The sequence below is a fragment of the Leptinotarsa decemlineata genome, unplaced genomic scaffold (assembly GCF_025532065.1).
Source record: "Leptinotarsa decemlineata unplaced genomic scaffold, Ldec_3_MD MMD2_tig00004307_RagTag_RagTag, whole genome shotgun sequence".
Taxonomy (NCBI): Eukaryota; Metazoa; Arthropoda; class Insecta; order Coleoptera; family Chrysomelidae; genus Leptinotarsa; species Leptinotarsa decemlineata.
In genome coordinates, this window is record NW_027412606.1 from 17827915 (window position 1) to 18981347 (window position 1153433).

Below are 1153433 nucleotides of genomic sequence, written 5' to 3' on the forward strand. Positions count from 1 at the left end.
TCATTTTATCGTTCTTATGTCGATAAAAGACATTTATAAACTGAAACGAATAATTTGTTTATAAATTTTTCCTTGAAAAATGGACTATTTCAATATTATTAGGGAATTGTCAATTATGATTTGAAAAAAAAAATGTAATAATAATATTGATTGTTTTTGATCGTTTTTTTTTATATATCTACTGTTTAAATTTTCAGTTAAAACATTTTTTTCCTAAAATCATAATTAACAGTTTTCTACACAATAACAAAAAAACAATTTCATTGTTTATTCACTCAATAATTTGTTATAAACAAATTCGCAACTTAGTTCAATTTTTTTCTCGAAAGTTATAAAAATTATAAAAACAACCAAGAGCATAAAAATATGGAAGAAAATGTTTTTCCATTATTTATTCAATTTTGGAAATACACGTGCAGCAAAATTTTCACCAGCTGATCCATTTGTTGACTTCAATGCTTATATATCTTTTAAACTATTAGAGATACGACAATAAACATTCATGTCATTTTTGTAGATAAATTGAATTATCTTCCAAATGTCATTTTGCATATAAATTGATGGATGTAGCCGTTACTATGTGGTAGGAGATCATGATGAAAAGAGAAATGAAAATTTCTATGTTTTTTACCACTTTTATTTGTAACTAACGTTACTGCAGTTTCGTCCTATATGGAAATTTTTGGCCCCTTGGACATTGTTGAAATTTTCTCTTTGTTAAATTCTACTTTGGTCAAGTTGATGATTCTATCACTGAACTGGAAATCTGGTTCGACTGATTCGGTGTGTATGATATGTTGTTGATTCTGTGTTAGTGCCCTATGTTTATTGAGTTGAGTTTGGTACTTCCGGTATATGAAATCACTAATTGTAGACCTAACTTGGTCATAAAAAATGTCAAATTCTATCTGGTGAAGTTTTTAAGTGAGTTCCGAGTGTGATACCTTCAAATAATATTGAAGGATATTGCTTTTTGAGAACAGTGTCCTGCACTCTTCTATTAGCCAGATCACTCGTGCCTTCATTGTCGCCTTCTCCGCTGCTGGTGTTTTTGTCGTGGTCCTGATGTTAATGTACTTCGGGGTAATTTTTCTTCTCAGGCATTCTTGGTTGAACCATAAATTCTGCGATGCTTGATGGTACTTCATTTTTAGTTTAAAGTAGTATGTGGCTTGTCTAGCTGTACTTGCTTCTTCCAATAAATTGATGGATGAAAAAAGTGTTCTTTACCACTTTTATTTGTAACTAACGTTACTGCAGTTTCGTTCTATATGGACAAACATAGAAATTTTCATTTCTCTTTTTATCATTTTGCATATATTTTGTAGTTACTGTTAATTTGCTATTTTAGACATTTGTTTATAAAAATTAACGATTTCCTTGGGGTTTTACAAATTTCCAGGCTTACAGCTCAGTAAATAATGCGAATTCGGATATTGAACTTCTGAGCAATTTTGTTATCGAGACGAAGATGAAAATAATGACTCTGATGATGGAGATGAGGATTTCGAATACGGCATGGTCACTGATCAACAAAATAAAAAGAAGTCAGCTCATCAAAAATTATTAACGGATACTTCGGAGCAGATTCGGACTCCGAATCTGAAGAAAACACAGAGCCAGATGAGACAGGAGAAGAAGAAGAAGAAGAAATGGAAGAATCTATAGATCAAGTAGAAGAAGATGAAGCAGAAGAGAAAGAAGAGCAAAGAATCGAAAACCTCTCGAGTAACAAAGGAAAAATAATAGCACGTTCACTTCCAAACCTAGATATTGCAAGTACATACTTCAAAAACTTCCCCCCAAAAATACAAAGGAAAATGCGAAATTAATAAAATAAATTGACTGCTTTATTATTCTTGATATAATAATAAAGAGTATTATCGACGCAAATTGTAATATAACGACTAAAATTCTGTATTTGAAAGAAATAATCTGCTTTCAGTTATACAAATATCATATCTACTCAACAATATTATTCTCACCTCGTTATATTTTATGATGAAATTGTTGCATGTTCAAAGCATTTTTTCAATTACAAACTAGAATACAGTTGAATAGAAGTAAGCAATTATTTGGGAATATGATAATTCCCAAAAAATTAACAAATAAACATATAACCAACTGCAACTGTTAATGTTTAACAAAATTGTCCTGAAGTTCAATATCCCAATTCGCATTAATCACTGAGTTGAAAAAACTCGAGGAAATCGTTAACTTTTATAAACAAATGCCTAAAAAACAAATTAAAAATAACTAAATAACATATGCAAAAAAGTATTTGGAATATAATTCAATTATCTACAAAAATGATCTGAATGTTATTTGCCGTATCTCTAATAGTTTGAAAGTTATATGAGCATTAAAGTCAACAAATGGATCCGCTGCTGCAACTTTTGCAGCAAGTGTATTTTCAAAATTGAATAAATAATGGAAAAAAATTGTTTTTGGTATTTTTATGCTCGTGGTTGTTTTTGTAATTTTTATATCTTTCAAGAAAAAAAATAAAGCTAAGAGAAGAATTTGTTTATAACAAATTGTTAAGTTAATAAACAATGGAATTGTTAATGAATTTCATTTTGTTATTTCGTAGAGAATTGTTAATTATGATTTTAGAGAAGAAAATAATGTCTTAACTAATAATTTAAACAGTACATATATAAAAAACGATTATAAACAATTGAATATTATTATTAAGATTTTTTTCTGAACCATAATTGACAGTTCTCTATGAAGTTGTGAGATTTTTTTTTATATTGAAATAGTCTATTTGTTTATAAAAAAATTATAAACAAATGGAGACAAAAAGTATTTGTTTCAGTTCATAAATGTCTTTTATCGATATAAAAACGATAAAATAATGATGAATGAGTATACATTTTTTTCCACAACATTATTGTGTTTTTTCTTTTTTGTTTAATTCAAAAAAATTATTATAAACGAAGTATTAAAATTTTCAGAACTTTTATCACGAAGCGAAAAAATTCTACGGTAATCATTTAAATATTCATTTCACATTAAGTTTTAGAAAATTTTGTTAATTAACAATTGTCTAGATTATTGAAAAATTAACTTTAATGAAAAATTCCAACGGAAATCAGTTATCTATGGTAGGGGTTATCAGATAGGGATTTTATCGAGTATGTATGATACAAATCAAGAATGGAATAGTCCGTGGACACAACACTCAAAAAAGGGGGGGCAAACCGCGGACACGTGTTTCTGGCTATTGGCCTCATCAGCGCGATGCAGCCAAGTGTAAAGATGCGCAACACTTGTTTGCCGAAATCAGGAAACAACACAAACGCACGGAGTCAACAACAGGAGCCAACCAGGCTACATCTAACATGACCACGGAGGCAGCTATAGCTACCGCGGTTTGCCCCCCCTTTTTTTTGAGTTTTGTGTCCACGAATTATTCCATTCTTGATTTGTATCATACACACTCGATAAAATCCCTATCTGTATTTATATCCTGGACCCGGATGTCACGCAGGTAGCTATACCTGCCTCCGTGGTCATGTTAGATGAAGCCTGGGAATTCTAGGTCTATATATATATATATATATATATATATATATATATATATATATATAAACCCCCATTACGAAGCCCAAAACGCTACATACGTCCGATTATACCAAGCCTGATACACTTTTGTGAAGCCCGTAAAAATTCACGTGTATATCGTTTTTATTCGGTTAGAAAAGGGTAGGGCACCTCATAGACGAAATATAGCCCAGGCTTCGTAATGACGAAAAACATCTCAAGATATACACATTTGGTTCTCGCGGTCTCAGGTAGGGGGCACGTTAGTTGATCTGTATAAAATTATATATATTGTGCAGATTTTACTCGGTTCATAAGAGTCCCATTAGATCTCACGCATTATACGAAGCCCGTATATTTGGCGTCAATGGGAAATGAACGGTTTGTTTTGTATCATAATTCAGGCGTTAGATGAAGCTCTGAATTTTTATTATCCATATTTCGTTATCTTATATTGAGCTGGATAACTAATAGTTATCCAGAATCACTCACTCATCTTCGAATATATGGGGTGTTGTTTGTTGCAACTTAAAAAATTGAAAATTAGTCGATTTCCACGATATTGGGATTGTTTTCAGATATTTACAGGCCAGATGCTCACAGAGTTTTATTATTTTTTCAACCTTACTTTTCTGTTTTTTTTTTTGCTAAGAAAAAGCTGAATTTCAATATATAGAAGATATTTCATCTTTTTTTAGCGCATATTCATGGCATCATTTTCGGTTTTCGGGAACGCTAATGATCATATGTTAAAAGTTAGGACGGTGTTAATCTAATTCATGGATGGCATGAATTTTGAGGTTTGTCAAAATTATACTTCAATTTTGAAACGACTTGAAGATCGTCAAATTCAATTACCTTTCGATTTTTGTAAAAGTTTTTTTTTTCAGCTATCATCCTTTATAATTTGACTATTAAAGAGGTTGTTAAGTATTGATGTAGGCAAAAAACTTTTTTTTTGGAACAAGTTTACTACTTTCTCCATGGAATGCAGTATCCTTCTAAAATATTAGATGAAGCCTGATCAGTTAGAAGGTACGGGTATATGTATATTATTACGTATAATGTGCAGAGTTTACGCGGTTCAAAGGAGTCCCGCACTATTTCGTGCATTATACAAAGCCCAAAGCGGTAGGTAACGAGTTATTTTGTGTTTGTCTACAGTTTTCATGAATTGTAAAATTCTTCGATTTTAGGTTTTGTATCACTTGAAAAAAATGCATGAGTGATTGAAAAACATATAATAAAATTGTGATACCATACTTTACTAGAATATTTTTTTCAAGTTCTTGGTTAGAAAGTTTTCGTTTACTATAGAAGGAAAAAATTCACGTATTACTTTGAAACGTGAAAAAAATATACCTGGAACTACAGCAATGTCGTAAAAGTTACGAATTGCACATCTGCTTACAAGACCTGATAGTGTGAATTAACAATGTATAGCTTCTTCCATGCTTAGCAATATCTAGATTTCTCCATTTATTTCTGCACCTGACGGCAAAGACGAGAAGGACACTAGAGAGCCATTGATCATCGTTTCAATACATACTTGACATAATATTAGATTGATGTTCAATCTCGTGAATACAATCATTTTCTTCTTGTTCCACATTCAATAGGTTGCAACTAGGAAGAATATTGAGCTTTTTCAATTTTTTTGTCACCAATTCGAGTGTTCGAATATTTCTAAAAATGTCATTTAAAATTGAAGCATTCAAGCCATGCAACACAATCTGTTTTCATTTTCACCAACTCACTAGACAGATAAATTGAGTGTTATGAGTATCATTGGAAATTTCAGCATCTTTGAGTTGTGCTAAAAAGCAGATGAAATCTATATTTATTTTGCAAATTCAGATTTCTTGACTTCAGTTCAGCAGGAATCCACAAAAATACAGTATAAGTCTTTTTGTTTATTAACTAAAAGGGTCAATAATATATCCATGGAATAAACGGTGGTTGAATTTGGAATCAGTACTATAAAAATACCTCAAAACAATCCCGAAATTGTTGTAATAGATTCACTTTTGTTTGTTTGTGATTGAAAGGGTTCAAGGTTCAAAGGAATTAATCAAGAAAAGTATTCTTTTGGGTCCGAACAGTAAGTGTATCAAGCTTCGTGCTCACTTTAGTGGCGCCGGTAAATGTATATAATTATATACAGTATGGACATTTAACCCGGTTTATAGGAATCCCACAATGCTTCGTGCATTATACGAAGCCCATCCGGCGGCGGATGATTTTTCTGTACTTTACTTGAGCGCTATATTCACGTGCCTCGGGCTTCTCAGTGCATTTCGAGACAATAAAAGTATTTCTTGTGTTGAGGTTATTCGTTCACTTGACATAATGTCTTGCACAAGAGAAGCAAAAATGTTGAAAATGGTGCATTATTGCATTATTGCTGGATAACAATAATGCAGGTGAGTTCGATTCACAATTATAATTTTGTGAAATTCGAGCATTTTTATTATGAACATTTGTCACAATTCTTTTTTGTTTCGTTGACTAATCTTTTCATCAAACTTACTTTTTTCTGAACACGAGAAAAGAATTTTTATTTAGGGAATATCGTAGAAAACACCAGATTAGAGGAGATAGGAATCCGTGTAATTCTGAAACTTTCTAAAGTGATACCCAAGCTTTATACTAACAATAAATTTGTGGGGAATTTCAGAACGGTTCTGAACATGGTGTTTTTGAATTCGATGAACGAACTCATTCCAAATGAAAAATGTATGTCCGGAAATGATCCCTTCCTGATATACGGGGCTGTACAGAGCTACCAATAGAAATTTACCCTTCTGATAATTATTTTGAAATTTTTTAATTTTTTTTGTGATACTTCACTTGAGTTTTTGATAATAATAATGATAATATCGTCTATATTATCTTCTAATACATTTAAAGCAAATTAATCATGTACATGAGAAGATAAGAGGTGAAGTTCAATTTACATTATGACAAGTCATCATTCAATTGCTCTTCCACTCAACCTTTGGTATTACATTCTGAATTAATATTTAAAGATTTTTGAGTTCAACAAACATTTCCGTCATCAGTTTGATATTTTTCATATAGTGAAAAAACAGAAAACAAGGTAATAGTGAATCTGACTTAGACTGAAAACAAGAAAGAATTTCCCAAGAAATGGAAGAATTTATCGATTTTGAAAGTTCTGGTTCAGAATACATTCCTCCATCAATTTCGTACAGCTCCAATTGCGTTTGTATTAATAGTTCGGGTGAAACTTCAGATGCCAGAACTAGCTTTGGAGTAAGTATGTGTATCCTCTATGTTAACGTCAGATTAGGAAAAAATAAAAAACAGAAAAATCGGCAAAAAAATCAAAAAATCAAATTTCATCATTTATAGTGGAGAAAAATAAAAAACTTCAGCCATTACAATCAGAACGTAATACTAATGATAGTTCGGACGAAGAGGAATGCGCAGTTTCCAGAAAGGAGTGTATGTAACTTTATTGTTTAACTGATACATTGAATCATTAATATCTATACATTTTCCGTGAGAAAGACAGTAGCCGATAGAAGAACAAAATGGAGTGAAAGAGAGAAAAAAATTGGTTTGAAATATTTCAAAGAGCATGTAAGGAATAAAAATGCACCAGAAACATGAATGCACTGAATTCCTTTCTGAAAATGAGGAGATATTCATAGACAAGAACTGGGTGCAAATTAAAAAATTCGTTTATAATTGTTACCGCACAAAGAAATAGAATATTTCAGTTTTTATACAGTTTACTTTGATATTTTATTTTCTTATATATTTTTGCATTTCATATACACTCCAACATTTTTAATTTTATGTTTTATGTTATTCAACTGTTTCACAGTTGATAAACAACATTTTCCAAGATTGTGCTTTCATTATTTTCCATAATTTATTTTAAATTTGAATATTTCACAATATATAATTGAAGAGATGGAGGGATTCCTTCTCGGTACGGTGAAGTCGTACCAACCCACCAATATGTCATGAATGATTTATGACATTTTAGGTGCATTCAAATCACTTTGATTTTTCAGTACGATTTGAAATTTGAAATTGTGTTATAATATGCAAGAATTTTTTGATGGGATTAGTTTTTGAGAAAGGAAAATTCTGGGTTGTTACTTTCCCATTACCAGATACAACATAATATCTCATATCTCATCTTTCATCATATGATATTTCGATGACTGCAATTAGAGTAAATAATTGTAAGAAAGTATCAAACGATCTGTCATTGTCACAGATTTGTTTCGATACAGTGTCAAAGAATTGTAAAGTTTCAAGGGAGGTTTGAGTGAGACATCGTTTGAATAAATCCAACAAAAGTGCTAATGAGGAGTTTAAGACCAATGCTTCAACCCAAAACTTCCAAGGGTCCACCTAGAGATTGAGAGCTATTGCTGTAAATGAATTTTATTTATCAATATTCACACTGACTAAGTAATTGTGATTTCCGTATAATTCAATATCCATTTCAAAGAAGCTATTTGAGATATGTTTTTTCTTCTGATTTTTTTGTCTAGTAGTAATTAGAACTGACAAAAAGGAAATGTGATTTCCGTATAATTCAACTTCCAATTAAATCTTCGAAATCGTGTTACTTTAAAAGTCCCCATTTGAGTTATATTTTTATAAATGACCAGAAATTCTAGAAAATAAACAGTTTTGATGTAGTATTTGAACTTCTTTACCTTGCTTGCAGGGTGCTCTAGTGCGAGTCTGTTGAAAAATAATTTTTGGGAGATGAATCAAATACGATAATAATACAATTCATCATAATGAAAATCAACCACAAGAAAAATACTTTTGTATAATATGGTTATACCCTACCGACAGATATTGGCAAAAATGCCAAAAAATTCATCAAATTGTCTTCAAAAATCGAACTTGAACACAAAAATTATGTATCTTCAACTGTGTGCAAATAAAATTCTTTGAATGAATGCAAGTTGCAGATTGTCAAAGATATAAAAACTCTCAATTACCCAAATTGTGAACAGGAATTACTTTTACCCAGCTACAAGGTAAACATACTTGATACTTCAATCAAACTGTTAATTTTTCAACCTGAAGAAGACAAAACGTACGGCAAGTGGAAGTATTTTTAGTTTGCCATGAAAAAAAAATCATATGGAATTTTCCTATCATACCTATGAATCAAAGATATGATTTGTTCTAAAATTATTTGTACTTCATCTGAAGTGTACCATTGGCGCCGAAACTCTCGACTATTCTAACAATTTAGCTCTTCTCATCGACCGTCGACAATGAACTCTTAATTTACTATTTCAAATATAATTTATATCCACTCTCGCTGTACCTGCGAGGAAATAGCTTGGCAATAGCTATGACAAATAAGATATATAGGTATGTTTTCGAATGAAAATTAGGAAGATATCTAGAGAAAACTGCATCGATTGTTGTTCAGTGTCTTGTGGTAGGCTCGTTTCGGTTATTTTCCATTTGTAGTTTCAATTTATTTTGTAGAAAGTTTACGAAGAGTTGTCCATATTCAAACGCGGAATCAACATTGAAATCTCTTGCTAAAATTGGTGGCAACGTATGATACTTTACTCCTAATTCTTCAGAGCCTTCTCGACCGTGAATGTGTGCTCCCATCCTTCTCACTTGCCCCTACACTAATATATGAAACGTAACCCTATCTTTCTATCCTTACCAACTCATAACTCCCTCTCAACTCCTTTCGCCTCGCCCGATCACACTTTTCTAACACTCTCGTTGCGCATTCACCAGCTTACTCCCTAAGTCAAACAAGCGTAAAGAAGTTTTACTTCAAAAACCTTTACTCAGCAAATCACATCTAGTTTCGAAAGAGTTTTTTATTTTCGAAATGAGATCAAAAAAGTGTGAGTAAATTATGAGTGAAAAAAAAACGTTTCCTTTCCATTCATTTTCGTCTGATTTCTTGAGTATATTCTCATACCTATAGTTGACATCAGTCTGAAGGAAATACATTACCTTGAGTACGTGATAGTATTTTATTGAATTCCAAAAGAGAAAAATCGTTTCTGACAGTTTTTTTTTTAAATAGTAACAACTAAAATTGAATTATTGTGGAATGAATAGAAACCTCAAACAAAATCAATACATAGAGTGTTCATTGAACATGCGGCAAAAAATCGAAAGACTATTATTTGGACTATCTAAGGATATTTTGTCTTCTGATGATTTTTGATAGGGTGCTTTGTTTTGAAGATACGGGACAAAAAAGAATTTCGACAATAAAAATTTTGGTAATTTTAAAATTAATAATGTAGCCGAAGTAAAAGTATAGCGTACTACACTGGACCTACCAAGTAATAAAAAATCTAACAGTTCCGTTGGTACCTATCAACAACATTTCGATTAGAGTGGAAGATGTGGAAGATTTAAGAAATCAGATAACTGCTGGGTGTAACGCAATCAGAAACGATCCTGGTGTTTTTGAAAGAGTTCGGGAGCCGATGAAGAGAAGATTGGATTTTTGCATCCGGGTTGGGGCTAGTCATTCCCAAAAGTTCTTGTAGATTGAGAAACATAACATGTAATTTTTGGCAATGAATTGTTATTGTCGAAATTTTTTTTCGCTCCGTATCTTCGAAACAAAGCGCCCTATCAAAAATCATCAAGGACAATATATCCCTAAAAAAATCCCTTTAATATTTGACGCATGTTCAGAAAACACCGTGTATAGAAGTAAAGATGGCTAAAAAAAACTTCTCAAACTTCATCAACGACATGTATTTGGTCAAGGTCACTGAGGTTCTATCAAGAAATAACCCTGAGAGCTACGTGAATTATGATGAAAGTTCGAGTGGAACCTAATTAACACAATCTCATTTCAGAAATGTGTTTCACATCAGCCTTCATATCATAGTGGTGAAGTGAAATCTAATTTGAATTTTCATTTCATAAGCTCTCACGTAATTGAGTCAGTTATTACTACTACTAAAAGATAACAAGAAGTATGCCATATTGATTTCTGTGAACACAGTTCAATTCCAAAAAAATGTATATCTAGATGCATTTGGACAATAAATGGGATTTGATTAGATTGAGAATAAAAAATCTGAATGATATACTGAATCACGAAAATGATTCTCAATAGAAAACATGAATTGAAATATGCAGAGAAATATAACATGTCAAGGCGCCAACCTTGGCAAGTTTATACATATATGAAAGATTCATGTCATAATTTGGAATTATAACTGAAATATATGTTATTATCATACAGATGGAACCTATGTGAATTCTATATCAACAAAATGGCATGAAAGAACTTTTTATCATAGTTAAACGAAATCATAAAGAATATACCGAAGTACTCAACAAAATTATTTGGAAACTGATGCATTTGGATCGAATTTCCATTGTTCATATTGTTTTCCAGCCTCTCAATGTTAGCTTGTTTTGCCTTTCCATAAAAACCGTTATGTTTTGATTACACATACTACTATTGCTGAGAGGAAATATAGTACAAATTCATAATATTCAGTATGATTCTAACTACATCCAATTGATTTTTTTCATACTCTTTTGCAAGATAAAGATGCTATGCAAAATGTTTGAAAAATAAATGAGATATATATATATGAATATTTGATAATATGAAAACTGTCATATTCATTTTCGACAGATTTCCTGAGGTTGGTACATACATCTCTCCACATAGTTTTGGCAGTAGGTTGATAGAAGCAGGGAAACTTTGAATTATCGAAAATTTCAAATAACATTTCATATTTTAATATATTTCGACTGCTAAGCAGTAAGTATTGCTGTCGTATTTTCCTTCATTATTCTAATTTTAGATTTTCCAGGAATATCCAGAACAATATCCAAGATGGCGGGTAGAGCAAACAATCAGACAATTGCTCCCAAAGAAAATGAAAATTTCACATGTAAACATTGTTCGAAAAAAGTGGTAAATGAAGTGAAGTATACAAAATACAGTGAATATTTCCATCCGAAATGACTCGAGCAGTTTAGCGATCAAAAAAAAAGCAGAATGCAAGCATGTACCTGACAGGCAAACTGATGACATCATACAACTATCCGAAGAAGAATACTTGAGGGAAGGAAACAAATTACCCAGACAAATTCTGACCGACAAAGACATCATTATTGCCGACAAAAAAAATAATACAGCTACTTAATCAGAAAATACCATTTTTAGAAGAAAGACATTCATCAATAAATAACCACGTCTTTCAACAAGTCAGGAGCACAAAAAAAATGTTTTTGCAGATAAGAAAGAAACCCTGGAAAACAGTTCAGAAATTGTAAACAACAAGGTACAGGATAGCACTAATATTGAAACCCAACCTAGCATCTTACAAGGTGGCACTAATTATGAAACGAGACCCAAGAACAAATCACACGAAACTATTCATCTTGATAACGCCCAAAGGAGTATCATGTCCAATATAATTAACCTTCAGAAAGGAAATGAATGTGACACTGAAAATTACAACAGGTCATCAGGAAAAGTAATCGCCGGAAGATCAATTATGGAAGAGGCGATGGGGACATGAATTTTGAAGGTGTAAATGATAAACAGAAAAAAATATGGTTATTTGTTACAAAAGTTCCCGATAAGATGATGGGAGAAAATATCAACGAATATATTGAAACACATATTTTCAAAAATCAGGATTTTGGAAATGAAGTGGAAGTCAAAAAACTTCACACACTCAATGTTGAAAAGAATTACCAATCTTTCATGATAAGGGCTGCACCAGGCTTGAAAGAGGAATTATTTGGTCCAAATTTCTGTTCAAAGAATATTGGTTTTGAACGCCTCGATTTTAGGAGAGAAAGACATCTCCTCGAAACTGTGGAAACTCAAACAAATAACACAAATCAATCAGTCTTTTCCAGAAAAGAATCAGATGAACAAGATCCAAATAATATGAAAAATTTCCTAATGCACCACAACGTACAGTCTCTAGAAAACAGTTTGAATAAGCTCCAAGAAGTCAAAGAAAATCTTAATTGCCCCGTTCTATGCATAACAGAGCACTGGCAAACATGGAATAAACTAAAACACTATACTATTGATGATCTCAATCTAATATCAAGCCATTGCAGAGAGGAAGGCAAACATGAAGGTTCAGCAATTTATGTGATGAAGAGCATCTCCGGTAGTCCCATTGATGAAATTAACTCTCTATCAGAGGATTTTACTTCTGAATGCTCCAGCGCAGCTTGCAAAATAGCAGGCGGCACCAAATTCATCATAGTATGTGTATATAGATCACCATTTAGTGATATACGAATTTTGATATCTAAATTTCAACATATAATGGATATTTTATATGAAAAACACTGTGTATATTCCATTGCAGCTGATTTCATTGTAGACCTTTTATGTCAAAAAACGAAGGCTTGCAGAGATTTTAGAGATCTGCTAGCCACCTACAATGCTACTATAACTATTTTGGAACCAACAAGGGTAACTTCTCATTTTAGTTCATGCTTAGTGTTCTGGCGATGTACTGAATCTATTGGAGCTTCTGGAGACACCCTACATTTTGTTTCATAAGAGAGAGGACATTGGTAGATCAAGATATTCAGTTGATGTGGTGCTGTAGGTTTTTCCGGGTTTTTCTGCAGCTGAAAAAGCAAAGGCGCCACTGGAATCAATGAAGTCGCCCCGGAGCGCCAATTAATTTTTATTGTTGTTTTTATTTTTATCGTTGTTTTAATAAAATATCGTTGATATTATTAGAAATTTTGATGGATTTAAAAAACGAATAGTTATACAAACCGGTATTTCTGATCATTATGGGCAGCTCTTTCTCTGTAATATAATAAATCAAACTCACCTCACTTCCAGAATCCGGAAACGATATTATAATCCGGAATCAATTTTGGAATTCCGTACAAAATTAGCTTCCAAGGATTGGTCAAATCCTTACAATGCAGAAAACCTTAATGAAGCATTCTCATACTTCAGTAATACTTTCAACTTCTATTTCAATCTCTATTTTCCAAAATCATGTAATAAAAAAAGTTGACTTAAAGTAAATTTTTCATGTCACCGGAGAGTAGTCTTTCATATGACTAGTTTTTTATTAATCAATATTTCAAATTGATCATCAGTACAAAGAAATGTACAAGGAACTGAAGATCAACTATAATAATCTACTAGAAAACGCCAAGAAATAATACAATAGGAAGAGAATTGCACAATCAGACAACAAAACCAAAATGATGTGGCAGATAATTGGAGAAGAAACGGGTTCACTGCATTGTAATCAGATAGGTACTAAAAATCCGGGAGAAATGACTGATAATTTCAACAACCATTTTGCAAATTCAAATCTCAAAATTTTGTCAATACAAAATAATATCGGTAAAGTGAGCGGTTTTGAAAAGTCGGTAGCCGCCAATGTTCACACCTAGTTTTTTGAGTCCAGTCACAGAAAATGATTTAATAGCAATCGTAAAAGATATGAAAAACAAAAAGAGCTGTGGAATTGATGATGTTCCAATACTTATCAAAAGTTGTATATATGAAATAGTTAGTGTTTTAACTCATCTGATAAATATGTCATTCGAGCAAGGAATGTTTTCTGATTATTTGAAGACAGCTATAGTAAAACCACTACATAAGAAAGAAAGTTGGTCAGACATTAATAATTCCAGACCAATTAGTCTTTTGACATGTATATCAAAACTATTCGAAAACGCAATGGCCACAAGACTAACATCTTTCTTCTCAAACTGTAATGTTTTCTAGTCAACAACACGCCTATTTGAAAAAGAAATCCATAGAGACAGCTCTTGTTAATTCTAGTAATGAAATTCTGGAAGCAATGGAAAGAGGAGAACCATCATGTGGGATTTTCATGGACTGATCTGAAGCCTTTGATTGTATAGATCATGATCTTCTACTAGCCAAACTTCACAAATATGGAATTCGAGGGAACTCCTATGACTGGTTCAAGTCGTATCTAAAAAACAGAAAGCGAATCGTAGAACTGAACTTGAAAGATACAGCAGCACGATCAGAGGCTTTTGAGGCGTCTATGGGAGTTCCACAGGGTGGTATATTGGGCCCAATAATCTTCTTTATATCTACAAATGACATAAATATGGTGGTAAATTCAAATTCCGCCCACATAGTTGATTATGCTGATGATACTAACCTATTGTTCACAGGTGCAAAATTATCACACATAATAAAACATGGTAGTATTGTAATAGAAAGGACCAAACATTTTTTCTGGAAAATATATTGATTTGAAATGATGAAAAAATAGACTGCGTCATGTTCAAAATTGATAACAGCATGGAGACAACGAAAAGCATCACTTTCAATGATTTTAGAGTGACCTGCAACACCTTTGTGAAGTTTTGGGGTATATATATATATATATCGATGACAACTCAAGTTGGTAAATCAAATAGACAATTTCTGCAGAAAACTTTCTTCAACTACATATGCTATAAGAATTCTCAGAAAAAAAATTCGACAGTGATGTTCTGATGACTGTCTACTATGGTAATTTTTACTCTGCAATTAGGTTTGGTATTATGATTTGGGGCTCCACTCATGAGCTGAACAGAATATTTCTCTGCGAAAAAAAGGGTAATCGGAATACTTTTTGGTATGAAGGTCACAGATTCATGTAGAGAAATCTTCAAAATGAACAAATTATTAACAATACCAGCGATATATATTTTTGAGCCATTGAAATTTTTAGTAAATCAACCAAGCTACTCTGAGAAGTATTATAAAACACACAAGTATGGAACAAGATTTTGGAATGATTCTTTATATCCGATACATAAAAAATCTCTATATGAAAGAAGTACTGTCTACAGTGCGATTAAATTTTTAAATTTTCTCCACAATATAAAGAAGACATTGGGATGGCCAGCAGTTTTCGGAAGTCTGCGAGAGAATTCTTACACAATATAGAGCCTTATACTATAGATGAATATTTTAACAGTTCATTATGAATTTTATTTCATCAACTGTTTACTTATATGTGTATGTGACGTGTTTTATTCAAATTTTGTATCTTATTATTTTTTGTAATTTTGTTCACTGACGTATTTCTCGGATAAAGTATTTCTTTTAACTTTTATACAAGATTCACATATATACTCTGTAGAAATAAATGAATATCTAACTATCTATCTATTTATCACGAATTTTACCATAATGTAATCAATAGTCTTGAGAACAAGAGAATAGATAAAAGTAGAGGAGTATCGAAACATAGAAAATAGACAGCAGATTGTAGAAAAATCTTTGAAAATAATCTAACAGAGTGATAGTGTGCCAACAACACCTGCTGGAAAAATATTTTTGTACCTGAAAGTATTTTACAATATATGAGTAGGTGCAAGGAATAAAAAATAAAATTCTATCAATCACCCAAGATTCGCAAAATACCACAAAGAGAAAACCAATCAAAAATATCTTGTCTTCTCTAGTCTCTTTCATCTTCAATTCCAGAAATGACTCACTTTCCTTTTTCAGTAGAATAATGAAATATTGTATTATAATCGCAATAATTGGAGATTTCAATTACATACCAGTGAAAAAAATGAGCTCCCTAATATGAATCAATACGAGAACTATGGAAGTAGGTCAAATCGAAAATAATCAACGTATTCCAAAAACACTTCTTTATGGGTTTTTCACTGAACAGTTTCGCAAAAACGTTTAAATTCGACAGTTTTGTTTGACAAAAACGTTTTTGTGGAACTGTTTCGTAAAAATCTCACAATAAAGTATTTTTTGAATACGATAGTTATGGATTTTCATCAAGTATCGACCAATTCCTTCATATATCGAAAATAATCATCAAATATATCTACTGCCTCAAAATATTAAAAATTTATTGAAAAACTTTGACGAATTCAGTAAACGACAAGTAGATTCTGATAACATAGTACTGAATGAAACGTTACAAAGCCAAGACCTGTTGTTCTTTTCTTTGAATATATATGATTTCAATTATAGTGAGAGTAAAAATGATCAAAATGCTGGAGTTATAAAAATCATTCCAACTCAATTCATTCATACGATCAGAATAGGAAGCATTGTCAATTGTTAATGTGTCGAAGTAGAAATATTTCCTCATAAAATAAAAAAAATCGAAATAACTGGTATTTACCGTTCACAATGTAAACATGCTAAAATAATGAATTCAGTTTACACCTGAAATAAATAAAAAAAATCAGTCTATGACTACGTTATCATTGGTGACATGAATTTGAATTCGTCAGAAGGAAATGGTGAAGGAGTTAAGGATTTTCGTAATTTATAGGTGAACATAATTTCAATTTATTGATAAACGAACCCAACCCGAATTCAACTGATCAAGTTTTTTTTTGAAATCAAGAGAGTTTGAGAGGCAACAACGTACTTTATTGATAACCTAAACTATATTACCAGAAAAATTATAGCATTCGTTCGATAAATTACGAAAATGATTTCGTTCATTTAGCCCAAAATTAATACTCTCGATGATAATTTCAATGACCAGTAGCCAATAATATCTACAAATAGAACGATTAAACTCACTCTACCAATCGCACACCTATTTTTTCGATCTCGAATGATTCACAAATATTTGAGAAATTATTGAAGTACCGATTAGATGAATATTCAACCAAATTGAAGTTACATTCCAATAAACGGTTCGGTTTCAAAGATGGGAGATTAACATCTGACGCAATAAATAGTATAAACCACTTAATGAAAACAGTATGAAGCAATTGACGAGGAGAAATCACCTCAGTACATTTTTCTTGATCTCATCAAGACCTTCGACGCGGTCGACCATACTCTGCTTTCGGATACCACGGAGAGGAAATAGAACCGAGTAGCTACTAATAGATATGTATCATGTTAGACGTATCAAGTTATGTTTTGAATATGAAATAAATTGTACTTTTCTGCGATACATATACGTTGTTTATAAAATATTTGAACTTACTTTCCACTCTCTTCACTACTGAAAAATATCCAATTTTTGATACTGGTCTACTTCAGAGAGCTTGTGATCGTGGAAGTGGAAGATCTACAATCCAGAGAGATACGGTGAAAATCATAAACTGGTTTAGCTCACGTGAATCACTAGTCAACTCCGATGAAACTGAATTTATGTCTTTCACTTGCTATAACGACAAACTTTCAGATCCGGTTTCCAAAATGAAACATGGAGGTGTAACGGATAGGCCGAATATATATTTTTCCGAATATTTTTCTGATATTGTAGAAACAAGTCATCTGAGGATAATATCCTTCGCTTCCATTGTTTCATGAATTGATAATTGAATTATTGGTTGGAGAAATGCTAGATGTGCACCTCTGGAAACTGAACACATAAATACGTTTCGATGATTCTTCAACGAAAAGTGAAGTTATCCAACTGAAAACTTATATTTTGGATTGGAAATATTTTATATGCATTTTCATAACATCATGATAAATACCTATAGAAATGAAAATTTTCTTTTCAACTCAATAGAGCACACCAACGGGAAAATAATCCCAAATGTATACAAAAATTATTGCATTGAAAAAATACTGAACAGAGAAATTTCATTGATGATGTACCAGAAAGTCTTAAAGGAAGAAAGTGGAATTATATATCTATAGCGTGCTTATAAAAATATCTATTATTTATGGAATGTGAGATACTTTGCTATTCATTTTGTATTTTCGTGGAGCATGACAGTTCAAATATTATGTTTATTTTTTTTCCTTGTTTCAATATTAGCTTATATTATCAGTACTCACTTCAATCCGATACAAACTACGAGTGTAATGAGTATAATGTACAACTAACACGCATTTTTCACTTTGTTTCCTAAGCGAGTATTGTACATATTCCAAATATATATTTGTGTACCAACTATTACCCTGTGCACAACTACGAATTTCTTATGGGTATTCATGTTGGCTAATTTTTTTTGAAGCGTCAAATCAGTTTTTGGAAATAGGTAATTCGCATTATCATTCAAATAGTATGAAGTTATCATAACTCTTTCAATGATGAAAATGTTTCTGAAAAATTCTGAATTGAATTGAATTGAATTGGTGGGATAATTACATGGAATATTTTTTTTAAATTCAATCGTTTCAAACTTTTTCAATAATGAACGCATTTTGACGTGGCTTTCATATGAACGAACCATTTCAAAATAACGTTAATTCGGTGGTGTTGTGGGAATTTTTCAAAAATTGTCGTTATCATATTTTTTTTCCGATTTTTGACATAAAAAGTAGTTATTGTTTACCTGAAATCGAAGACAAATTCAGTATTCCAGTAGACTTCACAAATGTCTGTGTAATAATAATGCATGGTGTCTCCTTTCATAACATTGAAAACCATCATAGCCTGCCAGGATGGTGCTGTCAGTATCTCATCATATGCGATCTTGGAATAATAACATCTGCCGCACTTTTGTTGTGTTGTGAACGATATTTGTCGTGGGTTTTTCAGCTCCTGGCGAGACAAATATCTATCAAGAACAGGAAAAAATGGATAAAATATCGGAATTTTCTCTTCGAACTCCGCAGAATATCCAGACACTTTGTCAAGATGGATTATTGGAGTCGTTGGTGGAATAATGCCCTCTACTTTCAAATCTCAAAATCATACCGGCTTGCCGCAATGAGGCAGACATCTTAGCCGGATCAATGTAGGAGGATGTCAGTTTTTGGTTCACTGCGCTTGATTAGGGCACATTATTCTTTGATCCAATAATCACTCGATGCCGGCCATGGGTCTACAGGAATAACCACCCGGCAGACCCAAAATTTGGTTCCTGGTAGGAGGAAGAGGCCTCCACAATTGACCCGCTGGGAGTCATCAGAGGCAAGGTGGAAGGGCCAATAACGAAGATTTGCCGACCGATGGAAAACCTGGCATTGACAACGGACGCTTTGAGTGGACGCATGAGCTAAGAGATAGCCTTATGCATTGCCACGAGGGTGTTGAGCCCGCGTGAAGAGGGTACATGGCGTAAATCCATGCTCTATGGTGTGAAACACATCCGAAGCATAACGACTCTTTTGTCCAAAATCTTAGGGATTTGATTATGAATATAACAAAAATAATGTAGATTATACTGATAAAATGGTTAATCACAATAACTCTTTCACGGTATTGACGGAAAACCAAAGTTGTCTAATGCTCCGGGGATGAAAAATAATAATAATAAAAGTAATAGTGGTGATGATAATAGTAATGTTGAGGAGCTAGGGTGTCAGCAAGAGCTATTTTGAACTCAACCACTAGTGAGATATACATTCAGTAAGTGGTAAAGATGATTTCTTCACAAGATGAAACCATAGTTTCGATTTGAGAAAGTGTCTGATTGAGGAGCTACCATCGTGTATGCCTTATTTTTTATCAAGATCGTCGTGATATTTCCGTGAGCAATAACTGAAGACTTTTATTTCGCGATAACGATGACTGATCATCATCTGATCAATATAGTTATTTCATTGATATATGTTCATTGATATATATTTTGTAATCCAGAAGAATCGAATATTCTAATTGCCATCATCAATGATTTTGAAGAGGCAATCGGTGATCTTTTGGAAGGGCGTGATGTGCTATGGTGTGTGCTGATTATAACGAAGTTATTATTCTGTTTGAATATACGATATCGATGACCTCCTCTTCAAGTGTAATTTCTATAATTATTGATGATGACCTTGGTAAGATAGTTATGACTCTGAGATGGAAGCAGTCGTTCGGTAAAATACACCAGGCAAAGGATATAATCAGACTACTCATCTGAGAACTAGCAAATTTACAAGATTCAATAATGATTTTGATCATGTGAGTGTTGTTCACTGAATAGTTGTTGAATCATTCGAAAAAGCATTTTTTCTCAACCTGTGGTATCAGTCCAAATGGGATTCAGATAGTTCTGTATAATTTGGCCAGTTAACTGTCCTTTTCTACCTTCCACTGGCTGAACCAGTGTGCCTGCTGTTTTTGCGAGTGCATTGGCTAGGGATATGGGGGTTGAGCAAACCGGCCACCGGATGCCTGCTTCCATGTAGCCCCGCTGGATACGGGAATGACAGAATCACTTGTGATTCCCAATCCTGAGGTGTGTGTATCCGTGCCGAGAGAAAGAATGACACTGAGCCTATCAGCTGTCTCTAATGGAACCTTCAAGATACCGGGTTAAGAGCTGTGCCGTGATTGACCTTCTTTCCCTAGCTGACCTCCCTGTAACTTCAGATCAGAAGCAAGAGCTTATCAACTCTCCAACTCCTGATCCAATAACTGAACCTGAAAAAAGGTTTGGTGGTTAAACCAGGAAACGACTAAGTCGTTTCCTCACGAGCGGAGTAACTTATGAAACCGCCACACAGCAGAAGGGTGGCATTATATGCATCCCCCCTGAATAACCACCAGTATGCTTATGAAAATAGCAAATCGACAGATTCAGCATTAAATAACTTTGTAGAGAAATTTTCCCAATACTCTGATTACAAGGAGATTGTGGTAGCTGTATTACTCGATATTGAAGGAGCATTTGACAATGCACTACCTAAATCTATTAGAACATCTCTGGCTAAGAAAGGTATAGAATCCATCATAACTGGGTGGATCTATGCCATGCTGGTAAACAGAATCGCATCTAAGACCCTTCTAGGCGAGGCCATTAGGTTCAGGGTTACCAATGGCTACTCTCAAGGTGGGGTACTATCTCCTCTTCTGTGGTCGTTTCTGATGCCCTCGACAAAAAAGAGTAGATCTGCAAGCTTGATGCAGATAACCTTGTTATTTTGGTAAGGTCCACGTCGAAAAGGGTAGCTTGTAATATCCTCCAAAGCATAGTTGGTGCCTGAGGGAGCAGATGTCTGTAAACCCCAGCAAAACTGTGAAAATCCCCTTCACCATGAGGAGAAAATTGGACGATCTAACGCCACTTCTTCTTACTGGTGAGATTATTCCATTTGGAACGCAGGTGAAATATCTTGGCATTGTCCTTGATAAAAAACTTACCTTGAAAGCTCACTTGGAAAACACTTTACACAAAGCCAGACTGTCCTTATAGACATGTTGAAGGATTTGTGTTGAAACTTGTGGTTTATGCCCAAACGAATGCATTGTTTAAATGTGATGATTGTCAGACGGATGATCAGTTAGGATGCAATTGCCTGGTGGCCGAAGGCTTCTGGAAAGAGAGGCTAGATGGACTGCATTTAGGCTTGTGCATATTGCCAATTGCACAAATCAATTCAATGCAGAGTGTAACAGACTGTTGGTTGACAATGGAAGTCACAGCATTCTTGGAATGACCTCTGAATTTATGTCTCCAACTGTCAACTACGAAATGCCTTACAATGTACCTGTTCTCGAGTAGAGAGGACTAGATACTCCGCAAGAAAAAAATATTGATAGCAAATAGTTGTTTTTTCACAGATAAATCAAAACACCTTTCGGTTCTGGTGAGATATCAACCTGCCTAGAAACCTGTGCGACTGTATTTCAAAAGAGAATTCACGCTATTGAATTGTATGAGCAGAGACTGGAAAAATCCAACCTCATACACAAGTCAATGAAAATATCAGACAGTCAAGCGGCATTGGAAGCTCTTGGCTCCTACTGGGTAACGTCTAAATTGGTAGCAAATTGCCAAAAACGACTCTCCTCGATAGGAGGTCTGGATTCCTGGCCAAACTGACCTGGATGGCGATGCAAACATTGCAAACAATTGCAACCAAGCGTGGCAAGAAGGTTTATGGACTTCTGGCAAAATCATTCAGGATTTGCTCATCCCAAGACGTTTATTCACCCTTCGAACCTCGATACCAAGCAGTTGTACTATAGTAGGGATGAACTACGATGTCTAACAGGCCTTCTTACAAGTCTCCGTCATTTGAATTATCATATATAGAGACTCGGACTGTCGGAGGATAATGTGTGTCGCTTCTGTTCGAAAAATGATGGAACAGCAGAGTACATACTTTGTGCCTGCCCCGCTGGGGACCCGATCAGGTTTTAAGAGTTTGGCAGAGCCGACTTCTCACCATCTGACCTGAAAGTCCAATCAGCTTCGTTAAGAAGCTGGGTTTATTTGGTCAAGTGTGAATAGGTGTGAGCTACAATAAACTCTTGCAGGTGGTGGGGGAGGGTCGAATAGACCCACTCACTTTGGACCTAACCTAACCTAACCCAACATTTGGCATACAAAAATGAAATAACAAGTCGTGTTTCGTATCTTTTACGGTTTAGCATAGAGATTCGTTCAACAGAACGACCTGATTGAGAAATTGAATTGAAGTGCGTAATTATGCGATTAACGTTTCTCAAACTGAAGACGATATATATATATATATATATATATATATATATATATATATATATATATATATATATATATATATATGTCATCATCTGGCACTCCTCAAACTGTTTGGGGAGTGCCAGATGATGACAGTACTACCAACTGTCGAAAGCGCTCGCAGATAAATAATAGAAGATATAAAGCTTCAAATCCTTTTGTAGAATTTATTATTGAAATACTCAAAATAAAGGAAAATTAGTTGCATCAATCAAAAAAAAAATATTTATATATATATATATATATATACAGGGTCCTGCAACAGTGGCGCGGTGTTCCATATCTCTATATAGGAAGCAGATAGGAATCTAATTTTCTATAATATTACCTTATTGCTCGAGCTCGACAAAATAAAAATATTGGCGGTCACACAGGGTGTTCAATTTTTTCTGGGTGGATCCCAACTGTGTCTTTTTCAATGGCAACCTATATTTTTTATCGCTTTTTCGGTTTCTTCATAGAAAATAAAATAAACTTTATGTATATCTGCACTTCGAAAATATTGACGGTTTTCGAGATATCTAGCATGACAGGTTTTTTTTCCAATATTCGTCACTTAGAATATTTGAAATTATAAAATGGTGCCAAGTCCAGTTGAAATTTTTTTTTGATCGAATATTCTACATTGGTAACTATCTCAAACGATATATCTGAAATCGACTTGTGATATACCGGGTATGAAAAACCGCTTGCCAAATATTGTAAATGAAAATTTGCAAAATCTTCCTTAGATTAAATGGAACACCCTGTATATTATTGATCCATAAGAAGCGCCAACGAAACCTCTACAAATTTCATTAAGTATTCCCTATGGCTAAGTTCAATAGTTTTTCTTAAATGAGCATTTCTTTCGAAAAATGGTCATTTTTTCAAAGCGAAATCCATTTGATGACTGATAAAAATATACGAAAGATATCTTGTTTCAATTTTGTACATTAGAAGGTGTCCAAACAAATATTTTTTAACGAAATAAATGTATGTACCTATCACTTTTTGCTAAATGGAAAATTATTTTTTCATTGGATGCAGAATTTCACTCATAAATCGTGCAATATCAAACCAAACAAGTTAAAAGAAAGAAACATTATAAATAACTATTTTTTTCATGTTATTATATTGATTCAGAGCTTGAGTTCTAGATATTCAAATTTGTCAACTGGCAAATTACAAAACTACAAAAGGGAGAGTTTAATTAAGGTTGATAATGAAACTTTTATAAAATATGTTCAACATGTCTTCCATTTTCTTGAATGCAGAGCTGAAGTCTATGTTTGAAAGACTGTTCTACCCTGCACAAGACAGCTGGTGTAATGCTGCGAAAAGCATTCGTTATTCTAAGTCGCATATTTTCGGGAGAAGTTGGTGGCTCAACGTAAACCATATTTTTTATGTATCCCCATAAGAAAAAATCTAGTTTCGTCAAATCTGGTGATCTAGCGGGCCACCGTACAGGCCCATTCCGTCCTATCCATTTATTGGGAAATACTTCATTTAGATGATCTCTCACTTCTTCCGAATAGTGAGCAGGTGCACCATCATGTTGTAACCACATTCTATTGCGGAGGTCAAGAGGAATATCATCTAACAAACCTGGTAAATCATTTCGTAAGAAATTGAGATACATTGCACCATTCATATGTCCCTCAAAAAAGTATGGACCAATTACATATTCTCCAATGATGCCTCCCCAGACATTTATCGACCACCTATGTTGATAATCCACCTGTCTCAATAAGTGAGGATTTTCTGTCGCATAATAATGATAATTATGTCGATTTACAAATCCATTTTTATGGAATGTCGATTCATCCGACCATAAAATATTATTGAAAAAATATTCGTTTCGACGAATTTTGTTCATGGCCCAATTGCAAAATCTCACTCTTTTCTCGAAATCAGCATACAGTAGTTCTTGATGTAACTGAACGTGGTATGGATGCAAGCGATGTTTCTTCAATACTCGTTGCACTGATCTCTCACTTATATCCACTATTTCCCCAATTTGTCGTTGACTCCTACTAGGATCTTCTTCAACAGCAAGAAGAACTTGCAATTCATTAGTAGCTGGCTTGATGCGCTCATGTTTGGAATAATTAATAGATCCAGTTTCAACGAATCGTCCCAAGACCTTTCGGAAAGATCTTTCATCTGGATGCCTTCTATCTGGATACCGTTGAGAATAAATTCTACTTGCCAATAAACAATTCCTGTCTGATTCACCTAATATGAAAATCATATCAATCAAATCACTTTTTGATAACAACATTCTGATGAAATTATACCGACAGTTCAACTTCACGATTGACTAAAAATTTCAATATTCATTTGCAGCCAAATATTTTGTTCTGTCATTTGCCAGACTACTTGATTTCCAATAAATATTTCATTCGCTGAAAGGTTGTTTTAGACCGAAAGAATATGGCACAAATTCCGAGATTTTTGAAATTATTGTAACTATTCAAGAACGTCCATTTTGTGGTGTAATTCGCAACTTGTTTATCTAGCAACAGGTAATTTTAGGAATGGGCGATATTTTAAGGAAAGGGTATTTTTTGTATATTCTTATCTGTCATCAAATGGATTTCGCTTTGAAAAAATGACCATTTTTCGAAAGAAATGCTCATTTAAGAAAAACTATTGAACTTAGCCATAGGGAATACTTAATGAAATTTGTAGAGGTTTCATTGGCGCTTCTTATGGATCAATAATATACAGGGTGTTCCATTTAATATAAGGAAGATTTTGCAAATTTTCATTTACAATATTTGGCAAGCGGTTTTTCATACCCTGTATATCACAGGTCGATTTCAGATATATCGTTTGAGAGAGTTACCAATGTAGAATATTCGACCAAAAAAAAATTTCAACTGGACTTGGCACCACTTTATAATTTCAAATATTCTGAGTGACGAATATTGGAAAAAAAACCTGTCATGCTAGATATCTCGAAAACCATCAATATTTTCGAAGTGCAGATATACATAAAGTTTATTTTATTTTCTATGAAGAAACCGAAAAAGCGATAAAAAATATAGGTTGCCATTTAAAAAGACACAGTTGGGATCCGCCCAGAAAAAATCGAACACCCTGTGTGACCGCCAATATTTTTATTTTGTCGAGCTCGAGCAATAAGGTAATATTATAGAAAATTAGATTCCTATCTGCTTTCTATATAGAGATATGGAACACCGCGCCACTGTTGCAGGACCCTGTATATATATATATATATATATATATATATATATATATATATACATCACTTTTTTTTAAATATCAAGAGACCCATGTTCATTTAGAAATTTTTTATTGTGCAAAGGTTTTTTCTCATGCCGAATCGATACAGTCTATCATTTTCTCAGACCCCTAAAGCTATTTCAATAATTTATTGAACAAAAATTTTTGTATTTTCTTTGTGAGTGATTTTTAGGAGGAATCATTTGTCTGCAGCCTCATTTTGGAATCAATTTTCTCTTATCGAGAGGAAAATCGAATGCTTCTCTCTCTCTCGAAAGGGAAACTGTGAAATATTTATAATTTTCCTCTCGATGTGGGAGTTTATCTGATTTCAAAATGAGGCAGGCCTCTGTGTCAGATGTGTACCAGGGAGCCAGGTGTATGTTTTTCGAGAGAAATGAAATATTTTCATTCATGAAACTGATTATATTTTCAGCAGCATCAATTCTCTGGATAAGAGAACAGTTCTGAATTTTGAACGATGTGAATATGGTAATACAGCACGACATCGATATAACAGGTATATCGAAGATATCAACATATTCAATTATCTTTCCATCACAAACTGATAAAATATCGAGGGATCTTTTGATTTGAAGAGGTGTATGGTTTCCGAGAGGTTCAAAATATTTCCATCCTTGATATTAATCATATCGTCAACAGCATCAATTCACTGAATAAGAGATTAGTTGAAATTTTGAATGTTGTAAGTATAGTAATACAGCACGACAGCGATATACCAGGTATTTTGAAGACATCAACATATTCAATTATCTTTTCATCAGAAACGAATGAAATATCGATTGACATTTTGGTTTGAAGAGGTGTATATTTTTCGAGATATCTGAAATATTTCCATTCATGAAACTAATCATATCTTCAACAGCATCAATTCTCTGAATAAAAGATCAGTTCATTTTCGAATATTGTGAATAAAGCAAAACAGCACAACACCGATATAGCCGGTATATCGAAGACATCAACATATTCAATTACCTTTCCATTAGAAACGAATGGAATATCGATTAGCATCTGAGAATTTGCAGTTGAACAAATAGGATGCTCAATTATTTGTGTAAAATTCAAGGAAGTGAAAAAATCAATCAAATGTATGTTCAAGTTGACCATAACTAACAAATAGTCACTTGAAAGAAGCAGAACGTCCACACTGTTTTCCTGTTAGTCGATGCACTGGGTGCTATCACCCAATGAAGGACGGTATACAATACACAGTTTTGCATTTACTGGATATTGGAATCTAAATGTTTTGGGCTGATTTTGGAAAAACTTACCTAATTTAAATATGTTTCTGATAGAAACGGCAACAAACTCATGACAAAAACTGTCTTAATCAGTTGAAAGTAACATATTCTATATAATATTTTTCATTCTGAATGGTTAACACGATATCAATTACTGAATCTTGAGCAGACTTCCAATGCAATGATACCAATCGTTCTCAGGATCGCATAATATTGCCCACATCAAACTCATAGGAGTATTCTGGAGTATCCTGAGGGTGGTTTATGAGAAGGTAGCTAGTTAGCGGTAAAAACTATTTTTAGAACAATAAAATACCGAAAAAACGAATACGACGAAGTTGACAATAAATGAATTATGACAAATGGAAGAATGGTGGTGAAATAATATCGATGGAATCATTCAAGACATTTGAAGATTTTTTTATCACCCTTTTTTGGGTATTTGTTACCTTCCACAATCTGAAAAATATAAAAATTATAATGGAGAACTTTATACAAGTGTAGAAGGACAAACTTTTTAGTAATGTTAAAGAAGTCATCAGATCAATTTGATACAAATGTTCATCGGGAGAAAACACATACAAATAAGATATCTTCACCATACATCGAATCACCATGCGACTGTTAAAAAAAGTATAATAAATTGCCTTTACGAAAGGGCTAAAACGATATGCAATTCAACTGAAAGTCTCGATAAAGAAATATCATTAATTGAATCTGTTTTGAAAGATAACGCTTATTCATATTCGTTCATAAATTCAAAGATAAATGCAATAGAAAATAAAGAGTCAATTAAAAACCAAACGAACATACAAACAACTTCACAAATTTAATAACAGCCAACTAAACAATTACCGACTCAACATCCACCGACACCTTTCACAACAAACGTTATACCTTACATTCCAAAACTATCTGAAAAAATAAGACGAATTGGATATAGGTATGATGTTAGAACTACGTTCAGAACAAAAAATACATTAAGATCTATACTCACACATACAAAACCCAACAACACTGAAGACCCATCTTGAAAAAAACTTTGGATAGTGGCGAAATGGCAACAGACTGATATCGGAGAGTACCTTGTATTACATCGAATGTTTCAGTTGTCAATCAACAACAATGACATACTTTCATAATTCAAAACTTCTTTGACATCTGTCAAAGAAGTAAAGATATAAACTATTAAAAAAAGAATAACTGCGAATATATTCGAATTTTTCATCCATTTCTGAAGACGGAGGCAGATTTTGGCCTCCGAAATGCGAAAGATAAGTATTATTTCTTGACAATTTTTTTGATAGGCAAAATTATTAAATACGACAAGTTACTGATGAATAGAAGATTTTTCTTTGTGAAAAATACTTTGATTTTTACGCAGTAACTTATCGGGGTAAACTAAAAAGTTTGCCCTTCTACACTTGTATAAAGTTCTCCATTATAATTTTTATATTTTTCAGATTGTGGAAGATAACAAATACCCAAAAAAGGTCGATAAAAAACTGATTTTTTTCCACAAAAAATTACTTTCTTTGAATATTCGAACATTGAACCACAGATTATACATTTCATCAGTCTAATTCCCAATTGTTCATAACATAAACCGATCCCCAAACAGAAAATTTTTCATTTTCCAAAATCATAATTTTTACTGGTTTCGGTGATGCAATGGTTATTTATACAATTTTTTTAAGAAAATCACAGTTTCATTACGTCCAGTGGAGTTTATTTTTATCAATGAATTTGAACAATTTGAAAAAACTCATTTCTGATTGACTGTGCTTTTCGTAAAAAAGCATTGAGTTACTTTTTCAGTGACATCAATTCTTACACTACTATTTTTTCAAAATCAATTACATTTTTTAGAATACAAATGTCAAAATACTCGGTAATAGAGAGTGGAATATTGAATATGTACCGAAAATTTAAAAGGGAATGGCTCTTTGAAATACTCTTTTTTCAAAAAATCTTCTTGGTTTTTTACTTCTTCATTATTGAACAAAAAATTCAAGAAACCACCTTCATCAAACTAAAATGAGGGATAATAAAAAAGAATAAAGTATTTATTTGAAAGGAACTCCTGTGTATTCTCTACATATCTTCATGAAGAGTGTTTATTGTTGTAATACTCTTTTGAAAGAAATTTTCGTTCATTGATGGAAAAGTAGGAAACCAAAAAGTTTTTTGATGAACTAATGAACAAACTATTTCATAAATAGTAACTCTACTATGTATTATATAATTTGCTTCAGATCTGCATACTGATATCAAAACAGTGAACGTGAACCACAACTACATCAATTATGATGTTCAAATATCTTGTAAATGAAGAATAATTTAAACTTCTTGAACAGAAATAGAATATGAAAAAAAAATAAGATAACTAGTAGTGGATCACATCTACAAATAATTACAAAATAATATCAAACGGTCCAAAGCAGGCGTAGTTCATGAAAAGGAGTTTGAAAAAGATCTATATTTACACCTATGAACAATCCATTTCATGTATCAGCTCAGAAAATAGGGTAGTATAGAAATGGATAGAAATTTTATCAAAATATGATATTTGAGTAAAACAGACCAAAAAATCAATTTGGATAATTAGTCTCGGCCATTGTTATGTTTTAGCTGAAATATCTAGGTTTGAATCGGTCTCGAAAAACGAAATATTGAAATTCAATGTTAGTCGGAAAAGTTTTTTCATATTCTCTTTGTTTTATTTACGAATACTGAACATAACAGTAAATATTACTATATAAAGATTAAACACACGTTAAACAAATAATATTGAATATAAATACTGAACATTCTCTCCCGCAGTGATCGATTAAAATGAAAGCAATTACTTCAAATCTGATTATTCTAAGGAGACTTTTCTTTGAATTCCCTGCTGATGCCATTTACCTCGTTTTGCTGAGATGGTTGATATTCTTCAGCCCACCTTTGCCAGAATGAATTCTTCTTATCGGTTTCAGCACAAGGTAACGCTGAATAGTAAGCTCCAATCAAGAAATGATTTGGAGTTGGAGCCTCCACATCATCTGAATCACTGAGTATATGGGTAAGGGGTCTCGAGCTCAAAATATTTTCCACTTCTGCAAACACTGTCCGTGAAACATATTCCTGGAGATACCTTGATGTAAGGACTTCCGACACATTTTTCTTGATAGATTTTATCAAACTCTCCCACGATCAAATCAAATTACTTTGTTAATCCTGTAGAACTCACAGATGGGTTGGATAGTATTTTGTATATACATAAAATAATACTTAAAGTGAAATCAAACCAAACATTCAAAATATGAAAAATTGACATAGACATACAACTATGGACAAAACACATCAACTTCATTAAGGGTGCTTTTTGAAACCTGAATTCAATCAGTAATTTTCAATGATTCGGACAGTTTGTTACAAAGTTTCAACCCCATATAAGAAGGTAAGTTAGCGGTTATATTATATTTGACGAAATTTATGTGAAAATCATTGCACTTTCTTGTATTCACATTACGGTAAGATGAAATGCGATCATACTTCGACCTATTGATGTGTCGTAATACACATATTTCAAAAATGAAAATATCGGGAAAGTTAAAATTTTTAATGTTTGTATAAATCTTTGCAGAAGGTTCTCTGATTAACCCAGATATACCGATTGTCCTCAAATAAGGACACCTGTTACAGCCAACTACAATCATTTTATTTTCATAGTTTCGGTTGTTTAAATGAGATGGCGCTTGGTATTGCATAGCAGAAAATGTGATTGATGGTTTATAAGTTATTAGAATTGCGCGTGTGTTGTTGTGCTGTGCGTTTCGTTGTTTTAAAAAGTATCGTCATCAAAAAATGGATTATCCCATTGACCTTCGACTAACGGGGTAAGTATTTTTCGATTCTATAAGTAGATTTTTGGAGTTTTATAGATAAAATATAAATAATATATATATATATATATATATATATATATATATATATATATATATATATATATATATATATATATATATATATATATATATATATATATATATATATATATATATATATATCAAGATCACCAAGATCACTTTCTTGTATCCCAATCCAAATAGACTCTATGTCGTGTATGTCACAAAAAAGTTCAGATTTTTTTCTGAAAAGCTTCACCTGTGGAAGGATCTAATGGCAGGTTGAAAAAACACTTCACATTCTTCAGCGTAATAATTTTTTTAATTCCATTTTAGTCGAACGATTTCAAATATTTTAGAAGTTATCCATTACTTTTTTTTTAATTTCTCCCATTTCACTATATATCTCTTGCGGGAAACCTCATCTACTACCAAATTGTCGAAAAACATAAATGAAACCATCTGTTTTCAGGTCGTATGCAATCTTCAAGTGAATTGCTCGTGTCACCATACAAGAGAATATCACCCTATATCACTTCTCAGGACATCTCTTGACCGAAACTAACATAGGTCCAAAATAAGAAGCTGTCCCATAATCGGAGGTTTCGGCAAAGATTTCCTTTTGGTAGTTTGCTCAGCCACTGGGGAAAGCTTGTCGCATTCGTAGCGGATAGCTTGTCACTTTCGTAATATCCAAAATGTTTGTTCATGCTATTGAATACAGTGTTCTGTCCATGGTGATTGAACTTCTCGTGATAATAAAATAAAAGCAGATTTGTAATTTTGTGTTTCTGGTCTAAAATTATCGATCTTTTCATATATTCACCTGAAAGTTTTAAATTACCTGATCTTCCACCCGATCTGATCAAGCCTTCTTTATCAAGGAAACAATCCAATGTGAAGTTTGTGTTCTTGTTATACACTTTTTTATGAATCTATGTACCCAAGCGGTTGATCTCAAAAATTTTTGCCATTTTGAGAATTCATTTGGATCAATCGTTACTACCTTTTCTTTATCGTAAATATCTAGGGGAGGGGTGGGCACAGTGGGAACCCTAAGGAACATCTATTTTTTTTTCCACCCCTAAACTTTTTGAAACATTTTATAAATCTCTTCAACATTCAGTATGGTTACTTAGGCCTGATCCAAAACTAAAAACGACTTGATTTTTTAACTTATTTGTACAAAATTTTGACTTTACCAAAAGTTGTCAAAGTGGCCACTAGGTAGGGCAAAGTGGCCACTTCCTAAATGGATTTAGGTAGTATGGAAAAAATAAAACGCATTCAGTTTCAGAACTCAAAATGATTGTATAAGGGTTTCAAACAAAAATAGGCATTACTGAAAGTATGTGAAATTATAAAATCACTGGTATTTACATAAATCACAAATAAACTCATCGACCTCCTCTTCGGCTCCTGTGCAGGCTTCGTGAGCATATTTGAGGCACCCAGAACATCTAATCCAGCCTTCGTTGTCCTTGGATTTCGAGTAACAATCACCACAGAATGAACAATCAACGTCGCTGATGTTGCCTTCATCATCATCATTATAGAGATCGTCATTCTTTTGCTTAAACAATGCGCGTTTTCCTTTATTTTCAATTCTAGCCACCCTTTTCTTAGGAGCCTGCTGTTTCTTTTAGATTTCCCTTTTTCTTTTTACTTCTAGTCTACGTTGTTTCGCATTCTCTTTATCTTTTTCTCCTTTCCTAATTACCATGAGAGTGGCCTTATATGGACTGGATGTTAGAACTGTTGCTGTTCCTTTCCTTCGCTTAGTTTCTCTTTTGATAATCCTATTGACCTTGGGTACAGGAACAATTTCACGTGGAATTACAGCAAATGAAGTGGACATCTTGTTTGGTGGACTGTTCAAATTTAAAGTTATTTCTAGGGAACCAGCTGATGAAGTGCTGGGAATACACGGATCAAATATGGCAGAAGGAAGCCCACTGCTAGACCTGATTGGATGATCAACAGAAGGTAGGGATACCATTATGAAGGCGGTATTGGGGTTTTCAGAACCACCAATGAGTTCTGTTGAGCTACTGTTGTTGACAGTCTGAGATGAAGATGCACAAACTTGTATGATTGTGTTCTCTTCTACTGGCGCAGGGTCTTCTTGTAGAGTTATTTCAGTTGTTTCAGCAGCTGCATAATCCAGTTCTGTAAACACATTTTTGTCGATTGGGACAATTCTACATTTTTTAAAGCCTTTTATGGCGATAACTGGTGTAGCTGCCTTTGAAAACGCTTCACCAAGTAGCCGGAAAACCTGGAATTGAGTCACTGTCCGTCCTGGATTATTCCTTAAGAACTTTTCAATGCTTTGTACAAAATACGTATTGAAAGGTGCCATAAACGCAATGTCGAGTAGCTGTATTTTATGACTGCATTGGGGGGTAATGCACAAAACAGTGACATGATTGTCTCTGGCTTTTTCGATGAAGTCTTAGTTGTTCCTGTGAGTTGCATGACCGTCTAGTACCAGAAGAATCACGTCGTCTTTTGTTGGCTATGGAAATTTTAAGAAGTGGTCAAACCATGAAGTGAATATTTCCATTTGCATCCAACCAGTAGGATGACATGCAGAAGCTGATCCAGGAGGTGCACCATCTTGCAGTTCAACTTTCATTCTACGCCTTGGTAAAATCACAAAGGGTGGTATAAATGTCCCTCCAGCCGAAACACAGACTACAAAAGTTGAAAGAACGCCTCGTTCAGCAGATGTTAAAGAGCCAACTTGTCGCCGACCTTTTAGAGCAAAGACCTTGGACGACTTGGACTGGACTGTTTAGAGTCCAGTCTCATCAACATTATACACCCTATGAGGTGAGAATACGTGATCTTTCTGAATGCCTTTCAAAATGTCAAAAAACTTTGATACATTAGTTTTGTTAAACGCTTGAGCCCGTGCAGGTGAAGTCGCCTCAGGCTTCCGTAATGCAATCATAGGTTGGGTTTTCTAAATCCCTGTACCCAATCTGTACCCAGCAGCTTTTTTTTCATGACTAAAGTTATGAGGTATGCAATTTTTAACAGCGACTTTGTAGGCAAGAGCCTGTAGATTAGCGACTGTTACACTAAAAAAACAGAATTCCATGTCCAAAAGATGGTTAACTATTTCTTTTTCCTGCCCCTCAGTAAATATGGGCCGAAAGTGACCAAGAACTTTTTTTGTGTTTACTGCTTGAACATTTTCGTCGAGTGCACGCCGTTTTAAAGTATTTCGAGGTACCTGGAACCTTTTATCTGCGGTTTGCCAAGGCAATCTTTACTGCATCAATGGCCTTTTGCATAGCTTCAGAGTTCCAGGACTGCTGAGCGGTTTTCCTTCAATACTTGGACACCATACTGTTCTTCGTCTGTAAAAAAAAAAACACGGAAATAGAATAACTGAAGTTTGTCGTAAACTTTATCTTGATATTATAGGCCCACTTAGCTTCCTTTGTCATAAAAACAGGTTCAAAAATCAAGTTTTATGCAAAATACATTGCAAGCAAAGTGGACACATTCGCGGGCAAAGTGGCCACGGCTGTGGCCATTTTGCCCTCTAGCACGCCAATTTCTAAATACAATATTTCACGTACAACCCGTTGTAGTATCTACTGTTGAGACATATGAATTCAAAGCTAGAAACATGTTGTTTTGCACGATTGATGTACAATTTACTTCACCTAGGCCTACAATGAAATGAAGCGAAACATGTGATGCACTCACCTAACATCAGAGGGTCGAAGAAGTGGAAAATTTGCGATATTTCGGTGATAGTGGGTCTGAGCGGCACCAAACTACAACACAATAACAATGGCTGCCGGGCGAGTAGTTGTGACTATTGCCGCGAGGCAATAGTCACAACTACAGGGAAGAAAACTTCAAGTGGCAACTTTGCCCCAGTGGCCACCATGTCCACCCTTCCCCTACATGAATCAGTACATTATTTTCTTCCATGTCAATTTTTTGTCCATCATTATTGGTACTGAATTCAACTTCAATGGGCCAAAACTCTGAAGTCATGTTCAAAAATTCTGGTCCCTTTAACCACCTACTGTCAGTAGAAAAATCCATCTTCGAATACTGCTTTTTACTTCATCTGCCTCGTTTTTTTTTTATTCCAACATGTGAGTATTCGTGGGCTCTTGAATTTCTTCTTGAATTTCTCCTAAACGTTGCGATACAAACATTTGGAAGCGTCGAGCTTCCGATCGTATTCAATATAATACTGTTTTCGAGTCAGTCCAATCTGTTTAAAATATGTTTTTCCGTTAATCAGCTGTCGTTCCCATACGAACGACAACTCTCAGAAGTTGAGAAACTTGTGCGAGCTAAGGACTAACGAGGTCTTACCTTTTAACGTGTGATTCCTAACACGGTTTCAGAATCATCCCAGCTTCAACCAATATATTGAATCATCAATTTTCAAGTTCAAAACGCTGTTTAAGCTGGACCCCAACCATGATCCCGTTAATGCTGCCTCTAGTTCAAGTCTTGGTATACATAGTGGTTTTATTGGTGATACTCTGGTTATTGTTATCAAAAAACAAACTTCAGCGCCATCTTTTCCAGACTACCTCAAATATGCGACACTTGCATACGCATTTTCACAGGCATAACAGTAGATATAAAGCTGAATTTCAGGATCGGGCCTATTCATTTCACAATATTGTCTTGACAGTTCAAAATCATTGACTTTTCTCAAATCTTTCATGAATTTCTCTGTCTGTCTGATATTTCGCCGTCGCATTCTATCTGACTCATCCACATATGATGATCAAAAAGTTTGCAATAAATCCGAGGGGATTGAAGACTGACAAGACAATCTTGAGTACGTATCATTCTGTCGGTCTTTTGTTACCTTTCAAAAAATTTTTGTCAATTTCGTGAATTTTTTTTATTGAAAGATACATTTTTTGGTGTCCACCATATACCCAAAATTCTTTTCTCTGAAGATTTAAAATTTTTGTCATAATTTTTGTGAAGATTGGCCAATAATGAGTCATATATGTTCTGAAATAAAATCGAGTTATTGGAAATACAATTACATATAGTAAATCCACCTCTACTGTGTACCAAATGATATTTTTTATCATTTTTTCAAGGACAAAACACAAGTACTATAGGAATTGTTTTGCCTCCTGGACACTATCTGCTCTCCCAAGGTAATCATCCATATAATGATTCTCGATGATGGCTTTGACAACTTCAGGATATTCTCCTTGGGATTCTTTGGTATTTCTGTTCTTGGCCTCCTAGGCTATATACGGGTCACACAACTAATCAAAAAATACCACATTTATTTCGTATATTTATAGATCATCATCGCTTTGGATTCCTCTGTATGAAATTATCTGTGCTGATCTATCTTCTTTCCGAACATTCAATCTCAAAAACATTTTGTGATGTCTGCCTGAAAAGCATAATCTTTTGATTCTTAAATTCAGAAGAATTGTCTGGAGTGAATTGTACAACTCCGGTCCTGTCAACAGGAAGTCGTTCAAAGAATTACCGCTGATTTATGGAGAGGCATCGAATACGATTTGTAATTCATTGGGTTTGTTTGGATTCATGACACCGAAATGTGGCAAACACCAGATTTTTCCGTCAGTGAGATTATTTTCTGCATTATGTGAAATTTTCGATATATGAGTTTTCTCAATCATGTCTTCGAACTCTTCGCAATACATTCGACCGAACTCTTCATCTTTGTCCATTTTTTTCCGTAAAAACGAGTCTTCCTACGGCGGTTTTCTTTCTTTCCGGTAAATGATGATTATTTATTTTCCAAAGCAGTCCGGTTTCAAACTTATCACCTATTCTTTGTATTGTAGAATCCGTGGTCCCTTGAGTTCTAAGATTTTTTCGAAGTAGGAAATGATTCCATTTCCCAATGTTCTTTAACCAAGTCATGGAGAATGTCTAATTCATCATTTTCTTCGAGCTCTAATATCTTTTCTGGATGAGGATTGTCTTGACGTAGAAAATGATCCAATTTTCCATTGTTCTTCAACCAGGTCATGAAAAATGTCTATTTATCTTTTTCTCCCCAATCCACAAAACAAACTATTTTTTTCATATCATCGTTACTATCATATAGATTTCAGTGAACAACCCAAACTAACAATGTTTTCGTTATAGCTAGTCCACGCCAAGGTACCTAAATTATTTTATTGCTCACCAACAATGGCCAGTTGTCTTGACCAACCAAAATTTTAGGATGTATATCGATCATAGATTGTATTTAGTTGTCAATATGAGGATATTTCAAAGAAATTTTATCAAATCTGATATCGACAGTATTTTTTGGCAATAAAATATTTTTGATTGTTCGAACATGTTTTGAATGAAAACTCAAATTGAAATTACACATTTTTGACGATATTTTGAAAGTAACAAAACTTGAGTCATCCTGATCTTCTGTCTGATCATTTATCCATTGGATACAGGAAGACTTTTGAGGAACATCAAGATCCAAATCATCAGCGAGATCTTCATCAATTAGAGAGCATATGCTTCAATTTGTTTTTGCCCTTTGAAATAGAGACTGGTGAAATTTTCAGTAACAATCGTCTATTTGATGAAATATGACAATTGGTGTGAATATCAGTGACTTGGGAAGTATAATTCGTTTTTCTATTATCTCATTTTTATGTAAAAGCTCATGGTGTATTCCCTTGCATCCATCTACTGTACATATCTTTTCTCTTTTACAATTTTTCAAACCATGAAAAGGTGACATATAAGAAAAATAAATCATATTATTTGTCGCAAATGACCATCTTTCATCAACGGAAAGCGACTCAAAAACAGGACATGAAAAAAAACCATGAGATTGATCCCTAGTGCAAATGCATTTTTTGCTAACAAATTTTGTGGCTTAAATCATTTCTGCAATTTCCTCTATTAGTCTTAAATTCTGAAACTTGTGGTATTTGAATTTGACAAGCTGCATTAGCTATGAATCCTAACTATGAACAAAATTCAATAAGTTCATTTATTTTTCACTGTCCTGTCAGTAAAATATGGTACTATTTCGATTTGTAATAAGTTAATACTTTATTGAGAAGTTCTCGTAATAGCAGAGGAATACATGATTGTTCATTCTTTGCCAGTGGCTGGACAGTATATACAAAATGTTTATTTCGTCTAAAAATGCTATCAAAATATCTGATTTGTCGTCTTCAATTATTGGAAATTTCCTCAAACGATATAATAATAAAGTGATATGTTCAGGTAGACCGAATCTAATAACTCTATTACGCTCATCTACATTTTGCGTAGGTATTGATAATGCTTTTGTTAATTTTTTGGCAGAACCTTCAAAATATTTCTGTAACCTAATTTGATTCCCCTCTTTTAAATAACCACACAAAGCAGTAAAATTTTCCAACTGGTGAATGCAATTTGGCCACTCTGTAGGATCCCTATTAAAAATTGGCAAATCTTTCGGAACACTCTGTTTATTTGAAATTTTCTTTATGTCATTATTGTCAATTTATCGACGAGACATTTCACGTGAATTCACGTAATGTCATTTTGACAGTTTGAATTTTAAGAAGTGGGATATATTTCTGCGTATGACAATGTAGAAAATGGTTCACATGCCTGACAATAGCAAGGCATGCAATTTTTGTACCACTACAAGTGAACTCGTTTACCCATTTTTGAACATAAGATACATTGTTAATCACTGACCCTGATCCACATGATGGGGACTCATCTTCCACTGATGCATCCGAAGATTTATATTCCATTTGTGATAACTTGAAGTCTAATTGTACGTCGAGAATTTCTTGCTTTTTCTCCAATTATTTCTGCTCCAGTTCCTTCTTCTTAATTTCTACCTGAATCATCAATTATTTTGTGACTTTTTCTTAACCGGTACTACTAGTCTTGGACTTCCTTTCTAGAATGAAACCTGTCGTGACATTATCTTCTTGCTGTCTGCATGTGGGTACTTAGAAGTGGAGTTTTGTCATCAATGCCATTACTTTGCTCCAACTATAAGCCACAAGAAGAAATTTTGTCTTGTTCCCCTGCACTACTGATACAAATCGCTTTTTTTTCGTTTTTTACTAATGTTCCCCTTGTTCGATTTTTTGATATGTTATCAATAGACAGATTGGGTAAAGGACCAAATGATGTTTTGTTTTACCTGAAATATATAGGTTCAATACGGTTTCGAAGAACCAATTAATGTTATATTTCATCTGAAATACCTAGGTTCAATCTGGTCACGAAGCACCAATTAATGTCATGTTTTACCTGAAATGTTTATGTTTAATCCGGTCTCGAAGAACGATATACTGAAATTAAATGTCAGTCAAAAAGTTTTTCTTCATTCACTTTGTTTTAGTTACAACTGAACATAAAACTGAATATTACTATTTACAGGGTAAAACACAGGGTAAATAATATTGAATATATGTCGGTCGGTAGCCAGGCGGTTCGACATGGGTGCTTTGTTCACTTTGTTCGATTTTCACTTGTTATCGTCCAACCCGTGTTAGGAATTACACGTTAAAAGGTAAGACATCGTTAATGATTAGCTCGCACAAGTTTCTACTTCTGAGGGTTGTCGTTCGTAGGAATGAGACAGCTGGTTAACAGAAAAACAGATTTTGAACAGATTTAAACAGATTTAATCACACTACGACGATAGTGGCTACCACAACTTCACAATTCACTTGCATTTTTCGATATTTCTGAAATATGCACAACCTCAAAGCTCACTTGCATTTTTCGGTATTTCTGAAAGTTGCATTATTCAAAATCTAGGTCATAAGTAAATTGAGAACTCAAGTCTGAATGTGTGGGGTAACAACAACCCACCAATTCAAACCAACTGTATTGTTGTGACGAAAATTTATCCTCGTGAACTCGAATAAATTGTCAGCATTCAGAATTGTCCGTGACATCGATAACACTCAGCTAATATCAGCTGGTGTTGCATAGAATTATTAATGGCGTTTTTAATCACCACTGCGACAACTTCCACATGTCGCTTTAATTCCAACGTCGCGTCGGTTATATTTTAATAACAATAGGACGGCGACAATGGACCCTTGATATAGCTATCTATTTTATATCGCAGTTTCACTTTGAAACAATGTATATCCCGGGCATCGTCGTTCTTGTATAATAAGGGATGAACTTTTTAATTAAGGCGACATTATTATTTTCAGATATCATCTTCATCATATTTCTTGGCGGGATGCTATGACCTCTTAAGATTTCATTTTGTAAGAGCATTCCACTTTGCAGGAAAATAATTTTCTTTGGAATATCAGATCTCACCTTTGTACTTTGAAAACAGAAGTGGAAATATCTGACTAAAATGGAAATCTTTGTCAAAATTTTACTTCATTCACCTACATATTTTCAAAGAAATAATTTTCTGGTGAGAAGAGTAGAAATTATTCGTAACTCCTTTCAGATAGAAACACAACTTGAAGAGTTTTGATAGCTTATTGAATTGGGATGTAGTTATCATCATGATAGTATTTTCAATTTTAAAGAGCTATTGAACATTTCTCCATTTGGTAAGAATTAATTACGACTAAAAGTTTAAAATGTGGTAGCTTGGAGGTCTTTATAGCTGACAATGATAGCTGTAACATTCTAGTTGGTATCCGGTTATATTTACAATTGATAAAATGTGTAACTCTTTTTGAGGTTTGAGTTAGTAGTGTTAAAGATATCGATCGGTATTTGTTCCGACTCAGTTGGAATTGTAGATTTCTTCGAAAAGAACTATTCATTAAACATTGAAGATTCAGCTTCAAACCGTGATTTTGGACAAGAATATAAGAAAAGGCACTGTTTTATGAACACAATGGGACTATAGCCTATTTCCTCAAGCAGCGGAATTATCAATCATTTTTAAATCGTTGTTACATAAATGAGTCGGTTGAAAAGTGACAAATGTATTATTTATTTTGAAAATTGAATGTTGTGGTATGATTTGATATTAAAACAAAAATAATTAAATGAATATTTTTTCAATTGAACTTGTTTTCAGTTTTGAATTACGTTTGAAATTTTTACAGCTTACCTGATACAATCAGGCATACCCGAAATATATAAAAATTTACTAGAAAAGGGAGGATTTCATTATTCGAATCGATCTAACAGTGCTCCATCGGGTACTTCATTACCTGAAGAATATGAGTTGCATAAGCAGCAATATGTTGGATCTCATTCCAGCTAACTCCGTGATTGTGATGGATAATGCAAGTTATCATTTCAGAAAAGTTGAAGCAGCTGAGGCATGGAGCAGCGGATTTCGTTAAGTGGCTTCGAGAAAAAAATACTACATTTGAGATGAACGATGTGGAAATTGTTTTGAAGGATTCTTTAAAACAAAAGCAACTTCAGAACATTGCGAAAATGTATGTAACATATTATGAAATGTTACATACAGGACAACATGTGGAGATTAGACCATATAATTGAGGGAATTGTAGAACCTTCCATTGAAGAAATATGGTAATTCGTGAACCAGCTGTTCCCCTATCAAAATTAAATCTTTCAGAAGTTCAAACATATGTGATTCAGCACGGGCTATCATAATATCCGAAGAAGGTTTATCGTATTGATTAGTTTTTGGAATAAGCATATCTATCCACTATCACGTGAATATTTCAAATTCAATCGGTTGATAGCATTAATAATTGTAATTGGATGAATGAATGAAGTTATTATCTTCACTTGATAGTTCGTAATGGAACCTAGGACGTGAGATAAATCTATTGAAAATACTTTCTCAATAGCAAAACAAAAATTACGGTCTCTTGACGAGCGTTTCGCTTACCAAGTTAGCGCCCTCAGGAGATCAGTATCCATAAATTTTAGCACTAACTACTAACTGTTAGTATTACCTAACTAGACCAGTTGATAATACTTAACTACAACTTGTTATTGATCCTATGCTAATCTACTTGTTATTTCAATAGCTCTGATTTGTTTGATTTTCATGTTTTTTTTATTTTATTTTTTCATTTATAATGTTATATATATATATATATATATATATATATATATATATATATATATATATATATATATATACAGATGTATGTATATATATATATATATATATATATATATATATATATATATATATATATATATTTATATATATATATGTATGTATACATATGTATATGTATATATATATATATATATATATATATATATATATATATAATATATACAGGGTGTCCCTGGACTTCCTTTTTTCCTCTCGGTAATGTATAAATGGGATCAAAATATCACCAGTACTTCATATAACTTTTTTTTCTGAAAGTCTTCGTAACCAAGTTACGGGCCCTCGAAGTTACAAAATGAAAAATGTTTTTCTTTGATAACTTTTCAAGTGAATATTCAAAATCATCCAAATTTTGGTAATTGACTAAACAAATGAATTCCGTCGATGAGCTTTCATGCAGGAGTCAGTTGTTTTGCTACAAAGTCAGGAACGGACTACCCCCGATGGTCCACACCCCAAAACTTTGAAATGACAGATATTTTTCAATATTTTTCAACAAAATAAGGTTACTTGGACAATTTTATGAATAAAAGTACTCGTGTGGAAAGTCGATCGGAGCAACGAGTCTTGATAAAAATGTAGTTCTACTCGACGACATCAAACCCGCTCGTCCACCATAATTTGAAATGAATAATTATCAAAGCAGAAATAATAATGATAACGTTAATTCAACAACATTTATAACAGGAATAATACAAAGTATGCTTAAAAGAAGTCGTAAACACAAAGTACAGTACCTATATGGAAGTTTAAGTCACAATTGTGATAGCAGATATTTTTTCAAAAGAAATATCAAGTTCTGTAGATTCGTGGTGTTTTTAAACTAACAAGCTACTCTACTATGAAATATCGAATTCATTCCATATTTTGTATGTACATAATACGTGTGGAATAATCACGTTTCGTGTTGATCAGTTATCTGAATCTCATGAAACTCAACATTCGAATGTTTCAAATTCTTCTTCACAGCTAAACTGTTGAGGAGTTTCACTGATAATTATAATTTTATGGGAGAAATTCTTTAACACGAATCTAAATTTAGCTGAAAAAACGCAAAAACGCACATCGGAGAAAATATTTACTATACTAATAAAAAGCAAACGAATGAACTACAAAAACGGCTGCACATGATCAGGTGAAAAATATCCAGGGAATAATATTTCTTTCACAGATGTTGACAAAAAAACCTCTTAGAAAGTTTTGATAAAAAATGAGAAACTGGAATGCGATTTTGTTTTGTTGAGTGGTGCGTTGTCATATGACTATCATTGTATTGTCAATATTCTATAGGATATTTTGAATTTTTTTGATATGGCCGAACAGTTTACATTCAATGAATATGCAGATATGCATGTATTTTATGGACAAGCATATTGTAATGCTGCAGAAGCTCGTCGTCTGTATTCCGAGCATTTTCCCAATCGAACGGTACCGTCAAGAGAAACATTCGAGCGTGTCGATTGCAGCTTGAGGGAGACAGGTATGTAATAATTGATAATTAATTTGAGCACGTTGTTTTATTTCGATATTATTGTAGGTACAGTTTTGCCAAAACGAGGTGGTGAGGGCGCTCCTAGGACTGTAAGTACCGTTGTATTGGAGGAAAATATTTTGGAAGCCGTCGCTGATGATCCTTCAATGAGCATCAGAAATCTATCAGAACAGTTCCATACATCCAAGTCCACTATTCATAGAATAATTAGGGAACAACTGCTCCACCCATTTCACATCCAGAAGGTACATGCCATGACACCTCAAGATTTTCCAGCACGACTGGAATATGCCAATTGGTTCATGGATAGGCAAAGAGAGGATATGACTTTTATTAATCGAGTTTTATTCACTGATGAAGCAGGTTTCAGTAGAGATGGAGTTATCAACTCTCATAATCTCCATATATGGGCCGAAGAAAATCCCCATGGGATATTGCAAACCAAACACCAACGGAAATTCAACGTGAATGTTTGGGCTGGTATCATAGGAAACCATCTTATAGGACCATTCGTTCTACAGGACCGATTGAATGGAGAACGTTATTTGGAGTTCATTCAGAACGATTTGAATGAACTTTTGGAACATGTTCCATTGCAAACCCGAAGAGATATGTGGTTTATGCATGATGGCGCTCCTTCTCATTTTAGTTTGATTGTGCGTGACCATCTGAACCATATTTTCCACAATAGATGGATTGGTAGAGGTGGGCCATATTCATGGCCATCGCGGTCTCCGGATTTAAATCCATTGCATTTCTTTCTGTGGGGGCATCTAAAAAGCCTTGTTTACGCTACACCTATTCACACAAGAGATGCATTGTTGAATAGAATAACATTACATTGTGAAGCCATACGAAACGACCCTGGAATGCTATTCCAAGTACAGAGAGGGTGTCTTCGCAGACTAAGAAAATGTATAGAGAGAGAAGGTGGTCATATCGAGCAGTTTTTGTAGCGGATTTTTCATTTCTGTTTGCTCTTGAGGCTCTTGAGTTTCGTTAGTTAAACGTGTTTGCATTATAAAAATTCGTTATGAACATTTTACCTATCATTTCCATTTTCCTTAAAAACTAATATTTCCGAATAATGGTAGACATCTCAGAATAAATGTTTTTGAATTAACGTTATCTTTATTATTTCTGCTATGATAATTATTCATTTCAAATAATGGTGGACGAGCGGGTTTGATGTCGTCGAGTGAAACTACATTTTTATCAAGACTCGTTGCTCCGATCGACTTTCCACACGAGTACTTTTATTCATGAAATTGTCCAAGTAACCTTAATTTGTTGAAAAATATTGAAAAATATCTGTCATTTCAAAGTTTTGGGGTGTGGACCATCGGTGGTAGTCCGTTCCTGACTTTGTAGCAAAACAACTGACTCCTGCATGAAACCTCATCGAAGGAATTCATTTGTTTAGTCAATTACCAAAATTTGGATGATTTTGAATATTCATTTGAAAAGTTATCAAAGAAAAACATTTTTCATTTTGTAACTTCGAGGGCCCGTTACTTGGTAACGAAGGATTTTAGGATCTATACATTCCCGAGAGGAAAAGAGGAAGTCCAGGGACACCCTGTATATATATATATATATATATATATATATATATATATATATATATATATATATATATCACCAGTACTTCATATAACTTTTTTTCCTTTTTTTTCTATATATATATAAATATGTATATATATATATATATATATATATATATATATATATATATATATATATATATATATATATATATATATATATATATACCGAGTGTCCCACCTTTTATGTGACAGGCCATATCTGGTTTGTTGAAGGAGATACACAAAAATGTTCCATACAAAAGTTTTAGGAGTTCATGAGAGCTATATTCTGATATAATTTTCAAATATACAGGGTGTTTAGTGTAGGTGCTACAGACCAAAATTCCATTTTTTGAAATAGAACGCCCTGTATATCATTACATATTCAGATGCTACGTTAAATTCTGATATCATTCCATGTTTGGTTTTTGAAATTCGGTTACGGCGTTGTTGAGTTATTGCACTTTTCCTTAAATATAAAGTTTCAAAAAACTTATTTACTCGTACACAAATCCAGTCTATATCTTTTATTAAATTGAACTAGACTACTACTGAATACAAACCATTATTCTCACCTCTACGATACGATATCGATATCAGTTGAATAAAATATTGAAATTCTTGAGAATGTGACTAACTTGAGGGTGAATTGCTTCATATTGCACAATTTCATCAAGTAGCTTATGCTTGTTGATGCCATAGTAAAAAATGTTGTTGGATTGTATCTACTTGTCAGTTCGATTCAGTGATTCTTTGCAAAACACTAACTGTGTTCTTTGTGCGAAAACTCCAGTATGCCTTTCGCGTTTAGTCCAAGAGATTGCATTGATATGTTATTAATTTTTGGGGAATGTCAGAAAAACTGCCGTCAAGCACAACGTCTATACCAAGAACGTTTTCCAGACAGACCCATTCCGTCACGAATGACTTTTTCGAGAGTTGTAGAAAAATTGCGAACTGGATCATTTCCTTCTACTATAAAGCATCGTCATCATACGAGATCTGTTAGAACTGAAGATTTAGAGATCAATGTGTTGGCTTATATTATTATTCATCCACATGTTCCTATCCGTACTCTTGCAGAAGAAGTCGGTGTGAGTAAATCTAATGTACAGAGAATTCTGAAAGAAAATAAATACCACCCATTCAAAATTCAGTTGGTACAAGGTTTGAAACCCACGGACTTTGAACGACGACTTGAATTCATTGCTTGTATTCAGGTAATATTACATAAAAGTCCTAACATATTCAGTCAAATTTTGTGGAGCGATGAATCGCGATTCCACAATAATGGAGTTGTGAATCGACATAACCGTCACTATTGGTCTCAAGAAAATCCCCACTGGGTCCTCGAAAGTAATTTTCAAACTACTTGGGGTATTAATGTATGGTGTGGATTGTTCAATGGCCGCATCATAGGACCTTACTTTTCCAATGAAAATCTCAATGGATTGCGATATTTATATTTTCTAGAAAATGATTTGATTCAGTTGATGGAAGATATTCCCATAGCAGAACGACAAGGAATTTGGTGGCAACAAGATGGTGCTCCTCTTCACAATTCACAGGTTGTTACTTGAATATCTGGATAGAACGTACCCAAATAGATGGATTGGTAATAAGGGTCCAATTCGGTGGCCGGCTCGTTCCACAGATTTATCACCGCTTGATTTTTTCCTATGGGGTTATTTAAAAGATATTGTTTTCACTACTCCCCCTTTGAATGTGGATGATCTGAAAATGAAAATTCGACTAGCGTGCAGTGATATTACGCCTGATATTATAAGAGCGACTTGTACGAGAGAAGTGATTCGACGTTTCGAAGCCTGTATTATATCTAATGGGCATCACTTTGAACAATTTTTATGACTTATTTCTAGGTACCTACCATTCTTATGAAATGATTTATCAAGTTATATTATTTACATTGTTATTAATTAAATATTTTTTTTCGAATACACCTCTTTCAATTTCGCAATTGTTTCATATTCAAAATGATTCCTGAGTGAATTCCACAACTCAAAATTGAAACCATTACTTCGAACACCCAAAATTTTGACTAATTTTCATGTGATCTGATGCAGAGAGAATAATTGTATGAGATATTTAAAAAAATAATAGTCGTTCTCAAGACTTTACATTTTAAGCAATAACTCAACAACGCCGTAACCGAATTTCAAAAACCAAACATGAAATGATATCAGAATTTAACGTAGCATCTGAATATGTAATGATATGCAGGGCGTTCCTTTGAAAAAAATGGAATTTTGGTCTATAGCACCTACACCAAACACCCTGCATATTTGAAAATTATATCAAAATATAGTTCTTATGAACTCCTAAAACTTTTGTATGAAACATTTTTGTGTATCTCCTTCAACAAACCAGATATTGCCTGTCACATAAAATGTGGGACACCCATATATATATATATTTATATATATATATATATATATATATATATATATATATATATATATATATATATATATATTGTTTTATCTGTAGTTTCTCGCTGAAACTTTATAAGAAGGGCATAATAATTCAATTCCAAAATGAATAGAATACATGTCACACATTTTTGTTTGAAAATTCAAACTAGTCTTATACAGGAGAAGTACAATATACAATAACAAAAAGTTACGTTTGTTCGAAGGAGGTTGTATTCGTAGTGTATTTCATCAGTTCGGACTTCCATTTTAAATTTAAATTTACAACAATTTTATTCAACAAAGAACTGAAATTACAAAGAAATAACATACAAGCAACAAACAAAAAATAAAAATTGAAATAATAATACAAGCCGAAAAATAAAAAATTAAAAAAATATTATCAACAGAAAATGAGAAATAAAAATTAAAAGATTCCAAACCAAGTTACGTTTGGCTCAGCCAAATCAAATAGGTGAATGAGCGTCATTATGATGTCATCGATGACATAAGTAGATCCAACTTATTCCGTGACATTCAAAAACGTAAATAATGAATGAATTGTGTATTTTCAATAATGTTATCCAATTTGGTACTGAAGAGCCTTAGGGCAAGTGTCTTATGGTGAAACATCGATGTCTACCAGTGAGGATGACAGTGTTCCATGTAAGTGCAATTTGTTATCATTCATTTGAAGTAGAACTCATGTGAATGATATCAGATTTTATTTCATAACGAATGTTTGGAGTTCAAACTGAGTAGAGAAAAGTATCTTCTGTATAATTCTGTGTTCATATAAAAGTATTTGTTTCGAGATATTTTTTCCTTCCGTGTTATTCAATGTTTATATGAAAGTAACTGTTTCAGGAGGACTTTTTTCCAGTTTGTATCTGATAGTTAATTCTTTGCATGTTCTACACATCCATGTATAGAGTTACTCATTTCCAAATTGATTATCCTTCCTTCCTTTGGAAGATTCCCACATTTTTTCGTATCGAAATGGAGTAGTAGAAAGCCAAAAACTTTCTTTCTCAAATATTAATCACTCCTAAAAATATAACCTCTTCAACTTCGAATATCTCATTCAATTGAAACTCAGTTCATCTAAATGATGAACTCGTCCGATATCTATGAATTTGATGTTATTTTTAATAGAAACTATCAATAGTATCTATATCATAGTATGCTATTTTAAATGTAAATTCCGAAGAAACTACAACACGAAATGAATTTCCGACTATCGTAATTGATATTGAATGTCTAATATAAATCATCTATAATGATTTCCTGAATGGATTTGAGATACCTATATAAAATACAGAGATACCCAACGAATCATCAGTCAACCTTATTAAATTTTGCATTTTGCTCAACCCATTTCGTTGACATTTGGGTTAGAGTTTCAAGATAAAATATGTTAACAATTTGAATCGACAGACAAACACATTTTTTTTATTTCTAAAATGTCCTTGGTATCTGAGTTGTTTTTCACCAACCTCGTATCTTCCAACATGATTATTCTTCACTATAAACTGTCATTCATATAAATATCAACGTTATTGAGACTGCAGCTAAACATATTTCTTTTCGAATAAGGCTCACAGAACGGCATGTTTTTCTCCAATTTTGAAACACTCCTCCATGAATCTTGAAAGTTTTCCAAATTCACAACGGATGTGTATATATTGAATACTTGTAGTCTGTCATTCAGAAAGGCTTGTTTCTGATGACCACGAATATAAATGATATCAATATTATATAAATATTTCTTAAGGATGCTATACAGTAGATGGTATGCCTCGATATGCTCAACAACAAATTCCTCAAAATCGACGACTGCTAGTTCATAATATGTAACTATAGACTGAAAAAATGAAAACTGCTGAGATTCAAAACTCGTTCTGAAAAGGTTGCTTTGATGGTTTTGGATGCTATTTTTGAGATGACTCTAAACTGATACCGCACACCTTGAAGTAGAGGGGATAAGAGACTTTTGGGGCGTACTTACGGTAGTGAGTGGAAAAGAGAGGTATGCGACGTGATCGATGCATAAAAGGATGGAATGAGCATCGAGTAGATTCATTTGACAGATAACGGCGCGGTGGAATTGCAAAAATTACGGTATAATATCAATAATGAACGAAAAATCGGATTACAGAAAAAAACATGGCCACGGGCGTTTAAAAAAACATGTCTGCCAACGTAATAGAAAAAAACATGACTGCCATACAGGGTGTCTCATCGTTAAATAAAAAAACATGTACGGGGTGTCTCAAATACGTCAGCGTGGAAAATAATGGTATAATTATAATAATGAACGAAAAATCGGATTAGAGAAAAAAACATGTCCACGGGCGTTGAAGAAAAAAATATGCCTTCCAACGTAATAGAAAAAAACATGACTGCCATACAAGGTGTCTCATCGTCTAAGAAGAAAACATGTACGGGGTGTCTCAAATACGTCAGCGTGAAATTTAACGGTATAATATCAATAATGAACGAAAAATCGGATTGAATAAAAAAACATGGCGACGGGTGTTGGATAAAAAAACATGTCTGCCAACGTAATAGAAAAAAACATGGCTGCCTTACAGGGTGTCTCATCGTTTAGGAAAAAAACATGTACAGGCTCTCTCAAAATACGTCGGCGTAAAAAATAATGGTATAATAATAATGAATGAAGAATCGGAATAGAGAAAAAACATGACATCAATGTGTGCAGAGTGTCTCAAATTACGTCATTTAAGGAACAGGATATTTTAACGGGGCTGTATCGTTTCAAGGTGTGATTCTTCAATGTATACAGGGTGTCTCATTAGAAAAAAACATGCCAGGGGGCCTAACGTTCTAGCGTGCAATCCCAATTGGAAACGCTCGAAAATGGGGCAATGGGGGTATTCAGCAATGATATTTCAAAATACGTCACATGCGTTTCTTTCGTGTTGGTTGGGAAATGGGGAAGTGGAGGCAACGAACACACGGGGAATTGGGGGTTTGGAGGGATTTCAAAACGTCACCATCATCAGATGTTGAGGTTAGGTAGAAAAAAGAATATATCGAATTTATTATACATTTTCATTTTGGTAACAAATCACAAAGCCATTTATATGGAATATCTGCATTTCGGAAACTGCAATTATATTTGGTTAGGTTGTGAATGTAATGCATACAAGGTGAGACACCTTCGTTGTTGTCGAATGTGGGAACCATCCATGTCGTATTGTCATAGTCCTCCAAATTCACGACGCGTGTAGGTATATCCAACTCGTGAAATGTCGTTGCTAGGTAGTCACGTTTTTAATGACCTCGCATATAAACGATATCGACACCTTGTAGATTTTTCAAGAGAATGGTATCCAATTGTTTATATTCCACAAAGCCAGAGGAATACCTCAATCCGTGAACGTTTCGCTCCAAGTAACAGGCGGTACGACGATCTTCTTTACTCAAACAGGAAAATGGTATGTTTGGCAACAGTAAAAAGTTAGTACATTGAATTTCGATCCTAATAGCTATCTCCTTAGGATGAAATTGTTGCTCGATGATGAAACCTTGGATATCTACGACAGCTATTCTCATGTTGACTCTTCGATTGATACTGCAGCAAAATCATATGTTCAGTTTCATTTCTTGATAATTTCGCTGAGTGGGAGGTGTTCAATGATAGTGTCGTGCACAATGATACAATAGGCTCGTGTATTTTGTGGAAATCCCTCGGATGCTTCGATTTCAAGTTTTACATCAGAACTGAAACTTTTGATGCTTTCATCCCTTCTAGAGCAATCGATGACAAAGAGATTTTTTCGTATATAGTCGGCGGTGTTGATGAGAGGATTATGTTGATTAGTCATTTTATAGATAAGACCGAATTGTCCGTAGTTTTCCTAAAATTCAGATGCATATTCCTTTTGGGGTAATTTTCACCGTTCAGAGTCAACGTTATATTGGTGATATTTATATGGTTGAATTGAGTTGGATCATTGTTGACTTTGGTGTAATCACAATCTTTTTGGAAACATACAATCACATAGCGAGGGCTCTCGAAAAACGAGGAAGTCTTGACGGCCCATTTTTCATTTTTTGCACCTTGTGTGAGAGCAGGCAGCATATGGATTTCCCATTTTCTGAACGGCATGAGAATGTGAGTATCGGCTTGGATAGTTTTCGAAAGTTGCAATTTGATTCGATCATGAGGAAAGATTCGTTTAACTTTCAGTTCGATATTATCAATGTTCAGCTTCACTTCCGTCTTTGGCGTACCAGCAGTCTCATCTATTTTGAAACAGTTGTTATCATCTCCAGCTCGTCTAATCGGATGGTGTGTTTACCATAGGAGACACATTGATAATCATTGAAAATATTTAAGGAATGCTTGATAGCTATAAGTATGTCGAACGTTAAAGATGTAGTTTGAATCATGCCGAAGCTGTTAGGGTATGTCTATGCTGAGATGGCCAAGTGCTTGATATCTTCATCGGTGTTGGTGAGGAAGCCTCTGACAGTACTAACAATTCCAACTTCACAAACTGCTTCTAATTCTTTACCATTCTGCTCATAGGTAGCAGATTGAAACATGAAACCACCGGCATTGTTTACAAAGGTTACCCGACCATCTCCTTCAATTCTCTCAACTTTCCCGCTGATTAATAGCAGGCTATCGTACAAAGCATCATAGGCATCGGATTGATTAATGTTGATTTCAATGCCGTCATTATTGCGAAAAGATTTGACTTACGGATAGTAGGTCCGCCATTCTACCTTTTGTATGGTCGTTTTGCGGTTTTCGGAAAATGTTGAACACTTGATTGGACAAAATGATAACCTAGAGATTCCAGGAATAATTTATTCTTCGTTGACAGTTGTTGATGCTGTTTGAAAGTCTTGGTGAAGCCTGACGTGGGACTGGATGATGAGTTATTCTTATGGATAGTTAACACCATACTTTTGCTTCAATTCCAAACGAAATATTATTTCTTCGTTTTTGAAATCAACAAGCCTTGAATGTTGGTCGAGAACTTGCAATGTAATGTTGTTTATTTCGTTCGTATGAGCAATGGGTGGATAAATGAGATGATTTAGTGTTTCGTCAATTGCTTAACCAGGATCAACATCGACGGCAAATTCGTATATCATATGAGATGCTGTCTCGTTGTAGAAGGCTCCGAACGTAATGTTACTATCTATGTGTATGGCGCGTAATTTAATGATATTCACAGGTAAATCGGATGCGTGATGCAAGTAGGATTTGAGAAGAGTAGATGAAAAGCCCAGTATGTGAGCCAAGCTATTTGCAGGTCGAAAATAAATCGAGTATTTCGCTTTTCAGCGTATTATTGTTCGGTTTGAGATGGAAACATTCCTGGGGATTTTCCTTGTACGTTTTAGGCATAATATATTTGTTTATCAAAGCTTCAATGTCACCAATTTCGTAAGATCTGGAAGGGATATCGATATTTTTTTGTTTAGTTTTATCATCGTTTTCGTAATAATAGAATTTCGTGCCTTCTTCAATGTTAGGTATACTGTTGTACGAATGGAAACTAAGCAGAGCCAAACTGTATTCTGAATCGGAATTCAATCGAATGGGTGGATCGAAATCGATGGAAAGTATCGTAGAACGACTCGTTAGAGTTGAAATCATAGACATGACTGAAACATTTGCCACATGTACACACCTCAAATAATGAATTGAAAACAACAACAATATTTTGAATCATTTATTCCTACAATAATTACATTCTCTTTGTAAACTAACAGGACCATAATACATTGCATTTTGCAGCGATGACGCAGTTGACACCACCTCATGTCGATAATGGATGAAACATGGTAAACAAATCTGCAAAGCGAATCGATGTTGGTAGTCCTTTGGTAATCTATGCGAAACATCCAATAAATCCCAAGTTTCAGCATTCTCAATAAAATAGTCAATCAATAGAATTTTCAATTCAGCATCGGTTGAATCCCGTATTCCTCCAAGCATTTTTGCAGACATTATGAAGTAGAAAGTTAAGGCACAGATGTCCGCAATTACTCTGGTGAAAATTTTGATACCGATCATTGTTATATGTAACCGTTATCACCCTTCCAAAATATCGTACCAATTTCATCGGAGCTTTGAGATTACCAAAACTATCGAAATGTTGTACAGCAAATATGGGTATTAGTGGTATAATTCCTCCAGATTTTGCTTCGAATGGAATAACTCTCGGTATACGTATCTTCTTACATCCTCCAGCTGTATGGACGGCCATTTTTGTCGCCTTCAGAGCTGATGCCGCAGATTTCTTCAAGTCATGGGCTTTCAGTTTTTGATTATATTTCGTAGAATGCTGCGTCGGAATGATTTCACATCCAGTCCTGATTTAAAGTAAGTAAAGTATTTGTTCAAAAATGGTGTTGGTTGGGTACCAGGATCCACTTTTTCTTAAAGAAACAATTGTATTCTTGCCAACGTTTCGAATTCAATTGAATTCTTCTTCAGGGCTCTGTAACAATGAATTTTCATTAATATACCTTCCACAAAACTTATACGATTATCATCGTATTATGATTTCAAGAAAAGTAGTTTTTTCGTGTTGACAATAATACTATTTCAAAAACCATCAGACATATTTGAAAAATAAAAAAACATTGAAACAACAAATTTCCGAGACAACATTGGTGTTGTCTCGTTGTGTTGGCACAAAACGACATGAAACAAAATGAATGGCTTCATCTGTGATTCTGATAAGGTGATGTATGTTTTTAATTCAATGGCAGAAAGAAAAAAATCAATCAATTATTCAGGTATTTTACGTATCAAATTGAAATATGCAGTATTGAGGCCATCGACATTTCTTCTAGTGTAAACACTATCCAACTGCATTCCAACTGTATTTTCATTTGGAAATGCCACTTTTATTTCTTCGCACTCCAAGTTTAACAGATACATTTTCTACGAATTGAATTTTATGATATTTGGGTTCAACCCCTGTATTTTGGGAGGCGAACTTTCTTTCTTCAATTATTTCTCCAATAAGGGCTCTAGGAAAATGATTTTTCACTAGATAATTCTCAATTATTTGAAGATTTTTGTTATGGCAATTGCTCATCATTTCAAATTGCTTATAATGTTGATTTCACTTTGAAAATTATTTTTCGAAAAATAATTTAAAAATCTCTCAGAAAAAGTTGGTTAACGATACCAGTCTACCTTGAAAATTTGGTTCACATCTTTGATTATTTTAGTATCCGAAAATGCGAACTGATTGTTTTCCATTTCTATAGTAAATTTTAGTTTTGGATTAAAATTATGAAAAGTGTCTAGATTTTCATTCTGTTCATTCATTTGGAATTGAAGTAACAATATCGTCAACATTTCTTTTGAAAAAAGGCAATGAAAATGACAACTTCTCAATGCGTATATTTTGTAGTTCTGTCATAACCAAGTCTGCACCAATGGGTTACATACAATTACTCATTCCCAACCCAAAAATTTGTTTGTAAAAAAATCCATTGTAACAAATATAATTGGAATGTATACAGAATTAAAAAACTTCCATAAAAAGATCTATGGGTGAAGTGCTAAAGTTTGAAGTGATTCTCCATTTTATTCTAATTATACCTCACACAGCACCAGATATTCATGGAATATTCCCTCTATATCATGCCTTTAGAATATTCATAGAATGTGCTTGAATGAATATGGCAGGATTATTCCTGAAAGAATGTGCGTAGAAAGTCTATAAATGGCTTCTTCTCCCGTGAATACTCTAAGAATATTGTCAATGGAATATACCATATGGTATATTTTTAGAATATATCCCCAGGGTATTTTTCAAAATAATCTATATTACTGGAATTTTGAATTATCTTATTGATACGTATTGAAATGATTCGATATTATCAAAAACGAAAATAGTTGAAGATTTTAATCGAATGCATAATCTAATGTATATAACCCTTATAGTGTTAACCAGTTTTTGAACTCATCGCGAAGATTCTGATTAATTGAAATTATTCAATTATGAAGCGACAAATCTTGGCAACAGAGAAATGGAGAAGTGAGATATTGAAGTGAACGTTTCTCATTGGTCAATTGAAGTGTAGCGCGCGACAGTCGAAGCTCTGTGAGAGCGGCTGCCCCTTAACGCTTGACAGCTTTGCTTTGAAATCGACAATTGGTTCAACATGGCAGTTATCATTGGTGTTATTATCAAAGTATTATTTTCTGATGTTCAGTGTACCATTTATAGTTTGAGGCTGTCCAATTTGCAGTACAGCGAATAGTTCGCTTTTGCATCTTAAAATAATAGAGTTACATATTCAGTCTTTGAGAAATTTATGTAAAAGACAATAGTATCGATAATAAAGTCATGGTGCTCAACCTACAATACATCATTTTGGGCCCGTGGAGAGTTGGTGTATGGGATTTGTTGGTTTGACTAAGTGAAGATTACTTTTCAATGACGGAAATGCAAGTTGTTCTCCAGGTCATAAAAAGTTGTGAATGTTGATGAGGAACCCATGAGAAAAATATCTATTTGATTTTTTTTCCAATTTTGTTTTGTCACTTTCAGATAGTGATAATGAGTATCAATAATGAAAGACTGGCTGATGCATTGTTGAACAAAAATCAGGAAAACTCTTCTGGTGAGCAAAGTTTCGATAACTTTGAGTAAGTGAAATTTATTGAAGAACCCATCGTACCACTCATTCAGAATACTTTATTTTTGGGTTCATTTTTTGAAGTGAGAAACCTATATCTTGCTCATTTCTTCATGTATTACATTTTTTTATTCAATTCAATGATATATTCATCATTTTTCGATTCAAGCGTGGAACTCCACCCCTCGGCGCCCTTGGTACTCCGCCTCACCTATCAGCCCCCTTAGTACTCCGCCCTCTCTCCCCTTGGGACTCCGAATCACCGCTCAGGCCCCCTTGTCACGTGATTTTAATTAAAAAAAGTTTGTAATTATGAGATTCGAACCCACGACGTTCGCGTGGTAGGCATTGTCCTTAGCCTCTACACCAACGTAAGATATTGAAAGTAACTGCGAATGTTGGGTATTTATAGCATAAGTTTTGTTGGGACCGAAATTAACTCATTTTATATACTTGACCGCTTTTTTTTAATTTTCGTAGAATGTTAGGGAAATTTTAATCGTCACTATCATGTTGAAGATAGGAAAATATACTTAGATTTAGGAAATAATTAATATTTCATGTAAAGATGTGTATGTGTGTGTAAGAGCGAGAGACGCGTATGACGTAATCGAGGCAAAGAGAGATGGAGATGATATCGAGGTTTCACCTTCCTAGCGCAGCAGGTGTTGCCGGTTGTTGAATAAATCGTTGTTTATGGGGCAATGTAGCGTTGCCAGTTTCGAAATTAATCGTGAACGACTCGATGAAAACTGGAAGCGCGAAAGTGATATATTAATAATAATGACTCAGATTCAAGAACAAATATTCCAGATTAATGAGGCTGTATCGTTTCAAAGTGCGATCCCTCAATGTTACAAAGTATCTCAAAATACATCATTGAAAACAAACATTGCGTCGAAGTATACAGGGTGCGTTAAAATACATCATTTGAGAAAAAAAATACAACAGTTCCACGAGGCTGTAATATTTCAACGTGCGATTCCTCAATGTGTACAAGGTATCTCAAAATACATCATTGAAAACAAATATGACTTCGAAGTGTACCGGGTGCATTAAAATATATTATTTAAGGAAAATAACATGTCGGTTTGAAATATAATATTGATGTGTATACAGGGCGTTTGAAAATACATCATTTAAGAGAAAAACATGTCGGTTTAACAGAAGTCTAGCGTTCCGAAATGTCAGAAGGACACTTGGTTTCGTATCTTTGTTAACAAAGTTAGCATCATCAGGAGAAGAAGGAAATGGCACTAAAGGTATCGAAGAATTAGGTATTGTGGAGTTAACAACGTTTTACGAACGTAAATCATTAATAATGAACGAAAAATCGGATTGAAGGAAAAAACATGACCACAGACGTTGAAGAAAAAAACATGGATGCCAACGTAATAGAAAAAAACATGGCTGTCATACAGGGTGTCTCATCGTTTAAGAAAAAACATGTACTTGGTGTCTCAAATACGTCAGCGTGGAAAATAATGATATAATAATAATGAACAAAAAATCGGGATTAAAGAAAAAAACCATTGCCACGGGCGTTAAAGAAGAAAATCATGTCTGCCACGCAAAAGAAAAAATCATAAGAAAAAACATGTACGGGATGTCTCAAAAATGTCAGCGTGAAAAATAATGGTATAATAATAATAATGAATGTAAAATCATTTTGAAGAGAAAAAACATGGCCACGGGCGTTAAAGAAAAAACATGGTTGTCAACGTAGTAGAAAAAAACATGGCTGTCATACAGGGTGTCTCATCGTTTGAGAAAAAAACATGTACAGGGTGTCTCAAATACGTCAGCGTGAAAAATAATGATATAATAATAGTTATATCAGAATTTAAAATTTAGAATTTATCGACAGAGAAAAAACAAAGATTGCGGTCAGAAGAACTCTAAGCCACATTTTCGTTAACCAAGTTAGCATCATCAGGAGGAGTTAACCAGATAAAGGTAAACAAAACATAAAATTTCATATAGGGTGTCGTTTGAGGAGAAATGTGGTAACGAGGATATAGGAGGACATAATGCGATAAAATGTTCAGTTTTTTGTCGGAAAACGCATTGAAAATTTTGCAAAATTTCGATGCGTTAAAGTAGACAGGTTTGCCATCTGAATCGCATCGAAAACAATACATTTTTCAAAGTCTCATTTATTTTGAAAACCCATATGATTTGCATTGTAATGCGTCACGGAAAATGATGCAGAAATGATATGAGAATCGCTTCAAAAAAATGTCAAAAATTCAGCGCGATAAAACGTTTACTTATGCCGCGATTATCGCATAAAATATTTCGCAAAATTTCGATGCGTTGAAACAGCCAATTCAGGAACTCCAATCGTTTCGAAAAAACCTTATTTTCGCCACACATTTTCCAAACAAATAACGCATGACAGAAAGAACGAAACTCGTGTATGGTATGAACTAGAACCGATTTTTCGGTTCCAATCAATTCTCGTCTGAAGATACAGACTATCAGCCAATAAAAATCACCTCAAAATTACTATGCAAATTTAGTATTCGAAATGTCGAAATCACTTCCTACATATCATTATTTAGGATGTTTCGGTAACCAAAATTTTATGCACATCAACTGCTTTCAAAAAACGCTACATATCTTCACAAAATAGGAATATCGCCTAACAGAAAGGTAGTAAAGTGTTTGTAGTAGAAACAGAACTTGAATTTCTTTGGATGTGCTTTTAAAAGAAAAAGGTTCTTATGATTTAGAGCGAGGAATTTATGGCAAGTTCATTACGTTGAAAATACTTTTGTGACAATACCTGATACTGACTAAAGCAATGCATAATACGAGTATTTGTCGTTGAAGTTTTTTTCTTGAAGTAGATCGATGAGTTGTTTTTACTGTAGTGGTATTACGTCGACCATATAAAAATTCAATGGCATATTCGTCATCTCTTCCTGATTGAATTGTTTTTTGTTGTTTCCAATGAAACATAATGGAAGTTTTTTGACTGCTATGCCCCAATCCAAGTACATGCCCAATTCCGTTTCCATCAACATCACACGATTCGTCCTTGTCTAAATGAATTTCTGAATATGCCTCATTCGAAGGTGGGTAAGCATGAGCTGAAATTCTCCCGGGACCATCAAATTCAGATTGACACATTCCATTACCCATGCAGTCTCGGCGGAATGAATGTCTTCTTTTTACCACTGATATAGATATATCAGGTTTTTCGGTATTCGTCAAACGAACATACTTGGATTTCAAATTAGAAATATCCTCCCATAAACTGAAGGCTTTTTCAGCATCAAGCAACATTTTGGCAGATGCTCGAGGAAAAGACCATTTGAAATATATTTTGTTCCATTTACCTTGATATCGTGAAAGCGTTTTCAGCGATTACACATCTCGATTTTTGAATCAAACTCAGAGTATCTGAATTCAATGTACCATCTATGGGAAGATTATATTTCTCTTGAAAACTAATCATAGTCGATTCAAAATCTGCGAGAGAATTATTGTTTTCGACGTAACCATATCGAAATGAATACTGCAAAATTTCTTCTTCATTCGTCACATTTTCGCAAGTAGTGAGGTACGGAAAAAATATGAGTGCCCACCACAACATTTTGAAACAATGCTGAATTCCCAAGTCATTTTTCATTTTTATGTATGGTAGTTGTGAGTATGTGTGGGTGAGATGGTAATGACGCCAGCATGGGGTTACAGAAAAAACATGAAGCACTTAGCCGAAACTTAGTTGAAACGTTTCGATATCTTTTGCTCTCGAAATTGTTGGAATCGAATCCAACAAGGTCAATTTGGCTCTCACAAAAGCATTATCTGTAAAAGATTCAAGGTTTGATTTGAACGATGACTCAAATGTATTGAAATCGTAAAAATATGACATTTTGAGTAAATCGTCAATTTCAGCCCGTCGATTTTTATAAATCAGCTATTTTCATCGTTCAAAATGAAAGAATCAGCACACACACACACACACACACAGCTTTCTAACGAATTGGTTGTATATTTCGAATACATCAACAATCATCTATTCTAATGAAAAAGAGCTCATTTGACAAAGTAATAAAGTGTTTCCATTAGTTTGGAAGGCGATCTTTGTGTTGAATAATGAAAATGAGTCATCCCACAAATCTATACAATTTTATAGAGTTGAGACACCCCTTTTGGTAAACTTTTCACTAAAAAAAGCAACATGTGGTAACCTCAGACTTTATATACCTTCTATCCTTCGAATCTTCATTTTTAAAATCTTGATAAAAGATTTTTATTTAAGAATGCTACTTTTCCACTAATATCATACGTATTTTAACATTGTATTTTTTTTATTGCAGATTATTGCAGTTTTTGCTCCGAGTGGTGGGGATTCTGCACTTGTACGGGACAAGAAGAATACGTTTCACCAGAGTCTACCTGTTGCCCCAAACCCAAGCCCACCTCTGACAGGAAACAAGAAACAGCTGAGCCGCCACCTCCTGCTCCCCCACCAAACTTGAGCCAATCTCCAACAATTACCAACACCCACAGTGAAGATGAAAATTAATAAAAGATTTTAAATTCACTGTGTTTGTTTTTTTTATTTTATTTTCTTCTTCCAAATATTAGTTTTGAGCGGAAATTAAATGGTAACCTATCAAGATACTATCGAGATATCTACAACTCAATATTTCATTTTTCCAAGCCGTTTAATGATGAATTTGACTTATATTCCTCGCTCTATGTCATGAAGCCTTCTTCTACCGATTTAAATGTGAATGGTTCGAAAAATTTCATTTTTCCCTACTTTAAAAGAAATTTCGATCACATCCTACATGAATTTTTCTGCTATTTTTATTTACATCTAGTTGACTTCTCCTGATGATAGTAACTTGGTTAACAAAGACAAGTGTCCTTCTGACATGTTGGATCCCACGTTAGGCACTCCTATTCAATATTAATTGACATACAAACATATTTCTTCATTTCGAATATATTTCATGTATATGAGTTGTTTTTCACCAACCTCATACGAGGGTTTATAATAATCAATGAACATTGCGATACAAGGTAAGTTTTCATTTTCATATTTTTCAGAAAAATTGTTTTTGATTTATAATAATAATAATAATATCGCATTCATCATATCATCGTAGTTTGGAACACTGAGTCACTCTGTATACGCGTATTATGCATTGTTTTAGTCAATATCAGGTATTGTCACAAAAGTATTTTCAACGTAATGAACTTGCCATAAATTCCTTGCTCTATATCATAAGAACCTTTTTCTCTTAATAGCACATCCAAAGAAATTCAAGTTCTGTTTCTACTACAAACAGTTTACTACCTTTCTGTTTGACGATATTCCTATTTTTGAAAATATGTAGCGTTTTTTGAAAGCAGTTGATGTGCATAAAATTTTGATTACAGAAACATCCTAAATAATGATATGAAGGATATGATTTCAGACAAAAATTGATTGAAACCGAAAAATCGGTTCTAGTTCATACCATACACGATTTTCGATCTCTCTGTCATGCGTTATTTGTTTGGAAAATGTGTGGCAAAAATAACGTTTTTTCGAAACGATTGGAGTTCTTGAATTGGCTGTTTCAACGCATCGAAATTTTGCGAATTATTTTATGCGATAATCGCGGCATAAATGAACGTTTGACATTTTTTTGAAGCGATTCTCATGTCATTTCTGCATCATTGTCCGTGACGCATCACAATGCAAATCATATGGGTTTTAAGAGGAAATGAGACTTCGAAAAATGCATTTTTTTCGATGCGATTCAAATGACAAAACTGTCTACTTTAATGCATTGAAATTTTGCAGATCCTCGTTACCACATTTCTCTCTCAAACGACACCCTATATGAATTTTTTCATTATGTTCACCTTTATCTGGTTAACTACTCCTGATGATGCTAACTTGTTTAACGGAAATATGGCTTAAAGCCCTTCTGACCGCATTCTTTGTATTTTCTCTGTCGATAAATTCTACATTTCTTCTCCTTTCATTCAGCGTGCTGCGCGTGATGATCGGAATATATATTGCATCATATAACTCTCACACACGTCACATCTACTTCGAATTGGGTATTCCACAAGGTTCCGCTACGAGGTCTTGAAATGACTAAACTTAAGCTCCATGAGGAGAAGCATTGGATTATGAGCCAGAAACGACGATTTTTCTCTTATTTTGAGACATCCTGTACACATTGAAGAATCGCACGTCAAAACGATTGAACTGTCATGTTTTTTTACATGACGTATTTGAGACATCCTGTACACACTGAAGAATCACACGATAGAACAATAAAGCCCCGCTGAAATGCCATGTTTTTTTTTGAATAAGACACTATGTACACATTAAAGAATCACACGTCAAAACGATAGAGCCCCGTTGAACTGTCATGTTTTCCAATGACGCATTTTGGGACATCCTGTACACATTGACGTCATGTTTTTTTTTCTTAAACGATGAGACACCCTGTATGTCTCGATGGCAACCATGTTTTTTCTTCAAAGCTGATAACTATGTTTTTTTTTCTCAATCCGATTTTTCATTCATTATTATTATTATACCAATATTTTTATAATTCAACGAAACCGACGTAATTTGAGACACCCTGTATGAATTGATGTCACTATCACGAAAACGGAAAAACACATGTGACGTATGTTGAGATGTATTTGAAAAATACCCTCATTGCCTCCCATTTTCAAACGTTTTTCATTGAGATCGCACGCTAAAACGATAGAGACCCATTAATTCAACATGTTTTTTCTTGAATGAGACACCCTGTATACATTAAAGAATCACACATCAAAACGATAGAGTCCCCCTTGTACTGCCATGTTTTTTCTTAAATGAGACACCCTGTACACATTGCTCTCAGGTTTTTTTTTCTCCAACGCTGCACTGAAAGCCCCTCTGCCATGTTTTTTTTTCTTCAATCCGATTTTTCATTCATTATTATTATTATACCATTATTTTTCACATCGACGTATTTTGAGACACTCTGTACATGTTTTTTCCTAAACGATGAGTCACCCTGTATGACAGCCATGTTTTTCTCCTCGATCCGATTTTTCGTTCATTATTATTATTATACCATTATTTTCCACGCTGACGTATTTGAGACACCCTGTACATGTTTTTTTTTCTCGAACGATGAGACACCCTGTATGACACCCATGTTTTTTCTACTACGTTGGCATCCATGTTTTCTTTAACGTCCGTTCCCACTCACTACTGTAATTACGTCCCCTAGGGAATACGCTCCAGAACTCTCGTATCCCCTCTACTATTCCTCAGGGTGAGAAGGTTTCGAATCTATCAAAAAACGACCACTTTCGGTCGTCCGATTTCGATGATTTCGACATCGATGGAGTCGTTTACATGTCATGAAACATAATTGATCTTTTGTCGAAGCCAAAAGGGCCATATAACCTATTTTCATTATACTAGCAGAACAGATCGATGTGGGTACTCATTTCAAATGAGGTCATTTGTAGATTATGAAAAGTATGATATACAACGTCTAATGTGAATCATCATAGGAATAATTGCGCATTCGAAGAAAATCATTGAACAAACTTGAAATTGAAAGTTGTTGGGTCATGAAAAAATACGAGTGTAATCCAATTGCAGAAGTTGATTCGAAACACAGAATTTGTTGAAACAAAAAAATCATCCTATACTGAAACATATATTTTTGGATTCTTTAGGGTGAGAAAGTTTCAAATCCGTCAAAAACAGGTCACTTCCGGTTTTCACTTCCGGTCGTCCGATTCCGATGATTTTGACATCAATGGATTCGTTTAGATGTCAAAAAACATAGTTATTCATTCAACGAAGCCAAAAGGACTTCATAACCTATTTTCGCTATACCAGTTGCAAAAGTTCGATGTGGGTACTCATTTCAAAAGATCTAATTTGTAGACTATGAAAAATATAATATCGAGCGCCTAATGTAAAACAGCATAAGAAGAATTGCAAGGAAAAACATTGAAAAACTTTGGATCGTCACGTTCAGCATGTCAAAGGAAAGAATAAGAATTGCAGAATTCATCGACAACGAAAAAAAAAAATGGTGCAACATGTCGGAAGGGCACTAACCCACATCTTCATTAATGATAGCTAAGTCTCGACGTGCAGCATATCAAATGAAAGGAAAGAAAATGCAGAATTTATCGAAAGAGAAAGAACAAAGAAGTCGCAACATGTTAGGAGGGCACTAAGCCACATCTTCGTTAATAATTGTTGAATCATCACGTACAGCACGTCAAATGAAAAGAGAAGGATTGCAAAATTCATCGACAGAGAAACCACAAAGATGGCCCAGTAGTCAGAAGGACACTGAGCCATATCTTCGTTATTGATAGGTGGATCTCAACGTGCAGCACATCAAATGAAAGGGAAACGAATGCAGAATTCATCGACAGACAGAAAAAAAAGAAGTCGATGCCAACAGGGCACCGAGTTGTATCTTCACTGATAATAGTGGCATCATCACATGTAGCACTTCTAATAAAAGGAAAAAAAAGCAGAATTCATGTGTTTGTTGCGCTATCCGTATCCAAGGTGACATGGGTCAATGTCAACGCTGAATAGGCATCTTACAAAGCCTCTTTGATTTTCTTCTGTTTCATTTCAGAATATGTCATCACTAATTTTTATATTCATACCCAAGGTGACATTGATCACTGCCAATGCTGAATCTGCATCCGGATATACACAGTTCTCAAAGTGACGAAATAAAGTCTCTTTGTTTCATTTTAAAATATATCATCACCTATTTTACTATAAATATACGTCCTGCATGACGAAATGAGTTAGTTGCATCCGTTGAAAGGGATACCAGTGACAAGTGCATCGATTCTATTTGATAGTAAGTGTTTTGAAGTTTGACTTCTTCCTCAAGTGGTTTTATTCAAATGTAATTTAATTGAAACTTGGTGATAATTGTTGAATCATTTGATTACCAAAATTTTTCTTGACATATATATGTTGGATGATTTCAGTTGAATGTTTTTCATGTCGTGGTTTGTTTGAGATATTATTCGCATATATTGTGGATCAAAACATGAAGCTACCATTTTTATTTTTTCGCAGATGGATTTACACAAATTGAATGCAAGTTCGTTCGTGAAGAGGAAGCCAAGTATCAAAGTAGCAGATTTGCCTGTGGAGATGCCGCAGAGGATATTCACTGCCAAAAACGTAAAAGGTTAATTTGGTGAGGCGGGCTTGTTGAATTTGGGAGATAAAGTATCATTCTTGCCACACCGAGTGACGGAGGCGTATCGCCCTCACATACAAGAATTTTCATTAGGAAAATACGCTATTGTGTTCAAAGGGTTGATGGACATTGGAAAACCGAATCTTGACGTTTCATTTGAAATTTTACGAAATTAAGGTTAGTACTGTATACAATTTTTCTCCATTCAATATGCAAAGAGTTTGTGGTTGTATAAAATATTTTTCGTTCGTCTTTAAAATTCTCATTCATAGATGAGATCTGCATAAAGTAGTGTTTTCATACAATATTTTTTCTTCATTTAGTACGTGCAGAATATGTGTTTTAAATTCGTTATTTTGGATGAAACTTGATATTTTATTTTCATTATAAGTGTAGCAATCACTTCATGGAAGACATTACCCCCACTCTTGAATTTAACTTTTTTTTGGTGTATGTTTGTACTGAAAATCGAATTTAATTCAGAATGATACATCATCGTGTGCAGTATCAGTCAGAGTCTTCTCAACGAGCATAAAAAAAATCATAGCAACCTCTTCAGAACGAGTTTCGAATCTCAGCAGTTTCCATTTTCTCCAGTCTATAGTTGCACACTATGAGGCTAGAATTCGTCGATATTCAGGGATTTGTTGGACTAACTGCGCCATTCGATATATACACATCCGTAATGAATTTGGAAGACTTTGAAGATTCATGGTGGTGTATTCCAAAATTGGAGAAGAACACGCCGTTCTAGGTGAATCATTCCAAAGGAAATTCGCTCAGCTGCAGTCTCAATGACGTTGATATTTTATATGAATGGCTTCATAATATACTACCAAAATAAATGAAATGCATATCACACACATCTTTATTTTGAAAATGAAAACTTATCTTATACAGGGAAAGTTTTCAAAAATATGCAATAACGAAAAATTCATAGTGATCGCGCGCGATCGCAATGAAATTGCAGTCGAGATAATATTGAAAATATGGAAAATTAGTGTTGGTCAAAAATCGCTCATAGAGCATTTAACACGTCTACAACAAGTGAATTTATTGGTGAATTTCGTTACACACTACCGACACATACTTAACATTAGTACATAAAAGCGTTCCGCAACTGAGTTTTGTCTTTCTGTTACGGATATTTGAAGAATTTGAAGAAATTCAAACATTTTTCTGCAGCAAAATGTCGCTCTTCGCTGACTTGGTGTACTATATCTCCTATTTTTTTGGGGTTCCACCTTCTGCTTCGATAAATTTGTTGGAGTTTCAAATGGACACCAATATGTCTTGGATCAATCATGTCGTTGGAATTAACGAAATTTCACTCGTCATTCGATATCTAACAAAGCATACCAGAACTTATAGTCATCGTAACATCTCTGTTGGTATCTTCTAACCATTTCAGTCTTGAGTGAGTGAATCACATCAAATGCGACGATCCGACTATTATTAACGAAGATACGGTTCAGTGCCCTTTCGGTTGCCTCATTGTTTTTTTTTTGTTGATAAATCCAACATATCTCCTTTCATTTGATATGCTGCACGTGACAATTATTAACGAAGAAGCGGGTCAGTGCATTTCTGACATGTTGCGTCATTCTCTGCATTTGAATGGACCGTTTCGTCAGTGGTAACCTCCTGCTCAACGGGGTTTTCGGGGATCTCTTGTATTTCTTCGTTGTTGGGTCTCTCGTCTAAGGGTTGACTATTAGTATTGTTCTCGATTGGTGGTGGAATTTCATTCGGGTCTATTCCTAATAAAGCATCCCGTATGTAATTTTCAATTTCTCCATGAATGTCGCCTGGATTGCAAATAATGGATTCGTTCTCAATAGCATTCATTTCAACACGTGAAAGGGCATCAGAATTTGTGTTTAGTTTGCCACTTTTATAATGGATGTCATAATCGTACTCTTCCAACTTGAGCCTCAAGCGAATAAGTTTTGAATTGAGATATTTAAGACTAAACAACCATTTGAGTGGTTCATGATCACTTATAATGTTGAATTTCCTTCCAAATAGGTATGAGCGAAAGTATTTGGCAGCCCAAACAATAGCTGAAAGTTCCTTTTCAATTGTGCTGTAATTTATCTCAGATGGGTTGAGTGTTCTTGAGGCGTAAGCTATTGGTAGGTTGTTTTCGATTTATCCTTGGCTTAAGACTGCTCCAATTGCGAAGTTTGATGCGTCGGTCGTAAGATTAAAAGGTTTGGAAAAATCTGGGTACTGCAGTATTGGCTCATTAGTCAAGATATTTTTGCAAAGTTCGAAGGTTTCCAAAAATTCAGGATTGTGTTCGATTTTTTCACCTTTTTTCAAACATTTTGTGTGGCATAAATGTTACTTATATATACACACAGCGAACGGCAGCTCTTCGTCTGGCGGCATTGGGCATGGGTTCAAGTCTAAACTAAGTATCGTTTGATAGCACAAAAAAGTGTTAGGCGCCACTAGAATTTGATTTTATGAAACCCAGAAAACAAAATATTGAGAATGACAGAGCCTTCGAAATGAAAGTCAAAATCTACAACAATAATTTATTACCACACTACCCAAGATAATTATGAACGAATATGTTTTGTCCATTAGATGGATGATGAATAAAAATAATAGAATTTTATACCTTTCCAAGAGCTTCAGAATCAGCTCTGCCATAGACGGTATTTTGGTGATGGTGAACGTGTATGGTGGATGTGCCAAAAAGGGTGCCTGGTGGATTTACTTCCAGCTGAAGTGAAGACTAGATTCAAATACATCAGCTGATATTGGTGGAATCAAATCTGTCTTGCAATGGAACCTGCATTCTGAACACTTTAATAGAAATATACATCGGACCTGGGATACATCTACAGTTTCGGCTAGTTCGATTTAATAAAAGATATAGACTGGATTCCTGTACGAGTAAATAAGTTTTTTTGAAACTTTATATTTAAGGAAAAGTGCAATAACTCAACAACGCCGTAACCGAATTTCAAAAACCAAACATGAAATGATATCAGAATTTAACGTAGCTTCTGAATATGTAATGATATACAGGGCGTTCTATTTTAAAAAATGGAATTTTGGTCTGTAGCACCTACACCAAAAACCCTGTATATTTAAAATTTACATCAAAATATAGCTCTCATGAACTCCTAGAACTTTTGTATGAAAAATTTTTGTCTATCTCCTTCAACAAACCAGATATTGCCTGTCACATAAAATGTGGGACACCCGGTATATATATATATATATATATATATATATATATAATATATATAAATCGGTAAGGGTCTCTGAAGGAAAATACTCAAAAAAAATTCACGGAGTTACACACTGAAAATTGAATATGAGAAGTATCTAGAATTCTCTCAAGATTCAGGGGATTTGAAAAAATTGAACTTATTCTGAATTATCAACTGGAAGGCTTTCTTCAGAATCACTAGACAACGAACCTTCATAGGCTTTCAAGTCTTTAATATGCCAATGGCCAACATTACTTCCGTCAGCGTCAGTTAATTCATATACTAAACGAAAAACTTTTTTTTTAACAGTAGAAAAAAAATATCTAGGAGCAAGCTTTTCAGTAAAACGGCTGCCTGCATCAGAGAGCACTTTGTTACGGCGCCAAACTCTATCTCCCACTTCAAAAGACACATCCCTTTTTCGGAGGTTATATGCTCTACTATTGCGTTTATACGCTTCATGAAGCTTTTCCCCAACATCTTCAAATATTTTACTCAAATTTTCGGATTGTCTGAATATGAACTTCTATTTCCTCGCATAAGTTCAAAATCTTCACTTGAGTGACCATTATCAAAAAAATTTCCTGAAAGAGGAAGCTGCCTTCCGAAAACTAGAAATGAAGGTGGATACCCTGGTACTTCATGCTTTGCGGTATTTATCGCTTGACGAATTTTGTAAATTTTCTGATCTCAATTTTGGTGTTCGTCTACGTAACTACGAATAGCAGATCCAACTGTTCTGTTGGTCCCTTCTACAAAATTAACATGCGGTGAATAAACAGCATTGCACAATATTTTGTGAACCTCATATTTCTTACAAACATTTTTGAAAATTTTTCCAGTTAGCTGACTCCCATTGTCACAAATAATATATTTCGGAACCCCGAATACAAGAAATACTTCATTTTCCAAAATTCTTTCAATGAGCGTAGCTTTAGCATTTTTTAAAGGAAACAAAAGTGTATATTTAGAAAACCAATCTGATATAACCAAAATTCATTTGTTACGATTTTTTGATAAAGGCAAAGGCCCAATCAAATCCAACCCAATGACTTCCCATGGTTGTGAAATGATTTTTTCTTTTTCCAATAATCCCATTCTTGCGTTATTCGGCATCTTTTGTGCACCACAAACTTTACAGGATCGAATATACTTTGAAATATCATACCTCATCTTAGGCCAATAAAATTTTTCTATAATTCGACTGAAGAAACCAAAATGAGCACAAACAGGTGGGTCATGGAATGATTTTATAACATCTTTACGTTGGGGTTTTGGGACTGAAATTTTCCATTCAGGAATATTACAATTAATAGGAATATTTGAAGGCATGAATTTGAAAAGAAAATCATTTTCAACTTTCCATTGTGGGTACTGATCAGGATTTTGCAAAACCTTTTCTCTCAAGTTATCATACCACGGATCAATTCGGTCAATATCAACATTATGCATAGCTATTTCCTCTTCTGGAACAATACGAGAAAGAGTATCGGGAACAATTTTACTGCTTCCCTTTCTGAACACTAAGTCAAAAGTATGTTGTCGGAGTTTAACCGCCCATCTCTAAAATTTTCCAGAAAGATTCTTCAAATTTTTCAACCACAGTAGTGAATAATGATCTGCAATTGATGAAAAACGTACACCTTCAATATACGGTCAGAATTTTTCAATACAAAAGATAATTGCTAACAACTCTCTCAACAGTAGAATAATTTCTTTCGGTTCTTGAGAGGTTCTACTTGCATAAGCGATAAGATGTTCTTCACCTTCAATTTTCTGAGTGAGAACACAACCTAACCTTGTGCTAGAAGCATCACTTTGAATGATAAATTCTTTTGAGAAATCTGGCTGACACAAAATGGGAGCTGATATTGACAATTCTTTAATCTTTAAAAATGACTTTTCTGCAGCATCATTCCAAACTATGGGCAGAGATTTCTTTTTGCCTTTTAAACGGTCATTAATGGGCGAAAAAAGTGTTGAAAAATCTTTAATAAATCTCCTGTACCAAGAATACATGCCCACAAATTTTTTGATCTCGGTCGCAGTTCGCGGTCGAGGATAATTAATCATAATGGCAACCTCATCAGGATCTATTCGTAGTGAATTAGAACCAACTATAAATCCCAAAAATTTCAGTGACGTCTTAAAAAAATTACATCTATCTAAATTGATGTTCAAATTTGTGTCCTGTAACTTCTCTTTCACCTCTTTCAAAAGTTGGATATGTTCCTCAAAAGACGAGCCAGTGATAATAATGTCATCAATATAGGAGAATATTTTAGGTTCCTAACGAGGACCAAATATTGCGTCGACTAGGCGCTGTTGAGTTTGAGATGCATTACAAAGTCCAAATGGAACTGTAACAAACTGATACTGTCCTCTGCCAATGATACTGAAGGCTGTTTTCTCCATTGAAGAAGTATCCAAGGGAATTTGCCAGAAAGATTTTCTCAGATCAATTGATGATATATATTTCGCATCTCTCAATGAATTCAAAATTCTTTCAACATTTGGAAAAGGATAACTATCATATTTAGTTACTGCATTCAGAGGACGCCCATCGAAACAAAATCGATATTCAGAATTTGACTTTCTAACTAATAAAACTGGTGAACACCACGGACTTTGAAACGGCTTCAATCTGGTGAAAGCAAGATGCCAAATCAAGTGTGGAAAAATATGGGCAACGTCCAAGTTTGTCTAGAATGTCGTTAATATTTGGTAAGGGATACCGGTCTTCAATGGTTTTTTCATTCACTTTCCTGTAGTCTACCACAATTCGCCACTTTTGTTTACCACTTGCGTCTGTGTTCTTCGGGACTACCCAAATTGGACTACTCAATGGGCTCTGACTGGGTCGTATTATTCCGTCTTCCAGAATTCTTGAAATTTGCTTCTGCACCTCTTCTTTGTGGATAAAGGGGTACCGATATGATTTCGAATGGACCGGGACTTCATCCGTTGTTCTAATTTCATGTTTAACTCGATTTGTAAAGTAAAGTTTCTCATTGCTTTTATGAAAAATATCAGTGTATTCTTTACATAGCCTAATAATTGCTTGTTTTTCTTCTAAATTCAAGTGATCGGCCTAAATTAAATGTTGTTTATTTTTTTAAAGTGATTTCTGAATTTTCAGGCAAAAAATTTTCAACGTGAAAAAATTCAAATTTTTCTGTGAGACACCCTGTTAAAGAAATTACTTCAATAGGTGTTTTTATTACTACGGTAACTCGTGTATCAGTGTTGTTTATAATTTCTGTCTTTGCAAATCCGTGTTTCGTAGTAGATAAGGTTTCCGGTAAATAAATAGTGTCAAGTTTCATCTCGGGTATAATGACATCGCCCTCATAGAAATTAACAGGAATTTTAATAGTCGCGATTTCATGTGAATCCAATGAGATTGTGAAATGTTCTCTATTCAACTTATAAAAAATTGGAATGCACAGATTTTCATTAATATGTAGGTTTCTTTCAAAATCAATAGAAAATTTTAAATTTCGAATCTTGTTACGGCGAAGTAACCCATCAAATTGATTATGAAATTGAAATAATATGGAATTTATTTTATTGGAAGATTTAAATTCAGGAAAGGCCGGTATTTCGGCTCTAAATAAGGATTCTTTCTCACCGATGGTATATAAATTTTGGAAAAACGGTGGGTCGGTGTGTCGGTTGAGTGGGCATCCGAGAAAATCCCATTTATATAGGGGGATCGGTTTGAGAGGTTAACCAAAAATTTTCATCCGAGTTCGGTTGAGAGGGTTCAATATATTTTTCTTCGATATTACCGTAGTGTGTTGGATATTCGTAATCATAGTCTTCGGTATTACCGAAGTATATATTTTCGTTTTGGGCAATTTGATTAGTTTCGTCAAGATAGTCATCATTTTCGGGTGTGGTTTCTTTACTGTCAATTTGGTAAAGTTCCTCAGATTGGAAATTTTGAGGACCCGTGGGTTTATATTTATTAAATTTGGGAATGTTGAAAGTTTTATATGTATTTCTTGAAGTTGTTGACATTGGTTCTGGATTATGATTCGGAACGTGTCCGGTGGGCTTAAATACATTTATGGGAGGACCGAATACTTGTCTATTTGTCGGATACTTTGTGACAGTTGGTCTAGGTTGGATCGGTATGAGTTTACTAGGATATCTTTTTGAGTTATTTTGAAAATTCTGAAAACTAGGTGGAATTTGGTGGTTAGGAACTGTCTGCGTGTACCGCTGTATTGGAGGGTTTGATTGATTTGATTGGATAGTTCGAGAATATTGATGTGTATTGGAAATGGAGTTTTGCAAATAGGTTTAAAAAAAAATCTATTTTAAAATCTGTTTTTCCGTTAACCAGCTGTCGCACCCCTACGAACGACAACCCTCAGAAGTCGAAACTTGTGCGAGCTGAGGATTACCGAGGTCTTACCTTTTAACGTGTGATTTCTAACACGGGTTGGACGATAGCAAGTGAAGATCGATCTTTCAGACTAAGGATTGAACCACCGACCAACACGGCAGTCAGTTCGAGTGAGTGAACAAAGCACCCATGCCGAACCGCTTGGCTACCGACCGACTGTCTGCTGCTGTCTAGGACGATCTGGGATATTTTTCGGTAAATGGTTTTGGTTACTGAGTTGTCTAAAATTATTTTGTGCATAGAAAAAGTTTTCTTCTTCTATCATATAACCAATAACAGTTTCAATACTGTCCGGATTTTTAAATCTTACTGTTTGTTGTAAGGGAGCTGGGAGATTTCTTATAAGAGTTCTCAATGACATGACTTGATATTGTCGCCTATAAATAATTTTTGTTGCTCCATCCATTTCTTGAATGCTATAAGAATTTATTCTTTGAATCAAATGACTACGAAGAATTTGTATTTTTTGTGCTAAATCTAATGGTTGTTCGTTTTTGGAAGGTCTGGCTACAAGAAGGTCTTGTTCTAAACACTCCAAACTTCTCTTATCTCCAGAACATTGAATGAGCGCCTCTTTAATTGAGGCCCAGTTATTCAACTCTATTCTACTTCCTACTAAGAGATTGGCTCTACCAATTAATTTTGATTGAATAACCTTCAGTAAATACTGCTTGAAAATAGGATCCGTTGAATTTCAATTAGTTGAATTCAGAAAATCACAATTAGAAATGAACTGACTTATTTCTTCTAAAACCACAGTAGTATTGAAGTTATTTATTAAAATTTCAGTTTCTGAATCAAAATTCATCAAAATTTTACGTTATTATGCAACGTAATATCCTAATCAGGATTGGAAATGAGAATCGAAAAAAATACTCATTTATGTTTGCCTAAATCTAATGTTTTCCTATTCAGGGAAATGGGTAAAAAAGGAACTCGGTACTTACTTGTACTTCAAACCTGCTTTTTTGATGTGATCCTTCTGCTTCCTCGTGTGAACTCCAGAGGTAGGTGGTAAACGCCAAAGAGTTGAAACTCATGTTCAATATTCGGAATCGGACACGATGCCGTGAACTTCGCGAAAACAAACTGCTAAATAATCCTACAGCGACTGCGCCAGTTAGGTAACTTTGAAGTCGAAAACCGTTTTTAAAAACATTTTTTTTTACTCAAAATTACAATACAAAATTTCTAGAGAACTTTTCACATCGAGATCTGCAAATAGAATGAATAAAAAGTTATGATGATAATTGTTTCTGGATCCGGGATGGGAATCTGCAAGCACTGCATTTCCTTGGATAGTCTGCAAAATCTCTTCACATAACTAGTGCTTGCAGATTCCCACCCCGGATCCAGAAACGATTATCATCATAACTTTTTATTCATTCTTTTTGCAGATCTCGATGTGAAAAGTTCTCTAGAAATTTTGTATTGTAATTTTGAGTAAAATAAATTGTTTTTCAAAACGGTTTTCGACTTCAAAGTTACTCAACTGGCGCAGTCGCTGTAGGATTATTCCGCAGTTCGTGTTCGCGAAGTTCACGGCATCGGGTCCGATTCCAAAAATTGAACGTAAGTTTCAAATCTTTGGCGTTTACTACCAAACTCTGGAGTTCACACGAGGAAGCAGAAGGATCATATCGAAAAAGCAGCTCTGAAGTACAAGTAAGTACCGAGTTCCTTTTTACCCATTTCCCTGAATAGGAACACATTAGATTTAGACAAACATACATAACTATTTTTTCTTGATTCTCAAATCCAATCCTGAATATTATATTGCATAATAAAGTAAAATTTTGATGAATCTTGATTCAGAAATTGAAAATTTAATAAATACCTTTAATACAACTGTGGTTTCAGAAGAAACAATGCCTAACGGAAACCCAAAACAAATTAACGTTAGTATGCTTAGATCATATGTAGATATGATCACGCCATACGATGGTAATCAAAACGAATTAAGTCAGTTCATTTCAAATCGTGATTTTCTAAATTCAACTTATTCAAATTCAACAGATCCTATTTTCAAGCAGTATTTACTGAAGGTTATTCAATCAAAATTAATTGGTAGGGCCAATCTCTTAGTAAGAAGTAGAATATAGTTAAATAACTGGGCCTTAATTAAAAAGGCGCTCATTCAATGTTTTGGAGATAAGAGAAGTTTGGAGTGTCCAGAACAAGACCTTCTTGTAGCCAGACCTTTCAAAAACAAACAACCTTTAGATTTTGCGGAAAGACTACAAGTTCTTCGTAGTCATTTGATTCAAAGAATAAATTCCTATAGCATTCCAGAAATGGATGAAGCAACAAAAATTATTTATAGGCGGCAATATCAAGTTTTGTCATCGAGAACTCTTATAAGAAATCTCCCGGCTCCCTTACAACAAACAAATAGATTTGAAAATACGGACAGTATTGAAACTGCTATTAGTTATATAATAGACGAAGAGAATTCTTCTATGCACAAAATAATTTTAGACAACTCAGTAACTGAAACCATTCACCGACAAATACACTAGATCGTCCTAGACAGCAAACAACCTATTTGCAAAACCCCATTTCCAATACACAGCAATATTCTCGAACCACCCCCAACCCCCACCCCCAACCACCAAATTCCACCTAGTTTTCAGAATTTTCAAAATAAACCAAACAGATTTCCTAGTAAATCCATACCGATCCAACCCAGACCCACTGTCACAAAGTATTCGACAAATAGACAAGTATTCGGTCCCCCTAAAAATGTATTTAAGCTCACCGGACATGTTCCGAATTCTAATCCAGAACCAATGTCAACAACTTCAAGGAATACATATAAATTTTCCAACATTCCCAAATTCAATCAATTTAGACCCACGGGTCCTCAAAGTTTTACAATCTGAGGAACTTTACCAAATTGAAAGTAAAGAAACCTCAGCCGAAAATGATGACTATTTTGACGAAACTAATCAAATTGCCCAAAACGAAAATATATACTTCGGTAATACTGAAGGCTATGATTACGAATATTCAACACATTACGATAATATCGAAGGAAAAGGTATTGAAACCTCTCAACCGAACCCGGATGAAAATATTTGGTCAACCTCTCAAACCGATCCCCCTATATAAATGAGATTTTCTTGGATGTCCACTCAACCGACCTACCGTTCATTGAAATTAAAAATCCTTCTATCAAATTACTAATAGACACCGGTAGTATGAACTCCATATTAAATCCAGCAATTGCAGAAAAATATTTTCCAGAATTTATATACCAAAATTCAACTAAAATCAAAACAGCTATCGGTGAGAAAGAATCCTTATTTAGAGCCGAAATACCGGCCTTTCCTGAATTTAAATCTACCGATAAAATAAATTTCATATTATTTCAAATTCATAAACAAATTGAAGGGTTACTTGGCCTCAACGATATTCGAAATTTGAAATTTTCTATTCATTTTAAAATAAACCTTCTTAATAATGAAAATCTGTGCATTCCAATTTTTTATAAGTTGAATAGACAACATTTTACAATCTCAGTGGATTCACATGAAATCGCGGCTATTAAAATTCCTGTTAATTTCTATGAGGGCGATGTCATTATACCCGAGATGAAACTTGATAGTCTTTATTTACCGGAAACCTTATCTACTGCGAAACACGGATTTGCAAAGACTGAAATTTTAAACAACACTGATACACGGGTCACCGTAGTAATAAAAACACCTATTGAAATAATTCCTTCAACAGGGTGTCTCAAAGAAAAATTTGAATTTTTTCAGGCTGAAAATTTTTTGCCTGGAAATTCGAAAATCACTTTACAACAAAATATAGAACATTTAATTAGGGTCGATCACTTGAATTTAGAAGAAAAACAAGCAATTATTAGGCTATGTAAAGAATACACTGATATTTTCCATAAAAGCAATGAGAAACTTTCCTTTACGAATCAAGTTAAACATGAAATCAGAACAACGGACGAAGTCCTGGTCCATTCGAAATCATATCGGTACCCCTTTATTCACAAAGAAGAGGTGCAGAAGCAAATTTCAAGAATGCTGGAAGACGGAATAATACGACCCAGTCATAGCCCATTGAGTAGTCCAATATTGGTAGTCTCGAAGAACACAGACGCAAGTGGTAAACAAAATTGGCGAATTGTGGTAGACTACAAGAAAGTGAATGAAAAAACCATTGAAGACCGGTATCCCTTACCAAATATTAACGACATTCTGGACAAACTTGGACGTTGCCAATATTTTCCTACACTAGATTTGGCATCTGGCTTCCACCTGATTGTAATGGACCCCAACTCAGTTTCGAAAACTGCTTTCAGCGTTGAGCAAGGTCATTACGAGTATCTGCGCATGCCAATTTGGGTTGAAGAACGCCCCATCTACATTTCAAAGTGTGACGGATGACGTCCTAAGGAATCTTCAAGGAAAAGTCTGCTCAGTTGACATTATTATTTTCAGTTCCAGCCTCGAAGAACATATCGCAAACCTCAAACTAGTATTCCAACGCGTCAGAGAAACCAAACTGAAGATTCAGCTCGATGAATCTGAATTTCTCCGCAAGGATGTGGAATTCCTTGGACATGTAATCACTCCAAATGAAATAAAACCGAATCCGAAGAAAATAGAAGCCATAAAAGATTTCCCTTGTCAAAAACTGCAAAAAGAATTGAATCCTTTCGCGGACTTTTAGGCTACTACAGGAGATTCATCAGAAATTCTGCTAAAATCACCAAACCATTCACAAAATGTTTGAAAAAAGGTGAAAATATCGAACACAATCCTGATTTTTTAGAAACCTTCGAACTTTGCAAAAATATCTTGACTAATGACCCAATACTCCAGTTCCCAGATTCTTCCAAACCATTTAATCTCAAGACAGACGCATTAAACTTCGCAATTGGAGCAGTCTTAAGCCAAGGAAAAATCGGAAACAACCTACCAATAGCTTACGCCTCAAGAACACTCAACCCATCTGAGATAAATTACAGCACAATTGAGAAGGAAGTTTTAGCTATTGTTTGGGCTGCTAAATATTTCCGCCCATACCTATTTGGAAGGAAATTCAACATTATAAGTGACCATAAACAACTCAAATGGTTGTTTAGTCTTAAAGATCCCAATTCAAAACTTATTCGCTGGAGGCTCAAGTTGGGAGAGTACGATTATGACATCCATTATAAAAGTGGCAAACAAAACACAAATGCTGATGCTTTTTAACGTGTTGAAATAAATTTTATTGAGAACGAATACATTATCTGCAATATTTATTTTTGCAATACATATACCAATTTGCCTAGAAGACGACTTCCGAACCTATAATCTTATTAGTTTACCATACCAAAATACAATCATCACCCCCTATAAACCTTACCTCATACTCGGTACCGAATATCACCAGTTTGAAGATAAACTATGCCCTCAAATAGATAGTGTCTTCCTGTGCCAACATCATGACGAAACTATAATCGACACCTGTATTATTGCTCTGATGAAGGACAAAAAACCCAATTGTCTGACGAATGAAGACATTCTGAATCACCCCATAATAGAAGAAATCAATGACCGATTTCTCCTAATCTTGCCATTCAGTGAATCCGTTATAGTCCAAGCGGATTGCGAGAAAAGAGGTGTACACAGAATCGAAACAAATACTCTTCTGAAAATTCCAGAAGGCTGCAGTGTTGTTGTCAAAAACTTCACCTATAAAAAACGAAGAAGAAACTATTTTGGGAAACCCACTTCTTTTTCCCAAACTGAGATGGAATATGGTTTCCAAATCTTATGGTGACCAACATGAAAATAAGCCTTTGATACTGAAGTCAATCAATTTCCAATCCATACGAGAACTTCAAACAGAAGCCAGGCTACTTCGAACGCCATACCAATTAATACACCCAGCAATTTGGAATATACCCGGTGTAACTATATGCGTTCTACTCTTTACCGGATTCGCCATACTTTGGTTTTGGATGAAAAAGAAAAATGGGCCATCGCAATACCAACCAACAGAAGGACCCTAAAGAAAACAACTCTTTATCCGTATTGTCTTCTCCTGAGTAGGGAGGAGTTATGTGAAGAGATTTTGCAGACTATCCAAGGAAATGCAGTGTTTGCAGATTCCCTCCCCGGATCGAGAAACGATTATCATCTTAACTTTTTATTCATTTTTTTTTCAGATTTCGATGTGAGAAGTTCTCTAGAAATTTTTTATTGGAATTTTGAGTAAAATAAATTGTTTTTAAAAACGGTTTTCGACTTCAAAGTTACTTAACTCACGTTGAAACAACAGAGTCCCGTTAAACTGCCATGTTTTTCCTTGAATGACCTAATTTGAGACACCCTGTATATTTTGATGGCAGCCATTTTTTTTTCTTCAACGCCCGTGACCATGTTTTTTTTTCCTTAATCCAATTTTTCGTTCATTATTACTATTATACCGTTATTTTTGTAATTTAGCCACGCCGATGTATTTTGAGACACCCTGTACACATTGACGTCATGTTTTTTTTCAAACGATGAGACATCCTGTATGGCAGGATGTCTCATCGTTTTTTTTCTATTGCGTTGATAAATATTATCCTCCCGCGTGTTTCCTTTATCACCATTCCTCTATTTCCCAACTAACACGAAAAAACGTATCTGACGAATTTTGAAATGTCATTGCTGAATACCCCTCATTGTCCCATTTTCAGACGTTTCCCATTGGGATCGCCCCCTGGCATGTTTCTTTCTTGAATGAGACACCCTGTACACATTGAAAAATCACACGCCAAAACGATGGAGCCTCGTTGAATTGTCATGTTTTTTGAATGACGGATTTTGAGACACCTTGTACACATTGACGTCATGTTTTTTCGTGAATCCCGATTTTTCATTCATTATTATCATTATTTTTCACGCCGACGTACACCCTGTACTGTTTTTTTCCTAAGCGGTGTGACACCCTATTGGCAGCTATTTTTTTTTCTATTACGTTGGCAACCACGTTTTTTTTTAACGCCCGTGGCCATGTTTTTTTCTTTAAAACGATGTTTCATTCATTATTATTATTATACCATTATTTTCCATGCTGACATATTTTGAGACACCCTGTACACTTCGACGCCATGTTTCTTTCTATTACGTTGGCAACCATGTTTTTTTCTTCAATACCCGTGGCCATGTTTTTTTCTTCAATCCAATTTTTCGTTCATTATTATTATTATATCATTATTTTCCACTCTGACGTATTTGAGACACTCCGTACATGTTTTTTTCTTGAACGATGAGACACCCTGTATGACAGCCATGTTTTTTTGTATTACATTGGCAGCCATGTGTTTTTCTATAACGACCGTGGCCATGTTTTTTTCTTCAATCCGATTTTTCGTTCATTATTAATATATACCGTCATTTTTTGTAATTCCACCGCGCCGTTATCTATCAAATGAATCTACTCGATGCTCTTCACGCTGTGCGCGCGGTAGCTTCTGATTGCTCGACGAAAAGTGGAGGAGTGGGGGGGCGCAGTAGAGGCGCCACTCCTACCCAGTCCGTTTTGAAGAAGAGCTAGAAATAAACCATTCTTTCCAGGAGATTTGAAGGACTGAAACGACTTGATAGTCTATTCAACGGCTGTGATAACCTTCTTGACGACCTCCCAATCATTCTTTTTGGGGCGTTTAGTGCCCTCGAAGATGAGATATCTGTTGTTATCAAGAGTCAGATTTCAAAAAAAGTGGTTTCCTATCGAAAGCTCTAACGTTCCTTCACTAGGGGTCGTGAATTTTCCATCGACTCGTTCAAGCGACCCAATTTCAGCAGTCGGGTATCTAGAAAGAATCTTGTGAATTCTTGTGCTGCGAGGTGAATCAGAGATACTCTCACAGAACTTCTTCCAAGACTCCCGTTTTGCCATTCTAATTTCCCTGTTGTTTGTCGTTAGAGTTGTTGTATAAAGCTCCAAGTCACCTGACTCTTTAAATCGATTGAATGATCGTCGAACTTCTTTTCTTTGTTTTTCCAGGCTTTTGTTCTACCAAGAAGAGTTATCAGTAGATTTTGAGTCACGATATTTCATTACTGGTCTTAGACCTGTTTTAATATAGAAGAGAATATATCTGTGGTCCGAACAAGAAGGTTCAGTAGATACAGTCCATTGGTGTATCTTGTTTCTCAGAGAATGTGAGCTGATAGTTCAGTCTAATACCTCTTTCCTATTACTAGTTAGAAAAATTGGTTCTGAGTCTCATTGATTACAGACAGCCCTTTCTTCATTTCATAATCAGAGAGTAATTCTCTGCTATGATTTATATTGTGCTACTCCACGCTGTATGGTGTGAATTGGTGTCCCATCTCATTACGATTTGAAGTTCGTTTTTTTTACTGTTGTCGATAAGTCGTATAACAGCTGGAGGAGGTACGTTGTCCGAATCTTCAGGAGTAAAGTGGGCGAAACAGGCGATAATGTTCATCTTATCCTACTTGCCCGACAAGGAAATTTGGATGGCTACCACGTCTTGAGTGCAGAAGCCTGTAAGCAAAAAATAATTAATACCCTTTCTGATGAACAGATATGCTATTTCCTCACCATGAATATTGCTCAGTCTGGTTACATGGCCTGTATTTCCTGTCCATGGTTCCGGCAGGAAAGCAAGGTCGATTAATTCGTCCCTGAAAATTTTATCAGGGACGTATGAATTGGCCCAAAACCAAAATGTTGTGTCTGACACCCATCCTCGCATGGCCATTGATCCATCGTCAACAACGAAGGTCCATGTTTGACCAGTGCCTCACTTTCCTTGTGAAGGATAGTCCACTTCAAGGTAGACATACCATGGTTTATTTTCCTCAATTTGGTGAGGACCTGGTTGAAGGTCAGTCTGTGACTGTCTCCGTCAAGAAGGTGAGGGTCCCCTGTGATACATTTCAGAGAAGCAACCTTTCACGATTGCAGGGTATCAACTACACCAGCCACAAAAACGCAGTTCTGGAATTATACGTATGGTCATCATCTGAAATAACCTCTACGTCCGACAAAATAGCCCCCTTAAGAGATTTCAGCTGATTGACCTGATCGTTAATGAGGTAGACGGACAATCAATGTGCAAGATTCCCACCTCGATACCCAAGAATTTGGTGCAAAGCGGTTTCATAAGGTACTTCGCTATTGCAGTAGTTGCCCGGCTGCAACAACAAACCTATTTTCAGGTTCAGTTACTGGATCAGTTGAAAAGTTAAGAAGCTCTCGCTCCTGGTCTGAAGTTGCAGGTCGGTCAGTTGAAGTCGTAAGCTCGACATTCATATCCTGTGTAGACTCAGTGTCAGAAAAAAAATTTAAATTTACTCTCTTCATAAAAGTCCCACAAGTAGCAAGGGAAAAGTGGTCAATTACGGCAGATTACCGCATTACCATGACACGGCGATGATACGACTAGAGGGCGCCCGCTATCTCGAAAGTTCTTTTATAGACAGCTGATAGGCTAAGTGTCATTCATCCTCTCGACACGTACACAGACACTCTCAGATTGAGCCATCGTTGGTATGCCATGCAATTAAGGAATAACAGAAGTACAAGTGATTCTGTCATTTGCGTATCCAGTAGGTCTACGTGGAAGCAGGCATCCGATGGCCGGTTTGCTCAACCCCAAATCCCAAGCAAAAACAGCAGGCACAGTGTTTCAGGCAGAGAAAGAGGAACAAGGACAGCCAACCCGCCAAATGCGAAGATGAAAATGATAATTATTTCAAATATTTAAGTCAATGTTTCCTTTCAATATATGTTGAATATCTGACGAAGGAATATAAATCTACATTTTTAATAATTTATATTATTTGAGCTAATGCGCCACTTGAACTAAAAGTTGAGAAAGTTAATATCTTCATTTTTCATACATTATCATAACATCTCCATCGCAAAATGGTTTTGTTGATTTCTCATCTGAAAATTAAGATTGATATACGTTGAAAACTCAAAGAACAACACCTACAGGCGAAATAATAGTGCATTTTGAAATAGTTTCCATTGGTCTTTCATTCATTTTCTAATTTTTTTATTACCTCTCGTTCAATTTGAAAAAAGGCAGCGACACAATTCATTCTCAGTACACTCCTTATTCAAGCTCCCCGTTTACAACCCGTCTTTGCCGCAGGGAAATCATCATGCTTGACAGATACCATCTCAGTAGAAAATATATACGTTTGTGTCTATGTGCGATAAATTCTGTCAGGTGGAAAATCGGGTGGAAGGGAATAATAAGTAACCTTTGAAGTGAACAAGTGTAGTGAAATAAAATGATGGGTGTGTTATTGTAACATCGTATGAACTGTTTTGAATTACGAATCTTGGCATAAATACATTTCTAATTGAAATATATTTCCATAATTGAAAATTCACGTCGTAGTAATCGAATTTTTGGACATATTAGTTATTGAAAAATAATTATAACAGCGCTTTTGTGGTCGGTTCGTTCATATCGATTCACATTATTGAAATATCAATTGAATTTTACTAGTTTTAAGTTATGGTGATGACAACTGAGAGACGCTGTGAATATAGGGTGTTTGAACGAAAACGAAACATTCTTTAACCGAAATTGCGTAAACATCATAAGAAAATGCAAAAATCAGTCCGTATTGAAAGATGTGAGAAAGTTAAGCGAAATATGATTTTGAAAACCGCGAAAATTCAAATTTCCTCCTGATAGCTAGGGGTGAAATTGAAAATATGGATTTGCTGGAGGAGGTTACTGACTGCTCAGTTGTTGAAACTGATTACAATGCATGATGGATTTTGTTCCAGTCAATCTTCTACAATGCAAAGCATTTCTAGAGTGATTAATTGACATTCGTCCAGAATCCTTCAGCGCAAATTTTCTGAATGTGATAGTGGGCTTGTTTAAACTCGAATGTCATAAGTATGTCCAAAACTGCGCAGAAAAGTGAGAACGTATGTCCAAAATTGCGCAGCTAAGTAAGATTATCAATAATGAGAATTTCTGTGACTTTTTATGAATCGAAGAACTATGTTTTGAGAGTTATCAATTCCAACGAGATCTAAAATTAGTATCATGATCATGAAAATCAGTGACAATCAATCAATCAATCAATCAAACATTTATTGAATCAGTGTTCATTTACAATCATATTAGGCAAACATCATCATAAAATTCTGGCTGATACAACAGGTCAAACTATTATAGAAAAACAAATACAAAGCATAACTTAAATAAAAATAAAATCACTGAGCTACAATCAAATTATGATTATGACTCAAGGAGAAACTCATCCACAGAGTAGTATGCTTTTTGCAATAGAAAAACCTTAAGCTTCCTTTCAAAGACATTGATGTTTGAGGACTTAATGTCATTACTAAGCTTATTATATAATTCAATCCCACAGCACATGGGGTGATTTTTCGATACTGTCAATCTACTATAAGGCTGATAAAGTTGAAGGTTATTTCTGGTGAAATGTTCATGGATTTGCTCATTTCTAGGAATAATTGAAATATTTTTTCTTATATATATCAGAGTTTGGTAGATATACAAACTAGGCATTGTTAATACACTATAACGAATGAATAATGGCCTGCAGTTTGCACTTGAAGATGCCCCAGCCAAAATTCTGATTACCTTTTTCTGAATAACAAACACTTCATCAGCTTTAGCTGATAAGCCCCACTGTTCAAGACCATAGGAAATCACTGACTGAATTAAACTGTGGTATAAAAGCATGAGAACATCAAAAGAGACTGTTTGTTTCAACCTACGAAGTAAATATATATGTTTACTGAGCTTCAGTTTGCCACTATCAACATGGAAACTCCAGGTAAGTTTATTATCAATATCAACACCCAAGAATTTAGTACAATTAACTTGATGTAAAGTTTCATTATTTAATCTTACCAAATAGCTTTTATCAATAGTTATATTTTTAGTAACAAAGTTGAGCATTTGAGATTTGGCAGAATTTAGCAGCAGACCATTTGTAGAACACCACTCCTCAATTTGATCAGTTACTTCATTAGATTTGACAATTACTTCGGACATAGTTTCCGCAGATACCAAGATATTAGTGTCATCCGCAAAAATTATAATAATGGAAGCTTTCGAACAAAATTTCGGAAGATCGTTAATAAAAACCAAAAATTAAAGAGGTCCTAAAACAGAGCCTTGAGGTACCCCTCTTACTATACATTTACTTACAAAGTTAATTCCATTCACACAGACCAGTTGACTACGGCCAGTCAGGTAAGATCTAACCCAATTCAATGCAGGACCACGTATACCATAAAACTGCAATTTGTGTAGCAGTATGTCATGGTCAACGAGGTCAAAAGCTTTGCTCAAATCAAAAAATAACCCCAGAGTTTGCTGTTTGTTTTCTAAGATTTCCAACACATGTTTAATGAGTTGATCAATTGCACCAACAGTGGATTTATTTCTTCTATAAGCATTCTGACTAGAAGAAAATAATCTTAATGATTCAAAGTAATCATATAATCTTTGATAGAAACAGTATTCCATAATCTTAGAAAACTGACTAAGTAGCGATATAGGCCTGTAAGATGCACAGTCAGATCTCGAGCCCTTATTTTTATATATTGGCAAAACCTTTGACATTTTCAGTATATCAGGAAACCTCCCCTCTATGAAAGTGGAGTTAACTATATGAGTCAATACCGGACGATTTTTTCTTACAAACTTTTATGATAACTTGTTCAATTTCCATCTTAGTTGCTGGATATAAAAGAATACTTTGATGTGAAGATGACATATAATTAATATTTTTAATATCAGGTTTGGATATGCTACTGCTAACAGTTGAAAAATACTCACTAAAAAGGTTGCATATAGCAAAATCATCAGAAAGAAGGACCCCATCTTCAGCACTTTCTAGACAAGGTATTGCATTGCCAGAATAACCAGTCTGGGTTTCCTTGATGATTTTCCAGGATTCTTTCACTTTATTATCAGCAGAAGAGATTCTATCATCATTGCTAGTTTTCTTAGCATGTTTCAATTTATCCTGATATATTATTTTAAGTTCTTGATATTCCCTCTGATATAAACCATTTTTATATACTTTGTTCAGCTCAGATAACTCGGTTAACCTTCTACTGATTTCTCTCAACTCAGTAGTTATCCATCTGGAGTCACCAGATTTTTTTATCTTGACTACCTTTTTTGGAAATGAAGTATCAAAATAATAGGAAAATTTATTATAAAAACTATCAAACTTAGAATTTGCTTCAACTGAGTCATACACTGAAGACCAATCAGTCTCCAGCAGTAAACTAGAAAACTTCTCAATATTGTAGTCATCAAAACATCTCTTGTGAGTTTCTTGGTTATGGTCAACCTGATCATAGCAGAAAGTTGCCAGCTGGAAAGTGTGATCAGATATATAGGAATGATTAATGGAGAAACTAATAGGATTAGAAGTAGACAAAATATTATCAATACAAGTTGCTGAATCACCCCATATACGAGTAGGTTCACTTATAATAGCACTAATGTTATGTTGCTCAAGTATATTTATGAAGTCAGTTCTCTCATTAGTAAACCTTAACATATCTATGTTAAAGTCACCACAAGCTATTAATTCTAAGTTTTTATACTTACTATACAACATCACAAGTAATCGATCAAATGAATCAAAAAAAGTTAAAGTATTACCAAGAGGTGATCTATATACCAATCAATTGTCTGTAAATCAGGTGAGGCATCTAGGAGTTCATAATCTATTGATTTTTGAACATTCTAGAAGATCAATAGATTCAGAAATTCGGGTAATTTACTGAATGATCAATTAGAATTAAATAACTCTCCGTTACTGAATATTTTTTCAAATGTGGAAAATGGAACATGAGCTCAGGTAATTGAATTCATTACAAACTTAGGGAAAAAATCAGGTACTTGAAATTCAGGTACCTCAAAATGTAGAATAAGGTATACATAGCATTTAATGTGTAGAATTAGTTATTAAGACACGCCCGAGGAAGCCATTATATGGCAAAACACGTGTTGCGTTTTTGTAAAACTATCTAGTGAAAATCACACAATAAAGTGTTTTTAGAATACGTTAGTTATGGATTCTCATCAAGTATCGGCCGATTCCATCATATATCATCCTCTCTGGTTTGTGGATAAACGGTTGTATCCGCTTTATTGCTGCCACTAGCAATACATAATTGAAGCGTGTCAATATTCTGTCTGCTGTTTCGTACGTTACAAGAGTGAATATGGCTCTATTCACTATTGTATCCTTTGAGGCAAACTTATATGTATGTTTTAATGTAACATTTCTGTCGAAAAATTCATTTATTTCATCATTTTCAGGACACTCATTGTTTTCCGTAGTGGCAAAGCGCACCAAGTTTTATGGATCCCGAAGTGCCCTATGGCTTTATGATAGCATTCATCAACGAGGATTGTTGGATCATATAACATAACAGTTCCATGTCTATACAATACTCCATTCTGTTAAAAAATGCTTTGCAAAGCAATATTGCGAGGAAGGTCCTTTTTTATACCGCTCACTTTTGAATCCACATCTCTCAACTTCTTCATTTTTTTAGGGAATACAAGAACCTGAAAACAGCAGCAATCACGTTGACACTTCATGGTATATACTTTATATCAGAACAGAACTCCTGTAATACCAAGGCCCGACGCGTTATTTTCGGGTTGAGTAACCTACAGGAATTCTTCAAGTGACTCCCTTTCTAGTGAACGACGATCATCCCAAGCCACTACTTGCCTCTTTCCCTTCATGATCTGAAAAAGTTGGGCCTCCAGACCATAGTCACTGCTGTCAGTTTGGACGTGCCAGAGCGCATATGGTCTGGGTGATACAGCAAAATATCGCTTTGGGAAATTTGCCAAACATTTTCAAAACTTTTTTTTATTCCACAATCGATACCTATTTACTCTTTTTTATGAGTAATATGGTGAGGGGTTCAGTGAGAGCAGAAAATTTCAGACAGAAAAAACAGTACATACCTGAAAACCTGTTTCGGGTCTGGCTCAATTTCCTCTTGTATGAGAATGTATCCTAAGGAAGTGATTTTCTTCCTGAATAAATGAAATCCGTCTGAATTGGTGATTAAAAAAATTTTGCATACAGCGTTCAAAATAACTGATTGCTGTTGAAACACCAAACGGAACACGACAAACACGATAAAATATTGTACCCACCATATAACCCGGAAACTTTTTGTGTTCTTCCCTTATTGGAATCTGATAATACCCGTAAGCTAAATGGATGGAACTCATTATTTCACGCCTTTGAATTCATCTAAGGATTTCCTCTATACATTTCGAACAATCTCTTTCCAGAACTACGGTGTTGAGACGTTTAGCATGGAGGCAGATTCTGACAGTTCCTTCCTTTTTCATAGTTGTCATGGAAGGAGATACAAACGGAGCTTTCACACAGCGCTGAATAACACCCCAAGACTCCATCTGACCTAAAGCTTGATTAGCAGTCTCCGGGTGGGGCATAGGAAGAGGACAAGGCTTGACAAAAAATTTGCTCTCATCTCTTCAGTGAATTTCGTGAAAGTATTCCTCTGTCTCAGAGGGAATTCCTGAGAAAATATCAGTGAATTCTTCCATCAAGCTAGAGAAATCTTTTTCTTCAGGTACGTACCGGGAAATTTTCTACATCAAAAATCGTATTGTTTTTTATAAAACTGGTCTTCAAGACAACTTTATGATGGCAGAAAACTTCAGGTATACTAATTTCAACATTATTGATTTTGCGAAGAAAAATTCAATTTTCCAGTCTAATCTAGCATAATTTTTTTTCGAGAAGTCAATTACCAAAATGAATTCATGAATTGAGTCAGCAATCAACAGAAACTCTTGAGTAAAGATATAAAATTTTGCAGAAAAATCAAGATGAGCTTGCAAAATAGATTTACTATTTGCAGCCTAGAAAGCTCCACATATTTTCACTCCGGTGCATTAAAAAAAATTATTTTTTTGTGAAAAATTTCTAATTGATTTCATATCACACAACGCCGAGATACAGAAGACAAAAATTTCAAAGGATATGACAGGGACCCTGTCATCTAGTGGACTATATTGCAAGTCACAATCATCAGACAACATCTCCTGTTGGGAACTGTCTGGTACTGTCTGTCTGTCTGTCTGTTTTTCCGTTAATCAGCTGTCGCGCCCATACGAACGACAACTCTCAGAAGTTATGAAATTTGTGCGAGCTAAGGACTAACGAGGTCTCACCTTTTAACATGTGATTCCTAGCACGGTTGCATAATAATTCCAGCTTCAACCAGATAAATTCTCTCGAGAAAAATGTCTGATCGAGGCAGGAATCGAACCCACGGTCTTCCGATCGTGAGTCGGGCGCACTACCACCACGGCCAATTCCACAACACTACTTCCACTCCTTTGGCTCCATATAAAATTGCTTCTATCTGTGGGCCTATTTCAGGTAGAAGTATTGGTAGTTTTCCGATTCAATCAAAATGACATGTTTATTAATGCTTGCACTGTTTCTAACATCTGTTTAGGGAAACGAAATTATTTTTATTTCCAGGAAAATATCTACTAGCACGACTTTCACAATTGAAATAATGAACTGCTTGACGAAGTCTATCTAGGGCTTCAGACAAACTTTGTACAGCGGATAAAGTTGCTGAAATATTGAGAGGAAAATGAATCGCTACCAGTGCTGATCAGAAAAAGTGGATCTAAGTAATGCGAGAGTGCCATGCATTTAATGAAATGATCTCGGTGTGTATCATCATCTCCAAAAAATCTTGAACTTTCTAGTATTCGCCGCACACTAAGTTGCTTTCGTGGCCTCCAAAATTGAAGTGTAAACTCCTTTCTGAAAACATTTCCCCAAGTTTTCGCAGAATCTTTGTTTTTTGTTTATTGATTTAATCCAAATTTAAAATTGAAAAATAAGTAATTAGATTTCACCAATGATTTTTGACCAGATAAATCAATATCTACTCAATATTTTATTTACTATGAGTTCGTAGTAGAAGCCTTAATGTATAATAAACAAAAAAATGTGTGATGAAAACATAGACGAGCTTGGTTTTGTTGACGGTATCTGGTAAGACATTATGTTTTGCAACATGATATTTTTACGGTACTTGCAAAAAATGAACCGAATTTTCGTGATACGCGGTCAGACGGTATGTCTTGTCACAAGCACTCTCGGATGCAAACTGAATTTTATTTTCACTTGGTCTGATCCCCAAAAATTTCTTTTTGAGAAAGGGTATTTATAGTCATGTATTTCCCTAACAATTTGGAAAAGGTTGCTTAGATCGGAATTCGGCAAACAGAGAAATTATTAAGGATTGTAGATAAAAGTTGCCATGAATTCAAAAAGATAGGAATGCAGAGAAATGTCACGTTAACTTTATAAATTTCGGTACTTGAACTCAAATAATATAGTCATGAATAAATAAAATAGATGGTCTTGAGAACGTTAACAACAGAAGTATGGGCCTTTTATTGAGGGTTAAGTTACAAATCTACACTTCGTAAACAAATGCCAATTAGGTACGTGGAAGTTTCCAATTTCGAATAAAGAGAAATGAACACATAGAAATTTTGGCCACATATACACTATTACACTCCGGACACTCAAGCTGGAGTTTATAAGCTGGACTTTATAAGCACAAGTGTCCGGAGTGTATTAGTGTTTATGTGGGACAATGCGGCCGAAATTTACAAAAACGATAAATATGCTGAACATGAAAGGTCCTTCAGACTAGGAAAACATGATTCAACGTTTTCAAACTATTCCTTGGCATGCAACCACAAGTTTCCGAATCTTAATGATACGGAAATTTTGCACTATTCATAGAAGGGTTACAAACTCAATTACTTAGAATCCTTGGAAATTCACAAGCATAAACATTGCGGGTGCAACCTATTAAATGATCAAATCGATCTAGTTTACTAATCGGTTTTTGAATTGGCATATCTGCATTGTAAACTGTAAATTCAGGTACTCAATCAAGCCAGGTACCTCTATTAGTACCTACAGGGATGGTATATAGGGGCTAATGTAATGAACCATTGTTATTTTATTGTATAATTTTAAAAATGTCCGTATAGGACGAAACTGCGATAACGTTAGTTACAAATGAGAGTGGTAGAAAACATAAAAAGTCTCATTTCTCTTCTGTTCAAGTATTACTTTTAATTTGTATAACTTATATTCTTCAAAATAGTAACACTTCCATAATGATATTTCATTTTCGACAATATCTTTTAAGTTGTGTATCTTACATTGCATTTTTTAGAATAGTAACAATTCGTCATTGAGATTTCATCTTGGACAATAAAGTACTTTTTGATTGATTTATCGATTGCTTAATATAATTATCCGTAATGACTGATTCAATATTATATTCAATCTTACATGAAATATAAACCAATATGAATAATTTTATCTCCGTTTCATGAGTTGACATTTTTTTTTTAATTATCATAATAAAGTTATTCGAAAATAACTGTAAAACTAGAACCAGGAACTAAACTGAATGATAAAGGTATATCGTCTATCTTTAAATCAACTTGGATCAGTTTGATTTCACATTCTAAATTATGAAGTGGAAAATCAGATGAAGAATCTGGTTCAGAATAATTTCGTGTGAAAACATTCGCAAAGTTTGTTTTGTTTCATTTCATGTGACATATTGTAGCTAAATACCATTTTTCATGACATTGGTGACAAAAATTAAACACTTATCCGCTCGGTGATTTCTCCTTCCAAAACCGGATTCGAATATAGAGCAAACATTTTTCAATCACTTTCAAATCTTCGGATGCATCCATGAAAAATTGTTTGTAATTCCTTGCTGAAAAAGATTGAGAAATCACGTCCCAAGAGAGCTGAACCAGTCGCATCCTTCATATGAGAATATTCATTATCATTTATTTCAATACGTAGCATATATATTTCAACTTTCTGACTACTTTTTCACCCCAAAATTGTGAATTCACCAAATTTTCAAGTACTTCTCTCAATTTGTTCAACTTATATTCTTTAAAATAGTGACAATTTGAAAATGAGATTTTTGGAAAAACCCCGCTGCGTGTCCTTCTCTCTGGTTCTCGCTTACGTTGCGCACTTGTATTGAAGATGATGGTTGTATCCCCGCTATTTGCCTTCGACTTTTCCTTACTTTTCTGAGTTTGATCTGCGCGTAATGGATATCTGATTACTTCCTTATCACAGGTTTCTCTATGTCTTCGAATTCTGCATTCCTTTTTCTATTCACGTGACCATTACTAGCAAAGATACGGCTCAGTGCCCTTCTGATATTCTTGCTGTCGGTATAAATACCTACTCCTTTGTGCCCAAATATCAACAGTCGTTTCAAGTCTTACTATTAATTTTCCCCATGTTTCAGAATTATCATTGTTATTATTATCATCATTAATATTATTCAACCCTCATCTCCGTGTTCAATTTCATCTAATTCATTCACCCAAATGATTTTTACTCACTTCATCCTAATGGCCAAGCACCTTCCCCGCCGTCCAGTTCAATTGACCTTGAAATGGTTCAAATTTTGCAAACTGAAGCATCATGACAAGAAACATGGAAATTTTTTCCAGAACCAGCGTAGCCTATATACTATCAATACATGAAAAAATTCCATTTTCTGAATTGAATTTTTGAAGAAGATTCATCTTTAGGTTCAAATCCGGATTGTATGAAAATTTTGCTAGCTTTTTTCCCTATTTCCTATTTTCTTGATTAAGTGAAACTGACATCAATTTTTCGGTTGTTTAACGGTAGAAATCAAAATAATAAAATCTGAACACAAAATATATTTAAATTGATATTTTTAGGTACAGTATAAATTCATTCATAACTTACTTTTGATTGTTGAAGTGTTCGGCGAAAATGTTCTCTACAAATTTCATAAAAAAAGTTAACACAAATATATGAATGAAGATGAAACTTTTGATATAGAAATTGATTATGTTTTTTGCATATTTCATATTACATAACCGAAAATATACAAAGAACAGAAAATCATTCGTAGCTCCATCTTACTATCATGGCTACAAAATATAATAAGCAGATATTATGTTTCGTCCTTGAATGCGTGAAACATAGATTACAAAAATCAAAGATAGATCATCTGAACCTGTACATCCACAATAAAATATTCGATAACATTGAGTCACTAAATAGACTGGCATCTGAAAGTTGAAATTTGGGGGCTTGCTCTATAATTTACTCTTGCAACTAGTATCACTTCATTTTATATTATAAATTTCAGGAACTTCATATATGTTTGATTTTTTGTATCATTTGAAGTAGTTACTGATACATTATAATGATATACAACAGAGTTGACGTCACTTCAGGGTTTGTTTCTGCAGCTGGAAGGCAAGTGCGGCATTTCGAAACGAACGACCTCGAATATTCATGCTAATCTTCGAAATTTCAATATCATCACTGAGATCAATTTTTCTGTACTGACATTTATATTGAGAATATATTGATATATTGAAGTTGTGACAAACCCTTACCGAAGTGGTGCTAATGAATATTTTGCAATAAATAAATCATTTCATTTGAAAAAAAATCATTCACCAGATATTGGAATAAGCCAGTCCGCAATTGAATGAACGTACCATGACGCCTAGCAAGCCTGTCATCATTTCATGATCGTAGACTTCAACAAGATTTCATCCAATAGGAAAAAGCTCAATGGCTTTCTACTTCCCCAACATTGAATGAAAGATATTTTAAACGAATCTTTCATCTCGTATTATCATCCAACATGATACTGATGATATGATAAGATAGGTGTCTTGTTCCAAAACTTCGAATTTTACCACGGAAGATGATGTTGCTCTACAAAAATGACATTTCACAACAATACTCTTCCATATATCACACTGTATTGCTCACCTGTGTATTATACTTGTTTAAATTCCATAACGATTATTTGAAGTACAAACTGATTGGAAAAAAATTATTTCTGTGTGATTCAATGTTCAAAGGTAGTTTCAAAAGGATTCTTCCTTTCGTGAAATTCAATATTTGTGTGAAAGTATTTGTTTTCAAATGATTTCTAATTCCAGTTTGAATCTCAAGAGAAACTTTTGTGAATGCGCCATATATTTTTATGAGGAGTTCCTATTGCAGTTATTTTTCTTCACTGTGTTATTTCCAATTTTTTGTTCAACGATGGAAAAGTAGAAAACCAAAAAAATTTTTCCTGAAAATATTTCCTTTTCAAATCTCGCCCCATCTTCACAAATAATGAGATTCAACTGGAGAGATCTGAATAACAAGAATATTGAATACCAGTTTCGCTTGACCCAATCTCAAGAAAAAAAAAATTGAAAAATTCAAGATAGATCAGAAGCAGCATTTACTGATCAACTGCATCGTGGATATTCGTATTGAATTTCAAACCGTTAGACCACGAAATGACGAAATTTTGATTCCATATCATTTTCACCGACTCCAAAAGTAGATAAGGTCATAACTTCGACACGTATATGTATGTTGTATCATTGGATACTATTGGATGTTATTTAGCGTTTCGAATCAGCCCGAAGTTAGAACTCAAGGACACTCTTTACCAACCTACTTATTGGCCCGAAACAGTTTTAGTCAAACGATTTCACTTTCATAGATCGACATTTCGGACATCAAAAACACTATATAATGAAAACGAATTCTAATTCGTTATTTTCCTTGCATTTCGAAAAATCATATAGTTTCAATATATTGTATGGTAATGTAACCTAATAAAATTGAAGAACTGCAATTCATTGCAGTAACAAAAAATATGTGTTTGTCACAGACGTGGTGCTGTGATAGCAGCATCGATTCATTGGTATCAGAAAACTATGGAATTGCCAATTTCTCCAACAGTCAGAAACATTTTCACGGCGGCATAATGGTATATGTAAAATATAATTTTATTGAATTGAAGAGTGTTAAATCTAAAGAGGATCAAATACACATAGAGCATTGTAGTCTTAGTTTCTTGATTGAAAACGAGAAATACTGTCGACTCAATTTATGTAGACCACCCCGGAGAGCACTAGACACTTTCATAGGCAGATTGTCAAAAATTCTGAATCAGCATACTAGACGTTACAGCAACATTATACTATGTGGCGATATGAAGATAGATAATTTGAATAGCATTTTAAAAATGATGAATCTACTAGGGTTTTTACGAAAAAAAATGATGAGACTGCAACATTAACAATTGACTATTTCACTACAAATATTAATATGTCAATATATAATGAAAAAGTCGAGAAAATGGATCTCAGTGACCATTATGGTTTGATATTTCAACTGAAGGTAGACGGTTCGCAAAAAAATGAGAGTATTGAAAGAATTCACAAAAAGAACTTCGTGTCAGGAGAACTTATCCAAATTAAAAAAAAAATTCAAGTAACAAAAATTAACAATCTGAGTATGAAAGTGGCTCAGAAGTGAAGGAAGTATACTCGAATTTTTTCAATATATTATATATATATATATATATATATATATATATATATATATATATATATATATATATATATATATATTATAATACTATAAGCTTCAGGTCTAATATGTCCTCTAATGAAAATGAAAATTGATAGGCAATCCACAAAAAATGATTGGATAACAGAGGGCAAATGTGGCCATGATCAAAATGTGCTAGATTTGTATCGCACGATGAAAAAACAACATAGTGAAAATATTGAAGAAGGTAAACTAATATATTACCAAAACATAATATTACTTCAGATAGAAAACATAATGAACAGAAGCGAATATGGAAAACTGTTGATACACTGTCCGGAAATGGAACATTGAAAGAACGCCCACAGGAAATGTACATTGAAAATAAACTGGTCGAAAACAAAAAAATAATTGTTGAGTCTTTTGTCAGATATTATACAACTATGGTCCCGAATAATTCACAAAATCAATTCAAAAATGAAATTTTATTAGGTACAACGGATTCATGCATAGTTTTTATTTCAATCCTGTTCCACCGGAATGAACTGCCTGACTACAAAAATAATTGAATGTATTGTTACGGGCTTTTTCCTGGCTCAGAAGTAGTCTTTATATACTGTGTAAGAGTTTTATCAGTTGTTACTCTGAAGGGTGAAACCGTATCAAAATTTTATAGTGCCCTACCGAAAGCCAGTATTTGAGGTAAGGTAGAGCACTGGTTAGCTCAGTGGAGACGGGTGGTTCGTATTTCCTAAGTAGTTCAATTAATGCAACCTTTTCTTTGGAGAAAGAGAGAGAGGACGTCTATATTACGTGACTTTACAAAACTCACTTTCTAGTATACTAATACCTAGCCCTGTACGTACTAGGGGTTGAAACAAGTCTAATTCATTTATATAGTTAAACAAGTTAGTTTGAAAATAATTGCAAATAATTTGGCTGGTGACGAAATTGGGTGTCAGAAGAAAAAGGCAATAATAAAAGAAATAATGGTGGTACTCATCCGATTCGTTAGCTTTCCTCCCTTTTTGGCTGCAACCTGGGAAGTTGAAACTGCACTCCCCTAACTTCCAGTAAGTAGTGGAACTGTCAGACTTTTGAATTTCAGAAATTCCTTTATTACGTTATCCAACGACATGAAACGAAAAAGGCTTAGAGGATAGAGAGAACACAAGAATACTTCATCAACTATTTTATCCATACCTTTGATGAAGCCTTAGAGTCTGATTTCAGCTCTGTATCCCTTCTGAAATAGGTAATAACAAGTAAGCTCACAACACTAGTTGTTAAAAAAAATGGAACACAGCAATTCAATTTCCAATCGTGGGTAATAGTAATGAAAAATAATCCAGAACTCGTATTTTTACATTCACTGAATAAACACACTGTGCTCCTGCCTGAAATCTTTTACTACTGATTCACATTTTAAAATGTTGGAAAGGGTCTAGGCTTCCGTTCACGAATCAAAATATTTAATATCATTGTTGAACTTCTCTGTCCCACTCATGAGAATATTTTCTCATGAGTGTAATTTCACTGGACGAAACAGCTATTAAATTCTCTCATTATTGTAAAACAAAAGAAAGAAAAACACAATTTTTAGCTAATTATCACAAAATATTAGTTATAATTGAACATTTCACCTTTTTGTCTTGAAAAACTAGTTTCACAGGCCCATTATGGAGAATGAAGCCCCCGAGAACGAGAGAGGCGCCTCCACCACGTGTCGCAACTAAGTACTCGCTTGGCTATTAACGAGAGGATTTTTATTTGCTGTTTCACCCATTCATTCATTCATCCCGAATAATGAAAGAACTCATTCGAAACCTAATCAAATATTTATTGTAACAGAAACGGAAAATATATTTAAGATTAACTCACACTCAAATGTTAATAAAAAAATACATTGAAACAATCAAAAACTTACAGTATACTGCTACCCAGCAGGATCGAAGAGAAGGAGATGTGCTGCATTGCTGATGATTAATCGATACTCAAATGAATACTGAATACTGTCTGTTGACTGTTGAATGATCTTGACCTCCCTCAATATTCATAAAGAATTATACGCTGACATAGCGACTTTGATCCGGTCACTGTACTGAGGTAAAATGCACAGCATGCAATCTGTGCCAAATTTGCTTATTTGGAGATTGTTTTATATTCTATATCTTGTGATCGGATCAATTTTGATGTCTATAAACTTGAAATATTTAAAGATGGAATTCTGAATACTGAGTGTTCTTGCGTTAAAATATTGAAGTGAGGTTGGAATATCTTTCAATTCATGTATTTACTTAAATGAATCTGAATTATTTCATGATTATTTTCTATATTTGACACATCTCCCCTCCACGATGAAGCTGGCTCCCAGCTTTTTTGGTGGTGAGGAAAAATAAAGAAAAAAAACAAATTGAAATTCAAATGAAAACTCCAAACTTGATAAAAATATTTTGAATAATAAAAAAAAAACAATGGGTTGAAAATATGATTATAAACATTCATCACAAACTACATGTCCTATAAAAGTTAAAAAATACTATATTGTCCAATTGATTCTGCAACTATGAGTTCCCACACTGATATTGTCATAGTCCGACACTGAACTTTATCTGTCTTCGTGTCACTCCACCAATCTGTCCGCACAGCGTTCCGTGTCTTGGTTCTAATCCTGTTTTGGTTGACGGCTGCTCGGCTACTACAACTCGACTGGATAGAAACATTGGCAACGTAGCAGTGGACTGAATTGGACTGGACTATGATTACGTATAACGTTGTGCTTTGAGTTTTCTCGTACTCGCAGAACATGTTTTTATGGTTTCTGTGAAATATATCTGTTATTCTGTTCCATGCCTATTCTCTCAATTGTGTATAGAGAAGAAGAAGAAGAATTACGACTTGACATGACATATAACATACATATAATTTGATGGATATGTGAATATTTAGCGGCATTTTTCGTTCACTGAAGTAGTTTTTGATTTTACACTTTGAAACATATTTATTCATATCTGTGTGTTTATCGTGTAATAGTGTGATCGAGTTATTAGCGGCCCTGGATTATAGAAATGACCCCTTCGAGAGCTTTTGGGAAACTTCAAACATCAACAATTGTGGTTCTGTTGTGTCAGCATTTATGAAACTAGCATTGTTTTCATAAATTATTAGTGAAATATTTTCTGTAGGCCGCTAGCTACTCAGAACAACTGGTAACGCAACAACGTAAGTATTTGTTTCTGGTTGAATATGGCACTAGTGACTGCGATATTCCTAATCCATTCATTTGAACCATGATGATTCAACTTCATGTTTTCCTAGGTCATCGTGTTGTCTGTGGTACGAACTGCTGAATGTCCTGGAGTGGAAAACCGTAACAGTGGTGGTGAAGTAGTGGAGTAGTGACTGCCTCGAAGTGCCTTGGGGTGTGGTGTTGCCTCGATTCCATGAAACAAGAGAGAAATTCGGCAGTAAGTTCTTTCATGATATATTTTTATTCTTATAGCTAGGTTATGTTACTAATAAATTCGATAACAAAAAAAAATCAACAAAAATCACTGCATTATATAGTTAACAATCATTTGACAGTTTAATCGAATTGGTTAAAGTACATATAATATACATTAAAGTTGATTTGATGATAACTAGCAGATACCTTACAAACTTTCTTTTTCAACTTTGAAGCATATTTTTTGATTCATGCTTAAGTATACTTTCAAAATCCATTGGTTCTTTATGACACACCCATTTTAACTGATTCCTTACAGTATTTGTCACCTGCCTTTTCAATTGTCACCTCATGTGATATACATTTCACTGAATAATAGGAAATTGAAAATAGCAATAGCAATTTATTTTCTTTTCAATGAAAATAAACAGCTATTGGAAATATTTATCGAAAACAACTACTTTCCTGGCTAGTACCAACGACGAATATTGAATTATATCGATAAATATATATATATATATATTAGAAACCACATGTAAATTGCACCTCTCAGATTTTGCATATATTATTATTATTCTTTTCATACTCTTTCACCTTTCTTTTCTTTACCATGACGTAGTAACTTTCTTCATCTTGAAACATCATATTTGTCTTTTCTTAAGACAACTTTCTGTGTCGTAATTTCTACAACATCGTACCTATTGTCTTTCCTTTGAAGACCTCATATATGCGCATTTCATTTCATGCCTCATAAAAAAATTCATATTATTATCATCATTATTTCTCATGAACACCTAACATATTTTACACACATTAAAAAATGAAAAATTTCATGCGGTTTTGGGAGCGTCCTCCAGAGTCTGCCTTTTCATCTCGTTTGTATAGTCTACCTATATTAATGATTCTTCCTCAATACATATTCATCAATTCTCACCTTTTCAATATATCTATATGCTTCTTTTATTTCTCATAATATTACAAACTTAACTGTTTGTAGATCATCAGTCTGAGATGCTATTTCCTATTACTTTCCATACAAAATAAAAAAATAAAACTATGTGATGACATTGAATTGTTTGTACTTCTTCTGGCCAGGGGTGTGTCAATAATGCATTCATCATTATGTTTCTTTTCTTATGTAATTACTGCTAATTTTTCCTTAATTAATTATATGTAAAATTGCATTTGAAAAATGAAACTGAAAAAATATTTTGTATCTGCATTTCATTCAATTACTATTCTCTAATTATTATATCCTAACTATTCTTGGTTCTTATATGTTCAAAAGTGTAATATTTTAAATCGAGTCAGAATACTCATTCATGAAACAATTCAGAGTTCTGGAATTTTCGTATAATAGATACCTAACTAAATGAACTATTTTTGTTTGAATATTATATGTACTCTCTGGACATTTTTAACTACCAATTTTCATGAAGGATTACATGTATTTTCAGATCATAGTTAGACAAATTTGATTCTGTTATAGGGGAGGTGCTTAAGAATATGCAACATATAGTGAACAATAGTATTTGAGGAAAACACTTTTTGTGAAAGAGAGGTAAGTATGTTTGAAGTGTTACACTGCCATGTAGAATATGTTTTAATAAAATTTTTGAAGACCAGCATCTTTTATCACCTCTTGATATCAGTTTCGCAATTACTATTTACAGCAAATGAATTATTACGCTTCGAACTCAAAGGAAAGAGTTTCCCAAAATTTACTGAAAATAGTAAATCTGAGAAAATTTTCAATATTTTACATTGCACTGTATCAAAAAAAACGTCATAAACCAATCAATAAGAGTTCATATTTATACTGTATGTCAAAAATGTTGGCGATCATGATGGCGTTCCTTATCTCAACATAGTGTAAGATGTTTTGTATTATTGAAGTTCAGTCAGAATTTCGGAAAAACAGTTTTCAAATAGTAAATCAAACTCAAAAATGGACATCTTTCTTGTGCCAATATTCTCATTGATTGAATTAAATGTATTAATTACTTAATGAGCTGACGTTGATGACTACTATAATTTTTTTCGAGTCATTACCAATAAATTATTAAAGGATGATTGGGAACAAGGAATATCTTATGAATTCAAGTGATTGATACTATGATACACATTCCCAAGCTGATGTAACAGATATTGGTAGGTGTATCATTTATATTCCAGAAAGTCAGATACGAATGCAAAATTTCGAAATCATGTGATGGGGAGTTGGATGAACAGATATTCCATACGTTTAGCCAATTCAACAGTACAGTTCCAAGCTGATGAGACAGATATTGAAAAATGTACCGCTCATACTTTCGAAATTTACAGACAAGATATGAAAAAATTTGTCAAATTATTCTATTGGCAATCATAAGAAGCTGAATGAACAGATATTCTTTACGATTGCTCAACTTCAGTAATACTTTTCTTACTAAGCTGATGAACAGGTAATAGAAAGTGTATCACTCACAATTTGAGGAGAAGGGAACATGGAAAATTGAATGAAATAATAAGTTAAGGATAAACTATGTTCCAATGACTTGTTGTATATGGATTTAAAAAACAATTGAAGCACAAAAACCAACTTACAACACATTCAAAACTAATAACTGAACAACAAAAAAAACATTTATTTGAAATATATTAAAAAGAAGGAAAAACTGTAATTTCACTGGATGAAACAGCTATTAAATTCTTTCATTATTGTAAAACAAAAGAAAAATACACTTTTCAGCTAATTATCACAAAATATTAGTAACAATTAAACATTTCAACTTTTTGTCTTGAAAAACTAGTTTCACAGGCCCATTATGGAGAATGAAGCCCCCGAGAACGAGAGAGGCGCCTCCACCACGTGTCGCAACTCAGTACTCGCTTGTCTATTAACGAGAGGATTTTTATTTGCTGTTTCACCCATTCATTCATTCATCCCGAATAATGAAAAACCTCATTTAAAACTTAATTAAATATTTATTGTAACAGAAACGGAAAATATATTTTAGATTAACTCACACTCAAATGTTAATAAAAAAAAAATACATTAAAACAATCAAAAACTTACATTATACTGCCACCCAGCAGGATCGAAGAGAAGGAGATGTGTTGCATTGCTGATGATTAATCGATACTCAAATGAATACTGAATACTGTCTGTTGACTGTTAAATGATCTTGACCTCCCTCAATATTTATAAAGAATTATACGCTGACATTGCGACTTTGATCCGGTCACTGTACTAAGATTGCACAGCATGCAATCTGTGCCAAATTTGCGTATTTGGAGATTGTTTTATATTCTATATCTTGTGATCGGATCAATTTCGATGTCTATAAACTTGAAATATTAAAAAATTAAATTCTGAATACTGAGTGTTCTTGTGTCAAAATATTGAAGTGAGGTTGGAATATCTTTCAATTCATGTATTTACTTACATTAATCTGAATTATTTCATGATTATTTTCTACATTTGACACAATCACTTCATATATCTTTGGTAAATGTCCTTGTTGAAATAGATTCATTTTTTCCATACTCTTTCAGTGATCATAATCGTGAAATCAACTCGAAAGTTTTCGGAAAATGTTCGTTCGAGAGTATGTATCCATATTACAATATATTAGAGACAAGCAGCTAGATTCTGAAAAAGATTTGAAATGACTGGTTCTGGTAGAAAAAGTACTAGATGTGCGGATAATGATGGGTGGAAAGAAAAATCTGTTTTTCCGTTGACCAGCTGTCGCACCCCTACGAACGACAATCCTCAGAAGTCGAAACTTGTGCGAGAGTAGGAGATTTGAGCCGGTTCTAAGCCTCCCCCCACCACTATGACGTCTTAATTGCTTTTTTATTGGTTGTTGTTTGGTGAAGTCACTGTGATGTGACCTTGAAGGGTGTGGTGTATGGATCGTTCAGAAATTTTTTCCTGGTTCTAATCCTCCCCCCACCAATATGACGTGTTATTTGCTTTTTTTTGTTGTGCAGTGAAGTCAAGGCGTTGTGACCTTGAAGTGTCTGGTGCATGGATCGTTCAGATTTTTTTTTTCATATGAGATTTTGTGTGTGTATGTGTGTGTGTGTATTAGAGAATGCACGGTACAGGGTTTCATCATGTGCTTGTTTGTCTATGTACAAACATACGTCTGCATACTTCGAAGATCCTCCAAGTAATGAATGCTCCATCGGTGTGAGGGCACCAAGTTAGTAGTGGAGTGACGTCACAGCAATAACCGTTCAACGGCTAGAGAGCGACATGTTCACTCCACGACGTGAGGCAGAGTAATGCGTATTCATCGGTCTGCTCTCACCTCCCTCGATGTAGTGAAGGATGTGACGTAACGCCCCAGACTCGCCATCAATGGTGACACGCAGGCGGGCGTGGACTGTGCTAACGTCTGTCTTCTCCGAGAGCGCAACGACAATTGCTTGTTCGGCTATCGCTCTCGAAGCAGTGAATGATGTGACGTAACGCATCACCCTACCCTCGCTAGTGATGGTGACACGCAGGCGGGCGAGGACTGTGCAAACGTCTGCCCTCTCCGAGAGCGCAACGATCACTGCTTGCTCGTGCTGGCAACTGTTATCGCATCAAATTGGGAGATGGGCTTGGCTGTGACGTCAGGCATCTCTAGTGGATAGCAACTAGCAATGTGAACCTTTCACGGTTTCATGGTGGGGGTGACTCGCACTGTTTAATATAAAAGAAATGCCTGGCACACTATGAAATCAGTAGACGAATATATCTGCAGCAGTTAGCAATTGGTAGAGTGTTATTCAGTTCGTAATAGAAGGAAGACGGTGAGTGTATTTGTCTGTTGGAAATTGTTTATATTTTCATATATATTATCATCATGTCCGTTTCAAAAGTAGACTTGAATAAAATTAATAATTTGATTGTACAGGAGGTTGAAATACTAGAGCAAAAGGCCTTATCATCATTGCCAATTGATGAAGTGTAGATAATTAAAAATATGTCAACTTATTCTACACGATTTGGTAAATCAATTTTATTAACTTTGCAAGATGTGAGCAATGATAAATTATTTAAAACATGGCTACCAATACGTATTTCGTTGCAATTCAGTGATGACGATATATCTTGTATCAACTCATCAGGTGGTAAATATACGATGGTGTATTTAGGACAGAGCCAACAAAGTTTTGCTGGCATGAAAACGCGATCTCTAGTTAAATTCAATATGATTGAATAATAATTGTAATAATTTATAGCGAATTTCTTTAGGTCATAGCTTACAAAGTTTTTTGGTCTGAAAACGCTAACTCTAGTCAAATTCAATATGATTGAATGATAATAGTAATTATAATGAATTTCTTATTGTTTTATTAATATTCATATATTAGATGATAATTATATGGAAATATAAACATTACTAACTTAGTTGAATACACCCACTTTGTAACTACAAGTAAAATGGGAATGTGAGTATTATATCACTGAAAAATTGGAGGTTGCTTATTGTTTTTTTTTATTCGATTTCAGTTCCACCATTTAAAGATGTGGATGCAGTACGCAAGTCAAGATTGGGTCGATGTTGTAGATCTCAAATCATCGGTTCAACATTTGTCGTCTAAATTGAAGGTGTTGGGTGATGGAGCCGAACATGCAAGCAATTATGATATGAGTGTATGCTATGATGAAAAACAAATCGAATTATGCCTTCGTGATGCTGAGAACTATTGGAGTGGTGCAGAAGTTTGTAACAAATTTTTAGATAATGAATTGGAATTGTGGCAACTTTGTGAGGTTATGATTGAACTGAACCTAAGAAGATTCCTGTATAGCCTCCAACCATACTTGCCAGAATGGATTATTCATCACTTTGAATTGAATGATGAAAATCGAGAGGAAATTGAAGATGGTCGCGAAAATGATGATTATGAGGAAGAAGTTATTTTAGATAGTCTGTATGTTCCTGTAAATCATAAATAATGTCAAGTAAAAAACTTTGTATTATTTTCATGTTTTATTTATTTAAATCTCATGAAATACAATAGAAAATGATTACAAAACAATGAATATGATATAAAATACAATACATGATATAAGTCAGTTACAAATAAAAAAAAGATCATAAAACAGTATATGATAGGGTGAAAAAAAGTGTCAATATCTGCTATGAACTGAACCATCCAATGCATTGTATGTTAAAACTGTATCATGCAAAATTAATGCATATACTTTAGTGTTGTCTGGGAACTTGGTCTTCCTCGTCTCAAACTCAATCTTTATATCAATAGTTGATGATTTTGTTGCATTCGGTTGATGGGAACAATCGATGACGAATAGTGGATTCTCTCTAAATTGCCCAATGTCCATCAGAGGTTCACTCATATCTTTATCATAATAACTTCGCTGGAAACTCTCAAAAGCATAATAAGCAGGAGCATCAAGTTTTTTATCGAAATTCAAATTCCAACGCTCATATGGATAAACTTCAGAATTCAAGTATACTCGAATACTATTGATATCAGCAGTTGTGAATTTTGTAATATCCTGTGTTCTATCTTCAGATGTGGTAGTACTTTGGAATGCGATGATGACAAAACGAGGAGTTTCTAATGCATTAGTTGTTTTGATGGCCCATATGTCTGAAGAAGTCCCACGTAATGATGGTAGTTCATAGAGGTCCCACATACGATACGCCAACTTGATTTTGGCATTCAGACCGCTTTTGTTTATTCTACTCAAAAGTTTTAGCTTGTGTTTATCATCTGGTACAATATGTCTTATTTTCCATTCGATTTTATTTATTTCCAAATCAGCATCAACCTCACCTATATACGAGTTTTTGAATGATCGAGCGATAATCAAAATCAATTCCTGTTTGGCATTCAAGATACTTTTGTTGTAATCTTCAGCAAAACCCATCAAATATTTCAGTGGTAGTTTTCCACTAAAAACATGACTGTTTGTATCCAAGATATCTTGCTTCAATTGTGAAAGTCCCCAACCAGATGTCAATAATGTGTTAGCATGAGATTGTCCAAATGATATCATGGTTTTCATTGTAGATGTTATCCCAGGTTTTCTAACAACAGCCACTTGTTCACCACCCATTTCATAACGAATTTCGTCAAAGAGAAATGCAATTGCATTATTCGAGAGATAGCATGTTTTCGCTACATCTTTGGGGGTGAATTTACCTTCTATGTAAATGAAGCTGTCGGCAATATCTAGTATAACATCTTGATTATTGATTGCAATTCTGATTTCATCTGAATTCCTGAATAGCGGTGATCCATAGGGCTTATATGTGTGCTCATGTAAACTTATGAGAGAATGATCGAGCACTGGTTCATTGAATATATTCAACTTTTCACTGTTTGTTTCGAGCACCATTGTTATTTTCTCACTTTCAATCCAATCGATTTCAAAAATTTAAGATCACTCACAGACAGAGCGTTATGTGCTAACTGTTTAGCATACACTTGTGGAATGAGCTTCTTTTTATGCACACTTTTCTTTTTATGCACACCTTTCTTTTTGATAGTGCAACTCGTTTGGGATTGTTCAATGCGATTTTGTCTATTGTAAATGAAACCCATAACAACAGTTATTCGATTTTCTTCAATTCCAAAATAATGAAAATCTCTTCTTCACTTCCAAAATCGATAAGGTTATTTTTTTCATCCAAAATACGCACTGTAATGTTGTGAATCAATTGACGACCTTCTGGACTGACAGGCATATATATAATACTGTGTGGTTCTTTAGTAAGATTGTAGCCAGGTTCAACATCAATATCGAATGAGAAAAGAATGTGAGATTCTTCACCATTTATATATGAACCTGATATTATATTGCAATCTAAGCGGATAAGTCTCACAGTTGTAATGTTTATTGGTAATGATGATTCATGTATCTGATTTGGTGGAAATATTCCATGAGCGAACCCCATCATTTCTGCTATAGAATTTGGATGTGTCAGATCAATTTCATATTTGGATCGCATTTCACATTTGAATGTATTATTATTGGCGTGTAGATAGAAAATATCATCTGCAACGACATCATTTGGTTTTTTATCATGATACAATCTGAACATGATATGTTTCTGTATGACGGCATTGATCTCTTCTATTTCGTAAGCACCACATGGAATTTCAATTGTCAACTTTTGGGGTATCGATGAGTTGTCATTACTGATTCTAAAACTAACTAAGTTATTAGCTTCAGTTATATTATTGATTGTATTGCATCCATAGAATCCCAAAAGTCCTAATCCATAATGACTGTTCCTATCCAATTCAATTGGTGGAAAAAAATCCGCACTCAAGACACTTGTCCCGACAGCTTGTAGCTCAAACTTTCGTGACATGACTGATGAATATTTTGAAACACATTTCAATTTATTATTGTACACAGCAACAGCACATTTGAGACAATTTACACTTTTTGGAAGGTGTTGTATTGTAATAAGTATCATTTTTATTGATACCAATATTCACATCCTCTATATTACAGATACAACACATAGATTTTGGAGGTATAGGACCATCATTAACATCCGAATCTGAATTTTGATCGTGGTGGTGCTCATAACAATATCTATGTTTCATTATATCGATGTCATCTTGCAGATGCTTAGGCAACTTTTCCCAAACATATGCAATCTCATGTGCAACACATGCAAGTATCACTTCCTTAGGCATATTTGCAAGCATCACTTTATCCATCTTTTTCAAGGTACCATATTTTGGAAACATTCTAAGTGAAAACCCCATTCCCTTGATAGCCTCCCGATCTAGTTTTGGTGTTGAATCCATTTTTATTTGGAAAATTATTCAGAGAGAAACTGCAAGCACAAGTGACCACAGAGAACTGTATTGAATTTCTGTTGTCGATCATAGTTATATTTGATTTTTACATTCGAACATTTTCGAAAGAATCGAGTCAATTCCAATGGTGGGGGTAGATCTCCAAAACTATCGAAATATGTGACTTCTTTCCCACTTTTTTTATATGCCACCCAATGTGTTCCTGGTCCACTTATTCCATCTAAATTAACAATAGCTGTCTCGTTTTGTTTTGGACCTGAAGATGGTAATCTATCACGCATAAAAACACCACGAAAATGTGGAATTTTCATTTTTTGTGCATAATAACTGAGATCGAGATCAGTAAGAGGCCTCTGAGGTAGGGGTTCAATCAGTTTTTTGTTTTGTTTGTGGCTTTGTATGGTTTTAAATATAGTCCTAAACCTTTACGGTATGGTTTGAGATATATTCCACTTCCGCGTTTGCCTAATGCTACAGCCTCCATGGTTTTATTGTGACGATTGGCTTCCATTAAAGCCGCTCTGCTGGCTTTTGCCGAATTCACGGCCTTGGTAATACCAGCAGCGGCTCCCGCCAAACTTCCTAGTGCGGATAGTCCAGCAAAAACTGGTATCAATGGTAAAAGTCCACCGATCTTGGGAACAGGAATTATGCGTGGTGTGCGGATTTTCTTCTTTCCACCGGCAGCTTTAAGGTATTTACGTGCCGCCTGCAATGCCACAGTGATAGCTTTTTTGCTATTATTCGTCACAAATTGATTCCCACCAGCTTTCTTCAATACATTTCGCACTTTATGGACTATCCCAGCACCAAATGCAACTTCTTTAATATTATTTTTTTTCATTTGTTTCCTCTTACATTTTTTCTTATTGGTACTACAACCCATGCCCATATGTCTTTTCGCTTTCATAATGTTGGTGACAAGTAATGCAGCTGCTCTTTCCCCAATACTCGCGTCCTTCGATTTAACCCTATCCCAAGCGCTGTATTCAAGTTCTTTGTCGGCTAAATGTCTTGCTGCAAGATCAGATGGATGCTCAGAATATTGAATATCGTATTTTTTGCATTCAATATCTAATTTATTGATTTCAGGATCGTTACGAGCTAAACGTTGTTTCAATTTTGTACCCGGTCCACAGTATTGATATCCTCCGGGTAGATGTAATTCGAAAGGAAGTTTGTTTATTAAATCATTAACAAAACCACAACCTCTTTTAATTTTACGATCACTTTCAATACGTCCGTATCGTTTGATGGTACACATTGAAATGAATAAGCTAATAACATTTATATGGTCTCCAACCACGGCACGATGCGCATTGTAAAACAGAAAGAAAAGTTTGCTGTAGGTAATCTAGATGAGAAATTTGGGTGTGGATTGAATGGACAAAGAGTATTCAGACATGGTCCACTACTTCCATCATCAGTTCGAGGACTCATTATAGGACCTTCAAATTGTGGAAAAACGAATGCAATGATATCACTATTAACACATCCACAAGGATTGAGATTTAGAAATGTGTATCTCTATTCGAAATCACTCAATCAACCTAAATATCAGTACTTGCGAAGTGTTTTGGAACCTATAAAAGGATTAGGTTTTTATTCAGCAATAATGCAGAAATAGTGGAACCCTCCGACGCAAAGCCTAATTCTGTTTTCATTTTCGATGATGTGATATGTGAAAAGCAAGATATTATTAGATCATATTTCTGTATGGGACGTCATAAGGATGTTGATTGTTTTTATCTAGCACAGACATATTCACGGGTACCCAAACAGTTAGTGCGTGACAATACCAATTTCATTATAATGTTCAAACAAGATGAGACGAATTTACATCACATTTATTCAGATCATGTTTCACCCGATGTAACATTCAAACAATTCCAATTGATGTGTGTTAAATGCTGGGAGGATCAATATGGATTTCTAGTAATTGATAAGGATAGAAAAATAGATGAAGGTAGATATCGCAAAGAATTCGATAGTTTTATATACCCATGATCTTGTTTTTGAAACTTATTCGATCACTGAATATTGTAGAGGTCACTTCATCAACGAATTGAGCTATAATTTAAAAAGGGCATTATGAATATAAAAAACGATTCTGAACATAAAAACAATGAAATGAATTTGAAACGTCAACTAGTAGAGACAACAGAAGCTGTCAGACAGAAATTCAACTCTATCAAGAATGATAATATTGAAAATCGTACGACACTTGAAAGATTGTATGAGCCCATAATGAAACCATTGAATGTTTTATCATCAAACGCTACTTCTAAATCAGCAGTGTTATCACCAAATCGTGAATCTGTTCAATCTACTTCAAATTATCCCATGAGTACTCCAATAGGAAGAAAACAATCTTTTGATGGTGTATCATCTGTGAATAGTGACACGAGCACACTTCAAGACGATATGAGAACAACTCTATTCGAAACACCATCATCGTCCCACATCGATTCCTCGGATCCTGACATCTCACCTGTTATGAATGAAAGTGGTGAAGATGTTTTGATGGAACATTTGAATAATGTAAAATCTAGAAATCCAGCATATGATGGAACATTTGGTGTACGTATGGATCCAATTACACAAAAGCTGAAAATGGGAAGTCTAGTGGTACATTTCAAAGATGGAAACATTTCATTTTGGGATGCTAATAAAGTGAAAAAATATGAATGCGCAGGTAGTCCAGAATTGTATGATATGATCTTTTTGAAGAATCCACAAGATGTTGATAATGAAGAAACTCGTCAAGTATATTCCAAAATATTGAAAATAACGAATGCTCCATATAAACAATATCATCTGAAGAATGGTTTTAAAAATACAAATTCTAAAAAATTTCGTGAAGTTATCAAACCACTATTAGACTCACGACAATATCCAATAAGGAGTAGAAGTAAAATTGGTGGAGCACTCAAACGAGTGAAAATGGAGAAAACATATAATTCTAAACCTGCGAATTATGTGTACTGGAATTCACCGAAAGAGTTAGTTGCTCGCCTACGACTATTGGTAGCTTCAAAGTCAGCTGGACATACCGGACATGATAATGAAATAATTTCAATAATTGAAGAATTACGTGAAGAAGGTATAATATATTAATATATATCCACAAGTAATGATCACTGTCACATCATCATTCAATGCAGTAACATTATCACTTTTTTTCTCTTTAATCATATTGAAATAGAATGACTAATGAAGTAAGTGATATCAAACGACAAGTTGTTAATGAATTACATAGACCTGCAAGACGTAATTTTCGTAGAAGAATAACTACCATCAAAGGTTTTGCAGATCTATGGCAGATAGATCTAGCTGAACTACAACCTTATGCAAAAAGTAATGAAGGATACCGATATATACTTGTAGTAATTGATTGTTACTCAAAATATCTATGGACTGTGCCAGTTAAAGATAAAACAGGTAGTACAATAACTAATGCAATGAAATATGTACTGAAGGAAGCCAAATTTTCCCCTAAACATATACAAAGCGATCAAGGGAAAGAATTTTTCAATAGAAGCTTCTCATCTCTCATGCGAGAATATAATATCAATCATTATTCAACATTCAGCACAAAGAAGGCAGCTATAGCAGAAAGAGTGATTCGTACAATAAAGGCATGGCTCTACAAGGAATTTTCGATGAGAGGTCACCACAAATGGCTTGATATTCTTCCAATTATAACTAGTAGATATAATAATAAAGTTCATCGTACAATAGGTATGGCACCCATCAATGTTGATTCAACAACAAAATTGAAATTCAAGGGTATCAATGGAATTGGAGGAAGACAAAGTAAACCCAAATTCCAATTGAATCATATTGTACGTATAAGTAAATACAAAAATATTTTTGAAAAGTCTTACACTGCGAATTTTGCCACGGAGCTATTCAAGATTGTTAAAATTAATAAAACCATCCCAACGACTTATAATCTTGAAGATATGAATGAACAGCCGATTAGAGGATGTTTTTACGAAGAAGAGTTATTACGAACCGAGAATCCTGACGTATATCTGATTGAGAAGGTGTTGAAGAGAAGAAAAAATAAAGTATATGTAAAGTGGTTAGGTCTTCCTAGCGAACAAAATTCTTGGATTGATGAATCAAATATGGTTTAAATGTATCTAATAGTGACTTTTATGAATAAAGTAATATTAAAGTTCATTATTGTTTTCATTTCAATTATAAGTATGTGAATTGCAAAATATTGCAGCGGTAAACATTGCCCCAGCCATTCGCAATGTTCTGTGTATACCAAACCAAATTAATTGTATACTCCATTCCCGCTTATATTTTTCAACTCACGATATTGAAAACACATTATCATTCCCAAAACTAATCGCCGTCACTTTGAAATGCAGTATCCAACTCTTTTTGCCAATTATCTCTCACTGATAATGCCGTCTCATAAAGCTCAGTCGACTCCTCAAGCTCAGCCTGAGCTTGCATTCTCGAACGTTGATGGAATTGCTTATCTTTACCAATTTTTGAACGGAGTTCATCAGCATCTTTAGACATTCTAGCCAATTCAACCTTCGCTAATGCAATCTTGGCATCTAATGCTTCAAGAGTTTTATTATTAGCATTAATAGCTCGCTCACTCTTTTCAAGTTCAGCAATAGTCATCTGTGCCTTTACAAGACGGCATTTTGCTTTCCTTTTCATTTCCCCAAACCGATGGAGGGGACTGAAAGAAGATAGCGGTTCAGCTTTCAAATCACTCTTCATTTCTTTAGGTGTACCTTTTGGCTTCCTCTTCGATCTGTCACTTTTCGTTGCGGGTTTTTTCTGTCGCACAACACTTTTGGATTCTTTCTTTTCTTTAAAGTCAGTGACAATCGATGAAGATGCCTTAGTAACCTTCCTCTTGATTGTTCTAGATTTCTTATCAACACCAAGAGGAAGGGTAGATGAAGAGTGTTTGAGTGATGATAATTGCGAAACGATCGGATTTTCAATAATAATTTGCTCATTTGGTTCTGGCACATCTGCAAAGTTAACGAAGTCGTTAATATCAAAATCATTTATCGAATCTTGACTCGATAAATGTAATACTGGAATATTTTCAAAATCAGTCTGATCGATATCAACAAGTGGTGAACCATCTTCAGCAATCAATAGCGGCATAGAGCTCATGATTATTAAGGTCTGAGGAATGATATGTGATAGCAATAGAATGTGGATAGGAAAGGTGATGATGTTACTGAGACCTCACCATTTATAGAAGAAAATAAACTAGCGCATGCACTCTTTCATCAACTGGCACATGCGCTCTCTCACTAAACTATTCACGCATGTAACAATCTTTGTCATTTAAGAGGAAAACTTTGTGTTGCATGCATGTATTTTTAAATGTTATATATATATTTATTAATAATAGAGGACAATAACGATAATAAAAAATATAAAATGAAAAATGTTAATATGTCTCTGTGGATGTGGAACGTTCTTTGACTCTATTCCTCAATAGTTGTTGCTCGTGCGTCAAACACCAACATTGAAAAAAATGGATTCTCCTATTGGGGTAGAGTTGACCAACCTTCTCACACAGATCCCAAGTACTTCTACATGCATTGCATACATGATTCCAACAATTCATGGAATATGTATCACAACGCAAACAACGTTGCAGTGGAGCTGGAACGGCAGCACAGGTACCACAAATATTTCTACAGATACCTATATTGTTAAATATTATAGGTTCGGAACACTTCAGACACTGTAACTGTTGTTGACGATAATCCGATTTTGTTCGCTTCGGTGGATGAGAAGGAGGCGATAGTTGAATCCGCAACACGCAATCACTACACATACCAGTACATGGATTGATTGAATCCTTAGGTCTACTTATTTGACAAAAGTAGCAGACAATAGCCCCTGCAATCATCATTGGGTAGACACACACTTATGGTTTTTCATTCCACTCTTTTGGAAACGGCATTTTACTAATTCGATTAGAAATATTAAGAGATGACTTACAGAAACTCTGAATGCTCTCTCCTATACCTACGATCTCTATTTATACAAATCAACATCATGTGAAAGTATAGTGGGATAACTTCTCCTACTCTTCCACCCTAAACGAGTCAAGTGGGAGTCGCATCACTACCTATATAAGTCGACTTGCAAACCTAGAGTTCATTCATTCACTCTGCAACTGTGAGAAAACGTTAAGATGAATACTCAAAAAATAGTTGCTGCATTAAACAGAATATCTGCTATTGATACAAATAATTGGATAGAAGAGACAGATGATGAGGATGTCAACATTCCGCTAGAGGAAGTGATACTTGAAGAAGGTGTTGGAGTTGAAGAAGGTGTTGGAGTCGATGAAGTGGAGATTGAACTTGAAGTCAACGAAGTTGAAATTGAGGCTGAGAGCGATGAAGATGAAGACATGGTCGTTGAGCTAGTCGTGGATGGTGAAGGTGAAGATGAAGGGGTTGTAGCAGACTCATCTGAAGGTGATAGCGCTTTGAGAATCGGTCACCGAATGCTCAACATCACCGATACCTTAGAAGATCCTGCCGATTTATATTGCGTGATGAATGCGCATGTGCAGATCGAAACGATTGATGGCAGCATAAAAAAGTTATGTTGGTGCTGTTTCCGATTTTATTCAATAAGGAACAATAACGGTGGCTGGTATCAACACGTTAATATCCACGATACGGTCTCTATGATGGAGATGGGTCAATATTGGTGTGAGGCATGTGAAAGACCGCTTACGAATTTCACGAGAGTATCAGCTTGCGTAATATGCAATAATGTGAAACCTGTGGCAGAATAACCCTGGACCTATTGGTCAAAAAAAAAACAACAGCTCTTTTCAGGGCTACATTATTCACACAAACAGTAGTTAGTTGTATTAGTATTCATAGATTATATGACAAATGAATACTTTGACTAATAAAAAGTCTAAGTTGGAAATTTGTTAGTCTTTGAATATCTATACATTATATGACAAATAAATTACTACTTTGACTGAAAAGTCGATATTTGGAATTTGATAGTCATATCTATGCATATGATGAGTACTACTTTAAATGAAAGTTGAAGTTGGCATTTTGTCAATCATTGTATGCATATAATGATGAATACTTTTACATACATACATTTTGTTTGAGACTATAATGTTAACAATGGTATGAACCTGTTTCTGTTTGAAAGTATAATGATAGCCCTGAAAACGGCTGTTTTTTTATTAATCTATGCAATGGTATGGACTAACGCTCCTCATCATCATCAGAAACAATGATGATTGTATCATCATCTGTATCTGATGATATACTGATAATGTCATCCTCATAATCATCTGAATCAGACGATATACTAATGCATCATTAGCATAATTATCTAGCTCGTTATCCTCTAGATCGTCTAACTCATTGACATCCATCTCTAACTCTGCCTCTACTTCCTCTTGCATACCTTCTTCCATACGTGCCGGGAAATCATCAGGTAGATCATAGATACGTTGCAGCATTTGTGCAAAATTTGTACTGAAATGATCGAACGTTGAATCTATTCCATGTACCTGGATGGGGCCTGTACTCGTCATAGAATACTCTGGTACACTCATCGGTTCGGTGGTGAAATCAGCACTCGACATTGTGGAAGAATGATATAGAACTGGGATTGATGCTTTATTTATATTGGAAAAAAAAGGAGGGGGTGAAGTGTAAATGTAGAACAATTCAGTGTTTGAAATTCGAAAGCAATAAGAATGACAATTTTCTTGAAATTCTAAGTGATTATTATTATGAGAAACTCTGAGTGATTATTATAAAAAAACTAATAAGAGAGAGGGAAAAAGACACTGCCCCAACCTCGCAGTGCCTCGTGTACACCAACCAAAAAGTGTGTACTCCGTGGAAGGAAAGGAAAGGAATAGAAAGGATGGGAGAAACGGGGAAACGATTACATATCATCGTCTGAATTCAGGACTTCATCAATCAGGATAGGGGATGGTGGAGGACTATCATCGGACTTATTGTCAGCGTCACCGTCATCATCGTCATCGCTGTCGTCGTCGTCTGTGTTTCCGGACTGTGTATCCCATTCGTAATCATTCCGCCAATCATAGGGATCTGGATAATCCCCATCAGACAGGTCCGCTTGATCGGTTCCAGTAACGTGAAGCACTTGTATCCGATCATCATAAATTATGTCATCATAATTCATCGAGTGAGGTGCCGTCGTGGAGGTAACGAAACCTTCATGGATAGAAGCCCAGTAAGGATGTTGATGCGCTGGGTCACTGTACGGCTCAGTAGTTGAATCAGGTTCCATGTTGAAGGTGGCTGATCAACTGAATATTCCAACAGATAATTCCTACTTTTATACTTTTGAAAGGGAGTGGGGGAGGAGTGGGGAGGAGAGGGGATTAAGTGGGAATGAATTTCAAAAATGACATGAGCTATATTCCATGAAAGAGAAAATTGAAAATACTATATGAATTATATGAAATATACTTATTGATTTCATTATGAAACATATTTTCTTCCCAAGAGATTATTTACAATAGATTAGAGAACACAAAAATTGATGTGAGGTATTTGCATAGAAGAACTTGTAATTGAAATAAAAAAAAAAGGAAAAAATAATAAGACGAAGTGAAGAAAAATGCTCCAACCATCGCATTGTTCAATGTGTACCAAACCAAAACAATGTACACCCTTAATTTCACTTCTTTTTTTTTTTATTTTATTTTCATTTCCTAAAATTACAAACATAAACTTAAAACTATCTTAATTAAATATTCCTAACTAGCCTAAAACTAATCTTACTACACTTACACTTAATCTATGGGAAAGTTTTTATAAAAGTCACTAACTTTTTATAAGTCTCTATCGAAGAGGTATCTGCTTCACACTTTTTCTCCAGAGATGCATACTTCCGATCTAGTTCGGCTATTTCTTTTTCTACTTCCCTCCGTCGGTTAACAATTTCAGCAATTTCGCGCTTCCTTTTAATCAACGCGGCCTCACTAGCTCGAGAAGCATGTTCTGCTTCCTTACATCTCTGTAGAAAACTGTCCAACATTTCACTAACCTCTCCGATAGGCTGTCGCACTTGTGGCACTAACACTTCAGGATTCGTCACCGGTGTTGCCAGCATCGGCGAAAGCGGCACCACCGACGGAGTGAATACGATGGGAGCCTCCTCCGATGGGGACAATACGACTGGTGGCGCCCTAGGTTGTTCCACTACTGCTGCGGGTGGTGTGGAGGGCCTTGAGCTGTTTGGAGCGGTCGACCAACTACCTGCATAAGGATTAGTCCTATTGCAAGTAGCTCGGTACTTAGAAATAGGACCAAGCCTCGCTGCAGGTCGTTGGCAAACCTTCTTTACAGGCCTGACTTCCTCCTCCTCCTCGAATAAGTCAGGGCTGGTAGATCTGCACCTAACTCGCGAAGTGGATGCCTTCTCCTGCTCTGTCATAGGCATGATGGATGCCACAGCGTTATTTAATTCCTGAGTGTTGGATGCCATTCTGAAAATGTAAAATAATACAAAGTTAGTAGATGTAAAAAATTAAAGTACATTGTTAACTTACTCAAACTTAGCTCCTCGTCGTATTACACTGCTTCTGGTTGAGTATGGCTTGACTGCTCTGGATGACTGGAGTTGTCGTACTGAATGTAGAAGAACGTGCTCCTCGGGGTATCAACATCATTGGGAGTGGAGGGAATGAGGTGGGGGCGTGCATGCGCAATGGTTGGAATATGGTGGGGCGAGAAATGGTAGGAAGTGGGCGGGGTGAGCAATGATGGGAAGAAAGCGGGCCGCGCTCCGCGCGGCTTACGCCCCAATTCGCTACGCTCGTAATGGGGCCACCGCGCCCCACCCACCACCCCGGGGGGAGGAGGGGGGGTGGGGGGTGGGGGCGGCGGGGCCGCGCTTCGCGCGCTGGCGCGGTGGCCCCCCACCCCCACCCGCGCGCTTCGCGCGCCGTGAAACCTAACCTAACCTAACCTAACACCTAACTTAACGTATGTATGACCCTAACCTACAGTAGGTAATAACCTAACCTAACCTAACCTATCGTAAGTATTAACCTAACCTAACGTATGTATGACCCTAACCTACAGTATGTATTAATCTAATCTAACCTAACGCGGGAGTAAATTCACCATGTTGGTTCAATTAATACGTCATCTGTTGGTTTTGGTTTTGGTTCTATTATTCTAACATTTGGATCAATGTCCAGTCCTGGATATCCCAGTTCACCTGATGGCCTGACTTTATGGCTTTTCTCCAAAACTTCAACTCTCTCTTCTAGTACATCATACTTTTTCATTGTAGTCCCTGTTATGTTTGACATAGCATCAAATTTTTTATTTGTAGACGCTGTTATGTCAGACATTTTTATGTCTACATCACTTGTAAGTTTGTCAAATTTACGAGTGAAAGTTATCCGAGCCTCTGCAATTTTATCGTCAAATGCTTGACGGGCATCGCAGGCAATATTACCTATTGTGGATTGTATTGCAGCTTGTAGGGCTGGAAGTATAACCTCCTTTGTTCCGTTAATTTCCCCCTCAAGATATGATACAGTTACACAATCACTCTTGTCAATTGGTTCGCTTATATTTTTCAATATTTTTTTTTGCATGTCATAATGACCATCTTTTGTTAATTTAAAACCAATCCCGGGAGGACCTCGAATGACATTACCACCCAATTTTCTTTTTCTACCAAACTTATCGATTGTTTTAGACATTGTGCACTCTACGATGATTCTTTTCAAACTGATATTTCTTTCATTTACATTATGCTATATACTTTACAGTAATTGGTTAGGAAAATAGAAATGAAACAAATAATATTTTTATCATTTTTTATTCATCTAAGTAACTTGGTGAAAGTGATACATATACAATACATAATACAATAATCACAAATAATCACAAATAAGAATGTTCCGGTTTGAAGGAATAAGCAATAATACTTCGAATTATAATTCAATTATTCATCTCTACAGTCAACAAATTGATTAGTTGGTCTAAGGCGCTCTCTTGAGAAAAAGAATGAACGATTTCAGACACCCAACGAATGTTATCATTAGGATCATTTCGATAAAATTCTATATCGCTATGACCCCATGGAAGAGTTCGAGTGGTATTCGGAATGATGAATCTCTTGTCGTCATGATACGATAAAGCGACTTTATTTTTCAATTCAGTGTAAATATCATGCAATACGCTTCTGAACGAGTTCATCTTCCTGAATATCATACCTCCCTCTTCAATGATTTTTTCATAGTCTTCACATGTCAATTCATTCTTTATAACAGATCGTTTCACACCTTTGGCCTTCTTCAGTTCACCATCAACAGATTTCACGTAATACGCTTTAGCACCTGTACCGTAAAAGCTGATTATTGGATCATTTGGGAATTCATCTTTGAAATTACCCAGAACTGACTTTGTCACTGGAATATTGAATTGGTTTCCTATTTTATAATTAGATGTATCGAACTTATTTATATTATTTTTGATAAATTCATAGAAATTGTCTGTATTTACTTTGAGAATAAGGGAGTCGGTATCAGTGTAGAGTAAGGACGCATCTTCTCCAAACTGTTGTTTGATACATCCATAGAAAAAATCATACATAACTGTTTTAGATAATTCTAGAATGGAAAATCCTAAATATAGTGGTTTATCATAATAAACTTTTACTCTAGCCAATTGAATGGCAACATAATTTTCTGTAAAAATATAGCATTTTTCAAAATTTGGTCGAGATATGAGACAACTAGCACCTATAGTTCTTTTTATATTTTCCCAATGTGTAATGAGTCTAACATCAATTCTATTGTCTACGTTTTCCATTGTTTTTCCATAGACTGCATTATTCATTAGTTTGTAGAAATCTTTTTCAGATTTGTTATTAGACCTATTACGCATTTCAGTATTCAAATCTATATAAGGCTTCATCCAACATGATTGCTTAAACCTCAATACTCTATGTGTGTTCATCACTATCAAACCATGATTGACAGCTTGCTGTAAGTTTCTATAGTGAACAATATATTTTCTTTTGTCGTTTAAATTTGGAATTAATTTGAGAACTTTCGATTTTGCATATGGAGGTATCAAACGTTCAACTAAGAATGGTGAATCGGAATGTTTATCATGAAGTTCTTGGGGATAATGTATATCCACTTCCAATACATATCCATGAGGACTATCAATATCCACATTCATTATATCAAGATTGAGAATTTCATGAGGTGCTAACCATGAAAATTCACCTGTTGGTAATGGTTGCGACATGCTGTGACCATATAGATTTGTTGCATCCAAATATGAAATGAATGAAGATGGTTCATTTGGATTATAATCCGGTAAAAATGTATTGTTTGCTTTATGTTTCCTTTCACTACATTGACTTATTCCACCACGAATACCTTTTTGAAAGAAGTGAACCATATCAATATCAGTTAGTAATTCCAATTCAATATTAGTATATTTCAACATGGCATCCCACGATAATCCGGGTGCAGTGAAGTATTGTGCCGGATCCAATTTATATTTATCAACAGATATATTTCTAAAGTTTTCAAATATGTCACATAATAGTAACACATGTGACTTTAAATATAAATCAGAGTATTCACCCAAATCCTGACATTCGAATAAATTCCAAACAAGTTGAGCTCTCCCATAATCATTATCTGATATATGTTCACAAGTGAGTTTATCATAAAATTGATTTTTGGTTGGAAGTCTTGGATGATTCAGTTTTTCGATGTCATCAACAAAACTATAGGGAAATACACCTTTCTTTCTCATCAAATTGAAATTTTCAATTTGTGGGAAATGTTTGCGCATCTCGATACACTGATCAGATGTTAAATTTGCACCTAAATTCTCCAAAGAACTAGGCATGAATCTGAAACTATCAATGAATCTCATTTTCAAATAATTCTTCTTCACCCTACCATCTTTATCCGTATAGGAGTGTGTAAAGAGATGTTTTGTGAAAGATATATATTTCTCATTAGTTTGTGGGATGACATCCACTTTATCTTTGTTTTTATACAATTCCTTTATGAATAAATGACAATCATATCCACTGAGATTGTGAAAAATTATAGGAATGAAATTTGGCAATTTAAAATTCAAATTACAAGATGAATGAGCAGCAGGGGATCTTTTTTTTCCTGTGAGGTGACAATGATCCCTCACTTTGACTTCGCCATCATTAAATTGTTTGGAAAAAATGCCACAATTTGTGGCAGAAGCAAACTGTTCCTCTTCCTCAGGAGTTTGTACATCCATAGGAATAGGAAACCTGAGATGATTTTCATAAATATTTTTCAAATCATCTTCGATTTTGCTAACGAATTTCTGGGCTGCATCCACACCCCTATACGAAACAAATTTTGATAAATCATCATTGTATGAACATTTAATCAAATAAGCAAATGACTAAGGCTCATGTTTGAATGTCTTGATCGAATACGAGTATTCAAGATTTGGTTTAGTGGTTTGAATCGGATTCAGTACTGATTCAAAATCGGCATACACTACAAATGGTACCTTCATTTGTTTCTCAAAGTTTTCAAAAGTTAGTATATTTTCAGGTACCGTTTTCCCATATTTATTGACTTTGAAATTGGTTGATGGTGTTGTAGTACTCAAGTGATTACAATCATTTATCTTATGACGTAATAGTAATTGTTCATTAGAAAAATATAATAAACAGCCATCACAAAAATATTTCTTATGTTCATGAGCCGATAATTGGCTTGAAACTAATCTTGAAAGATCTTTGATCCAACAATAATGATTATTACCGAGATCATCTGTGATAAGAAACAAATTGACATGTCTTCTAAGTCTTCTCTGAGAGTAACGTAATGGTCCAATTATTTCATACATTATTTTACCCTTCTCGAATTTACTTTCTAAACCGTACACATTAACTGAAATATCATTCTTGTCTTCAAATTTCACAATATCTTTCAACTTTACCGGAAAATTCATACCTGTTACATCTATGACTGTACTGAAATGTGGATACGATGAAACTTCTGATGTTCTATCGATTGCAGGATGTAGTGCTGAAGTGATAGCCCATGCAAAACAATGCTGATCTTCATTACGGACATTAACCACGGCCTTCCTACGCTCGATACATTCAGGCAGCTTCACATATGAACATCCACTGAGCGGGCTGTATTTATTAATGTTCAACTCCAGAAACATGATTTTTTCACAAGTCCAACCTTGAATACAGAACAATATTACTAATCCATCCAATTAAAACTTGGTAGAAATGTTTACCTGAATCACGTTCCTGGAATTCTGTAGTTTGAGCGGTAATCCCATTTCGAAATCCATCAAATAAGGAATTCAAATCAGTAGATTGATCAACTGTTCTATTCTGTGAATTAAATGATTTGGTTTCCTTCAGGTCTTGTGTTTGTAGAATATAACTCCCAAATACTTCCATATTCACTTTGATGATTTTGTGAACCCTGATGGCCGATTCCAATAATTCTATAACTTTCTGCCTGATTTCATTAAAGAATAATATGTAATCGGTGGAAACAATGGAACTCTGCACCCTGTATGTCGCAATCCGGCGTTTGAAGGCGCTCTTTATAATTTGAACACCATCACTGAATTGAACACATGTATTATTCTTATGTTGTAGAGTTCTATTGTGAGAATTCACTTGAGTCAATGGAATCATCACATTACAACAATTACATGTGTACATTGGTGCTGCAGCGTCATCTAATCTCACTCGTTTCACTGATGGCCCTCCTTGGCAACTCTGGAGCTGATGACGACGAAGGTTGTCACTACGGGTAAAAGATTTACCACATTCACAAGAATACATTTTCTATGATATGTTCTCACTAACTCACTCGATGGAAACTGACATAACCAACACTCGCCCGCTTCTTAAATACCACAATCCACGTCGCCTGCGCATCACCGTAGAGAGTGAGGGTAGGTAAGGACACATCGATGCATCCACTAGAGATGCCTGACGTCACAGCCAAGCCCATCTCCCAATTTGATGCGATAACAGTTGCCGGCACGAGCAAGCAGTGATCGTTGCGCTCTCGGAGAGGGCAGACGTTTGCACAGTCCTCGCCCGCCTGCGTGTCACCATCAATAGCGAGGGTAGGGTGATGCGTTACGTCACATCATTCACTGCTTCGAGAGCGATAGCCGAACAAGCAATTGTCGTTGCGCTCTCGGAGAAGACAGACGTTAGCACAGTCCTCGCCCGCCTGGGTGTCACCATTGATGGCGAGTCTGGGGCGTTACGTCACATCCTTCACTACATCGAGGGAGGTGAGAGCAGACCGATAAATACGCATTACTCTGCCACACGTCGTGGAGTGAACATGTCGCTCTCTAGCCGTTGAACGGTTATTGCTGTGACGTCACTCCACTACTAACTTGGTGCCCTCACACCGATGGAGCATTCATTACTTGGAGGATCTTCGAAGTATGCTGACGTATGCTTGTACATAGACAAACAAGCACATGATGAAACCCTGTACCGTGCATTCTCTAACACACACACACACACATACACACACAAAATCTCATATGAAAAAAAAAAAACTGAACGATCCATGCATCAGACACTTCAAGGTCACAACGCCTTGACTTCACTGCACAACAAAAAAAAGCAAATAACACGTCATATTGGTGGGGGGAGGATTAGAACCGGGAAAAAATTTCTGAACAATCCATACACCACACCCTTAAAGGTCACATCACATTGACTTCACCAAACAACAACCAATAAAAAAGCAATTAATACGTCATAGTGGTGGGGGGAGGCTTAGAACCGGCTCAAATCTCCTACTTGCGAGCTAAGGATTAACGAGTTGTTACCTTTTGACGTGTGATTCCTAACACGGGTTGGACGATAGCAAGTGAAGATCGATTTTTCAGACCAGGGCTTGAACCACCGACCAACACGGCCAGTCAATTCGAGTGAGTGAACATAGCACCCACGTCAAACCGCCTGGCTGTAGACTGACCAAAACAAACCTGTTATACTCTAATGAATGCCCGTACAATTAAAACGACAATTATTATTGTTATTATTGTTTTTGTTGTTACTATCATTATGTTCACCACTATAATTTCCAAAGGATAAGCTGATCAGGCCCGATTCCTATAAGTCCGATTCAGTCGAAAGGGCGCTTCAGCGTTATGAATTATTGACCGACCCCCACACAGAAGGGCGAGTGATCAGAGCCTCTGAGAATCATGTTCCTTGAGTAGACGCAGTCTGCATTATGTCCGGCTGACTTCTGCCATCTAGCGGCAAGCCGATATGATCTAGAGATTTGAAAGTAGAAAGGGCATCATTTCACCAAGGAATCCAATGAGGAGAGTGGTCAGCCTGTTTCAGAGGTACTACATGACAGCTGAACCAATTTATGCCATTTATGAATAATCTCAATAGAAACATAGGAGTTCACATTCGAAACGAATATAGAGAAACAGATTAATTACTTAGACCTGACCGTTACACATAATTAGAATAAATTCGAGTTCAATGTATAAAGAAGACCAAGCTATACAGACATTACAATCCCAAGTGATTTTTTCCATCTCGACAGTCATGAATCAGCGGCATACAATTCAATAATGCACAGAGCATTCCCGTTACCTCTATCTGCTAACAATCCAGATGGGGAAATCGAAATAATTATACAGATATAACATAATAATGGTTTCAACGCAGACACAATCCATAAGTTAGTCAGAAAACAAAGCTTCAAATTTACTCACAGATCAATATACCCCCAGATCAAACAATCAGAAATTAAGAAATTTGTAACTCTAACATATTTTGGTGAAAGAACAGAGATAATTGCGGGGGTTTTCAGAAAAAATAATGTGGAAGTGGCATTCAAATCACATGTCAGGTTATCTCATTTGCTTTTTAATATCGAAGATGAAGTGGGCAAGATGGAGAAATCTGGAGTTTATAAGCTTAAGTATCCGGAGTGTGATAGTGTTTATGTGGGACAATGTGTTCGGAATTTTTCGAATCGTTATGCTGAACATGAAAGGTTCTTCAGACTACGTAAACATTATTCGAAGTTTTCAAACCATTTCTTCGAATGCAAACACAAGTTTTCGAATCTAAACGATACGGAAATTTTGCACTATGCCATCAAGGGTTGGAAACTCAATTATTTGGAATCCTTGGAAATTCATGAGCATAAACTTTGCAGAGGTAGTCTGCTAAATGATCAAATCTATGTAGTTTACTCACCAGTTTTCAAATAATATCTACATTGTCACAGGCCACACAAATTTCAGGTATTCAATTCAGTTAAGAACCTCTATTATCACCTTGATGGGATATATAATGGCTAACATAAAGATTTATTTTCAATTCATTATAATTGTTCGAAAATGTCCATATGGGACTAAACTGCAGTTACATTAGTTACAAAAGGAAATGTTGAAAAACATATAGAGTTTTATTACTCATTTTTGATTATTGATTATTATTGAAAATGCAATCAAGTCAACATTAAGTAATTGTTTTCAAAAGTATGTGCAATGATCATTCAGATACCAATTGAATTCGTATAATCAGTGAGAACTGAACAAAACATTTTTTGAATTTTGAAACTGTTAACGTATTATTATGTTATGGACAACTGAAGACGCACAAAATTATTATATAGGTACTAGATTTTCAAAATACAAACATAAAAATTATCAGAATCAGCTACTCTCCATATATGTTTGTATAATTTCATAAGTGATTCCAATTTCACATCGGTTTATTTTTTTGCAAAATACTTATATTGTATTGTATTTGTGGGTTTTTTATTTTTACTGCAGATTCGAACGAATTCGCAAACAAGTTGATAAGAGAAAGATTTTACATCAGGTTGTTATCTCAGTTACTCCAGAAAATTATTAGTGGAAGTTGAATGAAATTATTTATTCATTTTCATCAACGATAAAATTATATTACAGGTTATTAATGCAAAATGAAACCACAAGAAAAAAACGGCGCCTTTATCAATATGGTGAAAATACAAGAGGAAGAGAGAGATACAAATAATCGAAGAAGAATATGAAACGGATACCATAAAGTTTTGCCAAGGAGAAATCGCAATTATGACGAGTTAAGTAATGAACAGCATTGTCAATTCAAGAAAATTCGAATTCAGAACACATTAAGTGTCATAAAATACAGCTTCAAATATTTTTTGAATTGAAATCATCCGGTATAAGTATTGATTTGTGCTTTGTTTGTTGACCTGTTGCTATTTCAATTAAATTTTCCAGACTTCCCAGGTTCTGTTCGTGACCTTAAAAGAGTGTTCCTTTATATGAATAGCTTTATACATTTCCACCTCTTTCATTGAAAATCATTTGATTTTTTCATTGCAAAGAATTGTACGATACTTCGAATTATAAGAGCATGAAAAGTGATAATCTGGGACTGATTCTGAAAATATTCAATTAACCATACAGATTATTGGATCTATCATCTTTTAGGTTCTACTCTCATGTAAAATCAACAATTCACTCCAATAACCATTTTGACCAAACATCATAATTGTTAACATAGCTTCCGTAAATTCAACTTCTCCCTATAAATTTTCTTTCGAAAGTTAAACCCCTTGCTAATTTGAACACGTTGAAGTTTTATCAGTGATTTCCACAGATACACGCATAGAGTATAAACGAAAAATATCCATGCAACATCTCTTCCTACGCAAACTCCCGAATACTCCCGAACTCCCGGCCCGACCAACTGCTTAACATTATATAGAGCGATTTCATGCCGCACAAGCTAGTAAATCGCTCCGGATTTTCCTGTGGACGAATCGGTTTTCCTCCGGTGCTTTCTGATTTTCGGGTTCGCCTCTTGTTGTGTATCCGTAAATGAACATTTTTGGTAAACGAATTGAACGTGAAAGTTACTGGTGATTTAGATTGCGATCAAGATAACATGAGCAGTTCATATCAATCTAGTAAGTGAGAAGTAATTTCAGGTTGCATCTCAAAGATGAAAATATCCGGATTTTCTTTCGTTTGACACAATTATGTCAGAATTGTACAATTTGAATTGAAATACATGATATTTTGAATTTCCATTTTTATCTGTCTAATTTTTTCTGATATAGAAAGATTATTTTGGGCAAAGTATTGGTGAACATGGTTTCGTATCAACTGAAGATATACAAGGATGTCAAAAACAGTGAAACTTCTTTTTTATCATGATAGTAGAGAAAACCTTTTATTCTATTCAATGGAAAACAGTTCATTCAGGCAAGTGAATCTTCCAGAATGAACAGATTCATAGATAGTTTTGGAAATATTAAATAACGTTGAAGGGTGTTGCTTCAGATTTGTTTGAACAATTTCTGTTGAACTTGTATCTCTCATTTCCTTCAAAATTTATCTTATCAGTTGAGTATTCACTTCGAAAATTCTGTAGCCTATTATTCGTCATATTCTGAGTATACTGCTCATGAAAAGTCGAATTCATAGAATATGCTGATGGCAATTACCTTCAAGTTTTGTTATTCTCTCAAAAAAGTCCACTGGAATAAAAAAATATTTAAACTGGAATTTCGTTTCATTAAGAGAATATCGATAACAAATTCACTTCTATCTGAGAGAAACATATACGTGATTTCATTTATTGAATGAGAAGTAAGGAGCCACAAATAATTTTTTCAAACAAATATTTTTACATACTTTCAATTACTGTCGACGTGATAAAAATAATTGAATGAAGTTTTGAAGTAGTAGGTATTATTTATGTGATGACAATGTCATCAGACATATTCAATCTGACTTCGTATCTTCAAACGGTCAATGTTTCCAACACGAAGTTTGGGACACCGTTTAATCGTGAGACTACTTCCAATTGACCATATATTGTTGTTGAGTATCATCTAGGTCTCATCTTTTCCGAATTTATATACAAATGTTTGATGTACATGTTGAGAAGGAATATGTGAATTTTATGTATGTTCGGTTGAAGAATTAGAAAATAGAGAGTTATATACTTGTGATGCACAGTTTGGAACCTCTGGTGTGGTAATTAATATTACTGGATTTTTTCCCAACATCAAACCGTTATTTTGATACCTCGACACGTGGTTCGATCACCAAGTGATCATCTTCAACAGGAAGATCAAACTGATCGCTTGGTGATCAAAACATGTGTCGAAGTGTTAAAATGATGGTTTGATGTTGGAGAAATCTTCAGTGATATTCAGAGAGTTATATCATGAAATATGAGATGAAATATGAGTAAGTTCGGACTTCCATTGTCTAATATGATATGAATAGATTTGGAATCCATATTTTCTTTAAGTTTTTACAGATTCTTTCAGGGATTTCAAATCAATTTATATCATATTAGACATCGGGAATCCGAACTAATGAAATGCATTATTGAGATTCTCCCATCGCATTGGATACAAGGGATTATTGAGAGACAAAATAACTTATCAAAAGAGTGATTGTAGATTTAGACCAGAAAGATGTGCTTTGAGTAATCACGTAAATGAAGAATGTCATTTTATGGACTTCAATGCCTCAAAAATATTAGCAACTGAACATATAGAATACAAAAAATTTTTTTTAGAAATGTCCTTCATGTCACAATCACCTTTATGCTTGAATGATATCAATCATATAATAAAACTTTTGCATTTGGATCAAAGGAATTATGGTCAAAATCATAGTTATAATTTTTCGAATTTTTGACCCATATACAGTACAAAATTATTCAAATTCAAGGATTGCATTTTACTGTGTCGAGAATCACTTAGTGATTAAAAATTAACAAAATTTCAGAGTAATCAAAAAAGAGTTAGGACACCTGTCAGTTTCTTCTCTATTGGGTGTTTTATGGATACATTTCAACTTAGTGTTGAATAAAAATTATAATCTATAAACTCCAATTTTGAATATTCTCGTTATTTCACTACTGCGATAATTCGAATAAAAGATGTTTCTCTCCTGGCCAGGAGCATTTCCAATTTCAATTTTTTTCTTCATAATGTTCATTATTTAAAACCATTTTTTTTCATCTGACATTCATGATACTACGGTCATACCTCAGAAATCAGTCTGTTTGGAAAGAGTTCTTTCTGTCATGTATATCATTGTCTTGTAGTAGTATAGTGTAAAATTATTCCGATAGAGGATGGGTTAGGGGTTACAGGTGAAATTTTTTAATACGATCCAAATCAATGAATGGAAGTCGGTTCTTATAGAATGATGTAAATTTGATTTAAATTTCTTATGCCAGTTGTATCACGAAACACAGAAGATGGTTGGGAAACAGGTTGTTCACTATAGAAGGAAAAAAATATATAATGTTGCCAGAAAGTAAATCAATGACAATGCCGAAGTTGAACTCCATTGAAAAGAAAATGGATAGAGATGCATAATTTGCCTGAAAGTATGAAGAAAGAATTGGGGAGTATATCAAAAAGAAATAATGTCGATTATTGAAACCTGAACAAGTGGAGGCTATTTTTCAAAATAATAAAATGTGGTATATTTCCCATTTTGGTGTACAAAATAAGAATGAACCCAGTAAATTTCGATTTGTATTCGATGCTGCTGCGAAAGTTATTGCCTCTGTCAGTTATTTCCGATTTTCAAATGTTTTCGAAAATGAAATAATATTAGTATCATCAATGACCCAAGTTGTTCCACTAAAAAAAATTTAAATTTCATAATTTTTGCTACTCGTTCAGCAAATGGAGTTATTGAAGAACACAATATGTGTAAAGAGGAAAATTATTCTTGGTCGGATTCAAAGAAAGTTATTCAATGGATTAGAAATGAAAATATTGAAACATCGACTCACTTTTCCCATAGGACTGAAGAAATGAGTGAAAATTCCAAAATGAGTTAATGGCGTTGGATTCCAACCACGATAAATATTGCAGATGAGGCTACAAGAGATACGAAGAATTTTGCCCAAACGAAGAATGCAGAAAAACACCACGGAATAACGCTTATAACTTCCGAAAAAATTATAGATTCTTTATCGAACGAAAAAACTTTTTGAAATGGACCTGGCTGATTTACAGATTTACAGTACCTATATGTAATGCGTCAATATGTATGATTGATGACTTGTTCATTTTGTGGTAATTCATGATCACTCCAATGAAATGAATAAAAACACTTTGGTCTAATTACCACTAGTGGTAATTAAAGTGATATGTAATGCGATTTTGCAAGAAGAATAGACAAAAAGGAGAAACAACCGTGGAGAAAAAATTTGAAGCTGAATAAATTTGTTGTGAAAAGGTACAGATGGACAGTTTTGCGAAAGAGTTAAAAAAGATAAAATGAGTTCATACTCCAGTAGATTACTTCTGTTCTCCGATATATTCAGAGACGGTTCATTGAGACTTGAAGGCAGAACAGATTTCTAGACAGAACTATATGAGGATATAAAACATCAATTCTAGACAGCAAACACAAATATTCTCAGCTTTCGATTGGACATTTTCATGAAAAATATGGAGTTCGAGGAGAGAACTGGTAATCAATGAGCTGCGACAAAAAATACTGGATTATCCAGATTACATGGGCAGTCAACAAAAGCACGATGAACTGTAATTTCTGCAGAATACGAAAACCTGGGTCGGAACATCGACTGAGAATACCATCAAGGCCATTCTATTTTGTGAAAATGGACTATTTTGGACCATGTCCAGTACGTATTTGTAGGAAAATAGAAAAGAGATATGGTGACTTTTTCATGTAATAGCGATCCACATTAAACTTGCTGAATCTTTATCAACTGATTTCTGCATTTTAGCCTTAAGACGCTTCATTGCAAGATGTGGAGAACCGGAATTGATAATAAGTGATAATGTATCAAACTGAAAGCTGCTAAAAAAGAACTGAAAGAGTCGCTGAAGAATATTGATAAAGAACTAATGAAGAGAAAAATGGTTTCGAAAAATATACGTTGGAAATACATTTGTTGTGCGAGCCCACATATGGGAGGAGCGTGGGAGAGAATGGTGCGTGATTTGAACATAACTTCGAAAAAAAGGTACAGCAACCCTGATGGCCGAAGCGGAGAACATGGTGAATAGTCGACCGCTCACATACGTATCAACAAATTCAGAAGATTCAGAGAGTATTACACCAAACCATTTTCTTATTGGAATATCAAGCTCGGATAAATCACCAGGGATTTTTGACAAAATAATTGATTCGAGAAAGCAATGGAGGTACTCTCAAAAGATCACTGACAAATTTTGGAAGCGTTCGGTTCGAGAATACCTACACACTCTAACGATAAGGTAAAAAATGACCAAGAAAAGGCAATGCATTCGAAACAGGAGATGTCGTAATAGTAGTCGATAACAGACTTCCGAGTAATAACTGGCCCCTTGGAAAAATGATTGCCACCTACCCTGAAGAAGACAATCAAGTCAGAGTCGTTGATGTGAAAACGAAGACTGGCGTTCACCGTCATCCAATCACGAAACTTTGCAAATTGTCACTACTAGAATAAAGCCAGACCTCAACACATGATGGTATACACTCTTGAGGGGGAAAGGTATTCAGTTTTGTTTGGAGTTTTTGTGTTGATTGATTCAGAATGCTACTGTAGAGAAGAAGAAACAATAATTGACAGCTGTTGTTTTGTCAATTTTTTTTTTGATTTCGATACTTTAATTCAATCAGTTTCATGGATTTTAAAACGAATCCATACAGCCACATTTCAACTATTGACATTAGTGAATATAAATAGCCTCCCACCTGGAAAATGACATTCATGTGGAGGTATGAAATTTGTCAGATAAATTGATATATTCACATTGTTTCCTACTCATTTTTACTGTATCATTTCATAATGTCAATAAAAAAATGTCCCCTACTTGATAAATTATATATCTTTGTCTGCAGATGGTGCAGTGGACATCTTACTGAATCAACTACAGATAGATCTCATGACTAGTTGGGAATAATCCTCACTCCCATCCCGGAGTATGTGTTTGTGAAGTTGTTTTCGGACTTTGTCTGGAGGAGGCACAGTGGACATCTAACTGAATCAACTGCAGATAGAGCTTATGACTGGTTGGTGTTAATTTTTTTTGTTTGGGATACTCAGACGGTTCACTCCGTCTGGAATGACCTTTCCGGAACTGACGAGGAGCAAGTACTCCGAAATCGGTCTAGGTATTGGTAGTCGTCCCGACTGAATGAAATTAAATTCTGGTTTTTACATAAAGGAAGTAATTTGTCACGAATATTCCAAATAGGAGACGTTGCACAGGTGCCTGATGGTTTCACTTTAGCTTTCTGTGCAGCATTAGCTGAATTAGTTGTTGTTTTTCTGTCGGGTATCTGTCCCGTACCTGAAAAGCTATATATTCGCATGAAAGGCAAGGGTATCGTATTTTCATCTGAACTGAAGCATGTGATATACACCTCTTCGTAACATATTCAATAATCATTCTGATTCTCACCCCTGAGTATGTTTGTGTAGTTGTTTCAGTGAAATTTTACTAAATCGACTGAATCAACTGCAGAAAGCGTTTATGACCAGCTGGAAAAGATTTTGCTGTTCGGAATACTCAGACGAATCACTTCGTCTGAAATGGCCCTTCCTGGTACTGACTAGGAGCCAGTACACCGACGAGTCTATCGATTATCGGTGATCTTCCAAATGGAAGACGCTGCGCAGGTGCCTGATGGTTTTACTTCAGCTATATGTGGGGCATCAGCTGGGTTAGTAGTGTATGGTAAAATAGATTAACAGGGTCTCTCTGTCAAAAAAATCAAAAATCAAACTCTGCTTCACTTTGCCAAGCTTTCGCTTCTAATGGGAAGCTTCTTCAGGGCAGTAAAAATGAGCGAAAAACAATAAATTGAACACAAAAATTGACGAGAAAGTTATACATGTATAAGATGTTTTTGTGGATTTGGTCATAACAAAACAGGGGAAGAGGGTGAAAAACAATATATAAGGATTGGGCAAGAATTTGTGATATATTGACACGATTAGACGATATTCAAAAATAACCATCAATGAGAAGGTGCAATATTCAAGTTGAGCCGTGACCTGATTGCACAAAGACGCACACATTTCATCGCAAGCGAATATTGACGTTCAAGTTGGTTGATGAAATACATTTTTTGATCGATTACGAGGAGTTCTTATTCGTAAACCCTAGACAACGAAAAACAAGCCTACAGGAGGAGAGGGTGGAAAACAATATATAATGATGGGGCAAGAATTTGTGATATATTGAGACGATTAGACGAAATTACCTAATAACCATTGATGAGACGGTGCAATATTCAAGTCGAGCCGCGACCTCATAGCACAAAGACGCACACATTTCATCGCAAGCGAATATTAACGTTCAAGTTGGTTGATGAAATACATTTTTTATCGATTACGAGGAGTTCTTATTCGTTAACCCTAGACAACGAAAAACAAGCCTACAAAGTAAAGCAGAGTTTGATTTTTGATTTTTTGACTGAGAGACCCTGGTAATCTATTTTACCGTACATTTCTTCAGTCGCTAAGATTATCCACTTTATATGTATTTAATATATATATACATATATATATATATATATATATATATATATATATATATATATATATATATATATATATATATATATATATATATATATAAAGAGAGATTTTATCGAGTGGACACAACACTCTAAAAGTGGGGCAAACCCCACTTATATATATATATATATATATATATATATATATATATATATATATATATATATATATATATATATATATATATATATATATATATATATATATATATATATATATATATATATATATATAGGTATATATATAACAGAATAATTAGTGACTGGATTAACTATAAATCGGTTCAATTCGTGAGGTTGCAGTCAATAGCTGGGCTGTTACAAAGAAAACTCTTTGTTATATGTCAAGCTTTCGGTATATTTCACACCTTCGTCAGGACAACTACAATAATAAGATTATATATCTTGTAGAAAATATATAAATATGGAGAACTTACTAACGTGAGAATAAAATATAAAATGGTTCAAAAACAGATGGAGAAACATTAAATGATGACAGTTGATAAAAATTTTGGCTGACAATGTCAATGTATATATATATATATATATATATATATATATATATATATATATATATATATATATATATATATATATATATATATATATATATATATATACAGCAGAACTGTATATATATATATATATATATATATATATATATATATTTTCTTGTGAACACGAGATCTATCAACTGAAACCACAAATGTGCGGTTGGCTCCTGTTGGTGGCTCCGTGCATTTGTATTTCTATATTTCTATCTTTTGGTAACCAAGTGTTGCCCATCCTTACACTTGGCTGCACCATACTGATGATGGGCCAAAAGCCCGAAACACGTGTCTATGGTTTGCCACTTTCATGAGTGTTATGTCCGATATTAACTTCTGTTTCTATATATATATATATATATATATATATATATATATATATATATATATATATATATATATATGTATATATATATATATATATATATATATATATATATATATATATATATATATATATATATATACCTACTATTTTCTTTCCGACATGTCGCATTGAGTCTTGTAATGTTTAAAATCACGAAATTTCATATCATGTTAAGTATAAATCGCTAGAACGAAAGTCTTTTGAATAGTTATGAAACTGGAGGGCAATGTTTACTTTACAGAAAAGTATGATATTTCGGGTTAGTTCGTTACTGAATTATTTGTCAGAAAAAAACTATCAAAAAACGGAATACGAATGTAACAAAAATGAAGAGGAATACATTTATTCGATTACTGATATATTAACGTCCATTAATTAAAAATTCGAATCAGTTTAACAAATAAATGAAAAAACTAGATGAACTTTGCAACAACAAAGACGAATTTCTGGAAATGTATTTTAATTTTTTTTTAATCAAGCCGATGCGGGTATGTTATGGGCGAAGTATGACATTGAAGGCTCGTATTCATGAAAATTATGTAATTTGAATAATTTTTTGTTCGAATCGATGGAGCGGAAGATACGAAGAATTTAAAAAATTGGAAAAAAGTCTAAGTGACATTTTTCGAAATTTACAAAAAAAAAATTCGAAAAAAATTACAAATTCGACAGGTTTTGAGTAGCACATCACAGAAGAAAAGAGGATGTTGTTTACTTATTCTTTAAGCACAAACTATCTGCAAGTCAAATTATCCATTATATCTATCAATAAAAATAAAAAACTTCCATATGTCGAGAACTTCATGTGTGACACTTTGTAGCAATTTTCTTGGTTTTGGCAGATGATATCCGCAATGCTTCAGAAAAGCTTCGTCAAATAGATTCGTATAATGAAAAGGATGGTTTCAGTTCACCCCACATAATTTAAATCCAAGTTTTTGGTTGGAAAATCGTGAAAGAAGTTTCTTCAAGAAAATAAATCATGATCGGTCAGAATTTGAAAAAGAATCAACCCAAAATTACAAGCTACCGCGAGTTGCGATGCCACAACTGACAGAGGAAACGTTGAGAGTTTTCCAAAGATCCGCGTTTCTGTCATCTGTCAGATGGCTACATCAAAACTTGTTGTTGCTACTGCCGAAATACCAAATTTTGAAGAGATCACAATAGACGAACACGAAGAAAAACAACCCTGCGTAACCTACGTGTTAGTAGGTTACGCGGTGTTATAGTTGAGTGTTTTGATACTGATATAATTTGCAAAAATAGTTCTGCTGTATATTTCAACTCTGCAATACTATACTCAATGTTCACAGCTGATAATCTTCTCAGGAATGAATGAGCTTTTTTCTGAGTTTCACTTGACATAATTGAATTATTTCAATACACGAAAAAACGTATTATTAGTTTTGATATTAAACTAAATGAGAAGTGATTGAATATTTGTATTCTATTTCAAGTGTCTATGGAATTTGAAGCACGTTTTCTTGTTGGTCTATCTACACAGGTTTCAAATATCATTCGGTAATAATTGTTCATTATGGTATTTTCATTTCATATGTTCTAATTACACTATAATGGTTCTTAATGCCTTCATAACTCATTTTTCATAAAGATAAAAAATTAGTTCATGATAACTCATTAATACCTCACTGATAACTTTCACTAATCTGTCTGGGTATCAGAAATCTGATACTCAGACAGATTCTTGTTATCTAGATACTGTCAGATTCAGAAGTTATGACTGTCAGCAGCAGATATTTCGCAATGATGAAAGGGATTCAAATGTATTGGAAAAGAAAGTTTTTGGCTTTCTACAACACCATCTTGATACAAAAAATGTAGAAATCCTCTTATGTGTCTGTGTATGTAATGAACTCATAAGATATTGGGATCGATATCTCTGAAATACGACAAGTATTGCAATTTTTATCATTGTTAGTAAATTTCGCTTCGCTATTGGATATTTGGGCCATAAGGATCTAATAGTTTTAGTGAAGTTATCAAAATACCGATAAAACACAGTTTCATTGTTATGCACTATATAGTTTTCTGTCAACCAATTTGATAAATTGTCAATTTGTTGCTTTCTCTGCTTTTTTCGCAATTGCTTTTTAGATGTTACAAAATATCTCAATTTTGACCCAATAAGTTAGGTAAGGTAGGTTAGATAATCATTCAACTGAATTATTGGTAATATCCAATAATTACATTATACTCGACGCAAAATAATAACGATTATTGAATTGAAATATATGTACTCGTATGTCATTAACATAAATAAACCAAAAATGCCTGTGTTTATGTTGAAATTTCAGTAGATTTCAGATATTACATGAATATCTGTCCCATTAGTAGATGATTATCATATATTCGCGTCAATATAACCAGCTTCCGTCATTACATTCTGAATTCCATCGATAATTAATACAATAAAAAATTATTATGATGTGTGATTTGTCATTCCAAACTTTGGATGAAGGTTGAAATTGATGAAAAAATTGAAATTATAATCTATTTTATGAAGAGAACTGAGAAGGTAGATACTTTAGGAATCTCAGAATAGACACAGGTAACAACTGAGTATATCAAATCTTGTTCAAAATGTTTTACATACGAGTTGAAGAGAAAAATGCATGTCATTGCATTGTATGTTATTTGAAAATTTTCAATGAGAAGCATGTATTGCTATGTTTTAATATGATTTTATAGTGCTACCACCATTGTCACATCACGTGCACAATGCATTTATAAATTTTGACTGATTTTCAACTAATTTAAGAAAAAAATTCTTACGTAAAGCAAGGACCGAATCATTGATTTCGCTAATTTTGTAAAGTAATACTTGACATAGTGTCAGTCAATTATGATTTAATTTTTCTTTTAAAACTTATATTGTTTAGTTATCAAGTCATTCATTATTCGGAACGTCATTTCGATGAAAATTTAAATTATATACTCCATGAGTGTTGCAAAATTCAGAATTGTTTAAAGGTTTTTCAAAAAATTTCAAAACTTTCCTCGAATTTTGCCGTCAATTCTACAAGAATGAATGTTTCTTTCTAGATGACGCTCGTTAAAAATATTTGTGAATATCAAAAAATTCTCCTGAAAAGGATATTATTCTAACATAAAGAAAAGTCTCGAATTATTTCAATTTGATATGAATTATCGAGTTCATAACGTTTGCACTGGGTTGTACAGCACTGGTTAGTCATGTTCGTATTAAACAGATTTAAAAATTTGATTTCTACTTTCTCAACGATATTAAAGTGTGAAGATATTCCTTCTTAGATCACGAGTTACACAATTGAATTTACAATTTTATTCTTCAAATTACTTTTATGAAATATTTTAGTGCGTTAATGAGAAAAAAGAATCCATTATATCACTGGTGATTCTGTTTGAACACATATTCGAATTTTGCAGTTATGTTTGTTAAATGAGGTATACATCACGTCTTGTGTCTGAAAAACCTGTAAAACAATTCAGATTCTGTAATAATCAGGTGATAGTTTAATAATTTAGATACCTCTACAATTGTTTCACTTTAAATACTCCAACATCAACAAACAACACCAAAGCCGTCAGAAATAATTGATAATTATCAACTGTAAGTGAAACATACTGTGAAACAGTTGGACACAGAAATCTCATTAACAACAGCTTATTTCTCATACTTGTCAAAAATGTTGAATTATTTTAGAGAATTTGAAATGGGTTCGATTGATGACCTATTTATTTTGTAGGAATTTATATTGAGAATAGAATAAAAATAAATCTTGTCTAATCTCATTTTCAAGAAACGAATACATCAAGTCAAGACAAGTACTCAAATATACACTGATAAGGTCAGGTAATGGGTACCTGACCTTATCATAATTATTATGATAGTACTTTACATTCTAGTACAGTGTATGATGAGAGTATTCTAAGATGGGCTGACAGGTGACTGACAGTAACTAACAAAGACATGTAAAGTGAAGCCGAATAAAAAAAGATTCGTTTTTAAAGAGTGCACTTTCATCTGAATATTTGAATGATACAAACTAAGAAATATAACATGGTGGCAGGTTAATGGGACTTTGGATCAAATCATGAAAAAATCTAGATCAAAGCGTGAGTACTGTTATAAAATGCATAATTGCAGTGGAAGTTTCAAACCTTCAAAATATTCAACAAAAATGTGCAGAAAAATTTTGATGTTTTCTCAAGCACTCTGATTTATTCACATTTAACATTGTAAAAAGCTGAAAAGATGTGCAGAGATGCTGAAATTGGTGAAAGACAAGTGAAGGAGCTGAAAAATGATAAAAAAGTCGACGTCGTCACGACTTTTGATTGTGTTATATTTCAACTATACTTCACAAATTTTGCATGAATATCTCCTTTCCATTTATGAGAGAAGAAATATCGAAAAAAACTCAAAATCAAAGTTATTGAATAAAATGTCGCTTACGCATTTTTTCAGTTTTCGAGTGGCGCTTGAGCCTTTGTCGATAGCGTTTACAAAAATCGAGTTCTTTCCATATCCACTTGATTTGGCGAGTGAAAGTCGATTACGACTTTTCATTATCTGGAAATGAAATGAAACACGGTGATTACGACTTTGAAAAAATAAAATGAATAATAATATGATTATTTTATCAAAACTCAAAAAAACGCAATATAAATATACTGTACAGAAAAGAAAAAACACACCAAAAACTATTATTTTCGTTGTCTCAGAGACAGCTGAAAAATCAAAATAACAATAATATTTAAAAATGGTTGAAGAAAAAATACTGATATGCTCAAAATATTTATTCATGAATTTTTACTTTCTTTGAGAGAAGGGTATTCCATGTGGTACTGCTTCTTGATTTTGCAGAGTGCTTGAAGATCATTAATTTTTTTTTATTAATTGGCAGTTCTGAGCTATACGGTTTAATAATATTACAGTTTTTATAATAATTCCTTTCGATATCATGACGTTCCTTCAAACCATAATCTATAAAAACAGTCAACTTGTTTTCGAGCATAAATTTATTTTTATTCTAGCCCGGACAATTATCGCAAAAGAGTGAAATTGACAAGGGAGTTGAATAAATTCGAACATATTTCATTTGCCCCTCTCTTACCACCCTTCTCGCCACACAGATAACAATATCCGTTTTTTTTGTTTTACTTTTATGAACAGTAACGTTGTATACGGCATATTTCCGATTGAAACCATAAAGCGTACTCGCCCCCTTTGGTGTGGCTAACACTTTATGCAAATCGAAAGAAACGACGAGAAATCCATGTTGTGAAGATCGGTTTTGTTCAGATAGAAAAAATTGTTTAGCTCTATCTTTGTCTTTCTGATGTTTCAAAAATTCATCACGGACTTTTTTGGTTTCATCAGAGTCCAACATATTCTCGAAACGAACACATTGTGAACACTTATCTTTTCTGGGAACGTGGATTCCAATATTATAATCTCATTCGAGGAAGTTTTTGAAACTGGAGATTTTTAGAGGCGTATATTTTTTTCTCGAATTTTGTTGCTATATATCCTATGAAGCTTCGAGTCTGGTTTCGAACTTGAACTTCGACAATAATGTGGAGAAATCTTCGGAATACTTTCAATGAAGTTAATGAAATTTATCCTATTTGTTCAGGAGTAAGTTTATGTCTTGGTCAGTTTGCCCTCGCTTGTCCGAATTTTCTCGAATTTTTCCTCGAATAGCAATTCTCACTAGCTTTTGACTGATATTTAAAGTTCTTAACTAAAACTGTGAGCATAATCTTTTCTGTACTTCATTTTTCATAAAAAAATCTTGATAAGTGAGGCTGCGTCGTGAACTCCCATTATCGGAGGTATGTGGATAAATAGAGTTATTGTCTGTACTTATCTTCATCGCCATATCTTTTGTTTTTTGGACCTTGCTGATATCTAAAAAACAGGAAGTAAAATTTGCGTCAAGCGAATATTTCAATTATAGAATAATTTGAAAAAAATCTTGTACCTAATACCAACCACGAAAAGGTACATGGATAATTCATTGAACAAATTATTGGAAAGCTACATTGGTCATACAATGTGTTCAGAAATTAAAGAAACATAACCCTTCGATTTCGTCGTTTCAACAACGCAGTACTTTGAACAAATCAGGTATAATAATGATTATTATTATTGCATGAGTCGTTACAGTTTCTCATAAGAAAATTCAACGATACTGGGTTTGATGCAGTGAATTTGAAAGAAAACAGTTAAGAGAATGTTATTTGTTATATTCAAAGTTTCAAATATCCCCCATTATTATGACGGATAGATATTTTACCTGTCGCAGATACTACACCGTCTTGTAAATTGGGTATAGAAAACTTCGAATACAAAAATATCTCAGTATTTGTTCGAAATAGGCAAGAATAATAATCAAACCCATTGTTGAACTCTCAATGAAAGCCGTTATCAATTACGGGATACAATATTATAAAAAATATTCGTTGGAACAAACAATGACTGTCTTTTTCATTCCGACTCGAAAATTCATCATCCTGTATCTAATAATCCTAATTACTTGTAAAGTAAAACTGAAAAGAAAATCAGGGGCGTAAGGGACTAAGCTCACACCTATTCACACTCGGCTAAATAAACCTAGCTACTTAACGAAGCCGATTAGTTCGTATGATGAGCGGTCTTCGAGGTCAGATGATAAGATTACGGCTTTGCCGAACTCTAAAGACCTGATTCGGTCCCAGCGGGGTAGGCACAAAGTATATGCTTTGTTAATGAGGTAGTAGGATAGTCAAGTTGCAAGATTCCCACCTTGATACACACGACAACCTTCACATATGAGGGTTTTTGCTCGTCAGCTACATCTGAGAATGCCTCAGATTCAGCCGTGCAGAGCTTTTTCGCCTCTGGTTTTGATGAATCATCACTTGAGCGCAAACGAGTACAAACCTGCTCATCGGGGTTTGTTCCCTCACCTGAGACAGATTCTGCGTACGCCGCTCAAGAATTTGGTGCAATGCGCAAGCAAGGTACCCCGCTCTTAAGGAGACGACTCAGTCGTTTCCTGGCTGCACCACCAAACCTTTTTTTTTTTAAGGTTCAGTTGTTGGATCAGGAGTTGGGAAGCTCTCGCTCCTGAATTAAATTCACAGGGGATTTAGTTGGAGACGTAAACTCGACATCCATCTCTTCTATAGACTCGCTTCTGAAATAAATTTACAGGGAGGTCAATTGGAGTCGTAAACTCGACATCCATCTCCTCTGTAGACTCGCTTCCGAAACAAATTTATAGGGAGGTCAGTTGGGGTCGTAAACTCGACATCCGTCTCCTCTGTAGACTCGCTCCTGAACTGAATTTACAGGGACATCCGTTGGAGTCATAAGTTCGACATCCATCTCCTCTTTAGACTCGCTCCTGAATTAAATTTACAGGGAGGTCAATTGGACTCGTACACTCGACATCCATCTCCTCTGTAGGCTCGCTCCCGAACTGAATTCACAGGAAGGTCAGTTGGAGCCGTAAACTCGACATCCATATCCTCTGTAGACTCGCTCCTGGATTAAATTCACAGAGAGGTCAGTTGGAGTCGTAAGCTCGACATATATATCCTCTATGGACTCAGCGTCATAAAAGTCCAACGAATCTCGAAGGTTCCGTAGAGACGGCTGATAGGCTCAGCGTCATTCATCCTCTCGGCACGGGTACACACATCTTAGGATTAAGCCATCGTTGGGATACCATTCAGTTAGGGAATAACAGAACCACGTTCAAATAGCCTTCCATACAACAACAGAAAAATACATGAATTAAGAGAAGGTTTATTGACAGTATTGAAATATCTCCCTATAATATACAGAAAATAAAGGATGGAAGTGAAGCTGTTTGGAGTATTCCTGTGATAAATATTAAACGAACTGTAAATTTCAAGTAAGATACTGGTTCTCTTTGTAATTGTATGCCAATATGTACTTATGAGAAACTGGGATTGGAAAGAGATGATATTATTGATAGATGTGTTTTAATAATTACATATAGTGAAGTGAAAGTAAAATATTTAGGATATGTTATTATAGAGTGTATTTTAAAATGGGCTCGGTACAATGTTAAAGTGTATCTTATGGAAACAATAAGTGTTCCTATTTTAGGGTTGAAAGCATGCATCAAATTGAATTTGATAAACAGAATTGATGCTTTGGGAATTGTTGGTAATGAAAATACTTTCATAAATAATAATTAAGCGTTTTTTGAAGGTACAGGCAAGATACATTCTCAATATAGAATCATGTCATAAAAAATGCTGAACCTCATGATAGTGATTACAGAAGAATTCCTGAGACTGTTAAAAATGAGTTGAAAGTTACTGTAGAAGTTTTAGTGAAATGGGAGATAATAGAGAAAATTAAAGAACGAACACAGTGGGTAAATAGTATGAAAATAATAGAGAAACCACGTGGTTCTTGAGAAATTTGCCACTGAACTCGAATAAAAGTATAATTTCTGATCAATTTCTAATACCAACTTTAGAAGATTCAGCATCTCAGTTGAGAGAAAAAACAATATTTACAGTATTCGGTTCAAAAGATGTATTTTATTAAATACCTCTGAAGAGAGAAAGCATGAAATACATGTGTTTTTCAACACTTTTTGATTTTTCGTTAACTATTATTATTATTATATCATTATTTTCCACGCTGATGTATTTGAGTCACCTCGTACATGTTTTTTTTTTCTCAAACGATGAGACACCCTGTACACATTGAGGAATCACGCGACAAAACGATAGAGCCTCGTTAAACTGTCATGTCTTTTAAATGACGTATTTTGAGACGCCCTGTACACATTGACGTCATGTTCTTTTCTTTAATCCGATTTTTCGTTAATTATTATTATTATATCATTATTTTCCACGCTGACGTATTTGAATCACCCAGTACATGTTTTTTTCTAAACGATGAGACACCCTGTATGGTAGTCATGTTTTTTTCTTCAATCCGATTTTTCGTTCATTATTATAATTATACCATTATTTTTTACGTCAACGTATTTTGGGACACCCTGTACATGTTTTTTTTCTTCAATCCGATTTTTCGTTCATTAATAATATTATACCGTTATTTTCCACGCTGACGTATTTGAGACACCTCGTACATGTTTTTTTTTTCTCAAACGATGAGACACCCTGTACACATTGAAGAATCACACGCCAAAACGATAGAGCCTTGTTAAACTGCCATGTTTTCAATGACGCATTTTGAGACACCCTGTACACATTGACGTCATGTTATTTTCTTTAATCCGATTTTTTTGTTAATTATTATTATTATATCATTATTTTCCACGCTGACGTATTTGAGCCACCCCGTACATGTTTTTTCTCAAACGATGAGACACCCTGTACACATTGAGGAATCACACGACAAAACGATAAAGCCTCGTTAAACTGTCATGTCTTTTAAATGACGTATTTTGAGACACCCTGTACATATTGACGTCATGTTTTTTCTTTAATCCAATTTTTTTTTTTTGTTAATTATTATTATTATATCATTATTTTCCACTCTGATGTATTTGAGTCACCTCGTACATGTTTTTTTCTCAAACGATGAGACACCCTGTACACATTGAGGAATCACACGACAAAACGATACAGCCTCGTTAAACTGTCATATCTTTTAAATGACGTATTTTGAGACACCCTGGACACATTGACGTCATGTTTTTTTTTTAATCCGATTTTTCGTTCATTATTATTATTGTATCATTATTTTCCACGCTGACGTATTTGAACGTTTCCCATTGGGATCACACGCTAAAACGTGAGACCCCCACCTGACATGTTTTTTTTCCTAAATGAGACACCCTGTACATATTGAAGAATCACACGTCAAAACCATTGAGCCTCGTTAAACTGCCATGTTTTCAATGACGCATTTTGAGACACCCTGTACACATTGACGTCATGTTTTTTCTTCAATCCGATTTTTCATTCATTATTATAACCATTATTTTTCGCGCCGACGTACACCCTGTACATGTTATTCCCTGAACGATGAGACACCCTATATGACAGACATGTTTTTTCTTTAATGTCTGTGGGCCATGGTTTTTCTTCAATCCGATTTTTCGTTCATTATTATTATTATATCATTTTTTTTTACGCGCCGACGTATTTGAAACACCCCATACATGATTTTTCTTAAACGATGAGACACCCTGTATGACACACATGTTATTTTTGTAATTCCACCACGTACGGATTTTTTCTCAAACGTCGATGACATATTTCAATTATTAAATCTAATCATCATTATTATTATACCACTTTACCGATCGAATATTTTTATTTTTGCCGAGCGCTCCTACTGATAAACTCGAAGTCAACAACATCGCGACGAAGCCGCCGAGTGAACTTGAGCACTTCCGATTTGGTTCAATCATTGTACATTTCAACACTTCTGAGCTGGATCTCTCATTATACATTTGAGCACTTCTGATTTGGTTCTATCATTGTACATTTCAACACTCCTGAGCTGGATCTATCATTGTAGATCTACTTAAATTTCTTTGCCGAAGACTTTCTTTTGGTCTCAATGGAAAACATATTTGATAATCTCAATATAGGCACTTATTTCGATGATGTAGCAATAGCAAAGTGCATCTGTTGAAGAAGACGATGCTGTTTTGAGTGAAGTAGTAAAACATGCAGAAAAGGTTGGCATCAAGTTTTATATGGATGAAGCCTAGTAAAATTACATGAAGTGAAATAACTATGTCGAATATTTTCTTCTACAAGTGTTTCTCCTGATGATGAGTGCATTCAAGCTTTTTTGAATACACAGATTCCTGGTGATAAAAAAGGACTGCTTCTTATTATACAACAACAATTGAATGATTTAAAAAAAAATATTACAGAAAATTCCATAATTACAGATATTTGTTTCAACACATTTAATAGTGGTATAGACAAATGCAAGTAAAAATGGACTTGAGGGTTTCTACTACGAAGAGGAAAATTCGTGGCTTTTTGTTCATGAGCAATGATAGAAACCAAAACCCGATATTATCAAATTGTCGAAGAGTTATTTGTTCATTTGTTTTTTTTTCATTCCATGATTTTGTATATGTGAGAAAAATAATAATCAACACTGATCATCGGCCGTTGGTGTCGATCTGTATAAAAGATTTTTATAAAGTATCTGGTCGTCTCCAAAGACTCAAACTGAGACTTCAAAATATAATTTGGATATTGAATATTGTCCAAGAAAATACATGAAAACAACTGATTTGTTATCCAGAAGTTCCTTCGAAGAGAACCCCAAAATACAAGTTCGAATGGATACTAAAATAATAATTTTACCGTTTAAAGTGTTGAATTAGAACTTCCTATGAGTAATAGTACTTTAAGGAAACTAAAGAATGCTACACGAAATAATCCTACATTGAGTTTGATTATAACATTTTGTAATGATGGTTGGCCACTCAAATCTGATATCTCAGAATTATTAAGGTTTTTCGAAATACAAAACTCATTACAAACAATGAATGATTAACTTTTTTTTAGATCATAAACTTGTTGTACCAATATCTTTGAGACATTCAATGTTAGAGAAACTGCATATTGCACATTTCGGTATGTGAAAAACTGAAAATAGAGCCAGGAAAATGTTATATTGGCCTAATATGTCAACAGATAAAAAGAAATTTATTTTCAAATGCTCAGTATGTTTGAAATTTTCTCGTAATAATATTAAAGAATCGATTATACCTCATATCAGACCTAACTCAACTTTTAATATTTTTTCTGATATTTTCACATACGGTAGGTGCGATTATTTGGTCGTAGTTGATTACTTCAGTAACTGGATTGAGATGTGTTCTCTGAAGTATAAAAGTTCGCAGGAAGTTATTAAACATTTTAAGCGATTTTTTTCTATATTTGGAATACCTATTGCAGATAATGTATCCGACAACAGCATAATTCAAAACATTTCCAAAAAATTTCACATTAACAACATCTAGTCTAAGATATCCAAAATCTATTGAACTAGCAGAACGTGCAGTTGGTATATATGAAAGCATGTTGAAGAAGTACTCTGAGAGTGATGCTGATATTTATTTAGCACTCTTAGACTACAACCCCTGTGACTGGCCTGAGTTTATCTCCAACAGAATGGGGATTGTTTCTCAATTTGGGTTATTAGAGCAAATGCAAGTTTGAACAAAATAAAGTTGAGTTCAATTCATGATTTTTTCAAATTCACTTCGAAAAGTATTCAAATTGATGTTTCAAATGTTGGGTTTTCATTTTTGAAGGGATTTGTTTCTAATTCACATATTGGCAACAGCGCCTATATCAAGTTGAAATAATTCATACGTACCTAGATCTGTATCTGTAGAGTAGGGAGGGTGAGTGTAAGCCCACGCACTTAGGCCACATGTGACCCATTGTACATCCTCCCGAGGAGTTGTCCTCCTAGGTCGTCGTCCATCCTGTCCTTTCCAGGAAGGTGGACAGGTCGCTGGGAGACATCTCCTTTATATCGGCAGGTGTAGGCCAAGACTCGCCGAACACACACTCTCTTATTGACGATAACTCCGGGCACTCGCACAGGATATGCCTGACAGTCTCATCTTCCTGTTCACACATCCTGCATAGAGGTGTGTCCACTAGCCCCATATTATGTAGGTGTTTCCTTAGCTGACAGTGGCCAGTCAGAAATCCTACTGTGAGGCGTAGATTTTTCCTGGTCATCGCCAGATATTTCTTCGGCGCCAGCTTCCCAGGGTCGCCCAAGGTGATCCTGGCAAGATTACATCCTTTGATTTCATCCCATCTCTTTAAAGATTGAGCATGGGTGTAACATTTGACTAGTTCCGCAATTGTCGATGTCATCAGGCCGTGGGTGCCACTTGGTCCTAAAATTCTTAGTCCAGCCGCTTCCTTGGCTAAAGAGTCGGCAATGCGATTACCTTTACTCCTTTCGTGCCCTTTAACCCACCTCAGGATAATGTTATTATCTACCGAGGCTTTGGCTAAATCTTGGTGGCACTCTAGTGCTAGTCCTGAAGTAACACGGTGTCTGTTCAAGGCTAATAGTGCTTGTCTGCTATCAGTGCAGATTGTAATGTTTTTGCCAGAAATTCTTTTCTTGGTTATTTCTTTTGTGGCGATTGAGATACCAGCCAGTTCTGTTTGGACCACGCTGGTATTTCTTCCCATTCCCCATTTAATCCTTAGGCTTAGTGATCTGGAGTACACTCCACATCCTGAACCTTCTTTGGTTTTTGAGCCATCTGTATAAATCCGTATTGCATTTGTAGCATCTGACTCTGTGTTCTGCTTAATTTGTATTTTGTAGGGTTTATTAAACACAAACCTGGGTTCAATTGCATCACTTGTTGCCTGCAGCAGAGGTTGCGCAGTAAGCGCTTCCCGCCATAGGCCCAGCCTCAATCGACCCATTCCTACTTCTAGGTTTACACCAGCCGTGTGCAATCGTATCATGGCCATTAACGCAACCTCCTTAACGTACAGATCCAGAGGGGTCAGACCCGTGATTAATTCCATTGCCGCGGTTGGTGTTGTTCTCATGGCTCCTGTGATGTTTAAACAAGCCAGTCGCTGTATTTGATATAATTTTTGGATGGCCGTTGCTTGTAGAACTTTCGGTCCCCATGCAATGGCTCCATACGTTAACATAGGTCTTATTATTGCAGTGTAGATCCAGGCGACTACACGGGGTGAAAGACCCCATGCGCGTCCCACTGTCCTCCGACATTGCTCATAAGCCACGTATGCTCTTTTTGCTCTGCTCTGTAGATGAGAGTTCCATGTTAGCTTCTTGTCGAGGATAATACCAAGGTATTTCACCTCTTCAGAGAAGTTCAGTTGGCTTTTGAAGATTTCGGGAGGTTTTAAGCCCGTTAAACTTCTTTTCCTGGTGAAAAGGACCATCTCAGTCTTCTTGGGATTGATCGACAGTGAGTGTTCCTTACACCATGTTTCTATCAATTTGAGCCCATCCTGCGCTCTATCGCACAGTGTGTTTACAAATTTGCCGGTCTGCAAGATAACTATGTCATCTGCGTATGCAATTGTGTAGAATCCATTTTTGTTAAGGTGATTAATTAGGGTATCCAGAACTATGTTCCAGAGAAGGGGTGATAAGACCCCTCCCTGTGGACATCCCCTCATGGCCAGTCCTTTAACTGTGATGTCTTCTACATTAATACTTATTGCTCTGCTAGAGAGCATCTGGAGTATCCATTCTCCTACTACCAGGGGTACATTCCTGGAGTGTAGTTGCTGGGTAATTGTTGGAAAGGTTGTTTTATCAAACGCTCCCTCAATATCTATGAATATACCTAGGGTGGATTCTTTGTTGTCCAATGATCTCTCGATTCTGCCAACCACATGGTGAAGGGCAGAATCAGTAGACCTTCCCGGGGTATATGCATGCTGATTTGGATGAAGTGGGTTGTTAACAAGTACTTCATCTCTTATGTACCGCTCACATAGCCTCTCCATGGTTTTTAAGAAAAACGATGTGAGACTAATTGGTCGGAATGCTTTTGGTAGGGTGTAGTCCATCCTACCTGGTTTGGGTATAAATACTACTCTTACTTCTCTCCACTTACTGGGAATATACCTCAGAGCTAGAGAGGCTCTGAATATTCCAACCAGGTGTGGCATAAGAGTGTCCCGTCCCCACTGAAGTAGGGCTGGTCTAATACCGTCAGGCCCTGGTGACTTGAAGGGGGAAAAGCCCGATATAGCCCATCTTATTTTGTCCTCATCAATTACTGTACTAGCATATTGCCAGTCATATTGTGAGGGTGTTATTGGTACATCCGTCCAGTTCGCCGTTCCAGGAAAGACAGAACCTGGGAAGTGAGTTTCCATAAGAATCTCAGCACTCTCCTGGAGGTTGGCGGCTTTGTCGCCATTTTTCCTCGTCAGGATGCCGATAGTCTTTTGGTGGTCATTTGAGAGTGCCTTCTGTAGCCTAGAAGCTAGTGGAAAGTCTTCGACTGCCTCACAATAGGCTCTCCAGGCTTCTCTTTGTTTTCGTCTGCAGACTTTTTTGAACTCTCTGAGGTTGGCTTGATATATAACCCAGTCCTCTTCGAGTCTTGTACGTTTTGCCTTGTTAAAGGTCGTTCTCGCTGTCTTCCTGAGGTGTTCCAATTCAGGGCACCACCATGTGTTGGTTGTGCCATGCGTTTGAACCATCCTCATTGGACAGGATTCCTTATAGGCAGTGTCTATTTTGTTGTGGATAGATACTGTGTACCTTTCCATTTTGTAATGATGGTTGGCCACTCAAATCTGATATCTCAGAATTATTAAGGTTTTTCGAAATACAAAACTCATTACAAACAATGAATGATTAACTTTTTTTTAGATCATAAACTTGTTGTACCAATATCTTTGAGACATTCAATGTTAGAGAAACTGCATATTGCACATTTCGGTATGTGAAAAACTGAAAATAGAGCCAGGAAAATGTTATATTGGCCTAATATGTCAACAGATAAAAAGAAATTTATTTTCAAATGCTCAGTATGTTTGAAATTTTCTCGTAATAATATTAAAGAATCGATTATACCTCATATCAGACCTAACTCAACTTTTAATATTTTTTCTGATATTTTCACATACGGTAGGTGCGATTATTTGGTCGTAGTTGATTACTTCAGTAACTGGATTGAGATGTGTTCTCTGAAGTATAAAAGTTCGCAGGAAGTTATTAAACATTTTAAGCGATTTTTTTCTATATTTGGAATACCTATTGCAGATAATGTATCCGACAACAGCATAATTCAAAACATATACGAATCGTATATTACTGTAGGGGCAAGAAAGAGGTGCGAGCACACATTTACGGTTGAGTAGGCTCTGAAGAATTGGGAGAAAGCTATCATAGGTTGCCATTTATTCCAGCAGGAGATTTCCAATGTTAATATCGCGTCCGAAGGTAGACAATTCTTCGTAAACTTTTCACAACATAAGTTAGAACTAAAAATGAATATAAACCGAAATGACCCTACCACAAGACATGGAACAACAATTAATGCAGTTTCTTCCAGATATATTAGTCAATAAAATATTCCTTTCACAAGCCGTTAAATAGCTTTCGTGATAAGATAACTAACTAATAAATGCAGATAGTGTTATTTGTTTATAATCTAGAGATGATATCGTTCATCCACACCACTGTTTCTTGTGACGTAATTCAAAAATGTGTGTTTGCTTTATATAATATTGTTGAAATTTCATACAGGTGTGGATGATGGAAATTTTCAAAACGTTCACCGGACGTTTCCTTCGTCTCCAAATACCTTTTTTCCATTAGGATAGCCACCCCACCGCTTCTCATAGCATCAGGCCGGTCCATCCGGACAGTGGTTGAACCTCGTTCAACTTCAGTTTATGTTCCTGTCGAAGCGTAGATTTGGAAAGAAATATTATGTCAACATCATGTGAATGAATGAAGTTGACAACACTGAGGTATTTGTTGTTAACTTAATCCACGTTCAGCATACATGCCTTTATAGGCATTAAAAAGTTATATTCGTTGATAATTTCGGGGAGATTCATCATCTCGCATGAGGTCCTCTTGAGTTTCAACTATGAGCTGCACATTACTCTTTATCTGTTCTTCCTGCTCCAGTGGAGAGGGAGGTAAAGGAGGTGGGCCAAGCGTATGATGATTTGGCTATTGTTGGTGTTGGTAATGTTGTTGCCTCTGTCGGCCGAAGCCGGCCGGTTTGGACCTCAATTTGGTGTATTGAAAGGTCTCGTGATTCTGAGTGCATTTCAAACACCTGGGGTACGACAGAAGTTGTTAGTCACCTTTGGGAACAGCACGCGCATGACACTAGGAGCACTAGGACACACTAGGAGCAAAATCCAACCCCTGAAGGACAAACGCGTGCATTTTGTTCTCCGGTAGAGTATTTGTACGAGAGTCAAGATAAACTTCAAAAATGTTTATTGGCCATCATCCACGACATTGCTGAGGTCATTGGTGATCTTCAAAAGGACCGTTGTGGTACTGTAATGTGGTTCAACTCCTGTTTGTATTCAGATTGTTATTCTGTTGTCATATACGAAATCAGTGATCTGCTCTTCCAGTGCCATTTCGATAGCATCTACCATGGAAGCTAGGGTGTTAGGGAAATGTGCCTAGAAGTAAAAAATGTTTCTGAATATTGTTCAATTATTATCATGGATGGTGTTATTAATTTCCATCAAACAACGTGTCAGTCCATCGATTATTTATTGAAATTATGCAAATAAACAAGCAATAATATTTGCGTCTTTTTCATCGATTATCTGCCATGATTTTTTCGAAAATTTTTTCTGTTTCTCAAATATTGATACTGACTTCTGAGAAAAATGGCTGAGTTTTTTCATCTCTTCTTGTTGTAACGATTGATGATATCAATATGTCTGTAAACAATTACATCAACAATAGAAATTAATCGCTATCCAAGCTCTAAGAATATTTTTCGATGGGGGCATTCAATTATTTCAACAGTATTGAATAATTCTAGTTTTTCTCGTGCATTCTAACGGAAATGTGTATATTTTAGCTATTCACTTCAAAGATAAAAATTGTTGAACAAGCGCCTGACAAATTAAGGTCAAACCCACTCTTGATATTTAATCTTGTCTCGTAGCTTGGATTGCAAATCTACAAATTTCCATATATTTTCAATATCACCTCCACACAGATGTAGATAAATGTGAATGAAATAGTATTGTCCCCTCCAGAAGTTTGTTCGAAGTATCATAGTCTAAACTTCAATATCAGTCGAATAAGACATATTTTTTTAATGCTTAGGATTTCATCTCTCGCATAGTAGTAGCTATTTTCCGTAAGTGTGCCTATATCTTACGATCAAGATTTTGAAATGTAGATATTCAAATGCTAATTATTTTTGTAATCCCTTCGACAATTGAAATTTCAATATTTTCACTACTAACATAAGAGTATGGTAAAATTTCATGGACTGAAAAAAATTGGTTTCCTTCTCTACTGTAACTTTTCATGGAAAAAAGTCACCTGCTTCCCACCCTTTGCAATCTACGAATATTCATTCAGATTAATCTCTATGAATCTTCTGATTCCAATGTAGTACCCGTCATCATACTATTCTACAAAAATGCGTTATTTTTTGTTGTTCATAAATGAGTTTAGCTTATACCCCAAGAAAGTATAGAAATGGATATATAGACTATGACTGGTATCCACGAATACTTGGAATGCCGTAAGCGGTCATGGATACTATGTATCAAGCTACGAGCCTCCAACATGGCTTTTTGTTGGGGGCCACTCATTCCCATAATGACAAAGAAAAAAATTATCAATAGTATTCGCTCAATATTTCCAAACATCACTTATCTCTTATCAATACTCAAAGTTCTTCAGTAGACGTGATGAAATTGCCAAATGAAAACAGATATTTAATAGAGGTCAATATCAATAACAACAAAGATGTACAACACGTACGATATTTCGAATGTATATCTACAAAGTTCCGACTCCAGCCCAATCTCCAATATTAGAACTGTAGTAACAGCTGCTGGGGTCCTGTAATTTCACGATTTTATCTTTCCAATACCTACATCTACGCCAGCGTTATTGGTTATGGACCATTTCTGAATTTATATCGAATTGTATAGAAGGAAACGGCTCATATTAGTTTCATTATTTCATAGATTTCTTTGAGTAAAACACTAACTGCGTTCTTTGACACAAAATTACTTTCTTCATGTACGAATCCTGATAATTTTGGAAAAGAATATCGTCAGTTTTAGCCGGTTGGGGATTATGAAGAATTTTGGATTTTCTCTGCGTACCGCCCGACTCGTGCTAAGAATCGTGTGTAACAAGGTGAAATCCCATTGATTTTATTTGCTCGCGCCATTTCATTCATATGAAAGTGCAGATGTACATTTATAAGCAAGAAAACACTCAATGATTTGAATTTTTTTTTATATACTATGGGTACATACCTTCGAATTTGAGCAAATCATATCGACATCACATTATTTATTTGCGATAATTTCAAGTCCTTCGTGCTAGAGTACGTTGTTTGATCTTATCCCTATTGAAAAATTCATATATGAGAGATTGGTTGGATTGTTGGAATAGTTAATCCAGATGTATTCAGAGTAGACTAGTATCGCTCAACTTGGCTAATAGTAAAAAAGATCACAAAACAAATGATAAATACATGAAATTGTTCATACTGATACATAACGATTGCCTTTTAAACGCCTTCGAAAGGTTATTTGATGAAGAAATATGACGAGAGATTTATGAACAGCACACTTCACTTTTTTACCAACAAATATACGTATGAAAAACACTTTATAGTGACATTTTCAATACACAGTTTACAAAACTTCAACACGTGTTTCGCTATACAATAGCCGAAAGTATTCACTTGCGGGAAGTGTTTGATTACTTATCGACGAAAAAGTCAAAAATTTTATTAGGACAACAGTTCACTCTTTTTACATAAAAACGAAATACCTACTTCGAATGAAGTTTTGTCAGTTATTCCCGAAGACAGTTTTTTCCTGATATAAGAAGAACTATATTATATGAGATATTACAAGAGTTGAACTTCACTTTTGGAAAACAAGGTAAAATAAGCATGTTAATAGAAACATTGTAGAATGTAGAAGAAACTATTCAAGACAAATAAAGGAAGCCAAAACACTGAATAAATCTATTTTTATTTGGATAAAATATAGGTCGATAACCGTCATACCGTCTTGAAGGTTTGGCAAGACCAGAACATCAAACGTGGAAGACAAGCCCTCATGGAAAGTTGGTCAACCTCGTCCTCGAGTCATATATAGTTATATATACCGGGTGTCCCACATTTTATGTGACAGGCAATATCTGGTTTGTTGAAGGAGATACACAAAAATGTTTCATACAAAAGTTTTAGGAGTTCATGAGAGCTATATTTTGATTATACAGGGTGTTTGGTGTAGGTCCTACAGACCAAAATTCCATTTTTTGAAATAGAACGCCCTGTATATCATTACATATTCAGATGCTACGTTGAATTCTGATATCATTTCATGTTTGGTTTTTGAAATTTGGTTACGGCGTTGTTGAGTTATTGCACTTTTCCTTTAATATAAAGTTTTAAAAAAACTTATTTACTCGTACACGAATCCAGTCTATATCTTTCATTGAAGTGAACTAGACTACTACTGAATACAAACCATTATTCTCACCTCTACGATACGATATCGATATCAGTTGAATATAATATTGAAATTCTTGAGAATGTGACTAACTTGAGGGTGAATTGCTTTATATTGCACAATTTCATCAAGTAGCTTATACTTGTTGATGCCATAGTAACAAATGTTGTTGAATTGTATCTACTTGTCAGTTCGATTCAGTGATTCTTTGCAAAACAGTAACTGTGTTCTTTGTGCGAAAACTCCAGTATGCCTTTCGCGTTTAGTCCAAGTGATTGCATTGATATGTTATTAATTTTTGAGGAATGTCAGAAAAACTGCCGTCAAGCACAACGTCTATACCAAGAACGTTTCCAGACAGACCCATTCCGTCACGAATGACTTTTTCGAGAGTTGTAGAAAAATTGCGAACTGGGTCATTTCCTTCTACTATAAAGCATCGTCATCATACGAGATCTGTTAGAACTGAAGATTTAGAGATCAATGTGTTGGCTTATATTATTATTCATCCACATGTTTTTATCCGTACTCTTGCAGAAGAAGTCGGTGTGAGTAAATCTAATGTACAGAGAATTCTGAAAGAAAATAAGTACCACCCATTCAAAATTCAGTTGGTACAAGGTTTGAAACCCACGGACTTTGAACGACGACTTGAATTCATTGCTTGTATTCAGGTAATATTACATGAAAGTCCTAACATATTCAGTCAAATTTTGTGGAGCGATGAATCGCGATTCCACAATAATGGAGTTGTGAATCGACATAACAGTCACTATTGGTCTCAAGAAAATCGCCACTGGGTCCGCGAAAGTAATTTTCAAACTACTTGGGGTATTAATGTATGGTGTGAATTGTTCAATGCCCGCATCATAGGACCTTACTTTTTCAATGAAAATCTCAATGGATTGCGATATTTACATTTTCTAGAAAATGATTTGATCCAGTTGATGGGAGATATTCCCATAGCAGAACGACAAGGAATTTGGTGGCAACAAGATGGTGCTCCTCCTCACGATTCACAGGTTGTTACTGAATATCTGGATAGAACGTACCCAAATAGATGGATTGGTAATGAGGGTCCAATTCGGTGGCCGGCTCGTTCCCCAGATTTATCACCGCTTGATTTTTTCCTATGGGGTTATTTAAAAGATATTGTTTTCACTACTCCCCCTTTGAATGTGGATGATCTGAAAATGAGAATTCGACTAGCGTGCAGTGATATTACGCCTGATATTATAAGAGCGACTTGTACGAGAGAAGTGATTCGACGTTTCGAAGCCTGTATAATATCTGATGGGCATCACTTTGAACAATTTTTATGACTTATTTCTAGGTACATTCTTATGAAATGATTTATCAAGTTATATTATTTACATTGTTATTAATTAAAGATTTGTTTTCGAATACACCTCTTTCAATTTCGCAATTGTTTCATATTCAAAATGATTCCTGACTGAATTCCACAACTCAAAATTGAAACCATTACTTCGAACACCCGAAATTTTGACTAATTTTCATGTGATCTGATGCAGAGAGAATAATTGTATGAGATATTTTTAAAAATAATAGTCGTTCTCAAGACTTTACATTTTAAGCAATAACTCAACAACGCCGTGACCGAATTTCAAAAACCAAACATGATATGATATCAGAATTTAACGTAGCATCTGAATGTGTAATGATATACAGGGCGTTCTATTTTAAAAAATGGAATTTTGGTCTGTAGCACCTACACCAAACACCCTGTATATTTAAAAATCATATCAAAATATAGCTCTCATGAAGTCCTAAAACTTTTGTATGAAACATTTTTGTGTATCTCCTTCAACAAACCAGATATTGCCTGTCACATGTTTTGTTAAGTCTTGTTGTGACTGTTTTTGTCTATGTTTTGGTGTTTTAGTTCATCAGATATGATTACACTGCATCAACCAGATGGAACACAGTCTAAATACAATAGGTACTCAATCAAATCTATTTCGAATCTGAAGGAAAAATTTATAAACAAACAGATGGACTAGCGATGGGATCCCCACTATCTAGCATTATATCCGAAATATACCTGCAAACCATAGATGAAAAAAATCTTAACAATAATAAAAACACATGATGAAAGAGGAGAATGGTTCAGATACGTTGACGATGGACTGTACATATCACAAAACAACGGAATAAGAATAGATCATATAACAAAAGAAATTAACGAAATGAATCAGAAACTATAGTACAGCATTGAGAAAGAAAACAACTCAAAAATGAACTGCCTGGACATAACCATCGGATATAACCACAACAAATCACAATTCCAAATGGTAATATACAGAAAACCTACATAAACAATAATATATCCAGTTTCACTTTCTCACATCAAAGGTGCTTTTTGAATAGGTTATAATGGATTTCCATCAATTATCGGTCAGTTTCATCATATTTTCATCAAGTAGAAATTTATCATGATTCAAATTACTATGAAAGCATGAAACATTTTAATAAACAGTATTGTATTGCCCGAAGATGCTATTGTTTAGCGGAACACGTTTTGTAAATTTTCAAGTGGAAATCTCACATTGAATGATTTTTTGAATACAATTGACGTTTCAGTAAAATTGATACACTGTGTATAGTAAACTATGAGTAATAAAATATATTCATGTCAATACATGCACGTATATCTGGAAGATTTTCAATAATCTTCCCATCTAATATATTGTATAGAATTATCTGGAATAGTATCTGGAATAGGGAACGAGATAGAGCCTGTTAATTACATTTCAGGTGCGGAAACATCATTCCACAGAAAGGCATAATATGCCGGTATGAAAAGCAAAATTTACGTATTGCATATAAATGAAAGGGTTATATCTGAAGCCGAGAACTGTTGAATGTAGGGGATTTAGGACATACTGCAACAAATATTTCAGTATGCAAAATGCATATTCTCATAAATCCTAATTACTGTGAACGCACATACAATACAGGCGAATGTAAACGAGAGGAGATTATTCTGTTCCGGCCTTTCAAAAACAAGCTCATTATATGGGTTATACGAGGTCTTGTTGTTTATTTTTCGCAGTATATATTTTGAAACTTTTGACAGCTTGAAATGAACATAGGGTAAAGTTTTCTACGTTCGGATGTATCTAAGGTGAAAACAGTATGTGGGATTGGACTTTATGACTTTGAAATGACAATAGATTGTTGGACTGGTTTTCGAATCGTAGTATCGCATATGGTGATATTTAGAAGGTTTTTGAAAATAGAAGAATGCAGTTTTTCCCAAAATTTTTCATATATTTCTGAAATCCAGACTTTTTTTGAAAAACCCATGTGGTTGAAGAACAAAAGAGACACAAAAAACAATCGACAATTTCAGCTGTCATGTGATTCAGTTTGAAGGAGTGTGTTAGTTTGTCGATGATAAAACTAAGGAACAAAAGAGAACTATTATGTTGCAAGTGTGATCAGAGACATCTGCTGTTCTATAAGTAACTCGATGAGAAAACCCAAAAATCAAATATGTTACTTAATTGAAAAGACCCTCATTAGTCTTGAGAAAAAAAAGTGAAGTGGCGTTGTTAAATGAAAGTAGAACCCTGCCATAGAATGGTTGAAAATTTGTTCAAAAAGAAAATATTTGAAATGGAATCAATGAAGTCGCCCCGGAGCGCCAATTATTTTTATTGTTGTTTTTATTTATATCGTTGTTTTTAAAATGTTGTGAATTATATTAATGACAAACCAGAATTATCAGACATTGACAAACATTTACATTATTTCCAAACAAACCAATAATATATATATATATATATATATATATATATATATATATATATATATATATATATATATATATATATATATATCCATAAAAAATGTTTTGTAGAGATACTTATTTTCTTTCTCAATCTCACGTTAGTAAGTAGTTCCGTTTGTGATATAAAACATATTGTTAATGAATATATTACAGTTTCCCTGTGGAAGGTGGTAAGCACTACCGAAAGCTTGATATAAACCAAGAGTTTTCTTTGAATAGCAAATAGCCCTCAAAACCTGACTGCAATCAATTTAAAAAATGATCTCTATACAAAGGAGTAACTTTCAGACACAAACTTGAAGGGTATATGTATTGTTATATTACTCTAAAATTGTCTATACGTTGATTCCACAGATACTCATCAAATTCACGATTAGAGTAGTTGTATTTGGTTTCTGCCCAATACGGTTTTCTATGTTATGAAATGTTAACATGAAATTTGTTCGAGTGAGAGTTTCTCGTACGTATATTCAAATGGAAGGAGTTCAAGAAGAATTATTTAAGATTACGACTACAGTGACCCGTTTCTAAACAGGTGGGTGGGTACAGAACTTAACTAGATGGATGAGTGATTCTAGTAAGATACATACATTTTGAAGGAAACAATCACTAAGCAAAATTATTTTTGGAAAAGTCATCAATTTATGAATATATGGATTCTATGCATTTCTTAAACTAGTTTAACAATGGCGAGTGAATGACTGCATTTTAATCGTTCAAAAAGAAATATCAATGAAGAAAAGGGAATTGAACTTTTTTACCACTTTTATTTGTAACTGACGTTACTGCAGTTTTGTCCTATAAGGACATTTTCAAACTTAAGTATACATAGAAACGCAGAAAGTTTCGATTCTCTTTTCTTCCTACCATGTAGTTAGGGCTACATCCATCAATTTATGAAAATATTAATGTTTGCGTTTATCGATTTACATAGATTTCAGCAGGTTCAATTTTGTCTTTAATTTTTTATATGTAATATGACAAGACGTGAAGTTATTTACTCGTCGTTGTGAAATGTGTTTCATGAAATGCCAAGAATCAACATATATATAAATTTCCTTTTTCCCCAGGAGTAATATTCCATTATTATTGTTTATCGAAAATTCTGTTTTACCACAATTATTCAAATGTCTAATTGAATTTTGTACCAACCTTCTGTTATATAGAAGACATATAGTTAAATGTAGTTCAACCAATGAAAACACTGAAAAGTGAAACGTATCTTGAAATGAATTTTTTGTGTTACTAGTTTATTCAAAAAGTAATTGGGAACATTCATTTCTGTAATTCCATTCAGCAGCCAGAGTGAAATAAATTTTTCTGTCAATCCGGATGTTATATGTCTTGAAGCCTCGAGGGATTATCAAGATAATGATCATTGTTATGGAAAAGGTTCCTCATAGATTATTTTCCGTATTTTGCCTTTTGGAAGTTTCAAAAAGACACTGCTGAGTGAAACAAACATAACATTTTCACATACAGAACTGAATATTCAAACGGTTCATGGTCATGAAAGCAAATTGTCGTCCCGTCCTTCATATCAGTTTCATCCATTATTTCACTCCATTCAACGGTATCCAACGGAGCCATTTTAGGCCATCCATTATCCGGGAATTCCATTTGGCTCATATTCCATTATTGGCTTTATAATGTATTTTGTAGTACATTTCCTTCAATACTAAAATTAATGTACTCCATTATTCACTTACTCCTTCATAGCTCCGGCGTAAATGCAGTATTCATGGTGCAATTAATATGGTCGGCAATGAGAGGTTACATAGTGAGATAATGAAAAGCCTTTTGTAGGCTTTATAACGAGATGCCTTTCAAATTCATCCGTTAATATTATGTAGCCAGTTGGGAGTTGGCTGATTATATTCAAATACAGAAAATATTCAGTTTTATTTTCCGAAAGTAACGAATGAAATCTATGAAATAATTTACGAATTAATTGCAGAAAAATCTTTCAGAAAAGTAATTGAAATATTCCTGTTGCCATGAGGGTATATGAAGTTCAATTTGTTCGAAATGAATCAATTTGCAAATTGTCCAAGTTGAATCTCATAATTTAATTGCCTAGTAAATGGTCTCCCGTGTTCAGATTCATGGATAGATATTTGAGATGCAAATCATTTTTCTGATCTAAAGAAGCAGAAAAAATATATGAAAAAAATCATTGAAATATATATATAGGGAATTTCGAAGAAAACTGAATTACTGTTCCCTTTCCAGGTTTCTGTCGAAAAAAGTTGGAAGCGCCCTATTGGCGACGAGTGATAATTCAAGTTGGGAAGTGATACTTGTCATATTCGCACTGTGTATGCTTTGATTTCAATCAATAGATTCAAAGTAAGACTGCTAATTGAATGTGGACAATTGACTGATCAGACGTGAATGAAAGTGGCTGATACAAACAGGGTCAATCTGGTGGAAGAATAAGAAGGTGACTAAATTCTAGTAAACTACAATATATAATGAATACAAATTGTGTGAAATCATGAATAATATATCGTGTTTAGAAAAAATAATAGATTTTTTTATCGACACTGCTACACTCTCATAAACTATTGTCAAATCTCTATCAAAAAATGCAATAGTTCAGCCAATGAAAGAAACGAAACATATTCAGATTATTTGCACCAGTGGAGTATTTTGCTATTTCTGCAAACATTATTTCTCCAATTTTTATTTTGGGATTACTCATCCTCAGCACTATTTCAACTAAACCAAAGTTTTTCAGAGGAAACATTTTCATGCGAATTCACACAGTAGAAAGTATTTCTTTTGAAGAGTAATTTTTTAGTTAGTAAGTAATTTTATTCAATTTTCATGTCAATCAATTATTCAGTTACATGATTTGTTTTCCGTGCGATTTACATTTCAATCCAATTACGATTTACAATTCAAATGTCTTATCATATAACAATATATTACCCAATCTGTAGCCTAAGATCATAGGTTGCTTTGAAATTTTTATCTCTATTGGAGAAACTATTACTTCATGCCAACAGCATCATGTTCCATAAGAGAATCACACTTTTCTTAATGAAGAAATCAAATTTCTTGGCCTTTCAACGACATCATTCGTTTGATAATATTATTGCAAAGATGAAACATTTTGAATCAAGAAAATATAATAATAATAATATTCTTTATTCAGTAGAACACAGGATTACAAAATAAAATGAAACCTTTCAAATACGCTACAACATTTCCTATGCAAACTGAAAAGGCGGAGTTCATCTTGAGCACCTAGAGTGCACAAAGATGGTCTTCCACTCAACCTTTGGACAAACTGAAGAAAAAAACAAAAGAACAAAAGATCGCAGATAACTAATGAAAATTGAGTGAAACCATAGATATATGTGCTGATTCAAATAACCGGTTTCTAGATATTAGAGAACTTCATAAATTCAAACAAATTTTTTCGAAAGGAGGAGAGTTTCATATTTTTAAAATCATTTGGAATAGCATTGTAAGTGGTCGATACATTATAGCAAAAACTTCTCTGAAACAATGATGATTTATGGATTGGTGGTATTATAGTACTTTTCGATCTTATATTGAGATTGTGAACGTCAGGGCGGAACACAATCTTTCTATAAAGGTAGGGAGGAGTTTGGGTAGTGATTATTTTGTGATATAAGGTGGAGCAGTGAAGTTTCTGGCGAGATTTCATATTTAGCCACCCGGCTTCTCGTAGCTTATGACTGATGGGTTGACGCCTACGAATACCATAGATGAAACGGATACAATAGTTTTGGATATTCTGGATTTTTTGCGTAGATGTTGCCGTAAGGCAAGAGCTATAGACTGTATCGCAATAAGTGAAAGTAGAAAGAACTAGAGACTCGCAAAGCATTTTTTTAAGATTCAAATTCGAAGTGGCTCGAGATCCAAACAAAATTTTCAGTTTCCAGATACTTTTACGAATGCATTCCGATATATCCTTTTCGAATCTCAAGGAGTAATCTATCCAGAGCCCAAGATTCTTCACCACATCACAAAACTGTACAGGAATGTTATTGATAGTAACACAAACATTTTTTTGGTTGAAAAGTCTGTCATTTCGCCTCCCGAACAGCATTGCCTTAGATTTGTTTGGATTCAATGAGAGAGAATGATCTTTGGATATTTTGAAAATTCTATCAAGGTCTTCGTTGATTTTCTGACAACCATTCATAATATCTGATGGGTGGAAGGAATACATCACCTGAGTATCATCCGCATACATTTGTAGATAACAATGCGAGACAACATTTTTGAAAAATGCTGAGAAAATTACATAGAGAATTGGTCCCAAAATGGATCCCTGTGGAACCCCACATGTCAGTTCTCTTGTTCGAGAAACTCTAGTATTGAGTACAACTCGTTGCTTTCGACCACTTAGATAGCTATCAAAAAACAAAACAGATTCTTCTGAGAGTCCAATATATCTTAGAATATGTTTCAGCGCAGAATGATTGAGGGTATCGAAAGCTTTCGAATAGTCTAAGAGAACTAGAACAGTAATCATTCCCGAGTCAGTTGCCTGGAAGATACGATCTATCACATTCAGAAAGGCTGTCGCGCAGCTATGTCCTTTTCTGAATCCAGATTGAGTATCCGGCAAAATATTATATGTTTCCAAGAATTTCACAAGTTGATCTTTCATACTTCTTTATAATAATTTTGAGACAACGGGTAAAATGCTGATTGGTCTCAGGTCTTTGAACTCACTGACCACCTCACATTTCGGTAATGGAATCACATTAGCCAATTTCCACTGAGTTGGATATACTGAATATTCAATGCAGAAGTTCAAGAGGTGAGAGATATATTCGATTATGAATGGACAACATGAATGATGAATTTTATGTTGAGACCGTCAGCACCTGCAGCCGTTGTTTTTACTGCCAGTAAATACTTGAAAATGTCGTTATTCTCGATTCTGCTAAAACTCCAACTTACATCGGGACCAACAAGTCGACCACTGTAGTACTGTTCAAAGTCCGAGCCTTCACCGGCAGGGTGAACTGAGTTTAGGAAAAAATCATTTATGTCATTCACATCTGAAAGATGATCTGGAATATCGTTCTTCTTTTTCTTATAATATATGTTGAGCTTTTTTAAAGTGTCCCATGCATTATTAGTATGCTTGATTCAAATAGGCTTTTTTCTCCCTCTCTACTGATTTATTAGTGAAATTTCTAAGGTGCTTGTATTCTTCAAAATCGCGAATGTTCTTGGTTCGTTTGAATTTTTTAAGTTTTTTATCGCGTTCTCTCATCATAATTTTAATATTGCCGGTAATCCACGGTTTATGTTTTTTCCTAATGAGAGTTGTTTTGAAAGGCGCATGTAATTCCAGTAAGGTGTTCATGTTCTCGTTGAAAAAAGTTATTTTTTTGTCAATGGTATCCAAGCCATAAATATGGTGCCACGGAATTGACTGTAAATCAGTATATAATTGATCTTCATCAATATTTTTAAAGTCTCTGTACTTAATCATTTTGTTGCTTTCACTTTCACCAATCAGGTTGAGGGTAAAATAAACCAAATCATGGTCAGATATGTGTGGAACATGAAGAGAACTACAATTTGTAACTTGGCATTGATCTGAAACAATTATCAGGTCTAAAATAGAAGAGGTGTTCTGAGATATTCTTGTAGGAAAGTTAACTATCTGCTTCAACCCAGTACTCATAAATAATTCATTCAACTTCCGAATAGAAAAACTATAGAAATTTGACAAATCCACATTGAAATCGCCCTTACATATGATTTCATCAAATTGAGGTACAACTGAGATCAAACTGTTTTCAAATTCATTGACAAAATTTGTCAGGTTCAATTTAGGCGGCTTATAAATACAACCTACCGCAAAACTCATGTTTTGCAACCTCACACTCGCCCACAAATCCTCAATGTTATCATTGTTGGGAAGGTTAGGAAATTTGAGAGTGTTTTTCAAATAAATAGCCAACCCTCCTCCTCTGGTCCCTCCGCACCTATCCCTTTGCACGACATTGTAACCAGGTAAACAAATATCTATAGTACGACAAATACTGTTCAGCCAAGTTTCACTCAGAGTGATGATATCAAAATCATTTGACAAAATTAAATTTACGAAATCATTATAATGAGCGACCAATGACCTTATATTCAGATGGCATAGATTTATTTTCATATTTCCGACCTACTTACATGCCAAAAAAGGCCTATGAGAGGAAAAAAGCATATATATACATCGATATCTAATATACCAAAAATGAACTCAAAAGGAAACCTATCAATCAATTATAATTATTGCAACAATAAATACAATACATATATATCATCTCAAAATCTATCACCAATTCAAAGAGAAAAATGAACTGTTTCAAATGGAGAGCAATATCAACTTGATCTGAAAACATATTGTTTGTTTGAATTCAAAACTGTATCCCTTCAAATAATTCAATTCGTTTCTGACAAGAGTTTTGTGAATATATACAAAAATATATTATGATCGACTGAAGGCAACGGGAATTTTTTATAGAACGAACAGGATTTCTTTCAAAGAAGTATATCATTCATTTCAGTTTGAAAAAAACTGTTTTATTTGAACATAGATATTATTAAAAAAAAATTAAATTTAGTATTATGAGGAAGTGACAATGTAGAACAGTGTTCGGTACGCGCCAGTATGTGTTGGATAGTGACGTTGGTGTATTGTGATTTTAAGGAGGAAGTGTCTGTAGGTAGTACAATTCTTTTCCGATAACTTTGTATCTACCATAGTGAAACAATTTGTACTAGACTGGGATCTTACACAGTTGGAAGATATTTTTATGGGTAAGTATTATAATTGGATTAAATTGAGGTGTTTGGGTTACTTAAGAAAGAAACTCCACTATATCAGTAAGTACTGCGTTGTATACTAGTACCGAAGAGAAAGTGGTAAATTTTGACAGCAATTCTTAAATTTGCCCTCATTTTGCAAAAGTTATATCACTGCTTCGTAATTTTTCACACATGCATTATTATATTCGCCGAGCTCTGCAAGTGTATATTAATTTGAAATGAAAAATCCCCCACGTTGAATCAAATTCGCCTATCTCTTGATTTGAAGATATATTTTATTTTGTTTTAAATAAGTGCATTTTCTCTTAATAAAATTCGATTTTCTCTTGAACCGAATTCATTTTTTATTGAACGAGAGAGGTACTTATAATTTCGACAATAAATTATAGTACAAAAAATACTAACATAGGCACCAGTAGGTTTAGAAAGCACCTACATATGACAGCCACTTTCTGATTTCAACATGTAAATATTTGTTGAATTCCGAAATGTCTTTGCTTTCTATAATTACTTCAGAAATGTTTTTATGTTATTCATTGGGAACAAATTGAATATACCCTACTCACTTTGTAATTATTTAATAAATTTCCTTTAGGAATGTAAGAAATAGGTAGAAATATTACCAAACTCACTAGAGGAGAAATCAGAATTTTCAAAAACGTGAAAACAGTGAATGTTTTCATTTAAATAGCGAATCACACACCTTTATGTATGTTTATATTCTGTAATAATACTCACACAACACTTTGAACACCTATAACGGTTCCAAAAAGGCAATTTTTCTGTGAAGACTTCTGTCCACCTCTAAGGGATTTGAGGTTCGTCTTTTGAATTGATTATTTATTTCTGATCAAGGAATGTTCAAGCACCTTTTAACTTGATAGGAATCGTATGTTAAACAATATGACCTCAGACAAGTTTGAAATTTTGAGGGTTGTTGTTCGTATGCGGACAATTGTGTTGGTTAACGGAATTAAAATTTTTTTTTGTTTTTTGATTGAGTGACAGCTGTTTTCATAGTTTTACCTTTCTAGATATTTGAAATAGTGGCTAACGATTATGTGCTAATTCCTTCTTCCGTTTCAGGAGCCAGCTGATGGATGAACAAAAGCAGAATGCAGAACTTGATAGACGATGGTGATTTTTTTCATTTTATTCACCAGAATGGCATCTAGTTTTAAAAACTTCATTTGTGTAAAATTACTAATAAATTAATTAATTTTCTTGTCTGAGTTGTAATGTCGTTTATAGGCTTCGATTTTATTTCATTTGTTAATTTGCAATTTGTCAAGAATATGTCTCTTTTTTTATATATGTTCTTAGGTTGAATATTTATTTCTGTTATTTGTATAACTGTAGGAACTCTAAATAGTGTGCGATTGGAATATGACATTTAAGCAAAGATTAGCAAAGAAAATTTAGTTCTCTATTACGTTTTGTTTTTTATCATATGCTTTTTCAGGACAATATTTATGATTTGTAATTGCAGATTCATATTACAGATGAGATACTTTGGATTCAAGTGACTAAAGATATCCATATGAGAAGGACAGTTTATAAACAGAAGCATAAGCGCATCTTCGATGAAGTAAATGAGTTTATTTGATTTATACAAATAGAAGCGTTTGATTGAAAAATGCTTCTCTTCAAAGAAAAACAACTGATTCCTTCTGCGGAGATATTTGAATAGTGTTAGTTAACATATCATTCTTTCAAAACCCAAAAAAGTTTTGCTTCGAGATCAATTTTGCTCACACTAAAGAATGCATACTTACTTCTCTTGAGCTAATGTGATGATTTCACATTGCATACATTGAAATGTATGCACTCTTGATGGAATTTTTTTTTTACTTGGAAGAAGCGTTTATGCAGTGCATTTGAATTAACGATTCAAATTCAACTCGAAAGAATATATTTCTCAATTTATAAAAATATTTCTTCATGAATATAGGAGAGCAAGATTTCTTTAAATCAAGATAATGTTCTTTACTTTGAGATTTTCATTTTTACTGTGCAGACAGTGAAATTTGCCTCATTTCTTCAAAATATTTCCATCTAACGAGGGATAAGTGGATGGATAGGACCTGGTACGTAATATTCAACTCGCAACAAATAATCCAAATCGAATACGTTTCACAAGTGTCTGATGGTTTACCTTCAGCTTTCTGCGCGGCATTACCTGGGTTAGTTCTTTTTTCAACAAATTCGTACGTCTACATGAGAGGCAAGGGGTAGTGTGTTAAACATACAATTATTCAAAACCAAAATGATCCAAATCGGTCTAGACTTTCTTTTTTAGCGAGACTCATGAACAGCAATTCATTTTTATATATTAGATATTATGTCAAAGCCATTCTCATTATTTCATCCAATGTCAAAATGAATGTCGAAACTTCAGTCGATGTCATAAAAACTGGAATCCTTGCACACTTAATCTGACGACGTTCTACTCATAGGTCTTGCCCAGATACATCAATATATAGCGCCGACTTGAGGTCGGTGGTAGATTGTACGTTTCTGAAAAACGCAACGCAGGATTTTTCTGAAAATTCCAGATTTCACATTTCCTTTTCTGTTCTATCGATCTAATATATTTTTAGCATTGCGGTCACTTTCATTAAACGTCTCAATATCTCAATTTTTTTTACTGAACGTATATTAACACATTTTGAAATCGCTTTTTCATTATAATATTTTTATATCAATAAATACTGTCATTACTATTATTTCCATTATGCATAAAAGTGGTCAAAACTTAAAGTTAAAAGCGCCTTCAACATAAGCAAAACGTTGAATTAGAATAATACTGTTAACGTTTTGGCATATCTTTATGCATATCCAGAAGATTCCATTCGTAGTGTAGAAAAAGGTTTGGGTGTATCACATGCTTCAGTCCAAAAAATTTTGAAACATAACGAAATGCTTTCTTATAAATTTACCAAAATTCATGCTCTCAAAGCAGAAGACTTTGAACGTAGAGTGCGTTTTAACGAATTTCTTTTACATATACAAAAAGATGTGGAATATTTGTCAAAAATAATTTGCAGCGACGAATCAAAATTTACGAGGGATGTCATTTCTTATAATATATATATTCCTTATATTATAAGGAATAAATGATTTTGGGCTGATCATAATTCTCATGTGACGAAGTAAATAGATTCTCAAGAAAAATTCAACCTGCATGTTTTTTGTATCTGTATCTCCAAATATTAAGCACGACTGTTACCGATTTTCTCTAAAATTTATCTATAGAGCAATAAAAGAATTCGGTGAATCGTCAGCTCATTCCACCCAGGAAGTTTCCAGAAAACATCACGAAATGTTTGAACTATCGTTGGTTTAGGCGTTTAGGGCCATGAGATTGGCCTCCAAAATCATTCGATCTCACGCCACTTGACTTTTTCATGTAGTTTTCTACAAGGTGTAAAGTACTCCAGTGCCAACCAAAACGAAATGCGACAGCGAATAGTGCGGTGTATTGAAGATCTGGAACCCCATGAAATTGAAAAGACAACCACAAGTCGCGTACAAAAAAACATTCCAAAATGTGTATGATGTAATGGACAACATTTATTGTGAAAACGTAATATTTTGTTTTTTTTATCATCCTAATTCTGTTATTTTCTGTACTTTCACATGTTATAGCCCAGAAAATCTTACTATTTAACTAGAAATACCTGATTTTTGGTACAGTTGTTCCCTGGAAACTTTGAGCCATAGTTAAGGAAATTATTTTGTAACCTTAGCAAGTTACTCTCGTTCATTGGTGTTGATTCAGGATACATTTTCTGCAAGTTCTGACAATGACTTGATCACTTTGTTCATGTGTAATGAATAATTTTATAATAACTTCGTTCGAGTAATAGATATTTGCATTTGGATGATGTTTTGAAACACCGTCAATAGCTATTTGTAAATCGCTTATAAAAGTAAGTAGACTTGATAATTTCACTGTTAACTAAAGCCAAATTAAAAAAAATGTTTCCAGAAGAAGTGACTTTATTAGGAAAACTTTATGATTCAGGTATGTGGACATGATATATCATTCAGAAACATTTTTCATCATCTTTCAGTTTATCGAGTAATATACAAGAGGTTTCATTTGAAAAAATAACTTTTGACCACTTTTAGGCATAATGGAAATAATAGTAATGTTAGCACGCCCTGTATGACATGGAGTCGATTTCTTGATGTAAGTCAAATACTTCGAGTTATTTAAACTATCATCGAAATTTCAAGTTTTCATGAATAGAGAGTACTGATGTACTTAAGTTCAATTAGGGTTATGTTTTGGACCATATACCATATTCAGCACACATTATTTTTTATTTCGAAAACCGATAGAGATAAGTATAGAATATTATATATTTATATTTGTTATATTTAAAAAAATGAAACTGCTAGTACTTTTTGATAAAAGTGACAATGCCGCAATACTGAAAATATTTCAGTCAATAGAATAGGTGAAGAAATGTAAGACGTGAAATTTTCAGAAAAATTCTGGGTTGCGTTCACCATAAAAGTCTAATCTACCGTCGACCGTGAGTCACGTTGTATATTTACATTGCAAACTAGGAGATGGAGCATTTGAGATGAATAAATCAACATTTCCAGGATACTACTCGAAAACGCATATTTTTTTTTTCAGAATAATAAAAATTCATTCATTAGTTCATTAATTCAGATATGGTTAACTATCATACAAATATTTCTTTTCAGATTTCCATCAGCGGCTGGATCATTCAGGAATTGTGCCGGTGTAGAGTGTAATCAGTGTTTCCGTTCGTAATAGACTGAACAGTGATTCATTCGGTCTGAACCGTTCTTTTTCTGTTCGTAAAGTGTGAATGATGTTTTCGGATTGCTAGTACCCAAGCGCGTGATTCAGTTGAGATAATTTCAATTTCGCAATTTTTCCGAGGTTTCTATATCTCCGAAGGTTTTTCGTGCTCGGCTATGCAATTTTTCTAAAGAAAATAATGAAGTTTTCGGATTGTAACTTGGGTGCATAAACTTGTATCATTCACTAACTTCATAAAAACGGCAAAAAATAACAAAATGGGGCGTAAACCCCAACACACCAATCAGGGAATGCAGGAGAGAAATGTTCCGAGTTCTTGGCCGCTTTATGTTCTAGTTAGCACCGTCGCTATGGCCTGTTATTTGAACGGTTTGAATGGCGACTTCGTACACGATGATATTCCTGCGGTGACTGTTAATAAAGACGTGCTTGCTATTAACCCTCTGAGCCACGTATTCAAGAACGACTTCTGGGGAACTCCTATGGCTCATTTAGACAGTCACAAATCATACAGACCACTCACCACTTTAACATTCAGGTAAGACTATTTATAGGCAAATAGATTGAGAAAATATTGATTGGTCGATTAATATGAATATGTTGAATATAGATACTACTGAAGTATCAAAATTGAATTTTTCCAGGCATTAGTTCACCATACATTGAGATGAAAAATGTTTCATAATATGATTTATCAAGTACCTACAGACAATAAAGTGCAGCAATTATATTGAGCTAGACATATATATATATATATATATATATATATATATATATATATATATATATATATATATATATATATATATATATATATATATATATATATATATATATATATATATATATATATATATATATATATATATATAGGTACTTGATAAATCATATTATGAAAAATTTTTCATCTCAATGTATGGTGAACTAATGCCTGGAAAAATTCAATTTTGATACTTCAGTAGTATCTATATTCAACATATTCATATTAATCTTAACTTAACTTAAATTAACTATAAATCAGTTCAATTTGTGAGGTTGCAGTAAATAGCTGGGCTGTTACAAAGAAAACTCTTTGTTATATGTCAAGCTTTCGGTATATTTCACACCTTCGTCAGGACAACTACAATAATAAGATTAAATATCTTGTGAAAAATATATAAATATGGAGAACTTACTAACATGAGAATAAAATATAAAATGGTTCAAAAACAGATGGAAAAAACATGAAATGATGACAGTTGTTCAAAATTTGACTGACAATGTCGAGTGGGAAACTTCTGAATGATACTCGAATTACTAGATCTTTTATTTTCTTCATCATATTTCAGTAGGTATGTGTAAATTTTGCTATTCTTCGTTATTGATATGTATCAATTCCAAAAATATGAATAAAAGAACTGATATTGATAGTCTCAGCAAAATTTACACATACCTACTGAAATATGATGAAGAAAATAAAAGATCTAGTAATTCCAGTATTATTTATAATTTTCTCACTTGACATTGTCAGTCAAATTTTGAACAACTGTCATCATTTCATGTTTTTTCTATCTGTTTTTGAACCATTTTATATTTTATTCTCACGTTAGTGAGTTCTCCATATTTATATATTTTTTACAAGATATATAATCTCATTATTGTAGTTGTCCTGACGAAAGTGTGAAATATACCGGAAGCTTGACATATAACAAACAGTTTCCTTGTAACACTCCAGCTATTGACTGCTATTGACATAAATATAAATAAATAAATAAATATATATATATATATATATATATATATATATATATATATATATATATATATATATATATATATATATATATATATATATAAAGAGAGATTTTATCGAGTGGGTATGATATAAAAATCAAAAAATGAAACAATTAGTGGACACAACACTCCAAAAGTGGGGCAAACCGCGGACACGTGTTTCTGGCTATTGGCCTCATCAGTTGTTGTTGACTCCGTGCATATGTGTTGTTTCCTGCTTTCGGCAAACAAGTGTTGCCCATCTTTACACTTGGCTGCACCGCGCTGATGAGGCCAATAGCCAGAAACACGTGTCCGCGGTTTGCCCCACTTTTGGAGTGTTGTGTCCACTAATTGTTTCTTTTATATATATATATATATATATATATATATATATATATATAAATCGGTTTAATTTGTGAGGTTGCAGTCAATAGCTGGAGTGTTACAAAGAAAACTCTTTGTTATATGTCAAGCTTCCGGTATATTTCACACCTTCGTCAGGAGAACTACAATAATGAGATTATATATCTTGTAAAAAATATATGAATCTCACTAACGTGAGAATAAAATATAAAATGGTTCAAAAACAGATGGAAAAATCATGAAATGATGACAGTTGTTCAAAATTTGATACCAACTTAGCCATATATTGTCATATATTGAAGTTAATAATCGTACACAGCACTCAAGGAAATGGCAAACCATATACACGTGTTTTCGATATAGAAATAGAAGTTAATAATCGGACGTAGCACCCAAGAAAGTGTATTAACTTCTATTTCTATATCAAGACACTCAATAACGTTCATGTTATATAATATGTTAATATAAAAATTGCACATAAACCTATTTCAACAATTATTTTCTTTTTTCAAATTCAAAAGATAAAATCCCAATAAAATTTCAATCCCAATTAGTTTATAGTATTCCTTGTTTAAGTTACAGTGTTGAATACATCGGTCAGACTGCCAGATTATTAAAAGACAGAATATCTGCACACAAAAGTGATTGTAGACTTCATCCAGAAAGGTGTGCCCTTAGTGAACATGTTTATAATAATGGACATGTAATGGATTCTAACTCAGTAAAAATCTTGACTAAAGAGAGGAATGTTTCTAAAAGATCATTCCATGGAATGACTTACGTTTCGCAATCACGAAATTGTTCAAATAAAAAAACTGACTTACAACATTTAGGTGAAATATATTCCTATTTACTTTTTATTGACAAAAATTGGAATTCCTTCAAAGACAACTCATTTGACATTACTTAATTTCATTTATCAACTTATCAACAAAAATTATATAACAAGCAACAGTAACTCTTCGATTAATTGCACCAGCGGCAAATGCCAAGCCTACTTCTTCTTGAAAATTTTAATAAATTGACAAGTGATGTGGTTCTAACCTAAGATCACTACGTTTATTCTCAAATAAAATTTTATGAATATTCATTATTTAACGCATATATATTGTAGCTTCCATTTTGATTCATATGTCTCGTATATGTATAGTTGTTATTTGTTTTTATCATGATCACAACGTTCATATTTTGAAATTAACTCTAACTCAATTGTGACCAATCTCACTAACATTGTGAGTATTCAATTATTAACTTAAGTTCTGTATAAATTCAAAGTCTATCATGTTAGCTCCCTGATGATGACAATAACCATTTTCGAAATATTGGAAATATCATGTTATAAGAGTACACTTGCGCTCCGCTGCTATCCCAAATAACTCCAGGGATTTGTATATATATATATATATATATATATATATATATATATATATATATATATATATATATATATATGTAATATTTATATAAATATACTATTTATTACTATTTATATATATTTATTTATATACTATTTATTATATACTATATATATTTACAAAACTTGGGAATTTTCTTTGGGTGATCAGCAGAACGGAAGTGTACTCTTATAACACAAGTTATTCCAATATTTCGATAAAAAAATGTTGTATGATGGTAATACACTATAAAAAATTATTAATATGAAAGGTCACACTTACTGTTAGTGAGCTTGGCCATGTCGAGAAGAATGTTACATTTAAACAATTGAAACATGTCAATACAATAAACAAGTCACTGAATAAAAGAGGTTGACTCCTCACAGGATACAAAGAAGAATATTACATAAACATTTTACTAGGAATCGGTAATTGTAATTCATGTAATTCAGTTTGAAAAGGTGTGTTTGTTTGTAGATGATGAGACATGGAATGAAAGAGAACTTATTATGGTGCAAGTGTGATCAGAGACATCTGCTGTTCTGTAAGTAACTCAAGGAGAAAATCCAAAAATCAAATATGTTAATTGATTGAACAACATTTTCATTAACGAGTGTGTATAATAGGCAGGTAGGCAGGTAGGCAGGTAGGCAGGTAGGCAGGTAGGCAGTTATAGCTACCTGCGTGACTTCCGGGTCCAGGATATAAATACAGAGATATAAATATTAACGAGTGTGTATAATATAAATCAAAAAGAAGAAATTTGTGGACAGAACACTCAAAAAATAAGGGCAAACCGCGGACACGTGTTTCTGGCTATTAATATAAATATTAACACCCGTTAATATTTAAATCTCTGTATTTATATCCTGGACCCGGAAGTCACTCAGGTAGCTATAGCTGCCTACGTGGTGATATTAGATGATGCCTGGGAATTCTAGGTCTTCTAATTGAAACTACAAATGTGCGGTTAGCTCCTGTTGGTGACACCGTGCATATGTGATGTTTTTCATTTTTGGTAACCAGTTGATGTCCATCTTTGCAATTTTCTGCACCGCACTGATGAGGCCAATAGCCAGAAACACGTGTCCGCGGTTTGCCCTTATTTTTGAGTGTTCTGTCCACGAATTTCCTCTTTTTGATTTATATTATACACACTCGTTAATATTTATATCTCTGTATATAATATATATATATTTATATATAGATATATATATATATATATATATATATATATATATATATATATATATTATATATATATATATATATATATATATATATATATATATAGAGGAAGGGTAGTCGTTGCTGACTAGTTAAGAATAAAAACTATTGGATAGTGGGGTATTGCAGCAAGTAAATGAGTCCTCATTTAAGTTAGTCCAAGCTTTCGGAAATATTTAATTTTAGAACGTTAAGAATGCCGGAGTGACATCTGTCAATTGATAAAACTTATATATTCTCACTGGGAGTACCAAGTGTACTCTAGTGTATAATGTAAAATTTATGTTTGAATAAAATTGTTATAAAAGATCAAATTTAAGATTTATTATACAATGGAATCGTTCAAATCGATATTGTTTTTGTAAATGCTCTGGTATAGAGTCAATAAGTAGGAATAAATTCCACTCAAGTGATTAATATCTGTTTTTTTGTTCATACAATTGTTATTTTCAAAAATGTAAGACATTTCTAGAAAGGACCTCTTAACTGAGATTGATTCAGTGGTTAATACTTTCATTGAGTTATAATCCATATGGTGATTAATTTTATTCACATGGTCTGCTGAAGAGGTATCTTTCTGGAGGTAATCTACAGTCACTTTTGTGCGAAGTAATTCTAGCACCTAATGATCGTGAAGTTTGGCCAACATATATCTTATCACATGATTGACACGGAATACTATACACAACATTCACTTGGTTTATTAAAGGGACCTTGTCTTTGACTTTGCTATGGATTGATTTAATGGTAAGTACCGTTTTATTGGCTATTTTAATGTTAGGTGAATTTTGAAAAATCCTAGATAGTTTGGGAGTGATCTCCTTGACGAAAGGTAAGGATGTAAAAATGAATTGAGCTGGAGCATCACCAGTTATATTGTCATTGACAGGGAGGGTTAAATTGGAAGTTAAATTGGAAGTTAAATTATAGTTTTCCAGAGATGTTGGTGTACTGAACAAAATATTATTCACCAAACGAATTGGATAAGAATTTTCTATGAGAAGATTTGCAAGAATTTCAAGATTTTTATTATGGAAGCTTATATCTGAGATTTTCAGCACTCTATTTTTCAGTTGCTTGACCAAGTTCACTTTCATTGAATGTTTATGATACGATAGGTAGTTCATGTATCTACCTGAGCTGCAAGGTTTTCTGTACCAGTCAATTAAGACTTTGTTATCTGTTGTTCTGATGAACTTTGTATCGAGGAATGGTACTGACTGCAAGTTATCTTCTGTTTCTATCGTAAACTGAATGTATGGGTCGTAACTGTTGAGAGTGTCAAGAATCTCATTGATGCCATCATGAGGCAATGAAACTATGATATCATCAACACATTTTTTCAAAAAATGGTAATAAATTTCGAAACACCGTTGAATGGTGAGATGTGTTATGGATATGATTGGTAATAACGTTGGAAGCCCTTGCCATAGTGATATTTCTCTGAGACTGGTCTAGAATATTTGATGTAATATAATCTACATCAGCTGAAATACTCTTGATAGGAATGTCCTCACCTACTACTGGTTCAATACTCAATTTGGGGCCTAATGCAAGAAACTTTGATACCTCATCAGGGATGGGTATGTTCGAAATGTTCTTAATCCATTTAGGATTTGATTTTAATTTCAATTCTAAATTTGTTTGTTTTAAACTATTAATTTTAATGATATTTTTTAATTTGACTCTATGGAAAATTTTGTTATATGCTTTAAGTTGTCTACTAATAAAATTTTGAAAAATCAATTCACCTGTTTGTGATATTATATTACTCTTTAGTGACTCCAGCAGCTTTTCCAATTTCTGTATCAATTTATGATTTGACGAAATTTCTATATCCAAAAGTTTCATTCCTAACCTGTAATTTTGTTCTTTGATGTTGGTGTACACTTCTTGTCTTTGTAAGAGAGATTCTATCGGTCTGGTAGTATTCGTGATGTGATTCGGGAGAATGTTAAATTTTCTGCACTGTAATTGGAAATTTTTTCTATTAATCTCTTTGGCTAGTTTCATTTTAGTTTTGGACCATAGTTTTACGTCCTTCAATGTCATGTCTCCGTAAGTAGTTCCAACGGATTGGTAGAACCCCATGCCTGTAGATAAGAGGAAGGGTAGTCGTTGCTAGTTAAGAATAAAAACTATTTGATGGTGGGGTATTGCAGCAAGTGAATGAGTACTCTTTAAAGTTAGTCCAAGCTTACGGAAAATTTTATTTCCATCATCAGGCAAACTACAATAATATAGGTTTTGAAGTTAGATCAAAAATAATAATTGTTCATGACTTACATCTTATGTAAGATTTATTTAAATATTTAAAATATTTATTATACAATGTATAATAAATCTTAAATTTAATCTTTTATAACAATTTTATTCAAACATAAATTTTACAAACAGGTGAATTGAGTTTTCAAAATTTTAGTAGTAGACAACTTAAAGCATATAACAAAATTTTCCATAGAGTCAAATTAAAAAATATCATTAAAATTAAAAGTTTAAAACAAACAAATTTAGAATTAAAATTAAAAATCAAATCCTAAATGGATTAAGAACATTTCGAACATACCCATCCCTGATGAGGTATCAAAGTTTCTTGCATTAGGCCCCAAATTTAGTATTGAACCAATAGTAGGTAAGGACATTCCTATCAAGAGTATTTTAGCTGATGTAGATTATATTACATCAAATATTCTAGACCAGTCTTAGAGAAATATCACTATGGCAAGGGCTTCCAACGTTATTACCAATCATATCCATAACACATCTCACCATTCAACGGTGTTTCGAAATTTATTATTGAAGTCAAAAACATTTTTGAAAGAAAACCCAAATTCAATCTTAACTTCTTCAGACAAAGGTAATATCACAGTGGTTATGGAAAAAGAACAGTATATAAATCTGTCAAATGAGATCATCCCAAATAATAACATCATATACAGAATTAAATGAAGATCCAACAACCTCCATCCAAAGAAAATGTAATGCCTTCATTAAAGAATTGAAAGATAGTAACTATATTGATGAAAAAATAAAAAAGAAACTTACTTGCTATAATGGTATCGCTCCAAACCACCAACACTGACATAAAAACTTGGCAAGTTGACTTGGGTGTCACACCAATAGGTGGTTTCACTTATGTTTCGCTTGCGTTTATGCAGCTATTTTCATTAAGTAGTTTCTTGGTTTTTTCCATTCTGTCTTCAATCAGGGACCGCCTGCCTGGTAGTGACGATGCCCAATAGGCTGAAACAGCTGTCTACCGGTGGCTCTTAGATTGAAATCAATATATATTTCAAACATATTTCAAATATTTCAAACAATTCCTCAATATCAATTATTAGGACATCTATCCTCATCATTCAGATTTCATTCTTGCAAGAATAATCCGTATGAAACGTTTAGGTGAATTAATAGTCCAACGAAATTGCGGTTGGGCCCCGGTTGAGCCTTCAAATTTATAAAATTAAATTTTGTATAAGCCTAAGATAACACTGATAACGATTGTAGCTGATGTAATTATTTAACTTCCAAATGCCAAACTTCGGTGGAATCGAGGTGACGTACGATAGGCTGTATCGTTTCGTCTTTGACTATGGACTATTGGCATTTTTATAATTCTTCCACGTCTTCAAACAGTTCGTCGTTTATGAATGCGTCTTTCGTCTTCGCGTCTTTACGTCTTATCTCTGACTACCTAGTACTCACTGTTTGTAACCAGTATCGTAACCAAGACAAGTCAGAGTCGGCATTTGTAAGTGAAACAATCATAGGACTACTGAATCCTAAAAATATTTTTTCGTGATTATAGACTATTACAGCATAATATACAAAAAGAAACAAATTTTAAAAACTATTACTGGAAAAGAAACAGTGAAAAAACTTCAGGAAATATTTTTCAGGCTAGGAAATCTACTTCCAATAACACTGAATAATGTAGACAACTCACCATTCAGGAGATGAAAAAAATCCTGCATAGAAAGAGGCATCACTTTTCATTATATTTTTCATTATTGGCCACAACAGAATGTGAAACTGAAGAAGTAGAACCGGGACATTTCAAGTTGTAATATAGTATAGTTAAAGCACCATGTATAGGCAATTCACTATAAGTACAAACAGCGCGCGCATACCTGAATACCTGGTCTCGGGCGAACCTCTCTCACTGTACATGCCCCATTACCTTTCCAGTTTAATACAATTGTGTTTGTGGAAAAACGTAGTTTCAATTAAACACCACATTTCTGGCAACGAGAATCAAGTTTTATTATACAATGTTTAACCACTAGCATAATTGCTAATACAGTTGAGAAAAAGCACAAAGTCTTGTGCTAGGGAGTTGAGGATGGCTTAGAGACGAATTCAAATGGAGTTCAACCCAGCTGTTATTGACTGGTCTGTGCATTGGAAGACGTTGCAGCAGTATTTATTCGCAAATAATATTACTGACGAAAATATCAAGCGTGCAATACTGTTCTACGGTTTGCCCCAGGATGCATACGGGTTGCTTCAAACCTTATGTGTGCCAGATGAGTCAGAAACGTCCAGTTTGGCGATATTAACCGTTCATTTAGATAGTCATTTCAAGAAACAAAATGTTTTTTTGTGGAAAGATTTAGTTTTTATTCAGCATCCAAACATAAAGTGCTCAAGAATGGAGTGCGCGGTTGAAAAAGCGATTTGGTGAATCTTACGATGCGAAGTTGTATGATGAATTCATCACAGGCTACAATTCGGCCAAGGTGAGAAACAGGCTGTTCAGCGAAAAAAGTTTAGTAATTTTTTTGAATGCATTACAAGTGGCCTTGACAGAAGAAGCGTTTCAGGTGGAAACGGTTCAGTGTGATACCGAAATCAAACGTGAACCCAATGGAGCCGATGTTCATTGAATCAGTCAAAGGAATGAATGTCACAAGGAGGTTCCCACTGTGGAAAGGAGCATTCATCAGTCGAAGGAGGAGCTGAAAGGAGTGGGGAAGTGTTTCGTGTTAAAGTGAAGTGTTTTCGCTGCGGAAAAGGTCATTTAGCAAACTTTTGTCCGTATCGGGAGTACACTTGAAATACATGCTCAATTGAAGATCATCTGAGTTATGTTTGCAGAAAACAAAGAAATAGGCTAAACTACCTGACTCAGATAAAGTCTGTGTCACAGGCTATGTCACAGAAAACACAAAATATTTTGTGTTTTCGGCAGAAATCAGATGAGCCCATAACCATAGGTATTCGTTCAAATAACGTTCCTTCGAAAATGGAATTAGATTCAGGTGCTGTAACATCTGTTTTGCCACTTTCGTTGTTGAAGAAACATTTTTCAAAGGTCCAAGTATTTGGAATTTACATTACGCTCATAAATTTTTCTGGGGTGCTATTTGAGGGTAGAGCAAAATTCCAAGTAGTTTACGGTTCAAAACGAAGCTCCTTAGATTTTTTTGTGGTCGATTCGAAAGGTCCAGGACTGAATCGCAGAAATTTCATAAGATCATTCAATATTGTTTTTCAGGAAGCAGAACATAGTATTCATAGTTTACAAGGTTATACGTCATTTGAAGATAACTTAATGAAAACAATTCCAGAGGTGTTTTCAAGAAAGCTAGGTTGCTTCAACAAAATTCTGTTGTAATTACGGGTCGACCCAAATGCTCAACCTAGGTTTTGTAAATTTCGACCTTTACCCTTTGCAATGGAGAAGAAGGTTGATGAAGAGATTGCTAGGCTTTTGAGTGATAAAATAATTTCTGGGCAACACCCGTAGTACCGATTCTAAAAAAGATGTCACCGTTAGGGTATGTGCCGATTATAAAATAATGATAAATCCTCATTTAATAATTGATAAGCATCCATTGCCTCGAATGGATGATGGACCATTACACACAGAATAATGAATTCTGACGACTATTCCAACTCACCGGGGCTTGTTTCATTAAAATTTTCTTCAATTTGGTTTGGCATGTTGGGGTTATTTCAGGTTAGTGAGTGGGTCTATTCGACCCTCCACCGCAACCCGTATGGGTTTATTGTGGCTCACGCCCATTCAGATTCGACCAAATAAACACAGCTTCTCAACGAAGCTCATTAGTTTGTGAAGTGAGTGGTCTTTCAGGTCAGATGCTCTGCCGAACTCTTGAAACCTGATTCGGTCTCCAGCGGGACAGGCACAAAGTATATGCTTTGCTGTTTCATCATTTTCCTAACAGAGGTGACACACACTGTCTTCCGACAGTCTGAGTCTCTGCATATGATGATTCAAATGACAGTGACCTGTAAGAAGGCCTGTTAGACATCGTCGTTCATCCCTATTGTAGTCCAACAACTGTTTGGTGTCAAGCTTCGAAGGGTGAATAAACGCCTTGGAGTGACCCGATAATGGAAGAATCTGCCAGAAGTCCATAAATCTTCTTGCCATCCAGGTGTTCAATTTTTTTTTGCCAATGAAGTCAGAGGTCATTTTCAGTAGGTATGCTGTGACTTCCAGTGTCAACCAACACTCTGTTGCACTCTGCATTGAATTGATTTCAGCAATTGGCAATGTGCACAAGTTTGTATGCAGTCCATCCAGCCTCTTTCTTCAGAAGAATGTGGAGAGGAGGTAGATCTAGAAGGTTCTCTATGGCCTCTGACGGTGTGGTACTTATGGCACCACTGATAGCCAGACAAGCCTGTCTCTGTAAGTCAGAGAGCTTCGCTTGGGCCGTTTTCTCTGAAGCCTTCGGCCACCAGGCAATTGCATCATAAGTGATCATTGGTCTGACAATCATCACATAAATCCAATGGATATGTTTGGAACCTTAACCCAAGTTTTACCATAAATTCTTCGACATGTCCATAGAGACAGTCTGGCGTTGTGTGAAACTTTTTCCAAGTGAGCGTTTCAGGTGAGTCTTTTATCAAGGACAATGCCAATATATTTCACCTCCGTTCCAAATGGAATGACCTCACCATTGGGGGAAAGTTGCGTTAGATCGTCCAATTTTCTCCTCCTGGTGAAGGGGATTAACACAGTTTTGCTGTGGTTGACAGACATCTGCTCCCTCAGGCACCAACTGTGAACATCGTCCAACATGCTTTAGAGGATATTCCAAGCTACCCTTCCCGATGTGGACCTCACCAGGATGACAAGGTCATCTGCATAAGCTTGCATATCAACTTTTCTTATGTCAAGGGCGTCAAGCAGAATATCCAGCAGGAGCGACCACAGAGGGGGAGATGGTACCCTACCTTGAGGGCAGCCGCTGGTGACTGTGACTCTAAAAGCCTTTCCTTGAAGTATCGTAGTTGCAGTTCTGTTTACCAGCATGGCATAGATCCAGCCAGTTATGGTGGACTTTATACCTTTCGTAGCCAGAGACAATCCTATAGATTAAGGAAGTGCATTGTGTGCATTCAATATCAAGAAATACAGCAACCGCAATCTCCTTGTTGTCAAGGGATTGGGAAATTTTCTCAACAGGGTTGTTTAATGCTAAATCTGTCGATTTGCCGGTTTACTGGTGGTTACTCAGGATGAAAGCATATAATGCTACCCTCCTGATGTGTCTTCCATTATCCTCTCAAGTCCTAACAACAGGAAGGATGTAAGGCTGATTGGTCGTACCGATTTAGGGGGTGGGTTCAAACGTGAAATGTGTCTCATTGGTTAAAAATAATTAAGTTCAATCGCAGGTTACTAACACAAATAATCATGAAGGAAAAAGAAAATGTAACTTCAGGATAGGACAGATTGTGTACGTTCGAGATTATCGAGGGAAAACACCCGTGTGGTGTAAGGCTGAAATAGAAAAATTTCTAAGCAAAAATGTTTGCGTTGTAAAGGTTTCTGAAGATAATCTGAGTTGGAAAAGATATTTCATTAAGATAAGATATTGTATTGACGACGAATTCACTTTGGATGATGATTATTTTGATAAGAATTCAAAAGCAGAAGTTTCTCCTGAAACGACCTCATACAGACCGGGTTCTTCGTCAATACAAAGCTCTATCTCAAATGTATTAGATAAGAATTCAGCTCACTTCCCCTATGAACGCCCTAAGCGGAATAGAAATGCACTTGATAGGCTCTGTTACAACACATTCAACGGAGGAAGTGTGTAATGTAATATAGTTAAAACACCATGTATAGGCAATTCACTGAGTAACAACGGTGCACGCACCTGAATACCGGGTCTCGAGCTATAATGTTCCATTATCTTTCCAGTTCAATACAGTTGTGTTTGTGGAAAAACGTAGTTCCAATTAAGCACTACACAAGAAGACTCAAAATCATTCAAGCTTGAGGAAACTTCCACAAACGAGATATGCTAGCGTATGTGCCACAGTTCACCACATTCTGTTATAGGCAAATCAGCAGTTGAAATATTTTGTGCCGTCAATTTAGGAATGAAATCCCGCTCCTGAAAGATATCGAATACAAAAGAATTACCGAAGAAGTTGGAGACAAAGATCGAATGAAAGAGAAAATAGAAGAGCAGTACTTGAACGAGAAGAGAAAAGCTGTCAAATAGAGATTAGGAAGTAGGAATATAATTTATCCGAGAAATATAGAGAAAATCAACAAATTAACACAAGTCTATGATCATATTCCCCATAAAATTAAAGAAAAAAACGGTGTTAAGTACAGAACAAGACTGAAGAAAACAGTCTCGAAGAAATATTGTGCATCTGAGAAGAATTTGGGAGCAGTGGAAAGTGGCAAATGGTGACCTCTCAAATGAAAAGGGAAATATTTTGAACGAATAAATTTCGAAAAGAAGCATGTTGACAATTGTTAGACATTGTTTTTCAGGATATATATATTGATGTTTTTGAATTTGACATTAAATATAAAGTTTGTCAAACGGTTGTCAGAAGGAGCAAGTTTGATGATGCTCTCATCAAATCACCTATCCGATAAAAAACAATATGATGAGTATGAATATTTCATATCTTCTTCATATACTACCGCCTCCTGAGCGCCGTAAGGTTTGAATCCAGAACCTTTCTGTTCCTATTTTTCATTGATAGTTTACATGAATAATTCACAATTCAAAATTGCTTTATAATGATGACTCTCAGGAGTTGTAGCAGATATCTCACAGAAATAACTTACCTATTTGATTGGTGTTCCAATATTTTTTTGATTTACAACATTGTTCAATATCATATTTTTTTCTAGAAGAACTCAATCGAGTTAATCCTGATTCTAATCAGCAACTTACCTATGTTGCACGTATAAACTAAGATTTTTCATCCGCGAATTGAATGATAGAATTCATATTGAAATACAACGTATTTCAATTTTCAATTTTTATTAAGTATGTCTCAATCGTTGATCCACCAACATGCCACAGTTTTTTCAGTTGAAAAAATGCATGATTAAAATCTGAAATATCTTTCAGTTAATTTTCATTCATTGATCCTAGAAAAAATATTCATCAACCATTCCTGATTTCTGAGTGGGGGAAGAGTCCTTCAATAATTCTAGTTACAGTCACCTAGGGACTTCCACGTGATTTTCCTTCGAAACATTATTCCAGACAGAGAACGCACAAACCTTGTAACGAAATAGGAAAGTCCCCCGTTGCTCGTACCTATTATACTGAATTATTGAATAATCAATTCTATTAAAACTCCACGTAACAACAAACCGCACTCCGTGGGTAAGTACTGAAACATATTTTATTCAATCCCTGGACTTCCGAGTTCTAGTTGGAAGGCTATATAACTTCCGTATGTACTCCACGAACTTTAATCACTCTTGAATTGACCCAGAAATGAAGTGGAACTGAATGAAGGTGAATGTTATATCCCACTATCGAGATTCATTTTCAAGACAGTGTGTTTGATAAATCCAGAGGATTGGTTTTTATCAATTCAGATAATGTTGCATCGGTTCTTCAAAAAAAAAGCATTCTTTGATGGTGAGGAGGTATGATTGTTTAATATGTGATATATGGCATGTCAAAGATTGGTTATATGCATTCAGGTTCAAAATACAGATTGGGAATTCCAAACTGGCACAGCAAATACTTTTTTATTTTCAGAATTTGGATGGCGGTTCTGTTGGCATATATTCAAAATACTATGAAGATATAAATACTTTCTCAAATATGTCTTTCTTAAATTGGGCTATTGCACTATTTTCTAAGGCCTGTTTCCATTTAGATAATAATTTTTTTGGCTGTTAGAGACAAATTCAAAAACACTGCATCTTTTCCCATTCAGATCCAGAAGCCAGTTTTAACGGAAAGAAATCAAAGAATCCAGAGCCGCCATACATACATTATTTTGACGAACCTAATATTTTGGCATATTTCATCAGTTCGGACTCGTCTAGTATGATATAAAATTATTCATTCAGAATTTCGAACCATTTTATATCTTATTAGTTAACCACCTTCAAACAAACGAATAAATAGATTATTATATAATCGAAAATATATTCTGACTTGATAGCTTGAAATAAAAGCCAGTTATCAATGTTCTTGCTCATCACATTCTGAGAATATTGACGTTCATTACTAGCGGTGATCTGACGTCAGGGATTCGAAAATATATTTTCTGACGTCTCTGAAAGGGTCCTACATTTGAACTGTCAAGTATGCACACTTCCTTAACTATACTCGTATATAATTCATTATCATTATCAGTTCCAGGCCTTGTGCTTATTAGTTATTGTATTTCTGTCGTTTGAATTAACAAAAAATTATATAATCGACAAATAGCAGAACACTGGTTTATGTGCCCATAGTTGAAAAAATTTGTTGGTTTATTCAGTTACCGAATTTAATTCATCTACATTTTCAAAAACATCAATCATAACATAATCTTTTTTACTGGTAATAATTTTCCCCCTTTTAGGAATATATTCTTCGAATATGCCACAAATGGAGTGGGCGTTTATAGGTTGAACATTCTCGAGACCAGCAATGCTCTTCAGTTTTGTAATTTGTATAGAGTTACAAATTTTCATTTCAGTTATTGTACTATATTTGATAATTTCTACATTTCTGGGAGTGACAAATACTATTCTTATTGAAATGAATTATTGTGGAGTGGATTTGATTACTCAAACACATCTACGTCTGTATTGAATCAAGTTTATAGTATTCTATCGAGAAATTTTGTATATTCTCATTGTTATTTTTGGATACATTCAGAGAAAATTGAAAGGTTGCCAAAATAAAATAATAACCACTCATAACAGAAATTGATTCGAGGAAAACAGTAATGACTCAGTTTATAAATCTGGAGTAGTATAATTTAACAATATTTTTTAAATGGATTTGGGGGCATATTTATAACATTTTTTTTTCATCCAAAAATGTTCACCTACATCATTCCTTGATGTAAAAAATTAAAAATATAGACGGTGTATTTTATCATTTTTCAGAATTTTGTATTTCATCCTCTTTATTTCATTTTCACATTTCCTACGAATTTTCTCTTCTATGTCGATTTTTTCACTTCTTTTCATCATAGTCATCCTCTTCTGATTCAAAAATATCTCGTTTCGCAACTGTATCTATTTTTGGTATCTCTGAAATATATTCTTTCCCAAACAATTCAGCTTTCCCAACAAAATTACTGGTTGCTGCCGAAAACTTTTCTCGTAGGAAGTCACCATTCATTTCCTTTTCTGAAAATTGACGTTCATATCACCGATAGGACTACTGCTTTAAAATGCAGGGGAAGAGTTACTTCAACTTCCATAAACAAACATAATCCGTTAGTTCCATGGAAAATATATATTTCATCTGAACATCAACGAAGTAGTGAGTTTTTTTTTCTACTGCTTACGAAACTTTCTGTTTTCTCCATTCCGTATAAAATGGTTCAATTTGTTGAAATTTTCAAATGGGGAGATATTTTCGGATGGAATTTGTTTTTGAGAATGGAATGTTTTTGATTTCAACTTTTCAGTCTTCATACACAAATATGTGGAAAACTTCCGGAGAAAGAAAAGAAGAAGTTTATGTTCAGATACAAAGAGAGGGAAAAAGATCTCTTTTACTAATAATTTTACTTCAACGTTGATTATGTGAAAGAAAATGTTTTTTCGAAACAAATGCTTTCATATGAATATTGAAATACATGAAAAACCATATTTTTATCAGTCTGTCCATCGACCACTCGTTATGGAATTGAAACAGATATCACCACATGAAAATAACACATGATGAATGTAAAGGAAATTGCTACAAAATCTATCTTGCATGAATCTTTAGCATATTGAAGCTGTGTTTTGGGTTTCGATCCATTTTCCGTGCTTTTGATCCACACTAGTATTATTTCCACAACGTTTCGACAAAGTCTCATCCATCATATTCTGGTGATATCTTTTTCTTAATTCGAACATGTTGAAGATATGGTGGGTTTCTTTCACTGCTTTTTTTAGACCGATGACCTGTGTTGTCCTGGTTACCGGTGCTGCCCCGCTTACCTTTGTCATTATACCTGAATTATCACGTGCTAAGTTGTTTCGGTTTTGGAATTTTACGATCTGTTTGATTTTGTGAAGTGACAAAATGGATCTCCACCTTGCTGGTAATCTGTGCGCGTCACCCCTCTTATTCATACTACTAGGCCATTTATTGATTTCAATAGGCTCTTCGTTTGATAGAGAGAAGGAGTAGATATCCGGATATCTATATATATATATATATATATATATATATATATATATATATATATATATATATATATATATATATATATTTATCTATATATATATATATATATATATATATATATATATATATATATAATATCTATCTATATAATATATATATATATATAATATATCTATATATAATTCGAGAACGGTTAATGCAGTCGAGCTGCTCGAAAATAATTCCATGAAAATAAAAAAATGATTAGATAAGTACTTTTCGATCATTCCCATATTGATTTCAATTCAAGAGCCACCGATAGACAGCTGTTTCAGCCTATTGGGCATCGTCAGTACCGGGCAGGCGGTCCTCGATTGAAGACAAAATGAGAAAAGCCAAGAAAGTACTTGATGAGAATAGCTGCGTAAACGCAAGCGAAACATAAGTAGAACCACCTATTGGTGTGACACCCAAGTCAACTTGCCAAGTTTTCATGTCAGTGTTGGTGGTTTGACCACCAACACTGTTGAAGTTCCAGGGCATACTACGATATTTTTTCTTAGTCGAAAATCAGGATTTTTTATTAGCGATTTTTTTATTGAAAAAATCACTACGCCACTGGATTCAGAGTGCCTCTAAACAGGTGTGACCAGAATGTCATGAAAAAATATTCTTTATGACAAAATTATGACAACTCAAAAATTCGAAAACTCACGCAGCTAACAGTCACAAAAAACCCCTATATCAACAGATATAGCCACGAGAATATTTTTTCATGATTTCAACAATAAAGTGCCGCCAGATGAAATGATATTACAGTTTGACACTTGTGAAAGATTTAAGTGTACTATTGTCAACAATATTCACCTTATAGTTCTTTGAATTATTTTGTGTCATGGCTGCAAGAATGAGCGCAAGAGAGAAAATTGAAATTGTACGCCTTTCGAGAAATGACGTTAGAAGTGCTAAAGAGGTTTGAAGAGTATTCAATGAGAGACATCCAGATCGTCCTCGTATTAGCTGGGGTACGGTAAATGAAATAAATAAAATATTCAATGAAACTGGTGCAGTATCAAAAATGATGTTAAAAAGTAATCCTGTACAAAGACGAAACAGGAATGACAGGAATGATCAAATCATTTTAGATTATTTCGGAAATAATCCTAATGCCAGTATAAGGAATGCCACTTTGAATTTGAATATTCCACAAGAAATTATTCGGAGATGTCTCAAGGCGAAGAATATTAAACCTTTCAAGCCAAAATTTTTACACACACTTCAAGAAGGCGACGAAGCAAGACGCCTGGAATATTGTTTATGGGCCCAAGGGGAATATTTAAAAAATAGAAATTTACTAAAAATATTTTATATACCGACGAAGTCACTTTCACTACAAATGGAGTAGTGTCATCACAGAATTGTCGCTATTGGGCAGCGGATAATCCTAACTGGGTAATAAACTGTAAAAACTGGGGACTTCTCACACAAACGGTTTACAAAAACCGCTCAAGAGATAGAAATGAACTTTGTGCAAGAATTCGACAGGTATGTGCAGATATTAGCCCTCAAGAACTAAGGAACGTAATCAGAAACATTCGTAAGCGCTACGACACATGTATCGAAATACGTGGTGGATTAGTAGAGGCTACTGGAATATGAGTAAGAATCAATTGTTGCACTAAATCGAAACATTTCAATAATTAGTTATTAGTTACCTTCATTAAAATTTTTGCTTCATTGTTAGTTGAATTGTGTGAATGTAATTCCGTTGTTTTCATTAAAAATATTTACGCTATTTGTTTTTTTTTTTCATCTGGCGGCACTTCATTGTTGAAATCATAAAAAAAATTATATATTGTGACTGTTAGCTGTGTGAGTTTTCGAATTTTTGAGTTGTCATAACTTTGTTAATAATGAATATTTCTTCATGAAATTTTGGTCACAGCTATTTAGAGGCACTCTGAATCCAGTAGCGTAGTGATTTATTGAATAAAAAAATCGCTAATAAAAAATCCCGATTTTCGACTAAGAAAAAATATCGTAGTATGCCCTGAAACTTTAATAAACACTTCAAATATTGTCCCAAGGTAGACCTTTTAGTACTTGACTATACAGTACACTGTATATATACATATATATATATATATATATATATATATATATATATATATATATATATATATATATATATATATATATATATATATATATATATATACACATCGGAAAAGTCTAGGGATATTTTTATAACATACTAAATATCATTAAAATAAATACATGAGGTCGTTTAATTTCGATTAAGTTGGTACACTCGACCACCTTGTAGTTTTCTATGGGTTGAACAAAGCCAGCAAAAACGGTAACTAATCATTTATCAAGTTTTTTACAAACTGTAGGTTTTCGGCTAAAATGAATAATCTGAAATAATCTGTAAATAATGTGCTTTAACATGGAACGCCATCACTTACCATTGGCTGAGATGAATAGAGCTGTAGGGCTTCTTCAAGGTGGCATGCGACAAAATGATGTAGCTCTTCGTTTGGGGGTCTCCCAAAGTGTTATCAGTCGATTGTGGCGGCGTTTCCGTGAAACTGGCAGTCCAGCCGAACAACATCCAGGGCGAGGACGCGCTACAACTGCAGTTCAAGATCGATTTTTGGTCTTAACCGCAAGAAGACAACCGACAATCACAGCACCTGAGTTGGTTAACGTGTTGCAGCAGACGCATCAGGTAACCATTGGTCGTGATACTGTCAGAAATCGACTGTATGAAGCAGATCTCCACAACAGAAGGCCACTTAGATGTCCACCTTTGTCGAGAGGCAATCGCGGTAGAAGATTAGAGTGGTGTCAAAAACATCAAAACTGGGATGCAAGTGATTGGGCCACAGTTTTGTTTACAGACGAATCCAGATTTGGATTTCATCCAGATTCTCGTCGAGTAAAACTGTGGAGACGACCTGGAAATAATGAACGTTTGAGACACGTCCAGGAAGTCCACACATACAGAGGTGGCACAGTAATGCTATGAGGCGGAATCATGATCGGTGGCAGAACCGATCTCGTTTTTCCAAATCGCTCCCTCACAGCTCGACAGTACCTCGACACCATTCTTCTACCTATCGTCCGTCCGTTTGCTGGTGCTGTTGGTGAAAACTTCCACCTAATGCACGAAAATGCTCGTCCACATGTCGCGCGTCTAGTGACTGACTGGCTCACCAACGAAGGAGTTGATGTATTGCCTTGGCCAGCACAATCACCGGACCTGAATCCCATCGAGCATGTGTGGGACATGCTTCAACGAAGAATTACTCCGCATATGGGGAACAGTCACACAACGTTTCAATTGAGAGAGCTTTTAATCGCTGAATGGGCAAATGTACCTCAACAAGACATTGACAATCTCATTTTGTCGATGCACGATAGATGTAGGGCCGTAATAAACCAGCGTGGAGGCCATACTTTGTACTGATTCCAATTTTAGTTGTATTATGATTTTTTTTCGGGGTGCCAAAGAAGAGCCATATTTTTTTTAGTTTTGCTTATATGCGCACTCAGTATTTTTGACCATTTAATAAATTTTGTTGTAAGTGACATTCGTTTAATAATCACCCGTCAAATTTTTTTTCCCTAAAGCGATATAAAAAAAAAATATTGCCATTTTTAAAAATATCCCTAGACTTTTCCGATATGTATATATATATATATATATATATATATATATATATATATATATATATATATAAATATATATATATATATATATATATAAATATATATATATATATATATATATATATATATATATATATATATATATATATATATATACAGTGTCACCGATAAAGTCCGCATCAAATGGGAAACTTTTTTATTTATCGTTTTATGTGAAATTTGATTTTGGCAGTATATTTTGCTTAAGAAATGATGTCAAATGGCGTCTACAAAATAGGTCACGTGATTTCCTTAACCTGTCAAAATTGACATTTAAAAAAAGAAACATCGAAAAATGACATTATTCTTCAAAATATCCAAAAATATCAAAGGATAAAAACATTTTCTTTTGTAATTTTATACCCACACACCAAGTTTCAAACCCATAAGTATTTTATATTTTCACTATTTTTCCGCATTCCTGCTTTTTCTACTTATCAAAATTTAAGCACACCTGTACTAAATCATTTATTTTAACTGAACTCGTCACCAAATTTTTTTTTTTTGTAATATAATAATATTTTAAGAGCCTCTTTGATGTTAAAAACAAATTTTGAAAAATAAAAGTTGTCAAACTTGATGCAAAGTTCATCTAGTTTCAACGGGGCTTTCAAAACTATACAGTACTTGAGTTTTTTAATGAGCAAATGGCCTCCCAATATGAATTAGAACAAAACGGAACATTAGGAAACATCATTTCATGATTCTTGAAGCCCATTCAATAAAAGAAAAAAACTCATAGTATTTACATTTACCTACTCCGCTAACAACACTAATTTAAAGAAAACTGGGTAGGCTGTGAAAAAATATGAAACTACATAATGTGTTTTAGAAAACGTCACTGTCACTGAATAAATTAATGCCCGTTAGTTCAATGTAATGTATGAAAATTAAAATAATATGTTATCTTCACAAGAAAAAATTGAAATTGTGCTAATTTGTGGTGAAAACACATTGCATCGACAAGTGGCTGATATTTTTAACGCAAGACATCTTGGTAGACATGTACAGCAATCCACTGTAAGTAGGATTTTAAAAAAATTTAAACTGACTGGTTCAGTTGAAAATACTTTTAAAAAACGTCATAATCCATCACGCAATAATGATGAGGTTCAGTTGGCTGTCTGCCTGGATGTTATCGAACAGGGAAAATCAAGTATTACCAATATTGTAGATAGAACTGGCATTAAAAGAGAAAGCGTAAGAGCAATTTTACATAAAAATAAATTCAAACCCTACAAACCCAAATTTATAAATACCTTAAAGGAAAGAGATTTCGATGTTCGACTAGATTTCTCTTTCTGGTACCAAGGAGAAGTAGAATTAAACAGAAAATTTATTTACAAAATCCTATGGACCGACGAAGCTACCTTCACATCGAACGGCGTAGTCAGTTCCCAGAATTGTAGGTGGTGGGCTCAGGAAAATCCTCATTTTGTGATAGAATGTCGGGACCAATATTCATTTAAAACAAATGTGTGGTGCGGTGTTTTAAATAATCAGGTAATGGGACCATTCTTTTTTAGACACAATTTAACTTCTCAGGATTATTTGCAATTTCTAAATACTAAGATCAGTGATATAGTGGACAATATGCCGGTTGAAATAAGACACAGTCTGTGGTATCAATGTGACGGGGCTCCTATTCATAGTTCAAGACAAGTCAAAGAGAAACTATTAGAAATGTTTAGGGTCAAAGTTATTGGGCGAAATATGGAGCAAATATGGCCGCCTAGGTCGCCAGATTTAACCCCACTAGATTTTTTCTTGTGGGGTTACTTAAAACAAATCGTTTATAAACAAAGACCTTTTCGTGACGTGAATCACCTAGAAACTGTTATTAGAAACTCTATTTTAAACATAAACCCTGTGAGTATCAGCAACTCAATAAAAGATGTATCAAGAAGGACAATTATCTGCATAGAACGCGATGGAAGACATACAGAAATGTAGTGTATTTGATGTCGTGGGTCTTTTTTTCGTGTTTTTTTGCTATTAGGTATAGGTACATGTTTATTTTCAGTTCTTTTTAATTAAGATTGAATTCCACTGTATTTTTTGTTAAAAAAACAATAAACACTCTAAGATATTGTTTCCTAATGTTCCGTTTTGTTCTAATTCATATTGTGAGGCCATTTGCTCATTAAAAAACTCAAGTACTGTATAGTTTGGAAAGCTCCGTTGAAACTAGATGAACTTTGCATCAAGTTTGAGAACTTTTATTTTTCAAAATTTGTTTTTAACATCAAAGAGGCTCTTAAAATATTATTATATTACAAAAAAAGAAATTCGGTGACGAGTTTAGTTAAAATGAATGATTTAGTACAGGTGTGCTTAAATTTTGATGAGTAGAAAAAGCAGGAATGCGGAAAAATGGTGAAAATATAAAATACTCATTATGGATTTGAAACTTGGTGTGTTGGTATAAAATTACAAAAGAAAATGTTTTTGTCCTTTGATATTTTTGGATATTTTGAAGAATAATGTAATTTTTCCATGTTTCTTTTTTTAAATGTCAATTTTGACAGGTTAAGGAAATCACGTGACCTATTTTGTAGACGCCATTTGACATCATTTCTTAAGCAAAATATACTGCCAAAATCAAATTTCACATAAAACGATAAATAAAAAAGTTTCCCATTTGATGCGGACTTTATCGGTGACACTGTATATATATATATATATATATATATATATATATATATATATATATATATATATATATATATATATATTCGTTTTCGATGGCATTTCAGGTTAGCTTCCCAAGTTTCTGCTACCGCAGTTGTCGGTTGATTGGTCAAACCACCAACACTGACATAAAAAAACTTGGCAAGTTGACTTGAGTGTCACACCAATAGGTGGTTCCACTTATGTTTCTCTTGCGTTTACGCAGCTATTTTTATCAAGTACTTTCTTGGTTCTTTCTCTTTTTGTTTTCAATCGAGGACCGCCTGCCCGGTACTGACGATGCCCAATAGGCTGAAACAGCTGTCTACCGGTGGCTCTTAAATTGAAATCAATATGAGAACCGGGCAGGCGGTCCTCATATATATATATATATATATATATATATATATATATATATATATATATATATATATATATATATATATATATATATATATATATATATATATATATATATATATAGATATAGATATAGATATAGATATTGCCCTCCCACCTATAACTGAAATGTGATCAGATATACAGTTTTGGATTATTTTGGTATTGAGAAATCGAAAGCAATGAAACTCAGTTTTCGAAAACAAGATATTTTGTTATTATAACAAATGATACGAGTATCTAACCAACATCATTTCTGAAATCGGTCGATCACTGTGTGGTGGGAGCAGATGTTCTACAAAGTTGTCATTTGGAAAAAGTGATTTGAAAATATCTGATTACAATCTAACCATTCTCCATCATTTCCGGAATGCTCTACCGCTATCAGATATGTGACAACCGTGTGCTATGAACGAAGAGATAAAACATGAAATACAATGAAATATATTTCCCATCATGATACCGCTAATCTGTAGTCACATCTGAAACCTGGTGGTAGAGGCAACTTTTGTCGGTCGTTAGGGAAATTCAACATGCAGATGCCATTAGAGGGTTCATTTTACGATTCCCACCCATCAACATTAATTTCCTGCCAACATGATAGCAGCAGCAAGTGATCCCGAGATCCTTTTTGTAGAAATATCGAGAATTCTCTTCCTGGAAATATTCGTCTCTCTAGCGGATTTTTGTAGCAATTATGTGGAAGTGAAAAAAGTTATTGACTTTTTATGTTCTCACATGAGGTTGAAGTGTCTCATAAAATTTATCAGTTATTTTGTATCCCCTCTATTTGTTAGTCCGAAATTGTATGATTCATATCATATGCGATTGTAATTGAATAATAGTTTACATGTGAAATTCATCCATTGAAAACCCATTCAGATATACTGAGAATATTGCCATGACTTCCATCAATTATGGTTTGGTAATGAAACATTCAGAAGTACTCAGGAAACTATAATTGTTGACATCCTCTTCCCTGTGTTGATCACATCCGAAAGTAAAATATTCAATGTCAGAAATATAGTTTATTTTGCTTACTCACCATGTCAAACAATGTACATTTAACTCTTAATTTCTCTGATCGAGCACATGGCAGACAGGCAATTTTGCCTAGGCTAATGCGGTCGATCCCAAAATTTATTCTAAAGAGCAATACGTTAAGATTCGATACTATGTACTCTAATCTTAAGGAAATGAAAATTGAATTGAATTGAATATAAACTACAAAAATAATATATCACCGTCGGCCAGAAAGTTACATCAATATCTATTCAGACTCGAATCTTAATAGTCTCGATATTTAGATTTGAATTGAAAACATAAAAAATAATTGAAAGTATTCATGAGTCAATAATGGTTTTCTTATAGAAGAGTCGACTCATGTTTCGCAGAAATTTTAAATTGAAAATGTCTAAATTTATGGATTCATAGTCGGTAGAAAACTAACATGTGTTTGAATTGATCTATATCAATATTCCAAAAGCGTAATTTTTTGGGGTCGATTTGCATGTGTTTTAAGGGATGTCAGTAGATCTTGAATGCAACAATGATATGAATTTCATCGTGTTGGACATTGGGATTTAACATGGGGATTTTCCAGTTAAGTTTAGATAAATTTCATAGTCTTGAACAAAGATTCCAAACCGCTTGATATTTTTCCATGACTGCGTCTTGAAGTTTTTTGTATCAATTACTTTTGTATCAATCTTTATCCATATCTTTTGTAGCATATGAATGTTATGTGTGTGTGACACACCTTCCATGATTAGGTAGTTGCAACTATTCGAATACTTCAGATGACTCCAGAAATGCCTTAGGATGCCAATGAGCAGTTACACCCAGATATTTTCTTTTGAATGATGACCATAATATATAGATTCTGCAAATCTTGTATCGTATTACCGGTTTGCCGGCATAAGAGCCGGCAAGAATAAAAGAATATGAAAAATGTATAAGTAGGAGATTTGAGCCGGTTCTAAGCCTTCCCCCACCACTATGACGTCACGTGGGGTGGATGAACTAGGCCGACTCATGTGACCTTGAAAAATATGTCTGGTGCATGCGACCTTGAAAAATATGTATGGTGCATATGACCTTGAAAAATATGTCTGGTGCATAGGTGGTATGTGTACATTACAGATTACACCCGGTTCTGGGCCTCCCCCACCACTATGACGTATTAATTGCTTTCTTTTTGTTGTTGTTTAGTAACATCAAGGCGATGTGACCTTGAAGGGTCTGGTGCATGGATCGTTCAGAATTTTTTCATATGAGATTTTGTGTGTGTGTGTGTGACATAGTGACGTAATTACATTCGATTGGTGTGTGTGAGAGAATGCACGGTTTAGAGTTGCATCATGTCTATGTACAAACATACGTCTGCATACTTCAAAGATCCTTCAAGTAATGAATGTTCCATACGTCACAGCAGCAACCGTTCAACGGCAAGAGAGCAAGATGTTCACTCTACGACGTGTGGCTGAGTAATGCGTATTCATCGGTGTGCCCTCACCTCTCTCGATGCAGTGAAGGATGTGACGTAACGCATCGCTCTAGCCTCGCTATCGATGGTGACACGCAGGCGGCAGAGGACTGTGCTAACGTCTGCCCTCTCCGAGAGCGCAACGACCACTGCCTGTTCGTATCGACATCTGTTATCGTATCCAGTTGAGAGGTGGGCTAGGCTGTGACGTCAGGCATCTCTAGTGGGTAGCAAAGTAGGGTGAACTGAAGAGAGTTGAATAATGTGCATTTGTATAGATGATATTATAGAATCTCGTGAAGTATATCAATCTGAAAATTATCAACTTGAGCTGTGTCAAGGTATGGTTAGGGCGAATTCGATAAATATAACAACTGAAAGAAATTCTCCCTATTATAGCAAAATTTGACCTTACATTTTCGCATTGAAACCTCATTGAACTATTGAGGCCCGCGTCGGACTGCAAAGTTGAAGGTTATAAAATAAATAGAGATAAGTAATGAGAAAAGTTCATTGCATGTATTCAAATGATACAACATGAAACAAAACAATAAAGTACAAGTGATGAGAAATGAGAGTTCTGAGAGTGAGTTCTTGTTGCTTGTAACTATCCAATGGAATTTAATATCTGAATCTTGTGCAATGTTATATTCATGATGACGAATAAAAGGACAGTTATTATTAAGGTCTAGTTCATGTACGGAAAACACTGAAGAGAGTGAAATTGAATTACACAATACATATTCCGACAAGAAATTAATATATTGGGATTTGGAGAAATCTTGAGGTTTGGTTAGAATTTAGAAATTGTCGAAAGATACAACTGCTTTGATGAGCCAATTTTCTATAGTTTGTGCCTGTATTTCTTGGTCCCGTATGACAAAAACTTGTCGATTTTGATATTGCACGTAGCTTTTGCATTCTGTTTCGACCTCCACAGCATATGACATCAGCGTAACTATAACTGAAAAGTAGGATGTGCCATCACTTTTATCGAAAATGAATTCATTCACCTGTCATTGCCAGATATACCCGTCAAGTTTGGTTTGACTTTGAAATAAATGCAAGGTTATCATCTGCCCCAAAACAGATACGTAGACTCAACACATAACATTTCACAGGAGCACAGACTGACATTACTCACGCATATGCATGTCTAGGTACCACATATTTAATGATGATTCAAAATGCTACACTATAATTTTTCTTGGAATATAATTACATTACAATTTGAAGCGACATATTAGATGATATTGACGTAACTTCAACTGAAACGTGGGTATCGCCTCACTTTGGTCTCTTTTTTTCCACACATTGGCAAAATCTGATGGTGAAGTTTGGTTTAACCTTGAAACTAAATACTAGGATTTTCTCGAGGGTCAAGTTTTCATGTATTCCGATGACACAACATTGTGACGTCCCTAGATCTAAATGAAATTGAAAATAAAACGAAACTAGTAATCAATGAATTTGAATGTTGGTGTAGAAACAATCATTTAATGAATAATGGAAATAAAACAACATTCATCCAGTTTTCAAGTAAGTATCAGCGCCCTCTCCAAATAAATCTAGGTTTCGAAACCACAGAATATACAAAATTCCTTGGAACACAACTTGACAATGAATTGTCTTTCAATAATCACATCAAATACTTGTGCACTTCTCTGAAAAACGTATTCTGCCCTCCTATATATCTCTTGGATATATACTATAGTCTAGTGTATTCTAAGCTTAATATAAATATTATCATTTGGGAACACTCATCAGAAATAAATAGAATCTTTATGAGGCAAAAACGCTTCATTAGACTAATTTCTGATCTCAAATACAGGGAATCTTGTAAGAAAACATTCCAAGACAAAAAAATTTTCACATTACCATTCATTCATCTTAACAAAATATTAGGCTACGTTTATGTACATTCCCATCTGCTAACAAGAAATGAGGAAATTCACTGTCATTAAACGAGACGGAGAAACGACTTCCATCAGGAAAAAATAAACCGTTATGAGTACAAAGGTTCGCCACTTTATGCCGGGGCAAAATGTATCAACTTATTATCACACAGCATCAAAAGTGAAACAAATTTTCTCAAATTCAAGAAAATAGTCAAAGACTTTTTGGTAACAAGTTGTTTTTACTTCCTGATAGAGTATGAAAATAATATTTATGTGTATCATGTGATGTTATTGATATAAGTGCTATAAGATAAAATATCTTTTGTGAAATGTGACGTGTCATATATACATTCATGTATCAAAACTGATGACAAAAATTTGACTTTGTCTTCTCCGCCAATGCCATGCTAGACGAAGATTTGTAGACATGTTGTGTCAACACTTGACATTCTACAGGAGAACAGACTGATATTTCTCACACATAGGCATGCCCTACATGAACTTCCGCATGCTTGAAAATGATGTGATAATTTAAAATGTCACACTACGTTTTTCTTTTCGGAACATAATTTATTACAAATCTGAAGCCATATAGTAGATGATATTGATATGATTCCAACTGAAAAGCAGGTTTTTTCTCACTTTGGTCTGTTTCTTCCCCACCATGTCAAGATCTGACAGATCAGTTTGGTTTGAGCTTGAAACTGAACGTGAGTTTATTCACTGCCCAGGTCATGCTAGACGGACATTTGCGGAGTTCCCAAAATAGATGCGTAGGGTCATGCCATTTTGCAGTAGAATTGATTGATATTTCTCACACATGCATATGCTCGTCTAACAAGAACTTTCACGTATTGCAATACAATCTAATCATTTGAAATGCAACACTATATTGCAATATCTGACGGTGGAGTGTGGTTTGACTGTGAAAATGAATACAGAGTTCATTATTTGTGAACATCATGCTGAACGGGAATTGGAAGTTCTCCGAAACAATGCATATAGTCACAACACACCATTTTACAGCGAAAAAGACATATTTTTCACACCTAAATATATTCTCGACATGAAATTTCACATGTCGCAATACACATGTTTCAATTTGAAATGTATTACTATCTTGTTCTTAAAACCCAATATTATCCAAGATTCAAGCCAATTTACCATATGGCGTAAGCGTGTATTCAAGTGAAAAGGAGATATTTCCACACTTCAACCTGAAAACTGATTACTCCCCTCCACCATTTCATGATCTGACCTTGAAGTTGGGTTTGATCTTCACCTTGACTATGTGGTCATTTTCTGTCGATGTCCTGCTATACTGGTTTGTGAGTCCCCAAATATTTCATAATGCACACATTTTTCGTATTTCTCTCGAGAGAATTCATCTGGTTGAAGCTGCGATGATTCTGCAACCGTGTTAGGAATCATACGTTGAAAGGTAAGACCTCGTTGGTCCTTAGCTCGGACAGGTTTCTCAACTTCTGAGAGTTGTCGCTCATATGGGGGTGACAGCTGATTAACGAAGTAACGATACTTACGATCAGTGTAGACTAAAGAAGGCAAAAACAAGTATCTCAAAGAATTTTTCAGTTCAATTTATTCAATATGAATTTTTCGAATATTGGTTTCTCTATTCTTTCAATCAGTATAACATTTACTTGCTGCATGATAAAGATACAGTAATGCAACTTGTCGCTATCGAATTGGGTACTGTAATAGCGCGATAAACATTTTTGTCAACATTTTTACTGTTGTTCCTGTAAATATAGTGTTTCAGACTGATATATCATCATAGAAATTCATTTTTCTGATATACTATGATTCCATAAGACATATGTCTCAATGGCAGATTTTATTCATATTCATATTTGGTCACATTACTTCTAACGCAAAGTTTTCCCCGCTAGGTAGTGCTGTTTTTAATTTACTGTTCGAGGAATATTTTCTGGCGCTCCATTTCGGTCAATCAGTTATTGCTGAACCTACTTCTGCAATTATGAAAAATGTTTGCTGATGTGATGTGAAAAAAATCTGAAAAATACTACTACTATGGGTGGGAAACAAAATCAGATGAAATTTGAGATGAAGAAAGGAGCAGGCCTGATTAGCCGGAAAGAGACAGCCTCTAATTGAGTACATTGGGATGATTCAGATTCGGCTTTCAATTCGCGTATCCGGACTGAAGTGATTAGTAATCTCAAGCATAAGAACCCTGACTCATTTTTGATCGACTGTAAGACCCTTTTTGTGAGACGAATTCAAAATGCATTGAAAAAGGATGCATTTTTAAAGGTTAATATGACATTCGGTGGAGAATTTGAGATTGTCAAAGGCGATCGAATTTTCAACGAATATTAGTATTTCATAATATCTAACGCATCCATCCATAGTAACACTGATATAAATATGTCGTTTGAGGAACATGTTATGGAGCCAATCATGATGAAGATGGAAGAGTTTCAGGAACGTGACAGAGGTTAGACGTTGAATTTGGGGGTTGACGTAAACAAATTTGTGCCGCAGAGAGGTTCATCATACATTGAACTGCCTTCTCAAATCAAAGAAAAAATCATGATACTGCCTGCTTCGCTTGGGCCATTGTTTTGACGTTGTATCCAGTTCCCCATGGACAACATTCAGATCACATCCTATCTTACCTTGACTATTCAAAAGTTCTGAAGTTGTAAGGTATCCACTTTCCGATGACAATTATTCAGATGAATAGTTTCGAAGAGCAGAATTATCTCTCAGTCAATGTTTACACGTTGAAACTTTCTAAATCCAAGTATACTGTAACACCGCTAAGATTGAACATAGCAAAAAATTGAAGCAAACATGTGAATCTACTCATGATTCACGACATGTATCACGATGAAAGATGTGAGAATCTTCAATAAATCTCTATGATGTTACGTCACCAACCAGAAAACACTTTGTTTGGATAAAAAAATCTATCTAGTTTGGTGAGTAATCAACTGGACAACCATGATGGAAAAAAATATTTTTGCCACAGGTGTTTTCACTGTTTTTCCACGCAAGTTATGTTGGATAAACACTTTGAAGACTGCTCGAAGACAAAGGAATGCCTACCAAAATTACCTATGGAAGAAAAACATATTTTGAGGTTCAAAAATTTCAAAAATTAAATTACATCGCCTTCCGTCATATATGACGAGTGTATTGGTATCTGCACAAGACGGCAATGAATATCAAAAACACATTGCGGCATCTATTGGATATTATGTAAAACGCTCTTATGATGATACACTATCATTTAATCGATCATTTCGTGGTGAAAATTGTATGGAATGGTTTGCCGGCGAGATAGGTCAGTTTGCTGAAGATGTTGCAACTGTGTTCCAGTGTCCATTTGATGTAGATATATTAGCCAGCAAAAATAAATTTTTTCAGGCAGCAACTCATTGTCATATATGTGACAAACCATTCAATATATCAGACAAAATAATACAACCATAATCGTCTAATATCTAAAAATAATCAATCGCGGAACATCACACAATGAGTGCATTATAAATTATCAAGATGATCAATCAATTCCCATCGTGTTTCATAACTTATCAGGGTATGATGCACATTTTGTAACAGAAAATATTGCATTGGATCTCAATGGAAGTGTCGTCGTTTGACCGATAACAAAAGAAAAGTATATCTTTTTCACTAAAAATATTTCTGGTAGCAAGATGCACTTCAGATTTTTTAACTTATTCAGATTCATGAGTTCTTCGCTGGATACGTTAGTATCATATCTATCAGATTCTTCAAATCTCATATCACAGTTCTCCAACCTCTCGAATGATGAGGAGTGGATTTTGACAAAAAAGGGTGTAATACCGTATGATTATATCGATTATTTCAAATAATTCAATGAAGATTGTTTACCCCCTATCGAAACCTTTTACAACAAATTGAAGGGAAAACCGTGTCCCAGGAGATCTTACTGACGTGCCAAGCTGATATGGGCTTATTTTAATATAAAATATTTTAATATAAACACATTGGGAAAGTATACGGATCTGTATTTTGAAACGGATGTTATGAGCAGTTCCGCTCGAATTGTCATAAAACTTACGGTTCGGATCCTGTCCATTATTTCACTCTGTCTGGCTATACATGGGATGCTATGTTATTCAAAACGAAACAGCAACTTGAAATTCTCACCGATGTAGATCAGTAGATGTTTTTCGAAAAGGAAACAAGAGGTGGACTGAGTCAAGTTTGCTCCAAGCGAAGAGTCACAGCTAATAACAAATACATGGGTGACAATTATGATAAAGCCAAAGCTGACTCATACCTAATGTATTTCAATGTTAATAATCAATATGGTTGGACAATGTCTCAATATCTACCATACGGCTGGTTTGAGTGGATGGACACCAACATTGATATCACAAATGTGCCTGATGATGCCTCGGAAGGTTATATACTAGAAGTTAATATAGAGTATCCTAACAACCTTCACGATATGCATAAGGATTTACCGTTCTACCCCGATCATGTGGATCCTAAGACAAAAAAATCTCGAACCGAAAGTACATCGGATGTGAAACAATTCAAATTGATGGCTACTCTACAGTCGAAGAAAAAGTATGTGAATCATTACAGAAATTCTGAACAGGCCTTAGAACATGGTCTCATTTTGAACAAGATTCATCGTGTTCTAAAGTTCAAGCAGTCCACATGGTTGAAGCCCTACATAAAATTGAACACACGTTTGCGAACTCCTGCCTCGAATGATTTTGAAGAGAACCTATTCAAACTAATGAATAATGCCGTATTTGATATATACGGCTATCTTCAAAACTCAATTTTTGTTCTATATTTATAAATATTTGTTTCAGGAAAAACTATGGAAAATCTGAGGAAGCACTCTGATGTTCGCCTTGTAAAGAGTTGGGATGGGCGATATGGTGCCGAAGCCAGAATTTCCAATCCTCGGTTCGAAAGTTTGACTGTCTTCGATGAAAACTTGACTGCCATTGAATTGGGAAAATCCGAAATATTCTTCAACAAACCTATATATGTTGGAATGATAGTACTGGATTTGGCAAAGTTGACCACATATGATTTCCATTATGAGTACATGGCTCCTAGGCATAGAGAAAATTTTTGCGCAGTTCATACTGACACGGACAGTTTGATTTATGAAATTATAAATTATGATCCATATGAGATGATGAAAAATGATTGTCATCAGTATTTTGAAACCAGCGATTATCAATCAGATATCATTTACAATATTCCCGAGCGAATAAGAAAGTGATTGGATTGATGAAGGATGAGAACAACGGAAAGCTTATGATCGACTTTATTGGACTCAGATATAAATTATACTCAACTAAAACTGCAACGTCAGAAGATCAAATCACTGATCTGAAAAAAAGATTGAAGCAGGAGAATTATGAAAATGATGAAATCAAACAAATTGTGGCCAATTTCGGAGTATCCAAGAAAGCAAAGGGCGTTAAACATAATGATGTCAAAACAAAAATTGCTTTCGAAGATTACGTGGCCTATTTGAAAAATTGTACCGGAAAAGCAATCACACAAAAAATTAATAAAATCCTATAAGCATAGGGTGTATTCAATAGAACAAACGAAGATTACTCTGAATCCTAACGATGACAAATGCTATCTATTTCCCGAAACCTACCATACTGTTCCATGGGGACATTACTCAATTCGAAATCTATAAATATTGGTTAATAACAATATCAACTACAAATTATTCTCGTCTCACATGAACGGTTCTATGTACGAGTGAAAATCACATATCACTTCAAAAGTTTTTGTTAACATATTATCTTGTTGCTGATATACAGGTGTATTTTTGTAAGTCAAAACAGAACTATTGGAAAAATGAACCCTACTGTCATTTATCTCAAATTGAACCACACACCTATTTTCTTTCGAGAGAGGTTTTATATAGGGCTATTGACGATGCTTTTTTTCTTCTCTACAATCTAAAAATCAAACGCTCCGGCAGCTCTGACTCCAGGGTGGTGTGGAAATGATCGAAGAAAACTGTTTTAACGATGAACTCACAACCTGATGATATCAACCCCTTGTCCTCATTTTTTAGGGTAACATTTCTTGGTCTCTTTCTTCGAAGGGCTCATAAGTATCTATTGAGTCGATGTATTTCCTGAAAATATCAAATTCAACTGTTCCATCATATCTTTTGTGAACGGATAACAATAAAGAATATTCATATATTGTGTAAGATCTTGTTCATCATATCTTTTTGGTTTAAATTTTGTAAGAAGTTGTTTTGAATCATTAGTTAACTTGAGTGTGTTTTTATTGATGTTCAAAATATTATTTTCAATAGAAACATACTTTTTCTATGACATCCATCATCTTGTAGAATCAAACCATAACACAGAGGAAAGATCCATGTTGACTTTACGATGACAGATTGACATTACCAGAAACATATTCAAAATTACCAAAACATCAGCCATTAAATCATCATGTATGAAAGCTGTTTGGAAAAATATGTAACTGAAACTGGTTTTGATCTATTTCAGTTTAAGATCAATTCAAAAATATCTGTTAATTTCTTTTGAATACATGTTGTTGATATAAATAGACGAAATCACATATAAAAATTAGGTTTTGACCAAATTGCAGTATATTCCATAGCAAAGCAGTCCATTAATTATGAATCTCGATATTATAGAAAATGCCAAGTCGAACAAACCTGTTATTATCGGCATATACCCTTTTCAATATTAGTCCTTATTGAGATTAAAATTTTTTATAATTACCAATCAAATACATCTATCCTTCCACTATTCTAGACAAATATCTTCAATTTCATCAAGAGTCAAATATGGAGCTACATAATCGAAAATTGGTATGATGGAGATTGCGATCATACTGTTCGAATGAAACAATCACATTACAATTGAAGCGAATCAATTGTTTTGCTATTTGTCTGTATTTTTGATCTGAATACATTACATCGATATCTTTATGGCTACACATTGAAAACATTTTCTCAAATTTGTACCAATATATTTCAAATATGCACTTGCTGTTATGAGGGTTTACTTGATTTTGAGATTTACTGGTGTGTAATTTTTCTGCATATCAGTAGAATGGCTTCAGTTTTATAGGGAGACTAGATCAAGTTTTTTTTTTCAACAATTCTTAGCTGGAAATGAAGCCCAAACATAACGCATTTATGATTCAATACCAGATAGCCCTGTTTCGACTCGCCATAGCTCTCATCAGTGGTATTACGCTGAACCACAAATGCATTGCTAGAATCAACTGTAATTGAAGAACAAGCTATAGTCAAGAAGCGGGTTAACATCTCTGCCACGGCGAGGGTGGAGTTTGCAGACCGATTTCGAGTCTATAATGAACGTAAAGTCGAGTGGCCAAACGAGTGGTCAAACTGCCCGAAACCGGTCTGCAAACTCCACCCCCGCCGTGGGCAGAGATGTGAACCCGCTTCTTCACTGTAGTTTGTTATGTTTGGGCTTCATTTCCAGCTAAGAATGGTTGAAAAAAAATCTTGATCTAGTCTCCCTATAAAACTGAAGCCATTCTACTGATATGCAGAAAAATTACACACCAATAAATCTCAAAATCAAGTAAACCCTCATGACACCAGATGCATATTTGAAATATATTGGTACAAATTTGAGAATTTTTCTTCAATGTGTAGCCATAAAGATATCGATGTTATGTATTTAGATCAAAAATACAGACGAATAGCGAAACAATTGATTCGCTACAATTGTAATGTGATTGTTTCATTCGAACAGTATGATCGCAATCTCCATCATACCAATTTTCGATTATGTAGCTCCATATTTGACTTTTGATGAAATTGAAGATATTTGTATAGAATAATGGAAGGATAGATGTTTGTTCGACTTGCCATTTTCTATAATATCGAGATTCATAATTGATGGAGTGCTTTACTATGAAATATACTGCAATTTGGTCAAAACTTAATTTTTATGTGTGATTTCGTCTATTCATATCAACAACATGTATTCGAAAGAAATCAACAGATATTTTTGAATCGATCTCAAACTGAAATAGATCAAAACCAGTTTCAGTTACACATTTTTCCAAACAGCTTTCATACAAGATGATTTATTGGGTATTTTTTTGGTTATTTTGTTTATCTTTCTGGTAATGTCAATCTGTCGTCGTAAAGTCACCATGGTTCTTTCCTCTGTGTTATGGTTTGATTCTACAAGATGATGGATGTCATAGAAAAAGTATGTTTCTATTGATAATAATATTTTGAACATCAAAAAAAACACACTGAAGGTAACTAATGACTCAAAACAACTTCTTACAAAATGTAAACCGAAAAGATATAATGAACAAGATCTCACACAATATATAAATATTTTTAATTGTTGTCTGTTTACAAAAGATATGATGGAAGAGTTGAATTTGATATTTTCAGGAAATACATCGACTTAAAAGATACTTATGAGCTCTTTGAAGGAAGAGACCAAGAAATGTTACCCTAAAAAATGAGGACAAGCGGTTGATATCATCAGGTTGTGAGTTCATCGTTGAAACAGTTTTCTTTGATCTTTACCACACTACCCTGGAGTTAGAGCTGCCGGAGCGTTTGATTTTTAGATTGTAGAGGAGGAAAAAACATCGCCAATAGCCCTATATAAACCTCTCTCGAAAGTAAATAGGTTTGTGATTCAATTTGAAATTAATGACAGTGGGGTTCATTTTTCTAATAGTTCTGCTTTGACTCACAAAAATACACCTGTATATCAGCAACAAGATAATATGTTAACAAAAACTTTTAATGTGATATGTGATTTTCACTCGTACATAGAACCGTTCATGTGAGATGAGAATAATTTGTAGTTGATATTGTTATTAATCAATATTCATAGATTTTGAATTGAGTAATGTCCCCATGGAAGAGTATGGTAGGTTTCGGGAATTAGATAGCGTTTGTCATCGTAAGGATTCAGAGCAATCTTCGTTTGTTCTGTTGAATACATCCTATGCTTATAGGATTTTATTAAATTTTGGTGTGATTGCTTTTCCGGTATAATTTTCCAAACAGGCCTACATTATGTTTAACGCCCTTTGCTTTCTTGGATACTCCGAAATTGGCCACAATTTGTTTGATTCCATCATTTCCATAATTCTCCTGCTTCAATCTTTTTTTCAGATCAGTGATTTGATCTTCTGACGTTGCAGTTTTAGTTGAGTATAATTTATATCTGATTCCAATAAAGTCGATTATAAGCTTTCCGTTGTTCTCATCTTTCATCAATCCAATCACTTTTTTATTCGCTCGGGAAATATTGTAAATATCTGATTGATAATCGCTAGTATCGAAATACTGATGACAATCATCTTTCATAATCTCATATGATTCATAATTTATAATTTTATAAATCAAACTGTCCGTGTCAGTATAAACTGCGCAAAAATTTTCTCTATACTCAGGAGCCATGTACTCTTAATGGAAATTATATGTGGTCAACTTTGTCAAATTCAGTACTACCATTCCAACATATATAGGTTTGTTGAAAAATATTTCGGATATTCCCAATTCAATGGCAGTCAAGTTTTCATCGAAGACAGTCAAACTCTTGAACCGAGGATTGGAGATTCTGGCTTCGGCACCATATTTTCCATCCCAACTCGTTACAAGGCGAACATCAGAGTGCTTTCTCAGATTTTCCATAGTTATCCCTGAAACAAATATTTATATATATATGGGACAGTTTGGATAGGTTCTTTTCAAAATCATTCGAGGCAGCAGTTCGCAAACGTGTGTTCAAGTCTATGTAGGGCTTCAATCATGTGGACTGCTTGAGATTTCTTCAATGATTCACATACTTTCTCTTCGACTGTAGAGTAGCCATCAATTAAAATTGTTTCACATCCGATGTACTTTCGGTTCGAGATTTTTTTGTCTTAGGATACACATGATCGGGATAGAACGGAAAATCCTTATGCATATCGTGAAGGTTGTTTGGATATCCCATATCAACTTCTAGTATGTAACCTTCCGAGGCATCATCCGTCACAGTTGTGATATCAATGTTGGTGTTCATCCACTCAAACCAGCCGTATGGTAGATATTGAGACATTACCCAACCATATTGATTATTAACATCGAAATACATTAGGTATGAGTCAGCTTTGGCTTTATCATAATTGTCACCCATGTATTTGTTATCAGCTATGACTCTTCGCTTGGAGAAAATTCGACTCAGTCCACTTCTTGTTCCCTTTTAGAAAAACATCAACTGATCTACATCGGTGAGAAGTTTAAGTTGCTGATTCGTTTTGAATAACATAGCATCCCATGTATAGCCGGACAGAGTGAAATAATGTGCAGGATCCAAACCGTAAGTTTTATGACAATATCCGTCTTCAAATACAGATCGGTATATTTTCCCAATGTGTTTATATTAAAAGTTGCCCGTATCAGCTTGGCACGTAAGTTAGATCTCCTAGGACACGGTTTTCCCTCCAATTTGTTGTAAAAGGTTTCGATAGGGGGTAAACAATCTTCATTGAATTTTTTGAAAGAATCCATATAGTCATACGGCATTACACCCTTTTTTGTCAAAATCCACTCTTCATCATTCGAGAGGTTGGAGAACTGTGATATGAGATATGGAAAATATGATAGATATGATATTAACGTATCCAGCGAAAAACTCATGAATCTGAATGAGTTAAAAATCTGAAGTGAATCTTGCTACCAGAAATATTTTTAGTGAAGGAGATATACTTCTCCTTTGTTATCGGCCAAACGGCGACACTTCCATTGAGATCCAATGCAATATTTTATATAACAAAATGTGCATCATACCCTGATAAGTTATGAAACACGATGGAAATTGTTTGATCTTCTTGATAGTTCATAATGCACTCATTGTGTTGTGGTCCGCGATTGATTATTTTTAGATATTGGACGATTATGGTCGTATACTATTTTGTCATATATAATGAATGGTTTGTCACATATATGACAATGAGTTGCTGCCTGAAACAATTTTTTCTGGCTGGCTGATATATCTACATCAAATGGACACTGGAACACTGTTGCAACATCTTCAGCAAACTGACCTATCTCGTCGGCAAACCATTTCATACAATTTTCACCACGAAATGATCGATAAAATGACAGTGTATCATCATAAGAGCGTTTCACATAATATCCAATAGATGCCGGAATGTGTCGTTAATATTCATTGCCATCTTGTGCAGATACCAATACACTCGGCATATATTACGAAAGGCGATGTAATTTCATTTTTGAAATTTTTGAACCTCAAAATATGTTTTCCCTCCATAGGTAATTTTTGTAGGCATTCCTTTGTCTTCGAGCAGTCTTCAAGGTGTTTATCTAACATAGCTTGCGTCGAAAAACAGTGAAAACACCTGTGACAAAAATATTTTTTTCCATCATGTTTGTCGGGTTGATTACTCACCAAACTAGATAGATGTTATATATTCCAATACAATGGGTCTTTTATAACCCTATCGCGCATTATGTATAAGGGTCACCCTGAAACTAGTGCGTCTTAATTATAAGCGCGAAATTTTACGTATTTCACCCAGAAGACGACCCAACATCAGAGAATACTCCGATGAGGATGATCAAGACACCCCATTAAGAGACTTTTCACCATAATTGTGGAAACATTTATATTCGTATATATCTACATGTAACCATTTATCATAACCATATTGCTTTTGATGTTTGATTATATTATTTTATTTAACGGAGGTGCATTGAACAAATCAAGTAATTTTGGAAAATCATTGTTGAATTTTCTAAAGGTCAATGCAACTTCGCATTGACTTTTTTCTACGGAAGGGAGTTGTTATATATTCCAATACAATATAACCCTATTACGCATTATGTATAAGGGTCACTCTGAAACTAGTGCGTCTTAATTAAAAGCGCGGATTCATTTCCTGTGTTTCACAGATGCTAAATCATCACTTGGAAACTTATAAGTTCAATTCTTCGAGACTCGCCCGCATTAATAGTGCGGTCCCTGACTAACGTCACATCTCATAGAGTCCTGGCGCGATTCAACACGGTTCTAGTAAGGTCACTTGCTATCGTAATATCGACTAGTTTCGACAAAAATACATAAGTCAAATATAAAATATTTTAGAAATAAGCTTGACACGTGTAACTGAATATTTACTTCAATTTTTTTCATATTTTAAATGTTGAATAAAATTCCAAAGGAAGGTTGAGTAACTTTTCTTTTAGTTTTTGCATTAACAATATTGAGCTATGCTAAGAAACTGATAGTGTTTGTGAACTATGGGTTTCCAGTATAGGTTAAGTAAACAAACAAGAAACGAACAACGAAACAATAAAGAAGTAACAAGTAACAAATAAAAATTGTTTTTTAAAAAGTCTTCGAGCAAAGCTACGATACAACATAGATCTTTCATCCAAACAAAGTGTTTTCTGGTTGGTGACGTAACATCATAGACATTTATTGAATACTCACATCTTTCATCGTAATAAATGTCTTGAATCATGAGTAGATTCACAAGTTTGCTTTTATTTTTTGCTATTCTCAATCTTAGCGGTATTACAGTATACTTGGATTTAAAAAGTTTCAACGTGTGAACATTGACTGAGAGATAATTCTGCTCTTCGAAACTATTTATCTGAATAATTGTCATCGGAAAGTGAATACCTTACAACATCAGAACTTTTGAATAGTCAAGATAAGATTGAATGTGATCTGAATGTTGTCGTCCATGGGGAACTGGATACAACGCCAAAACAATGGCCCAAGCGAAGCAGGTATTATCATGATTTTTCGTTTGATTTGGGAAGGCAGTTCAATGTATGATGAACCTTTCTGTGGTACAATTTTTTTTACGTTAACCCCCAAATTCACTACTGCTTTCAAAGTCTAACCTCTGTCACGTTCCTGAAACTCTTCCAACTTTATCATGAATGGCTCCATAACATGTTCCTCAAACCACATATTCATATAAGTGTTACTATGGATGGATGCGTTAGATATTGTGAAATGCTTATATTCGTTGAAGATTCAATCGCCTTCGACAACCTCAAATTCCCCACCGAATGCCATATTAACCTTCAAATATGCATCCGTTTTCAATGTATTTTGAATTCGTCTCACAAAAAGGGTCTTACAGTCGATCAAAATTTAGGTAGGGTTCTCATGCTTGAGTTACTAATCACTTCAGTCCGGATACGCGAATTGAAAGCCGATTCTGAATCATTCCAATGTACTCGATTAGAGGCTGTCTCTTTCCGGCTAATCAGACCTACTCCTTTCTTCATCTCAAATATCATCTGATTAAGTAGTGATGTAATATTGACCAAGAATGCTAGTAGATTTTGTTTCCCACCTATAGTAGTAGTATTTTTCAGATCTTTTTTTCATTCGTTCAGCAGCCTTATAACACTCTTCAAGTCCATCCTTCACTGTTTTCTCCTTGTTCTCATCTTTTATGAGGCTCAAGATAGATGTGATATATTTCATCACATCAGCAAACATTTTTCAAAATTGCAGAAGCATGTTCAACAATAACTGATTGACCGAAATGGAGCGCTAGAAAATATTCCTCGAACAGTAAATTAGAAACAGCACTACCTAGCGGGGAAAACTTTGCGTTAGAAGTAATGTGACCAAATATGAATGTGAATAAAATCTGCTTTTGAGACACATGTCTTATGGAATCATAGTATATCAGAAAAATGAATTTCTATGGTGATATATTAGTCTGAAACACTATATTTACAGGAACAACAGTAAAAATGTTGACAAAAATGTTTATCGCGCTATTACAGTACCCAATTCGATAGCGACAAGTTGAAAGAGTAGAGAAACCAATATGCGAAAACTTCATATTGAATAAATTGAACTGAAAAATTCTTTGAGATACTTGTTTTCGCCTTCTTTAGCCTACACTGATCGCAAGTATCGTTACTCCGTTAATCAGCTATCACCCCCATACGAACGACAATTCTCAGAAGTTGAGAAACTTGTCCGAGCTAAGGACCAACGAGGTCTTACCTTTTAACGTGTGATTCCCAACACGGTCGCAGAATCATCGCAGCTTCAACCAGATGAATTCTCTCGAGAAAAATACTACAACATGAGCATACGCATGCATGGTGTGAAGCATGCGTGTGTATGTACGAAAAATGTGTGCATCATGTAATATTTGGGGACTCACAAACCAGTATAGCAGGACATCGACAGAAAATGACCACGTAGTCAAGTTGAAGATCAAACTAAACTTCAAGGTCAGATCATGAAATGGTGGAGGGGAGGAATCAGTTTTCAGGTTGAAGTGTGGAAATATCTCCTTTTCAGTTGAATACACGCTTACGTCATATGGTATATTGGCTTGAATCTTGGATAATATTGGGTTTTGAGAACAAGATAGTAATACATTTCAAATTGAAACATATGTATTGCGACATGTAAAAGTTCATATCTAGAATATATTAAGGTGTGAAAAATATTTCTTTTTCGCTGTAAAATGATGTGTTGTGACTGTATGCATTGTTTTAGAGAACTTCCGAACCCCGTTTAGCACGATGTTCACAAAGAATAAACTTTGTATTCTTTTTCACAGTCAAACCACACTCCATCGTCAGATATTGCAATATAGTGTTGCATTTCAAATGATTAGATTTTATTGCAATACGTGAAAGTTCTTGTTAGGCGAGCATATGCATGTATGAGAAATTTCAATCTATTCTACTGCAAAATGGCATGACCCTACGCATCTCTTTCGGAAACTCCGCAAATCTCCGTCTGGCTAACCTGGGGTAAATAAACTCACGTTCAGTTTCAAGCTCAAACCAAACTGCTGTCAGATCTTGACATGGTGGGGGAAAAACAGACCAAAGTAAGAACAAACCTGCTTTTCAGTTGAAATCTTATCAATATCATCTACTATATGGCTTCAGAATTGTAATAAATTATGTTTCGGGAAGAAAAACGTAGTGTGACATTTTAAATGATCACATCATCTCTAAGCATGCGGAAGTTCATGTAGGGCATGCATATGTGTGAGAAATATCAGTCAATTCTCCTGTAAAATGTCAAGTGTTGACACTACATGTCTGCAAATCTCCGTCTAGCATGACATTGGCGGAGAAGTCAAAGTCAAATTTTAGTCATCATTTTTGATACATGAATGTATATATGACATGTCACATTTCACAAAAGATATTTTATCTCATAGCACTCATATCAATAACAGCACATGTTACACAAAAATATTATTTTCATACTCGTATCAGGAAGTAAAAACAACTTGTTACCAAAAAGTCATTGACTTTTTTCTTGTATTTGAGAAAATTCGTTTCACTTTTGATGCTGTGTGATAATAAGTTGATACATTTTGCCCAGGCATAAAGTGGCGAACCTTTGTACTCATTATGGTTTATTTTTTCCTGATGGAAGTCGTTTCTCCGTCTCGTTTGATGACAGTGTATTTCCTCATTTCTTGTTAGCAAATGGGAATGTACATGAACGTAGCTTGATATTTTGTGAAAATAAATGGATGGTAATATGAAGAATTTTTGTCCTGAAATGTTTTCTTACAAGATTCTCTGTATTTCAGATCAAAAATTAGTCTGGTGAAGCGTTTTTGCCTCATAAAGATTCTATTTATTTCTGATGAGTGTTCCCAAAGGGTAATATTTATATTAAGAAAACACTAGACCATAGTATATATCCAAGACATTATGTCTCAAAAAATTCAATTTCTTTGTTAGGAGGGCAAAATACGTTCTTCAGAGGAGTGCACAAGTATTCGATGTGATTATTGAAAGACAATTCATTGTCAAGTTGTGTTCCAAAGAATTTTGTATATTCTGTTGTTTCGAAACCTAGATTCATTTGGAGAGGGCGCTGATACTCACTTGAAAACTGAATAAATATTGTTTTATTTTAATCATTTAATTAATGATTGTTTCTACACCAACATTCGAATTCATTGATTACTTGTTTCGTTTTATTTTCAATTCCATTCAGATCTAGGGACGTCACAATGTTGTGTCATCGGCATACATGATAACTCGACCCTCGAGAAAATCCTAGTATTTAGTTTCGAGGTTAAACCAAACTTCACCATCAGATTTTGTCAATGTGTGGAAAAAAGGAGACCAAAGTGAGGCGATACCCACGTTTCAGTTGAAGATACGTCAATATCATCTAATATGTTGCTTCAAATTGTGATGTAATTATATTTCAAGAAAAAATATAGTGTAGCATTTTGAATCATCATTAAATATGTGGTACCTAGCTCATGTTAGACATGCATATGCGTGAGAAACGCATGACGAAGAAATGTCAGTCTGTTCTCCTGTAAAATGTGTTGAGTCTACACATCTGTTTTGGGGCAGATAATAACCTTGCATTTATTTCAAAGTCAAACCAAACTTGATGGGTGAATCTGGCAATGACAGGTGAATGAATTCATTTTCATTCAAAGTGATGGAACATTCTACTTTTCAGTTATAGTTACGCTGATGTCAGATGCTGTGAAGGTCGAAACGGAATGCAAAAGCAATATCAAAATCGACAAGTTTTTTTCATACGGGACCAAGAAATACAGGCACAAACTATAGAATATCGGCTCATCAATGCAGTTGTCTCTTCCGACACTTTCTAAATTCTAACCAAACCTCAAGATTTTTCCAAATCCCAATATATTTATTTCTCTTCCGAATATGTATTCTGTAATTCAATTTCACTCTCTTCAGTGTTTTCCGTACATAAAATAGACCTAAATAAAAACTGTTTTTTTATTCGTCATCATGAATATAACATTGCACAAGATTCAGATTTTAAATTCCATTGGAAAGTTACAAGCAACAAGAATTCACTCTCTGAACTCTCATTTTTCATCACTTGTACTCTATTGGTTTGTTTCCTGTTGAATCATTTGAATACATGCAACGAACTTTTCTCATTACTTATCTCTAATTATTTTATAACCTTCAACTTTGGAGTCCGACGCAGGCCTCAATAGTTCAATGAGGTTTCAAAGCGAAAATGTGAGGTCAAATTTTGCTATAATAGGAAGAATTTTTGTCAATTGTTATATTTATCCAATTCGTCCTAACCATACCTTGGCACAGCTCATGTTGATTATTTTCAGATCAATACTTCACGAGATTCTACGATATTATCCATACAAATGCACGTTATTTAACTCTCTTCAGTTCATCCTACTTTGCTCTTCAGTTCACACTACTTTGCTACCCACTAGAGATGCCTGACGTCACAGCCAAGCCCACCTCCCAACTGGATGCGATAACAGATGTCGATACGAACAGGCAGTGGTCGTTGCGCTCTCGGAGAGGTCAGACGTTAGCACAGTCCTCGGCCGCCTGCGTGTCACCATCGATAGCGAGGCTAGAGCGATGCGTTACGTCACAGCCTTCACTACATCGAGAGGGGTGAGGGCACACCGATGAATACGCATTACTCAGCCACACGTCGTGGAGTGAACATCTTGCTCTCTTACCGTTGAACGGTAAGATCTTCGAAGTATGCAGACTTATGTTTGTACATAGACAAGCACATGATGAAACCCTGTACCGTGCATTCTCACACACACACACCAATCAAATGTAATTACGTCACTATGTCACACATACACACACAATCTCATATGGAATAAATTCTGAACGATCCATACACCAGACCCTTCAAGGTCACATCGCCTTGATGTTACTAAACAACAACGAAACAAAGCAATTAATACGTCATAGTGGTGAGGGGAGGCCCAGAACCGGCTGTAATCTGTAATGTACATATACCACCTATGCACCAGACATATTTTTCAAAGTCATATGCACCATACATATTTTTCAAGGTCGCATGCACCAGGCATATTTTTCAAGATCACATGAGTCGGTATAGGTCATTCACCCCACGTGACGTCATAGTGGTGGGGGAAGGCTTAGAGTCGGCTCAAATCTCCTACTTTTATTAAAAATGTAACAAAACTATTTTGTATTTTACAAATACTGAATAATTATATGAAGTAATAAAAAAAATTAAATCATATTCCGAAGAATTGATAAACTGTACAATACATCAATAACCTGAGTTTCATATTCTTCCAGTGTGAACGAAGAATAAATATTAGAAAAATTACCTCAGGGTAACAACTACTGGACAACTTTTATATTTTTCTAGTCCACATATCCCTCCGTTAAAAAAGTTACTCTCATTTAAACTGAAAGTCTTTTTTACCACTTATAATGAAGGCCGTCTTTTAAGAACAGTTGAATTCAACATGGCATTCTTGGTTTGGCTCGGCCAGTACAACTGATGAGAACTAGGGCAGGTGGAAAAAGAACTGTTTCTTCATGGATTTTGAATGCTTTGTTGCTGGTATCCGATTTCATCTAGTTGATTTGCAGTTAGAGCTGAAAAAAAATAATAGAAGGCAATTGGGCAGTTGATATCGAAACTTGGCTCTGCACCAGATAGTCCAGTAAAATCCTTGTTCTTCTTAGATGAGTAAGGTTTGAGTTTTCTGTTGATCTCATAATTGGTACCTTTGAAAGAGAAGTTCATGGTCATTTATGAATAATTGTATTATGGACGATATTGAAATTTTCATTCACAGTTCTACTTCACCAATCTACAATAGCATAAATAATGAATAGATTATCATATGCACAGAAAACTATTATTCTTGTATTCAGAGTTGAGTTATTGTCGTGATAAATTTTCGTGCAATCTGAAAACGGAAATTCAGAACAGAAAAGTAGTCATTGGTTTCCTTCCAATATATATCACTTCGAAATTGCTCTGTATTTCAACCAAGTAAAAAAGATGGAGAGCGATAAAAGGAACAATTATCTGCTTCATATGAAATTTTCCCGATGGGACTTCAGAGTACTGCAATGAAAACGTCATTCACAAAAGCCACTTCAATATTTCGATTTATTGCATCAATACAGGAGATGGTTACCTTCAAATGTGAATTTTAATTCGTCAGCATCGTTAACAATGGAAAATGGTGGAATTTACAAACCTAGAACTCAATTTGGCGAAAATGTATTGTAGTTTTCAATGTAAGTAGGTGTAATAACTGTTCAGAGAATAGAATGTACACTTCACTCTCATATTAGATGAAACTATAGTAATATTGGAATCTGTAGAGATGTTAGGTAATCTCTTTGATTTTTCTCTGATACATACGTGAAATGAAATAGCTTTTATGATTTTGGCAAGAACGGATGTACTGACCAGTTGATAGTAATTCAAATAGTTCATAGTAATAGTAACCCATTCAACAATCTGAAGGAAAAACGGATTGAAATTTTACTGAAAAACTAAATATTATTGGAGTTTGTTTTCATAATCACGCATCGAATAAATAAAAACTGCCTAAATAAGTGAACTATCTACATTTTCATTCATGTAGAGGAGTCAATGTTCTTTGATGATTTTTTGTTCACAAAATGGAAAATAAATAAATATAGAGCCACAGATAATCTGCTCTTAAATGTGATGAAAGGCAAACTTACAATTTTATTCCAGAGATATACTTCCGAGTAAAACCTTTTCAAAAGTCTATTTAGAAACTTATTTTTATACATTTTTTTTATGCATGTAATTCCTTTATTCCGAAACGTAAGCGTTTTTCTTCAAAATAGCCAGTCAATAAAATTTAATTTTTGTTCTTTGATGTTTTGTTGTTCACAAAATGAAAAATAAGTAAATATAGAGCCACAGATAATCTGCTCTTGAATGTGATGAAAGGCAAACTTACAATTTTATTCCGGAGAAATACTGCCGAATAAAACCTTTTCAATAGTCTATTTAGAAAGTTAAATTTATAAATTTTTTTCATGCATGTTATTCCTTTATTCCAAAGCGTAAGCGTTTTTCTTCAAAACAACCAGTCAATAAAATTAAATTTTTCCATTCATCTTTTGTCTATACTTAAAACTAATTTATACGAGGAGTTACTGTCTATTCGTACAATTCAAAAAATTATAATACGAAGTAACTTTCCAACAAAAACTGGTATAGTCACCTATCAGGTATGCAATGTTATTTAAATACAGACAGGGCTCGTTACTGGAATATGCATTAAGGAAAGAGAGACTATTATTAGAAATAAATAAGTCCATAGATAAACCCACTCTAATTGATCTGATTGCCATCGGATTACCCAATTTTATTGCAGATAAGATTGATAGAAATGGTTTGAAAGAAACTGAAGACTTATTTAATAGTATAAGAAGTTTAGAGCATACGATTAACAAAAAAACATTTGATAAAAAGGTTGGAGCTTTCGAAAGTAGAATTAAAGAGAAAAATGTGAAACCCTTGATTAGTCCCTGTAAAATTTGTGAAAAAGAGAATAAAGGTATACGCTATCACCCTGAATCCCAATGTTGGTTCAAAATTAAAGATAATGATATGTCAAAAAAAAATCAAATAAGGAGTGTTAACAATTCTGAATTAGAGACAGAATTATATGAAATCGACCCAAAAAACTAATAGTGCCGCCATTATTGAAAATTAAATTACTAATAAATAATGCTTTAGAAATATCAGGAATCTATGAAACAGGATCTAATGTGTCCTTAATAAATTCAAGGTTATCATCTTTAAAAAACATACATACAAGTAAGAAAAATGCAGGTTTAAAAACAATTAATGGCGTAAAAAAATCAATAGGAATGGTTTCTTTAAAAATTAAAATTTTTGAAATTGAAAAACAGGTTAATATTTTTTTTATAGATGAAGACAACTTCGACTATGATTTCCTAGTTGGGTTAGACTGTATACAAATATTTCATTCAACTCAAAATGAAAATTTAAATATTACTCAAAATTTCCTTAACAATAATAATGAAGACTACATAATAAATAAAGAAAAGCAACCTATAAACACTAAAGAAATTCCTGGCAGTTCAGGTAGTGGCATAGGGAATAAACAGGATATGTATGATGAAAAAAAAGATATGGATATCACAAACAAAAATAAAAAAGAAATTATCATTAATGAGTATAAAATAAACTATAATGAAAATATAATAGTTGATAATTTTGATATTTCAGTGAATAATTTAGATCATCAAAAAAAATGTGATATTGATCAGTTGATATGCAAATATAATTCAATTTTTGCTAAAGACAAATATGATATAGGTACTGTAAAAGGTTATGAAGCACATATTGATTTGTTGATAGATAAATACTGTAGTAAGAGACCGTATAGGTGCTCTATTGAAGATATGAAAGAAATTGAACATCAAATTTCAAAATTACCAAAAATAATTTTATCGAGGAGTCATATAGTCCTTTTGCTGCTCCGGTAACTCTAGCATTTAAAAAAGAAGAAGAAAGGAGATCAAGACTTTGTATAGATTTTCGTGAATTAAATAAAATTGTAGTCCCCCAATCGCAACCTTTTCCTCTAATCGAAGATTTAATGGTTAAAACAAGGAAATGTAAATTTTTTTCAACATTCGATATAAACTCAGCGTTTTGGTCCATACCCCTTAAAATTGAAGATAGACAAAAAACTGCATTTGTTACTCAGGGGGCACACTTTCAATGGACGTGTTTATCTTTTGGCTTAAAAACTTCGCCCGCTATTTTTCAGAGAATATTGAGTAGCATTATAAGGAAGCATAAACTGTCAGATTTTACTGTCAATTACATATATGATATTTAAGTATTTTCTGAAACGTTCGAAAAACACATTGAGCACTTATCTTTATTATTGGAAGCAATTTCTGAAGAAGGTTTCAAATTAAAATTCACGAAATGTAACTTTGCACAGGACTCTGTAAAATATCTAGGGCACATAATAAAAAACAATACTGTCACTCCACTAAAAGATAATTTGATTGCCATAAAACAATTTCCGATTCCAAAAACATAAAAAAACATCCGACAATTTTTAGGAAAAATTAATTTCTATGGAAAATATGTGCCAAATATTTCAATTATACTAGATCCTTCACATAATTTATTGAGAAAAGGAGAAAAATTCGTTTGGTCCGATAAATGTCAAGAATCCTTTGATACTGTAAAAAAACTACTTTGCTCAAAACCTATTCTAATCATCTTTGATCCTGACTTGCCAATACATATTTATACAGATGCTAGCATACAAGGTATAGGTGCGATTTTAAAACAAATTCAACCCAATGGGGATGAAAAGCCTTGCGCATATTTTTCCAAAAAATTAAGTGACTCTCAAAAAAAGAAAAAAGCCATATATCTTGAGTGTTTGGCAATAAAAGAGGCAGTAAAATACTGGCAACACTGGCTTATAGGAAAAACATTCACGGTTTTTTCAGATCACCAACCTTTAGAAAAAATGAATATCAAGGCCAGAACAGACGAAGAACTGGGAGAGTTAACGTATTATTTGTCGCAGTTTGATTTTAAAATAATATATTCCCCGGGTAAATATAATACAGAGGCAGATACTTTAAGCAGAAACCCTGTGTTAGAATCGTATGATAATGAAGATAGTAGTTTAAAAGTACTGAATTTTGTTAAATTAGAAGACATACGGAATTATCAAGATAAAAATGAAGATATAAAACAAAATAAAAATAAACTTATTTTCAAACATGATATATATTATAAAAAGATAGGAAAAAAGGAAAAAATTGTTCTAACTGAAGAATTAAGTGAAAATATTATAAAACATGTACATCACTACTACTGTCATATAGGAAGAAAACAAATGGAAAACAAGATCAAACCCTTTTATAAAGCTAACAATTTATTGGATAATATAAAAAAATGTGTGAAAACTGTGAGGTCTGTATAAAAAATAAATCTAGAGGAAAATACAAGTTCGGACTAATGTCTCACTTAGGTCCAGCTACCTATCCGTTCGAAATAGTGTCTATTGGATTTGGAGGTGCTCATCCAAAACATATTTACATCTTCTAGTAGATCACTTCACTCGTTACGCCTATATTTTGACATCCAAAACACAGAGTGCGAATGATTTTATAAACCTTGTCCAAAAAGTAACACAAGATTATAAATAAACTTGATTCTATCAGACCAATATCCTGGCATAAATTCAAAGGATTTCAAAAAATTTTTAGAGAAAGAAGATATACCTATAGTTTTCACTGCAGTAAATGCGCCATTTTCAAATGGATTGAATGAAAGATTAAACCAAACTTTGGTTAATAAAATTCGTTGTAAGATTAATGAAAGGAGGAATAAAATTGCTTGGACAACTATTGCTCATGAATGCACGGAAAAATATAATGAAACTGAACATAGTGTAACAAGGTTCTCCCCGAAATATTTATTGGAGGGAAAAAATATTAACATTCTACCAGATGAACTGAAACAAAATATAACACAGAATCATCTATTACGAGACCGAAACACCGCCTTAGAAAATAGTATAAAATCACACAATTATAATAAACAAAGATTTGATAAAAATAGAAAACATTATGAACTAAAAGTCGGAGATTCTGTATATGCTGAAAACGGAAATCGGTTAAACTGAAAAAAACTAGATGTATTGAAAATTGGACCTTATCAAATTGTAGACAAAATATCCAATTCAATTTACAAAGTAAACACGGGTCACAAAAAGTCAGAGTCGAATCTCTTCCATATTACAAAGCTTATTCCAGTAATAGAGCAAAACTGTATTTAAATTGGGAGGGGAGATGTAAACGGAGTGAGTGACACTTCATTCAGTTTGAATTTGCCGCGTAATAACTTTGATGTATAGTTTATGTGTGAACTCTTTGGAATCTATGGTTCTGTGGGTCACATGTCTCCATGTGATGAATATGTAGGTTACTTATGTTAAAGAAGATATTGCAATTCAAACAATTAATAGGAACTGGTGAAGCAATAGCTTTAAATGTTGTTTCTCTTTTCAGGTCAGTTTGAGATTAATTAATGTTGAAGAATGTTTTGTTGAAAATGTAAAAACTGGTTTATGTAATAAAATCCTCCTCTCTTTTCAGAGCAACTCAATTTCGGTTGTACTTTTACTGTTCCACAGAATATCTAAGGATAATTATAAAACACATTATATATATATACAGTGTCACCGATAAAGTCCGCATCAAATGGGAAACTTTTTTATTTATCGTTTTATGTGAAATTTGATTTTGGCAGTAGACTTTGCTTAAGAAATGATGTCAAATGGCGTCTACAAAATAGGTCACGTGATTTCCTTAACCTGTCAAAATTGACATTTAAAAAAAGAAACATCGAAAAATGACATTATTCTTCAAAATATCCAAAAATATCAAAGGATAAAAACATTTTCTTTTGTAATTTCATACTCACATACCAAGTTTCAAACCCATAATGAGTATTTTATATTTTCACTATTTTTCCGCACTCCTGCTTTTTTTACTTATCAAAATTTAAGCACACCTGTACTAAATCATTTATTTTAACTAAACTCGTCACCGAATTTCTTTTTTTGTAATATAATAATATTTTAAGAGCCTCTTTGATGTTAAAAACAAATTTTGAAAAATAAAAGTTGTCAAACTTGATGCAAAGTTCATCTAGTTTCAACGGGGCTTTCAAAACTATACAGTACTTGAGTTTTTTAATGAGCAAATGGCCTCACAATATGAATTAGAACAAAACGGAACATTAGGAAACATCATTTCGTGATTCTTGAAGCTCATTCAATAAAAGAAAAAACTCATAGTATTTACATTTTCCTACTCCGCTAACAACACTAATTTGAAAAAACTGGGTAGGCTGTGAAAAAATATGGAACTACATAATGTGTTTTAGAAAACGTCACTGTCACTGAATAAATTAATGCCCGTTAGTTCAATGTAATGTATGAAAATTAAAATAATATGTTATCTTTACAAGAAAAAATTGAAATTGTGCTAATTTGTGGTGAAAACACATTGCATCGACAAGTGGCTGATATTTTTAACGCAAGACATCCTGGTAGACATGTACAGCAATCCACTGTAAGTAGGATTTTAAAAAAATTCAAACTGACTGGTTCAGTTGAAAATACTTTTAAAAAACATCATAATCCATCACGCAATAATGATGAGGTTCAGTTGGCTGTCTGCCTGGATGTTATCAAACAGGGAAAATCAAGTATTACCAATATTGAAGATAGAACTGGCGTTAAAAGAGAAAGCGTAAGAGCAATTTTACATAAAAATAAATTCAAACCCTACAAACCCAAATTTATAAATACCTTAAAGGAAAGAGATTTCGATGTTCGACTAGATTTCTCTTTCTGGTACCAAGGAGAAGTAGAATTAAACAGAAAATTTCCTTACAAAATCCTATGGACCGACGAAGCTACCTTCACATCGAACGGCGTAGTCAGTTCCCAGAATTGTAGGTGGTGGGCTCAGGAAAATCCTCATTTTGTGATAGAATGTCGGGACCAATATTCATTCAAAACAAATGTGTGGTGCGGTGTTTTAAATAATCAGGTAATGGGACCATTCTTTTTTAGACACAATTTAACTTGTCAGGATTATTTGCAATTTCTAAATACTGAGATCAGTGATATAGTGGACAATATGCCGGTTGAAATAAGACACAGTCTGTGGTATCAATGCGACGGGGCTCCTATTCATAGTTCAAGACAAGTCAAAGAGAAACTATTAGAAATGTTTAGGGGCAAAGTTATTGGGCGAAATATGGAGCAAATATGGCCGCCTAGGTCGCCAGATTTAACCCCACTAGATTTTTTCTTGTGGGGTTACTTAAAACAAATCGTTTATAAACAAAGACCTTTTCGTGACGTGAATCACCTAGAAACTGTTATTAGAAACTCTATTTTAAACATAAACCCTGTGAGTATCAGCAACTCAATAAAAGATGTATCAAGAAGGACAATTATCTGCATAGAACGCGATGGAAGACATACAGAAATGTAGTGTATTTAATGTCGTGAGTCTTTTTTTCGTGTTTTTTTGCTATTAGGTATAGGTACATGTTTATTTTCAGTTCCTTTTAATTAAGATTAAATTCCACTGTATTTTTTGTTAAAAAAACAATAAACACTCTAAGATATTGTTTCCTAATGTTCCGTTTTGTTCTAATTCATATTGTGAGGCCATTTGCTCATTAAAAAACTCAAGTACTGTATAGTTTGGAAAGCCCCGTTGAAACTAGATGAACTTTGCATCAAGTTTGACAACTTTTATTTTTCAAAATTTGTTTTTAACATCAAAGAGGCTCTTAAAATATTATTATATTACAAAAAAAGAAATTCGGTGACGAGTTTAGTTAAAATAAATGATTTAGTACAGGTGTGCTTGAATTTTGATAAGTAGAAAAAGCAGGAATGCGGAAAAATAGTGAAAATATAAAATACTTATTATGGGTTTGAAACTTGGTGTGTGAGTATAAAATTACAAAAGAAAATGTTTTTATCCTTTGATATTTTTGGATATTTCGAAGAATAATGTCATTTTTCGATGTTTCTTTTTTTAAATGTCAATTTTGACAGGTTGAGGAAATCACGTGACCTATTCTGTAGACGCCATTTGACATCATCTCTTAAGCAAAATCTACTGCCAAAATCAAATTTCACATAAAACGATAAATAAAAAAGTTTCCCATTTGATGCGGACTTTATCGGTGACACTGTATATATATATATATATATATATATATATATATATATATATATATATATATATAGTTACTGCTTCGCTTCGAGAGGTTACACCGAGAGGTGTAACCGCGAAGCAGTAACTCGTCTTGATAATGCCATCTGAGATGATGGCGAAACGTCGACTATCGAATAGTACACAACGGATGAACACCCGAAAAAACAACACATCATATATATATATATATATATATATATATATATATATATATATATATATATATATGATTGAAGCTATTGATATGTACGAAATATTATCAATATTGATATATATATACAAGTAGTTTGGAAGAGAAAAGATATCAAACTATGAAGAAATCTCTGTTCTTCAGAATCGAAACATCTGCTAACTTGCTAGAGGGTTCCGATAAAGAGATAATCAAGTACTTTTTCACAAAATCTTATGCAATCTAAGTTTCTCAAGTGGATGAATCTTGGGTTCAAGAAATTTGATTGAAATTAATCAAATGTTTTTAAAGTCAAAAATAATGAGGGGGACGTGAAATGGAGATAAGATGAAGGTAAGACACAAAATTAATAATTTGTAAGAAAGATATGAAATTCCATCTTCCAAGACAAATTCCTAGTGGACCTGGCGTCTCGAAAAATGAATCTAGGTGATGTCAAATACACAATTACTGATTTTCAAAATCGAAGAAAAATGTATGTATTAATACTCACCTAGAATTATCTCCAGCCTTGAAATACAGGATACCACGTGGATTACTGCGTTTTCAATATATATTTCCCAAGCAGGAACAGCGTTCAGCCTCTATTCCCAACAAATTGATTGAGATCCTTTTGGAATTTCATTCGTTATGCAACCAAATGCTGTGAAAATGAAGATGCAGTCAAATTCTTTAAAATCAGAAATGTGTCTCACGATGTTGTGAAAACTGAATTGATATGTTTCTCACGATGAATACCCTAAAAATATCCATGAATGGAAGAAATAACCACTCGATTACTGAAGGATCATGAAGATGAACCAAGATATCGATTGCATGAAACCATGCATACCGCCATTTTCTGATAACCAAAACGAATAATTCTAGGAACTCTCCTTCCACGTAACTGAGGTTACGTTCAAAACAACCAACACTTCATGAAGTTTCTAAGTGGAAACAGAAAGATTATGTCAAGATATGTAAAACAACGTGATACAACTCAAGCGATCAATCATCTAATAGATGTTGTTCACACGATCGTGCGATCGGAAGAGAGAGCAAGCCCTTTTCCCTTCGAGAAAAATTGAATTCGCTCATTCGTATTTTATTAATGTCTACTGACCCAAATTCAACATTGCGTTCTGTAAAAATATAAGCATTTTAGATTTGCGGCTAGGCTCTGCAAGATGCTCTTGTATGTACGAAATCATTATTATTGATTCATAGAACGAATCCAGATGTTGAGTTTCACTCTTAGTCACTAGATAGTGGGCTCATATGAATGATAAATTCAGTTATTTCAAACTATGTAACGTTTAACCGTTACATATCTCCCTTTCTGTTCAATAAAATTTCAAAAGGAAGCTTTGGATTTTTTCTTTTTTTCATACTTGAGATGGATAGAAAGCGTAAATTATAGCATTCACAAAGCTGAAACTCCACTCTCAGAACACTATACACTATGAGAGAAAGCAAAGGGAAAACAAAACATAAAAAGATGCAATGTCTGACAACTCTGACAGCAAAGCCAGAAGTTATCACAAGCAGTCTGGTTTGAATGCCCTCTTCGCTGCCAGATGGTAATAGCTGCACTGGTGAAAACATCCCTATCCAGTGCTCCCAGAATTTTTGAAACAACCACCAACCATGCCAAAACTCGACCATGAAATCCCCAGTCGGTGCATCTGTGGTGAAAGAAAAGGTAATATCAGTTTAACCAGTTGTTACCTTCAACTGTGGTAAGATATAGTACTACCAGACTGAAATATTGAAACTTCACTGAATATAATTGAAAAATATTAGAAATGCCCTCATTTCTTCTCTGGCGCTGCAAACTAGTCCTCAGCTGCAACGGATTCATGGAGCTCATAATCGCCCAGTAGTATTGCCGGGCCGCCCTTAGGCGAGCTTCACACGTTGACTGGCCTAGGCCTCCACGCTAGCGCAGACAATACCCCCCAACTCCACCCTTCCAAGGACCCCACCAGCAAGCCAGCTGTCACATCTGAGCGATGCTCACACTCCACCAGAGTGAGCATCGCTCACTTCCAAATAACTCCCTCATTAGAGTATCTATTGCGGGATATGTAGTGAAATTGGGAAAAATTTAGGAAAATAAATTTGAGACAAGACATTAGTAGAGTTTGGACTGTTCATCAAAACTCTTTGAGGCAAACAAGTAAACAAGTATAGTTAGAATCTATCAATATGAACTATCTGAAACAACTCTTGCTCCCAGTAAACAATTTGTTTCCTGAAATCGATGATTTCTATAGATATACACATATACCAGATAATTTGGGCTATCATATCTCAAAGATAAGTTAGGTACTTATGTGTAAGATATATTTCAGGAATTGAGATAATTTATTGCGCGAAGCCGCATAAAATAATTGTTAGGACATATTTATCCAACAAGACAATTGCGTCTACACAAAACATAATTCACACATTGGTTTTACAAAATAACTTTTGATATCATGATACCTGTTGATAGTTCCAATGAATATCTCCCTCTCGATTGAAGCTAGTAAACTAGATAAAGATAACAACTCAGTAAGCTGTGCAAGTCCAGGAAGGTTTTGATTAAAAGAAAATTTCAATTTGGCATGACAAGACATATGCATTGAATACTCATGTTGAAATTATTCCAAAAAATTTTTTGTCATGCAATCAAAGATATATTTGAATAGAGACATGTCAGAACGTACTGATCCAGAAACCAGGAAAACAAAATAGAAAACGACGACGGTAGATGGTAGTATTAGTTTTTTTAAGATTTATTTATACTGAAGAAATAAACTGAAATACATACGTGGATTTTAAAATTCAATACAGATAGTAGATTAAAAACGCAAACGAAGCTAGTTTCTTGGAAAAAAATTTGATACGATTTCAATAACTGACTGAGCTGAATCAAAATGTTCACATGCGAATATGTTCTGAATCGATTCACAAAACATTTATAGTGGCTTAATGACGGAGTTTTACCGACAGGTTGGTGTCTGCCCCTACAGTGATAGTCGTAAGCCGTACACTGTGCATCTGTCATGTTTTAATATACTTCATCATCTGGATCTTGATCAGTTTGTGTTTCGGAGTCATCATCTGAATCAAGAAAAGTAGGATCAGGTTTAAAATCTTTTACATGCCAATTACCAAGATCAGTACCATCAAAATTTTCAACGAAATATATCAGAGGGGAAAGAACTTTATCAACAATGCAAGGGATATATTTTGAAGTTGATTTCGCAGAAAATGAGTTTCCCGCTCTAGATAAACATAGTTTTTCTTCAAAACTTTGTCTCCAGGTTTGTACTTGTTTGTACTTCTGAGATTGAAACCTCAGTATTTTGATTGTAGGCTTTTTGAATTCTTTCACAAATTTTGGTGAAAATTTCTGGTAAGTGAATCATCAATTCTAGAATTTTTTCCAGTGATAGTGACAATATTATTGGAGTTGTCGGCAATTTTGCCATAATAATTGCCTGAGATCGATACATTTTCTTCAAAAGTTGAGAATGCCACTGAATAACTAGTGACATCGCTTTTTGAGGTACGTATTGCCTGTGCAATTTTGTGAATTCAGTGATCCCATGTTTTGTAAACTTTATGATGGCCCAAGACGTGGGATTAGGTGAAGGATATACTGAAACAAACTTTTGTGAACCAGTCTACTGCCACTGAAACATAATGATTTTCATTTTTGTATTTAGGCTATGGTCCTAATAGATCTGTTGATATTAATTGAAACGGAAAAATCATATCCTTGTAGAGACCCATTAATCCAGCCTGAGGTAGATTTGATGACTTGCATGTTGCACAAGTAGAACACTTATAAACATAGCGATACACACTTTTCCTTAGGCTAAGTGAAGAACATAGTTCTTGAATACGAGCCAATGTCTTTGAAATACCCAAATGACCTGCAGTTTCATCATCATGAAACATTTCCAAAAATTCAAACCTATTTTCAGTACATACAATTTTCCTCTCAGATAAGTTACTCGACAATTCCTCCTTGATAGTAGTAAGTGACCTTTTGATTTTCTCGAAAGCTTTGTCAGCTTTTTCTGGCCATACGATCGATTGGCCTTTCTTACGACCTCGTAAAAGGTCAGTAATAGGACTACATAAGGCGGAAAAATTGTTGAAAAACTTTCTTTAATATCCACTTATACAAACCAGTATCCTGATTTGTATAGTTGTTTTGGATTTTTCATAGTTCAAGATAGGGGAAAATTTAGAGTCATCCATTCTCAGACCTTCTCGATCAACAACATAATCGAGAAATTTCAGAGACGGTCTGCATAACTGTGACTTCTCCAAATCAATCGTGAGGCTACCATTGCTTAGGGCTCGTTTGACTTTGAGCAAGATTTCCATATGGGTGTTGAAATTTGTAGTTGCAATAATGATATCGTCAATATAATAAAAACATATGGTTCAAGGGATGGACCAATAAGTAAATCCATTGGACGATACATCGTTTGATGACCAGATGGCATTCCAACGTATTAGAAAAAGCCTCTACAATGTATAGCAAAAGCAGTTCCAGGACGGGAGGAAGGTGTCGAACGAATTTGATTGGAAGCTTCTTTCAAGTCAACAGAGGAGAGGAATTTGGCATCTCTCAATTTGCTTAGGATAAAGTCATAAAGTCATAGGATAAGCATCAGTGATTGTTACAGAGTTCAACTTCCTGCAATCTTAAATTTATATTCTCCTGTACCTTTTTCCACCAACCCTACGGGATCACACCATGTGTACTATGAAGGCTGTATAATACCCAACCTCAGCATATTATCCACTTCCTCGTTGAGGTGTTTCTGCATTGCAGGAGATAAGGAATACTGTCGCTCTCGGATTGGAGCAGCTGACCCAGTGTCAATATTGTGCTGAAGTAGATGGGTTTTGTCTAAACTATCAGTTGGTGCAATATTTGAAAAATAATCTATAACGTTTTTCAATCTGTTACCCTATGCTGCTGAAAGGTCTCCACAAGACTGGATGGTATTCACCACAGAGAAATTTTTCTGCTGTTGCAGGTCATAAGATCCCCTGAGAAAATCTACTGTGATTTGAAAGTCACTTGGAAAATCAATACCTGGGATAAGGGTATGTTTGAGAGGAGAAATAATCAAAACTTTCATCGTTTTGTCGTGTCCTGAAAGAGAAATAGGTATAAAAATGTATCCTAACCAATCTTGTGGTACACCATCAGCTGTGGTAATCTGTAAGAGATTATCATTCTTAATATTGATGTCCTATTTCTGCAACAAGAAAAGTCCATTTGAACCTTATATAGAAGAACAACTCCCAGGATCTACAAGGTATAGTATTTCATTACTATAAATTTGAACTCTGAGGTAGGGACGGTCATCATTTGGTCTTCTTTCAGAGATTGGATTGAGGAAAGGTGTGTTGATATGTGTTGCCATGCTATTTTTTTATTGTAAGTTAGTTTTGAAGGCAGATAACAAGGTAGTTTACAAGATAATTTATGAGAATTTCTACCTGAATATGAAAAGTTTTTGACAAATTCTAACCAATATTTCCACCCTTTTGAATTTACTATTTTGACTTTTATTTTTGTTCATTTCTCTTGGATTTTATGTCTGGATTTGTTGTAGTTGTAGTTGAAGTGTTTTGGATTACATTTAAAACATTCAAATTTCGTTATTCCCTTTTTTCCACAACCATAACAAAACAGTGTTTATTGAGAGCAGTATTCACTATGAGAGTGACCATTTCGAGAACAGTTCCAACATTTAATAGAGTTCACGGTAAATACACGGTATGTGAATTGAATGTTCTCTTGTGAAAAACATCATGAGATACTTGAAAAGCGGTACAACTTAAATCAGGTCCTGAAAGATTTGATTTATGCGAAGGAGGTGGTTTATATCTATCAGACCATTCACGAGATTTCTCTAATTTCTTACACAATCTATTCAAGTCAGAGATTGTATTTTTTTTCTGCAAGGAAAGGTGAGAAACAGTACGGTGATAGATTTTTCTGTATAATGTCTACCATGTTTTTCTCTAGGTTTTTTTAGCCTATTGTAAATATCTTCCATAGAAATTCACATGATGATTGTTTCCGACGTATCCTAAGTTCTATCATCAGTCTCTCTTTTCAAGTCTTCATCATAATGTTTAACCGTTGAACGTTTGATTCAGGTGTTTTTGCCTATTATAAAAATAAGCTTTCTTCACTTCATTAACATTTTTTCAATTTTGACGTACCAATCACTTTCACGAATGCACGAATGCAAGGTAGAATCTCTCATTTCATACATACATATTCCCGAAAAATAATTTTTGAGGATGCATTACCCCTTATTTCAGTTTATTTAGAATTTCTTGAATTCAAACCAGTTTTGTTATTATTAAGATAGAGCTCAGACCAGATAGTAAATTCAACTGAATTCATCATCAAGTGTTTTTTATAATGAAAATCCATAACTATGTTGAGAAACCAATATTTGGACTATTTTCTAGTATTTTGCAAGAAATTCCTGAACTATTAATTGAATGAGAAAATGCATTAACCTACAGAAAAGGTCCTTATATTCGAACATATTTGGAAAAAACTCAATATTTTCGGAATTTATCCCTCAGTTCCTGTTTGTGACAAAAGTTTTAGTTTTATTTGTAGTACTCGTTACTGTCGACGTTATCGACGTTAGTGTTCGAAAAAGTTCGGCATGAGATATCGGATAGGCTGTTCTTATGTCAATAAGTTCGAAGCAACCATTTCGAACTGAACTGAACTGAACTGAAATCAGCTAACTTCCTCAAATTATAAAGTTAAACGTCGATGTATTCAGGTAAATATTCAAAGTTCCTCTATTTTGGAGTAGGTGAAGACTTTATATTCTAGTGTTCCAGTAAATTTTTCTCAGATGGCGTCCTGCCACCATCTTGAAATTTTCATCTGTCAATTTTACGCCAAAATATAGTATTCATGTAACAATTTCATTATCCCATGTTTCGATTTTTTTGAATTGACCCGTTCAAAAAATAAAAGGGGGGAAAACATTAAAGAAAAGTACTGTATATTGCTTTTCCGAAATTTGTTTCTCAAAATATATATTGTGAAATTTGCAAATAGTTGAACCCGTTCAATGAAAATAAATAAATATATGTGCTATCGATATCTTTAATGTTTCATAAATATATATCATATTATAATGAATATTAATTCCCGTAATATTATATTGATTGAGAATTTTATAAAATTTTTGTAACAACCATGAGCTTTTCTAGTATCGCTAATAGTTTCGGAGTTATTTCATGTTGAAATTTTCTCAAAAATGTATTCTTGGCTCACTTCTGTGAGATCAATATTTGGTATTAAGGGTATAGCTTGTATAATGTTCAAAAGTACCCCCAACGATACCGCTGTTCTATCATTCATGATGTGGTACCTTTAGCGGGTCAAAGACACGGCGAATGGGGGCTGTCATAAAAGTGATCTTGGCACCTCTCTCGCTCTTTGGGCTCGACCGTGAGTGCAACTGGACGGATTGTAAGACTATTGAAATAAATACCAATATTTATTGTTGATACTAGTTCATTAATACCTAAACCACATCAATAACAAAACAACCGCAACCAAAAGTAATTGATAATAATTGTTAACACAAAAGAGTCCATCTTACCTCAATTAGTGTTATTCACCTTATTTGAAAAAAAAACTCATCTCAGAAGTTTGTTCAGTTGATTAAATTATTCCTAAAGGATATTGATAGTGAAATATACTTCAAGGAAAGAATATACTTGAACTTCTAACGCCATGGTTACGTTGTTGATGATCTTTGACCTTTTTACGCCATTTCTTTGATACTCAATTCTTTAAACTAAAAATTAAAAGCTTGGGGTGAATTATTGTATGCAGGTCATCTATTTGTTTTTGAGAGATTTCGCTGTGAAGCACAATACTTGAAACAGAAGGAGTTCAAATTTCACATGCCTTCTACAAATGGTACATAGATAGAAATACATTCGAGTCAAATCCTGTTTTTCTGAGTAGAATTAATTATCCAGGTATTAATAGCTTAACACCACGTGATAGATCGAATATACAAAGACGCTGAAGCTGAAAGGAGCCAAAGAAAAATAAATTAGAAAAATTGTTTTGAGAAATTCTAAGATTTTCCAAAAAACAAAATACAACTTGAGAATTACATCAAACTATATCTATGCTACATCCATTACAGACCTATTGCATGAAAAAGTGTTGTGGCAAATAAGCAAATGTGAAATTCATTTCGGAATTATCCTGGAAGTAAAAATGTTATTCAAATATTTCATTGTAAATCAGGATAGAGTTCTCAAAATAAATCGTAAAAAAAAAGGTCTGAGTATTAAGAAAACTGGAAATTCTGAGTTAAACATTTCAGAACAGAAATGGGCGAATGCAATATTTTTTCATAATTACATAAAGAGGCAAAGAAAGCTGAAAACATATTTTTTTCAAGTCAATACCAACTACATGATATTTGTTTGTATTTTTCTCATTCTTAATATTTTTTCGACACTAAAATCGGTTAAACAACGTTAGGGTATATGACATTTGTAAATTAGGGCATCTGAAAATTCACCTGTATACCTCTTTTGTGTTGATAATAATAATCAAATTATATTGGTTGCGATATTGTTAGATAATTTTTCACTAATATACCCGGATATACTCTTTCGTATCTATACTTTGATTCAGTCGATAGATATACGATGTGTGTCTCTAGTCAAATATAAAATTTGGAGTCCGATTTGAAGACTAATCTCAAAAGGTCTTAGTACAGCGCAAAACTGAATGAAAAAAAAGTTGTCCAATCGATTGAACAGAAGCACAAGTGCAATCATTTGGGGGTGTAATATAATTTAGTAATTAAAAAAATACAGATTGACAGGCACATTTTTCATTTACTGTCCGATTTAACTGAAATTCGATACATTTCCAACCGTAACCATTACGAACCTGAATCTAATGTGGTTCAAAAATGACGAAAATATCTATTTCAATCAAATATATAGTTTAAACATAACTGCTTCAAGAAATTTTTGTTCACGATTCAATTTTAAGAAATATTGGTATATATGTATTTCAAACTATTTTGAAATTCCACAAGGAAAAATATCTTTATTCAATGAAGGTCTCCTTATAACTAATTTGATATTTATATATCGTATATATATTTCAACATTTTCAAGCAAAGAATGTCCCGAAAAGAGCCATTTCATCCCATAGATGATATACAAAGACCACAAACACCTGTTGTTCTCAGAACTATTAACTACATACCAATATGCACACTTTTTTTGAGACCTGTCTTCCAGTTCCATAGACAGATGTGAATATGCTTGCTCAGAACCTATGAATTCAAAATGAACAGAGAAATAAGGACAAAAATGCGCAAACTGTCTGTTTGCGGATTTTTTCCTCATTTTTATTCAAAGGTGTGTGATAGGAGTGAGTGGAGTGCTGAAATTTTGATTCATGACAAATAGGGGGGGTTAGTTCAATGACGCCGAAGTTACATTTTCAAAGTCACTATTGAGAGGAGACTACTTTTTCAATACATCATATTTCCTTAGTATTGCCTGATTGATCTTATTGACTCAACTTCCATTAAGAGGTTTACTTTTTAAAACCAGTACTTTTCTTTGGTTTCAGCAAGAAAAATGTGATACTCACAAAAAAAAATCACAAATTATGTTACGGTTTCATTTTACCTTTGTAGATATTGAGAATTTTAGACTAAAAAGGAAGAGAAGAAGGAGAAAATGAATAGAGAAATAGAAACAATTCTATATTATATGTGGTCATGCCCTTACAAATAATCATGATTATTAAATATCATTTTTTTATTTCAATTCTTCTCAAACTTTCCTACTTTCACTATCTCTGGTAGTAGACTTGGTCTCTTCAGTCACTTAGATCATCAGAAATGTAGCAGTTATTACAAAATAAATAAAATTTCAAAACATAACCTATACTTGTCATCCATTCAGATTGATTTATGTCTGTATTGAAATTCTTCTCTATGATTGAAATTTCTTCCACATTTGGTACCATTGATTAGGGAAAAAGATAACTAGAACTTGCACAGATGTGAAGGAAAGAAAAAAAACTGGGAAGAAAAATTGAAGTCCTCCATTTTGATGGTGATATTCAATTTACGCATTTTGCGGATTCATTCTGGAAATCTCGTTCAAAAACCCCAGATTATTGATAAGTTGGGTAATCTTAACCACCTTCACTCATTTGTGAATATATTTTCTGTTATACTGAACATTCCAACCTTCTTCAACGTAAGTTCTACGTAATCATTTTCGAGGCCACACAACATTTAGGGTATGTTACCTTCCTCATTTGAACATTCACTACAATAGAATGTCATTAGTACTTAATGTATTTATTGTTTTCAGGCATGTTTCCTTATTTTATTATCCTTGATTTGTTCTGCTTTATATATCAAGTAGTAGAGTAGTGGAGATAGTGCTAAACCTGGCTTCTCATTTCTTCCTGCTTAATAATAGTGATTTGGGAGTTGTCATAAGGCTTCATTGGTTGGAGGATTTGCTTCTGCTTCAATTGACTCAATGCACGAGTGATATTTAAACACCCCAATAGTCTAAGAGCCAGTGAGCGGCTACCTGCATGTATTTGACCAGACTTAGGTTTTTGTACATTGAGGCCCCTATACCTACCGTACATGATATGGGACCTCCCTAAGTCCAAAGTGGTGGACGCGGTGAGTGCGCAGGTAGGACAGGTATCAATTTTTTAGTAATTTTAAATGCATTTGACGACGTTTGCCGTTTTGATATTTTGAAATATATTATTATTGTGAACGGAAAATAATAATGGCTGAACATTACCTCGCGTTCAACATTGTGGCAGACATATTTGAAAATGTTAAAAATAAATGTTTTTCAAAGTAATTGACGAGATCTGCCATTGATACATTTCACTTATTATAGTTTCAAAAACTTATATTAATTAGGGCAGAAGTATTCAGTGCGTACAAGCATCAGCAAATAACAAAATCTGAGATACTACCCGACCACATGTCTATGTATTACGATAACTGTTTTACATCAAAATAATGTATTTATGATTTACCTAATCACTCCAAAGTATTACTATTGTACTCATTCTAGCCTATGATATTTTTTCTGATATTTACTACCTGCCATTTGAATAATATAAGATTTATACTTGAGAGGGCTCTATTATAATTCCAAATCTAAATTTTTCCGTCAAATGCATTCAGTATTCTTGTCAACCTTCATATAGATGCCTCGTGTTGCGTGAATTTAAAAAAATTGATAGTGTTGCTTTATGTTATTTTGTTCATTGGATTATTAATTGTTGAATATTTTTGACATTAGGTCGAGTGAAATAGATAAAGTGCAGTGTGTTTTTTGTGACACATCAAAAATTGAAAAATTAATAATATTTTCGGAAGAAACTATGGTAAAATGTCGAAATATTTTGAGGTTACGAAAACTTCATGAATTAAAGTACAACGATGTAATTTTACCGGAAGTTATTTTTGATGCCGGCTATCATAGTAGTTGTTATAAGACGTTTACAGCTTTAAAAAAAAATTTTTTTGGCAGATGCCAACAAAAAATTTTCATTACAAAGTATGTCGTCGTCTGCGACTGAACAACCATCAACATCAGTTAATAGTTCAATAATTGATGATGCAATGGTACAGGATTCCGTTTTGAATGACGTGAACGTTTCTGAGATAGATGAAGTTGTAGAAAAAAATATTGACGCCGCAGTAGATCAGCCATTCGAGGAAAGGCAATTGGAAGATTCAGCAGCACCATTAACTGTTCAGAATCCTGAAACTGTGGCTTCAGCAAACCTGAATTTGTGCTCTTTTTGTGAATGAGCCATTACGTACTTCAAAAAAAAATCAATTTCAAATAATATATCATCAAAGTTGGAACCAGATTCTGAAATTCACAATGAAACTTTGATAAAAATACAAAGTGTTGCCTCTGATGAAGTGTACTATCATAATGTTTGTCGACAAAATTTTAGAAATCACAAACGGTCACTGGTGAAAAGTCCTTTCCGTATTTCATGGCATATCTCTCAGAGACACATGAAAGCGTTTATAGAGACATTTGTAATTTAATTGAGGAGAATGTCATAAAACGGGGACGTTGTTATTTTTTGTCATATTTGCATAAAGAGTATCTCGATATGTTTAAAGAGTTGAGTGAAGGCTCCGATGCAGCATCAATATTTGCCGCGCATTACTTACAAGAAAAAATTCACAAGAAATTCAATGATAACATTCAAATTTTGATGTCGAACAAAAAAAAAGTTGTTGCTCCTAAGGACGTTTCAACTATTGATGACTCATTATTTGCGCACCTAAAAGACCAAGATACCTTGCAAGCAGCTGCTGCTATTTTGAGAGAGGAAATTTTAGGAATAACTAAAACAAAATTACCTGATTATTTAACTAGTCAACGACTAATTAGAGGTGAATGTTCAACACCACCAATGATTTCAGAGTTTTTTTCGCCAATATTCCTGGTAAGTTGATAAAAATCAATTCTTTATCGAATATGTTCAAATCTATTTATAAGTTATTAATATTTTGCAATTTACGTTTAATTTTTACAGAATCTGACTCAATTGATGATTTCCACAACGATGAACATTACCCGGATGATGATGAATGAAGAATAATGAATATCTACTTATAAATATGTATGTTACCTTGATATTTAAATTTTTTTCGTATTTTATCGTCTTTTTTTATTGTCAGAATTTTTAAATATTGTATGAACTACATAAAAAAATTTAATTTCAATAAATGCAGTAATTAAGTGAATCATAAATACATTATTTTGATGTAAAACAGTTATCGTAATACATAGATATCTGACCGGGTAGTATCTCAGATTTTGTTATTTTCTGATGCTTGTACGCACTGAATACTTCTGCCCTAATTAATATAAGTTTTTGAAACTATAATAAGTGGAATGTATTAATGGCAGATCTCGTCAATTACTTTAAAAAACATGTATTTTTAACATTTTCAAATATGTCTGCCACAATGTTGAACGCGAGGTAATGTTCAGCCATTATTATTTTCCGTTCACAATAATAATATATTTCAAAATATCAAAACGGCAAACGTCGTCAAATGCATTTAAAATTACTAAAAAATTGATTCCTGTCCTACCTGCGCACTCACCGCGTCCACCACTTTGGGCTTAGCGAGGTCCCATATCATGTACGGTAGGTATAGGGGCCTCAATGTACAAAAACCTAAGTCTGGTCAAATACATGCAGGTAGCCGCTCACTGGCTCTTAGACTACAACTCTTAGGATACTCTCATGAAGTGGATCAGGTCTTGAAGGAGACATCGACGAAACAGATAAGCCAGATAAGCCTCTTTTATCGACGGTCTCTTGTTTTGAGATATTTACCCAGCTCCGGTTCTACAACATTGTCACTCTGTCAATTGTCAACGACAAGCAATTAAGATTGATTTGATTTTATTAAGAACTATCAAACTTTATAGGTTGTCTAACTTAATATAGTTGGTATAACGTTTCGCGTTTTATTTATTTATTTATTTTTGTCCGATAAAGAATCCCACCCGTCTTCACTGAGCAAGGGTATGTTCAGGAAGAATTGAATATTTTGCTGCTAACGGCCAACCAAGCATCGCAAAGCGTTGTATTCGTTGGTTCCAAGGTCTGCAGTAGCAATTTGGCGCCCACCTTCATTTTCTTTATAATTTAATACTTTATTTTTATCTTAAAGCATTGTAAGTTGAAGTAAGTCTTTAGTTTTTTGTTCACAGCAGATTGTAAATTAATTTTTAGAGATTGTGAGTCCTTCCTTTAAGTAATAGAAAACACATTCAGGTATATTTAGTTAATTGTTTTGTTGGATTCAATTTTATTTTTACATTCTTTTTTTTTTCCTTGACCACTGTAGTTCACCAGTGCTGTTCTATAACGAATTCATTTTGTACGGCTAGTTTCTTTTTTTTTCTTTCTTTTTTTTGTTAGTTAGTGTGGGGTGCAGTTCCACTGTTCCACTGTGCAGTTCAAGGTTAATGCGGATTCAATGTGAAGATAATAAGGAACCAAAACGAGATGTACTTTTGTCCCAATGTGAAAAACTCATTTCGGATGTTAACGTGTGTTTGGAACGAACAATACCTGAGAACCGGCGGCACTTCCTCAAATTTCAATTCTGGATGAACCTATTCCTCTCATTCCAGAAATTATTAATTCAGATGTCATTAGAAGCCAAGGAGTAGAAGCAGGATGCAATGCTGACTTCAATTATGAAGAAGAGAACACCCGTTCAACTGAAATCTTTACACGCGGTTTGAATATACTAAACATTGAGGACCCAAGAGTTAGTAAGGAGCTGGAAAATCTTCGAAGGTCACTAGCTGCTGGTACTGTAGCCGGATCTTCTACTCAAACGAGAGAACTTTTAGCTTCCTACGCAATGAGTAGACATGAAGGTCACCGGATTTGGAAATCCATATCAGACTGAATATGCTAACTCCACTGTTAATTATGGTGATTACAGAAGACAACCTCCACAGATGCCGATTGTTAATGGTTCAGTATACCATGAGAAACATGTTACGCTAGGATTGCATAATCGTTATGAGAATCTGGATATGAGTCGTCGTCTGGATATGAATCTGTCGGTTTTGGATTGCTTTTAAAAATATATTTTATTGCTCCCTCTTCGTTCTGCAATAGCAGCGAGTATTATAAAGTGGTTAGAAGACCATGTTATTTTGGTGTATGGTGCCTCTATGAAAATTATAGTGGATGATAGAAAAGCATTTCGTAGTGACTTATTTTAAACAACAATGAAAATTTTTAATATCAGTATTAGGTGCACAGCGAACTATCATCCTCAAACAAATCCCGTAGAAAGCGTGCACAGAGTGATTAAAATAATGCTGACATCATACATATCGGAAAATCATGAACAGAGGGACAAATATCTTGGTAGAATCGCTTCCTCTATTAGATCTGCGAAACATGAGGTAACGAGTGTAACTCCTAATTCAATCAACTTTGGAAGAGAAGTTATTCTAGACGGGGCGACGAAAGTCGCAAACTCGACGGTGAACCAAACTGGGCGCAATGAAATACTCAAAGAACTCTTTGTGGATGTCCAGAAAAGACTTCTTAATGCATATAATAAAAGTTGTAGATCTTACAATTTGAGACATCGCAACGGAAAATTCCAATTGAATCAAAAAGTATGGAAACGAAATTATGTCCTTTCAGATGCATGCGAAATTAGCAAACAAATTTTACGGACCCTTCAAAATAATAAGAATAGTTTCCACGTGGTGTTATGAGTTAGAGGACGAAAACTATAAGTCTGTAGGCAAATGGAATTCCAAGGACATCAAGGTTCATCCACCAGAGGAGGATATAAATTAGTTTATTTATGATTACTTCAAGTGATTGATATGTTTTCCCTTTAAAAGTTTCAAAGAAACTTTTTTCTTGGAAAGGGTGTTGTTGTTACGGTTTTATTTTACCTTTCTAGATATTGATAATTTTAGACTGAAAAGGAAGGTTAGAAGGGGAAAATAAATAGAGGAATCGGATTGTCAACAAATTTATATTATATGTGGTCATGCCCTTACAGATAATCATTATTATTAAATATCATTTTTTTATTTCAATTCTTCTCAAACTTTCCTACTCTCACTATCTATGGCAGTAGACTTGGTCTCTTCGGTCACTTAGATCATTAGAAATGTAGCAGTTATTACAAAATAAATAAAACTTCAAAACATAACCTATAATTGTCATCCATTCAGATTGATTTATGTCTGTATTGAAATTCTTCTCTATGATTTGAATTTCGTCCACATTTGCTACCATTGATTGGGGAAAAAGATAACTAGAACTTGCACAGATGTGAAGGAAAGAAAAAAAAACTGGGAAAAAAATGTATGTCCTCCATTTTGATGGTGATATTCAATTTACGCATTTTGCGGATTTATTCTGGAAATCTCGTTCAAAAACACCAGATTATTGATAAGTTGGGTAATCTTAACCACCTTCACTCATTTGTGGATATATTTTCTGTTATACTGAACATTCCAACCTTCTTCAACGTAAGTTCTACGTAATCACTTTCGAGGCTACACAACATCTAGGGTATGTTACCTTCCTCATTTGAACATTCACTACAATAGAATGTCATTAGTACTGAATGTATTTATTTTTTTCAGGCCTGGTTCCGTATATTATTATCCTTGATTTGTTCTGCTTTATATATCAAGTAGTAGAGTGGTGGAAATAGTGCTAAACCTGGCTTCTCATTTCTTCCTGCTCAATAATAGTGATTTGGGAGCTGTCATAAGGCTTCATTGGTTGAGGGATTTGCTTCTGCTTTAATTGACCTAATGCACAAGTGATATTTAAACACCCCAACTCTTAGGATACTCTCATGAAGTGGATCAGGTCTTGAAGGAGACACCGACGAAACAGATAAGCCTTTTTTTCAACTGTGCTTTATTTCTATCATTTTATTGCTCAGCATAGTCGCTTTCACTGATTGTGCATGAATTACTACACAAATTATTTTGTTTTCTTTCTTTATAGTTGTACACTTATCAAGTTGTGCTAGACCATTAGTTTAGTCACATCCCATATCTTGTAAAGAAAAAGCATATGAATAACAACTTTAAAAGAACCTAATAGTGGGTCAAAATTAAACAACTCACCTCTAGCGTTAACAGTGTACACTTTCAATATATACAGTGCTAGTCAAAAGTCCCCTCCCCCCCCTCGTATCTTTTGAACGGGTATACTTATAATAATGAAATTTGGAGTGTGGAAATAAACGGATGTAGGCTTCTTAACTGGTCATAACAGGTGACGCAATAGTCATAAATGACGTCACAAGGCCACTGTGACCAAAAATTTTAAATGGGACCCTATGGCAAGTGACAGCTCGTTCGAAAGGTACTGAAAATACCTATTCAGTCATACCAATTTTGTTTGGGTTTCGGCTGATTTTGATTGATAAATTGAAGAAATACGAAAATTATAGTTTCGCATTTAATTAATAAAGATTTAAGAACCAGTTCTTATAATAAGTGTTCAAAATGTGCTCCATCTACTTCCTGGCAGTAATGCATCCTATTGCTAAACTCTTGTCGTACTCGTCCCAGTGTGTCAGCGGAAATTGCCCTACATTCTTCAACAATTCGTTGTTTCAGAATGGCAATACTGTCAGGTGCTGTAGCGTAAACCTTAGATTTCAAGTACCCCCATAGAAAAATATCTAATGGTGTAAGGTCCGGTGACCGAGCTGGCCATTCGATCGAACCTCGTCGTCCAATCCATCTACCACGATATTCTTCATCTAGGTAACGTCTTACTGCACCGTAATAGTGTGCAGGAGCACCATCTTGTTGAAACGTTATTTCCAAGTTGTCGAATTCATCTGGATTATCTTCTAGAATTTCAAGAATTAACGCCTCAATATCAGTTTGTAACATCTCCAGATACAATTCACCGGTTAAGTTAGCATTGAGAAAAAGAGGCCCAACTATGTGGTTTCCCAAAATACCTGCCCAAACATTTACTTTTTCTGGAAATTGAGTATGTTTTTCACGAAAGATGTGAGGATTTGTGTCACTCCAATACCTCACATTTTGAGTGTTAACATTTCCATTGAGAAAGAAAGTACTTTCGTCACTAAAACAAATTGTCTGTATGTAGCCTGGTTGTTGGTTCATTTTATCGGACATAGTTTCACAGAATTCTAGTCTTCGGTCGGGGTCATCATCTGAAAGTTGGTGCACCATTTTTAATTTGTATGGATGAAATTTGTTTTTAGCCAACACTCTATGTACTGTCCTTTGACTGACTTCACAGATAGACGCAACTTGGGCTGTGGAAGAAGTAGGGTTCACTACCATTTCTCCAAGTATGTCAATTTTTTTGTCATCACTAATTGTTGGTCGACCAGATCGTTTGGCATCTTGAACACTACCTGATGCTTCAAACTTCCGAAGAAGCTCCCTCAAATAAACCCTCGATATAGGGCGATCGGGGTACCTCTCATTAAACAGTCGTTCCGCTGCATGGAAATTGTTTCTACATTCACCAATTATTAAGATAGCTGCTACTTTGTCGGCTACAGTACGTACCATTTTGCCTATGTAAACACTTAAACGTCTCGTTAAACAATAGCTTAGGTAAATTTTCAAGGTATAAACACTTTTGACAAGTAGATAATTCAAACACGTCAACCTTTTTGACAATGAACCAGAGGCGTACTTTAAAATCTTTATTAATTAAATGCCAAACAATAATTTTCGTATTTCTTCAATTTATCAATCAAAATCAGCCGAAACCCAAACAGAATTGGTATGACTGAATAGGTATTTTCAATACCTTTCAAACGAACTGTCACTTGCCATAGGGTCCCATTTAAAATTTTTGGTCACAGTGGCCTTGTGACGTCATTTATGACTATTGCGTCACCTGTTATGACCAGTTAAGAAGCCTACATCCGTTTATTTCCACCCTCCAAATTTCATTATTATAAGTATACCCGTTCCAAAGATACGAGGGGGGGAGGGGACTTTTGACTAGCACTGTATACTAAAAGGTTAATGAATTTAGCGCATGTAACTAGTACATTTATGACGAATAATTGCCTCAAGTTCATAATATCACCATACAATTTACAAGATTGCATTTTTGCATCTATTGCAATATTTACATAAAGATCGACCTTTGACCCCTGTTTACACCATAGCCCCTCTTTTTCTTTCTTTTCCTGTCACTCCTTTCACTTTTTTCTTCACTGAAATCAGGCTAGCCATCATTTATAATTGCGATTTCCCCAAGTGTCAAACCTCTTTTATCGACGGTCTCTTGTTTTGAGATATTTACCCAGCTCCGGTTCTACAACATTGTCACTCTGTCAATTGTCAACGACAAGCAATTAAGATTGATTTGATTTCATTAGAAACTATCAAACTTTATAGGTTGTCTAACTTAATATAGTTGGTATAACGTTTCGCGTTTTATTTATTTATTTTTTCATTCGATAAAGAACCCCACTCGTCTCCACTGAACAAGGGTATGTTCAGAAAGAATTAAATATTTTGCTGCTTACGGCCAACCAAGCATCGCAAAGCGTTGTATTCCTTGGTTCCAAGGTCTGCAGTAGCAATTATTTTAATAACATTTTCTAATAATAGAGAGAGGCATTGCTTGTCATATATACAGATAACCTTCATATTTCAGTAAGAAGATATAGAATGAATAAGCAATTCAAAAACTCAATAATTATCTATATGATTTTAAATAACATATATCAAAATATATTCCCAGATAATGTTATGAAATTAAGAAGATCGGCGGTAATCAGCTCAGTCATTTCAACTCCAGCAGTTTTTCTATGATAACCGCCCTAGCCTTCATCATCATCCTGAATAACGTAAAAATCTGTTCTTAATTTCATTTTCGGGGCTGGTTTGTTCCATTACCAACAGAGTCTTAGATGAAAGAAATCTGGGTTTCACGATTCGCTACTTAAAATATAATCGAAGAAACATATTTGCAACTGCTTTGGGATCATTTTCAATCACAGCTTTGGCTATATTTCTTTATATATTATTAAATGAAAATATTCTCAACATTGAAGCATATCGAAATGGAGTCCTCACAACAACCGATCCATTTGTGAGGACCGTCCTGATAACATACGATCTATAAAAAGTTGTTACGGAGACTGTCCCTATAAAATACGTTAGATAAAAAAACGTTGCAAGTACCGACCTCATAGGCACCAAATGTCCCCGTAATATACGAAAAATCCCACACCCGTCCCATAACTGCCGCTTTACATATATATATATATATATATATATATATATATATATATATATAATATATATATATATATATATATAATATATATAATATATATATATATATAAATAATATATATATATATATATATATATATATATATATATATATATATATATATATATAACAGAATAATTAGTGACTGGATTAACTATAAATCGATTTAATTCGTGAGGTTGCAGTCAATAGCTGGGCTGTTACAAAGAAAACTCTTTGTTATATGTCAAGCTTTCGGTATATTTCACACCTTCGTCAGGACAACTACAATAATAAGATTATATATCTTGTAAAAAATATATAAATATGGAGAACTTACTAACGTGAGAATAAAATACAAAATGGTTCAAAAACAGATAGAAAAACATTAATAAATGACAGTTGATAAACATTTTGGCTGACAATGTCAAGTGGGAAAATTCTGCATGATACTCGAATTACTAGATCTTTTATTTTCTTTATCATATTTCAGTAGGTACGTGTAAATTTTGCTAAGACTATCAATATCAGTTCGTTTATTCATTGAATTTTCTTCGTTATTAATATGTATCATTTCCAAAAATATTCTTTTAGTTGTATTGGTTTCTCTATCTAAAATATTTGGATTTTCAAAATTCATTTTATGATCCTCCGAATTAACTTGTTCTGTTAATGCACAAGAATTAACATTTCGTCTACAGTCGCTCTTATGGGAAGTGATGCGACTACTTAGAGGTCTAGATGTTTGTCCTATATATGTTTTATATATATATATATATATATATATATATATATATATATATATATATATATATATATATATATATATATATATAAATCAAAAATGGAACAATTAGTGGACATAACACTTCAAAAACGGGGGCAAACCGCGGACACGTGTTTCTGGCTATTGGCCTCATCAGCGCGGTGCAGCCTCATCAGCGATAAAATCTTTGTCTATATTTATATCCTGGACCCGGATGTCACGCAGGTAGCTATAGCTGCCTACGTGATTAGATGTAGCCTGGGAATTCTAGGTCTTCTACTGGAACCACAAATGTGCGGTTGGCTCCTGTTGTTGACTCCGTGCATATGTGTTTTTCCTGCTTTCGGCAAACGAGTGTTGCCCACCTTTACACTTGGCTGCACCGCGCTGATGAGGCCAATAGCCAGAATCACGTGTCCGCGGTTTGCCTCCCTTTTTGGAGTGTAATGTCCACTAATTGTTCAATTTTTTATTTATATCATGAACACTCGAAAAAATCTCTATTTATATAAATGTATATATATATATATATATATATATATATATATATATATATATATATATATATATATATATATATACATATACATATATATAAAAATGAATGGATAAGTACTCTTCGATCATTCCCATATTGATTTCAATTAAGAGCCACCGGTATACAGCTGTTTCAGCCTATTGGGCATCGTCAGTACCGGGCAGGCGGTCCTCGATTGAAGACAAAATGAGAAAAAACCAAGATGATACTTGATAAAAATAGCTGCCTAAACGCAAGCGAAACATAAGTGGAACCACCTATTGGTGTGACACCCAAGTCAACTTGCCAAGTTTTTATGTCAGTGTTGGTGGTTTGACCAATCAACCGACAACTGCGGTAGCAGAAATTTGGGAAGCTAACCTGAAATGCCATCGGAAAACGAATCCACATGCTTCTAGAAATGATATGAAATCTAGAAAAGTTAATGCAGTCAAGTTGCTGGAAAATAATTCCATGAAAATCAAAAAATAAACGGATAAGTACTCTTTGATCATTCCCATATTAATTTCAATTCAAGAGCCACTGGTATATAGCTGTTTCAGCCTATTGGGCATCATCAGTACCGGGCAGGCGGTCCTCGATTGAAGACAAAATGAGAAAAAACCAAGAAAGTACTTGATAAAAATAGCTGCGTAAACGCAAGCGAAACATAAGTGGAACCACCTATTGGTGTGACATCCAAGTCAACTTGCCAAGATCAAAGAGTACTTATCCATTTATTTTTTGATTTTCATGGAATTATTTTCCAGCAGCTTGACTGCAATAACCTTTCTAGATTTCATATCATTTCTAGAAGCATGTGGATTCGTTTTCCGATGACATTTCAGGTTAGCTTCCCAAATTTCTGCTACCGCAGTTGTCGGTTGATTGGTCAAACCACCAACACTTACATAAAAACTTGGCAAGTTGACTTGGGTGTCACACCTATAGTGGTTCCACTTATGTTTCACTTGCGTTTACGCAGCTATTTTTATCAAGTACTTTCTTGGTTTTTTCTCATTTTGTCTTCAATCGAGGACCGCCTGCCCGGTACTGACGATGCCCAATAGGCTGAAACAGCTGTATACCGTGGCTCTTAAATTGAAATCAATATGGGAATGATCAAAGAGTACTTATCCATTTATTTTTTGATTTTCATGGAAATATTTTCCAGCAGCTTGACTGCATTAACCTTTCTAGATTTTATATATATATATAAAATATATATATATATATATATATATATATATATATATATATGATGTGTTGTTTTTCCGGTGTTCATCCGTTGTGTACTATTCGATAGTCGACGTTTCGCCATCATCTCAGATGGCATTATCAAGACGAGTTACTGCTTCGCTTCGAGAGGTGTAACAGTTACACCTCTCGAAGCGAAGCAGTAACTCGTCTTGATAATGCCATCTGAGATGATGGCGAAACGTCGAATATCGAATATTACACAACGGATGAACACCCGGAAAAACAACACATCATATTCTACCATCCGTGAAAACCTACATTGTAATATATATAAATATATATATATATATATATATATATATATATATATATATATATATAAATATATATATATATATGAATAAATTTCAGCGACTGTGAGTAGTTATGTTTCAGGGCTACCTAAAATACAATTTGGTTTAATTTTAACAGAAAAAGGTTAATATTGATACTTACAGTAAATATAAATATATATATATATATATATATATATATATATATATATATATATATATATATATATATATATATAGAGGAGAAGGTAATCGTTGCTGACTAGTTAGAATGGAACTAACAAATAATGGGCTGAGCAGCAAATGAAAGAGTACTCTTTAAAGTTTGTCCAAGCTTTCGGAAATTTAATAAATTGTTTCCATCATCAGGGATGCTACAATATGATGGTGTAAGTAATATTAATATATAATTATGAGTGGTTAGACTTACAACTTTTTGAGGATGTTTCATACGGTGGTCATGTAAAATATTGGACACAACATGATGGATGAACATTGATACAATACATTTATAAAACTGGTTAAAGGATGTCTAATATTGGATAAAATATTTGTGAAAAACGTTACAGTTTAAAATTATTTTGAAGGAAGAATAATGTCACATGTCGAAATTTCACAAAACATTAATTTGGAGGGATTGACAGATACTTGACATGACATATGTCAGTGGTTCTAGTGATAAAGGCTGTTACCAACTTTGACTTGTAAAGAATTGTTATGGAAATTTCTACCTGTGCAGCTTTATTCTTTTTTTATTTTTTTAAAAGTGAATATAGGATAATAACAATTGGATTGAAATATATAATACATTATTCTATTAATGAATTCATTGAAACATTGTTATATGGATTTTTATCTAACGTCAAAAGATAGGAATATATCTCACTAAGATGATTAATGTCAGTTTTTTTGTTGATGCAATTTTCATTTTCAGCAATGAATGCCATTTCAAGAAAGGATCTTTTTGTTAAATGTGTTTCACTAGCTAAGACCTTAGTGGCATCAAAATTCATATGGTGGTCAAATTTATTGACATGTTCAGCTAAAGCACATCTTTCAGGATGGTGTCTACAGTCACTTTTGTGAGAAGTTATTCTGGAACTTAAAGTTCTTGACGTTTGACCAACATAGATTTTGTTGCAAGATTGACATGGAATACTATATATTACATTTATTCGAGAAGAAATGAGGGGTTTATCTTTAACTCTGGTGTGTAAAGTTCTTATCGTGAGCACTGCTTTAGTGGCTATTTTAATATTTGGTAATTCATTGAAAATTCTAGAGAGTTTGGGAGTGATCTCCTTACCCTTTACCCTTCATTAGGCTCTAGGCCCCAAATTTAGTATTGAACCCATCGTTGATGGCACATTCTCCATAAAAAATCTTTTAGCTGATGTTGACTACATCACCTCCACTATCTCCAATGATAGTGAAAGAAACTCCTTAGTAGCACGTTCTACTAACATTATTACAAATTTTATAATTTCTAAACAACTTTTGAACAGAAATTTCTTCCAAAATCTGTTCTTAAAAACAAAACGCTTCTTAAAAAATAATCCAGACCTCGTAATTACCAAATCTGATAAAGGTAATGTTACTGTGATACTTGATCGTGACCAATATATCAACCTTTCTACAAATCTTATTGAAAATTGTGATTCTTATTCACAATAAATAAAGATCCGACATTACAAGTTCAACGTAACTGTAATGAGTTAATTAAACAATTATTTGAATCTAATCAGATTGACGAACCTACAAAAAAACGTCTCACCAATTATACTGGTATTTTACCAAAATTTTATGCTTTACCTAAAATTCATAAACCAACCCTATCTGTTAGACCCATTATTGCTTCAATTGGTTCTCCCACTGAAAAACTTGCTTCCTTTCTAACAGACATTTTAACTAAAGCTTATGAAAATGATAATCAATATTTTATTAAAGATTGTTTTGATGTGTTTTCCACATTAACAAAATGAAACTTCCCAACAATTATGTAATTGCTAGCTTAGACGTCGTATCCCTCTTTAGTAATGTCTATTTAGACACGTGTCTTAGATCGATTGATAGAAAATGGGGACGTATTAGTCAATTTTGTGACATTCATAAAGACGATTTCCTCCAACTCATAACTTTCCTTTTTAATAATACTATTTTTCATTTAATAGTAAAATTTATAAACAAACTTTTGGTACTCCCAATGGGAGCTAAGATCAGCCCCATTTTAGCAGCATATGTCATGGATGACCTGCTAGATTTGGTCTTACAGGTACTTCCCTTTAATCTTTTCTTCATAAAAAAATATGTCGATGACATTATATTATCCCTTCCTCAAGATGGAATATCTGAGATTGTGGACATCTTCAACAGTTATGACCCTCACATACAGTTTACCATCGAAACTGAGAACAACGAACAATGGGTTCCCTTCCTTGATACAAAAGTTATCAGAACACCAGATAACACTCTACGCATAGATTGGTATCGCAAACCTATCAGTTCTGGGAGGTTCTTGAACTATTGGTCATACCACAAGCTGTCAACGAAAATTAATTTGGTCAAACAAATGAAGAATCGCATTCTGCAGATTTCCGATCCCTCTTTTCATAAAACAAATTTAAATATACTTTTCCAATTATTCATTAATAATTCCTACCCAGATCCTCTACTTAAGAAGATCTTATTTAGCACGTCTACCATGGACGTGCAAGTCAATAATAATAACCAGTTGGATGAAAATCCTTTAGTGTCTGACAATGTCACAATTGGGACTGATCCACCTCCAGTTCCTATATTATTCTCCTCTTTACCATACATAAGCGATATGACACCAAAGCTATGCAGAATTTTCAAAGATTTAAATGTAAAAATAGACTTTAGAACCATTTTCACCATTAATAAACTATTTTCTAAACTTAAAGATAAAACTCCCATCAACCTTCAGTCTAATCTAATTTATTCCATTCCTTGTCTAAATTGTAGTAGTGAATATATTGGTCAAACGTCAAGATTACTAAAAGACAGAATCTCGTCACATAAGAGTGACAGTAGATTACATCCTGAGAGATGTGCTCTCAGCAATCATGTTTACAAAGAAGGTCATAACATGAACTTTAATTCAGCAAAAATTTTATCAACTGAAAGAAATACATCTAAAAGATTGTTTTTGGAAATGTCTTTCATATTACAATCAGATAACTGCCTTAATAAAAGGTCTGACATTGATCATCTCAGTGGAATCTATGCCTTCTTATTAGACATTGATAAAAATTTACATAATTTCCAAATGAACAATAATTCTGGGTTCTCTTCTCCAATATAAATTTCATAATATTTGATTTTGTTTCAACAAAACTTCCAACCTCCCTAAGGCAGGGTTTTATTTTGATTAAATATTTTCTTCATTCCATTCCTCAAGACCACGGAGGATTTTGTTAATTAATTAATATATTTGATTTTGTGGATTTTCTCTCATTTATTTACTTACAGAACAGCAGATGTCTCTGATCACACTTGTCCATAATCAGTTCCCTTTGTGTTCCAGATTGTTTATCATTTACAAACTAACACACCTTTATAATATAATGACATGACAACTGTCATTTTCAATATGTCAACTGTCTCGTGCCTCTCTCTCTTGTTTCTGAATGCACATGGCGTTTACCGGTATTCCCATAATTTTAAATCAAATAACGGTTTTTATTAAAAAGTTTTAATTCATTATTCTTCTTTGTATCCAGTGAGGTGTCTACCTCTTTTAACTTGATGACTATTTTATTGTATTGACATGTTTCAATTGTTTAGATATAACATTCTTTTCGACACGGCCAACCTCACTAACAGTAAGTTGTATAAAAAAAAAAAAAAATTATTATAAAATAACTTTTTCATATTGTATTATCACCATAAAACATTTGTAGCTTTTCCCTGAAGATGATAATAAATTTTATCGAAATATTGAATAACTTGTGTTATAAGAGTACACTTCCGTTCTGCTGTTCACCCAAAGAAATTCCCAAGTTTTTGTATATATATATATATATATATATATAATATATATATATATATAATATATATTATATATATATATATATATATATATATATATATATATATATATATATATAATATAAGAACACTATATAAAATAATTGTAGAAAGTTTATAAAAAAATTTTAGTCGAAAGATTGAATTTGAATTGACATAATAGTTGTCAAAATTGATATACTTAACTTTGTTTAACAATTTTGAAAAACAAACAGTTGATGTTCATGGAAGTATATAGTTATGTTTGATTTATAACAAAATGTCAGAGAAAATTCGTGTTTGACTTAACATGATGGAAAATTCCCAATGATGTCACTTACTTTCATTTATGTCTAAATGTAATGAATGAGTATATATTTTACTAAGATGATTGATATCTATTCGTTTGTTCATAGTATTGGGCTCTTTCACAATTTCTACCATTCCAAGAAAAAGTATTCTTTTGTAATTGTTTTCAATTTGTAAAATCATACTTTGTTCGTAATTTGGAAAATGATTTTTTGTAATACAATGCTCAGCCGAAGCACAAGATTTTTTATTGTGTCTTATGTCACTTTTATGGGAAACAATTCGATCTCTAAATGATCTAGAAGAAGTTCCAATGTACTGTAAATCACAATCATTGCAAGGTATGTTATATACTATATTAGTTTGCTTCATTGGTTCTGTTTTATCTTTCAGTTTAGTATATAGATTTCCAACGGTTTTGAAATTTTTGTTTGTAATTTCAATATTGGCATTTTGAATCAATTTTGAGAATATGCTTTTAATTTGTTTCGATAAAATGGAAAGATGAATCAATGATAGCCCTGAAGAAGCTATAAAATGAAGCGAAAGCTTGGCAAATATTGTAAATAAAAACCGTTTTTTCGGAAGTTTTTCCACATTATTTGACTGCTGAACCCATGAAACCAAAGAAAAAAATATATATATATATCTCAAAATCTGATCTGATTAAAATCTGTTTTTTCCGTTAATCAGCTGTTGTCCCCATACGAACGACAACTCTCAGAAGTTGGGAAACTTGTGCGAGCTAAGGGCTAACGAGGTCTTACCTTTTAACGTGTGATTCCTAACACGGTTGCTGAATCATGTCAGCTCCAACCAGATGAATTCTCTGGAGAAAAATATCTGGAAGGGAAGTAACTATAAGACCAGATTGAGCAGGTAATCCTTGACATATGCTGTCAAAATGGGGCTAATCTTATCACCCATTGGAGTACAAATTTTTTTTTATAAATGTATTCATCAAATGAGAAATATGTATTGTTACAAAGAAAAGTTATGAGTTGAAGTAATTCATTTTTATGAATATCACAGAACTGACTGATACGTTTCCACTTTATATCAATAGATATATTCAATATTGAATATTTGAATTCAATTTGAGAGCCACCGGTAGCCAGCTGCTTCAGCCTATTGGGCATCGTCAGTACCGGCAGGCGGTCCTCGATTGGAGACAATAAGTAAATTACCAAGAAAAGTACTTGATAGAAATAACTGCGTAAACGCAAGTGAAACATAAGTGGAACCACCTATTGGTGTGACACCCAAGTCAGTTTGCCAAGTTTTTATGTCAGTGTTGGTGGTTTGACCAATCAACCGACCACTGCGGTGGCAAAAATTTGGGAAGTTAACCTGAAATGTCAGCGAAAAACGAATCCACATGTTTCTAGAAATGATATGAAATCGAGAAAGGTTAATGTATTCAAGCTGCTGGAAAATGATTCCATGAAAATCAAAAGATTGATATATAAGTACCATTCTGATCATTCCCATATTGATTTAAATTTAAGAGCCACCGGTAGACAGCTGTTTCAGCCTATTGTGTCTCTTGAAAAATACATTTATTGTTGAATTCATCGATGGAGATTGGAGATTTTTTTAACATTCTTCAAACCCAAGATTGATGTATTTTTCCTTTAAATAGTCACGGTACGCTACGGAACTATTAATAAGTCACTAACTCACACCTGTTCTCTATGAAATCACAAACTGAGAATATAGGAATAAATTCATATATGCACTTTTTTCAAACAAATTGTATCAACGTTTTCAGGATGTTATGTATGAGAGGTATCGACCAGTAACTATGTGTTTTTCTTTTTCGATGCATAGAGTTTAGAAGAATCTGTTCAAAATCTGTTTTTCCGTTGAACGCTTTGTTCAATTTCCATTGTGAACATTGTTGATTTTTTAAAAAAGAATTCGGAATACCATGATTGCCTTTCCAGATATCAAAACTATCACATATTTACACCACACTTTAGGTCAATTTCTGACTGAATTGTTTTCATTTTTCTCTGATGACGGGGACATTTTGGGTTTCGAAACATTGATACTAGTAAAAAATACTCAGGAAAGTTTATTGGATTTACGAGGTGAATCGAGTGACTCGAGATGCCTGTATCGAGTTGTCCTTCACAATGTTTAACACGAGTATGATCGTATGATCGTAAGGTGAGAATCCCTAAACAGGTGATTTGGTGTGCTGAAATATTTCATACAACTGTATTTGACTGGGAAAGAGTATCCCTGTTCCTGAGGAAGTTTCATTTAAAACGTTTGTGATTGTTAATTTCGTTCATTTAATTTTATAGTATATTTGGGTCAATTTTCCTGTTTAACCCTGTATGAAAGACAATTGAGAGTATGATTAGTAAATGAAAAGTTATTGTTGACGGCACAAAAAAATTATCCTCTCATTTCTATGTATATCAAAAAAACCAAAGTCTTGACCAAGTTGAAAAGTAAAACCAAGTTAGATACATAAATGGTCTTTCGAGTTTCCAATAAGAACAACCCTGTGAAAGATGTCTACTTCACGTTCAGTACCTCTAAGAACAACGGCAGTCAAATTCATGACACATCTAAAATCATAAATTTGCAAAATATGGAAAAACTAAAAGTCTTGGCAGAATTTGAAAGTAGTAAGGAAGAAATACTTCCAGAAATATCAGTTGAAGTTCCAGAAAGTAGCAAAGTTTCAAGTAGTAAATCTATTCGACGCAGACAGTTGGAAATTGAATTTCAAAAGGAGACGTCTAGCAGAAATTGAATAACGTCTAATAGAGAAAGAAGCCGAGTTCAGACAAGCTGAGCTTGAAAGCTGTGGTGTATCCACTTATTCAAATCAAGACTAAGAAACGAAATCACAAACTAATAAATCGTCATTCATTAAAAATTGGGTGAAATCAACAAACTTCAACATGGAGAAAATACAACTCCACTATTTCTTTCTCTCACGAAGATATGACGGAAGACCATAAATTGAACAAGTTCATGGCCAGACAGTCGTTCAGCAAGGAACTTCCAATATTTTCTGGGTTTTCCAATGCAGAAAATATTGTGCGACTTCAGAAATGTCTAAGAGTTGAAGCCAAAGAATCTGTTAACGCCTTTCTCAGTTTTACTCAAGAAGTCGACAAAATTATGAATTCACTGGAAAAACCATTTGGTAGACCCGATATAATTATACAAGACCTAATACATTGTGTGAGAAGGATTCCCGACTTGAGAGAAGAAAGACTATAGAACATTTCAGACTTTTCCAATAACATTCAAAATCTGGCAGTTACTGTGCAAAGTTTAAAACGTGACGAATATTCGTTGAATCTAAACCTTTCGAACGACGCAGTGATCAAATTGAGCACAAATTCAAAAATAGAATGGGGAAAACGAATAGTGGAATTGAAACATCTGAAAAAGTCTGTCACAATTGTAGAATTTTCTCTTTGGCTTGAAGAAATAAGTGGGACCATAATGTACGTTTTTCCTGAAAAAGAACTGGATAGAATAAAAATATATGTCTGTACTATATCCAGTCAACCAGAAAAACCAACATTCTGGTGTGAATTTTGCAAGAAAGACGGACATAAAGTAGAAAAGTGCCACAACTTCATAAAATCAGAATTTGGGAAAAGTTAGGACTGGGTTGAAGAAAATTAAGTATGTTTTAGTTGTTTAGGAACATTACATCACACAAAACTTTGTAAAAGCAAGAAAACATGTGATGTTAATGGCTGCCTTTACAAACATCATCCTTTTTTACATATAGAACCTGAAACAGTATGGAAAACTCCGAAGAGTAAGTTTGCCATCATTCCACCAGGATCAAGGAGTCTGAAGTTTCATTGAGAATAACTCCTGTAAAATTAACTGGCCCCAAAGGTAAAATCAACACTTATGCTCTTTTCGATGAAGGTTCTACGGTGATCATGGTTGATGCTCTATTGGCTGAGAAATTAGGTGCTATTGGACCAACAGAAAGTTTTAAACTCAATTGGACAAATTCTATGACCTGTGAAGAACTCCACTCAAAGAAGATCGGCTTGAAGATAAGAGGAAAGAATGAAGATACTGAGTACGATTTGAATAATATTAGAACTATCCAGAACTCTTCTCTTCCTGTACATTCAATGGACTCTAAAAGTCTATTCAAGAATGGAATCATCTTCATCAAGTATATATTGGATCTATGCACTGTGTAAAACCACAAATTCTTATCGGACAGAACAACATTGATCTCATCATTGCTAGAGAAGTCCACGAAGGAGGAAAAACCAACCTGTTTTATCTAGATCGAAGTTGGGATGGGTTGTGCATGGAAACAACACAAAACAGTATTTTGGACGAGTAGATCAAAAATTTTTTTTTATAAACCATCTGTATGACGATTTGGACCAAGTAGTTGAAAATTCTTTAAAAATTGTAAATTTGGGTGTAAAAAATAATAAAACATTACAACATTATATCCAGATGACATCAGAGCCTCGAACATTTTGGAAAAGACGACAAAAAGGATAGCTGCAAACACATGGAAAACTGGACTTTTATGGAAAAATGACAATGTAACTTTACCAAATGATAAACCTACTGCCCTGTGCCGATTAAAATCCATAGAGAAAAAGATGAACAGAAACGAAGATCTTGGTCTTGAAAACGAAAATAAAATAAGTGAATATTTAGAAAAAAGGCATGCTCGAATGTTGCCTGCGAAGAAGGTATCAAAGGATACTATGAATGTTTGGTATCTACTACATTTCGCGGTAACAAATTCTAATGAATCCAGTCAAATACGGTTTGTGTTTGATGTAGCGGCGAAAAGAAATGGAATTAATCTCAATGATGTTCTTCTGAAAGGTCCAGACCAGCTGAATACCTTACTTGGCATCATCTTCAAATTCAGGGAGAGAAATATATCTGTGACTGCAGATATTCAGGATATGTTTCATGCAATACACACCAGATCTATGGATAGGCATGCACAGATATTTTTGTAGACAGAAAGATGGAGTCATGACAAGAATACGCAAGAATATGAAATGACGGCTATAATTTTCGGGGCAGTATCATCTCCAACATCGGCTCAATCTTCACAAACTGTAAAAGTCATTAGAGAGCAATTCTACGTCGATGACTACCTCGATAGTGTAAATGAGATTGAAGAAGCAAAGAAAATATCATCGGATGTGATCGAAGTTCATAGTCGTGGAGGTTTTGTCATACGAAACTGGTCTGGTAATTCGAAAGATGTTTTGAAGTACATACCAGAACTTCGAAATTTCAGAGAAAAAAATATGAACCTAGAAAAGGAGTTGCCTTTATCTACTGCTAGAATTCAAAAAAGAGTCATGTCAGTCTTTGATCATTTTGGCTTCCTGAATATTTTCACAATAGCTGCTCGAATTCTTCTTCAGGGTATTTGGCGTTCAAAAATTGGTTGAAATGATGAACTGAATGAAGAAATTATAAAAATATAGAGAATATGGGTTGGAAATATTAAAAAATCTCAACTTTGTCTATTTCTCGTTGTTATGTTTCGAATATTTTTGAAGCTGAGGAGGAAACCCAGATTCATATTTTCTGTGATGTAAGTGCCTAGGCATATGCAGGTGTTGCTTACCTTCGAATCAAGAAAAACATCTATTGAAACAAGTTTCGTTATGTCAAAGTCCAGAGTAGCCCTCATCCGACAAATGATATCTATTCCCAGGCTTGAACTTCAGGCTGCGGTGCTGGAAAGTAAACTGGCAGTTTGCATCAAATAAAATCACAATATCAAAATTAACTCATGCTATTTTTGGACGGATTCAAAAACCATCATTGCATGGATCAAGGCCGATACTGTGATTTTTAAGACATTTGTACCACATAGAGTGGCAGAAATCATCGAAAACACAGACGATACACATTGGAGTTGGCTCCCTACAAAAGAAAATATGGCTGATGAAGCCACAAGAAGTAACCTAAACTTGTGGCAAACTGGTAGCAGATGGCTAAATGGTCCTGTTTCTTGAATATGAAGAAGACAGATGATCAAAAGTCTGTAGATACATCAGAAGTGAAGAAAAATTTTGTTGGTGTCACCAAGCAAATCAATTCAGATCCAAAACAGGCTTTATCAGATATGAAAAGATTTTCGTCATGGTTAGAGTTACTTCGAGCAACAGCTTGGATGTTGAAATCTGTCAATAAATCATCGAATGAAGCAAAACTTCAACCTTCGGAGAAAAATACCGCAGAAACAATTTGGCTGAAATGTGTTCATATCGAAGATTTTTCAGAAGAAATTAATTCACCACGAAACGGAAGAATAGTTGATTTATCTAGCAGAATATATAAACTTTCGCCGATTTTAGATGCTGAAGGAGTTTTGAAGTTGAGAAGCAGATTTGGGAACACTATGCGAAGCAGCTTCACAAAAATTAGGCCTCTGAACGCATACTGCGATTCCAAGAATTGCATTTACCGGATACCCTGCGAGTGCGGAGAATCATACATCGGTGAAACTAAGAGGCCATTGAAAGTTCGCATCGCTGAGCATAAAAAACATACACAGCGAGGAGAAACTAGCAAATCCAAAATAGCAGAACATGTTTGGACTCATCAACATAACATCAAGTCGGCTCAAGCTGAAATCATACACAAAGAGGAACACTGGTTTAGAAGAAAATTCAAGGCCGCGTTTATGTTGTCCAACAACGCATTTAGTCAAGCTAGCGTAGATATACGAAACATATGGAAACCTCTTATCAAGCGAAAGATGACCAACTCCCGCCAAACGGTCATCTGCCGCTAAAACCAATGAAGGGGAGAGAGGAAAGAGGGGATAGGTGAAAGCACTCAAATGACCTATAAATAGTCAGATATCGGAGAAATAAGTCCAGTTATCGCCCGAAGACGATTGTGGATACTTACAATCGTAACGTCGTGACGTAACTTTGTTTGGAATATTTTAATTTTTATTTTTCATTTTTTGTTGATATTTTTTTTAAATTTTTCAATTTTCTGCTTTTCTTATTGATTCAATTTTTTTTATGTTTTTTGGTTGTTGCTTGTATGTTGTTTCTTTGTAATTTCAGTTTTTTGTTCAATAAAATTGTTATTTCGGTTAATCTTTTTAATTATTTTCAACGATTTCGAATTAATTTATGTTATATCAGCCAATGGAAGTTTGGAATAATGGAATACAGAGTAGTATACTCTAACGATTTAGGCACAGACACCAAATTTTCAATTATTCTAGATACCAAAAACTCGAACGACCTATAAATAGTCATCTCTCGGAGGAATCAGTCCAGTCATCACCCGAAGACGATTGTAGATACTAACAATCGAAACGTCGTGAACTAACGTGACTTGGAATCTCTTCACTTTTTATTTTTATTTTCTTTTTTTCATTTCTTCATTCTAATTTATTCAATTGTTCTATTTTTACTTGTATTTTATTTCACTATTATTTCATTTCAGGTTTATTTTGGGTAATATAATTGTTATCTTCAGCTATTCATTTTAAATTCTTCTTTTTTAGTTGTTTCAGGGATTTCAAATCATTTTATATAGTAGACAATGGAAGTCCGAACTAGTGAAATTTAAAAAGTTGTTGTTGACGGTACGAAAAAAGTATTTTCTCATTTCTACATATCAAACATAACCAAAGTCTTGACCAAGTTGAAAACCAAGTCAGATCCAATCCTAATAAAGTTTTTTGAAGTATGAAAATTTCATATATTCTCGTGCACGCGAACTACTTTGAGGACACATTGTATGTAACATTACCTACGTTTTTTTCAATTCCACCTCAAGTTTATCCCAATTTATTTCACAAATTGAAATGTAAATGAAGTAATGAAAAAATAACGAGATTCGTTTTTTCTCACTGAATTGGAAATGTTCTTGTAGCAAACCAAAACATATTAGAAGTGAATTCGATGAAATTTCTACGACGACGTCCAAAATCTAATTCCAAATCCTAACTAGCTCGTCTGTTTCTGCAACATCTCTAGCGCGGACTACTGGAATTTTATTTTGTCGCTGATGTTCTTTGGAGAAAAATCAAATTAACCTTTCTGGAAACGAAAAACAAATTTATTTCAGGAGCCATTTTATACGGACCAAGTCTCGGTGAAAATTTGTGTATGAAGTTCAAGTTACTACTTGAAAATGGATGTCTTGAAATCAAAGCCATGTAATTAGTGATAAATGAACCCAGCAAATTGAAAGTATCTCTTTCGATTGATGACCTATTCATTACGTGGAAATTCATATTGAATATAGCATAGAGAAAATGACTTTCATCTAATTTTTACTTAGATTTTTATTTGTTATAACCGGTTTCTGTTTCTTGAACTATTCTCAAGTAAACTGATGCAAACTTCGTGGATTCACACCATTTATAACTGATGTCAAAATTCAACAAAATTATATACTATTTTTCCCAACAATATATGCCACTGAAATTTGCAATGGCATGAACGAATGGTTGTTGCAACACTTTTGAAAAACTATTGTTTGTCTACATCTGTCAATGAGGTCTGAATCTACAGGTCTGATATAATTTCATAATCAGACATAACCAGATTGAAGAGAAAATGTGTTCGAATCATCTTCATTCACATCAGGTTGAAAACTTTTTCCTTACTATTCTAACTGAAGTTCGTCAGGAGGAGAAATGGTTCATAACTGAAGGTGTTTTTGGTGGCGACATAAAGGTCATTGACCTCTACGCTGCCCTGGCCTAGTGTACCCCTTCCTGACTGGGGTATTTGATGAACAAACTGTTCATTTCAACACACGTCGTAGGGCCTTCACTCAACCGAGCGACGGAGCCTTTTGAATCGTCTATAGCATATTCTACAGCTTTTCTGACTGATGGCTTATCATGAGTTTCCGCTGATTCGAAAATTATCTGATTCCTCGACTGAATGGACTGCCGTATAGTTAACAGCTTTGTTTTGCAACTTTCCAAAATGTAAAGATTTGACGGAGCGGTATGTCCCCAGGCGCCTGAAGCATACATGATGACAGGCTTGAACATCGTGTTGTGCAGTAAAACCTCCTTTCTAAGGTTGAGCTTTGAATTTTTAACAGCCAGAGAATAGAGTTTAGCTATCCTCATCTGAACTTTGCTCTTATTGTTGTCAATGTGATTTGCCCAGGTGAGCTGGCGATCTACCCAAAGACCTAGGTATTCGACTCCCGTTTGCCATTCGATCTCCCTGCCTGAGATCGTGACCCTTGTGTCTAGAGAAACGTTACGTCTCCCCAAATTCCTTCAACTTGGACCTGAAATATTCTGCCTTTCAGAAATGACCTATTACACCGGATCAGACTACGAGGCAGATCGGTGAGGCAGATCGAAATCGAGCATTTTGTGTAGCAGACCTTCGTGCCAGACTCAGTCGAAGACTTTCGAAATATTCAGGAGAACGAGATGGACTGTCTTCCTGTCTTTCAGCTCCGAGATGGAATTCTCGACCAGTCTGAGGGCCTGTAGCTCGGTGGAGTGTGCCCTCCTGAAGCCGAATTGTTCGTCAGGCAGAAAATTTCGGTCTTCAAATTCTTCTGTTAGTTTGCAGCACAGCACGTTCAACCAACTTAGCCGTTGAGCAAAGCAGACTAATCGGATGATGATTCTGGGGAAAGAGCAGGTTCTGGCCCTGTTTCGGAGTCATGACAACTACGGCATGCTTTCATTTCCGAGGGAAGTATCTGAGAGTGATTGAGTTGTTAATAATGTCCGGCAGATATCTGATGAAGTTCTCCGGGATCTGCTTCAACAACCTGTTGGTGATTGAATCAATTCCCGGAGTCTTCTTGGGTTTGGAGGCCCTAATGTACCCCGAATAACCACCTGTTGTTAATAGTAGATTACAGCCGGTTCTGGGCTTCCCCCCATCACTATGAAGTATTAATTGCTTTTTTTTTGTTGTTGTTTAGTAACATCAAGGTGATGTGACCTTGAAGGTTCTGGTGGATGGATCGTTCAGAATTTTTTTTACATGAGATTTTGTGTGTCTGTGTGTGACATAGTGACGTAATTAGATTTGATAAGTGTGTGTGAGTGTGAGAATGCACGGTACAGGGTTTCTTCATGTGCTTGTCTATGTACATAATAATAATAATAATATTTATTTTACAAAAGACATAGTACAATATGTATAGGAATAGTCGGGACAACAAAAGGTAAAAAAGTAAAAAGTAAAAAGATTGATAAGCTAGACAGTAACAGGCTTATCACCAACTACAAAGTTCATATATGTAGAGTGAAAATAATGTCAATCTGTTATATTTAACAAACAGTCCTCTAGCAGAGTTCGTGGAGGAAACGCCGGCCACAATTCTTACAACTCTTTTTTGCATGATAAAAACGTCATTTATTAAATTGGAGTTGGCATACAAACAAATTCCATACCTGATTCGAGATGCTACTTGGGAGTGATATAAGGATAGTAGTTGAGGCTCCTCCAGGACCTGCTTGAGACTTCTGAACATATAGCATAAAGAATTCAAGCTTTTATTCAAATAAGTGCAGTGACTTTTCCAGTTCATATTTTCATCGACAACTAGTCCAAGAAATTTGACTTCGTTTATGTTACATATTAGTGCGTCACTAACGCAAACATTTAATAAAAGACAATTTTTTTGCCAATTATGAAATTTGACGATTTGGATTTCAGTTGCATTCAGATATAAAGAATTTAGGCTACACCACTCGTTTATAGAACAGAGAACTTGTTATCATTTCTTTTGTGCTGCAATTTCATCCTTGTCCGATATTATCACAGAAGTATCATCAGCGTACATGGTAGCAGGGATCCCTGTAAGGTATTTCTCAAGATCATTGGTATACAATAAAAATAAAATTGGCCCCAATATAGACCCTTGTGAAACTCTCATGTTGACCACTTTAGTTTCAGAATTAACGAATGTGTTTGCTCCGGAAATACGTTGTGAAATTTGTACATACTGAGTACTTTCAGTTAAGAAGGAAGACATCCAATTAAAAGCAGAGCCTCTGATTCCATAGTTGTACAAATATACGTCTGCATACTTCGAATATCCTTCAAGTAATGAATGTTCCATTGGTGTGAGCCCACCAAGTTAGTAGTGGTGTGACGTCACAGTGGCAACCGTTCAACGGTAAGGGAGCAACATGTTCACTCCACGACGTGTGGCTGAATAATTCAAATTCATCGGTTTGCCCTCACCTCTCTCGATTCGATGAAGGCTGTGACGTAACGCATCCCTGTAGCCTCGCTATCGATGGTGACACGCAGGTGACCGAGGACTGTCTACCTAACATCTACCCTCTACGAGAGTGCAACGACCACTGCCTGTTCGTATCGACATCTGCTATAGCGGTTTCATGGTGGGGATGACTCGCACTGTTTAATATAAAAGAAATGCTTGGCACACTATGAAATCAGTAGACGAATATATCTGCAGCAGTTAGCAATTGGTAGAGTGTTATTCAGTTGGTAATAGAAGGAAGACGGTGAGTGTATTTGTCTGTTGAAAATTGTTTATATTTTCATACATATTTTCATCATGTCCGTTTCAAAAGTAGACTTGAATAAAATTAATAATTTGATTGTACAGGAGGTTGAAATACTAGAGCAAAAGGCCTTATCATCATTACCAATTGATGAAATGTACATAATTAAAAATATGTCAACTTATTCTACACGATTTGGTAAATCAATTTTATTAACTTTGAAAGATGTGGGCAATGATAAATTATTTGAAACATGGCTACCAAAACGTATTTCGTTGCAATTCAGTGATGACGATGTAACTTATATCAACTCATCGGGTGGTAAATATACGATGACGTATTTAAGACAGAGTCCACAAAGTTTTGCTGGCATGAAAACGCGATCTCTAGTCAAATTCAATATGTTTGAATAATAATTGTAATTTATAGTGAATTTCTTTAGGTCATAGCCCACGAAGTTTTGAATGAGCTTCTTTTTATGCACACTTTTCTTTTTATGCACACTTTTCTTTTTGATAGTGGAGCTCGTTTTGGTTTGGGATTGTTCAATACGATTTTGTCTATTGTGAATGAAACTCATAACAATAGTTATTCGATTTTCTTCAATTCCAAAATAATGAAAATCTCCATTCCACTTCCAAAGTCGATAAGGTTATTTTCTTCATCCAAAATACGCACTGTAATGTTGTGAATCAATTGACTGACAGGGCATATATATAATACTGTGTGGTTTTTCAGTAAAATTGTATCCAGGTTCAACATCAATATCGAATGGGGAAAGAATGTGGGATTCTCCACCATTTATATATGAACCAGATATTATATTGCAATCTAAGCGGATAAGTCTCACAGTTGTAATTTTTATTGGTAATGAGGATTCATGTATCTGATTTGGTGGAAATATGCCATGAGCGAACATAGAATTTGGATGTGTCAGATCAATTTCATATTTGAATCGCATTTCACATTTGAATGTATTATTATTGGCGTATAGATAGAAAATATCATCTGCAACGATATCAATTGGTTTTTTATCATGGAACAATCTGAACATGATATGTTTCTGTATGACGGCATTGATCTCTTCTATTTCGTAAGCACCACATGGAATTTCAATTGTAAACTTTTGGAGTATCGATGAGTTGTCATTACTGATTCTGAAACTCACTAAATTATTAGCTTCAGTTATATTATTGATTGTATTGCATCCATAGAATCCCAAAAGTCCTAATCCATAACGACTGTTCCTATCCAATTCAACTGGTGGAAAAAAATCCGCACTCGAGACACTTGTCCCGACAGCTTGTAGCTCGAACTTTCGTGACATGACTGATGAATATTTTGAAACACATTTCAATTTATTGTTATGCACAGCATCAGCATATTTGAGACAATTTACACTTTTTCAAAGGTGTTGCATTGTAATAAATATCATTTTTATTGATACCGATATTCACATCTATATTACAAATACAACACATATATTTTCGAGGTATAGGACCATCATTTACATCTGAATCTGAATTTTCATCGGGGTGGTGTTCATAACAATATCTATGTTTTATTATATCGATGTCATCTTGTAGATGTTTGGGTAACTTTTCCCAAACATATGCAATCTCATGTGCAACACATGCAAGTATCACTTCCTTGGGCATATTTGCAAGCATCACTTCTTCCATTTTTTTCAAGGTACCATATTTTAAAAACATTCTAAGTGAAAACCTCATTCCCTTTATAGCCTCCCGATCCAGTTTTGGTATTGTATCCATTTTCATTTGGAAAATTATTCAGAGAGAAACTGTAAGCACAAGTGACCACAGAGAACTGTATTAAATTTCTGTTGACGATCATAGTTATATTTGATTTTTACATTCGAACATTTTCGAAAGAATCGAGTCAATTCCAATGGTGGGGGTAGATCTCCAAAACTATCGACTTCCTTCCCGCATTTTTTATATGCCACCCAATATATTACTGGTCCACTTATTCCATCTAAATTATCAATAGCTGTCTCGTTTTGTCTTGGACCTGAAGAGGGTAATCTGTCACGCATGAAAACACCACGAAAATGTGGAATTTTCATTTTTTGTACATAATAACTGAGATCCGAATCAGTAAGAGGCCTCTGAGGTAGGGGTTCAATTAGTTTTTTTGTTTTGTTTGCGGCTTTGTATGGTTTTTAATATAGTCCTTAACCTTTACGGTACGGTTTGAGGTATATTCCACTTCCGCGTTTGCCCAATGCTACAGCCTTCATGATTTCATTGTGTCGATTGGCTTCCATTGAAGCCGCTCCGCTGGCTGTGAATTCACGGCCTTGGTAACACCAGCAGCGGCTCCCGCTAAACTCTCTAGTGCGGATAGTCCAACAAAAATTGGTATCAATGGCAAAAGTCCATCGATCTTGGGAACAGAAATTATGCGTGGTGTGCGGATTTTCTTCTTTCCACCGGCAGCTTTGAGGTATTTACGTGCCGCCTGCAATGCCACAGTGATAGCTTTTTTGCTATTATTCGTCACAAATTGATCCCCACCAGCTTTCTTCAATACATTTCGCACTTTATGGACTATCCCAGCACCAAATGCAACTTTTCTACTTTTATTTTTCGTCTTACTTTTTGTTTCGTCTCACTTTTTTTCTTATTGCTGCTACAACCCATGTCCATATGTCTTTTTGTTTTCATAATGTTGATGACAAGTAATGCAGCCGCTCTTTCTCCAATACTCGCGTCCTTTGATTTAACCCTATCCCAGGCGCTGTATTCAAGTTCTTTGTCGGCTAAATGTCTTGCTGCAAGATCGGATGGAAACTTAGAATATTGAATATCGTGTTTTTTGCATTCAACATCTAATTTATTGATTCCAGGATCTTTGCGAGTTTTGTACCCGGTCCACAGTATTGATAACCTCCGGGTGGATGTAATTCAAAAGGAAGTTTGTTTATTAAATCATTACCAAAACCACAACCTCTTTTAATTTTACGATCACTTTCAATACGTCCGTATCGTTTGATGGTACACATTGAAATGAATAAGCTAATAACATTTATATAGTCTCCAACCACGGCACAATGCACATTGTAAAACAGAAGGAAAACTTCGCTGTAGATAATCTGGATGAGAAATAAGGGTGTGGATTGAATGGACAACGGGTAATCAGACATGGTCCACTACTTCCATCATCAGTTCGAGGACTCATTATAGGACCTTCAAATTGTGGAAAGACGAATGCAATGATATCGCTATTAACACATCCACAGGGATTGAGATTTAGGAATGTGTATCTATATTCGAAATCACTCAATCAACCTGAATATCACTACTTGCGAAATGTTTTGAAACCTATTAAAGGATTAGGTTTTTATACATTCAGCAATAATGCGGAAATAGTGGAACCCTCCGATGCTAAGCCTAATTCTGTTTTAATTTTCGATGATGTGATATGTGAAAAGCAGGATATCATTAGATCATATTTCTGTATGGGACATCATAAAGATGTTGATTGTTTTTATCACGCACAGACATATTCACGGGTACCCAATCAATTAGTGCGTGACAAACCTAATTTCTTCATAATGTTGAAACAAGATGAGACGAATTTACATCATATTTATTCAGATCATGTATCACCCGATGTAACATTCAAACAATTCCAATTGATGTGTGCTAAATGCTGGGAGGACCAATATGGATTTCTAGTCATTGATAAGGAAAGAAAAATTGATTAAGGTAGATATCGCAAAGGATTCGATAGTTTCATATATCCATAATTTTGTTATTCAAACTTATTCGATCACTGAATATTGTAGAGGTCACTTCATCAGCGAATTGAGCTATAATTTGAAAAGAGCATTATGAATTCGAAAAATGATTCTGAAAATAAAAAAAGTTAAATGAATTTGAAACGCCAACTAGTAAAGACAACAGAAGCTGTCAGGCAGAAATTCAACAATATCACGAATGATAATATTGAAAATCGTACGATACTTGAAAAATTGTATGAGCTCATAACGAAACCATTGAATGTTTTATCATCAAACGCTACTTCGAAAGAAAACAATCTTTTGTTAATGTATCATATGTGAATAGTGACACGAGCACACTTCAAGTCGATATGAGAACAACTCTATTCGAAATACCATCATCGTCCCACATCGATTTCTCGGAACATGACTCCTCACCTAATATGTATGAAAGTCGTGAAGATGTTTTGGGGAAACATTTGAATAATGTAAAATCTAGAAATCCAGCATAAGATGGAACATTTGGTGTACGTATGGATCCTATTACACAAAAGTCTAGTGGTACATTTCAAAGATGGAAACATTTCATTTTGGGATGCTGATAAAGTGAAAAAATATGAATGCGCAGGTAGTCCAGACTTGTATGATATGATCTTTCTGAAGAATCTGCAAGATGTTGATAATGAAGAAACTCGTCAAGTATATTCCAAAATATTGAAAATAACGAATGCTCTATATAAACAATATCATCTGAAGAATGGTTTTAAAAACACAAATTCTAAAAAATTTGTGAAGTTATCAAACCTCTATTAGAATCACGACCATATCCAATAAGAAGTAGAAGTAAAATTGATGGAGCACTCGAACGAAAGAAAATGGAAAAAACATATAAGTCTAAACCTGTGAGTTATGTGTACTGGAATTCACTGGAAGAGTTGGTTGCTCGCCTACGACTATTGGTAGCTTCATTCGGGCATACTGGACATGCCAATGAAATAATTTCAGTAATTGAATTACGTGAAGATGGTATAATATATTGATATATCCATAAGTAATGATCACTATCATATCATCATTCAATGTAGTAACATTATCAACTTTTCCCTTCAATCATTTTGGAATAGAATGACTAATGAAATGAGTGATGTCAAACGACAATTTGTTAATGAATTACATAGACCTGCAAGACGTTATTTTCGTAGGAGAATAACCACCATCGGAGGTTTTGCAGATCTATGGCAAATAGATCAAGCTGAACTACAACCTTATATATACTTGTAGTGATTGATTGTTACTCAAAATATTTGTGGACTGTAACAGTTAAAGATAAAACAGGTAGTACAATAACTAATGCAATGAAACATATACTGAAGGAAGTCAAATTTTCCCCCAAACATATACAAAGCGATCAAGGGGAAGAATTTTTTAATAGAAGCTTCTCATCTCTCATGCGAGAATATAATATCAATAATTATTCAACATTTAGGCGGCTATAGCAGAAAGAGTAATTCGTACAATAAAGGCATGGCTCTACAAGGAATTTTCGATGAGAGCTCACCACAAATGGCTCGATATTCTTCCAACTATAACTAGTAGATATAACAATAAAGTTCATCGTACAATAGGAATGCCACCCATCAATGTTTATTCAACAACAAAATTGAAATTCAAAGATATCAAAGGAATTGAAGGAAAACAAAATAAACCCAAATTCCAATTGAATGATATTGTAGGTATGAGCAAGTACAAAAATATATTTGAAAATTCTTACACTGCGAACTTTACCACGGAGCTCTTTAAGATTGTTGAAATTGATGAAACCACCCCCACGACTTATAATCTTGAAGATATGAATGAACAACCTATTAGAGGATGTTTTTACGAAGAAAAGTTATTGCGAACCAAAAATCCTGACGTATATCTGATCGAGAAGGTGTTGATGAAAAGAAAAGTGGTTAGGCCTTCCTAGCGAACAAAATTCTTGGATTGACGAATCAAAAATTATCTAAATGTATCTACTATTGTATTTATGAATAAAGTAATGTTGAAGTTCATTATTGTTTTCATTTCAATTATAAGTATGCGAATAGAAAAATATTGCAGCGGTAAACGTTGCCCCAGCCATTCGCAACGTTCTGTGCATACCAAACCAAATTGATTGTTTACTCCATTCCCGCTTATATTTTTCAACTCGCGATATTGAAACCACATTATCATTCCCAAAACTAATCGCCGTCACTTTGAAAGGCACTCTCCAACTCTTTTCGCCAATAATCTCTCACTGATAATGCCGTCTCATAAAGTTGAGTCGACTCCTCAAGCTCTGCCTGAGCTTGCATTCTCGAACGTTGATTGAATTGATTATCTTCAACAATTTTTGAACGGAGTTCATCTGTATATGTACACATTTTAGCCAATTCAACCTTCGCTAATGCAATCTAAGCATCTAATGCTTGAAGAGTTTCCTTATTAGCATTAATAGCTCGCTCACTCTTTTCAAGTTCAGCAATAGCCATCTGCGCCTTTACAAGGCGGCATTTTGCTTTTTTTTTCATTTCTCCAAACGGATGTAGAGGACTGAAAGAAGATAGCGATTCAGCTTTCAAATCACCCTTCATTTTTTGGCTTCCTCTTCGATCTGTCACTTTTCGTTGTGGGTTTTTTCTCTCGCACCACACTTTTCGATTGTTTCTTTTCTCTGAAGTCAGTGACAATCGATGAAGATGCATTAGTAACCTTCCTCTTGATTGTTCTAGATTTCTTATCAACACCAAGAGGAAGGGTAGATGAAGGGTGTTTGAGTGGTGATGATTGCGAAACGATTGGATTTTCAATAACAATTTGCTCATTTGGTTCCGGCACATTTGCGAAGTTAACGAAGTCGTTAATATCAAAATCATTTATCGAATCTTGACGTGAACCATCTTCAGCAATCAACAACGGCATAGAGCTCATTATAATGATTATTTAGGTCTGAGGAATGATATGTGATAGCAATAGAATGTGAATAGGAAAGGTGATGATACTTCACCTTTTATAGAAGAAAATAAACTAGCGCATGCGCTCTTTCATCAACTGGCGCATGCGCTCTTTCACAAAACTGTTCAAGCATGTGACGATCTTTGTCGTTTAAGAGGAACACTCTGTGTTGCATGCATTTTTAAAATGAGAGAAAATAATACAAATGAATTCAAAATAATATATTTATTAATAACAGAGGACAATAACGGTAATGAAAATCAAAAATGTTAATGTGTCGCTGTTGATGTTGAATGTTTTTTCACTCTTCTCCTCAATATTTGTTGTTGATCAAATTCAGTTCTCTCTGGCACTCCCTATCAGACAGTGGAATATTCAATAATCTGTGAAGCATACTATTGAATGCAGCAACTTTATGTTGGTAAGGGTGTGAGGAGGAATTATGTATGATAATGTCTGTGTACGATGGTTTGTGAAAAATTGCAAATTAATGTTTATTATTTTTTGTAATGGTTAAGTCAAGGTAATTTATTGAATTATTTACCTCCCTCCCCATGGTGAATTTTATTGACGGGTGGATGGAATTGTCATATTCAATGAACTTGCCCAATTGCCTATCGGTACCAGTAAAACATACTAAGATATCATCTACATATCTGTACCAGTACAAAAAACTGTTAGCTAACTGATTATTATGGATTTCATACTCTATGTTATCCACGAAAATTTCCGCCAGCAAGGATCTCAAAGGGATTCCCATTATCAGTCCTTCATTGCATGAATAGAATTTTCCGTCGAACTGGAAATAATTTTGAGATAGACAAATGGTGAGTAAATCTACAATTTCCTGTTTTATCAGTGGATTCACGTGGTTTTTGTCTAAGAGACACTCAACTAGTCCAATTGTTACAATGGGAGGGATACTGGGAAATAAATTTTGGACATCAAACGATATTAATTTGGCGTTATCCGGAAGAATTACGTTTTTAATATTATCCACTAATTGATAAGAATTATTTATACTGAATTTTGGCTGATAAAACAGGAAATTGTAGATTTACTCACCATTTGTCTATCTCAAAATTATTTCCAGTTTGACGGAAAATTCTATTCATGCAATGAAGGACTAATAATGGGAAACCCTTTGAGTCCCTTGCGGAAATTTTCATGGATAACATAGAGAGTATGAAATCCATAATAATGAGTTAGCTAACAGTTTTCTGTACTGGTACAGATACGTAGATGATATCTTAGTATGTTTTACTGGTACCGATAGGCAATTAGGCAAGTTCATTGAATATGCCAATTCCATCCACCCGTCAATAAAATTCACCACGGAGAGGGAGGTAAATAATTCAATAAATTACCTTGACCTAACCATTACAAAAAATAACAATTAACATGAATTTGCAATTTTTCACAAACCATCGTACACAGACATTATCATACATAATTCCTCCACACACCCTTACCAACAAAAAGTTGCTGCATTCAATAGTATGCTTCACAGATTTTTAAATATTCCACTGTCTGGAGTTCCAGAAAGAGCTGAATTTGATCAAACAAATCGCGGTTGATAACGGTTACAAAGTAGATATTATAAACGCCATTCTTACCAAAAAACTTCAAAAGCAAGCCATGGACTTGGTCTACCCGTATTCAAGATGCGATAACGTCAGTTATAGGACATTGGCATATTTGGGTGAACCAACCAGGAATATCGCCCGTTTTTTTATGAAAGAAGGCGTAAACGTGGCTTACAGAACGAATAATAATCTAAGTAAATTTATTAAAAACAATAAAGACAAAACTTCGTTGTTGGATAGATCAGGTGTATATAAGCTGACTTGTGGCTCTTGTCTAAAACTGTATATTGGCCAAAATGGAAGAACACTTTCCTAAAGAATTAAAGAGCATAGAAGCAGTTTTATGAATAGAAAGACCAATTTCACATTTGCAATCCACCTACTAGCAGAAGGACATGAGTTCAATCAGGAATACGATATGTTACATTTAGAAGAGAAGAGTTTGAAACTCAATCTTCTAGAATGTTTAGAAATCAATAGATTCAGGAATTCGGGTAATTTACTGAATGATCAATTAGAATTGAATAACTCTCCGTTACTGAATATTTTTTTCAAATGTGGAAAACGGAACATGAGCTCAGGTAATCAAATTCATTACAAACTTGATTAAAAAATCAGGTACTTGAAATTCAGGAACCTCAAATTGTAGAATAAGGTATAAATAGCATTTAATGTGTAGAATTAGTTATTAAGACACGCCCGAGAAAGCCATTGTATGGCGAAACACGTAATGCGTTTTTGTAAAACTATCTAGTGAAAATCACACAATAACGGGTTTTTAGAATACGTTACTCAAAAAATAGTTGCTGCAATAAACCGAATATCTGCTATTGATGCAAATAATTGGATAGACGAGTCAGATGATGAGGATGTCAAAATTCAGCTAGATGAAGTGATAGTTGAAGAAGGTGTTGGAGTCGATGAAGAGGAGATTGACCTTGGAGTCAACGAAGTTGGAAATGAGGCTAATGAAAATGAGGCTAATGAGAGCGATGAAGATGATGACATGGTCGATGAGTTGGTCGTGGATGGTGAAGGCGATGATGAAGGGATTATAGCTGATTCATCTAAAGGTGATGGTGCTTTCATCACGCAATTTATATTGCGTGATGAACGCGCAAGTGCAGATCCGAACGATTGATGGCAACATCAAAAAGTCATGTTGGTGTTGTTTTCGATTTTACTCGATACGAAACAATAACGGCGGCAAAAAGTTATGTTGGTGTTGTTTTCGATTTTACTCGATACGGAACAATAACGGCGGCTGGTATCAACATGTAAACATCCATGATACGGTATCTGTGATGCAGCTGGGTCAGTATTGATGTGAAGCATGTGGAAGATCGCTCACAAATTCCACGAGAGTGTCAGCATGCATAATATGCAATAATGTCAAACCTGTGACAAAATAACCGTGGACCTATTGGTAAAAAAACAGCCCTATTCAGGGCTACATTATTAACACAAACAGTAGTTGTAGTAGTATTCACAGATTATGTGACAAATGACTACTTTGACTGATAAAAGTCCAAGTTGGAAATTTGTTAGTCTTTGAATATCTGTGCATTATATGACAAATTACTACTTTGACTGAAAAGTCGAAGTTGGGAATTTTGTTTGAGAGTATAATGTTAACCTAATGTTAACAATGGTATGAACCTGTTTCTGTTTGGAAGTTTAATGATAGCTCTGAAAAGACCTGTTTTGTTTCAGTCTTCAATTGTAGCCCTGAAAAGGGCTGTTTTTTATTAATTCATGCAATGGTATGGACTAACGCTCCTCATCATCATCAGAAACAATAATGATGATGTCATCTGAATCATCTGAATCAGATGATATACTAATGATGTCGTCCTCATTATCATATGAATCAGATGATATACTGATGACATCGTCCGCATAAGCATCTAGATTGTCTAACTCGTCAACAGCCATCTCAAACTCTGCATCTACTTCCTCTTGCATACTTTGTTCTATACGTTCAGGGAAGTCATCAGGAAGATCATAGATGCGTTGCAGAAATTGAGCGAAGGTTGTACTGAAATGATCGGACGTTGAATCTATTCCATGTACCTGGATGGGTCCTGTACTCGACATTGTGGAAAAATGATGTAGAACTGAGGTTGATGCTATATTTATATTGGAAAAAATAAAATGGAGGGGTGAAGTGTAAATGTAGAACAATTCAGTGTTTGAAATTCGAAAACACCAAGAATGACGATCTTCATGAAACTCTGAGTGATTATTATGAGAAACTCTGGGTGATTATTATGAAAAAAAGCTAATAAGGGATAGGGAGGAAGACACTGCCCCAGCCTCGCAGTGCCTCGTGTACACCAACCAAAAAGTGTGTACTCCGTGAAAGGACAGGAAAGGAAAGGGTGGAAGAAACGAGGAAACGATTACATATCGTCATCATCAATCAGGATGGGGGATGGTGGAGGACTATCTTCGATAAGGATTGGGGATGGTTGAGGTCTATCCTCGAATTCCTCGGACTCATCGTCAGCGTCATCATCATCGCTATTTTCGGACGGTTGGTTAGAGGTTCCAGAGGTTTCAACTGGGGTCCGGTCGTGGAATCAGCTTCCTGAGTTGTTGACATGCTGGCGATAGCTACTGAACTGAATATTACATTGAGGAACTCCTACATTTATACTCTTCAAGTGGAGAGGGTGGTAGTGGCGAGTAAGTAGGGGTTATGCTATGTTGTATGTAAAAATGGATAATATGAAATATACTTATTAATTTCATTATGAAACATGTCTTTTCTTTTTTAGTTTTTTTCTCAAGAGATTATTCACAAGTGATTAGAGAATACAAAAATTCATGTGAGGTTTTTGTCTAGAAGAACTTGGAATTGAAATAAAAAAAAATAATAATGGAACGAAGTGAAGAAAAATGCTCCAACCATCGCATTGTTCAATGTGTACCAAACCAAAACAACCCTTTATTACACTTCTTTTTTATTGGTTTTTCATTTTCTAACATTACAAATATGAACTTGAAACTACCATAATTAAATATTCCTAACTAACCTAAAACTAATCTAACTAGACTCACACTTAACCAACGGAAAAGTTTTTATGAAAGTCACTAACTTTTTATAAGTCTCTATCGAAGAGATCTCTGCTTTACACCTTTCCTCCAGAGATGATTCCTCCCGATCTAGTTCGGCCAATTCTTAGGGCTGAGAGATCGGGTCCTAACTCTCGAAGTGGCTGCCTTCTCCTGCTCTGTCACGGGCATGATGGATGCCACTGCATTGTTCAACTCCTGGGTGTTGGATGCCATTCTGAAAATGTAAAATAATACAAAGTTAGTTGATATAAAAAAAACATTGTTAACTTACCCAAAATTCTGGTTGTTGACTGGACTGGACTAGACTGGAGTGTTGACTCGATGACTTGAGCTGTCGTACTGAATGTTGAGGAGTGCTCTCCTTGGGGTATAGGCATGCATGCGCGAGTGGTGGGAAAGTGGTGGGGGCGCGCACGCGCGATGAGGGTGGTGGGGCGTGCATGCGCGAGTGTTGGAAGTTGAGGGTGGGGCGATGGGCGGGGCCCTGAGGGTGGGGGTGGGGGCGGGGCTCGAAAGGTGGGTTGGTTCCCCTGGGAGGAGGGGCTCGCACTCGCCCCGGGAGTAGAATCACCATGTTCGGTCAATTAATACATCATCTGTTGGTTTTGGTTCTATTATTCTAACATTTGGATTAATGTTCAGTCCTGGATACCCCAGTCAGCCTGATGAACTGACTTTATGTTTTTTCTCCAAAACTACAACTCTCTGTTCCACTGCATCATATTTTTTTATTGTAGATGTTGTTATGTCAGAAATTTCTACATCACTTTTTAGATTGTCATATTTACGAGTCAAAGTTATCCGAGCCTCTGCAATTTTATCATTATCATTCCCGGAAGGACCTCGAATGACATTACCACCCCATTTTCTTTTTCTACCAAACTTATCTATCGTTTCAGATATTGTGCACCCTACGATGATTCTTTTCAAACTGATATTTCTTTCATTTACATTATGCTTTATACTTTGCAGTAATTGGTTAGGAAAGTAGAAATAAAACAAATAATTTTTTATCATTTTTATATTCATCAAAGTAATACATATACATACACAATACTTTAATATCACATTACAGTTTTATTTATGAATACCTACAAGAATATCAATATTGGATTTCCCGGAATTGAATAGAATTTCAATTATTGATCTCGGCAGACAATAAATTGATTAGTTGATCCAGTGGACTCTCCTGAGTTTGTGATTCTTGAATAATATTTTATCCACCGAATGTTATCATTCAGATCGCTTTGATGAAATTCAATATCATCATGACCCCAAGGAAGAGTGTGGGTAGTATTCGGAATGATAAATCGTTTATCGTCGTGATATGATAATGCAACTGTATTCTTCAATTCTGTATACATATCATGCAACACGCTTCTGAATGAATTCATCTTTCTGAATATCATATCACCATGTTCCACGATTTTTTAGTAATCTTCACATGTCAATTCATTCTTTTTAACCGATCGTTTCACCCCTTCAACTTTCTTGAATTCAACATCAACAGATTTCACATAATACGCTTTTGCACCTGTACCATAAAAGCTCGTGATTGGATCATTCGGAATTTCGTCTTTGAAGTTACCCAAGATTGAACTTACTGGAATATTGAAATGGTTAACTATACTGTAATTGGAAGTATCAAACCTACTTATGTTAGTTTTCATGAATTCATAAAAATTTTCTGTATTCAATTTCAAAATGAGTGAGTCGGTATCTGTTTACAGTGAAGAGACATTTTCACCAATGTGTTGTTTGATGCATCCATAGAAAAAGTCGTACATGACTGTTTTTGATAATTCTAATATAGAAAATCCCAAATATAATGGTTTATCATAATGGACTTCAACTTCACTCAATTGAATGGCAATGAAATTTTCTGTGAAAATTGAACAATTTTTGAAATTTGGTCAGGATATGAGAGTGCTGGCACCTATATTTTCTTTATAATTTCCCAATGTGTAACGAGTCTAACATCAATTCTGTTATCTACATTCTCCATTGTCTTTCCATATACCGCATTATTCATTAGTTTATAGAAATCTTCAACAGATTAACTGTTAATCCATTACGCATTTCAGTATTGAGATCTATATAGGGCTTCATTCAACGTGATTGTTTGAATTTCAATACTCTATGTGTATTCATTACAATCAAATCTTTTTTGATGACTCACTGTAGATTTCTATAATGAACAAAATATTTCCTTTTATCATTTAAATTTGGAATTAATTTGAGAATTTTCGATTGTGTACGGGGTGGTATTAATTTTTCAACTAAAAATGGAAGATCAGAATGGTCATCATGCAACTCTTGAGGATAATGAATGTCCACTTCCAACACATACCCATACGGACTATCAGAACTCACATTCATTACATCAAGGTTAAGAATTTCATTAGGTGTCAACCATGTAAATTCACTTGTTGGTAGACATGCTATGACCGTATAGATTCGTTGCATCTAAATATGTTATGAATGTGTAAGGTTAATTGGGATTATAATTAGGTAAAAATGTATCATTTGCTATATGTTTCCTCTCACTACACTGACTAATTCCACCTCGTATAACTTTTTGGAAAAAGTGAATCATATCAATGTCAGTTAGCAATTCCAATTCAATATATTCGTTATACTTCAACAAAGCATCCCAAGATAATCCAGGTGCTGTGTATTAATGTGCTGGATCTAAGTTATAAATCTCTTAACTTGTGGTGCGAAAGTTTTCAAAAATATCACATAATAGCAATACATCCGACTTCAAATACAAATCAGAGTATTCGCCCAAATTCAGACACTCGAATAAATGCCATACATTTCTAGCCCTATCATAATCATTTTCTGATATATGTTCACAACTCAGTTTGTCATAAAACTGATTTTTTGTTGGAAGTGATGGATAATTCAATTTGTCAATGTCATCAACGAAACTATATGGAAATACACCTTTCTGTCTAATCAAATTGAATTTTTCTATTTATGGGAAAAAAAGAAAATTCTCATTTTGAGATATTTCTTGTTAACCTTACCATCTTTATCGGTATAGGTGTGTGTAAGATGCTTAGTGAAAGATATATATTTCTCTTTTGTTTGTGGGATGACATCAACTTCCTCTTTATTCCGATACAATTCTTTTATGAATAAATGGCAATCATACTCACTTAAATTGTGGAAAATAATAGTACAAAATTAGGGAGTTTGAAATTCAAATTACATTTGGAATGAGCGGCATGTGATTTTCTCTTTCCTGTAACATGACAAGTTCTGGCTGCAGCAAATTGTTCCTCTTCTTCGAGGGATTGTGCATCCATTGGTATAGGGTATCTGAGATGATTTTCATATATCTTTTCCAAATCATCTACAATGCTACTCACAAATTTCTGAGCTGCATCTACACCCCTATATGTAACAAATTTTGACAAATCATCATTATATGAACATTTTATCAGGTAAGCAAATGAATATGGAGCATGTTTGAATGTTATAATCGTGTATGAACTTTCGAGATTTGGCTCATTCACGTGAATCGGTTCAAGTACTGATTCAAAATCAGCATACACTACAAATGGCACCCTCATTTGTCTCTCAAAGTTTTCAAACATTAGTTTATTTTCCGCAACCATTCTACCATATTTATTGATCTTTAAATTAGTAGTTGGTGTTGTGGTACTAATGTGATTACAATCATACATATTATGACGTAAAAGCAATCTCCCATCAGAAAAATATATCAAACATCCGTCACAAAAATATTTTTTCTGTCTATGAGCTGATAGTTGATTAGAAACTAATCTTGAAAGATCTTTGATCCAACAATAGTGACTATTACCGGAGTCATCAGTTATAAGTAATAAATTGACATGTCTCCGGAGTCTTCTCTGTAAGTATCGCAATGGACCAATCACATCATATTGTCGCAACTCAGTTCTCGCTTGGCTATTTACGAGAGGATTTTTATTTGCTGTTTCACCCATTCATTCATTCATCCAAAATGATGAAAGAACTCATTTAAAACTCAATGAAATATTTATTGTAAAAGAAACGGAAAAAATACTTTGAATAAACTCACACTCAATGTTAATAAAAAAAATACATTGAAATAATCAAAAAACTTACATTATACTGCCACCCAGCAAGATTGAAAAGAAGGAGATGTGCTGCATTTCTGATGACCCAATCGATACGTAAATGAATACTGTCTGTTGACTGTTAACTGTTAATTGTTAACTATGGTCCATGATCTTGACCTCCCTCAATATCTATAAAGAATTATACGCTGACATTGCGACTTTGATCTGGTCACTGTACTGAGGTAAAATGCACAGCATGCAATCTGTGCCAAGTTTGCATATTTGGAGATTGTTTTATATTCCATATCCTGTGATCGGATCAATTTCGATGTCTATGAACTTGAAATATCAAAAGATGGAATTCTGAATACTGAGTGTTCTTGTGTTAAAATATTGAAGTGAGGTTGGAATATTTTTCAATTCATGTATTTACTTAAATGAATCTGAATCATTTCATGATTATTTTCTATATTTGACACATCTCCCCTCCACGTTGAAGCTGGCCCCCAGCTTTCTGGGTGGTAATGAAAAACAAAAAAACAAATTGAAATTCAAATGAAAACTCACAATTCAATAAAAATATTTTGAATAATAAAAAAACAATGGGTTTAAAATATGATCATAAACATCAATTACAAACTACATGTCCTATAAAAGTTAGAAAAAACTATATTGTCCAATTGATTCTGCAACTATGAGTTCCCACACTAATATTGTCATAGTCCGGCACTGAACTTTATCTGTCTTTGTGTCACTCCACCAATCTGTCCGCACATCGTTCCGTGTCTTGGTTCTGATACTGTTTTGGTTGACGGCTGCTCGGCTACCACAACTCAACTGGATGGAAACATTGGCAACGTAACAGTGGACTGAATTGGACTGGACTATAATTACGTATTACGTTGTGCTTTGCGTTTTCTCGTATTACCAGAACATGTTTTTATGGTTTCCGTGAAATGTATTTGTCATTCTGTTCCATGCCTATTCTCTCAATTGTGTTTAGAGAAGAAGAGTTACGATTTGACATGACATATGACATACATATAATTTGATGAATATGTGAATATTTATGCGTGAAGTGATTTTGATTTTACACTTCGAAATATATTTATATTTGTGTGTTCATCGTGTATTAGTGTGATCGAGTTATTAGCTGCCCAGGAATATAGAAATTACCCCTTCGAGAGCTTTTGGGAAACTTCAAACATCATCGTTTGTGGTTCTGTTGTGTCAGCATTTATGAAACTAGCGTTGTTTTCATAAATTACTTGCGAAATATTTTCTGTAGGCTGCTTGGGATTTGGATTATCCTGGTACTCAACGGTATGACGGTGATTCTGGATTGTTTTGAGTATTACAATTCTATTCACATATTATGTCTGTGGATAATGTCTGCCCACACGGGAACTGTTTATCAGCTACTCAAAACAACTGGTAACTCAACAACGTAAGTATTTGTTTCTGGTTGAATATGGCACTAGTGACTGCGATATTCCTTCAGTCCATTCATTTGAGCCATGATGATTCAACTTCATGTTTCCCTAGGTCATCCATCGTGCTGTCTGTGGTACGATCTGCTGAATGTCCTAAAGTGGAAAACCGTAACAGTGGTGATGGAGTAGTGGAGTAGTGACTGCCTCGAAGTGCCTTGGGGTGTGGTGTTGCCTCAATTGCATGAAACAAGAGAGAAATTTGGCAGTAAGTTCTTTCATGATATATTTTTATTCTTATAGTTAGGTTATGTTACTATTAAATTCGATAATAAAAAAAATCAACAAAAATCACTGCATTATATAGTTAACAATCATTTGACAGTTTAATCTAATTGGTTAGAGTACATATAATATACATTAAAGTTGATTTGATGATAAATAACAAATAGCTTACAGACTTTCTTTTTCAACTTTGAAACATACTTTTTGATTTATGCTTGAGCATACTGTCAAAATCCATTGGTTCTTTATGACACACCCATTTCAACATTAATTTCTTTTTGTACAATTTTTTACTGATTCCTTACAGTCTTTGTCACCTGCCTATTCAATTGTCACCTCATGTGATATACATTTCACTGAATAATAGGAAATTGAAAATAGCAATAGCAATTTATTCTCTTTTCAATGAAAATAAACAGCTATTGAAAATATTTATCGAAAACAACTACTTTCCTGGCTAGTACCAACGACGAATATTGAATTATATTTGATAAATATATATTAGAAACCACATGTAAATTGCATCTCTCAGATTTTGCATATATTATTATTATTCTCTTTATACTCTTTCACCTTTTTTCATAATTACCATGACGTAGTAACTTTCTACATCTTGAAACATCATATTTGTCTTTTCTTAAGACAACTTTTTGTGTCGTACTTTCTACAACATCGTACCTGTCTTTCCTCCGAAGACCTCATGTATGCGCATTTCATTTCATGCCTCATACAAAATTCATATTATTATCATCATTATTTCTCATGAACATCTAACATATTTCACACACCTTCAAAAATGAAAAATGTCATGCAGTTTTGGGAGCGTCCTCCACAGTCTGCCTTTTCATCTTGTGTGTATAGTCTACCTATATAAATGATTCTTCTTCAATACATAATTATCAATTCTCACCTTTTCAATATATCTATATGCTTCTTTTATTTCTCATAATATTACAAACTTAACTGTTTGTAGATCATCAGTCTGAGATGCAATTTCCTATTACTTTCCATATAAAATAAAAAAATAAAACTATGTGGTGACATTGAATTGTTTGTACTTCTTCTGGTCAGGGGTGTGTCAATAATGCATTCGTTATCATTATGTTTCATTTCTTATGTAATTACTGCTTATTTTTCCTTAATTAATTGTATGTAAAATTGTATTTGAAAAAACTAATTGCAACTGAAAAAATATTTTGTATCTGCATTTTTATTTAATTACTATTCTCTAATGTTTATATCCTAACTATTCTCGATTTTTATATGTTTAAGAGTGTATATTGCAGTTCGAGTCAGGATACTTATTCATAAAACAATTCACAGTTTTGGAATTTTTCCGTATATTAGATACCTAACTAGATGAATTAATTTTTGTTTAATATTATATGTACTCTGGACATTATTAACTGAACATTTTCATGAAGGATTACATGCATTTACAGAGTATAGTTTAACAAGTTTCATTTTGTTTTAGGCGTGGCGCTTAAGATTATGCAAAAAATAGTGAACAATAGTATTTGAAAACAAAACTTTTTGTGAAAGAGATGTAAGTATACTTGAAGTGTAACACTGCCATGTAAAACATGTTTCAATAAAATTTTTGAAAACCATCTTCTTTTATTCCTCTTGATATCAGTTTCGCAATAACTATTTATAGCAAATGAATTATTGAGTTTCAAACTCAAAGGAAAAAGTTTAAATATTTGGCGGTTATATTAAAATGAAACTATTCCCAGAATTTACTGAAAATAGTAAATCTGAGGGGTTTTTCAAATATTTTACGTTGCGCTGTATCGAAAACAACATCATAAATCAATTGACAAGGGTACGTATTTATACTGTATGTCAAAAATGAGGATTTTTTCATGTAGGCGATCATGATGGCGATCCTTATCTCAAAAAGTTAATAAAACTCAAAACAGACCTTTTTCTTGTGTCAATATTCTTATTGATTATATTAAATATATTGATTACTTAATGAGCTGACGTTGATGACTACTATAATTTGTTTTCGAGTCATTACCAATAACATGTTAGAGGATGATTGGGAACAAGGAATATATTATGAATCTAACTAATTGATACTATGATACATATTCCCAAGCTGATGAAACAGATATTGGTAGGTGTATCATTTATTTTTCAAAAAGTCAGATACGTATGCAAAATTTCGAAATCATGTAATGGGTAATCGTACGGAGCTGGATGAACAGATATTCCATACGTTTAGCCAATCTCAACAGTACAGTTCCAAGCTGATGAAACAGATATTGGAAAATGTACCGCTCATACTTTCGAAATTTACAGACGATAAATGATTTTTTTTTTTCAAATTATTCCATTGGCAATCTTAAGAAGCTGAATGAACAGATATTCTTTATGATTGCTCAACTTCAGTAATACTTTTCTTTCTAAGCTGATGGACAGTTATTAGAAAGTGTATTACTCATAATTTGAGGAGAAGGGAAACATGGAAAGTTGACTGAAATGATAGGTTGTATTTGGATTAAAAAAAATTGAAGCACAAGAACCAACTTATAACATATTCAAAACTAATCATCAAACTATCAAAAAAACATTTATTTGAAGTATATTAAAAAGAAGGAAAAACTGTAATTTTACTGGATGAAACAGCTATTAAATTCTCTCATTATTGGAAAACAAAAGAAAAATACACTTTTCTGCTAATTATCACAACATATTTTCAAAACTTGAACAATTCAACTTTTTGTATCAGAAAATTAGTTTCACAGGCCCATTATGAAGAATGGAGCCCCCGAGAACGAGAGAGGCGCCTCCACCACGTGTCGCAACTCAGTTCTCGCTTGGCTTTTAACGAGAGGATTTTTATTTGCTGTTTCACCCATTCATTCATTCATCCAAAATGATGAAAGAACTCATTTAAAACTCAATGAAATATTTATTGTAAAAGAAACGGAAAAAATACTTTGAATAAACTCACACTCAATGTTAATAAAAAAAATACATTAAAATAATCAAAAAACTTACATTATACTGCCACCCAGCAAGATTGAAAAGAAGGAGATGTTTAATTGTTAACTATGGTCCATGATCTTGACCTCCCTCAATATTTATAAAGAATTATACGCTGACATTGCGACTTTGATCCGGTCACTGTACTGAGGTAAAATGCACAGCATGCAATCTGTGCCAAGTTTGCATATTTGGAGATTGTTTTATATTCCATATCCTGTGATCGGATCAATTTCGATGTCTATGAACTTGAAATATCAAAAGATGGAATTCTGAATACTGAGTGTTCTTGTGTTAAAATATTGAAGTGAGGTTGGAATATTTTTCCATTCATGTATTTACTTAAATGAATCTGAATCATTTCATGATTATTTTCTATATTTGACAATATTTTATTTTCCCCTCATCAAATTTACCCTCTAAATCGTAAACATTAAAATATCATTCCTATTTTCAAATCTTTCAATACTCTTATTATTAACTTCAATCGGAAAATCCATACCTGTGACATCTAAAACATTGGAAAAATGTGGATATGTAACTTCGGACACTCTACCATTTGCAGGATATAATGCTGGTGTCATAGCCCAAGCAAAACAGTGTTGATCTTCGTTACGAACATTTACGACAGCTTTCATCCATTTAATGCATTCGGGCAGCTTCACATATGAACGTCCTCCCAGTGGATTGTATTTATTAATGTTGACTTCGAAAAATAGTAATTTTCCACAAGTCAAAAACAGCATTCAAATCTGAAGATCGGTCCACTATTTTATTTTGGGAATTAAATGACTATGTGTCCTTCGAATCTTGAGTCTGAAGAATATAATTCCCAAAAACTTCCATGTTCACCTCGATGCTTTTATGGATCCTGATGGCCGATTCCAGTGATTCAATGACCTTCTGCCTAATTTCATTAAAAAATGACATGTAGTCACTGGATACAATCGAACTCTCCACCCTGTATGTAGCAATGCGGCAATTGGATGCATTCGTTATAAGTTGAACACCTTCAGACAATTGAACACATGCATTATTTTTATGACTCATGGTGTTGCATTGTCCACTCTCATCTGTTCCACTGAAAGTCCTCCTTGGCAACTCTGGAGTTGATGCCGACGAAGATTATCACTACGAGTGAAAGATTTACCACAGTCACAGGAATACGTTTTATATGATACGTTCTCAGTAACTCACTTTATGTAAACTGATATAACCAACACTCGTTTGCTTCTTAAATACAGTCTGATCGGGCCCGTCAAGACGTCATAGCCAACCCCACCTCTCAGCTACATGCGCCAAGCCCACCTTCCAGCTGGATGCGTTAGCAGATGTCGATACGAACAGGCAGTGATCGTTGCGTTTTCGGAGAGGGCAGATGTTAGGCAGACAGTCCTCGGCCGCCTGCGTGTCACCATCGATAGCGAGGCTAGAGCGATGCATTACGTCACCTCCTTCACCACATCGAGGTGAGGTGAGGGCATACCGATGAATACGCATTACTCAGCCACACGTCGTGGAGTGAACATGTTGCTCTCTTACCGTTGAAAGGTTGCTGCTGTGACGTCACACCACTACTAACTTGGTGGGCTCATACCGATGGAACATTCATTACTTGAAGGATCTTCGAAGTATGCAGACGTATGTTTGTACATAGACAAGCACATGATGAAACCCTGTACAGTGCATTCCCACACACACAGACACACCAATCAAATGTAATTGTCACTATGTCACACACACACAAAATCTCATATGAAAAAAAAATTCTGAACGATCCCTGCACCAGACACTTCAAGGTCACATCGCCTTGATGTTACTAAATAACAAAAAAAAGCAATTAATACGTTATAGTGGCGGGGGGGAGGCCCAGAACCGGCTGTAATCTACTACTGTTGTTGATTGAATCAATTCCCGGAGCCTTCTTGGATTTGGAGGCCCTAAGTTCTTCCTCCGAAGCTGGACGCATCACGTCGTCATCATTCTAGTAATATTCACCAAAGGGTCCAAACAGTGCATCACAAGTAAATTATGTTATTCAAATACAAATGAATGAGATATAATAATGATTGAAAAACGAAGTAGATTATCGACACATTCATACACACTCCTTTTTTATCCTAGAAATTTATATCTTTTCAGTTCTTTCGAAGTCTTCCAGCAGTTTCATATCGATAATGTTGAAATTCATTTCATTTGCTGTGGGCGTTTGTTATCAACTGAAAAATATTTATGCAAGGCATACATCACTATAGATGTGAAACCAGAAGACTTCGAAAAAACGGAGTAAACAGTAATATCAAATTTATCAAAATAACTGCCTGATTCAACAACTCGAACATATTATTCATAGTTGACTTTCATAGAACGTAGTTGCATCAATCATAAATTGCATTTCACTGTGAGACTAGGAATAATAGTATTCTAATGATGATTCTTTTGAAAAATCTAATCTTCCAAGGGAAGATGTCAATGATGAGAGATGATATGTTATCAAACCAGACGCTTCAATTGAAGAATAATTCATGTATAGAAATGTAAGTTTTTGCGACTGGCGTCAATGTTTTGGTTGGTTTTTGTATTTGGTTTCAACTTCAACTGCGGCAGTCATCTTCAGTGGCGTGATGAAGGTACTCTTCTTGACCTATCAACTGAAACTTCAGTTGATACTTTATTTTGAGAGTTTTTGCTGTTGGAGGTTGAAGTTAATAATATTTTCACCTATATCACCCAATATTTTTTATGAAAACTTTCACGAAGAAATTACATTTAGAATGAGATATCGAGTATTCAATTCGACACAAATCAGGAAGAAAGTTTCTGAAGTTGCAATTCTCCCATTATTAGAAAGAGAGATTGTGGTCGAATCAATTATCAATAAAAAAAACACATTATCAAAACATATCAATCACAAAAAATATCTTAATATGAATTCTCATTGAAAGTGTTAACTACTGAATAAATCAGCCTCACAAAGTTTTTTGTGAACCTCTTGATATACCCATACGATCGTATATTTTTTGATAGTACTTTCCTGGTGGAAACGCTGCCCAAGCCATTGCGATGGTATCCCACCGGGCGATGCCGAGTGGGACCAGCATCTACCATCTACCATGCAAATGTGACAAGTGAAATTATTCATGTCAGCTCATGTTCATTTTATGTTGTTTAAAAAATATGTTTTTCTACACCCGTACTCTAACAATACACTTATATGACCATAATCCGTTTCATAATGATATCCATTATGATACAGATTTTTCATAACGATACAGATTATCAACCAATAGAAACCCATAATTCTCCAATCATGAATCCTGTTCCTTTGTCCTAGATTCTAACCTAAGTAACTAATTGCTTTATTTGTCAAAATCAGTTTTCATATTACCTACCTATATTATCAAAATGTCTGAAAACAGCGATATAGAAGGAATACCAACGACTCCAATATTTTTAAAAGATCAGATTAATTACAGTTGTTATATTCAATATAAATATAATTAGAATCTTTATAGTTTTCATATATCCATGGTAATACCATTAAGTTTGTGTTTTTTTTTAAATATGAGTTAATTACTGTAAATGTGTTCAATACAAATATAATATTTATAGTTTTTCATTATTTATCGAGTTTAGAAAAAATAGAGTATGCAACTCTCATGTAATGGTTATTAATACACTCGCTTATACCATACAAAACTCGCCTTCGGCTCGTTTCGTATCCCGGTTAATGCTCGTGTCTTAATTACCATCATTACATGATCGTTGCATAATATACTATTTTAAAAACATGTTTTTTTCGTTAACCAGCTATCGCACCCCTGTCACGTATTGTATTTCTTATTCTCAGTCAATATATTGTATACCATGTGAACATGGTAAATCGTAGCAGACTTGGCGGTAGCAAAGTGTTTTTATGTAATTGACTTGAGGAATGAAATGAAGACAGTCTATTAGAAATCGTCGTTTCATTCAGATACATAACATGGCGCAGTCGGTAGGAACGATACTTGTGCGAGCTAAGAACAAACGAGGTCTTACTTCTTAACGTGTGATTCCTAACACATTATTCAAAAACTATTTTCCACTGGAAATATACGACTATGACTATTAAATGAAGCATTGAATATGTGACCGTTCGCTATCGAATAAGTAGCGAAAATGATGCATAACTCGCATCTTCGAAGCAATTTTTGTCGACCAGCTTCATAACTCAGTACCATGAGACCAATCACCTTCACAGTTTTGTGGCAATATATTCTCAAAATGAAAGAAATTTCGAGTATGGCGAATAAACTGATATTTAAGTTCATCAGTCAGATTGGGAGTGATTAGAAACAAATAGTTCCATGTCACGATCATTTGTGATCAGTTTATTCAAGAATTAGTTGAAATTTAGGGATTGAGTGCCAGTGGTCTTGGGAGCAATTTTGGCATCAATTTTACTTTTCTATTTCTCAATTTTCCAACTTTTTGAAATTGAAGGAAATAACAATGATAATAAATATTCATGAAAATTTTTTGTTTCATGAAGAGTAGCCATGAAACATCTAAAATTTCAATATGCTAATATAAGTATATATTTCAACTGTTGTACATGTATTCGTTAACGGTTTGATTTGCTGAAACCCAATAGTAGTTTCTCGTTCTCAACTATGCATAGAGTTACATCTAAAATTGATTGCTTCCTTCCGTTTTTTGGAGGGTTAGCAAGCCAAAAACTGTCTTTTTTATAAAACAATAGTCACTCTTGAAAATATAATTTTTCAATTCAAACAAAATTGATTCTGGCTGAGATTTAATGAAATAGAACATAAGGAGATCAATTTAATTCCGTGGCATAAACATCTTTATTCATGAATGAATTATGTGTTTTGTTTATAATGTTATCCAGATTGGTACTGAAGAGCCCTAGGGCAAGTGTCGGTGTAACTGTTACACCTCTCGAAGCGAAGCAGTAACTCGTCTTGATAATGCCATCTGATATGATGGCGGATGAACACGGATGAACACCCGGAAAAACAACACATCATATTCTACCATCCGTGAAAACCTACATTGTAATAATATATATATATATATATATATATATATATATATATATATATATATATATATGTATGTATTTCAAATTATTTCCAAACAGCGTAACTAACCGGAAACCGTCAATCAACAGGAAAAGTACACTAAAAACAGTAAATAAATCAATGAAACATAATAGAATATAATGGAACAGATTTAAATTACAAATTTGTAAAAAAAAAGTTAGTTAACATTGATACAAGAATTTGTTATTCGAAAAATAATTAGAACACTCAGTACATGATTTAGGGGCAACTAAAGAGTAGCCAATCAGATGAATGAATTGGAAAGGAAGTGTCAACAATTTTGAACATGAAGAATTTTGAATTCAAAATTATACAAATTGAAAACAGAATGTACAGAAAGGTGATAAAAGTTAATCATTATTATTATTATTGTATATTGGGTAACATAGTTCATGAATATAAGCAGTGAAAATAGTGAAAAGTACGGAAATTCAGAAATTCTAAAAAATATTCCCATGGAAAAAGGAGAGTTGTTCTGTAACCATGGGAGAATCGATAAAGGAGAAAAGAGTGTGTTTGGGAAGGAGCTACACGAAAATTTCTTGAGGAGCCCAATAAATTAAAATACCAGTCCTATTTTGCAACCAATCAACATAAATCCTTGATAAAAAAAAGGAAAAAAAACGTACCTACATATTAAAAAAAGGAAGGATACTTACTGGAATTTCTGAATTTTTGGAAAAATTCCATTTCCACTTCAAAAGGAGCCATCCCTGGAAGCTGAGCTTGTATGAGGTATTAAAAATCCTCAATTTAAATTACAAAGCCTTAAGCGGAATCCAATTTGAATGATATTTGAAGAATTCCAATCTCGAAGTCAGAAATTCATGTTTCCATTCACATCAGACTTTCTTGCACTCACTTAATTAATAATTTGATAAATATAAGAACTCTAACTGCTTTGAACATTGAATAATTGAAATAATTATTCATAGTTGTGGGTGAATATTGTTAGACTCCATCACTTCACGAAACACAGAGTTTTTTTTTGTGCCTATTGCTACGTATGAAGGTATTATAACATCACAGAACATATTCTAAGAATATTTACTACACCTTGGATATTTATTTGAATATTTATATAGGATAAGTTATCTGGCGCAGTTTAGGGTGAGTTTGAGTTGTCTTGTGAACCATTTACTGAATTTGTTATATTTATTATGAATTTGAAACTTCGAAGCAAAATTTTCATTTTTCATAAAAGTTAAGAGACACAAAATTCTTGAAAAACCCTTTCCAAGAATTCTACATTGAGAGAGAGAGCTGCATGAGCTACCAGACTGAGCTGAGCAAACTTAGAGGATAGAGGTAGGACGTTGAAGTAAGATAAATATCTGCCGGAGCATGGAATTCTTCTCTTTCACAAAACTTTGAAGACATTGAATTGGATTCAGAACCAAAATAAATCAAATTTAAAAATAAAAAAAAAGAAATTTTTTTTTAAATCACAATTCCATCATCATAATTCATAGCAATATATATATATATACAGGGTCCTGCAACAGTGGCGCGGTGTTCCATATCTCTATATAGGAAGCAGATAGGAATCTAATTTTCTATAATATCACCTTATTGCTCGAGCTCGACAAAATAAAAATATTGGCGGTCACACAGGGTGTTCGATTTTTTCTGGGCGGATCCCAACTGTGTCTTTTTAAATGGCAACCTATATTTTTTATCGCTTTTTCGGTTTCTTCATAGAAAATAAAATAAACTTTATGTATATCTGCACTTCAAAAATATTGACGGTTTTCGAGATATCTAGCATGACAGGTTTTTTTTCCAATATTCGTCACTCAGAATATTTGAAATTATAAAGTGGTGCCAAGTCCAGTTGAAATTTTTTTTTGGTCGAATATTCTACATTGGTAACTCTCTCAAACGATATATCTGAAATCGACCTGTGATATACAGGGTATGAAAAACCGCTTGCCAAATATTGTAAATGAAAATTTGCAAAATCTTCCTTAGATTAAATGGAACACCCTGTATATTATTGATCCATAAGAAGCGCCAACGAAACCTCTACAAATTTCATTGAGTATTCCCTATGGCTAAGTTCAATAGTTTTTCTTAAATGAGCATTTCTTTCGAAAAATGGTCATTTTTTCAAAGCGAAATCCATTTGACGACTGATAAAAATATACGAAAGATATCTTGTTTCAATTTTGTACATTAGAAGGTGTCCAAACAAATATTTTTTAACGAAATAAATGTATGTACCTATCACTTTTTGCTAAATGGAAAATTATTTTTTCATTGGATGCAGAATTTCACTCATAAATCGTGCAATATCAAACCAAACAAGTTAAAAGAAAGAAACATTATAAATAACTATTTTTTTCATGTTATTATATTCATTCAGAGCTTGAGTTGTAGATATTCAAATTTGTCAACTGGCAAATTACAAAACTACAAAAGGGAGAGTTTAATTAAGGTTGATAATGAAACTTTTATAAAATATGTTCAACATGTCTTCCATTTTCTTGAATGCAGAGCTGAAGTCTATGTTTGAAAGACTGTTCTACCCTGCGCAAGACAGCTGGTGTAATGCTGCGAAAAGCATTCGTTATTCTAAGTCGCATATTTTCGGGAGAAGTTGGTGGCTCAACGTAAACCATATTTTTTATGTATCCCCATAAGAAAAAATCTAGTTTCGTCAAATCTGGTGATCTAGCGGGCCACCGTACAGGCCCATTCCGTCCTATCCATATATTGGGAAATACTTCATTTAGATGATCTCTCACTTCTGCCGAATAGTGAGCAGGTGCACCATCATGTTGTAACCACATTCTATTGCGGAGGTCAAGAGGAATATCATCTAACAAACCTGGTAAATCATTTCGTAAGAAATTGAGATACATTGCACCATTCATATGTCCCTCAAAAAAGTATGGACCAATTACATATTCTCCAATGATGCCTCCCCAGACATTTATCGACCACCTATGTTGATAATCCACCTGTCTCAATAAGTGAGGATTTTCTGTCGCATAATAATGGTAATTATGTCGATTTACAAATCCATTATAATGGAATGTCGATTCATCCGACATAAAATATTATTGAAAAAATATTCGTTTCGACGAATTTTGTTCATGGCCCAATTGCAAAATCTCACTCTTTTCTCGAAATCAGCATACAGTAGTTCTTGATGTAACTGAACGTGGTATGGATGCAAGCGATGTTTCTTCAATACTCGTTGCACTGATCTCTCACTTATATCCACTATTTCCCCAATTTGTCGTTGACTCCTACTAGGATCTTCTTCAACAGCAAGAAGAACTTGCAATTCATTATCTTCATTAGTAGCTGGCTTGATGCGCTCATGTTTGGAATAATTAATAGATCCAGTTTCAACGAATCGTCCCAAGACCTTTCGGAAAGATCTTTCATCTGGATGCCTTCTATCTGGATACCGTTGAGAATAAATTCTACTTGCCAATAAACAATTCCTGTCTGATTCACCTAATATGAAAATCATATCAATCAAATCACTTTTTGATAACAACATTCTGATGAAATTATACCGACAGTTCAACTTCACGATTGACTAAAAATTTCAATATTCATTTGCAGCCAAATATTTTGTTCTGTCATTTGCCAGACTACTTGATTTCCAATAAATATTTCATTCGCTGAAAGGTTGTTTTAGACCGAAAGAATATGGCACAAATTCCGAGATTTTTGAAATTATTGTAACTATTCAAGAACGTCCATTTTGTGGTGTAATTCGCAACTTGTTTATCTAGCAACAGGTAATTTTAGGAATGGGCGATATTTTAAGGAAAGGGTATTTTTTGTATATTCTTATCAGTCGTCAAATGGATTTCGCTTTGAAAAAATGACCATTTTTCGAAAGAAATGCTCATTTAAGAAAAACTATTGAACTCAGCCATAGGGAATACTTGATGAAATTTGTAGAGGTTTCGTTGGCGCTTCTTATGGATCGATAATATACAGGGTGTTCCATTTAATATAAGGAAGATTTTGCAAATTTTCATTTACAATATTTGGCAAGCGGTTTTTCATACCCTGTATATCACAGGTCGATTTCAGATATATCGTTTGAGAGAGTTACCAATGTAGAATATTCGACCAAAAAAAAATTTCAACTGGACTTGGCACCACTTTATAATTTCAAATATTCTGAGTGACGAATATTGGAAAAAAAAACCTGTCATGCTAGATATCTCGAAAACCATCAATATTTTCGAAATGCAAGTATACATAAAGTTTATTTTATTTTCTATGAAGAAACCGAAAAAGCGATAAAAAATATAGGTTGCCATTTAAAAAGACACAGTTGGGATCCGCCCAGAAAAAATCGAACACCCTGTGTGACCGCCAATATTTTTATTTTGTCGAGCTCGAGCAATGAGGTAATATTATAGAAAATTAGATTCCTATCTGCTTCCTATATAGAGATATGGAACACCGCGCCACTGTTGCAGGACCCTGTACATATATATATATATATATATATATATATATATATATATATATATATATATATATATATATATATATATATATATATATATATATATATTTATATAAATAGAGATTTTTTTGGGTGTTCACGATATAAATCAAAAATTGAACAATTTGTGGACACAGCACTCCAAAAATGGGGACAAACTGCGGACACCTGTTTCTGGCTATTGGCCTCATCAGCGCGGTGCAGCCAAGTGTAAAGATGGGCAACACTTGTTTGCCGAAATCAGAAAACAACACAAACGCACGGAGTCAACAACAGGAGCCGCACATTTGTGGTTCTAGTTAGAAGACCCAGAATTCCCAGGCTACATCTAACGTGACCATCACGGAGGCAGCTATAGCTACCTGCGTGACATCGGGGTCCAGGATATAAATACAAATAGAGATTTTTTTCGAGTGTACATGATATAAATCAAAAATTAAAGAATTTGTGGACACAACACTCCGAAAATAGGGGCAAACCGCGGACACGTGTTTCTGGCTATTGGCCTCATCAGCGCGGTGCAACCAAGTGTAAAGATGGGCAACACAAGACATTTCTGAGAGTTTCATCAAATATTGAAAGTTTATTTTTTCTTATTCATTTGGTGAAAAAACAAAGTTTCATGATGTTAAAATTTCAATTTGTTCATATGAAAATGAAATATAAATGAAAATCAACCAAGTATGACTTATATGAAAGCGCTTTCAAACCCCTATTGCTTATATAGGCTACTATTTTTAGGCGTCACTATTAGCATATCGAAAATCTTCATATTATAAGGTCAGTTGATTAACAAAAAAGTTACGTATTTCGAAGTTCAATAATAGGAAGCTTATGTCAGCTCTATACCGTTCCTCCACCACTTTTGACTTTCACCGCCGTCATACCAGCGCGATACTTGACTTTTTCGTAAAATTCTACTTTGGGGTTCGATTCTAGCCTCGATTCACAGCCTTGAGCTTGAACCATATCATATTGATACCACCATTACACACTCGAATGGTTGAGTAGATGTCTGCTTCGAAGCGTTCAGTCCACGGGGGGATCCAGCGCAGCGCGCAGCGGTGAGAGACATTTTACAGTCAGTAAACTCTCGACCAACACCAGCGTGGTGTGTGCAGTTTACATACCAGAGGAACCCCTGAAGGTCATATTGGATCGAGATATTCTGACGCTCGCTTGGTGAGCAGACGACTGCATACGATGCGAGGAATTACTTCGTTTGAATCTACCTCATACATTCTATAAAATAGCATAAATTTGTTATGATATCCCTTTGGTAAATTGTCACTTTAAGCAGTTTTAAAAGAGTGCTATGATCTCTATTTTCGGAAGTAGGACACTGGTTCATTACCAAACATAGAATTTTCATTTCTTTGTTCATTATTTTTGTTTCACAATCATGAATATGATTTTGGTTGCATTTACAATTTATGCGGGCAAATAATTTGAATTGTTGTTTTTCAAGAACCTTACTTTAATGAAATCCTCCTACTTATTCCTTCTATTCAAATCTACTCATGCCGATCCTGTCCTTTTTTGTTTCCTCGAATCGGTCGTTCCGATTCGTGATCGGGTGTAAAAACTGCTATACAATTACGTCGTGGTGCGAACCCACAAAGTTACTTGTGAGATTTTTCCTAGTCTAACAAGGAACTTTTACTCCTACAATACATCCTTATGCCATACTACATGAAACAAGGTGAGATAACTTATTCATCTTGCAATTGATTTTTTTATTCGTACTTTTACGCAAAGTTTGAGATCAAAACAAATCTCAGTGGTGAATCTGCGTCCCTATTTCATACACCGCTTCAAAAACGTTCATGGTCCTTCTTCGAGCCGGATGTAGTTTCTCAACATTTAGATTTGTAGTTTCAAACTTTGCAATAATATAAATTTTGAATGCAACCTGAATTTTTCTTGCGAAATAGCTAGGTATATTTGATTTATTATAGTTTGCAACTTTGCATTTCTTCATAAACATTTCCCTTTTTTTCTGCGTTCCAACCTAACAGTTAAGAAAACAATCGTTTCTGAGAGTTGGCTGACGTTTTTTTGCGCACTTTTTGCACTGGTGTTTTGGTTCAGATCTTTGTTATTTCAAGGTCCGGCATTGAATTATTTGTTTTGAAATCAGATTCATTTGATTTAACTACAGTGAATTCAAATGATAAGTTTGCTCGTACACGAGCATTGCGTTCTATTACTCTTAGTCATTTTAAATTGATTGAAAAATCATCAAAAAATGTTGATGACGAGGAACACAAAAATAAGTTCAAAGTCAGCTTTCGGAAGTTGAAAAAGGTAACCAAAGATTTTGAGAAACATCATAATATGCTTATTACTTTGATTGCCAATGAAGCGGATGAGTTAATTACGAAAATAAAATATTCGACGATTTCACTAGGAGATGTGATGAGATGGAAACTATTTATTTTGAATTGTTTGAACTTCCTACCAAAGAAAAATCTGAGACAACGCTTCCTTTTGCCTCAAATAGTACAACAACGTTTGTTGTTTGCCAAAATTGAAGTTGAAAACATTTTCCGGTGACATGACAGAATTTCCTGCGTTTCATCAAATGTTTATGTCCTCTATTCATGTCGATCGTTCAATTTCTGAAGTAGAAAAATTCAATTACTTGATATCTGTTTTGAGTGGTGCGGCACTGGAATTGATTGACGACATTTCAGTTACATCCGCTAATTATCATTCAGCTTATAATCTTCTTCTAGAACGATACAACAATAAGCGTGAACAAGCTTTTACTCACTGGAGTAAAATAGAAGCCTGTCAAGCTTTGCATACTGAAGATGCAACTTCTTTGCGAAATTTAATTTTCACTTAAAAAAAAAATATTTCTGTGTTGAAAATTATGGGTTTAGAAACAGATCAATGGGATTTCATTTTATCATATATGTTTCGTAAATGTTTTGAAGAAAAACATGCCTCAAATGTTATTCCCAAATATGATGATATTCAATCATTTTTGGAAAAACAGTGTATTGCTTTGGAATCTGAATCAGAATTCGAATTCACCTGATCCGTCAGGTTCTCGTCCAAACAATGAGAAAATTCCTCAACTTTCTCGAGTTGGGATGTTACTCAACTCTAATATGAGGTACTGTTATCTACAGCGATGCTCAAAATTAAAGATAATTTCGATCAGTGGCTAACTGTTCGTGCCATGCTTGATTGTGGAGCACAATCTTCATTTATTAGTAGATCTTTAGCCCATAAATTGGGTTTAGAAAAGTCTAAAATCTTCATGTCATTACAGGGGTTGAGAAAAATGTATTCATCTTCTCAGTCGGGGGTCAGTTGTACAATTTCATCATTGACGCAACCTGACTATTGTTGTACTTTGGAATTTATAATTATAGACAAAATTGGTGATGAACTCCCTTCGACTTCCTTTTCAAAATATGAGATGCCATTCACAGATCATCTTAAATTAGCTGATCCTAATTTCAATCAAATATCTGGCATAGATTTATTATTAGGTAATGACATTTTTCCTTATATTTTGAAAGAGGGGAAAGTTTCATTGGGGAAAAATAAACCGGTTTATCTGAATACAGTTTTTGGATGGATTGTTATGGGTAAAGTACCTCAAATGTCTGCTAAACATGATACCATCAAAGTTAATTCATTTTTTACTGAAGTATTAAATCCAACATTGGATAATATATTACAGAAATTTTGGACTTTAGAAAAGGTTCCCGAAATTAAGACCATTTCGTCTGAAGATAGATTTTGTGAAAATTATTTTATCAAAACTACTACTCGCTGCCGTGACGGCAAGTATGTAGCAGTTTCCCTGCTCTTCAAATCAACAAATCGGATTTTGGAAATTCCCGAGAGATTGCTTTACGGTGTTTTCTTTCTTTGGAAAAACGTTTATCCCAGGATGAAAAATTATGTCTTTCGTATTCAAATGTTTTGAGTGATTATTTACAAAAATGTCATCTCATCAAAGTACCACCTCCTCCGGCAACTGAATTGACTGATTATTTTTACATCCCTCGTTACGCTGTCGTAAAACATGAATTTTCGACCACTCCTCTTAGAGTTGTTTTCGATGCATCTAGTCATTCCGCAAATAAACCATCGTTAAATGATACTTTATATGTGGGTCCAAAGTTACAAAATGTCAAATTACTTCTACGTTTTCGGTTACATTTGTATGTATTCACATGTGATATCGAAAAAATATACCAAATGATTTGGTTAGCAGTAGAACATCATAAATTTCAGAGAATCCTGTGGCGATTTTCACCTTCTGAGCCTATTGCAGATTACCAGCTCAATACTGTTACATTTGGAGTTGCTTCTTCACCGTACTCGGCAATATGTACCCTGCATCAGCTGGCAAATGACTATTCAGAATATCCTCTGGCTTCAGAAGTTTTAAAGCATTCAATATATATTGATGATATTCTGAATGGTCATAATTCATTAAAAATCTGCAGTACGATTATAGCAAAAAATTGAAATAAAGAAATGAAAATGAAAATGAAAATAAAAAAGTTAAGAGATTCCAAGCCACGTTGGTCCACGACTTTTCGATTGTTAGTATCAACAATCGTCTTCGAGTGATGACTGTACTGATTCCTCCGAGAAATGACTATTCATGGGTCGTTCGAGTACTTTCACTTATCTCCGATTTTCATTTTTTTTTCGCTTCAGTGGTTCAGTGAGAGATGACCGTTTGGCAAGAGTTGGCCATTTTTTTTCTCTTGATGGTGGGTTTCCATATGTTGCGTATCTCTACGCTACCTTGGCTGAATACCTTGTTGGACAATATGTATGCGGCTTCCTTGAATTTTCTCCTAAACCATTGTTCCTCTCTGTGCATGATCTCAACTTGGGACCACTCGATGTTATGTTGATGGGTCCAAACATGGTCTGCTATTCCTAATTTGCTGGTTTCCCCTCACTGTGTTTGTTTCTTGTGCTCGGCAATGCGAACATTTAATGGCCTCTTAGTCTCACCAATATAGGATTTTTCGCACTCACAAGGTATCCGGTAAATGCAATTCTTGGAATCGCAGTCCGCGTTTGGTGGCCTGGTTTTCGTGAGGCTGCTATGGATAGTGTTACCGGATCTAAAGCAGGTTCTGATGTTGTACTTCGAACCAATTCTTCTTATCCTTTCCAATAATCCTCTGATGTATGGAAGTGCAAGCACTGATTGTAACGGCTCCTTTTCCTTGCGAGGCTCATGCTGTCTTTTAGCCCAAGTCTTTTCTACCATCGCTTTGGAGTAGCCATTCCATTGAAGATAATTTTTTATGATGTCTAGTTCCTTTTCGAGACCTTCCTTCGTATAACAGAGCCCGAAAGTACGGTCTGATAGAGTCCTGATGATTCATCATTTAGTTGATTGATGGTGGTCGGTTTCGTGATTCAGATACTGTCCCGTGTGAGTGGGTTTTCGGTATACAGATGTTTCCCACTTAGTATCGGTCCTCTTCACCAAAACGTCTTGAATGTTCGCATTGTCGAGCACAAGAAATACATACAGCGAGGGGAAACCTGCAAATCAGGAATATTAACCATGTTTGGACCCATCAACACAACATCGAGTGGTCCCAAGCTGAGATCATACACAAAGAGAAACATTGGTTTAGGAGAAAATTCAAGAAAGCCGCATACATGTTATCCAACAACGTATTAAGTCGAGCTAGCGTAGAGATACGCAACTTATGGAAACCCATCATCAAGCAAAAAATGGCCAACTCCAGCCAAATGATCATCTCCCACTGAACCAGTGAAGCGGAAATAATGGAAAGCGGTGATAAGTGAAAGTACTCGAAAGACCCATAAATAGTCATCTTTCGTAGGAATCAGTCCAGTCATCACCCGAAGACGATTGTAGATACCAACAATCGAAGCGTCGTGAACTAACGTGACTTGGAATCTCTCAACTTTTCATTTTTATTTTTATTTTTTATTAATTTCATTTTTATTTTTTGTTTCAATCGTTCTATTTTCACTTGTATTTCATTTCACTATTATTTCATTTCAGGTTATTTTTGCTTAATATAATTGTTATTTTCAGCTATTCATTTTTCAATTCTTCTCTTTTAGTTTGTTTTAGGGATTTCAAATCATTTTATATATTAGACAATGGAAGTCCGAACCAGTGGAATTCATCGTGAAACATAGTCAATCACCTTCAAACATTCAATATTTTCATTGTTAACTACTGGTTCATTTTTCGGTACTCTTGCTGATACGAGTCCAATATTCTTGAAATATTGTATAATATTCTTGACAGTATTTGGCGATGGTTTCTTTTTTTCCCGCAAATCGGGTCGCAAATGTATCGCATGTGTCTGAAATAACTTCATGATATTTTATGTGAATAATTATTAAATTTGAATAATCTTCCCAGCATGATTTATTGTTGACTGTCGTTAAAAAAATATTGAATAGTGAATATTTCAAAAACTACAAATTTTCTGTATAGGTATCATCATACAAACTTGTTCTTATTTTCGATGCTAAATACAAATACATTATGAAAATGAAGGGTTTCTATTTGAAAAAATTCACTTTAGACGGTTTATTAAATTTCATTATTTTTTTTTGACTACCTTGTATTGATGATTAACAGAATTTCATCTAGAGTCTGAATAATTTGGTTTTCCTCTACGAGCAACCTGACGAAAACATGATGATGAAGGTGAAATAAAGAAGTTGACACCTACTTCCAGTATAATCGGAAGTGCCGCCGTCTTAGAAAAATTTCAGCCAAATTGTCACTTCAGTACATCATCCCGAATTACCTCCCACACTCTGAGGGGTAATGGCGGATACCGAGTGGGGTAACCAGGGATACTATCTTATCAGAGGATAAATCACCATAAGTATCCCTTCTCGATTTCTTTCCTTATTTTATTTACTGAAAATTTCAGATTCTTGATGCCTTTTTTTATTTTCATCAACAACATTTTTTTTAATTTATTTTCTTCTTTCTTTTTCGTTTTTTTCCTCTAAAGCATCTTTCATGGGAGTGCTAGTAATTATAGTTGAATGACTCTTCCTAGAAGTTTGCCTTGTTTTGGGTTGGGATATTTGAAGAACATTATTCATCCAAATTTGCTATTTGAGCCTCAGGTGTTATGGTTCCTTTGTGATGAAGATCTGAATCACATATTTTACATTTCAAATAGGTTACCAAATTCGTGCAATGTACTGCAACCTTTTCAGTACATTGAACTGTTTGCAGTTCAAATATATAACAATTAGATAATAAGTGATGAGCAACCAGTTTTGTATAACCCCGATTCTAATGAGTTTATTAGTGTGCATGTACTATTTGATGTAAGATGTCAACTTTCGTAGGAATAAAACGGAACTCTTGGTAATGACTGGTTTTAATTGAACTACCTGGAAAACCGTAGTTATCTAAAACAAGTAGAATTGGTTTCTCAATAGATGGTTTTGAATATGAGATAAAATGATGTTACCAATCTACAAATAAGTTTTTATAAATCCATTCCGAATCGCTACTGCCGCTACCATTTCAGCACCGCTTTCACGCAAAAACTGAGGATTCATTATTTATCTCTGAAGAAATGAAAAACGGGAAAAAATAATTCCTGGAGACACTGAATCCACAAACGACTGTTGTTGTTGTTCCTCTTTCACCACTATAATCTTACCGACTTTCTTCTGGCCTTTTGGAGCTAGTATTCTAGAGTTCATCTGCAAATTAAAAATGCCAGTCTCATCAACATAACATAAGCGATTGGTATCAAACTGATGTTTCCGTTGTAGTGCTTTCAAGTTATTAAATAACATTTTTACTTCTGTTCCGTTAAAGGCGGTAATTCTATTGATAGAAGTAGACTCAAGTCTACGCAGCGGAATATTGGGATTGGATTTCGGCAAATGTGAAGGCTATTCTGCGGAGCATCTTAATAGTTGAACAATGAAATTGTTTACAGCAATTTGAAATATGTTCCTCCAGTTCAGCATTTTGTTTTTCGGAAAATATTGCCTTTTTTCCAGTTCTTGGAGTTTTAATTGTTTCTTTTCAGAGGTGGTCATGTATTCTACTTTTTGGTACCGAATAAGTAGTAGCTGTCTTTCTCAGAGAAAGTGTCTTGGTTTTCTCAGCTTCAACGGATTTTTCCAAGTTCCCTAACTTATATTCAGTCTCAGTATTTTTTTGGTAATGTCTTGACGTTTTAAATTAATATTTATCTATAATTCATAAAGAATATCTAAAAAATATATTTAGGGGTAACTACAGGCGTCTGTAATTACCCAAGTCAAATCGTCCGTCATTAGCCGACTTGTCCAGAAACACAATATATATTTTATTTAGGTTAGAACGATGCGGTGCACAACACAATTGCTTTGAAAAGTTCTTGAAAAATATTTTTTTTTAGGAAAAAAATAGCATTCCGCTGTGGTTTTCGTACAGTTAGAAGCACACATTTAATTTTACACAAAAATAAAATGAAATAATAGCAAAGTCTTTAAGTTTACTTCCTTTGAATTGTGAGCGCGTCGTGATATAAGATTGTGTGTTTGTTCGAAGAAACAGAAACTTTGAACTATAGAATTGGGATGGATCTTGTCTGAAGTACCTCTCCTAACAGGTAATGTAATCAATAGGAAAAAAAGGTTTGAATTTTTCACAATGTTCCATAACATTTCACAGAATTGGAGATTGTTTAGGATTGTTCCGCAATATGTTTTGAAAAACTAAGTTTTGATGAATGTTTTGAAATATGCTTCTTCCAACAACCAGCTATCGCACCTGTACGAACGACAACCCTCAGAAGTCTAAACTTGTGCGAGCTAAGGACCAACGAGGTCTCACCTTTTGACGTGTTATTCCTAACACTGGTTGAACGATACCAAGTAAAAATTGAGCGTTCAGCCTGCGACTTGAACCATCGACCCAGACATTGGCACCCGCGTCGATCCGCTCGGCTACCGACCGGCCGGGGCACGGCGATTAGTTGCAAGGGTTCGATACTTCCAAACAAATTCGAATTGAAATGAAAGTTCAACTCGTGATTACGAAAATCTCACATCGATTTCATAAAATGAATTGAAGCACATGACGAACCGATACCAAAAGCGTGATAAAAAAATGTCAATTGCGTTTTTACGAACTTGAGGTCGTATTTTTGTTTTGGTTAACAGGTATTTACCAATTTCAAAATTATTATTGATAGTTGCAAAAGCACACCTTTCAGATAAAGTCTGAAACTTTTTCCTGAATAGAGTGTATTGGACCACTACATCAAACCATTTCTTCGATCGTTCCTTCAGATAATAACGGGAGTCTTCTACGAGGATGAAAATATGTACGCATAATGAAGTATGTTTGCCACACTTGCGAAATCGTGTCGATATATTCGACAAATCATTCCTGCAGATAATATCGGTATGTTTTTCTGAAAGACGCAAGAGTTCGATACGTCCAAACACATTCAATTTGAATTCCAAGTTGGTTTCAGGTTGAACACGAATATTCCACCGAATTTATCGTGATCACGCAAATCTAATATCGATTTTATGAAACGATGACAAATTTACTTGAACTAAACATGCTGATCAACTATTCTGAGGCACATACATATTTCATTCTCCCAAGGTAGAGTGGAAATATTTTTTTGATATAATACACCTGGGAAATGACAAAATGAGATATCATATTCCTGACGGCTTTCGAGTCAACACTAGAATGAAAAATTATTTTGATGCTTTTTCATAACTGATGGCTAATCTGCTCAGGAGAATTTTGAATTTCAACAGGTAAAAACGTTCAGTGAGAGTCTCATTAGTTTGAACTTCCATTATCTAATATGATATAATATGATTTGAAATTCCTTGAAGAATAAAATACAAAATTGAAATGAATAGCTGAAAATAACAAATATATCAAGCAAAAAACCTGAAGTAAAATGGCATTACAATGAAATGAAAATGAGGCAAGAAATTGAAAATTGAACAATTGAAAAAAACTGAAAATTGAAAGATTGCAAGCCAAGTTACTTCATAACGTTTGGATTATCAGTATCTACAATCGTCTTCCAGTGATGAGAGATTTCAAAAATTGTCTATGGTGATTGTATATCTAGCATTTCTGTATATCTTATTGTAAAGTTAAGTGATGAAATTTTTCCTTCTATTTTCTGGAAAAAAAGTCAGATATAACAGAAATTGACAATTATAGGCAGATTTCGTTGATTTCCTCCTTTTCAAAACTCTATGAGAAAATAAAAGGTAAGAGAATTTTGATGTATATTGAACAAAATTACCTATTCTGCAATAATCAACATGGTTCTAGGAAGAGTAAATCAATTGAATGTGCATCTCACCAACTATTGAACTATATTGAAAAAATTACTCGTAATGGGCTTTCCCAATGTGTTGTGTTGGATAGAATCGAACATGGAAAACCGTAGTTTGGTGGTTAAATGTAATAAAATTACATCAGTTCCTTATGATGTGAAACTAGGTCTTCCACAAGTATCTGTTCTGGGTCCATTGTTATTCTTAACTTTCATCAATGACTTGCCTGAATTCATATCAGATTGTCAAGTAACCATGTACGCTGACGATACTATAATCACTGTTTCTGGAAAACACGAGAATGAATTATCAATGAAAATTAATTTATTTATTGACGAATTCAGTAGTTGGTGTCAACGTAACGAACTGATTTTAAATGAATCTAAATCAGTGCTGATAAAAATAAAGTACTTGGAATTATTTTCAATGGTTTTTTCTCATTTTGTCTTCAATCGAGGACCGCCTGCCCGGTACTGACGATGCCCAATAGGCTGAAACAGCTGTCTACCGGTGACTCTTAAATTGAAATCAATATGGGAATGATAAAAAAGTACCTATCTATTTATTTTTTGATTTTCATAGAATTATTTTCCAGCAGCTTGACTGCATTAACCATTCTAACCATAGATGTATATGTATATGTATTTGACTACGGCAAGTAAAATTGCCACATTTTTTAAATTCATTTTCTTATTGATATTTTATATGTCTATATGTACCTATACCTCTGTATATGCAAATATTCATATTCATTATTTTATTCATAAGTGAGGTACTGTTCTTTATTTTACCTAATTAATCATTGACCTACCATATATATATATAGGTACGCTATGTATCACAAATGGTGAATGAATATTATTATTATTATTATTATTCATCAAAACTAAATAATGACATCGTGAAAAAATCAAAATAAATAAAAAATAGTAGCCAAGTGTATATACATTGACAAAATGAAGAATAATATTTTTCAATCAAAGGTAGAATAATGTATTAAAAGTAGGTACTTACAATGCCATTATTTCCTTGTTGTAAAGATATTTCTCTCATAGTTTTATAAAAAAATGAAACAACTTTCTGAATCTGAATTATGATGGGTGATATGGTATTCGCCACCTAGAATATTAAAACATCTCACTATTATTCGAAAACCAAATATTCAAGAAGTTATCAAAATTACGACAGATTACTATCAACGGTATATTTTTATTTCTCATCAGAGTGAAACTCTCACGTACTCTGATTTAGTAATACAATCATCTCAATTCGTGCAGTTGTATCCATCATCACACAATACGCGTTCAATTAATCAAGCAAAACAGAGTAATTAGAAAATATTTCATCGGTCTGCGTGACAGTGAAAGTCCTGATTGATCAATTGGTTAACGTTCATGACATTCGCGTGAGAGGGAATTGTTTTAATTGGATCGAGTGTACCATTAATCAATAATAATTTACGTGTTTAACACGACGACGGGATTGAAAGCTTGGATAATCCCTCCAAATTTCGACGAGCCCAATAAAGACTGAAGTATTTGGTAAGTTTCGACGTCAAAAAATGTAATAAAAAAATTCAGAGGATAATCTCGTTGTGTCACTTCACAAGAATCACTTCATTTTTAGTGTGTTCAACAATTTATAAATGTTTGTTTGCAATACTTGCATATAATGCGGACGAAAATAGTCACCTTCTTCCTTTCAACTTTTGAACGGTGAAGATATCTGTTTAAAATCTGTTTTTCGGTTAACCAGCTGTCGCACCCCTACGAACGACAAACCTCAGAAGTCGAAACTTGTGCGAGCTGAGGACTAACGAGGTCTTACCTTTTCAACGTGAGGAGTCGGAAATCACTTGCTGAAGAAATGGCCTCGCCAACTTTTTTTCATTACTGAAGGAGGGCTTGTGACGTTATGTATAGAAGGTATTTCAATTCTCCATATAATGACTTTCAAATTTCTGATGGAACCAACAATATGATTTCCCACTATACCAGCCCAGACGTTCATTTCCTCAGAAATTTGACCTTCTAGAAGTATATGGGGTATATGTCGGAACAATATTGCACATTTTTGAGATTGATTTTCCGTTCAAAGTCACCAAAAAAATTTTTTATGCAGTTTCGATTTGCAAATAAACATTCGAACATCAATTCACAAAACTACATAAACGTCATTCATTTCATGTAATATTTTCAGTTCATTTGGATGAAATTTATATTTTCTGGGATACTTCTAGCCGATGGTTGTTGAGGCATCACCCTCAAGAGCAACTATCCTGGACTACAAGAGACCATTCTGTCGAATATGGAAAATATTCATGGAATAATTCAAATTTATTCAAGTGAATACATGAATTGAAAGATGTTTCAAACTCAACTTCAATATTCTGAAACAAAATCTCTTAGTATCAACAATTCCATCTTTTAATATTCCAAGTTCATGGACATCAAAATTGATACGATTACAGTATAGACAAATATAAAACAATCTCCAAATACGCAACGTTGCACGGATGCGTATTGAGCATTTCACCTTAGTATGGTGACCTGAGCAAAGTTGCAACCTCAGCATATGAATCTTTATAAATATTGAGGTAGGTCAAGATCAAAAAGAGAAAGTATTGAGTATTCAGTATTCATTGATCACTCTTCAGAAACGGTTGCAGAGCATTTGTAGAATGCAGCACATCTCATTTTCTTCGATCCTCCTGGGTACACCAGTATGATGTAAGTATTTGATGATTCTTATAAATATTTTTTTAACTATCTAATGTTACTTCATTCCTGAGTGTATTTTTTTCGTTTTCTCCTCAATTAATATTTTATTGAGTTTTCAAATGAGTTCTTCCATCATTTCGATGAATGAGGGTTGGGTGAAACAGCGATAAATCCTCTCGTAATAAGCAAAGCGAGTACTGAGTTGCGACAATTCATTACAGACGCAATAATTCACATCTGTTCCTCGCCCAAAATGGTTTTATATTATTTTTTGTTGTGGTTTTCGGGTGGTGGGGGGTGCCACACCCCCTGTGGCATTTGCCACAGAAATTTGAAATAGGCATCCATTGCCCTATATTTTTGATAAATTTTTTTTCGTAAATTTGATTATAGCGTCGTAAATTTCCTTTTTTTCAAGAGATAGTAAACTCACGATATCAATGGGAAATTATGTGTACGAGTAAAATTAAGTCTGTGAGAAGATCCGATGTGTTTCGTGAATTATTTGAACATTCGAAAATAATGTGATTTAAATTTCCAACTGATAAAATCAACTGATCATATGAATATTTATCAGACTTAGCGAGGCCAAATTTGGCTAGGTGTGATGGAAAGCCGCCATGATTCAAATTCAATATACTGATGTGGAAGAATAGGATATAGGTACCTTGTATTTGGAAATGTGAGGAATATTCTTCGGTAGTGAGGGATGAAGGAGTGTATACTGGTTGTTGCTCGATCGAACAAAAGTCTGCCATCTTTTTTTCCACTGTTCTTTTTGTAAAGTTTTCACATAACTAATTTAATATTCATTTGCGAATACATGGTTGACTGCATTGAGGGACTAGTCGGATTCGTGTGTTTTTCTTTTGTAACTTATTGTTGAGTATGCTGGTAAATCATATATTATTTATCGGTCGTATTAGAAGTGCATACAACAAGTAGAGCATATGGTAGCTATCATCAAATTTTCACAATAGAACGGTTCAAAATATACCTCCTTTAAATTTCATTCAGGAGAACTCTCGAATGCAATGCTTTTCCAATATATTGCCATATTTTCATTATGGAATATTTCTTTTGGTAGTTTTTTCATTTCACAAAAAGTAAATACAATAAATTAAAAAAAAAAAATAGAAATATGAGAATTCTGTGAAAATTAGTCAATCAAAACCAAATATTTTTCCAAGTAGATATCAAAATTACTTTTTTCTACAATCTGGCAGAATTTCATATCACTTCAATATTTCAGGAAAAAAAAGTTAAATTTTACACTTTGTATCTGTGAATCATTTTATGATTCTATATATTTTTATTGTATACCTATTTCGTTTTGAGTACCTATATGGAAAAGGAATCCATTAAAATAGGTTGGAAGTAACCCATAAATTACAAAATAAATAATACTTATTTTCGGGAGAGAATCTACCACTATAGTTCATTTTTATTCTCACTGTCATAGTAAATATCACAATGAACTATACCGATGAATTCTGATATGGATTTTCATCAAGGAATGAGTTCTTTCTGAACCATTAAATTATTTTGGGTAGCATTCATTAATACTCGTATAGATCATTTATTTCAACTGAATTTTTGAATTCAACGGCAAACATTGCTTCATTTTTTTTCCGTCTTGACATTTTCGAAACGGAAACAATTCATGAAAATGAGTTGAATACTATATTCGTGAAATTCATGTCGAATTCAGTATTTATTTCTTGAATTACATTCCGAAGTTTCGCTGAAGATAACACTGTCCCTATCCATGAACTACTCCCAACAAATTCTGTTATCTATCTTGAAACTTGTGTTGTATTTCACGAAACTATAGCGAATTAATTATAGAGGTATACGAGCATAGCCAACTATCGAAATTGCTATATCAGCAACTTCAACTGTTTCGTACAACGGCACGGGTCATTTATTATAGTCCTACTAATTGCTTAAAGTTGTACAGTTTGATTTATCACCACTGATTGTCCTTTTCGAGAAGGTTTCAACACACAAAGCAGTCTAATAGGAAAGTATTTATATAAATAAAGAAAGAACACGTCAGCGGGCGAAGTAGTGAAAAGTGATAAATGCATGAGGAGTAATTTCTAACGTCCCCTCTACTGAGATTGATTGGACATCCTCATAGACGAAAAAGAATGACTTTGTGGGTATTTTACAACACAAAGTGTTCAAGTGACTTGGCACATTTGATTCCACCAAGAGCAGTACATATCAGAAATAGGCGACGGACTGTGATGGCTCAACGTTATGAGCTACAACTCAGTACACTTCGAACAGTACACTGTTTAGGAACTCCTTCATTTGGAAAACTGCGCTCGAGTGAAATAAACTTCCTGACAACGTTTTTTCAAATGTATTATATTCCCAGCGATTCAAATCCAATGTGATTCACTACTTTCGCACAGGCACCGCTCGTAGAGGGCCTCAAGGATTTTCCTGTAGTGCATGTGCTCTGTCCTTAAAGGAAGAGACAACTTCTTTCACGTAAACATTGAGTTACACGAATGAAAGAAATCGTTCTGAAACAACTACTCCCACATAAACATTGAATGACATAGGAATCACTTCTTCCTATTCAGTTTTCACTACAGAAATTCTTAACGGAATTCAAACAAGAACAAAATGTATTATATAAAAAATTATCATAATTAAATTTCTCTTATGTGGAACACACTCCCATTCTCAATGGTATACTTCGAAGTTTTGAGACAATCATATCGTATCATCTCATGAACATCATTTTGGATTACACTAGAAGAAGACGACTCATTTTATTTGTAACACCACTTCATTTTGTTCAATATTAAAGAAATAGAAATCCATTAAGGTTTATTCTAAGTAACTGATTTCTCTATGAAATAATTTCTATTCAATTCATACTTGTACCATTCTACTATACCCTTTTGTGAATTTTCACAATATTAAGTTCCTGACTTTGTTCTTCATTTTGAAAGGGACCTGATTCAAAAACTGACCCAACACGTAAATGCTTTGTGAAAATTCGTACACAGCTTTGTTTGGAAACGAAATCCATATGAATCTCAAATGGAAGGTTCGGGTACAAGAAGCAGTAAGTTTTTCCATTCTGATTTGTGTGGTACTATTTTCAGATATAAACACTGGTTTCTCGCAATGCGCAACTACAGTGTTGAAAACATTCAATGTTTTCTGAAATCAACAAATTAAAGAAACTCTTTCAACAACCAAAATATGAATAATTCCATTGAAGCAACGGTATGTTAACAGTACTTCATGTGACTTTCACAGTATGCAATTGGTGAACTGACAAAAACACTTGAGATTTTACATTATTTACCATTATTAAATGAATCCAACTTGAATTGAATTCATTATGATATTATTTTATATTAATCTATCTGATATGGTTACAATATCTTTATGTATTGTTAATTGTTCCACTATTCAACAGCTTCCTCAGATTCCCACGTTCAAGTATGAACACGCTTGATGAAGCTATTGTATAGTGAAAACGATTTGCGATTTTGTGAACTGTTCGGTAAAACGTTTTATTGACTACTCAAAGTTTGAATATGAATGCCGGTTAGTTGTTGAAAATCTTCACAAGCCGCCTCATCTCCCATTGTACGCTTTCTTAGACTTCAATGGGATTGAATGTGGGTATAATTTCTCCTACACAAAATTCAACTGCAGTGTCAGTGATGGGGTTGAACATCGGAAAGTTATATGTCTCCTCTTTGATTGGTGATGAGAATAACATAGTGATATCAGTTTCTTATACCAAAAAAATGGAAAGTAGTGCTGTGATTGATACCACGTAGATAGTTATTGTCCATGTCAAATTGTGCCAAATAACATATCTGGACTTTCAATAATTATTCCGGTTTTGATTTCTTGAACTCCGTTTGATTCAATATCCTCTAGCTATCCTCTAGCTATAGGCTGGACTTTACGTTGGGAATGGGTACATGTTTGAGGCCCAGATCAGGTTATAGGACTGGCTGCTTGTGAAATGTAGAAGTTCTAACATTCAGGTAGATTATTTGACAACCTACTGGAATTTATATCAAGTAGATTTCAGTGAGTTTTGAAATTTTTTTCTTGTTCTTCACAGACAAATATTTGTATTTCTACGGATGGCAGCAATCCGATCCATTGATTGGAATCTTCAAATCTATTCGAATTCTATCCAAACTTGATTATAGGATAATGAATTCTGAAGGCGTAATATTTGTTTCTCACATGAGTTGTTTTTTCCAACTTCTTGATTGTGTAGTTTTTACAAATAAAGTATTGTGGTGAAATCTGTAGACTTCTGTCGTCTTGGAATGTTTGCCAGATAGCCTCAAACTGACTATTTGTGGAAATGGGTATAGCATACAGGTGGTAATGAGAAGAGATGCATGATTGGAATATCAAAAATATAAGTAATTCCATTGATCCATATGAAACTTCTGATTCTGATTATATTCTCAAACGTGAGCATGTTATCTGAAGTAACTGAACATGGTATTTATTTCTATTTCACTTCCTTTTGTATTGATAGTAGTTCTTCATTGAGATTAGTTGTTTGCATTATGCTTGAATGCATAATTTCCAATCTATAAATTTTGCAATATTGAATTGATAATTTTCTTTATGTGTATGATTCTATTCAGAATATCTCCAATAAAAGTTGAATTCTCGATGTACGTTTTTTGATATACTATGATTATAATCTGCCGATTTTGTTATTTTAAAAATGTTTCATTATTACTCTTTTGTTGAATAAAGTCATTGAATTCGTTCATCGAATCAACACTATAACTCAATATACTTCGGTTTTCCTAAAAATTATTTCATCAGTGGAGCCCAGACTTTGAGTAATATTGAATATTGAATTCGTGCCATTGATGAGTTGGAGATGGATTAGTTTCTTTGGGTTTATTTTCTACTTGCGAGTCCATTACCATGTCTGATGGTGGGTAAAACTTATTGATATCAATCATGATTGAAGTGAGATTATAATAAAGTGTCAACTTGTGGGTTTATTATCTGAATTTGGCGGTTCCTACATACAGTGAAAGTAGTTGTTTACAGCTGATTCTCGGCCTCCCCCCACCACTATGACGTATTAATTGTTTTTTTTATTGGTTGTTGTTTGGTGAAGTTTTTTTGTTGTGCAGTGAAGTCAAGGCGTTGTGACCTTGAAGTGTCTGGTGCATGGATCGTTCAGATTTTTTTTTCATATGAGATTTTGTGTGTTTATGTGTGTGTGTGTGTGTAGGAGAATGCACGGTACAGGGTTTCATCATGTGCTTGTTTGTCTATGTACAAACATACGTCTGCATACTTCGAAGATCCTCCAAGTAATAAATGCTCCATCGGTGTTAGGGCACCAAGTTAGTAGTGGAGTGACGTCACAGCAATAACCGTTCAACGGCTAGAGAGCGACATGTTCACTCCACGACGTGTGGCAGAGTAATGCGTATTCATCGGTCTGCCCTCACCTCTCCCGAAGCGATGAAGGTTCGCTCTAGCCCCGCTATCGATGGTGACACAACGGCAGCCGAGGACCGTTTGCCTAGCGTCTACCCTCTCCGAGACCGCAACGACCACTGCTTGCTCGTACCGGCAACTGTTATCGCATCAAGTTGGGAGATGGGCTTGGCTGTGACGTCAGGCATCTCTAGTGGATAGCAACTAGCAATGTGAATCTTTCACGGTTTCATGGTGGGGGTGACTCACACTGTTTAATATAAAAGAAATGCCTGGCACACTATGAAATCAGTAGACGAATATATCTGCAGCAGTTAGCAATTGGTAGAGTGTTATTCAGTTCGTAATAGAAGGAAGACGGTGAGTGTATTTGTCTGTTGGAAATTGTTTATATTTTCGTATATATTTTCATCATGTCCGTTTCAAAAGTAGACTTGAATAAAATTAATAATTTGATTGTACAGGAGGTTGAAATAGTAGAGCAAAAGGCCTTATCATCATTGCCAATTGATGAAGTGTTCATAATTAAAAATATGTCAACTTATTCTACACGATTTGGTAAATCAATTTTATTAACTTTGCAAGATGTGAGCAATGATAAATTATTTAAAACATGGCTACCAAAACGTATTTCGTTGCAATTCAGTGATGACGATATATCTTGTATCAACTCATCAGGTGGTAAATATACGATGATGTATTTAGGACAGAGCCAACAAAGTTTTGCTGGCATGAAAACGCGATCTCTAGTCAAATTCAATATAATTGAATAATAATAGTAATAATTTATAGTGAATTTCTTTAGGTCATAGCTTACGAAGTTTTTTTGGTGTGAAAACGCTAACTCTAGTCAAATTCAATATGATTGAATAATAATAGTAATTATAATGAATTTCTTATTGTTTTATAATATTCATATATTAGATGATAATAATTATATGGAAATATAAACATTACTAACTTAGTTGAATACACTCACTTTGTAACTACAAGTAAAATGGGAATGTGAGTATTATATCACTGAAAAATTGAAGGTTGCTTATTGTTTTTTTTTATTCAATTTCAGTTCCACCATTTAAAGATGTGGATGCAGTACGCAAGTCAAGATTGGGTCGATGTTGTAGATCTCAAATCATCGGTTCAACATTTGTCGTCTAAATTGAAGGTGTTGGGTGATGGAGCCGAACATGCAAGCAATTATGATATGAGTGTATGCTATGATGAAAAACAAATCGAATTATGCCTTCGTGATGCTGAGAACTATTGGAGTGGTGCAGAAGTTTGTAACAAATTTTTGGATAATGAATTGGAATTGTGGCAACTTTGTGATGTTATGATTGAACTGAACCTAAGAAGATTCCTGTATAGCCTCCAACCATACTTGCCAGAATGGATTATTCATCACTTTGAATTGAATGATGAAAATCGAGAGGAAATTGAAGATGGTCGCGAAAATGATGATTATGAGGAAGAAGTTATTTTAGATAGTCTGTATGTTCCTGTAAATCATAAATAATGTCAAATAAAAAACTTTGTATTATTTTCATGTTTTATTTATTTAAATCTCATGAAATACAATAGAAAATGATTACAAAACAATAAATATGATATAAAATACAATACATGATATAAGTCAGTTACAAATAAAAAAAAAAGATCATGAAACAGTACATGATAGAGTGAAAAAAAAAGTGTCAATATCTGCTATGAACTGAACCATCCAATGCATTGTATGTTAAAACTGTATCATGCAAAATTAATGCATATACTTTAGTGTTGTCTGGAAACTTGGTCTTCCTCGTCTCAAACTCAATCTTTATATCAATAGTTGATGATTTTGTTGCATTCGGTTGATGAGAACAATCGATGACGAATAGTGGATTCTCTCTAAATTGTCCAATGTCCATCAGAGGTTCACTCATATCTTTATCATAATAACTTCGCTGGAAACTCTCAAAAGCATAATAAGCAGGAGCATCAAGTTTTTTATCGAAATTCAAATTCCAACGCTCATATGGATAAACTTCAGAATTCAAGTATACTCGAATACTATTGATATCAGCAGTTGTGAATTTTGTAATATCCTGTGTTCTATCTTCAGATGTGGTAGTACTTTGGAATGCGATGATGACAAAACGAGGAGTTTCCAATGCGTTAGTTGTTTTGATGGCCCATATGTCTGAAGAAGTCCCACGTAATGATGGTAGTTCATAGAGGTCCCACATACGATACGCCAACTTGATTTTGGCATTCAGACCGCTTTTGTTTATTCTACTCAAAAGTTTGAGCTTGTGTTTATCATCTGGTACAATATGTCTTATTTTCCATTCGATTTTATTTATTTCCAAATCAGCATCAACCTCACCTATATATGAGTTTTTGAATGATCGAGCGATAATCAAAATCAATTCCTGTTTGGCATTCAAGATACTTTTGTTGTAATCTTCAGCAAAACCCATCAAATATTTCAGTGGTAGTTTTCCACTAAAAACATGACTGTTTGTATCCAAGATATCTTGCTTCAATTGTGAAAGTCCCCAACCAGATGTCAATAATGTGTTAGCATGAGATTGTCCAAATGATATCATGGTTTTCATTGTAGATGTTATCCCAGGTTTTCTAACAACAGCCACTTGTTCACCACCCATTTCATAACGAATTTCGTCAAAGAGAAATGCAATTGCATTATTCGAGAGATAGCATGTTTTCGCTACATCTTTGGGGGTGAATTTACCTTCTATGTAAATGAAGCTCTCGGCAATATCTAGTATAACATCTTGATTATTGATTGCAATTCTGATTTCATCCGAATTCCTGAATAGCGGTGATCCATAGGGCTTATATGTGTGCTCATGTAAACTTATGAGAGAATGATCGAGCACTGGTTCATTGAATATATTCAACTTTTCATTGTTTGTTTCGAGCACCATTGTTATTTTCTCACTTTCAATCCAATCGATTTCAAAAATTTAAGATCACTCACAGACAGAGCGTTATGTGCTAACTGTTTAGCATACACTTGTGGAATGAGCTTCTTTTTATGCACACCTTTCTTTTTGATAGTGCAACTCGTTTGGGATTGTTCAATGCGATTTTGTCTATTATAAATGAAACCCATAACAACAGTTATTCGATTTTCTTCAATTCCAAAATAATGAAAATCTCTTCTTCACTTCCAAAATCGATAAGGTTATTTTTTCATCCAAAATACGCACTGTAATGTTGTGAATCAATTGACGACCTTCTGGACTGACAGGCACATATATAATACTGTGTGGTTCTTTAGTGAGATTGTAGCCAGGTTCAACATCAATATCGAATGAGAAAAGAATGTGGGATTCTTCACCATTTATATATGAACCAGATATTATATTGCAATCTAAGCGGATAAGTCTCACAGTTGTAATGTTTATTGGTAATGATGATTCATGTATCTGATTTGGTGGAAATATTTCATGAGCGAACCCCATCATTTCTGCTATTGAATTTGGATGTGTCAGATCAATTTCATATTTGGATCGCATTTCACATTTGAATGTATTATTATTGGCGTGTAGATAGAAAATATCATCTGCAACGACATCATTTGGTTTTTTATCATGAAACAATCTGAACATTATATGTTTCTGTATGACGGCATTGATCTCTTCTATTTCATAAGCACCACATGGAATTTCAATTGTCAACTTTTGGGGTATCGATGAGTTGTCATTACTGATTCTAAAACTAACTAAGTTATTAGCTTCAGTTATATTATTGATTGTATTGCATCCATAGAATCCCAAAAGTCCTAATCCATAACGACTGTTCCAATTCAATTGGTGGAAAAAAATCCGCACTCAAGACACTTGTCCCGACAGCTTGTAGCTCGAACTTTCGTGACATGACTGATGAATATTTTGAAACACATTTCAATTTATTATTGTACACAGCAACAGCACATTTGAGACAATTTACACTTTTTGGAAGGTGTTGTATTGTAATAAGTATCATTTTTATTGATACCAATATTCACATCCTCTATATTACAAATACAACACATAGATTTCCGAGGTATAGGACCGTCATTAACATCCGATTCTGAATTTTGATCGTGGTGGTGGTGCTCATAACAATATCTATGTTTCATTATATCGATGTCATCTTGCAGATGCTTAGGCAACTTTTCCCAAACATATGCAATCTCATGTGCAACCCATGCAAGTATCACTTCCTTAGGCATATTTGCAAGCATCACTTTATCCATTTTTTTCAAGGTACCATATTTTGAAAACATTCTAAGTGAAAACCCCATTCCCTTGATAGCCTCCCGATCCAGTTTTGGTGTTGAATCCATTTTTATTTGGAAAATTATTTAGAGAGAAACTGCAAGCACAAGTGACCACAGAGAACTGTATTAAATTTCTGTTGTCGATCATAGTTATATTTGATTTTTACATTCGAACATTTTCGAAAGAATCGAGTCAATTCCAATGGTGGGGGTAGATCTCCAAAACTATCGAAATATGTGACTTCTTTCTCACATTTTTTATATGCCACCCAATGTGTTCCTGGTCCACTTATTCCATCTAAATTAACAATAGCTGTCTCGTTTTGTTTTGGACCTGAAGATGGTAATCTATCACGCATAAAAACACCACGAAAATGTGGAATTTTCATTTTTTGTGCATAATAACTGAGAACGTGATCAGTAAGAGGCCTCTGAGGTAGGGGTTCAATTAGTTTTTTGTTTTGTTTGTGGCTTTGTATGGTTTTAAATATAGTCCTAAACCTTTACGGTATGGTTTGAGATATATTCCACTTCCGCGTTTGCCTAATGCTACAGCCTCCATGGTTTTATTGTGACGATTGGCTTCCATTAAAGCCGCTCTGCTGGCTTTTGCCGAATTCACGGCCTTGGTAATACCAGCAGCGGCTCCCGCCAAACTTCCTAGTGCGGATAGTCCAGCAAAAATTGGTATCAATGGTAAAAGTCCACCGATCTTGGGAACAGGAATTATGCGTGGTGTGCGGATTTTCTTCTTTCCACCGGCAGCTTTAAGGTATTTACGTGCCGCCTGCAATGCCACAGTAATAGCTTTTTTGCTATTATTCGTCACAAATTGATTCCCACCAGCTTTCTTCAATACATTTCGCACTTTATGGACTATCCCAGCACCAAATGCAGCTTTTTTAATTTTATTTTTCTTCGTTTGTTTCCTCTTACATTTTTTCTTATTGGTACTACAACCCATGCCCATATGTCTTTTCGCTTTCATAATGTTGGTGACAAGTAATGCAGCTGCTCTTTCCCCAATACTCGCGTCCTTCGATTTAACCCTATCCCAAGCGCTGTATTCAAGTTCTTTGTCGGCTAAATGTCTTGCTGCAAGATCGGATGGATGCTTAGAATATTGAATATCGTGTTTTTTGCATTCAATATCTAATTTATTGATTCCAGGATCGTTACGAGCTAAACGTTGTTTCAATTTTGTACCTGGTCCACAGTATTGATAACCTCCGGGTAGATGTAATTCGAAAGGAAGTTTGTTTATTAAATCATTAACAAAACCACAACCTCTTTTAATTTTACGATCACTTTCAATACGTCCGTATCGTTTGATGGTACACATTGAAATGAATAAGCTAATAACATTTATATAGTCTCCAACCACGGCACGATGCGCATTGTAAAACAGAAAGAAAAGTTTGCTGTAGATAATCTAGATGAGAAATTTGGGTGTGGATTGAATGGACAAAAGGTATTCAGACATGGTCCACTACTTCCATCATCAGTTCGAGGACTCATTATAGGACCTTCAAATTGTGGAAAGACGAATGCAATGATATCACTATTAACACATCCACAAGGACTGAGATTTAGAAATGTGTATCTCTATTCGAAATCACTCAATCAACCTAAATATCAGTACTTGCGAAGTGTTTTGGAACCTATAAAAGGATTAGGTTTCTATACATTCAGCAATAATGCAGAAATAGTGGAACCCTCCGACGCTAAGCCTAATTCTGTTTTCATTTTCGATGATGTGATATGTGAAAAGCAAGATATTATTAGATCATATTTCTGTATGGGACGTCATAAGGATGTTGATTGTTTTTATCTAGCACAGACATATTCACGGGTACCCAAACAGTTAGTGCGTGACAATACCAATTTCATTTTAATGTTCAAACAAGATGAGACGAATTTACATCACATTTATTCAGATCATGTTTCACCCGATGTAACATTCAAACAATTCCAATTGATGTGTGTTAAATGCTGGGAGGACCAATATGGATTTCTAGTCATTGATAAGGATAGAAAAATAGATGAAGGTAGATATCGCAAAGGATTCGATAGTTTTATATACCCATGATCTTGTTTTTTACACTTATTCGATCACTGAATATTGTAGAGGTCACTTCATCAGCGAATTAGGCTATAATTTAAAAAAGGGCATTATGAATACAAAAAAAGATTCTGAAAATAAAAACAATGAAATGAATTTGAAACGTCAACTAGTAGAGACAACAGAAGCTGTCAGGCAGAAATTCAACTCTATCAAGAATGATAATATTGAAAATCGTACGACACTTGAAAGATTGTATGAGCCCATAATGAAACCATTGAATGTTTTATCATCAAACGCTACTTCTAAATCACCAGTGTTATCACCAAATCATGGAACTGTTCAATCTACTTCAAATTATCCCATGAGTACTCCAATAGGAAGAAAACAATCTTTTGCTAGTGTATCATCTGTGAATAGTGACACGAGCACACTTCAAGACGATATGAGAACAACTCTATTCGAAACACCATCATCGTCCCACATCGATTCCTCGGATCCTGACACCTCACCTGATATGAATGAAAGTGGTGAAGATGTTTTGATGAAACATTTGAATAATGTAAAATCTAGAAATCCAGCATATGATGGAACATTTGGCGTACGTATGGATCCTATTACACAAAAGCTGAAAATGGGAAGTCTAGTGGTGTATTTCAAAGATGGAAACATTTCATTTTGGGATGCTAATAAAGTGAAAAAATATGAATGCGCAGGTAGTCCAGAATTGTATGATATGATCTTTTTGAAGAATCCACGAGATGTTGATAATAAAGAAACTCGTCAAGTATATTCCAAAATATTGAAAATAACGAATGCTCCATATAAACAATATCATCAGAAGAATGGTTTTAAAAATACAAATTCTAAAAAATTTCGTGAAGTTATCAAACCTCTATTAGAATCACGACAATATCCAATAAGAAGTAGAAGTAAAATTGGTGGAGCACTCAAACGAGTGAAAATGGAGAAAATATATAATTCTAAACCTGTGAATTATGTGTACTGGAATTCACCGAAAGAGTTAGTTGCTCGCCTACGATTATTGGTAGCTTCAAAGTCAGCTGGTCATACAGGACATGACAATGAAATAATTTCAATAATTGAAGAATTACGTGAAGAAGGTATAATATATTAACATATTCACATGTAATGATCACTGTCACATCATCATTCAATGCAGTAACATTATCACATTTTCTCTTTAATCATATTGAAATAGAATGACTAATGAAATAAGTGATGTCAAACGACAAGTTGTTAATGAATTACATGAACCTGCAAGACGTAATTTTCGTAGAAGAATAACCACCATCAAAGGTTTTGCAGATCTATGGCAAATAGATTTAGCTGAACTGCAACCTTATGCAAAAAGTAATGAAGGATACCGATATATACTTGTAGTGATAGATTGTTACTCCAAATATCTGTGGACTGTAGCAGTTAAAGATAAAACAGGTAGTACAGTAACTAATGCAATGAAACATGTACTGAAAGAAGCCAAATACTCCCCCAAACACATACAAAGCGATCAAGGGAAAGAATTTTTCAATAAAAGCTTCTCATCTCTCATGCGAGAATATAATATCAATCATTATTCAACATTTAGCACAAAGAAGGCAGCTATAGCAGAAAGAGTGATTCGTACAATAAAGGGGTGGCTCTATAAGGAATTTTCGATGAGAGGTCACCACAAATGGCTTGATATTCTTCCAACTATAACTAGTAGATATAACAATAAAGTTCATCGTACAATAGGTATGGCACCCATTAATGTTGATCCATCAACAAGATTGATATTCAAAGGTATCAATGGAGTTGGAAAAAAACAAAGTAAACCCAAATTCCGATTGAATGATATTGTACGAATAAGCAAATACAAAAATATTTTTGAAAAGTCTTACACTGCGAACTTTACCACGGAACTCTTCAAGATTGTTAAAATCAATAAAACTTTTCCCACAACCTATAATCTTGAAGATATGAATGAACAACCTATTAGAGGATGTTTTTACGAAGAAGAGTTATTGCGAACCGAAAATCCTGATGTATATCTGATCGAGAAAGTGCTGAAGAAAAGGAAAAATAAAGTATATGTAAAGTGGTTAGGACTTCCTAGTGAACAGAATTCTTGGATTGATGAATCAAATATGCTTTAAATGTATCTAATAATGTATTTATGAATAAAGTAATGTTAAAGTTCATTATTGTTTTCATTTCAATTATTTGTAAGTGAATTGAAAAAATATTGCAGCGGTAAACATTGCCCCAACCATTCGCAATGTTCTGTGTATACCAAACCAAATTAATTGTATACTCCATTCCCGCTCAAAATTTTTTTCAACTCACAATATTGAGAACACAATACCATTCCCAAAACTAATCGCTGTCACTTTGAAATGCTTTCTCCAACTCTTTTCGCCAATTATCTCTCACTGATAATGCCGTCTCATAAAGTCGAGTCGACTCCTCAAGCTCTGCCTGTGCTTGCATTCTCGAACGTTGATTGAATTTGTCATCTTTCATGATTTTTGAACGTAGTTCATCTGCTTCTTTGCTCATGTTAGCCAATTCAATTTTCGCTAATGCAATCTTAGCATCTAATGCTTGAAGAGTGTCCTTATTGACACTAATAGCTTGCTCACTCTTTTCATGTTCAGCAATAGCCTTTTGCGCCTTTACAAGACGGCATTTCGCTTTCTTTTTCATATCTCCAAACCGAAGTAATGGAGTGAAAGAAGATAGCGATTCAGTCATCAAATCACCCTTCATTTCTTTGGGTTCACATTTTGTCTTCCTCTTCGATCTGTCACTTTTCGTTGTGGGCTTTTTCTCCTGCAAACCACTTTTCGATTGTTTTTTTTCTTTCAACTCAGTGACAATCGATGAAGATGCATTATTAACCTTCCTTTTGATAGTTCTGGATTTTTTATCAACACCAAGAGGGGGGGTAGATGAAGGGTGTTTGGATGATGATGATTGTGAAATGATTGGAGTTTCAACGATAATTTGTTGAATTGGTTCCGGCACATCTGCGAAGTTAACGAAGTCGCTAATATCAAAATCACTTATCGAGTCTTGAGACTGTAAATGTAATACTGGAATATTTTCAAAATCAGTGTGATCGATATCAACAAGTGGTGAACCATCTTCAGCAATCAATAGTGGCATGGAGCTCATGATAATGATTATTTAGGTTTGGAGGAATGATATGTGATAGCAATAGAATGTGGATAGGAAAGGTGATGATGTTACTGATACTTCACCTTTTATAGAAGAAAATAAACTAGCGCATGCGCTCTTTCGTCAACTAGCCCACTCTTTCATCGACTAGAGATGCCATATCCTTCTCTCCCACTTAAAACGAGTCAAGTGATAGGTGGGAGTCGTACCACTTCCGTTTCCTATTCAATCGTATAAGTCGACTTGCGATCCTGAAGTTCATTCATTCACTCTCTACAACTGTGAGCAAACAACAACAAGATGAATTCTGCAAAAATAAATGCTGCATTAAATAGAATATCTGCTGTTGATGAAAACAATTGGATAGACGAATCAGATGATGATGATGTCAATGTTCCGCTAGAGGAAGTGATAGTTGAAGCAGAAGATGTTGGAGTCGATGAAGATGAGATAGACGAAGTTGAAAACGAGGCCAACCAAAGCGACGAAGATGATGACGTGATGGAGTTTGAGAGGGTCATGGATGAAGAAGGAGATGATGAAGGGATAGAAGCTGACACAACTGAAGGCGATGGTGCTTTGAGGATCGGTATGCGAACGCTCAATGTCAGTGAGACATTGGAAGATCCCTTGGATTTGTATTGTGCAATGGATGCATACGTATTGATCAGCACAATAGATGGAGAGAACAAAAAACTATGCTGGTGCTGCTTTCGGTTTTATTCGCATAGAAACAATAATGGAGGGTGGTATGCCCATGTCAACACCCACAACACTGTCTCAATTATGGAAATGGGACAAAATTGGTGTGAAGCTTGCGAGAGGCCACTAACAAACTTCACCCGAGTATCTACATGTATTATATGTAATAATGTCCAACCTGTGGCACAATAACCGTGGACCTACTGGTCAAAAAAAAACAACAGCCCTTTTCAGGGCTACATTATTCACACAAACGGTAGTAGTAGAATTCACAGATTATGTGATAAATGACTACTTTGACTAAAAAGTCGAAGTTAGGATTTGGTTTATCATCGAATATCTGTGTATATGATGAGTACTACTTTGACTGAAAAGTCGAAGTTGATATTTTCTCAATCATTGAATATAATGATGAGTACTACAGAGTTGGATGATGATACTTTCACATAAGTTTTGACTATAGTGTTAACCTATTTCTGATTGAAAGTATAATGATAGCTCTGAAAATAGTTGTTTATTGTCTTTAATTGTAGCCCTTAAAAGGGCTGTTTTTCCTATTAATCCATACAATGGTATGGACTAACGCTCTTCATCATCAGAAACAATCATGATGGTGTCATCATCTGAATCATCTGTATCTGATGATATACTGATGATGTCGTCCTCATATTCATCAGATTCATCTGAATCAGATGATATACTAATTATGTCGTCCGCATGATCATCTAGCTCGTTATCCTGTAGATCGTCTAACTCATCTACTTCCTCTTGCATACGTTCCGGGAAATCATCAGGAAGATCGTAGATGCGTTGCAGCATTTCTGCGAAGGTTGTACTGAAATGATCAAACGTAGAATCTATTTCATGTACCTGGATGGGTCCTGTACTCATCATAGAAGACTCTGGTACACTCATCGGTTCGGTGGTGGAATCAGCAATCGACATTGTGGAAGAATGATGTAGAACTGGGATTGATACTATATTTATATTGGAAGAAATAAAACGGAGGGGGTGAAGTGTAAATGTAGAACAGTGTTTGAGATTCGAAAACATTAAAAATGACGATCTTCATGAAACTCTGAGCGATTATTATGAGAAATTCTAAGTGATTATTATGAAAAACTAATAAGAGGGAGGGAGGAAGACACTGCCCCAGCCTCGCAGTGCCTCGTGTACACCAACCAAAAAAGTGTGTACTCCGTGGAAGGAAAGGAAAGGAAAGGAAAGGAAAGGAAAGGAAAGGAAAGGAAAGGAAAGGAAAGGAAAGGGTGGGAGAAACAGGAAAACGATTACATATCGTCGTCGGAATTTAGGACATCATCGTCATCAATTAGGATAGGAGATGGCGGAGGACTGTCCTCGATAAGGATTGGGGATGGTGGAAGTCTGATGTCGCCAGCGTCATCGTCGTCGTCGTCGTCATCCTCATCTGTGATGTCTACAGGCGGTGGGTCACCCCATTCGTCATCCCATTGGTAGGGATCCGGATAATCCCCGTCCGATAAGTCAGCTTCATCACTCCCAGTGACATGCTGAACCTGCACCCTGTAGTCATTATTCATGAATTCGAAGGGAATGTCATGAGGTGCCGTTGTGGAGTCCACGAATCCTTCCTGTATATATGCATAGTAAGGCATCTGAGGCTCCGGGACACTATAGGGCTCAGTAGTTGAATCAGGTTCCATGTTGGAGGTGGCTGATCAACTGAATATTCCAACAGATAATTCCTACTTTTATACTTTTGAAAGGGAGTGTGGAGAAGTGGGGATGAAAGAACTTGGAATTGAAAATGGAAAAAAAGAAAAATAATGAAAAGACGAAGTGCAGAAAAATGCTCCAACCATCGCATTGTTCAATGTGTACCAAACCAAAACAATGTACACCCTTTATTTCACTTCTTTTTTCATTTGTTTTTTTTTGTTTTTTATTCCTAAAATTATAAATACAAACCTAAAACTACCATGCTACCTAATTATCCTAAAACTATCCTAGTTGACCTAAAAACTATTTCCCTTTATTCAAAAATTTCTTTATAAATATTTTTAGTTCATTATTGAGCTCTATCGAAGAGGTCTCTGCCTTCCGCCTTTCCTTCAGAGCTGCAGTCCTTCGATCTAGCTCGGCCATCCTCATTAACAACTCGCGCCGTTGGCTAGCAATTTCATTCTCCTCCCGGGAAATGCTAGCCAACGCGGCCTCACTATTTCGCGAAGCAAGTGCAACATCCCTACACCTCTGTAGGAAAGTTTCCATCTCCTGGGGGTTAACCTCTCCGACAGGCTCCGGCACTGGTGGCACTTGTGGCGCGATCTCCCCGGCAGGCTTCGACACTGGTGGCACGACCTCCATGGCAGGATCAGGCACCGGTGTGAGTTCCATGGGTGTCAACATCGCTAATAATGCAAATTGGGTGAGGATTTCACCTGGAGATGGCACCCTCGGCACCGGCTTATATGCCCTCCGTCTTTCCACTGTCAATGCGAGCGGTGTGGGACGTCTCGGAGGATTCCTTTTGGCGGTCGACCAACTACCTGCATAAGGGTTAGTCCTATTGCATTTACTCCTATACCTTTGAATAGGACCAACCTTAGCTGCAGATTGCCGCTTGGCTTTGTTAACAACCCTGTCTTCCTGAAATGAGACAGGGCTGCGTGGCCGCTGCACACCACCCGAAGTTGAAGCCTTCACCTCTTGGACCATCGCCACCTCGTCTCCCTCGAACATGTCAGGGCTGCCTGGTCGCTCCACCTCAACATCCACAGGTATGATCGATGCCACAGCGTTGTCGATTTCCTGCGTGTAGTTTTCCATTCTGAAAATGTAATACAAAGTTAGTTGTTATGAAAAAGTAACATTGATAACTTACTCAAAATTCGCTTGTTGTAGACTGTAGAAGACTGCTGTATTAGACTGGTGTTGTAGTAGATTGCTGTAGCTGGACTGCGCTCGATGAGAAGACTTGTCGTACTGAATGCCGAGAAGTGTGCTCCTCAGGGTGTAGGCAGAAGTGGGAGTGGTGGGAGTGAGGTGGGGGCGCGCATGCGCAATTGTGGGGTGAGGCGAGCAATGGTGGGAAGGGGGCGGGGCTAAAAGTGGAGGAGAGTGGGCGGGGACTACAGTGTGTTGTTAAATTTTTTTTTAATGAAACATAAAATTAAAAATTTTTAGTCATAGAACCGGCATTGGTCATCCTCAGTCATAGAACCGGCATTGATCATCTACTTGAATTGTGACTGGAGAAAAAAATCTTTATTTTTTGTAAATCTATATTATTAAAATCAATAATGGGGGTATTTAATGTTCAGTGTGTATGTAGAATCGATATTTTTTGAGAAATGAGTGGTGGAATCTCATTATTATAATATTGAATTTATTACACTTATTTTCAATTTTACACGAAAAATAGTAATGACAAAAGTTGTAGAGAATTTAATTTCCAACAAATTTGGTCTCTATTATTTTTTTCGCAGGATTGATATTTTTCGAGAAAAGAACGGGTTGTAATCTCATTATGTAATATTGAATTTATTACACTTATTTTCAATTTAACACGAAAAATAGTAATGACAAAAGTTGTAGAGAATTTAATTTCCAACAAATTTGGTCTCTATTAATTTTTTCGCAGGATTGATATTTTTCGAGAAAAGAACGGGTTGTAATCTCATTATGTAATATTAAATTTATTACACTTATTTTCAATTTTACACGGAAAATGGTAATGACAAAAGTTGTAGAGAATTCAATTCCCAACAAATTTGGTCTTTATTGATTTTTTCGCAGGATTGATATTTTTCAAGAAAAGAACGGGTTGTAATCTCATTATGTAATATTGAATTTATTACACTTATTTTCAATTTAACACGAAAAATAGTAATGACAAAAGTTGTAGAGAATTTAATTTCCAACAAATTTGGTCTCTAATAATTTTTTCGCAGGATTGATATTTTTCGAGAAAAGAACGGGTTGTAATCTCATTATGTAATATTAAATTTATTACACTTATTTTCAATTTTACACGAAAAATGGTAATGACAAAAGTTGTAGAGAATTCAATTTCCAACAAATTTGGTCTTTATTAATTTTTTCGCAGGATTGATATTTTTCAAGAAAAGAACGGGTTGTAATCTCATTATGTAATATTAAATTTATTACACTTATTTTCAATTTTACACGAAAAATAGTAATGACAAAAGTTGTAGAGAATTCAATTTCCAACAAATTTGGTCTCCATTAATTTTTTCGCAGGATCGATATTTTTTTTTAATTATAAACCTTTAATAATTCATAAAAAATAGTAAAATATTGATATTAGTGGTTCAAATCCCGGTTTTTTCGCAGGATCGATATTTTTCGAGAAAAGAACGGGTTGTAATCTTGAGAAAGATTCCGAATCTTGACGATCAAAATTTTTTTTTTAATTATAAACCTTTAATAATTCATAAAAAAAAGTAAAATATTGATATTAGTGGTTCAAATCCCGGTTTTTTCGCAGGATCGATATTTTTCGAGAAAAGAACGGGTTGTAATCTTGAGAAAGATTCCGAATCTCGACGATCAATTTTTTTTTTTTAACCTTTATCAGGGGGGGGGGAGGGGGGGGGGGGGGGGGGAGGGGGCAAGAGGGTATAGGTTTGTGAAAAAATATTATTTTTTTAATTTTAAAATTTATTTTCAAATTTCAAAAAAATTTTTTCAAATTTGCTTTTTTTTTTCAAATTAAATTTTTTTTTTCAAATTTTAACAGTTGGGAACATGTCAAGTCAGAATTCGAGTACATCACTAATGCCACTTCAGGGACATTGAAATATATATAATAATACTTGTTGATAACTTTCATTATTAATTTTTCAAATACATATTTTTTTTCCTAACCTAACTTAATCAGGCCCTGCCCAGGCAGGCTATTCCACTTCACTATTCACCATGTTGGTTCAATTAATACGTCATCTGTTGCTTTTGGTTTTGGTTCTATTATTCTAATATTTGGATCAATGTTCAGTTCTGGATATCCCACTCCACCTGATGGCCTGACTTTATGGCTTTTCTCCAAAACTTCAACTCTCTCTTCCAGTACATCATACTTTTTCATTGTAGTCGCTGTTATGTTTGACATAGCATCAAATTTTTTATTTGTAGACGCTGTTATGTCAGACTTTTTTATGTCTACATAATTTGTAAGTTTGTCAAATTTACGAGTGAAAGTTATCCGAGCCTCTGCAATTTTATCGTCAAATGCTTGACGGGCATCGCGAGCAATATTGCCTATTGTGGATTGTATTGCAGCTTGTAGGGCTAGAAGTATAACCTCCTTTGTTCCGTTAATTTCCCCCTCAAGGTATGATACAGTTACACAATCACTCTTGTCAATTGGTTCGCTTGTATTTTTCAATATTTTTCTTTGCATGTCATAATGACCATCTTTTGTTAATTTAAATCCATTGCCGGGTGGACCTCGGATGACATTACCACCCCATTTTTTTTTTCTGCCAAATTTATCGATTGTTTTAGACATTGTGCACCCACGATGATTCTTTTCAAACTGATATTCCTTTCATTTACATTATACTATATATTGCAGTAATCGATTAGGGAAATAGAAATAATACAAATAAAATTTCAATCATTTTATATTCATTACAGTAATACATATACATACATACATAATACATTAATATCACAATACTTCTGTCATATTGAATTTTCCGGTTTTGAAGATATTGAATGATACTTCAATCATTGATCTCGGCAGATAATAAATTAATCAATTGATCCAATGGAGTCTCCTGAGATTGTGATTGTTGAATAATATTACTTATCCAACGAATGTTCTCATTTGGATCGTTTTCATAAAATTCAATATCATTATGACCCCAAGGAAGAGTGTGGGTAGTATTCGGAATGATAAATCGTTTATCGTCGTGGTATGATAATGCAACTTTATTTTTCAATTCAGTATACATATCATGCAACACGCTTCTAAATGAATTCATCTTTCTGAATATCATACCACCTTGTTCGACGATTTTTTGATAATCTTCGCATGTCAATTCATTCTTTATTACCGATCGTTTAACCCCTTTGGCTTTCTTAAATTCACCATCAACAGATTTCACATAATATGCTTTAGCACCTGTACCATAAAAACTCATGATTGGATCATTTGGAAATTCATCTTTGAAGTTACCCAAGACTGAACTTGTTACTGGAATATTGAATTGGTTAACTATACTGTAATTGGATGTATCAAATCTACTTATGTTAGTTTTTATGAATTCATAAAAATTTTCTGTGTTTACTTTAAGAATGAGCGAGTCGGTAAAGTAAAGAGACATTTTCATCAAAGTGTTGTTTGATGCATCCATAGAAAAAGTCATACATGACTGTTTTAGATAATTCTAATATGGAAAATCCCAAATATAATGGTTTATCGTAATGAACCTTCACTCTACCCAATTGAATGGCAACGGAATTATCAGTGAAAATTGAACAATTTTTGAAATTTGGTTTGGCTATGAGAGTGCTGGCACCTATATTTTTCTTTATATTTTCCCAATGTGTAACGAGTCTAACATCAATTCGATTATCTACATTCTCCATTGTCTTTCCATACACCGCATTATTCATTAGTTTATAGAAATCTTTAACAGATTTGTTGTTAGACCTATTACGCATTTCAGTATTAAGATCTATATAGGGTTTCATCCAGCATGATTGTTTGAATTTCAATACTCTATGTGTATTCATTACAATCAATCCATTTTTGACAGCTTGCTGTAGATTCCTATAATGAACAATATATTTTCTTTTATCATTCAAATTTGGAATTAATTTGGGAATTTTCGATTGTGTACGAGAAAATGGAAGGTCAGAATGTTTATCATGCAACTCTTGTGGATAATGAATGTCCACTTCAAATACATACCCATACGGACTATCAGTACTCACATCCATCACATCAAGATTAAGAATTTCATTTGGTGTCAACCATGTAAATTCACTTGTTGGTAGAGGTTGTGACATACTGTGACCGTATAGATTTGTTGCATCTAAATATGTAATGAATGTGGAAGGTTCATTGGGATTATAATTGGGTAAAAATCTATTATTTGCTATATGTTTCCTCTCGCTACATTGACTAATTCCACCTCGTATACCTTTTTGAAAAAAGTGAATCATATCAATGTCAGTTAGTAATTCCAATTCAACATTAGTGAACTTCAACATGGCATCCCATGATAATCCAGGTGCAGTATAATCTTGTGCCGGATCTAAGTTATATATCTCTAAACTTGTGGTGCGGAAGTTTTCAAAAATATCACATAGTAGCAATACATCCGACTTCAAATACAAATCAGAGTATTCCCCCAAATTCTGACACTCGAATAAATTCCAAACATTTCTAGCCCTATCATAATCAGTTTCCGATATATGTTCACAATTGAGTGTGTCATAAAACTGATTTTTTGTCGGAAGTAATGGATAATTCAATTTGTCAATGTCATCAACAAAACTATATGGAAATACACCTTTCTGTCTCATCAAATTGAATTTCTCAATTTGTGGGAAATGTTTGTGCATCTCCAAACATTGATCGGAGGTCAAGTTTGCACCCAACTTCTCCAACGAATTAGTCATAAATTTATAACTATCGATAAATCTCATTTTGAGATAATTCTTCCTAACCACACCATCTTTATCGGTATAGCTGTGTGTGAAGAGATGCTTCGTGAAAGATATATATTTCTCTTTAGTTTGCGGGATAACATCAACTTTCTCTTTATTCCTATACAATTCTTTTATGAATAAATGACAATCATAACCACTTAAATTATGAAAAATGATAGGTATGAAGTTTGGTATTTTGAAATTTAAATTACATTTCGAGTGAGCGGCATGTGATCTTTTCTTTCCTGTGACATGACAATGATCTCTTACTTTGACTTCACCATCAGTAAATGCTTTATTACATATACCACAAGTTCTGGCTGCAGCAAACTGTTCTTCTTCTTCGTCAGTTTGTGTATCCATCGGTTTAGGGTTTCTGAGATGATTTTCATGTATCTCTTTCAAATCATCTTCAATGCTACTCACAAATTTCTGAGCTGCATCTACACCCCTATATGTAACAAATTTTGACAAATCATCATTATATGAACACTTTATCAAATAAGCAAATGAATATGGGGCATGTTTGAATGTTTTAATCGTGTATGAACTTTCAGGATTTGGCTCATTCACATGAATCGGTTTAAGCACTGATTCAAAATCAGCATACACTACAAATGGCACCCTCATTTGCCTCTCAAAGTTTTCAAACATTAGTTTATTTTCCGCAACCATTCTACCATATTTATTGATCTTTAAATTAGTAGTTGGTGTTGTGGTACTAATGTGATTACAATCATACATATTATGACGTAAAAGCAATCTCTCATCAGAAAAATATATCAAACATCCGTCACAAAAATATTTTTTCTGTCTATGAGCTGATAGTTGATTAGAAACTAATCTTGAAAGATCTTTGATCCAACAATAGTGACCATTACCGGAGTCATCAGTTATAAACAACAAATTGACATGTCTCCGGAGTCTTCTCTGTGAGTATCGCAATGGACCAATCACTTCATACTTCATTTTACCCTTCTCAAATGTACTCTCTAAACCGTAAACATTAATTGAAATATCATTCCTATCTTCGAATATTTCGATACTCTTATTATTAACTTTAACCGGAAAATCCATACCTGTGACATCTAAAACAGTGGAAAAATGTGGATATGACGTAAGTTCGGACACTCGACTATCTGCAGGATATAATGCTGATGTTATAGCCCAAGCAAAACAATATTGATCTTCATTACGAACATTCACAACAGCTTTCTTCCATTGAATACATTGAGGCAGCTTCACATATGAACGTCCTTCCAGTGGACTGTATTTATTAATGTTGACCTCGAGAAACAATATTTTTTCACAAGTCCAACCTGAATTATAAAAAAAAAATTACTATTCAATCTTATTGAAATTTTTAAAAAATAAATACCTGAGTCACGATCCTGGAACTCAGTCGTTTGAGCCACAATTACATCACGGAATCCATCAAAAACAGCATTCAAATCTGAAGATTGGTCCACTATTTTATTTTGGGAATTAAATGACTTCGTGTCCCTCGAATCATCAGTCTGAAGAATATAATTCCCAAAAACTTCCATATTCACCTTGATGCTTTTATGGATCCTGATGGCTGATTCCAGTAATTCAATGACCTTCTGCCTAATCTCATTGAAAAATGACATGTAGTCACTGGTTACAATCGAACTCTCCACCCTGTATGTAGCAATGCGGCAATTGAATGCATTCGTTATAATTTGAACACCGTCAGACAATTGAACACATGCATTATTTTTATGACTCATGGTTCTTCGGTGAGAATTCACTTGGGTCATAGGAATTGTCACATTACAACAATTGCACGTATACATAGGTGTTGCATTATCCACTCTCACCCGTTTCACTGCAGGCCCTCCTTGGCAACTCTGGAGCTGATGCCGACGAAGATTATCACTACGAGTGAAAGATTTACCACAGTCACAGGAATACATTTTATATAATAGTTCTCACTAACTCACTTGATGTAAACTGACATAGCCAACACTCGTACGCTTCTTAAATACACTCTGATAGGACCCGTCAAAACGTCATAGCCAACCCCACTTCTCAACTACATGCGCCAAGATTACCTCCCAACTGAATGCGATAACAGATGTCGATATACGAGCAAGCAGTGGTCGTTGCGGTCTCGGAGAGGGTAGACGCTAGGCAAACGGTCCTCGGCTGCCGTTGTGTCACCATCGATAGCGGGGCTAGAGCGAACCTTCATCGCTTCGGGAGAGGTGAGGGCAGACCGATGAATACGCATTACTCTGCCACACGTCGTGGAGTGAATATGTCGCTCTCTAGCCGTTGAACGGTTATTGCTGTGACGTCACTCCACTACTAACTTGGTGCCCTAACACCGATGGAGCATTTATTACTTGGAGGATCTTCGAAGTATGCAGACGTATGTTTGTACATAGACAAACAAGCACATGATGAAACCCTGTACCGTGCATTCTCCTACACACACACACACACACACATAAACACACAAAATCTCATATGAAAAAAAAATCTGAACGATCCATGCACCAGACACTTCAAGGTCACAACGCCTTGACTTCACTGCACAACAAAAAAACTTCACCAAACAACAACCAATAAAAAAAGCAATTAATACGTCATAGTGGTGGGGGGAGGCCGAGAATCAGCTGTAAACAACTACTTATTGACACTAATAGCTTGCTCACTCTTTTCATGTTCAGCAATAGCCTTTTGCGCCTTTACAAGACGGCATTTCGCTTTCTTTTTCATATCTCCAAACCGAAGTAATGGAGTGAAAGAAGATAGCGATTCAGTCATCAAATCACCCTTCATTTCTTTGGGTTCACATTTTGTCTTCCTCTTCGATCTGTCACTTTTCGTTGTGGGCTTTTTCTCCTGCAAACCACTTTTCGATTGTTTTTTTTCTTTCAACTCAGTGACAATCGATGAAGATGCATTATTAACCTTCCTTTTGATAGTTCTGGATTTTTTATCAACACCAAGAGGGGGGGTAGATGAAGGGTGTTTGGATGATGATGATTGTGAAATGATTGGAGTTTCAACGATAATTTGTTGAATTGGTTCCGGCACATCTGCGAAGTTAACGAAGTCGCTAATATCAAAATCACTTATCGAGTCTTGAGACTGTAAATGTAATACTGGAATATTTTCAAAATCAGTGTGATCGATATCAACAAGTGGTGAACCATCTTCAGCAATCAATAGTGGCATGGAGCTCATGATAATGATTATTTAGGTTTGGAGGAATGATATGTGATAGCAATAGAATGTGGATAGGAAAGGTGATGATGTTACTGATACTTCACCTTTTATAGAAGAAAATAAACTAGCGCATGCGCTCTTTCGTCAACTAGCCCACTCTTTCATCGACTAGAGATGCCATATCCTTCTCTCCCACTTAAAACGAGTCAAGTGATAGGTGGGAGTCGTACCACTTCGTTTCCTATTCAATCGTATAAGTCGACTTGCGATCCTGAAGTTCATTCATTCACTCTCTACAACTGTGAGCAAACAACAACAAGATGAATTCTGCAAAAATAAATGCTGCATTAAATAGAATATCTGCTGTTGATGAAAACAATTGGATAGACGAATCAGATGATGATGATGTCAATGTTCCGCTAGAGGAAGTGATAGTTGAAGCAGAAGATGTTGGAGTCGATGAAGATGAGATAGACGAAGTTGAAAACGAGGCCAACCAAAGCGACGAAGATGATGACGTGATGGAGTTTGAGAGGGTCATGGATGAAGAAGGAGATGATGAAGGGATAGAAGCTGACACAACTGAAGGCGATGGTGCTTTGAGGATCGGTATGCGAACGCTCAATGTCAGTGAGACATTGGAAGATCCCTTGGATTTGTATTGTGCAATGGATGCATACGTATTGATCAGCACAATAGATGGAGAGAACAAAAAACTATGCTGGTGCTGCTTTCGGTTTTATTCGCATAGAAACAATAATGGAGGGTGGTATGCCCATGTCAACACCCACAACACTGTCTCAATTATGGAAATGGGACAAAATTGGTGTGAAGCTTGCGAGAGGCCACTAACAAACTTCACCCGAGTATCTACATGTATTATATGTAATAATGTCCAACCTGTGGCACAATAACCGTGGACCTACTGGTCAAAAAAAAACAACAGCCCTTTTCAGGGCTACATTATTCACACAAACGGTAGTAGTAGAATTCACAGATTATGTGATAAATGACTACTTTGACTAAAAAGTCGAAGTTAGGATTTGGTTTATCATCGAATATCTGTGTATATGATGAGTACTACTTTGACTGAAAAGTCGAAGTTGATATTTTCTCAATCATTGAATATAATGATGAGTACTACAGAGTTGGATGATGATACTTTCACATAAGTTTTGACTATAGTGTTAACCTATTTCTGATTGAAAGTATAATGATAGCTCTGAAAATAGTTGTTTATTGTCTTTAATTGTAGCCCTTAAAAGGGCTGTTTTTCCTATTAATCCATACAATGGTATGGACTAACGCTCTTCATCATCAGAAACAATCATGATGGTGTCATCATCTGAATCATCTGTATCTGATGATATACTGATGATGTCGTCCTCATATTCATCAGATTCATCTGAATCAGATGATATACTAATTATGTCGTCCGCATGATCATCTAGCTCGTTATCCTGTAGATCGTCTAACTCATCTACTTCCTCTTGCATACGTTCCGGGAAATCATCAGGAAGATCGTAGATGCGTTGCAGCATTTCTGCGAAGGTTGTACTGAAATGATCAAACGTAGAATCTATTTCATGTACCTGGATGGGTCCTGTACTCATCATAGAAGACTCTGGTACACTCATCGGTTCGGTGGTGGAATCAGCAATCGACATTGTGGAAGAATGATGTAGAACTGGGATTGATACTATATTTATATTGGAAGAAATAAAACGGAGGGGGTGAAGTGTAAATGTAGAACAGTGTTTGAGATTCGAAAACATTAAAAATGACGATCTTCATGAAACTCTGAGCGATTATTATGAGAAATTCTAAGTGATTATTATGAAAAACTAATAAGAGGGAGGGAGGAAGACACTGCCCCAGCCTCGCAGTGCCTCGTGTACACCAACCAAAAAAGTGTGTACTCCGTGGAAGGAAAGGAAAGGAAAGGAAAGGAAAGGAAAGGAAAGGAAAGGAAAGGAAAGGAAAGAAAGGAAAGGAAAGGAAAGGAAAGGGTGGGAGAAACAGGAAAACGATTACATATCGTCGTCGGAATTTAGGACATCATCGTCATCAATTAGGATAGGAGATGGCGGAGGACTGTCCTCGATAAGGATTGGGGATGGTGGAAGTCTGATGTCGCCAGCGTCATCGTCGTCGTCGTCGTCATCCTCATCTGTGATGTCTACAGGCGGTGGGTCACCCCATTCGTCATCCCATTGGTAGGGATCCGGATAATCCCCGTCCGATAAGTCAGCTTCATCACTCCCAGTGACATGCTGAACCTGCACCCTGTAGTCATTATTCATGAATTCGAAGGGAATGTCATGAGGTGCCGTTGTGGAGTCCACGAATCCTTCCTGTATATATGCATAGTAAGGCATCTGAGGCTCCGGGACACTATAGGGCTCAGTAGTTGAATCAGGTTCCATGTTGGAGGTGGCTGATCAACTGAATATTCCAACAGATAATTCCTACTTTTATACTTTTGAAAGGGAGTGTGGAGAAGTGGGGATGAAAGAACTTGGAATTGAAAATGGAAAAAAAGAAAAATAATGAAAAGACGAAGTGCAGAAAAATGCTCCAACCATCGCATTGTTCAATGTGTACCAAACCAAAACAATGTACACCCTTTATTTCACTTCTTTTTTCATTTGTTTTTTTTTGTTTTTTATTCCTAAAATTATAAATACAAACCTAAAACTACCATGCTACCTAATTATCCTAAAACTATCCTAGTTGACCTAAAAACTATTTCCCTTTATTCAAAAATTTCTTTATAAATATTTTTAGTTCATTATTGAGCTCTATCGAAGAGGTCTCTGCCTTCCGCCTTTCCTTCAGAGCTGCAGTCCTTCGATCTAGCTCGGCCATCCTCATTAACAACTCGCGCCGTTGGCTAGCAATTTCATTCTCCTCCCGGGAAATGCTAGCCAACGCGGCCTCACTATTTCGCGAAGCAAGTGCAACATCCCTACACCTCTGTAGGAAAGTTTCCATCTCCTGGGGGTTAACCTCTCCGACAGGCTCCGGCACTGGTGGCACTTGTGGCGCGATCTCCCCGGCAGGCTTCGACACTGGTGGCACGACCTCCATGGCAGGATCAGGCACCGGTGTGAGTTCCATGGGTGTCAACATCGCTAATAATGCAAATTGGGTGAGGATTTCACCTGGAGATGGCACCCTCGGCACCGGCTTATATGCCCTCCGTCTTTCCACTGTCAATGCGAGCGGTGTGGGACGTCTCGGAGGATTCCTTTTGGCGGTCGACCAACTACCTGCATAAGGGTTAGTCCTATTGCATTTACTCCTATACCTTTGAATAGGACCAACCTTAGCTGCAGATTGCCGCTTGGCTTTGTTAACAACCCTGTCTTCCTGAAATGAGACAGGGCTGCGTGGCCGCTGCACACCACCCGAAGTTGAAGCCTTCACCTCTTGGACCATCGCCACCTCGTCTCCCTCGAACATGTCAGGGCTGCCTGGTCGCTCCACCTCAACATCCACAGGTATGATCGATGCCACAGCGTTGTCGATTTCCTGCGTGTAGTTTTCCATTCTGAAAATGTAATACAAAGTTAGTTGTTATGAAAAAGTAACATTGATAACTTACTCAAAATTCGCTTGTTGTAGACTGTAGAAGACTGCTGTATTAGACTGGTGTTGTAGTAGATTGCTGTAGCTGGACTGCGCTCGATGAGAAGACTTGTCGTACTGAATGCCGAGAAGTGTGCTCCTCAGGGTGTAGGCAGAAGTGGGAGTGGTGGGAGTGAGGTGGGGGCGCGCATGCGCAATTGTGGGGTGAGGCGAGCAATGGTGGGAAGGGGGCGGGGCTAAAAGTGGAGGAGAGTGGGCGGGGACTACAGTGTGTTGTTAAATTTTTTTTTAATGAAACATAAAATTAAAAATTTTTAGTCATAGAACCGGCATTGGTCATCCTCAGTCATAGAACCGGCATTGATCATCTACTTGAATTGTGACTGGAGAAAAAAATCTTTATTTTTTGTAAATCTATATTATTAAAATCAATAATGGGGGTATTTAATGTTCAGTGTGTATGTAGAATCGATATTTTTTGAGAAATGAGTGGTGGAATCTCATTATTATAATATTGAATTTATTACACTTATTTTCAATTTTACACGAAAAATAGTAATGACAAAAGTTGTAGAGAATTTAATTTCCAACGAATTTGGTCTCTATTATTTTTTTCGCAGGATTGATATTTTTCGAGAAAAGAACGGGTTGTAATCTCATTATGTAATATTGAATTTATTACACTTATTTTCAATTTTACACGGAAAATGGTAATGACAAAAGTTGTAGAGAATTCAATTCCCAACAAATTTGGTCTTTATTGATTTTTTCGCAGGATTGATATTTTTCAAGAAAAGAACGGGTTGTAATCTCATTATGTAATATTGAATTTATTACACTTATTTTCAATTTAACACGAAAAATAGTAATGACAAAAGTTGTAGAGAATTTAATTTCCAACAAATTTGGTCTCTAATAATTTTTTCGCAGGATTGATATTTTTCGAGAAAAGAACGGGTTGTAATCTCATTATGTAATATTAAATTTATTACACTTATTTTCAATTTTACACGAAAAATGGTAATGACAAAAGTTGTAGAGAATTCAATTTCCAACAAATTTGGTCTTTATTAATTTTTTCGCAGGATTGATATTTTTCAAGAAAAGAACGGGTTGTAATCTCATTATGTAATATTAAATTTATTACACTTATTTTCAATTTTACACGAAAAATAGTAATGACAAAAGTTGTAGAGAATTCAATTTCCAACAAATTTGGTCTCCATTAATTTTTTCGCAGGATCGATATTTTTTTTTAATTATAAACCTTTAATAATTCATAAAAAATAGTAAAATATTGATATTAGTGGTTCAAATCCCGGTTTTTTTCGCAGGATCGATATTTTTCGAGAAAAGAACGGGTTGTAATCTTGAGAAAGATTCCGAATCTTGACGATCAAAATTTTTTTTTTAATTATAAACCTTTAATAATTCATAAAAAAAAGTAAAATATTGATATTAGTGGTTCAAATCCCGGTTTTTTCGCAGGATCGATATTTTTCGAGAAAAGAACGGGTTGTAATCTTGAGAAAGATTCCGAATCTCGACGATCAATTTTTTTTTTTTAAACCTTTATCAGGGGGGGGGAGGGGGGGGAGGGGGAGGGGGCAAGAGGGTATAGGTTTGTGAAAAAATATTATTTTTTTAATTTTAAAATTTATTTTCAAATTTCAAAAAAATTTTTTCAAATTTGCTTTTTTTTTCAAATTAAATTTTTTTTTTCAAATTTTAACAGTTGGGAACATGTCAAGTCAGAATTCGAGTACATCACTAATGCCACTTCAGGGACATTGAAATATATATAATAATACTTGTTGATAACTTTCATTATTAATTTTTCAAATACATATTTTTTTTCCTAACCTAACTTAATCAGGCCCTGCCCAGGCAGGCTATTCCACTTCACTATTCACCATGTTGGTTCAATTAATACGTCATCTGTTGCTTTTGGTTTTGGTTCTATTATTCTAATATTTGGATCAATGTTCAGTTCTGGATATCCCACTCCACCTGATGGCCTGACTTTATGGCTTTTCTCCAAAACTTCAACTCTCTCTTCCAGTACATCATACTTTTTCATTGTAGTCGCTGTTATGTTTGACATAGCATCAAATTTTTTATTTGTAGACGCTGTTATGTCAGACTTTTTTATGTCTACATAATTTGTAAGTTTGTCAAATTTACGAGTGAAAGTTATCCGAGCCTCTGCAATTTTATCGTCAAATGCTTGACGGGCATCGCGAGCAATATTGCCTATTGTGGATTGTATTGCAGCTTGTAGGGCTAGAAGTATAACCTCCTTTGTTCCGTTAATTTCCCCCTCAAGGTATGATACAGTTACACAATCACTCTTGTCAATTGGTTCGCTTGTATTTTTCAATATTTTTCTTTGCATGTCATAATGACCATCTTTTGTTAATTTAAATCCATTGCCGGGTGGACCTCGGATGACATTACCACCCCATTTTTTTTTTTCTGCCAAATTTATCGATTGTTTTAGACATTGTGCACCCACGATGATTCTTTTCAAACTGATATTCCTTTCATTTACATTATACTATATATTGCAGTAATCGAATAGGGAAATAGAAATAATACAAATAAAATTTCAATCATTTTATATTCATTACAGTAATACATATACATACATACATAATACATTAATATCACAATACTTCTGTCATATTGAATTTTCCGGTTTTGAAGATATTGAATGATACTTCAATCATTGATCTCGGCAGATAATAAATTAATCAATTGATCCAATGGAGTCTCCTGAGATTGTGATTGTTGAATAATATTACTTATCCAACGAATGTTCTCATTTGGATCGTTTTCATAAAATTCAATATCATTATGACCCCAAGGAAGAGTGTGGGTAGTATTCGGAATGATAAATCGTTTATCGTCGTGGTATGATAATGCAACTTTATTTTTCAATTCAGTATACATATCATGCAACACGCTTCTAAATGAATTCATCTTTCTGAATATCATACCACCTTGTTCGACGATTTTTTGATAATCTTCGCATGTCAATTCATTCTTTATTACCGATCGTTTAACCCCTTTGGCTTTCTTAAATTCACCATCAACAGATTTCACATAATATGCTTTAGCACCTGTACCATAAAAACTCATGATTGGATCATTTGGAAATTCATCTTTGAAGTTACCCAAGACTGAACTTGTTACTGGAATATTGAATTGGTTAACTATACTGTAATTGGATGTATCAAATCTACTTATGTTAGTTTTTATGAATTCATAAAAATTTTCTGTGTTTACTTTAAGAATGAGCGAGTCGGTAAAGTAAAGAGACATTTTCATCAAAGTGTTGTTTGATGCATCCATAGAAAAAGTCATACATGACTGTTTTAGATAATTCTAATATGGAAAATCCCAAATATAATGGTTTATCGTAATGAACCTTCACTCTACCCAATTGAATGGCAACGGAATTATCAGTGAAAATTGAACAATTTTTGAAATTTGGTTTGGCTATGAGAGTGCTGGCACCTATATTTTTCTTTATATTTTCCCAATGTGTAACGAGTCTAACATCAATTCGATTATCTACATTCTCCATTGTCTTTCCATACACCGCATTATTCATTAGTTTATAGAAATCTTTAACAGATTTGTTGTTAGACCTATTACGCATTTCAGTATTAAGATCTATATAGGGTTTCATCCAGCATGATTGTTTGAATTTCAATACTCTATGTGTATTCATTACAATCAATCCATTTTTGACAGCTTGCTGTAGATTCCTATAATGAACAATATATTTTCTTTTATCATTCAAATTTGGAATTAATTTGGGAATTTTCGATTGTGTACGAGAAAATGGAAGGTCAGAATGTTTATCATGCAACTCTTGTGGATAATGAATGTCCACTTCAAATACATACCCATACGGACTATCAGTACTCACATCCATCACATCAAGATTAAGAATTTCATTTGGTGTCAACCATGTAAATTCACTTGTTGGTAGAGGTTGTGACATACTGTGACCGTATAGATTTGTTGCATCTAAATATGTAATGAATGTGGAAGGTTCATTGGGATTATAATTGGGTAAAAATCTATTATTTGCTATATGTTTCCTCTCGCTACATTGACTAATTCCACCTCGTATACCTTTTTGAAAAAAGTGAATCATATCAATGTCAGTTAGTAATTCCAATTCAACATTAGTGAACTTCAACATGGCATCCCATGATAATCCAGGTGCAGTATAATCTTGTGCCGGATCTAAGTTATATATCTCTAAACTTGTGGTGCGGAAGTTTTCAAAAATATCACATAGTAGCAATACATCCGACTTCAAATACAAATCAGAGTATTCCCCCAAATTCTGACACTCGAATAAATTCCAAACATTTCTAGCCCTATCATAATCAGTTTCCGATATATGTTCACAATTGAGTGTGTCATAAAACTGATTTTTTGTCGGAAGTAATGGATAATTCAATTTGTCAATGTCATCAACAAAACTATATGGAAATACACCTTTCTGTCTCATCAAATTGAATTTCTCAATTTGTGGGAAATGTTTGTGCATCTCCAAACATTGATCGGAGGTCAAGTTTGCACCCAACTTCTCCAACGAATTAGTCATAAATTTATAACTATCGATAAATCTCATTTTGAGATAATTCTTCCTAACCACACCATCTTTATCGGTATAGCTGTGTGTGAAGAGATGCTTCGTGAAAGATATATATTTCTCTTTAGTTTGCGGGATAACATCAACTTTCTCTTTATTCCTATACAATTCTTTTATGAATAAATGACAATCATAACCACTTAAATTATGAAAAATGATAGGTATGAAGTTTGGTATTTTGAAATTTAAATTACATTTCGAGTGAGCGGCATGTGATCTTTTCTTTCCTGTGACATGACAATGATCTCTTACTTTGACTTCACCATCAGTAAATGCTTTATTACATATACCACAAGTTCTGGCTGCAGCAAACTGTTCTTCTTCTTCGTCAGTTTGTGTATCCATCGGTTTAGGGTTTCTGAGATGATTTTCATGTATCTCTTTCAAATCATCTTCAATGCTACTCACAAATTTCTGAGCTGCATCTACACCCCTATATGTAACAAATTTTGACAAATCATCATTATATGAACACTTTATCAAATAAGCAAATGAATATGGGGCATGTTTGAATGTTTTAATCGTGTATGAACTTTCAGGATTTGGCTCATTCACATGAATCGGTTTAAGCACTGATTCAAAATCAGCATACACTACAAATGGCACCCTCATTTGCCTCTCAAAGTTTTCAAACATTAGTTTATTTTCCGCAACCATTCTACCATATTTATTGATCTTTAAATTAGTAGTTGGTGTTGTGGTACTAATGTGATTACAATCATACATATTATGACGTAAAAGCAATCTCTCATCAGAAAAATATATCAAACATCCGTCACAAAAATATTTTTTCTGTCTATGAGCTGATAGTTGATTAGAAACTAATCTTGAAAGATCTTTGATCCAACAATAGTGACCATTACCGGAGTCATCAGTTATAAACAACAAATTGACATGTCTCCGGAGTCTTCTCTGTGAGTATCGCAATGGACCAATCACTTCATACTTCATTTTACCCTTCTCAAATGTACTCTCTAAACCGTAAACATTAATTGAAATATCATTCCTATCTTCGAATATTTCGATACTCTTATTATTAACTTTAACCGGAAAATCCATACCTGTGACATCTAAAACAGTGGAAAAATGTGGATATGACGTAAGTTCGGACACTCGACTATCTGCAGGATATAATGCTGATGTTATAGCCCAAGCAAAACAATATTGATCTTCATTACGAACATTCACAACAGCTTTCTTCCATTGAATACATTGAGGCAGCTTCACATATGAACGTCCTTCCAGTGGACTGTATTTATTAATGTTGACCTCGAGAAACAATATTTTTTCACAAGTCCAACCTGAATTATAAAAAAAAAATTACTATTCAATCTTATTGAAATTTTTAAAAAATAAATACCTGAGTCACGATCCTGGAACTCAGTCGTTTGAGCCACAATTACATCACGGAATCCATCAAAAACAGCATTCAAATCTGAAGATTGGTCCACTATTTTATTTTGGGAATTAAATGACTTCGTGTCCCTCGAATCATCAGTCTGAAGAATATAATTCCCAAAAACTTCCATATTCACCTTGATGCTTTTATGGATCCTGATGGCTGATTCCAGTAATTCAATGACCTTCTGCCTAATCTCATTGAAAAATGACATGTAGTCACTGGTTACAATCGAACTCTCCACCCTGTATGTAGCAATGCGGCAATTGAATGCATTCGTTATAATTTGAACACCGTCAGACAATTGAACACATGCATTATTTTTATGACTCATGGTTCTTCGGTGAGAATTCACTTGGGTCATAGGAATTGTCACATTACAACAATTGCACGTATACATAGGTGTTGCATTATCCACTCTCACCCGTTTCACTGCAGGCCCTCCTTGGCAACTCTGGAGCTGATGCCGACGAAGATTATCACTACGAGTGAAAGATTTACCACAGTCACAGGAATACATTTTATATAATAGTTCTCACTAACTCACTTGATGTAAACTGACATAGCCAACACTCGTACGCTTCTTAAATACACTCTGATAGGACCCGTCAAAACGTCATAGCCAACCCCACTTCTCAACTACATGCGCCAAGATTACCTCCCAACTGAATGCGATAACAGATGTCGATATACGAGCAAGCAGTGGTCGTTGCGGTCTCGGAGAGGGTAGACGCTAGGCAAACGGTCCTCGGCTGCCGTTGTGTCACCATCGATAGCGGGGCTAGAGCGAACCTTCATCGCTTCGGGAGAGGTGAGGGCAGACCGATGAATACGCATTACTCTGCCACACGTCGTGGAGTGAACATGTCGCTCTCTAGCCGTTGAACGGTTATTGCTGTGACGTCACTCCACTACTAACTTGGTGCCCTAACACCGATGGAGCATTTATTACTTGGAGGATCTTCGAAGTATGCAGACGTATGTTTGTACATAGACAAACAAGCACATGATGAAACCCTGTACCGTGCATTCTCCTACACACACACACACACACACACATAAACACACAAAATCTCATATGAAAAAAAAATCTGAACGATCCATGCACCAGACACTTCAAGGTCACAACGCCTTGACTTCACTGCACAACAAAAAAACTTCACCAAACAACAACCAATAAAAAAAGCAATTAATACGTCATAGTGGTGGGGGGAGGCCGAGAATCAGCTGTAAACAACTACTAGTGAAACTATCTGTTTAAAATCTGTTTTTCCGTTAATCAGCTGTCGCCCCATACGAACGACAACTCTCAGAATTTGAGAAACTTGTGCAAGCTAAGGATTAACGAGGTCTTACCTTTTAACGTGTGATTCCTAATACGTTAAAAGGTACATAGATTTTTTCCAAATTTCCTATAATAATTATTTTATGAATTCCGAAAGTTGTCAATGTACCCTTTTTTCGAGGGGTCTATGAAAACTGTTTCAGCGTCACAATTATTCATTTTCGAATTGGTCTGCTTGGTAAATTTATAACAATTTTTTGCCGTTCATACTCTTCCACAAAAAAGTTTGTACTGTCTAAAAAATAGAAGAATTTTCATTACAGTCTACGAATTTGCTGCCATCAACCACTATGATTTGTTTGCACATTTCATGATGGGAAAAAAATTGTCTACGATTTCCATTCTGTTCACATATGTTGAGTAATATGCATGAACATTGTCGAAAAAGGGGCCAATAAAGTTGAAAATGTCATTTGTTTTTTCGACAGTAACGCTATCCAACTATTTCGAAAAGTTTTGTCGCAAATTAATTGATATATGTCAGGATTGAATTCTCCAAAAGTGGCCATTAATATTACCTAAGTTTGATTTTCTGTTCGACTCAATCAATTCCACAGTGGTTTTTTCTACTCTATGACATTGTTCAATGAATTTTATAACCTCATTTTTTCAAGTTACTCATGTGAGTTTCGGATTACATTTTTCAAATTCAAGTGATGGTGGTTTGAAATAATTCTGTTTTTTTTTTTGGTTTAAAGGCGTCGACTACGAGGTCATTGGCCTTCTACTATTAGTTTGTTTAACATTTGCTTTCTTCTTCAAATTTTTGAGTATAGCCTAATAGCTTCCATAAATTTTATAATTCTCTCCAGACTTTCATTATGATCTTTCAAACATTCCTGCATAGAATTTGGTATTTCAAATCGTTGTCTAGCTTCATCATATTGGACACAATTTAGCAAGATATGTTTCACTGTTAGCCTCTGTCTACATTGTTGACATATTGGTTGTTGTTCTCCTGAGAGCATGAATATGTTAGTTAAGTTGGTATGACCTATTCTCAAGCGTGTAATCACAGTTTGTTCTCTTCGTGTCTTTGGAATAGAATGCCTCCAAGGTGTGATTTTTGGCTTAATCTCTTTCAATTTTGCATCTGTTTCCTCCCATTCAGTTTGCCATAAATCCATAATCTGTTGTTTAAAATAATGTTTCACGTCTTCCGGTCGAATAGAAATATTATTACAAACATTAGGTATTTCGGTAGCTCGTTTGGCTGGTGATTTGGTGATTTTTGGCTTCATCTCTTTCAATTTTGCATCTGTTTCCTCCCATTCAGTTTGCCATAAATCCATAATCTGTTGTTTAAAATAATGTTTTACGTCTTCCGGTCGAATAGGAATATTATTACAAACATCAGGTATTTCGGTAGCTCGTTTGGCTGCCTGATCTGTTAATTCATTACCCGAGATTCCTTGGTGACAAGGGGTCCATGCAAATTGGATGTGTTTTCCATTTCTATTCGTCCAGTGTATGGAAGCCAATATGGTCTGTACTGATGGATTTTTATTGAATGAATTTTCTAGTGCGTGTAGTGAGCTTAAGGGGTCCGTACAAATGAGAAATTTTATTTCATTATGAAATTGACAAAAGTAGGTTGCTTGTAGGGTAGCGTATAATTCGTCTGTGAAAATATTTGTTTTTGCCGGTAATCTCCAACTGTGAGTCGATCCTTGACTAGTGAACGCAAATCCAGTACCTTCTTGGGTTTTTGATCCATCGGTGTAAATAACTATGAATCCAGTGTGAGTTGTGAGGAGTTTGTTGAATTCTGCCCTCTGAATACCATCTTTTGCAGTATGGCTGAGTTTAAGATTCACTCTCACTTTTTCCCAAGGAGAAATTTCTTCAGGGTTATGAGTATAAATGGCTGGAACTGTATACTGAGTGAAAGGATAATAGATTTATATATTTTAAGGAGCACCTCCCTATCACTTCCCCAACGAATATGAGCTAGAGCTTTCATCAAATTGAGTACTTTTTAAATCTAAGGGTCAAGTCGCTTATATGTGGAGCTCATGTTAATTTTTTATCGAAGATGAGACCCAAGAATCTTGTACTTTCTTTGCATTTTAGAATTTCACCATCTAGTTCAAGTCTAGGTTCTTGGTGGGGTTTCTCCAGTCTGCAGAAGTGGACATAGTCCACTTCTTTGGATTTTGAAAACCTCATTCCCAGTAGGTTTTGCATGTTTCGAGAGTTGGTCTAATGTTCTTTGTAAGGTAGTAACAGTATCTTCCATTGATGAAGCTGAGTAAATATTATCAGATCATCAACAAACAAGCTTTGTCCTATTTCTTCGTTGATTTTATCAAGCAGGGGTTTATAGCTATTGCAAAAAGGAGAACGCTTAGTGTGGGACCTTGTGGAACCCCGTTTACTAGAACATATTTTTTGGATGAAAGATCTTTATGACGAATTTGAAATGATCTGTGTTTCAGAAAATTTTGAATGAACTTGGGCATATTTCCTTTCAAGTTCCATTTATCTAACTGTTCTAGAATTGAGTAGCGCCATGTTGTATCAAAGGCTTTCTCGAGGTCGAAAAATATGGCAGTAACGTGGGATTTATTAGCAAAGCTGTTTTGGATGCTATTCTCAAGTAAGAAAGCTTGGTCGATAGAAGATCTATGATTTCGGAATCCTACTTGTGCGTTGGATAAGAGTTTATTTGATTCAAGATACCAACGTAGTCTATAACTCACCATTTTTTCCAAGACTTTACTCAGACAGCTTGTGAGTGAGATAGGCCGATAGCTGTGAACATTCTGTATTATTACTGAGAAGCGTTTGTAATCATTGGGGTTTTCGTAAAACGGTAATCAGTTTTTTTTCTGAGTGAAATTATGATTGGTTTGGCCGGACTATGTATGGTTGGACTGGAAATTATTTCAAGCTGATCCTATTCAACTGCCGATTCAGAAATTGGTGTATGTAGAACAGAATTTTTTCTTGATCTGTGAGTATAGTGTTATCGTCGTAGGTGGGTTATTCTGGTTGTACTGGAAGTCTTGCTTCGTCAGGAGATTTAGGTCAGTCAAAGGATTCTGGTTTGTCAGTCTGGATATCGAGGGAGGTTAATATTCTGAATAATAAAAATAAGCTCATACAAGCTAATAAGCCTGATGTGGTCCTTCTCGACCACCAGAGCAAAACGATATTTTTCGAGGAGTTTTCAGCTCCTGACGAGACGAAAATCGTCAGAAAAAAGAAGGAAAAACGGATAAAATATCGAGATTTTCTCTTTGAACTCCGCAGACTCTATCCAGATCACTCTGTCAAGATGGTTGTTTTGACTATTGGAGTACTTGGTGGAATGATGTCCTCTCTACTCTCGAATCTTAAAATAATACCGGCTTTCCGCACTAGGGCAGAAATCTTAGCCGCGCAGATGCAGAAGGCTGTCATTCTTGGCTCACTGCGCTTGCTCAGGGCACATGATTCTCGGACCCAATGATCACTTACCCCACGGTGTGGAGAGTGGTCATTGGTTGATAATGCTGGCGCGCCCTCCCGAATGTATCGGGGCTTCGGGGGATAGGGCCTAACCAGCGCACACTACGGTGAAAAAAAAATCATTATAATAAAATATCGAGATTTTCTCTTCGAACTCCGCAGACTCTATCGAAATTGTTGTTCTGATTATTGGAATCCTTGGTGGAATGATGTCCTCACTACTCTAGACTCTTGAAATTATACCGGCTTGCCGCACTAAGGCAGAAATCTTAGCCGCACAGATGCAGAAGGCTGTCATTCTTGGCTCACTGCGCTTGCTCAGGGCACATGATTCTCGGACCCAATGATAACATAACTTATCCCACGGTGTAGGGAGTGGTCATTGGTTGATAATGCTGGCGCGCCCTCCCGAATGTATCGGGGCTTCGGGGGAAAGGGCCTGACCAGCGCACACTACGGTGAATAAAATTTATTAAACCACTGTGGTATAATGTCAATTGAATCAAACCATTCACTTTTAGTGCATAGTTGAAATGAAATATGAAAAAAAAAATTCGATAAAAAACGATAAGTAGTAAAAACACAAAATTATAAAAATATAAACATACTTACAAAAGCAATTGTCAGTAAGATATATCTTATATTATAATAATAAAATTATTAGTTATTTATTTTCGTCAATGGGTACAATATGTACATATGGCAGGTTGATTAAAAACAAAAAGCATACTACTATAACACTAATTAATAACATTTATGACATTCACATTAGACTTATTCAGAAAATAACTACATCAAATTATCATTTAGGTATTCCTGGCGACTATAGTAACACTTTTCAATGAGCAAGGATTTGACACGGTTATAGAACACATTTTCGGATTTCAGATTTTTGAGATGACAGTTCATTATACAGGATGATATCATTATATAGGGGTGATTTTTGGAATTCAGTTGTCCAGTGGAGGGGTATTCTCAAATAATTGATCAGCGTGACATATATAAAAATTGTGAGAGGATCCATTAGTTGTGAGAGTTGTAAGATTTTTTCTAATAAAAACTACACATTTGAAAATATACCGTGCTAGGACAGCAATTCTATTTTTATGAACACTGGTTTACAACTTTCACGATATTTCATGTCAAAAATCAGTCTCAGAATACGTTTCTGTCCTTTAATACCCTGTTGAAATCTGAACCGCACCCCCAAGACATGATGTTCAAGGAAATATGTGAAAGAGCCATTGCATAATATATGCTAATTAGACTTTTCTGATCTACACAGTTTTTCATCTGCTTTATTGCAAAAAAATGCTTTATTGAGTTTCTTGCAGACACTATCAATATGAGAGTTCCAATTCAGGGCTTCATCCACAATTGTTCCTGAAAATTTTACTTCTTGTGACATATCTATTTCATCAATAGAGAACACTGCATCTTGAGTATTATTATTTCTGTTATAAAATTTCATTGTCACTGATTTTGAGGTGTTCAAGACTAGCCGGTTGCGTTCACACCAAGAAGTGGTGTGAACGCAACGAAGTGGATAATGCTACTGATTTTGGGTACCACGTCGTCCATAGTATGTCCAGTGACTGTAACAGTGGTGCCATCTGCAAACATTGTTATGTGACAGTCCCTCACATATTCAGGCACATTATTGATGAATAAAATGAATAATAATGGTCCTAAAACTGAGCCCTGAGGAACGCCCAGTTCAACAGCATGCTCATCTGACATGGTGCCTCCATATTCAACTGACATACATCGCCCCTCCATATAGGAGCCTAACCATCTTATTACATTGTTTGGAAGACCAAGGCCAATCAACTTATTAGACAGAAAACTCCATTACACAGAGTCGAATGCCTTTGAAAAGTCAAAGAATACACTCATAACAAAGTTACCAGCGTCCAAGTTGGAATATATGTTGCTGAGAAAGTGATAAGGGGCTGTTTCTATGGAACGATTTTTCCTGAAACCATGCTGGTTGTTACATAATATGTTTTTGATTTCTACATATTCCCTTATTCTGGAGGCTACAAATTTCTCATACAATTTTGAGAGCGAGCATAGTAGAGAGATCTGTCTATAGTTATCAATTACCAAAGCCTTCTTAAATTTCTTTGGGAAGTTCCCTTGTATGAAAGACTGGTTCATCAAATAGGTAAGTGGATCAATCATAGCACTGATTATATCTTTAACTGTAATTATTGATATTTCATCAATGCCTGTCGACGTCTTATTTTTCATTGATCTGAGAGTGTCATATATTTCAGATTCTAATATTGGGCTGTTATCAAAGGGGTGTTGGATACTGACATTCGTACTACTGGTGCAGGGTAGGGTTAAATTCTGTCCAAAGTTGGTGGCTATGATAGATGTAGCAGTGTTTGAAAAGTACTGAGCAAATAATTCAGATGTATTTTGCGCATTCCCAACTGAGTTTGAATTATAGTTTAAAGCAATGCCCCCTTCCCCAGCATCGAAATGCATTGGTTTCTCTAGTTCGCTATTTATTATTTTCCATGTCTCCTTCGTTTTGTTGGCTGCATTTCCGATTTTGTTAGAAAAATAGTTAATTTCATTCTGTTTGATTGTTCTTTCATGTTCTCTCAATCTTATTTTATATGTAAGCATGCTTTGGGCATCGATTTCTTCATAACTGGTGATCAGATATAACATTTCTTTCAAGCATTTTCCTTCTTGAACAACATCGTTAGTTATTCATGAGTTTTTAGGCTTCTTAACTTTACTTTGTTTTATTGGGCATGATACATCAAAACACCAGGACAAAGACTCTAGGAAATAGGCAGAGCCTTTTTGTACAGACATATATAAAATTGGACACCAATTTATACCATTCAGTCTAGTTCGAAATTCATTCATATTATTTGGATTAACTATTCGCTTCATTATTGATTTACTAGGGTTGCATGCATTTACTCCCTTAGAAATAACTGTCTTGAGAATGACAATATGCGATAAATGCTCAGCAATGTTAGGTTGGATAAGCTCACAATCATAGTTAGCATCATGTAATGTAGTGAACATATAGTCAATACATGTTTTACTTGTCTGACCATTACTGTTAGTAAATATCCTTGTTGGACCGAACATATTATTCTTTAATTGAAATGAAATAAAAAGGTTTGTCAGTAATTTAGTATTGGTTGCATTCGCTAGGCAGTCAATGTTGAAGTCCTCACAAAGAATAATGTTATGAGATTTTTTATCTGTAATTTTCAGTATCTGCAACAAACAATCAAAAAACAAATGTACATCACTATTTGGAGGTCGATAAACGGTTATGATTATAATTTTTGAACAATTTACCTTACAGTAGATACCGCATATTTCTATTTGGCACTCAATGGATAATTGTTTTATTGCGACAATTTCCCTGAATTCAATGTCTTGTTTTGCTAAAATACAAGCTCCACCACGAATATGATTACTTCTACAAAAAGATGCTGCAATTACATAATCATTGAAATATACATTATTGAAACAAGAAGTTTCCAGAACTTGTTGGATAGAATTTTGGCGATAACCAAAAGTTGTGAACTGGGACCCTAAACGTGCCTCTCCAAGTATTTCATACGGTTCATCCCAGAAATATCTTGTCTTTTTAGTACTCGGGATTGAGCGTCCGCGTGAATGTTGAGTTTTTCTTTTTTATAGGTAGTGTCATATTCGTCAATTCTGTTACGCCATAGCAATAATTAGAGAAAAATTTTTTTATAGAAAATAACCATTATAATGGCTGTGGACTGTTGAAATATTGAATCAGCGAAGATACTCAGTGGCCTATAAAATTGTCAAAAATTATTTTCCGATAACTGTATAATTCTGTCCTGAAGTAGATCTTGCCGTAGAAAGATCATTGCTTACAGGTCATTGCGACAGTATGGCGCCTAATGCGATATTACTAACGTCAGTGACTGAGTTGGAAGGTTTCAAAAATTGCGAAATAGCCACATTCATCAAAAATCTGGAAACATCGAATCTGTCAATATATCTTCGATAGTAACTAAGTACGCTAAAAAACACCTTTAATCTGCTTGGTGTGTTTTGCTAATGGGAGATTTTTTATCTCAATCAATCTACCAGAATGCATTTTTTTTTTGTATATTCGGTTACAACCCTAACAAAAAATTTATTTACAAATGTACAAAAACAGACATTTTTCCTCATATAGAAGTAGGGTTAGGAAAGGAAGGAGGAGTATAAGAGAAAAGGGAATGGCCAAAAGATGACTGTTTTGTCGAGCCTAACGAGACGGTAGAAGATACGCCGACACACAGTCCCACTCCCCCTCTGGTGTTAACGGGTAGCTAGCTCTCCGCTATACAAATTTTCGCTTTAGCCTCCGTTTATGACGTCTCGCTTGCTGCCGAAGCTCACGCGAGAGTTCTCTTTGCGGTGCGATTTCCATATTGCTTTATCTCATTCAACCTATGTAAGTTCAGTTGTCCGGAACCTACTGGAAAAAGTTCATGAAAGAAACAGGTGAGAGTGATTCTGCTCACGCTGCAGCGTGAATCATCTCATCAAATTTTTCCATGGACTAAGCATGATCGTGTTCTCGTCGTTCATAAAAGATATCCAATGAATCATAGATCAGCCCGTATTTACGGGGCTAATTATGATAACTCCTAATAGCAGTAAAGTCCCTCGTCAGCAAACTTTTCGGAAAAAAAAACTTGAAAAAATTCTGATTCAGCCACCTGATATGTTCACTGACTGTCTCCACTTTCGCCAGATCTAACAGATGAAGCAATGAAATGTATAATTTACTATTTGTGCAAATGCGGAGCATTTTGTTTTGCACCCTCTTAAGTCTATGTTAAAGAGATCTTTCAATAAATTGATGGATGTAGCCGTTACTACGTGGTAGGAAATCATAATGAAAAACTTATATAATTTTGAAAATGTCCGTATAGGACGAAACTGCAGTAACGTTAGTTACAAATAAAAGTGGTTGAAAACATAGAAATTTCCATTTCTCTTTTCATTAAAAGAGATCTCTTGAAACTGCAGAACACAAGATAGGCGTACGTCATATCTGGGGTTGATACTTGTTTGTAAATAAGCAACTTAATAACACTGAGCTTGGAGTTCTGTGCAATGAGCGAATACCGCAGCCGCTCGTTGGATCACCAGAGTCAAGTGTTCCTGAAAATTCAGAGCCTATCCTGGATAACTCATAGATATCGCGCGCTTTTCTGGTGATCAACGCTCACGCCTTTGATTCGCCACTTCCCAAAGATCTTTGCGTTGTTGAATTTTCGAGGTGTTCATTTCATTTTTTTTTTGTCAAAGTACGACACGACCATCCTACTGAGTTGGATCTGCAGCTGTTGGTTAGCCACCTCTCGAGAACATGGGAGAGTCATACGTTTACATTGAACACAGGTGCGGGATACCTGCTTTATTCAGGTAATATGCAGATGTGATTTGGTCCACTCTCACATGAAAAATTCGGTTGGTCAGGTAGGATTCGAGAATCCTAATCACGAATGAAGGCATTCCTGCCGACCACATTTTGGCGAAACCTCCTGTCCACATCTTGTCAACTGTTTCTTGAAAATCCAGCAGGACTATGATTGTGTTTTCCCTTGATGGAAAGATTCCTTCATCCCGTGAACAACTCGGATCAGTTGAGGGGTCGTATTGCGACCTCGTTAGAACTCAAATTGCTCCTCCGGGACAGGTTTATTCTTTCCTCCTTGGCAAAATAGTCTACTCAGCAGTACTTTGTCGACGACTTTCGCGACTGCACTGAGCAGCGAGATCGAGCGATAACTATCAATCAGGTGTTTTACTTTACCGGCATTGTGGATGGACCCAACCTCCGCATGCTTTAGACAACTTGGGTAATGTTGGTGTTCAACTATTGATGTTTGAATATTGTGTTGACAATATGCACTAATTGTACAAGACTCCTACGAGGTAAATTATGGAGTAAAACCACCTCGATTGCATCAGACCCCAGGGTTTTGTTTTTATCCAAATGCTTGATTTTTTCTACAATCTCATTGTAGCTAGTGAGCCACTCGACTAGGGTCTGTTTTGTCGTGAACGATACTGGTCTGCTCCTGGATAGGGGCAAAATGTTCCCCGGACAACCGAGCCTTTCAAAGGTTCATCACCGCGTGTTTCCCATCCTTCTGTATAGTAGGTTTTGCCCCCGTTCATAGCCGATCTGAACTCCCTCCAGTCAGTGCTGCTGTAGTCATATTTTGCTTTCCTCTTATTGGGGTTGCCTCAAGTAAGACTAAAGAGCACCGGACAATGGTCAAAGCTCAGCTCATCAACCATTTCACTCAGGTCTCTCACGTTTCTATTCAAGATAAGGTCGATCGTGGTGGGTGACGAACCATTTCATGGATATTGTGTCGGCTCATTCGAATATTCAATGTTAATATTGTTTTCACATATAGTCAGTGGGCATACTTGAAGACTGGCTATCAATCAAATTATCTGAGAACAATTCGTTCAGGCCAGTCTCAACTCCCTACACAGTAGGTTAATGGACTGACACCTATCAGAAGACAATTACTTCCCTGGCTAATACCACGAAGGGCGTTGGATTATATCTGACGTCGACTATATGACTATATGTCAAAGTTTTCTTTCCTTATACAAGGAATGGCGCAAATTTCGAATATGTAGTTGGTAACCTCGTTCACAGGCAGATAGAGCGACGACAAACCTGTTGTTTGTTGTATGCTTCAGCTTAGTTCGAGGAATGATACTCTGACGGAATTCTATTTTCAATTATCGGAAATCATCGACTTCATGTTGATGATATACACTACCTTGCACTGACGAGTGGCCAAACAGCCCGAAACCGGTCTGCAAGTGTGTTCCGATAATTGAAAATATATTGCGGCAGTTGTATCGCCAACAGCATATGCAGGAATAACTTCTGTGAAGGATCCTGCACTGACATCTGACGGATATAATCCAACGCCCTTCGTGGTATTAGCCAGGGGAGTAGTTGTTTTCTGATAGGTGTCAGTCCATTAACCTACTGTGTAGGGAGTTGAGACTGGCCTGGACGAATTGTTCTTAGATAATTTGGTTAATATTGTTATTCAAGGAGACTCCTTCAGAGTTCCTTCGTCGACATTAGGTTGATTATGGCAGTTACACACACGCCTCCTGGCATTAAGGTTTTCCACAATCAGTTTTATACTGCCAAAGCTTAACAAGATATCCAAGTTGTGCGAAGCGAAGCGTCTATCCGGCCAATTATAGACTGCAAATACGCAGGTACTATCAGCGAGTTCAAGACCCACCTGTTCTATGCTACTACCCTTCTAAGATATCTGCGTGAGTGCGATACCTTTTCTGATAATAATAGCAATCCCACCGCTTGTCACTGAATCTGGACGATCTACGCGGACGGTGATAATGGCGCGTAGCTTCAGTTTACGCTCCTGTCGAAGCTTCGTTTCAGACAGAAACACTGGATTATTTTTTGCTGATCCCGTTTATATTCAGCATACTTTCCTTTATTTGCATTTGGAAATTATATTCATGGATACCGCCCGTGAACCACGTGAACGCATTCCACTTTTCCATGAGGGTTCGGGCCCCCGCCATCCAACAATTATGGACATGAATGGACACATATACATGATCTCGTGACGTAACAGTGGTGACTCTGGATTGATTCGGTAATGCACTTTTAAATTAAAATAAACACATTTCATGTAATCAATATCAAGTAAAAATGTTTCTTTTGTGGATGACAGGGCGAGCTAAAAAGTAAGAGGTTTCATCAGTTTTTTAATATTTTCGTGAAAACTGTAACTAAAAATTTTTTCAAAATTTTTTGTTCCATCTTCGATAATAAACGCCTTATAATCAAATATATATATATATATATATATATATATATATATATATATATATATATATATATATATATATATATATATATATATATATATATATATATATATAAAATCTAGAAAGGTTAATGCAGTCAAGCTGCTGGAAAATAATTCCATGAAAATCAAAAAATAAATAGATAAGTACTCTTTGATCATTCCCATATTGATTTCAATTTAAGAGCCACCGGTATACAGCTGTTTCAGCCTATTGGGCATCGTCAGTACCGGGCAGGCGGTCCTCGATTGAAGACAAAATGAGAAAAAACCAAGAAAGTACCTGATAAAAATAGCTGCGTAAACGCAAGCGAAACATAAGTGGAACCACCTATTGGTGTGACACCCAAGTCAACTTGCCAAGTTTTTATGTCAGTGTTGGTGGTTTGACCAATCAACCGACAACTGCGGTAGCAGAAATTTGGGAAGCTAACCTGAAATGCCATCGGAAAACGAATCCACATGTTTCTAGAAATGATATGAAATCTATATATATATATATATTCTAGATTTCATATGAAATCTATATATATATATATATATTCTAGATTTCATATCATTTCTAGAAACATGTGGATTCGTTTTCCGATGGCATTTCAGGTTAGCTTCCCAAATTTCTGCTACCGCAGTTGTCGGTTGATTGGTCAAACCACCAACACTGACATAAAAACTTGGCAAGTTGACTTGGGTGTCACACCAATAGGTGGTTCCACTTATGTTTCGCTTGCGTTTACGCAGCTATTTTTATCAGGTACTTTCTTGGTTTTTTCTCATTTTGTCTTCAATCGAGGACCGCCTGCCCGGTACTGACGATGCCCAATAGGCTGAAACAGCTGTATACCGGTGGCTCTTAAATTGAAATCAATATGGGAATGATCAAAGAGTACTTATCTATTTATTTTTTATATATATATATATATTGTAATGAACTCTGTAATGAACTTTGTTTCAGATAATAGTATTATCTAAAAATTTTTTCAAAATTTTTTGTTCCATCTTCGATAATAAACGCCTTATAATCAAATATATATATATATATATATATATATATATATTTATATATATATATATATATATATTATATATATTTATAGGGTGTCCATATATATATATATATATATATATATATATATATATATATATATATATATATATATATATATATATATATATATATATATATATATATATATATATATATATATATATATATATATATATATATATATATATATATATATATATATATATATATATATATATATATATATATATATATATATATATATATATATATATATATATATATATATATATATATATATATATATATATATATATATATATATATATATATATATATATATATATATATATATATATATATATGGACTTCCTCTTTTCCTCCCGGGAATGTATAGATATGGAATGAATTCGATATTTCATAGTAGAGTAGCTTGTTAGTTTAAAAACACCACGAATCTACAGAACTTGATATTTCTTTTGAAAAAATATCTGCTATCACAATTGTGACTTAAACTTCCATAAAGGTACTGTACTTTTTGTTTACGACTTCATTTTAGCATACTTTGTATTATTCCTGTTATAAATGTTGTTGAATTAACGTTATCATTATTATTTCTGCTTTGATAATTATTCATTTCAAATAATGGTGGACGAGCGGGTTTGATGTCGTCGAGTGAAACTACATTTTTATCAAGACTCGTTGCTCCGATCGACTTTCCACACGAGTACTTTTATTCATAAAATTGTCCAAGTAACCTTAATTTGTTGAAAAATATTGAAAAATATCTGTCATTTCAAAGTTTTGGGGTTTGGACCATCGGGGGTAGTCCGTTCCTGACTTTGTAGCAAAACAACTGACTCCTGCATGAAAGCTCATCGAAAAAATTCATTTGTTTAGTCAATTACCAAAATTTGGATGATTTTGAATATTCACTTGAAAAGTTATCAAAGAAAAACATTTTTCATTTTGTAACTTCGAGGGCCCGTTACTTGGTAACGAAGGATTTTAGGAAAAAAAAGTTATATGAAGTACTGGTGATATTTTGACCCCATCTATACTCTCCCGAGAGGAAAAGAGGAAGTCCAGGGACACCCTGTATATATATATATATATATATATATATATATATATATATATATATATATATATAAGTAATAAACTGTTTATAGGTGTACAACTTTTTTTATTTATCTGACACAAAATACATGATAAGGTTTTAATTTTTTATTGAGGAATTGAGAAATTTAGATTGAATAATTCAACTCAAACTTTGTTCCATAATTGATAAATCTATAATTTAATATATCATAATACTACATTAGAGCAAAAAGGAACTACTTCATGCACTGAATATATTTGAATACATTTTTTTGCAAGAACGTAGAAAAATAAATTTGAAGGACTAATGTATTACTCTATTTAATTTTCGATTTTTTTCTATTATCAGAATTGTTTACATTTTTTTTTCAAGTGACCTATTCTCTTCGACCTTTGAGTTATATTATATTTCATTCTGATAATTGTTCTCAGTTTGCAAAATTCAAAAATAACATTTAAAGGAACTCCTCTGTCATCATCTCATCATCCTCAAACTTTGAGGAGTGCCAGATGATGACAGTACTACCAACTGTCGAAAGCGCTCGCAGATAATTAATAGAAGATATAAAGCTTCAAATTCTTTTTGTAGAATTCATTATTGAAATATATATATATATATATATATATATATATATATATATATATATATATATATATACGCGGACACGTGTTTCTGGCTATTGGCCTCATCAGCGTGGTGCTACCCAAGTGTAAATTTGGATAACACTTGTTTGCCGAAAGCAGGAAACAACACATATGCACGGAGTCAACAACTGGAGCCAACCGCACATTTGTGGTTCCAGTTAGAAGACCTAGAATTCCCAGGCTACATCTTACCCACGTAGGCAGCTATAGCTACCTGCGTGTATGATATACATATATATGTATATCATACACACTCGATAGAATCTTCTTTGTCTGTATTTATAGCCTGGACCCGGATGTCATTGTTAAATTTTTTGCAAAATTTCACTGAGAGATAAATTCTTCTGCTTACTCAATTTGTCTATTCAATGTTACTTGCACTAACTCTATAAATAAAAGAACGACTTTAGAAAAATTTCAGATTTTATAAAATATACAATACTTTCTATTTCAGAAATTCAAAAATGAAAACCAAATTACTCCAATATCAATATTATATATATATATATATATATATATATATATATATATATATATATATATATATATATATATATTATAAATTGTAGTAAGTACAGGAAAAAATCCAAAAGAACTAGCTGAATCTGCGAAAATAAAGAGGTGGCGCCCCTAGCATTCTATATTTTATTATCATTTTTTTTATATATATATTTTAAACCCAGCGTACTCTCCGATTGTGCACCGTGAACTTTGTTTTGCAGCGCGTTAACGCATTTTGTCCTAGAAAAATTTTTGAAAATTGAGTCGTTGCAAGACGATGAATGAAGTTTGTCCGCCAGATTGCGCTTGTGCTACTCTTGCTATCTCAATGCGATTCTATCTCAATAGCCAAAGTGACACATTGTTAGTTGAGTCTTGAATTTTAGGGTGAAATGAAAGTAAAAACCAAGTTAGAAATTATATTACTTTAAGTTGAGGCATTGTTAAAGTTTCAAAGTCCGAGAAGACGTTGTTCTATTTGGAGTTGTGTCAATTAACCTAACTCAGTTTGAGTCATTTTTTTATATCACTTTTGATGAAATGTGTTTATTTTTTCTTTCCTGTATCCAAAAGAGATCCGGTGTCCATCGTTCGTAACACAATAGAGAAGGATAAAAGTTATTCTAATCGAACTGAAAAAAAATTACTTTATCTACTTTATGACATCTTGACGTATAATTTTCTATTACAGCTTATTAGACAGAGGATATGTATCTACGAATTTAAATTATTGAAATATTTCAATCCATAGTATGAAGAAACTGTTTGGAATTTCATGTCGGTGAATCTTTTGATCTTCACCTCATACTCTCATAAAACGTACTTTACATTGATAAAGAGGAAAAATCCCATTTATACATTGAGACATATCATTCGACTAGTTTTGGAAAGCTTTCTCTGGAGTTCAGTTTTGAAAAAAAAATTGTTTCAGTATAGGATGACTGTTGGAAAAATAAAAAACTATTCAAGTCGCACTCAGACAATTTTGCAAATGGCGAAAGAAACTACATTGACCCCACAAAAAAAGAAAAAAAAATTACACAAAATCCAACTACAGCTGGGGTTGAAGAGATAATTGATACAAGGAAACTCTCATGATTTGGAAAATTATCGCCCTATTTCTGTTTCCTCAGCACTCTCAAAAGTATTCGAATACATAATGTTGGAATTTCTACATAACTCGAACTCCGAACCAACATCGATTTCGATCGAATCATTCTACTACAACAGCAATTATTTATTTTTATTCGAATCTCCTACAGTCTGTTGAAGCAGGCGAAAATCCCACTGGCATTTTTTGTGACCTCAGCCGTGCCTTTGACTGCGTACAACACGGAAATCTCCTAGACAAACTATATAAAATAGGTATTAGAGGTATTGATTAACGGAAAAACAGATTTTGAACAGAACAGATTCAGCATGAATGGTTCGTATCATATCTTTCAAACCGCACCCAGTCAGTCAAGATCCAATATTCGAATGGGAATTATAACGAAACTTCCTTTTTCGATCAGTTGAAAAATGACATAGGAGTTCCCAAAGAATCAGTTTTGGGCCAATCCTTTTTATTCTCTATATCAATGAGTTGTCATCTGTTTTGCAAAAGTAACTCACTTGTTTGTACGCTGATTATTTTTCCCTCCTATTTAAAGCAAGAGATTTGCCTAAATTATAACTAAATATAAATTCTGATCTTGATAACTTGCAAAATTGGTTCAGTGAAAATTCATTATTTTTGAATGCCTTCAAAACGAAAGCAGTAGCTTTTCATACTGCCCAAAATATTTTCACGGTAGACATTAATATTTTGATATTGAAATATAAAGGGTTGACAGTATGAAATTTTTAGGGATTTTTCTAGACAGCAATGTCAATTTCTGTCAGAGCAGCAGAGAAAGTTACTTCTTTGCATGATCTACACATTCATGTATAGAGTTTTAAATTGATTACTTCCTTCCTTTCTTTGGAAGATTCTCTCATCCCTTTTTTTGTATCAGATAGAGTAGTAGAAAGCCAAAAACTTTCTTTCCCAAAAAAATCAATCACTCCTAAAAATATAACCCCTTCAATTCAAATAGAAATTTTCATTTCTCTTTTCATTAAAATAATTCAGTTAGTTACGTTGTAGTTCTATCGATCTAATACTGAAAGCTCTTCAGGTAGTGAATCTAAATGACGTTTCCATTCAATAAACCTATTTTCAAAACAATTCAGGAAACAGAAAGGCAAATATTTACATTTGGTTTCCGCCTCGTGCAGGACCCTATGTTTCATCTTTTCAGAGATAAGAACTATATTCCCAAGTTCAGCCGACAGCATTTTCATCAGAGTATCATTTGTATTCCGAACTCAACCAAGAAATTCAATGTGTAAGATAATCAAGAGAATAAATGTGATAAATGAGAGAAGCATCCCTCGTAGACATTAAATGATGTAATACAAAAACGGATTCTGTTCTCGACATCTTGTAACTGATGCCGGAGATATAGCTCACTGGTGACACCTATAAATATGGAAATCAGAAACGATTTGCATCGGTATCTAATTTCAACGACACCGCCTCTACCGATATTGGTTATTTGTCATTCTGATGTTCATCAACATCACCAGGTATAACATGCTGGGAAAGATTTATGTATGAGAAGATCCCGTTTTATTGGCAAAGACCGAATGGGAATATAAAATATTCATGAAATCCAGACTTTCAATAGTGGTATATAAAAAATGGAATATTCCTTGGGCGAAAATGGATTCCATTGAGTTAGAAACATTGGGTGAGGATGAAATTTTCATGTCAGGTCCATTTCAGGTGAAAGTAAACACATGATATTATTGAAAAAAATAGTTTCATGGAATTGAATGAGTTTGAGATCATTTTCAACTGCAGACAGCTGTTTCAGCCTGTTAAGCACCGTCAGTACCGGGCAGGCGATCCTCTATTGAAGACAAAATGTGAATAACCAAGAAAGTGGAACCACCTATTGGTATAACACCCAAGTCAGCTTGCCAAGTTTTTATGTCAATGTAGGTGATTTGACCAATCAACCGACAACTGCGGTAAAAAAATAAAAAAAAGCTATCCTAGAATGCTATCGAAATACGAATCCACATGTTTCTGGAAATGATATGAAATCGAGAAAGGTTGATGTTACCTACCGGTGTCTATTAAATTGAAGTCAAGTCAACAACCGAAGCCAATCGCACATTTGTGGTTCCAGTTAGAAGACCTAGAATTCCCAGGCTACATCTAACATAACCACGTAGGCAGCTATAGCTACCTGCGTGACATCCGGGTCCAGGATATGAATACAAATAGAGATTTCATCGAGTGTGTGTGATACAAATCACAAAATGAAATAATTTGTGTCCACAACACTCCAAAAAGGAGAGCAAACCGCGGACATGAGTTTTATGTTCTCTGGTGGGGGAAATTATGTTTGTTTTGTATGGCATGTGTTGCAAGGTCTGATTTATATACTGTTTGATTTATGTATGCCTTTTTGTGCTCATTGTACCTTTGGATCAGTTTTTTCTTAGTTTGGCCGATATAAAATTTGTTGCAGTCCGAGCATTGTATACTGTATATCCCGTTTTGGCCTTTGTCTTCTTCTTTTTCATAGTTGTTTATTTTTTGTGTTACCTTCGTGTTCGGCTTGTATAATAATAATTTCCCCCCACCAGAGAACATAAAACTCATAAAACATGTCAACAAGGGAAACCGCATGGACATTTGGGAAAACTTGAACATCCATAAATTCAACAGTCATAAATCACTTATCGAGAAACAAGTAAAAATCAAAACACAACAAGACCTCACATTCAATATATTGAACAAAGCCATACACATTCCTAGAGAAGATCTAACACAAAGAAGAGTACCTGATGCAGAACAAATACAGGCAAATTTACCTAAAGTACCTGAAATACCTGAGTTAAGACGCTCTGACCGTATAAAGAGGCAGACAACAGGATGACCAGTTCAGTTTGAGGAGTGCCTAGAAGATGACAGTACTACCAACTGTCGAAACGGCTCGCAGATAATAGAAGATATATATATATATATATATATATATATATATATATATATATATATATACATATACATATACACATATATATATATATATATATATATATATATATATATATATATACATATACACATATATATATATATATATATATATATATATATATATTATATATATATATATATTATATATATATATATATATATATATATATATATATATATATATATATATATATATATATATATATATATATATGTTTTTTATTATAGTTTGTTTTTCTTTTTTTGGCCAAAGATAAAAAACAGAGGTTGCATCTTTCGATGCAACCAACTGATCTTCAGCCTTTCCCGTTTCAGTAAATGTTTACATTCATTCATTGTATCATTCTGTGAATCAAGTATTCAACAAACTTCTATTGGATGTGGAGTTCAAATAAAATCTTTCTTTTTGAATAATGGTATCATGAATCCTAGTTTCGCAGATCCAAATAAAATAGATCTCCTACCTAGGGCAAAGTTATTTCATAGTTTACTTTGTGTTGGTCAGATTTCTCTAGGCAAGGGTCAACCAACATTGCAGAAAACTCGTCTAGGTCGGATAGTTACAGGTTTTGTACAGCTCAGCAAATATAGCAAATATAGTGATTCATCTGTAGAGTGTTATTCGCCATTTATAAAAATTCAGTCACAATTGGACAAATTCTGGCAGGTAGAACATTTCCCAAGTTTAGAAAATGATTTTAAATTGAAGAACAAAAGTGTGAACAAATATTTTTTCAAACTACTAGGAGATGCGAAGATGGTGAGTTCATTGTTCAGATTCCGTTTTCAGAGTTTACCATCAAATTGGCAGAGTCAAAGCAATCCGTATTAAGTCAGTTTTTGAAGTTAGCAAAAAGGCTACTGAAAAATTATAGACAACAAGAAATGTATGTGTACTTCATGAGTGAATATTTGAAAAAGGACCATAATATGTATGTTTGTCGCGGAAATTAGCTGATCAAATTGCATATTACCTACCACATCATGGAATTGAAGACGAGAACAGAGAAACAACAAGGTTGAGAGTTTTCTTCATTGGGTCATACGAAACAGACACAGGGTATTCTCTGAATGATCTTCAATTTATTGGTCCAAAACTGCAAGATAATATTTTTTAATTATTGCTTAGATTTAGGCAGCATGCAGTAGTTTTATATGCAGACGTGGTAAAAATACACTCCAAAAAATATTTTGGAGGTCTTTATCAAGTTATGAACTGCTGGTATATCCATTGAATACTGTCATTTATGATACTCGCTCAGCTCAGTAACTCGAAAATGTATGCAAAACCATTACAAATCATTTTGACTGATTTTCATGTGGATAACATGTTATCTGGTTGTGATTCTTCTGATGAAGCTAGTACTCTTTGTCATGAAGAAAAAGTGGTAGTATAGAGCTTGGGAAATGGTTATCAACTGATCCGAAAGTTATGGAAAAATTGAAAAAACAATCTCAGGTGGTGGAAATATTCATTTTGTATGAAAAAAGTTAATTTCGATGGTTTATACACGATCATTTGAAATTTTTTATTGATTTTTCTGAACATTCAAGTAGAATCGGAAAAACGGAATCACTAGATTAATTTCATCTGATGTATCCAGAATGTTTGATCCCTTGGGTTCAGTAGGTCTCTGCGTAATGATGACTAAAGTTTTACTCCAAATTATGGTGTGCGTAATAAGATTGAGAGGAAACACTGCCGATGGACTTGGATACACAGTGGCGAAAATCACGAGTTTATTTATATCAACGATTTGAGAATTCACAGGCATGTTATATGTACTAATCCCTTTTTTGAATTGATGCACCTATGAAATCTAATGGAGGTTGTGTATATCTGAAGAGTTAATGTAGAACTACAGTGGTGTCGTTACTTTGTTCAGAAGTGAAGGTTGCTTCCTTGATATCCCTTTCAATTCTAAAGTTGGAGCTGTGTGCAGCTTCAATACTTGTGAAGTTAATAGAAACAGGCTATCATTATTCAGTTTGATGGAATATATCTATGGTCATATTCTACAATTGTATTAGGGTGGATAAGTCGTTCCACCAATTCATTGCGAACATTTGTGGGTAACAGAGTGTTTCAGATTCAGATTCCTTCTTGTACTGAAGATTTGTATCATGTACGTTCTGGGGATAACCCAGCAGACCTCCTGTCTGAGGGCATGCATTCCATAAACATAATGAATTGTAAGAAATGTTGGAATGGTCCAGATTGGCTCACACTCAACAGATTGGAGTGACCCGATTCGAATTGGCCCAAATCAGATGTGGATCAATCAGTTCATGAACTGAGAAATTTAACAAATCGTTGCCATCATGTCAATATCAATGTTGATATAGTAGATTTTGATTGATTCACTACTTTGAACATACACAAAAAACATATCCTACTGTTTCAGGTGATTATATAAAGTTTAAAATGTTAACAATATATACAAGAATGAATTGTTGATGAATTGAATCATGCAATGATGTACTCATTTAGATTTCACAAAAACATTCTTCCAGAAATGAAATTCCAGAATTGAATGAGAGAAAGCAATTGAGTATTTCCCAATCTAAATTCTTCAGTAGATGAAAAATGTTAGCTCAGGGTGGGGAGTAGATTGCAATTTTCTTCATTGCTATATTCTGAAAAACACCTCATTTTACTGTCAGCTGGTTATAGGTCAACTATATTACTCTTTGAATACGAATATAAGCGTTTATTGTATTGTGGTCCTCAGCTACTACTACGTACAATACGAGAAAATTATTGATTTATTGGAGGAATGACTCTTGCTAGAAAAATGACACATAAATGTGTATTATGTTTTCGAGCAAACCCTAAGTCACTTGATGAAACTATGGGAATCCTTCTCAAAGCTAGAGTGACAGGTTCTTTTCCTTTTCATACTATTGGAGTTGATCATGCTGGGCCATCTTTTATAAAACACATTTAGGGACGTATTGCAAAGATTTCAAAATGTTGGATCAGTTCATTTGTATGTTTTTCTACGAAAGCGATACATTCAGGAGCATTTATTGCATGTTTCTGTATATTTGTGTTTCGGAGAGGAAAACCAGTAGAAGTTTTCTCAGATAACGGAACATATTCCATTGGTGCCTACATAGAACTGAATCAATTAATTTGATTTTCTCGAAGTCAATAAAATTCTCTGATTTCACCTTTTTTGAACGATGGTAATTTATTCCAGCTAACTCCCCCAATTTTTGAGGTTTGTGGAGAGCTGGAGTTCGTTTCTGCATTTCAAAAAAATAATGGGTTCAGGTTCAATGACTTCTGAAGGTTTTTCAATTTTACTTTCACAAATAGAGGCAGATCTCAACTCCCGATCATTATTGCCAATATCCTTGATTCCAAATGATATGGATGCCCTTACCCCATCTCATTTCCTTATTTCTCGACGCCTGATTGCCAGATTCTGATTTGAAAGATATTTCCATGAATCGTTCATCCAAATTCCAACATATAATAATGATAATAACAGGTCTTCATTTCCAGAATGATACAATGAATGAATGTAAACATTTACTGAAACGGAAAAGGCTGAAGATCAGTTGGTTGCATCGAAAGATGCAACCTCTGTTTTTTATCTTTGGCCAAAAAAAGAAAAACAAACTATAATAAAAAACATATATATATATATATATATATATATATATCTGAGATCTGCCTCTATTTGTGAAAGTAAAATTGAAAAACCTTCAGAAGTCATTGAACCTGAACCCATTATTTTTTTGAAATGCAGAAACGAACTCCAGCTCTCCACAAACCTCAAAAATTGGGGGAGTTAGCTGGAATGAATTACCATCGTTCAAAAAAGGTGAAATCAGAGAATTTTATTGACTTCGAAAAAATCAAATTAATTGATTCAGTTCTATGTAGGCACCAATGGAATATGTTCCGTTATCTGAGAAAACTTCTACTGGTTTTCCTCTCCGAAATACAAATATACAGAAACATGCAATAAATGCTCCTGAATGTATCGCTTTCGTAGAAAAACATACAAATGAACTGATCCAACATTTTGAAATCTTTGCAATACGTCCCTAAATGTGTTTTATAAAAGATGGCCCAGCATGATCAACTCCAATAGTATGAAAGAGAAAAGAACGTGTCACTCTAGCTTTGAGAAGGATTCCCATAGTTTCATCAAGTGACTTAGGGTTTGCTCGAAAACATAATACACATTTATGTGTCATTTTTCTAGCAAGAGTCATTCCTCCAATAAATCAATAATTTTCTCGTATTGTACGTAGTAGTAGCTGGGGACCACAATACAATAAACGCTTATATTCGTATTCAAAGAGTAATATAGTTGACCTATAACCAGCTGACAGTAAAATGAGGTGTTTTTCAGAATATGGCAATGAAGAAAATTGCAATCTACTCCCCACCCTGAGCTAACATTTTTCATCTACTGAAGAATTTAGATTGGGAAATACTCAATTGCTTTCTCTCATTCAATTCTAGAATTTCATTTCTGGAAGAATGTTTTTGTGAAATCTAAATGAGTACAACATTGCATGATTCAATTCATCAACAATTCATTCTTGTATATATTGTTAACATTTTAAACTTCATATAATCACCTGAAACAGTAGGATATGTTTTTTGTGTATGTTCAAAGTAGTGAATCAATCAAAATCTACTATATCAACATTGATGTTGACATGATGGCAACGATTTGTTAAATTTCTCAGTTCATGAACTGATTGATCCACATCTGATTTGGGCCAATTCGAATCGGGTCACTCCAATCTGTTGAGTGTGAGCCAATCTGGACCATTCCAACATTTCTTACAATTCATTATGTTTATGGAATGCATGCCCTCAGACAGGAGGTCTGCTGGGTTATCCCCAGAACGTACATGATACAAATCTTCAGTACAAGAAGGAATCTGAATCTGAAACACTCTGTTACCCACAAATGTTCGCAATGAATTGGTGGAACGACTTATCCACCCTAATACAATTGTAGAATGTGACCATAGATATATTCCATCAAACTGAATAATGATAGCCTGTTTCTGTTAACTTCACAAGTATTGAAGCTGCACACAGCTCCAACTTTAGAATTGAAAGGGATATCAAGGAAGCAACCTTCACTTCTGAACAAAGTAACGACACCACTGTAGTTCTAATTTAACTCTTCAGATATACACAACCACCATTAGATTTCATAGGTGCATCAATTCAAAAAAGGGATTAGTACATATAACATGCCTGTGAATTCTCAAATCGTTGATATAAATAAACTCGTGATTTTCGCCACTGTGTATCCAAGTCCATCGGCAGTGTTTCCTCTCAATCTTATTACGCACACCATAATTTGGAGTAAAACTTTAGTCATCATTACGCAGAGACCTACTGAACCCAAGGGATCAAACATTCTGGATACATCAGATGAAATTAATCTAGTGATTCCGTTTTTCCGATTCTACTTGAATGTTCAGAAAAATCAATAAAAAATTTCAAATGATCGTGTATAAACCATCGAAATTAACTTTTTTCATACAAAATGAATATTTCCACCACCTGAGATTGTTTTTTCAATTTTTCCATAACTTTCGGATCAGTTGATAACCATTTCCCAAGCTCTATACTACCACTTTTTCTTCATGACAAAGAGTACTAGCTTCATCAGAAGAATCACAACCAGATAACATGTTATCCACATGAAAGTCAGTCAAAATGATTTGTAATGGTTTTGCATACATTTTTGAGTTACTGAGCTGAGCGAGTATCATAAATGACAGTATTCAATGGATATACCAGCAGTTCATAACTTGGTAAAGACCTCCAAAATATTTTTTGGAGGGTATTTTTACCACGTGTGCATATAAAACTACTGCATGCTGCCTAAATCTAAGCAATAATTAAAAAATATTATCTTGCAGTTTTGGACCAATAAATTGAAGATCATTCAGAGAATACCCTGTGTCTGTTTCGTATGACCCAATGAAGAAAACTCTCAACCTTGTTGTTTCTCTGTTCTCGTCTTTAATTCCATGATGTGGTAGGTAATATGCAATTTGATCAGCTAATTTCCGCGACAAACATACATATTATGGTCCTTTTTCAAATATTCACTCATGAAGTACACATACATTTCTTGTTGTCTATAATTTTTCAGTAGCCTTTTTGCTAACTTCAAAAACTGACTTAATACGGATTGCTTTGACTCTGCCAATTTGATGGTAAACTCTGAAAACGGAATCTGAACAATGAACTTACCATCTTCGCATCTCCTAGTAGTTTGAAAAAATATTTGTTCACACTTTTGTTCTTCAATTTAAAATCATTTTCTAAACTTGGGAAATGTTCTACCTGCCAGAATTTGTCCAATTGTGACTGAATTTTTATAAATGGCGAATAACACTCTACAGATGAATCACTATATTTGCTATATTTGCTGAGTTGTACAAAACCTGTAACTATCCGACCTAGACGAGTTTTCTGCAATGTTGGTTGACCCTTGCCTAGAGAAATCTGACCAACACAAAGTAAACTATGAAATAACTTTGCCCTAGGTAGGAGATCTATTTTATTTGGATCTGCGAAACTAGGATTCATGATACCATTATTCAAAAAGAAAGATTTTATTTGAACTCCATCTCCAATAGAAAATTGTTGAATACTTGATTCACACCTGCAGCCGCCAGAACCATATTATCTGCTGATGTGGTTGCCTTCAATACATAATTCCAACTCCTTTGCATGTTCATACCTTGAGTAAACATTTAGGGTCAAGAATTCAGAGCAGCTATTAATATAATGTTTATTTTTATAAAAAACACACAGAGGTGGTTTCGAAGTTGACCCTAACGATTTGTGAAATCTATTTTTATTCTTATTATCTACGAATCGATAAGTTTTGTATATCACATTCTCAATGAGGCGTAATACAAGGGCTACCCATTGAAAAGTATCATATGGAATACGTAAGTTCAGTCATACTCTGAATAACCAATTATTTCATGGATTATATTTGTTGAAAATTTTCCCAAACTATACTCTGGAAATACCTGACGAACATTGAGATACGTCATGTTTTACGAAAATCAAATTAACGGAAGATAAAATCATCAAAAGTTATAGCAGTACATAGGGTTATTGAAATTTCCCAAAATTGAAATTCATCTATATCAATTATACGTATTTTTTGATACTGCATGGTTGACGAAGAAATCAATAGTAAACTTTCGTACAATATGATTCTTCGTAATAGAAACGGAATTTTTCAGTGATATCCAAATATGTAAGATATTTTTCAATAAATGAAACTTCGACAATATGTATCCCTATACTAACAAACCAACAATTTTGAGGCATATATTCATGTCAAAAATGATATTGAGCTCTACCAATGCTTGGAATACTTCAATCTGCACAAAAAAGGATGTATCTTTGATAACAATATAATTTGTTCAGAAATCAGAATGAATTTATTCTACACTTGTAGCGTTTAATTATAGATAAACTTAAATATCGTCAACGTTTGATAATTCCATTATAATTTTCTGTATGAAAAATATGAATATAGAAGCGTACATGAGTATTCATTTTATAATAAAAAAAAAACAAAATTTTATTCGAAGTTGGATTCCAATGAGGTTGCCCTTCGTTGCTCGGTATGTAATTAATTGAAAACCCTGAGTCATAATGATGTCGCTCAAATTTTTAAATTGGTGTGATGATGAAACCAATCAATTGAATAATCAAAATCGTCCTCTTGAAGATGATCACTTGGTGATCGAAACACGTATCGAGGCATTAAAATAATGGTTTGGTGTTGGGATAAAACTCCCGTAATATCAATCAAAAACACTAACTTCTCTATTAACGATTTTTTTTCGATGTTTTTACGACTACGTCTCTTCTCACTTGCGAGCAATCATTTTCCCCATGCAGCTCCTGGTTCACCTTTCATCTTTTCCATGATTACGAAAGCACTCAAAAAATCTATTTAACGTATGTAATTTAAACTTGATGAAGAACAAATAAAAACTAACACCGATATACTGAACAAATTGAAACCCATATTAGATAAGATTCCATACACCCTTTGGCCGCCTGCATTTGCAATAGAGAAAGGAATTTTTGGGTGATAAGAGGACGCCACGAACTGGTTGCCGTAATTGAATTTTCTATTTTAGTTCTCAAAGGATTGATTTCAAAATGTGATGATTTGAAAATATACCAATTTCAAAAAAACCTGTATTCACTGGAGTGTACCACCCACTTTCCATGATTTCAAAACAATTCAGTAAAGATTTTTTTAATTCGAAAAACAATAGTTACCTATCTGAGAATAATATTGTTTCGAGGCGATCGGTGTGAGCTGCATGAAAATCGGATAACTGATGTTACATTAAAATTTCATTGACCGCATCGAAATCAATTGACAGATGAGGTGAATGGATGTTTTTGGTAAATTTTTCTCAATCAGCTTTATCTGTGATCCATTTTCCTGAAAAAAAGCATATTGGATACAGGAAATGGTGACTAGAATGAAGATCACCCAGTGATCTCAAATAGAATGTTTGTGCTAAGTCGGAGGAGTACAGAAATATTACTATGTGAGAAAAAGTATTCGTTCATGCATTAGAATGGTTACAATATGCAATATTCTTCAGATATATATTTGAACTACCAAACAAAATTTACTTTGCGGTGACTTGTATTCGACAAATGGAAATGTGCATTAAAATCCTCAATGACTATGAACGGTAGGTAAAGTAAGCTTATATTCATTCCACTGAAATCTAGTTTGGTGAATAGAAGAGAGTTCTATCGATACTGAGACAGCTCTTATTCAGCCGGATCTTTGCGGCATTTATTGATTTTCTCAATAAAATTGCAACTCCACAACAAACTCCAAGTTCAGCTTTGAAACGAGCTTTTTCTAGGAAAATCCGAAATTGTATCAATTCAATAATCATCAATTGCAATTCATGGATATACGCGACGAATTCATTTAAAATTCCACTGCTTCATTTTCTCTACTTTTGACCACACGAAACTCGGAAATGATAAGATTGTATTTTTACGTTACAAGTCAATTGCAATTATTATTGTTGTCATTATATATCGATTCTGAACTCTGTTTTCTTGGTCATTCCTCCTTCTGAGGTGAATTTATTTCGTTCCTTGTTTTGACATACTATATTCACTAGTACCAACTGATCTGGGTTTTGGTGCTGATTATGTTCTGATTTTTATAGGGGCTGAGGTTGGTAGTAATTTAGTAATTGTTTTTTTGATAATATCTTCCAGACAGGTTATGCTATCTTTTATAACTTAAACACTTGTATTCGATTGTGTGCTACTAGCAACAATATGAAATATATTCTTCTTTCTTATTTTTCGTGTGAGATGAGGAGCGTGAAACGCATCTATATCTTTTCAGAAAGTGGTTCACTTCAGGTGGCCATGTGAGAATCGTTGTCACAAGCTGCTGATCAATTTACCCCAAAAAGTTATAGAAAAGAGCAAGTCATCCTCACTCACTGATAGAGTCAACAGACCGATATCTAGTGATGGCAAGAAGAACTGGACATCCTTTAATATTATAAATGTAATTCCTATGCATATATGAACATTACGCAAATTTTATTCAAAGCAATCTGGAATATCTTCAAAGAATCATTGTTGTTACAACTTTGGGCTCAGGGGTAGCTTTATGAAGAAAAAACCAGGATTATTGTCTGTGAATTGTGCATAGTGTCCTTCACCAATCATGCCCCACTATCAACTATCTCTAAATATATATAACTCAAAGATGACTGACTGACTGACATAGTGATCTATCAACGCACAGCCCAAACCACTGGACGGATCGGGCAAAAATTTGGCATGTAGGTAGAAGTTATGACGTAGGCATCCGCTTAGAAAGAATTTCGATCAAGTCTACCCCCAAGGGGATAAAATAGGGGATGAAAGTTTGTATGAAACTTTGTCAATTTTAAACCGATCGGGCTGAGACTCTCCATGCGTGAAGCATGGAACGAATGAATTGAGACGAACAAAATAATTTTTAGTTCTAAATGTTGGAAAAAGATGGTGTTAGTAGTATTTTAAAATGCGCTATCGTTGTGTAACATATACCCGATGATGAGTGGCCGCCGTACCTCCATACTATACCTATATATATCTAGCGGATTATATTTGACGATTTTGGCTGTTTTTTTCTTGGCATATTTTGGATTGTATTTGCTTTGTTTCGGTTCAGTAGTTTTGATTATAGACTCTGCTTTGTATTTGACATTTGTTTCGTTTTCGTTTGGTTCAAATATAGGTTTTGTCGGTTGAACTTTTTTAAAATGGCTAAAGAAAATCTGAACGTTAATGGAGAAATTGAAGAATGTACTGTCGTCCCTATTGTTGGTGACGGTGCATGTTTGTTTCCTGGTATCTCTTATTTAATGTACGGAACACAAGATAGAGCGATGGAGGTGCGTTCAGAAATTGTCAGATATGCGGTTAATGACTGGAGCAAGTTTTCAATTATGACACACGACAGGAATGGTGATAACTACGTGACACCTGACGAATATTTTGCTGATATGATGAGAAATGCCACTTATGGCGGATTTTGGGAGTTGATAGCAGCAGGATTAATATTTCCATTTGAATTTGATGTTTATAGAAACGGTTTCATATATATAGAATCTGGATCTAACGACTATCCGGTAAGTCGATTACATTTGAGCAAAGATTTGTTCAGTTTGCATTTTGATGCTCATCTCACCATAGAAGCACAGGAAATTACTCTCTGTACTGATGTACAAAGGCGAGCTGTCGTCACCTACCAGGCTACACACCCTGAAAAACACAGGCAAGCTGTCGCCACCTACCAGGCTGCACACCCTAAAAAATACAGACAATATGTCGCCACATACCAGGCTGCAAACCCTAAAAAACATAGGCAATCGCTGCACTATCTCAGGCCAGGAATATCGATGTGTATAGAGTGATTCAGTCACGGTATAGGGAAAATACAATTCAGCGTGTATGGAGAAGTAAGTTGCTTTCGGGTTTGGCGTATGACATGGATATTGCTTATGGAACTGACAGCAGTGTAGTTTTAGGTTCTATGAAGTACAAGTGTCAGGGGTGTAACGCCTTGAAGTGGAGAGATGAGACACCTGGCATGTGTTGTAGCGCCGGTAAAGTACAACTTGAGCTGTTTAAACAACTACCTGAACCACTTTACAGTCTGGTTGATGATTCACACCCACATCATGTACACTTCATGGATAATATCCGAAAATATAATGCCTGTTTTCAAATGATTTCCTTTGGTGGAAAACATATAAGAGGAAGCGGTTTTTCACCAACTTTTAAAGTTCATGGACAAGTCTATCATTTAATTGAAAGTATATTACCGGAACCTGGGCAGGATGCACAGTTTCTGCAAATTTATTTCGTCGGTGAAGGTGATAGAAAAGCTAATAATTGATGTTCTGAATTTCCTGATTCAAGACCAAATGTAATCAAACAATTGCAGCTTATGTTACATGAGGTGAACTCATACATAAAAGATCTGAAAACAGCCATTGATAAAATATCGCCTTCAGAGTTATTTGAAGTCTTAATATATGCAGATAAAAAACCACAAAGAGAACACAGAGGCAGATTTAATGCACCAACGGCAAATGAAGTGGCTCTTGTATTGGCAGCATTTTGACCGAAGAGACATCATCCTCGAAAGCCGAAGTAACTTACTTCAGCGTATCAGTGAGATACATCGAGCTTATGACGCGCTGCAGTACCCGTTGATGTTTTTTGCTGGGGGGAAGGTGGCTATTCAATCAACATACTACAATGCGATCCCACAACTAAGTTGAAAAAAACAGTTTCTGCTGTAAGTTTTTATTCATACAGAATAATGATCAGAGAAGGAGAAGCTAACTCTTTGGTTGAATATCGCGCTCTTTTCAGTCGATATTTGGTAAATGAATACGCAAAAATAGAAACTGAAAGACAAAACTACATAAAAAATAACCAAGTCAAATTGCGCGCAGATAATTATATTCATTTGAAAGATACTGAAGCAAATCAACTGGAACAAAAGGTAGTACTTCCATCATCTTTCACTAGTGGACCAAGATACAAGCACGAAAAAACGCAAGACATTACGGTCGTCCCGACCTTTCTATTACATTTACATGTGACCCACGCTGGAGTGACATAAATGAGCACTCACTTCTAGCACAGAAATCTCATAATCGATACGATATTATTTCGCGTGTCTTTCGATTGAAGGTGAAAAAGGTCATGGATTTGTTGATAAAAGGGGAAATATTCGTTGAAGTGAGATGCTATATGTATTCGACGGAATGGCAAAAGCGAGGTATTCCGCATATTCATATACTTTTATGGTTTCAACATCGCATCACTCCGAATCATATTGACAATATTATTTGTGCTGAAATACCTTACCCCGTGATCCTGAGCTTTACGAAATTGTTAAAAGTAATATGATACATGGCCCCTGTGGAAGTTCAAACCGAAATTCTCCATGCATGAAAGGTAATTCGTGCAGCAAACGTTATCCTAAGGCTCTTATTGAGGAAACTCAAACCGGTGATGATGGTTATCCGCAGTACAGGAGACGTTCTCTGGATGACGGTGGATTATCTGTCAATATCAAGGGTGTTACAATAGATGATCGTTGGGTGGTTTCTGATAATCCAGTGCTATTAAGAACATGTAACGCTCACGTGAACGTAAAGTATTGCCATTCAGTGAAGTCAATCAAATACGTTGGCAAATATGTTGATGAAGGATCAGATCAGGCTACGTTTACTTTAGAGAACGGAAAGGATGGGGAGGATGAAGTTACAACATATGCAAGTGGTCGATATATAAGTTCAGCTGAAGCAGTTTGGCGAATCCTTGAATTCCCAATACATGAGCGTTTTCCTTCTGTAGTGCACCTCACTGTCCATTTAGAGCAGAACAACAACAGAGCAACAAATTGAGTAGTTCTCCTACGACTACACTCCTCTCCTTTTTCGATCTGTGTAACGTGGATGACTTTCCAGAAACATTGCTATATTTGGAAGTCCCTGCGTATTGCGTTTGGAACAAGCAATCGTTTCAGAGAAGGAAGAGAGGAGTGAATGTTGAAGGATGTTCAGGGGTCAGAAAAGAACACACTCTAGGTAGGATTTATACTGCTCTGTGTCTACTCGAAGAAAATCGGCATTTGGATTCAGCTCTTGAAGAGGCAGCACCGCATATGATTCGAGAGCTTTTTATTATCATTTCATTGTTCTGCCAGGTTTCCGATCCCCTATGTCTTTGGAAAAAATACAAAGAATACCTTAATGAGAAAAAAACAACTGGAAAGGCAAGGTGACGTGGATGTAGAGCACTCATCGGACCTGATATTTAGCAAATGCCTGTCGATATTAGAGGATGCTGTATTATCATTAGGCGGCCGTCCTCTCAAAGAGTATGGATTACCTCAGCCAATAACATTAATACATTTCGAAAATAGCGAGTATGTAAAGAAGACTAGTTACGATACAGAAGACGCAGTAGAAAAAAATGAAGCATTCTTGAATGACGAGCAACAGGAAGTTTACAATAAAATTATCACAAGTGTAGATACAAATGACGGTTGAATATTCTTCTCAGACGCTCCAGGTGGAACTGGTTAAACCTTCCTCATCAATTTACTTTTGGCAAAAGTAAGAAGTACTCATGACATTGCCTTGGTTGTGGCGCCGTCCGACATAGCTGCTACATTTCTCGAAAGTAGTTGAACTGATCATGATACTTTTTTGTTACATCTCAATTTAATCACTGCCGAGACTGCCATTTGCAACATCTTCAAACAAAGTAATTTTGCTGAAGTTTTCAAGAGTACAAAAATAATCGTGTGGGACGAAATAACGATGGCTCATAAAGGTGGCATTGAATCCTCAAACAGATCACTAAGGGATATAAGGGGTAATACAAAATTAATGGGTGGCGTAACAGTTTTGCTGGCCGGAGACTTTCTGCAGACTCTACCAGTGGTCCCAAAAGGAACCAGAGCTGGCGAAGTATTGCATTGAGAAATCTAATTTGTGGCCACAGGTTAATATTCTCAAGCTCTCTGAAAATATGAGAGCACATTTGGGCGGAGATGAGTCTGCTGGTAGATTTTCAGATCTCCTTCTTAAAATCAGTAATGGTGATTTTCCATCGTTCGATGAAATTATAATCATCCCGGAAAAATTTTGCACAGTTGTTACTACGGTTCAAGAATTGCTATCTGACGTTTATCCAGACATTATTGATATACATGACAAGCCTATTGAATGGTTATGTGAGCATGCCATACTTACTTCAAAAAACGATCAAGCAGCAGCTATCAACGATATCCTGCTCATGTCGTTTGAGGGCGAAGAAGAGATCTATACTTCGATTGATACTGTGGTTAATACAGATGACTCTACTAATTACCCTGTAGAATTTTTGAATTCATTGAAACCGCCAGGTTTGCCTTGTCATAAGCTCATTCTGCGTGTGGGCACTCCAATTATGTTGTTGAGAAATTCAAAACCAACAAAACTTTGTAACGGTACGAGACTGCAAGTGAAAGCGTTACATCGCAATATAGTGAATGCCACTATATTAACTGAGTGTGCGAAAGGGGAAACTGTATTTATACCAACGAATCCCATTAAAACCTTATGATATCCTTTTCGAATTTGAACGATTACAGTTTCTCCTAAAAGTCTGCTTTGCCATGACAATTAACAAGTCTCAGGGACAATCTCTCAAATTTACGGGTATTGACTTGAGAGAACATTGCTTCTCTCATGGAGAGTTTTATGTTGCTTGCTCACGAGTAAGTTCACCTAATAGCTTGATAGTTTCAGCGCCTAATGACAGATTAGTTAAGAATATTGTGTACAAAGAAGTTTTGTGAGCCCTAATTTTTTACACACGCTACCTAATTAATAATAATACTTCTTAACGCGAGAGAAGCTGCGGGCAGAAGCTAGTCTTATTATAAAACATATTAACATCATCAATATTGTCGAGAAATCAGATATTCACATTGAGAAGGAAATGACGTCACAAGATGACAAGTTACAGAGTTGCCAAGATGTGTACTCTTTCGAACTTCCAAAGTTGTTTGTACTGTTGATTTGTTTTATTGCTATTACCCCACTTACTATTACCCCACTTACTATCACCTTATTTGGTTGAAATACAGTTCACCGGTTTTTCATAATAAATAATGAAAAATAAAATATTTCATTTAAATTTGTTTAATTGCATATATTTTTTTATTACAACTCGTCATCATCATCGTCATAATCAACATCGGAATCAGAATTTATTATAAGAGGCTGAACATCTTCCCTGTGAAACCCAACTTCTCGATTCCAATATAATTTTTTGTTTTGTTCGGTATGTCGAATAGTTTCAGCCCATACATCAGGTGAAGCTTTGTCTAAAGCTGATGTGAACCCTCTTTCTTGAGTTTCATGTAATCATGTAAGAAGTGTATACGTTTCATCGCAATACTAGGCAGCTCCATCACACCATGACGTGTATCATCTTTTTTATATGTAAAACCAATTTCCTTCACAATTTTTCATGAAGATGTCTTACAATATCTGAAAAGATCACGCTCTTCCAGTTCATCTTTCGAAGTTCTCAAATTGATACGTTTTTCTGAAATTATTTTTGTCCTCATATATTGTATTTCGAATGAATCAATACAAAATACTGTACTGTACAAAATACAAATGGTTTGGTACATATAATAGATCACATGATCACTGGTTTCACCCGTTTTCGCTGTTTCCATGGATTGCTGAATACTTCACCTCTATTAGATTTAGTCGCAATACGGTTTACAGTAGTAATACTCAACTTTAATATAATACAACATTTATATACTCGCTTTATAATTTTTGTTTAGTTCTTATAGATGTAGGATAGGTAATTATTACGATTAATATAACTTACGTCTCTAATAGCAGTTAGTGGAAGTAAAGTTCCTCCATTCTCACGTTTTCTTTCAAAGTAGTCTATTAAAGACGCTACTATTTTTCGAGACTGTTTCGACAATTCTTTGGCGTATTGAATATACGCAGGTCATATCAAAAGAAATTATCAGTTTTGAAGAGAAAAGAAAGACTGACAGTTTTCGATTTTTTTTTTTTTCGATACGGCAATGTCCGAGATTTTTCTATCAGTTGAGCAACTTACGAAATGAAATTTTACTAGTTTCATTGCTATTGAACATAAGTCACTGAGAATTTCAACGTTGTTATGTTGGATATACAAAATTAACAAAAATGGCGTCATTCTCTTCTCAACTTTGGTTTGACGGTGAAGACTGATGATATTGTTCAGACACTCATGATGCCATCGTTTCCAGAAGTGCTGTTTCAGCTTCTGAGTATGCTGCCAAGTCGAGAGGCGGTTTGCAGGAAGGTCCGCGAAATTTTCCTGTGGAAAGGTAGTCAGTGGACCACCAATGGGGAAATGAACAGTGGTCAAAGGAAAGAGATCGTTAGGGTCGGAAGACATGGCGGAAAGTGGTCGGGAATTCAATATCGCTCCTATTTTGACAACGTATGTCTCCAATTGATCGTAAGTTGATAGGGTGTCGCCAACGGATCGAATCAAATGTGATTCGAAGGATTTCACGGCGGCCTCCCAAAGCCCTCCAAAACGAAGTGATCTGGGGGGTATGAAACGCCAAACTATACCTTCATGGTCAGTCAACTTTTTTATAGCAGTTTTATGGTCTGCGGATTTGAATAACTTTCGAAGTTCGCGATTAGCTTCTACGAAGTTAGCCGCGTTATCAGCTCTAGGGATTTTCCCCGTCGGGCAAATAGACGCCTAAGGGTAGCTAAAAAGGCTTCGGTTGTGAGGTCACACACCAATTCTAAATGTACGGCCTTGGTGACCATGCATACATATATAGCTACATAAACCTTTATCTTGTTGCGATTGCGGTAGCGCTTCTCTTTTATGAATAGAGGGCCACAGTAATCAATTCCTGTTTCAGAAACGGTCGTGAAGCTACTAACCGAGCTTCAGGTAGAATGCCGGAGCCGTGGTCAGCCAAGCGGGGTTCAGCACGTAAGCAGCGTATACAACGATGAAGTACCTGGCGCATGGTATTATGACCGTTTACAATCCAATAAGATTGACGAAGAGAATAGAGGGTGGCTTGGGCGCCCGCGTTTTTGAGGCGATGGTGTTCTTCGCGTATAAGCATATCTATTAGGTGATGAGAGCTGGGCAGCAATATAGGATGCCGGGTTTTACATGGTAGCTCCGAGAATTGGAGTCGCCCATCAACCCTGAGTAAGCCGACATCATCGAGATAGGGGTTGAGTGGGATTAGCCGAGTATTCGTGGAAAGACGTTTATTTTTCTTGAGGCAAATAATTTCCTTGAAGAATGTCGAGCACTGGCTGAGCTTAATAACTAGCGTATGAGTCTCCGAGATTTTATTCAATGATGAATTTGCTCGACGAAGCTGGTTTTTATTACGCGTGTTAAAAATAAATCGTAGAATATATGCTACTACACGTTGTATTTTACCAAATGAGCTATATCGTTCCAGAATGCTTGCCCCTGTTGTATTTAATGCGATACAAGCAGTTACTTTTTCAGAGCTTGTTTTTAACTCGGGAATCTCGACTGATTGTGAAGCTCCTCCGGGCCAAGCACTTGCTTCTAGAGGCAGCCAAGAAGGGCCTTGTGACCATAAAATAATTTGAATGAATTCACTCAATAACTGGCCACGAGATATGTAATCGGCGGGATTGTCTTGAGAAAAAAGTTGGCGCTTACGACAGCATGGAGTTTTCCGCTGAACTTCTGTAACGCGATTAGCTACGACAGTTTTAATTCGATGGGGAGTTGTCTTCAGCCAATGTAGAGTGATTGTGGAATCTGACAAGAGGTGAACCTCGTTAACAGGTATCAAAAGCGACTCACGCACAGTAGAATAAAGATTTGCCAACAAAGCTGCAACACATAGCTCTGAGCGAAGTAGACTTACCGTGCTGGCGGGCGCTACGTGAGATTTGGAACATATGAGAGTAATTCGCACAATACCTTCGCAATTTGTGGTGCGCAAATAAATAGAAGCTCCGTAGGCTTTTTCTCTCGCGTCACAGAACCTATGCATTTGAATGTTTACAACATTCGGGCTAATGAGGCAACGAGAAAAGCGTAATTTTTTAAGGAGTGGAAGTTGTTTCTGATATGCGATCCACATATCATGTATATTTTGAGGGACTGATTCATCCTAGGTGATCCCAGACTTTCAGCAAAGTTGGATAATTATTTTCGCATATACTATCACTGGGCCTAGCAAACCCAGTGGATCAAATAATTTAGCAATTTGGGAAAGTATCCTTCGCTTGGTGTGTGATCCTTGCGCAACTATGTTTACGCTGTAAAATAACGTATCTTCCCGAGTATTCCACAGTATACCGAGAGTTTTGATAGGAACTTCGAGGTCTAGAGACATATGTCTAGGAGTAGAATGCTCGGCACAATTAACGATGAGAGAGGGTTCGTTTGAGGCCCATTTGCGCAAGTTGAAACCTCCCTATCTCAAAAGCTCGACGAGCTGATCTCGCAGGCAGGACGCTTCCTCATGGGTGTTAGCACCAGCGAGGACGTCGTCAACATAGAAGTCCCTAGTCAGAACAGCAGCCGCCAAAGGGTATAGATGACCTTCATCCTGTGCTAGTTGGTACAAGGATCGAACAGTCAAATGAGATGCACAAGCTGTACCGTAATTAAGAGTATTTAGGACAAAGGTATTGATGACGGCCCGCGGATGGTCCCTATGAACAATTTTTTGATAACAAGCGTCAATTGAGTCGATGAAAATTTGCCTATACATCTTTTCGATGTCAGCGATGAATGCATAAATGTGAGATTGAAACCGAGTCAAGATAACAAACAAATCATCCTGCAGCTTGGAACCAACCATTAAGGTATCATTTAGGGAGATACCGGTTGAAGACTTTGCTGATTCATCGAACACGACACGAATCTTGGTGGTGACACTATCTTGCTCGAGCACGTCGTGATGAGGAAGGTAAAAACCGAACATATTATGATTGAGATCCTTGTATTCAGCTGAAAGTGCTAAATGATCACGCTGCAGCTCAGGGTTCCTAAAAAACTTGTTTTTTAATATGTGGAGGTGCCTGAGGGCAGCTGCATAAGATGTTCCCAAATTTTTAATTTGGTCGTTGAAAGGTAATCTTACTACACATCTTCCGGAATCATTTCGCGAAATAGGAAGTTTGTAGTGCTCCTTGCAAGCTTCTTCTCCTGAAGAAAGGGCCTTAGACGAGGGAAGCTCTTCAATTTCCCAGAACCGAGTAAGATCTTGCTCAGGCGGTGTTGAATGGAGGCCTAGATAACAAACGATGTTTCGAGATGAGGTTTGATTTCTCAATTCCCCTGCTATAATCCATCCCAGTTGTGTTTTTGTAGCACAGCATTAGGGTGATTTTTTAGAGCTATCTGACCTAGGCTCAGAAGCTTATAGAAAAGCCTAACTCCGATTGAAGCGTCTACTGACGACACCTTGTAGAACTCGAGATTTGCCAGATGAATGTTTTTTTGGAATTTCGAAGGAAGACTGATCAATAGTGATAGATGGCATAGCAGCGCTGATTTGAGACACGATAAGAAATTCGATTGTCCATTGAAATTTGTTGTGACAAGATTTTATGATTGCTGTAGTAGGATGTTTAACGGTGGTTGATGTATTATCAAGACCTGAGGCCGCGATTGTTACTGGTTTGCGATTTGAATTGATGAACCTTGCGATACTCCCAGTGATGAAGTGAGCCTGAGAGCTTGGTCAAGAAAGACTCTGCATGATTATGTTTCACCATGCATGTTAACTATATCAGTAAGCGCCGTGGCTAAAACAGCTTCCGAAGAAACGCGAGTATGTAAGGCTAAAGTGGGAGAGGCAGTAGCTGTCGACGATGAAGTCTCAGGAGCTGCTGGCTTGTTGATGTCGAAATGCAATAGAGTGTGATGTTTTCGATGGCAAGCACGGCAATTGCTAGCTGAGCGATGACCTTTGCGAAGACAGTTGTTGCACCAATTGCCCGTTTTGGCAGTTTCATGACGCTGTTTTGGCGTAAGTGTAAGGAATTCAGGGCAATAGTATACCCAATGATTACCTTCACAATGAAGGCATCGATTTGGTGAATTAGCAGCCACGTAGAACTTCTGAGGGCGTGAGTCCGCCTTTTGGTGAGCAGTCATACCCTTTTCTCGAGATAAAGACGGTTTAGCTAACGGTGCTTGATTTTGAGTTTCAGTACTCTCCAGCCGAGCGTGCTGGTTGAGAAATAGGAGCATCTGGGAAAGTGTTGGGTTAGGAATGTCAATGCTGTTATCTAGCCAACGTTCTCGGAGACGCTCGCCAAGTTTTCTTCGAAATACTAAAACTGAAATTGAATTCTACTGATCGATTGGTTCTCCCAAAGCTGAAGAACGCGAAAATTCATTTGGTCACCGTCTACGAATTCTCGCGTTGAAAATTATTTCGATATACTAGGCAAGTCTAGTAGTGTATTTATATGGCTGTCGCGAGTGAATTTTTGATCATCGTATTGCTCTTTCAGGAAATTCCAAGCTAGGAGATATTTTTGAGCCAACTAGTCCATAGATGCTATCGTACGAGCGGCATCTTTGCGTAAACAGCCTTGAAGATACTAGGCTCTTCATGGATTAAAGATATAAAGAAGTTACGAAAATCCAACCATGTATTAACGGATCCATCAAATGTAGGGAGACCAATGTTTGGGATGTTTGCACTAAGTTGCGAGCTTGGGATAACAGAAGTAAACTGTTGTTGCTGTGTAATCGATTGCTGAGGATGATCTGAGCTTACTGACGCAGGGCTGACGTTGGATGGTAATGAAACGGTACTAGTGAAAACTGAATCGACATCAACTTGAGCTACAGAGTTAGCAATATTGTTAGTTTGGCTATCTATAATATAATTGTGGGATTCCGGATCAGGAGCAGAACCCATACTCGCGTGTTTTACCGATACAGTTGTTTCTGTAGGGGTTGCTGTAGCGGTAGTTTCGAGCAATCGGTTAGATAAAAGGTTCGTAGCAATTGAATAAGTTTCAAAATAGAAATTTTCGAATTCATCGCCATACTCGTAATGCTCATCGCTAAGCTCACAGAGCGATTCGAGCTCTGATTGAGCGCTTTCAAATTTTTCACGAGTTGCTTCAATTTCCTTGTATCTCTTTTCCAGAGCAGAAAAATCCCTAGATGGATCAATAGCTTTGAGAAAATTTGAATACCTGGTTAACGATCGTTTAGCCCCTGCGCGATTGTTTCTCAAGGCTTTGATTTGTTCCGGTGACATTTTAAAACAATTACTGGAATCGTATCATGGTAGATAATAATACGGTACGAAATAGATGCGATAAAGTTATAAGGAGTTATGTAAAAAAGTATATTTCAGGTGGTACCAACTGCCACGTTGGAGTCATATTCAACTACACGTTGAATATGGATCTCCTGATACTGTTTTTGTCCAACTGTAATTGAAATTTACTCGGCAAGATTATGATTGACTATGGCACTGGGAACTCAAGTACTGCTTCTGGCGACGAACTCGACGGAGTGTCAGCAAATGGATGATGATTGATGAAAATTGCATTAATTTTCTTCAAGTTGTCGATGAACACTGGATTGATTTTATCGACTTTGATTTGTTGCACGAACTTGCGGCTTTCGATGAGTGACACACAATTGAATATGGATGATCACTGTGCGATTACATTGAATTTGCGATTAATGAATCTTACTGCTTTCCGGATTGAAGAAACAACACTGATTATTTTTACACTAATCCGGCTCGAAGGACCAATGTTTTGACGTACGATTGTTTCATCGTCCGTATTTCAGTTATACACAAGACTTGCACTAAGTCTCGTGTCAAATCAAAGAAGTGCGAAGATAGCACGGAAATGTTCATTTCAACTGTTCTCTTCAAAGGTTTTTCTTATACTAACTTAATTTCAAAATTACAATATCGACCTGAGAATTGAGCAACTTTATGTGGTGGGAGAAAAATTCGAGGTGAAGTCACCTCATTGGTCAGACATTTGAGTAGGCCCACCCCGTAGATGAGAAGATTCACAAATACCAACCTTGAGTTTCTACGACTAGATGGAAATATTCATGAAAGGAATAGTACAGGACCAGACTTTAACCTTTGGGTAATCTTAGGAAAACCCAATAGAGCAAATACAATGGGGTACTTTAATAATTCTACTAATTCCAAATATTTCTTGAGATTTATGGTGAATTACGGAGCGTTAATGCGAACTGATCATTTATAAGTCTTTAAGGATTTTGAGGGATACAATCTTAGGTATAAAATCTAATGGAAATTTGAATGCTGAGAATTTCTAAAAGTAACAATCTCCAAGATTGGTAATTTATGAGTCAATCCCGTTGAAAGGCACAATATGATAAGAATAATAAAATATGGATTGAATTGAATGGTACTAGCGATGCAATATTTGAGATGGGACCCAACAATACACAGTGTGTCTCACTTCTCATGAAAACACCCCCGTATCTTCCGTAATGTTCAAGGTGGAACGATGAAACTCTCAGAACTGATGGAAATGCTCACAATGCACCTTCCACCTGAATGGGGTTGGCCAAAGTGATATACACTGTCCGCCACTCGCGATGGAACACCCCATTTTTACGGTGAAACATATTAGGGGGCAAAATAGGTTCAAAATTCCTTCAGATTCGTGATCAGGACCACCGACTCACTACGAATACACTTTTTTCCTGGAAAAATGTCAGTCCTGAAAAATCCGAATTTGTCTCACTTCTTATGGAAACACCCCGTATCTTCCGTAATATTCGAGGTGGAACGATGAAACTCTCAGGACTGATGGAAATGCTAAGAATGCACCTACCCCCTGGATGGGGTTGGCCAAAGTGATATACACTGTCCACCACTCGCGATGGAACACCCCATTTTTACGGCTAAACATATTAAGGCGCAAAATAGTTCGCATCCAATACCTGAACCCTTTCATTCTACCTGGAGAGTACTCTCAGGTATGGAAGATACAGATGCTGTGAGATGCTATCATCCATTTTGAGCCCATCTGAGGAAAATTTCACGGCACCACATTCTCAGATTATCGAGATGGTGTGAAGCAGTGTATGGAAAATTATCGATGGCGGCATATATTATAACTGAAGAAGATCATTCGTGAAACTGATTCTGGTTGCTGAATATCCAAATTCTATCCCAACCAGAAGTTATTGATCTCGATTGATGAGCAAAAACTGCAAAAAATAGAAAAAATCTATATTCAAAAGTTCACATCTCAAAAACTGTATAATTCTGAGCTTTGGCTGTGGATACTTTCAATCAGCACATCATGAAATACAATATATCAGAATTTCGGCAAAATTCAAGGCAAGCCATTTTTCATAAGAAATGTGTGGGGTCCTTTATCAAAATATCGAGGAATCATTTCACCATCCGAAACAAAATTAATCTTCATACTCATTGCAACACGGAAACAACTGTTGATTTTTAAAGAAAAAATCGCACTCAGTGAACAGGTAGAATTTAGAGTATCTTACCTACTTGCTGAATTGTTGTCTGAAATCATTTGAAGGGATTGAATTACATCAGTTTCATTGAATCATGTGGTGTCCTGAAATCACCATGGAAAACAGTTGCTCATTGATACTTTCTGTCAACCTGACAATATTGTTGAAAGATCTTGTTGTATCAACCCCCAGACCAGTTTTCATTGCATTTGTTGTTTCTAGTATTGTTGTTCTTTGAATCACCGTTGTTCCTGTTGTTTCTGCCGTGTTTTTGTTCCCATTGTGTTCATTGTTCCTGTATTTGTGTTGGATATTGTTCATGTATTCCAGTTGTTTTCTGTTGTCTGTTGTCTGTTGATTGACAAAGTTCAACATGGCACGTCTGTCACTTCAAGCAAAAATTGAAATTGTTTTAATTGTTGGTGAAGGGGTGAGGTCTTATCGTGAAGCGGCCGCTGATTTCAATAGAAGACACTCGCTAGAGGTAGCTGTACACCCTGGAACTGTACATAAAATATATAATCTATTCGTGAGCACCGGCCAAGTAACAAAGGACAGAAAAATTGTAATACATCATATTGATGATGATACGGTATTGGCGGCTCATCAAGCTGATCCTAGAATTAGTTTGAGAAACGTATCGCTTCAACTCAATATGAGCCGCAGTAAAATATGGAGGTGTTCAAAGAGGTATAACATACATGCGTTCAAACCCAAATTTTTACATACTTTGCACGAAGGAGATGAAATCCGCCGTATGGAGTATTGTTTATGGATGCAGGGAAATTATCTCAATGACAGGAATTTTTTAAAGTATATCTTATACAGGGATGAAGCTACCTTTACCACGAATGGTGTTGTATCTTCCCAGAACATGAGGTTTTAGGCTGAACAGAATCCAAATTGGGTGGTGAATTGTAGAGACCAAATATCTCAGGAAGTTAATGTGCGGTGTGGTATCCCGAACGAAAATATTATCGGGCCATTTTTTACCGATCGAAATTTAAACGGACGACTATTCGTTGATTTTCTCGAAAATGCATTTTCCGATGTGTTGGAAGAACTACCTTTGGATGTGAGACACAGCATGATTCTTCAGTTAGATGGTTCACCAGTTCACAATAGTGGCATAACAAGGGTTTGGTTGAATAAGAATCTACCTATGAAATGGATAGGACTCAATAGCCTTCTCGTAGTATGGCTACTACGATCCCCAGATTTAACTCCACTGGATTTTTATTCATGGGGAAACTTGAAAAATGAAGTTTATAAGGATAGGCCAACAAATAAGGAAGATCTCCGTGCAAGAACTATACAAGCGTGTAGAGAAATCATACCTAGAGATCTGAGAAGAGTTGGAGGAAATAATAGAAGGCGCATAGAAAAATGTGTTCAATTGTAGGGAAATTTCATAGAAGGCACGAAAATATAAAATTGTCAACAGTTAAATCATTTGAAATTGATTGTTTTGTATTTTAATTGGAAATGTGATTTTGAAAGTAGTACTTCGAAAGAATTTTGAACTACATAACATTTTCCGCCACAAAATATCCTTGTTTTTTATTAAATAATGGGAAAATGAGAATATGAACTAACATCAACCATCCTAAAACCTCACTGATTACATGTTTTCATTCCTCTTACAAAATTACCCATTTTCTCTCTTATTGAGAAGGAATAACTTTCCTGACAACAAAATAAAAAATGAATTATTTATGTGAAAACAAAAGTCGAGTTTCTTTTAAACAATTTCGTTCATGTTTTGATGTCAGAACCAAATAAAAATCTAATTCAATTATTAAGGAAGATACGGGGGTGTTTCCATGAGAAGTGAAACAAATTCGGCTTTTTCAGGACTGAAATTTTTCCAAGAAAAAAGTGTAATCGTAGTAAGTTTGTAGTCCTGATCACGAATCTGAAGGAATTTGGAGTCTATTTTGCCCCCTAATATGTTTTATCGTAAAAATGGGGTGTTCCATCGCGAGTGGCGGACAGTGTATATCACTTTGGCCAACCCCATTCAGGGGGTAGGTGCATTCTGAGCATTTCCATCAGTCCTGAGAGTTTTATCGTTCCATCTGGAATATTACGGAAGATACGGGGGTGTTTCCATAAGAAGTGAGACAAATTCGGATTTTTCAGGACTGAAATTTTTCCAGGAATAAAGTATAATCGTAGTGAGTTGATAGTCCTGATCACGAATCTGAAAGAATTATGAGCCTATTCTGCCCCCTAATATGTTTTACCGTAAAAATGGGGTGTTCCATCGCGAGTGGCGGACAGTGTATATCACTTTGGCCAACCTGTTCAGGTGGTAGGTGCATTTTGAGCATTTCCATCAGTCCAGAGAGTTTCATCGTTCTACCTCGAATTTTACGGAAGATACGGGAGTGTTTCCATGAGAAGTGAGACACACTGTACACGACTGACTACCCAACAGTAACTGATGCCACCAAAAATAATGTCATTTGAAGAAAAATTAAAAGATTTGAATTATAAATGATTAAAATATGTTCGAGTAGAAATTTCTTTCATTCAATGGATTGTATTCCTATGAAAAATTCATACTATGTCTTTCACGTTACTTGGCAATTCAATAAACAACTTTATACACGATTATTTAGTGTGCGTTAGCCTACATGTAGTATATTTACATTCGCATTCCTTGTGATTGTTTTTTTTTTGTTTTGAAGTCCATATTGGAAACCAACAATTCGTCAATGTAAATAATTTAAATATTTATACAAATTCGCCAAGTTTTATATTCTATCTCGTATCTTATTTCTATATAATATTTAATGCTGTGAATAGTTTTGTGTACTTCTCAATATGCCTTACCCGTTTCCATTTCCTGAAAAGCAAAAACTTCTTTCATTCATTATCGAAAAATTGTGATTTCGTTCATCATTTTCGAAACGCAAAATAGATATTCCTTTCACGAAGAGGAACAAAAGTTTACCGATTCATAACGTTCATAATTCTTTTATTCTCTATCAACATTTTATTTATTAGTAATAACTGTTTTCCGTGTCCACATTTATCTTTTCATTCGAAAGACATAATAACCCATCGTCTTCGTCAATAAATAATTGATTGTGATTATTTCGTGTCATTTCAGATTGAAATGCCAACATACACCAATTACTCGTTCATAAAATTTGTTGTTTCGTATCAATGATTTCCCTTCAGCTTGGCAGTTTTATACTGACGTGTTTTGTTATACTCATTTGTAATGGGTATCACATGGTAATTTCATGCACCGCTAAACTACGTACATTTCAATTCTCAAATATACGCTTTTTATTCTTGTCCTAATGTTGAGTGTTGGAAATATGCCAGTAATTGCAAAAAATCAAACAGAGACGTGTCAACTTGTTTGAAGCGAGCATCACGGGTGAAATATTATATTACCTAAACAATAATATAATTTTGATGAGGTTGATAAATACTTCACATTGGATTTTGGCGGCAGTTTATTGGATAGTTGATTTTTGTGAAAGAAATGGTTTCTTTGATATTGGAAATGAACGAAAAGATTCTTTTTCAGAACAAATTATTTTTTTTAGCAAAATAATGACTTCGTTATTCCACCTAGTTTTTCGAACATGCTCCCAATGATTATATAGAAGAAGTCATAAATAAATAAAAAAAAATACAGTCAATTAGGGGTAGGAAAACTCTTTCATGTCCCCTCATCAAAATAAATTTGGATACTATTGTACTGTATAATGATAATTATTGCATACTCTTTGGATATTTGACATTCAAAAAGTGAACCCGTTTTCTCACAATAAGATCTCGTGAAATATATGATATTTCTATGGCAAAATGTATTATTGAAACAATTCACACAACTTTATTCACGAAGGAAAAATATTTTAGTAAAATGAAATTTTCAATGAGCCCTTTGTGTGATATTTTATTTCTACTTCATGTGGAGGAATTTTAAACGAATGTCTGAAGTACGAACTGAATAAAAAAAGTGTTTTTTGTATAATTCAAAGTTCATATACCTAAAAGTTAGTTGTTTTTCTGATCGATTCGGTCGTTACTTGATGAAGATCCATAGTAATTTGATAAAATACACCTTACGATATGATCTTCACAAACTTTGTTTTCAGAATTATATCACGACATGTTTTGCTATCATAGTAGCTTTTTTGTAGTGAATGACATACTGAAGTTAATTCTAATATATATACTCTAATTTTTATATCCCCCACGTAATCTTAAGTGAGAGATTCCTACTCAGGTACTTGTTTGAGCATAATTACCTAGAGCATATCATTAGTTCGGACTTCCAGTGTCTGATATGATATAGATTGATTTGAAATCCCAATTATAAAATAACAATTATATTAGGCAAAAAAAACTGAAATTACAATGAAATAAACTGAAAGCAATAACCAAAAAATCAAAAAAGTCGAACTATAAACACGAGATAAAATTTAAAATTATTAACAAGAAATGCAAATTAAAAATTGGAAGATTCCAAACCAAGTTACTTCACGACGTTTCGATTGTTAGTATCCACAACCGTCTTCGGATGATAACTGGAATTATTCCTCCGAGATCTGACTATTCATAGGTCATCCGAGTGCCTTCACCTATTCCTTCTTCCCTCTCTCAGCTTCATCGGTTTTGGTGGAAGCTGACCGTTTGACGGGAGTTGGTCGTGTTCCGCTGATTAGAGGTTTACATATGTTGCGTATCTCTACGCTAACTTGGCTAAATGCGTTGTTGGACAACATATATGCGGCTTCTTTGAATTCTCTCCTCAACCAGTGTTCCTCCTTGTGGATGATTTCATCTTGAGCCCACTTGATGTTATATTGACCAGTCCAAACATGCTCTGCTATTCACGAATTGCTGGTTCTTCCCTGCTTCGTGTGTTACTTGTGCTCGACAAGGGGGTCTTTCAATGGCCTCTTAGTTTCACCGATGTATGATTCTCCGCACTCACAGTGTATCCGGTAAATGCAATTCTTGGAATCGCAGTGCACGTTTGGTTTGAAATCTTTTAATTTTCATTTCTCTGTAAAAAAAATTTAATTTTCATCTCGTGTTAGTAGTTCAATTTTTTTTTTATTTTTAGGTTGTTGCTTGTATTTTGTGGCCCTGCGTGATGAAAATCTAAATGTTCCTTTCTGAAAATTATTGTAACATGCTCTCTAGAGGGACGAATCATTGGATGTTTCTGAGCAAAGGATAACTCCAACTGAGTTAACCTTCCCCCCAACTCAAATTATACCTTCTTTGTCTAAAAACGGAGTAAATTGAGCCATCGCCCCTGATCTGATGGGAATTTTTGTCTTGAGATCTAAAATATCCTTAGAGGAGTGGTGTCAACTTATGATGAGCTTCAGATATTTTTTAAGTTCTTCAACAGAAAGTGAACCCGTCAATTTGTTTTTTGGCTTCAAACAATTATATGCGAAGCCCAAGAAACAAGTGTTTGCTCACTTATCGAGAAGGTATCATTTATACAAAAAAAAATGTATGCTGTATACATTCTCTCTCTTTCATCGATAAATGATATTATTATCTCATTATATTTTTATCTGAATAGGCTTCAACCAGTTGCAAGGGACTGAATTTAAAAAATGTTTCAAAGATTTCATTCACTTCTGAGAAATTATTCAACGAGACGACAGTCACTGGGGATCTCTGTTCTGGCAGAGATTCTGTGAATTGTGTTTGAGAATTATCTGAGTATGAACCAATATTATAGAGAATGTCTCGACCATTCCACCATTGTTTACAAGGAATCAATAAAATTGGGTCGAACCGCCAAAAAATGTGAGCTGCTGGATTTTGATTCGAAGAGACATGATGTCATTTTGCATTAGTTGTTTTTTCTTGTATTTCAGAAACTCTATTGCATACAAATGTAGTCCACCTAGTATGTGTATCCTTCAGCCAACATAAAACTATTTGCGAATCACACCACAGCACGATTTTTGAGAATTCAATATGAAAAACTGAGCATAATTTATGATATGATCGAACCTATCTCGGTATTGTAATTATCTTCTGCGGAGCTATCCTTGATTTGGAACAAGTAGACCTACACATTGTATCCCCGTTGAAGTGAATAGTTTTCAAAAGAAAAAAGTATCATACGCCTTGAGAAGTGAATCTAAAAACCTGTGTAATTCAAATGCTTCAACTCCTTGTGGAAGATACAAAAAACGCGAAATTTCTAGTTTGTAGAGATGCGGGATATTCGTTGACCAAATGAACTGAAATTCTAGTTGCAAGAAATGGAGCACAATTTGCCACATACTATAATGTTTGGAGTTCTATACATTTTAGTTCTTCGTTCGAATGTTCACGTCATAAAATATTCTGCAAATACCTATGAGCGGGATTGACTTCAATTTGTTTGTACATTTCAACTATATCTGCTGTGACGGCATACTTGAATTCTCAAAATCTACAGACGATGTCGAATAAACCTGTCTGAACTGTGTAACCTTTTACATAACATAGTTCAATGCGAGACATGAAGTAGTTTCCATCGAGGCGTCAAGAACAACTCTCAATTTCGTACTCGCACTGTCTTTCCTAATAACGCAGTGATGAGGTAGAAAGTACTTGTTATGAGATTCAACTGTTTTCATGTTGTGTGGATCATATTTTCTATCATTCAACTTCACATATTCATCTATGAACATTTTATATTGTGAGGGTAAACTTCTGTTCTTATTTAACTTTCTTTCCAGTGAGAGAAATCTATATTTTGCTATTTCGAACGATTTACCTAAATTTAAATTTCCAATGTTATTTTCAAGTGGCAAATTCACCATAAACCTTTCATTCTTGCTGCGCCTTATAGTAGATGAAAAAATATTTTCACACACTCGATCTATTTGGGACAAGATCCTTTTTTCCGAGATTTTTTCCAATTACCAAAATGTAGGTATGATGCTGTCAACATTATTCTGAATAAAAAAGACTACGCTGTGACTGAAAACGCAATTAATAAGATGATATTTTATAACACCACCAATATCCACCCTAATTTGCTATTTTGTAAAACCCGAATATTGGATCCCAATTTTATTATACCTGGTACTGATAAGTCCTAATATAAATCTGTCCCAATGAGCATCTGTATTTTCCCAGGAATATTGAATTTATTATCGGCAAAATCTAAATTTCTAGGTATCATAAACTGAGAAGGATCAATGAAGGTTTTGGGAAGTTCACAAGTAATTTTGTCCAGAACACCACATATTATTGGAAAGTGAGTCATACCTGACTCTGCTCGTTGCGACAATAAAACCAAATTTACCATTTGAGAGACATGAATGATTTTTTGGAAAAATTTCCGAGATTTTGAAGTTACCTTTTGTTGTGTTGTTGGTTGTCAAAATTTTTACTATTTCTGTTGTAACAAAAAAAGTTCGCGAGGCTAAATGTAATAATGCACGTACAGTAATACTATATCCATTTTCTGACACTAATGTTACCTGTGCCGTAGCTGATAATACTTGACTTCTTGAGGGAGATGTTGAACATATGTTTTTCGTATTTTCTGAGTTTGTGCATGTAAATGTCTGAGAAGAACTTTGAGAATTATCCTGAGAAATACCTTGAGAATGAGTGTGAGAAGAACCTTTAGAAAGAGTTTGAGGTTGAGTTATTTCTTCTCTGTTACCTAAATGGTAACAGAGAAGAAATAACTCTACAAATTCTAATTTGAAAACCTATATTCATGTAAAATAGTGTGATGCTTTTCCGCGCAAATTTACATCTATCTCTTGTAACCGAATGCTTCTCACCGAAACAATCGAAACATAAACGCTCTTTTGAGACAAAGTCTCTTTCTCTCTGAAGAGGTGTGCAAGCAAATTTTTTACATTAGTGAATGTAAATGTTAATTTGTAAATACGTGTTTGTTCATGGGCACCTTGATATCCAGTTGCCACATGAGAATGAGTTAGTGAGTGATCCTTATGCAGATATTCATATTTATTTTTAAATAACCTCTTATTTTTATAACCTTGATTAGAAGATGAAGATTCCCATGCTGTTACCCTTTTACCAAAATAGCGAAAAACTGTTCGAGAGTTGGCAAAACCATTTGATCCCTTCCGAGTTCAAACTCGTTCCTTGAATTCGTATCCAATTTATCAATGAATATGTTAATCATGTCCTTTCCTGTGAGTGCATGTAAACCACTGATATGTTGTCTTATTTGTCTCGTGAAATCGCGAAGAGCCTTTGGATTTTTTGAAATAGTTACGTGCAATAAACCGTTTATGTGATAATTTATAGCAGGCAATTTTTTTATCGTAATGAGCCTTTTCAATATCCAAAGCCTTAATATAATTGTCATCAGAGATGAATAATTCGCGGATAGGCGAAAGAGGTTCGTCTTTCAGAAAGGATTTCAAATACACAAATTTCTGAGAGTTTGTCAGCATTCCATCATTATGTACGCTAGCTGTATATAAATCAATGAATGTACGCCATTCTCTATAGTTTCCGCTAAAACGTGGAATATTCATACTTGGGAGTTTAAACTTAAGACTTTATTGGAGAGTTCCTGAGTTTTGTTGACTACTGACTGATTGTCCAAAGGATGTCTTACTGTTTGAAATTGTCAGCGGCTTCACAGCGAGACCTAGTCTTTCTACTGTGTGTATTCATCTTCACAAAATACAATAATAGTTTTCTGAATGGAGATAAATAGAGACGAAATCCTAAATTCACAAAATAAACCAAATGTAACTATAACGTAAACCAAAAAATATTCCTTACTGAACATGATGAAAATGAAGTTTATGAAAATGGTTGTATTTTCAAATTGAATGTCTTCAGCGTTTCCCTGCTAACCTTGTTTTCTTATATGAGAGTAACAGTTGAAGTAATGGAACGATCTATCCTTTTTGTCCTTAGTTCTGGCTGTTGGGCCAATGTGAATTCGCCCTATTTTTTCTTACTAACCAGCTGTACCTGCGAGTGTATTCTTTCTTTTGCGATAAGTTCTTCAATTGAGAGATGCGATGTATGAGTTGAAAAACTGATGTTTGTGAAGTGAGTGACGGTCTATGTGGAGCCAAAGAGAGAGAGAAAAAAATCTTGAGCACGTGCTTCTTCCAAAACTGAGAATCCGGTTCTAACTGACCACTTTGTTAGGTCCCAATTTTGGTTTTGTGGCTTGCTGGACCCATTCCAGTGGACTGTATACTATTAAATAATGCGAAGTAGGTAATTAAGTAACACACTTTATTCTGTCTCACCTTATTTACAGATTTTACAGAATGTCGAATACGACAATTGGTTTGATCAGTTCAATTTGATGTGAGAAACACTATCACTGATCCTATAGGTACAAATGAGAACCTTTGATATTCTTCACTATAAACTATCACTTCCTACTTAACTAGACCTTTCTTACGTTATGCTAAAACCATACTGCTTTACCTCTCTTCAGCGAGGGGTGAAGGAAACATGACCCACTCTATTGGTTATCAGGGGTAGGTATGTATCCCTTGATAACTAGACACAGACAGTTATACAGAGGCGTAACAGTGTTGAGGAAACTAAATTTAAATTTTCACACATATTCCCAACAATGAAAAAACTGAATCGGAAATCTGACGATGCAGATCGTCATTTCATAAATTTGCTACGTCAGTAATGCTACGTCAATGCAATGCAAAAATTTGTGGTACGATCATAATCATCTCTATTTTATAACAATTGAAAAACAGCTCGAACCAAACTTCTGCCTATCCTATCATTATACTCAATTCAACACATCCGTTGTTCTTTCTACCATTCCTTTGTTTCAAAATTATTCTGCGCAATAATTCAAATTACATTACAGCTCGACGTTATCCAGAATAGATAGCACATTAGCGAATTCTTGTTTTTACGCGAAAAATTTCAGCACATCCATTGTTCTTTTTACCATTTCTTTGTTCCAAAATTATTCTGCGCAATGATTCAAATTGTATTTCAGCTCGACGTTATCCAGTATAGATAGCACATTAGTAAATTCTCGTTATTACGCGAAAAATTTCAGTACTTCTGCGGTAACTTTTAGAAAGCAGTTCGGATCTACGATACTCTGTTCTTGACCAGTGGCGTAATCAACGGCACCGGCATGACAAAATACTCCTCTTTGAATTACTCGATTCCTGATAACTCATTCAATTATTGCTGACCCAATAATCAACTGAAGTGATCATTCAGATAAAGAGAGTTGATTTTTTGTTTGCTTTTCCATACAAACTGGATACTGATTTGAACTAGATACCTACTCAGAGCAGAAATAGTCCATTAGTATCATTTGTTGCCCCCCCCCAAAGGGGGTTTTTGCTACATTTACCACTGTACTTGTCACTTCGTTCTCAGCTGTCGACGAGAACAGACGTATGTTCGAGAGCAGGGAGAACTGTAATTGGGAGTTATTAGTACTGTGGAATGTGATGTGAAAACACATAGGTGATAGCAGTTGAACAGTTGATAAAACAATTTGGTGATCGAGACACGTAAAAAAAGTTACTGCCATTTCTTGATCGAGATAAACGGGAATTTTCGTCTAACAAATATATCAGTTCCGATATAAAACATATTTCATTTCAGCACAAAAATTGAAAGTGATAAGAACAGACAGCAGGAATTTTTTCAGATTCTTATCTGCTGGAATAAAAACCAGATAAGGATTTGTTTTGGGCCAGCTAGAATTTATTCATCAATTTTGCCGAAGGGGAACCTTCGCCAAATTATCGGCAGTCGATTTGTATGAAAACTGATCTGATGATAAAACATGGAGGATAGAAAACGCAAAAACCACTCTGGAAATGGAGACAAGCTTTTTGATGAACAAAAGGTCTTTATACCAAAGACCAAACTGAGTAGAACACCGGAGAAAGAAACAGAAAATGTTTGAATTAGCATTGCAAGAGACAAGGGCAGCGATGGAGGAGTCCGTCAAAGAAATCATGAATAAATTGGGAGAAAAGTTAAACCAGCTCAGGGATGAACTTAACCGTACAATTCATATGGAGGGCTATAGAACAGAAGAGGAGAGCGATGAGATCGAAGGGGAAGAGGTACTAGAAAAAGTTAGGGAAAAGCGCAGCATAGAAAAAAGGGACACTAATCAGAGTTCATATTACATGGCACATATGATTGGGGAGATGGTGGAAACCATTCACCGGGCCACCACTAGATTCTCGAGAGGCAAGGTCCAATTCAATAAAGAGGAACAAACTGCGATCAATAGTAAAGATGAGCGGGCGAATGGGTAGTAAGTTGGTGGAGTTGGAAACGGGAGAATAATTGATGAATGAAAGAATTCAAGATTTGCAAAAGAGGGTAAAAGCATATGAGAGTGAGAGGGAGGTAATGAAAGCATCAACCATCAGGCTAGAGGGCATGATAGGATGGCTAAATAGAATGGGGGAAGACATGCTAAATATGAAAAAAACAGTTGAGGAAATTAATGGGCAATTAAATAAGGGAAAGGTAAACTATAAACAGGGGCAGAAAAATCTAACAAAAATTGAGAAATCCAATCCTGCGATGACAGGTGTCTCCGAGATTGTCACGGAAGGGTCAGTTGGGATGACCACCGAAATGGAAACGGATTTGGACACAGATGCGGGAGTCCAAAGAGTAAAGAACACTAGGACAAAAAGAAGAAATAGGAACAGAAACTCCGATAGGTAATAAAATGAATTGTAAACAGAGAGAATAAAAATATGTATAGATATCTGTTACAATACTTCCTTTTGATATGGAACAACTTTGAATATTCATGCATTACCTTATATAGAATTATTAAGTTGGGTTCAATTTGTTGAATTGGAACCTGTAGAAAAATGTAAATTTTTTTTTGGTATCCAATAAAGTTATGGGTCTTCGACCCCCGGTGATTTGGACGAGCACGGGTCTTTTGGCGGTGGTGACGCTTAGATAGAGGAAATATGCCTATTTGAAAGGCTTTCGAGCCAGGGCAGCGGAAGGCGACGGCATTATTCATGTACTTGTCACTGTTTGGAACCTTTGGTTTAGTGATGAATATTACTGTCCCAACACCGAAACGCTATTTTGAAAACTTGTTTCAATCACCAAGTGATCATCTTCGAAAGAAAGAATAAACTGAACTATATAGTTCAGTACAATATTATATATACAATATTGTCCTTATTTATACCATAGACACTCTTGCTAGGTACCTGCGTTATTAATAATATTTATATGTTTAGTTATTTCTACACTCACATAGGCATCTAGATGCCTGTTGTTTTTTCGACTTGTTTAACTGATCTTATTGACCTGGAGTCTATGGAATGGTTATTATGGACGACTGCTGTTTTTTCTGATCTTCCATATTTTAAGTGTTCCTTGTATATCATTTCAATAGATCTTTCAGTCTGTTCATAATATTTCGCATCGCAGTCCTAACATATGATTTCGAATATTCCAGAATTTTCCGAACTCCCGACTTCGTCCTAGGAGGCTCTGTAGTGTATGATTCATTTAAAATACCACCTAGTTCCTTGAAAATCTTTCCAAAGTTTTTCGAATATTGGTGTTATGGAATTGAGAAATATTTGTTTTGGTTTTCGCCTTTTGTAAAAGTCGAGATATCGTCAATTCTCAACCTTCAACATTTTGTTCCTTATAATATCATCAAGAATGAATGAAATCTCGACTTTTGGAAAAAACGAAAATCAAAACAAATATATCACAGTTCCATACCACCAATATTGTAACGAAATAGAGTCTAATGGGTTCAGGAGGAAAGCAAATAGGTTCGGCTGAGACGTATTCAGCAACAAAAACCTCCGGAGAAAACGTTATCAAAATTTATTTTATAGAGTGTGTGGGTACATCAACAAGAGGCAACCCTGAAGGGAGATATAAATTCAGCATACCTAGCAGTACCCAGACACAAAGCAAGCAGCCAAGCTGATAATAATTGTCGGTAGCCAGACGGTTCGACGTGGGTGCTTACTTCTCTCACTCGAATTGAATGCCGTGTTGGTCGGTGGTTCAAGCCCCAGTCTGAACGATCGATTTTCACTTGCTATCGTCCAACCTGTGTTAGGAATCACACGTTAAAAGGTAAGACCTCGTTAATCCTTGGCTCGCACAAGTTTCAACTCCTGTGGGTTTCCATTCGTAGGGGTGCGACAGCTGGTTAACGGAAAAACATATTTTGAACAGATGTTTTTTCATTACATTCCTGTAGGTAACGAGTAGCAAATATCTACGTTCGTTATCAACAGAAAGTACAGGTATCACATTGAGTTTACCGACAACTCCAAATGCAAGAAATGTCTCCCAAATACCCATGAACACTTCCTTCTCGCAGCTGCGCTATGCACAACTATTTCGATAAGGCCAGCAGTGCTGTGCCTCAACAAAAGTTACCGAGATACCCAAGGCATATTGTCACAATATACAAAGAATTCTGGAAAGATTTTCAAAGAATTAGGTATGAAGGTTGTGAAACAAGCCATATACTACAGAGCATTCTAGGAAATCCAAAGGACAAAGTCAAGAATTCGGAAAAGTATGGAATTTACATAATAAAATGTGAAGACTGCGATGCAAAATATAAAAGACTGGAAGATATATTAAAATAAGATATAAGGAACACTTAGCACTTCTAAAATATAAAAGATCAGAAAAATCAGCAGTCGCTCATCATATTTGTCAACAAAACCAATCCATAGACTTTAGTTTATTGGGATTAGTAAGACAAGTTAACAACAACAGGCATCTAGATGTCCATGAGAGTGTAGCCATAAGTAAACATGATGATATTATGAATAACGATGTTGGACCATTACCTAATAGTATAATATATAGCTTGTTGGAATGATGTTTTATTTATTATCAGATTCACCTGACTGTAAAGTGAGGCAATATTGCAAAATTGATTTAAGACTAGTAGATAAGGCAACATGTAGAATCAATTTAGGAAAAATTAAGATGCAGGTACCTAGCAGAGGTATCTATGGTATATATAAGAACAATATTGTATGTAATTTAGTTTTATCTTCCTCTTGAAGATAAACACTTGGTGATTGAAACACGTGTCGAGGTGTTAAAAATAATGGTTTGGTGTTGGGACTAAGCTCCAATAATATTTACTACCATCGGTATAAGCAACTTACACGCCATGACAATACTCAGGCTTTGCCAGATGATTCAACACTATTTCAAAATTTTTCATTTTGTTGAGTTGTTTTGGCGACTCAATTTCAAATTTTTGTGGATGAACTGATGGAGAAAGGGGCAAAGACAAGTTGAAAGTAATTTTATTCAAATCGACGTTTCGTTCCATTATTTAACAATATTCATGAACTCAAATAATAATATCATATGCACAATGGATAGCTTTTTTCTTTTGATGACCGATTTCGAAAAATATCATACGATATTTGATACATTACGATGCGGGTTAAGTTTCATTTCAGTGCTAAACGACTTGATATAATATTTTATCATCAGATTCACCTGATTGTGAGATGAGGCAATATTGTAAAATTGATTCGAGACTAGTAGATGAGGCAACATGTAGAATTAATTGAGAAAAATTAGTATGCAGGAACTTAGCAGAGGTATATATAGTATAAGTGAGGACAATATTGTATGTAATTTAGTTTATTGTTCCTCTTGAAGATGATCACTTGGTAATGGAAACACGTGTCAAGGTGTTGAAAATAACGGTTTGGTTTTGGGACTGAACTCCAGTAATATATATTACCATCGGATTAAGCAACTTACATGCCATGACAATACTCAAGGCTTCACCAGACGATTTAATACTGTTTCAATATTTTTCATTTCGTTGAGTTGTTTTGGCGACTCAATTTCAAATTTTTGTGTATGAACTGATGTAGAGAGGGGCAGAAACAAGTTGAAACTAATTTTATTCAACTGATGATTCGGTTTATTATTGAACAATATTCATGGACACAGATAATATCATATTATGCACAATAGATAGCTTTTCCCTTTTGACGACCGATTTCGAAAAATATCATACGATATTTGATACAGTACGATGCGAGCTGAATTTAATTTCAGTGCAAAACGACTAACTGAATTCCATGTGTTCGTGCGATTGATAATTGTGTAAATAAATAATAATTATTCAGATGCGATGCGAACTGTATATGAAACTCACCCGTTTTTATCTGCGTTCCCTCCTTTCGTCTTTATCTCTCGCTCTGGTGAGGTAGGTGATAAAAGGTAAGGAAAAGAAAGGAAATGAAGATGGGATCTTCTTTCCACTATTTGTTGACCGATAATCGGATGAACAACCGGGCACGATTCAACGCGGTGGAACCAAGTAATTATTACTCTTCGTTGATTTCTTTTGAAAACACTCTCAAAACACTGATTTTGATATAATTGCGGGGAAAAAGCCTTCCACTCTCATCTTTTCAACGTGCGATTGCAATATATATTCTTTCACTTTTTTCAAACAAACTTTTTATGCCAGTTGCCTCGTTTTTTTTTATTCAAAGGGTAAAACCTGGTCTACACAACATTAAAGCCTGCGCTTCCATAACCCCCCACCCTGAAACATTGCTTCTGAATTTACATTTAAGAGAAAAAATTGAAAATAAAAAAAAAATTCAAATTGGAGACATAACAATAATTACTATGGACTATATAACATAAACTTGATTGAAATATTATTATTGAGTTGGAAGCGGGCAAACTTTGCCCACAGGGCGGCGGTATGTTCCAAAGTGTGTTCGAATGGTGACTACCCTAATTTCATCATCATTACCTGGGTAAACCTTTTCGATGACTCCAAGGGGCCAACGTAAGTGAGGAACATTATCCTTCATGAGAACTACAACAGTTCCTCCTCTAATGGATTTCGTGCTTTTGGTCCATTTAGCACGTGACTGTAGAGTATGAAGATATTCAATACGCCATCGTTTCCAATAATCTTGAACGATACGATCCATCATTTGGTAGCGAGTGAGACGATTTAGCGGCACGTCCTGAACATTTTGTGCTGGAAGTTTATCTATCTAATGTTGTACCTACGGTAAGAAAATGTGCAGGCGTTAATGCAGTAGGAGCTAGATGATCATCATTCAATAAACACAATGGTCTGCTATTTAACACTGCCTCAATCTGAACAAGTACTGTGTTGAATTCTTCATACGTGAGCACTTGTTCCCCAATGAAGCGTTGAAGATGTCCTTTAACACTTTTAATGTTAGCTTCCCAAATTCCTTCGAACCAGGGTCCATTTGACGGGTTAATTTTCCACTCAACCCCTTTTCCAGCCAATTCTGAGCCAACATGCGATTGGAATGAAGTAGAATTGATCAGCTCCTCTATTTCGTTCAATTTCCTACGTGCTCCAATAAAATTTGTACCTCCATCTGACATAATTAATGAACACGGACCTCTGCGAGAAATAAAGCGTTTGTATGCGGCAAGAAAACATTCTGTTGACAAATCAGAAGCAAGTTCTATGTGTATAGCTTTCACTGAAAGACACACAAACAAACATATGTATGCTTTAGTCAAAATGCGTTGTCCTCGCTGTCGGTACGGTGTGATGGAAAAAGGACCAGCATAATCAACCCCAACACGTTCAAAAATATGATTTTTTTCAACTCTGAAACGAGGAAGTGGAGCCATTTTTGGTATTGATGGTTTTGGGCGTGTACGAAAACAAGTATTGCAGCGATGAATTCGAGCACGAATACGTGTGATTGCATGTGGAATCCAATATTTTTGCCGATTTGTGAAAGAACAATTTGCTGTCCCGCATGAAGAGAATCAACATGGTATTGATCAATAACTAGATCTACAAACTTTCCTTTTGATAGAAGTAATATGGGATGCCGTTGATGATACGATAAATTTAGTGCGTTTTGAAGTCGACCTCCTACCCTAAGAATATCTTCACTCAAAAACGGGTCTAGATAGCGTATATGACTGTTAATTGTTAATTTATTGCGCAATTTTGATATTTCATCATTATAAAATTGCGCCTGGATATTTTGAATCCAAAATTTCATTGCCCTCTGCAATTCTTCCCTTTTTATGAAGGGAACCCTCAAATTTATGCGTGTACATTCTCTGAAAATATATGCTGTTATTCGTAACGTAGAAACACGATCCAACAAGTTCGATAGAATATTTTCAGGAAGCATAGTGGCAACGAATACAGTGACTTTAGCTTCCATTTCTGGAATTTCTAAAGATTCATCTTTCGTGTCCAGAGGCCAATTCGATTCATTTTCTGTAAGTCATGATGTACCATTCCACCATAATGAATCTGAAATGAGAACCTCGGATGTTGTACCTCTTGACAAGATATCAGCAGGATTATTTTCACCTAACACATGATGCCAATCCTGCGGAGCGACATTTTCTTGAATTTGTGCGATGCGATTTCCTACAAAGATTTTCCACCTTGAGGGATCTGAACGTATCCAATATAAAGCGACTTTGGAATCCGTGAATGCAAATATTGATTGAAATTTATGTCTAGAGGCGTAACTTTCAATGACAAAGCGGCACATAACTCGAGTCTTGGGATTGTGACCATTTGTTTTGGTGTAACTTTTGATTTGGCGCAAAGCAGTTTCACGACGGGTTTAGAAAATTGAGTAAAGGTGTGTACATAAACGCAAGCACCGTAGGCACACGCACAGCGATCAGCAAAGCCTACCAATGATGTCTGTGCGCCTTCAACTAACCCTATGTGACGATCAATGAACAAATCTCTCAACAAGGAGAGTGAGCTTCTATAATCCTTCCATTGGTTAACAATTTCCACTGGAGGATCATCGTCCCAATCGATGTTATGTTTCCACAGTTCTTTCAAAATTAGTTTGGCCTTCAAAGTAACAGGAGCAACTAATCCTAAGGGACCAAATATACTCATGGTTAATGATAGTATAGTGCGTTTCGTACAGGACCAATTATTGATATCAATGGTATATGTGAATATATCCTTGTGGGTTACCCACTGGACACCAAGAACTTTGGAATAGTGTACTTGATCAAAATCAAATGTTGAATGTAGACAAAATTCTTCCGGAATCCTATGCATCAGTATACGGGAATTGGAAGACCACTTAGAAAGTGTGAAACCTCCTGATGCGAACATAATTGTTCCTGTAATTGAAATTGAAGCTCTATCAACTCTGTTTCTGAATTAACAGATGTCACAATATCATCGACATAAATATCACGCTCAGCAACTGCAGCTGCAAATGGATAACGTGACCTTTCCAATTGAGCCAGAAGGCGTACAACTCTATTCGCTATATAAGGAGAACTTGTGTTACCAAAAACAACCTTGTTCAGTTCATAAACCATCAGTGGCTGGCTGGGATCTGATCTCCAGATGAAACGCTGAAAACGACGATCTTGTTGGTCAACTCTTATTTGCAAAAACATTTTTTTCAGATCAGCTGTCAACACGAATTGATAAAGTCTAAAATGTATCAACGCATGGAAAATATCTGCTTGTAATTTAGGGCCAATAAACGGCAAGTCATTTAGGGAGAATGATGTGCTTGTTGGTGCAGAGGCATTGAATACAATGCGTAGAGGTGTGGTTGGATGATGAGGACAATGGACTCCATGATGAGGAACTTCATGGATGTGTCCAACTGTTGATGCAGTTCCATCCTGAAAATACTCCTCCATCGTCTTTGAATATAATGAGCGTAACGATGGATTCTTATGAAGTCTGCGTTCGAGCGAAATAAATTTAGCTACACAAGCATCCCAAAAGTTCAGGCGATTTGCGAAAAGGAAGACGAACAGTGAATGTTCCATCAGTGTTGCGAGTGTAAGTATCCATGAAAAATTTTTCACATTTTGCGTCATCTGTTCCCATTAGCCTGTGTGTGGGTACATTTTCTAGTTCCCAGAATCTACAAATAAATTCTTCAAGTGGAACTTGCATTTGCATAGTCTGAAAACGTGAGAAAAACAGATCGAATCAGACATTGTCACTGTATCAATAGCTGCACGACCCATTACCACATAACCTAGTGTAGTTTCTAATGCTACAGGACTATTCGTTGGACCTATTACCTTACTTGTGCCAATAATGAATGGCCAAAGTTCTGCTCCAATGAGTAGATCTACTTCAAGTGGTTCATTGAAATGCGTATCAGCAAGTGTTAGACCTCTCAGGTGTTTGAGATGTGCTAGTGATACAGGTGTAGTCGGTAGTTTTTCACTAAAACTCTCGACTACAAGTGCGTGTGCTACATACCTATGTGTACTGTCAAGGCGTGAATGAAATTTGAGGATTGTGCTGGCAGAGACATTTAGTGGAGAAGAACCAATACCTTTCACAACACACGGTATAGATTCTGTTACGAGCCTTAATTTGCGACAAGTCTTGTGTGTAATAAAGTGCGATTGCGAACCAGAATCAAGAATACCTCGAAGTTCATGGGTTTTACCACGTGTATCTTTAGCTGAAACAGTAACTGTGGCAAGTTAAATTGTCGAGGGCATATTAATATCACGAAAACTATCAGTAGAACAAAATGTTTGACAAGTATTTTCAATTGAAGTAATAGTTTGAGCGGGTGTAGAATGAGAAATTGAAGAATTTTCATTCAAAGATGCGTTTGAATCGATATTGGATGTATTGGAGTTGTGTGAATAGTGAAGTGTACTGTGATGCCGCCTAGTGCAACCTTGAATTTGACAGCTCTTACCAGACTGACAGGCGTTACTCATATGCAAGTGCGACAGACAATTTAAACAAAGTTTTTCAGATTTAACGTAAGTCCACCTATCTTCAGTTTTCATTTTTTGTATGTAGGGCAGTAATACAAAACATGGAATTCATGTGAGGTACACAACTGACAGCCAGTAACCCTAACCTTGGGTTTTTGTGAGGTCATATTATGTATATCACCAGAACTCGATTTTGATCCTCGCGCTAATAATGTGTAGTTGACGTTGGGAACCGATTTTGTATGAGAAACACTTTTATTCAATGAATGCGGATGAGATTTCCCCATAGAAACTGATTTGGAACTATTACTGCGACCAACAATTTTTGTTTGCTCCGTAACAAATTTTACAAGTGATTCAAATTTTGGTATTTTAGAGCTAGAGCGATTATTGTTTTCGAATAATCTCGAAGTTACTGTATCCAATTTTCCCAAACCTAAATGTAAAAATATAACGTCATCAAGGTCATCTAAATTCATTTGTTTGAGTGCGTTTACTGGTTCTACAAAACCGAAAAGGAAATTTTCTAATCCTTGTTCAGATTCAGTTTGCAGTGATTTGAAATTCAATATTTTCTCTATGTAAGAAGAAGCAAGTGCTCTCTTATCATCAAATCTAGCCGTGAGCGCTTTTAAAATTACCGAATAATTATCGGCAGTTGGTAGTATGGAAGCACAAACCGACCTAGCTGAACCCTCCAAATGCGTAACTGAATGAGTAACTTTTTCAACATTAGTATATCATTCATTTTCATGAACTAACTTTTTGAAAATTTCATAGAAAGTTGGCCACTTTTCCGGTACGCCACTGAATCTAGGTAATTCAATAGGTTAACACTAGAACCTCCATTAGCAGGAAAATTCTGTTGTATCAACTCTCTCTTTTGTTCTGATAAAGTGAAAACATCATTGGCAACACAAAACATTTCATCAAATGCTCCCACTTCTACATACGAAGGAATAAAATTGGTTTTAGTTTAAAAAAAAAAGTTCATTTATTTCATCAATAATTTCAATGAATACTTTACGAACAATTGACATCGTTCTGGCTTTAATCTGAAATTCATAAACTCGTTTTTCATCTTTAGAGGCTTTTTTTGAAAGATCATAAATGATTTTTTTATATATATAACTCATTTATTGAATAAATGATTTGCATTTTCCCAAAATACATTTCTCTTTTTTTTTTCGAGAATACTCAATTGTTTTTTTTCTTGGTTGGACATTTCACTATCAAACTAGCAACAATTCTAGCCACTAGGAATAAAAAACCAGTTCAGAACAACTGAATACGAGTTGAAAGTAAATGCGGCTTTGATCATATGAAAATGAAAATTTTTGATAATTTGATAATGAGAAGTGTTTTCAAACAACTAATTCCACGATAATCCGGCTCGAAGGACCATTAATGTTCGTTCGATTGATAATTGCGTAAATAAATAATAATTATTCATATGCGATGCGAACTGTATATAAAGCTCACCCGTTTTTATCTACGTTCTCTCCTTTCGTCTTTATCTCTCGCTCTGCTGAGGTAGGTGATAAAAGGTAAGGAAAAGAAAGGAAATCAAGATGGGATCTTTTTTCCGCTATTTGTTGACCGATAATCGGATGAACTACCGGGCACGATTCAACGCGGTGGAACCAAGTAATTATTACTCGTTGATTTCTTTTGAAAACACTCTCAAAACACTGATTTTGATATAATTGCGTGGAAAAAGCCTTCCACTCTCGTCTTTCCAACGTGCGATTGCGATATATATTCTTTCACTTTTTTTAAACAAACTTTTTATGCCAGTTGCCTTGTTTTTTTTTATTCAAAGGGTAAAGCTTGGTCTACACAACATTAAAGTCTGCGCTTCCACCATGAATACCACTGAAACAATATTTCAAGCATCGACCTAACGAATGTCACCTATTTACGTGATCAAGTGAAGAAACAAAGTTGAACTGACAATTGTTAATAGTTAGGTAAGTTCATTCCATTCGAAAGATTTTGTCCTGACAATCGAACGCTTTGAAAACGATATCGAAATATTCGAATTATGGAGTGACAGGTTAGTCAGTTAAAAGAAAGGAATCGAAGGGCATGCTCATGAATTAAATACATTATGAACATATTACAAGCATGACAAAAAACATTAAATTTTTCCCATAAACAATAATTGACAAACTATAGAATTAATCAAAGTAAGCCGCCTAATATTTTCATTGAGACTGAAAATTTCGATACCTTTGTTTCAGTAAAATATCAGATGTGATTTTGATATCCATTCTGTGAACAATTTTGATATGATCGTTGTCAAAGTTAAAATTTGATCAGGGTTACTTTATTTTTTCTTCAAATACAAGGTGCACCAAGTGCTATTCAAAATATTTTGGTTCACCCTAAATGATCCTGTTATTCAACTATTATTGGGAATCTAAAGTTTTTCAAATTCCAGTGTTGAAATCAATTTTCGTTTCACAATTTCAAAACACTTCATTGATTATTTTTGTTAGTGTACCTTCAAAACCAAAAATGAAATGAAAATTCAAAGAAAAGATCCGTCTTGTTGAACTAAAACTTATCTACGCGCGCTTGAATTGGGGAGTAGGTTGGTGAATTCATGACGAGAGCGTTACGAAAAGTGTGATCGGACGAAGCGAATGGAAGTTCAGAGGAAGAGGTATAAGTAAATGCGTGATGAGAGCGTTACGAACTGTGTGATCAAGATTATTATTCTCTGCTTGAATGTCCCCACACAATTTTCAGTACATACACGTTGGGAGTAATGTTTATTCGGTATTGTTTTCTTTGATTTTGTAACCGTTTCACAGAAAAAAACAATTCAGTGTGATATATTGTGGAAAGATTCTCTGGATTATCATTTCATCGTACAAGTCGTGATTCATTTCTCAGAAATGTTACCTATACATATTGGGTGGAGCACCCCCGTACGACACGGTCCCTGTGAACCAAAATAATAATATTTTCGGGAATTTCTCCATTTCATTATATGTATATTGATTGAGGCTGCAGAAAAAAAAATATTTCGAAGTTTACAGAGTGGTACAAAAAAATGTGATATATCGAAATTGTGTTTTTGAAGTAAAACTTCATTACGCGGGCTTGACATGGGGAGTGAGCCGGTGAATGCGTGACGATAGCGTTACAGAGGTGTGATCGGATGAAACGAACGGAAGTTGAGAGGAAGGTACAAGATAGTAAATATAAAAAGAGAGAGAGTTACGTTTCATATATTACTGTAGGGGCGAAATAAAGGCGTGCGCTCACACATTTACCGTCAAGTAGGCTCTGAAGAACTAGGAGAAAACTATCATACGTCGACAATAATTTTAGCAGATCACAATGCTGATTCCACGTCCAAAGATAGACAACGCTTGGTAACCTTTCTGCAAGAAATATTCGGACTACAAATGAATAATGACCGAAATTAACTTATTACAAGACATAAAACAACAAATAATGATATAGTACTCTCTAGATATCTTTTCACTTTTCATTCGAAAACGTACCTATCTTGATTCTCATTATAAGCCTATTGCCACAGCCTAACAATCAACCACAGTAATCACTGATGTGTCCGATAATGGAAATAATGAATAAAAATATTGAAATGAATAATTGAAATAAAAAAATCATAACATTATTACCATCAATGCTCCAATTTTGTATTCAATTCTAGAACTCAGGTCACTTGTAAGTATTGTGCATTTTTTTAATTCTTTTCTATCGTATTTGATTTTATCGTCATGACGAAGTCTCTATTCAGAGACGACAGCATTGCAAATTGTAGAATGAAGTTGATTTTTAGAAGTGTTTGACTGAAAGTCCCGTTAATCTCTACCTTCCATATACAATGTCATCCCCAAAGTATGCACCAATATGGAAAACTTATTTATTAAGGGTTTTTCGACAAAAAGTTATTCCTGATAAGCACCAACAAAATACAGTTAAACTCATGTAATATACGAGGAGCCTTCAAATATTTAATTTTGAGGCAGGAGTAAAATACTCTTATTTTGAAACATTTTGGAAAATCTCATTTAGAAAAGTTGTTCATTAAAAAATTATCCTAGATCAAAAGTCATGGCCATCTAAGTGAAGTTTAATTTTTTTACCCATTTTTTCAAATGGGGACTACGAAAAAAAAATTGCTAAAACGATAAATAGACATCATCCTGTATATGAAGGTTCATTTTAAAAGCCTGCAATATACAAAATACACAACTACGGTGTTAACCATGGTCAATTTTTTTGAAGAGTAAAATAATTTTCAAAGTTTTTGGTGCAAAATTATTTTTTTTTGTTAACACCAAAAATTACTCAAAATTATACAGTATTCGTGATGAGAACTCAATATTCAATTATATCAAATACCAAATATCAATTTGAAATAGGTGTTTTGGAACAAACTCTTTGATTTTCTGGAGAATTATTTTGGACAAGAAAATCTGCAGAAATTCAACGAGTTTGTTCCGAAATACCTATTTTATTTTGATGTTTCGTGATTTGATATCATTGACTATTAAGTTCTTGTTACAATACAGTATAATTTTGAGTCATTTTCTGTGTTAACAAAAAATAAAAATAACTTTCCACCAAAAACTTTGAAAATTATTTTACCCTTCAAAACACTTGACCGTGGTTAACACCATAGTTGTGTTATTCATAATATTACAGGCTTTTAAAATAAACCGTCATAGTCCCCATAAAAAAAAATGGGTAAAATAATAAAACTTCGCTCAGCCATGACTTCGAATCTAGTTGTTCTTTACAATGCAGAAAAACTTTTTCAAATAGCATTTCCCGAAATTTTTCAAAATAAAAGTACTTTACTCATGTCTTAAAATCAAATATTTGGAGTTTTAGGTGATGCAAAAACTTTTATCAGGAATAACATTTAGTCGAAAAACGCTTAATAAATGAGTTTCCCATATGGTGCCTACTTTGGGGATGACACTGTACATACACATATAGATGATGCGCGAGAAATTTTACTTCAGTCGTGTAGTCTGAAGCACACTCGCTTTTTCATTCTTAGATTGAGCTGATGCAATATTTCATCAATAGTTTATGTTAACATTATATAGAAATCGTAAGTTCGTGATAGAAAGGTCGAATCAAATTAAGATGTTTTTGATTGTCATGAATGTCGAATGCGAATGAATATCTATATAAAATCGGTGGTAACATGGGCTTCTTTGAAAATTTTTTTTTTAGTTTTTCCTATAATCGTTCCATGGTATGCGAAAGTCATGATCATTGAATTCGTTAGTGTGAGTTTGAATTCGTGAATTCTCTTTGTTTTCTATGTTCAATTCTCTGTTATCTTGCAATTTTGCCAGATCCCTCGATATTTGTAGATTCATCAATAATGTTTTCATTCAACTAATGTTCATTGTGAATCCTCATTTTTCAACTCTGCCTTAATTTCTCATTAGTATTTTTTTCATTTCTGTGAAATCTTTGCATTTGTTATCGATTTTTCTGGACTATTTCAGTAGTCTCTTAGTCTTTTTTCTGCACAGTTTTCTATCTTTTTCATTATATTCATAACTCAGAAACGTATTTTTTTTATATATCGGTGTTGTGATTCATGTGTTCCATAAATTATATATTTTGCTTTGCCTTCGCTCAACTAGTTCTTTATGATACATGGTGATTGATTGACAGCCCAATATCAACAAAGCATCTGGCTTTGATGATGGGATCGCCGTAGTACTTGGAAAGTGTGCAAATGAACTTGCTGACTTTTCAACCTGTCTCATAAGAAAGGGGGGGTTTCCTTCTAGTTGGAAAATTGCTCGCATTCAGCCTATTCCCAAAAAGGGCAAGGAAACTTTTCAAATAATTATAGACCAGTCGCTTTGCTATCGATGATATCAAAAATCATGAAGAAAGTACGGCTTTCTTCACCATTTCCTCAAATATTTGGAAGGCTTCTACATATTTGGAAATAATTTCAGGAATGATTAATGTGTACACAATACAAAAACTGAGTAATTCTTAGATGAAAATCTTGACTTGATTCTTTGGATATCACAATTGTGGAATGGAGAATGAAAAAAAAATCAAATGTAGACAAAATTTCCTACCTCAAAAAAACTGTTTGCTGGGCGAAAAAGAAGCAAAAGGCGATTTATGAGAGAAAAGAGGGTTATTTCTGAAATATTATTCATTTGAGAAAAGGACGGAGGCGTTTCAAGATTTTTATGAGAAATATGGAAGGGCATGTTAAGAAGGATGTCATTTATGAAAATTAAGAAGAACTTCACCATAGAGAAAATGTATTTCCGTGCATACTTTGCATTCACCAAAACTGAAGTGTCATACCTTCACATAAAATGTGTCTAGCCAAAAAAATCCATTAATGTTTACCTTTCTTTCGTCGATTTATATGTTCAAATCATTGTTTTTTACTCATTCTTACTGCCCTGAAGAAGCTTCCCACTAGAAGCGAAAGCTTAGTCAAGTAAAGCAGCGTTTTGATTTTTGATTTTTTGACTGAGAGACCCCGTTATTCCATTTTACTATAGGAATGTGGGCAAACCGCAGACATGTGTTTCTGGCTATTTAGCCTTCGTCAGTACGATACAGTGAAGTGTAAAGGATAGACAACACTTGGTTGCAAGAAAGGGGTCAAACAAGCAAGCGGATTCATCATCAGGGCCAACTGCGATTTCGTGTCATCGTTGGAAGACCTCGTGATTACAAGGACTAACTCCCAACTTCGTCACGGGTGCAGCTATAGCAACCTGCGTGACATCCGGGTCCAAGATAAATCAAATAAGATAGGGGGATATTGAGTGAGATGGTATTATCAATGGAAAAAAGGTTATTGGACAAAGCACTCATAGGAAGTTGGCCAAACCGGAGACACGTATTTCTGGCTATTTAGCCTTCGTCAGTACGGTACAGCCAAGTGTAAAGGATAGACAACACTTGGTTGCAAGAAAGGAGTCAAACAAGCAAGCGGATTCATCATCAGGGGCCAACTGCGATTTCGTGTCATCGTTGGAAGACCTTGTGATTACAAGGACTAACTCCCAACCTCGTCACGGGTGCAGATATAGCAACCTGCGTGACATCCGGGTCCAAGATAAATAAAAAAAGATAGAGGGATATTCAGTGAGATGGTATTATCAATGGAAAAAAGGTTATTGGACAAAGCACTCATAGGAAGGTGGGCAAACCGCAGATAAGTATTTCTGGGTATTTAGCCTTCGTCAGTACGGTACACTTGGCTGTACTTTTTTATAATAAATAAATTATCCGTTTTTCCTTCTCTTTTCAAACGATATTCGTCTTGCCAGGAGCTGAAAACTCCACGACAAATATCGTCTTGCTATATTGGTCGAAAAAGACTACATCAGGTTTATTATCTTGTATGAACCTGAGAGTAGGAAACGAATTGTTTCAATAAATTCGACACCTCTCATTCCCCGCAACGGATTCAATATCCCCCGGAGCGTAGGGCAACAACGGTGTCTCGTCAATACCGTAAGAGTGTCGTAGATGGTAATAAAGCACTCTCGTGGCCGTGTTATGTCGATGTATGCTGGACATGCTGATAGCAAGTGCATTAGGGTCCCGGGCGCCTCGCGGCAGGCCCTGCACCTTGTGTCAGGAACCTCTATACCCATCATGTGACTGCGGTGGACTGAGGTGTTGAAAACACCATCCTGGCAAGTCATGAATAATCTCTCAGATTCCGACTTCAGCCCACTCGACCTGAGGAAAGCAAAAGTCAGGCGCTTTGATGAGCCAAGGTCTCCAATGTTTTCGAAGAAGACCCCATGAGTAGGAGATTTGAGCCGGTTCTAAGCCTCCCCCCACCACTATGACGTATTAATTGCTTTTTTATTGGTTGTTGTTTGGTGAAGTCAAGGTGATGTGACCTTGAAGGGTGTGGTGTATGGATCGTTCAGAAATTTTTTCCCGGTTCTAATCCTCCCCCCACCAATATGACGTGTTATTTGCTTTTTTTTGTTGTGCAGTGAAGTCAAGGCGTTGTGACCTTGAAGTGTCTGGTGCATGGATCGTTCAGATTTTTTTTTTTTTCATATGAGATTTTGTGTGTGTATGTGTGTGTGTGTGTGTTAGAGAATGCACGGTACAGGGTTTCATCATGTGCTTGTTTGTCTATGTACAAACATACGTCTGCATACTTCGAAGATCCTCCAAGTAATGAATGCTCCATCGGTGTGAGGGCACCAAGTTAGTAGTGGAGTGACGTCACAGCAATAACCGTTCAACGGCTAGAGAGCGACATGTTCACTCCACGACGTGTGGCAGAGTAATGCGTATTCATCGGTCTGCTCTCACCTCCCTCGATGTAGTGAAGGATGTGACGTAACGCCCCAGACTCGCCATCAATGGTGACACGCAGGCGGGCGAGGACTGCGCTAACGTCTGTCTTCTCCGAGAGCGCAACGACAATTGCTTGTTCGGCTATCGCTCTCGAAGCAGTGAATGATGTGACGTAACGCATCACCCTACCCTCGCTATTGATGGTGACACGCAGGCGGGCGAGGACTGTGCAAACGTCTGCCCTCTCCGAGAGCGCAACGATCACTGCTTGCTCGTGCCGGCAACTCGCATCAAATTGGGAGATGGGCTTGGCTGTGACGTCAGGCATCTCTAGCGGATGCATCGATGTGTCCTTACCTACCCTCACTCTCTACGGTGATGCGCAGGCGACGTGGATTATGGTATTTAAGAAGCGGGCGAGTGTTGGTTATGTCAGTTTCCATCGAGTGAGTTAGTGAGAACATATCATAGAAAATGTATTCTTGTGAATGTGGTAAATCTTTTACCCGTAGTGACAACCTTCGTCGTCATCAGCTCCAGAGTTGCCAAGGAGGGCCATCAGTGAAACGAGTGAGATTAGATGACGCTGCAGCACCTATGTACACATGTAATTGTTGTAATGTGATGATTCCATTGACTCAAGTGAATTCTCACAATAGAACTCTACAACATAAGAATAATACATGTGTTCAATTCAGTGATGGTGTTCAAATTATAAAGAGCGCCTTCAAACGTCGGATTGCGACATACAGGGTGCAGAGTTCCATTGTTTCCACCGATTACATGTTATTCTTTAATGAAATCAGGCAGAAAGTTATAGAATTATTGGAATCGGCCATCAGGGTTCACAAAATCATCAAAGTGAATATGGAAGTATTTGGGAGTTATATTCTACAAACACAAGACCTGAAGGAAACCAAATCATTTAATTCACAGAATAGAACAGTTGATCAATCTACTGATTTGAATTCCTTATTTGATGGATTTCGAAATGGGATTATCGCTCAAACTACAGAATTCCAGGAACGTGATTCAGGTAAACATTTCTACCAAGTTTTAATTGGATGGATTAGTAATATTGTTCTGTATTTAAGGTTGGACTTGTGAAAAAATCATGTTTCTGGAGTTGAACATTAATAAATACAGCCCGCTCAGTGGATGTTCATATGTGAAGCTGCCTGAATGTATTGAGCGTAGAAAGGCCGTGGTTAATGTCCGTAATGAAGATCAGCATTGTTTTGCATGGGCTATCACTTCAGCACTACATCCTGCAATCGATAGAACATCAGAAGTTTCATCGTATCCACATTTCAGTACAGTCATAGATGTAACAGGTATGAATTTTCCGGTAAAGTTGAAAGATATTGTGAAATTTGAAGACAAGAATGATATTTCAGTTAATGTGTACGGTTTAGAAAGTAAATTCGAGAAGGGTAAAATAATGTATGAAATAATTGGACCATTACGTTACTCTCAGAGAAGACTTAGAAGACATGTCAATTTGTTACTTATCACAGATGATTTCGGTAATAATCATTATTGTTGGATCAAAGATCTTTCAAGATTAGTTTCAAGCCAATTATCGGCTCATGAACATAAGAAATATTTTTGTGATGGCTGTTTATTATATTTTTCTAATGAACAATTACTATTACGTCATAAGATAAATGATTGTAATCACTTGAGTACTACAACACCATCAACCAATTTCAAAGTCAATAAATATGGGAAAACGGTACCTGAAAATATACTAACTTTTGAAAACTTTGAGAAACAAATGAAGGTACCATTTGTAGTGTATGCAGATTTTGAATCAGTACTGAAGCCGATTCAAACCACTAAACCAAATCCTGAATACTCGTATTCGATCAAGACATTCAAACATGAGCCTTATTCATTTGCTTATTTGATTAAATGTTCATACAATGATGATTTATCAAAATTTGTTTCGTATAGGGGTGTGGATGCAGCCCAAAAATTCGTTAGCAAAATCGAAGATGATTTGAAAAATATTTATGAAAATCATCTCAGGTTTCCTATTCCTATGGATGTACAAACTCCTGAGGAAGAGGAACAGTTTGCTTCTGCCACAAATTGTGGCATTTGTTCCAAACAATTTAATGATGGCGAAGTCAAAGTGAGGGATCATTGTCACCTCACAGGAAAAAAAAGGTCCCCTGCTGCTCATTCATCTTGTAATTTGAATTTTAAATTGCCAAATTTCATTCCTATAATTTTTCACAATCTCAGTGGATATGATTGTCATTTATTCATAAAGGAATTGTATAAAAACAAAGATAAAGTGGATGTCATCCCACAAACTAATGAAAAATATATATCTTTCACAAAACATCTCTTTACACACTCCTATACGGATAAAGATGGTAGGGTGAAGAAGAATTATTTGAAAATGAGATTCATTGATAGTTTCAGATTCATGCCTAGTTCTTTGGAGAATTTAGGTGCAAATTTAACATCTGATCAGTGTATCGAGATGCGCAAACATTTCCCACAAATTGAAAATTTCAATTTGATGAGAAAGAAAGGTGTATTTCCCTATAGTTTTGTTGATGACATCGAAAAACTGAATCATCCAAGACTTCCAACCAAAAATCAATTTTATGATAAACTCAATTGTGAACATATATCAGATAATGATTATGGGAGAGCTCAACTTGTTTGGAATTTATTCGAATGTCAGGATTTGGGTGAATACTCTGATTTATATTTAAAGTCAGATGTGTTACTATTATGTGACATTTTTGAAAACTTTAGAAATATATCTGTTGATAAATATAAATTGGATCCGGCACAATACTTCACTGCACCCGGATTATCGTGGGATGCCATGTTGAAATATACTAATATTGAATTGGAATTACTAACTGATATTGATATGGTTCACTTCTTTCAAAAAGGTATTCGTGGTGGAATAAGTCAATGTAGTGAAAGGAAACATAAAGCAAACAATACATTTTTACCGGATTATAATCCAAATGAACCATCTTCATTCATTTCATATTTGGATGCAACAAATCTATATGGTCACAGCATGTCGCAACCATTACCAACAGGTGAATTTTCATGGTTAGCACCTCATGAAATTCTCAATCTTGATATAATGAATGTGGATATCGATAGTCCTTATGGATATGTATTGGAAGTGGATATACATTATCCCCAAGAACTTCATGATAAACATTCCGATTTACCATTCTTAGTTGAACGTTTGATACCTCCATATGCAAAATCGAAAGTTCCCAAATTAATTCCAAATTTAAACGACAAAAGAAAATATATTGTTCACTATAGAAACTTACAGCAAGCTGTCAATCATGGTTTGATAGTGATGAACACACATAGAGTATTGAGGTTTAAGCAATCATGTTGGATGAAGCCTTATATAGATTTGAATACTGAAATGCGTAATAGGTCTAATAACAAATCTGAAAAAGATTTCTACAAACTAATGAATAATGCAGTCTATGGAAAAACAATGGAAAACGTAGACAATAGAATTGATGTTAGACTCATTACACATTGGGAAAATATAAAAAGAACTATAGGTGCTAGTTGTCTCATATCTCGACCAAATTTTAAAAAATGCTCTATTTTTACAGAAAATTTTGTTGCCATTCAATTGGCTAGAGTAAAAGTTCATTATGATAAACCACTATATTTAGGATTTTCCATTCTAGAATTATCTAAAACAGTTATGTATGATTTTTTCTATGGATGTATCAAACAAGAGTTTGGAGAAGATGCGTCCTTACTCTACACTGATACCGACTCCCTTATTCTCAAAGTAAATACAGACAATTTCTATGAATTTATCAAAAATAATATAAATAAGTTCGATACATCTAATTATAAAATAGGAAACCAATTCAATATTCCAGTGACAAAGTCAGTTCTGGGTAATTTCAAAGATGAATTCCCAAATGATCCAATAATCAGCTTTTACGGTACAGGTGCTAAAGCGTATTACGTGAAATCTGTTGATGGTGAACTGAAGAAGGCCAAAGGTGTGAAACGATCTGTTATAAAGAATGAATTGACATGTGAAGACTATGAAAAAATCATTGAAGAGGGAGGTATGATATTCAGGAAGATGAACTCGTTCAGAAGCGTATTGCATGATATTTACACTGAATTGAAAAATAAAGTCGCTTTATCGTATCATAACGACAAGAGATTCATCATTCCGAATACCACTCGAACTCTTCCATGGGGTCATAGCGATATAGAATTTTATCGAAATGATCCTAATGATAACATTCGTTGGGTGTCTGAAATCGTTCATTCTTTTTCTCAAGAGAGCGCCTTAGACCAACTAATCAATTTGTTGACTGTAGAGATGAATAATTGAATTATAATTCGAAGTATTATTGCTTATTCCTTCAAACCGGAACATTCTTATTTGTGATTATTTGTGATTATTGTATTATGTATTGTATATGTATCACTTTTACCAAGTTACTTAGATGAATAAAAAATGATAAAAATATTATTTGTTTCATTTCTATTTTCCTAACCAATTACTGTAAAGTATATAGCATAATGTAAATGAAAGAAATATCAGTTTGAAAAGAATCATCGTAGAGTGCACAATGTCTAAAACAATCGATAAGTTTGGTAGAAAAAGAAAATTGGGTGGTAATGTCATTCGAGGTCCTCCCGGATTGGTTTTAAATTAACAAAAGATGGTCATTATGACATGCAAAGAAAAATATTGAAAAATATAAGCGAACCAATTGACAAGAGTGATTGTGTAACTGTATCATATCTTGAGGGGGAAATTAACGGAACAAAGGAGGTTATACTTCTAGCCCTACAAGCTGCAATACAATCCACAATAGGTAATATTGCTCGCGATGCCCGTCAAGCATTTGACGATAAAATTGCAGAGGCTCGGATAACTTTCACTCGTAAATTTGACAAACTTACAAATGATGTGGACATAAAAATGTCTGACATAACAGCGTCTACAAATAAAAAATTTGATGCTATGTCAAACATAACAGGGACTACAATGAAAAAGTATGATGTACTAGAAGAGAGAGTTGAAGTTTTGGAGAAAAGCCATAAAGTCAGGCCATCAGGTGGACTGGGATATCCAGGACTGGACATTGATCCAAATGTTAGAATAATAGAACCAAAACCAAAACCAACAGATGACGTATTAATTGAACCAACATGGTGAATTTACTCCCGCGTTAGGTTAGATTAGATTAATACATACAGTAGGTTAGGGTCATAGGTGTTAGGTTAGGTTAGGTTTCACGGCGCGCGAAGCGCGCGGGTGGGGGTGGGGGGCGGCGGGGCCGCGCGTAGCGCGATGCTGGCAACACCGGTGACGAATCCTGAAGTGTTAGTGCCACAAGTGCGACAGCCTATCGGAGAGGTTAGTGAAATGTTGGACAGTTTTCTACAGAGATGTAAGGAAGCAGAACATGCTTCTCGAGCTAGTGAGGCCGCGTTGGTTAAAAGGAAGCGCGAAATGGCTGAAATTGTTAACCGACGGAGGGAAGCAGAAAAAGTAATAGCCGAACTAGATCGGAAGTATGCATCTCTGGAGAAAAAGTGTGAAGCAGATACCTCTTCGATAGAGACTTATAAAAAGTTAGTGACTTTTATAAAAACTTTCCCATAGATTAAGTGTAAGTGTAGTAAGATTAGTTTTAGGTTAGTTAGGAATATTTAATTAAGATAGTTTTAAGTTTATGTTTGTAATTTTAGGAAATAAAAATAAAATAAAAAAAAAAAGAAGTGAAATTAAGGGTGTACATTGTTTTGGTTTGGTACACATTGAACAATGCGATGGTTGGAGCATTTTTCTTCACTTCGTCTCATTATTATTTCCTTTTTTTATTTCAATTACAAGTTCTTCTATGCAAATACCTCACATCAATTTTTGTGTTCTCTAATCTATTGTAAATAATCTCTTGGGAAGAAAATATGTTTCATAATGAAATCAATAAGTATATTTCATATAATTCATATAGTATTTTCAATTTTCTCTTTCATGGAATATAGCTCATGTCATTTTTGAAATTCATTCCCACTTAATCCCCTCTCCTCCCCACTCCTCCCCCACTCCCTTTCAAAAGTATAAAAGTAGGAATTATCTGTTGGAATATTCAGTTGATCAGCCACCTTCAACATGGAACCTGATTCAACTACTGAGCCGTACAGTGACCCAGCGCATCAACATCCTTACTGGGCTTCTATCCATGAAGGTTTCGTTACCTCCACGACGGCACCTCACTCGATGGATTATGATGACATAATTTATGATGATCGGATACAAGTGCTTCACGTTACTGGAACCGATCAAGCGGACCTGTCTGATGGGGATTATCCAGATCCCTATGATTGGCGGAATGATTACGAATGGGATACACAGTCCGGAAACACAGACGACGACGACAGCGATGACGATGATGACGGTGACGCTGACAATGAGTCCGATGATAGTCCTCCACCATCCCCTATCCTGATTGATGAAGTCCTGAATTCAGACGATGATATGTAATCGTTTCCTCATTTCTCCCATCCTTTCTATTCCTTTCCTTTCCTTCCACGGAGTACACACTTTTTGGTTGGTGTACACGAGGCACTGCGAGGTTGGGGCAGTGTCTTTTTCCCTCTCCCTTATTAGTTTTTTTTATAATAATCACTCAGAGTTTCTCATAATAATAATCACTTAGAATTTCAAGAAAATTGTCATTCTTATTGCTTTCGAATTTCAAACACTGAATTGTTCTACATTTACACTTCACCCCCTCCTTTTTTTTCCAATATAAATAAAGCATCAATCCCAGTTCTATATCATTCTTCCACAATGTCGAGTGCTGATTCCACCACCGAACCGATGAGTGTACCAGAGTGTTCTATGACGAGTACAGGCCCCATCCAGGTACATGGAATAGATTCAACGTTCGATCATTTCAGTACAAATTTTGCACAAATGCTGCAACGTATCTATGATCTACCTGATGATTTCCCGGCACGTATGGAAGAAGGTATGCAAGAGGAAGTAGAGGCAGAGTTAGAGATGGATGTCAATGAGTTAGACGATCTAGAGGATAACGAGCTAGATAATTATGCTAATGATGATTCCATTAGTATATCGTCTGATTCAGATGATTATGAGGATGACATCATCAGTATATCATCAGATACAGATGATGATACAATCATCATTGTTTCTGATGATGATGAGGAGCGTTAGTCCATACCATTGCATGGATTAATAAAAAACAGCCCTTTTCAGGGCTACAATTGAAGACTGAAACAATAAAAAAAAAATAGCTCTTTTCAGAGCTATCATTATACTTTCAAACAGAAACAGGTTCATACCATTGTTAACATTATAGTCTCAAACAAAATGTATGTATGTAAAAGTATTCATCATTATATGCATACAATGATTGACAAAATGCCAACTTCAACTTTCATTTAAAGTAGTACTCATCATATGCATAGATATTCAATGACTATCAAATTCCAAATATCGACTTTTCAGTCAAAGTAGTAATTTATTTGTCATATAATGTATAGATATTCAAAGACTAACAAATTACTTAGACTTTTATTAGTCAAAGTATTCATTTGTCATATAATCTATGAATACTAATACAACTAACTACTGTTTGTGTGAATAATGTAGCCCTGAAAAGGGCTGTTGTTTTTTTTTGACCAGTAGGTCCACGGTTATTGTGCCACAGGTTGGACATTATTACATATAATACATGTAGATACTCGGGTGAAGTTTGTTAGTGGCCTCTCGCAAGCTTCACACCAATTCTGTCCCATTTCCATAATTGAGACAGTGTTGTGGGTGTTGACATGGGCATACCACCCTCCATTATTGTTTCTATGCGAATAAAACCGAAAGCAGCACCAACATAGTTTTTTGTTCTCTCCATCTATTGTGCTGATCAATACGTATGCATCCATTGCACAATACAAATCCAAGGGATCTTCCAGTGTCTCACTGACATTGAGCGTTCGCATACCGATCCTCAAAGCACCATCGCCTTCAGTTGTGTCAGCTTCTATCCCTTCATCATCTCCTTCTTCATCCATGACCCTCTCAAACTCCATCACGTCATCATCTTCGTCGCTTTGGTTGGCCTCGTTTTCAACTTCGTCTATCTCATCTTCATCGACTCCAACATCTTCTGCTTCAACTATCACTTCCTCTAGCGGAACATTGACATCCTCATCATCTGATTCGTCTATCCAATTGTTTTCATCAACAGCAGATATTCTATTTAATGCAGCATTTATTTTTGCAGAATTCATCTTGTTGTTGTTTGCTCACAGTTGTAGAGAGTGAATGAATGAACTCTAGGTTTGCAAGTCGACTTATATAGGAGGTGATGCGACTCCCACTTGACTCGTTTAGAGTGGAATAGTAGGAGAAGTTATCCCACTATACTTTCACATGATGTTGATTTGTATAAATAGAGATCGTAGGTGTAGGAGAGAGCATTCAGAGTTTCTGTAAGTCATCTCTTAATATTTCTAATCGAATTAGTAAAATGCCGTTTCCAAAAGAGTGGAATGAAAAACCAAAAGTGTGTGTCTACCCAATGATGATTGCAGGGCTATTGTGTGCTACTTTTGTCAAATAAGTAGACCTAAGGATTCAATCAATCCATGTACTGGTATGTGTAGTGATTGCGTGTTGCGGATTCAACTATCGCCTCCTTCTCATCCACCGAAGCGAACAAAATCGGATTATCGTCAACAACAGTTACAGTGTCTGAAGTGTTCCGAACCTATAATATTTAACAATATAGGTATCTGTAGAAATATTTGCGGTACCTGTGCTGCCGTTCCAACTCCACTGCAACGTTGTTTGCGTTGTGATACATATTCCATGAATTGTTGGAATCATGTATGCAATGCATGTAGAAGTACTTGGGATCTGTGTGAGAAGGTTGGTCAACTCTACCCCAATAGGAGAATCCATTTTTTTCAATGTTGGTGTTTGACGCACGAGCAACAACTATTGAGGAATAGAGTCAAAGAACGTTCCACATCCACAGAGACATATTAACATTTTTCATTTTATATTTTTTATTATCGTTATTGTCCTCTATTATTAATAAATATATATATATATATATTTTGAATTTATTTGTATTATTTTCTAACATTTAAAAATACATGCATGCAACACAAAGTTTTCCTCTTGAATGACAAAGATTGTTACATGCGTGAATAGTTTAGTGAGAGAGCGCATGTGCCAGTTGATGAAAGAGCGCATGCGCTAGTTTATTTTCTTCTATAAATGGTGAGGTCTCAGTAACATCATCACCTTTCCTATCCACATTCTATTGCTATCACATATCATTCCTCAGACCTTAATAATCATGAGCTCTATGCCGCTATTGATTGCTGAAGATGGTTCACCACTTATTGATATCGATCAGACTGATTTTGAAAATATTCCAGTATTACATTTATCCAATCAAGATTCGATAAATGATTTTGATATTAACGACTTCGTTAACTTTGCAGATGTGCCAGAACCAAATGAGCAAATTATTATTGAAAATCCGATCGTTTCGCAATTATCATCACTCAAACACTCTTCATCTACCCTTCCTCTTGGTGTTGATAAGAAATCTAGAACAATCAAGAGGAAGGTTACTAAGGCATCTTCATCGATTGTCACTGACTTTAAAGAAAAGAAAGAATCCAAAAGTGTTGTGCGACAGAAAAAACCCGCAACGAAAAGTGACAGATCGAAGAGGAAGCCAAAAGGTACTCCTAAAGAAATGAAGAGTGATTTGAAAGCTGAACCGCTATCTTCTTTCAGTCCCCTCCATCGGTTTGGGGAAATGAAAAGGAAAGCAAAATACCGTCTTGTAAAGGCACAGATGACTATTGCTGAACTTGAAAAGAGTGAGCGAGCTATTAATGCTAATAATGAAACTCTTGAAGCATTAGATGCCAAGATTGCATTAGCGAAGGTTGAATTGGCTAGAATGTCTAAAGATGCTGATGAACTCCGTTCAAAAATAGGTAAAGATAAGCAATTCCATCAACGTTCGAGAATGCAAGCTCAGGCTGAGCTTGAGCAGTCGACTAAGCTTTATGAGACGGCATTATCAGTGAGAGATAATTGGCAAAAGGAGTTGGATACTGCATTTCAAAGTGACGGCGATTAGTTTTGGGAATGATAATGTGTTTTCAATATCGTGAGTTGAAAAATATAAGCGGGAATGGAGTATACAATTAATTTGGTTTGGTATACACAGAACATTGCGAATGGCTGGGGCAATGTTTACCGCTGCAATATTTTTCAATTCACATACTTATAATTGAAATGAAAACAATAATGAACTTTAATATTACTTTATTCATAAAAGTCACTATTAGATACATTTAAACCATATTTGATTCATCAATCCAAGAATTTTGTTCGCTAGGAAGACCTAACCACTTTACATATACTTTATTTTTTCTTCTCTTCAACACCTTCTCAATCAGATATACGTCAGGATTCTCGGTTCGTAATAACTCTTCTTCGTAAAAACATCCTCTAATCGGCTGTTCATTCATATCTTCAAGATTATAAGTCGTTGGGATGGTTTTATTAATTTTAACAATCTTGAATAGCTCCGTGGTAAAATTCGCAGTGTAAGACTTTTCAAAAATATTTTTGTATTTACTTATACGTACAATATCATTCAATTGGAATTTGGGTTTACTTTGTCTTCCTCCAATTCCATTGATACCCTTGAATTTCAATTTTGTTGTTGAATCAACATTGATGGGTGCCATACCTATTGTACGATGAACTTTATTATTATATCTACTAGTTATAATTGGAAGAATATCAAGCCATTTGTGGTGACCTCTCATCGAAAATTCCTTGTAGAGCCATGCCTTTATTGTACGAATCACTCTTTCTGCTATAGCTGCCTTCTTTGTGCTGAATGTTGAATAATGATTGATATTATATTCTCGCATGAGAGATGAGAAGCTTCTATTAAAAAATTCTTTCCTTTGATCGCTTTGTATATGTTTAGGGGAAAATTTGGCTTTCTTCAGTACATATTTCATTGCATTAGTTATTGTACTACCTGTTTTATCTTTAACTGGCACAGTCCATAGATATTTTGAGTAACAATCAATTACTACAAGTATATATCGGTATCCTTCATTACTTTTTGCATAAGGTTGTAGTTCAGCTAGATCTATTTGCCATAGATCTGCAAAACCTTTGATGGTAGTTATTCTTCTACGAAAATTACGTCTTGCAGGTCTATGTAATTCATTAACAACTTGTCGTTTGATATCACTTACTTCATTAGTCATTCTATTTCAATATGATTAAAGAGAAAAAAAGTGATAATGTTACTGCATTGAATGATGATGTGACAGTGATCATTACTTGTGGATATATATTAATATATTATACCTTCTTCACGTAATTCTTCAATTATTGAAATTATTTCATTATCATGTCCGGTATGTCCAGCTGACTTTGATGCTACCAATAGTCGTAGGCGAGCAACTAACTCTTTCGGTGAATTCCAGTACACATAATTCGCAGGTTTAGAATTATATGTTTTCTCCATTTTCACTCGTTTGAGTGCTCCACCAATTTTACTTCTACTCCTAATTGGATATTGTCGTGAGTCTAATAGTGGTTTGATGACTTCACGAAATTTTTTAGAATTTGTATTTTTAAAACCATTCTTCAGATGATATTGTTTATATGGAGCATTCGTTATTTTCAATATTTTGGAATATACTTGACGAGTTTCTTCATTATCAACATCTTGTGGATTCTTCAAAAAGATCATATCATATAATTCTGGACTACCTGCGCATTCATATTTTTTCACTTTATTAGCATCCCAAAATGAAATGTTTCCATCTTTGAAATGTACCACTAGACTTCCCATTTTCAGCTTTTGTGTAATTGGATCCATACGTACGCCAAATGTTCCATCATATGCTGGATTTCTAGATTTTACATTATTCAAATGTTTCATCAAAACATCTTCACCACTTTCATTCATAACAGGTGAGATGTCAGGATCCGAGGAATCGATGTGGGACGATGATGGTGTTTCGAATAGAGTTGTTCTCATATCGTCTTGAAGTGTGCTCGTGTCACTATTCACAGATGATACACCATCAAAAGATTGTTTTCTTCCTATTGGAGTACTCATGGGATAATTTGAAGTAGATTGAACAGATCCACGATTTGGTGATAACACTGCTGATTTAGAAGTAGCGTTTGATGATAAAACATTCAATGGTTTCATTATGGGCTCATACAATCTTTCAAGTGTCGAACGATTTTCAATATTATCATTCTTGATAGAGTTGAATTTCTGTCTGACAGCTTCTGTTGTCTCTACTAGTTGACGTTTCGAATTCATTTCATTGTTTTTATGTTCAGAATCGTTTTTTGTATTCATAATGCCCTTTTTAAATTATAGCTCAATTCGTTGATGAAGTGACCTCTACAATATTCAGTGATCGAATAAGTTTCAAAAACAAGATCATGGGTATATAAAACTATCGAATCCTTTGCGATATCTACCTTCATCTATTTTTCTATCCTTATCAATTACTAGAAATCCATATTGATCCTCCCAGCATTTAACACACATCAATTGGAATTGTTTGAATGTTACATCGGGTGAAACATGATCTGAATAAATGTGATGTAAATTCGTCTCATCTTGTTTGAACATTATAATGAAATTGGTATTGTCACGCACTAACTGTTTGGGTACCCGTGAATATGTCTGTGCTAGATAAAAACAATCAACATCCTTATGACGTCCCATACAGAAATATGATCTAATAATATCTTGCTTTTCACATATCACATCATCGAAAATGAAAACAGAATTAGGCTTAGCGTCGGAGGGTTCCACTATTTCTGCATTATTGCTGAATGTATAAAAACCTAATCCTTTTATAGGTTCCAAAACACTTCGCAAGTACTGATATTTAGGTTGATTGAGTGACTTCGAATAGAGATACACATTTCTAAATCTCAATCCTTGTGGATGTGTTAATAGTGATATCATTGCATTCGTCTTTCCACAATTTGAAGGTCCTATAATGAGTCCTCGAACTGATGATGGAAGTAGTGGACCATGTCTGAATACTCTTTGTCCATTCAATCCACACCCAAATTTCTCATCTAGATTATCTACAGCAAACTTTTCTTTCTGTTTTACAATGCGCATCGTGCCGTGGTTGGAGACTATATAAATGTTATTAGCTTATTCATTTCAATGTGTACCATCAAACGATACGGACGTATTGAAAGTGATCGTAAAATTAAAAGAGGTTGTGGTTTTGTTAATGATTTAATAAACAAACTTCCTTTCGAATTACATCTACCTGGAGGATATCAATACTGTGGACCGGGTACAAAATTGAAACAACGTTTAGCTCGTAACGATCCTGGAATCAATAAATTAGATATTGAATGCAAAAAACACGATATTCAATATTCTAAGCATCCATCTGATCTTGCAGCAAGACATTTAGCCGACAAAGAACTTGAATACAGCGCTTGGGATAGGGTTAAATCAAAGGACGCGAGTATTGGGGAAAGAGCAGCTGCATTACTTGTCACCAACATTATGAAAGCGAAAAGACATATGGGCATGGGTTGTAGTACCAATAAGAAAAAATGTAAGAGGAAACAATCGAAGAAAAATAATATTAAAAAAGTTGCATTTGGTGCTGGGATAGTCCATAAAGTGCGAAATGTATTGAAGAAAGCTGGTGGGAATCAATTTGTGACGAATAATAGCAAAAAAGCTATCACTGTGGCATTGCAGGCGGCACGTAAATACCTTAAAGCTGCCGGTGGAAAGAAGAAAATCCGCACACCACGCATAATTCCTGTTCCCAAGATCGGTGGACTTTTACCATTGATACCAATTTTTGCTGGACTATCCGCACTAGGAAGTTTGGCGGGAGCCGCTGCTGGTATTACCAAGGCCGTGAATTCGGCAAAAGCCAGCAGAGCGGCTTTAATGGAAGCCAATCGTCACAATAAAACCATGGAGGCTGTAGCATTAGGCAAACGCGGAAGTGGAATATATCTCAAACCATACCGTAAAGGTTTAGGACTATATTTAAAACCATACAAAGCCACAAACAAAACAAAAAACTGATTGAACCCCTACCTCAGAGGCCTCTTACTGATCTCGATCTCAGTTATTATGCACAAAAAATGAAAATTCCACATTTTCGTGGTGTTTTTATGCGTGATAGATTACCATCTTCAGGTCCAAAACAAAACGAGACAGCTATTGTTAATTTAGATGGAATAAGTGGACCAGGAACACATTGGGTGGCATATAAAAAATGTGGGAAAGAAGTCACATATTTCGATAGTTTTGGAGATCTACCCCCACCATTGGAATTGACTCGATTCTTTCGAAAATGTTCGAATGTAAAAATCAAATATAACTATGATCGACAACAGAAATTTAATACAGTTCTCTGTGGTCACTTGTGCTTGCAGTTTCTCTCTAAATAATTTTCCAAATAAAAATGGATTCAACACCAAAACTGGATCGGGAGGCTATCAAGGGAATGGGGTTTTCACTTAGAATGTTTTCAAAATATGGTACCTTGAAAAAAATGGATAAAGTGATGCTTGCAAATATGCCTAATTTCACAAACTACACTTAAACGATTTGATCTCCACTAACTTTATTGAAAATAATCATAACATGTTTCGCTAAAACATTAGCTTTTTCAAATGATTAATACATCCAAGCATCCTTACATTCATATTTATATACTACAGGTAACCACAATCGAGACTACCTGTAAGAAATTACCTGAATCTCTACATCACATACCTGCTCGATTATGCTTACCTAAAGCAAATTGCCTACCATCTACATCAATAATAATTCTTTATGGGTTTTTAAGAAAACAAATTCAATAATGGTGATCTATTCAAATCTAATTGGTCATTCATTAGAATATTTGAATTTTTAAGTTTATTAATTTCCATTGCTTCTAAATGATTCAGTTTGAAACCTTTATTTTCAATGTGCAAAATTTCGAATTCTTCATTAAAGATGTGATTTTCTTCTAGAAGATGATTTGAATACGTTGAATTTGTTTTCTTGTTTACATAGCTCTTATGATGTTCCTGGATTCGATTCCTAAATGTCCTGCCAGTTTGACCAATATATACCTTAGGGCACGTTCCACACTTTAATTTATATACCCCTGATTTCTCGAATTTAGATGTCTTATCTTTATTATTTTTAACTAGCTTTCCCAACGTATTACTTGTTCTATATGCAATTTTAATATCTCTATTTCTCAAAAATGAAGCCACTTTTTCCGTTGGTTGTCCAAAATAGGTTAAAGCTCTATAATTTTGATTATCTACCTTATCAATGGGAAAAACGTCTCGCATCGCTTTTGTGTAGACTTTCTTGGCAAGTATTTTGTTTATTAATTCGGCTTTAAACCCATTGTTTACCGCAATTTGCTTGATGATATTGAGTTCTTTATCAAAATTATCTATTGAAAGAGGAACATTGACTAATCTATGAATCATGCTATTATAAGCTGATACTTTGTGTTGATACGGATGGGTAGAATCGTAATGTATCGTAATATCCGTATAGGACGGTTTGTGATAAATTGAAAAATCATGTTTGTTGTTCCTCCTACTAATTGTTAGGTCCAAAAAAATTGATTGAGTTGTCTGTTTCTATTTCAATAGTGAATTTAATGTTCTCATGAATTTTGTTAATATCCCGATGAAAAGTATCTAATTGCCTCTTAGTACCTGTAAAACATACCAAAACGTCATCCACATATCTATGCCAATACAAGAAATTCTTAATCAAAGGATGTTTAAAGATTGACTTCTCTAGATTATCCATGAAAATTTCTGCAAGTAATGGGCTTAATGGATTTCCCATAATTAAACCTTTTGAGGAGGAATAAATATTGTTGTTGAATTGAAAATAATTTTGGTTGAGACATAATGACAGAAGGTCAATTATTTCTCGTTTTATGACTGGGTTCACTCTATTTTTATCTAATAATTCTATTACTAAAGTAATAGTATCATCTGGAGGTATACTGGGAAATAGATTCTGCACATCAAAGGATAGTAATTTTGCGTTGTCTGGTAGAGATAAGTTCTCTATTTTATTGATTAAGTCATATGAGTTCCGTAGACTAAATTTTGGTTGGAAGTTACAATGGTTTAAGATAATATTGATAAGCCTTTCTGATAATTTCACTGATGGTGCAGTGACAAAGGAAACCACTGGTCTAATTGGATAACCCTGTTTGTGCAGTTTTATGAGTGAATATAATTTTGGCATTTGGGGGTTCATCAATGTTAATTTGAACTTTTCCCTTTCTGTAAAAAGTATGTTAGAATTTTTCAAAAAATCTTTCACTTGTCTTTGAAATAAATTAGTTGGATCACGTTTCAGCGTTTCAAAATTTCCTAAATTCAAGAAATCAAGGGTTCCGTTGACATAGTCCTTTCGATCAATAGCAACTACAGTATTGCCTTTATCTGCTCTAGTTAATATAACATTATTTTCGTTAATTTTACTACGTATTGATTTAACAAGTTTCAATTCATTCGTAAAAGTACCTTCTTTCAGAAATTCTGACTTTATGATATGTGACGCCAAATGTTTGTTATTAATGTTATTCAATGTCCCTCCTAATGCCATTTCAGTTTCTATTCCCAAAATTTCAAAGTTGTTAGTGCTATTTTTATGTCCAATGTTGTATTTGAAACCTTTTTCTATCAACCCATTTTCCGTGTCTGTGAACTGAACTTTCGATAAATTTATGAACCTGTCATAAAATTTATGATTCGAGAAATTGTTTCTAATAGATAGAGATGGTTTCTGTGCTATTAGTGAATTTAGTTTTTTCTTTTGAATGCAGTACTTTTTATGAATGATTTGATTTACTTGTTCTCTTACTCTAACATCTAAAATATCGAATTCTATATTATGACACCTATGAAGTAATTCCGTATGTACTACCTTAAGATATATATTTGCGTTGTCCCTCTTGCTATATTCCCGTTTTCGCACTTCTTTCATCCATTTCATTTTTCCTGTTTTTATGCCATCTTGCGCTGCTTGGCTTTTATTTGATGTTTTCAGTTGGATGAATCTTGGAAACACATCAAATAAAAGCCAAGCAGCGCAAGATGGCATAAAAACAGGAAAAATGAAATGGATGAAAGAAGTGCGAAAACGGGAATATAGCAAGAGGTACAACGCAAATATATATCTTAAGGTAGTACATACGGAATTACTTCATAGGTGTCATAATATAGAATTCGATATTTTAGATGTTAGAGTAAGAGAACAAGTAAATCAAATCATTCATAAAAAGTACTGCATTCAAAAGAAAAAACTAAATTCACTAATAGCACAGAAACCATCTCTATCTATTAGAAACAATTTCTCGAATCATAAATTTTATGACAGGTTCATAAATTTATCGAAAGTTCAGTTCACAGACACGGAAAATGGGTTGATAGAAAAAGGTTTCAAATACAACATTGGACATAAAAATAGCACTAACAACTTTGAAATTTTGGGAATAGAAACTGAAATGGCATTAGGAGGGACATTGAATAACATTAATAACAAACATTTGGCGTCACATATCATAAAGTCAGAATTTCTGAAAGAAGGTACTTTTACGAATGAATTGAAACTTGTTAAATCAATACGTAGTAAAATTAACGAAAATAATGTTATATTAACTAGAGCAGATAAAGGCAATACTGTAGCTGCTATTGATCGAAAGGACTATGTCAACGGAACCCTTGATTTCTTGAATTTAGGAAATTTTGAAACGCTGAAACGTGATCCAACTAATTTATTTCAAAGACAAGTGAAAGATTTTTTGAAAAATTCTAACATACTTTTTACAGAAAGGGAAAAGTTCAAATTAACATTGATGAACCCCCAAATGCCAAAATTATATTCACTCATAAAACTGCACAAACAGGGTTATCCAATTAGACCAGTGGTTTCCTTTGTCACTGCACCATCAGTGAAATTATCAGAAAGGCTTATCAATATTATCTTAAACCATTGTAACTTCCAACCAAAATTTAGTCTACGGAACTCATATGACTTAATCAATAAAATAGAGAACTTATCTCTACCAGACAACGCAAAATTACTATCCTTTGATGTGCAGAATCTATTTCCCAGTATACCTCCAGATGATACTATTACTTTAGTAATAGAATTATTAGATAAAAATAGAGTGAACCCAGTCATAAAACGAGAAATAATTGACCTTCTGTCATTATGTCTCAACCAAAATTATTTTCAATTCAACAACAATATTTATTCCTCCTCAAAAGGTTTAATTATGGGAAATCCATTAAGCCCATTACTTGCAGAAATTTTCATGGATAATCTAGAGAAGTCAATCTTTAAACATCCTTTGATTAAGAATTTCTTGTATTGGCATAGATATGTGGATGACGTTTTGGTATGTTTTACAGGTACTAAGAGGCAATTAGATACTTTTCATCGGGATATTAACAAAATTCATGAGAACATTAAATTCACTATTGAAATAGAAACAGACAACTCAATCAATTTTTTGGACCTAACAATTAGTAGGAGGAACAACAAACATGATTTTTCAATTTATCACAAACCGTCCTATACGGATATTACGATACATTACGATTCTACCCATCCGTATCAACACAAAGTATCAGCTTATAATAGCATGATTCATAGATTAGTCAATGTTCCTCTTTCAATAGATAATTTTGATAAAGAACTCAATATCATCAAGCAAATTGCGGTAAACAATGGGTTTAAAGCCGAATTAATAAACAAAATACTTGCCAAGAAAGTCTACACAAAAGCGATGCGAGACGTTTTTCCCATTGATAAGGTAGATAATCAAAATTATAGAGCTTTAACCTATTTTGGACAACCAACGGAAAAAGTGGCTTCATTTTTGAGAAATAGAGATATTAAAATTGCATATAGAACAAGTAATACGTTGGGAAAGCTAGTTAAAAATAATAAAGATAAGACATCTAAATTCGAGAAATCAGGGGTATATAAATTAAAGTGTGGAACGTGCCCTAAGGTATATATTGGTCAAACTGGCAGGACATTTAGGAATCGAATCCAGGAACATCATAAGAGCTATGTAAACAAGAAAACAAATTCAACGTATTCAAATCATCTTCTAGAAGAAAATCACATCTTTAATGAAGAATTCGAAATTTTGCACATTGAAAATAAAGGTTTCAAACTGAATCATTTAGAAGCAATGGAAATTAATAAACTTAAAAATTCAAATATTCTAATGAATGACCAATTAGATTTGAATAGATCACCATTATTGAATTTGTTTTCTTAAAAACCCATAAAGAATTATTATTGATGTAGATGGTAGGCAATTTGCTTTAGGTAAGCATAATCGAGCAGGTATGTGATGTAGAGATTCAGGTAATTTCTTACAGGTAGTCTCGATTGTGGTTACCTGTAGTATATAAATATGAATGTAAGGATGCTTGGATGTATTAATCATTTGAAAAAGCTAATGTTTTAGCGAAACATGTTATGATTATTTTCAATAAAGTTAGTGGAGATCAAATCGTTTAAGTGTAGTTTGTGAAATTACTATGGATCTTCATCAAGTAACGGCCGAATCAATCAGAAAAAAAAAAAAAAAAAAAAAAAAAAAATATGCCTAAGGAAGTGATACTTGCATGTGTTGCACATGAGATTGCATATGTTTGGGAAAAGTTGCCTAAGCATCTGCAAGATGACATCGATATAATGAAACATAGATATTGTTATGAGCACCACCACGATCAAAATTCAGATTCGGATGTTAATGATGGTCCTATACCTCGAAAATCTATGTGTTGTATTTGTAATATAGAGGATGTGAATATTGGTATCAATAAAAATGATACTTATTACAATACAACACCTTCCAAAAAGTGTAAATTGTCTCAAATGTGCTGTTGCTGTGTACAATAATAAATTGAAATGTGTTTCAAAATATTCATCAGTCATGTCACGAAAGTTCGAGCTACAAGCTGTCGGGACAAGTGTCTTGAGTGCGGATTTTTTTCCACCAATTGAATTGGATAGGAACAGTCGTTATGGATTAGGACTTTTGGGATTCTATGGATGCAATACAATCAATAATATAACTGAAGCTAATAACTTAGTTAGTTTTAGAATCAGTAATGACAACTCATCGATACCCCAAAAGTTGACAATTGAAATTCCATGTGGTGCTTACGAAATAGAAGAGATCAATGCCGTCATACAGAAACATATCATGTTCAGATTGTTTCATGATAAAAAACCAAATGATGTCGTTGCAGATGATATTTTCTATCTACACGCCAATAATAATACATTCAAATGTGAAATGCGATCCAAATATGAAATTGATCTGACACATCCAAATTCTATAGCAGAAATGATGGGGTTCGCTCATGGAATATTTCCACCAAATCAGATACATGAATCATCATTACCAATAAACATTACAACTGTGAGACTTATCCGCTTAGATTGCAATATAATATCAGGTTCATATATAAATGGTGAAGAATCTCACATTCTTTTCTCATTCGATATTGATGTTGAACCTGGCTACAATCTTACTAAAGAACCACACAGTATTATATATATGCCTGTCAGTCCAGAAGGTCGTCAATTGATTCACAACATTACAGTGCGTATTTTGGATGAAAAAAATAACCTTATCGATTTTGGAAGTGAAGAAGAGATTTTCATTATTTTGGAATTGAAGAAAATCGAATAACTGTTGTTATGGGTTTCATTTACAATAGACAAAATCGCATTGAACAATCCCAAACGAGTTGCACTATCAAAAAGAAAGGTGTGCATAAAAAGAAAAGTGTGCATAAAAAGAAGCTCATTCCACAAGTGTATGCTAAACAGTTAGCACATAACGCTCTGTCTGTGAGTGATCTTAAATTTTTGAAATCGATTGGATTGAAAGTGAGAAAATAACAATGGTGCTCGAAACAAACAGTGAAAAGTTGAATATATTCAATGAACCAGTGCTCGATCATTCTCTCATAAGTTTACATGAGCACACATATAAGCCCTATGGATCACCGCTATTCAGGAATTCGGATGAAATCAGAATTGCAATCAATAATCAAGATGTTATACTAGATATTGCCGACAGCTTCATTTACATAGAAGGTAAATTCACCCCCAAAGATGTAGCGAAAACATGCTATCTCTCGAATAATGCAATTGCATTTCTCTTTGACGAAATTCGTTATGAAATGGGTGGTGAACAAGTGGCTGTTGTTAGAAAACCTGGGATAACATCTACAATGAAAACCATGATATCATTTGGACAATCTCATGCTAACACATTATTGACATCTGGTTGGGGACTTTCACAATTGAAGCAAGATATCTTGGATACAAACAGTCATGTTTTTAGTGGAAAACTACCACTGAAATATTTGATGGGTTTTGCTGAAGATTACAACAAAAGTATCTTGAATGCCAAACAGGAATTGATTTTGATTATCGCTCGATCATTCAAAAACTCGTATATAGGTGAGGTTGATGCTGATTTGGAAATAAATAAAATCGAATGGAAAATAAGACATATTGTACCAGATGATAAACACAAGCTAAAACTTTTGAGTAGAATAAACAAAAGCGGTCTGAATGCCAAAATCAAGTTGGCGTATCGTATGTGGGACCTCTATGAACTACCATCATTACGTGGGACTTCTTCAGACATATGGGCCATCAAAACAACTAATGCATTGGAAACTCCTCGTTTTGTCATCATCGCATTCCAAAGTACTACCACATCTGAAGATAGAACACAGGATATTACAAAATTCACAACTGCTGATATCAATAGTATTCGAGTATACTTGAATTCTGAAGTTTATCCATATGAGCGTTGGAATTTGAATTTCGATAAAAAACTTGATGCTCCTGCTTATTATGCTTTTGAGAGTTTCCAGCGAAGTTATTATGATAAAGATATGAGTGAACCTCTGATGGACATTGGGCAATTTAGAGAGAATCCACTATTCGTCATCGATTGTTCCCATCAACCGAATGCAACAAAATCATCAACTATTGATATAAAGATTGAGTTTGAGACGAGGAAGACCAAGTTTCCAGACAACACTAAAGTATATGCATTAATTTTGCATGATACAGTTTTAACATACAATGCATTGGATGGTTCAGTTCATAGCAGATATTGACACTTTTTTTCACTCTATCATATACTGTTTTATGATCTTTTTTTTATTTGTAACTGACTTATATCATGTATTGTATTTTATATCATATTTATTGTTTTGTAATCATTTTCTATTGTATTTCATGAGATTTAAATAAATAAAACATGAAAATAATTCAAAGTTTTTTATTTGACATTATTTATGATTTACAGGAACATACAGACTATCTAAAATAACTTCTTCCTCATAATCATCATTTTCGCGACCATCTTCAATTTCCTCTCGATTTTCATCATTCAATTCAAAGTGATGAATAATCCATTCTGGCAAGTATGGTTGGAGGCTATACAGGAATCTTCTTAGGTTCAGTTCAATCATAACCTCACAAAGTTGCCACAATTCCAATTCATTATCCAAAAATTTGTTACAAACTTCTGCACCACTCCAATACTTCTCAGCATCACGAAGGCATAATTCGATTTGTTTTTCATCATAGCATACACTCATATCATAATTGCTTGCATGTTCGGCTCCATCACCCAACACCTTCAATTTAGACGACAAATGTTGAACCGATGATTTGAGATCTACAACATCGACCCAATCTTGACTTGCGTACTGCATCCACATCTTTAAATGGTGGAACTGAAATCGAATAAAAAAAACAATAAGCAACCTCCAATTTTTCAGTGATATAATACTCACATTCCCATTTTACTTGTAGTTACAAAGTGGGTGTATTCAACTAAGTTAGTAATGTTTATATTTCCATATAATTATCATCTAATATATGAATATTAATAAAACAATAAGAAATTCATTATAATTACTATTATTATTCAATCATATTGAATTTGACTAGAGTTAGCGTTTTCACACCAAAAAACTTTGTAAGCTATGACCTAAAGGAATTCGCTATAAATTATTACAATTATTATTCAATCATATTGAATTTAACTAGAGATCGCGTTTTCATGCCAGCAAAACTTTGTTGGCTCTGTCCTAAATACACCATCGTATATTTACCACCTGATGAGTTGATACAAGATATATCGTCATCACTGAATTGCAACGAAATACGTTTTGGTAGCCATGTTTTAAATAATTTATCATTGCTCACATCTTGCAAAGTTAATAAAATTGATTTACCAAATCGTGTAGAATAAGTTGACATATTTTTAATTATGTACACTTCATCAATTGGCAATGATGATAAGGCCTTTTGCTCTAGTATTTCAACCTCCTGTACAATCAAATTATTAATTTTATTCAAGTCTACTTTTGAAACGGACATGATGATAATATATATGAAAATATAAACAATTTCCAACAGACAAATACACTCACCGTCTTCCTTCTATTACGAACTGAATAACACTCTACCAATTGCTAACTGCTGCAGATATATTCGTCTACTGATTTCATAGTGTGCCAGGCATTTCTTTTATATTAAACAGTGCGAGTCACCCCCACCATGAAACCGTGAAAGGTTCACATTGCTAGTTGCTATCCACTAGACATGCCTGACGTCACAGCCAAGCCCATCTCCCAATTTGATGCGATAACAGTTGCCGGCACGAGCAAGCAGTGATCGTTGCGCTCTCGGAGAGGGCAGACGTTTGCACAGTCCTCGCCCGCCTGCGTGTCACCATCAATAGCGAGGGTAGGGTGATGCGTTACGTCACATCATTCACTGCTTCGAGAGCGATAGCCGAACAAGCAATTGTCGTTGCGCTCTCGGAGAAGACAGACGATAGCGCAGTCCTCGCCCGCCTGCGTGTCACCATTGATGGCGAGTCTGGGGCGTTACGTCACATCCTTCACTACATCGAGGGAGGTGAGAGCAGACCGATGAATACGCATTACTCTGCCACACGTCGTGGAGTGAACATGTCGCTCTCTAGCCGTTGAACGGTTATTGCTGTGACGTCACTCCACTACTAACTTGGTGCCCTCACACCGATGGAGCATTCATTACTTGGAGGATCTTCGAAGTATGCAGACGTATGTTTGTACATAGACAAACAAGCACATGATGAAACCCTGTACCGTGCATTCTCTAACACACACACACACACATACACACACAAAATCTCATATGAAAAAAAGAAATCTGAACGATCCATGCACCAGACACTTCAAGGTCACAACGCCTTGACTTCACTGCACAACAAAAAAAAGCAAATAACACGTCATATTGGTGGGGGGAGGATTAGAACCGGGAAAAAATTTCTGAACGATCCATACACCACACCCTTCAAGGTCACATCACCTTGACTTCACCAAACAACAACCAATAAAAAAGCAATTAATACGTCATAGTGGTGGGGGGAGGCTTAGAACCGGCTCAAATCTCCTACTCCCATGCATTGGCTTATCCAATGCAATGTTTTCGCAGAAGTTACGTTTTGTCTGCGGCTTCTATATGAGCTTTTTGCTGAACAGGTTCCAACTCGGTGACAGAGTTGTGGTCACATCGTTCAGTGTCGAAAGCTATACCGAGTTCATCAGCTGCTCGGGAAGCTGCCCTGAAGTACAACCGTAAAACGGACGATTTGGGATGCAAACTCCTATAGAGATGCATCATTTTCCAGGTCTTTACGTTGAGTTGATACAGCTCCTCCCGAGTCCACTTCACTATTCCAAACGAGTAAAGTAAGATTGGAACGGCAAGCATATTTGTTACAGAACTTTGTTCTTTCCCGACAGTTCCGATAACCAGATCTCTCGAAGTGTGTGCTGATACTTGCCGCAGAGAGAGTTCTTCACTGCGGTTACCTCTTGTGAGTGGCGTTGTTCCACCCCGGAGTATACGTCTTTCCGGCATTCAAATGGTGTAGGGTGTACGAGCTCCACATCCTCTTCATAGTCTCCACATCGTCCTCTTTTGAAATGAACCATTGCACATTTGTCTATTTCATACCGATAGCATGTGTGTACTCTTCCACCACCCTCAAGCACTGATGGAGATCCTTCTTCCCAGAGGCATAAAGTTCAAGATCTTTCATATAAAACAAATGAGTGACCTTGTGCCTCCGATTTCCGGGGTGCCACAGTTATACCCCCGAGTATTTTTGAGCGCAACGAATAATGTCAATAGTGAGTATTTCTGGGCGCAACTGATAATGGCAATAGTGAGATGCAGGAGGGAAGGAGAATGGGGAAATCGCCCTGAAATACACCCCTTCTGAAATTGACCCACCCTGTTTGGACTCTGGCTTGACCAGATGTTATGGTGAAGCGAGTTCGCCAGATTGGTATCAGTTGTTCATTGCATCTCACTATTTTGTCGGGTACCGCAAAGCATCTGAGCAAATGCAAGAAGGAGTCTTGCGATATTGTGTCATATGCCTTACAGTAATCGATTCAGGTTACGCTTATATTGTATCGAGTCCTTCGTTATACATCTATTGATAAGCAGGTTCTCTTCACATCCAGCGACTCCTCTCTTCGACCCTCTCTGCTCATATATCTGTTCGAACACTCGGTCAACTGCGGTGAGTATTTGTGTGTATAAGATGGTTGTAAACAACTTATAACACGAATTCAAGCATGTTATCGGTCTGTAATTTTTAGGAATCGACAAATCTCCGCTTTTGGGGATGAGAACGATCCATCCCTCGACAAACCAATCCAGAATTGGCTGCTCTCTATCTAGTCATGAGTTGAAAATTCTGGCCAGATGGCCACCAGTAAGTGTTCAGCCCATCTGAGCCTGGTGCAGCAGAATTCTTGGAACCCACAAAGGCTCTTCGAACGTCAGCCGGGGTTATCGTGTTGCGCAGTTCATTGAGCTCAGGCTGTCGAAAATCTCTGTTGAAAGGTTTCAACTGCGCTAGGGCTGCAGTGTCTAAGTTGAGAGGCTGCGGGTTTTCATTATTATCCTTCCAGAAGGATTCTACCTGATCAGTGGTCGGCGGACTATCCACAACAAATGGCGGCTCTTGGAATAAGCGAGAATGTTTCTGGCGGAACCTAAGGTTTTCCGCGATACTTTTCGCTCGCCTCACTAGTGACTTCTTAGCAGCCACCAGCATTCATATCCTATCAAGACTGTGCTGTTTGGTGGTTAGCAGCACGCATTGACTTAAAGTGTGATGAATACGTCGTAGTTTGGCGGCTATTCGCCGCCATTTTTGTTACCATCATTGAGTTGAACGTATACGGTAGAGGTCCTAATCAAGACCTTCTTCAATAAAGAACCTGGATAGGAGTTATTAATAAATGATTAGTATGAAATGTTGAGATTTTCGAAGTGAAATATACGATCGGTAATCTGAAGAATGCGATTTTTTATTGGTTTTACTAGATTAATTTTTATCGAATGTTCGTGGAACCCATTATTATTCATCATTCACTGTTCCGATGGTGAATTGTATGTGTATGTGTATTGAAAATATCTGATATATCAAAATTACATTTTCATGAAAATATATATCAATGTCAGCCACATATTTTTTATGAAAAAAGATTTAAGAGAAGTATTTGCAAGACCAAATAAAGCAGTTTCACTAGTTCGCACTTCTATTGTCTAATATATAAAATGATTTGAAATCCCTGAGACACCTGAAAGAAAACAATTGAAAAATGAATAACTGAAAATAAAAATTATATCAAGCAAAAACCTGAAATGAAATGACAGTGAAATATATTACGAGTAAAAATAGAACAATTGAACAAAAAATTAAACAAAAATGAAGAAATGAAAAAAAATAAATGAAAATACAAAGTTAAGAGATTCCAAACCACGTTAGTTCACGACGTTTTGATTGTTGGTATCTACAATCGTCTTCGGGTGATGACTGGACTGATTCCTCCGAGAGATGACTATTTATGGGTCGTTCGAGTACTTTCACTCATCCCCGCTTTCCAATTTCAGCTTCACTGGTTCAGTGGGAGATAACCGTTTGGCGGGAGTTGGCCATTTTTTGCTTGATGATGAGTTTCCATACGTTGCGTATCTCTACGCTAGCTTGGCTGAATACGTTGTTGAACAACATGTATTCGGCTTCCTTGAATTTTCTCCTAAACCAATGTTCCTTTTTGTGTATTATCTCAGCTTGGGACCACTCGATGTTTTGTTGATGGGTCCAAACATGGTCTGCTAATCCTGATTTGCTGGTTTCCCCTCGCTGTGTGTGTTTCTTGTACTCGGCAATGCGGAAATCCAATGGCCTCTCAGTTTCACCAATAGAGGATATTTCGCACTCACAGAGTATCCGGTAAATGCAATTCTTGGAATCACAGTCTGTGTTTGGTGGCCTGGTTTTCGTGAGGCTGCTACGGATAATGTTACCGGATCTGAAGCAGGTTCTGATGTTGTACTTGGAACCAATTCTTCTTATGCTCTCCGATAATCCTCTGATGTAGGGAAGTGCAAGTAGCCATTCCGTTGAAGATCATTTTTGATGATGTCTAGTTCCTTCTCGAGACCTTCATTCGTATTATAGAGCCCGAAAGCATGGTCTAATAGATTATTGTACTCAAACGACCCATAAATAGTCCGCTCTCGGAGAAATCAGTCCAGTCATCACCCGAAGACGATTGTAGACACCAACAATCGAAACGTCGTGAACTAACGTGGCTTGGAATCTCTTAACTTTGTATTTTCATTTTCTTTTTTCGTTTCTTTATTTTCATCTAATTTTTTGTTCAGTTGTTTTATTTTTACTTATATTTTATTTCAGTGTTATTTCATTCCAGGTTTTTGCTTGATATAATTTTTATTTTCAGCTATTCATTTTTCAATTATTTTCTTTTAGGTGTCTCAGAGATTTCAAATCATTTTATATATCACACAATGGAAGTCCGAACTAGTGAAATTCATCATGAAACATTGTCAATCACCTTCAAACGAATATAGCAGGTGATCCATGACAACATTGGGCTAGGAAATTGATACTTATGACTTCGAAACAAAGGTATTACGAAAGTGTCATCATGATGTCGTACATCCTCTTCGAAACAGAAAACAGAAGTTTTTCTACGGATACAAGTTCAGTTCAATTTTCCTATATAGTTTAAGATGACACGTGATAAAATTATTACTCTGTTTATTATCACGGTAATTGAATTCATTTTTAACATTCATCCTCACCATATACAGATTTATTCAAAAGCAAATGGTTTGGTTCGGAAATGAAAATCATATTTGTGTACTGAAGCAACTCTTATATCATTTATGCAATCTATCGAATATTCCTCGGTTTCCCAATTGTTTGCTATACTCCAGCTTTCACGTCACGTTTCTAACATCCAGAGCCCACCGTGAATTTCTTGATTACAAATATTTAAATTCGGCTTCGCCGCAATCGGCATTGAATAATACGAACACCCTATCTGTGGTGTAATCGCATCGGTGCCATCTGAGAAAGCTGTTCAATTTGCACAACGTTGCTGGCATTGTAGGAATATAAACTGCAAACTACACGAAAGCTTGGATAGCGCCGCATACCCTCTCAACCTAATGGTATTTGTTCAAGCACAGTGACAATTCCCTGGAGGTTTTGAGATAACAAATCAAAATACCTATGGATAGTCGGAACAATGTTTTCTGCGATTTCCGTCAAAATCATATCGTTTTCTGTAGAACAAGTACATTGGAAATGAATATTTCATTGAAAGGGAATTGAAAGGAAAAGCATATTTTCATACGAAATGGAATCGTCTAAGTGAAAACTCACTTCGAAAAACAAGGAGTACAATACAGAATTGGCAGAGATACCGAATATTATTTTCTGATAGACGAGTCAATGATGTATAATTGTCCTCAACTCGCACATAATTGAAAGTGTGAAGCAATAAGATGCAATGTAACTTAAACATATGAAAATATAGGAAAAAAATGAAAACGGAGCATATTATATCAGGAACAGTTCAAAAAAAGTAGATATCTCCCAATTTATTATTGAACGGAACACTCTCTTGTATTGAGCCTCCAACAACCTCACAAAATAGTAACAAGTACTTCGAAGTTAGACAATCAATAATGTCGTTTTGAAATAATTAGCAGTACTCATCGAATATCAAAATTCAGCCTGTCAGTCTTGTGAAAATTCTAAATTCTAACTTTGAATTCGTTCAGCTGCTATTTCACTACCCAGTTGCTCACATGTTCACTACATTGAAGATGATTTTTTGACGTCTTCAAAAATATTATTTGTAATGAATATTTCAGTTGTTAGGTATAATCCGAGTTAAACCAGGCATGGTCCAAACTAGATACTCTAGATTTGAACTAAATTATAAACACTGTATGTGAATGAAAAATGAGAAATAAAACTTTATATTTTTACCGCTTGTATTTGTAAGTAACGTTACTGTAGTTTCATCCTATAAAAACATTTTCAAACGAATACAAACTTTAGTTACGAATACCAGTGGTAAAAAAACACAAAGTTTCATTTCATGACGATCTCCTTCCACTTAATAATGGCTACATTCATTAATTTACTGTATCTGAAATACAGGAGGTACAACATCGAAAAACTGCGAATTGTGAGATATCTAAAGTTGATTGAATAGAAAAAGTTGTTCAATTTAGAAAATTCCAATCACTTCCGGAGTTATTCGGAAAGAACGAAAATCCATCAATTTCGTTTTCATTTTTCTGAATATCGGTAGGCACTTGTTCATTACAACTTTTCAAGCTGTACAAGATGGCGTTTACTTTTTCAATCCGACATATCGTCTCCAAGAAACCATCTTCAACTTTGATTTCTTATATGAACATTAAAAAAATCCCCCAGGATGAGTTAACTTTTTTACTACAACTTCAGTGATGTTCAACATAATCTGAAATTTCAATATTTTGAAAGATCTTTCAAATGAAATTCAAAACTGGCAAACTTTTCCTTATTCAACCGATTTTGTATCCCTCACATATTTTCATGTTGGTTTTCTTCATTTTGGTTACAGACATAAAAAGATAAAAAATGCATCAGCATTAGACATAAGGTGGGTAGTCTAGTTCACATATACCATTTTTTCTTGAAAATATGAAAATGTTTATAAAGTCTCCGAAAATCATGATCAAGGTATTATTGGAGTTGTATTGTCACGAAAAAAGTTCAGTGAAAAGTTCGAAAAGGCGCTGAAAAAAAATACAAAAGATTTAAACAAATTATTGAAAAAAATTACGGTTTGTTTTTTTTTCAATATCTCGAAAAATGTTAAAAATTTTCGAATTTCAAAAAAATATCTGGAGTTGTACCTTTATTATTTATCATTTTCACAGAGCACAGAATCTAAAGCCAAGAACGGGTGGTCCGGCTTTCGCACACGTTGCGTCAATCTGACACAGCAACAAAAAAAATTATATAAACAAATCAAACATATGACAATTAGGAAATGAGAAAATTCATGTTGTTTTGGAACACATCAATGAACGATAATCCGCGGTTGAAAAATTTTTATCTCAATTTTTCCATTAATTATACATTTGTTAATTAATATTTTTTTTATAAACTTAAAGTTAACATAAAAACAATTGAAAATTGAAAAAAGTAATTGAAGGTTTTTTTTATAAATCTTGATTTTTTTGATGTCTAACGGTTGAAAGTCCTTGAAAAAATGTTTTTTTTAATTCTTCACTGTAATTGTTATAAACAAATACATTGTTTATGAGTTAATCTAAATTTTTTTCGCAATATACTTATTGGTGGAAATTAGGATTTTGAGAGGAAAGACGGTTCCTTGCTAAGAAATACGTTTATTCCGTTTCTAGCGACCAAATATTGAAATTGAGAAACCATTTTTGTCTTAAAATCATAAATTCTTTTGTTCTTTGAGAATAAAAAACATTTCGTTCTCCATTTGTTAATTTAAAAAACAATTGGTTATGAATGAACTATTTTTTTCCATTTATTTTTTTAATTATTATGTAATAAAAGTCATGCGTGTTTTTCTCAATGTTTTTTTTCCATTTTTTATATATCTTTCATGATTATTATGCCTCGGAACTTGTCTTTTTCATCCGCTCTTTTATTTCAAAAATTCTAATTACTCTCAAACTATTGCAGATATAACAATAATGCTCCAAATCTTTTTTGTTCATTATCAATTCAATAAAAATTTTCCTTGTTTGTGAGTGAGAAAAATAATTCAAAATACAAATAACAAAAAATACAACTAACAATACGAATATAAGTATACATAATAAAAATGAGAGTCTGTATGAAGGTGAAATATAAAATATATCTGGAATAGCATTTGTGACTCACGGGTATACGTTCTCAATTATATTTCTTATTTTTTCACGTGGTGTGAATTTCAATAAAATTTTTAGTCTTCTCTTAAAATTATGACAATTCAATTCATTCTGCAAGTCTTGTGATAAAGGTTTGAATAATTTAGGTCCTAAATAATAAGAGTTTTCATGTGTTATTGACTTTTTCGCACAATGTAAAGAGATTGCTTTTTTTTTCTTGTGGAATTAACATGATAGGAGTATATCGGATTAGATTTGTTCTTATATTGTGAGATGACTTCATTCATAAAGTGCAACTATCTAGGATCAGAGATTTCTGAATTGGCATGTGAAACATCACGAGGGTAGTCACAGTTTTTTTTCAGGAAACAACTAAGAAACCGTTTTTTGATTGCTCCCAGAGCATGAAGGTAAGTTTTGGAAAATCCATCCCAACCAATTATTCTGGGATTCTGCCAAACTCTCATAGAGTGTTATTCTTTCCTTTGAGTCAAAAATGTTGGTCCCATCTGAGATAGCAATCAATCATTATACCTAGATATTCGATTACCTTTTCAGGTCTTACTATACAACTTCCCAGGATACTCCAAGTTCAAATGTTTTGATTCCATACAGGACTTGTTCTAGTTTCACTTTCAAATCAAACCAGTTACTTATTGTCACCACAAAACTGATACTTGTTGAAAGGGTTCTTATCAAAAAAACTTCATTCAAATATATATTGTAAAGTGTAGGTCCCAACACCATTCCAATATATTCCTATGTGTTTAGTAATATGTGGGAGTCAACAGTGTCGAATGTTCTCGTTTTGTAAAATACCAATTAATGGATTGGATTTTTCCACTTGGATTTTTTCCGCTGAATTTTTTCCTGAAATAAAAAAATCCTTGAAATGAATAACAATATGTGAGGGTCGTGAAGTTTCTTACCGCTCTGTAACTCGATCAAGTTAAAGGACCATTTTTCTTGGTTGGTTATGATCTCATTGACGTTTAACCACATATTTTTGGGATCATTTTTCCCTTCCAGAAGCCGTTTCCAATAAAAATTATTCTTGGTTGTTGCTATCAGTTTTTCCAAAACATATATATTTTTCTTGCAAGACTGTATTTTCAAGATTTCTCCTCATAGTACGCGATACATATTTATTTTTTGTTCACTGAATTGACTGAAGACGTGGTGATCCATTTTTGCGTTTGAACAGGTGACTTTTGATCTTTGCAAGTTCAGTACTGCCATTTATTTGTGTTCGTACAATATTAATGAACTCATCCACTCCAGAATCAATATCGTTGCATCCTAGGATTCTGTTCCATTTCAAATTCTGCATTTTTTATGTCTGAGGAGTTAACTATTGGGTTTTTTGTGATATGTATTCTTATCATTTTCCACACAAGTCTGATAAAACTATTCGAATTTGTCTTGTGAAATAGTCTGTAATAGTGATGACAATGTTTCCAATATCATAGATAGAATTGTATTACACTTTGGATTTTTTTATTTTATGAATATATGATCTAAACATGTTTGTGACTCATTTTTTACTCTTATCTGTGCATTTATTTCAGAATCATATACTTAAATGAAATGAATAAAAACACTTTTGCCTGTTTCGGGTTAAACCCCGAAACCGGCCGTTTAAATAAAATCTACCAGTGGTATTTAGACAAAAGTGTTTTTTATCCATTTCATTCAAGTGATCATGAATTACCATAAAGTAAACAAGTTATTAATCACACTTATTGGAAACATATTCGTTTTCATTTATAGTGTCCAACTAGAGATCAGAATCGCGTGAAGCAAATCGATGTTCATATCTCTAACTGCTGAGCTACAATCAGAATTATTTTTTCCAACACTGATTGAAGAGTGAAACTCATCCACGAAAGGTTCGCCTTCTGTAAACAGGGATGTATATATTGCATGAATATTCGATTATTAACCCTTAACATGACTAAGAAAAAAAGTAATCAATCAATTTTATCGTGACACCGTCTGGCGGCAAAACTTAGGTTTTGAATTATATGATAGTACGTCAGTTGAGAGAGATACTCACCTGATGGTTCTGCAGATCCCAATCTCTCAGCAAACTCCTACAGCCGTTGAAACAGCGAAAAAACTTTTGACGTATTTGTGGATTCATTCTTGCGATCGAACACACTGCCATTTATTGTGTGTCTTTATGTTTCTCGTAGCGGGGTGTAGATGTTACCTCAATTACTAGTGAGTGCGAACATTTGAATAAATATAGCAAAAAAAGAAAAAAAGAACTTTCGATTACTCCCAGTTATATATCATACACCAATACCAATATACCATATACCAATAAAAATGGAAAGAACAAACAAAATGAAATTTTATGTATGGAAAACTCATACTAACCGTGAACACCGTCATTCTGATTGAATTTGCTATGATTATATACCATTGGGATATTGAAAATAGAAATGATCCAAGTATCAGAAAATATTCTGAAGTCGAAAAATATGTCTTGTCTTGGGAGAATGCATCGAAATTATTTGATATGCTCCGAATGTTGGTGTTAATGATTTTGAGATCAATTGATTGATGATCCATTTGCAGTGCTTCTTTCATATTTTTTTCGTTAGACAATGAGAAGGGTTCTGTATGGGTTCATGGTAAATGGTTCAGTTGGTTCTGATAAATAAAAGATTATGAAATAAATAAATGATGACCAATCGTTGCAAATGAAAATAAGCTACATTTTACCTATCTCGTGCTACTGGTGCGAGTTTTCATTTTCTGCTTCTCAGGTGTTCCTTTTATAGATTTGACAGGATGTTGTGTGGATGTTGTGGGTTTTCTGTTATCCTTCGATCAGCGCTTCCAGAGGTTCAATGTTTCGTATTTTCATGTCGTTGTTTCACGGTTAGATCATTGGCTATAGAGATATCAGTATCCCTCAGATTCACCGCTCCTTTATTAATTGAAGCTTTTCAAGAAGAGAGATGAATTTGATCTCAATAGATGGAATATTCCGTTTACACGGAGGATAAAAATTATTGAAGTCGCTCTCAACAATATTTGCGTCTACTAGGTCTGTTGTTTTCTCTTGCCTATCCGCCTTCAGACCAAAAATAATCATATTATTCTCTCTGGCCTTCCTTTCTCATTTTTCAATGTTTTCATCAATACTTCATTCTCTTTCTCGACCTTCTGTTCATTTTTTCGAATTTCAGAGGAGTTGATATTTCTCTTACTGTTTCTATTTTGGACTTTGATTCTTACCTATTTTTTCGTATTCCTCCCAAAATAGCTCCATACGTCATCTAGGGTACAGTTTCGACCCAGTCATATATAACTATAAACAGATTCATATGTTATTGGTGATTTTTTCAGATGTGAATGTTCGTTTTCTCAAGGACAAAACACTAAAACTACAGATAAATCTTTGAGGCGTTTTGAGAGCGATGTCTGTGCTAAAGTAGCGATTCACTTTATATTCGAATCGCTGTTATCATTGGATTTGAATCGCTCAGTTTATTTGGAAACAATGTTATTTTGTTCGGAGACATGAATAATTGGTTTCCAACCACTTCAACTAGATCTGCAGAAAAATTCCGTTTCAAAATCATACTTGAAACCACTAAAATTCGTTAATTCAGTGTAGCAGATATATTTACACATCTGTATCGATTACCATATTTCGGATGTATAACAAATATTACAAAATTCCGTTTCAAGAACCTGATAACATTGGCACCATTTCCAGTTTCTCTCACACGGTACTTCAGCCAACTCAGTTACATTCTTTGGATTTGCTTGTGAAAAATATCACAGTTCGTTTCGAATGCAGTATTACTTGGGAAGTTTTCGACGGGGGCACGCTTGCTCACACTATCTAAGAATTTGCCTTTCAAGGTCATATATCATTCTTCCAACTTCTGATCAACTCTACCTACCTGTTTTTCCGCAACGTGAAATCACCATCACTTATATTGGCGCTTGACCAAGAGAGTAGACCGGTAGTTTTCAAAAAAAACAAAACCATAATAGTTTCGAAGTTGGGATTAGCCAAAAATAATGATATTGATCGTTGATGCCTCGATGCCAAAGATTCTCACGTCGTTGCTGATGATGGAAGAAAGCACACTATTTACAACTCGTCAGTATTATCTCCCGAAAACAATCGTTTTTGATTTTCATCAGATTGGCTTTGTACGACGACGCAAAAATGCGTATCAAAAGAAACGGAAGCGCTGGCGTTACAAAGGAGCTGATGCAGGTTTCCCCAAAATCTTACCATACAACCGTTCCGAAATTGTATTGTGTATTGTCTATGCAATCGATCACAAACATCTATTATCCAGGCCTACATTTGCAACGATATCAAGTCGACTCGTAACCCGCAGTGAATGACCCACAATTGACCACCAGAGTGAAATTGGAAATAATCACTAATGGATATGTATCGCTTGCTACGAATTCTAAAGCATTCCTCTCTCATTTTTACACTTATAGCGAGAGTTCTAAAGAAATAGACTGTTCTCGATTCTGGTGTCGTGAACACTGTTCGATCTTTAGTTTTTCTCAGTATCGAAGATTCCAGCCCAATATCTATCGAAGGATTGAATTACACAGATAATCCACCTATTCGAAAAATCAAGATGAGTCTTTCAGCGTATTGTTGCCTTTGATGTATTTTCACATTTTCAATGATTATCCGCTGATAACGTACGGGCGTTAAACACTTCGATCCTTTTGTGCCCTTCTTTTTGATCATGAATTGTTCAAAGAACATGTTTTCTTGTCATCGACAAATCGAAACAAGAGAAAATGGCGAAAGCGTCGACAATGGATCTTCGCCTGGATATTGAGGCCAGTGTTGGTTTCCTCGGAATAACATGATTGTTTGATATGATACTTACTATTTACAGTAGTCGTGAAGAATGTAGCATAATTAGCAACGTTGCGGAGGACGCTATAAATGATGGGGGTATGACGATTACTTGGATTTTTGCCACATCGCATATCGTCGTTTAGTATGGCAATTCCCAGTTACAAATTCAAGAATCTTTTCTGTTGATGTTCAAGGCTGAGTAGTTAATGGTGGGTTCCATCAAGAAATTGCCGTTTACCTTGGTCCAGAACGACGGAATTCCCTAACCAAACCAAGGTTGCCGTTCGCCACCATGACTGCATACAAGAAAAAAACACGTCAGCTATTTGAAGAAGTATAGGGTCTTCCAACAGGAACTTTCGAACTTTGACAATTGATAATGATCATTTTGTTTTTTCAGGAATTCATCTATGAAATAAATTGATAATTATTCAGTGTATTTTTCCAAATCACCATATACGGATATACCATTCAACAACCCGTTCGAATAATAAAATTGTTTCATCAAAAAGGGTGTTCTATTCGGACAACGTACGGTGCGCTTCGCCCAATTCACAGTCGCCATAACAGTCCTACCAAGGAGCTATTCGCAACGTGGTGTATGAGTTCGAGTCCACTGGTTCAGTAAACGATCGACCAAAACCCGTTCGTAGACGAAACGCAAGATATGCTGAAAACATCGCCACTGTCTGTGAAAATCCAAAGCAGTTGATTTCGCGTTGCCCACAAAAACTCGGCCTTTCGCAGACCAGAATTTTTACATCGTGACTTGGGTCTGCATCGGTACAAATTTCTACTGTCCCAGGAACTGAAAGTAAACGACCCTGGACAATGACGTGGGTTAGCTGAATGGGCTCAGAAGCAGTTGGCCACTGACCTTAATTTTCATCGAAAAATCATATTCAGGCGATGAAACACATTTCTGCATGAATGGCTACGTTTACAAATGAAATTGTTGAATTTGGGACGATACCAATCCACATGAGATCTGAAAGCATCCAATGCATCCCAAAAAGTTCACTGTTTGGTGTGTACCTTGGGCTGGCGGCGTCATCGGTCCATATTCCTGTGAGAAAAACGTTGGCCAGGCCATCACTGTCAATGGCTAGCACTATAGGTCGTTGAATATCAACTTCTTTGGTCCTAATTTGGATGATATAGACACCAATGACATGTTTTTCAACACAACAGCGCCACGTGCCACACAGCTCATGCCCGATGGGATATTCTGAACGAGCGATTTGAGGGCATGGTCATTTTATGTAAAGGTGATGCGAACTGGCCTCCGAAATATTGCTATTTGATCTCATTGAACTCTTAGGGTTTTTCTTAAGTCGTAGTCAGAAACCACAGCGGTTCTCAATGCCATCGGTCAAATTCAGCCTGATTCATGTGCCGAAGTCATGGAAAATTAAACGTTTAGGATGAACTTCACTCAGAGAAGACATAGCGGACGTTTGAACGATGTTATATTACACACATGATGGTAATCATAGGTCTTACAAATGAATGGGAAAGTTTGATGATATCTCACACGTACTATGTTTCATTCAAATTTGAAGATAGGAAGCGCTTAATGAATCATCCTGTATATTCATGGAATCTCTTATGACTATGCCTATGTGAACGATATCGGAGATGGAGTTTCTGCTGATGTCCAGGACTTGGCCTTTCACAATGAGTCAATGCAGAGTGGACAAAAGTTCCAGCTAACATTCAGTCCATGTCCGAATCACGTGACCTCCAGCAGCTGTGGGAACGACTACATGTGTGCTCAATGGAACATTGATTTCTTGCAGGGTTGGTTTTCAAAATATATTTCACAATATCGATTGTATTGTGTTATTATTATTATCGATGAACGTATATTCCCATAACTGACGAGTTTCATTGTAACAAGAATTTTGAAAAAATCAGCAGAAGGACTTACCGTGGGTGGTATACGAAGTTCACGTTTTTACATACGCTTTCCAACCAAAATGCATTCATTGATAATTATTTTAATTGCAATTGAACTTATATTTTTTACATTCTTGAATCAAGCATTAACTATATCACATAGAGAGAATACGGCATTTTTCCTCACGTTTCCTACAATATATTGTAGAATAATACATTACAGCCATGATGCATGCGTTAAAAATGAATTTTTCAAGGTGGAATTCACATGAATGAGTTCGAATAATTGGTGAAGGAAGTGTTCAAAACCAACTGAAGTTGAAGATTTAGTTAGCTCTTTCACTACACAAACTGCTGAAGAAACAGCAAACCGTTTTTTCTGATTTTATTGGTTTGAATTCAAGTCCTGTACTGAGATCCTTTCGGATCTTCAAAACAGGCTGCTGCCTCTCGGATGTTACTTGATGTATTGATAAACAAAATATCGTACAGAATAGACGCCAATATGAATACGATTACGTACGAAACCATTGCTCTGGTTGGTATTATTGACGTTGAGAACCAATTCCTAGAGATTCAGGAATATACTATAACTATTTGAAACAAAGCTATTTTTCTTCCTGGAGGGCCAAATCCTCTACTCCGCACTTCAGCTGGGCATTCTCTTAGTTTACGTCTGTATTAATCGGGAAACATTTTCTAACTGACCTCCTCACACCCATATGTGTCTGGAGAATCGACTTCTTTCTCTTACCTACAAGTAACATGAACACGAACTTCATTTGAATTTTGCGTGCCAGCGCCAAATGTATTCGACCGATCACGTTCTGAACTACTGAAACGCGCCAACACACACACACACACACACACACAGCGTGTGCGTTTGTTGACGTGTTTGGATTCACTCGCAGCGTCATCTGAATGAACGCAACAGGCTGCATTCTGAACTAGCGCCGAAGGTCAACTCCTCACTCAAATACATTTTTCCACGAACGACTCACATGACATCACACGTCATTCTAAAAAAACTCGAAGTGAATAAATAGCCTGACTTTGTTGGCTCGTTAAAAAGTTAACAACTACACCCGTGACTCATCTATTTTTCAACGAAGTGGGACTTGACGTCACATTCCAAAAAAAAAAGTACAACTTGTAAGTAAACAATCTGAACGAGTATTCATCATTTTCTTCGTTCTGGCACTATTTTTCCATGAAGTCGAGTTCATAAAGGAAAAAGTGCTTCCGATGACTCATTTAATTTTCTACGGGTCGGTGACGTCAACGCTCGCAGTAGACAACTCCTTTGTCAGTTGTATAAAGTGAAATACTTCATCCGGTGACTTATAAATAATTGCAGGATGAACCTTCAAATTGGTATCATAACACCAACTTTTTCGATATCTCGTACGATAGCACGGTAGGGCAGAACATCCGTCCCTCATCGAAGTGACTCATCGAAGTAACCGAGGTTCGATCGGAAACTTTTCTCAGATCTACCGCCTGCACCAAAATCGTATACAGACTCTTAGCCAATGCGGATTCTCGGCCACTTCAGATGGCTTTGAATTGGCCCAAAATACGCATAGCTCGACCACCTATCTCGACCACCTATTTCGAAAGTGACTATCAATCAAAGGAAAATATGGCGCCTTCTTCTCAGACACTGAATGACTTTCGTCATAGTATTCATTTAGGTTTTCGGTACTGGGTTTGGAAAAGAATCAGCATCGAATGACTCGAGAATGAAAATACCCGAAAAGTGGAATCTAGAATACAATCAGCATGGTTGGGAGATTCAAATCAAAGAATTGTCGACAAAAGTTGTCAAGTCACTGCAGAAATGCTTCAGAGTGTGAAAGAACATTCCCAATGAAATATTTATCGAATCAAACATTTGTTCAATCAATGTGTTGGTGAGTGGGTAAGTAATTAAACGTATTTCAATACTAAAATGTGATTTCACATAACCCAAAACTACATGTTTTGTCACACATGTTCATGTCACACTTCTCCAAGAATAACGCAACGAAAATAAATTCCAAACCATTCAGGAGAAGCAATTAGTATAACAGATCTCGAAATAAATTTCTCACTTCATAAAATTCAAACAGTATATTGAAATCAGTTTATAATAAATTTCTCTTCGAGTTGTTCGAATCTTGCTGAATAGGTTATGAAAATGAAGGACAGAAAAGTACAGAAAAGTCTTTTACATTATTGATAAGGTCTGATTTTTCAAAACGTGATCATGAAATTTTCATTCTTACAGATTTTAGTAAACTGTGATTATTGATAGAAAACCTTACTCGGTTGAATCATATAAAAAATAATGATTTAAAATAACCTAGAAAATCAACCAACGGAGTATCGCTATGCAACAAATTCTCTCTACGTTTTTGTCAATGGAGGAAAAATACTGAAAACCATTATTCAAAACTTGCAAATGACGTCACCATTCCATTCAAATAATTCAGCACTACAGTGTATTAGAACGTATCTCCCAAATCGTACACAATGCCTCAGAATTGATGAGACAGGGATAATAGAGCACGGCGTCGCACAGGGCACCGTGCTGTAGCTGATTATATTCAACTTTTATCTGAACAATCTACTCAATATATCTGAAAACATTATTTTTCTGTATTTTTTCATGTATTCTCTGTATTTTTTGAGTTCTATAGTTATCTATAGCACCAACTCTTGGGAAAGATTGAAGAAAAACTCCGAAAAAAACGTTAAGCTGATACAAAAATTGGTTTGTTGCGAACATAACTACAGTGAATGCCGATTGAAACAAATAGCTTTCCTTTACAACTTATCAAAATCAGTTTATAAAATTCGACTCACTAACCATAAACAGAAACCAAAATGATATAATCACCCTCGATGAAGCAGCTAGCATAAAGTTCGTCAGCATTATGATAGATGGACATTTCAGATGGGATCTACAAATGAAATACTTGATTGAGAAACTAAGATTACTACTACTGGAGTTCAAATTCATGAATCAATTTTTAACCTCGCCTCAATTGAAAGTACTTGATTAATCTCTCATCCAGTCACAGCTCAGTTACGGTATAATAGGATGGGGAAGTGTCAACAAAAGGCATCTGAAGAACCTCAAATTTTCGAAGAAGTGTTCATTTGAAATTATACTGAATAAACCAAAAACTTACTCAAGTGAACAACTATTACCGGAATCTGGCATGCTAGACATTTCGTAAATTTACTGTCAAACTCTACTGATTCACCAGTTCAAAAATGAAAACGATATTCAATATGGAGGATATAGCTTTGACACAAGAAACAAAACCAAAGTAACAAAAACAAATCCATTAAAAAGTCAATAGGTCCAGAAATCATTGTTATATTGCACTGCAAGTTTATGACCTACTTCCATATGAAACAAAAAACAAATAAATATTCCACGAATATAAAACTCTAGTCATAAAATGCCTTGGTTGCGAATCCCCGTATTACTATTCATCGAACAATTGAAATATGACTAAAAACGTTCATTACGATACATATCCAGGTGCTCCTGAAAGAAACCTAACCATATAGATACTACATTATTAGAAACATTATATTCAATGAAAAATATTTGCTGCAACACTAGCATTACTCACCCACTCTCTGACGCTTACATCGCCAACTGTTTAATATCTTTACTTCATGTATCAAGGACTGGGTTCTTTTAGGAGTAGGATTAGACAATAGATATGTATTTACTCAACAGACCTACAAGTAGTCACTTCATACTTTCGGTTCTCAGATACTTTAATCGCCATCTAGACAATCATAATTTGTTACCTATTCATGAACTATTTATTATTTTTATTATTATTAAAATTACTCAAAATACAACTCACTTAAATATTACTTGAGAATTACTTCATTGAGAGTCAAAAGGCCTGGTGTTGCAGGTGGCGTTCAAAACAAAAAAGATCAGAAACTTAAATTCAGACATTATCGTGAAAGCAACAAGTGAAGTTTCACACATGTGAATGAAGACTATGATGAGACAGTTTCATAAACTTCAGGATAATCTTTTCGACAGTAACTTCGACCATCGATAGTGACTTTGAAAAAAAAGTAATTTGAAAATTTTCAAATATTCTGAAAGGTTATAACCCGATAAATTCGCACGCAAAGGCGATAAATCTATAAATGGACATAAGAAATCTTATATTTCTGATAATTTGGTTAGGTATATGTTTTCCAAACGTTGCTGTCAACCATCAATGCAACATGCACCAAAGTGCAGAAAACATTATATGATAACAATTTTGCGATACATTAAGGAAGTTTAAATTGAAAGGGGCATTGAGCAACTATTGGGGAATTTATTTAGTATTCACATGATTCTCTCTCTCGCTCTCTCTCTCATTCTCGCTCTAATAGTCTTCTAACGAACTTCCAGTGGGCGGAAGATAACGGAAATCAGAAAGCTCTTCCTACATTTGGCGAACTGTAATTTGCTATTCTTCCTGGAAAAGTCTTTTTCTCATAGTCGCAAATTTTTAGTACCTGTTTGGAGATTAGTAGAATCCAAGTTTTCGTTATGTTACATTGTAACTCCAATTGTTGAATTGAATCTGCAAAACTATTCTCCTAATAACGTATTCAAATAACCTTTTATTGTAAAACCAAACAGTTCCACAAAAACGCGTTTTTGTAAAACCATTTAGTGAAAATCTCACAATATGTTGTCTTTTGAATACATTAGTTATCGATTTTCACCAAGTATCGGCCAATTCCATCATATATTCTTTCAATAATGACGTGAGTACAATAAGAAGCAGGTTGTATTTATCAATATTGATCCCGTCTGTTTTCGAATATTTACTGAGAAAATGGTTTGAAACGTTTTCATTCGATATTTTTTTATATTTTTTTTTTTTTCATTTTGGAAGCTGAAGCTTTCTGGGAGTTCAATTGAAATTGAATATCAAAAATTCCGATAGAATTCGCCTACAAAGACTCCAAAACTCTTGCACCCGACTGATGCGATATTAAAAGACGGACTCCGACCTCAAGTTACATTACTGTACTGGGCTGGTTGCCTATGAATAAACGACGTATTTTGCATTGCTGTGTATTATATCACCAAACTGAACTCACAAAAAAACCTTCATATCTCTACTCAAAAATTCAGAGGCGTTCTGAAGCGCACAATGTAAATGTCCGGTTTCGACAGAAATTATCTGTACCCTTGCACAACACTTCGCTTTAACGAATTTGCTTCTCCTATGGCATCGCTGAAATCTACAATTGTATCCCTGATGATTTCATAAACTTGTCAATCTTTAATTTCGAAAAAAGGTTGGAGGTCTTTTGCTGGATGGTACTTCAACAATAGACTTCTGATTATTTTGATGAACTTATGTGAAATTCATTACACTTTGTGATTATTTTTATTTATATTAATATGTAAATTATTTATCATTTGTACCATGTTTATGAGTGGTATATTCTTTTAATTTTTTTTTTTGGGAAGAACCAGTTCTTGTCACTGGTCCCCTCACGTGGTTGCGTGGAAGAGCGAATGATGCCATTTGTTACTCATCATTAATTAACCTTGTTCTCTGTAACTGCTGTTTGTTTAGCAATAAAAACATTTATTATTATCATTATTATCATTTTTGTATATCGAATATGATTAGAGGATTATAATTCAATGAACAAAACAAAAATACCGAAAATAAAGTACTGAAAAATTGAAAAGTAGTGACAGATCTTAGAATCTATGTTTTTATATAAATGGTGTGACTTTTGCAAATTTGTCACTTCACACTCACTAAGACAATTAAGCAAAATTACATTTTCATTTTCAACTATAAAATAATTATTTTTTGGACGAGAACTTTCCAATGTAACAATATTCAATTGAATCTAGCAATAAAATCAACCTCATTATCGAGGTAACAATTGAACAAAATGAAGTACAAAAATTAAAAATCAGTAGAGTGGAATTGGAAGGCGTATATTTTTAGATGATACAAATTTTTTGGAAAAGAAAGGTTTCGACTTTCTACTTGGAATTACAAGGAACATGTTTCATATTATCAGTATCATGGACCAGAAAAGTTCGGTGTCGCTGGAAGTTATAGATTTTCGGATTACTTCGAAAGTTTGATGAGCAATAAATGGAATGAGTTCTATGAACAGCGACAAAATTTCCATTCCAAACAGCATGTTGTTTGCCCTCTCACTCTCAGTTTCCTAGTAAAATTTTTGTTACTGTCATCAATTAATTGTGTTTTATTTTTCAAAGAAGCCTGGGTAAACATAACTGCAAAGCATTATGATTTATGACTATCCATGCTACAATCAATAAATGGTAATTGAATATTTTCTAGTATTTTTCTTAGTAATAAATTATCCATTCAAATTATCTATTCAATCGCAAATAAATGAATTACGCCAATTTCGACCAAAATTTTTTTTCTCACAAAGTCAAAGAAATTTTGCCTCTCAAAACTGGACATATTTGTCGCTAAAACTTTTTAATTGTATTTTTCTGACATTTCTTGAAACCCTCGAATCAGTTTGAAGCTTGTCGATGGTGAGTCGACACACCAGACGCGCATTATGAGAGAATCAGCGTTGGTGATAGCGCTCATTTGCTCACAGTGTGACAGATTGTGATTCTTAATGAGCGCTGGTTTCCATCTACTTTCGTCCTAATGTGTACTCTGCCAATGAACGTGCAGATTGTGGGAATTGTGAAGTCTCTTCAATTATTCTACTTGCTCACCGATCATGTCTACCTAGATGTAATATTAAAAGTAACTTTAGACGCTACATCTTTTTGATCTATCTGTGTTAGGAATCACACGTTAAGAGGTAAGACTTCGTTAATCCTCAGCTCGCACAAGTTCCTACTTCTGAAGGTTGTCGATCGTAGGGGTGCGACAGCTAGTTAACGGAAAAACAGATTTGTTTCAACAGAATATTCCATAAATCCTAAAATATTGATGAAGGAGGTGATCAACTCGAAGATTCGAATACGGCACTAACCACAAAGTGAAAAAGTTGTGAACTTCCTTCTTTGAATGTCATTTACCTATACCAAATATCATTTTGATACACTTCATATTCAAGAAGTTATGACTGATCTGATAGATTCGATGATGCCTGCTAAGTAATTCAAAAGGAAGGTTTTAATATGCACACTTCATTGATATTTTACGTAAAACAGATGAGATATAACGATGCTACAGGTGTGAAGCCGGGCGGTTCGCTGGTCTTCAAGTGAAATTCCATCATTTTTTTGTCATTTTTTCGGTTACGATGAAATTTGCGAAAGTTCGAAATATCTGACTACTGTTACCGTACTAATACCATAGTAATGAAACAGTGAAACCTTACTCTTCATATTGATGAAACTGAAACTACTAACAGCTACTGCTACTGAAACTACTGTACAAAAAAAAGTTTGCATATCGTCATGTTATCCCAGTCATGAATATTACACCTTTCGGTCGGTAGCCGGGCAATTCAACGTGGGTGCTTTGTTCACTCAATCAATCGACCGATGTGTGAGTCGATGATTCAAGCCACAGGCAGAACGCTCGATTTCCACTCGCTATCGTCCAACCCGTGTCAGGAATCATAGGTTTAAAGGTAAGACTTCGTTAATCATTAGCTCGCACAAGTTTCGACTTCTGAGGGTTGTCGTAAGGATGCAATAGCTGGTTAACAGATGAAACATATTTTGAAATTTTTTTTTCAATCGCGAAATTTATTCATCTGAATGGTTTCATTTATCAATTTCCATTTGTCAATAATTTTTCATGATTTCCATGACATTCACATAAATATGTTTTTGTAATCTTTTGATCATACTCACGAAAAAATTCGAAAACTTTGTTTCTTATATGTATGTATGAGGCAAATAATTTCATTATAATTTGCAAACATGTTAAGAAACCGCATTGTTCGACATAATCACCACCGTCGATATCACATTATTGGTATCTCATAATATTTCAAATTACCGATCTACTAGTTATTTCTCAACATAATTGTAGTTGTTCCAATCTGTCCCAAAATAATTGAAGCCCTTAGTGCAAAAAGGTGTTAACTCAATATTGAGGAATTCTAGAAAAATCGATTTGATCAATAAAAACTGGAACTTTTTATCAACACATATTTCAATAATATTTTTGCCATTACATGGCAATGAAGTGCTTTCGAAAATCTTGTGGTGTGTATAGTTTCTTGAATTAATGTCCACGGTTCCAGAAAAATTGGAAATACTGAAAAAAAAAATTAGTTGACACCTTTTTCCGAATTCCTCATAACCAGTAAAATGATTTTAAATGAAATAAGAAAGTCGTAAGTGAATAATTTTATTGTTGAAAGCATTTTTTCAAAATAACTTGCAGATTTAGTACATAAGAATAATAGTTCTTTCAGTTTTCTCCTCTTGTTAGATTATAATAGAATAATCTGAGGTTATCGGGAATAAATGGTAGCTGTTCCTGAATGTTATCGAATTTTTCTGGTGCAATAGCCTTACTTTCATCAATCATTGTTGAAATGGTATCATCGTTCCTATATCTGATAATATTTATATTTTTCCTGATATCAACTTCAGTCCAATCTTCTGCTTCATCGAAAGAATATCGACATTCATTTATTCCGAACTCCTCGATCTGGACCATCTCAACTCTCTAAATGCAACTTTTTCATTCTTCTAAGAATTCTTTCTGTCTATTAAACCAAGCTTTCTTGGTAATTCTTTGATGTCGACAAATTTGTCAAACATTCTTGTGCTAAAATTGCACCACCTACTTCTTCAGGCCCACGTGATCCTTGGTCCTCAATCCAGACATGGAAATATCCTTTACCATTTGGTTGGTTTGTAGTGATCGAATGTATTCCCAAATTATACAGCCACACTTGTCGTAAGTAGAGGACTTTACCAGTTGATATTTTCGGCAAGGAAAGGGTTTTTTGCAAATCGAAAGTAATATAAATCATTTTCCCATTTTGCCTTGCCATATTGCGATCAACTTTTTGTTGTTCAAAAGCTTTTTTGAATTTCGCAATATGCTCAGCATTTGTTTCTGTATCACATACCTTACACGTATCTGTTTTAGGTGATCCGAATCCGAAATTGAAATCGTTGACAAAAATGTGCCTGTATGTGGTACTAGATACTATAATGAGATCCTCATTTGGACATTTTATTTTGTATGAATCATACATTTTATTGATAGGCAACCATGGAGATAGGTAGAGCAGATTTGGATTTTTATGTCTGGAATAATGAGACATTTCATGAGGAAAAGATTTGATATGTTCATGAACAATCTCGCGTTTCTCGTCAGAAATGGCATTGGGTTTGTTATTATGATGACCTCTCTCATCTGGCTTGGGAGCTGATCTACCAGCAGATATTTGATCCCTGATTAGATATATTTTTTCACGCCCAATTCCTAACATACACAGAACTGCTTCTTTACACACCTATCGCCGCTCTCCGTCTACAGTGAAAAAAAATATTTGAATGACTTCTGTCGATGCTTTTCAACCTCCAGAGGTTGCTTAACCGCGAACGGTTTCATAACGCCAAATAGATACGAATTTTTTTGGTTGGCTTCCAAAGAATAATATTCTGCAAACAAACGTCTTCGCGTTTCATCTACAAACTTTTCATCGCATTTCAACCGACATTTTTCTCTACAAAGACGCTTTCCTACACAAGAAAGTTTTCCTGGAATCGTAATACCATTGAATGTTTGATATTCCTTGCCCCTATTTTTTTTATCTATTCTTTCATTACGCTTCCAAGTTTCAGGGTGAGATTTTCTCTTTCTACTTTTTTTCATAACATCAATAGATGGCTCTTGTTCTATATCTCGACCTGCAATGAAAACAATCATACTACAATAAAACAAAAAAATATTACCGAAAAATCTGCACCTATAGTATTGTCTCCCGGAAATGCATTCTCTCCATTCCTAGGATGTTCTTGAGCTTCTGTGTTTGTTTGCCATTGTTTAACTGGAGTCTGGTTTTTTTCCTGAGTAATGGTTTATTATCTGAGTCGGTTTCATTCAAAACTGACACCTGAAGTAGTTCATCATCCGATTTAGAATCGTCTGAAACTGCGCATGACTTTCGAGAGTTTCCTTTCATAGGTACATAACCACTCGGCCCAGCTTCACACTGGGCTTCACATATGTTTTTCTTGTAGTCATAATGAGACTGGAGTTTCTTGACAGAAAGATTTGCCTTGTCATTCTGATCGATTTGTTCATCTGAAGTTGTGAAAAAAATGGAAAGTAATAATGTTTACAATATCAATAAATAAATAGAGACAGACAGCAAATTGAATGAGTTACCTATATCTGAAGGAACATACTCAGAACCTGAGTCTTTGAAAGGTTATTTTTCCGATTCATCGTTGGAATGACGCATCGCCTCGGCAAGTTTAAGTTCCGCGAAAATTTTTTTAGTTCGGTCTCTCATCTATGAAAAATAAAATTCTATAATTTTCAGAAGATATTATGTCGATGGATAGTTATTTCATGACAACTACATAAATAAATGAACAAGATATTCGTTCTCATCAACTACTGATACAAAATACATGCTTTTGTTTGAAGGTGATTGACAATGTTTCATGATGAATTTCACTAGTTCGGACTTCCATTGTCTACTATATAAATTGATTTGAAATCCCTGAAACAAGTAAAAAAGAATAATTAAAAATGAATAGCTGAAAATAACAATTATATTAAGCAACAATAAACCTGAAATGAAATGATATAAGTAAAAATATAATAATTGAATAGATAAAATTAAAGGAATGAAAAAAGAAAATAATTAAATAATAAAAAGTGTAGAGATTCCAAGACACGTTAGTTCACGACGTTTCGATTGTTGGTATCTACAATCGTCTTCGGGTGATGACTGGACTGATTCCTCCGAGAGATGACTATTTATAGGTAGCGGACTGCGATTCCAAGAATTGAATTGGTGAAACTAAGAGGCCATTGAATGTTCGCATTGCCAAGCACAAGAAGCACACACAGCGAGGGGAAACCAAGCTGAGATCTTGCACAGAGAGGAACATTGGTTTAGGAGAAAATTCAAGGAAGCCGCATACATGTTGTCCAACAACGTATTCAGCCAGGCCAGCGTAGAAATACGAAACATATGGGAACCCATCATCAAACGAAAAATGGACAACTCTCGCCAAAACGGTCATCTCTCACGGAATCAGTGAAGCGGAAAATGGAAAGCAGAGAAAGTGAAAGTATTTCAACGACCTATAAATAGTCATCTCTCGGAGGAATCAGTCCAGTCATCACCCGAAGATGATTGTAGATACCAACAATCGAAACGTCATGAACTAACGTGACTTGGAATCTCTGCACTTTTTATTATTTTCTTTTTTCATTCCTTCAATTCTATTTATTCAATTATATTTTTACTTGTAGGTTATTTCACTATCATTTCATTTCAGGTTTATTGTTGCTTAATATAATTGTTATTTTCAGCTATTCATTTTTAATTTTTCTTTTTTACTTGTTTCAGGGATTTCAAATCATTTTATATAGTAGACAATGGAAGTCCGAACTAGTGAAAATACATGCTGTTTTTGAGAAATTTGAGGTTAGGTTCTGCTAATATTTAAAATAATACTCTAATTCCCATAGATAATTCGGCATTCAAATGCTAATTTACATGAAAGTTATATAAATAGTAAGCATATTAGCTTTATTATATGTAAAAAGTCCAAATAGCTCAAAAACTACCGACAATTTACTCAAGAACCGAAAGAATGTAAACACGTTTAAACGTAAACAACACTGAAGGTATAACGCAAGAAGTGACTGAGTTAACTGAGTTATCAAAATTCAAATGTTTCATTCAGTCTAGATAGCTCTTTTTTGATGTTCTGTTATAACGAATGAGCGCCATCTATTCCCTGAAAATATATCACCTGACGGAGAACAAAGATAACACCTTTGTGCACGGAAGAACGAACTTTTCACAGAAATTGCGTTAACACCTTCTTGCACCAAGGGCTTCAATTGATGAACTGAAATTTTCTTGAAAATATGATACAATTTTCAAGAAAATTGACTTTTGAGTATTTCCTAAAGTAAAAAGTGTGGTCCAATTATTCATATTAATGGTATTCTATTATAGTTTTATACGGAAACAAATTGAAACTACCATCTGGTCTTCGTTCAGTCGTACTATTCATAAGTAATAATAGTTTTGAAATATACAATTGAAAGCACTACTATTCGGTTAACGTTTGGTTTTCATGTGAATAATCACCTGTTGAAAACTTTTGAACATTCCAACTGCTTCTTTTTATTTCAAAGGCATTGAATACAGGTTCCATGATCCATGATCTGAGGATGACATTATTACAAACTCAAGAGTAAAAAGGTGGGTTCGTTTCAGACCAAAACTAAATATTTTTTCAAGGGATTTTTTTCTATACCATAACTAATAGTACTGTATTACAGCATTTAGTGGAGTTTTCATTGAAGACTGAATTATGTACCTGAATATATTGGTTACCTGATTTTGAGGAAAATTTCTCAGGAAACATTGTCATTTAAAAAAATTGAGATATAGACTAATATAATGGGTTTAATCCAAGGAAATACATTTTCTATAGATGAAAAATTGAATATGTTGATAGTGAAATATTTTCCAGACCTAATTGATATATTTTGTTTCAGGTATATACAACAAACATGAAGAAACTTTCAATTGGTGAGTTTCAATTTGCACTTGATACGGTTCAGGCAAAAGGCAAAAAAATCATATCCAGTTGAATATGGGTGCAATGAATACATATGAAAACATAGTGGTCCGAATCGTTTTCTTTATCAGGGCATCAGTTACGACAATCTCGTGGATATTTAAATTTTACAATTTGTCTTCAAATTCTCTTGAAAAAAAATATATTACCTGATGAGAGTATTTAATTGTTGAAACTCATGAAAATATTTTATGTCCACATGTACACGGAGTTTCTAATCAATTATAATATAATGAGAACAGTTATCCAATAATCGTACTTAGACATTAAATTTGTTAAATACAATTTTCAGTATCAGTCTGATGAATGCGCTCTTATACAGTTAGATTTGGTCGATATCTGATGTAAATTGATAACTTTTATGGCTGTCTTGCTTGGGGCTTTGTTCACGAGACGAAGCTGAATACATCTTTCCCTCAGAAGAATGATTCGTATGTGCAGTCAAGCCAGGATTGAGTCAATCGTATCCCAGATAACCTGTATCATTTGTTGAATGTCTAGGTGATCACTCAATTGATTTCAACGTGGTCCTGCTTCTGGACGAACGCGAAGCAGCTGCAAGACTTTTCTACATGAGTAAAATTGCATAGATATATGTCGTACATAATTCAATGTGAATCGTATCATTAGGCAAGAAAATAATTGTTTTCGACATGCATTTATCACACAATTATTGCAAATACGTGAAAACTGTATAAATTACCATCAGTAGAAAATGTTCGCTTTTCATAAAATCAATAAAGTTGTACACAATGATACAAATGGGTTGAGTGTACGCTATGACAAAATTATTCTGAAGGACGGCAATGGGCGCATTACATAATATATTAAATATAGCTGTATATACCTATAAAATAAGTAATGAATAAATGATTTATGAACAGTCACACCTATTGAAAAAAGGGAAAACTCTGAGTTCTAGTCGAGGAATTCTTCAAAAGTTTAACAATTTTTCTATAATATGAATTGTTTTGTCATTTTTTCAAACACATACATGTTTTTACAGTTTTTCACAGTCTCGGTTAAGATATCAAAAAATTTGCACCCATTCACTTCATAATTTTGTGAAAGAGGGCAGTACGATGGCGTACTGGTAGAAGCAAATGTTTTCCTCTAGAAAGCACACAGCTGGTTTTCATATTCAGCTCAAATAGTTTTGAAATACTAAAAATAATACTTATTGATCTCTAGTTATTCAGATCACTCTTGTCTCCTTTTTTTTATATCGGACACACCCTTGCGTATTTTAGTTTTTCTTGAAAAATCACCTTTTGTACTGATAAGTTAATCAATACTGTTAACGGCTTCCATATACTGAGACCAATTTGTTTCAGAAAAGTATTACTAAACACATCCATGTCGAGAGATGTTGAATTTTTGAAGCTGAGAATTAATTGTAAGAGACAATATTCTGTTATTGGGGACATATAGAATGTGTTAGGGCACAGATGTACATTCTCATTTATGAAGTTCATGTTAGACACTAGTTTTGCCACAGGTGCTTTGATAAAGTTGAAATTGAATTCGTTGGCTAATACAATTTAAACGACTAACAATCGCTCTGCCTATGGAAAATCATTTTGTTTGATTGTTTCTCATATTCATCATTGAGATACAACAATATTTATAACTTTCTATCTTTTTATTACCTCTGTTATAACACAGTTTTAGACGAAAGCATTTTTCGAGGTAATAGAAAAGGTTTGCTGAAAATGTGTCACATGCTACATTTTTAAAAGTGGTCATATTTTCAGGTGAAAAAACACGTCTGTAGTATATAGGTCATTACTTGCACAGTCAGAAATGTTTTCACAAAAAAGTTGTCCATACATGTTGCTGTTCCTTTTTTTTACCCTCGTGGAGGTTCTTATGCTAATTTCACTGTTATGACTGTAGAGTAAATCTTCTACCAAGGAACGATTTACACTATGTTTCATGATCTCCATAAACTTCATTTGAGAAATATATCACGACATGTTTCGCTAACACAGTAGCTTCTTCAACAGTAATTTAAATAATACAAGTTGCTTCTTGTGCTAATATTTATATACCACAGGTAACTATAATTGGGACTACCTCCATCAACTGACCTAAACCTCTACAGTTTTTATATACCTGAGGTAACTCTTCAATTATGATTACTTGAAGTAAGTATATTACCTCACTCTTAACGTCAATAATAATACTTCCTAGGTTTTTCAAGAAAACAAGTTCAGTAAGGGTGATCTATTTAAATCCAGTTGGTCATTCATTAGAATGTTTGAATTTTTGAGTTTATTGATTTTCATTGTCTTCTAGTGATTCAGTTTCAAACCTTCATTTTCTATGTGTGAATTTTGAACTGTTCGTTAGATATATAATTATCTTCCAAAAGATGATTTGAATATGGTGAATTTGTTTTCTTATCTATATAGCTCATATGATGTTCCTGGATTCAATTCCTAGAAGTTCTACCAGTTTGACCAATATATACTTCAGGACACGTTCCACACATTAATTTATACACTCCTGATTTCTTGAACTTGAATGTTTTGTCTTTATTATTTTTAACTAACGCTCCCAACGTATTACTTGTTCTATATGCAATTTCAATATCACGTTTCCTCAAAGTGTGGAACGTGTCCTAAGGTATTTTCATATTGGCAAACTGGGAGAACATTTAGGAATCGAATCCAGGAACATCATATGAGCATAAGAAAACAAGTTGAACATATTCAAATCATCTTTTAAAAGAAAATTATAACAAATAGTTCGAAACTGAATCATTTGGAAGCAATGCAAATTAAAAAACGTAATAATTCAAACATTCTAATAAATGACCAACTGAATTCGAATGAACCATAATTATTGAACTTGTTCTCTTAACAAACCGAGGAAGTATTATTATTGATGAAGAAGTGAGGTAATATGCTTCAATCATAATTAAAAATATACCTCAGGTATATAAAAATTGTAGAGGTTCAGGTAATTTGATGGAGGTAGTCCCAATTATAGTAACCTGTGATATATAAATATTAACATGAGAAACAACTTGTATTCAAATCACTGTTGAAGAAGCTACGTTGTTAGCGAAACATGTCGTGATATATTTCTCAAATGAAGTTTGTGGAGATCAAATCGTAAGGTGTAGTTTATGTAACGGCCAAATCAATCAATAAAGAATATTCGTTTGGTTATTATTTGCTAATGTAATTAATTTTGCATAGACGATTGATTGACGTCTCCTTTTCTCAAAACAATTTTTATAGGAGTAATAGCAGAAGTTTACCTGTTCCAAAAAGCGGAATATTGGTATTTTCGCAAATGAAAAATGAGAAAAGTATCCTCATATTTTAATCGTTCTGACTTCATTTCATATCGAGTGCAGCCTATTTGCATTTCTTCTGACATTCGTTGCTCCTTTATTTTTTCATAAAAAATTTCATATTTCATTTCCAAAAAGGCTTGCGAGAAAAATATTTCATAGAGATGAACTCATATCGAATGATATTATTTCAAACCCAGCAAATCACATCACTAGAAGTCCATTCGTAGTGAGTTTCAATAATTCCGCAGTACACTTAGCATTTGTGACATTTTGAAATAACGATAGATAAGTACCATAGTGCCTAATAGTTTACTTGTTAACTCGGAAATGCTAACATTTTTGAAAAATGAAACACGAAAATTTCTTTTTTGAAGGGTGCGTATATGAACCAAAACATCAGCAAATCATGGAAAGGGATTATTTTTTAACAATGTTAACGTTTTTACGTTAATGGATGAATCTATTGGAAATATTGTAATTGCAAAATCAACAAAAGTAATTACTGATTTTGTTAACAACTCTTCTCATTGTTGACCATTTTTTTCTTGATTTATATATCAAAACATAAAAGTTTTCGAAATGCAACCCAAATTTACCAGTTACGAAATTAGATAAAGGTATTGTTACTGCCATCATGGAGAAAGATAATTATCTTTCATTTTCATGTAATTCATTAGAGGATAATAATTCATATTGCCTTCTTAATGAAGGTCCAACTCCATCGATTCAATCGTAATTTAATGGGTTGGTGAAAAAATTATTCAATAATGACAAATAGACAAAACAACAAAGAAAAAGGTTTCAAATTGTAGAGGAATAATTCCAAAATTTTACACCCAACCAAAAATTCATAAAACTGAGCTATCTACGAGACCAATTGTAGCCTCGATAGGTTCGTCCCTTAAACCCTTATCTGCTTCCTAAACTGATATTCCTACAAAAGCTTATGAATATGATAATGATTATTATGTTAAAGATTAGTTTAACATTTCAAAGATTTTTAATAACATGCAACTTCTGAATGGTTACGTTCTGGGGAGTCCCGATGTGGTATCACTTTTAAGTAATGTTTATCTTGATATTTGCCTTAGAGCAAATATCAAGATAAACATTGAAATTTGAATCAATAACTTTTCTTTTCGATAATACAGTTTTTTCTTTTGATAATAAAATTTACAAACAAACTTTTAGACACCTGTGGGTGCCAAAATAAGCCCAATTTTGGCAGCATATGTAATGGATTACTTTTTAGATATTGTAATCAAAGTTCTACATTTCAAATTGATTTGAATTAGGACATATGTTTATGATGACATTATCTTGGCTCTGCCAAGTGAATACACTGATGAAATGGTAGAAATGTTCGAAAGCTAAGATCTTTATATACAGTTCATGATTGAGTATAAAAATAACGAACACCGTGTGCCCTTCTTGGACCCTAAATTTATCCGCACTCCAACTAATATGATTGTCATCAACTGGTACAGAAAGCCTATTACTCTGGCAGATATGTCAGAGTAATAAATATATGCCAGAGTAATGGAACAACGTGTATTAAAGATTTTTCACATTGATTATCTATGAAAGAAACTTGAGAGCTTTATAAGACCTATTTCTAGAAAATTATCATCCTACAACATTACTGAAAAAGATCTTATCCAGGTAATTATACAATCATAATGATTCACATTGAATAACAACTTATCACAATTGAATACTAATGAACAATTGGATTTGAACCGAAATAATAAAATTTTGTACACCTCTCTTCCTTACATTACAGAAATCTCACCTAGATTGGGCAGAATTTTCAAACCTGTTGAGAATATTGAAATTGCAAATAAAACAGTTTCAACTATTGTATCTGGCTTTACCAAAATAAAAAATAAAAGTATAAAACTTAAACGTTCAGACCTAATTTATTGTATACCACGATCCAATTGCTTTGATAAAAAACTAATATCAATCATTCAAGTGGAATATATTTCTACCTGTTGCACTTCTTCACTTCACCTGACACTTCTTCAAATTTTCAATATATATTCAAATGTTAGCTTCAATATTATTTAAATTCCAAGTATTATTTCATATTGTGGAGTTCATAAAATTATATTATTTCAAAAAATTTTATTCAAATAAAAGTTAGGGGATCTGTCAATTTCTTTTCTATTGGGTGTTTTATGATACATTTCAACTTAGTTTCCTATGAAACTGGGTTTTGAGTTGCCTCAGCTGAATAGATTGGCACCACTGTTGAATTTTGACTTTGATGTAAAAACAAGTGTCCTACAACTTCAATATTCGAATGTTCTCGTTATTCTGTAACTGCGCCGTATTCAATTTCAACATTATTAACAATATAAGTATGAAAACTTGAGCAATATTTCAATACACATATTTTTACTATTGTAATTCTCCTGATGATTTCAATAGAAAGTGTCAAAATATAAAAAAAAAAATCCGAGGAATTTCCCCAAAATACTAGAGCGTATTGCATAATTGTGCACGACACTGTCATAGAACACCTCTCACTCAGCGAAATTCATAAAAAATGAAACTGAACATGTTATTTTGCTGAAGCAAAATTTTGCTGATACTGAAGTATCAATCGAAGAGTCAACATGAGAATAGCTGTTGTAGATCCTAACGCTATAAATTCCCATCATTTGCAGGTACTTTCAATATCTTACGTTGGTGTAGAGGCTAAGGACAATGTCTACCGCGCGGACGATCCAGTTTCGAATCTCATAACTATGAACTTTTTTTAATTAGAATCACGTGACAAGGAGGCCTGAGCGGTGATGCGTAGTCCCAAGGGTGCCTAGGGCGGAGTAATGAGTGGGCTGATAGGTTGGGCGGAGTACCAAGGGGGCCGAGTTCCATGCTTGAATCGCTACGATACTCGTTCCATCCTGCGTCGATGACGTCACACGTTTTCCCCACTCCTGTTTGAACCAAAAATTGCAAAAAGTTCAGCTCCATAAGAAAAAACAAGGGTTTTGCGCCAGAACCCGCCTTCTTCATCTACTATTACTACTCTGTTCCATACTCAGCTACCACACTAAATTAAGGTCAGAATATACTACCCTGATTCGTACTCAATACATAAAAATTTCGTGAATGGATATAAACCTGAAAAATGAACGGTGACTTTCCGTATCCCTGAAATTCAATTGGATGGAAGTTGCTAAAAATAGACGTAGTCGTTTTTCGGGAACTTGACAGATAAAATTCGAATCCATTGAAGATTTCGATATGGTAAAAGAGTATTTCTTCAAATTGCATCAGAAACCATGTGACTTCAAGTGTATAATTATATAAGGTATTCATAGTATGAATTCACTTAACTTTTTTGAAAAGAAAATTTGAACTCGATTCATTTCGCCTGTATCATTGAGAGTTAGTTGATCAGTTAACTTCTGATTATGAAAATAAAATTGAAGATTTGCATATCTGATCTCAGAATTAATACACAAGATTGACTTTGGAGAATACATCTTCATCTTCGAAAGTTTTGCCGAAGTCTCATTTGTCATCTTCTGGTGATGTATGGAGTTTGACAACTAGACCTCTGGGTCTCCCATTTACCTGTGTTGCTGTCATTCCCTGTGTTTGCTCGACAACCTGTTTTGGCCCCATTACCTGACATGAATCTCCTGCTTCTGTTATTCTACCTGTATCATCATGTGCTGGGTTCTGATTGTGAGGTGCTTCTGTTTAAGAGATGAAACGCATTCCCATGTTATGGGTAATCTTTGCCCATCACTTCTCTTGTTCATAATACATGGTTGGTTTTCAATTTCGATGGTTGTTAATACACATGTTCACTTATATATATATATATATATATATATATATATATATATATATATATATATATATATACATATATACATATATACATATATATATATATATATATATATATATATATATATATATATATATATATATATATATATATATATATATATATATATATATATATATATATATATATATATATATATATATATATATATATATATATATATATATATATATAGTTTTACCGAGGATCCTATATGCGATCGGATGAACCGGTACAGACTAGGCGAAACGGTTCTGTCGTAAGGATGATAGGAGAAACTGGTTTAACCTAGGAGAAACTGATTGGGCCTCATATGAATAAGTACACTTCAGGATGAACTAGTTTGGCCTAGGATGAACTGGTTGGGCCTTATATGAATAGGTACACTTCAGGATAAACTAGTTTGGCCTAGTCTATTCTATGCTAACAGGGACAAATTAAGAGAGTAGGTACGTGTCGAGACCTGTGCATTGGGGGATCCCCCGATCGTATGTCTCACGTCGCGTCGTCGCTTGCCCAGTTACGCTCATTCTGCTTTGAATTGAGGACGTGTTAGTTGATACTCGTGTTTTGAAAAGATGAAAGTATATTTTTTTGGTTTTGTTTTATGTTATCATGGATGAGCCTTCTACATCTAGTAGACAAGCAGATCAAAAAAAGTGGAGAGAAAAGTTTGTAGCAGAAATTGCGGAAAGTGAAAAGAAAAAGTCTTCTCATTATAATGTGTTGTTATCAGATAAATATTCGGAACTGGTTGAACAAGTGGAAGATGCTGAAAAGTCGGAAAAAAGGATATTTTCACAACAAAGACGACTCAAACGATTTGGTGTTCTAAAAATAGGAGATGTAAAAAAACTAATAGAACGGAGGGATGGGAATATAAAATACTATTTACAGGCTGATGAGCTTTATGATGTGATTGACGCAGCTCATGTGGCGGTTGGACATGGAGGACGTGACAGAATGTTAGCCGAGACATCAAAAAAATATGCTAATATCACAAGAGAAATGATAAGCCTCTATCAATGTGTGATGTATGTCAACAAAAGAAGACAAAAAAAAAGAGAGGACTAGTTTCATGATAACATAAAACAAAACCAAAAAAATATACTTTCATCTTTTCAAAACACGAGTATCAACTAACACGTCCTCAATTCAAAGCAGAATGAGCGTAACTGGGCAAGCGACGACGCGACGTGAGACATACGATCGGGGGATCCCCCAATGCACAGGTCTCGACACGTACCTACTCTCTTAATTTGTCCCTGTTAGCATAGAATAGACTAGGCCAAACTAGTTTATCCTGAAGTGTACCTATTCATATAAGGCCCAACCAGTTCATCCTAGGCCAAACTAGTTTATCCTGAAGTGTACTTATTCATATGAGGCCCAATCAGTTTCTCCTAGGTTGAACCAGTTTCTCCTATCATCCTTACGACAGAACCGTTTCGCCTAGTCTGTACCGGTTTATCCGATCGCATATAGGATCCTCGGTAAAACTAGTTTGGCCTAAAATCGGGTTTGGCCGGTAACATATATATACATAGTTTGAGTTTGAGGAGTGCCTAGAAGATGACAGTACGACCAGCTGTCGAAAGCGCTCGTAGATAATTTTTAGAAGATATAAAGCTTCAAATCCTTTTTGTGAAATTTAATATTAATATATATATATATGACCGTTTACATATATATATATATATATATATATATATATATATATATATATATATATATATATATATATATATATATATATATATATATATATATATATATAGTGAACATGTGTATTAACAACCATCGAAATTGAAAACCAACCATGTATTATGAACAAGAGAAGTGATGGGCAAAGATTACCCATAACATGGGAATGCGTTTCATCTCTTAAACAGAAGCACCTCACAATCAGAACCCAGCACATGATGATACAGGTAGAATAACAGAAGCAGGAGATTCATGTCAGGTAATGGGGCCAAAACAGGTTGTCGAGCAAACACAGGGAATGACAGCAACACAGGTAAATGGGAGACCCAGAGGTCTAGTTGTTAAACTCCATACATCACCAGAAGATGACAAATGAGACTTCGGCAAAACTTTCGAAGATGAAGATGTATTCTCCAAAGTCAATCTTGTGTATTAATTCTGAGATCAGATATGCAAATCTTCAATTTTATTTTCATAATCAGAAGTTAACTGATCAACTAACTCTCAATGATACAGGCAAAATGAATCGAGTTCAAATTTTCTTTTCAAAAAAGTTAAGTGAATTCATACTATGAATACCTTATATAATTATACACTTGAAGTCACATGGTTTCTGATGCAATTTGAAGAAATACTCTTTTACCATATCGAAATCTTCAATGGATTCGAATTTTATCTGTCAAGTTCCCGAAAAACGACTACGTCTATTTTTAGCAACTTCCATCCAATTGAATTTCAGGGATACGGAAAGTCACCGTTCATTTTTCAGGTTTATATCCATTTACGAAATTTTTATGTATTGAGTACGAATCAGGGTAGTATATTCTGACCTTAATTTAGTGTGGTAGCTGAGTATGGAACAGAGTAGTAATAGTAGATGAAGAAGGCGGGTTCTGGCGCAAAACCCCATGTTTTTTCTTATGGAGCTGAACTTTTTGCAATTTTTGGTTCAAACAGGAGTGGGGAAAACGTGTGACGTCATCGACGCAGGATGCAACGAGTATCGTAGCGATTCAAGCATGGAACTCGGCCCCCTTGGTACTCCGCCCAACCTATCAGCCCACTCATTACTCCGCCCTAGGCACCCTTGGGACTACGCATCACCGCTCAGGCCCCCTTGTCACGTGATTCTAATTGAAAAAAGTTCATAGTTATGAGATTCGAAACTGGATCGTCCGCGCGGTAGACATTGTCCTTAGCCTCTACACCAACGTAAGATATTGAAAGTACCTGCAAATGATGGGAATTTATAGCGTTAGGATCTACAACAGCTATTCTCATGTTGACTCTTCGATTGATACTTCAGTATCAGCAAAATTTTGCTTCAGCAAAATCACATGTTCAGTTTCATTTTTTATGAATTTCGCTGAGTGAGAGGTGTTCTATGACAGTGTCGTGCACAATTATGCAATACGCTCTAGTATTTTGGGGAAATCCCTCGGATGCTTCGATTTCAAGTTTTACATCAACACTGGAACTTTTGATGCTCTCATCCCTTCTGGAACAATCGATGACAAAGAGAGCTTTGTCCGTAAAGACGGTGGAAGTGAGAAGAGAATTATGTTGATTAGTCATTTTGTAGCTGAGACCAAATTGTGAGTAGTTGAAATAATATTGCGAAAAATTCCCTTTTGCAAAATTCAAATGCATTCTCACCGTTTAGAGTGAGCGTTATATTGGTGATATTCAAATGATTGAATATTGTTGGATCATTGTTGACTTTAATGTAGTCACGATTTTTTTGGAAACATACAATTACATAGCGAGGGCTTTCGAGGAACGAGGAAGTCTTGACGGCCCATATTTCATATTTTGCACCTTGTGTGAGAGCAGGCAGCATATGAAGTTCCCATTTTCTGAACGGTATGAGAATAGGAGTGTCTGCTTGGATATTTTTCAAAAGTTGCAATTTAATTTGATCATGCGGAAAGATTCGTTTAACTTTCAGTTCGATATTTTCAATTTCCAATTCAACTTCCGTTTTCGGTGTCAGTGCAGCAGGAGTATCTTCTATTTTGAAACAGTTGCTATCATATCCAGCTCGTATTAATCGGATGATATGTTTACCGTAGGAAACATACTGATAATCGTTGAAGATATTCAAAAAATGCTTGATGGGTATGAACATGTTGGGTGTTAGATGAGCTGTGTTGACGACGCCTGTATTGTTGGGAAAAGTCCAACCGGAGATGGCCAAGTGTTTAATATTGTCGCTACTCAGTTCTCGCTTGGCTATTCACGAGAGGATTTTTATTTGATGTTTCACCCATTCATTCATTCATCCAAAATAATGAAAGAACTCATTTGAAACTTAATTAAATATTTATTGTGAAGAAACAGAAGAAATAAACTCACACTCAAATGTTAATAAAAATAATACATTAAAACAATCAAAAACTTACATTATACTGTCACCCAGCAGGATCGAAGAGAAGGAGATGTGCTGCATTGCTGATGATTAATCGATACTTAAATTAATACTGGATACTGTCTGTTGATGATCTTGACCTCCCTCAATATTTATAAAGAATTATACGCTGACATTGCGACTTTGATCCGGTCACTGTACTGAGGTAAAATGCACAGCATGCACAGCACTGAGTGTTCTTGTGTTGAAATATTGAAGTGAGGTTGGAATATCTTTCAATTCATGTATTTACTCAAATGAATCTGAATTATTTTATGATTATTTTCTATATTTGACAATATCTTCGTCGGTGTAGATGAGAAAGTCTCTAACAGTACTAATAATTCCAAGTTCACGAACTGCTTTCAATTCCTTACCACTCTGTTCATAACTAGCAGATTGAAACATGGCAGTGCTAGCATTGCTTACGAATGACACCTTACCGTCCCCTTTGATCTTCTCAACTTTTCCACTTATGAACAGCAGACTATCGTACAAAGCATCGTAGGCATCAGATTAATTGATGTTGATTTCAATAACATCGTTGTTTCGAAAAGACTTGATATAAGGATAGTAGGTACGCCACTCTACTTTTTGTATGGACTCATCGATTTGCGGTTTTCTAAAAATGTTGAACACTTGATTGGACAACATGATAGCCAAGAGATTCCAGAAATAATTTATTTTCCATTGTCAATAGTTGTCGACTAGTGAAGGTCTTGGTGAAGACTGACTTGGGGTACGGAGGTGAATTATTTTTATAGATAGTCAGCACCATACTTCCGCTTCAATTCCAAACGAATTATTATTTCTTCGTTTTGGAAATCAATGAGCCCAGAATGTTGGTCGAGCACTCGCAGCGTAATATTGTTCATTTCGTCTCTGTGTGCAAGAGGTAGGTAAATAGGGTGATTGGGTGTTTCGTCAATTGCATACCGCGGATCAACACCAACAGCAAATTCGTATATCGTATGAGTCGGTGTGTCGTTGTAAAAGGCTCCAAACGTAATGTTGCTATCTATTGTATGATGCGTACTTCAATGATATCCACAGGTAGATCGGATACGTGATGTACGTTTGGTTTGAGAAGAGTAGATGAAAAATCCAGTATGTGAGCCAAGCTATTTGCAGATCGGAAATCAATCGAATGCTTCAGACAGAATCTTTCACTTTTCAGCGTATTATTACTCGGTTTTAGATAGAAAAAATCCTCAGGGTTTTCCTTGAACGTTTCAGGTGTGATATATTTGTTTATTAATTCTTCAATGTCACCAATTCCGTTAGATTCAACAGGAATATCGATGCTTTTCTGTTTAGTTTTATCAGCGTTTTCATAGTAGTAGAATTTCGTACCTTTTTTAATGTTGGGTATACTGTTGTACGAATGGAAACCGAGCAACGCCAAAGTATATTCAGAATCAGAATCTAATCGAATGGGTGGATTGAAATCGATGGAGAGCATCGAAGAACGACTCGATAGCGTTAATATCATAGACATGACTGATATAATGTCAGTATGGCATCTCCTCAAATAATGATTGAAACAACAACATTTTGCATGAAAATCATTCATTTCTACAATAATAACATTCTATTTGCGAACTCACAGGACCATAATACATTGCTTTTTGTAGCGATAACGCAGCTGATGTAGGTGGTGGTACCTCATGTCGATAATGGATGAAACATGGTAAACGAATCTGCAAAGCAAATCGATGTTGATAGTCTTTTGGTAATTTACGCCAAACATTCAATAATTCCCAAAGTTCAGCATTCTCAATCAAATAGTCGATCGATAAAATTTTCAATGCAGCATCGGTTAAATCTCGCAAAGATTCATCTCCAACCATTGTTGCAGACATTATGGAGCAGAAACTGTAGGCACAGATATCCGCAATTACTCTGGTCGAAATTTTGATACTGAACATTGTTATATGTAATCGTTATACCCTCTCCAAAATATCAATTCCATTGGAATAAACTTAAAAATTCAAATATTCTAATGAATGACCAATTAGATTTGAATAGATCACCATTATTGAATTTGTTTTCTTAAAAACCCATAAAGAATTATTATTGATGTAGATGGTAGGCAATTTGCTTTAGGTAAGCATAATCGAGCAGGTATGTGATGTAGAGATTCAGGTAATTTCTTACAGGTAGTCTCGATTGTGGTTACCTGTAGTATATAAATATGAATGTAAGGATGCTTGGATGTATTAATCATTTGAAAAAGCTAATGTTTTAGCGAAACATGTTATGATTATTTTCAATAAAGTTAGTGGAGATCAAATCGTTTAAGTGTAGTTTGTGAAATTCCATTGGAGGTTTGAGATTACCGAAACTATCAAAATATTGTACAGCATTGCCGTTTTTAATGTAAGCTACCCAATGAGTGCCTGCATTCAATTGATAATCCAAGTTCAATACAGCACATTCTCGTAGTCGAGGACCACGAGTTGGCAACGTGTCAAGCATAAAGACTCCACGAAGATGTGGAATTCTCAGTTGACTGGCACATTTTTGAATTTCTGAATCGTATAATGCTCTTTGGGGTAGCTTCAGTAGGAGTTTTTTTGCTTTTTCAAGTAAAGACCTCGCCCTTTGCTTTGCAGTTGTTTCTTTAGGAACAGCCCAAGTCCTCGAGGTGTTTTACGTAGGTTCAAACCGGAACCTAAATGTTCCATAGCTTTATTGTGACGTTGATCTTCTTCAAGTTCCTTTTTGGCATTTTAAGCATCTATTACGGTTTTTGCGATAGCGCCTGCTCCATCTACCAACGACCCCAAAGCTGAAATGGCAGCGAATATAGGTATGAGTGGACTGATTCCTCCAGAGTTTGCTTCGAATGGTATTATCCTAGGTATCCGTATGTTTTTACGTCCTCCAGCTTGACTCAATGCCATTTTAGCAGCTCGCAAAGCCGTAGCACTAGATTCCTTAATATTGGTAGGATATGGCTTCCAATTTTTAGTAATTTTTTGAAGCATATTACGTCGAAAGCATAACCCCATTCCGAGCTTACGTTTCGTTTTCATTGTTGTAGTTACGAGCCGAACTGCAGCTTTTTCATCAAATCTAGCATCTTTCGATTTAATGCGGTCCCAAGCTCTATTTTCCAAGACTTAATCTGCTTTATGACGGTCTTCTAATGAGTCGCTTTGAGAGTACGAGATATCGTGATCTTTACAATATTCTTCCAAAAGATTTACACCGGTGTCACCGCGTTCCAATCTCTTTTTCCATTTGGTGCCTGGTCCGCAAAACTGATAACCAGGTAGATGTAGAATGATTGGGCGATGACTGTGATGTTTCAATCTATAACCGTAGCCCACTCATTGTCCAACATCACATCATGAATGTCGTTCAACAAGACAAGACATTACCTATTGAAAATTTAGACTTTTTGAATGGAGCCAACAATAGTAGTGTAGTTGGGAAGCACGGTATATTATTACCGAATTCGTTTTGTTCAATAATTTGTGAGCCGAATGGTTGTGGAAAGACAAACGCTATCTTAACATTGCTTTTCCACCCGAATGACGTCAAATTTGAAAATAGCTACGTATATTCAAAATCATTGTATCAACCTAAATATCAAGTGGTTCAAGAAATTTTCAGTGAAGTCGAGGGGTTGGGATATTATCCGTTCAGGGAAAATGAGGAAATCATAAGCCCTCACGAAGCCAAATCAAATTCCAAATTCATTTTCGATGATATCGCATGCGATGGGTACCAGAAAATTCGCGAATATTATTCTGTATGTAGGCATAAGAACACTGACGCCGCCTATCTTTGTCAGACATATTTAAAATTTCCCAAACAATTGATACGAGACAATTGCAATATGATTGTACTTTTCAAACAGGATGAAATGAATCTGAAACATGTATTCGATGAACACGTCTCTCCCGACATGTCTTTCGATGAATTCAAGAAAATGTGTGCCGAATGTTGGCAACATCGATATGGAACCGTTGTAATAATGAAAGATTTCGATAAGAATGGTGGACTTTAAGTATACACAGTGTGTGATGTAGTATCATTCACCATCATGAAACCGTTGAGCAAAGAAGTTGATGTTATTCGAAAGAATAAAATCAAAGAAATCGCACGCATCATTCTAAAAAAATATTTGGCTCTGAAATTGGGCAAATCCGATGGAGATGAGTCATTGCAAAAATTTTTCAAACCTCTGTCTATTCCACTGAGGAAAATAGCGAATGAAACAGCAACACAGTCAGCTACTACCCCATTGAAAACTGAGGCAAAAACCGAAATCAAACAAGAAACAGTGGAAATGCCTGAAACGGCTCCATTCCAATCCCTCGTACATGTTGCAGGTACAGATGAGGATAACAATGAGGATGAAAACGTCTTTATTGGGTATGCAGAAGACGATCAAGACGATAACGTTGCGTCAGGCATGAATGAATAAGTTTTAGAAGAATATATCGATCAATATCCGATAATGTTTCAACCGTACATTAAAAAGCATTGGGGAAATGACAAGGAAATCGACAAAGTATATGGTCCCATATATGATGGGATATCTTCAAAATGGTTCCTAGGTCAAAAGGAAATCGATTTTGACAAGCGTGGCAGATACATAAAATTGGCTGGGTATTACTGGAAAAAAACACCCAGTATATATGAACTGTTATTTCTCAAGATGATTAAAAATTATAACACTTAGGATTCGAATGTATACGAAAAAATTTTGGATATATCGAGCGCTAACAAGAATTCGGCTGGGCATCTAAAAGGCACACAGAGATTCAAGTACACCAACATAATCAAACCGTTGTTTCCTACAGCAGGAAATCGTGGAAAAGCTGGTAATGGATTTTTCCAACCTATAACACCTCTTGCTACTACTACTGCGATGACATCATGTCTACCCAAAACGTCACCTCTTGCATTGACATTCAATACGAAACCCATTGAACACATTCATTGGGACGATCCCAACGAGCTATGCGAACGTCTCAAATTATTACTAGCCTCTTGAGATGCAGGAAATACTTCAAACAACAATGAAATCATTGCCATTTTGAATAAACTCAAAGAGGCAAAAATAATTCTATAAGATACACTACGTTCCCCAATACATTATCATTTTCAAAATGGTTATGGATAAGTTTGGATGCAGCAACAGCAACAAAAAGCGGAAATTGCCGACGCCCTCTGGAGGATGTTTGTCGCATTATACCTCAGCTAGTAATATTTATTGTGTTGATGTGAAATTGTGTCATGTGAAGAGCCCCACCACTGATTACGATGTTGCTGATAAAAAGTATGTGAATGGAACCGATAATGAACTTGCTTCATTTATATATCAACTAGCTGAGAAACACGAGGAAGAAATGATCCAAGTGAATGAAAAACCAACTAAATTTCAAGGTGACATCTCCAAACAAATAACCGAAATGAATTCGAAGGTACAATCCACTATCAAGGAAATCAAAAAGATACAACATAAAGTTCAAGCATAACCATAATAAAAGAGCGGGGTTCACACATCTCCACCATCAGTCGTCATGACTTCCAAAGACAAGATTCAACTTGTCAACGAACTACATAAACCAATTAGAAAAAATTATCCTTGACGCCGTACAGTTATCAAAGGAATAGATGACTTATGGCAGATGGACTTGGCTGAGATGACATCGTTCGCTCACCAAAATCGAAATTTCAAACTGATTCTAGTCGTCATAGATTGCTTTTCGAAATTTGTGTGGACTCGACCACTGAAATCAAAAACGGGAGAGGAAATTACGAAAACATTTGAAGATATCTTGACACATACGAAACGTTGTCCAAAAAATTCACAAACCGCTCAAGGTAGAGGATTTTACAACAATAAGTTTCAAACTTTGATGAAAAAACATGGAATAAATCACTACAATACGTACAGCATCAGTAAGGCTTCTATGGCGTTGAAAGAAATACTTTTCAAATATTTCAGTCTGAATGGCACCTACAAATATCTTGCCTCACTTTCAGATGAAATCATTGCACTTGTCACTAGTATCACTGATACAACTAACTCATCATTTCACCTCGCAGGAGGTATTTATAGGAAAATAAGTGATGACAAATTATGAAATCAAACAAAGAGCCGTTGTTTCGTCGCTTTGAGAACTGCAGATCTCTGGTTGCTGATTCAGCATTGACAGTGACCAATGTCACCTTGGGTAAGAATAGGAAAATAGGTGATGACATGAAATGCAATCAAACAAACGCTTTGAGCCAAGTATCTGGCTTCATCGATAAGTGATAGCGATAATTCAGCACACCTATATTATATATTTTCACCAAATTGAAATAAAACACAAAATTTACTGTTTCAATCAAAATATTCACTTTTTTTATTGAATTTCGTAATTGTTGTACAAGTCTGATCAGGATACATGCTGACATCGTAGATTCTATGATAACTTCATAAACGTCAAATTCCATTTGTGACTTCTTTTTCTCTCAACTCGTTGCGTGTTCTTGGATCAAATTCAACAGTATTTTGTTTTTGAATGACGAAGATCTTGAAATATCAATTTCAATTCACAATTGAATGATGTATTCTTTGGAATTGCGCCTGCGCAAATACTGCTAACTGACCCCCATTGACTGATGTTGGACGAATCGATTTCCATTGTTTACACAAGCCTTCACGCATATTTCCTTTGAATTTCACCCACATTCGATACGTTTACATATTGAACAGAAATTATTGTAGTCGGAAGTAAAAAATTAGTTTTTCAGCATCGTTGACGACATATTCTACATTCTGTGGCTGAGACACTTTGTCTTGATCGCCTAAATTATTCAACTGCTTGAGAACCTTTTTCTTTTCCTCATATAATTGACGTAAATGTTGGACACGTCTCTCAAATTCCACTACTTCACGTCTGTATTCTCGGAATGCCATTTTATTACTGATTTTTGTTTACCAACGACGTACGTAACGTCGTTTTCCTTCGAAACTTATGCAAAACAACGTTTTTTGAAATGTCATTGTCGATTACTTCGCTCCCCCATTGCCCTCACGTTAAGTCCACAACGCGTCACCCCTTGACACTCTTGGGTGTCCTCTTTCTCCTGATGACGCTAACTTCGTTAACAAAGATACGATAATCAGTGCTTCTGTTAAACTGACATGTTTTTTGTTTCAAATGGTATATTTTGACGCTCCCCGTACACTTCGACGTCATGTTTTTTCCTTTGAATGATGTATTTCGAGACATCCCGTACACAGTCGTATTTCTAACCCTTCATTTTCAAACCGGCAACGCTACATTGCCCCATAAACATAAATTTTACATCCGGCAACGCCGAACCTGCCATGCTGGCATTGGCAGCGTATAACCTCGATACCATCTCCATCTCTCTTTACCTCGATTACGTCTCACGCGTCTCTCGCTCATACACATCTTTACATGAAATGTTAGTTCTTTCCCAAATCTAAGTATCCATCAACGCTATATTGCCCCATACACAACGAAACGATTTATTTGTTCAACCGGCAACACCTGCTTACGCTAGCAACCGGTAAAACCTTGATATCATCCCCATCTCTCTTTGCCTCGATTATGTCACACGCGTCCCTCGCTCTTACACACACATACACATATTCACATGAAATATTAATTCTTTCCCAAATCTATGTATATTTTCCTATCTTCAACATGATAATGATGATTACAGTTTACGGAAATAAAAAAAAAATGCTGTCAAGTATAATGAATGAGTCGATTTCGGACCCGACACAACTAACGCTGTAAATACCCATCATTTGCAGTTACTTTCAATATTTTACGTTGGTGTAGAGGCTAAGGATAATGTCTACCGCGCGGATGATCCAGGTGCAAATCTCATAACTATAAACTTTTTTTAATCAGAATCATGTGACAAGGGGGCCGAAGGCGGAGTACTAAGGGGGCTGATAGGTTAGGCGGAGTACCAAGGGGGCCGAGTTCCATGCTTAAATTGCTACGATACTCGTTCCATCCTGCGTCGATGACGTCACACGTTTCCCCACTCCTGTTTGAACCAAAAATTGCAAAAAGTTCAGCTCCATAAGAAAATACATGGGGTTTTGCGCTCGGACCGGCCTTGTTCATCTACTAGTAATCTTTATTTTCTGTTCTAGGAACTATGGTAGAATTGGTACCAATATCTTAACAAGTTATAACAAATCAGATAGTCGACAATGAACTGAAAGATTATCTATCAGCTGTTCATCAAAAATATTGAAGGAAATAGTCAACTACTATCGTATCAAAAAGTTCATTACTCACGGAAAAAATTTCAAAACTGATTCAAACATATTTAATTTCTTGCGAGGAACACAAGTTCAGCTTCACCAAAGGCGCTGAACACTCAATCAGTTCCAGAAATATAACAAGCGATGAAAACAAAGTAGTGGTCATCAAAAACACTTTCGCGTTCTTTTGCAGAACTTTTCTTCATCGTGCCATGCAGTCTGAAGAGTTCACATATAAACTTTCCTTCAATTCGTATCCACTTCACGTTTTATGGTCGATAAAATACTGTCCATTTCATTCTATGTTTCTTGAGGGTGAGTACTTCCGCTGTTTTCGAATAATCGAATAAAAAACACTCATTCCATTATGTCAACTCATCTGAAATATTTATAGAATTTGAAAAAGTCATCAGCAATGGAAATGAAGTATTTAGTTGTTGCAAAAATTGTATCTTATCAGTGGACTATTTTCAGAATTTTAAATGGTTTTTCCCTATTTTCAATGCGTTATCACTTCATCAATACATCATAGCATACTATAAAAAATACCCAAGTCGCGTGAACTATCGAGCAGGTTTTGAAAATTTTCTCACCAATGATTATATGATTTATTTATGTTTTGTTTGAATCGTTTGAAATACGATGATGTTAACCGTGCCAGGTCGATGCTTCGGTGATACCTGTGCGATTTTTTATAGAAAAAGGTGCCTAATCCTTTCAAGATATACCAAAACAAATTACTAAATTTTGTTCTTCTACAGAAGAATCTGCTATGGAATATTCCTATCTTTCGAAGATAGCTTGTCATACCCATTTGAATGTTTGAATAATTATTACATTCAATGTGGTGATTGGAAATCTATTCACACGGATACGTATTGATACAATCGAAAACATTAGTTAACCTAAGCATTTCACGAACTTCACACCTTACAATTTATATTGATACTTAGGAGTTATAGAGTTGTTCAAATTATAGCTGGATGAAATGAACTCAAAGGTCTTGCAAACCGATGTAACTTGCGTAATGAAAAATGATTTCTGTTTCGTTGTTTTTGTTTTACGTAGTGAGCAATTTTGGAAGTGGAGAAGACATTTTGATCCTGTATTGTCTTCGTGTAGGTAGGTATAGTTGGATCGACGGAAAAATGAACATGGGTCATCAATGAAATGTGTGAAATAGTCAACGTTCGCAACTATTCAGAGAAACTTCCCATTTGAATAATAGCTTGCACTGAATACATCAAGAATATATAGATACATAAACATGTGTCGTCAGCAATTGATTCATTTTGAGAACAGTCTATGATTAATCATTATCGTTTGGCAGTTTTCATTATGAAAATTATTTTTCTGAAAATGTTTTATACTGCATAAATACTCGTCCTGATAAGAAATAAATTGAATGACTTTCGTATTACACATTGAATGAGTTTCATATTGTAAATTTCAACCCCAAATTGGTAATATTACTATCAAAGTACTATCGAATTATGTGAATTTGACTCAAGCTGGAGTTTTCACTATTAGTAAGATTCGAAAATGGTATCATATCTACTTTGTAAGGTTGAGTTTTTCGGAACAGGAGCCAGATTGTTTCATTTTCATCAGTTTGTCGACTTGTATTGGATGCTCAGGTTGATGCATGTGTTTACTTCCGTATACCCAATTATACTCACCAATTTAAATAAATTTGTTGATAGTGGAAAATATACGCATATTTGAGAATAATTCATTACAGATCATCATCGTCAATTACCCGCTGATACGACGTTATTACAGTAAAAAATGGGAGCATATGCAAAGTTGACTCGAGTTATCTCTTGAGAGTTTCTTTGAAACATGAGTAATTATTCGAATGAGATTACTTTTTCTGGATGGATGTCGAGATTTATGAAAGAATTTACAGACTCAGAATACGAAACAAGGTCATGTGTGTCATCGTCCGCCTTACGATTCTATAGATGACGTTTTCGAAAGGAAATAAATCATCAGTTTTTGCAACGCCTCGTTGTCTTCAACAAAAATAGAAAAATTCTGGCGTTGTATTCACGATCTTACCGGGTTCCTCTGATGAGATTTATGCAAAATCGAAACAAGGTTTCTAGTATAGGATCATGAATGCTACACTTTTGGGCATATGAATAGTACTGAATATGAAATGGTTTGAGAATATTGATTCACAGCAGATCATTCCGATCTGAGATATAAATCATTCATTAATAGGGGTTGATAAAAATCAAAATGTCAATTAAAAAACATTGAAATGAATAAAAATGACACTGAAAAAAGATGGTAATGAAAAAGAAAAGATTCCAAAGCAGTCTACATTACGACTTTTCGATTGTTAGTGTCCACAGTCACCTTTCAGCTAAGACAGTTTTGTCCCTGATGCTTCGAAAATATTTATAGGTAAATGTTTGGTTTGCTAGTTGAAAATATATGGAACTGAATGTAACTAGTTTTCATAAGGGTACGCCATTATGTAAAGGCAAAAGCACGTATAGTTTATAAAAAAATAAAGAGAGAGGTTATTAAGGCTCTAGTAGAAAGGGCAAGATGTGTCTGCAAAACGAAAAAACTACAAGAGGAAATATGTAATCTGGGTAACATATATAACGAGGCGGCAATTAACCAATTCTCACGACTCATACAGAAACACTCCATGCTGATATTGGAGCGAATAGCCAATGGAAGAACTTTTCAGCCATACATTAACGTTATGATGGATCGAATTGAAAGAATCTTTGGAAAACGAAGGAATGATAGGGATCCATCAGGTAACCCAGGAATATACCAAATACCATGTAGTTCGTTCTACATCAGAACCACGAAAAGAAGTGTTGAAATGTGCTTGACTGAGCATAAAAAAAGATGCCGCTATAAGCAAACAGGTGAATCAGCAGTTGCAGAATACGGTCTCTCAGAGGATAGCCATGACGTTGCATTCGGTCGCACGCAAATTTTTATAAAATCAGAGGTTACTTCCTGAGGCTTTTCAGAGAGGCAATAGAAATACATGAACATAAATATAACTTCAACCGTAAGGAAGAGAAATAACACGAAAATTCTCTTCCCTCTTCCTGAATGAAGGAAGGTCGGACCAGTCAGGTATAAGAGCAGTCGGTCATTCGCCAGGGTAGATCACTTCGACGCATCGCCTTTGATAATGTCTGCCGCAGTAGCAGATGAAACGAAAACAATCGGTAACTATCATTTCTCCATAGTCTTACGATCACAAATTGAATTTTTCTATGAAAAATCCAAAATTTGGCTTTTTTATAGGATAAAAACTCTTTGGAAACTAAAATAAAAAGTGAAATCTGGAAAATGCGGTGTATATAACGGTTAATATTATGGTAAATATTAGGTATTGATCAAAAATGCAGAAGAAAAATATCTCCAGAAAAAATGGAAAATAAAGTTGATTTCTGTTATTCGAAGAAGACAGTTGGGAAAATAGACTGAGACACAATCATGAGATATCATTGAGATACTGAAAGAAGATGAAATTAAAAAAAAATAAAAAAAATTGCAAATATTTTTTAAAAGTATTTCATTGAGACTGAAAAAAATCAGCCAGACAAATCGATTCGATCTTACCTAACTCAACCCAACTGTCCATGAGATATTTATCTAACTACTCCATATTTTTCGCCGACATTACCAAGAAATGAGTTGCCAATTTGATTCACTTTCTCAAAAATGAAAAAAAAAACACGTTTTGGAATAACTTATTCAATCCAATAGATGACACGATGATGCGAATAGATTTTTCTAGTTTGTAGATTTTCGGAAGGCAATCTAGTTTTGACACCGTAGGGTTGGAAATTTGTAAGTTCCGTTTCAGTTAAGGGGTGGGTGAGAATGTTGTCGCATTTCTTGAGGACGTCTTTTACTTCAACAGTCATCCTGGGTTCCTGGACAATTTCGCATACGGTCCGTTAGTGATAAAAGTATTGACCCTTCCGTAGTAGCCCGTAGTAGTTCGTAGTAGTCAATACTCTCATCACTAACGAACCGTATGCGAAAGTATCCAGGAAGCCGTTACCAAAGATGATTGTCGAAGTGAAAGACGTCCTCAAGAAATGCGACAACATTCTCACCCACCCCTTAACTGAAATGGAACTTACAAATTTCCAACCCTACGGTGTCAAAACTAGATTGCCTTCCAAAAATCCACAAACCGGGAAAATTTATTCGCCCAATCGTGTCAGCTATCAGATCTCCTATCTACCAAATAGCAAAATGGCTCACTGAGGAATTTGAAGGCTTGCTATTGCGAAATCAGGTTTCAGTATCAAAAACTCCTTAAGAGTTTATACAAAAATATCGTTCTGCAGAAGGATGAGATTTTGGTTTATTTTTATGGGCGTTCTTCATTTCCTAGCGTCCCAATTAAACAGACTTCACTATACTTCAGGGAATTACTACGGAGAAAAATAATTTCAATGATAACGACATTGATGAATTCGTTTCTGCCACTAATTTGTGTATGGAACATAACCGTTTGCAGGTAGAAGGTTGCTTTTATGAACAACAGGAAAGAGCGATTATAAGTAACCCCTTGTCCCCCTATCTGGCAAACCTGTTCATGAGCAGACTCGAAATGGAAACCAAAAGAGTCAAAGTATTTTTCTAGGATATGTCTGAGCTATGTGGATGATGTTTCTGAGATATTCAATAACAAAAAATTGGATAATGACGACACTGTATCCTTTTGAAATAACAGATTTCCATCAATGAAATGCACGTATCAGTTGGAAAATGAAGGACAACTTCCATTTTTTGACTTTTTGATAATGTGAAGCCAATATAGAAGACTAGAATATGATGTATTTAGGAAGGAAACAAGCACGTACAATTCCTGACAATTAACATCACTGTCGATAGCACAAACGTACAGAGCTGAATTTTTTAGTTCATCGTCTTTTGACTTTTCCTCTTACATATGAGAGGTTCACGGAACAAAAATGGACAATACACAAAATAGCAGTCAGTAACGGTTAGTAAAATATTATGAGGAAGAAAAAGTTTGGGTGAAAAATAAACGAAATCTCGACTTCAAGAAACGACGAAAACCAAGATAATCATATCTCAGTTCCATAGCACCATTACACAACGAACTATGGAAAGAGTTACAAGGAGCTAGGTATAAACGTGGTTTTCAAAACAAGTCATACACTGCAGATACTTTCAGGAAATTCAAAGGACGGAGTCAAGAATTTGAAAAAGTTTGGAATTTACGAAATTGAATGTGAATACAGCAGTGCAAAATATTATGGACAGACAAAAAGACTCATTGAAATAAGATATAAGAAACACTAAGATTTGTATATCCATTCACCCAGGCCACAATAAACGGTCATTTGTACCATCAATACGAAACATCTTAATAATCTGGTCCTTGATATTCCTGACGCGCATATTCCAACCATTTTTGAATATGGGGAGCAGAATGAGCAAATGGATATGCACAACGAAGCACACAAACATCAACACTTTGCCACCTACACAATATGAGATTCATAGTAATGGTGGTGGTACTATATGATCTACTTTATGTCTTTGAATAGTTTATTTCTATGTCAATTTCGATATCTCGTCACATCGCCTTCAAACAAGATTTTTGAAGGTCTAGTCCAATTCATTTTCGGTTTCTCACTTTATTTTGTATATAATTGTGTATTATATCATATGAATACGAATAAGTATATTTATTTGCCCGAATGACTGAATATTCATATAATAATTTTTTTCTTAATGTTTTTCATGCCAATTTCACACGGAATTCCAGTTCGAAACTCAATTGTTGAGGTGAATTGAATATAATCTGGTGAAATAATATAACTTTTGAAAGTCGAGGAACTTAAATCCATCATGAGTCACATAACGACTTCCCACTCAATTCGAATACCTTAGGGTTATACTGATAATGTCTACGAGGAAACTATAAATTGCGTTAAAGGGAGTTGTGAACCACTAGACGAAGTTTACGAACATTTCATTCGCAGTATTCAGTAGCGAATTCAGAACCAAGCTACGGATTCTCTGGGGGTTATACGACACTGAAATATAACTTTTTCTGTAAAATATATCAAAGACATTCCCGGAAGGGAATTACTTTTCTCGCAATCAAGTACATCCGAGAAAGCAGCATTGGTATTTTTTCTTTTTGGGAAATTGCTGAAGGTTCGGTGAATATTACAACAAAGCCGCAGGGAAAAATATCATTCTTTCTCTTTGGAAAATAATGTTTTCGTGAACGTCGAAGGCATTCAATAGAACTTTTTTTTTCAGCTGTGATTGATCAAGTGGAAGATGAACCTCATATTGTGTGAAAGCTATTATTCTTTTTTTTGTCGAGAATGAAATGTGAACATATTGCTTCATCTCCAAATTAGAACTGTTATACTTCCTTATCGGAACTATTCAAAATGAATTATACTTCATGCTCTGTTTGATATCATTGTGATTCAGAAGGTTCCAAAACTATTTTTTCAAAATTTAGTAATGATGAATCAGTGTTTTTCAATGTATGAACTATGTTTCTTAATTTTCTGATTGAACTATAAATTTTGTTTCAGTCGGGCAAAAGGAGGATACATTGGTATCATCTTCAACAAAAGATTCAAATAATGAATATTTTTCATAAGTGATTTGCAAATTTCCAAAGTTTTGATTTATAAAATAGCATATGGCCTGTCATTTCCATTATTCATCATGTATTTTACTTTTCTTTCATGGTTGGCTGAATATTTCCTCATCAACTTGTGATTTTCGAATGGTTGCATCAAAATTATCAATCAACGAGGTTGTTACAGAAAAGATTCTGTAAAAAAGTAAAAAAGATTAGCTGAAAAAATAATAATTATATCAAGGAAAAAAACTGAAATTACGATGAAATAAAATACAAATAACAACCAAAAAATCAAAAACTTGAACTATTTACACATGATGAAAATAAAAAAAATCAGTTTTTTAGCTTGATATAATTGTTATTTTCTCAGCTGGTCTAATAATTTTTACATATTGTTTTCGGTATTTCAAATCAATTTAAATCATATTAGACAATGGAAGTCCGAAATAATGGAATTCACCAAGAAACATTGTCAATCACCTTCAAACAAACATTGTGACAGAAGTTTGATATTTTGATTGTTTCTACTTGATGTTCAATTTATTTTATGAAATCTGTAAAATATTTTTCATCGAAAGGTCTTCAGTTATTGCTCTGCGAAAGGGACTCACATCATTTATTTGACTGCATTTTGATAGTTTCTGAAATTATTCCGCATTTCTGAAAATACATCTGAATTTTATTCACATCAAGTCAGTTATTCAACCTATTTGCGTTTTATTTTCGCTTTGAAAGGTGTGTTGATCTTCCTTAAGAAATTAATGAGTTTTTCCTATACTTCATCGTTGTTTCATCTATGTTGTCAAGTCATCGTTGACCAAAAATATTCATTTCTCGTTTCTTACTCAAGAGGTTTCTTATTGCAAAAAAAAGAATACAATTGAATCATTGGTTCAACCTGGGCTGTAAAAGCATTCTGAAAGAAGTTGGTTTTCATGAAACGTTCTCAGACGATCAGAAACTTCTTTAGTTTTGTAGCATTTTTTGCAATTACTAGCATCACAAAGTTGAAATGAATTTCGATCATTTCAAACGGTCCATTGAACTTATATTCTAATTTGTAGTTTGCAGAATACACTTTTCTGTGATTTGAAAGGGTTATATTTTTAGGAGTGATTAATTTTTGGGAAAGAAAGTTTTTGGCTTTCTACTACTCCATCTGATACAAAAAAATGGATGAGAGAATCTTCCAAAGGAAGAAGGAAGGAAGTAATCAATTTGAAAATAAGTAACTCTATACATGGATGTGTAGATCATGCAAAGAAGTAACTTTCAGACACAAACTGAAAGAAAGTCCTCCTGAAACAGCTACTTTCATATAAACATTGAATTACACGAAAGAAAAAAATTCTTTCGAAACAAATACTTCTATATGAACACTGAATTATACAGAAGATACTTTTCTCTATTCAGTTTGTATATCGAACATTTGTTGAGGAATAAGAATCAGATATCATTCACATGAGTTCTACTTTGAATGAATGGTAATAAATTGTACTCACATGGAACACTGTTACCCTAACTGGTATACACCTTGTTTCGCCTTAAGACACTTGCCCTAAGGCTCTTCAGTACCAAATTGGATAACATTATAGAAAATACACACACTTCATTCATGAATTACGATTTTGAATGTCACGGAATAAGTTTGATCTGCTTATGTCATCGATGACATCGTAATGACATTCATTCACCTACTTGATTTAATCCCAGCCATGAGGAATCTTATTTGATTTGAAAGGGTTATATTTTTAGGAGTGATTAATTTTTGGGAAAGAAAGTTTCTGGCTTTCTACTACTCCATCTGATACAAAAAAATGGATGAGAGAATCTTCCAAAGAAAGGAAGGAAGTAATCAATTTGAAAATAAGTAACTCTATACATGGATGTGTAGATCATGCAGTTTGTGTCTGAAAGTTACTTCTTTGCATGATCTACACATCATATTTGTCACTACAAAAGTAGTGTAACAAGGGACACGCGAAGTAATTCAAGGTCGAACACAGTAAATCTTATATTTGATATAATGATAAATATATCTCCTGTGATTTGGATACAAAACATCATGATGAACATTCCAGCAAATTCAAAATTATGGCTTTCCATACCTATTCTCCAATATAGAATGGATGTATTGAATTGGTAGTGAGGTCAGATATAATCAACATGTCATTGAAGGTACTTGAAACAATAAAAAAAATTAATCCTGAAAAATTGGTGAAAAGAGAAAAGAAAATTTCTATGGTTTTTACCACTTTTATTTGTAACTAACGTTACTGCAGTTTCGTCCTATATGGACATTTTCGAACTTGAACAACAACAATAGACAGTTTATTGTTTAAGTTTGAAAATGTTCATATAGGACGAAACTGCAGTAACGTTAGTTACAAATAAAAGTGGTAAAAGACAGAAATTTTCATTTCTCTTTTCATCATGATCTCTTACCACATAGTAACGGCTACATCCATCAATTTACTGAAATATTGGATTGGAAATAGCGTATCATCATCCACCACTCCTTCAAGAAGAACAACAAGCATATTATTATATGTGACGAAAAAAGTTACATTTGGTAAACATTCATGGAATCACGAATTACGTACTTTAAAGAACGAAGACCGTTTTTAAAAAGACGAAATATTTTTTATTTGGACAAGTTGTTCGTACAAAAGTTACATCAAGACTGAATTTTTAATAATGCAATATAAAATGGTGAGAAATTATAATGTTGGCTTTTCCTGGAATGCTGGCTATTTGATACTGCAGCGTCGGCGCTCCTTGGCCGGGTCGTAGACCTAGTCGGCTGGTTGAACGTACTTATTCGGTACGTAACTCCTCCCTCCTAAGATGAAGTTTTGGATGGGACAAACAAAACTTCTGGAGACTGTTGGGGTTGTGCGGCATCCTTGGTATTTTTCTTGCATCTTCTGAACTTTTTCAGACAAATATAAATGATCCCTATAATGGCGAATATATATAAGGGAATCGTCCAGGGGTGGTGGCTGGAAGAAGTTGAACCTGTTAAGTCTAGGGGTTGAAGTCTATTTCCTTGGAGTTGCACTTCACGTAGTTCGTCAAGTTAGATATCGTCGACTTGGAGTTTGGTTTTTTCGATTTTCTGTTCGTGTATTGTAATTTCAGGAAGAAATAATGGTTTTCCCTTGGTTTCTCCCTTCTCGTTGGTGTATCCATGTCCGGAGGTTTCGATGATGCATTGGTATGGGATTTCGATGAGGAAGGATCCTTTCAGCATCACAAAGTCGGTTTCGTCACATCGGGTTTGGACTTTTTCTTGTTGAAGGAATATGGCGATATAATTCGATTCGCTGACTTCCTCGATTAAGGGCTTGTTCACCACTATGGTTGCTGTTTGGCATACGGCTTCGTTATATTTTACTTGTAAGATTGAAAAAATACAATCGCTTTCCTGGGTTCCATCTATCAGGTAGTTGTTCGGGCACAGGTAGTTCGGGTTCAGATAACGGCATGGTCCAGAGTCGTATTGGAACATATCATTACTCATTGTGAAAAAGGAGTTTTTTGGAATAATTGTGGTAAAATTCTGAGTGGGTATTGAATAAAGGTGGTAATGTGAGAAGGTTTCGGGATGCACTAGAGGGATATGCAATGCAAAAATTAGTTTTGTATTCGAAAAATATGCGTCAACAGGTGTTATATCATATTGTTTATAGCTGTCCTCGATTTCTGAATATACCAATTGATCTTTAGAATGATACTTCAGAAGCGAATCGAGTATTGATTTTATATCGTCGATAGATATTATACTATGATGTAAGGTGCCAAGTTTAGCGAAAGAAATGGCGTTTTCAATATTGGTGAGAATTGAAAGTAGTGTATCCAAGTTGAATTTTATTTGTGTATATGTATCTAATAAGGACAAAAAATGTGTGCTATTATTGTTAAGCTCTTCGATACTTTCTTTGATCACATTCTGATTATGAATCATGAGTGAAAATGTTTTATTGTTATTTTCAAGTATTTTGTGAGTCAATGATATTTGTTGATTCAGAGAATGAACAATTTGATTTTCGTTATTTTGTAATTTTTCAATAGCTGCGTCGTAACGCTGGGCATCTTCCTGATCTAAGTTACCGGAAACAAATTTGACAATATTTCCAAGTCCATTGATCAACCCTCGTTTTTTTCGAATCGCTAAGGGGTAGATTGATTGGAGTTTTTCTTTAACTGATTTCAACTGGAAGTCTATATGTTGTTCGGTGTATTGATGTAAGGATGTAAGGTAGGTTGAACTGAGGTCTTTCTGATTCATGAGTGATGATTTTATTGCATTATAATGATGAGTCAGTTCTCCGATTTCTTCTGAAATTGGCTTGAAATCAATATAATGAAGAAAGGTGTGTGTGGCTACTTTAATTTTTGCTGTCCCTAGTAGAAAGGGCAGGATCCCTGGGTTGTCCTTCAGGTTCGTTATTTGTACGTTCTTTGATGATGTTAGGTGGATTATCGTCAAGAGTAGGAGGGTCCTGTAACAAATTCGACTTTGTTACGATTTTTCGGGGTTTTTTGAAAATGTTTTTGTGGTAGGTATTACGTTTTGTTTTTAGTTTCAGTCCTTGATCGGTGACAACAGTTTCTTTTATGAATGGAACGTTCAGTTTTTTCCCACGAGTTTTTACGTTATGTCGATAAACTTCGCCATCTTCAGGATAGCTGACCGGATTTTCGCGAGTGAGATTTTGTTTTTCTATTATCTTTTCTTTTTGTTGTTGGGAAGTCTCGTGAATGTAATTGAAAATCAATTGAGTTCTGTCTTTGTGTTCCTGAATATAATTATTTAGAATTTCGTGGTTTATATCTATATCAAATGGATCTTTTGTATCGATATGTCCACTCACAATATCTATTGGTTTTTGTTTTGTCAAGGAATGTATGGAGTGGTTATATCCAAAAATAGCATAAGGCATTAGGCTCGTTACTTCAGAACGGGGATTTTCAATTTTCAAAACCCTCAAATGCTCAAGCAAGGTTGAATGAAGGCGCTCTACGGGGGCGTTACTAGTTGAGTTTTTTGGGGTGATGAAATGAATGTCAATTTTGTGAAGTTTTGTGAAGTCAGTCAAAGTAGAGTTTTTAAATTCTGTTCCACTATCGGCTATGATTTTTAGTGGTAGTCCGTGGAACGACATGAATGTGATGAGACTTTCGACAATAGAGGAAGCGTTTGCGGATGTAAGAGGAAAAGCCTGTGCATATTTAGAAAAAGTATCTATTATCGTAAGGAATTTTTGACCGTTGGCTTGAAAAACATCGATATGAACGATTTCAAATGGTTTTTTGGGTGTTGGTGTTATTTGAAAATTTATTTTTGGTGGGTTTCTATCATATTTAGATATTTGACATACTTCGCATTTGTTGATATAATTCCTGACATGATTAGCAAGGTTGGGCCAATAGTACTTTTTCTTAATTTGTTGTATGGTTTCTTGAATTCCGCGATGGTTTGTTTTTGTTTCATGATTATAGACTAATAGTTCTTTCTGTCTGTCATCGTTTGTTATATTTTCAAGTTTCAAATTGCATTTAATTAATTTGAATGTGTGGTTTTTGAAAGTTTGCGTCATTAGAGTGCAAAGGTTTTCGTACATTTTGTTCGATTCGTCATCATTGAAATAAAATGCATAAGTTTTTCTAGGCTGACCAAAATCACTGAAAAATTTTATGATTGGAGAAAGGTCATTGTTTACTATGTATATGTTCCATATTTTTTTTATGTTTGGTTCCCATAGCGTTTTTCTGGTTGTTTTTCTTGGCAAGGTTGATTTTGATATGTGGATTTGATTTTGAAAGACATTGATAGGTGATTCACTTGGGTTGATTTCTTGTACGGGATTTTCAGCGTTTGTATGTACAGTTACATTATTTTCTTCGGGTTCATCAGGTTCCTCGGGGTTTGAAATCAATTCTTGAATCATATTTTCTTGTACTGAGCTTGATGTGTCGGTTTCTACTCCGATTTCGGCTTCGTTCGGGGTTTCGTCAAGGTTGTTAGATAATGAGATGTTGTCTTGTTCTGGGTGTTTCTGTGTAATGTTGAATTTTTTCATATATTGTAAAAACGGGGAGGTTTCTTCAATATCTTCTAGATTTGTCCTCGTACTGCATGGCTGTGGTTCTACTTCATTGGCGTGGATTTCAATTCTTGAGAGGGCGTCTGCATTGGTGTTTTTTTTTTCCTTTTTTGTACATAATTTGATAGTCGAACTCTTCTAATTTCAACTTCCAACGGACGAGTCTTGAATTTGGTTCTTTTAAAGACATCAGCCATTGAAGTGGTTTGTGGTCAGTATAAATAAAAAATTTTCTACCAAAAATGTAGGGCCGGAAATACTTCGTGGCCCATACAATAGCCAAAAGTTCTTTTTCTATTGTGCTATAGTTATGCTCTGCGTCGTTCAGTGTCCTAGATGCATATGCAACGGGACGGTCAGAACCAATAGGGCCCTGTGATAAAATAGCACCAATTGCCGAATTTGAGGCGTCTGTAGTAAGGTTAAAAGGCTTGTCAAAGTCTGGGTACTGTAATATTGGGTCATTTGTCAGAAGAGTTTTGCAATGGTTGAAAGCTTTGATGAAATTTTCATCATGCTTGATTGTGGCGCCTTTTTTCAGACAAAGTGTAAATGGTCTTGTAATTTTGGCAAAGTCTTTTATAAATTTACGGTAGTATCCCAAAAGTCCAAGAAATGATTTTATTTGTTTCGTAGTTGTTGAGCTGGGATATTGCAAAATAGCTTTGATTTTATCTGGATTTGGTTTAACACCTTCTGATGTTACAATGTGCCCGAGAAAAGAAACTTCTTTCTTGAGAAATTCTGATTTGTCAACTTGAATTTTCAAGTTTGTTTCGCGTAGCCTCTGAAAAACTTTTTTCAGGTTGATTATATGTTCTTGTAAGGATGTTGAGTATACAATAATATCATCCATGTACACTAAACATATATCATTCTGGAGACCTTTCAAAACGTCGTCCATCACCCTACTAAGGGTTGCTGGGGCGTTTCGCAACCCGAACGGTACCCTCAGGTACTCGTAATGGCCATTCTCGACATTGAAGGCTGTTTTTTGAATATCTTCCGGGGCCATCTCTATTTGATGGAAACCACTTGCCAAATCTAATGTAGAGAAATACTGGCACCTGCCCAGTTTATCCAATACATCGCTTATATTTGGCAGCGGATACCGGTCTTCAATGGTTTTCTCATTGACTTTCCGGTAGTCCACCACAATCCTCCATTTCTTTTTCCCACTGGCGTCCGGTTTTTTGGGTACTACCCAAATAGGTGAAGACCAGGGCGAATTACTAGGTCGGATAATATTTTGATCTAGCATTGAATTTATCTGTTTCGCAACTTCTGCCTTATGGATAAAGGGATATCTGTAAGATTTAGTGTATACAGGAAGCTCATCTTTCGTTTTTATTTGATGTTTGACTATATTTGTGAAAGTAAGCTTTTCTCCTTCACGGTGAAAAATATCTGAATATTTTTGGCATAATTTGACAATGTGCAGTTTTTCCTCATTATTCATATGCTCAGTTCGAATGAGATGTCGGATGTCATGTTCGTCTGTTTGTAAGGGGTCAATATCTGCATGGTAAAGTTCATAGTTTTGAACAGGAAATGAATATGTATTAAGTGGCTCAAACAATTCAATTTCACAATTTTGATCGTTCGGATTTTCTAGCTCTACCATAGCGTATCCATTATTGGCTCTAGTTAGTGTTTCTCTGATGAAACATCCATTGATTTTTGTAGGGGGTACGATTATATCACCTGATAATTGATTCACAGGGATTTTTATTTTGGTCCCTGTGTTTGGTTCCAGTTCGACAAAAAATAATAGCTTTTTCTGGGTCTCATAGTACTGAATGTAGAGTTGAGAATTTGGAGTATATAAAATTGAATTTGAGAAATCGATTTTGGCATTCATTTCTTTAAGTATATCTAACCCGATCAATCCATCGAAATATTGATGAAATTTAAATAAATGAAACTTCAATTTTTGCTCTGAGTTGAACTCTTCGAAAGATGGAATGCTAGCACAATAATCACGCTGTGATTGTTGAAAAACTGATGTAACTACGAAGGGTTCTTTGAAAATATTTTCAGAGTAATACATTTTTGCAATTTCGGGATTCAGGAAAGATTTGGTTGCTCCCGTATCTATCAAAAGTTTCATGGGTGGATTTTCGATTTGAATGTAAGGTAATTCTTTTTTGTCATATATGGTATTGGGGTCGATTATGTTTCGTTTGGGTTTGGCCCCGTTTCGTGAAAATTTTGATCGTCAGTCTCGTCATAATAGGAGAATTGTTCAGTTTCGTCAACGTATTGTTCGTTTGAAAACTCTCCCTGTGGAAAATCACATGTTTCATAGTCTTTATCGTATTCAATATTATGAAGTTCTTCGAAGACGAAGTTACGTCTCTGATTTGGATTATTCTGGAAGTGATTTCGAATGGGTTGTTGAAAGGAAGGTCTATTTTTCGAAAAATTCTGGGTACTGACAATGCTCATCGGGGTTGGTTGGGAAGTGGATGGCCCATTGTTGGGTTTCCAAACATTTCGCGGTGCTCCGAATACTTGGCTGTTGGTGAAGTATTTTTTTGGGGCACATTTTGACGGGGTTGTATTTGAATTGGTCCTCTAGGAAATTGAGGTTGGTTAGAAAAATTTTGATTCTGTTGCAGTTGTCGAGGAATATTTTGTTGCATTTGGGGTCTGTTCGGCTGAAAATTCTGAGACTGTTGAACAAAATTGAAATTTTGGGGATTTGATATGGTTGGTGACTTTTGAGGGGTGAAATTATTGAATTGAGATTTTTGTAAATACCGAATGTTGTTATCTTCGATGATATATTGTTGTGCTTCAGCTAAGTTATTCGGTCTCATTGATCTGATCATTGAACTTTGGGGTTCTCTCAAACCAACAAATAATGTATGCAATGCATGTGAATCATAGAGTAATTTTTTGCTTATTTTCACTTGCTCGTTTACCTCGTGTAAATTAACATAGTTATGGAGAAGATTGAGCATAGAAACAACTCTTGAAAAAAAATTTAGTGAATTTTCATTTGGATTTTGTCTCAAGGAGCCTAAATCTGATAATAAACTACTTTCATTTCTCTGATCGCCAAAGTGAGTGATCAATAAATTTTTAATGGTGTTCCAATCGTTACTACCGCTAATAGAAAAAATTTCTTCTGCCGGTCCAGTCAATTTGGAAAAAATACTGTTCAGTAAAAGTTTATTTTGTGCACAATTATTATTTGCGGGAGTGGCGTCCCAATAGGTGTTCAATATATCGGTACATGTTGAAATAAATCGATAAAGTCTGCAAGGGTTACCATCAAACTCTGGTATGATTTGCAAAAGTTTCAAATCAAAAACTGGTGTTACTGCCATGATAGAATCGACTATATTTCCTAATTGTCTAGTTTGATTATTATTTATACTAAGAGCTTCTAGTGATTGACTTAAATCTAACTCAATTTCTGCACTGATATCACCTAATGATTCAGGAAAAATTGAGGAGCTTGACATATAGGATCACAAAAGGGAACAATGAGTAACTCACGAAAAATTCCTTTCCATCGTCTGGTGTTGGAGATTTCGGGTACTGGGATCCGCCTCTGGAACCGTAGTTGATCCGATGATGGTACTTTCAGCTTCAGAGTTTTTTCGTTGCCGAAACGACTTATCCGGTTCTTCTCGATGAAGAGTTGAAACTCAAGGATATCTAAATCGATAGATGCCTTCGAGAATCCTACCACGACTGCGCCAATTACGTACTTTAAAGAACGAAGACCGTTTTTAAAAAGACGAAATATTTTTTATTTGGACAAGTTGTTCGTACAAAAGTTACATCAAGACTGAAATTTTAATAATGCAATATAAAATGGTGAGAAATTATAATGTTGGCTTTTCCTGGAATGCTGGCTATTTGATACTGCAGCGTCGGCGCTCCTTGGCCGGGTCGTAGACCTAGTCGGCTGGTTGAACGTACTTATTCGGTACGTAACTCACGCTTAATGAGCGGCGAGACGCAGCCTATGGAAAAAACTAGGACGTGACCGAATAAGATTCCAACGTCGTATTGAAAAATCTGCCACATGTTTAGATCATATTTCAGATGTTAATCATAGAAATAAGGTGTATGAACGAATTAAATACCTATGTATTTACATTCTTCATGATTTTTTCCCTTACATTTTGATATATTTTTAATTCATCCAAGAATTATGCGATGAATCGAATCCTAACCATTCAACGTACAACTTGTCTTCTTTATACGAATAACCTTTTCTACTAGAATAATATCTGTGTATTTGGCTCTTTGTAATTCCTGACTGTGAAATCTACCCTGTATTAGATTATTTCCAGAATCTTCTAAGATGTATGTGGTAGTGTTAGTCAACTTCACTTGTTTGACCTCAAACATTTCAATAGACCAATTTGGAGTATGACTATTGAAATCATGTCCATAACTGGATATGCGAACCTGGTCTCCTTTTCTGAACTTGGGTTTTTCGGGTCAACAGTTTTCAGATGTTGGAATGATTTGATGAATTTTGCATTTTTTTCATTTATTTTACTCGGTATCGACTTGGTTGTGGAATGTTTAGTGTTGTTGTATTGTTTTACAATTTCAGAAAGAATGTTGATTCATTTGTAAGATCATTGACTGCTAAATTGTTTCCATAATGATGATTTTGAAGTTTTAATCACACGTTCACCAACACTAGCTTTTAAATTTGAAGAAGTACTATAATGGATTATAGTTTATATTATATTCCTGCATCAGATTTTGAAAGTTCTTATTGTAAAATTCTTTTCCCATATCAGTTTGTAAGTTTTTTGGAGTGTTACTCATTAGTTGTAGTTTCATAGCAGCAGTGATATCTATACCCGTTTTCGATTTCACTGTACAGCCCAAACATATCTACTGAAAGCATTGATAATTACCAGAATGTAATTATATTCTCTGTTTACTTTTGCAAATCGATTCATAATGGCTAAATCAGCCCGCATTAGGTCATGTGAATTTTCAACTACAACATGTCGTCGTTTGTAATTTTTTTTACTGGCTTATGGAGTTCCGATATAATTCGCCACTTACACATCTCTTCCTATCGGACACTCAATAGAAATCGTTGGAGAAGTTCGTACTTTAAATATCATTTTATCTCCCTTGACGATCGATTTGTTAGCGAGTTGATGGAATTTGTATATTGTTTTATTATTTATCAAAACGTCTCCATTATGTTATCTTTATGTTGTGCTTCACTTTCCATTTTAGAAGACTTGGGAGATTTGAATGTGTTATGCTTTCAACCTTGGCAGACATGGAAAATTTAAAGACCATACCCCCACTATCTAATATGTAATAATTTTCATTCAAACTGATTTTTTTTTCACCTTTCAAACGAATTAAAACTTCAACGTGATAATCAAAAGAATTTTAATAATGCTTCTCCCCTACTTTTCTATGAAGTTTTGAAAAATGTTGATTAAATCTATTCAAGGACTAATGAAGGAATGGAAAGTTTTACCTCAAGAATGTCGAATGGGAGAAAAGTGGGGAAATTTAGAATACATACAAATTGGAATTGTTGTCGAGTACTGAATGATTATCTACTTAGTAGTAGTACAAAAGAAAATATGTTGTATTCGTAGAGCTATCAAGTTACAGTACTTATCGTTAGCAAACCCATTTTGCTTCTTTGCTTTAGTATAGAATGCATGCAGATGATACCTATCAAAGTGATAATTAGATTCATAAACGACCCTGATGGAATTTTAAATCCACCCATATGTGAAAAATTTTGACAAAAACAGAATGGAATTATAAAATGAACATTATAATGATGACTAGAAAATCGAATCGTTTCAAATGTGGCAAGTGAAAAAGAATAATAATTTGGGGGATGAGCAGGCGGAAGATTAAAATCCATGATACGTGTCAGATCTTAGAGAGAATATGAATATGTAAGAAGAAAAGAATTGGGAAACAAAGGTTCACAAAATTGTGAAACGATTTTCTTTTAAATAATTTTTTTTACAAAAATATTAAGTTTCAATGAACATTCAACATATCATTCACATTTTTCCAAAGAGCATTGAAATACAAATTCAATAGAAGAAAACTGAATAGTGTCACTTTCTTTGAGAATATTATGATTCAATTCTAAAGTATCGTTTTCATTCTGATAGAATATTTCTAATGGGAAATATTGAATATTATCAACTTTTCCTGTAATCGGAATCGCATAAGTAGTAATATTATTGTCCAATATATAATGAGTTCGACTGGAAAAAAGGTTTTTGCTACCGCGAATAGTTGATATATATTTACTTTGGAATTCAGAAGGGTGATAAATAAAAAATGGTAAATCTGTCTGTGGTGGTGCTGTAACGATATCTTCTGAAAAAATGGAAGAAGAAGAAAAATAATTGATAATGAATTTGTTCAGTGGAATTTTAAATACTTAGACAAAAAAGTAAAACACCATACATTTTTAAAAACATTGCACATTCACGTAAATTTTCAATGATTGAAATAATTTCGTTGTGCGACCAGTAGTGTTGCCAGCTGCGTCGGAAGCAATTAGCGAAAGTAATATATCTACTAGTTCATTGTAGTCATCAAAATAAATATAATCAATAGGTTTATTATCATATCTCATCATCATTGAAATTTTACCTCCTTTTTTTGTCATATTTCTGATGAGTTCACCTCTAGATACAGATGTTGGAATTGAACAAAATATGGAAATTACTACACCTCTGGATAGAGATGTTGGTATTGAACCAGATCTAGGACGAATTTTTTGTAAATGAGGTTTTATAATGTGGAAATAATTTCCCTTGATATCTCCAAGAAATGTTCTAATTGGTAAATCAGCATTATTTTCACGACGATATGAATTAGTTCTCTTCACAATATCTACATGATTTTCAACATCATTTGTGGTATAAGCTACGGGATTTTTCAGAAATTGTAACTCGTAAAGACCCACCGTTTCTTTGTCAGTTATATTTTTCACATTTACATCAGCTCAAAAAAAATCAACTTCAGAGTTTCCTATATTAAATTTGTCTTCTATCGGATTATGAAAAAGCCCCAAAATAGGATCATATTCAATTCCTTTCATCCTTTCATAGTGGTGCTTCGAATTAGTCTAAGTATTTCTGGAGAACGTCAGAATTTGTGATTGTATGATAAAATTGAGAAAGTGTATCATCAATAAATTGATCTTCTCTCGTTCTATCTGGTATTTCTCCCTGTCCATTGCGTGTTTCATATGTTTCTTATTTTCTCAAAAAACTTGGTATTTCCGTTGGAGTTACCTGTTCAGGAGTGGGTGATAAATATGTTAATTGACTATAATATTTTGGTGTTTTTGTTGTCCGACTTTCTTCCAACTTTTTCAATTTCTCCGGTTTGATGGGTTTCAGTACCGCTTAATATGGAAACCAATTTGTGTTGAAGATTGAATAATGAGTTGATATGATTTTTTTCAATTGAGTTTCTGATTTCACAGTGTTATCCTTTATGATTTCATACTTTTTTTTATTGCATGTCTTACTCGTACCAGTTGTTTTGCTAATTGGGGGTCCATTTCAACTAAATATATTTCAAAAGTTCATCCTCATATATAAATGTATATTCAACACGAAGATGCCACATCTTTGAAATTTTGAAAGTTCATGTAAATATTAGCATGATCATCATAAATTAGCCTATCCGATATTTCACGCCGAACATTTTCGAACACAGTAACGTCAATATCTCCACAAATAGTTATTATTCTCTGCCGTTTATCCAATATTGAAGAAGGTTCAGTTTCGTACACCTTTTGCTTCAAATATCCCCACAAAAAAGTGAAAAGGTGTTAAATCTGGCGAGCATACTGGCCATTCTGTAGGACCTCGACAGCCAATCCAACGACCAGAAAAATTAGTATTCAAATAGTTTTTTACTTGTCTGGAGTGTCGAATCCATTAGGATTCGCTCCGACAATTTCAGTGATGAGAGGGTCAACAGTAGTTTCCAGCATAACCAAATACAGTTTCCCTGTTGAATTTTTATCAATAAATACAGGTCCTACTATATGGTTTTCCAATATTCCTGCTCAAAAGTAAAATTTTTTCTGGATATTGGGAATGTGTTTCCCGGATAACACGAGGGTTGGTGTCACTCCAATAATGGCAATTTTGTCTATAAATATTTCCGTTTAAAAAGAAATGTTCATTCGTAACTAAAACAGATATTGCGGAGATAGGTAAGATGCCTTGCAATGATTACCCTCATGATTTCGCAGAATTCTGTTCTTCGATCAGAGTCATCTTCACTTGATTGGTGTACCATTTTAATTTTATATGGATGACACCTTTTCCTCTTCGAAAGTCTCCACACAGTAGAAGGAGGCACCTCACAAACATTCGCGACGAAATAAGTAGACTGTTCAGGATTTACTACCATCTCACCAATTATTTGCATTTGCTGTTTTTCCGGAATGGACAGATGACCTATGAGCTTCTTGTTATGTAAACTACTGGTAGTTGTGAATTTGGATACAATTTCCCTCGAAGATTTCCTCGTCGGAAAACGTTCATTAAAAATCCTTTCGGTCTCGTGAAAGTTACGTGTCGCACCGTACATAAAAATCGCTTCAATTTTTCCCTTCAATGGACGAAAATTGACCATTTAAGAGACTATTGACATTGTACCTTCCTACTAATGAAACCGAAAACTAAATGAGAATATTCTAACTGAACAATGATGTTAATTGCCGTCCTGACATTTTTTGGCCTTTTTATAAACGAAAAATTACTTGAAACTTATTGGATTGTAGGAATTGCCATATGACAAATTGAAAGAAATACTTTCAGAAATATCGATAATGATGCGTTTGTCTTCAGGAAATTATTAAATATTACGCCATTTTGTAGTGGGTGAAGTTATTGATTTCATATTCTAGGGTTGTGAAGTATTTGTCAGGAGCTTCAAAATGATGTGTTACAAAACCCTTCTTTTCATTCAATTTATTTTAGAGATGGTGCCCAGTCGCCATCTTGAAAGTCCACTTCAAAACAAAGTTCTCATGCATCCATTTCAGCAGCCCAAATTTCAATCCGTTGAGTTGACAGGTCCAAAAAATCAAAGGTTGGGACATTAAAGAAATGCACTGTATATATAGTAAATTAAAATGATGAAATACAATAAAGAAACATGAGCTCGAAACGGACACAGGGTAAGTTTTGTTAAGTTTTGTTAACTCATTAACAGATAAACCACTTTTTGAACTTCATCTACGAAAATACAATTATTGTGGACATGAGTGAACGATTTTTTTTGAGCTCATCAATGTTTTTCTTCTTGATTTTTAGCGGGAACTAAATTACAACAACGATTAGAACATGGGGATCCTGACAATAATTCTTTAGATACTGAATGCAAAGAGCACGACATTACCTATTCTAAAAGTAAAATTTCTAGTGACAAACATCGGGCTGACGAAATATTGTAAAACAAAGCTTGGGAAAGAGTTAATGGGAAAGACGCTAAACTAGGAGGAAAGGCAGCTGCTTGGTTCACAACAACTGCAACGAAAACGTAAACTTGGTATGGGATTGAAAAAGAAAAAATCAACGACGGTGCAAGAAAAACGAACTATTCGTACTCCAAAAATAAAGGGGTTGCCTACCGTTTTTACTTCCATCATTGGGTGCTCCTGGGGTAGTGGCAGGTGGTGGTGCGGGCATTGCAAAAGCAGTGAACAAAGCTGAAACTAATTGAGAACAATCAGCTGATTAAAAAAAACATAACCTAGCTCTCGAACAACAACAACAAAAATCTGGAAAATGATACAATCTAAGACCATATAAAGGATATGGTTTAGGGAAAAAAATCACAAGCCAAAGGGGTTTTAACAACAGCAACTATAATGGAAAAAACGAGAAAACAAAATTATCTCGACATATAATGTCCGACAGGGATCTCATCACGTATTCAAAAATATTGAAAATTCTTCATTTCAGAGGTGTATTTATGCGCGATTTCTCACCAACGAGAATTGCATCAAATGAATCTGGTGTAGTTATTTTAGATGTACAAAGGGGACCTGGTACCCATTGGACTGCATATTCGAAACGTAATAATGATGTCATCTGTTTTGATAGTTATGGTATCTGTATCTGTAAAGTAGGGACGGTGAGTGTACGCCAACAGCAGTTACGCCACATGTGACCCATTGTACATCCACTCAAGGAGTTGTCCTTCTATTCATCGTCCACCCTGTTTTTTCAAGGAAGGTGGACAGATGTATGGGAGACCCTCCTTTATATCGGCAGGTGTAGATGAAGACTTGCTGAACACACACTCTCTTATTGACGATAACTAAATAAATAAATAAATAAATAAATAAACTCCGGATTTTCGCATAGGAGATTCCTGAAAGTTTCATTTTCCTGTTTACACACCCTGTATAGAGGTGTGTCCACAAGTTCCATATTGTGGATATGTTTCTTTAGCAGCTGACAGTGGTCAGTCAAAAATCCTAATGTTAAGCGTAGATCTGTCCTGGTCATGGTCGAATATTTTTTCCACAATTGTCGAAGTCATCAGGTCGTAGGTGCCACTGGGTCCTAAAATTCTTAGTCCAGCCGCTTCCTTGGCTAAATATCCGGCAATGCGATTACCTTTGCCCCTGTCGTGCCCTTTAAACGACCTCAGAATAATGTTATCATCTACCGAGGCTTTGGCTAAATTTTGGTGGCACTCTAGTACTAGCCCTCAGGTAACACGTTGTCTGTCCAAGGCTATCAAGGCTTGTCTTCTATCCGTGCAGATTGATAGTTATGGTAATTCACCACCTCCAATTGAATTGATAGAATATTTCAGAAGCAAAAGTGATGTTATTATTGAATATAATTATGATTCAATACAAAAATTCAATTCCTACCAGTGTGGACAATATTGTCTTAAATTTTCATATAATCGATATAACTAATTGAATTGGTTGATTTTGATACATTGAATGATATAAGAAATGTTATTGAAACGAACAATTTATTGGTATGGGGTGTGGATGATGAATTCAAATTTGAAATTTGCATAGGTTCTTATAAAATTGAAGATATTATAAAAATTATAGAGAATGAGATGTTCAGAATACAAGAAGGAACCATCACACATATAGTTGCAGACCCGAAAATATTTACAGTTTCAATGAGCCTTCTTCCTGAGAATAGTACAGCGGACGTGTCACGAGGAGCAGCACTAGTAGTAGGGACAAACATGAACTATTCACATGTAAAACAGTGTTATTTACGTAATATTAATTTATTATTTGAAAATATGAATCTGACATGAAAAATCATTTTGTGCTAGTATAATGCCAATAAAGCATTGCTGTTTTGCGGATTGTACGTCGGATAATAGATATACGGAAAAAAACGCGTTTTTTATACCATTTATAAAACCTCATGTTATTGAGGTCAGATGTGAGAAATGGATACATGCTTCGAGGAGAGTTGATTTAATAGTGCAAAAAAATGAATAAATATTCATATATATGCTCTAAACATGAAATGAATAGTGAATTTTTCATAGTTGATTACCATTGTTGATTACCATTAGAATGAAATTCAACCTCAATCATTCATTAAATTATATTCATTTATTATATTTAATTGAATTTATTTCATTACCATCTATATTTGATTCATATTTCACTCGTAAATAAATCTGAAATTCAAAATTATTTTAAATTTCTTTTTCTACTAGAGTCTGTATACTAACCTGTCTATCAATTCACCTTTTTTTCCAGTTACTTTTGAATTACGGCATGCGAGCCAACGATTTGATGTTACAACATTGTTATACTTTACAATTGCAAAATTTAGTTTTGCTCCAGGAACATTTCCTTCTGTTAAAAACATTCTTTTTCAATTGTACTTCACCATATATTCATATGAGGATTAGGCAGTGTTTGTCCCTATCGAACTACTAGCGCTGCTAGTACTTCGTACTTCAGGAAAAAGGTTCATTTAATGCACTGATTGGATCAATTTCAGTAATAATCGTTCCATTGGAAATCTATTGGGGTTTCAAAAAACTAAATTCGAACCCAACAAACAATACAGTTCACAAAATGAAGTTAATATTCTGGCTGTTAATACAATTTGCATAGATTGTAATATTGCAGTAGGATCATTTTCACATGGAGAACTTGATCATCTGATTCATCAATTTTTTCCACAAGTCCCAAATAGATATAAAATTGTAGAGCAACCTCTAACAACACTCCATTATCCAGCATCAAAACCATAGACAACATAACCGTGAGAGGTCTGGATCAAGATAGTAATTTGGTGAATTTTCGTGGCGGAACAATTATTCTTCGTTTACATCTCAGGAAAATTGAATAGATAAGGTATTACAATTCCAACTATTTTATTTGTACATGAACTATAAAAGATAACAGCGTCGTACAATAAAGCCAGATGATTTTTCGATGCCAATGAAAACGTTGTTAACACCTGAATATCGTAAATTTTTGAATTCTCTCGGCTTTTACGAAGATTATCAATTTCACACATTTCATCCATATAATTCTTGAGCCCTCAACTATAATTAAGAAGTTGGAATTTCCGTAAAACATTTTGATGCATGCACACTTCTATGTAATAGCCTTATCTATATTGAAGAGAGTAAACTAATGGAGAATGGAGGATGATTTTATGCGAATATTATTTGTTCTTAAAATTGTGAAAAATGGAAGAGGTCATGAGTTATGCGCAAGCGCACCTCATGACAATATCGAAAAGAGCACAATAAACCAGTTTATGTTAAGTGTCATTTTGATTAAAGTGTCCCTTTCATAACATTTGGTAAGGTGTTTGTTAGTATTTATGTTATAATATCATCATATATAACTATCACAGCTTTGCATTTTTTTTCCTTTCCTCAGAGTTAGGCGAAAGAACCGTATTGCATTACGGACGACGAACTTTCCCCTTTATTTCACTTGCTAGTTTGAATATATAAGTTATGTTAGGTTTTCTTTGGTTTTGAAATAATAGATATGATATTATCATCGAATTCAACAGAGATTATTGTCATTAAACAAAACGATTCGAAGATATTGTCGTTCATTCCTCAGTTAACATTCCACATCAACAGACAAGCTGATAATGAACACCTTAGTAAATGAGCTTCATGCATTTCCACTTGATAATAATAAGAATTCTTATTAATTTCAGATTACTCAAAATAATTTCGACTATGATCCATAGTTTTGCCGACGAATTATAACAGTTCATAAAATGGTTATTTTTTTCTATCAATCAATCAATTCATTCAGTTATTTTATGTTTACTGATTTCCACCGTTTGGTGGTAGTATTACCCCAATCTAGTTCAAGTACATTTCTGTATACTTTTTCCACACTTTCCATGTTCAGATATCGAATTTTTTATTTTATATTGTTCAAAATACTGTGTAACACGTCATTGTTGAATTTTAGTCTCCACAGAACATGATTTATTACGTTTTTTGTCTACCCATCAAATAATCGAATAGTTTCAATTATGTGTTTTATTATTGTCAGTGGGTTATGCCTATAATTTTTTTAATTGAAACTTTGTGATCATGAAATATGATAATTTTGAAATTTCGTTACCTTCCCAATTATAATAATTACCATTATCAAAATATGCATGACTGTAAATGAAATATATCATAACAGGAGCAACAAATATTTACTGAAACGAAATCTTCCATGATATTCTTTGACACAGTTTGTTTCAGAACTTCTATAATTTCACAAGTGGTGTATTTTTCTCACGTTATACGACTTTAAGCTATTATGTACGAAGTGCAAAACGTGTACCAGACTCATAACTACCTGGTAAGCTATATCTGCACTAGCATGGCAGGAAAAGAGCTGATATGATCATGTTCTCAGAAGACCGGTGGCACATAATTATTGATAAAACAAAAAATCCAAGCCAGACATGATCTGGCAACATATCTGTCCAAACATTCCAAACCCCAATTCATAACATTGTTTATAAATCATGATTTTCCAAACTAAAATAATTCATAATCTCCAATTTATACTGAAATATATTTCACTCATAAGAGATGCACTGCGGAAGTCATAACACATTTTTTCTGAATTTGACAATATAATGATTACTCAAGTATCAGAATACTACTTGTTAGGTTTCCATACTCATTTGAACAAACGCACAGTTGTCAAAAAACACCTTGCATAATGAATTTGTTGCCACGATAGAAATGATAACTATACATTCATTGGAATAAGATGAAAAACAAAAAGTTTAACAGTATCTACGTTATGACCAATGATTCTTTCCACCAAATATCCGAAGTGGAATCGAGATTCATATTCCGACTCAAAAATAACAATGGAACAACTTTGGAATACTGCTTTCACCTCACGTTTATCGCATATATGGGTAATAGATGTTGAATGTGTTATTCCGCAAGAACGTTATGTTTATATTTTTATACCAACCCCAAAAATATATAATGAATGATGTACACAAACTCATCCCCAATAAAATTAGGAAACTTGACAGAGACTGTGATAAAATGATGTCCTTTCACTCTTTTTTCGTTGTTACGATGATCAGTTAGAATTATTTGTACAGAATTTGCATGAATGGAAATAATTTATTTCTAGAGAAGTACGGAAAAACACAGTAAGTATGGTTTTCTGAAAAATCAAAATTTTGTGCAAAATATTGAATACAATAATGTATTATGGAGATTGACGTATGAAAACTCGAAAAAAAATGATGAGTAAAATTATGAAATATTGAATAACACACATTCAATATTCCAACACGAATTTTTCAGATATTGAAACGTAATTTCAATCAGTTTAAATAATATTTTGATCATGGTTCACTGTGAAATTGTTAGCTTGAATAGAGAGAAAACTGTGAATTGGTTTGGAATTTGAAAAACAATTTCAATCAATCCCACAATGGTTATTTTCTTTCTGCTAGGTTGAATTGAAATAAATGAATTTGTTCAACTTCCTGAGTTATTTCGTTACATTATACTTGAAAAAAAATTCACAAAAATGTATTGAAGAAATCTCCAGGATAGTTGTAGAAACGCAAAACAATTAAACAAATTTGCCCAACTACCTACCTGTACCGGTGAAAAACACTAAGGTACCGTGGAAATTCTGGCCCTAAAATTTGTAAATGAGTCACAAAGTTTTCCAGAGATAGATAGGGACGCACAAACATATATGAGTTTCTGAATTTGATAGCTTATGTTTTTGTATACAGCGTGACTCACGGTCGATGGTAGGTTTCTGGATAACGCAAAGCATGATTTTTCTGAAAATTTCACCTCGCACATTTCCTTACCTGTTTTATCGATCTATAATATTTCCAGCATTGCGGCGTTGCCACTTCCATCAAAAAGTCCTAGTAACTTAATTTTTTGAATAGAACACTCCATATATTAATACTTTTTTGGAATTGCTGTGGTATTTCAATACTTTCTTGTTGATGATTTCCTATACCTATCTCTATCTGTTTTCGAGATAAAAAATAAATTGTGCCAAATATGGTCCAAAACATAGCCTTAATTGAAATTAAGTACATCAGTACTCTCAATGCATGAAAAGTTGATATTTTGATGATGGTTTGGACAAACTCGAAATATTCAAATAACACCTAGGAATCGACTCCATATCATACAGGGCGTGCTAAAATTAATATTATTTCCATTGTGCATAAAAGTAGTCGAAAGTCCATTTTTTCAAATGGAATGAAAGGCTGCCGTGGAAATATTATATTATCTTTGGAAGGGTTATATCAGTTGTAAGAATTCTCTTGTACAGGGGAACTTAGTAGATATGAGTAAGTCGTGCTAAGATGATTCATGTCAGTTCTATAATTGATTGAATTTGGTTCTTTAAAAATCTTTGTCATTTCTAGAAAAGTTCCCTTTTTTTGAATTGTATTATTGTTATAAATTGATTTGACAACCCTGAAAAAAATTGAAAAGATTAATCGAAAATAACAATTTTCTTGAACAATAAACCGAAATTATAAAGAAATAACATACAAGCAACAACCGTAAAAATAAAAATTGAAATATCAATAAAAGTTGAAAATTAAAAAATTGAAAATAATATCGACACAAAATTTAAAAAAAATAAAAATTAAAAGATTTCAAACCAAGTTATGTCACGAAGTTTCGATTGTTAGTATCCACAATCGTCTGCGGGTGATAATTGGACTTATTTCTCCGAGATCTGACTATTTACAGGTCATTCGAGTGCTTTCACCTATCCCCTCCTCCCCCTTTCCGCTTCATTGATTTTAGCGGGAAATGACCGTTTGGCGGGAGTTGGAATAAGTCCAGTTTTCACCCGAAGACAATTGTGGATACTAACAATTGGAACGTCGTGACATAATTTGATTTGAAATCTTTCAATTTTTATGTTTTCATTTTTTGTTAATAATAATTTAAATTTTTTAATTTTCAGATTTTAATAATATTTCAATTTTTATTTGTTTGGTTGTTGCTTGTATGTTACTTCTTTGTAATTTCAGTTTTTTGTTTGATAAAATTGTTATTTTTGGTTAATCTTTTTAATTTTTTTCAGGGTTGACAAATCAATTTATATAAGACAATGGAAGTCCGAACTGATGAAATACACCACGAAACATTGTCAACCACCTTCAATCTTTGAGTTTATGTCCAGGAATGGACATAGACTCAAATCTTAGAATAATTGAACTAGAACCAAAACCAACAGATGACGTACTAATTGAACCAACATGGGGAATTACTGTACTTGAATCTCCGCCTCTGCACACACTCAGTCCTAAACTCCACCTTCGAACCCACCACTCGTGCACGCACACCCCCACCCCATTCCCACACTCACGCATGCACGCCCCCAGCTCACTCAAGCATGCGCACCCCCACCACATTCCCATCACTCGCGCATGCACGCCTATACCTCACGGAGAGCAGTCCTCAACATTCAGTACGACGAGTCAACTTATCGAGAGCAGTCAAGCTAAAAAATCATACTCCAGCAAGCAGAATATTGAGTTACCAATATAATTCTTTATATTAACTGACTTTGTGTTATTCTACATTTTCAGAGTAGAAAGATATACAAAAGAGGTCAACAACGCTGTGGAGTCGATCCTGCCGCTGGACAACCCCAACGAACGGGTCATTGAGAAGAAGCCAACAGCTTCGGGTGGTGTACGACCCTGGCGAGAGGAAAGCCCTGACTTATTGAGATGTATAAAAATTTAGAGACATTTATAGACAATTTGTCAGGTTAGGTTTAATAGAATAGTTATAGATTGATTAGGAATATTAAATTAGCTTCAAGTTTATATTTGTAATTTTAGGAGATAAAAAAAAAGAAGTGAAATAATATTTGTCATATAATGCACAGATATTCAATGACTAACAAATTCCCAACTTCAACTTTTTTAGTCAAAGTAGTCATTTGTCACATAATCTATGAATATAAATACTATTGTTTGTATGAAAAGATCACCCCGTACCTCCTTAAAATGTTAATCAGCTACTTCGAAGAGAGATGGCTAATGATAGGAGTGGAAACAGAAATGAAAGTAACCTGTGGAGTTCCTCAGGGATCCGTATTAGGACCTTCTCTATGGAACCTCTACTATGACAGCATCTTCAGTATCCAAACCCCGGAGGGAGTCAGGCTAGTAGGCTCTGCCGATGATGTGGGGCTCCATCATAAGCGATTGAAACTAGCCTCACAGAAAACGGAAGCAGTTCTCTTGGTGGCAGGAAAAAAATCAAGACCATCAACCTAGAAATTGAGGATACCGTGGTGGAGAGCCAGGAAAAGGTGGGATATCTAGGCATGCTGTTGGATAAAAACATGACAACATATAAGGAGAACGGCGGAAAAAGCTAACAAAGCCCTAGCAGCGTAAGGAAGGCTGATGTTCAAAACTAGAGGTCCGAGAGAGGCCACAAGAAAAATTCTGTGCTCAGTGGTGCATTCAATTATGCTCTATGCAGCACCAATCTGACACAAGGCTCTACAGAGAGAGTTCAACCAAAAAGTCTTGCTGAGCGCTCAACGCCAGACGGCTATCTATATAACTGGAGCATACAGAACCGCATCCACTAGGGCACTTTTAGTAGTAGCACGGATTCCCCCATCCATATATGGGCTAGACAAAGAATGGAAGAGAGGTCAACTGAGAAGACTAACGCTAACACGACTATGCTCGAAAGATGGCAGGAATGGTGACAAGAAGAAGCAGACACAGGACTGTGGACGCGCAGACTTATCCCGGATATAGCTCTCTAGTTTTCGAGGAAGCATGGTGATACCACGTACCACCTGACACAGCTACTAACAGGGCACGGATGCTTCCAGACTTACCGCAAACTCTTCCATGTAAGCATTAGCAACTCATGCATATACTGCGAGGAAGGTGACACCGTCAAACTAACATTCTTCACCTGTATGAGATGGCATCAAAAAAGACAAGAAGTGGAAACGGTCACAGGTCAACTAACTCCAGACAACATAATAAACAAGATGCTGGAGGATGCGGAAATTTGGACTGAGATAAGCTCCCTGGCCAAATACATAATTGACACGAAGGAGAGAGACATCAGGGTGAGAGAAAATAGACAGCGATGAGGAAAAAAACTAAGAACAATAAGCATCCTCTTTCTGAAGTAATGTCCCAAAGCAGTTCCAGCAAGAGCCACTTGAATGCTGAAGAGGGGTTTCAGTTGGGTAGGCTGTGACAGAGTCATGAAGTCTCACACTTCGAGCAGGAGCGTTCCCCTCAGGAAAAAAAAACTGTTTGTATGAATAATGTAGCCCTGAAAAGTGCTGTTTTTTTTACCACTAGGTCCACTGTTATTGAGTCACAGATTTGACAATATTGCATATTATACATGTCGAAACTCGGGTGAAGTTTTTTAGGGGTCCCTCGCAAGCCTCGCACCAACTCTGTCCCATTTCCATCATAGAAACGGTGTTGTGGGTGTTGATATGATGATACCACCCTCCATTGTTGTTTCTAAGGGGGTAAAAACGAAACCAATACCAAAATAGCTTTTTGATGTTGTCATCAATTGTTCTGATCCGCACGTGTGCATCCATCGCGCGATATAAATCCATGGGATTTTCTAATGTGTCGCTGACGTTAAGCAATCGGAGACTGATTCTCAAATCACCATCACCTTCAGATGAATCAGCTTCATCATCGCCTTCACCATCCACGACTCTCTCAAGCTCCGTCATGTCATCATCTTCGTCGCTTTCGTATGCCTCGTTTTCATCTTCGTCGACTCCAAGGTCAATCTCGTCTTCATCGACTCCAACATCTTCTTCAACTATCATTTCCTCTAGCGGAATTTTGGCATCCTCATCATCTGACTCAACTTTCCAATTATTTTCATCAACAGCAGATATTCTATTTGATACATCAACTATTTTCTCAGAATTCATCTTGATGTTTTTTCACAGTTGCAGAGTGAATGAATGAACTTTAGGATCGCAAGTCGACTTATATGATTGTATAGGTAGTGGTAGTGATACGACTTCCATTTATCACTCGACTCGATTTGAGTGGGAGAGAAGGATATAGCATCTCAAAACAAAAGTTGGTATGATGAAGTCATGTTTGTGAGAAGGGGAAGTTCTCCCACTATACTTCCACATGGTGTTAATTTTTATAAATAGAGAATGTCGGTATAGGGGGAAGCAGTCAGAGTTTCTATAAGTCATCTCTTAATATTTCTAATCGAATTAGTAAAATATCGTTTCCAAAAGAGTGGAATGAAGAACCAAATTCATGCGTCTATCCAATGATGATTGTGGGGCTATTGTGTACTACTTTTGCCAAATAAGTAGACCTAAGGAATCCAATAATCCATGCACTGGTATGTGCAATGATTGTGTGTCGCGGATTCAGCTATCGCCTCCATCACATCCACCGAAGCGAACAAAATCAGAATATCGTCAGTAACAGTCACAGTGCCTGAAGTGTTCCGAACCTATAATATTCAATAATATGGGTATTTGTGGAAATATTTGTACTACCTGTGCTGCTGTTCCAGCTCCACTGCAACGTTGTTTGCGTTGCGATACATACTCAATGAATTGTTGGAATCATGTATGCACTACATGTAGAAGTACTTGGGATCTATGTGAGAAGGTTGGTCAACTCTACCCTAATAGGAGAATTCATTCCTTTCAATGTTGGTGTCTGACACATGAATAACAAATATTGAGGAGGAGAATCAAAGAACGTTCCACATTAACAGAGACACATTGACAATTTTGATTTTTATTACCGTTATTGTCCTCTGTTATTGATAATATATTATTTTGAATCTATTTGTATTATTTTCTCACATTTTAAAAATGCATGCGACAAAACTGTTCCTCTTGAATGACAAAGATCGTCACATGCGTAAACAGTTTAGTGAAAGAGCGCATGTGCAAGTTGATGAAAGAGCGCATGCGCTAGTTTATTTTCTTTTATAAAAGTTCAAGTATCGGTAACATCATCATCTACCCTTTTCACATTCTATTGCTATCCCATATCATTCCTCAGACCTAAATAATCATTATCATTAGTTCCATGCCGCTATTGATTGCTTAAAATGGTTCATCACTTGTTGATATCGATCACAACGATTTTGAAAATATTCCAGTACTTCATTTATCGAGTCAAGAGTCGATGAATGATTTTGATATTAACGACTTCGTTAACTTTGCAGATATGCCGGAACCAATTGAGCAAATTGTTGTTGAAACTCCAATCGTTTCGCAATTATCACCACCCAAATACCCTCCATCTACCCTTCCTCTTGGTGTTGATAAGAAATCTAGAACAATCAAGAGGAAGGTTACTGATGCATCTTCATCGATTGTCACTGAGTTCAAAGAAAAGAAACAATCGAAAATTGGTGTGCGAGAGAAAAAACCCACAAGGAAAAGTGACAGATAGAAGAGAAAGACAAAAGTTGTACCTAAAGAAATGAAGGGTGATTTGAAAGCTGTATCGCTATCTTCTTTCAGTCCACTACATCAGTTTGGAGATATGGAAAAGAAAGCAAAATGCCGCCTTGTAAAAGCACAGATGGCTATTGTTGAATACGAAGCGAGCTATTAATGTCAATAAATAAACTCTTCAAGCATTAGATGCCAAGATTGCATTAGCGAAGGTTCAATTGGTTGAAATGTGTGAAGATGCAGATGAACTCGACTCAACTTTATGAGACGGCATTATCAGTAAGAGATGATTAGCGAAAACAGTTGGAGAGTGCATTTTAAAGTGACAGCTATTAGTTTTCGGAATGGTAATGTGTTTTTGAAATCGTGAGTTGAAAAATATAAGCAGGAATGGAGTATACAATCAATTTGGTTTGGTATACACAGAACGTTGCGAATGGTTGAGGCAATTTTTACCGCTGCAATATTTTTCAATTCACGAACAATTAAAATGAAAACAATAATGAACTTCAACATTACTTTATTCATTAATACATTAGTAGATACATTCAAACCATATTTGATTCATTAATCCAAGAATTTTATTCGCTAGAAAGGCCTAACCACTTCACATATACTTCATTTGTTGTTCTCTTCAACCCCTTTTCAATCAGATATACGTCAGTATTTTCGGTTCGCAATAACTCTTCTTTGTAAAAACATCCTCTAATGGGTTGTTCATTCATATCTTCAAGATTATAGGTCGTGGGGGTGGTTTTATTGATTTTAACAATCTTGAAAAGCTCCGTGGTAAATTTCGCAGTGTGAGACTTTTTGAAAATATTTTTGTACTTGCTTATACGTACAATATCATGTAATCGGAATTTGAGTTTACTTTGTGTTCCTCCAATTCCTTTGATACCTTTGAATTTCAATTTTGTTGTTGAATCAAAATTGATGGGTGCCATACCTATTATATAATTAACTTTATTGGTATATCTACTAGTTATAGTTGGAAGAATATCAAGTCATTTGTGGTGACCTCCCATTGAAAATTCCTTGTAGAGCCATGCCTTCATTGTACGAATCACTCTTTCTGCTATACACGCCTCCTTTGTGCTAAATGTTGAATAATGATTGATATTATATTCTCTCATGAGAGATGAGAAGCTTCTATTGAAAAATCATTTTCCTTGATCGCTTTGTATATGTTTGGGGAAAACTTTGGCTTCCTTCAGTACATGTTTCATTGCATTAGTTATTGTACTACCTGTTTTATTCTTAACTGCTACAGTCCACAGATATTTTGAGTAACAATCAATCATTACAAGTATATATCGATATCCTTCATCACTTCTTGCGTAAGGTTGTAGTTCAGCTAGATCTATTCGCCATAGATCTGCAAAACCTATGATGGTGGTTATTCTTCTGAGAAAATCATGTCTTGCAGGTCTATGTAATTCATAACCAACTTGTTGTTTGACATCACTCATTTCATCAGTCATTCTATCTCAATATGATTAAAGAGAAAGGTGATAATGTTACTGGATTGAATGATGATGTGACAGTGATCATTACTCGTGAATATATTAATATATTATACCTTCTTCACGTAATTCTTCAATTATTGAAATTATTTCATTGTCATGTCCAGTATGCCCAACTGATTTTGAAGCCACCAATAGTCATTAGCGACCAATTAACTCTTTCGATGAATTTTAGTACACATAATTCACAGGTTTAGAATTATATGTTTTCTCCATTTTCACTCGTTTGAGTGCTCCACCAATTTTACCTCTACTTCTTATTGGATTTTTTTTTGTATCAAGATGGAGTAGTACAAAGCCAAAAACTTTCTTTCCCAAAAAGGTTTGATGACTTCACGAAATTTTTTAGAATTTGTCTTTTTATAACCATTCTTCAAATGATATTGTTTATATGGAGCATTCGTGTGTGTGTGTGTGTGTGTGTGTGTGTATGGGAGAATTGGCATTGGAATTATCCTTTTGCCACAGAGTGTTGGATATATGTAGTCAGTCATATAATTATTTTACTTTTTACCACAAACCTAATCAATGCATCACAGATCAACTTGTTTTCCCTTGCTAGAAGGCTTGTAATGTTTACCGGGAGTTGGATATTGAGGGATGTAAGTGTGGACAGTAGGTTTTGTGTTTCTTGAACATGGTTTTTACATGCAAAAAATAAATGGTTCAAATCCGCTACAGAGTTATCATCACATGTACATAACCTAGTGTTGTGTGCGCCTATTCTAAATAAATGTGCTGGAAAACTTCCGTGATTGAGTTTGAGCCGTGTTATTGTGACGGCATAAAACCTTGGTACTGTATATAATTCAATATGTGGAATTGACATGGGAAGAATGGGATGAATCAGAGTATAAGGATTATTAGATTTGATAGTATAGTTATGCCAATTATCTCGCCATTTGTCCTTATGAATTTTTTTTAACTTAGCTATTAGGTCTAGAGAGGTATATATATTTTCTTTTTCACTTAATTGGGTAGCTTCTTTAGCTGCGCGATCGACCAACTCATTGCCCAGTATTCCCGCATGACCTTTCACCCAAACGAATCTAACTCTACCTGAAGAAGAAATGATAGTATGTATGTGTCTTCTGATGTTGCAAAGCAATACATTGTCATATTTTTTCATGATTGGATGACTGATAGAATCTAGTGCCGATTTGGAATCTGACAAGATAATTGATTCGCTCACCCTATTGCTCGTTATCCATATTAATGCCCTCTCTATCGCGTAAATCTCAGCTGTATAAATAGATGCATCATTAGATATTCGGACTTTGTGAGCCATTTTGGTGGATGAAACGTAAAACGCACATCCAGTACCTAGCTCAGTCTTGGAGCCATCAGTATATATAATTTCTACATTAGGCTCATAGCCACTCAGCAAGGTTTTGATGAGGTTATTATTTACACTAGGAGTTTCCGAATATTGGGGAATTAAGACAATGGGCTTGAGCACTATTTCTTGTAAGTTAAGATGATAAATAGGAAACTTATCGGTTGCTGGCAAGGCTCCGATTGACTTCATCTCTATAAAGGCCTCTGCAAGAGGTGGACTATTTTTTATTCTCCAGTAGTAATTTGTTAAATTCTCTACAGATAGACTACAGATCTTGTCTGTGAACCCATCTGATGAGAATCTCATTTTTTTCACTAACATCTTGCATGCCAAGAATTGTCTTCTTATATATAGAGGTGGCTCTTGTGCCTCCGCCAGAATTGCAGGACATGGAGAAGATCTAATTGCTCCTATACTTATTTTAATTGCTCTATATTGAATTCTATCTATTGAGGTTAAATTCGTGGAAGATGATGAACCATACAACACACATCCATAGTCGACGATAGAGCGTATATAGGCTCTATAAAACATCAATGCTATTTTTGGATCTGAACCTTGCTTAGTGTTTGCTACACATCTTAACATATTCATGCCTTTTTCACATTTTTTTTGCACATGCTTAATATGAGACGTCCAGGTAAGTTTTCTGTCCAAAACCATACCTAGATACTTATGCTCGTGCTTAACTGGTATATTGATACCACATAATCTTATCGTATTTGGAGTAGAGAGGCGAAGTCTTGAGAAAAATGTGATGCATGATTTTTCGGCGGAAAGTGTAAAACCATGTTGTGTGAGCCACTTCTTTAAGCAGTACATTATGCATTCTAGGTCCGATACACATTCACCGTACGACTTACGAACCGTGTATATACAGAAATCATCTGCATACTGTATGACTTTGATTGAGTTATCAAACATGTTGTGCAATTCAGCTGTATACACATTGAATAAAATGGGGCTCATCACTGATCCCTGTGGTAATCCTTGAGAAACAAATCTAGGTCCATGCAAGTTGTTATGAGAATCTCTCACAAAAACTTGTCTCTCACGATATAGTTCGGTAATCCTGCAGGCAGCCTTTATATCGATACCAAAGTGATTCAATTTCTCCTCGAGAAAATTCAAGTCCACCGAATCATATGCCCCTTTCAGGTCCAAGAAAAAGCAGGCTAATATCGTATTATCAGAAAAATTGTTTTGGATATCAGTAACTATATGTGCTAAGGCATCAATTGTGCCCAAACCTCTTCGAAAACCGAACTGAGTAACTGGAAATAGATTTTTTTTTCCACATGTAATTCCAATCTTAATTTTAACATCCTCTCAAAAACCTTTGTTAGGCATGACATGAGGGCAATAGGTCTATTTGAGGAGGGTAGAGTTTTATCCTTCCCTGGTTTTGCAATAAAAGTTATAATAATTTTTTTTAAATTATTTGAAAATTCACCTTTCAACCACCAGTCATTAAAAATTTCTAATAAATATTGCTTCGCATTCAGAGGGAGTAAACCAATCATCCTGTAAGTGACACTGTCGATGCCTGGCGATGAACTATTAGTTAATTTAATGACATTCTCCATTTCTTCTATTGTAAAGTTTTCATAAAATTCCTCATGTGCGGAATTGCTATTTTGCTTATTTATTCTGATAGGAGTGTTTATAGCAAAACTTGGGGCAAGATTATCCAAAAGTTTATCGATCAATTCCGGATGCAATGTTGTCCTACCTATCTGATAATTTTTGTTCGATATTTTTTTCATGAATTGCCATATTTTAGTGGGGCTAGTGTTTTTATTCAACCTATTAATGAATGTGACCCAACAATCTAATGACTTTTAAATAACAACTTAGTCTTAGCCTCAATATTTTTATACTCCAGATAATTATCATAATTTGACAGAGTTCTGTAATTTGATAATTTTTCTTTTCGTTGTTTAGTGATTTGAGTACATTCTTCATCCCACCATAATGGTCGAGAGAAGGAGGGTTGGAAGGGCAATTTCTCGGTCATTGACTGAGATGCTGCTTCCGTAATAGTTTCCAGAAAACAAGAACATTTATCTTTTGTTCCTGCATTGATTTTTGTTGTTTCAAAATCAGAGTTTGCTAATAATGACTGAAACCTCTCCCAGTTGGCGGATTTTTCGTTCCATTTTGTTGTAGGGTTGATTTTGCCAGGCCGAATATCAACTTCAAAATTGATCAAGATTGGGTAGTGATCAGATCCCCAAGTATCAGATAGTACTTGCCAGTCACATTTACTGATTAGGTTAACAGATGCAATGCTTAAGTCAACGGCAGAAGGACATTGATTCGGCCTAGTTACTCTTGTAGGTGTTCCATCATTGAGCACGACCAAGTTATAGTTATCGATTGCTTCGACCAATTCCCTACCACTAACCGTATCATTATTTGAACCCCATAGTGTTGCATGACAGTTGAAATCCCCACAAAATAAAACTGGACTTTGAAATTGAGAAAAAATATTTTCCCAGTCTTTTCTTTTGACACGTGCATTTGGTGGTTTATAAATTGACAAAACAGAGAGGTTGATCTGCTCTATATATACCGCACAGATTTCAATGTATTTATGATAGTTTTTTTTCAATGTAATATTCCGAAATATATTTTCCTTGGAAATCAGGATAGCTACGCCACCTGTTCCATCTGGACGGTCTATGTGAACTGTATTGTATCCCTCCATTATTAAGTTTTGACTCGGCTTTTTCCATGTTTCTGACAAAATGATTATGTCAGTTGGTGATGTATTTAAATAATTCTGCAAGTTTGCCCTATTTTTATTAAAAGATCGACAATTCCATTGTAATATTTGAATTTTTCTGTTAATACGTAGATTCATTATCACTTAAGGTTATTATATCTGTACTATTTTCTGTATTGAATATTTCAGTTATATTATCTCTGACAAATTGCTCTGTGCGTTCTTCAATATTACTGACTTCAACTGTACTTTTTTTAAATATCCCATTAATGAAGTAAGTTATTTTTGTTACAAGTTTTTCTTTATATTGCATGAATTCATCTCTGTATGGGTTTGGTATTATTGGTTTTGATTGAGATAGTTGGGGGTTTTTATTGAGGGGTGGCGTAGGTGATAAAGGAGGAGTGTTTTGTTTCCGTTTTTTTGGATTGTTTATTGTAGTGAAAGATGGTCTACGTACCGGTTTGTGAACGAAGTTGACTTGTGATGACTCTAATTGAGTGGGGAGCAAATTGGGAAAATTTTGTAGATTATTTAAAATCGAAAATCTATTATTAGTAACAACCTTACTGTATGAAGGGTTATCGAATAATAACTCAGCTTCTTTGAATGAAGAAGACTCTTGGGCCATTATTTTTTTAATTTCTTTTTGCCGAGAAAAATGAGGACACTTTTTAGATATGGAAGTGTGATCATTACTTTTACAATATATACAGTATGATTCTTCCTGGCATTGTTCATCTTCTGGGTGAGTTTTAGAGCAATTACGGCAGCGTTGTTGTTTGGATTTACATTGTCTGTTCGTATGTCCGTATCTCAGACATTTGAAACATTGAACTACTGGATGAATGTATAGTTCAACCACAAAATTTACTAGATTGATTTGTACATTCGGAGGTAGTTCACTTCCCAAGAAGGATACTATTATCATTTGTCGATCAACATAAACCTCTTTGCCATCCTTATCTACGATTTTTCGTTTCATTCTATGGACTTCCATAACTTGTTTGGAAGAAATAATTGCTTCCTTGAGGTACTTTTCAGAGAAAAAGGTGTCCACCATTCTAATGATCCCCTTTTTCTGGGTGTAGAATTTGGGTATGTATGCAATCAGATCGTTTTTTGTGATAGTTTCATGATTTATAAGACCATTGGCTGCCTCAATGGATGAGAAAATAACTTTAACCCTATTAACTCCTACTGATTTGATATCGAGTACGTTATTCTTAAATTGGTTATGAACCATCAAAAAATGACCTACTTTTATGGGAAACAATCTTCCGATATTTTTATTCTTATGCTCAACAAATACGTAATACGGACCTTTATCTCCTGTTCTATATCTGTTTTCTAGGTCGATCATATTTGGACTTCTTTTTTCTGTATCTCCTGTTAGTGTTTTTTGCACTTCATCAGACGGCCCAGTGCCGCCCGTTGCTTCTTCCATTCTAACTTACCTTGATACTAATCTATGTTTTTATGATATTATAAAACACAATTTATTATATATGGCACTCTCACGAATGTTTATATTTGAAGCACAATTCTGATTCAATGTCACTCTCGGATTTCACAAATCGCAAATTTTTTATCTAGCCCGAACACCTGTAGACAGTTTGACTGCCGATGCTGAACTGTGGAGCATTCGTGATTTTCAATATTTTGGAATATACTTGACGAATTTCTTCATTATCAACATCTTGCGGATTCTTCGAAAAGATTAAATTTCTCATATAGATTATCTACAGCAAACTTTTCTTTCTGTTTTATAATGCGCATCGTGCCGTGGTTGAATGCTTTATAAATGTTATTAGCTTATTCATTTCAATGTGTACATCAAACGATACGGACGTACTGGAAGTGATCGTAACATTAAAAGAGGTTGTGGTTTTGTTAATGATTTAATGAACAAACTTCCTTCCGAATTATATATAGCCGGAGGTTATCAATACTGTGGACCGGGTACAAAATTGAAAAAACTTTTAGCTCGCAATAATCCTGGAATCAATAAATTAGATATTGAATGCAAAAAACACGATATTCAATATTCTAAGCATCCATCCGATCTTGCAGCAAGACATTTAGCCGACAAAGAACTTGAATACAGCACTTGTGATATGGATAAATCGAAGGACGCGAGTATTGGGGAAAGAGCAGCTGCATTACTTGTCACCAACATTATGAAAGCAGAAAGACTTATGGGCATGGGTTGTAGCACCAATAAGAAGAAAAGTAAGAGGAAACAAACGAAGGGAAATAAAATTAGAAAAGTTGCATTTGGTGCTGAGATAGTCCATAAAATGCGAAATGAATTGAAGAAAGCTGGCAGGGACGAATAATAGCAAAAAAGCTATCACTGTGGCATTGTAGGCGGCATGTAAATACCTCAAAGCTGCCTTTGGAAAGAAAAAAATCCGCACACCACGCATAATTTCTGTTCCCAAGATCGGTGGACTTTTGCCATTGTCAATTGTCAATTTTTGCTGGTCTATCCGCACTAGGGAGTTTGGCGGGAGCCGCTGCTATAATTACCAAGGCCAAGAATTCAGCAAAAGCCAGCAGAGCGGCTTTAGTGGAAGCCAATCGCCACAATGAAACCTTGGAGGCTGTAGCATTGGGCAAACGCGGAAGTAGAATATAAATTAAACCGTACCGTTAAGGTTTAGGACCATATTTAAAACCATACAAACCCACAAACAATACAATAGACTAATTGATCCCCTAACTCAGAGGCCTCTCAGCGATATCGATCCCAGTTATTATGCACAAAAAATGAAAATTTCACATTTTTGTGGTGTTTTTATGCGTGACAGATTACCCTCTTCAGGTCCAAGAAAAAACAAAACAGCTATTCAGATGAAATAAGTGGACCAGGAGATACCCCCACAATCGGAATTGACTCGATTCTTTCGAAAATATTCGAATGCAAAAATCAAATACAACTATGATCGTCAGCAGAAATTAGATACAGTTCTCTGTAGTCACTTGTGCTTACAGTTTCTCTCTGGATAATTTTTCAAATAAAAATGGATATAACACCAAAACTGGATCGGGAGGCTATCCAGGGAATGGGGTTTTTACTTAGGATGTTTTCAAAATATGGTACCTTGAAAAAACTGGATAAAGTGATTCATGCAAATATGCCCAAGGAAGTGATACTTGCATGTGTTGCACATTAGATTGCATATGTTTGGGAAAAGTTACCCAAACATCTATAAGATACATCGACATAATGAAATATAGATATTGTTACGAACACTACCCCGATGAAAATTCAGATTCGGATGTGAATGATGGTCCTATACCTCTAAAATATGTATGTTGTATTTGTGATATAGAGGATATGAATATCGGTAATAATAAAAATGATATTTATTACAATACAACACTTTCGAAAAAGTGTAAATTGTCTGAGATGTGCTGTTGCTGTGCACAACAATAAATTGAAATGTGTTTCAGAATATTCATCATTCATGTCACGAAAGTTCGAGCTACAAGTTGTCGATACAAGTGTTTTCAGTGCGGATTTTTTTCCACCTATTGAATTGGATAGGAACAGCCGTTATGGATTAGGACTTTTGGGATTCTATGGATGCAATACAATCAATATCATAACTGAAGCTAATAATTTAATGAGTTTCAGAATCAGTAATGACAACTCCAAAAGTACACATTTGAAATTCCATGTGGTGCTTACGAAATAGAAGAGATCAATGCAGTCATACAGAAAAATATTATGTTCAGGTTGTTTCATGGTAAAAAACCAATTGATATCGTTACAGATGACATTTTCTATGTACACGCCAATAATAATACATTCAAATGTGAAATGCGATCCAAATATGAAATTGATCTGACACATCCAAATTCTATAGCAGAAATGATGGGGTTCGCTCATGGCATATTTACACCAAATCAGATACATGAATTCTCATTACCAATAAACATCAGCAACTTATCCGCCTAGATTGCAATATAATATCTGGTTCATATATAAATGGTGAGAATCCCACATTCTTTTCTCATTCGATATTGATGTTGAACCTGGATACAATCTTACTCAAGAATCACACAGTATTATATATATGCCTGTCAATCCAGAAGGTCGTCAATTGATTCACAACAACTATTGTTATGGGTTTCATTTATTACAGACAAAATCGTATTGAACAATCCCGAACCAAAACGAGCTACACCATTAAAAAAAAAGTGTGCATAAAAAGAAGCTCATTCCACAAGTGTGTGCTAAACAGTTAGCACATAACGCTCTGTCTGTGAGTGATCTTAAATTTTTGAAATCGATTGGATTGAAAGTGAGAAAATAACAATGGTGGTCAAAACAAACAGTGAAAAGTTGAATATATTCGATGAACCAGTGCTCGATTATTCTCTCATGAGTTTACATGAGCACACATATAAAACCTATGGATCACCGCTATTCAGGAATTCAGATAAAATTAGAATTGCAATCAATAATCATGATATTATACTGGATATTGCCGAGAGCTTCATTTGAATAGAAGGTGAATTGACCCCCAAAGACGTAGCGAAAACATGCTCTCGAATAATGCAATTTCTTTTCACTTTGATGGAATTCGTTACAAAATGGGTTGTGAACAAGTGGCTGTTGTAAGAAAACCCGGGATAACATCTACAATGGAAACCATGATATCATTTGGACGATCACATGCTAACATATTATTGACATCTGGCCAGGGATTTCCACAGTAGAAACAAGATATCTTGGATACAAACAGTCATTTATTTAGTGGAAAACTATTACTGAGATATTTAATGGATTTTACTGAAGATTACAACAAAAGTATCTTGAATGCTGAACAGGAGTTGATATTGATTATCGCTCGATTATTCAAAAACTCATATATATGTGAGGTTAATGCTGGTTTGGAAATAAATGAAATCGAATGGAAAATAAGACATATTGTACCAGATGTTAAACACAAGCTCAAACTTTTGAGAATGCCATAATCAAGTTGGCTTATCATATGTGGGACCTCTATGAACTCCCATCATTACGTGGGACTTCTTCAGACATATGGGCCATCAAAACAACTAACGCTCAGGAAAATCCTCGTTTTGTCATTATCGCATTCCAAAGTACTACCACATCTGAAGATAGAACACAGGATATTACAAAATTCACAACTACCGAAATCAATAGTATTCGAGTATATTTGAATTCTGTAGTTTATCCATATGAGAGTTGGAATTTGAATTTCGATAAAGAACTTGATGCTCCTGCTTATTATGCTTTTGAAAGTTTTCGACGAAATTATTATGATAAAGCTAAGAGTGAAACTTTGATGGACATTGGACAATTCAGAGAGAATCCACTATTCATCATCGATCATTTCCATCAACCGAATGCAACGAAATCATCAACTATTGATATAAAGATGGAATTTGAGATGAGGAAGACCAAGTTTCCAGACAACACTATAGTATATGCATTAATTTTGCATGTTACAGTTTCAATATACAATGCATTGGATGGTTCAGTTCACAGAAGATATTGACACTCTCTCAATCATTGTTACGTTATCATTTTTCGACTCTATCACGTACTGTTTCATAATATTTTTTTTCAATTTGTGACAGACTTATATCGTGTATTGTAATTTTTTACTAATTCTACTTCATATATATCATGTTTATTGATTTGTAATCATTTTCAATTGTATATAATGGAATGAATGAGACATGAAAATAAAACAAAGTTTTTTATTTGGTATCATTTATAATTTATAGAAACATACAGACTATCTAAAATAATCTCTTCCTCATAGTCATCATTTTCGCGGCCATCTTCAATTTCCTCTCGATTTTCATCCTTCAATTCAAAGTAATGAATAATCCATTCTGGCAAGTATGGTTGGAGACTATACAGGAATCTTCTCTTCTTCAGTTCAATCATAACCTCACGAAGATGACACAATTCCAATTCATTATCAGAAATTTTGTCATAAACTTCTGCACCACTCCGATAGTTCTCAGCATCACGAAGACATAACTCGATTTTTTTTTCATCATAGCATAACACTCATATCATAAATGCTTGCATGTTCGGATCCATAACCCAACACCTTTAATTCAGTCGACAAATGTTGAACCGATGATTTGATATCTACAACATCGATCCAATCTTGACTTGCATACTGGTGGTGGAATTCAAATCGAAAAAAAACAATTAGCAACCTCCAACTTGTTTCAATGATATAATACTGACATTCCCATTTTACTTGTAGTTATGAAGTGAGTGTATTCAACTGATTCAGTAGTGTTTAAATTCCTATATAATTATCATCTAAATCATCTTATATTTGACTATCATTAAATTAAAAAGAAATTCACTATATATAATCACTATCATCATTCAATCTTATTGAATTTGACTACAGATCGCATATTCATGTCAGCAAAACTTTGTGGGCTCTGACCTGAATACTCCATCGTTTATTTACCATCCGATAAGTTGATACAAGTGATATCATCATCACTGAATTGCAACGAAATACGTTTTGGTAGCCATGTTTTGAATAATTCATCATTGCTCACTACTTCTAAAGTTAATGAAATTGATTTACCAAACCTTGTATAATGAGTTGATATATTCTTAATTATGTACACTTCATCATTTGGCAATGATGATGAGACCTTTTGCTCTAGTATTTCAACCTTCTATACAATCAATTTATTGATTTTATGTAAGTCCACTTTTGAAACGGACATGATGAAAATATGTTCGAAAATATAAACAATTTCCAACAGAAAAAATACACTCACCGTCTCCCTTCCATTACGAACTGAATAACACTCTACCAATTGCTAACTGCTGCAGATATATTCGTCTACTGATTTAATAGTATGCGAGGCATATATTTCATGTGAAACAGCGCGAGTCACCCCCAACATGAAACCGTGCTACATCTCAAAAGGTTCACATTGCTAGTTGCTACCCACTAGAGATGCCTGACGTCACATCCAAGCCCATCTCTCAGCTGGACGCGTTAACAGAAGTCGATACGAACAGACAGCGGTCGTTCCTCCATCGTTAGAGGACAGACGCTAACACCGTCGTCGCAGCCTACGCGTCACCATCGACAGCGAGGGTAGAGCGATGTGTTACGTCATAGACATCGCCGCAACAAGAGAGGTAAGGACACACCGATGAATACACATTACTCAGTCACACGTCGTGGAGTTAACATTTTGCCCTCCTACCGTTGAACAGTTGCTGCTGTGACGTCACACCACTACTAACTTGGTGGGCTCACAGCGATGGAACATTAATTACTTGGAGGATCTTTGAAGTATGCAGACGTATGTTTGTACACAGACACGCACATGACAAACCCTGTGCCGTGCATTCTCACACACACAAACACCAATCAAATGTAATCACGTCATTATGTCACACACACAAAATCTCATATGAAAAAAATTCTGAATGATCCATGCACCAGACACTTCAAGGTCACATCGCCTTTATTTTACTAAACCAGAAAAAAGCAATCAATACGTCATAGCGGTGGTGGGAGGCCCAGAAACGGCTGTAATCCACTACTAAGCTCATTTGTTTCAGAATTGAATATATTCATTTATTTTTTTTTTTAATAATTTAATAATTCTTCGCTCACAAAATTTCTTGGTCCGCGTTTTTGAAAATATGACTGTTGTGCAGTATTAGGATTTATTGATGGTAATGAAAGGGATTACTAACCTCACTTTCGTCAGTGTCACACATTTCACAATTTGTTGAATAAATATTAAAATCAATTATCAATTCATTGTAGAGTTCCTGATGAAGAGCCAATAAAGACTCGGAAGCTAGAACAGAAAAAAATCACTCATTTTACCATCCCCTTATTGACTGCATACCCGAAAATTATACAGAAGGTAATAATCGGATATTACACTCAAGAAAGTGGCAAACCAGAACCACGTGTTTCTGGCCTTTGGACCAGATGTGATGGGCAGTGTAAGGATGGGCAAAACTTGGTTACCAAAAGAAAGAAATACAAATGCACGGAGCCACCAGCAGGAACCAGCCATCATATTTGTATCATTTCCTGGACTCGATTGCCACGCAGGTAGCTATAGATACCTTCGTAGTATTTTTGATAGTTTTCTTGTAAACACAAGACTTATCAACTGAAATTTCGAATGTGAAAACTTGAAACAGGTTCATTTTCGAATTGTATGATGTTATTTTTCCGGAAGCTTTTTCTTGAACATGTTGTTTGTTTCGGTTTCAATCATTTTCGATATAGATCCATTTTCAAAAAAATTATATGTGATCTGATATATCATTATCAAATACCCCACATATTTCTTCATTTCTGAAATTTATAAAAATACGATCGATTACCGTGTATGATGTGCTCGTGACACGTGTTGGCCATCTTATGATTGGACGCAAGTTGAACCCCAATGGTTACGTGGCAAATGCAAAAAAAAAACTGCTGTTTTCGTACATGTAAAAATTGAAATTGAAATATTGACTTTGAACTGGTAATGGTCCAAGAAAGAAAAAAATTTTCAAAAAATATATGTTCCCCGCCACAAGGAGATCGATAACTATTGAAAATGATATTTTGCGAGTTACCCACTTTGGATTATACAGCACAAAATTCATAGTGTTGCTCTACACAATATTGGGAAACATCAATATTTTTTGATTGGGAATTGAAGTTGTCCAAATACCAATACCTCCACGTTGTTTGTCCATTCAACAGAATGAACTAATTTAATAATAGGCTTCAATAAGAGAAAAATAATACCTGTTTGTACTAGACAAATTAATTGTAAGTTCTCGGCATAATTAATTTCACTAGTAATTTTCTCAGTGTTTAATGAGTTTACATCCAAGAAAAACAAGTTTTGATCAAATATTACTCTTCTTTGAATTGAAGGGGTTATATTTTTAGGAGTGTATATATATTTATATTTCCCAACAATTATCATTTTTCTTGTTTCAAAAGTGTAGAAGAGAATACTCTGCATTGTAACAAAGTTATTTCATTACATCATTCAAATCAAACATAAATAAATAACTCACGAACAGGTTTCACCTTTGTGAGTAACTTTCATTCATTTATCTACATCAACACTGATATTTTCATTTACTTAGAAAAGTATGCATACGTAGGTATTGAATGAAACTCATTCTAATAGAATTCATTTATTATCCATTCATCAATATAATTTGACTTAAATAACTGAATTCATGGAATAAGTGGATTTCGAATTATATTTTTTTTCAAATCGTGATATTCATCATTTGTTTACATGTCCTTGAAAAATATATGAAACAATCAACTACTCATTGATGGTTATTTCGATTTTAAAAAATGAATATGCGCTGGATGAAGAAATGAAAATCAACAAATTTGGAGAGAATTATTCACTCTCTATCTAAATAATTAAATAAAGGTGGAATATTGAAAAAAATCTCCTAGAAAACCATTTTGTTAATGTTGATTGAATAAACAATATCAATTGTGAAATATGTTTTTTTTTTCTCCAGTCACATAAATATATTGGGTCAGAGTCATTTACACCAGAAATATAATTGAGTTGTGCATAACGTTCCCATAAGAACGAGCTTTGAATCTGTCAATTATTATTCTCTAGAGTTACAATTGTTCATATCTTAATGTTATGGAAATTTGTCAATAAAAGAACTTCAATTGAAACTATAGAGATGTCATAGGCATTTTATTTTCAGTAATATCAATAATAATTTGATTCAATTGTCATTTCATTTGTTGTTCCACCATAGATTTTGAGTCTATCAATATCACTTCAGAAAATGTAAGTCCGAACTTTGTAACATTCACCCTCTAAACTCTAGCCAGCATTCAACCATTGTAATGATAGATAATATCCCGTGTCTGAATAGGCTATGAAACCCCTCTCAATTACCCGAGAACTTGGTTTATATTCGGTCAACCGTCCTAAGGCATCGAAATACGAACTGTAAAGTTTGCTAGATTAAACTCCCATTATTCAATTAATGCAAATCCAATCGTCTCTATTTGTTTAGTGTTTGGAGTTCTCAACTTACAACAGAGTCAAACAAACTGAATATCAAACGGCTACTAGGTATTGCTGATATCGACGGTTGGACGACAATAAATAGCAGACAGACAGATTTATCGATCGAAGTTTTGGAAATTATGATAAGAATGGTTAGTCATTAAAAGATGAGCAAGTTGGAAGACTCAATGCAACTAGTAATTTTCAGTCACTATTTTTTTATCAAAGAGGAAAAGTGTCTTTCCACATACAATTCCTAGTTTGACACACAAGCATAAGCATAAGAATTTGACACATACAGTGAACACTCATTGGAGAGTCATTGATGAACTCTATCAACAAGATTGCTCATGAGCATGAAACTCATTTTCCATGGAATGCAATTTTCGTGATATAATTGAATATAGTTGTAAAATACTTTGCTAACTTTTCTTAATAGAAGTTATGCAGAAAAATCTTCGAAATGAAAGATATCAGCAAAAGTTTATATCACCGCATTACTATTGTAACAAAAAATGTACATATCAACAGGATATTCAGGATAACTTATCATATTCTGCAGTCTCCATATTTCTGTAAATACTAGATTTGAATGATTTCATCTCTCAAATAGTAGAAAATTATTTAGCACCGGAAATAGTGAGATCGATACACTTGTGACAGAAATTCAAACAGTTTCAAAACGTCAATATATTGAAGTGGAGGGTTTGACTGAATGAATGAACGAACGAATATTTCATGTTCTGGTTTTCATACAACTGAGATGTATGAAAATTCAAACACAAAATAATTTTTGAGTAAAAAAATTTTGGCTTTCTACTTCTCTCCATTTTTATACGAAAAATGTGGGAATCTATACGAAGATGTGTGGATCATGCAGAGAAGTAACTTTCAGACACAAACTGGAAAAGAAGCCCTCTTGAAACAGCTGTTTCCATATAAACATTGAATAACTCGAAAAAAAATAATTTCGAAACAAATACTTTTATATGAACATATTATATATGTAATGGAATCGAATCAGATATCATTCACGGGATTCCTACACAATATAATTGATGAAAGGAGTGAAATTCCTCCTAAATGGAACACTGTCATCCTAACTGCTAGACATCCGATGTTTTTCCGTAGGACACTTGCCTTATCGGCTCTCCAGGATAACATTATAAAAGAAATACACGCTATTTGTTCATAGAATTACGACTTTCTGTAATGTAATAGGTTGAATTCACACATATTATCGATGACAGTACGTAAGTAACATTCATTCGCTCATTTATTTGAATCCCAGCTAAATGGATCGTGTTTGAATTGAAGGGGTATATTTTAAGGAAAGAATAATTTTTGAGAAGGAAGGTTTTGGCTCTCTACTTCTCCATCTTGATACAAAAAATGTAGTATTCTTCCGAAGAAAGGAAGAAAACAATCACTTTGAAAAAATTAAATATATACAAATATGTGTAGATTTTGCAAAGAAGTCTTGGAAAAAAACCTTTCTAAACAGCTATATTTATATAAACATTGAATTACACGAAATATAAATACTTTCAGTCTACCGATAAGTAGTACAAAAATGTAACAACTGAAAGTATTTCACAGTGAGTGATAATAAAAACGTTACAAACAAACGTCAACAGGAAATATCACAATTTGAACAACCAAAACAATTCAAAGGGAACACAATGATGTATTCGAGAAATATTTCATTGTGAAATTTTCACTAAACAGTTTTACAAAATCGCAACATGTGTTTTCGGGCGTGAAGACACGCCTGAAGAAACCATTGTATGGTGAAACACCTGTTGCGTTTTTGTTGAACTGTTTAGTGAAAATTTCACTTGAAAGTGTTTTTTGAATACGTTAGTTATGGATTTTCATCAAGTATCGGCAATACCCTCATATATGGAATATAATATTAGTTCTATCTGGTTCAAATACATTTATATAATTGAATCCATTTCTATTGCAATGATAGGTGCTTTCTAGCTCGTTTCTCCTTTATTCATTTTCTGAAATGAATTTTAGCAGCGCTGTCACCAGATGCAGATTTCTCCACATCAAATTTTGGAAGTTAGGCAATTCCGAAAAAGGCTGTAGGGTTCGTGCTGATCGCATGAAGGCCGGTCTTTTTGAAATTTCATCATTTGGTATACTTACTTATATTCTCTATCATTATGTGGTTCCAGAACTGAATTTTAATCTTGATTGAAATGCTTTTCACCCACTATTCTCTTCTCGATAGATTGCCAAAAAAGTCTCTCATTTATTTTTGTTCTCTCAACTTCATCTTACTCTACGAGGATGGTATTTTTCTCAGTCCAACAGAAAATGAAAGTCCAAAGGTTTCAAATATAATGTATAATAAGTAGAAAAATGATTCCATGGACAAAATAAAAACAACGTGTAAAATATTATATAAAAGGAAAATGGTTAATTCTACAAAATGAAAGAATTAGAACAAAGGAAATGCCGTCAATTTTACCATGCTATTTACTATTAATCTGACCTATTTAATAATGCCTATATGTCTGGTGTAGTCTATCCACTGATCATCTGTCTTATTTTCTTCTATTTCACTTTGCTCTGTCTCACTTTCTTCCTGCTCAGAGTCTTCTTCAGACTTACAATAATTACTATTGCCCTTACATGGCTCTAATCTGTTTGCGTGAACGGTATGCTCAGCATTTCCTCCAATGGATTTTATGACGAAATTCACTGGGCCTAATAATCTCTCACATATTCTCTACGGTCCTCACCACTTCGGATAAAATTTCTTAGCTAATATCTTGCCTTTTTTCGCTGGTTCTTGAATATATACTCTATGTTGAATTCTTTATTTTTGGCCTTTTTATTATACTTTATTCTTTGTTTCTCTGCTGTCTTCTTAGAGTCATTTTTGAAGCATAGTTATCATCAATATCGTACTTTACTCTACCACTTCTCATTGTGAGATGGTGCGGTAGATCCATATCTCTTCCAAACATTAGATAAAAGAGGCTTTCTTTAGTATATCCGTGAATGTGATTTCTATAAGCCATCATTATAAAATTCAGGTGTTCGTCCCAATCGGAGTCTTTTTAATTGATATAATGCGATAACATTAGCTTCATGTCTTTGTGCATTCGTTCTATCATGGCATTGCAACAAGGATAATAAGGTGAAGTATTCAGTTTTTGTATATTCAATAAGCTACAAATTTCCCCAAACAGTATGGAAGTAAACTGGCTTCCCATGTCGGTTAATAATTGTCTGGTTGCTCCGTGCCTAGTCACTATTTGTGTATCAAATGCCTTTGCTACAGTTATTGCCATGATGTCTGGGATAGCTATATATTCTGGGTATCTCGTAAGGTAATCCATAACTATTAACATATATTTATTTCCATTTGGGTTCGATTTAGAGGGCCAACCATATCCATGGAAATCCTTCCAAAGACTGAGTAAGGTACTGGTAGCTCTTGTAGTTCAGTGGGAGGCTGATAAGGCGTTTTTCCTAGATTACATGAATGGCAAGAGTTGCAATAGGTGTTAATATCTTGTTTCATACCTCTCCAATATAAATCTTGTCTTACCGATTCCATTAATCGTCGCTGACCGTTGTGCGAAGAACTAGGAGCATCATGATATATTTTTAATATGTCCTTTACCATTGCCTTGGGAGCACGAACCTTGTCTTGTCGTTCGTTCTCTTTTCTTCATAATCGTACAATTCCATCATCACTAATGTAATAGCGTTCGTCATTCTTGTCGATTTGGCATATTATTTGGCTCAATTCACTATCGTTCTTTTGCATTTCTTCCATTTCTTCAGCTGACCATATAACTGTTGTCATAGGTTCACTTTGTAAGTCTTCGTTATGTGTTCTTACTGAAGCAAGCGTCTGTACTTTACGCTAAAACTGTACTCCATAAGTGCCATAGACCATTTAGCTAGCCTTGAACTAGGATCTCTTATAGTTAACAAGTACACAAGTGGTATGTGATCGGTGTATACTGTAAAGTGACTGCCTATTAAATAACATCAGAACTTCTTGATAGCCCAAACTACCGCTAAACATTCTGGTTCAGAAATTCTTCAAGTTCTTTCTACCGAAGAGCCCACTGACGAGGGACGTCACGGCAGTTAGAAGCTATCATGGACAGCGCCGTAAGCACGGGCTAGTCTATGAAGAACTGGAGATATACCGTGAACGGCGCGAATGCGATCGCGCTTAGTTCATGGAAAAATTGGATAAGAGTATTCACGCACACATGATGACGTGATAGCAGAAATACTCTTACCTGGTTTTTTAATGAACTTTTTCCAGGGGGATATCGACAACTGCTACCAACAAACAGACGAATGATTCTCTGAGAAGTACCGAAACGCGACAGAATGACAACTTCCGCGTAAGCCTCGGCAGGAAGCGGAAAACTATAGATGAGGCTGATATAAGGCGTTTTTGAGTGGAGAGCCAACCGCCAACACCAGCGGGGGCGTCTCCCACTGTCCCATCGGGGGACTGTGTGGAGGCGCTTTTCTCTTCCGTGCGGAATTCTTGAGAGCGCAAATGTATCGGGGTCTTTTCCTGCCACTCCCTCTACCCCATTCACTACCCATCCCAATCCTTCCCACTGTCCCACTCCATTGGGGAAACCCTTGTGTACATTTTGTATATTTGTATATTTGTATATATATTTTTATTGTATATATTTTATAAACACCACAAAAAAAATACCTTAAAATTGTATGGAGAATAGTAAAAAAAGAACATTTTGATTTTGATTTTGATTTTGATTTTTGGTTCTATAGTAGAATATCGGCGTTCGGCTGATTGCAAAGTTCTACTACTATAACAAATAAGAAATTCTTGATTCCCATATTATTGGCTAAGTATGCCACTAATGGAAGTTCCACTGACATCCGTAGTGAGGATAAACGGTTTTTGAAAGTTTGGATACTTCAGAATAGGAGGCGTTATGAACGCCTTTTCAAGATGTTGGAAAGCCTGTTGGAAAGCCTGTTCATCCCAATAGAATTTCACTCCTTTCTTTATTAAATGAGTAGAGTCCAAGGAAAGCTTGTATTTCTTTTACATTTCGTGGTACTGGATAGGTCCTGATTATTTCAGATTTCTCGGGGCCTGTTAGACATCCTTCTCTTGATATTATGTGTTCAAGATAGTGACATTTTGTAGACTTCAGTTTTAAGTTCGCAGATCTCAAACGATCGAAAACGTTCCGTAATCGATTCAAATGTTCCTCTGTGTGTTTTCCGCTGAAAACTATGATATCATCTAGGTAGACTAGACATTCTGATCCAGTTAGTTTTGACAGTAACGCGTAAATACACCTTTGCCAAGTACTGAGAGCGTTAGAAAGACCAAACGGAAGACGACGGAATTCATAATGCCCACCAGGAGTTGAAAAAGCACTTTTTTCTATATCTCTTCCGTCCAATTCAATCTGATGGTAACCACTTACTGAGTCTAAAACGCTCAATAATTCGTTCCCTGTGAGTTGATGTGGTAACGGAAAAAAATCTGTCTTGGTAATAGCATTGAGGCTCCTATAATCAATACACAACACAAATTGAGGTCCCTCTCCTGGATGGGTTTTCTCTTCCACTGAGATGACTGGAAATGATCATGGAGACTTTGATTATCTAATGATTTCGGTACCTAATAACTCTTGTATCTCTTTTCTCATCAAACTTTGACTTTGCTGGTGTATCTTGTAGGGACGTTTGGCAATAGGGGGTTCGTCTTCGGTTACGATGCTATGCTTCATATTACTCGTACAAGTTAGCTTCTGATTCGGTGCTTTGAAAATATCGATGTATTCTTTTACTAGTTGAGCCAATTTCTTATCTCTTCCTCCTGTGGGATCGTCTAAATTCAACTGTTGCAATATAGCTTGTTCCTCGACCTTGCTCACGCTTCTTATTCCTTTTACTTCTTTGTTTGTCGTTGCTTGCTCTGTGTCTGCTCCATATGCTCGTGCTATAACTGTTTTTCGTTGAACTAACATGTCCGTTTCTGAAATATTCATGATTTGAATTGGGATCTCTCTTGCTACCTTACATACTGATCTGGCTACCATAAATCCTTGCCTTACTTCTGCGCTTTCTATTACTATATCATCCGTTGACAGTGAGGTGATTTTCTTCAGTTTCGCCATACATATAGTCGTAGTTCTAGGTGGTACTATTAGATCCTTGGATAAATAGACTGCCACACCTGAAGTAGCAATAATTTTAGTTTCACGAGTGCTTCCTAGAGCTCGGTCCTTGTGTCCAAAATCGCTACAGGTGGAACTCGCTACGTTGGTTACAACTTTCTCTATAACCTCCTGTTTTTCCACTACTTTCCCTTTAATTATTTCTCCTTTTCTTTCAATCATACTTTTCTTATCTTTGCTTTTCGCAATACTCCTGTAACTTCTAGTACCCTCTGGGCTTTCTCTATTATTCCTATTGTCTCTATTATTTTTTTGAAACTTCAAATCGTTTTTCTTATCTTCTTTCTTTTCATCGTCTCCTGTAACGGATTTTCCAGTACAAAATTCTACTGATGAACGGGAACTGATCAGATTCCTAGCCTGCATAGTTTGTAACCTAACCTAACCCAACTTGATATCTTCTATATGTCAGGAACCCAAAGATTTGCCTGTTTCGAAGTTGGCGAGTTCATAAACATTCGTCGATAACTTTTTCAACACCCGACATTTAACATATACTGGAGCTAATTCACCCTGAAAGTAAGCAGATGCATCAGAGAGCTGAATATTCTTTTTCCACACTTCCTGGCCCACAGCCAAGGTCAAAGGGCGTCTACGCATATTGTAGCGCTCTGCACTCGCAGAATAGGACTTTTTAAGTTTCGATCGAACCTCTGAACATAATTCCTGGACTTCTCTAACATGGCCTGATAACTCGTCCCTAGAAGCGAAATCTAGAGGCTGGTTTTCTTGAAATTCCTGATGTCTTCTAAACATCCTACCTGACAAATAAACCTCTCTGCCAAAATTGAGATAAAAGGCACTATGACCTGTGGTCTCATGAGCCGCAGACCTCAAAGCATATCCCAGACTTGGCAATTTTCCATCCCATGTACGATGTGAACCACTGATATAGCTCCTAATCATTGTTTTCAATACTCGATTGACCCTTTCGGTGGGATTGGCATTAGGGCTATATTGGGCGTTGAATCATAGGATTCACACATCTTCCGAAATTTGTTGAACATATACTGTCGACCATTATCGCATATCAATCTTTCAGGGACTCCAAATATCATGAATACATTTTCCTCGATGAAGCGGGCACAAGCTTCTCCGGTAGCCGACTTCAAAGGACAAAGCAATGTGAATTTGGTAAATAGGTCCGTAACAACCAAAACGAACCTAATGCGCTTATGTGACAGTGGTGAAGGACCTATCAAATCCTTGGCAACTACTTCCCATGGATGAGATACTACTCTAGTGGACATAACTCCATAAGGCTTCTTCCGGGCCAATAATAAAGTTTAGAAATACGTTTTCGTTTTAAAATAGCCCAAATGTCCTGCTGTCACGTCATGATGATTCTCTGAGAGAACGGATCGACGAAGGTCTTTGGGGACAACGATTTTCCAGTCCGAATCAGCATCGGGTGATGGATAACCTGTATCGACAAACTTGTAATCCAAATTCTTGTCCACTTTCCATTTCCCACAAGAACAATATACGTCACCGGACTTACTCTCACTTTCACTATCCCCTTAGACCAATTATCCCTCTCTCCACGTACATTGTTAACATAAACTTCATCATCCTCTTGGAATTCTTTAAATCTATTGGGATGTATATTTTTATTCCTTTTCTCTGTGATATATGTCTGTTCATCTTTAATGTATTCATTCAAATTCGGTTTTAGTAAAGATAATTTTGTTTTAGGTTTTTGTTTAAGCATCAATTCAGCAGGTGATAACTGAGTAACACTGTGTGGAATATTCCTATAGAAGAAAAGAAAATTGTCAAATTTTTCTTGATTTGTCAGACAATTAGTGTTATCATCATAGAGTTGTTTCAAAAAATTATTTTTGAAAATCTGAATACATCTTTCAGTTATACCATTTGAAGATGGATGCAAAGGAGGAGATTTCAAAACTTTGACTCCATCAGATGTACAGAATAAAATAAAATCTTCCGAGCTGAATGGAGGTCCATTGTCTGTATGAATTTCATCGGGTAGACCGAAAACAGCAAAAGATTGCCTTAAACATGATATTATATTTGATGCATCAGTAGATCTGAGTATCCAAGCATCTATCCATTTACTGTGTGCATCTATGAGAATAGGAAAATTAATGTCATTCTTTTTTGCCAAATCCAAATGTAATCTTTACCATTTACGTGTACACCATGACCAAGAAGTAAGGGGAACTTCAGAAACATTTGTTGCATTCAATTGACAACATTCAAACTGTTTTACTAAATCTTCAATATCTCTGTTCAAGTTGTTCCAATAAACATATTGTCGAGCAAACATTTTCATTTTAACAACTCCAGGGTGTTGATCATGGAGTAAATACAAAACTCTTTGTTGTAAATGTTTTGGTATTAAAACTCTATTATTGTAGGTGATACATTCTTGATCTAAATTAAGGTATTCTCGTATTCTGAAATAAGGTAATAAATCTGTATTTTTATTTGATATTGGCCAACCATATAAAATGAAATCTTTAACTGATCTGAGTGTATTGTCTTTCAGAGTTTCTTTAGCAATATCTCTGAATGATATTGGCAACTCTTTTACTATTGAAAAATATTTTATAGTCTTTCCACTACTCTCAAATTTGAGTGGGAGCCTAGAAAGTGCATCTACATGCGGCAATTTTTTACCTTCCTTATGTTTGATTTCATAATCATACCCCGAAAGTATAACTGCCCAGCGGTGTACTCTGGCAGCAGCCAAAGGGGTAATGGTTTGGAAGGTGGGAGTAAATACTGTAAAGGTTTATGATCATTGATAAATGTGAATTTTCTGTCATATAAATAATTATGAAACTTTTTTACACCATGGATTATACTAAGTGCTTCTTTTTCTAACTGACTATAATTTTTCTCTGCCGACGAAAGTGTAGCAGAAACATACATTACTGGTCTTTCACTCCCATCAGGTAGTACATGAGCTAATATAGAGCGGATTCCATATGGAGACGCATCACAAGTCAATGTAATTGGATATATAGGATTGAAAGCCATTAAAATGTTCGAGCCCAATAAGAATTTTTTACTGGTCTCGAAACATGTATTAGTTTCCCGATTCCAATACCATGAAACGCCTTTCTGCAGTAGTTTATGAAGAGGTAATAATTTCTCTGATAACTTTGGTATAAAATTTGAATAATAATGCAACAACCCTAAATATGGTTGTAACTGTTGAACATTTTCTGGTTTAGGGGCTTCCAAAATAGCTTTAATTTTTCGATCAGTAGGTTCAATTCCCTTTTCTGAAATCATGTGACCTAAAAATGTAACCTTTTTCAGAAAGAAATTACTTTTATCTAAATTGATACGAACATTATATTTTTTGAACCTATCGAACACAAGTTTTAATCTATTCTCCATTTCCTGATGATTTTCTGCGGTTATAAGACAATCATCTAAATAACGATGCACCCCAGATATAGTCTTCAGAATTTGTTCTATTACCGATTGAAATATATGCGGTGCACCAAATGCAAGTCGTGTTTATGAGAATAAACCAGAAGGAGTATTTATCGTTAACAACCTTTTGCTTTCATCGCTAACCTCAATTTGGAAATATGCATTTTTCAAATACACATCTGAGAACAATTTTCCCCCAGACAATGAAGCAAATATTTCCTCAGCTGTGGGTAAAGGATAATACTGGTTTTCGATGACTGGATTGATGGTAGATTTAAAATCTCCACGAATCCTGATTTTGCCATTAGGTTTAGGAACCACCACTATCGGACTGGCCCATTCAGACATTTCAACTGGTTGTAAAATTCCTCCTTTGACTAAATTTTCAATTTCCTCTCGTACTCTATCTTTCAGGGCATACGGTATTCTGTATGGTTTACAGAATTTTGGCGTCACGTTATCTCTCACCTTTACATTCGCTATGAATCCTTTTATACATTCATTTTGATTGAACACATTCTCATACACATTCTTCAATACCTTTATAAAATCTTCCACTTCATTGCTACAAACATTATTATTTACCATCATTGTATCATAACATCCAAACTTTTCTCGCCAGTTAGGTTTCAGAACATTCAACCATGATCTTCCTAACAACGAAACACCAGACTCAAAATCAATCACTTTCAATTCTAGACTCTTACTGCACCAATTTTTCATACATTTGACATCAACGGTAGCTTTGAAAACCAAATCATTCACTTGACCAAATAATGTTTTAAGATTCACATTGTCTTTAACTAATTCAACTGTAGGAAAAAACTTTTTGAACAGTTTCATAGAAACAATAGAACTATCAGAACCTGTATCTAATTCAAATTCAATAATTTTTCCTTCATTTGAAAGTTTAATCATGACCGGACTAGTTTTACTAATGAACTAATGAACTTCTTCAATGCCTTTGATTATGGAATAAAATAATTCTTCCTCTGCGTTATCTGAGTTTTCTTGCTTTGCCTTCAGGTTTTGATCTTCAAAATCACGCTCGAATTCTTCTACAAAATGGACACGATTCTTGCACATGGGGGATTTAGACGTATGTCCCATGGTATTACAAGAAAAACATTTCCATTGCGTTGCAGGACATTTTGAATTATTCATATGTAATCGCAAACATCGTTTACACTTCATATTCATTGACTGCGATGAACCACTACTGACTGGACTTGAACTTGACTGTTTGAATCTTGACCTAAAATGACTTTGAGTTTCAACTTTATTCACCAAATCAATTCCCATGATTTTGGCTTTGTTTTCAGCGAGTTCCATACTTTGAGCTATCTGACAGGCTTTACTGAATGTCAAATTTTCCTCAGATAATAATTTTTTCTTGACGTTTTCTGATTTGAGGCCGCAGACTAACTTATCCCGAAGCGCATCATCTAAGAATTGTCCAAACTGACAATGTTTAGATAATTTTTTCAATTTGATTATGAACGCATTCATATCTTCAGAAGACTCTTGAGTACATATATAGAACTGGTACCGTTCAGCAATAATCAGCTTTTTTGGGCAATAATGTGCTAAGAGGACATTTTTGAGCTGCACATATGTCCTAGAACTGGGTAATTCTGGTGAAATTATATCTTTGATAACACTGTAAGCCTCTCCACCAACCAAAGTGAGAAATAGAGGTACTTTCTTCTCTTCTTCCATATTATTACACAAAAATAACTGCTCCATTCTCTCGATATAGCTAGATATTTCCGACTCTCCAGGTTTGAAAGGTTCAATTGATCCCACCAAAGTCATTTTTATAGTTCGACTTGACTCAGCTTCAGACTATTGACCAGTTTATCCTCGTCGCCAATTATGTTATGTATTTTCGTATACAGACCAAATACTTTTGGATCAAACTTTATTACAAAGAATTATCTGACATTACAACTTCATTCCTATTTGACAGTAAACCGACAGTTCTCCAAACCCGTATTCTAATGTTTTCTAAATACTGAAGGTTTGATACTTTTCAGCTTACCTTACATGATTATAATATATAACATATGAGACGCTGCCACGTTGCCGGACTGTTATGGAGTCCAAATGGCATCCTAGTAAATTGATATAAGCCTCGAGTTGGTACCGTGAAAGCGGTTTTGTCTTTACTGGACTCTTCAAGCAAAATTTGATGATGAGCACTTTTGATGTCGATAGATGAAAAATATTTCGCATTATTTAACCTCGCCAAAATGTGATTGACATAAGGAAGGGGGTAAGCGTCTCGCCGTAATATATATGTAATATATATATTACATTTCCACTCAAAAGGAAAATCCTTAATGCCGCTATGCGGTACTTAGCCTCGATTCCAAAGGGCCAGCTGAAATACGGCACTATTACGCTGCTCCATCAAGGAAGAGGATGAAATCCCATGTGTCATTTCCTCATTTCCTTGTCCCCAAATGACTGTTCGTATAATAATATCGGGTTTTTCTGGGTGGTACAAAAAGTTATTAAAAAAAACGCCTGAAATGAAATTATTATTAGATTCCTCGTATTATGGGATATATTGTTGTCTTGTGATGACACAAGAAATAATACTTGAAAACTCACCTCCGATTATCGAACCCTAATAATTCGAAGACGTTTTATATACAGTTGAAAAAAAACTGATATAAATATCCTCCGAAGAGATAAGAAAACGGAATTCTCAACCTTCCAAATCAGCACTATTACGAATCCGTTTCTGTGAACATGTGATTTACAACCGCTTATAGCGTTTACGAAAATCCCTTAGTTAAATTCACAGTTCAAGTATCATTGTCGATTTCCAACTGAAAATGATTAAAATACCTTGGTCAAGGACCAACAAAGTTTCTAATTTCTCCGTTAGTGGCAGCAGCTATCGGGTGGTTGTTTATGATCATAATATGAGCTATTAGTACGTGGGCAAGCGACAATAAATAGGTACCTTTTACGGATAACGTAACACTCCCTTAAGTTCCTCAAAAAAATATATATATATATATATATATATATATATATATATATATATATATGTATATATATATATATATATATATATATATATATATATATATATATATATATATATATGTATATATATATATATATATATATATATATATATATATATATATATATATATATATATATATATACCCCCTCCTCCGGAGGGGTTGTAGTTGGGTTCCCTCGAGGGGGCGTGTCCTACGACTCCGCCCCCGCCGACCACATTCACCATTCGCCGTAACGGCCGGCTGGCCTCCCAGACCTGAGCCTCAGGGATTTCAAGACTCAGTTCTTGTCTGGGTACGACGGGAGGTTGGTTTGCTTCAGATAGCTCTTCGTAAAATTGGGACTCATTGTGGAGGTACTGACCCCGCCATGAGGCAACACCCAAGCCTCTCTCGGCTTCAGGGTGACTCCCTGGCATTCCTCCACCCCCTAGCGCTTCCGCTAGGTCGTCAGTTTCCGGCTCGAACAGGGTACGAGGCGCTCCTGTGCGCAACGCACCCTTCTCCCCCCAGGTATCGCTAAGTGCTTCCCCCTGGAGGCATCGCAATGCCTGGCGTCGGACGACCTGTGCTTCGTCGCTCAGTTCAATATTGGCAGCATATCCAAAGCCTTCTTTGCTTTGGGAACGCTGTCCTTCACCGCGCCTCTCGAAACTTTCCTTGTTTCGAAAGTCCTGTCCGGTGGTTCTTTCTTCGAAACATTCGTTGTTTCGGAAGTTCTGTCCGCTATGGCATGATTCTCTTGTCGGGTTTGACAATGGCAATGTTTCTCGTACTATTTCCATTTCCACAGGATGACTGTACACCCTGTGTATACTCGGACTCGGGGTTACCACATAAGTGGGTAACTCCTCCATAGAGTGTCTCAATGGCTCGCATTCAGGCAGAACTATCGGTTTCGGAGGGAAAGCTCCTTCCGGTTGTCGCCGTCGGCAAAAATCCTCGATTTCTGCTTTTTGTTCCGGTTGGGAACAAAATTGCGCATTTCTTGATTTCGGAGCCGATCTCAGCATAGGAGATCGTACTCGCATTGATAGCATCGAGCGAAGCCCTAATTGGGGTTCGCTTTGCGGTCTGGCTGGTGCATCTCTTTGGGGATTATGTCCAGCTTCTTGTAGTAACGTCTCCTGACGTTCTCTTGCATTATTTTCCTCCTGGAAAACCGTTGCATTTTCCTCCTGGAAAAGCGGTGTATTTTCCTCCTGGAAAATACTATTTCGTCGACTCTGCGGGGTATTAAATTCCCTAATACGATTTAATACTGATTGATAAGCCGAGTTATTACCGCGATTTGAGGACTCTGTCCTTTGTGTCATGTCGAGTTCTCTAGCTACTCGACTTGCTGAAAAACCATCAATGCCCAGGGTTTGTCGCTCTGCGACTAAGGGAGAGGTACTGATGTCCTCGTTCGTGAAAAGAATACGCTGAGTAGAACCTAGCCTCAGACTGGCTGATCCTACCGGAGTTCTCGGAATGCTGTTTCCTGTGAAACCAGATTCCAGGGGGGTTCCTTGTCGGCTCGTCGGAGTCGCACTCAGGCGGCTAAAATTTGTCTGACCGAAAATTGTGGTCTCGCGATTTGGCATTGAGGTATTTTCTGCAAGTTGCGCTCGCGCGTGTTTTGCCCTAGTCTGCATTTCGATTTCTAAGTTTCCCTAAAATGACTCTGACGAGGAAATAGTCAGAGAAAAGGATTCACGAAAATCTAATATTTTTAAGTTCACCCTTGGATCGCGAAAGCTACTTTCCTATCCAAGGCCTGCAGGATGAACTGAGCTAGTGATTCAGGAACAAGGAGCCTAACGGTTGAACAGCACCCTAGGATGAGGGCCGCTCGCAGGATAAGGTAGAAAGGTATCGTAATCCTGGAAGGTCCCAACGGTTAGGTTGAGTCATTCGCCCGAGGGACGTAACTGATGATGTCTTGACCTTCCCGACTTTAATCTCGAAACACCTCGATCGTTTGACACCGCAAGGTGATCGGGTGGAGTGAGACCGGGCAACTTTAGTAGGGACCTGCTCTTCTTTTGCAGGATTTGGGCTGCTTTCCTCTGGCGGAGTGCCAAAAAGTACCTGGACAAACGTAAGGTATGATTAAGCACTTCAATAAGTTACCGAACCAATAATCGGCTCCAGTATAAGCTCTGTTGAATCCCGGAGTTTCCACAATCCTGGAATTCCTCGAATAAGTATCCAGCAACTAATCTGTTCTGATTTATTCTCTATTGGTCCTAGAGATTCCTGATTCCAGTAAAAATTCTTCCAATTCCACTGTTTAATGATAACCGCAGATCCCTAACGACTCCCGTGTTGTGCTGTGTTGTGCCTTGAAGTAGGAATACCGCTCTGCTACTTTACATTGACGTCTATATGCCGCTGTTTCTGTCTCATTCTTTTCGTGTATCGTTTCGCTTCCTCAATTTGCGTTGTTCGATAAATGAAATCTAACAGTCTTCGGCCTCACTCGGAAATCTTCGGAAAATCACGAAAATTCTGAATTTTCGCTCTCCTCGATTTCATATAGAACTCAGCATCCTAAGACAAAATTTCTCATGCCGCGTCTCGATATTCCTATTCCTTCTTGCAAAAAAATGCATTTAAAAAATGTTATATTTTTTCAAACTCGAATGCTAATAAAAATTGAACCACGAGCACTAGAAACGTGATCGACGTGTCAAACAAAAGCTACTGAGAATCTCTATCGATGCTTTTTTGAAGAGAGCAAGATTTCCCTATCTAGATAGCTGAAAAAGCCATTTTCCATAAAATCAGCTTTTTCCCCATTTAAAAAATTGGCGAAGGCTACTAATCTTGCAGAAGATTTTTCTATCGCTTAGGAAACGACATTTCACATCTTAATTTTCGAAACTAAGCTGAAATATTTTGGGAAAACTAATGTTTTTCCGCATTTTCTCCATGTTCATTCTGAGTGGACGGTCCTTGTACTGGAGCTCGTGAAATTTCAAACTAGTTTTGTTTCACGACAGGATAACGTAACATGCTGTTGCACTGAACGCCGTTCCATTGGTTGGTACGTACTCCGTTCTCCTGTCCTTTTTTGCCTGCAGTCTCGTAATCTATGTCCTGGTCTATGACATCCATAACACAAATTTCTATTCTGATCATTAAGCTTTTGAGGACACTCCTTACAAAAATGGCCTCGTTCTCCGCAATGAAAACAAGTATCTGTTGAGAATGTAACACTTCTACATTCTCTACCGGGTTGCTTGGTCATCAATTCTATTATTTCTTTTTTTTCCGCAACTTCAATCGCTTCTTGCACGGTTCCTGGCTGAGCTGACAACACTAGTCTCCTTATCGTATTTAACAAACCCATAAAAATTGAGTTGTAGAACTTTGATTGAATTTGCCTTTCAAAACGGTATCTATAGCATCATTTCCAGTAAGTTCAAGTGTTCGCAGCGCGATTGTTTTCAATCGAGTTGAGTGCTTTCTACAGGTTTCTCCTTGACGCTGACGGCACTCTAAAAATTGTCTTACAGACTGACAAATTGTTCTTTGAGTTGTGTTTTCAACTCTGCCCATGCTGTGGTCCTTTTCAGACTCGCTTCTGATTCTGAGAACTCTTTAGCTAGTTCTCGTAATTTCAAAAGAACTTGCAGAAACTCGTTAATATTAGATTGACATCGTAACCTGCTATCGTGTCCAAATTAAACGTTATAGGGAATATCAGTTCCTTGTGATCGCTGCTGGGGGTCGTTAATTCGTCGTTCATGATGATTTTTTTCCAATTTTCTTTTCTTTTTATTTCTTCCTCAGTATCTAGGGGTGTCTAGATATCACCAAAGAGAACAAAACAACCCCACACCTGACATCATTGTGACGATCCCGCTATATATATGGTTGGAAAGATGTTATTTCGTGCGGTCATTTTATAAGTTCAACAAAAGTTAAACTTCATACAGCAGGTCGCACAGATCATAAATATGGGTCGGACGTGTCTCTTGTCTCAGTTCAATATATATAGCTATATTATTCAGAATATTCAACACAGAGTGTTCGATCAAAAAGTGCCTCAAACGAGATATCCGCTGCGAAGAATTCAACCTCACAGCGTAGATTATGTCTGAATTTTGCCGCCAATGCTGAGATTGAATTTTGTGTTTTAAGTGCAATAATGAATAATGTTTTGTATGTGAACGTACCAAAGGGCGTTGAATTCATGGCAATTTGTGTGAAGCCCAATAATTTCGATCATGTATGCAATAGAACACAATGGAAATTGATGAGTTCAACATTTGTCAATGACGACCAACTGGCAGTTTTTGCAAGTAAAGTCCCGAAAAATACCTCCTTCAAATATAAACTGAGGCTGATATTCCACGATCTTCGAAAAATTGATAAAAAACTGTCGAATTCATTCCAGAACCCGCAAGGCTGACCAAACAGAAGCCACAAATGGAATTTGACCTTTATAGAATTATCATTATAGTATCTACAATATTAACATGTATTTTGATTAGAGTTTTTTAAGGAATGATCATGAAACTGGATGGAATGTATTTAATTTGGTTCAAATAATGAATATTTGAATATTCACAGATATATTTCACATTTCGAGTCAAGGATGAAATATAATATGTGGATGTTTGCTACGGTTAGTGGGCCATCTGCTTGAAAACGGTTGCTTCATCAATTGTAACTCTGCTTCTGTTGCGTTTGTGTGTGTGTGCATTATCTTCAATTAACAAATTTAAGTACGAAATTTGTCTTGAAAACAATGTATAATCATGTATTTTATTTGCGAAACTTACTGAAATGATTTTAATTGGAGAGCCTTCATAACTTGTGGTGGAAATTGCGTGTGTGTAATCGAAAATTTTCATTTTTCATTTCAAAACCGGAAGATTTCGTTTTCCAAGCTATTTGTACGTACTCATAATTATTTCAGAAAGTCTTCAAAACTTTTGGTCAGAATTACGTGTGTGTAATCGAAAAATTTCATTTTTCATTTCAAAACGGAAAGATTTCGTTTTCCAAGGTGCTTGTACTTACTTATAATTATTTCAAAAAGTATTCAAAACTTTTAGTCAAAATTGGGTATGTTTTTGGAAACGAAAAATTTAATTTTTTCTCAATTCGAAATATCTCATTTTCCGTAAAACGTTTTGAAAATTTTTGCTCCAAATTGTGTGTGTAATCAAAAAAAAATTCCATTTTTCATTACAAAACCAGAATATTTCGTTTTCCGTGAAATGTTTTCAAAATGTTTGTTCAAAATTGTATACTACAGTGTTGGTGTGATCGAAAAATTTCATTTTCCATTTCAAAACGGAAAGATTTCGTTTTCCAAGTTGCTTGTACTTACTTGTGATAATTTCAAAAAATATTCAAAATTTTTTTTTATTTGTGTTTTGAAATTTGAAATACAAAATACCTCATTTTCCGAAAAATGTTTTGAAATTTTTACTCAAAATTGCATGTGTTTGTGCAAATGAAAAATCTCATTTTCTTAATTAATTAACTCTTTAAACACGAAATATCTCGTTTTCCGTAAAAAGATTTCAAAATTTTTGCTCAAAATTGCGTGTGTCTATGTAAACAGAAAATTTCGTTTCTCATTTCAAAACCAAAAATATCTTTTTTTCCGTAAAAAGTTTTTGAAATTTTTCTCAAAATTGTGCGTGTAATCAAAAAATTTCAATTTGTTCAATTTTATTTGTTGTAGATGGATCTGAACAAAATTAACGAAATTTTTCTTGTAGACACAGAGAATAAAAAACCTGTGAAGAAATAACAAAATCTTCCGCTAGGAGGGCCGCAGAAAATTTTCTCAGCCCGAATCGTGCAGAAGAAATTTAGAAAGACAGTACTGTTCGAGTTGGAGAAGCATATAACGTTTCTACCGCAGAGAGTTACAAAGACCTACGAGGTATTCATAAATCATTTCGGAAAAGAAAAGTACGCCATCGTGTTCAGAGGGCTAATTAATACGGGGAAAGCCAATCCTGCAGCATCTTTCGAAATTGTAGAAAATTGAGGTAAGTATTGTTGTTTTCCATTTGTTTTTTTTTGAAAGTGGTGAGATGGATGATTTGAAATCAATTTTTCCTCTTTTTTTCCAGATAGTTATATACCCTCCGCCCCTCAGTACAACAGAAACATTTTTCATCAAGCTCTCCTTTGAGAATCATCTCCGTCCATCACTTCACCACATTTGACCAAGGTTCGAGTTTCCTACAGTCCTTCTACAGAGTAGTACTTCAAGCTTCCCTTTGCAGCGTTCAGCAAGCATTCATTTATGTATTCGTCGCAAGAAAAAATGTTTTGTAAGTTGAAAATGGTGTTTTCAAAAACTTTATCGCAAATTGATAAATAGCTTGAATTAATTGAACAAAATTATTCAAGTTCCGTTGCACGAACTTCGTTGAATTTGATTGGTATGCATATTAGAAAATGTGAGTTGGCAATGAAAAAAATTAAATTTTAAGTGGAAGAAAAAAATTTCTAGTAAAATTGGGGAATTGAAACGCATTAGATCTATAATAAATGTCATGAAAAATGATGAGTAAATTGGATCAGGTTTGAAACGAAGCAGTAGAGTTAAATGAGAAAATGTAAATGCAATTTTCCGAGGTAGAGTGAGGACAGGTGTAATTATAAATTTATCGCACGAAAATTTTTGAGTGACGCATATTTCCTTCTCAAATCTAGAAATTCCATGATTTTGAAAGAGATGCAATTCCTCAAAGTGAACATGACATTATAAAATTATTAATAATCGATAATAATCGATGGGGGATTTCATCAAAACATCAAATGGCGGGGAAATTATTGATAGAAAATATTTCAATACTCGTAATGGAATCATTGATTTGGGGACAGATTTGTCTGCTTGGTACAATGAACATGTTGTGGATGTTATTTTGAATAAACTCGACGAATTTCAGGAAAGAGAGGTTGGGCATTGAGTAAAATCCTTTTGCTTGAGGTAGCAATCGATAAATATGGAATGGGCAACGGTGCATCATTCATACGTTTGCCCAAAGAAATTGCAAACAAGCATGCATGTGTGAATCTTGATAATCAAGATGATGCGTGTTTCTTCAGAGCAATCGTGAGTGGTTTGTACCGTCCCAAAGGAAATATTTCACGTGCATTTTCATATCCAAATTATGATTCGGTTTCAAATATAAAGGGTTTGGAAATTCCTATGCCAATTCGCTGCATCACAGAATTTGAAAAACAAAACGATATTTCTGTTAATGTATATAGTTGAAAAATGAACGTTGTCAAAGAAAAGATATTTTACGAAGTAGTACCTACACGACTAACCAAAAATAAATTGGATAAACATGTAAATTTACTATTGATTCAAAATGTATAATTTTTTGAATCAAATGAGTATGACGCTTTGCCTCAAGATACAGATGACTGTGAAATCAAATACCACTATTGCTGTGAACATATGTCTTAATTATTTTCAAATCAAATGAGTAAATATAACGGACAAAAGTTTTTCTGTGATCGATGTATCAATTTATTTCAAGTCAGCAGAAACTGGATGAACATATTATTTTTTGTGAGAATATAAACGAGTGTAAAATTCCATTTCCAAAATTTGATCATGTTAAATTTCGAAATTATGTATATAAACAAAAATGTCTTTTTGTTTTATACATTGATTTTGAATCAGTCCTCAAAAATTGCGAGGAAAAAATTTCGTACAAATGTAAAAAATTTCAAAAACATAAAGCATTCAGTGTAGGCTACTATTTGAAATGTTCTTATGATGACAGTTTGTCCAAATTTGATAGCCATCGAGGTGACGATTGCATACAATGGTTTATCGATGAAATGACTAGCATTGCAAAATTCGTTGAGTCAAAAATTAGGAATATCGAACCGATGATATGCCCTCCTAATATGGTCACTGTCAAGGTATGTCATATATGTGAGAAACCTTTTGCCGAAAAAGACATCATCGTTAGAGATCATTGTCACTTTTCAGGGTTGTTTGGGGGATGGAGTCATCAAGCTTGTAATTTATCGTTCAAGAAGCTCGTTATCGTACCCATTACATTCCACAATTTGACTGGATATGATAGTTATTTCATTATTATAGGAGATTATTATAGGAGAAGTAGCAAAAAAAGGACGTGTGAGCATACTTCCCATCAACAAAGAAAAATATATTCCTTTCACCCAATACGATAATGAAACTAGCATTGAATTTGGATTTATACATTCTTATTGTTTTATGGGAGCCAGTCTCGATGAACTAGTTTCCACACTGGATGTTGAAAATTTGAAAATATTGAAGAAGGAATCTGCAGAATTGAACGATGAGAAGTTTGAGCTTGTCACTAAGAGAGGCGTATTTCCATACAATTATGTGGACGGTGTGGAAAAAATTCTCGACACTGTGTTACCATCCAAAAAACATTTTTACAATAAATTAAACGATTGTGACATTGATGATGCAAAGTAGGCTCATGCTCAATGCGTTTGGCATATATTTGATATTAAAACTTTGGGAGAATACAGCGATTTATACATACGAACTGATATATTGCTTTTGGCAGATGTTTTCGAAAACTTTCGCGAAATTGACTTGAAAACATATGGGCTAGACCCTGCGTGGTATTATACTATGCCGTGGTACACGTGGGATTGTTTTTTGAAATATACGAGGTGTGAACTACAAATTTTAAAAGACGTCGATATGGTTATGTTTATGAAAAAGGGTATAAGGGGTGGAATTTCGGTTTGTTGTAATATATATTCGGAAGCCAATAACAAGTATATGTCAACATACGATCCAACGAAACCATCCAAATACATGATGTATTTCGATGTAAATAAATTGTATGGGCGGGCAATGTCACAATATTTGCCATATGGAGGCTTCGAATGGGTCGATACGAATATTGATGTATCTCAAATTCCCGATGACAATTCAGAAGGATATATTTTACAAGTCGATTTGGAGTACCCTGAGGGACTTCACGATTCACCGCGCTCCACCAAACTCCAAATTGACAAAATTGATGCCAACTCTTTATAGTAAAACAGAGTATTCGTTACACTACAGAAATTTGAAACAGGCCCTCGAGCATGGATTGAAATTAACTAAAATTCATAAAGTTTTTAAATTTAAACAATCTGCATGGCTGCGTCCCTATATTGAAATGAATACTCGATTGAAGACTGCAGCCGATACGTCTTTCGAAAAAAATCAATTCAAATCAGCCAACAACGCGATCTTTGGGAAAACCTTGGAAATATTCCGGTTGCACCGAATAGTGAAATTAGTGTCCTCTTACGAGGGCAGATTTGGCGCCAAAAATCTCATTTCCAGCCCTCGATTTCATAATCGTACAATTTTCGATTCAAACTTGATGGCTATCGAATTGAAAAAGGCCGAAGTTATATTTAATAAACAGATGTATGCGTGCATGGCAATTTTGGATTTGTCAAAAACATGTATGTTTCAATTTCATTACGAATTCATGTTAACTACAATGAGCATGGAAAAATGCAAGTTACTGTGTACAGATACAGACAGTTTCATTTATGAGCCATCGTGTGACGATGGGTATAAAGATATTATCAAAAAACACATTTCAAAATTTGACACTTCTGATTATTCGAGAGATAACGAGTACAACATTTCCCTTACAAATAAAATAGTACCCGGACTCATGAAAGATGAAGCAAACGGCAAAATCATCACACATTTCGCAGGACTACGTTCAAAAATGTACACCTACAAAGTGCAGGGTGGTGAAGTTGTTAAAAAGGCAAAGTTAGTGAAATATGGCGTCGTTAAAAATAAATTGAGCTCTGAAGATTACGTAGATTGCTTGAAGAATTTCAAGTAGAAGAATATCATACAAGGCACAATAAGATCATTTGCTCATAACGTTTTCAGTATAGAGCAGACAAAAATAGCCCTTAGTCCGTATGACCACAAATGTCATCTTATCCCCAAATCATTCGATATATTACCTTGGGGGCATTATAATTTGAAATAAGTTTTTTTACTTGCAGATCTCAATATTTCGTGTACGTCAGCATGAATTTGGAACAACTCTGCATCAAAATCGTTGAATTTCATTGCATTTTCACCATTACCTCTACAATTGACAAAAAAAAAGTCAGTCAAAATTATGTGAAATATTAGGAGAAAATTTCTCAAGATTTATCAATATGCGATAATCTAAAACCAGGAAACACCATTTTTTACTGTATTTCAACAATCCATTATATGTAGTTTTTCATTGCTTCATTTTTATAATTCAAATATGAGTAGTTTTTCATTGTATCATTTTCATAATTCAAATAAGTATAGTTTTTTAATGTTGTATTTTGAGGAGGGTATTTTGAATAAAGAAAAAAAAACAAAATAATTTTTTGTATTTCATTAAAATATTTTCGTACAATAGAAAGTTTTTTTTGGAAATTTGATTATTTTTACAATTGAGGTGAACCACCAGGGCAGGTTTGTTGAGCGAAAATAAAGTATGAATATCATTTTCATTTATTACATAAATCATACACTAGTTTTTGTTTATAATAAAATGAATATTCACGTAAAGCATTAGCCAACATACTATCTAAAGATGAAGCTCGACAAAAACCTTTATTTCTTCCAATTTCTTCCAAAGTCAAATTGGTTTTATTTTCACGTAACCATGATTGAATAATTTTGAAAACACCCCGATGATAGTCACTAAAGTTTATGGTATCCAGCATACCGATTCGATCAGGCAGCACCCTCATATAGATGTTTAGGACATCATTTACATCTTGTTGAAATAGCTCCATGTTCGTGGTATCCTTGGAAATGGAAACTTGTTTGGTATTACTTTCGATGTTCTGTGTGACGTTAATGTAATTCCCGCAACGTGTTGGGATTGGATCAAACTCGTCTACGTAGGCATCGATTTGTGAATCGAAGAAATTTTCCTTCACTTGTTGCAGGATATCAATTAGGGTCGCCCATACATAAGTTGATAAATTGATGTAACGAACGGAGAATTGTTGCTTCAATATGATGCATGAACTAAAGTCTCTGGATGGACTTAGACCGCATCGAATTTCATAAGATGACATGGGGAAAGTCATCAATAACAATTGGTGTTCGTTTCGAGCAGCTATTTCGTACTGCCCCAACGCTCTATCGATTTCACTCATTGTAATCTTCACAATCACTGTCACACATTACTTCAACTTCACTACCATGACCACTGTCGAGAGACATTTTGTTCAAACTGAATATCCATCGGTGTTTGCATGCACTCTTATAGCTTCAGATCACATGATCAATTTCAAATATTTTGTGTTTGCGTTGAACACTCAAATATATCTCCACAAAAGGCCCCCCTTCCAATACAATGTGAATGTGCTTGTTTTCCATAAGATTCTATACAAAATACACGTTTTCGATCCAACTGTTATGTTTGTTAGCCAAGCCCAAAATTTTGACGTAAAATTTTTACCTTTCCTCTTCAGAACTTTTTCCACGAGATATATATCAGGATTTGCAGTTTTTTGTAATTCCTCCCCATAGAAAGCACCCCTAATAGGTACACTCTGCATATCTTCTAGCATAAAGGTGGCGAGATTTGTAATATTGACTTTGATAATTTTGAATAATTCCGTAGTCCAATTGGGTGTGTAACCCTTGTCGAAAACGTTTTTTGCCTTACCGATTCGCACAACATCGCCGATTTTGAATTTTCTCGGTCCAGCTATTTTCATATGGGTGTATATCGATTTGAGAATTTGTTTTTCGTTGGTTTCGTTGATTTTCGAGGGTTGAATACCCGTCTTTGAGTTTCGCGTATCATTGTAGGATTTTGTGATTTCAGGCAAGACATTCAACCACTTGTAGGTGCCTTTCGAACTGAAATATTTGAAAAGTCTTTCTTTCAACGTCCTAATGGTACGTTCAGCCATAGAAGCCTTAGTGATGCTGTACGTATTGTAGTGATTTATTCCGTGTTTTTTCATCAAAGTTTGAAACTTATTATTGTAAAATTCTGTCCCTTGATCGGTTTGTAGATTTTTTGGACAACGTTTTGTATGTTCCAAAATATCCGAAAACGTTTTGGTAATTTCTTCGCCCGTTTTCGATTTCAGCGGTGTCCACACGAATTTCGAAAAACAATCGATGACGACTAGAATAAGTTTAAACTTTCGATTTTGGTGAGCGAACGATCTCATCTCAGCCAAGTCCATCTGCCATAAATCATCCAGTCCCTTGATAATGGTACGGCGTCGAGAAAAATTTTTTCTAATTGGTTTATGCAGTTCACGAACAAGTTGAATCTTGTCTTTGGAGGCCATAACTGTGCATAATGCCGTGAAACAATTCAATTCATTACATTGGAGTTAGGTTTCTTCGATGTTTTCTTTCTTTCTTTCTTTTTGTTGATGGCCAGCTCCAAAGTTTTAACATTCAAACCTAATGTAGATATTTGCGATTCTACGTTTGATCTAAATTCTTTCAATTTTCTATCCATTTTCTCGGTCAAAATGTCAGTTTGCTGCAGAGATTGCAAAATGTTGGCATTCTTTTCGTGAACCAAACTGGTGAGTTGAATTTCACTAGTTCGGACTTCCATTGTCTACTATATAAAATGATTTGAAATCCCTGAAACAACTAAAAAAAAAGAAGAATTGAAAATGAATAGCTGAAAATAACAATTATATTAACCAAAATAAACCTGAAATGAAATAATAGTGAAATGAAATACAAGTAAAAACAGAACAATTGAATAAATGAATAAAAAAGGAATGAAAAAAGAAAATAAAAAAAAGTGGAGAGATGGAAAGCGGGGATGAGTGAAAGTACTCGAACGACCTATAAATAGCCATCTCTCGGAGAAGTCAGTCCAGTATTCACCCGAAGACGATTGTAGATACTAACAATCGAAACGTCGTGAACTAATGTGACTTGGAATCTCTCCACTTTTTATTTTCATTTTCTTTTTTCATTTTTTCATCTTCATTTATTCAATTGTTTTATTTTTACTTGTATTTTATTTCACTATTATTTCATTTCAGGTTTATTTTGGTTATTATAATTGTTATTTTCAGCTATTCATTTTCAATTCTTCTTTTTTTTCAGTTTTTTCAGAGTAGAGGGGATACGAGAGTTCTATGGCGTATTCTTTAGGGGACGTACTTACGGTAGTGAGTGGGAAAGAGACGTGTGCGACGTGATCGACGCATGGAAGGATGGAATGAGCATCATGTTGATTCATTTGATAGATAAGAGCGCGGTGGAATTACAAAAATAACTTAATAATATTAATAATGGACGAAAAATCGGACTAAAGAAAAATAAACATGGCCACTGGCGTTAAAGAAAAAAAACATGTCTACCAACGTAATAAAAAAAACATGTCTGTCATACAGGGTGTCTCATCGTTTAGGAAAAAAAAATGTACGGGGTGTCTCAAATACGTCAGCGTGGAAAATAATGATATAATAATATTAATGAACGAAAAATCAGATTGAAGAAAAAACATGGTCACAGACATTAAAGAAAAAAACATGGTTGTCATACAGGATGTCTCATCGTTTAAGAAAAAACATGTACGGGGTGGGGTGTCTCAAATACGTCAGCGTGAAAAATAATAGTATAATAATAATAATGAATGTAAAATCATTCTGAAGAAAAAAAATATGGCCACGGGCTTCAAAGAAAACAACATGGTTGTCAACGTTATAGAAAAAACATGGCTGCCATACAGGGTGTCTCATCGTTTAGAAAAAAAACATGTACAGGGTGTACGTCGACGTGAAAAAAAAATGATATAATAATAATAATGAAAGAAAAATCGAATTGAAGGAAAAACATGACGTCAATATGTACAGGGTGTCTCAAAATACGTCATTTAAAAAAAGTTTAGCGAGGCTCTATGGTTTTGGTGTGTGATTCTTCAATATGCCAGGTGGGGGGTCTAACGTTTTAGCGTGCGATCCCAATGGGAAACGTTTGAAAATGGGGGCAATGGAGGTATTCAGCAATGACATTTCAAAATACGTCAGATGCGTCTTTTCGTGTTAGTTGGGAAATGAGGGAGTGGGCGTTAAAGAAAAAAACATGGCTGTCATACAGGGTGTCTCATCGTTCAAGAAAAAAACATGTACGGGGTGTCTCAAATACGTCAGCGTGGAAAATAATGATACTATAATAATAATGAACGAAAAATCGGATTGAAGAAAAAACATGGCCACAGGCGATAAAGAGAATCGAGCAGCGTTATCGCGGTTCGATAGATAACTATTCGATCGCGCTTGGAATGAGAACAAAAAGGTATACAGGGTATTGAAGAAAAAACATGTACAAGGTGTCTCAAATACGTCAGCGTGGAAAATGATGATATAATAATAATAATTATTGAAAAATTGGATTAAAGAAAAAAACATGGCAACGGACGTTGAAGAAATAAACATGGTTGTCAATTTCAAGGTCACGCGTACGGCAGAGAATCGAGCAGTGTTATCGCGGTTTGAAAGATAACGATTCGAGCGCGCTTGGAGTGAGAACGAATAGGTATACAGGGTGTCTCATCGTTTAGGAAAAAAACATGTGTCTCAAATACGTCAGCGTGAAAAATAATGATATAATAATAATAATGATGGAAAAATTGGATTAAAAAAAAACATGGCCACGGGCGTTAAAGAAAAAACATGGCTGTCATACAGGGTGTCTCGCCGTTTAAGAAAAAACATGTACGGAGTGTCTCAAATACGTACGCGTGGAAAATAATGATATAATAATAATAATGAACGAAAAATCGGATTGAAGAAAAAACATGGCAGCGGGGCTTTCAGTGCAGCGTTGAAGGAAAAAACATGAGAGCAATATGTATAGGGTGTCTCATTCAAGAAAAACATAACAGATTAAGGGGGGCTTTATCGTTTTGACGTGTGATTCTTCAATGTGTACAGGGTATCTCATTTGAGAAAGAACATGTCAATGAGGCTTTATCGTTTTAGCGTGCGATCCTAATGAGAAACGTTTGAAAATGGGAGGCAATGAGGGTATTTTTCAAATACATTTCAAAATACGTCACATGCGTTTTTCGTTTTTGTGTTAGTGACGTCAATGTATACAGGGTGTCTCAAAATACGTCAGCGTTGTTGAATTTTAAAAATAATGAATGAAAAATCGCATTAAAGAAAAAAACATGGTTACCAGCGTCAAAGAAAGAAAACATGGTTGCCATCGGGATATACAGGGTGTCTCATCATTAAAAAAAAACATGACGGTAATGTGTGCAGGATGTCCCAAAATGCGTCATTGAAAAACATGACAGTTTAACGAGGCTCTATCGCTTCAACGTGTGATTCTTAAAAGTGTACAGGGTGTTTCAAAATACATCATTTAAGGAACATGATGGTTCAACGGGGTTCTATCGTTTTGACGTGCGATTCTTCAATATGTACAGGATGTCTCATTCGAGAAAAAACATGACAGTTTAACGGGGCTCTATCGTTTTAGCATGCGATTCTTCAATGTGTACAGAATGTCCCCAAAATACGTCATTTAAAGAACAGGACAGTCTAACGGGGCTCTATCGATTTGACGTGCGATTCTTCAATATGTACAGGATGCCTCATTCAAGAAAAAACATTACAGTTTAACGGAGCTCTATCGTTTTAGCATTTGATTCTTCAATGTGTACAGGATGTCTCAAAATACGCCATTTAATAGAAAAAAAACGTCGTTTCTGGCTCAAAATCCAATGCTTCTCCTCATGAAGCTCAAGTTCAGTCATTTTAAGACCTCGTAGCGGAACGTTGTGGAATACCCAACTCAAGGTAGATGTGACGTGTGTGAGAGTTATATGATGCAATATATATATATATATATATATATATATATATATATATATATATATATATATATATATATATATATATATATTCGGATCATCACGTACAGCACGCTTAATGAAAGGAGAAGAAATGTAGAATTTATCGATAGAGAAAAAACAAAGATTGCGGTCAGAAGGGCACTAAGCCACATTGTTGTTAACCAAGATAGCATCATCAGGAGGAGTTAACCAGATAAAGATGAACATAACAGAAAATTTCATATAGGGGGTCGTTTGAGAAAGAAATGTGGTAACGAGGATCTAGGAGGATATAATGTGATAAAATGTTCAGTTTTGTCTTGAAAAACGCATTGAAAATTTTGTAAAATTTCGATGCGTTAAAGTAGACTGTTTTGTCATTTGGATCGCATCGAAAAAAATGCATTTTTTCAAGTCTCATTTCTTCTAAAAACACATATGATTTGCATTGTAATGCGTCACGGAAAATGATGCAGAGATGACATGAAAACCGCTTCAAAAAAATGTCAAAAATTCAGCGCGATAAAACGTTCATTTATGTCGCGATTATCGCATAAAATATTTCGCAAAATTTCAATGCGTTGAGACAGTCAATTCAGGAACTCCAATCGTTTCGAAAAAACGTTATTTGTGCGACACATTTTCCAAACAAATAACGCATGACAGAAATATCGAAAATCGTGTATGGTATGAACTAGAACCGATTTTTCGGTTCCAATTGATTTTCGTCTGAAAATACAGACTATCAGCCAAAAAAAATTCACCTCAAAATTACTATGCAAATTTGGTATTCGAAATATCGAAATCATTTCCTTCATATCATTATTTAGGATGTTTCGCTAATCAAAATTTTATGCACAAAAAACGCTACATATTTTCAAAAAATAGGAATATCGTCTAACAGAAAGGTAGTAAACTGTTTGTAGTAGAAACAGAACTTGAATTTCTTTGGATGTGCTATTAAGAGAAAAAGGTTCTTATGATATAGAGCAAGGAATTTATGTGAAGTTTATTACGTTGAAAATACTTTTGTGGCAATACCTAATAGTGAGTAAAACAATGCATAATACGCGTATACAGAGTGGCTTAGTGCTTCAAAATACGTCTCGAACAAATAACGCATGACAGAAAGATCAAAAATCGTTTATGATATGAACTAGAACCGATTTTTCTGATAGAATAAAATATAATTTATTTTTTGTTGATAGAATATCATATCGATGATGTATTTTTCGTCAACACTATGACATTATATTTCCATTTTTACTTTTATATTCAAACCATCGATTGATAAACATATTTTTTGTAGTGAAATCGTATTTCATCATTCGACGTCTTGGAAAATTGAAATATCGAGTTGTACGTCTTTTTGAAGGTTCCGTTTGAAAATTGATTGGAAATCAGATCGTTATTTAGGATGTTTCGCTAATCAAAATTTTATGCACATCAACTGCTTCCAAAAAACGCTACATATTTTTAAAAAATAGGAATATCGTCTAACAGAAAGGTAGTAAACTGTTTGTAGTAGAAACAGAACTTGAATTTCTTCGGATGTGCTATTAAGAGAAAAAAGTTCTTATGATATAGACCTAGGAATTTACGGCAAGTTCAATACGTTGAAAATACTTTTGTGAGAATACCTGATATTGACTAAAACAATCCTTTCCGGGATATAGATGAATAATGAGTCCCAACTTCCATCTCGAAGAAAGTAAATTATCTTCCTTCATCAAGACCAAGGAACCAATTTTCAATTCTCCCTAGGACGATTTCAATTTAGTTCTCTGTTGGAGTTCGGATATATAGTCTTTCTGTTCCGAAAATGTTGATGACACTGTTGGATATGTTGATATCTGGACTTCAATTCATGGGAATGTCTGAAGTTCGGGTCCGGTATGGTAGTTAAGGGTCTTTCCACAAGAAAATGAGCCATAGTAAGAGGATTTAAATCTTCAGGATCGAAGGAAATGGGAAAAAGGGGCCGTGAGTTTAATACTCCCTCTACCTGCACAAGAACTGTGTTCAACTCTTTGAAAGTCTAATACGCATTTCCAACCCTTTTCAGATGAGCCTCACTTGATTTTATTCCAGCTACCCAAATCCCTCCGAAATGAGGTGAATAAGGAGAAATCAAATCCCATTTTATATTGAATTCAGATATTTCATTCTCTAACTTGTTTTTCTGATCTGCCAAAAACATACCCAATTCTTTCAAATGAGATCTAGCGAAAACAAAGTTTGAACCATTGTCGGAAAATAAATGAGAAGGTTTTTCGCGACGAGCCATGAACTTTCTAAATGCCATCAGAAAATAATGTTTGGTTAAGTCTGAAATCAATTCTGAATGAATCGCCTTTGTGGCAAAACAAATAAAGAGTCCTATATAACACTTATTGAGTTTTGATCCCCGACCTTTACGATCATTGACCAAAATAGGACGCAGGCAATTGACCCGTGGATGGCTGTATCCCTATTGGTTTAGTGCGAAAACATTGGACACAATGTCGTATTACTTTTTTAGCAAGGATTCTTCCATCAATGGGCCAATACTTTTCTCTCAACGATGCCAATATTTGCTGTGGACTACAATGCATGAGTATAGAATGCTCATACTCGAATATTGATTTAGTCAGATGGTGATTAGCACTAAATATGTTTGGATGTCTTTTATCGATACTGTACAATGAATTTCGAAATCTACCTCCGACCCTCAGAATACCGTCATCATCAAGGAATGGGATTAAATTTAGATGTTTACTATTTCTGATACTTTCTTTGTTTCCTGTGATGATCTGAATTTCATTATAAAATGAATGTTGTTGAGTTGATTTTAAAAGTGTTTTAGAAGCCTTATCAATCTGGAGTACGGATAATGTACTGAAATTGCGAGACTGCACATTTTTTAGCAGTTTGACTTGAATCTGTTAATTCATGACACAACTCCTTTCAAATGATTCAGTTTGGAAAAGTTTTCAAATAACTGAATTTCCTTTTTCAAGTCTAGTAATTCATTTGTTTTCAATGAATTAACTTCATTTGGCCAATCCTCACAACCTTTTGAAATCAACAATGGACCATGCCACTACAGCTGAACATTTGCTATTTCGTCAGGCATCAATCCACGAGATAAAATATGCGCCAGATTTTGACTGCTAGGAATATGACGCCAAATGTCACTATTAGTTAGTCCTTGTATTTTTGCTACTCTGTTGCTCACAAAAGTTTTTAGTTTGTTCAGTGGTGTTTTCAACCATGCCAGGACTATAGTTGAATCAGACCAGAAGAATCTTTTGTTGATATTTAGCCGTAATGATTTCGATACTTTGTTTGCCAATCGTGCTAATATTAATGTACCCGATAATTCCAAACGAGGCGAACTGATTGTTTTTAGAGGTGCGACCTTAGTTTTTGAACAGAATGAATTGATTGTTACAGTATAATTTCTCTTAGAGTCTGTCTGTTTCGCATATTCGATAAATTATATCAAGGTCATTGTTCTGCAAAGTTCGCAACTAGGTACGTTTCTCGTTGTCTTGTCAACTTTAAATATCGCTCCGCATCAATCACCGACAATTAGCTGCAAAATTAGATGAAATATTCTCATGAGTGGGACAAAGAAGTTCAACAATGATATTAAATATTTTGATTCGTGAACGAGAGCCTAGACCCTTTTCAACATTTCAAAATGTGAATCAGTAGTAAAAGATTCCAGGCAGGAGCACAGTGTGTTCATTTAGGGAATGTGAAAATACGAGTTCTGGATTATTTTTCATTACTATTACCTACGATTGGGGATTGAATTGCCGTGTTCCATTTTTTTTAACAACTAGTGTTGTGAGATTAGTTGTTATTACCTCTTTTAAAGGGGATACAAAGCTGAAATCAGACTCTAAGGCAACCCTCCATCAAAGGTATGGCAAAAATAGTTGACGAAGTATCCTAGAGTTATAGTGTTCTCTCTATCCTCTAGGCCTTTTTCGTTTTATGCCGTTGGATAACGTAATAAAGGAATTTCTGAAACTCGAAAGCCTGACAGTTCCACTACTTTCTGGAAGTCAGGAGAGTGCAGTTTCAACTTCTCAGGTTGCAGCCAAAAAGGAAGGAAAGCTAACGAATCGGATTAGTACCACCATTATTTCTTTTATTATTGCCTTTTTCTTCTGACACCCAATTTCGTCACCAGCCAAATTATTTGTAATTATTTTCAAGCTAACTTGTTTAACTTTATAGATAAATTAGACTTGTTTCAACCCCTAGTACGTACAGGGCTAGGTATTAGTATACTAGAAAATGAGTTTTGTAAAGTCACGTAATATAGACGTTCTCTCTCTCTCTCTCTCCAAAGAAAAGGTTGCAATAATTGAACTACTTAGGAAATACGAACCATCCGTCTCCAATGAGCTAATCAGTGCTCTACCCTACCTCAAATACTGGCTTTCAGTAGAACACTATAAAATTTTGATACGGTTTCACCCTTCAGAGTAACAACTGATGAAATTCTTACACAGTATATAAAGACTCCTTCTGAGCCAGGAAAAAGCCCGTAACATGACTTCTATATTTCCGTGTTTATTAACTAACCTTAAGTAGATGCATCCTCCATATGCCTTTCCAGAAGCATCAGCAAAACCGTGCATTTCAATACTTAGAGGTTCAATACATAACACGTGACGGTTAATTCGGATGTCATTTAGTAGGGTAAGTTTATTTCGGAATTCAGACCAAAATACATGCATACTGTGAGGTAATTTTTGATCCCAAGTAACCTTTTCTATCCACAATTTTTGAAGGAGAATTTTGTCCAGTATTATACATGGACTTAATAATCCAAGCTGATGAAACACTTGAGAAATGCTAGATGAAATAACGCGTTTGGTTATCTTTTTATTAGCTATCCCATTATTCATTCTGTATATCAAACTATCCATATTTGGACACCAATTCAAGCCTAATGTTTTTGCATATTCATTGTCTCCTAGTTTCACCAATTCAGTCGACCAATTGTTTTGCGCTGTTACATATTTCAAGGTTTCGAAATCGTTTGAGTGAAATTTCCTCAAATTGAAACAACCTTGTTTCAAAATACTAGAGATCCCTTTCACTATTAGAGCTGTCTTCTCAATACAATGAGCACCAGTCAGAATATTCCGGATATTCAATTTTATTTTCCAGAGCTACTTGAAAGAGACACCTAATAGCAAGAAAAGATCCAACTGTTATTCCATAGGTGATAGTATTCAATTGGAACGTTTCTAAAGGATTATCTTAACTCTCACGCCAGAGAATCCTATGTAAACATTGGTGTTCTGGAGCAATTAAAATTTGACGGTACATTTTTTCAATGTCAGCTGCTACCACATACGCATGCTGTCTAAATCGTAATAATATTGCTAATAAATCATTCTGAATTGTTGGCCCTACTAGCTGAATATTGTTTAGTGAAAAACCACTTCTTGTTGGAGCAGAAGCATCAAAAACAACACGTAGTTTTGCGGTAATGCCATCTTCCTTAAACACGGCATGATGAGGCTTGTAGTAACAGAATTTTGAGAAAATATTCGCATCACCTTGTTTCATTTTAGTCATGTTAAACGTTCATATTCTTTCATAAATTTTATGTATTCGTCCCTCAAATTGGGTAGCCTTTGAAATTTTCGTTCTGAAGGAAGAAATCGGTACTCTGCGTGTTCGTAAGAATCGCCAAGTTTTTCTAAGTCGTCTTCAAATGGCAATTTTACTATAAGTCTGCCATCATCATTGCGCAATGTATTTTCTATAGAATGATTTTCACAAGCCATCTCATCTTTTGACCACATTTTTTCATCTGTACATTCAGTCGGTAGCCAAGCGGTTCGACGTGGGTGCTTTGTTCACTCACTCGAATTGACTGCTGTGTTGTTCGGTGGTTCAAGCCCTAGTCTGAACGATCGATCTTCACTTACTACCGTCCAACCCGTGTTAGGAATCACACGTTAAAAGGTAAGACCTCGTTAATCCTTAGCTCGCACAAGTTTCGACTTCTGAGAGTTGTCGTTCGTAGGGGTGCGACAGCTGGTTAACGGAAAAACAGATTTAAAACAGATTTAAAACAGATTCTAACTCCCAAAAATGCGATAATTGAAATTGAATATCGCATATTTGACTGAAATTACAAGTCTTATTTGAAAACTGAACTTTATTACATGGACCGGAAACAATCCATCCCAAACGTGTTTTTTGTAGGACAGGTTGATTATTTCCCAAGGAAATCTGACCTTCTGCCAACAAATTTCAAAAAAAATTGGCCCCAATAAGCATGTTTATTTGGCTTGGTTCATAAAATGACGGGTCAGCTAAAATCAGGTTTTTAGGAATATTCAATCAAGTCTTCAGTGTTGAGAGATGCACTCGGTAACTCGCTGGAAATATGAGGAATAACTAAACATGTAATATCTTCAGAAAATTCATTGTGAAGAGATTGAATTATTAAGTTACATTTTTCTGTTATATTTAAGGTTGATTGACTTATTCCAGAAACTGATAAATTAATTGGATTAGTGATTAAATTCAATCGTCTATATATATTTTTTGTAATATAACTTGATTGTGATCCTGAATCTAACAATGCACGAACTGTATGAGGAACTTTGTTCGCATCTAATACTTGAATATATGCCGTAGGCAAAAGGATGTGTGAATCTGACACCCGAGAAGACAAAGTTGAAAGATTATTAATGGATGGGTCGTCGTTATTAACATTTAAATCATTCGGAACATGTTTTTCAAAATGTAATAAAGTATGATGCTTTGAGTTGCATTTTTTGCAAGTTCCCCGACGACAAATATAGCCATTATGTCCGGGTCGTAGACAATTTGAGCACAATTTTAATGCTTTTGTTTTCTCTAATCTCTTGTCAACCGGCAATTGCAAAAATTGAAAACAATTTTTTATGTGATGTTCTTTGCTGCAAACTTTACATTTGAACTTATTATTATCGGTTGCAACGAAATTTTTAGATATTTTGGCTTTAGCCAATTTTTCAAGTTTATTTACCTCTAAAGTTTCTAATAAATCAGCTCGTGATTTTGAAAATATTTCAAGGTCATTCAATGCCATTAAATTGTTATCCGCTTTATATTCCTCCCACTCGCGTAGTGTAGAGAAATCTAATTTTGTTGTCACTAAATAAATTATCAGTGTATCCCATTTATCCGTAGGTTGTTCGAGTTGTTCCAACGCTCGCATATGTTTTGAAATAGTATTCATACATTTTCTTATGCCATCTGTTGATTCCCTATTCAACAACTCCATATTAAATAAAGCCTTGACATGATTCTGAACAAGCGCTCAAGCATAGCTTTCCACTCCACTGCATAGTTTTTTGATGTAAATTTAAGAGAACCTATAACCTGAGTCGCGCCTCAAGCCAAAGCCGATCGAAGATAATGAAACTTCTGAATGTCAGTTATACTCACATTTTGGTGAGTTAAAGATTCATAAGTACTTATGTAGGTAATTTGACATTGAAGTTTTAGTTTGAAATAGAATTATTCGCCAATGGCTGAGAAAGAGTTGAGGAATGAGAAGAGACATTATCTTGATTAAAAAGAATTTCAAAATCTTTTATAGTTTTCTTTGCAATTGAAGTAAGGTTGTAGAAAGAGTTTTTAAATGACTGTCTTTCGGAAAATTCACTTTCTAACTCATCTGTCGAACACCCAATGAAATTTTGAATCAGATCAAATTCAATCATAGTTCGTTCAATTCTTTCTAATCTATCTTTTAGTTGAATGATATCAAGGTCTGAAATGTCTGACTTCCCCTTCACATCATCCACATACTTAGAGAATATAGTTAACTTTGCCTTCAATGAACCCCGTTTTTTATTATTCTCACACATCTTGACTGAGCTTCGTCAGCGAATCTTATATAAAGAGCAAACACAGTTCCCAAGCCGGCAAAAACAGTACTTAAAGGAAACTGTATGAGGATAATAAGGATAGGAATGGACTCACTTTATAAAAGGCTTCGAAGATCTCGCTGATCTTGCAGCGAAAGCTGGATGGGCCGGTTACCTGCGTTCTACTAGTTATCTTGTTTCTTTTGGTAAATCATAAGCGATGACCAGCAACCACGATCTGCTACCAATTTATGTTATGTTTTTCATTGCAATAACGACGCTCTGCTACCAAATTATGTTATTGAAAAACTAAAGACTGAACCGCTTACGTTCTACTAAGAAACTGGGCTGCTCATAGCTTCTGAAACTGTTATTTCGTGAATGTTGTACAATTCCACATTTCATTATTTTTGACAATTACGTGACGTTTTTCAATTTTTTCAATAAACATTGGCGTTACAAAACATTAGAAAAGGGAACAAAATAAATGTTGATTTCTTCAAATTCCCAAACAGTATTCTTCAGATATCATTTTATCACTAAATATTTCATTTGTTTGACGACATTAACATTCTTTCGAAAAAAATAATATTACCCGCCCGAGTATTTTCTTCACCCCCACTCCCCCATTTCCCAACTAACACGAAAAAGCGCATCCGACGTATTTTGAAATGTCATTGCTGAATACCCCCATTGCCCCATTTCCAAACGTTTCCCATTGGGATCGCACGCTAAAACGTTAGGCCCCCACCTGGCATGTTTTTCGTAAATGAGACACTCTGTACACATTGAAGAATCACACGCCAAAACCATAGAACCTCGTTAAACTGTCATGTTTTTTAAATAGCGTATTTTGAGACACCCTGTATACTTTGACGTTATTTTTTTTTCTTCAATCCGATTTTTAATTCATTATTATTAGTATTCCATTATTTTTCACGCCGACGTATTTGAGACACCCCGTACATATTTTTTTCTTAAACGATGAGACACCCTCCATGACAGCCATGTTTTTTTTCTATTACGTTGGCAGACATGTTTTTTTCTTTAACGCCCGTGGCCATGTTTTTTTCTTTGATCCGATTTTTCTTTCATTATTAATATTATACCGTTATTTTTGTAATTCCACCGCGCCGTTATCTAATGAATCTACTTGATGCTCATTCCATCCTTCTATGCGTTGATCACGCCGTACACGTCTCTTTCTCACTCACTACCGTAAGTACGTCCCCTAGGGAATACGCCTCAGTTCTCTCGTATCCCCTATACTCGTCTAAAGTATCTATTTTCAAATAGAAACCCCCTATTTTCAAGATTTGATTGTATAAGGCATTAACAATAAGGATACCTTTGGATGACGATACCGATTCAAAAAATTAGTGGTTTTTACAATTTAGTATTTTTATACCGACACAATATTCACTATACGGTTTCTAAATACTGTCAGTTGGTTATGAATGCGTGGCTTCAGAGAACAATCACCTCCGCTATGTATGATTTGAAAAAAATAATTGTGAAATGTTGAACTCCAATTTTTAAACTTCTGACACTGGCGTTTGTTTGAAGGTGATTGACAATGTTTCATGATGAATTTCACTAGTTCGGACTTCCGTTGTCTATTATATAAAATGATTTGAAATCCCTGAAACTACTAAAAAAGAAGAATTGAAAATGAATAGCTGAAATTAACAATTATATTAACCCAAATAAACCTGAAATGAAATAATAGTGAAATAAAATACAAGTAAAAATAGAACAATTGAATAAATAAAAATAAAGAAATGGAAAAGAAAAAGAAAATAAAAAGTAGAGAGATTCCAAGTCACGTTAGTTCACGACGTTTCGATTGTTAATATCTACAATCGTCTTCGGGTGATGATTGGACTGATTCCTCCGAGAGATGACTATTTATAGGTCATTCGAGAACTTTCACTTATCCCCGCTTTCCATTTTCCGCTTCTTTTTAGTTGTTTCAGGGATTTCAAATCATTTTATATAGTAGACAATGGAAGTCCGAACTAGTGAAATTCTTCTGACACTGGCACTCAGATCAAAATTTATACCATATGGGAAACTTTTTTTTTGAAAAGTTTCAATGAAGTTCAACTTCAGCACTTGTTTGTGCTTTAAATTCAACTCAAAATGATGCGGCCAACTGCGATCCACTGACGTTCAATGTTTGTCAAATTCAACTTTTTTGTTGAAAAAAAAAATGAAAAAGTGCATTTTTAGATCGAATTTAACAAAAAGTTATTTGAAAAAGTTGTGTCTACGGCAATTTTATATCCATATGCCAAATTTTATGCAACTAGGATAAAGTTAACGTTTTGCTTATTTTTGACCGATATCCCCTTCATATTAAAAAACAAGTTCGGTTAATTGTCATCAATTCATGTATACATATCAAACTTTACTGAAGTGCTGCACTTCAGTAAAGTTAGATATAGAGAATCCTTCTACCAAAGAGATGATCTTTCTTGCATAAGCATTCCAGACATGTACGCAATCGAGAGGTGTACGTAATCAAGAGGGCTGTTTGTTACTCGATTTAGATTATTATTCATAATGAAACTGTAGTCATTCTAATGAACTGATTCACTTTTTATTTTCAGAGTCAACTACCTAATCTTCGGCCTGAAACCAATGTGGTTCCACTTGACGAACGTTGTGCTGCACGCAGCCGCCTGCATCCTATTCACCCGGGTGTGTCTGTGCGTGGCTGGTCTGAAACCCCCGTTTGCGGCGATGGCCGGTCTTTTATTTGCCGCCCACCCCATTCATACCGAAGCGGTAAGTGCTTTATCAAGTTTTTCAAGAGATTCGAGTGGAAATGGGGTGTATAATGAAGGGCCCACGCAATTCAAATCGACTGATAATGCAGCCGATAAGTGGCGAGATGCGAATTATTGACGCCTCGAAGTTGACGTGTCGAGATTGTCTGCGATGAGTGATTATACGGTGTGTTCGCTAGAAAAATAGGTCATGTTTTCGTTTGAACCTTGATTGAAGAAAAATTGAAGATTTTCAATAACCTATTATAAATAATCTGTTTGAAAAAATCTGTTTTTCCGTTAATCAGCTGTCGCCCCCATACGAACGACAACTCTCAGAAGTTGAGAAACTTGTGCGAGCTAAGGACTAACGAGGTCTTACCTTTTAACGTGTGATTCCTAACACGGTTGCAGAATCATCCCAGCTTCAACTAGATGAATTCTCTCAAGAAAAATATCTTATCGAGGCAGAAATCGAACCCACGGTCTTCCGATCGTGAGTCGGGCGCACAACCATCGCGGAAAATTCCACAACAATTTCCAAACAGAATTGTATTACAAGTTTCAAGTATGGGATTAACTTCAAATAGAAATTTGTTTCTGTGTGGAAGTAGAACCCATTTCCATTCTTTTTCTGCACATGTTGATAGCACAAAGCTTTGGGAATGGACTCCAAATCTGCTCTCTTCTGAATAGCTAAAAGTTATTATTCATCCACCCTCAATTCACCTGCTACCATCATTTGGTTCAAACTGATTGACATTCACCAAAAAATCTTCTGATTACTCAGTATATGATTGGTATAATGTTGGAAGATATATTTTCCCATTGATTGACTTCTTACTATCGAGGTATACTGAAAGTAGGTGGAGAAAGTAACACCAAACAGATTATACAAATACAACACCCGAAAATTAAATGAATCGAAAAAGTATTGAAATTGAAAAAAGTATCAACATATTATACAACACATATTTCGAATATTTCAAAAACAATAATCAGCTTGATAGCTGACAACAGCCTTTGATGAATAAAAATTTTTCAAAAGTAAATGGAAGGTACGATGTGATGTTCAGTGATGTTCAAAAAGTCTTTTCAGAAAAAAAAGAAATTGAAATTGATATTTTCGGTTATACGGAACCCAAACACTTTGATATCTTTCCCTGCTTCGAAATATATTCTATGACCCCAGTTCTGTGGAGTATTTTCTAGTTTTTTGATCCATGAGCAAAATGTATTGAAAGGTGCCGATTTCAAGAAACATCGATTTACCTGTTGAACGTAAAACATCGCTTTGTTGGATATACTGTAGTACAACACTAATCGAAATGCTTGAAATAATATAGATGCATAGAATTTTATAAATCCAATTGGTGAATTCATTCAGAGTTTGTAATTCTAATATTGATTTGTATTCATCTTGCATGAGATACATACTCTCACCTTGATGACATCCCAAAGATAATCTCTATTGATAAATCATATCACGTATTCGATTAAGTTTTTCATGGAGGAAACTCAGCCTCAATGATATTCACAAAGACATTAAAAATGAAAGAAAAGTAATGTATTCAAGCAAATGAATGGATTTGATGAATTATTGATGAGTCAGTTAATACAATCGATAATTCCTGGGCCGGGATTTATTATGTCTCTATTGAATGTGTTCCTAAATTCATTTACTTTTTCGTTGCTAGCTTTTCTACATCGAATAAATTGAAATTGAAAGTTCATTTTCGTGAAAGATATTGCCAAAAATTTGTTGGATGTGTCTTCTACACATAGACCTAATATTCATCGAACAATTTAAGTAACAAAAGGTTATAAAGTAGATTAAATCAATAAAGTGGATATTCTAGACTCCGTGCATATGTGTTGTTTCCTGCTTTCGGCAAACAAGTGTTGCCCATCTTTGCACTTGGCCCCACCGCGCTGATGAGGCCAATAGCCAAAAACACGTGTCCGCGGTTTGCCCCTCTTTTTGGAGTGTTGTGTTCACGAATTGTTCCATTTTTGATATGTATCATACACACACGATAAAATCTCTCTCTGTATTTATATTCTGGACCCGGATGTCACGCAGGTAACTATAGCTGCCTATGTGGTCATGTTAGATGTAGCCTGGGAATTTTAGGTCTTCTAACTGGAACCACAAATGTGCGGTTGGCTCCTGTTGTTGACTCCGTGCATATGTGTTATTTCCTGCTTTCGGCAAATAAGTGTTGCCCATCTTTGCACTTGGTCCCACCGCGCTGATGAGGCCAATAGCCAGAAACACGTGTCCGCGGTTTGCCCCTCTTTTTGGAGTGTTGTGTCCATGAATCATTCCATTTTTGGTATGTATCATACACACTCGATAAAATCTCTCTCTCTCTCTCTCTCAATATATATATATATATATATATATATATATATACATATAAGGATGGGCAACACTCGTTTGCGAAAAAAGGGTCGATAACAAAACGAGCAGATTCACCGTCAGGGGGCCAACTACGGTTTTGTAGCCAGAAACACGTGTCTACGGTTTGCCCATATATATATATATATATATATATATATATATATATATATATATATATATATATACATACATAAATCGGTTAAATTCGTGAGGTTGCAGTCAATAGCTGGACTGTTACAAAGAAAACTCTTTGTTATATGTCAAGCTTTCGGTATATTTCACACCTTCGTAGGACAACTTCAATAATAAGATTATACATCTTGTAAAAAATATATAAATATGGAGAACTTACTAACGTGGGAATAAAATATAAAATGGTTCAAAAACAGATAGAAAAACATCAATAATAAATAACAGTTGATAAAAATTTTTGGTTGACAATGTCAAGTGGGAAAATTCTGAATGATACTCGAATTACTAGATCTTTTATTTTCTTTATCATATTTCAGTAGGTACGTGTAAATTTTGCTAAGACTATCAATATAAGTTCGTTTATTCATTGAATGTTCTTCATTATTAATATGTATCATTTCCAAAAATATTCTTTTAGTTGTATTGGTTTCTCTATCAACTGTCATTTATTAATATTTTTCTATCTGTTTTTGAACCATTTTATATTTTATTCTCACGTTGGTAAGTTCTCCATATTTATATATTTTTTACAAGATATATAATCTTATTATTGTAGTTGTCCTGACGAAGGTGTGAAATATACAGAAAGCTTGACAACAGCCCAGCTATTGACTGCAACCTCACGAATTTAACCGACTTATAGTTAATCCAGTCACTAATTATTCTCTTATATATATATATATATATATATATATATATATATATATATATATATATATATATATATATATATATATATATATATATATATATATATATATAGATATATATATATAGATATATATCTATATATATATATATATATATATATATATATATAGATATATATATATATATATATATATATCTATATATATATATATATATATATATATATATATATATATATATATATATATAATCTAGAAAGGTGAATGCAGTCAAGATGCTGGAAAATATTTCCATGAAAATCAAAAAATAAATAGATGAGAATTCGACAAGTTGATTTGGGTGTCAGACCAATAGGTGGTTCCACTTATGTTTCGCTTGCGTTTACGCAGCTATTTTCATCAAGTACTTTCTTGGTTTTTTCTCATTTTGTTTTCAATAAAGGACCGCCTGCCCGGTACTGAAGATGCCCAATAGGCTGAAACAGCTGTCTAACGATAGCCCGATGGCCATTAATTTTTTGATTTTCATGGAACTATTTTTCAGCATCTTGACTGCATTAACTGACTGCATTAATATATATATATATATATATATATATATATATATATATATATATATATATATATATATATATATATATATATATATATATATAGAGAGAGAGAGAGAGAGAAGAAGGTAATCGTTGCTGACTATTTAGGAATGGAACCAACAAATAATGGGGCCAAGCAGCAAATGAAAGAGTACTCTTTAAAGTTTGTCCAATATTAGACATCCTTTAAGATAAAATATTTTATCCAATATTAGACATCCTTTAAGATAAAATATTTCATCCAATATTAGACATCCTTTAACCAGTTTTATAAATGTATTGTATCAATGTTCATCCATCATGTTGTGTCCAATATTTTACATAACCATCGTATGAAACATCCTCAAAAAGTTCATCCCTGATGATGGAAACAATTTATTAAATTTCCGAAAGCTGGCTCTACTCAACTTTCTTGAGAAAAGCCAAGAAGAATATGAAAATTCAACTCGTATGACTTAGTACTGTCATTTTTCTAGGTAACAGGAATAGTTGGACGAGCCGACGTCCTGGCCTGTGTCTTTTTTCTTCTATCACTTCTGGCCTATCATGGGTGAGTTTCTTTCAAAATATTTTTCTTAAGTTTCGAGTAATTAACCAGTGTAGACAAAAATTGTTACTTCGTCGAACATATCACTCAAAAAAAAACTATTGATACCCGTTGGTTGATATTTGTAATTATCATATTATCTTCATTTATTCTTCCGAATGATTATTATCTTCACCCCACGTGTAGGAGCGACGAAAATCACATATTTATTATGTGGAATATTCCACGCTATTCTCAAAAAACGTAAATAGATATCAATTTTCAGATTTAAAACAACACAATTGAGGCCCTTGAAGAGTTGAATTGGAAAAAAATATTAGGATGTATATTTTTATACCTGTCCAAAAATAATATAATCCATTTTTCACACATTTCTCAAAATGCAATCGTCGAAAACAAAACAAAAATTTTCTCAAATTGAAAATAGCATTCAATTTTCAGAAACTTGAATAACCATCTCTGGTTTTGGAATTGAACAATGAGTAGAAGGTATTCAATAATACTTGGGTTTCATGGTCCTTTATAGGATGATACTTGGCACAGTTAGTCATCTTGATTTCATTCGGGTTGGAGCCTAGCTCCCTTGGTTGGCACAGTGGTCGATAAATATAGATATATTTTGTCATCTTCTGAAAGTTTTTCAATGAACTTCAAATGTAATAGATTATTTTTCTTGATAATTCTGAGCATCTTCATAGTCAAGAAATATAACATGTGTCAGCCACGTTATCGATGAAGAGTTTTTTTTAATAACTTTTCAACTGATATGAGATTCCATTAATATTATTTTTTAGTGTTACAATCGTTACAATCTCAAGGACACTATGAGTAACAACATAAGTTTACATAACGATTATTGTCATTCAAGGCGATATTTAGTATTTTCTCACGGAAAATAATGGTATGGAAATGATGGTGAACACCCTTTATATCCAAGAAGGACAGTTCACAATTTTCCTCAAAATTTTTCATCATAAATTTCTTGAATAGAAGTTTATTAGCCAACGAGAAATATGTCACATTTCATCCTGTAGTGTTAAATACTGATCATAACCCAAACACATATTTTGATGCATTAAGTGATATTTCGAAAATATTATCAACATATACCTTTCAACAGAATGGAATAATTTCTGTTCTATACTTCACTATACTTTTACCACATTTACTTAATCTAAGTTTCTGAAGTATCGTCTGAATGTCCCAAACGTTTCAACCGAAACAACTCGAAGACACTTTCGACTAATGAATGAGCAGATATTCCAAGCAGAATGAACATCAAAGTGGCAGGAGAGGTCTTTTGAGAAAAGCACATCGAGATGAGAGATTATAAAATAATAAATTCATTTCGCCTTTGCCAACCTTTCATGAGAGATATGTTACGTACTTCAAAATACACATTAGAGTTCACACTCCATCGTTCAATCGAATGAAAAGCATAATCCTTTCATTGTCAACGAGTTCGCGTGTATTTAATTTTTCACGCCACCAGAAAATAAGTGATTTTTACTTCGCGTTTGAGGAATACTAATACATGACTTTAACGAATCGGAATATTGGAATATTTCTTGTTTGTTGGTGTCGACGTTGTGGAAAGGCGCTCCCAATATCAAATTCGATCGATATCTGTTTGAAAATAAGAAATAATCTCTTCGTTCTGGAATGAAAAACATAAATCCACTTTCTACACTCGATAAACTCATTTTCATTACAGAAAAGCGACCCGTTTCACGGAAATAGCAAACATATTTGCGTAATTTTTTTTGTTATATCACATCATGAAGAAGGTGCCCTTTTTAACCAACTTCCAAATATATGAGGGCTAGAATTTTCGCCCCCAAGGGCGATGATGTACGAAGTCTTAACATATGGCAAGCCTTTGTATCTCCTTAATGAATTTATCATGTTTGAAAACTTGTGATGTGTGATTACTGAAGTTATTTCCAAAATAACCATTTGGTGTTGGGAAAAAACTTCAGTAACATTTTTGTTTGAAAACCTCAATAGGGTGAACACAAGAAAAAATTATTTGCTAGTTATTTCCAAATACTCAAGTGTACTGTACAAACGTTCTTTTTCATTTTCAGCACCCAGATTCTCTAACACTCTTCTCAAGGAGTCTTGGAACTTCTCTATATATGGGTGTTTTCGAAAATAAATTGAAAATTTTATTTCCGTCCCTATAAATTGCTTTCAAGACGGACGTGTGTATGATAATTATTTACGCTATGGTTATAAATGAGATGAAAAATATATTTCAGAAATTTAGTCATCAATTTAATTTTATACTTTTATATTTCATAACCAGAAAAAATTGAATTGAAGGGGTTATATTTTTAGGAGTGATTAATTTTTTGGGAAAGAAAGTTTTTGGCTTTCTACTACTCCATCTGATACAAAAAAAAGGGATGAGAGAATCTTCCAAAGAAAGGAAGGAAGTAATCAATTTGAAAATTCATGTATAGAGTTTCAAATTGATTACTTCCTTCCTTTCTTTGGAAGATTCTCTCATCCCTTTTTTTTATCAGATGGAGTAGTAGAAAGCCAAAAACTTTCTTTCCCAGAAAAAATTGTTCTAAAATGAGTATTTTTGATTCTAAATATGCTGATTCTCAAATATTACTTGTATAGATTTCTCTGATTCTTTTTTTCTGCATTGTTGAGTTTGCGCTGATTAGGCCTTATCCCTCGAAGCCCCGATACATTCGAGGGCGTGCCTTGAGCAAGCGCGGTGAACCAAGAATGACAGCCTTCTGCAGGCTGAGATTTCTGCCTTAGTGCTGCAAGCCGGTATGATTTTGAGATTCGAGAATAGAGAGGGTATCTTTCCACCAAAGAATCCAATACTCAGAACAACCATCATGACAGAGTGGTCTGGATGGAGAATGCGGAGTTCGAATACAAAATCTGGATATTTTATCCGATATTTTATCCAGACGATATTTCTCTCGCCAGTATCTGTAAACAACACGACAAATTTCGTCTTGCTCTGATGGTTGAGAAGAACTAAAACAGGTTTATTAGCCTAAGGGTGGGGGACAAATAGTTCCAATAAATTCGGTACTTTTCGTTCACCACAACGGATTCAATCCCCCCAGAGCGTAGGGCAACTCCGGTGACTAGTCAATTCTGTAAGAGTGCTGTAGATGGTAATATAGCACTGTAAGGGCTACGTTATGTCGATGGATATATGTCGAGACCGCATATGTTGGACATGCTGATAGCAAGTGCATTAGGGTTTCGGACGCCTCGTGACAGGACCTGCACCTTGGGTCAAAAACCTCTATACCCATCACGCGACTGCGTTAGACTAAGGTATTGAGGACACCATCCTAACAAGCTATGATGAACCACTCTGTTTCCGACTTCATCCCACTCGACCTGAGGAAAGCAAAAGTCAAGCGCTTTAATAAGCCAAGATCTTCAATGTCATTGAAGATCTTGGCCCATTGTCTTATCCTTGTGTTTCCGCAGCAGTGAGCTAGGTTGGAATGCCCTGCCACTTTTATGTGAGCTAGGTTGGAATGTCTAAGTTGAGTGGCTGCGGGTTTTCATAGATATACTTCCAGAAGGGGTCCACCTGATCAGTGGTCGGCGAATTATCCACTACTCGTGAAGGCTCTTAGAATAAGCCAGGAGGTTTCTCGCGGAACCTAAGGTTTTCCGCCATACTTCACGCTCGCCTCACTAGTGACTAGCATTCGTATCCTATCAAGGCAGTGCTGTTTGGTGGTCAGCAGCACACCTTGACTCAAAGTGTAATGAATACGTCGTAGATTGGAGCCTATTCGCCGCACTTTGGGCGTGAAAGGCCTGTTGGCCACCCTGTTCTCCATCACACATTGAATACGAGACGCGTGTTGCCTCGCCGACGTGATCTCAGCCTCCATATTGTCTACACGCCGTTCAATCTCCCGAACCGCAAGGCCGGGATTTCGTCCTTCCGATTCGGAAAGCGATTGAACGACGGTGTTAATTTGCCAGATATCAGCCTCTCCTGTTAGAACACTATGAACCTCCGCATCTGAACAAGCCAGTCTCGTGGCTTCAGTGGCCATTATTATTATTATTATTATTATTATTATTATTGCCGTGGGTGCGCTGGTCAGGCTCTATCCCCCAAAGCCCCGATACATTCGGGAGGGTGCGCCAGCATTATTACCACCAATGACCACTTCCCACACCGTGGGGTAGGTGATCATTGGGTCCGAGAATCATGTGTCCTAAGCAAGCGCAGTGATCCAAAAATGACCAGCCTTCTGCATCTGTGCGGTTAAGATTTTTGCCTTAGTGCGGCAAGCCGGTATGATTTTAAGATTCGAGAGTAGAGAGGGCATCATTCCACCTATCACACGACTGCGGTAGACTAAGGTGTTGAAGGAACCATCCTGGCAAGCCATGATGAACCCCTCAGTTTTCGACTTCAGCCCACTCGACCTGAGAAATGCGAACGTCAGGCGCTTTGATAAGCCAAAGTCTCCAATGTTATTGAAGAAGACCCCTTGCATTGGCTTATCCTTGTGTTTCCGCAGAAGTAAGGTGATCTCTGCGGATTTCATCTGAGCTTTTTGCTGAACGGGTTCAGAGAACATTAAACTCATAAAACAAGTCAATAACGGAAACCGTATGGACATCTGGGAAAACTTAAACGTCCATAAATTTAACAGTCATAAATCACTTATCGAGAAACAAATACAAATCAAAACATGACCTAACATCCAATATATTAAACAAAACAATACACTCCTAGAAACAGTAAATCTAGAGAAGATCCAACACAAAGAATATCACCTGGTGTAACCCAAATCCAGGCAAATTTACCTTAAGCACCTGGAGTACCTGCACTGAGACGTTCGTACCGCATAAAAGGACGAATAACAGGTTGACACGTTCAGTTTGAGTAGAGCCTAGATGAAGACAGCACGACCAGCTGTCGAAAGCACTCGCATATGATGAAATAGGAGTTATAAAACTTCAAATCCTTTTTGTGACATATATTAATATTAAAATGTATGAACATATATTTAACTTCATTCATAAAACTTAAAGATACTTCTTCAACTATTTACTAATAACTCTTACCCAGATCCACTACTTAAGAAGATCTCATTCAGTACGTCATCCATTGACGTTCAATTTGATAATAACAACCAGTTGGATAGAAATTCTTTTCAATCAATTAATATCACAATTGGTACTGATCCACCTCCAGTTCCTATACTCTTCACCTCTTTACCATATATTAGTGATATGACACCCAAACTATGCAGAATCTTTAATAATTTTATTTCTGACCGGGATATTATGAGCTTATATCGTCATAGTTACGCTATCAATAAAGAGGGTCATAACTCCCTTAGGACATTATAGATTTTATAATTCCCTCTACCTTTCACAAGTAAAAATAAATAAAAATGAAAACTGAACCATATTTTATTTATTCACGTCATTACAAATAATAAATGTACAATTTTGAAATGTTCCCTGAAAATTACTTCCGCCACTGGAAACAATTTCTTTTTTTGTATGGCTGGAGCTTCTGTTCACTACAGTCGAGGTACCTGCCTCTTCTGATGACAAAGTAGACAACATACGCGCCGTTTTATTTCTCAATTCGATGGTATCCTCCAAATACCCCTCCGCCACCGTGGAACTTTTCCAACCTCCGTGTCTTTTTAAGTTAGTCATAGTTGCTCCTGCATTGCCTAGAGCAGTAGCAGAAGTGCGACGAAGGCAATGTCCCGTATAGGAAGATGAGTTTGGCAATCCTTAATACATTGCGATTTTGCTGGGGATTTTGCCAAACATGTTTTTTCCAAATGGCTGAGATGTACATTTATTTTGTCGGAAGCTCAAAAAAAATCGTTCAATACCTTTAGGACGCAAAGACATATAAAGTCTTAATAAAGGCAAAGCGGAGAACTCTTTTTCATCCACAACTGTAAATTTCTTCGATACACCAGTTTTACTTTCCGGTACGTTCACTACCATAACGGAATCCCGGTCCTCTATATCCAATATCTTCATATTCAAAAGTTCCTGACTTCTGCATCCTCCAAAATAACCCATAATCAAAACAACCTTTAACAAAAAAAAAGGAAATAAATACACACAAAAAGGAAAATAAGAAAAAATTACCTTATGCAATAAATGAATATCATTAGGAGCGTCCTTTAGGAATCTGATAACATCTTTAGGAGATGAAACAGCAGACTTTTTCGGCTTATAACTCTTACTCTTCCGTTTCAAAAAAGCCTGTAGTTCATTGAACTTGGTGATATCTCGTTTCTCATGTATAGTCACCATCGATTTTAGCATTGACCATTTAGTCCATAAAGAATTCGGACTATACGTTTCTGACTGAAACGAATAAACACAATTACTACCAAATTTACCGAAAAACATAGAAAATTCCTTACCAGTTCTTGAAAATATGCCAGAAATACAGTTTCAGTGACATCTTTTGGCATAACATTTTTCCGTGTCAGCCAGTCCAGATATATCTTGTATTCTTTTTGGTATACGGCTTCACTTTTCGATGGAATTAATGATTTTCTTGCTTGTTCAGCTCTTTTCAAAATATCCTCCATTATATTTGGGGTAGAAAACACGTTTTCACCGCAAACACAGCTTGATAACAAAGTTCTGTTTATAAACAAGTAACATAGCAACAACCTAGCAACAAGAAAACTCTACTATAATCAACGGTACCTGATTCAAATATACCGGGAAGGTAATGAATTGGTACATTTTTCCGTTTCAAAAATGAACAAAATTTTATTGAAATCGGTCAGAAATAAAATTATCTATGTACCACGGGAATTAATGAGCCTTAATAATCTCAGGCAATTGCTGTCCCTCGGGCCAGAGGCCCTCGGGACGCAAACTTTGCCATCGGTAATTAAGGCCCTCCTAATTCCCTTGATACATAAATAACTATTAATATCAAAATAGCACTCAGAACCATTTTTACCACAAATAAATTATTTTAAAAACTTAAGGATGAAACTACCTCAAATTTTCAAACTCATTCAGTTCATTCTATACCGTGTTTCAATTGTAATAATGAATATGTTGGTCAAACATCAAGACTACTTGAAAGTAGAATCACTTCACACAAAATAAGTGATAGTAGAAAATATCCTGAGAGATGTGCTCTTCCGTTCTGCTGATCACTTGAAGCCAAACACGAAAATAACACAGAAAATAAACAGCTATAAAAAAGAAGAAGACCAACCAAAACGAGATATACAGTATACAATGCTCGGACTGCAACAAATTCTATATCGGCCAAACCAAAAAAACTGATCGAAAGGTACGATGAGCACAAAAAAGCATACAGAAACCCAATAGTATGTAAATCAAGCCTCGCAACACACGTCATACAAAACAAACATAATTTCCCCCCACCAGAGATCATAAAACTCATTAAACAAGTCAATGAGGGAAACCGCATGGACATTTGGGAAAACTTAAACATATTTGTATTTAACAGTCATAAATCACTTATCGAGGCACAAGTACAAATCAAAACACAACAAGACTTAACATTCAATATATTGAACAAATCAAGACACACTGCTAGAAAAAATTAACCTAGAGAAGATCCAACACAAAGAATAGTACCTTATGTAATCCAAATACAGGCAAGTTCACCTAAAGTACCTGAAGTACCTGTATTGAGGCAGTCGGACCGTATAAAAGGACATATAACAGGATGACACAGATATATATATATCTATATATATATATATATATATATATATATATATATATATATATATATATATAAATATATATATATATATATATATATATATATTTATATATATATATATATATATATATATATATATATATATATATATATATATATATATATACAGGGTGTCACTTGGACAATTTTATGAATAAAAGTACTCGTGTGGAAAGTCGATCGGAGCAACGAGTCTTGATAAAAATGTAGTTTCACTCGACGACATCAAACCCGCTCGTCCACCATTATTTGAAATGAATAATTATCAAAGCAGAAATAATAATGATAACGTTAATTCAACATTTATCCTGAGATGTCTACCATTATTCGAAAATATTAGTTTTTGAAGAAAATGGAAATGATAGGGAAAATGTTTATAACGAATTTTTATAATGCAAACACGTTTAACTAACGAAACTCAAGAGCCTCAAGAGCAAACAGAAATGAAGAATCCGCTACAGAAACTGCTCGATATGACCATCTTCTCTCTCTATACATTTTCTTAGTCTGCGAAGACACCCTCTCTGTACTTGAAATAGCATTCCAGGGTCGTTTCGTATGGCTTCACAATGTAATGTTATTCTATTCAACAATGCATCTCTTGTGTGAATAGGTGTAGCGTAAACAAGGCTTTTCAGATGCCCCCACAGAAAGAAATCCAATGGATTTAAATACGGAGACCGCGATGGCCATGAATATGGCCCACCTCTACCAATCCATCTATTGTGGAAAATATGGTTCAGATGGTCACGCACAATCAAACTAAAATGAGGAGGAGCGCCATTATGCATAAACCACATATCTCTTCGGGTTTGCAATGGAACATGTTCCAAAAATCCATTCAAATCGTTCTGAATGAACTCCAAATAAAGTTCTTCATTCAATCTGTCCTGTAGAACGAATGGTCCTATAAGATGGTTTCCTATGATACCAGCCCAAACATTCACGTTGAATTTCCGTTGGTGTTTGGTTTGCAATATCCCATGGGGATTTTCTTCGGCCCATATATGGAGATTATGACAGTTGATAACTCCATCTCTACTGAAACCTGCTTCATCAGTGAATAAAACTCGATTAATAAAAGTCATATCCTCTCTTTGCCTATTCATGAACTAATTGGCATATTCCAGTCGTGCTGGAAAATCTTGAGGTGTCATGGCATGTACCTTCTGGATGTGAAATGGGTGGAGCAGTTGTCCCATAATTATTCTATGAATAGTGGACTTGGATGTATGGAACTGTTCTGATAGATTTCTGATGCTCATTGAAGGATCATCGGCGACGGCTTCCAAAATATTTTTCTCCAATACAACGGTACGTACAGTCCTAGGAGCGCCCTCACCACCTCGTTTTGGCAAAACTGTACCTACAATAATATCGAAATAAAACAACGTGCTCAAATTAATTATCAATTATTCCATACCTGTCTCCCTCAAGCTGCGATCGACACGCTCGAATGTTTCTCTTGACGGTACCGTTCGATTGGGAAAATGCTCGGAATACAGACGACGAGCTTCTGCAGCATTACAAAATGCTCGTCCATAAAATACATGCATATATGCATATTCATTGAATGTAAACTGTTCGGCCATATCAAAAAAATTCAAAATATCCTATAGAATATTGACAATACAATGATAGTCATATGACAACGCACCACTCAACAAAACAAAATCGCATTCCAGTTTCTCATTTTTTATCAAAACTTTCTGAAAGGTTTTTTTGTCAACATCTGTGAAAGAAATGGAACATAATTATTCCCTGGATATTTTTCACCTGATCATGTGCAGCCGTTTTTGTAGTTCATTCGTTTGCTTTTTATTAGTATAGTAAATATTTTTTCCGATGTGCGTTTTTTCAGCTAAATTTAGATTCGTGTTAAAGAATTTCTCCCATAAAATTATAATTATCAGTGAAACTCCTCAACAGTTTAGCTGTGAAGAAGAATTTGAAACATTCGAATGTTGAGTTTCATGAGATTCAGATAACTGATCAACACGAAACGTGATTATTCCACACGTTTTATGTACATACAAAATATGGAATGAATTCGATATTTCATAGTAGAGTAGCTTGTTAGTTTAAAAACACCACGAATCTACAGAACTTGATATTTCTTTTGAAAAAATATCTGCTATCACAATTGTGACTTAAACTTCCATATAGGTACTGTACTTTTTGTTTACGACTTCATTTTAGCATACTTTGTATTATTCCTGTTATAAATGTTGTTGAATTAACGTTATCATTATTATTTCTGCTTTGATAATTATTCATTTCAAATAATGGTGGACGAGCGGGTTTGATGTCGTCGAGTAGAACTACATTTTTATCAAAACTCGTTGCTCCGATCGACTTTCCACACGAGTACTTTTATTCATAAAATTGTCCAAGTAACCTTATTTTGTTGAAAAATATTGAAAAATATCTGTCATTTCAAAGTTTTGGGGTGTGGACCATCGGGGGTAGTCCGTTCCTGACTTTGTAGCAAAACAACTGACTCCTGCATGAAAGCTCATCGACGGAATTCATTTGTTTAGTCAATTACCAAAATTTGGATGATTTTGAATATTCACTTGAAAAGTTATCAAAGAAAAACATTTTTCATTTTGTAACTTCGAGGGCCCGTAACTTGGTTACGAAGGCTTTTAGGAAAAAAAGTTATATGAAGTACTGGTGATATTTTGACCCCATCTATACATTCCCGAGAGGAAAAGAGGAAGTCCAGGGACACCCTGTATATATACAGTGCTAGTCAAAAGTCCCCTCCCCCCCTCGTATCTTTTGAACGGGTATACTTTTAATAATGAAATTTGGAGGGTGGAAATAAACGGATGTAGGCTTCTTAACTGGTCATAACAGGTGACGCAATAGTCATAAATGACGTCACAAGGCCACTGTGACCAAAAATTTTGAATGGGACCCTATGGCAAGTGACAGCTCGTTTGAAAGGTATTGAAAGTACCTATTCAGTCATACCAATTTTGTTTGGGTTTCGGCTGATTTTGATTGATAAATTGAAGAAATACGAAAATTATAGTTTCGCATTTAATTAATAAAGATTTAAGAACCAGTTCTTATAATAAGTGTTCAAAATGTGCTCCATCTACTTCCTGGCAGTAATGCATCCTATTGCTAAACCCTTGTCGTACTCGTCCCAGTGTGTCAGCGGAAATTGCCCTACATTCTTCAACAATTCGTTGTTTCAGAATGGCAATACTGTCAGGTGCTGTAGCGTAAACCTTAGATTTCAAGTACCCTCATAGAAAAAAATCTAATGGTGTAAGGTCCGGTGACCGAGCTGGCCATTCGATCGAACCTCGTCGTCCAATCCATCTACCACGATATTCTTCATCTAGGTAACGTCTTACTGCACCGTAATAGTGTGCAGGAGTACCATCTTGTTGAAACGTTATTTCCAAGTTGTCGAATTCATCTGGATTATCTTCTAGAATTTCAAGAATTAACGCCTTAATATCAGTTTGTATCATCTCCAGATACAATTCACCGGTTAAGTTAGCATTGAGAAAAAGAGGCCCAACTATGTGGTTTTCCAAAATACCAGCCCAAACATTTACTTTTTCTGGAAATTGAGTATGTTTTTCACGAAAGATGTGAGGATTTGTGTCACTCCAATACCTCACATTTTGAGTGTTAACATTTCCATTGAGAAAGAAAGTACTTTCGTCACTAAAACAAATTGTCTGTATGTAGCCTGGTTGTTGGTTCATTTTATCGGACATAGTTTCACAGAATTCTAGTCTTCGGTCGGGGTCATCATCTGAAAGTTGGTGCACCATTTTTAATTTGTATGGATGAAATTTGTTTTTAGCCAACACCCTATGTACTGTCCTTTGACTGACTTCACAGATAGACGCAACTTGGGCTGTGGAAGAAGTAGGGTTCACTACCATTTCTCCAAGTATGTCAATTTTTTTGTCATCACTAATTGTTGGTCGACCAGATCGTTTGGCATCTTGAACACTACCTGATGCTTCAAACTTCCAAAGAAGCTCCCTCAAATAAACCCTCGATATAGGGCGATCGGGGTACCTCTCATTAAACAGTCGTTCCGCTGCATGGAAATTGTTTCTACATTCACCAATTATTAAGATAGCTGCTACTTTGTCGGCTACAGTACATACCATTTTGCCTATGTAAACACTTAAACGTCTCGTTAAACAATAGCTTAGGTAAATTTTCAAGGTATAAACACTTTCGACAAGTAGATAATTCAAACACGTCAACCTTTTTGACAATGAACCAGAGGCGTACTTTAAAATCTTTATTAATTAAATGCCAAACAATAATTTTCGTATTTCTTCAATTTATCAATCAAAATCAGCCGAAACCCAAACAAAATTGGTATGACTGAATAGGTATTTTCAATACCTTTCAAACGAGCTGTCACTTGCCATAGGGTCCCATTTAAAATTTTTGGTCACAGTGGCCTTGTGACGTCATTTATGACTATTGCGTCACCTGTTATGACCAGTTAAGAAGCCTACATCCGTTTATTTCCACCCTCCAAATTTCATTATTATAAGTATACCCGTTCCAAAGATACGAAGGGGGGAAGGGGACTTTTGACTAGCACTATATATATATATATATATATATATATATATATATATATATATATATATATATATATATATATATATATATATATATATATATATATATATATATATATATATATATATATATATATATATATATATATATATATATATATATATATATATATATATATATATATATATATATATATATAGATAGATAGAAATACAAATGCACGGAGCCACCAACCACCAACCACTATCTTTTGGTAACCAAGTGTTGCCCATCCTTACACTTGGCTGCACCATACTGATGATGGGCCAAAAGCCCAAAACACGTGTCTATGGTTTGCCACTTTCTTGAGTGTTATGTCCGATATTAAATTCAGTTTCTATATCAAGACACTCAATAACTTTCATTTTCGTATAATTTCCTGGACCCGGATGTCACGCAGGTAGCTATAGCTGCCTCCGTGGTGATTTTGATAGTTTTCTCGTAAACACAAGATCTATCAACTGAAACCACAAATGTGCGGTTGGCTCCTGTTGGTGGCTCCGTGCATTTGTATTTCTATCTTTTGGTAACCAAGTGTTGCCCATCCTTACACTTGGCTGCACCATACTGATGATGGGCCAAAAGCCCGAAACACGTGTCTATGGTTTGCCACTTTCTTGAGTGTTATGTCCGATATTAACTTCAGTTGCTATATCAAGACACTCAATAACTTTCATATTCGTATATATATATATATATATATATATATATATATATATATATATATATATATATATATATATATATATATAATAAATCCAGGAAGGTTAATGCCAAAAATTTTTATCAACTGTCACCAACTATCAACTATCTGTTTTTGAACCATTTTATATTTTATTCTCATATTTATATATTTTTATAAGATATATAATCTTATTATTGTAGTTGTCCTGACGAAGGTGTGAAATATACCGAAAGTTTGACATATAACAAAGAGTTTTCTTTGTAACAGCCCAGCTATTGACTGGAACCTCACGAATTGAACCGATTATATTGTATATACCTGTCTGAAGAGAGAGAGAGGTAGTCGTTGCTGACTAGTTACGAACAATTCCTTGGAGTTATTTGGGATACCAGCGAAGCGCAAGTGTACTCTTATAACATTATATTTCCAATATTCCAACAATGGTTTTTGTCATCATCAGGGAGCTAAGATGATGAATTAATTCTTTTTTTTCAAACTTAAAAGATAAAATCCCAAAAAAATTTCAATCTCAAGTGGTTTATAGTATCCCTTGTATAAGTTGCACTGCTGAATACATTGGTCAGACTGCCAGATTATTGAAAGACAGAATATCTGCACACAAAAGTGATTGTAGACTTCATCCAGAAAGGTGTGCCCTTAGTTATCATGTTTATAATAATGAACATTAAAGTGAAATATATTCCTATTTACTTTTTATTGACAAAAATTGGAATTCCTTCAAAGACAACTCATTTGACATTACTTAAGTTCATTTATCAACCTATCAACAAAAATTATATAACAAAACTCTTTCTTCTGGAAGCAACTGTAACTCTTTGATTAATTGCACCAACGGCAAATGCCAAGTCTACTTCTTCTTGAAAATTTTAATAAATTGACAAGTGATATGTCTTGTAATTGTACAGTTGTTACTTGTTTTCATCATGATTACAACGTTCATATTTTAATTTTAACTCAACTCAATTGCGACCAATATCACTAACATTGTAAGTATTCATCTATTAACTTAAGTTCTGTATTAATTCAAAATCTATCATCTTAGCTCCCTGATGATGACAAAAACCATTGTCGAAATATTGGAAATATAATGTTATGAGAGTACACTTGCGCTTCGCTGCTATCCCAAATAACGTCAAGGAATTATATATACATACATATATATATATATATATATATATATATATATATATATATATATATATATATATATATATATACATATATACCGGGTGTCCCAGAGCTTTTAGGCCAGCAGATATCTCAGTCACCTGCAGAAAAAAATTGAAAAAAAATATGTATATCATAGAAGACCACCAGCACTTTCATGTAGCAGAGCAAAATCCATCCCCTCGCGAGCAACCCCTGCGAAACCACCCCTAACTTTTGTTTCTCAAATGGCAACCCCATGTTGTTTGTCGTTCAACTGACAGCTCTTGTTATTTCTCAACCAACGATATATCATAATTGTTCGAGAAAATTGAATACGTTAGTGGGTACTATTAACTGGACTGATCGAATTGTTCTGCATTGTAGACACCAGAAAAAGTGGACGCTACGCAGAAAAAGAGGCGATAAAATGTTAGAACTTTTTGTGCTTCCTTTCATTCCTCTGATATCTGGATGACACATTGCCATCAGTCGTGATATTGTTGTATATCAAAATGCCTTTTACCTTCACTCCCAACGAATACGTATATATGCTTTTAATTTTTGGTGAATGCCGAAAGAATAAACGTGCTGCGGAGAGGCTCTATGGGCAGCGCTTTCCTGATCGTCGACAACCTGATCGTCGACGTCCTGATCGTCTACATACGTTTTCGTATGTAGAAAATACCATGCGAACGGGATCATTTCCAGGAAAAACAGATCAAGTACATCCTACTCCCGTGCGAACTGAGGAAAATTGCATAAATGTGTTGGCCTACGCCGAAGCACATCCTCATATTTCGGTTCGTGCATTGGCGGTAGAGATTGGGATCAGTAAGTCATCTGTGCAAAGAATTTTCAAACAGTACAAGTAACATCCTCAATCAAATCTTGTGGAGTGACGAATCCCGCTTCCATAATAATGGTACTGTTAATCGACATAACATGCATTATTGGTCACAGGACAACCCTCACTGGATTAGAGAAACCAATTTCCAAACAATGTGGGGTGTGAACGTGTGGTGTGGTTTACATAATGGACGACTCATCGGGCCCCATTTTTTCCAAGACACTTTGACGAGCCACCGATATTTACATTTCTTGGAAAATTGTTTACCTGCCCTTCTCTGGAAGATATTCCACTTGAAGAACGACAACAAATGTGGTGGCAACAAGATGGTGCTCCTGCACATAACCATAATGTAGTTACTACATTCCTCAATGATACTTTTCGAGACCGTTGGATTGGAAATAGTGAACCTGTGCGATGGCCTGCACGTTCTCCAGATCTCACGCCACTGGACTTTTTCCTGTGGGGATATCTGAAACGAGTTGCCTTCGAAACACAACCAATGAATATTGACGATTTAACCCAAAAAATTTTAGAGGCTTGTCATACCGTTACTCCGGAATTGATTAGGGCTTCCTGTACTCGCGCGCTGATTCGGCGACTTGAAACATGTGTGGCAAGTGCTGGCCAACATTTTGAACATTTTCTGTAGTATCATGTATTAAAATACAGATGACCTTAAACATTAATATTTCATTTGTGTTTTTATTTTCTATGATTCTGCATGTCATTCTACCTATCATGATACATCATTGACCGAGAAATGAAAAAGACTGTAAGTTGAACCAAAACAAACATGGGCGTGCCATTTGAAAAACAAAAGTTAGGGGTGGTTTCTTGGGGATTGTTTACCAGGGGGTGGATTTTGCTATGCTGCATGAAAGTGCTTGTGTTCTCCTATGATACATAATTTTGTTTTAATTTTTGTTCTGCAGGTAACTGAGATATCTGCTGGCCTAAAAGCTCTGGGACACCCGGTATATATATATATATATATATATATATAATAAATCCAGAAAGGTTTATGCAGTCAAGCTGCTGGAAAATAATTCCATAAAAATCAAAATATGGATAGATGAGTACTTCCCATATTGATTTCAATTCAAGAGCCAACTCATTTATTATATATATATATATACATATATATATATATATATATATATATATATATATATATATATATATATATATATATAACAGATCTAGTAATTCGAGTATCATTCAGAATTTTCCTACTTGACACTGTCAGCCAAAAATTTTTATCAATTATATATATATATATATATATATATATATATATATATATATATATATATATATATATATATATATAAATTCTTGTTTAATTACAATTCATAGTTACTGACTGTAAGTTTGAATTGTAATGTTTTTCGATAGCAAAAAAAAAACAACAACTCATTGAATTATAACTTGGGTGTCACATCGAGGACCGCCTCGTGTCAATCGAGGACCGCCTGCCCGGTACTGACGAAAAGGGCAACTTCTCAGCCTTTTTTTTCACAAGATGAAATATTTTATAACACAAGCATTTATTCTCGTCACTTTCACACATTATTCCTCCTTCCTTAACAATAAGAAAGAGCGCCGCTTTTCTCTTCCAGATTCGTAATCTACGCATCAAAATAGTTAAGTACACTTAAATATTTTATACAAAATCGCCGGGTGCCCAAATCCTTTTTGTAACGTATATTAATATTGAAATACTGAAGATAAAGGAAAATTAGTTGCAGTATATATGACTTGTGTGTCACATCAATAGGTGGTTCCACCTATGTCTTGCTTGCGTTTACGCAGTTATTTCAATTAAGTACTTTTCTTGGGTTATATATGGGTTGGGTTATCGTCAGTACCGGGCAGGCGGTCCTCGATTGAAGACAAAATGAGGAAAAACCAAGAAAGTACTTGATAGAAATAGCTGCGTAAACGCAAGCGAAACATATATATATATATATATATATATATATATATATATATATATATATATATATATATATATATATATATATATATATATATATATATATATGTTATATATATATATATATATATATATATATATAACAGTCCGTTCCACGGTTATACATCCCACGACAACAGGGAGGCGATGGACTTTTGAGTTTGGAGTGTCTACATGACAGAAGAGTACTGGATATATCCTGTAAAGTCGTCAGGAGTTCGGATCCCCTTCTCTGCATGGTCCGTGACCATGAGTGAACAGGAATTGAAGTACTCCTCTTCAAGGCAGCTGCCCGAGCAGCTGATGAACTCGGTATAGTTTTTTACACTGAACGAGGTGACCACAACTCTGTCAGCGAGTTGGAACCTGTTCAGCAAAAAGTTCAGATGAAAGCAGCAGAGATCACTTCACTTCTGCGGAAACACAAGGAAAAGCCAATGCAAGAGGTCTTCTTCAATAACATTGGAGACCTTAGCTTATCAAAGTGCCTGACGTTCACTTTTCTCAGGTCGGCCAGCGGTAGCTGGCCGTTTGGCGGGAGTTGATCGTGTTCCGCTTGATTGGTTATGTATATCTTACGTAACTCTATGCTAGCTTGGCTAAATGCGTTGTTGGACAACATATATGCGACTTTTTTGAATTTTATCCTAAACCAGTGTTCCTCCTTGTGGATGATTTCAGCCTGAACCAATTGTTGTTATGGTAATGAGTCCAAACATGCTCTGCTATTTCGGATTAGCTGGTTTCTCCTCGCTGTATGTGTTTCTTGTGCCGAAACTGAATGGGATACATCTGTATATCGGAAACCCACTCACACGAGACAGTATCTGAACCAGAAATCCAATCACCATCAATCGACTATAAGATTTCAAGAATTGCATTTACCGGATACCCTGCAAGTGAGGACAATCATACATCGGTAAAAATAAGAGGCCTTTGAAAGTTCGCATTGCCGAGCACAAGAAACATACACAGCGAAGAGATACTCACGAATCAGGAATAGCAGAGCATGTTTGGACTCATCAACATAACAACAAGTGGGCTCAGGCTGAAATCATCCACAAGGTAGAACACTGGTTTAGAGGAAAAATCAAAGAAGCCGCATGTGAATCGACAACACTTGAACTCAATTGTGACATTGAGAAAGTTCGAGACTATTTGATTATCCATTCAACAATTTTATAAGTAGGAAAACTCATGACGAAAAAAATGGTCACACCAAATTAGCATATTGGTTAATTTTTGGTAGATTGTATATTTGGAGAGCTGTAGGATTATTACCCTATGGACTTCTATTCAATGCCGATGAAATCAAATTTCGAGACTCCTTGAATATGTTTTTCACCGCCTAAATCACCTCAGACAATGAGTTTATTGGTAATTCATTATAGGGACCGTATTAATCTGAATTTCCAAATATCACAACTTCATTGCAAACCTTTTCGATGTTCCAGGTAAGCCCAAAATTGCACTTTCAACACTGACCACAACATCTTTCAAGACTTGGCTCGGAGGATTCAATCCAAATTTCAAACCCTCATCCAACAAATCAAGCTCTCATTAAAAACCTGTGTTCAAATATTCTCAACAATATTGAGAATATTTGACTATTTGTTCATTTCTTCATCTCCTTGTGTTTTAAGTTTCTTGTTCAAGTAAGGTATTTTTTAAAAGATCCATTTAAGGAAAACGAAAATTTGCCTTTGAAAATTATCCCATATGCTCCATATGCTTTCGATTCAAGTCTACTACTTTTGCTATACATATATTTGATTTCTGAATCCATGTGTTTCCTTTTGACAAAAAGCTATTACCTCCGCAACGGGGGAGTTTTATGCAATATTGTTTTGAACAAAATTTGGAAAAATGGAATCACGAAGACCTTTTTCAAAAAGCAAATATCTGCGCGAAAAATCGTGATGATGATAAACGATACAAATTCAATTCCGCTGACCCGGTAGCCATCCGTAGGAAGGAAGGACTGAAATCTCTAGCATATAATGAATCCATATGAGTATAACGATTTCTCTACAGCCGGACTCCATTTATATGTAACAGGGTACAGTTTCACACTGAATAGTGATCATATAAAAAATAAAAAGTGTTAGATGTAACGCTAAAAACTACCTAAATACAAAGTAGATTGTTGGCAACGCCGGTATTGAGAAGGAAGAGATATAACAGAGAGGTTGTAATAGTCGATTAATAAAATTATGAAAATAATAAAAGTCTCCTATTATTGAGATATAGATTGGAAAGAGGAATCAGTAGAATTACTCTCTAATCATGAAAGGTTATGGGCCCAGTAGTGCGGATGCACGAAGACTGAAAGGATTGAAAAAAAAGCTTACAAGAGGTTAGGAAAGAAGCATGGCGCCAGGAGGAAAATCCTATAATATTGAGGTACTATCCAATGACAACTACCTGAATTGAAAATTCAGAATGGAAATGATAATGTAGGAAAACGAAGTGAAATATTGTGTGGAGAAGTAAACTCATACGCAGACTGAGTGAATCGAAGAAAAAAAGTTGCATGAAAGATGATAACAAAGCAAAACCCCTAATTATCCAGTGCGTTCCAGATGCACATTTGGAAACCTTGAGAGACAAAAATATGACTTTTCAGATGTGAAAAGTCCTTGAGGACAAGTTGCAGCAGGAAGGTTTACCAGGGCAAGTTTTTGTACCGCCTGCCCGGTACTGACGATGCCCAATAGGCTAAAACAGCTGTCTACCGGTGGCTCTTAAATTGAAATCAATATGGGATTGATCAAAAAGTACTTATCTATTCATTTTTTGAGTTCCATGGAATTATTTTCCAGCAGCTTGACTGCAATAATCTTTCTATATCTGGCACTCCTGAGGAGTGCCAGATGATGACAGTACTACCAACTATCGATCAAATATATATATATATATATATATACAGTGTGTCAATTTGAAAACTTCCCACCCTCAATATCTCCCTTCCAGTACATAATATGAAAAAATGGTCATACAGGTCAACTTTATTTGCAAGGGGGACACTCTGAATGAATATTTTCAACCCTCGGGGTTCAACTCCCTAGGAGGGGTGGATGTTACCCTCAGAATTTCAAATGGAAAGGGGGGTCAAGTGGCACATCATTTTGAAGGGCATTCAATTCTCTTGCCAATGATACCTTTTTCATTAGTTTTTGATGAGCAGTTTTTGAACAATAACGTTCCAAACGAACGGTGATTAGAAGTGAATAAGAATAAATGATTAAAACTCGCCCGCACTAGATGTTTGGTATTCAGGTTGGTATTCAAAACAAATGATTGTAATGGACTATTGGAAAAGGTGAGCATCGTACTAGGTAGCATCGTTCCAACCCTTGAGTAATATTCGAATTCGTGGATGTGAGAGGAATGTAGAACTACTTAGTTAACGAAATACGCATCGAGTGCAAACAAAAAATACTAAATTGCAAAAAACAAATTTCAACCATCTTGTTACGCTTTATCTGATAATATGTTCAAAATGTTGTCCATTCTGCTCTAAACAGTAATACAGTCTGTTTTCGAACTCCTCTCGAACATTTTGGAAAACTTCACCACTAATTGACCGGCATGCTGCTGTAATTCGTCCTTTGAGGTCATCCATATCAGTGGGCTGTGTTTTATAAACGACAGATTTGAGATATCCCCAAAGAAAAAAATCTAATGGAGTCAAATCCGGTGATCTCGGTGGCCACTCAATTGATCCCCTTCTGCCAATCCATCTCTCCCGGAATCGCTCGTTCAACCATTGTCGGACGGGGCGAAAATAATGAGGTGGCGCACCGTCCTGTTGGAAATGTAACAAATCTTCCTGCAACAGTAAATTACCGTGTGCATCAATTTGAGTTTCGAGCTCGTGAGTTATAAGTGGATCGATAGGTGCTTGAAGCATATCTAGGTACAGATCACCATTCAAGTTTTCTTCAAAAAATAAAGGTCCGATAATGGCATTTCCAAGAATACCAGCCCAAACATTAACTTTTTGTGGGTGTTGTGTATGTCCTTCTCGAAAATTGTGAGGGTTTTCGTCAATCCAATAGCGACAATTTTGCCTATTAACATTGCCATTCAGGAAAAATGAACATTCATCACTGAAACAGATATTGAACAGAAGATTAGGTAAAGCATTGATTCGAAGAGTCATGATTTCACAGAATTCTATTCTTCTGTCATAATCATCCTCATGGAGCTCGTGGAGAATCTGCATTTTATATGGATGAAATTTGTGCATTTTCAGTGCTTTCCTTACAGTCTCGTGTGACATTCCCGTCTGTTCTGCTACTGATCGTAAGGAGCTAGTCGGCTCTGCAGCAAATGTTCCCAACACCTCAATTTGAGCATCCTCATTCAGTACTCTGGGGTTATTCCTTTTTTTATTCTTCACCGAACCAGTTTCGGAAAACTTTGTCACCAAATCAAGCACATACCGGTGACTTATATTAAGATTTGGATTTCTTTCATTAAAAAGAGATGCCGCCCTTCGTGCGCACTTGCCCACCTCTCCATAAATAAAAATTATTTCAATTCGGTCTTGGATAGTGTAAACCATTCTTACAATTTATACACTTTCTAAGGTATCGCTGATCAGCTCAACAAATGAAACTGAAATGATAGTACTACCAAATGGCTTGAATGCGATGAACACCTTTTTTGCTCAAAAAACGATACTTTTTATAGCAGAAGTAACAAAAAAGGGATAAGAGTTTTAAATCCGATAATAAACCCAAATGAAAGTCACCGAAATCAGATAACTAATTAATGTAAATTTTTTGAGGCTTGTCTAATTTTACCCCTGATGGAAAGTTGAAAAGCTGACCCGTCATCACAAGTTTTACTTATAAGAGAGTCAATAAATTGTATTTCTTTGCATACTAACTTGATAACCAGGCATTTTAGTATAGGCCAATTCTAATTACTTCTATTAGTTTAGAACTACATTTTCGGATACTGCTGATCGGAAAATAATAAATGAGGGCACCGTCGGCAAGCGAATTGAATGCCCTTCAAAATGATGTGCCACTTGACCCCCCTTTCCATTTGAAATTCTGAGGGTAACATCCACCCCTCCTAGGGGGTTGAACCCCGAGGGTTGAAAATATTCATTCAGAGTGTCCCCCTTGCAAATAAAGTTGACCTGTCTGACCATTTTTTCATATTATGTACTGGAAGGGAGATATTGAGGGTGGGAAGTTTTCAAATTGACACACTGTATATATATATATATATATATATATATATATATATATATATATATATATATATATATAGAATTATATTAACCAAAATGAACCTGAAATGAAATAATAGTGAAATGAAATACAAGTAAAAATAGAAAGAAAATAAAAATGAAAAGTGAAGCGATTCCAAGTCACGTTAGTTCACGACGTTTCGATTGTTAGTATCTACAATCGTCTTCGGGTGATGACTAGACTGATTCCTCCGAGAGATGACTATTTATAGGTCGTTCGAGTACTTTCACTTATCCCCGCTTTCCATTTTCCGCTTCATTGGTTCCGAGGGAGATGACCGTTTTGGCGGTAGTTGGCCATTTTTCGCTTGATGATGGGTTTCCATATGTTGCGTATTTCTACGCTGGCTTGGCTGAATACGTTGTTGGACAACATGCATGCGGCTTCCTTGAATTTTCTCCTAAACCAATGTTCCTCTCTGTGCAAGATCTCAGCTTGGGACCACTCGATGTTGTGTTGATGGGTCCAAACATGGTCTGCTATTCCTGATTTGCTGGTTTACCCTCGCTGTGTGTGTTTTTTGTGCTCGGCAATGCGAACATTCAATGGCCTCTTAGTTTCACCAATATAGGATTTTCCGCACTCACAGGGTATCCTGTGAATGAAATTCTTGGAATCACAGTCCGCGTTTGGTGGCCTGGTTTTCGTGAGGCTGCTACTGATAGTGTTACCGGATCTGAAGCAGGTTCTGATGTACTTGGAACCAATTCTTCTTATCCCCTCCGATAATCCCCTGATGTACGGAAGTCCGAACTAGTGAAATTCATCATGAAACATTGTCAATCACCTTCAAACAAATAATGAATCAGATTTAAGGAATCACATTACAGATTAATGAGGCTGTATCGTTTCAAAGTACGATCCCTCAATGCTACAAGGTATCTCAAAATACATCATTGAAAACAAACATGGCATCGAAGTGTACAGGGTGCGTCAAAATATATCATTTAAGGAAAAAAACATGTCGGTTTGAAATATGATATTAATGTGTATACAGGGCGTTTCAAAATACATCATTTAAGAAAAAAACATGTCGATTTAACAGAAGTCTAGTGCTCCAACATGTCATGAGTCTCGTATCTTTGTTAACCAAGTTAGTATCATCAGGAAAAGAAGGAGATGGCACCAAAGGTGTCGAAGAGTTACGTATTGTGGAGTTAACATTCGAAAATGGAGAAAGCGACCGTTTCAACGCGTTCTGTTAACCATCAGGAAATGACTAAAGTCCATGCTTTGTCATATGAAGATTCATTTTGCGAATTTTCAGACTCTTGAACGGAACCTTGTGGAATACTCAACCTAACTTCTGTTACAGAGTAGTGTCGGCCAGCTATTCAGAATGGAGAAATGAAATATCGCTCGATTGATTGTGCTAAATGAAATTGAACTGGAGAATGTGGGTCAAAAAATAATAATAAAAGTGATAAAACATTAAAACTTTGAAAGTGACGTAGTCAGCGTGGGAGGTGAGGGCGTTTGTGAGGATTTGTGGAAATGAATGAGTTATTAGGAAAAAAAAATGGAACAACTGTCAAAAGGGCAGTAAGTTGTATATTCGCTGATAATGATCGCTGATAATGATCTTCGCGTAAAGCACGTCAAATGAAAGGATAAAAAATGCAGAATTCATTGACGAGAGGATACGAAGATGGCGCAACATGTCAGAAAGGCACTAAGCCAAATCTTTGCTAATGATAGTTGAACCTCAACGTCCACCACATCAAATGGAAGGGAAACGAGTACAGAGTGTACCGACAAAGAAAAACCAAAGATGGCGTAACGAATATAATATCCAACGCCTAATATGAAATAGCATAGGAAGAATTGCAAATCCAACAAAAATCATTGAACAAACTTGGAATTGAGAAATGTTGAGTTATGAACAACTATAAGTTTATTCCAAGCTTGATTCAAAACGCAGAATTTATTAACAAAGAAAATGAAAAAAATCATTGTATACTGAAACATATGATATATTTGGATTTTTTAGGTGAGAAGGTTTCGAATCCATCAAAAAACGACCACTTTCGGTTTCCACTTCTGGTCGTCCGATTCCGATGATTTTGACAACAATGGATTCGTTTAGATGTCAGAAAACATAGTTAATAATTTTACGAAGTCAAATGGACCGTATAACCTATTTTCATTATACTAGCAGCAACAGACCGATGTGGGTACTCATTTCAAATGATTTCAGCGTCTAATGTGTAATAGCATAGGAAGAATTGCACATTCAAAAAAATCATTGAACATACTTGAAATTTAAAGTTGTTAGGTTATGAACAACTATGAGTGTGATCCAATTGCAGAAGTTTGATTCAAACCGCAGAATTTGTTGACAAAAAAATGAAATAATCATCGTATACTGAAACATATGGTATTTTTGGATTCCTTAGGGCGAGAAGGTTTCGAATCTGTCAAAAACAGGTCACTTCCGGTTTTTATTTCTGGTCGTCCGATTCCGATGATTTTGACATCAATGGATTCTTTTAGATGTCAAAAAACATAGTTGATCATTTTACGAAGCCAAAAGGACCTCATAACCTATTTTCGCTATACTAGTCGCAACAGGTCGGTGTGGGTACTCATTTCAAATGATTTAATTTGTAGACTATGAAAATCATAATATCGAGCGCCTAATGTGAAACAGCATAGGAAGAATTGCAAAAAGAATCATAGGAAAATCTTCGGATTGTTACGTACATCATGTCAAATGAATGAAGAAGAATTGCAGAATTCATCTATAAAGATAAAACGAATATGGTGCAACATGTCAGAAGGGCACTAACCCACATCTTCATTAATGATAGCTGAATCTCAACGTGCAGCATATCAAATAAAAGGAAAACGGATGCAGAATTCATCGACAGAAAAAAAACAGATCTGACGCAACATGTCACAAGGGCACATACCCACATTTTCGTTAATAATTGTCGAATCGTCACGTACAGCACGTCAAATGAAAGAAAAAGAAATGCAAAATTCATCGACAGAGAAAAAATAAAGATGGGGCAGTATGTCAGAGTGACACTAAGCAACATCTTTGTTAATGATAGTTGGATCTCAACGTGCAGCACATCAAATGAAAGGGAAACGAATGCAGAATTCATCGACAGAGAAAAAAACGAAGACGATGCCAAAAGGCCACGAAGTTGTAACTTCATTAATGATAGTCGCATCATCACATGTAGTACTTCAAATGAAATGGGAAAAATAGCAGAATTCATGTGTTTGTTGCGCTATTCGAATCCAAGGTGACATGGATCAATGTCAATAGGCATCTAACAATGACTCTTCGATTTTCTTTTGTTTCATTTCAGAATATGTCATCACTAATTTTTATATTCACGCCCAAGGTGACATTGATCACTGCCAGTGCCGAATCTGCATCCGGAGATATGCAGTTCTAAAAGCGACGAAACAGAGGCTCTTTGTTTCATTTTAAAATATGTCATCACTTATTTTACTCTAAATACGTCATGCATGGCGAAATGAGTTAGTTGCATCCGTTGAAAGTGATACCAGTGACAAGTGCACCGATTTCTATTTGAAAGTAAGTGTTTTAAGTTTGACTTTTTCTTCAGATGAATTTATTCAAATGTAATTTAATTGAATGATATATATATATATATATATATATATATATATATATATATATATATATATATATATATATATATATATATATATGTTGGATGATTTCAGTCGAATGTTGTGAATCAAAACATAAAGCTTTCATTTTTTATTTTTCGCAGATGGATTTACACAAGTTGAATGCAAGTTCTATCGTGAAGAGGAAGCCAAGTATCAAAGTAGCAAATTTGCCTGTGGAGATGCCGCAGAGGATATTCACTGCCAAAATCGTGGAAGGAAAATTTGGTGAGGCGGTCTTGTTGGATTTGGGAGATGAAGTATCATTTCTGCCCCACCGAGTGACGGAGGCGTATCGCCCCCACTTACAAGAATTTTCATCAGGAAAATACGCTATTGTACTCAAAGGGTTAATGGACATTAGGAAACCGAATCTTGTCGTTTCATTTGAAATTGTACGAAATCAAGGTTAGTATTGTTTCCAATTGTTTCTTTGTTTTATAGGCAAAGAGTTGTTGGGTGTATACAATATTTTTCATTCGGCTCAAAATCTCTCTTTCACAGATATGATCCGCATAAAGTAGTGTTTCCATACAATATTTTTCCTTCACTTAGTACGTGCAGAATATGTGTTTTAATTTAGTTATTTTGAAAGACACTTGATTTTTTATTTTCATTATAAGTGTAGCAATTACGTCATGGGAGACATTACCCTCTCTGTTGCCAAAAATTTTTATTAGTGTATGTTTTCATTGAAAAATCGAATTTATTTCAGAATAATACATCAATGTGTGCAGTATCAGTCAGAGTCATCTCAACAACAACATTCAAAACCGTCGCAGCAACCTTTCCAGAACGAGTTTAAAATCTCAGCAGTTTCCATTTTTTTCAGTCCATAGTTGCACATTATGAGGCTAGAATTCGTCGATATTCAGGGATTTGTTGGACAGACTGCGTCTATTCAATATATACACAACCGTAGTGAATTTGGAAGACTTTGAAGATTCATGGTGGTGTATTCCAAAATTGGAGGAAAACACGCCGTTTTGTATGGGTCATTCCAAAGGAAATTTGTTCAGCTGCAGTTTAAATAACGTTGATATTTAATTCAAATGGCTTTATAATATACTACCAAAATAAATAGAATACATATCACACACATCTTTTTTTGAAAATGAAAACTTATCTTATACAGGGAAAGTTGTCAGAAATATGCAATAACAAAAAATTATATACCAGATTTTATAGAGATGAATAAACATCATATTGAAAAATACAAGGTTGAGAAAAACAGGATATTTCAGAAATAAAGAAAATAAGTTTGTCTGTCATTTTGAATTCTGATTCGTTGGGTGGATATAACAAAAAGTGTCATTTTATATCTTGAATTTTATTCAGGACATTATTATAGATGATTGGCATTTGACATTAAATTTCAATTGTGTTATTTGGAAATTCATTCCGTATTGTAGTTTTTTCGAAATTCCCATTCAAAAAAGCATCCTTTAATATAGATACCGGACGAGTCTATTATATGTAGATAACCTGAGTTTCATTTGTTCGGAGTTCTGAGTTCTTGGACATAGAAACATAACAAAGTAACAATACAGACAAATATGAAAAATCGACATGAAATAATTCAAATCTTACAAGTGAATACATGAATTGAAAGATATTTCAACCTCAACTTCGATATTCCGAAACAAAAACACACAGTATTTACAATTCCATCTTTCGTTATACAGGGTCCTGCAACAGTGGCGCGGTGTTCCATATCTCTATATAGGAAGCAGATAGGAATCTAATTTTCTATAATATTACCTTATTGCTCGAGCTCGACAAAATAAAAATATTGGCGGTCACACAGGGTGTTCGATTTTTTCTGGGCGGATCCCAACTGTGTCTTTTTAGATGGCAACCTATATTTTTTATCGCTTTTTCGGTTTTTTCATAGAAAATAAAATGAACTTTATGTATATCTGCACTTCGAAAATATTGACGGTTTTCGAAATATGTAGCATGACAGGTTTTTTTTTTCCAATATTCGTCACTCAGAATATTTGAAATTATAAATTGGTGCCAAGTCCAGTTGAAATTTTTTTTTGTCGAATATTCTACATTGGTAACTCTCTCAAAAGATATATCTGAAATCGACCTGTGATATACAGGGTATGAAAAACCGCTTGCCAAATATTGTAAATGAAAATTTGCAAAATCTTCCTTAGATTACATGGAACACCCTGTATATTATTGATCCATAAGAAGCGCCAACGAAACCTCTACAAATTTCATTAAGTATTCCCTATGGCTAAGTTCAATAGTTTTTCTTAAATGAGCATTTCTTTCGAAAAATGGTCATTTTTTCAAAGCGAAATCCATTTGACGACTGATAAAAATATACGAAAGATATCTTGTTTCAATTTTGTACATTAGAAGGTGTCCAAACAAATATTTTTTAACGAAATATATGTATGTACCTATCACTTTTTGTTAAATGGAAAATTATTTTTTCTTTGGATGCAGAATTTCACTCATAAATCGTGCAATATCGAACCAAACAAGTTAAAAGAAAGAAACATTATAAATAACTATTTTTTTCATGTTATTATATTCATTCAGAGCTTGAGTTCTAGATATTCAAATTTGTCAACTGGCAAATTACAAAACTACAAAAGGGAGAGTTTAATTAAGGTTGATAATGAAACTTTTATAAAATATGTTCAACATGTCTTCCATTTTCTTGAATGCAGAGCTGAAGTCTATGTTTGAAAGACTGTTCTACCCTGCGCAAGACAGCTGGTGTAATGCTGCGAAAAGCATTCGTTATTCTAAGTCGCATATTTTCGGGAGAAGTTGGTGGCTCAACGTAAACCATATTTTTTATGTATCCTCATAAGAAAAAATCTAGTTTCGTCAAATCTGGTGATCTAGCGGGCCACCGTACAGGCCCATTCCGTCCTATCCATTTATTGGGAAATACTTCATTTAGATGATCTCTCACTTCTGCCGAATAGTGAGCAGGTGCACCATCATGTTGTAACCACATTCTATTGCGGAGGTCAAGAGGAATATCATCTAACAAACCTGGTAAATCATTTCGTAAGAAATTGGGATACATTGCACCATTCATATGTCCCTCAAAAAAGTATGGACCAATTACATATTCTCCAATGATGCCTCCCCAGACATTTATCGACCACCTATGTTGATAATCCACCTGTCTCAATAAGTGAGGATTTTCTGTCGCATAATAATGGTAATTATGTCGATTTACAAATCCATTTTTATGGAATGTCGATTCATCCGACCATAAAATATTATTGAAAAAATATTCGTTTCGACGAATTTTGTTCATGGCCCAATTGCAAAATCTCACTCTTTTCTCGAAATCAGCATACAGTAGTTCTTGATGTAACTGAACGTGGTATGGATGCAAGCGATGTTTCTTCAATACTCGTTGCACTGATCTCTCACTTATATCCACTATTTCCCCATTTTGTCGTTGACTCCTACTAGGATCTTCTTCAACAGCAAGAAGAACTTGCAATTCATTATCTTCATTAGTAGCTGGCTTGATGCGCTCATGTTTGGAATAATTAATAGATCCAGTTTCAACGAATCGTCCCAAGACCTTTCGGAAAGATCTTTCATCTGGATGCCTTCTATCTGAATACCGTTGAGAATAAATTCTACTTGCCAATAAACAATTCCTGTCTGATTCACCTAATATGAAAATCATATCAATCAAATCACTTTTTGATAACAACATTCTGATGAAATTATACCGACAGTTCAACTTCACGATTGACTAAAAATTTCAATATTCATTTGCAGCCAAATATTTTGTTCTGTCATTTGCCAGACTATTTGATTTCCAATAAATATTTCATTCGCTGAAAGGTTGTTTTGGACCGAAAGAATATGGCACAAATTCCGAGATTTTTGAAATTATTGTAACTATTCAAGAACGTCCATTTTGTGGTGTAATTCGCAACTTGTTTATCTAGCAACAGGTAATTTTAGGAATGGGCGATATTTTAAGGAAAGGGTATTTTTTGTATATTCTTATCAGTCGTCAAATGGATTTCGCTTTGAAAAAATGACAATTTTTCGAAAGAAATGCTCATTTAAGAAAAACTATTGAACTTAGCCATAGGGAATACTTAATGAAATATGTAGAGGTTTCGTTGGCGCTTCTTATGGATCAATAATATACAGGGTGTTCCATTTAATATAAGGAAGATTTTGCAAATTTTCATTTACAATATTTGGCAAGCGGTTTTTCATACCCTGTATATCACAGGTCGATTTCAGATATATCGTTTGAGAGAGTTACCAATGTAGAATATTCGACCAAAAAAAAAATTTCAACTGGACTTGGCACCACTTTATAATTTCAAATATTCTGAGTGACGAATATTGGAAAAAAACCCTGTCATGCTAGATATCTCGAAAACCATCAATATTTTAGAAGTGCAGATATACATAAAGTTCATTTTATTTTCTATGAAGAAACCGAAAAAGCGATAAAAAATATAGGTTGCCATTTAAAAAGACACAGTTGGGATCCGCCCAGAAAAAATCGAACACCCTGTGTGACCGCCAATATTTTTATTTTGTCGAGCTCGAGCAATAAGGTAATATTATAGAAAATTAGATTCCTATCTGCTTCCTATATAGAGATATGGAACACCGCGCCACTGTTGCAGGACCCTGTATATATATATATATATATATATATATATATATATATATATATATATATATGAATATAAAACTATTTTCAAATACGGTTGCATGAATGCACATCAAGCATTTTGTCGTAGTACGGTGACCGGGGGCAAAGTTACAACTTCAGCATAATATGAATGTTTATAAATATTAGGGAAGGTCAAGATCATCAACAGGTATTAAGAAATTCATTCGGTGTGCATTGTTCACTAGTCAGAAATGGTTCCAAAGCTATCGGAATACAATGCAAATAACTTTCTTCATGACTATTCGTTCAATATTAAATATTATTACTTCAAAATACAGGGTGTCCCTGGACTTCCTCTTTTCCTCTCGTGAATGTATAGATGGGGTCAAAATATCACCAGTACTTCATATAACTTTTTTTCCTAAAAGTCTTCGTAACCAAGTTACGGGCCCTCGAAATTACAAAATGAAAAATGTTTTTCTTTGATAACTTTTCAAGTGAATATTCAAAATCATCCAAATTTTGGTAATTGACTAAACAAATAAATTCCGTCGATGAGCTTTCATGCAGGAGTCAGTTGTTTTGCTACAGGAACGGACTACCCCGATGGTCCACACCCCAAGACTTTGAAATGACAGATACTTTTCAATATTTTTCAACAAAATAAGGTTACTTGGACAATTTTATGAATGGAAGTACTCGTGTGGAAAGTCGATCGGAGCAACGAGTCTTGATAAAAATGTAGTTCTACTCGACGACATCAAACCCGCTCGTCCACCATTATTTGAAATGAATAATTATCAAAGCAGAAATAATAATGATAACGTTAATTCAACAACATTTATAACAGGAATAATACAAAGTATGCTAAAATGAAGTCGTAAACAAAAAGTACAGTACCTATATGGAAGTTTAAGTCACAATTGTGTTAGCAGATATTTTTTCAAAAGAAATATCGAGTTCTGTAGATTCGTGGTGTTTTTAAACTAACAAGCTACTCTACTATGAAATATCGAATTCATTCCATATTTTGTATGTACATAATACTTGTGGAATAATCACGTTTCGTGTTGATCAGTTATCTGAATCTCATGAAACTCAACATTCGAATGTTTCAAATTCTTCTTCACAGCTAAACTGTTGAGGAGTTTCACTGATAATTATAATTTTATGGGAGAAATTCTTTAACACGAATCTAAATTTTGCTGAAAAAACGCACATCGGAAAAAATATTTACTATACTAATAAAAAGCAAACGAATGAACTACAAAAACGGCTGCACATGATCAGGTGAAAAATATCCAGGGAATAATTATGTTCCATTTCTTTCACAGATGTTGACAAAAAAACCTTTTAGAAAGTTTTGATAAAAAATGAGAAACTGGAATGCGATTTTGTTTTGTTGAGTGGTGCGTTGTCATATGACTATCATTGTATTGTCAATATTCTATAGGATATTTTGAATTTTTTTGATATGGCCGAACAGTTTACATCCAATGAATATGCAGATATGCATGTATTTTATGGACGAGCATTTTGTAATGCTGCAGAAGCTCGTCGTCTGTATTCCGAGCCTTTTCCCAATCGAACGGTACCGTCAAGAGAAACATTCGAGCGTGTCGATCGCAGCTTGAGGGAGACAGGTATGTAATAATTGATAATTAATTTGAGCACGTTGTTTTATTTCGATATTATTGTAAGTACAGTTTTGCCAAAACGAGGTGGTGAGGGCGCTCCTCGGACTGTACGTACCGTTGTATTGGAGGAAAATATTTTGGAAGCCGTCGCTGATGATCCTTCAATGAGCATCAGAAATCTATCAGAACAGTTCCATACATCCAAGTCCACTGCTCCACCCATTTCACATCCAGAAGGTACATGCCATGACACCTCAAGATTTTCCAGCACGACTGGAATATGCCAATTGGTTCATGGATAGGCAAAGAGAGGATATGACTTTTATTAATCGAGTTTTATTCACTGATGAAGCAGGTTTCAGTAGAGATGGAGTTATCAACTCTCATAATCTCCATATATGGGCCGAAGAAAATCCCCATGGGATATTGCAAACCAAACACCAACGGAAATTCAACGTGAATGTTTGGGCTGGTATCATAGGAAACCATCTTATAGGACCATCCGTTCTACAGGATCGATTGAATGGAGAACGTTATTTGGAGTTCATTCAGAACGATTTGAATGGACTTTTGGAACATGTTCCATTGCAAACCCGAAGAGATATGTGGTTTATGCATGATGGCGCTTCTCCTCATTTTAGTTTGATTGTGCGTAACCATCTGAACCATATTTTCCACAATAGATGGATTGGTAGAGGTGGGCCATATTCATGGCCATTGCGGTCTCCGGATTTAAATCCATTGGATTTCTTTCTGTGGGGGCATCTAAAAAGCCTTGTTCACGCTACACCTATTCACACAAGAGATGCATTGTTGAATAGAATAACATTACATTGTGAAGCCATACGAAACGACCCTGGAATGCTATTTCAAGTACAGAGAGGGTGTCTTCGCAGACTGAGAAAATGTAAAGAGAGAGAAGGTGGTCATATCGAGCAGTTTCTGTAGCGGATTTTTCATTTCTGTTTGCTCTTGAGGCTCTTGAGTTTCGTTAGTTAAACGTGTTTGCATTATAAAAATTCGTTATGAACATTTTACCTATCATTTCCATTTTCCTTAAAAACTAATATTTTTGAATAATGGTAGACATCTCAGGATAAATGTTGTTGAATTAACGTTATCATTATTATTTCTGCTTTGATAATTATTCATTTCAAATAATGGTGGACGAGCGGGTTTGATGTCGTCGAGTGAAACTACATTTTTATCAAGACTCGTTGCTCCGATCGACTTTCCACACGAGTACTTTTATTCATAAAATTGTCCAAGTAACCTTAATTTGTTGAAAAATATTGAAAAATATCTGTCATTTCAAAGTTTTGGGGTGTGGACCATCGGGGGTAGTCCGTTCCTGACTTTGTAGCAAAACAACTGACTCCTGCATGAAAGCTCATCGAAGCAATTCATTGGTTCAGTCAATTACCAAAATTTGGATGATTTTGAATATTCACTTGAAAAGTTATCAAAGAAAAACATTTTTCATTTTGTAACTTCGAGGGCCCGTTACTTGGTAACGAAGGATTTTAGGAAAAAAAGTTATATGAAGTACTGGTAATATTTGACCCCATCTATACATTCCCGAGAGGAAAAGAGGACGTCCAGGGCACCCTGTATATCGAAATCATAACACGTTTGCAATTGATATATCAGTTACATTCGGAAAGTGAGTTTCAGTATGGAGAAATAATAGCCCACACATGTTGGAAATTTTGCCATAGTGTGGTGAAAATCGTATTGGAAATTCTACGAAATATAAGCGCATATATACATAGTGGATCAATATTTGAAATACGTCGTTTGGAACCCCTCATAACCATTCTCTCTCGAAATTTGGCAGAAATAATTCTGAGTTGTATTGTGGAGTTAACGTTCGAAATTGGGGAAAGTGAAATATTCAACAGTTTTGCGTGCGTCTTCGACCGTTTTACGTGCCTTCATTCGTTATCGTTTCGTCGTTATTGTAGTTTTTTTCCTATTTCAATATGGCAGTCATTTTTCACTTAACGCGTTTCGCTAACCAAATAAGCATCATACCACGTTTTGTGGTATGAAGGTTCGTTTTGCGAATTTTCAGACTCCTGAACGGAACCTTGTGGAACACTCAGCCTAATTTCTGGTACAGAGTGTCAGTCAATTAGAATGGAGACATCAAATATCAGTAGAATGGTGGTGTTAGATGAAATTGAACTGAATAATGTGGGTCGAATGATAATAATAATAATAGTGATAAAACATTAAAACTGAACTAGTGTTACAGAGTGGTGTCGGTCAGCCAATCAGAATGAAGGAATCAAATATCAGTCGATTAATTGTGCTAGATGATATTGAACTGGGGAATGTGGGTCGAAAAATAATAATAATAGTAATAAAACATTAAAACTTTGAAAGTGACGTAGTCAGCGTGGAAGGTGGTGGCGTGGTAGAAAATGTGTGAGGATTTGTGGAAATGAATGAGTTATTAGAAAAAAAAAATGGAGCCACTGTCAGAAGGGCACTAAGTTGTATATTCGCTGATAATAATCGAATCTTCGCGTACAGCACATCAAATGAAAGGATAAAGAATGCAAAATTCATTAACGAGAGAATACAAAGATGGCGCAACATGTCAGAAAGGCATTAAGTCACAATTTCACTCATGATATTTGTATCTTAACGTGCAGCACAGCAAATGAAAGAGAAACGAATGCAGAATGTATCGACAAAGGAAAAATAAAGATAACGCAACATGTCAGAAAGGAACTAAGCCACATCTTCGATGATGACAATTGAATCTCAACTTGCAGTACATTGAATGAAAGGGAAAAAAATGCAGAATTCATCGACAGAGAAAAAAAACAAAGACGACGTGAAATGTCACAAGGGAAATGAGCCGTATTTTCGTTAATAATGATTTGTTCTCAACGTGCAGCACATCAAATGAAATGGAAACAAATACAGCATTCTTCGACAGAGAAAAAACAAAGATGACGCAACATGTCAGAAGTACACTAACCTGCTTCTTCGTTAATAATATTTGGATCGTCTTCGTTAATAAAAGTCGCATCGTCACGTGCAGGATATCAAATGGAAGGAGATATGTTGAATTTATCAACAAAGACAAAACAAAAGAGGCAACCAAAAGGGCACTGAACCATAATATGTTCGTTAATAATAGTCGGATCGTCGCTTTTGACATGATTCATCCACTCAAGACTGAAATGTTTAGAAGATACCAACGGAGATTTCAGAGTGACTATAAGTTCTGGTATGCTTTGTTAGGTATCGAATGAAATGTGCAATTTCGTTTATTCCAACGACATGATTGTTCCAAGACATATTGGTGTCCATTTGAACTCCAACAAACTTATTGAATCAGAAGGTGGAACCCCAAAAAATAGGAGATATAGTACACCAAGTCATTGAAGAGCGGCATTTTTCTGCAGAAAAATGTTTGAATTCTTCAAAATTTTCCAAATATATGTAACAGAAAGACAAAACTCAGCTGCGTAACGCTTTTATCTACTAAAGTTAAATATGTGTCGGTAGTGTGTAACGGAGTTTTCCACTAAATTCACTGGTTGCGCTCTCTGGAGGATGTTTTTGCGATACACCATAGATGGCAATATTTATTGTTTATCATTTCGAATCCGTTGAATACAAGGGGTCTGGAAATAGAAAAAAACAAAGTTTTAACGCTTTGTAGACGTGTTTGATGCTCTATGGGTGATTTTTGACAAACACTCATTATCCATATTTTCATTATTATCCCGATTGTATGACCAGCAAACATTCAGTATTATCGGGATTGCGCGCAACCCCGCTCGAATCGCAATAACGCTGCTCGATTCTCTGCCGTACGCGTGACCTTGAAAGGAACCAAAAACGCCAGAATGGACCTTACCTGTTTTCCCATGTTAATCTCCATAAGGAATGAGACAGAACCGGCCTAGTGCCTTTACTCTGATAGGTCGTTTTGTTTCAACATGTTTTCGGTAATTGAAATATTAGGTAGCTGCGGGCGAAGTTGAAGTTGATGAGGGAACGTACTGAGCTTTCACAGCATTGATGTTTTCAGGTTCTGATAGCGCTGGAGGCTGAATAGATTCTACAATATTTTTTGAAATTTTCATTTTCATGTTAGCTATGGAGTTGTCGATATAAGATTCTGCAAGATTGCTGGATTTCCAACCCCCATGGCGTTTCAAAGTTAAAAGATCTGCCCTACGTTAACTAAAATACTCGCAGATGACTTTCGGAAGCAGCGGCCAGTATATAATTCAGGGTTCGATAATTGCAACAATTTCGTTATTTCTTTCGCCATGATGCCAAATTTATTTATCCCCACAGGCTGTTTCGTACATTTGCTATTTTTGTAATTGAAAAAAAGTGTTTCATTTGTGCATGGTCAAAGATTCACATATTTTTTGTAAAATAGAAGTCTGGTAGAAAGAGCTGGAATTATTATGATAGAATCAGTGATTCCAAAAATATTATGGGGAGGAGAAATTTCATATGCAAATTATGTCATTAACAGGGGACCAATAGAAGTAATGAAATGCACACCTGCAGAAATTTATTTTGACAAAAAGCCAAATGTACAGAATTTCAAAATATTTGGGAGGAAAGCTTATAACCATATCAGATAAGAAATAATGAATAAATTTGATTCAAAATGATAGACTATGCAAGAACAGGGTGTAGATTGTGCGATATAGAGCATCAGAATATCTAGGGATGTTAGGTTTGATGAAAATAATTTTGGTTACAAGAATTGAGTAGAGTTAAAAGTTGAGGAGAATGATTTACAAAAGAAAGGTTCAGAAGGAGGTGAGCCAGATGATTTTATTCAGACTGATGAAGGAGAATTAGAGGAAAACGTGGATTTAAATGAAATTGGAAAATGTCATCCATAAACAAAAGTAATACTTGGGAAATAGTAACTAAGCCAAAGGATGTTAAAATACTAGATATTAATAGGTATATACTCTCAAATCATCAGAAGAAAAAGAGTAAGACAGATACAAGGCAGACTTCTAGTAAGAGGTTTTGCTAAAAACTGAAATTACAATGAAATAAAATACAAGCAACAACCGTTGTAATTCCATTTTTTCATCTTAATATAATTGTTATTTTTCAGATAATCTCTTTTTAATTTTTTTACAGATTCTCTCAGGTATTTCGAATCAATTTATATTATATTAGACAATGGAAGTCCCAACTAATGAAATGCAATAAAATTATGAATATAATAAAAGTCTCTAATTGTTGAAATATAGATTGGAAGATAAATCAGTAGAATTTCTCACGAAACATAAAATAAAGAGAGATAATTGAAAGATTCAGGTATAGTAGTCTACAAGTTTCCAAACACTCAGTTCCTAAGATATCAGGTTTACCAAAAACTCAATCTGTATCTCCTCCATGTGTCCTCTCTCACTAATAAAATTCCTGAATGGCTACCCAAGCAGTCTTTTCCAATCTCACGATTGGTTCAAGTGTTGTTGATTAACATCAGTTCATAGAGAAGGTTGAAGTTGCGAGATGGAGACGTTTCAAGACTTTCTATCCAAAACCACTGATGTGTGTCAGGAAGTGAAAGTGAAATTGTACCCAGTTAGATGTAAACAGGGGTCAGTTTCAAGGTTGGTAATCAGTTTACTTCATCTCCTGAAGACTTCAATTTGGTTGGTAAAACGGGAGCCGAGAAGAGTATTTCGGATCCATTTCCAACACACTTATAATTCATTACATTGTTAAATTAGTTATATGATGGTGTCACGGAAGAAATAAGTAATAATGAGTGCATATGTGTGTTCTAGATTATTTCGTGCTCATTTCAGAAACATGTCCAAATAATCTTTTCTCAAAACACCTAGTTTTGAAACAATCCTGTTGAAAGTAACTGCAATAGTGTGAAAAGAAATTCACAAAAAAATGATTCAACAATATCAAATCGCTACATTTGTATCCCTCACTCAAGGAAAAAGCGCAACTTAATGTTCATCTATGAATGAGATTTCTGAAATTTGCATTATTTTAGATTTACACATAATCAAAAGTATAACCATATTATGTGATGAAATTAATTTCATGAAACTAGATCCAAATATGACATAAAATTTTAATGTTTGCATTATTGTTACTTTCTTAGTTATTTCTGATTTCCAGTTTCTGAAGAAGCCCACTATCTTTGTAATGAAGCAATATCGAGAACTCGTTCAAGTTCATTCACAAAATCTCACCGATGAAAGTAACTCAATTTAGAATCCCCATATGATAATCTGCATATACGTTATGGAATGTGAACGAACTCCACTGATATATATTTTAAAAAATACTCGAAATATTCCCACTCCTGTACATTACATGCTTTACTTGAATACATATGGCTTCATAACTCACCGGGTTATGGAGCACGATTCCATGTTTTCATTTATTTGTTATTGTGATAATGGCGCAAGCTTCACTACTCATATTATTCTGAATAAGTATTTTGCTGGTCATTTTAAATTTTTCACTCCATTATATTACGGTAGATGGATTAAATTTTGTTACTGTGCTACAGGAACTGAATGAAGTCGTCTCAACTGATTATAATTGTGTGAATTATTCCCTTTCAAATTACAGCCCTGGAAATTGATTGCCTGAGTCGAATTAAAACACAATAGTAACTTTCACGTCTCCCTATGTACCGAAGAGTTTTTTTTTTCAATTTTGAGGTTCCTATTCATATTTTTTCATATTACCATTCTCCTAAGCGTTTTCTGCAATGAGGGGGAGTGCGAAATTCAATGATGCGGCGGCTAGACGGTTGTTTTGAAGCCGAAGGAGGCCATTTCCAACACTTGATTAAGTGCAATTCGTTAGTCTAGATGTTAATGTTATTTATTATTTGTTGTTATTGTACATGATAAGTGATGAAACATTGTTAAAATAATAATTTCCAAAAGAAACATTTAATTCCCCATATTATTCCTTGTGAGGTCCAAGGATATGCAATTAGGTAGACTTTTTTGTCTCAAATATATATATATATATATATATATATATATATATATATATATATATATATATATATATATATATACCTATATATATTTATATATATAAACAAATAGAGATTTTATCGAGTGTGTATGATACAAATAAAGAATGAAATAATTCGTGGACACAACACTCAAAAAAAGGAGGGGTACGTGTCCGCGGTTTGCCCCCCCTTTTTTTTGAGTGTTTTGAGTTTGAGTGTTTGTATATATATATATATATATATATATATATATATATATATATATATATATATATATATATATATATATATATATATATATATATATATGTATATATGTATATATATATATATATATATATACAAAGAGATTTTATCGAGTGTATATGATACAAATGAAAAATGTAACAAATAGTGGACATAACACTCCAAAAAGGGGGGCAAACCGCGGACACGTGTTTCTACACGTGTCCGCGGTTTGCCCCCCCTTTTTTTTGAGTGTTTTGAGTTTGAGTGTTTGTATATATATATATATATATATATATATATATATATATATATATATATATATATATATATATATATATATATATATATATATATATATATGTATATATGTATATATATATATATATATATATATATATATATATACAAAGAGATTTTATCGAGTGTATATGATACAAATGAAAAATGTAACAAATAGTGGACATAACACTCCAAAAAGGGGGGCAAACCGCGGACACGTGTTTCTATATATATATATATATATATATATATATTTATATATATATATATATATATATATATATATATATATATATATATATATATATACAATGTTACATGTTACAATGTAGGTTTTCACGGATGGTAGAATATGATGTGTTGTTTTTCCGGGTGTTCATCCGTTGTGTACTATTCGATAGTCGACGTTTCGCCATCATCTCAGATGGCATTATAAAGACGAGTTACTGCTTCGCTTCGAGAGGTGTAACTGAAGTTAGGTTCTTCTTGTGGTGTTTTTATATGGTTTCGCTTGCTTAAGTTGTATGAATTTGTTACCTGTTTTTCTACCTGAGGGTTGTTGATGGCTTTTGGCGGTTCTCCCACCTGTTTTTCTACCTGAGGGTTGTTAATGGCTTCTGGCGGTTCTCCTACCTGCGATGGTTCATTATCAATTTGTGGTTGTCTTTGGTGGTTGTTTTCAATTATTGTTTTCCAAATCCTTGGGATGTTTAGTGAGTCATCCCTTTTGTTGATGAGGCCTTGCTTTTCGATTTCGATAGCTTCCCTGATTTGTCGAATTCTTGGGTTTTGCACCTGTGCTATCTGTTTTGTGAACGCAAAATTAATCTTGTGACCTGTTTGTAGATGGTGTTGAAAGAGGGCAGAGGAGGATTGTTTTGTTCTTATCGAGTTTTTGTGCTCCTGGGCTCTGGCAGATATACGTCTGTTGGTCTGACCGTCTGACCGACATATTGTTGACCACAGTCCTCGCATGTGATGCTATATACTCCTTGGTTTTCAAGAACCAAAGAAGAACCAAAAAAACATCCACTAGATCGACAGAAGACTCTCCACACGACAGACAATCTATGACACTATGTCATAGGTCATATGTCAAAGGTGTGACCGACAAAATCGGAAGAATACTAAGACGTAAAAACATCCGGACAACCTACAAACCGCACAAAACGATATCCAGTTGGCTGCCCAGACCGAAAGAGAGAATTTCCCTAGAAATTCATATACACCGAACAGTGCCTGCAACAGTGGCGCGGTGTTCCATATCTCAATTTAGGAAACAGATAGGGATCTAAATTTCTATAATATCACCTCATTGCACGAGCTCGACAAAATAAAAATATTGGCGGTCACACAGGGTGTTCAATTTTTTTCTGAGCGGATACCAACTGTGTTTTTTTGAATAGCAAATATTTTTTATTGCTTTTTCGGTTTCTACATAGAAAATGAAAGACATCAGATGTATATTTCCATTCCGAAAATATTGACGGTTTTTGAGATATCTAGCATGACAGGATTTTTTTTCCAATATTCGTCGCTCAAAATATTTGAAATTATTAAGTTGTGTCAAGCCCAATTTAATTTTTTTTTTTTTGGTCAAATATTCTACATTGGTAACTCTCTCAAACGATATATCTGAAATCTACCTGTGATATACAGGGTATGGAAAACTGCTTGCCACATATTGTAAATAAAAATTTTCAGAAACTTCCTTATTTCAAATGGAACACCCTGTATATTATTGATCCATAAGGAGCGCCAACGAAACCTCTATAAATTTCTTTCTTAAAAAAGCATTTTATTCGAAAAATGGTCGTTCTTCCTATTTCTACGCCATAAACTCGTTGAAAGACTTTCTCAAAGCAAAATCCTTTTGACGACTGATAAAAATGTACTAAAGATAACTTGTTTCAATTTGGTACATTATAGCGTGTCATATAGTTTTTCTGTGATGAATCTGAAATGAAAATTCTCATGAAATAAATTTTTCAAATGAATTACTTTTTGTCAATATCAATTTGGATTCGCGACATTCAGACATCTTTTTGGAGTGTTATGTCCACTATATGTTTAATTTTTGATATGATATGATATATATATATATATATATATATATATATATATATATATATATATATATATATATATATATATATATATATATATAAATATATATATATATATATATATATATATATATATATATATATATATATATATATATATATATATATATATATATATACAGTGTCACCGATAAAGTCCGCATCAAATGGGAAACTTTTTTATTTATCGTTTTATGTGAAATTTGATTTTGGCAGTAGATTTTGCTTAAGAAATGATGTCAAATGGCGTCTACAAAATAGGTCACGTGATTTCCTTAACCTGTCAAAATTGACATTTAAAAAAAGAAACATCGAAAAATGACATTATTCTTCAAAATATCCAAAAATATCAAAGGATAAAAACATTTTCTTTTGTAATTTTATACACACACACCAAGTTTCAAACCCATAATAAGTATTTTATATTTTCACTATTTTTCCGCATTCCTGCTTTTTCTACTTATCAAAATTCAAGCACACCTGTACTAAATCATTTATTTTAACTAAACTCGTCACCGAATTTCTTTTTTTGTAATATAATGATATTTTAAGAGCCTCTTTGATGTTAAAAACAAATTTTGAAAAATAAAAGTTGTCAAACTTGATGCAAAGTTCATCTAGTTTCAACGGGGCTTTCCAAACTATACAGTACTTGAGTTTTTTAATGAGTAAATGGCCTCACAATATGGATTAGAACAAAACGGAACATTAGCAAACAATATCTTAGAGTGTTTATTGTTTTTTCAACAAAAAATACAGTGGAATTTAATCTTAATTAAAAGGAACTGAAAATAAACATGTACCTATACCTAATAGCAAAAAAACACGACAAAAAGACTCACGACATTAAATACACTACATTTCTGTATGTCTTCCATCACGTTCTATGCAGATAATTGTCCTTCTTGATACATCTTTTATTGAGTTGCTGATACTCACAGGGTTTATGTTTAAAATAGAGTTTCTAATAACAGTTTCTAGGTGATTCACGTCACGAAAAGGTCTTTGTTTATAAACGATTTGTTTTAAGTAAACCCACAAGAAAAAATCTAGTGGGGTTAAATCTGGCGACCTAGGCGGCCATATTTGCTCCATATTTCGCCCAATAACTTTGCCCCTAAACATTTCTAATAGTTTCTCTTTGACTTTGTTTTAAATGAATATTGGTTCCGACATTCTATCACAAAATGAGGATTGTCCTGAGCCCACCACCTACAATTCTGGGAACTGACTACGCCGTTCGATGTGAAGGTAGCTTCGTCGGTCCTTAGGATTTTGTAAGGAAATTTTCTGTTTAATTCTACTTCTCCTTGGTACCAGAAAGAGAAATCTAGTCGAACATCGAAATCTCTTTCCTTTAAGGTATTTATAAATTTGGGTTTGTAGGGTTTGAATTTATTTTTATGTAAAATTGCTCTTACGCTTTCTCTTTTAACGCCAGTCCTATCTACAATATTGGTAATACTTGATTTTCCCTGTTCGATAACATCCAGGCAGACAGCCAACTGAACCTCATCATTATTGCGTGATGGATTATGACGTTTTTTAAAAGTATTTTCAACTGAACCGGTCAGTTTAAATTTTTTTAAAATCCTACTTACAGTGGATTGCTGTACATGTATACCAGGATGTCTTGCGTTGAAAATATCAGCCACTTGTCGATGCAATGTGTTTTCACCACAAATTAGCACAATTTCAATTTTTTCTTGTAAAGACAACATATTATTTTAATTTTCATGCATTACATTGAACTAACGGGCATTAATTTATTCAGTGACAGTGACGTTTTCTAAAACACATTATGTAGTTTCATATTTTTTCACAGCCTACCCAGTTTTTTAAATTAGTGTTGTTAGCGGAGTAGGTAAATGTAAATACTTTCTTGAATGGGCTTCAAGAATCACGAAATGATGTTTCCTAATGTTCCGTTTTATTCTAATTCTTATTGTGAGGCCATTTGCTCATTAAAAAACTCAAGTACTGTATAGTTTGGAAAGCCCCGTTGAAACTAGGTGAACTTTGCATCAAATTTGACAACTTTTATTTTTCAAAATTTGTTTTTAACATCAAAGAGGCTCTTAAAATATTATTATATTACAAAAAAAAAAAATTCGGTGACGAGTTTAGTTAAAATTAATGATTTAGTACAGGTGTGCTTAAATTTTGATAAGTAGAAAAAGCAGGAGTGCGGAAAAATAGTGAAAATATAAAATACTCATTATGGGTTTGAAACTTGGTGTGTGGATATAAAATTACAAAAGAAAATGTTTTTATCCTTTGATATTTTTGGATATTTTGAAGAATAATGTCATTTTTCGATGTTTCTTTTTTTAAATGTCAATTTTGACAGGTTAAGGAAATCACGTGACCTATTTTGTAGATGCCATTTGACATCATTTCTTAAGCAAAATCTACTGCCAAAATCAAATTTCACATAAAACGATAAATAAAAAAGTTTCCCATTTGATGTGGACTTTATCGGTGACACTGTATACAGGGTCCTGCAACAGTGGCGCGGTGTTCCATATCTCTATATAGGAAGCAGATAGGAATCTAATTTTCTATAATATTACCTTATTGCTCGAGCTCGACAAAATAAAAATATTGGCGGTCACACAGGGTGTTCGATTTTTTCTGAGCGGATCCCAACTGTGTCTTTTTAAATGGCAACCTATATTTTTTATCGCTTTTTCGGTTTCTTCATTGAAAATAAAATAAACTTTATGTATATCTGCACTTCGAAAATATTGACGGTTTTCGAGATATCTAGCATGACAGGTTTTTTTTCCAATATTCGTCACTCAGAATATTTGAAATTATAAAGTGGTGCCAAGTCCAGTTGAAATTTTTTTTTGGTCGAATATTCTACATTGGTAACTCTCTCAAACGATATATCTGAACTCGACCTGTGATATACAGGGTATGAAAAACCGCTTGCCAAATATTGTAAATGAAAATTTGCAAAATCTTCCTTAGATTAAATGGAACACCCTGTATATTATTGATCCATAAGAAGCGCCAACGAAACCTCTACAAATTTCATTAAGTATTCCCTATGGCTAAGTTCAATAGTTTTTCTTAAATGAGCATTTCTTTCGAAAAATGGTCATTTTTTCAAAGCGAAATCCATTTGACGACTGATAAAAATATACGAAAGATATCTTGTTTCAATTTTGTACATTAGAAGGTGTCCAAACAAATATTTTTTAACGAAATAAATGTATGTACCTATCACTTTTTGCTAAATGGAAAATTAGTTTTTCATTGGATGCAGAATTTCACTCATAAATCGTGCAATATCAAACCAAACAAGTTAAAAGAAAGAAACATTATAAATAACTATTTTTTTATGTTATTATATTCATTCAGAGCTTGAGTTCTAGATATTCAAATTTGTCAATTAGCAAATTACAAAACTACAAAAGGGAGAATTTAATTAAGGTTGATAATGAAACTTTTATGAAATATGTTCAACATGTCTTCCATTTTCTTGAATGCGGAGCTGAAGTCTATGTTTGAAAGACTGTTCTACCCTGCGCAAGACAGCTGGTGTAATGCTGCGAAAAGCATTCGTTATTCTAAGTCGCATATTTTCGGGAGAAGTTGGTGGCTCAACGTAAACCATATTTTTTATGTATCCCCATAAGAAAAAATCTAGTTTCGTCAAATCTGGTGATCTAGCGGGCCACCGTATAGGCCCATTCCGTCCTATCCATTTATTGGGAAATACTTCATTTAGATGATCTCTCACTTCTGCCAAATAGTGAGCAGGTTCACCATCATGTTGTAACCACATTCTATTGCGGAGGTCAAGAGGAATATCATCTAACAAACCTGGTAAATCATTTCGTAAGAAATTGAGATACATTGCACCATTCATATGTCCCTCAAAAAAGTATGGACCAATTACATATTCTCCAATGATGCCTCCCCAGACATTTATCGACCACCTATGTTGATAATCCACCTGTCTCAATAAGTGAGGATTTTCTGTCGCATAATAATGGTAATTATGTCGATTTACAAATCCATTTTTATGGAATGTCGATTCATCCGACCATAAAATATTATTGAAAAAATATTCGTTTCGACGAATTTTGTTCATGGCCCAATTGCAAAATCTCACTCTTTTCTCGAAATCAGCATACAGTAGTTCTTGATGTAACTGAACGTGGTATGGATGCAAGCGATGTTTCTTCAATACTCGTTGCACTGATCTCTCACTTATATCCACTATTTCCCCAATTTGTCGATCCTACTAGGATCTTCTTCAACAGCAAGAAGAACTTGCAATTCATTATCTTCATTAGTAGCTGGCTTGATGCGCTCATGTTTGGAATAATTAATAGATCCAGTTTCAACGAATCGTCCCAAGACCTTTCGGAAAGATCTTTCATCTGGATGCCTTCTATCTGGATACCGTTGAGAATAAATTCTACTTGCCAATAAACAATTCCTGTCTGATTCACCTAATATGAAAATCATATCAATCAAATCACTTTTTGATAACAACATTCTGATGAAATTATACCGACAGTTCAACTTCACGATTGACTAAAAATTTCAATATTCATTTGCAGCCAAATATTTTGTTCTGTCATTTGCCAGACTACTTGATTTCCAATAAATATTTCATTCGCTGAAAGGTTGTTTTAGACCGAAAGAATATGGCACAAATTCCGAGATTTTTGAAATTATTGTTACTATTCAAGAATGTCCATTTTGTGGTGTAATTCGCAACTTGTTTATCTAGCAACAGGTAATTTTAGGAATGGGCGATATTTTAAGGAAAGGGTATTTTTTGTATATTCTTATTAGTCGTCAAATGGATTTCGCTTTGAAAAAATGACCATTTTTCGAAAGAAATGCTCATTTAAGAAAAACTATTGAACTTAGCCATAGGAAATACTTAATGAAATTTGTAGAGGTTTCGTAGGCGCTTCTTATGGATCAATAATATACAGGGTGTTCCATTTAATCTAAGGAAGATTTTGCAAATTTTCATTTACAATATTTGGCAAGCGGTTTTTCATAACCTGTTATATCACAGGTCGATTTCAGATATATCGTTTGAGAGAGTTACCAATGTAGAATATTCGACCAAAAAAAAATTTCAACTGGACTTGGCACCACTTTATAATTTCAAATATTCTGAGTTACGAATATTGGAAGAAAAAAAACCTGTCATGCTAGATATCTCGAAAACCATCAATATTTTCGAAGTGCAGATATACATAAAGTTTATTTTATTTTCTATGAAGAAACCGAAAAAGCGATAAAAAATATAGGTTGCCATTTAAAAAGACACAGTTGGGATCCGCCCAGAAAAAATCGAACACCCTGTGTGACCGCCAATATTTTTATTTTGTCGAGCTCGAGCAATAAGGTAATATTATAGAAAATTAGATTCCTATCTGCTTCCTATATAGAGATATGGAACACCGCGCCACTGTTGCAGGACCCTGTATATACATAACTATAAATATGAGGGCAATAGCCAGAAATACGGGTCCGCAGTTAACCCTCCTTTTTGGAGTGTTATATCCACTATATGTTTCATTTTTGATTTGTACATCATACACATTCGATAAAATTCGATACACATTCAATCTTTGAAGGATGATAAACTTTCAATATCGTCAGCAGGCAAATTGAATTCATTTCAAATATCCAAGTAGTCTTCAGCTCCATCTCTTCCATTCATTTGATGCATCGTTTAGATTCTTGTTCTTATTTCTCCTAGTCCTATTTATATCATTGAAACTCTCCTAATTATTTGCTTTATCAGACCCATAATTGACTATTAATTTCAAAAAGAAAAACAACATTCCGATTCATACCTGTAAAAGATGGTTCATATTTGTGGTAAGGACGTTTGTTTGACGTCACAGCAGCATTTTTCAAATTGTTTCTTCTTCAGAAATTAGGGAAGAGCTTGATGAGCAAAATGAAAATGTCTTATTAGACAAGTCACCTTTCTTTCCTTTATGGGACCCATGAGTAGTCGCAGACAATGTGCTCATAATAGCTGAATTCTGGTGAACTAAAATAATCAGAAACAATATACATATACCTCAGGAAAACTAGAATCGTTATTTATCATGAGTCACGATATATTATGAGGTTTACCTAGCAATTCAATTTTGCTGGCGCATCGAAAAATAAAGATTTCTTCTCGACATTTTTTCTAAACTTAAAATGTGTAATTATATATGAATATCCAGATGGAACACAGTCTGAATACAATACTCAATCAAAATTATTTCGAATCTGAAGGAAACATTTATATAAACAAACAAATGGACTAGCGATGGGATTCCCACTATCTATCATTATATTCTAAATATACCTGCAAACCATAGTTGAGAAAATCTTAACACATGATGAAAGAGGAGAATGCTTCAGATACGTTAACGATGGACTGTACATATCACAAAATAATGGAATAAGAATAGATCAAATAACGAAAGAAATCAACGAAATAAATCAAAAATTATTGTTCAGCATTGAGGAAGAAAACAACTCAAAACTTAACTACCTGGACTTTACCATCGGATATAACCATCGGATATAACCTCAACAAAACACAAAATACATATAGTAACCGAGTAGGCTTGAATCGAAAGCATATGGAGTTTAGAAAACACTAAGTTATGAGTTCGAGAAGACAGAACAATGGGATAATTTAAATGGAATCTTTTAAAAAAATACCGTATTTGAACAAGAAACTCAAAACACAAGGAAATGAAGAAACGAACAAGTAGTCAGGGAAAACTATCAATATTTCTGAGAATATTTGAACACCAATATTTGACCTTGATTTGTTGGATGAAGGTTGGAAATTTGGATCGAGTCCTTCGAGCGAAGTCTTGAAAGATGTTATGGTCAGTGTTGAAAGTGCAATTTTGGGCTTACCTGAAACATCGAAAAGGTTTGCAATAAGATTGCGATATTTGGAAATTCAGATTAATACGGTCCCCATAATGAATTACCAATAAACTCATGTTCTAAGATGATTTCAGTGGTGAAAAATACATTCAAGGAGTCTCGAAATTTGATTTCATCGGCTTTGAATAGATGTCTACAGGGTAACAATCCTACAGCTCTCCAAATATACAATCTACCAAAAATTAACAAATATGCTGATATGGTGTGACCATTTTTTCCGTCATAACTTTTCCTACTTATAAATTTTTTAAATGGATAATCGAATAGTTTCAAACCCTCTTCATCTCTTCATCAATTGGGTTCAAGTGTTGTTGATTCACATGAGCTCACAGAGAAATATTTCATCAGTTCAGACCTCCATTGTCTAATATGATATGAATTGATTTGAAATCCCTGAAAGAATCTGTAAAAAATTACAAGCAACAACCAAAAATGAAACAAAAAAATTGAACTATCAGCACGGGCTGAAAAATTAAAAAATTATTAACAAAAAATGAAAATCAAAAATATAAAATTAGAAGATTCCAAACCAAGTTACTTCACGACGTTTCGATTGTTAGTATCCACAATCATCTTCGGGTGATAACTCGACTTATTCCTTCGGAATCTGACAATTTATAGGTCATTCAACTGCCTTCAAGTATCCTCCCTCTACGCTCCATTGGTTTTCTGCGGGATCTGACCGTTTGCCAGGTGTTGGTCCTGTTCCGCTTGATTATAGGTGTCCATATGTTGCGTATCTCTACGCTAGCTTGGCTATATGAATAGTTAGAAAACATATTTGTGGTTTTTTTTGAATTTTTCTTCAAACCAGTGTTTTTCCTTGTGGATCATTTCAGCCTGAGCCCACTTGTTGTTATGTTGATGAGTCCAAACATGCTCTGCTATTCCTGATTTGCGGGTTTCTCTTCGTTGTATATGTTGCTTGTTCACGGCAATGCGAACTTTTAAAGGCCTCTCAGTTCCACCGATGTATGATTCTTCGCACTCGCAGGGTATCCGGTAAATGCAATTCTTCAAATCGCAGTTCGCGATTTCAAAAATTGGCCTGGTTTTCATGAGACTGCTATGAATGATGTTTCCAGATCTGAAGTGGGTTCTGATGTTATACTTGGACCCAATTCTTTTTATCCTTTCCGACAATCCTCTGATGTATGGAAGTACAAGTACTAGTTGTGGCGGCTTCTTTTCCTTGTGGAGATCTTGCTGTATTCTAGCTAAAGCCTTTTCCACCATCACTGTGAAGTAATAATTCCATTGAAGGTCATTTTTGATAATGCCTAGTTTCTCTTCGGGACCTTCCTTTGTATTGCAGAGCCCGAAAGCACGGTCTAGTAGAGTCTTGATGATTCTTCTTCTAGTCGATTGATGGTGGTTGGATTCCTGTTTCAGATACTGTATCGTGTGAGTGGGTTTTCGATATACAGATGTATTCCATTTAGTATCGGCACAAGAAACGCACACAGCGAGGAGAAACCAGCAAATCCGAAATAGCAGAGCATGTTTGGGCTCATTAACGTAACAACAAGTGGGTTCAGGCTGAAATCATCCACAAGGAGGAACACTGGTTTAGGAGAAAAGTCAAAGATGTCGCGTATATATGTTGTCCAACAACGCATTTAGCCAAGCTAGCATAGAGATACGTAACATATGGAAACCTCCAATCAAGCGGAACACGATCAACTCCAGCCAAACGGTCAGCTTCCGCTAAAAACCGATGAAGTGGAGAGAGGGAAGAGGGGATAGGTGAAAGCAGTCGAATGACCCATAAATAGTCAGATCTCGAAGGAATAAGTCCAGTTATAGTTCAATTCTTTTTTGGTAGTTGTTTTTATGTTATTTCATTGTATTTTCAGTTTTTTGCTCAATACAATTGTTTTTTCATCTAATCTTTTTAATTTTTTACAGATTCTTTCAGGGATTTCAAAACAATTTATATCATATTAGACAATGAAAGTCCACACTGATGGAATGCACCACCAAACATTGTCAACCACTTTCAAACCCACAAAGAAAGTTGTGAATATGAAGTTGCAAGTCGGAGAGATTCCAGTATCATCAGATATATCACCGTTATTTCTAAATGTCCCTTATTCAATATTTGAGAAATCTTCTGAAATTGGAATGAGATGTAACACTCGTTTCAAAGTACAGTCAGTTTATCAGAGTACAGAAAAATAAATAAGAACTCTCTGAAATTGTTGGGATCGGTAAATGACACTTATTTTTGAATGTTTTCAGGAGTATGAAAATGATTTCACTTCATCTCCTGGAAACGCCAATATATTTGGTGACATGCACGTCGAGAAAGTGTTCCAGTTCTGGAGTTTATGAGGAGTGCTCGTTTGTTGTTCATGAATGTTCATTAGAAAAAATCGTTTGGCTGTGCTTTTCGTTGAATAGATGTTGCCTGCTTTCTTTGGAACGACAGCTTTCAGATGTCAAAAGCTGTGCAAGCTAAGGCCTAACGATGTTTATTCTTCAACGTGCAACTTCTAGCACTGGTGAGGCGATGTGTAGTGAATATCGAAAATCTTACGTTTGTAATTGAACCATTGTTCACATAGCAGTTAACTGAATGAGTAGAACGAACCACTCACGACTACGAATCAGCTACCAGCAAACTATTGTATCGATGAATCCTAAAAATTTTCAAGCACGAGACTAAAACTACTTCCGGGAAAATTTTTTGACAAATTTATTTATTTATTTATTTATTCTCATGTAACCTAATTACATGAGAAAATCGTTATATATGTATCGTACATTCATAGCCAGTATACAATAAAAGAAACTAAAGCTATACATATGTAATAAGAAAAAAATAAAAAAGTAACTAATCCAAAAATATGACAAAGAAGCTATTGGTTGACACTTAATATATAATTTTTCAACCCAGTAAAAAATTCTCTAGGGGGTTGGACAAAGCTGAGTTCGGACATTAATAGTGTATTATTTGTGACTTTCAGCATCGTTACGATTGGGGTACCTTGAGTCGTGGTGACTAATGGTATTTCAAAAAAAGGGGTTGATCGTGTAATTTTAATAGGGTTTCTTCGGTTCATCAAACTACGTAACTTGGGACAGTTGAGATGATTATTATAAATTTTGTAACATATTGCAATTATTATGTATAATCTTCTATTCTCTAAACTCGAGATTTCAAATTCTTTCCTGAGATCATTAGTTCTCACAGTATTATGATCTGGGTAGACTCCATATTTCTTATATAATATATAAATGCCGCAGTAATCTATTTTGAATTTTCTCCAGATTATTTTTATATATAAAATAATACGGGTGCCAAACGGCTGCACAATATTCGAGTTTGGGTCTCACCAGAGCGTTATATATCCTAATGACTGTTTGGTAATTTCTAAAATGTTTACTTTGCCTCAAAACAAAACCCAAACTCCGTAAACCCTGTGTGTTTTTTAAATGACAGGGTTGAGTCATATCGTACCCCCAAATCTTTAACATTACTTACTCGTGCCAACGTGATATTTTCCATTTCATATGCATACTCTATTTTATCTTTCTATCTTGTGCAAGTCATTACAATACATTTTGACGTATTAAATGGTGACTTATTTTTCACACTCCATTGGTAAACATTTTCAATATCCTTTTGCAGCTTACTACAATCTTGAACACAATCTATCTTTCTATAAAATTTAAGGTCATCGGCAAAGAGTAAATAATTTGAATATTTAATTTCCGCTGATAGATCATTAATAAAAATTAGAAACAATAGAAGCCCTAGATTTGATCCTTGGGGCACTCCTGATTTTGATTGGTACTCATCTGAATAGTTGGTACCGAATTTTACTCCGAACGTTCTCTCATTTAAATATGATGCTATAAATTTGTTAGTTCCTTTAATAGCTCCACATAGAGAAAGTTTATTCAACAATACATCATGATTTACTTTGTCGAACGCTTTTTGGAAATCTGTGTATATCACGTCGACCTGAGAAGAATTTTCCAGACTTCTAAGTACGTCATGACTAAAAGATAACAGATTTGTGGAAGTTGACTTTTTTGGCACAAAGCCGTGCTGTTCTTCATTTATTAAATTCTTTACTTTGTGCCACACTTTAGCATATATTATCTGTTCGAAAAATTTACCAGGAGCAGGTAACACAGCAATTGGCCGGTAATTTTCTATAAGTGATATTTTACCAGATTTGTGTATAGGAGTTACAATAGCACGTTTCCATTGTAATGGAAACTTATTTTGTCTCAATGAAAGATTATATATATAAATCAACGGGTCTTGGAAAAACTCCGAACAACCTTTTATAATATAAGGTGGGATATTATCTACACCAGCACATTTTTTTGGCTTGAGTTTTTTTAATGCTCTGAAATAGTCAGTTACTGTTACTTCGTCTAATGAAAAATCGGAGTTTTCTTCAGCAACGATATTAAAGTTGTATTGGGCCGTATGCTTGCAATATACAGATTCAAAATACTCACCAAAGCTATTTGGAACCTCAGCGTCGCTGAGTTTTATATTATTGTACTCAAAGACCGAAGACGAAGAAGAATTTTTTTTGTTACTTTTTGTATACGTCCAAAATGTGCTGGTGTCAGTTTTAATAGCATTTTCAATATCATTGATGTAGTTATCAAAACCTTGTTTTATCAAGCGTTTGAGATGTTTTCTTTCTGTGTTATATAAGGTCATATAATTGTTTGATAAATGTTTGAGTTTTCTATATTTATTTTTATTCCATAAACATTCTTTTATGTCTTTAGTGAACCATATAGGGTATTTATTTCTTTTTTTGGAAGTTTTTGGAATGACTGTGTCTAAAACCTTATATAATTCTGAATAGAAAAAATCAACAGCAATATCAACCTCATTCAATTGAAATAATGGTGTCCAGTCGATATTTTGAATAGATTGAGTCAATCTGAGAAAATCACATAATTGAAAATTATAATATTTTACTGATTCGATATCACGAGTTTTTCTAATGATCTCATCTGTAGCGAATATTTCAATATACAAGGCAGGATGGTTAATATCCTCCTCTGAAAGCGGAAAGTCTGACTTCGACACATGAATACAAGATGCATTCTCCTGTGTGACTAATACAAGGTCTAATTTACGGTTATTGATATTATTAATTTCATTACAGTTCTCAAAACCATTAATTTCCAGGAAATCGAGAAAAAATTGATGTTTCTCATCCTTATTATTATGTTCTAGATTTGGTAATTTGATTTATGGACCTATATGATTTATAATCAAGTACAATTCATAAGTTTTGCAAGATTTCATTCATTGCTTCACGAAATATCGTGTTTTTGAATAAACAATGCATAACAAATTCATGCACAAATAGAAGGTTTACCATCTTCTGGATATTTTGAAAATTATTTAAATTGTTTGATACTCGCTACGAATATTCAGAGCCAATGTTTCCAAATCTCTCTTCTGATTTTCTTTCTCAATAATTCATAATTGTATGAAATGAATTTTTCCTTCAAATGGAATCTGAGTCCAACAACTGAGTATTCGTGATCCAATACCAAACAGTGCTGTTTCGACAAGTCAACGGCTAATTAGTGGTGCTAGGCTGAATCACGGATGAATCATCGGACTTGAAGTTCCTTGATGTTCAATCCTACAAACGTGTCAGCGATGCCATCTCACCCTATGGAAAATCCGTCTCACTTGATGAAAAAAAAAATTCAATCGACGATAATCAAAGATGAACAAGTATTTCAAAGGCGGTCCTCTACGAAACCAAGCTTCGACGTCGATCGTTGAGATCGTCGGTCGATTAGATTCATAGTCATATTCGAGAATACCAGCGTTTATGATATTCAATACCAGATAGAGCACAAAACTGCATAAAATGCATACAAAAGTGTCATACGCTCATTCGTGCTTTCTTTGATATTTCTTAATTATTTTTTTTATGAAAATAATTGAAACTTGAAGAGCAGAAACTTTTTTGATACTGATATCAAATTCGGTTGTGCTTGAAATCATTCTCAAACATTGTATCAGAATGAAAAATCTATTCGATTTGAATTCTTTCTATTAAACAATATTCTTCATTTACCAACTAGTAAAAGCTACATTGGTTAAGGCTTTCGCAGTCGACATTTTCTGTCCACGGTGAATCATCAAGATAAAGAAACCTCTGAAGAAGCCAGTTACTCGTGATAGCGAAACGTTTCCACCACTGTCCTGAACTGTTCAACCCTTATAAGAAAGATTTACTAACAGCTAATCGTTTGTTTCAGCCATCCTGACGGAAGATGTCACGTAAGGATTAGCATAATTTTGGGAGGACTCAGCATGTTGGCAAAGGAAACTGGTGTCACTATCTTCATACTCAATTTGGTTTACGATTTCTACCTCAACTGGCCTAACTTAAAAAGGTCAGTTATAGAGTTTGGTTATTTATTGGTTATTTATTTGGTTATATTTATATTTAGGTGTAAATCTCTCGGAATACTCTTCAGTGATATGATTTTATCAATAGGACCCTCAGAGGGGTAGATATTTCCTGAAAATAAGAATTTTACACATCCTTCACTTCTTTATCAGCCCCATGCTGTTGGTCAGCCCACAGTTATACAAATCCCTCTATGAAAATCATCTTGGTCAGCCCTACCGAAGGGCTGACCAGGAACGCGATCCATTCCAGTGTATAAGTGGATTTCATGGTGAGGGTAACAAGGGTTTTTGAAACCCTGGCAAATCATGTTTTCAAGAGTTGGACTGTGTTAGTTTACCGGAGAAAAAAAATATTAGGAAAAGAAAAAGATGCGGCTACTATTGACTATTTATATATTTCATATAGTTTCAGTATTATGTGTGATTGATGACTTGTTTATTTTGTGGTAATTCATGATCACTTCAATGAAATGAATAAAACCACTTTTGTCTAATTACCACTAGTTGATTTCATTTATACGACTGATTTCAGGTTTGACCCCATTATCAAGAATTTTTTTATACTTGATTATGGGGTCAAACCCGAAACCGGTTATATATATCAAATCAACTGTAAGTAATTAGTCAAAAGTGTTTTTATTCATTTCATTGAAGTTTCAGTATTCCTACGGATTCTGCGATTGCTTGACACGCGTTATTTATTTTGGCGCTTTCAGAACCGTTAGGATCTTTGCAATGGTCATAATGCTATTCAGTTCATTGGCTTTCCAATATTTTGGTATAGTTAGGGAGTACTTATTTTCCTCATAAATGGGTATATGACGATTACAAATAACATAGAAACCACCTAATTTTAAGTAATTGACCGTTTTCCAATTTCCAACTCTCAAATGGAATCTGATTTTCCTGTGTTTTCGTTTTTATTTCGAATGGATGTTTCAAATTTGGTATATCGATTTAATAACATCAATGTGTGTGCTTTTCTATAGAAAGTAGCAAGTATTAGACCAAATATAATACTTCACGGAACCTTATCGAATTTTTTTTATTCGAGTAGAAATTACAGTTTGTCCAGGACTGTTCTAAGAAATATTCATAATGCATGTGTTTTTTCAAACATTACGATATCCATTTTTAATCACTAGTGGATAATGAAATCGTTACAGATAGGCAATTAGGCAAGTTCGTTGAATATGTCAATTCCATCCACCCGTCAATAAAATGTATCACTGAGAGGTAGGTGAATGATTCAATAAATTAACTTGACTCAATCATTACAAAAAATAACAATGAATATGAATTCTCAATTTTCCACAAACAAACTTACACGGACATTATCATACATATTTCCTCTACACACCCTTACCAGCAAAAGGTGGCTGCATTCAATAGTATTTTTCATAGACTATTGAATATTCTACTGTCTGAGAGTAATTTCCAGAGAGAGTTGAGTTTGATCATATGAATCAAACAAAAACTACAAAAGCAAGACATGGACCAGGTCTAGTCAAATTCAAAATGCGATAACGTCAGTTATAAGACATAAGTTATAAGTTGTAAGATTATCATTTTTAGCTGAACCAACTAATGATATTGTCCGTTTTTTTAAGAAAGAATGCGCAAACTTAGCTCACAGAACAAATAATAGTCCGAATGATAGTCTATTAAAAACAATAATTACAAAACTTCGGTATCGGATAGATCAGGAGTATATGAGCTGACTTGTGGCTCTTACCCAAAACTGTTTATAGGCCAAACATTTTCAGAAGAATTAAAGGCCACATATGTAGTTTTGTAAATAGAAAGACCAATTCCACATTTGCAAACCACCTTTTAGCAGAAGGATATAACTTCAGTCATGAATACGACATGTTACATTTATAAGAGAACAGTTTGAAATTCAATTTTCCAGAATGTTGAGAAATCAATAGATTCAAGAATTCGGGTAATTTACTAAATGATCAATTCAAAAAGTGGTAGAATTGAATTGAGTTCTTGTTTGCATCTAAAATATAGGGAAAAGAAATATTCATCATTATTTGAAAATAGAAACTGGCTGCAATCAAAGAATACGTTAAAAATTGTTATAGAAAGATGAAATAATATTAATATTTTTTATTTGATATATTTCAACCCACGTTGTAGTTCAATTTTATTGGATTTTTTTTATTTTCTCAGACTACGTGTGTAATATTTTATTGAAGAATTATTGTCAGCAGTTCTCAAATTGAAGAATACTTCATTCATATGAATGTTGATTCATCCCGATCAAATTTTTTGTGTGCTGAAATATTCCAAGCCTTTTTTACTTTGGTTGAAATGTCTGCTGCAGGTCATAATCGATGATAATATGACGTATTTATCGTCATGAACAGTCAACATAATGAAAAAAACATTAGAGAATCCTGTAAAATCCTCACCGTTAATAAGTTCATTTTATTCAATCTGAACAACATCGAACCTCTAAAACCTGGAAGCGAGTTTTCGAAAAAACTATTGCAAAGAAAAAAAAATTGAAACTCATAACTAATATCTGTTTTACAAATTATATTTTACCTTATGTCGGTCATTCACAATTTCGTTACTGACATGTCATAGAAATATACTTGGTGTGATTTTTACCTGTTTTTTGAACTATGTTATAAAATCCGTAGTGGTGCTGCGGATTTTTGTATAGAATTTATTGGAATAGGTAGACATTCTGAATATCCCCTATTCATTTTTCAAGAAATTCATTACCAAATCATTCATTGTTCAGTATGTATATTCATTATTATTTGTTTACTTTCTGTTTTATTCTGTTTTATTCTATATTTAGTTTGATGTTCAGTTGTTGTTATTAAAACAAGGATAATAAAAGAAACTTTTTTGACTGACATTGAATTTCAATATTTCGTTCTTCGAAACCGGATCAAACCTAGATATTGCAGGTAGAACACAACATCAATTGGTCCTTCGAGCCGGATTAAACCTAGATATTTCAGGTAAAACACAACATTAATTGGTCCTTCTACGCCTTTACCGAATCAACCTATTGAGACATGTCAAAAAATCGAAGGAGCAAGAGATTAGCGAAAAAACGAGAAAAGGAAGCGATTCCTATCAGTAGTGAAAGGGAACAAGACAACATTTCTTCTCGTGGCTTACATTTGGAGCAGAGTAATGACATTGTTGACAAAAACTCCACTTATGAGTACTTGCGTGCAGACAGCAAGAAGAAAATATCACGGCAGGGTTATATTCAAGAAAGGAAATCGATTAAGTACAAGACTAGTGTCGCCCGTTCAGAAAAAGTCAAAAAAGAATTGATGATTCGGGCAGAAATCAAGAAGAAAGAACTGGAGCAGAAATTATTGAAGAAATAACAAGAGATTATTGACTCACAATTAGCCTACGAATTATCACAAATGGAATATGAATCTTTGGATGCATCAGTGGAAGATGAGTCTCCATCATGTGGATCAGGGTCAGTGAATAACAATGGTTCGAATGTTCAAAAATGGGTAAACGAGTTCACTTGAAATGGTAATAATGACACAAAAAATTGCACGCCTTGCTGTTCTCAGGTAAGTGAACCATTTTCTACATTGTAACACGCAGAAATATATCCTACTCCTAAAAATGCAAACAACTGTCAAAATAACGTTAGGAAAAATTTCAATTCACGTGAAATGTCTAGTCAATCAGTTGACAATAATGACATAAAAAAAATGTTGACTAGACAGAGTGTTTCGAAAGACTTGCCAATTTCTAATGGGAAACCTACAGAGTTTTCAAACCTACCAGTTTGAAAATTCTACTGCTTCGTGTGGTTATTCAAAAGAGGAGAATCGAAGCAGGTTACAGAAATGTCTTCAATGTTCTGCCAAAAAAATAACACAAGCATTATTGATACTTCTGCAAAATGTAGATGAAGTGATAGAATTATTGAAAATTGGATTTGGTCAATCTGAACATATTATTACTTTATTACTCGATTCCAATAATTGAGGAAGACAAATTAGATATTTTGATAGCATTTGCAGATGAAGTTGAAAATTTTGTATGTACTGTCCAGTCACTGAAGGAGAATGAACACTTATGTAATCCTTTGCTATTACAAGAACTTCTGAATAAAGTACAGACTTCTTACAAATTGAAATGGGTAGAATATATTACTGAGAAAACAGTGAAAAATAAACTTATTGACTTTTGTTGATGGTTAGGATCCAAAGCTAATGCAGCTTGTCAACTTCAAATTCCACAAATTTCAGATTTCAAGGCTGATAAAGAAAATTACAGAAATAAAGATATCACTTTAGCCACAAAATTTGTTAACAAAACATGCATTTGCTGTAAAGATCCATTTCATGGTTTATTTGCATGTCATGTTTTCAAGTCGTTTTCCGTTGATGAAAGTTGGTCATTTGCGATAAAGAATAAAATTTGTTTTTCTTGTCTGACACCTTTTCATGGTTCGAAAAATTGTAGCAGAAAAAAGATATGTACAGAAGATGAATGCAAGAGAGTATATCATGAGCTTTTACATAAAAATGAAGATAATAGAAAAACAAATAGCAGAAAAGAAATTGATATGTATGCTCTTTTGGACGATGCTAGTACCGTAACAATAATTGATGAAAATCTCCCTGATGATATGGTTCTTGATGGTCCCCAAAAGTCTTTATGTATCCAATGTACAAATAATCAGACAGAAGAGCAGGATGACTCAAGAATTGTTACTTTCGAAATATCGTCGAAAACGTGTAATTCTTATTCGAATTTATATTTGAGGCATGTTCGAATAATCAAAAATCTTTCGTTGCCAAAACAAACTGTCGATATTGATCAGATTTCTTTGAAATATCCTTATATTGACAACAAAATACAATCTATGATCGATGTACGTCCCAAAATTTTGATTGGTCAAGACAATTGGCCATTGTTGGTGAGCAAGAAAATAATTTCGGGGCCTTGGCATAGGCCCGCTCCCACGAAAACATTGTTAGGTTGGGTAGTTCACGAAAATTTACATCATAGTAACGATGATATGAAAAAATTTGTTTATTTTGTGGATTTGAAAGAAAAAGATGAACTAAACATTCCTCATGACCTGGTTAAAGAACAATGGAAAATGGAATAATTTCCTACTTCGAAACAATCTTTATCCAAAGAAGACATTAGAGATCATGGATTCTACAATACGGAGAATAGATGACAAGTTTGGAACAGAACTACTTTGGAAAAAGAATAATCATCATTTACTGAAAAGTAAAAAAATGCCCTAAGAAAACTCGTTTGTACGAGAAGGAGAATACACAAAGATGAAGAGTCTCGTCGAACCACCAAGGGACCAGAATTTTTGTACAAAATTTTGGCCTGTTGTACAAATAATAATGGACAAAAAGTAGACATGGAAGAAAATGATGTACTTGTTCATGTAGATATGAACGATAAAAAAAAAGACTGATCCAAATAAATTCTCTAAGTGGCAAAAATTATTGAGATCAACCGCTTGGATATACAGATCCATACAAAATTGTGAAATAAGAGCAAAAACTCCAGGTGAATTAGAATTATCAGAAATAAAACAAGCTGAGAAAAATCTATTTAGCAAATGTCAAAAGGAAACATTTAATAAAGAATTGAACTCTTTGAGAACTCATGGCATTCTGAACAATACGAGTCGCCTGTATACATTGGATTGGTTCCTTGATGAAGAAGGATTGATCAGATGGGGTGGAAGATTGGATAATTACAAACTTTCAGATAAATATGTGAAAAGATCGATAATTTCAGACCCGAAACACAAAATTACGAAACTGCTTATATTTTATCATCACGAGAAGTTCAATCACCATGGACAAAACACTGTATTCAATAGCACGAGACATAAGTTTTGGATACTACGAATGCGACAAGCTATCTGCAGTTGCTGGGAAACTGCCAAAAGGCTAAGAACAGGAAATCTTTGCCGAAACCTCTGATTATGGGACAGCTTTCAACATGTAGAATAAAACGAACAGTGAGATCTTTTATAAAAACCGGAGTTGATTATTTTGGACCTCTTTTAGTTTCGGTCAAGAGAAGTCGCGAGAAACGATATGAGGTGATATTCACTTGTATGATGACAAGAACAATTGACTTGCAAGATTGCACACGACCTGAGCACGAATGGTTTCATTCATGTTTTTCGACAATTTGGTAGTAGATGAGGTTTTCCGCAAGAGATTTATAGTGACGATCTAGAGAATTTCAAAAGAAGTGACAGACAGCTCCAAAAAGGATTGGAATCGTTTAACCAAAATAAAATAAGGGAACTTCATGCGTTGAAAAATGTGAAGTGGTTTTTTAACCCGCCATTAGCTCCTTTCATAGGTGAATCATGGGAGAGTTTTTGCAGAAGTGGAAAATATTTTGAACTCGAGACCACTTACCAATTTACCCAATGATCCTGATGATATGAAGGCTCTAACTCCAAATCATTTCTTGGTTGGAACTTATCATTCAGCATTACCTTGTCCTGGAACTGATGAAAGAGATTTGTGTTTATCGAACAAATGGAAGGCAGCACAAAAGCTCACAGATGTATTCTGGCAAAGGTGGGCTAAAGAATATCTACCATCTCTAGCATAATGAGATGAATAGCACCAGCAGTGGAGAAATGTCGAAATAGGGAATATTGTACTATTTTATGACGCCAATAGTCCACGGAACATTCGGCTGAAAGGAAGAATTACAAATTTTCACCCTGGGAAGGATGGCAAAATCAGAGTGTTTGACGTTGTTACAGCTTCTGGAACAACATTCAAGTGAGCTGTATCTACACTTTGCATACTTTATGTATTCAAAGAGAAGTCTCCCGAGAATAATCTGATTTAAAGTCATTTCTTTCATTCGAATCAATTACTGCGGGAGAGAATGTTCAGTATTTATATTCATTATTATTTGTTTACTCTCTGTTTCACCCTGTATATAGTTATATTCCGTTTGATGTTCAGTTGTTGTAACTAAAACAAGGAGAATAAAAAAAACATTTTTGACTGACATTGAATTTCAATATTTCGTTCTTCGAGACCGGAATAAAGCTAGATATTTCAGATAAAACACAACATTCATTATATTGTAGATTTTTCATTTGTGATATAAATGTCATTTCTCATTTATTCATTTCTACTCAGTCACACTCCGATTATTTTTGTGCCGGCAGTTTTTCAAATCTGCGCTATTTAGGTTAAGGCGTCCATACCAAATCATTTGAATTCGGAAATCTACCATTTGAAAATATAACTAGCGACAAACAGCAAAAGTATATTGATACTTTCAACTCATAACATACCCAAATGTTTGCATCTAAAATAGCGCAAAAATAAAAGATACTTCGACAAGCTAAATGGAAGAACGCACTATTAGTTTGAAGGTGATTGACAATGTTTCATGTTGAATTTCATCAGTTAGGACTTCCATTGTTTGATATATAAAATGATTTGAAATCTCTGAAAGCAATAAAACCTAAAATGAAATGATAGTGGAATAAAATATAAGTAAGAATAGAAAAATTGAACAAAAAATAAAAAGTTAAGAGATTCCAAGCCAAGTAAATTCACGATGTTTCAATTGTTAGTATCCACAATCGTCTTCGGATGATGACTGGACTGATTCCTCCGAAAGATAACTATTTATGGGTCATTCGAGTACTTTCACTTATCTCCGCTTTCTTTCTTCTACTTCACCGGTTTAGTGTATTTTTTTTGTTTTTTTTGTTCAATTGTTCTATTTTTATTAGTATTTTATTTCACTATCATTTCATTTCAGGTTTTTTTGCTTAATATAATTGTCATTTTTAGGTATTGATTTTTTATTCTTTTTATTAGTTCTTTCAGGGATTTCAAATCATTCTATAAAATATCAGGCGATGGAAGTCCGAACTAATGAAAAGGCTATTATTATCCTAACTAGTAAGGAAACAGTACATTTCCGTACGCGACACAGATATCCGAAAAAGCTGATTTCGGGTAAGTAGTCGATAGTGGGAAAGTATGACTTCAAATCAAGAATTTTTTTACAAGTGAAAATGTTATGAAGCGCTAAAAAAACTTCTCTATGCGGAACAATTCCTGATCTTAATTGTTGGTTAATTAAGGGTGATCCACGCTCACACACGCTTGTACATGAAAACATACAAAACATGAACTTAAAAAAAATCCATCTCTATTATCGGATTTCTGCACCCCGAGAATGTAGTTAGAATATTATTCATCATTAAATGCAAGTGCAGTGTTGCCTGATTGTGGGCTGACCAAGATGCTATCCATTGAAAGTGTTCGTATAAACCTGGGCTTACAAATACACTATTCACATCAGGTGTATACAATTGCACAGCCGCGCCGCCTGAGTTTTGTGAAAGTAGATGGTGTATCAGCTATGTGTATATGGTGTAATTGTCGGCCCAACCAAAAGTTTGCCAAACGTCATTTACCATGATAACATGTCCCTAGAACAGTATATACAGTGGGAAACGTTGGTGAGCCCAAAACCGGGAAGACCGACGTTTCCAAGGGCTGATCAGAGGACGCGTCGTATATTCTACGGGCTGACAAATTACCGTTTAGATATATATATATATATATATATATATATATATATATATATATATATATATATATATATATATATATATATATATATATTTTATAGAAAATATCATTATTATTATTAGCAGAAAAAGCTAAATATTTCACCTGAACTCTATAGTACCCTATTTTCAAGCAGATAGCCATACAAACCCACAGTTTAGGCAGAACCAATAAATTTGCAGAAAAAAGTAATATGAAAGAACTCAGGTAGGTATTCGAAAATCTCATCTAAATTCTATGCACAAGTGTCAGAATTCGTTAATATGGCAATTCTTATAGAAAAATAAACATTGCATAATTTTTGACAGAGCCCAAAAGATAGAATAAATCACAAATCTTTCATTAAAGCAAGTTCAAATTGTGATATTTGCTACATAATCTAGATTAGAAATTAGTCATAAGAATTTTCTGTACAAATTAGTGAATAAGAATAGTCTAAGCCCATAGAAACTAAAGTGGGTGGAAAAAGTGAAATAAAATTCGCGAGTGCCGTGAAAAGGACGCGTATGACGACTTAGCAACGATAGTTGTGTATTGAGGAGATTGTTTTTTGGCAAGATTTTGGTGAATTGAGTATTTTGTACCGGCATTTATAAAATCATCAAAATGTAAAGAAAAACTACAAAAACTAAGCAAAATCCAAGTTATATCCTCTCAAGAAAGGTTCACTATAGCAGGGTAGTAAAATTTTCACCTGACGAGCAGATCCAGAAAAGAAAATCCTGGTTGAAAAACTTCACCACTCCAGACCACATCGTCACCTGCATTTTGCCAATGAATTTATTCTATATCATCGTTCGTGGAGAACTTCCTTGAATTTTCGAGGTATTTATTTGTAGCCTGAACTATTACAACAGTTTTTTTCGAACATTTAAAATCGTGCAAACCAAATAAACTTTCATTTCCTCGCACCAATTTCCTAGAGAACTTTTTTTACGCCCTTCTTTCGAATTTTCAAGTCATCTATATCCGTTATTGACTGCTGTTTGTAATTATGTTTGTGAAATTACATTATTTTCTGTAAAATTTTCCACATAACCAAAGAATAACTCATAATTCTTCAACAGTACGTTCAGAAATCTATCCCGAGCAGAACGCTCTCAAGTTTGTTGAATATTCTGATAGAGTGCGTTCCATTTATAGCTTGACTCGGAACTTGAAATCCTTTGGTTATTAGCATTCAGTTAAACCTGATATTAGCAAGCCAAAAGATAAGTTATCTAGCGCAGAGTAGTGCGCTAGATAACTTATCTATAGCGCTAGTTTGTGTTCATATTTTGAGTGTTTGAATGTTTGAACCTTTATTTATTTGTATAAATATAACAAACAACATATTTGGCGAACCCTTTCCTGGAACCCAACCTGAGAAAAGAGACTGCATGTTTCTTTGGCAGTGACTGAGCTGAGCTATTTATATAGTCTTATTACCTGAGCTGCCTCTCCTGTCTCTGTTATTGTACCTGTATTGTCATGTACCGAGTTTTGCCTCTGAAGTTGAGCGGTCTGATTGCTTGTGCGAAGTGATAAAACGGATCTCCATGTTGATCGTAATCTTTGCGCATCATCCCTCTTGTTCATATTATTAGGTCGTTTTTCAATTTCGATTGCCTCTCTGATTGTTCGTGAGTAAAAGTTTTCGTTGCTTGCTAGCATTTTTGTGTTGTCGAAATTGATGTTATGTCCTGTTTGAAGTACGTGTTGGAAGAGAGAAGACGTGGTGACTTTTCCCTTCACTGCTAGTTTGTGTTCATCTTTGCGAATGTTGATTCGTCTGTTGGTCTGGCCGATGTAAGTCCTGTCACAATCATGGCATGGTACTTCATACACTCCTTGTGATTCCAGTGGTATCTGATCCTTGGGATTACGAAGCATGGACCTTATTGTTCGTTCTGGTACGAACGAAGTTGATATGTTATGTCGGTGAAGAATTCTGCTGATTTTATCTGTTGTTCCTGCAATATATGGTAGTGTGGTTGTTATGACCGGTGTATCTCGAGTTTTTTGTTGTTTCCGTGTGGTCTTGGCAGCCGCTTTTATACTTCTTTCTGAGTAGTTATTCATTTGTAGCGTTGTTTCGATGGTGTTCAACTCTTGTTGTCTGTGATCGTTGTCTGCCAGCCTCCTCGAACGTGTAATGAGTGTTTTTGCCACCGCGTGAATTTGTTTTGGGTGGTGGTGTGAATTTGCGTTTAGGTACCTGTTCGTGTGTGTTGGCTTTCGATATACCGTGTGACCTAATGTTCCGTCTGGCTTTTTCATAATCAGTACATCGAGAAATGCGAGCTGGTTGCCTTCTTCAACTTCTTTCGTAAATTTAATGCGTGGATGGATTTCATTCAAATGATTAAAAAACCTGGACAGTTCCTGGTGACCATGAGACCAAATCACGAAGATGTCATCGACATACCTCAGCCAGAGTTTAGGTTTCAAGGGTGACGTTGCTATTGCTTCGGTTTCGATTTCTTCCATAAAGAGATTGGCAACAACGGGTGATAGTGGCGAGCCCATTGGTGCCCCTTCAATTTGTCTGTATCGTTGGTCGTTATAGATGAAGTAAGTGTTTTTGATGCAATGTTCCGCCAATGTGATGATATGCTCTTCCGCGAAACGTTGTGAAAATAATCCTTATGGGGAGAAAATACACAGAACACGGAGCGAAACCCGAGAAAACAGCTCATCATTATATATATATATATATATATATATATATATATATATATATATATATATATATATATATATATATATATATATATATATATATATATATATATATATATATATATATATATATATATATATATATATATATATATATATATATATATATATATATATATATATAGAATAGTAGTTTTTCGGGGATTCGGTCTGATTAGAATAAATATTTACTCTTTTTAGCTGCCCGAGCTTTCGCTAATGTTTATTAGCTTTATCGTGGGCTGTAATATAAAAAGGACATAATGAATATATATACAGGGTTGTTTGGTAGCTGGGTGCAAACCTTCAAGGGGGTGATACTATAATTTCATTATCATGTGGCGTATTTTCTGGCATCTTTCGAAGCTATAAGTAGCTTTAATCTATCGCATAACTCGTTCGGATCATCCCAATACACATACTCGAAGGGCTTCTCATTATATATCCAACGATGAGTATCGATGGCTTTGGTTTGTAGAGTTCGAAACATAGGTCTTATTATGCCGAACCATTTCCATTTTTGAGTTCCCTTCATGAATCCTCTGGCATTCAGGTGGGATTGTGTTACTTCCAACAAACGTTTATAAGAGGCTTGATCCTCCTTATTGAAGTCTTCAGGTTTATCGAGAAAGATCAAATTATATAGCCCTGGAGTTCCTTTGAATGCGAGTCCTTCAGTTGTAATATTACCACGTTTATCAAAGTCAATGTAGTTTCTACCGAAAACTAATTTAACTTTGGAAGGTTTCTGTCAGGCCTCATCTTTAGATAGTCTGTATGCTAATGCTTTACGTGAATATTCATTTCATTATAAACAAAAACTAGTGTATAATTTATGTAATATATGAGAAAATATTTACTTTTTTGTCGCTCATAAATCCTTGTCGCAACAATCCTCATTTGTACGAATACAATGACATACTTCATAAATAAAACACATAAAAATATATTTGTTTTTTTCTTCATTCAAAATCTCTCTGCCTCCAAGATACAACAATAAAAAGCTTGGTGTTATAATGGTTGTAAAATAGAAAAAACTTCGAGCTGTTACATAAGTATTTATTGATTACATTAAGTAAAATATTAATAATAAATAGATGTAATTTTCTTCAGGAGTTCTTTTAGCTGGTGAAAAAGTCCTTCTGCAGGGCATGGAACACCAAACATATTCCAATTGAATTTTCCTGCTTCAACAATACGTCTTGTGAACTCGTTGTATTTAAAATACGTGTTCTCTCTAAAAAAGTACATGTGTCCATCAATGTATCGAAAAGCACCTGTGATGTCTCCTGGAATTCCCGGAAATATATCGGAAATCCGTTCTCTGGTTGTTATTACACTAGGCGTTTCAAAAAATTCCACGTATGATTTATTGTCATACAGTATGTAACCTTTTCCACTATTAGTTTGGAATATCACATTTATATCGGATGTATTTCGAATTGGATGATTTTCTTTGATTTTTAGGCTAGGAAATAGTGCCACATAATATTTACGTTTATTTTTATCGAGTGCAAATATGTCGCCTGCTGAATTTTGAAAAATTTGGTTAACAGAAACGTTTTCACTCATATAATCAGCAATTTTCTCTGGTTTCGCAGGTATCAACATCTTATTCAAATCCACCTTCCATAAATATTTGTTGTAACCTACATATAGTCTGTGATTTGGAAATTCTAGAGCTTTTGCCAAAAACATAAAATCGGGGATTTTCACATTGCAAAGGTTTTTTAGTTCAGCCTCAAGAGTGTTGGATGTTTTCTTCGTTATTTGGGGAGTATTTGTCGTTGATGTTTTCTTCGTTATTTGGGGAGTATTTGTCGTTGACGTTTTTTTCATTATTTGGGGGTTATTTGTCGTTGGAGTTTTTTTTCTTGAAGTAGAACGCTGAGTTGTTTTTACTGTGGTGGTATTACGTCGACCATATAAAGATTCAATGGCATTTTCATAATCTATTCCTAATTGAATTGTTTTTTTTGGTACCAAGGAAACATAATGGAAGTTTTACTGGCTGCTATGCCCCAATCCAATTACATGCCCGATTTCGTGAGTTAGGGTCATGAGAAAATTTGTACCTTCGTTTCCATCAAGATCCCACGATTCGTCCTTGTCTAAATGAATTTCAGAACATGCATCATCCGAAGGTGGGTAAGCATGAGCTAAAATTCTCCCGGGACCATCAAATTCAGATTGACACATTCCATTACCCATGCAGTCTCGGCGGAATGAATGCCTTCTTTTCACCACTGATATAGTTATATCAGGTTTTTCGGTATTCGTCAAACGAACATACTTAAATTTTGAATTAGAAATATTCTCCCATAAACTGAAGGCTTTTTCAGCATCAAGCCTCATTTTGACAGATGCTTGCGGAAAAGACCATTTGATATATGTTTTGTTCCAGTTACCTTGAATCGTGAAAGCGTTTAAGTAGTGAGGTACGGAAAAAATATAAGTGGCTACCACAACATTTTGAAACAATACTGAATTCCAAAGTCATTTTTTCACTTTTATGTATGGTAGTTGTGAGTATGTGTTGGTGAGATGGTAATGACGCCAGCATGGGGTTACAGAAAAAACATGAAGCACTTAGCTGCAACTTAATTGATAACAATATTTGTTTTTCTTTATTGATGAATTTTGAGACACCCTGTACACATTGAAGTGATGTTTTCAAATGATGAGACACCCTGTATATCTCGATGGCAAACATATTTTTGGTGCTTGGTGTCGACGGTGTCAAGTAGCTTATCACATTTCCTACTTTATCAATAATATGTGCTAACAATGAGAATATGAATATATTCGACTTGGAATAAAATGAAAACGTGAATATTCAAATGTTTATTATTTGAACAAAATCGGCCATTTCTTATTAAATTCCATAATTATTTCTTGTACAACTCTAATCAAAATACATGCTAATATCGTACACACTATAATGAAAATTCCATAAAGCTCAAATTCCATTTGCGACTTCTTTAACGTTGCATGCTCTGAAGCAAATTCCACCGTTTTCGTATCAACTTCACGAAGATCTTGGAATGTCAGCCTCAGTTTATATTTGAATGGAGTATTCTTTGGCACTTTGCTTACAAAAACTGCTAACTGGTTGTCATTGACAAATGTTGAACTCATCAATTCTCATTGTGTTCTATTGCATCTATTACCGAAATTATTAGGCTTCACACATATTGGTACGTTCACATACAAACCTTGTTTATTATTGCAGTTGAAAGCACAAAATTCATTTTCATCATTGGCGGTGACATTATCGATGCTGCGAAGTTGAATTCTTCGTGAAGGATATTTTGTTTAAAGTATTTTCCGATTGAACACTCTGTCTTGAAAATCTGAATCATTCAGCTGCTCCCAAACAATCTTCTTTTCTCCGACTTTCCGTTTGTATTTTTCAGATGACATTTTATCACTGATTATTTCAACTGTTGAACACAATTAACATACTTTCAAACAATGATATTACTCTCTTCCACGATACCGCGTGTTTTCATCCCAACCACTTTTTCCATTTACCACCTAACAGTTGGTAACGTTGCACAACCGAGTCAAATATAATTACAACATCCGAAACGCAAATATTCTATACAAATGCCTTTATAATGTATTACCAAAATAAATAAAATGCATGTTACAAACCTATGTTTTTCATTTTCATGTTCTCAAGTGAAAATTGTGACGTTAGAGTACCCGCAACCCCTTGCCATTTTCAATAATAACAAAGTTAGCTCCCTATGCTTTCAACACTTTTGCAAATGCCTAATTATGTTGCTTTACATCGAGACGAATCCATTGATGTCGAAATTATCGGAATCGGACGACCGGAAGTGAAAACCGGAAGTGTCCGTTTCATTGTAGATTTGGACCCTACACGATATGGCCATTCCGAATTTATCATTACTTTGCTTCTATCTCAATTTTTATAAACCGTAAGTGTTTATTTTTCGATGAATCATACAGATCCGAAACTTTGTTATTTCATATATTTAACATATTATTCAAAGACAATGTCTAGCATGTCGGATCTCACGAAAAAATATCAAACCCTCCTAACCTTTAGTGTTGCGCGCGCACCATCTAAGTTTTCTCTACGTCATCTCCTAATGATGCCAACTTGGATGTTTTTTTACCTGCATGTTAGTAGCCATGTTTTTTTAACGTTGTATATTCCATTCAATTTCCGCCGCCATGTTTTTTTCCTAAATGATGTATTTTGACGCACCCTGTACACTTCGACGCCATATTTGTTTTCAATTATATATTTTGAGATACCTTGTAACATTGAGGGATCGCACTTTGAAACGATTCAACCTCATTAATCTGTAATATTTTTCCACACCCTCATTGACATTTGACAGTTGCACAAACACCGATCCGTATTGACAGGCATCATAAAACCGGCAACTGTGCGGAATGCTAGACTTCTGTTGAACTGACATGTTTTCTCAGATATATTTTGACGTACCCTGTACACTTCGACGTCATGTTTGTTTTCAATGATGTTTTTTACCAAATCAGTGAGTTCTTTCAATCCCTTTGACAAATCGTTGCCGATACGTTCGATATCGATTTATCAGAATGATATGACTCCTAGTTTGCGTTCACTCAAATAATACAATTATCTGTAACCACATTTCTGTTTATCGATTATTATCACAAAAAGAAACTTCCGCTGGGATTCCTTCTTAGACATCTGAATCATACGATCAAAAATAAAAGCGAGTTTATTTGTCATACATCAACAAAAATATGCTCCTGAACGAAATAAATCAAAATTCGTTCACGCGTTTCATTTTATGACTGTGTTTTTAGTGAAAACCTTGTTTTTGGGCCGGCTTTTCACAGCCGTCAGCGACCTCTATATAGACAATCATGTGAAATGACGCCACAAGTGCCACACCCAACTGAAAAAAAATGGCGCGAAATTGTATCTACCACATCCCATGACTCATAAGTGTATTCAAATATAGCGATTACATGGTGGAAAATTTGCTCAAAACTGTATCTACCACATCCATGAATCCAAGTATTTCAAATATATCAAAAGTTTGAACAATTACGTACAAATTTTTATGGAAAATTTCTTTCGTATAAATATTTATCATTTGTAATTTTTTGTAACATTATGCAAAAAAAACCAAACTCCATTTCAAATTTTTTTTGCAAAAATATCACTTTGTATTTTTGAGTACGAAATTTTTGTTTTCGCAAATGTCAGACAAATGCTATCTCAATAGTTCTTCGTCTTTGCTGTCAATTACAATTCGAGTCGATTTATAAATTCTGATAGCGTTCATTGTTTGCGATAATATTTTGCGGTCGCTCACTTTCCATTTCAACGGTCAACAAGTGCTTCCATATTAGGTTCTACACATACACACATTCCATATTTTTTTATGACGAAGTGAGGGAGTCTTATTTTTTCAAAATCTTTTTTTTTGGAGCTCAAAACGACTTAAAACATTATGCTGTCCTCTCTCTGTTTATGGTAGGTCGATAAACGTCTATTGGGTCTCGCTGTCGACTGAGAGAAACTTTGCGAAGTCGGTGGGGGCTGTCATGTTCTGGACGATAGCGCTCGCTGTTTTGCGGTAATCGTTTTCTGCGATCGTGAAAATTTCACTTTGATATCGACGTTTATGTATTGCTGTCATAATATTTCGCTACATTCACTTATGTTTCACTTTGCGAGCATTTTCATTGTCTCTGAGGTCTTTGACCAAAAATTAACCCACATCCCGGTCGTAATCGAGGTCCAAATCGAGGGGCCGAATCGAGTTCCAAATCGAGGGTCCAAATCGAAGTTCCAAATCGAGGTTCCGAAATCAAGCCCAAATAATGCACTCCCTCCAAATTCAAAGACCCACCTCCAAAAAGTCGAGAATCCAAATCGAAGTCCCAAATCGAGGTCCCAACATCAAAAATCGATGGCCCGCTCGAGGACCCGAGGTCCAAAATTTGGGATTTATGACCCCCACACCATGCGAAACTTGGTAAGACCAATTCAAACATTTCTCTAGTACTTTCAAGATCTCACGTTGGCGTCAAACTTAAGGCTCTCGCCTGGCACGCCGACGACCTGGGTTCAATTTCAACATAAAACTTTTTATTTATTCAGTTTCAAAAAAATAATTATAGGCGGCATGCGCGCTTGATAGGGTGACAACGTGACAGTTCCCCCCCTCCAACCACGTGATAACCGAAGTTGACAGCTGACAGTGCTTCCGACCAAGTGATTCAAAATGGCCGACCTGCTGTCGGAGCTTAATTGGCAAGAGTGTAACAAATGGGCGGAGTATGGCTTCGATAGGTGGCAACTGGGGGAGTTGATGGATCCGTGACTGGTTGACCATGTGCGAAAGGGGCGGGGCTTTACACACTGATTACCTGTTTCGGTCAAGGGGTGCTTGATTCTGATTGGCTGAGGGGGCAGGGGATGAAAAAAGTGGAGGGGGTGCTTGATTCTGATTGGCTGTGGGGGCGGGGCTGGAAAAAGTGGAGGGGGGTGCTTGATTCTGAATGGCTGAGGGGGCGGGGCTAAAAAAGTGGAGGGGGTGCTTGATTCTGATTGGCTGAGGGGGCGGGGCTGAAGAAAGTGAAGGGGCTTGTCTATAGTGACTCTATCCGCTGCTGACCCTGTCTTTCAAATTCATATTTCAGAAAGATCACTTGATGCATATGAAAATTAAATAATTGTAGCGATTGGTGACAGAAAAACTTGAATGTGGAATAGAAAAGGTATTCGAGAATTTGCGGTTTTATGTTACCTACCCTTTAAAAATCTGAGCGACAATATTGTTAAACTCCTCAAAGAATATGTCGAACCAAAACAAACATTTGCCTTCCATTTTGAAAACCCAGCAGTCTCACGAATGTTCAATACAACAATCCAAAATTTACTCAAGAATTCTTCATTTAAAATTGTTCATTGCCCAACATTCATGGAGAATGTAGAAACATTGAACGAACAAAAAGAGAAACTCAAATGTTACCACATTAAAAACACTTGTCATAGAAGTATGAATGAAATGAGGACATCCCTCAGTTCACGATTTCATTGGCCAAAAATGGCAGAAGATATACAAAATTATATTTATGATTGCAAAACATGTCAGAGAAACAAATACGATCGGAATGCTCCTGATATTAAATTCAACCTAACACCTACAACTTCGAAATCATTCGAGCATGTTTCCATAGATACATTCAAAATTTCAAACGAAACTTTCTAAACAATTATCGACACATTTTCACGATATGGTCAGGCATATCCATTAAAATCTTCAACCGGAGTTTTAGTAGTCGAAAATCTACTCAACTTCATTAGCCACTACGGTTTACCACTGAAAATAACCGCTGATTCAGGCACCGAATTCGAAAATAAACATCTAGAAAATGTTTGTGAAATTTATAACATTGAGCTGCATTACACAACTTCAAAAACCAGTAATTTTAATTCACCACTAATTGAACATTATCGATGCATAATGGGAGAAGGAAAATCGTTCACACCTGAACAGCTAATGAAAAGAGCTCTCCTTGGCTATAATAATTCAATACATAGTGTTACCAAATTTACACCTTTCTTAGTAATTGAAGTAATTGAATATTTGGAATACTCCAAGAATAAGTATATGCTATTAGGCATATACTCATGCATCAAAATGCATAAACTTGCATCAACATGCAAGTATATGCATGCACACAAGTAATAAAATACATCATATTCATAAACAAATATATTTCAAAAACAATAGACACTGAAATATTTGACATTTCTACCAATATTAAAAATGAAAATCCAATTCGAAATATTTATTCATTGAATAAAATATTTCTGAATATTGTCATGTTACAAATATTAGAAATGTATTTCTCGAAAAAATGTATACTGAAAAATATACTAAAATAAAAACTTTGTGAATTCATCGCGCTAATTAAAAAATGATAAATATATCATGTCATTGATAGCGAAATATAGGTTCCTCACTTCAAAAAATAAACCCACAAATGAAGTATTTCAAATGAGTGGTATGATGGGTTCTTCAATGAATTTCACTTACTTGAAGTTATCCAAACTTTGCTCACCAGAAGAGTTTTTCTGATATTTGTCCAACATTAACATTCATTATCACTATTTGAAAGTGGCACAATAAAATTGGAATAAAAATGAAATATATATTTTTTTCATAGGTTCCTCAAGAACATTTACAACTTTTAATGACTTGGAGAGCAACCTGCATTTCCTTGTTGAAAAGTACTCATTACGTTTTCAGTTTCTTGGCGCACCTTCATGTATCAGGTACCACTCCGTTTCCTTTTGCACATATTGATACTATCTTGAAAAAGAGTGATGAAAATTATACAAAAAATGTGTCATTCACTTACTTTTCTCTACTGAAGATACATGACTGAAATCACCCTAGTTTAAACATGTACTTAGTCAAACCAACAAATCCCACACACCAACTCTCCTCGGGCCTGAAATGAGGTAATGTAGGTTAAGCATCTAGACATACTTCTCTTAAAGACTGAATATGAAACTCTACTGTTTGAAGATGCAAACGCAAATTATTCGCTGTGCTGCAAATTGGACAGCCTCAAACTATAAATGGTACACTAAACACGAGAGAGTTAAACTTTGGTGATAACACCAATACACCATGCATTACACACGCGAACCTGCCATGTCAACCGCCATGTTAAATCAAATGTCGATTTCAACGCAAAACTGCCAAGCGTTGTCTGTCACGCGCTACACTTCAATTGACCAATGAGAAACGTCCAATAGTTCACTTCCCCATTTCTCTGTTGCAAGGATTTGTCGATTTGTAATTGAATAATTTCAAATACAAAAAGACAAATAGAATGAGAATAAACCGATTTATTGATGCAATTGATTCATTCATTGGCTCATTCGAATATTTTTGTCGTTTTCAATAGTTGCAGTTGGAGCAATTCGTCAGAATATTCGCGTTTAATTCAAAAAGTTATGCATTCGATTAAAATCTTCAAATATTTTTGTTTTTAATAATATTGAATTATTTGAATACGTTAACTTATGATGCACTGTTTGGAACCTTTGGTGTAGTAATAAATATCACTGGAGTTTTTTCCCAACACCAAATCGTTATTTTTAACACCTAGACACGTGTTTCGATCACCAAGTGATCATCTTCAAAGAGGAAGATTAAAATAATTTCAATCTCCAATCTTATAATCTTGCCATATTCATTCAAGCATATTCTATGAATATTCTAAGGGCACGTATACAGTGTCACACATAGAGTCCGCATCAAACGGGATTTTTTTTTGTTCATCTCTTCAAACAACTTTTGATATCTCCATTAGGTTGTGCTTCAAAAATGATGCCAAATGACATGCATATGACCGATCAAGTGATTTTTCTTCCCTGTCAAATTTGACATTTTATCCAAAAAAGGTTCAGAAAAGCAGTTATTGCTTGAAATTTCGAAAATCGGTGGGGAGAAAAGATGATTGTTTTTTCATTTTTTACCCATATACCAATTTTTAGCTCTCTAGTACAAATTTAGTTTTTTTACAGTTTTTCGAAAATTTTACATTTGCCAATTTCTCAAATTTACCCAAACCTCAACAAAGTTAGTGCTTTATGCCTAACTTATCTTTCCAACGCATTTTTATTACCAATTGCAATTCTAAATACAACTTATTTCGCAAAAATTTAAAACACCAGAAAAAATTATGCCAAAAATGATGCAAAGTTGATACAGTTTTCAAAATCAGATAAATATTTCACTTTATTTCCGCTTTTTGCGGAATAGCTTGATACGTAAGCATAATTAAAAAACAATATCAATGAAAAGTCAATAATTTATTCTTTACTGCACTTTTCAAACAGTTAAACTTTGATTTACTAATTACGAAAAATTAAAAAGATATGAATAAAAAGTCGAAACAAAAAATGTAGGCAATAAAATTTTCTATAAAATCGTTTCTGATCACTTTTGACGTATCTGCAATAGAAACCGAGATATTTGCAATAATCAATATAATACTTATAGTTCAGACAGGCTGCAGAAGAGCGGCTAATTCTGTCTGGCAACAGGTATCATAAGACATTCACCGAGCAAGCGTAACGAAATAGATCGATGTTATAGATTGTGAAATAAATCATTGTGTGTGGGTGTTTGGGAGAGTGACCACACTTCACACTTCCCGATTTTCGCGGGGCAGTCCAGCTTTTTGGTGGGTTTGGGTTACAAGATCTTTTTTTGGAACTTCTGTCCAAGGGCACCGAAAATTATGATCCAATGCTCATTCGATTCAGAATGACCCCTAGCAACTTTTTGAGAAATTTCGAGAGAGACTCAAAAAATTGCAAAAGTAAAAATTGAAAAAAAGCGGGGTTTGGTTTTTTGCAAATATCTCTGAAAATATTAGACATCCGAAATTAGGAAAAAGACTTTTGGAGTGGAAAAAAATTACTAAAAAAACAACCTTCCCAAATTCTATCACCAACATTTATAATTTCAATTAAGAAGCGAAAATAGCTCTAAAAGCAGGCAATGCGCGTCCTGTACGCTCTGACCGATATGGACCTTTGTACAATAATAATTATTTTAACCCATTAAATATCATCATTAAGAAAACAACTTCACGAACGAAAATCAATGAAAAAAAAAATTCTCGTGATTAATTTATTAGATATACTTTGGTTAATTAACTAAATTTCAAAAGTTTTGAATTCACATAAAAACCTTGATAATTTTCAAACCAAAAACCTCAATTTTTTTACTTCTTGAAACTCCTCTTGGAAGCTTTTAAAAAAGATTCCCGTTGAAAAAATATAAAAATTTTGATTATTCCCTTTGTTATTAATGATTAAAGACAGTAAAAAGTGCAAAATTCAATTGAAGCAATGAAAAAATTTTCTTTATATTCCAATTTATTTATATTCTTATTATTGAGAGTTACATAAAAATAGTTTTACATAACTTTCAGCTCTATTTGTTTGAAAAATTGTTGTAAACAAATGTATTGTTTATTATATATTTGAAATTTTTTTGAGGGGATTTTTATCAGTAATGAATATTATGCTTTTAAAAAACAAAATCATTTCTCAAAAAAAAAATTATTGCTTAAAAACGCATTTATTGATTCACAATTTTCTTTGCTACTGAATATGAATATTGAGGAATGTTTTTTTTTAATCATAATTTCTATTTTTTTAATATTCTGAATAAAAACTATGTTTTTAATTCATATTTATTTAATAAACAATTTGTTTTGAACAAATTAATTTCTATAATTTATATTTTTTAAATGCTACCAAAAAAAAACAAAAACAACAATTTGTTACTTTTTGTGACACATGGTTTTTTAATTACACTAGTTCTAATATATAAAATGATTTGAAATCCCTGAAACAACTGAGATAAAAGAAAAATTAAAAATGAATAGCTGAAAATAACAATCATATTAAGCAAAATAACTGAAATGGAATAATAGTGAAATAAAATACAAGTGAGAATAAAACAATTGAATAAAAAATAGAAAAATTAAGATGAAGAAATAAAAGTTAAAATGAAAATAAAAAGTTAAGAGATTCCAAGCCAAGTTAGTTCACGACGTTTCGATTGTTAGTATCTATAATCGTCTTCGGGTGATGACTGGACTGAGTTTCGGAAAGATGATTATTTATGGGTCGTTCGAGTACTTTCATTTATCCCCGTTTTTCATTTTTTCCGTGTCGGTCCTCTTCACCAAAACGTCTAAAAATGGCAATTCGTTGTGGATTTCCTTCTCCATTGTGAAACTGATGGAAGGTCTCACGCAGTTAATGTATTTCAGGAAGGCGTCTAGATCAGTATTCCCATGGTTCCATATTATGAAGGTGTCGTCAATATATCTCAACCAGACTCGAGGTTTCTTGTGGGCTTCTTTAATGGCCAGAGTTTCAAACCACTCCATATATATGTTGGCTATGACTGGTGAATGTGGCGATCCCATTGGCAGCTCCTCATCTTGTGTAAAGAATTTGTCCTTCAGTTGGAAATAACAGTTTCGTGCACAGCATTCTAGTAATTCCATAATTGCTTCTCTAGGTAAATTCGTTCTCTCTTTCAGGTTCTCGTCTTCGGAAAGCTTTCTCTGTATAATTTGGGGTGCTTCTTCGACCGGAATGTTGATGTAAAGGCTTTCTACGTCGAAACTAATTAGTTGATCTTCTTGTGTGACTTCAATTCGCTCTAGTCTAGACCGATCATCAGCTCCAGAGATTCGGCTACTCAAAACTTGTCAAGATTTTTTACTTCCCATAATAAAACCATCACAAGGAAAAACATCCTTTTTTGTGAAGAATTCAAGGCATTTTTTCGAACTACTAGAGTCAATTGAAGTCACACAGGAAGATCAACTAATTAGTTTCGACGTCGAAAGCCTTTACACCAACGTTCCGGTCAAAGGAGCACTCCAAATCATACAGAGAAAGCTATCTGAAGACGAAAATCTGAAAGATAGAACGAATGTACCAATAGAAGCAATAATGGAATTACTAGGATGCTGTGCACGAAACTGTTATTTTCAACTGAAGGACGAATTCTTTACACAAGATGAGGGGCTGCCAATGGGATCGCCACTTTCACCAGTCATAGCCAACATATATATGGAGTGGTTTGAAACTCTGGCCATTGAAGAAGCCCACAAGAAACCTCGAGTCTGGTTGAGATACATTGACGACACCTTCATAATATGGAACCATGGGAATACTTCCTGAAATACATCAACAGCGTGAGACCTTCCATCAGTTTTACAATGGAAAAGGAAATCCACAACGAATTGCCATTCTTAGACGTTCTGGTGAAGAGGACCGACACTAAGTGGTAAACATCTGTATACCGAAAACCCACTCACACGAGACAGTATCTGAACCACGAATCCAACCACCATCAATCGACTAAAAGAAGAATCATCAACACTCTATTAGACCGTGCTTTCGGGCTCTGTAATACGAAGGAAGGTCTCGAGAAGGAACTAGACATTATCAAAAATGATCTTCAACGGAATAGCTACTCCAAGGCGATGACAGAGAAGCCTTCGGCTAAAAGACAGCAGGAGCCTCGCAAGGAAGATGAGCCGTCACAACCAGTGCTTACACTTCCCTTCATCAAAGGATTATCGGAGTGGATCAGAAGAATCGGTTCCAAGTACAACATCAGAACCTGCTTCAGATTCGGTAACACTATCCGTAGCAGCCTCACGAAAACCAATCCACCAAAAACGGACTGCGATTCCAATAATTAAATTAACCAGATACCCTGCGAGTGCGGAAAATCCTATATTGGTGAAACTAAGAGGCCATTGAATGTTCGCATTGACGAGCACAAGAAACACACACAGCGAGGGGAAACCAGCAAATCAGGAATAGCAGACCATGTTTGGACCCATCAACACAACATCGAGTGGTCCCAAGCTGAGATCTTGCACAGAGAGGAACATTGGTTTAGGAGAAAATTCAAGGAAGCCGCATACATGTTGTCCAACAACGTATTCAGCCAAGCTAGCGTAGAGGTACGCAAGATATGGAAACCCATCATAAAGTATCATCATGAAACATTTTCAATCACCTTCAAACAAACACATGATTTTTGTGTAAAAAAATACGGAAACATATTTTTCACAAAAAGAACGAAAAACGTCAATAAATAAATTACAGGGAATTATATTTTCAATAATTCTTAACCAAATGCCTCAATTTTACTTTTTGATATTTTTTAGGTGAAGAAGAATGTTTAGTACTAAAAATAGTTATAATCAAGGACCCATTCTTCTTCAGATTCCTCATGAGATTTAGCGTTTTTCAAAATATCAATAATAATTAGCCACTTCTGCTTCTGTTGATTTTCTTTTTATTGTATGTATAGATAATTTTTTTCTTACCTTTCCCAAATAGGGCGCTGGTTGTGTCACAACCTGCTAAAGCGTGAGCAAATAATATGAATTGTTTGAAATTACTATTTTCAGAAGTGGAGTATAATTTGTTGGTAGATTTTTTCGAACTAGTTAGTTTATAAAAAAAAATGTTATCGTCTGTTGTTGTGAGACCAATCAATAAAACCAATAAATCGACGTCGTTGCCAACAACTGCAACTGATTTTCCATGGTTATTCTTCAAGTATATCGCGGTATTGACAATAAGTAAATCATCATCTTCATCAGCTTGCTTTACTTTAATTCCAGTTGAGCTTAGATAGTCGCTCAAATTCAGAATGAAATTGTGTTTGTTACAAATATCTGATAAAAATTTCGTTTGTGTAAATGTAACAAGCATATTTTTTTTTTAAATCTACATCGGCAGCAACATTTTTCTCTTGTCTTCGATATCTTTCGTAAGACTTGACACCAAATTGGTCACTGCTGTATCCATACAACCACTGCATTACTAGTAAAATGAGTAACAATGTATTGACGATAAGATTGAAATAATTCCGAGTATGTTTTACCATGAGGCCAGGTGACTTGGTGGAGTAAAAATCCCCCATCAACGACGAATGAAAAAGATGATAACAATTTATCACTTTCAAGACTGGTTTTGAAAACAATAAAAAAAATCTGACTTTTGGGTCTTCCTCATGAAGCCTGCAAAATCGAATAATGATAGTGAAAATGGCGCTAATTAGTATTCAAAAGCTTTTTCAGTAAGCTCTTCATCGTCTCTAGTTAAGACGTTATGTTGTCTGATGAGTGTACGTTTCTCTTAACGGTCATGCTAATAGGCAAAATTGCCGCTACTGATCAACGGAAAATCATCATTGGATGAGAAATTATTATAATCATTTGAAACTCAAAATAATGTCATTCCAAGTTTAGCCAATTTATATCCTGATCCAGGAAACCCTCTAGTTCCAGTGAATACGTTATGGTTTTAGCAGGATGGAGCATGGAGGCGAGGACCGATTGAATGGCCAGCACGATCACCTGATCTTTCATCATTAGATTTTTTTATGGGGATATATGAAGGGCAATGTGTACAAAACTATACCTTCAGATTTTAATGACTCAATAGAACGAATAACGCTTGCGATTAGGTCGGCCGTGCCTGATATGTTGAATAATGTCAGAAGACAATTTTATTTGAGATTAGGATGTTTCCAAGACGTTTGCGGTTGACTTCGTTAACATCCATAATCATTTTCATATTCTACATTCAATTACGTTTTGCATTACATTCAGTTTTGAGAGTATTTAAAAGCGATAACATCAAAAAATTGAAGGTTATACCTGTCATTCGAAGGGGGCTGAAGGTAGGGGTGACATATTTGAGTAAAAGAATGTCAAATTATAATTTACATTTGACGTCTTCCGGTTTTTTTTTTAAATATATACTGTAACCGTAGTAATGAATGTATTTCATTTGGCTTTTACACACTGTATATATTTAACATAATATTAAAGAATACAAATTTATTTTCCATAATATTTTTGTGACACATGTGTATAACAAATTATTCAATGAGTGAATAAGATGAATAATTCATTATATTCTTATAAATCATTTCTTGCAATGAAAACATTTTACTGTTTTCTGTCATCGTAAAACATAAAATAATATACAGTATATACAAATCATCATGAAATCGACATGACTCCTTGCCTTCCCACACTTTATGTTTGAGGTCATTTTTTCACTTTACTTTTGTCTAATAATGTCTTTAAACGATTTTTTCACAGTTGCAATTGTGTCACAATCATTTTCAAGAGGCAATTCACAAATTGAGCACAATTCACGTTCCATTTTCACTTTTCACGAGTTCAAATGCAAAAAAAAACACTTTAATGAAATGGATGCAAACACTTTCGGGAATGAATATAAATATCACTCGCATTCATTCATATGTGCACCTGGGAAACACCGACAACACTTGATCTATTTCGTAGTGTTGGAGAGATATAGCCGCTCTACTGCAGCCCGTCTGAACTATAAGTATTAATTGATTATTGCAAATATCTCGGTTTCTATTGCAAATACATCAAAAGTGATCAGAAACGATGTTATAGAAAATCGTTTCTGTTTTCGAGATATATTCAAAAAAGGGATTTTTGGGTAGATTTTATTCATTTTCAATCCCCTAAAAGAAATTCAACATTTTTTAACTATAAATCCTTTGAATGTATGCTAAAATCAACTTATATTGAAAAATGCAGGCTTGCCTTTTGCATGGTAATTCAAATCCTCATTTTATTGGACTAAGATGACTACTTCCAAATAATCAAAAATAATTTTGATAGGGGAACAATTAATAACCCAATTTCCTATCATGGTATCTTATTGAAATGACAAAAAAGAAAGTAGAAAAACTCCAACCCCATATCCGTATTAAAAGTGGTATGATAAATGTTATTGGAAAAATCTAAAATTGGTTATTCGGTAGTCTTGATGGTGAACGATACGACCAAAGTATCGCTATTTTAGAATGTAACCAAGAAAATATGAATAATGAGGTACCCACCTAAACATGTAAATCTCTCTGTCCAAAAAATTAATCAATCACTATAATAAAACTATCCACATTTTGAATTCAAATGAAAAAAATCAGAAAACAGTCTAAAATCATTTCAAGTTGCAGTTCAAAAAACATTGGCGACCTGATGAATTACATTAATTTTCAGAAAATAGTTCCACAAATAACCCTTGACTGCCAAAATATCATAACTTTTATCGATAAATTAGAAGATGCTATCACATTTGCGAAGTTAAATACCTTACATAATTCAATAATACCTCGTTCGGAACTGAAAGAAATAATAAATCATTTACGCAACATCTACTCTGATTCAAAAATCCCTAAATTTGAAAGTATGTTGACATATCAATTCTTTGGTGCACAAGTAACTTTTTCAAATGACAGAATAATTTTCGCAATACATGTTCCTATTGACCACTATGCACAATATATAAAATTTTCTATTGATATTATGAAGGAAAACAAATATACATACCGACGAATTTTTAGTGAACAAAGCAAAATTGACTTTAGTAACAAATTGAAGAATGAAAATTGGATTGAAACGTATAGTCACAGTATCTCCTCAGTCGATTTGCAATGGAAATCGTTCATGAGCAACTTTATCAACATCTTCAATGAATGTTTTCCGCTTAGATACATAAAAACTAAACCATACACCCACAAACATGTATATATCGATGATAATGAAGAACTGAGCCAGTGTAAACATAATCTTGATGTATTGCTAGTTTTGTCTGGGAATAATCCAAATTTCAAAGATCAGTATAATATTGCTAAATCGAAATATAACGAGTTGTTAGTTAAAGCCAAAAAAGATACGTACCATAAAAAACTGCAACGTACAGATAACAAAACTAAATGCATGTGGAGCTTTTGCAATGAACTTACAGGTAAGAATAAAATTTCTCATTGTCGAATAAAAGGGAAACCACAAGAGGTTGCAGAAGAATACAATCTATTCCTAACGAATACTGTACCTAATATAATAAGAAATATCCCAGATGTACCATTTCAGTGTAATATAAATGAAAACAACCAGTCAATTTTTTTGAAACCTTTGTCTATGGAAGACTTAATTAATTTATCACGCAAGATTAAGAATAAACAAAGTAGCGGGGATGATGGTATACCTTCAGCATTAGTCAAAGAAAATATTCCTAACATGAAAGAAAACAACTCTTTGAAATTTGGCATATTCCCAGAACAACTGAAGGTGTCTTTAGTTACACCTATATATAAAAACGGTGATATAGAACTCATGGAAAATTATAGGCCAATAAGTCAACCTCCTAGTTTCTCAAAATTGTTTGAATTAGCATTTTCTGAACAACTGATAGATTTCTTTAATAAATGTAACATTTTCAGTAAGAATCAACATGGTTACATCCAAGGTAGATCTACAATGTCAGCCATCTTCCAATTCACTCAACATGTATTGAATTTCATTGAAAAAAAATATTTATCTTTAGGAATGTTTTCAGATCTTTCTAAAGCATATGACTGTTTGGACAGATCTCTTCTGATGTATAAATTAGAGAAGTATGGAATTAGAGGAAACGCTTTGAAATGGGCTAGTTCATACTTGAATGGTCGAAATCAGAGAGTTTCCATTAAAAGTGAGGGAATGATTTATAAATCACAGATAATTCAATCAAATATTGGAATACCGCAAGGTAGCATTCTCGGACTGATTCTATTTATAATCTTTACCAATGACTTATGCTCAATGAATACCAGAAATGATCAGTTCATAACAAGCTATGCTGATGATACAAATATATTGATTGGCGGTGAAAATTTCCCAAAAATCATAGAAAATACTTAAAATCTCTTTAAAAAAACAAAAGAATGGTTTGATAGCAACAAATTAATTCTTAACGAATCAAAAACCCACACAGTATTGTTTCGCTCAAGACAGTTGCAGTTGGAATGTCCACCGACAATCAAAATAGCTACAAAAGAGAGAGAAATAACATCAAAATCAAAGTTTCTTGGTTTATATATCAATGAATTTCTGACCTGGTCAGAACATATAGAAGATCTATGTATGAAACTCAATAGGGTGCTTTATGCTATAAGATCTCTCAACAAATATCTCCACCCAAACTCAATGAAAATAATATATCATTCCAGCTTCGAATCGGTGGCAAAGTACGGAATTTTGTTTTGGGGATGTAGTCATGATGTTCAAAAAATTTTTGTAATACAAAAAAGAACCTTACGGGTTATGTTAAACATGGCCTACATAGCATCATGTAGAGGGTGTTTTCGGAAGAATAATATAATAACAATTTTTGGCATATATATATTTATGAATGCTTAATATATTTTTTCAAAAATAAAGATACCTTTTTGACCTATAATATTTCACACGGGCATGAAACAAGAACGAGAAATATCATGTATCCATTACACAGACTCTCTATAACAGAAAGTAGTCCTCACTACATGTGTATAAAATTTTTCAATAAACTGCCAGATCGAATAAAATCAATCAATGGCATCAGCAAATTCGAAAAAGAAATTAAAAAAATTATTATAGAAAATGAACCATATAATACTGGTGAATATTTTAATTGTAATTTTCCCACCTGATAGGCAACTCTATATGTCTTCAATATATGTTTATGAATATTTTTGCAACATATTTCATATCTACTTTATTATTTAATTTTTTTTAGATTTTATATATACAAATGGTTAATGTTTTTCACTGTGACGCCTTTTCATTCTATGTCTTCATTACTGCTTCAGCTGTATTAGTCTGCATTTTTTGAAATAAAGTATATTATTATTATTATTATTATTGTCGAAACGAAATTCTTATGTTTTTCCACCTTTATTCTATCATTCAAAATCACAGTATTCTCATCCCAAAATACCCCTATTTGGCAAACCACAATATTCAATTCGAAAATAGTCCATGCCCAGTATTAGAGAAAACGTATTATTGTCCAGAAGATTACTTTCCCGAAAACCAATGCACATCCTACCTAATCTAAGGCAAAGTCGCCGATAATTGTCAGCCTCTTCCAATCAATATGGCAGAGTCAATTATCAAACAAATCACTCAAGAAGAAATCCTAGTTATTCCGATACAGAGCGAAAGAATATTTTCCAAATGTAAAACCGATCGATATTTGGAAATAAAACCGTCCACCCTAGTCAAGATCCCGAAAAATTGACAAATTGAAGTGAGAAACAAGATTTTCTCTAATAACGTGGAAATAGGAACAGGCAAGCCACTGATCTTACCTAAAATTGAAATAAAAAATATCGAGAAGTCAACAATATATTGTAGCGCTCTAAATTCCCGCTTCAAGATAAGTTCACAAATAAATAACAAAAAAAAAAATGACAAAAACAAAAAAAATATCTTCCCCTATGTCAGTATATTATTATTATTCTGGACAAATGCCACTAGCACAGTGAAGACGGGGTGGTCCATAGAAGGTTTTCAAGGGCGCCACATGATTTGATTGCCCAGAATAAAAGATGGTTATAAGTCCCGACAAATCATGAAAGGTAGAATCTTATATATATATATATATATATTCATAAAAAAAGCTGATGACACTACAGAATATATTGTATTCTTATAGTACAAAAAAAATATTCACCTAGTTAACAACGGATATAAAAATAATAACAATAAGGCCTATTTAATCACCAGGTCCTAAACAAAATAATCATTAAAAAATATATTTTGGATATGTAGCGGAAATTGTCGATTGAATAACCATGGAATCAAACCCCACTCTAACCCAAAGCTTAAGCTTAAACTCAGGCGCAGGAAAAATAAAATAATGATAAATACGTAATTTCCGCTTTCCATGAAATAATTAGTGGTATAGTTGATGAATGGATCTTAATAAGTATATCACTAGATCACAAAAAAAATTCTTAACCCTCTTATCTAGGTACTTGCGTGCTGGGGCATAAGACGCTGACTCCGTTTCCGGTAGGTATGGCTCAAGGTTATATCAAATCGTGTAGATCAAATCCCAAGCCAACCAAAAAAAAAACCCTTAAAAAGAAAAAAAGATGATCAGGAACTGACTCCCTTTTTGAATTTTCAGAGAACTAGTCAAAATACTGAGTCCTGTTTCAATGTAACCCTCTTAACGTAAGCAAATTATAATTAAAATTATAATTAATTGAGAGTTCCTTATTCCTTGTGTAAAACCCAAAAATTGACCCATATGAATCACTCTGTATGATTTACTCAATAAACCCCTATTCCAAACTGAGAAATTAAAAAAAAAATATTATCCTTGTTCTTCTTACATACTTTCTTAAAATCCCTTCTGTGTTAACAAAACAAGAACAAATTATTCAATTATAAAACCAGTGATTGTTTGAAAAAAAAAAAAGTGAAGTGAATTCAAATATGAAATCCCCAAAATGTTTCCCAATAATAATTAAATCAAAAACAACAAGAAATATCTGTATCACCCTATATGCAACTTGATCAAATATCGAAAAATATTTTGTAGATATTATTTAGCGAATTATACAAGTCATTATTGAGTAAAATTTATAATAAAAATCAATAAATTAAATTGTACACGTAGCTGATCTTGTAATGAATCTCAAAAAAATCGAATACCCACAACTTTATATTATAAATAATCAAATGTTCACTATATAAATCATGTAGAGCTAACTCAAGAAGTTTGAACAAAAATGTGTATTTGATTCGTACTGTAGAAATTTCAAGGTCAACTAAATTCTGAAAACATTTACTTGGTATAATTCAATTACCAAAAATAAAAAAAACTTCATTATTTTTTTTCTATAAATAGAAAATTGAAATAAAATAAAAGAACTTGATAATTTTTATTTCATATGTGGAACTGGGAAAAATAATGTAGTGAAATACTGTACTATTCTTACCTTCTCAGAAGGGTTTTATTTGTTTCTTCCAAAGAGGAAAAAAAAAGTAGACCAGCAAAATTCCTGGGCGTTGGTTTATTATTTTTATTTTGTCCCAAATAACACCTCCAACTCACAATGGATCGTTTAAAAAGAATGGAGAAAATTCTCAACTTCCCTTCTAGTGATGTGAACACTTTGAGAAATCCGTCCCAATAGGTGTAACTGGAATTTTTCCACCTTTGTAGTTTTTTTTTATAGTAGCAGCAATTGAAATTGAACTGGATGAAAAAAGAGAAAACGAATGAAGGTTACGAATAGAAAAAAACGTTTTGGTGTGGCTTACCGGCTCCGGTCAAATAAATCCCTTAAACGGTTCGTGATAGTCCTCAACAATAACTATATCAATGACCAAAATCAAAGAGGCACTTCAATCACTATTTTGATATCAGAAGTAGAATCCCCAACGTGGGTAACAATAAAAATTGTTGCACTCCCTCAACCGTTAGACCTGCCTGTCGTTCATAGTAGTTGTTTACAGCTGATTCTCGGCCTCCCCCCACCACTATGACGTATTAATTGCTTTTTTTATTGGTTGTTGTTTGGTGAAGTCAAGGTGATGTGACCTTGAAGGGTGTGGTGTATGGATCGTTCAGAATTTTTTCCCGGTTCTAATCCTCCCCCCACCAATATGACGTGTTATTTGCTTTTTTTGTTGTGCAGTGAAGTCAAGGCGTTGTGACCTTGAAGTGTCTGGTGCATGGATCGTTCAGATTTTTTTTTCATATGAGATTTTGTGTGTGTATGTGTGTGTGTGTGTGTGTGTGTAAGAGAATGCACGGTACAGGGTTTCATCATGTGCTTGTTTGTCTATGTACAAACATACGTCTGCATACTTCGAAGATCCTCCAAGTAATGAATGCTCCATCGGAGTGACGTCACAGCAATAACCGTTCAACGGCTAGAAAGCGACATGTTCACTCCACGACGTGTGGCAGAGTAATGCGTATTCATCGGTCTGCCCTCACCTTTCCCGAAGCGATGAAGGTTGTGACGTAACGCATTGCTCTAGCCCCGCTATCGATGGTGACACCACGGCAGCCGAGGACCGTCTGCCTAACGTCTACCCTCTCCGAGACTGCAATGACCACTGCTTGCTCGTACCGGCAACTGTTATCGCATCAAGTTGGGAGATGGGCTTGGCTGTGACGTCAGGCATCTCTAGTGGATAGCAACTAGCAATGTGAACCTTTCACGGTTTCATGGTGGGGGTGACTCGCACTGTTTAATATAAAAGAAATGCCTGGCACACTATGAAATCAGTAGACGAATATATCTGCAGCAGTTAGAAATTGGTAGAGTGTTATTCAGTTCGTAATAGAAGGAAGACGGTGAGTGTATTTATCTGTTGGAAATTGTTTATATTTTCATATATATTTTCATCATGTCCGTTTCAAAAGTGGACTTGAATGAAATTATTAATTTGATTGTACAGGAGGTTGAAATACTAGAGCAAAAGGCCTTATCATCATTGCCAATTGATGAAGTGTTCATAATTAAAAATATGTCAACTTATTCTAAATGATAAATTATTTAAAACATGGCTACCAAAACGTATTTCGTTGCAATTCAGTGATGACGATATATCTTGTATCAACTCATCAGGTGGTAAATATACGATGATGTATTTAGGACAGAGCCAACAAAGTTTTGCTGGCATGAAAACGCGATCTCTAGTCAAATTCAATATGATTGAATAATAGTAATAATTTATAGTGAATTTCTTTAGGTCATAGCTCACGAAGTTTTTTGGTGTGAAAACGCTAACTCTAGTCAAATTCAATATGATTGAATAATAATAGTAATTATAATGAATTTCTTATTGTTTTATAATATTCATATATTAGATGATAATAATTATATGGAAATATAAACATCACTAACTTAGTTGAATACACTCACTTTGTAACTACAAGTAAAATGGGAATGTGAGTATTATATCACTGAAAAATTGGAGGTTGCTTATTGTTTTTTTTTTATTCGACTTCAGTTCCACCATTTAAAGATGTGGATGCAGTACGCAAGTCAAGATTGGGTCGATGTTGTAGATCTCAAATCATCGGTTCAACATTTGTCGTCTAAATTGAAGGTGTTGGGTGATGGAGCCGAACATGCAAGCAATTATGATATGAGTGTATGCTATGATGAAAAACAAATCGAATTATGCCTTCGTGATGCTGAGAACTATTGAAGTGGTGCAGAAGTTTGTAACAAATTTTTGGATAATGAATTGGAATTGAGGTTATGATTGAACTGAACCTAAGAAGATTCCTGTATAGCCTCCAACCATACTTGCCAGAATGGATTATTCATCACTTTGAATTGAATGATGAAAATCGAGAGGAAATTGAAGATGGTCGCGAAAATGATGATTATGAGGAAGAAGTTATTTTGGATACTCTGTATGTTCCTGTAAATCATAAATAATGTCAAATAAAAAACTTTGTATTATTTTCATGTTTTATTTATTTAAATCTCATGAAATACAATAGAAAATGATTACAAAACAATAAATATGATATAAAATACAATACATGATATAAGTCAGTTACAAATAAAAAGTAAAAAAAAAAGAGAATAAAACAGTACATGATAGAGTGAAAAAAAAGTGTCAATATCTGCTATGAACTGAACCATCCAATGCATTGTATGTTAAAACTGTATCATGCAAAATTAATGCATATACTTTAGTGTTGTCTGGAAACTTGGTCTTCCTCGTCTCAAACTCAATCTTTATATCAATAGTTGATGATTTTGTTGCATTCGGTTGATGGGAACAATCGATGACGAATAGTGGATTCTCTCTAAATTGTCCAATGTCCATCAGAGGTCCACTCATATCTTTATCATTATAACTTCGCTGGAAACTCTCAAAAGCATAATAAGCAGGAGCATCAAGTTTTTTATCGAAATTCAAATTCCAACGCTCATATGGATAAACTTCAGAATTCAAGTATACTCGAATACTATTGATATCAGCAGTTGTGAATTTTGTAATATCTTGTGCTCTATCTTCAGATGTGGTAGTACTTTGGAATGCGATGATGACAAAACGAGGAGTTTCCAATGCGTTAGTTGTTTTGATGGCCCATATGTTTGAAGAAGTCCCACGTAATGATGGTAGTTCATAAAGGTCCCACATACGATACGCCAACTTGATTTTGGCATTCAGACCGCTTTTGTTTATTCTACTCAAAAGTTTAAGCTTGTGTTTATCATCTGGTACAATATGTCTTATTTTCCATTCGATTTTATTTATTTCCAAATCAGCATCAACTTCACCTATATATGAGTTTTTGAATGATCGAGCGATAATCAAAATCAATTCCTGTTTGGCATTCAAGATACTTTTGCTGTAATCTTCAGCAAAACCCATCAAATATTTCAGTGGTAGTTTTCCACTAAAAACATGACTGTTTGTATCCAAGATATCTTGCTTCAATTGTGAAATTCCCCAACCAGATGTCAATAATGTGTTAGCATGAGATTGTCCAAATGATATCATGGTTTTCATTGTAGATGTTATCCCAGGTTTTCTAACAACAGCCACTTGTTTACCACCCATTTCATAACGAATTTCGTCAAAGAGAAATGCAATTGCATTATTCGAGAAATAGCATGTTTTGGCTACATCTTTGGGGGTGAATTCACCTTCTATGTCAATGAAGCTCTCGGCAATATCTAGTATAACATCTTGATTATTGATTGCAATTCTGATTTCATCCGAATTCCTGAATAGCGGTGATCCATAGGGCTTATATGTGTGCTCATGTAAACTTATGAGAGAATGATCGAGGACTGGTTCATTGAATATATTCAACTTTTCATTGTTTGTTTCGAGCACCATTGTTATTTTCTCACTTTCAATCCAATCGATTTCAAAAATTTAAGATCACTCACAGACAGAGCGTTATGTGCTAACTGTTTAGCATACACTTGTGGAATGAGCTTCTTTTCATGCACACCTTTCTTTTTGATAGTGCAACTCGTTTGGGATTGTTCAATGCGATTTTGTCTATCATAAATGAAACCCATAACAACAGATATTCGATTTTCTTCAATTCCAAAATAATGAAAATCTCTTCTTCACTTCCAAAATCGATAAGGTTATTTTTTTCATCCAAAATACGCACTGTAATGTTGTGAATCAATTGACGACCTTCTGGACTGACGGGCATATATATAATACTGTGTGGTTCTTTAGTAAGATTGTAGCCAGGTTCAACATCAATATCGAATGAGAAAAGAATGTGGGATTCTTCACCATTTATATATGAACCAGATATTATATTGCAATCTAAGCGGATAAGTCTCACAGTTGTAATGTTTATTGGTAATGATGATTCATGTATATGATTTGGTGAAAATATTTCATGAGCGAACTCCATCATTTCTGCTATTGAGCGAACTCCATCATTTCTGCTATTGAATTTGGATGTGTCAGATCAATTTCATATTTGGATCGCATTTCACATTTGAATGTATTATTATTGGCGTGTAGATAGAAAATATCATCTGCAACGACATCATTTGGTTTTTTATCATGAAACAATCTGAACATGATATGTTTCTGTATGACGGCATTGATCTCTTCTATTTCATAAGCACCACATGAAATTTCAATTTTCAACTTTTGGGGTATCGATGAGTTGTCATTACTGATTCTAAAACTAACTTAGTTATTAGCTTCAGTTATATTATTGATTGTATTGCATCCATAGAATCCCAAAAGTCCTAATCCATAACGACTGTTCCTATCCAATTCAATTGGTTGAAAAAAATCCGCACTCAAGACACTTGTCCCGACAGCTTGTAGCTTGAACTTTCGTGACATGACTGATGAATATTTTGAAACACGTTTCAATTTATTATTGTACACAGCAACAGCACATTTGAGACAATTTACACTTTTTGGAAGGTGTTGTATTGTAATAAGTATCATTTTTATTGATACCAATATTCACATCCTCTATATTACAAATACAACACATAGATTTCCGAGGTATAGGACCGTCATTAACATCCGATTCTGAATTTTGATCGTGGTGGTGGTGCTCATAACAATATCTATGTTTCATTATATCGATGTCATCTTGCAGATGCTTAGGTAACTTTTCCCAAACATATGCAATCTCATGTGCAACACATGCAAGTATCACTTCCTTAGGCATATTTGCAAGCATCACTTTATCCATTTTTTTCAAGGTACCATATTTTGAAAACATTCTAAGTGAAAACCCCATTCCCTTGATAGCCTTCCGATCCAGTTTTGGTGTTGAATCCATTTTTATTTGGAAAATTATTTAGAGAGAAACTGCAAGCACAAGTGACCACAGAGAACTGTATTAAATTTCTGTTGTCGATCATAGTTATATTTGATTTTTACATTCGAACATTTTCGAAAGAATCGAGTCAATTCCAATGGTGGGGGTAGATCTCCAAAACTATCAAAATATGAGACTTCCTTCCCGCATTCTTTATAGGCCACCCAATGTATTCCTGATCCACTTATTCCATCTAAATTAACAATAGCTGTCTCGTTTTGTTTTGGACCTGAAGATGGTAATCTATCACGCATAAAAACACTACGAAAATGTGAAATTTTCATTTTTTGTGCATAATAACTGAGATCGAGATCAGTAAGAGGCCTCTGAGGTAGGGGTTCAATTAGTTTTTTGTTTTGTTTGTGGCTTTGTATGGTTTTAAATATAGTCCTAAACCTTTAAGGTATGGTTTGAGATATATTCCACTTCCGCGTTTGCCTAATGCTACAGCCTCCATGGTTTTATTGTGACGATTGGCTTCCATTAAAGCCGCTCTGCTGGCTTTTGTCGAATTCACGGCCTTGGTAATACCAGCAGCGGCTCCCGCCAAACTTCCTAGTGCGGATAGTCCAGCAAAAATTGGTATCAATGGTAAAAGTCCACCGATCTTGGGAACAGGAATTATGCGTGGTGTGCGGATTTTCTTCTTTCCACCGGCCGCTTTAAAGAATTTACGTGCCGCCTGCATTGCCACAGTGATAGCTTTTTTGCTATTATTCGTCAAAAATTGATTCCCACCAGCTTTCTTCAATACATTTCGCACTTTATGGACTATCCCAGCACCAAATGCAACTTTTTTAATTTTATTTTTCTTCGTTTGTTTCCTCTCACATTTTTTCTTATTGGTACTACAACCCATGCCCATATGTCTTTTCGCTTTCATAATGTTGGTGACAAGTAATGCAGCTGCTCTTTCCCCAATACTCGCGTCCTTCGATTTAACCCTATCCCAAGCGCTGTATTCAAGTTCTTTGTCGGCTAAATGTCTTGCTGCAAGATCGGATGGATGCTTAGAATATTGAATATCGTGTTTTTTGCATTCAATATCTAATTTATTGATTCCAGGGTCGTTACGAGCTAAACGTTGTTTCAATTTTGTACCCGGTCCACAGTATTGATAACCTCCGGGTAGATGTAATTCGAAAGGAAGTTTGTTTATTAAATCATTAACAAAACCACAACCTCTTTTAATTTTACGATCACTTTCAATACGTCCGTATCGTTTGATGGTACACATTGAAATGAATAAGCTAATATCATTTATATAGTCTCCAACCACGGCACGATGCGCATTGTAAAACAGAAAAAAAAGTTTGCTGTAGATAATCTAGATGAGAAATTTGGGTGTGGATTGAATGGACAAAGGGTATTCAGACATGGTCCACTACTTCCATCATCAGTTCGAGGACTCATTATAGAACCTTCAAATTGTGGAAAGACGAATGCAATGATATCACTATCAACACATCCACAAGGACTGAGATTTAGAAATGTGTATCTCTATTCGAAATCACTCAATCAACCTAAATATCAGTACTTGCGAAGTGTTTTGGAACCTATAAAAGGATTAGGTTTTTATACATTCAGCAATAATGCAGAAATAGTGCAACCCTCCGACGCTAAGCCTAATTCTGTTTTCATTTTCGATGATGTGATATGTGAAAAGCAAGATATTATTAGATCATATTTCTGTATGGGACGTCATAAGGATGTTGATTGTTTTTATCTAGCACAGACATATTCACGGGTACCCAAACAGTTAGTGCGTGACAATACCAATTTCATTATAATGTTCAAACAAGATGAGACGAATTTACATCACATTTATTCAGATCATGTTTCACCCGATGTAACATTCAAACAATTCCAATTGATGTGTGTTAAATGCTGGGAGGACCAATATGGATTTCTAGTCATTGATAAGGATAGAAAAATAGATGAAGGTAGATATCGCAAAGGATTCGATAGTTTTATATACCCATGATCTTGTTTTTGGAACTTATTCGATCACTGAATATTGTAGAGGTCACTTCATCAGCGAATTAAGCTTTAATTCAAAAAAGGGCATCATGAATACAAAAAAAGATTCTGAAAATAAAAACAATGAAATGAATTTGAAACGTCAACTAGTAGAGACAACAGAATCTGTCAGGCAGAAATTCAACTCTATCAAGAATGATAATATTGAAAATCGTACGACACTTGAAAGATTGTATGAGCCCATAAAGAAACCATTGAATGTTTTATCATCAAACGCTATTTCTGATTCACCAGTGTTATCACCAAATCATGGAACTGTTCAATCTACTTCAAATTATCCCATGAGTACTCCAATAGGAAGAAAACAATCTTTTGGTAGTGTATCATCTGTGAATAGTGACACGAGCACACTTCAAGACGATATGAGAACAACTCTATTCGAAACACCATCATCGTCCCACATCGATTCCTCGGATCCTGACACCTCACCTGATATGAATGAAAGTGGTGAAGATGTTTTGATGAAACATTTGAATAATGTAAAATCTAGAAATCCAGCATATGATGGAACATTTGGCGTACGTATGGATCCTATTACACGAAAGCTGAAACTGGGAAGTCTAGTGGTGCATTTCAAAGATGGAAACATTTCATTTTGGGATGCTAATAAAGTGAAAAAATATGAATGCGCAGGTAGTCCAGAATTGTATGATATGATCTTTCTGAAGAATCCACAAGATGTTGATAATAAAGAAACTCGTCAAGTATATTCCAAAATATTGAAAATAACGAATGCTCCATATAAACAATATCATCTGAAGAATGGTTTTAAAAATACAAATTCTAAAAAATTTCGTGAAGTTATCAAACCTCTATTAGACTCACGACAATATCCAATAAGAAGTAGAAGTAAAATTGGTGGAGCACTCAAACGAGTGAAAATGGAGAAAATATATAATTCTAAACCTGTGAATTATGTGTACTGGAATTCACCGAAAGAGTTAGTTGCTCGCCTACGACTATTGGTAGCTTCAAAGTCAGCTGGACATACCGGACATGATAATGAAATAATTTCAATAATTGAAGAATTACGTGAAGAAGGTATAATATATTAACATATTAACATGTGATAATCACTGTCACATCATCATTCAATGCAGTAACATTATCACCTTTTCTCTTTAATAATATTGAAATAGAATGACTAATGAAATAAGTGATGTCAAACGACAAGTTGTTAATGAATTACATAAACCTGCAAGACGTAATTTTCGTAGAAGAATAACCACCATCAAAGGTTTTGCAGATCTATGGCAAATAGATTTAGCTGAACTGCAACCTTATGCAAAAAGTAATGAAGGATACCGATATATACTTTTAGTGATAGATTGTTACTCCAAATATCGGTGGACTGTAGCAGTTAAAGATAAAACAGGTAGTACAGTAACTAATGCAATGAAACATGTACTGAAAGAAGCCAAATACTCCCCCAAACACATACAAAGCGATCAAGGGAAAGAATTTTTCAATAAAAGCTTCTCATCTCTCATGCGAGGATATAATATCAATCATTATTCAACATTTAGCACAAAGAAGGCAGCTATAGCAGAAAGAGTAATTCGTACAATAAAGGCATGGCTCTACAAGGAATTTTCGATGAGAGGTCACCACAAATGGCTTGATATTCTTCCAATTATAACTAGTAGATATAATAATGAAGTTCATCGTACAATAGGTATGGCACCCATCAATGTTGATTCAACAACAAAATTGAAATTCAAGGGTATCAATGGAATTGGAGGAAGACAAAGTGAACCCAAATTCCAATTGAATGATATTGTACGTATAAGTAAATACAAAAATATTTTTGAAAAGTCTTACACTGCGAATTTTACCACGGAGCTATTCAAGATTGTTAAAATTAATAAAACCATCCCAACGACTTATAATCTTGAAGATATGAATGAACAGCCGATTAGAGGATGTTTTTATGAAGAAGAGTTATTACGAACCGAGAATCCTGACGTATATCTGATTGAGAAGGTGTTGAAGAGAAGAAAAAATAAAGTATATGTAAAGTGGTTAGGCCTTCCTAGCGAACAAAATTCTTGGATTGATGAATCAAATATGGTTTAAATGTATATAATAGTGACTTTTATGAATAAAGTAATATTAAAGTTCATTATTGTTTTCATTTCAATTATAAGTATGTGAACTGAAAAATATTGCAGCGGTAAACATTGCCCCAGCCATTCGCAATGTTCTGTGTATACCAAACCAAATCAATTGTATACTCCATTCCCGCTTAGATTTTTCAACTCACGATATTGAAAACACATTATCATTCCCAAAACTAATCGCCGTCACTTTGAAATGCAGTATCCAACTCTTTTTGCCAAGTATCTCTCACTGATAATGCTGTCTCATAAAGCTTAGTCGACTCCTCAAGCTCAGCCTGAGCTTGCATTCTCGAACGTTGATGGAATTGCTTATCTTTACCAATTTTTGAACGGAGTTCATCAGCATCTTTAGACATTCTAGCCAATTCAACCTTCGCTAATGCAATCTTGGCATCTAATGCTTCAAGAGTTTCATTATTAGCATTAATAGCTCGCTCACTCTTTTCAAGTTCAGCAATAGTCATCTGTGCCTTTACAAGACGGCATTTTGCTTTCCTTTTCATTTCCCCAAACCGATGGAGGGGACTGAAAGAAGATAGCGGTTCAGCTTTCAAATCACTCTTCATTTCTTTAGGAGTACCTTTTGGCTTCCTCTTCTATCTGTCACTTTTCGTTGCGGGTTTTTTCTGTCGCACAACACTTTTGGATTCTTTCTTTTCTTTAAAGTCAGTGACAATCGATGAAGATGCCTTAGTAACCTTCCTCTTGATTGTTCTAGATTTCTTATCAACACCAAGAGGAAGGGTAGATGAAGAGTGTTTGAGTGATGATAATTGCGAAACGATCGGATTTTCAATAATAATTTGCTCATTTGGTTCTGGCACATCTGCAAAGTTAACGAAGTCGTTAATATCAAAATCATTTATCGAATCTTGACTCGATAAATGTGATACTGGAATATTTTCAAAATCAGTCTGATCGATATCAACAAGTGGTGAACCATCTTCAGCAATCAATAGCGGCATAGCTCATAATTATTAAGGTCTGAGGAATGATATGTGATAGCAATAGAATGTGGATAGGAAAGGTGATGATGTTACTGAGACCTCACCATTTATAGAAGAAAATAAACTAGCGCATGCGCTCTTTCATCAACTGGCACATGCGCTCTCTCACTAAACTATTCACGCGTGTAACAATCTTTGTCATTTAAGAGGAAAACTTTGTGTTGCATGCATGTATTTTTACATGTTAGAAAATAATACAAATAAATTCAATATATATATATATATATATATATATATATATATATATATATATATATATATATATATATATATATATATATATATATATATTTATTAATAATAGAGGACAATAACGATAATAAAAATTATAAAATGGAAAATGTTAATATGTCTCTGTGGATGTGGAACGTTCTTTGACTCTATTCCTCAATAGTTGTTGCTCGTGCGTCAAACACCAACATTGAAAAAAATGGATTCTCCTATTGGGGTAGAGTTGACCAACCTTCTCACACAGATCCCAAGTACTTCTACATGCATTGCATACATGATTCCAACAATTCATGGAATATGTATCACAACGCAAACAACGTTGCAGTGGAGTTGGAACGGCAGCACAGGTACCACAAATATTTCTACAGATACCTATATTGTTAAATATTATAGGTTCGGAACACTTCAGACACTGTACCTGTTGTTGACGATAATCCGATTTTGTTCGCTTCGGTGGATGAGAAGGAGGCGATAGTTGAATCCGCAACACGCAATCACTACACATACCAGTACATGGATTGATTGAATCCTTAGGTCTACTTATTTGACAAAAGTAGCACACAATAGCCCCTGCAATCATCATTGGGTAGACACACACTTTTGGTTTTTCATTCCACTCTTTTGGAAACGGCATTTTACTAATTCGATTAGAAATATTAGGAGATGACTTACAGAAACTCTGAATGCTCTCTCCTATACCTACGATCTCTATTTACACAAATCAACATCATGTGAAAGTATAGTGGGATAACTTCTCCCACTATTCCACTCTAAACGAGTCAAGTGGGAGTCGCATCACCTCTTATATAAGTCGACTTGCAAACCTAGAGTTCATTCATTCACTCTCTACAACTGTGAGCAAACAACAACAAGATGAATTCTGCAAAAATAAATGCTGCATTAAATAGAATATCTGCTGTTGATGAAAACAATTGGATAGACGAATCAGATGATGAGGATGTCAATGTTCCGCTAGAGGAAGTGATAGTTGAAGCAGAAGATGTTGGAGTCGATGAAGATGAGATAGACGAAGTTGAAAATGAGGCCAACCGAAGCGACGAAGATGATGACGTGATGGAGTTTGAGAGGGTCATGGATGAAGAAGGAGATGACGAAGGGATAGAAGCTGACACAACTGAAGGCGATGGTGTTTGAGGATCGGTATGCGAACGCTCAATGTCAGTGAGACACTGGAAGATCCCCTTGGATTTGTATTGTGCAATGGATGCATACGTATTGATCAGCACAATAGATGGAGAGAACAAAAAACTATGTTGGTGCTGCTTTCGGTTTTATTCGCATAGAAACAATAATGGAGGGTGGTATACCCATGTCAACACCCACAACACTGTCTCAATTATGGAAATGGGACAGAATTGGTGTGAAGCTTGCGAGAGGCCACTAACAAACTTCACCCGAGTATCTACATGTATTATATGTAATAATGTCCAACCTGTGGCACAATAACCGTGGACCTACTGGTCAAAAAAATAACAACAGCCCTTTTCAGGGCTACATTATTCACACAAACAGTAGTTAGTTGTATTAGTATTCATAGATTATATGACAAATGAATACTTTGACTAATAAAAGTCTAAATTGGAAATTTGTTAATCTTTGAATATCTATACATTATATGACAAATAAATTACTACTTTGACTGAAAAGTCGAAATTTGGAATTTGATAGTCATTGAATATCTATGCATATGATGAGTAGTACTTTAAATGAAAGTTGAAGTTGGCATTTTGTCAATCATTGTATGCATATAATGATGAATACTTTCACATACATATATTTCGTTTGAGATTAGAATGTTAACATAATGTTAACAATGATATGAATCTGTTTCTGTTTGAAAGTATAATGGTAGCTCTGAAAAGAGCTATTTTTTTTAATGTTTCAGTCATTAATTGTAGCCCTGAAAAGGGCTGTTATTTTTTTTTAATCCATGCAATGATATGGACTAACGCTCCTCATCATCAGAAACAATAATTATGGTATCGTCATCTGAATCAGATGATATACTAATGATATCATCCTCATAGTCATCTGAATCAGATGATATACTCATGATGTCGTCGTCGTCATAATCATCTGAATCAGATGATATACTAATCACATCATCCGCATTGTTATCGTCAACAGCATCTATGTCGTCCTGAATACCTTGTTCCACTCGTTCTGCGAAATCATCAGGAAGATCATAGATTCGCTGCAGAAATTGAGCGAAGGTTGTACTCAAATGATCAGACGTTGAATTTATTTCATGTACTTGGATGGGTCCTGTACTCGACATTGTAGAAGAATGATATAGAACTGGGATTGTTGCTATATTTATATTGGAAGAAATGAAACGGAGGGGGTGAAGTGTAAATGTAGAACAGTGTTTGAGATTCGAGAACATCAAGAATGAAACTCTGAGCGATTATTAGGAGAAAATCTTAGGCATTATTATGAAAAAAAAAACTAATAAGAGGGAGAGGAAGGGAGAGGAAGGGAGGAAGACACTGCCCCAGCCTCGCAGTGCCTCGTGTACACCAACCAAAAAGTGTGTACTCCGTGGAAGGAAAGGATGGACGAGTAGATGATTATATGTCATCATCGGAATTGAGGACATCATCATCGATCAGGATTGGGGATGGCGGAGGACTATCCTCGATGAGGATAGGGGATGGTGGAGGACGTCTAACGTCAAGCTCGTCATCAGCATCGTCGCCAGAGTCGTCGTCGTCATCATCATCTGTGGTGTCTCCAGGTGGTGGGTCACCCCATTCGTCATCCCATTGGTAGGGATCCGGATAATCCCCGTCCGATAGGTCAGCTTCATCACTCCCAGTGACATGCTGAACCTGCACCCTATAGTCATTATTCATGAATTCGAAGGGAATGTCATGAGGTGCCGTTGTGGAGTCCACGAATCCTTCCTGTATAGATGCATAGTAAGGCATCTGAGGCACCGGGACACTATAGGGCTCAGTAGTTGAATCAGGTTCCATCTCGATGCTAGCTGATCAACTGAATGTTTCATCAGATGATTCCTACTTTTATACTTTTGAGAGGGAGTGGGAGAGGAGTGGGACATTGAGTAGGGGTAAATTGCAATGTGACATAAGACATATTCAATGAGTAGGGGTAAATTGCAAAGTGACATAAGACATATTCAATGAAAGAGATACTTGAATGGATAAAATACAAATGAAATATACTTGTCGATTTCACTATGAAACATGTCTATTTTTTATTTTTTAAATTTTCTTCACATGAAATTATTTACAAGTGATTAGAGAACACAAAAATTGATGTGAGGTATTTGTCTAGAAAAACTTGGAATTGAATTAAAAAAAAAATAATAATAATAAGAGGAAGTGAAGAAAAATGCTCCAACGATCGCATTGTTCAATGTGTACCAAACCAAAACAATGTACACCCTTTATTTCACTTTTTTTTTATTTTATTTTTTTTGGTTCCTAAAATTACAAATATAAACTTAAAACTACCATAATTAAATATTCCTAACTAACCTAAAACTAATCTTATATTTACACTTTATCCACAAAAAAGTGTCCATAATTGTCACTAATTTTTTGTACAGCTCTATCGAAGAGGTCTCTGCTTTACACCTTTCCTGCAGAGATGCATAATTCCGATGTATTTCGGCCATTTCTTTTTGGAGTTCCCTAAGTCGGTTATCCATTTCAGCCATTTGCCGGTTCATGGTAACCAACGCGGCCTCGCTAGATCGGAAAGCTCGTTCTGCTTCCTTACATCTCTGCAGAAAAACACTCAACTTTTCACTAACCTCTCCGATAGGTTGTGGCACCAACACCTCAGGATCCGCCGGTGTCGCTGGCAGCGGTGGTAGTCGCGTCACCAACGGAGACAATATCACCAACTCCGGAGAAGGAATCCTCGGAGTTTCCACTGCTGCTGCTGGTGGTGGTGGTGTGGAGGCCCTCTTACTAGAGGTTGACCAACTACCTGCATAAGGATTAGTCCTATTGCAAGTAGCTCGGTACTTAGAAATAGGACCAACCTTCGCTGCAGGTCGTTGGCAAACCTTCTTCACAGGCCTGACTTCCTCCTCCTCCTCGAATAAGTCAGGGCCAGCAGATCTGCACCTAACTCGCGAACGCGAAGTGGTTGCCTGGTCACCCGGCACCGCTCCCGAAGATGCTGCCTCCTCCTGGTCAGCGGACACCGGCAGAATAGACGCCACAGCATTATTCACCTCCTGTGTATTGGTTGCCATTCTGAAAAAGAAAAAATAATACAAAGTTAGTTGATATAAAAAATAACATTCTTAATTTATTTACTCAAATATCAAGTTGGTCGTTGGAAGGTACTGCCTTGTTGTGGAGTGGACTGCTCTCGATGAGATGACTTCTCGAACTGAATGTTGTGGAGTGCTCTCCGGAGGGTATCGACTTCGATGCGTGAGTGGTGGGAAAATGGTGGGAGCGCACATGCGCGTTGAGGGTAGGGGTGTACATGCGCAAATGTTGGGAGTCGGGGGGGGGCGGGGCTTCGGGGAGGGGAGGGGCTGGGCGTCGCAAAAAACGCGCCCCGGATGCAAGTGGTGGATGTTGAGCGCCCCAGGCCGCGAAGCGATTGCTTCGCGATCGCCTACCTATACAACCTTTCCCTTCGTTACTTATCCGAATGTACATTGCTTAAAATTTCTTTATGATACGAATTTTTATCAACATTATTAAAATAATGTTCCAAAGATATCCAAAGATAATGATTAACTGTTTCCATTTTCTATAATGACATCATCTATAATGATGATGTCAGGTTCGGGAGAATCAACCACCACGATGATATTTGGTGGAGCGATTTGATGATCTTCAAGCCACAGTTGATCCACAAGTTCTGGGCTGGCAAACCTAACACCTAACCTAACATATTTATGATCCTATCCTAACCTACAGTAACTATTAACCTAACACCTAACCTAACGTAAGTATGCAGCTAACCTAACGTAACTATTAACCTAACCTAACGAGGGAATAATAACCTAACACCTAACCTAACGTAACTATGCAGCTAACTTAACGTAACTATTAACCTAACCTAACGAGGGAATACATTCACCATATTGGTTCCATTAATACATCATCAGTTGGTTTTGGTTTTGGTTGTATTATTCTATGATTTGAATCAATGTTCAGTCCTGGATATCCCAGTCCACCTGATGATGATGGCCTGACTTTATAGTTTCTCTCCAAAACTTCTTTATGGTTTTTCTCCAATACTTCAACTCTCTGTTCCAGTACATCATACTTTTTCATTGTAGTCCCTGTTATGTTTGACATAGCATCAAATTTTTTATTTGTAGACGCTGTTATGTCAGACATTTTTATGTCTACATCACTTGTAAGTTTGTCAAATGACAAATGACGAGTGAAAGTTATCCGAGCCTCTGCAATTTTATCGTCAAATGCTTGCTGGGCGTCCCGAGCAATATTGCCTATTGTGGATTGTATTGCAGCTTGTAGGGCTAGAAGTATAACTTCCTTTGCTCCATTAATTTCTCCCTCAAGATATGATACAGTTACACAATCACTCTTGTCAATTGGTTCACTTGTATTTTTCAATATTTTCCTTTGCATGTCATAATGACCATCTTTTGTTAATTTAAAACCATTCACGGGAGGACCTCGAATGACATTACCACCCCATTTTCTTTTTCTACCAAACTTATCGATTGTTTTAGACATTGTGCACTCTACGATGATTCTCTTCAAACTGATATTTCTGTCATTTACATTATACTATATATTACAGTAATTGATTAGGGAAATAGAAATAATACAAATAAAATTTTAATCATTTTATATTCATTACAGTAATACATATACATACATACATAATACATTAATATCACATTACTTCTGTCATATATTATTAATTATAAATGGCTACATAAATATCAATATTGAATTTTCCGGTTTTGAAGATATTGAATGATATTTCAATCATTGATCTCGGCAGATAATAAATTAATCAATTGATCCAATGGAGTCTCCTGAGATTGTGATTGTTGAATAATATTACTTATCCAACGAATGTTCTCATTTGGTTCGTTTTCATAAAATTCAATATCATTATGACCCCAAGGAAGAGTGTGGGTAGTATTCGGAATGATAAATCGTTTATCGTCGTGATATGATAATGCAACTTTATTTTTCAATTCAGTATACATATCATGCAACACGCTTCTAAATGAATTCATCTTTCTGAATATCATACCACCTTGTTCGACGATTTTTTGATAATCTTCGCATGTCAATTCATTATTTATTACCGATCGTTTAACCCCTTTGGCTTTCTTAAATTCACCATCAACAGATTTCACATAATATGCTTCAGCACCTGTACCATAAAAACTCATGATTGGATCATTTGGAAATTCATCTTTGAAGTTACCCTAGACTGAACTTGTTACTGGAATATTGAATTGGTTAACTATACTGTTATTGGATGTATCAAATCTACTTATGTTAGTTTTTATGAATTCATAAAAATTTTCTGTGTTTACTTTAAGAATGAGCGAGTCGGTATCTGTGTAAAGTAAAGAGACATTTTCATCAAAGTGTTGTTTGATGCATCCATAGAAAAAATCATACATAACTGTTTTAGATAATTCTAATATGGAAAATCCCAAATATAATGGTTTATCGTAATGAACCTTCACTCTACCCAATTGAATGGCAACGAAATTATCAGTGAAAATTGAACAATTTTTGAAATTTGGTTTGGCTATGAGAGTGCTGGCACCTATATTTTTCTTTATATTTTCCCAATGTGTAACGAGTCTAACATCAATTCGATTATCTACATTCTCCATTGTCTTTCCATATACCGCATTATTCATTAGTTCATAGAAATCTTCAACAGAATTGTTGTTTCACCTATTACGCATTTCAGTATCAAGATCTATATAGGGTTTCATCCAACATGATTGTTTGAATTTCAATACTCTATGTGTTTTCATCACAATCAAATCATTTTCGATAGCTTGCTGTAAATTTATATAATGAACAATACATTTTCTTTTATTATTCAAATTTGGAATCAATTTGGGAATTTTCGATTGTGTACGAGGTGATATTAATCTTTCAACTAAAAATGAAGATCAGAATGTTCATCATGCAACTCTTGTGGATAATGAATGTCCACTTCAAATACATACTCATACGGACTATCAGTACTCACATCCATCACATCAAGATTAAGAATTTCATTTGGTGTCAACCATGTAAATTCACTTGTTGGTAGAGGTTGTGACATACTGTGACCGTATAGATTTGTTGCATCTAAATATGTAATGAATGTGGAAGGTTCATTGGGATTATAATTCGGTAAAAATCTATTATTTGCTATATGTTTCCTCTCGCTACATTGACTAATTCCACCTCGTATACCTTTTTGAAAAAAGTAAATCATATCAATGTCAGTTAGTAATTCCAATTCAACATTAGTGAACTTCAACATGGCATCCCATGATAATCCAGGTGCAGTGTAATATTGTGCCGGATCTAAGTTATATATCTCTAAACTTGTTGTGCGGAAGTTTTCAAAAATATCACATAGTAGCAATACATCCGACTTCAAATACAAATCAGAGTATTCCCCCAAATTCTGACACTCGAATAAATTCCAAACATTTCTAGCCCTATCATAATCAGTTTCCGATATATGTTCACAATTGAGTGTGTCATAAAACTGATTTTTTGTCGGAAGTAATGAATAATTCAATTTGTCGATGTCATCAACAAAACTATATGGAAATACACCATTCTGTCTCATCAAATTGAATTTCTCAATTTGTGGGAAATGTTTGTGCATTTCCAAACATTGATCGGAGGTCAAGTTTGCACCCAACTTCTCCAACGAATTAGTCATAAATTTATAACTATCGATAAATCTCACTTGAGATAATTCTTCCTAACCACACCATCTTTATCGGTATAGCTGTGTATAAAGAGATGCTTCGTGAAAGATATATATTTCTCTTTAGTTTGCGGGATAACATCAACTTTCTCTTTATTCCTATACAATTCTTTTATGAATAAATGACAATCATAACCACTTAAATTATGAAAAATGATAGGTATGAAGTTTGGTATTTTGAAATTTAAATTACATTTCGAGTGAGCGGCATGTGATATTTTCTTTCCTGTGACATGACAATGATCTCTTACTTTGACTTCACCATCAGTAAATGCTTTATTACATATACCACAAGTTCTGGCTGCAGCAAACTGTTCTTCTTCTTCGACAGTTTGTGTATCCATTGGTTTAGGGTTTCTGAGATGATTTTCATGTATCTCTTCCAAATCATCTTCAATGCTACTCACAAATTTCTGAGCTGCATCTACACCCCTATATGTGACAAATTTTGACAAATCATCATCATATGAAGACTTTATCAAATAAGCAAATGAATATGGGGCATGTTTGAATGTTTTAATCGTGTATGAACTTTCAGGATTTGGCTCATTCACATGAATCGGTTCAAGCACTGATACAAAATCAGCATACACTACAAATGGCACCCTCATTTGTCTCTCAAAGTTTTCAAACATTAGTTTATTTTCCGCAACCATTCTACCATGTTTATTGATCTTTAAATTAGTAGTTGGTGTTGTGGTACTAATGTGATTACAATCATACATATTATGACGTAAAATCAATCTCTCATCAGAAAAATATATCAAACATCCGTCACAAAAATATTTTTTCTGTCTATGAGCTGATAGTTGATTAGAAACTAATCTTGAAAGATCTTTGATCCAACAATAGTGACCATTACCGGAGTCATCAGTTATAAACAACAAATTGACATGTCTCCGGAGTCTTCTCTGTGAGTATCGCAATGGACCAATCACTTCATACTTCATTTTACCCTTCTCAAATGTACTCTCTAAACCGTAAACATTAATTGAAATATCATTCCTATCTTCGAATCTTTCAATACTCTTATTATTACCTTTAACCGGAAAATCCATACCTGTGACATCTAAAACAGTGGAAAAATGTGGATATGACGTAAGTTCGGACACTCGACTATCTGCAGGATATAATGCTGATGTTATAGCCCAAGCAAAGCAAGATTGATCTTCATTACGAACATTCACAACAGCTCTCTTCCATTGAATACATTGAGGCAGCTTCACATATGAACGTCCTTCCAGTGGACTGTATTTATTAATGTTGACCTCGAGAAACAATATTTTTTCACAAGTCCAACCTGAATTATAAAAAAAAAAATATTATTATTCAATCTTATTGAAATTTTTAAAAAATAAATACCTGAGTCACGATCCTGGAACTCAGTCGTTTGAGCCACAATTACATCACGGAATCCATCAAAAACAGCATTCAAATCTGAAGATTGGTCCACTATTTTATTTTGGGAATTAAATGACTTCGTGTCCCTCGAATCATCAGTCTGAAGAATATAATTCCCAAAAACTTCCATATTCACCTTGATGCTTTTATGGATCCTGATGGCTGATTCCAGTAATTCAATGACCTTCTGCCTAATCTCATTGAAAAATGACATGTAGTCACTGGTTACAATCGAACTCTCCACCCTGTATGTAGCAATGCGGCAATTGAATGCATTCGTTATAATTTGAACACCGTCAGACAATTGAACACATGCATTATTTTTATGACTCATGGTTCTTCGGTGAGTATTCACTTGGGTCATAAGAATTGTCACATTACAACAATTGCACGTATACATAGGTGTTGCATTATCCACTCTCACCCGTTTCACTGCAGGCCCTCCTTGGCAACTCTGGAGCTGATGCCGACGAAGATTATCACTACGAGTGAAAGATTTACCACAGTCACAGGAATACATTTTATATAATAGTTCTCACTAACTCACTTGATGTAAACTGACATAGCCAACACTCGTACGCTTCTTAAATACACTCTGATAGGACCCGTCAAGACGTCATAGCCAACCCCACTTCTCAACTACATGCGCCAAGATTACCTCCCAACTGAATGCGATAACAGATGTCGATATACGAGCAAGCAGTGGTCGTTGCGGTCTCGGAGAGGGTAGACGTTAGGCAGAGGGTCCTCGGCTGCCGTGGTGTCACCATCGATAGCGGGGCTAGAACAATGCGTTGCGTCACAACCTTCATCGCTTCGGGAGAGGTGAGGGCAGACCGATGAATACGCATTACTCTGCCACACGTCGTGGAGTGAACATGTCGCTCTCTAGCCGTTGAACGGTTATTGCTGTGACGTCACTCCACTACTAACTTGGTGCCCTCACACCGATGGAGCATTTATTACTTGGAGGATCTTCGAAGTATGCAGACGTATGTTTGTACATAGACAAACAAGCACATGATGAAACCCTGTACCGTGCATTCTCTTACACACACACACACACATACACACACAAAATCTCATATGAAAAAAAAATATGAACGATCCATGCACCAGACACTTCAAGGTCACAACGCCTTGACTTCACTGCACAATAAAAAAAGCAAATAACACGTCATATTGGTGGGGGGAGGATTAGAACCGGGAAAAAATTCTAAACGATCCATACACCACACCCTTCAAGGTCACATCACCTTGACTTCACCAAACAACAACCAATAAAAAAAGCAATTATTACATCATAGTGGTGGGAGGAGGCCGAGAATCAGCTGTAAACAACTACTGTTCATTTTGAAACACACTACAAAAATAGATGATTTTCGCCTTCCTCTCACAGTTCCATCGAATTACAACACTCTCCTAAGAAAACTTCGCGAAATGAATATCATTCATTCACGATTCCTGCAGTACTATTTTCCTGCGAGTGCGATCACCCACACCTAGGTGTCACATATGATTATGTTACGTTTCAATTTAGCACTAGATCAACCTGCTCTTATGTGACCTTTCAAAACACTACGTTACCTTTTAAGATCTTTATTCAACGGATATTAACAATGTAATTAAGTTACAAGTAGATTTTATTCATTTAACATCATAGTAATGGGAATCTTCCGTTCCATAGAAAACCATACCTGAAATGTACAAGAATAAATGTATGCTCCCTGACTAACTGCTTTGACCAGTACTTACGCATTCTCCTATTGCCAATCGACGTTGGAGATCCGAAATTCCTCGCTAGGTTGAAATAGTTGTTATTGTTTGTTTCTCAGTTTACTTCGCCTATCATTTTTCAGCCGTTGTCTGCCTTATTCTCTATACCTTCCCAAGAATATTTCTTGCATAGATTGTTATTCATCACTTCCAGAAGGATTACTACATATTAGAGTCATATCGCCTGAAAAACAATATTAGTTAGCTCTGGGTTTCTGAATACTGTTTGATATTTTCGGTAAATATTCTGCATAATATGAATGCTCTAATATTTGTACTGAAAGGGAAGGATGTGGCGACTTACCTTATATGTTTCTATTCCATCGCATGAATAAGGATTGGTAAATAGTTGAAAATAGGTTGGAACAATATTTTTGTATACATTCTAATACAAGGTTAAGAGACAGCTGTTGGCTGACATCCGCCGAACTTTCGTAGTGTCGTTCCGTCGACTTACACCGAACTAGTTCTACAGTTGTTCACGGGTGAGGGATTGATCGGTTACTCAAGTTGTCAAGGGTTGTTTAAGGGTTGCATTGCTTTGAGAAGGAGTTTTGATGGGTCATGGACTTGTTGATGATGTATCAAGTGGCTGTGGAGGAATTGTTAGATTTATGATGTTGTGCACAGCGCCCCCTTGGTGCTTGTAGTGTAGATTGGACGCACTGTGGCAACAACTGGTTAGCTGTCAGATGTGGCAGTCTCCTTAGTATTCGGAAGTTAGCTCTCGATGAGCTTGGTTCGGAGTTCAACGTACCATCAGACTGATTGTAGGATATATTTGGTTGTATTTGTGCCATCCTTCACGGGGATTATTTCTACAAGTCAGGATTGTATAGTGGAAGATTGATTGGTCATTTTGGTGTGGATATTTGCAGTCTGAAACTTAAGCTCTTTTGAGGATTTGTGGTGGTTACCGAACTCGTGCCAGGTGGAAGGATTTCCGAAATTAGGTATGTCTGAATCACTGTCGCATCTCTCATGTGGTCTTAGCTATGATATCACCTCTTCAATTCTACAACCTTCGTTTCTCGTCTCTAGATTCATAAGAAACAGAAGGCCCTCAGTCACTCATCAAGTCCCAGCAGGACTTCCGTGCAGAACACCGCACACGAAGAAGCGTATAGAAAACCCCTTGGCCAGGGTAAGAGTTTTACCATTGAATGTGTTTTTGATTATTTTAGTAATTTCTGATTCCATCGTTATATCTCAACTGAATATTAGTATTGAAGAGAGGTTTCAACACTCATTCAATTTTCTTGATTTTTACGGGTCATATGGTTATACAGGGCACCCAAAAATATACTCTTGTTATCTTGCTACTTTGCTTAATGAAAATATACCAGGGGTATTGATTAGTCAAATAGTCCTATTGAATGGGGGTTGAATCTCACCTTGTTGCTATCTGATTCTGATTGAGAATTTTCTTCCGTAGGGTTTTTTTCCTTCTTTCCTTTTTTTTCTTCTCCTTTTTTTTTTTTCTTCTTCTTAAGTTTTATTTGTCTTTCTGGATCTTATTTGGTGATCCATTACTGGTCCAGCTTGTCGTGCCCTACAGGGTGATCTATCTTGGTGGTGCTACAGGGTGATCCATCTCCGCCGTACTACAGGGTGATCCACCAATGCTACAGGGTGATCCATCTCCGTCGAACTACGGGGTAGCCTAACACCATATACCAGGTGGCCCAAAAGGAGCACGCAAGTTATAATTGATTTATTTGAAAATTTGTGCTATACTGAGATATTTAAATAATTGTTTGCCCTTATGTTTATTGATACCTGTTGATATAGTGTTGTTTATCGTTTATTGATTAAGAGTTGTTAATTGATACCTGATTGATATAGATATTTGTGAAACGGAAATTGAGGTATATTCTTCCTTTCACGATTGCTGATTGACACCGATGCGCCTACGCCTGAGCTCACGCGACGCAAACGAGTTTGTCTTACCATCCGACACTAGTATTTACGATTCCACCTACTCAATTTTCGTGGTAGTTTTACTCGACGTATTGTAGTTTTTTTTTGAGCGTCGTTACTACCGTAATTTACGGTTGATTGAATTCGTGGTTATATACACCGCGCTCTTGTATTGACATTTGAACATCGCGTAGTAGTGTGAGTATCTCATTGTTGTCTTAGAAGCGTTGTTGGTTAATCCATGTAAGTTAGGATTACTGAATAAATCATATTGGGGATTTTTATCTTTTATTTCCAATATTATTTGGTAAGTTATTGATATTGTGAGTTACTTAGGGTATCTGGAGGATTAAATTTACCTGGCGCCCATTAAGATCTATTTGAAATTTGCTAAGTTGTTTAACCCACTCCCGTCTCCACTGTTTAGCTTAGCCGCGGATACCCATCTGTCTTATTTGTTACCGACAGATGATTTAGTCTCCTCTTGTGGTTTGTGAGGTGACAATTAAAAGCAGGGAACCTAGAACGTACCTAATGAGGGTACGGTCAATTGCTATCAACGATTTGGAAGGACAGTTACTCGTTTTCAGATGGCGCTACCGAATTGGAAAATATAAAGGCACGAAAATGAGTTAAGAAAATAAACTTTACAGGGAATAACAAACAAGTATTATTAGCATTCAAATTCAATAAAAAAAATGTTACAATATGAAACACAATATTTTTCGAGACTAAATTTTGGAGAACTCTACGAAATCAACAATATAGTGGACCGATTGAAACCAATTCTCAATTCTCCGAAAATAACAATACCATTTTTGGCGTTTTTTCACAATATTTGTCCTGATATTGGCAGCTTTCAATAAAAATTGGATTGAAACTTGTATATTGGGATACTTTGCTTCAAAACATCCCAAAAAGAAGAAAATACCAATGACGAAGATATGGTTCCAAGCCGCCAAAATAATTTCATTATTTTTTCGGCCTGAGAGGAAATGAGTTACGCAGTCATAGTTCCCATGACACGGCCATTCACACGGAGATTCGGCTGACTAAGAGATATTCCAGGAATCTCTTATCTCGACATGTAATTAGCATCCAGTTAACAATTAATTAATTATCATTCTGTTTGTAGCTTCCATAAGAGACAGTCATCTCTAGTTTGTAAAATGAATTCTTTTTAAGAAGTTATTTTCTCGTTCCAATCATTTAATTCTCAGGATATGTAAGGATGTGTTATCTACCTCAACGCATGGAAGTATGAAAAGTATAAATTATATAAAACATATAATGAAAGTTGAAATAGTAATACATTTTGAAATGAGAGAATATTTTGTATTCAGTAATAATTCCTTAAATCACTCAATCTGCCATCAATTTCTTCAAGTTTTCTGTCTCCTATCGTCTTTTTATTGTTATTCTGGAAAGAAAATATTTCATCAATTCAAAACTATAAGCATATTACTTATGAATATAAACAAATTTGGACGAATCTGATAAATACTGAATAATGGAGAAATCTGAAAAATCTTGAATGATATGAATATTCAATAAACAGACAGGTATTTTTCTAGTTTTCCTGCTATTGAAACAGTATATTATGCGCCACTGGAATCAATCAAGTCGCCCCGGAGCGCCAGTTTTTTTTTGTTGATGTTTCATGATTTCATGATGTGAATTACTTTCTTTTTCACTACTTCCAATATAGTAAATAAATATTTTTTTAAAAAAATAAACAAAGGGATAATTCGACACATAAATATTCAGACTTGAAACCCAAGAGCAATACAGTTCACTATTCGAATCGATTACGATTTACATCTTTATTCAGGTGAGCAATAACACATATAATAAATAAATGAAAACAATAATGGGTGATTTCACTAGATTTCAATTTTGTACCTACACTCGACAATTCCTGGTGCCCAGCCACCCTTACTAAATCATATATGGTTATCGCCAATCGAAAGATAGATTACTGTTTTTCTAATCCATATAATGAATAGTAGGTACGAACTGATGTTCTGATTGGCATTTTATCTCTTTTCTAATATTTTGATTCAGTGTCATCGCAACAAAATATTCCATTGCAATTTAGCCGACAGTAACAGTATGGGATAAAAAAACCAGTATCTACCATTAAAGAAACAACTCATTAAAATAAATACTGCTACGAATAACTCAACCCTTGAAATGGACTCTCATTGAAATTTCTGTAATACGATTTATTTTGTTCAAAAATGGAATATCGATTATATTTTATCTGGTAATTGAAATTTTCCAGTTACCACCTAAAGCAGAAAAAACCCTGTTAGGAACGCTAGAAACAAAGAACATTATTAACAGCATAAAAATGATCAAGGAAATGCCATATCTCCAACGGAAAAAAATCAATAATTTGAAACGTTTGTATGAACAATTTTTTCACATTCTTTCACACCTGAAGTTTTTAGAGTGAAATAATCATTCATCATTCACATAATCTGATGTTCTGAATACAATTTGTATAGAAACACACAGTGAAATATTTCATTTTGAAGATAAACTTAAACATACTTGTTTTTCAATCTAATATATCTATATTCTGAAAATAGTTTTATCAAAACTAGCAGTGTGTAGCATTTCAGAATGTGTGAAAAAAGTGGTATAGCTATAGAAAAATTCATTCAAAAATGGAAATTTCCAAAATATTCCAATTTTAATTATTGTTTGTCTTTTACATATTCTGGCAGATTTTTCCATACTCATGCCACTTCTGGAGTACTGTTTGAAAATATTTTGATTGATAAATCACTGCTAATTGAAAAAAAAGTTTCTTAAATATTATAATTTTGATGAGAGATATTTCTTTAAAAACTACACGTAGGTACTCGTATGTTATTCACAACGAAGAAACTACTGTGTGAGCGAAACATGTGTTATTTTTCAAAAATTAAGTTTGTGGAAATCAAAATGTAAGGTTAGTTCATGAAATTACTATGGACTCCATCATCAAGTAACGACCGAAACAATCAGAAAAAAACACGTTATTAGCACAATCAAATCCTAAACATTACAATCATTAAAGAATATTATTGGAGTTTTTTCTCAACACCAAACCGTTATTTTAGCACCTCGACACGTGTTTCGATCATTAAGTGATCATCTTCAAGAGGAAGATCTAACTAATCATACCTACAAAGCTATCCTTATCTATACCATAGATACCTGTTCTAGGCAAATGCGTCTTTAGTGTCTTAAATTGATTTTACAATGTGTCCTAATGTAATTAGTGTGGTAAATCTAATAACTGAAATATTATAAAATATGTAAAATCAATTTCACATGTGAAAATATACTGGACTCAGAATACCACCATCCAAAAGTCGCTATAATTATTGTTCAACGCCTTCACGCATCACAAAAGGCAAAGGCCGATGTTTGAAAAACTTTGGCTGTGTTCATTTTTTTAACTCCAAATGTATGGTGCTACCGTTATCACACCTAAAGAAGATGGAAAGACTTTAGGAAATTTTTTCGCAAGTACTATTTTCATATTTTCAACTTTCTCCAATTACGTTTCATTCAAATTACTAATCAAAAGCTAAAATGAATTGCGAAAATTTCGACCCAATGGTGGTGGTCCGCCTTGGTCAATTATAAACAATTCGATGGAATTTGTAATTTCCTTATGAGTATTATTTACATAGATATAACCTATCGGCTTCATTGTTGATCCATCATAACTAGACAGAGTTCATTTTGTAGAGTTTAACATGAAACGATTAAGATATTTTCGCCAAAATTCATTGAAAACTTCTAAAACTGAGGCCCCTGTAAATACCCTCAATCAATTGAATCTTTCGAAGAAATTTGATAATATTGTTTTAGATTTGAGGTTATAGTGAACATTGATTCTAATACCTCACCTACATCTAATTCTGATACATTTGCATCATCCTGCAATTCCCAGTATTCCGCCAATTGAAACAATTGGACTAGTTGAGTGTCTCTCAGACAAAAACTACGTGAATTCACTGATAAAACAGAACATTTTAGATTTACTTCCCACTTGTCTATCTCAAAATCATTTCCAGTTTGACGAAAAATCTTTACATGTAGTGAGTATGAAATCCATAATAATCATAAAGCTACTAACAGTTGTTTGTACTGGTATAGATAAGTAGATGATATCTTAGTCTGTTTTACTGGTGCAGATATGCAATTAGGCAAGTTGATTGAATATGCCAATTCCATCAACCCGTCAATAAAATTCACCACTGAGAGGGAGGTTATTGATTCAATAAATTACCTTGACTTAACCATTACGCTTCACATTCGCTAATGTGAAGCTTCTTCAGGGCCTATAATTTAATGAGTGGTGAATAGTTTCGCCATTGAATAACATTACAAATCATACTTACAGTAAAAATGAGCGGAAAACAATAAATTGAACATTAAATTGACGAGAAATTGAAAAGAGTCGTGCGCGATTTTGGGCCCGGTTTTCCACATTCAGTAGGAACGGTCAATTAATTGAAATACTCATCACTCCACCAAGTCAAACAATGTCGCTTAACCCTTTACAGATATTAAAGCCGGCAGCGGGGTACGGAAAAATTCGTACAAATTCAAACGAAACAATACAACAACGTATTTTCCTGATGAGAATTCTTTCAAATGGGTTGATACCCCTCGGTTACTCGGTGCGGCAAAAATTACACTTTCTCACCCAAATCCAAGATATGACCATTGAATACGAACATCTACTTCGAGGAAGTGATATTGAATGAAATTTTCAATTTCACGTTTTTTTGGTTAGCAAAACATGCATCGGGAGACAAAATTTGTTTTGAATGGAATCAATTTACACCAGAGGTTTCAAATTCTACTAATCACATCGATTTCCCATTGAATATTTATCGATAAAGACTTCCAAAGGAGAGATTGACAAAACTCGAAAAATCAAGTTTCGTGTTTTGAGCATTAATTTTTCACCTCTTTTTCATTTTCACTGAAGGACAAATAGTCAACAGTAGCTTTTTCAGAGTTTGCAGTAGTGAGTTGATCTTCCAGATGCCCTTGAACGTCCATAATATTTTCGGAAATTTCATGACATTCCAGAATGTTCCGGGTTATACTGAAATATTGTGAAATGCTTTCGAATATCGGACTATTATAGACTTTTCTGAAGGGAAAAATTCCCAATTCTCATTTCCAGCCATCAACCACTGCCATCAGTTACGAAGTGAAATCTATACGATAACTTCGTAATTGCGCAGATTCAATTTGGGTACATCAAAGGCCCTTTTTTGAGTTTGATTTAGACACGAATCCTGCAGTGAAGAAGATAGAAAAGTATTTTATAGTATTGAGTATTTTTAGAAAACCACTTCACAAACAAAACAATTATTGATTCGACTTGGTGGTTACGACTCACAAATCGAAAATAAAAACTACTATTCCCGTAGAGTGAAAGAAATGAAACTATAAAAAATCTTCAATAAACAGCATTTACACAATGTTATTGTCTACGTCATCAGTATATTTCGAAATATTAGAAATTGCCAACGACACATGTTTGTATAGCTTTTACTCTTCGATATAACAAGTTTGAATCTGTTCAAAATCTGTTTTTCCGTTAATCAGCTGTTGCCCTCATACGAACGACAACTCTCTGAAGTTGAGAAACTTGTGCGAGCTAAGGACTAACGAGGTCTTACCTTTTAATGTGTGAATCTCAATATGGTTGCAGAATCAGCCCAGCTTCAACCAGATAAATTCTCTCGAGAAAAATATCTGGTCGAGGCAGGAATCGAACCCACGGTCTTCCGATCGTGAGTCAGGCGCACACCACCGCGGCCAATTCCACAAAAAGTGCAACCAAAGATATTTCTTTAATTGAACCCAAACTGTAACTTTTTGTGACTTTATGATAGTATTTCTCATTTTTTTGGTTTGATTTTATTTTCAATTAATTTTATAGATACAACTTGTTTCAGAACACTCGTTGAGATGAGATGGAATTCAGAAACTCTTCGATTTGCGAATAAGGCCGCTAAGACATTAACATCGGTAAGTGGACTATCTAACTATTATCGATATTCCTAGGTGGTTAAATTCCACTTATATAATTATTATATACTGCGAAGGTACTTGCAGATGAAGCTTTGAGCTCACTACTCGTCAATGAATAATTATATCGGGAATGGAACATTCATGAATATTGTTTGAGAACATCACATTGGCATACGCTCTAACAAACAGTTATTGAAATTTAATCGAAATATATCAGAAAAACCCAATAGCCATATACTGAATCAAACTAAATTTTGTATTCTGTTGGAAAGTTGATTCACTCGATTTCTATATATTGATAATAATAACTTTGCTGCTACAGGTCCTAATCGTTTTGATACTTATTGGTGAAAAAAACTAACAAGCACCCACCGCCATCTGGCCAGAGTTTTCAACTCATGGCTGGAGGAAGAACAGCCGATTCCTGATTGGTTTTTCGAGGGGAGGGCCGTTCTCATCCCCAAAAGCAGAGATTTGTCGATTTCTAAGAATTACAGACCAAACGCATGCTTGAATTTGTGTTAAAAGTTGTTAACAAGCATCTTAAACACAAGAATACTCACCGCAGTTGAGTCGCTGGATGTATAATTAACCTGCTCATCGATAGCTGTGTAACGCAGGACTCGATACAATATAAGCGTAACCTCTCTATGACCTGGATCGATTACCGCAAAGGAGTTGATACAATATCGCATGAGCTCATCTTGCATTTGCTCAGATGTCTTTCAATACCCGACAAAATAGTGAGATGATGTCTCGACCTATATTTATCGGCATTACGCGGCCCTAAGTGTGCTATATTACTATACTAGAGAGGGTCGAAGAGAGGAGTCTCTGGATGTAAGGAGAACCTGCTCATCGATAGATGTAAAACGTAGAACTCGATACGATAAGCGTAACCTCTCTATGGCCTGGATCGACTACCGTTAGGCATTTGATACAATATCGCATGAGCTCATCTTGTATTTTCTCAGATGCCTTGCGGTACATGACAAAATAGTGAGATGCTTTGAACAACTGATACCACTTTGACGAACTCGCTCCACCATAACATCTGGTCAAGCAAGAGTCCAAACAGGGTGGGTCACTTTCAGAAAGGGTGTATTTCAGGATGATACCCTCAGTCCCCTTCTCTTCTACATCTCACTATTGCCGTTGCGCTCAGCAATACTCGAGAGTAATAACTATGGCACCCCCGGAAACGAGAGCCACAAGGTCACCCATTTGGTTTATATAGATGATATTAAACTTTATGTATTTATGTATTAGGTTTTTATTATTTACGTCTCTTTTCAGTTCATGTTATCACTTACTTTTAGTGATTTTACTTTTGTGATACTTTTGTGATTTATTGTATATGTTATTTATATTTCGCACAAGGCTTTGTCAAAAAGAATTTATTCTTCAGACAATAAAGTATATTTGAATTGAATTGAATTGAATTGAATTATGCCTCTGGAGAGAAGGATCTCCATCAGCCCTTGAGGGTGGTGATGCATATTATCGGTATGGAATTTGAGATAGACAAATGTAATGATCCATCTCAAAAAGGGACGATGCGGGGAATACGGAAAGGATGTGCAGCACGTAGTGGAAGCATCCTACACCATTTGGTTGCCGGAGAGACGTATACTTACCTCGGAGTAGAACAACGCCACTCATAAGAGGTAACAGCAGTGAAGAACTCTTCTCACGGCAAGTGTCAGCACAAACTTCGACAGATCTGTTCATAGGAACTGTTGAGGAAGAACAAAGTAGCTGTAACAAATATGTTTGCCGTTCCAATTTCACTCTACTCGTTTGGAGTAGTGAAGTGGACTCCGGAGGAGCTGTATCAACTCGACGTAAAGACCTGAAAAATGAATGCATATCTATAGAAGTTCGCATTCCGAATCGTCCGTTCCACGGTTGTACTTTCCCAGACAACAGGGAGGCCGTGGACTCTTCAGTTTGGAGTGTCTATATGACAGAAATGTACTGGATATAGCCTGTAAAGTCGCCAGGAGTTCAGATCCCCTTTTCTGCATGGTCCGTGACCATGAGGGAGCAGGAATTGTAGCATTCATCTTCAGGGCAGCTGTCGAGCAGCTGATGAACTCGGTGACACTGAACGAGGTGAGTGACCACAACCCTGTCACCGAGTTGGAACCCGTTCAGTAAAAAGCTCATATAAAACCGCAGAGATCACCTCACTTTTGCGGAAACACAAGGTTGAATCAATGCATTGAAGACCTTGGCTTATCAAAGCGCCTGACTTTTGCTTGCCTAAGGTCGAGTACGCTGAAGTTGGAAATGAGAGGTTCATCATGGCTTGCCAGGATGATGTCTTCAACACCTTAGTCTACTGCAGTCGCGTTATGGGTGTAGAGGTTCCTGACACAAGGTGCAGGACCTGCCGCAAGGCGCCGGAGATCCTCATGCACTTGCTATCAGCATGTCCAGCATATGCGGTCTCGGCCTATAACCATCGACATAACGCGGCCCTTAGAGTGCTATATTACCATCTACGGCACCCTTACGGTATTGACGAGACACTGGTGTTTTTCTACGCTGTTGGGAACGAGAAGTGCAAGCTAATAAGCCTGATGTAGTTCTTTTCGACCACCAGAGCAAGGCGATTTTTGTTGTGGAGTTTTCAGGTCCGGGCGGAACGAATATCGTCTGAAAAGAGGAAGAGAAACAGATGAAATATCGAGATTTTCTTTTCGAGCTCCGCAGACTCTATCCAGACCACTCTGTCAAGATGGTTGTTCTGATTATTGGAGTCCTTGGTAGAATGATGCCCTCTCTACTTTCGAGTCTCAAAATCACACCGGCTTGCGCACTGAGGCAGAAATCTTAGCCGGACAGATGCAGGAGGCTGTCATTCTTGGCTCACTGCGCTTGCTCAGAGCACATAATTCTCGGACCCAAGGATCACTTACCCGATGGTATGGGGAGTGGTCGTTGGATGATAATGCTGGCGCGCCCTACAGAATGTATCGGGGCTTCGGGGGATAGAGCCTGACCAGCACAAAATACCGTTGGAATAAAATAATAATAATGTGGAGTTTTCAGCTCTTGGCGAGATGAATGTCGTCCGAAAAGAGGTGGAAAAACGAATGAAATATCGATATTTTCTCTTCGAACTCCGCATACTCTATCCAGACCACTCTGTCAAGATGGTTGTTCTGATTATTGGAGTCCTTGGTGTGATGATGCACTCTCTACTCTCGAATCTTGGAATCGACAGAAATCTTAGACGGGCAAATGCAGAAGGCTGTCATTCTTGGCTCACTGCGCTTGCTCAGGGCACATGGTTCTCGGACCCAATGATCACTTACCACACGGTGTGGGACATGGTCGTTGGTTGATAATGCTGGCGCGCTTTCTCGAATGTTTCGGGGCTTCAGAGGATAGGGCCTTTGGTGAGTTGTGCCACCACTTACCCGAGCAACTTGTGCAAAATCGGACCGGCAGTCCAGGCGCACCCGGTGAGGAGAACACTAATTTCTCTACGGTTCGGGCCGTGGGTCCACGGGGCTATCCACCTGGTGAACGAAAAACTTGGTTTCTGATAACCTGTGATGTGAAACATAACCGGAGCGTTCCGCTTTTCCCACCCAAAATCTTAGGGTTCACGTATCCTATATTCGGCGGCAGGGTAATATACCTCCTTTCCAGCCTGCTAATGAAGTGGTAGGAGTGACACTTCTACCACCCGTTGGCATGGCTGTTGATCAGACTCGCATCGTGCTATCAATAGAGTCAATCAGAACACGCAGGGCGCTCCACAGAATTAGGTCCCTGAAGCAACAAGAACTGGCTTGTTTGGATGCGGTGGTTCATAGTGTTCTCACATATGAGGCTGACATCTGGCAAATGAACACCGTCTTGTATAGCGTCGTCCAATCGCTTTCCGAATCGGCAGAACGGAACTCTGCATTGCGATTCGACAGATTGAACGACGTGTACACAAGATGGAGGCTAAGATCACGTCGGCGAGACAACATGCATGTCGTATCCAATGTGTCATGGATTTCAGGGCTGCCAACAGGCCTATCACGCCCGCAGTGCGGCGAGTAGACGCCAAACTGCGATGTATTCATCATAAGTCCATCATAAGTCAAAGCGTGCTGCTAACCACCAAACAGTACTGCCTTGATAGGATAGGAATGCTAGTGACTGCTAAAAAGTCACTATTGAGGCGAGCGAGAAGTATTTCGAAAAACCTCAGGTCTGGTATAAAAATATATGATTGCAATGATAACTGATATGTTGAAAAATATTCGAAAGTGAGCTGTTGAATTGCCTTGTGCATCAAACTCAATGACCATCAATAGATTTCAACAGGTGCGAACAATTGGAGACCATAACCCGAAGTATTCATCTTGAACCAAAATTATTCTGGTGGATCATAATCTGTTCAACTTAACCGACTAAATACATGCAAACTGATGAAACAAAATAAAACTATTGGATATTGTAGAATTTTCAACCTTGCATTAATGGCACAGGTATGACGCGAAATCAGTACCTTATGAAGCTACTGTGTAGTGAAACATGTCTCAAATGAAATGTATTGTGAAAGTTCTATGAATATTGTCATAGAGAGTGTTCTTGTGATGCACTCTTTGGAACCTTTGGTGTAGTAATAATATTACTGGTGTTTTATCCCACCAAACCGTGTGAACTTTCTATTGAGAACTTGGGTCGGACAAACTCATCTGTGTTTTGTATTTTCATCTGTAATTTTTTTATTGTTATTCTGATATTCACTGAATATAAAATTTCTAGTTCAAAGATATAATTACCTTTTTCAAAACTGAATACGCCAATTCCTGTGAAAGGTGAATGATATAAAACTGATAAAATTAAATACAAGCCGACCTCCATGATATTCAAATGGTCAGTTGGCATACAAAAATGCTCATTTCGTGAACTGGATTGTGATAAGTAGGGATTTCCACTGTAATTGGCGGTATTTAAATGTGTTTCAGCACCTCTCCTTCAATTGTTATGAACATTATCTGAAAAAAGATCTGAATTCAGTTCATATATTTTCAATGTATACCACGAAATTATTTCATATTTTCATTCATACATTTCATAATTGATGAAAATCCTTTAATCCATTTTTTAGAGAGCAGAAAATCACCGAACACGCAAAACACTTCTAACTTTCATATCTTTGATTGACAAACTGAAAATGCTAGAAAGCTGTCAGTATGTACATACTAGATACAAGTTTACCAACATAAAAAATTGAAAATTGCTAATTGAATATATACGTAGCCCGCAAAATTTGAAAATTCAGCTTATTTTTTGTACAGTTCACCTATACATCTATCATCAGAGGATCTACAATTCTTGTAGGTCTAATATCAAACGGAAAACTGCTAACGTCAACCTCAATATCTGAATTCTCATTATATTTATCATTTACATTTCCACTAGTCTTGGAATTGACTCTACCAGAATCGTGTGTTTCCAAAAAATCATGTATACGAATATATAGGATGAAAGTATCGAAACCTTGAATTTTCTCTTGTTAGTTTCACATCTTCTCCCATTTTCATACAATTCGTGAATAACCACTGAATCAGTGCTTTTCGTTAACATTCAGTTTCATAAAACAAGACTTATAAGACTTATCTACATTATACAAAACTCATCAATGTAATAACTCGGAGATGAATCGAAGCTATAACGTCATTTCGCAATCATTACAATTAAACTTTTGAGAGTTGATGATAGTTTGTTGAAAGTATCACTAATTTATGTTTTCTTGCATATGAAAATGTCCGGCAAAATTTCGCATCTGCAACAATGGTAACATTCATGTTCACCTCAAAGTAATAACGCATACAATTTCGACTTCTAGAAATTGCTTGCGTACAGTTTGATTCTACTAGCTACAGGAAAATCATCAGACTATTATTTGTATATGTCCATGATTTATTAGGATATGAACGATTTCTGAATATGTTTCAAACAGTTGATGATGATAAAAAAATTCATCGAACACTTTTCATATTTATTTGTGATGCACTGTTTGGAACCTTTGGTATAGAAATAAATGTTAGTGGAGTTTTTTCCCCACACCAAACCGTTATTTCAACACCTCGACACGTAGTTCGATCATCATGTGATCATCTTCAAGAGGAAGAATAACTCCAGTGATATTCACTTTTTATATGGTTGATGATTATTTGAGTGCACACAGTATTTTCGATTCATTGGAGTGATGTTATTTAGTTTTTTTTTCTTATAAGAAAGCAAATTTTCGAAAACAGAATTGAATCTGATAATCAACTCAATCACTCAAACTTCATTCAATTTCACAGGTTGTTTATTCAATATGAGGAATAAAATATTTCGGATATTTTGGATATTTTGTTCTTTGGTTATTTTTGATAGGGCGCCTTATTTCGAAGATACAGGGCAAAACATAATTTCGACAATAACTATTTTAGTAATTTCGAAATTATTAATGTAGCCAAAATAGAAGTATAGCGAACTACGCTGGACCTACCAAAAGACAAACAATCTAACAATTCCGTTGGTACCTATCAACAACATTCCGATTACTACAAACGGCTGAAAACATTCAATTTGCTGGGTCCGGGAATCGATGAGGAGAAGATTGGATTTTTGCATTTCTTGTAGATTAAGAGACATTACAAGTAATTTTTGGTGAAAAATTGTTATTGTCGAATTTTTTTTTTGCTCCGCATCTTCGAAAAAAAGCGCCCTATCAAAAATCATCAAAGTACCAAAAATCCTCATAATAGCCTGAAAAATAGTCCCTTGAATTTTTGCCGAATGTTTAATGACAATAGTAATTTTATCGTTATTCAACAGAAACTTCCATTTCATTGAAATGAGTTTTTTTTCCAGCTTGGCATCCTTCTTGCCCTCCGACTTGCGATTCTTCAAGGATCTCTTCCAAAATTTTCTCCACAAGACAACCCTGCAGCTTTCCATCCATCAACATATGTGAGGTATGTGAAAAAATATATTAATGTTAGCAGGAACACAAAAATCATTCTTCATGAACGAAATGATGAAACTTCGAGTATATGTGAATATTACTGGAGTTTTATGCCAACAAAAAACCGTTATTTCAACACCTCGACACGTGTTTCAATCATCAAGTGATCATTTTCAAAAGGATGATTGAATAGTTCAATCTTCCTCTTGAAGATGATCAATGTTGTAGTTTGGGAAAAAGAGTATTCGGCTTTCTACTACTCCATCTGGATACATAATAATATGGGAATCTTCTTAAGAAAAGAAAGAAGTAATCAATTTTTTAAAAAGTAAATGTATACATAGATGTGTAGATCATGCATAGAAGTGACTTTCAGGCACAAATCTGGAAGAAAAAGCCTTCCTGAAACAGCTACTTCCATATAAATATTGAATTACACCAATTTCACTATTCGATGTAGTCGGATGTTTTTCATCGTTTTTGCAAAGATCGCATTATTGGTCAATTTGAACTGATTTTTTTCAAAAGACGTAGTGGCTGCAGTCCTCAAACGAGTATTCAATTCGATGTAGGGACGCAGCCATGCAGACTGCTTGAATTTCAACACTTTATGGATTTTCGTCAATTTCAAATCAACTTCCAATCAACTTGTGAAATATAACCTTCAGGATTGTCATCGAGAATTTGAGAGACATCAATGTTTGTATCTACCCATTCAAAACCTCCATATGTTAGGCATTCTGACATTGCCCATCCATATAAAAATATTTACATCGAAATACATTACAAATTTGGATGGTTTCGTAGCATCATATGTTGGCCTATATTGGTTGTTTGCTTCTGAATATATATTGCAACAAATTTCACTCCTTATACCCTTTTCCACTAACATAACCATGTCGACATCTTTTAAAATTTGCAATTTACACCCGGTATATTTCAACATACAATCCTACGTGATCATCTTCAAGAGGAAGATTAACTCCAGTAATATTAACTTTTTATATGGTTGATGATTGTTTGAGTGCACAAAGTTTTTTTGATTCATTGGAGTGATGGTATTTTTTTCTCATAAGAAAGCAAATTTTCGACAACAAAATTGAATCTGATAATCAACTCAATCACTCAAACTCAATTCCATTCCACACAATGTTTATTGAATATGAGGAATAACATATTTTGAATATTTTGGATATTTTATTCTTTGATGATTTTTGATAGGGCGCTGTATTTCGAAGATACAGGGCAAAACATAATTTCGACAATAGCAATTTTAGTGATTTTGAAAATATTAATGTAGCCGAAATGAAAGTATAGCGAACTACGCTGGACCTACCAAAAGATAAACTATCTAACAATTCCGTTGGTATCTATCAACAACATTCCGATCACTACAAACAGCGGAAAACAACACAGGGTCCAGCCCATATGTTCGTATATATAAATCGCTATATTCCCCCAGAGTTTTGGCATGAGCATACTTTTCATCATCAATTTCAAAATCGTTGAGTTTATCATAAAAATGTTTTTTGGATGTTAATTCAGTGTCAAGGAGTTTTTCCACAACATTCCACAACAACATAATAGTATGGAAATACGACTTTCTTAGTGAGAAGCTCAAATTTTTCATCGTCCAATTCTGCAAATTCTTTTCGTAATATTTTCAAATATTCAACATACGACTTTCTTAGTGAGAAGCTCAAATTTTTCATCGTCCAATTCTGCAAATTCTTTTCGTAATATTTTCAAATATTCAACATTTAGTGTGGATACTAATTCATCGAGACTGGCCCCCATGGATCAATAAAAATCTATAAATCTGAATTTATTGCTAGTCATTATCGTATTGGGTGAAAGAAATATATTCTTTGTTGATGGAAAGTATGCTTACACTTCCTCTTTCATCCCTTACAATGAAATGACTCCTCATCTCTTACAATGAAATGACTCCTCATTCCTTACAATGAAATTGTGACGTTTTCCTCCTATCAGCGGCAGGGAAAAGTGCAGCTCCGGCAGCTGTTCGTCTTGGTGAGCAAAGGGTCGTAGGAATTTGAGTGTATTTCTTGAAGAGAACGTTATATAAACTTATTGAGGGCGCCACCTGGCTAAATGCATTATATAAGAACCATAGTTTTACCAAGCCAGGGCGACAAAACTGAATAATGAAGTTATTCAAAATAAATGCATTATGTGCGCATCCTGAAAATAAATCTGGGCAAAACAAAAGGAAACTTGACCAAGTAGGCAGTTATAATTTCGCTCGTTGGGGAAATATACATAACAGTTTTTATTGTATTATAAGGTGTTACTTTTTATGTAAAAGTATACATTTGAATGCATAAGTATTTCTTGCAATCACCCAGTACTGCGTGTTAGCTTACACTTGATATTTTCTTGTCGAATATGATAAGTAAAAAAATTATAATAAAATAAATCTGGCCTGTTATTTCTGGACTGGATAGTGCTGGTAGGAGAATCAGGATCAGGCTGTTGTTCGCCTTCTTTCCGTATAGTGGTCGATCTATTAGGATTTTCGGAAGATAGAAGATTTCATAGTTTCAACCAACGAAATTATGATTTCATCCAGTTAACTCCGGGGTCAAATGATAATATTGGGATTTATTTTCATTTCCAGCTTTATCGGTAATTACAGGGTTCGATAACCACACCTACAACCCCCACTAAGGGAGGGTTGAAATATCAAAAAAAACTCCTTGCTAATTCCTTGAATCCGCCAATAAATGAAGTGGAAATATATTGGTATTCGACTTCATTCAAATAATAAAAAGTTTGGAGAGCCGGTAGTGGACAAAAAACTACCAGAAGGTGTTATATCTTCATAAATGATACTTCTTCACGAAACTTATCTGAAGGAAGTGAGTAGACACCTTGTCAGAGTGGCACTTTGAGTTTCCTCCAATATTCACAGATATGCAATTTTATCAGCAAACGAACTCGCTTCATGAATTCACCTCCAACTCTGACCATCGGCCATTTTTTGCACGATTAGCCTTGCGCAGATAGCATGACTGAGTATAATGGTGCCATCTCTGATAGATAGGAGTACTCCTTCAGGATTTAAAAAAATCTTAAATGATGGGACACAATGCAGAATAAATCTAAGAAGACTGTATGAAATATATAACAATAGGTGAATATCCAAAATATCCTAAGGAAACAATTATGAAGAAACAGTAGCTAAATACTTGATTTGAATTCTACCACAGCTGACGTGGTTGCGTTAATCTATTCATATATTCAATTCAATCATTTCACATTTATTTGATCACGATTGAGTGAAATATATTTTTAATCATCCTCACTTTTCAGTACTTTTCCTGAATGAAAGAAAAATATATAATAATAAATTATAGGAAAATTCCTGATAACAATAATTTTTAGCCAGGCAATCAGCATTACTCGTATGATGGTTATCAGTTGACTAATCCTTCAGTTCAGCTGGCGATTTATCGAAATATTCATTAGCGCTACCTACTCGCCAGAAGTTAAACTTTTTGTCGCACTTTGATTTGATTTAAAAATACCTACAAGCATCCTCACGAACTGATTTCTTCGAAATTATATATACTCAGGGAAAACAGAAAGTAGCATCTACGAATGCTACACCACCGCCTTCCAAAAAATAAAAATAGACCAGAGGGCTATTTTTCTAAAGTGATGAACCTTGTGATCATAGTATCTACGCGTACAATACGTACTTGCAGAGGAAACCTTTTTTTTTGAGAAATACATAATAGGGGACTGTCAAAATCGGGCTAGGTCAAAATCGGTAATTCTTTCACAAGTCATCTATAAAGAAAGGAACGAGGTACATATCACTAATATCATTAAATATATATACATAAGATACATAAACCTTAAAGTAACTGTACATTAAGAAGATAAATATAAGACAATTTCAAAAGTGTTCTCTAATTACTGAAAGATGATTCAAACTTTCATCACATTTATCCGGACACATCCGAATTTGAACCAAAGTATTCCTTCAGATCCTTAATATGCCATTCGCCCCCTGGCGAACCATCGACATTTGTCAAAGAATATATTGAATTGGAAATTTTTCTAGCTACAGTGCACAGAATGTATTTCGGAGCCAATTTGGCCAAAAATTGATTTGTCGCGTCCGACTGCACTTTGTTTTTTCGCCAAACCTTGTCTCCAACTTCGAAAGAACTAGCGCGTTTACGTAAGTTGTATTGTGCCGAATTTCTCTCATAAGCATTATGAAGGTTTTGACGAACCTTCACAAACACTTCAGACAAAGAATCCAATTCTGAACAGTATATGTCCCTATATCACCAGGAAGAAGTTCAATATCACTCGTAGTTTGTACTGCTCCATAGTATCTCCCCGAGAGTGGAACGTGTCGGCCAAAATTTAAAAATGTTGGGGAATATCCCGTAATCTCATGTTTTGCCGTGTTTATTGCAATCTTTGGCAATTCAGAGTCCCAATTTCTATGGTCATCAACATAGCACCTAATCGCGGTACCCACAGTTTTATTCATACGTTCAACAAAATTATATTGTGGGTGATAACGCGCATTAAACCATATTTTCTGAACCTTATACTCGTTTGCTATTTTTTTTAATACGGAGCCAGCAAACTGTGGACTGTTGTCTACTATGATAAATTGGGGAACACCAAAAATCAAAAATACATTGTTCTCCATAAAATCGCAAATGTTTTTGGCTGTAGCATTCCTTAAAGGATGTAAAATGACATACTTGGTAAACCAATCACCGATAACAAGAAGGTGAGTATATCCTCTTTTCGAACGTGGAAATGGACCCATCAGATCAGCGGAATTTGCCACGGAAAGTTCACAGTCTTTTCTGAGCCCATGAGACCCATTCGAGGTGCAGATGAAACCTTCTGAGATCCACAAATTTTACAATGACGAATATATTTTAAAATATCCTGCCGCATTTTTGGCCAGTAATAAAGCTCTTGTATCTTGCCTAAAGTTTTATAAAATCCAAAATGACAGCTAGTAGGTGCATCATGACAACTGCGAATAACTTCGGATCTCTCCCTTTTAGGAATCAGCAGTTTCCATTCCTTAGAGTTAGTTTTCACAGGAACCTGTGAAGGAAGTAACTTATAGATTTTTTCATTTTCAATTTTCCATTGTGGATAGGAATCTGGATCACGTCGTATTTTTTCCTTCAGGGAAACGAACCAAGAGTCAGTTGGATCTACAGGAATATCTATGGGAGCAGATTCAGGAACATCAGAATAAATTCGCGACAGGGCGTCTGGTACGACATTTGACGATCCCTTACGATGTTTTAAAACGAAAGAGAACAGTCTGAGCTTCACGGCCCACCTGGCCAGTTTTCCAGTTGGATTTTTAATGCTATTCAACCAAAGTAGAGAATGGTGATCTGTTTCCACCGTGAATACGGTTCCTTCGACGTACGAACGGAATTTTTCTATTGCGAAAATTATGGCCAGGAGTTCCCTCTGAGTGACTGTCCAATTTCTTTCGCTACGCGAAAGAGAGCGGCTGGCATAAGCTATGACTCTCTCATTACCATCAATATTCTGTACTAAAACACCTCCCAATCCAGTATCACTGGCGTCTGTTTGGATTATAAAAGGCTTATCGAAATCAGGGCTACATAAAATTGAAGCTGAGTCAAGCGATTCTTTGATTTTCATGAAAGAGTTCTCAGCTTCATCCGTCCATGATATGGCTTGTCTTTTACGTTTTCCAATATGGAGTCGATGAGTCTGCATAACATTTGTGCTGAATTGCATAAACCAAAGGGAACAGACGTGAAATGGAATAAACCTCTTCCAGGTACACTTAAAGCTGTTTTTTCGCGAGACTCCTCATCAAGGGGAATCTGCCAAAAGGCTTTCCTCAAGTCTATTGATGAAATGAACCTAGCGCCTTTAAGCATGCTCAGGATCCTGTCAACCCTTGGTAACGGATAGCTGTCATGTTTCGTGACTTCGTTCAGCTTTCGCCCGTCGAAGCAGAACCTCATTTCCCCGTTGGCTTTCTTCACTAGCAAGACAGGAAAACACCAACTACTTTGGGATGGTTCGACTACCCCCAATTTCAACATTTCGTCGAGCTCTTCATTTAATATCTTCAACATATACGGGGACATCGGATATTGTCTTTGCCGTATGGGAGGAGAACCGCCTGTATCGATATGCATTGCGATATTATTTGTTCGCCCTAACCTCTTATCGTCGCCACCAATTTCATTGTACGAAGAAATCACTTCATCAGCAGCTATACGCTCACTAGAATCCAATGTATTTAACGAACATAGTTCAGGGTTGACTAGAAAATTTGGATTCTCAACTATACTCAAATTAGTTTGAGACAGTTCACACTGAACATTCCAAGTGTTTTCCTTGAAATCCAATTTGATCAGAAACAATTCGGCAAAATCGCTACCCATTATAAAAGAATGCTTGACTGTCGGAACTACTAAAGCTCGTACTACACGACAGACATTTTTTACACAGATGGGCAGATCGACAAATCCTTTGACAGTATTTTCCGTTCCATCTGCTGTAGTTATATGCCGGATAGTTGATCTGTTTGTAGTAACCTGCAAGCCCAATTCTATCAAACAGTTCAAACCCAATTCTCCCACTATACTTGAAGAAGAACCTGAATCAAGAAGGACAGTTATCTTATGGCCTATCAAATTAAGAGAAATGTAGGGTCGATTATCCGAACCTAATCTTTCGAAAATAGGAGCAATCTGTACATTTTCTAGTGAACTGATACAAGGTTTATAAAATTCCCGCACACGTGACAGCCACGTAATCTAACTTCGATACTCTTTATTACGTTGTTTACTATTTAAAATGGTCTTAAAATCTACTGGGAAAGAACGCCGACCATATAAACGTTTTCCCACTATTGGTTTCCCATGCACTTACAATTTTTGGAGGTCACACCTTGGGTACCACACTTGAAACAAAAAGTAGTTATAGGCGATCTACAATTATGGAAGGTGTGATTTGGGAAACGACAATTCCAGCAAACTAAACCTTTCGAATTTCCGGACGGTGAAAAAGTAGGGGTCTTGGTCTTAACATTACTCGACTCAGATTTCGAATTCGTCTCCACCATGTCATCAATACTCCTGCGGTTGCTGTTTCCATGTGAATTACTTTTATTTCGAAAACCTTTATGTTTATTATTCCCCCTGTAGGGAATAATAAACATTGCAAGAAATTTTTATGCAAGAAATACTTATGCATTCAAATGTATACTTTTACATAAAAAGTAACACCTTATAATACAATAAAAACTGTTATGTATATTTCCCCAACAAGCGAAATTATAACTGCCTACTTGGCGACCCTTTGCTCACCAAGACGAACAGCTGCCGGAGCTGCACTTTTCCCTGCCGCTGATAGGAGGAAAACGTCACAATTTCATTGTAAGGAATGAGGAGTCATTTCATTGTAAGAGATGAGGAGTCATTTCATTGTAAGGGATGAAAGAGGAAGTGTAAGCATACTTTCCATCAACAAAGAAGAATATATTTCTTTCACCCAATACGATAATGACTAGCAATAAATTCAGATTTATAGATTTTTATTGATCCATGGGAGCCAGTCTCGATGAATTAGTATCCACACTAAATGTTGAATATTTGAAAATATTACGAAAAGAATTTGCAGAATTGGACGATGAAAAATTTGAGCTTCTCACTAAGAAAATCGTATGTTGAATATTTGAAAATATTACGAAAAGAATTTGCAGAATTGGACGATGAAAAATTTGAGCTTCTCACTAAGAAAGTCGTATTTCCATACTATTATGTTGTTGTGGAATGTTGTGGAAAAACTCCTTGACACTGAATTACCATCCAAAAAACATTTTTATGATAAACTCAACGATTGTGATATTGATGATGAAAAGTATGCTCATGCCTAAAGTGTTTGGCATCAATTCGATATCAAAACTCTGGGGGAATATAGCGATTTATATATACGAACATATGGGCTCGACCCTGTGTTGTTTTCAGCCGTTTGTAGTAATCGGAATGTTGTTGATAGATACCAACGGAATTGTTAGATAGTTTGTCTTTTGGTAGGTCCAGCGTAGTTCGCTATACTTTCATTTCGGCTACATTAATAATTTCAAAATCACTAAAATTGTTATTGTCGAAATTATGTTTTGCCCTGTATCTTCGAAATACAGCGCCCTATCAAAAATTATCAAAAAATAAAATATCCAAAATATTCGAAATATGTTATTCCTCATATTCAATAAACATTGTGTGGAATGGAATTAAGTTTGAGTGATTGAGTTGATTATCAGATTCAATTTTGTTGTCGAAAATTTGCTTTCTTATGAGAAAAAAATACCATCACTCCAATGAATCGAAAAAACTTTGTGCACTCAAACAATCATCAACCATCTAAAAAGTTAATATTACTGGAGTTAATCTTCCTCTTGAAGATGATCACGTAGGATTGTATGTTGAAATATACCGGGTGTAAATTGCAAATTTTAAAAGATGTCGACATGGTTATGTTAGTGGAAAAGGGTATAAGGAGTGAAATTTGTTGCAATATATATTCAGAAGCAAACAACCAATATAGGCCAACATATGATGCTACGAAACCATCCAAATTTGTAATGTATTTCGATGTAAATATTTTTATATGGATGGGCAATGTCAGAATGCCTAACATATGGAGGTTTTGAATGGGTAGATACAAACATTGATGTCTCTCAAATTCTCGATGACAATCCTGAAGGTTATATTTCACAAGTTGATTGGAAGTTGATTTGAAATTGACGAAAATCCATAAAGTGTTGAAATTCAAGCAGTCTGCATGGCTGCGTCCCTACATCGAATTGAATACTCGTTTGAGGACTGCAGCCACTACGTCTTTTGAAAAAAATCAGTTCAAATTGACCAATAATGCGATCTTTGCAAAAACGATGAAAAACATCCGACTACATCGAATAGTGAAATTGGTGTAATTCAATATTTATATGGAAGTAGCTGTTTCAGGAAGGCTTTTTCTTCCAGATTTGTGCCTGAAAGTCACTTCTATGCATGATCTACACATCTATGTATACATTTACTTTTTAAAAAATTGATTACTTCTTTCTTTTCTTAAAAAGATTCCCATATTATTATGTATCTAGATGGAGTAGTAGAAAGCCGAAAACTCTCTTTCCCAAACTTCAACAGTGATCATCTTCAAGAGGAAGATTGAACTATTCAATCATTCTTTTGAAAATGATCACTTGATGACGAACAGCTGCCGGAGCTGCACTTTTCCCTGCCGCTGATAGGAGGAAAACGTCACAAGTGGCGCTGACAACGTAGGGCCAGAGTGTATTTTTTTAGTTTTTGCATCCTTTGAAAATTTCTACTGGGCAAACATTTCATCTGATGAAAATTACCAATTATCATTGCGAATTTCAGACTTTACATTTGAAAAAAAGTTAAACATATTTGTGGTCAATACTTTTTTATGGAGCTTTTTCTTTCAGCTGATAAAAATACTTTTGTCAGTTGATAAAAAGTTTACCTAACTACGGATATAGGAAATGATTTTAAGTCGTTTCGATTGCAATTTACTGTTATCGTTTTTTTTCGTTTTGTTTCGTCATTCCAACAATATACAGGGAATTCATAGTTACAATTTCAACGAGTTGAATTGATATAAATACATAATGTTTTCTTTTGATGAGTGGTAATTACAGAGAGGTGAATCTTTTCTTTCATAATACAGGGTGGTAATCACACCGTTCATATGCAGGATTTAGCTTACCTTTTCTCGGGTTCTCCAATTATTTCGTGTAGTACTAACTTGTCATAAGGGATCATATAGGTGTCTATTTACTTTTGGCTGGTGGTTAGTGATAACGCAGCTGATTTTGATTGCCAATTGTTTGTAAAAGTATTATTATATCTGCGAGATGGCAGATACGTTCAAACCGAATCCCCTACTCTTTAAGGAGTTGAACTATGAGTTGGCTATTAGGGGAGTACTCACGACTAAATCACACGATGAGAGACGAAGAATTTTATCGCGATTATTAGATAGAGAAAAAAAAATCCTCAAGTTCATTAATTGCTCTGAGTCTCTAAACTTATAATTTTGATGAAGAAAAACGGCTATTGAAAGTACGCTTGATTCAATAAAAAATTTAATTAATGAATTTGAAGGAGATACCACTGATACGTTATATAAACGATTGAAATCAAGACTTGCGCATATTACAGGTCGAATTCAACGAATGCCAATCGATATTAATGTACCTGACGAAGTAACCTATAGAAATGAGAGTTTAGCTACATGTTACCTAATGGATGCGGACCTGCATGAAAAGCTCAGTACTTCAAATGTCGTTGGGAATACTGTTTCTCAATCGTTCGAAACGTCTCAGCCCATCATCAATATTCCTGCACCAGTTGTCACTTGCCATTCTAGACAAATTCCAATTTCGGAATGGGGTTTGAAGTTTAGTGGGGATCAGAAGGAACTCTATAACTTTTTGGACCGAGTGGTAGAGTATGCTCGCGCAAGAGGCCTAGACAATACCGAATTGTTTAATGCTGCAGCAGAGTTGTTCACCAGTGATGCTTTTCTATGGTTTTTGCAAGTAAAAACAAATCTGAATAATTGGGATGATTTGGTTAAACAAATGAAAGATGATTTTTTACCTCCTCATGCAGAAGACGATATTTGGGATACTAATAAATCGAGAAAGCAAGGGAAAACCGAGACTATCCTACTTTATTCCGCGGTAATGGAAAATTTATTCAAGAGACTCAGTCGTCCTCCCGCTGAAACAACAAAACTCCGTATCATTAGAAAAAATGTTTTACCAGAGTATATGTCGCATTTAGCAATTTATGATGTTAATTCCGTTTCGGAATTAGTTAGTAAAACGATTGGAAGATGCAAATTATATGAAAAATAGAAATCAGCACAAATCCATTATATCAGAAAAGGGCTGTTCCTGTCTGAGCCACGATGGTGTCGTTGCGGCAATTCAACCAGGAACTTCGGGTGCTGATAAAGCGCACAAGAACTACAAGGGGAATAATAAACATGAAGGTTTTCAAAATAAAAGTAATTCACATGGAAACAGCAACCGCAGGAGTATTGATGACATGGTGGAGACGAATTCGAAATCTGAGTCAAGTAATGTTAAGATCAAGACCCCTACTTTTTCACCGTCCGGAAATTCGAAAGGTTCAGTTTGCTGGAATTGTCGTTTCCCAAATCACACCTTCCATAATTGTAGATCGCCTATAACTACTTTTTGTTTCAAGTGTGGTACCCAAGGTGTGACCTCCAAAAATTGTAAGTGCATGGGAAACCAATAGTGGGAAAACGTTTATATGGTCGGCGTTCTTTTCCAGTAGATTTTAAGACCATTTTAAATAGTAAACAACGTAATAAAGAGTATCGAAGTTGGATTACGTGGCTGTCACGTGTGCGGGAATTTTATAAACCTTGTATCAGTTCACTAGAAAATGTACAGATTGCTCCTATTTTCGAAAGATTAGGTTCGGATAATCGACCCTACATTTCTCTTAATTTGATAGGCCATAGGATAACTGTCCCTCTTGATTCAGGTTCTTCTTCAAGTATAGTGAGAGAATTGGGTTTGAACTGTTTGAAAGAATTGGGCTTGCAGGTTACTACAAACAGATCAACTATCCGGCATATAACTACAGCAGATGGAACGGAAAATACTGTCAAAGGATTTGTCGATCTGCCCATCTTTGTAAAAAATGTCTGTCGTGTGTACGAGCTTTAGTAGTTCCGACAGTCAAGCATTCTTTTATAATGGGTATTACTTCCGCCCATATCTCTTTGGACGAAAATTCAATATCGTCACTGACCACAAACCCCTTCAGTGGTTATTCTCTCTGAAGGACCCCAACTCAAAATTGCTGAAATAACGCCGATGCTTTATCCCGTGTCGAAATCCACATTCGCGACACCAAAACCTTTTGGAAGGAATTGGATGACATACTAAATGAATCACAACGTCTAATAAATCAAAGTGTCACTTTCAGTGGTCAAGGAAACCCAGTGAGTCGTTGCCTTGCAACCCCGGATTATCAACCCTCTTCCGATATTTTGATTATTGGAGAACCCAACCTGGACACTGAATATTCTCCCATCATGATTCCCCCTAACGAAATGCATATAAATAATACGGACAACGAGTTATCTCCGAAAAGTCATACAGAAATGACAATCTTTCTTTACAAGTTCAACCTGATACCGAACGTACAGGAGATGAACCCCTACCAGAACCCAGAATACACGAAGACAATAAATCACCTTCCACAGGTAATGGAAGAAATGACGTTTTTTCATCATTGCAATCTAATATCGAACATATAGAAGATGAACCCCTACCAGAACGCAAAAACCTTGGTAACAATTTCGGTAACATTTCAAAAATATTTCAAGTGACCCTCCATAAAATTCAAAAGTTGTACCAAAAAGCTTCTGGACGTTACGAAAAAAGAAGACGTTGAAGAAATTATCAAAAACCACCATGAAGGTAAGTCAAACCACCGTGGTGTTGACGAAACTTTCACAAGAATTAAGGAAAATTATTACTGGCCGAACATAAAAGAAACCATTCAAACATATATTAATCAATGCCTTATTTGCCAACAAAGCAAATATGAGCGAAACCCCATTAAAATGAAGCTCAACATCACCCCTACAGCAACCAAACCTTTCGAAATCGTACATATGGATACATTCACTATCGAAAGTAGAAAATTTCTCACAATCATAGACAGTTTTTCAAAGTAAGCACAGGCATACCTAGTCAACTCCTTGACAGGTACGGAAATAGCCGACAACCTCATTCAATTTTTTTCTCATCATGGTATCCCCAAACAAATTATTGTTGACAACGGTACCGAATTCAATATCTTTCTCATTTCGGAACTCCTGGCTTTACACAGAGTCGAAGTTCATTTCACATCACCACACCATCCGCAATCCAATGGAATGATAGAACGGTTCCATTCTACCATTCTAGAACACATTTGTCTACTCAACACTAGAAGATTTTTGAAAACCCCTCTAAAAATGAAAATGTTGTACGTAATTTTGGCATACAACCACTCTATACATTCGGTCACAAAACTCAATCCAATTGACATCATAAGTGGTCACATTTCAATCAATGATCCTTTCAAAATTGATCGGAAATTACTAAATGATTACACCAATGATCACAAGGAACCATCAAAACTCCTCTATTCCAAAATAAACTCGGATCTAATAAAGCGAAACGGAAAGATAGTAGAATGAGAAAATGAAAAACGTGATGATCCCAATGTATTCAAAACCAAACAAAAAGTTCACGTGAAAAAACATATTAGGCAAGAGGATGCAAATAAATTTCAAAAACCAACTCAAATCAAAACGGTCGATCATACAATGAAAACAGTTTCTACAGAAAACCAACAAAAAATTCAGATAGAAAACTTAAAACGCCCCCTCAAAAAATACCCATCTCCCATTAAAAATTGATTGATTTTTCAGATTATCTGAAACTTTCGGACTCCAGGAAAATATATCTAAACTAAACCTAAAGAACAATCCAGGACTTATTCCTCTCAAACTGAAATTGCATTCAAAAAATGTGAGGACACTTGTAGGCGGTCACAAAGACTACTCATGGGACATATCTAACTATTTAAAAATATTAGAATTTTCGGAAAAAAAGGTGACTGATAAACTCAACAATATTTTACCACATCCACTCAGAACAAAGCGCGGTCTCATAAACGGCATTGGATCCATTTTCAAGTCTATCACAGGAAATTTAAATTCCAACGATGGTGAAAAATATGACCGTCTGATCAAAGAATTACAAGATAATCAAAATAATCTAGCAACGAATATCAAGAAGCAAAACTCACTCTCAATCTCATCAATTGATCAGTTCAATAGTACAGTTCAGCAAGTGAATCATAACGAAAGGCTTTTGGAATCAAAAATTAATCAAATAGCAAAAATTGTTGAAAATCAAACGTATAAAGAAAACTCTATGTTTATCAAAGACATCTCGAATCAGATAATCAATATATTTGAAATCATAAATTCAATTTTGCAAGATGTTGAAAACTCAATACAATTTTCCAGACTGAACATTCTTCATCCTAGTATTATAAAAACAAAAGATTTGTTCAAAGAACTGTGAAAATTGAATAAAATTGTTGAGAAAGACCAACCACCAATAGAAATAAGTTTCGAGAATACTTTGCTTTATGAAAAAATTATTAGCCTCAAAAGCTATATATCAAATTTCAGAATAACCTATATCTTGCATATTCCAATTACCCATCCATCTAATTTCGATTACTATCACCTATTTTCTATTCCGATATTAACTGAGGGTCAGTTTAAGGCTGTTATCCCTCAAAACAAATATTTGTCAAAAAATAAAAAAATTGTATGCATTCTTGAGCGATCCTTGTTTGGAGATCTCCCATCGAACCTATATCTGCCCATCCACCAACATCAGAGAGCTGACAGAAGACAATTCATTCGAAATCTAGCTACTCAATGTCCAGAACACCTCCACTTGTAAGCAGACTGTCATACATTTATCGAGACCAGCCATCAGACAACTAGACAACTCAAACAAATGGGTTGTCCTCCTACCGGCTCAACAAACTACCAAACTCAAGCGCCAGAACCAGAACGAAATCGAGAACCTACTACCTGGAAGTTATCTATTCGACATTCCAATTGGATGCCAGTTATCCTGTGGCAACCAAATCATAACCAACGATCACCAAGATACCAATAGTGAACTGAGCATCTTACCAAACTTGGACGAAGGGAAGCCAGAGCCACCCAAATCAATAGGGATCCAACTTGATGACCTGAACCTTGACGAACCTCATTCAATAAAAACAGCAATAATGGAAAACGAACCGATTATATCTTTCAAAGACGTAGCACATATCCCAAGTTTTTGGACGATGTTTATCTACTTGGTCCTAGTATCAATTTGTTTGTACCTAGTGTACAAGAAGATTGGCTTCAGAGGGTGCAAAACCAATGGACCATCCGAACCAAGTCAAGATATCGAGATGTCTAGGGTTCAAGATCCTCGCTGACCCTCCTACGTTGAATCTTCGGGGGGAGGAATTATATCGCCCGTTCCCATGTGAACCGCTGACCATGCTGAAGCAGAATCTCGCGATTCTGGGAAACTGATGTGCAAGCATTCTTATCTTCATGGGAAGAATACTTTTGTAATTCAGTTATAATGTTGCTCTCACACTGTTAACATCTATTTTTGTTAATTAAACTAATTTTTAAAAAAGGACTTTGACATCCGAAAGTTATATTTCATGCTCTGGAAGAAATTCCACCGTTTTCGTATCTACTTCTCGAAGGTCTTGGAATATCAGCCTCAGTTTATATTTGGAGGGGGTATTCTTTGCAACTTCGCTTACAAAAACTGCCAACTGGTTGTCATCAATCTCCATTGTGTTCTATTACATCCATTGCCGAAATTATTGGGCTTCACACTTATTGCCATGTATTTCACGCCCTTTGGTACGTTATACAAAACGTTATTATTATTGCTGTTAAAAGCACAAAATTCATTTACAGCACAGGCGATGACATTATATAATATGCTGCGAGGTTGAGTTCTTCGCAATGAATTTTTCGTTTGAGATGCTTTTCGATTGAACACTCTGTCTTGAAAATCTAACTCATTCAGCTGCTTCGAAACAATCTTCTTTTGTCCGAAAAATTGAATGTCTTTCTTCACACGTTTACAAAACTCTTCGACTTTCCGTTTGTATTCTTCAGATGACATTTTATCACTGATCATTTCAATTGTTTAACGATAATGACATACTTTCAAACAATGATATTGCCAACCTTCTACAACGCCGCATTTTTTCGTCCCCCCACTCTTCTCATTCACCACCTAACATGCACAACCTAGTCAAATATAATTACAACATCCGAAATGCAGATATTGGATACAAAAGACTTCATGATTAACTACCTAAATGATGGAAAATCCATGATACATACTTATAATTTTGATTTTTGTGTTCTCCAGTAAAAATTGTGACGTTAGAGTACCCGCAACTCACTGCCATCTTCAATAATAACAAAGTTAGCCTCCTATGCTTCCAACACTTCTGCAAATGCTCAATTATGTTTCTTGACATCAACACGAATCCATTGATGTCAAAATTATCGAAATCGGACGACCGGAAGTGAAAACCGGAAGTGACCATTTTATTGTAGATTTGGACTCTACACGATATGGTCATTCTGAATTCACCATTACTTTGCTTCTATCTCAATTTTTAGATGAATCGTACAGATCCGAAACTTTGTTAATTCATATATTTGACACATTCATCAATGACAAATAATGCTGTCCTTTTGGCATGTTGAATCCTACGAAAAAATATTAGACCCTCCTAACCTTTCATGTTGCGCACGTCATCTATGTTTTTTCTCCGTCATCTCCTGATGATGCCAACTTGTATCTTGTTTTCTTGCATGTTGGCAGCTATGTTTTTTTCTTTGACGCTGTATATTCCGCTCGATGTCCGCCGCTATGTTTTTTCTCAGAACGCTGCTCACCCTGTATATCACGATGGTAGCCATGTTTTATCTTCAACGCTGGATGCCATGTTTTTTTCTTTAACGCTGCAAACACCTTGTATACTTTGACGTCGACCATGTTTTTTTCCTGCACACCCTGTATATCACGATGGCAGTCATGTTTTTTGCTTAACTGCCATGTTTTTTTCTCTAACACAGTACACACCCTGAATACTTCGATGGCAGTCATGTTTTTTCTTTTACGTCAGCGAACATGTTTTTTCCTTTAACTGCACACCCCGTACACCTCCACGGCGTTATTTCTACGTAGGCCGTTCAGACCTCTATGTACTTCATTGCTTCTGTTAGTTGAATTTCCGGTGTCACAGAATCGGTGTTGTTCATCTACTTACCTATAGGGTCATTTAAATCAAATAGGTCTGTATTATCAATTACTTCGAAAGGTGTAAATTTGGTAACACTATGTTTTGAATTATTATAGCCAACGACAGCTCTTTCCATCAGTTGTTCAGGTGTGAACGATCTTCCTTCTTCCTTTAAGAATCGATAATGTTCAATCAGTGTTGAATAAAATCTTTCAACTGGTGAATTAGAATTACTGTTTTTGAAGTTGTGTAATGCAGCTCAATATTATAAATTTCATAAAAATTTTCTAGAACTTTATTTTTGAATTCGGTGCCTGAATCAGCGGTTATTTTAGTTGCTAAACCGTGGCGGGTAATAAAATTGAGTAGATTATCGACTACTAAAACTTCGGTTTAGGATTTTAATGGATATACCTGACCATATCGTGAAAATGTGTCGATAATTTTTGAAAAATTTTCGTTTGAAATTTTGAATGTATCTATGTGAACATGCTCAAATGGCTTTGAAGTTGTAGGTGTTAGGTTGAATTTAATTACAGGATGATTCCGATCGTATTTGTTTTTCTAACATGTTTCGCAATTATTAATATAATTTTGTATATCTTCTGCCATTTTGGCAAATAATATCGTGGACTGAGAGATGTCATTTCACTTATACCTCTATGACAGGTTTTCATAATGTGACAACATTTCTCTTTTTGTTCGTTCAATGTTTCTACATCCTCCAAGAATGTTGGACAATGAACAATTTTGAATGGAGGATTCTTGAGTAAATTTTGGATTGTTGTATTGAACATTTGTGAGACTGCTGAGTTTTTAAAATGGAAGGCAAATGTTTGTTTTGGATCGATATATTCTTTAAGAAGTTTAACAATATTCTCGCTCAGATTTTCAGAGGGTATGGTAACATAAGACCGCAAATTCTCGAATACCTTTTCTAGTCTACATTTGAGTTTCTTATGTCACCAATTGCTACAATTATTTGATTTTTATTTGTATCAACCGGTCTTTCTGAAATAGGGATTTGAAAGACAAGGTCTTCGAGAAAAGTGTGAACGGTTTGTGAATCCGATGTTTTTTCGATTTTATTTAATTTTGGGGAAACAATTTGAATATCAGATGATATATTAATTTGTTTATTCGGTTCTTGCGATTCCAGAACTTCATTGGGAACGCCGTCGTCTGAGACTGGAATATTATCGTTATCCAAATATAGATGTCGATAAGTTCGTTCATGTCTCCAGGTTTGTGGTCGGAATAAATTGTAAATTTTCTGCCAAAAAGGTATGGTCTGAAATAATTACAACTCCATGCAATCGAAAAAAGCCCTTTTTCGATAGTTGGGTAATTAATTTCAGGTGGGTCAAGAAATTGGGTGTCCATTTTGTGACAAAATGGCGCCAAGCGCTTGATTTGAAATATCAGTTGTGAAAGAGAGTTTTTGGCTTTCTACTACTCCATCTTGATACAAAAAAAAGAAGGATGAGGGAATCTTCCAAAGAAAGGAAAGAAGTAATCAATTTGAAAATAAGTAACTCCATACATGGATGTGTAGATCATGCAAAGAAGTAACTTTTAGACACACACTGACAGAAAGTCCTCCTGAAATAGCTACTTTCATATTAACATTGAATTACACGAAAAAAAGGAAAGAAGTAATCAAAAAATAAGTAAACAAATACTTTTATATGAACACTGAATTATACAGAAGATACTTTTCTCCACTCAGTTTGTATTTCAAACATTCGTTGTGGAATAAAAATCAGATATCATTCACATGAGTTTTACTTTAAATGAATGGTAACAAATTGCACTTACATAGAACACTGCCATCCTCACTGGTATACATCGATGTTTCGCCTTGAGACACTTGCACTAAGGCTCTTCAGTACCAAATTGGATAACATTATAGAAAATACACACACTTCATTCATGAATTACGATTTTCAATGTCACGGAATAAGCTTGATCTGCTTATGTCATCGATGACATCGTAATGACATTCATTCACCTATTTGATTTAATCCCAGCCAAGAGAAATCTTATTTGAATTGAAGGGGTCATATTTTTAGGAGTGATGAATTTTTGGGAAAGAAAGTTTTTGGCTTTCTACTACTCCATCTTGATACAAATAAAAAAGAAGGATGAGGGAATCTTCCAAAGAAAGGAAAGAAGTAATCAATTTGAAAATAAGTAACTCTATACATGGATGTGTAGATCATGCAAATAATTAACTTTCAGACACAAACTGAAAGAAAGTTTTCCTGAAACAGCTACTTCCATATAAACACTGAATTACACGAAAGAAAAAATTCTTTCGAAACAAATACTTTTATATGAACACTGAATTATACAGAAAATACTTTTCTCTACTCAGTTTGTATTTCAAACAATCGTTGTGGAATAAAAATTAGATATTATTCACATGAGTTCTACTTTTAATGAATGGTAACAAATTGCACTTACATAGAAGACTGCCATACTCACTGGTATACATCGATGTTTCGCCTTAAGACACTTGCCCTAAGGCTCTTCAGTAACAAACTGAATAACATTATAGAAGTGTGTGTATTACACACTTCATTCATGAATTACGATTTTTAATGTCAGTGAATAAGCTTGATCTGCTTATGTCATCGATGACATCGTAATGACATTCATTCACCTGACTTCCCTCATCCTTCTTCTTCTTCTACATCGATGTATACCAGTGAGGATGGCAGTGTTCTATGTTAGTGCAATTTGTTACCATTCATTTAAATTAGAACTCATGTGAGTGATATCTGATTTTCATTCCACAGCGAATGTTTGAAATACAAACTGAGTAGAGAAAAATATCTTCTGTATTATTCAGTGTTCATATAAAAGTATTTGTTTCGAAAGAATTTTTGCTTTCGTGTAATTCAATGTTTATATGAAAGTAGCTATTTCAGGAGGACTTTCTTTCAGTTTGTGTCTGAAAGTTACTTCTTTGCATGATCTACACATCCATGTATAGAGTTACTTATTTTCAAATTGATTACTTCTTTCCTTTCTTTGGAAGATTCTTTCATCCTTTTTTTTTTCAAGATGGCGTAGTAGAAAGCCAAAAACTTCCTTTCCCAAAAATTAATCACTTCTAAAAATATAACCCCTGATTTGAATTTCCCGCTCTATGCACGATAGCTGATTGGTTGACTGAATGACGGTGAAAGTGGAAAAGTGGAGGTGGTCTGAAGTGGGCTTTGAAGCCTAAGGCTCACTCAACACATAATGGACGTCTGGCAGAGACGAGGCGCTGACCTTTACCTGAGGGCCTGAGGTCCAAAAAGGACCAGAATGAAGCGCCATAAGAAAATACTTGGGATTTTGGGCTGGAATTCCTGTTGCTTAATTACTTACGAGGCATTTTTCTGCGAGCCTTTCTGCAAAAAAATAAAAACGTTAATAACAATTACAGAAGTCCAGTGGTATATAGTGAACAAATGGTTCACTGTGTAATTTCTCCCTTGGTTCACTGTTGGACAGAAGGTACAAAAACATTTGATGATTAGAAATAAGAATTAACCATTTGTTTAATTAAGCTCTAGCTATCGAACAATGTCCTACATAAAACTAATATCCATATGAAATCTCAAAATCATGTTTACAAGGTGTGGTTATCTAACTGATACAAAAATATTGAAAGAATTTTCTTTTTCACGTACCTGGGCAAAGCACATTATCCGTTACAGAACCTACTCAATCGAATGTTCGAGCGATACTAATAGGTTGAAGGGTAGTCCGATGGTAGACACTTCAACCACGGCAATTGTTTTGAGTTGTATGTAAGCAACTGCGCAGTGTACTTGGCTGATCCACTGTGGGACACGGTTCACTGTTGGACGATGTAACTACTCAAGTCCAATTAATGCTATGTTTTGAACCATATTTAGCATACATTATTTTTATTTCGAAAACCGATAGAGATAGGTATAGGACATTATAGACAATTTTTTTATAATGAATGAGCAATTCCAGAAGTTTTCTAATATCCGAGGTGTTCTATTCAAAAATATTAAGTTGCTAGGACTTTCTGAAAGAAGTGGCAAATCCGCAATGCTGAAAATATTTTAGATTAACAGAACAGTTAAGAAAATATAAGATGTGTAATTTTCTGAGAAATCCTGCTTCGCGTGTACCATAAACGTTTAACTTACCATCGACCGTGAGTCACGCTGTATACAGGGTGTCCCTGGACTTCCTCTTTTCCTCTCGGGAATGTATAAATGGGGTCAAAATATCACCAGTACTTCATATAACTTTTTTTCCTAAAATCCTTCGTTACCAAGTAACGGGCCCTCGAAATTACAAAATGAAAAATGTTTTTCTTTGATAACTTTTCAAGTGAATATTCAAAATCATCCAAATTTTGGTAATTGACTGAACAAATGAATTCCTTCGATGAGCTTTCATGCAGGAGTCAGTTGTTTTGCTACAAAGTCAGGAACGGACTACCCCCGATGGTCCACACCCCAAAACTTTGAAATGACAGATATTTTTCAATATTTTTCAACAAATTAAGGTTACTTGGACAATTTTATGAATAAAAGTACTCGCGTGGAAAGTCGATCGGAGCAACGAGTCTTGATAAAAATGTAGTTTCACTCGACGACATCAAACCCGCTCATCCACCATTATTTGAAATGAATAATTATCAAAGCAGAAATAATAATGATAACGTTAATTCAACAACATTTATCCTGAGATGTCTACCATTATTCGAAAATATTAGTTTTTAAGGAAAATGGAAATGATAGGTAAAATGTTCATAACGAATTTTTATAATGCAAACACGTTTAACTAACGAAACTCAAGAGCCTCAAGAGCAAACAGAAATGAAAAATCCGCTACAGAAACTGCTCGATATGACCACCTTCTCTCTCTATACATTTTCTTAGTCTGCGAAGACATCCCCTCTGTACTTGAAATAGCATTCCAGGGTCGTTTCGTATGGCTTCACAATGTAATGTTATTCTATTCAACAATGCATCTCTTGTGTGAATAGGTGTAGCGTAAACAAGGCTTTTTAGATGCCCCCACAGAAAGAAATCCAATGGATTTAAATCCGGAGACCGCGATGGCCATGAATATGGCCCACCTCTACCAATCCATCTATTGTGGAAAATATGGTTCAGATGGTCACGCACAATCAAACTAAAATGAGGAGGAGCGCCATCATGCATAAACCACATATCTCTTCGGGTTTGCAAATAACGTTCTCCATTCAATCGGTCCTGTAGAACGAATGGTCCTATAAGATGGTTTCCTATGATACCAGTCCAAACATTCACGTTGAATTTCCGTTGGTGTTTGGTTTGCAATATCCCATGGGGATTTTCTTCGGCCCATATATGGAGATTATGAGAGTTGATAACTCCATCTCTACTGAAACCTGCTTCATCACTGAATAAAACTCGATTAATAAAAGTCATATCCTCTCTTTGCCTATCCATGAACCAATTGGCATATTCCAGTCGTGCTGGAAAATCTTGAGGTGTCATGGCATGTACCTTCTTGATGTGAAATGGGTGGAGCAGTTGTTCCCTAATTATTCTATGAATAGTGGACTTGGATGTATGGAACTGTTCTGATAGATTTCTGATGCTCATTGAAGAATCATCAGCGACGGCTTCCAAAATATTTTCCTCCAATAAAACGGTACGTACAGTCCTAGGAGCGCCCTCACCACCTCGTTTTGGCAAAACTGTACCTACAATAATATCGAAATAAAACAACGTGCTCAAATTAATTATCAATTATTACATACCTGTCTCCCTCAAGCTGCGATCGACACGCTCGAATGTTTCTCTTGACGGTACCGTTCGATTGGGAAAATGCTCGGAATACAGACGACGAGCTTCTGCAGCATTACAAAATGCTCGTCCATAAAATACATGCATATCTGCATATTCATTGAATGTGAACTGTTCGGCCATATCAAAAAAATTCAAAATATCCTATAGAATATTGACAATACAATGATAGTCATATGACAACGCACCACTCAACAAAACAAAATCGCATTCCAGTTTCTCATTTTTTATCAAAACTTTTTAAAAGGTTTTTTTGTCAACATCTGTGAAAGAAATGGAACATGATTATTCCCTGGATATTTTTCACCTGATCATGTGCAGCCGTTTTTGTAGTTCATTAGTTTGCTTTTTATTAGTATAGTAAATATTTTTTCCGATGTGCGTTTTTTCAGCTAAATTTAGATTCGTGTTAAAGAATTTCTCCCATAAAATTATAATTATCAGTGAAACTCCTCAACAGTTTAGCTATGAAGAAGAATTTGAAACATTCGAATGTTGAGTTTCATGAGATTCAGATAACTGATCAACACGAAACGTGATTATTCCACACGTATTATGTACATACAAAATATGGAATGAATTCGATATTTCATAGTAGAGTAGCTTGTTACTTTAAAAACACCACGAATCTACAGAACTTGATATTTCTTTTGAAAAAATATCTGCTATCACAATTGTGACTTAAACTTCCATATAGGTACTGTACTTTTTGTTTACGACTTCATTTTAGCATACTTTGTATTATTCCTGTTATAAATGTTGTTGAATTAACGTTATCATTATTATTTCTGCTTTGATAATTATTCATTTCAAATAATGGTGGACGAGCGGGTTTGATGTCGTCGAGTAGAACTACATTTTTATCAAGACTCGTTGCTCCGATCGACTTTCCACACGAGTACTTTTATTCATAAAATTGTCCAAGTAACCTTATTTTGTTGAAAAATATTGAAAAATATCTGTCATTTCAAAGTTTTGGGGTGTGGACCATCGGGGGTAGTCCGTTCCAGACTTTGTATCAAAACAACTGACTCCTGCATGAAAGCTCATCGACGGAATTCATTTGTTTAGTCAATTACCAAAATTTGGATGATTTTGAATATTCACTTAGAAAGTTATCAAAAAAAAACATTTTTCATTTTGTAACTTCGAGGGCCCGTAACTTGGTTACGAAGACTTTTAGGAAAAAAAGTTATATGAAGTACTGGTGATATTTTGACCCCATCTATACATTCCCGAGAGGAAAAGAGAAAGTCCAGGGACACCCTGTATATTCATAAATTCATCCGAGCCCCTTTCACTATACGAGTACAAGTGTTATTCCACCTCCTGAGGCATACATTATTCAGCAGTCATAGTGGAATTGCGCGCTTCTTATTAAACAATGAACAATTCCCACATTTCATGCAGAACCACTGTGCTGGAGTGGAACGACTGAGACTTCCTGTTAGATAATTTCAAGACGCCAACAAAGTTAACTTGCATGTGTGAAATTATTGCGACTAACATTTCACAACGAAACTTTCTGGTATACTAAAAACCATTTCTCTTTGTGAAGTTTACTGTGACGCAAGTTGAGTGTCTTGGGATAGTCATACTCGACTACTTCGCAATTTTGATATGGCTCATGCTGCGTGACTGACAATTTTAAAGAACACAAATAAAGGACGAATTTCGAATTTGAAAAGCAAATGTGAGTTATAATTCCTGAAGAAATGAGAAAACATTTATTTGAACCATAAGCTCGTCTATCACTGTTGAGTTGCGTGGTTGAACTCAAAGAAGGAAATTTGTTGAGGAGTGCGTCCATTTATCAAGTTGACAGGTTGACAATATTTTAGAAAACAACCGAATTCTGAAATTATTATTCTCGTGGAATGACGGATTATAACTTCTACCTAACCAGTAGGTATTCACTTGATATATTACTCCTTCGAATTATTTTGTAGAAAGGCTCAGTTTGAGATGGAGTTTTCACGAAACAGTATTTTGATTAATGCAGAGCTGAATCGAAGAGGAGGGATATGAAATTGATAAAGAAAATAAGGCTATATATTGATGGAGATATTCAAAATGTGCAGAAAAATTTATAATAGTAATATGTAAGTCACTTATCTTGCGAGTCGAAGTTTTTGATAAAACTCAAATAACTTCGGATACTGAATTGTGAATCAAATCATATAATCTGACAACGTCAAAGCGATCATTTTGAGAAAACGAAATTATTTATTTCATTTTCAGTTTACCCATAGTTCTGCTCAAAATATAAAAAATATTACATTATTCATTGAATTATTTGCATCGTAATCGACTCCACAACATCAAATTGAATTCAGGTGTCTTACAGAGATATACAGGGTGTCCCTGGACTTCCTCTTTTCCTCTCGGGAATGTATAGATGGGGTCAAAATATCACCAGTACTTCATATAACTTTTTTTCCTAAAAGTCTTCGTAACCAAGTTACGGGCCCTCGAAGTTACAAAATGAAAAATGTTTTTCTTTGATCACGTTTCAAGTGAATATTCAAAATCATACAAATTTTGGTAATTGACTGAACAAATGAATTCCGTCGATGAGCTTTCATGCAGGAGTCAGTTGTTTTGCTACAAAGTCAGGAACGGACTACCCCCGATGGTCCACACCCCAAAATTTTGAAATGACAGATATTCTTCAATATTTTTCAACAAAATAAGGTTACTTGGACAATTTTATGGATAAAAGTACTCGTGTGGAAAGTCGATCGGAGCAACGAGTCTTGATAAAAATGTAGTTCTACTCGACGACATCAAACCCGCTCGTCCACCATTATTTGAAATGAATAATTATCAAAGCAGAAATAATAATGATAACGTTAATTCAACAACATTTATAACAGGAATAATACAAAGTATGCTGAAATGAAGTCGTAAACAAAAAGTACAGTACCTATATGGAAGTTTAAGTCACAATTGTGATAGCAGATATTTTTTCAAAAGAAATATCAAGTTCTGTAGATTTGTGGTGTTTTTAAACTAACAAGCTACTCTACTATGGAATATCGAATTCATTCCATATTCTGTATGTACATAATACGTGTGGAATAATCACGTTTCGTGTTGATCAGTTATCTGAATCTCATGAAACTCAACATTCGAATGTTTCAAATTCTTCTTCACAGCTAAACTGTTGAGGAGTTTCACTGATAATTTCAATTTTATGGGAGAAATTCTTTAACACGAATCTAAATTTAGCTGAAAAAACGCACATCGGAAAAAATATTTACTATACTAATAAAAAGCAAACGAATGAACTACAAAAACGGCTGCACATGATCAGGTGAAAAATATCCAGGGAATAATTATGTTCCATTTCTTTCACAGATGTTGACAAAAAACCTTTTAAAAAGTTTTGATAAATAATGAGAAACTGGAATGCGATTTTGTTTTGTTGAGTGGTGCGTTGTCATATGACTATCATTGTATTGTCAATATTCTATAGGATATTTTGAATTTTTTTGATATGGCCGAACAGTTTACATTCAATGAATATGCAGATATGCATGTATTTTATGGACGAGCATTTTGTAATGCTGCAGAAGCTCGTCGTCTGTATTCCGAGCATTTTCCCAATCGAACGGTACCGTCAAGAGAAACATTCGACCGTGTCGATCGCAGCTTGAGGGAGACAGGTATGTAATAATTGATAATTAATTTGAGCACGTTGTTTTATTTCGATATTATTGTGGGTACAGTTTTGCCAATACGAGGTGGTGAGGGCGCTCCTAGGACTGTACGTACCGTTGTATTGGAGGAAAATATTTTGGAAGCCGTCGCTGATGATCCTTCAATGAGCATCAGAAATCTATCAGAACAGTTCCATACATCCAAGTCCACTATTCATAGAATAATTAGGGAACAACTGCTCCACCCATTCCACATCCAGAAGGTACATACCATGACACCTCAAGATTTTCCAGCACGACTGGAATATGCCAATTGGTTCATGGATAGGCAAAGAGAGGATATGACTTTTATTAATCGAGTTTTATTCACTGATGAAGCAGGTTTCAGTAGAGATGGAGTTATCAACTCTCATAATCTCCATATATGGGCCGAAGAAAATCCCCATGGGATATTGCAAACCAAACACCAACGGAAATTCAACGTGAATGTTTGGGCTGGTATCATAGGAAACCATCTTATAGGACCATTCGTTCTACAGGACCGATTGAATGGAGAACGTTATTTGGAGTTCATTCAGAACGATTTGAATGGACTTTCGGAACATGTTCCATTGCAAACCCGAAGAGATATGTGGTTTATGCATGATGGCGCTCCTCCTCATTTTAGTTTGATTGTGCGTGACCATCTGAACCATATTTTCCACAATAGATGGATTGGTAGAGGTGGGCCATATTCATGGCCATCACGGTCTCCGGATTTAAATCCATTGGATTTCTTTCTGTGGGGGCATCTAAAAAGGCTTGTGTACGCTACACCTATTCACACAAGAGATGCATTGTTGAATAGAATAACATTACATTGTGAAGCCATACGAAACGACCCTGGAATGCTATTTCAAGTACAGAGAGGGTGTCTTCGCAGACTAAGAAAATGTATAGAGAGAGAAGGTGGTCATATCGAGCAGTTTCTGTAGCGGATTTTTCATTTCTGTTTGCTCTTGAGGCTCTTGAGTTCCGTTAGTTAAACGTGTTTGCATTGTAAAAATTCGTTATGAACATTTTACCTATCATTTCCATTTTCCTTAAAAACTAATATTTTCGAATAATGGTAGACATCTCAGGATAAATGTTGTTGAATTAACGTTATCATTATTATTTCTGCTTTGATAATTATTCATTTCAAATAATGGTGGACGAGCGGGTTTGATGTCGTCGAGTGAAACTACATTTTTATCAAGACTCGTTGCTCCGATCGACTTTCCACACGAGTACTTTTATTCATAAAATTGTCCAAGTAACCTTAATTTGTTGAAAAATATTGAAAAATATCTGTCATTTCAAAGTTTTGGGGTGTGGACCATCGGGGGTAGTCCGTTCCTGACTTTGTAGCAAAACAACTGACTCCTGCATGAAAGCTCATCGAAGGAATTCATTTGTTCAGTCAATTAACAAAATTTGGATGATTTTGAATATTCACTTGAAAAGTTATCAAACAAAAACATTTTTCATTTTGTAACTTCGAGGGCCCGTTACTTGGTAACGAAGGATCATAGGAAAAAAAGTTATATGAAGTACTGGTGATACTTTGACCCCATCTATATATTCCCGAGAGGAAAAGAGGAAGTCCAGAGACACCCTGTATACATTTTATCTTGACGATAGTACGGAACCTATTGAACAAAACGAGTATTATATGACAAACGATCTGACCTTGTAGATTGTGTTATGGAATTATGGATTAGGGATTTCTACGGTTTTGTAATGTATTGAAATTTGTAGTGAACTGTTCAAAAAATTTATTGTTTGTATTGGTAGCCAGGCTATTCGACGTGGGTGCTTTGTTCACTCACTCGAATTTGCTGCCGTGTTGGTCGATGATTCAAGCTCTAGTCTGAATGATCGATTTTCAATTGCTATCGCCCAACCCGTGTTAGGAAGCACACGTTAAAAGGTAAGACCTCGTTAAATCCTAGCTCGCACAAGTTTTGTCTTCTGAGGGTTGTCGTTCGTAGAGGTGCGACAGCTGGTTAACGAAAAAAATTTTTTTTAAACTCATCTCAAAAATATGTTTACAGTTTCAGCTAATCACCATGTTATGGTTGTTGGTGGCAGGCATAAAAGTTAGGGGTGTTTTGTATGTTCGGCGATTTTCTGCTATAGAAAATAATAGATCAGAGAGTTTGCATAAAATTTTGTGTATAAAAAGTAACTGAGTGCTCAAAAACATTTGAGATGGTGACAGTGGCATACGGTGTACCTACTTTTGGTCAGACAATGTTTACAAGTGGTACAAGCTTTTCACAGAAGTTCGAGACGATGTGAATGACGACGCTTGCTCTGGAAGCCACAACACATGATAATAATGAGAAAGTGAAGAAAATTCTTATGGGAAATCGTCGAATCACCATTATAGAAGTTGCTGCAGATGTTGACATATCGAACGGATTCAAAAAATACTTCATTGCGAGATTTATTTGAATACGTTAGTTATGGATGTTCATCAAGCATCGGCCAATTCCATCATATATCCACATATCGGTTAACTCATGCCATGCAATTTTTTAAAAAAATTTGGGAATGAAGCGTGTGGTATTGAAATTTGTTCCAAAATTGCTGAATTTTGACCAAGAAAATCGTCGCACGAGCATCGCTCAAGAAATTTCGAAAGATATAAACGGTGATCCAGATTTGTTCAAATAGGTCATAAATGGTGACATCGAAACCAAAGTACAATAGTTCCAATAGAAGAGCTCAGAAGAGCTGCGTGCGAGAGGCAATAAAAAAACATTCAGTATTGTAGAAAAATGAAAAATGAGTGAAGAAAGAAGAAGAAACATAGAAAATTCATCTGAACTCATTACATGGTAATTATGGAATCCAAATCATTCAACCACATTCTACCTTTACAGCTATAACACGAAGTTATAAGCCTTCCTCGAAAGTTTCAATACTGTTTATAGAAAACTCTTGACAAACTAGCTCGAGGCCGAGAATCGCTCATAAGAATATCAAAAAATACAATGACGATATATCGATTTGATATACCGATGGCTATTCTTATTCAATTCACTAGAATTCTCACCTCCAACCTCAATCAATACCAACCAATCACTTACTTTATGTTAAAAGACACTTGATTTAGTTTGAACATCAATTTGGAATTATCATAATAGCAGAACGCAGTTCCTTGACGTATCCTCTACAAGCTGTCTGATATCAATCTGTCAGATAGTCACCTGTGTCTTCAAAACAACTTCTACATCATTTATTGATAACAGTTTCTGCACAATGATCTCTCACCAAGTAAGCATCATCAGAATATCTGTTTTGATCATCCCCTTAGTACTATCTTGATTAGAAAAATACGCGTCGATAGACAGTTTTTTGTTCACGGTTGGAAAAAGTAATTTTCAATGAAATATTGATGAATATTGTCAGTTCCAGCTCCTTTCCTGATTCTTTTGATTACTATGTCATTCCAAATTATATTATTTGTTAGCTCAGTATAGTTCCTGAATATATTCAAGTAACATTTCAGGCTAATTCATACAGTATGAACACGCCTGATAAAGCTATTGTATAGCAAAACAGGTTTTGCGGTTTGGTATATATGAAGGCGGTCTTCGATTGAACACAAAATGAGAAAAACCAAGAATGTACTTAATAAAAATAGCTGCGTAAACGCAACCGAAACATAAGTGGAAAATACACTTGCTGCAAAAGTTGCAACAGCTGATCCATTTGTTGACATTAATGTTCATATAACTTTCAAAATATTAGAGATACGACAATAAACATTCAGTTCATTTTTGTAGATAATTGAATTATGTTCCAAATATAATCTTGCATATATTTTTTAGTTATTGTTAATTTGTTGTTTTAGACATTTGTTTATGAAAACGAATTCCAAGAGTTTTTTCAACTTTTCAGGCTTACAGCTCAGTGAATAATGCGAATTCGGATATTGAACTTGAGAGCAATTCTGTTAAACTATGAATTATCTTTCAGTTGCAGTTTGTTATTCGCATTTTTTCATGAGCTATTGATGAGTTTTGGGAATTCTTATATTCCCACTAATTGCTTATTACCATTTCACTGTATTCTAGTTTGTAATTGAAAAAATGCTTTAAACATGCAACAATTCCAATAAAAAATTCAGGGATTCGAGGTTAGAATAATATTGTTGGGTAGATATGATACTTATATAACTGAAAGCAGTTCATTCATTTCAAATACAAAATTTGAAGCGTAATATTACAATTAGCGTCGATAATATTCGTTATTGTTATATCAAGAATGATGAAGCAGTCAAATTATTTTATTAATTTCGTCTTTTCCTTTGTTATTTTTGGAGGAGGAATTTTTGAAGTACTTGCAAAATCTTGGTTTAGAAGTGAACGTGCTATTCTTTTTCCTTTGCTACTCGGGAAGTTTTCGATTTTTTGCTCTTCTGCTTCATATTCTTTTTCTTGATCTCTAGATTCTTCAATTTCTTCTTCTTCTACTCCTATCTCGTCTGGCTCCGTGTTTCCTTCATATTCGGAGTCTGAATCTGCTCCGAAGATTCCGTTAATAATTTTTTGATAAGCTGACTCTTTTTTATTTCAATTGAATAGAACTGGCTGATTCTTGATGAGAATCCATATTAAACAACTAATCAAAACAGTTCATTTGTATGATTTTCAGTATAAGGGTTTTACAAAAATGGCGGTTTTTGTAAAACCTTTTTATTTTGTTGATCAGTGCCGTATTCGAAATCCTCATCTCCATCATTATAGTCATTATTTTCACTTCATCTCGATAACAAAATTACTCTGAAGTTCAATTTTCGAATTCGCATTATTTACTGAGCTGCAAGCCTGAAAAGTTGAAAAAACCCGAGGAAATCGTTATTTTTTATAAACAAATGCCTAAAACAACAAATTAACAATAACTAAAAAATATATGCAAAATGATATTTGAAAGATAATTCAATTATCTACAAAAATGATTTGAGTGTTTATTGTCGTATCTCTAATAGTTTAAAAGTTATATAAGCATTAAAGTCAACAAATGGATCAGCTGGTGCAACTTTTGCAGCACGTGTATTTTAAAAATTGAATAAATAACGGAAACGAATTATTTTCGGTATTTTCATGCTCGTGGTTGTTTTCATAATTTTTATAACTTTCAAGAAAAAAATTGAGCTAAGTTGCGAATTTGTTTACAACAAATTGTTGAGTTAATAAACGATGAAATTGTCAATGAATATTACTGGAGTTTTTTCTCAACACCAAACCGAACACCTCGAGACGTGTTTTGATCATCAAGTGATAATCTTCAAAGAGGAAGATTAAAACTAGAAATTAATGCGAGCTAACCCTATTTATGCTATATACGTAACCCATACAGGTAAACCATCCAGGCGTACCACCCATATAGGTATACCAACCTAAATTAATTTCACGATTTTGCCTTATCTATCATTTTACGATATATATTTATATAAAACAATTTTCACAATATTGCCTATCCAATTTTTTTTTTTGCTATGTGTCCTTATGTTGTAATCAGTAAACCCAACAACATTATTTTATTTAACAAGCTATATTATGCTCTTTGGTATAGGTCCGACATCGTTATTCATAATATTATTGAGTTTACTTATTTCTACACTCTCATAGGCATCTAGTTGCCTGTTGTTGTAAACTTGTCTAACTAATCTTAATGAACTGAAGTCTATGGAATGGTTTTGTTGCAAAATGTGATGGAAGACTGCTGATTCTTCAGGTCTTCCATATTTTAAGTGTGCTATGTGTTCTTTATTTCTTACTTCAATACATCTTTTTGTCTGTCCATAATATTTTGCATCGCAGTCCTTACATTCAATTTCGTTAATTCCAGACTTTTCCGATTTCCCGATTTTGTCTTTTGGCCTTCCCAAAAGGCTCTGTAGTGTATGACTTGTTTTAAAAACCACCTTCATACCTAGTTCCTTAGTGGCTGCTATTTCCTGTATTGTACGTCTTTCTTTTGTGAATCTATCATGTGTTAGAGGGAATGTCAAATGACGATGCACTAAAAAATTCAATCCAGCATGTTTGTTCTGTCCACAGTGATGTGAACTGTCAGGAATATACCTGTACGTACTTATTTTTTTTCTGAATATATCGTATTCTAACCCTTCATATTGGCTCCTCATTACCAAAACGTCAAGAAATGGTAGTTGGTAGTTTCTAACTCATACGTGAATTTTATTGATGGACATCTATTATTTAAAATGGAAACAAAGTGATCAATATTCGATTTTTTGGTATTGGATATCGCGAAAATATCATCCACATATCTTAGCCAAATCCTAGGAAAATACTTCGACTTTTCTTTGGTTTCCATTTCGAATCTGCTCGTGAACAGGTCTGCCAGGTAGGGGGACAAGGGGTTTCCCATGGCCGTTCCATCCTGTTGTTCATTAAAGCAACCTTCTATCTGGAACCGATTTTGTTTCATACACGGAAGAGTCTGGAATTTATGAAATTGAATGTAGGGACTGCGATGCAAAATATTATGGACGGACAAAAAGATCTATTGAAGTAAGATATAAGGAACACATAGCATACTTAAAATATGGGAAACCTGAAAAATCAGCAGTCGCTCATCATATTTTGCAACAAAACCATTACATAGACTTCAGTTCATTGAGATTAGTTAGACAAGTCAACAACAACAGGCAACTAGATGCCTATGAGAGTGTAGAAATGAGTAAACACAATAATATTATGAATAACGATGACGGACCTATACCAAAGAGCATACTATATAGCTTGTTGAAATAGAATAATGTTGTTGAGTTTACTGATTACTACATAAGGACACATTGCAAAAAAAATTTGAAAGGCAATATTGTGAAATTAGTTTTTATTTAGCTGAAAATTGTTCAATATAAACATATATTGTAAACTAATAGATAAGGCAAAATCGTTAGGTTGGTATACCGGTACGGGTGGTACGCCTGGATGGTTTACGTGTATGGGATACCTATATAGCATAAATAGGGTTAGCTTGCATTAGTTTCTAGTTTCAATCTTCCTCTTTGAAAATGATCACTTGGTGATCGAAACACGTGTCGAGGTGTTAAAAATAACGATTTGGTGTTGGGAAAAAACCCAGTAATGTTCATTACTACACCAAAGGTTCCAAACAGTGCATCATAAATGAAATTGTCAATAAAATTATTTTTTGTTATTTTGTAGAGACTGTCAATTATAATTTTAAAAAAGAAAAAATGTCTTAACTAATAATCTAAACTTCAGATATATAAAAAACAATTATAAACAATTAACATTATCAATACGAATCTAAACTTAAAGCCCAGACTAAATGATTACAGTTGATATCAATGGTTGTGAAATTGAAGAGACAACAAAATGGTCTTGTATTCGAGAGTGGAATCACTTATTCAACTCATTCTATTCCATTTGTTGTTTTTGTATTGGCATCAGCGACGTTCGAGGAAAATATGTAGTCATAGGCAGATTTGAATTCAAGACCTGCTGGCACACTATTGCTGTGCCATTTCACCACTTGTATCAACTGTAATTTTTGATAAAATTTTACATCAGTTCAGTTTGTTGAATTTCTCACTTCAAAGAATGGTAGAGTTATGAATGAGTGATCGAATATATTTTGGCTGGTTTTATCGCTTTTGATGAAGAGCTAAATGGAAAATCAGCTCAATTGAAATCTCCATCGACTTTTACATTGATTTTTGAAAATGTTTAATTTCAACCACAAAACTGTTTCTCAATTAATAAAATAAGCCATATGCCTCTGAAATTATAACAAAAATTTTGCTGTCTTTTTTATGTCTTTGGCATTGACTATATAGTCATTCGATCCTTCTGAGTAGGGTGTGTTACTAACTCTCTGAGCCACACCTGGGAGCATCATGGCTGTTAGTATTTCCGCCAGCCATGTTACGTAGGAGAATCAATCCACCTTCAATTAGATAAATAATAAATGGAGGGAGAATCTGAAAGCAATTATTCATTCAATAATTAATAACGAAGTTTGACTTCGTAATAATTAGCTGTTGAAAGCATGGTTCGAATTCTCTGTCTATATACCGGGTACCAACGAAATCATATATAACACATGTGGCCATTTCTATCGAATATAGCATGACATCACATACAGAAATATTGTCAAACTCGATGTATAGAATGAAACTAACGTCGGATTTTGCTTAGTTTTTGAATGAAAGATTTAAAATTGAAGTTTCTGATTCACCCACGTACTTTTTATCAATTTTGTTTAAACGCCATCGTTTACATCATTTATCTCGAAAATCTAAATAGAAATTTGTATTTTTTGGACTTCGACTTTGAAATGACTCTCTTATACTACAAAAAGTTGTCGTAGATAATAATCTGTTTATTTTTCTCTGCCAGTGAAAAAATTAAAGCGTCAAAGCTCTCATTGTGGGATAATAACTTCATAAAAACGATACTTTTCACCGGTACAGATAAATGGACAGCACAGTAAAATTTTTTGTAGTAAAAGAGGTACACTTCGATGTCGAAGTTCAAAAAATACCACTTCCTATTCAGATTTTTGACATCAATGAAGTGAAAATTGGCATATAATAATAGTCAGTAAAGAGTTCGTTGATAAGTGAAAAATTTCAACGTTTGTTTGAAGGTGATTGACAATGTTTCATGATGAATTTCACTAGTTCGGACTTCCATTGTCTAATATATAAAATGATTTGAAATCCCTGGAACAACTAAAAAAGAAGAATTAAAAATAAGTAGCTGTGAATAACAATTATATTAAGCAAAAAAACCTGAAATGAAATAATAATGAAATAAAATACAAGTAAAACTAAAACAATTGAACAAAAAATAGAAATAAAGGAATAACAAATTGAAATAAAGATAAAAATCAAAATAAAAAAGGTAAGAGATTTCAAGCCAAGTTAGTTCACAACGTTTCGATTATTAGTATCCACAATCGTCTTCGGGTGATGAAAAATTTCAATTGTGGACTTTTATTCAAAAACTGGGAAAACTTCGTCGTTAGTTTCTGTTTATAACGAGTTGTTCGACGTCATATCTTCGCCATAGTCAAATAGCCAAATGGTTGAAAAAATATACAGAGTCCTACTGGAAATTATTGACTTGGTTTTTTTTCCGGTTGACCCTGTGAAGATTTTCACGAGTTTTATTATAAAAATAATCAGCTTCGAAGAACTCCGAATTTCAAATTTCCTACTATATAAACAATTGAATGGCGCCGTGTACAATGATTTCGTTGTCACCCGGTATATTAACTCCACAAGAGAAATCCACATGCCCACTTTCTATTCATAGTCTAATCCACATGTACCATTTTTTTTTTTGAAAATATGAAAATTTTCATAAAATCTCCGAAAATTACGATCAGAAAAATTAAAAGTTGTGCATTGAAAGACTTGGAATTTTTTTTATAAACAACAATAGGAATAAATAATAGAGCTAGAACTCAAATGAAAAGCTGGAATTGTTAATGAATTAATGATAAATGAAAAAGACTTGAATTATTGTCATATCTGTAATACTTTAAAGAGTTATTATGATTTCATATACAAAAGAGCGGATGAAAAGAGACAAATTTCAATGCAAATCATATTTAAAGGTATATAAAAAATAGAAAAACCAATTTTAAAAATAAAACATACTACTTCTATTGAGCAATTGAGTATCAGAAGAAATGAATGGAAAAAACTAATTAATTTATAACATATTGAAAAACTATTTCCTTTCATATCGTAGAACAATAGAATTCATGATTCAAAAAAATGGTTCCTTAATTTTAATATTCAGTCGCAAAAAACGATTGTTAATAAATGAACGCATTTTTTAGCAACAAATGAAATTTTCCTCTAAAAATCATAATTTCCATCAATGAATATATAACGACAAATATTTTTAAATTCACCCAAGTATTTGTTTACAACAATTTTTCAAACAATAACTGTGGAAAATTGATAAAAAATTAAGTAGCTTTCAACCATTTGTAATTTTTGCAACTGCGCGCGGCGATCTATTCATCAGCCCATTGAGGATAACTCCTTCTAGGGTTTTAGTTTGTTGATTAACAGGGTTTTTATGTTAACCTTCAGTTCATAAACAATTATTAACTAACAAATGCATAATTAATGGAAACATTGTGATACAATTTTTTTTTACCCCGGATTATTGTTCGTTCATGTATTCCAAAACTACATGAATTTTTTCATTCCTTAATTTTCATATTTAATATGTTGAAAAAAAATTATTTGTTGCTGTGTCAGATTGACGCTCCGCGCGCGAAAGTCAGGCTACTTGTTTATGGCTCTAGTTTCAGGGCTCTGTAAAAATTATAAATAATAGAGGTACTGCTCAGGGAGTCGGAACTTTGTTCTAGCAAATTTGGTGATCTTTTTATAATTCGAAAATTTTTACTACTGTTCGAGATATTCATAAGAAACCAAACCTCAATTTTTTCAAGTAATTTGTTTATGACTTTCGTTATTTGTAATCAATCTCTCAATGAAATCATTCAGTATATTTAACAAATCAATACACACTCCTAGAAACAGTAAACCTAGAGAAGATCCAACACAAAGAATAGTACCTGATGTAACCCAAATACAGGCAAATTTACCTAATGAACCTGGAGTACCTGCATTGAGGCGTTCAGACCGTATAAAACGACATACAACAGGATGACACGTTCAGTTTGAGTAGACCCTAGATGATGAAAGCACCACCAGCTGTTGAAAGCGCTCGCAGAAAATTAAATTTATAAAGCTTCAAATCCTTTTTGTGACTTGAGGGGGAAAACTTACAAGAAGTTGTGTGTATATCTATTAGAATATATGTCTCCAATAGTATCGCATCAGTTCAAATGTGATAATGATTTTTCATAAAAACTACTTAGCGAAAGGTATGGTCACAACTATCGCTTTGAATTTGAAAATAGTCAAGTACCTATCCACCAAAGGCAACTCCAACCTCCAAAGTGTCCACTACGTAAAATAAAAACTTTTTTGATCACGTATGTCGTATTGGTATCAAATACCGCTTGAATTCATTTTGTCGTATTGTCAATTGTAATTTGCATGAAATATTCGAAGTAACTAACGTAATGAATTATCACATTGTATGAATTGTTTTTCAGCACATTGAAATGATAGTGTCATATCCTGCCCGTTGCCCTTTTCTCATCATTCATGCTGGGAACAGTATCGAGCCCAAAACTGTTCTGCAGTATCTCCTCTGTCAACTCTTCGGTGATTCCCTCAATAATTTTCACAGTTCGGATTGTATCAGTTAGTCACATGAGAGCGCCAGGGCAAAACCTCTAGTACTATAATATTTCCCCAACTTTTTGAGTAGTTCATTATGTGGAACACTGCCAAAAGCATCGATGAAAGAATCTTTCGGACAAAAAGTCTATCAATCCGGTAGTGAAAAATGAAATATTAGGCTCGCTTACGGTGTGTTCGTCACAGAATTACTTTCAATTCAATAAAACTTTTTACTCATTCTGCAAAGGTCTCATAATGGGAAACTCACATAGTCCTATTCTGGTAGAGATTTCCATGAACGATTTGGAGGGAAGAATACACAGTAACCCACTGGTTAGAAGTTTCGTGTATTGGAATAAATATATGGATGATATCCTGGTATGTTTCACATGAACAAACAGACAGTTAAAAAACTTTTTAAATTTCATCAATTCTCTCTACCCTTCTATCACATTCACAATGGAAATGGAACGACTCTATGAATTTTTTGGACTTGACAATAACAGAAGTTAACAACAAACATGATTTTTCAATTTATAGTAAACCGGCACACACAGATATTATCATTCATAATTCGTCCACCCATCAACCCACCCACAGCAGAGGTGTAAATATTGCTTTCAAAACCAACAACAGCTTAGGCATTCACATTAAGAATGAAAAAGATGAAAGTTCAGTTTCAAAAAAATCAGGAGTGTATGAATTATCGTGTGGGTCATGTCCGATGTTTTATATAGGTCAAACTGGAAGTGCGTTCACAGTCCGCATGAAGGAACACAAATATAGTTTTCAGAATGGAAAAATAAATTTCACACATGCCACTCATTTAATTTTAGAGGTACATTTCCAGAGAAAGGTTTGAAACTTAACCTGTTGGAGAATATGAAAATAAACAAATTCAAAAACCCTTAATATCTTATGAACAATCAGACTGAATTGAATAATTCGCCATTATTATAGAATCTGTTCATTTTCAGGTGAAAATAGTTGAGTATATTTACCAATATACTTTCGAAAAATTTATTGATATAGTAAATGAATTCATACCTTGTCTTTTCAGGTAGATTCATTCATTAGGCAGAGGAGTAGTTATTAGGCCAAAGTATAAAATGATTGTGATTCAGAAGTAACTTTTAGTTTATGCTTGAGAAAGCTATTGTATAGCGAAACACGTGTCGCGATTTTTGTAAAACCTTTATAGGGAAACTCATACAATAAAATGAATTAATTAGTTTTTCAATATGGATTTTCATCAAGTATCAGCCAGTTCTTTTCGATTTTGTGATTTGTCCCCATTCATATGTAGTTTGTTACCAGTAAACTGATATTCGCATTTTTTATTTGATCAAACCAAGATAAACTTGAATGAATTAGTCGGTCGACTTACCCGGCCAAAATCCTTGTTGAAACTTGGTTATTATGTTGGAGTTGGACAAAAAAATTAAACATCTTATTATAGACACATCGCTCAAACGCACATAATGACGTGGTTACAGTTATAAGTCTGTAGTTCCCCATGATGTGGAGGTTTTCTTTTTCAAAAATTGTTGAAAGAAGACTAATTTTCAGTTTACCAGAAAATTTGGTGGGTTCCATAGAGCGATTGATTGGGAATGTTAATGGTTCTCTAATGTATTGTCCCCCATGTGGGTAAAATGGTCCGCTTGAGGGGGCGTGTCCCGCGACTCCGCCACCGTCCACCGCATGTACACTTCGCCGTAACGGCCGGCTGGCCTCCCAGACCTGAGCCCTAGGGATTTCAGGACTCAATTCCTATCTGGGTACGACGGCAGGTTGGTTTGCTTCGGTTAGCTCTTCTTCGGGAAATTGGGATTCGTTGAGTTACTGACTCCCCCTTTAGCCACCCCCAAGCCTCTCTCGGCTTCAGGGTGACCCCCTGGCATTTCACCACCCTCTAGCACTTCTGCTAGGTCGTCAGTAACCAGCTGAAACCTGGAAGGTGGAAGGTGGAAAGGTATCGTAATCCTGGAAGGTCTCAACGGTTAGCCAACGGTTAGTTTGAGTCGTTCGCCCGAAGGAGATAACTAATGATGGCTTGACCCTCTCAAATTTAAGCTCGATATACCGCTGCTTAGTGATCACCGTAAGGTATCCACAGGGTACCCGAGCCTGAGCAACTTCAGTAGGGACCTGCTCTTCCTTCGCAGGATTTGGGCTGCTTTCCTCTGGCGGAGTGCCAAAAGGAACCTGGACAAACGTAAGGTATGATTAAGTACTTCAATAGGTTTTCCAACCAATAATTTGCTCCAGTACGAGCTCTGTTAAGAACCAGAGTTTCCACAATCTAATACGAATTCCTCCAATAAGTATCCAGCCACTGGTCTGCTCCGATTTAATCTCTTTTGGTCCTAGAGATTCCTGATTCCAGTAAAAATTCCTCCAATTCCACTGATTAATGGTAACGGCAGATCCCTGAAGACTCCTGTGCTATGATTTGTCTCTATTGAGTTCTAAAAAGAACCAGAGACTCGAATACATTTAATAAATTCCAACCACAGCTTTAAACTTTCGAAAAATCTTCGGATATTCAAGACGACTACTACTCACCCGATGTTCGAAATTCAACTAACTAACAATTCGAAAACGTTCGCATATTTATGGGAAATATCCAAACATCAACATTTACCACGTTCCGCTCCTTCGCTGTGGGATTCACCGTTCCATCGTACGATTCTTCCTGGCCAATCCGCTTTCACTGAATAGAACTCGGGAGTTCTCCTAATACACGGATTCTGGTGAACAAATGTCGGCCATACTCGATAATCTTCGGAAACCGTAAAAATTCTCAATATTTTTATTTCGTTTTCGAGCGTCATTCCCTGTGCTGGATCGAGAAGTTGAATAACGTTTTTCGATATTCTCAGTCCTTCTTTCTGTGAAATGCGTTTGAAAAATGGAATACTTTTCAAAACCTAAGTGCTAATAAAAATTGAACCACGAGCACTAGAAACGTGATCGAAGTGTCAAACAAAAGCTACTAAGAATATCTATCGATATTTTTTTTAAAACAGCACGATTTTCCTGTCTAGTTAGCTGAAAAAGCCATTTTCCTTGGAATTTGGGTTTACTTTGTTTTCCTCCAATTCCTTTGATACCTTTGAATTTCAATTTTGTTGTTGAATCAACATTGATGGTTGCCATACCTATTGTACAATGAACTTTATTGTTATATCTACCAGTTGAAGTTGGAAGGATATCAAGCCATTTGTGGTGACCTCTCATCGAAAATCATCGAAAATTCCTTGTAGAGCCATGCCTTTATTGTACGAATCCCTCTTACTGCTATAGCCGCCTTTTTTGTGCTAAATGTTGAATAATGATTGTTTGAAGGTGATTGACAATGTTTCGTGATGAATTTCACTAGTTCGGACTTCCATTGTCTACTATATAAAATGATTTGAAATCCCTGAAACAAGTAAAAAAGAATAATTAAAAAAGAATAGTTGAAAATAACAATTATATTAAGCCAACAATAAACCTGAAATGAAATGATAGTGAAATAACCTACAAGTGAAAATATAATAATTGAATAAATAAAAATTAAAGGAATGCAAAAAGAAAATAATAAAAAAATAAAAAAGTGTAGAGATTCCAAGTCACGTTAGTTCACGACGTTTCGATTGTTGGTATCTACAATCGTCTTCGGGTGATGACTGGACTGATTCCTCCAAGAGATGACTATTTTATAGGTCGTTGAAATACTTTCACTTTCTCTACTTTCCATTTTTCGCTTCACTGATTCCGTGAGAGATGACCGTTTTGGCGGGAGTTGGTCATTTTTCGTTTGATGATGGGTTTCCATATGTTTCGTATATCTACGCTGGCCTGGCTGAATACGTTGTTGGATAACATGTATGCGGCTTCCTTGAATTTTCTCCTGAACCAATGTTCCTCTCTGTGCAAGATCTCAGCTTGGGACCACTCGATGTTGTGTTGATGGGTCCAAACATGGTCTGCTATTCCTGATTTGCTGGTTTCTCCTCGCTGTGTGTGCTTCTTGTGCTCGGCAATGCGAACATTCAATGGCCTCTTAGTTTCACCAATATAGGATTTTCCGCACTCACAGGGTATCCGGTAAATGCAATTCTTGGAATCGCAGTCCGCGTTTGGGGGCCTGGTTTTCGTGAGGCTGCTACGGAGAGTGTTACCGGATCTGAAACAGGTTCTAATGTTATACTTGGAACCAATTCTTCTTATCCTCTCCGATAATCCTCTGATGTAGGGAAGTGCAAGCACTGGTTGTGACGGCTTCTCTTCCTTACGAGGCTCCTGCTGTCTTTTAGCCAAAGTTCCTCAAGATGAGGGACTGCCAATGGGATCGCCACTTTCACCAGTCATAGCCAACATATATATGGAGTGGTTTGAAACTCTGGCCATTGAAGAAGCCCACAAGAAACCTCGAGTCTGGTTGAGATATGTTGACGACACCTTCATAATATGGAACCATGGGAATACTGAACTAGACGCCTTTCTGAAACACATCAACAGCGTGAGACCTTCCATCACTTTCACAATGGAGAAGGAAATCCACAATGAATTGCCATTCTTAGACGTTTTGGTGAAGAGGACCGACACTAAGTGGGAAACATCTGTATACCGAAAACCCACTCATTCGGGACAGTATCTGAACCACGAATCCAACCACCATCAATCGACAAAAAGAGGAATCATCAAGACTCTATTAGACCGTGCTTTTGGGCTCTGTAATACAAAGGAAGGTCTCGAGAAGGAACTAGACATCATCAAAAATGATCTTCAGCGGAATGGATACTCCAAAGCGATGGTAGAAAAGACTTTGGCTAAAAGACAGCAGGAGCCTCGTAAGGAAGAGAAGCCGTCACAACCAGTGCTTGCACTTCCCTACATCAGAGGATTATCGGAGAGGATAAGAAGAATTGGTTCCAAGTATAACATTAGAACCTGTTTCAGATCCGGTAACACTATCCGTAGCAGCCTCACGAAAACCAGGCCCCCAAACGCGGACTGCGATTCCAAGAATTGCATTTACCGGATACTCTGTGAGTGCGGAAAATCCTATATTGGTGAAACTAAGAGGCCATTGAATGTTCGCATTGCCGAGCACAAGAAGCACACACAGCGAGGAGAAACCAGAAAATCAGGAATAGCAGACCATGTTTGGACCCATCAACACAACATCGAGTGGTCCCAAGCTGAGATCTTGCACAGAGAGGAACATTGGTTCAGGAGAAAATTTAAGGAAGCCGCATACATGTTATCCAACAACGTATTCAGCCAGGCCAGCGTAGATATACGAAACATATGGAAACCCATCATCAAACGAAAAATGACCAACTCCCGCCAAAACGGTCATCTCTCACGGAATCAGTGAAGCGGAAAATGGAAAGTAGAGAAAGTGAAAGTATTTCAACGACCTATAAAATAGTCATCTCTCGGAGGAATCAGTCCAGTCATCACCCGAAGACGATTGTAGATACCAACAATCGAAACGTCGTGAACTAACGTGACTTGGAATCTCTACACTTTTTTTTTTTTATTATTTTCTTTTTGCATTCCTTTAATTTTTATTTATTCAATTATTATATTTTTACTTGTAGGTTATTTCACTATCATTTCATTCCAGGTTTATTGTTGGCTTAATATAATTGTTATTTTCAACTATTCTTTTTTAATTATTCTTTTTTACTTGTTTCAGGGATTTCAAATCATTTTATATAGTAGACAATGGAAGTCCGAACTAGTGAAATTGAATAATGATTGATGTTATATTCTCGCATGAGAGATGAGAAGTTTCTATTGAAAAATGCTTTCCCTTGATCGCTTTGTATATGTTTGGGGAAAAATTTGGCTTCCTTAAGTACATGTTTTATTGCATTAGTTATTGTACTATCTGTTTATCTTTGACTGCAACAGTCCACAGATAATTTAAGTAACAATCAATCACTACAAGTATATATCGGTATCCTTTATTACTTTTTGAGTATGGTTGTAGTTCAGCTAGATCTATTTGCCATAGATCTGCAAAACCTTTGATGGTGGTTATCCTTCTGCGAAAATTACGTCTTGCAGTTCTTGTAAATCATTAACAACTTGCCGTTTGACATCACTTATTTCATGAGTCATTCTATTTCAATATGACTGAAGAGAAAAGGTGATAATGTTACTGCATTGAATGATGATGTGACAGTAATCATTACTTGTGGATAATTAATATATTATACCTTCTTCACGTAATTCTTCAATTATTGAAATTATTTCATTGTCATGTCCAGTAGGCCCAGCTGACTTTGAAGCTACCAATAGACGTAAGCGAGCAACTAACTCTTTCGGTGAATTCCAGTACACATAATTCACAGGTTTAGAATTATATTTTTTCTCCATTTTCACTCGTTTGAAAACTTCACGAAATTAGAATTTGTCTTTTTAAAACCATTCTTCAAAAGATATTGTTTATATGGAGAATTCGTTCTTTCCAATATTTTGGAATATACTTGACGAATTTCTTCATTATCAACATTCTTCAAAAAGATCATATCATACAAGTCTGGACTACCTGCGCATTCATATTTTCCCACTCTATTAGCATCCAAAAATTAAATGTTTCCATCTTTGTAATGTACCACTAGACTTCCCATTTTTAGCTTATGTGTAATAGGATCCATACGTACACCAAATGTTCCATCATATGCTGAATTTCTAGATTTTACATTATTTAAATGTTTCGCTGAAACACCTTTACGTCATTCATATCAGGTGAGGAGTCAGGATCCGAGGAATCGATGTGTGATGATGATGGTGTTTCGAATAGAGTTGTTCTCATGTCGTCTTGAAGTGTGCTCGTGTCACTATTCACAGATGATACACTATCAAAGATTATTTTTCTCCTATTGGAGTACTCATTGGATAATTTGAAGTAGATTGAACATTTCCATGGTTTGACGATAACACTGATGATTTCGAAAGAGCGTTTGATGATTAAACATTCAATGGTTTCGTTATGGGCTCATATAATTCTTCGAGTGTCGTACGATTTTCAATATTCAAATTAATTTCATTGTTTTTATTTTCAGAACAATTTTTTGTATTCTATTGCCTTTTTTTAAATTAAAGCCTAATTCGCTGATGAAGTGACCTCTACAAAATTCAGTGATCGAATAAATTTGAATAACAAGATCATAGATATATAAAACTGTCCAATCCTTTGCGATATCTACCTTCATCTATTTTTCTGTCCTTATCAACGACTAGAAATCCATATTGGTCTTCACAGCATTCAACACAGATTAATTGGAATTGCTTGAATGTTACATCGGGTGATACATGATCTGAATGAATGTGGTGTAAATTCGTCTCATCTTGTTTGAACATTATGATGAAATTGGTATTGTCACGCACTAATTGTTTGGATACCCGTGAATATGTCTGTGCGAGATGAAAAAAAAAAACAATCAACATCCTAATGTCGTCCCATACAGAAATATGATCTAATAATATCCTGCTTTTCACATATCACATCATCGAAAATGAAAACAGAATTAGGCTTAGCATCAGAGAGAGGCTATTTCTGCATTATTGCAGAATGTATAAAAACCTAATCCTTTTATAAGGATTCGCTATTACTGATATTTAGGTTAGTGATTTCGAATAGAGATACACATTTCTAAATCTCAGTCCTTGTGAATTTGTTGATAGCGATATCATTGCACTCGTCTTTCCACAATTTGAAGGTCCTATAATGAGTCCTCGAACTGATGATGGAAGTAGTGGACCATGTCTGAATACTCTTTGTCCATTCAATCCACACCCAAGTTTCTCATCTTGATTATCTACAGCAAACTTTTCTTTCTGTTTCACAATGCGCATCGTGACGTGGTTGAAGACTATATAAATGTTATTAGCTTATTCATTTAAATGTGTACAATCAAACGATACGGACGTATTGAAAATGATCGTAAAATTAGAAGAGGTTGTGGTTTTGTTAATGATCCAATAAACAAACTTCTTTTCGAATTACATATACCCTGAGTTTATCAATACTGTGGACCGGGTACAAAATTGAAATAACGTTCAGCTCGCAACGATCCTGGAATCAATAAATAAGCTACTGAATCCAAAAAACGCGATATTCAATATTCTAAGCATCTTGCAGCAAGACATTTATCCGACAAAGAACTTGAATACAGCGCTTGGGATAGGGTTAAATCGAAGGACGCGAGTATTGGGGAAAGAGCAGTTGCATTATTTGTCACCAACATTATGAAACCAAAAAGACATATGGGCATGGGTTGTAGCACCAATAAGAAAAAAAGTAAGAGGAAACAAACTAATAGAAATACAATCAGAAAAGTTGCATTTGGTGCTGCGAAATGTATTGAAGAAAGCTGGCGGGGATCAATTTGTGACGAATAATAGCAAAAAACAATCACTGTGGCATTGCAGGCGGCACGTAAATACCTCAAAGCTGCCGTTGGAAAGAAGAAAATCCGCACACCACGAATAATTCCTGTTCCCAAGATCGGTGGACTTTTGCCATTGATACAAATTTTTGCTGGAATATTCGCACTAGGGAGTTTGGCGGGAGCTGCTGCTAGTATTACCAAGGCCGTCAATTCAGCAAAAGCCAGCAGAGCGGCTTCAATGGAAACCACTCGCCACAATAAAACCTTGGAGGTTGTAGCATTAGGCAAACGCGGTAATGGAATATAGCTCAAACCGTACCGTAAAGGTTCAGGACTATATTCAAACCCACAAACAAAACAAAAAACTAATTTATCTCCTAACTCAGAGGCCTCTCACCGATATCGATCTCAGTTATTATGCACAAAAAATGAAAATTCCACATTTTCGTGGTGTTTTCATGCGTGACAGATTACCCTCTTCAGGTCCAAGACAAAACGAGACAGCCATTGTCGGATTAGATGGAATAAGTGGACCAGGAACACATTGGGTGGCATATAAAAAATGTTGAAAAGAAGTCGCATATTTCGATAGTGTGGAGATCTACCCCCACCATTGGAATTGACTCGATTCTTTCCAAAATGTTCGAATGTAAAAATCAAATATAACTATGATCGTCAGCAGAAATTTAATACAGTTCTCTGTGGTCACTTGTGCTTACAGTTTCTCTCTGAATAATTTTCCAAATAAAAATTGATACTACACCAAAACTGGATCGGGATGCTATCGAGGAAATAGGGTTTTCACTTAGGATGTTTCAAAAATATGGTACTTTGGAAAAAATGTATAAAGTGATCCTTGCGAATATGCCCAAAGAAGTGATACTTGCATGTGTTGCACATGAGATTGCATATGTTTGGGAAAAGTTGCCTAAGCATCTGCAAGATGACATCGATATAATGAAACATAGATATTGTTATGAGCATTACCACGATCAAAATTCATATGCAATGAGATTGCATATGTTTGGGAAAAAAGTTACTCAAACATCTACAAGATGACATCGACATAATAAAATATGGATACGAACACCACCCCGATGAAAATCCAGATTGGGATGTGAATGATGGTCCTATACTTCGAAAATATGTATGTTTTATTTGTAATATAGAGGATATGAATATCGTTATCAATAAAAATGATATTTATTTCAATACAACACCTTCGAAAAAGTGTAAATTGTCTCAGATGTGATGTTGCTGTGCACAACAATAAATTGAAATGTGTTTCAAAAGATTCATCAGTCATGTCACGAAAGTTCGAGCTACAAGCTGTGTCTTGAATGCGGATTTTTTTTCCACCTATTGAATTGGATAGGAACAGCCGTTATGGATTTGGACTTTTGGGATTCTATGGATGCAATACAATCAATAATATAACTGAAGCTAATAATTTGATGAGTTTCAGAATCAGTAATGACAACTAATCGATACTCCGAAAGTACACAATTGAAATTCCATGTGGTGCTTACGAAATAGAAGAGATCAATGCCGTCATATTATGTAAAGGTTGTTTCATGATAAAAAACCAATTGATATCGTTGCAGATGACATTTTATATCTACACGCCAATGATAATACATTTAAATATGAAATGCGTTCCAAATATGAAATTGATCTGACACATCCAAATTCTATAGCAGAAAAGATGGGGTTCGCTCATGGCATATTTCCACCAAATCAGATACATGAAACGTCATTACTAATAAAAATTTCAACTGTGAGACTTATCCGCTTAGATCGCAATATAATATCTAGTTCATATATACATGGTGAAGAATCCCACATTCTTTTCTCATTTGATATTGATGTTGAACCTGGATACAATCTAACTAAAGAACCACACAGTATTATATAATCACCTGTCAGTCCAGAAGGTCGTCAATTGATTCACAACATTACAGTGCGTATTTTGGATGAAAAAAATAACCTAATCGATATTGGTAGTGAAGAATAGATGTTCATTATTTTGGAATTGAAGAAGATCGAATAACTATTGTTATGGATTATTGAAGGGGTTATATTTTTTTAGGAGTGATTAATTTTTGAGAAAGAAAGTTTTTGGCTTTCTACTACTCTATCTTGATAAAATGTCATCTGCAACGATTTCAATTAGTTTATTATCATGAAACAACCTTTGCATGATATGACGGCATTGATCTCTTCTATTTCGTAAGCACCACATGGAATTTCAATTGTTTATGGGTTTCATTCATAATAGATAAAATCGTATAACGCTCAGTCTGTGAGTGATCTTGAGTTTTTGAAATCGATTGGATTGAAAGTGAGAAAATAACAATGGTGCTCGAAACAAACAGTGAAATTTGAATATATTCGATGAACCAGTGCTCGATCATTCTCTCATAAGTTTACATGAGCACACATATGAGCCCTATGGATCACCGCTATTCAGGAATTCAGATGAAATTAGAATCAATAATCAGTAATCAGTAATCAATAATCAAGATGTTCTACTAGATATTGTCGAGAGCTTCATTCACATAGAAGGTAAATTCGCTCCCAAAGACGTACCGAAAACATGTTATTTCTCGAATAATGCAATTGCATTTCTCTTTGATGAAATTAGTTACGAAATGGGTGGTGAACAAGTGGTTGTTGTTAGAAAACCCGGGATATCTTCTACATTGAAAACCATGATATCATTTGGACAATCACATGCTAACACATTATCGACATCTTCCTGGGGACTTTCACAATTGAAATAAGATATCTTGGATACGAACAGTCGTGTATTTAGTGGAAAACTACCACTGTAATATTTGATGGGTTTTGCTGGAGATTACAACAGAAGTATTTCGAATGCGAAACAGGAATTGATTCTGATTGTCGCTCGATCATTCTAAAATTCATATATAGGTGAGGTTGATGCTGATTTGGAAATGAATAAAATCGAATGAAAAATAAGACATATTTTGCTAGATGATAAACACAAGCTCAAACTTTTGAATAGAATAAACAGAAGCGGCCTGAATGCCAAAATCAAGTTGGCTTATCGCATGTGGGACCTCTGAGAACTACCATCATTACGTGGGACTTCTTCAGACATATGGGCCATCAAAACAACTAACGCTCTGGAAACTCTTCGTTTTATCATAATCGCATTCCAAAGTACAACCACATCTGAAGATAGAACACAGGATATTACAAAATTCACAACTGTCGATATCAATAGTATTGAGTATACTTGAATTCTGAAGTTTATCCATATGAGCGTTGAAAATTGATTTTCGATAAAGAACTCCATGCTCCTGCTCATTATGCTTCTGAGAGTTTCTAACGAAGTTATTATGATGAAGATATGAGTGAACCTCTGATGGACATTGGACAATCCATTGAAATCCACTATTCATCATCGATTTTTCCCATCAACCGAATGCAACAAAATCATCAACTATTGATATAAAGATTGCATTTGAGATGAGGAAGACCAAGTTTCCAGACAACACTAAAGTATATGCAATAATTTTGCATGATACAGTTTCAACATACAATGCATTGGATGGTTCAGTTCACAGCAGATAATGACACTCTTCAATATATTGATATCTTTTCATTTTTCCACTGTAACATGTACTGTTATATATATATATATATATATATATATATATATATATATATATATATATATTTTCATTTGTAACTGACTTATATCGTGTTCTGTAATTTTTCATAATTCTACTACATATATATCATATTTATTATTCTGTAATCATTTTCAATTATATATAATGGGATTCAAATGAATAAAACACGAAAATAATACAAAAGTTTTTATTTCACATTATCTATGATTTACAGGAACATACAGACTATCTAAAATGATTTCTTCCTCATAGTCATCATTCAATTCAAAGTGATGAATAATCCATTCTGTCAAGTATGGTTGGCGACTATATAAGGAATCTTCTCAGGTTCAATTCAATCCTAACCTCATGTCGTGAAACAAAACTAGTTTGGAATTTCACGAGCTCCAGTACAAGGACCGCCCACTCAGAATGAACATAAAGAAAACGTGGAAAAACAGTGGTTTTCCCAAGATATTTCAGCTTAGTTTTGAAAATGAAGATGTGAATTGTGGTTTCTTAAGCGATAGAAAAATCTTTTGCAAGATTAGTAGCCTTCGCCAAATTTTTAAATAGGGAAAATATGGAAAATATGGAAAATGGCTTTTTCAGCTATCTAGATAAGAAAATCGTACTTTCTTCGAAAAAGCATCGATATAAATTCTTAGTAGCTTCTGTTTGATACCTCAATCACGTTTCTAGTGCTCGTGGTTCAATTCTTATTAGCATTTGAGTTTTGAAAAATATTACATTTTTCAAACACATTTTTTTGCAAGCAGGAATGGGAATATCGAGACGCGGCATGAGAGTTTTTGTTTAAGGATGCTGAGTTCTATATGAAATCGAGAAAAACGAAAATTTAGAATTTTCGCGATTTTTCGAAGATTTCCGAGTAAGGCCGAAGACTGTTAGATTTCATTTATCGAAGAACGCAAATTGAGGAAGCGAAACGATACACGGAAAGAATGAGACAGAAAGAGCGGCATATAGACGTCAATGGAAAGAATCAAGCAGTATTCCTACTTCAAAGCCCAGCGCCTGAAGAAAAACAGGTCGTAAACGCTGGCAAATCCATAAGAAATGAGATTTTTTCGTTGTGTGAATATTGAATCTAGGTCAGGCAGGATCGCACGGCAATTACATTTTTTGCCCACTTTCCCTGGACTATGATGCCAACTTTTCCTGGACTATCCACAGACATAAAACCCGGAAAATGCTGACACCTCTTTTATTTCGAACGTTATCTTTTATTCCGAACGTTATCTTTGTTTATTGATGACTATGCTTTTAAACCAAACTTTATCTGTATGAACGTGCTTAGATATGATTCATCATGTTATTCATCATTGCTTACTAATATTCTATTCTTTGATGACAACTATTACGCATAGTATTCTCATAATATAAATACTAGGACTTATGTATTGTAGTTAGTTCAGCTTTCACTTCAGTTACAACACGTTGTTACCTGCTGTCTATTAAATAAAACAACACATAGTAAGAATCGAACTATTTTTTATTTGAGGGTGTTATTTCATTTTCAAGAGTAATTTAACCAAACTGTCAGTAAACTGTTCTCACAACACGGAGAGGCTTCAACGAACCACAACTGCTTGAGGTCTAACGTAATTCAGCTTTTGCGATCGCCGATTGGCCGAAAGTGGCGCAGAAGATAGCCCGTTTATTCAGCATAAATATGCAGATTTCCAAGCCACGATAGTTGGTCGAAGTTTGAACATCGAGCGAGTAGCAGTTATCTTAAAAATCCGAAGATTTTTCTAAAGTTTGAAGCTGCGCTTGGGATTTATTAGATGAATTCGAGTCTCTAGTTCTTTTCAGAACTTAATAGAGACAAAGCACAGCACAGGAGTCTTTAGGGATCTGCGGTTATCATCAATTAATGGAATTGGAGGAATTTTTACTGGAATTAGGAATCTCTAGGACCAATAGAGATTAAATCGGAGCATACCAGTGGCTGGATACTTATTCGAGGAATTGTAGGATTGTGGAAATTCTGGGATTTAACAGAACTTATACTGAAGCAGATTATTGGTTGGATAACTTATTATAGTGTATAATCATACCTTACATTTGTCCAGGTTCCTTTTGGCACTCTCCCAGAGGAAAGCAGCCCAAATCCTGCAAAGGAAGAGCAGGTCCCTACTGAAGTTGCCCGGTCTCACTCCACCCGATCACCTTGCGGTGTTAGACGATCGAGGTGTTTCGAGATTAAACTCGGGAGGGTCAAGACATCATTAGTTACGTCCTTCGGGCGAACGACCCAACCTAACCATTGGGACCTTCCAGGATTACGAAACCTTTTTACCTTATCCTGCGAGCGGCCCTCATCCTAGGGTGCTGTTCAACCGTTAGGCTCCTTGTTCCTAAGTCACTAGCTCAGTTCACCCTGCAGGCCTTGGATAGGAAAGTAGCTTTCGCGATCCAAGGGTGAACTTGAAAATATTAGATTTCCGTGAATCCTTCCCTCTGACTATTTCCTCGTCAAAGTCATTTTAGGGAAACTTTGAAATCGAAATGCAGACTAGGGCAAGACAAGCGCGAGCGCAGCTTGCAGAAAATACACCAGTGCCAAATCGCGAGACCACAAGCTTCGGTCAATCAAGTTCCCTGTCAGACACGCTTAGCCGCCTAAGTGCGACTTCTACAAGCAGACGCGGAACCCCGCAGGACTCTGTTTTCACAGGAAACAGTATTCCGAGAACTCCGGTAGAGTCGGCCAGTCTGAGGGTACACTCTACTCAACGTAGAACTTTTGCGCACGAGGACACCAGTACCTCTCCCGTGGTCGCAGAGCGACAAACCCTGGGCATTGGTGGTTTCTCAGCAAGTCGAGTAGCAAGAGAACTCGACATGACACAAAGGACAGAGTCCTCAAATCGCGGTAACAACTCGCCTTATCAATCAGTATTAAATCGCATTAGGGAATTTAATACTCCTCAGAGTCGACGAAATAGTATTTTTCAGAAGGAAAATGCACCGATTTTCCAGGAGGAAAATGCACCGTTTTTCCAAGAGGAAAATGCACCGTTTTTCCGGGAGGAAAATACTACGTTTTTCCAGGAGAAACATAATGCTCAGGATCGTCAGGCGACGTTCCTTTGAGAAACTGGGCATCATCCTCGAGGAGATGCACCAGCCAGACTGCAAAACGCGTCCCAATTAGTGCTCCGCGCAATGCAAAACGTAGTCAACGAATCTCCTATGGTTAGATCGGCCCAGAAATCAAGAAATTCGCATTTCTGTTCCCAATCGGAACAAAACGCAAAAATCGAGGATTTTTGCCGACGGCGACAACCGGAAGGATGTTTCCCTCCGAAACCAATAATTATACCTGAACGTGAGCCAGTAAGGTACATGACGGAGGTGGTGCCCACTTATGTGGTAACTCCAAGTTCCAGGATACACTTGGATAGGTGTACAGCCATCCTGTGGAATCCGCAAAATTGCGAGTAACAATGCCATTGTCGAACCCGACGACAGAATCATGCCAAATAGGACAGGACTTTCGAAACAGCGAATGTTTCGGAAGAAGAACCACCGGACAGAACTTTCGGTACAAGGAAAGTTCCGAGAGGTTCGGTGAAGGACAGCGTTTTCGAAGCAAAGAAGGCTTTGGAGATGCTGGCGAACGTGAACCAGGAAGTGATGCAGCACAGGTCGTCCGACGCCAGGTGTCGCGATGCCCCCAGGAGGAAACACTCAGTCACCCCCACCATGAAACCGTACTGCATTTCGAAAGGCTCACATTGCTAGTTGTCACCCACTAGAGATGACTGACGTCACAGCCAAGCCCACCTCTCAGTTGGACGCGTTAAAAGAAGTCGATACGAAGAGACAGTGGTCATTGCGCCATCGTAGAAGACAGACGCTAACACAGTCCTCGCCGCCTGCGCGTCACCATCGACAGCGAGGGTAGAACGATGTGTTACGTCACAGCCATCGCCTCATCGAAAGAGACGTCAGGACACACCGATGCATACGCATTACTCAGCCACACGTCGTGAAGTGAACATCTCGCTCTCCTACCGTTGAACGGTTGCTGCTGTCACACCACTACTAACTTGGTGGGCTCATACCGATGGAACATTCACTACTTGAAGGATCTTCGAAGTATGCAGACGTATGTTTGTACACAGACACGCACATGATAGACCCTGTACTGCATTCTCACACACACACCCACACACACACACACCAACCAAATGTAATTACGTCATAATGGCGTTTTATTTTTTTTTGTTTTCAATTCACTCATAATATTTCGTGACCAAATTCAATAGAATATATTTTCATGTTGTTCCGAACACAAATTATTTCCTGATTTATTGTTCACGCATTTTATTCCATTCATTTGGAAGAGAATTTTTACCAATTTGATTAGAAAATGCCATCTTTATGAAAATTTATCACTTTTGAGACCAATGCTAGACTAATGCTCCCCCTAATCTTTTAAAATTCAGCTTAGCGTAGGTATTTCAGATCTGGCAAAACGTTAACCATGGCAATTACAACTAAAAATGATCTAAGATTACTCAATTCGAATTCAGTAAGTTGATGGGTCTGAACATGAGTTTGTTGTTCACGATATGTCAGTATAAATAGTACATTTCGGAATATAAGGACCCATAAGCAAGCAAGTCGTTAGGCAAAATCTTTCCTTCACTGGGAAAATCTCTGCATTCCTTACTAGTGGCTTGTAAACACTGTGATCGGTATTTTCACATCTGATCCACTTCTACCTGCAAACATCGTATTGGGCCGACTAAGCGCATTACAGTCAATACTGGTTTCTCGTTCTTCCAATGGCATTGCATTTCAAGCTTTCGTGCAAACAGATCTCGACCAAATCAGTGAAACATGCGACTTATTGATTTGGCGTCGCACATAAACAAATAGTGGTTGTAGAAACACGCCCGAACATTTAGGATAAGATATGGAAATGAACTACTTTGAAAAGTAAATTTGTTTATATGCGTTAATTATAAAAGTTATACATATGAAGGATATATATGAAGGATTTAAAAGTACTGAAAGCCATTTATTATAATATTTGTCGATTGAAAATTCATCATAACTTGTAAATCCAATACAAATTCTGAAAAAAGAAAAACTGATTCTAATCAGCGAGGTGAATAATCTGTTATGAAATGAATGAATATATCGAGTACGTGTCTATTTCGGCAGTGTGTATAATACTAGAGCAGAGATCGAACCGTATCGACAAGAACAACCTTTGAAAATACGTGAAACTAACCATTAACATCATTAGCAGGCTTCCATGTAATAGACGCTGTTTTTTGTTGTTTGAATCACATTCTTATGCAATATCTCACTGGTAGATTCATACATCGTATATCTCAAGTTTACAGTCGTAACAATTGATAACGTATTCAAAAAACACTTTATTGTGACATTGTTTTATGGGAATCTCATAATAAAGTGTTTTTGAATACGTTAGACATGGATTTTCATGAAGTATTGGCCAATTCCATCATTTATCGTAGGAATTCATGTTACCACTAAAAGAGACCAATTTATTATTTTTCACAACTTGATACATGAATCCACCCTACTGTGTGTGTAATGTTAGGTGAAGCATATTATCATTAATTTTCATTGAAGAAATTAATGATTGAATACATCAACTTGTTGATATTCATTTCTGGAATAATATTTCAACTTCTATGTACATACAACTGTACTTTCATAAATGTACTTCCTGAACGGAATATGAACATTCAAAACAAATCTAACTTTGGTAAGTCAAATTTTTACTGGGAACATTATGTAATATCTCAAAAAAAAATTATATTGGTATCAGTTTTAAAAAATTGTTCAAAATATGTTTTCCGTTAACCAGCCGTCGCACCCCTTCGAACGACAACCCTCAGAAGTCGAAACTTGTGCGAGCTGAAGACTAACGAGGTCTTACCTTTCAACGTGTGATTTCTAACACGAATTGGACATCTAAACCTATATATGAAACAACTCAATATATACAAGGTGTTTGGTCCTGATAAAATGTCCGTCATTTTATCAAAATGTACGCAAATGAACTCGCACCAGTATTTTGCAGACTTCTCAACCTGTCTTGCAAGAAAGGGGTTTTTCCTTCTTGAAAAAAGATTGCTTGGGTTTAGCCTATTCCCAAAAAGGCAAGAAACTTCTTCCAAATAAATATAGAACAGTCGCTTCACTATTTGGTGATATCAAAAATCATGGAGAAAGCTGTGAAACACCATATCCTCAAATGTTTGGAAGGCTTCAACATCTTGAGCGATAGTCAATATGGCTTTCGGAAAGAAAGATCAACAGGCGACTTTTTGTCATATGTCACCCATATTTGAAATAACGCTATCGAGAAACATAGAGAGTCAAGAGCTGTTGCGATTGATATTTTTTAGGCCTTTGACCGTGTGTGGTATGAGGGTATACTGGCCAAACTTTGGAGCTATGGCTTCTCAGATCATTTTTGTGTATGGTTCTTCAGCTTCCTGAAAGAACATTCCCTGCAATTGGGCGTCAATGGATATCTCTCGAATACTTTCATCATCATTGCTGGTGTAACCCAGGGATACATATTGTCTCCAATCCTCTGTTAATTGTATATCAACGAAAAATACAATATATTGCTTTTCTGACGATAGCACACTCGTCATTTTATTTGGATTCTAGGACATCGACTGCAGATGCACATCCTCGCCGTCAGGAGGTTGAATATCGTAATGAGGATCTAGAACTGATTTCGAATTGGGGTGATAGTAACCAGGTTCAATTTAATTACACGAAAACTTTGCCATCGGTTTTCTCTAAAAAGATAAATATTTCCGAACCGGATATAATTATGTCAGGACAGGCAATTCCGCTTTGTGCTTCGATGAGTTTGTTGGGGGTTAATATGTTACCGATATGATTTAGCACAATCATGTCGCTGGAATTGCAAAGGCTGCTTCTCAAAAGCTTGGAACACTGTTCCGAACCAGAAAACTGTATACACCTCAGCAACTTTTGTTGCTTTATAGAGCTCAGATCAGACCTTCTTTGGAGTATTATTTTCATGTATGGAGCTCCGCCTCCAAACATACCCTGAACCTGCTGAATTTCATCCAGAAAAGAGCTATTCGCCTGATTGGAGACGCGGGCGTCACTTGCAACCTTGACAATCTGGAACATCGAAGAAAATTTGGAAATTTGTCTTCTATATATACTCTCACGGGAAGTGTTCAAGTGACTTGGCACATTTAATTTCATCAAGAGCGACACATATCAGAAATACGCGACAGACTGTGGCTTTTTATAGTTTTGAGGCTCAATTCAGTACACCTCGAACTTGACTGTTTAAGAGCTCCTCCATTTGGAAAACGGCATTTATTTGGAATTAACTTTCTAAGAACGTTTTTCCAAATGAAATTAATCTCTAGCGATTCAAATCCAATGTGAATCACTACTTTCGCACAGGCTCCGCTCTAAGAGCGCCTTGAGGATTTTCCTGTAGTAATTGTGTTTTGTCTTTGAAAAATATGGAATATTTTTGATAACTACGCTGCTTCATCTCAAACTTTCAACACAAGCTCGATGTGACACACACTGTTTACCGAAAACTTGCCAAAGTTTTATAGTATTAGACATCCAGTGGTTGCTTTTAGACTATGGAGCCAAACATTTTTCGCTAAACGGCGAACATTACATTACATTATTTAGTGCTTATAATGAGCTATGGAGTACGTAAAAATGATTCGACGTTTTCAAACAATTCCTAGTTCCCACTAGTTCCCGAATCTGAACGAAACGGAAATTTTGCACTATGTTTAGCTTGCCAAAATACCGATTAAATTATGGATGAGTGTGCATAACGGATCATTTCTTTCCCATTGTCATAAATAACATGAGTGTTTGTCATCCCTCTTGCTATTTATACTCACTTGCGGAACTTAGCGTGTTTGCCAGAAACGAGAAAGCTTTTGGAATAACATCCGAAAAATTATGATGTTTTCGGTATTCATCTATTTATTACAGTCGTAACGTGATATACAGAGAGAAGATGCAAAAGTAATAGTCACTATGGAATAACGAGGATTTTGATACTTTTGAATAATAAACTCAACAAATTGGTCGTTGTGATTTGTTAATGATTATTTATTTATTCAAATCATCTGAAAGAACAATTCGTTCAGGCAAGTCTCAACTCCCTGCATTGTAGATTAATGGACTGACATGGACTGACTATCAGAAAACAACTACTCCCCTGGTTAATACCACGAAAAGCGTTGAATTATATCCGATAGATGTCAGTGCAGGATTCTTCACTGAAGTTATTCCTGCATATGCTGTTGGCGATATAACGACCGCAATAGATTTTCAATTATTGGAACACACTTGCTGACCGGCAGATGGGGCGATGACAAACTTTGTTGCTTCAGCCTAGTTCAAGGAAGGATACTCTGAAGGAATTCGATTTTTAATTATCGGAAGCCACTGACTGTATGTTGATGATAGGCACTACCTTGCACTGACGAGTGGCCAAACAGCGCGAAACCGGTCAGCAAGTGTGTTCCAATAATTGAAAATCTATTGCGGCAGTTGTATTGCCAACAGCATATGCAGCAATAACTTCAGTGAAAAATCCTACACTGACACTGCGGATATAATCCAACGTCCTTCGTGATATTGTCGCAACTCAGTACTCGCTTGAATATTAAAGAGAGGATTTTATTCGCTGTTTCACTCATTAATTCATTCATCAAAATGAAGAAATGAGTGAAGAAACTTGTATTTATTGAAAAGAACCGGGAAAAATATTTTAGGAATAAACTCACACTAAAATGATAATAAAAAAATGCATCAAAACACCAAAATCGTACATTATACTGCATCCCAGCAGGATTGAAGAGGAGGAGATGTGCTGCATTGCTGATGATCAATACATGCTAAAATGAATTTCTGAATACTGTCTGTTCATCATCTTGACCTCTCTCAATATTTATAAAGATTTATACGCTGACATTGCGACTTTGATCCAGTCCCTGTGGTAAGGTAAAATGCTCAGCATGCAATCTGTGCAAAGTTTGCGTATTTGGAGATTGTTTTATATTCTATATCGGATCAATTTCAATGTCTATGAACTTGGAAGATGGAATTCTGAATACTGAGTGTTTTTGTGTTAAAATATCGAAGTTGAGGTTGGAACATCTTTCAATTCATGTATTCGCTCAAATGAATTTGAATTATGTCATGATTGCTTTCATATTTGACAATTTCAGCCAGGTGAGTAGTTGCTTTCTGATGGGTGTCAGTTCATTAACCTATAGTGTAGGGATTTGAGACTGGTCTGAACGAATTGTTCTTTTAGATGAATTGATTTATAGCCAGTCTCCAAGTATGCCCACAGACTATAAGTGAGGAGTTTTCTTTCCTTGTATGAGAAATTGGGAAAATTTCAGATATGCGGTTGGTTACGTTGTTCACAGGCAGATGGGGCGACGACGAACCTTGTAGTTTGTTGTCCGCTTCAGCCTCTTTCTCTTATTACATTAGCTTTACCGACAGTTAAAGAATTTCTTTCAGGCCAAACATCTTGTTCCCAATGACCTTGTTTTGCTCTATTGTCCCACATACAAATAAAACAAGGGTATTTCGTGTATCCACTTTGTTGACCAAGTGAAAAATCCACACAGATCGACCATTGATGCTTCGAGTAATTGATTTTTTCTAAAACTAATTTGACATTTTCATATTCTTCTTTGAGTTTTGTAGAATGAACAATTGGATTTGATGCAAATTTATTTCCATTATGCAGTAAGACGCATTTTAAACTTCTTTTACAGCTATCAATAAAAAGACGCCACTCAGTAGGTTTGTATTCTTCCAAACCCATGTCCAGAAGCAGCTTCGCAATATTATTACAGTATACCAATCCTTCATTTTCATAAAAAAATTGTAAAAGCTCACTTTCTTGCGTTCTGTACGTTGTAATTGTAACTGTCGGTGCCAATACATTATTTTCTTTCAATCTTGAAGCTAACAGTTCTGATCCTTGTTTTGATGAATTTAGATCACGTATTAAATCACTGAGTTCATTTTGAGAAAACAACTTTGGCGTAGATGTTTCACCCTCCCATTCACTTTCACTGGTGGACTGATTAGATTTCTGTTAATTTGGCAATATCATTGTTTCTGAGGGCATGCAAATGACTTTTGAAACACAAATAGGCCGAGGGAGATTTTCACTGAGTAAAACAGGACATTTTGTAGACTGTAAGTCTGGATATCTCCACGTTTGATTTCGATTGAAACCTTCAGCATCTACTACGCAGAAGTAACAATCATTGAAATGAGTCTTAGGCTCCATCCAGATCATAGGAATACCAAAGTCTAATCCAGAACGTTCTCCTTTTTACCACAACCGCAAAGACTCAAAGCAAGACTTACAAACTTTATTAGGAACCCATGATCTATCTAATTTGTCCATTTTAAAACCGACATATTCAGCATAAGTTTCCTTAACAAAGTCTGTGATATTTCTTTTTGGTTTTTTTGATATATAAATATCACAAATATAACAGAATAAATCACTACTATATTTGCACTTCCTTCTTGACAAACTCATGTTTAAAAAGACAAGATAAGTATATTAGAACGGACACTCAACAATTGAAACAAAATATTAACATATAACAACTTATCCAGATTTCCTTGTTAGTACTCAATATTATCAAATAATTGAGTTCTCAGCTGTTTTGCAGAGCAAGGAGCCCGAGAAGTGGGGATCACGTGATGTTTGTACGCGCAAAGAAGTTGCGCAGAAGCCTAATCATGACTGAGAAAATAATTTTTTTTTACTAACAAGCCGATTATTATTAAAAATACAAGATACGTAAAAATCATCAAAAATAGAGCACATTCAGTACTTTCATAAATATATTCGTGATTTAGGCACTCGAAAACATAAAAATTTACAAAAATATCCAGGGCAACACAAAAAAAAAATTTGTAGAGCTGTTTAATACATCTACTAATTTCCAGAAACGTGAAAATACTTTGTGTCTCACACCATTATCGTTATATTACGTGATTCTCACATAAGCATGAATATCCTCGTTTGTGATTTGAAAAAAGCTTAAAATGAAACAAATCAGTTTTTCATTTCTGAAGTGTCTACTCGCAATCACACTGAAATGACCTAAAATATTCAGAAAATGATAATTGATTTCCTAAGGTTTCATCAGTTCTTCAAGAAAGGCTGGTTGTTTTTATTATCCATACATAAAGCTCAATCTTTCATGATATTCCATAGAAACCAGGAGTCATTTCTATTCTAGTTCTTCAAAATGTGAATTCTATGAATGTTTTTGTCAAATTGCACTACCTCACAAGATTTATTACAGTTATAAAATAGTGCTCGTATCAAAATTTACATTTTACTGAATTTCAGATGAGCTCTATTTCTCAATTGAAACTTTTTTCAAGTCATATGTTTCAAATGGTCGATAGTTTTTTTCTGATTTCAGTTATGCAAGATGTTTCGTGTGTGTTGAAAATCCATACAATGGCTGCATTCATTGTTTCATTGTAGATATTCAAATCTTCTATTGAATTTATTTATGTTGACTTGAAAGAAATGTTGAAACCAGTCCTCAAAAACGTAACCAAGGGTTTAGAAGATACGTTCACCAATTCTAAGACCACTCTTAATTTTCTAAATTGTTTCGAATAACATTGACTGGAATATTTTTCTGAAACCCAAAGCAGTTACTGAAACAAATCGAGTCGAAAGTGCCAAAGAAGCGTGATTATTTACAAAAATTCCATTAAATTATGAGGTTTTTCGATTAGTTGGCCTATATTTCAGTGAATTCGAAACTAAATTTGAATCATGTTCATTGTCAAAGAATACTTCGACAAAAGTCTCCAAATACTAGTAGCTGAGTAACTCAAGAATATCAGATATTCGTTCGAAAATACCATTGTTGGGATTATAATATTGGGAGATCTTCCTGAACAATACAAAAACCACTCATTTTAGACATTCAGATATGGAAACATTACAATGAATTCGTTAATAACTCATTACCACCAAATAATAATGAAGCCATGAGTTCTTCCATTTCGAATACATCATATATAGTGTAATCTGTGCAAACCAAGGGGTGTCCGAAAGGAAATAAAGTAGAAAGGCTAAAAAATGCAACAGATTCAAGTACAGATGTTCTGAATTGCGATGAATTTTCAAAGAAACCAAGTGATAAATGATTATTCGAATGTGACAACAGCACTGTTCACTGTTTTTGTAACACTTCCGAGAAGCATTTGGTAGAGAAGAGGCAAACAATGAAATTCATTCAAAACGAAGATATTACAATTTCATACACAACAACGCTGTCCTACAAAATGTTTTTTTTGCATCCCGATTCCATATGAATTTTATTTTTCTAACTGCCAAAACTTTACAATTCCTTCATCGAAAAAGGAAAAATAAACCTTGTGCTGATCCACTTGTATTGAAACACGACACTTCACTCTTTATTTTCCAAACTGTCATTTTATAAAACTACTATATGAACAAAACTGATCATATCCGAAACCAACGTCTTCCTTCTAATGCCAAAAGTAATATAGCTGGGAGAGTTCCAGCCCAAAATCTCATGTATTTTCTTATGGCGCTTCATTCTAGTCCATTTTGGACCTCAAGCCCACTTCACACGGAAGGGGTAAAGGTCAGCGCCTCGTCTCTGCCAGACGTCCATCATGTGTGAACTGAGCCTTAGCCTGCAAAGCCCACTTCACACCACCTCCACTTTTCCACTCTTACCGGCATTCAGTCAACCATTCAGCTATCGCGCATACAGCGGGAAATTCAAACCAGTAGATGAACAAAGAGACTTCTGGCTGAAACGGGAGTGGGGAAACGTGTAACGTCATCGACGCACGATGGAATGGATATCGGCGAGGTTCAAAGAGCCCTCGGCCTCCTTAGTACCCCACATCACCGCTCAGGCCCTCTTGAGACTCCGCCTCATCACTCGGCCCCCTTGTCTCATTCCAGTCACGTGATTCTAATTAAAAAAGTTTATCGTTATGAGATTTGAACTCAGGACGTCCGCGTGGTAGACATTGTCCTTAGCCTCCACACCAACGTAAGATATTGAAAGTAACTGCAAAAGATGGGTATTTATAGCGTAAGTTTTGTCGGGACCGAAATTGACCCATTTTATATACTTGACTGCATTTTTCTGATTTCCGTAGAATGTTAGGGAAGTTGTAATCGTCATTATCATGTTGAAGATGTGAAAATATACTTAGATTAAGGAAATGATTAATATTTCATATAAAGATGTGTATGTATGTTTGAGAGCGAGAGACGCATGTGACGTAATCGAGGCAAAGAGAGATGGAGATGGTATCGAGGTTTCACGTTCCTAGCGCAGCAGGTGTTGTTGGTTGTGAAATAAATCGTTGTCTATGAAGCAATGTAGCGTTGCCTGTTTTATAAATAAGTGTGAACGACTCGATGAAAATTGGAAGGGCGAAAGTGATATATTAATTATTAGATTTAAGAGAAAATAAGACAACCCAACAGTTCAACCTGCGATCCCACAATGTGTATGAGGTGTCTCAAAATACATACATTATTCAAGAAAAAAAAACATAACAGTTTCACGGGGCTGTAAGATTTCAACGTGTGATACCTCAATGTGTACAAGGTATCTCAAAATACATAATTGAAAACAAACATGGCCTCGAAGTTCACAGTGTGCGTCAAAATATATCATTCGAGAAAAACAACATGTCGGTTTGAAATATGATATCAATGTGTATACAGGGCGTTTCAAAATACATCATTCGAGAAAAAAACATGCCGTTTCAACCGAAGTCTAGCGTTCCAACATGTCAGAACGACACTAAGTCTCGTATCGTTTTACAAGCGTTCCGACCGTATTGCGTGCGACTGTTTAGCGTGCGTTTCGACCATTTTCCATACGTTTTCGATCGTTTGCGTACGTTTCCTATCGTTTTGCGTGCTTTTTTCGACAGTTTTGGGTGCGTTTATTTGTTATCGTTTCATCGTTATTGTCATAACCGTTTTTCGTATTCAAATTTTACAGTCATCAATCATTTAACGCGTTCCACTAACTAAGTGAGCATCATCAGGAAATGACTAAAGTCCATGCTTTGTCATATAAAGATCCATTTTGATAACTTTCTGACTCCTCAACGGAACCTTGTGGAACATCCAGCCTAACTACTGATACAGAGTGGTGTCGGTCAGACACCACTCTGTATCAGTAGAGTGGACTGGAGAATGTGGGTCGAATAATAATGATAGTGATAAAAAATTAAAACTTTGAAAGTGACGTAGTCAGCGTGGTGGCGTGGTATAAAATGTTTGATGGTTTGTGGAAATGAATGAGTTATTGAAAAAAAAAATGGTACAACGGTCAGAAGAGCACTAAGTTTCATATTCGCTAATATTGTTATAAATAGTTATGAGATTTGAACCCAGGACGTCCGCGTGGTGACATTGTCCTTAGCCTCTACACCAACGTAAGATATTGAAAGTAACTGCGAATGATGCGTATTCTCAGCGTAAGTTTTGTCGAGACCGAAATTGACTCATTTTATATACTTGACCGCATTAGCGCGAAAGTGATATATTGATAATAATGAATCAGATTTAAGAAAAAATATCACTACCCAACAGTTCAACTTGCGATCCCTCAATGTGTACGAGATGTCTCAAAATACATTTTCGAGAAATACATTCATTCGAGAAAAAAAAAAACATTACAGTTCTACGAGGCTGTAAGTTATCAACGTGCGATCCCTCAAGGTGTACAAGGTATCTCAAAATACATCATTGAGAACAAACATGACGTCGAAATGTACAGGGTGTCGGTTTAAAATATGATATCAATGTGTATACAAGGCATTTTAAAATACATCATTTGAAAAAAAAACATGCCAGTTTAACCAGAGTCTAGCGTTCCAACATGTCAGAAACACTCGTATCTTTGTCAACCAAGTAAGCATCATCAGGTGGAGGAGGAGATGGCACCAAAGTTGTCGAGGAGTTACGTATTGTGGAGTGAACATCCGAAAATGGGGAAAGCGAAGTATTCAACCGTTTTACAAGCGTTCCCACCGTATTGCATGCGACCGTTAAACGTGCGTTTTGACCATTTTTCGTGCGTTTTCGACCGTTTTCCATACGTTTTCGATCGTTTGCGTGCGTTTTCTATCGTTTTGCGTGCGTTTCCGATAGTTTTGCGTGCGTCTATTTGTTATTGTTTCATCGTTATTGTCATAACCGTTTTTCATGTTAAAATTTGACAGTCATTAATCATTTAACGCATTCCACTAACCAAGTAAGCATCATCAGGAAATGAGTAAAGTTCGAACTTTGTCATATAAAGATCCATTTTGATAACTTTCTGACTCCTCAACGGAACCTTGTGGAACATCCAGCCTAACTACTGATACAGAGTGGTGTCGGTCAGACACCACTCTGTATCAGTAGAGTGGACTGGAGAATGTGGGTCGAATAATAATGATAGTGATAAAAAATTAAAACTTTGAAAGTGACGTAGTCAGCGTGGTGGCGTGGTATAAAATGTTTGATGGTTTGTGGAAATGAATGAGTTATTGAAAAAAAAAATGGTACAACGGTCAGAAGAGCACTAAGTTTCATATTCGCTAATATTGATTAGATCGTGACATATAGCACATCATTTGAAAGAGAAACTACTGCAGAATGTATGACAAAGGAGAACAAAGATGGCGTAACATGTCAGGGAGGCACTGAGTCACATCTTCGTTGATGTGACTAGTGAATATACACTAAGTTGTATATTCACTAATAATGATCAGATCGTCACGCACAACACGTCAAATGGAAAGTAAATTTATGCAGAATTCGTCGACGAAGACTATGCCAACAGGGCATCAAGCCACATCTTCGTTAATGACGGTTGAGTCTCAAATGAAAAGAGAAGGGTTACAGAAAAAAACGAAGACGATGCCAAGAGAGCACTAGTTAACGTTTTTGCTGACAGATTATGATATAATGCACATGAAAGGGGTATCGATGTTGAAATTGATAAAGGAACGACATGGCGACATGTCAAATAGGCATAAGGTGTGATGAAATAATTTTAAAATACGTATTCACCAAAGGAACGTTAAACTGATCATTGGAAGGGTAATCCGAAGTATCGAAGAATTTGCGACAATCTTGACGTATGATTTCATAAGGATCCTGATTGCATATTTCATAAATCTCTATCTATGTAGAGAATTACACAATTATCTCCGAATCGATGACGCATATATGCCACAATGGAAATTGTATATGGTAGTCTATGCCAAGTGTGAGATAGCTTGTCCTACTTGTATCGGTTTATTTAGATAAACTTGCAGTTTCCTCAGTTCGACTGTCACCAAATTCTCATTGAATATCAAGCAATTTTTGAATTCTGGCCTATAAATATAGGCCTCGGCTCCATGGCGACCAGCCCATTTGGTGAGGAGTATAATGTTGACTCTTATTCTAATGTTTCCCATCGTTTTCTCGAATACTGCGTTGTTCATTCGTATCCCTTTTCCGCAACTCAGTATTCAAATCAATATAGGACTTCAACCATGGTGATTGGATGAATTAAAGTACTCGATGAATTTTCGTGATGACAAGACCATTAGCAATGGCCTGTTTGAGGGCGCTATAATGAATCACATATTTTGCTTTGTGATGGAGGGTAGCCATCAATTTGGTGAGCTCTTTTATCGATTTGGGGGGCTTTTTTGTTTTAGATTTATCAGTTCGGGGCAGTATGGTAAGTCTTAATGTGAATCATGTCAATGTTTAGGATACTTCAGATCAACTTCAAGCATATATCCCACGCCGCTCTCATCGGGTATTGATGAAACGTCAATATTGGTATCGCACCACTTGAACCCATTATATAGTAAATACTGAGACATCGCCCACCCATACTGGTTGTTTACGTCGAAATACATGAGGTATGTGTCAGGATATGAAGGGTCAAAATTGTTCAACTATTTATTGTTCGCATGAGCTCTTCTCTTCGAACAAATTTGGCTAAGTCCACCTCGAATCCCTCGTTCAACAAATAAAAACATGTAATATAACTTTCGGATGTCAAAGTCCTTTTTTAAAAATTAATATTATTAACAAAAATAGATGTTAACAGTGTGAGAGCAAAATTATAACTGAATTACGGAAGTATTTTTCCCATGAAGATAAGATTAGTTGCACATCAGTTTCCCAGAATCACGAGATTCTGCTTCAGCATGGTCAGCGGTTCACATGGGAACGGGCGATATAATTTCTCCCCCCGAAGATTCAACGTAGGAGGTCAGCGAGGAAGTTGAACCCTAGACATCTCGATATCTTGATTTGGTTACGATGGTCCATTAGTTTTGCACCCTCTGAAGCCAATCTTCTTGTGCACTAGGTACAAACAAATTGATACTAGGACCAAGTAGATAAACATCGTCCAAAAACTTGGGATATGTGCTATGTCTTTGAAGAATATAATCGGTTCGTTTTCCATCATTGCTGTATTTATTGTATGAAGTTCGTCCAGGTTCAGGTCATCAAGTTGGATCCCTATTGATTTGGGTGGCTCTGGCTTCCCTTCGTCCAAGTCTGGTAAACTTATTGGTTCACTATTGGTAACTTGGTGATCGTTGGTTATGATTTGGTTGCCACAGGATAACTGGCATCCAATTGGAATGTCGAATAGATAACTTCCAGGTAGTAGGTTCTCGATTTCGTTCTGGTTCTGGCACTTGAGTTTGGTAGTTTGTTGAGCCGGTAGGAGAACAACCCATTTGTTTGAGTTGTCTGATGGCTGGTCTCGATAAATGTATGACTGTCTCCTTACAAGTGGAGGTGTTCTGGACATTGAGTAGCTGGATTTCGCATGGATTGTCTTCTGTCAGCTCTCTGATGTTGGTGGATGGCCAGATATAGGTTCGATGGGAGATCTCCAAACAAGGATCGCTCAAGAATGCATAAAATTTTTCGTTTCTTGACAAATATTTATTTTGAGGTATACCAGCCTTAAACTGACCCTTAGTTAATATCGGAATGGAAAATAGGTAATAGTAATCGAAATTTGATGGGTGGGTAATTGGAATATGCAAGATATAGGTTATTCTGAAATTTGATATATAGCTTTCAAGGCTAATTATTTTTTCATAAAGCAAAGTAGTCTCGAAACTCATTTCCATAGGTAGTTGGTCTTTCTCAACAATTTCTTTCAATTTTTGCAGTTCTTTGAACAAATCTTTTGTTTTTATAATACTAGGATGAAGAATGTTCGGTCTGGAAAATTGTATTGAGTTTTCAACATCTTGCAAAATTGAATTTATGATTTCAAATATATTGATTATCTGATTCAAGATGTCTTTGATAAACATAGAGTTCTCTTCATACGTTTGATTTTTAACAATTTTTGCTATTTGATTTATTTTTGATTCCAAAAGCCTTTCGTTATGCTGAACTGTACTATTGAACTGATCAATTAATGAGATTGAGAGTGAGTTTTGCTTCTTGATGTTCGTTACTAGATTATTTTGATTATCTTGTAATTCTTCGATCAGACGGTCATATTTTTCACCATCCTTGGAATCTAAATTTCCTGTGATTGACTTGAAAATTGATCCAATGCCGTTTATAAGACCGAGCTTTGTTCTGAGTGGATGTGGTAAAATATTGTTGAGTCTATCAGTCACCCCGTTTTCCGAAAATTCTAATATTTTTAAATAGATGTGTCCCATGAGTAGTCTTTGTGACCGCCTACAAGTATCCTTACATTTTCTTAATGGAATTTCAGTTTATTTACCTCCATGATTATTGGATTTAAATCATAATAATGAATAAGTGAATATGCGTGCGTTTCGACTTTGGCTGTTCCAAGTTTGAGAGGAATAAGTCCTGGATTGTTCTTTAGGTTTCGTTTAAATATATTTTCCTGGAGTCCGAGAGTTCCAGACAATCTGAAAAGTTAATCAATTTTCAATGGAGGATGGGTATTTTTTGAGGGGACATTTTAAATTGTCTATGTGAATTTTTTGTTGGTTTTCTGTAGAAACTGTTTTCATCGTATGATCGACCGTTTTGATTTGAGTTGGTTTTTGAAATTTATTTGCATCCTTTCGCCTAATATGTTTTTTCACGTAAACTTTTTGTTTGGTTTTGAATACAATGGGATCATCGCGTTTTTTATTTTCTCTTTCTATCTTTTCCTTTCGCTTGATTAGATCTGAGTTTATTTTGGAATAAAGGAGTTTTGATCGTTCCTTGTGATCATTGGTGTAATCATTTAGTAATTTTTGATCAACATCAATATTGAAAGGATCAGTAGTTGAAATGTAACCACTTATGATGTCAATTGGCTTGAGTTTTGTGACCGAATGTATAGAGTGGTTGTATGCCAAAATTGCGTACAACATTTTCAATTTTGGAGGGTTTTTCAAAACTCCTCTATTGTTGAGTAGACGAATGTGTTCTAGAATGGTAGAATGGAACCTTTCTATCATTCCATTGGATAGCGGATGGTGTGGTGATATGAAATGAACTTCGACTTTGCGTAAAGCCAGGAGTTCCGAAATAAGAAAGTTATTGAATTCGGTACCGTTGTCAACGATTATTCGTTTGGGGATACCATGATGAGAAAAAAATTGAATGAGGTTGTCGGTTATTTCCGTACCTGTGTCAATGAGTTGACTAGGTATGCCTGTGCGTACCTTGAAAAACTGTCTATGATTGTGAGAAATTTTCTACTTTCCATAGTGAATGTAGGGATGATGTTGAGCTTCATTTTGATGGAATTTCACACATATTTGCTTTGTTGGCAAATAAGACATTGATTAATATACAGTGTCACACATAAAGTCCGCATCAAATGGGATTTTTTTTTGTTCATCTCTTCAAGCAACTTTTGATATCTCCATCAGGTTGTGCTTCAAAAATGATGCCAAATGACTTGCATATGACCGATCAAGTGATTTTTCTTTCCTGTCAAATTTGACATTTTTTCCTAAAAATGTTCAGAAAAGCAGGTATTGCTCGAAATTTCGAAAATCGGTAAAGAGAAAAGATGATTGTTTTTTCATTTTTTACCCATACAACAGCTCTCTAGTACAAATTTAGTATTTTTACAGTTTTTCGAAAATTTGACATTTGCCGATTTCTCAAATTTAGCCAAACCTCAACAATGTTAGTGCTTTATGCCTAACTTATCTTCCCAACGCATTTTTATTACCAATTGCAAATTTAAATACAACTTATTTCGCAAAAATTTAAAACACCAGAAAAAAATTATGCCAAAAATGATGCAGAGTTGATACAGTTTTTAAAAACAGATAAATATTTCACTTTATTTCTACTTTTTGCGAAATAGCTTGATACATAAGTATAATTAAAAAACAATATCAATGAAAAGTCAATAATTTATTCTTTACTGCACTTTTCAAACAGTTTAACTTTGATTTACTAATTACGAAAAATTACAACGCTATTAAACTAAGGAAAGGAATTATACTGAAGTAATTTCACATTTACTAAATATCTTTCATGAGGTATGAATGAACAAAATTACTTCAGAAATCAATTTAGATTTTGTTGCCTAGACTACTAAACCGTGAAAAAAATTATGACAAACATCTGTTAAAATAAAGTTATAATTTAAATTAAGAACACTAAATCAAATCGAAACATATGCCTAAACCATGTAAATACCAATAGAAAAACAAAATAAAAAGACAAATTTCGATGTGCCTTCCACCACGTTCAATGCAATCAATTGTCCTTTTTAAAAAATGTTTAACTGCATTTTTTATACTACGGGGTTTCGTGCTTACAACACATTCTCGAATAACTGCCTCTAAATGGTTTATATCTCGAAAAGGTCTTTGCTTATACACCTTTTGTTTGAAGTAACCCCACAAGAAGAAATCTAGTGGGGTTATATCAGGAGATCTAGGCGGCCAAAAGTTTTCCATATTATGACTGATTACTTTGCCCCTAAATATTTCCAAAAGACGCTTTTTAACCACCCTTGTAGTATGGATAGTTGCACCATCACATTGATACCACATAACATTTCTTACTTGAAGGGGCATATTATCCAAAACTTCAGATAGTTCGGTATTCACGTTGTAGGTAGTCCGCAGAATTTAAATTATCTCTAAAAAAGGATGGTCCTATATATTGATCGTTTAATATGCCACACTATACATTCGTCTTAAACGAATATTGATCTCGACATTCGATTACGAAATGTGGGTTTTCTTCTGCCCACCACCTGCAGTTTTGCGAGCTCACAACGCCATTTGAAGAGAAGGTCGCTTCATCTGTCCATAAAATTTGATAAGGAAAATGATAATTTTCTTCTTTTTCCCTTTGAAACCAAAAAGAAAAATACAAGCGCATATCGAAGTCCCTTTCTTTTAATGTATTGATAAATTTCGGTTTATAAGGAGTAAATTTTTTTTTGTGTAAAATACGTCGTACACTCTCTCGGTTAACATCTGTTCTATGTGCAATACCTTGAATACTTGTTTTTTTATGTTCTACAACATCCAAACATATTTCAAATTCCACTTCTTCAGTATGTCTAGAAGGCTGATGTGCTTTTCTAAAATTACTCTCAACCGAGTCAGTAGATTTAAACTTAGCTTTTATCCTACTAACTGTTGACTGATGAATATTTCTTGCAGGATGTCTGGCATTGAAAATATCAGCTACTTGTCGGTGACCGGTATTCTCGCCGCATATTAAAACGATTTCAATTTTCTCTTGAAGATTCAGCATTTTTAACAACACACTACACAACGAATGAACTATTTTAAATCTAAAACTGTTAAACACTATCTTGAGTTATTCAACAAATGTCATATGACAATAAAATATTTTGCTTATTCAATTCAGTTCAAATGTTTCCACAGTACCCTCAGTTCAATTTCGTTGTAATTTTTCGTAATTAGTAAATCAAAGTTTAACTCTTTGAAAAGTGCAGTAAAGAATAAATTATTGACTTTTCATTGATATTGTTTTTTAATTATTCTTATGTATCAAGCTATTTCGCAAAAAGCGGAAATAAAGTGAAATATTTATCTGTTTTTAAAAACTTTATCAACTTTGCATCATTTTTGGCATAATTTTTTCTGGTGTTTTAAATTTTTGTGAAATAAGTTGTATTTAGAATTGCAATTGGTAATAAAAATGAGTTGGAAAGATGAGTTAGGCATAAAGCAGTAATTTTGTTGAGGTTTGGCAAAATTTGAGAAATCGGCAAATGTCAAATTTTCGAAAAACTGTAAAAAAACTAAATTTGTACTATAGAGCTAAAAATTGGTATATGGGTGAAAAATAAAAAAACAATCATCTTTTTCCCCTACTAATTTTCGAAATTTCGAGCAATAGCTGCTTTTCTGAACATTTTTTGGAAAAAATGTCAAATTTGACAGGGAAGAAAAATCACTTGATCGGTCATATGCATGTCATTTGGCATCATTTTTAAAGCACAACCTAATGGAGATATCAAAAGTTGCTTGAAGAGATCAACAAAAAAAAATCCATTTGATGCAGACTTTATGTGTGACACTGTATGTTTGAATGGTTTCTTTTATGTTCGGCCAGTAATGTTTCTCCTTAATTCTTGCGAAAGTTCCATCAACACTGCGGTGGTTTCACTTACCTTCATGGTGGTTTTTGATAATTTCTTGATCGTCTTCTTTTTTTGTAACGTCCAGAAGCTTTTTGGTACACCATTTGAATTTTATAGAGGGCCACTTGAAATGATTTTGAATTGTTGCCGAAAATGTTTCATTAAGTTCGGGGTTTTCAAAATACTGCACTCTTGGGACGACATATTCTTTGATAAAATTCAAAATATCGTTTTCTGTATTATATTGCGATATTTGTTCATGAATTCTCATCTTTTTCTCGAACAGGAAGGTAGTTTTACGTCTTGCCGGAGAATGGAGAACTGAGCTTATAATCAACTGATTGAGCCCTAGGTTCACGGCACACTGCGCTATTGGAACTGTTACAACAGGGTTCTGTTCAGCATTTGAGTGAATAGTGTCGTCTTCAAGGTTTTCGCGTTCTGGTAGGGGTTCATCTTCCATTTGTTCGATATTAGATTGCAATAGTAAAGAAATGTCATTTCTTCCATTACCTGTGGAAGATAATTCATTGTCTTCGTGTTTTCTGGGTTCTGGTAGGGGTTCATCTTCTGTACGTTTGGTATCAGTTTGAACTTGTAAAGAAAGATTGTCATTTCTGTATGACTTTTCGGAGATAACTCGTTGTCCATATTATTTATATGCATTTCGTTAGGGGAAATCATGATGGGGGAATATTCAGTGTCCAGATTGGGTTCTCCAATAATCAAAATATCGAAAGAGGGTTGATAATCCGAGGTTTGAAAGCAACGACTTACTGGGTTCCCTTGACCACTGAAAGTGATACTTTGATTTGTTAGACGTTGTGATTCGTCTAGTATGTCATCCAATTCCTCCCAAAAGGTTTTGATGTCCTTAGTGTGGATTTTGACACGGGATAAAGCATCGGCGTTGGTGTTCAACTTGCCTTTTTTGTAGATTATGGTATAATCGTATTCCTCTAGTTTGATCCGCCATCTCAGCAATTTTGAGTTGGGGCCCTTCAGAGAGAATAACCACTGGAGGGGTTTGTGGTCAGTGACGATATTGAACTTTCGTCCAAAGAGATATGGGCGGATGTCAAAATCCTTTTTTAAAAATTAATTTCATTAATAAAAATAGATGTTAAGAGTGTGAGAGCAAAATTATAACTGAATTACAAAAGTATTCTTTCCATTAAGATAAGATTGCTTGCACATCAGTTTCCCAGAATCGCGAGATTCTGCTTCAGCATGGTCAGCGGTTCACATGGGAACGAGCGATATAATTCATGTCAGGATCTGTCAGTAGTTCCAAATCAACATAAGTATATTTGAGCATCGCATCCCACGTAAGGCCTGGTAGCGTATAGTAATGGGCAAGGTTCAGATTATGAGTTCTGAGGCAGCTATGACGAAATCGTTCGAATACGTCAGCGTGGAGAAGGATATCTGTTTCCATATATAAATCCACATATTGTCCCAAAGTCTGACAATTGAAACTCTTCCACACATTCTGGGCTCGTTGATATAGTCTGCGGGGGCAGGGCTTATCTTCTGATTTGATGTAGAAGGAATCAATAGGAGGCAAGCAAGCTTCATCAAATCTATCGAAAGAATCAATATGATCATATGGCATGACCCCCTTCATAGTAGGTAATTTAACCAAGTCTTCACGTAACTCGGAGAACTGAACCTTAGCATTAGAAAACTTTGTCAAGTATGATGCTAACATATCCAAAAATGAATTCATAAAACGGAATGAAACGATGAATCGAAACTGCACTGGAGTATCATCCACATGTTTCGTGGAGGAAATGTAGGGAATGAAGTGATGGGTAGCAGGTCAATCATACCCTTTATTCTAGTTGCAATATCTGTGATGATAAACTGTGCATCATAGCCACTCAAATTGTGGAAGACTATGGGAACTACATGACTATTTTTGTAGTTTATATTACACCCTTCGTGCTCGGGGCCACGATAGTTATCACATGGTGTGAGATGGATATGGTCGCGTACTTTCATGTCTTCGGGATTGAAGGGCTCTTCGCAGATGTGGCAGTGTGTAGCTCTTCGAAACTCCACTTCTTGCTCTAGAGTCATATGGATGTCGTATGGAAACCAAACACTGTAGTCATATCTTCAACTAGTTGACCCATCTATCAGCGAACCATTGCATACAATCTTCTTCACGGTATGCCCTATAGAAGGAAATAGTGTCATCGTATGAGCACTTCAAATAGTAACCCACAGCTGAGGGAATATGATGTTGAGGATTTTCAAGATCATCAGTAGGCTTCAGAACGGATTCTAAGTCGGCGTATACGACAAAAGGAACCCTTTCTGTATTTTAATGTTTTTCAAACTTGAGAATGTTTTTACCCTTCTCAGGCATCTTGATGACTATTTTATTGATTTTCTGACAATCCTCAGTATGTTCCTCTAGTTTTCCTTGGGATCGAAAGTAATGTAGGCGGCGATCATAAAAGTACTGTTGACCATATCTCTTACTGTTTTGATAAGAGCCTTGATAGGTTCTTTATCCATACGTAGTGATAACGAACTGATGTTTCAGATTCATCATAATTATCTTGAATCAGCAGTAAGTTTACATGTCTAGCTTTCTTTTCTTTTGTGAGGTATGTAGGTATGGTAATAAACGTTTCTTATTTCTTTTGAAGAATGTAAATATTGATAGAAATATCATTCAGTTTTTCAAATCTCGGAATTTATCTAACAGTCATTCGGAAATTAATTCCTCCAAGTTTCAATGCTTCAGAATAATAAGGATACGATGATGTACGATCAGCATGTTTCTGCATAGGATAGAGTGCTGAGGTAACAGCCCACGCGAAGCAAGCCTCATCATTGTTTGGCTAAATTATACTTTATGGAATACTCACGGATTTTCGCGATTTTTTCTAGGATGATACAATATGATGGTAGAAATTCAGAACACTTTTTAGTTTTCATCGGACTCACTTAGTTTCCTACGTGATGGTAGGAATTCAGAACATTCTTCATTTTTTGTTAGATTCAAATAGTTTTCGAGATATGGCCTGTCAAAGTTTGAATGACGTCATATTTTACCTTTTTTTAAAGCAATAAACGATCGCAATTCACATATTTTTATATTTAACACAACTCCTTCTATATCATCGCACCTTTTTCTATCCCTTTTCAATCACTTTTTACTGAGATTCCTGAAATTAGATTAAATTTGTCAGGTGCACACATCGACATAACCTTTTAGGTTATGTCTGTGGGTGCACACGAATCACTTTCTATAAATTGCATTAAGTTACACTATTCGAAAATACGTTCCTTTTAGAATTCGAAGGTCAGGTTAGATGTTGAGAAAACATAGTTTTTACAAAAGTGAATATTCGAAAATACATTCCTTTTAGAAGTAGGAGGTCAGGTTACATATTGAGGAAATATAATTTTTCAAAAGTAAATATTCGAAAATACGTTCTTTTTAGAATTTGAAGGTCAGGTTAGATGTTGAGGATACATAGTTCTTCAAAATTCTGAAGTAAGGTAGGACTGATTTATGTTAGGTCAGGTTAGGTTAGGTTAGCATGTGACAAATTATAGAATTTCAATCTAATTTCAAGAAACTTGGCAATAAGTGAATGAAAAGGGATAGAAAAAAGTGCGATGATATGGAAAAAGATGTGTTCAATTGAAAATATGTGAATTGCATTCATTCATTGCTTAATAAAAGAAGGTAAAATATGACATCATTCAAACTTTGACAGGCTATATCTCGAAAACTAATTGAATCTAACAAAAAATGAAGAATGTTCTGAATTCCTACCATCACGTAGTATCATCACAGAAAAAATCGCGAAAATCCGTGAGTATTCCATGAAGTAAAAATTTTCCCCATTGTTTTTCACATTTATGCAAGAATTTTTCAGCAAAATTAGAGGTGAAAGATCTATGAATGAGGACCCCAGCTGCGGTGTGAACTTATTAATATTCACACTCAAGTTCAAGATCTTCTTCAGCGCCCAGCCGCTGTCCCTTTCTTGAAACCCTTCGAGCTCTCTGAGTATTGTTGTTGTAACTTTTTCATCGAACCAATCGTTAAGGGCGGTGTCTCTATATATAGAAAAGCTCGTAGTAGTGAAGTACTTACTTGTATACTTGTACTCCTTCGGTACTGTGTCTCCCTTCACTATCTCAAATTCTCCGCAGAAGGTGGTATTTACCTTAATAGATACTTCCTGCTTCATAGCATTCTGAATCCATAAAAGCTGAGGGATCCTTATGTTTGAGACTGGAAATAACACCAGATCTAATTCTTGAGTTGAAAGCTGACTTGGAATCATCCCAATGAACCCGCTTGTTGCACCCTCAAGTCGTGATACCTGTCCCGCCCCCTTCTTTCGTATCACTTTGAACTGTCTCCTTAGAATTTTGATATTACGATAACAGGCTTCTAAATGCTGCTTCACACCCAGTGATGATGCGGTCTTTATCGCCTTCGATATCTTTCATGAACCTTCATCACATTTTTTGATACCATCCAGAGCACTTTTTTTATCAAACTTAGAGGTTGTCAACCCCAAAAGAGAGGAGATATACTGCACCAAGTCAGCGAAGAGCGGCATTTTACTGTGATGAGATGTTTGAACTTCAAAGATCCGTGATTGAATGACAAAACTTAGCTGTGCGAGCGCTTTCATCATCAAACGTTTAATTATGTGTCGTTAGTGTGTAACGAAGTTTACTTACACCCTCTGGAGGATGTTTCTTGTGATACAACTCAGAAAATAATTTCCAGTAAAATAATTTTCTTGCGTAGTGTGTAACGAAGTTTACTTTTCAATTAAATCTGAAGGATGCTTCTTGCGATACACCTCAGATAGTAATATTCATTGTTTATCATTTCACCGGCAATTATTTCGCGTTTCATAAAATTGTTGTACACGAAGGGCTTGGAAATAGAAAAATCAACGTGTTGACGCTTTGAAGACGTGTTTGATGCTCTGTAGATAATTTTTGATCAGCACCCATTATCCATATTTTCAATATTATCCCTATTGCATGACTAGCAAACATTCACTGTTATCGCGTTTGCGCGCAATCCTGTACTTTTGTGATCGCTGTCTACATCACTTTCGATCGAAAAACTAGAGAAACATACTGAGGATTGTCAGATAATCAATGAAACATCCATCAAGATGCTTGAGGAGAGTGAAAACATTCTGAAGTTCAAAAAACATAAAAATAAAGAAAGGGTCCCTTTCCTCGTATACGCCGAATTAGAATCCGTTTTGAAGCCTACTGATGATCCTAAAAAACCTTAACATCATATTCCGGCAACTGTGGGTTACTACTTGAAGTGCACATACGATGACACTCTTTCCGCGGAGAGGGCATACCGTGGAGAGGATTGTATGCAATGGTTTGCTGATGAGATTAGTCAACTATCTGAAGATATGGCTACAGTGTTTTGGTGTCCATACGACATTCATATGACTGTAGAGCAAGAAGTGGAGTTTCAAAAAGCTACACACTGCCACATCTGTGAAGAGCCCTTCACTTCCGAAGACATGAAAGTACGCGACCATATCCATCTCACACCATATTATAACTATCGTGGTCCCGCGCACGAAGGGTGTAATATAAAATACAAAAATAGTCATGTAGTTCCCATAGTCTTCTACAATTTGAGTAGCTATGATGCACATTTCATCATCACAGATATCCCAACTAGAATGAGGGGTACGATTGACCTGCTACCCATCACTAAAGAAAAGTACATTTCAATCGAATAATTCCGTTATATGAATTCCTCTCTGAATATGATTGCATCATATTGACAGAGTTTCCTAATGTTAAGGTTCAGTTTTCTGAGTTACCTGAAGACTCGGTTGAATTACTTACTAAGTAATCATATTGATTCTTTCGATAGATTTGATGAAGCTTGCTTGCCCCCTATTGATGCCTTCTACAATAAATTAGAAGATAAGCCCTGCCCTGGCAGATTATATCAACGAGCCCAGAATGTGTGGAAGAGTTTCAATTGTCAGACTTTGGGACAATATGTGGATTTATATATGAAAACAGATATCCCTCTCTTCGCTGACGCTGACGTATATTTCTGAGCCAGAGTTCAAAAATTGCATGACATTCAATGAGAATTTATTGGCAGTTGAATTGAGGAAACTGCAAGTTTATCTAAATAAACCGATACAGGTAGGACAAGCTATCTTAGACTTGGCAAAGACTACCATTTACGATTTTCATTATGGCTATATGCGTCATCGATTCGGAGATAATTGTGTAATTCTCTATATAGATAGAGATTTATGAAATATACAATCAGGATCCTTATGAAATCATACGTCAAGATTGTCGCAAATTCTTCGATACTTCGGATTACCCTTCCAATAATCAGTTTAACGTTCCTTTAGTAAATGAACAGGTTTTCGAGATGATGAGACATGAGAATAACACAATTCCGATGACTGATAACGTAGTCCTTTGATTGAAATTGTATACAACTAGGGTATTGGTGTCGTAGGATGGTATCAATAAGAAGCGCCAGCAGTTGGTAAATGATGGCTATCATGAGGATGAAATCAATCAAATCATCTCATGCTTGGGAATTACCAAGAAGGCGGAGGGAGTCAAATCTTCTGTGGTGAATAAAATTACTTTCGATGATTATGTGAATTGCTTAGATAATTGGAAGAATATGAGTGTCATCCAAAATTTAATTCGATCTGATCAAGTACATTCCAACGCCCAATACAAGATTGCCCTCCACTCTGGAGATGATGAGCGTTATATAATTCCAGATTCACACGATACCCATCCTTGGGGTCACTATTCTATCACTCAAACATCAAATTCTATGGATATGATTACTAGTATATATGTATTTGGCTGTATTATCAATGAATGTTCAATTAACCACTTCATATCATCAGTTAATTTGAGGTAAAGAGATTCAAAAAACTTCAATAGCAGCAAAATATATCGATACTTGTAGAATGTCATTGTGAATATGATAATGAAATAATAGATATCAATAAATATTTTGTAGTATATTTTTTGAATTCACGAAAAATTTTTCCTACGTTAGAAACTTCCAAACCCGTCTCTTTTTCTGGTTCAACTAACATTCACTAATAACTAACATGATGCTAATTAGGTACAGGTACAATTTTTATCTATTCGAAAGGTGAAATATTGCACCTTCACGTGGCGGCGCCGTTACGAATCTTTATGATTCAACCAAAGTAGACTGATTTTCTGTTTAAAAAAAAAATCTGTTAAAAATCTGTTTTTCCGTTAACCAGCTGTCGCACCCCTACGAACGACAACCCTCAGAAGTAGAAACTTGTGCGAGCTAAGGATTAACGAGGTCTTACCTTTTAACGTGTGATTCCTAACACGTTAGAAGGTAATAACTAATACTAATATCCTGAGTGACAACTCTCTATACAGAAAAGGTTTTTCGATTGATTCAATTTCAATTGTTTGAGTAAATGAAAATTTCCAACATCTGTGGACGGTTATTCCTTCAAACTGCCACGTAATGAGGTGAAGATGCGCCCATTTTCACACAAATTCTCGTGACACGTTACATTGCAAATCATACGGGGTTTTGGAAGAAAGGATGCTTCAAAAATCCGTATTTTTCGCTGCAGTTAAAGTGACCAAAGTGACGTTTCAGCATGTTATATTTTTGCGAAAATCTCAATGTGACTTTTCATGATAGAAATGACCGCACAATCATAAAATATGCCAACTTCATTTATATTATTTTGACTGGACGTGTAGGACTTCAGAATTAGCCAGCTCGCAGTCCTGATATGAATATCCTCGATATTCATTTTCCGGGTATTTTTGAACGTGTCAGATAATCAATAATAGATAGATTGAAGTCGTGTATTTTATCGGACATTTCGTTCATTCATTTTAGGTTCAAAATAGTTCATCATTTACTTTTGGTCTTCACCCCACCAGCAACTACACTCAACTCTACGCCAACCATGCCACTTTAGTGGTGACAGATTCACTCGCCTCCAAAACTTCAGGGCCCCTTTTGGTTTGATTATGATTTGAACTGCTGCCTTTGAATTTCACTCAAAGTTGTACGGAACCCAATAACATTGAATTTCAAATTTGTTTAATGATTTTTTTCGCAATTGTACTTATGCTGTTTCACATTAGTCGCTTGATATTATATTTTCCATAATCTACAAATGAAATCATTTGAAAAGAGAACCAACATCGACCTGTTGCAGCTGATGGAAATAGGAAATGAGGTCCTTTTGGCTTTAGAAAATGATTGATTATATTTTGTGACATCCAAACGAATCCATTGATGTCAAAATCATTGAAATCGAACGACCGGAAGTGACCTTTTTTGACGGATTCCAAACCTTCCCACCATTAGGAATGCAAATATATCAAATGTTTTAGTATACGATGATTTTCCCATTGCCGGATGTGTTTATTTTTGCATGAAACGTTAAGATATGTCAAAGTTGGACAATGAAATATTCATTTTTTCTCAACATCTCTACGACTTTACATATGCTTCTGATACGTATTTTGAAATCATTTCATCACAACTTATGCCTATTTGACATGTCGCCATGTCGTTCCTTTCTCAATTTCAACATTGATACCCCTTTCATGTGCATTACATCATAATATGTCTGCAACGACGTGAACTAGTGCCCTATTGGCATCGTCTTCGTTTTTTTTCCCTGTTGATGAATTCTATACCTCTTCTCTTTTCATTTGATGTGCTGCATGTTGAGACTCAACCGTCATCAACGGAATTATGGCTTAATGCCCTGTTGGCATCGTCTTTGCTTCTTCTTCGTCAACGAATCCTGCATAAATTTACTTTCCATTTGGCGTGTTGTGCGTGACGATCTGATCATTATTAGTGAAAATACAACTTAGTGCCCCTATGACATGTTGCGACCATTTGTCGATGAAATCTGCATTCTTTGACCTTTCATTTGATTTGCTGCACGTTGAGATTCAACTATCATCAACGAAGATGTGACTTAGTGCCTTCCTGACATGTTGCGCCATCTTCGTTTTTCCTCTGTCGATACATTCTCCATTGATTTCTCTTTCAGTTGATGTGCTATACGTCACGATCTGATCAATATTAGCGAATATAATTTGTAGTGCCCTTCTGACAGTTGTGCCAATTTTTTTCCGATAACTCATTCATTTCCACAAACCGTCACACATTTTCTACCACGCCACCACGCTGACTACGTCACTTTCAAAGTTTTAATTTTTTATCACTATCATTATTTTTCGACCCACATTCTCTAGTTTAGTTTCATCTGACACAATCAATCGACCGATATTTGATTCCTCCATTCTGATTGTCTGACCGGCACCACTCTGTATCAGGAGTTAGGCTGGATGTTCCACAAGGCTCCGTCGAGGAGTCAGAAAATTATCAAAATGAATCTTTATATGACAAAGTTCGAACTTTACTCATTTCCTGATGATGCTTACTTGGTTAGTGGAATGCGTTAAATGATTAATGACTGTCAAATTTTAACATGAAAAACGGTTATGACAATAACGATGAAACAATAACAAATAGACGCACGCAAAACTATCGGAAACGCACGCAAAACGATAGAAAACGCACGCAAACGATCGAAAACGTATGGAAAACGGTCGAAAACGCACGAAAAATGGTCAAAACGCACGTTTAACGGTCGCATGCAATACGGTGGGAACGCTTGTAAAACGGTTGAATACTTCGCTTTCCCCATTTTCGGATGTTCACTCCACAATACGTAACTCCTCGACAACTTTGGTGCCATCTCCTCCTCCACCTGATGATGCTTACTTGGTTGACAAAGATACGAGTGTTTCTGACATGTTGGAACGCTAGACTCTGGTTAAACTGGCATGTTTTTTTTTCAAATGATGTATTTTAAAATGCCTTGTATACACATTGATATCATATTTTAAACCGACACCCTGTACATTTCGACGTCATGTTTGTTCTCAATGATGTATTTTGAGATACCTTGTACACCTTGAGGGATCGCACGTTGATAACTTACAGCCTCGTAGAACTGTAATGTTTTTTTTTTTCTCGAATGAATGTATTTCTCGAAAATGTATTTTGAGACATCTCGTACACATTGAGGGATCGCAAGTTGAACTGTTGGGTAGTGATATTTTTTCTTAAATCTGATTCATTATTATCAATATATCACTTTCGCGCTAATGCGGTCAAGTATATAAAATGAGTCAATTTCGGTCTCGACAAAACTTACGCTGAGAATACGCATCATTCGCAGTTACTTTCAATATCTTACGTTGGTGTAGAGGCTAAGGACAATGTCACCACGCGGACGTCCTGGGTTCAAATCTCATAATTATTAACTTTTTTTAATAAGAATCACGTGACTGGAATGATACAAGGGGACCGAGGGGTGAGGCGTAGTCTCAAGAGGGCCTGAGCGGTGATATGGAGTACTAAGTGGGACGAGGGCAAGGGGGCTCACACTCTTTGAACCTCTCCGATATTCATTCCATCCTGCGTCGATGACGTTATACGTTTCACCCACTCCCGGAAGTCTCTTTGTCCATCTACTGATTTGAATCTTCCTCTGTATGTTGACTGAATGACAGTGAAAGTGGAAATGTGGAGGTGGTTTGAAGTGGGCTTTGAAGGCTAAGGCTCAGTTTACCTTTACTCTTTCCGTGTGAAATGGGACCAAGGTCCCAAAAGGACCATAATGAAGCGCCATAAGAAAATACATGAGATTTTGGGCTGGAAGTCTCCCAGATATATTACTGCCAAACGATGACTGACCACCTGAATCATTCGTCCGTAAGGTCTTGCATCATATTCGTTATTACCCATCTCTTGAAGTGCGCTTCCACATTTTTTCTCTTTCTTCAGCTTCATTGGTTCGATCCTGGCGGGTGCTTTTCCTGAATTGGCATCGCTGCTTGAGGCACAATCCTCTTCCTCCTTTGTTGCTCAGTTCGGTCATCTTCTGCTATCAAGTCTATCGAATATTCATAAACCTGCCTAATTTGTCAATGGGTTCTTTTTTAGATGGGGAAGATATCTCCTCAGAATCTTCTTAGAGTAATTTCATTTCCTTTCCACTTTGTATCTACGTCACAACTTATTCACTCTGCGTCCATTTATTACTTTTATTAAGCACTTTGTATTGTTTAGTAATACACCTTGAAGGGAAAAATAAATTTATGAATTCGAGTGGATATTCTGTTGATTCCTCAAGTTCCTGGTAACGAGTCTGCTCCGACGCCAGAACCAATCACATCAGATTGGTCTCTTATCTGTTCATTGATCTGGCAAAAGATCAATCATTGCCTCCCATATCCGCTGTTTTTCTATAAGTTTTCTATTTAGTTCGTAAGTTCGATAATTTTATCTTCGACGTTGATTTCGGTGGCTTTGCTTTCTGAATTGACAAATGGAGACTTTGATGCTTGCTCTCTCAGTCTTATTAAGTAGTTGTTGAGAGTTCATTCAGGATTTGACTTGGTGTTTCTGAAGGAATGCTGTTAAAAGGTCGAATTCTGCTCAGGTGAAAAACGCTTTATTGAAGAATTCACAAGAATGTTGAAAACATCATTATCATCTTCTTCATCATACTCCACTATAGGCAATTTCCTATTGCTAGATTTTTCCAAATGCAATAACTTGTTATTTTTACCAACTTTATATATTTTTGGATTCTAGATTTATTCGCAATGCTCGAACCCAATTTTACTATTCCCTTCTTGTATCTGCTTTCTCAATTACATCGCACAGAAAGGATTTGATTCCTGATTGTTCGGTTTGAACAGACAGAATAAAAAAAACCTAATCAATGCAGTTTATTATATGATTTTCACTATAAATCACACGTTAAAAGGTAAGACCTCGTTAGTCCTCAGCTCGCACAAGTTTCCCAATCTCTGAGAGTTGTCTTTCGTAAGGGGGCGACAGCTGATTAACGGAAAAAACAGATTTCAAACAGATTTCGATTCCTCAGTTATTATGTTCAATTTCACTTTTTTAAATGCATTTTATGCTACAATACCTATGGTTATCCATATTTTAGTAAAACAAAATTCAGTCTCATAGTATAATTTTCGACTGATAGATGAAAATTTGTTGTAATCACGTGAATATTCTCTCTCTATCGATTGAGTGAGTTCATTAGTTCAAATAGTGCGATCCTTATGGCGTGACTATAACCCAGCAAAATATTATTCATCGAATTCTATTCGACTTCAGATTCATTGTAGATGGTTATTATGCGACTTTTTCTGCACGATGAAATATAAAATTCGAGCAAGTTTCAGATACTGAACTCGACATGAACAGCATTTCTCATGTCGAAACTATACTTGAACTTAATTTTGAAAAAGTTCATTTCAAAATGTCTAGTTATCATTATTTTCAATTTCAGGGTTTTTAAATTGAATTTTTTAATACATGAATGATTTCTGTGTATCAAAATGTTTATATTTCGATTAATTCGCTCAATTTTTCGCAGATTTCTCACCTTCGGATACCTAGCTGCCTTCAATTGGTGGTTACTTCTTTGTCCATCCACCTTATCACATGACTGGCAAATGGGATCGGTGCCTTTGGTTACTTCAATGAATGACTCGAGGAATATAGTAACAAGTTTATTTTTTTGGATGACCTTAGTGTTGATTATCAGAAGCATCTCTGAATTTGAGGTGAGTTAAAAAACAGGTATATATATATATATATATATATATATATACTGCTACCGCAGTTGTCGGTTGATTGGTCAAACCACCAACACTGACATAAAAACTTGGCAAGTTGACTTGGGTGTCACACCAATAGGTGGTTCCACTTATGTTTCGCTTGCGTTTACGCAGCTATTTTTATCAAGTACTTTCTTGGTTTTTTCTCATTTTGTCTTCAATCGAGGACCGCCTGCCCGGTACTGACGATGCCCAATAGGCTGAAACAGCTGTATACCGGTGGCTCTTAAATTGAAATCAATATGGGAATGATCAAAGAGTACTTATCTATTTATTTTTTGATTTTCATGGAATTATTTTCCAGCAGCTTGACTGCATTAACCTTTCTAGATTTCATATCATTTCTAGAAACATGTGGATTCGTTTTCCGATGGCATTTCAAGTTAGCTTCCCAAATTTCTGCTACCGCAGTTGTCGGTTGATTGGTCAAACCACCAACACTGACATAAAAACTTGGCAAGTTGACTTGGGTGTCACACCAATAGGTGGTTCCACTTATGTTTCGCTTGCGTTTACGCAGCTATTTTTATCAAGTACTTTCTTGGTTTTTTCTCATTTTGTCTTCAATCGAGGACCGCCTGCCCGGTACTGACGATGCCCAATAGGCTGAAACAGCTGTATACCGGTGGCTCTTAAATTGAAATCAATATGGGAATGATCAAAGAGTACTTATCTATTTATTTTTTGATTTTCATGGAATTATTTTCCAGCAGCTTGACTGCATTAACCTTTCTAGATTTTATATATATATATATATATATATATATATATATATATATATATATATATATATATATATATTTGCTTTCGGCAAACAAGTGTTGCCCATCTTTACACTTGGCTGCACCGCGCTGATGAGGCCAATAGCCAGAAACACGTGTCCGCGGATTGCCCCCTGTTTGGAGTGTTGTATCCACTGCCTAGAAGATGACAGTACTGCCAACTGTTGAAAGCGCTCGCAGATAATTATTAGAAGATATAAAGCTTCAAATCCTTTTTGTAGAATTTAATATTTGAATATATATGCATTTTGTCTCATGTACCTCGAAATTATATACTCCACTGATCAACTCGCCTCCAAATCGGAGGCAAATTCGACAGAATCGGAGGCCAAATGGAAATCATGTGTATATTCTATTTATTTTCATGTTCACGTCATAGTCATATAACACGTCATAGTCATATAACAAATTTTTCACAGGAGGTGAATTCGACACACACATACAGGTTTGTCAATATTAGTGGAAACCGTGCGATAGGTATATTTTTGGTAGCATCTCAAATATTATCTCTACGACATCAAGGAAGACGAGCTGATCCCGAAAAACGCATCCAGTAGATTAACGAAAATATCAAGAAAAAAGATTGTGGTAGCTCAAGTCACAATAGCAGTCCCCTGCTGCACACGATGCAAAATAGGGATTTACTCGAGCGTCATTGAGACATATTTGGTTTCAAAGCTTAGATGATAAAAAAAGGTTTTATAATATATAGCTCTTTATCGGTGGGGGAAGCGGCTATAGATTTGCAAATATGCAAAAAAATACTGTTGCATGGATATACTCGAGCACGTCAGATATTGATAGCATCAATGTCCTACGTATTTATAATAATGTTGGTATGTTAATCTGATCGTTTACATGGGTGGTTGTACGTAAGGCTCAAATGTGAAAAGAAAAAAATTTATCGAGCGCGTCAGATTTTCCAAGGGGGTGTTGAATGCAACAAAAAAAAGCTCCCATTCAATAATCTGACGATTACGATCTGACGCAAACTCGCGGCCATTATTATAATGTGCAAAAAAAATCACCATTTTGAAATACTCAAGCGCGTCAGATTACGATATATATGGTTCATCTTTATGTTTCGCCTTTATGATTCGCTTAGTCTGACAAAAACAATATTTTTTTAAATTTTATTTCAATTCTCCGAACTTTATTATTTGAAAAGCTCAGGAAATAGCATGCAAATGAATAAGTGTATGTTTTTCAAGTGAAATACTTGTATTTATGAGAGAATAATTTTTTTTTTAATTTTCAAAAAAAACTATTTTTTGTAATTAATTGATTAATCAATAAAGAAAAGAGAAATGAAACTTTCAATGTTTTTACTACTTTTATTTGTGACTAACGTTACTGCAGTTTCGTCCTATAATGACATTTTCAAACTAACAATATTATATAAGTTTGGAAATGTCCTTATATATTGTATAAGATTGAGAATGTCCTTGAAGGACGAAACTGCAGTAGCGTTAGTTACAAATAAAAGTGGTGAAAAACATAAAAGGTTCAATTTATCTTTTCTTCATTATGATTTCCTACCACGTAGTAACGGCTACATCCATGAATTATTTGATTAATTAATCATCATCTCCATCTTCATCACGAACGAGTCTCTGTGATCAGCTATGATGGCGTCACGGCAACAGAATTCAGAGTGGGGACGGAGTAAGAGAGCAGGTAATTAACTCACCCTATCTTAATCTGACGCGCTCGAGAATTTCAGATGAACAATTTTTTTTGCTAATCTGATCCTTTATCCTTTCTCCATTTTATTTTGTTGATTTCCAAATGAGCATCGACTTCTCCAATAAAGGAATTTTTGAATGAGCGTGCAATTATCAAAATGAGCTCTTGCTTAACATTCAATACTCCTTTGTTGTAATCTCCAGCAAAACCCATAAGATACTTCAAGGGTAATTTACCGCTGAATACATCGCTGACGGAATCCAATATATCTTGTTTATTCACATCAAGACCCCATCCTATTGGCAGTAGGGAATTTGCATGTGTCTGTCCAAATGATATCATCGTTTTCATTGTGGTAGTTATGCCGGGTTTTCGAACAACGGCCACTTGCTCTCCACCCATTTCATAGCGAATTTCGTAGAAGAGGAAGGCGAAGGCGTTATTGGATAGGTAACTGCTCCATGGCATCAGATGGTGTGAACTTCCCCTCGATATGAATGTAACTGTCTGCAATATCGAGTATAAGGTCTTGAAAATTGATTGGAATTCGGATTTCATCTGAATTTTTGTAATATGGTGATCCATACGGTTTATATGTATGCTCGTGAAGGCTGATTGGGGAATGATCAAACATGGGCTCCTCGAATACCTCCAGCTTATTACTCGTGGTGATGGTCGTCATGTTATTACTATTTTTTATATCGCAACTTCAAGCCAATAGATTTTGGAAAGTGCAAACTACTTGACCTACTTGAAAACTTGACCGTTTGGCGGGCATACGTGGAATGAATCGACTTTTAGATTTTCTCTTCTTTAAATGCACGTGATCATAGTCTCCACCAAATGCATTACGCTGATTCAACTGCTGCCGCTGCTGTAATCGCTGGCTATCGAAGCACAACCCCATTTTTTAGAAACAATTATGGTGAAATCAATAGCTTCATCAATTATTATCATCTGATCAGCGTTAGAAAATGATAAATACTGAGTTAAAATTTTGTCAACACCTGCTTTATACTGATTTTCTCACAGATAATTATCGCTCACCATCGTTTTTGTTCAATTGTTTGAATGCTTATCGAGGGTGTTTTCTCATATCAGATTGCATCGATTTGATATCCATATCATTCAATATGTTCACACTTTTTTACAATTTCCACTAATTCCAGCCCAAGCGTAATAAGATCTTCCCTGACTGCTGCGGAATATATTTTCACTCCATCCAATCTCAAATTGATTATATCCATATCAGAATCTAATTCCCCTCTGATCTTTGAGTTGTAAAAACCAACATATTCCCATTAACACAATCCGTACTCTCTTCAGGCTCGGCTATATTTTTCCAAACGTTTATTTTCCATACCAAAGTTTCCATCGGAAGTTAATTTGAAACCAACTCCAGGTTGTCCTCGCAAAACAGTATTTGAACCTGCCTTACTTCTGCGACCAAACTTATCGATGCTCATTTTTGTGATACACTTATGACGGTTGTCGATGTTGTGAATCAACATATGAGAAATGATGATTATTATAGCCTAATCAGTTCCAATTCAACTATTATTTTTTCACCATTGAAATTGATTAGATTACCATTATCATCCAATATGCGTAAAGTGATATTGTCGAGGTACTTATGACCGCCAGGCTGGATTGGCATATACATAATATTTTGCGGTTCCTTGGTGAGTTTGTTACCGGGCTCTACATCAATATCAAATTCAAAGATGCTATGGATTTCATCACCATTTGAATATGCTTCAGCTGTGACATTACAATCCACACGAATAATTCTTACCGTATTGATATTCACGGGCAATGTTGATTCATGACTTTCATCAATGCCAAACACATCGGCTTCGAACCCTAAAACTTCGGCAATAGTGTTTTCATGTTTGAGATGGATGTGATATTTCGACCTCATTTAACATTTCAGAGTGTTGTTGTTTGCGTGTAGGAGAAATACTCCATCGATATTCTCCTCAGCTCCATTTTCCAATTGCATTTCTTTGGATTTGATGAATTTTTGAATCACCTCATTGATTTCATCAATTTCATATGCTCCAAGTGGAATTTTTATAATGATAGGAGGTGAGTTAGCTTCTTTAGAATAGGCGATAACATTATTTTTCACATCCGCATTGAATATGTAGTTGTAGGAATAGAAACCATATAAGCCCAGACCATAATCAGCGCCACTATCCAATTCGATGGGTGGGTAGAATTTGGCCCTCAACTCGCTAGAGTGTCCCGACAATGGAAACGTGCGTGACATGATGATGATGATGAATTTTCACTGATTTTCACTGATTCATGTCTTTTTATTGTTGACAGCAGAAATTGTGGAGTGATCGTCGTTTTTTTAGGTAGCCTGTCCAGATGATCCATCCCATTATGTGTGACTACATTCACATCATTCACTTTACAATAACAACAGAAAATTTTTCTTTGAGGTGGCCCATCATTCACTTCGGAATTATTGCTGTTGCAGCTGGAATTATTCTGATGGTCTTCGCAGTACTGATACCTTGAAACATCAATAACATTTTGTAGATTTTGTGGTATTTTATTCCATACAGATGCAATTTCATGCGATGCACACCCAATGAACACCTCTTTCGGCATACCAGCGAGTTGTTCTCTACTCATCTCTCGTAAAGTGTGTACTCTGGAATATGCGATCAATGAATGACTCATCCTCTTTATCTTTTCCTGTCCTGCGCTGGTGTTATCTCCATGTCTTGCTCTGTAGAAATTCCAAACACAAATGACCACACCATACTGTGTTGAATTGTTGTTTACGCTCATATGTGATAAATATTAAAATATTTCACTGAAATGTCATTTTTTGTCGACTATCCAATGTAACTGTCTATCCAAATTCACTATGGCAGATTCACATCGCAGTGGTCCCGATTTTGGCAAATCGTCACGCATATATACCCCCCGAAATATGGAATCATTATTTTCTTTACATTATAATTGAGGTCTATGTTGGAGAGAGCTCTTTCAGGTAGCAAATCTATGAGTTTTTTGAAATTTGAGGTTTCAAATAGACTCCTAATCTTTTACGGTAAGGCTTCAAGTAGATACCTCTTTCTCGTTCACCTAGAGCGATTGTCTCCATGTTTTTATTATGTCGATTTGCCTCACTCAACTGCCTTCTACTCGCTTTCGCTGCTTGTACTGCTTTTGTTATGCCAGCTGTAGCACCCGCTAAACTACCTAGCGCCGATAAACCAGCAAAAATTGGCATGAGTGGTAGTATTCCACCAATTTTAGGAATTGGTATGATTCGCGGTGTGCGATTTTTTTTTCCCACCCGCAGCCCTCGTATATTTGCGTGCTGCTTTTAGTGTAATTTCAGCTGCTCTTTTTAGAATTCTTGACTACAAATCCACTTCCGCCCGCTTTGTGTAGAACATCACGCACTTTCTCAACGATTCCAGATCCAAAAGCTATCACTTTAGAATCTTTCAATAGTTTTTCTGATTATTTTTTCTTGGTAGGACCCTTTTATTTCTGAATTCTTGACTGCTTGGATGGTGACTCGCAACCCATACCAAATCGCCTTTTTGCCTTCATTATATTCGTAATTAACCAAGCGGCTCTTTTCTCTCCAATAGATGCGTCTTTTGTCTTGAATCGATTCCAAGCACTTTCTGCAAGCTCCTGATCTGCTATGTGTCTAGCTGTAGAATTGTTAGGATTCTGTGAATATGCAATATCGGGTTTTCGACATGCAGAATCCAGTTGATTGTCACCCGGATCACCTCTCGCCAATTTTTTCTGCAATTTGGTGCCAGGGCCGCAATACTGATAGCTAGGTAAGTGTAATCCGAAAGGTAGACTATTGATGAGGGAATTGACCAATCCCCTACCAGATTCATTTGAATGCCGTTCAGGAGATCTGCATCGGCTCATAACCACAATTTGAATAAAGGAATCGTTTTGGAGACCTGCTTATATAGTCTCCAACTGTCATGCACATACTGAAGCAGAAGTACCAATTTTCTATCGATAATTTCGATGAAGAAGTGGGTGGCGGATCGGAAAGCGGTGTGAAACAACGTCATGGATCCTTACTTCCACTATCCATCCGTGGTCTAATTATCGGACCTTCCAATTGCGGCAAGACAAATGTTATGATTTCTTTACTGACTCACACTCTAGGATTACGATTTGCAAATGTTTATATTTATTCAAAGTCTCTTTATCAACCCAAATATGAGTATTCACGTGAAGTATCAACTCCAATTGGAGGATTGGGATTTTACACTTCCGCCAATAATGCAGCTGAAATAGTAGAGCCTTCAGATGCCGAAACCGATTCAATATTCATTTTCGATGATATGATGTGTGAGAAACAGGATGTTATACGATCATATTTCAGTATGGGTCGTCAAAAAATATGGATTGCTTCTATCTAGCCCAAACATATTCACGAGTCCCGAAACAATTGATTCGAAATAATGCAAATTTGATTGTGCTATTCAAACAAGATGATATGAATCTCATCATACATTATGGAGGGAAAAATGATGATGAAATGTGTTTGAAAAGAAAGTTAATTGAAGCAACAGATACCGTTCGGAAAAAATTCGATAATATCAAGAATAGATGCTTAGGTGATCAATCAGCACTCGAAAGAATCTATGAGCCAATAATAACACCTTTGAAAGCAAAATCTGCCAATACTGAAGGAGCATCTCAGATAAATCAGGTGATGCAGACAACAAAGAGTGTTACACCACACACCGCCAAAAATATAGTTAAAAGTGAGGTAAAACCGAAATTTGAAGAGGCTTTCTCGAAGGATCTTCAAGCTTCTCCATCGACAACTTCAGATTTAGAATCATCTAATGTGCTTGATCATGGCGATTAGGTACGAAAGCACAAAAGTTACTATCAGGAAATCCCTCACACGATACCGTCTTTGAAGTACACATGAACACTGAAACGGGAAATTTACAAATTGGTGTAGCTGATGTGTTCATCGATGAGAAAATTGTGTTCAAAAAAATTGTAAAACTATTGCCACTTATCAGGGTACCCCAAAATTATATAAATTTTTATTCACGAAAGTACCATCGGGAAATATCTCCTCTTCCGATATGACCGCAGTAGATGTATACAGCCGAATTTCGGCCTCCCTCCACCACTATGACGTATTAATTGCTTTTTTTGGTGTTTAGTAACATCAAGTTGAAGTGTCTGGTGCATGGACCATTCAGAATTTTTCGAGATTTTGTGTGTGAAGTAATGATGTAATCACATTTGGTTGGGGCGTGTGTTAGAATGCATGGTATAGAGTTTGTCATGTGTGTGTCTGCATATGTCAAAGACCCTCCAAGTAATGAATGTTTCATCGGTGTGAGTCCACCAAGCGGTGTGACGTCACAGAAGGCAAGGTAAAGGATTTATCATGTGCATATCTGTATACAAACATACGTCTGCATACTTCAAAGATCCTCCAAGTGATGAATGTTCCATCGGTGTGAGCCCACCAAGTTAGTGGTGTGACAGCTGCAACCGTTCAGCGGTAGGAACGCGAAATGTGCACTCCACGGCGTATGGCTGAGTAATGCGTATTTATCGATGTGTCCCTACCTCTCTCGATGCAGAGATGCTGTGACGTAATCGTTCTACCCTCGCTGTCGATGTTGTCGCGCAAGCGGTGGGTACTATGTCGACATATGTCCTGTACGAGAGCGCAACGCTGCCTGTTCATATCGGCATCTGTTAATGTGTCCAGCTGAGAGATTGGGTTGGCGCATGTCAGGCATTTCTAGTGAGTAACAACTAGCAATACGCTTTTAAATGTAACATGGATTCATGGTGGGGGTGACTCGTTGTTTAACATAATAGAAATGCCTGGCACACTTTGAAATCAGTAGACAAATATATCTGCAGCAGTTAGCAATAGATAGTGTTACTCAGTTTGTAATGAAAAAAAAAGACGGTGAGTGTATTTTTCTGTTGGAAATATTCATATTTCCATACATTTCATCATGTGCATTTCAAAAGTAGACTGACATAAAATCAATAATTTGATTGTACAGAAGGATGAAATACTAGAGGAAAAGGTCTTATCGTCATTGCCAATTGATGAAGTGTACATAATTAAAAATATGTCATCTCATTCTACAAGGTTTGGAAAATCAATTTTACTAACCTTGGAAGATGTAAGCAATCATAAATAATTTAAAACATGGCTACCAAAACGTATTTCGTTGCAATTCAGTGATGATGATATAACTTGTATCAACTCATCAGATGAGCTCTGACCTAAATAGACCATACGATGGTCTATTTACGTCAGAGCTCATTTTTTTGTGGAGGAAAAAAATCAGTTTTTTTATCGACCTTCTTTGGGTAATTCTTACCTTCCGCAATCTGAAAAAATATAAAAATTATAATGGAGAACTTCATACAAGTGTAGAAGGGCAAACTTTTCAGTTTGCCCTTCTACACGATGAGTTACTGCGTAAAAATCAAAGTATTTTTCACAAAGAAAAATCTTCTATTTATCAGTAACTTGTCGTATTTAACAATTTTGCCTATCAAAAAAATTATTAAGAAATAATACCTATCTTTTACGTTTCGGAGGCCAAAATCTGCCTCCGCCTTCAGAAATGGATAAAAAATTTGAATATATTCGCAGTTATTTTGATAGCTATTTCTTTACTTCTTCACAGATGTCAAAGAAGTTTTGAAATATGAAATCATATCAATGTTGTTGATTGACAACTGAAACATTCGATGTAATACAAGGTATTCTCCGATATCAGTTTGTTGCCATTTCGCCACTATCCAAAGTTTTCTTCAAGATGGGTAGCCAAGTACGGTCTATTTCTAAGGAGCTATTCGAGATACAATTCTCTACAGACATGAGAATATACGCTGATCCTTCTAGCTTACGTTTCTCAGAATGAGGCTCATTGGTAATCTTTCTTGTCATATTCCACCCGATGTTCACCGTCTGATTTTAAAATGTGTTCTGATAATTTTGATCCTGTCAATAGTCTATTTTTTATATAATCTCGATGTTCATTCTCACGCACTTTCAATGCTCTTGAGGTTTCACCAATGTAACTTTCATCACTAGAACAAGGTATTTTATAAATACAATTTTTTGTTTTTTCTTCAGTGTTGTTGGGTTTTGTATGTGTGAGTATAGATCTCAGTGTATTTTTTGTTTTGAAAGTAGTTCTAACATCATATCTATTTCCAATTCGTCTTATTTTTTCAGATAGTCTTGGAATGTAAGGTATAACGTTAGTTGTAAAAGGTTTCGGTGGATGTTGAGTCGGTAATTGTTCAGTTGGATGTTGTTGAATTTGAGAAGCTGTTTGTATGTTCGTTTGGTTTTTAATTGACTCTTTATTTTCTATTGAATTCATCGTTGAATTCATGAAAGAATCTGGATAAGCGTTATCTTTCAAAACATATTCAATTAATGATATTTCTTTATTGAGATTTTCAGTTGAATTGCATATCATTTTAGGTCTTTTGTAAAGGTAATTCATTATACCTTTTTTTACACTCGCATGATGATTTGATGTATAGTGGAGATATCTATTTGTATGTGTTTTCTTCCGATAAACATTTGTATCAAATTGATCTGATGACTTCTCCAACATTACATCAAGTTACTGATAAATAGAAGATTCTCCTTTGTGAAAAATACTTTGATTTTTACGCAGTAACTTATCGGGGTGTCTTCGTGATTCTGAGAACTATAGGAGTGGTGCAAAAGTTTGTGACAAAGATAAAGAAATGGAGTTGTTTCAACTTTGTGAGGCTATGATCGAAATGAACCTGAGAAAATTCCTGTATAATATCCAACCATACTTGCCAGAATGGATTATTCAACTGTTTGAATTGAATGATGAAAATCGGGGGAAATTGAAGATGGTCGTGAAAATGATGACTATGAGGAAGAAGTTATTTCAGATAGTCTGTATGTTAATGTAGATCATGAATAATGTCAAATAAAAAACTTTGTATTAGTTTCATGTTCCATTTATTTAAATCCCAATATATACAATAAATATAAGGTAGAATTGAGAGAGAAGTTATAATTCATGATATAAGTCAACTACAAATGAATGAATAAAAAATAGATTATAAAACATTATATGATAGAGTGGAAAATGAAATAGTATCAATATCTGCTGTGAACTGAACCATCCAATGCATTGTATGTTGAAACTGTATCATGCAAAATTGATGCATATACTTTTGTGTTGTTTGGAAACTTGTTCTTCCTGGTCTCAAACTCAATCTTCATATCAATAGTTGATGATTTCGTTGCATTCGGTTGGTGGGTACAATCGATGATGAATAGTGGATTTTCTCTAAATTGTCCAATGTCCATCAGAGGTTCACTCATATCTTCATCAGAATATATACAGGTTCATCAAGTTTTTTATCGGAATTCAAATTTCAACGCTCATATGGATAAACTTCAGAATTCAAATATACTCGAATACTATTGATATCGGTTGTGAATTTTGTAATATCCTGTGTTCTATCTTCAGATGTGGTAGTACTTGGGAATGCGATGATATCAAAACGAGGAATTTCCAGAGCGTTGGTTGTTTTGATGGCCCATATGTCTGAAGAAGTCTCACGTAATAATGGAAGTTCATAGAGGTCCCACATGCGATAAGCCAACTTGATTTTGTCATTCAGACCACTTCTGTTTATTCTACCCAAAAGTTTGAGCTTGTGTTTATCGTCTGGTAAAATATGTCTTATTTTCGATTTTATCTATTACCAAATCAGCATCCACCTCACCTATATATGAGTTTTTGAATGATCGAGCGACAATCAAAATCAACTCCTGTTTAGCATTCAAGATACTTTTGTTGTAAACTTCAGCAAAACCCATCAAATATTTCAGTGGTAGTTTTCCACTAAATACATGACTGTTTGTATCCAAAATATCTTGTTTCGATTGTGAAAGTCCTCAGCCAGATGTCAATAATGTGTTAGCATGTGATTGTCCAAATGATATCATGGTTTTCATTGTAGATGTTATCCCAGGTTTTCTAACAACTGCCACTTGTTCACCACCCATTTCATAACGAATTTCATCAAAGAGAAATGCGATTGCATTATTCGATAGATAGCATGTTTTCATTATGTCTTCGGGGGTGAATTTACCTTCTATGTGAATGAAGCTCTCAGCAATATCTAGTATAACATCTTGATTATTGATAGCAATTCTAATTTCATCGGAATTCCTGAATAGCTGTGATCCATATGGCTTATATGTGTGCTCATGTAAGCTTATAACGGAATGATCAAGCAGTGGTTCATCGAATATATTCAACTTTTCACTGTTCACCATCGTTATTTTCTCACTTTCAATCCAATTGATTTCAAAAATTTACGATCGCTTGCAGACAGAGCGTTATGTGCTGTTTAGCATACACTTGTGGAATGAGCTTCTTTTTTAGTACACTTTTCTTTTTAATTGTGCACTTGGTTCTGGTTTGGGATTGTTCAATACGATTTTGTCTATTATAAAAAAAACCCATAACAATAGCTATTTGATTTTCTTCAATTCCAAAATAATGAAAATCTCTTCTTCACTTCCGAAATCGATAAGGTTATTTTTATGATTCAAAATACGCACTGTAATGTTGTGAATCAACATATTTCGATCGCATTTCACATTTGAATGTGTTATTATTGGCATGTAGATAGAAAATGTCATCTGCAACGATATCATTTGGTTTTTTACCATGAAACAATCTGAACATGACAGCAACAATCTGTATGACAGCATTGATCTCTTTTATTTCGTAAGCACCACATGGAATTTCAATTCTGTACTTTTGGATTATCGATGGATTGTCGTTACCGATTCTGAAACTTATTAAATTATTTGCTTCAGTTATATTATTGATTGTATTGAATTTATAGAATTCCGAAAGTCCTAATCCATAACGACTGTTCCTATCCAATTAAATGGGTGGGAAAAACTCTGCACTCAAGACACTTGTCCCGACAGCTTGTAGCTCAAACTTCCGTGACATGACTGATGAATCTTTTAAAACACATTTCAATTCATTGTTGTACACAGCAACAACACATCTGAGACAATTTACACTTTTTCGAAGGTGTTGTATTGTAATAAATATCATTTTTATTGATACCAATATTCATATCCTCTATATACAGATTTTCGAGGTACTTCGGGGTGGTGGTTTTCATAACAATATCTTTATTTCATTATGTCGATGTCATCTTGTAGATGTTTGGGTAACTTTTCCCAAACATTTGTAATCTCATGAGCAACACATGCAAGTATCACTTCCTTGGGCATATTTGCAATCATAACTCTATCCATTTTTTTCAAACTACCATACTTTGAAAACATCCTAAGTGAAAACCCCATTCCCTTGATAGCCTCTCGATCCAGTTTTGGCGTTGTCTCCATTGTTATTCGGAAAATTATTCAGAGGAAAACTGTAAGCACAAGTGACCACAGAGAACTGTATTAAATTTCTGCCGACGATCATAGTTATATTTGATTTTTACATTCGAACATTTTCGAAAGAATCGTGTCAATTCCAACGGTGGGGGTAGATCTCCAAAACTATCGAAATATGTGACTTGTTTCCCACATTTTTTATATGCTACCCAATGTGTTCCTGGTCCACTTATTCCATCTAAATTTACAATAGCTCTCACGTTTTTTTCTTGGACCTGAAGAGGGTAATCTGTCACGCAAAAAAACACCACGAAAATGTGAAATTTTCATTTTTTGTGCATAATAATTGAGATCGATATCGGTGAGGGTAGGGGTACAACCAGTTTTTTGTTTTTTTTTTGTAGATTTGTATGGTTTTAAATATAGTCCTAAACATTTACGGTACGGTTTGAGGTATATTCCACTACCGCGTTTGCCCAATGCTACAGCCTCCAAGGTTTAATTGTGGCGATTGGCTTCCATTAAAGCAGCTCTGCTGGCTTCTGCTGAATTGACAGCCTTGCTAATACCAGCAGCGGCTCCTGCCAAACTCCCTAGTGCGGATAGTCCAGCAAAAATTGGTATCAGCGGTAGAAGTCCACCGATCTTGGGAATAGGAATTATGCGTGGTGTACGGATTTTCTTCTTTCCACCGGCAGCTTCGAGGTATTTACGTGCCGCCTGCGATGCCACAGTGATAGCTTCTCGCTATTATTCGTCACGAATTGATCCTTGCCAGCTTGCTTCAATACATTTCGCACTTTATGGTATGGACTATCCTAGCACCAAATGCAACTTTTCTAATTTTATTTTTCTTCGTTTGTTTCCTCTAATGTTTTTTCTCATTGGTACTACAACCCATGCCATATGTCTTTTTGCTTTCATAATGTTGGTGACAAATAATGCAGCTGCTCTTTCCCCAATACTCGCGTCCTTCGATTTCCCCTTTTCCAAGCGCTTTATTCGAGTTCTTTGTAGGCTAAATGTCTTGCTGCAAGATCGGATGGATGCTTAGAATATTCAATATCGTGTTTTTTGCATTCAATATCTAATTTATTGATTCCAGGATCGTTACGAGCTAAACGTTGTTTCAATTTTGTACCCGGTTCACAGTATTGATATCCTCCGGGTAGATGTGATTCGAAAGAAAGTTTGTTTATCAAATCATTAACAAAACCACAACCTCTTTTATTTTTACGATCACTTTCAATACGTCCGTATCGTTTGATGGTACACATTGAAATGAATGAGCTAATAACATTTATATAGTCTCCAACCACAGCACGATGCGCATTGTAAAACAGAAAAAAAAGTTTGCTGTAGATAATCTAAATGAGAAATTCGGGTGTGGATTGAATGGACAAAGGGTATTCAGACATGGTCCACTACTTCCATCATCAGTTCGAGGACTCATTATAGGACCTTCAAATTGTGGAAAGACGAGTGCAATGATATCGCTATCAACAAATTCACAAGGACTGAGATTTAGAAATGTGTATCTATATTCGAAATAACTCGATCAACCTAAATATCAGTACTTGCGAAATGTTTTGGAACCTATAAAAGGATTAGGATTTTGTATATTCAGCAATAATGCAGAAATAGTGGAACCCTCCGACGCTAAGCCTAATTCTGTTTTCATTTTCGATGACGTGATATGTGAAAAACAGGATATTATTAGATCATATTTCTCTATGGGACGTCATAAGGATGTTGATTGTTTTTATCTGGCACAGACATATTCACGAGTACCCAAACAATTAGTGCGTGACAATACCAATTTCATAATAATGTTCAAACAAGATGAAACGAATTCACACCACATTTATTCAGATAATGTATCATCCGATGTAACATTCAAACAATTCCAATTGATATGTGTTAAATGCTGGGAGGACCAATATGGATTTCTAGTCATTGATAAAGACAGAAAAATAGATGAAGGTCGATATCGCAAAGGATTCGATAGTTTTATATATCCATGATCTTGTTATTCAAACTTATTCGATCACTGAATATTGTAGAGGTCACTTATTCAGCGAATTGAGCTATAATATAAAAAAGGCAATATGAATACTAAAAATTATTCTGAAAATAAAAACAATGAAATGAATTTGAAACGACAACTAGTAGAGACAACAGAAGCTGTCAGGCAGAAATTCAACTCTATTAAGAATGATAATATTGAAAATCGTACGACACTTGAAGAATTGTATGAGCCCATAACGCAACCATTGAATATTTTATCATCAAACGCTACATCGAAATCATCAGTGTTATCATCAAATCATGGAAACGTTCAATCTACTTCAAATTATCCCGTGAGTTCTCCATCAGAAAAAAAACAATCTTTTGATAGTGCACCATCTGTGAATAGTGATACGAGCACACTTCAAGACGATGTGAGAACAACTCTATTCGAAACACCATCATCGTCCCACATCGATTCCTTGGATCTTGACTCCTCACCTAATATGAATGAAAGTCGTGAAGCTGTTTTGGCGAAACATTTGAATAATGTAAAAACTAGAAATTTAGCATATGATGGAACATTTGGTGTACGTATGGATCCTATCACACAAAAGCTGAAAATGGGAAGTCTAGTGGTATATTTCAAAGATGGGATGCTTATGAAGTGAAAAAATATGAATCCGCAGTTAGTCCAGAGTTATATTATATGATATTTTTGAAGAATCCGCAAGATGTTGATAATGAAGAAATTTGTCAAGTATATTCCAAAATATTGAAAATAACGAATGTTCCATATAAACAATATCAGTTGAAGAATGGTTTTAAAAATACAAATTCTAAAAAATTCCGTGGAGTTATCAAACCTCTATTAGACTCACCAAAATATCCAATAAGAAGTAGAGATGAAATTGGTGGCGCACTCAAACGAGTGAAAATGGAGAAAACATATAATTCTAAACCTGTTAATTATGTGTACTGGAATTCATCGAAAGAGTTAGTTGCCCGTTTACGACTATTGGTAGCTTCAAAGTCAGCTGGGCATACTGGACATGACAATGGAATAATTTCAATAATTGAAGGATTACGTGAAGAAGGTATAATATTTTACCGATATATACTTGTAGTAATTGATTGTTACTCAAAATATATGTGGACTGTAGCAGTTAAAGATAAAACAGGTAGTACAGTAACTAATGCAATGAAACATGTACTGAAGGAAGCCAAATACTTCCCTTAACATATACAAAGCGATCAAGGAAAAGAATTTTTCAATAAAAGCTTCTCATCTCTCATGCGAGAATATAATATCAATCATTATTCAACATTTAGCATAAAGAAGGCAGCTATATCAGAAAGAGTGATTCGTACAATAAAGGGGTGGCTCTCCAAGGAATTTTCGATGAGAGGTCACCACAAATGGCTTGATATCCTCCCAACTAAAACTAATAGATATAACAATAGAGTTCATCGTACAATAGGTATGGCCCCCATTAATGTTGATCCATCAACAAAATTGAAATTCAAAGGTATCAAAGGAGTTGGAGGAAAACAGTAAACTCAAATTCCATTTGAATGATATTATTCGTATAAGCAAGTACAAAAATATTTTTGAGAAGTCTCACACTGCGAATTTCACCACGGAACTCTTCAAGATTGTTAAAATCAATAAAACCTCCCCCACAACATATAATCTTGAAGATATGAATGAACAACCTATTAGAGGATGTTTTTACGAAGAAGAGTTATTGCGAACCGAAAATCTTGACGTATATCTGATCGGGAAAGTGTTGAAGAAAAGAAAAAATAAAGTATATGTAAAGTGGTTAGGACTTCCTAGCGAACAGAATTCTTGGATTGATGAATCAAATATGGTTTGAATGTATCAAATAGTGTATTAATGAATGAAGTAATATTAAAGTTCATTATTGTTTTCATTTTGATTATATGTAGGTGAATTGGAAAAATATTGCAGTGGTGAACGATGCCCCAACCATTCGCATCGTTCTGTGTATACCAAACCAAATTAATTGTATACTCCATTTCCGCTTGAATTTTTTTTCAACTCACAATATTGAAAGCACAATACCATCCCCAAAACTAATCGCTGTCACTTTGAAATGCTTTCTCCAACTCTTTTCGCCAATTATCTCTCACCGATAATACCGTCTCATAAAGTCGAGTCGACTCCACAAGCTCTGCCTGAGCTTGCATTCTCGAACGTTGATTGAATTGATTATCTTTGTCAATTTTCGAGCGGAGTTCATCTGCATCTTTACACATTTTAACCAATTCAATCTTCGCTATTGCAATCTTGGCATCTAATGCTTGAAGAGTTTCCTTATTAACATTAATAGCTCGCTCATTCTCTTCATATTGAACAATGGCCATCTGCGCCTTTACAAGACGGCATTTTGTTTTCTTTTTCATATCCCCAAACCGTTTTAGTGGACTGAAAGAAGGTAGCTATTCAGCTTTCAATTCGCCCTTCATTTCTTCAGGTACACGTTTAGGTACACCTTTTGTCTTCTTCTTCGATGTGTCGCTTTTCGTTGTAGATTTTTTCTCTCGCACACCACTTTTCGATTGTTTCTTTTCTTTTCTTCCAGTGACAGTCGATGAAGAAGCATCAGTAACCTTCCACTTAATTGTTCTACATTCTTATCAATACCAAGAGGAAGGGTAGATGAAGGGTAATCAGGTAGTGATAATTGCGAATCGATTGGATTTTGAACATCAATTTGCTCAATTGGTTCCGGTACATTTGCAAAGTTGACGAAGTCGCTGATATCAAAATCATTTATCGACTCTTGAGACGATAAATGTAATACTGGAATATTTTCAAAATCAGTATGATCGATGTCAACAAGTGGTGAACCGTCTTCAGCAATCAATAGTGGCATGGAGCTCATGATAATGTTTATTTAGGTCTGGAGGAATGATATGTGATAGCCATAGAATGTGAATAGGAAAGGTGATGATGTTACTGATACTTCACCTTTTATAGAAGAAAATAAACTAACGCATGCGCTTTTCTATCAACTAGCTCAATCTTTCATTGACTAGCACATGCGCTCTTTCACTAAACTGTTCACGCATGTGAGGATCTCTGTCATTCAAGAGGAACACTTTGTTGCATGCATTTCAAAATGTGAGAAAATAACACAAATAGATTCAAAATAATATATTTAATAATAACAGGAGAAAATGACATTAATAAAACAAAAAAATCAAAAGTGTTGATGTGTCTCTGTCGTTGTAGAATGTTCTTTGATTCTTCTCCCCAATATTTGTTGATCATGTGTCAGACAGCAACATTGAAGGAAATGAATTCTCCTATTGGGGTAGAGTTGACCAACCTTCTCACACAGATCACAAGTACTTCTACACGAAGTGCATACAAGATTCCAACAATTCGTTGTGTATGTATCACAACGCAAACAACGTAGCAGCGGAGCTGGAATAGCAGCACAGGTAGCACGAATATTTCTACAAATACTCATATTATTGGATATTATGGGTTCGGAACGCTTCACGCACTGTAACTGTTGCTGACGATATTCTATTTTTGGCCGCTTCGATGAATGAGATGGAGGCGAGAGCTGAATCCGCGACACACAATCATTGCACATACCAGTGCAAGGATTAATTGTTTCCTTAGGTCTACTTATTTGGCAAAAGTAGCACACAATTGCCCCCACTATCATCATTGGGAAGACACATACTTTTGGTTTTTCATCCCACTCTTTTGGAAACGACATTTCACTAATTCGATTAGAAATATCAAGAGATGACTTATAGGAACTCTGACTGCTCTCTCCTTTACTGACATTCTCTATTTATACAAATTAACATCATGGGAAAGTATAGTGGGGAAACTTATCCTTCTCTCCCACTCAAAACGAGTCAAGTGGCAGGTGGAAGTCGTACCACTTCCACTTCCACTTCCTATTCAATCATATAAGTCGACTTACCATCCTGAAGTTCATTCATTCACTCTACAACTGTAAGCAAACAACAAGATGAATTCTGAAAAAATAGTTGCTGCATTGAATAACATATCTGCTATCGATGAAAATAATTGGATAGACGAGTTAGATGATGAAAAAAAAATCAGTTTAAAATCTGTTTTTCCGTTAACCAGCTGTCGCACCCCTACGAACGACAACCCTCAGAAGTCGAAACTTGTGCGAGCTAAGGATTAACGAGGTCTTACCTTCCAACGTGTTATTCCTAACACGGGTTGGACGGTAGCAAGTGAAGATCGATCGTTCAGACTAGGGCTTGAACCACCGACCAACACGACAGTCAATTCGAGTGAGTGAACAAAGCACCCACGCCGAACCGCTTGACTGTCAACATTCCACTAGAGAAAGTGATAGTTGTTGAAGAAGAAGATATTGGAGTCGATGAAGACGTGATAGATGAAGTTGAGGGGGTTGTGGATGGAAAAGAAGACGATGAAGGTATTGTAGCTGAGTCATCTGAAGGTGATGGTGCTTTGAGGATCGGTATGCGAATGCTCAATGTCAGTGAGACTTTAGAAGATCCATTGGACTTATATCGTGCAATGGATGCATACGTGTTGATCAGCACAATTGATGGTGGTAACAAGAAACTATGGTGGTGCTGCTTTCGTTTTTATTCACACAGAAATAACAATGGAGGATGGTATCATCATATCAACACCCACAACACCGTCTCTATCATGGAAATGGGGCAGAATTGGTGTGATGCTTGCGAGAGGCCCCTAACAAACTTCACCCGAGTGTCGACATGCATTATATGTAACAATGTCAAACCTGTGGCACAATAACCGTGGACCTTCTGGTCAAAAAAACAACAGCCCTTTTCAGGGCTACATAATTCACACAAACAGTAGTAGTAGACTTCACAGATTATGTGACAAATGACTACTTTGACTAAAAAAGTCGAAGTTAGAATTTTGTTAATCATTGAATATCTGTGCATATGATGAGTACTTCTTTGACTGAAAAGTCATCTGATTCAGATGATATACTGATTATATCATCCGCATGATCGTGTAGCTCGTTATACTCTCGATCGTCTAACTTTACATCTACTTTCTCTTGCATACGTTCTCCTACGCGTTTTGGGAAATTATCAGGAAAATCATAGAAGCGTTGTAGAAATTCTGCGAAGCTTGTATTGGAATGAGTGAATGTTGAATCTATTTCATGTACCTACCTGGATGGGTTCTGTACTTCATATAGAATACTCTCGTACACTCATCGGTTTGGTAGTGAAATCAGCACTCGACATTGTGAAAGAATGATGTAGAACTGTGATTGATGCTATATTTATATCAAAAAAAATGGAGGGGTGAAGTGTAAATGTAGAACAATTTAGTTCTTTACACAAGATGAGGGACTACCAATGGGATCGCCACTTTCACCAGTCATAGCCAACATATATATGGAGTGGTTTGAAACTCTGGCCATTGAAGAAGCCCACAAGAAACCCCGAGTCTGGTTGAGATATGTTGACGACACCTTCATAATATGGAACCATGGGAATACTGAACTAGATGCCTTCCTGAAACACATCAACAGCGTGAGACCTTTCATCACTTTCACAATAGAGAATGAAATCCACAACGAATTGCCATTCTCAGACGTTTTGGTGAAGAGGACCGACACTAAGTGGGAAACATCTGTATACCGAAAACCCACTCGTATGGGACAGTATCTGAACCACAAATCCAACCACCATCAATCGACTAAAAGAGGAATCATCAAGACTCTATTAGACCATGCTTTTGGGATCTGTAATACGGAGGAGGGTTTCGAGAAGGAACTAGACATCATCAAAAATGATCTTCATCGGAGTGGCTACTCCAAAGCGATGGTAGAAAAGACTTTGGCTGAAAGACAGCAGGAGCCTCGCAAGGAAGAGAAGCCGTCACAACCAGTGCTTGCACTTCCCTACATCAGAGGATTATATCGGAGAGGATAAGAAGAATTGGGTTCCAAGTACAACATCAGAACCTGTTTCAGATCCGGTAACACTATACGTAGCAGCCTCACGAAAATCAGGCCACCAAACGCGGACTGCGATTCTAAGAATTGCATTTACCGGATACCCTGTGAGTGCGAAAAATCCTATATTGATGAAACTAAGAGGCCAGTGAATGTTCGCATTGTCGAGCACAAGAAGCACACACAGCGAGGAGATACCGGCAAATCAGGAATAGCAGACCATGTTTGGACCCATCAACACAACATCGAGTGGTCCCAAGAAGAGATCTTGCACAGAGAGGAACATTGGTTCAGGAGAAAATTCAATGAAGACGCATACATGTTGTCCAACAACGTATTCAGCCAGGCCAGCGTAGAAATACGCAACATATGAAAACCCATCATCAATCGAAAAATGGCCAACTCCCGCCAAAACGGTCATCTCTCATGGAACCAGTGAAGCGTAAAATGGAAAGTAGAGATAAGTGAAAGTATTTGAACGACCTATAAATTGTCATCTCTCGGAGAAATCAGCCCAGTCATCACCCGAAGACGACTGTAGATACTAACAATCGAAACGTCGTGAACTAACGTGACTTGGAGTCTCTACACTCTTTTTTTCTTTTTTCATTCCTTCATTTTTATTTTCTTTTTATTTTTCCAATTGTTATATTTTTACTTGTAGTTTATTTCACTATTATTTCATTTCAGGTTTATTTTGCTCAATATAATTGTTATTTTCATTCATAAAATTCAATATCATTATGACCCCAAGGAAGAGTGTGGGTAGTATTCGGAATGATAAATCGTTTATCGTCATGGTATGACAATGCAACTTTTTTCTTCAATTCAGTGTTCATATCATGCAACACGCTTCTAAACGAATTCATCTTTCTAAATATCATACCACCATGTTCAACGATTTTTTGATAATCTCCACATGTCAGTTCATTCTTTATAACTGATCGTTTAACTCCATTTGGCTTTTTTGAATTCACCATCAACAGATTTCACGTGATATGCTTTTAGCACCTGTACCATGAAAGCTCATGATTGGATCATTTGGAAATTCATCTTTGAAGTTACCCAAGATTGAACTTGTTACTGGAATATTGAATTGGTTAACTATACTGTAGTTGGATGTATCAAACCTATTCATGTTAGTTTTTATGAATTCATAAAAAATTTCTGTATTTTCTTTGAGAATCAACGAGTCGGTATCTGTGTAGAGTAAAGAGACATTTTCATCAATTGCAAAGAGACATTGATGCATCCATAGAAAAAGTCATACATAACTGTTATAGATAATTCTAATATGGAAAATCCCAAATTTAATGGTTTATCATAATGGACTTTAACTCCACCCAATTGAATGGCAACGAAATTATCCGTGAAAATTGAACAATATTTGAAATTTGGTCTGGCTATGAGAATGCTGGCACCTATATTTTTCTCTAAATTTTCCCAATGTATAACGAGTCTAACATCAATTCGATTATCGACATTTTCCATTGTCTTTCCATATACCGCATTATTCATTATTTTATAGAAATCTTTAACAGATTTGTTGTTAGACCTATTACGCATTTCAGTATTAAGATCTATATATGGTTTCATCCAACGTGATTGTTTGAATTTCAATACTCTATGTGTATTCATTACAATCAACCCGTTTTTGATGGCTTGCTGTAGATTTCTATAATGAACAATATATTTTCTTTTATCATTCAAATTTGGAATTAATTTGGGAATTTTCGATTGTGTACGAGGTGGTATTATTTTTTCAACTGAAAATGGAAGATCAGAATGTTTATCATGCAACTCTTGTGGATAATGAATGTCCACTTCAAACACATACCCCTACGGACTATCAGCACTCACATTCATCACATCAAGATTGAGAATTTCATTAGATGTCAGACATGTAAATTCACTTGTTGGTAGAGGTTGTGACATACTATGACCGTATAGACTTGTTGCATCTAAATATGTAATGAATATGGAAGGTTCATTGGGATTATAATTTGGTTGAAATTTATTATTTGCTACATGTTTTCTCTCGCTACACTGACTAATTTCACCTCATATACCTTTTTGAAAAAAGTGAATCATATCAATGTCAGTTAGTAATTCCAATTCAATATTCGTATACTTCAACATGGCATCCCAAGATAATCCAGGTGCAGTGTAATATTGTGCTGGATCTAAGTTATATATGTCTAAGATTGTGATGCGAATGTTTTCAAAAATATCACATAATAGCAATACATCCGACTTTAAATACAAATCAGAGTATTCACCCAAATTCTGGCACTCGAATGAATTCCACACATTTGTAGCCCTATCATAATCAGTTTCCGATATATGTTCACAATTGGATGTGTCGTAAAACTGATTTTTTGTCGAAAGTGATGGATAATTCAATTTGTCGATGTCATCAACGAAACTATATAGAAATACACCTTTCTGTCTCATCAAATTGAATTTTTCAATTTGTGGGAAATGTTTATGCATCTCAAAACATTGATCAGAGGTCAAGTTAGCACCCAACTTCTCCATCGAATTAGTCATACATTTATAACTATCAATAAATCTCACTTGGAGATAATTCTTCTCAACCTTACCATCTTTATCGGTAAAGGTGTGTGTAAAGAGATGCTTCGTGAAAGATATGTATTTCTCTTTAGTTTGCGGGATAACATCAACTTTCTCTTTATTCCTATACAATTCCTTTATGAATAAATGACAATCAAAACCACTTAAATTATGAAAAATAATAGGTATAAACTTAGGCATTTTGAAATTCAAATTACATTTCGAATGAGCGGCATGTGATCTTTTCTTCCCTGTGACATGACAATGATATCTAACTTTGACTTCACCATCAATGAATGGTTTATTACATATACCACAAGTTCTGGCTGCAACAAACTGTTCTTCTTCTTCGACGGTTCGTGCATCCATTGATTCAGGGTATCTGAAATGATTTTCATGTATCTCTTTCAAATCATCTTCAATGCTACTCACAAATTTCTGAGCAGCATCTACACCCCTATATGTAACGAATTTTGACAAATCACCATTATATGAACATTTAATAAAATAAGCAAATGAATATGGGCTATGTTTGAATGTTTCAATCGTGTATGAACTTTCGGGATTCGGCTCATTCATGTGAATCGGTTCAAGCACTGATTCAAAATCAGTATACACCACAAATGGCACCCTCATTTGTCTCTCAAAGTTTTCAAACAATAATTTATTTTCCGCAACCATCCTATTATATTCATTGACCTCAAAATTGGTGGTTGGTGTTGTGGTACTAACTTGATTACAATCATTCATCTTATGACGTAAAAGCAACCTCTCGTTAGAAAAATATATCAAACATCTATCTCAGAAATATTTATTGTGTCCATGTGCTGATAGTTGGATAGATCTTGAAAGATCTTTGATCCAACAATAGTGACCATTACCGGTGTCATCAGTTATAAGTAACAAATTGACATGTCTCCGGAGTCTTCTCTGTGAGTATCGCAATGGACCAATCACTTCATACTTTATTTTGCCCTTCTCAAATCCACTCTCTAAAGTGTAAACATTAATTGAAATATCATTCCTATCTCCGAATCTTCCAAAACTCTTGCTATCAACTTTAACCGAAAAATCCATACCTATGACATCTAAAACATTGGAAAAATGTGGATATGATGTAAGTTCGGACACTCTACCATCTGTAGGATATAATGCTGATGTTACAGCCCAAGCAAAACAGTGTTGATCTTCGTTACGAACATTCACAACAGCTTTCTTTCATTGAATGCATTCAGGCAGCTTCACATATGAACGTCCTTCCAGTGGACTGTATTTATCAATGTTAACCTCGAGAAACATTATTTTTTCACAAGTCCAACCTAAATTATAAAGATAAAATACTATTCAATCTCATTGAAATTTATAAAAAATAAATACCTGAGTCAAGTTCCTGGAATTTTGTCGTTTGAGCCACAATTACATCATGGAATTCATCAAAAACGGCATTCAAATCGAAAGATAGGTCCACTATTTTATTTTGAGAATTGAATGATTTCGTGTCCCTCAAATCTTGAGTCTGAAGAATATAATTCCTAAAAACTTCCATATTCACCCTGATGCTTTTATGGATCCTAATGACCGATTTCAAAAATTCAATGACATTCTGCCTAATCTCATTGAAAAATGGCATGTAGTCAGTGGATACAACCGAACTCTCCACCCTGTATGTTGCAATGCGGCAATTGAATGCATTCGTTATTATTTGAAAATAATCAGACACTTGAACACATGCATTTTTTTATGACTTATACTTCTTAGGTGAGAATTCACATGGATCATAGGAATTGTCACATTGCAACAATTGCACATATACATAGGTGTTGCATTATCCACTCTCATCCGTTTCACTGCAGGTCCTCCTTGTCAACTCTGGAGCTGATGATGACGAAGATTATCACTACGAGTGAAAGATTTACCACAGTCACAGGAATACATTTTCTATGATACGTTCTCACTAACTCACTTGATGTAAACTAATGCAACCAACACTCGTCCACTTCTTGAATATACTCTGATCGTATCCGTCAAGACGACATAGCCATCCCCACCTCTCAGTTACATGCGCCAACTCAATCTCTCAGCTGGACACATTAACAGATGCCGATACGAACAGACAGCGTTGCGCTCTTGTACAGGACATATGTCGACATAGTTCTCACCGCCTGCACGTTAACATCGACAGCGAGGGTAGAGCGATTACGTCACAACCATCTCTGCATCGAGAAAGGTAGGGACACATCGATGAATACGCATTACTCAGCCATACGCCGTGGAGTGCACATCTCGCTCTCCTACCGCTGAACGGTTGCAGCTGTCACACCACTAACTTGGTGGGCTCACACCGATGGAACATTCATTACTTGGAGGATCTTCGAAGTATGCAGACGTTTGTTTTTATACAGACATGCACATGATAAATTCTTTACCTTGCCTGCTGTGACGTCACACCGCTTGGTGGACTCACACCGATGGAACATTCATTACTTGAAGGATCTTTGAAATATGCAGACTATGTTTGTATACAGACACACACATGAAAAACCCTATACCAATACCTATTCTAATACACGCCCCAACCAAATGTAATTACGTCATTACGTCACACACAAAATCTCGAAAAATTCTGATGGTCCATGCACCAGACACTTCAACTTGATGTTACTAAACACCAAGAAAAACAATTAATACGTCATAGTGGGGGAGGTCAGAATTCGGCTGTATACATCTACTGACAGCTTATGGTGATATTTAACGAAGGCAGCATATAAATACAATGAGACAAAATAGGTTCAACTATCAAATAATTGGAAGAAATATCGAGAAATAATCCTACCACTATTATCCAATGGAGATCCACTGCAGAACCCCAGTAGAGAAGGTGCTGGCATGATCAAAATACCCACTCAAAAGAAATATATCAGGAATAAGCATATAGATTATGTTTATTGGAATAAACTCGAAGAATTGGTTGATCGCCTTCGATTGCTTTGAGTTTCACGAATGGCTGGACATACCGGACACGATAATGAATTATTGGCCATAATTGAGGAATAAAGTGAAGAAGGATCAGTCTATTGACTGTAATATAATGAACACGATGTATGGAGCTGACTCAGTTACTCACAGACGATCTAACTATGCATACCACAATTGATAAATTTGGGCGTAGAAGGGGTGGTGTAAGTAAACCACTTGTTGGAAGATCGGGTGTTGGATTCATTTTCACACCACATGGTGATTATGATATTCAGAATAAGCGGTTGCAGAATATTGGTGAACCTGTAGACGGTGAAGACTCTGTCACTAAAAGATATGTTGACGATCACATAAAAGAAGCCAAGGAATCAACCCTGAACTATTTCCAAGAATTCATTTCATCAGCGCTACGATACGTCAAAAAAAACTTTGATTCAAAAAATACCGAACTGCAAATCATCATTGACAAAAATGCACTCATCACTTCAGCATCAACTGATCGATTGACTAATGTGGAGAAGCAAATTGGTGTTAAAACCGAGTTGGTTGATACTTTTACGATACTTTTACGAGCGAGTTATTGAAGTTGAACAGTCAGTCGTTAAACCTGCACGTGAACAGTAGCGAACTGAATCCTCAACTCCATCACTTTGAAGAAGCCATATAGCAGTAATATGGGTGATGCAAAATGGCAGGTTGTGAAGGAAATACATAAGCCGGCGCGTCGAAATTTTCCCCATGAAGGGATTTCATGACTTGTGACAGTCTGATGGAAATGCAAGCATATGCTAAAGAAAATAACGGTCATAGGTACATCCTCATAGTAATCAACTGTTATTCGAAGTATGTATGGTCAAGACCATTGAGAAATAAAACTGCTGATTCAGTTACTGCAGCTATGGCGAATGTGTTGAAAGATGCGAAGCATGTCCCAAGGAACTTACAATCTGATCACGGTACCGAGTATAATTATTAAAAAAAAATCATCGCTAATGAGAGAGCACCGTATCAATCATTACTCAACATTCAACACAAATTTTCACTCCAAGGCCATTACAGTTGGTTGAATATTCTTCCTAAAATTACCAGTCAATTACCAATTACCATTGGCATGAAGCCTTCAGACGTAAAACCATTCACAAAATTGACAGTTCATGCAAGATCAAAGGAGCTGCATGAAAAACGTGAGGAAATAGAATTCAAAATTAGCTTTTCAAAGTTGTAAAAGTAAATAGAACAGATCCAATAACGTATGCGCTCAAAGATGTGAATGGACAGCCAGTTAAAGGTTCCTTCTATGGTTTGGAATTGAATAAAACCCATGATCCCAATATATATTTGGTGGAGCGAGTTTTGAAACGAAAAGGACGTCGTCTATATGTTAAATGGCTGGCATCACAACTCATGGATCAATGAAAATTCATTAGTGTAATAGCATTATTATTGTACTTGATGAAAAATAAAGTGAATGTAATAAATTATAAATTATAAATTTTCTAAAACTGTGGAATCTATTATTCTTCGCTGAATAAATAGTTTTGAAATACCAAAAATCATACAAGTTATATTGTAGCAATGGGTTTATTCATTTTATATATCAACATATAATGAAATGGATTGAATTGACAAAATAGAGTTGAAATCAGCAGGTAATTCCAGGGCCTATCTGGGTGTATGTCGATATACGATTATCATGGATTTCTCGTCTCCTGATCTGCTCCTCTCGTGAATTCGACTGGGCTGGCATACCTCCCCCCCTCTCTCAATCGTATAAAGCGAGAAGTTGAAGAAGTGTGGGGGCGCTACTACGACCACAACCGAATCATATGAAAGTCGAGTTCCGATCCTAAATCTCACTCAGTATATGAGACCACATCAAGATGAATTCCGAAAAAATCGCCGCTGTATTAGCTAGGTTATCACTCGATGATGAGAATAATTGGACGGATGATGAGTCATCGAATGGGGATGGAATAGCTTCCAACATAGAGGGAATTGTAGAAGAGGAAGTTGAAATTATAGGAGACGAGGCAGATATTGAAGTCGACGAAGGAGCTAATGTTTTGGAGCACGAGGAGATTATTGAAGGGAATATCATCGAGGATGATCTGAGTGATGAAGGTATTGTGGCTGATTCATCTGAAGATGATGGTGCCTTAATGATCGGCATCCGATGGCTCAACGTCACCGACACATTAGAAGATCGACTGGATCTGTATTGTGTGACAGATGCGCACGTAAGAATCAAAACGATCGATGGTGGTGAGGGTTGTTGATGCCTTTTGGCGGTTCTCCTACCTGTTCTTCTACCTGAGGGTTGTTAATGGCTTCTGGCGGTTCTCCTACCTGCGATGGTTCATTATCAATTTGGTGGTTGTTTTTAATTATTGTTTTCCAAATCCTTGGGATGTTTAGTGAGTCATCCATTTTGTTGATGAGGCCTTGCTTTTCGATTTCGATAGCTTTCCTGATTTGTCGAATTCTTGGGTTTTGCACCTGTGCTATCTGTTTTGTGGACTCAAAATTAATCTTGTGACCTGTTTGTAGATGGTGTTGAAAGGGCAGAGGAGATTTGTTTTGTTCTTATCTCCCTCTTTCAACACCATCTACAAACAGGTCACAAGATTAATTTTGAGTCCACAAAACAGATAGCACAGGTGCAAAACCCAAGAATTCGACAAATCAGGGAAGCTATCGAAATCGAAAAGCAAGGCCTCATCAACAAAAGGGATGACTCACTAAACATACCAAGGATTTGGAAAACAATAATTAAAAACAACCACCAAAGACAACCACAAATTGATAATGAACCATCGCAGGTAGGAGGATCGCCAGAAGCCATTAACAACCCTCAGGTAGAAGAACAGGTAGGAGAACCGCCAAAAGCCATCAATAACCCTCAGGTGGAAAAACAGGTAACAAATCCATACAACTTACGCAAGCGAAACCATATAAAAACACCACAAGAAGAACCTAACATCAGTTACACCTCTCGAAGCGAAGCAGTAACTCGTCTTGATAATGCCATCTCAGATGGCATAAACATTATGAGATGATGGCGAAACGTCGACTATCGAATAGTACACAACGGATGAACACCCGGAAAAACAACACATCATATATATATATATATATATATATATATATATATGGATGAATGTGGCTTAGTGTTCTTCTGACATACTGCATTTCTTTTTCTTTCATTTGATGTGCTGCACGTTGAGGCTCAACTATCATTAACGAAGATGTAGCTCAGTGCCCTTCTGAAATGTTGCACCATATTTGTTTTTTCTTTGTCGATGAATTCTGCAATTCTTCTCCTACTATTTGACATGCTGTACGTGACGATCCGAAGTTTTTCAATGATTTTTTTTGCAATTCTCCCTATGCTGTTTCACATTAGGTGCTCCATATTATATTTTTCATAGTCTACAAATGAAATCATTTGAAATGAGTACCCACATCGACCTGTTGCGACTAGTATAGCGAAAATAGGTTACGAGGATCTTTCGGCTTCTTGAAATGATTCAATAATGTTTTTCGACCTCTAAACGAATCCATTGATTTCAAAATCATCGGAATCGGATGACCGGAAGTGGTCTTTTTTTGATGGATCCGAAACCTTCCCACTCTAAGTAATCCAAATATATCATATGTTTTCAGTATATCGTATACTGAAAACATATCATCGTGATTTTTTCATTTACTTTGTCAATAAATTCTACGTTTTGAATCAAACATCTGTGGATTATTCACCATACGGAAATTAATAATAATAATAATAATAATAATAATGATAATGATAATAATAATGCATCTCCATAGGAGTTTGCATCCCAAATCGTCCGTTCCACGGTTATACTTCCCCCGACAACAGGGAGGTCGTGGATTTTTGAGTTTGGAGTGTCTACATGACAGAATGGTACTGGATACAGCCTGTAAAGTCGTCAGAAGTTCGGATCCCCTTCTCTGCATGGTCCGTGACCATGAGAGAGCAGGAATTGGAGCATTTCTCCTTAGGGCAGCTGCTCGAGCAGCTGATGAACTCGGTATAGTTTTCGACTCTGAACGAGGTGACTGCAACTCTGTCACCGAGTTGGAACCCGTTCAGCAAAAAGCTCAGATAAAAGCCGCAGAGATCACCTTACTTCTGCGGAGACACAGGGATAAGCCAAAGCATGGGGTCTTCTTCAATAATATTGAAGACCTTGGCTTATCAAAGCGCCTGACGTTCGCTTTTCTCAAGTCGAGTGGGCTGAAGTCGGAAACTGAGGGGTTCATCATGGCTTGCCAGGATGGTGTCTTCAACACCTTAGTCTACCGCAGTCGCGTGATGGGTATAGAGGTTCCTGACACAAGGTGCAGGGCCTGCCGCGAGGCGCCCGAGACCCTAATGCACTTGCTATCAACATGTCCAGCATATGCGGTCTCGGCCTATATCCATCGACATAATGCGGCCCTTAGAGTGCTATATTACCATCTACGGCACTCTTACGGTATTGACGAGACACCGGTGTTGCCCTACGCATCGGGGGATATTGAATCCGTTGTGGGGAACGAGAAGTGCCGAATTTATTGGAACTATTCGTTCCCCACCCTCAGGCTCATACAAGCTAATAAGCCTGATGTAGTCCTTCTCGACCACCAGACCAAAACGATATTTGTCGTTGAGTTTTCAGCTCCTGGCGAGACGAATATCGTCAGAAAAGAGAAGGAAAAACGGATAAAATATCGAGATTTTCTCTTCGAACTCCGCAGACTCTATCCAGATCACTCTGTCAAGATGGTCGTTCTGATTGTTGGAGTCCTTGGTGGAATGATGTCTTCTCTAATCTCGAATCTAAAAATCATACCGGCTTGCCGCACTAAGGCAGAAATCTTAGCCGCACAGATGCAGAAGGCTGTCATTCTTGGCTCACTGCGTTTGCTCAGGGCACATGATTCTCGAATCCAATGATCACTTACCCCACGGTGTGGGGAGTGGTCATTGGTTGATTATGCTGGCGCGCCCTCCCGAATGTATCGGGGCTTCGGGGGATAGGGCCTGATCAGCGCACACTACGGTGAAAAAATAATAATAATAATAATAATAATAATAATTGGTCTTTATTCCAAGAATGATTCAAAAAATAAATGTGAAAATTTACTGAAATGGGAAAGGCTGAAGATCAGTTGGTTGCATCGAAAGATGCAACCTCTGTTTTTCATCTTAGGCCAAATTCTTGCCATCATTGGAGTACATATTCTGTGCCTTCCTCGCCACGGACCAGATCAGGTTCTCAACAAAATCCCACTCTTGCCAGCTTACCTGAAAAATCATTCATCAAAAAAAGTAATCGACTTCATCAATACGTTGGATTTATTCATACAAATTTATATAGGTTTGAGCCATAATCAACCCTAACAGCTCACAGTCAAAGGTCGAATAGATGCACTCACTCTGGACCTACCTACCTAATTCTGCCAAAGAAAACAATTGCTTGAGTATTTGAAGTTAACACAGTGGTCTCAAATAAGGATTTCTGGATATAATGTGGATGCTCCAGGGTATGTTCAGAGACGAAGTGCAATACATGTGAGCAACATTATGAGGGATGTCGACTTTGAACTTCATAGTTCATTACAAGTTAAAAAAAAAATGAAATTTTTCAGTTCAGTGTATTGTTTTGTTGATCCTTCTAGATGAATTCCAAAGATAATACAGAAGGAAAGAAAATATCCTACTCATACTACACAAGAAATCTGCACTTTTTAGATAAACGATTTCTGTGAAATGATAACTTCAAAAAATCTGATCATTTCACACTTTTATGAACTTGTAACGCCTAATAGAAATTGCTAAAAATTATTCTTCGCGTTTGAAAAAATTGAATTCAATATTCAGTAATAGTTTTGATGAACATCATTCAATTAGTTCTCCTGGTTTTACTTAGTGAAAGTTACGTAAGTTACACCCATCACCTAGTTATTATTTTGAAATTATTCTCATTTGTTTCAGAATCAGAGACATTCACCAGTTATCCTAGGACTGCTTCTTATGGTTCTTCCATTTCTTCCAGCAACCAATTTATTCGTTACTGTGGGATTTGTGGTTGCTGAAAGAGTTTTGTATATTCCTAGGTAAGAATAAATTGACAAATAGTACTAGAATAAAACTGCGCCGGTTATATCCAGAATATATCGACTTCCTCCAATTAACTTTGATTCATTCATTATTTTCAAATACGTATTCAGGAGAGATTTTGAAGTGTTCATTGAAAATTATGAAGTAGTATGGAATACTATGAAACTTGTTTATGCAAAGTTTTTGGTGGATAGATAAACATTACTGAATTCCATTAGTTTGGACTTATATTGTCTAATATGACATAATATGATTTGAAATCTCTGAAAGAACAATCAAAAATGAGAATTGAAATATAGATCCTGAGAATAACAATTATATTGAGCAAAAAATAACCCTAAAAAAATATAATAAAATGAAAATCAGGCGAAATTCAAAAATTGAATACTTGCAATGAAATAAAAAATTAAATGATTTCAAGCCGAGTTACTTCACGACGTTTTGATTGTGGATACTATAACAATCGAAACCTGGTGAAGTAACTTGGCTTGAAATCTTTTTTTTTAATTCAATTTCAATTGTTCAATTCTCATTTTTCAGCACATTTTCCATTCATTCATTCATTCATAAAAAAAATTAAATATGTATGATTTCTTGGATTTGACAAATATGACATTTGTCATACCGTCACATAAATGTCATTTTTCAATGGGCATGATGACTTGATGATTTTTGACTATAAAGAGAGAGTTGATTGATAAAATTTTCATTATTATATTTATGATTTTACTAATAAAAATTAATTTTAATTCCCTTTTTGAAAAGACAAAACATTTTTTGAAGAATCATTCAGAATTGATACTTGAAAGATCTGATAAAGGCAACGTGACAGCGATTATGAAAAACTGATTATATTGACAAATCTCTTGAGATTATGAATGATAGTGATTCTTATGTTGAACCTAATAGGTATCCTGTTTCAACAATACAACAAAAGGCAAAAAAAAATCATTACAGATTTAAAAAAATCTAAAATGATATCAGAAGATGAAGCATAAATGTAGGTATATGATTCATAATTCTATATCACCCAAATATTATGGACTTCATAAAGTACATAAACCTGATATGAAATTGAGACCCATTATTTCTTCCATTGATGCTTCAAATAGCAAAATTGCCCAAACGGTCACTAAAATTCTCACTGATGCCTATAATTATGAGAATGAATTCTATGTTGAAGATTCTTTAGATTTTTCCAATTTTATAAATGAAAAATCATTACCTCTAGGTTATATTCTGATCAGCTTCGATGTGATTTCACTTTTTAGCAATATATCTATGCATCTAGTGGAGAAAAGTATTATTGAAAGATGGAATGATAGAAATAAAAAATGTTCAATAACCCGAAAAATATTTATTGAAATAATTGAGTTTACCTACAACTCAAGTTATTTCTCTTTCGAAGGTGAATACTATAAACAAATTCTTGGTACACCAAGGGGAGCTACTAATTCTCAATACATAATGGACGATCTTTTTGTAAATATACTTCCTGAACTGAGTTTTGAAATTACTTTTTTAAAGAAATACGTTGACGATGTCATTTGTGCAATATCTTTTGACAAATCTCATGAAATTCTTGATTTTGTCAATAGATATGATGAAAAATTGCAATTCGCTATCGAAATAGAAAATAATCAGACCCGTATTTTTCTTGGTACAAGAGTTATCCATAAAATTGATAATCCCTTGATTACTGATTGATATGTGAAACCTACTGATTCAGGATTATATCAATTACTATTCTTTTCATAAAATATCAGTTAAAATCAATTTAACACTATATTTGAAAAAAAGAATAGAAAAATTAGTACAGCCTTCCCTCAAGCAGAAATATTTTTGCATGAGGGAAGGCTGTACTACATACAGAAAAAAATATTTCCAAACGCCTTTTTCTTGAAATGGTTGAAATTAATAAGTCTTCTGATTGTATGAATGAGAAAACTGACATTGATAATCTTAGCAATTCATACAGTTTATACAAGAAAGTATATATACATATATATATATATATATATATATATATATATATATATATATATATATATATATATATATATATATATATATATATATATATATATATATATCGTCAGTTCCGGGCAGGCGGTCCTCGATTGAAGACAAAATGAGAAAAACCAAGAAAGTACTTGATAAAAATAGCTGCGTAAACGTAAGCGAAACATAAGTGAAACTAACTATTGGTGTGACACCCAAATCAACTTGCCAAGTTTTTTATGTCAGTGTTGGTGGTTTGACCAATCAACCGACAACTGCTGTAGCAGATATTTGGAAAGCTAACCTGAAATGACATCGGATAACGAATCCATATGTTTCTTGTTGTTATATATATATATATATATATATATATATATATATATATATATATATATATATATATACAAAATGACAAAAACCAAGAAAGTACTTGATAAAAATAGCTGCGTAAACGTAAGCGAAACATAAGTGAAACTAACTATTGGTGTGACACCCAAATCAACTTGCCAAGTTTTTTATGTCAGTGTTGGTGGTTTGACCAATGCACCGACAACTGCTGTAGCAGATATTTGGAAAGCTAACCTGAAATGACATCGGATAACGAATCCATATGTTTCTTGTTGTTATATATATATATATATATATATATATATATATATATTAATATCATCTTCAGGGAAAAGGTACAAAATTTGTATGATGGTAATACAATATGAAAAATTTATTATTATGGAAGGTCACAACCTACTGTTAGTGAGGTTGGCCGTGTCGAAAAGAATATTATATTTAAATAAATGAAACATGTTAATACAAATAAACAAGTCATTATTTGAAAGAGGTTGACTCCTTACAGGATACAAAGAAAAATATTACATTAAAATTTTCTAAAAATCGTTAATTGTTTCAAAATTGTGGATTACCGGTAAAAGCCATGAGGTTGTAGAACAAAGAGAGAGACACAAAACAATTGACAATGTCAGCTATCGTGTAATTCTGTTTGAAAAGGTGTGTTAGTTTGTAGATGATAAACCATGAAACAAAAGAGACTATTCTGGTGCAAGTGTGATCAGAGACAACTGCTGTTCTATTGGGAAAACCCAAAAATCAAATAAGTTAATTAATTGAACAACATCCTCATTAGTCTTGAGAAAAAAAAACAAGTTGGGAGGTGTTGTTGAGAATGAAAGTAAAACCTTGCCCTACTGCCCTGAAGAAGCTTCCCAGTAGTTTTGATTTTTTTTTTGACTGAGAGAATCCGTATATATAAATATATATATATATATATATATATATATATATATATATATATATATATATGTATATATATTTATATTTATATATGGTACCTATACCCGGAAATATCCAGAAAAACAGAAATTTCAGAGAAGGTTTTTTTTCTGGCTCTACTTTTCGAAGTATTCGAAAATAAATTGCACTTTCAAATTGCAACTTTTTTTCTGCTACATAATTGTGTTTTCAAATTTGATATTCGACGTTTCGCCTTCCGGCCACCATCATGAACTTTATTTTTCTCAAGAGCGCTACATTGAATTCTTTCTGTTTTGAATAGAACCAGATTTTACCTTTCCAATGATGTATCATACGCTATCAGTTTTCCTCGAAAAATTGGAGATATTGAAAAAAAATAATTCTCATCATAATAGGCTTTGACTTTGATGTAATTGAATTTCATTTTCAATTTCACATAGAATTTTTGCCGACAAATGGTTTTCACGAATGGAGAAAAAAGAGATATGATACAAATTTATTACAAGTACGATAGAAAGACGACAACCACATCGAACTATGTTCAAATTATTGGATCAAAATTCCACCAAGTTTGGTTCGTTTGAATAGCCAATGAAACAATACGGAGATTTAGAAACATTTCCGATGGAAATATAGTAGTCTATACATACAATTTCTGAAATCCCATAGTATGGACTATCCTGAAATGTAGATAGTTCTATATATAGAGTATGCAATTTGGAAAAACGAAAGAGAAAGTGATTCTGATTTTTATTAACGCCTGTATAGAAAAAACGCCGTTCTGTAAACTCATGGAGACAAATGAAAATACGCTATCCCCAAAGATATTTGGTGAACAAATATCCACATTCTATTCAATTGAGTAGGAGGTATTTGGTATTGAATGAGCCCTCTTTTTTAAATAAATTTCACTATATTTTCTGAAGCACTCGGTATCAACCCAAACAAACATATAATTTCGAGAAGCACTTTGCCCAAGAAATTCAATCTAGTCAAGATATCTGGAGTATCCATTTACCTGTATATCAGTAATTATTATTTAAATATAGCGTTCATCAATATCTACAACTTTTTCCCGAAACATTTTTTGTATCTCTAATAGGAAAGCATCATACACCCACCTATCGTTTATATACTGTGTATATTTTTTTCAACTTTCCATTCAATGCATCAGTCATCAGAATTTTGACTCCAAGCGGCTAATGATTCTAGAAATCGATGCGACCCCATAAAAATACAAGAAATTTTCGAAATGGTTTAACTGTATTTTCAGCCACCCTCGTAAAGACACAACGGGTCCGTTGTATGACGACAAAAAATAAACTGAATACAATATATATTGATTCAACTCTCAAAATTTGGAATATGTGGAGTACTACAAGTATTTCGGTCCATTCATATCACGAAAAACCCAGGAAAATATTCGTTTTGCAGCTTTTTATAACAAATGTTCAAGTTGGCTGAGCAATTATCAGACTTGAGTTAGATAAGTTGGAAGTTGAATTGAAAATTTCAAAATTCATACTGAAAAGAATATTATAATACCATTTAGTCTGGGAACCGATGTCGGTAATGAATTATTCAGTAATATAGTATGTCCTCAATAATGGTGTATAGGGCTTTTGCTTCTTCTTCAAAGCGTCCTTTACGAATAGTAGAAATATTTTCTCTACTACCATCAGTGATGTTTTTCCCAAGAACCCATAACCAATTTCAAAAACTTCTATTCAACTTGAATTGTTGATTTGTGTGAGTCAAATCTTGAAAATGCTCGAGTTCGATTGGAAAAATACAATAAGCAAAATGATATTTTGAATCCATCCTAGCATTTTAGCTTGCTCAAAGTATGAAATAATTTATTCTAGTTGCATACAATCATCAATTGTAACTGAATATCACACTGAATATTATTATTATGTGTTTAATATATCATTTTTTTACTTGTATTTTTTTTTGTTTCATATTTATTTAGCTTCAACCAGAGAGGGTTATTAGCTGAATGTCAATTACAAATCTGTATCATTATTACAATATTATAATGTCATTTGAATTTTATTCATTACATTTATGTCACTAAGGAAATTTAATAGTTGACTATTGTCCAATTTATCACTTAATATAGTTTTCAAGTCATCTCCTAGATTATGGCAACGTCTCTCATTTGCGTAAAGTGGGCACTCGGTTAAAATATGTTCTACAGTCATTTCAGTACCACATATATAACACATTGGAACTTGTTCTCCTGAGAGTAGATAACTGTGCGTGAGAAATGTGTGTCCAACACGTAAGCGAGATAATATAGTTTGTGTGCGCCGTTTCTTAGGTGTTATTTTCCATGGTAAAACGAATGGTTTGACTCTGAAAAGTTTGGAGTTGGATGTATCCCATTTTTGTTGCCAGTGAAATGTGAGGTTCTTTTTCAGTGCTGGTTTGATGTCCTGGTAAATACTTTTGGTTATTTGATATGTAGATCCAACACCGCTTGCTGCTTCTCTTGCTAATCTGTCTGCTTTCTCGTTGCCTTCTATTCCGATATGAGATGGGCATCAGAGGAACTGAACATTAGAGTTTTTCTTCTGAGAAATTTGTAATTCGGACTTTATTTGAATTAGGGATGGGTGAGTTGGGTATAATTGTGAAAGTGACTGAATAGCGCTTAAAGAGTCTGAGACGATTATCCAATTTGATGTTGGTTTTGTGTTCAAGTGACGTAAGGCTTCGCAAATTGCTATGAGCTCGGCAGTAAATATGGTGATAAAGGGTGGTAGTTGGAATTTAGCGAAAGACTCAATGGTTGTATATGCATCACCTACGCCACTTTCAGAATGGGAAGCGTCAGTGTATATGCACTGAAAATTTTCAAATTTTTTGATTGTTTCTAAAAAAAGTTTTTTCAATAATAATGGATGATTTTCGGATTTCTTCAGATGGCTCAAATCCAGGATAGTAGATGGGATGTGTATTGTCCATGGAGGAGGGGTAATAATTTCGGTAGGATTAATTGTTTCAGGTAGGGTTAAATTCAGTTCTCCAAAGATTCTGTTCACTTGTTCGTAGAAAGAAAGACTTATCCGCTTTCTGTGATTGAATGATGTGCTGATATTTTACTGACATATGACAATGTTAAATATTTCCGACGATCAGCCAGTGACGGTTCTCCGGATTCGCAATTCAGGCTATCGATTGGGCTAGTACATAATGCTCCAAGAGCGATTCGTAAAGCTGCGTTGTGAATTATGTCGAGTTGTTTCAGTGTGCTCTTTTGAGCTGAATTATATACTATGCTACCATAGTCCAGTTTGGAATGAATTAATGTTCTGTACATTGTCATGAGTGTTGGGAAGTCTGCTCCCCATGATGTGTGAGATACAGATTTCATTGAGTCCTGTTTGACAAGTTAATCGAAGTGACTGAATATGTGGGTTCCATACTTGTATTTGATTTGTAGTTTCGCTATAGCGTGTAGCATTAATTGCTAACAGAATATTTTTTCCTTTCTTGGGAGCCCTCTGACTTGTCAATTTCTTACAAGACTCCGGAGTGAAATGCAATAAGCCCATGAGGCTTATTTTTGACATCCATAACAACAATCTTGTGTCCTGAACCAGTTTGTTCAGGTCCCTTGATATATGTATGAAAGTGATTGACAATGTTTCATGATGAATTTCACTAGTTCGGAATTCCATTGACTACTATATAAAATGATTTGACATCCCTGAAACAAATAAAAAAAAAGAGAAGAATTGAAAATGAATAGCTGAAAATAACAATTATATTAACCAAAATGAACCTGAAATGAAATGATAGTGAAATAAAATACAAGTAAAAAATAGAACAATTGATTAAAATAAAAATAAAGAAATGAAAAAAGAAAATAAAAAATGAAGTGGTTCATAAATACTGCAAGTGAAATATTGAGGTTATAATAGGATGAAACTGGTTTTCGTTATGAAAATTAGATGTGGATGAGAAAGCAGCCTGAAGAGCATGGTATTTTCTGTTTATTGACAGCTAATATAGTTTTGATTCATTCACTACACAAAACATAATATATTAGATAATTTCAACTGGCGTTAAACTTCTCATTGCCAATTAAGTTATAGTTGGCTAAATGATCGTGGTCATTGGTGAATTTTTTGTGAAAATATTCATTCATATTCAGAATGTGAATATGAAATTGGAAAATATGTTGATATTAGATTTATAAAATAAATGTTATACTCATATGACAATGATAAAATGTATCTGGATGCATATGCCCTTCATTTTTCAGTAGACGCAAAAATGTGGGATGCATTTTCAGAAATTCGACTTGAAAGAGACTATTAAAAATTCAGTTCACCACCAATCAATTATCAGTTTATCTTCGATATACGATACACAATAAACTCCCAATCTTGATTTGTATGTATTGTTATTACTTACTGTAACAATTTTTTAAAAAAATATTTTTTTTTAGCCTCGGTTTCATACTCCTGGTTGTGTATGGAGTACAACTACTCTGGCATAGAGTCCACAATCATCGGCAAACACTGACTTGTTTGATAATGTTATTGTTAGCAGCGGGATGCATGAAGACTATTATTCGAAATAGAGAATGGCGATCTCGAGAGTCACTTTTAAGGTAGGTATATAAAAAATCAATTTTCAGTAAAAAGGTGAAGTGAATTACTAAAATGAAAACTTTTCAAATAGATATGTAGATCATATACAGAAATTTCTTTCACATACCAACTGAAAGAATACATTTTATTGAGAAAACTACTTTAATATAAACATTGAATTACATGAAAATAACTGATTTCTATTCACTTAGTACTACACACATTCGTTATGCAAAGAAACAGATATTATTTATATGAACGTTACATAACATAATATATAGAAGAAACACAATCGTATTCAATGGTGTACTTCTGAGGTTCGAGACAAGACACTGGTTGTATGACCTTCTCAGAAACGATTTGGATAAAATCACAAGACGAAACACTCATTTCATATGAACGTGTAATTCATCACAAGAAAATAACGTGTCCTATTCAGTTCGTATTTCATACATTCACCATGGCTTGGATTGAATAATTTAATCGGAAGAATCTATATATGTTCTGTCATCGTGACTATATCCTTATCGGTAACAATTACAAAGTCGTAATTCCATGAAAGAAACGGGTGCTTAGCCTTATACATTTATCTGAACAGTGCTTATGTTTTTTGTTTAACACAAAGTACGTCATTTGAGATGATAGCGTTCCATGTAATGGAATTTCATATAAATACATTCTCATTGTGTATCGCTCATATTAATGATATCTGTTTCATTTCCATGAATATTGAATATTACTGGAGTTTTTTCTCAACACCAAATCGTTATTTTTAACTCCTCGACACGTGTTTCGATCACCAAGTGATCATCTTCAAGTGGAAGATAATCTTCCTCTTGAAGATGGCTTCTTCACTGAATCGTGGAACGTACAGGGTGTCCCATATAAAACTCCGCGGGCAAATATCTGAAAAATGAACAAGAATATCCATATTTCCTGGAAGCAGATAATTTTGATTACAAAGGGTCCTCTTTTTTACGCACTAGGCGTCATCCGTTAAGGCTTCGCGATGCCGACGCCAATTTTTTTAAATGGTAACCCAGTATTTTCAATTGGTTTTTATATTTTGCACTAAATGCTGAATTCAACAATATAGCACACTTGTAGTTTTCCTTGAATACTGATGAAAAAAGGCAATTTTATGGCGTATATAAAGAGGGCCATGAATAAGTCAAAATAAATGCAATAATGTATTTATCGATCTGTCAGAAGACCTGTCAGATTTGACGAAAGTGTATTCAGTTTTGTGTTGGTTTTTCATAAAATTGAAAAATGGTTCAATTTTCAAATGCAGAAAAGTTGGATATGATATGTATTTATGGCGAAGCAAGAAAGAATTCAAAAAAAGCAGTGAGAATAAACGCTAATCGGTATCCTGGCTTAGTAGCGGTATCGCTGGCTTAGCCAAATCTGTCCCGGGTAACTCATCCACTTGATTCCAGTTTAGCCACCTTAGGGGATCGTTGACTTTATATGGGGCCAGTCTTTCGACGTGGACTACCAGTGGTTTGCTGCTTGTGTTAACTGGATACGATAGACCAAGTCATTAATCTTCTTGGTTACCACATACTTTCCATTTTCTCTGTAATTTCGGACATACTTTTTCCGGTGTGAATATTTCAACCCTGCGGTTGGAATAACTACACCGGATATCCTTGTTTATACTTCACATTCGTCGACTACTCGTCTAATTGAGCCTTCATCCGGTCGCTGGCAATTTGCAGACGCTGTATCGCTAATTCAAGGATTTTGTCTAGTCGCTCCCTGGTTTCTTCGACGAATTTCGTGTGCGTTCTCCAAGTGTCACCATTTGGTGGCAACCCAAACAGTAGGTCTGACGGCCTATTAGCCGTCCAGTTAGCCGACCAGTTATTAGCATGGATAGGGAAATCCTGTCGCCACATGGACTGCGCTCCTGTATGCCAGGAGGAATATCGGTTCCAGCTTGTCGCAATCTTTATGGTTTTCCGAAACAAACATCGACAGGTACTGGTTGATCGTTTTGTTATGCCGTTCTACCATTCCGTCTGACTGTGGGTGAAGTGGGGTCGTTCGGTTCTTCTTGGTTCCTAATACTTGCATCAATCCCTGCCACAGTTCTGACTCAAAATTTCGTCACAGATCGGAATATAGATCCAAAGTTACTCAATGTCTGGCAACCACGTTGTTGAAAAATGACTCTGCTACTGTACTAACCTTTTGGTTTAGAATAGGGACAATCTCAGGCCATTTGAAGAAATAGTCCATCGCCACCATTAGGTATTTGTTGCCGCTCTCGGTCACAGGAAAAGGTCCAAGTATATTCACTGCGACTCTCTCAAAGGGGGTTCTTGACAAATATTGTTCCATTTTCTTCGACTTATTGTTGTGGGTCCCTTTCTCGAAGCATAAAGGTCACAATCGTTTGCACCATTCTTCCACGTCACGACGACAACTGGCCCCGTAGTATATCTCTCGAATTCGCGCCAGAGTCCTCCGGATACCCAAGTGTCCTTCTGCTCGGTTACTATGGAGTTGTTCCAGAACATCTTTGATGAATGATTTTGGTAAGACCAGTTGGTGCGCCACCGTTGTCTCCTATGGGTTTTTCCACTTGCGATACAATAGGCCATCGCGTAGACACAGTGAGTCCCACTGAGCCCAGTAAGCTTTAACAACTGCACCATAATTGGAGTCTTGCTGCCAATTAGGTCGAACTCCGAACCAACTTCAGATCATTGTTCTTTTGGCTCTTTCTCATCTCTTCTGTGGTCCATTGATCTGTTTATTCTGTATCCAATCTGATGGTTGTGCCACGTATGTGCTCCGTGCACTGCAAATCCTCTCGAACTATATCCTCTTTATTTTCTAGATGTTGACAGTGCTTGCAATGCTGTTTCATACATGGTCTTCTGGATAACGTATCCGCGTTGCTATGCATTCGCCCGCTTCGGTTTACTACTTGGAAGTCGTACTGCTGAAGTCTCTCTAGCCATCCTGCAACTTAATTCTCTGGCTGTTTGAAGTTCATGATCCATTGGAGCGAGCTCTTGTCAGTTCTTACAGTAAACTGACGTTTAACCAGACGTTTACTTCAGAAAGGAGCTAGAAGCTCCTAGCTTATGACCTTTTCTTCGCCATCTTGCTTCTGACATAGTACAGATCTAATTCCGAAACGGGATGCGTCGCAGTCAAGAATGAAGTTCCCTATTTCTCTTGGTTATATCAGAATGGGTGCTGTTGTTAGCCTTCTTTTCAGGTCTTTGAATGACTGACTGCTGACATTCAAGGCTCAAATCGAACTGAGTGTTGTTTTCAGTCAACCGGCAATCCGTCCAAAGTCTTTTACAAATTTTTTGTAGTACGTACATAATCCATGAAAGTTTTGGACTTCGTGTTTATCTTTTGGTGTAGGCCAACTCTTCACAATACCAATCTTAACTGGGTCGGTCTTTAATATTCTCCCCCGAGATTACATGGCCAAGCGAGATTACATGGCCAAGGAAATTTACTTGCTTTTGGAATATCGAGCACTTCTTCGGGTTCAACTTCAGCCTAGCATTTCTTATTCTTGTAAAAACCTCTCCAAGGTTCTTGATGTGGTTGGTCGAAAGTTTTCCACGTTACGATAACGTTATCCAGATAAAGGCAGGTTTTTCAAGTGAGACCCCTTATGACCAGATCCATCAATCTTTCAAAAGTGGCTGGAGCATTACACAATTCGAATGAAAGGAATTTGAAGTGGTACAAATTATTTCCAGCAGAAAATGCGGTTTTTTCTTTGTCTCCAGGATGGACTTTGACTTGCCGGTAACCGCTCTTCAAGTCCAGCGTAGAAAACCACTTTGAACCAGCAAGCGTACCCAGGGTGAGTAGTAGATTACAGCCGTTTCTGGGCCTTCCCCCACCACTATGACGTACTGATTGCTTTTTTTTTGGTAAAATCAAGGCGATGTGATCTTGAAGTGTTTGGTGCATGGATCATTCAGAGTTTTTTTCGTATGAGATTTTGTGTGTGTGACATAATAACATAATTACATTTGGTTGGTTTGTGTGTGTGAGAATGCACGGTACAGGGTCTATCATGTGCGTGTCTGTGTACAATCAAACGTCTGCATACTTCAAAGATCCTCTAAGTAATGAATGTTCCATCGGTGTGAGCCCACTAAGATGATGGTGTGACGTCACAGCAGCAACCGTTCAACGGTAGGAGAACGAGATGTTCACTCCACGGCGTGTGGGTGAGTAATGCGTATTCATCGGTGTGTCCTTACCTCTCTTGATGCGGCGATGGCTATGACGTAACGCATCGCTCTACCTTCGCTATCGACTTCTGTTAACGCGTCCAGCTGAGAGGTGCGCTTGGCTGTGACGTCAGACATCTCTAGTGGGTAACAACTAGCAATGTGTACCTTTTGAAATGTAGCACGGATTTATGGTGGAGGTGACTCGCGCTGTTTAACATAAAAAAATGCCTACAGCAGTTAGCAATTGGTAGTTATTCAGTTCGTAATAGAAGGAAGACGGTGAGTGTATTTTTCTGTTGGGAATTGTTTATATTTTTATACATATTTTCATCATGTCCGTTTCAGAAGTAGACTTACATAAAATCAATGATTTGATTGTACAGGAGGTTGAAATACTAGAGCAGAAGGCCTTATAATCATTGCTATATAATTGATGAAGTGTATATAATTAAGAATATGTCAACTCATTCTACAAGGTTAGATAAATCAATTTCATTAACCTTGGAAGATGTAAGCAATGATAAATTATTTGGAACATGACTACCAAAACCGTTGCAATTCAGTGATGATGATATAACTATAACAACTCATCGGGTGGTAAATATACGATGGTGTATTCAGGTCAGAGCCCACAAAGTTTTGCTGGCATGAAAACGCGATCTCTAGTCAAATTCAATATGATCGAATAATAATAGTCATTATTCATAGTGAATTTTTTTTGTTTTATTATTATTCATATATTAGATGATTTAGATGATGATTATATGGAAATATAAACATTACTAACTCAATATAACTGGGGTTTCTTCCCTACACCGAATCGTTATTCTCAACACCTCGACACATGTGTCGATCACCAAGTGATCATCTTCAAAGAGGAAGATTAAAACTGTTTTAATCTTCCTCTTTGAAGATGATCACTGGGTGATCGAAACACGTGTCGAGGTGTTAGAAATAACGATTTGATTTTGGGAAAAAAACTCCAGTAATATACATTACTACACCAAAGGTTGCGAACAGTGCATCATAATTACTAATTCAGTTGAATACACTCACTTTATAACTACAAATGAAATAGGAATGTGAGTATTATATCATGGAAACAAGTTGGAGGTTGCTTATTGTTTCCTATTCGATTTCAGTTCCACCATTCAAAGATGTGGATGCTGTATGCAAGTCAAGATTGGATCGATGTTGTAGATCTCAAATCAACGGTTCAACATTTGTCGACTAAATTGAAGGTATTGGGTGATGGAGCCGAACATGCAAGCATTTATGATATGGAGAACATATTGAAACATATTGAAAAACATATTGAATTGTGTCTTTGTGATGCTGAGAACTATAGGAGTGGTGCAGAAGTTTGTAACAAATTTTTGGATAATGAATTGGAATCGTGTCAACTTTGTGAGGTTATGATTGAACTGAACCTGAGAAGATTCCTGTATAGTTTCCAACCATACTTGCCAAAATGGATTATTCATCACTTTGAATTGAATGATGGAAATCGAGAAAAGATGAAGATGGGCGCGAAAATAATGATTATGAGAAAAAAGTTATTTTATATAATCAATATGTTCCTGTAAATCATAAATAATGTCAAATAAGACACTTCTTATTATTTTCATCTTTTATTCATTCAAATCCCATTATATAGAATTAAAAATGATTACATAACAATGAATATGACATAAATATGAAGAAGAATTAAGAAAAAATACAATACATATTATAAGTCAGTTACAAATTGAAAAAAAAGATTATAAAATAGTACATGATAGGGTGGAAAAATGAAATAGTATCAATAATTCAAAGAGTGTCAATATCTGCTGTGAACTGAACAATCCAATGCTTTGTATGTTAAAACTGTATCGTGCAAAATCAATGCATATACTTCAGTGTTGTCTGGAAACTTGGTCTTTCTGGTCTCAAACTCAATCTTGTTGATGATTTTGTTGCATTCGGTTGATGGGAACAATCGATTATGAATAGTGGATTCTCTCTAAATTTTCCAATATCCATCAGAGGTTTACCCATATCTTCATCATAATAACTTCGTTGGAAACTCTTAAAATTATGATAAGCAGGATCATCAAGATTTTTATCGGTATCAATATCATCAATAAATTGATCTTCTCTTATTCTATCCGGTATTTTCTCCTCTTCATTGCGTGTTTCATATGTTTCTTCTTTTCCCAAAAAACTCGATATTACCGTTGGAGTTACCTGTTTAGCAGTGGGTGATAAAAATGTTGATTGACTTTATGATTCTGATGTTTTTGTTGTCTCAATTTCTTCCAACTTTTCCAATGTCTCCGGTTCGATGGGTTTTGGTGCCGCCGTCTCACCTAATGTGGAAACCAATTGTTTCAAAGGTTGAGTAATGGGTTGATATGATTTTTCCAATCGAATTTGTGATTACACTGTGTTATTATTTATAATTTTATGCTTTTTTCTTAGTGCATGTCTGGATCGTACCAGTTGTTTTGCTAATCGAGGATCCATTTTTGATTATATTTCAAAATTTCATCTTTATACATAAATGTATGTATCGAACCCTTTTCTATACCTACCCGAAGATAAATCACAATCTTTATCAACAGCAAAAAAGTAAATTCAAAACACGAAGATGCCACATCTTCAAAATTTTGAAAGTTCACATCAATATTTGCATGATCATCATATTATGTTTCAAATTAGTGATGTCTTGTGGAAATATGATTAACAAATTAGCATTGTCGCGAATGAGTTGTTCCGGTATAGCAGAATATGTTTGACAAATATAAACAATCTGTATGTTAATGTCGTCCGAAACAAAAATAATCTTCAATGATATTTTGATCACAAGATGCTACATCATCAAATATGATCAGAAAGTTAGTTTCACTATTACTATATTCATAATATCCCATTACATCGAGTGGTTGAAGCAAAGCACGTAAATACTGATACTTGGGTTGATTCAATGATTTCGAGTATAGATTTAGTTGATACATGGAATATTCTATATAAAAATAAAAAAGAATTCACATACATTAGAGACAATTGTGCTACGCGTATAGACAGGGCATATATATCCAAAGAATACAAAGATTTACTTTATGAAGAAATTAAACCAGTCGCATTTTCAGATCATTCGGTGTATCTATTTTACCTTAAAATAAATAATAGGCCTGAAATTATAAATCATGGATGGGGCTATTGGAAATTGAAAAATTTTTTGGTCCAATGAAGAAATTATAAGCGATTTTAAACAAGGAATAATAAGATTAAAACAAAATTTCTGTTATAATAAAAAATTTATCAGATGGTGGTTTCATGTATTCAAAAAGAAAGTAAAATCTTTTTTCAAAAATATTGAAATAACTAATGCAAGAGAGCATAAAAGTACTGTTGAATTTTATAACAGGGCATCAATTGAATTGAATGAAAAACTTCTCAAAGGCGAACAGGTTGGGAATGAAATACGTGAAATAAAAAATATCATGATAGAATTGAAACAAAAAGCTTTGGACAAAATATTCATGAACAAAAATAAAGACCAACTCAATGATCATTACTCCTTATATAACCTGATGAAGGAAAGGAAAAATAGCGCCTCAGTAATCTCAAAAATTAAAACTGAAAACCAAGGAATTTTAAAGACTTCTGAAGATATTTTACTTCATGCATCTGAACACTACAGACAAAAATTTCAATCTTTCGAGGTCAGGGAACAGGCTGTACGATCTATGCTATCTCATATTGTCAAGAAATTGTCGATTCTAGATAATACGCAATTATACAAGGAAATCGATAAAGATGAAGTGTGGAAATTCTTGAATTCAGCGTCAAAAAAGAAAACACCCGGTATCAATGGAATTCCCTATGAATTTTACATTTGTTTTTTCAATGATATAGGAGATGAATTAACAAAATTTCTCAATTTGATCTTCACTTGTGCAGTTTTGCCCCCTAGAGAATTTTCTGAGGCTATCATTACTCTCATTCCAAAGATGAAAAATCCATTGATGATCAATGATTGGAGGCCTATAGCTTTATTGAATACGGACTACAAATAACTGACGAAAATTCTAGCGAAAAGAATAAACAATGTGTTGCCAAAAATTTTAGGAGACGAGCAGAACTGTGGAACAGAAAAGTCCATTTTCAACAACCACCTTTTGATCAGGGATACTATTTTAGATTGGGAAACTGAACAAAAAACTGAAGGAGGTATTATGAGTATTGATTTTTCCCAGGCTTTTGATAGGGTTAATCATTCATATCTTTGGCAAACTATGCATATTATGGGATTCAGTAATAAAGTAATACAGGCATTGAAAAACATTTATAGCACTGCAAATTCCTCAATGATGATAAATGGCTTTCTGTCTAAAAGATTCGATATAAAGAGCTCAATAAGGCAGGGCTGTCCCCTGTCGATGATTTTATTCAGTATTTCAATGGAACCTTCTTTGAGACTATGTAATGTTTCCCTGCAGGGCATAAAAACTCCAAAAGGGATAAAGATAGCTTCGGCTTATGCAGACGATGTCACAATTTCTTTCACGAATCCATAGAATATCCACGTTCTGAACAACTTGATTGAAATATATTGTGAGGCATCTAATGCAAATGTTAACTATGAAAAATCTGTAATCTTACCTCTAGGAAACTTCAAACATAACTTTTCACAAATTTTTTCTGTTGAAGAAAATGTTAAAATTTCAGGAATGAGAGTATGTGCAGACTTCAATGAGATGATACGGAAAAATTGGGACTCAATTATTCACGATATGCACGTACTATTGGGAACCAATTACACACGGAATTCAGACTTGATAAAAAAATTCAATTTGTAAATATGTTTGTGCTCTCTAAAGCGTGGTATTTGGCACAAGTTTCACCAGTTTCTTAGTATCACATACAGAAAATAAAACTTCTAACAGGTAATTACATATGGAGTGGTCATTTATATAGAGTTAGCAGGGACCAACTTTTTCTACCTTATAAACGGGGAGGGCTGAATCTTATTGATTTTGAATTGAAAGCAAAAGCTCTATTTGTCAAAACCCTTCAAAATTCTTTGGCCATCTGTGAAAGGAAAATAACTTACATATATATATATATATATATATATATATATATATATATATATATATATATATATAAATATATATATATATTTATATATATATATAAATATATATATATATATATATAAATATATATATATATATATTTATATATATATATAAATATATATATATATATTTATATATATATATATATATATATATATATATATATATATATATATATATATAAATATATATATATATATATATATATATTTATATATATATATATATATATATATATATATATATATATATATATATATATATAAATATATATATATATATATATATATTATATATATATATATATATATATATATATATATATATATTTATATATATATATATATATATATATATATATATATATATATATATATATATATATATATATATATATATATATATATATATATAGATAAAGGAGTTTTTTAATCGGACATAGCACTCAAGGAAGTGGCAAACTATAGACACGTGTTTCGGGCTTTTGGCCCATCATCAGTATGGTGCAGCCAAGTGTAAGGATGGGCAACACTTGGTTACCAGAAGAAATAAATACAAATGCACGGAGCCACCAGCAGGAGCCAGCCGCACATTTTGATAGTTTTCTTGTAAACACAAGATCTATTAAGTGAAACCACAAATGTGCGGCTGGCTCCTGCTGGTGGCTCCGTGCATTTGTGTTTATTTCTTCTGGTAACCAAGTGTTGCCCATCCTTACACTTGGCTGCACCATACTGATGATGGGCCAAAAGCCCGAAACACGTGTCTATGGTTTGCCACTTCCTTGAGTGCTATGTCCGATTAAAAAACTCCTTTATCTATATCAAGACACTCGATAACCTTCGTATTTATATTATTTCCTGGACCCGGATGTCACGCAGGTAGCTATAGCTGTCTCCGTGGCGATTTTGATAGTTTTCTTGTAAACACAAGATCTATTAAGTGAAACCACAAATGTGCGGCTGGCTCCTGCTGGTGGCTCCGTACATTTGTATTTATTTCTTCTGGTAACCAAGTGTTGCCCATCCTTACACTTGGCTGCACCATACTGATGATGGGCCAAAAGCCCGAAACACGTGTCTATGGTTTGCCACTTCCTTGAGTGCTATGTCCGATTAAAAAACTCCTTTATCTATATCAAGACACTCGATAACCTTCGTATTTATATATATATATATATATATATATATATATATATATATATATATATATATAGTTGAAGGACAGTCTTTGCTGACTAGTTAAGAACAAAACTTGAGAATTTCTTTGGGTGAACAGCAGAACGGAAGTGTACTCTTATAACACAAGTTATTCCAATATTTCGATAAAATTTATTATCATCTTCAGGGAAAAGCTACAAATATTTTATGGTGATAATACAATATGAAAAAGTTTTTTTTTATTTTAATAATGATATAATTTTTTTTTTTAACAACTTACTGTTAGTGAGGTTGGCCGTGTCGAAAAGAATGTTATATCTAAACAATTGAAACATGTCAATACAATAAAATAGTCATCAAGTTAAAAGAGGTAGACACCTCACTGGATACAAAGAAGAATAATGAATTAAAACTTTTAATAAAAATCGTTATTTGTTTTAAAATTATGGGAATACCGGTAAACGCCATGTGCATTCAGAAACAAGAGAGAGAGGCACAAGACAGTTGACATTTTGACAATGACAGTTGTCATGTCATTATATTATAAAGGTGTGTTAGTTTGTAAATGATAACAATCTGGAACACAAAGGGAACTGATTATGGAACAAGTGTGATCAGAGACATCTGCTGTTCTGTAAGTAAATAAATGAGAGAAAATCCACAAAATCAAATATATTAATTAATTAACAAAATCCTCAGTGGTCTTGAGGAATGGAATGAAGAAAATATTTAATCAAAATAAAACCCTGCCTTAGGGAGGTTGGAAGTTTTGTTGAAACAATATCAAATATTATGAATTTATATTGGAGAAGAGAACCCAGAATTATTGTTCATTTGGAAATTATGTAAATTTTTATCAATGTCTAATAAGAAGGCATAGATTCCACTGAGATGATCAATGTCAGACCTTTTATTAAGGCAGTTATCTGATTGTAATATGAAAGACATTTCCAAAAACAATCTTTTAGATGTATTTCTTTCAGTTGATAAAATTTTGGTCAATAATAATATGGTCTGGTCAATAATAATAACCAGTTGGATGAAAATCCTTTAGTGTCTGACAATGTCACAATTGGGACTGATCCACCTCCAGTTCCTATATTATTCTCCTCTTTACCATACATAAGCGATATGACACCAAAGCTATGCAGAATTTTCAAAGATTTAAATGTAAAAATAGCCTTTAGAACCATTTTCACCATTAATAAACTATTTTCTAAACTTAAAGATAAAACTCCTATCAACCTTCAGTCTAATCTAATTTATTCCATTCCTTGTCTAAATTGTAGTAGTGAATATATTGGTCAAACGTCAAGATTACTAAAAGACAGAATCTCGTCACATAAGAGTGACAGTAGATTACATCCTGAGAGATGTGCTCTCAGCAATCATGTTTACAAAGAAGGTCATAACATGAACTTTAATTCAGCAAAAATTTCATCAACTGAAAGGAATACATCTAAAAGATTGTTTTTGGAAATGTCTTTCATATTACAATCAGATAACTGCCTTAATAAAAGGTCTGACATTGATCATCTCAATGGAATCTATGCCTTCTTATTAGACATTGATAAAAATTTACATAATTTCCAAATGAACAATAATTCTGGGTTCTCTTCTCCAATATAAATTCATAATATTTGATATTGTTTCAACAAAACTTCCAACCTCCCTAAGGCAGGGTTTTATTTTGATTAAATATTTTCTTCATTCCATTCCTCAAGACCACTGAGGATTTTGTTAATCAATTAATATATTTGATTTTGTGGATTTTCTCTCATTTATTTACTTACAGAACAGCAGATGTCTCTGATCACACTTGTTCCATAATCAGTTCCCTTTGTGTTCCAGATTGTTATCATTTACAAACTAACACACCTTTATAATATAATGACATGACAACTGTCATTGTCAAAATGTCAACTGTCTTGTGCCTCTCTCTCTTGTTTCTGAATGCACATGGCGTTTACCGGTATTCCCATAATTTTAAAACAAATAACGATTTTTATTGAAAGTTTTAATTCATTATTCTTCTTTGTATCCAGTGAGGTGTCTACCTCTTTTAACTTGATGACTATTTTATTGTATTGACATGTTTCAATTGTTTAGATATAACATTCTTTTCGACAGGGCCAACCTCACTAACAGTAAGTTGTTAAAAAAGAATATTTATATCATTATTAAAATAAATAAAAACTTTTTCATATTGTATTATCACCATAAAACATTTGTAGCTTTTCCCTGAAGATGATAATAAATTTTATCGAAATATTGGAATAACTTGTGTTATAAGAGTACACTTCCGTTCTGCTGTTCACCCAAAAAAATTCCCAAGTTTTGTATATATATATATATATATATATATATATATATATATATATATATATATATATATATATATATATATATACAGGGTCCTGCAACAGTGGCGCGGTGTTCCATATCTCTATATAGGAAGCAGATAGGAATCCAATTTTCTATAATATTACCTTATTGCTCGAGCTCGACAAAATAAAAATATTGGCGGTCACACAGGGTGTTCGATTTTTTCTGGGCGGATCCCAACTGTGTCTTTTTAAATGGCAACCTATATTTTTTATCGCTTTTTCGGTTTCTTCATAGAAAATAAAATGAACTTTATGTATATCTGCACTTCGAAAATATTGACGGTTTTCGAGATATCTAGCATGACAGGTTTTTTTTTCCAATATTCGTCACTCAGAATATTTGAAATTATAAAGTGGTGCCAAGTCCAGTTGAAATTTTTTTTTGGTCGAATATTCTACATTGGTAACTCTCTCAAACGATATATCTGAAATCGACCTGTGATATACAGGGTATGAAAAACCGCTTGCCAAATATTGTAAATGAAAATTTGCAAAATCTTCCTTATATTAAATAGAACACCCTGTATATTATTGATCCATAAGAAGCGCCAACGAAACCTCTACAAATTTCATCAAGTATTCCCTATGGCTAAGTTCAATAGTTTTTCTTAAATGAGCATTTCTTTCGAAAAATGGTCATTTTTTCAAAGCGAAATCCATTTGACGACTGATAAAAATATACGAAAGATATCTTGTTTCAATTTTGTACATTAGAAGGTGTCCAAACAAATATTTTTTAACGAAATAAATGTATGTACCTATCACTTTTTGCTAAATGGAAAATTATTTTTTCATTGGATGCAGAATTTCACTCATAAATCGTGCAATATCAAACCAAACAAGTTAAAAGAAAGAAACATTATAAATAACTATTTTTTTCATGTTATTATATTCATTCAGAGCTTGAGTTCTAGATATTCAAATTTGTCAACTGGCAAATTACAAAACTACAAAAGGGAGAGTTTAATTAAGGTTGATAATGAAACTTTTATAAAATATGTTCAACATGTCTTCCATTTTCTTGAATGCAGAGCTGAAGTCTATGTTTGAAAGACTGTTCTACCCTGCGCAAGACAGCTGGTGTAATGCTGCGAAAAGCATTCGTTATTCTAAGTCGCATATTTTCGGGAGAAGTTGGTGGCTCAACGTAAACCATATTTTTTATGTATCCCCATAAGAAAAAATCTAGTTTCGTCAAATCTGGTGATCTAGCGGGCCACCGTACAGGCCCATTCCGTCCTATCCATTTATTGGGAAATACTTCATTTAGATGATCTCTCACTTCTGCCGAATAGTGAGCAGGTGCACCATCATGTTGTAACCACATTCTATTGCGGAGGTCAAGAGGAATATCATCTAACAAACCTGGTAAATCATTTCGTAAGAAATTGAGATACATTGCACCATTCATATGTCCCTCAAAAAAGTATGGACCAATTACATATTCTCCAATGATGCCTCCCCAGACATTTATCGACCACCTATGTTGATAATCCACCTGTCTCAATAAGTGAGGATTTTCTGTCGCATAATAATGGTAATTATGTCGATTTACAAATCCATTTTTATGGAATGTCGATTCATCCGACCATAAAATATTATTGAAAAAATATTCGTTTCGACGAATTTTGTTCATGGCCCAATTGCAAAATCTCACTCTTTTCTCGAAATCAGCATACAGTAGTTCTTGATGTAACTGAACGTGGTATGGATGCAAGCGATGTTTCTTCAATACTCGTTGCACTGATCTCTCACTTATATCCACTATTTCCCCAATTTGTCGTTGACTCCTACTAGGATCTTCTTCAACAGCAAGAAGAACTTGCAATTCATTATCTTCATTAGTAGCCGGCTTGATGCGCTCATGTTTGGAATAATTAATAGATCCAGTTTCAACGAATCGTCCCAAGACCTTTCGGAAAGATCTTTCATCTGGATGCCTTCTATCTGGATACCGTTGAGAATAAATTCTACTTGCCAATAAACAATTCCTGTCTGATTCACCTAATATGAAAATCATATCAATCAAATCACTTTTTGATAACAACATTCTGATGAAATTATACCGACAGTTCAACTTCACGATTGACTAAAAATTTCAATATTCATTTGCAGCCAAATATTTTGTTCTGTCATTCGCCAGACTACTTGATTTCCAATAAATATTTCATTCGCTGAAAGGTTGTTTTAGACCGAAAGAATATGGCACAAATTCCGAGATTTTTGAAATTATTGTAACTATTCAAGAACGTCCATTTTGTGGTGTAATTCGCAACTTGTTTATCTAGCAACAGGTAATTTTAGGAATGGGCGTTATTTTAAGGAAAGGGTATTTTTTGTATATTCTTATCAGTCGTCAAATGGATTTCGCTTTGAAAAAATGACCATTTTTCGAAAGAAATGCTCATTTAAGAAAAACTATTGAACTTAGCCATAGGGAATACTTGATGAAATTTGTAGAGGTTTCGTTGGCGCTTCTTATGGATCAATAATATACAGGGTGTTCCATTTAATATAAGGAAGATTTTGCAAATTTTCATTTACAATATTTGGCAAGCGGTTTTTCATACCCTGTATATCACAGGTCGATTTCAGATATATCGTTTGAGAGAGTTACCAATGTAGAATATTCGACAAAAAAAAAATTTCAACTGGACTTGGCACCACTTTATAATTTCAAATATTCTGAGTGACGAATATTGGAAAAAAAAACCTGTCATGCTAGATATCTCGAAAACCGTCAATATTTTCGAAGTGCAGATATACATAAAGTTTATTTTATTTTCTATGAAGAAACCGAAAAAGCGATAAAAAATATAGGTTGCCATTCAAAAAGACACAGTTGGGATCCGCCCAGAAAAAATCGAACACCCTGTGTGACCGCCAATATTTTTATTTTGTCGAGCTCGAGCAATAAGGTAATATTATAGAAAATTAGATCCCTATCTGCTTCCTATATAGAGATATGGAACACCGCGCCACTGTTGCAGGACCCTGTATATATATATATATATATATATATATATATATATATATATATATATATATATATATATATATACAATATACACATACACATATATACACGGATACAGAAGATACACAAAGTTCATTTTAAATTACGAGTATTAGTAATTATTTGTTAACAATGTAAGACTAATTTGAGTTTTGATTTGAATTTCATTTTTGTTGAGTAACATGTTGAATAAACTAAATTGCTTCTGAATTTATGATATAAGTTCAGGAATGAAATAGAATTTGCAAATGAGAATAGTGTAATAAGAGCTTATTTTTTTTGTTTTTCTAGTAGCTGTTTGATGCTCTGGTTGGAATTTTTTTGTTGGTGATTCTCCAGAATCGTATGATTAGTAGGCACTTTTCTGGTGTTAACAATATTTTCATTGGCATTGAAAAACCATCTGGCTTTTTTGTACAACGCTATTCAATTTGGCCTAGTTTCCACGCTGAAAAATTACATATCAATAAACAAAAATTAAAGTAAACTAATGGAAAATGAAGGATGGTTTCTAAAAGATAATGTTGAACTTTTAATCGATGACAAAGGAAATTTCAATGTATGCATACCATTAAAATTTTGGTCGGGATTTTTCGAAGATTATAGAAGAATTATAATGAATATGAGACAAGAATTAGTTCTTATTCAAGAAAAAGTTGACATTGCTGCTGTTATTGCAACAGATAATACAGAAAAACCAAAAATTCAAATCACCAAACTGTATTGGAACATACCGCATATAACACCAAGTTCGAATGAAATAGTTCGTAATGGTACAGAATTACCAATTGAATTTCGAAGTTGGGAATTGATAGAATATCCTACTCTGAATGATTCAACTCGTCACTTGGTCTGTAAAAACTTCAACTCAATTAGAAAGCCCTCGACACATTTATTGCTTTTCAAGATGCTCGAAAAGATTAGATTCTGAAAGATATGAGTAAATTTAATCATTCTAACTTGACAAATGTACGAGTATTTTCGAATAGTGAAAGATTTTCCTACCAAGATTCAAATTTGAATTTCGATTCAAATCGATTTGCATCACTATATGAAATGTTTGCTAATTTTCAAGAAAGCTATCATCCAAACAAATCAGCCTATATTTAACCCGAAGGAATTCATAGACAAACCTTCAATCATTTATATTGACTGTTTTCATCAAAAAGAAATCATTCAGAGTGGATCTGTAGTTTCACGAATAGAATTTGAAACATCAAAATCTACAGGAAATAATGTGTCTGCATATTCGAGGTAGAAATTTGAAACTCTCAGGACTGACGGAATTGCTCAAAATGCACCTACCACCTGAATGGTGTTGGTCGAAGCGATATACACTGTCTGCCACTCGCGATGGAACACCCCATTTTTAGGTAAAACATATTACGGCACAAAATAGTTCGTTTCCAATACCTGAACCCCTTCATTCTATCTCGAGAGTACTCTAAGGTATGAAAGATACAGATGCTGTGAGCCTATCTGAGGAAAATGTCACAGCATCACATGCTCAGATTATTGAGATAGTGTGAAGCAGTGTATGAAAAATTATCGATAGCGGTCTATTATAACTGAAAAAGATCATTCATTAAACTAATTCTGGTTGCTGAACATCCAAATTCTATCAATCTGAAGTGGGAGCTCTCGATTGATGAGCAAAAACTGCAAAAAATGGAAAAAATCTATATTCAAAGGTTCACATCTCGAAAACTGTACAATTCTGAGCTTTGGCTGTGGACACTTTCAATCAGCACATCAAGAACTACAACATATCAAAATTTTAGCAAAATTCATGGCAAGCCATTTCTCATAAGAAATGTGTGGGGTCCTTCATCAAAATAATGAGAAATCATTTTACTATCCGAAACAAAATTGTTCTTCATACTCATTGCAACACCTAAACAACTGTTAATTAAAAAAAAAATCGCACTCGGTGAACAGGTAGAATTTAGATTATTTTACCTACTTGCTGAATTGTTGCCTGGAATCATTTGAGGGGATTGAATTACATCAGTTTCATTGAATCATGCGGTGCCCTGAAATCACCATGGAAAACAGTTGCTCATTGATATTTACTGTCAACCTGACAATATTGTGGAAAGATCTTGTTGTATTAACCCCCAGACCAGTTTGCATTGCATTTGTTATTTCTAGTAGAGTTGTTCTCTGAATCACCGTTGTTTCTGTTTTTCTGCCGTGTTTTTGTTCCCATTGTGTTTATTGTTCCTGTATTTGTATTGGAAATTGTTCCTGTGTTCCAGTTGATTTCTGTTCGTGAGTTCCTGTTCATGTTTTGATATTTCTGAAGTTCCCATTTTAACTGATATCAGCTCATTCGGATTGACAAAGTTCAACATGGCACGTCTGTCACTTCAAGCAGAAATTGAAATTGTTTTAGTTGTTGGTGAAGGGGTGAGGTCTTATCGTGAATCTAATAGAAGACACCCGCTAGGGTGGCTGTACACCCTGGAACTGTACATAAAATATTTAATATATTCGTGAGCATCGGCCAAGTAACGAAGGACAGAAAAATTGTAAAACATCATATTGATGATGATACGATATTGGCGGCTCATCAAGCTGATCCTAGAATTAGTTTGGGAAACTTATCGCTTCAACCCAATATGAGCCGCAGTAAAATATGGAGGTGTTCAAAGAGGCATAAAATGCATGCGTTCAAACCCAAATTTTTACATACTTTGCATGAAGGGGATGGAATCCGCCGTATGGAGTATTGTTTATGGTAGTACTTCGTAAGGATTTTGAACTAATATTAACCACCCTAGAACCTCAGTGATTACATGTTTCCCGTTCCTCTTCCAAAATCACCATTTTCTCTCTTACTGACAAGGAATAACTTTCCAGGCAAGAAAATGAAAAATAAATTATTTATGTGAAAACTAAAGTTGAGTTTCCCTTAAACAATTTCGTTCATGTTTTGATGTCAAAACAAAAAAAATCTTCAATTATTACGGAAGATACGGGGGGTGTTTCCATGAGAAGTGAAACAAATTCGGATTTTTAGGACTGAAATTTTCTCATGAAAAAAGTTGAATGTTTTACCCTAAAAATGGGGTGTTCCATGGCGAGTGACGGACAGTGTATATCACTTTGGCCAACCCCAATCCGGTGGTAGGTGCATTTTGAGCACTCTCATCAGTCCAGAGAATTTCATCGTTCTACCTTGAATATTACGGAAGATACGGGGGTGTTCACATGAGAAGTGAGACACCCTGTATATAAAAACATGAAAATGTGTCGATGAAATCAGTATACACCTATGTATGATGTTATTTCTCTTGTACCAGCAGGGAATCAAATTTTTAAACCAAGAAAAAAATGGATCAAGAAGGATGTTACTGTATTTATCCATTGAAGGATCATTGGCATCTCAATCGAAATTTACATCACTTCACTGAGGAAGAACTGGAAATATTTCCCATACACTACTTGATTGAAAGAGCACAACCAATCAAACTCTTATATGCATGGCATAAATTTCCAAGAGAATATCGAAACAATTTCCATTTACAAGTGCAACTACCCTGTTTCACTCATTACAACCGACCTGAATGGCGCACTCACGCAGACGGTCTACAAACTTTCACAATCAAAATGTCATTTATGTAAATTAGCTCTTGATCAATTGTAATTCAAAAGTGAATGAAATAAAAAACTATATATATATATATATATATATATATATATATATATATATATATATATATATATATATATATATATATATATATTTGTTTTTTCTCTTTTTATTTCAATTTTTCAATATGTTATCTACATATCTAATGAGAGTACATTTTTCATAAATAACTGTGATACATCAATCATCACTATCCTCGTTACAATAATCAATGAAACGATTAAATTTATTGTTCGTATCACGTAAATCCATGTTACATTCATAACGTGGCTTGAGTCAGAACAAAAATTCCTCAAATTGATTTTGACACCACAGAGCTATTTTGATAAATGGAGTGGATATGACATGTTTGATAAAATGAATGAAAATGATCTCTAATCACATGTAAATTTAGAATAATATTATTCTTTTCCAAAATATGCAAAAGAAACTCATAACAAGATCTACATAAGAATAAATCAAGACTTTTAATTCTATATCTATCAACCCATATATAATATTCAAGTTCTGGATATTTTAATTTCCAATTACATTGACTGATAACTGCACTTTGTTCACTTGATGTGGAAACTGTACTTTTGTATAACATAATGTTTGGAATGTGAGAATCATCGGTATTTCAACAATTTGAAATGCTCATACATTTAAAATCATTGATTTATTCTACAATTTCCAAAGTTATGTTCGAAGGTAATGATAGATTCGAGATCTAAAGAGATGATTGCCTATCAATGAAAAGTATTATATCTTCTATATTTCTACAAATACTTCTGATACAAAGTTCTCTCAATTGCATATTTATTTCTGAAACAAAAATATATTCGCTATAATGTCCCCATGAAAGTGTATTAAATGAATTAGAAATTATTCTATGTTCATCATCATGAGGACTGAGAGCAATTTTCTATTATTCTATACTAAATACGTAATGAGCATAGAAACGAATATTTTGTTGTGATCTATTTTTGAACTCTTCCAGACAAGCAACATACTCCTCGAAAGTTATATTATTTTTTATTACATTCTTCTTGACTCCTTATTTACCATTTGTCTCATATTTAATTGAACCAGGTACTTTTTCAATAACCAATAATATTGTTCCCGTTATTTTTCTCATAATCAGAAGTATCGAACTTTTCAATATTTTTTTTGATTACATCTTCATGAACATCACAATTCAATTCATAAATGAAACTATCCGTGTATGTGTACATTTACTTGCAACTATCTAGTCCAATTGTGGGCAACATGAAATCGTAATGGAAGTCATACATACGAAGTTTGAAAATGTCTAAAATTGCCATACCAATGTGAAGGGGTTCATTAAAAATCAGTTCGGCTTTCTTCTTCAATTGCCATGAAATCTTCATCAAAAATTGTTCTACTATGGAACCGCGGACTAGCAATCAAATTTTTGGCTCCATAACGACCTTCATAAAAATTAACCAATTTAACAACTCTATGTAGCCTTATATTTTCCATTGTTTTTCCAAATACAGCATTATTAGATAATTTATATTGATTTTTTTTTAATTACTTTAGCCATAGCCCTCAAACGAGTATTGAGTTCAGTATATGGTCGCAGCCATTCAGACTGTTTAAATTCAAATACCTTATGTATATTAATTAAAATCAAACCGTTTGCCAATGCCTGTTTCAAATTCCTATAATGCAAGATGTACTCTTTTCATTATGGAAGTCAGTAATCAACTTTGGTAATTTCGAAGTGGGTGGAACTGAATGATCTGCACAAAATGTAAAGTCTGTGTGAGTAATGTATAGTTCGAGGGTACTCTAATTCAACTTCTGAAATGTATCCCACCGGTGAATCATCTGGAATCATTGTAAAATCAATATTTGTATCGATCCATTTAAAACCTCCAAAAGGTAATGGCTGATACATTGCCCAACCATATTAGTTGTTAACATCAAGATACAAAAGAGTTTTGGTAGGTTTTGAGGGATCATAGTTTGGCATGTATTTATTGTTGGCCTCTGATAATCGATTACTACAAACCGAAATACCACCTATAATTGCTTTTTCTTTAAACATGATCATATCGATATCTCTCAAAATTTGTAATTTACATTTTGTGTATTTCAACATAGCATCCCACGTATATCCAGGCATTGTATAATACCATGCAGGATCTAAACCATTAGTTCTCAAATCAGTTTCCCTAAAATTTTCCATCACATCTACAAGTAGCAAAATATCAATTTTCATAAACAAATAACTATACTCCCTCAGACTTCCCATTTTGAAATATTTCCATACAATTTGTGCATGGAGGTAGTCTTCTTTACACAATTCTTCATCATTCAATTCATTGTAGAATTTTTCAATGGGCGGAAGTTGACTATCATTCAATTTTTCAACATTATCCAAACAATCATAGGGAAATACCCCTTTCCCAGTCAACAGTTTGAATGTTTTATCATCTTGATCTTTGAATTCAGACTTTGAATTCTGAAGATTGTTCATACCTAAAGTGGATACGGGTTCATCAAGACTTGCACCCATAAATCTGAAACAGTCGAAAAATTTAAATTTTATTCTAATATCACAATCATTGAGAGTGAAGGAAATATATTTTTCTTTGTTTAATGGAAGCACTCTCAGAGAACCTCGTTTGGCTAAATCTTCAATTATAAAGTGAGAATAATAATTTGACATATTATGGTACAACGAAGAGTATTTTAAAAGAAACGTTGCATTCTCGATGCGCGAAGCCTCGAAATTGTCCCGTGAAAGAATCGTGGTCTCTTTCGATGACATCATTAACCTTGAATATTTTTTTTTCAAATGTAACAAGTTCCAAAATTTACGGTTTTTGTTTTTTCAATTATTGGCTCGATATTGAGTATTTCACTTTCCACAAACTGTGCTATATTCTTCATTTCAATAAAAAAACCATTGCATACTTCACCTTCATAACTATTGAAATAAGAAAGGGAATCATCATAACAACACTTCAGATAATAGTCCACCGAAAATGCTTTATGTATTTGATATTTTGTAGTTGTTTGTGATAATTCATAATGACACTTCCCTAATATGGATTCAATATCAATATAAATCACAAAAGGTACTTTTTGTTCGTGAACATGATTTTTGAATTCTACATAGTCATATTTGGGAAACGATATTCCACAATCATTATTTTTGTAACACAACACGTAATGATTCATCATTTTTTCTCCACTTGAAAAATAATTGAGACAGCGGTCGCATAAATAAATCATATCTTGATGACTGGTGACTTGCTTTCTTATTAGACAAGAAATATTTCTGATCCAGCAGTAGTGAAACTTAATTTCAAATTCCCCATTATCTGAAATTTGTGCAGCATGATCATTAATTTCGAAAAATTATTATTCTGAATTGATAACAAATTGATGGGATGTTCTAATTTACTTTGAGTTAACCTCACAGGCACTACTTTATAAAAATATTTGTTTTTAATAATTTTTAATTCCAACGCATAAACATTCACAGAAATAATATTCAGTTTCTCAAATTTACTGAATTTCTTCACTTTCATGTGCATTTCTAAGCCTTCAGTATTCGATACAAATTTGTATGGCGGATATGATGTACATCGATAATCTCCTGTGGGTGGGTATGAAGCACTAACTATACTCCAACAGCAAGATTTTGTGTAATGCCGATTCGCTTGACTCTTCAGAAAACTCTGACAGTTTATTTGAGATGTAATCAATTACATTTTCTTGGTACCACACAACCAGATTCGTTCCCTGACTACGTCTCCAAACTACGTTTGGAGTGGTGAAATATTTTTGACGAATCATCTTCTCATTACTTGATTGTTTCACAAAATCACTCCAAAGAGTGGTATTCACTTTGAGAAGTGGCATTGTCTTCAGAATTTTGTTGATGATTTTTTTTAACAAACTGAATCCGTCAGCCAAAAATGCTTTTATACCTTTATGTTTCACGTTGATGACGACACCTGTTTTTACTCTGTTATTGAAACAAGAATTAACATCTTCCCAGCAAACCTTACGCTTCTTCTTCGAACCTATATTTTTATTTTTCATCATAAGTAAACATCTCAATCTTTTCAATTGACCAATTTTCGTTATGATTTCACTTTTCTCACCTTCTTTGAGTTTTAACTTTTTGAAAGCTTCATTACACACCCTGATATGTTGATTCATTGCTTCGATTCCATATTTTTCAGCTGAATTTTCTTTGATTAATTTCAACGTTTGATCGATTTTAGATATTATTTCCCTAAATTCATTCATGATGTATCACCTATTATTTAAAAAAAAAGTAACTCACCTTTAGAATTCAACAATTTCAAGCGATACAGCATGTAAAAGTTTGCCTACGTCTGTGTTTCCTCTGAATACAATAGCGAATTAGTCTGGAGTGAAATTGATTATATGAGGTTTTTAATCACCGCTTACTCTTTGAGGTTCAAAAAAACCACGTTCTTTTCCAATTCGAGGAGAACTGTCTCTCCGAATCTACTTTGAACTATCCTCGCTGAATAAATTATATGTCGTTCATTCACGATCAAATACTGCAACTTCATAACCGCTTTCGGAATCTTCGTCTCTGCAATCGAAATAGGATTAAGAGCATTAGATCCATCTAAAATAAAATACGAGAAAGACAAATTAATAGCCTAATAAAATCCAACAAACAGACCTTTAACAACAAAGCATTGAACAGATACACATTAAACAACCCAAAAGCATCAAAACCCAACGCACAGATAAAGATACATAAGAAAAATAAACCTATAAGACCGGTTATCAATTTCACAAAAGCACCTTCATTCAAAATTTCAATTTCAATTTCAATTATAGCCCACGAATTGAAAAACAAAATCAACAGGAACAACGACCACATCATCAAAAATTCAATGGAACTCACAGACAGATTCTCTACGACAAATGTCAGCCCGAACACTAAACTGTTTTCGTTCGACATATAAAACATGTACTCCAACATACCAGTCAACAAAAGTATAAACATCATATCTGAGAAACTAAAACACCAAAACATAGACAAAACCTACATTAACCAAATGGAACACAGTCTAAATACAATATTTAATCAAAATTATTTCGAATCTGAAAGAAAAATTTATAAACAAACAGATGGACTAGCGGTGGGATCCCCACTATGTAGCATTATATCCGAAAAATACCTGCAAACCCTAGATGAGAAAATCTTAACAATAATAAAAACACATGATGAGAAAGGAGAATGGTTCAGATACGTTGACGATGGACTGTACATATCACAAAACAATGGAATAAGAACAGAACAAATAAAAGAAGAAATTAACAAAATAAATCAAAAACTATGTTTCAGCATTGAGGAAGAACACAACTCAAAACTCAACTACCTGGACATAACCATAGGATATAACCACAACAAAACACAATTTCAAATGACAATATACAGAAAACCTACACAAACAAGCTCCGCTATATCCGCAAGTTCAAACCATCCACCATCACACAAAATGACTGCCTATAACGCATTCATATATAGAATGTTAAGGATACCACTCAGCAATGAAGCCCGAAACAAAGAACGGAAAGTCATATACCAAATAGTGAATGCCACCCCAACAGACAAAACAACACAACGATGGACAGCATTTACGTACGTAGGACACCAAACTAAAAAACTAACAAACATCTTCAAACCACTGAACATCAACATCACATACAAGCCGAACACGAAGATAACACAAAAAATAAACAATCATGAAAAAGAAGATGACAAAGACCAAAACGGGATATAAAGTATACAATGCTCGGACTGCAACAAATTCTATATCGGCCAAACCAAGAAAAAACTAATCCAAAGGTACAATGAGCACAAAAAGGCAAACATAAATCCAGTAGTATGTAAATCAAACCTCGCAACACACGCCATACAAAACAAACATAATTTCCCCCACCAGAGAACATAAAACTCATAAAACAAGTCAACAAGTGAAACCGCATGGACATTTGGGAATACTTGAAGATCCATAAATTTAACAGACATAAATCACCTATCGAGGAACAAGTACAAATCACATCACAACAAGACCTCACATTCAATATATTAAACAAAACCATACACATTCCTAGAGAACATCTAACACGAAGAAGAGTACCTGCTGCAGAACAAATACAGGCAAATTAACCTAAAGTACCTGAAATAGAGTTAAGATGCTCTGACCGTATAAAGAGACAGACAACAGGATGACCAGTCCAGTTTGAGTAGTGCCAGAAGATGACACAAAGAAGAGTACCTGATGCAGTACAAATACAGGCAAATTTACCTAAAGTACCTGAGATACCTGAGTTGAGACGCCTAGAAGATGCCTAGAAGATGACAGTACTACCAACTGTCGAAAACGCTCGCAGATAATTGAAATCATTTGAAATTCGTTAGGTACCGAACGTTGTTAATACTTAGACATTCTTTTAGGTAACTGAACTTTTGTGACATGACTGATGAATCTTTTGAAACAAATTTCAATTTACTGTGCACAGAAACAGCACATCTGAGACAATGTACACTTTTTCAAAGATGTTGAAAATATCATTAGTGCAAATACCATTTTTATTGATACCGATATTCATATCCTCTATATTACAAATACAACATACAGATTTTAGAGGTATAGGACCATCACTCACATCCGAATCTGAATTTTCATCGAGGTGGTGTTCGTAACAATATCTATATTTCATTATGTAGATGTCAACTTGTAGATATTTGGGTAACTTTTCCCAAACATATGCAATCTCATGTGCAACACATGCAAGTATCACTTCCTTGGGCATATTTGCAAGCATCACTTTATTGATTTTTTTTGAGGTATGATATTTTGAAAACATCCTAAGTGAAAACCCCATTTCCTTGATAGCCTCTCGATCCAGTTTTGGTGTTGTATCCATTTTCATTTGGAAAATTATTCAGAGAGAAACTGTGAGCACAAGTTACCACAGAGAACTGTATTGAATTTCTGCTGACGATGATAGTTATATTTGATTTTTACATTCGAATATTTTCGAAAGAATTAAGTCAATTCTAATGGTGGAGGTAGATCTCCAAAAGTATCGGAATATGCCGCCTCTTTCCCACATTTTTTATATGCCACCCAATGTGTTCCTGATCCTCTCATTCCATCTAAATTGACAATAGCTGTCTCGTTTTGTCTTGGACCTGAAGAGGGTAACCTGTCACGCATAAAAACACCACGAAAATGGAGCATTTTCATTTTTTGTGCATAATAACTGAGATCGATATCGGTAAAAGGCCTTTGAGGTAGGGTATCAACTAGTTTTTTGTCATGTTTGTGGGTTTGTATGGTTCAAAATATAGTCCTAAACCTTTACGGTACGGTTTGAAGTATATTCCACTACCGCGTTTGTCCAACGCTACAGCCTCCAAGGTTTAATTGTGGCGATTGGATTCTACTGAAGCCGCTCTGCTGGATTTTGCTGAATTCACGGCCTTGGTAATACCAGCAGCGGCTCCCATCAAACTCCCTAGTGTAGATAGTCCAGCAAAAATTAGTATCAATGGCAAAATTCCACCGATCTTGGAAACAGGAATTTTGCGTGATTTTCTTCTTTCCACCGGCAGCTTTGAGGTATTCTCGTTCCGCCTGCAATGCCACAGTAATAGCTTTTTTGCTATTATTCGTCACAACTTGATACCCGCCAGCTTTCTTCAATACATTTCACACTTTATGGACTATCCCACTACCAAATGCAACTTTTCTAAATTTATTTTTCTTCGTTGGTATTTTCTTACTTTTTTTCTTATTGGTGCTACAAACCATGCCCATATGTCTTTTTGCTTTCATAATGTTAGTGACGAGTAATGTAGCTGCTCTTTCCCCCAATACTCGCGTCCTTCGATTTAACCCTATCACAAGCGCTGTATTCAAGTTCTTTGTCGGCTAAATGTCTTGCTACAAGATCGGATGAATGCTTAGAATATTGAATACCGTGTTTTTTGCATTCAATATCTAATTTATTCATTCAAGGATCATTGCGAGCTAAACGTTGTTCCAATCTTGTACCACGCCCACAATATTGATAACCTCAGGGAATATGTATTTCGAAAGGAAGTTTGTTTATTTTATTCATTAACATTTTACGATCATTTCAATTTTTAATCAATCAATCAATTATCATTTCAATAATAAATCATTTCAATTTTACGATCACTTTCTATACGTCCGTATCGTTTGATAGTACACATTGAAATGAATAAGCTAATTACATTTATATAGTTTCCAACCACGTCACGATGCGCATTGTAAAACAGAAAGGAGAGTTTGCTGTAGATAATCTAGATGAGAAATTTGGGTGTGGATTGAATGGACAAAGAGTATTCAGACATAATCCACTCCTCCCATCATCAGTTCGAGGACTCATTATAGAACATTCAAATTGTGGAAAGACGAATGCAATGATATTATTATTATATTAACACATCCACAAGGACTGAGATTCAGAAATGTGTATCTCTATTTGCAATCACTCAATCAACCTGGGAATCAGTACTTGCGAAATGTTTTGCAACCTATAATGATAAGGTTTTTATACATTCAGCAATAATGCAGAAATAGTGTAACCCTCCGATGCTAAGCCTAATTTTGTTTTCATTGTCGATGATGTGATATGTGAAAAGCAGGATATTATTAGTTCATATTTCTGTATGGGACGTCATAAGGATGCTGATTGTTTTTATATCCCACAGACATATTCACGGGTGCCATAACAGTTAGTGCGTGACAATACCAACTTCATCATAATGTTCAAATGAGATGAGACAAAATTACACCACATTTATTCAGATCATGTATCACCTGGTGTAACATTCAAGCAATTCCAATTGAAGAGTGTTAAATGCTGGGAGGACCAATATGGATTTCTAGTCGTTGATAAGAATAGAAAAATAGATTAGGATAGATATCGCAAAAGATTCGATAGTTTTATATATCCATGATCTTGTTATTCAAACTTATTCGATGTAGAGGTCACTTCATCAGCGAATTGAGCTATAATTTGATACAAAGAATGATTTTGAAAATAGAAACGATAAAATGAATTTGAAACGTCAGCTAGTTGAGACAACAAAAGCTGTCAGGCAGAAATTCAACTCTATCAAGAATGATAATATTGAAGATCGTACGACACTCGAAAAATTGTATGAGACCATACAATTTTTCGAATGAATGATTTATCATTGAATGATTTATTGAATGATTTATCATCAAAGGGTACTTCGAAATCATCCAGTGTTATCGTCAAATCATGGAAATGTTCAATTTACTTCAAATTATCCCATGAGTACTCCAATAGGAAGAAAACAATATTCTGGAGGTGTATCATCTGTGAATAGTGACACTTCAAGAGGATATGACAACAACTCTATTCGAAACACCATCATCGTTCCACATCGATTCCTCGGATCTTGACAACTCACCTAATATGAATGAAAGTCGTGACGGTGTTCTGGCAAACCATTTGAATAATGTTAAAACTAGAAAATTCAGCATATGAAGGAACATTTGGTGTACGTATAGATCCTATTACACGAAAGCTGAAAATGTGAAGTCTAGTGGTACATATCAAAGATGGAAACATTTCATTTGGGGATGCTAATGAAGTGAAAAAACATGAATGCGCAGGTAGTCCAGACTTGTATGATATGATCTTTTTGATGAATCCGCAAGATGTTGATAATGAAGAAATTTGTCAAGTATATTTCAAAATATTGAAAATAACAAATGCACCATATAAACAATATCATTTGAAGAATGGTTATAAAAAGACAAATTCTAAAAAAATTTCGTGAAGTTATCAAACCTATATTAGACTCACCACAGTATCCAATAAGAAGTAGTAGTTAAATTGGTGGAGCACTCAAACGAGTGAAAATGGAGAGAACATATAATTCGAAACCTGTGAATTATGTGTACTGGAATTCACCGAAAGAGTTAGTTGCTCGCTCACGACTATTGGTGGCTTCGAAGTCAGCTGGGCATACTGGACATGACAATGAAATAATTTCAATAATTGGAGAATTACTTGAAGAAGGTATAATATACTAATATATTCACAAGTGATTATCACTGTCATCATCATTAAATGCAGTAACATTATCACCTTTTCTCTTTAATCGTATTGAAATAGAATGACCAATGAAATAAGTGATGTCAAACGACAAGTTGTTAATGAATTACATAGACCTGCAAGACGTAATTTTCGCAGAAGAATAACCACCATCAAAGGTTTTGCAGATCCATGTCAAATAGATCTAGCTGAACTACAACCTTACGCAAAAAGAAATAAATGATACATATATACTTGAAGTGATTGATTGTTACTCGAAATATCTGGACTGTAGCAGTCAACGATAAAACAGGTAGTACAATATCTAATGTAATGAAACATGTACTGAAGGAAGCCAAGTTTTCCCCCGATCAAGTGAAAAAATTTTCAATAGAAGCTTCTCATCTATCTTGCGAGAATATAATATCAATCATTATCCAACATTTAGCACAAACAAGGTGGCTTTAGCAGAAGGAGTGATTCGTACAATGAAGGCATGGCTCTACAAGGAACTTTTGATGAGAGGTCACCACAAATGACTTGATATTCTCCCAACTATGACTAGTAGATATAATAATAAAGTTCAGCGTGCAATATGTATGGGACCCATCAATGTTGATTCAAAATCTGTTTTAAAATCTGATTTTCCTGTTATCAGCTGTCGCCCCCATACGAACGACAACTGTCAGAAGTTGAGAAACTCGTGCGAGCTAAGGACTAACGAGGTCTTACCTTTTAACGTGTGATTCCTAACACAACAACAAAATTGAAATTCAAAAGTATCAAAGGAATTGGAGAAAAACAAATTGAATTCAAATTCCAATTGAATGTACGTATAAGCAAGTACAAAAATATTTTTGAAAAATCTTGCACTGCGAACTTCACCACGGAGTTCTTCAAGATTTTTAAAATCAATAAAACCGTCCCCATGACCTATAATTTTGAAAATATGAATGAACAACCTATTAGAGGTTGTTTTTACGAAGAAGAGTTATTGCGAACCGAAAATCCTGACGTATATCTGATTGAGAAGGTATTGAAAAGAAGAAAATATAAAGTATATGTAAAGTGGTAAGGCCTGCCTAGCGAACAGAATTCTTGGATTGATGAATCAAATATGGTAATATGAATCAAATGTGTAACGAGTCTAACATCAATTCGGTCATCTCCATTCTCCATTGTCTTTCCATTTACCGCATTATTCAATAGTTCATAGAAATCTTCAACAGACTTGTTGTTACACCTATTACGCATTTCAGTATCAAGATCTATATAGGGTTTCATCCAACATGATTGTTTGAATTTCAATACTCTATGTGTTTTCATCACAATCAAATCATTTTCGATAGCTTGCTGTAAATTCATATAATGAACAATACATTTTCTTTTATCATTCAAATTTGGAATCAATTTGGGAATTTTCGATTGTGTACGAGGTGATATTAATCTTTCAACTAAAAATGAAGATCAGAATGTTCATCATGCAACTCCTGTGAATAATGAATGTCCACTTCAGACACATACCTACACGGACTATCAGCACTCACATTCATCACATCAAGTTCAAAAATTTCATTAGGTGTCAACCATATGAATTCACTTGTTGGTAGAAGTTGTGACATACTATGACCGTATAGATTTGTTGAATCCAAATATGTAATGAATGTGGAAGGTTCATTGGAATTATAATTTGGTGAAAATTTATTATTTGCTATATATTTCCTCTCGGTACACTGGATAATTCCACCTCGTACATCTTTTTGAAAAAAATTAATCATATCAACGCCAGTTAGTAATTACAATTCAATATTCGTATCCTTTAACGTAACATCCCCAGATAATCCAAGTGCAGTGTAATAATGTGCCGGGTCTAAGTTAAATATCTCTGAACTTGTGGTGCGAAAGTTTCCAAAACTATCACATGATTGCAATACATCTGACTTTGAATACAAATCTGAGTATTCACCCAAATTCTGACATTCGAAAAAATTTCACACATTTCTAGCCCTATCATATTCATTTTCTGATATATGTTCACAACTGAGTTTGTCATCACACTGAATTTTTTGCCGGAAGTGATGGATAATTCAATTTGTTAATGTCATCAACGAAACTATATACAAATACACCTTCCTGTCTCATCAAATTTAATTTCTCAATCTATGGGAAATGTTTGTGCATCTCCATACATTTATCAGAGGTCAAGTTAGCACCCAACTTCTCCAACGAATTTGTCATAAATTTATAACTATCGATAAACTTCATTTAGATATATCTGTTCCTAACCCTACCATCTTCATCGGTATAGTTATCGATCGATGTTATCCCGCGAACTCTTTAGTTCGCGGGATAACATCAACTTTCTCTGAGAATAAGGGGCATGGTTGAATATTTCAATTGTGTATGAACTTTCAGGATTTGGCTCATTCACATGAATCGGTTCAAGTACTGATTCAAAAGCAGCATATACTACCAACGGCACCCTCATTTGTCTCTCGAAGTTTTCAAACTTCAATTTATTTTCCGCAACCATCCTACCATATTTATTCATCTTAAAATTGGTTGTTGGTGTTGTAGTACGAACGAGATTATAATCTTTTATTTCAGGACGTGGAAGCAACCTCTCGTTGGAAAATACATCAAACATACATCACAAAAATATTTTTTGTGTTCATGAGCTGATAGTTGACTAGAAACTCATCTTGAAAGATCTTTGATCCAACAATAGTGACTATTACCGGAGTCATCGGTTATAAGTAACTGATTGACATGTAAATTGATGGATGTAGCCGTTACTACGTGGTTGGAGATCAAAATGAAAAGATTGATGAAAATTTCTATGTTTCCATTCACTTTTATTTGTAATTAACGTTACTGCAGTTTCGTCCTATCCTGTTGTATCCTATCGTCCTATTGTATAAGTTTGAGAATGTCCATATAGGACGAAACTGCAGAAACGTTAGTTACTTACCCATACAAATCCAAGAAAATTTCTTCATTTTTGATCCACATAGTTCTCTCCTTGATGTTCAAAATGAATCCGTTCTGTTCCACGAGGACGCACTCATCCATGATTTCGGATACTGAGAGTGGATGTTCGAAGGTCGTTGAACCTATCCGTACGCTCGCAATGACTTCTCCAATTACTGGTTCCGTTTGTTCTGTAGCAGTTCCCAAGATTGAGTTCTTCGGAACTGATTTCATAGTTTTATGTTCCATATCGGGTCGAACAACCAATCTGGAGGCTCTTGTGTTGATGGTGAACGTGCATGCGTTATCGTCCAGCTGACCTTGGACCAGTATACTCGTTCCCTTTTTCTTAATTTTCGAAATTGAAACTCTGGGGTGGGGCTTTGAGCAACGCAAGCCGACACACGTCCCGAAGTGCCAACTACTACTCGTTTCCCTGATGGTGGCTTTGAAGGCCCCCTCCTTTTTCTGGCGTTGGTGACCTGCTCCATCTTCTCAGTGTTGGGGACCTGTCGTACCTCCCTGCTGCCCTGTTGTCGCTTCCTCTCATTGGGCTATGCTGCCTTGATCTGCGGTCTCTCTCATTCCGTGTATTCTCTCGCCTATGCAGGCTTTGTGATCTCCGTGGTTTTCTACAATCCGATGGTTATGTCCAGGTAGTTAAGTTTCGAGTTGTTTCCTTCCTCTATGCTGAAAATCAGTTTTTGATTCACTTCCTCAATTTCCTTTGTTATTTGATCTATTCTCATTCCATTGTTTTGTGATATGTACAGTCCGTCGTCATCGTATCTGAACAATTCTCCTTTTTCATCATATTTTTTTATTATTGTTAAGATTTTCTCATCTATGGTTTACAGGTATATTTCGGATATAATGCTTGATAGTGGGGATCCCATCGCTAGTCCATTCTGTCTGTGAGTTCCATTGAATTTTTGACACTGTGGTTGTTGTTTCTGTTGATTCTGTTTTTCAGTTCATCGGCACCACACCCGCAAGTTCAAACCATCCACCATCACACAAAACGGCTGCCTATAACGCATTCATATACAGAATGTTAAGGATACCATATAGCAATGAAGCCCAGAACAAAGAATGGAAAATCGGAACGGAATAAAAAAATACAGAACAAGGATCAAACCACTCCAACAGATAAAACAACACAACGATGGACAGCATTTACGTACGTAGGCCACCAAACCAAAAAACTATCAAACAGCAAACCCCTGAACATCAACATAATATACAAACCAAACATGAAAATAACACAAAAAATGAACAGCTATAAAAGAGAAGAAGACAAAAACTTAAACGGGGTGTACAGCATACAATGCTCGGACTGCAACAATTTCTATATCAGCCCAACTAAGAAAAAACCGATCCAAAGGTACGACGGGCACAAAAAGGCATACATAAACCCAATAACCTATAAATCAAACCTTGAAACACACACCATACAATAACAGAGAACATAAAATTCATAAAACAAGTCAATAAGGGAAACTGTATGTTCTTCTGGGAAAACTTAAACATCCATAACTTCAACAGTCATAATTCACTCATCGAGGAACAAATACAAATCAAAACACAACAAAACCTAACATTCGAGGCCATGAAATGTTGGGTTGGATGACTCCGGTAATAGTCACTATTGTTGGATCAAAAATCTTTCAAGATTTGTTTCTAGTCAACTATCAGCTCATGAACACAAAAAATATTTTTGTGATGTATGTTTGATGTATTTTTCCAACGAGAGGTTGCTTCCACGTCATGAAACGAATGATTATAATCTCGTTCTTACTAGAACACCAACAACCAATTTTAAGATGAATAAATATGGTAGGATGGTTGTGGAAAATAAATTAATGTTTGAAAACTTCGAAAGACAAATGAGGGTGCCGTTTGTAGTATATGCTGCTTTTGAATCAGTACTTGAACCTATTCACGTGAATGAGCCAAATCCTGAAAGTTCGTACACGATTGAAATATCTAAACATGCCCCTTATTCATTTGCTTATTTGATACAATTATATAATGATGATTTCTCTAAATTTGTTACATATTAGTATAAGGAAAGATCACATGCCGCTGATTCAAAATGTAATTTGAATTTTAAAATCCATAATTTTATACCTATTATTTATTTTCCATAATTTGAGTGGTTGAGATTGCCATTTATTCATAAAAGAATTTTAAAAGAACAAAGAGAAATTTGATGTTATCCTGCGAACTGAAGAGAAATATATGTCTTTCACGAAGCATCTCTTAACACACACACCGATACCGATAAAGATGGTGGGGTTAAGAACGAATATATCTAAATGAGGTTCATCAATAGTTCACTTATCGAGAAACAAATACAAATCAAAACACAACAAGACCTAACATTCGAGATATGTTTCCCACCGTGTATATGTATGACAAATCTCATCGTTACCTCAACTGTCATACTTCTCTCCCCACTCATACAATTCGATTAGGGAAAATACTACGGGTGACACAGTATTGATAAGGTTATTTCATAGAAATTCAGACATGTGAGTGTTTTGGCGCTCTATTGCAGGAAAAACACCTGTTTCGTTTTTCAACTCACATTTCATTTGAAAAGTTGTAACGGTCTGAATTTACTTGTGAATATTGTAGATATTGTTCGTTTATTTATTATGGAATCGACAGAATTGTCATTTATTGATGACGAACTTTTCGTCACAGCTAGGGACACATCTGGTTTGCCAGTGTACCCAACCTACATTTTCAAAGAGTTTCCGTGATTTTTCTCTAAAAACAACGGTGTTTTCGCCACCATTTCTATTGTATCTCGTGTATTGTACAGATATCCAACTATTCTACTAGATTTTCCTACGATCAAAAATACTTATTTTCTATCTTGCTACTCTATTGGTCCAAAATAGTGACAGCAAGTTGTTAATCAACGTAGTCGATTGTTTTTTTTTTTCTTAATGAGATTGATAAATCGAGAGGTGCCCTATTCTGTACGTGATAGTTAGCATTTTCCAAATAGACATAAATGTTTTCTCAAACATCCTGACGGGAGTAGGTTCATTTGGATAAATAATAAGTGGAAAGTGTGTATTGGGTATTGTTCCATATATATCGTTGCAAATTTGGAAGGTATAACCCATATTTCCGCACTCTTAGGAGGATTAATGAAGCTAACTATACGTAAGTCAGTCACGCCATTTTACCTCTCGAATAAAAAAAATGCTTGGAACTAATTTTCTCATTAAATTTTAGTGGCTATCGAAATTCAAACGTTTACATAAAATTATAAGAAGATCAGCAAAACAAAGGTGCAAGGTTCTGCCTCTCAACATTTACAAAGTTACGTATACGATCAGAAACAGAAAGAAGGAAAAAAAAACAACTCTTTTGAAAAGAAGGTAGGTCACGTATATGATGAATTATTCTCGGTTTGCCTAGACATAGTTATTGTAATCACTTCAAAGAGGGAATTTATAAACTCGTCAAAGAATTTCCAAGTGTAAAGCAACATCTTTTTTCTGACAGACAGATGGTTCCTTGTACACATGAATATCATGATTGTGTTTCTTTTCAAGTAATATTTCCAAAATCAGGCTCAAGTAAAACGGTTGTACTTTATTGTATAGTTGGATATGCGATGTGTTCTTATCATAAAATATATTGAAAATAAGAGGATTACCGGGTTTGCCATGAAAAAAAATTGATTGATTGATCGAGAAAGTTGCTTTACCTAATTCATTTCAATGGCCTTCATAGTCGTTCCCTTTTAGTATTATTTCTAATGCATTAATATACCGGATAGACCTCAGGAGTGTTATGATTGGACTCCAATCTAGACCGATCTGCTACTATCAGTATTAGCTTCTTAATTTACTTGTTACCGATATATAGATCATTATGTCTCGTTTTCATATACGGGGGCAGTATAAACATTCAATCACTTTTGGCTTCTCTTATTATATTCCGTTAACGTTAAAATTGAATAAATTTAGGAAGACCGAACCATCTCGATAAATCTTAAAGGTTCAAAATTGGTAATCAAAGATTCTGGAGATTTGACCTCCTGTAATTTTTTTTGTTTGTTTTGCAAACGTTCGATACTTATCTGATACATTGTTTTTGGTTCTTCATAAGGGTTGTTTGGTACGGCTAGATTTTGGATGACACTGATTCTTGTAAGACAGAAGGGGAATCTGGGAACTTACCAGCCTTCACGACAGTTCATTCAACAACCAGGGAGGCATCAAGACACGCAAGTAGTGGGGAAAGCTAGACACCTATAGATTATTGTTACTTATTTATTTTAAGAGGAATATCGAATTTAACATTTTGCGTCCAACCTACATAAATATTTTTGCGGCGTCTGCGCTCTGGGCAGACGCCCAGACGAATTAATGCACAATATTATCGTGTAAACCTATATAGGTTGTACGGTATTGAATCCTATATTTTCATGTCCTTGTGTATATATGTATGTATAAAGATATATTGAGTAAGTTCTTTTGTCAAAATGAGTTTATTTATTTTGAGAGAACTCTTTCGAGAGTTGATGTGCAGAATCACGAATTTTTTTTTGTTCATTTGTTATTTTTTTTTTTTAAGAAATAATTTTCCGGTGAATGTATTCATTTTGTTTCCAACTGTTACCAATCGGTCACACCGTTGTACAAAGCCATAATAAGAGATCTTGTAATACAAGTTTGGTACTGGTACGTTGTCATTTATTTTTTTTATTCCACTTGATAAATTGGAGGAATAGTTTAATACTCAGGCATTCTATATCGGCAATTAAATTTACCTGGCGCCCAAATATTGCTATCAACATACTTTGAACCCACCCCGTCTCCACTGTGGTGAACCGATAGATGCTTGTCATAAAAATCGTGATTACATAAACCCGTAACTAAAAAGGCACGTTACAAGGTAATGTGAACAATTCACGAAAAAAGAACAGAAATTGAAAAAATTACATAACATGAAAATTGGAAAATTGTGCACAAATTTAACTTAGATCATGCCAAATTACAATGATTCATAGTGGATGCTCGAAGTGTTCTCCATTCACTTCCATACATGAGTATAAGTTCGTTTTAAAACGTTGTCTGACGTTTTGCAGCATGTCTGGGGTTATTTGACGACATTTGATAATAATACGTTGACGTAACTCTGCTAACGAACCTGGCTGTCTCTTCACACACACCGATACCGATAAAGATGGTAGGGTTAAGAACGAATATATCTAAATGAGGTTCATCGATAGTTCACTTATCGACCTGTGGGGAAATATTGATTTCAATCTATATTGAAATCAATATGGGAATAATCAAAGAGTACTTATCTATTTATTTTTTAATTTTCATGGAATTATTTTCCAGCAGCTTGACTGCATTAACCTTTCTAGATTTCATATCATTTCTAGAAACATGTGGATTCGTTATCTCAGATTAGCTTCCCAAATTTCTGCCACCGCAGTTATCGGTTGATTGGTCAAACCACCAACACTGACATAAAAAACTTGGCAAGTTGACTTGGGTGTCACACCAATAGGTGGTTTCACTTATGTTTCGCTTGCGTTTACGCAGCTATTTTTATCAAGTACTTTCTTGGTTTTTTCTCATTTTGTCTCCAATCGAGGACCGCCTGCCCGGTACTGACGATGCCCAATAGGCTGAAACAGCTGTATACCGATGGCTCTTATATTGAAATCAATATGGGAATGATCAAAGAGTACTTATCTATTGATTTTTTGATTTTAATGGAATTATTTTCCAGCAGCTTGACTGCATTAACCTTTCTAGATTTCATATCATTTCTAGAAACATGTGGATTCGTTTTCCGATGGCATTCCAGGTTAGTTTCCGAAATTTCTTCTACCGCAGTTGTCGGTTGATTGGTCAAACCACCAACACTGACATAAAAACTTGGCAAGTTGACTTGGGTGTCACACCAATTGGTGATTCCACTTGTGTTTCGCTTGCGTTTACGCAGCTCATTTGACATAAATTCAGTGACAATGCATTATGCATTATAGGGGAAAAAAACAAGATGGCGGCTTCACAATGTCGAACAAGATTTTCAATTATGGTCCGATTTGATTCAAAATTGATAAGTGGTGGTTTTCAGAGTCGGAAATTATGAATTGTTCTTCAATGCAAGAAATCAAGATGGTGGCTTCAAAATGGCGGATGAAATTTGTAATTACGGTTCGATTTAATCCGAAACCGAAAACGAATTCTTCAAAACACTTGTGTTGTGAACATTACGCAAAAACACGTTAATTTTAAATCCAAGGGGGACAAATTCTATCGTTACGTCAACTGTCATACTTCCCTTTCCACCGCTTGGTCACTAATACAATTTGATTAGGAAAAGTACTATGTGTGACACAGCGTTGAAAAGGGAATTCCATAAGAAATTCAGACATGTGAGTGTTCCCTACTAAACTTTTCATTTTGGCGACTTTATGCAGGAAAAACAACTGTTTCGTTTTTCCATTCACATTTTATTTGAAAGGTTGTGTGACCCATTCACAAAAAAAACAACAATTGAGGAATGTACATAATCCAATCATCGCAAACTACTTTAATTCACAGTAGATGCTCAAAGTGTTCGCCATGAACTGCCATAAATGAGTATAAGTTATTCTCGAAACGCCGTCTGACGTTTTTGAGCATTTCTGAAGTTATTTGACGACATTCGTACCTTTAAAATAACAATTTACCTACTACGCCTATGTATTCGTATAATAAAAAACCTTTTGTTTCAGTGCTTATTTGTGTCAGTTTCTTGACAGTAGTAGGTCAGGTACATTAACGAATGAAATGAAAAATGGTTCATTCTATTCATGATAGAGTAGGAATAATTGAATATTATTTCAAAAATAACGAATGTGCCAACAAAGCCAGTAGAATTTTCAATGAGCAACACACAAACAAAAACGTACATCCTAAATACGTTTTGGAACTAATTTCAAAATTTCGACAAACGGGATCTTTGGCAAATAAAACACGTCAAATTGAAAACCCAGTAAGAAACGAAGCAGTGGAGGTAGCAGTTTTAGGACAGGTTGCTGCGGATCCAACTCTGGGTACACGAAAGCTTGTCGAATTATTTGGAGTAAGTCGATATACCGTCGTGCGAATTTTGAAAGCTCACAACTTCCATCTACACAAAATTAAACTAGTTCAGGAACTTAACGAAGTGGACTTTGATCGTCGAATACAATTTTGTGAAATCATGAGTGAACGTGCTATACAAGATCCGAATATTGTTTTCAATATTTGTTTTTCAGATGAATGCAGTTTTTATCTCGACGGGATTGTCAATCGACATAATTGTTGGTAGTGGTCAATCCAACAGTGTTTCACCAAGTACATACGCAATACCCACAAAAATTGAATGTTTGGGCTGGAATATTTGGCGATGGTATTATTGGTCCATTTTTTCTACCAGGTGACTGGGGATATAATAATAATAATAATAATAAATCGACTTTATTCATCAAAAATAAATTAAATTAGATGAACAGGCGGATTATCAGCATAAGCTGTTTTTCAAATCAACCTTACAAAAATATACAATAAAAACTATAATAATAACAAGTATAGAATAGAAGATAAATCAACCAATACAACAATAAACACAATAATAAAAGCTTGATTAAAATGAATAATAATAAGGGTTTTGCAAAAATCGACATACAGAGCACCAATTACCATGATTTAAGCAGAAGTTTCAAGCGTTTTTTAAATGTCATTATCGTGTAAAGTCTGAAGTCACTGGGCAACTTATTATACAGCTTAGCGGAAATATAGGAGAAACTTCGAGTAAAAAGTGCCGAGTTGTGTTTGGGAATGACCAAGACAGATCCATTTCGAGTATAATAATTGTTAGTCTGGGAAAAACTAACAAGTCTATTATATAAATAATCAGGTTTATTTGTTAATAGTAATCTATGTGTATTTGTGAGGATGTGTAGAGTGCGTAGTTTTTCAAGTCTTAACCATCCGGAGTCATCAAACCTACTACTGATGTGATCAAATTTACGTATACCGAAGGAAAATCTCAAACAAGAGTTTTGAATTCTTTGGAGGCGAAGAGAGTCGTATTGAGTAAGTGCAGGTCCATATATGCAATCGCAATAAGATAATTTAGAGAAAATCAAAGTTTCGCAAAGCTTAAGTTTGAGTTGTGTAGAAAGAATGTCTCTATTGGGAAAAATTTGTCTGAGAATGTTATAAGACGATTTACAAAGATGACTGATATGTTTAGAAAATCTCAAATCGGAGTCGATCCACAGACCCAAGTTTTTGCATTCAGAAGTGAAAGGCAAGGCAACATCATTTATGTGGATCTTGATGAGGTTGGAAATAAGGCTCTTTTTAGATTTGGGTCCAAATAACATATATGATGATTTTTTAGCATTCAATTTGAGGTTATGTGCGCACGAGACGTTATACAGTGAATTGAGATCTCTATTTATCAGTTCTTGTGCTTCCAGGTTGCCTTCCGGAAAAGATAAGTAAATTTGAGTGTCATCAGCGTAGTGATGGATATTGCAAAATTTAATACATTTGTAGAAATCTGAGATGTAGATGTTAAATAAGAGAGGTCCAAGAATGGAACCTTGTGGAACTCCAAATTTGGTGTTCAGAACTGCAGATTTTAAGTGATCAAGGCTGATACACTGAGTTCGGCGTTCCAGAAAGCTTTCAATAAGATCTACGGCACATTTATCCAAACCAAAGTGACTAAGTTTATTACATAAAAGACTGCGGTCTAAGGTATCAAAAGCTTTACTAAAGTCCAATAAAACTAGACATGTAACATAATTTTTATCGGTTGCTTTGAAAATATCATCCGTTATGGAGAGGAGTGCGGAAGTCGTGCTATGTTGAGAACGAAACCCAGACTGAACGCTAGTTATGATATTGTAAGAAGTGATGAATTCAATCATCTGATCTTTGAGAATCAGCTCAAGCGATTTAGAAAGGGAGGGTAAAATACTAATGGGCCTAAGATCAGAGTAATGTGTCGGAGAGTTACACTTAGCCAAAGGAATCACAAGTGCATGTTTCCAAGGGGAAGGAAAACACGAGGAAATGATACACGAATTCAGTATAAAGGTGATGTATTCCAAGAGATGTGTTTCCACCAAACGAATCATTCGAAGTGAGATGCTGTCCGAACCTACAGCGTTGCTTCTGATTTTATTTAAAAATTTCTGTACAGTATGTTCGTCAACGGGAGAGAATCTGAAAGAATTTGCAGTGTTCTTAGTTTGGTACTTTTCTAGAAGCGATGATTGAAATTGTGTTTTGTCAGGGAGGGTAGTATTGCAAAAGAACTGATTGATTTCATCTAGATTTTTTAGGTTAGGTGGTAGTTCAGGGTTTGACTTCTGACGCAAGATGTCTAAATTACGTAATGTGCTCCACGTTGCCTTGGCATCTTTCTTCAAAAGAACAAATTGAAGATAAGCTTTTTTCTCCCGACGAATAGCAGATGTCGTATAGTTCCTCAGTTCTTTATAGCTATCCCATGCTACAATGGTTTTAGTTTGCTTATATTTTTTAAATGCGCGGTCCCTTAAAGATATCATCTGACGGATGTTGTACGTCAACCAAGGTGCGGGTGGCTTGGTAACTCTGATATTTCGAAAAGGAGCATGGATATCAAATAGAGTAATGAGATTGTGGTTGAATGTTATTACCATGTCGTCAACGTTATCCAACCTATATATTTCATCCCAGTCAATTGATCTAAGATCAGTCAAAAAGCAATCTTTATCAAAATTTAAAAAATCGCGATAAAAAATCCACTTGACATTATTCTTTTTGGTGCCAAAATTTTTGATAGTACACGAAATGGCCATATGATCTGAGATTCCTTGAATATCAGTAATATTCACATTTGAAATTATTTCAGGATGCGAAACAATCAGGAGATCAAGTAAAGTTTGACTTCGAGGGGTAACTCTAGTGGGGGAAGTAATTAACTGGGAGAAGTTAAAGGTCGAAAGAAATTGATAAACGAGATTGGAACGGTTATCGATTGACATAAGGTTAATATTCAAGTCACCCGCCATTATAAAATAGTCACTCGCAGGTAAAAGATTAGAAACCGTTTCTTCTAATTCATTGAGGCACGTTAAAATATTGGACTTTGGTGGACGATATAATATTCCAAAACAAAAGTTTTTACCCGTCAAATTTACCGAGATCCAGAGCTGTTCGAGCTCAGGGCTGATTTTATGAAAGGCAACATTATAGTTTAAGGTGTTCTTTATATACATAGCTACGCCGCCCCCTCTACCATCTCTATCGGATCTGACAATATGATAAGAATGAATAGCCACAGACTCAGAATCGATATCCGAGTTAAGCCATGTTTCACTTAGACCGCAGATATGGATTTCATGATTTTCTAGAAAAGTCTTGAGATAGTCAAGTCCAGTGAACACAGACCTCACATTCAGATGAACAAAATTGATAAATGCTACCATAAATGATTAGATACAATAAAAAAAAAATAATATATTAAGGAGAAATATGAAAACAATTGGCATATATTTCTATATATTACTCGAAGATACCGTTGATCCAACGTTAACGGGCATAATAGAAAACGATAACCGATACCTTGAGGATCACCTAATATTCCAACAGGACGGAGCTCCTCCACATTTTGCTGTAGCAGTTCGTCAGTACCTGAATGACAGATTTCACAGACACTGGATTTGAAGAAGAGGATGCATTAAATGGCCCCCCCGATCCTCAGATTTATCCCCCTTAGAATAATTTTTGTGGGGCCATTTAGAAAGTAAAATATACGCCACTCAGCCAGGTTCGTTAGCAGAGTTACGTCAACGTATTATTACCGAATGTCGTCAACTAAACCCAGACATGCTCCAAAACGTCAGACAACGTTTTGGGACGAACTCATACTCATGTATGGAGGTGAATGGAGAACACTTCGAGCATCCACTATGAATCAATGTAGTTTGAAATGATCTAAGTTAAATTTATGCACAATTTTTCAATTTTCTAGTAATGTAATTTTTTCAATTCCTGTTCTTTTTCGTGAATTGTTCACATCTTTCAAATGAAATGTGAAATGAAAAACGCACCAGGTGTTTTTCCTGCAATAGAGCGCCAAAATGAAAAGATAAGTGGCGAACACTCACATGTCTGAATTTCTTATGGAATCACCTTATCAATACTGTGTCACCCGTAGTATTTCCCTAATCGAATTGTATGAGTGAACAAGGGGTGGGGAGAGAAGTATGACAGTTGAGGTAACGATGAGATTTGTCCCCCTTGGATTTAAAATTGACGTGTTTTTGCATTATATTTCATGGAATTATTCTCCAGCAGCTTGACTGCATCAACCTTTCTACATTTCATATCATGTTTCTAGAAACATGTGGATTCGTTTTCAGATGGCATTTCAGGTTAGCTTTCCAAATTTCTGCTACCGCAGTTGTCGGTTGATTGGTCAAACCACCAACACTGACATGAAAAACTTGGCGAGTTGACTTGGGTGTCACACCAATAGATGGTTCCACTTATGTTTCGCTTGCGTTCACGCAGCTATTTTTATCAAGTACTTTCTTGGTTTTTCTCATTTTGTCTTCAATCGAGGACCGCCTGCCTGCTACTGACGATGCCCAATAAGCTGAAACAGCTGTATACCGATGGCTCTTAAATTGAAATCAATATGGGAATGATCAAAGAGTACTTATCTATTTATTTTTTGATTTTAATGGAATTATTTTCCAGCAGCTTGACTGCATTAACCTTTCTAGATTTCATATCATTTCTAGAAACATGTGGATTTGTTTTCCGATGGCATTTCAGGTTAGCTTTCAAATTTCTGCTACCGCAGTTGTCAGTTGATTGGTCAAACCATCAACACTGACATAAAAACCACCAATAGGTGGTTCCACTTATGTTTCGCTTGCGTTTACGCAGTTATTTTTATCAAGTACTTTCTTGGTTTTTTCCCATTTTGTCTTCAATCGAGCCTGCCTGGTACTGACGATGCCCAATAGGCTGAAACAGCTGTATAACGGTAGCTCTCAAATTGAAATTAATATGGGAATGATCAAAGATCTCGAAGCGAAGCAGTAACCTTGATAATGCCATCTGAGATGATGGCGAAACGTCGACTATCGAATAGTACACAACGGATGAACACCCGGAAAAACAACACATCATATATATATATATATATATATATATATATATATATATATATATATATATATATATATATATCTATATATATATATATATATATATATATATATATATATATATATATATATATATATATATACAAAGAGAGATTTTATCGAGTGGGTATGATATAAAAATAAAAAATGAAATAATTAGTGGACACAACACTCCAAAAGTGGGGCAAACCGCGGACACGTGTTTCTGCCTATTGGCCTCATTAACGCGGTGCAGCCAAGTGTAAAGATGCCAATATACATCTACAGAGTGAGGACTGTAGTATTCTCCTAATGAAGTGAGGTCCGTATATATTTTTCAAAGATCCTAATAATGTGAGGACATATATACAGGTACTAATTCATCAAAAAGGCAAAGTGAGGTCCAATAAACGTTGCCGAGTTTTTCACATGTAAAACAGATGGATGCAAGGTGGATAAGAGATATGTATATTAGCGAAGATTCATGAAAGTTTGATTGATGAATCGTGGATATTACTGCGTAATTCAAGTTAGTTTTGATCGAAATTGACGAAAAATACATGTTGTTCATGTATTTCAGTTTCACAAATACATTTTTCGAATTAGACAAAAACGGGTACCTGGCTTTCGCGCGCGAGGCGTCAATCTGACACAGCAACAAACCTTCATTTTTAACATATTGAATATGAAAATTAAGGAATGAAAAACTTCATGTAGTTTTGGAATACATCAGTGAGCAATGATCCGCGATAAAAAAATTATATCCCAAGTTTTCCAATAATTATGCATTTGTTAGTTAATAATTTTGTATGAACTGAAGGTTAACATGAAAACCCTGTTAACTAACAAACTGAAACCCTAGAATTGTTTTCACTTCGTGAAGTTATTCTCAATAGGCCAATGAATAGATCGCCTCGCTCCGTTGCATTTACCTGGGTAAATTTAAAAATATTTTTCGTTATAAATTCATTGAATACAATTATGATTTCCAGAGAAAAAATTTATTTGTTGCTAAAAAATGCGTTCATTCATCAACAATGGTTTTTTGCGTCCAAATATTAAAATTAAGGAACCATTATTTTTTTATCATGATTTCTAATGTTCTACGAAATTGAAAAAAAAAATAGTTTGTTAATTGTTCTCTCAAAGAACAATTTGTTATGAATGAATTAGTTTTTTCCAGTAATTTTTTTGATACTCAATTGCGCAATAGAAGTAGCCATATATGTTTCAATTTTTAAGTTTCTTTTATTTTTTATATTGCTTTTAATATAATTTGCCTTGGAATTTGTCTTTTTCATCCGCTTTTTTGTATATAAAATCATAATAACTCTTTAAAGTATTATAGATATGACAATAATGCTTCAAGTCTTCTTTATTTATTATTTATTCATTAACAATTTCAGTTGTTGTTAATAAAAAAAAATCCTTTTCTTTTCAATGCACAACTTTAATTTTCCATTTAAAAAAAAATGGTTCATGTGAACTAGACTATGAATAGAAACTGGGCATGTCGATTTCCCTGGTGAAGATGCTATACCAGGTGACAACGAAATCATTGTACACGGCGCCATTCAATTGTTTATGTAGTAAGAAATTTGAAATAAATTCGGAGTTCTTCGAAGCTGATATTTTTTATAATGAACCTCGTGAAAATCTTCACGAGTCAAGAATTTCCAATAGGACTGTATATTTTTTTCAACCATTTGATCAGAAATAAAATTGATTTTCAACGATATAACACATATGCCCATTTTTATTTGAATATGGTGGTACTATGACGTCAAACAACTCTATATAAAGAGAAAGTAACGACGAAATTTTTTCAGTTTTTGAATAAAAGTCAAAAATTGAAATTTTTCACTTACCAACGAACTCTTTACTGATTTTTATTATATGCCAATTATCACTTCATTGATCTCAAAAATCTAAATAGGAAGTGGTATTTTCTGAACTTCGACATCGAAGTGTACCTTTTTTACTACAAAAAATGATACTGTGCTGTCCATTTATCTGTACGGGTGAAAAGTGTAATTTTTATGAATGAGAGCTTTAACACTTTCACTCGTTCACTGGCAGAGAAAAATAAACAAATTACTTTCTGCGACACGTTTTTGTAGTATAAGAGGGTTATTTCGAAGTCGAAGTTCAAAAACTACAAATTTCTATTTAGATTTTCGAGATAAATGATGTTAACAATGGCGTTTGAAAAAATTGATAAAAAGTACGTGTATGAATCAAAAACTTCAATTTTTAAACTTTTATCCAAAAACTAAACAAACTACGATACGAAACCGCAGAAGGGCCACATATTTTTATTATTTGTTCCTTGGAAATTACGACTTTGAATCTCGAAATTTGAAATTTCGAGTTTGAAGTCGTGATTACAAGATTTCCCAAAACTTCGAGAGAGAGAGAGTTGAAATTTTGAGATTGAAGTCGAAATTCCGAAATTGAAGTCGAAATTTCGTGAAAAAAGTCGAAATTTCGAAATTCAAAGTCGTAATTTTCAAGAAACGAATAATAAAAATATGTGGCCCTTCTGCGCTTCCGTACTCCGACGTTAGCATCGTTAATTGAGTTTGACAATATTTCTGTATGTGAGAAACAGTTTTGTGGATGAAATTAAACATTTTCAAAAATCCATGTAAAAGTCGAAGGAGATTTTAATTGAGCTGAATTTTTCATTTAGCTCTTCATCAAGAGCGATAAAACCAGTAAAAATATATTCGATCACCTATTCAAAACTTAACCATTCTTTGAAGTGGGAAATTCAACATACTCAACTGATGTAATTATCAAAAGTTACAGTTAATACAAGTGGTGAAACGTCACAGTAATAGTGTGCCAGCAGATCTTGAATTCGAATCTGCCTATGACTACATATTTTTCTCGAACGTCGCTGATACCAAAACGAAAACAACAAATTGAGTAGAATGAGTTGAATCAGTAATTTCACATTCGAATACAGGACCATTTTGTTGTCTCTTCAATTTCACAACCATTGGTATCAACTGTAATCAATCATTTAGTCTGGGCTTTAAGTTTAGATTCGTATTGGATGGATATACTTTTTGTAAAATTAAGTGGTTAGGTTAGGCACATTCGATCCGGAATATTGTCTATATCATTGTGAAAATAAGTAAATATGTTCATGAAAAATTCTAAAAGTTATAAACAATCAAAAACCCTAGAAAGCAGTGTTCGGTTTTGTTGTTTATAGTAAGTAAACTATAAATATTTTCAAATTTTGAAAAAAGATCCTTAAAGAAAAGGAAATTTACTAAAAAAGAGTTTCGACTCCCGAAACGGTATCTCCATTATGTATAATTTTGATTAAACGCTGAAAATACCCAGGTTGCGCGCATGGCCTCTAAGCGAGTACGTAACTTGAAAATAATTTTTTGAGGTACTTGAAGTGAATAGAAAAATTTTAAAAATTATGATATGATCTAAACACCTTAGAGAACTGATCCCCGTTGAAATTTTTCATTAAAGTTAATTTTTCAATAATCTAGACAATTGTTAATTAACAAAATACTTCCTTCATAATAATTTTTCAAAGTAAACAATAAAAGAAAAGACACAAAAATGTTGTAAAAAAATGTATCTTTATTCATCATTATTTTATCGTTTTCATGTCAATAAAATATATTTATTAACTGTAACAAATAATTTCTATCTCCATTTGTTTATAATTTTAACTGTCAATTATGAATGAAAAAAATTCCTAATAATAATATTTTTTTGTTTATAATAGTATTTTGGGAGGAAGATAAAACTGTTTTATCTTCCTCTTGAAGATGATCACTTGGTGATTGAAACACGTGTCGAGGTGTAAAAATAACGATTTGGTGTTGGGAAAAAAACTGCAGTAATATTCATTACTATACCAAAGGTTCCAAACAGTACATCATAAGTACTTTGTATCCTATTAAAGGCTGCTCTTTTGATGCAGGATTAGCAAATAAAAATAAATTAGATTCATTAACAAATTTAGATCGTGCCTGAAGTAACAATTTCATATGAATCTGTACATCTCTACTGAAAAGAACTGGAACTCCTATACCCCTTTTTCCTCTAGTAACAACCCTTTTGAAATTTTTCAATAATAATTTCTCTGCTGCGGTTACAGCGTCGGCGAATTCCTCATAATTTTTATCATTACTTTTTTCTCTGTACATGTAGGTTGCCAGTTTCATTCTTCTTCTTCAAAATAGTCTCCATAAAAATTTTGAAAGCTTTGAAGTTTTTAATATTATGTTTCAGGTTTCGTGCTGCCTTCGTTCCCTTTTCTATCAAATAGTCCCTAAACAATTTTGTTTGTATATACTATAATAGTTGTGAAGAAAATGTTAGCATATTTCTTGTGAATCTCCTCAAAATAACTGAAATTGGCATAACTGAAAGAATTAATATTGATTTCTGAGATAATTAGAAAATATATTAAGTTTTGAGTCAGATATTTCCGTATTATTATGATATAATTAATAGAGAAACACTAATTCTTGATCTTCTTCAATTTAATTATATCTATAAAATTCAAAATTTTCCCTAGTCGTCTACACTCAGAAGAAATTTTTTTTAAAAATTTGCATTTTGAATACACAGTGTCCAAGGTAAGAATGAACAGCATGGGGATATTAGAAACAGTAAGTGATAGAGTGTCGATTGAATCAGAGGAAATTAGGGCATTTATGTGCCTAATAATATGCTATTCAGGAAGTGTCAATATTATGAGTAGTTTCGGAGATATCCGAGAAAACCGAAATTTGAGAATTTCGTTTTTATTTTCTCCTAGATTTATTTTCGAAAGAAATGTAAAATAAATAGCACTTTGTCATGGCCACTTTTTGCGGACTACACGTGAGCAGAATTTTTCTACGACGTTTCGTCTTGTAGAAAACATAATCAACTTTGTATTTTCATGTGGGCCTAAACTAAAGTATACCCTGTATACGACTCCATTTTTTATTTTGAATGTAGCAACGTATCACACTATATGATTTCATAACAATTTTTCGCGCAAAAGAAAAAGTGATTACTTAACCTGCTTTTCTTCAATTTTAAATAGTACGCGCTGGAAAAAAAGACACATAATGTTCTGTTGTCATAATAATACTGTTGTTTGGTAGAATTTTTGGCATATTACCGTTCCTACTTTTACATCTCGTTACCTACCTAATTCACCAACAATGGCATTTTTAATAAGCGTTTCGATTTTAACATGTGGGTTGAGATTCTCGGTACGAATGTAATTGGGCCTTTCATCTTCCAAAACAATTCAACAAAAGAGCGGTAGGTACATGAATTTGGAAGACGCTTTAGATAATTTGCCTTTAGCGGTTACTCATACCTGCTGGTTTCAACAAGGTGGTGATCGAGCACATAACGCTTGAATTGTTTGTGATTATTTGAACTGTCGCTTCCCAGGACAATGAATTTGCACTCATAGTGACACATCCTGGCCTGCAACGTCCCCCGACCTAATCCCACTAGACTTTTTCCTTTGGAGGTATGCCAAGAATCAAATGTAGTCTCATAATTTTCAAAATGAAGTTTTGCTGAGATTGGTTACTGCGTCCTTTGACAATACTTGATATGAGTTTCTATTTATTTCTTGCAATACATAATAGCTCCTAATCATAACATCGGGAGATTTGCTTTATTCACTTCAAGAAAACATTTTATTAAAACAACGATGAAAATAAAATAAAAACAACAATAAGAATCAATTGGGCCTCCGGGGTGAATTCATTGATTCCAGTGGCGCATTTGCTTTTTCAGCTGCAGGAAAACCAGAAAAAACCTGCAGCACCACATCATCTGAAGATCTTCATCCAACAATGTCCTCTGTCTTATAAAACAAAATGTAGGGTATACAAAATGTATGGGTAGTCGTGTCACTTCGTGACACGACTATCGTCAAACTTAAACCAGTACGTTTATTCTTTGACCAAGGCGTAATAATGACCAAATTCAACCCCAGAACCACAGTGAACAATGACTGCATGAATATTATAATAGTGGTCTGCTAGGTTGAAATGTTCATCTATTTCGAACCTTCCAAAGAGTTTCTTGCTCCCGTTAGAGGTTGAGTCTTGTTTGAAAATCATCAGTGTTATTATTAAATTGACTTGAGCCTCAGCTATACTTGTTTCCTTATAACAGTCAGTTAGTTTGGCGCATGTTTGACAATACAGTCGATCATCACCTGTTAAAAATTCCATTTTCAGATGATATAACAATAAGCTTTGCACGGACTGGTTATTAGTCGTATTAGGAAAAGCTAGATGAAGTTCCAGAAATTCACATAAGTTTTCGGTACTTCTTGAACATTTACCACAAAGTAAACCAGTGAGGATTTTTTTAGCAAAAGATTCACAAACACAAGACGAGATGGGTTGTACGGAATCATTCAGTCCAGAGCGGTCAGGAGTATTGATTTTGCTATTGTTTTGCTCACGAAGAGTATTCAACAAGAACCCCAAGAATTCGGAACAATCCTCTTGTTTTCCTAACGAGTATCAAGTGGACTTCAAAGACTCCAGGATATCGGTTGGAGGAAAAGATGATACCATCTTACGAAACTGCAGCTGCATGAACAGTTGTTTGAGTTTGATGAATGAGTAGGAAACATTCCCGTTCTCGTTCATCATTAAAACTTCGTTCTTGAAATTCTTCGTCATGAACAACACTTGCAAAATGCTATTCATGTAGCAAGTGTTTCCTAAATTATCCAATCCAATTTTCTTCTCTAGATTTTTAGGACAACTATCCACTGATTCGTAAGGAAGAACATGTTTCACAGAATCTCCATAAGAACCATTTCTCAAGCTGCGATCGATCCTTTCAAGTGAAAAAGGATTTCGTAGAGCGATCGATTCGGCTCTTGCTTCAAGAAGCTCTTCCACTGAAAGGGTACCAGTTTCACGAGGACTGCAACTCATTTTTTGGGGGCAAGAATGACCTGAGTCCACTGACCGCACTGAAAAAGAAGAAGGTGGATCAATCACTTGTGAATTAACCTTGATAGGAGACTGATGAATATTTACATATCTCGGCTTGTTTCGAAGAGGTTTCAGTTCCGTACTGAAATTAGGGCAATGCATGATCTCATCAAAATTATGTGAAGGAGGAATAGTTCCAAGTACTGAAGCAGCATTGTCAGGTTGAATAGCAATACTAATTCAGTGATCATTCGTTGCTTGGCCTATTCTCCTTCCGAGTTCATGATCTAATAATATATATATATATATATATATATATATATATATATATATATATATATATATATGAATATATATTTCTTATGGAAACAACCCCCTTAAATTTGAAGTTGTAAACCAATTTTGATAATTTTTTTTTAAATATCAAGTACTAAAGAGTCTACTTTGGGACAGAATTTGAAATGTTTATTGAAGTTTCAGGGCATACTACGATATTTTTTCTTAGTCGAAAATCGGGATTTTTCATTAGCGATTCCTTTATTGAAAAAATCACTACGTCACTGGATTCAGAGTGCCTCTAAATAGGTGTGATCAAAATTTCATGGTAAAATAATCATTATCAACAAAGTTATGACAACTCAGAAATTCGAAAACTCACACAGCTAACAGTCACAATATATCATTTTTTTAATGATTTCAACAATAAAGTGCCGCCAGATGAAAAAAAAAAACAAATAGCGTAAATATTTTTAATGACAATAACGAAATTACGTTCACACAATTCAACTAACAATGAAGCAAAAAATTTTAATAAACGTAACTAATAACTAATTATTGAAATGTTTCGATTCAGTGCAACAATTGATTCTAACTCATATTCTAGTGGCCTCTACTAATCCACCACGTATTTCGATACATGTGTCGTAGCGCTTACGAATGTTTCTGATTACGTTCCTTAGTTCTTGAGGGCATATCTGCACATGCAGGTCGAATTCTTGCACAAAGTTCATTTCTATCTCTTGAGCGGTTTTTGTAAACCTTTTGTGTGAGAAGTCCCCAGAGAAAAAAGTCCAAAACTGTGAGGTCTGGAGATCTGGGTGGCCACTCTATAAACGGACTACCACGGCCTATCCATCGGTTTGGAAAATGTTCGTTAAGCCATTGCCTCACAGCTCTGGCATAATGAACTGAACACTCGTCTAACTGGACAATTAAATTTGATCGTTCATTGATTGGCACCTCGTTAATGGAATCCCAAAACTCTGTGTTTAAAAATTCTAGAAACCTCTGCGCATTAATGTTTTCTTCAAAAAAAAGGGACCAATAATTCGTTCGTTCATTATCCCACACTAGACGTTGATTTTTTGAGAATACTGGCCTTAACAGTTTATTACCCAGTTAAGATTATCCGCTGCCCAATAGCGACAATTCTGTGATGACACTACTCCATTTGTAGTGAAAGTGGCTTCGTCGGTATCCAAAATATTTTTTAGAAATCCCCCCTTGGGCCCATAAACAATATTCCAGACGTCTTGCTTCGTCGCCTTCTTGAAGTGTGTGTAAAAATTTTGGCTTGAAAGGTTTAATATTCTTCGCCTTGAGACATCTTCGAATAGTTTCTCGTGGAATATTCAAATCTGAAGTGGCATTCCTTATACTCGCATGAGGATTATTTCCGAAATAATCTAAAATGATTTGATCATTCCTGTCATTCTTGTTTCGTCTTTGTACAGGATTACTTTTTAACATAATTTTTGATACTGCACCAGTTTCATTGAATATTCAATTTATTTTATTTACCGTACCGCAGCTAATACGAGGACGATCTGGATGTCTCTAATTAAATACTCTGCAAACTTCTCTAGCACTTCTAATGTCATCTCCCGAGAGGCGTACAATTTCAGTTTTCTCTCTTACGCTCAATCTTGCAGCCATGACACAAAATAATTCGAAGAACTGTAAGTTGAATATTGTTGACAATAGTACACTTAAATCTTTCACAAGTGTCAAACTGTAATATCATTTCCATGGCAACTAAGATTCAAATTGAAATATTAGGTCTTAGTTTTAGTTAATTTGCGTGAAAACTTGAATGTAATTCCGTTATTTTCATTAAAAATATTTACGCTTTTTGTTTTTTTTTCATTTGGCGATCTGATAGACTTTTAGTACTTGACATTTCAAAAAAAATTATCAAAATCGGTTCACAACTTCAAATTTTAGGGGGGTGTTTTCATTAAAAATGGGTCACATATTTAAAGATAAATAGATAAATACTTTCTGATCATTCCCATATTGATTTCAATTTAAGAGCCACCGGTAGACAGCTGTTTCAGCCTATTGGGCATCGTCAGTACCGGGCAGGCGGTCCTTGATTGAAGACCAAATGTGAAAAACCAGAAAAGTGATAAAAATAGCTGCGTAAACGCAAGTGAAACATAAGTGCAGCTATTATTACATAATAATCCAAAATTCCTGTCATTTAATAAATATTATATTTGTTTCAGAGCTGGATTGATGACTCTACCGCATAATGCCAAGATGCATTATAATTATGCAAATTTCCTCAGAGATTCCGCTAGATCTGAATTAGCAAAAGCCCACTACTATAAAGCTCTCAAGTAAGTATCTGATGAGAGTTTCAGGAGTTGTGAGAGTAAATTTCAGTTCGAATTAATCGTTTCGGCAATATGTCTTATAGTTAATTGAAAGAAAATTGATATTTCATTAATAGAAAGAAAATTGATATTTCATTACCTCCTTCTTTAGTTCATGAATGTGTGAAAGGGAATCATATAATTGTTCACTATAATATTTATTCTAATTGAATTTTCAACGCTATTACTATAAGTTCGATAATAACAGGATCATTGGTTTTGAAAAGTATGTAAAAAACTTCAACTCCATGAACAGTCGATTTATATTGCGAAAATTGCAAATAATAAACAAACATTGCTTGCATCCCTGCAAACCATCTGTCAGAGCAGTTTTTCCACTCCTATTGAAACACCTCTAAACCATGGTTTTTGAACGCTTCAACTGCTTCTCGGGCGCTCGTAAATTGTTGACCACGCAGTGCTATTCATAAACAAAAAGAATTTATTGAGTGCTAAATAAATAAAATCATCATAAATTCTGGACTGTACAGAGGATGAGTCATCAATCCGATGTTTTGAGTGCTCAAAAATTCACCTGTTAACCAGGATGTTTGGGATCTTGCATTGTTATGATTGAGATTGATTCGTCTTTGGCAGTTAGTTTGATGAATTCATTCGAAAACCAACGGTAAACAAATAAATGGTCGTGTACCACTCAGAATTGACTGTTCTATGGTGCTCAGGCGGAACAATAACGCATTCCGACGAAGAAATAGGCGACTATTTATTTAATTGTGCGTCTGCCATGAACAACTCTCATTGGATTTAACTCTTTTTGGAATACCCACAGTTCTATTACTGTTTTATTTTTGGCTCACACGCATATATGCATGATTCGTCATACACGTCTTTTAAAGCACTACGGTTGAACCTTTCAATCATTTCTATACATCTTTTGACGCAAGCCTTTCTTTGAGGGAATGATAAGTTATGGGGTATCCAACGAGAAAAAGTTTTTGTTATAACTAATTGTTCATGCAAAATTGAATGTTTGAAGTGGAACTAATTCGCAAGGTTGCCTCTATCTCACAATATTATTTCAAAACGATCTTGCATTATCAGTTTACGCACTACATCGATGTTATATAGCACAACAACCAATTTTAGACGACCTTCACGGAACTCGTTGGCGACTGAATTATGACCACGATAAAATTCACTACACCAGCGATATACTGTGGTTTTTGATGGTGGTTTATCGCTATATAAAAAACTGAGTTCATCGACACATTCTTGTTGAGATAATCTACGTCAAAAGTTGTAAATAATAATCCAACGGAAGCTTTCTCTTGAAACTTCCAGTTTTTTGGTCAGATTAATTTTTTTATCTTACTTTGAATAAAAAGAATAGCACTTGCACGTCAAAACTTTGTGCTAAAATATGTCCAAATTTACGCCACATTTTATCTATTGACATTGATGTTGCCAGTTCCCAAAATATAAATAGTCCCACATCGTATAAATGTTTGCATTTCAGTGCAACTCCTCTTATTTTTCCAGATTATGGCCAACTTATGCTAGCGCTCATAACAATCTTGGCACCCTTTTGGACAATAAACAGGAGGCTGAACAACACTTCCTAGCAGCAATTAGGTGTTCTTCAGACCATGTGAATGCCCACTTCAATTTAGGACAACTCTACAGGTAGAAATTAGTCATCTCACAACTGTTCACACTTGATATCACTTTCATTCAAAGTTACTTTAACTCATATTCAATAATTGAATCAAATATTTTCAACTCTCATTTCCTTATGCGAAATTATACTGAAATAGAAAATAATAAACTGAACTATTTCAAAAATCGTTTTCCAAATGGCACACATATTTTTATAATTATAAAAACAATTTTGATGGAAGATTCTGTACTATTCAACTTTTTCTGTCTTGTTGAACAGCAGAACATGCTAAAATGAAACAAATTATTCAGCAAAAGCTTTATCGAAACTGGATGTACCAAAGTATTCATACACTATTCAACCAATCAGAATCATTATTGTACTTCTGATTCATTCATCCTGATTTCTATTCAACGAGAATTCAGCAGAGTTAAATCATCGAAGCATTACTTTCTATTCCAAAATCATAATCTTCCGTATAATAATAATACTCATGATGGGTATACTTTCACGTGATATTTCGTTTAGATCATTTGCTGCTTTCGGGTTCATTAGCTGTATTTTGCAGTTCTTTTAATCTGACGTTGCGTCTATAAATACGTCAGATATCATCGGTGCAGGTGAAAGTAGACCTGATATTTTTACGTTTGTGATGAAATACTTCATCGACAAGATGATATGTCTGTCGGACATAAATCTGAGGATCAATGTCGAACGAGGAAAGAATACAAAATCCAGTCATATGTTATCACAAACCGTAATAATTTATTGTCTTAGCAAAGATTATTCATGTATTCATCAGTTTCCTTTAGATTTACAACTTGAAAACATAACCCACAAATATTCATAATCAACCAATTCAAAACACTTCAGGAGTAAGGAAACGCGCGTCTTTTCACTTTTTATTTCATGTTCATATCTCATCCAATAATTTGGTCAATACTTTAGAAATGTACTTCCACTTCCACAGTTTTATTATACTTTGTCATGAGAAGGACGTACCACGACGGTGTAGCTTGGCATGTATCAATCTCAAGAGCAAATGTGCGAAGAGAGACCTGTATTTTTTGTTACCTGATTTGGTCTTCAATGTTTATTCGATATTGTGAAATTGAGAATTCACATTGAAGACTGAATCTTAAAAGAATGTCCTCTTTGCTCCCAAACGCCAGAACTGCAACAAACGCGTGTTTTCAGAACCAAGTTAAAGGTTTCAGGAGATAGAGTAGACTGATTTCTAATTCTGACACTCAATTATTTGAATTAAAAGGAGTATATTTTTGGGAGGGAATAATTTTTGGGACTAGAAGGTTTTGGCTGTTTACTTAATGTATAATTGATTCAATGCTCATATGAAAGTGATAGTTTCGAAAGTATATTTTCTTTCGTATAATTCAATATTTATATAATTATGAAATCAATTATTTCGAGAGGACCTATTTTTTCAGTTTGTGTCTGAAAGTTACTTCTTTGTATGATCAACAGATCTTTGTGAATCGGTTATTTCGGAATTAATTGCTTTCTTCTTCGCTTCCAAAGTTTTCCACATGTTTTTGTACAAAGATGAAGAAGCAGATTGCGCGAATTTTTTTCTTGAAATTCGCCGCTATTTTCCAACAGAATGATTCATATAGAGTAAACAACGGGCTGTTTGGAATGGGACTCTTGTTACTGTTACTCACACTTTGCTTTTTATAGACTTTCGAGAGCACCAGAATTACTTTTTTCAGAGATTTTTTTGAATAGTAAAAGATAATATCAGTTCCATCAAACGAAACACTTCAGAAACAAACCGAAAAATGAATTGATCCGTTCACAATTTGGATATCGTTCAACACGTTGATTGAATGGGAAATGATGTAAATGATTGAAAGTGAATCAGATTTTTTGAAATTTTTGGTTGGCAATTATTTTTATACAGAACAAATGATTATATTCCTCGAATCACCGATGGAATGAAATATTTTGATTACGCATTCTATGTGTATCCCCAAGGCTTTAGCAGAATTATAGATTTTTGTTCAATTTGTAACGAATTAATGAATTAACTGTCTTAATCAAATTTATTTTTAACAATACTTCAGTATTACAACTAATTTATTTACACCACTCAGCAACTAACGCCTAATTTATCTTCACTGTTTGTTAACCGCTTGATCCGCTTTCTTGGTACAGACTACCGCTCGGGACGGAGAGCGGCATTTTTATATCGTCAACGAACGCTCCGGATCTCTCTAGGGATTTCGGCAGTGGCCTGGATTATTCGCGGTGGCTTATCGAATGCATTCCCGATGAGTCATGCGTTTGCTCGCTAAGATATCGGTCAGGGCCGGCTTCATATTTATTACATTGCCCCCTTCTTAAAGACGTTTTGTCACGAAATGTCATCCTTAACGTGTGTTGATACCTGCAGGACTCCCCATATCTGCATTGTGAAGTTCGATGGAAGTAACACTCCACAGTCTTTATGCTCGGTCGTGGAAGATGATTACCGCACACCGAAATCTGGATGCCGCTGGATCTGAAGATCGTTTCCAACATGCTTCTCACAATTCTCCAGTCCAGCTTGTCGAGCCCATAGGATGAATTCGGGATTACCAAGTCCACGAGATTCTGGTCGAGCATCGTCTTCTTCAGTCTAGTAAGACTCCTTCAGACATCTTCATAGGACGGGTTGTCTCGAGAATGCTTTTTGGTCACCAAGATGTTTCTCTGACCCTTCTTCAATTGTAGCACCCCTTCGACTTCTGGATTCTGTTCTCGTAATGTTTGGAGCTGACCGAATTTCTTGTTGAATACCCTTGGACAATTGGAGACAATTGGAGCTAGTGCGTCATCAACTGGAACCTTGAAAAGGTCTCGTGGCTCTTCTCGGTACGACCTTCTGTCCGTTCGAGTATAAGGACATGAATTGCTGGAACGTCATTCCATCCTCTGGTGGTCTGAGGGCGCGAAATTGGTCGTGATTTCCAGCATTAGCGGCCAATATATTGAAATGGACGACCCTAAGATTTTCTCGAGGTGGCTTATGGATTCGGTAGATGAGGTCATTAATCTTTATCATGATTTTGTACAGATCTTCCCACGAGTTCCGCAACTTCGGATGTAAGGCTGTGGTTCTGGTCTTTCGAATGTCCAACAGTTTACATATTTCTTGGAACAGGTTGGACTCAAAATTCCTGCCCTGGTCCGAAGGCAGCTCCAATGGGACATCGACTCAACATATCCATTCCTTTATCAGGATGTCAGTGACGGTGAAGGCTTCCTGGTTGGGCAGGGCATAGGCTTCTGCCCACTTGCTGAAGTAGTCTATGGCTACTAGGATGTATTTATTTCCATGGTCGGACTCTGGGTACGGGCCGGCGATGTCGACGGCGATTCTCTCTAAAGGACTACCCACATTATACTGGCGCATTGGAGCTTTTGGTCGTATCTGAAGTCCGTTACTGGCAGCACATACAGCACATTTTCTGCACCAGTCCTTGTAAAACCGTTGTCTTACTTTCTGGAGGGTCTTCGTTACTCCCAGATGTCCTCCAGTGACTCCATCATGAAGGTAAGGGAGTTTCATTGTGCCCAGTAGAACTCAACCGCTGGCGAATAACCTGCTACCTCCTGCCACGATTGTCTTCGGTAACTTTCCTTCCATTCGATGACTTAACCAAGATCTGGGTCTTCTTCTTCATGGTCTTCCTTGATCTTATTATCCTCCCAATTATCATCTACAGCTCTAGTTCTACAAATGGCTGCTTTCTTCTCTTCTGCTCGTCGGCAATGTGAGCAGTTATCGGGGCATGGTCTCCGTGACAGGGCATCTGCGTTTTTATGGCTAGTTTCAGCTCGATGTTCTATTTCGAAGTCAAATTCTTGAAGTCTTTCAATCCAGTGTGCTACTTTGCCCTCGGGATTTTTGAACTGCAGCAGCCATTTGAGAGCTGCATGGTCCGTTCTCAACAGAAATCTTCTTACATACACGTATTTGTAGAAATGTTCTACACCTTTTACAACGGCCAACAGCTCTCGCCTGGTGACACAATGATTGCTCTCTGGTTCACTGAGCGTTTTGCTGAAGTAGCCAATAACTTTTTCTTGTCCATCCTGGATCTGAGAGACGACTGCTCCAAGTCCACATTGCTGGCGTCCGTATCTAAAATGAACTTTCCGTTAGGTAGGGGATAGCTCAAAACAGGAGCGTTGATCAAAGATCTTCTCAACTTCTTGAATGAGTCTTGGCATTCCTCAGACCACTGAAACTGGATCTGCCTTTCTGTGAGTCGGGTCAATGGTTTGGCGATGTTGGCAAACCCCAGAACATATCGAGGGTAGTAGGGTGCATAAACCAAGAAAGCTCCGAAGCTGATGAATGTCTTTTGGAATAAGACAATCCTTGACTGCTTTGATCTTTCGTTCGTCTACCGCCACTCCTTTCCCAGAGACAACGTGGCCAAGGTAACGCACTTCTTTCTGCAACAGTTGGCATTTCTTGGGACTAAGTTCCAATCCATATTTCCTCAGATGCATGAATACCTCCTCCAGATTCTTCAAGTGATCCTCGAACGATTTTCCGACCACGATTATATCATCGAGATACACTAGACAAGTCTTCCATGAGAGAACCGTCTCCATCAATCTCTCGAAGGTCGCTGGAGCATTACGAATCCCGAATGGCATAACCGTGAACCGCCACAATCCTGAGCCGATGGTAAAAGCTGTTTTTTCTCGATCTTCTGGGGCCAATTCAACTTGCCAATATCCACTCTTCAAATCCAAGGTCGAGAAAATTGTGGAGCCGGCTAGCGTGTCTAGGGTGTCGTCGATTCTTGGAAGAGTGTAGCTTTGTTTCTTTGTCACGTGATTCAGTTGGCGATATTCCACGCAAAACCTTGTCGAGCCGTCCTTCTTCTTCACTAACACGACTGGGGAAGACCAGAGGGTGTCAGATGGTTGGATGACTCCTTCTTTTCCCATATCGCTGACTATCTTGTCTGCCTCTTCTCTCTTGGCAAGAGGGAGTCTTCTAGCTGATTGCCGGATTGGTCGGGCATTCCCAGTGTTGATTCTATGCTGAACCACATTCGTTCTGTCGCCTTCTACTTCTCCAATGTCGAAGACTTCCTGGTTCTTCTTGACTAACTCCCTCAGTCTTGATCGGTGAGTTGATGGTATGTCCTTGGAGGAAATGTCAATCAACTTCCCCAACTCTTTAGGCAAGTTGTTGGCTTGGCTGACCGAACTGCGTACACTCCGTATCACCGAGGAAATGGACGAACAGTGCCCCAACATTATTCCTTTCTTCAAGGTCACGGGAAAGTAATTGACATTCATGTCCCTGACCGGCACAACTTCATCAACACGCAACAGGGTCTCATCTTATGCGATTCCTCGTCCAATTTTCTCATCGTGTATCTTGGGCTCGGACATTACCACCTTGCCGCTGCTCGCACTTCCGTCCAAGCGAGCCTTCAGGATGGTTTCAGCCCTTTCGGGTACGCACACGTCTTCAGTCAATAGGACCTTTATCGGCTCTTTGCTTCTTCCATGAAGCACCAGCTCTTCTCCGCCGACACGTAGGACGCCGTCTTGAAAATTCAGCTCGAACCCTCTGGAATTCATTATGTCCATTCCAATGAACAGTGTGCCTACTCAACGGTATAGTGCCGCTCAATTGTAATTGATGTTTTATAGTAGAAAAAGTGTTTTTTAAAACCGGATTTTCGGACCAGTTATAGTATAAAGTGAAATCCATCTGTAACAGTTGAAGTTGTTAACAGTGAAATGGACCTTATACCTTAAAATTACCAAACAAGTGCAACACTCCTAAAAGTTTTTATAAAGCAAAGTTTTTATTCCCACTCCAAAAAAAAGCTAACCTTGATAAAGATAAACATTGGTTCTGATGCCTCGTCATTTTATGGATTGAAGAACAGGACCGGCACCAAATTATTTTCAAAATGATGTGCTCAAAATACAAAGTTGTAGAAACAAAAGAAGATATTCTAGCAACTTGTGATAAGTGTGGTTGTAAACTATGTCAAACTTGTGAAAAGTTTTCAAGTACAAAATATAGAGCTGCAATACTAAAATCTGCAATATTTTTATGCCTGAACTGCCGTTCAGCAAGCCTGATACAGATAAAATAAAAGAACTACAAAACGAAATCAAATCACTTAATGAAAAAATCAGTGGGATTTCAACAGAACTTAATAAAATTGCTTCATGAATGACTAACCCAGTATGTATTCAGGATCTGATTGGGGAAAGCTTACAATATCTGAGAGATGAAATACAAGATTTGTAAAATGGAATAAAAAAAATGAACAAACAAAACTTCAAATTGTAGATCTGAAAGACTCGAACATAGATTCAATAAGATTATTAACATATAATGAAACCAATACACAAAATACACATAAAAAATTGAATTTTACAAGTACAAAGGAAACACAGTCAACAATGAAAACAATCATAACAAAAACAAAACCTAATAGTTACTCACAAGTTCCAAATAAAGGAGAAATATCTAAAGCTAATTCCACAATTGATGACAAAAAAGACAATGCCTATGACAACTTTGTAGAAGCAAAGAGAAGGCATAGAAGGAGAAAACGTATTGGCACTGATTCCGTTAGTGAAGCAGAGGAACACGGCTTTGAAGGAAGAGATAATACCTTATCCTCGAATAAAAACAAAAAAATATGGCTCTCCATATCACGTATAAAGGATTCTATAACAGAAAATACTGTCAAAAAATACATATCTAAAAAAAATAAACACATGCTGAGGAAACTTCTGCAAAAAAACTTGAAACATATTTTAAAACTGAGGACAAGAACTGCTTTCTATTTGGGATAAATACATCTCTGAAAGAAACAGTATACCAGGAAAATGTTTGGCCAAGAGGTGTCGCCTTCTCTAGGTTCAACTTTAAAAGGACAACATTTCCTGGATAATCCCCGTCAAAATCATAATGAGGAGATTGATGACAACTCATACAATACGTAGATTGAAGTTTTTAGATTTACCAATGAATCACTGACCCAAACCACTGAAACCAAACTGTCAAAAGATTATTCGGATCACAATCACAACTTATCTATACCTTATGGTCGTTCGGAACTCATTAAAAATCATATGTGTTACGGAACATTGGTTAAGTACATGTGAAAATTCTTGTTATAATATTGAGGGATTTGAGATGGTGAGTTGTTACTGTCGTATTATTCATAAATATGGAGGCGCAAGTATATATATGAAGAAAGTGCTATATTTTCATGAAATAACTCAAACTACAAGTCTTTCTCTCAAGAAAATTTGTGAATTGGCAGCATACTACCTAAGAAAATTAAATTTATTTGTAATTACAGTTTACAGATCACCTGCGACACACAATATTGAACAATTTTTAAATATATTATCAAAAGCACTTGAATATGTCGAAGTCCATAATAAGAATAATACAAAAACAAAAATCCTCTGCGCTGAAGACTTCAATGTGAATTTTTTAGACAATGGTGATATTAGGAAAGACAAAATTAAACAATCATTTCTAACTTTAGGTATGAATCAGATTGTTTTTGAGAATACCAGAATACAAAACAATTAGGGTAGGTGCATGGACAACTATTTTGTCAACTTCAAATATTATACGATATCCACTCTAGAAATAGGTTTGTCTGATCATAATGGCCAATTATTAAGTTTTTCGAAAGATTTCCAACTCACTGTACATTCTACTAGCAATAAAAGTTGCACTAATGATAAAATTGACACATTTCCAAGTTATTTAAGTGAAGAAAATTGGGTGGAAGTATACGATTCTACATCGGCCCAAGACAAATACATTCATTTCCATAATACATTTTAATATTATCACAATATCTTTTTCAGTACCCCCTAGTAATGAGAAATATAAAACAAAGAATTGGCTCACAGATGAAGTTATAAAAGCTAAAAATAATCTTTTCCTTCATACATTTCCTAAACAACATCCAACTATTGAAAATAAAAAAAATTATACAGATTTCAAAAAAGCATACAATCAAATCTTAATATCTGCCAAAAAAGTTTACAATGAGAAATCATTACGAGAATCAGAAGATTATAATAAAATTGTATGGCAAATTATAAGTAGTGAAACAGGAAGGAAAAAAAATGATAGTTCAGCCTACTGACTTGTCAGTAGATCTGTTTAAAATCTGTTTAAAATCTGTTTTTCCGTTAACCAGCTGTCGCACCCCTACGAACGACAACCCTCAGAAGTCGAAACTTGTGCGAGCTAAGGATTAACGAGGTCTTACCTTTTAACGTGTGATTCCTAACACATGACCTAAATGATCATTTTGTAAGTAACGCGACAAGAGCTGTTCAAGAGGTGAACAAAACTTATATTAGTGCCCAATCTTTATTGGATTATTTGAAAAGGAATTTCATCAATTCCATGTTTTTCATACCAACTACACCTGATGATATCAGAGTAATCATTATGTGACTCAAGAGTAAAAAAACTGAAGACATATATGAAATATCTACATTTATTTTGAAAAAATGTGTGAATTTTATAATGAATCCATTATGCAATATAATAAACAGTTGTTTAGAACAAGGCAATTTTCCTTCGTAATTGAAAATTGGAAAGGTATTACCAGCTTATAAAAAAGGTGATCCATCTATAATAAATAATTTTAGACAAATATCCACACTGCCAGTATTTTCTGAAATCTTGGAGAAAAAAATGTATGATGACTTAACATCCTATCTAGATACTCACAATATACTTGTAGCAGAACAATATGGCTTTAGGAAAGGAGTCTCGACTGCCAATGCCATAACGTCCCTTACCAAATTTATTGAAGAAAGTTTTGACAAAAACAAACAATGTCTGGGTATCTTCACGGATCTAACATGTGCCTTCGATTCAATCAATCATTCAACTTTATTAAACAAAATAAGATTCTATGGCATTCGTGGAACCTGTCAACAAATGTTCACTTCGTATTTGACCAACCGAATACAGCGAGTGGAGTGCAATAATAAGAAAAGTCAATTTCTACAAATTGAAAGAAGAGTACCTCAAGGTTCAATCTTGAGACTCTGCTGTTCCTCATTCATATCAATGACCTACTCCATAATGTGGATGCACATAACAGATTATCTGTAATCTTTGCAGATGATGCTACATTCACAATCAGTATAAAAAGGGATGAAGATCTCAAAATAGCCCAAGATGATGTCAGAGAACAAGCACATACATGGTTCGCAAGCAATGAATTCATACTGAATGATAGTAAAACTGTAAGCCCAAAATTTGATTGTTTGAAAAATCTGTTTAGTTTTTCCGTTAACCAGCTGTCGCACCCCCACGAACGACAACACTCAGAAGTCGAAACTTGTGCGAGCTGAAGATTAACGAGGTCTTACCTTTTAACGTGTGATTCCTAACACGGGTTAGACAATAGCAAGTGAAGATCGATCGTTCAGACTAGGGCTTGAACCACCGACCAACACGGCAGTCAATTCTAGTGAGTGAACAAAGCACCCACGCCGAACTGCTTGGCTACCGACCGACCGAATTGTAGGCCAAATAATTCTGCTAGAAATTCAGGCAGAAATGTATGGAAATGTGAAATTTCTAGGTGTACGAATTGACAGTCACCTCCAGTGGTCACAACATGTGAATTTTTTGTGTACTGAACTTTCCAAGGCTGTTTTTGCTATTAAAAAAGTTCGAGACCTTGTAAATCAAAGAGCAGCGCTAAGTTCTTATTACTGCCTATTCCACTCACACCTTCAGTATGCTACTTCATCTTGGAGTAATGCAGCTCAAACATACATAGTTAAATTACTAATTTTACAAAAGTTGCCATAGGATGTATTACAAAGTCAAATTGGGAGGCTAGTTGTAGGCCTTTATTTCCGGCTCTAGGAATAATGGCTTTTTATGCCTTGATTATATATCACAAACTGATATATATTAAAAATAATATTGAATGCTATGAAACTCATGGAGAGATACATGAATATGATACAAGGTTCAAAACCAGAATAATTGAACCAAAAACAAGGCTTCAAAAAACCACCAAAATTGATAGCGGACTCTGCCAGGTGACCTGGCAGACCATTCGATGGAGCCTCTCCTTCCAATCCACCGTCCAGGAAACCGGTCATCTAAAAACTCTCTTACCGGAGCAACATAGTGAGGAGGTGCTCCATCTTGCTGGAAATGAAGCCGATCATCATTATGATTTTGGTAATTTTCAATCATTTCTGTTATGAGAGGATCAATTGTATCTTCAAGCATGTTCAGGTAGACCTCACCAGTTAAATTACCAGGAATAAAAAGTGGCCCTACGATATGACTACCTAATATGCCACACCAGACATTGATTTTTTGAGGGTACTGGGTATGGACCTCTCGGAATAAGTGTGAGTTACTGTTATCCCAGTAACGGCAATTATGCCTATTCAGAGCTCTATTTAAAAAAATGTTCTCTCATCGGAAAAGTACGTGTTGAATGATAAGTGCGGATCATCAATTAGTAGCTGGCTCAGCTGTTCACAAAATTGCAGCCTTCTATCAGGATCATCTTCATTGAGTTCCTGTACTGATTCAATTTTGTACGGATGAAATTTATAGGCTTTTAATATCCGTATTATGGACGAACGGGAGACAACTGAGGCTGCAGCAAGCTGACGGGCACTTTGAGTATGATCCAATTCAACATGTCCCAAAACAGCGACTTCCACTGCTTCATTTCTGATCGGTTTCCGTGGCTGGTGTTTCACATTACAGACAGATCCGGTATCGACAAACTTTTGAACTAACTTGGCAACGTACGAATCATTCACATTTTTCCCGGGATGACTGTTATTAAAGAGGCGAGCAGTAAGTGTAGCACAACTATTATGTTGATAATGAAGTTTAACAATTTCAACTCGTTCAGGAATGGAATAAACTATTTTTACAGTAAAGTTGAAATAATTTCAAAAGCAACCGAACTGAATCAATGAACGTTTGCCTAAATTCTTTTTGTACACTTATCTGCTGTTGTTATTCGAACCAAAAAACGCACGAGAGAAATTGAGGAATGTAGTAGTGATAAAAATGCCGTTTTTTCCGCATTTTCATTAACACCAAAAATATCGAGTGAATGTTCTCGCTTTTTTTATAACTATTCAAGTAAATACAACAAATCAGGTATCATTGGAAAGAGAATTTTGTGCCCATTCAAATGATATATCACTCGACCCCACTTTCTATTTAAAATTTTAGGGTTGTTACCCACCCTCGCTAGGGGGTTGAAGGCACAGGTAGAAAAATACATCTGAAATGTGTCCCCCTCAAAAGTAAAATTGACCTGTCCGAGCATTTTTGCGTTAAGTTACAAAAAAAGGAGAAAAGCAGGGTGCATACTTTTCGTTGGACCACTCGATATATTTCTTTTTACATTTTATGCATCATACTTCATATATTTTATACATTAACGTTTTATTTATAGTTCATACATTTTACATTTTATATATTCATATTTAGTCATCCCTTAAAACGTATTTCATCTTGTATGTAGATCATATATGTTTTTTTTATTCTTCAACAATCATTATCAACCTCGATTATATTCCCAGGACTACAAATTATTCTATCATCTATATTTAATAATTTGGGTTAAGGTTTGAACGTGTCTATAAAATGTAAAATTTTCTTGAGGCAAATAAAGATGAAATGAAATTAAATTGCATCGTCCTCGATGTCCGCCACCAATTCACGATGTTTCAATCTAGTGCTGCCCAATACTAATTCAATTGGTAATTTTCCAAGTACAGTGGCTGGCTCCCCAGTTGCGGTGCGTAGTTTCCAGCTTGACGGTTCAATTCTTGCCGGTGTTTTGGAAAAGGTTGGCCCAAGAATGGTTCTCGTCGCACCTGTATCTAGCAGCATGGTGCAAGGCTCGTTGTTGATTAGGCCGTCTACGAAAACACCTTTGTCTTGTCGTTGGAGAACGGCAACATATGCGTTTTTTACGGGAGCTTGCTGGGTACAGGTCGACGATTGCCCCTTCTTATCGACCCCCTTTAGTTTTCCTGATCTGGTGTCGATTATTTAAAAGCTGGACATTTGCTACGCACATGCTCAATTTTCCCACAGTTCCAGCATCTTATATTTTTCCTCTCAGGCAAAACTTCCTTCATTACTTTTCTCAATATCAACAGGCACTTGTCTATCTTCCTTGATAGCTCGAACTTTGCTATGGCTCTTGCAGGATTGTCTTGCAGCCTCAAACTCCAGAGCGCTTGTCAGTGCATCCACGAGATGTTTGGGATGAGCTAGCGTCAAGGCCTGCCTCATTTCTTGGTCGCGAAGTCCATCCAAGAATGCCTGAACTGCTAACCGCTCCATTACATTTTCCGGTGTAGCAGGATATGCCAGACGAACCAATCGAGCGATGTCGGCTTCAAACTCCTGTAGAGACTCTCCTGATTTCTGACAGCGGTTCTTCAGCTGTGAATGGTAAACATGCTCTAGGTGTGCCTGTCCATACCGTGACTCAAGATGTTTTATAAGTTGGTCATAGTCTTTCTGTTCCGGGGCCGTGAGGGTTTGCAGAATATTCGTTGCTTCTCCACGCAACGCCAATGTTAGTGCTACTGCCTTCTCTCCTGCATTCAATCCATTCGCTCTGGCCGCAGCTTCAAATTGTCGGCGGTAATTTTCCCAAGGAGTTTTCCCGTCGAACTGGGGCGGCTTCATGGAGAGCTTTCCTGATTCAGGACTGACTTTGACATCTTTCAGTTCCGGAATGGAGTTTTCGGAAACATTTTCTGTGGTATGGGCAGAATTGATGATTTGGTTTTGCAAATTACTAATTGTTTCCTTCATCTTGCTGATTTCTGCCTGAACTCCGCCTTTGATTTCCCTACTTCCGTGTTCATTTCCTTCCTGATTTTGTCTATCTCTGTCTCGATGGTTCCCATCCTTTCTCCGAGCAGACTCGCTACACAACAGAATTCTTTCTTCAAGCCTACTGCATTTTCTAGAAGTTTGTCTTTCAATTTCTTCGAATTTTCTAGAAGCTTCTCCTTCATGCACTTCGAATTTCGTTGAAGTTCATCTTTTAAACTTACCGAATTTTATATGCTTCCGGATCTTCTTCTGATTCAATCAAATTATCCCATAGTCTCTTTTGGAGTATTGATTTCTTTCCGGGAGAATCTAGCTCTCTCTCCTCCAATTCTTTCTTCAATTCAGCGACTTTCACGTCCACTAGGCGCACTTTCCTCGAACACATTTTGTCTTATATTGTCTATTTTCTACAAAACTGAATATGTCCACTCATTTAATGAAGTTCGAAATACTTATTTATTTTCACAAGTCTATTTTTCACGAGAAAGGTCTATGAGTTTATGTTTCCGTAGTCCGGTACTGTCCACTTCGCGAAACACAATGAATCACCAGTCTATCTGCGCGACAGTTTTATAGTCAATTTCACTGTAATACAAAGATTGTTCACCAAGCGTTCACAAATTTATTTTAAAAATCCACTTCTGATCACCAATTGTAACGAATTAATGAATTAACTGTCTTAATCAAATTTATTCTTAACAATACTTCACTATCACAACTGATTTATTTACACCACTCAGCAACCAACGCCTAATTTATCTTCACTGTTTGTTAACCGCCCAATTCGCTTTCTTGGTACAGACTACTGCTCGGGACGGCCTTTTTATATCGTCAACGAACGCTCCGGATCTCTCTAGGGATTTCGGCAGTGCTCGCTGAGATATCGGTCAGGGCCGGCTGCAGATTCATTACAAATTGTTCAATTTTTGCTGTGAAATGATTGTCTACAATTATGAATGAATATAAAAAATCACTTCCAAAATCTGTTCATAGTATTTTCTGTCTGATGAAACTAGTCTCTTGAGATACTGATAAGAATTTGAGTAATTGAAAACCCAAAAGGGAACAGTGAAATTATATTTCCATCAATACTGAAATAAAAACAGTCAGGCTGCACTTGGGGCATTGTGAACCCAAACGTGACTTCAAGACCAATTTCAGAGTTCTGTGTAAAACTGAGGAAACGGGCAGAAATAACTTGATCTTAGAATGTCGTGAGGAATTGAAGAAACGGGCTGAAATTATTTGATTATATACTGGCTATCAGGACAGGTATCAAAAGCAACGAAAGAGCAGATGAGGGATCTCCAACCTCATAGATCTTAGAATGCCGTGAGGAACTGAAGAAATGGGCTGAATTTGATTGACTATATACTGGCTATAGGAACGGGTATCAAAGGCACCGGAAGAGCTGATGAGGAATCACCAACCTGTAGCCCTGAATTGTCTGTGGAGGTACCAAAATATGTGGTACAGAACAAGATTAGCAGGTGGTTAGGATTATGAAGAGTCATGAAAAAACATACAGTTTTCTAACGAAAGCACATCTAGTGAGCGGGACAGAATTGAGAAAGATCTTCCCACATTTGACAAGCTGTACCCGGGAACACCCAGAAAAATTTTTATAAACGGATCTCTCTCGCAGATAATCACTTCAACGAAAGATAGGCTGAGAACAATTACAGGTCTACTGTCTACCGTACACTGTATTTCTAGAGGTCATCTGAATAAAATAAGATTATCAAAATAATACTTGAACCGTAGGTAGTGCAACCGAATGCCGTCCTCTGTATTTGAATATAAGGCACTGGATCACAAAAACAAACAATCGATGTAATACCTGAAGTATATACAGAAAAATATGATACAAATAAAAAATGTGGGAATCTTTCAATGAAAGAAAGGAAGCAATCAATTTTGATAGAAGTAACTTCATTCATATATGTGTAGATCAGGCAAAGACGTAACTTTCAGACACAAATTGAATGAAAAAGCTTTCCTGAAACAGCTACTGTCTTATAAACATTGAATTACACGGAACAAATACTTTTATATGAGCACTGAATTATATAGTAAACCCTTTTCTCTACTCAGTTTTTATTCCAAATATTCGTCATGGAGTTGAATAAATATCATTCACAGGATTTCTACACAATAAACTAAATGAAAACTCAAATTTCCACTCACATGGAACTCTGTCATGCTCACTATTAGGCATCGATGTTTCGCCGTAAGACACTTGCCTTAGGGATCTTCAGTACCAATCTGGATAACATTATAATGTTATAATTTTTTCACAGCGAAACATCGATGTAAGTGAACTTACATCGATCGATTACAGACTTTCATGTAAGTGAAAACTTCACCTTTCATCCAATATATTGTATACAAATCTTGTGAATGATATCTGATTCAATTCCATAACGGATGTGTGGAATACAAATTGATTAGATAAAAGTTTTTGTTGTATAATTCAGTGGAATCAATCAAGCCATCCCGAAGCGCCAATCAATTAATTTTCGTTGTTTCATAATTTCATGATTTGTATTATTTTCTTCTTCAATAAAATAGTTGACTGAGTGTTCATAAAAAAATAGTCGTTTCGAAAGAATTTTTTCTTCGTGTAATTCAATGTTCATATGAAAATAGCTTTTTCAGAAAGGCTTTTTCTTTCAATTTGTGTCTGCAGTTATTTATTTGCATGATCTATATATCTATGTATGAAGATACTTCTTTCAAAATTGTTTTGATAAATTCACATATTTTTCTGTATCGAGATGAAGTAGTAGAAAGCACAAGACTATCTTTCCCAGAAAATTAGTCACTTCTAAAAATATAACCCTTTCAAATTGAATATAATATACATTAAGTAAGGAACCTATACAAACTAGTAGATCATTGAGAAAAGTGTTGAAAAAATTGGTAAGAAATGCAATGAGTTCACGTAGCTGCGATGTTTTCCGGAGACTTTGAACTGTGTATTGTATAATGCGATGCTTTCGCAGAAGTAGTTATCATCATCATGTCGTTACAGTTCTCACAACTGCCAGTTCTGCAAATGAATCATGCAGTAGTATTATGACAATATTTTTCTTCATGAAAAAATAATAGACTTTTTTTACCCGACTAGCAATTTTTTAATGTACAATTGAGTTCATGTTTGATTTTTCCAAATAAAAGTGATTAAAACATGTTACATCAACATGCCGATCATTTTTATTGAGAACAATTCAAAAGTCGATCCCTTTACAGATCGATAAATTTGTCAATGAAATATAATAGTAACTTTTGTCATTGAAACATATTCATCATACTCGTTGTGATTATTTTTTTTCTGAAATTTATTCTTGAGAGTATATTTTGAATTTAACATAACGATAAAATGAGTTTGCTAAGTGATACTTGGGAAATAAAGTGTATGTGTATCTCGAACATGGTGAGAGATAGATAGGTAGATAATAGTATATTATGCAACGATCATGTAATGATGGTTATTAAGACACGAGCATCAACCGGGATACGAAACGAGCCGAAGGCGAGTTTTGTATGGTATATGCGAGTGTATTAATAACCATTACATGAGAGTTGCATACGCTATTTTTTCTGAACCCGATAAATAATGAAAAACTATAAATATTATATTTGTTTTGAACACATTTACAATAATTAACTCATATTTTTTTAAAAAAACACAAACTTACTGGTATTATCATGGATATATGAAAACTATAAAGATTCTAATTATATTTATATTGAATATAACAACTGTAATTAATCTGATTTTTTTTAAATATTGGAGTCGATGGTATTCCTTCTATATCGCTTTTTTCAGACATTTTGAAAATATAGGTAGGTAATATGAAAACTGATTTTGACAATTAAAGCAATTAGTTACTTAGGTTAGAATCTAGAACAAACAAAGGAACAGGATTCTTGATTGAAAAATTATGGGTTTCTATTGGTTGATAATCTGTATCGTTATGAAAAATCTGTATCATAATGGATATCATTATGAAACGGATTATGGTCATATAAGTGTATTGTTAGAGTACGGGTGTAGAAAAAAATAGTTATTCAACTACATTGAGTGCTTAATGCAGGTCATATAAATGACAGTCTAATTTCAACACTAGATTGTGAACAGCCACACATAGTCACAAACAAACACTCAGATATTGAAAAAAAATATTGAACAATAATAGCACAAACATATCATTTCATGGAAGCTAATATTATTGTGAATCTACAACAAGAATTTTATCTTCGACACCAAGATTAACAGCCAACATTTCCTTCTTATACAGTGCATTTCTTCAATGTCCCCCCCCCCTTTTATTTTTTGAACGAGTCGACTCAAAAAATTTAAATTTGGGATAATGAAATTAATGCATAAAAACTTAATTTTGGGCTAAAATTGATAGATAAAACTTTCAAGATGGCGAATGGGCGCCATCTAGGAAAACGAGTTAAATGGAAAGGGGGGTTTTGTGATTCATCATTTTGAAGCTCCTGACAAATACTTCACAACCCTAGAATATGAAGTCAATATCTCCACCTACTACAAAATGGCGAAATATTTAATAATTTCCTAAAGACAAACACATTAATGTCGATATTTCTAGAAATATTCCTTTATATCTGCCAAATGGCAATTCCAAAAACCCGATAAGTTATTGTTAAATTATTTTTTGTTTATAAAAACGTCAAAAAATGTCAGTACGACAATGAACATCATTGTTCAGTTAGAATATTCTCATTTAGTTTTCGGTTTTATTAGTAGAAAGGTACCACGTCAACAATATCTAAAATGTTCAATTCTCGTTTATTGTAAGAAAAAATTTAAGCGATTTTTATTTACGGTGCGAAGCGTAACTTTCACGACACCGAAAGAATTTTCAATAAACGTTTTCCGAATCGTTCTATCTGTAGAAAATATTCGAGGAAACTTGTATCGAAATTCACAACTATCGATAGTGTACATAACAACAATCTCCCAGGTCATCCTTCCATTCCGGAAGAGCAGCAAGTGCAAATGATTGGTGAGATGGTAGTAAATCCTGAACAGTCTACTTATTCCGTCGCCAATGTTTGCCAAGTGTATCCTCTACTGTGTGGAGACTTCTGAAGAGGAATAGGTATCATCCATACAAAATAAAATGGTACACCAATTAACTGAAGATGACCCTGATTGAAGAACAGAATTTTGCGAATTCATGACGGAAACCATTGCAAGGCATCCTACCTACTCCACAATATTTGTTTTAGTGACGAATGTATATTTTTTCAAACGGCAATGTTCACAGACAAAATGCCGTTATTGGAGTGAAACCAACCCTCACTTTTTCCGGGAAACACGTACCCAATATCCAGAAAAAATTATCGTTTTGGCAGGAACATTGGGAAACCGTAATGTAGGACCTCTATTCATTGGTCAACATTCAACAGGGAAACTGAATTTGAATATGAATTTCACTAGTTCGGACTTCCATTGTCTATTATATAAATGATTTGAAATCCCTGAAACAAGTAAAAAAGAATAATTAAAAAAGAATAGTTGAAAATAACAATTATATCAAGCAACAATAAACCTGAAATGAAATGATAGTAAAATAACCTACAAATAAAAATATAATAATTGAATAAATAAAAATTAAAGGAATGCAAAAAGAAAATAATAAAAATAAAAAAGTGTAGAGATTCCAAGTCACGTTAGTTCACGACGTTTCGATTGTTGGTATCTACAATCGTCTTCGGGTGATGACAGACGATTGTAGATACCAACAATCGAAACGTCGTGAACTAACGTGACTTGGAATCTCTACACTTTTTTATTTTTATTATTTTCTTTTTGCATTCCTTTGATTTTTATTTATTCAATTATTATATTTTTACTTGTAGGTTATTTTACTATCATTTCATTTCAGGTTTATTGTTGCTTAATATAATTGTTATTTTCAACTATTCTTTTTTAATTATTCTTTTTTACTTGTTTCAGGGATTTCAAATCATTTTATATAATAGACAATGGAAGTCCGAACTAGTGAAATTCATCACGAAACATTGTCAATCACCTTCAAACAAACGGTGAATTTGAATATGCTAGAAACTAATGTTAGCCCTCTCATCACTGAAATCGTCGAAGCGAATCCTAATGAATTCAACATGGATATTGTATTCCAACAAAATTATTCCAGACAAGTAAGAAACTATTTGGATACTACTTTTCCGGGTCGTTGGATTGGCTGTCGAGATCCTACAGAATGGCCAGGCCGCTCGCCAGATTTGACACCTTTGGACTTTTTTATATGGGGTCATTCGAAGCAAAAGGTGTACGAAACTGAACCTTCTTCAATATTGGATATACGGCAGGGAATAATAAGTATTTGTAGAGATATTGACGTTACTGTGTTTGAAAATGTTTGGCGTGAAATATCAGATAGGGTGTTTATGTGTCAAGAAGTTCAAGGCAACCAATTCGAGCATCTTCTGAACTCACCTCAAGCTTATTACCTCATATTATGTAGTTAAATATCAATGTATTCAGGCAATTATTTAAAGTTCCACCATTTTGATGTAGTTGAAGATATTGACATTAGATTCTAGGGCTGTGACGTATTTGTCAGGAGCTTCCAAAAGATGTGTCACAAGACCCCCTTTCGAAATGGCGCCCAGTCGCCATCTTAAAAGTTTCATCTGTCAATTTCATTTCAAATTGTAGTATCCATGCATTATGTTCATCATCTCAAATTTCAATTTTTTGAGTTGATCCGTTCAAAAAAATAAAAGAGGGGGGGCATTATACTATTATTATTATACACAACTATAATAGTATCAAAATTATTTTGTTAGTATTCTTCTACACTGTAACGAGTCATGAGTAATGAGTTATATACAACAAACATAGATCTGCTGAATATGTGAGAATCATTCGGACATATTTATATTGAACAAAAACTTCATGATTTTCTTGTCCGTAATGTACAGTACAATTTTATGAACAGTCGATTGAACTTTCTTCGGAATATATTGAACAACTTTTCTCTTTCGAATCGAAGATGTTACACAAGTTTCTGATGGTTTCACTTCAGCTTTCTGCGCGGCCTTAGCTGGGTTAGTTATTGTTTTTCTATCGGGTATCTGCCACACGTAACTACGAAGTCGTAGGTCTTACATGAGAGGCAAGGGGTGAGGTGTTTTCACTTGAACCTGAAACTGAACTGATAATCAGTTAACACATCACTGGCAAACGGAACAAATGGGACTTTATCAATTGTATCAACCACTTGTGTCAACAACATATCAACCACATGAGATGATTGTAGATGATAGAACGACTCCTAATGTGTAAGATATTCATGTAAATCTTTCGACTTGCATGACTCACTTGATTCCATGTGGACATGAAACTTTCTCGAAGTAAATTTTCGAACCGTTGATATCGCTGTTTGTGACTATACAAAGTTTATGTAAATAAAAATGTAGATATGAATTGTTATGACATTGACATACAATGATATTTTAGGTTTTGTATGCACATCTGATCCCAAAAAAAGTTCGATTGATTTTTGTGCCGTTTCTACTGATATGTTGTGATGAGCTTCACTTAACATATAGTGTTTATTTCATTCGAATCGGTTCATGAATGAAACGAACTTTGTATTGCGAATACTATTCAATTTATCACGTCCAAATTTCTCACAAGTAAATATATAGTTTGTGAAACAATTCTTATGAATCATACATAATAAGCAATCTTACTGATAGAAAATCTGAGTGAACTCAAAAATACGGACTCCACACGATGGAAGTCGCAGACAATAGCTTCACAAAATATTTCGGAATTCATTGACTTATTTCAACTGAAGAAGTTGATATAATCATAAATGTAAAATAAATTTGATCATCTTCATTTATGGAAATACTTACTTTACGCATTTGAATTTCGAGGTTGGGTTACGAATGTACAACGCTGATTATTGAGAGTCATTTTAGCGCCAAAAGAAATATAATTCGAAAAAGTCATCATGATTTTGTATTTCATCCTCAGAACTAATCACATATGCATGCATAATGCATTTTCCTTCGGTGTTCTAGCTTGAAAGCCTCGCAACTGGCATCTTCACTCTGTCTAGCACCACCACTATCAAGGAAACCCCAAATTTTCCCAACCTACGCACTATCGGTTCTCAACGGCGGCCATATGGAGAAACGAATCAGCGGGGTGGAAGACTCATTTCATTCATTTCCCATGATTATTTAATTTACCTTCAATTACTATACATAACATTATACAAACTGAAACTAATTTAACAATTCTGACCCTTTTCACCAAGAGTTGGAGACAAAATAACATAAAATGTGCTGCCAACCGACCATCGTACATCTTCGCAGTTGATAACACATACAAACTCCATGACCTGCTCTAATTGGAGATACCACGACCCCTTCGCGACTTCTACATGTCAATTTTACGCATGTTAGCTAGCAGCTCACCATCTATGCTTTCCGTTCATTCTCCACCACGCTGTCAGCCCATTAGTTTGCTAATCGTATCCATTCATTTCTTTTTCTTTCCCATTCATACTTCTCGTCCGCTCCTTCCACTCTCGCCATCCAATCCTGTCATGCATCTCCGTACATGCATGTACGGAGATGCATGACAGGATTGTCATGCATCTTTTGATCTTTTGATCTTTTTCTCTCTTCGATCTTGTTGAACATTATTCTCTCTGATTTCTGTCCCTACCCTTATTAGCTTCTTCATGTGTTTTTATACTACCTGTATTGCTGTCTTTATGTCCTCTACTCCATTTGATCTGTGTTAAGTTAAGTTATGTTAGATCTGAAGTGAGTGGGACTATTCGACCCTCCAACGCAATCCGCAATGGTTCATTGTGGCTCACACCTATTCGCACTCGACTAAATAAACCCAGCTTCTTAACAAAGCCGATTAGTTTGTATGATGAGTGGTCTTTCAGATCAGATGGTAAGAGTACAGCTCTGCCGAACTTTAAATACTTGATTCGGTACCCAGCGGGGCAGGCACAAAGAATATGCTCTGCTGTTTCATCATCTTCCAAGCAGAGGCGACACACACTGTCTTCCGACAGTTCTAATCTCTGCATATGATGATTCAAATGACAGTGACCTGTAAGAAGGCCTGTTAGACATCGTAGTTCATCTCCACTGTAGTTCAACAACTGTTTGGTATTGAGCTACGAAGAGTGAATGAAAGCTTCAGAGTGAATCAATCCTGGAAGATTCTGCCAGAAGTCCATGAATCTTCTTGCCATCCAGGTATTCAGTGTTTGGCAAAGCCTAAAGCGATGTCAATGACAGGTTCTGGTCCCTCCTTTGCAAGTGAGTCGGCAGCTTCATTGCCCTCCAGGTCAGTATGGCCAGAAATCCAGACCAGAGACAATCTGTTAGGTCTTCCTATCGAGATGAGTCGCTTTTGGCAATTTGCTACCAATATAGACGTTGCTCGGTAGGAGCCAAGAGCTTCCAACGCCCCTTGACTGACGGTGTGATACTGATGACATCACTGATAGCCAGACAAGCCTGCCTCTGTAAACCAGAGAGCTTGTCTTGGGCCGTTTTTTGTAAAGCCTTCGGCCACCAGGCAATTGGTCTGACAATTATCACATAAATCCAATAGATTTGTTCGGGACCTAAACTCCAAGTTTTTCACCACGAATCTTTCGACATGTCTATATAGACACTCTGGCTTTGTGTGAAACTTTTTCCGAGTGAGCGTTCCAGGTGATCCTTTCATCAAGGACAATGCCAAGATATTTCACCACCGTTCCGAATGGAATGACCTCACCATTGAGGAAAAGTGGCGTTAGATCAAACACTTTTTTCCTCCTGGTGATGTGGATAAACACAATTTTGCTGGAGTTGACAGACATCTGCTCCCTCAGGCACCAACTGTGAACATCGTTCAACGTACTTTGAAAGATATTACCAGCTACCTTTCCCGAAGTGGACCTTGCCAGAATGACGAGGTCATCTGCATAAGCTTGCAGATCAACTTTTCTTCAGTCAAGCAGACTATCCATCAGAAGCTACCACTGAAGGGGAGATAGTACCCCACCTTGAGGGCAGCCCCTGATAAACCCGAACTTGATATCCTCGCCTTGGAGTGTCGTAGTTGCAGTTCTGTTCACCATAATGGCATAGATCCAGCCAGTTATGGTCGATTCTATACCTTTTCTAGACAGAGAGATTCCTATAAATTTAGGTAGTGCATTGTCAAATGCTCCTTCTATATCAAAAAATACAGCAACCGCAATCTCCTTGCTGCCAAGGGATTGGGAGATTTTATCAACAAAGTAGTTCAATGCTAAATCTGCCGATTTGCCGATTTGATAAGCATACAGGTGGTTATTCAGGGGAGTGCATATAATGCTACCATCCTGATGTGTCCGTTCAGTATCCTCTTAAGTCCTTCCAAAAAGAAGGATTGAGGCTGATTGGTACCGACTTAGGGTGTGGGTCTCTCCGACCCACTTTAGGTATATATACCACCAACCACCTGGGTGATTGGCAGATTTAACATTGAACAACTTTGTTGAGGAAATCTCCCAATCCCCTGACAGCAAGGAGATTACGGTTGCTGTATTTCCTGACAATGAAAGAGCATTTAACAATTCACTACCTAAATCCACGCCAGACTAGCTCTATACAATTTTTGAGAATAGGTAACCAATCAGGATCTTTCTTCCCTTCATTCATCAAATATTCTTCAAAATCTATCCAGTCTTACGTTTCTCTTTCACCTGGCTCGTAATACCCATTCATAACTCTTATATCATTTCTCTCATTTCCGACAATTATACCTATCACATTCATGCTTCTGGCATTCTCAAGGGCGAGGCTATCACAGTTGATTGATTTTACACGTATTTTCTATATATGTCATTGCAACATTTTTTCTCCATAGAAAAAACAATAGATCATCTGAATCGGAGCTTATGCTGGAGAAATGCATTCAATTAGAGCCACGCTTCACACCTGCCTACATAGAACTTGTCAAACTTCGAGGACCCAGTGACCGCAGCGTTTACCAATTGCTCAAGAAAGTCGTGGAGATTAATCCAACAGATCCATATTACAGTACCAATTTCGGACATTGGTTGGTGAAAGAAGGTATGTCTACCCTACCCAGAACAATGTTGAAATCATTATTGAAGAGCCATGCTTCAGTTCGGTCAATGCGGAATTCTCATTTCAGCTCTTGATTTTCGAAAAGCCTTGCTTCAGTTTGTTTAATACAGAAATCTCATTTCAGCACTACGCTGCCTTTTATTGAAGACACATCATTAACATTCTGTTAATTACTGTCTTCTTACACAAATTTATTTTTTATGAGTCCTGAATCAAATGCTGTTCCATGAAAGTTATTTTCACTAATACAGATGAAGCGGTATCCTAATAAATTCAAGAATGGAATGAAAGCAAAGTCATAGAATGTGTTCTTCAGTTCAACATTTAGAGTTCATCTATGATCTGGTAAGGTAAGATTTGTCAACGTTAAACTCATGGTCAATAGTACATGAAAATATATGTACCACTTGGTGATCGAAACACGTGTTGAGGTGTCAAAAATAACGATTTGGTGTTGGGAAAAAACTCCAGTAATATTCATTTCATACCATATATTCATTTCATACCATTATAACTTTCCACTTCAGAAAGTTAAAGGTATTCTTCGAAGGCCACTAGCAACACCCACTTGCATCTTGGTTGTTTAGTCGCCTTCAGTACCTGCGTGACAGTATCCGTTGCAGAAAGCCCCTTTCTGAAACCGTACTGCGCAGCCGATAGTAGTTCATTTTGTTCTATGGCTGCTTCTAGTCTTCCTTTGAGTAGAATCACATAGAGTTTACTTACGGTATTCAGTAGGCATATGGGTCTTCATGTCTTGTTTTGATCCTCTGTTATACCCTTTGGAATCAGGACTAGTTTGGGCGTACTCCAAACCTCCGGAAATGTTTGGGTTATGAGCAATAGATTAACCATTTCCAGGAGCCAAAGTGGTTCTAGTTCCCTTACCATCTTGATCACCTCTGGTGGAATCCTGTCTATAGGCTACTATTGTCATAGACTTCTGTTAATGCATCAAGATCATTTTGCACAGTGCTGGATTTCTTTGATGGTTCCATAGATCTTGAGATCCTCCGCATATATTGAGAAGTTGGAATGTTCAAATACTCAAACAATATTGTTGATATAAATTATAGAGAATAATAGTCTCAAATGACTCCCCTGTGGTACACTTGATGTAACCATATAAAGTTCTGAATGTTAACCGGTACCATCCACAAATTCATACCTTTCTGTAATATATGACAATTTTCACCCTAGAAGATGCCTATCTATGCCGATCTCCGCAAGTCTTTCAATGATCAAATTATGACTTATTTCCACTTGCATCTGATCATTGATACTCTATATCAAATAATCTGTGAACATTATCAAATTAGTATCAATGGATCTATAGTGGAAAACCATATTGTTGTTTTATTATCTCATTTTGTGTATGGCCTAAAATAATTCCATTGATGAATTTTTCAAACAATTTTGCTAATAGGTCTGTAATTTTCAATAATACGCTAATCACCACTTTCGAGAAGTGGCATGACGATGAAAGATTTCCACTTACCAGAAAATATTCCCGTCCGTAGGAAACAATTATAAATATGAAAAAAGGGTAATATCAAGTTATCTTTAGTTTTTTTTCATAAATAGCCCTGGTATGTCGTCCGGACCAGAATACTTGCGTATATTCATACTAGCAATTGCTCCTGAAATCCGTTGTTCAGAAAATTTTACTAGTCCAGTCATTTGGTAGTTTTACCTGGAAAGTTTTCCGGGAGTTTTGGAAATTGATTAAGTTATAGATTTGTGTATGCTCTTTTCGTATTTCAACTTTGCCATCACGTACCCCCGCCGCTCGCACCGCCATCTTGAAAAAATGGCGTCTAAAAACGATTTTTTGGGAATATCTCCTTTCCGACGCATTTTGCGAGAAAAATATCTATGTACAAAATTAAACTAGAAAAAATTTCCTACAATTTATGTATCAATAATTTTTTTCATAAAATCAATAGTTTTTGACGTAAGAGCGCCACAAAGTACATTTTAATAGACGTTTTTAAAAAAAACTCATTTCCACACCACCTATAGGTAGAGTAAGCGGCGCGTTTTTTTTATTGTGGTTTCCCCTATAGGCCTAATCCACTTTTGATAAATTTTATTTTGAAATTTAGCGCAATCTCCTTCGCTTTGCTGTTCCTGATGGACCGGGTGTTACGACTTCGTCCTGAGCATCGATCGAAACATCTAGGACCGAAATTTCGTCCGCATCATCTGCGATGTGACTATCAGATTCATCACACGTCTCTTCATTTTCGATTTCATCGAAAGCTTTTTCAAAAATAGTCGCCGTTTCTTCATCATAATTATATGATGGAATTGGCGAATTATTACAACAACCACTACAATTTGCGCATATAACCGAGCATTTCAATCCAGTTTTTCTGCATCCACAGGCTTTTTGACATCCTTTTTTACACTTGCAGGAAATAAGTTACAATAACGATTCTGGAGCGGGGGGCTGGAGCATCGTAACAGGAATTAGTCCATTTTTGTTTCTATTCCATCCCCATTCTTCTGCATTTTTTTCATTCCCGTACCACTGCTGAACCTGGTGATAGGCTCGGAATGAATGTTGTCGTACTGCTGCTTCTGTTGGTGGTAGTGATGCAATATTAAATTTACTTTTATATGCTGATTTTGTGCTATATGCTATATTCGTTAAAAGACATGTTTTTTTTACTTTTCACGTCACTTTAACCGTATAATTGAAGGAGAAAACGTTCTCCTCCTTCAGCAATGCTCTCTGGATCAACGTTCGGATTTTTAAATACCTCAATAACTTGGTTCAAATCAGGATTTTTTCGGAGTACATTAATGAATTTAATTTTTCCTTGATCAAAGAGTGCACATGTGGTATCACAGCCACTGAAGGCATGCAAAAATAAAATATGATCTGCAGCTGTTTCATCTATGATATTTTCAGTGGAATATATTTGCTGGGGAATTTTTCCTTTTCCTGGTTTGAGAAAGTACACGTTCGCTCTCGTACATAGAGCTGAGAAAAGAATCAGAAGATCTATATCTTTGCCGACCACTATTACAGTATCTTCAAATTTTGTTTTCAACATTCTAATGAGGCGGTTCTTGTTCGCATTATTCCCCAGGAATTTATCTTGCGACACAGTTGGAATCATTGTCTCGTCGAAAACTACTGAAGCAGCTATTCTTGATCCTCGGGATCGTTCTGCGTATTTCGTACTACGGGTTGCTAAATCTTCAGGATATCCGTCGAATACGATTATGGCATTGGATTTATATTTTGATCGAACGTACGTGATGTAATTACTGCAAATAGATGAAAATGGTTCACGGCGATGCCAAATGACTCGGTGTAATAAGTGCCCTCCATCGATGACGTACATTGTATCACCAAAATTTATGTCTCCAGAATGTTGCTTAAAAGCCTTATATATCGAAGATTTAACGCATTTACGCATGCCTTCGCCATTGAAAAGTGATAATGGAAATTATCGTTCGTACGCAAGAAAGTTTTCAAGTTCCTCTTCAGATTCTTTTGCAATACACATTCGTTGGAAAATTGATAATGGATTAATCGGAACAATTTCACCTTCTATTGGGATGCCTGCAGTCATAACACCAAGTGATTTTATTGTCATTCCGCTTGAATTTCACCGTATAAAAATCGCTGCCAATGATTTTAGAAATGCCAGTGCAACCAATTTCTCGAGCCATGTAACAATTAATGTTTTCATCTCCAACAACTCCAGTGTTTATTGACATAATATCCTTTATTTCTGGAAAAGGTGAATGGTTGGCAACCAATCCATCAGAATTTTTAAATCGTCATCTTGAACGGCTTACTCTTGAACTTCTCATTCCGACGTGCTGCTCGGAACCAGAAAAAGTAACATTGCAAAAGTTTTCTACTTCGTCGTAAATATTGTGCAAGAATACCATTCCTGAAGTCCACTTGGAAAGCACGCTTTCGTTGACTCCTCGTCCATGAGTAAGACCACCAAGGCATTTCATCGTTCTCATCAGCGATTGCTCAATTGTCATATCAGACCATGTGCTACACCAAAATTTGTCAGAACGTCTAATTGTAAAATATCCTTTAGTTGTGAAAAGTTCGTATTCTTCAGCTGACATTCGTTTCTTTAAATCCGACATGTCCTGCAAATATAAATGGCAAGATTCTGCATATAAGAAGTGGCCACTAGCATGAAAATAAGGAATCATTTTCTAAATAGTGTCAAGATGTAAATTCCAATTGACCATTCTTTCTGCTTCAATGAATTGTTTAACAAGTGTAACCATCCGGAAATACTGGACCCATAATTTTGCTGTACGGCCACGTTGTTCAAATGTAATCAATTGATTCTCAAATTTCTCTGCAAGTTCTTGACAGCATTCTTCTTGGTCCGCCTCGAGTATCACTGACCTATCGAAATTGTATAAAATTCTTTCTAATTCTGCATTGAGATCGGGTGTAATATCTATTGATTGAAGAACAATTTTGGCAATTGAAAGATGTGTCAATATATGTGCTCTTACCGCACGTGAATACGCATGTCCTTTCATAATTTTTTCAATTGAATTAGTTGCGTAAATAGTGTTAAAAAGCTCTTTTAATCCACTTCCAGTCATTATGTATCCAATTGATCCCAAGAATGACATCAATAAATGAAATCCACCGAGTCTTACGACAGTATTACTGAATTTGGAGTCCACATCGTATGAGAAAATAATGTCCTGCGCTTTGAAATACAAAGGCTGGTCAAATGTAACAAAACAAGTATGCTGATGTAATGATTCACATTTTTCAGACGCAGATAAGAGAGCAGTCAAAATTGTATCGTAATCATTCGGTGGAACATTGATGAAGGGCAAGCATCCTACAAATGATTTTTGGAAATGGAGTTCCACTGTCACTTGTTCCATGAATCCGCTTCATCCAGGTATGTTACGCAGGTCGGCCCATTTTCCATAGAGCCACAATAAATCTGAAACAGACGACTCCGAAACCTCACGAATGCTACCGAGGTTTTGAATCTTATTGGTTTTCAAGCCCGTATCGTTTTTTTTTTCACAAATGTTTTTAATGCAATGTTACCGAAATTACCAACGACTTTTGCAGATGGCATTTGCTTTATTCGTGGAATAATTTGATCAGGAGCGATAGTAGTTTTAGGTGTTACACAATGGATACCACCCATGGCATGGAAAGTATTATTACCATCTAATGCCTGCGTATTGAAATCAGCCTTGTCAAAAACAAATTGAGAAAATGCGTTATCATCGATACTCAACGGTGGACGCATAATAGCTGAAACTTTGTTGCTTCGGTGTATGGAGAGCAAAATCTTGGAGATGATAATACATCTATCAGTCGCCGAGATCCATACTTACGAAACAAAAATGTAGCTAATCCAATCTGCACTGTTGACATGAAAGATTTCGGCCTTGCTGCTGCAATTATAGAATGAGCGAGAGCAATACTTTTTTTCTTCCATTTTTGAAGGGACGCTCGTTCGTTTCTTCAAATTACGCTATCTAGAAAAATGCGTAAAGTTTCAGGTATATCAGACTCAGAGTCTTGAAAAAAATTATCCGATGGAGGATAATGTGTTGTTTCGTAGACTGTAGAGCGAATGTCCTGTATAACAATTTATGCTGCTGTCTTCACAATACGCCTACGTTCTTCTGCATTGTCATCACTTTTTTGATTATACTAGGCTTCTGTTAATAACTTAAATCCTGTATTTCGAAAACAAACGACTGGAGCTTTATTGGCAGTGACGGCAATTAAAATATCATCACCGTATTTTTTGAGTAGTTGCGCTTTTACCGTTTTTATGTGGGGACGGTGATCACCTTCAATTTTGGTCATCAATTCGTCCAAGGAAAACTGACACTCGTCGAAATTCTGCTCAAGATAAAAATATATGAACTGCATCGCAGTATCTATCTCAGTGGCATACGGACCTTTTTTTTATATCTTCAGCTGGTGGTGCTTGATATAATTTTTTCATGCAGGAATTATGGTACTGTGCATCGGCTGCGACCAAATCATTCACATGCTCAAGACGCTCAACAGTTGCTCGACCCCAATCATCATTACGATTTCTGACAAGATTTGAAATACTGTCTTTCATTGACAATTTCCTCACACTATACACTACATTACGCTTGCACAGCCGCGTCTGTTTTTGTTTAGCTATAAATTCTGCTGTTATCTCTTCAGCACATAAAAAACAATGATTTTTAAAAAAGAATACTGGGTGCGAGGATCGCAGTAGTGGCTGAGGTTTCGTGGCATCACTTCCTCTACGCAATGATGTAACGATTAACTTCTCATTATTGTATCGTTTTCGACACACATCATGAAGCACTATCGATTTGAGTCCCGCCAAAAGTTTAACTTTATTATCATTTCTTTCAACACTTGACTTACGAAAAGTCTACAATCCTTTTTCTTTCACTTCAACTGTTTCATTTTCTAAGAGTGAATTGTCACAAATAAAACAATTTTCTGTATTAGAAACCATAGCTCTAAGAACACAAACAACACTGTTCGACGATGAACGTATACTGATGACAGCCTCAACTAAATATTTCTCGTAATATAGCTTCTACCGACAAATGTTTCGTTGAAGGTCGAGAGTATGGAGACTATATACACTGTGTATAGTCTCCATAGTCTAGAGAAAGGAACCCAATACAAAGGCGACATATTACCCTTATACCTGCATCTTCAAAACCGGCGGCAGTAATAGAATATTTTAGAAAAATATACGAAAAACACGTGGTGGTGCAGATGAATAATACTTTGAGGTGCTCGTACGCCAAAAACTATTGATTTTATGAAAAAAAATATTGATACATAAATTGTAGGAAATTGTTTCTAGTTTAATTTTGTAAATGAATATTTTTTTCGTAAAATGCGTCGGAAAGGAGATATTCCTAAAAAACCGTTTTTAGACACCATTTTTTCAAGATGGCGGCGCGAGCGGCAGGGGTACGAGGTGGCAAAATTGAAATTCGAAAAGAGCATACCCAAATCTATAAATTAACCAATTTTCAAAACTCCCGGAAAACTTTCCAGGTAACCCCCTTTTTTTACCAAATGACTGGACTATACAGAGTGATCAAGATTTTCGTCAAGCATTTGCAAGAGGGTCGTGAATATATATACATACGTAAGTAAAAAATTGCTTTTACCGGTGTCAGCTGACTGATAATTTAAAGATGCTGATTGAAGTAGGTTAATTTAAATAACTCATTTTTTTTTATTTTATATACTTCCAGAAAATTCTAGAATTGATGAGAATTTCATTTCTTCATATTATTCTCGTAGTTATAATATTCACTATGAATCAATCATTTGAAATGTATACGCTATTGAGGAGAAGGTTGATACAGATATTGTCCTGCATATTTTTCAATCTTTTGTGAACTTCATGTTTTTTGTAAGCGAGTTTAAAACTTTCTTTTCAGTTGAGATGTAGGTACATTTATTTTTATTACATCAATGATTGTTTCATAGAATATTTCAATTAATGTATCCACGTTTTACTCTTCGGAAAATTTGACTCAATTCATTCGCCTGTATTCCAAGTTATTTTATCATGAGGAGCTCTGTTAGAGTTCAATTGATTGATTTTGAGACAAAAGTAAAGTACTCTTATTTTGGAAAATCTCGAGATAAGTTAATTGAAAAAGTTGTTCAGCATTAAAAAATACATCTAGATTTGAAGACATGGCCATCAAAGTGGAAGTGGAAAGTTATAATGGTATGAAATGAATATATGGTATGGAATGAATATTACTGGAGTTTTTTCCCAACACCAAATCGTTATTTTTGACACCTCAACACGTGTTTCGATCACCAAGTGGTACATATATTTTCATGTACTATTGACCATGAGTACAGATCAATCATATACAAAGTATATACGAGTAAACCGCTATTGACGAGTTCTACACCTATTAAGCCTGAGTTATTCAACTCTCCAAAAAAAATTGACCGTTATATATATATATATATATATATATATTATATATAAAAATATGAAAGGTAATGAGTTAATAATCGGACATAGCTCTCAAGATAGTGGCAAACCATAGCTCCGTGTTTCGGATTTTTGGCCCATCAGCAGTATGCTGCAGCCAAGAATGCACGGAGCTACCAGCAGCCACCAGCATATATATATATATATATATATATATATATATATATATATATATATATATATATATATATATAGTAAAAGGTTATTGGATATAGCACTCATAGGAAGGTGGGCAAACCGCAGACACGTGTTTCTGGCTATTTAGCCTTCGTCAGTACGGTACAGCCAAGTGTAAAGGATAGACAACACTTGGTTGCAAGAAAGGGGCCAAACAAAGCAAGCGGATTCATCATCAGGGGCCAACTGCGATTTCGTGTCATCGTTGGAAGACCTTGTGATTACAAGGACTAACTCCCAACTTCGTCACGGGAGCAGCTATAGCAACCTGCGTGACATCCCTTGGCCCCTTTCTTGCAACCAAGTGTTGTCTATCCTTTACACTTGGCTGTACCGTACTGACGAAGGCTAAATAGCCAGAAACACGTGTCTGCGGTTTGCCCACCTTCCTATGAGTGCTATGTCCAATAACCTTTTACCATTGATAATATATATATATATATATATATATATATATATATATATATATATATATATATATATATATATATATATATATATATATATATATATATATATATATAAAAAGATAGAGGGATATTGAGTGGGATGGTATTATCAATGGTAAAAGGTTATTGGACATAACACTTTTACCATTGATAATACCATCCCACTCAATATCCCTCTATCTTTTTATATATATATATATATACCGGGTGTCCCACATTTTATGTGACAAGCAATATCTGGTTTGTTGAAGGAGATATACAAAAATGTTTCATACAAAAGTTATAGGAGTTTGTAAGAGCTATATTTTGATATAATTTTCAAATATACAGGGTGTTTGGTGCACTTTTCCTTAAATATAAAGTTTCAAAAAAACTTATTTACTCGTACACGAATCCAGTCTATATCTTTTATTAAATTGAACTAGACTACTACTGAATACAAACCATTATTCTCACCTCTACGATACGATATCGATATAATATTGAAATTCTTGAGAATGTGACTATCTTGAGGGTGAATTGCTTTATATTGCACAATTTCATCAAGTAGCTTATGCTTGTTGATGCCATAGTAACAAATGTTGTTGAATTGTATCTACTTGTCAGTTCGATTCAGTGATTCTTTTCAAAACAGTAACTGTGTTCTTTGTGCGAAAACTCCAGTATGCCTTTCGCGTTTAGTCCAAGTGATTGCATTGATATGTTATTAACTTTTGGGGAATGTCAGAAAAACTGCCGTCAAGCACAACGTCTATACCAAGAACGTTTTCCAGACAGACCCATTCCGTCACGAATGACTTTTTCGAGAGTAGAAAAATTGCGAACTCTACTATAAAGCATCGTCATCATACGAGATCTGTTAGAACTGAAGATTTAGAAATCAATGTGTTGGCTTATATTATTATTCATCCACATGTTTCTATCCGTACTCTTGCAGAAGAAGTCGGGGTGAGTAAATCTAATGTACAGAGAATTCTGAAAAAAAATAAATACCACCCATTCAAAATTCAGTTGGTACAAGGTTTGAAACCCACGGACTTTGAACGACGACTTGATTCGCGATTCCACAATAATCGACATAACAGTCACTATTGGTCTCAAGAAAATCCCCACTGAGTCCGCGAAAGTAATTTTCAAACTACTTGGGGTATTGATGTATGGTGTGGATTGTTCAATGGCCGCATCATAGGACCTTACTTTTTCAATGAAAATCTCAATGGATTGCGATATTTACATTTTCTAGAAAATGATTTGATCCAGTTGATGGAAGATATTCCCATAGCAGAACGAAAAGGAATTTGGTGGCAACAAGATGGTGCTCCTCCTCACAATTCACAGGTTGTTACTGAATATCTGGATAGAACGTACTCAAATAAATGGATTGGTAATAAGGGTCCAATTCGGTGGCCGGCTCGTTCCCCAGATTTATCACCGCTTGATTTTTTCCTATGTGGTTATTCAAAAGATATTGTTTTCACTACTCCCCCTTTGAATGTGGATGATCTGAAAATGAAAATTCGACTAGCGTGCAGTGATATTACGCCTGATATTATAAGAGCGACTTGTACGAGAGAAGTGATTCGACGTTTCGAAGCCTGTATAATATCTAATGGGCATCACTTTGAACAATTTTCATGACTTATTTCTAGGTACCTACCATTCTTATGGAATGATTTATCAAGTTATATTATTTACATTGTTATTAATTAAAGATTTGTTTTCGAATACACCTCTTTCAATTTCGCAATTGTTTCATATTCAAAATGATTCCTGACTGAATTCCACAACTCAAAATTGAAACCATCACTTCGAACACCCAAAATTTTGACTAATTTTCATGTGATCTGATGCAGAGAGAATGATTGTATGAGATATTTTTAAAAATAATAGTCGTTCTCAAGACTTTACATTTTGAGCAATAACTCAACAACGCCGTAACCGAATTTCAAAAACCAAACATGAAATGATATCAGAATTTAACGTAGCATCTGAATATGTAATGATATACAGGGCGTTCTATTTTAAAAAATGGAATTTTGGTCTGTAGCACCTACACCAAACACCCTGTATATTTGAAAATTATATCAAATATAGCTCTCATGAACTGAACTCCTGAAACTTTTGTATGAAACATTTTTGTGTATATCCTTCAACAAACCAGATATTGTCTGCCACATAAATTGTGGGCCACATATGTATATATGGGATATATATATATATATATATATATATATATATATATATATATATATATATATATATATATATATATATATATATATATGGATTAACGAAGTCTCTCAGTCAACAAATAATAAATCAAATCTCTGTTCTACTTTGACAAGCTTCAGGGCACTAAAAATGAGTTGAAAACAATAAATTGAACATTCTGACAAAATGTCAAAACCAAGAAAAATCTTATACATGTTCAACCTTCTCCGTCAGTTTGTATGTGTGCCAAATATTGGTTGTTTGTTTTTCCGTTGGCTATCTGCCACACGTACCTACAAAGACATAGGTCTGCATGAGAGGAAAGGGAGAACCCTGAGCATGTCACAATTCACCTCTCCAGAATATTATTCATCATTCCGACTCCTACCCCGGAGTTTGCTTGTGGAATTGTTTCCTGACTCTATCTGCAGGTGGCGCAGTGGACATATCACTGAATCAACTGCAGAGAGATTCTATGACTAGCTGGACTTATTTTCATTTGGTCGTGTGAAACTGACATACAGAATATTTTTCGCTGCGATAATTTCGAAGTTTTTTCCACAAATACGACTATTTCTGGTGGATGTTCAGCCGTTCACCAGTAGTTACATATCTCCTATTAGTGAGTGCGTTGGTTGTCACCAGAAGTCTCGACCCTCCAGACTTCTGGTGAGTGCGTTCAAACTATCACTTTCTGGAACTGTTCATCGCCTACCCTTAAGATATCAAAGGGTGTGAGTTTTTTGACAGCAGTATGGAGGAACTGCTTGACAGCCTGATGGCCAGAGACAGGGGTGAAGTAATTACCTTCATGGGTTTATTGCATGATCGCCTGTGCCTGAGTCCATCAGAATTGCTAAGGGGCAGCTCCGTGGTGGCAGTTCGGAAGGCCTCTGGCCCTCTACCAGGGGCTAAGGAGCTTCTCGAGCGTCCGTCACGGAATGTATCCTCCAGAGATACTCCCGTCGGCATTACCCTCCCTGGTCAGTCTGAGACCAACAACGACGAGAATACGATCAAGCCTCAAGAATCGGCCAACAAAAAGCGTCGCCTTCCAGAAGAGTTTCCTCCTCTTCCATCAAAACCAGTCGCTCCAGTAAACAAAACTTCCGGCAACAAGCCCAAAAAAGTGACTAAAAAGATGTCAAAGCTCCGAGACGAAGCCAAGAACAACACTTCAGAGTGAGTACTCTCAACAACAGAGTCTTTCGTCAAAGGTGACCATGAAATTCTGGTTGACGACAATATGACTGAAAAATCGATTTCGACTATATAGGTTGAAAACCCCAACGATCAGAAAACTAGCTTCCCTCTCCTTCCACGTCCTGGGGTGCCCCAAAGCACCAGAAAAACACGCGTCCCCCAATTGTCGTTCGCCAGAAGGACAAGTGTGTTCAATTCACAAAACTGGCTGCCTTCCATAAGGTGAACTTTACCAAGGCACTAAACATGGCTGACGGCATCAAAGTTCAGCCTTCTTCGGCCGAGGACTACAGGAGTATGTCTGAACTATTGGTGAGGGAAAAAATTCCCCACAACACGTATACCTTACCTGAAGACAGGCAAATTAGAGCCGTCTCCAGAGGAGTCCCGAAACATCTGGAGACCGCTGACATCGAGGACGCCTAGGTTGAAAAAGATTTTCAACCATCATCCGTCACAAGGATGATGCGAGGAAATCGACCGCTCCCCCTGGTTTTGGTTCAAGTGAACCAGCGGTTCGGGCATAGCCAACGGCTATTCCCATTTGCGTCAAATGCGCCGGCAGACACCTTTCAGGTGAGTGCAAGAAGCCACGAGCAGATCCACCAGGTGCAATAATTGCAAGGGTGTGCATACTGCAAACTAACGCGGTTGTCATGAGTTCCCCAGGGTTCGCAGGAGGACCAAAGTAGCTTCAAATGCCCCCCGAAGTACACCCACACCTGGAAAGCATCCTGCCGGAGCATCTGGCACACGCCCGGGAATGAGCTACGCAGGAGCGGCCAAGAGCGGTAGCACCTTCGCCAGGCCGTTCAAGGCACCCAGTAGTCCACGCTCGTCGGAGGTTAGTGGTATCTGTTCCACTCTGGACCAGATGAAGAAACTTGAGGTTGTATTTTCGATTGCCAATAGTATTTCAAACAAGAAATTAGATTTTGAGAATTTTTTGATACAACAAAACATCGATGCTGCACTGGTGCAGGAAACCCACCTGCATAATGAACCTTTTGGTATTCCAAACTACCGTTTTCACCACAGAGAACGTGTTGGACGTGCTGGAGAAGAAGTTGGTATTTTTGTCAAACGTAATCTCCCTCACGTACAATTCGGCATTGACTTGGATCAGTTACATGGCACGGAAACCGTGAGCGGTGAGCTCCAAGTGAGAAGAGGTTGTCATAGACTAATCCCAGTTTACAACCCTCCGCGAAATCGTCTACTCCCAGAATCACTGGATGAACTGCTGATGTCGACAAATACCCCCACAATTACTGCTGGTGACTTCAACGCCAAGCACAATCTGTGGAGCAGACTCACCAATGCGAACGGCCGAGCGCTCCATGCGCATGCTGACAGGCATGAGTATCGAGTGATGGGTCCAGATGAGCCCACGTTCTACCATGGGGATTTGAGGCCTGACGTGCTTGATATCGCACTGCTCAGGAACGTCTCCATGTCCTGCGAAGTGTACACTTTGTCGGAATTTGACTCAGATAATAATCCAGTCATCCTGGTGCTGGGTGAAGATCTCCCTCCCCAGGAGTATCGCATGAGATCAGATGGGGATAGCTGAACTCTATCCTATGGTCAATAGAAATTCAAAACTCAATCTTAAAAATGAGATTTTACTATACAACACGATGTTCAAGTCTGTCATCATGTATGCTTCAGGTGCTTGGGGACAAACCACCACGTCAAATTTCTCCATTTTGGAAAGGTTGCAAAATAAACTTTTCAGGATGCTGGTGAATGCTCCATGGTTCATGGGGGAAGAAGACATCGGCAGAGATTTGAAGCTGTTAACTATACGGCAGTCCATTCAGTCGAGGAATCATTATATGTTTGTTTGAATGAATCGAGAATCGAGAAGAAAATTTTGGGAATATTTGGCAGTTGATCAAATGCGTTTTAGGAGGCGTATTGAAGAATCTGTAAAGCTTATTATCCCTATTTTGAATCAAATACATCGAAAAAATATTTATGAATCGAGATTTTTGAATAAATATTTGTGTTCAATTTTTTCATGCCAAATTTTGTTCGAGGCCCAAACTTTCCCTTCTTTCACGTTGGCAGCCATGGTTTTTCCTTCTACGTCCGTGGTCTTGTTTTTTTTTCTCACGCTGCACATCCTATATATCACAATGGTAGTCATGTTTTTTTCTTTCATGCTGAACACCATGTTTTTTTCTTCAACGCTGCACGCCGTATACTTTGATATTAGCAATGTTTTTTTCTTTAACGCTGTACACAGTCTGTATTTCATATCTTTTCCTTTCATCACATTGGCAGCCATATTTTTTTTCGTCAACGTCCATGACCTTGTTTTTTTTCTCACGCTGCACTGAATACCCACTGCCATGTTTTTTCGCTTAACCGCCATGTTTTTTCCTTTAACGCTGTACACACCCTGTATTTGATGTTTTGAAACAACACCTTGTATACCCAATTATTATTGTTCTCATGCCGAAGACCGAATCAAGGTCCAAATCAAGGACCCACCTTCAAATCAAGGACCCATACCGAAAACCTGCACCACAACCAAACCCTATCACAGCGCCCGTGTCACTTGTTATTTTTTTCCACACCCACACCACCGGCAAAGACCAACAACCCTCCACACACACACACACACGTAAGGGTTGCTCTTTGCGCCGCCGCACCCAAATAAACCTCGCTGAGGTTGTTTTTGTTCTTCCTACCACCACCGACCCTTCATCCAACTGACCATCGCCATCCGACTACACCGGAAGTGAATGGGGCATAACGAACATAGTATACCTACTTTCGACTATCCGACATTGAATCCGACTCGGATTCACTCTGGTTTTTGATCCATGGCTTCATAAATTCCGCACATGTAGAATTACGCAGTGGTCCCTCATGATGACCGACCTTCATTACGTCATATCTTTCATTAGGTTTTGCTTTGACAATTTTCAGAGTCCAAAAATTTTTTTACATAATTTGAGTCCACCTCCGAATTGTGTCCTCTTTATAGCCACCAATTCTCCTTTTTTATAAATTCTTGGATTTTTTCTTTTCAAATTATAAGTTCTGCGATTTTCTTCTTGAAAAACACACTTTTGTTTATTTTCAACTATATTTCTTTATTGTTGACCGATTTCGGCTATTACACCATTTTCAAAACTGACTGAATACATTTAAATCTGAGTAATTTATACCTATGTTGCTTATTCTATCATAAATGATTTGATATACCTGATATACCTCATACCCGGTACCTGCGTTTCATATACCTGAAAATCCATGAATATAACAAAGCTTTCAATATAATTTAGGTTTTAGGATCTGGATTATAGGTTCAGGAAAGGACTATTATTTAAATTAAGTTGTTCGTTGAGGACAATATCTATTGTCCTCAACGAACAATTTAATAATTTTTCGTAATCAGTAAATCAAAGTTTAACTGTTTGAAAAGTGCAGTAAAGAATAAATTATTAACTTTTCGTTGATATTGTTTTTCAATTATGCTTATGTATCAAGCTATTTCGCAAAAAGTAGAAATAAAGTGGAATATTTATCTGTTTTTAAAAATTGTATCAACTTTGCATCATTTTTGGCATAATTTTTTCTGGTGTTTTAAATTTTTGCGAAATAAGTCGTATTTAGAATTGTAATTGGTAATAAAAATGCGTTGGAAAGATAAGTTAGGCATAAAGCACTAACTTTGTTGAGGTTTGGCTAAATTTGAGAATTCGGCAAATGTCAAATTTTCGAAAAACTGTAAAAAAACTGAATTTGTACAAGAGAGTTGAAAATCAGTATATGAGTGAAAAATGAAAAAACAATCATCTTTTCTCTTTACCGATTTCCGAAATTTCGAGCAATAACTGCTTTTCTGAACATTTTTTGGAAAAAATGTCAAATTTGACAGGGAAGAAAAATCACTTGATCGGTCATATGCATGTCATTTTGCATCATTTTTAAAGCACAACCTAATGAAGATACCAAAAGTTGTTGAAGATATGAACAAAAAAAAATCCCATTCGATGCGGACTTTATGTGTGACACTATATATATATATATATATATATATATATATATATATATATATATATATATATATATATATATATATACATATATATATAAATATATATATATATATATATATATATATATATATATATATATATATAAATAGAGATTTTATCGAGTGTGTATGATATAAATGAGAAATTCGTGAATACAACACTCCAAACAGGGGGGGAAACCCAACTTGGCTGCACCGCGCTGATGAGGACAATAGCCAGAAACACGTGTCCGCGGTTTGCCGACGTTAGACTTCAAGATCACCAACTGTGGATAGACCCAAATCTCAAGGTCAACACCCGTGTTCGAGGTAATATCGTCTGACACGTACCTCTAGGTCATATGACGTTATTCAAGGTCGAGGTCAATTGGTGGGGGGAAGTCCTCAAGCGGCCCCATCATTCTACTCCCATCTTTACACTTGCACCGCGCTGATGAGGCCAATAGCCACAAACACGTGTCCGCGGTTTGTCCCCCTTTTTTGAAGTGTTGTGTCCACGAATTGTTTTATCGGCGCGGTGCAGCCAAGTGTAAAGATGGGAGTAGAATGCTGAGGCCGCTTGAGGACCTCCTCCCACCAATTGACCTCGACCTTGAATAACGTCATATGACCTAGAGGTACGTGTCAGACGATAGGACCTCGAACACGGGTGTTGACCTTGAGATTTGGGTCTATCCGTAGTTGGTGACTTCGAAGTCTAACTTGGAAAGATACCTCACAACTTCGATCTATACACGTTCAATATGTCATCGAACATGCTGTTTGACCTTGAGATTCAACCTTGCTCGATACGAGACCTCTATGTTTGACCTCTATTGATATCACATCATATGATCTCGCTCTTATCCATTCTGTCAACAAAACATGGCCTTGAACTTGTGCTACTACCTAGTGATACGACTTTCATCTATGCATTACCTCAAACCTCCTCCCTCTTTTGATGATTTTCTATATAAGCTCAGTGTTTCATATATTTTCTTCAGTTCAGACTACCTAACATAATTGAATAGTTAGTGACTATTCGTTGAGTTGTGGCGACGACAGCAGCGAGTATTTTCCAATCCAAGAAGTGAACATCATCTTTACAAAGGTGAACATATTTTATATTTTTGAATCGTAATTTCACTATATTTATGAATATGGATAATTTGAAATATGACATTGAAAAAATTGATTTCGCTATAATTCAAAAATGTGAAGCTTTGGAGCAGAAACCTATAACAGCTCTAGTCATTGATAAAGAATATAAAATTGAAAAAATGACAATTTATTCCACACGATATGGTGATAGATCTATCTATCTATCTATCTATCTATCTATCTTACTTATATGGGTCAATGTTCACAGGATTATCCTGGTGCTAAAACCCGATCATTGATGAAATTCAATGTTTTGAATTGAAAGTTTTGAGAGTATAACTACAATCTTGAAAAGTGAAAATATGGTAGAATAGTAGAAATATGTATCAACTTGCTCATTTCATAGACATAGTCAAATTTCAAGTGAGTATTTTAATTTTTTCACAAAATAAATTCCAAACTAATGAATGCAATTCGTCTATTTTCAGAGCTCTCCATCCTATAAATATGTGAATGCAATATTCAGCAGGAGCAGTGGATTTGGATTCTGCCATAAGAAAAATGGCTTGGGAATTGGCTGATCTAAGTTTTGATGCTCTACATTCATCAAATCATGATTTGAGTGTATGTTATGATGCTGAGGAGGTGTGAAAACTTTTGGAGCTTAGTGAGAAGTATGAACTTGGTGTGGCATTGTGTCATAAATATTCGTATGGAAGCAGAAATTTGGAAGAGTTCTGTGAGCTGATAATTGAAGCAGACTCAAAACATTTCCTTTACGACATATGCACCTACCTACCGAAGAATATCATAGTGAAATATCTATTGGAACCACGAAGTCCCAGCCCACAACTGGAAGAATCATTTCATGACGGTGTTTAGAATATTTGAAATGTGTTGTATATGTGATAATCAAATTATGATTCAATTCATCTGTATCTAATTGTTTGAAGAATAAAAGGCAGGAAATAATTATTGAGTGTTTCATTATTCATTAATATCGAATATTTCATGGTGAATTACATGTCAATCTTATTACAATCCAGTCTGAACAGAGCCATCAAGAGCATTATAAGATAAAACAGCATCGTGGAGGATTAGTTCATATACTTTGGTTTTCGCTGAAAACTTCACCTTGTGTTTTTCGAATTCAATTTTGATGTCGAAAATGGATGACTTCATAGCTTCAGGTTGATGGGTCAGTCGATGATGAATAGTTTGTTGATGCGCTAGCTGCCAGTATCCATCATCGGTTCACTCATAGCTTCATCATAGTAGCTGCGTTGGAAGTTTTCATATACATAATAGGCTGATGAGTCGAAATCTTGTCGAAATCCAGATTCCAACGCTCATATGGGTATACTTCAGAGTTCAGAGATAGTCGAATATTATTAATATTCACATGTATGAATTTCGTTACATCTTCTGATATATTTTCGGAATGGTCAGTGTTTTGAAAGCCGATGATGATGTATAGAGGTCTTTCAAGACTGTTGGTCGTCTTCACGGCCCATATATCTGAGGATCTGTCACGAAGTGTGGGTAATTCATGAAGGTCCCACATACGATAAGCCACCGTCACCTTAGCATTATTACCATTTTTATTGATGCGATTCAATAACTTCAGTTTCTGTCGATCTTCCGGCACAATGTGTCTGATTTTCCATTCTATTTTATTGATTTCCAAATCTGCATCGACTTCCCCAATGAGAGAATTTTCGAATGATCGTGCTATAATCAAAATGAGCTCCTGTTTTACATTCAGTATCCCCTTATTGTAATCTTCAGCAAAATCCATGAGATACAGTGGCCTTAGAAGACGCAGTTATGAAAAATGAAGCATACCTGAATGATGAGCAACAAGAAGTTTACAATAAAATTATCACAAGTGTAGATGCAAATGATGGTCGAATATTCTTCTTAGATGCTCCAGGTGGAACTGGTAAAACCTTCCGAATTGATTTACTTTTAGCGAAAGTAAGAAGTACTCACACATTGCCCTGGCTGTGGCGTCATCCGGCATAGCTGCTACATTACTCAAAAGTGGTCGAACTGCTCATGCTTCTTTTTAGTTACCACACAATTCAGTCACTGCCGAGACTCCCATTTGCAACATCTCCAAACAAAGTAATTTTGTTGAAGTTTTAAAGAGTACAAAAATAATCGTGTGGGACGAAATAACGATGGCTCATAAAGGTGGCATTGAAGCCTTAAACAGATCACTAAGAGATATAAGTGGAAATACAAAATTAATGGGTGGCGTAACAGTTTTGCTGGCCGGAGATTTTCGGCAGACTCTACCAATGGTGCCAAAAGAAACCAGAGCTGACAAAGTAAAGTCGTGCATTAAGAAATCTAATTTGTGGCCCCAGGTTGATATTCTTAATCTCTCTAAAAATATGAGAGCACATTTGGGCGGGGATGAGTCTGCGGGTAGATTTTCAGATCTACTACTTAAAATCGGTAATGGTGATTTTCCATCGTTTGATGGAATGATAACCATCCCGGAAGAATTGTGCACACTTGTTATTACGGTTTAAGAATTGCTATCTAAAGTTTATGACAAGCCAATTGAATGGTTATGTGAACGTGCCATACTTACTTCAAAGAACGATTAGGCAGCAGCTATCAACGATATCCTGCTCATGTCATTTGAGGGCGAAGAAAAGGTCTATACTTCGATTGATACTGCGATTAATGCAGATGACGCTACTAATTATCCTGTAGAATTTTTTAAACCGCCAAGTTTGCCTTGTCATAAGCTTATTCTGCGTTTGGGCACTTCAATTATGTTGTTGAGAAATTTCAAACCACCAAAACTTTGTAACGGTACGAGACTGCAAGTGAAAGCGTTACATCGCAAGCGGAACCCTCTATATTAACTGGGTGTGCGAAACGGGAAACTGTATTTACACCACGAATCACAATAATACCTAATAATATCCCATTCGAATTGAAACGATTACAGTTTTCCCTAAAAGTCTGCTTTGCCATGACAATAAACAAGTCTCAGGGGCAAACTCTCAAATTTGCGGGTATTGACTTGAGAGAACTTTGTTTCATGAACAGTTTTATGTTGCTTGCTCACGAGTGAGTTCACCCAATAGCTTGATAGTTTTAACGCCTGTTGACAGATAAGGTAAGAATATTTTGTACAAAGAAGTTTTGTTGGCCCTAATTTTTTACACACGCTAAACAAACAGTAAGCCGCAAAAACTATATACCTGATTAATAATAATACTTCTCAACGCGAGCGAAGCCGTGGGCAAAAGCTGGTAACAATATATTTAAGGTAATTTTGGAATTATTGTTTCATTGATGACATTTTTTTTTTGGATGGCCGGCGTGACTTCAGAGTGGCAAGTCATAAGTACTGTTTTTTTTTGTGAAATTTCTCTTTTGCGATGGGGATATGCTCACACAGATTGTGATTCTGGTGTTTAATTCGTTTCTGTTGGGAGCAAGTTTATCCTCTGAACCCGATAGGGTTTTTTCTTTGGGGCTTGATGATCTTTACTCACTATAATTTGAGGAGAAATAATCTATTCCTTGAGTTTCCTTTTTCGAATCTGATTTCAAGAAGTCCAGCACGGGTGCCACGAGGTCCTGTTCAACAGCTTCCTATTGTAATTGAACCGTATAGTACTTTCAACCGTAGCAGTATCCCAAACTCCGTAGATGTATCCCAGGTCCGATGTATAGTTCTAATGAATTGTTCAGAATGCAAGTTCCATTGCCAGACATATTTGATTTCACCAATATCAGCTGATGCGTTTGAATCTAGTCTTTACTTCAGCTGGAAGTAAATCCACCAGGCACCCTTCTGGCACATCTACCATACAAGTTCACCACCACCAATATACCGTCTAAGGCAGAGCTGATTTTAAGCTCTTTACAAGGTATAAAATCATATTATTTTTATTAATCATCCATGTAATGGACAAAACATATTCGTTCATAATTATCTTGGGTAGTGTCCCAGATTTTGTATATAACTCATTGTATCTTATCATCATTCTACGCCATAAACAAAAATTATTGTAGTAATAAATTATTAATGTGAATTTTGACTTTCATTTCATAAGTCTCTGTCATTCTCAATATTTTGTTTTCTGGGTTTCATAAAATAAAATTCTAGTGGCGCCTTACATTTTTTTGTGCTATCAAACGATACTTAGTTCAGACTTGAACCCATGCCCAATGCCGCCAGACGAAGAGCTGCCGTTCGCTGTGTGTATGTATAAGTAAAATTTATGCCACAATTGTTTCAGCCTTCCTGAAATAACTGCTCTCATATAAACATTGAATTATACAGAAAACACTTTTCTCTACTCAGTTTGTATTTCAAACATTCTTTATGGAATTTGAGGGTTATCAAGGTTTTCAGAAAATTCAGGGATTTCAGGGTTATCTGACTTAATTCCATAAGGAATGTTTGAAATAAAAACTGAGTAGAGGAAAGTGTTTTCTGTATAATTCAGTGATCATATAAAAGTATTCGTTTCGAAAGAATTTTTTTCGTGTTATTCAACAGTCCAGTCAGTTGGTTAGGTGATGAATTGCGCTATAAGAGGGAAATCCTCTCGATTGAAAGTATGAAAGTTTTTTGGCATGTTCTCCAAATATCAGTAGAGATACTTGGAGGATCATCAATTATGAATGTAATAGGAGACCTTCAAAGGAGGTTGATACATCGCTTCCGGAGAACGACTTCAATGATTATTTTGTTGACATTGTAGATTATCTCAGTTCATCTCTTCCTGAAGTAAATTATGAAGCGACATATTTCTTGAAAAAAAAATCTGCTTGAAAAAACAAAAGTATTGCCAATATGATTGCGTACCCATTATCCCTATTAATAAATGAATGTTTTTCTCATCGGTTTTTTTTTGCAATTATAAAAAAATCTGTAGTCCTACCTCTTTTTAAAAAAGGAGACCCTCATATTATTGACAACTTTCGGCCTATTTCAACAATACCTATACTTGAAAAAGTTATCGAGGTAATTGTCAAAAGCAGAGGAATAGCAAACTCAGAAGCTAATTCTCTTTTCTGCCCTGGACAATTTCCGTATACAAAGGGTAACACAATCGATGCTCTTTTGAATATCATATCCAGTATAGTGATAGGTTTTGAGGAGGCAAGACATTCATTCATAACGTTGTGCAATCTATCGAATGCATTTGATTGTGTTTCGCATAATATTCTGCTCAAGAAACTTTCCTATTATGGTATCCGTGGACTGTTCCTTGAATTCTTTAAATTCTATTTGCACGACAGATCACAGTGTGTATCATTACATGGGATTGAATCGAATATGAAATCTGTCAAACATGGTGCGCCCCAAGGTTCTGTACTGGGACCAATCTTGTTTATACTATATATAAATGACCTATACTACCATATACTTCCTGAAAAATGTTTTCTTTTTGCGGATGATACCACTTTGGTGGACTGTCACGGTAGTGTTGATGATCTGAGTGTTTCTTCCAATGCCACCATGAAGTCTGCAAGTAACTGGTTTGTTTCAAATAGACTTCTCCATAATGAGGCTGAAAATCAAAATCTTATAATTCCCACAAATAATTATTTAACCTCGGGTAAAAGTGTTAAGCTACTGGGGATTCATATAGATGACAGATTGAACTGGTCATGTCATGTTGACAAACTGGCCAAGAAATCATCAAGTGTAATATTTATGATTCGTAGACTGAAGGATTTAGCCGGTATCAGAGTGGTCAAATCTTCTTACTTCAGATTCTTCCATAGTCACATGGTATATGGCATAGTGTTGTGGGGGGATTCTTGTCATTCCAAAAAAAAAAAATTATATTGCAAAAAAGAGTTATAAGTCTAATATCTCATGCCAACTTCAAAGATCATTGTCGCCCACTTTTCATTCATCTCAAAATTGTGCCGCTTCCTACAGCTTTCGTATATGAAACATTGATTGAAATTGATAAAAATAAATCAAAATACATTTTACAATCGCAACAACATGAATATCCTAAAAGATCAGGAAATCTGATAAGAACTGAGAGATTCAGACTGAGCACCTCACAAAATAATTCATTGAATTTGAAATTCTATAATGAGTTACCATGTCACATAAAACAACTCAGTTTCTACTGTTTCAAGCAAAAACTGAAATCATTTTTTTAATCACTGTTTTTATTCTACAGATGAATACATGTTATACAACATAGATAATTCATGTGCCTTTGAGTGAGTAACAATTGTTTTCATTTTCAACATTAGTTGATTGATTGTTTTTATTATTATGTACACTGTTCTATTATACAATCAGTGTGATAGTTTTATTTGTATATATGACGTCATATTTATAAATTTTTGTGTTTTGACTTGCTACAAATATCTAATCAAATGTATCACGTAGCCAATAAACTACTCTATTCTATTCTAATGTTTACATGAAAGTAGCTGTTTCAGGAAGGCTTTTCCTTCCAATTTGTGTCTGAAAGTTACTTCTTTGCATGATCTACACATCTATGTATAAAGCTACTTCTTTCAAAATTGATTACTTTCTCTCTTTGGAAGTTTCCCACATTTCTTTCAATCCCACATCGATTGGTTTCTACGCAATAAAATTTGAGGGCTTCTGAATCATTTTCAAATTCTATACAGGGTAAGGAACATATCATCGATCACGTAATCTGGGTTGTGAGTGAGAGGAACAATATATTATTCACGAAATTTGAATGTTTTGCTCGATACTATATCCATTCGTAAACTTTGAAATTTGTAAGAATGTCCTCAAAAATTTTATAATGAAAATTTTTTCGTCGGTAATGTGTTCATTTTTTTTTGTTAAGTGATTGACAATTTGGATATTCGAGTTTTGAATAGTCAATTAGAGATTTGGTTTTATATAAATTATTGAAAGTCGAAAATTCCCTCGTTATATGTTCAGCTGAATATTTCAGTTCGTTGTTTTCAGGAATTTCAGGGTTATCGAAGTTTTCAGAAGATTCAGGGATTTCAGAGTTATCTGAAGTTTCTTCTGTATCTTGAATCATTTCTAGGTCTGAATCTCTGTTTGTGGGTGAGATGAAAGTACCTTTTGGGACCGATTGACTTGTTGAAAACAAGTCATGCTTTCGTGGAATCAATTTTGATTCTTGAAAGTGCGTCAGCGTTTCTGTTGATTTTTTCTGCTTTGTATATGATTTCATAATCATATTCCTCAAGTTTCAGATGACATGTAGCAGGTCTGCTGCAAGGGTCCTTAATGGAGAATAGTAGTAGTAGATATGAGCCGGTTCTTAGCCACCCCCAACAATATGACGTATTATTTGTTTTTTTTTTGTTGTTGTTCAGTGAAGTCAAGGCGATGTGACTCTGAAGTGTCTGGTGCATGGATCGTTCAGATTTTTTTTCATATGGGATTGTGTGTGTGTGTGAATGCACGGTACAGAGTTTCATCATGTACTTGTCTATGTACAAACATACGTCTGCATACTCCGAAGATCCTCCAAGTAATGAATGTTCCATCGGTGTGAGCCCACCAAGTTAGTAGTGGTGTGACATCACAGCAGCAGCAACCGTTCAACGGTAAGAGAGCAAGATGTTCACTCCACGACGTGTGGCTGAGTAATGCGTATTCATCGGTGTGCCCTCACCTCTCTCGATGTGGAGAAGGCTGTGACGTAACGTGTCGCTCTAGTCTCGCTATCGATGGTGACACGCAGGCGGCCGAGGACTGTGTTACTCTCCCCACCACTATGACATATTGATTGATTTTTTTTTGTTGTTTAGTAACATCAAGGCGATGTGACCTTGAAGTGTCTGGTGCATGAATCATTCAGAATATTTTCATATGAGATTTTGTGTGTATGTGTGTGTGTGTGTGTGACATAATGACATAACTACATATGGTTGATTTGTGTGTGTGTGTGTGTGTGAATGCACGGTATAGGGTTTTATCAAGTGCTTGTCCTTGTACAAACATACGTCTGCATACTTCAAAGATCCACCAAGTAATGAATGTTCCATCGGTGTGAGCCCACCAAGTTAGTACGTCTACATACTACACTTTCAACATTGAAATGATCTCTACATACGTCACACGATGTCGACAACGTAACTTTGAAGAAGTATTTACAGGCGGACAAGGCGACATTGAAGTGATGTTTTGTTTTTGACATACACGGTAGAGTTAGAATTTGACATTATCGTTCATATGTACTCTGTACCAGTTTGTACAGAATAAACACACGTCTGCATACCACGGAGATCCACTGATTAGTGCTCCTTCCTAATCAGTTTGGATGGTACCTATCGTGACAGAGAGTGCACACGTCTACACTCTCTGAAGTTCCAACGACCACTGCTTGGCTCGTATCACCAGGTTTGTTCTGGTTCTGCGAAATTCAGGTTCTAGGACGTCAGGATCATGCGGAGTTGATTTAGAGCGTTCTGGTTTATTGAGGATAATTTCAGACTGATGAATCCTCTGTTCTGGTTTTGACTGCAAAATGATCCTAAACTGTTTTGAACCCTCTCGAATCGTTCTTGCTCTCGAAGCTGAACTGTTGAGAACTATTTCCGTTGCTCATGCGCATTCATGTGGAAATTTGTTTGGACTATTTGCTAGGATATTTTTTCATTTATTTGATTTGAAAAATTGATGATTGAGGGTAGATAACATTTGAGCGGACTATAGGGATACGCTACATAAAAAAATGAACATGATCAATAGTATTTTCTCGTCTTCATCTCTTCATATATACGATAGGTGGCACAGTGGTCTCCTCAAAAGCGTTCTGGTTTGAACAAGTGTCCGAGACTATTTCGGACTGTTTGAGATTTTTTTTTTGTACGCACCATGTCTTGCGCAGTTTCCAAACGTTTTGGGATGTTAGAACCAGAACAAACCTACCATCTGTCAACACATCGAGTTGTGATGGTAGGGAGGTCGCAAAACACTTTCAATTCTGAAATGACATCAACATACGTCACACGATGTCGACAAAGTGACTTTTGAAGAAATCTTTACATGCGGACAAGGCGACTTTGGAGTAGTGTTTTGGGTTTGATATACACGGTAAAGTTGGGATTTGACATTATCGTTCATATGTACACTGTACCAGTTTGCACAGAATGAACACACGTCTACATAACGAGTTGTGATCGTGAACGCCATCATTCAGTATGTGAGAGCGCATCCAGATGAATTCGTCTTGAGTTTATTTCCTGCAAAATTTTGTTTGCATTGTCATAAAACGTATGTTAAACTGCTGATTACACAGAAATGGCTAATTCGAAATTCCAAAAGTAATACAGTGTTGCATAGACAACTGAATCAATTCGAAATTCCAAAAGTAATACAGTGTTGAATAAACAATCGAATCAATTTTAAAAAAATCCCCGTTCCGATTGGAGAAAAGTTGGTAATGCCATCTCTTTCGAAGATTCACAAAGTAATGAATGTTTCATTGGTGCGAGCCCACCAAGTTAGTGGTGTGACGTCACAGCAGCAACTGTTTAACGATAGGAAAACGTGATGTATACTTCACGGCGTGTGGCTGAGTAATGCGTATTCATCGGTGGGTCCTTAACTCTCTCGATACGGAGATGGCTTTGACGTAAAGCATCGCTCATCCCTCGCTGTCAATGGTGACGCGCAGGCGGCGAGGACTATGTTAGCATCTGTCCTCTAAACGATAGCGTAACGACTTCTGGTACCGCGTCCACAGCTGGGAGCTAGGCTTAGCTATGACGTCAGACACGCCAGGTAGGTATCTTTATGCTTTATCACATATAAATGGTCCTCCAAGAGTATTTCAATACATTCTCAAAATATAAGCATTAGCTGGAAATATAGTTGCGCCATCTATGAACTGAGGTTGAAGACCATGATCGCCAAAGTGTGTAAAAGCATGGTGTTCACTTTCGTACGGTTGTGAAGGTCTTGAAGTAATTTGGAAGTAATATGCTTCTTCATTTGAACAAAATAACTGAATGAAAACTGGTCACTGTATTTAGAAGTTGAAGAGCTTGAATTGTGGAAATAACGGTAAAATGGAGTAAGTGTCAGCTTGAATAGTAGAGACTGCAGATAGTTTTTTTTTCATAATTAGAAACCAATAATGATCATGACCACTTTAAAAATATATCTAGTATGAATACGCCAGAGAAAACTATAGTATACAGCACACAGTTATACAAGTGCTTCGGTTTTGCGAAATATTCAGTGAAAATCCCATGAAAAGTTTTACTTGAAGTATTCAATTCAATTGCTCGATTTTTCTAGTATTTCGCAACTTTGCGATTCCTGAACTATAATATTTACGCAAAAATTATATTAAATTCTGTACCTGAGAGGTAAACTGTCGTAACTACAAAATTCTCGATTTTGGGGTTATTGATGTAACTACATTACCGAGGTGTATATTCTTGAGTGGATAGTTGTCGTTATCTGCACAGCTAATGGATGGCGTCATAGCCAATGTGACTTTGATGTATTTGTCATGATGTGATAGAGGTAAACTCAATTAACTTGAGTTACAACTGCTCTCCTGTAAAATTTGCAAAATGTCAGTTACGATAGTTCACCTCTGAGGTACAGAATTTATGAACAAAATGATCGAATCGTTTCATTTTTTAAAAGAGTGATAGGTGGCGCCATCTCTCCGTCAGTAGAAAACCTAATATCAAAAAAATGATTTTTGAGAATCCCACTAAGTATGCAACACATCACATCACATCACAAATTTTATCAAATATTACTTGAGAATTAGCTTAACAAACGAGCTTCCATTGAATCATCCGTGCATGGATGCAGAGACACAAATGAATGTCTAAGAAGTAAAAAAAAACACCAGTTGAAATATATTTGGTCAGGAAATACTCAATACATCATCAACTAAAAATTTATTTATACATATATGTATGCATTGCGAGCATGTACAATTATGCACCTACCATTTATGAAAAAAAAAATATATTAATCACTTTCAGATTCAAAACTTTCACTAATGTTTATGATAATAGGTGTAATATCCATATCACAAAGAAGGTTTTTCTCGATCATACCATTTTTCTATGAGTGATTCTGTGTGTTACACACATTTTGCCCAGGTTTCAGCGTTGCACTTCTCTAACGCTTCATTCCACATACTTAATACTGTTTCATCACTGTATCCATCTCTACCAATATATTTGTTAAAGAAGGTTTTGCAATCAGCCGAAATTAATTCAATAGCATTAAAATCTGGGTGGTAAGGTGATAATTTTAATACTTCATGTCCATGTTCTCGTACCAGTTCATCTATAATATATATATTTTCCTTTCGGTTCATCTTGGCCAATTGCAATAATTCTGGTTTTGTTAATTTTTTTCATCAAAATTAATGTTGTTTTCGTGTAACCAACTAACAATTTCCGATTTTCTTGAAGAACTGGTAGGCTGTTCATTCAAAATTTCACTGAGTTATGGTGCATTGTCCATTATAATTGAAGATGGTTCGTCCAAACTGGGAAGTAACTGTAAAGTAATCCACTTGGTGAAGATTGTACTATTCATTTCTCCATGGAAATCTGAAGTCGAAAATTTTGAACAGAACAATAAACTGGCTTCTGGAATAAACCCTTTCATAGAACCAGCATACACAACAATAAATCGTTCACCATCATATTTTTCGGGTTTGCGTATATTTTTTACATTATTATCCTACCAAAACTTTCTTTTATTTCCTCTAGAATATATCCATGTTTCATCTAAGAAAACCACCTCTCGTGGTTTTAAACTTCTTCGGTTTTCCCGGTATTTACGTAAAAAAAATGCTCATTGTGAAACGATATTAGGTCTTTCAATCAAAGCTCTTCGATTTTCATATTTTCCAAATTTAAATCCCAGCTCTTTCAGTAAAACATTCAAAGACGATTTGCACATAGAAACAATTTCTTTATTTTTCAGCTCATCGTTCAAAGATCGAAGGGTGAGATTTTTTTCTGAAAGAAAATATTCAAATTAACATAAGTACATTTCGAAATTCATAGAATAGAAGAATTGATATGATAACTACATTTCAAATACGAGATACAAGTGAACCTTCAAATGTTAAAAAAAATATATTTGACAATAAAGTCTGACTAGTTAACTAATTAGCATACATCCAAGGCCTTTCCTGATACAGTTGTGACTGATGAAAATGGGGGATTATATTGGTTTAGAAATTTTTCTCACATCGAATTAAATCTGATTTCTTTTTGAGAGTGTGCTGCACCGATGATAGACTTAATTTCATTGGTTTAAAATGACATTTGTCAAAATTCAACCAATGGTATAGCTAGAATCAGGAGTCTCGACGCAACACACTCAAACAGAAAACAGGTGCAATAAAATTTCTATCATATAGAAATCTGAACAGTCAATTTGTACCGTTTTTCCTTCACCATGTATTGAGGAGGTGTACTCACTGTCTTTATACATATCGTACAGAGTATATCGTACTTCCATTTTCTGCCCTACAGGTAAATCAGATGTTTTCTTTTTGAAACGATGTCTACTTTTTCCTGGAGTTGATGGAATGGGTTTGTGTATTTCTTTGTTTGATATTGAACACCTTTTTTTTTAGATATTTTAAGTGCATCTGCAACTCTCTTAAATACAGTTAAGAAAAGTTATGACATTTCTTTTATCATTTTAATGGTTACCTCTTGAACAGATGAAAATGGTGAAAAAGGTCCTCCAAGCGCTCTCTCTGTTTCAAAATATTCGCACAAGTTCAACACAAATTTTTGTGTTTGTGAATTAAGAATACTTCCAGGCATAATCTAAAAAGGAATATAAATATATTGTACATGTTTTGGCATGACTTCATAGATTTGATTAATGTTCTTTATCTCATTGTTGTTTCCACAATCCCAATTACTATTGTATAATATCCCGATAATGCGGAATTATAGTCACAAATGTCAATTGTGAGGTTGGAAATATTGAAGAATATTTATGAATAAAACACATTGTATTGTACTTACTTTGAAAGTAATGATGCCAAGAGACGTTTAGCTTTGAAAAAAACTATTTTTATAATATATTTGACTGCAAAATACTGTAAAACTGACGAAAACAATACCCAATAACATAAAACAATGATACTGTCAACTGTCAATATCATGTCTGACAAATGTAGGTAAATTGTAAAACACTGTCGGCTGTCTGGTTATCTCTTTCCACTGTTATGAGTTATAATGAATCATCACTATAACATATATATCTTCTTCAGGAAGTGTCACGAAAAAATTGTTAGTTAACACCCACAACAACGTTTCCATGATGGAAATGGGACTTAATTGGTGCGATGGTTGCGAGAGACGCCTAACAAACTTCACCCGAGTGTCGACATGTATAATATGCAATAATGTCAAATCTGTGACACAATAACCGTGGACCTACTGGTCAAAAAACAAAAACAACAGCCCTTTTCAGGGCTACATTATTCATACAAACAGTAGTAGTAGTAGATTATGTGACAAATGACTACTTTGACCAAAAAAGTCGTAGTTGGGAATTTGTTAGTCATTGAATATGACAAATTACTACTTTCACTGAAAAGTCGAAGTTGGGAATTCGTTAGTCATTGAATATCTATGCATATGATGAGTACTACTTTAACTAAAAGTTGAACTTGACAATTTGTCATCATTGAATATATATGGATATACTGGCGTCCGAAATTATTCTCAATAAATCAGAACGCTATATATCAACTGCGCATGATCCTGACGTCCTGGGACCTGAATTTTGTAAAATCAGAACAAACCTGGTGATACGAGCCAAGCAGTGGTCGTTGGAACTTCAGAGAGTGTAGACGTGTGCACTCTCTGTCACGATAGGTACCATCGATACTGATTAGGAAGGAGCACTAGTCAGTGGATCTTCGTGGTATGCAGACGTGTGTTTATTCTGTACAAACACCGTTGAACGGTTGCTGCTATGACGTCACACCACTACTAACTTGGTGGGCTCACACCGATGGAACATTCATTACTAGAAGGATCTTCGAAGTATGCAGACGTATGTTTGTACATAGACAAGCACCTGATGGAACCCTGTACCGTGCATTCTCACACACACACACACACACACACACACACTAATGAAATGTAATTACGTCACTATGTCATACACACACACACAAAATCTCATATGAAAAAATTCTGAATGATTCATGCACCAGACACTTCAAGGTCACATCGCCTTGATGTTACTTAACAACAAAAAGAAAGCAATTAATACGTCATAGTGGTGGGGAGAGTAACACAGTCCTCGGCCGCCTGCGTGTCACCATCGATAGCGAGACTAGAGCGACGCGTTACGTCACAGCCTTCTCCACATCGAGAGAGGTGAGGGCACACCGATGAATACGCTTTACTCAGCCACACGTCGTGGAGTGAACATCTTGCTCTCTTACCGTTAAACGGTTGCTGCTGCTGTGATGTCACAGTCATTACTTGAAGGATCTTCGAAGTATGCAGACGTATGTTTGTACATAGACAAGCACATAATGAAACCCTGTACCGTGCATGCTCTCTCACACACACACACATTCTCATATGAAAAAAAAATTGAACGATTCATGCACTAGACACTTCAAGGTCACATCGCCTTGACTTCACTAAACAATAACAAACAGCGATTAATACGTCATAGTGGTGAGGGAAGACTTAGAACCGGAAAAAAAATTCTGAACGATCCATGCACCAGACACTTCAAAGTCACATCGCCTTGACTTCACTAAACAACAACAAAAAAAATTAATACGTCATAGTGGTGGGGGGAGGCTTAGAACCGGCTCAAATCTCCTACTGAAAATAACAAAGTAAATGGTAAATGATCATACCTCTTCGTCCGAAGAGGTATGATCAGAAGTGTTTGACTGCCTACAAATGTATGTATCACAAATGACTTTCGTTTTTGGGAATATTCTTAAGGTAATTTCATGGAAGCCTTATATTTATTTTCAAACATTTGGTAAAAATTGAAGCATGGTTCTTTTTTTTATCATAGAAATGTATTAGAAATGGCGATTAAAATAGATCCAACATAAACTGAAATATATTGATGTTCATATACCTTTTTCCGAAACAGGAAGATATCAGGATGGGATCACGCATTACTGGAAATCACTTCAGATATCTCCGTCTTATCAAGAAGCACTTATAGGAGCTGCAAAAATTCTTAGAAGAATAGGTCAATCATCGAGACTGTTTCAATTGACAACAAGGTAAAAGTTTTTCTTTCACTTTGAAAATGTGTAATATCTGGAATAAAATTCATGAAATTGGTAAATTATTTTAATTCAGTTATTTAATTTGATGGAATTCAAGTCTTGTGCCTGTTGGTGAATAGTCAAATAAAAACACTTCTTTCATCACTGAAGCTAATTGTGATGTTTTGAAAAGTGTTTGAATTTTTTTCATTTCAGAGTATCAATCTTTTTCGGATGAGGAATTGTGTATAATATAGTTGATTTCTAATCGTGATAGTGATTCAAAATTATCAAAACTGTTATTGAATTTATGTGAAATCTTTCCAAATTTCTTGATGTAGTCACTGTCAAAACTAATTTTGGTAATTTCAGTAAATGCCATCCTAGGTCATAAAGAAAACTGTCTCGATTGAAATGGCAATAATAAACCGAAATAATTACTGAATGTGATTCCATTCACTATCAATATTTTTATTACAGATGGCAAGTCATTAAAAGAGATAGCAAGGGACAACTTTTATTAGGATTACATTTGTATCTGCAGGGCTGGCAACTGAAGAGTGAACTCATCACCAAAGCAAGAAATTATAACGTAGATCTTCATAACGTGAGTAAAAATTGGAAACGTTACCAAATTTGTGATATATTTTCATTTTTTCACAACATATTTGAACATCTCTTTGATTTTCTGGTGACTATAGTGATGAGATTCCTTGAAATCGCTTTCTTGATATTTATTTGACACTGCATCAGTAAATAGTATACTGTCTGTCCAAGATAAAGAGAGCTAGTAGGGAATAATCCAAAACCATGAGAAATACAAAGTTAGTTGAATTATAAAAAAATTTGCCCACTTCAAAGCTTAGCCAAATGACTTTTTGAAATTAGGGAGGCATTCGGAAAAAAAATTCGCCAATTCAAGAATAAAAAACACTTTCCAAATGCCACTTTCCAAATCCAGAGTTTTATTTCCGAAAAAAACATTATTAATTTTGATTATTTAAAATTCAGCCTTTCTGGTGATAATTTGATTGATGTATTACACCTGATTGGAATCTCCTGAACTTTGAAATGCTATTTGAAAAATCTTCGAAATGAACAACATTTTGCTTATTTAACCGACAAGTGCTCAAAGTGTATATTTTGCTGTTTTGTAATTCTTTGAGGAAAGATAAGAAAAGAGTTCACCAATATATCGCATTAGTTTTGTATCAATTCAAAAATAATGGGTTGAAAAATTACCAGAGATGTATTTTTTGCCATTTTTGTATATTTTTTATTTATATTCTAGTTCATCAAACTGATTAACTCTTTATCAGAAAGAAACATAGAAATAACATAGAAATATTCAAGCCAATATCAGGTAAATATTCTACGTGATGGCGTATATTTGATGCAAATCTATCGTAGCATATTCGAGTATCATTCTACTGTGTTATTCGAAAACAATAAACACCCTGTATAAGTTCAGTAGACGAACACTATAAAAATTTCGTAGAAAAAAAACAGCATTTTCCTAATGTACAGTGATTCTTTTTTATTTTTCTTCAGATTAGTAGTTGTCGTTCTAGAATTCCGTTGTTTTTTTTCACAATGTTATATTTGATGGATATTCAGATATTGTCTTTCCTTCATGAATGAAAAGTTATCAGTCACACTTCATTGTTTTTCAGAATATGAATAACATAACCCCTTGTTCCAAGAAAAATAGCACCACTCAAGATCGAGGTAGTAAGATGGGACCCAAAAATTATTCTATCGACTCAAGTACACGGCCTTATGAAGTGCAAGTGAGGAAACAAAAAAGCACAAACCCGGCTCCAACCCCACTCATGATGCATCACTTGTTGGACAGTGTTTGAATACTTTGTGTATCCTAAATCTGAAATATTTTATGGATACTATTGAGTCAAATATTGTAAAATAATTCAATGAATTGCGAAAGTATACTTGCTTCGGAATATGTGATATCAACTTTTGAATAGTGAAAGATACAAATTTGGTGAAAACATTCTGCACAGTGATAGTTTAGTTGCCAATGATACTACCAAATTCAAATACATGAAGAGTGTTTTTCGAAGTGATTGAATCGTACTATAAAAATGTTATTATCATGATGATATGAGAAAATTGCTGATACGGAAAACTTTCGAATTGTTTTTTAAGTCGGATTCATGACTCGAATGAATGTTGAGAATGTTTTCACTTCCAGAATTTTTACGACACAGTGACAATTTTGCATCTATCACTGAAACCAAATATATTGTTACGTTTTCCCAGTTGGTTTGAAAATAATTGACTACCCTTTACAATAACCAATGTCAACTTCATTTCACTGTTCATACAACTGAACATTTCAACATAAACTTTAACTATTATTCTAATGTCTATCGCCTTATTAGGTCGCTCTGTACCGCACTGTCTGCTGAACTCGACTTGACTTCTCGATCGGGGCGTGAGAGGCGTTAAAATATGGTAATCGGATTCTCTCGAAGCCAATATGGAATTAGCTGGAGTTCTACCAAACCAACGCTTTGTTCAATTAGAAGAAACGCGAACCGAACGTCGCACGCGGTCTTGACCACGTCACAATTGACTGATGACAACCAGCGGCGGTCGGTGTTATTTTTTTAGGGGATGGCTCACAACATTACCCCCTCTCTGAAGTTGTTCGCCCTGAACAATATTTCAAGAGAAAACATCGAGACTCATGTAAGGACTCAGTCTCTCTATGTGGACGACATCAGACTTGCTCCTGAGTGACAATGGGATTCTGTACACCGAATAGTTTATATTTTTGGTAACCATGGTCTCTGCAATTTGTGATCCGAACCTTACCGACGTTGGGGTTGGTAGAGCCACATTGCATCGCCCTCCTTGGGGCTCATCAGCAGCGACTTATTGTCAACTCGCATCTATATCCTATCGCTGGAAAAATGTAATTCGGATCTGGCAAAGTGTATGATTTCCTGTATCTCCTCCAGGTCATTCTCATACTCAGAAAGAGGTTTTTCTTGAGATACTGCCACAAAATACATCTATCGGAAGCTTCAGTTCTGGCCAGTTAACGAAATGGATAGTGTGCAACCTGTCGCATCATGTTGAGAGCTGCTGTATGCCAACAGAAGAAAGATGAACTATTCATCCCAGTCTCTTTGGTTTTCGGAGACAAATATCGAGAGGTAGTAATTTTTATTTTCTTTTGGTGCGATTGTGACTCTCGTCCATTCCATAATTCGATTCGAAGATGCGGCCCCAATCTGAGTTCAACTATCGAGGTACTCCATTTTTGGTGATCAGTATATGCAACATAGTTCCTTTCACCGTTTCAGCCTCTTGGTTAGATAAGGCTTTCTACTTCAGGCCAATCAGAGAAATAATCCTTCACAACCATAGGGTACTTGTTACCGGATGTGTTAATAGAAAGTGGTCCCAAAATGTCAACTGCAATTTTTTCGATAGGTCACCTACTGAGGTACTGCTTCAACCTTCTTCTTCACCTTGTTTTCGAATCCTTTTTCGAAGACCACGGATCACAGCGCTCACACCACTCCTTTATGTCTAGGTGGATAGGTGGCAATTGACCCATGTTGGGATGCATCCATGTCGAGTATAAACAAGTCCTCCTCTTCTGGGTATGCCAGGACCGGTGCGCTGATTGAATGCTTCTTCAGGGCATGAAATGTTTGTTGGCAGTCTAAGGACCAAACAGAGGGTGTTCTTCTTTCAGTCAAGCTATGCAGCGGACTGAATTTTTTTTAAATCTTTCACGAAATGTTGGTGATAGCTATATGGTACAAGGAAGCTTCTTACGTCGTTCTTGCTCTTTGGTTTTCGCCATTCTTGCACTGCATCGATTTTCCCTGGATCTGTTCCAACTCCTTTTGGATGAAAAACATTTCCCAGGTAATCAACTTTTTTCTGAAAGAGACAGCAATTCTAGGGATTGATCCGCAAAAGAGCAATCTGGAGCCTTAAGAAAACCCACTTCGAATTAGATAGATGTTCGTCAAAACTTCTTTCGGTGACTATGATCTCATCAAGATAGAGCCAGCATATCTCCAGGAAGATTGCGGGTAGGGTTGAGAGTGCATTGCGTAATCCGAAAGGCATGAGCTCAAACTGCCAGTGGGAAAGGCAGTCTTCAAGAGAAGACTGCCCCGAGGATAAAGATATCCTCGGGGCGAACGGCCACCTGCCAATATCCACTTTTCAGATCTAATGTTGCATTTGCATTCAGCCAAGAAGTTCAGATTCTCATCTATTCTGGGAAGAGGGTAACTGTCTTTTCTGATGACGTCATTGAGCATCCTGTAGTCTAACCAGAATCACTATTTTTACTCTCAGTGGGCTATTTTCATCTGATATTTGGGTAGATAGGGCGAAATGAAATTTTGGCTATGAATATTGATCAATCATTATTTGTTATGAGATTGCTGTTCAATTGTTCCATGTGAATTATTTGAAATGGTAATCGTAAAATTAGAATTCATTTGACTTCCGGCGCTCTTTCCAATCAGTGAATAGTCTGATTTCCTTCACAAAAAGTAGGTTTTTTTAAACTCTAACTGATACTATGTTACAAAATGATAGAGAATAAATATTTCTGAGCAAACAGATGAAGAATACATGTCATCATGCTAATGATATTTTGAGACACCTGTGGTAACTTTGAGTTGAAAGATGAGTTGTGAAATGTATTACTGATATCATCAATTCTTTGTAAGACATCGTTACGATATACTCAGGCGTCTGATAACCGCATCCATCGTTATTTCAGCCATAAAAAAATTTCTAACAGGACTGTTTTGACCCATACAATTAACCATATATACCAGAAACACTAAAAAATGTGGGTTCATAATGCATTTTTTAAACAGATGTTCCATTTCATTCCTCGTTGATATGGGTGTGAAATGTATGTGAGCTCATGCATTTCAGTTTTTTGAAGCTCTCTCGTGTATGACAGAAACAACGTTCTTGTTTGCGAAAATGATCATTGAATGAGTCATGTCAGTTGACAGTGACATAATTCGGCTAATGAGAAATATATTCTAGATGTGAAAAACAGCAAGTAATAAGATACCTTGGATTGAACTTTTACTTCATGTAGTGATTCACAAGACATGTAATCCATTGTTGTCAATGTTCCTCCCACACACCGAAGCAGCGGTACCCAATTCGGAAAAAGTTCTCCACAAACTCGAAATAGAACCGGTAAATTCCAATATTTTTCAGAAATTTTATACCATGACAGTATTTACGGGCCCGCTGCGTCACAGTCTGAATGGTTGAATTAGAGTTCTACCTGTTATTAACATACTAATATACATGTTCTAGTCACGCAAGCAGTTTTCAGTACTTCTAGGGCCTCAAGGCCCTACTCTATAGGGCCTAGCGGATGACAGCACGACCAGCTATCGAAAGCGCTCGCAAATGATTAAACAGATGATTATAGAGTTTCAAATCATTTTTGTAACTTACATTAATAGTAAAATACTGAAAATAAAGGAACCCATCTATACATTTCCTCTCGGAAATGTATAGATGGGGTCAAAATATCACCAGTACTTCATATAACTTTTTTTCCTAAAAGTCTTCGTAACCAAGTTACAAAATGAAAAAGGTTTTTCTTTGATAACTTTTCAAGTGAATATTCAAAACCATCCAAATTTTGGTAATTGACTAAACAAATGAATTCCGTCGATGAACTTTCATGCAGGAGTCAGTTGTTTTGCTACAAAGTCAGGAACGGACTACCCCCGATGGTCCACACCCCAAAACTTTGAAATGACAGATATTTTTCAATATTTTTCAACAAATTAAGGTTACTTGGACAATTTTATGAATAAAAGTACTCGTGTGGGAAGTCGATCGGAGCAATGAGTCTTGATAAAAATGTAGTACTACTCGACGACATCAAACCCGCTCGTCCACCATTATTTGAAATGAATAATTATCAAAGCAGAAATAATAATGATAATGTTAATTCAACAACATTTATAACAGGAATAATACAAAGTATGCTAAAATGAAGTCGTAAACAAAAAGTACAGTACCTATATGGAAGTTTAAGTCACAATTGTGATAGCAGATATTTTTTCAAAAGAAATATCAAGTTCTGTAGATTCGTGGTGTTTTTAAACTATCAAGCTACTCTACTATGAAATATCGAATTCATTCCATATTTTGTATGTACATAATACGTGTGGAATAATCACGTTTCGTGTTGATCAGTTATCTGAATCTCATGAAACTCAACATTCGAATGTTTCAAATTCTTCTTCACAGCTAAACTGTTAAGGAGTTTCACTGATAATTATAATTTTATGGGGGAAATTCTTTAACACGAATCTAAATTTAGTTGAAAAAACGCACATCGGAAAAAATATTTACTATACTAATAAAAAGCAAACGAATGAACTACAAAAACGGCTGCACATGATCAGGTGAAAAATATCCAGGGAATAATTATGTTCCATTTCTTTCACAGATGTTGACAAAATAACCTTTTAGAAAGTTTTGATAAAAAATGAGAAACTGGAATGCGATTTTGTTTTGTTGAGTGGTGCGTTGTCATATGACTATCATTGTATTGTCAATATTCTATAGGATATTTTGAATTTTTTTGATATGGCCGAACAGTTTACATTCAATGAATATGCAGATATGCATATATTTTATGGACGAGCATTTTGTAATGCTGTAGAAGCTCGTCGTCTGTATTCCGAGCATTTTCCCAATCGAACGGTGCCGTCAAGAGAAACATTCGAGCGTGTCGATCGCAGCTTGAGGGAGACAGGTATGTAATAATTGATAATTAATTTGAGCACGTTGTTTTATTTCGATATTATTGTAGGACCATTCGTTCTACAGGACCGATTGAATGGAGAACGTTATTTGGAGTTCATTCAGAACGATTTGAATAGACTTTTGGAACATGTTCCATTGCAAACACGAAAATATATGTGGTTTATGCATGATGGCGCTCCTCCTCATTTTAGTATGATTGTGCGTGACCATCTGAACCATATTTTCCACAATAGATGGATTGGTAGAGGTGGGCCATATTCATGGCCATCGCGGTCTCCGGATTCAAATCCATTGGATTTCTTTCTGTGGGGGCATCTAAAAAGCCTCACACAAGAGATGCATTGTTGAATAGAATAACATTACATTGTGAAGCCATACGAAACGACCCTGGAATGCTATTTCAAGTACAGAGAGGGTGTCTTCGCTGACTAAGAAAATGTATAGAGAGAGAAGGTGGTCATATCGAGCAGTTTCTGTAGCGGATTTTTCATTTCTGTTTGCTCTTGAGGCTCTTGAGTTTCGTTAGTTAAACGTGTTTGCATTATAAAAATTCGTTATGAACATTTTACCTATCATTTCCATTTTCCTTAAAAACTAATATTTTCGAATAATGGTAGACATCTCAGGATAAATGTTGTTGAATTAACGTTATCATTATTATTTCTGCTTTGATAATTATTCATTTCAAATAATGGTGGACGAGCGGGTTTGATGTCGTCGAGTGAAACTACATTTTTATCAAGACTCGTTGCTCCGATCGACTTTCCACACGAGTACTTTTATTCATAAAATTGTCCAAGTAACCTTAATTTGTTGAAAAATATTGAAAAATATCTGTCATTTCAAAGTTTTGGGGTGTGGACCATCGGGGGTAGTCCGTTCCTGACTTTGTAGCAAAACAACTGACTCCTGCATGAAAGCTCATCGAAGGAATTCATTTGTTTAGTCAATTACCAAAATTTGGATGATTTTGAATATTCACTTGAGAAGTTATCAAAGAAAAACATTTTTCATTTTGTAACTTCGAGGGCCCGTTACTTGGTAAAGAAGGATTTGAGGAAAAAAAGTTATATGAAGTACTGGTGATATTTTGACCCCATCTATACATTCCCGAGAGGAAAAAAGGAAGTCCAGGGACACCCTGTATATATATATATATATATATATATATATATATATATATATATATATATATCTATATATATATTAATGAAATTAATTTGATAAAACAGATGAAACAACGTATACTCTGTATTTCCGATTGTTCTTTCCATAAAAAAAATTTACATATTTTTTTCAAGTTGTTTAAAAATAAGTCATATCCAGAACCTTTATTGAATAAAATACTGTTTAGTACTCCGTCTTCATTCAATGAAATATTAATAATTAATGATGACAATAATATTTTGAATAGCAATACTTCTGACATAGTTTCTGTTTCCCCACGTTTTGTTTCACTTCCATATATAAAAGAGGTAACACCGAAACTTGTAAGAAATTTTAACAAATTTAATAATAATAATCACTTCAAAATTGCCTATAAAACCGCTCTATCCATTAATTCTTTCTTTACCAAAACACCTCTTACTCATCAATCAAATGTTATATATTCTATCCCTTGTCAAAATTGTGACAGCATATACATTGGTCAAACTTCCAGAAATTTGAAAGACCGTATTACCTCTCATAAAAGCGATAGCAGATTAGCCCCATATAGATGTGCCTTAAGCGAACATGTTAATCAAACAGGGCATAATATGAACTATGATAATGTAAAAATTTTATCAAAAGAATCTAACCTCACAAAGAGACTTTTTCTTGAAAAGTCTTTCATATCACAATCAAGTCATTGCTCAAATAAAAAAACTGATCTAAATCACCTGAGTGAAATTTACTCTTTTTCAGTACAAATTTAAAAAATTTCCATAATTTAAAAAATTCATCTTTATTAGAATATAGTACATAAAATAATTAATGAAATTGGCATTCCTGTATAGGATGAAAGTTTGGCAATACTGAATCCAACAATGTAATTGTTTTCTGAACTGTCATGTCATTTATTTCTTCTTCCCCATTTTCATTCAAAATTAGGATTATAACCTATTTTGTGATCACATGTACCGGCCTGGTACAAAATCAGAATTTTAGAATTAAAAAAAAGGAATTTATTCATTAGATTCACAATAAATTTACCAAAATTGACGTTTATAAGTTTAAGTGTTTGATTTGTAACTATAATCATCTTGAATCAATATCCAAACTAATTTCAATGTTTTCCCATTTCTCAAATCTAAGTTCAACATTAAAATCAAATAATAACAAAAATTATTTTAAACATCACTGAGTCCAACCTCAATGACAATGTAAGTACATAATTTTCAACTGTACTTTCTTGGTTTTTCTCATTTTGTCTTCAATCGAGGACCGCCTGTCCGGTACTGATGATGCCCAATAGGCTGAAACAGCTGTATACCGGTGGCTCTTGAATTGAAATCAATATGGAAATGATCAAAAAGTACAAATCTATTTATCTTTTGATTTTCATGGAATTATTTTCCAGCAGCTTGACTGCATTAATCTTTCTCGATTTCATATCATTTCTAGAAACATGTGGATTCGTTTTCCGATGACAATTCAGGTTAGCTTCCCAAATTTCTGCCACCGCAGTTGTCGGTTGATTGGTCAAACCACCAACACTGACATAAAAACTTGGCAAGTTGACTTGGTTGTCACACCAATAGGTGGTTCCACTTATGTTTCGCTTGCGTTTACACAGATATTTTTATCAAGTACTTTCTTGGAACGGGTAACCGGGTAACCGTTCATTTGTTATCCATTTTTTTTAAATTCAGTCTTTTGAAAGTATTCTCAAGTATTTTTTTACCTTGAAAATCATCAATATTGTGTAGATATATATATATATATATATATATATATATATATATATATATATATATATATACGTTTTGGACCATATTTAGCACAAATTATTTTTTACATCGAAAACCAATAGAGATAGGTATAGGACATTATCAACAAAACATTATTATAATAAGAGAGCAATTTCAAAAATACGTTAATATAAGTTGCTAGGACTTTTTGATAGAAGTGGCAACGCCGTAATGCTGGAAATATTTTAGATCGATTAGAACAGGAAAGGATATGTAAGATGTGATATTTTCAGAAAAATCCTGCATTGCGTTTACCGTAGACGTCTAACATACCATCGACCGTGAGTCACGCTGTATTACCTACTTGATATTTTATTCCTACACTGATATATCCGCTGTGAAAGGAGGTTTCAAAGCATCAACAAACTTTCAGTAAATCAGGATCGAGGCGATGGTAGTTTTATGTTAACGGGTAACCGTTCATTTGTTATCCATTTTTTTCAAATTCAGTCTTTTGAAAGTATTCTCAAGTATTTTTTTACCTTGAAAATCATCAATATTGTGTAGAAAATGAAAACTTATAATGAATGAAAAACATGTGTCGCTAGATTTTTCACCACAGATATCCGAATGTAGTCATGAGGCAGCATGCGAAAAGTTTCAGCAATAGTGAGAGTCAAATAGCGTCGAATAATTTTATGAAATTTGTTTGGTTCGTTTTGAACAATCATTCAAGAAATGATCGAAGCTTTTCTGAACGTTGAATACGATAATATCGCTTACTCTTTGAAAATTTTTCAAATCAATAAAGGCCACAAATTTTCAGAACGACGATTTGAAATTTTCATACTTTTTACTAACCTTATATTCCTTGAAAACGATAATATTGCTTACTCTTTGAAAAAGAAATTTTTCCTGAAGCGAAAATGAAGAAATATACAGAAAATTTTTCAAATCAATTAAGCCCACCTTATATTCGTAGTAATCATTAGTAGGGAAGGAAGATTCTACTTTTCTACTTCTCCATCCCAATATGAAAATTTGTTAAAATTGCAAAGGGTTTTTTCCAGTTTGTGTTTGAAAATAATTTCCATGCATCATCCATACCTACATAAAGAAGTAGAAAGCCAGAATCGTTTGTAGCTGAAAACTACGAACTACTACATAGTTCTTAAGTTTCGATAAAACTACTTACATAGTCTATGAGGTTTTTTATCGACCTTTTTTGGGTAACTGTTACCTTCCACAATCTGAAAAAATATAAAAATTATAATGGAGAACTTTATACAAGTGTAGAAGGGCAAACTTTTTAGCCCGATAAGTTACTGTGTAAAAATCAAAGTATTTTTCACAAAGAAAAATCTTCTATTTATCAGTAACTTGTCGTATTTAACAATTTTGCCTATCAAAAAAATTATTGAGAAATAATACTTATCTTTTACGTTTCGGAGGCCAAAATCTGCCTCCGTCTTCAGAAATGGATAAAAAAAATTCGAATATATACGCAGTTATTCCTTTTTTGATAGCTTATTTCTTTACTTCTTCGACAGATGTCAAAGAAGTTTTGAAATATGAAATTATATCAATGTTGTTGATTGACAACTGAAACATTCGATGTAATACAAGGTACTCTCCGATATCAGTTTGTTGCCATTTCGCCACTATCCAAAGTTTTCTTCAAGATGGGTAGCCAAGTACGGTCTATTTCTAAGGAGCTATTCGAGATACAATTCCCTCCAGACATGAGAATATACGCTGATTCTTTAAGCTCACGTCTCTTAGAATGAGGCTCATTGGTAATCTTTCTTGTCCTATTCCATTCCACCCGATGTTCACCGTCTGATTTTAAAATGTGTTCTGATAATTTTGATCCTGTCACTTGTCTATTTTTTATATAATCTTGATGTTCATTCTCACGCACTTTCAGTGGTCTTGAGGTTTCACCAATGTAACTTTTACCACAAGAACAAGGTATTTCATAAATACAATTTTTTGTTTTTTCTTCAGTGTTGTTGGGTTTTGAATGTGTAAGTATAGATCTCAGTGTATTTTTTGTTTGTCAGACGGTGAACATCGGGTGTATTACATCGAATGTTTCAGTTGTCAATCAACAACATTGATATAATTTCATATTTCAAAACTTCTTTGACATCTGTCGAAGAAGTAAAGAAATAAGCTATCAAAAAAGGAATAACTGCGTATATATTCAAATTTTTTTATCCATTTCTGAAGACGGAGGCAGATTTTGGCCTCCGAAACGTAAAAGATAAGTATTACTTCTTAATATTTTTTTTTGATAGGCAAAATTGTTAAATACGACAAGTTACTGATGAATAGAAGATTTTTCTTTGTGAAAAATACTTTGATTTCTACGCAGTAACTTATCGGGGTAAACTAAAAAGTTTGCCCTTCTACACTTGTATAAAGTTCTTCATTATAATTTTTATATTTTTCCAGATTGTGGAAGGTAACAATTACCCAAAAAAGGTCGATAAAAAACTGATTTTTTCCTCCACAAAAAATGACTTTCGTTGAATATCTATGAGGTTGTTTGCAAATGGTGGAAACATTATCTCATGTATGTACAAAAACATTCAGGTGGATTTGAACAGGTATTAAATTGATTTTTTTCAAAAATTATCATTCATGAATATCAAATTCAATACTTGAAATAAAAGTTATTCTTGGAATTTTTGAGACGCAGAACAGGAATAAAGAGATTATTCAAAATTGAAGTTTATGGATTATAATTTTTTTTTCGACGTCAAATTACTAGTGGTGCCAAAAGATTCAGTTGAGGAAAGTCAAAAATCGATATTATACAACAATATTATGAAATGTTTTCATAAAACATCCAATGAAAATGAAATTGACATGTGTCCTTATTCTTTACGATTACTTTGAAGTGTTGGTAATTTTATTGTATTACTCTGATCCATATGCGACAGGTAAGAACAGATTATTGATATCAGTTTTTTCAAGCATGAAGGTGATTGGGAGGTGAAGGCCATCTCTGAAAAGAGTCTTGTATATTTATTATGTTCCGTTGCTAATGTTTATGTGCCAATGAACGTTATTATCATTAACGTGATTACTCAAAGCGCATCTTTCTGGTCTCAATCTACAATAATTTTCATGAAAAGTTACTCTTTGATAAGCTTGTTGTTTGTCCAATATATTCTTCATTGCAATTGCATCATGATATACAATACATTGGGTCTGAACGTTGAAGTTTTGAAGTTTTATCTTTTGAATTTCACTAGTTCGGACTTCCATTGTCTATTATATAAAATGATTTGAAATCCCTGGAACAAGTAAAAAAGAATAAAAAAAAATTAATTATTAATTATTCTTTTTTACTTGTTTCAGGGATTTCAAATCATTTTATATAATAGACAATGGAAGTCCGAACTAGTGAAATTCATCACGAAACATTGTCAATCACCTTCAAACAAACGTTTTATCTTTTATTTTGGCAGATATAAGTCTAATAGTGAAAACTGTTTTATCAACGATTAAGAAATTCCTAAACAGTTTAGAAATTCTGGCAATTATTGAGATATACATTACTTGAAAGCTATACCACATCGAGAGTCACCAATACATTACCATTCGTAAGTTGCGTATTGTCAAAAATATTTGAAATTTCGAAAGAGTATTTGATATAGTATTCATCAGTAGTAGTAATGATTATTATTCATATCAATATCATATCAAAGATTCTTTCAAAATCTCATGTAGGTACTTTCAACAATATGCATCTTTCGAATGGATATTAACTGGCGAGTCTCGATGTCGTATCGCTTTTCAGTAATGTATATTTTGATAATTGTTTCACAACAACTGATAAACTGGAATGATGTTTTCTGTTCTGCAATAGTGAAAAAAACTTCTTTGAAGTGGTGACTCTTTCATTCAATAATATTGGTTTTTCTTTCGAAAACAAACTTCACAAACAAACTTTTGGATCACCTATGGGTTCAAAAATAAGTCCCATTCTAGCAGCACATGTGATGGATTACTTTTAGACCTTATACTAGAATTTTTTTACAATCATTTTGATTGAGAAATATGTTGATGACATCATCTTTGCTCTGCCAGGTCGATGCACTGAAGAGATGATGAGAATCTTCACCAAAACAAAAGATAACACTCCAAAACTTCTACTATATTTATTGTATATCATGCTTCATTTGCGATGAAGGATTTATTGGACAAACGACAAGATTATTTACTGGAAGATAGAATAACTTCTCATGAACGTGATTGTAGAATAACACCAGAAAGATGTATTTTGAGTTATCACGTAACTGGAGAATGTCATTTCATGAACTTCACTGCCACCAAAATATTAGTAACTGAGCATAATGAATGCAAAAGACTCGTTTCATAGATGGCTCCACCCAATAACCTCAATGCTTGAATAGGAAAACTAGTATCAATTATCTTAGTGAAATATATTCTTACCTATTGCATATGGATTAAGGTAATTACGATCATAATTATATTTTTGAATTTTCTAAACATAACCATAACCATTATTACGTCTTTGACCAAGGCGTAATAATGACCAAATTCAACGCCAGAACCACAGTGAACAATGACTGCATCAATATTATAATAGTGATCTGCTAGGTTGAAATGTTCATTTATTTCGAATCTTCCAAAGAGTTTCTTGCTTTCGTTAGTGGTTGAGTCTTGTTTGAAGATCATCAGTGTTATTATTAGAATGACTGGTGCCTCAACTATACTTGTTTCCTCATAACAGTCAGTTAGTTTGGCGCATGTTTGGCAATACAGTCGATCATCACCTGTTAAAAATTCCATTTTCAGATGAATTAACAATACGCTTTGCACGGACTGGTTATCAGTCGTATTGGGAAAAGCTAGATGACGATCCAGAAATTCACATAAGTTTTCGACGAAACGAACTGGTTTAAGTTTGACGATAGTCGTGTCACGAAGTGTTCTGGCGATGCATTGAATTTCTTGGAGCCTCTGGAGACACCCTACATTTTGTTTTATAAGAGACAGGACATTGTAAAATCAAGATCTTTAGATGATGTGGTGCTGCAGGTTTTTCCGGGTTTCCCTGCAGCTGAAAAAGCAAATGCGCTACTGGAATCAATGAAGTCGCCCCGGAGCGCCAATTAATTTTCATTGTTGTTTTTATTTTATTTTTATCGTTGTTTTAATGGAAAATAAATTATTTAAGTAACTGAATTTATAATATATTTGAAATATATTTTGAAGGTTAGTACAAATATTATTCAAATTCAAGAATTACACTTCATATTGTAAATCTGTATATAATGAAATTAACAAATCTTCAAAGTTAACAGAAAAGTATTAGGACACCTGTCAATTTATTTTCCATTGGGTGTTACATGAATACATTTCAACTCGGTGTTCTATGATACTATAATCCATAAACTTCAATTTCGAAGATTATCGTTATTTCGTTACTGCATCGCAAAATTTCAACAATAACAACTTTTATTTTCAGTACTGACTGTAATATTGATGAATGAATATTTTCCAAAAAGAATAAGCTGTTACCAAAATTTCATTTGTGAAATTTACCTATTTTTGTGCATATGGAGCACATTTATAGTTTCTTAACTTTCGCAGTCAACTTTATGTTCAGAAGGAACTCTTTTAGGGAACATTTTTCTAATTTTTTATAGGCAACTCAACTTCAATAACTTCACAAACCGAACAGTGCAAACCATCTCTAGTGAATTATTTCAAAAAGTTATATAATTTCAAACATTCATTGCATTTTCCATCCTCATAATGTGATAAGAAACAATTATATTTCTTTAACATGCGAAATGAACTAGCAAGGAAAAAAGTATACTTTCTGAAGAAACATGGATCCAACACTAATTTTGTTTAAACTTTTTCAATGAAAGAAGTTAGTATTCACAGTTACATTGAGTTCTCAATTTGTCTTTTCTTTACCCAAATACAGAATAATGAAAGCTTTGAATTTTTAATTTAAATGATATTGAATGGGAAAGTTTGTATTGTTCTTTGCCGTCTGAAGCAAAAGAAAATGACGGTTTGTTTATTCTGAAAACATTCATTTATAATTCAGTACAGGGAACCATCACTTCGCTTCATTTTCTGACAAAGATAATGAAGATTTATAATTTCTTCAGTATTTGGATATTGGGCACAACTGTGCATATAAAATGTCATTTTGAATTAGTCCACGGTTCAAGGCAATCAGTTTGAACAATGATTCATCTCAAAATATTGAGAAACTTCAGATTATATTACAATTCGTCAGCAAGTTGTTAAAAATTTCAACGATGGTTCAAAAACTTCGAATTCAAAAAAGGATATCGCTTATGTGATTGCAAAATGTTGAAGGTGAAAATTGAACACTTTGGAAGAAAGTCAGTATAATTTCATATTTCATTTCATTGAAACCGAAAATGGAAATATGACAATATATCAATGAATCAGAATATAATCCGTTTTTGGTGAGAAATGCACCAATTTTCAAATACTACGTTTTGTTCTACCAGTAGCAACACAAAATTATGCAAAGTTTTCAAAATTAAACGAGTTTACTGAAGATGATTCGACTCTGAAGATCAACGATGAACATAATTGGTATATTGGATCATTCAATAGAAAATCATACATTGTGACAAGTAGATTGGGAACCTTTCGCAGACCAGTAAACTAACCTAATAGACAAATTGAGACAATGGCGTCAAGTCACAAAACTCTTCGAAATAAACTCTTCATTACAACTTGTGTACGTGATAAATTTTCTATTCACATACAACCAACCTTCACCTGAATATTCATTGTTTAGCGATACAGAAAAAATGCAATACTGTATTTTGAATTCGTTTTCAGAAACAAAAGTTCATTCTATTTTCAACTTGACCGTATCTACAAAATGTAACATCTATTGAATCAACAACACCCCCGTAACACAATGATGGAAATATCATACTGATAGATCATCTTGCACACAATTATTGTTCATTTATAACTTCATCTAGGTTGATGAAACAGTTTTTTGTTCAAACAACTCGTACATTTTCAATGAACTGAATCAGTATTCCTTCAAAAAACACCCTTCAGTGTTGCTTATCTAGCATATTAACAATGAAAATGTATTGTATTTTTATAAAATAGTTAAACGAATAGTTTACTTGATGGTACACAGTGAATCAGTTTTCAAATTTGGAATATTTTTTCTTATTCATCATCAAAAATCAATTCGCTCCACTGAAGAGTATCAAATCTGATTATTCAAAAAAATACTAGATCACTAATGAGGAAAATATTTCAAAATTTGTAGCCGACTCATTGACGAAACATAAATTATGAATATCTGAAGTTATTTTCGGATCCTCAATATAATAAGATATTGTTTCAAAAATATATTCGTATGGGGCCATGTTACTCTGTATACTCTTGAACAAGAAGAACAATTTCATTCATTTTATCATGTAGAGATCACTAATGTCTTCATAATATTAGGTACGATTCAACGAATTTATGCGAACATTCGGAGAAAGCGGTGAAATTATTTTTTTATTTAGTTTTTGCATGATGTAAAACTAATAATAGTTTCAGGGAAATGGCTAATCATTATTCAGTTCCACTTGATAAAAGAAATAATTTTAATTCAAAACGACTATAACAAATATCTGAGAGTTGGTTTCATTGAAAGTATCTAGACACGTTCATTTGACAGAAACATCTTCCTGTATAATTGTAGATTATATTTTCCACAGATGAATGGTGTATCATTGACTATTGACTCACCCCGTTCCTTTTTCGTAACCTATTCATTCAGTTAATAACTCAACTTTGATGGATGAATTTTTTTTTCATTCACATAAAAAGTGAGGTTAGTTAATTTTTGCAGCTCTCTCAAGAATTTTGAAGAATCACGAGAAAGTAGGAGATTGGTATTTTGAATCGATTCAATATAGTCCTGAACACTTTTTCGTTTATTTTCGGTTAGTGTTGATTTTGGGTCAGGTTATCAGAATATCTCCCTCTCTCTTTCTCTCCCTCTTCATGCTTTACTCAATACGGAATTTGAACAGGCTACGTTCTCGTGTGCGATACGAAGCTCCGCAATCAACTCTCATGTATATAATATATTTGGCATTAGACATGAAACATGTAAATACTCGTAGATTGTTGCATTTGACATAATATACTGATTTTTCCGAATTTGAGTCTACACGGGTGGATTTCCAAAATTCAAGTTGAAGTAGATTTTATAGTTCGAAAAACATCTAAGTTTATCCTATTGAATTCTGATGAATGCCATCACACTTTTCTGATTTCAAAGAGACCACTGTTAGTCGATTATTGTATTTCTCAGCTATGTGGATTCCCTCAGCAATTAGTTTCATATCATCTAGTATGACTTGGTACATTTTGTACGATGTTGCGAAAATATTAATATGAATTATTTTATGTAGTATCCGTCTTTCACAAATATGAATATAATCATTTATTCGGTGAAAGAAAAAATTGATGATTATTACTGGAGTTCTATCCCAACAGCAAACCGTTATTTTTAACATCTCGACACGTGTTTCAATCACCAAGTGATGATTTTCAACGGTTTCAATATTTTCTTCGAAGATGATCACTCGTTGATTGAAACACGTGTGGAGGTTAAAAAATAACGGTTTGGTGTTGGGTGAAAAAATCGATGCCAGTATGGGAGAAGGTGGTTCATCTAGTATTCTGAAATGTAATAAAAGTACATATACTATATTGTGTAACAATCCTGTGAATGATATGTGCATCAATTCGATAATGAATATTTGGAGTACAAACTGAAAAAGAAAAAGTGTTTTTGTATAATTCGACGTATATTTTAAAATATTTGTTTCGAAAGTATTTTTTCATTCGTGTAATTCAATGTTTATATAGAGGTTGTTGTTTCGAGAGGGCTTTTATTTCCAGTCTGTATCTGAAAGCTACTTCTTCGCATGATCTACATCTTTGTGAAGATTTCATTTTAAAATCAATTGATTTCTTTTTTACTTTCGAAATATCTCGCATTTTTCTGTATAAATAAGTAGAAAGTCAAAACCTTTGCCAAAAATTAGTCTCTTCTGAAAATATACCGTTTTCAATTCATACAAAAATTCCAAATCAATTATTTTATGCTAACATGTTGAAATATTTGTATTAGCAGAAAATGCTGGGTTACGAGTGAAATGGAGAATGTTTGTACTTTTACTTTTCATTTCAGTGATTTGATGAATTATTTTCTTTCATATTTGGTATTGGCGAAATGTAAAATTCTTCTCACTAGATGGAGTTTCCATTTGGTATTTGAAATAATTGAATTAATTCGACAATACAACTCATATACCAACCGTTTCTTCTTTATGAACTCTAATTCGGAAAAACCTCAATCTGGAAATCATATTTTATAATGAGCCATAAGACATCATGACCAGATGGAACCGATTCAATGGATTTTCCAGAAATAATTCGGTATTTTGTTTTTGAAGATCTTATGTAAGTGTTACTCAGCCTTCGCCTGTAGCTAATTACTGATGTACAGTTTTTTTAATGATTATGAATTATAATGAGATTATTACTTATATTTCGTTTTTATTCGTCACATTTCCAAATTTCAAATTTATTATTGTTTACTGGGTAATCAAATGATTGAAAGTATTTCACCTGACTAACCTCACATTTGATTAAAGATAAACGGATATCGTTCAAGTATTTACTTTTCATTTGTGTAGATTTCAAATATGCATTGTGATTAAATTATGAATCAAGAAAAGTGGTTCTTCAATGCATCAATGTTCCAGTTAAGTATTAAGTAGCTATTTCAAGCTATTGCTATGTAGTGAAACTTACTACTATAGATTTTTAGCCAGTATCGCCCAAGTTCATCAGGAATAGATAGAAATTTATATTGTTAGTGTGAAGATGCACAGCCATGTGATAAGAATGGAAAACTGGACTGATGAAGTGAGTACATATATAATTGTATTATTTTTCTTTTCATTCTTGTGATTTTCACATAAAATATGTCAACACGTTTGGTAAAATTATAAAAATGTCAATAAATTCAGGTCTAAGCTACAAAAGGAATCTGATTTTAGAGGTAAATTTCCTCATGCTTGGGATCAATTGATGGTAAACATGTTGTCATGGTGTCACCGATGCACAGTGGGTCTGACTATTTTAATTATGAGCATTAGTGGATCGCAATTATTGTTTTATGTTCTGCGATATAGGCAGCAATGGTGGAATCAACGACGGTGGTGTATTCCGAGATTGTGTTTCATTTGAAAAACTTCAGACAAATTCTATACATTTACCGCAACCTGAACCACTTTCTGATGTTTACGTAAATTTGCCTCACGTTTTTTTTTGCTGACAATGCATTTTCATTGCACACCAACATTATGAAAACTTTTCCCGGACACCACCCCCAATAAACTATGCAACGAAACTTTAATCGTAAACTTTTTTTGTTCGTATTGTTGTGGAAAACGCAGCTTGGTTTCGAGTACCTGAAAACCTATATCTCTAAAACCAAACGAAGCTTCAAGAGTCGTAATGGCATGTGCTTTATTACATAACTTTTCAAGAAAAAGTTCAAACTCGCAGTCAATTCACACCCCATCGGGCTACACTGACACAATCGTCAACGGAGGAATAACAAATCCTGGAACTGGGAGAAAAGACATTGAAGAAGGCGAAGGCGCTTTCAGGTCAATGAAGAGTATTTCATGACATTTAGCTTCAACAGCAATCCAGATTAGGAATAAATTCACAGAACATTTCAGGGCCATGAATAATTTATAAGGTGTCGATAACATAAAATGGGTACTTCCTCGTGATCCCCCTCCCCTTAGGCACAGAGCAAGGGGGAGCCAGAGGAAGTACCCCTTGGCGTTTTCAAATACATTTATATGTATTTTGTTTTGATTACTTGATTACTTTGTAAAATGAAACAACATACTCTGTATTTATGTCTTTCATTTATTTGTTTCTTCAAGTAATTAACATGGCTTTCATAATTTTTTTCATTCTCTAATTATCTGTATTTCACCGGACTCTGTGATTACTATTCCTGAGGCACGGGTTGACCGTGGTAATTCTAGGAAATTTTCTTGGAGAGTTTGAACTAAACTGATCTGGAAATAGACTATTTGTATCGTGAGGTGGAGGCGACTAGTATTTTGGAGGATTTGGCGATGTGCTGAATGCTTGATGGTGTGGAGACAGAGATGTGGAGTGGCCTGGAGGCGACTGGTACATCGGAGAATTTGGTGATGGGCTAATTGGTGTGGAGACAGGGTTGTAGAAAACTGGTTGACTGCAGACTGCTGCTAAAGTCGATCTGCTATATATACACGAAACACTAAATTGAGAATATATAATAGTGAAACACTCCTTTGATAACTTGGTTTAGGCTTTTACGGCAGAGATTTTCAGTGTTACTATCTCCATTCGGGTTTGACGGCCGTCGTAGTTTGGACCTGTATCCTAAAGTTTCGTCAGCACGAGTGGTTGGCTTCTACAGAAGTTTATCATTGCATCTATTTATATTCATGTTTAAAGCAAGAATTCAACAATATCTACTGACAATGACATACAAAATATAATCACTATTGATATATACAAGTGATTTGGAATAGAAGAGATATTAAACAGTAGATGAGCTATAGGGATTCTGGAACGGAAGTGACTTATCACTGCCTGTCAGTATTTGTTCATGTATATGGCTCAATTAACGGTGGCGTTATTGCTGTTTTAGGGATGACGATTCGAGTGTGCTCATGAGAGCAATAATATTAGATGTACAGGAGTATAGCGTGTTGTTTCAAAACACATCAATCAAATAGTATACAAGGTATACGCAGCGTTGAAAAAAAACATAGCTGCCTGCGTTAAAAAAAAAACATGAGTGCCATTGCGGTATACATGTTGTGTAAAGCGTTAAAGGAAAAAATCATGACTGCCACCGTTGGAGAAAAAACATGTCCGCTATGGAGGTATACAGGATGTCTTTGCAACGTTGAAAAAAAAATGTCATGGGGATATACAGGGTGTGCGGCGTTGAAGAAAAAAACATGGCTGCCAGCGTTAAAGAATAAAAAACATGGCTGCCACCGTTAAAGACTAAAACATATCTGCTATGTAGTTATACAGGGTGTGTTTACTGCGTTAAAGAAAAGATTCCATTACGGTATACATGTTGTGGGCAGCGTTATAGAACAAAACATCACGGCCAACGTAATAAAAAACATGGGTGTAGGAGAAAAAACATGGCTGCTATGGAGGTATACAGGTTGTGTTTGCAGCGTTGAAGAAAAGTTGCCATGGAGGTATACGGGGTGAGTGGTGTTAAAGAAAAAATAATGACTGCCAACGTTAAAGAAAAAAACATAGTTGCTATGCAGCTGTGTTTGCAATGTTGAAGAAAAGTTGCCATGGGGGTGTACAGGGTGTGCATCTGCTAACGTGTTAGAGAGTTCCGAGAGAGATATAATGAAACACTTCTTCAAGAAATCTTATGCGATACAAGTTTCAAGTGGATGAATCTTGAGTTCAAGAATTTGATTCAAATTAAATATTTTTGAAGGGCAAAATTATACAGGGTAGCGTTAGATGAAGATAAGATAAAGATTAGGCATAAAATTTTCAATTTGAAAGACAGATATAAAATACTAACTTTCAAAAAATAATGTCAGAGGTGGCTCAAAAAATGACTCTAGATGAAATAAAACACACAATAACAGATTTTTGGAATGGAAATAAATGTGTGTATGAATACTCACACAGAATCATTTCCAGCCTCGATATACAGGATACCATGTGGGTTGCTGCGTTTCTTGTATATATTTTCAAAACAGGAATTTGATTGAGATCCTTTTGGGAATTTCATTCGTCATGCAACCGAATGCTGTAAAAATAAAAAACGCAGTGAAATTTTTGGAAATCAGAAATTTACGTTTCACGAAGTTGTGAAAATTAAGTTGATATGCACCCCGCGATAAATAACCTGAAAATATCGATGAACGGAAGAGATATATACTTGAATACTGAACGATTACGAAGATGAATCAAGATAGCAAAAAAATCGTTTCGAGTTGAGGTAACATATAATTATTGAAACTCTTCTTTCATGTACCTGATGTTCTGTTCAAAACAACGAACAATCCATAAATCTTTAAGTAGAAAAAGAAAGATTATGTCACGATATTTAAAAAACATGATACAAATTGAGCAATCAATTATCTAATCGATGTTGCTATCACGATCGTCAGATCGAAAGAGAGAGTCAGCCCTTTTCCCTTCGAGAAAAATCAAATTCGCTCATATGTATTTTATTAATGTCTGATGGCCCAAACTCGACATTGCGTTCTGTAAAGTATTGTAGATTTATCGGTTCAGCTATCCTCCAACAGATGTTCTCATTTGTATGGAATCATTCTTATTGATTCACAGAAGGAATCCAAATGTTTTTACACTTTACCATTAGATAATGGGCTCATATAAATGATGAAACGTTTGATATTTGAAATAAACATACTTTTCTTCTTAATATAGCAATAAGTTCTTTGGAGGAGTCATTCTCTATCATAACCTCAACTGTCATACCTCTCCCCTCACCCCTTGGTCACTATCACCCAAACAATTTGAATGAAGAAAGTAGTAAGTGTGACACATTATTGAAAAGGTAATTTCATAAGGAATATGACCATGGCAATTTCCGCTACATAACTTTCCAGTATGGCGCCTTCTTGCTGGAAAAAACTGTACCGTATTACAAATCATGATACTTTATTTGCAAGCTAATTTAACAATAATTATGTGTAATGCATTATGGAATTTTTCTAAAAGAATAAACTTGAATGAAGTGAAAAGAAAAACTTGTGTCTAAATACCTCTGGTAAATTTTGTTTATACGACCGGTTTCGGGTTTGACCCCATTATCAAGTACTTATGATGTACTGTTTGGAACCTTTGGTGTAGTAATGAATATTACTGGAGCTTTTTTCTCAACACCAAATCATTATTTTTACACCTTGACACGTGTTTCGATCACCAAGTGATCATCTTCAAGAGAAAGATAAAACTAGAAACTTCTCAAAACTAAAGCTATTTATGCTATTCAGGTACACCATACAGGTAGGTAATCAGTAATAGCACCCATACAAGTGTACCACCCTGAATTGATTTTACAATTGGCCTTTCTGATATTTTACAATAAATCCTTATGTATGTTTGAATGTTACAGCTATATATAGAACAATTTTCAGCTATATAAAGTTATTTTCACAATATTGCCTATCTAAATATATTCACAATGTGTCTTTTTGTAGTAATCAGTAAACCCAACAATATTATTTCAACAAGCTATATAGTATGATATTTGGTACTGGTCCGTTATCGTTGTCATGTATTGTATTTCTTTGTCAAAATATTATACCACCATGTAAACAAAGTAAATCACAGCAGCCTTGGCGAAAGCAAAAACTAATAGTTTTTTTTATGGAATTGACTTGAGAACTGAAATAAAGACAGTCTATGAGAAATCGTCGTTTCATTTAGATATATGACATGGCGCAGTCGGAAATAAATTGAAATTAAAGTTGAAAATTAATTAGATAATTGAAAGTAGAAACGAGATGGGTGAATACAGAGGAATTGCACCTATGAATTTCTCCGGTAATTTATCGGAAAATTGGAAGCCGTGGCGACAGAAATTCGAAAACCACCTTGTGGCTACAGAGGTTAACAAAAAGGACGAAAAAGTACAGATTGCCCAACTTCTTCACTATATTGGAGAAGAAGGAATGTCAATATATAATACCTTCACATTTGCAAGTGAAAGTGAGAAAAATAAATTGGACAATGTTGTAAAAAATTTCGAAAATCATTTTTTACCGAAAAAAAACCTATCTTATGAAAGATTCAAGTTTTTCTCGAAGAAACAACAATCTGGTGAGACGATAGAACAGTTTGTGACTGACCTGAAAAATAAAGCCCGTTCGTGTGAATTCGATAAATTAAAAGATAGCCTCATCAAGGATATGATGATATGTGGTTTGCAGAATCAGATGCTCAAAGAAAAACTACTACAGGAAGATGAAAAAGACTTGGACGGAGCTATAAAAATTTGTTTAGCAGTAGAAAAATCGAGAGAGCAGTCAACCATGATGTCTAGTTCCAGAGTAGGTCACAGAGAATCCAGTCTGGAAATTGAAACTGTTTATAAAGGACATAATCCGGAAACCTCTTCAAGGCGTCAACAAAATGGCCGGAGCCAGCAGCAAAGCAGTCGGCAGAGTGCGCAACAACAAAGTGAGTGTGGTTCGCGCTTTAATTCAAATTCGGTTGCAAGGTTTAGAGGTCAGATGTCAAATACGTTAGGAGAAAACAGTGGAATTTGCTATAAGTGCGGAAAGCGACATGGTAAAAATCAGTGCCCAGCTTTTGGAAAAAAGTGTCTAGTGTGTGGTTACAATAATCACTTCGCAAAAATGTGCAAAAAGAAGAGTATATACGAGGTCAACAGAGATGGAAATCCGTCTGACGAGGATGCTGACAACGATAATTATGTTTTCGTTTTGGTATTGAAAACAGTCCTGAAAACAATGACAGCTCTTGGTATGTGACACTTTGTCTTAATAATAAAACTAATGTAAAATTTAAAATGGATACAGGAGCACAAGCTAATTCAATTTCAATAGATAAGTTGAAACTATTGAATTTACATCAGAATTTCATAATAGACTCGAATGTAAGATTAAGATCATACACAAACAATTTTTTACCAGTACTAGGAAAATGTTATCTCAACTGTCGACATAAGAATTTCAATTGTATATTAGAATTTTTTGTTGTAGAGAAAAATTTACAATGTATATTAGGCATTGACGCCTGCCAGAAATTAAATTTAATCAAACGTGTAGATGTAACTGAACAAATTGATATTAATAATTATCATAATTTTATTGAGAAAAACAAAGATCTCTTTACGGGATTAGGATGTTTGAAAAGTAATTATAAAATTCAATTAAAAGGGAACGTTACTCCAGTTGTTCATGCAACACGAAAAATTCCAATACCTTTATATAAGCCATTTAAACAAACTTTAGCCGAACTTGAGAAGGCAAAAATAATATAAAAGGTAGAGGAACCTACTGACTGGGTGAACTCTATTGTAATTATCAGAAAAAATGATAGTACATTGAGAATTTGCTTAGATCCTCGTGATTTGAATTTGGCTATCAAACGTGAACATTTTCAGTTACCATCGATTGAGCAAATTACTTCAAAATTATCAGGAGCTCAATACTTCAGCAAATTAGATGCCAATAGTGGATTCTGGCAGATTAGTTTGGATGAAGACAGTGCAAAGTTATGTACTTTCGGTACGCCTTTTGGACGTTATTGCTTTCTGAGAATGCCATACGGAATTCGATCTGCGATTTTTCACAAACGGTTCAAAAATATTTTTGATATGGAAGGTGTTGAACTCTATATAGATGACATTATAGTCTGGGGAAAAAATAAAACGGAGCATGATGAACGTTTGAGGCAAGTATTTGAAAAAGCTAGGTTAAATAATATAACATTCAATAAAAACAAATGTAAATTTGCTCTTACGGAAATAACTTTTATGGGACTTTTAATAACAAAAGATGGTTATTACCCATGTCCGGATAAAATTGAAACTATAAAAGAATGCCACAACTTAAAAATAAGAAAGAAGTGCAAAGATTCCTAGGAATGGTCACTTATGTTGGTCGATTTATACCAGATTTATCGAATTAAAATTCTCCTTTAAGAGATCTTATTAAAAAAGATGTTGTTTTTCAGTGGACTGAAAGGCATACAAAATCGTTTGAAGAATTGAAAAAAAAAATTGACTGAAAGACCTGTACTACAATACTATGATGTAAGTAAACCGGTGGTTCTTTCCGTAGATGCATTAAAGGAAGGTCTAGGAGCTACCTTATTACAAAACAATCTACATTGTGCATACGCATCTCAAGCCTTATCTGAAACTCAACAAAGATGGGCTCAAATTGAAAAAGAGTTGGCAGCAATTTTGTATGGTTGTGAGAAATATCACGAATATTTATATGGACGTAGTTTTGTTGTGGAAAGCGATCACCGTCCTTTACTTGGTATTTTAAAAAAAACATTATGTGCCTGTCCAGCTCGTCTCCGAAGAATGGTATTACAGCTACAGAAGTATGATTTTAAATTAATTTTCAAACCTGGTAAAGATTTGTTTGTGGCTGGTGCTTTGTCACGAGCCTGTGACAAAAATAAAAGACATAATCATAATTTTGTTGACAATAATATAGATGTTTGTGTTATTGATAATGCTTGTCAAATTACAGATAAAAATTTTTTTAGACTTGTTGAGTATACAACTGAGGATTATGAATCAAAGCTTTTAGATAAGTTCATAAAGAATGGTTGGCCAAGTACAATAAAGAAAGTGCCAGAAATAATTAAAGATTATTACAAATTTAGAAACGAAATTGTTGAAAGTAATGGTATTTTATTTAAAGGATCTAAAATTATTTTACCAAAAAAGCTGAGGAAAGAAATTATTCAGAAAATTCATTTAGGGCATTTTGGAGTTACAAAATGTAAAAATCGTGCGAAACAATCTTTTCTTGGCCTGAATTGTAAAGTATGTCTCAAACACAGAGTGTCAAATCCAAAAGGAGAATTAGTGATGCATGACATTAAAACAATTCCATGGTATAAAATTGGGTGTGACATTTTGTATTTGGGAAGTGAAATGTATTTACTTGTAGTAGATTATTATACCAAATGGGTTGAGGTTATACCATTAGATGAAAACGCTCACTCTCTTACCATTCTTAAAAATCTGAAAAGTTTATTCGCAAGACTAGGTATTCCTGTTATATTAATTTCTGATGGTGGCCCTCAATTCAATTCAAGTCACTTTCGGGAATCTGCTGAAAAGTGGGATTTCAATAACATTATGTCCAGCCCTCGATATCCTCAGTCAAATGGGATGATGGAAAGAGCAAAACAAACTTTGAAAAAAATGTTGGTAAAAGCTATTGAAGATAGGAGGGAGATATGGTTGGTTTTGTTGATGTATCGAAACACTCCCATGGAAAATGGCTTTACACCATCTCAACTGATGATGTCTCGTAATTTAAGAGATACATTACCAAGCACTGAACATAATTTGAAACCACAAAAGATCAATTTTGAAAATTACAATAAGAACAGCAAAGACAAAAGCAAAAACAATACTATGATCGTTCTTGTAAAAATTTAAGACCTTTGAAAATAAATAGTAAAGTTAGATATCAAACTCATTTAGGATCAAAATGGTCGTTTAGTAAAATAACAAACAAACCTAGAGAACGCTCATACGGTATAGAAAAAAATGATGGAACAAATATCGTTAGAAATAGAAGATTCATTGAAATTTTGCCAAGTCAAAATGATCCACCACCTGACAATAATGATATCGATATAACTGATCAAGATGAGTTTGAATCTTCATCTTTGTCTAATAATAGTAGTTACTGCTACTCTAATTCAGAAGCAACATCATCTGGTAGACCAGTTAAAAAGCCAGACAGGCTAATGTATTTTTGAAAATGTTAATTTCGTTATTTTTATAAAATTTTAATTTAATTGTTTTTTTTTTAAAAAAAAGGGAGATGTCACGTATTGTATTTGTTGGTCAAAATATTATACCACCATGTAAACAAAGTAAATCATAGCAGCCTTGGCGAAAGCAAAAACTAATAGTTTTTTTATATAATTGACTTGAGAACTGAAATAAAGACAGTCTATGAGAAATCGTCGTTTCATTTAGATATATGACAATCGTTATTAAAAATATTATCATGTTTACTCATTTCTACACTTTCATAGGCATCTAGTTGCCTGTTGTTGTTAACTTGTCTAACTAATCTTAAAGAACTGAAGTCTATGGAATGGTTTTGTTGCAAAATATGATGGGCGACTGCTGATTTTTCAGGTCTTATGTATATCGATCGATCAAGCAATCAGCATCATCATTTTCGTTATCAATTGATGGCCTTGTACTGTTAAAGCAGGTTTCACCTTTACAATTTTCGCATAAAGATGAGTATGGAAGTCCAGCCCTTTTGCACCCACATCGATTAGTACACTCTTTTATGTAGGAACAATAGAGCAGTTTAAGCAACTCATCAGGTGCGTATGTTTCCGTTGTTTTCGTTGACAGATACATTGTTTCGGATTTAATCCAACCCCAATCTTCCATATTCAAATTAAAACTAACCAGCCAAAAGTGAACTTAGTAATACTTCCTTGATGAGTGTTAATAGGCTGCTGTTGATGTTGCAGGTGAAGTTACTAATTGATTGCTTTTTTAGATTTATCAATGGTGCTTAAAAATCGGAAAACGCATCACTCGCTCAAAGTTAAAATTTGTAACAAATTGACCATATATGGCCAACATGATTTGTTTTGCGACAATTTCAGTATCTTCAAAATATGCATCAGGATTGAAGGAGAATTCCACGTATTGCATCAGCTGCTCATTATCAATAATTATATCAACAATCTTGCCGTCAACGGCGCTCGTTGTAAGAAAGGTAATTGAGGGGACTCATTGAATTGAAATTAGCGTAATGACTGATAGCTTAAATAATGCGAATATGGTTTTAATTGATTTCTAATATCTTAACTACTGAAAATGCAAGTCATGGAAACTTCTCAATTGAACAATCGTCGTGTAATGATTTTTTTCATAAACAATAGACAAAAATCAAATGAAAAATAGAGCTAGAACTCAATTGATAACCTGAAATCGTTGTTGAATAAATTATAAACAGAAAGACATTATTCTTATATCTGCAATAGTTTATGAGTCATTATAATTTTAAAAACAAAAAAGAGGATGAGACAGAAAGTTTCAAGACATAATAATATTCAGCTATATAAATGATTCAAAAAAAGTGGAAAAACATACATGGCTACTTTTATTACATAATTGAGTATTTAAAAACATTTTAAAAAAATTTCGCAAAAAACGATTGTTGATACATAAACGCATTTTTCAGCGACAAATTAATTTTTATAAGGAACCGTTTTTTTAAATCATTATTTCCACCGATATGTATATTACGAAAAGAAAAGTTTAGATTCACTCATAAACAATGTATTTATTTATAACAATGTCCTCATCAGTACCAATGAAAATTCGAAAAGAAATACTTTATATAGCTTTTAACCGTTCGAAACAATCAAGATTTACGAAAGAATAATTATTTATTTACTCTCTCAATGTTTGAATTTCAATTGTTAATAAACAAGTGGAAAATCCAAATTTTGTTATCATTGCAACGGCGATCTATCCATTAGTTTATTGAGAATCGAGAGTTCTACCTTAATTGAACATTTTCGTTGCTTAAGAGAAGAAAATAAAAACCTCACCCCAGACCAATTGGTAAAATACGCTATACTGAGCTATAATAACTTTATATATACTGTAACCAAATTCACTCCATTTGAAGTTATCAAAGGACATATTGACAATTCTAACCCTTCCGAATTATATCGAACTATGTTCAAAATCACAAAGATGTTAGCAAAAATATGTACGAAAATATACAAAGAGCAAATCAAACAACTAAAGAAAAATTAATAACTAGAGCAAAAGAAAAAAGGTCAAACGCCCCACAATATACGGGTCGTAAAACAGTTTATATAAAAACTAAACCCCTAAACAAAAATTTACCAAAATTCAAAAAGGTTACCATCGATCATAAAACTGAAGTTCGTGAAGATGTTTTTTCTATAGATGTTGAACTGAAATTTATCATTGCGTTTTGTAATGGTGAGATCCAGGAAGTTAATGCTGTTGTTTTGTTCTATTTTGTTTTGTTCTCACGGTCGAAATAGAACAAACCAACAGCATTAACTTCCTGGATGATGTCACTATTACAAAACGCGATGATAAATTTCAGTTCAACATCTATAGAAAAAACATCTTCACGGACTGTACAATACTGATGGATTCTTTCAGTCCATTATCACACAAATTAGCGGCCTTCAAATCTATTATACATAGAGCATTTATGATACCGTCATCAGAGGAGACTTTTCAAGAAGAAATTGAGATCATAAAGCAGATAACAACCATATTACCGCCAACTTAATTGAAAAACTGATCTCCAATAAGAACGATAGATTGATCATGAAGGAAATATACCTGAATCAGTAAGAACATGAAGAAGGTAAAAAATGTGCTAGCATTCAGGGAAACTCTCAGAAAATATAAAGAACTATTTTTCAAAACTCAACATGAGCACATCATTTTCTAATAAGAATAATTTAGGAAACATGTTATTTAACGCAAAACCTAAAAAGGATAAATAAAAAAATCGGGCATATACAGACTAGAATGTGGGGACTGCTTATACAGGGACAGCTTATACAGGTCAGACAGAAACTTCCACATAAGATACCGAGAACATGTATTATCAGATAAAAAATCAGACATATATGGACATCTAAAAGAAACAAACCATACAATGAATGAAGGAAACATGAAAATTCTTCATACATGTAACAAAGGAAGGGAGATGAATTCATTGGAAGCGTTGGAAATAAATAAATTGTACAAGGACTCCAAGTTCATAACGCTCAACGACCAACTAGATCTATGCAGCTCGCCCCTTTCGAATTTAGGAATTTTAGGATCCATCCAATAGTTGGTAATCGTGACATATTGTTATATTGGTAACGTGTTAGGTCAGGTACCTGTCCATACTATTTAAGACGTAAATTGACAATTTGTGGTGCACCCTGAAGAGGCATAAGCCTATAGCAGGGCCCTACACAAACACATACACTCACAAAAATTGTAACAAAACTGTAAATTTGTGAATATACGATTTTGATTGAATTTGTGGTAGTTACTTGAAAATGACCTTATGAGCCGAAACCGTTCGTAACGAATGAATAAACACAGTAAAAACTAGACAAATGTATTTTCTTTATTCTATACTAAACATGAATTTCTACAAAATAAATAAGTCGAATAAAAAACCCGGAAAATATTATTTCATAGATTTTTCTTATAATATAACTGAACAGGAAAAATATTCAAACAACCAACTCTATCGCGAATAGCTTCGAAGAATTGTGATCTAACTTTCTACTGAGAAAAATCACAAAAACACGAATGAACAATCCTGATGTATATTTTTACTTGCTAATCAGAACAAAAATTACGTCTTCGTGTGGCAATACTTTTGATAATGAGTTGCCCATCGTATCCACTTATATTATAGAAAACGATTAGAACCACAAATAAAGTTCTGTATAAGACGTTACATGCTTGATACATCAACTCCCTGTACGTCTTCGACAAGTTAGTCATTTATGGTCAGCCAATATATTTTTCATTTTGTTGTGAGGAGTATGGTTTTCCAGAGCGAACGGAAATTGTGTTGAGCATTTGAACTAGAAGAGAAGATTGTTACACAATTTTTTCACAATTTAACCGAGTTGAACCCAAAATATTTATACAAATGAAGAATTTTAATAATTATTTTGAAACGGTGCCTATTGAAATTGAATTCGGTTGTCTCTATCTCCCTTGATAATACAGTTTGATTAGAGATTCCAACTTCAATCAATGTAATTTTAATTTTTTGTGAATTTTTTGTAAGGCCTTCATTTCCCGTGATGGATTATGTATAACGAGGAAAGTGTCACGAAGTTCTATGTTGTGTTGTGTTTTTGGCTTCAAAGATGAATAAACAAAAAACCAATGATTCCATATAGTTGAAAAAGGCACTTCATAATAATAATAATAATGATAATAATCATAATAAATCTTTATTTTTGAGTTAAAAAGCATAAATGTATGAATACATTCCAACAGTACCTGGCAAAAACGTCATAATTACTATAAATTATATGAACACAGTCATAAGTTAATAATATAAAAGAAGTAAAATATATAATCATATAGAAATATAAAACATTCATAGAACCTATCGACTTAATTGAAAAAGACACAACAAGAACATATTAGAAAAAGTTTTAAAGTGTCATAGTACAAATGACAACTCTCAGTTGGAAAACAACAGCACAAATATAATATTTGAATTGTCAACAAGAAAACATCTATATAAAATATACTATTAATACTGTAACAGTTCTTCTTAATAAGAAATGCTCTAAGTCTGGATTTGAAAATATTAATATTTGGAGATGTTTGGATAGAGACATCGAGGTGATTGAAAACTTTGCATCCCAAATATAAGTGACTTTTTTGGTATAGGTTAGTTCAGTGCACAGCAGGCATAAGAAGATTTCTGGATCTAGTGTCATATTGATGATCTGTTCTATTGAAGAATTTATCTTCATGTTTGCATACATGTTTACACAGTTCATACAGATACAAGCCTGTCAAAGTTAATATCTTCAGTCGCTTAAAAGCCTCTCTACACGACTGCCTCCAATTTAGTCCTGCAACAATTCTCACAGCAAATTTTTGCAGAGCGAAAAGACGTGACCAAGGAGTCAAGACTCCAGTCAAGAATACCATATTGCAGATGACAGTTGATGTTTGCATAATAAACGATTAGTAGTATGTTTTCGTGACAATGATTTGATAATAACATTAATGCATAACAATTTTTTCTTAACTTTTCGCAAAGTATATCGACGTGTGGTTCCCAGCACAATTTATAGTCGATTGTAAGTCCAAGCAACTTAGTCGTTTCACTAGCATATACATTCATGTAATTCTGTTCTGTTCAAAAAAATCTGTTCAAAATCTGTTTTTTCCGTTAACCAGCTGTCGCACCCCTATGGACGATAACCCTCAAAAGTATGATTCCTAACGTGTGATTCCTAACTTTAAAAATTTGAAACTGTTCCATAGTTCCCCTCAAAGTAAATTTCATCAAAGAGGTTTTAGATACATTTACCGTTAGATGATTTATTTTGGACCACTCCATTACTTTATTGTATACCATTTCTGATGTCATCACAAGTTCAGTAGTATCTTTGCCAGTTATGAGTAGATTTGTATCATCAGTATATGATATTACTTGAACTTTAGCGATATCAAGAAGGAAATTAATGAGATCATTAGCATGGATTAAAAATAACAAAGGTCCAAGAATTGAGCCTTAGGGAACTCACCGTGAGAACAAAACAACAGCATTAACTTCCTGGATCTCACCATTACAAAACGCAATGATAAATTTCAGTTCAACATCTATAGAAAAAACATCTTCACGGACTTCAGTCCATTATCACACAAATTATCGGCCTTCAAATCTATGATACATAGACCATTAATGATACCGTCATCAGAGGAGGCTTTTCAAGAAGAAATTGAGATCATAAAGCAGATAGCATATAACAACCATATTCCCTCCAACTTAATTGAAAAACTGATCTCCAATAAGAACAATATATTGATCATGAAGGAAATATACCTGAATCAGGAAGAACATGAAAAAAGTGAAAAATATGCTAGCATTCAGGGAAACTCTCAGAAAATATAAAGAACTATTTTTCAAAACTCAACATGAGCACATCATTTTCTAATAAGAATAATTTAGGAAACATGTTATTTAACGCAAAACCTAAAGAGGATAAATAATAAAATCGGGTATATACAGACTAGAATGTGGGGACTGCTTATACAGGGACAGCTTATACAGGTCAGACAGGAACTTCGACATAAGATACCGAGAACATGTATTATCAGATAAAAAATCAGCCTTATATGGACATCTAAAAGAAACAAATCATACAATAAATGAAGGAAACATGAAAATTCTTCATACATGTAACGAAGGAAGGGAGATGAATTCATTGGAAGCGTTGGAAATGAATAAATAAATTGTACAAGGACTCCAAGTTCATAACGCTCAACGCCCAACTAGATCTAAGCAGCTCGCCCCTTTCGAATTTGGGAATTTTAGGATCCATCCAATAGTTGGTAATCGTGACATATTGTTATATTGGTAACGTGTTAGGTCAGGTACCTGTCCACACTATTTAAGACGTAAATTGACAATTTGTGGTAGTTACTTGAAAATGGCCTTATGAGCCGAAACCGGTCGTAACGAATAAATAAACACAGTAGAAACTAGACAAATGTATTTCCTTTATTCTATACTAAACATGAATTTCTACAAAATAAATAAGTCAAATAAAAAACCCGGAAAATGTTATTTCATAGATTTTTCTTATAATATAACTGAAGAGGAAAAATATTCAAACAACCAACTCTATCGCGAATAGCTTCGAAGAATTGTGATCTAACTTTCTACTGAGAAAAATCACAAAAACACGAATGAACAATCCTGATGTATATTGTTACTTGCTAATCAGAACAAAAATTACGTCTTCCTGTGGCAATACTTTTGATAATGAGATGCCCATCATATCCACTTATATTATAGAAAACGATTAGAACCACAAATAATGTTCTGTATAAGACGTTACATGCTTGATACATCAACTCCCTGTACCCCTTCGACAAGTTGGTCAGTTATGGTCAGCCAATATATTTTTCATTTTGTTGTGAGGAGTATGGTTTTCCAGAGCGAACGGAAATTGTGTTGAGCATTTGGACTAGAAGAGAAGATTGTTACACAATTTTTTCACAATTTAACCGAGTTGAACTCAAAATATTTATACAAATGAAGAATTTTAATAATTATTTTGAAACGGTGCCTATTGAAATTGAATTCGGTTGTCTCTATCTCCCTTGATAATACAGTTTGATTAGAGATTTCAACTTCAATCAATGTAATTTTAATTTTTTGTGAATTTTTTGTAAGGTCTTCATTTCCCGTGGTGGATTATGTATAACGAGGAAAGAGTCACAAAGTTCTATGTTGTGTTGTGTTTTTGACTTCAAAGATAATTAAACAAGAAACCAATCATTCCATATAGTTGAAAAAGGCGCTTCATAATAATAATAATAATGATAATAAATCTTTATTTTTGAGTTAAAAAGCATAAATGTTTGAATACATTCCAGTAGTACCTGACAAAAACGTCATAATTAATATAAATGATATGAACACAGTCATAAGTTAATAATATAAAAGAAGTGAAATATATAATCATATAAAAATATAAAACATTCATAGAACCTATCGACTTAATTGAAAAAGACACAACAAGAACATATTAGAAAAAGTTTTGAAGTTTCACAGTGCAAATGACAACTGTCAGTTGGAAAACAACAGCACAAATATAATATTTGAATTGTCAACAAGAAAACATCTTTATAAAATATACTATTATGTCATAAATTCTCTAATACTGTTACAGTTCTTCTCAATAAGAAATGCTTTAAGTCTGGATTTAAAAATACTAATATTTGGAGATGTTTGGATAGAGACATCGAGGTGATTAAAAACTTTGCATCCCAAATATAAGTGACTTTTTTGGTATAGGTTAGTTCAGTGCACAGCAGGCATAAGAAGATTTCTGGATCTAGTGTCATATTGATGATCTGTTCTATTGAAGAATTTATCTTTATGTTTGCATACATGTTTACACAGTTCATACAGATACAAGCCCGTCAAAGTTAATATCTTCAGTCGCTTAAAAGCCTCTCTACATGACTGCCTTCAATTTAGTCCTGCAACAATTCTCACAACAAATTTTTGCAGAGCGAAAACACGTGACCAAGAAGTCAAGACTCCAGTCAAGAATACCATATTGCAGATGACAGTTGATGTTTGCATAATAAACGATTAGTAGTATGTTTTCGTGACAATGATTTGATAATAACATTAATGCATAACAATTTTTTCTTAACTTTTCGCAAAGTATATCGACGTCTGGTTCCCAGCACAATTTATAGTCGATTGTAAGTCCAAGCAACTCAGTCGTTTCACTAGCATATACATTCATGTAATTCTGTTCTGTTCAAAAAAATCTGTTCAAAATCTGTTTTTTCCGTTAACCAGCTGTCGCACCCCTATGGACGATAACCCTCAAAAGTGTGATTCCTAACGTGTGATTCCTAACTTTAAAAATTTGAAACTGTTCCATAGTTCCCCTCAAAGTAAATTTCATCAAAGAGGTTTTAGATACATTTACCGTTAGATGATTTATTTTGGACCACTCCATTACTTTATTGTATACCATTTCTGATGTCATCACAAGTTCAGTAGTATCTTTGCCAGTAATGAGTAGATTTGTATCATCAGTATATGATATTACTTGAACTTTAGCGATATCAAGAAGGAAATTAATGAGATCATTAGCATGGATTAAAAATAACAAAGGTCCAAGAATTGAGCCTTAGGGAACTCCCTGTTTAGCAATGAGGGATTTGCTCTGAGTTGTGTTGATGATTACACTCTAGGATCGATCAGTTAAGTATGAGTTCATTAAATTCACCATATCGCTCGAGCTTCATTAATAAGAGGTCATAATTAACACAATCAAAGGCCCAAGAAAAGTCGATAAATGGCCCACAAAACTGGAGTTGATATTGGAATTAATATTGCTCCAACTCCAGTTTTTTATAATACTTTACCCTTCATTAAGGAGATCACCCCCAAACTCTCTAGAATTTTCAATGAATTGCCCAATATTAAAATAGCCAACAAAGCAGTTCTCACGATTAGAACTTTACACACCAGAGTTAAAGATGAACTTCTCATTACTTCTCGAATAAATGTAATATATAGTATTCCATGTCAATCGTGCAACAAAATCTATGTTGGTCAAACGTCAAGAACTTTAAGTTCCAGAATAACTTCTCACAAAAGCGTTTGTAGACACCATCCTGAAAGATGTGCTCTAGCTCAATATGTCAATAAGTTTGACCACCATATGAATTTTGATGCCACCAAGGTCTTAGCTAGTGAAACACATTTAACAAAAAGGTTCTTTCTTGAAATGGCCTTCATTGCTGAAAATAAAAATTGTATCAACAAAAAAACAGATATTAATCATCTTAGTGAGATATATTCCTATCTTTAGACGTTAGATAAAAATCAATATAACAATGTTCCAATGAATTCACCCAATCTAGCATTATGTACTTTATACTTTAATCCAAATGTTATTATCCTAAATTCACTTTTAAAAATAGCTGCACAGGTAGAAATTTCCAAAAATAATTCTTCACAAGTCAAAGTTGGTAACAGCTTTTATCACTAGAACCACTGACATATGTCATGTCAACTATCTGTCAATCCTTCCAAATCAATGTTTTGTGAAATTTCGACATGTGACATTATTCTTCCTTCAAAATAATTTTGAACTGTAACGTTTTTCACAAATATTTTATCCAATATTAGACATCCTTTCACCAGTTTTATAAATGTATTGTATCAATGTTCATCCATCATGTTGTGTCCAATAATTTACATAACCATCGTATGAAACATCCTCAAAAAGTTGTAAGTCTAACCATTCATAATTATATATTAATATTACTTACACCCTCAAATTGTAGCATCCCTGATGATGGAAACAATTTATCAAATTTCCGAAAGCTTGGACAAACTTTAAAGAGTACTCTTTCATTTGCTGCTCAGCCCCATTATTTGTTGGTTCCATTTATATATATATATATATATATATATATATATATATAGCTTCTTCAGATTCTACTGTAAGTATGAATTGTAATGTTTTTCGATGGCTGATGAGGCCAATAGCCAGAAACACGTGTCCGCGGTTTGCCCCTATTTTTTGAGTGTTCTGTCCACGAATTTTCCCCTTCTGATTTATATATATATATATATATATATATATATATATATATATATATATATATATATATATATATATATATATATATATATATATATATATATATATATATATATATATATATATATATATATATATATATATATATATATATATATATATATATACAGTGTCACACATAAAGTCCGCATCAAATGGGATTTTTGTTTGTGTAGGTAGTCCGCAGAATTTAATTTATGTCTGAAAAAGTATAGTAGATGAACAAGGCGGATTCTGGCCCACTTGGGAGAGGGGGGAAACGTCATCGAAATCGACGCAGGATGGAAAGAGTATTGTAGCGATTTAAGCGTGGACCCCTTGCCCTCGGCCCCCCTTAGTACTCCACATCACCGCTCAGGCCTTCTTGGTACCCCACCTGACCCCTCGGCCCCCTTATCACGTTCCAGTCACGTGATTTTAATTGAAAAAAGTTTATGTTATGAGATTCGAACCTGGATCGTCCGCGTGGTAGACATTGTCCTTAGCCTCTACACCAACGTGAGATATTAAAGTTAACTGCGAATGTTGAGTATTTATAGCGTTAGTTTTGTCGGGACCGAAATTGACTCATTCATTATACTTGACAGCATTTTTTTTTTAATTTCCATAGTATGTAATCGTCATTATCATACTGAAGATGGGAAAATATACTTAGATTTGGGAAATAATTAATATTCCATGTAAAGATGTGTATGTGTGTGTGTAAGAGCAAGAGACGCGTGTGACGTAATCGATGCACAAATTTACGTGGCTTTGCGTATATTGAGAGATTCATTTGAATAATTTATCGTACAGAATTGTTTCATATCCTGTTATCAGTAACCACACAAAAGATAAGTGCTTGATTCATCGATACAAAAGTATATGGAAACAACAAAAGTTATAGAACACACAGAGTCATCTATGAGTCACTAGCTGAACTATCTATTGGTTGAAGAAGGACACTGTGAACACTAGACTCATAAGACTGCATCTGTCAAATGTCAATACATGCCAGCATGGCAGGTACGGCGTTGCCAGTTGTACAATAAATCATTGTTTATGGGGCAATGTAGCGTTGCCGGTTTTGGAATTAATCGTGAACTACTCCACGAAAATTGAAAGCGCGAAAATGATATATTTTATAATAATGAATCAGATTTAAGAAAAAATATGACAACTTAACCTGCGATCCGTCATTGTATACGGGGTGTCTCAAAATACATCATTGAAAACAAACATGACGTCGAAGTGTACAGGGTGCGTCAAAATATATTTAAGAAAAAACATGTCCGTTTAACAGAAGTCTAGCATTCAAACATGTCGAAAGTCTCGTATCTTTGTTAACCAAGCTAGCATCATCAGGAGAAAGAGGAGATTCAAAAGTGTCGAGAGGTGAAGCGTTGTAGACTCAACGTGAGGGCAATGGGAGAGCGGAGTATTCGACAATGACATTTCAAAATACGTGGCTTTCCGTGCGTTTTCGATCGTTTTTTGTGCGTTTACGATCGTTTTTTGAGCGTTTTCGGCTGTCTTACGTGCGTTTACGGTCGTTTTTCGTGCCCTTTCGATCGTTTTGCATACGTTTTCTATTTTTGTTGAGGGTATCATAAGGCGGTCAGGTAAGATAAAAAAGAAGAAATGATTTGGAAATTGATTATACATTTTTATTTTGGTAATATATCACAAAGCCATTTGTACAAAATATCTACGTTTCGGAGACTGCAATTGTAGTTGGTTCGCTTGCGAATGTGATGCATACAGGGTGAGACACCTTCGTTGTTGTCGAATGTGGGAACCATCCATGTTGTATTGTCATAGCCCTCCAGATTCACAACGCGTGTCGGTATATCCAACTTGTGGAATATTTCAGTTAGAAAGTCATGTTTTTGATGTCCTCGCACATAAATGACATCGACACTCTGTAGATTTTCCATGAGGATGGCATCCAATTGATTATATTCCACAAAGCCAGAGGAATACCTCAATCCGTGAATGTTTCGCTCCAAGTAACAGGTGGTACGACGATCTTCTTTACTCAAACTGGAAAATGGTGTGTTTGGCAGCAATAAAACGTTACTACACTGGATTCCAATCCTAATGGCTATTTCTTTTGGATGGAATTTTTGCTCGATGGTGAAGCCTTAAATATCTACAACAGCTATTCTCATGTTGACTCTTCGATTGATACTGAAGCAAAATCACATGTTCAGTTCCTTTTCTTAATAATTTCGCTGAGTGGGAGGTGTTCTATGACAGTGTCGTCATAGACGTCTAGTATTTTGAGGAAATCCCTCGGATGCTTCGATTTCAAGTTTTACATCAACACTGAAACTTTTGATGCTCTCATCCCTTCTGGAACAATCGATGACAAAGAGAGTTTTGTCCGTAAAGACGGTGGAAGTGAGAAGAGGATTATGTTGATTGGTCATTTTGTAGCTGAGGCCAAATTGTGAGTAGTTGTAATAAGCTTGTGAAAAATTCCCCTTTGCAAAATTCAAATGCATATTTTCCTTGGGGTAATTCTCACCGTTAAGAGTGAGCGTTATATTGGTAATATTCAAATGATTGAATATCGTTGGATCATTGTTGACTTTAGTGTAGTCACAATTTTTTTGGAAACATACAATTACATAGCGGGGGCTTTCGAGGAACGATGAAGTCTTGACGGCCCATATTTCATTTTTTGCACCTTGTGTGACAGCAGGCAGCATATGAAGTTCCTATTTTCTGAACGGTATGAGAATAGGAGTGTCTGCTTGGATAGCTTTCAAAAGTTGCAATTTAATTTGATCATGCGGAAAGAGTCGTTTAACTTTCAGTTCGATATTTTCAATTTCCAATTCAACTTCCGTTTTCGGTGTTAGTGCAGCAGGAGTCTCTTCTATTTTGAAACAGTTGCTATCATCTCCAGCTCGTACTAATCGAATGGTATGTTTACCGTAGGAAACAACAACCACATTTTACATAAAAATCATTTATTTCTACAATAATAACATTCTATTTGCAAACTCACAGGACCATAATACATTGCTTTTTGTAACGATGACGCAGCTGATGTAGGTGGTGGTACCTCATGTCGGTAATGGATGAAACATGGTAAACGAATCTGCGAAGCGAATCGATGTTGGTAGTCCTTTGGTAATCTATGCCAAACATCCAATGATTCCCAAGGTTTAGCATTCTCAATCAAATAGTCGATCGATCAAGTTTTCAATCCAGCATCGGTTAAATCTCGCAAAGATTTATCTCCAACTATTTTTGCAGACATTATGGAGCAGAAACTGTAGGCACAGATGTCCGCAATTACTCTGGTCAAAATTTTGATATTGATCATTGTTATATGTAATCGTTATACCCCCTCCAAAATATCTGACCAATTCCATTGGAGGTTTGAGATCACCGAAACTATCAAAATATTGTACAGCATTGCCGTTTTTAATGTAAGCTACCCAATGAATGCCTTTATTCAATCGAGAATCCAAGTTCAATACAGCACATTCTCGCAGTCGAGGACAATGAGTTGGCAACGTGTCGCGCATAAAGACTCCACGAAAATGTGGAATTCTCATTTGACGGGCACATTTTTGAATTTCCGAATCGTATAATGCTCTATGGGGTAGCTTCAGTAGGAGTTTTTTTGCTTTTTCAAGTAAAGACCTCGCCCTTTGCGTTGCTGTTGTTTCTTTAGGAACAGACCAAATCCTCGAGGTGTTTTGCGTAGATACAAACCGGAACCTAAATGTTCCATAGCTTCATTGTGGCGATAGCGCCTACTCCACCTGCCAACGAACCCAAAGCTGAAAGGGCAGCGAATATGAGGGGAAGGATTCCTCCAGATTTTGCTTCGAATGGTATTATCCTAGGTATTCGTATATTCTTACGTCCTCCAGCTTGACTCAATGCCATTTTAGCAGCTCGCAAAGCCGAAGCACTAGATTTCTTGATATTGGTAGGATGTGGCTTCCAATTTTTAGTAATTTTTTGAAGCATATTACGTCGAAAGGACAACCCCATGCCGAGTTTACGTTTCGCTTTCATTGTTGTAGTTACGAGCCAAGCTGCAGCTTTTTCACCAAATCTAGCGTCTTTCGATTTAACGCGTTCCCTAGCTCTATTTTCCAACACTTGATCTGCTTTATGACGGTCTTCTAATGAGTCGCTTTGGGAGTACGCGATATCGTGATCTTTACAATATTCGTCCAAAGGATTTACACCAGTGTCACCGCGTTCCAATCTCTTTTTCAATTTGGTGCCTGGTCCGCAAAACTGATAACCAGGTAGATGTAATTCGAACGGGAGCTTATTGATAATCGAATTGACAACACCTGCACCGGAGTAAGTCAACATTGAGAATGATTGGGTGATGACTGTGATGTTTTTATTTATAACCGTAGCGCACTCATTATCCAGCATCACATCATGAAAGTCGTTCAACAAGACGAGACATTACCTATTGAAAATTTAGACTTTTTGAATGAAGCCAACAATAGTAGTGTAGTTGAGAAGCATGGTATATTATTACCCAATTCGTTTCGTGCATTAATTTGTGGGCCGAGTGGTTGTGGAAAGACAAACGCTATCTTAACATTGCTATTCCACCCGAATGGCGCCAAATTTGAAAATATCTACGTATATTCAAAATCATTGTATCAACCTAAATATCAAGTGGTTCAAGAAATTTTCAGTAAAGTCAAGGGGTTGGGATATTATCCGTTCAGGGGAAATGAGGATATCATAAGCCCTCACGAAGCCAAATCAAATTCCATATTCATTTCCGATGATGTCGCATGTGATGGCCATCAGAAAATTCGCGAATATTATTCTGTATGTAGGCATAAGAACATTGACGCCGCATATCTTTGTTAGACATATTCAAAAATCCCCAAACAATTGATACGAGACAATTGCAATATGATTGCAAACAGGATGAAATCAATATGAAACATGTATTCGATGAACACGTCTCTCCCGACATGTCTTCCGATGAATTCAAGAGAATGTGTGCCGAATCTTGGTAACATCGATATGGAACCGTTGTAATAATGAAAGATTTCGATAAGAATGATGGACGTTATCGTCAAGGATTCGACAAATATATAAGTATACACAGTGCGTGATGTAGTATCATTCACCATCATGAAACCGTTGAGCAAAGAAGTTGATGTTATTCGAAAGAATAAAATCAACGAAATTGCACGCATCATTCGAAAAAAATATTTGGCTCTGAAATTGGACAAATCCGAAGATGAGTCATTGCAAAGATTTTCCAAACCTCTCTCTATTCCTTTGAGGAAAATAGCTAATAAAACAGCAACACAGTCAGCTAGTACCCCATTGAAAACTGAGGCAAAAACCGAAGTCAAACAAGAGACAGTGGATGAGCCTGAAACGACTCCATTCCAATCCCTCGTACATGTTGCAGGTACAGATGAGGATGACGATGATGATGAAAACGTCTTTAGTGGGTATGCAGAAGACGAACAAGACGACAACGTTGCGTCAGGCATAAATGAACAAGTTTTAGAAGAATATATCGATCAATATCCGATAATGTCTCAACCGTACATTGAAAAACATTGGAGAAATGACAAGGAAATCGACAAAGTATACGGTCCCATATATGATGGGGTATCTTCAAAATGGTTCCTAGGCCAGAAGGAAATCGATTTTGACAAGCGTAGCGGATACATAAAATTGGCTGGGTATCACTGGAAAGGAACACCCGGTATATATGAACTGTTATTTCTCGACATGCCAGAAAATTATAACACTGAGGATTTGAATGTATACAAAAAGATTTTGAATTCATCGAGCGCTCACAAGAATTCGGCTGGGCATCTAAAAGGCACACAGAGATACAAGTACACCAACATAATCAAACCGTTGTTTCCTACAGCAGGAAATCGTCGTAAAACTGGTACTGGGTTTTTTCAACCTGAAACACCTCTTACTACTACTAATGCGATGACATCATGTCTACCCAAAACGTCACCTCTTTCAATGACATTCAATACGAAACCCATTGAATTCATTTATTGGGACGATCCCAACGAGCTATGCGAACGTCTCAAATTATTGCTAGCCTCTGGAGATGCAGGAAATACTTCACACAACAATGAAATCATTGCCATTTTGAATGAACTCAAAGAGGGGACATAGTAGCCTTATAGTGATATCCAACCAATATACTGGCCTTCAAATCCATACTTGATCATCTCCCAGAGGTACTAGGATGGATATAGCTGCCCAATGTATGGAAGTCTGACAAACCCACCAGCAGATAGAAAGGATTAAGTAGCCCACCACAACAAAATATACAGAACCAGGGTGTAGTGAACTATTACATCAGCTACCCTACCAGGTACATCAGTGTCTATTCAGTTGAATTATTCAAGATCATTTTGTTTTAGAATCATATGTTTTTTCATTGCATGCCATTCGGTTGGTGTTTAATTGTTTTATTCAACATAGAAGAAAGTTACCGTTATCTTTTTTAAGGAAACAAAAAATTCTGGAGTCCAGCCAAAATTCAATTTCATGAACCTTGCTTGACACCTAACATAATCTGAAACTGGTAAGTCAGCCCAAAGAACACCACTCCAATCTCCACTGCACTAGCTTGGTCAATCTGCAGTAACTATTGCATTACATCACTTATTAGGTATTCACCTCTCATTTTATGCATGAAATTTGCATAACTAGCTATTAGAACGAATTTTGAGGTCATGCTGCGATTATCCATAATGCGGATAATTTGGACGCGTGATTCTTTGATTTTTTTTAACTAACTACATTGTTTCTCCATATGTATACATACGTTACCTAATGAAAACTCGACTACCATACCTAGAGAAACACTTTGGGACATATTGTGGATGTGTAAATATTTTTTGTTGAAGTTCCATTGTGAATTTTGATTCTAGTGAGATTTACTAGGTGATCACCTATGAAATATATTATAATGTATATTTAGGATTCATAAGGCTTCGACAGTGTGTATAAAAACTTGGCTTTAGAAATCTCAGACAAAGTTAGATGAAAACTCTAAAAAATAACATATGTCAAACTCCAGATTTCACCATAATTTTAATTTCGAATTTATATTGAATACTTCAACTCTTATATTGAACTCATTTTGTTACTGTCTTCATATACACATATACAAGAAGCTTTTGCAGCAACTTCTGTGCTTTTCCCGTGTTTTTTCACCACTCATCCTAATTTCATGAGTTACTGTATTTTTGAATGAATGTTGATTATTGTGGATTAACCTTATCATTATACATATCAGGAAAAGCAGAAAGGAGTGATATAATCGTGATGTATATTCTATATATGTATATTTTGATTATGAATGATCAATGTATCTTACTTTGCTCTGTAAATAATATTGTGAACGCATGTGGCATATATACCTAATATAATTTCATTTTTGTTTATAAGTTATTGAAACTAGTTTCAATATCATGAGCCGATTTTCAACTCAGCTGTGTTCTTGTTTGACGTATTGTAAAAAATATTCAGATAGAACTTTCTAGCCTAATAAATCTAAAAATATTTATTTAGTATATCAGACTTGAAAAAACTTTTATGCTATCCACTGGATGGCGCGATTCTTAGTAAGCAACTACCTTCTTGTTTGTGTTCAGAAGTAGCTTTCACATAGCGAAAATTGGCAAGTTATAAGCATACTTACCTGGCGTAGGGGTTTACCGTGAAAGGCGGTTCCCTCAGGACGAAACCTTTTCATTGTCCTTCGGTTGGGCTCGATTATTCGTAATGCGGGTAACTCGCAGATAATTTGAAACATAATGATTTTCAATGACGTGATCATGCACTATAATGATTTTATTCATATTGAAAATCTCTCGATTGCCAGACTTACTTTATTTCTCCTAATTATTAAGCAATATTACAAAAACTCAAGGACAAAACACGTTACTTCTAATATAATATTATTCACCAAACATTAAAAAAATGTTATTGGTATTGTCACAAGTCAATGTTGTTTTAGCAGTATCCTTGTCGTATACTCTATCAGATCTTTTTTCAAAATATAACCATTCAGAAATATTGAAGGAGCGTCTCAATGAACATCAAAGAAGGTAAATTATGTATTCATATTGACTTATTGCCAGCTGCGGGTGAAAAAAGCGTGTTCATAAAATAAAAGTACCTTTTTATCACTGTTTTTCCATACTGGTATATTTTCGGAGGCTGAAATTTTGTATGCAGTTTTGCTTTATGTTCCAAATGTGCAATGAAAATGGATTTTTGAATATTCCAAGTAGGATGCCAGCCGCAGGAAAAAAGAATGCATTCATAAAATTATCCTTCATATAAACTTTATCTTATTTATCCAAAATGTGATCAATATTGCCCCTTGCAGCGCCAGCAGCAGGGAAAAAAGGTGTATTCATGAAATTAACTTCAATACAACCTTCATCTTATCTATCCATCATGTGATCAAAATGGCCCCTTGCAGCATGTAATTTGAATTAATATTTATGAAGATAATACAGATTTGAAATGCAGTGACATAGATTTTGCAGCGATAACGAGCGAATTAAATGTCGCTCTGTCAAAAGTAACCTCTGAAGGAAACATGTTTCTATTGTCTACTAACAGAAAAGCTGTGAGTGTTGTATATAAAGACATTCTATAGTATATTTAGTGTCAGCATTGCACCCGTTCGGAGCCGGGGCGGGTCGCGATTCTCAAATGCAAAGTGAATGAATTATTTCAGAGATATATCTTCATCGAATATAAAAGCGACTCAAAAACTGAATGGTACTTGATGAGTTCGTATATTTTTTTATGCTATTTTCAAATTTCACCTACTGTTTGGAACCTTTGGTGTAGTAATGAATATAACTGGAGTTTTTCCCAACACTAAATCGTTATTTTCAACACTTCGACACGTGTTTCGATCACCAAGTGATCATCTTCAAAGAAGAAGATTAAAACTGGAAACTAACTCGAATCTAACCCTATTTATGCTATATAGATATCCCAGACAGGTAAATCATCCAGGTGTACCACCCATACAGGTATACCAACCTAAATTAATTTCACAATTTTTCCTCATCTATTATTTTACAATATATGTTTAACTGTTATAGCTGTATATGAAACAATTTTCAGCTATATAAAATTAATTTCACAATATTGCCTTTCTGAATTTATTTTTGCAATGTGTCCTTATGTAGTAGTCAGTAGACCCAACAATATTATTTAAACAAGCTATATAGTATCACACTTAAAATATTGCTATAGAACACTCAAAATACGGAAGACTTGAAAAATCAGCAGTCGCCTATCATATTTTGTAACAAAACCATTCAATAGACTTCAGTTCATTAAGATTAGTTAGACAAGTTAACAACAACAGACAACTAGATGCCTATGAGAGTGTAGAAATAAGTAAACACAATAATATTATGAATAACGATGATGGACATATACCAAAGAGCATACTATATAGCTTGTTAAAATAATATTGTTGGGTTTACTGATTACTACTTAAGGACACATTGCAAAAATAAATTTAGATGGGCAATATTGTGAAATTAATTTTATATAGCTGGAAATTGTTTTATATACAGTTGAACATATATTGTAAAATAATAGATAAAAAAAATTGTAGAAATAATTTAGGTTGGTATACCTGTATGGGTGGCACACCTGGATGGCTGACTTGTATGGGATATCTATACAGCATAAATAGGGTTAGCTTCGAGTTAGTTTCTAGTTTTAATCTTCCTCTTTAAAGATGATCACTTGGTGATCGAAACACGTTTCGAGGTGTTAAAATAACGGTTTGGTGTTGGGAAAAACTCCGATAATATTCATCTTAGGTAATGATGAAATATAATTTTTCCTTCCCATATTCGATACAGCGCAGTACTATCGTTTAACCTCAATAGGTCTCAAGCATAACAAGTATCCGTAAAATAGGTGTGATGATCAAATTGAAGAAGGGAGTATACATAAATGTTGACGATTCTGATACATTACAAATATGGTACATATGAGATTGAAGTTTTTTAAAAAAAAGGGAGTAGGATTCACGTTCACCTGTAAGCTGAACAAGCTGACGTTTTCAGGCTTCCATAAAAAAAAAAATCGAGGACGAAAGGAAAATATTGTTTCCACAGGAACTTTCTTTTTATCATTGTTTGTTTCTTTTGTACGAATAAAAATGATTTGAGATTGAGGATTTATCATTCCGCCATCCATAGGTATGAGTGCTTCTTGATTATAATATTCCAGTTTAATCCTTTGATAGGGTTAATCATATTTAGAATTCTCACAGAATGGCTATATGGACCCCCATAACAGCCTAATGGTAGAGATACCAATTCAAAATAACGATTTTCTTTAGACAGGGAAGCACTAGCAATTGCATCCACATCTTTGAAGGAATAAACTGAAAACAAATAAAACATTAGATCAACCATGAAGTCATCATCAATAATACTCACATGAGACTTTATCATTTTGTGATGAAGTGAGTGTATTCAACAATGTATGGAAATGTTCATATACAATTGACATCCAAATAATCTTATGTACAAATGAAACACTAATACAAATGATTACTAATAATGTTATTCAATGCAATTGAATTCGACAAGAGATCCAGTTTACATGACAGCAAAACTTTGTGGACTCTGACCAAAATATACCAGTGTATATTTACCATTCGATGGATTGATGCAAGTTATATCGTCATCACCAAATTGCATTGAGCTATGCAATGATTTGAATAATTTATTATGCCTTACATCTTCCAAAGTTAATGAAATCGATTTACCAAACCGAGTGAAAAAAAGGGTCATATTCCTCATTACATATGCTTCATTTGATGGCAATGATGATAAGACCCTCTGCTCCAACACTTCCACCTCCTGTATAATCACAATATTGATTTTTTTTGCAAATCTACTTTTGAAACAGACATGATGAATGTTTGAATGAAAGATATAAACAATTTTCAACAAAATAACACACACAATTGCTAACTTCTGTAGGTATGGCACTGAATAACTCACTCACAAACAATTTCTAACTACCGCAGATATCTTCTTTCAATGATTCCATATGAAAATATTCATTCCTTATATAATGGATAGCAACTCACCTTCCACCACAGGGCAACAATTGCGCGCCGCTGGGCACTCGGCATGGACAACCCCACTACCAATTTTCATCGACAGAGACGATACGAACAAGCAGTGGGATTTCACGGAGTGCAGACGCCTTTACTCTCTGTTTCGAGTGGTAGCGTCACAGGTGGCCCAACCACCGAATCGTTGACAGAAGGCGAAAGCAGTGCGGGCAATCATTCGTGTCTGGAACTTTGTGGAGTGAAGATGTGAGGTGTTGTGTGGTAGGTGTATGTTCATGTGTACTCTATGCAAACTAGTTTGCATAGACGTCATAGTGTCGTGGGTTTGGGTCTGGGGTGTGTGTGGGGTTGTGTACCAGTGCGTGTATTCATTCGTGGCTGGAACTTCGTGGAGTGTAGATGTGAGGTGTACTACTCGTGTTGGTGAATGTTGGCTGGTTGGTGTGTGTGCAGGTGTAGTGCTTGTGTTGGTGTATGTGCATGAGTACTCTATGCAAACTAGTTCGTGCTTGTGTGTGTGTGTGAAATGGGGGATGTTGGGGGGAGTGGGGGTGTTGTGGGGAGATTTTTGGGGGGTTTCAAATGAGCTTACAGAAAGCAGTGCGGGCTCGTTTCATGGATTATTCTCCATGTATGCAACCTATTTTTCAAATGGAGGATATCTCTACCGTGCGTGTACTCTGTACAAGATTGTACATAGTACATATCCATTTTCAGCTATGCACCATATATATTTGTCAACGTCACATTTACCAGACATATTTTTCAAGGTTACATACACCAAACATATTTTCAAAGGTCATATGAGTCGTTCTAGGTCACCCTAATTACACCACTTGTCGTCACTAACGACGTCATAGTGGTGGGGTAGGCCTAGAACCGGTTCAAATCTGTTACTAATATCATTGAAACATACTGATAGGTTCCTAAATGTCAAAACGTAGTACTAACCACTGCAACACTGATTGAAGATTGTTGGCAGACCAAACTCATTTAGCTTCATTCATCATTGTGATAGCTATTTCCTCTGAATAGCATTGTAATTGTATCATTCGTTTCGTAGATTCAAATGGAGGATTTGTTGAATGAAAACAACAAAATTATTAAGACAACAAAAATCATATTGAATCGAACAACTCAAATGATGGAAATTTCACAATGCTATTATCATTTAAGTAATGATAATAACATCCACGAAATATATTTCAACAAATAATGAATGTGCTAACTCAGTTCGTGACTGCTGTTCTTCAACTTAAGATAAATACTTTTCTGAAAGTTTTATAGCTTTTCTGTATGACAAATCAATGCATAAATGAAAATATCATAAATCAAAGTACCCAGCCATGCCTGTCTGTCTGAATGTGATAAACTCATCGCATCAATTACTACTTCTCATATTTGGTTTGTGTGTTTTGTGGTTGAGAAAACAAATGTCCCAGTAGACAAAGTTCGAAAATGAAATGAATCGGAAACAATGAGTATTCGAAAATGTCTCAACTATTTTCGTGGTAGGCAGAATTATTGAATATATGATAGGTTGATAATTAATAGTAGGTAAATTTTCCGTCGTGAAAAATGCTTTGAATTTACTGAATAACTTCATAATGTAAATCAAAAAGTTTGCTTTTTCCAGGCCCGTATTGAATTTTTTATTACAATTTTTACTTTTTTCAAAATATGTATGGTGAAAATGCCACAAAATTTCGAAAAAAAAAGTGAGTAATAACTGAATTTCTGTCACAACTTCTACCATACAAATTATATAATCCAAACATGTTAATGGTCATACTTTGTACTCTTGACACACCTGCTGTTTCTGTCTCAGAAATGAGCTGAACTTACTCGATGCAATTGTACTGCAACATAATTTTGCCATTGTAATATTAAGTGAGCATTAGCTGAGTAGTGATGAAATACTTTTCTGTTAAATGGAAAAATATATATTAGCTAGTTCCTTTTCGAGATCTAACTACATTCATGAAGAGGTATGTATCTCTATACAAAGTGATATTTTGTTCGAAAAAAATGATGCTTTGAATGAATATAAGATGGAAAAATATATTGAAACTTTCTTCATTTGAGTTATTAAAACAAAAATGTATTGTCGTAATGCTTTCCATATGGAAATATGAATATTTTCAATGATAATGTATCTGCTATTCTGTTGATATCAAAAAAATTCAGAACATTCAATCTACTCATTCGTGGGTACTTCAACATTGATTTCGCTACAGATTCTTAACGCAGTGGAGATACGATTGTCTGATCCAATTGAATTTTGGTCTACACTAGGATTTATGGTAATTCCAAATCATACATCGACATGTTCACAAATTTTGAGGTTGATGTAGCAAAAAGTCATGACTTTCATCTATCTGATCATTATTCCCAAATTATAAGTATCAATATTGAACGAGAAATTTGACCAGAATATAAAACAATTTCAAATGAAAATGTTGCGAACAAAACTTTATTCCATGATAAATTAACAACATAAGGTTGGAATGAACTCTTTGAACAACATGAGATAAACGAGTTGATCCAAGTTTACTATAATACCCTGAACTATTATATGGAAGTTTCATTTTTTCCCATGAAAGTCAGAATGAATTCTAAGAGTGACCCTACTTTTATTCATATCCAGAAGTATTGCGACCTCCAAAAAAACACACGAGGGCACTAAATCACTTGTCAGCTAACGTCAATGACAGGTGGGTATTCGCGGCTGAGCTAAATAGTGAAGACGGGAGTGGGTTAACCAAACTAGCAAGTTTAAAATAGATTTCAATGGGCGCCAGGTGAAATTAATCCTCAAACACCATATGTGACTAGCAACATTCCTAATTTAGTAACTAAATGTTGAAATAAAAAATAAAGTACCCAAAATTATTCATTCTATGGTCTCGCAGAAAAACAATGGTATAAGAATATATCTATTTTATAATAGCCATAAAAAACAAGACAACGTCTTCATAAATCAAACAACATTAATTCAATAATTTTCTGCTGAACTATAACAATAATTATCGATACAAACGTATACGCACGACAACGTTACACAAACATTAATTCAATGATTTTCCGCTGAACTTCAACACCAATTATATATATAAACGTATATACATGTCAGATAAAACCTTCACACAGTCAATACCCCAATACAGTTATCATCAGAAGCATGCAGTGCGCGTCGACAACGCAAATAAGGAATATCATGAATCACCGACCACGCATATCAGGAATCATGTCTAAGAAAAAAAAACCAGAAGTTGATCTATAGTATGTCAATGAAATGACATTTCACATTCAACGTATGAAGCTGAATATCCGCAGAAATTAAACTTACCACGTAAGGTAGGCAAAAGTTAGCGTCGAGAGAGCTCTGGCGCATGCGCATACTTGTCATAAATCACCATTTAATTTCCGTTTCACAACGACAAATCGAATGAATATTTGAATTCAGAAAAGTAATGGCATAAGTAGGTAAATAATGTTCAAGTGTCAAGTATGCGTCAAAGACTTGCGTGTTTCCAACGGCTATCCTGAGACTTCTCACTTCAGCTTCTCGATATGAGACGGCCTGTACCAACACCCCTAAGGTGAGTACGTTGTACACTGGGTTAGTGCGACTGGTTTCCGTAGTTGATCCAATAACTGTTGTAGAGGTTGATTTCCGTAATGTGACTACTGACGTTGGGGGAGACCAGAGAATATGATAATGAAAAAAAAAATCTAAGGAAGAAATGGGGTTGAGTCTCACTTTGCTTTTATCCGATTCTGATTGAGTAATCAGAATCGAATGAAAGCAAAGTGAGACTCAACCCCATTCAATAGGGACTAGTTGACTAATCGATACCCCTGGTATATTTTCATCAAGAGAAGTAACAAGATAACGATAACTGTATAAACATATAACCCGTAGAAAAAATCAAGAAAATTGAATGAGTGTTGAAACATCTCTTCAAAACTAATTTTCAGTTGAATTACAAAGATGAAATCAAAAATTACCAAAATAATAAAAAACACATCTAATAGTATAAATCTTACCCTGGCCAGGGGGTTTCCTTCTCGCCGTATGCGGTACTCTGCACGGAAGTCTTACTGGGACTTCTGATTTCTTATGAATCTAGAGACTAGAAACGAAGGTTGTAGAATTGAAAAGATGATATCATAGCTGAGACCACATGAGAGATGCGATAGTAATTCAGACATACCTGATCTTCGGAACTCCTTACACTTGGCACAAGTTTGGTAACCACCAAAAATCCTCTAAAGAGTTCAAGTTTCAGACTGCAAATATACACACCAAAATAACTAATCCATTGTCACGTCACAAACCACAAGAGGGGACTGAATCATCTGTCGGTAACAAATAAAACAGATGAATATCCGCAGCTGAGCTAAACAGTGGAGACGGGAGTGGGTTAACCAAATTAGCAAATTTCAAATAGATCTTAATGGGCGCCAGGTAAATTTAATCCTCCAGATACTCTAAGTAACTTACAATATCAATAACTTACCAATTAATATTGGAAATGAAAGATAAAGATCCCCAATATGATTTATTTAGTAAACCTAACTTACATGGATTAACCGACAACGCTTCTAAGACAACAATGCGATATTCAACTACTACGCGATGATCAAATGTCAATACAAGAGGTTATTGAGCGCGGTGTATATAACCACAAATTCAATCAGCCATAAATCATGGTATTAACGAGGATTAAAAAAAAACTACAATACGTCAAGTAAAACTACTACGAAAATTGAGTAGGTGTGGGCAAAATCGTAAATACTAGTATTGGAAGGTAAGACAATCTCGTTTGCATCGCATGAGTTCAGGCGTAGGCGCATCGGTGTCAACAAGCAATTGTAAAAGGAAAAAAACACCTCAATTTGCGTTTTACAAATGAAACCAAACACGTTGCCAACTAGCGGTGAATTCAGCCAGAAAGGCAATCACTATATCAAACAGGTAACAAAAGGGCAAACAATTATTCAAATAACTCAGTATTACACAAATATTCAAATAAACCAATTATAACATGCGTGCTCCTTTTGGGCCAACCGGTATATGGTGTAAGGCTACCCTGTAGTTCGACGGAGATGGATCACCCTGTAGTACGGCAGAGATGGATCACGCTGTAGCACTGCAAAGATAGATAACCCTGTAGCACCACCAAGATAGATCAACCTGTAGGGCGCAACGAGATGGACCAGTAATGGATCACCAAATAGGACCCCAAAGGTAGCTGAACACCTCCAAGTCCGGGGAGTTTGTCAACAAGGTGTTCTACACCCCAGACAAAAAAAAACCCTACGAAAGGAAATTCTCAGTCAGAATCAAATAAAACCAAAGTGAGATTCAACCCCATTCAATAGGGACTAGTTGACTAATCGATACCCCTGGTATATTTTCATTAGGAAAAGTAGCAAGATAACAAGAGTATATTTTTGGGTGCCCTATATAACCATATAATCCGTAAAAAAATCAAGAAAATTAAATGAGTGTTGAAACCTCTCTTCAAAACTAATATTCAGTTGAATTTCAACGATGAAATAAAAAATTACCAAAATAATCAAAAACACATTCAATGGTATGAATGTTACCCTGACCAGTGAGTTTTTAATACTTTTCTTCGTATGCAGTACTCTGCACGGAAGTCCTACTGGGACTTGATGAGTGACTAAGGGCCTTCTGATTTCTTTTGAATCTAGGGACTAGAAACGAAGGTTGTAAAATTGAAGAGATGATACCATAGCTAAGACCACATGAGAGATGCGATAGTGATTCAGACATACCTGATCTTGGGAAATCCCTACAATTGGCACAATAAGTTCGGTAAACACCAAAAATCCTCTGAATAGTTCAAGTTTCCGACTGCAAATATACACACCGAAATAACCAATCAGTCTTCCACTATATATTCCTGACTTGTAGTGAAGGATGGCAAAAATACAACCAAATATATCCTACAAACCAGTCAGATAGTACCCTTGAACAGTCAACCAAGCTCAACGAAGGTCAACACGAAAATCAAAGAGACTACCACATCTGACAGCTGTTCAATCTACACTACAAGCACCAAGGGGGCGATGTGCACAATATCATATATCAATTCCACCACAGCCACTCGAGACATCATCAACAAGTCCATGACCCATCACAACTTCTTCTCACAGCAATGCAACCCTGAAACAACCCTTGACAATTTGAGTACCCGATTGAGTCCTCACCCGTGAACGACTAGAGAACTAGTTCGGTGTAGGTTGCCGGAACGAAACCACGACAGTTCGGTAGAATTTCAGTGAGGTCAGATGTCAACCAACAACTGTTTTTTAACCTGGTTATCGAATGTTTGCAAAAATATTGACTCCAACCTATTTTCAACTATTTATCGATCCTTATTAGTGCCATGGAATAAAAACATATAAGGTGAGTCGCCACATCTTCACCATTCAGTACGAATATTTGAACTTTCATATTATGAGGAATTTTTACCGAAAATATCAATCAGTACTTAGAAACCCAGAGCTAACTAATATTGTTTTTCAGGCGATGTGGCTCTAATATGTAAGTGAACTGTCTGGAAGTGATAAATAACAATCTATGTAATAAATATTCTTGGAAAGGTACAGAGAATAAGGCAGGCAACATATGAAAAATGAGAGGTGAAGAAAACTGAGAAACACACAATAACAACTATTTCAACCTAGCGAAAAATTTCAGATTTCCAACGTCGGTAGGCAATAGGCGAATGCGAAGTGAATGGTAAGTACTGATCACGACAGTTGTCAGGGAGCATCCATATATTTTTTTTTACATTTCAGATTTCCATTACTATGATGTTAAATGAATAAAATCAACTTGTAACTAAATTATATTGTCAACATCTTCAGAATGAAGATTTTAAAAGGTATAATAGTGTTCTGAATGGTCATATAGGAGCAATTTTGATCTAGTGCTAAATTGAACTGTAACAGTATTTATTGCAAAAAATTAAATTCAGAAATTTGACGATCGATCGAAAATTTTCAATAACTGTGAGCAGATCAAATCAGAATTTGAATAAAAAAAATATGATCACAAACTTTCACTCAAGAAAATGAAGAGAGAAAAGGCGATGAAACAACTGATCCAATTGAAATATGTACAAAAAACAGTATGGCAGCTTACGTATGGAAACATAGATAGTATTAATCACACAAATTGCTTTTATTGTCTTATATCAGAGCAATTCAATGACTATTTTGTAAATGGAGCCCTAGATATGTATGATAAAATAAGCTCACCCGCTAATTCATTCTCTAGCTATCTCCATCAAGTTCCATGCAATGCTGACAACTCGATGCATTTCTATCAAACTGATACTACTGAGATGAATGAACTCCACAAATCCTTAGAAAAACTTGGGCAGGCTTGATGTTTACGATCACAATTTGTGATATATAATGAAGATCTCAATAGCTTACTAACGAACTTGAATGGTGTTTCACAAGGTAGCGTGGTTGGACCACTACTTATCTTGATGACCTGCCAAATTCAATGACAATGTTTACAATGTTATTTGCCGATGACACTTCCTTCGTTATTCGGAAAAAATATTGAAGAGTTATCAGAGTTAGAAAAGCGGGTTATTCAGGAAGCTACGGATTGATTCAATGCAAAAAGCCTATCAATAAAAGAAAGACTCAAATTGTTAAGTTTTCGCTTCCTCATAATCCCTCGGATTTGGTATAATCATTGATTCAAAGTTAACTTGGGAACCCCATATTGACAAACTAGCAAAACATCTATCATGCAAGGTCTATATAATTAGGCAGATGGAAAATGAAGCTACTTATATCGCTTATCATGCAATGTTTTATGATTCTTCAACTCATGGATTGATAAACGGGGGCACCTCTATTCATATCTTAAGAATATTATTCACAGTTCGGAAACGAGCAATCGGAGCTTCAGCTGGAATATTTCAAATGGAGAGCTGTAAGAATTGATTTATGAAGTTCAATAGATTAACTCTGCCATCATGCGTAATATACTGCAATTCGATACACGTTCACGAATATTTACAAAGTTTACTACAAATACAAATGGAAACAACCATTCGTGTGATACTAGGAATAAGGATAACATTAAAGCACCAAACCAAAGACTAGAAATAACAAGGATATGTAACTCATACATATCATTGTACAACTCACTGCACCGATCAATGACAAATGCAACCCTCGCTAATTTCAGAAAGACACTAAAAATATATCTTGGTGAATTCTTAGTATGATGTATCTGACTTCAGCTTTATTCAGTGACTATCATCAATGTAGGTACTGTATCTATGCATCACTGTTTTTTCATTTATATCTATTGAAAATACTTCACTTCACACACTTATTTACTTAATTTTGTGCTCGTATTATATAAAATTTATATGAACTACCTACTGCTTTTTGGTAATTTGAATTTACATTATTTATATTATATATTATTGACTTGTCGAAGCACTAAGGTGTAATAATTCCACCAATAAAAAGTCTTATCTAACCTAATCTGATCTAATCTAATTTCAAAATTTTCACTAGTTCGGACTTCCATTGTCTAATATATAATATTCATCACTCGAAGATGATTGTGGATACTAACAATCGAAACGTCGTGAACTAACGTGGCATGAAATCTCCCAACTTTTTTATTTTTATCTTTATTTTCATTTTGTATTTCTTCATTTTTATTTTTTGTTCAATTATTTTATTTTTAGTTTTACTTGTATTTTATTTCACTATTATTTCATTTCAGGTTTTTTTGCTCAATATGATTGTTATTCACAGCTAGTGAAATTCATCATGAAACATTGTCAATCACCTTCAAAAAAACGTTCAAAATTCTCGATACAAAGATCTTAAAAACACAAAATTTACCTATAGCTGCAACATTACACACTTTGTATAATATACTGCTGAAACCTAAACATTTACTAACTTTTGCATGGTGTTTACAAAATGTTCCAGACTCAAAGTTGTTGGCTTGAACTCGTGCGTAATTTCATGGTAATTTACATACTTCGAGAAAAATTTCAATTTATACGAAGTACAAAGTACTTTAAATTCTGAAACTCCATTTGGTTCATTAGCGACAATAACATCAAGTCGTTTCGAATGGAAATGAGGCATTATGTGGTGGTAAATACGAAAACGACGAATAATTACCCTACATTTCATGCGGGGAACTCGCATTATGTATATTGTTAAAGTTATGTCGAATCAATGAATTGATTACTTTCGAACACGTTCGTCTGTCAATCTTCCGAACTGAATCCATTGGATTTGCTTCAAAAGTTCTACTCGAATCAAACATGTTCTTTCATTTAGCCAGAGGTGCCATGGAGTGGAACATTTTTTAATTATATCGTCACCAATAAGGGTCGCCTGTTAACGTATTTTCTTTCATAATCTTCAAACCGATGTCGTACAATAATTGCAGCTAATTTCATAAGATCAAGCCTGCTTGCTGTTGATTTTGATTCAAGTACAAGAGTCAATATACATTCGGATAGATATAATATGCCTGGTAAATAACGATTTATATAAGCCCATTGAAACCACTGAGGTAGAGCATGAGCAGTCTACGATTTTGGAACTATTTACCATTCAGATGTTTCCTGAATACATTATGATACTTCAGTTTACTTTCACACTCTGATCTATCAACATAATATTTCAACTCAATGACAAATATTCATATCATTCAATATCAATATACCACTTCATAAAACAATACTTGAATTATTAAAACTTAAAATAATAAGTATTTTGAAAACATATTCTTTCTTGGGAAAGCAAGGATTTCTTCTAATATATTCGATGTAAACTTATAAAGACTTACGTTAGAGAATGTTGAATTGTACATGAATATGATCATTCTGCCTGCATGTTAGGTTTCATCAGCGACAATATGTTTATTTGTTTGTTCATTGATCCATCAAAATGAGCTTTGAAAAGAAATTGGATAAGTCAGTACATATCAGATTCACATATAAAATACAAGTATATAACAGACACATTGATAAATAACAAGTGTTAAAACAATCAAGTGAGTAAACAAAGCAGCAATAATGAAAAATAATAGAAAACATTTGTTACTAATGTAGGTGACAGAAAAACTCATCGATTGTATAGGGGCTAATTCAAAAAAGAAGTTGTTTCAGTTTATGTTTGAATAGTGGTTCCTTGTTAATAATTTTGAAAACCTCCTGAAGTGCATTATACAGGGTAATTCAAAAGTACTTTGACAAACTTCAGGAGGTGATTCCTCACAATATTCTAATATGAATTGTCCAAATAAATAAATGTCCGGAAAAGCTTCGTTTCCAAGATACAGGATGTTGAAGTTTTATTTTTATTTTCGTTTTTTTCAAATAACTTTTGAAATAGTGAACTTAATTAAACGAAACTTGGTAATAGGAGGTTTTTGAGGTGTCGAATTCGAACCTGATGTTCTTATTGCCCTTACTCGTAGGAGGCGCCACCTACACGTCTTTTTATTTTTTAAAGATTCATAACTTTTTCAGTGAAAAAATTAATTCCTCTATCATATCTACGTAAATAAGCTACCCTTGTTACTTGTCGCTGTAAGCAACCGTTTTTTAAATATTTGGACTTGAAAACTTCAAGTCGATTATTTGATAATCGCTGCATGTTGAAGTTATTTCGAATATTTTGCTTTTTTCACAAGAATGCTTTGGAAATGAATTTGACGTTTCACTCTGTTGGGTAAGTTCCTTTATGATATCCTCAAGCGGAATAGTTATTTTTGTATCGAGGGTGCATAATCAGTATTTGTTTTAATAAAATTTGCAAGAAATGTCAACATTTTATTTCAGGAAATTTTGAATATGTAGAATAAACTAAAATAAACGAAACTAAATTGTATTCGAATGAATTGTCGGAAGTGTCCACCTTCAGCCGAAATACAGGCAGTTAGTCGTCTAGTCATTGAATCTCGTACCCGCTAAAAATTATTGGTGTGTTTCTTATTGTTTCACAGCCGTCTACTATTCGGTTTCTTAGATCTTCCTCGTTCACTACTGGAGTCTTATAAACAAGTGACTTCAAATGTCCCCAAAAATAAAAATCTATCGGGTTTAGATCTGGGGACCTTGGTGCCCACGCCTGGTTAGGTTCTTCTACACCCCTACCGATCCATTGATTTGGATAGACTGTGTTAAGGAATTCCCTGGCTATAACGCTAAAATGGGCCGGAGCCCCATCATGCATAAACCACATGCGGATACGAGTTTCTAATGGTACATTCTGAAGTAGTCCTGGCAATTCATTTTCTAAAAAGTGTCTGTAAGTTGCGCCATTCAGTCGGAGCGGAAGAAAAAAAGGACCTATCAAGTAATTATCAATTATTGCCGCCCATACATTTACAAAAAATTGATACTGATAATGTCTTTCACTAACTGCGTGCGGATTTTCGAGAGCCCAAACATGGTTGTTATGAAAGTTTGTGATAGCATTTCGGGAGAAGTTTGCCTCGTCCGTGAAGAGTACATATCTTGAATATTGAGGATTTCCAGCCAATTTTCTCAAAAACCATTGACACATAGTAATGCGTTGGGGAAAGTCTTTCGGCAGAAGAGCGTGTACCCTTTGAATATGGTATGGATAAAACTGTTGATCATTGATAATTCTCCAAACTGAGAATTGAGTAGAATCGATAGCTTCAGCAATTACTCTTTTGCTTGTTTCTGGATTCTCCTCGAGAGCGTTCAAAACTGCTTCTTCCAATTCTGTGGTTCGGACTGCTCGTGGTCTTCCAATAATATCATCTGCCCTCTTGTAACAGTTCATTTATGAGATACTGGGACAACCTGTATGTACATTTCAATAGTTCAATTGAAATGGCCTGCAGGTGGACAGAGGACGATTGAAGCGACAGTGCGAGGCTTCAGTGAACAAATATCGAGCAGAGAAAGGGTCAGTGCTGTTCGATAAAATAAATTTCACACTTCGTGTACCTATTTGACTTCAAAGGCCTAAAAAGAAGCTAAGGTAAATCATTCAAGATATTACAATTTCTAGTTTTTGTGGTAGATTTGCAGAAACGATGTTCTCGTTTCAGGCCTAAAAGAAGGAATAAAATCAAAAAGAATCAGAGTCAGTTGAGTTGACGTTAATTTCAATCAATTCAACTTTGTCCAGCAAATTTGGCTTCATCTATATCTTGATCGTCCACTGCCTGCTATGTCGTTGTCCGATTGTCTACCTTGAGAGCCGATGTTCATTTGATAAGAAATTCGATGCGAGTTACACCACTAATTAGCGGGGTTGAGGACAATTTTCTTAAGCAATTTCGGTCTGGTCGTGTCTGCAATTTTAGGAAGACTCGTGGAATTTCATCCCTTCCGGATATATAAGTACGTGAAAACCTACTTCTTGAGACAGAGTGAGTACCTATATTCTCCTTCAATGTCAAGTGGACTATTGAAATAAAGAAGCTATGCGTTTCATTTATTATTGTTACCAAATGATTATTTATTGATCGTTTAAACTTGTAAATGCTTTCCCCTCAATATTGTTCTTGTATACCTATTTGTGATTTAATCGACAGCTGTTGATTGAACAATTCCTATTGATTAAAAGTATTGGGTTATAATTATTATGAAATTTCGATGTTCATATATCTATTCATAATTGTGGGCTTCATTAGAAACCAATCTCCGTGTTTCATGTGAATTTATTTTCCTGCTATTTGTTTGCTAATTCAGTTATATTTCATAGTTGAAAGAATAGCAAACCTATTGGCAAGTTATCGTATTTTTATTGATTAATTATATACAGGGTGTCCCTGGACTTCCTCTTTTCCTCTCGGGAATGTATAGATGGGGTCGAAATATCACCAGTACTTCATATAACTTTTTTTCCTAAAATCCTTCGTTACCAAGTAACGGGCCCTCGAAGTTACAAAATGAAAAATGTTTTTCTTTGATAACTTTTCAAGTGAATATTCAAAATCATCCAAATTTTGGAAATTGACTAAACAAATGAATTCCTTCGATGAGCTTTCATGCAGGAGTCAGTTGTTTTGCTACAAAGTCAGGAACGGACTACCCCCGATAGTCAACACCCCAAAACTTTGAAATGACAGATATTTTTCAATATTTTTCAAAAAATTAAGGTTACTTGGACAATTTTATGAATAAAAGTACTCGTGTGGAAAGTCGATCGGAGCAACGAGTCTTGATAAAAATGTAGTTTCACTCGACGACATCAAACCCGCTCGTCCACCATTATTTGAAATGAATAATTATCAAAGCAGAAATAATAATGATAACGTTAATTCAACAACATTTATCCTGAAATGTCTACCATTATTCGAAAATATTAGTTTTTAAGGAAAATGGAAATGATAGGTGAAATGTTCATAACGAATTTTTATAATGCAAACACGTTTAACTAACGAAACTCAAGAGCCTCAAGAGCAAACAGAAATGAAAAATCCGCTACAGAAACTGCTCGATATGACCACCTTCTCTCTCTATACATTTTCTTAGTCTGCGAAGACACCCTCTCTGTACTTGAAATAGCATTCCAGGGTCGTTTCGTATGGCTTCACAATGTAATGTTATTCTATTCAACAATGCATCTCTTGTGTGAATAGGTGTAGCGTTAACAAGGCTTTTTAGATGCCCCCACAGAAAGAAATCCAATGGATTTAAATCCGGAGACCGAGATGGCCATGAATATGGCCCACCTCTACCAATCCATCTATTGTGGAAAATATGGTTCAGATGGTCACGCACAATCAAACTAAAATGAGGAGGAGCGCCATCATGTATAAACCACATATCTCTTCGGGTTTGCAATGGAACATGTTCCAAAAGTCCATTCAAATCGTTCTGAATGAACTCCAAATAACGTTCTCCATTCAATCGGTCCTGTAGAACGAATGGTCCTATAAGATGGTTTCCTATGATACCAGCCCAAACATTCACGTTGAATTTCCGTTGGTGTTTGGTTTGCAATATCCCATGGGGATTTTCTTCGGCCCATATATGGAGATTATGAGAGTTGATAACTCCATCTCTACTGAAACCTGCTTCATCAGTGAATAAAACTCGATCAATAAAAGTCATATCCTCTCTTTGCCTATCCATGAACCAATTGGCATATTCCAGTCGTGCTGGAAAATCTTGAGGTGTCATGGCATGTACCTTCTGGAATGTGAAATGGGTGGAGCAGTTGTTCCGTAATTATTCTATGAATAGTGGACTTGGATGTATGGAACTGTTCTGATAGATTTCTGATGCTCATTGAAATATCATCAGCGACGGCTTCCAAAATATTTTCCTCCAATACAACGGTACGTACAGTCCTAGGAGCGCCCTCACCACCTCGTTTTGGCAAAACTGTACCTACAATAATATCGAAATAAAACAACGTGCTCAAATTAATTATCAATTATTACATACCTGTCTCCCTCAAGCTGCGATCGACACGCTCGAATGTTTCTCTTGACGGTACCGTTCGATTGGGAAAATGCTCGGAATACAGACGACGAGCTTCTGCAGCATTACAAAATGCTCGTCCATAAAATACATGCATATCTGCATATTCATTGAATGTGAACTGTTCGGCCATATCAAAAAAATTCAAAATATCCTATAGAATATTGACAATACAATGATAGTCATATGACAACGCACCACTCAACAAAACAAAGTCGCATTCCAGTTTCTCATTTTTTATCAAAACTTTCTAAAAGGTTTTTTTGTCAACATCTGTGAAAGAAATGGAACATAATTATTCCCTGGATATTTTTCACCTGATCATGTGCAGCCGTTTTTGTAGTTCATTCGTTTGCTTTTTATTAGTATAGTAAATATTTTTTCCGATGTGCGTTTTTTCAGCTAAATTTAGATTCGTGTTAAAGAATTTCTCCCATAAAATTATAATTATCAGTGAAACTCCTCAACAGTTTAGCTGTGAAGAAGAATTTGAAACATTCGAATGTTGAGTTTCATGAGATTCAGATAACTGATCAACACGAAACGTGATTATTCCACACGTATTATGTACATACAAAATATGGAATGAATTCGATATTTCATAGTAGAGTAGCTTGTTAGTTTAAAAACACCACAAATCTACAGAACTCGATATTTCTTTTGAAAAAATATCTGCTATCACAATTGTGACTTAAACTTCCATATAGGTACTGTACTTTTTGTTTACGACTTCATTTTAGCATACTTTGTATCATTCCTGTTATATATGTTGTTGAATTAACGTTGTCACTATTATTTCTGCTTTGATAATTATTCATTTCAAATAATGGTGGACGAGCGGGTTTGATGTCGTCGAGTAGAACTACATTTTTATCAAGACTCGTTGCTCCGATCGACTTTCCACACGAGTACTTTTATTCATAAAATTGTCCAAGTAACCTTATATTGTTGGAAAATATTGAAAAATATCTGTCATTTCAAAGTTTTGGGGTGTGGACCATCGGGGGTAGTCCGTTCCTGACTTTGTAGCAAAACAACTGACTCCTGCATGAAAGCTCATCGACGGAATTCATTTGTTTAGTCAATTACCAAAATTTGGATGATTTTGAATATTCACTTGAAAAGTTATCAAAGAAAAACATTTTTCATTTTGTAACTTCGAGGGCCCGTAACTTGGTTACGAAGACTTTTAGGAAAAAAAGTTATATGAAGTACTGGTGATATTTTGACCCCATCTATACATTCCCGAGAGGAAAAGAGGAAGTCCAGGGACACCTGGACTCATATATACTCATATATCTTCATTTATTTTGTTTGAATCCCCATTCCTCGTCAATTTATATAATTATATTTATTGGCTGGCGCCCTCTCAGCTTACTAAAGAACATCTTGAATTTTCAATCAGATCTCTAGAATTCGAATTCACGCCTTGGTTGTGACGCAGAAATTTCGTTTTTCAAGTAAGTACGCCACACTCTTGAAGCTACCTATTTCTGCCAAACGACTAGAAAGTGTTGGAGCTAAAGGCAGTATTCGATTAGGAAATCGCTCTTGGTAAATACGTCTTGCTTCACGCGCATTGCCATCCGCAAGGCCATAAACGAAATGCATATCGGCTAAATGAGCATTATTGTTTGAATAATCAATTTTTTCAAAATAAGTGTTTTCTAGTTCTACTTACGGAAACTTCAACAAAATATGTAATTAGCAAAACTACTCACAAACGTCAAATTTATTTCCAATGCATTTTTGTGAAAAATGCAAAATATTCGTGATAATTTCAACATGCATCGATTATCAAATAACCGACTTGAAGTTTTCAAGTCCAAATATTTAGAAAACGGTTGCTTACAGCGACTAGTAACAAGGGTAGCTCATTTACGTAGATATGATAGAGGAATCGATGTTTTTACTGAAAAATGTGCTCGAAGTACGCCCAAAAAAGTTATAAATCTTTAAAAAAGAAAAAGACGTGTAGGTGGCGCCTCCTACGAGTAAGAGCAATAAGAACATCAGGTTCGAATTCGACACCTCAAAAACCTCCTATTACCAAGTTTCGTTTAATTAAGTTCAGTATTTTAAAAGTTATTTGAAAAAAACGGAAATAAAAATAAAACTTCAACATCCTGTATCTTGGAAACGAACCGTTTCCGGACATTTATTTATTCGGACAATTTATATTAGAATATTGTGAGGAATCACCTCCTGAAGTTTGTCAAAGTACTTTTGAATCACCCTGTATAATCTCAGTTCCAAAATCTCAAACGAGCTCAGACGTAGAAATAAACGTGTTTTCAGCAGGTTAAAATAATTTCTGATGCGGGTATTATATTCATGAGAAGATTGGTTTTGTTTAAAAACTCCTTTATTTTCATGAATGTACTACAAAACTGCTTGAATGTAAAGACAAGGTAGCGGAAATTTTGTTCATTTTTTCAATAATGTTCTACACGATGATGTTCGTGATGCATTTGCAATGCTTCTAATAATTGTATTTTGCGTTATAAAAACAAAGAAACATCTTCTATTTATCCGTAACTTGTCGTATTCAACAATTTTTTTGATAGGCATAATGATAGAAATAATGCAATACTTATCTTAACGTTTCGGAGACCAAAATCTGCCTTCGTCTTCAGAAATGGACAAAAAAAGTTCTAATATACTGGCAGTTATTAAAGTTGGTAAAGAAATAAATGATCAAAAAGGAATAACTACCAGTATATTAAAACTTTTCCTGTCTATTTCTGAAGACGGAGGCAGATTTCGGCCTCCGAAACGTTAAGATAAGTATTGCATTATTTCTTAACAATTTTTTCAATAGGCAAAATTATTAAATACGACAAGTTACTGATAAAAAGAAGATTCTTCTTTGTGAAAAATAATTATACTTTTTTTATGATTTTTATATTTTTTAGATTGTGGAAGGTAACAAATACCCAAAAGAGGTCGATAAAATTTTTTATTTCTTTTTCCATGCTGAACAAAATATTATAATGATAATTCCAATTGTTTCTTGATAGAGCATTAACTATTTCACTTCTAGTAGTGAGGCTCAAATGCATCCAACAGGAATTCGTTTGATTTGTCTTTGGATTTGGAATCTTTCTATATCGCCTTAAATCAATAAAACGATGTAATGTAATGTTTGTCGATCGGTGATCAACTTTTATCTCCACTTCTACAACCACTGAAATCCCAATCGAATTTGCCTTCACCTTGTCATGGTGGTCTGGCTTGCGTTCTTCTATGAACCAAGAGCCCTGCCGGCGGTAACATAGCTACCAGCAGGGTCTCCTACGCCGGACGGGTCCAGGGCTATAAGCCGGTCTAAGAAAGGTACTAAACAACATCGCACTGGCACTATCATTTCCTAAAGGCACAGGATTGAACCCCCTTGTATCCACGCCCTACCCAGTCAAATGGGGATCTGATATGAATGAATAAATCTTCAGTTGTTCAATTCCTTCTGAAAAATAAAAGAAAGAAACATTTATACTGACATTTTTCTGGGGGAGACTGAATGGACATTGTTATGGAACACAGGAAAATCTTAGGAACCCATTAGAAACTAATTCTACAAAAAAGTTTATATCGTTGAGTTGACTTATTTGTGATCGATAGCACCGAAATATTTTGGTCTCAAGTTTCCTATTGAATATCAAATAAAGAATCCATAGAATAACATAACATTCATGTCAAAAACACTGAATTCCCAAGTATCCTAATCAAATTACTTTTCAACAGTGAAATTACAAAGTTTTCCAGAATCTTCGTTTGAGAAGAATAACTTTGATAATAAAAATGGTTTCGTGATTTCAATATCGGAATATGTTTTGGCGTAGACAATGATAGAAAATGTAGCAAGTTCAGTGATGGAAAGCATTGAAAAGTAGTTCAGCCAAATTTATATTGCAAAACTTATACAACAAAATGATTTGCTGACGAAAAAAGTTGATAATATAGATCAAGAAAAACGAAGAAAGAATTTGAGAATTTTCAATGTTGAAGAGAGGATCAAAGAAAATACAAGAGAAATACATCATCAAACTATTGGAAACCAAAATGGCAATCAATACTTCCACAAACGATATAGTTGAAAGTTAAAAAGGTTAGGTTAACATGTCCAGTAAATTGCTCTGTGGCAAATGCATCAAAAACATTGGAAAAACAAGTGTAAAATTTGGTTGCACAGGAGTGTGTGATCAGTGGTTTCACATAGAGTGTTGTGGGCTAACTCAGCCGGAAATTGATGCTTTTTCAAAAGGTGAATTTGTATTCTTATGCGGCACATGTAAACTGTCTACTCATTCAAATAACGACGTAGTTGACATAGCATTTCATGATGCTATTGGAAACATGAATGGTGAGAAAAATTTGGACTCAAAGATTTTCAGCTATATATTAAAGCAAAAGGACATAATAATCAGTGAGTTGAGAGAAAAAGTGAAAATTCTAAATGATCACACAATTATTAAATGAAACAAAAAAGGTAAAAGGTATTAGCAGCAAAAAACCTATTACTGCAAAAAATGTACCTCAGACATCCACTGCAAATAATGTAAACAATCTTGACAGTGGTGCCACTGTGAATCAAACGGCGGTATATCCAATAATCTCTGATCAGCAGGTGTCATATGCTGTTCATAAGGCAAAAGCACAACTGGCATGTAAGGAATATATTGAATTGCATAATCATGATAAGGAAGAGGAACCTGAACCAACGGAAGATAGCGAGAAGAAATGGAATATAGTTAGAAAGAAAATGAGGAGCAGAAGGAATATGGGACAGCTAGATGATGAAGTAGAACATTTTAAAGGAGTCTCTCCAAAAGTGTGGATATATCTGTACAGGGTTTTGCCAGGCGTCACAGAAGAAAACATAAGTGTATTTCTGAAGAAGAAAATAGGAAATGAAGATGATAATTTTATTGTTAAAGACCTGAAAGAAGAAGGAAATTTTAAATCTTTTGCGATTGCAGCAGACTTTAAGTATAAGAATCGATTATATGAGCCTGAATTCTGGCCAAAAGGTGTTTTCTTTAGAAGGTTTGATTTCAATTTACATTTCAAAAAGTATAACACTAGAGATGTCATTAATGGCAAAGTATATGATTCAACTAGACCCACATCTTTTTTAGGATAGAACCAAATTTATGTTCAGCAAATTTAACAAATATTACTGATTCTAGTTTAAATGATGAAAATTTTCTTGTTATCATGAACTTTTATATACAAGGCTTATCAGGTAAAATAGATCAGTTGGAATTGCTTCTTGAACAATCCAAGATAGATGTATGTTGTCTCTCGGAACATTGGAACGATTTTAAACGTGGAGGTGTATGTATACTTGCAAAAAATCACCTCAATATGAAGTCATTGTCTTTTCCAAATTGTATTGAAAAAGTTTTTGAAGTTTCGATTGCGTTCCTTGATGTGCATGCCCTGCAATCAAAATTATATGTAGTAAGTATTTACCGGTCTCCACTGGGTGATGTGGATATATTCTTGAGGTTACTGTATGAACTCCTGAATGATATTTACAAGGTGGGGTGCTATTATGTCATTTGTGGTGATATAAACATTAACTTATTACATGAAACTAAAGTAACTAGGCAAGTGTTATCTATTTTCACTGAATTCAATTTAAGTAATCTTATATCTGAACCCACTCGTGTAACAGATAATTCATACTCTCTAATTGATATTGTTTCCACTAATTTAACACAAAACAATACGACTATATATGACAATCATCTATCAGATCACACATATCAGATTTCCTCTCTGCAGTTTAAATATAATGAAAAAGAAGAAAAATCAACATCTTTTCAAAGAGATTTTTGCGAAAGCAATATTTTAACTTTGGTTAATACCTTGATGAATGAACCCTGGACTGAGATGTATGAGGTACATGATTTTAACAATAAATTTGATAAATACTACAATACATTTTTGTATCACTTCAATAATGCATTTCCATATAAAAAGAAAAGACTCATAAATAAGAAACGACATTCTTGGTATAATAATGAAATAAAACAAATGCACATCACTTTATGTGAGATGCAAAAAAATTATAAGTGTACGGGAAATGCAATAATAAAAAACAGGTATAAAACTCTCAAAAAATTGTATAATAAAAAAATTAAACAAACCAAAAGAACATATAATGATAATAGGCTTATTAATGCCAGCAATCTTTCAAAGGAATCATCTTGGAAAATCATTGGAGAGATGAGATGTAAAAACAAAAAGATAAGTTTACCTAACGATATAATTCTTGCAGATGGAAATACAGTAGCTGGTAGTGAGTCTGTGGCTAATGCCTTCAGTAATCACTTCACAAATTTCCACTGCCCTACACTATAATAATATTAAATTTTCTGCGTACGCAACAAAGACATTTTTTCTGTCTCCAACAACACCTGAGGAAATTATTTCTGTAATTCAAAAAACATCCTCAAAACCCGCATCAGGTATTGATGAAATCAGAGGTGACATTATTCGTGCTGTAGCCAACATCATATGCATCCCACTCTCTTATCTTATAAATGAATCTTTTTTGAAGGGTGAATATCCAAACAGCCTGAAAGTATCAAAGTCCATCCCAGTGTTTAAAAATAAAGGTGCGAGAAATGAAATCGTGAACTATAGAAATATTAACCTACAGAGCCAAGTAGCAAAAATATTTGAAATGTGTTATAACAGAAGAGCAGTTGATTTCTTAGAATCATTTAATCTCATTTCATCTCATCAACACGGTTTCCGGAATAAGAAATCTACATTATCAGCAATTAGTGAATTGACCACTTTCATTTATAATTCATTGAATAGTAAATTACAACCGGTAACTATATTTTTTGATCTCACAAGAGCCTTTGACACCATCAATCATGCTCTTCTTATCGAGAAACTTCATCGAATAGGAATTCGTGGTATTACTAATAAGTGGATTGAATCATATCTTAGTGATAGGAAACAGATTGTTACAGTTGCGAATTCCAAATCTGACGTAACGTATGCCAGTGTTGGAGTACCTCAAGGTTCCATCTTAGGCCCATTATTGTTTATTATATTTGTGAATGACATAAAGGAAGTATGTTTAACCTTAAATTCAATAGTGGCGTATGCTGATGATACTACATTTGGCATTAGTGGGAAAAACAGAGAATTCATAGATGTCGCTAATGAAAGTGTGGCCGAATTTCACCAGTACTGCGTGAGCAACGGACTTACTGTGAATCCTCATAAAAGTGTTTTTATGAATTTCTTACCGAAATATATTCGTCACGATTATAGTAATCTGATAAGATTGAATGAACATTCCTTACATGAACTGAACTCAGTGAAATTCTTAGGAATAACACTGGATAGCAAGTTGACATGGGAGATACATATTAATAACATAGTAGGTAGGCTGAGCTCGGCATGTTTCTTAATTAGACAACTAAAGAATACGGTTTCGATCAGTGTCTTAAAATTGGCATATTTTGGGCTGGTTCAGTCAATATTATCTCATGGCATAATATTCTGGGGATCATCGGCACACTTAAATAATGCTTTCATTCTTCAAAAAAGGGTGATACGTTGCATGAAAGGAATACATCCCAGAGAATCGTGTAGGCCTTATTTTATTGAATTAGGCATCATGACACTACCATCTCTTTATATATATTTGTTAGTATTAGATATGGCAAATAAAAAATTGGTAAGAAATAATGAAATACATGGTTATAACACTAGGAATAGCAATCATCTTCATCAATCGTTCTCTAGACTGACAGTGGGTCAAAATTCTATTCATTATCAACAGATAAGATTCTATAATAAAGTTATAGACATTTTTGGACATATAAGAAAGTTCAAAAAAATAAAATCTTTATTATCAGACTATTTGTTAAATATGGCATTTTACTCCACAGAAGAATTCTTAAATATGTAGAATTTATATGTTTAGTATGTATAATATTTGTATAGATGTATGTACTGTGTATACACATATATTATGTTCATAATTTTAATCTAATCCTATTTTCTGACAAGTCCAACAGACTCTATACATTGTTTTTCTCTTTTTTTTTCTTGCAATTGTATTGGAGTTCACACTGATGAATGAATTGATTTTGATTTGATTTGATTTGATTCTGTGCTATAGGGTGGGAAACAAAGGAAATGGAGGCAAACCAAGAGAAATATTTTTGAAATTAAAAGATTTTGAAAAGAAGCAGGAGATATACAGAAAGAAAAAATTACTAAAATGTACCAGAATAGTAATCCGAGAAAATCTAACAAGCAACAGAGTCTTCCACCTAGAGATGTCCGTTGAAGTATTAAAATGCAAGGACATACCTTTGTAGTTTTTGAACTGGGTAAAAAAGTATAACGAATCTAAAAACGCGTAGATTGGATTGAATAAATACTTTTGAAGTGTTGAAAGCCCTAGGGTGCCTAACAAAGATATTTGTCATAAATATTGATGTGTTATCTGGTTTTAGGTGAGTTGTATCGAATTTACTATGTGTTAGCTTCAATGAGGAGTGCTTATGATTTTTAAGTATTGTTACATCCTCCATCTGAAAATATTTTACGTTCTTAGCTCTGTTCAATCCCCAATCATCACCGAATAAACTGCATAGCTAGAATTGCTTCATTTAATCCTCTCTGTCGAACCCACACATTTTTTCGAAACCAAGTTGAACAAACCATTTTTAAGTTCCACTATAACTTGGCGCCCAACGTGGGGCAGAGAGATTTGGAGAAAGCACAGCAATTGAGAAAAACGATCAACAAGGAGAAACATCGGTTAGAAACTACCCTTCGGCCTGCAAATGATTCAATCACGAAGAGTATTGGCAGTAGTAACACAGAGAAAGAAAGTACAGCGACGGTAACCATTCCAAAAACTAGACACGCAGCTGGTAATGTAGATTGTCAACAAACACCAGTAACTACAGGAAATTCAGAAATGAGACGTTTTTCTTTATTAAACAATTATCTCCAACACGTGATCCAACTCCAGCAAAGAAATGGAAGTTTGAATAGAGACATTCATCATTTGAGTAATTGTAGTGAACCATTTGTGAATTATAATATTAATAGTCTTTTGGAAATAATTAGTCAACAGAATGTTTGTACACCAGTCAGTAATAATAATAACGTGGGTGCAGGACCATTTTTGCGCCAAAATAAGACTATCGATAATAAAAATTGGCCTTTCAGAACGTAAGTACATAATAGTGAAAATCAACTATTTGAAAGCACGAATGGACCTGCTCACGACATAAATTCTAATTCATGGATCACACAACAAAATCAACAAGTGATAAATAATGCTGTTTCCATCTGTAGAAATAATGAGATTGATTTTGAAAATAAGAGAGTGATTTTATCGGATTTCACTGTTTAAAATACACACAGTGGTAATGAGAAGATGTCTTTTACGCATCAGGGGTTGAATGCGTTGGCATACATTGCTTCACAGATGGTGAGGGGTCATGAAAATATAAATTTTAATAGTCAAGCAAAGGGTAGATTTATGGAACCTGATGCATGCACTTGCCACAAAATACTCAGTATAATAATTTAAGACGTACAATTAATGAATATCACAATAATTCTGGTTTCGTCAGTTTTATAGTGATAAATAATAGCCCATCATTTGGAATTGAAAACAGTCAGCAGATATACACTGGTCAACCCTACTCAACTACAGTATATCCATCTGAAAATGAGGCTATTATTTTTCATAATCAATGTTCAGAAAATGAAAATAGGGCTATTTCAGCTAGTCAAATAGATTTGTCCACCATCGTCAATCAAGTGATTGAAAAGGTACAATATTTGATAGTACAGGGATGGTTACCTGTACTATCAAATATTGTACCTGTATGGTTGTCGTCACACGACAAAAGCGAGGTGACTTTGAGGTAATGTTTTAAGTTTGACCTTGAAAGACCTTCATTGATCCACGTGGTTATTTCTAAGATTCTAAGAACGACCTTCAACCACATGGACGAAGAGACTTTTGGAGTACGTTTTCAGTTCGACTTTGAGTGACCTTCTGCAATATCACGTGCCTTTGCTGATGTAAATTTGAGGGCGCTCTTGTATTCTCCTTACCTCCCCCACTTTTTGAATGAACATATAAAAGAGGTGCCACTCATTCACAGGAGTCAGTTTGATATCGCGCGTATTGAATATACCTACAAATATGTTTCACTGTGATCACTATGATAGGTGTGGTAAAAGTTTCAGCCGTAAAAATAACATAAGTCGTCATCAAATGCAGTCCTCCAGGCCGGATAATGATGCAGGTCCTCTAGCAAAATGACCCAGAGTGGATTTTGCCCAACCAAGTGCAGTTCAGGAATTGTGCAACTATTCTAATAGAATGATGCCTGTAAATAAGATGAATTCACACTTTAAAACATTGGACTATAGAACAAATTTCAGTACGGAATTTGAGGATGGTGTGAAAATCATCAACAGTGCATTTAAATGTAGGATTGTTAGCTACAGGATCGAAAGTAAGAATCTGCATTCAGACTATCGATCTTTCTTCATTGAAGTGGGGCATAAAGTTGTGACTTGGATTGATCGAATGGTGCAAGTTCATAACACCTTGAAAGTGAACATGGAGTTGTTTGGAAGGTACATACTTCAGACGCAGGAAATATTAGAAGTGCAGTATTTCAACTTCTGAAAAATAATTGTTGATCAATCAAACGACCTTGAAGAGGTATATAGGACATTCGTCGACACGTTGTCTGCAAAAGTTGTGGAATTTCAAGAACGTGATTCAGGTATATTACCTACATAAATATGAAAGATTTCAGTCATTAAACGAATGATGTGTTCACAGGTTGGACTCTGGAGAAAGTTGTTTTTATCGAAGTAAACATCAACAAATATAGTCCTCTCAGTGGATCTTCCTACATCAAAATTCAAATTCATCGCTTTGAAGAGGGAAGTAGTTAATGTGAGAAATTAAGACCACTTGTGCTCCGTTCGGGCAGTGACATCAGCTCTGCGACCATCGCAAACGAGAACTTCTGAAGTAAAATCATATCCAGACTCCAGAGATGTACTTAATGTTGAAGGTATAGATTTTTCAATGAAATTACGTGATATTCCAAAATTTGAGAATATGAATGGTTGTTCAGTCAATGTTTATGGGTTAGAAACAACTTTCGAAAACAACAAACCAAAATATGAAATTGTGGGTCCTCTTCATTACGCACGGCGAAAACTTGGTCGCCATGTAAATTTATTGAACATCATCGATCAATCTGGTAATAGCCACTATTGATGGATAAAAGATCTATCAAGGTTAGTTTCATCACAAATTTCATCCCACGCCCGTGGGATGAAATTTGCCCATAGGATGTATTTTTGTGATGGGTGCTTGGTGTATTTTTCAGACGAACGCAAATTATCGTGACATCATTTGAATGATCGCAATTTTATTTGTACCACTATTTGAAAGGCAGTTGAAAGTCCCCTTCGTGGTATACGCTGATTTTGAATCAATTCTGAAGCCTATACATACAAATGAACCGGATCCAACACGTTCCTTCACAAATAAATCATTTATTCACGAGCCATACTCATTCTCATAACGAATTCGTTGTTCTCTCGATGATTTAGCCTTCAAATTTGTTCTATATATTGGGACGGATGCTGTCAAAGTATTTGTAGCCAGACTGGATTCTGATCTGAGGGCCATCTACTATACATATTTGAATCTTATCGTGTCAAAGAAGCCATTAACAGCATCAGAGGAGAATGCATTTTTAACTGCTGATAGTTGCGGCATTTGTGAGAAACCCTTCGAATTAGGTAACGTCAAAGTGAGAGATCATTGTCACTTGACGGAAAAGAAAAGGTATGGAGCTGCACATTCTCGATGTAATTTGAATTACAAGTAATAGAGCTATAGGAGTTCTGGCTCAAAATCCCATGTATTTTTTTTTATGGAACCTTGTGGAACACTCAACTCGAGGTAGGCGTGACGTAGTTGTCCGTACTCCTCTACTTTTCGTCATTACCCAGTCAACCAATCAGAAGCTACCGCGCATACAGCGGGAAATCCAACGCATCACCGCTCAGGTCCTCTTGCGACTCTTCCTCACCCCTCGGCCTCCTTGTCACGTTCCAGTCACCTGATTTTAATTAAAAAAAGTTTATAGTTATGAGATTCGAACCCACGACGTCCGCGCGGTAGACATTGTCCTTAGCCTCTACACCAACGTAAGATATTGAAAGTAACTGCGAATGTTGGGTATTTATAGCGTTAGTTTTGTCGGGACCGAAATTGACTCATTCATTATACTTGACAGCATTTTTTTTCCGTAGAATGTAATCGTCATTATCTTGTTGAAGATAGAAAAATATACTTAGATTTGGGAAATAATTAATATTTCATGTAACGATGTGTATGTGTGTGTAAGAGCGAGAGACGCGTGTGAAGTAATCGATGCAAAGAGAGGTGGAGATGTTATCGGGATTTACCGGTTGCTGGCGCGAGCAGGTGTTGCCGGTTGTACAATAAATCGTTGTTTATGGGGCAATGTAGCGTTGCCGGTTTTGAAATTAATCGTGAACGACTCGATGAAAATTGAAAGCGCGAAAATGATATATTAATAATAATCAATCAGATTTAAAAAAAATCATTACAGATTAATGAGGCTGTATCATTTCAAAGTGTGATCCCTCAATGTCACAAGGTTCCTCAAAATACATCATTGAAAACAAACATGGCGTCGAAGTGTACAGGTTGCGTCAAAATACATCATTTAAGAAAAAACATAACAGTTCCACGAGGCTGTAAGTTTTCAACGTGCGACCCCTCAATGTATACAAGGTATTTCAGAATACATCACTGAAAAACAAATATAACGTCGAAGTGTACAAGGTGCGTCAAAATATATCATTTGAGGAAAAAAACATGTCGGTTTAAAATATGATATTAATGTGTATACAGGGCGTTTCAAAATACATCATTTAAGAAAAAAACATGTCGATTCAATAGAAATCTAGCGTTCCAACATGTCGGAAGTCTCGTATCTTTGTTAACCAAGTTAGCATCATCAGGAGAAGAAGATGGCACCAAAGGTATCAAGAAGTTACATATTGTGGAGTTAACATTCGAAAATGGGGGAAGCGACCGTTTTACAAACGTTTCGACTGTTTTGCGCGCCACCGTTTTGCGTGCGACCGTTTTGTGTGCGTTTTCGACCGTTTTTGATCGTTTTCGATCGTTTGCGTTCGTTTTCGATCATTTTTCGTACATTTTCGACCGTTTTCCATGCGTTTATTCGTTATCGTTTCATCGTTATTGTCGTAACGGTTTTTCGTGTTTCAATATGACAGTCATTTATCATTTAACGCGTTCCGCTAACCGAGTAAGCATCATAAGGAAATGACTGAAGTCCATACTTCGTCATATGAAGATTCATTTTGCGGAACTCTTGAACGGAACCCTGTGGAACACTCAACCTAACTTCTGTTACAGAGTAGTGTCGGTCAGCTAATCAGAATGGAGGAATCAAATATCGCTCGATTGATTGTGCTAAATGAAATTGAACTGGAGAATGTGGGTCTAATATTATTAATAATAGTGATAAAACATTAAAACCTTGAAAGTGACGTAGTCAGCGTGGGAGGTGGTGGCGTGTGTGAGGGTTTGTGGAAATTAATGAGTTATTACAAAAAATAATAGCGCAACTGTCAGAAGTTGTATATTCACTAATAATGATCGGATCGTCGCGTACAGCACGTCAAATGAATGGATGAGAAATGCAGAATTCATCGGCAAAGAAAAAGCAAAGATGACGCAACATGTCAGAAAGACACTAAGACAAATTTTCGTTAATGATAGTTGAATCTCTACGTGCAGCACATAAAATGGAAGGGAAACAGAGTATACCGACAGAGAAAAAACAAAGATGGCGTAACGAATATAATATCCAACGCCTAATATGAAATAGCATAGGAAGAATTGCAAATTTAACAAAAATCATTGAACAAACTTGGAATTAAAAAATATTAGGTTATGAACAACTTTAGGTATATTCCACTTGCAGAAGCTTGATTCAAAACGCAGAATTTATTGACAAAGAAAATGAAAAAAATCATTGTATACTGAAACATATGATATATTTGGATTCCTTAGGGTAAAAAGGTTTCGAATCCATCAAAAACGACCACTTCCGGTTTTCACTTCTGGTCGTCCGATTTCGATAATTTCGACATCAATGGATTCATTTACATGACATGAAACATAATTAATCATTTGTAGAAGCCAAAAGAGCCTTATAACCTATTTTCATTACACTAGCAGCAACAGGCCGATGTGGGTACTCATTTCAAATAATTTCGTTTGTAGATTATGAAAAGTATAATATACAGCGTCTAATGTGAAATAGCATAGAAAGAATTGCAAATTCAACAAAAATCACTGAAAAAACTTGGAATTGAAAAATGTTGGGTTATCAATAACTATAAGTTTATTCCAATTGCAGAAGCTTGATCCAAACGCGGAATTTATTGACAAGTTGAATGAAAAAATCATTGTATACTGAAACATATGATATATTTGGATTCCTTAGGGTGAGGAGGTTTCGAATCCATCAAAAAACGACCACTTCCGGTTTCTACTTCCGGTCGTCTGATTCCGATGATTTTGACATCAACGGATTCGTTTAGATGTCAAAAAACATAGTTGATCATTTTACGAAGTCAAAAGGACCGTATAACCTAGTTTCATTATACTAGTCGCAACAGGTCGATGCGGGTACTTATTTCAAATGATTTTATTTGTAGATTATGAAAAGTATAATAAACAGCGTGTAATGTAAAATAACAAAGGGAGAATTGCAAATATAAAGAAAAAAAAAACATTGAAAAAACTTGAAATTCAATGAAATTAGGTTACGAACAACTATAAGTGGAATTCAATAGCAGCGGTTTAAATCATAATCAAACCAGAAAGGGCCTTGAAGTTTTGGAGGCGAGGGGTTCAAATTCACAAGACACGTTTTCACTATCACAACGTCACCACTAAACTGGCTAGGTTGGCGTGAAGTTGTGTGTAGTTGATGGTGAGGTGAAGATCGAATGTGAATAAATTAACTATTTGAAGCCTAAAGACTATTAGCGAAATGTCTAATAAAATCCACGACTACGATAGATCTGTCATTGATTATTATATGACACATTCAAAAATACCAGTTCCTTATGTCATTGCATCTGTCAATTATTCGATTTCCCAAGTCATTCACATCAAGTACAAAAGTATTCCTTATGACATTACAATTGTCATTCATTTCATTCCTGAAAGCATTCATATCTAATACAGGAGTTTTATATACAAGAGATGACCTCATGAATGAAAATCTACAGGATTTTGGTCACTTTAATCACAGCGAAAAAAGATACAAGCCCCTTTTTTTCAAATACCCATATGATTTACAATGTAACGTGTCATGGAAAATTGTGTAGAAATGAGCTCATCTTCATCTCATTACGTGTCCGTTTGAAGAAATAACCGTCCACAGATATTGAAAATTTTTATTTAGTCAAACATTTGAAATTTAATTATTCAAAAAACCTTTTCTGTGAAGAACAGAGATTTCTCACTTAGGATATTGGTAAAAATGAGAAATCAGTCTACTTTGGTTGAATCGTAATGATTCATTATATGTACCACCACGTGAAGGAGCAATATTTTACCTTTCGAGTAGATGAAAATTGCTCGTAGACTGTGATTAGATAATGTTAGTTATGAGTGAGGGGTTAGTTAAACCGCAAAGGGGGATGAGTTTGGAAGTGTCCAACGTAAAAAAGAATTATTTATAAATTAAAAAAAAATATACTACAGATTATTTATTGATATCTAATCATTCCATCCTTATATTTACAATAAAATTCACAAGTATCAATATATTTTGCTGCTATTAAAGTTTTTCAAATCAATATACCTTAAAATTACTGATAATATAAAATAGTTAGTTGAACATTCATTAATAATATATAAATCTTTTCTCAGCTGAACTGCAGCCAAATAAATATATACAAGTAATCATGGGCTAATCGTCTATATCCATAGCATTTGATGTTTGAGGGATAGAATAGTGATCCCAAGGAAGCGTATTGTGTGAATCTAAAATTATATATTTTATAAAGCCAAAGTCTTTTCTACCATCGCTTTGGAGTAGCCATTCCGTTGAAGATCATTTTTGATGATGTCTGGTTCCTTCTCGAGACCTTCCTTCGTATTACAGAGCCCAAAAGCACGGTCTAATAGAGTCTTGATGTCTCAAATCAATTATCACCGTTGGAAGAGGTCAACTTTCTTGCAGGATGCCACGAAACGATTTGAAGAGATAAGAAGAGAGACATTGGAAGATGATCATGGACCAATCTTTGCCAAGATTGAAAGCACGTGCTTGAAGATCCGCCAAGACATGGAGAATACCCACAACAGAAAGTGGGGGAAGTTTGTGAGGAAACAGTGCCCAAATACAGACCGAAAACAGGACAACTATGAAGCCGCCAACGTCATCAACATGAGTTCCCGCCCGCTCACGGGAATAGAGGAATCCTTGTTGAGGAAAGGCCCTAATTTCGCCATTACGCCAACATCTGTGCCCACTTCGGAGATGCTTACTGCAGTGGAATCCACCAGTTCCCTTATTGACCAAACTGAGGCAGAAGAGTTCAGATGGAAAATTAGAGAACAGCTGGATCGAGAACCAGTTCCAACATCTAACATCAGCAATGAAGAACGTAGAGCTCTGAATAGCCTACGTAGAGACAACACCATCAAGATCCTACCTGCAGATAAAGAAAATGCTACTGTGGTAATGGATACCGTTCTCTACGAACAGAAGATCGAAGAAGTTCTTCAGAAGGGACGATACACAAAGATCGTACGGGACCCTACTGCATCAATTGAAAGGAAGTTGTACAAGATTTTGAAAAAACACCAAGTCTATTTTTCGGACAAGGAAAGATCATCGCTAACATCGCACCACAGTAAGCCTCCTCACTTGTATGGACTACCCAAAATTCACAAGAAGGACTTTCCGCTTAGACCAATCATCAGCTCCAGAGACTCGGGTACTTAAAACTTGCCTAGATTTTTACTTCCGTTAATACAACCATTACAAGGAAAAACATCATCTTTTGTGAAGAATTCAAGGCATTTTGTCGAACTACTAGGGTCAATTGAGGTCACACAGGAAGATCAACTAATTAGTTTCGACGTGGAAAGCCTTTACACCAACGTTCCGGTCGAAGAAGCACTCCAATCATACAGAGAAAGCTATCCGAAGACAAAAACCTGAAAGAGAGAACGAATCTATCTATAGAAGTAATCATAGAATTACTAGGATGCTGTGTACGAAACTGTTATTTCCAAATGAAGGACGAATTCTTTACACAAGATGAGGGACTGCCAATGGGATCGCCACTTTCACCAGTCATAGCGAACATATATATGGAGTGGTTTGAAACTCTGGCCATTGAAGAAGTCCACAAGAAACCTGGAGTCTGGTTGAGATATGTTGACGAAACCTTCATAAGATGGAACCATGGGAATACTGATCTAGACGCCTTTCTGAAACACATCAACAGCGTGTGACCTTCCATCAATTTCACAATGGAGAAGGAAATCGATAACGAATTGCCATTCTTAGACGTTTTGGTGAAGAGGACCGACATTAATTGGGAAACATCTGTATACCGGAAACCCACTCATACGGGACAGTATGTGAACGACGAATCCAACCACCATCAATCGACTAAAAGAGGAATCATCAAGACTCTATCAGACCGTGCTTTTGGGCTCTGTAATACGAAGGAAGGTCTCGAGAAGGAACTAGACATCATCAAAAATGATCAACGGAATGGCTACTCCAAAGCGATGGTAGAGAAGGCTTTGGCTAGAAGACAACAGGAGCCTCGCAAGAAAGAGAAGCAGTCACAACCAGTGCTTGCACTTTCGTACATCAGAGGATTATCGGAGAGAATAAGAAGAATTGGTTACAAGTACAATATCAGAACCTGCTTCAGATCCGGTAACACTATCCGTAGCAGCCTCACGAAAACCAGGCCACCAAACGCGGACTGTGATTCCAAGAATTGCATTTACCGGATACCCTGTGAGTGTGGAGAATCCTATATTGGTGAAACTAAGAGGCCATTGAATGTTCGCATTGCCGAGCACAAGAAACACACACTCTAGGGGAAACCAGCAAATCAGGAATAGCAGACCATGTTTGGACCCATCAACACAACATCGAGTGGTCCCAAGCTGAGATCTTCCACAGAGAGGAACATTGGTTTAGGAGAAATTTCAAGGAAGCCGCATACATGTTGTCCAACAACGTATTCAGTCAAGCCAGCGTAGAAATACGTAACATATGGAAACCCATCATCAAGCGAAAAATGCCCAACTTCCGCCAAAACGGTCATCTCCAACGGAACCAGTGAAGCGGAAAATAGAAATCGGGGATAAGTGAAAGTACTCGAACGACCTATAAATAGTCATCTCTCGGAGGAATCAGTCCAGTCATCACCCGAAGACGATTGTAGATACTAACAATCGAAACGTCGTGAACTAACGTGACTTGGAATCTCTCCACATTTTATTTTTATTTTCTTTTTTCATTTCTTTATTCTAATTTATTCAATTGTTCTATTTTTACTTGTATTTTATTTCACTATTATTTCATTTCAGGGTTATTTTGGTTAATATAATTGTTATTTTCAGCTATCCATTTTCAATTCTTCTTTTTTAGTTGTTTCAGGGATTTCAAATCATTTCATATAATAGACAATGGAAGTCTGAACTAGTGAAATTCATCATGAAACGTTGTCAATCACCTTCAAACAAACTTATAGTTATTGATAACCCAACATTTTTCAATTCCAAGTTTTTTTAGTGATTTTTGTTGAATTTGCAATTCTTCCTATGCTATTTCACATTAGACGCAGTATATTATACTTTTCATAATCTACAAACGAAATTATTCGAAATGAGTACCCACATCGGTCTGTTGCTGCTAGTATAATGAAAATAGGTTATAAGGCCCTTTTGGCTTCGACAAATGATCAATTATGTTTCATGGCATGTAAATGAATCCATTGATGTCGAAATTATCGAAATCGGACGACCGGAAGTGAAAACCGGAAGTGGTCGATACGAAACCTTCTTAATCCAAGGAATCCAAATATATCATATGTTTCAGTATGCAATGATTTTTTTCATTTTCTTTGTCAATAAATTCTGCGTTTTGAATCAAGCTTCTGCAATTGGAATATACTTAAAGTTGTTCATAACCTAACATTTTTTAATTCCAAGTTTGTTCAATGATTTTTGTTGAATTTGCAATTCTTTCTATGCTATTTCATATTAGGCGTTGGATATTATATTCGTTACGCCATCTTTGTTTTTTCTCTGTCGGTATACTCTGTTTCCCTTCCATTTTATGTGCTGCACGTAGAGATTCAACTATCATTAACGAAAATTTGGCTTAGTGTCTTTCTGACATGTTGCGTCATCTTTGCTTTTTCTTTGCCGATGAATTCTGCATTTCTTATCCTTTCATTTGACGTGCTGTACGCGACGATCCGATCATTATTAGTGAATATACAACTTCTGACAGTTGCGCTATTATTATTTGTAATAACTCATTGATTTCCACAAACCCTCACACACGCCAGCACCTCCCACGCTAACTACGTCACTTTCAAGGTTTTAATGTTTCATCACTATTATTATTATTATTCGACCCACATTCTCCAGTTCAATTTCATTTCGCACAATCAATCGAGCGATATTTGATTTCTCCATTCTGATTGGCTGACCGACACTACTATGTAACAGAAGTTGGGTTGAGTGTTCCACAAGGTTCCGTTCAAGAGTCTGAAAATTCGCAAAATGAATCTTCATATGACAAAGTATGGACTTTAGTCATTTCCTTATGATGCCTACTTGGTTAGCGGAACGCGTTAAATGATAAATGACTGTCATATTGAAACACGAAAAACCGTAACGACAATAACGATGAAACGATAACGAATAAACGCACGGGAAACGGTCGAAAAGGCACGAAAAACGATCGAAAACGAACGCAAACGATCGAAAACGATCAAAAACGGTCGAAAAGGCACGCAAAACGGTCGCACGCAAAACGGAGGCACGCAAAACTGTCGAAACGTTTGTAAAACGGTCGCTTCCCCCATTTTCGAATGTTAACTCCACAATACGTAACTTCTCGACACCTTTGGTGCCATCTCCTTCTTCTCCTGATGATGCTAACTTGGTTAACAAAGATACGAGACTTCTGACATGTTGGAACGCTAGACTTCTGTTGAATCGACATGTTTTTTTTGAATGATGTATTTTAAAACGCCCTGTATACACATTAATATCATATTTTAAACCGACATGTTTTTTTCCTCAAATGATATATTTTGACGCACCTTGTACACTTCGACGTTATATTTGTTTTTCAGTGATGTATTTTGAGATACCTTGTATACACTGAGGGATCGCAAGTTGAAAACTCACAGCCTCGTGGAACCGTTATGTTTTTTTCTTAAATGATGTATTCTGAAGCACCCTGTACACTTCGACGTCATGTTTGTTTTCAAAGATGTATTTTGAGATACCTTGTAACATTGAGGGATCGCACTTTGAAACGATACAGCCTCATTAATCTGTAATGTTTTTTCTTAAATCTGATTCATTATTATTAATATATCACTTTCGCGCTTCCAATTTTCATCGAGTCGTTCACTATTAATTTCAAAACCGGCAACGCTACATTGCCCCATAAACAAAAATTCATTGTACAACTGGCAACACCTGCTTGCACTAGCAACCGATAAATCTCGATACCATCTCCATCTCTCTTTGCATCGATTACGTCACACGCGTCACTCGCTCTCACACACACATACACCACATCTTCCACAAGATAATGATGATTACAAACTACGGAAATAAAAAAAAAATGCTGTCGAGTATAATGAATGAGTCAATTTCGGTCCCGACAAAACTAACGCTTTAAATACCCAACATTCGCAGTTACCTTCAATATCTTAAGTTGGTGTAGAGGCTAAGGAAAATGTCTACCGCGCGGACGTCGTGGGTTCGAATCTCATAACTACAAACTTTTTTTAATTAAAATCACGTGACTGGAACGTGACAAGGGGGCCGAGGGGTGAGGAAGAGTCGCAAGAGGGCCTGAGCGGTGATGCGTTGAATTTCCCGCTGTATGCGCGGTAGCTTCTGATTGGTCGACTGGGTAATGACGAAAAGTGGAGGAGTACGGACAACTACGTCACGCCTACCTCGAGTTGGGTGTTGCACAAGGTTCCGATCGGAGGTCCAAAAAGGTCCAGAATTAAGCTCTATAAGAAAATACATGGGATTTTAGACAGAACTCCTATAGCTCTAGTACTATTACAAGTTACCGAATTTCGTTCCAATAATTTTCCATAATTTGAGCGGCTTTGACAGACACTTGTTCATAAAAGAGTTATGCACTAATAAGAACAAGGTGGAGGTTATCGGTCAAACAAAGTAAAATTACATTTCTTTCACTAAGCATCTATTGATGGGTACCAAAATAGATAGATTTGGTAAATTGAAAAAACAATTCCTGAAGCTGAGATTTATCGATATCTTCAGATTCATGGCGGCATCACTACAGCAGTTAGGGGAGAACTTTTCAGATGAGCAATGTTATGGAACACGAAAGTTTTTTCTGGAAAATGAAAAATTTCTTTTGATGAGACTGAGAAAAGTCTTTCCCTATAGTTTTGTCAAATATTTGTACACGTTAGATTGTACTGAGCTACCATCAGAATCCGATTTTTATTATCAATCGAAAGAGAAACATATATCTGACGATGATTATGAGAGGGCAAAACATGTATGGTCCTTGTTCGAGTGTGAAACGTTAGGAGGCTATTCAGATCTGTATTTGGAATCAGATGTATTGATTTTACGCGATATTTTCGAAAATTTCTGTAATATATGTCTGGATGAATATAAATTAGATCCAGCCCACTATTTTACCTCTTCCGGCCATTCTTGGGATGCCATGCTCAAATACACCGCTGTAGAGCTGGAATTGACATGATAACTTTTTTCCAAGAAATATTCGTGGGGGTATTAGTCAGTGTTCTGAAAGAAAGCATATTGTTAATGATCGTTTTCTGCCAGATTATGATGAAAATGAAGCATCATTATTCATCACTCATTTGGACGCTACGAATCAGTATGTCCCAACCGTTACCGACAGGTGGGTTTTCATGACTATCCGAACAAGAAATTCTTCAACTAGATATCATGGGTGTTCCAGAAGATGATCCTAAGGGTTATGTTCTGGAAGTAGTTGTTCCATTACCCTGATGGAATTCACGATGCACATTCGGATCTGCCATTCCTTGTAAAGAGCGTAATCCCACCCGGTTCAAATTCAAAAATACCCAAATTAATACCTAATCTGAATGATAAGAGAAAATGCATTGTTCATTATAGGGCTTTGAGGCAGGCGATTGAAAATGGATTGATAATGATGAGGACTCACAGAGTTCTCTCATTCAATCAATCACGATGGTTGGAGAAATATGTAGACCTGAATACCCTAATAAGAAATCAAGTTACAAATGTTTATCATAAAAATATTTTCAAGACAAGAACAAATGATGTCTTTTGAAAAACAATGGAAAACGTTGATAATAGAAATGACATTCGTCTTGTGTCTCATTGGGAGTCTATAAGGCGTGCCACTGGTGCGAATGCTCTCATCGCTCGACCAAATTTTAAAACACTTTCAATTTTCTCAGAGGACTTTGTCGCCATTCATATGGGTAAAGTGAAAATTGATTACAATAATCCCCTATATCTTGGATTCAGTATTCTTGATTCATTTAAAACAGTAATTTATGAGTTTTTTTATAAATTCATAAAAAAACATTATGGGTGAAATGCTTCTCTCCTCTACACCGATACCGACTCTCTCATTCTTAAAATTTTCACAGAGAGCTTTTATGATTTCATGAAGAAAAATGTGGAGGAATTCGATACATCCAACTACAAAGTTGGAAATAAGTTTGCTATGCCTATAGCTGAACCAATATTGGGAAAGATGAAAGACGAATTTCCTAATGATCCAATTATCAGTTTTTATGGTACCAGTGCAACAGCATATCATGTCAAGTCCGTTAGTGATGAATTCAAGAAGGCAAAAGAGATAAAAAAGTCAGTCATACAAAATCAAATGTCACTTGATGATTATAGGAAAATAGTCGAATCGGGTGGTGCCATATTGCGTAAGATGAGCACTTCTCGAAGTGAGTTACACGGTGTGTATACTCTTATGTGTGATAAATTTGCACTATCATAAAAGGATGATAAGCGATTCATCATCCCCAATACCACAAAAACATTACCGTAGGGACATAAGGATATTGACTTCTACCAAACCAGCCCTGAGGTAAATTTCAAATTCCTTATCGACGCCCTCAAAACTGTGCCTGATGGATTCTGATAAAAAATTGGATCAACTCATAAGATTATTGGAGGAACAATCAAATGATTAGTTAGTTCAATGTGATAAATCTATACCTACGAAACTTTGTGAATTTATAATATATATTTCACATTCCCACTGTGAATGTCAATGACGATATAGGTTATGGAATTGAATATATCAGACCTACATCTTGTTTCATTCCAATTTCAACACAAAGTATTGAAGAGGTATAAACCATATTGAATAATATTGGAAACGATAATATCAAGCTATCCGCATAATCTGCGAAAATATAATATAACAGTGTTGCCAGACTCAGCAGTTAGTCCCTGTACCAGGTGAAGTGGAGGTGTTAAGTGGAGGGGATTGAGGAGGAGTGGCTTGGGTAACAAAAGTGGGATTGCTCGGGAGCTATCATCATTCAAACTGCTTCTTCTAGCCTTCGAATATACATCAAATTTAGTTGGGTATCTAGCTGTGTTCATCTTCTCCGAATAAAAACTGTGAATATAAGTAATGTTGATTTCAGCTTTATTCTGATATATTGTGAATCTCTGGTGTGCAGTATGTCTTCCTTCATTGACGCTGGTGAATCCGTGGAGAGTAAGGGTCAACATCCTGTAGAACGTGGTGGTGCAGCAATTGGAGCTACCGGAGGATATCGTGGACTTCTCAATGGAATTCCAAGTTGGACCTTCACTTAGCCCCTTTCCTGAAGAAGCTGTATTGGTGACGGTGGCTCCAATACCCGGATGCAGCTGGAAGGAGGATGTTCCTTCGACCACTTCTTCTGAAACGAAGAACACCACCAAAGTTGCAAAAAAGAGGCCGAAGATTGTCGATAAGAGTGGCACCAAGCAGTGGTGATGATGAGTTTGCGGCTCTCGAACCGGCTAAGAAGAGGAGGCCCGCCGCTGAGCCAAAACAGGTGGTCTTGTCGGTGAAGTCGAAGCAGTTGGAGTTGCAGAAGTATATGAAGATGTGGGACGAGTCTAACCTTCATCGATGGCTGCCAATGACCTTGACCCTCTGGCCGGCCCCTTTCACGTCGGATACCACAACTATCTCGGAGGCTAAGGCGACCAAGACGAAAAAGTCACCAACAGCTGCTGAGTGCAACTTCGATCCAGCCACCACGGCATCTTCGGAGACCACTAGCCGGCCCCATAGCACCTCCGCCACTGATGCCTGCGCCAAGTGTTCAGCAGGTAACTTTTACCCAACCCTTTGGCAGCGAGGTGAAGTTACCATCATCGCAGAGGATCTCCAGCTAGTCGAGGACGTGCTTGAGCTCGACAGAATATGCCAAGAGAGAAAGGTAAAGCTGGTGACGATCCGGGGCAACGATGAAAAATTGGCGGAGATGGCAGCACGTAAGTGACGATTTGAAGTTCAACAGGCGCAGCTAGTCGAACAGAAACGGCGTTTGTTGGCTGAACTGGCTGAGGTGAAAATCAGCATCAATGGAGTCGAAGAGGAGTACCGTGTTGAGGAGGAATCAACTAATCGGTACCGCATGGAGGTCGACGAAAATCAGGAAGGAAGTTGACGTCTTTGGAACATAACCTTCATCTATTTCCTTTCCCTAAATCCTTTTTTTCATGGAGTGCGCGTGATTTGGTTGGTGTACTAAAGGCACTGCGTGGTTGGTGCATGGTCCACTTCTCTCCCTTCTTTCCATTCCGGAAAAAATATCTTGTGAACACTTCATTCCACATCATCCTCACTCCTCCCCCATTCCCCCACTCAAAAGAATGAAAGTAGGGAGTCTCCGATGAAATATTCATTTGCTAAGATATTTTAAACATGGCAGTTTCTTACCAATAAGCAGATTCCACCACCAAGCCCCACGCATTTTTGGAGCCCAGTAGGTCACCTGACAACTGGACCGTCGGAGAAGGTGAGGTACATTCCACCACAGGGTTTCATCACTACGAGCAGCCCGGAGGATGGCCTGACACCAGACTGCAGGTGATGCACGTTACCGGCACCGATGATGCGGACGCCGCCGACTACGAGTTTTCGGATCCCAACGCGGATATTGATTTCGACGCTGACCTGTATGATGGCCTGTGGGATGACGACGAGGTGGATTATGACGGGCCATCAGTGATGTGGGACCTATCTCCTAGGGAGACAGATGATTCTGATTCCGACTATGAATATATTCCCGACCCACCAATCCTCATCGAGGATAGTCCACCACCATTTCCTATCCTCATAGAGTAATCTTATCCCTAATCCTTTCCTAGGAGTACACATACTGTTGGTTGGTGTACACAGGGCACTGCATGGTTGGGGCAGTGTCTACTCCTCCCTAAATACAGGTAAAGTGGAGGTGGTAAGTGGAGGGGATTGAGAAGGAGTGGCTTAGGTAACAAAAGTGGGATTGCTCGGGAGCTATCATCATTCAAACTGCTTCTCCTAGCCTTCGAATATACACCAAATTTAGTTGGGTATCTAGCTGTGTTCATCTTCTCAGAATAAAAACTGTGAATATGAGTAATGTTGATTATTATGCTTTATTCTAATATTTTGTGAATTTCTAGTGTGCAGTATGTCATCCTTCATTGTCGCTGGTGAATCCGTGGAGAGTAAGGGTCAACATCCTGCAGAACGTGGTGGTGCAGCAATCGGAGCTACCGGAGGATATCGTGGACTTTTCAACGGAATTCCAAGTTGGACTTCCACTTATCCCCTCTCCTGATGAAGCTGTATTGGTGACGGTGGCTCCAATACCCGGATGCAGCTGGAAGGAGGATGTTCCTTCGACCACTTCTTCTGAAACGAGGAGCACCACCAAAGTTGCGAAGATGGGGCCGAAAATTGTCGATAAGAGCGGCACCAAGCAGTGGTGATGATGAGTTTGCGGCTCTCGAACCGGCTAAGAAGAGGAGGCCCGCCGCTAAGTCAAAACAGGTGGTCTCGTCGGTGAAGCCAAAGCAGTTGGAGCTGCAGAAGTATATGAAGATGTGGGACGAGACTTACCCTCATCGATGACTGCCAATGACCTCGACCCTCTGGCCGGCCCCTTCCACGTCGGACACCACAACTATTTCGAAGGCTAAGGCGACCAAGACGCAACATCGATCTAGCCAGCACGGCATCTTCGGAGACCACTAGCCGGCCCCATAGCACCTCCGCCACCGATGCCTGCGCCAAGTGTTCAGCAAGTAACTTTTGCTCAACCCTTTGGCAGCGAGGTGGAGTTACCATCATCGCAGAGGACCTACAGCTAGTCGAGGACGTGCTTGAGCTCGACAGAATATGCCAAGAGAGAAAGGCAAAGCTGATGACGATCCGGGGCAGCGATGAAAAATTGGCGGAGATGGCAGCACGTAAGTGACGATTTGAATTTCGACAGGCGCAGCTAGTCGAACAGAAACGGCATTACCGATTCAACTAATCGGTAATGAAAATAATAACAATAGATAATCGGCAAATTATTTGCAGATCCGTGACCGTGACCACGAATCCGCAAATCCGCAGAATAATTTCAACGGCGGCCATGAATTAATTCAATTCGCGTGTCGAAAAATTTTGAAGCGGAGCGAAGCGAAGCGGACTACATCTGTTTTCTATCTTTATGCCGCGAATTATGATTCATTCAACGGATTAAGTCGTGATTCATTCCGCCGCAGTCACGAATCCGCGGTTGCAACCGCGTCATGATTTCAAATAATAATAATAATGATAATTTATTAAACCACAATAGGTAACAACAGTAAAAAACTCTTTCCGCGGCAAGTATCAGCACAAACTTCGACAGATCTGGTCATCGGAACTGTCGAGGAAGAACAAAGTTGCTGCAACAAATATGCTTGTCGTTCTAATCTTGGAGTTGGAGTAGTGAAGTGGACTCGGGAGGAGCTGTATCAACTCTACGTAAAGACCCAAAAAATGATGCATCTCCATAGGAGTTTGCATCCCAAATCGTCCGTTCCAGGGTTGTACTTCCCCCAACAACAGGGAGGCCGTGGACTTTTTAGTTTGGAGTGTCTACATGACAGAATGGTGCTGGATACAGCCTGTAAAGTCGTCAGAAGTTCAGATCTCCTTCTCTGCATGGTCCGTCACCATGAGAGAGCAGGAATTGGAGCATTTCTCTTTGGGGCAGCTACCCGAGTAGATGATGAACTCGGTATAGTTTTCGATACTGAACGAGGTGACCACAACTCTGTCACCAAGTTGAAACCTGTTCAGCAAAAAGCTCAGATAAAAACCGCAGAGATCACCTTACTTCTGCGGAAACACAAGGATGAGCCAATGCGTCTTCAATAAAATTAGAGACCTTGGCTTATCAAAGCGCCTGAACTTCACTTTTCTCAGGTCTTTGTGGGCTGAAGTCGGAAACTAAGGGGTTCATCATGGCTTGCCAGAATGGTGTTTTCAACACCTTAGTCTACCGCAGTCGCGTGATGGGTATAGAGGTTACTAACATAAGGTGCAGAGCCTGCCGCGAGGCGCCCGAGACCCTAATGCACTTGATATCAGCGTGTCTAGCATATGTGGTCTCGGCCTATATCCATCGACATAATGCGGCCCTAAGAGTTGCCCTATGCTCCGGGGGGTATTGAATCCGTTGTGGGAAACGAGAAGTGCCGAATTTATTGAAACTATTCGTTCCCCACCCTCAGGTTCATACAAGCTAATAAGCCTGATGTGGCCTTCTCGACCAACAGAGCAAAACGATATTTGTCGTGGAGTTTTCAGCTCCTGGCGAGACGAATATCGTCAGAAAAGAGAAGGAAAAACGGATGAAATATCGAGATTTTCTCTTCGAACTCCGCAGACTCTATCCAGATCACGCTGTCAAGATGATTGTTCTGATTATTGGAGTCCTTGGTGGAATTATGTCCTGTCTACTCTCGAATCTTAAAATCATACCAGCTTGCCGCACTAAGGCAGAAATCTTAGCCGCACCGATACGGAAGGCTGTCATTCTTGGCTCACTGCCCTTGCTCAGGGCACATGATTCTCGGACCCAATGATCACTTACCCCACGGTGTGCGGAGTGGTCATTGGTTGACAATGCTGGCGCGCCCTCTCGAATGTATCGGTGCTTTGGGGGATAGGGCCTGATCAGCGCACACTACGGTGAAAAAAAATGTTTAAACCACTGTGGTATGATGTATACATATGGTACGTCAATTAAATCAAACCATTTACTCTTAGTATATAGTTGAAATGAAGAATAAAATAATGTGTGAACCATTGAGAACGATATGTAGTAAAAACCCAGGAGAATAAAAATATAAACATACTCACCAAACAATTGTCAGTAAGATATATTATAATAATAAAATTGATCAGCGTGACATGTATAGAAATTGTGAGAGGATCCATTAGTTGTGAGAGTTGTAAAATTTTTCCTAATAAAAACTACACATTTAAAAATATACATTGCTGGGACAGACAGCAATTTAATTCTTATAAACACTGGTTCACAACTTTCACGATATTCCATGTCAAAAATCAGTTTCAGAATACGTTTCTGTCCTATAAATACCCTGTTGAAATCCGAACCGCACCCCCCAAGACATGATGTTCAAGGAAATATGTGAAAAAGCCATTGCATAATAGATGCTAATCAGACTTTTCTGATCTATACAGTTTTTCATCTGCTTTATTGCAAAAAATGCTTCATTGAGTTTCTTGCAGACACTATCAATATGAGAGTTCCAATTCAAGGCTTCATTCACAATTGTTCCTGAAAATTTTACTTCTTGTGACATATCCCTTTCATCAATAGAGAACACTGCATCTTTAAGTATTATTATTTCTGTTATAAAATTTCATTGTCATTGATTTTGAGGTGTTCAAAACTAGTCGGTTGCGTTCACACCAAGAAGTGAATTCATCGATAATGTTACTGATTTTGGTTACCACGTCGTCCATAGTATGTCCAATGACTGTAACAGTGGTGTCATATGCAAACATGGTTATGTGACAGTCCATCACATATTCAGGCAAATCATTGATGAATATAATGGATGATAATGGTCCTAAAACTGAGCCCTGAGGAACGCTCAGTTCAACAGCATACTCATCTGACATGGTGCCTCCATATTTGACTGACAGACAGCGTCCCTTCATATAAGAGCCTAACCATCTTAATACATTGTTTGGAAGACCAAGTCCAATCAACTTATCAGACAGAAAATTCCATGACACAGAGTCAAATGCATTGACATGTCAAAGAATACGCTTTTAAGAAAGTTACCAGCGTCCAAGATGGAATATATGTTGCTGAGAAAGTAATAAGAGGCTGTTTCTATGGAACGATTTTTCCTGAAACCATGCTGGTTGTTACATATTATGTTGTTGATTTCTACATATTCCCTTATTTTGGAGGCTACAATTTTCTCATACAATTTTGAGAGCGAGCATAGTGAAGAGATCTGTCTATAGTTATCAGTCTCAGCACGATTTTCTTTTTTGAATAGGGGAATTACCAAAGCCTTCTTAAATTCCTTTGGGAAGTACCCTTGTATGAAAGACTGGTTCATCAAATAAGTGAGTGGATCAATTATAGCACTGATTATATCTTTAGCTGTAATTATTGTTGTTTCATCAATGCCTGTTGATGTCTTAATTTTCATTGATCTGAGAGCGTCATGTATTTCAGATTCTAATATTGGGCTATTATCAAAGGGGTGTTGGATACTGACATTCGTACTCCTGGTTCAGAGTAGGGTTGAATTCTGCCAAAGTTGGTGGCTATGATAGATGTGGCAGTGTTTGGAAAGTACTGTGTTACCGCCCATTTTCTCAGTAGTCTTATTATAGTTAAATTCCTAATAATAAGCAACTTATTTCCGAACGTTGGTAACTGAATTTAATGAAATTTCCCTACCATTCAATAATTTCCCTTTTAAAAATATATTTATAAATCTCCCGGTATATTATTCATTGGTCTCTGTCCGAACTATCGAATACAATCTATGTCCGCGCTACGCCTACCCTATTCCTTCGAATAAATGGTGCGAATTCAACAAAGACAGAGAAACGGTCAAGTGTCGTCTCTCGTCTCCTTGAATCCTTCCAAGAAATATTGAGTTTTTTTTAAATAGGTTTGTTGATCACCCGTCCCACAAATTTTAAAATTCTTGGTGCACGGTGAAAATAGGACATTCACTCAGTAAGTGAGTATACTGGAGATCAGCGACTTGGTATTATTATAAAGTTTTGTCGATTTGAGGATTATTACAGATATGAATCATCATATAGGAATTGAGTTTATGCTCCAGTTGATACCAATTCTGAAATTTCCTGCTTTTATGTATTTATGTACTGAACTCTACAGGAGGAAATTTTGTGTTTCATCATCTCCTTTTGAAAACCAACTATTGGGTAAATGAACCTTCTAATATTGAGGTAAGGCAAAAACAAACAATGAAAATAACTAATCTTTCGTCTCCCTTGTTGTGTTGTATGCTACGATTGGAATGGTATAATTTTTAGGGTTTCAGTTTTGGATTTTTCTTTTTCTTGAACGCACCACAGATCACTTTCGATTTATTGCTCGACGATAGATTACCTGGGTTAAACAGGAAAACATCAAAATCCTGTCTAGCTAAGATCCGAAGTACTGTCGTAGGATCGGTATTCGTGAGGGCTATTTGGTCTATTTTTTTATACAATATTGCAAGAAGAAAACGTCCGGTAAGCGAGTATTTCTCCATTTTTTAACTATAATTTCTACCGTTGGGATTGCTGCTACGATACTGCAAAACCAAGAAATACCAGTGCAGGCTCTTCCTTAATTGTAAAAAAATTTATTATCACATGAATATATGAGACCATATTTTCTTATGTCATAATAATAAGAGTTTAATTTTGTGAGCCAAATATAGCTATATTTGGAGATTCATATATGAATGATATGTTATGAGATTAATGAATAAGGCAAATATCCACCACAGTTATCAACTTGTATTGGTTAAATGATATCTAGTAAATACATTTTTTTTTATTGGACATTAAGTGTTGATTATTTATGATCGCTTATTTATAATTATCGATTATATTTCTTTCCCGTTTAGTAAGTTTCTTGGCAACACAAAATCGTATTGAACGGGGGGCGCCCCTTTATTTCATATACCATTTCTTTTCTTTAGAGTTCCCACGCCCACACCACTGAGTGAGCAGGCTGGTTATGGTCAAGAAACAATAGTTCAGCATTATGTCAGATATTTATAGAATCATTTTGATCTCAATGTAGATGAAGGTTCATATTGAAATGATAGTAACCTAGCATTGGAATTGCCCCCATAACAACTGGCGCCCAACTCAATAACTAGTGCCCAACTTGATAACTAGCCCCAACGTGGTTTATTTTTTTATATATATTTTTTTAAATTTGCGAATATTTTTAATGCTGTGGTGTTTTCAATTAAGAATTCGTATTGAAGCATTCTTTGTTCGATTTTTTGTAAATTTCACTATGAATATCAATCGGTTGCGAAGTGATGAATTGACTTGGAAGTTGTTGAGTAGGGGTTATGAGTTAGATAACGGAACGGTTGAGTCCAAACGAGATATTTTAAGAGAAGCAGTAAGAAAAAAAAAGATGGAAATGATAAAAAATTGTACGTGTAAGTTTGAAAGTTCTCGCGAACTGTCAATCTGTTAAACCAAGTTATCTGAATTACTAGAAAACATTCAAGATATTGACCTGAGTAATAGATCTAACGAATAAAAGAGAATTAAATCCAGACTGACTCATGTACAGGGTCGTTTGGAATTTCTCTCAGATTTGAATGATGCTCTTCTGAAAGAAAAAAATAACTTGATGGATCTATGTAAAGATTTATTGAATAGTTTAGAAAAATATCCTCCTGATTCCCATTCTAATAAAAATACAAATAAAACTACGAATCTGGCTTCGGGAGTTCAGAAAACTGTTGGTTACACTGAACCGCCATCCTTACTTGATCTCGAATTAGAATCAGTCCTTTCATCTGCAACACTAGAGGAGGACTTGATTGATTTAGGTCAAGAAAATTCACGAAAAAATAAAATTGGTACGGAAACGGATTATTGTCAGCGAAGTTCAACTTTGTTTCATCCGGATACAACAACCATTGATCAGAAGCTCACTTCTTTACCAAAGCAAGTAAACTTCACAACAGGTTCATTCCGACGGTCATTTAGATTCTAACATATGCTTCGTGGATGTTAGTACATGGAATATTAAATTCGATGGTACTTCTAGTGTTACAGATTTCTTAGAAAAACTTGAAGTGATGAGAATGTCGCGCAGCATTTCGAAAGAACGCATGCTTACCTCGGTTTCTGAATCATTATCTGGGGATGTTTCGGTATGGTATCGTTTTATCAAAAATAAAATAAAGGATTATAAACATTTTCGTGAAACCCTTCGAGCCACTTTTCTACCAAGGAACTATGAAGATTGTATAATGAATATTCTAAGACACAGGACACATTGTAATAACGAATCAGCAGTGATCTGTATAGCATACATGGAAGGGTTATATAGTAAACTCTCTCAAAAACCCAATGAGGCGAGTCAAGTTAATTTCATTCGCAATAGGATGTTACCACATACACAGCTCGCGTTGGCGGGCAAAACTATCAATTCAATTGATTCATTTATTATGATAGGTCGAGAGATTGAGGAAGCACATGTTAGTGTTCAAGAATATCATGCACCACCTGTGAATCCTCGTAACTTGGTATAACCAGTATTGGAGTATCTCCATCCTAATACAAGGGTTACTGCTATTTCTCACCCAGGGAAATCAGCAAATCATAGTATATTCTCAGTAAGATCGAATAGACCTACTACTTCGGGAATAACTTCAAGTTCTCCTTCAACAAAAGTTGTGACTTGTTACAACTGTCGTCAAGAAGGACACTTTCGCAGATCATGTCCTCAGCCTATTATCAAACGCTGTTTTCGTTGTGGAAAAAAAACTTTACTGTACGAAATTGTCCAACGTGCTCGGAAAATGCCGTGCCGAACCATCGGTAGGTCAGTGAGATATTGAATAAGATTCTTTCGGTTTTATCGTATACCTTCGATAGTTGTCAAGGAGACAATCGTCCTTATTTGAACTTTAACATTTTTGGAGTGGAAATGAAAGGTTTGTTAGATTCGGGAGCTAACCGCATTGTCCTGGGTGGACTTGGGTGGGATATAATTAGCGCATGCGGTGTGAAACCTTCTCCTTCCGAAGTAACTTCGTGTATGATAGCAAATAACGACTCGTGTGAAATCATAGAAATTGTGAGTTTACCAATTCAGTTAGAAAATCGGGTTTGTACTTTACCGTTATTGTTAGTTCCAGAATTGCCTTGTTCGTTAATTTCAGGTATGGATTTTCCGTTGTCAATGGAAATTATTCCAGACTTTAATAATTCCTCATGGTCATTCAATCGAAGTTAACCTGAAAATTCGGCATTTCTTGACAAAGTTCCGATACAAAGTAATCTTACTGCGGGAAAATCCTTAGCTCTTTCGAACTTGATCGAGACATATCTTTCAAAAATGGGAATATTGGGTAAAACTTCACTAACGGAACATAAAATAATATTGACAAAAACCGATCTAACTGAATTACGTCCTTATCGTGTATCTCCCGTTATTCAAAATTTGATTGACGAAGAGGTTGAGTTGGAAAACGATATTATTGGACCATCCAATTCTGCATTTTCCTTTCCGGTTGTTATGGTTCCTAAAAAGGAAAAAGGGTCCTATAGATTCTGCGTCGATTAAAGGCAGCTCAACAAAAATACTTGAAAGGACGCCTATTTATTTCCGCGATACTCGATAAACTCCGAAATGCCAAATATATCAGTTCAGTTGATGTGAAATCTGATTTTTTCAAGTTCCAATTGCTGAAGACTCTCGGGAGTATACCGCGTTCACTATATTTAGTAGAGAACTCTTTCACTTCGAAAGGATGCCATTTGGTTTATCCAATTCACCAGCAACTTTCCAGAGGCTAATGGACAGGGTACTCAAATCAGAACTCGAGCCCTATGTTTTTGTACATTTAGACGACGTCGTTATCGTCTCCGACTCTTTCGAAAAGCACTTAGGAGTTCTAGAAACGAAAAAATTTTGAACGCTGGCTTAACATTGTCTCGCGAAAAATGTCGATTTTGTCTACCCGAATTGAGGTATTTGGGATATGTTGTCGATAGCTGCGGACTCCACGTAGATTCGGAAAAGGTCAAAGCTATTTTAGATATTCCTTCTCCCAAAAATGTCTCCAAGGTTTGTCGGATCATAGGTACCGCTTCTTGGTACAGGCGTTTCATCCCGAACTTCTTCCCTACCATTGCACCAATGACAGATTTATTGAGGGAAAATAAAAAATTCCTTTGGTCAGAACTATGCGAATCTTTCCTTTGTAAAATAAAAAATCATCTTGTATCTGCACCAATCCTTAGCTGTCCTGATTTTTCTAAGCCATTTCAGTCACAAACAGATGCTAGTGGTTATGGCATCGGTGCTGTACTCACTTAGAGATCAGAGGATGAAGAACACGTGATAGCTCACATTAGCCGATCCCTAACAAGAGCGGAAAGAAATTACAGCACGGTCTAACGAGAATGTCTGGCAATAGTGTGGTCAGTAGGGAAGTTACGCGCCTATTTCCAAAGGTATTCTTTCTTGGTCATTACCGATCAACATAATTTGACCTGGTTATACAATCTACCGCAGCCTAGTGGGCGCCTTGCACGGTAGATTTCGCGCCTCCAGCAATTTGATTTCAAAATGATTCATAGGAAGGGTCGTGATTATATTGTTCCGGATATGTTATCTCGTGCAGTTCCTGCTATCAATTAAATCGACACAAGTACTGTCTCACCTGAATACATTATGCCATATTATAAGGATAAGTGGTATATTAAACAATTGAGATTGGTCCAAGAACACCCACTGCGATATCCTTTGTGGCGTATACTAAATAATCAGTTATACGAATTCATTGCTACTCCCTACTTCAACCTAACCGGTTCCCAATACGAGTGGAAACAAGTAGTTCCCAAGGAAGGGCGATCAGATATCATCAGAACATACCACGACGCCCCTATCTCAGGACACTCGGGGGTGTATAAAACATATAATCGCATAAGCGAGAGGTATTACTGGCCAACACTCAAGGCAGACGTTTCCAGGTATGTCCGTTCGTGCAAAATTTCTTCGACCCAAAAACCGGAACAAAAGGCTCCGGCAGGCCTTCTTTGTGGTAGACCAGAGGTCTATGGGAGGATATTCATGGGAATTAGTCTCAGTCGACATAGTTGGTTGGCCCTCTGCCAAAGTCGAATAATGATTTTATGTATATATTGAGTGTGCTAGATTACTTTTTCAAATTTTGTATCTTTCAACCGATGCGATCTGCAAATTCGAAAACGATTTGCAAACTTCTTGAAGAACATGTATTTCTATTATTTGGCGTTCCTCATACGTTGGTAACGGATAATGGAAAACAATTCGTGAGCAAAGAATTCGGTTCGTTGATGAAATCGTATGGTATTACACTCTCGCGAGTAGCAAACTATCATCCACAGGCAAATGCATGTCAGGGAAAACATCGGACTCTCAAGACCATGTTAGCATCCCACATGAAAGGGAATTACCGTTCTTGGGATCTTTACCTACAAAAGGTTGCATATGCTATTCGAACTGCCAAGAGCGAGACCACTGGAGTGACTCCTTCCCTTACCAATTTTGGTAGAGAAATCATTCTTAACGGAAACAACCATAGAGATTTATCTTTAGAGGACGAAGAAAATACCAAATCTTTCCCTATTGATCGGTCATTAGAGTTTTCTAAACGAAGATATCCGAATTCGTCTCATCAGTGCCTTTGAGAAAAGTCGTAAAAGGTATATTTGCGTTTACGCGATGTTAAATATGATATCGGTCAGCGTGTTTGGAGAAGAAATTATGTGCAATCCAATTCGTCAGCCTATTTTTCTTCTAAATTACCTTCAAAATTTGTTGAACCGTACATTGTTCATCAGCGATTGAGCCCCTGGACATACGAGTTAAAAGACTTACAGGGTAAAGATATAGGAGTTTGGCATTCTAAAGACTTAAAGCCTGATAGAAATGGAGGTGAAGACCAGAGCGGAAATATGAGCGACGATCAATCTGAATCTTAATCATATCAATAGTAGTTGAATCAATATTAGTGTTGTCGAATATACTTTTACTTTGTTTTGCTCTTTGACCCTTTGCTCTCACGAGATTCTTTTGGATATTTCCGTCATAAAAGTAACTGAAGGATCCAAGTGTTCAAAAATTATACTAACCTTTTATTTGTAGTTGAAATAGTCTTGAAAGTCTTCGACAATTGTATTAGTGACTTTTTTTTGCATGTTATAGATTTTTTTGTCTTCTGGTAGTGTTATGTAATTCATGTACATAATTCTGGTTTCCCCTTGTTTTCTTTTGGAAATTTCCTAGACGAAAGGGGGGAGTTGTTTCAGCACATCTTCCCAGTAGTTTCATTATAGTTAAATTCCCAATAATAAGCAACTTATTTCCGAACGTTGGTAATTGAAGTTAATCAAATTTCCCTACCATTCAATAATTTCCCTTTCAAAAATATATTTATAAATCTCCCGGTATATTATTCATTGGTCTCTGTCCGAACTATCGAATATAATCTATGTCCGCGCTACGCCTACCTTATTCCTTCGAATGAATGGTGCGAATTCAACAAAGACAGAGAAACGGCCAAGTGTTGTCTCTCATCTCCTCGAATCCTTCCAACAAATATTGAGTTTTTTTAAATAGGTTTATTGATCACCCATCCCACGAATTTTGAAATTCTTGGTGCATGGTGAAAATAGGACATTCAGTCTGTAAGTGAGTGTACTGGAGATCAGCGACTTGGTATTGTTATGAAGTTTTGTCGTTTTGAGGATTATTGCAGATATATATCATCATATAGGAATTACTTATGATGCACTGTTTGGAACCTTTGGTGTAGTAATGAATATTACTGGAAAAAACTCCAGTAATATTTATATAGGAATAAGTTTGATGCTCCAATTGATACAATCCTGAAATTTTCTGCTTTTATGGATATAGGCACTGAACTCTACTGGGGGAAATTTTTCTTTTGAAAACCTACTATTGACTAAATGAACCCTCTAATATTGAGGTACGGCAAAAACAAACAATGAAAATAACTAATCTTTCGTTTCCCTTGTTGTGTTGTATGCTATTGACTTTTCCTTGGAGATTTCTAGGACATCATCCATCACACGTTGAAATGTAGATGGGGCGTTCCTCAAACCGAAAAGCATACGCAGATACTCGTAGTGACCTTGCTCAACGCTGAAAGCAGTTTCCGAAACTGAGTTGGGGTCCATTTCAATCTGGTGAAAGCCAGATGCCAAATCTTGTGTGGAAAAATATTGGCAACGTCCAAGTTTATTCAGAATGTCGTTAATATTTAGTAAGGGATACCGGTCTTCAATGGTTTTTTCATTCATTTTCCTGTAGTCTACCACAATTCGTCACCACTTGCGTCTGTCTTCTTCGAGACTACCCAAATTGGACTACTCCATGGGCTCTGACTGGGTCGTATTATTCCGCTTCCAGCATTCTTGAAATTTGCTTCTCCATCTCTTCTTTGTGAATAAAGGGGTACCGATATGATTTCGAATGGACCGGTACTTGGTCCGTTGTTCTATTTTCATGTTTAACTTGATTTGTGAGGGTAAGTTTCTCATTGCTTTTATGGAAAATATCAGTGCATTCTTTACATAGCCTAATAATTGCTTGTCTTTCGTCTGAATTCAAGTGATCGACCCTAATTAGATGTTCTATATTATGTATATGTGATTTTTGGATTTTCAGGCAAAAACATTTCAATATGAAAAAATTCAAATTTTTCTTTGAGACACCCTGTTGAAGGAATTACTTCAATAGGTGTTTTTATTACTACGGTAACTCGTGTATCAGTGTTGTTTATAATTTTTTTTTTTCAAATCCGTGTTTCGCAGTAAATAAGGTTTCCGGTAAATAAAGATCAAGTTTCATCTCGGGTATAATGAAATCGCCCTCATAGAAATAAACAGGAATTTTAATAGCCGCGATTTCATGTGAATCCACTGAGATTGTGAAATGTTGTCTATTCAACTTATAAAAATTTGGAATGCGCAGATTTTCATTAATGAGTAGGTTTCTTTTGAAATGAATAGAAAATTTTAAATTTCGAATATCGTTAAGACCAAGTAACTCAATTTGATTATGAAATTGAAATAATATGAAATTTATTTCATCGGAAGATTTAAATTCAGGAAAGGCCGGTATTTCAGCTCTAAATGAGGATTTTTTCTCACCGATAGCTGTTTTGATTTTAGTTGAATTTTGGTATATAAATTGTGGAAAATATTTTTCTGCAATGGCTGGATTTAATATGGAGTTCATACTACCGGTGTCTATTAGTAATTTGATAGACGGATTTTCAATTTCAATGAACGGTAGGTCGGTTGAGTGGGCATCCGAGAAAATCTCGTTTATATAGGGGGATCGGTTTGAGGGGTTGACCAAAAGTTTTCATCCGGGTTTGGTTGAGAGGGTTCAATATCTTTTTCTTCGATATTATCGTAGTGTGTTGGATATTCGTAATCATAGCCTTCGGTATTACCGAAGTATATATTTTTGTTTTGGGCAATTTGATTAGTTTCGTCAAAATAGTCATAAATTTTGGCTGAGGTTTCTTTACTGTCAATTTGGTAAAGTTCCTCTGATTGGAATTTTGAGGACCCGTGGGTCTGAATTGATTAAATTTGGGAATGTTTTATACGTATTCCTTGAAGTTGTTGACAATGGTTCTGGATTAGAATTCGGAACGTGTCCGGTGGGCTTAAATACATTTTTGGAGGACGAAATACTTGTCTATTTGTCGGATACTTTGTGACAGTGGGTCTAGGTTGGATCGGTATGGGTTTACTAGGAAATCTGTTTGGGTCATTTTGAAAATTCTGAAAACTAGGTGGAATTTGGTGGTTAGGGACTGTCTGCGTGTACCGCTGTATTGGGGGGTTTGATTGATTTGATTGGAATGTTCGAGAATATTGCTGTGTATTGGAAATGGTGTTTTGCACATAGGTTGTTTGCTGTCTAGGACGATCTGGGGTATTTTTCGGTAAATTGTTTTGGTTACTGAGTTGTCTAAAATTATTTTGTGCATAGAAAAAGTTTACTTCTTCTATCATATAACTAATAGCAGTTCCAATACTGTCCGGATTTTTAAATGTAACTGATATTGCCGCCTAAAAATAATTTTTGTTGCTTCATCCATTTCTTGAATGCTATAGGAATTTATCCTTTGAATCAAATGACAACGAAGAACTTGTAGTTTTTTCGCAAAATCTAACGGTTGTTCGTTTTTGAAAGGTCTGGCTACAAGAAGATCTTGTTCAAGACACTCCAAACTTCTCTTATCTCCAAAACATTGAATGAGCGCCTCTTTAATTAAGGCCCAGTTATTTAACTCTATTATACTTCCTACTAAGAGATTGGCTCTACCAATTAATTTTTATTGAATAACCTTCAGTGAATACTGTTTGAAAATAGGATCTGTTGAATTTGAATAAGTTGAATTCAGAAAATCACTATTTGAAATGAACTGACTTAATCCGTTTTGATTGCTATCGTATGGCGTAATCATATCTACATATAATCTGAGCATACTAAAGTAAATTTGTTCTGGGTTTCCGTTAGGTATTATCTCTTCTAAAACCACAGTAGTATTGAAGTTATTTATTAAATTTTCAATTTCTGAAATTTTACGTTATTATGCAATATAGTATCCTATTCAGGATTGGATTTGAGAATCAAGAAAAAATACTTATATATGTTTGCCTAAATCTAATATTTTTCTATTCAGGGAAATGGGTAAAAAAGGAACTCTGTACTTACTTGTACTTCAGAGCTGCTTTTTTGATGTGATCCTTCTGCTTCCTCGTGTGAACTCCAGAGGTAGGTAGTAAACGCCAAAGAGTTGAAACTCACGTTCAATTTTCGGAATCGGACCCGATGCCGTGAACTTCGTGAAAACGAACTGCGAAATAATCCTACCGACTGCGCCAGTTGAGTAACTTCGAAGTCGAAAACCGTTTTTAAAAACAATCTATTCCACTCAAAATTACAATACAAAATTTCTAGAGAACTTCTCACATCGAGATCTGCAAAATGAATGAATAAATGATGATAATCGTTTCTGGATCCGGGGTGAAAATTTGCAAGCACTGCATTTCCTTGGATAGCCTGCAAAATCTCTTCACATAACTCACGCAAGGCTAACCAAAAAAAAGTCACAAATGGAATGGAATGGGGGAGTGAATATCATAAGAGACAGATATCATTTGCATGAGAACGATTGTAGGTTTGAAATTACTGAAACAATAAAAATCTTGTACAGCATGAAATCAAAGGAAAATTCATATAGAATGACATCTGAGAAAAAAATATGTTAACGAGGCTCTTGCGTTTTAACGTAGAATCCCCTTCGTTTATAGTGTAACTTATATGAAGCGTACAATCACTTTGTCATTTATGGTGTATCGGTAATCGGGATGGCTTTGATCATGGATTCAACTTGAGAAAAAAAAAATGACCGCCTGTCGTTTGTCATTTATGATGTCTCGACGCGTGTTTGAAACTCTCATCAATAAATTTCACAAAAATATAATGCGTTGAAACGGTCATTTTAGACGCGTGACAGAAAGACAGTAAACAGTTTAAGACAGTCGGTTGATCGTAGGGATTTGTGATTTTATTTCCATGTAAAACATAGTAACCCAGAATCGAAATTTCCTCAAACAATAAGACATTTGTGAAATCAACGGTAATGTTTTTGTGTTCTTTCAAATGTTTCTTATATTCAATCGAAATTCATCAACTGTGGAAAAATCTCGTTTTCAAGTATATCCATTATATTTGGATATTTGATAGGCTCAAAATAGTGCCTTTGGTCAGTAAGCATCATCAGGAGATGCCTAAGATCAAAAAATCTCGAATGTGTGTGAACATAACAGCGAAAATTTACAGGATGATCAACCGTTTCAACGTGCGATTTCAATCAGGAATGTATACCAGGTGTGTGCTATCCCAATGAGAAATGTATATACGATGCCTCAAAATACATCGTTCAAGAAAAAAATTAGGGACGTCTTTGGACTGAGGAAACAAACTTTGTTATTTTTTGGAGATACAGAGATGTGTGTGTGTGGGTACTGTCACCTCACAATTTCACTGGAGTACATGAAAATATATTCAACGAATTCAGAGATGTCAACATTATTTCAGTAATGAATGATTCAATATGAAGTGTATTTTATTTGATAATATTATGAACATCAATATTTTCCCAAGAATATAACGCGGCCATTTTGAACACTTCAAAACCCCATATATTCCCCTTTCAATGTGCCAAATTATCACGTTAATCACTCAAAAAATACATAAAAATATAACGCGATGAGAACACTTTTCTACGTCTTTCAAGAACAAAAATAATACGTGACAGAAAAGCAATAAGCCGTTATTGATAGTCGGTTGATCGTAGGGAAATTGTGATGTCATTCGACGTCAGCGAGTGATAGAGAGGAACAAACATAGCGGCTTCGTTAATAATTGTTGAATTGTGAGAGATGCTAGTAGATGAACAAACTTGTTCCGAGCACAAAATCGTATGTATTTTCTTATGGAGCTAAACTTTTTGCAATTTTCGGTTCAAACAGGAGTGGGGGAAACGTGTGACGTCATCGACGCAGGATGGAACGAGTATCGTAGCGATTAAAGCGTGGAACTCCGCCCCTCGGCCACATTGGTACTCCACCTTACCTATCAGCTCCCTTAGTACTCCGCCCTCGGCCTCTTTGGGATTCCGCATCAGCGCTCAGTCCCCCTTGTCACGTGATTTTAGTTAAAAAAAGTTGACAGTTATGAGATTCGAACCCACGACGTCCGCGCGGTAGACATTGTCCTTAGCCTCTACACCAACGTAAGATATTGAAGGTAACTGCGAATGTTGGGTATTTATAGCGTTAGTTTTGTCGGGACCGAAATTGACTCATTCATTATACTTGACAGCATTTTTTTTCCGTAGAATGTAATCGTCATTATCTTGTTGAAGATAGAAAAATATACTTAGATTTGGGAAATAATTAATATTTCATGTAACGATGTGTATGTGTGTGTAAGAGCGAGAGACGCGTGTGAAGTAATCGATGCAAAGAGAGGTGGAGATGTTATCGAGATTTACCGGTTGCTGGCGCAAGCAGGTGTTGCCGGTTGTACAATAAATCGTTGTTTATGGGGCAATGTAGCGTTGCCGGTTTTGAAATTAATCGTGAACGACTCGATGAAAATTGAAAGCGCGAAAATGATATATTAATAATAATCAATCAGATTTAAAAAAAATCATTACAGATTAATGAGGCTGTATCATTTCAAAGTGTGATCCCTCAATGTCACAAGGTTCCTCAAAATACATCATTGAAAACAAACATGGCGTCGAAGTGTACAGGTTGCGTCAAAATACATCATTTAAGAAAAAACATAACAGTTCCACGAGGCTGTAAGTTTTCAACGTGCGACCCCTCAATGTGTACAAGGTATTTCAGAATACATCACTGAAAAACAAATATAACGTCGAAGTGTAGAAGGTGCGTCAAAATATATCATTTGAGGAAAAAAACATGTCGGTTTAAAATATGATATTAATGTGTATACAGGGCGTTTCAAAATACATCATTTAAGAAAAAAACATGTCGATTCAATAGAAATCTAGCGTTCCAACATGTCGGAAGTCTCGTATCTTTGTTAACCAAGTTAGCATCATCAGGAGAAGCAGGAGATGGCACCAAAGGTGTCGAGGAGTTAACATTCGAAAATGGGGAAAGCGAACATTTTACAAACGTTTCGACTGTTTTGCGTGTCATCGTTTTGCGTGCGACCTTTTCCCGAGCGTTTTCGATCGTTTTTTGTGCGTTTTCGATCGTTTTTTGTGCGTTTTCGACCGTTTTCCATGCGATTATTCGTTATCGTGTCATCGTTATTGTCGTAACGGTTTTTCGTGTTTCAATATGACAGTCATTTATCATTCAACGCGTTCCGCTAACCAAGTAAGCATTATCAGTCCATGCTTTGTCAGGTGAAGATTCATTTTGTGAATTTTCAGACTCTTGAACGGAACCTTGTGGAACACTCAACCTAACTTCTGTTACAGAGTAGTGTCGGCCAGGTAATCGGAATGGAGAAATCAAATATCGCTCGATTGATTGTGCTAGATGAAATTGAACTGGATAATGTGGGTCGAATAATAATAATAATAGTGATAAAACTTCAAAAACTTGAAAGTGACGTAGTCAGCGTGGGAGGTGGTGGCGTGTGTGATAATTTGTGGAAATCAATGAGTTATTACAAGAAATAATAGCACAACTGTCAGAAGGGCTCTAAGTTGTATATTCGCTAATAATGATCAGATCATCGCATACAGCACGTCAAACGAAAGGATAAGAAATGCAGAATTCATCGACGAAGAAAAATCGAAGATGACGCAACATGTCATAAAGGCACTAAGCCAAATCTTTGAAGTTTATTTCAATTGCAAAAGCTTGATACAAACGCGAAATTCATTGACAAAGAAAATGAAAAAATCATCCTATACTGAAACATATGTTATTTTTGGATTCCTTAGGGTGAGAAGGTTTCGAATCCGTCAAAAACAGGTCACTTCCGGTTTTCACTTCCGGTCGTCCGATTCCGATGATTTTGACATCAATTGATTCGTTTAGATGTCAAAAAACATAGTTAATCACTTTTCGAAGCCAAAAGAACCTCATAACCTATTTTCGCTACACTAGTCGCAACAGGTCAATGTGGGTACTCATTTCAAATGATTTAATGTGTAGACTATGAAAAATATAATATCTAGCGCCTAATTTCAAACAGCATAGGAAGAATTGCAAAGAGAGTCATTGAAAAAACTTCGGATCGTCACGTACATGATGTCAAATGAAAGAAGAAGAATCGCAGAATTCATCGACAACGAAAAAACAAATATGGTGCAACATGTCAGAAGGGCACTAACCCACATCTTCATTAATGATAGCTGAATCTCAACGTGCAGGACATCAAATGGAAGGGAAACGAATGCAGAATCCATCGACAGAGAAAAAGCAAATCTGACGCAACATTTCAGAAGGGCACAAAGCCACATCTTCCTTAATAATTGTCGTCACGTAAAGCACGTCAAATGAAAGGAAAAGAAATGCAAAATTCTTCGACGAAGAAAAAGCAAAGATAGCGCAGTATGTCAGCGTGACACTAAGCAACATCTTTGTTAATGATAGTTGGATCTCAACGTGCAGCACATCAAATGAAAGGGAAACGAATGCAGAATTCATCGACAGAGAAAAAAAAGCGGAGACGATGCCAAGAGGGCACAAAGTTGTATCTTCACTAATAATATTCGCATCATCACATGTAGTTCTTCAAATAAAATGGAAAAAAAAATTCATGTGTTTGTTGCGCTATTCAATTCCAAGGTGACATGGAACAATGTCAGCGCTGAATAGGCATCTAACAAAGACTCTTTGATTTTCTTCTGTTTCATTTCGAAATATGTCATCACCAATTTTTATATTCATACCCAAGGTGACATTGATCACTGCCAATGTCGAATCTGCATTCGGAGATACGCAGTTCTCAAAGCGACGAAACAAAGGCTCTTTGTTTCATTTTGAAATATGTCATCACTTATTCTACTATAAATACGTCATGCATGGCGAAATGAGTTAGTTGAATCCGTTGAAAGTGATACCAGTGACAAGTGCACCGATTCTATTTGAAAGTAAGTGTTTCAGGTTTGACTTTTTCCCCAGATGAATTCATTCAAATGTAATTCAATTGAAAATTGGTGAGAATTGTTGAATCATTTGATTTCCAGAATTTTTCTAGATATATTTGTTGGATTTTTTCAGTCAAATGTTTTACATGTCGTGGTTTGTTCGAGACAGCATTCGCATATATTGTAAATCGAAACATAAAGCTTCAATTTTTTATTTTTTACAGATGGATTTGAAAAAGTTGAATGCAAGTTCGGTCGTGAAGAGAAAGCCAAGTATCAAAGTAGCATATTTGCCTGTGGAGATGCCGCAGAGGATATTCACTGCCAAAATCGTGAAAGAAAAATTTGGTGAGGCGGTCTTGTTAGATTTGGGAGATAAAGTATCATTTCTGTCCCACCGAGTGACGGAGGCGTATCGTCCTCACTAGAAGAATTTTCAACAGGAAAATACGTTATTGTGTTCAAAGGGTTGATGGACATTGGAAAACCGAATCGTGTCGTTTCATTTGAAAGTGTACGAAATTAAGGTTCGTACTGTTTCTAATTTTTTCTCCATTTAATATGCAAAGAGTTTGTGGTTGAATACAGTATTTTTCTTTCGGCTTTGAAATTCTCTTTCATAGATATGATCCGCATAAAATAGTGTTTTCATACAATATTTTCTCTTCATTCAGTACGTGCAGAATTTGTGTTTTAAATTATTTATTTTGAATGAAACTTGTTTTTTTTAATTTTCATCATAAGTGTAGCAATCACTTCATGAAAGACATTACCCTCTCTGTTGACAAGAGTATTTTTTCAGTGTATGTTTGTACTGAAAATCGAATTTATTTCAGAATGATGCATCATCAAAGTGTGCAGTATCAGTCAGAGTCATCTCAACAACAGCAACAAAACCGTCGTAGCAACCTTTCCATGACGGGTTCAAAATCTCAGCAGTTTCCTTTTTTTTCAGTCAATAGTTGCACATTATGAGGCTAGAATTCGTCGATATTCAGGGATTCGTTGGACAGACTGCGTCTATTCAATATATACACAACCGTAGTGAATTTGAAAGACTTTGAAGATTCAAAAATTCAAAGAAAAACACGCCGTTCTGTTTGGGTCATTCCAAAAGGAAATTTGTTCAGCTGCAGTCTCAATAACGTTGATATGGCTTCATAATATACTACCAAGATAAATAAAATACATATCACACACACCTTTTTTTGAAAATGAAAACTTATCTTATACAGGGAAAGTTGTCAAAAATATGCAGGACATTTTAGAAATGAAGAAAATAAGTTGGCCTGTCATTTAAAATTCTGATTCGTTGGGTCGATATAACAAAAAGTGGATTTATTCAGGACATTATCATAAATGATTGACTTTTGACATTAAATTTAAATTGTGATATTTGGAAATTCATTTCGTATTGTAGTTTTTTCGAAATTCCCATTCAAAATAGCATCCTTTGATATAGATACCGGACGAGTCTATTATGTGTAGATAACCTGAGTTCCAACTGTTCGGAGTTCTGAGTTCTTGGACATATAAACATAACAAAGTAACGATACGGACAAATATGAAAAATCTTCATAAAATAATTCAAATCCATTCAAGTGAATACATGAATTGAAAGATATTTTGACCTCAACTCCGATATTCTGAAACGAAAACACACAGTATTCACAATTCCATCTTTCGTTATTCCAAGTTCATAGTAATCAAAATTGATACGATTATAATATATATAGGAATATAAAACTATCTTCAAATACAGTTGCATGAATGCACATCAAGCAATTTGTCGTAGTACGGTAACCAGGGGCAAAGTTACAACTTCAGCATGATATGAATGTTAATGAATATTAGGGATGGTCAAGATCATCAACAGGTATTAAGAAATTCAGTTGGTGTCCAAAGATTTCGGAATACAATGCAGATAATTTTCTTCATTGTCAGCTCAAAAACCACAAGAGGAGACTAAATCATCTGTCGGTAACAAATAAGACAGATGGGTATCCGCGGCTAAGCTAAACAGTGGAGACGGAAGTGGGTTAAACAACTTAGCAAATTTCAAATAGATCTTAATGGGCGCCAGGTAAATTTAATCCTCCAGATACCCTAAGTAACTCACAATATCAATAACTTACCAATTAATATTGGAAATAAAAGATAAAGATCCCCAATATGATTTATTCAGTAATCCTAACTTACATGGATTAACCAACAACGCTTCTAAGACAACAATGCAATATTCACACTACTACGCGATGTTCAAATGTCAATACACGAGCGCGGTGTATATAACCACGAATTCAATCAGCCATAAATTACGGAAGTAACGACGCTCAAAAAAAACTACAATACGTCGAGTAAAACTACCACGAAAATTGAGTAGGTAAAATCGTAAATACTAGTATCGGATGGTATGACAAACTCGTTTGCGTCGCGTGAGCTCAGGCGTAGGCGCATCGGTGTCAATCAGCAATCGTGAAAGGAAGAATATACCTCAATTTCCGTTTCACAAATATCTATATCAATCAGGTATCAATAAACAACTCTTAATCAATAAACGATAAACAACACTATATCAACAGGTATCAATAAACATAAGGGCAAACAATTATTTAAATATCTCAGTATATCACAAATTTTCAATTAAATCAATTATAACTTGCGTGCTCCTTTTGGGCCACCCGGTATATGGTGTTAGGCTACCCCGTAGTTCGACGGAGATGGATCACCCTGTAGCACCGGTGGATCACCCTGTAGTACGGCGGAGATGGATCACCCTGTAGCACCACCAAGATAGATCACCCTGTAGGGCACGACAAGCTGGACCAGTAATGGATCACCAAATAAGATCCAGAAAGACAAATAAAACTTAAAGAAGAAGAAAAAAAACCCTACGGAAGAAAATTCTCAATCAGAATCAGATAAAAACAAGGTGAGATTCAACCCCCATTCAATAGGGACTATTTGACTAATCAATACCCCTGGTATATTTTCATTAAGCAAAGTAGCAAGATAACAAGAGTATATTTTTGGGTGCCCTGTATAACCATATGACCCGTAAAAATCAAGACAATTGAATGAGTGTTGAAACCTCTCTTCAAAACTAATATTCACTTGAATGACAACGCTGGGAGCAAATATTACTGAAATCATTTAAAACACATTTAATGGTAAAATTCTTACCCTGGCCAAGGGGTTTTCTATACGATTCTTCGTGTGCGGTGCTCTGCACGGCAGTCCTGCTGGGACTTGATGAGTGACTGAGGGCCTTCTGTTTCTTACGAATCTAGAGACGAGAAACGAAGGTTGTAGAATTGAAGAGGTGATATCATAGCTAAGACCACATGAGAGATGCGACAGTGATTCAGACATACCTAATTTCGGAAATCCTTCCACCTGGCACGAGTTCGGTAACCACCACAAATCCTCAAAAGAGCTTAAGTTTCAGACTGCAAATATCCACACCAAAATGACCAATCAGTCTTCCACTATACAATCCTGACTTGTAGAAATAATCCCCGTGAAGGATGGCACAAATAAAACCAAATATATCCTACAATCAGTCTGATGGTACTCTTTGAACTCCGAACCAAGCTCGTCGAAAGCCAACTTCCGAATACTAAGGAGACTGCCACATCTGACAGCTAACCAGTTGTTGCCACACTGCGTCCAATCTACACTACAAGCACCAAGGGGGCGCTGTGCACAACATCATAAATCTATAAATTCCTCCACAGCCACTTGAGACAATATCAACAAGTCTATGACCCATCAAAACTCCTTCTCAAAGCAATGCAACCCTAAAACAACCCTTGACAACTTGAGTAGCCGATAAATCCTCCACCCGTGAACAACTGTAGAACTAGTTCGGTGTAGTTCGTCGGAACGACACTACGAAAGTTCGGCGGATGTCAACCAACAGCTGTCTCTTAACCTTGTAATGAATAGAATGTACAAAAATATTGTTCCAACCTATTTTCAACTATTTACCAATCCTTATTTATGCGATGGAATAGAAACATATAAGGTAAGTCGTCACATCTTTCCCATTCAGTACGAATATTTGAACATTCATCTTATGCAGAATATTTACCGAAAATATCAAACAGTATTCAGAAACCAGAGCTAACTAATATTGTTTTTCAGGCTATATGGCTCTAATATGTCAGTAAACCTTCTGGAAGTGATGAATAACAATCTATGCAAGAAATATTCTCGGAAAGGTATAGGGAATAAGGCAGACAACGGCTGAAAAAAATGATAGGTGAAGAAAACTGAGAAACAAACAATAACAACTATTTCAACCTAGCGAGGAATTTCGGATCTCCAACGTCGATTGGCAATAGGAGAATGCGTAAGTACTGGTCAAAGCAGTTAGTCAGGGAGCATACATTTATTCTTATACATTTCAGGTATGGTTTTCTATGGAACGGAAGATTCCCATTACTATGATGTTAAATGAATAAAATCAACTTGTAACTGAATTACATTGTTAATATCCTCTGAATAAAGATCTTAAAAGGTAAGGTAGTGTTTTTGAAAGGTCACATAAGAGCAGTTTGGTCTAGTGCTGAATTGAAACGTAACCAACTCCCCCCTTTCTCGAAGAAATTTACCCCGTAAATTTCACTCAATTCTCAAGAACTCAGTCTTCTGAAGATAAAGGTTTTAAATCCTTCACATGCCAGGAACCCTTCGAATTACCATCAGAGTCCCTCAATTCATAAGTCCAAGGCGACAGCCGTTTCTTGATGTAGAACGGGCCTACGTACTTCGGGGCCAACTTCTTACTAAAGTATCTCGATGCATCTGATAAGACGTAGTTACGTTTCCATACCGGCTGATTCGGCACATACTCTTCATGACGACGCCTGAGATTGTATTTATCACAACTTTTCTTAGTGGCAACTTCTAACCGTTTCCGAACATCATGGAACATTTTACGAAAAGCTTCATTCTTCGTAGTATCACCAGTCTGAGAACCATTCTCCTCTTCGGGAGGAATACCCTGTATATATTCATCTCCAGACAAAACCATGTTCCTACCAAAATTTATGAAATACGGGGTCAACTTAGTGACTTCGTGTCTAGAAGTGCGGATAGCACAAGCAATCTCATTAAGTTTCTCATCCCAGCATCGATGGTTGTCAGAGACATACATTGCCAACATTGTCTTCAGGATGCGATTAATTCTTTCCGTTGGATTCGCTCTCGGATTGTAGGGAGCACTGAACTTAATTCGATAGTTATAGCGATCAGCAAACTCAAGAAACTTCTTATTACGGTACTGAGGACCATTATCACAAATTAAAACTCTTGGTACACCAAACATAAGGAAAACATTACTTTCAATTTTGGCAATTATAGCCTCAGTAGTAGCTCGCCTCAGAGGAAATATAAGAGGAAACTTACTGAGATAGTCGGTTACGACTAAAATAAAACTATTTCCTTTCTTAGATCTCGGGAGCGGACCAACAAGATCTGTGGAGATGATTTCCCACGGACGGTCAGCCTTAGTGTGTGATACCATCTTATCAACAGGTCGATCCTGAGATACTTTATGACGTGCACAAACCTCACAATGACGAACAAATTTGGCAATGTCACTTCGCATCTTAGGCCAATAAAAGCGATCTGCAACTCTAGCAAAAGTTTTGAACACCCGTATGCCCACTAGTGGCAGGTTCGTGAGCAGCAACAATAATGTTGTACCGATCGGACTTAGGCACGACTAATCTCCAGTAGTCAGATTTTGACGACAAATCAGGATAATCAGACCTAACATACTTCCATAATTTACCGTCAGAATATCTCCAATTGGCAAACTTCAAAGGGTTCTTTTGAATTCTGTCTCTCATGGACCTATACCACTTGTCATCGTCAATCCCTCCCAATGTCGGCTGATCATCATCGCTGACTGCGACAAATTCTACCATAGGTACTGACCGAGAAAGCGTATCCGGCACTACGTTATCCTTTCCTTTTCGATGTACAATCTTAAAATCATATTGTTGGAGCCTCACTGCCCACCGCGCAAGTCTACCGCTCAAATCCTTTAGGCTATGAAGCCATAGAAGACTGTGATGGTCTGTCACTACCGTGAAAGACACTCCTTCAATATACGGTCTAAGTTTCTCCACAGCCCATAGAACTGCAAGACATTCCCGCTCGGTGGTCGAGTAATTTCTCTCTTGCTTTGTAAGAGACCTACTCAGGTAGGAAATCACCTTATCGCCTTCGGGGTAAGGTTGCGATAGGACTGCACCGATTCCGAATCCAGACGAGTCAGTCTGCACCACAAAGGGTTTCGAATAATCCGGACAACATAAAATTGGCGCTGCCACTAAACACTCTTTGATACTTCGAAAGGATCTAGCACACTCGTCTGTCCATGTGAACTTCGAGCTCTTCCTCAGTAAAGCTGTGATGGGAGCGACGATGGAAGAAAAATCTGGAATGAATCGGCGGTACCAAGAGAAGGTGCCAACAATTCTTCGGACTTCCGTAACATTAGTCGGGGGCGGTATTTCCAACATGGCCTTTACCTTATCGGGGTCAACATGCAATCCGTTACGATCCACCACGTAGCCAAGATATTTCATTTCAGGACGGCAAAATTGACATTTATCAATGCTAACTGTAATATTTGCCTCCCTGAGTCTGCGGAATACCTCATCCAACGTTGACAGATGTTGTTCGAATGTCTGACTTACAATTACCACATCATCTAAGTAGACAAATACATGTGGTTCAAGGTCATGACCTAGTACTTCATCTATCAATCTTTGCCAACGGGCTGGAGCGTTATGGAGCCCAAAAGGCATGCGCCGAAACTGGAACAAACCACGATTGGGGACAGTAAAAGCCGTATATTTTTTTGATGATTCTGCCATTGGGACTTGCCAGTAAGCAGATTTTACATCTAAACTGGACAAATACTGAGCATTACGAAGTTTATCTAAAGTATCCGAAACATGGGGAAGGGGGTAACTATCTCGTATGGTCACAGAATTCAATTTACGATAGTCCACGCAGAATCTGAACTTGCCATCCTTCTTTTTTACCAAGAGAATGGGCGAAGACCAGGGGCTATTGGAAGGTTCCACAATTCCCAGCTTCAGCATCTCCTCAAGTTCTGCGTCAATTTGTTGCTGTACAATAGGATTGACCCTATAGTAGCGTTGTTTGATCGGAGGACTATCTGTTTCAATAACATGTTCAGTTCTATTGGTACAACCTAGTTCTGTACCCATAAGTGCTAGATTACGATCTATGACTTCTTGGAGTCGCATCTGGTCCAACGGACTTAACAACGTTGAACTAGCAACATGTTCAACAGTGTTGACGGTAACAGGTTCATCAGAAAAATGCCATTCATCATGACGCAAATCAGGAATCAGTCCCATATGTTTCCAAAAGTCAATTCCAAGGATGAGAAGATGGGGCATCTCAGGAACAACAATAGCTTCCACAAGTTTCAAACGACCCCTCAATGAGATAGGCAAATCAACAACTCCTATACTCCGAACACGGGCGCCGCTGGCTACGGTACGGTATGTTGTCCTGGACCCATCCACTGGTAGTCCTAAGGCACGAACAACCTCAAATCCTCTACTACCTAGTATAGTCCGTGAAGCACCAGAGTCCAAAAGACCTAATAACGACTTCCCTAAGACATCCACTCGCAAATAAGGGCGTTCATCCTGGTTGGCGTGTTCTAAGACATAGTCCAGGATGACTTGTATTTTGTCGATCGAGGGTTCTCGACCAGCACACCTACCTCGATCTCCTAGGTGCGTCGGCGACCGTTTCCCGTCGACGAACAGTCAGGACAAGATCGAATAGTAAATCCCTTCTTCTTACACCGATAACAATGTAAACCCACCGACTTCATCAAACAACCAACCGCTCGATGTCCGGGTTTATTACACTTGAAACAAAGTTGGTCACTTCGGGACACATCCGAGTCACCAACAGCATGTGGAAGAGATGAAGTTCCACAGCTATCAATCATACTATCATCAACCTGTATATAAGCCAAATCAGGTTCTAAAGCATTAAACTTCTTCGATGGTGCTGAGAAGTTTTCTACTGCTTCTTTTCTGGCTTCTAATCGCCTTCCTAACTCACGAAGGTGATTGATCGAAGTTACGTCAACTAGAGCCAATTGAGTTTGATAAAACGGGGCAATGTTTCTCAGAAGTATTTTAAGTTTTACTTCCTCAGAAATTGAGCAAGTCAACCTGTTGAAATAACCTGTCATGACTGCCAGATAAATACCAATAGACTCATCAGGACCTTGAGTTCGTTTTTTAATTTCTTCAAAAAGCTTTTCATCGTAATTGGAAGACAGATATTCTTCTCGGAGAAGTGCAACAAATTCATCCCAAGTCGATACTTCCCTTCGATACGCGGTATAGAATTGATACGCCCTACCTGTGAATAAATCGATCCCGGAGTCAAGCAATACCTCTTTTGATACATGTCGAGCTACTCGCAATTCTTCGACCCTGCTCAAAAAAGCACACAAGGACATACCTTTTTTGTCTCCCGAAAATTTACAATCCCATTTATTGGGAAGAATCGGCTTGACATTAACAGTGGGAGGTTGAGTAGGAGTGATGTCGGAAGATCTTCTATGAGGAGAGAGAGAGCCACCAAAATTACTATTCCCCAAGAGCATATGGAAAGGTGGGACGTCTTGTGTCTTCTGGTAATCTTCTGCTTTACGTTGTAAGTTATCCAATAATGCCAGTGCCTTCGCAAGCAACTTCGGTTTGTCCTGGGTGTCCTCTTCACTGATGTTGTCCAATCGGTTCAGGACATGGAACATCTTCGATTGGAGTCTTGCAAATGCATTACTACTCATTGAATCACTGAAGGTATCTATAAGTGGTTCCAGTTCTTCCAACTTCGCAGTAACTGCTGCAATATCTTCTTCAACTGTGAATGGATATTTGGGATACTTTCGCCCTTCTCCTCTAATCTGATTGCCATCGACAGAGAATGCCGCATCTCTTGAACAGTTCCGGTAGCAATTCCTCTAACTCTAACCTCATACACGAGCTCATCTTGACTCAAACGGTTCACTAGCATTTTGCGGGACATGATAACAATTCCAATGGGACACAAAAAAAAATATTAAAAAAAAAGATCAAAAAAAATTTTCAAATTTATCAAAAATTTTTTTCCAAATTTATAAAAAAAAGAACTATGAAGACGTTGTTTTAACGCAGCCCCACGTTGGGCGCCAAAAATGTCAGCTCAAAAACCACAAGAGGAGACTAAATCATCTGTCGGTAACAAATAAGACAGATGGGTATCCGCGGCTAAGCTAAACAGTGGAGACGGAAGTGGGTTAAACAACTTAGCAAATTTCAAATAGATCTTAATGGGCGCCAGGTAAATTTAATCCTCCAGATACCCTAAGTAACTCACAATATCAATAACTTACCAATTAATATTGGAAATAAAAGATAAAGATCCCCAATATGATTTATTCAGTAATCCTAACTTACATGGATTAACCAACAACGCTTCTAAGACAACAATGCAATATTCACACTACTACGCGATGTTCAAATGTCAATACACGAGCGCGGTGTATATAACCACGAATTCAATCAGCCATAAATTACGGAAGTAACGACGCTCAAAAAAAACTACAATACGTCGAGTAGAACTACCACGAAAATTGAGTAGGTGAAATCGTAAATACTAGTATCGGATGGTATGACAAACTCGTTTGCGTCGCGTGAGCTCAGGCGTAGGCGCATCGGTGTCAATCAGCAATCGTGAAAGGAAGAATATACCTCAATTTCCGTTTCACAAATATCTATATCAATCAGGTATCAATAAACAACTCTTAATCAATAAACGATAAACAACACTATATCAACAGGTATCAATAAACATAAGGGCAAACAATTATTTAAATATCTCAGTATATCACAAATTTTCAATTAAATCAATTATAACTTGCGTGCTCCTTTTGGGCCACCCGGTATATGGTGTTAGGCTACCCCGTAGTTCGACGGAGATGGATCACCCTGTAGCACCGGTGGATCACCCTGTAGTACGGCGGAGATGGATCACCCTGTAGCACCACCAAGATAGATCACCCTGTAGGGCACGACAAGCTGGACCAGTAATGGATCACCAAATAAGATCCAGAAAGACAAATAAAACTTAAAGAAGAAGAAAAAAAACCCTACGGAAGAAAATTCTCAATCAGAATCAGATAAAAACAAGGTGAGATTCAACCCCCATTCAATAGGGACTATTTGACTAATCAATACCCCTGGTATATTTTCATTAAGCAAAGTAGCAAGATAACAAGAGTATATTTTTGGGTGCCCTGTATAACCATATGACCCGTAAAAATCAAGACAATTGAATGAGTGTTGAAACCTCTCTTCAAAACTAATATTCACTTGAATGACAACGCTGGGAGCAAATATTACTGAAATCATTTAAAACACATTTAATGGTAAAATTCTTACCCTGGCCAAGGGGTTTTCTATACGATTCTTCGTGTGCGGTGCTCTGCACGGCAGTCCTGCTGGGACTTGATGAGTGACTGAGGGCCTTCTGTTTCTTACGAATCTAGAGACGAGAAACGAAGGTTGTAGAATTGAAGAGGTGATATCATAGCTAAGACCACATGAGAGATGCGACAGTGATTCAGACATACCTAATTTCGGAAATCCTTCCACCTGGCACGAGTTCGGTAACCACCACAAATCCTCAAAAGAGCTTAAGTTTCAGACTGCAAATATCCACACCAAAATGACCAATCAGTCTTCCACTATACAATCCTGACTTGTAGAAATAATCCCCGTGAAGGATGGCACAAATAAAACCAAATATATCCTACAATCAGTCTGATGGTACTCTTTGAACTCCGAACCAAGCTCGTCGAAAGCCAACTTCCGAATACTAAGGAGACTGCCACATCTGACAGCTAACCAGTTGTTGCCACACTGCGTCCAATCTACACTACAAGCACCAAGGGGGCGCTGTGCACAACATCATAAATCTATAAATTCCTCCACAGCCACTTGAGACAATATCAACAAGTCTATGACCCATCAAAACTCCTTCTCAAAGCAATGCAACCCTAAAACAACCCTTGACAACTTGAGTAGCCGATAAATCCTCCACCCGTGAACAACTGTAGAACTAGTTCGGTGTAGTTCGTCGGAACGACACTACGAAAGTTCGGCGGATGTCAACCAACAGCTGTCTCTTAACCTTGTAATGAATAGAATGTACAAAAATATTGTTCCAACCTATTTTCAACTATTTACCAATCCTTATTTATGCGATGGAATAGAAACATATAAGGTAAGTCGTCACATCTTTCCCATTCAGTACGAATATTTGAACATTCATCTTATGCAGAATATTTACCGAAAATATCAAACAGTATTCAGAAACCAGAGCTAACTAATATTGTTTTTCAGGCTATATGGCTCTAATATGTCAGTAAACCTTCTGGAAGTGATGAATAACAATCTATGCAAGAAATATTCTCGGAAAGGTATAGGGAATAAGGCAGACAACGGCTGAAAAAAATGATAGGTGAAGAAAACTGAGAAACAAACAATAACAACTATTTCAACCTAGCGAGGAATTTCGGATCTCCAACGTCGATTGGCAATAGGAGAATGCGTAAGTACTGGTCAAAGCAGTTAGTCAGGGAGCATACATTTATTCTTATACATTTCAGGTATGGTTTTCTATGGAACGGAAGATTCCCATTACTATGATGTTAAATGAATAAAATCAACTTGTAACTGAATTACATTGTTAATATCCTCTGAATAAAGATCTTAAAAGGTAAGGTAGTGTTTTTGAAAGGTCACATAAGAGCAGTTTGGTCTAGTGCTGAATTGAAACGTAACATCATGACTATTCGTTCGATATTAAATATTATTACCTCAAAATATATCGAAATCATAACACGTTTGCGATTCATTTATCAGTTACATTTGAAAAGTGAGTTTCAGTTTGCAGAAATAATAGCCCACACATGTTGGAAATTTCACCATAGTGTGGTGAAAATCGTATTGAAAATTCTACGAAATATAAGCGCATATATACAGAGTGAATCAATATTTGAAATACGTTTTATGGAACCCCCTATAACCCTTCTTTCTCAAAATTTGACAGAAATAATGCTGAGTCGTATTGTAGAGTTAACGTTCGAAATTGGAAAAAGTGAAGTATTCAACAGTTTTGGGTTCGACGGTTTTGCTTGCGTTTTCAACCAGTTTACGTGCCTTTATTCATTATCGTTTCGTGGTTATTGTCGTTTTTTTCCTATTTCAATATGACAGTCATTTATCAGTTATCGCGTTTCGCTAACCAAGTAAGCATAATCAGGAGATGACTAAAGTCCACGCTTTGTCGTAAGAAGGTTCGTTTTGCGAATTTTTAGACTCCTGAACCGAACTTTGAGGAACAATCAGCCTCGTGTTACAGAGTGGTGTCGTCAGCTAATCAGAATGGAGAAATCAAATATCAGTAGAATGATGGTGTTAGACGAATTTGAACTGGGGAATGTGGGTCGAAAAATAATAATGATAGTAATGAAACATTAAAACTCTGAAAGTGACGTAGTCAGCGTGGGAGGTGGTGGCGTGGTAGAAAATGTGTGTGGATTTGTGAAAATGAATGAGTTGTAAGAAAAAAAAATGGAGCAACTGTCAGAAGGGCACTCAGTTGTATATTCGCTGATAATAATCGAATCTTCGCGTACAGCACGTCAAATGAAAGGATAAAAATGCAGAATTCATTGACGAGAGGATACAAAGATGGCGCAACATGTCAGAAAGACATTAAGTCACAATTTCACTCATGATATTTGGATCTCAACGTGCAGCACATCAAATGAAAGAGAAACGAATGCAGAATGTATCGACAGAGAAAAAACAAAGATGACGCAACATGACAGAAAAGAACGAAGCCACATCTCCGTTAATGACAATTGAATCTCAACGTGCAGTATATTGACTGAAAGGAGAAGGAATGCAGAATTCATCGACAGAGAGAAAAACAAAGACGACGTATCATGTCAGAAGGGCAATGAGCCGTATTTTCGTTAATAATGATTTGTTCTCAACGTGCAGTACATGAAATGAAATGGAAACGAATGCAGGATTCATCGACAGAGAAAAAACAGAGATGGCGCAACATGTCAGAAGTGCACTAACCAGCTTCTTCGTTGATAATATTTGGATCGTCATATATGACACGTCAAATGAAAGGGAAACGAATGCAAAACTCGTCGACAAAGAAAAAACAAAGATGGCGCAATATGTGAGAAATGCACGAACCCGCGTCTTCGTTAATAAAAGTCGCATCTTCACGTGCAGCATATCAAAGAAAAAACGAAAGAGGCAACCAAAATAGTCTTATCGTCGCATTTGACATGATTCATTCACTCAAGACTGAAATGTTTAGAAGATACCAACGGAGATCTTACGGTGACTATAAGTTCTGGTATGGTACGTGCAATTTCGTTAATTCCAGCGACATGATTATTCCAATACATATTGGAAGCAGAAGGTGGAACCCCAAAAAATAGGAGATATAGTACACCAAGTCAGTAAAGAGCGGCATTTTTCTGCAGAAAACTGTTTGAATTTCTTCAAATTTTTCAAATATCTGTAACAGAAAGACAAAACTCAGCTGCGGAACGCTTTTATCTACCAAAGTTAAGTATGTGTCGGTAGTGTGTAACGAAGTTTTCCAATAAATTCACTGATTGCGCCCTCTGGATGGCAATAGATTACTGTTTCTAATTTTTTCTCCATTTATTATGCAGAAAGTTTGTGGTTGAATACAGTATTTTTCTTTCGGCTTTGAAATTCTCATTCATAGATATGATCCGCATAAAATAGTGTTTTCATACAATATTTTCTCTTCATTCAGTACGTGCAGAATTTGTGTTTTGAATTATTCATTTTGAATGAAACTTGTTTTTTTTAATTTTCATCATAAGTGTAGCAATCACTTCATGAAAGACATTACCCTCTCTGTTGACAAGAGTATTTTTTCAGTGTATGTTTGTACTGAAAATCGAATTTATTTCAGAATGATACATCATCAACGTGTGCAGTATCAGTCAGAGTCATCTCAACAACAACATTCAAAATCGTCGTAGCAACCTTTCCATGACGGGTTCAAAATCTCAGCAGTTTCCATTGTTTTTAGTCTATAGTTGCACATTATGAGGCTAGAATTCGTCGATATTCAGGGATTTGTTGGACAGACTGCGTCTATTCAATATATACACAACCGTAGTGAATTTGAAAGACTTTGAAGATTCAAAAATTCAAAGAAAAACACGCCGTTCTGTTTGGGTCATTCCAAAAGGAAATTTGTTCAGCTGCAGTCTCAATAACGTTGATATGGCTTCATAATATACTACCAAGATAAATAAAATACATATCACACACACCTTTTTTTGAAAATGAAAACTTATCTTATACAGGGAAAGTTGTCAAAAATATGCAGGACATTTTAGAAATAAAGAAAATAAGTTGGCCTGTCATTTTAAATTCTGATTCGTTGGGTCGATATAACAAAAAGTGGATTTATTCAGGACATTATCATAAATGATTGACATTTGACATTAAATTTAAATTGTGATATTTGGAAATTCATTTCGTATTGTAGTTTTTTCGAAATTCCCATTCAAAATAGCATCCTTTGATATAGATACCGGACGAGTATATTATATGTAGATAACCTGAGTTGCAACTGTTCGGAGTTCTGAGTTCTTGGACATATGAACATAACAAAGTAACGATACAGACAAATATGAAAAATCTTCATAAAATAATTCAAATCCATTCAAGTGAATACATGAATTGAAAGATATTTTGACCTCAACTTCGATATTCTGAAACAAAAACACACAGTATTCACAATTCCATCTTTCGTTATTCCAAGTTCATAGTAATCAAAATTGATACGATTATAATATATATAGGAATATAAAACTATCTTCAAATACAGTTGCATGAATGCACATCAAGCATTTTGTCGTAGTACGGTAACCAGGGGCAAAGTTACAACTTCAGCATGATATGAATGTTAATGAATATTAGGGATGGTCAAGATCATCAACAGGTATTAAGAAATTCATTTGGTGTCCAAAGCTTTCGGAATACAATGCAGATAATTTTCTTCATGACTATTCGTTCGATATTAAATATTATTACCTCAAAATATATCGAAATCATAACACGTTTGCGATTCATTTATCAGTTAAATTTGAAAAGTGAGTTTCAGTTTGCAGAAATAATAGCCCACACATGTTGGAAATTTCACCATAGTGTGGTGAAAATCGTATTGAAAATTTTACGAAATATAAGCGCATATATACGGAGTGAATCAATATTTGAAATACGTTTTATGGAACCTCACATAACTCTTCTTTCTCAAAATTTGACAGAAATAATGCTGAGTCGTATTGTAGAGTTAACGTTCGAAATTGGGAAGAGTGAAGTATTCAACAGTTTTGGGTTCGACGGTTTTGCTTGCGTTTTCAACCAGTTTACGTGCCTTTATTCATTATCGTTTCGTGGTTATTGTCGTTTTTTTCCTATTTCAATATGACAGTCATTTATCAGTTATCGCCTTTCGCTAACCAAGTAAGCATAATCAGGAAATGACTAAAGTCCACGCTTTGTCGTAAGAAGGTTCGTTTTGCGAATTTTCAGACTCCTGAACCGAACTTTGAGGAACAATCAGCCTCGTGTTACAGAGTGGTGTCGTCAGCTAATCAGAATGGAGAAATCAAATATCAGTAGAATGATGGTGTTAGATGAATTTGAACTGGGGAATATGGGTCGAAAAATAATAATGATAGTAATAAAACATTAAAACTCTGAAAGTGACGTAGTCAGCGTGGGAGGTGGTGGCGTGGTAGAAAATGTGTGAGGATTTGTGGAAATGAATGAGTTGTTAGAAAAAAAATGGAGCAACTGTCAGAAGGGCACTCAGTTGTATATTCGCTGATAATAATCGAATCTACGCGTACAGCACGTCAAATGAAAGGATAAAAATGCAGAATGTATCGACAGAGAAAAAACAAAGATGACGCAACATGACAGAAAAGAACGAAGCCACATCTCCGTTAATGACAATTGAATCTCAACGTGCAGTATATTGACTGAAAGGAGAAAGAATGCAGAATTCATCGACAGAGAGAAAAACAAAGACGACGTATCATGTCAGAAGGGCAATGAGCCGTATTTTCGTTAATAATGATTTGTTCTCAACGTGCAGTACATGAAATGAAATGGAAACGAATGCAGGATTCATCGACAGAGAAAAAACAGAGATGGCGCAACATGTCAGAAGTGCACTAACCAGCTTCTTCGTTGATAATATTTGGATCGTCATATATGACACGTCAAATGAAAGGGAAACGAATGCAAAACTCGTCGACAAAGAAAAAACAAAGATGGCGCAATATGTCAGAAATGCACGAACCCGCGTCTTCGTTAATAAAAGTCGCATCTTCACGTGCAGCATATCAAAGAAAAAATGAAAGAGGCAACCAAAATAGTCTTATCGTCGCATTTGACATGATTCATTCACTCAAGACTGAAATGTTTAGAAGATACCAACGGAGATCTTACGGTGACTATAAGTTCTGGTATGGTACGTGCAATTTCGTTAATTCCAGCGACATGATTATTCCAATACATATTGGAAGCAGAAGGTGGAACCCCAAAAAATAGGAGATATAGTACACCAAGTCAGTGAAGAGCGGCATTTTTCTGCAGAAAAATGTTTGAATTTCTTCAAATTTTTCAAATATCTGTAACAGAAAGACAAAACTCAGCTGCGGAACGCTTTTATCTACCTAAGTTAAGTATGTGTCGGTCGTGTGTAACGAAGGTTACCATTAAATTCACTGGTTGCGCCCTCTGGATGGCAATAGATATTGTTTATCATTTCGAATCCGTTGAATACGAGGGGTCTATAAATAGAAAAAAACAACGTTTTAACGCTTTGTAGACGTGTTTGATGCTCTATGGGTGATTTTTGATCAACACCCGTTATCCATATTTTCATTATTATCCCGATTGTATAACCACCAAACATTCAATATTATCGGGTTCGAAAGGAGCTGATAGGTTAGGTATGAATACAATGAGTTAGTTCACTCGAAAAATACTTGAAGCTGAACAATTCAATTGGAATTTATTTAGTGTTCTAACCCTGTGAAAGGACTTCTGCACCAGCTCAAGGAACTCCTGATTAAAAATACATCTATTCATGAATAAATTACTATTTCGCAATAATATTGTACATAATGTTATCAATGAATATTTAAGTTACAACACAAAGAATTATATCATTATGCGATCAGAAACTTCTTGAGGAAAGGGTCCATGTTTCATTTCAAATCATTCACATGACGTACATTTTATTATATAATGTTTGAAAATTCATTAGAATAAAGAAGAAAACTGAAAATCAATGAAAATCGATCAGAACGAGAACAAATCTTCATATAACGTTAACGCGAGAAATTTGCCGAACTTTGTGTGGCATCATATTGCTGAAATGATTTCAAAATTCCTTCGTCTCCGTACGCACTGTTTGACAATTCTGATGAATTATTATTGAAGGCTCTATCTCGGCACATCATAATCTTGGTTTTGTTTTCTTTCTCAATAAATTGAGCATCTCTCACAATTCAACAATTATTAACGAAGCCGCTATGTTTGTTTCTCTCTGTCACTCGCTCACGTCGAATGACATCACAATTCCCCTACGATCAATCGACTATCATTAACGGCTCATTGCTTTTAGGTCACGTATTATTTTTGTTTTTTAAAGACGTAGAAAAATGTAATTTCCATCGCGTTATATTTTTATGTATTTTTTGAGTGATTAACGTGATAATTTGGCACATTGAAAGGGAAATATATGGGGTTTTGAAGTGTTCAAAATGGCTGCGTAATATTCTTGGGAAAATATTGATGTTCATCATATTATCAAATAAAATACACTTCATATTGAATCATTCATTACTGAAATAATGTTAACTTCTCTGAATTTGTTGAATATATTTTCATGTACTCCAGTGAAATTGTGAGGTGACAGTACCCACACACATCTCTGTATCTCCAAAAAATAACAAAGTTAGTTTCCTCAGTCCAAAGACGTCCCTAATGTTTTTCGTGAACGATGTATTTTGAGGCATCGTGTATACGTTTCTCATTGGGATAGCACACACCTGGTATACATTCCTGATTGAAATCGCACGTTGGAACAGTTGATCATCCTGTAAATTCTCTCTGTTATGTTTACACACATTCAAAATTTTTTGATCTTAGGTATCTCCTGATGATGATGATGACCAAAGGCGCTATTTTCAGCGTATCAAATATCCATACTGGAGAACGATATTTTTGAATCATTTGCAAGATGAAAAGAAGCATATGCGTGAACTACGATGTCCTACAGTTGACAAATTTCGATTTAATAAAGGAAACATTCAAAAGAACACAAAAACATCACCGGTTGATTTCACCAATGTCTTATTATTTGAGGAAATTTTGATTCTGGGTCACTATGTTTTACATGGAAATGAAATCACAAATCCCTACGATCAACCGACTATCTTAAACTGTTAACTGTCTTTCTGTCACGCGTCTAAAATGTAATAATGAAAATATTTTTGTGACATTTATTGATGTGAGTTTCAAGCACGCGTCGAGACATCATGAATGACAAACGACTGGCGGTCATTGTTTTTTCTCAAGTTGAATCGATGATCAAAGCCACCTCGATCACCGATACACCATAAATGACAAAATGATTGTACTCTTCATTTAAGTCACACTACGTTAAAACGCAAGAGCCTCATGAACACATTGTTTTTCTCAAACGACAACGTATATGAATTTTTTTGTGATTTTATGCTGTTCGTTTCACACCCATCAAAAAACCTGATGTGAAGAAAGTCATCAAGACAAAGGCGAATCGTGGGGCCTCGATGAAAACGTAGAACGAATTTTGTCAATTCTCTAACACACGAAATTTCGCTTAGATTGGAAAAAATCTTTCATTATTTCCAATTGATTTTTATATGACTGACGTATCATCGCATTCGTTATTACGAATATTGATCGGAAACCTATCGATGACCTATAAAAAGACGTACTACTCGATGTTTCATTTTCTGAGGCTTCGAATGATGAAATACGATTTCACTACAAATAATATATTCACCAATTGATGGGTTAAACATATAAATAGAAATATCATGTCATAGTGTTGTGTCATGTCGTCAGTTAGACGATATTCCTATTTTTTGAAAATATGTAGCAATAAATGCGTTTTTTTTGTGGCGGTTGATGTGTACAAAATTTTAATTAGCGAAACATCCTAAATAATGATCTGAATGAAATAATTTCGATATTTTGGATACTGAATTTGCATAGTAATTTTGAGATGAATTTTATCGGTTGTATCTGTATATCTGTATTTTCAGACGGAAATTAATTGGAACCGAGGAATCGGTTCTAGTTCATATCATATACGATTTTCCATCTTTCTGTCATGCGTTATTTATTTGAGACGTATTTTGAAGTACTAAATCACTCTGTATACGCGTTTATATTTTTCTTCTTTGGAAAATATGTGGCAAATATAGCTTTTTTTCAAAGCTTGAGTGCCTGAGTTGACTGTTTCAACGCCTTGAAATTTTGCGAAATATTTCATGCGATAATCGGGGCATAAATGAACGTTTTATCCCGCTGAATTTTTGACATTTTTTTGAAGCGATTCTCATGTAATTTTCGCATAATTTTTCGTGACGTGATACAATGCAAATCATGAGGGTTTTAAACGAAATGTGAGTTTCAAAAATGCATTTTTTGATGCGATTCAAATGACAAAACTGGCTATTTTATCGCATCGAAATTTTGCAAAATTTTCAATGCGTGTTCCGAGACGAAACTGAACGTTTGATCGCCTTACACGAAGTGTTCTCAATCATATGCACCGTTGTCATATACATTCTTCACACATGACAATCAACGCAATCTACTTGACATAAATTCCTTGATCTATATCATAAGAACCTTTTCTCTTAAAAACACGTCAAATTTCTTATAGAACTTTGACTCTGGTTTCTATTTTTTGAAAATATGAAGCAATGAAAAATGCGTTTTTTGGAAGCAGTTGATGTGCATACAATTTTGATTAGCGAAACATCCTAAATAATGATCGGAAGGAAATGATTTCGGTATTTTGAATACTAAATTTGCATAGTGATTCTAAGATGAATTGTATCGGCTGATAGTCTGTTTTTCCAGACGAAAATTGATTGGAACCGAAAAATCGGTTCTAGTTCATATCATAAACGATTTTCGATCTTTCTGTCATGCGTTATTTGTTCGAAACGTATTTTGAAGTACCAAATCACTCTGTATACGCTTTTATATTTTTTGTTGTTTAGAAAATATGTGGCAAATATAGCATTTTTTCAAATCTGAAGTGCCAGAATTGACTGTTTCAACGCCTCGAAATTTCGCGGCATAAATGAACGTTTTATCGCGCTAAATTTTTGACATTTTTTGAAGCAATTCTCATGTCATTTTTGCATAATTTTCCATGACGCGATACAATGCAAATCATATGGGTTTTTAGAAGAAATGAGGGTTTTGAAAATGCATTTTTTTATGCGATGGCAAAACTGGCTATTATGAAGCATCGAAATTTTGCACAATTTTCAATGCGTTTTTCGAGACAAAACTGAACGTTTTATTGCATTATATCCTCCTAGATCCTCGTTACTACATTTCTTTCTCAAACGACACCCTATATAAATGTTTCTGTTATGTTTACCTTTATCTGGTCAACTCCTCCTGATGATGCTAACTTGGTTAACGAAAATGTAGCTTAGTGCCCTTCTGACCGCAATCTTTGTTTTTTCTCTGTGGATAAATTCTTCATTTCTTTTCCTTTCATTTTGGCGTGCTGTGCGTGATGATCCGACTATTATTAACGAAAATGTGGTTCAGTACCATTTTGACTGCAATCTTGGTTTTTTCTCTGTCGATGAATTTTTCATTTATTTTCCTTTCATCTGATGTGCTGTGCGTGACGATGCAACTAATAATAACTGAGATATCGCTCAGTGTCCTGTCGGTATATGTCACCATCTTTAAATTTTCTCCACTCCACACTGACTTCATATACACTTCATTCTCATATGAACATATATATTGCATCGTATAACTCTTACACACGTCACATCTACTTTGAGTTGGGTATTCCACAAGGTTCCGCTACGAGGTCTGAAAATGACTAAACTTGAGCTTCATATGGAAAAGCATTGGATTTTGAGCCAGAAACGACTTTTTTCATTAAATGGCGTAATTTGAAACATCCTGTACACGTTGAAGAATCGCACGTCAAAACGATAAAACCCCGTTGAACTGTCATGTTTTCTCAAATGACGTATTTGAGACACTGAAGAATCACACGGTGAAACAATAGAGTCCCGCTGAACTGCCATGTTCTTTCTTGAATGAGACACCTTGTACACATTAAACTGTCATGTTCCTTGAATGACGTATTTTGAGACACCCTGTACACATTGAAAAGCCATACGTTGAAACAATAGAGCCCGGTTAAACTGTCATGTTTTCCAAATAACGTATTTTGAGACACCCTGTACACATTGACGTCATGTTTTTTCTTGAATCCGATTTTTCATTCATAATTATTATCATACCATTATTTTTCACGCCGACGTACACCCCGTACATGTTTTTTCTGAAACGACGAGACACCCTGTATGGCAGCCATGTTTTTTCCTTTAACTCCCGTGGCCATGTTTTTTTCTTCAATCCGATTTGTCTTTCATTATTATCATTATATCATTATTTTCCACGCTGACGTATTTGAGACACTTCGTACATGTTTTTTTCTTAAAGTAAAGGTGGCTTATCGTATATGGGACCTCTATGAATTACCCACACTTCGTGATACATCCTCAGATATTTGGGCCGTGAAGACAACCAACAGCCTCGAAAGACCTTGATACATCATCATCGACTTTCAAAGCATCGACCAATCTGAAAATATATCAAAAAATGTGACGAAATTCATACATGCAAAAATTAATAATATTCGACTATCTCTAAACTCTGAAGTATACTCATATGAGCGTTGGACTCTGGATTTTGACGAGAAGTTAGACTCGTCAGCCTACTATGCATATGAAAACTTCCAACGCAGCTACTACGACAAAGCAACAATCCACTATTTATCATCGACTGCTCCCACCAACCCGAAGCTATCAAGTCATCTACTGTCGACATCAAAATGGAATTCGAAACACGCAAGGTGAAGCTTCCAGCAAACACCAAAGTATATGCACTCATCCTACACGATGCTGTTTTGTCCTATAATGCCCTAAATGGCTCTGTTCAGACTGGATTGTAATAAGATTGACATGTAATTCCCAATGGAGTATTCGATATTGATGAATAATAAAACTCTCAAATACTCATTTACCAAACAATTAGATAAAGACAAACATGGATTGAAACATGATTTTATTTATAACGTACACAATAGATTTCAAATATTCACAACACCATCATTTAAAGATTCTTCCGGCTGTGGGTTGGGATTCTGTGGTTCCAATTGATATTTCTCTATGATATTCTGTGGTAGGTAGACGAATATGCTGTGAAAGAAATGCTTCAAGTCTGCTTCAAATACTAGCTCACAGAACTCATCCAAATTTCTGCTTCCATACGAATATTTATGGCACAGTGCCACACCAAGCTCATATTTCTCGCTGAGTTCCAAAAGTTTTCGTACCTCTTCAGCATCATAACATACACTTAAATCATAGTTTGATGAGTGAAGAGTGTCAAAACTTAAGTCGGCCAATTCCCAAGCCAACCTCTTCATTGCAGAATTCAAATTGACTGCTTCCGGCCACTCTTCGGCTTGATGTTCCACATGTTCATACTCAGAAAATACACAAAATGCATTCATCAGTTTGGAAATTATGTTGCAAAAAAAGCACCCACTTGAAATTTGATCATGTTTGAAGCGCGGGAGCTAATCCATATTTTACATTGATATACCATATTCCTACTATTTACAAAGATATTGAAGTTATATTCAATCTAAAATATCGAATTTGACTAGTGAGCGGGTTTTGGCACCATAATCCTGAGAACTTTGACCCATCTTTGACATCTTCTCAATTTTATAACCTTCATCGATAGTCAAAGATATCAAAGGCTTCTGCTCCATAGCCATAGTTTGTTGAATTATTGCAGAATTGATCTTTTCGATATTAAATTTCAAATGATCCATTTCGAATATAGTGAAATTATCGTAAATAAATATAGAATATGTTCACCTGGATTACTGTGTATACTCCTGACGTAATACTCTCTGTCACTTTAACCCATCTATTCGAGTACGTTGGGTTATTCAAACTGAATGTGAAATGGTGATCCTCCGAACATTTATAGAACGTGGTTCTACCCACAAGCTGCGTGTCCGAGAACACTACTCCAAAATAATATTGTCTCTATCGCGTGACGTACTTGGAGGTCATTCAAGGTCAGACACAAAACACTCCCTCGAAGTCACCTTGGCTACTTTGTGTCGTGTTCCAACCAGTAAGAATGAACTATAGCAATCGATTTATGTGGACCACTGCCAAAACGTAGGGGCGGTGCTTCATTTCTGTGTGTAGTATTGGATGTGTTCACAAAATCTGTAATCTTCCTTTCTATAAAAAAAGCGACGACTTGTGCCATCATGAATCAACTAACGAATGATTATTTCATCACACATGTGGTGCAACATTGAGTGATCAAGGAACCCAGTTCACGAATAAAAAATGGAAATAAGTTCTGAATGCTAAGGGAATAAAAGTAATCTATTATTCCGTGAGACATCTGAAAGACAATTCGAGTGAAAGGGTTATGCGCGAGATAGGACGTTTCTGTCGTACGTATTGCAGTGATCAGCATTCAAGATGGGCGAATGAACTGGCCCATTTCTTCCTCTTTTTAAATTCATTAGGCCATGAGGCTACCGGTTACTCGCCTAGTGAATTACAGTCTAAAACAAATAGGCTGAAACTACTTCCACCAAGGTTACAGGGACCAAACAATAAAGAACCTGAAAAATGAGTAGAAAAAACTCATTCTAGCTCGTGAAAATTTAGAAACGAAAGTGGCGCGTCGTAATGTCCATCATCCATCACATCCGTATATCAAATTTGAGTCAGTAGACCTTGTGTTGTTAAGAGCCAATCCTAATCCGTTCGCAATCAAAGGTGAAACCAAGAAATTCCTCTTATTTTTTGAGGGTCCTTTTCTTATTAAAAAAACAATTAGCAGATTCATATATTCTGGTCGATCCAGTTTTCATTAGAAATAGAGGTTCTTTCCCTGTAGATCATTAAAAAAAATCATATTCCAGTAGATTAGCTTCCAAGTTTTGGAGCAGTCACTTCGAAGCTGAGGGAGCATAGTTGTAACGGAATAATAGGCACTGCGTCTTTCATTCCGCTGAATACTAACTGACGCTGAATGGGTTAAGTCTCTCGCCTAGAGGTGTCTGTAGGAGTGTTAAAATGCAAGTACATAACGTTATAGTTTTTGAACTGGGTAAAAAAGTACAGCGAACCTAAAAACGCGTAGATTGAATTGAAGAATTACTTTCGATTTTTAATGCAAGAATGTGGAGTGTTTAAAGCCTTAGGGTGCCCAACAAAGATATTTGTCACAAATATTGATGTGTCACCTGGTTTTGGGTGAGTTGTATATAATTTACTATGTGTCAGCTTCAATGAGGAGTGCTTATAATTTTCAAGTATTGTTACATCCTCCATCTAAAATATTTTATGTGTTTAGCTCTGTTCAATCTCCAATCATCACCGAATGAACTGCACACACTAGAATTGCCTCATTTATTCCTCTCTGTCGAACTCACACATTTTTACGAAACCCAGTTGAACTTAAAAGACAAACCATTTTGAAGTTCCACTACAACTTGGAGATATATTTGCAAAATATATGGACAAATGCTGGAAAAATGTATGTTAATGTTCGAAACATAGTTACCATGTTTTGTTTATGGATTTTATACCATAATTATGTTCTTTATGAATAAAAATGCAATATATTGAAAATAATGTAATGAAACATATTACATGTTTCCATTTAGACAACTCAAGTAATAGTGATTTAAGATAACAAAATAACTATCTGCCTTCAGGTACAAAACCCTACTTGTTCTTGAAACTCGGGTACTTGGCAAGGGCTGTGACGATCGAGTTCTTAGAATTTATTAGTCGGGTGCGACTAGACAACACGATAGTCCCATGAATATAGGCACATTTGACGTAACATGCCGCCCCCTTTGAAAACCTCCAGGTTTTCAATTGACATCTTCATCTGGCGTAATGCCATTATCTGAAGCGAGAAGGACACAAAGTTTGCAAGTAGGACGTTGATAAACACCATTAACAGTTTTATGGATGTGGTACAAATCACTTCAGCGGAACCGGGAAATACTTTGATGACTCTACCCATAAGCCACCTTAAAAGAGGAAGTCTGTCCTCTCTCACAAGCACCAATGATCCAATCTTCAACAATTGGGGATGTCTCTCCTTCCATTTTTTGCGATTTTGTAAACTAGCTACGTATTCTTTGGTCCACCTGGACCAAAAATGCTGGAGCATCTTCTGAAGATGTTGATAACGACTCAGTCGATTCACTGGGGTTGCAGACCAGTCATGGTCGGGTACAGAAGTCAACTTATCGCCAATCAACAAGTGTGCTGGAGTCAAAGGTGAAGGATCATTAGGATCGTTGGATAAAGCACAAAGAGGTCTACTATCAAGGCATGCTTCAATTTGTGTGACGAAGGTCAAAAACTCTTCATAAGTTAAAATGGTATCACCAACAACTCTTTTCAAATGATGTTTTACTGATTTGACACCTGACTCCCACAGACCGCCAAAATTAGGAGCTTTCGAAGGTATGAAACTCCAAAGTATACCATCTTGACTCAATTTGGTTGCGATAGTCTCACATGATTCTTTAAGAAAAGTCTTTAATCAAGCATTAGCTCCCACAAAGTTACTGCCGTTATCAGATACAATTTCAGAACACAATCCTCGCTTTGCGACAAATCGTCTAAGTGCAGCATTAAAACATTCAGTGGATAGATCACTTACAACTTCCAAATGCGTGGCCTTGGTTGCGAAACATATGAATAGGCAAATGTAAGAATTAGTCACTTTATAATTTCGAATCTTTCTATCTCTAATAGGAAATGGACCACAATAATCTACACCTGTTACCGTAAAGGGTCGAGCTGGAGTAAGCCTATCCTTGGGTAGATCACCCATTATATTTTTTATATTATTTGCTCTAAATCTGTGACACTTCATGCATTCGTGTACCACCTTGCGTACGAGACAACGCCCTGATATTGGCCAAAAACAGTCTTTTAAGGATGCCAATAAAGTTTGAGGTCCTGCGTGAAGACGTTTTACATGCTCGTCACGAGCGATCAAAACTGTAAGCCTGTTCGATTTAGGTAAAACAGCAGGATGTTTTTTATTGAGGTCAAAATTAGAATGTTTAAATCTTCCACCCACTCTGATAATGCCGTATTCATCCAAAAAACGATTGAGATTCAATAAAGGGCTTTTATTATTTACATGTCCGAATGAAGGTAACTGGTTTATTTCAACAGCAAAAATTTCAGATTGTGCTAATCGAGTTAATTTTTTAATTGAGTTATTTAATTCTTCTAGGGGAAGAGCTCCAGTTTTTTTGAAATTTTTAGCTTTGACATTATCAACAAATCTAATTATATAAGCAAAGACACGTTTGAGTTCATTCAAGGTCGAAAATTTGTTCAATTCCGGAAATTTGGAAAAATCCTGTGTTTTGCTAGTGATGGGAATCAAGGTAGTCGAGCGAATTCCAGGCATTTCCGTGGAAAGAATCGGAAAATGTGAATTTTTAGGCCACGTCACGAAATGACGCGAGTCATTCAGGGCCGGACCACCATAGTTTGGAATTCATCAAGGTCGTGGCAGAAGTTCCTCTGGAAGGAAGGTCTGCCGGATTATCGCGAGTATTGACATACTTCCAATTTGAAGGATTGGACAATTCTTGAATTCGAGCAACTCGATTAGCGACGAATATCTTCCAAGTGTTGGGTGGTCCATTTATACACGATAAAGTTATGGAAGAATCACTCCAAAAATTAATGTTCTCAATTTTTACAGATGTTGAAATTATAGCTAATTTGACCTTATTCATCAGTTCAGCCAAAAGTAATGCGGCACATAATTCAAGTCGTGGTATTGTAAGTGTTTTAAGAGGTGCCACTCGGGTTTTTGAACATAGCAAACAACATCGAAAACACTCGGACCTATCTGAAGATCTCACGTATATACAAGCAGCATAATCCGTTTGAGAGGCGTCCGAGAAACCATGTAGTTCGATACCTTTATCGCTCGGAGAGATAACATGTGTGGGAATTTTAATTTCGCTTAATTCATTCAAGTCCATTTTGAACGTCAACCACATTGATCGAATGTCTAATGGGACGGATCCATCCCAAGAAGCGTGCAAACTCCAGAGTTTCTGCATTATAATTTTAGCAACTATCGTGATAGGAGATAGTAGACCTAACGGATCGAAGATTTGGGCGGAATAACTAAGAATATTTCGCTTAGTTATATTTTCTGCGACAGTTCCAGCTCTTATGGAATATGTTAAGATATCTGTGTTGGGATTCCAAGCAAGTCCTAATATCTTACTGAGATCATGGTTACCAACGGTAATAATATCTCGCATTGTGTCCTCGGACATGACCGCAGGAATATTGGAAACCCATTTTCTGAGCATAAAACCATATTTTGAAAGTATTTGAACTATTTGAGTTTTTATATGCAAAACCTCTTCTAAAGTACTACCGCCAGTAAGTAGATCATCTACATAAAAATCTCGTAGGATAATGGAACTTATTTTGGGATTCACATGTTCAACATTGAATGCTACTTCATGTAATGCACGTATGCATAAAAAACTAGCAGAAGTTGTACCGTAAGTAGCTGTATTTAGCTCATAAGCTGATAAGGATTCTGAAGGGTGCAAACGCCATAGAATTTTTTGGAAAGATCTTTCTTCTTTCTTCTTCTTGAAAAGACCTTTGGCTGCAGGATCTACCTGCAGCCAAAATATCGTATTTTAGAAGTAGTACTACTATCTTCAACTATACAATGATGAGGAAGATAAAACCCATCATTAGAAATTTCGTTTAGACGTGACATATGGCCGAGTGCGAGATATTCCTTCATAAAATTGACGTACGGAATCTTCAGATTTTCATTTTTATTTAATTTTCGTTCTAATGAGAAAAAACGTTTTTCTGCAGTTTTGAGGAAATCGCCCAATTTGTTTATGAGCTTTTTGAAAGGTAGACTCACTACGAAGCGACCTGACTCATCTCGAACAGTATTTGCTTTGAAATGATTTTCGCAGAATGATTTTTCCGGAGAATATGCTTGTTTATAGGGGAATTCTTCAATCTTCCAAAACTTTTCGATTTGATTGTCAAGATCAGTCGGATTCACGCTCAAATTGCAATGAGTTTCAGACAAGTAATCTTTGAAAAATATAGGCCCTGAAACAATCCACCCAAAAAGATTTTTTTGCAAGATAGGTAACCTTGGACATAACTTTATTTGTCCAGTACAAAGCAAATCATAAAATAAATCATTGCCAATGAGCAAGTCTATCGAGATGCTGGTATTGAAATTCGGACCAGCCAGAATCAAATTAGGTGGTATTTCGACAATTTTTGGATCAAAAGTAACCGAAGGGATATTTCCAGTGATTTTGTCCATTATGAAACAGAATAAAGTTGTTTTGAATGCATATATTCTTGATTGAATTTTAATACATTCTCTCTTGTCTAAGATTGATGAAGACTGATTCATTCCCATTACGCTAACCTTGCATTTATTGATTTCTATATTGAGTTTTTCTGACAATGATTTGGTTATGTAGTTACTTTCCGAGCCACTGTCAAGAAGCGCTCTGCATGTGTTCACGTGCCCTTTAATATCAAAAACATCAATGAGAGCGGTTGAAAGTAATGAATATTTATTTTCTTGAACAGAACAAAGTGAAGTTGATCGAGATACATCATTATTCGTAGTCATAAAGGAATTTTGAATTTCAACTATTTCGTTGGGCGTGTTTTCAGTTGGTATCGACGAAAACCGATTTTTATTTGTGAAATGCAATAAAGTATTGTGCATATTACCACATTTGCGGCATTTACATGCCTTGCATTGTTTTGCAGTGTGACCCTTTCTTAGGCAATTCACACAAAGGCGTAATCGCTTCACTTCATCAAACCTTGCACCGGCGTCTAAATCCATGAATTTAGAACAATTGTAATACGCATGACCTTGATCACAAATGACATATTTTGTTGTATTCGTTGCGATAAGAGATTTCACCGATTTAGTGTAAGTTTTTTCCGAAGTTTGCTCATTATGTATAGTTTCCAAAAGACAACATTTCTCTTTCAGAAAAACTGAAAACGACTGTAATGTGGGTAATTCAGATTTAGTATTTTTCATTTCCCAATCCCTTCTTGTAATAGGGTCGAGTTTTATTGCAATTAAATGAATAATAATTGTATCCCAATGCTCCGTTGGCAATCCGAGGCTTTTCAAAGCGCGCAAATGCAGCGACATTCCATCTAATAATTGACGCAAAATGGTACACGATTCTTTCTGCACTGATGGTAGATTGAAAAGATCTTTAGTGTGATTTGAGACCAATTATGATTTATTTTCATATTTTTCGATCAAACAAGTCCATGCAGTATCATAATTAGTATCGGATATTTCAAGAGATTTAATAATATTCGCAGCATCCCCTTTCAATGAAAGTCTTAAAAAGTGAAATTTTTGAACTTTCGAAATAGACGTATTTTCGTGAATGACCGACTTGAACGTATCTTTAAAAAAGAGCCAATCACTGTATGAGCCGTCAAAGGTCGGTAAAATCACTACAGGTAGTTTAATGTTCACATCTGGGACGTTTAGTTGAAGTGTCACTGACCTGGATGAGGTTATGTCAATTTGTGCCTTTGAGATAATGTACTTTCGAGCATCACTTGTAATTTTATAATACATATCTTTAAACAATAATGATTCTTGTTACACCGCATTCAAACCCTCTTGATCATCTTCTAATAATGAAAGTTCTAACTCATTCTGAATAGTATTAAATTCGTCTAATAAAGAGTCTGCTTTGTTGAGCCTTTGCTCTAGTTGAACTGTATCGGAGCTTTGCTGAACCCGTATTTTGCGACTTAATCATTCCCCTTTACTTCTTCAAAGTGGCTGCCATGATGAAAGTCAGTAGTATACGTAAATAAAATACTCTCGGAAATAATTGAATTCAGATACTTGTATTTGCTAATATTATGCAAAGTCACAAGTATATATATTTTTCAAGTATTTTATTTAGTTTCACGAAAAACGAATTGTCAGTATTATGCAGAGTTTCAAACCCCCTAATCAACACTCATTGAAGAAAGGATAGTTTAAGGATTAGTATATGAGAAAAAGGAATTAACACACCTGTATGTTTCCTAGGATTCCATTTTTGGCCGGCAACCGGGAACAGCAAACAGCATGGAGGCAGAATTCACAAGAATATTAACGAATCAAACTGATTACATTTGGCATAGAAGGACCATGTTTTGTTTATGGATTTTATACCATAATTATGTTCTTTTTGAATAAAAATGCAATATATTGAAAATAATGTGATGAAACATATTACATGTTTTCATTTAGACAACTCAAGTAATAGTGATTTAAGATAACAAAATAACTATCTGCCTTTAGGTACAAAACCCTACTTGTTCTTGAAACTCGGGTACTTGGCAAGGGCTGTGACGATCGAGTTCTTAGAATTCATTAGTCGGGTGCGACTAGACAACCCGATAGTCCCATGAATATAGGCACATTTGACGTAACAGTTACCATAATAAGAACCAGAGAAGACATTGATAAACTCTTCTCTATGAATTCCAAATTGAAAATCTGTAAAATATTCGCATCCACAAGTTGTTTTGTAATTAAATTTTTACAAAATAGATATTCTATATATTTTCTCTAATCTTAAATTGTATAAAAAAGATATATGTCTCATAAACTTGGTGATGAATCATACGATCACTCTTACTATTGATTTGAATTCTTCACATTTACTAGGTATACGCACCTTAATTTTATGCATATAAGAACAAATTGTAATAATAGGTTTCTCAGATATTTTAGATGAGGAGGAGGAGAAAATCAAAACGGAAATTGTAGGGAGTTTGCAGGAGTGTTTTGAGGCTGAAGAAGGGGGAGTGAGAGGTATTGCAATAATCCATTTCAATATAAGAAGTATCAAAAAACACTATGATGAATTACTAGTGTACTTAGAGTCTGGAAAATACATTCTCGATGTAGTAGTCTTGTCGTATATATATATATATATATATATATATATATATATATATATATATATATATATATATATATATATATATGATGAGCTTTCATGCAGAAGTCAGTAGTCAGTTGTTTTGCTACAAAGTCAGGAACGGACTACCCCCGATGGTCCACACCCCAAAACTTTGAAATAACAGATATTTTTCAATATTTTTCAACAAAATAAGGTTACTTGGACAATTTTATGAATAAAAGTACTCGTGTGGAAAGTCGATCGGAGCAACGAGTCTTGATAAAAATGTAGTTCTACTCGACGACATCAAACCCGCTCGTCCACCATTATTTGAAATGAATAAATATCAAAGCAGAAATAATAATGATAACATAACAACAACATTTATAACAGGAATAAATACAAAGTATGCTAAAATGAAGTCGTAAACAAAAAGTACAGTACCTATATGGAAGTTTAAGTCACAATTGTGATAGCAGATATTTTTTCAAAAGAAATATCAAGTTCTGTAGATTCGTGGTGTTTTTAAACTAACAAGCTACTCTACTATGAAATATCGAATTCATTCCATATTTTGTATATACATAATACGTGTGGAATATTCACGTTTCGTGTTGATCAGTTATCAGAATCTCATGAAACTCAACATTCGAATGTTTCAAATTCTTCTTCACAGCTAAACTGTTGAGGAGTTTCACTGATAATTATAACTTTATGGGAGAAATTCTTTAACACGAATCTAAATTTAGCTGAAAAAACGCACATCGGAAAAAATATTTACTATACTAATAAAAAGCAAACGAATGAACTACAAAAACGGCTGCACATGATCAGGTGAAAAATATCCAGGGAATAATATTTCTTTCACAGATGTTGACAAAAAAACCTTTTAGAAAGTTTTGATAAAAAATGAGAAACTGGAATGCGATTTTGTTTTGTTGAGTGGTGCGTTGTCATATGACTATCATTGTATTGTCAATATTCTATAGGATATTTTGAATTTTTTTGATATGGCCGAACAGTTTACATTCAATGAATATGCAGATATGCATGTATTTTATGGACGAGCATTTTGTAATGCTGCAGAAGCTCGTCGTCTGTATTCCGAGCATTTTCCCAATCGAACGGTACCGTCAAGAGAAACATTCGAGCGTGTCGATCGCAGCTTGAGGGAGACAGGTATGTAATAATTGATGATTAATTTGAGCACGTTGTTTTATTTCGATATTATTGTAGGTACAGTTTTGCCAAAACGAGGTGGTGAGGGCGCTCCTAGGACTGTACGTACCGTTGTATTGGAGAAAAATATTTTGGAAGCCGTCGCTGATGATCCTTCAATGAGCATCAGAAATCTATCAGAACAGTTCCATACATCCAAGTCCACTATTCATAGAATAATTAGGGAACAACTGCTCCACCCATTTCACATCCAGAAGGTACATGCCATGACACCTCAAGATTTTCCAGCACGACTGGAATATGCCAATTGGTTCATGGATAGGCAAAGAGAGGATATGACTTTTATTAATCGAGTTTTATTCACTGATGAAGCAGGTTTCAGTAGAGATGGAGTTATCAACTCTCATAATCTCCATATATGGGCTGAAGAAAATCCCCATGGGATATTGCAAACCAAACACCAACGGAAATTCAACGTGAATGTTTGGGCTGGTATCATAGGAAACCATCTTATAGGACCATTCGTTCTACAGGACCGATTGAATGGAGAACGTTATTTGGAGTTCATTCAGAACGATTTGAATGGACTTTTGGAACATGTTCCATTGCAAACCCGAAGAGATATGTGGTTTATGCATGATGGCGCTCCTCCTCATTTTAGTTTGATTGTGCGTGACCATCTGAACCATATTTTCCACAATAGATGAATTGGTAGAGGTGGGCCATATTCATGGCCATCGCGGTCTCCGGATTTAAATCCATTGGATTTCTTTCTGTGGGGGCATCTAAAAAGCCTTGTTTACGCTAAACCTATTCTCACAAGAGATGCATTGTTGAATAGAATAACATTACATTGTGAAGCCATACGAAACGACCCTGGAATGCTATTTCAAGTACAGAGAGGGTGTCTTCGCAGACTAAGAAAATATATAGAGAGAGAAGGTGGTCATATCGAGCAGTTTCTGTAGCGAATTTTTCATTTCTGTTTGCTCTTGAGGCTCTTGAGTTTCGTTAGTTAAACGTGTTTGCATTATAAAAATTCGTTATGAACATTTTACTAATCATTTCCATTTTCCTTAAAAACTAATATTTTCGAATAATGGTAGACATCTCAGGATAAATGTTGTTGAATTAACATTATCATTATTATTTCTGGTTTGATAATTATTCATTTCAAATAATGGTGGACGAGCGGGTTTGATGTCGTCGAGTGAAACTAAATTTTTATCAAGACTCGTTGCTCCAATCGACTTTCCACACGAGTAACCTTAATTTGTTGAAAAATATTGAAAAATATCTGTCATTTCAAAGTTTTGGGGTGTGGACCATCGGGGGTAGTCCGTTCCTGACTTTGTAGCAAAACGACTGACTCCTGCATGAAAGCTCATCGAAGGAATTCATTTGTTTAGTCAATTACCAAAATTTGGATGATTTTGAATATTCACTTGAAAAGTTATCAAAGAAAAACATTTTTCATTTTGTAACTTCGAGGGCCCGTTACTTGGTAACGAAGGATTTTAGGAAAAAAAGTTATATGAAGTACTGGTGATATTTTGACCCCATCTATACATTCCCGAGAGGAAAAGAGGAAGTCCAGGGACACCCTGTATATATATATATATATATATATATATATATATATATATATATATATATATATATATATATATATATATATATATATATATATATATATATATATATATATATATATATATATATATATATGTATATATATATATATATATATATATATATATATATATATATATATATATGTATATATATATATATATATATATATATATATATATATATATATATATATATATGTATATATATATATATATATATATATATATATATATGCGTAAACGCAAATGGAACATAAGTGGAAACACTTATTGGTGTGACACCCAAGTTAACTTGCCAAGTTTCTATGTCAGTGTTGGTGGTTTGACCAATCAACCAACAACTGCGGTAGCAGAAATTCGGAAAGCTAACCTGAAATGCCATCGGAAAACGAATCCACATGTTTCTAGAAATTATATGAAATCTAGAAAAGTTAATGCAGTCAAGCTGCTGAAAAATAATTTCATAAAAATCAAAAAATAAATTGATAAGTACTTTTTGATCATTCCCATATTGATTTAAATTCAAGAGCCACCGGTAGACAGCTGTTTCAGCCTATTGAGCATTGTCAGTACCGGGCAGTCGGTCCTCGATTGAAGACAAAATGAGAAAAACCAAGAAAGTACTTGATAAAAATAGCTGCGTAAACGCAAATGAAACATAAGTGGAACCACCTATTGGTTCCACTTATGGATAAGAAAAAGCAATATAGACTAGCATCCAAACTCACTGATTCCCATTCTTTTTCAATTAATTTTCAAATGATGAAGGTTAAATTAGCCAGTCAAGTTTTCAGTCATTCGGTAGCTACAGCGATGAACACTTATGCCAGTTTCAATCAGATATCATCAGCAGCAATAGAGACGGCTTCATTCTTTGAAAACATTGATGAAGTGTGATATTTTAAATCAAAATTCATTTGATGATATAAAAGATTTCAAAAAACCTGTTTTCGGAACATCAAAATTAAAAGAAATAAAAATATTTTTCAGTATATTAACTGTAATATCGAAAAAAGGAAAAAACACGACTAGACAAATGAGATGCATTGAGGGGTGACAGATAACAATTTTAGCATTTCTCTAACTTTGGGAAAACCTACTAAACTACATAGTGAAGGACACTACATATTGATGAGGAATATAAATCAGGACTAGGTGGAAAATTATTTTGACCAAGGGACAAATATTTGTGGAAATGCCAGAAACCCAACTCCTGTTCAAATTACTAGAGCTTTCAAAAATACATTAACTCTTCAGTATTTCACACAGGCAGAAGAAACTATCTAGAAGATACTAATGAGATTTTATCTAATATTACATATGATGCCATAAATAGAGTGAAGATTCTTATGGAAGTTCCAAAAAATCCCTATAAACCTTTGAGAGTAGAGACAAATGATTATAGAACTCTAGCCATTCCCGGAGGCAACAGCTTGGGCTATGTTTGTGTATATCTTTTGTGAAAATGTTCAGGAAAACATTCATGCGAAGTATGTACAAATTTTGCCACAGCGGCTAGTAATCACACTGAATGGAACAAATGTATATAGTTATTTCAAGGCATACAGTGATACAGAAGCCAAATAGTTTGAAAATTAATATATGCCTCCAGAATAATTTTTACAAAATATCATTTATCCAGAGACAGAATTTCCTTATCGTTTTTATAATTTATATGCAACTGACTGCATAGACAACCAACTCAAAACAATGTTTTCAAAAATCAACATTTCTCACCCTTGCGAAAATTTTCCTTAGGATTATTCATTCTCCCTTTTCACAAGGGTGGGAATTCATTATACTTTGAAATTTGCCAATAGAAATTTGAAAGCAAATTAAAAAAAAAATTAAAACCTTTCAAATAGATTAGCATAAGTTTTTGACCTGAATTGTATAATTTTACTTCACAAAATATACGTTTATTTCATGACTTCGTCTCATTTCTCAATTCCTAAACAGTTCACAGTCATATAAGATGTTTATTGTAAACTCCTCGTAACAATGATGAAGTCAGATCATGGTCACATATTTTTTATCGAACCTCGTGCAGAGGTGCACGATAGCTCTCAGCCTACACCCTGCTGCCCCGCCACATGCCAGAAAAAAATAAAATATCGACTCGAAACTTCAAAGACACCGACCGGGAGTGAAATTACTCGTGTTCACTTCTATACGGTGATACTATGTACCAAGGGTCCTATGATCTGTGTGTAAGTGTGTTTTATCATTTTACCAGTCATTCCATCTGGTCCTGGGGAGCAGTTATTTTTGAGATTTGCAATCAAGATCATTACTTCATTTTCATTCGTAGGTTCCAAGTGCATAGTAGAATTTATAGATGTGTTTTTGAGAAAACCGTTTGGCAAATCTACTGTAGGAATTTTTCTTAACATGTCCTTAACATGTCCCAATGTCCTGCCCAGTTTTATTTTCTCTATATTTTCACAAATTTTTTCACCATTTGATTTTATGATTGTTATGTTTTGTACATTATTTTCAGTGCTGCTTTTATTTGAAATATCTTTATTAATTTTCCAAGTTTTTCAACAATCACCGTTTGCTCCAATCAGTTTATTTCTATTGTATTAATTTTTTTGTTTGCCTGATTAACCTGGTCAATTATTGTTCAATTATTGTTTTGGTGTTATTCCATATTCTCTTAAGATATTCCCAATACTTTTTAGAATCTATGAGTTTCGTGGTAATCCAAGTTAATTATGTTTGTTCTAGTTTTTACCTAATGTGATTATCTTAGTTGCCCTATGCACGCATTGTTTGAATTTATCGATGAAAGGATTATATGCAAGTTGTGCTTCTCCGCAGTTCAGAATATTCACCCATTCTTCTTGTTCTAAGAATGAATTTATCTCCATATAATCAGTTCTCTTATTGGTGCCACTTTTGTGTTCATGATAAAATTATTTTTTTCCTTTCATTTGATAATAAAAATACAGGGTAATGATCTGTCATGTCAGCTAGAATTATTTTTGGTTTAATTTGAATTTCATTTTGTAACCCCTCTGATGGGTTTGAAATCTGTACCTGAAGCGGAAAATACTTTTTGATAGGAATATTTATTTTCCAAACGAAGCGGCCATTGTAGCAATGCTAGGCTTCAATTTTATATCGAGGAAAACAAAAAAATATCTTGATCTTTATATTCATCAGTTTTGATAGACCCTAGACTCGATACATCAAAAACGCCGACTGGGAGTGAGTTTACTTGTGATTACTTATATACGGTGCTAAGGGGAACGCGTGTCGAGAGGAGGTGTTGTACTCCGGCAGGGTAATAGTAGGGTTCCTTTGAGGGGGCGTGTCCTACGACTCCGCCCCCGTCGACCACATTCACCCTTTGTCGCAACGGCCGGCTGGCCTCCCAGAGCTGAGCCCTTGGGATTTCAGGACTCAGCTCTCGCCTGGGTGCAACGGGAGGTTGGTATGCTTCGGTTCGCTCATGTTCTGGGAATCGGGATACGTTTAGGTACTGACCCCGCCATGAGGCCACCCCCAAGCCTCTCTCGGCTTCAGGGTGACTCCCTGGCATTCCTTTACCCCCTAGCGCTTCCGCTAGGTCGTCAGTATCCGGCTCAAACCGAGGACGAGGCGCTCCTGTGCGCGATGACCCCTTCTCCTCCCAGGGATCACTAAGTGTTCCCCCCCGGGGCATCGCGACGACTGGCGTCGGACGACCTGTACTTCGTCGCTTGATTTCCTGTTGCCAGCATCTCCAAAGCCTTCTTTGCTTTGGAAACACTGTCCTTCACCGCGCCTTTCGAAACTTTACTTGTTTCGAAAGTCCCCGAATTAAACGCAAACATTTTAATAGATACAGGAAGTACTAGAAGCCTTATAAAACCTCAATTAGCTTACAAATTTTATAAAAATTATATTTTGAAACAAGACTTTAATATTCAGACAGCACACAGCATAAGTTATCATAATGAAGTAGTAATTATTCCAATTTTTGAACAATTCAAAATAAATCAGAAACATAAATTCTTTTTATTCAATTTTAATGATAAATATGACGGACTTATAGGTATAAATTTCCTCGAACAAATTAAAGCCTCTGTAAATCTTGAGAAAAAACAAATCATAATACCCTTAGCTAAAATACCCATTGTATATGAAACAGAAGAATTTTCAAATTTAAAGAAAAGCCTCAAAATAAAAAACCATTTAATTATTGTTCCACCCAGAACAACTAAAATAGTAAAAATACCCGTAAACAAAGAAAAAGGTTTAGGATTTTTAAAATATCAGAAATATGATGATTTAGTCGATTCTCCTCAAGCACTTGTTAACATAGAAAATTATTTTGCATATACTACTATTACCAACGCACAAACTTTTCCAATCGAAATATCCATAGAAGAACCATTCGAAATCGAATTATTTAATACAATAGAAGTAAATTTTATCGAAAAAATGGAAACTGATGAAGAACTAGACAATTTCAAAGACAACATTCAAAAAGCAAATTTAAAAAATTTACGCCTCGAACACTGTAATTTAGAAGAAAAACGGGCAATAAAAAGTTCATGTTACAAATACCGAGATATTTTCTATAAAGATAAATTACAAATGAAATTCGACATAAAATAAATTCAACAGACGAAACTCCAATTTATACAAAAACTTAAAGATAACCCTGAAATTCATAAACAAGAAGTTAAAACTCAAATTCAAAAATGCTACAGCAAGGTATAATTCAACCATCAACATCACCTTTTTCAAGCCCTATTTGGATAGTTCCAAAAAAATCAGACGCCTCAGGACAAAAAAAATGGAGATTAGTAGTAGATTACCGTAAGCTGAATGAACGAACAATAGACGATAAATACCCTTTACCAAACATTAACGTTATTCTCGACAAATTAGTTACTACACTAGACTTAGCAAACGATTTTCACCAAATAGAAATGCACCCTGATGAAATACAAAAAACTGCTTTTTCAACAGAAAACGGACATTACGAATATAAACGTATGCTATTTGGATTAAAAAATGCCCCCAGTACCTTTCAACGAGTAATGGACAATATATTACGAGGTCTACAAAATGAAACATGCTTAGTATATTTAGATGACATAGTTATTTTCTGTACATCTTCACAAGAACATTTAGAACGCCTACAAAACGTATTTGAAAGACTAAGACAAGCTAATTTTAAAATCCAATTAGACAAATTAGAATTTTTGAGAAAAGAAACTAGTTATTTAGGACATATAATAACGCCAGAAGGAGTAAAACCAAACCCCGATAAATCGAAGCTATTAAAAAATTTCCAATCCCAAAAACACAAAGTTTCTTAGGACTTTTAGGATACTACAGAAAATTTATCAAAGACTTTGCAAAAATAGCAAAACCATTAACTTTATGTTTAAAGAAAGATTCAAAAGTAGTACACGATACGAAATTCATAACAGCATTTAACATGTGTAAAAATATTTTGATTAATGCACCTATATTACAATAATCCGACTTTCAAAAGAAATTTATTTTAACAACCGATGCATTAAACGTAGCATTAGGAGCTGTTCTATCCCAAGGAACAATCGGTTCAGATATACCAGTAGCCTTTGCCTCACGAACTTTTAACGAAACAGAACAAAAATATAGTACAATTGAAAAAGAATTACTAGCAATTGTATGGGCCTGTAAATACTTCAGACCTTACGTTTTCGGAAGAAAATTCACAATTTATACAGATCATCGCCCACTTGTTTGGCTTTTTAAACTGGAAGAACCCAATTATAAATTAGTACGCTGGAGATCAAAACTAGAAGAATTTGATTATGAAGTAATATATAAAAAAGGTGAATTGAATACAAACGCAGACGCATTATCCCGAATTCAAATTAACGCAGTAGAAAATGAATCTATAATTAATAACCTAGGTGATATTGTCGAAGAAACCATGTCATTATTGAGAAACTTATCAGAACATCCTATACAGAACACTAGTAAACCCCAAACTCAACAAAAAGTGAAAATTCTATCAGACATTCAAATTAAACCACAAACTGAAGAAAAAACACCTCCAATCGAAGAAGATTCAGACAATACCCAACATAGTAACGTAAATGAAACGACAAATGAAGGAATAAAAATCCATGACGAAATAATTAATAACAAAATTAATAAAATTTTAGTATTCCCACATATTTACCCAATATCAAAAGTAAAACATGAAAACTATGAGAACCATAGAATCTATACAGTTAAAATTCCAGAGAAAAATCATGAAAAACTCATACTTGAATTTCTTAGAGACTATACTATTTAGAACAAAACTTATTGCATATATTTTCATACAGAAAAACTTTATAGAGATTTTAATGAAGTATATTTAGAACATTTTTCAGAAAAAGGACCTAAAATTATAAGATGCACAAAAAATGTAAATACCGTAACTTTAAAAAACGATCAACTCCTATTTACAAAACATCATCACGAAAGTTAATCAAATCATAGAGGAATAGATGAAACCCTAGAGAAACTAAAAAAGAATTATTATTGGATCAATAGGAAGAAAACAGTAACAGATTATATAAATTTATGCAACATATGTCAAATAGCAAAATATGCTAGAAAAAACCCCCAAGTACCACTTATGTTGACGGAAACATCTTCAAAACCTTTCCAAATTGTTCATATAGATATCTTCCAATATGATAAACAAATGTATTTAACTCTAGTAGACGCATTTACGAAATTTGCCCAAGCAATACCAATATTAGGAAAAACCGCTATACACATTAGCAGCGCCCTAATTAAATATTTTTCATCTTTTGGAATACCAGAAAATTTAATAATAGACAACGGAACAGAATTTAATAATGAAACTGTAAAAAAAATATAAAATTTACATACAATAAAAATTCACTTCACTACCCCTAAACATCATGAATCTAACGGAATAGCTGAAAGATTTCACTCAACAATTATTGAACATTTAAGAATATTACAAGAACTATACCCTGAAGAAAAAGACCTTATGGACTATGCTATTATAGGATATAATGAATCTATACATAGTGCAACAAACTTCAAACTTTTTGAATTAGTTTTCGGACACACAAATTCACGTGATCCACACGAATTATTCACACCTCATTCATTTTTCACAGACTATGCTGAAAATCATAAAAGAAAATTAGAACACGTTTATGATAACACTAAAAAACTAATTGAAACCAAGAAAGCGAAAATTGTTGAAAAATCAAATATACACAGTGACACGAATAATGATTACCAAGTAGGATTAACTGTATTTAAACAAAATCCACAGGAAAGAAATAAAAAACTTAATAAATTTATCGGACCTTATACTATCGAATATCGAAAGTATTACATAGAAATAGAGTAGAGATTACCAGTAAACAATACCCAGATACAAAGGAAATTGTTCATATTGAACATGTTCATATTGTTCATGAACTTAATGACAACCCCGGATTACTACCACTGACCACTACCACTACCACTCAAAATAAAATAGACCAATGGTCATTTATTCAAATATTCGATATAACAGATATAGTAAACGAATTTAATATTTCAAGAGACAGATTACACCAATTAAAAAGTACAATTGATAATAAAACACAAGGAAGTAACTATCAAGTTGAATTTTACAACTCATATTATTTGACAGAATTATTAGAAAAGAAAATAATAACGTAAATTTATCAAATTAATCTTTCAATCAGAAGAAAGCAAAAACGAGGACTTATTGATGGATTAGGATCAATTATCAGATCAATAACTGGTAACTTAGACCAAAATGACGCGGAAAAATATGACAGAGCGAGTGAAATACTCTCATCCAATCAAAACAAAACGAAAACTCTCATATCAGATCAAATAACACTTTTACAAAGATCAATTGATAAGTTTAGAAACAATACACAAATTCTTATGCATAATCAAGAACTCTTGAACTCTCGATTAGAAATCATTGAAAAACTCATACAAACTCAAGAAGTCAAGAATCTTGAAATGAATCAATTCCTAATAATACAATTAACGATTTTACAAATAACCACTGCATTCCAAGTAATTTATGATATCTTAGAGGAAATAGAAATTGCTATCACTTTTTCGAAGCTGCATATTTTTCATAATTCCATGGCTGAACCAAATGAGTTATTGAAAGAAGTCGAAAAGATTCCCAAATATTTGACTACAAGTAAAGTAATTACCCTTTGAACCTAAAATAGAAAACATTTTACTATTTGAGAAGATAATCGATATCAAAGCATATTCGAAACATAACAAAATAATCTTTATTATTGAAATACCGATAGTCAAAATGGAGAACTATAATTATTATCATTTATACTCCTTACCAACTCCAAAGAATAATTCCTTTGAAACGATTATTCCTAAATCTAAATATCTTATCCTAAATGAAGAAAACTATGTACTTTTCGACACAAGCTGTAATGAAATCATAAACGAAGAATTCTTATGCCAACTGAACAATCCAGAAGTAATCACAGAAGAAGCCCCTTGTGAAATCCAGATGCTCAAATATTCAAAGAAACTAACAAACTGTAACCCAGTGCCTGTAATGATTGATAGAACAAAAATACAAAAAATTGAAGAAAATGAATGGATCATTATCACACCAAGCCAAAAAGTCGCTAAACAAACTTACAAAAATAGTAGAGAATCAATTCCTCTCCAAGGAACTTTTATTTTAGAACTCACCTTTCAATGTGGAGTGAAAATAGACAATACAGTAATGAGAAGTTTTCAAAACCCTACAATCGAATTTAAACCATTCAAATTTCCAAAATTGAACTTTGAAAATAATTATTCATATTTAAATCCTCAATTTCAAAATATTAACCCAATTGAACTGGAAGCCATTAACCTGGACGAAATGAAGCATATTCAAGAAACACTAGAGATCAAGAAAGAATAAATAAAGAAGATTCAACCAATCGATCAGAAATTAATTCATATTTGGACTATAATTTTATATGTTATATTTTTTATAGCTATCCTGTATGCAGCGTATCGATTTTATCCAATTAGATGCCTTGCCATACCGGATGCCCCAAAAGAAGGAGAAGCCGAAGGAACTTCCCGAAATTCCGAAATTAACCCCGGAATTTCACTCTAAGGATGGGGGAGTTATGGAACTCGTGTGACCTCAATGTCCTCTAGAAACGCCCACCACAGCGACTTCCCGGACGGATGCTGTATCAGCCCTATTTTGATAAGCATTTGTATAAAACTGTTTGTGATGACGCCTCCCGTCACTCTTTACTTATCCTTTGTACAACACTGAATAAAATAATTTGTCATTTTCCAATTTCTAAGTTTTTCAACTCCTTTTTAAAAAGTGTTTTCGCCAAGCCACGACGAAAACTTGTGTGTTTGTTACTTAATACTTCGGTATCCGTTGCTAAAAAAGGAAATATGGAGGGACATCATAAAACTGTACATTCTAATTTTGAAAAATCATTCCCACTACATTCTGCCGCCAGAAAGGAGAAACTGAAACAGTTAAAAAAGCAGTTAATTGGACAACAATCAATATTTTTAAGAACAGTCGACAAAAATAAGGCTGCAACTGAAGCATCGTACCGTGTGTCCCAGATAATTGCACAAAAACCTTATGAAGACGGGGAAATGATAAAACAGGCGTTCTTAGAAGCTGCTGATTCGTTATCTGCCAACTTTAGAAATAAAGACAAGATAGTTTCAGCTATAAAATTTTTGCAAATTTCTGCTAATATGATGAGACGTATAGAAGTAATGAGCAATGATATTTTTTTACAGTTAAGAACTGACTTAGATAACTGTGTTTATTTTTCACTTTAACTGGATGAATCGACAGATGTCGTTGACAATGCCCAGATGGCCGTGTTCGTCAGGATGGTTTTTAGTGATTTTACGATTAAAGAAGATCTTTTGAAATTCATTCCACTGAAAGGACACACTACTGGACAAGAGTTGTTTTCTCATTTGAAAAATATTGTTTTTTCCGAGAAACTTTCAATATCGAAAATGGTAGGCTTGACAACCGATGGCGCTCCAGCTATGGTGGGTTGTGATAAGGGTCTGGTGGCGTTATGTCGTAAAGATGAAACTTTTCCGCAATTTCTCTGTTACCACTGCATTGTCCATCAGTAAGCATTATGTGGAAATTTCCTGAAACTAAACAACGTTATGAAACTGAAGGTAAAAATTGTGAACAAGATTAGAGCTCAAGCGTTACGAAGAAGATTATTCAGAACCTTGGCCGATGAAGTTGACTGTCAATACGGGGACCTACTCCACTCTGAAGTCCGATGGTGTCGTAAAACAAAACTGTTTGCTTTGTTTCCCGAGCCTCAGTGCAAGCTCCGCACACTCTGAGGAAAACTTGGAAAATTGGAAACTATGTTTTTATGATATTTTCAGCTTAGTATGGTTACTCAGCATTGAAATATCATCTCCTGAGTGTTAGGAAATCTTTTGCAAGATGAATAGCATTCGTTTATTTTATATTAGGCGAAAACGATCAGTTTCAAGGAAATGCCGTTTTCACTCAGCTAGATAGGGAAATCATGTTTTCGCCTAAGAGACATCGATAGAAATTTTAATTAGCTTTCGTTTGATACCAGAACAATTTCTGTAGCGTGACTGGTTCAGATTTTATTTAGATTTTTGTCGGATTTGGAATTAGAAGTATCGGAGGAATCAGCTTTCGATAGCTTCGACCAAATCTCGTACTTTGTACTTTCAAATGCATTTTACAGCCATAAGGAATAGAGATATCGAAAAAATTTCATCAGTAACTTCGTTTCGGATTGTTGAATACTATTCGAATATGAAGTTGAAATTTTTCAGGGAAGAAGTTGGAAAATCGCAAATTTCCGTTAAACTTTCCGTTAGGCAGTTGTTTGTTCGCAACGGTTTCGCCCCCGGGCAAAATCAGGTCACCGGCTAGCCGGCTTTTGATTGGCTGGTGGGCATGGCGTGATTATTGATTTTTTAGTCGATCGAAGTGGATGTAATTTTTTGAGAGATATGATTGGCCGATTAGAGCTCGTCCACAAACATATAAATATGCAGAGTTTTACATTCTTCGTTCAGATACTTTTCAGATTGAGAATACGTAATATCGATATTTGGAAAGACTTCTACTTTACGAGATTTTACTGGCGATTGAGATATTCCTTGGCTAGCATTTGAAAGCGATTACTACGATTGGATTGTTGAATATTCTTCGTGGATATTTCAAAGGATTCATCGAGATTTTATAGTTCTTTTTAGAACTGAGAGAATTCGTTGGTTTTTCTAGTTCTTTCTAGAACTAAAGGAATTCGATAATATTTTTTTCAATTTTCAGGTGACAGTGTCAAATAGAATTCGTATAATTTCTCTGGATCTTTTCAGATCCAAATAGAGAAATACTTTTCCGGTTTTCAGGAGGCTTTCAAATAAATGAAGTCGCAGTCTCTGGTTCTTTTCAGAACTGAATAGAGACACTTGAGGAGTGGACCAGGAAGTCAATTGGACTTAGATCTGGACGTCGAGGATTTTCTTGAAGGATTTTTCCGATTTTGTAGGGACTTCAAAAGAATTCGATCTCTAGTCCTTCTTAGGACTCAATAGAGATAATTTTCGGATAGGGATTTGCAGGAGGATTTTTCTAGAAGTCGTTTCAGAAGTTTCCTTCGTGTACAGTTGCAGTGTACACGAAGCAGACTAGGAGTAGCGGCTTCCCGGAGTCAAGTGGACTCAGGTCAGGGCGGATTGCTGTCGAAATTTTTTTTCGTTTCAGAGTTGCGGTTCCTTACGGCACGCCAGGGGAAGCTGTCCAAAATCCTACGCAGGAAGAGTAGGTCTCCACTAAAGTTGCCCGGTCTCATACCATCCGATCACCTAGCGGTGTTAAACGATCGAGGTGTTTAGAGATAGAACTCGGGGGAGTCAAGCCATCATTAAACTAGCCTCTGGGCTGTCGACTCAACGTTACCGTTGGGACCTTCCAGGACTTCGAAACCTTTTTTTCCACATTTTCTGCGGACGGCCCTCATCCTAGGGTGCGGTTCAACAGTTAGGCTCCGTGATCCTTACTTATTAGCTCAGTTCATTCTGTAGGCCTTGGTTAGGAAAATTAGTTCCGCGAACCAAGAGTGAACTTGAAGTCTTAGCTTTCCGTGAATCCTCCCCTCTGCCTATCTCCAAGTCAGAGTCTTTGTAGGGATTTTTGAAACACGAAATGCAGACTAGGGCACAACAAGCGCGAGCTCAACTTGCAAGGGATACGAGAGTGCAAAATTGCGTGGTCAACCCCTTCGACCAAGATATTTCTAATTCAGACAATTTTAGTCGCCCTTGTGCGACTTCTACAGAGCGACGAGAAATTCCCATGGAATCTGTGTTCGTGGGACACAGTATTCCCAGAACTCCAGCTGAGACATCTAGTCTGAGGATGTCTCAAGCTATCCGAAACACATCTGTCAATGAGGACACTAGTACCTCTTCCGTGGTCGCAGAGCGACAAAACCGTGGCACTTTCGGCTCCATTGCAAGTCGATTAGTTAGAGAAAACGAAAGGTCTCAAAGGACTCAGTCCTCAAATCGCAGTAAACTTTCGCGTAGTCAAGATTTACCAAATCGAATTAGGGAATTTAAAACTCCGGAGAGGAATCGCCGGCGGGCGTTAAACGCAGAAAGGCTTCCCGAAATGCAGAGTATTTCGGGAATGAAGAGGGATCGCCGGCGTGCGTTAAACGCAGAAAGGCTTCCCGAAACCCGGAGGGTTTCGGAAGTGAAGAGGACATCTTCAGGGACGAGTACCTGGGAGATGGGTACTCCAGCGTTGGATGTGTCTTCGACGGGTCGCCGGCGGGCGTAAAACGCGGAAACGGAGGAGCAGGACAGGTCGTCCGACGCCAGGCGTCGCGACGCCCCCAGGTCCAAACCCTTAGCGGTTCCTGGGAGGGAGATGTTCGGCGCACAGGAGCGCCGTACATCTCTCGTGAAGGAGCAACTGAGGCCCTAGCGAAAGTGCTAGGGGAAGGTGGAATGCCAGGGGGGCATCCTGAAGGCAGCTGGGCCTTGGGGATGCCTTCATGGCGGGCGAGGTTGCTCAACCAAATAGAAGCATACAATGAGCTAGTCGACGCAACGAACCAGCCTCCCGTCGAGCTCAGACAGAAGCTGAGTCCCGAAATCCCTGGGACTCAGGTCTGGGAGGCCTGCCGGCCGTCTCGACGTGATGAAACATTGACCGAGGTAACCGGCGGGGTCGGTGTAGCTAGGCACGCCTCCGCCTATACCGAGGTGAATGGAGTATGGGAAGGTGACGTCCAGCGCACCCGGCTGGACTACGAGCACCCCACCTTTCCTCCAAACCCAAACCGTTTTGGAGGACATGTCGCCCAAGGCGTGGGGTTTGAGCTCGAGGACGTGCCAAGGGAGGTCAGGAGACCTACCCGAACCCTAGAGAGGTTGACAATGGCGCAGCGACGGGTTGTGAGTGATCCCGAAGATTTCAAAAACTCCCTGGCGCCTAACATCATTTATTTGGATTACCAGCACTGGGCGGGTGCTGATGATGGACGAGAGGTCCGAAACGTTGTTTTTCCCAGTAGGACAGAATTGTCTGACAGGAGAGGGTGCAGGATAGGCGAAGGGGGTGTACAGGAGGTGCAACCCTCACGGCCTGCTGCACGAGAACGATTCAATGAAGAATCTGAAGAATTGGAAGTCTTAGAGGCAGATAAGCCAAAAGACAGAATCGAGGAACTGTTCACTAGATTGGTGACAGTTCTCGAGAATCGGCAAGAGCCACAAAGAGGTGAGGAAAGAGATTCCCAGAATGGGACGAAAATCCGAATCCCACCTCCAACCTTCAGCGGATTGGATCACGAAGATCCAGTTGACTTCTGCAGAAAAGCAGAAGAACAAATGAGTGACCTACACCCTTCAGTATGGGTTAACACCGCTGGACAATGGCTGAAGGGTGCAGCAGCGGCATGGTTCGGGCCATACAAGAACATGACCCTAGATTGGGCATTCTTTACGAACAGGCTCCAGGAGAGGTTCGACAACGAGCTGCTAGTCAGTTCGTTGGAAAGTAACCTGTACGGGGTCGACCAACGACGAGGAGAATCAGTGACGAGCTTCATCTTGAACAAGCTCGGGTTAGCGAGGAGGCTATACCCAGAGATGTCAGAGAAGCGGATTGTGCAGCTGATCCTGAACCGAATGTGTGCTGAGATAAAAATACATCTCCAGTTGCACACATTCACGAATATTGAGGAATTGACCCAGAAAGCGGTGGCTGTGGAGTCACTGCTAAGAGGCAGCAACACCAGCATCAATGCCAACCAAGGCGCGATTCGACGAACCCACCACGAGGACAGAGGGCCTCGTCGTGGCAACGATGGAATGAGCAAAGGCAAAGAGGGTCAAAGAGAGGACCAGCCTAAGAGTTTTCACCGCGAGGACAGAGGGCCTCCTCGTGACAACGTTGGAAAGGGTGACAAAGGGGGTTACAGAATGGAACCGCCTAAGTCTCAATCCCAAAGGCAAGAGCCGATAGGGGCTAGCCATAGCCAGAAGAGTGAGGCTAGACCCCAAGAAAGAAGTACTGGGTACCCCTCACGCCAAGAGACAACTCGGGGAGTTGTCACCAGTGACGGAAAGTACCAGAGACGAAATGAGGCTCCAGCAGGAGGAAGAGTAGCATTTACTCCGAAGTGCTAGAACTGCGGAGGACCTCACTATGCCAACGACTGCCCAAAGCCAAGACAGGCGAAGACGCAGCCGACAAGCAGTAACGGAGTAAGTTACCAGTCCAAGGCGAAGCCGGATGGTAACACAGTCGCGCGCGTGGTCGAGGCGACCAAACCGCGCGACCGCAGCAAGGACAGCGACAAGAAGCAGCAGCCGTCGGGAAACGCCAGCGGGAGCTTCAAGAGGGCTCTCGAAGGCGGCCCACCGACGAAGGGCAGACAGTAAATACATTGTCTGTCGGAGAAAGAGTACGCCCAGGGGAGCATACTCCAACGAAGGTGGGAAGGCCACCCACCATGGAGAGCAGGACAAGTCGGGGAGGCTTGTATCTGAACCACCGGCGGGCGTTAAACGTGGAAACGAAGTCGCTCAGCAGCTGGGAGCGGGAGAGCTCAAGCTGAAACCGCCGGCGGGCGTAAAACGTACAAAAGAGGTAACCCAGAATAAGTCAAGGGGACTTAGTTCCGGCGGATTAGGTGGCCAAACCCAGAAGAAGTCTACGGGACTTGAATCTGGCAAGTCAGGTGGCCGTACAGTCGAAAATTCGATGGGACTTATGTCCGTTGAGTTAGTTGGCGGCACCGTCAAGGGAAACCAGACTGGGTCAAGGGGACTCAAGTCTGGTGGACCAACAGGTCGTTTAGAGGTCAACGGAGGTCAGGACAGGTTGAAGGAACCTGTGCCTGTCAAACAACGGCTCAACGGCGACGCAGCGAAGCAGAAGCAGCGAAAAGTGGATGAGATCCACGCTGCGAAGAAGAAGAAAAAACAAGAAGTGGAAAAGGAGGAATCCGGACCACAACGAAGCGGCACAGTGTTGCCTGAAGAAAACCAAGCCGAAGTAAGTACCAATTCGAGTTCTACATTAGTTAAGATAGCAACTAAGCTAGACAATAAGAGTGGACAACAACAACGGCTGGAGAGAGTTATTCGTCGTATCGAAGAGGGGTGAATAAGATGTCGCGAGGTATGTTCTCGAGTAGACAACGAGTTGTCTTGGGCAAGTTGAGTACTTGTGGAGGAGACATACCTCAGAGCAGGAAGGGAGTACTTCCAGAAAGGAAGAGACGTTTCACGACTGTGCTCTCGACCCTGAGGGGTCCCTCCTCCGCCAAGATTCCGGAAGCCAGTACCAGTAGCAGCAGCAGCAGAAGCAGACAATTGACCGAACTTGAAGAATTCCTTTTGACTGATCCACTGGGCGGTGGATCACGGCGAACGCACACGGCAGCTACCCAGAAGCTTTCAGTGATACGCAACTCGTACGTTAGTAGTGTTACGAAGCGGAATGGACATCGTGACTGGGACAATACTGATGTACCGACTGTTAAGCGAGACCCAAAGGAGCTGAGGGAACGACAGTCGAAGTGCGTTACAGGCACATCCAGTGTATCTAGGAGTGATACAGAAGCTGGGTGTGTGACTGGTAGTTGATGATGTACCCTTGGTTGGTCCTGTGGAGAATGGACCTTTGCGGCGAACGCGCACTGAGACAGGTGCTCGTTACCTGATGAAGCCGATCCTGACAGGTTGCTGTAACGTACTAAGGGAGGTGCATCGAGGACTACCCAGGATAGGCGATGGTGATGTAGATTACTGTATGCAGAGAGAAGACGCAGCGAGGGAGTCGACGCAGCCCAAGGCACTGGGACACAGTGGGGGTTCGCCGAGGCTTCCGCGTTGAACTGCGGGGTCGGACACCCAGCGCAGGAGCCTCAAAGGGAGTGAGGACTCGCTGCAAGGGTGCTCTTGGCCGACAACGCATAAGGCCAAAGGTGGTACCGCTTTAGAAGCATTAGAGACCAGCCTGAAGTCAAAGCGGACTGTTCACTGGGGTACCAGCACATGGATACCAGTAGCAGTGGAGCAGCATATTTTCAGGAAATGGAACCCAGAGGACCTGGACCTTTCCGTTTTAGATGACGAACGTTCATCAGAAGAACCCAGAGATTTGGGATATGTCATCGCTATAGATGAAAACCAGTTACCAGAGAAGCATGAGTTGCCAATCTGGAATGCAGCAGAGGACTCCAGACGTAAACAGGTAGACCGCCTGCCACGAAGGCGCAAGAGGCCCTATTCAGATGTTTACAAAGAGTCGATGCAACAAACAGAAGAACCACCAAGCAGATGGGAAAACCGGCTATCAAGAAGACGCAAGAGGCCCCATCTACAGGTTTTTGGAGAAATCCAGCAGGCAGAGGTGCCTAAGAAAGTGAAAAGGAAGAAAGGCTTACCTCCAGAGGAGATAGCCTGGACTCCAGGAGAACCACCCGGCAAGTCGGGACTCCGAACAGAATTGGTTAAGAAGAGGATGGACTCGTTTACCAGAGAAAAACCCCAAGAGGACGTTGCGAAAGATACGCGCGATCCGGGAGTGAGGGAGCAGGTGAAGCGGCTTGTCAGAACCGTGAAGGCTAGCCTGCAGCGCGCCAAGGAGTGGGTGACGACTGCAAAGAGGCGAACCTGCCATCGGTTTGTCAAGGGCGCGGACTCGTCTTCGGCAGGAGGGGCCTGTGGAGACCTCCGAAGGTCAACGCCGATTCACGAGTGAACGTCGTGTCGGGGACCGACGAAGATCTCGAATCGTTGCACTAGAACCCAGCAGTACGCAACGCAGACAGAGCCCTGCTGCGACGAGGGATGAACTGCAGATGGTTTACCCTGCAGCAACGGGGGAAGGTGATAGTGACAGCGACGATGAGGACGCTGGACCTGTGGTGATAGTGACCTGTGCCCTGGTACACTAGAACCTTGTGAGCGAAACGAGTACTTTCCTATCGGAGCCAGGAAGGCGTGCCGTGACAGGAACCTTCTTTAAAGGGGGGGGGGTGTCGTGAAACAAAACTGTTTGCTTTGTTTCCCGAGCCTCAGTGCAAGCTCCGCACACTCTGAGGAAAACTTGGAAAATTGGAAACTATGTTTTTATGATATTTTCAGCTTAGTATGGTTACTCAGCATTGAAATATCATCTCCTGAGTGTTAGGAAATCTTTTGCAAGATGAATAGCATTCGTTTATTTTATATTAGGCGAAAACGGTCAGTTTCAGGGAAATGCCGTTTTCACTCAGCTAGATAGGGAAATCATGTTTTCTTCTAAGAGACATCGATAGAAATTTTAATTAGCTTTCGTTTGATACCAGAACGATTTCTGTAGCGTGACTGGTTCAGATTTTATTTAGATTTTTGTCGGATTTGGAATTAGAAGTATCGGAGGAATCAGCTTTCGATAGCTTCGACCAAATCTCGCACTTTGTACTTTCAAATGCCATAAGGAATAGAGATATCGAAAAAATTTCATCAGTAACTTCGTTTCGGATTGTTGAATACTTTTCGAATATGAAGTTGAAATTTTTCGGGGAAAAAGTTGGAAAATCGCAAATTTTCGTTAAACTTTCCGTTAGGCAGTTGTTTGTTCGCAACGGTTTCGCCCCCGGGCAAAATCAGGTCACCGGCTAGCCGGCTTTTGATTGGCTGGTGGTCATGGCGTGATTATTGATTTTTTAGTCGATCGAAGTGGATGTGATTTTTTGAGAAATATGAATGGCCGATTAGAGCTCGTCCACAAACATATAAATATGCAGAGTTTTACATTCTTCGTTCAGATACTTTTCAGATTGAGAATACGTAATATCGATATTTGGAAATACTTCTACTTTACGAGATTTTACTGGCGATTGAGATATTCCTTGGCTAGCATTTGAAAGCGATTACTACGATTGGATTGTTGAATATTCTTCGTGGATATTTCAAAGAATTCATCGAGATTTTATATTTCTTCTTAGAACTGAGAGAATTCGTTGGTTTTTCTAGTTCTTTTCAGAACTAAAGGAATTCGATAATATTTTTTTCGATTTTCAGGTGACAGTGTCAAATAGAATTCGTATAATTTCTCTGGATCTTTTCAGATCCAAATAGAGAAATACTTTTCCGGTTTTCAGGAGGTTTTCAAATAAATGAATTCGCAGTCTCTGGTTCTTTTCAGAACTGAATAGAGACACTTGAGGAGTGGACCAGAAAGTCAATTGGACTTAGATCTGGACGTCGAGGATTTTCTTGAAGGATTTTTCCGATTTTGTAGGGACTTCAAAAGAATTCGATCTCTAGTCCTTCTTAGGACTCAATAGAGATAATTTTCGGATAGGGATTTGCAGGAGGATTTTTCTAGAAGTCGTTTCAGAGGTTTCCTTCGTGTACAGTTGCAGTATTGGACTTGGCTGGAGCAGACTAGGAGTAGCAGCTTCCCGGAGTCAAGTGGACTCAGGTCATGGCGGATTGCTGGCGGAATTTTCTTTCGTTTCAGAGTTGCGGTTTCTCACGGCACGCAAGGGGAAGCTGTCCAAAATCCTACGCAGGAAGAGTAGGTCTCCACTAAAGTTGCCCGGTCTCATTCCACCCGATCACCTAGCGGTGTTAAACGATCGAGGTGTTTAGAGATTAAACTCGGGGGAGTCAAGCCATCATTAGACTAGCCTCTGGGCTGTCGACTCAACGTTACCGTTGGGACCTTCCAGGACTTCGAAACCTTTTTTTCCACATGGAATATGTGTTCGTGGGACACAGAACTCCAGCTGAGACATCTAGTCTGAGGATGTCTCAAGCTATCCGAAACACATCTGTCAATGAGGACACTAGTACCTCTTCCGTGGTCGCAGAGCAACAAAACCGTGGCACTTTCGGCTCTATTGCAAGTCGATTAGTTAGAGAAAACGAAAGGCCTCAAAGGACTCAGTCCTCAAATCGCAGTAAACTTTCGCGTAGTCAAGATTTACTAAATCGAATTAGGGAATTTAAAACTCCGGAGAACCAGCGGAATAGCATTTTCCAGGAGGTAAATGTAGCCAGGGAACATCAGGAGATGTTTTCCGAGAAGCTTCCCAATAAGGGAAAAACTTCGAAAGCACAAAGCGCGCCCCAGTTAGGGCTCCGCGCAATGATGAAAGCAGCAAGAAAACCCGCTATACCAAGATCGGTGGCGATGAAAAAGATGGAGGATGGAATCCCTCCAGAAAGGACAATTCTGTCTGAAAATTTCAATAATTTCAGACAACGAGAGGTGTTAGCTACTTATGTAGAGACACCTAAAGTGAACATGTACAGGGTGTACAGCCATCCTGTACCACTGATGAATTTCGAACTTACAAGGCCATTGTCGACTTCAGCTACGAGTTCATGCAGGAGCATCCGACACACTCGAGACGAGGAACGTTTCGAGTACAACGAGGGAATCTTCAGAGAGGAATCGCCGGCGGGCGTTAAACGCAGAAACGTTTTCCGAGATACGGAGTATTTCGGAAATGAAGAGGAGTCGCCGGCGGGCGTTAAACGCAGAAATGAAACATATGAAACAATAGATTCGTTTACATGCCATGAAACATAATTAATAATTTTTCGAAGTCGAAAGAGCCTTATTACCTATTTTCATTATACTAGCAGCAACAGACCGATATGTATACTCATTTCAAATGATTCCATTTGAAGATTATGACAAGTATAATATACAGCGTCTAATGTGAAATAGCATAGGAAGAATCGCACATTCAAAGAAAATCATTGAACATACTAAAAATTAAAAGTTGTTAGAATACGAACAACTCCGAGTGTAATCCAATTGCAGAAGTTTGACTCAAAACACAGAATTTGTTGACAAAAAAATGGAAAATCATTGTATACTGACACATGATATATCTGGATATCTTAGGGTGAAAAGGTTTCGAATCCGTCAAAAACAGGTCACTCCTAGTTATCACTTCCCATCGTCCGATTCCGACGATCAATGACATCAATTTAGTTGTTAAAAAACATAGTTAATCATTTCACGAAGCCAAAAAGACCTCATAACCTATTTTCGCTATACAAGTCGCAACAGGTCGATGTGGGTACTCATTTCAGATGATATAATTTGCTGATTATGAAAAATATTATATCGAGCGTCGAATGTGGAATAACAAGGGGAGAATGGCAAATACAAAGAAAAAAACATTAAAAAACTTGAAATTCAATGTTGTTAGGTTACCAACAACTATAAGTGAAATTCAATAGCGGCAGTTTGAATTATAATCAAATCAGAAGGAGCCTTGAAGTTTAGAGTTTCACTATCACACTGTCACCACAAAACTGGCTAGGTTGGCGTGAAGTTGTATATAGTTCATGGTGGGGTGAAGACTGAATGTTAAACGATTTCGAGCCTGAAGTGAATGAGCGAAATGTACGATAAAATACATGACTGCAATCGATCTGTCATTGATTATCTGATACGTTCAAAAATACCGATTCCTTATGTAATAATAATAATAATCTCGGCTTTATTATCTTCTAATACATTTAAAGCGAATTAATCAGGAACAATACATTCATTATATGAAGATGAAAGGTAAAGTTCAATTTACAGGATGACAAGTCATCTTTCGATTGTTCTTTCACTTTCACAGATTGCGTCTGTCAATTATTCGGTTCCTCAGGTCATTCGCATCTAGTACATGAATTTTGATGAACAAAAGATGACCCTATGAAAAAAAAATTACAGGATTCATATCAGGACTGTGAAATGGCCAATTTAGGAGTAATACATGTCCAATTTTGTGATTAGGGTAGGTAATGTCAATATAACAAAAAAATGACGTATTATACTATGAAGCGGTCATTTCTCTCATGGAAGTCGCATGAAAAATTTCATGAGAATATAACGCACTGAAACGATTCCAACCGCAGCAACCGAGCCCCATTTTTTTCATATACCCATACGATATGTAATGTAACATTATGTGTCAGTTTGAAGAAATCAACGTCCACAGTGAGACAATTGAAATTGAATTGATGAAAAAATACTTTTCTGTAAAGAACCGATACTTTTTTACTTTGGATGTTGGGAAAAATAGAAAATCAGTTTATTTCGGTTGAATCATAGTGATTCGTAACAACGCCACCACGTAAAGGAGCAAAATTTCACCTTTCGAGTAGATGAAATTAGCTCGTAGACTGTGATTAGCATCATGTTAGTTATGAGTGAGGGGTTAGTTGAACCGAAAAGGAGAATGGGTTTGGAAATTATTCATAAATTAAAAAAATATACTACAGAATATTTATTGATATCTAATCATTTCATTAATATATTCACAATTACATTCTACAAGTATCGACACATTTTGCTGCTATTACAGTTTCCTAAATCCCTATACCTCAAATTTACTAATAAAATAAAGTAGTTGGTTGAACATTCATTATTAATATATTATTCTTTTCTCAGCTGAACTACAATCAAATACATATATACTGATAATCATGGGCTAATCATCTACATCCATAGCATTTGATGTTTAAGAGATAGAATAGTGACCCCAAGGAAGCGTATTGTGTGAATCTGGAATGATATAACGCTTATCATCTTCAGGTCTGAGAGTAATCTTGTATTGGGCGATGGAATGTACTTGATATTTATCGGATCGAATTAAATTTTGGGTGACACTCATATTCTGTCAATTCTCTAAGCAATTCACATAAGCATTGAAAGTAATTTTATTCTTGACGTATCATTTCATAAGGATCCTGATTGCATATTTCATGAATCAGGCTATCTGTATCGGTGTAGAGAATTACAGAATTATCTCCGAATTGAAGTACTCGATGAATGCTTGAGCAATGCAGTGAGTAATAAGCAATGGCTTGTTTGAGGGCGCGATAATGAATCACATATTTTTCTTTGTGTCGGAGAGTAGCCATCAATTTGGTGAGCTCTTTTATCGATTTAGGGTTTTTTATTCGTTTTTGAATTTATATTTTCAGGGCAGTGAGGCAAGTTTTTGTCCGAATCATGTAGATGTTCAGGATACTCCAGATCAACTTCAAGCATATATCCCACGTCGCTCTCATCAGGTATTGATGAAACGTCAACATTGGTATCGCCCCACTAAACCCATCATATGGCAAATACTGAGACATCGCCCACCCATACTGATTGTTTACGTCTAAATACATGAGGTATATGTCAGGATTTGAAGAGTCAAGAGTTCAAATACTTATTGTTCGCATAAGCTCTTCTCTTCGAACAAACTTGGCCAAGTCCACCTCGAATCCCTCATTCAACAAATAGAAACATGTCAGGATCGGTCAGTATTTCCAATTCGACTTTGGTATATTTGAGCATCGCATCCCACGTAAGGCCTGGTAGCGTATAGTAATGGGCAAGGTCCAGATTATGAGTCCTGAGGCAGCTTGCACGAAATTGTTCGAATACGTCAGCGAGGAGGACGATATCTGTTTTCACATACTCTTCCACACATCCAGGGCTCGTTGATATAGTCTGCGGAGGCAGGGTTCATCTTCTAATTTGTTGTAGAAAGCATCAATGGGGGGCAAGCAAGCTTCATCAAATCTATCGAAAGAATCAATATAATCATAAAGCATGACCCCCTTCTTAGTAAGTAATTCAAGGAAGCCTTTGGGTAACTCAGAGAACTGAACCTTAACATTGGGAAACTCTGTCAAGTATGATGCTAACATATCCAGAGATGAATTCATAAAACGGAAAGAATCGATGAATCGAAACTGCACTGAAGTATCATCCACATGTTTCGTGAAGGAGATGTACTTTTCTTTCGTGATGGGGAGCAGGTCAATCGTACCCCTCAGTCTAGATGCAATATCTGTGATGATGAAATATACATCATAGCCACTCAAATTGTGTAAGACTTCATGAACTACATGGCTATCTTTGTAGTTAATATTACACCCTTCATGCGCGGGGCCACGATAGTTATCACATGGTATGAGATGATTATGGTCGCTTACTTTCTTGTCTTCAGGAGTGAAGGGCTCTTCGCAGATGTGGCAGTGTGTAGCTCTTCGAAATTCAACTTCTTGCTCCGCAGTCATATCGATGTCGAATGGACACCAAAACACTGTAACCATATTTTCAGCTAGTTGACCCATCTCATCAGCGAACCATTGCATACAATCCTCTCCACAATATGCCCTATAGAAGGATAGAGTGTCCATCGTATGAGCACTTCAAGTAGTAACCCACAGCTGCCGGAATATGATGTTTGAAGTTTTTTAGGATTATCAGTAGACTTCATAATGGATTCCAAGTCGGTATATATGACGAATGGAGCCTTTTCTTTATTTTTATGGTTTTTAAACTTGAGAATGTTTTCACTCTCCTCAGGCATCTTGATGGCTGTTTCATTATTTCTCAGTATGTTCCTGCAATTTTTCTTGGGATCAAATATACTGTAGGCAGCGATCACAAAAGTACTTTTGACCATGTGCTTCACTCAACTGTTTTGATAAGAGCCTTGATGAGTCTTATCATCAAGAAAATTCATCGAGTACTTCAATTCAACCAATTACCATGGTTGAAGTCCTATATTGATTTGAATACTGAGTTGCGGAAATAGGCTATGAATGAGTTTGAGAAAACCTCTTCAAACTAATGAATAATGCAGTATACGAAAAATTGCATGAGAATTTGGTGGCAGTAGAACTGAGGAAACTGAACTCAATAAACCGATACAAGTAGGTTAGACTATATTAGACTAGGCGAAGACTACCATATACGATTTTCATTATGGTTATATGCGCCATCGATTCGGAGATAATTGTGTAATTCTCTACACAGATACAGATAGCCTGATTTATGAAATATGCAATCAGGATCCTTATGAAATGATACGACAAGATTATCATAAATTCTTCGATACTTCGGATTACCCTTCCAACAATTAGTTCATTGTTCCTTTGGTGAATGAAAAGGTTCTCGGGATGATGAAAGATGAGAATAACTCAGTTCCGATGACTGTATATGTAGGCCTTAGATCGAAAGTATATACAACTAGGGTGTTGGACGATAATATCTATAAGAAACGTCAGCAGTTGATAAATGATAGCTATGATGGGGAAGAAATCAATCGAATGATCTCATGCTTGAGGGTTACCAAGAAGGCAAAGAGTGTCAAATTTTCTGTGGTGAAGAATAAAATTACTTTCGATGATTATGTGAATTGCTTAAAGAAATGAAAGAATATGAGTGTCACCCAAAATTTGATTCGATCCGATAAACATCAAGTACATTCCATCGCCCAATACAAGATTGCTCTCAGCCCTGAAGATGATGAGCGTTATATCATTCCAGATTCACACAATACGATCCCTTAGAGTCACTATTCTATCCCTTAAACATCAAATGCTATGTATATAAATGATTAGTCCAAGATTATTGGTATATATGTATTTGACTGCTAATGAATGTTCAACCAACTACTTCATATTATCAGTAAATTTGAGGTATAGAGTTTCAATAAACTGTAATGGCAGCAAAATATGTTGATACTTGTAGAATGTTATTGTGAATATATTATTGAAATGATTAAATATCAATAAATATTTTGTAACATATTTTTTGAATTCATGAATCATTTCCAAACCCATCCCCTTCTTCGATTAAATCAACCCCTCACTCATAACTAACATGAAGCTAATTATACTCTACGAGCAATTTTCATCTACTCGAAAGGTAAAATTTCGTTCCTTCACGAGGTGGCACTGTTACAAATCACTACGATTCAACCGAAATAAACTGATTTTCTATTTTTCTCAACATCCAAAGTGAAAAAGTCTCGGTTTTTTTTTCTATTATTTCAATTTCAATTGTCCCACTGTGGACGTTTATTTCTTCAAACTGACACATGATATTACATTACACATCATATGGGTATATGAAAAAAATTGGGCTTGAAAAATGCGTGTTTTTTTTTTGCTGCGGTTGAAATAACCAAAATAATCGTTTCAGCGCGTTATATTTTTATGAAATTTTTCATGTGATTTCTATGAGAGAAATGACCGCCTCATAGTATAATACGTAATTTTTTTATTATATTGACATTACCTACCCTAATCACTAAATTGGACGTGTAAGGCTTCAAAATTAGCCAGTTCACAGTCCTGATATGAATCCTCTAGATTTTGTGTTCATGAGATCATCTTTCGTTTATCAGAACTCCTGTACTAGATGTGAATGACCTGAGGAACCGAATTATTGACAGACGCAATGTGTGGAAGTGAAAGAACAATTGAATGATGACTTTTAATCATGTAAATTGAGCTTCACCTTTCATCTTCATATAATAAATGTATTGTTCCTGATTAATTTGCTTCAAATGTATTAGAAGATAATAAAGACGATATTATTATTACATAACATAGTACATATCATTATTATTACATACATATACATATGACATAAGGAATCAGTATTTTTCAACGTATCAGATAATCAATGACAGATTGATCGCAGGCTTGTATTTTATTGGACATTTCGCTCATTTACTTCAGGCTCGAAATAGTTTGATATTTACTTTTGGTCTTCACCCCACCATCAACTACATACAACTTCACGTCAACCTAGCCAGTTTTGTGGTGATAATGTGATAGTGAAACTCCAAACTTCAAGGCTCCTTATGGTTTGATTATAATTCAAACTGCTGCTATTGAATTCCACTTATAGTTTTTGGTAACCTAACAACATTGAATTTCCAGTTTTTTCAATTTTTTTTCTTTTTATTTGCAATTATCCCCTTGTTACTTCACATTAGACGCTCGATATTATATTTTCCATAATCAGCAAATGATATCATTTAAAATGAGTACCCACATTGACCTATTGCGACTAGTATAGCAAAAATAGGTTATGAGGTCTTTTTGGTCTTGTAGAATGATAAACTATGTTTTCTAACATCTAAATGGATCCATTGATGTCAAAATCATCGGAATCAGACGACCAGAAGTGAAAACCGGAAGTGACCTGTTTTTGACGGATTCGAAACCTTTTCACCCTTAGGAATCCAAAAATATCATATGTTTCACTATACGATGCTTTTTCCATTTTTTTTGTCAACAAATTATGTGTTTTGAATCAAACTTCTGCAATTGGATCACACTCGTAGTTGTTCATAACCCAACAACTTTTAATTTCAAATATGTTCAAAAATTTTCTTTGAATGTGCAATTTTTCCTATGCTATTTCACATTAGACGCTGTATATTATACTTTCCATAATCTACAAATGAAATCATTTGAAATGAGTAGCCACATCGGTCTGTTGCTGAAACCTGAAAACAGGTTATACCCTCTTGACTTCGAAAAATGATCAATTATTTTTCATGGCATGCAAACGAATCCATTGATGTCGAAATCATCGAAATCGGACGACCAGAAGTGAAAACCGGAAGTGACCTGTTTTTGACGGATTCGAAACCTTTTCACCCTTAGGAATCCAAAAATATCATATGTTTCACTATACGATGCTTTTTCCATTTTTTTTGTCAACAAATTATGTGTTTTGAATCAAACTTCTGCAATTGGATCACACTCGTAGTTGTTCATAACCCAACAACTTTTAATTTCAAATATGTTCAAAAATTTTCTTTGAATGTGCAATTTTTCCTATGCTATTTCACATTAGACGCTGTATATTATACTTTCCATAATCTACAAATGAAATCATTTGAAATGAGTAGCCACATCGGTCTGTTGCTGAAACCTGAAAACAGGTTATACCCTCTTGACTTCGAAAAATGATCAATTATTTTTCATGGCATGCAAACGAATCCATTGATGTCGAAATCATCGAAATCGGACGACCAGAAGTGAAAACCGGAAGTAGCCGTTTCTTGACGGATTCGAAACCTTCTCACCCTGAGGAATCCAAATATATCCTGTATTTCAGTAAACAATGATTTTTTCATTCTTTTTGTCAATAAATCCTGCGTTTTGAATCAAGCTTCTGCAATTGGAATGAACTTATAGTTGTTCATAACCCAACATTTTTCAATTCCAAGATTTTTCAATGATTTTCGTTCAATTTGAAATTCTTCCTATGCTATTTCACATTAGGCGTTGGATATTATATTTGTTACGCTATCTTTGTTTTTTCTCTGTCGGTACACTCTGTATTCGTTTCCCTTCCATTTGATGTGCTGCACGTTGAGATTCAACTATCATTAACGAAGATTTGGCTTAGTGCCTTTCTGACATATTGCGCCATCTTTTATTTTTCTTTGTCGATGAATTCTGCATTTCTTATCCTTTCATTTGACGTGCTGTACGGGACGATCCGATCATTATTAGTGAATATACAAGTTAGCGCCCTTCTGACAGTTGCGCTATCATTTTTGGTAATGACTCATCAATTTTCACAGATCATCTCACACACTACCCCCTCCCACGCTGACTACGTCACTTCAAAAGTTTCAATGTTTTATCACTATTATTATTATTATTCGACCCTCATTCTCCAGTTCAATTTTATCTAGCTCAATCAATCGAGCGATATTAGATTTCTCCATTCTGATTAGCTGATCGACACTACTCTGTAAAAGGAGTTAGGTTGAGTGTTCCACAAGGTTCCGTTCAAGAGTCAAAAAATTCGCAAAATTATTCTTCATACGACAAAGCATGGACTTTAGTCATTTCCTGATGATGCTTACTTGATTAGCGGAACTCGTTAAATGATAAATGACTGTCATATTGAAACACGAAAAACCGTTACGACAAAAGGGATTATTTCTACACAACCCTATTAGTATCATTCATCATAGGTATTACTGTTCATAACTGACACCTATTTTTTGGGTCTTATTTATTGTGTCTGACAATAAGCATTATTTGATACAAGTGAATGAATCTTTTATTACACACTCATGACTCCCGAACTGTAGAGAGGGTATTTAGATGGGTCAGAAAGTGTGAGAACGGTCTCCTCAGAGTCACCAATTGAAATCAGGCCAACCAGGTGATATTTAAAAAGGGGGGGTTCCGTAATAATGTGAAAAATATATTTCACCTGATATTGATTGACATTGTCATGCTGCTTCACCCAAATTGTACTCAGCACCTTTGTGAATGAAACGCTGAATTTTATTGTATCTCTTTATGATTCTTTCATTAAGAGTAATGTTGAACGACAGTTTTTGACAAAATATTTTACAAGAGAAAGGGGTGCAAGTGACACACCAAGGATATTATTTTATGCATTTTGCATAATATCCTCTTCAAATACGGTTTTTGGCTTACTACTACTCCATCCATCTTGTTACAAAAAAAATGTGGAAATCTTCCAAAGAAAGGATGGAAGATTCCCACATTTTTTTGTAACAAGATGGAGTAGTAGAAAGTCAAAAATTTTTTCCCCAAAAATTAGACACTTCTGAAAATGAAACCCTTTCAATGTATCCCCTGTAACTAGAATTACACGACGTGGATTCCTATATCCACAACCACAAAATAAATCTGAATCGAATTGAAAACACTAATGCACTTTTTCGTCGAATATTTTGGTTAATTCAATTCTAGATATGAATAATTTTCAGGAACAATTTCTTCCTGTTACATATTACAAAATTTGTGTAACTTTTGGGGCTGTTTCAATAATCTTTTGGTTGCAAACTTATGAATTATCAATTTTCCTAGTATCCAATTCATACACCATATCTTGCCCCGTTCAGAAGTAAGGAGGAGAGCAATTATTCACGTCCACACTGTATTTGTCAGCGAACTCATGAATGGATTTCGGAGCAACATTTGCCCATTTGCCTGTGATACAAAATTGTATGCAAACCCAAACATGGATAGAAGACCAATGGTTTTGATTGAAAAAGTGGTGTCAGAAGTTGCTACTGGATCTGAATATACAAAAGTGTTTGTTCTCTAACTCGGTTCCAATAACTCGAAAGAGGAATATTTCATTCAGTGCATGCAATAAAACAGGACCAATGAGACAGGACCCGAAATGATGAACAAACTTTCGAAAAATTTGGAAAAATTAACGTTATACCTAACATGGTAACTGTTCACTCAAAAATATATCTCCTGAACTTTTATCCAAAATTCACAAAATACACATAAGACCAATCCTCAAGTATGCTGTGCTATTATAGAAGTAATAATGGAGGACTGAGAGGACATCTATTCGAAATAGTGCGAGAATGATTCGTGAACCTGTGTCGAAAATATTTTCTTTGAATTTGTGTATTCATCTACTGGAATGACTTTCCTGAAAATGAAGCTTGAGCCTCATCCATTGATCGTTTCAGAATTGCTTTGGATAATTATGACAATTTATTGAGAAATATGATTACGTATTTTGATTGTTACAATATTTTTTTCTGCTATGAATCTGATATGTTCGGAAGATAAAGCCTTCCTCTTTTTACTAAATATGTATTAATAATACGTACCAACGCCGTCTAGCGAGGACTACAATTCCAATTTTTTTTCAGTTATTATAACAAAAATGTTTGTATGTGAATGCGTATGAAACATTCTGCTATTGAAGAAGAAAGCTGGATATTATTAGTATGTAACGATTTGCTTTTGTTATAGTAATATCAAAGAGTTGCTGATTTTGGGTAGTTTCTAACTTACAATTTATTCCTTATTTTTTGAATGTGCATTTGGAGAGTTATTCGAGAGTTTGAGAAGCAAACGGCAGCCTTGAATATTATGTTGATCATGAGAAAATAAAATAATTTTATTATGTTACATGTTATTGTTTCTAAGTTAATTTCTACCTGTCATGATATAAGATCTTCAGTTAATGATAGGAATGGGACCGTGTCGCTGTTTCCACGGTTTTCAAATTCTGAACATTGCAAGGCTCCCATTCTCTAAGACATATTGAGCAACGATAGACTCTTTTGGTCTGTGGTACAGAATGTGTGGAAGTTTCTCTAGCACGTGTTGAAGTGTATGAAAAGTTTTGGAAACCAAATGACGACGGAATAGTCTGAGATTCATGAAATAAGATGTGATGATTGTGGTCAAATTGAGCGAAATTCAATTGCTGGCTACAATGAACATATTGTACATTTGCAGTTCGATGAACCAGAGAAGTTTGATGTCACTCAACGGTCACAGAAACCAGACAAATCTAGAAAGTTTAGTAATCAAAGTTTGGAGCAAGATATATGTATACTAACACATGTCGCATTTCTAGCAGTACACTGGTATAATAAAAAAGATTCAATAGTAGAAAATATTACTATATAACACATTATGAATATTTTGAATGAGGCCTGAACATGTACTTTCAGTCACCTCCAATGGTGCTAATTTGGTTAGCGGAACGCACGTTGAATACTTTTGATGAACGATGTATGAAATAGGGACGCAGGTTTGCCATTGAGATTTGTTTTATGTGACCTAAAACTCAAACGCTTGGTAATGAACCTCACGTCAAGAGACTGGTTTTTTCTAGCGTGGATTTTTTTAATATATCAATTTTACGTCAGAGGCAATTGTACTTATCAACATACTTTGCTATGGGGGTTATGTTTTCCTAGGAGTCTGAACTTGTAACGGCTACGAGGTTTCACTTTTCATCCAACTATTTCTAACATGGAACTGCATACAATAATCAGATTATCGATTCTACAAGATGTAAATATGCATGAGGCAATCTCTAGTATTTAAACAGAGAAAATATCAACACTGCATTTTCATTTTGAGACGAATACTTTGTGTGATTGATGACTTGTTTATTTTGTGGTAATTCATGATCACTTTGATGAAATGAATGAAAACACTTTTGTCTAATTACCAATAGTTGATTTTATTTATACGACCGGTTTCGGGTTTAACCCCACTATCAAGTATGAAACTGACATGTGAAATTTGGATTACTTCAAAGATTCAAATTTCAATTTTTCTCTCGTGCAGTGCAGATCAATATGTGGAGCGGAATGAAATATTTCCTTATTAGTCTGATCATCTCAGTACGTTTAAAACTAGAGTAACAACTATACAAATCAATCATCATATACTATTGTTTGCCTTTATGATGATAAATCACTTCATCCTGCCTTGAAACTCTCCATAACCCGCCTTTTGATAGCTACAAGTAGTATAATATCCCATCGCTCCAGATGAATGGGGAATTCAGAATTACCAAAAATATTCTCAGTGCAATTCCAGTCCACATGATTACGGTAATAATCTCAGCTCGGAAGATATGATACAGTGAATTGAATGTAAAAATATCAATTTTGTATGGTTTGAGGATGAAAATTATTTCCACTGGAAATAAAACAATTCATCCAACCCGAAGTTATTCACACAGAACACAGCATTTCCGAAGATTTGATCTCAGCCAACTCAAGTTCATGGACAATGGAAATAACTGTGGATATTAAGCAAACCTTCATCAACATAATACAAAGTTCAAGAAAAACCTGATGACATTTCAAAGATTTCAAAATAGAAAGCAACTCACTACATATGTGCACCTTTCAGGAATACTTTTCTGAAGTAATGTGGTAATTGAAAAGCTCTTTAGGCTTATAGAAAGTCAATCCATAACACAGAGCCATACTCTTACCTAGATCTGGCATACGCCAAATATAGCAATTGTAAGGTGGCAATACTTTAGGAGTTTTTACCATTTCTGTAATTGAATACCAGCATTCTATTTACATCAGCAGTCATATTCCTTATATGTTTTGTGAATGTTAAATTACTTGTCATATGTTATACCAAGGTCTTTTTACTCCTGTACGCGCTTGATTTTAGTGTTGTTGATTGGATAACCGTACATAAAAGTTTTTTTTGTTGTGAATGATAATTACATTTGGAAACGTTCAGTTGTAGACGATTATCGTTACCCCAAAGTTTGATTACAGCTTATTTATATTGTACAGTGACCTGAGATGTTTCTGGATGTTCCCGAACATTTCGAGCCATTCGAACATTTCGCAATATTTCAAAATGAAATATTGTGTTATGCGATCGAACACTTTCGAATGTTCTGGATATTTCTAGGGGACTTCAGCTCTTGTAACCACAAAAGCACACCATTCAGTTGGAAATGGAATCCTTCTTTTTGGATGTGCTCATCTATTCATCTTTTCCATTCTCATTTTAGCATCTTGACTGCAATAACCTTTCTTGATTTTATCTCTTCCTAGAAACACATTCATATTAGGTTCAGATATTCTAGTAATGGACTTGGCCAGAACGTGAGTACTGAAGATACCAATCAGCTGATGATCTGATTGAAGAGGAATAGGAGTATAAACAAACACCTGTCGAGTTGATGATTTTCGAGTTCGAATGAATCATGAAATTTCATTATTATTCTTTCTCAAACCATAACCACATTGAGCTTGCAATGATTTCATTCAAACAGTTTCACTAAGTGTTCATCAATGTCAATTCACTTGCCGATATACTACAATATTGTGATAAAGTTCTGTGAATTTTAACCTCATATGAATCTCAATAAATTCAAGAAAGACTTCAGAATTATCATATATCATGATGTTATATTTTCATCAAATGATGTGAATAGCATTTTTTTCAACGGTTCGCCCACTGGAAAAAGTTACTTTATCAGCACATCGATCAACCAAATAATCAACCATATTCTGATAATGTGTTAGTCGACAGTTGTTGGAAAAGTGAACTGTATGAAAATAGCATTGATCAACTATTCATTTTCTGCAGTGAAAAATGAAACCTTTTTTTCAATTAGATTGTCCAAACCCCATTCGCATTTTGAAAAAATATGAAATTATTCCATAATATTAAATTTGTTTTTATGACAAATGTTAGAAATTATAGGATAAATTATATATCTGGCAATGGCGCTAACATACCCCTCGCGCATTCAGAGATTAAGAGCTTTTGGGTTGCTAGTCAAGTGTAACGACAGTAACACATATATAAGAAGACAGACAGTGTATATATTGCACCTTGTGTAATATTTGGAAATATAGTTTGTTGAGAGTGAATAATTATATACAGTCCACATTGGTAGCGGGTTAAAACCCTAACATTTGGTCCTTCGAGGGAGATTTGTTCCTGTGAACCGGATATATTTGGATAATTTTTGGCATTCACCATTGGATTACTGTCAGTTCGAGCATAATTCAGTGCATCGAGTTTGGATAATACTGCTATCAAGAGTGAAAATTACGGATGCCGATAGTTTATCTCTGTGGTTGAGACTTTCGTTTATTGAGACAATTTGGAAATTATTCTTCAACACGAAACATAAATCAGTTGAGCGCGGTAAAAGACCGCATAGCAACAAGCAACACCCTCACATCGAGTACTCGCGAAATTGAACTCTATCACCCCGTGACTGCCGATACTTTTAGAAGGGTTGTCAGCGACAACTTCTACGAATTGCCGGTGTTGGAGTTGGATAAGCGGTGGGCGTCATCTGCGACGGCGACGGAAGGATTTCTAACGACGTGAATTTCGAGGTCCACGTGGTGAAAAGCATGAGATACATTGGTTTGTTGAAAGAACGAGAGTGAGTCTATGTATGTACTTTCCTCTATACCTATTAAGGGCGTTTTTGAACTGTGTTCATAATAATAATAATAATAATGTTATAATAATAATGTTCATTAAATCTTTCAAGATCACAAAATGATATAGGATACGTAACATGGAAACATGGCAATTGTTCTATTTTCAATATTTATTTCATATTTTGTGCTATTTACCTACCTACAAAAATAAAAATACGATGGCAGAGGATATGAAAATACTGAACAGAAAAAGGGGTGTAGTGTTAGGAATCACACGTTAAAAGGTAAGACCTCGTTAGTCCTTAGCTCGCACAAGTTTCTCAACTTCTGAGAGTTGTCGTTCGTATGGGGGCGGCAGCTGATTAACGAAAAAACAGATTTTAAACAGATTTTTGAACAGAAAGCTCGCCTAACACTTTCCAAGAAATTTGTAGATGGGTATTTGGATAAAAAAAATAATGGTCAGCTCATTGAAAAAATATCTTTGCTAGAATTAGAATCAAGAATGCAGTCACATAACGCATCATTATCAGATTTTAATGAAGTTCAAACAACAATAAAAATGTTGGTGGACGAAAATGACTTGGAAAATCAATTGAGAATCAGGGAAGAATTTGATGATACTTATCATAAAGTTATAGCCATTTGCAAGGGTTTTGGGTGGGTTCAATGTGAATATTAATGATAATTTCGATGATAATATGTCAAAAAGAGCATCTGTTTTGTCTATACCCAATTTGAGAGTCCCTAACGCTATAGTGTCACAACCTAAACTTCCACCAATCTCTAATCCCAAATTTAGTGGAGTTGTAGATACTTGGTTGGAATTTAGAGACACAGTTAAGTCATTGAATCATGAGAATGACTCTATAGGCAACATTGAAAAATTCCATTTTCTTCGAGGTGCTATAGATGGTTACATACATTATCAAATTGCATGGGATTATTTGCTTTCTGATAGGTAAAATAATGAATCGTTGTTAATCAATTATCACCCAAAATCATTATTTGCATTACCGTCATTGGTGAAAGAGTCTTCAAGCGAATTACGGAAACTAATGGATGCAGTGACAAAAAATTTGAGATCACTGGAATCTTTGGTTTGAAAATTGATTCTTGGACCATATCTATACTATTTCTTATTTGTGGGAAGTTAGATTCAAACACACTACGTCAGTGGGAAGAAGAGCGGCCTCGCGACAAATTAGCAACATTGAGTGAATTCAAAGAATTTCTGAAATCAAGGGCTGAACTCTTAGAAACATTAGAAAACAGTCATGTTGATGAAAAATATATTCATGGTAGATTCAAATCTGATTTTAAACCCAGTAAATCTCTCGCTTTAGTGTCAAATATAGTTTGTACCTGTTGTAATGGTAACCACTCAATTGGTAATTGCGAAAAATTTGGAAAAATGAGTGTGCGTTCAAGGTATTGATATGCTAAACGTTCAAAATTATGCTTAAATTGTTTGCGAAGAGCTTCACATATAAGTCGAGATTGTTCGAGTGGTAACAGCAGAAAGTGTGGTCAGAAACACAACACTTTGTTGCACTATGAAGTACAAAAACATAAAGGACCTATTGATGAACCACTAAACAACCTTGAAACACAACATTCTAGGCAAATTAGTGAAAGTGGATCAGCTGATCCTCAAATGGGTACTTCACAAGTCACTTCAGCTAACACATCTACATTAACTACAACTCAATCGCTCAAATCGCTAGAATTCTTCTTGATAATGGATCTCATTCTAATCTTATCGCATACAGTTTTACGCGAAAATTAGGAATGAAGTTGGATAATATTCAGATATCAATTGCTGGCATTAACCAGCCGGTATCTGAAATAAAAAATAGGTGCAACATTACATTTCAATCTATAAAGAATAATTTCAAACAAAATATAATGTGCTTGGTTGTTCCTCAAATTTCGGTTAACATTTCAAACTGTAACATTGATGTGAGTCATTTGAATATTCCTCTTCATCTTCCATTGGCTGTTCCGGGATTTTCGAAATCCAGTCCGATAGATATCTTGTTAGGAGCAGAAGTTTTTTATTCTTTTTTATGTATTGGTCGAATTAAGTCGGGACTGAAATACCCAATTTTACAAAAAATATCACTTGGTTGGATTGTTTGTAGACACATTTTGTAGATTATATCCGACAAGTGTCAGTGCAGGATTCTTCACAGAAGTTATTCCTGCATATGCTGTTGGCGATACCACTGCCGCAATAGATTTTCAATTATAATCCAACGCCCTTCGTGGTATTAGCCAGGGGAGTAGTTGTTTTCTGATAGGTGTCAGTCCATTAACCTACTGTGTAGGGAGTTAAGACTGGCCTGAACGAATTGTTCTTTGATAATTTGATTTATAGCCAGTCTTCAAGTATGCCCACTGACTATATGTAAAAGTTTTCTTTCCTTATACAAGGAATTGGGCAAATTTCGGATATGCAGTTGGTTACCCCGCTTACAGGCAGATGGGGCGACGACAAACCTGTTGTTTGTTGTATGCTTCAGCTTAGTTCGAGAAATGATACTCTGACTGAATTTGATTTCCAATTATCGGAAATCATCGACTTCATGTTGATGATATACACTACCTTGCACTGACGAGTGGCCAAACAGCTCGAAACCGGTCTGCAAGTGTGTTCCAATAATTGAAAATCTATTGCGTCAGTGGTATCGCCAACAGCATAATGCAGAAATAACTTCTGTGAAGAATCCTGCACAGACACCTGTCGGATATGATCCAACGCCCTTCGTGGTATTAGCCAGGGGAGTGGTTGTTTTCTGATAGGTGTCTGTCCGTTAACCTACTGTGTAGGGAGTTGAGACTGGCCTGAACGAATTGTTCTTTGATAATTTAAAATTACGAGTTGTCTTTAATGGATCAGCTCGACAAGTAACGGCATCTCTCTTAACGACATACATTATAAAGGTGCGAATAATCAAGATGATCTTTTGAAGATCTTGTTGTGCTTTCGTCAATTCAATATTGCAGTCTGCGCAGACATCGAAAAGATGTATAGGCAAATTTGGATAGATCCTATGCATAAAAATCTTCAAAAAATCTTGTGGCGCAAAAACCTGAAGGAAGTATCAAGGAATATGTTCAGAACACTGTAACCTATGGAACAAAATCAGCACCTTTTCTGGCTATGAGGTGTTTAAAGGAAGTTGGTATTCAGAACTTAAAAAGTGCCCCAAAGGCCGCACAAGCTATTTTACATCCTTTTTATGTTTACGATTTTGTATCTGGTGCAGATTCTCTTGAAGAGGCAGTTTTCAGTTATGTAATGATGTGTCATCATCATTGAAAAAGAGTGGATTTCCACTGAGGAAGTGGATTAGCAGTGATTCGCAAGTTACCGAAAAAATTAATGACAATTTTGCTAAATTGGAAAATATTCACTTCGGTGAGAAGGAAGAGAACAAAACGCTTGGTTTGTATTGGTGTTTCAGGTTAGATGTACTCAAATATAATATTGATTTTTCAAAGTCAGACAAAATAACAAAACAATCAATTTTGTCTGATATATCAAAAATATTCGATCCACTTGGTTTATTGGGTCCTTGGGTTATTATTGCCAAGATGTTGTTACAGACCTTATCGGCATTAAAAGTAAATTGGGACGAAACATTGCCGTCTGACATCCATACACAATGGTATCAATTGAAAAATCAATTTGATGTTTAGTTTGTGCAAATTCTACTAGGTTGGAAATACATGGCTGTGCTGACTCCTCTTCAAAGGCTTACGGGTCATGTGCTCAGGTCTGACTCAACTGTGACGTTGACCTTTGACCCTCGCAAAATCAGAATATCATTGATCCGAAAAACTGGCGGTATATTGAAACCGCGGACAACCCTGCAGTGGTATAAGCCCTGCGAGAACTGGTATTTGTGAAATGTGATGGAAAGGTCCAAATTGGCTTTCTCTTGCAGGAGAAAAATGGCCTTCATCATTTGTAAAAAAGATTGAGCCAGAAAATATACCAGAAATAAAAAGACAAGTTTCATCTTGTCATGCAGTACAAAAAATCTCATATTTTCCATTTGGAAAATTTTCATCGTTAACTAAAATGAAACGCACATTGGCTTATTGTTTGAGGTTCATTCACAATTGTAAAGGTAAATTTGATAAGCGTTATGATTCGTTAACACCCCTCGAGTTACATTTTGTTATGACAACCTCAGTAAAATGGTCTCAAAAGGAGTCCTTTCTTGAAGAAATAAATAATATTGAAACGGAAAAACCGATTGAGTAGAAGTCATTTGCTAGCTTGAGTCCATTGTTTGATGAATCACATCTACTACGGTGGGGGGAAGACTTCAACTATGAGAATTGGATTATGCTAAGAAACAACCCCTAGTTTTGTCATCAAAACATCATTTCACCTATCTTTTAGTCAAATTTGAACATGAACGACTGCTTCATGGTGGTCCTCTCATGTTATCAAGTTCAATAAGGGAAATTTTCTGGATGATTGGAGGTAGGAACCTAACCAGAATAATCGTATTCGAAAGTGTTAGATGTTTTAGAAGTAAACCAAAGGTTATTTCTCGAATTATAGGTATTCTTCCCGAAAAAAGGGTTTGTCCAATGCCACCCTTTTTCACCACTGGAGTAGATTATGCGGGTCCTTTCTCAATTAAAAATAAACCTGGTCGTGGTGCAGGAATATCAAAATCCTATGTTTGTTAATTTGTGTGTTTCTCCACTCGAGCATTCCATTTAGAGTTGATTTCCTTCCTTACATCTAAAGCATTCATTGCTACATTCAGAAGATTCTGCTCGCGTAGAGGTAAACCGAATTGTTTATGGTCTGGTAATGACACAAATTTCGTGGGTGCCAATTCGGAATTGAAAAAATTGGCTGAATTTTTGAAAAACAATGAGATTTCACTCGTAGACTACTTTGCAAATGAAGGCGTGATTTGGAAATTTATTCCCTCCAATCCTCCAAATTTTGGGAGGCAGGTATAAAACCAACAAAATTTCATTTAAAAAGGATAATGGGTAATGTTTCATTACCATTTGGACAATTGTCAACTCTGCTCACCCAGGTAGAAGCAGCTTTGAATTTCCGACCATTAACCCCACTGTCCTCCAATCCAAACGATGTGGACGTTTTGACACCATCTCACTTCCTGATTGGGAAAAGACTGAACAGTTTACCCGATCCAAATTAAATGGAAATTCCAATCAATAGACTCTCGAAATATCAGCATATTCAACTGATGTACCAACACTTTTGGAATCGGTGGTCAAAGGACTATATCACCGAACTCCATCAGCTATGTACTTCATACCTGGAAAAAATCTATAAGGCGTCAAAAATATATGATTCCAACCTTTTATCGGTATTATCAATATACTGGCACGTTTGTTTATGAAAATTATTATCACCTCCAAATTTTTTTTTCGGACGACCAACAAGTAGTTTTTTGTTCACCACCCAGCAAACAATTTTGATCGGCATCCTCCTAGCCCAGTGTACTGTGATCAGAATACACCAGAACAGCAGAGTTCATATAACATGAAATAGCCAGTAGAAATAGGAGACACAGGTCATCATCAGCACCAATTTTCGTATGCTATTGACGGTTCACTAGCGGACCACTAAAGGAATGCTATGACAACTGTTGAAGGCCCTGAACACGAAACACGTGTATACCAGTTAGGGTGACAGTGTTCCATGTGAGTACAATTTATTACCATTTATTCAAAGTAGAACTCATGTGAATGATATCTGATTCTTATTCCTCCACGAATGTTCGATATACAAACTGAATAGAGAAAAGTATCTTCTGTATAATTCAGTGTTCATATAGAAGTATTTGTTTCGAAAGAATTTTTTCTTTCGTGTAATTCAATGTTTATATGAAAGTAGCTGTTTCAGGAGGACTTTCTTTCAGTTTGTATCTGAAAGTTACTTCTTTGCATGATCTACACATCCATGTATAGAGTTACTTATTTTCAAATTGAATAATCCTTCCTTTCTTTGGGAGATTCTCTCATCCATTTTTTTGTATCAGATGGAGTAGTAGAAAGCCAAAAACTTTCTTTCCCAAAAAATTAATCACTCCTAAAAATATAACCCTTTCAAATCTATTTATAGCAATTGTATGATATGCTCCAAACACTCATTGAGAAGAACGAACAACCAAATAAGAAATTGAAGAAACAATATCAAGAGAGATAAAGGAGTTGAAGCAAGAATCTCAGAATGAATTGATTGCAATTAAGAAAAAAAATGTTGAGTTAAAACAACAAAATGAAAAAATCAATAGCAAGCTGGTGAATATGGAACAGAAAATAAAAAAATTCAATTTGTTTTTTTACGGAATGGAAGAAGAAAATGATGGATTCACAGGTATGAACGAACTCGTGAAAATCATTAAAGAACATATGGAAATCACAAACATAAGAGATATATTCAGAATTGGAAAAACATGTCACGAGAAATTTCGCCCAGTGGTCGTTGAATGCGTCAATTATAGGATGAAACTAGAGATATCAACTTTCTCATTAATCAGTAGGCTATGCTTGAAGACAGGCAGTAAACAAATAAAAAGAAATTAACTTCAAATGTTCAAGCCCATTTCGGATATATCTATACAGTTGGTTGAATAGACTGACGCCTATCAGAAAACAACTACTCCACTGGCTAATATCACGAACGGCGTTGGATTATATCCGACAGGCGTCAATGATGCAGGAATCTTCACAGAAAATTTCCTGCATATTTCTTCACTGCCTGTATTCAAGGATAGCCCACTGACTAATGAGAAAATTTGTCCTTTCTTATTCAGAGGAATCGGGCCAATTTTGGATAGGTTAGTACCTCATCCAGTAGATGGAGTGACATTTTTGTTGTTCGCTCCAACTCAAGACAAGGAATGAAATACTCTGAAAGAATTCCGATGTTCAATCATGGGATATCATCGACTTCAGGTCTATGATGGCCACTATCTTGCACTGACGAGTGGCTAAGGAGCCCGAAACCGGTCTACAAGTGTACCCGTTTCAAAATTGAAGGTCTACTCTTTCAGTTGTATCACCAATAGCATATGCAGGAAATTTTCTGTGAAGATTCCTGAACTGACGCCTGTCGGATAAAATCCAACGCCGTTTATGGTATTAGCCAGTGGAGTAGTTGTTTTCTCATAGGCGTCAGTCCATTCAATCTACTGTGTAAGGTATATCCGAGACCGGCTTGAACATTTGAAGTTCATTTCTTTAGGTATTAGGCAATTCCAAATTCCTGAAAAACATAAAAATATACATCTCTAATGACCTCATACCAGAGGATTACGAAATACGTAAATTATTACATACTAATTCGAAAATAGCAAGAGGGAACAACTTCGTGACTGTTATAAAGAAGGATATATTGCAAGTTGATCCTCGTAGTTCAACTACGAGGATCTGAAAGAATCCACCAATTTCGTCGAGGAGATTGAAAAATATAAAGACGTGATCACAAACCGCAACATAAACAACAAAAACTCAAAGGAGGCTTTGTTGCAGATGTCAGCAGTGGAAAAAAAAAATGGAAACCTAATCAGATGGTAACTCAAGTAAAAGCCATACAAATGATGGAAATATAAGTGAGAATGACAGTTGTATTGTTTACATTGAAAGTGAACATATTTATTCATATGAAACAAAGACATTGGAAAACAATAATATGGATTAGAAGAACAATCTACAACGAGAGGTTTCAAATTTATAGCTTTATATCGCTCACCGACAAGAGATCCTTCCGTATTCCAAAAAGGCCTAAAAAGTTACTCAGAACAACAAAACACTCAAAGATATGATAACTGGACGCATGAACATAGGTGTATTGGACAATTGTTATGAAGATAGTGTATCATATCTAAACATAACGGAAGAATATGAATGCATCTCGGCAATAAATTAATTTACCAGAATTCAGAAAAATTCGTCATCATATTCAGAACATATATACATGAATAATCCTAAAGATAATTCAGCAATTTAAGCAGATGATATCCAATCAGGTATTTCTGATCATTTTCCAATAGTTTTGCAAATGAAATATACAAGTTCAGTTGAAAGAAAATCAGATAATAAATATTGTAACAAGCTTCAGAATGATCTGATAAAAGAAACTTGGCTCGATGTTTATGATTCCAATAATATAGAAATAATTCCAATAATATAGAAATAATCACTTCATCATTTATGAATGAACTGAAGGGAAAAATTGTATAGGAACAATAAAGATGAAAAGAGACCTGGTAAAAATAGAATGAATATCAGAAGGGTTGATTGAGTCTATATAAACTAAAATTAATCTTCAGATGCCATTGAACAGAGATGTTCATACTAAATTATCAGAAAGTAAGTATGACAAAATATTGAAACCAATTGAATGATTTAATAAAAAATGAGAAGAAAACTATTTCAGTAACAATAAGTGTATTGAAAAATAACTCTAGCAAACTTTGGCAAGCTCTGAAAGACATAGATAATTCGTCAAGCTCACAAAAAAATATAAATCCCATTAAGACGGATAACAGTAAAGATATCACATACGTGCACTAAATTGCAGAGCACTCCACAACACACTACACGAATATTGTAAACAAACTAGCCAAAGCTATAGTCAAAAATGAAATGTCTTTCGAAAAAACTCGAGTAATTAATCAATTCATTCTGAAAGAGGTTGAGGAAAAAGAATTTCGAGAAAATATTTTCAGTCTCAAGACAGGAAAGTCACCGAGAATAGATAATAACAAATCCGAAATATCAATAGAAACCATCGATTTTTTGGTGAAACCAATAACATTCATCATCAGTAATGCCATGACAGCCGGGATCTTTCCGGACGCTCTGAAACATGCAGTTATAAAGGCCATACCCAAAACCGGCAATAGAACTGATATTATAAACTACAGACCTAGATCACTGATAGAAAACATTTTTGAATAAATATTCAAAGTTACAGTAGAGGAATACTTAACCCTTCAGTGGTCGCGCTGTGATCAAAAAGAGCGCGCAATATAATAATTCTGCGTAAATCTGAAAAAATTCGCGATTCGCCGCCGTCGCCTCAAGTAGCTTATTGTTCCAGTAGGAGCCGCGTTAGTGTATCGACAGTTTCGAATAAGCACTACAGGGGTGAAAAACGTTAATTGGTCGTTTCGACCGCACGCGACTACTACACAAAATTTGTTTAATTCACTCTGAAAATTAGTTCTACAGTTTGAAGCGTAAGTAGTTTTCATTATTTTAATTCATGAATGGTCATAATTCGTTAAATATGATTATTTTATTATCACCTATAATAATGAAGTTTTTTTTTTCTGTGATGAGGTCAAATGTTCTGCATATGACTATTATCTCTATATTTTTTAAATGTTTTATTTTGAACATAAATAATATACTGTGATGATTTTTTGTCTAACGTATTACATTTTCAGGATGTGTTCTTACGAAAAGGAGCCGCAGATCCTTCAAGCTCTTACGGAGGTGTTCGAAGATGAATCTTTATTAGATTCTGAGGAAGATGCTGATACTGACCAAGAAGGAGTTATAGAAGCGGGCCAGCAGCATTTTTAAACGAGATATGAAAACTCCGACACCGAACAAGAAGTAGATTCGGATGTGGCGTAAGCATTCAAAAACAAATGAGTTCGGAGATCAAAAGCCAATTTTATAAGACAATTACTGGGGACAAAACAATCAACGAGGTATCTCAAAGATATTATTGATATGTAGAAGTAATTTTTGTATAATTTTATGATTGATACAATTGTTCAAAATACCGATAAATATATTGGAAATGAGTTACGGAAGGTATTCCCGTGAAAGAGGTGCTAAACCTGAGAACGCATCCGAGATTCGAGCCCTAATGGGTCTATTATATTCAGCTGTTACCTTAAAAGGGAATCATCTGAATGATGATATAGCTATAGGAGTTCTGGCTCATTCACTGTGGAGAAACAGGTGTAAATTTGCGTAGGTCCATTCTGGACCTTTTTGGACCTCCAATCGGAACCTTGTAGAACACGCAACTCAAGGTAGGTGTGACGTCATCGACGCAGGACGGAATGAGTGTCGTAGCGATTCAAACCTGGAACTCCGCCCCTCGCCCCCTCAGTACTCCGCCTCACCTATCGGCCTCTTTAGTACTCCTTCCCTCGACCCCCTTGAGACTGCGCCCCTTAGGCCCCCTTGTGACGTGATCCAAATTAAATAAAGTTTATAGTTATGAGAATCGAACCCACGACGTCCACGTGGTATACATTACCCGTAGCCTCTGAAACAATGTGATATATTGAAAGTAACGACGAATGATGGGTATTTAGAGCGTTTTGTCGGGACCCAAATTGACTCAATTTATATACTTGACCGCATTTTTTTGATTTCCGTAGAATGTTAAGGAAATTGTAATCGTCATTATCATGTTGAAAATAGGAAAATATACTCAGATTTGGAAAATAATTATTATTTCATGTAAAGATGTGTATGTGTGTGTAAGAGCGGGAGACGCGTGTGACGTAATCGAGGCAAAGAGAGATGAAGATAGTTTCGAGGTTTCACGTTCCTAGCACAGCAGGTGTTGTCGGTTGTAAAATAAATCGTTGTTTATGTGGAAATATAACGTTGACGGTTTTAAAATTAAGCGTGAACGACTCGATGAAAATTGAAAGCGTGAAAGTGATATAATAATGATGATGAATCAGATTTAAGAGAAAATATAACAACCCAACAGTTCAACCAGCGATCCCCCAATGTGTACGGGATGCCACAAAATACATCATTGAAGAAAAAACATGGCGTCGAAGTGTGCAGGGTGCAGATGAACAGAGCCGGTTCTGTGGCACTGCCAATTCAACTAACAGGCGCAATGAAGTACATAGAGCTCTGAACGGCCTACGTAGAAATAACGCCTTGGAGTTATACGGGGTGTGCAGCGTTAAAGAAAAAAAAATGGCATCCAGCATTAAAGAAAAAAACATGGCTACGATCCTGATATACGGGGTGTGCAGCAGTATTTCGGAGACTGCAATCATATTTGGTTCGATTGTGAATATGGTGCATACAGGTGAGACATTTTCGTTGTTGTTGCCGAATGTGAAAACCATCCACGATGTATTGTCATACTCCTCTGAATTCACAACGCTTGTAGGTATATCCAACTCGTGAAATTTCGAAATTAGATAGTCACGTATTTAATATCCTCGCACATAAACGATATCGATATCGTGTAGATTTTCCATGAGGATGGCATCCAATTGATTATATTCCACATAGCTCGAGAAATACCTCAATCCAGGTAACAGGCGTTACGACGATCTTCTTTACTCAAACAGGAAAATGGTTTGTTTGGCAACAATAGAAAGTTACTACACTGATTTACAATTCTAATGGCTATCTCCTTAGGATGGAATTGTTGCTCGATGATGAAACCTTGAATATCTACAGTACCTATTCTCATGTTGACTTTGCGATTAATACTGCAGCAAAATCACATCTTCAGTTCCATTTTTTGATAATTTCGCTGAGTGGGAAGTGTTCGATGACAGTGTCGTGTACAAGATGCGATAGGCTCGTGTATTTTGTGGAAACTCCCCTCAGATGCTTCGATTTCAAGTTTTACATCAACACTGGAACTTTTGAAACAATCGATAACAAAGAGAGTTTTTTATATAAAGTCGGCGGTGTTGATGAGAGTTATGCTGACCCGTCATTTTGTAGCTGAAACCGAATTGTACGTAGTTGAAATATGCTTGTAAAAAATTCATTTTACCAAAATTCAGATGCATATTTTCTTTGGGGTAATTTTCACCGTTCAGAGTCAACGTTATATTGGTGATATTTATATAGTTGAATTGCGTTGGATCATTGTTGACTTTGGTGTAATCACGGTCTTTTTGGAAACATACAATCACATAGCGATGACTTTCGAGAAACGAGGAAGTCTTGACGGCCATATTTCATTTTTTGCACCTTGTGTGAGATCAGGCAGCATATGGAGTTCCCATTTTCTGAACGGTATGAGAATAGGAGTATCGGCTTGGATAGCTTTCATAAGTTGCAATTTGATTTGATCATGAGGAAAGATTCGTTTCACTTTCTCTTCGACATTTTCAATGTTCAGCTTAGCTTTCGTCTTTGGCGTACCGGCAGTCTCATTTATTTTGAAACAGTTGTTATCATCTCCAGCTCGTACTAATCGGATGGTGTGTTTACCATAGGAAACACATTGATAATCATTGAAAATACTCAGGAAATTCTTGATAGGTATAAGTATGTTGAACGTTAAAGATGTAGTTTGGATGATGTGGAAGCTGTTGGTGTATGTCCATCCTGTGATGGTCAAGTGCTTGATATCTTCATCGGTGTAGGTGAGGAAGCCTCTGACAGTAATAACAATTCCAACTTCACGAACTGCTTCCATTTCTTCACCATTCTGCTCATAGATAACAGATTGAAACATTAAACCACCAGCATTGGTTACAAAAGTTACCCGACCATGTCCTTCAATTCTCTCAACTTTTCCGCTGATGAATAGCAGGCTATCGTACAAAGCATCATGAGCATCGGATTGATTAATGTTGATTTCAATGACGTCATTATTGCGAAAAGATTCGACATACGGATAGGTAGTCAGCCATTCTACCTTTTGTATGGATTCATCGTTTTGCGGTTTTTGGATAAAGTTGAACACTTGATTGGACAACATAATAACCCAAAGATTCCAGGAATAATTGATGCTTCGTTGACAGTTATCGTTGATGATGTTTGAAGGCCTTGGTGAAGACTGGCGTGACGGTTGGTGATGAGTTATTCTTATAGATAGCCAGTATCATACTTTCGTTTCAATTCCAGACGAATTATCATTTCTTCGTTTCGAAAATCAATGAGCCTGGAATGTTGGTCGAGCACTCGCAGCGTAATATTGTTTATTTCGTTTGTATGAGAAATGGGTAGATGAATGAGATGATTGGGTACGTACCCAATATCTTCAAAGTACGTACCATGTGTATGGTACGTACTTTGAAGATATTCACAGGTAGGATGCGTAATGCGAATTGGGTTTGAGAAGAGTAGATGAAAACCCAAAAATGTGAGCCAAACTATTTGCTGGTCGGAAATCAATAAAGTGTTTCAGACAGAATATTTCATTCTTTTGCGTATTATTGTTCGGTTTGAGATATAAACCTTCTTGGGGATTCTCCTTGTACGTTTGAGGTACAACATATTTGCTGACTGAAGCTTCAATATCACCAATTTCGTAAGATCCAGAAGGGATAACAATACTTTTTAGTTTAGTTTTGTCATCGTTTTTGTAATAATAGAATTTCGTGTCTTCTTCAATGTTCGGTATACTGTTGTACGAAAGGAAACTGAGCAAAGCTAAACTGTATTCGAAATCGGAATCCAATCGAATGAGTGGATTGAAATCGATGGAAAGTGTCGAAGAACGACTCGTTAGAGTTAATATCATAATAATAATAATAATAGAATTTATTCATCAATCATAGGTTATACAAGGCATTATACATACACATACATAACACTTATCAGACTAGTCAAGAAAGAAAAAAAGGTAATCTACAAATAACTTGTTAATCGCAAACAAACCAGAAAAATTGTACATACAATAGTCAGTCTTACAATTATGAGATATCACGAATTATAAAAGTCTTCAACATTATAAAATACTTTTTCAAGAAGAAAGTTTTTCAATTTATTTTTGAATAGAATGTCATTCAGATTCACATCTATCAAATCTCTTATTTTATTAAACACTTGATACCAATATGCTTTGGTGAATTTTCACAGACTGATAACCTTGAATAGGGTTGTCGAAGTTTTTCTTTATTCCTAGTATTATACCTACATATGAGTGTCTTCATTCCTCATTCTTTCTTTCTGGTAACGTTTTATGTACATAATCAGTTCAAGAATATATAAACATGGAAGGGTTAGTATTTGGAGATTCTTGAATAAAGGTTTACATGTTGTGGTTGGATGAGCATGACAAATGGTTCAAAATTATCCTTTTTTGAGATACAGATGCCCTTTCAAAGTGACAAGACGACCCCCAGAAGATCACGCCATATTGTAGAGTAGACTGTACCATCCCAAAATAACATAGTCTCAAGATGTCTGCTGATACAGTATCTCGCAGATTTTTTATTATATAGCATGTAGTGCTTAGTTTCGAACATACAGTATTTATGTGTGCTTCCCATGTTTGCTTACTATCCAAAGTAACACCTAAGAACTTGATGGTTTCCATGGATTGTATAGATTTACCAGATAAGGTTAAGTATAGGTCATAATTTGGATTCATGTTTTTTGGCAAGAACCGGACATAATTGTTTTTTTTTTATTCAGGCTGAGGCCATTCTCAAAGCTATACCTTTCTATTTCATTAGATGCCTTGTTACTTAAATTTGTTAATTGATCAATGTTATTGTGTGACATCAGAATATTAGTGTCATCGGCATATAATATCATTTGATTTGCGAATTTACAGGTGTCTTCAATGTCACTCAGAAAAGCTACAAACAATAGTGGTCCCAGGATTGAACCCTGTGGAACCCCTGAATTTATTACTCTTGAATCTGACTTCACACCATTCACAACTGTCGTCTGGGTTCTGTTTGTTAAGTATTATGTTACCAATTGAAGCGGAACACTCCTGACTCCTAACCCTTCCAATTTCATGATTAACAAATGATGATCAATGGTATCGAAAGCACGACTGAAGTCATAGAACAGTCCTAGAACATTATTTCTATCATTCATTGCACTGTAGATAAACTCTAGGCAATCACAAATTGCCGAGCTGGTTGATTTGTGCTTACGGAAACCATTCTGATTTGCTGGGATGAGCTCAAAATATTCCAAGTACTTGGTCAATCTATCACAATAGGATGCTTCGAATAGTTTAGCGATTTGAGTTTGTATGCATATAGCCCTACAGTTATGTATGTCACAAGCAGAGGCCTTATTTTTAAATACAGGTATACATTTTGATTCCTTAACATCTGGAAATGTTCCAGATGTGAAAGATTCATTTATTAAATATGATATGATATCTGCTACAAGAGTACAGACAGATTTGAGAATTCTCCCATTTATGTCATCTATGCCAGCAGACTGTTTAGCTGTTGTCTTATTTATAATGGATGTTACTTCTATATGTGTCACTGGTGTTAGAAAAAAACTTTTGTGGAATCTGTTGATTTTTTTATCACCATTATTGGGTTTGTTGAAATTGTGAGAAGAGTATGAATTTACTTTTTATCATTGGATCGGTAATTGTCTGTTCTTGATTATCAACAATATTGACCTTATTTATCTGCTTGGTACAATTTTCCTCTTTAATAATTTTCCAGCTCTCTCTCATGATATTAGGTGAATTAAAAAGTCTGTCATAATTTTTTTGTTTTTTAAAATGTTTTACTCGGCATTTATACTCTTTTTTAAACTGTTTATATGCTGCAATGTAGTTCTTGTCTTGTGTTTGTTTTTTTACCCTTTCCATTTCATAAAGTTGTGCATGCATTTCCTTGATTTCAGGGGAATACCATTTTTTTGTGTCATTTTTCAATTTAGTTTAAGTTACGGGAAATAAAATGTTATAGTAGTAAATGAATGTTTTATAGAATATGGAAAACTCATCTTGAAAAGTATTAGCTGAGTATATTTCATTCCAGTCTTCAGTGGATATATGTTGTTGAAATGTGCTAATATTAGAGTCATTGAATATTCTTTTATAGATAGACTCTGTTTTGATTTCCTCATTCACTGCAATATTAAAAGTACAAAGCTGATATGTATGATCGGATAAAAAAGAGTGTAACACCCGTAGATGACTTATTTCTGTATTCGAGAAGATATTGTCAATGCAAGTTGCTGAATGGCTAGTTATCCTTGTAGGCTCATTGATGTAATATTTTATGTTATACTCTTGTAGCAGATTCATCAATAACATTTTATTCACACTGTATTCGAGAAAGTTAATATTTATGTCACCACAGATAATAAAAGTATCCTCTTTGTTATATATTTCATAGAGTAATTGTTCTATCTTGGTAATGAAGGTACCAAATTCACTATCCGGAGTTCTGTATATGCTAATAATATATATGAAATTATTTCTGTTTAGAAATTTGATACGTGTTAAACACGTTTCAGAGCTCTTCTCTACTCTACCTTTATAAGTTATTGGTTCAAGGTTTACTTCTTCATTAGCAAATATACATACTCTTCGATGTTGTGTCCTAGCAAAATATCAGATGAGTTTGTAGTTTTTAATGACAGTTGTCTTCAGTTCATCTTCTGTGAGCCAGTGTTCATCGATACCAGCGATTTTCACATTATGTGTTGTCAGTAGTACGTTAAGGTCATCACATTTTCCTAAAAATCCCTCTATGTTGAAATGAACCATATTGAATGCATCATCACAGTTCAGTGGTGGTTGGGGGTATGATGATCTTGTTGTTGTATTTCTGAAAAAGACCACGGTTGGTTTGTCTGTGCCTCCTCTTCTTTTGGTTGCCCATCTAGAAAGTGTTGCCCTAGCTTAAAATTGAATCTACTATAAATTATATTTCTGGGATAAAAGTCAGGTGCGTAGATAAGTTCTTTTAGATGAGGATCTACTCCAATCATAAAAGACTGGTTATCCTTCCGTATGTTTTTTGTTTCTAGTTTTTTGACGTGCATATTTTCTGTCTTCGTTTTATCTGTAATATATTTCTCTATGTTATCCTCCTTAATGGTGTCTGGTACCCGTGATACAAATAGCCATATCTTTTTGCTTTTATTTTCGTGTTTCCCATAAAAATGTTCATTTCCATTACCACTTCCAATGTTATGTCCTCTTCTCCTTCTTGTTACTACTTGGTAATCATGCTGTGTTTCTTCGTCATTTTTTGTCAACATTATGATTTCGTCAATTCTGTTTGAATTTGTAGTATTTTTGGTGCAATCTGATTCACTTTGAGAAATGAATCACCCTGTAATTGGGCATTCTCCGATTTCCGGCTGTTTATTACCTTTGACTCATTTATAAGGTTTTGCTTGGTATGTTTGGTTTTTATAGCCTCACCTTTTTCTGATAGGCCTTTTTTTGTGCTATTTGCCTGCCGTTTTTCTGTTCAAATTGAGTTTTGTGAGGATAATTGTAGCTATATTGTGACAAAATATTTTCTAGGAATGCGATTTTGTCATTCAATAATGAGATAACTATCTCTTTGTCCTTAATAATTGTTTCCTTATTCTGGATTACGTCTCTTAGAAGTTTATTTTCTTCTTTTAGGAATATTTCCTCAGTGTAGACTAGGTCACTTTGGTTTCTTTCTTTACCCTGGTTTTGATTTCCCACCACATGCTTACAATCACCTTTTTTAGACTCATCAGCCTGCCTGAGACATGCAGGATGAAAAGTGTCTTCACATTTGATACACAATGCTTGGTTCACAACTTTTTTCTGACAATGTTTACATATAAATCCATTGTTTTCTTTAGAGTTTAATGACAGTGGACTTGCACCTGCCGCCATTTTATATACATAGACATGACTGATACATGTACACACCTTAAAAAATTATTGAAACAACAATATTTTAAATCATTCATTTCTACAATAATAACATTATCTTTGTGAGCTAACAGGACCATAATCGATTGCATTTTGTAGCGATGATAACGCAGCTTCATGTCGATAATGGATGAAACATGGAAAACAAATCTGCAAATCGAATCGATGTTGGTAGTCCTTCGGTAATTTATGTTAGACATCCAATAATTCCCAAGGTTCAGCATTCTCAATCAAAAAGTCATTCGATAGAGTTTTCAGTTCAGCATCGGTTGAATCCCGCACAAATTTATCTCTATGCATTATGAAGTAGAAATCGTAGGCACAGATGTCCGCAATTACTCTGATCAAAGTTTTGATGTCGATCATTGTTATATGTAATCATTGTACCCCCTCCAAAATATCGTATCAATTCCATTGGAGGTTTGAGATTACCAAAACTATCAAAATATTGTACAGCATTGCCGTTTTTAATGTGAGCTACCCAATAAGTGCCTGCATTCAATTGAGAATACAAGTTCAATACAGCACATTTTCGCAGCCGAGGACCACAAGTTGGCAACGTATCACGCATAGAGACTCAACGAAAATGCGGTATTTTCAATTGATGGGCACATTTTTCAATTACGAATCATATAATGTTCTATGGGTTAGTTTCAATATTAATGAATCGAAGAGGTTTTGTATTAAAGTGTATAATATTTTAAAATTCTTGCAAAGCGCTTTCGACTTTCGCTTTGCAAGAATTTTAAAATATTATACACTTTAATACAAACCTCTTCGATTCATTAATTCAAATAAGTGTATTCAGCTTTTCCAAATCCTTTTAGTTTCAATATATTTTTGGTGCTAATGGGTCAATGTACGTGAGGGCTCTGATCGATAGTGGTTCTCAACGATCATACATTCTCAAGTCAACTGCTGGAAAATTGGGATGCTAATCAGTGGGTAAGAAAAAACGTATTTTCATTGTTTATTTGGGGCTCTCAAAATGAACGACTTCATGAATGTTATGTGATCAAATTGAATGATCAAAATTATTCATATGATTTAGAGGTTTTAGACCAACCAATAATATGCAGTGAGATTTCGCCTGTCTGTTCTGGACCATGGATTGAAGAGTTCAGAGATCTCAATATTGAGTTGTCAGACATTGTATCTGCTGGACCTATTGAGATTTTGATTGGTGCTGATTCAGTCGGTGAAATCTTCACAGGAAATCATCACTCATTATCCAATGGTCTAGTAGCCTATGGGTTGGGTTCTTCTTGGAAAAATACCAATGCACAACAATCTGACTATAGCCAACTCTTCGATCAGCTCAACCTTGTCGTTTCTAGTGAAGGATTCCATCATCAGTTCTTTGAGGGATCTTGATGTAATGGGTATTAAAGAACCAGGCAAGCTCAGAACAGGGGATGAATTGGTGTGTCAGTAGCCGAAGTTATTTTTTAAACACCGTGACAATTAACAATGAAGGTCGTTATGAGGTACGATTACCTTGGATTGATGGTCACCCATTACTGTCAAAAAACTATCATCTTGCCAAAAGGAGACTACACAATACTCTTCAAAAATTACAGAATCAAAACCTCGTTCAATCTTATGACCAAGTGTTCTCACCTTTCTTTTATTTTCAATTAAGGACAGTCTGGCAACATTCTATTCTTCGGCTGACCAGGGAGTGGGAAAACAATTCAATAAGATATTATATTATCATCAATGCACATCGGGTGTACATTTTTCGGCGGTTTTCTTTATTTTTTATGAGTTATTGCAAAAGCTCGACAGTAGTTGTTTACAGCTGATTCTCGGCCTCCCCCACCACTATGACGTATTAATTGCTTTTTTTATTGGTTGTTGTTTGGTGAAGTCAAGGTGATGTGACCTTGAAGGGTGTGGTGTATGGATCGTTCAGAAATTTTTTCCCGGTTCTAATCCTCCCCCCACCAATATGACGTGTTATTTGCTTTTTTTGTTGTGCAGTGAAGTCAAGGCGTTGTGACCTTGAAGTGTCTGGTGCATGGATCGTTCAGATTTTTTTTCATATGAGATTTTGTGTGTGTATGTGTGTGTGTGTGTAAGAGAATGCACGGTACAGAGTTTCATCATGTGCTTGTTTGTCTATGTACAAACATACGTCTGCATACTTCGAAGATCCTCCAAGTAATAAATGCTCCATCGGTGTGAGGGCACCAAGTTAGTAGTGGAGTGACGTCACAGCAATAACCGTTCAACGGCTAGAGACCGACATGTTCACTCCACGACGTGTGGCAGAGTAATGCGTATTCATCGGTCTGCCCTCACCTCTCCCGAAGCGATGAAGGTTGTGACGTAACGCATTGCTCTAGCCCCGCTATCGATGGTGACACCACGGCAGCCGAGGACCGTCTGCCTAACGTCTACCCTCTCCGAGACCGCAACGACCACTTCTTGCTCGTACCGGCAACTGTTGTCGCATCAAGTTGGGAGATGGGCTTGGCTGTGACGTCAGGCATCTCTAGTGGATAGCAACTAGCAATGTGAACCTTTCACGGTTTCATGGTGGGGGTGACTCGCACTGTTTAATATAAAAGAAATGCCTGGCACACTATGAAATCAGTAGACGAATATATCTGCAGCAGTTAGCAATTGGTAGAGTGTTATTCAGTTCGTAATAGAAGGAAGACGGTGAGTGTATTTGTCTGTTGGAAATTGTTTATATTTTCATATATACTTTCATCATGTCCGTTTCAAAAGTAGACTTGAATAAAATTAATAATTTGATTGTACAGGAGGTTGAAATACTAGAGCAAAAGGCCTTATCATCATTGCCAATTGATGAAGTGTTCATAATTGAAAATATGTCGACTTATTCTACACGATTTGGTAAATCAATTTTATTAACTTTGCAAGATGTGAGCAATGATAAATTATTTAAAACATGGCTACCAAAACGTATTTCGTTGCAATTTAGTGATGACGATATATCTTGTATCAACTCATCAGGTGGTAAATATACGATGATGTATTTAGGACAGAGCCAACAAAGTTTTGCTGGCATGAAAACGCGATCTCTAGTCAAATTCAATATGATTGAATAATAGTAATAATTTATAGTGAATTTCTTTAGGTCATAGCTTACGAAGTTTTTTGGTGTGAAAACGCTAACTCTAGTCAAATTCAATATGATTGAATAATAATAGTAATTATAATGAATTTATTATTGTTTTATAATATTCATATATTAGATGATAATAATTATATGGAAATATAAACATTACTAACTTAGTTGAATACACTCACTTTGTAACTACAAGTAAAATGGGTATGTGAGTATTATATCACTGAAAAATTGGAGGTTGCTTATTGTTTTTTTTTATTCGATTTCAGTTCCACCATTTAAAGATGTGGATGCAGTACGCAAGTCAAAATTGGATCGATGTTGTAGATCTCAAATCATCGGTTCAACATTTGTCGACTGAATTGAAGGTGTTGGGTGATGGAGCCGAACATGCAAGCAATTATGATATGAGTGTATGCTATGATGAAAAACAAATCGAATTATGCCTTCGTGATGCTGAGAACTATTGGAGTGGTGCAGAAGTTTGTATCAAATTTTTGGATAATGAATTGGAATTGTGGCAACTTTGTGAGGTTATGATTGAACTGAACCTAAGAAGATTTCTGTATAGCCTCCAACCATACTTGCCAGAATGGATTATTCATCAATTTGAATTGAATGATGAAAATCGAGAGGGAATTGAAGATATCTTTATCATAATAACTTCGCTGGAAACTCTCAAAAGCATAATAAGCAGGAGCATCAAGTTTTTTATCGAAATTCAAATTCCAACGCTCATATGGATAAACTTCAGAATTCAAGTATACTTGAATACTATTGATATCAGCAAATGTGAATTTTGTAATATCTTGTGTTCTATCTTCAGATGTGGTAGTACTTTGGAATGCGATGATGACAAAACGAGGAGTTTCCAATGCGTTAGTTGTTTTGATGGCCCATATGTCTGAAGAAGTCCCATGTAATGATGGTAGTTCATAGAGGTCCCACATACGATACGCCAACTTGATTTTGGCATTCAGACCGCTTTTGTTTATTCTACTCAAAAGTTTAAGCTTGTGTTTATCATCTGGTACAATATGTCTTATTTTCCATTCGATTTTATTTATTTCCAAATCAGCATCAACTTCACCTATATATGAGTTTTTGAATGATCGAGCGATGATCAAAATCAATTCCTGTTTGGCATTCAAGATACTTTTGTTGTAATCTTCAGCAAAACCCATCAAATATTTCAGTGGTAGTTTTCCACTAAAAACATGACTGTTTGTATCCAAGATATCTTGCTTCAATTGTGAAAGTCCCCAACCAGATGTCAATAATGTGTTAGCATGAGATTGTCCAAATGATATCATGGTTTTCATTGTAGATGTTATCCCAGGTTTTCTAACAACAGCCACTTGTTCACCACCCATTTCATAACGAATTTCGTCAAAGAGAAATGCAATTGCATTATTCGAGAGATAGCATGTTTTCGCTACATCTTTGGGGGTGAATTTACCTTCTATGTAAATGAAGCTCTCGGCAATATCTAGTATAACATCTTGATTATTGATTGCAATTCTGATTTCATCCGAATTCCTGAATAGCGGTGATCCATAGGGCTTATATGTGTGCTCATGTAAACTTATGAGAGAATGATCGAGCACTGGTTCCTTGAATATATTCAAGTTTTCATTGTTTGTTTCGAGCACCATTGTTATTTTCTCACTTTCAATCCAATCGATTTCAAAAATTTAAGATCACTCACAGACAGAGCGTTATGTGCTAACTGTTTAGCATACACTTGTGGAATGAGCTTCTTTTTATGCACACCTTTCTTTTTGATAGTGCAACTCGTTTGGGATTGTTCAATGCGATTTTGTCTATTATAAATGAAACTCATAACATCAGTTATTCGATTTTCTTCAATTCCAAAATAATGAAAATCTCTTCTTCACTTCCAAAATCGATAAGGTTATTTTTTTCATCCAAAATACGCACTGTAATGTTGTGAATCAATTGACGACCTTCTGGACTGACAGGCATATATATAATACTGTGTGGTTCTTTAGTAAGATTGTAGCCAGGTTCAACATCAATATCGAATGAGAAAAGAATGTGGGATTCTTCACCATTTATATATGAACCAGATATTATATTGCAATCTAAGCGGATAAGTCTCACAGTTGTAATGTTTATTGGTAATGATGATTCATGTATCTGATTTGGTGGAAATATTTCATGAGCGAACCCCATCATTTCTGCTATTGAATTTGGATGTGTCAGATCAATTTCATATTTGGATCGCATTTCACATTTGAATGTATTATTATTGGCGTGTAGATAGAAAATATCATCTGCAACGACATCATTTGGTTTTTTATCATGAAACAATCTGAACATGATATGTTTCTGTATGACGGCATTGATCTCTTCTATTTCATAAGCACCACATGGAATTTCAATTGTCAACTTTTGGGGTATCAATGAGTTGTCATTACTGATTCTAAAACTAACTAAGTTATTAGCTTCAGTTATATTATTGATTGTATTGCATCCATAGAATCCCAAAAGTCCTAATCCATAACGACTGTTCCTATCCAATTCAATTGGTGGAAAAAAATCCGCACTCAAGACACTTGTCCCGACAGCTTGTAGCTCGAACTTTCGTGACATGACTGATGAATATTTTGAAACACATTTCAATTTATTATTGTACACAGCAACAGCACATTTGAGACAATTTACACTTTTTAGAAGGTGTTGTATTGTAATAAGTATCATTTTTTTTTATACCAATATTCACATCCTCTATATTACAAATACAACACATAGATTTCCGAGGTATAGGACCGTCATTAACATCCGATTCTGAATTTTGATCGTGGTGGTGGTGCTCATAACAATATCTATGTTTCATTATATCGATGTCATCTTGCAGATGCTTAGGCAACTTTTCCCAAACATATGCAATCTCATGTGCAACACATGCAAGTATCACTTCCTTAGGCATATTTGCAAGCATCACTTCATCCATTTTTTTCAAGGTACCATATTTTGAAAACATTCTAAGTGAAAACCCCATTCCCTTGATAGCCTCCCGATCCAGTTTTGGCGTTGAATCCATTTTTATTTGGAAAATTATTTAGAGAGAAACTGCAAGCACAAGTGACCACAGAGAACTGTATTAAATTTCTGTTGTCGATCATAGTTATATTTGATTTTTACCTTCGAACAGTTTCGAAAGAATCGAGTCAATTCCAATGGTGGGGATAGATCTCCAAAACTATCGAAATATGTGACTTCTTTCCCACATTTTTTGTATGCCACCCAATGTGTTCCTGGTCCACTTATTCTATCTAAATTAACAATAGCTGTCTCGTTTTGTTTTGGACCTGAAGATGGTAATCTATCACGCATAAAAACACCACGAAAATGTGGAATTTTCATTTTTTGTGCATAATAACTGAGATCGAGATCAGTAAGAGGCCTCTGAGGTAGGGGTTCAATTAGTTTTTTGTTTTGTTTGTGGCTTTGTATGGTTTTAAATATAGTCCTAAACCTTTACGGTATGGTTTGAGATATATTCCACTTCCGCGTTTGCCTAATGCTACAGCCTCCATGGTTTTATTGTGACGATTGGCTTCCATTAAAGCCGCTCTGCTGGCTTTTGCCGAATTCACGGCCTTGGTAATACCAGCAGCGGCTCCCGCCAAACTTCCTAGTGCGGATAGTCCAGCAAAAATTGGTATCAATGGTAAAAGTCCACCGATCTTGGGAACAGGAATTATGCGTGGTGTGCGGATTTTCTTCTTTCCACCGGCAGCTTTAAGGTATTTACGTGCCGCCTGCAATGCCACAGTGATAGCTTTTTTGCTATTATTCGTCACAAATTGATTCCCACCAGCTTTCTTCAATACATTTCGCACTTTATGGACTATCCCAGCACCAAATGCAACTTTTTTAATATTATTTTTCTTCGATTGTTTCCTCTTACATTTTTTCTTATTGGTACTACAACCCATGCCCATATGTCTTTTCGCTTTCATAATGTTGGTGACAAGTAATGCAGCTGCTCTTTCCCCAATACTCGCGTCCTTTGATTTAACCCTATCCCAAGCGCTGTATTCAAGTTCTTTGTCGGCTAAATGTCTTGCTGCAAGATCAGATGGATGCTTAGAATATTGAATATCGTGTTTTTTGCATTCAATATCTAATTTATTGATTCCAGGATCGTTACGAGCTAAACGTTGTTTCAATTTTGTACCCGGTCCACAGTATTGATATCCTCCAGGTAGATGTAATTCGAAAGGAAGTTTGTTTATTAAATCATTAACAAAACCACAACCTCTTTTAATTTTACGATCACTTTCAATACGTCCGTATCGTTTGATGGTACACATTGAAATGAATAAGCTAATAACATTTATATAGTCTCCAACCACGGCACGATGCGCATTGTAAAACAGAAAGAAAAGTTTGCTGTAGATAATCTAGATGAGAAATTTGGGTGTGGATTGAATGGACAAAGAGTATTCAGACATGGTCCACTACTTCCATCATCAGTTCGAGGACTCATTATAGGACCTTCAAATTGTGGAAAGACGAATGCAATGATATCACTATTAACACATCCACAAGGATTGAGATTTAGAAATGTGTATCTCTATTCGAAGTCACTCAATCAACCTAAATATCAGTACTTGCGAAGTGTTTTGGAACCTATAAAAGGATTAGGTTTTTATACATTCAGCAATAATGCAGAAATAGTGGAACCCTCCGACGCTAAGCCTAATTCTGTTTTCATTTTCGATGATGTGATATGTGAAAAGCAAGATATTATTAGATCATATTTCTGTATGGGACGTCATAAGGATGTTGATTGTTTTTATCTAGCACAGACATATTCACGGGTACCCAAACAGTTAGTGCGTGACAATACCAATTTCATTATAATGTTCAAACAAGATGAGACGAATTTACATCACATTTATTCAGATCATGTTTCACCCGATGTAACATTCAAACAATTCCAATTGATGTGTGTTAAATGCTGGGAGGATCAATATGGATTTCTAGTAATTGATAAGGATAGAAAAATAGATGAAGGTAGATATCGCAAAGGATTCGATAGTTTTATATACCCATGATCTTGTTTTTGAAACTTATTCGATCACTGAATATTGTAGAGGTCACTTCATCAACGAATTGAGCTATAATTTAAAAAGGGCATTATGAATACAAAAAACGATTCTGAACATAAAAACAATGAAATGAATTTGAAACGTCAACTAGTAGAGACAACAGAAGCTGTCAGACAGAAATTCAACTCTATCAAGAATGATAATATTGAAAATCGTTCGACACTTGAAAGATTGTATGAGCCCATAATGAAACCATTGAATGTTTTATCATCAAACGCTACTTCTAAATCAGCAGTGTTATCACCAAATCGTGGATCTGTTCAATCTACTTCAAATTATCCCATGAGTACTCCAATAAGAAGAAAACAATCTTTTGATGGTGTATCATCTGTGAATAGTGACACGAGCACACTTCAAGACGATATGAGAACAACTCTATTCGAAACACCATCATCGTCCCACATCGATTCCTCGGATCCTGACATCTCACCTGTTATGAATGAAAGTGGTGAAGATGTTTTGATGAAACATTTGAATAATGTAAAATCTAGAAATCCAGCATATGATGGAACATTTGGCGTACGTATGGATCCAATTACACAAAAGCTGAAAATGGGAAGTCTAGTGGTACATTTCAAAGATGGAAACATTTCATTTTGGGATGCTAATAAAGTGAAAAAATATGAATGCGCAGGTAGTCCAGAATTATATGATATGATCTTTTTGAAGAATCCACAAGATGTTGATAATGAAGAAACTCGTCAAGTATATTCCAAAATATTGAAAATAACGAATGCTCCATATAAACAATATCATCTGAAGAATGGTTTTAAAAATACAAATTCTAAAAAATTTCGTGAAGTCATCAAACCACTATTAGACTCACGACAATATCCAATTAGGAGTAGAAGTAAAATTGGTGGAGCACTCAAACGAGTGAAAATGGAGAAAACATATAATTCTAAACCTGCAAATTATGTGTACTGGAATTCACCGAAAGAGTTAGTTGCTCGCCTACGACTATTGGTAGCATCAGAGTCAGCTGGACATACCGGACATGATAATGAAATAATTTCAATAATTGAAGAATTACGTGAAGAAGGTATAATATATTAATATATATCCACAAGTAATGATCACTGTCACATCATCATTCAATGCAGTAACATTATCACTTTTTTTCTCTTTAATCATATTGAAATAGAATGACTAATGAAGTAAGTGATATCAAACGACAAGTTGTTAATGAATTACATAGACCTGCAAGACGTAATTTTCGTAGAAGAATAACTACCATCAAAGGTTTTGCAGATCTATGGCAAATAGATCTAGCTGAACTACAACCTTATGCAAAAAGTAATGAAGGATACCGATATATACTTATAGTAATTGATTGTTACTCAAAATATCTATGGACTGTGCCAGTTAAAGATAAAACAGGTAGTACAATAACTAGTGCAATGAAATATGTACTGAAGAAAGCCAAATTTTCCCCTAAACATATACAAAGCGATCAAGGGAAAGAATTTTTTAATAGAAGCTTCTCATCTCTCATGCGAGAATATAATATCAATCATTATTCAACATTCAGCACAAAGAAGGCAGCTATAGCAGAAAGAGTGATTCGTACAATAAAGGCATGGCTCTACAAGGAATTTTCGATGAGAGGTCACCACAAATGGCTTGATATTCTTCCAATTATAACTAGTAGATATAATAATAAAGTTCATCGTACAATAGGTATGGCACCCATCAATGTTGATTCAACAACAAAATTGAAATTCAAGGGTATCAATGGAATTGGAGGAAGACAAAGTAAACCCAAATTCCAATTGAATGATATTGTACGTATAAGTAAATACAAAAATATTTTTGAAAAGTCTTACACTGCGAATTTTACCACGGAGCTATTCAAGATTGTTAAAATTAATAAAACCATCCCAACGACTTATAATCTTGAAGATATGAATGAACAGCCGATTAGAGGATGTTTTTACGAGGAAGAGTTATTACGAACCGAGAATCCTAACGTATATCTGATTGAGAAGGTGTTGAAGAGAAGAAAAAATAAAGTATATGTAAAGTGGTTAGGTCTTCCTAGCGAACAATATTCTTGGATTGATGAATCAAATATGGTTTAAATGTATCTAATAGTGACTTTTATGAATAAAGTAATATTAAAGTTCATTATTGTTTTCATTTCAATTATAAGTATGTGAATTGAAAAATATTGCAGCGGTAAACATTGCCCCAGCCATTCGCAATGTTCTGTGTATACCAAACCAAATTAATTGTATACTCCATTCCCGCTTATATTTTTCAACTCACGATATTGAAAACACATTATCATTCCCAAAACTAATCGCCGTCACTTTGAAATGCAGTATCCAACTCTTTTTGCCAATTATCTCTCACTGATAATGCCGTCTCATAAAGCTTAGTCGACTCCTCAAGCTCAGCCTGAGCTTGCATTCTCGAACGTTGATGGAATTGCTTATCTTTACCTATTTTTGAACGGAGTTCATCAGCATCTTTAGACATTCTAGCCAATTCAACCTTCGCTAATGCAATCTTGGCATCTAATGCTTCAAGAGTTTCATTATTAGCATTAATAGCTCGCTCACTCTTTTCAAGTTCAGCAATAGTCATCTGTGCCTTTACAAGACGGTATTTTGCTTTCCTTTTCATTTCCCCAAACCGATGGAGGGGACTGAAAGAAGATAGCGGTTCAGCTTTCAAATCACTCTTCATTTCTTTAGGAGTACCTTTTGGCTTCCTCTTCGATCTGTCACTTTTCGTTGCGGGTTTTTTCTGTCGCACAACACTTTTGGATTCTTTCTTTTCTTTAAAGTCAGTGACAATCGATGAAGATGCCTTAGTAACCTTCCTCTTGATTGTTCTAGATTTCTTATCAACACCAAGAGGAAGGGTAGATGAAGAGTGTTTGAGTGATGATAATTGCGAAACGATCGGATTTTCAATAATAATTTGCTCATTTGGTTCTGGCACATCTGCAAAGTTAACGAAGTCGTTAATATCAAAATCATTTATCGAATCTTGACTCGATAAATGTAATACTGGAATATTTTCAAAATCAGTCTGATCGATATCAACAAGTGGTGAACCATCTTCAGCAATCAATAGCGGCATAGAGCTCATGATTATTAAGGTCTGAGGAATGATATGTGATAGCAATAGAATGTGGATAGGAAAGGTGATGATGTTACTGAGACCTCACCATTTATAGAAGAAAATAAACTAGCGCATGCGCTCTTTCATCAACTGGCACATGCGCTCTCTCACTGAACTATTCACGCATGTAACAATCTTTGTCATTTAAGAGAAAAACTTTGTGTTGCATGCATGTATTTTTAAATGTTAGAAAATAATACAAATAAATTCAAAATATATATATATATATATTTATTAATAATAGAGGACAATAACGATAATAAAAAATATAAAATGAAAAATGTTAATATGTCTCTGTGGATGTGGAACGTTCTTTGACTCTATTCCTCAATAGTTGTTGCTCGTGCGTCAAACACCAACATTGAAAAAAATGGATTCTCCTATTGGGGTAGAGTTGACCAACCTTCTCACACAGATCCCAAGTACTTCTACATGCATTGCATACATGATTCCAACAATTCATGGAATATGTATCACAACGCAAACAACGTTGCAGTGGAGTTGGAACGGCAGCACAGGTACCGCAAATATTTCTACAGATACCTATATTGTTAAATATTATAGGTTCGGAACACTTCAGACACTGTAACTGTTGTTGACGATAATCCGATTTTGTTCGCTTCGGTGGATGAGAAGGAGGCGATAGTTGAATCCGCAACACGCAATCACTACACATACCAGTACATGGATTGATTGAATCCTTAGGTCTACTTATTTGACAAAAGTAGCACACAATAGCCCCTGCAATCATCATTGGGTAGACACACACTTTTGGTTTTTCATTCCACTCTTTTGGAAACGGCATTTTACTAATTCGATTAGAAATATTAAGAGATGACTTACAGAAACTCTGAATGCTCTCTCCTATACCTACGATCTCTATTTATACAAATCAACATCATGTGAAAGTATAGTGGGATAACTTCTCCTACTATTCCACTCTAAACGAGTCAAGTGGGAGTCGCATCACCTCCTATATAAGTCGACTTGCAAACCTAGAGTTCATTCATTCACTCTCTACAACTGTGAGCAAACAACAACAAGATGAATTCTGCAAAAATAAATGCTGCATTAAATAGAATATCTGCTGTTGATGAAAACAATTGGATAGACGAATCAGATGATGAGGATGTCAATGTTCCGCTAGAGGAAGTGATAGTTGAAGCAGAAGATGTTGGAGTCGATGAAGATGAGATAGACGAAGTTGAAAACGAGGCCAACCAAAGCGACGAAGATGATGACGTGATGGAGTTTGAGAGGGTCATGGATGAAGAAGGAGATGATGAAGGGATAGAAGCTGACACAACTGAAGGCGATGGTGCTTTGAGGATCGGTATGCGAACGCTCAATGTCAGTGAGACACTGGAAGATCCCTTGGATTTGTATTGTGCAATGGATGCATACGTATTGATCAGCACAATAGATGGAGAGAACAAAAAACTATGTTGGTGCTGCTTTCGGTTTTATTCGCATAGAAACAATAATGGAGGGTGGTATGCCCATGTCAACACCCACAACACTGTCTCAATTATGGAAATGGGACAGAATTGGTGTGAAGCTTGCGAGAGGCCACTAACAAACTTCACCCGAGTATCTACATGTATTATATGTAATAATGTCCAACCTGTGGCACAATAACCGTGGACCTACTGGTCAAAAAAAAACAACAGCCCTTTTCAGGGCTACATTATTCACACAAACAGTAGTTAGTTGTATTAGTATTCATAGATTATATGACAAATGAATACTTTGACTAATAAAAGTCTAAGTAATTTGTTAGTCTTTGAATATCTATACATTATATGACAAATAAATTACTACTTTGACTGAAAAGTCGATATTTGGAATTTGATAGTCATTGAATATCTATGCTGTACTGGTATAGCATAGATATTCAATGATGAGTACTACTTTAAATGAAAGTTGAAGTTGGCATTTTGTCAATCATTGTATGCATATAATGATGAATACTTTTACATACATACATTTTGTTTGAGACTATAATGTTAACAATGGTATGAACCTGTTTCTGTTTGAAAGTATAATGATAGCTCTGAAAAGAGCTATTTTTTTATTGTTTCAGTCTTCAATTGTAGCCCTGAAAAGGGCTGTTTTTTTTATTAATCCATGCAATGGTATGGACTAACGCTCCTCATCATCATCAGAAACAATGATGATTGTATCATCATCTGTATCTGATGATATACTGATGATGTCATCCTCATAATCATCTGAATCAGACGATATACTAATGGCATCATCATTAGCATAATTATCTAGCTCGTTATCCTCTAGATCGTCTAACTCATTGACATCCATCTCTAACTCTGCCTCTACTTCCTCTTGCATACCTTCTTCCATACGTGCCGGGAAATCATCAGGTAGATCATAGATACGTTGCAGCATTTGTGCAAAATTTGTACTGAAATGATCGAACGTTGAATCTATTCCATGTACCTGGATGGGGCCTGTACTCGTCATAGAACACTCTGGTACACTCATCGGTTCGGTGGTGGAATCAGCACTCGACATTGTGGAAGAATGATATAGAACTGGGATTGATGCTTTATTTATATTGGAAAAAAAAGGAGGGGGTGAAGTGTAAATGTAGAACAATTCAGTGTTTGAAATTCGAAAGCAATAAGAATGACAATTTTCTTGAAATTCTAAGTGATTATTATTATTAGAAACTCTGAGTGATTATTATAAAAAAAAACTAATAAGGGAGAGGGAAAAAGACACTGCCCCAACCTCGCAGTGCCTCGTGTACACCAACCAAAAAGTGTGTACTCCGTGGAAGGAAAGGAAAGGAATAGAAAAGATGGGAGAAATGAGGAAACGATTACATATCATCGTCTGAATTCAGGACTTCATCAATCAGGATAGGGGATGGTGGAGGACTATCATCGGACTCATTGTCAGCGTCACCGTCATCATCGTCATCGCTGTCGTCGTCGTCTGTGTTTCCGGACTGTGTATCCCATTCGTAATCATTCCGCCAATCATAGGGATCTGGATAATCCCCATCAGACAGGTCCGCTTGATCGGTTCCAGTAACGTGAAGCACTTGTATCCGATCATCATAAATTATGTCATCATAATTCATCGAGTGAGGTGCAGTCGTGGAGGTAACGAAACCTTCATGGATAGAAGCCCAGTAAGGATGTTGATGCGCTGGGTCACTGTACGGCTCAGTAGTTGAATCAGGTTCCATGTTGAAGGTGGCTGATCAACTGAATATTCCAACAGATAATTCCTACTTTTATACTTTTGAAAGGGAGTGGGGGAGGAGTGGGGAGGAGAGGGGATTAAGTGGGAATGAATTTCAAAAATGACATGAGCTATATTCCATGAAAGAGAAAATTGAAAATACTATATGAATTATATGAAATATACTTATTGATTTCATTATGAAACATATTTTCTTCCCAAGAGATTATTTACAATAGATTAGAGAACACAAAAATTGATGTGAGGTATTTGCATAGAAGAACTTGTAATTGAAATAAAAAAAGGAAATAATAATGAGACGAAGTGAAGAAAAATGCTCCAACCATCGCATTGTTCAATGTGTACCAAACCAAAACAATGTACACCCTTAATTTCACTTCTTTTTTTTTATTTTATTATTATTTCCTAAAATTACAAACATAAACTTAAAACTATCTTAATTAAATATTCCTAACTAACCTAAAACTAATCTTACTACACTTACACTTAATCTATGGGAAAGTTTTCATAAAAGTCACTAACTTTTTATAAGTCTCTATCGAAGAGGTATCTGCTTCACACTTTTTCTCCAGAGATGCATACTTCCGATCTAGTTCGGCTATTACTTTTTCTGCTTCCCTCCGTCGGTTAACAATTTCAGCCATTTCGCGCTTCCTTTTAACCAACGCGGCCTCACTAGCTCGAGAAGCATGTTCTGCTTCCTTACATCTCTGTAGAAAACTGTCCAACATTTCACTAACCTCTCCGATAGGCTGTCGCACTTGTGGCACTAACACTTCAGGATTCGTCACCGGTGTTGCCAGCATCGGCGAAAGCGGCACCACCGACGGAGTGAATACGATGGGAGCCTCCTCCGATGGGGACAATACAACTGGTGGCTCCTCCGGAGAAGGCGCCCTAGGTTGTTCCACTACTGCTGCGGGTGGTGTGGAGGGCCTTAAGCTGTTTGGAGCGGTCGACCAACTACCTGCATAAGGATTAGTCCTATTGCAAGTAGCTCGGTACTTAGAAATAGGACCAACCTTCGCTGCAGGTCGTTGGCAAACCTTCTTTACAGGCCTGACTTCCTCCTCCTCCTCGAATAAGTCAGGGCTGGTGGATCTGCACCTAACTCGTGAAGTGGATGCCTTCTCCTGCTCTGTCATAGGCATGATGGATGCCACAGCGTTATTTAATTCCTGAGTGTTGGATGCCATTCTGAAAATGTAAAATAATACAAAGTTAGTAGATGTAAAAAATTAAAGTACATTGTTAACTTACTCAAACTTAGCTCCTCGTCGTATAGTACACTGCTTCTGGTTGAGTATGGCTGGACTGCTCTGGATGACTGGAGTTGTCGTACTGAATGTAGAAGAACGTGCTCCTCGGGGTATCAACATCATTGGGAGTGGAGGGAATGAGGTGGGGGCGTGCATGCGCAATGGTTGGAATATGGTGGGGCGAGAAATGGTAGGAAGTGGGCGGGGTGAGCAATGGTGGGAAGAAAGCGGGCCGCGCTC

The 1153433-nt window shown here is 35.2% G+C and overlaps 6 protein-coding genes and 5 long non-coding RNA genes across 11 annotated transcripts in view; 3 read left to right on the forward strand and 8 right to left on the reverse strand.

Annotated features, from left to right (window-relative positions):
• Positions 1–126852: 126852 nt before the first annotated feature.
• On the forward strand, positions 126853–943661 carry LOC111505504 (protein O-mannosyl-transferase TMTC1). Its single transcript, XM_074179103.1, has 16 exons — positions 126853–127111; positions 170224–170843; positions 573950–574127; positions 578424–578497; positions 633575–633712; positions 696267–696339; positions 703222–703325; positions 788390–788579; positions 821100–821221; positions 828955–829119; positions 883427–883540; positions 885077–885220; positions 909038–909243; positions 941578–941713; positions 942179–942305; positions 943372–943661. The coding sequence occupies exons 2-16, from the start codon at positions 170563–170565 to the stop codon at positions 943558–943560; spliced, it is 2241 nt and encodes a 746-aa protein (XP_074035204.1). The 5' UTR covers positions 126853–127111; positions 170224–170562; the 3' UTR covers positions 943561–943661.
• LOC141483955 (uncharacterized) lies at positions 324633–325833 on the reverse strand. The gene is made up of 2 exons (XM_074179094.1): positions 325574–325833; positions 324633–325519 (listed from the first exon to the last, which is right to left on the reverse strand). The coding sequence occupies exon 2, from the start codon at positions 325516–325518 to the stop codon at positions 324712–324714; it is 807 nt and encodes a 268-aa protein (XP_074035195.1). The 5' UTR covers position 325519; positions 325574–325833; the 3' UTR covers positions 324633–324711.
• Positions 336237–337437, reverse strand: LOC141483956 (uncharacterized). The gene is made up of 2 exons (XM_074179096.1): positions 337178–337437; positions 336237–337123 (listed from the first exon to the last, which is right to left on the reverse strand). Exon 2 carries the CDS (start codon positions 337120–337122, stop codon positions 336316–336318), a length of 807 nt encoding a protein of 268 aa, XP_074035197.1. The 5' UTR covers position 337123; positions 337178–337437; the 3' UTR covers positions 336237–336315.
• LOC141483963 (uncharacterized) lies at positions 583910–585296 on the reverse strand. Its single transcript, XM_074179104.1, has 3 exons — positions 584914–585296; positions 584633–584854; positions 583910–584575 (listed from the first exon to the last, which is right to left on the reverse strand). Exons 1-3 carry the CDS (start codon positions 585082–585084, stop codon positions 584264–584266), a joined length of 705 nt encoding a protein of 234 aa, XP_074035205.1. The 5' UTR covers positions 585085–585296; the 3' UTR covers positions 583910–584263.
• LOC141483960 (uncharacterized) lies at positions 680102–681746 on the reverse strand. The gene is made up of 3 exons (XM_074179101.1): positions 681546–681746; positions 680940–681482; positions 680102–680156 (listed from the first exon to the last, which is right to left on the reverse strand). Exons 1-3 carry the CDS (start codon positions 681695–681697, stop codon positions 680102–680104), a joined length of 750 nt encoding a protein of 249 aa, XP_074035202.1. The 5' UTR covers positions 681698–681746.
• On the reverse strand, positions 688173–689822 carry LOC141483961 (uncharacterized). The gene is made up of 2 exons (XR_012466388.1): positions 688670–689822; positions 688173–688549 (listed from the first exon to the last, which is right to left on the reverse strand). It is a non-coding gene; the product is annotated as an uncharacterized lncRNA (long non-coding RNA).
• LOC141483964 (uncharacterized) lies at positions 691638–701515 on the reverse strand. The gene is made up of 3 exons (XR_012466390.1): positions 701426–701515; positions 701136–701351; positions 691638–691705 (listed from the first exon to the last, which is right to left on the reverse strand). It is a non-coding gene; the product is annotated as an uncharacterized lncRNA (long non-coding RNA).
• LOC111505505 (uncharacterized) lies at positions 937386–952965 on the reverse strand. Its single transcript, XR_012466389.1, has 5 exons — positions 952598–952965; positions 941563–941750; positions 939141–939260; positions 938904–939086; positions 937386–938435 (listed from the first exon to the last, which is right to left on the reverse strand). It is a non-coding gene; the product is annotated as an uncharacterized lncRNA (long non-coding RNA).
• A 583-nt stretch (positions 952966–953548) lies between these two features.
• LOC141483965 (uncharacterized) lies at positions 953549–961013 on the forward strand. The gene is made up of 2 exons (XR_012466391.1): positions 953549–954014; positions 956236–961013. It is a non-coding gene; the product is annotated as an uncharacterized lncRNA (long non-coding RNA).
• A 35539-nt stretch (positions 961014–996552) lies between these two features.
• LOC141483966 (uncharacterized) lies at positions 996553–999527 on the forward strand. The gene is made up of 3 exons (XR_012466392.1): positions 996553–997760; positions 997881–998096; positions 998156–999527. It is a non-coding gene; the product is annotated as an uncharacterized lncRNA (long non-coding RNA).
• Positions 999528–1152410: 152883 nt separating this feature from the next.
• Positions 1152411–1153433, reverse strand: part of LOC141483968 (uncharacterized) — a 1089-nt gene continuing 66 nt past the window's right edge. Inside the window, exons 1-2 of the mRNA XM_074179108.1 lie at positions 1153195–1153433; positions 1152411–1153131 (exon numbers count right to left, since the gene is read on the reverse strand). The exon at positions 1153195–1153433 is cut by the window's right edge and continues 66 nt beyond it. Coding sequence (XP_074035209.1) covers positions 1152426–1153131; positions 1153195–1153349 — 861 coding nt within the window. The 5' untranslated portion in view covers positions 1153350–1153433 and the 3' untranslated portion in view covers positions 1152411–1152425. The remainder of the gene's footprint in view (positions 1153132–1153194) is intronic.

What these genes read in the sequence shown, in the direction of transcription:
- LOC111505504 (XM_074179103.1), top strand. Translation starts at nt 170,563, where the DNA reads ATGGGGCGTAAACCCCAACACACCAATCAGGGAATGCAGGAGAGAAAT. An exon ending in TCTCGAGAGTCACTTTTAAG is followed by an intron (nt 829,120 to 883,426) that starts GTAGGTATATAA and finishes TATTTGTTTCAG; the next exon opens with AGCTGGATTGATGACTCTAC. An exon ending in ATAACGTAGATCTTCATAAC is followed by an intron (nt 942,306 to 943,371) that starts GTGAGTAAAAAT and finishes ATTGTTTTTCAG; the next exon opens with AATATGAATAACATAACCCC.
- LOC141483955 (XM_074179094.1), bottom strand. Translation starts at nt 325,518, where the DNA reads ATGGAAAACTACACGCAGGAAATCGACAACGCTGTGGCATCGATCATA.
- LOC141483956 (XM_074179096.1), bottom strand. Translation starts at nt 337,122, where the DNA reads ATGGAAAACTACACGCAGGAAATCGACAACGCTGTGGCATCGATCATA.
- LOC141483963 (XM_074179104.1), bottom strand. Translation starts at nt 585,084, where the DNA reads ATGGAGGATATTTTGAAAAGAGCTGAACAAGCAAGAAAATCATTAATT. An exon ending in TGGCATATTTTCAAGAACTG is followed by an intron (nt 584,855 to 584,913) that starts GTAAGGAATTTT and finishes TATTCGTTTCAG; the next exon opens with TCAGAAACGTATAGTCCGAA. An exon ending in ATATTCATTTATTGCATAAG is followed by an intron (nt 584,576 to 584,632) that starts GTAATTTTTTCT and finishes TTTTTGTTAAAG; the next exon opens with GTTGTTTTGATTATGGGTTA.
- LOC141483960 (XM_074179101.1), bottom strand. Translation starts at nt 681,697, where the DNA reads ATGTGCGCTCCCACCATTTTCCCACCACTCACGCATCGAAGTCGATAC. An exon ending in ACGACCAACTTGATATTTGA is followed by an intron (nt 681,483 to 681,545) that starts GTAAATAAATTA and finishes TTTCTTTTTCAG; the next exon opens with AATGGCAACCAATACACAGG. An exon ending in GCGTTGGTTACCATGAACCG is followed by an intron (nt 680,157 to 680,939) that starts GCAAATGGCTGA and finishes GCATCTATACAG; the next exon opens with GAAGGATTCGTGGACTCCAC.